Source organism: Schistocerca cancellata, chromosome 2 (genome assembly GCF_023864275.1).
Source record: "Schistocerca cancellata isolate TAMUIC-IGC-003103 chromosome 2, iqSchCanc2.1, whole genome shotgun sequence".
In the NCBI taxonomy this organism is placed as follows: Eukaryota; Metazoa; Arthropoda; class Insecta; order Orthoptera; family Acrididae; genus Schistocerca; species Schistocerca cancellata.
The window spans coordinates 646,276,709-647,425,470 of NC_064627.1; the positions used below are offsets into that span (position 1 = coordinate 646,276,709).

Consider the following 1,148,762-nt stretch of genomic DNA (forward strand, 5'->3'; position numbering starts at 1 on the left):
TTTGCAATATTTATATTGTTAATTGAACGCACTGCTTTGAAAGTCTGATTTGATATACTGCATGGAGCTATGTCATGTACTGTAACTAGCTGTGCACCATGATCTGAAAGACCATTCTCAACAGGATAAGCATTTATGTCCTTAAACTTATCTTGGTCTATAAAAAAGTTATCTATCAATGTACTGCTGTTCTTTGTTATCCGGGAAGGAATATCAATGACTGAGCTCAAATCGAAAGAACTGAGTAATACTACAAGGTCATTCTTCCTATTACACTGTTTCAAGGAATCAACATTGAAATCCCTACAAATGATAATTTGCTTCCCCCTGTGTGACAGATAGCACAACAAAGCATCCAAGTTTTCAAGAAATAGCTGGAAATTACCTGAGGGGGACCTACACACTGTTACAATTATGAAAGTGCCATCATTTAGTTCAAGTTCAGTGGTACTTGCTTCCATATGTTGCTCTACACAATTTTTTTTAGTTTCTAAATTTTTTACACTGTGGAAGCTTTTGACATATATGGCAACTCATCATATTATCTCCAATTACATGTGCAGCTAATTTGTGCCCATTGATGCTAACCTTTTGCATATCAGTGACAATGTGATGTTCAGACAGGCATACTACATCTATTGCATTCTCAGTTTCTATATCTTGTAAACAAAGCAGAAGCTCATCAATTTTATTCTTCAATCCCCCAATATTTTGATGAAATATACTAACATTATTTTTCACTTTACTTTTGTGAGTATCTTGAACTTTTTTAACATCTGTAGTACTTGCCTGGCTGAGTTTCCCACTGGGCACTGATCTTACACTAAAAAAAGAGTTTCCACTATGAGATGTAGTTCCTCCCCCCTTTAAATTTCCTGCTATCAGCCCAGCCAGTTTACCCTTCCCTTTCTTGTTGAGGTGTAGGCCATGTCTAGTATAGTCCCACCTACAGAGTAAATCAACAGGAACCACAGCAATGTGTGACCCTACACCAGATCCAAGTAGCCGTTCCAACTCCAAATTAACTCTCCTGACAGAAGAGCTCAAATGAGGTCGGTCGTCGCGCTCCAGAACCGACACAAAGCCAACACTGGTATGACTCGATGTTGATGCAATCTTTGCCAGGTCACACTCTATGCTGTACCCCGGATCTCTGTAATACTGTTGTCCGGCCCACCCACAATAACCACGGTATCTTCCTTAGTAAAGCCTCTACATAGTGAACCTAAATCCTCTGAAACCTGCCCCAGTCCAGCACTAGGTTTGAAAACACTTGTGACCTGGTATTCTGACCCTAATTCATCCTGCAGAAGGTGGCCCACACCCCTAGCATGCGAACTACCTAGCAACAAGACTTTTTTTCTCTTTGCAGACTTCCCTACATTCTTATTGAATTTGCTGCTGAAAGCTTGTTGAGCCCTGTCTATATCTACTTCTGTGAGAGGCTGATCAGTTTCTGACTGAGGCGACAGGTCAAACCTATTTTGTACATTAATAACAAAGCTGTCAGAAGAATTTCTTGCCCTGTTCCTTATGCCTGTTGCCACTTCCCACCCCTGTTTACCCTTCTCCCCCCCCCCCCCCCCCTTAACCTGCACAGTTCTCGCCTAGCCTCATCTAACTCAGCCTAAGGGACAGCAATTTTCCCCTCCTGTTCCACAATCTTTCTATGTCCACTGCATAGCCTACAGAACCACTGATGAGTCTCGCTCATTTTCCCAATTCCCACGCCACTACAATCGCCCCAATGAAAAAAGTTACTACATCCATCACACCAGACCTAACGATTCTACGGCACTCATGGTACAAATCGATTTTAGTGACAGAAAGACAATTAAGTTACCCTCAAACAATGAAAATACGTGTACGAAAAATTAGGCCTAATCGCGACTATATAAACAGTGGTTCAGAAGTTTTTTACTGGAAATTACTTACGAGATGACGATACTCTACAGATATAAAGGGGCAGCAAACGTGTTTAGTACACTAAACTATCAGTAAATGCACTTAAAATTGCGGTATGAAGTTTAATCTGAAAGCTCAAAAGTTCGGCCTGGCCGCGATATGTAAACAAAACGAACTATACGTGATTACTGTGAAAATACGCGAGTAAGACAAAAACCTTTAATGGTACGCTTGAAGAGCACTATAATTAACGTAATATATTAGTTTAAAGTGTTAAAAACAGTTTATTACTACTTAAATTACTTATCTTGTACGAGAGCTGTGACTCAGACGTCCGTATAGCAGGCGCAGGGCTGTACCATGTACAGCGTGTGCAGGCACTATCAGCAGCTGATTGGCCTCCACGGGTACACTTGTGCGAATGGTTCATCCAGCAATGTGTCAATCCTCATTTCAGTACAAATGTTCTCTTTACGGATGAAGCTTCATTCCAACGTGATCAAATTGTAAATTTTCACAATCGACATGAGAATCCGCACGCAATTGTGCAATCATGTCATCGACACAGATTTTCTGTGAACGTTTGGGCAGGCATTGTTGGTGATGTCTTCATTGGGCCCCATGTTCTTCCACATACGCTCAATGGAGCACGTTATCATGATTTCATAGGGGATGCTCTACCTGCGCTGCTAGAACATGTGCCTTTACAAGTACGACACAACATGTGGTTCATGCACGATGGAGCTCCTGCACATTTCAGTGGAAGTGTTCGTACGCTTCTCAACAACAGATTCATGAAAGTTTGGCCGTACCTTTTTGTAACACCCTGTATATTCATGTTTGCTAAGTGTTTGTCTCTCTTGTGTATTGGAAGTACATATTATTGTATAACAGGATCCACAGTTTGTCTATTGTGCTAATGCTAGGTAACAAGTAACGGGAAGACCATTATTTATGGAAACAATAATTTATTTATTCAAAAGACAGTGAGAAGTAACAACCTGTTAGTGAATTCCAATTAACTTTCATTTTAAATAGTAAAGTATTTAACTGAGAGAGACTTAACCTGTGACCAGCTCATAATTTTGCAGTGAACTAGATTTATAATTTTATGTCAACTAGGAACGTGTTTGAAAAATAATACTTAACCTATGTTCAATTTATGATTCTGCAGTGAATATTAATAGTAATGTTATAAAACATATTCGGTTTGAATAAGCCCTGAAAGTAATAGTGTGTTTCGTCATGTGTTATATTTATGCAAATAGTCTGTCCTGCTCTGTCAGCTTCCAGTCTTAACCGTGAACATACGCAAGTGTCAGAGTTCATTGCACTCGCATGTGGCAAAATATAGGTTGTGTTTGTCCGTTAAAGTTACTCATACCTACTTTCTTAAACAAGAACGTTAATCTTTCTCTTGCCTAATTAGGCTGGCGACCGTTTTCCTTATTATTTAAACAGTGTAGCTACGTAAAACATTATTTGTTACTGTCTGAATATTTACGTAATTCTGACTTTCACTTCCGATAAGCCATGATGGCACAGTGGTGCTAAAACGTCTTTGGGTACTTGGAAAAAACGGTTTTTTGCGTAGCTAGCGATACACACATCCTAAAATTTTAGCTACAAACACAATAAACACAAGGAGCTGCAAATCCAAATAATGGACTACTATTCGCTTTTGCTTTCACGATCTCGCCGAACTCAACACTTTTAACTTACGCACTGTGGTGCAGAAGGGAACAAAATCGATGCGCAGTGTATAGACTGTTATGTTACACTGTAATTTCTACTGTCACAGACGTGTACATAATGAAATATCTCTGAGACTGGAAGTCTTTGGCATTGTTATGGTTGCAGTATCGCTAGCTTTGGATGTATACCTCTATGTGACGGAAAAGTGTGTGAGTTGTGCAATTTATTTTGTGTTATATATACACAAAGAAAATGCATTATACAGTTTTGGATATTGCAAGATAATAAGCAACCTGCAATAGAACGTAATTGCGCGGATTCTTCATTGTAAGTAACCCAAACATCATCTATTTATTCATCAATTTGATTTGCTGGCCATGTTTGCAGTTGAAATTGTTGGACGTGAGGTCCACAAGTTATGCAAAACGCCGTTGTTTCTCAGTACCCAAACATGTTTCAGCACCACTGTGCCATCATCAGTAGGTTTTGTTTATTTTGCAGTGTGAACATTTTTGTCTAATCATTATAAATTTATGTGCATCTTTATTTTAAACAACAGATCGTTTCTTTTTGTAAATACCTTTACATTTGGTGTGCATGAATTTTCTGTATCACTTGTGTGTTGAATACTACAGGTGGCTTGTCATCTGCAAGCAAACGATGTTTATGAGAAAGGTTTTTGCTGGGAGTTAAGCTATCTTCTAGAATGTTTCGCGCCTATATCCGTTTTTACTTACGTTTTCGTGTGGGAAGCACTTCCATTCTCCACATCATGCTGAGGTGTTGTGATGCACACGTAACTATAACAAATATTTTCCACAAATAACGTAGTAAAACACATTTCACGTAACTAAAACATTTTGATTGTGGTTTGTTGTGTGTCCCAGCCCAGTCAATGTTCATTTGTTCACCCGAGATTTCCGATCCAAATTTGAATTTTCTTTGCATTTTATCTTTGTGTGCGTGTGTGTGTTTTCTGTGCACTTCTTAGCTGTGTGTGTTGTTTTTTATATAACATTCCTTCAGTGTGTAAATGGTGCATCTTTACAGATTTTAGTATATCTATTTTTCGTGTGTGTGTGTGTAGATTTTATCTGTTTATGCTGCTTTTATTTGTAAAGTTCCTTTAATGTTTTAAATAGTGTGCCCTTGCAGAGTGTAGTGTATTTGTTTAAGACCTGTTTTTCTTCTGCTATTGTCTTCTGTATATGAACGTTTTCCTCAATGGTCAGTTTGCTGTATAGGTTGTGGCTGGGTTTTAGTATTCTTAAGTCTGTTTCTAATGTGATTGGATGGTAATTGTTGACTACAAGGTGGTCAGCATATGTGCTATGGGAGCTGTTGCTTTTTAAAACTCTGAGATGTTCTGAATATCCGGTTTTGAAGTTTCCGCATTTTTGTCCTACATACAGTGACTGGCAAGTGCTGTATGTGAGTTCATATATTTCTGATCTGTTAAATTTATCCATGGGTGTTTCTTGTGTTCTGACATTTTTCTGTGTTGTGTTCTCCATCCTGTGTCCTATTTGGAGTCCCTGTGTCTTTAATATGTTGCCTATTCTGTGAACAGTCTTGTTATTGTAGGTGAGTGTTGTATTTTCGTTCAGGACTCTCTTTACCTGTATTATTGCTTTTTGTATGTGGTTGTTCTCCTCTTTTGTGAGTTTTTGTAGACACTGTTGCTTTTTCTGAAGATCTTAAGATCAGTCTCCATGTTTTTTGGGTGATGGTTTTCTCGTATTAGATGGTCTGCAAAAGTGAAGTGTGTACTATTACTTCTTAGAGCTCTGAGGTGTTCAGAGTACCTCATTTTAAAATTTCCGCATGTTTGGCCTATGTAGACCAAATAGCATGAACTGCAGGTTAACTGATACATTCCAGATTTGGAGAATTTCTCTGTAGAGGAGTTCTTAGATCTTATATTCCTCTGTACTGTGTTATTTGGAATGATATTTATAGCCCTTGTTTGTTCAGTATGTTTCCCAACGTGTGTGCATTTCTGTTACTGTATGTTAGTATGTGCCATGTTCTACTCTACGTAGGGTATCCCTGGTATCCTGTTTATGTCTTGAGCTTGTGTTCTTGGTGTTTGCAAGTAGATGGTGGATTAAAGAAAAAAGTAGATTCTCACAAAAGTAAAGTAAGAAATAATGTTACCATTTTTCACCAAAATATTCTGGGATTCAAGAATAAAGTAGATGAGCTCCTGGTTTGTTTAGATGACATTTAATCTGATAATGTAATAGATATGCTATGCCTGTCTGAGTATCACATTGTGTCTGATATGGAAAAGGTAAATATCATTGGTTATAAATTAGCTGAAAATATGAGTAGAGAGAATAAGGTGGGAGGAGGAGTTGCCATATGTGTCAAAAGTTATCACTGTGTAGAAAGATTAGATTCAAAAAAGTTTTGTCTAGAGCAACATATAGAAGCATGTGCCTGTCACCTTTCAAGAAGGGCTCTTTTATAATTGTAACAGTGTATAGGTCCCCTTCAGGAAATTTTCATTTATTCCTGGAAAACTTGGATGCCTTGATGTGCTAAGTGTCAGATAGGGGAAAGCAATTTATTATTTGTGGGGACTTCAATGTTGATTCACTGAAAGAGTGTAGTAGGAAGAATGACCTGGAAGTCTTGCATGGTTCTTTCAATTTGTCATGTGTCATTATTTTTCCTACTTGGGTAGTAAAGTACAGCAGCACATTGATAGATAACACATTTATAGACCAAGATAGGTTTAAAAACATAAATTTTTGTCCTGTTGAGAATGGGCTTTCTGATCATGATGCTCAGCTAGTTACAGAATATGACATAGCTCCAATCAGTAATTCAAAACTACCCTCCAAATTGGTGCATTCAGTTAATGACTCAACAATTAGAAATTTCAGAGAAAATCTTCAGCAGTTAGACTGGGATGAGGTGTGCAAGGAACCCGATGCTTATTTAAAATATAACTTATTTCATGATACACTTGTAAGAGAATTTGAAAAGTATTTCCCCAAGAAAGTAGCTAAATCTAATTATCAGAAACTATGCAAAAAACCTCGGCTTACTAAAAGAATAAAAATATCTTGTAAACTGCAAAAGGGAACTGTATCTAACAACAAGAAAGAGTAATGACCAAGAAATAGCCACCTATTATAAAAAGTACTGTGCTACCCCCTCCTCAAACCATGGACCTTGCTGTTGGTGGGGAGGCTTGCGTGCCTCAACAATACAGATAGCTGTGCCGTAGGTGCAACCACAACGGAGGGGTATCTGTTGAGAGGCCAGACAAACGTGTTGTTCCTGAAGAGGGGCACCAGCCTTTTCAGTAGTTGCAGGGGCAACAGTCTGGGTGAATGACTTATGTGGCCTTGTAACACTAACCAAAATGGCCTTGCTGTTCTGGTACTGTAAACAGCTGAAAGCATGCGGAAACTACAGCCGTAATTTTTCCCGAGGGCATGCAGCTTTACTGTATGATTAAATGACGATGGCGTCCTCTTGGGTAAAATATTCTGGAGGTAAAATAGTCCTCCATTCGGATCTCCAGGCGGGGACTACTCAAGATGACGTCGTTATCAGGAGAAAGAAAACGGCGTTCTACGGATCGGAGTGTGGAATGTCAGTTCCTTTAATCGGGCAGGTACGTTAGAAAATTTACAAAGGGAAATGGATAGGTTAAAGTTAGATATAGTACGAATTAGTGAAGTTCTGTGGCAGGAGGAACAATACTTTTGGTCAGGTGAATACAGGGTTATAAATACAAAATCAAATAAGGGTAATGCAGGAGTAGGTTTAATAATGAATAAAATAATAGGACTACGGTTAAACTACTACAAACAGCATAGTGAACGCATTATTGTGGCCAAGATAGACACAAAGCCCACACCTACTACAGTGGTACAAGTTTATATGCCAACTAGCTCCGCAGATGACGAAGAAATTGATGAAATGTATGATGAGATAAAAGAAATTATTCAGGTAGTGAAGGGAGACGAAAATTTAATAATCATGGGTGACAGGAATTCGGTAGTAGGAAAAGGGAGAAAAGGATACTTAGTAGGTGAATATGGATTGGGGCTAAGAAATGAAAGTGGAAGCCGCCTGGTAGAATTTTTCACAGAGCACAAATTAATCATAGCTAACACTTGGTTCTATAATCATGAAGGTAGGTTGTATACATGGACGAACCCTGGAGATACTACAAGATATCAGATAGATTATATAATAGTAAGGCAGAGATTTCGGAACCAGGTCTTAAATTGTAAGACATTTCCAGGGGCAGATGTGGACTCTGACCACAATCTATTGGTTATGAACAGTAGACTAAAACTGAAGAAACTGCAAAAAGGTGGGAATTTAAGGAGATGGGACCTGGATAAACTGAAAGAACCAGAAGTTGTACAGAGTTTCAGGGAGAGCATAAGGGAACAATTCACAGGAATGGGGGCAACAAATACAGTAGAAGAAGAATGGGTAGCTTTGAGAGATGAAGTAGTGAAGGCAGCAGAGGATCAAGTAGGTAAAAAGACGAGGGCTAGTAGAAACCCTTGGGTAACAGAAGAAATATTGAATTTAATTGATGAAAGGAGAAAATACAAAAATGCAGTAAATGAGCAGGCAAAAAGGAATACAAACGTCTCAAAAATGAGTTCGACAGGAAGTGCAAAATGGTTAAGCGGGGATGGCTAGAGGACAAACGTAAGGATGTAGAGGCTTATCTCACTAGGGGTAAGATACAGGGTGTTTCAAAAATGACCGGTACATTTGAAACGGCAATAAAAACTAAACGAACAGCAATAGAAATACACCGTTTGTTGCAATATGCTTGGGACAACAGTACATTTTCAGGCAGACAAACTTTCGAAATTACAGTAGTTACAATTTTCAACAACAGATGGCGCTGCGGTCTGGGAAACTCTATAGTACGATATTTTCCACATATCCACCACGCGTAGCAATAATATGGCGTAGTCTCTGAATGAAATTACCCGAAACCTTTGACAACGTGTCTGGCGGAATGGCTTCACATGCAGATTAGATGTACTGCTTCAGCTGTTCAATTGTTTCTGGATTCTGGCGGTACACCTGGTCTTTCAAGTGTCCCCACAGAAAGAAGTCACAGGGGTTCATGTCTGGCGAATAGGGAGGCCAATCCACGCCGCCTCCTGTATGCTTCGGATAGCCCAAAGCATTCACACGATCATCGAAATATTCATTCAGGAAATTAAAGACGTCGGCCGTGCGATGTGGCCGGGCACCATCTTGCATAAACCACGAGGTGTTCGCAGTGTCGTCTAAGGTAGTTTGTACCACCACAAATTCACGAAGAATGTCCAGATAGCGTGATGCAGTAATCGTTTCGGATCTGAAAAATGGGCCAATGATTCCTTTGGAAGAAATGGCGGCCCAGACCAGTACTTTTTGAGGATGCAGGGACGATGGGACTGCAACATGGGGCTTTTCGGTTCCCCATATGCGCCAGTTCTGTTTATTGACGAAGCCGTCCAGGTAAAAATAAGCTTCGTCAGTAAACCAAATGCTGCCCACATGCATATCGCCGTCATCAATCCTGTGCACTATATCGTTAGCGAATGTCTCTCGTGCAGCAACGGTAGCGGCGTTGAGGGGTTGCCGCATTTGAATTTTGTATGGATAGAGGTGTAAACTCTGGCGCATGAGACGATACGTGGACGTTGGCGTCATTTGGACCGCAGCTGCAACCCGGCGAACGGAAACCCGAGGCCGCTGTTGGATCACCTGCTGCACTAGCTGCGCGTTGCTCTCTGTGGTTGCCGTACGCAGTCGCCCTACCTTTCCAGCACGTTCATCCGTCACGTTCCCAGTCCGTTGAAATTTTTCAAACAGATCCTTTATTGTATCGCTTTTCGGTTCTTTGGTTACATTAAACCTCCGTTGAAAACTTCGTTTTGTTGCAACAACATTGTGTTCTAGGCGGTGGAATTCCAACACCAGAAAAATCCTCTGTTCTAAGGAATAAACCATGTTGTCTACAGCACACTTGCACGTTGTGAACAGCACACGCTTACAGCAGAAAGACGACGTACAGAATGGCGCACCCACAGACTGCGTTGTCTTCTATATCTTTCACATCACTTGCAGCGCCATCTGTTGTTGAAAATTGTAACTACTGTAATTTCGAAAGTTTGTCCGCCTGAAAATGTACTGTTGTCCCAAGCATATTGCAACAAACGGTGTATTTCTATCGCTGCTCGTTTAGTTTTTATTGCCGTTTCAAATATACCGGTCATTTTTTAAACACCCTGTAGATACTGCCTACAGGAAAATTAAAGAAACCTTTAGAGAAAAGAGAGCCACTTGCATAAATATGAAGAGCTCAGATGGAAACCCAGTTCTAAGAAAAGAAGGTAAATTAGAAAGTTGGAAGGAGTATATAGAGGGTCTATACAAGGGTGATGTACTTGAAGACAATATTATGGAAATGGAAGAGGATGTAGATGAAGATGAAATGGGAGATATGATACTGTGTCAAGACTTTTACAGGCCACTGAAAGACCTGAGTCAAAACAAGGCCACTGGAGTAGACAATATTCCATTACAACTACTGACAGCCTTGGGAGAGCCAGTCCCGGCAAACTCCATCTGGTGAGCAAGATGTATCAGACAGGCGAAATACCATCAGACTTCAAGAAGAATATAATAATACCAATCACAAATACAGCAGGTGTTGACAGATGTGAAAATGACTGAACTATCAGTTTAATAAGTGACAGCTGCAAAATACTAACGCGAATTCTTTACAGACGAATGGAAAAACTGATAGAAGCTGACCTTGGGGAAGATCAGTTTGGATTCCGTAGAAATGTTGGAACACGTGAGGCAATACTGACCCTATGACTTATCTTAGAAGAAAATTTAAGGAAAGGCAAACCTACGTTTCTAGCACTTGTAGACTTAGAGAAAGCTTTTGACAATGTTGATTGGAATACTCTCTTTCAAATTCTGAAGGTGAAGGGGTAAAATACAGGGAGCGAAACGCTATTTACAATTTGTACAGAAACCAGATGGCAGTTATAAGAGTCGAGGGACATGAAAGGGAAGCAGTGGTTGGGAAGGGAGTGAGACAGGGTTGTAGCCTCTTCCCGAAGTTATTCAGTCTGTATTTTGAGCAAGCAGTAAAGGAAACAAACGAAAAATTCAGAGTAGGTATTAAAATCCATGGAGAAGAAATGAAAACTTTGAGGTTTGCCGATGACATTGTAATTCTGACAGAGACAGCAAAGGACTTGGAAGAGCAGTTGAACGGAATGGACAGTCTTGAAAGGAAGGAATAAGATGAACATCAACAAAAGCAAAACGAGGATAATGGAATGTAGTCGAATTAAGTTGGGTGATGCTGAGGGAATTAGACTAGGAAATGAGATACTTAAAGTAGTAAAGGAGTTCTGCTATTTGGGGAGCAAAATAACTGATGATGGTCGAAGTAGAGAGGATATAAAATTTAGACTGGCAATGGCAAGGAAAGCGTTTCTGAAGAAGAAAAATTTGTTGACATCGAGTATAGATTTAAATGCCAGGATGTCGTTTCTGAAAGTATTTGTATGGAGTGTAGCCATGTATGGAAGTGAAACGTGGGCGATAAATAGTTTAGACAAGAAGAGAATATAAGCTTTCGAAATGTGGTTGTACAGAAGAATGCTGAAGATTAGATGGGTAGAACACATAACTAATGAGAAGGTATCGAATAGAATTGGGGAGAAGAGGAGCTTGTGGCACAACTTGACTAGAAGAAGTGATCGGTTGGTAGAACATGTTCTGAGACATCGAGGGGTCACCAAATTAGGGCAGCGTGGAGGGTAAAAATCGTAGAGGGAGACCAAGAGATGAATACACTAAGCAGATTCAGAAGGATGTAGGCTGCATTGGTACTGGGAGATGAAGAAGCTTATAGAGTAGCATGGAGTGCTGCATCAGACCAGTCTCAGGACTGAAGACCACAACAACAACAACAACAACAACTGTGCTACATTAAGAAAGGTTATTGAAAAGTCCACAAGCATGTGCGCCATGTCTGAGATTAATACCTCTGATAAGAAAATGAAAACAATTTGGAATATTATTACAAGGGAGACAGAGTAACCAAGAGTAAAGGATGACGGCATCACCATGCAAGGCCGTTAATGGAAGGGGCCTTACCCACAGCATTTGATACAATTGAAACTCCATCCACCTCTCCTTCTGAAATTAGGAAGATAATAAACTCCCTCAAGAATAAAAGCTCACATGAAAGTGATGGCATTTCGAGCAGGATAATAAAAGCTTGTTCCTAAGAAATAAGTTGGATTCTTAGCCACATATGTAATAGCCCTCTGAAGCAGGGTATTTTTCCAGATAGACTGAAGTGTGCCATTGTTAAACCACTGCATAAAAAGGGGATACATCTGATGTCAACAACTACCATGCAATCTCTCTTCTGACTGCCTTATCCAAAATTCTAGAAAAAGTAATGTATTGTAGAGTAGCTTCACACCTTTAAAAAATAAAATTTTAACAAAATGTCAGTTTGGTTTCCAGAACGTTTTTTCAACGGAAAATGCTGTATATACTTTCCCTAATGAAATTTTAAATTCTCTGAGTAACCGGAAGTCACCCGTTGGGATTTTTTGTGACCTATCAAAGGCTTTTGATTGTGTAAATCATGGAATACTTCTAGATAAGCTCAAGTACTGTGGTATGAATGGGACAGTGCCAAATGGTTTAAATCATACCTAACTGGAAGAGTGCAGAAGGTTGAAATAAACAGTTCACATAATATGCAAAAAACTGGTGATTTCTCAAACTGGGGAACAATTCATGAAGATGCAAAGCTGGTACTTTTTGCCGATGATACAAGTATAGCGATCACACCTAACAGACAAGAATTAACTGGTGAAATTGTAAACTATGTTTTTAAGTAAATCATTAAATGTTTCTCTGCAAATGTGCTCTCATTAAACTTTGATAAAACACAGTATATACAGTCCCACACAGCAAATGGAATGACACAATTAATAAATATAGACTTCGATCAGAAATCGGTAGTTAAGGTAGAATATTCAAAATTTCTAGGTGTATGCATTGATGAGGGGTTGAACTGGAAAAAACACACTGAGGATTTGCTGAGACGTTAGAGTTCGGCTACTTATGCTATTAGGGACACCGCAAATTTTGGAGATATACATCTGAGTAAATTAGCTTACCACGCCTATTTTCATTCTCTGCTTTCGTATGGCATCATATTCTGGGGTAACTCATCATTGAGTAAATGAGTATTCATTGCACAAAAGCGTGTAATCAGAATAATTGCTGGAGCTCATCCATGATCATTCTACAGACACCTATTTAAAGAGCCTGAGATCTTTACTGTGGCATCACAATATATATATTCATTTATGAAATTTGTTATTAACATTCCGAACGAATACAAAAGTAATAGCAGTGTACATGGCTACAACACTAGGAGAAAGGATAATCTTCACTTCTGAAGGTTAAATCTAGCTTTGGCTCAGAAGAGGGTAAATTATGCTGCCACAAAAGTCTTTGGTAACTTACCTGTTGTTGTTGTAGTCTTCAGTCCTGAGACTGGTTTCATGCAGCTCTCCATGCTACTCTATCCTGTGCAAGCTTCTTCATCTCCCAGTACCTACTGCAACCTACATCCTTCTGAATCTGCTTAGTGTATTCATCTCTTGGTCTCCCTCTTCGATTTTTACCCTCTACCCTTCCCTCCTATACTAAATCGGTGATCCCTTGATACCTCAGAACATCTCCTACCAACCGATCCCTTCTTCTAGTCAAGTTGTGCCACAAACTTCTATTCGCCCCATTCCTATCCAATACCTTGTCATTAGTTATATGATCTACCCACCTAATCTTCAGCATTCTTCTGTAGCACCACATTTCGAAAGCTTCTATTCTCTTCTTGCCCAAACTTGTTATTGTCCATGTTTCACTTCCATACATGGCTACACTCCATACAAATGCTTTCAGAAACGACTTCCTGACACTTCAATCTATACTCGATGTTAAAAAATTTCTCTTCTTCAGAAACGCTTTCCTTGCCATTGCCAGTCTACATTTTATATACTCTCTAGCTCGACCATCATCAGTTATTTTGCTCCCCAAATAGCAAAACTCATTTACTACTTGAAGTGCCTCATTTCCTAATCTAATTCCCTCGGCGTCACCCAACTTAATTCGACATTCCATTATCCTCGTTTTGCATTTGTTGATGTTCATGTTATATCCTCCTTTCAAGACACTGTCCATTCCGTTCAACTGCTCTACCAAGTCCTTTGCTGTCTCTGACAGAATTACAATCTCATCGGCAAACCTCAAAGTTATTATTTCTTCTCCATGGATTTTAATACCTACTCCGAATTTTTCTTTTGTTTCCTTCACTGCTTGCTCAATACACAGATTGAATAACATCGGAGAGAGGCTACAACCCTGTCTCACTCCCTTCCCAACCACTGCTTCCCTTTCATATCCCTCGAGTCTTAAAACTGCCATCAGGTTTCTGTACAAATTGTAAATAGCCTTTCGCTCCCTGTATTTTACCTCTGTCACCTCCAGAATTTGAAAGAGAGTATTCCAGTCAACATTGTCAAAAGCTTTCTCTAAGCCTACAAATGCTAGAAACGTAGGTTTGCCTTTCCTTAATCTAGCTTCTAAGATAAGTCGTAGGGTCAGTTTTGCCTTACGTGTTCCAGTATTTCTACGGAATCCAAACTGATCTTCCCCGAGGTCGGCTTCTACCAGTTTTTCCATTCCTCTGTAACGAATTCGCGTTAGTATTTTGCATCCGTGACTTATTAAACTGATAGTTCGGTAATTTTCACATCTGTCAGCACCTACTTTCTTTGGGATTTGAATTATATATTCTTCTTGAAGTCTGAGGGTATTTCGCCTGTCTCATACATCTTGCTCACCAGATGGTAGAGTTTTGTCAGGACTGGCTCTCCCAAGGCTGTCAGTAGTTCTAATGGAATGTTGTCTACTCCCGGGCCTTGTTTCGACTCAGGTCTTTCAGTGCTCTGTCAAACTCTTCACGCAGTATCGTATCTCCCATTTCATCTTCATCTACATCCTCTTCCATTTCCATAATATTGTCCTCAAGTACATCGCCCTTGTATAGACTCTCTATATACTCCTTCCACGTTTCTGTTTTCCCTTCTTTGCTTAGAACATGGTTTCCATCTGAGCTCTTGATATTTATGCAAGTGGCTCTCTTTTCTCCAAAATTCTCTTTAATTTTCTTGTAGGCAGTATCTATCTTACGCCTAGTAAGATAAGCCTCTACATCCTTACATTTGTCCTCTAGCCATCCCTGCTTAGCCATTTTGCACTTCCTGTCGATCTCATTTTTGAGACGTTCGTATTCCTTTTTGCCTGCTTCATTTACTGCATTGTTATATTTTCTCCTTTCATCAAATCAATTCAGTATTTCTTCTGTTACCCAAGGGTTTCTACTAGCCCTCGTGTTTTTACCTACTTGATCCTCTGCTGCCTTCACTACTTCATCTCTCAAAGCTACCCATTCTTCTTCTACTGTATTTGTTTCCCCCATTCCTGTGTATTGTTCCCTTATGCTCTCCCTGAAAGTTTGTACAACCTCTGGTTGTTTCAGTTTATCCAGGTACCATCTCCTTAAATTCCCACATTTTTGCAGTTTCTTCAGTTTTAATCTACAGTTCATAACCAATAGATTGTGGTCAAAGTCCACATCTGCCCCTGGAAATGTCTTACAATTTAAAACCTGGTTCCGAAATCTCTGTCTTACCATTATATAATCTATATGAAACCCGTCAGTATCTCCAGGCTTCTTTCATGTATACAACCTTGTTTTATGATTCTTGAACCAAGTGTTAGCTATGATTAATTTGTGCTCTGTGCACAATTCTACCAGGCGGCTTCCTCTTTCATTTCTTAGCCCCTATCCATATTCACCTACTATGTTTCCTTCTCTCCCTTTTGCTACTACCGAATTCCAGTCACCCACGACTATTAAATTTTCGTCTGACTTCCCAATCTGAATAATTTCTTTTATTTCATAATAAATTTCTTCAATTGCTTCGTCATCTGCAGAGCTAGTTGGCATACAAACTTGTACTACTGTAGTAGGCGTGGGCTTCGTGTCTATCTTGGCCACAATAATACGTTAACTATGCTGTTTGTAGTAGCTTACCCGCACTCCTATTTTTTTTTATTCATTATTAAACCGACTCCTGCATTACCCCTATTTGATTTTGTATTTATAACCCTGTATTCTCCTGACCAAAAGTCTTGTTCCTCCTGCCACCGAACTTCACTAATTCGTACTATATCTAACTTTAACCTATCCATTTCCCTTTTTAAATTTTCTAACTTGCCTGCTCGATTAAGGGATCTGATATTCCATGCTCTGATCCGTAGAAAGCCAGTTTTCTTTCTCCTGATAACGACGTCCTCCTGAGTAGTCCCCACCTGGAGATCCGAATGGAGGACTATTTTACCTCTGGAATATTTTACCCAAGAGGACGCCATCATCATTTAACCATACAGTAAAGCTGCATGCCCTCGGGAAAAATTACGGCTGTTGTTTCCCCTTGCTTTCAGCCATTAGCAGTACCAGCAGAGCAAGGACATTTTGGATAGTGTTACAAGGCCAGATTAGTCAATAATCCAGACTGTTGCCCCTGCAACTACTGAAAAGGCTGCTGCCCCTCTTCAGGAACCAAACGTTGGTCTGGCCTCTCAACAGAAACCCCCCTGTTGTGGTTGCATCTACGGTACGGCTATCTGTATCGCTGAGACACATAAGCCTCCCCACCAACGGCAAGGTCCATGGTTCTTGGGGGAGGGGGGGTCACCTACCTAATAGCGTCAAAAGTCTGACAGATAGCCATATAGCATTTAAAAGGAAATTAAGAGAATTTCTTAATGGCAACTCCATCTATTCATTAGATGAATTTTTGGATATATTAAGTGGGCAATTTCCCCCCAAAAACATTAAAAATATTGAGTGTCATGTTATATTTTGTGTAATGTAATATCTTGTATAGACACCTTTTATTAACCTGACACGTTCCACATCATTACAAAGTGTCGTATTCATGGTCTATGGAACAAGTACTAATCTAATATAATCTGATGGGAGAACCCATTGGTAGCCCATCTTTTTGAAGATAGAACTCTTTCTTGAAAGTGAAGTAATTCTGTTCTGTTATAATCTTTAGGGTGGCTTTTATTTCATCTATGTGTGTACTTGTTATGTTCCCTTGATACTGCAGCTGTGTTCAACAATGCTGATTGTTCCTTCTAATGGTGCATTTGTGTACATGGATGTGATGTCAAAAGATACCAGGGTTGCTGTTGATAGTATGTTATCTTTCGAAACTGTTCACTGGTATTTTTTAGATTTCTGCGGTAATGTATGTAAGTGTCTAGCTAGGTGGTAAGATGGTGCATTTTTGAAATTGATTATGGGCCTGATTGGTCAGCTATTTTTATGTGTCTTTGGTAAACTATTGAGGCTGGGTGCTTAGGGACTCTTTTGTGTAATGCATTTGGCTTGAGTCCCCATGACAGTGACTGAGGGTTTTTAAGAATTTTTGAATATTTCTTTGGTACTTCATCGTAGGATCACTGATTAACTTGATGATGTTGTTCTGTTCCATAAATTTTTCTGTTTTCTTGATGTACTTTTCCTCATTCATCAGATTAGAATTGAGAAGGTTATAATTTCAGACAATGTTCTCAAACAAGCACTGCAAGCTAATGACAAATTTGATGATGCTATAGCCCCTAAAATAGAATTTGTTTTGGAGCAATTACAGCTTACTATAACAAAGCAAATTAGATATTCTCCTGAGCTTTTGACATGGGCAGCAACCATTTGCTTTTCATTTCCATCACTTGAGAAAAAAATGTGTTAACATTACTTTATCCTGCCTATTTAGGGCAGTGTCTATGCCGGCTGCAACAGCTGACCACCGATGAGGCCTGGCTCTGAACCCACTTCATTGCAGCTTACCAGCCAACCCATGTCGATCGATGAGGGTCCTTTCCTGTACCTTGGGGCAACATTGACAAATCAGATACCTGAAAAACAAACTCTATGTATTTCGCCACAAGACTGTAAAAAACCAATTGTCCAACATATTTTGTTACACATGAACAGTATACCCATACTTTTTCAAAGAATAATGCTCACATTTGCATTCTTTAGATCCAAAGTACCATGTAATGAAAGTAGTTGCAACAACTATTAAGAAACATATATTTGTACTGGTATTTTAACACTTCATAGTGTTAATTTGGAAACTGGTACTTTCAAATTTCATGGGTTAATTTGGAAACATTTTTAACAACTTTTATCAGCCTAGTTTGAAACGAAACTGGTAATTATCATGCAAACGCTCAGATGAGCATATTCTCTTTTTCGGTCGTCCTCAGTTTTTTCCCACTGCCTGCAACCCAAATGGGGGTGTTAAGAAGTATCTTTCCAGGGGATGTTAAATTTTACCAGAACTTTTGTCCTTGGACGCAGTAGTATAGTGAGAAATCGGCCAAACGACATTAATACAAAGCACAAGTAATAGCAAATAACAATACAAAATACCTTATTAATAGCTATCTTTAAATACTAACGATGGTTTTTAACACAATTATGAACTCACAACCAATGTAATACTGTATAACAAACAATGCTAGGTGAGTTAATACCTATTTACAGTAGGTGACATTACAAACCTACTAGAAATTTGAAACTATGTATTTTAAGGACGATTTTTAACTGATTAATTAATAACTGGTTAAAACAAATACGATTGAGGACCCACAATTGATGTAAGAGTGTTCACATAACATAAAATCCGTTCATCATAAGAATAAACCTGACGTATACATTGCACTGTGTATTCTTCCATGTTTGCTGGAACGTCATTGGATTTCCGTTTCACGTGGGACTGCAGCCAAGCTGTCACCAGTACTGTCAAGTATGATAATAAGGGTACGTTTTGTGCTGTGCGTTACGTGCACATTGACTTACCGAAAATGCGGGACGACAGCTTTACCGGCGCATTTAACTTGGACAGCATTGGCCGGTCAGCTGGTACAGTTAGCCTGCAGTCACGTAGCCAGTTGCAGTTGGCACGTAAAAAGAGACGAGCAGAAGAGCAATGTCATTTAATTTTTAAGCAGAATGAAATAATTCGCTTTAAGTCTCCCACAACTTAGACGACTAGACGAAAAGCGCAACACGTTTTCGTTTTTAGCTAACTTACTGTTGTAATTAAAAACAAGAATGATGAAAATTCCTGACTTAAACGCAGGGTAGTTTTTCTGCATAAGATTGTGTGTAGCGTAAGAGAGTATTCAACGATTTCACCGTATAGTTAAATACTGAAGCCACTGAAGGTATTACTTACAGTCAGTCGTCTGGTAATCCTTCCTTATCCGAATCCGAGAAATACATTTCAGTTTTGGAAGTGTTACCTGCTACGTTGATAACGAGCCTAACAACAACAGAATCCACGAAGTCAACCAAGCGCAGCATTTTCTCTTCTTATGTTATGACGAGCCGTTCTATACCCCGTCAGGGTTCGGCAGTGACGTGTGAAAAAGCTTCGTGCGATAGTTCCAATACGTCTGGCAGCTTAACAGTCTTGGTACTTCTCGGGCCGAATCCCGCAGTTTGGCTCTCGATCAGTTTTGTTGGGTTCATACTATAATGGTTCAGTAGCAAATGTAAAAATACAGCATTTGAATGATGTGCTCGATGCTGTAAAAATTATTGGTTTTCATGTTTCTACGATACTTACCTACCTCTGTGGTATAAAACGATGGACGTAGTCCAAATAAAGAGGATTTAGGTTTTCGTTTTTGCCCTTATAATAAAATTGTTGTGTTTTCTTAATTTAAACAACTTTTATGGACAGTCTTTCATAAAACATCGATGATTAAAAATTTGAATTTGAAACAGAAACAGGAATTTTGCGCCCAATATGTAATTAGAAACAAGGAGGCGTGCATTTACAACGCATGAACAAGAAAGAAAACCGTTGATGGCTGTTTATACATTTGAATATCTTAAAGTTTCATGTACCGTAACTTAATAACAAGATTTCTAATACATAAGTAGGACATACTTCCAGGAGCGTAACTACACCAGTGTACGTGTGCTACGGCTTCTGACCAATCATCGCGTTTGTGTTTCTTTACATCAGTTTTATTCTTATGATGAACCGATTATAGTGTGGAAACACTGAACAACAGACAAGCACCAATTCAGCTGACACTTCTACTAATACTGCACCGGCCGTTGCGACAGATGAGATTCTGTTACTTCCGGCGAAAGGAAACGATTTCGTTTCTCTGTAGCTACAAAAGCTAGACTTGAAAGAGAGTATAAAGGAAAAGAAACGAGAGGGCACGGAAATAATGCGCGAACTCGAAAAAGATAATAGCCTGAACGAACAACTGAACAAGTTCTCGAAGCTCGTGATAAGTGTACCCTGGGCCACATAAAGGAGGGAATGGATACATACGAAAACAAATGAGAGACCTAGTTACCAAAAATAAGGATTTGCCTAGTAAAGTGAGTGAACTGGTCTCACAAGTAAACAGACCAGAAGGTCCCGAGTTCGAGTCTCGGTCTGGCACACAGATTTAATCTGTCAGGAAGTTTCAGACCAAAAGAAGCTCACCAAACACTTGAAGACCAGGTAAGAAACATTACTAGCTCTGTGGACGATTTGTCCAGTAATATAGACAATAAAATAGAAACCGAAGTTACAGCGACACTGCAACTTGGAACATTGCAGTAAATCGCGAGAAAGATGACCTTATTGCACGACTGCCACAGGATGTGCGTGAAACACAGCAGCGTATGGTTATGGCAGGCTGTGACACTAACGAGAACAGATCTAGAGAACTTAATGAAATCCCAAGTACTACTTACCGGTGCGGTAACAGCCCCATTAACACTGCGCGTTTCGAGATTTTAAACCGCAATCAAACTGGCAGATACAGCGCGAGCAGTGACGAGCGCATTGTTGGCGCAATAGCCGCTGATGATGCAGTGGCATCCTTGTCGCTTATAAAACACGAAGAGTCGCTTATAAAACATAGACAATTCCAGACATTCTCGGAAGAGCAAAAGACAGTACATCCCTAATTTTCATTAACAGTTATAGGAATGTACTGCTTACTTCTTTGCAGAGAGACAAAAGGTTCAATTTGTGATTTCTTTCATAGCTGGCGAGGCAGCATTGCGGGCGATGGAATCGTCAACACCTGTCGGAATTTTTCAGGATGTGGTGAGTTATTTCTGTCACGCTTCTGATCGAAGTGTGTTCAAGAACTCTTACGGAAGCTTGTTTACAATCCCGAAGTATGTAATCCAAGACAGGGAAACCTGCGCAAATGCTTTGAAAAGTACTTAAATACGACTCGGTATTGGGATGAGCCAATGTCTCCAAGAGATGTACTGCGACTACTGAAAGGCAGACTACCAACTGCCATTGGTAAAAAACTTTTCCATGTCCCTGATACGAACCTGGAACAGTTTATGGCCAATGTTGACTTACTTGACCTCATACAGAAGGATGCAAAGCAAAATGAGAAAGCCACAATAATTTTAACAAAAATAGAAATGAGAATGGAAACAGTCCAAGGAAAAACGGACACCATAGAGATGATTTTTGTGCGTGGGTCGATGGCTACCACGAAAACGAGCACGGAAGTCAAGGTAATTATGGAATTGATAATAACAACAAGTCCAATGGGAATTCGTTTAAGAACGGGAACGACAATTTTAATAGAAAGAGGAGAAATGAAGGGGGCTACAATGTCTCGTTTCAACCCGAGGATGTGAGGGAGATGATTAAACAAGGACAAAAGACAGAGTCAGCAAACTGGCATTCAAACCAAATCGCAACAATCAACAATCGCAGTGACTACCACCACAGAATGAGGCGCCGCAACAGATGCAACGTATCATAGCGTGAGAAGAGTAAAAATGGCTGATGATCAACAACCAAGTACATCGTAAGCGAACAAATTACGCACGACCAATGTAAGCCTTCCGTATGTGGTCGTGGGAGCACAAATGGGGGGCAATTGATACGTTAATGCCGGCCGCGGTGGTCTAGCGGTTCTAGGCGCTCAATCCGGAACCGTGCGACTGCTACGGTCGCAGGTTCGAATCCTGCCTCGGGCATGGATATTTGTGATGTCCTTAGGTTAGTTAGGTTTAAGTAGTTGTAAGTTCTAGGGGACTGATGACCACAGATGTTAAGTCCCGTAGTGCTCAGAGCCATTTGAACTTTTTTTTTTTTTTTTTTGATACGTAAATGTATCCATACTCAGATACAACGAAGGGCTGTATCTGAAAGAAGAACTCAGTGCTGATCCGAAAAAATTGCGCTCAGCGAAATTGTGAGTTGGTACAAGCCACAATCAAGGGAAACATAAATAGCATGCCCGTGAATGCAATTATTGATACGAGCGTGAGTGTATCCGTTATGGACTAAGACCTTTTCTAGTGTATCAATCAGATGAAGTTGTTGCCATCAGTGCCAGTTCAGAATTGTAGAATTGCAGGAGCCTTATGTGGAAGCATGCAGCGAATTCAGAGTAAGTTAACTGCCGTCATTCAAGTGGGAAACGAAGCGATAAAGTGCTCATTCCTCGTTGTGAAAAATTTAGCGGTTCCTTGTTCCTATGCTGGGAATTTGTAAGGGGAAGGGACGCAAAGATCGATCTTTCCCGAGCTGTCGTTGTTGTGGTCTTCAGGCCAGAGACTGGTTTGATCCAGCGCTCCATGCCACTCTATCCTGAACAAGGCTCTTCAAGCGACTCTTCGAGCGTTCCCGGCGGATATGTTGTGAATAATCTTCACGGGTTTGCCGCCGGATCACGTTGTGCAACTTCCACAATATTTCCATGGAGCAACTGTCCGACATCTTCAAGTGGTTCAACCTTGCTGGTAGGTAGGTACACTGACTATCCGCACGTCGACGCCCCGTTTCCTGAACACGTGCGCGAAGAATGCGCCGGCGTGGAAATCGCGCATGCGCAAATGATATGCAGACATATGGTGCTATATTCAAACGGGCTCTGCCGAAAATCGCAGAGCGCTTCTTCTGCGCGTGCGCTGTACGCTGTGGTGTGTACAAGATTCCTTGTCAGTGTGGGCCATACATAGCGCACAGTACAAGATCGCTGCGACGAACATCAGTGTAATACACGCTTTCATCAACCGGAAAAGTCGGCAGTTGCGGAACAGTGTCTGAATACAGGACATTGCATGACTTATGAAAAGACGGAAGTTTTACCCCCGGCATCATCTTTCCGAGACTGCGCCATTGAGGAAGCAATACATCTTCGTACAGCCGATAATCTCATCAACAGAGATGCGGGATTTCAACTGAGCACAGTCTCGACCCCTGCACTGGCTGCTATTTAATCACTATGGTCTAGTGCGGTCTTTGGTGAGTAACGTCTGGCCACACTGTTGGTAAACGCAGCGTACAGCGCACGCGCAGGAGAGCCGCTCTGCAATTTTCGGCAGAGGGCGTTTGAATATGGCACCATCTATCTGCACATCATTTGCGCATGCGCGATTTCCGCGCCGGCGCATTCTTCGGGCGTGTGTTCTAGAAGCGGAGCGTCGACGTGCGGATACTGTCAGTGTACCTAGCCACCAGCAAGGTTGAACCACCAGAAGATGTCTGACAGCTGCTCCGAGGAAACATTGTGGAATTTGCACGTGATCCGGCGGCAAACCCGTGAAGACGTTTTACAAGGCTTTTCATCTCCAAATAATTACTACAACCTACATTCTTCTGAATCTGCTTAGTGAAGTTATCACTTGCTCTCGCTCTACCGCTACAGTCGCAGGTTCATATTCACCTACTGCGTTTCCTTCTCTTCCTTTCCCTACTAACGAATTCCATTCACCGGCTGGAGTGGCCGAGCGGTTCTAGGCGCTACAGTCTGGAACCGCGTGAAAGCTACGGTCGCAGGTTCCTATCCTGCCTCGGGCATGGATGTGTGTGATGTCCTTAGGTTAGTTAGGTTTAAGAAGTTCTAAGTTCTAGGGGACTGATGACCTCCGATGTTAAGTCCTATAGTGCTCAGAGCCATTTGTACCATTTCTCCTTCTACAATTTTTACCCTCCAGGCTCCCTCCAGTATTAAATTGGTGATCCCTTGATGCCTCAGAACGCGTCCTACCAACCGACCCCTTCATCTAGTTAATTTGTGCCACAAATTTCTCTTCTTCAAATGGTTGAAATGGCTCTGAGCACTATGGGACTCAACTTCTGAGGTCATTAGTCCCCTAGAACTTAGAACTAGTTAAACCTAACTAACCTAAGGACATCACACACATGCATGCCTGAGGCAGGATTCGAACCTGCGACCGTAGCAGTCTCGCGGTTCCAGACTGCAGCGCCTAGAACCGCACAGCCACTGAGGCTGGCTCTCTTCTTCCCAATTCTATTCTGCAACTACTCATTAGTTATGTGATCTACCCATCTAATCTTGAGCATTCCCCTGTAGCACCACATTTCAAAAACTTCTATTCTCCTCATGTCTACACTGTTTATCGTCCACATTTCACTTCCACACATGGCTACACTCCATACAAATGCCTTCAGAAAACACTTTCTGACATTTAAATCTATACTCGATGTTAAAAAATTTCTCTTCTTTAGAAACGTTTTCCTTGCCATAGCCAGTCTAGTTTTATATCCTCTCTACTTCGACCACCATCAATTATTTTGCTCCCCAAATAGCAAAACGCATTTACTGCTTGAAGTGTCTTAGTTCCTAATATAGTTCCCTCAGCATCACCTGATTTAATTCGGCTACGTTCATTTATCTTCGTTTTGCTTCTGTTGATGTTCGTCTTATATCCTCATTTTAAGACATAGTCCATTCTGTTCAGCTGCTCTGCGAGGTGCCGGGGCTAGCAGTGTATTTAACACTCAATTCTTCTAGAATCTACATATGTACATGATGCTCTAAGCCTCCCCTATTTTAACTCCAAGTTTTGCTGTTGCACAAGGATAAAAAAAAATACGCGAACTGACTCTAATCAACCCTGCCAGTGGAGTAGAAGAGAGTTTGGCACCTGCAATAATTTAATTTGATAAATAAGTTAAATGAACGAAGGTTTCATTAACATAGTGAGGAATGATGGGGTTGCTCTACCGATTAACAGAATGAAAGTTCTGTCCAAAATAACAATATGATTTATTAAGACTAAACACAAAATAATAAACAAAATCACATGAAACGATACATCAAATTGGCTCAAATTGGATACTCAAACAAACGCTGTGAATGTGAAGTTGTCCCTAAACTAGATTGTGAGGATTATGACGAAGTGGTATGTGCAGCCAATTCCTTGCAACTCAAATCTTAGAGAAAACACATAGCCAACCCAACATTAATTGCTGCTACCCAAGACAGAACAAAGTTAGAAAAAAGACGAACAGGCGCGCTCAGCTGAGCTCTGATTATCACCTAGGAAAATCCCTATCTGCCAGTGCTGCGGACATACATTACCAGATTGTCTTGTTGACTGCCAGGACACGATCTGGCGTACTGGAGCCGTTGGCTGGTTGCTTCGACGTCCTCGACCGAAAGGCGAGAGCCGACTGCCCCTAAGAGCACCCGTACAAAACCACAGTGGCCGTGGTTAAACGTTCCAATCAGCAACTCGAACACCGGCGGAAAATTCCACTCCATTGCCGGAACGCTACCATTCCACCAATGGAAATTCTTGGCGCCAATTTCTGCGCCGATCTTGCTACGTCACGGAGCTATGCCCTGAGCAAGCCAATCACGGTTACTATTTTGCAGAAAGCGCGGGAATTTTCCCGCCACAGCTGCCTGGGTACACAAGTCATTCCCACGCCTCGCTGGTAGCCCACCAGAAAGTGTTTTCGCTAAGTTTCTGCGAAGTAACGGAACCTCTAGCCCAGCCGCTACTTCAGGCCCTGCGGGCGTGCCTCTTGACAATGTCGGCGTCTGGAAAGCATTCACTCGACTCCCTCACACCTGTCGGCTTACCCTTTCAAAGTCAAACAGAGCCCGCCTGTCACTGGACCACCCGGGTGATGAGAGACGCTGCGTGGGAAGTCCGCGTGTGAAGGAATAGCAACTTTCAACCGCATGCAATTAGAGAGGAGAATCGTAAGATAGAAATATGAGAGGGGGCTCATGCCACCTCTCATAGCCCCTACGCCATTTTAGATTGTAATTGGTGAGCGGTTGGCTCACTTAGGAGCAAGTAGTGAGTCAATCGCCCAAGAACAATCTCGCAAACTGGCTGCACATGCCGCACTCTATAAAGAAAATCACTGCAACTGAAAAATGCAGCTCATAGAGGGAGGATTATTTATGATGTAGCCAACTTCACCTTCTTAATATGGAACACTAACACTCACATCACACATCCATACCCAGGGAGCCCCTTCCAAACACCGATTCACACAGACATTCACTCTCTAAATATGGCCCGGACATGTGAGCCAAATATGGAGCAATTTATTCTTTACAATCAGAGTTGGAGTGCTCCGCAATTAAATGCCCAAGATGTTACAACAATTTTAATCATTAAACTAACCTGAACTCACTCACACATGATACTATTTAAGTTAACAATCTCTTTGTGAGCTTTCAGAATCTAATTACAACCTCTGATTCATTCTGTCTCCCTGCAGCAAGAATAACCTTTACAAAATGTTCCCTGAGCTGATGGTCCATTCACAATGACAGTGGTGGTATCTGCTTCAGTTTATGGAGACTTCAGGCACACTGTTTGCATACACACAACAATAAATACAAGATACAAAAAAAAACATGGTGTGGAGAACAATACAGTAATTTGTAATAAGAATTACAATGTAAAACAAACACATACAAGGTATCACATACATTACAAAAACAACACTAGAGAAAGAAATTTAAGAAAAAAAACAAGGTTCATGGGACATTAAGTTGTGCGTGCACATTGCACACTGTTCACGACTGTGCTGAGAATGAGGCACTAAATCACATTGTTAGAAATGTTCGAAGCACTTCACAAATTCATTAGTTTCTCTGAGGGGGTTGGCATGTTGAGTCATATGCATTGATGCACGTGGTTCCATGTCTTGAGCATTGGAGGGGGGCTTTTGGGATGGGGCCACAGTACTGACATCACATAGGGCTAAACGTTGGGTGTTGTTGCTACGTTGTTGCAACAGCAATAGGGAGTGCTGGAGCGTCTGCAATACGCTGTTGAGATTGTAGTCAGACCTACGCATATGATCACGGCAGTATGGTAGGAAGACACAGTGATAGGCCCTCCTCACGTCGATTAATTGTCTCTGAGGTCTACTTGTTGGGATACATCACTAGTCTAGGTCTCTTCTCTCGCTGGACAGTACTTTACGTTTACCAATATTGCAGTTCGACGAGGGATGATGGCACGTGGAGTGACTACACAAGTGTGGGAGGTCATCCATACAGGATCGAACTAGGAGCGACGATTGCTAAAACTGCTCTCTAATAGAGAGGAGAAGTTAGAAATGAGACCATACATTTGTTAGTGTGGCACGATACTGCTTTGTGTATGCAGATCGGCCAATGCTAGTGAGTTGTAAAAACCCAAACATGTGAGTATATAGCGTCCCTTTCTGTCCTGAGGCACATGAGACGCCGGTTATGACACCATGTGTGATCTTCTTCGTGTACTCACGACAACGTGGTCTGCCACTGGGAATCCCTCCAAACGGCTGCCGCATCCGGAGAGCTAGTTGGCTGTCGTGTGTGGGTCGCATGTCAGTGTCAACGGCCAGCCTCACTTTCGCTTGTGGCCCGGCGAGGGCTGTCTGCCGCCTAATCCCTCAGGTATACGGCCCGGTGACTGTCAGCTTGTAGAACCGGATGCTCTCGCGCCCTTCGCGTCAGGTGGCCGAAGACCTTTTGTTTTTACGCTGGCTGGCCTCTGCATTGTCACGATACCCGTCATCTGCACAGTTCTGACAAAAATCTTATGCCTAACTTTTTTTTCCATGACCTTCTATGTTATAATAAATTTACATAATGACACATTGATGGTCTGTCATTTCAGACACTCTTATTTTACTTTTATAACTATTAATCTATGGCTATCATTATAACAAAATAGAGACTGGTCTCATTACTGTACATGGTGTGTGACGCTGCACTGGATGAACAGCTAAATGTGTGGGCCCGCACTAATATTACTATTAATTATATAGATCGACAGTGGACATGCTCAAGAATTAACTACCATTTGCCAACGATCTACATTCTATGTCTTTTAATTAAATTATGTTGTTATGCAGGTCTAAGTTTTACTGTGCTATAAAGAACATGCAACTATGCTACTTTCGCTCGCCAGTCTTCCCTCCATCTCGGGTCTGTGGTTTGGTGACCTGAAAAATAGCATCTCAACAGGCGCGCTCTGCTGAACACTAGTGGTAGAAAACCGCCACACTATTAAGGATCTAGTATTGTAAAAATCCTAAAGTTTAATTTATCCTAGTATATGGTACTCTCTCTATTATTATTATATTTTTTTTCTTTTTACCTTATACAACACTCTTACATCATTCCTGTTCCGCTGAGATGTCTCGCTGCTCGCCGCTATTGAGGACAGTGACGTGCGCGCCGTACGACTTGGCCTCCGAGTTCTCACTGCGCCTCACTGAAACTCCAGAGACTGGGTTAGCCATGGCTATATAAGACAATAAATTTATAGTTGCAACTTCTTTTTTTTATGTTATGCAGTATTCGCGATCAAAGCACACCTTTCCAGAGGCAATGTAATATGACCAAGCCAGGACTGGTTCCTGTTGAGGATTCCATCGCCCACCACACGCCAGCTACACAGTATGTCACGAATATCCAAGTATAAGTCCCTGGTTATTCATCTGTGACAGTCACGAGCAGCACGCTAAATCCCCAACCAGCACATTGGCATGGTAGGCTTTATGCCCGCATTTCTCTCGTCTAGGGCACCATTGGAGTCAAACGCTCACAGGTTCACCCCGACTTGCAAGACAACGATGCTGGCGCAGCTCTGCAAAAACTATACTGCCTATATTCATCCTCGAAATCACGCAATATACCACAATCTTGCAGTGCACTGACGCGTGCCTGCAAGCATTGGTATGAACGTCTCACGAACTGGTTGTTCGTGGTCTCGCGGTAGCGTTCTCGCTTCCCGATCACGGGGTCCCGGGTTCGATTCCCGGCGGGGTCAGGGATTTTCACCTGCCTCGAGATGACTGCGTGTTTGTGTTGTCCTCATCATTTCATCATCATCCAGGAAAGTGGCAAAATTGGACTGAGCAAAGGTTGGGAAATTGTACGGGCGCTGATAACCACGCAGTTGAGCGCCCCACAAACCAAACATCATCATCACAACGAACTGGTTGTGGCCGCTACGGAGCGTATCACGACTTCTCAGAACGCTTCTAAGAGCACGTTCTTGTATGCGCCCGTTTGTGCGACATCTCGTCACTCATCTTTATCCCTTAACATGGGCACCAGATAGGAAAGGACAAAACATTGCTCATGGAAAGGTAGTGCCTCTTATCGCAACGACAGAGGAGACCGCGAACATAGACAAAAAAAGTTAACAGCAGTAAATTCTTATGCGAGAAAACGCAGCGTGCTAATACTTTAACAATCTTAATCTATTAATGCAACGATTATTGTTCCCCGAAAAAAGGTTCATATATTTGCCTATTCTACTATGTACACCACTTAAACTACTATTATTCCACGAACTTCTTTGTGTGAGAGAAGTGGTGGCGTCCTATGGACTAGCGTCAATCCCTTCTTAGACTCCCCCTCCTCTGACGTGCATTAGGATTTGGAGGTCTAATTTCAATCTCCTGGTTCTCCTGTTGTCCTTGATTTCGCTCTCTCCAATTACGGTCGCTTTGCCGTTCGTCATTCCTCCTGTCCCAGATTGCTTGTCTAGATTGACCCTGTTCCCTGACGTTCTGGTTTCCGTGTCTCTGATTTCCATAACCTTGAATAGCGTAACCTTGATTTCCGTAACCCTGGTTTCCTAACTGACCAATGCGATTATGCGATCTGTTGTCGTCTTCCCTTGCTGGCCCGTGGTATTTGTTATTTTGCGCCTTCTTCCTGTCCTTTGCGTCTTGTTTATCGAAGACTACTTCGAGTTCGCGCAGTAGACTCTTGAATGCATCTATGTCAGATCCACACTTCCCGACAAGTGTCTGTTGATACCTAACTGGCAATTTGGAAAAGCAAAATTTAATGATTTCTGCGTTGCTATATGGACTATCTAAAAACTGATTCTTCTTGAGTAAATCATCAAAAAATTTGGTTGCGCTCCTATGCCCGGACACTTCCAGTTCAGGACAAAATATTATTTCCTCTTTAATCCTATCTTGCGTTCCCTTTGACCAGTAGGTCCGCAGGAATGCACCAACAAATTCCTGATAAGTCCGACACGTCGCTGCCACGCCCCGCATCTTTTCCGCGGCTTGGCCTTCGATGTGTCCACACATGAATTCTAATTTGGCATGGGTTGGCCATGACGACGGTAATGAATTTGTAAATTGCATCACCCAGCTCTTCGGATGCATCGACCCCCCATTATCTTTGAATTTCTGGAGTTTTAGTATCGACAGGAAGTGATTGTGATCAAAATTCTGTCAGATCCTCGCACTGGTGTTGTCACTCGTTTCCGATACTTGCACGTCTGCTGAGTGTCCTGATCTATCTTGCTGATAACTGTGATGTGCTACGTCCGTATCACAGTGGAAGTGGCATTCAGAATTCATTCTTCTAAGTGGGCTGCAATTATTGGAGCTATTACTCGCTGTTTCTGCGTGTGCATTGTTCGTTCCGCACGCTGTCACTGGGCTAGAGCACGGCGGGCTTTTCCTCGGAGACACAATCCTGTGTACTCCATCATTGGTATCCGAACGCGCAGTGCTCGTGTGCCCGTTTCGCTCTAGTTTTGCTATCCGACTCTCTACTTCTTTCATTCGTTTCGTGATGTTCGTAACCGCAATATTACCTTGGGTCTTTAAGGCCGCTAGGGATTTGGAGTGGACTTGTGTCGCACGTCGCAAGCGCCCTGCGAGTTGAGAAGTTACTCTTGCGATTTTCATTGCCCCTGTTGCTGCAGTTTTGGCTAGGCCTGCTACTTTTTGTGCTACCATTGACATTTGCTTTGCTTCTCCACATTCTTTCTTTATTGTTAATAATTCCCCACGAATTTCCCCTATATGCGAAATTATTGCCTCTGTGTCCTTCTTACGCTGTTCGTCAGCTTCTTCTTTCTCCTTCTTACGTTGTTTCTCAGCTTCTTCCTTCTCTTTCTTACGTTGTTTCTCCTCTTCTTCCTTCTCCCTCTTACGCTGTTCGTCAGCTTCTTCCTTCTCCTTCTTACGTTGTTCGTCAGCTTCTTCTTTCATTGACCGTAGGAAGCTCAGTATTGGGTTTATGTCATCTTTTTGATCCTCTTCAAACGTGGGAGATGTAACTCTGGACACTTGGGCGCTAGAGCTCTGACGTGGCCGAGCTAGCCCCTGTCTGCTCTCGTTCGTTTGATTATAAAGTTCTGCTACCGCCTCGACCTGTGTGCCTGTCTCTGTTTCATCCTCTACCTCACTATTATAATCACGGCCGCAACGCTGCTCTAAGATCGCGTCCAAATCACCTTCCTCATCAATGACCTGGCGTCCTGTCCTGCTGAAAATGTGCCCATCTCATCTCCGAACCTATCCCCGTCAGTAACGTGCCCCTTATCCATTATGGTATTCACTTTTGTTTTAGCTTCGCTCGATAATAGTCGTGCCTTCCTTCTCGTGATCACTCATGAAAAACAAATTTATCTAAAGATGCACAATAAAAATAGTCTACTCCCAATATTTTACACATAAACATAAAATTTCAAAAACGTCGTTCCAACGCTATAATTACATGCACGATTTGTTGTGGTACAGAAACCGCACACAAACCTGACAAAGTGTGATGTGGTACAGACACAACATAAAAGAAACACAAAAAAGCAATGAACAAACAAAAATATATATACACTGAAAACAAAAACTGTAATCATGCGCCGCTAATAAAAAACTAATCACGGAACTATAAGAAAAAGAACTTGGGTACTAATAATAAAAATAGTAGAGAAAAAAAATTGAATGTTCCTACTAAGAATACTGTTTGTTAATCAGTGATTCACAGGAAAGATCCGAGACTAAGGGTTGCCATTTTATGCGAGGTACCGGGGCTAGCAGTGTATTTAACACTCAATTCTTCTAGAATCTACATATGTACATGATGCTCTAAGCCCCCCCTATTCTAACTCCAAGTTTTGCTGTTGCACAAGGATAAAAAAAAAATACGCGAACTGACTCTAATCAACCCTGCCAGTGGAGTAGAAGAGAGTTTGGCACCTGCAATAATTTAATTTGATAAATAAGTTAAATGAACGAAGGTTTCATTAACATAGTGAGGAATGATGGGGTTGCTCTACCGATTAACAGAATGAAAGTTCTGTCCAAAATAACAATATGATTTATTAAGACTAAACACAAAATAATAAACAAAATCACATGAAACGATACATCAAATTGGCTCAAATTGGATACTCAAACAAACGCTGTGAATGTGAAGTTGTCCCTAAACTAGATTGTGAGGATTATGACGAAGTGGTATGTGCAGCCAATTCCTTGCAACTCAAATCTTAGAGAAAACACATAGCCAACCCAACATTAATTGCTGCTACCCAAGACAGAACAAAGTTAGAAAAAAGACGAACAGGCGCGCTCAGCTGAGCTCTGATTATCACCTAGGAAAATCCCTATCTGCCAGTGCTGCGGACATACATTACCAGACTGTCTTGTTGACTGCCAGGACACGATCTGGCGTACTGGAGCCGTTGGCTGGTTGCTTCGACGTCCTCGACCGAAAGGCGAGAGCTGACTGCCCCTAAGAGCACCCATACAAAACCGAACACAGAACATTCCCGCCCCCATGACAGTGGCCGTGGTTAAACGTTCCAATCAGCAACTCGAACACCGGCGGAAAATTCCACTCCATTGCCGGAACGCTACCATTCCACCAATGGAAATTCTTGGCGCCAATTTCTGCGCCGATCTTGCTACGTCACGGAGCTATGCCCTGAGCAAGCCAATCACGGTTACTATTTTGCAGAAAGCGCGGGAATTTTCCCGCCACAGCTGCCTGGGTACACAAGTCATTCCCACGCCTCGCTGGTAGCCCGCCAGAAAGTGTTTTCGCTAAGTTTCTGCGAAGTAACGGAACCTCTAGCCCAGCCACTACTTCAGGCCCTGCGGGCGTGCCTCTTGACAACGTCGGCATCTGGAAAGCATTCACTCGACTCCCTCACACTTGTCGGCTTACCCTTTCAAAGTCAAACAGAGCCCACCTGTCACTGGACCACCCAGGTGACGAGAGACGCTGCGTGGGAAATCCGCGTGTGAAGGAATAGCAACTTTCCACCGCATGCAATTAGAGAGGAGAATCGTAAGATAGAAATATGAGAAGGGGCTCATGCCACCTCTCAGCTCTTCCAGGTCCTTTGCGGTCTCTAACAGAACCACAATGTCGTCAGCAGACCTTAAAGTTTTTATTTCTTTTCCATGGATTTTAATTCCTATTCCGACTTTCTCTTTTGTTTCCTTTACTGCTTGAATAACATCGGGGATAGGCTATAACCATGTCTCACTCCCTTCTCAACCACTGCTTCCCTCTCATTCCCGTCGACACTTATAACTGCCATGCAGTTTCTGTACAAATTGTAAACAGATTTTCGCTCCCTGTATTTTGCACCTGCCACCTTCAGAATTTGAAAGAGCGTATTCCAGTCAACATAAGTCAACAAATGCGAGAAACGTAGGTTTTCCTTTCCTTTACCTACCTTCCAAGATAAGTCGTTGGGTCAGTATTTCCTTGGGTGTTCCAACATTTCTACGGAATCCTAACACGTCGTAGGGTCAGTATTTCCTCGGGTGTTCCAACATTTCTACGGAATCCTAACTGACTTTCTCTGAGGTCGGCTTCTACCAGTTCTTCCATTCGTCTGTAAAGAATTCATGTTAGCATTTTGCGACCGTATCTTATTAAACTGATAGTGCTGTCATTTTCAGACCTGTCAACACCTGCTTTCTTTGGGACTGGAGTTGTTATATTCTTCTTGAAGTCTGAGGGTATTTCGGCTGTCTCATACATCTTGCTTACCAGATGTAAGAATTTCGTGGAGGCTGGCTCTCCGAAGGCTCTCAGTAGTTCTAATGGAATGTTGTCTCCTCCCGGGGCCATGTTTCGACTTAGGTCTTTCAGTACTCTGTCGAATTCTTCACACAGTTTCATATCTCCCATTTCATCATCATCTTCATCCTCTTTCATTTCCATAATATTGCCGTCAAGTACATCTCCCTTGTGTAAATCCTCTTATATTGCTTCCACCTTTCTGCTTTCCGTTTTTTTGCTTAGGACTGGTTATTCATCTTAGCTCTTGATATTCATACAGGTGTTTCTCTTTTCTGCAAAAGACTCTCTAATTTTCCTGCAGGCAGTATTTGTCTTATCGCTAGTGATATATGCTTCTACATCTTTATATAAGCTTCTACAGGTTTGCACGTAGCCGTACAGTACGTAACATGCGCTCGCCAGCCGACCTATCTTGGAATGCTGACAATTTGCTTGGTCACTAGACGAGCGTCTGGCCGTAGTGTCCCACAGGGAAGAAAGCTACTGGCCGCCGTACGCAGCGCGCCGTATAACTAGCGTGGCCTCGGCCGTGAATATGTCTCTTTTCTTAGCTTACCATGGAGCCTTTCGATACAGCCGTAATTAGCTGGTGTTAAGATGTCAGACACAGTGGGTACGCGTAGTGTGCGCGTTTTATAATCAGTCTTTTGTTAATAAACTGTTTAAACTTACTTCTAGGTGTTCGCGTATTCTGTACCTCAAGGACCCACTGCTTACGAATTCTGAGAAATATTTCGTGTAATTATCATCCGGGGGTTACAACACTAACAACCCTCCTATACTTACATTTATCTTCTAGCCATCCCTGTTCAGCCATTTTCCATTTCCTGTTGATCTCATTTTTGAGACGTTTGTATTCCTCTTCGCCCGCTTCATGTACTGCATTCTTCTATTTTCTCCTTTCACCAGTTAAATTCAGTATCTCTTTTGTTACCCAAGGATTTCTACTAGCCTTCCTCTTTTTACCCGCTTGTTTCTTGCTGCCTTCACTATTTCATTATAAGAATTCTAATTTTTTCGGTAAGTACGTCGCATCTTTTCTAAGAATTCCTATAAAAGTTCACCAAGTGTTTCTGTTACGCTTTCGAGTGTGGCATACCAACCTGTTTCGATCCTAAAATTGTATCTCTGAATTCGTTCCATGTCTGTTGCCATACCTTCTTGATAAGGACTCCAAAGTATCACTGTAGCAATACTCTGAAATTCTTCGCATTACAGTCCGGTTCGTGACTTCGTTTATAGATGCATTTAATCTTCATGGAAACCTTCCGACAAGGTTGTGTCTTGCATTTGGCTTTCTGAATACTAATTTTATGTGATGGTCCTGTTCCATGTCACTTCTTAGGCACGGTTCCCACTGAGCCGATGTGATACGCGATGCGACTCACGAAAGGACATAGAAACAACCCGCATTGGTGGAGCTCGTAATAATTTAGTTGAAGCGACTTAATTGGTTCACACCACCTATACGATTTTGTGTCGTATCGTTGGTGCAACACGGAATATGGTTGCTCCACATAATAGTATTGTACGATACATGGGAGAGTGAAATTTTTCAAGTCATCTAATGTGCTTCGAGACAATATTTCACGGACATGATGTAAAGCATCATCCGTCTCTGTACTTATTTTCCCAGTAAAACTTTTACTTTTGGCGTAACAGAGTGAGGTAGCGCAGTGGTTAGCACACTGGACTCGCATGCGGGAGGACGGCGGTTCAATCCCGCGTCCAGCCATCCTGATTTAGGTTTTCCACGATTTCCCTAAATCGCTCCAGGCAAATGCCGGGACGGTTCCTTTGACAGGGCACGGCCGACTTCTTTCCCTAATCCGATGAGACCGATGACTTCCCAGTTACTGTGATACTTCGAAATTAAGTAAAACAGAGTGCATGTTTTCAAGAGAAATGTAGTCTCTGGCCAGTTTACGATTGATGTCTTATAGGATTGCTGTGTACCAAATGTAGCTAACACACTGAAAATGGTTTTAATGCCGGAAGGACAACCATGCCTCTTTTTAGTCTCAAGTCAATGCGTGATACATAGGGTAAACAAAAAGAAAGTATAGAACTTGCAACTGACTATACAAATCGTACGCTTTGAAATCACAGTGAGCCCAATTGGTACAAAACTCTCGCCGTGTGGGTAACCATGAAGGGCAACAAATTGGGTAGTAGAATATCTTAGACATACCGCTGTGCTTTAAGGGTGCCGTAGATGACAACCAAAGGGGTCCTGCAATGAAAAGAAAAGGCACCCGAGACCATCACTCCCGGCTGTTGGGCCGTACGGCGGGCGACAGTCAGGTTGGTATAGCACCGCTGTCCAGGGCATCTCCAGATACGTCTTTGACCTGGAATCTCATTGACTGGGATAAGATTGTCTTCAGTGATGAGCCCTGCTTCGAACTGAGCCCCAATGTCCAGCGAAGAAGCGCCTGGAGACGCCACAAGCAGCGCTGGGATACCAATTTGACTGTCGCTCGCCATACGTCCCGACAACATGGAGTGGTGGTCTGTGGTGCTATTTCTTTTCATAGTAGGATCCCTTTTGTTGTCATCGGCAGCACACTTAAAGCCCAGCGGTACATCGACCGTACTCTACACCCCGTTTTGTTGCCCTTCGTGGCAAACCTTCCTAGGCTTACATTTCAGCAAGATAACGTCCGCCCGCACACGGCGAGAGTTTCTACTGCTTGTCTTCGTGCTTGCCAAACCCTACCTTGACCAGCAAGGTCGCCGGATCTCTTCTCAGTTGACTACGATTGGACAAGGCCCCTACATCCAGCTCGGGATTTTGTCATAACTTGGCACGATATCGCTCAGTAGAACATCCAGTAGCTCTGTCGATCAACGACAAGTCGAGTAACTGCTTGCATAAGAGCCAGAGGTGGACCTACGCGTTATTGACCTGCTCAGTTCGTCAAGCTCATTCTCTGGAATAAATCATCCAATTTTCTGAAATTGTAGCCTAACCTTTTGTTTGTCTGTAGATGTACATCACTTCCACCGATTTCCGTCCCATTCGAATAATTATTTTGTGGTGCCCTGATTCTTTTTTTGTTTTTTGTTTTGAGAGTATTTGTTACCTCTGTCTACTTACATGATGTGATGTGCGTAAGATGTTCACCATTAATCTAGTAATTGGATAGCAATGCGTTGTTTCTCTTTGTTATTGGCATTATTTTACACGTTACACATTTAAAAAGAGTTTCCATTCATTACACCAAGTAAAAATTTCGTCCAAGTCCTTCTGCACTGCCTCACGATTGTCTAATAACAATACTTTCATATAGACAACAGTATCACTAGCGAAAAATTTTATAGTGGTGGTTCTTTTCCTGTTTCGTACATCGTTTATGTATAATGAGAACATCAGAGGACCTGTTACTTGCGAGGCTTAAACAAAGTACACAAACTAAGTACACGTGACTGGCACCGGCAGCTGTAGTCTTACAGCCAACTAGTCACCACAAGCAGGAAATCCGAATACACATGGCACAAACAAATCCCCAACGACTCCACACAACGGCCAATTTTATAATCAAATTGACCTGGCAGAGGACAACTTGGTATGTTGCAGGTACGCTGACGCTGCAGCTGTCCCAGGAGATCTCGCTGGAGCCCACCACAACGGTAACCCCTCTCTATTAACACTTACTAACAACCAACCATGAACAGACGCTACTACCACAGATCCACGAGTAGTCCTACTACCAGCAGCACGACACTCGCTGTGGCACTTTCTCTCCCCATCTGCCCTTAAGACCGCCACCCTTCCATCGCTTTCCGTCTACTACCTCTTCAATGGGACCATTCCAGTGGATGATTGCTTCCAGATGTACGGACATGACAGACCCGCATCCTTTGACCCCTCGATTCTAACACTAACGATTTCACAGATGCCACAGCAGAACGGTCTGTGTTGGTCACCATGCCAGTGTGGGCGTGGAAGGGCTAATGTCGCTGCGTCTTTAATGTAAAAACGAAAACAACGATCGGCGTCTTGTTGTCTGACTAATTTGAGTTGTTTTTCAATACCGAGTGTACAACGTCGTCCGAAAAAAAGTATTCAAGAGGGGAAAAGATTATAAAATTGGTATTTTATATAAGATAGATTAGATTAGTTTTAAGACTTACCGTAACTCAAAATCTAATTATGATGAGAAGTACATAAAACGTATTTCCAACAAATTCTTAGTAGTTACACAACAATTTGTGAAGCTATATTACTTTGAACCCAAAAAGGGCAACATGCTTCATTAGTACAGGTAAAGTGCATCATTTTGTATAATTAATAGGATTATTAATGCCACCGCTTTCGTGACCTGAAATTACATCCTCCTATGATTAAATGCAGCGTATCCAAAGAGGGATGAAATGAAGCTACCAAATATAGACAAGAAATTATTTAATTCATTTCTCAAGAATCTTACGCTGGCACTAAAAATTAAACGTCTGAAACTGATATTAAGGCATAAATCCTTTATAAAACACATCAACAAAAATAACGAACATAAATTTCCATTGATTATACTCGTCATAGTGGAAACAGGAAATAAATATTCAATATTGATTCTACCATGTTTATGCTGTTCGTAACACTTAAAGCTTCGCATATGAACATGTTAATGGATATGCTATAGACTTCTAATGTCTTGTTTAATATGTCGACTGACATAATTAAAGTTGAGCAAGCGTTTTTATAGCTACATTGCGTTTCTTTACGCGAAGTTTGACTTAGTCTCATCATTCGACAAGATAGATGTGTGAAAGAAGACTGAATCAAGACAGTTCTCCTCTCTCCTAATTGATATGCTGTTGTGCAGGCATGCCAAATGAACACCATATTTTGTATCTCATGTTGTGCTTTGTTTCAGTCCATGGAGATAGAGAAGATGTCAACATTTTGTCAGGACATCTTTCCGACTTTTAAATGTCACCCCTCTCTTCTTGTGCAGAAAGTGGTATGTCTTATCTCCGAATGATTTATTTGGGTCCATAGGCACAGTGTAGCACAGCCGTGTCTACTACAATCGCTCGGGCATGTTAAGCTGAATGTAGTCTCATCAAGTTATTTTCCTCTATGAGGCTTGACCACAGGTATTGTTTGTTCTAGGACAAAAAGTACACTGTTTTTTTTTCCAAACTCGTGCAGTTGGGGGATAGGGGTGGTCTTGTCGGACTGCACACGCATGTCGGCCAAATACGATGCAAACATGTTTAGACTGAGGTTGTGAAGAAGGATAGGAGTACCTTTGGAATAGAAGTCGGCCTCCGTGCGCCACATTGCCGGATCGTCCTTTTATCTACAGTTCGATAACGGGTTCTAAGAGCAAGCAACAGAGAAGAGTTTGCGGTCTGTCTATTCCCACAATGTTCGACAACTGTCGTACTCCACACAACCATTAACACGAATTTAACATACGAAACGGGAAATAAATTATCTCTACATCTCAATAACGTAACTGCTACGTTATCCTGCAGTTCAAGCACCATCGCCTGTCGTCATACACCCTGAGCTGTAGAGCAAGCAGAGTTGAAATTGGCACATTTCTCTTATTGAGGTGCGCTATACCAGTATCAGCTAGATAGTGCTTTCACACAAAAAGGCGATTACGAACTAATTTAAACATCCTTTAACTGTAGCAGTAACACCTGTTGCGATATGAAACATACCTGTGAAAGGAAAGTCTTTGTTGCATTAACGCTAGCAATACCAATTATTTTCCAGAACGCGCATTACCACGGTAGAGGGAGGGAGGGGAGGGGTACTTTTGTCCACTCTAAAAAAAAAAAATAGAGGTACTGATTTGGAAGTAGTGTCCAGATTATGGAAATTTCTTTCAGCACACTCTTAGCAATATCAACACACTATCAGAAAAGTGTATTACAAAAGGGGTTCAAAAATGGTTCAAATGGCTCTGAGCACTATGGGACTCAACTTCTGAGGTCATTAGTCCCCTAGAACCGAGAACTAGTTAAACCTAACTAACCTAAGGACATCACACACATCCATACCCGAGGCAGGATTCGAACCTGCGACCGTAGTGGTCTCGCGGTTCCAGACTGCAGCGCCTAGAACCGCACGGACACTACGGCCGGCTACAAAAGGGGTGAGGCCCGCTTTATGCTCATCCTAAACAAAAATTAATAAACGCAAATTTTGTTAATCGTTATAGAGTCGGGCTCACAACACTTTTTGAGTAGATACTGACGTGTAAATAACGTCCTGAGGTTGGAAATACTGGGGAAAGTTACATCGTCTACTAAGACTTAAATTTTTGGGTTCGGTTTGACGAAAAAATTTAACACTTATATGGAGCCTGGTAGAAGAGTTAATTAAAAACAATAAATCTTATTTTCTAATTTTTATAATATAAGGTAACTTCCTAGATTAGAATTTTTTTCAAAAGATGGGCATAAAGTACCCAATCGATTGGTGTTGCGAGAGTTAAGCTTTGCAATCGCACCTGTCTGTCCTCCGGAGGTGCTGTTTGGTTCAAATCATGTTATAACATTTAATATTTCACACAAGGCAGATTAAATACACGGTATATATAGATTACAATTACGCGTACAACGTGATACAATGACCGGAAATGAATTATTGGCATCACCACCCACCAACAAAAACTTAAGTTCAGCATACACTGAAAATGCACGCACACGGACATAACACTGGACAACTCATTATGCCATCCCATCACACAGAAGGGTGCTGCATTTAGGTCCATGCTACACAGAGAACATAAAACACCGTCAAGAATGAGATAGATGCAATAATGTGCATTGCCAAAGGCAGTGCCTACACAGCCAAAACTAATTGACAATTTAAGCAGTCAAATACACAAAAGTAAGACAACGAATGGATACACGTGAAAGAAAAGAAAATATTCGCCAGTATCCCATATGTGAGCCCCATACCACAAAAAATCACTAACCTTTTCAGAAAAACAAATGTAACAATTGTATTCTCAACTAATAATAAATTAGGAAACTTACTCGGCCATAACGTAAAATCAAATACGCAAGCATACAACAACAGCGGACTGTACAAAGTATCATGCCCCAGTTGTCCTGCCTATTAAGTAGGGAAAACAAGCAGAAACTTAAAGACCCGTTTTCTGGAACACGTAAATGACTTCAGGCGCAACCATTTCGAAAAATCAGTCGCTGCACAACGTATGTTGGAAACAAAACATGTCATCAACACTCTAGAAAACCATTTGGTAGTACTACATAACGAAGCAAATGGTAAGACACTAAATCTGTTAGAACAACTGGAGATATACCTCCACAAAATCAAAAAAACCAGAATCTAAGTTAAATGAACAAACAGATTTCGTAAGCCATAGTTATTTCAGTAATTTTAAAGTCCTATTCTAAAGTTATTTCCTGTGTATGTGAATTGTTTAATAGTTATATCTTTAGCACACGAATAAATTCATCTTTGGCTGCATCATGTACAAAAACATCTGTGAAGTGTTTACATACACGTGTCTGCAAATGCACCTCTTGAATGAAGTGACATATACGAAAACGATGGACGAAAGAATGTTTACCGGTGCTAAAACGTTAAAAACGCTTTCCCTGGATTATGTGGTAAGTTTACAGTGTTCATCTTCTCCACTATTTAGCACATATTTTCCGCGTTCGACTTACGAAATTCGTAACCTAGCAGTAAACATTTTCGTGACAGGAATATGCATTTCACCTCATTTAAGAGAAGAAATAAAACATGTATTAAGGCAAATTACAGCGGATGATGGACCGACAGGGTCCGAAATGCATCGTGTATTTAATAAAACACGTAAAGTTGCGACTGAAGGCGTTCTTCAATTCATACCTCCAATGTATTGTAACCTATACAGTCCCGTTAGAAGCTGCAAAAAAAGGATAAAATAAACCTTCTAATCACACGGCACTAGTTCATAAGGAAAGGAAGAATACTGAAGAAAGTGTTCAACAGCGACTGGAACGTGATGAATGTGGTTTCAGTAACTGGTGCGAAACTGACAATATATCTGACTTTAAATATTTTGAAAGCGAAATGCAGAAAAGGAATGTTTATACATTTCAACTTTTAGTAAAAGACGACTACATTTCTTTTATTAAATTAAAAGATTATTCAGACAGTGATGTGACGTTGGTTTCAGTGTGCTTCAAGATATCAAGTTCCTTGGAAGAAAAATTGTTTCACAAAAAAGTGTGTTTGCCTACAGAACCGTTGAAATGGAGATTACACTCATGGGATCAAGAGAAATTCAATGTGACAAAAGGACAAAATTCGACAATCTGGTGAGTCATCAACCACTTGCTTTTCATTTACTGCTGCCTATCTTAACTCAAGAAAAACATACGTGTTAACATTATCTCATCCAGCCTATTTAAGGCAGATTCTATGAAAAATGGGTTCAAGTAAATCTTGTATTTGTGCAACACAGATAGCTTTATAGAGAACAAACAATAAGATAGGCTATTTATTTTTTTGTAATTTCAGTGATGCTAAATGAAGTTTATGTTAACTCAAAATTCCCTTATAAGGCAGGAAAGATACTTGATGTTTCTGAGTATACCTCATATACTACAAGACCAGGCCACTGCAGGTTTTCTTGGCATGATGTATACATTCTGATTATAAGTAAGTAACAACTCCCTTTCCTGTAATAAATGTTAATTCTGATACACTACTGAACATGACAATTCACATAGTCACATACATACAGAAGAGCTTGGATATAAAGCAATACATCTGGTAACAGATATCCACAGCACTAACAGCAAAATGTCTCAGCTTATGAGTGGTGGCACTTTACTGCCATGTATTACATATAGAAATATTCCACCCAAATCTCTCATTATTCTGTTTGACAGTGTCAACTTGCTTAAGTGTATCAAAAATAAGTGGGTGAATGGAAAAAAATGAATAATTCATCATGGCAAATTCTGAGGATATATTTGCTTTCATTAATGTCTTTGTACACAGTGATGAAAGGAATGCTTCATGTGAATTCAATTCCAGTGAAGCAAAATTTTCAGATTTGAGGAACCATCATTCTGAGAAAAAAAGTAAATCTTGTATTTGTGCAACACAGATAGCTTTATAGAGAACAAAAAATAAGATAGGCTATTTATTTTTTTTGTAATTTCAGTGATGCTAAATGAAGTTTATGTTAACTCAAAATTCCCTTATAAGGCAGGAAAGATACTTAATGTTTCTGAGTATACCTCATATACTACAAGACCAGGTCACTGCAGGTTTTCTTGGCATGATGTATACATTCTGATTATAAGTAAGTAATAACTCCCTTTCCTGTAATAAATCTTAATTCTGATACACTACTGAAAATGACAATTCACATATTACAGATGTCACATACATACAGATGAGATTGGATAAAAAAAGCAATACATCTGGTAACAGATATCCACAGCACTAACATCAAAATGTCTCAGCTTATGTGTGGTGGCACTTTACTGCCATGTATTACATATAGAAATACTCCACCCAAATCTCTCATTATTCTGTTTGACAGTGTCAACTTGCTTAAGTGTATCAAAAATAAGTGGGTGAATGGAAAAAAATGAATAATTCATCATGGAAAATACTGAGGATATATTTGCTTTCATTAATGTCTTTGTACACAGTGATGAAAGGAATGCTTCATGTGAATTCAATTCCAGTGAAGCAAAATTTTCAGATTTGAGGAACCATCATTCTGAGAAAAAAAGTAAATCTTGTATTTGTGCAACACAGATAGCTTTTTAGAGAACAAAAAATAAGATAAGCTATTTATGTTTTTGTAATTTCAGTGATGCTAAATGAAGTTTATGTTAACTCAGAATTCCCTTATAAGGCAGGAAAGATACTTAATGTTTCTGAGTATACATCATATACTACAAGACCAGGTCACTGCAGGTTTTCTTGGCATGATGTATACATTCTGATTATAAGTAAGTAACAACTCCCTTTCCTGTAATAAATGTTAATTCTGATACACTACTGAACATGACAATTCACATAGTCACATACATACAGAAGAGCTTGGATATAAAGCAATACATCTGGTAACAGATATCCACAGCACTAACAGCAAAATGTCTCAGCTTATGAGTGGTGGCACTTTACTGCCATGTATTACATATAGAAATATTCCACCCAAATCTCTCATTATTCTGTTTGACAGTGTCAACTTGCTTAAGTGTATCAAAAATAAGTGGGTGAATGGAAAAAAATGAATAATTCATCATGGAAAATACTGAGGATATATTTGCTTTCATTAATGTCTTTCTACACAGTGATGAAAGGAATGCTTCATGTGAATACAATTCCAGTGAAGCAAAATTTTCAGATTTGAGGAACCTTCATTCTGAGAAAAAAGCTGTTGAAACTTGCCACAAAGCTAGTGAGAAAGGCAGTATATCCAACTTCTATTGAAAGACAGAATGGGTTCTCTCTCTCTCAATGCTTCTGATTCTAAAAATGAGACTGCACTAGAAATTTTGAAAAGTCAGAGGATTGAGAATTCTGATGACACTATTCAGTTTTTAAAATTAATCATTAAATGGTGGACAGTTTCTAATGTGCAGCATCCGATGAAATGCTAATAAACATCAGATGATAATTTTGGTCCATCCACTGGACCCACTGACTTAAAGTTCTGTTTCGTGAAAATTTGAAAACAAATGTTGATATCTGGCAGCAATTGCATACTCATGGATAACTAACCAATTAAACATATACTACTTTTTCTCACAAACTAGCAACAACAGTTCAATTATGCAAACATATTTCAACTTGTACAACAGGCCCTACATTCTTACAGCAGACTTACATGCTGATGCTTTAGAAGGATTAATTGCAGCTTATAGAAGGCTACATGGCTGCACGTATAATGTTTCAATTGAGTAAATCTTGGAATCTCTGAAGAAACTCAAAGTAATTGATACATTTGACTTAGGGAAGGGCAGGATTCAGTGTGGAGTGGGCCTTTCTCAGTAACCATTAATTGCTCAGTTTACTTGGAACCAATTGCAAATATAGTGGACAGTGAGAAACAATCATCAAATTTGACTGTTAAGACACAATGAAAATTCTTAAGCAAGTTGCACTCTTGGCTGAAGGCCTCATTGACCAGAAAAACAAATTATTTGACTGCTGGAGGCCCCAATAGTAATAACAACAAAAAAACAACTTGACAACTGAAGGCTCGGATAGCAAATACTTAAGAACAGTTAAACTCTCCAAGAGATACTAATATACTTTTTTAAAAAAGGGAATCATCCAAATTTTACTATTAAGAGCCAATGTCCCATTAAAAATTATTTAGACCAATTGCATTCATAGCTGAAGTCGTTATTGACCAGAAATTCAAATTATTTGCCGGCTGGAGGCCCCAATAGTAAAAACTCAAAAACAACTTGATGGCTGAAGGCCTGGATAGCAAATTCTAAACAACAGTTAAACTTCTCCAAGAGATACTAAAATATTTAAAAAAACGGCAATCATAAAAATTTCACTATTAAGAGACAATTAAAAATTCTGAAGGCTTTATTGACAAGAAATTCAAAGTACTTGTCAGCTGAAGTTCCCAATAGTAATAACTCAAAATTAAAATATTTTTAAAAAATCATCACAGTCTGATCAAACCGAGAGAGAAGTGGGCCTCAGGTAATGCTCCAAGGATCAGCCTGGGAAAGTCACTCAACTTTGTAACCGATGAGACCGGCAGCTAAGAGCTGTATTCACTTAGCCGAATTGTAACTCAAACTAGTGGCAATTTAAATGCAGACCAACACTCCTGCAAAATCTACCTAACCTCTGATAACCAATACAACGATGGAATAACCCAGCAAGGTGGAACCGGTGGAGAGTACTGTGTCTTCTGAATCTGGTGTTTAGAACATCCAGTAGGAGAAGGAACCTCAACGACCAACGTTGTCCAAAAGAAACAACATATCCGAACCACAATCAAGGAGGCTGTTGAACTACACACCTTACTGGACAGAAGCGGCAAGGTGAGGAAAGATACCCTGCCGCAAAAATACACTAATCTCCAGGCCAGTTAACTAGACCGCTAGCAGCCACTAGGCAGAAAAATACTGCTGGTTGAGCTTCACCAATAAACACAAGGAATTCAATGATTATAATATGAAGTGGAGGTCGGCTAACTAATTTAGCTAACTCCTAACACTCCACTCATTGCTCTTCATCTCAGCGACCCTGCGGGAAGCAACGAGTGAAAAAGCAGCTGATATGAAAATAGTGGAGGTTTCACTACTGGGTTAATGTTCACTCAGCTCAAACGTTCTGGGTCTGGTGGACAACAAGGTTGTGGTAGTCGCAACTATAGCCCCTCAATCTGGCAGTGCCTGCATGCAGCCAGCAATCCGGGCATGTCCTTGGACTGCTGGACCTCACTCTTGCTCTGTCCCAACCGAACTTCCCGACACACTTTGACCCGGAAAACACTTGATGTCCTTCCAGCCACTCACGGACAGGCAACGCTAGCAAATGTAGCGGTGCCAGTAAACACAAAAAGAAAACGAGATGCCACTATCCCTATTACACGATGCCAACCTACCAACGGCACGAATGCAACCCGCAACATGGCTCAACCTCCCCCCGCCCCCCCCCCCAAAACACCAACCCGGGGGTAACAAAACAAGTGGCCTAACCAAACTTAATTTGATTAAGATGGACCTGGTATTGCTTACCAGTTTGGTTGCCCTTAACCAGAAGATTAACTGGGCCTAAAATACACATTATAGTACAGGGACCCAGGAAACGGGGAGTGAACTTACCAATGTTTCCAACACGCACCTCCCTCCCAGGAAAATTAGGAACATACACCTGATCTCCTGGTTTACCCCTAAAGACTCGCTGATTATGGTGGTAACGGTCAGCTTGTTTGGTGTGCGCCCTGAGAATATTGCGCCTGGTCCGATTCCAGTTTTCTTTGACGATCTGAGGGGTAATATCTGCAGGGATTAGTTCTTGAATTCCCCATAAGTTCGAAAGGGGGGAATTAACAGGATAAGCAGAGATCAAGGAAACTAGTGTAGCTGTCAAAACCTCATGTCTGGTGGTATTGAAGGCAAAACTAAGCCAAGGGAGATTAAATTCCCACTTACTGGGCGTCTTCTGATGGAATATAATAAGTGCTGATTTGAGATTATTATTTACCCTCTCTGCGAAAGTGCCCTGCGGGTAATACGGACTGGTAGTAACGTGCTTCCTACCACTTTCAAAATAGAAAGCCGTGCAGGGAGCGGAAAGTATGGCCGGCGCATTCTCACTAACGATTTACTTAGGGGGTCCAAAAACAATAAATATATTAGTTAAATTCGCAATATTAGTAGCAGCAGTCACGTTACTAGTTGGAAGAAGCCAGGTAAACCTCAAAATCGCGTCAATAATAACCAATACGCACCAATGGCCTCTTTTGGTGGCAGGTAAGGGCCCCTCATAATCGATATAGAGTTCATCCATGGGGCAGGATTCGCGCTCAGAACTCAAGAAGCCCTGTTGAAGAACAATCGTAGTCTTGGCCACATGACACAACCGACACCAAGAAACCATATCTCTAACGTCTTTGTCCATTGACGGCCAAGACAATTACTCCTTAATTTTCTGCACGGTCTTATAGGTTCCTAAATGCCCGCCTATCAACGAATTGTGAAAGTAGTGGAAAATGGAGCGAACCATGATGACTGGAAGACAAATCTTCAACTCCTTGGCACGTCCCGCCGTTTTACACAGAATGCCTTTCCTGATGACGTATCCATCCAAAGGTTCCCTTGCCAATAGCTGTTCCTTAATCGGTCCCCAAGTGGGGTCCTGATCCTAACTGTTGGCAGCGTTACTAAACAAATGAGGAATACGACCTAACACAAGACAACTAAAATTGCCTTCCTCCATTTCTTGGGCGCGTTCAATAGATGGATGTTCAGTGAACATACGGCTGAGAACGTCCGCGAGCACATTCTCAGTCCCCTTAATGTGTTTAACCTTGAATTAAAATGCTGAAATGCTACTGTTCACCTGGCGATATGGCTGGTTTTACACGGCCTGGCTAGCACCCGACTTAATGCTTGATTGTCGGTTTGTTGCTGAAATGCTCTATCCTCGAGATAAAAGTGACACTTCTCCAGCACGAACAAGATAGCCAATGCCTCACATTCGTAAACGGAATATATAAGTTCGGCACTGGTTACTCGATGAGACGCGTGCGCTAATGGCTGCCTTTGACTCTTGAACTCCTGTAGGAGGGCGGCAGAAATCCCCGCATTAGATGCATCGGTTTATACAATAAATTTTTTATTAAAATCAGGCACTCTCAGAACCGGAGGGGTTCGCTATAGCTGATTTAATGTGCTCAAATGCAGCCTCTTGGGCTTGAACAGAAAATTTAATATTGTGGATTATATTATAAGGCTATAATGCACATATGATATAATCATGCAACCCCTTGGTTCACAGAATGTTTGGCAAGAAAAGACTATTTGGGTTGCACTGATAAAACTAGTTGTACAATGTTCGCAGTGATTTACTAAGATGCAGTACTTTTGTTAACGTAAGAGCATTGTAAATAGAAATTACATATATGAGTGCAGACGAGACGCCTTCTTTTTCATGTGGATCACTACAAAACAATGATATCGTATACCACGATCCATATCACAAAACAGGGATACACATGAGTCAGTAAATATTCTAAAAATTGATGCATGTTGGTATTCGTAAGCCAATTAAGAAAAGTCAAGTCTTGTAAGTAGCTAATGGTTACATAGGGAGGCACGTATTCGGTGTGTTCAACAAATAAAATTTTTCCAATGTAGTTCAATTGTGAAGCATATTTTGGACATATATTCAATAGCTTTTTACAACGATGCAAAACAGTCGGTGTAAATTTGTATGTCATGTACAGTGAGGTGACAGAAGTGATGGGATGACTCCTAACACCGTGTCGGACCTCATTTTGCCCGGCATAGTGCAGCAACTCGAAGTGGCATGAAATCAACAAGTCTTTGTACTTCGTCTGCAGAATTATTGAGCCATGCTGCTTCTAAAGCCGTCCATATTTGCGAAACAGTTGCTGGTGCAGGATTTTATACACGCTGACCTCTAGATTATGTCCCATAAATGTTCGATGGGATGCATGTCGGGCGATCCGGGTGGCCAACTCACTCGCTCGAACTGTCCAGAATGTTCTTCAAACAAATCACTAACATATGTGGCCCTGTGACATGGCGCATTGTCATCCATAAAAATTCCGTTGTTCTTTGGGAGTATAGAGTCCTTTAATGGCTGCAGATGGGTGATTATCTGTTCAGGTCGACTAGAGGACCCAGTCCATTCCATGTACACACAGCCCTCACGATTATGGCGCCGCCATCAGCTTCCACAGTGTCTAGTTGACAACTTGGATCCGTGATTTCTTGGGGTCTGCGCTACGCTCGAACCCTACAATTGGCTCTCACAAACTGAAATCAGGATTCATCCGACGAGGCCACAATTTTCCAATCGTCTAGGGTCCAAAGGATATGGACACGAACCCAGGAGAGACGCTGCAGGCGATCTCGTGCTGTAACAAAGGCACTCACGCCGGTCGTCTGCTGCCATTTCTGCGGCTATTTCACGCAGTGTTGCTTGTCGGTTACCACAGACAACGCTATGCAAACGCCGCTGCTCTTGGTCGTTAAGTGAAATCTGTCCGTAGTGAAATGTAATGCCTGAAATTTGGTGTTCTCGGCACACGCTTGACACCTTGGATATCGGAAAATTGAATTCCCTAGCAGTTTCTGAAACTGAATATCCCATGCGTGTAGCTCCACTATCACTCCGCGTTCAAAGTCCCCCTCGTGCGGTCATAATCAAGTCGCAAAACTTTTCACACGAGTCACCTGACTACAAATGACAGCTCCGCCGACTCACCGCCCTCTTATATCTCGTGTACGCGACACTACCGCCATCTATATATGTGAATTTCGCTATCCCATGACTTTTGTCACCGCAGTGTGTATTAATATATTTTATGTTTTAATAAGAGACTGTTTCAGTATAGCGTACTGGGCATGGCGGAAGCTGATTTTCGTTCTAAAGCATATACAGGTATTTAAAACCGTATAACTAACAACATCATTAGTATAGCGTCTGACATGAGATATGCGCCCGATATAAAGATAATTCTATTACTGGGCTAGAGTGCATCACCATGTCCGCTACCTTTTATTATTAGCACATAATACTGAGTGGAAATTAGTTAAAAATCCCGTGTTTCTTAACTCTGTCTAATCGATACAGTTGACTTTGAAGGAAGTCGTATATCTCCATTTATTCTAGTAGATTCATAGTTCTACCTTTGGGCAATGTGTGAAGAATATTTTGAGCTGAATCTATATTATTAACACTTCACTGAAGCGTCAAATAAACTGGTATAGGCATGCGAATTCAAATACAAAGATATGTAGACAGGCAATTCCAGCAGGACAATGCGACACCCCACAAGTCTAGAATTCCTACAGAATGGCTCGAGGAACACTCTTCTGAGTTTAAGCACTTCTAGTACTCTTACGGATTTATGGACAGCCCCGCAGGATTGATGGTGTCGGTTCCCCCCAGCACTGCGTCAGACATTAGTCGAGTCCATGCTACGTCTTTTTGCCGCACCTCTGCAGGCTCGCGGGGTACTACACGATATTAGGCAGATGTACCAGTTTCTTTGGTTCTTCAGTCTATGTTCTTGCGTAAATGGTTAAGGAATCTGTAGGTACTGATCCGTTCGTGCCTGACGTGAGTGCGACATGCATACATGAGAAACACTTTTTTTAAGTTTTGACATGTCAGTAATATGTCATTTTTGACATTGTGTTATATTATATGATTGCCACATCTATGTTACATTATAAGTGTCATTCTATAGGCAAGGATCCACCTCAGTTTGTAGACAAGGTGTTCGGAAAATCCCAATACAAACGTCTAGGACTTGTAGAGGGGAGTGAGTAAATAATATTCTGAATTGGAACCCACGTCCGGAAACGGAACATGTTGGTAACGCGACCATTTTTACAATAATTGATCAGGTTTCATCTTATACATCACTTGTTTTACAGTTCGACTCACGACTAGCTAAAAAAATTGCTCGTGTACTCGTTGACAGATTCTCTTCAACAGTACGGCCTCTTCCAGTTCTGGTGTGCGACGTCTTCTAGGAGCGCCACGGCCACGCCTGCTGACGATGAAGGTACTCTTCCTCGAAGCCGGTGAGTAATTCTGGCAAAAAGAGTATGCGATGGCGTAGGATGTCGTGGAGAACGGTCTTGATAAAGATGACGAGCGGCTCTTCCATTAGCGTGAAATTCGCTATTCAGAAGCATCATGTCGGTGTATTCTCAAACGTGTACTCAGCCCTAATACTCACAAACACGTGAATGAGGCTCGAACCAGGTCAGAGAGGTAGGTCAGATGTCATATGACTATTGTGTCAAGTAGAGTTTAGAGAGATTTTATGTCACCGTGGATAGCGGAGAACTGTGGTGGCTGCCTGTACCAACAACGTTGCAACTTCGGACGTTAATTGTCAGTTGATAACTAACTTGAATCAGACTTTGGAGGTGATCATTTATATGATATAATTTGTCCACTTTGTTCTTGATGAGGAATTATGGTGCTACGCATGATGACAATCGACAATCCATGTTACATTGCCAAACCCTAAAACGCATTTAGTCAGAAACGAAGCTTTGTTCGTGATAATAAGGGGAAAGCAGTATTCCCTCATCGATTTGTAACAAGTATTGCGCTACACGTGTCAGGTTTTAACGAACGAGTAATATTAAACCTAACAGATAATCACCTGAAGCTGACGTTCATTAGCAAGTAGCAGTCATGTATGGCGCTCTGATTACGTGAAACGTAATCTCTGTAGCGAATTTCAGTTTGATGAATAGGATTCGAAACAGTGAGCTGATAAAGAGCAAGGTAAGCGCAGGAACAATTGCGTGCTGTACACGTGCACGAACAAAGAGACAAATGAATCAATTCAGACAGTGTGAGCTAAATTCCGGACGCAATGCAATATCATTGGTTTCAGATATAAAAATAGAGCTGTAAAATCGTTACATCTGAGTAAAGAGTAAGAGGAAAATGGTGAATGTTTCAGTAAAACAATGTGGCAAACAAAAATGCATTATTTAAACTAATTTATAAGTCCTAGGTTTTTATTCGTTCGTTCTTAAATGAGTTTGTAATTCCCAGGTTATTATTCAATCACTCTTAGATGAACTAGTCACCGAATGAAAGACAGAGTGCCTAAATAACTTCTTTGAAGCTCTTTCTCGAAATAGAATGGTCTAGAAATTTGGTGATACTGTGTCGACCATTAGTTTTCGCGGAGAGATCTCTTACCATCTCAAGTAAACTACACTCATGCTCATAAATTAAGGATAATGCTGATACATGGTGAAACAACGCTCTGGTGGGCGGTTTGCGGGTTTAAATCACCTCAGGGTATGTCCATGCGGTGCATCTGACATGTGATCGTCGCACGGTGGCGCTGGTAGCAGTCCACATACGCAGAGGTGTTCAAAAATTGCTCTGAGCACTATGGGACTTAACATCTATGATCATCAGTCCCCTAGAACTGAGAACTACTTAAACCTAACTAACCTAAGGACATCACACAACACCCAGTCATGACGAGGGAGAGAAAATCCCTTACCCCGCCGGGAATCGAACCCCGGCGGAGAGGTATGTTGGTGCATGTCAGAGTACAGTGCAGCGAGAAAGTGTGCAGATGTTTTCAGACGTGCTAATGGTGACTGTGTGTTGAAAATGGCTCAGAGAACACATATTGATGACGTTATGATGGGTAGCATACTAGGGCGACTGGAGGCTGGTCAAATACAGCAGGTCATAGCACGGGCCCTCTGCGTGCCACAAAGTGTGATCTCAAGATTATGGCAACGATTCCAGCAGACAGGAAACGTGTCCAAGCGCTACAGTACAGGACATCCACAGTGTACAACACCACAAGAAGACCGATATCTCACCATCAGTGCCTGCAGACGGCCACGGAGTACTGCAGGTAGCCTTGCTCGGGACCTTACCACAACCACTGGAACAGCTGTCTCCAGACACACAGTCTACTGACGACTGAACAGACATGGTTTATTCGCCCGGACACCAGCAAGGTACATTCCACTGACCCCTGGAGAGCCCGTAAAGCCTGGTGTCAAGAACACAATACATGGTCATTGGAACAGTGGTCCCAGTTTACGTTCATGGACGAGTCCAGGTATAGTCTAAACAGTGATTCTCCCTGGGTTTTCATCTGGCGTGAACCAGGAACCAGATACCAACCCCTTAGTGTCCTTCAAGGGGACCTGTATGGAGGTCGTGGTTTGATGGTGTGGGGTGGGATTATGATTGGTGCACGTACAACTCTGCATGTCTTTGAGAGAGGAACTGTAACAGGTCAGGTGTATTGGGACGTCATTTTGCACCAGTATATCCGCCTCTTCAGGGGTGTAGTGGGTCCCACCTTCCTCCTGATGGATGATAACACATGGCCCCACAGAGCTGCCATCGAGGAGGAGTACTTGGAAACAGAAGATATCAGGCGAATGGAGTGGCCTGCCTGTTCTCCAGACCTAAACCCCATCGAGCACGTCTGGGATGCTCTCGGTCGACGTATCGCTCCACGTCTTCAAACCCCTACGACACTTCAGGAGCTCTGACAGGCACTGGTTCAAGAATGGGAGGCTATACCCCAGCAGCTTCTCGACCACCTAATCCAGAGTATGCCAACTCGTTGTGCGGCCTGTGTACGTGTGCATGGTGATCATATCCCATATTGCTGTCGGGGTACATGCGCAGGAAACAGTGGCGTTTTATAGCACATGTGTTTCGGGACGGTTTTCTCAACTTATCACCAATACTGTAGACTTACAGATCTGTGTCGTATGTGTTCCCTATGTCCCTATGCTATTAGCGCCAGTTTTGTGTATTGCCGCGTTGTGTGACACCACATTTTGCAATTATCTTTAATATATGAGCATGAGTGTAGCCCAGACATCATGACAGTTTTAATATGTCGGTGTCTCCTATTTTCGACTCCAGATCGAGAAAATAGGTTTTAATTTGTTGCAGTAGTGATACCTAGTGGAATGAAAGATTCTCTGCGGTTATAGACTCTTCTGAACGTCTCGCAAAGGATCGCTATATAGTCAGAACGAAATATAGGAAACGGCAACACAGGTGAGATTTTCGCAGTTGTATGCAGGGTAAGACCTGAGCCGAAACAAAATGCCTGGAGTAGACGATATTGCATCAGAGTGACTGATATCCTTGAGAAAGCTCATCACGAGAAAATTATTGCACCTGTTGCGCAAGATGTATGAGGCAGGCAAATTACCGTCAGACTTCAAGATGAATGCACCAGGGAGTGGTGAAAAGTAATGCCTCCGAATTTTTTATGTGAAAATTTTTAAAGCTTTTTAAATAAAATAAATGTTATTAACATTCTACATCTTCATTCTTCATGTCTCCATATTTATTTCTCAACATGGTCACCCTGGCGACGAACACATTTCTCCCAACAAGAGACTGGTTTGGTGATACCGTTACTGTAGAATGTTTGACGTGTCTGGCTGAGCCACAGCCTCACCTCAGATTGCACTGCATCATCGCTATCGAAGTGAAGTCCTCGAAAGTGCCCTTTAAGCTTTTGAAGCACCTGAAACCGGGATGGGGCCAAGTATGAATTGTGTGAAGGATGATCGATGACAATGAACGCAAGGCGTTGCGGTGTTGCAGATACAACTGCGCTCGTGTGTGGTCTGACATTGTCACGTTCAAGGAGACGGTGCTCCACATGTGGGCGAACTCTTAGAATTCGAAACTCGATTACAGCACACTGTTTCTCACGCACAGACATAGTTACGTTACACGCCGTCAAGTTACACGCTACTATTTGGACTCCCCTAGCGGCAGATGGCTGCAAATACACTGAAAGAAAAAAATCTCAACACTAAAAAACAAGTAACGTAGAATAACGAAATTTCAGGAATTCATTTTTCTAGGTAACATATTTAAGTGATTAACATTGCAGGATCACAGATTAATGTAAGGGCGAGGTAAGCCATAGCAAATGTGAAATAATGGTACATTAATAACCGGTAACATCACCAGAATGTTGAATGCTGGAATGCGAACGTGCATACATTGTGCTGTACAGGTGCTAGATGTCGGTTTGAGGGATGGAGTCCCATGCCTGTTGCACTTGGTCGGTCAATACAGCGATGGATAATGCTGTTTGTGGATGTCGTCCCATGGTGTCCTGTATGTGCGCGACTGGAGACAGATCTGGCGATCGAGCGGGCCAAGGCAGTGGCATCGAAGCAGAACCTGCTTTCATAAGAAACACAACATACCTGCATCCCACCCACCGATGATTTCTCGCTTGACATCACCGAAGTCGCAAATTGCGGTGGTCTGGGGTCAGTGGAATGCACGGTGCAGGGCGTCTGACTCCGAGCTGTACTTGAAGTAACCGATTTGTAACAGTTCGTTGTGTCACTGTGGTGCCAGCGGCTGCAAAAATTGCTGCTGTAGATGCAGTACTATGCGCCAGAGCCAACGCCGAACACGTGATGGTCAGCCCTCTCCGTGGCGCCTGGTGGTCGTCCGGAGCCCGTACATTCACTGACCACCGCTGCCAGCAGTCATGTACTGCGACTACATTCCTGCCAAGTCTACATCTACATCTACATTTATACTTGGCAAACCACCCAACGGTGTGTGGCAGAGGGCACTTTACGTGCCTCTGTCATTACCTCCCTTTCCTGTTGCAGTCGCGTATGGTTCGCGGGAAGAACGACTGCCGGAAAGCCCCCGTGCGCGCTCGAATCTCTCTAATTTTACATTCGTGATCTCGGCAGGTATAAGTAGGGGGAAGCAATATATTCGATACCTCATCCAGAAACGCACCCTCTCGAAACCTGGACAGATAGCTACACCGCGATGCAGAGCGCCTCTCTTGAAGAGTCTGCCACTTGAGTTTGCTAAACATCTCCGTAACGCTATCACGCTTACCAAATACCCTGTGACGAAACGCGCCGCTCTTCTTTGGATCTTCTCTATCTCCTCCGCCAACCCGACCTGGTACGGATCTCACACTGATGAGCAATACTCAAGTACAGGTCGAACGAATGTTTTGTAAGCCACCTCCTTTGTTGATGGACTACATTTTCTAAGGACTCTCCCAATGAATCTCAACCTGGCACCCGCCTTACCAACAATTAATTTTATATGATCATTCCACTTCAAATCGTTCCGCACGCATACTCCCAGATATTTTACAGAAGTAACTGCTACCAGTGTTTGTTCCGCTATCATATAATCATACAATAAAGGATCCTTCTTTCTGTGTATTCGAAATACATTACATTTCTCTATGTTAAGGGTCAGTTGCCACTCCCTGCACCAAGTGCCTAACCGCTGCAGATCGTCCTGCATTTCGCTGCAATTTTCTAACGCTGTAACTTCTCTGTATACTACAGCATCATCCGCGAAAAGCCGCATGGAACTTCCGACACTATCTACTAAGTCATTTATGTATATTGAGAAAAGCAATGGTCCCATAACATTCCCCTGTGGCACGCCAGAGGTTACTTTAAAGTCTGTAGACGTCTCTCAATTGAGAATAACATGCTGTATTCTGTTTGCTAAAAACTCTTCAATCCAGCCACACAGTTGGTCTGATATTCCTTAGACTCTTACTTTGTTCATCAGGCGACAGTGCGGAACTGTAGCGAACGCCTTCCGGAAGTCAAGGAAAATGGCATCTACCTGGGAGCCTGTATCTAATATTTTCTGGGTCTGATGAACAAATAAAGCGAGTTGGGTCTCACAAGATCGCGGTTTCCGGAATCCATGTTGATTCCTACAGAGTAGATTCTGGGTATACAGAAATGACATGATACGCGAGCAAAAAACATGTTCTAAAATTCTGCAACAGATCGATGTGAGAGATATAAGGCCTATAGTTTTGCTCATCTGCTCGTCGACCCTTCTTGAAAACTGGAACTACCTGTGCTCTTTTCCAATCATTTGTAACCTTCCGTTCCTCTAGAAACTTGCGGGTACAAGGCTGTTAGAAGCGGGGCAAGTTCTGCAGTATCGTAGGCGGAACATCCAGCTTCTTGTAGCCCTTTTACATGACCTCGCTCAAGCTCATTGAGGTGTTCATAATAGCGTCTTTGTCGCCTCGAAGGCATTCTTGACTAATAGCAACTCACCATGTCCAATCTCAAAGGTAACTAACGCTCCCGACCGTTACAGCGTGTATTTAAAGCAAACCCGATGTGCATCCTCATAGTGGCGCTACTAGCGGCACTCTAACGCGACTGGCACGAAATTTGAACAGACGTCATATTACAGGTGCAGAAACTCGCCTACAATTTTCATTTATGTCACACATCTCCTAGGTGTTGAGATATTTTTCCGCCAGTGTATGTAGACTTGAAGAATAAAGACGTACAATGTTAATAACGTTTGTTTTATTCAAAAAGCTTAAGAGTTTCCACACACAAAATTCGGGGCTCCTCCTTTCCAGCACGCCCTGTTAATAGTCCCATTTCCAAAGACAGGTGTGAATATTACCGAATTATCAGTTCCGTAATTCATGGTTGCAGAATAATGAAATATGGAAATTTGTGGAAAGTTCTTATGGGACCGAACTGCTGAGGTCATCGGTCCCTAAGCTTACACACTACTTAGTCCAGCTTAAACTAACTTACGCTAAGTACAACACACACACCCATGCCCGAGGGAGGATTCGAACCTCCGACGGAGGAAGCCGCGCGGACCGTGACAAGGGGCACTTAGACAGCGCAGTTACCACGCGCGCAGAATACTGACACGAATTAGCTATAGAAGAATGGAAAAACTGGAAGACGCCGTTCTCGCGGAATATCTGTTAGGATTCCCGAGAAATGCAGCAAGTCGCAAGGCAACACTGGCTCTACAGCTTCTCTTAGAAGACAGATTAAGGAAAGGTAAACCTTGCGTTTATAGCGTTTCTAGACTTACGGGATAGCTTTTGATGATGTAGGCTGGCATAAAATTTTTGAAATTCTCAAGGTAACAGGGATAAAATACAGAGTATGTAGAGACTTAGTGCTCAGGTTAACTGTAATCCTTTCTTACCTTCTGCTCATCTTCCTCGTCTGCTGATGCGAATTCAGTATCGTACGGTCAGGTAGATAGCTTGAACAAAAAAAAAATATCTTTCGGTTTTTACCCTGTCAGCAGAATTGTAATCAGAGAACGTAGTCTTGGCAGAATGCCTTTTTAAATGTGTTAAGTCTTTCTTCAGTCTGAACGTAAATCTGTAAGGTTCCAAGTTCGTGATCGAACGCGGCAGTTTTGTGTTGCATTTTATGCTTTTTTTTTTAAAAAATATACGTGCCTAACTGCGAAAATCACTCCCATTCTGATTAATATTCATCCCTTTATTATTAAAAACAACAATGAGTGTCACAGTAAAAAGAGGCAACAAAGCAACAAAGAATGCCAGAACTAAAACATGGACACAGTATTGTTCTAACTTCTCTATTCTTCAATTTTCGTTGCGACATTGTTGTACAAGGTAGTTAGTAACATACCGAAATTCAGTGTTGCTTTACATCTACATCTACATCTACATTTATACTCCGCAAGCCACCCAACGGTGTGTGGCGGAGGGCACTTTACGTGCCACTGTCATTACCTCCCTTTCCTTTTCCAGTCGCGTGTGGTTCGCGGGAAGAACGACTGTCTGAAAGCCTCCGTGCGCGCTCTAATCTCTCTAATTTTACATTCGTGATCTCCTCGGGAGGTATAAGTAGGGGGAAGCAATATATTCGATTCCTCATCCAGAAACGCACCCTCTCGAAACCTGGCGAGCAAGCTACACCACCGCGATGCAGAGCGCCTCTCTTGCAGAGTCTGCCACTTGAGTTTGTTAAACATCTCCGTAACGCTATCACGGTTACCAAATAACCCTGTGACGAAACGCGCCGCTCTTCTTTGGAACTTCTCTATCTCCTCCGTCAACCCGGTCTGGTACGGATCCCACACTGATGAGCAATACTCAAGTATAGGTCGAACGAGTGTTTTGTAAGCCACCTTCTTTGTTGATGGACTACATTTTCCAAGGACTCTCCCAATGACTCTCAACCAGGTACCCGCCTTACCAACAATTAATTTTATATGATCATTCCACTTCAAATCGTTCCGCACGCATACTCCCAGATATTTTACAGAAGTAACTGCTACTAGTGTTTGTTCCGCTATCATATAATCATACAATAAAGGTCCTTCTTTCTATGTATTCGCAATACATTACATTTGTCTATGTTAAGGGTCAGTTGCCACTCCCTGCACCAAGTGCCTATCCGCTGCAGATATTCCTGCATATCGCTACAATTTTCTAATGCTGCAACTTCTCTGTATACTACAGCATCATCCGCGAAAAGCCGCATGAAACTTCCGACACTATCTACTAGGTCATTTATATATATTGTGAAAAGCAATGGTCCCATAACACTCCCCTGTGGCACGCAAGAGTTACTTTAACGTATGTAGACGTCTCTCCATTGATAACAACATGCTGTGTTCTGTTTGCTAAAAACTCTTCAATCCAGCCACACAGCTGGTCTGATATTCCGTAGGCTCTTACTTTGTTTATCAGGCAACAGTGCGGAACTGTATCGAAAGCCTTCCGGAAGTCAAGAAAAATAGCATCTACCTGGGAGCCTGTATCTAATATTTTCTGGGTCTGATGAACAAATAAAGCGAGTTGGGTCTCACACGATCGCTATTTCCGGAATCCGTGTTGATTCCTACGTAGTAGATTCTTGGTTTCCAAAAACGACATGATGCTCGAGCAAAAAACATGTTCTAAAATTCTACAACAGATTGACGTCAGAGATATAGGTCTATAGTTTTGCGCATCTGCTCGACGACCCTTCTTGAAGACTGGGACTACCTGTGCTCTTTTCCAATCATTTGGAACCTTCCGTTCCTCTAGAGACTTGCGGTACACGGCTGTTAGAAGGGGGGGGGGGGCAAGTTCTTTCGCGTACTCTGTGTAGAATCGAATTGGTATCCCGTCAGGTCCAGTGGACTTTCCTCTGTTGAGTGATTCCAGTTGCTTTTCTATTCCTTGGACACTTATTTCGATGTCAGCCATTTTTTCGTTTGTGCGAGGATTTAGAGAAGGAACTGCAGTGCAGTCTTCCTCTGTGAAACAGCTTTGGAAAAAGATGTTTAGTATTTCAGCTTTACGCGTGTCATCCTCTGTTTCAATGCCTTCATCATCTCGGAGTGTCTGGATATGCTGTTTCGAGCCACTTACTGATTTAACGTAAGACCAGAACTTCCTAGGATTTTCTGTCAAGTCGGTACATAGAATTTTACTTTCGAATTCACTGAACGCTTCACGCATAGTCCTCCTTACGCTCACTTTGACATCGTTTAGCTTCTGTTTGTCTGAGAGGTTTTGGCTGCGTTTAAACTTGGAGTGAAGCTCTCTTTGCTTTCGCAGTATTTTCCTAACTTTGTTGTTGTACCATGGTGGGTTTTTCCCGTCCCTCACAGTTTTACTCGGCACATACCTGTCTAAAACGCATTTTACGATTGCCTTGAACTTTTTCCATAAACACTCAACATTGTAAGTGTCGGAACAGAAATTTTCGTTTTGATCTGTTAGGCAGTCTGAAATCTGCCTTCTATTACTCTTGCTAAACAGATAAACCTTCCTCCCTTTTTTTTATATTCCTATTAACTTCCATATTCAGGGGTGCTGCAACGGCCTTATGATCACTGATTCCCTGTTCTGCACATACAGAGTCGAAAAGTTCGGGTCTGTTTGTTATCAGTAGGTCCAAGATGTTATCTCCACGAGTCGGTTCTCTGTTTAATTGCTCGAGGTAATTTTCGGATAGTGCACTCAGTATAATGTCACTCGATGCTCTGTCCCTACCACCCGTCCTAAACATCTGAGTGTCCCAGTCTATATCTGGTAAATTGAAATCTCCACCTAAGACTATAACATGCTGAGAAAATTTATGTGAAATGTATTCCAAATTTTCTCTCAGTTGTTCTGCCACTAATGCTGCTGAGTCGGGAGGTTGGTAAAAGGAGCCAATTATTAACCTAGCTCGGTTGTTGAGTGTAACCTCCACGCAGCATACTGCAAAGTTACATTAATACTTCGCTACCTGACATATTTTCTACAGACGTTAAAAATACTCCCGTGCAAAATATGTGAGCAGACAGTGGACTAAGAAGAGAAATATTTCACTTCTCAATATACTAATACAACAAAACCCAAAAATGCCCTTTCGTAGGCCACTGGTAAGAATATTTGTTTGCTTCCAACGGAAACTGCGACATTGAGCCGGTAATCACAATTTGCATTCGAAAAGCTTTTGTTGATTCCGGAACCGCTTTATGAAAAATATGGAATCTTACCTTATAATAGTTTTAGGAGAAGAACACGGACGAATCTGTGCCCAGTGGGTAACGTTTTCGGTACTTTCAGTTCTGTGAATGTTACGATGAAGTAGTGATGATGATAAAAGATCTTGTGGATTGTTTTATTACCAATGAAATTATTAATCCATTAAATCATTGAGAAGGTGACTGAATAAAGCCATTCCTGCTTACAACAGTGTCTGGAAAATTTCAGCAATTCAACAATCGCACAGTTATTTACCAGTTCATTGCAGTTGCTGTGGCCTGAAGAAATTCAGAACGACATTGTGTTACTTTTCATCTGAGATGCTGCACCACACATGAAAAAGGCTTCATTTGACTTGTGTAGCACATGGTTTTCACAGGCTGTCAGAAGACATGCAATCGCATCAAAAAGTATTGGTAGTGGTTGTAGGTTAAACGAAACATATATTTGAGAACAGAACCCAGACACGTGTCACCTTACATTACATAGGTTACAAATATGTCCAAATCACCTGTCCGAAAGTAACATACAGTGTTATGAAAATAAACATAGCTCTTCTGCATTCAAAAAAGTATTAGCACATGCGTATGAATCGGACACTGTGTTCGTTTTCTTCATTGATGTTCACCTTCTAATAGCTAGTGTGCATCCCTTTAGCATCTATAATAGCACATAAACGCCTAGGAATGCTTTGTATTAAATTCCGGTTGATATCAGGGGTAATTTTCGACCATTCCTCCAGGAGCACTTTCTCCAAGTCGTTTTTACCGGACGGACGCCTTTTTATGAGTTGTGTGTCAAGATGAGCCCACAGGTTCTCAATGGGTTCAAATCAGGGCTCTGAGGTGGTGTTAGAATCCTACTGGAGGCATTGTACAGTAACCACTCCCGGGTTTTCATGGCGGTATCCTTTGGGTCGTTGTCTTTCTGGAAGTGAAACACCCCAGTAAGGCCCAATGTTTGTGCACTAGCGTGTAAATTACCTCGCAACACGTCGATTTATCTCATGTGACCCATTGTACCGTGGATTACAGCTAGATTTCCAACGCCGGACGCCGCCATACAGCCCCAGACCATGATACCGCCCCCACCGTGTTTGACTGTGGGAAGCATGTGTTTGATGTCGAGGTGCGTATTCGGCTTGCGTCAAACTTTCTTTCTTGCATCAAATCCGAACACATTGAACTTCGATCCGCAGCTAAATATCACAGTGTTCCAAAACTCCATCGGCTTGCTGATGTAGTCCCTGGCAAACTGCAGGCGTTTCTGCCGGTTAATTTCCGATATGTATGGCTCTTTCCTGAGAGAATTTCCATGCATGGCAGCCCAATTCAACACATTTCGTATAGTTTGAACACTAACCGTCTTGTCGGTCGTTGTCTGAACAACCTCAGAAATAGTTGTTGCACTTGTAGCAGGTTCCTTCTGAGCAAGTGCCATGACACGGCGACGCTCTCGGGTTGTAAGCACTTTTGTACGTCCAGGACGACACTTACTCACTGTTGTTACAGTCTCTTTATATTTATGAATGATGGCTCTGCTCCGATTTGTCGATAGCTTCTCCCTTGTGAATGGAGCAATACCACTCTCTCACGCAACGCCACTGAATGTTCCTTCTTCTTAGGCTCCATGCTGACCACTATAGCGCAATACAGCAAAATACTAGCGACTGGGCCGCCAACAACACTCAGTGTCTATTGTATAAGCAGATGGCGTTCCGGTGCCTGAATACCCAGCAATATACCGAGAAACCACGCTCTGTGCCAATACTTTTTGTGTGCAGAGGAAATACATGTTTGCCCTTAACGCTGCATTTCTTTGTGAGCACAATTGTAATGTCTGGTATGTGAGGTAGCACGTACATGTGCTGTGTACCGGAAGGTGCGGAGTTTGTAACTAGCAACGATAAATAAGCACGTGTGCCAGTACTTTTTGGTGCGATTGTACGAACCTTATGTACAGCTTGTGTCGGCAAACTGATTTTCAGTATTAAGAGCATCTTTCTGAAGCACTGTCAAGGATTCAGACATTTAAAAACATTGCCCCAGATATACCTCCCCCCCCCCCAAGAAAAACCCTGTCATAATGATTGTGGATATTGATGTCAGCAGCAGTTAACTACGCTTCAAATCTCCCGGGTATAACTAACATGATCACCGCAGCCTAGTTCGGTTTCGTGCCACAAGTAATGGCTCTAAGCACTATGGGAGATAACTTCTGAGGTCATCAGTCCCCTAGAACTTAGAACTACTTATACCTAACTAACCTAAGGACATCACACACATCCATGCCCGAGGCAGGATTCGAACCTGCGACCGTAGTGGTCGCGCGGTTGCAGTCTGTAGCGTCTAGAACCGCTCGGCCACGCCACAAGTAATCTCCCAGCTTCAAGAAACTGGGCAGCCTTTGGCGAAGTCAGAACTATGGATGATGTAATGGAAGAATGGAGAGTGTGACAGGGAAATGGGGTCCATTAGTTGGAGAAAAGAGTCAAACGGGTTTTTTCAAAAAATCCTGATCCTCACAAACTTAGAAAACATTTCAAAAATTCTGCAGGGTGACAGTTCTTTTGCAGTAGAAACTAACCCCTCAGTAGGTAGGTGCTTTCAACTTTGGTTCAGTTCAAATGGCTCTGAGCACTATGGGACTCAACTGCTGTGGTCATAAGTCCCCTAGAACTTAGAACTACTTAAACCTAACTAACCTAAGGACAGCACACAACACCCAGCCATCACGAGGCAGAGAAAATCCCTGACCCCGCCGGGAATCGAACCCGGGAACCCGGGCGTGGGAAGCGAGAACGCTACCGCACGACCACGAGATGCGGTCTTTGGTTCAGTTATTTCTGTAGATGTTGACAACTCATTTTCTCAGAAGAAAAAAGTTTTATCTGACCGGAGGCTCAACATCAGTCCAGAAAATTTTAAGAAGTATTTGGTTGTCGTGTGTAACCAATAAGCTGATAAGACACTGTAATGCATAGGTTTTCGAGACAAATTTTCATTTTTCTGTCAAAAACAATTAACATTTTATTCAAAACTTTAAAGTCATTTTAAAAATATAATACAACACGGTATTAACATAAATATGCCGATTGTGTGGTTGTCTGAATACTGAAGACTAGTAAATTAACAGGCATAACGTAAACTTTTTCTATATTTTCTTTTACTGCCTACTCAAGCTATTTCTAATGCGTTTTTCCTGCATATTTTAATGATTTACAATACCTAAACTTCCAATCTCTGGTTATAGTTATCCACCTAGCGACAACTATCACCGCCGTCATATTCAGTGGTTAAAACCACTGACTGACGGAAATAGCAAGAAGTTGTTGTTACTGTGTGTATGAATCAGCAAGTTCCATAGTCTTCCAGAGAAGGGATATATTTGTACTGCACGTCAAAGTCAGTGACAGCTCGTAACCACACATACCCGCAATTATTTCGCGAATGGCCCGTTTATGGACTCATATTAATCGGAACGTTTTTGCCGCTATTATAGTAAAGAGATAGGAAAAACCGACCAGTTAAAACCGATACTGGCATCTTAGTTCTGAATAACCGGTATTTGCTCGTATTTGTTTGGTCTCGGTTATAACAGATTTTTTTATTAATAACCAGGTAGAAAACCCGATATATCAGTTAGCCATAGCAGCAGTGCTAAGATGTTTGATTTTTAAATCAACATTGTATAAAAAAAACGAGTAATTTTTATTCGTAAAACTTGTATTGATTTGAAATATTGAGTCATTATACAGAATGGGAAAAGCGATCAGTGATATTTTAAAAACAATGCCGACAGAAAAAAACGACAAACACGTGACGTAAGAATTGGCGCAGCTTTGCTGAGACAATATTGTACCTGCTACCACGGCGTGGCCTACTGAATGGTAGAGAGGCTTGCCCCATCTGGTCTGTATGGTAGTTTCTCGCTGTTGTCGTCGGATATCAGTTATATTAAAGAATGGTACCATCCCTAATCTGGAGGTATTTTACCAAGCGCGGTAGCAATGAAGTACGGTACCCCATTAGCTTTAAAAGATTAAGAGCGGGATGAGCCACAAACAAACTTGCGACACCATAATAGGAGACAAAACTGAACACTTCGTTCAAATTTTACTATTAAAATAAAAAAGTAGGTGACCTGTTTACCTGTGTCTACCTAATAAGCCTTTTATCTGTTTGTAGCTTTTGAAAATGGATTTGTTACTTTTGAAAACGGACGAACTGGCGTGAAAAATATAGTCACTCAGACTTAGTTTTTGCCCTTAAGCTCTGACTATTCGTAATGGCCAAACAGTGGTATTATCCTCGATTATAATATGATTTTGAGCGGAGTTCACAAAAATTAGAATCAACAGGAGAATACTGTTTCTTGTAATATTTGTCCACTTATCAATTTTAGAGAAAAGCAGCGAACAGCGGACGGGCTAAGTTTTCTTTTTTTATTTGCGTATTTAATTTAATATTTTGATTCCATGTATCTTGATATCCTGGGACATTGTTTATAGATTAATAAATAATAAATTTCATATCGCTCAAAGCTTGGAGCATATATTTTTATCGGACATAACACTGTTGACAGGCATATCGGTTTAAAATGGCGATGTCACAGGCAATCGAACCCAAGTCTACTGCGTTAAAAGCTTCAACGCTACTATTAACCTACGGATGGGGAGTATTAGCTATACGATATCAACAAGATGAGAAGGAGGCCAAGGAAAGGCAACAGATTTCTGTGGGAAGGGGGCCATCCGCAGACGTCGTAGTACAAAGCCAGCTTCAATAAAAATGTCAGCAACATGAAGCTAGCGTTTGACAGACAAGAGGCGGCTATCACGTGCGTTTTAGACTTTAGCAAAGCTTTTAATTCTGTTGAGTTCGACATTTTCCTTGCCAAACTTTGCATCCTAGACTTACCTCCAAGTGCAGTATAATAGTTTTCTTTAGACTTGACGTCTTGCCTACAATACACTATGTCTGGGGCCACAAGGGCGTGCGGGAGAGGTAGCGTCAGGCGTAACCGCAGTGTTCGATATTAGCTACGATACCCTTCTCATTGTAGGTCAGTGACGTGGTATCAATTCTGTTCCACTGAAAATACCACATTTATGTCCAAGATCCCCATTTTTTTTTTTCTCGTCAGTCGGCTGCCTGGTTTGATGCAGCCCGCCATGAATTCCTCTCCTGTGCCAACCTTTTTATCTCAGAGTAGCACTTGCAACCTACGCCCTAAATGATTTGCTGGATGTATTCCAATCTCTGTCTTCTTCTTCAGCCCCCCCCCCTTCTCCCGACCTTAATACCTAGGTATAAGTCCAATTAATTTGTCAATATTAACCTGTGTGCATGATCAAAATGGGCACTGAATAAAGCGTTAAATCTCAGTCACTCAAAAAACCCAATTGGTCCTGGTAGGTCATTCTAGCTCCATCGCCCCAAAATTTCTAGAATTTCTACCGTCTTTAAACCAAAATGAGACAAATATGACTTTCTCTCCCTCAGCCAAGCGTGTAGGCCCAATCGCAGAGAAAATGTGAAACTGCACACACAGTTACGATTTGACAGCAGCATACTTCATAGTCGGTCTCTTCTTTTATGACCTGAAAAAGAAACATTTACAAGCGTTAATACTGTGAAGCAATGGTATTTGGAAGAGAGAAAGGGATCAACGGAAATATGACCTTTAATGGAGAACCCCTCAAAGTGGTAGGAAGTTTCACTTATTTAGGGAATGAAATATCTAGGGATGGAAGAATAACTAACGGAAGAATAACTTACGAAATTAATAGGAGGTTACAGAAGGGAGGCAATTTCTACCAAACAATAAAACACCTGATTTGGAATAACGAAGTTTCAGAAAAAGCAAAACTCCTTATGTATGAGAATTATTGTTACTTCCCTATTGTCACCTATGGTGGAAAAACATGGACAATGACAGAAAGGGTCTGGAGCAGACTGCAAGCAGGGGAAATGAAATTTCTCAGAGCAAAAAAATGGTTCAAATGGCTCTGAGCACTATGGGACTCAACATCTTAGGTCATAAGTCCCCTAGAACTTAGAACTACTTAAACCTAACTAACCTAAGGACATCACACACACCCATGCCCGAGGCAGGATTCGAATCTGCGACCGTAGCAGTCCCGCGGTTTCAGACTAAAGCGCCTAGAACTGCTCGGCCACAGCGGCCGGCCCTACCTACTTGCATGTGTTACATCTGTTGCATCTTTAATTCTTACGGGTGATCCAATGAAAATTTCATGTGATCCAATGAAAACTACATGCTCATTTTTGAAGTCGTTTGAATGTAAATGTTTTCACTCATAATCATTGTCGAATGAAAGACGCTGATTTGGCCGTAGCTGAACCTGGCATTGCCCTACTTAATGGATCAAATCTGGTAACTGTATACTTTAGTCACCGATGTCGTTAGACCCTTTTCTGTTGTTTGGCTCTAAGAAGGAACGGGAAAACACGAAAGTCCAAGTAAAACAGTCACCAATCCCAAGACCTGATTAAGGGGAAACAGAATGGCATTAAAATTATCGTTATTATTATTATTCTCATCATCATTACTATTTTTCTGAACTCTAGAATTTTATGCTCAAAATGGTGTTCAAATCTTGTTCACAGCGTTACTAGAAGCATTTTACTTTATTTTCTTGTTTGCAGTAGAAATTGTCTGCTAGACGTCAATAGGCCGCAGTCGTAGCTGTCAAAAACATTTTCTACAGCGTTTTGCTTCATAGGATTCTACGTTCCCTTGCTTGTCTGTTTCTGTATACTGTTTATTACTGTTAGGAACTGATTAGTTCTGCTAACAGTAATGGAATTCTAATTATAGATTGCCTAGGCAAAATAACAGAGATTACAAACGCCGTGTTGATTGGAGAAAAAAGTGTAAAAACATTGAAGAAACCTTAATAGGCCTAACTGCTATCCCCCAAAGAAAATTCTTCCTAAAAGAAACTGAACACTATAAAGAATATTTATAATACTATAAATAAAAATGAAATGAAGTCCCATGCTTCTTTACAGAGCGTAGGGGAACGATGCGGGAGACCCGCACCGCCTTACTAGGCAAGGTCCTAATGGAGGTGGTTTGCCCTTGCCTTCCTCCGATCGGGGATGAACGATGATGATGAAGATGACACAGCAACACCCAGTCATCTCGAGGCAGGAAAAATCCCTGACCCCGCCGGGAATCGAACTCGAGACCCCGTGCTCGGGAAGCGAGAACGCTACCGCGAGACCACGAAGGCGGACACTATAAATTAAGTCAGTGACAAATTTCAAGTAGTTTATATTTCTATTTTATAGTGGTTTGGAGAACCAGGTATTGTGCAAATGATATAAGAGCGGAGACAAGAAACTAGAAATAAACAAACACAGAAGAACAGTTAATTTGTACATATCGCAGATACAGTGTTTTTCTTCATGTCATATTACAATTGACAATAACAGCAAAGTGTACAGTTCCAGTATTAGACTGGTATATGGGCTACTCTGCAATGAGACGGGAAAAGCAGCCGGGGATACGCTATGTGGCGTAATGAACCTGCCTCCAATTTAGCAGTTATAATTATACATCAGAGTATGCAGCTGAAGATGTTGCCAGTGAATGTATGTAAGTTGCAGTACAGGAAGCACTGTTAGAGATATATCTACAGCACACATCAAAACATGGTGTCGTCACAATCACTAGTGTGGACACAATCAAACTCGCTATTGTGTCGCCGGCAGCTGTGGCCGAGCGGTTCTCGGCGCTTCAATCCGGAACAGCGCTGCTGTTGCTGTCGCAGGTTCGAATCCTGCCTCGGGCATGGATGTGTGTGATGTCCTTAGGTTAAGTTAGGTTTAAGTAGTTCCAAGTCTAGGGGACTGATGATCTCAGATGTTAAGTCCCATAGGGCTTAGAACCATTTGAACCATTTTGCTGTTGTGTAAAAATCTTACAGTTTTCCAGAAAGACAAAAGCAACTTCATTTAGACAATTGCACAGAAAATTTCAATATTACAGTGGAACCATGGAAGTGGCAGACTTTTTCAACTCTCTCAGCTACGTTGTGATGTATGGTTCAGTAAGGACTAGGGCGAGGGAGGCTTCAAAACCTGTAATGAAGTTGTCACCCAAAAGATATTTGGGATGGTGTACAAATAAAGACATGAATGTGTGGGGCATTTGCAGATAAGAAGGGGGGCCTGTCTTCAAAACCTGAAGTCGTCGCTAGGGAAAACTTGCCTGAGAGATGGGAAACCAGTTGGTGGCAAGGATAGACTGACATTCCCAGCTGTAAAGACACTCTAAAATTATTGTGATTTAGCAGTTAGACAAAATACCCATTGTGTAGAAGCAATGAAGCAACGCTATGGACAGTGTATTTTCTTACACTGTCCAACGATGATGAACCTGTGTAACGGCGATGCAAATACAGTAAGGGTTTAGCAAATGGTGAAAAGTATAATTATCGAAATAGTCTGCATATTGCTTCCATGGAGGCAGAAAAGCCGGTATTCTAAGGCTTGGCAAACATTGATCTTCGAAAATGTTTGCTTGGCAGGATACAGAATACAAACGAGTCTATGAACGATGTCATTTGGACTCGTTTAGTCAAAAAGTGTGTTTGCAGCATATACACTTTACACTTTGCGGTGTTTGATGCCATTGCTACTTTCAGTCGAGGCAACGAAGTGCAGCAAACTCTGGGGTTATGGGGTTAGGTATAGGCTGTCTTCCTGTTGAGACGATGACGATTTTGAATAGCAAGAGACTGAGAAATGCAGGAAACAAGCTAAAAATGTACGATAAGGATGCAAGTATAACTAACAAAGGCGCCAAGAGGAAATTACATTTGGAAGATGAAGAGGACCCTGATCATCAAAGCCATACAGCAGGTATCTTATTATGTCTCAACTTTGGGCTCTGTCTTCAGTAAGTTTATTTTTCAATATTCTCAGTTCCTTTTCAATATACACTGAAGAGACATAGAAACTGATACACCTGCCTAATATCGTGTAGGGCCCCCGCGAGCACACCGAAGTGCCCCCGCGAGCACACCGAAGTGCCGCTACACAACATGGCATGGACTCAACTAATGTCTGAAGCAGTGCTGGAGGGAACTGACACCATGAATCCTGCAGGGCTGTAAGTAATCCGTAAGAGTATGAGGGAGTGGAGATCTCTTCTGAACAGCACGTTGCAAGGCATCCCCGCTCAGTAATGTTCAAGTCTCGGGAGTTTGGTGGCCGGCGGAAGTGTTTAAACTCAGAAGAGTGTCCCTGGAGCCACTCTATAGCAATTCCGGACGTGTGGGGTGTCGCATTGTCCTGCTGGAATTGCCCAAGTCCGTCTGAATGCACAGTGAACATGAATGGATGCAGGTGATCAGACAGGATGCTTACTTACGTGTCCCCTGTCAGAGTCGTATCTAGACGTATCAAGTGTCCCATATTACTCCATCTGCACACGCCCCACACCATTTCAGAGCCTCCACCAGCTTGAACAGTCTCATGCTGACATGTAGGGTCCATGGATTCATGAGAGCCGGCCGGGGTCGCCGAGCGGTTCTAGGCGCTATAGTCTGGAACCGCGCGACCGTTACGGTCGCAGGTTCGAATCCTGCCTCGGGCATGGATGTGTGTGATGTCCTTAGGTTAGTTAGGTTTAAGTAGTTCTAAGTTCTAGGGGACTGATGACCTTAGAAGTTAAGTGCCGTAGTGCTCAGAGCCATCTGAACCATTTGATTCATGAGATTGTTTCCATACCCTCACACGTCCGTCCGCTAAATACAACTTGAAACGAGACGCGTCAGACCACACGCAACATGTTTCCAGTCATCAACAATCCAATGTTGGCGTTGACGGGCCCAGCCGAGGCGTAAAGCTTTGTGTCATGCAGTCAAAAAAAAAAAAAAAAAAAGGTTAAAATGGCTCATAGCACTATGGGGCTCAACATCTGAGGTCATCAGTCCCCTAGTACTTAGAACTACTTGACCCTAACTAACCTACGGACATCACACACATCCATGCCAGAGGCAGGATTCGAACCTGCGACCGTAGAGGTCGCGCGGTTCCAGACTGAAGCGCCTAGAACCGCTCGGCCACACTGACCGGCTGTCGTGCAGTCATCAACGGTACATGAGTTGGTCTTCGGCTTCGTTGAATGGTTCGCATCCTGACACTTGTTGATGGCTCAGCATTGAAATCTGCAGGAGTTTGCTGAGGGGTTGCACGTCTGTCACGTTGAACGTTTCTCTTCAGTTGTTGTTCCCGTTCTTGCAGGATCTTTTTCCAGCCGCAGCGATGTTGGAGATTTGATGTTTTGCCGGATTCCTGATATTCACGGTACACTCGTGAAATGGTCGTACGGGAAAATCCCTACTTCATCGCCAGCTCCGAGATGCTGTGTCCCATCTATCGTGCGCCGACTATAACACCACGTTTAAACTCACTGAAATCTTGATAATCCGTCACTGTAGCAGCAGTAACCGATCTAATAACTACACGAGACACTTGTTGTGTTATACAGGGTGAGACACCTAACGTTACCGCTGGATATATTTCGTAAACCACATCAAATACTGACGAACCGATTCCACAGACCGAACGTGAGGAGAGGGGCTAGTGTAATTGTTTAATACAAACCATACAAAAATGCACGGAAGTATATTTTTTAACACAAACCTACGTTTTCCTAAATGGAACCACGTTAGTTTTTTAGCACATCTGAACATATAAACAAATACGTAATCAGTGCCGTTTGTTGCATTGTAAAATGTTTATTACATCCGGAGATATTGTAACCTAAAGTTGACGCTTGAAACCCCGACGTTCAGTTGCGTGTTGTAACAAACACGGGCCACGGTCGGCGAGCGGCATCTGCAGGGACATGTTTACGATGACGACCGTGTTTACGAGTGTGGCTGTAGTGCACTGTTGTGGTTTGGTCTAGCTGTCGCAGTGTCCGCATGTAGCGTTTGCTGCTATTGTTATTCTGCATTCGTCTCCGCACGCAGACCAACTGTAGTACACCGTGTTACCAGACGTCTGTGATAGTGTAGTGTTGTAGGAACTGTGACTATGGTGTATTCGAACTCTGAAAAGGTGGAGATGGCGAGTGTCGACGAAATGCAGCTGAAGCCTGCAGGGTGTATGCAGAACGGTACCCGGACAGAGAGCATCCAACGTGCCGCACATTGCAAAACATCTACCGCCAACTCTATGCAACAGGTATGGTCGTAGCACGCAAACGGGTCCGTAGCAGGCTCGTCACAGGAGAAGCTGGCGCAGTTGGTGTGTTAGCTGCTGTTTCCATGAACCCACACATGAGTACACGGGACATTGCGAGAGCCGGTGGACTGAGTCAAAGTAGTGTCATGGACGTACTGCAACGTCACCGCTTTCACCCGTTTCATGTGTCGCTACATCAGCAATTACATGGTGATGACTTTAATCATCGGCCGGCCGGAGTGGCCGAGCGGTTCTAGGCGCTACAGTCTGGAGCCGCGCGACCGCTACGGTCGCAGGTTCGAATCCTGCCTCGGGCATGGATGTGTGTGGTGTCCTTAGGTTAGTTAGGTTTAAGTAGTTCTAAGTTCTAGGGGACTGATGACCACGGCAGTTAAGTCCCATAGTGCTCAGAGCCATTTTTTTTAACTTCAATCATCGAGTGCAATTCTGTCAATGGGCATTAACAGAGAATGCGTTGCAGTTCTACCTGTTTACCGATGAAGCGTGTTTCACAAACCACGGGGCAGTGAATTTACGGAACATGCATTACTGGTCCATGGACAATCCTCGCTGGCTCAGACAGGTAGAGCGACAGCGACAGTGGACTGTGCGGAATCATTGGCGACCACCTCATTGGTCCTCACTTCATTGCAAGGGCCCAAACAGCTGCAACATACATCGCGTTTCTACAGAATGATCTGCCAACGTTGCTCGAAAATGTCCCACTGGAAACGCGTCGACGTATGTGGTATCAGCATGATGGTGCACCTGCACATTCCGCAATTAACACTATGCTGACCCTTGACAGGATGTTCGACGGGCGTTTCATAGGACGTGAGGACGCATAAATTGGCCAGCCCGTTCTCCTGATCTTACACCTCTCGACTTTTTCTGTGGGGTACGTTAAAGGAGAATGTGTACCGTGATGTGCCTACAACCCCAGAGGATATGAAACAACGTATTATGGCAGCCTGCGGCGACATTACACCAGATGTACTGCGGCGTGTACGACATTCATTACGCCAGAGATTGCAATTGTGTGCAGCAAATGATGGCCACCACATTGAACATCTATTGGCCTGCCATGTCGGAACACACTCTATTCCACTCCGTAATTGAAAACGGAAACCACGTGTGTACATGCACCTCACCCCTCATGATAATGTACATGTGCGTCAGTGAAAAGGTGTTAGCATGTGGACGTAATGTGCTGTTCCCTTTGGATCCCTACGTAATTCGGTGCTCTCCGATACACACGATCGAACAGCGGAGGAGTGGTACTCAAGCGTCAACTTTAGGTTACAATATCTCTGGATGTAATTGAAATTTTACAGTGCAACTAACGTCACTGATTACGTATTTGTTTATATGTTCAGGTGTGCTAACAAAACTAACGGGTTTCCATTTAAAAAAACGAAGGTTTGTGTTATAAAACATACTTCCGTGCAATTTTTAATGGTTTGTATTAACCAATTACACTAGCCCCACTCCTCACGTTCGGTCTGTGGAATCGATTCGTCAGTATTTGATGTGGTTTACGAAATATATCCAGCTGTAATTTTAGGTGACTCACCCTGTATAGGCGTTGCCGACCACGGCGCCGTATTCTGCCTGTTTACATATCTCTGTATTAGAATACGCATGCCTATACCACTTTATTTGGCGCTTCAGTTTAGAAAGCTGAAATTTTCAGGATATACTCAAACGTATAAGAGGGTTGGAACTTTAATAGCGGCATATAGTCTCCGGTCCGAGTATTCGTATTGATCAAGAGCGAACGAAAGCCCTGCGGGCGTTGCCTCTTTCTATTGATAAGCGGGGAATCGGAAAATTTATTGGCATGGCAAATTACTTTAGGTGTTTTGTCCCCAATTTTGCTCAGCTGGAGGCATCCTTAAATCAGTTACGCCGTAAGGGTGTGCCTTTTGTGTGGGGACCTGCCCGGGAGGCTGCTTCGAGTATATTAAAACAGCCATAGTTAATCCGCTGGTTCTTGGGGTACCGGATTATAGCAAAAGGTTTTTTGAACAGATTGATGCCCTAATGCCGGCATTTCCGCTGTTCTTTTACAGAAATTCGAGGGGCAAAGACACCCATTAGCTTACGCGTCTCGGCGGTTAACAGATGCCAAGCTTAAGCACTCGGTCTATTAGTGCGGGGCCTTAGCTGTTTTATTTGCGTTAGAGAAGTATCGATACTACCTCGAGCATCGGGTTTTCAAATTGGAAACGGACAATCAAGCTTTGAGCTGGGTGTTGGCGAGGCCGCGTAAGACGGGGGGTATTGCCAGGTGGGCAGTGTGTATTTCAGCATTTCAGTTCGAAGTTAAGCATGTTAAAGGTTCCAAAAATATCTTGGCGGATGTTCTCAGCAGGATGTTTACTGAAGAGGTGCCTAGTGCTGGAGGGAAGCACGTGGGTTGTGACAATCTTAGTTGCAGCGTATTAGGTCAATTTCCCCTTTTGTTTGAGGACATTGCATACCATCAGGATCAGGTGTGTGGGCTGGCATTAAGCAGCGTCTGTTGGCAGGAGAGCTCGCTCAAGAATATGAGATTAAGAGGGATATTCTGTGCGAGAAGGTCGGCGATGCTCGGCAGTCTAAAATCTGTTCGCCAGCTACCTTGGTCCCTCCGGTTTTCAGTTATTTTCATGATTCCTTGGTGGGTGGTCGTTTGGGCACTCATAAGACGCTCCAACAGATCAAGGAGCATTTAACTTGGCTCTCCATGGACAAATATGTTAAGACAGATGGTAGCTCAGTGTCGCTTATGTAACGTAGCCAAACCTAACAATGCACTTCAACAAGGCTGGTTAAGCCCCGAACGAGAGTCCTCTCTTATGCACAAGCTCTACATAGATTATTTGGGGCCTTTATCTCGCACTAAAAGGGGTCATAGATATGTATTCGTGGTAATTGAGCATTTTCTAGGTTTACTTGGCTTATTCCTAGCCGAAACGTTACCGCTACCACCACGATTAATCACTTGACTAGTGTTTTAAGTGTTTTCGAGCCACCTAGGCAGCTGGTTAGTGATAACGCTCCTGCCTTTCTTTCGAGCCCTTTTAAGACCTTCTGCTTCCAGAACGGTGTTAAACATATTACCACCACCCCGTATTGTCCCCAAGGGTCCTTTATGGAACGGGTTAATCGCAATCTCAAATCCGCTTTGATTATTTATCATCAGAAAACACCCAGAAAATGGGATTCCAGTCTTCCCTGGCTCAGTTTTGCTTTTAGTACAGCCATTCATGAAGCCTCGCGAGTTACGCCTGCATCCTTGATTTTGTACTACACAGTTAATTCCCCTGTTCCCAACGTGTGGGGAGTTCAGGATCTTATTCCACCCCAGGTTAATCCGCAGGTCATCAAGGAAAAACGGAACCAGGCCAGCCATAACATAATGAGAGCTCATCATAGGCAAGCCCAGTGTTACAATCGTAATCGCGAAACCTTTAAGGGCAGGCCCGGGGACCAAGTTTATGTCCGCAATTTGCATGGGAGGCAGGTGCACGGGGGCAACCTTAGTAAATTTACTCCTCGTTTTCAGGGGACCGTGCACTATTATACGTGTATTAGATGCGGTCAATCTCTTGGTTAGGGAGAACAGCTCAGGCAAGCAGTATTGGGTTCACCTTAGTCAAGTTAAGTTCAAGTAGTTCAGGGTTGGGGTTAACCCCTTCCTAGGTTACGTTTGAGGGGGGGGGGGAGGTTGTATGCCCGAAATACTCGAACAACTTGTCTTGTTGGTGTAAAAGAATTTGAAGCCATTTTGACTATTTTTCGACCATGACTGTCTCAAGAAATATGTTAAGGATTTTTTAATTACCGCTACCAGTCACAAACTTTGTCAAATTCGACAGTAAAAAACTTATTAACAAGGGAGAAACACAGAGATTAAGAATTATGAACCCAACAGCCCCAAAGTTAAGAGCCCAGCCTAAGATCCATAAACTTAATAATCCCATCAGACCAACTGTCAATGCTGTAAATCATCCAGGGTACAAAGTTATGCGTAAGCTGCATTCAATTTTACAAAAACAATATAAATTGAAAACATCATTTTCAGTGAAAAATAAAAACCAAGCAATTCAAAGTATTAAAGATCTCCATATCACTTCCAATGCAAAGCTCATCTCCCTTGATATAGTAAACTTATATAGCAGCATACCCATCAAAGAATCCATAGATATAATCAAAAATAATTTATGAAAAGGTCAGACTATGATCACAGCTGAAGTAGTTGAATTAATAGAATTGCTAGAGATTGTTCTTTCACGCAATTATTTCACATTTAATGGCAAAATGTAGAAAAAAGATGTAGACCCAGCAATGGGAAGTCCTCTAAGTGGAATCATTGCAGAAATGTTCATTAACCACCTTGAAAATAAACGCCTCAACAACAAAGACATAATAATTCAGAAAATAGTACACTACTGCACATACACTCCTGGAAATGGAAAAAAGAACACATTGACACCGGTGTGTCAGACCCACCATACTTGCTCCGGACACTGCGAGAGGGCTGTACAAGCAATGATCACACGCACGGCACAGCGGACACACCAGGAACCGCGGTGTTGGCCGTCGAATGGCGCTAGCTGCGCAGCATTTGTGCACAGCCGCCGTCAGTGTCAGCCAGTTTGCCGTGGCATACGGAGCTCCATCGCAGTCTTTAACACTGGTAGCATGCCGCGACAGCGTGGACGTGAACCGTATGTGCAGTTGACGGACTTTGAGCGAGGGCGTATAGTGGGTATGCGGGAGGCCGGGTGGACGTACCGCCGAATTGCTCAACACGTGGGGCGTGAGGTCTCCACAGTACATCGATGTTGTCGCCAGTGGTCGGCGGAAGGTGCACGTGCCCGTCGACCTGGGACCGGACCGCAGCGACGCACGGATGCACGCCAAGACCGTAGGATCCTACGCAGTGCCGTAGGGGACCGCACCGCCACTTCCCAGCAAATTAGGGACACTGTTGCTCCTGGGGTATCGGCGAGGACCGTTCGCAACCGTCTCCATGAAGCTGGGCTACGGGCCGCACACCGTTAGGCCGTCTTCCGCTCACGCCCCAACATCGTGCAGCCCGCCTCCAGTGGTGTCGCGACAGGCGCGAATGGAGGGACGAATGGAGACGTGTCGTCTTCAGCGATGAGAGTCGCTTCTGCCTTGGTGCCACGGATGGTCGTATGCGTGTTTGGCGCCGTGCAGGTGAGCGCCACAATCAGGACTGCATACGACCGAGGCACACAGGGCCAACACCCGGCATCATGGTGTGGGGAGCGATCTCCTACACTGGCCGTACACCACTGGTGATCGTCGAGGGGACACTGAATAGTGCACGGTACATCCAAACCGTCATCGAACCCATCGTTCTACCACTCCTAAACCGGCAAGGGAACTTGCTGTTCCAACAGGACAATGCACGTCCGCATGTATCCCGTGCCACCCAACGTGCTCTAGAAGGTGTAAGTCAACTACCCTGGCCAGCAAGATCTCCGGATCTGTCCCCCATTGAGCATGTTTGGGACTGGATGAAGCGTCGTCTCACGCGGTCTGCACGTCCAGCACGAACGCTGGTCCAACTGAGGCGCCAGGTGGAAATGGCATGGCAAGCCGTTCCACAGGACTACATCCAGCATCTCTACGATCGTCTTCATGGGAGAATAGCAGCCTGCATTGCTGCGAAAGGTGGATATACACTGTACTAGTGCCGACATTGTGCATGCTCTGTTGCCTGTGTCAATGTGCCTGTGGTTCTGTCAGTGTGATCATGTGATATATCTGACCCCAGGAATGTGTCAATAAAGTTTCCCCTTCCTGGGACAATGAATTCACGGTGTTCTTATTTCAATTTCCAGGAGTGTATGTAGATGACACATTCATTGTATACAGTGGAACTGATGAAGAAATAGAAACTCTATTAAACAGATTCAATAATTTACACAACAACATCCAGTTCACCATAGAACATGAGAAAGATAATAAAATTAATTTTCTAGACATTACAATACATAACACAGGCCAAACCCTAAATATCAATGTATACAGAAAACCAACATACACAGACATAGTCATTAATAAATTTTCCACTCATGCCAAGTCACATAAACAAGCTGCATTGAAGTCCTTCTTAAACAGAGCACAGAAATTCCCACTTAATACTGCCGAGTATGAGACAGAAACGAACACTATCATTACATTGCACATAATAATGGCTATCATGAACATGAAATAGACACACTTTCACAACACACAACTAAAAATAACAACAAACAATGTGACACTGCTTCCTCACACAACATCCAAAAAACACAAGTACATAACATTACCGTATGTAGGTCTCATATCAGACTAAATAGCCAAGCTGTTCAAAAAACTGTACATCAGGACCACCTTTACCACCAACAACAATTTTAAAAAGAAACTGATACATGACATCTCACATCCCACAGAGAAACTTAACAAAGCAAGAATTTATAAAATTACATTGCAACAAATATGACATTGGCCAAACGGGAATAAATTTTAAAACCCACTTTAAAGAACACATTGACTGTTTCAAACCTGGCAAACCGAATAAATCAGCTATAGTGAAACATATAAATGAAACAGGACACAGTGTTACAATAGACTGCGATTTCGAAGTACTACATAATTTAGAAAAGAGCTGAAATTGGACATCTTGGAAGAAATGTAAATATTCATCCAGGGCCACATGAGGAATAACGAGATCCTGAATGAAATGACAGACTTCAAAAATTCTAATTTCTTTTCCAATTTCACTACAGTACTGCTAGAGTAAAAGATACATGACAGTCGTTTGGCTCTAGCGCCAGCAATAGCTTAGAAATATGTAAAATAAATAGTTTATATTATTATATGTTAAATAATATGTAACAGGTCCTCAATAAGTAACGTATTTCGTTAACCTACATCTGTAATACGATAAGACATGTAAACATCAGACACTACATAGATCGACAAATCTATAGTCGAATCGAATGTAAATATCGGACACCATATACATCGACTAACCGATAGTCGAATCGAAACCAGCTGTATTTCGACCGCCATCTTGTTTACTGCATTACAAAATTGTTTCTGGCGTGTTTCGAAGTAAATAACTGCTGTGACAATTTGTGAACAGTGACCAATAGAGCCACGAAAATGGATACACCGCACACGTCACAACGAGACTGCCACGCCAAAAGAACTAAGTAAGTGACCAGTACACAATGTTTTCGTGCAAACATCAGTCCAGCTTCCAAAGTGACATTCATTATTCAATATTAAGGCTGACTTTAATGGATAAAAGGGTGCACAATACAGTCAACAATTTTACATCACTTACCAAGTAATGTATAATGTCTGACAAGCAACGAAGTTAAATTTGAAAACAAATAGATAAACTTCCAGTTTGACAAATCTTTCTATTCTGTTTCTGTTCCACTTATGTAATATGTAAAAGATGGCAGGTAGGAAGTACTAATTCACACACACACACACACACACACACACACACACACACAAGCAAGCAAATGCGTGTGCATGCACACATGTGCACTATACTTGTAAATGGGCATCATGTAGTCATTTCCATATGAATGTAAAATGACTCATTATGATTAATCATTTAAATCACACACAGATCATAAAATTAACTAATAAGCAAACAACATCTGACATGTAGGTGACACATTTATGAAAGCCACTTCACGATAAAGCACTTCACAAACAGAGAAAAATCAGAGAGGAACATATTACAGAAATACTTATTACCACAAATGAAGGATAAGTAGACATTAAACTGACATAAAGGGTGACTGGGCACTGTTTCAAATTGTGAGGAATTTGTAAACATCTTCTTCTCTAAATTACAGGGCATTTGATGAAATATTCCAATGACTATATTTGAATAAACCTTTATTTAGTCTGTTTTTGACAATAATCCCTGTTTAGTTGCCTTAATAAAGATACTTTAAATTTAAATTTTCCATTAAATTTGGGTCTTGAAAATTCTGCTCTCTGCAAAATAAATGTTAACTGTATAAAAGTTAATGTAAATACTAATTCTCCATTTTTGCAGTACTTAGGTTAATGCTACCTTTCAGGAAGTATGAGTCAATTACATATGTCCAAAATATACATTTTTAGATTAATAGTGTTTTTAGATTAGATTAGATTTACTTTCATTCCAATTGATCCATAGTGAGGAGGTCCTCCAGGATGTACAACATGTCAGAAAAACAATAATACATGACAAATATTTACAACTCAAACAGTAAGCTAATGTACCATTCCACAGGTCCCAAGTGGGATGATCGTCATTTTTTTAATGACCACTATATGAAAGAATCATTTTAGGAATACTAATGCACTAATTTAAAATAAAAAAGTCTTTTTATTTATTTATAAGGATTAAAAATGTGTAATACAACTACTATAATACTTATTTACATTGAACACATTACTGCACTGAAATGGTGCGGAAGTTAGATTGTACTCTCGCACACACGCACACACACACACACACACACACACACACACACACATACACACTTATTTACAATGAACACATTACTGCACTGTAATTGTGAATGGTTCTACTGAGAAATTCTTCAATGGAGTAGAAGGAGCTGGTCACCAATAAAACCCATTAGGCTTCTCTTAAACTGAATTTCATTGGTTGTTAAGCTTTTTATGGCTGCTGGCAAGTTATTGAAAATGTGTGTTCCTGAATAATGCACACCTTTTGGTATAAGAATAAGTGACTTTAAATCCTTGTGAAGATTGTTCTTATTTCTAGTATTGATTCCATGAATTGAGCTGTTGGTTTGATAAAGTGATGTATTTTTAATGACAAATTTCATTAAGGAATAAATATATTGGGAAGCAGTAGTTAGTGTCCCTAGTTCCCTAAACAGGCTTCTTCAGGATGTTCTTGAGTTCACACCACATACAACTCTTACTGCACGTTTTTGTGCCCGGAAGACACCCCTATTCCTTGAGTAATCCATGGGTTCTTTGTAGACTTTGCTCTAACCTTGGTTAGTTTTGGGGGAAAACAGTGTTCGAATAAGGTAAGCACTTTATTAGCAAAAGTTTTATATTTTTCATTCATGCCATGAGCACTGTAAACATCAGTCAAGTGAATATCTCTGAGGAGTGTCCTAAAATAATCAATTTTTGGCTTATTGATTACTGTCTTGAGCTCAGATTTAACAGATTTTATATCCTGTTCAGTATTAACATTTAACAGAAGGAACTGTATGTCATGGTCTTAGAGGCCATTGACTATTGGTTTTGTAATATAATTTTGTTCAATGGACTTTTATATAAAGCTATTATCAATAGCTGTTTGTGAACAATTGGCTACCCTAGTGGGGAACTTTACAGTGGGAATTAAGTTGAATGATAATGTTACTAACTCAAATATGTTCTTATTGGGAGAGTCTTTAAGGAAATCTACACTGAAATCACAAGCAACCACTATTTCTTTGTTTTTGGTTGTTTAATGTGCCAGTACATCTTCAAGGTGGTTTACAAACAGATTAAAGTTGCCTGCAGGTGCTCGATATACACTTAATATTATGGAGGATTTTTTTGTGAAATTCTTCTTCTGTTGCAAATGCTTCCATATGCTGTTCTACGCAAAATTAATGAATGTCTATGTTCTTAAATTTAAATTTAAGTGTAACAGTAATGGCAGTGAGGTACAGTGTTCATTTTTATAAAAAAAATATTAATGATAATTAGCTGTTATTGAAGCATAAAGAATCAGTTTTAATGTAGATGTAGATGTAATGGCTGCATTAGACTATTATTGTTCTTCTGATTTTATTACAAATATGTTTGTTCTCATTATGCAAACCAAGTTGTGTGAGTGAGTCACTAATACTTCATAACATTGTAAAGGGACAAAGACAAATTTAAGATTATGTTTCAAACCTAATTAGGCAAAGCTGGATTATGCAGTATACTTGAGCCTACTGAAGAATACTGCAGATGTTAGTTTTGGAGGATTGTTACAGACTGACATGCAAAAATAATAACTGGCTAATTAAATAAAAATAATTAATCAACCACATCATTAATTTTATCTTGCTTTTTATAGTTACCAAATATTTCTTTTAGTTTTTCCCAATCCCTCCAAACAACATGACTCTGCAACATGTATTTGTACAAAAAGAGAATGTTTCACAAAAGTAACAAGTCATATGTATTTCATTTCAAAAATTATTCTTTTAAATGTTACCTCTTTCCAGAGACATAATTTCAAATGATACTAAACTGCCTTATATGACATGTACATTCACATTACATTGAAAAAGGAAACAGTTGCCAGGGCAAATTTTATTTCTTTTATTTAATTGTTATTCTAAGATTCTCTCTTTCCTTATTAATTTCCATGTTTTCACATGTGTTGGTAAATAAATTATTAAGTTAGTTCTGGTTTTTAATACAGAAACTATTCAATGCCAACAAAGAATTATGAACTGTGCTATTAATTTTATGGAACTAGATGAATACATGTGCACATAAACACACTAGCAACTACTGTATTTTGTCAATTCCTTGTTGTGCTGGAGCTTTAGGAATGGTGAGACATCCAGCATGATATACTGAACATGTTATTATCTTCATTTCTAATGTAACATTTCAAATTAATTATGTAATGCTCAATAGATATATCAATTGCAGACACTGAGACAGTTTTGTATGTCGTGATGAGAACACCTTCTCTGTCACTCAACCCTAATTAAAGCAGCAAGAAATAAATATATTTTTACATGTACATCCATACTCTGTAAAACACTGTAAATTGCGTGGCAGAAGATACTTCCAATTATACCCATTATTATGGCTTCTTCCATTCAATTTGTATATGGAGAATGGTCAGAACAACTGTTTAAATGGCACTGCATGTGCTGTAATTAATCCAGCCTTAACTCTTTCAATCCCGATGGTTGTGTGGTTCAATAGGTGATTCACATAAATAGTTTTATGTATACTTTAACATATGGAACTAACATTTAATTTCCAATGTAAGGATAGAGGAATGTTTAGTAAAGAATCAGAGGCTGTACAGCACCCTCCTGCTCCCATTTTCCTGTAGTGTGGAGCACCCAGAATGTCTTCATATTTAAACTTGATCTAGAGGTCAGCTCTTGTAGCCTCAGGTGCTGTGGTGGCAGCAAAGTTGTCAGCCACAGGTGTATCTGAAGGCTGCTAGTTTAATGTAATTCTGCATGAGGTGTGGATGTGTTGCAGCAGATTCTGCTTGACACCACTGCTTTGCACTCATATCTGTAACTTGCTCAATGGTTTAATTGTGTAGTTCTTGGAAAGCCTCTGTGTAGGAGCATTTACACATTTCAAACTCACAATTTCAGAATTGGCCATTAACATCTCCTTATTCATGGCAGTTAATTTTGCTTTCAATTCCTGGTTTCAAGTAAATGCATCTTTTTTTTTGTAAATCATGGCACTCGATCATTAGTTGTATTGGGTTATCAATACTGCATTCAGAAAGTCCATGTTCCTGCATATGTGTGCATGCAAACCCTGAAGGAGGTCACCTGAACAGTAGAGTACTATGTCAGTACCACAGCATGTGTGGGCAGCCATCCCAGCAGAATTCAGTATCCAGCCAGCCACTGATCCAATGAACTAATTAGTGCAGATGCACTGATAAAAAAAACCTACTTTTGCACCTGCCTTTCTCGGGAGACAACTAGGCTCCCAAATCATCTCCACCACTTGCTCACACCATTGTGGCTCACAGCCACCCCTGCAACAGGATGCTCTATACTTTGTTGTCAGAATTTGCAGCATCATCTTCATGCAGCACAGCATCTGGACCATAACCTATGTTGTCAAAATGGTGCTGTGAGTGATGAACCATTTAGTTATATTTTGGTGGCTGTAATAGACAAGGAAGTGAGGCATTACTGTCGTCATAACTTGCACTTTACCTTGTTTAGGCTGGAAGAGTTGACTACCTTATGGGAGTGTAAGGGTAATTCTAGAGTATCTGATGTCTGTAAGGTATAGGCAATGTAGTTTACTTGGGCATACTGCACCATGCACAGAGTCATTATCTCTAACCTATTATACACATTGTGACTGCCAGCTCTAACCTATTATACACATTGTGACTGCCAGGCAGTGTAAACGGTCTAGGTGGCTGATGATATGATGTACAGACTGATTGGTATTGGTCATTTGAAGCTGTAATTTATTTGTGCCTTATTGAGTGTAATAGAGAGTAAGAAGCCACTATGACAGAGCAAGAGATGAAAGGTTTGCCAGAGCTGGAAGCAGCACAGATACTGTCAGGAAAGGTAGTGCAGCTAATGGTAGATAATATACAGCTACACAGGTAGTTGGCAACTAAGGACAAACAGTTAGCCTTGATTCAGATACAGCAGCATGAGTTGGATCCAGCTACCACAAGATTAACTGTTCCCTTTTCTGGAAAATCATCTGAGGGTGTATGGCCAAATTCAGCACAGATGAGTGTTTGGACTGATAGTCAGTTGTTGCAGGTAGCAAAACTGCAACTAGTAGGAGAAGTAAATATGTTTGTGAATTATACAAAATCAAATGTGTGTGAAATCTTATGGGACTTAACTGCTAAGGTCATCAGTCCCTAAGCTTACACACTACTTAACCTAAATTATCCTAAGGACAAACACACACACCCATGCCCGAGGGAGGACTCGAACCTCCGCTGGGACCGGCCACAGAGTCCGTGACTGCAGCACCTGTACTCACACAACTCTAACACTGTTCTACATGTGGTGGTGCCATTATAGTTATTATTAAAATATTATTTTGACATATATAACGTAATATAGGTTGATTTTATCTATATCCACATATCATCTTTTCTTTATTTGTGTGTGAGGAATGTTTCCTGAAAGTTTGGCCATAACTTTTTGTAACACCCTGTATATATATATATATATATATATATAGTATAGGTTGACTCCCCCCCCCCTCATTAACCATGGATCTTGCCATTGGTGGGGAGGCTTGCATGCCTCATGGATACTGATAGCCATACCGTAGGTGCAACCACAATGGAGGGGTATCTGTTGAGAGGCTAGACAAATGTGTGGTTCGTGAAGAGGGGCAGCATCCTATTCAGTGGTTGCAGGGGCAACAGTCTGGATGATTGACTGATCAGGCCTTGTAACAATAACCAAAACGGCCTTGCTGTGCTAGTACTGTGAATGGCTGAAAGCAAGTGGAAACTACAGCCATAATTTTTCACGAGGGCATGCAGCTTTACTGTATGGTTAAATGATGATGGAGTCCTCTTGGGTAAAATATTCTGGAGGTGAAATAGTCCCCCATTCGGATCTCCGGGCGGGGACTACTCGGGAGGACGTCGTTATCAGGCGAAAGAAAACTGGCTTTCTTCGGGTCAGAGCGTGGAATGTCAGATCCCTGAGTCAGGCAGATAGGTTAGAAAATTTAAAAAGAGAAATGGGTAGGTTAAAGTTAGATATAGTGGGAATTAGTGAAGTTCGGTGGCAGGAGGAACAAGACTTCTGGTCAGGTGAATACAGGGTTATAAATACAAAATCAAATAGGGGTATTGCAGGAGTAGGTTTAATAATGAATAAAAAACTAGGAATGCGGATAAACTACTACAAACAGCGTAGTGAACGCATTATTGTGTGCAAGATATATACAAAGCCCACGCCTACCACAGTAGTACAGGTTTATATGCCGACTAACTCCACAGATGACGAAGAGATTGATGAAATGTATGACGAAATAAAAGAAATTATGCAGATAGTGAAGGGAGACGAAAATTTAATTGTCATGGGTGAATGGAATTCAAAAATGGTTCAAATGGCTCTGAGCACTATGGGACTCAACTTCTGAGGTCATCAGTCCCCTAGAACTTAGAACCACTTAAACCTAACTAACCTAAGGACATCACACACATCCATGCCCGAGGCAGGATAGGAACCTGCGACCGTAGCGGTCACGCGGTTCCAGACTGTAGTGCCTAGAACCGCTCGGCCACTCCAGCCGGTGAATGGAATTCGATAGTAGGGAAACGAAGATAAAGAAACGTAGTAGCTGAATATGGAATGGGGATAAGGAATGAAAGAGGAAGCTGCCTGGTAGAGTTTTTCACAAAGCGTAACTTAACCACAGCTAACACTTGGTTCAAGAATCATAAAAGAAGGCTGTATACCTGGAAGAGGCCTGGAGATACTGACAGGTTTCAGATAGATTATATAATGGTAAGACAGAGATTTACGATCCAGATTATAAATTGTAAGACATTTCCAGGGGCAGATGTGGACTCTGACCACAATCTATTGGTTATGAACTGTAGATTAAAACTAAAGAAATTGCAAAAAGGTGGGAATTTAAGGAGATGGGACCTGGATAAACTGACAGAACCAGAGGTTGTAGAGAGTTTCAGGGAGAGCATTAGGGAACGACTGACAAAATGGGGGAAAGAAATACCATAGAAGAAGAATGGGTAGCTTTGAGAGATGAAATAGTGGAGGTAGCAGAGGATCAAATAGGTAAAAACACGAGGGATAATAGAAATCCTTGGGTAACAGATGAGATACTGAATTTATTGAAGAAAGGAGAAAATACAAAAATGCAGTAAATGAAGCAGGCAAAAAGGAATACAAACGTTTCAAAAATGAGAACAACAGGAAGTGCAAAATGGCTAAGCAGGGCTAGCTAGAGGACAAATGTAAGGATGTAAAGGCGTATATCACTAGGTGTAAGACAGATACTGCCTACAGGAAAATTAAAGAGACCTTTGGAGAATAGAGAACCACTTGTATGAACATCAAGAGCTCAGATGGAAAACCAGTTCTAAACAAAGAAGGGAAAGCAGAATGGTGGAAGGAGTATATAGAAGGTCGATAGAAGTCGATGTACTTGATGACAATATTACGGAAATGGAAGAGGATGCAGATGAAGCTGAAATGGGAGATACGATACTGCGTGAAGAATTTCTCAGAGCACTGAAAGATCTACGTCGAAAAAAGGCCCCGGGAGTAGACAACATTCCATTAGAATTAGTAACAGCCTTGGGAGAACCAGCCCTGACAAAACTTAACCATCTCGTGAGAAAGATGGGCGAGACAGCTGAAATACCCTCAGACTTCAAGAAGAATATAATAATTCCAATCTCAAAGACAGCAGGTGTTGACAGATGCGAAAATTACCGAACTATCAGTTTAATAAGCCATGGCTGCAAAATACTAACACGAATTCTTTACAGACTAATGGAAAGACTGGTAGAAGCCTCTAATACCCCCCCCCCTGCTTTCCGGGATTTGCGAAATTACGAGTTAACAATGACCATGAATTATGGATTTTGACCTGTGTCGGGATAAGGCATCGGAATCCAAAGTAAATAATGTTTATTCCGCGGGAAACAGGAGATGTTTTAACTTGATCGTTATTGAATGAGTAATTTCATTCAATAACGATCGGTAAATGAAATAATGGAAATAATTTGGAAATAAATTTTGCCAGTGGAAATTTTTGCCGAAAGAAATGATTTAAGGTGTAAAAGCAATTAAAAATTCGGTCGACAGCTCAACTTATGAGCGACAGTACTGTTAAGTACGTGAATAATTGTGTCAAAAATAAAGGAACGGGAACTTTTACGTAAGTGCTGTGTCAGGCTCCGTAGTCATATAAAATAATGTCATAACAATCTAACTACACTCAAACATTAATGGTTAACTTCAATAAGTACTTTGATAATTATTTTGTTCATAATTTGTCAGCTAAGTGCAATGCTGACAACACAGCTAATTATCTATCGAAATTTTGAATAATGGCCTGTCATTCTGTCTTTAAAATTACGTACTTTGCACACTTTAAACTACTGATAATGAAATATATTGCCATTAATTGATAACCATGTTTTGAATGATAATAATTCATTAATTCAGCGATTGTCAGGTGGAGTAAGCCTTATAGTTTCATGAAATATCCTTGAACTAACTTCAGCTGAATATGCATTGAAATAAATCTTAATAATCAAATTTATTACTTCAGTCTATTATTAGGTTACTACGGTTGGCGTAAGCTTATTAAGTGCAACAATTAACTACGATAACCAATTGTTCAAAACAGTCTGAAATTTACTCTCCGCCGTCTATGCAAATAACTTGATAATTAACATATTTTCTCTCGATAATGGCGTGACACACTCGGTTCAATAAGGTAACGATCGGAAGAAACCTACTTGGTGTTATTGTCGGGTGGAATGTAACTGCAACACTTCGCTCATAAAGTGCTTGTTATTAATTGTTCAACTTCAGAGAAAAGCACAGTCACTGGCAAGCCTTCTACAATTTCATCCTACGAAAATTACGTAGATCTTACTTCCCTCGTTGTCGGTGGATTGACGGAAGTCCACGGCGGCGACACAATGTGGCAGCAAGCTTTTACTGTTGCGACTTGGGCCCACGGTGCGCTTCACATTTAAGCCCTCGTTTCTTCAGCACTTCGCCCATTAATCCATAATAAGCTGCCCGGCCATGTTTCCAGATATGCCGACCATTACTTTCCCGTCGTACTTAGAGCCACACACTAGCCATTAGATTTAACACAGCACTCGACTGCACGTCTTACTCCGAGCACGGCGTCGCTGCTACTACTACCCGCTGGCGCGCTCCCGAGCCCAGCGGCACCACAAAACAATCTCTCTGACTTCAGCGTTAACTAAATATGCCCTGACTTGCCAGTGTTAAATATTACATAATTTAAACATAGTATTTACAATACATATTTACACTAGACAATACATCGTATACAAACAGTTTCATGTGATAAGTAAGCGAAAAAATTCATAGCAAGGACTGCGTTGAAGCGTCACAAACCGACCTCGGGGAAGATCAATTTGGATTCCATAGAAATGTTGGAACACATGAGGCAATACTGACCCTACGACTTATCTAAGAAAATAGATTAAGGAAAGGCAAACCTACGTTTCCAGGTTTGTAGATTTAGAGAAAGCTTTTGACAATGTTGACTGGAATACTCTCTTTCAAATTCTGAAGGTGGCAGGGGTAAAATACAGGGAGCGAAAGGCTATTTACAATTTGTACAGAATCCAGACGGCAGTTATAAGAGTCGAGGGGCATGAAAGGGAAGCAGTGGTTGGGAAGGGGGTGAGACAGGGTTGTTGCCTTTCCCCGATGTTATTCGATCTGTATATTGAACAAGCAGTAAATGAAACAAAACAAAAATTCGGAGTAGGTATTAAAATCCGTGGAGAAGAAATAAAAACTTTGAGGTTCGCTGATGACATTGTAATACAGTCAGAGACAGCAAAGGACTTGGAAGAGCAGTTGAACGGAATGGATAGTGTCTTGAAAGAAGTATATAAGATGAACATCAACAAAAGCAAAACGAGGATAATGGAATGTAGTCGAATTAAGTCGGGTGATACTGAGAGAACTAGATTAGAAAATGAGACACTAAAAGTAGTAAAGGAGTTTTGCTATATGGGGAGCAAAATAACTGACGATGGTCGAAGTAGAGAAGATATTAAATGTAGACTGGCAATGGCAAGGAAAGCGTTTCTGAAGAGAAATTTGTTAACGTCGAGGATAGATTTAAGTGTCAGGAAGTCGTTTCTGAAAGTATTTGTACGGAGTTTAGCCATTTATGGAAGTGAAACATGGACGGTAAATAGTTTGGACAAGAAGAGAATAGAAGCTTTCGAAATGTGGTGCTACGGAAGAATGATGAAGATTAGATGGGTAGATCACATAACTAATGAGGAGGTATTGAACAGAATTGGGCAGAAGAGGAGTTTGTGGCACAACTTGACTAGAAGGCGGGATCGGTTGGTAGGACATATTCTGAGACATCAAGGGATCACCAATTTAGAATTGGAGAGCAGCGTGGAGGGTAAAAATCGTAGAGGGAGACCAAGAGATGAATACACTAAGCAGATTCAGAAGGATGTAGGTTGCAGTAGGTATTGGGAGATGAAGAACCTTGCACAGGTTAGAATAGCATGGAGAGCTGCATCAAACCAATCTCAGGACTGAAGACCACAACAACAACAACAACAACATAGGTTGACTGTGTTTGGTGCTACTTCATGTTGCCGTTACTAAGGTAATGTCTCCATAAAGTGGGGGTATGTAAAGTAACTGGGGATAATATATCTGTACAGTAGCTATGCTGGCAATGAAAATATCAGCTATGGAAAAAATGGATGCGATGTGAAAAACACAAAGATAAGTCAATATATTTATAGACTCATCTTTCCCTGATAAAGAGAAGGCAGCATTCAGCAGTTTCAGATGGTTGAAATTACATCATTATGTAATTGCATTTAATTACTGTACAAGACTTTGCACTTAAGTAAATAATGTAGGATGTGAAACTTCCTGGCAGATTAAAACTGTGTGCCCGACCAAGACTCGAACTCGGTTCGAGTCTCGGTCGGGCACACAGTTTTAATCTGTCAGGAAGTTTCATATCAGCGCACACTCCGCTGCAGAGTGAAAATCTCATTCTGGAAACATCCCCCAGGCTGTGGCTAAGCTATGTCTCCGCTATATCCTTTCTTTCAGGAGTGCTAGTTCTGCAAGGTTCGCAGAAGAGCTTCTGTAAAGTTTGGAAGGTAGGAGACGAGATACTGGCAGAAGTGAGACCGGGCGTGAGTCGTGCTTCGGTAGCTCAGATGGTAGAGCGCTTGCCCGCGAATGGCAAAGGTCCCGAGTTCGAGTCTCGGTCGGGCACACAGTTTTAATCTGCCAGGAAGTTTCATATCAGCGCACACTCCGCTGCAGAGTGAAAATCTCATTCTGGAAATGTAGGATGTGCTTGTAATGATCCCTTGGCTCATTGAAATAGAAGTCATGTGAAAATCGAGCACTTCCAAGTAGTTCGTAATTTAAATTTAAAGGACAGAAGCAGAAATAATATGTTGGGCTGGTGTACTTCAATCAACACGTTTCATAGTAGAATTAGGTTATAAAGATATTTAGAACCACTGCAAAGTAAGTCATTGTTTTATTATGAAGACACCATTCAGTTTCGATCTTTGTAGTGCCAGACAAGTATTTGCATGTCTCATATTTCGTGCAAAGACGTCATTAAATGGAGGGAGAGGGTGAAACTGTGCCAAAACATGGAGTTATCCCTAATTAGTAAATCTGATAGCATGTTGTAAATTAGTTCTGATTTTAATTTTCCGTGCTTAAGAATAAAATTATGTATTAAATGCAGAGTGAAAATAGTGTAATGCAAAATGGATATGAAAATACTTGTTTTGCGTTTTGATGAGCGCTCGTAGCTCTGTTGCATTGTGTGTGTGTTTTTTTTTTTAATTGCAATGAATTATAAAATTATCTGGTAATGAATGTGTGTAAAATTATATAATTTACTTAGGTTTAAGTATTTAAATCTTATAAAAATTGTAAACGAATTGTGGCCAAATTTAGGAATTACTTTGATTAACGTAGTGTTACGTGACGCCACTCAGGACTGGGGTTATGAGCGGAAAAATAAGGTCGTTGTCCGTTGAGGTGGTAAGATCGGAGCGGCAAACTGTCGCGAGTAAGAATGGACGCCAGTGTATGCGAATAAACTGTGAAAGAACAACGTAAAAGTGTGTAGGTGCGAGACAATAAACCATGTGTACGAATTGCACCGATTATTATTTATCCAGGTCGGATTTATTTGTGAACTGTGATATACATGGCCACGAAGTTAGAAGTGTTTTTTTTTTTAATAAATAAGTTTCAATCTGAATTTGTGTAGTGTACCTCATTTTGCGCAAGGTTGTGGTATAGACAACTGTGTATTCAATTCACTGCTGTTCAAAGGCTAGGCAATATATGACTCAATATCAGGGGCGCAAATGCAACAGTTCACTACTAACCCTCTTTGCAGATGAGCCACGTGTAAAATAGGTAGTGAACGAGCCCGAGAACAGTTGCAAGCACATTATGTGCCTTTTGCAACACATTCTGTGAATTTAGGCGGCACTAGTGTTGCAAGCTATTGTCAGGAAGCATGTTAATTTTTCAGTTTAGTGCAAAACGTTCATAATTTTTTCTCTAGTTCTACACAACGCTATGATCAACCTTTTCTTTCATGAAACCAGGGAGCAAAACAGTTAATAGTTTAAAAGCACGTTGCTATTTACTGAATCAACTCAGTAGACTAGAAATAGTATTCATGGTGACAGTTTGGAAGTACATACTCCAGAGATTTAATAGTGTAAATGTGCAACTGCAAAGAGTAAATATTGATATCGAAATAGTGCATCAATTATATGAATCTCTTTTAGGGTTTATTGGCTCTATTCCTGGCATGTTAGACTACTATGAAAATAAATTCAAATAATTCTGGAGGCAACTATAAAAGATCAAGAAATTCAAACTTCACGTTGATGAAAAGCCGACATGAAGTTCTTCTTATTGGTAGGGAGAAATTTAGAGTCGAGACATTTTTCCCAATATTCGACTACTTTCACGCTGAATTAGTGCCGAGGAAGAAAAGTTATAAAACACTGTTAGACTCCATAGTTTTCAGTGTACTTAAGAATGCTGAAAAGTTCGGTGAATGGTCTCAGAAAATAAAGAAAACAAATGTTACAACAAAATATCTTGACTGGCCTTCACAGTTGTCACCAGTAATCACTATTAGCTACAACTTACTTCTGACACCGATTGCAAGGTTGTTGGGAACTGCCAGCAAAGGCATCTTGTGGAATCGCTCGAAGCAGCGTGGTCACTCGTTTTTGGATAACAGCATTGTTACAGGAGATGAGAGTGGTGTTGCCAATACGATACGGTCACCAAGCGACAGTCAGCGGCAAGGTGTTCATCGTCTCCCCCCTCTCCTTCGGGTAGAAATTCGTGATGGATCAAGTCTTCGTTGTCGAAAGAGGCTATCAACATTGTCTTAATCTGCAATTTTGTAAGAGCGGACATGTTTTGCAGGCGGGGAAGCGATTCTCACTATGCCAATGTCTTCTCTTTGCCTCCGTACCGTGTTGGTAGCAGCAGGACACATCTCCTGTAATGAAGCGGGTAACCAACAACGCATGACCACGGTGCTTCGAGCGATTCCACAAGATGCTTTCGCTGGCGGTTGCCAACAGCCTTACAGTCGATGCCAGCCGTAACTTGTAGCTAGTGGTTATTACTTTAAAGGCCAGTAAAGGTATTTTGTTTGGAACTCTTCTTTTCTTTATTTTCTGAAACCATTCACCGAACTTTTGAGACGCAACTTATAGTTCGACAGACCTTGTTTTTGAACGCGCAGCAAAACTCCAAGCGCCATATGAACTAGTTAAGAACCTTCCTTCCCAAGTGAATGTGTACATTTCACGGCACTTTTTATCGTGTAACGTTAATGATTCACGAATCGGAATGAGAAAATTTCTACAAAAGGAGTGGTTACAGTTCATGTTTTCGAATGTTGACATTGCTCTTAGAATGTTTCTATGTACGGCACTTAGGAACTTTCAAGTAGAACGCTCGGCTTAAATTATACCTGCGTTTTACCTTTCCTGAAGAGAGACTGAATGCCTTGTCCATTATTCAAATGGAAGCTGACCTCCTAACTGATGACGGTCTCATGTGTGAAGATATGATTAACGAGTTTGTTGCCATCAAAGTCAGAAGCAAACTTTGGTGACTGGTAAATTTTGTTTACTTCTTCATATTAGTTAAAAAATTTGAAATTATAATGTGACTTAGAACACATTCGTTGTGATTTAAAAACTATATAGTTATCATTTAAAACATGTTTTTGGAGGGACGCGCCTAGGGGCGCAAAAATTTTTAATCCATCACTGAATATAATGGTTTATTTTTTCTGTTTTGGATACAACTAGAAATTAGCAAAGTTTTAATCACTAGTATAGCACCTCACTACCAACAGCGGTTTCGAAAATAGACAATGAGTTCAAGGACTGAATTTTGGAAGGCTCCTTGGATGCTTCAGAAGTTAGGTGTAGAGTTTTCGAGTGTGATATTAAGGCTAAAAGGTATTACTTAATTCAGGATGGTTGTACTAAAAAACACATCAGTGCGTTACAGTCGTTCTCAACATTTTGCTCGCTAGCTTCTTTTGTGGTGAAGATCGTAAATAAGGCGGCAGCTACTGAGGGAGCTCTTACTTTATTTGTGGCAGCCCATACTTCATTGATGTCAACTGATCATTTATTGAATTCACCAAACATAATTTTATTGAAAGTAGTGCAGCAGTCGATATGGGATCACATAGGGTAAAATACATAAATTTTACTTCAAATGTTTTAGCACAACATTTTGAAAATGATTTGCCTGCGAGACATTAGTGGTGCTTATTACAGTTTGCTGATTGACGAATCTACAGATGTGAGCGTCATAAAACGTTTGGGAACTGCTGTCAGTTACTTCAGAAAATAGCATGGGTAAATAATCTCTACAAATTTCACAACCTGGAACTTGGACCATCTAATGCTGATTGAATTGGTTCTGCAGTTAGGGAAAGTGTTGCAAGAAAGGGACTTAGCTTAAAGAAACTTGTTGGTATGTGCACTGATAACGCACCTATTAAGGATGTCGTGAATGATGGACTTCACAAAAAATTAAAAGAAAATGCTTTTTCTTTGTTATTCATACCTTCAACCTTGTGTATGTCATTCCTGCAGTCAGTAGATTCTGCTGCTGCTGCAGAAGAATTTGCTAGGAATTAGGATACTCTTATCAAAGAAGTTTACACTCCTTTTAGTCATTCTTCACTCCGACAGTAGGAGTATAGACTTACTTTTATATCAGACAGTAAATGATGGTCACGATTCTCTTAAAGTTGTCAGAGCTTGTGATACTCGCTGATTATTCACCCAGACAGCTGTCAGCACAATCATGGCTCAATGGCTACAACTGAAAACCTTGTTTGAAGTGGAAAGTCATAAAGAAAGATGTTACACTGCAGAATTACTGTATTATATGCATGCCGACGAAACCTTAATACTTATTTGCTATTTTTTAAATCAGTTCACAGTGAAGTTCAGGCAGTAAATGAAACATCTGAGTCTAATAGTGCAGATTCCACCAAACTCTTAAATGATTTAAACCCTCTTAAAGACGATGTTGATTCATGTATTGACATAAACGCCTATCTCGGATATGAATTTCAGTTAAAAGTGAAAATGCTGAATTGTCTTCAGAGCATGACCGACAGCTCTGAGATGGTTGCAAAACTATTGAAACATCTGCGACACAGACTTTCTCTCAATCTCTAAATGCTCAAAATGATTGCATCCATATCAGTAGAAAATGCTTTAAAAATAATAAAACACTCTTTAATTCCACTTATAGAAATGTTCTTATTGCCAACAAATGAAATTACAAAAATTCAAACGCTGTGGGTGAACAACATAGTTTCGTTTTTGGACGAAGTTGCAAAATGAAAGAGCATATGTAGAACTGCAAGATTACTTTTAAAAACAGCGGTGCTGAGATATCCAGGATCGCAAAGAAAAGCATCAGTGTTAAAGAACATCGCTCTTAAAAACGATACATCGACATTTTTTTACTGTTTCTATATATTTTAGTAGTACTCCAAAATGATTTTATTTTTAAGCATTATGATAAAAGTACGGAATTTATGTGGTCAGAGATATTTTAAACTACAAAGTAACTGGAAATAGTCACCTATTTCTACACTCACCTATCTATATCTTCATGCCATTCCTAAAGTTAACTTACTTTACGCACAATGATACTGCCCGATGCTGTTATCTATACTACTATATAAAGACAAGTTGTAGATTAACGTTGTTACCGAAAATCTCGAAAAGTTCTTGAACTATTTACTTCAGACTTATACACGATGTTCTAATGAACGTTCAGATGGACATAGACTACACATTTTGAAATGTGTATAAAATTTAAATATTTATATGCTATATAAAAAGGAACGATTTTTAACAAAAATCTCGGAAAGCTGTTGATCGATTTACTACACATTTTAAACTCAACTAAACTCCGTCCGAACAGGCCTTGGAAGGCCCAACGGTACCGACCGGCCGCCGTGTCACCCTCAGACCACAGGCGTCACTTGATGTGGATATGGAGGAGGATGTGGTCAGCACACCGCTCTCCCGGCCGTGTGTCAGTTTATGAGACCTGAGCCGCTACTTCTCAATCAAGTAGCTCTTCAGTTTCCCTCACAAGGGCTGAGTACATCCCGCCCGCCAACAGCGCTCGGCAGACCGGATGGTCACCCATCCAAGTGCTAGCCCAGCCCGACAGCGCTTAACTTCGATGATCTGACGGGGACCTGTGTTACCACTGCGGCAAGGTCGTTGGGACACATTCTACACTACCCTAAGTCATTGATTAATGTTGACACCAAAAATTTCGTGAAGTACTTGGTCAATTTACTTCAACTTTTTCACGTTACTCTAATAAACGCTCTGATGGACATAGGCTACATATAATACATAAAGTGGAAACGTCGCTAGTGGCAAACACGAGAAATTCTTGATCGATTTAGTTCACATTCTTAGATGACACACCAATATACTTTTGGATGGACAAAGGCTACACATTTCTTCAATGTATGTGGTATATAAATTTATATATAATACATAACGAGGAAACGTTGTTAGCATGAAGTTCAAAAAGTTCTTGACCACTTTACTTCAGATTACTGTCTTTGTCAGAAAAGTTCAAGGGCAAGTCTTTTTTTTTAATAAAAAATTGCTCCTATTGAAGTAGTCCACTTGGCTATTTATACACAGTTGCCAACGTTTCTGGAGGTCTTGGAAGCAAGTATGGAAATTTTAAACTGTGTCACAGCCCGTTGAATGTCTGAGGTGTCTTAATGAAGGTTTCCTTGCAGCCGCCTTTTCACTAGCAGAAACAAAAAAAAAAAAAAAAATCGCAGGGCGAGAGGTGAGATGGCAATAAGGAGTTCGCTTGCAGACGCGAAAGTGTTAAGAAGTGCTACGCGGTCGCTCTTCCATGTGACGCTTGTGTTTACCTACTAGTGCACGCGCGTAACAGCTTTCGTTTGGTACGGTTTTCTGTTAGGCACATTAACACCTGACATTACTATCGGTGACGGCAAGCCCCGCCATGTATGGTGGGGTGTATGGAGAAGGGCGTGGTGACTCCGACACCCCTATGGGACAACATCAACAACAACCACCTGCCCAGCGGCTACATCCAGATGCAGCACCCTTACCAGCTCCTCCAGGAACTACATTGGACAACACGACGGCTGTGATCAGCCACTCGTTAGCAGTTGTTCGGGGAGAATCTGGAATACAGCCGGCAGAAGAGCATATGGATTTATCGGAACAGGATTCCTCCAGCTTCTCCGCTACGAGAAACAAGCGACAAAATGAGGTCAGTCTGGATTTAAGAAATTCCAAAACCTTCATAGCAGACGCTAATGAACTCTTACCTGTAACTGCCGTTTCAAATGTACCTGACTCCACTGTAGCGACTGCTTCTGGGCTCACTCCTAACCAACATGCTGCAACTCACACCCCTCCTGTGGGACCTGCACCTACTCCGAGGTCTCTCAACTTTTACAAACGTACAGTTAGGGGAACATTCGTAGTTTACACGGAATGTTTGGACAAGAACTTAGGCCGCTTGCACCCTATGGCACTAGGGAAATTATTACATATTTCCTTGCCAGAAGTGAAGAATTCTATACTTAACATCTCTTCAGCAAGAAAAACAAAAGTTAAGGTGGAACTGAAAACCCCAGACAAGGCTAATTTCCTAGTTACCAGTGAGGTATTAAAGTCAAAAAATATAGAAGCTTACATTCCTTGCTTTGTTGTCCATAAGCTGGGAGTAATTAGGAAAGTAGACATCAGCCTTGAAGAAGCGGAGATTTTGGAAGTCGTACAATCTCCCTTCCCTGTTGTAGGCGCTCGGAGGTTTACGAAGAGATATGGTAAAGACCAAATCGTTCAATTGCACGCCTGTTTGTTAACCTTCGACTCTCAAACCTTACCGGAAGCCGTGTCTATTCACGGAACAAGATGTCCCGTCGACCTTTATTTACCAACTGTCAGGCAGTGATTTAATTGTCTTCGTTACGGGCGCATCAGCAAACAATGTCAATCTCAGATGAGATGCATTAAATGTAGTGGTCCACATAATGTTGAATCCTGTGTCTCACCTATCACTATTTGCGCTCATTGCGGGGGACAACACGCATCCACGGACCGTTCCTGCCCGGAATACCATATACGGCGATAAGCTCAAGAATTAGCTACGTTCAGTGACATTGACTTCAGGGATGCGCTATCTATTGCTCGTATGCCAACCTATGCATCCGTCACCGGGGTTCAGCAACATCACTTGCCGGCTCCGGTCATTCCTGCTCCAACAAATTTGAGCTCTCCGGACTTTCAAAACCCACAACTCTTCCCGCCGCTGCCCGCCGCAAGCATGCAGAGTCAACAACGCGGAAGTGGGGACGCAACTCAGTGTGCAACTGTGCCCCAGCAGACACACGTCGCTTACCGGCCTCCCAGGCGGCAGGCGCTCAAGTAAACAACCAAAGTAACGTACGTGAGTGGTCTCAGTACCGCAGCCTGTTATATCCCATGCAACATTCATTCACTCCTAACAACCAAAATCCATACCAGCCTGCTGCTCACAGATTAGCAACCCCACAAGCGCCGAATCAACGACAGCCTCAAGGTCATGCTGAATTTATAGATAAGATAATAAATGTGATTGATATTGTCATGCAAAACATGAGACAAAATAGTGCTATGAACAATTCCGATATCCGGCACCTCGTTACTGGCATATTTCAATCTCTCTCTCCCTAAATTATGGCGGCTTTAAAAGTATTGCAGTGGAATGCGAGATCGGCTAATTCTAATAGAGAAAGCTTGCAACGAGAACTGTTCGTAAGTCAGCCTGATATCGTTCTATTATGTGAAACTTGGTTCAAATCCGAACAAACTGTTCACTTTCAAAATTATTCTATAGTAAGGGAAGACCGTCTCGATGGGTGGGGCGGCGTAGCTATACTGGTAAGAACTTCGCTGCCGCATCGACCACACCCGTTACACGTACCTGTCAACAACCTTGAATTAGTTGCTGTGGAGATACGAACTGCCCATAAAACCTTTACAGTTGTCTCGTTGTATAACGCTCCCCACCACAGTATCGTGGAAGATGACTGGAGACAATTAATAAGTCAGCTTCGTCCTCCCTTTATCGTAGCTGGAGGCGAGAATGCCCACCATGTAGCGTGGGGAGGAGACGGGACACACAGGAACGGCAGGACCTTGATTAAGCGTTATCGAAGATAATAACCTAGTTATACTCAACGATGGCTCTCCTACTATGATAACTTCACCTCTCCGTAGACCCTCCGCAATTGATGTAACTCTTTGCACCCCCCGCTTTACTGAAATATCTAATTGGTGCATTAAAAAGGATTCAATGGGATCCGATCATCTCCCAATAGAGTTTCACATTAACATCAACGTCGATACTACGCACATCTGTTACTCTAATACTACGTGGAAAATCAAGGAAGCCAATTGGGCCTCTTATAAGGAAACGGTTCGGCGGGCACTCGCAAATACGAGACGTGACTTAGGGGACGAAGATGCATACCCAGTTTTACTCAGTGCTATGAACGTCGCAGCTGGCGTCAGCATCCCTAAGAAAAAAGAGTTTACAGTAATGAAGCACCGTTCTCCTCCTTGGTGGAATTCTGAATGCTCTCGGGAAGTTGCGAAACGACGACTCGCCTTGAAAACCTGTCGTCAGAATCCTTCATTGGACAACTTGGCTGTGCAAAAAGTGAATGCGCGAGGTAACAAATTCTTGAAGAAAACCAAGAAGGACAGTTAGAAACAATTTTGCCTGTCCCTAAATAATAAAATCAGTATGGCAAGCATCTGGCTTAAAATAAAAGCTTTTAGAACACGAAGACTGTCTTCCTCCCCTCCTGCTACCACGGCCTAGTTAGAGGAATTCATAGATACAATCGCTCCTCCCACGGTGCCATTTTTAAACCATCGGTTCCCTGCTGAAGAAGACCGCTATCATGTTCTCCGTCGTCCTTTCTCTAAGGAAGAACGGGGACCATGGATAACCTGTTTTTGCTTAATATGGATATCACGTCAGCCTTTCAAACGAAAGAGACAGTAGTGGCAGCTTTTCTTGACGTTAAGGGTGCATATGATCACGTACAAATACCGATACTCTTGGACAAGCTGGCAGGATTCGGAATTCCTTCACGGATGATCTACGGTATCAGTACCCCGATTACTCAAAGAACGATCTACGTCCGTTACAAAGGTACCATGATCGGACCTTTTTATGTCTCCCAGGGCTTGCCGCAAGGTGCAATTTTAAGTCCTCTCCTGTATACTTTATATACGCACGACCTAGAACGCATAATTACTCCCCCCACAAAAATCCTACAGCATGCTGATGATATATGTGTTTATTCTACTGCTGCTTCATATCTTCAGGCCAAAACGGCATTATCCACAACCATCGCACACATCGATGAGTGGCTCTCTATCAATGGGCTGGAGATCTCGGCTGAGAAATCAGCAGTCGTTCCCTTCTCCAAGTCGACGACAGCTCGCACTGAAGATCACATTACCTGTGGCAAGTACACCTTCCAAATAAAATCTCACGTTCGATTTCTGGGGATGATTTTTGACTCTCGGTTAAGCTGGGCGCCCCACATCCGATCCACCGTTACCAAGTGTGAAGAAGGTTTAAATGTAATCAGATCACTCACTCGTGGCTGGTGGGGAGCGCACCAGAGTGTTTTACTCACCATGTACCGAGGGATAATTCGATCTCGATTAGACTATGGCTGTCAATTCTACCACACTGCGTCAAAGATTCATCTCTCCAAATTAGACACTCTTCAATATAGAGCCATTCGTACCTGCCTTGGAGCCATGCGATCGACGCCCACCAACTCCCTTTTAATAGAAGCAGTGGAGATGCCCTTGAGCATTAGGCGCCAAATGTTATCGGACAAATTCTACATTCAAGGCATGGCCATTATGGACAGTTCCGTCTATCAAAGTAGAGACTGCATTTATCGACTGTGGATTGCCAGTCGTTTGTGCCAGCTTTGATACATGGTCACCTGTCATACATTCTATACGACGTTCAGCGCATCTACCTGTTTTTGAATATGATCTTCAAACGCTCTGCTCCCAGATCCCAGTCCATTGTTTAAGTACAACCTGGATGGACAGTACTAATGTCAACGTTGGCTTCAATCGTCTCGTTCAAGCACAGTGGCCGGGTTTTCTCTGTGTCTATACCGATGGCTCCAAAATTCCGCAAGAAGAGTGTACAGGATGCGCTTTTTTCTGCCCTCAGATCCAGATCCGCAAAACCTTCAAACTGCCTACGAGCACTTCTATTTTTACGGCGGAGACAGTGTCAGTTGTGGAAGCACTTTAGTTTGTCTCTATCACTTCCTTCCCCAAGATATTGACACCATCTGACTCGCAAAGCGTTCTTAAAAACATTCAGTACAGTCGATGGAACAAAACAACCAACAGTTATATCTTGGATGTGATATCTGAATATATTCGCAGCACACGCACGGGCCGGACGATCCATTCGTTGTGGGTACCTTCCCACTCTGGTATCCTCTATAATGATGAAGTTGATGCATTAGCCAAACAAGCGGCAACCTTAGGCACCGTCCTGGATCTGCACCTTCCTTATACAGACTACTTACGTGAAGTCAAGGATCACGCAAGACAACAATGGCAGGAAATGTAGAACGTTTCTCAACAGACAAAAGGCGGCTACTACGCAGTGCTACAACCTCGGATTCCTTCACAGCCGTGGTTCATGAGGACCCATCTGGACCGATCCACGATTTCTACCATCATAAGACTCCGCTTCAATCATGCGTCTTTCCCACAACATCTACATCGGATCAACGTTTACAGTTCACCAGCATGTGAGTGTGATCCTGAGTCGGAAGCTGATGTCAACCACATCTTATTTATGTGCCCCAAATTTGACCGTGAACGGTTGATCTTTCTGAAGACATTGCTGAGTATGGGCTACCATCTTCCTCAATCAGCTTCTTCTCTTTTATGTACTACAGACGTTCGTCTATATAAAGTAATAGTTAACTTCTTCAAGAGTACTGGTCACAATCTGTAGGTTTTAATGGTGTACGTAAATTATAAATATGTCTTGCTGATGAAGATATTTCAGAATTGGTGTGAATTGTACGCCAAGAGACTTTTAATTATTTTCCAATTAAATTCAATTCAATTTTTAAAACATTATATACAAACCTGTAAAAGTTAAACTTTTTATTCTTGTAAATATGCATTTCTGTATTTGTTTATTCAATTATGTGTACATTGTCACTATGTGTTGCCAATGGCTAAATTGAGTACACACTCAAAGGCCAAATAAACAAAAAAAAAAAAAAGATGGCAATAACAATATCTCAGAACAGTACTCGGCAACAGATAAAGCAGTATGGGATCTTCCATTGTCATGTAGTTAAGAACCAGTCCTGAGAATACCACAAACCAGGGCGGCGACGTCGAATTGTTTGTCGCAAATATTTCAAGACTTCGATGTAAGGAGTTTGGTTCGCTGATTGATTTGGAGGAGCATATTCATGTTGGACTAGTTCTTTACAATCAAAGAACGCGATCAACATTGTGATTGTTCTCGAAGTTGTAGCTTCATTTTCTTCAAGGCTGGTGATCCGGGACTCTGCCATTCATCACTTTGACGCTTCGTCTGTGATAACTGCTTAATCATCGTCTACGTTTCACTAGGAGTTTTTCCGAGCTTAGCGCAGAACTCAATGTTCACTCGTTGCTCACATTCAGCAACCGTTGTGTCACCGTAACTAATGTGCCTAGAACCCGAACAGTGTGTTGCTAAGCACAGCCCTGCCAACTAATGACTTTGCATGGAAACATGGCGAAGTTCATCCAAGGACGCACACATAACAGTTAACAAAAAAAAAAAAGAAACGTGTTCGTTCTTGGTATTGCAAACTCAAAATTTTTTTAAAAAAACTGTCATCGAATTTTTCAGCCAAAGGGAGTATTACATGCTATGATACTGACAATCAGACAAAGATAGGCCACGTATTTTTCGAACAACAACATACAGGTTTTTTGTTAAAACTGACTGCCGTGAAAATGTGCGGCTTCAGTTTCTTTCTCACGGCAGTTTTAAGTTGGACATCGGAGCATTTAAACCAGTTCAACAAACTGTATTTTCCACATATATTCTTTCTCCTTATACATAATTTTAAACAAAATCTGTACAGACAACATTGTGCTGTTTTGTTTTCTCCGTCGCAGTCAGTTTTAAGGAGAAAGAGGATGTAGTGTTTATGGCTTATCGACTCATGATCAGAGCACTCCTATGAATATGAATCATTGGAAAATAGTTCAAATGGCTCTGACCACTATGGGACTTTACATCTGAGGTCATCAGTCCCCTAGACACAGAACTACTTAAACCTAACTAACCTAAGGACATCACACACATCCATGCCCAAGGCAGGATTCGAACCTGCGACCGTAGCAGCAGCGTGGTTCAGGACTGAAGCGCCTAGAACCGCTCGGGCACAACGGCCGGCTGAATCATTGGAAACTTCGCAATCTTACCCATCCACAAACTAAAACTACGAGAAATACTGCCATTGAAGCTACTGTCCTCGCAGATCCGGCAGCTGGACAGAGCTCTTCTGTACCCCCTACATTAATGATCCCAACAGACGACGTCTACTCAAATTTCGCCGCAGTCGCATGAGAGTGACGCTAGTAGGACGGCGCAACTCAAGTTTGCTTTAAATACACGCTGCAACGGTCGTGAGCCTTTAAGACTGGGCGTTGTGAGTTGATGTTAGTCAAGAATGCCTTTAAGGTGACAAAGATGCCATTGTCAACAACTCACTGAGTTTGAACGAGGTCGTGTAATAGAGCTAAATGAAGCTGGATGTCCCTTCTGTGATACTGCAGAAAGACTTGCCAGCAATGTAGCCACTATACATGACTGCTGACAGCGGTGGTCACCAGAATATACGGTCACAAGATGACTGGGCTCTGGCCGGCCATTATGTCTCTGGCACATCGTACTGCACCAGCAGCTGCAGTTTGAGCAGCAGTTGGCACCACTGTCCAGCAACGAATTTTTACAAATCGGTTACTTCAAAGACAAATCCGAGCAGGACGCCCTGTAGCGTACATTGCATTGATCCAAACCACCACCATTTGCGACTTCAGTGGTGTCACGGGAGAGTTCATTGGAAGGTAGAGTGGCGGTTTGTTTGTTTCTGATGGAAGCTGGTTCTGCCTTGGTGCCAGTGATGGCCGTGTGTTGATTAGAAGGTGACCAGTTGAGGACCTGTACTTTACCTGTCTACGTGCTAAACACACTAGATCTGCTCCTGGAATTATGGTTTCGGGTACGATTTCGTATGACAGCAGGAGCACTGTCGTGGTTATCCCAAGCTCACTGAATGAAAAGTCTTGTGATTCGACCCGTTGTACTGCCATTCATGACAGCATTCCTCGGGGTGTTTTCCAAAAGGATAACGTTCGTCCGTATACCACTGTTGTAACCCAACATACTCTACAGAGTGTCAACATATTGCCTTGGCCTGCTCGATCGTCGGAACTGTCTCCAATCTAGCACATATGGAACATCTTTGGACGACAACTCCAGCGTCATCCACAGACAGCATTAACCATGCTTGTATTGATCGACCAAGTGCAACAGGCATGGAAATCCATTCCACAAACTGACATCCGATATCTGTATAACACAAGGCATGCACGTTTGTATGCTTGTATTCAACGTTCTGGAGGTTACACCGATTATTAATGTACCAACAATTCACATTTGCGATGTCTTTTCTGGTACTTACATTAACCTGTTATCTCCCAATATTAATCACTTACATATGTTGCCTAAACAAATGTTATTCCATATTAATTACCTTTTGGTGTTGCGATTTTTTTCCCGTCAGTGTATTTAGCAGTTGTGAATCATCGCCGGGTTCGCTAGTCACTAAAGTCAGATTACGTAACTACATAAAATGTATTTTGTAAATAAAATTCATCTTTATTACTGAAACAATTTATTTATTTGTATTTATCAGTTTTAATACCAAATTTAGGAAAAGAAGCGTAGTTGATCTAGTCCCTAGAAGTCTGGTGTTGTTTTATACGTTTGCAGTTTTTGAAAGTCCGTCCTCCCAATATTCTGTGGGGTCTCTTTTTATTGGTGTAACAGGGGACAAGTACATCTGAAACTCATTTTCACTAGTGTTACCAGCGTATGTTGATGTTTATTTTTCATGTTTTTGTGTGGCAACTGTTTGTGGTATTTCCGGATGTCAAACTATCAGTCTTCTTTATCAGCCTCATCGGATGTATAGTTCTTGATTGTACTATATTTATTTAAGTGGCTTAGTACCTTTCATTTTGCGACGGAATCTTTGACATGCGTGAATTTAATTCTTGGTTCAGGAGTTGCTGAAATTGCCGGACTATTATGGAACCTTCTAGCCATGCCAGTTGGTGCTTCATTTCTTTTTTTAAGTTATTTTGCTAATTTTTCAAATGGTCGTAGTAATTCTTGCATTTCTGACACACTCTAACTCGCTGCTAGAAATCGTTGGAGGGTGGAGCCTCAGATTTATTTCCAGGAGCTGCTGCCACAATGGACATGAACTCCAGGAATCGTTCTAACATACGCAAGCAAGAATTTCATCGTATACGAATATCAAGTACATTTTCTTTTTAATTTGTTCGTCTTTCAGTCCCGTCTATACCTGCCTTTTCCGTAACATGTCACTCGCAGTGACGCTGCCTGTAATATACAGTACCTGAAAATACCCCAGACCAAATCCAGTGCAGTATTTTGCATCACTGATGGATTTACTTTCGCCTAGGTTAAGCGTATGAGTAAAACAAGGGATAATCTTTTTTTCGCCAAACCTGTTCCGAATGTCCTTTCATTATCTGCGAAGATAGCTGAAACTTTTTCTGTTGAAATATTCCACCCTGAGAAAATGTATGGCAGTTTATCAGTGATACACAGCCACGTGTAGTGTTCTGTCAGCTGAAAAACCCTAATATTCCGCTGAAGAGAAAGTGAACAGCAATGCTCACATATGATTTATTTTTCATCATTTATGCCCAAATATCATAGGTAACGCAATAGTTTTCGGCATTCTTTATGTATCTTTTAAAAACATCACTTATTGCCTCATACTTAGTCAGTCCCTGTTTTTGTTCTTTTCCGACTTTGCACCTTGTGCAATGGACACACTTGTTTCATTAAATATAGAAATTTTTTCCCTCTACCGTGGGAAACGGTTTGTTATCCATGATCGTAAAATTCACATAGCTGCAGTTATTTTCCTTGATTTTTCTCCACCCTGTGTTGGTATGATTTTATGTTTTTATGAAGCCATCAACATTTCGCTGCCTTGTTTTATCAAAACCACGAATGACAATGCATGGCGATGTAGTGGCAACTGTTTTTCTGTTGGAAGTGAAACAGGCATGTCATCACCATCGCTGCTCGATTTGGTGGAAGAGCTGAGTTTTACATCACCGTTTAATAGAGATGGTAGACCGACTTTCCCCAGACACCTATTATCAGGCATTCCGTCATTTATTCCTAGATAACCAGTAATGTTATTATCTCTGGACCTCTTGCTAGGTGGTTCAGTAACTTGCCATTGCAGCCGCGGGGCACGTTTACTAAATGACCACGAAGATTGGTCGTGTTGCCTGAAAATTTTAATTTGTCAACACATACCTTGCACACAACTTCTTTGTCATCAATTTGTCACAACAACTCCAAATTTTGCTTTTAAATTTATTGTGTGGCACTGTTACGTTTAAACCAACAAATAAACGTTACACGAGATAACAATCGTTAATGGATCCCTCACTACAATGCCTACCATATATAGCTTTGTGAGTGTAACAGTTAAAACATAATACTGCGCAAAAATTTGGGGGAAAATTGATAGCATTAAAATAGTCCTTCGACGGTAGAAATTCGGGACAAACTGATGTACCGAAATAATTTTCAGGACGTTGAAATATTTAATCCAAAAGCGGCACTGTCCAAGAAAACCGGGAAATCTGGCAGTTCAAGGCAAGAGTCATAGATGGCACCGAAAATGAGCAAAATAAACATGTACTATAGTTTTAGGATTTTGGCTTCAGAATAAAAGTTGGGTTTCAACTATAAAAAAAATGGAATTATGGTACATACTTGCAGGTTACGTAATAAAAATAATGCTGCCAGAATAATTATTAAGTTTAAGAAATTATAATAAACAATAATACACAGGCTAAGCTAGTGGTACTTTCCACACGAAATTATTAAAATTTAGTTTGTACACTTTGACAAGGTATCAAAATCCATGGCATATAACATTCATTTAATAACTCCCGCGATTTCATACCACGGTCACGGCCAGTGCAGTGGAGCGTGAGCGTGAGCGAAACAGCAGCGATTGTTGGCTGTCATATTTCTCTTAGTACAGTCTGTGCAGTGTCTCCAGATTGTTTTTTTTCGCAATTTCGAGGATTTTTTTTTAAAGGAACGTTTGGGGCAATGGCAACTATGGGGAAATATTTTGCGGAAAACAATTTCGCCAGTGGGGAAATTGGGGAAGTATTTTCTTGGATAACCATGATATTAATGCCATCTGTGATACTTTAGTTTAAGTAACGCATACTTAGTTTTATTCATATGCTTGCAAGATATAGATACAAATGAAACCATACTGATGTGTCGTGTTAAAACATTACTACCTGAAGCCGCCAGCCCTTGCAATGCCTGATAAGTTTTTATTTCTTCCTTAAGGATCTAAAGAGAGATTTATGATTACGATTTACAGTTTCGTAGGTGTGAAAGATAGTAAGCAATGATTTCACTGACATTCGACAAGTTGTTGTCATTTCTCCAAACTTAAGTACAACAATGCAGAGTCATCATTGTAGTACACTGCATCTTGTAGCTCATTGTGTCCGTTTCTAATTCTTTCAGGCATTCGACAAAGAAGTAATTTATTCCGAACACAGCTGCTAAGAGTTGCGAGTTTAGATGTATGTGGTATTGGTTTTTTGGGTGTTTTGTTTGCTGTTGTGTTCGCTGATGCTCTGATTTTTTGCGTATATTAACTGAAAGAGAAGAAACGTATCTATTACCTAAACCATTTACCATGTGAAGTTATCAGCCTGCATGGGAAGCCGAACCACAATTTTCTGGTAAGCTTCTGAATTTCTACGGGTTCTAGGTAGTACAAACCAGAGTTTCAATATTGTCTAAATCGCTACAAATAAGCGATATTCATTTTACTTTTAGAATAAATGCAACTATGACAAAATCACGTTGTATGGTGTCATACTATTCCGACACTGCGTATTGAGTGAGATCAGTGGGTACTTAGTAGCGCGCTGTAATATGGAAGGTTGGTTATTGGTTTGTGTTTTGTTTATACTGAGTTGAAGCTGTGGGTTTTCGTGCTGTTTTGCATGCCATTAAACTAAGAAGTAACTATGTATTAATGGGAACTGGATTGCTGGTGTTATGGGCTTATTTTCGTTTTGGTGGAATAATCTGCTTCGCTCCCTAAATCGCCTGTATACGATATTTTTCGCGAAATTAAACGCATGTAACTTCTAATTTTTTTGTTCTTTGACCTTAATAACTCGCACAATAAATATTATAGCGATTTAATTATGGTAACACGTATTGACTAAATGCCAAACATGAGACACGAAAATTTGTATGGTGTGTGAAAGGATTCTTGAATTTAATGTTTATTTGATAAGAGAACAATAATATGCCCATTTTTTACTGTTTTACTATTTAACATGTAATAAAGATTATTTTTTAAATTTTCTTTTCGTAATTGGCTTTCTGCGATCAGGGTAAATATTCTGGTGTTATTGTATGCAACGTAACAAACACTGCTTTTGTTCCTCCTCAAACATGATTCAACAATGAAAATTTGTACAGAGCTTCATTTAGTCCGGCGCCTCCCCGGGAATTTATTTTGAATGCGATGGAACAAGTCCACACCGGAGATTTAAAATAGTGCACATGTATTACATCGCAATGTAATTGTAATTTACCGCTGCTCCTGCACAATGGATATGACTGAGCGACCAACGTGATGTGATGAAATGTCTTCACTATCAATCATCGCCAAATATTTCATTAATTAATACTGGACACACTTTCACCGAGCAGCTGCAGTGCTACTGATTGAACGTTGCGACTGGCAGTAGTTAACAACATTATCTTGTAGTCACGAAGACTACCGACTTGGGTCAATAAATCGAGCAGAAATAGGTAGCAAAGTGAGACTGCTATGGGGACAGACGGTAGCACCTGGTGTTTATGTTAAATATTGTGGTCTTCTTGTTTTGACGCCGACTACGAGCGCTTTTCACTTGCTGTGTTAAGAGATAAGTAATTTAGCTAGTAATTAATTGTTTTTGCTTTATATTCTATAGTATGTACGTGCATTGGTGTCAGATAGACGTGATAAATTATAGGTTTCCGTTTTCATTTGCGTCTGAATAGGGAAAGCGAAGTTTCTGTTTAGGACAGTTTTGCGTGTTTGCAAACGTTTGTTTACATTCTTAACTGACGGCAAATAAGCAGAATTATCAATTAAATCAGTGTACAATGCTCAGTGTTGACGTTTATTATTGTCATTTAGACTCGATACATTGAAGGTAGCAGTTTTTATACGCTTTATTAGGAAAAGTGATAGTGACAGTGAATTGTAACCTCAGTTGTATACGTTTGAATAGCGCAACATTCGAGCGTTAACAGTTAAGCAAACGTAACATACACGGTAAATTAGTGTTATACTACAATATCTGAGTAAATCAGTGTTAAATACAACTTCTGAGCCCTTCTTACATGCAGTTTAGTTACCAGAAAGCTAAAACTCACCTCGCCGTCTGCTTAAATTCCTTAGCTTGTTGTGGGCTTTAGTGATCGTGTACTGTAAGCCCATCGGTTCCTATAGAGTAGAGTTCGTATATGTGCTTTACGTTCTGAACTCTTATTGTTAGCTACAGGTTTGCTTTTGTACCGCTATGTGTCAGTGTACAATACTCACTATTAACTTTAAATGCGAACCTTTTAGGTTAGGCTTTACCGTAACTGTTATTGACACTAAATGAAACAAGTTTTCTGTTACCAGTCACAGTTTTATTTATCTCCAAGACGCGTTTCAAAGGTTTAAGGGGAGCCGGAACGATCCATCTCCTCCACGTTAAGTATAGAAAATATAAGGAACATTTTTTATGAAACCATTAAACATAGTGGTCTGAAATTTGGACTACATGTTCAGTGAATATTTCTCTACAAATTTATAATACCAAGTTAAGAAATATTTATTGGATTTTTGTTTTACAATTATTTTAAACAGATTCTTATTTTTTTCTCTAAAATTTTGCACGTTTTCTTCTGTAACTATTGAATCATACAATTTTTTTTCAATTTGTTTTAAAAATGAAGGACAAGTAGTAAACAAAATTGTGTATAAATTACATTGATATACTTTTAGCAGTATTTGAGAAAATGTTCCTCAAAGATGAAAATTGTAAACTTACGGGAAATGGCTTCCAAAGTTTTTTAATACATTCCTACCCCATATGATGGATTATCAGCATCCTCTTCTTTTTTCAGTTTTAGTTTCCTTTTCACTGGTCTTTTCTTCCCTATTGCTGTATGTTGTAGGCTTTTGTCTCTTCTTCCTGCACCTTTTGGTCATTCTTCATCAATTAGGCATATTGTGGAATTGGTGTTGTATCCTGGTTGGAAACTTAAACGTTTCAGCACATCACATTTGATAATGTTTCCTTCGTTGTATGTTGCCACTGAATCATACACTCCAAAAGCCAATGTTTAATCTGTACAAACACTCTTTTGGGAATCCTAATCCAAATGAAATTATTTACACTTTCATTTGGATTTTTTTGTTTTCCCATGTAAACACTTTCCCAATAAACTTGGCTGTGATAAATCTCTGAACATGGGCTTAATCACATCAATTACAGCATTTGGAAAACAGTTTTATGGGCATATTCCTTTCCTGATTGGTACTTACATTATGAGTCATCACCTATGGGGCACAGTGCATGTTGTAAGTGCTCATTTGTTGATTCAGTATAAAAAAAATAATGCCCATACTGCTCTCGTCATATGCTCAGTGTTTCTTGTATTTTGCCTAATTGCACACCCAAAATACCTCTGCAAATAATCGATTGCTTCATCTGTCAATCTTCCTCTTCCTCCAAGGGTCTTGTTGTTGTTGTTGTTGTTGTGGTCTTCAGTCCTGAGACTGGTTTGATGCAGCTCTCCATGCTACTCTATCCTGTGCAAGCTTCTTCATCTCCCAGTATCTACTGCAACCTACATCCTTCTGAATCTGCTTAGTGTATTCATCTCTTGGTCTCCCCCTACGATTTTTACCCTCCACGCTGCCCTCCAATACTAAATTGGTGATCCCTTGATGCCTCAGAACATGTCCTACCAACCGATCCCTTCTTCTGGTCAAGTTGTGCCACAAACTTCTCTTCTCCCCAATCCTATTCAATACTTCCTCATTAGTTATGTGGTCGACCCATCTAATCTTCAGCATTCTTCTGTAGCACCACATTTCGAAAGCTTCTATTCTCTTCTTGTCCTAACTATTTACCGTCCATGTTTCACTTCCATACATGGCTACACCCCATACAAATACTTTCAGAAATGACTTCCTGACACTTAAATCTATACTCGATGTTAACAAATTTCTCTTCTTCAGAAACGCTTTCCTTGCCATTGCCAGTCTACATTTTATATCCTCTCTACTTCGATCATCATCAGTTATTTTGCTCCCCAAATAGCAAAACTCCGTTACTACTTTAAGTGTCTCATTGCCTAATCTAATACCCTCAACATCACCCGACTTAATTCGACTACATTCCATTATCCTCGTTTTGCTTTTGTTGATGTTCATCTTATATCCTCCCTTCAAGACACCATCCATTCCATTCAACTGCTCTTCCAAGTCCTTTGCTGTCTCTGACAGAATTACAATGTCATCGGCAAACCTCAAAGTTTTTATTTCTTCTCCATGGATTTTAATACCTACTCCGAATTTTTCTTTTGTTTCCTTTACTGCTTGCTCAATATACAGATTGAATAACATCGGGGAGAGGCTACAACCCTGTCTCACTCCCTTCCCAACCACTGCTTCCCTTTCATGTCCCTCGACTCTTATAACTGCCATCTGGTTTTTGTACAAATTGTAAATAGTCTTTCGCTCCCTGTATTTTACCCCTGCCACCTTTAGAATTTGAAAGAGAGTATTCCAGTCAACACTGTCAAAAGCTTTCTCTAAGTCTACAAATGCTAGAAACGTAGGTTTGCCTTTCCTTAATCTTTCTTCTAAGATAAGTCGTAAGGTCAGTATTGCCTCACGTGCTCCAGTATTTCTACGGAATGCAAACTGATCTTCCCCGAGGTCGGCTTCTACTAGTTTTTCCATTCGTCTGTAAAGAATTTGTGTTAGTATTTTGCAGCTGTGGCTTATTAAACTGATTGTTCGGTAATTTTCACATCTGTCAACAACTGCTTCCTTAGGGATTGGAATTATTATATTCTTCTTGAAGTCTGAGGGTATTTCGCCTGTTTCATACATCTTGCTCACCAGATGGTAGAGTTTTGTCAGGACTGGCTCTCCCAAGGCCGTCAGTAGTTCCAATGGAATGTTATCTACTCCGGGGGCCTTGTTTCGACTCAGGTCTTTCAGTGCTCTGTCAAACTCTTCACGCAGTATCGTATCTCCCATTTCATCTTCATCTACATCCTCTTCCATTTCCATAATATTGTCCTCAAGTACATCGCCCTTGTATAGACCCTCTATATACTCCTTCCACCTTTCTGCTTTCCCGTCTTTGCTTAGAACTGGGTTTCCATCTGAGCTCTTGATGTTCATACAAGTGGTTCTCTTATCTCCAAAGGTCTCTTTAATTTTCCTGTAGGCAGTATCTATCTTATCCCTAGTGAGATAAGCCTCTACATCCTTACATTTGTCCTCTAGCCATCCCTGCTTAGCCATTTTGCACTTCCTGTCGATCTCATTTTTGAGACGTTTGTATTCCTTTTTGCCTGCTTCATTTACTGCATTTTTATATTTTCTCCTTTCATCAATTAAATTCAATATTTCTTCTGTTACCCAAGGATTTCTACTAGCCCTCGTCTTTTTACCTACTTGATCCTCTGCTGCCTTCACTACTTCATCTCTCAAAGCTACCCATTCTTCTTCTACTGTATTTCTTTTCCCCATTTGTGACAATTGTTCCCTTATGCTCTCCCTGAAACTCTGTACAACCTCTGGTTCTTTAAGTTTATCCAGGTCCCATCTCCTTAAATTCCCACCTTTTTGCAATTTCTTCAGTTTTAATCTACAGGTCATAACCAATAGATTGCGGTCAAAGTCTACATCTGCCCCTGGAAATGTCTTACAATTTAAAACCTGGTTCCTAAATCTCTGTCTTACTATTATGTAATCTATCTGATACCTTTTAGTATCTCCAGTGTTCTTCCATGTATACAACCTTCTATCATGATTCTTAAACCAAGTGTTAGCTATGATTAAGTTGTGCTCTGTGCAAAATTCTACCAGGCGGCTTCCTCTTTCATTTCTTAGCCCCGATCCATATTCACCTACTACGTTTCCTTCTCTCCCTTTTCCTACACTCGAATTCCAATCACCCATGACTATTAAATTTTCGTCTCCCTTCACTATCTGAATAATTTCTTTTATTTCATCATACATTTCTTCAATTTCTTCGTCATCTGCAGAGCTAGTTGGCATATAAACTTGTACTATTGTAGTAGGTGTGGGCTTCGTATCTATCTTGGCCACAATAATGCGTTCACTATGCTGTTTGTAGTAGCTTACCCGCATTCCTATTTTCCTATTCATTATTAAACCTACTCCTGCATTACTCCTATTTGACTTTGTGTTTATATCACTGTAGTCACCTGACCAGAAGTATTGTTCCTCCTGCCACCGAACTTCACTAATTCCCACTATATCTAACTTTAACCTATCCATTTCCCTTTTTAAATTTTCTAACCTACCTGCCCGATTAAGGGATCTGACATTCCACGTTCCGATCCGCAGAACGCCAGTTTTCTTTCTCCTGGTAACGACATCCTCTTGAGTAGTCCCCGCCCGGAGATCCGAATGGGGGACTATTTTACCTCCGGAATATTTTACCCAAGAGGACGACATCATCATTTAATCATACAGTTAAGCTGCATGCCCTCGGGAAAAATTACGGCCGTAGTTTCCCCTTGCTTTCAGCCGTTCGCAGTACCAGCACAGCAAGGCCGTTTTGGTTATTGTTACAAGGCCAGATCAGTCAATCATCCAGACTGTTGCTCTTGCAACTACGGAAAAGGCAGCTGCCCCTCGTCAGGAACCACACGTTTGTCTGGCCTCTCAACAGATACCCCTCCATTGTGGTTGTACCTACGGTACGGCTATCTGTATCGCTGAGGCACGCAAGCCTCCCCACCGGCGGCAAGGTCCATGGTTCATGGGGGGGGGGGGTCTTACCATCACTAAACATCTAGGATCCTAATGTCTGCTTTAGTGCACACAAGTGAGTCCCCATGCACTTCTGCACATGTCCAATGCAATCCTATTTTTTAATGTGAATTTCATTGCCATAATGTTTGAGTTCCTCTACAGCTTTATATCCCTTAGAATCACCATCTCCTAGATAATTAGTGTATCGTACTTTACACCACTCCTGTAATCTGAAAAAAATTGCTTTCATTCCCTCTACTTCCATCACTCCACTCGTACTGTGAAAATTTGGTTCACAACTTTCACCATGTTCGTCCTTGGTATTGCCCTTAGATCTACAATTTTTTGAGAGAATAGCAACATCAACTACTTTGCAACTGTCTCCACTGGTAGCTGTCACATCTCCATTTAGAGATTTATGACCTCTGCATTGCCATGATCCATCTAATGCACCAGTTAAATCCCTACAATTCCCATTATCTGTCACAGGTTTTTCAACTGCTTTCTTCATTGTTGATTGGGCAATATCTTCAGCAGAAGATTCCACCAATTCATTATAAAATCCAAACTTGATTGGTGGTTTTGGCAAGTTCATAATTCCACATAACATAGTCCCTGCAGCACTGCCCTTACCAGTGCAACTCAAGCCATGCACTAGCCTAACATTTATATCATACACCTTCTTTCCATTATTACTACTATGAGGAATACTGGTAGAAAACGAAACTTCTGCAGCACATTTCTTACACTTCAGTAACATTTTACATGCCAAACCAATGTGTGAAGTTATTTTCAATTCCAGTCCTCTTTCTTTGCAAGCTTGGCATAATACATTATGTTTCAAAATATTAGAGAGCAAGGAAATGTTAATTATTTCATTCACATCATTACTGTCACTTTCATAGTTTTCAAATTTTTCTTTGGTGTCACAAAGTTTCTTGCTGGAAGAAGTTCTGTCACATTCATTTGGAGTAGTTGGTGAAGCAGTCTGAGCAGCATTTGACTCCAGGAGGTGGTGACTGGAATTCAGGATTTTGTCGTCTAGGTTATACTTCAACTCAGTGAATTACTCTTCAGAATTATCAAAGAAGCATACACATTCAATAATGAGAGAACAATTAAAAGCACAACAGAATTCACGCAATATGTCAAAAACATACAAGTACCTGATAGAGCCACACTTGCCTCATTTGACATACAAGACCTTTATTCCTCTGTGCCAATAGATCCCACACTACAGATAATCAATTCCAACCTACATAAACACAAAAAAGTCCCTTCAAGTCACATTACTGAACCAATCGACCTGTTTGAATTCAGACCTTCACACAACTATTTTAAATTTAACAATAAAATCTACAAACAGACAGATGGTCTGGCAATGGGCTCAAATCTTTCCGGATTGCTAGCAGAAATATTTATAAGTAACCTAGAAGACAAAAACCTGAATTCCAATCACCACCTCCTCAAAAAGATTATCTACTACTACAGATATGTAGATGATACCATCATTTTAATTAAAGGCACTAAAGAGTTGAATGAGTTGAACCAGTTATTCAGCAACTCCCATGAAAACATAAAATTCACAGTTGAACCAGAATAAAAAATAACAGACATTAGTTTGAAATTTATTGGAAGCCTACCACAACACATACTAGAATCCACAACTGCTCTTGTCACCCACAGCACACAAAATGGCAGCATTCCGGTATATGATCAATAGCTGCTATCCAACTACCAATCTCTGAAGACAAATGTGATCAAGAAATTGAAATAATAAAACAAACAGCTATTGAAAAATGTTATAACAGCTCCATAGTAGATACCCTATAACACTCAATAATTTTTAAGAAAATCGTTAAGTGGTTCTCTGCAAATGAGCTGTCATTAAACTTTGACAAAACGCAGTACATACAGTTCCACACAGTAAATGGAATGACACTATTAATACATATAGACTTCGATCAGAAATCGGTAGCTAAGGTAGAATATTCAAAATTTCTAGATGTATGCATTGATGAGGGGTTGAACTGGAAAAAACACACTGAAGATCTGCTGAAATGTTTGAGTTCAGCTACTTATGCTATTAGGGTCATTGCAAATTTTGGCGATATACATCTGAGTAAATTAGCTTACCACGCCTATTTTCATTCTCTGCTTTCGTATGGCATCATATTCTGGGGTAACTCATCATTGAGTAAAAGAGTGTTCATTGCACAAAAGCGTGTAATCAGAATAATTGCTGGAGCTCATCCCAGATCATCCTGCAGACACTTATTTAGAGAGCTCCAAATCTTCACTGTAGCCCCACAATATATATATCCACTTATGAAATTTGTTATTAACAATCTAAGCGAATTCAAAAGTAATAGCAGTGTACATGGCTACAACACTCGGAGAAAGGATGATCTTCACTACTCAAGGTTAAATCTAGCTTTGGCTCAGAAGGTGGTAAATTATGCTGCCACAAAAGTCTTTGGTCACTTACCTAATAGCTTCAAAAGACTGACAGATAGCCACATATCATTTAAAAAGAAATTAAAAGAATTTCTTAATGGCAGCTCCTTCTACTCATTAGATGAATTTCCGCAAGCCCCACAAAAAAATTAAAAATATTAAGTGTCATGTAATATTTTGTGTGATGTAATATCTTGTATAGACACCTTTTATTAAACTGGCACGTTCCACATCATTGCAAAATGTCGTATTCATGATCTATGGGATAAGTAGTAATCTAATCTAATGACAGTGAAAGGAACCTGTGACTACCTGAGGTACTCTGTTTTACTTATTTTATGTTTACCATGAGATGTAAGTTAAGAAGAAACCAAAAACCATATTCTGATATAGTGTCTTGTTTCTCTACTAGACAGTGCCACAAGTTCTTCCAAAAAATCGTAACACAACACACACATAAATGTCACACTAACTAATGTAAATCCACCCAACGATGGAGGTTTAAACCTTTGAAACGCGTCATGGAGATAGTTAAAACGGTGACTGGTAACAGAAAACTTGTTGTTTCATTTGATACTCAGTGTTTACGTTTATTAGTGTCATTTAGACTCGATACATTGAAGGTAGAAGTTTTTATAGTTTTATCAGGTCATTTTCGCGTGTATTTAAACGTTTGTTTACGTTATAAATACGAGGGGTAATCGGTAGGTGTAGCTTATCGTAGGTTACCGTTTAATTCTTTAATAATATTCACTAGCTAGCCCATAGCAGTTTACTGTAGGTCACTGTTTTTTTCTTTAGTATTCACTAGACAGCCCCTAGCAGGAAAATAAGCACCAGATCTAGTTTCTACCATATATTTTCATTGTTTTTCATTGTTGAGTGTCCTTTCTGCCCACTAGAGTGTAGCTGTTAATCTTGTGTGGCAGTAGGTTTCCTTAATTTTTCTAAAGTAAATCACATATTAGCTAGATGGATAAGGACTGTGTCTGTGGTGTATGGATACAGAAGTTGGCCACAGTCCAAACCCAACTGGAAGCTTTGTTGGCCACAGTCTCCAGCCTCCAGTGTGCCACCTGAGGTGCGGTGGCGATGGGGTGCCTGGGGCAGCCTCTGCTGTACTATATGTGCAGGGGGGATGTCACAGCTCTGTGCCACTGAGCCGACCTCGGGTGCGACTGAGCAGGCCGGCCCACTCTCACCTCAGTGTGGGTGGCGGACTGTGTCGAGGTCTCGAGCCTCAAGGCGAAGACTGCATGGGGGACGCAGGCTCCTGCCAAATCCCACGTACTTTGCTAATAGATTCACTGCGCTATCTGATGCTGAGTATGGGGGGGGGGGGGGGAGGAGGCTGAGCTGGATTAGAATGCACCTTCTGCCAGGATAATGGCAGCTCCTTCAGCAGGGTCTGCACAGGCACGTGGGGATAGGGTTTTGTTAGGTTTTGGGAGCTCCAATGTTAGGCGGGTCATGGAGCCCCTCAGGAACATAGCGGCTAGGGCGGGGCAGGAGTCCTACGTTCAATCAGTGTGCATTCCCGGGTGGCCTCGTCCAGGATGTGGAAGAAGCTCTTCCGGCGGCTACCGAGCGTGCGGGGTGCAGCTAGCTGCAGATTGTTGCACATGTCGACACCAACGTTGCCAGTTGTCGGGGTTCCGAGGAAATCCTTGGGTCCTTTCGACGGCTGGCTGAATTGGCGAAGGCGGCCTCCATCTCTCGAGGAGTGGAAGACAAGCTGATGATTTGCGGCATCGTACCCAGGGTTGACTGGGGTCATCTGGTTTGGAGTCGAGTGGAGACTCTAAACCAGAGCCTACGTCGACTCTGTGACGGAAATGGTTGTAGATTCCTCGATCTACACTATGAGGTGGAAGGTTGTAGGACGCCCCTCGATAGATCAGGGGTGCACTAAACACAGGAAGCAGCTAGCACAGTACCTATGGCGTTCACATCTTTTTTTTTTTTTTTTGTAGGTTCCTCCCCACGGGAAACAAACAGTTGACTTGAATAATTACCAGTTCATGACACTTATTTGGGTGTGCCAACTGTAAAAATTGTTAGTTCGACTAAACAGGTCATTACAAAGGAGTTAAATATGCTAAATCTCATGTTAGTAAATTGTCGAAGTGTCTGTAGCAAGATCCCCGAGTTACTCTCTGAAATAAACACTAGTAATGCCAATATTGTATTAGGTACCGAATGCTGGCTGAAACCAGACATAAATGGCAGTGGAATTTTGAACTTGGATTGGACAATGTTTAGGAAGGCTAGGACTGATGTAATGGGAGGTGGTGTGTTCGTTGCAGTTAAAAGCTGTTTAAACGCAGTTGAGATCGAGAGTGGGTGGGACTGTGAAATAGTCTGGATAGAACTGTCAATCAGACAAGGACTGACCATTGTATTAGGACGTTTTTACAGACCACTAGCATCCGCGACAAACGTCGCAGAATGTTTCAGGGAGGTGGAGTCTTTAATCTGGCGTCCATTGACTGGGAAAATTACACGTCTATCACAGGAGGCAGAAGCAAAGACTCGTGTGAAGTTATTCTAGGCGCGCTCTCAACTAACAACCTTGAGGAATTGGTTAGAAAGCAACTCGAGATGGGAACAAATTAGGTATCTTGGCGACAATCAGACCTGATCTTTTTGAGCAAGTTAATCTAGAAGAAGGTATTACTGACCACAATGTCGTTGTGACTTCTATGTCAGTGGAAGTTGCAAAAAAAAAAAATAAATAAATAAATAAATAAAAATAGCAAAAATATAGGGGAGGGAAAGGATCCACCTTGGTTCAACAAACATTTTAGGAAGTTGCTGAGAAAGCAGAAAATTTTGCACAGTCTTTTTAAACGCAGTCACTGCTTCGCTGACAAACAGAAATTATGGGAAATGACAGAAGCTCTCAAAAGGTCAATAAGAGTTTCTTTTAACGAATTCGAAAGCAATATTTTTTCTGCAGATTTTAAAAATAACCCCGAAAAATTTTAGTCGTCCGTAAAATCTATGAACGCTACAAATAATTCAATACCTTCTCTTGCTGACAGTACGGGTAATGTAACGGATGATGATAAACATAAGGCCGAAATTCTAAGCCTACCTTTCTAAAACTCGTTTACAGTAGAGGACAGCAGCACCATTCCCACTTCCAAATATCGAAAAACTCAAGGATGGCCGACACAGTGTTTAGTTTATCTGGGATTGTAAAACGGTTAAGATCCTTAGACGCCAGGAAGGCATCTGGCCCACCCGGTATCCCCGTAACATTTTATGTTGACTATGCTACAAATATAGCACCATTCTTATCCACCATCTATCAGAGATCATTGGAACAGCGGAAAGTTCCACGGACGTTTAAGAAGACCCAGGTCATAGCAATCTATAAAAAGGGTAGAAATCGGATGCACATAATTACCGGCCAATTTCACATCGATTTGTTGTAGAATCATGGAACATATTTTGTGTTCAGACATAATGACCTTTCTAGACTCTGAGAAGCTCATCTGCAGAAACCAGCATGGTTTTAGGAAACAGCGGTCATGCGAGACACAGGTGGCCCTCTTTGTGTGTTATATACAACAGGCTCTAGATACCGGCTCCCAGGTTGATGCCATATTCCTCGACTTTCGAAAGGCGTTCGACTCAGTTCCGCACTGTCGCTTGCTCCAAAAAGTGTGCGCTTACGGTCTATCCGATGACATATGCGGTTGGATAGAAAGTTTTCTAACAGACAGAGAGCAGTATGTCGTTATGAATGGGGAAACTTCAACAGAAACAAGCATAACATCAGGTGTGCCCCAGGGCAGCGTAATAGGTCAGCTGCTTTTTACTATTTACATACACGATCTGGTTGATGGTATTGACAGCGACATTAGAATGTTTGCCGATGATGCTGTAGTCTATAGGAAAGTAGTATCACACGAAAGTTGTGAGCCAATCAATGAGGATTTGCAGAAAATAAATGCATGGTGTAATGACTGGCAGTTATCTCTCAGTATTAGTAAGTGTAACCTACTACGTATAACAAAGCGAAAATCCCCATTAATGTACGAGCACAAAATAAATGCCCAGTCTTTGGAAGCGGTAACATCCGTCAAGTATTTGGGTGTGACTACTCGAAATAATATCAAATGGAACGATCAGATTACACAAGTAACGGGTAAGCCAACTCTATATTGCGGTTTATTGGTAGAATCCTGAAGCGATGTAGTCCTTCAACAAAGGAAATAGTTTACAATACTTAAGTTCCGTCCACCGACTCAAAGGAAGGCCCTGGCACTACGTCATCAGTCGTTAGTGACGTCACATCGCCTAGGCATCCCACATGGCGTACGATCGTGAGTGTTGGTTGTGCAGTGCCGTTCCTTTTGTGGTACTTATTGTGTTTTTTCGAATAGAACAGTTATAGTGAGAGTTTTCACCATGGTGTATAAGTGTTGTGTTCCTCGCTGTAACGGGAATCATCCAAATGGACCTAAGGTCCATTGTTTTCGTTTCCTAACAACGAAAACCTTCGTCGTAAATGGATTGCCGCCATTGACAGGGATGCATTTAGTACAACCAAATGTTCCAAAGTAAGTAAATCCGATAGTGTTCCATGTTTTCAGTTTTTATGGTTCTATATTCTTTATTTATACCTTTTGAAGACCTGTACGATATTGTACCCAGGCACAACTACTGGTTTTGTGTCTTCAGTCTTATGTAGTAAACGAATTTTACTGGTCAGTTTAGCAACTAGTATTCACACCTGAATAGACGAAATCGCGTTTTCTACATTATTTTTTATTTACTCGAAGGCACGATTTATTTGACCTGCATGGAGTCAAAGACTGCTTTTCAGAGTAAAGATCATACAGTTAGCTGTGTTGTGACAAGTCAGGTTTTAGCAAAGATGTCCATTGAAAATAATAGTATCGAATTAGTGTTCAACTTCAGTCATTATTTTCGAAATTCGTTTCAGGTATGCGAACTACGTTTTCCAAAAGAGGATGTTCTGAAACATACAGAGTGCTTTGATCAGAAAACTGGACAGAAAATAGTGGCTCTACTCTACACACCACGACTTAGAGCTCAATATGTGCCATCAATTTTTCCCAACTGTCCTCAACACCTGACAGTGATACAGAATAAACGAGAAGACCCAGAGGCAAGAAGAATAAGATTGGACAACAGCGTTGTGTCTGCTGCAATATCTGAATCCTTGTGCACATATAAAATGTTTGAGGAAAGGAGAAGATTCACAACATTTAGCGAATTTATGGACTGTTTGGAACGGGAAACATTTAGTGAATGTTGGACTGTGGTGCAGAAAAAGAAGTGTGTATTATTTGTTTTTATTGACACTTCAAATTTTGTGCCATTTTTACCAGTGTCCGCTTGTAAAACTTGTGATTCAGAGATAATTGTTTTTAAAGAACAAACAGCCTTAAAAACTGTAGGGAGCCACATTTTCCCGAAAAAGATTCAGGATATTGGTCAAGTGAGTGTTATTTTGGAACTACTTGTAATGGTTCTTTATTTACGTGACCATTACGGCACTCCAACCACAGGTCTCGGTACTAGTAATACCGTACTACTTTTCTGCGAAGTAACAGATATATTTTTGTGACAATATTCACATTTAGTTTTATTAATGTATAGGCACTCCGATGTATCGATATATTACAGTGATATGGTTCTTGTGAGTATTCATTTCTGTGAGACAGTCATAATCTTTGACTTGCTTGTAACCGCTTTGGCGCGAATGCGCACAGAGCAGTCTCTGTTTCACTTTGCAGAAGTTATGTTGTTATTTCGTTTTGCAAAAGAACAGTCAAGTCTTGTGTACGGTTAAAGTGGAAATTAAATATATGAAGAGTGATACAAAACTGTTTTCTTGATGATGTGACAATTAAGAAGAAGTATATGTGAATTTACAAGAAGTTTAATTAAAATGTGGATCGTGAACACCAAGTCAAAAATTATTTCTACCATACCATTGTTCTGATCTGGGATTGTTTGATCATTAAGAATTTCCTGAAAAACGCATTTGTTAGGTCTTCAAATATTGCTAAAATACAGATATGGACCTTCTAGCAGTCAAAGTGGAATCACCCTAGAATCAACAAGATGAGCCATAACATCTTCGACGAAATCTACGTGGGAATCCCTTCAAGATAAGTGCCAAAATTAACGATTTTTTACAGTGACTTCATTATTTCCATTCTGACGATACCATCCACAGTCAATAACTTTGTTGTTGCCCCATAAATCCAACATATGCTGCGTGAGCAACATTATTAATCTGATTTCTAACCTACTTTGCAAGTGATGATATTGTTAGATACTTCTGTCCATAAGTGCCAATGTTCAAAGCACACAGGACAACATTAATGTAATCTGTGATTTGTTGCAAAACGTTAGTAAAGTTACAGACGGAAAAGAGAGAAATGTAGCATTTCTAATGGAACAAGTTAGGCTGTTGACTGTAGCCCAAGAACGGTTGAGGTGTTCTCCTGAATATGTTGTTTTCTGTGCTATATTATTTTCAGTTTCCCCAGATACTTATAGGTTTATGAGAAAATTTCATTACATGTTTGTGCCACATCCTCGTACACTTCAAAAGATATGTTTAATGTTTGGTGCAAGCCCTCAGAAGGTACAGGTGGAAGATTACTTTCTTGCTTATGTTGAACAGAAGTTTAGTTATTTTAAGGCAGAGGACTATGTTGTCTCATTAATGAGAGATGAGTTGCACGTCAAACCATACTTGGGCTATAAGGGAGGCAATATTTTAGGGACTGCATTCAATGTTGCCACTGCAGCTAGTTCTGTATATGTTTTTATGATCCCAAGCCTTTTGTCTTCATTTAAAGCAGTTGTACATATTCTTCCTGTAAACACTCTTCAGGCATGTGATCTTTTTACATATGTTAAAAATGTTATAACAGGCTTGCACAGTATTGGTTTTAAAGTGATTTGTGTTGTGACTGATAAAAATTCCATAAACAGAAAATGTCTGGCATATTTCTCAACACCGCCAAAAAAGAGTGTGGTTTATCCTCATCCTTCAGACCCTCGTTCACCGTTATTTTTTATCACTGAGGGTGTGCATGTGTTGAAATGCATTCGGAACAATTGGATCAACCAGAAAGATGCCCGGCATGTCCTCACATATCCAAATTTTGAAAACATGGACAAAACTTTGTCATTAAAAGTTGCTTCATTTTGTACTCTGAAGAAACTCCATGCCTTGGAAAGTAAAACAATCATTAAGTACTCCTATGACTTGGGTAAGTAAAATATGCTTTAAACATTTTCAATCCATGTGTTCTACAGGGGCTTCTCACTTTAGTTGAGGAACACAACCTGTATGAATATGAGAGTACTGCAGATTTTATTACTTTTATTGAAAATCGGTGGTCAGTGGTGAATGTACAAACAAAATACAAAGGTGAACGTTTGAAAAATGTACTTAAACACCCACTGACTGTGACAGGAAATGAGGATAATTTCTTGTTTCTGAATACGTTTTTGAACTGGCTAGATGTTTGGGACCTAATGGGGTTAAAGTACAACTGCCTTACATGAGACACCCACTGGGCACTATCAAATACCACTCACAGCGTAATTGAAATGGCCAAGTACTGTATTAATGAACTTTGCTTCAAGTACTTTTTGCCAGGTAAAATACAGACAGATGCTTTTGAGGCAAGGTTTGGCAATTACAGAACATATGCAGGTTCACAATACTTAGTATCATTGAGACAAGTTTTCGAAACTGAATGTAAGTTAAGACTTCAACACCTTCTACCACTGCAATCCAGTTTCTTTGGGAATGTAACTGTTTCTCTTACAAATACTGATGGAAACAATCTCCCCACATTTCCAGTTGATCTGGAAACCACTACTGGATCATCTATATCTACTATTAGTGACACAATTCCCATTGAATATTCACCTACATATGTAAAGGAAGTGAAGAAACGTCTTCCTCTTCTCACATATTTATCTGGATACTGTAATCGGATTGCTCTAAAGAGACTTAAGTGTGAATTTTGTGCTTCAGTCATGGTTTTGGACAGGGGAGCAGTGCTTGTAAAAATACTGTAATAGCAGTTATGGACAGGGGAGGCCTGCTGTACCCACACTTGGATATGGTGAATACTGTCGTGTACAACTACATAACAGCACAGAAGCTAATTGAAAGTAGCAGAGAGACTGCATTCCTGAGACTCAGCAATCAGAGAGAGCTTGTAATTAATTTGACAACTAACAGGGTAAACACATTAGGTTTCTTCCTACCACACTTTACTTGTAAAAAAGGATATTCTAAAGATAGAGTACTAAGTGAGCTGTTACCTGTTTCTACAAATATTCTCCTCAATGATTATGTGAAGAAATTTAACGATTGTGGTAATGCTAAAAAGAAGAGGAAAGTACAGACTTTAAGTTAAGAAGTATATGAATGTAATTGTGTTATTATTATTAAAACAAAAGGAAATTGCTTTTAATTTTTTTTCTTAGCTCTTACCACTCAGGGCACTGAAAATGTCATACATGGATAGAAGATTATGTTAAATATTGGTAAAAGAGTGGTAGGTCAAAAGTTGAAAATTATTTTAAGTAGTAAGACAAACAAATTTCTGCTTCTGTTTTACACTAATGATTATGGTCCACCCTGAGAAGAAAATGAAATTTATGCTGTACTGCACCATAGGTTTTCAACACATACTATTCAAGTGACTTACACAAGCAGTACAGTATGCAATTCATTAAATCCCTTGTGAAAGCATATATTGCTGTGCTTAAATTTCATAGTCCAACACCAACAGAGCTGTTGCTGTTTATACATTACTAATACATTTTATAAGGAAATTAGTGTACACTGTGTTGCTTCTGCAACAAACTATGGCCACAATTGGGCTCTTCTGAAGGTTGTTTGGTTGATCTATGGTATTTGGAGCTTTGGAAGGTAATGAAATGAAATTTCTGGTCTCTGTACACATTGTGGCAGAAGAAAGAAAGAAACAGAAACATGTATTTTATTTCTTAAAATCGTGTTGGCTTATAAAGTTTCTTCATTACACTGCAAGATGTGAAAATTTAATTTTTATTGTGTACATTCTGAAGTGTTATCACATAAGATTCTTTTCTTCTCCATTACATTCATAATGGTAGTGTGTTTCTCCTCTTAACAAGAAAACATGATACTTGAGTTGATAAGTGAGCAACACATTTTGTATTGGGTTACTTGGGCAACCAGTGAAATCCATAGTGCATCACACTTCTTAACAAAGCATATACTGCTGTACTTGAATGTCAGTTAACTTTTAGTTTGTTGCACAGTCAGTGTATATTCTACAGTCCTTTTATCACTGAGGGATCTGAAAATGTGTTACATGGATAGTGGGTTTCATAGCTAGTTTTTCTTATTAGTGAAAGAGTTGTATGTCAAAAATTTAAATGTGTATGAAGTGTTAGCACCTGGGACTATTTTTATTATATTCATAATGGTGGTGTCTCCCTCTCTGACACAGGAAAATGTGAAACTATTTGCGGTAGTTGGCCAACACACATTGTTCTGAGAGATTTCTGCAATCAATTAACTGTGCAATTCATTATACTTCTTAACAAATAGTGTCCTTATGAACTTAAATTTCCACCTTGTTTAAGGATTGACTTACAAAAACAACTCCATGGTCCCGCACCAACAGAATTCGTGCTTCTTTACGTTATTTGTAAATCTGAGGAAGTTACGTTTGTACTGGCTTGCTTTTACGAGAAACTGTGAACATATTGGTGCTCTTCTTTAGGTTCTTTAGGTTGACTATGGCGTGAGGAGCACTGAATGTTAATGAAATATCTTGCGATTGTACACGTTGGGGAGGGGGTGGGGGACAGAAAAAGAGGCAAGAGAGAGATGCTTGTTTTATCAAATAAAATTGTTTTATCTTATAAACTTTCTCCTTTCAGTTGCAAGAGGGGAATATTTATCTTTTCAAATGTATGTGTTTAAGAAAGTTTAAGCTCAGCAGTATTTTCGATGTATGAAGCTGTTTTGTTTCCTGTTTAGAATTACTTTCGTTGAAAACGATTGTAATCTAATGACTGGCAACAGCTGCACATTTACACGTGTAAATTACTTCATATTTCCAGTGACGATGTCAAACGAAAATAAATAAATAAAAGAAAGGAATTCATTGTAAGGGGGTGGGTTAAGTTTTGATAGCAAAATGGATTAAGTAAATATAGTAACTTGAATGTAAAGTTTCCGAAGCTTGCAATGGGGCAAAACATCTTCTCATATTGATCTACGTTTGTTTCGACAGGATTCAGTAATTCAGAACTATGATCTTCATTTGTAGCTTTATGATAGTAAGAAAATCTTTCATCTAAATATAACTACAGAGTCCAAAACAATACCAAACATTTTGTCCAAAAATAAGAGATTTATAGTGATAAGCACGCCCAGGCGTTTCTGCCTGCAACAGACCTGGCGTTCGCCGTGCCTAGCTGACGTGACGTTGAGAACAAGCGCCGAGGCCTTCCTTTGAGTCGGTGTTGGTGGAACGGAGGAGGGATGGGGTAATATGACTTTGGCGCGAATAGTGCCCTCCGTCACGCGCCGCTTGGTGGCTAGCGGAGTATATATGTCAGTCAACTACCATAAATACTGGCCTCTCTTCTTGAAAACTTCTTTTGAGGTGCTTTAATCAATTTTTACGTAAGCCTACCATCGACATCAAAAACCACAACCTTGGTAGTGTGCTTTTACTGCCAAAATAAATTGAATCCATGGCTTGACACAGTGTATCACGATGAACAGGCGAACATGTAACAGCGCTGCTGCCTTATCCTTGCTCGTAATTTAATATTGAACACAATCTAATGATATTTTTACGGAATAAATACTCCCGCCTTCCATCTAGCTTGGTGTATTGAACATGGAGGTCGAATTTTAAATTTTCTGCGTATCTCTACATAAAAATATTACAGAAATCTATGTAAACCCTCGATAATCATCTCTGAGTAATTCTTTAGTCAAATCAATTCGGTAAAACTCAAGCAGACTGTCAGTTTCGGACACAGTCAAGTGCTTTGCGACCTTTTCTTTATGGGACTACAGGATTTGTTGCTGCTTGACGGAGATTTTATTCTAACACGCTTTCTAACAATAATTGATACACGTGTTGGCTGCAAGCAAAAATAACTATATCTCTGTTACATTTTTGTTCAAGAAGCATACAGGAACGACTGATTAATCGATATGACCCCTTTTTTGAGCCGTAGTATCTCAACAAAGAATTTGTACTTTATCTTCGAGATGGCAGTCTACAACCGCGTTACAAAGAGCTTGCATCTGTTGGCATCCTGAAGAGCTTTCCAGCCGTGACACAGTAGTAAGTTGTCTTTATTCAAATATGAAGTAACTATTGGAAGACAGTCTTCTTATGATTTTTTATCATGTAAAGCAGGCAACAGTTTGCCATCCCAGTGATCAGTTATTCAACAATTGGTACTTCGTTCTGAAAATTAGTTTTTATAGCTGATGCACGCTCTTTACGTTATTCTGTACGAATTCTTTGAATCGAGAACTTACTTGTAGGTAATTAATCAGTATTATATCCAAGTGCCTAAATGTAGCTTCAAGCATACAAACTGAAACTTTCATACGTAACCAGCACCTATCTAGTGCTACTAATTTTGGACTAATGAAAATTTTCCGCATAGTTGTTTTACATGTTCCGAGATGTATGTTCTCGAACAGAGATGGATAATCTTCTTGTAAGCCCATGTCATTTTCATTAGAATCAGAGGATGAGTTTTGTAATAGTTCAGAAGATGACGTCGGAGGCAAGGATATGATAGACATATAGTGAGATTTGTAGTTTCATTGATATTTAAGGTCGCTTCACTGATACCATAAAATAAAACTGCCAAAACTTACTTAAGGTTTCTTCACTAATATCATAAAATAAAACTGTCAAAACTTGCTATTAGAGGACAATTTTGTGCCTTTTATTTGATGTTTTACGCCGTCTAAAAAACATACACTTCTTAGAACTACTACAAACAGTGTGTTAACTTCTAGATGTCAGACGACTCCCTAGTCCAGAATCGGCAGAAGTCGGTAAATATCCGACGGCTTTGGCGGATAGTCAATGGTTTTTGGCTGCAGCGAACATTAGCTAGCTGACAGTACTGTGTGAGGTAGCCAGTTGTTGTCTGCTGCGTTACTTCGTTGCAGCTCTCTGTATTTAGTACTGTTTCCTTTCCTTGCGGTAAGCGTACATAATTGCTCCAGTTAGAATGTGTAATAAACACGTCAGTACGTATGACGATATTCATTTCCGTTTACGAACAGCGATTTTTTTACTTTCGTGCATGACTTCTGCTTTCGCGGAAGAATATAACGTAGTTTATGGTGCCAGCACTGCAGGGGTGACTTACAGTTAACACACTGAGATTCCACCGACATGTTAACTGATTGATAACAAGCCGTTTACAGACAATGTAAAAAATATTTACAAACACGTCAACGCAATACTGCACTTTTGCCTTACTTAACAAGTAGTGACAGGTTTCAGTTCAAGTCGGCACGGATTACCGAGGTCCTACGTTTACGAAACTTTATTTATAATTGTTTCTCACATCGCATGAATAAATTAAGAGGATATGCGTTCAAAAAAAAAAGACTTCGATTTTTTTGGATATCGTAGCTGCCATTAAATAAAAATTGTCCGTTTCTGGGTAATTACTTGACGACAATTTCGATATTTGTTCCAGGGTGGCTCACATGTTCAAAAGGTGATGGAAGCAAAGCGTTTTGCAAATTGTATAAATGCACATTACAGGCACTTAAAAAAGATTTGTCTAACCATGCAGACTGTAAGAAGTATTTACAGACCCTCAAATTTTCTCAAATCGGTTGCGGCATCATTTTATTGTGCAAATATACCTAGAGAGAGAAAAGTATCAGAGCTGAAAATGGCGGTATTCATTGTGGAGCATTGTTTGGTATCAGCAGCAGACCATCAAGGAGATCTGTTGCCACCTTTGGACAAGTCATCTACTGTTCTCAGTGGAATGAAGCTGCTCCACATTAAGAGGGAAGGGCTGTTTAATAATCTGATTCCACCATGTTTGCTTCAGGATCTCTATCACGACGATTGTCCTTATTCGATGATAGTAGATGAGAGTGCATCCAAATTGACACCAAGAAAATGTTGTGCGTTATTTTATTCAAAACACGAGAAAGGCAATAATGATGTTTTATACACTGTTGGATACAGGAGATGGTGATGTTAAGTTTTTAGCTAATGCGATTAAAAATCAACTGGCTACAGATGGCCTTGATTTAAATAAGTTAATAGGTATAGGTGTCGACGGAGCTAATGTAATGGCAGAAGAGCATCATTCATTCTCTTCAGTTTTGAAGGAATCTCTGCTCCATCTTCCTTCTCTCAGATGTGTGTCACACTCATTGCATCTTGTCACAGAAAACGCTTGCAACGTATTACCTTCGCATCTAGCATACACCGTTAGAGAAGTTCACAACTGGTTTTCGTGCAGTACCAAGCGTCAAACTGAATATTCTCTGCTGCATGAACCACTGACCGGAGAGAAACCGCTTAAAATAGACAAGTTGTCCGGAACGCGCTGGCTAGAGCCATTACTAAAATTCTAGACCAATGGGATGTTTTAGAGCCTCACTTTAAATTGGCCAAGGATAAACAAAGATGCTATATTGCTGGTGAATTACATCTTATGCTATTATCAAAAGCCAATAAATTATATTTTATACACTCCTGGAAATTGAAATAAGAACACCGTGAATTCATTGTCCCAGGAAGAGGAAACTTTATTGACACATTCCTGGGGTCAGATACATCACATGATCACACTGACAGAACCACAGGCACATAGACACAGGCAACAGAGCATGCACAATGTCGGCACTAGTACAGTGTATATCCACCTTTCGCAGCAATGCAGGCTGCTATTCTCCCATGGAGACGATCGTAGAGATGCTGGATGTAGTCCTGTGGAACGGCTTGCCATGCCATTTCCACCTGGCGCCTCAGTTGGACCAGCGTTCGTGCTGGACGTGCAGACCGCGTGAGACGACGCTTCATCCAGTCCCAAACATGCTCAATGGGGGACAGATCCGGAGATCTTGCTGGCCAGGGTAGTTGACTTACACCTTCTAGAGCACGTTGGGTGGCACGGGATACATGCGGACGTGCATTGTCCTGTTGGAACAGCAAGTTCCCTTGCCGGTCTAGGAATGGTAGAACGATGGGTTCGATGACGGTTTGGATGTACCGTGCACTATTCAGTGTCCCCTCGACGATCACCAGTGGTGTACGGCCAGTGTAGGAGATCGCTCCCCACACCATGATGCCGGGTGTTGGCCCTGTGTGCCTCGGTCGTATGCAGTCCTGATTGTGGCGCTCACCTGCACGGCGCCAAACACGCATACGACCATCATTGGCACCAAGGCAGAAGCGACTCTCATCGCTGAAGACGACACGTCTCCATTCGTCCCTCCATTCACGCCTGTCGCGACACCACTGGAGGCGGGCTGCACGATGTTCGGGCGTGAGCGGAAGACGGCCTAACGGTGTGCGGGACCGTAGCCCAGCTTCATGGAGATGTCCCTAATTTGCTGGGAAGTGGCGGTGCGGTCCCCTACGGCACTGCGTAGGATCCTACGGTCTTGGCGTGCATCCGTGCGTCGCTGCGGTCCGGTCCCAGGTCGACGGGCACGTGCACCTTCCGCCGACCACTGGCGACAACATCGATGTACTGTGGAGACCTCACGCCCCACGTGTTGAGCAATTCGGCGGTACGTCCACCCGGCCTCCCGCATGCCCACTATACGCCCTCGCTCAAAGTCCGTCAACTGCACATACGGTTCACGTCCACGCTGTCGCGGCATGCTACCAGTGTTAAAGACTGCGATGGAGCTCCGTATGCCACGGCAAACTGGCTGACACTGACGGCGGCGGTGCACAAATGCTGCGCAGCTAGCGCCATTCGACGGCCAACACCGCGGTTCCTGGTGTGTCCGCTGTGCCGTGCGTGTGATCATTGCTTGTACAGCCCTCTCGCAGTGTCCGGAGCAAGTATGGTGGGTCTGACACACCGGTGTCAATGTGTTCTTTTTTCCATTTCCAGGAGTGTATTTTTGAAACACTCACTAAAAGCGGTCACCGACTGTAATCGCCTGTTTAGGGCTGATAATGCTGAACCTCTTAATCTGTTATCAGACCTGATCTATCTGTCAATTTTAGTTCCACCAGGATAACTAGATAATAGCAAGAGATAAGATTTGACAGGCTTCAATTTCAGGAATTATGTAATGAACATTGAATGCATCAATTTAGGATTGAATTGCAATGATGCGACAGGTGGTATTGACCAGAAAGATTTAATAGTTATAAAAGAGTGGTGTGTATAATTTCTTTGTTAATTATGCCAAGAAATTCAGAGGACGATTCCAAACAAATCTAAAGCTTTTGGAAAAAATTGCCTGTTTCACCCCTGACTAGGCTACTAGCCGAGTGCGGAGTGATGTAGGAAATATAATGACAAATTTTAAAGAACAGCTTAGAGCTGACAATGTTGACAGTGCTTTGGATTAATGACGAGTTCTCCCTTTCCAACAATGGAACAAGATTAATTCAACAGCAGAGGCATTTTGGGGCGAAGTGTCGGCCTTTGAGATGCTGATGGAGAACGGAAATTGTCGACTATCAGCAAGTTGGTGACGGGAGTTTTGAGCCCGCCATTCTCCACAATGAATGTGGTAAAAGACAAATTGAGAAACAGAATGCACACAAGCACAGCAGATTACATAATTAGAGTGTGGCACAGTTTGAAGAATGAAGGATGTAATAAACTCGAGACAAGTACTAAAATGCTTAGCAGATTTAAGTCAGAGAATGTATATAATACTCACAACGATGTCGACGTCATGTCACTAAGGCCATAAAAAAACTTATCATACCTGTTTTATTCCGCTGTAAATGATAATGAAAATTCTTTATTTCAGTACAATAATTGTAGTAGATTAAAGCACTCCGTCTTCAGGCCACAAGTGACCCATCGGGACCATCCGACCGCCGTGCCATCCGCAGCTGAGGATGTGGACAGGAGGGGTGTGTGGTCAGCACACCGCACTCCTGGTCGTTATGTTGGTTTTCTTCCACAGGAGCCGCTACTATTCGGTCGAGTAGCTCCTCAGTTGGCATCACGAGGCTGAGTGCACACCGAAAAATGGCAACAGCGCATGGCGGAACGGATGGTCATCCAAGTGCCGGCCACGCCCGACAGTGCTTAACTTCGGTGATCTGGCGGGAACCGGTGTATCCACTGCGGCAAGACCGTTGCCCGTAGTAGATTACATTTCACATAATTTCATTAATTGTACCATGTAATATGATATCTTTATGATAATAAATCATTGTACTATAGTTTTTATGGCAGAGAAAATTTACATTTTGTATTGGTAGATGCTTAAGAGATTAAAAATTTTTAAATTAAGCTGCCGTAATTGTACTTTTGTCAGTCACTAAACCATGAAATAGATCTTTTATCTGTTTCTAAAGTTTCTGTAGCATCTAACAGTAAACCAATAGGACAATGAAAAAAATATGATGAAAGCAAATGTGGCGCACGTAGGCCATGCTTTTCATTTTTCTGGTTAGGTTACGGGTTTTTCTTTACAAATTAAAAATTTTAGTTTATGTAGTGCATTTTTTTTATATGTACGATAATTTAACGGTCTTGGACAGATAATTTCGCCTCTTCATGCCCCAATACTGATGACAAACATGCGTATTCCATTCAACTATTATTTTAGATATTTGGGGGAAAGTGCCGAAATGGTATCATTTCGAGGAATTATTTGTTTGCTGTGGGGAAATTTAGAAAACTCAGTCGGGAAACGTGGAGTTTGTGTGTACTGTAATCGCGCTCCAGGCACCATAAGTGTAATCGGTATGTGTCAAAAGAAATCGATTAACATGTAGCCGGCTGTAGCCAGTGTTAGCGAACTAACAGTGCGATAACAAAATTTAATTTCATGGTGATTATTACTTATGAGAACATAAATGTACCAACACTGCTCTTCCACGTAACATTATTATATTCGTCTGTCATTTGTACCACATCAGATGGTCAGTACTAAGTGGAAACAGTGTGTCTGTCAGCACTGAGCAAGTTGGAAATTCTTCTCCATGTACGTTCCCTGTCTCTGCGGCGGCCGTTGTGCTGATTTCCCCATTCAACTGGCCAATGAGTGCCAATGTTCACTGTAATCAGATGATTTATGAACATTATTCTGTAATACTTCATACACGGTACAGAAATGTTCAGCAACTGGGCGATGAGTGCCACCAATTAGTTAAATCAGTTGTTAGCCTAGTGTAATTCTCAATTAAGACTAGTATGTGACTTAACGTCCTTCACCTTCTGACCTAATTACCAGAAATTACTGCAATATCCGTTTATCCTGTGTATCCTCATGATCATGGAGCACTATATTTGGTTTTTGCACTAATTCTATGTTGGTGTACCTTACAAGAACGTGGTATTGACACGACGTGCTGTCCACCACCTTGAGCGATAGAGATGTTATTATGGTCCCACTGTTTGGTGTACCTAATGTACTACCAAAATGATAACATGAAATATTACTACGACATTTCAGTGTCTTGGCTACACTGATTAGTACTTCAAGGAAAAGAACTTCAGATTGTCTCACTTGGTGTTGTGCATCTATAGAAAGATATGGACTTTTAGTGCAGCTGCGTGCAACCTAAAGTGCTACAACCATGATGCAATCCTTCCCTTTCCTATCCTAGTTCTTGTAAAATACTAAAAAAGTATATACAGTGCGTGTGCACTTTTGTCATTTTGTTAACATGATTTCTACTCATTGCCTATACATTTTGTGATTTCCTGATATGTTCTGTACTACAGTGCATGTGCACTTTTGTCATTTGTTAATATGATTTGTACTCATTGCCTATACATTTGTGATTTCCTGATATGTTCACAGTGCGTGTGCACTTTATGTCATTTGTTAATATGATTTGTACTCATTGTGTATACATTTTGTCTTTGCTCGGTATGTTCTGTACTCAGTGCATGTACACTATATTTTATTTCATGTTCTGCACTTATATATATGTATATATTCTGTGATTGTAAACTTAGTTAATTAAGAAAAATTTGTTGGTCATGGCAAGTCCAATTGACTCACCATCACTGCCAAATTTTTGCCCCCCCCCAGTGGAGGGTTATGTAAGACGTATACATTGCCAGCGATGGGCGAGGCATGACAGAATCTCTGAACAGAGAGTAGTATGTAGTTAGTTGTTGCTTGTCACTAGTCTGCGCTTGACTGCGCGAGTCGACAATAGTAGTCTTCAGTCCGTGCTAGTCTGCATTAGTCGGCGCGTGCCTGTGCGTGTCTGCAGTCTGCTCTGGTCAGGATTCTGGTGGATGAGTATTGTTGTAGAAGGTAAAGAAGCAGCCTTGCGTATATTTAATAATGTATGTTAATTGTAATTTAATTTGTTCCAAAAAAATGCTCTAATAATAATTTTTATAATATAAAGCAACTCTTTTAAAGAAAAGCATTCATTTAAATTTAAAGAATATTTTAAATGCATGATCATTCCTTCCAATAATCAAAAAAAAATATACGCCAGCATTGCACGAAGCTGTGTCGAAAAATTCCAGCTTAAGAGCAGATATAGTTGCAGTTTTTATTGAGGTAAGAATTTTTACTTTTTTTATTCAGAGTACAGGGCCGAAGGACAGCGCTGCTGTCCTCATAAAATTTATCAGGTTACTAAATTTTTTTAGTATTTTGGTGTTTAGGAATTTTTCTGTTTCGAACTTGGCATTAAATGAGAAAAGAATTTTGTGGGAACATTAAATGTGAATGCATTTCCGCACACAGACTATAAATGGGAGCCAATTTTGTTCAGAGGTTACATTAAAACTAATTTTGTTCAGAGGTTACAATATTAGAAAAATTCATTTAATTATTATTTTTTGTGGCGAGGTTACACTTGGCACATTTTCATTTTTTATTTTTCTGGGGATGTTACAACCTTGCAGCCTGGATGAATCTGCACACGCAGGGATCTGATTGGCCTACTTCAGTATGAAATAAGTCTGAAAGGGCGTAACGTATGCATTATTTCCTTGATAATTATTTCCCAGCACAGCCTCCTATTCAACGCCCTTACAAGTTTTTCAGACTGTTTCTGAACAACCTGTATATGCAGGGCTGTTCAGCTGCCACTGCTGACGTCTTTTGTGCAACCCGCCTTACGGATGTATCAGGAACAGAACCCAGACGGGCGACAGCCAAGTAATCTATTACGTTCTCTCTAAGAGCTTGGAGCGACTGTTAGCATACAGAACCAAACCATAAAAAATACAAGTGAGGATTGGCCATAAGTTACGCTGTGTTTTTGGACAAAGATATATCTTACATCTACCATTCTTATCCCAGCGCCACCAATTTTTTTATGTAATTAGCAATGTATCATACAGGTTCTGGATGTCTTTCTAAGTTTATTCCGTTTATAGCACTTAAACTTCCGTAAAGAGACACTTGGTATGAAGTATGTTGCACCATCGTAAACAACGAAATTAACAGGCGATATCAAAATGGTAAATGTGGAAGTAAAGACTTTTCAAAGTAAAACCCGGTGAAAAGATTAATGTATAACTTGCCGCTTTGATGGGCTAAAGTAATTTCATAAACGAAATTTGTATAATAGGTCTAAGATGTCGCGTACTTTCCACTTATTCTGCAACTTTTTGGCATTGTGCATCAAATATTCAGAGTGAACTGACGAACAACATTGTTCTGCCATGCGTGGTTGCATAAAACGACATCAGTCAGGACAGCTGAATGACCATGTATATAAGTATGGTATATAATTCAGAGTTGTTACATGATCTATGAGAAGTCATTTTTTATGATTACCGTTTGTTGAAACACCCGCCCACCCCTCCCTCCCTCCTTCCTAATTAAATCCTGGTACACCAATGATCTATAACCTAAAATTACCACCAATTCAACTAAAATACTACTAAAATCAGAAGTACATGTGAAAATATTTACCTCAAGGAATAGTTAAAATTTCATTTATTGGTACATCTATTTGCTGAATGGCATCATACGTAATGCACCTGCATCTACAGTAATATTATCGCAGCAAAAGTTTAGTAGCTTCGTGGTGTAGTGGGCATGGTGCTATGCTGTTGCATGGAGGATCGTGAGTTCAAAACTCACCTAGATTGTACAATTTTAATTTCTATATTTCGTAGGAGTACAGTCTAGAAGTATCCACAAATGTCAAGAATCATTGTACTGGAATGTTCTGTAGCTGTATATATACTATATATGTTCTGGCCAGAGGCAGTTTGCTCCGCGCTCTTGTATGTGCAAATGCTGAATAAACCTTCGTTAAGTGAAGTTAGTGTTCGTCATTCATCTAATTACACCTTCTTCTAGGTGAATTTATTTTGGAGGAGGCGCCGGGTATTGGAACTTGTGATAGCGCACATTATCGACGACACAGTGGCTACCATCAGGCCACGACAGAGCCGCCGTTTACATGGTGAGAAACCCGGGTTCGAGCCATATTCAACAGATCGCGATCCATCGGAGACAGAAGAAGAAGAGGACGTTACGATGACAGCAACTGTGTACCACCACATGAGACATCTTTCCAGGTTCTCTGGTGACGATGGCCAAGATCCAAACAAGTGGCTGAATGAACATGTAGCCAAATTTAACAAATGGGATGACACCGTGTGTTTGGCTAACGTATTTTTCCACTTGGAGGGCACTGCCAAGCACTAGTTTGAGAACTACGAGGAGAAGTTCACAAACTGGGAAGTATTTTGGCGGCACACAACGACAGAAGTGCAAGGTTGAAGATAAATTAAAGTCCTGGGCACAGCGTCCATGAGAAACTACAGCATCCTACATTCAAGGCGTCTTGGGGCTGGGTAAAATAGTGGATCCTAGAATGAAGGAGGAAGATAAGGTTGGACATCTCACGAACGATGTTGCTGCGGACATGTATCAACCCTACTCCTGAAGGAGGTTTCGACAGCAGATCACTTCATAAAATTGTGCCAGTATATCGAGACAATGTGTCATAAAAGAATTACGTGCAAGAAATTTGAACAGCTTCAAAACGTCGTATCGATGTCTGTGATGGAGAAAGAAACTGATTTCACAAGTGTTTTTCGTCAGATAGTAAGAGAGGAAGTTCAGAAGGCACTTGGAATGTATGGCGAGCAAAAAAACCGAGACGCTTCAAGAGGTCATAAGGGAGGAAATGGAACAGACATTGAACCCAATCTCTCGTCCTTCATTTCCCTTTAAAACGGTGAAAAGTCGAGACCGAGGTGGAGTTATATTCCTACAATGCCACATGAAGAACCTGTTTGGGCACCAAGGAAGACTGACGTCTGGAGGACCCAGGATAACCAACCAGTATATTTGCACTGTGGACGACCGGGACATGTGGTGCGCTATTGTCGAGAAAGGCGGCGGATATTTGATGACGCCCGCGCCAGAAGACAGCAGACCGATCTCGGCCGACGCCAACTCCGGGACGACGAAGATGAACAAGAAGATTTGGGTGCAGGACGACTTAGGTCACCATCGCCGCAAGCTAGCCGCTGGGGAGGACGCTCCCCAACACGCCAATCAAGGTCTCCATCGCCATTTAGAAGCTCCAGCCGATCACCTAGCCTCCGCAACCTGGAAAACTAAAGGGTGCGACCTTCCTTGGAGGTGAGGCCGCCGAAGAGAAAAATTCACTGCCGTCGATCGCTACAAAAATGATAGGAAACTACGTGGATATCCTGATGGATGGCCGACCAGCCCAAGCTCTTGTGGGCTCTGGAGCATCATATTCAGTCATTTCGGATAAGTACGTCGCCAGTTGCAGAAAACCATATTCGTCGACAGCAAAACATCTCTGCTGGAGGTAGTTAATGGGAAATATTTAAAACCTACAGGAAGATGTACCATTCGTGTATGTGTAAGTGGCCATACACAGCGCTTAGAATTCATTGTCTTACAAGAGTGTAGTAATGATGTCATTCTCGGATGGGACTTTTTGAAAGCTTCTCAGGCAATTATAGATTGTGGTCGCTCGAAGATTATGCTAGACGAGATGAGATACTGTGGACAGGAAGATGCGCATCCGAGTGTGTGGCGACTATGTGTGCTGGATGAAGCGATCATTCCTGCAGTCAGCGCTAGAAAGGTAACTGTCATGTGTCATTCTATGCATCAACCGATGGGTCTTGAAGTGCAATGTAAGAGAAGCATACCACTGAAGAATAACTTGGCCATCCCAGCCTCTGTCGTCTCGTTTAATAACGGATTCGGTGAACTGTGGATAGTTGACTGTCGCCAAGAACCGCAAATCCTTCCAAGAGGCATGTGCGTAGCAAACGCTGAGCCGTTAATTGAAGAACAGCTGAGTGTCATAGAAACCTCCCATGCCGAGTCTGTGGGCGAAATTAGCGCTACCACTACGAGACAAGATATTCTAGCTCGACTATCACCAGATCTCACTAAGGAACAACAGAAGAACCCTTGCCATTCTTCAAGAGTTCTCTGAATGCTTCAATCCACAGGTCAAGAGCAAATTAGACAATTCAATGGTGAAGAACCGGATTAGCACTGGAGACCATCAACCAATAAGCCAGAGAGCATACTGTGTGTCAGCAATGGAACATCGAATAATTCGCTACGAGGTAGAGAAAATGATGAAGAATTACATCATTCAGCCTTCGCAGAGCCCATAGTCGTCACCAGTGGTTCTCATCAGGAAGAAGGATGGCAGTTGGCACTTTTGTGTTTACAGGAAGCTTAATAAGATAACTGAAAAGGACGTTTACTCTCTTCCACAAATTGACGATACGCTAGATTGTCTGAAGGGGGGCTAAATTTTTCTCAACCATGTACTTTGGATACTGGCAGATTGAAGTAGATGAGGCTAATCGTGAGAAAACTGCATTCATCACCCCTGAGGGCCCGTATGAGTTTGAGGTAATGCCGTTTGGTTTGTGTAATGCACCAGCAACTTTTGAACGGATGATGGATAATCTTCTAAGGCACCTGAAGTGGACGATGTGTCTTTGTTATTTAGATGACATTATAGTGTTCTCAGAGACATGTGATGAACATATAAAAAGACTGAGGGCCGTTCTTAAGTGTCTCCAACAAGGAGGACTGAAACTTAATCCAAGAAAGTGTCTCTTTGGAGCAAAAGAAATCAGAATACTTTGACACCGTGTGTCAAACGAAGATGTGCAGCCATACCCAGAAAAGGTGAGATCTATAACGGAATTTCCTATTCCTGAAAGTATTAGAGATAGGCCAGGCCACTCCAAGAGTTTTTAAAAGCTGATGCTAAATTTATCTGGGATGGTTCTCAACAAGATTCTTTTGATGTGCTGCGAAAAGCTCTGATGACTGACCCTTGTGTATGATGAGAGAGCATCTACAGAACCACACATACATGCCAGTGGATATGGGATCGGTGTTATTCTGGAGTAATTTTCGGATGGAAAAGAGAAGGTTATAGCCTATGCTTCTATGACACTTACAAAATCCGAGAGAAACTGCTCAACTACATAAAGAGAATGTCTTGCTGTGATCTGGGCCATGTGCAGAATTCGACAGTATCTCTATGAAAGGCCATTCACAGTTGTTACAGACCATCAGTCACTTTGTTTGTTGACATGTCTTAAGGATCCAACAGGACGACTCGCCAGGTGGGCACTATGCCTTCAAGAGTATGACATTACCATAGTGTTCAAAAGTGGAAGAACCAAGATGCCGACTGTCTCTCAAGAAACCCTGTGCAAGACCAACACGACTTGGTTGAATATAGTGACTGTCTCGCTACACTCCAGGATCTCTCTGCTGAGCAGAAAAAGGACGCCACGATATCTCAAATTATGCCTGCCTTAAATTGGTCAGAAGATGTGAAAGGACAATTTAAGGTAGTTAATGGATTACTTTGCAAGAAAAACTTTGATCCGTTTGGAAAGAGGTGGCTACCAGTGATTCCCAAACACATGCACTTAAATGTTCTACAGAAATTCCATGACATATCTGAGGCCGAACATCTAGGATTTATTAAGACATACGATAGAATCCGCTGGAGATTTTTCTGGCCAGGTTTATTTAGGAGTGTCTGTCACTATGTGTCGCCAATTCCACCAGCCAAAACTCCTTTCCAGCGTGTTGGGATTGACATCCTCGGTCTATTTCCAACGTCTGCTGGTGGCAATAGATGGATTATTGTTTGCCCTGATTATCTGACATGCTACGCCATTACAAAAGCCACGAAAACAGCCGAAGCGTCCTAGTTATCCAAATTCATTGTGGAAGACATTGTATTGAAACATGGTGCCTCATGGTCGTTAATTACGGATCGAGGGGAAGTTTTTCAATCGAATCTTGTGACAGAGATAAACCGTTGGTGCTACATTACTCATCACATGACCACTGCCTACCACCCGCAAAGTAATGGGTTTACTGAACGCCTTAATAAGACCTTGGCCGACATGCTATCAACGTTCGTCAATGTTGAACAGAGCAACTGGGATGAGGTGGTACCTTTCGTGACGTTTGCCTACAACACCGCCAAACGAGACACAACAGGATTTACGCCATTTTTCCTGGTGCATGAGCGTGAGGCGACTACGACAATGGACACTGTGTTTCCGTTACATCCTGATGACGTGGACGACGACTACATCGGCCAGGTGTTAACCAGAGTTGAGGAAGCCTGGCAGTTAGTTCGACTCCAGACGCTGCAGGCTCAAGAAAACGATCGCCAAAGGTAAGACACGAACCACAGCCCTGTTGTCTACCAGCCTGGTGTCCTCGTCTGGATCTTCACTCCTGTTCGGAAGGTTGGTCTCTCTGAGAAGCTCCTCAGGCGCTACTTTGGACCTTACAAGGTTGTAAGACAGTTGTCTAATGTTACTTATGAAGTTGAAGATTTCGACCCCTACACAAGACGATGAAAGATCAGAGATACGGTCGATGTCCTTCGAATCAAGCCCTATAAGGACCTTGCAACCCAGGATAAATTCGAAGCTCCAGCGACAGGCAACAAGCGGAAACGTGACGAAGAGTGTAGCGGCAAAATAAGTTCTAAGAAGATCACCGCCAGGGCGAGAATCAATCATCAGGAGTCGGAGTATGCAGGACCGATGACTCGTTCCCGGTCTAGGACGACGTAACACCGAGACATTGATCTCTTAAGAAGGGAGCAGTGTCCCAGAAGAAGCTGAGTAGCTCTGTGGTCTGGGTGGTTATGATACTAAACTGTTATATGGGTTCATCAGTTCAAATCTCACCTAAACTGTACAATTTTTATTTCTGTATTTGGTGCGAGCACATTCTAGAAGTATCCACAAATGTCAAGAATCATTGTATTGGAATGTTCTGTAGTTGTATATATATTGTATGTGTTCTGGCTGGAGGCAGTTCGCTCAATGCTCTTGTATGTGCAATTGCTTGTTAAACCTTCATTAAGTGAAGTTAGTGTTCATCATTCATCTAATTACGCCTTCTTCTATTTGACAATATCATTAAACGTTACAGTGCACAAGCACACTCAGAGACATACAAATCGACAATGAGAATGACTTAAATCATGTCCAGTGATTGCAGCGCAGAATTCAATTGAGATCACTTGTAGTAATACTTAATACCATAAACTAAATATACACACCAAAAGAAGTTTTGCATCACCCAGGTTCCCAGAACTCCTGAAGATAAACGTTGCCTATGGATATTGTATCACAGAGGAAGTCCCTTTGACTGTTCAGAGATGTAAACAATCATGCATAAGCTGCGCCTATTAGACGGAAGGGTTCCGACAGCCGATCATTTCCAGTCATTCCACCAGGAAGGAGGTACACAGCTCGTGTTGTCTGTCGTTCAACCATGCCTACACGGTGAATACCGCGGTTCGATTGCGTCCGCATTGTTACTTTGTCCAGGAAGTGCTCTCAACAATGGGAAACGTGTCCAGGCGCCTCGGAGTGAACCAAAGCGATGTTGTTTGGACGTAGAGGATGGACAGAGACACAGGAGCTGTCGGTGACATGTCTCGCTCAGGCCACCCAAGGGCTACTACTGCAGTCGATGACTGCTCCCTATGAATTTTGGCTCAGAGGAACCCTACAGTAACGCCACCATGTTCAATAATACTTTTCGTGCAGCCACAGGACGTCGTGTTACGACTCAAACCTGTGCGCAATAGGCTGCATGATGCGCAACTTCACGCCGGATATCCAATGCAAGGTCCATCTTTGCAAACCACGACACTATGCAGCACGGTATAGATGGGACCAATAACATGCTGAATATACCACTCAGGATTGGCATCACGTTCTCTTCACCAATGAGAATCGAATATGCCTTCAAACAGACAATCGTCCGAGACGTGTTTGGAGGCAACCCAGTCGGGCTGAACGCTTTAGATATACTGTCCAGTGAGTGCAACAAGGTGAAGGTTCCCTGCTGTTTTGGGTTGGCATTATGTGGGGCTGACGTACACTGCTGCTGGTCATGGAAGGCGCCATAATGGCTGTACAATACGTGAATGCCATCCTCTGACCAATAGTGCAACCATATTGGCAGCATATTGGCATGGCATTAGTCTTCATGGACAACAATTCGCGCCCCCATCGTCCACATCTTGTGAACGACTTCCTTCAGGATAATGACATTGCTCGACTAGAGTGGCCAGCTTGTTCTCCAGACATGAACTCTATCGAACATGCCTGAGATAGATTGAAAAAGGCTGTTTATGGATTATGTGACCACCCAACTACTCTGAGGGATCTACGGCGAGTCGCCATTGAGGAGTGGGACAATCTGGACCAACAGTGCCTTTATGAACTTGGGATGGTATGGCACGACGAATACAGGACGTGCTACTGTGTATCAGAGGTACTGGTGTGTACAGTAATCTGGACCACCACCTCTGAAGGTCTCGCTGGATGGCGTTACAGCATACAATGTGTAGTTTTCATGAACAATGTGATGTTGATCTCTATTCCAATTTTCTGTACAGATTCCGGAACTCTCGGAACCGAGGTGGTACAAAACTATTTTTGATGTGTGTAGTTTACTTACCTATTACTTCAAAAGTACACAAACCACGAGTACAGCAATAAATGTGGTACACCACGTATTACGAGACTCGACTTGTCGACGGCTGAGCATTCACGGGTGGAAATTAATTGTTGAACGATGTCTATGATTTTAGGTACTTTGACATCGATGCATTAGCGATGTATCGCCATTCAAAATGTCGATGGAAACCTCATCTTCATGGTGGAAACGTCGAAGTTTTCGAAGCATCGATGTATCGTTTGCAACCCTAGCAGAGGAGCAGGAGCAGCAGCACTGCAGCAGGCAGTAGCATATGGCGACCGTGGAATGTTGTTGGGCTCTGAGTCGCTGGGTGTGTTGCTTTACTGTACGTCTCTTTCGCCACCGCGTAGTATTTGCTTTGCGTCAGACCATGGAGAGTAAGTGCTGTGTACAAGGCTGTACTGGCTGCTACCAAATTTGCAAAAAGATATGTCTTAAAATTTGCAAAAGACGCCAGACTGAGGATGAAATAAACTTTTCTATTCCACTCGAGAACTTTCCACTAGAACATTCTGAGACAGGTACTATAAAGTTTTATTTATAACAAAAAATGACGTTTCATTTCACCTCGTATGTGCTGTAAGTAACAATAAATTATAACCACAAAGGCTCGATTATCAGTGCACAGCTTTGTTGAAAGTATTATGCAAACGACTTTCATTGTTGAGATGTCTATTGTTTCAATTTACATAAATCTATGTGTGACAATGTCTGTAGCTTAATTAATTACAGCTCTGTACAGTGATTGTGATCCAAAAATTTTTGCGTTTGATGAGTAGCTTGTTATGAATAACAAAATAATTTTAAGGTTGTGGAAAAGCAATGATCTCGGTTTGCTATCAGAACTGTGTGGCATACTTTTCCTAATGTGAAATCTCATTTATTTCATTTCAATTTTTTTCTGGAATAATTTTCTTCTCGCTTTCTTTCCAGATTTATCAAGAAAACTGAATTTTGAATGATCTCATTCCCAAAAACACTGCAGTTACCTGGAAAGGAGTAACAGTTCCTTTGGAAAAACCTGGATTGAAAGAAGGTGCCTTGTTGTATTAGTTACCGAACTGTACCAGTTATTTGAATTGAAGACAAGATGTGCAACGGGTACCCCAAGTCAAAGAAAACAGGGGACGGAAGGTGGTGTTTATGGGTTGAGAATGACAGTATCGGAAAGCATAGAAACAGCTTCTGCAAAAAGGTGAAAAATTCGGTTTTCACGGTTATGATGAATTTGTGAGAGAAACTGAAAATGTTACAGGGAGTGAAGTGAAGTGAGAAAATAATATGTACCGAACGTGTACCTGAATTTTGAGACAGCTCCACCTGATATTAGATTCATAACAGTTTGCCCGAGCCTCAGTGTTAAACTGTGTATTCCCTAGGGACTTAGTAGTGTAATTGAAGTTGTAAGTGTTTTGAAGTTATGTAGAGATTTAATTAGTGACAGAGAAATGACTTGCACAAGCCATTCCTTCCTTCTTGAAATTTTAGCAGTTACAGAAGGTAAGACAAGATATGATTCTTTCATTTCTGAAGTCGCAAACTAAATTTACTTAAATCCAGTGCTCATCATAAATTTGATCTGGTGTGTGTGATTCTATGCTCTTTATGATTTCTCTACATACCTTTTAAGCGTTTGATGTTGTCTAGTTTCGTCATTTTACCGTATCCAAATTCATTAAGGGAAGAAAGCTGCAATAAAAATGTGAATCTAAGTAATCCTAATTTCTTAAGTCCTTTGAAAGATGAAGTTTCACTTTAAAAACCACATGAACCATATGTGATGTCTGCTAGATGAGATTCACATCAAGCCGTATGTAGATTTTAAGGCAGATGATGTTACTGGAATTTTAGATACTGTTGATATACCATTATTGAAAGCATTCTTTATTCCTATAAAAATGTTGTGTATGCATTGGCTCTGAAGAAGCTGCAAAAAGCTTGTTTAAACTAGCAGTAGGTGTAGAAGCTGTTGGGTTTCAGACTCTTTCAATTGTTGCAGATGATAATGCCATTAATAGGTTTGCAAATCAAATGCAAGCAGATTTTGTGTACCCATCCTGCAGATAGTAAAAGATCTGTTTTTTCTGCATAACAGTGTTCATGGTTCTAAGTGTATGTGAGACAACTGAATAAATGTGAAGAAATATAGTCATACATTTTGTTTTGCTTAAAGTTCGTGACTCAATACTGTAGCAAAGTGGTAAGTGTGTGTGTGTGTGTGTGTGTGTGTGTGTGTGTGTGTGTGTGTGTGTGTTTTTGTTTGTTTGTTGTAATTTCAGTATTACTAATGATGAACTCAAAAATATTGAATTCAGTGTCCCACTCTTAACATATATTGCTAGTTCCTATAAGCTGCTGAATCAGAGACCAGTAGCAGTTTACCTTATTTTAAAAAAAAATACTTATGGCTGGCTAATGATGTGGGTGTGAAAATTATTGCCCTCAACACACTATACCAGAAATGTGTAAGGAAATTTAGGACCACTGTAAATATGGAATGAAATAAGTTTTGCAAAAAGGAAAATAAAGATAATTTTGTGCAGCCTCTTCAAGGATTGAAGAAAAGGAAATTTTAAACACTTTGTCACAAGTAAGATTTTTTATTTTTATCTGTTTTATGTGTATTTCTTATTACTTCCCTCCACATATATCAAATACAAACTGTTTTTGATGCAGTGCATTGTGTGCTCTGTGATTAGAGTAAAATGAAATGCAAGTGCTGCTAAGTGTCTTGCAAATGCTCAGGAACAAAACTCAGAATTTTTATGGCATGGTCTGAAATTTTCTTTCAGTACATAATATTCACTGCCAGTTGTTACCTCTCATGAACTCCAGGTGAGCAAGGTAAAATGCTTGTACATTATAAATGAGTGATGCAGTACGGACTGTGATCAGTGGCAAGTGTAAAATCAAATGTGTGGCACACTATCTTGAAAATGCTGTGAAATGTAACACAGGTCACAGTCTGACATTTTCTTTATTGCTTAATTTGTATTGCTTGTAGTCTTAAGGTGAGTCAGCCTATAATAAAGTGCTTTTATTCTTTAAGTGAATTATGCAGTGCACACTGCACTCAGAAACAAGTGTAAAATAGAGTGTAAGTGTTGCAGTATCTTGAAAAATCTTAAGAAACAAAAAGTCTGAAGTTTTTGAGCACAGTCTAATATAAATAATAATATTAATAAAATAAATAACAAAATAATATATAATATAATAATAAATAGTATAAACAATAAATAAATAATAAATAAATATATATATTTATTAATTTATTTTATTTATAAATTTGGCCAGCTATGGACCACATACAACTTAAGACTTATGGTGTTCCTTTTTCTTCTGTTCTTCACAGTACTTCTTCATTTTCTCACCAACTGCTCATCTCTGCTCATTAATTTCATTTCATTTTATCATCTTCCTGTAAATCATTTACATGATGTAGGAATTGTCACAACAAAGTTATCATACTAGTACAAGTACTACAGACATAATAATGGAATATCACTTTCAAGGCATTTTTTAAAAGTACAAATTTAGACATATAAATTAAAATTTTTTGCAATAAATTTACACACAATCAAAGTACTCATCTACGTCATAGAAAGTTTTGTTTAAAAGGTAATTTTGTAAGCTCAGTCTTAAATTTTACTTCATCTATTATGTCCTTTTTTATTCCAAAATAACTTGCATGCTTTTGGGTTTGTGTTGTCCTTACCCTTTCTACATACAAATTCTTACAAGGTCTAGTATTATAATTATGGCAGTCCTCATTTGTATATAGATTTTTCATATGTGCTCTTGTACACAGAATGCTTTTAAAAATATACAGTGATGGTATTGTGAGTATTTGCAGTTCTTTGAAAAGGGGCCTACAATGAGTTCTTGGAGAGCAATGTGTTATGATTCGTACAGCTCTTTTCTGAAATTTGAAGATATCTTGATTTAGTTTTACCCCACTCTCTTGGGTTGAGGTTTTGGCTCATCTTCTTCATAGTTTGCGTTTTCTATAAGTAGCCTAAAGCTATTCCTGTCACGTATTATTTATTCTGTAACATCTATTTTGTTGGCGTCTTTCTTTACTGCTTCTATCCATCCTACAGTTTTTTCAGCTTACTAATGTAATTAAAAATTTTCTTTGTAATACATGTTTCTTCCATTCTTTTTAAATGTCTGTAAAATTTTAGCCATCTCTTCCTCATTGTGTCTGTGATCTTTTCTGTATTTTTGTATAGGTCTTCATTCCTCCTTTTAATCCACCTATTTTCCTTGTTTTTTCTCAGGATCTAGAATTTTTCTTAATATTTTTCTCTCTCTTATTTCTAGTTCTCCTAATTCACCTTTCTTATTCAATGTTAGGCACTCTGATCCATATGTTGCTTGTGTCCTAATAACTGAATTATAATGTTTAATCTTCGTTTGTATGGATATTGATTTCTTATTGTAGTAGTTTTGTGTTAATTTATATGCAAATCCTAACTTTTTTATTCTTTATTTGTTGTGTTATCCAGTCCATTGGCTTGGATCCACTCCCCCCCATATCTGAATCTATCAACTCTTTTAATTTTTCCATACTTTGTTTTCATAAAATTTTCTGTATTATGTTTGTGTTCTATATACTTGGCTTTTTCATGGGATATGTATATATAAATGTAAATAAAAATTTGTACTCACACTTCTAGATATACTTCAGGGGAAACTACAGTGCCTCTTGAAGCTCTAACTGCAAAGTCCGTGACAACTTATGCCATTGCATGTTTTAAGTAAATAACGCATCCCGATTGTCCGAGAATTTAACTGTTTACAAAAACAGTGTGTGTGTGTGTGTGTGTGTGTGTGTGTGTGTGTGTGTGTGTGTGTATACACATACGTATTTCATTGTCCACCTTTGCTGACAGTACAAAGTTGAGTGAGCATAGAAGTTCTCTTAGGGAACCAGTGACAAATTTTTGAGACTTTTGCATTCCGTTTCAGTGACAGGTATGATGCTGCCCATTAATCGAAAAATCATTTTCTGCTAGCCCCTGAGCCATGCTCCGCGTCAGCGCCCTGCTGCTACCATGACCAGGGTGTCAGACAGCTGGAGGAGGTAGCCAGCCGCCGCTACCGCAGGTCACAGCAGTTCTGCGCTCGCACCGCGCCACCTCCTCGCGCCAGCTGCTGCCCTGGCCGTGGCAGAAACAGCCAAGCGTCTGTCCCCTCAACGACAGGGTAGCTAGCACTCGTCGTCAGCGTCAACGTGATGTAGGCACGCGTCATCATGAGTTTCACGAGTTGTCCCTATCGACTGTTGTGTGCATTCTGTATACATAGTCTGTTGTGTGCGTCTTGAATCTGCACTGTTCATTGTTCTTAGTTGATTTACAACATGAAGGCAAAATTAAATGGAACTAGATGGTTTTAATATTTCCAGCAACATTCGGAATTACTTCGAACTTCAGTTTCTCAGTTTAACGTTTCAGCCCACATGAATTATGTACAATTCATTGGCTTTTATAAAAATACGAAAAACTTCAATATCTCCCTATTTCACGTTTTTATCCACATGATTTATGCACGATTAATCGGACTAAAATATGCCTAGACACTTTCGTTATGGTTATCTTTCCTTCATTCAGATATTCGTTATGTTCATGAAACGCACAATAACATCCCACATTCTTTGGATTGCAGCTTAATAATTATTTCATGTTTCTATCCACAGGATTTATGCACGATTCATCAGATTTTTTTTTTAATGGGGTAGTTCATTTCAGGCTAGAATAATAAGACACTTTCCTTATGGTTATGATTCCTTCATTCAGATATTCGTTATGTTCATGACACACACAATAACATCCTACATTCTTTGGATTGCAGCTCAATAATTAATTATTTCACGTTCGTATCCACACGATTTATGCACGGTTCATCGGATTTTTTAAAAAAATTGACTAAAAGCTTTTTCTTACTTTCGTTATGGTTCCTTCGTTCAGACATTCGTTATGTTCCTGAAACACACAATACCATCCCAAATTGTTGGGATTACAGCTTAATAATTAATTCAACTGGGATGAGCATAACAGATAACTCCTGTCACTTCGTTTGTCCACATGTATTTACATTCAGCTTTGACGTTATCGGTACAATCGAAAAGATCGATATACGCACTCATGTAGTCGGTTTAGGTTATTTACGTCACGATGACGTAGTGTTACGTCACTATGACGTAGAGTTCTCCTCACCTAGCGTGAGATGAATGCTACCCTCAACGACAGGCGGTCGCTCCCCATGGGAAAGAGTGAATGAAGAGGGTGTAAGAGAGGAATCACTCAATCCCAGAGATCGAGTGAACATATTCATATAACAGACGTAACCGGCAGATTATCCGCGGTTCTAGGCGCCAGATTATCCGCGGTTCTAGGCGCGCAGTCCGGAACCGTGCGACTGCTACGGTCGCAGGTTCGAATCCTGCCTCGGGCATGGATGTGTGTGATGTCCTTAGGTTAGTTAGGTTTAAGTAGTTCTAAGTTCTATGGGACTGATGCCCATAGATGTTAAGTCCTGTAGTGCTCAAAGCCAAACCAAGCCAGATTATCACATATTAACGTTTAGAGAAAACATTGGTACGAAATATTTACATTTGTGAATGAAGTGGTTGCTAACAAATGTAGGTAAGCTACATGGTTTGTTGTACAGTATGCCTAAAGTTCTGGTTTCCATAGCTCATTTGGAGAAAGGTGGATGTGTATTTCGCGACTAACTGGCGACAGCGCGCCAAGCTATGTTGCAGTACACGTGGCCCGGTGAGCGTGGCGTCATAACTGTTGCCGGCCTTGTATTCTCGGGGGTATCGTCTGCTCTGTGCCACTCGACTCACTGAACCGTCAGTCAGTCACAGTCATTTTAAGGGAGTATAGTAGCTGACGGGACGAAGCATTCTGTAGCAGCCCACAGTTATCCCACTTCCACCGATTCCTTTGGTCCCATTAAAGAACCCAGTTATATTGTGCGTTTCGTACATCATAATTCGCCGTTCCAGAAGAACAGTGACATAACTGTCAAAATGAATAGTTTACAGGAGAGGCAGAAAACCAAACGACATTTTTAAAAACTTCATAAAACAACAGTAAAATTATCTATGGAATTGAAAGTTGGCCTAGTTGTGACACTAAGGATTCTCTACAAAATACAAAAATTATTTCCTTCAAACAGCATCCCATTCACCCCCTTGCAACCCGTTAAGTGTCATTTTTCTTCCGACATTGTTATCGAAATTAACAAATAGGACTAAAGAAGGTGTGTGGGGAAAAAGCAATAGATCTCTAAACAATAATTTGTTCACTCTTACAGTTTTGTTTTATCATCATTTTTATTATTTGCATCTTATAACTGACATAAAATAATATACTAAGATTAATAAAGAGCCTCCAAATGACACAAAAGCAACAAATTACATTTATGTGGAAAGAGAATCATAGAAGGCCTTGTATTATTTAGGAATGATGTTGCTGTTAACCAAATTGTTTGAATGTTGAATTTTGTTTTCTGAGAGGGTCAGTTTTGTAGTATAAGCAGGTTACTCCCATATACATTCCCTGTTCCACGCCTCTTCTTCCTTTGAACAGAACTCGTCCCCACGCGGACTATTTGCAGCTGTTCTTATACTGAAACACATCACTTCCCTTTTCACGTCCTTGGACATGTAAGGAGCCATCTCATCATGCAAAGCTTTAATGTGATTGAAATCTGAAAAACTCATTCTCTAAGCTGTCGCGCATTTCGGGTGACTGATTGTATTTGATGCGGCACATAAATTGGCCCTGCCTTCTTAGCACTCTTAACTGCTCTCTCAGTGATGCGGTGAAGTGCGTCTCCCTCGTTCTGGGTGTGACCAAGAATCAAATACTTGTGCGTAATGGACCAAATATCCATCCTTTGTACTGCATACAAATACGTTGCAGTCATGTATCTGGAATAGAAGAGAATGAACATTTTAATCAATGTGATTTTTACAATGGAAACGGTTTGCTACATGATTTCTGCGGATCATAGTCTGAGTTTATGGTACTTACCTGTTCTGTTGCCCTCCACAACTGGATAACTCTTCAAGATATTATGACACAAGTTGCTATTGCTACCTCGTACAAAAAAAGGTAGTTTTGCCATTTCCAATCTCAGTGACCAGCAACGAACAACAAAAATAAGTAGAACAGACTTAAAGAGTAATAATAGACAGTGAAAAAAAATATATGTAAGGACACACTGTGAAATTGTAACAGTTGAGCCTCGACTTGTAGAAAAAGGCAGATGTTTGTGCCGTTGGTACCGGTAAGACAGCTTGTAAATCATAAACAGCTAGTTGTATCTTCTTATTTTGAGTCAACTCCTTATCCAAGTTTTTTTCTATGCGACTCAGTTCCGTTTCTTCCTGATGTTCGTGAAATGCTTCTTGTAGCTTTGCCTTGGCTTCATCTGTAGCGCTTTGTACGCTTCACATTGGTCGCACTGATCCTTCTTTGGAACAAAAAATCCGATGTTGAATTCGGTATTGAATATAGGCGCGTAGGCGTCATAGTTCGCAGCTGGCAGGTCAGCGGAAGATCACTCTGAAAAGTAATTTCTGTGCGTTTCTGCGATGGATAAGCCACCATCGACGAATACTCTTGTTGTCACTTCTTACAGAGTAACTCTCAATATGGGGGAATTGACTTTGTGATTCCTAACCGACTCCAAGATTTCGGGATCAGTCTTCTAGTGTTTTCCATGTTGTCCCCTTTTGTCCACACGTGCCATCCCAGTCCCAGTCCTTTTCGCTTCGATAACAGTACAGATTTGCCTTTCGGTTTTGTGTTTATCAGAAATGTTCTGCACACACGAATCTTCTGCTTATCTTTCACCAAGCAGAAAACGCAATTCGGCTTTCTAGGTTCTTGGGCAGTAATGCGACGATGTTTGAGAACGAGCGTTTCAATGCATGTATTCAGAAAATCCCCTTGTCTTTGTAACGACCCTAGTGCCCAGTAATTCGTGAACAGCTACATCTATCGTCTTCTGTTACCTTCTTTGTACAAGAGTGGATACATTTATCAGTAAACGGAGCATCCATTTTTTCGAGCCTTGACAATTTTACCCGTACGTGATGTATAACTTTCCCACTGTTTCCCATCGTTTTGGCTTTTACTTTGCCCCAGTTGCCAACATTTCGAATTCTTTTTTTAGGCTTCTTAATAAGAGATTTTTGCTAATGGACGATTGATTTTTCACTTGAATTAGGCGATTATAGCTGCTTGATGAATGATTGACACTTGAGCCAGATGACAAATCTGAACTGCTATGGGAAGTGCTGCTTGGCAAAGGGGATGTTAATGTCAGACTTTTCAGAACTGATTTTGTCGCGCTTGCCCTTTCAACCGCATACACATTTGAAACTTTGTGGTACCTTGGATTATCTTTAGATGATGATGCCTGTGACTCCATCTTGCTCACTTGCTTGTCTGTTATTTCACAGTGTGGGCTCGATAGTTGTTGCTCAGTACTGCTCACCCGTCTTGTGGTTCACTTATCATGGAACAGCTTACTTCCATGCCCCTTTATCCTCCGTTAGCCCTTGAAGAGCAAGTTGCGTAATCTTCTTTTCTCGGTCGCTCATTTTTATCCCTATAAAACGGAAATGAAGTTGACCTTCATGTATTAAAAAGCCATTTTCGTATCAACAATGACGCGAAGAACAGTTATGACAAAAGAGTTACTTAAATATTGAGGAAACAATGACTCTGAACGATTACGACGAAGAAGTTATTGAAACATCGGGAAAGCAATGACACAATGTACACTTACGTCGTTATTGCACCAAGGATTTTAGCTGAAATGATTCCGCAGTATTCATAACTTGTGTCGTTATTTCACTGGATACACTCACCAAACTGAAACACACAACTGACAATTACGACAATGTTTTTTCCAACCCAAGTCACAACAATCGATATTTCCACAAAGGCGCAACTACCCTCTAGCGGCACTGTGTATGAACTATAGTTCTGACGATCTTTCACTGCATGCTCTACCTTTTTCTGAGATGTCTTGTGCTATAACCTCGATTTGGTGAGTTTTGTAGTTGTCATTGTTCTTCCGGAACAGCGATATTATCAGATGATTTAGTTGCATAGCCGCGCGATACACGTGGGTCAGACACGCGCTGGCCACCTCACTGCTGGGGGAAGCGTGCAACTGCCGGCTAATTAGTCATTGTTGAGACAATACTTTGTTAGCAGTGTCAGTACGAGCTGCCTCCGCGCTCTTCGTGTCGACCGTAATAAGTCAAATGAAACGATAGACCGTCATAATGATGCTATTGGAGCTTTAATTGACGTAATTAATGCTAGGTGACCAGTATAACCCGACATATCACACGTGCCGTCTTCGACAATGAGTGTGTCACAGACAATTACGTGTTATTCGACCATAATATTGTTAAGTGTTCTATTACAGCGGTGTATAAACTCAGTCTGAATGCAATTAAATCAATCAACCGTGCGATACAGTTTTTTTCGGGAATGTCGAACCCACGTCAGAGTTTTCATTTCCGTTTCAGTCCTTTCTCCCGCTAGCAAAAGGACAAAAAAACACAGATGTACTTATTGTACTTTGTTGGATATCGTTTGAAGATAGTTTCCTTGTTTTCATGAAGGCCTCCATTACTAAATGTGCGTCACACCCCGATGGCAGTTTCCCCCCACCCCCCCAAATGTTTCTTAATTCGCCAAAATTGGGAATTTGCTCGGTCGATGTTTGAGATTTTTGTCTAAATTGCATCTTTTTAGCCGGATGACAGTGATAAATTAGTGTACAATTTGATGTTACTGATTAATAATCTCTGTATATAAAAGGGAATGTCCCCTCATTGAACCATCATCGCCCAGCTCAAACCGCTAAGGATAAGAAACTTTAAATTGGCAGACGGTGTTGGTCGTAAACTGTAGGCGTCGTTTAAGAAGGGATTTTTCGAAATTCCACCCCTTAGGGTCTGTAATGGGGAATGTAAGGTTTCTTTTTAAAAAAATGTCGCTATTAAGTCAATTTTGAAGCTAGACCTACGAAAATTGGTATTTAGTTTATGGATCAGAAACAAATACGTGTTTCAGCATTTGTGGACAACTATGAGGTCAAATAGTGGGTGGAAGTTTTTTTAAAAATAAATATTTATCAAAGAACTACTAAAATATTTTCAAAGCTACAGCTGTGAAAATTGGTAGTTGATTTCACGATTACGAATTTTAAAAAATACCTGTTTCAGCGTTTCTGATAGTTCAACCGCTAATGAGTTAATGCTAGGTGACCATAAAATGTTTTATGGCGGTAATTCATTTTGAAAGTGTTTCTAAAAGTAAATTTTTGAAAACTGGTTTTTGGCTTCTCAGAAATGAAAAAATACGTGTTGCACTGGTTTTGGAAATTCAAACCCTAGGGCTCGAAATAGGACCGGGTTCATCCACTGCCAAATGAACGCCCAGCCAGAACCGCTAAGGATAGAAACTTCAGATTTTGAGAGGGTGTGGATTTTATACTACAGGCATTGTTTAAGACGGGATTATTCGAAATTCTGCTCCTATGGGAGTGAAATAGGGAACGAAAGGCTTCTTGAAAATATGTCGCCATTGAGGCAGTTTTGAAGCTAGAACTACGGAAGTTGGTATTTGGATTCTCAGTCAGAAATAAAGAAATGCATGCTGCAAAATTTGTGTAAATTCAACGACTACGGGGGTAAAATAGTGAGTGAAAGGTTTTTGGAAAATACATCATTATTAAAGAACAACTAAGGCATTTTATAGCTACATCTATTAAAATTGGTTTTTGACTTCTCGGTTGCAAATAAAAAAAGAGATGTTTCAGATTTTTTGAAATCCAGTCCCATAAGTGAGTGAAGTACGGGATGAAAATTTATATGAAATTATTTGATTTTGAAAGCATTTTCAAAGTTTAATCTATGATAATATCTGTTTGGCTTCTCTGTTAGAAATTTTAAAAAATACATGTTTTACTGTGCATGGAAATGCTACCACTAAAGAGGTGAAATATCATCATCATCAAAGACTGATTATGCCTTTCAGCGTTCAGTCTGGAGCATAATCCCCCTTATAAAATTCCTCCTTGATCCCCTATTCAGTGCTAACATTGGTGCCTCTTCTGATGTTAAGCCTATTACTTCAAAATCATTCTTAACTGAATCTTCTCCTTGATCTGCCCTGACTCCTCCTACCCTCTACTGCTGAAGCCACGAGTCTCTTGGGTAACCTTGCTTCTCCCATGCGTGTAACATGACCCCACCATCTAAGCCTGTTAGCCCTGACTGCTACATCTATAGAGTTCATTCCCAGTTTTTCTTTGATTTCCTCATTGTGGACGCCCTCCTGCCATTGTTCCCATCTACTAGTACCTGCAATCATCCTAGCTACTTTCATATCCATAACCTCAACCTTATTGATAAGGTAACCTGAATCCACCCAGCTTTCGCTCCCATACAACAAAGTTGGTCGAAAGATTGAACGGTGCACAGATAACTTAGTCTTGGTACTGACTTCCTTCTTGCAGAAGAGAGTAGATCGTAGCTGAGCGCTCACTGCATTAGCTTTGCTACACCTCGCTTCCAGTTCTTTTACTATGTTGCCATCCTGTGAGAATATGCATCCTAAGTACTTGAAACCGTCCACCTGTTCTAACTTTGTTCCTCCTATTTGGCACTCAATCCGTTTATATCTCTTTCCCACTGACATTACTTTCGTTTTGGAGATGCTAATCTTCATACCATAGTCTTTACATTTCTGATCTAGCTCTGAAATACACTCCTGGAAATTGAAATAAGAACACCGTGAATTCATTGTCCCAGGAAGGGGAAACTTTATTGACACATTCCTGGGGTCAGATACATCACATGATCACACTGACAGAACCACAGGCACATAGACACAGGCAACAGAGCATGCACAATGTCGGCACTAGTACAGTGTATATCCACCTTTTGCAGCAATGCAGGCTGCTATTCTCCCATGGAGACGATCGTAGAGATGCTGGATGTAGTCCTGTGGAACGGCTTGCCATGCCATTTCCACCTGGCGCCTCAGTTGGACTAGCGTTCGTGCTGGACGTGCAGACCGCGTGAGACGACGCTTCATCCAGTCCCAAACATGCTCAATGGGGGACAGATCCGGAGATCTTGCTGGCCAGGGTAGTTGACTTACACCTTCTAGAGCACGTTGGGTGGCACGGGATACATGCGGACGTGCATTGTCCTGTTGGAACAGCAAGTTCCCTTGCCGGTCTAGGAATGGTAGAACGATGGGTTCGATGACGGTTTGGATGTACCGTGCACTATTCAGTGTCCCCTCGACGATCACCAGTGGTGTACGGCCAGTGTAGGAGATCGCTCCCCACACCATGATGCCGGGTGTTGGCCCTGTGTGCCTCGGTCGTATGCAGTCCTGATTGTGGCGCTCACCTGCCCGGCGCCAAACACGCATACGACCATCATTGGCACCAAGGCAGAAGCGACTCTCATCGCTGAAGACGACACGTCTCCATTCGTCCCTCCATTCACGCCTGTCGCGACACCACTGGAGGCGGGCTGCACGATGTTGGGGCGTGAGCGGAAGACGGCCTAACGGTGTGCGGGACCGTAGCCCAGCTTCATGGAGACGGTTGCGAATGGTCCTCGCCGATACCCCAGGAGCAACAGTGTCCCTAATTTGCTGGGAAGTGGCGGTGCGGTCCCCTACGGCACTGCGTAGGATCGTACGGTCTTGGCGTGCATCCGTGCGTCGCTGCGGTCCGGTCCCAGGTCGACGGGCACGTGCACCTTCCGCCGACCACTGGCGACAACATCGATGTACTGTGGAGACCTCACGCCCCACTTGTTGAGCAATTCGGCGGTACGTCCACCCGGCCTCCCGCATGCCCACTATACGCCCTCGCTCAAAGTCCGTCAACTGCACATACGGTTCACGTCCACACTGTCGCGGCATGCTACCAGTGTTAAAGACTGCGATGGAGCTCCGTATGCCACGGCAAACTGGCTGACACTGACGGCGGCGGTGCAAAAATGCTGCGCAGCTAGCGCCATTCGACGGCGAACACCTCGGTTCCTGGTGTGTCCGCTGTGCCGTGCGTGTGATCATTGCTTGTACAGCCCTCTCGCAGTGTCCGGAGCAAGTATGGTGGGTCTGACACACCGGTGTCAATGTGTTCTTTTTTCCATTTCCAGGAGTGTATTACTTTGCAAACTTTCAATCGAATCTGCCATCACAACTAAGTCATCTGCATATGCAAGATTGCTCATTTTGTGTTCACATATCTTAATCCCACCAAGCCAGTCTATTGTTTTCAACATATGGTCCATAAATAATATGAACAACAGTGGAGACAGATTGCAGCCTTGTCGTCCCCCTGAAATTACTCTGAACCATGAACTTAATTTACCGTCAACTCTAACTGCTGCCTGACTATCCATGTAAAGACCTTTAATTGCTTGCAAAAGTTTGCCTCATATGCCATAATCTCGTAGAACAGACAATAACTTCCTCCTAGGAACCCGGTCATATGCCTTTTCTAGATCTATAAAGCATAGATACAGTTCCCTATTCCACTCATAACACTTCTCCATCATTTGCCGTAAGCTAAAGATCTGGTCCTGACAACCTCTAAGAGGCCTAAACTCACACTGATTTTCATCCAATTGGTCCTCAACTAATACTCGCACTTTCCTTTCAACAATACCTGAGAAGATTTTACCCACAACGCTGATTAAAGCGATACCTCTGTAGTTGTTACAATCTTTTCTGTTTCCATGTTTAAAGATTGGTGTGATTACTGCTTTTCTCCAGTCTGATGGAACCTGTACCCGACTCCCAGGCCATTTCAATTATCCTGTGTAGCCATTTAAGACCTGACATTCCACTGTATTTGATGAGTTCCGACTTAATTTCATCCACCCCAGCCGCTTTATTGCACTGCGATCTATTGACCATTTTCTCCACTTTCTCAAATGTGATCCTATTTCCATCATCGTTCCTATCCCATTGTACATCGAAATCTGAAACATTACTGATCGTATTTTCACCTACATTGAGCAACTCTTCAAAATATTCCCTCCATCTGCCCAAGGAATCTACAGGATTCACCAGCAGTTTTCCTGACCTGTCCAAAATACTTGTCATTTCCTTCTTACCTCCCTTTCGAAGACTGCTAATTACACTCCAGAATGGTTTTCCAGCAGCTTGACCCAAAGTTTCCAACCTGTTTCCAAAGTCTTCCCAAGATTTCTTCTTGGATGCTGCAATTATCTGTTTGGCTTTGTTTCTTTCTTCAACATAACTTTCTCTGTCTACTTGAGTTCTAGTATGTAGCCATTTTTGATACGCCTTTTTCCTTTTACAGGTTGCTTTGACTGTGTCATTGCACCAAGCTGTTTGCTTCATCCTACCTTTACACACTACTGTTCCAAGACATTCTGTAGCCACTTCTAGTACTGTGTCCCTGTACCTTGTCCATTCCTTTTCCAATAACTGTAATTGACTACATTCAACTAACTGGTACCTTTCTGAGATCACTGTTATTTACTTGTGCCTGATTTCCTTATCCTGAAGTTTCTCCACTCTTATCCTCCTACATATGGACCCGACCTCCTGCACTTTCGGCCCCACAATACCAATTTCACTGCAGATTAAATAATGATCAGTGTCATCAAAGAATCCTGTGAATACACATGTGTCCCTCACAGCCTTCCTGAATTCCTGATCTGTTATTATATAGTCAATGACAGATCTGGTTCCCCTGCCTTCCCAAGTATATCGGTTAATGTTCTTATGTTTAAAAAAGAATTTGTGATTACTAAGCCCATACTGGCACAGAAATCCAAGAGTTGTTTCCCGTTCCTGTTGGCCTCCATATCCTCCCCAAATTCACCCATAACCTTTTCATACCCTTGTGTTCGATTTCCAATCCTGGCATTAAAGTCACCCATGAGCAGAACACTGTCCTTGTCATTTACTCTAACTACTACATCACTGAGTGCATCATAAAAACTATCCATCTTATCTTGAACTGTCCCTTCGCAATGCAAATATACTGACACAATCCTAATTTTCTTGCTAGACACTGTCAAATCTATCCACATCAGTTGTTCGTTCACATACCTTATTGCAACTACTCTGGGTTCCATTTCTTTCCTGATATAAAGCCCAACACCGCATTGTGCTATTCCTGCTTTGACTCCTGACAGGTAGACCTTGTATTCTCCCACTTCCTCTTCTTTCTCACCCCTTACCCGAATGTCACTAACAGCTAAAACGTCCAGCCCCATGTTACTTGCAGCCTCTGCCAGCTCTACCTTCTTCCCAGAGTAGCCCCCATTGATATTAATAGCTCCCCATCTCATTACCATTTGTTTGCCAAGTCGTATCTTGGGAGTCCCTGGTTTGTCAATTAGAGGTGGGACTCCGTCACCACCAAAGGTCCGAGGCATTTTGCTCTGATTGTTGCCAGCATCATATTTAAAGTACCAGGGAAGCAGGTTGCTAGCCTTACTTGCCCCGAGTCCCACTGGGTTTTACCCCTAACGGCTGAGGGACTAACCGGTGGATTTGGTAGTCTTTGCCGTATGAGCACAAAGGTGACCACGACTCAGAATGTGTCCGAGATGCCCAGCCTTATTCCAAAGTAACTGGTATCCCGACTGTCAGGACCACTTACTTGGCCACTCATACGTTGCCCGTGAACTAGGACATAACAGGAACCCACACCATGAACCACAGGGTTGAAATATGGGATCAACAAAAAAAAACAATTATGTGACGAATTATTTTCTTAAAATTTTTGATCCCAGAGGTGAAATATGGGATCAAAAATTTTAAGAAAATAATTCGTCATATAATTTTTTTTAAAGCTCAAGCTATGAAAATTGGTATTGCATATGTAAAGAAATATCTGTTAGAGGATGAAAGTTTCTATGAAAATGCTACCACAAGAACGCAAAGGGCATGATTATCCGAAACCTCCGACTTCAGCTACCAGAATCGGTTTGGTCGCCGGCCGCTGTGGTCGAGCGGTTCTAGGCGCTTCAGTCCGGAACCGCGCTGCTGCTACGGTCGCAGGTTCGAATCCTGCCTCGGGCATGGATGTGTGTGATGTCCTTAGGTTAGTTACGTTTAAGTAATTCTAAGTCTAGGGGCTGATGACCTCAGATGTGTACACTCAAATTTCATAGGAGTTACATGTGACGAGACCAGATGCTAACGATATTGTTGTGAAGCGGAAACATGACGCAGCTTTTTCACAAGCAACGTGAACGCATACATTATTTGGAAGTGGAATGTTACAGGTTATATTTACCGTAGCCAAATAAGTGAAAAAAGCCAACAAATGGGGAAAATAATTTATGAAGTTTTAAATATCGAGAAAATACACACATGAGGTTCAGAGGTAAGAAACTGAAAATTTGCCTCTCCCACCTATAGGGAGGGCGCGTCCCTACCTATCCTCACAACAAAGGTCAATTTTTTACTCTTTTTAAATTCTTGCGCAAAAGGCTCATTTTTTAGAAGAGAACTGTAATTTAGAAGAGAACTGTACTTTTTAGAAGAGAACTGTATACTACTCATAAATTCTACACAAAACATGTCTTGTGCACATTTTGAGTCAGATGAGTAGTTTTAGACATGACAGTTGGAATAAGATTCTGTAAGTCCAGAATTTTGGTTGCTTCGTTATATAAATGAAAAGAGCAATAAAGTATTTGGTAATAATTCCTATGTTTTTAGCTTATGAAATTCCTTGATGGTTCACTGTTACTGAAATCAGAATTAGGTGCTGAACAATGAAAACCGCAAGCTCTCCTTCCCAGTCACTCACCACTCCCCTGCCAGTGTCGCTGCCGTTTTTCCCTGCACATGCCTATTTTAACTCAGTTTATGTTATGAATTTAGTAAAGCCATGCGGATCATTCAGTTTGTTGTGTTATGTAGTGTTTGTTCCTACTCCCTCTTCTTTTCTGTGGACTGATAGAGTAGGGACCGATGACCTAGGCAGTTGGTCCCATAAGACCCTACCATCACTGATAAAAGAATAATGCTGGACCCTGCACCTGTTTTATTTACGATAAATTTATTTCGGAAGAATACACAACAAAAGTGACGAAGGAGTTGGAAACTTTGACACGTATCGGCAGGGAACGGAAGAACGAGGTTTATGATCATCTAGGAAACAAAGCAATGGCTGAAGTGAAGTGCATAAGGTATGTCGATGTGAATGTATTCAACAACGTAATGTAAGGAAACTAATAACCAGAAAGCTATACAAGTATATGAGAGAATTTTAAGATCGCCTTCCTCTTATCCACCCAGTTTCAAATAAGACTGTTTCCTCCTAAACCGTGGTGGATTGTTGTAAGTTAGTTCTTTAACTCTGGGATACACACTGCTTGAGAAAACAGAGAACCGCGATGATGATTTTGTTAGATTGTCGACCTCATTAAAAGTATTTTGTTTTTAGCAGCTTCAGAATCCCCTATTGCTATGGTAAATTAATGCCGAGACCACCTCTGTTCAGAAGACGAGGCCGGCCACATAACACTAATTTCGAGGCAGCTTTCCAAGAAATAAGTAATTTTTATATTCTTCAGAGTAACGTTAGTTTTCACTGCCGAATATATTGCAGAAAGTCAGTGAATGTCATCCAGTAGGAGGCACAGTACCGTAAAACTAACAAAAAAAAAAGAAAAAAAATTGACAGAGCACTATGATGGAGGCCTGTTTGCCACATTCCCACCCCCAACCCTCCCCCACCTCCTCCCCTTATTGTTTGTTACTGTGGCATGGGTCATAAACTATTGAACCACTGGTACAATGAACGAGCTGACAATGAAACGATCATCAGCTCCTGTAGGGTTGTCACTACCCATCTCATGCGCGACTGCACTCGAAGCTGCGGAAGAAAATGCAAGTTTGTGAGGCTAATATAGGCTGCACAACAATGGGTAGAAGCTGCCGAGGAGACACTAACGTGAGTCACAGTGATTTGACACAAAATTTGGGGTACATTTTTCTGTAAGTAATTATATACAGTAGCTTATTTGTTCAACATATATTGTGATATTTTGTGTGTGTGTGTGTGTGTGTGTGTGTGTGTATATATACTGTAAAGATAGCAATTATTGATTAATTCTACAATAATTCTTAATTCTCATAACAAATGATCTTGTTTCTAATATAAATATTAAGGTACATAATACTGAACAAAAAACTATATAGCACAATGACTACAGATCAGTAAATGTCAGTTTTAAAGGGAATTTCTCTCTTTTAATTTTTTTTTTTATTTTTACCTTCAGATTTTTGTACTAATATTTGCGACCTACGTACACGGTGATTCACTTGGCGGCTACTGTTGTTTTACGCAGCCCCCACTTCAAGCAAGCAGCCTTCAAAAACCAAGCCCGAGACTTTCATATTTCCTCGCTCGCTACGCGCAAACTGTTAGTTCAATTGAAAGAATGAACATGACCTTTTTGTGGGAAATTTAGTGTCGTTAAATTTTGTACTAAGATAAGTTTTCGCTAGACGCCGTAGTTTCCGAGTTTTTCTTGAATAACTTTCAAAAGTGAACTTCAGACACACACTGACTGCCACACCAACCCCAGCGATCAGGATTTCCAGAATGTTGTTCATAGCACTCCCTTCTACCACGGTACAAAAATTTTGTGCCTGCACGAATTATTGTCCATGCTTTTTGGTCTTCGTTGACTTATCTTATTACGCCAACTGGTTAATCGAGCGCTTACAAATTCTAGAATTGACGTTTGTGTAAGTTTTACATAACAGTTTTGTGAATTGTACCAGCATAAAATAATGTCACCCTTGTCTACGTCAGGCTTTCTGGCTACGAAACTACTGTGCTTGAAGGGTTAGGTTTGGATCAAACTGTCAAGGTAATTAGTTTTAGCGTAACGTTTACAAAAGTCGTTTCTCTTTCATTAACTTCACGGGCCCATTTAAATGAATAATGTTAACGAAAAGCCGAGTATATTGGTGGCGTTAAAGCCCAATCAGTAGAGACTAAAAAAAGCCGAATATCGTTGGTTGGTTGGGGGGGCAAACAGCGAGGTCATCGGTGCCTTCGGATTGGGGAAGAATGGGAAGGAAATCGGTCGTGCCCTTTCAAAGGATGCATCCTGGGATTTGCCTGAAGCGATTTAGTGAAATCATGGAAATCTAAATCAGTATGGCCGGACGCGGGTTTGTACCGTCGTCCTCCCGGATACGAGTCCAGTGTGCTAACCACAGTGCCACCTCGCTCGGCCGAATATCGGGATAATTCGTGTAGTTGGAAATTTTTATACAGTGGTAGGATGGAGTGCCACGAACAACATACTGGAAATCCTGACTGGTGAGGGATAAGTGTGGGGATGTAGGTGCGTTTGAAAGTCACTTTTTCTACGTTCTTCTCGAATAACTCGAAAAACTATACGGCCTCTAGTGAAAACATACCAGTACAAAATTTAACTACATTATATTTCGTACAAAAGGGTCCTGTCAGTTTTGGAGGCAGAGCTAATAGTTTGCTCGTAGCGAGCGAGAGAATATGAAAATCTCACGCGTTGTTTTTGAGGGCCAGGTATAGAATTGTGGTTACATAAAACATCGGTAGGGGCAGATGAATCAACTTCTGTATGTTTCTGTTTGTGTAAAAGGCAAGTTGTTGTGGAGAAACAGAAGAAAGATTTCAACGAATTAAAATAAGAGTTGAAAGTTATGCCGAACTCACATGCTAATGGATTTTCAGTGTTCCCTACTGAATGCCTCGAAAACTTATCTTGCTTTAAACATGCATATGACCTCCTTTGAATGGAATTTCGCTAGGATATTTTTTTAGTCGAAACAGACGTCTTCGAAAAATGAACTGTTTTTCGTAAAAATTGAAAGTTAAAAAAATTGAATTAATAATTTGGGGAGAGGGTGCTTACCCGCTATAAGAGGGAATTTTTCTCTTCCTTTCTACTACGCTCTTCATGAGATTTTCCCGAAATTTCAGAACTTCATAAATTATTTCGCCAGTTTTTCCTAATTTACCTAGTTCTAGCAAGTTGATTAGGCTATTCCCAACATAGTTCTCATTAAGTCCTGATGTTTTATACAAAACTTAGCGGGTACTAAATAAGAGGGTTGGAACTTAAATAGTGGCAACTATTTATTCACAACCGATACAAAAGAGTTACATGTTTGCACATGTTACTGTCCTTCAAAGTAGTCACCAGCGTTGTGTAGAACCCGTTGCCAACAATGTGGAATGCGTAGTATACTGTCACCAGAGCCTGTTCTGTTGATCGTGTGAATGGGGCGGTCTACTGCCTGTCGAATCTCTGGAACAGCTCTGAAGAGAATGCCACGAAGTGTTTCCTTCATCTTCGGAATCAAATAAAAGTCGCAAGGACTTACGTCCGGGGAGTATGGTGGATGGTACAGTACTTCCCAGTCTCATCGACCGACTAGAGTAGCCACAGCCTAGCGCTGTATGCGCCTACTCATTGTCGGCGTAAGAAAGCCTCTCCTTCGCGCCCATAGCGCTCCAAGTGCGTCTGAACAGCGTCGTAACGCATCCATTTATGCATTTCCGTCAAGTCATGCGGAACACATCGTGATGCAATTTTCTGCATGCCCAGGCGTTCTTTGAGGATGCGAAGCACAGTCGTATGCGCTAATCCGGTTTCGCGGGCGAGTTCACGAATCGTTTAGCATCGATCACTGTCTACTAACGCGGCAACAGCATGCACTTCTTCAGAGACGCGAGGACGACCTGCCCGATGCATGTCTGCCAGTTTGCCGACCTTCGTTGAAGGTTTTTACCCAACGTGCCACTGTTCTGTACGGCAATGCCGATGCCCCGCACGCCTCTTGAAGACCTTGATGACACTGTCCTGCTGTACGACCTCTGGCACATTCAATCTTGATCCAACTCCGTTGTCCCTGTTTCGAAAACATGATGACACCGTTACCTTAGACAGCTCGCCCACAAGTGACTTTGTTTCCCTCGATTGTGCGCAATCCGGTGACGTGGGACGGGCGATTCCATTTGAACGGAGGTAAGGTATATATGTCAACAACGTGTGATATAAGCGGCAATATCCGCCCCTGGTAGCTGAGTGGTAAGCGCGAGGGAATGTCGTACCTAACGGCCCGGGTTCGATGCACGGCTGGGTCGGAGATTTTCTCCGCTCAGGGACTGGGTGTTGTGTTGTCCTTACCACCATCACCATCACCACCACCACCATCATCATCATCATCATCATTTCATCCCCATCGAGACGCAAGTCGCCGAAGTGGCGTCAACTCGAAAGACTTACACCAGGCGAACGGTCTACCCGACGGGAGGCCCTAGCCACACGGCATATAAATTATATCAGTGACAATAGTAGATTCCATTGCACAATGTCTCCACAGCAGTGTTGCCACTATTTAAGTTCCAACCCTCGTAGATTCACCATCGAATAACTTCAGTTTTCTGCAGTTCTGCATACATTTGTTTTTGTTTTTTTTTTCTCTCTCATTTTAATCCGCGTGAGGTTTTAAAATTGGAACCATGTTGCGAGCATCTTCTGTGAATGAATTTCAGAAGACAGTTTTGTACTGAAGCCTCCATTTTATCGTATTCCGCGCTTCAGTGACATTTCGAAAATCCTGGTACTTTGTTTGGACACCTTTTTTATTTTGAACATTAACTAAATTTTTTAATGTGAGAAAAACTTGGATTATTCAGTGATTATTTCAATTTTAAATCATAACTAATAACACAGAAAACTTAATAAAACTTTAAAAAAAGAATTAGCATCGTCAAAATGTCGAAAAAACGGCCATGATGATAATTTTGAGGAGCACCGTTTGGGACACGCTGATCTAGACAGACGGGTTTGATCCAGTAAATGAGTAGACTAACCGAGGAATACGTAAGCATGGTGGCTGATGGTAGCAGCGGAACCAACAAAAAAAGTCGCAAGACGGTGTACTACTTTGGAACGATATTCACCTGTTTCGGGTCACGATCAACCTCACTCCAACATACCATGCAGCTTCCCTGGTATTGTTGTCGCCATTCTTCGTTGAGCTCCGTTTAGTTTCGTGTAATATTTACTCCGCGCGTCACGTTTTCTATCGTATTCAAAAGCATATGACGTGCTGACCTCGGTGCTGTCTGCCAACGATTGCCAGGTTGAAAGCGAGGGAAAGCTGTCGTGAAGTGCCTTCTATTTGTATCGATTTACCTAGCCCTCATCACACACGGCGCCGAGTTCAAACGCCCTTAATGAGAGGCATACAGCACACAGGACCAATAAATGTCTCTTGCATATATTGGCCTCCAATACCTCTGAATTCATGACGTACCTCGCCCACATTTTGCGCCCGAGAGCCGATGTAGTTAGTTAGGTGTTCCATAGACCGTATTCACGATAAACGTTGTGATATGGCACATGTCAAATGAATAACCGTAGACCACAAATTGTAAAAAAGAAAAAAATATGGTCATTTATGGTTTTTTCTGTTTATGTGACCAATTATTTCTATTCAAGACTTCCTCTATAGCAGTGGTCGCCAAACTTTTTTGCTCAAGGGCCAAAACTAACAATATGATGTGGCACCTTGGGCCGCAGATTTCCAGGTCTTTCTATTAACTGGCAAACCACGTAAATGGTGTGTTACGAACCTCCAATAGACTAGCTGTAGTAAAGAAGCGAGAGGTTTACCACTTACTTTCTAGCACTTATCGTTAAAGTCGATACCATTCGGACCACAATGTGTAGAATGTTCTGTTTCAGTTTGTTGCCACCCTCAATGCCCTGTAAATTGTAACACTGTAATTGCCCGACGAAATGTTGCTGCGTTGTCTTTGTGAACAGATGGTTAATTACAGCAAATGGACTTATAATTAAATGTAATATGTAACATGAGACACGATCACAACTGTTTTCTACATGTTTTGAAAGTCATTTTTCTTCATCTCTCTTGACTGAACTACAACAGCCCAAATTTTATTTTATACTAGATGGGGTACCTGGCACTGGCTAGATATGTATTTATTCCAGACTTACGTTATTCTGTCTCTTCCGTCCCTCATTCTCTGTCGTCCCGTCACCATCTCCTCACCCCTTTATCTGTCCATTTCGCACTCCTCCTGTGTGTGTCCATGTCCTCCTCCCCTTCTCCCTCTACATTATCATCCCCCGCCCCAATAATACGTTGCCTTTGCTTACCCCACAATATTTCTTTACAGATTGAAAATATATGTATCAGTGTGGTTGAAATCGATCCGAGGGTTTAGGAGAATTGGAGGATAAACACAAACACATATGACTAACTATTTCTTCTAACAAATATGTACCGCATATGACCGTCTCTTTAATGCGTATTCATGAATCCAACGCACTTTTATTTAAGATTGATACAATAGCAGATAATTGATACGAAGCACACGCACCCATTTGTTGTCAGCACTGAGAAACAAACAAGAAAACATTTCCATTATTACGTCCCCTCTCACCGCAACGACAAATCTATCTGCTCCTGTACCAAGTGGTACCTGTAAAGGTTATAGAACAACTTTAAGCTCTCCTACTTACAATTCTTCCAGTATATTTCTCATTTGACGAAGGAGACAGGTACAGGCGACAGCTGGAAACCATTTATTCTTTACCGGATTTGGATATATATATCATTTATCGTTCTTCAGAAACTGTAAACATTAGCACCTGTTAAAATGAAATAGTACTTTCGGAAACATACCACTCACAACTGTTGAATGTATGTTCGCTAAATAACATTGTGCAGTTGCTGACAACAATAAGCCATGTTTATGACAGTGAAATTCTGCAATAAAGGGAAAATTTTTTTAAAAACCCGTCCACCTGTTTGACAACTATTAGATTATGAGGGTTATATTCGTAGGAACATACGAGTAGTTATGTCACGTTGTCAACAATTACATTTTTAGTCGGTCTTCACAGGAGTCGAGTGTTGAAACCTGCTGGAATAATCGTTGTGGTAGTGTGAGTCTATGACATGTGCCATTCAGACTTTCACAGAACGACTGTCACAATGTTTACGAGTGTTGAAAACTGCATAAAATGCTGCTGATCAAATTTCAATAAACTGGAAAAAAGCATACAGTGCATCTGACTAATTCATTCCAGTTTAATTATCTCTGTGAAAATAAAATTCACATGACATGCATAATCTTACAATATTCATGTAGCTAGGCAGGAGCCTATGAAGGGAAGGGAGGGAATCATTAGCAATTTTGAGCCACTACCAAAAACAAATCTGGGATCAGTGTATATTTTTCCTGAAATGTTTTTAAAGTACATTCATGCAAGATGAGATAGGTGTATTATTAAAATATTATATTACACTATTCAAATGGCCACAAAAACTTTATTATAATTGTATTAATCTCAAACTTTCAAAAAATGTAGGAATAAATAAAGTTAAAAAATAAGAAACGGACAGATGCACTGCACATGCAACAGGCTATATAAGAAAGCTACAGGTCTGTTATTGAAACTGGTTTTTATTCATTATAACTGCAAAACAAACGTAAATACAAATATATAATTTTTCTTTAATGTGACTTGTGATGTAGATCTTTTTTGGCTATGTCGTCTATATCTGCGTCGTTTGGGCTGCATGCAATTGTCATTACGTCTTCTAAATGACTGGGCAACCGATTACGATAGCTATTTTTCAGGTACTTCAGTTTTGAAAATGAAGCTTCGCAAAGGTAAGTTGAAGGAAATAGTGTTAATATGAACTGTGCACAGTCTTGTAAATTTTTTTAATTGTTAGACATACACTTCCAAAATTCTACTTCCAAGATTCTATTAACTATTTCATTTAGCAAATTAGTTTTAGGGAATCCAAATTGGCAGAATAATTTGAGATCATGATGTCCAACATGCCAAGGGTTCTCTACGAGAATGAAATAGCTTCGAATATTTCTAACATCTGCAAATATTCTTTCATGTTCTTTTGGTAAATAATTCGGCGATAGTTACGCCTGATCGGAGCATAGCAACAGTGGGAAAATTAGACAGATCTTTTACTTAGAGTTCATTTATATATAATTCCAGTTCGGCTTCAAATGCAAATATTTTGTTAGTCATTTGCCCAATTGTCTCGTTTGGTCCTTGTAATTCCAAGTTAAGTGTGTTGGATTTTTGTGCAATATGGGTCAAAAACGCTGTAAGTATCCATCATTTATCATCATCAAGTTCAGTATAATTTTTGCCACTTTATTATAAGAATAAAATAATTTCAGATTTCAAATTGACAAACCGTTCCAGCACACTTTTCCTTTGCTTAGCCATCTGACAGCGGTATGTAGGAGAACATCACTGTAACAAGCTTACAATTCCTGCAGAAGTTCTTTAAATTTTCGGTGTTCATGGGCAGGAATGAAATTTGACATGCCAGACTTTCGTGATGTAGTAAGCAGTGAATGGAGAGTAAATCCGGCAAATTCCATTCCTTCTTAATCAGTGCTACCAAACCATTGTTGACGCCCGTTATTGACGGACAACCATCTGTACACACTGAAATTAATTTGCTCATAGATAAGTCATTTTTTTCAAATTCTGTAATTGCATCCACATAATCACACCTTTTTGTGTGAACTTTCATGGTTATAATTGCTAAAAAATCTTCCTCTATTACCCCATCATTTGTGCACTAACGCACAGATAATGAAAACTGAGCCATCGAAGCTAAATCTGTACTGGAATTAAATGCGAGACTGAAGTATTTGCATAGTTTGACTTCATTAATGACTGCCTCAAACATATATTTTGAAATATCTTCTGTACGATGTCGACAGGTAGTCTGAAAGTGTGAGCTTATTTATTTCAGGTGATATATGTTTACTGTTGGATAAATTTTGAAACAAAGTTCCAGAAACAGTCATCATACATTGCTTCACTGATTCAGCATCAGTGAAAGCTTTCATATCTTTTTGCCAGAATATTACATACAGTAGAACCCCTCTAATCCGTCACCTTCGGGACTGGGACCATGGTCGGAACGAAAAAAAAGGTCGGATTATCCGAAAAATCTAATATTTACTGCAAAAAATATAAAAGGACGTTTAGTACAAAAAATTAAACGATTTAAGAACTAAAAGACGTCTACAGTAATATAAAAAGATGTTTTTTACACGGTGTTAAACAATATATTAACTAAAAAAACGTCTACACACACTATAATATGTATTGGTTTTAAAAGGAAAAACAAGAAGTTACAGTACTGTACTGTACTTAATAACGTATAAATGATATATACTGTAAACTAAAAAAATTTTATAGCACTGTATATAAAAGAAATTTTTTACAAAGAAATAAACTACTGTATGTATAAACTAAGAAATGATTATGCTGTATGCATTGTTTTTACAGTAAAAACGAAAACAAATTACATGGAAAAAAAGGTCAGTGATACATTTTTGTTTAGCAGATGTTATTCTAGATTTAGCTGCAGTGTCCCTCCATTTTTTCATCGACACAACGTCCATTGGATTCTGCTTGATTTATTGAATAGGGCCTTCAAGCGTAACCCAACTCCCGAGGCGTACGAAGCTTATAGGAAACTCCGAAATAGAACCAAGCAAAGCGTGAGGAATGCCAAAATCAGACATGCCCGCTCTGTCGTATGCGGCATATCAAAACCTGCTGCACTGTGGAAAAAGCTGCGCAGTTTCGGTATAGGGAAGCGAAGATCTGACGCTGTTTATCAAGCGTCTGCAGAAGAATTAAACGATTTCTTCTCAACAACTGTAAACTGCCACGCAGCGACAAATTACCAGCCCCAAAATATCAATCTCTCGAGAGACAAGTTTTTCCTAAAACATGTCACTACCGGCACAGTACACAAGGCAATTATGAGAATCTCTTCAGAGGCAGTAGGAAATGATGGAGTGAGCATTGGCATGATTAAGAACGTCGTAAACACTATTACTCCAGTTATCACAGACATCTTCAACCTGTCTCTTGTCAGTAGTACATATCCTACTGAGTGGAAGCAAAGTTTAATTCAACCTATACCCAAGACTGACAACCCTAAGTCGCCAGGTGACTACAGGCCGATCAGCATACTACCTGCAATATCTAAAGCCCTAGAATACATCGTCCATGAACAGATGACGGATTACCTCAAAACTCATAACATCCACGACAAATATCAGTCAGGCTTTCGAAAGCACCATAGTACAGCAACTGCATTAATCAAAGTAACTGATGACATTAAACATGCTATGGACAGACGTGAAGCTACCATCCTAACACTGCTTGACTTTAGCAAGGCTTTTGATACAGTTGACTTTGATATATTACTAATTAAAATGAAGCAGCTGAATTTCTCAAACAGCGCAATACACTGGTTCGACAGCTACCTCAAAAACAGAAGTCAACAAGTCATTTGTGGGTCGGAAAAGTCATCATGGAAAAACATGCGCTCTGGAGTTCCCCAAGGCTCCGTCCTTGGTCCATTACTCTTCTCACTGTACGTTAATGATATTTCTCCAGTGATTCACTCCTGCAACTACCATCTATATGCCGACGACATCCAACTGTACATAAGTGCAAGCCCCAAGAGCATTGCTGACGCAGTAGCGAGTATGAACGCAGATCTTTGCTCTGTTTCTCGATGGGCACAGAACCTAGGTCTGAAACTAAACCCTAAGAAATCCCAGGTCATACTTATATCTCATCCAAAGTTAATCAGTCGGTACTTTCGCGAAACAGTCCCTCAAATACTCTTCAATGGTACCCAACTACCATACCAAAAAACAGTAAAAGACCTTGGAATAATCTTGGATGAACACCTAAACTGGGAAGAACAAACAGTCACAGCTTGCCGGAAATCGCTCTCCTCCCTACATGCAATTCAAAAATTTAGAAAAATATTTCCAACCCATGTTAAACAAAAATTAGTCCAAACACTAGTCTTGCCTAATCTTTACTACTGTGATGTAGTTCAACACGGCACAAATAGTGAAAATTCGAGATGCCTCGAGCTAGTGATGAATGCTTGCGTTAGATACGTATGCAATATACGGTTGTATGATCATATCAGTCCTTCATACTCCCAGCTAGGTTGGATACGCCCACATAAGGCACGCGATCTCCACACGATGTGCTTACTTCATCGATTTCTTAGCCACTGGTGCCCCCAATACTTATCTTCTCACATTAAACACCTATCATCATTCCACAACCGCAATACCAGATCGGATACGTCTAGCATCTTGGCTGTACCTTTACATAACACAAAATCTTTCTCCATGTCATTTTCCATCTCAGCCATACGACTATGGAACGCGCTCCCCTGTGATCTGCGTCTTATTCAGAACCACTTAACATTCAAGAGGGAACTCAAGACTTACATATTAGGGACGGTATAGCCACCATTGTTGTGCCCCTCTCATCTTTTTCTTTCTCCTCTTCATCATAGCTTCGAATTTTACCATTCTATTTCTCTTCCTCTAACCTATCTACCTCTTCTATATCTCTTTCACCCCATTCTATCGTCTTATGTCTCTGCTTGATGAGAATAACTCACAAGCTGCGAGAATATAACGAGAAAATTCCCAACTAGCAATAGGACTGACATTCATAAAAGAAAAATATGTTTACTTTCATATACATAGTCATTATTATTATTATTATTATTCTTGATTGTTATAATTATTTTTTTGATTGTTATAATTATCATTGTACTACTTTTATAATCTCTATTTTTTTCTGTTATATGCCCTTAATGTTCTGTAGAAACTGAAATTTGTTGAATCTGAGTATGCCTGGTTAGGTGTAAGAGAGGGCCTGAAGGCCCTAATCTTGCCAGGTAAGATAAATGCATAAATAAATAAATAAATAAATTGAAGGGCGATGTCAAAAGCGTTTTTTGCATCGTTGTGTGAAATCTGGGTGAATCTACAGTAATAAGTACTGTAGAGAACACGGAATAAAGCAAACAACGACGAGCCCGCATCTCGTGGTCGTGCGGTAGCGTTCTCGCTTCCCACGCCCGGGTTCCCGGGTTCGATTCCCGGCGGGGTCAGGGATTTTCTCTGCCTCGTGATGGCTGGGTGTTGTGTGCTGTCCTTAGGTTAGTTAGGTTTAAGTAGTTCTAAGTTCTAGGGGACTAATAACCACAGCAGTTGAGTCCCATAGTGCTCAGAGCCATTTGAACCAAACAACGACGTTTTCTAATCCCAACAAGGGTAAAAATTGCACAATAACGTACAGTATAACAATGTGCACAGTGATAGACACCGCAACAATGGCCCGACAGGCGTCCAGTCTGTGACAAGTCGGCACAGGCTCGCGAGGCTGAGCATGGTCGGACTAACCGGAGAGACGGACCATCCGAGGTCGGATTAGAGGGGTTCTACTGTACTTGGTATGATGCTCTTGTGACACCCTCACTTTGCCCAACTGCTGCAAACGTGTTTTGTTGACGACGGATGGTAGATTTTAGATGAGCAATTTTTTTCCTTTCTTTCATTTGAATTCAAAGAAAAAGCTACTGTAAATGAATTGTGCTTACTTTTGTAGTGGCGAAATAAATTGTATCTCTTCAGTCCCACAATCGTATCCCGGCATATTAAGCAAGTAGCAGTACTTTCTTTGTGTCCACTTATAAAGCAAAACTCTCCTTCCCATATTTCTTGGAAACCTTTTCACATATTTTCCTCTTAGTCACTGTTCTTGAGGGCACATCAGACATTATTTACTCCACTAATAATTATGTCACCAAATACGAGCACAAATACACTCAACACGCGACGAATGCTCTGGGGCACTGAAACTTAGTTCAGGACTGACACACTTGCACGACAAAGCTAACGATGAGGCGGCTGCGGGACAAGCCCGCCGCCGACAAACGAGCGGCCATGGGCCCGCGGCGCGTTTGATGCACGGCTCACATTGTTGGCTAGCAGGCAGATCACACCTTTAGCGCTGCGGAACACCGGCAAGTGGCGCGTTAAATGAAAGTGGTGGATGGTTTTCAGTTACCTAGTTACTGCCTCGACTTTAATCACAATTTTACGCAGTATCCGTAAACAAAACACCACTACGCCAGACAAGTAGATAACTAATGCTACGCGCGCGAAGCCGACGAGGGTCGCGGCCAGCACGGAAACATGATCTGGGCCGCATGCGGCTCGCGGGCCGCAGTTTTACGACTACTGCTCTATAGTACAGAAGGCGTTATGAAGGAGACATAACTTTAATCTGCAATTGAAAACACTTCTGCCATCCTATCAGACATGGTATTTAAATAGGTGGGGTTTTATAGCTGCACATTTTACCACTTTCTCTGCCAAAGTTAGTTTCACTAACGGGTAATACAGATCAGTTTTCCTTCTAGTGTTGTGAATATCTCGGTTACTTTCAAACCCAGACAAACGGATGTCAGTAAATTCCGTTACTGAATAAGTGTACTGTGAAACTGTGGTTAATATTCCCACCTGCTCAATGGGGAGCCTGTGAGATATAAGTGTGTGACCCGTCGCATAATTCTAGTTACTTTCCTTTGTGTAGTGAACACTTTTTGCGTTAAAGTTTGCTGTTGTTCGTTCAGGTAGTTTATATTCGTTTCGTTGTCGATAATCAGAAATATTACTTAACTTTCCGTTCAACATTGACCTCTGCGAATGCCTTATGGTAGCTTATTTCACATCCTTTTACATTTACATCCACTGAATAGAAAATATGTGACGATGATGTCGAAAACATGGTTGATATTTTAACATAATATTCTTGCTTCAGGCATAAGAAGTCACCCTTGTTCTGCCAACGACTTTGTCAAAGAGGGCGGAGGAGCAGACAGGTTCAGGGCACTCTCTGGTCCCTGGGGTGAGGAACTGCCCCTAAAAGGCGGAAGAATAAGCAATGGTCAAAGGCATGATGATGCAGAAAGCAATGGGAACCACTGCATTCAAGACGTATAACGTAATCCATGGGACATGTCGCCTGTAATTGACAAAGTGACATGGTGGTCTCTCCAATGGCAAAGGATTCCGGACTAGTCCCCGGTTCAGATCACCGGAGGGGGCTACCAAGGAGGAGGTGATCATCAGAGAAAGATTCAATAACCAATAAAAAAAGGTAATTTTCTATGAGTCGGGGCATGGCATGTCAGAGGTTTGTACGTGGTGAGGAAAACTAGAAGATCTGAAAAGGGAAATCCTGATGTTCAGTCTAGATATAGTGGGTGTCAGTGAAGTGCAGTGAAAAGAACACAAGAATTTCTGGTTACTCGAGTATAGGGTAATATCAACAGCAGCAGAAAATGGTATAACTGGAGTATGTTTCGTTATGAATAGGGAGGTAGGGCAGAGAGTGAGTTACTGCAGACAATTCGGTTCTGCTTGTCATCAGGATCAACAGTTACACGGCAGTGAAATAATAGTTGAAGTATACATGCCGACGTCGCAGCCAGATGAAGAGATAGAAAAAGTAAATGAGGATGCTGAGTGGGTAATTCAGTAAATAAAGGGAGATGAAAATTTAACAGTCATGCGGAGATTGGAACGGGTTTTGGAGGGAAGGAGTAGACGAAAGAATTATGAGAAAAAATGGAATTAGTTGCAGGACTGAGACAGGAGAAATTTCAGCTAGTAATAGCGAATAGTTTGTTCAAGAATCGCAATCATCATCATCATCATCATCATCATCATCATCATTTAAGACTGATTATGCCTTTCAGCGTTCAGTCTGGAGCATAGCCCCTCTTACACAATTCCTCCATGATCCCCTATTCAGTGCTAACATTGGTGCCTCTTCTGATGTTAAGCCTATTACTTCAAAATCATTCTTAACTGAATCTTCTCCTTGATCTGCCCTGACTCCTCCTACCCTCTACTGCTGAAGCCACGAGTCTCTTGGGTAACCTTGCTTCTCCCATGCGTGTAACATGACCCCACCATCTAAGCCTGTTAGCCCTGACTGCTACATCTATAGAGTTCATTCCCAGTTTTTCTTTGATTTCCTCATTGTGGACGCCCTCCTGCCATTGTTCCCATCTACTAGTACCTGCAATCGTCCTAGCTACTTTCATATCCGTAACCTCAACCTTGTTGATAAGGTAACATGAATCCACCCAGCTTTCGCTCCCATACAACAAAGTTGGTCGAAAGATTGAACGGTGCACAGATAACTTAGTCTTGGTACTGACTTCCTTCTTGCAGAAGAGAGTAGATCGTAGCTGAGCGCTCACTGCATTAGCTTTGCTACACCTCGCTTCCAGTTCTTTTACTATGTTGCCATCCTGTGAGAATATGCATCCTAAGTACTTGAAACCGTCCACCTGTTCTAACTTTGTTCCTCCTATTTGGCACTCAATCCGTTTATATCTCTTTCCCACTGACATTACTTTAGTTTTGGAGATGCTAATCTTCATACCATAACCATTACATTTCTGATCTAGCTCTGAAATATTACTTTGCAAACTTTCAATCGAATCTGCCATCACAACTAAGTCATCCGCATATGCAAGACTGCTTATTTTGTGTTCACATATCTTAATCTCACCCAGCCGGTCTATTGTTTTCAACATATGATCCATAAATAATATGAACAACAGTGGAGACAGGTTGCAGCCTTATCTTACCCCTGAACTACTCTGAACCATGAACTCAACTTACTGTCAACTCTAACTGCTGCCTGACTATCCATGTAAAGAACTTTAATTTCTTGCAGAAGTTTGACTCCTATTCCATAATCTTGTAGAACAGACAATAACTTCCTCCTAGGAACCCGGTCATATGCCTTCTCTAGATCTATAAAGCATAGATACAATTCCCTGTTCCGCTCATAACACTTCTCCATTATTTGCCGTAAGCTAAAGATCTGGTCCTGACAACCTCTAAGAGGCCTAAACCCACACTGATTTTCATCCAATTGGTCCTCAACTAATACTGATGGAACCTGTCCCGACTCCCAGGCCATTTCAATTATCCTGTGTAGCCATTTAAGACCTGACATTCCACTGTATTTGATGAGTTCCGACTTAATTTCATCCACCCCAGCCGCTTTATTGCACTGCAATCTATTGACCATTTTCTCCACTTCCTGAAATGTGATCCTATTTCCATCATCATTCCTATCCCATTCTACCTCGAAATCTGAAACATTACTTATCGCATTTTCACCTACATTGAGCAACTCTTCAAAATATTCCCTCCATCTGCCCAAGGCATCCACAGGATTCACCAGCAGTTTTCCTGACCTGTCCAAAATACTTGTCATTTCCTTCTTACCTCCCTTTCGAAGACTGCTAATTACACTCCAGAATGGTTTTCCAGAAGCTTGACCCATAGTCTCCAACCTGTTTCAAAAGTCTTCCCAAGATTTCTTCTTGGATGCTGCAATTATCTGTTTGGCTTTGTTTCTTTCTTCAACATAACTTTCTCTGTCTACCAGGGTTCTAGTATGTAGCCATTTTTGATACGCCTTCTTTTTGCTTTTACAGGCTGCCTTGACTGTATCATTCCACCAAGCTGTTTGCTTCATCCTACTTTTACACATTACTGTTCCAAGACATTCTTTAGCCACTTCTAGTACTGTGTCCCTGTACCTTGTCCATTCCTTTTCCAATGACTGTAATTGACTACATTCAACTAACTGGTACCTTTCTGAGATCGCTGTTATGTACTTGTGCCTGATTTCCTTATCCTGAAGTTTCTCCACTCTTATCCTCTTACATATGGACCTGACCTCCTGCACTTTCGGCCTCACAATCCCAATTTCACTGCAGATTAAATAATGATCAGTGTCATCAAAGAATCCCCTGAATACACGTGTGTCCCTCACAGCCTTCCTGAATTGCTGATCTGTTATTATATAGTCAATGACAGATCTGGTTCCCCTGCCTTCCCAAGTATACCGGTGAATGTTCTTATGTTTAAAAAAGTAGTTTGTGATTACTAAGCCCATACTGGCACAGAAATCCAAGAGTTGTTTCCCGTTCCTGTTGGCCTCCATATCCTCTCCAAATATACCCATAACCTTTTCATACCCTTCTGTTCGATTTCCAATCCTGGCGTTAAAATCACCCATGAGCAGAACACTGTCCTTGTCCTTTACTCTAACAATTACATAACTGAGTGCCTCATAAAAACTATCCATCTTATCTTGATCTGTCCCTTCACAATGCGAATATACTGACACAATCCTAATTTTCTTGCTAGACACTGTCAAATCTATACACATCAGTCGTTCGTTTACATACCTTATTGCAACTACTCTGGGTTCCATTTCTTTCCTGATGTAAAGCCCTACACCCCATTGTGCTATTCCTGCTTTTACTCCTGACAGGTAGACCTTGTATTCTCCCACTTCCTCTTCTTTCTCACCCCTTACCCGAATGTCACTAACAGCTAAAACGTCCAGCCCCATGTTACTTGCAGCCTCTGCCAGCTCTACCTTCTTCCCAGAGTAGCCTCCATTGATATTAATAGCTCCCCATCTCATTACCATTTGTTTGCCAAGTCGTATCTTAGGAGTCCCTGGTTTGTCAGTTAGAGGTGGGACTCCGTCACCTCCAAAGGTCCGAGGCATTTTGCTCTGATTGTTGCCAGCATCATATTTAAAGTACCAGGGAAGCAGGTTGCTAGCCTTACTTGCCCCGAGTCCCACTGGGTTTTACCCATAACGGCTGAGGGACTAACCGGTGGATTTGGTAGTCTTTGCCGTATGAGCACAAAGGTGACCACGACTCAGAATGTGTCCGAGATGCCCAGCCTTATTCCAAAGTAACTGGTGTCCCGACTGTCAGGACCACTTACTTGGCCACTCATACGTTGCCCGTGGTTCATGAACTAGGACATGATTACAGGAACCCACACCATGAACCAAGAATCGCAGTAGGAGGAGATAAGCTTGGAAAAGGCCAGGAGATACAGGAAATTCCAATTAGATTATGTCATAGTCTAGCAGAGATTCCGAAATCAGATATTTGTTTGTAAGGTGTACACTCACGAGCAGATACAGACTCGGATCACAGCTTAGTAATGACGAAGAGTAGACTGAAGTTTAAGAGACAAATCAGGAAGAATCAGTGCGCAAAGAAGCGGAATACGGAACTACTAAGGAACGAGGAGAAACCCCTGAAGTTCTGTGAGGCTATAAAGACGGCGATAATAAATAGAAGAGCTGAAGAGGTATGGACATCTCTAAAAACGGTAACTGCAAAGAAACTTTGGGTAACAGAAGAATTACCTCAGCTGATCGAGGAAAGAAGGAAGTTCAAAACTGTTTAGGGAAATTTGGGAATACAGAAGTACAAGTCACTTAAGAATGAAATAAATAGGTTGTGCAGAGAAGTTAAGCCAAAACGACTACCTGAAAAACGTGAAGAAATCGAAAAAGAAATGATTGTCAGAAGAACTGACTTAGCATATAGATAAGTCAAAGCCACCTTCGGTGAAATTAAAAGCAATGGCGGTAACATTAAGCGTGCAATGAAAATACGTCTGTTCAATGCAGAGGATAGAGTGAATTGGTAGAAATAGTGCATTGAAGGCCTGTTTCAAGGGGGAGGATTTGACTGATGATGCGACAGAAGACATCAACAGGGAAGAGTTAGATGAACTAGTATTAGAGTCACGGTTTAAATGAGCTTTGGAGGACTTAAGATCAAATAAGGCAGAAGACATAAATAATATTCCTTCAGAATTCGTAAAATCATTGGGAAAAGTGGCAACTAAATGGCTCTTTACGTTGATATGTACAATGTATAAGACTGGCGATACACCACCAGGCTTGCAGAACAAAATGCACACAATTCCAAAGATAGCAAGAGCCGACAAGTGCGAGAATTATCGTACAATCAGCTGAATAGCTCATGCATTCAAGTTGCTGACAACAATAATATACAGAGGAAAGAAAAAGAAAATTGAGGACCTGTTACATGACGATCAATTTGGCTTTAGGAAAAGTAAAGAAAACAGGGAAGCAGTTCTAACTTTGCGGTTGATAACGGAATCAAGACTGAAGAAAAGTCAAGACACTTTCATTGGATCTGTCGACCTAGAATGATATTATACAATACGTACAAGATCCAAGAGGGAGGAATAAGAGTGGAAGACCAAGAACGAAGTGCTCACATTACAAATAGTGTAAGACAGGGATGTGGTCTTTCGCCCCTACTGTTCAACATATACGTAGAAGAAGCAATGACGGTAATAGAAGAAAGGCTCAAGAGCAGGTTTAAAATTCAAGGTGGAAGGATGTTGTTGTTGTGGTCTTCAGTCCAGAGACTGGTTTGATGCAGCTCTCCGTGCTACCCTATCCTGCGCAAGCTTCATCTCGAAGTACTTACTGCAACCTACATCCTTTGGAAGCTGCTTAGTGTATTCATCTTTTGGTCTCCCTCTACGATTTTTACGCTCCACGCTGCCCTTGATGTCTCAGAACATGTCCTACCAACCGATCCCTTCCTCTAGTCAAGTTGTGCCACAAATTCCTCTTTTCCCCAGTTCTATTCAGTATCTCATTAGTTACTTGATCTAGCCATCTAATATTCAGCATTCTTCTGTAGCACCACATTTCAAAAACCTGTATTCTCATCTTGTCCAAACTATTCATCGTCCACGTTTCACTTACATACATGGCTACACATCAGTATTAAAATTCGCTAATGACATTACTAATCTCAGTGAAAGTGAATAAGAATTACAGGATGTGTTAAAGGAAAAACAGTCTCATAAATACAGAATTTGGATTCGGTGTAAGTTGAAGAAAGACAAAAGTTACGAGAAACAGCGGAAATTAAAAGAGCGAAAATTGGGGACCACGAAGTAGACGAAGTTACGGAATCCTACTACCTAGGGAGCAATATAACCAAAGATGGACGGAGCAAGGAGTGCATAAAAAGCAGACTAGCACTGTCAAAAAGGAACTGTTGGCCAAACGAATTCTGCCAGTGTCAAACATAGGCTTTAATTTGAGGAAGAAATGTATTGCAATGTATGTTTGGAGCACAGCATTGTATTGTAGCGAAACATGGACTGTGGGAAAAATCAGAGCACGAGAGAATCGAAGGATTTGAGATGTGGTGTTACAGAAAAATTTTGAAAATTGTATGGACATGTAAAGTATGGGATGAGGAGATTCTCCGCGCAATCAGCGAGCTTTGGGAAACACTAACAAGAAGAAGGGACAGGATGATAGGACATCTGCTAAAACATCAGGGAATAACTTCCATGGCATTTGAGGGAGCTGTAGAGGGTAAAAACTGTAGAGGGAAACAGAGGTAGGAATAACTGAGAAAGCCGGTTGCGTATGCTGCTCCAAGACTCTTAAGATGAAAAGATTGGCACAGGAGAGGAATTTGTGAGGGTCGCATCAAACCATTCAGTAGACTGATTTAAAATATATATATATACAGGGTGTTTCAAAAATGACCGGTATATTTGAAACGGCAATAAAAACTAACGAGCAGCGATAGAAATACACCGTTTGTTGCAATATGCTTGGGACAACAGTACATTTTCAGGCGGACAAACTTTCGAAATTACAGTAGTTACAATTTTCAACAACAGATGGCGCTGCAAGTGATGTGAAAGATATAGAAGACAACGCAGTCTGTGGGTGCGCCATTCTGTACGTCGTCTTTCTGCTGTAAGCGTGTGCTGTTCACAACGTGCAAGTGTGCTGTAGACAACATGGTTTATTCCTTAGAACAGAGGATTTTTCTGGTGTTGGAATTCCACCGCCTAGAACACAGTGTTGTTGCAACAAGACAAAGTTTTCAATTGAGGTTTAATGTAACCAAAGGACCAAAAAGCGATACAATAAAGGATTTGTTTGAAAAATTTCAACGGACTGGGAACGTGACGGATGAACATGCTGGAAAGGTAGGGCGACCGCGTACGGCAACCACAGAGGGCAACGCGCAGCTAGTGCAGCAGGTGATCCAACAGCGGCCTCGGGTTTCCGTTCGCCGTGTTGCAGCTGCGGTCCAAATGACTCCAACGTCCACGTATCGTCTCATGCGCCAGAGTTTACACCTCTATCCATACAAAATTCAAACGCGGCAACCCCTCAGCGCCGCTACCATTGCTGCACGAGAGACATTCGCTAACGATATAGTGCACAGGATTGATGACGGCGATATGCATGTGGGCAGCATTTGGTTTACTGACGAAGCTTATTTTTACCTGGACGGCTTCGTCCATAAACAAAACTGGCGCATATGGGGAACCGAAAAGCCCCATGTTGCAGTCCCATCGTCCCTGCATCCTCAAAAAGTACTGGTCTGGGCCGCCATTTCTTCCAAAGGAATCATTGGCCCATTTTTCAGATCCGAAACGGTTACTGCATCACGCTATCTGAACATTCTTCGTGAATTTGTGGCGGTACAAACTGCCTTAGACGACACTGCGAACACCTCGTGGTTTATGCAAGATGGTGCCCGGCCACGTCTTTAATTTCCTGAATGAATATTTCGATGATCGTGTGATTGCTTTGGGCTATCCGAAACATACAGGAGGCGGCGTGGATTGGCCTCCCTATTCGCCAGACATGAACCCCTGTGACTTCTTTCTGTGGGGACACTTGAAAGACCAGGTGTACCGCCAGAATCTAGAAACAATTGAACAGCTGGAGCAGTACATCTCATCTGCATGTGAAGCCATTCCGCCAGACACGTTGTCAAAGGTTTCGGGTAATTTCATTCAGAGACTACGCCATATTATTGCTACGCATGGTGGATATGTGGAAAATATCGTACTATAGTTTCCCAGACCGCAGCGCCATCTGTTGTTGAATATTGTAACTACTGTAATTTCGAAAGTTTGTCTGCCTGAAAATGTACTGTTGTCCCAAGCATATTGCAACAAACGGCGTATTTCTATCGCTGCTCGTTTAGTTTTTATTGCCGTTTCAAATATACCGGTCATTTTTGAAACACACTGTATATATATATATATATATATATATATATATATATATCACTGCACAATATTTACACAATGTGATCAAAAGTATCCGGACACCTTTCTGAAAATGACTTACAAGTTCTTGGCGCCCTCCTTCGGTAATGCTGGAATCCAGTGTGGTGTCGGCCCACCCTCAGCCTTGATGACAGCTTCAAGCCTCGCAGGCATACGTTCAATCAGGTGCTGCAAGGTTTCTGGGGGAATGGCAGCCCATTCTTCTCGGAGTGCTGCACTAAGGAGAGGTATCAGTGTCGGTCGGTAAGGCCTGGCGCGAAGCCGGCATTCCAAAACGTCCCAAAGGTGTTCTATAGGGCTCAGGTCAAGACTCTGTGCAGGCCAGTGCACTCCGCCAAAGGCCGTGCTTTATGAACAGGTGCTCGATCGTGTTCAAAGATGCAATGACTACCCCCAAATTGCTCTTCAACAGTGGGAAGCAAGAAGGTGATTAAAACGTCAATGTAGGCCTGTGCTATGATAGTGTGACGCAAAACAACAGGAGGTGCAAGCACCCTGCATGAAAAACACAACCACACCATAACACCACCGCCTCCGAATTTTACAGTTGGCATTACACACGCTGGCAGTTGACGTTCACCGGGCATTTGCCGTACCCACACCCATCGGATCGCCACATTGTGTACCGTGATTCGTCACTCAACACAACTTTCCACTTTTCAATCGTCCTATGTTTACACTCCTTACAGCGAACGAGGCGTCGTTTGATATTTACCGGCGTGATGCGTGGCTATGAGCAGCCGCTCGACCATGAAATCGAAGTTTTCTCACCTCCCGCCTAACTATCATAGTACTTGCAGTGGATCCCGATGCAGTTTGGAATTCCTGTATGATGGTCTGGGTAGATGTCAGCCTATTACACATTACGACCCTCTTCAACTGTCGGCAGTCTGTCAGCCAACAGACTAGGTTGGCCTGTACGCTTTTGTGCTGTACGTGTCGCTTCACGTTTCCACTTCACTATCACATTGGAAACAGTGGACCTAGGGATGTTCAGGAGTGTGGAAATGTCGCGTACAGACTTATGACACAAGAGACACCCAATCTCCTGACCACGTTCGAAACCCGTGAGTTCTGCGTAGTGCCCCATTCTGCTCTCTCACGATGTCTAATGACTGCTGAGATTGCTGATATTGGGTACCTGGCTGTAGGTGGAAGCACAATGCACCTAATTTGAGGAACGTGTGTTTTTAGGAGTGTCCGGATGGTTTTGATCACATTATGTATGTCCAGGACACGACAGCTGTAACTGTGCATCCATAGAGAATATGTCGAAGCTCGGCGATGTGGAACTCATATATACAGCAACTGAGTTTCGTGTCTTGCAAAACTCTAGCTGAAATGAACAGCCAGAAGACTGATCACTCAAAAAATATATTCTTTGCACCGTAATGCGCTTCCTCAAAGTGACGAGACCAATGAGACGCTATGAAATGCTAAGTGGGGAGACCTGAACAGTCCGCTTGATTTTGCTACAACTGACTTCCATCTGTTAGATCATGATAAGCATCACCGTCCAGCTAAAGATTTTCACAATAATCCCTCTGTAGAAAGAGAAGTTATCGCCTTGTTCAGAAGATGGTAACTTACGCTACTTTCTTACAGTGATAAATGACAGCATTTTTAATCGATACTTTCATTACCATCTGTAATTTACGTACTAACTCATTCTCATATCGCAGAAATAAAGCAACATCTATCCGCATAATGCTGCTACTGTTCATACCAACACAAACAGAAATAACCCACCTCGACTGCTCAGAGGTCACAGCGTCTGACTGCCTTGCGAAGCGCCCTGCTTCATTTCCGTCTACTATCAGAGATTTTCTTGGTTGGAGCCCTAGAATGCGGTGCATTGAACGCCGTGAGGAAATTGAGGAGCTATTTGAATGAGAAATACAGTTGACTCTCGGCCTAACAAAAAGTTCGATTTAGTGAGAGCTGACTTAACGTAAGTTCGACCGATCACGGTGTAACACTGGAAAGGTCGAAGCAGTAGTATAAGCTGGGAAATGGTAGTGCGGTTTCAATAACGTACTTACTTCTTTACAAAAGGAATCAGAAAATAATAACTATAACTCAAATTTAAAGAAATTTGGTTTTTAATGTACTTAATTCTGATGATTTATTTTAAAATTTCCAAGGAAACCATACACAAAATTCCGAGAAGGCATAAGGAAACTTCAATTTTATTCATTTCTTCCATGCTAAAGAACCTGTCTCCCTTAAACTGCATGAAAACAAAGCTGTCTTTCTTTTCGTAGTTAGTCATGTCACATTATCTATAACGGCGAATCTATAAATGCCCGTACTGTCAACAATGTCTTAACCTTTTCTTTAAGCATGTAATCTCTGACATGCAAGTTTAAACTCTAGACTAAGCCATTTCAATAAACATTGTTAAAAACGCAGGAATTCACCTCGCTGTACCGGCTTTGTCTCTCCTTATGATACTTCAGCAATCATGTCTTTCTACTTTAGCATTTTCGCCAACGTTCACTCCTTATAGAGGGCCTATGCAACAGAAATGAACTTGAAGGCAGTATTATAGAAAGGGAAGTGGATATACATGAAGATAGTATTGAAAGAAGGATATGAAATGAGCGGCAAAAAAATGGAATGTTGTCGAATTAAATCAGGCGATGCAGAGGGAATTAGATTACGAAACGAGACACTACAAGTGGTAGACGAGTTTGGCTGTTTGGCCAGCAAAGTAATTAATGATGGCCTTAGGACAGATGCACGTAGTAACATGCCTATATCGTTGAATTCAGTCTCTTGTAGAATTATGGCACATGGTTTTATGCTCAAGAATGATGACGTTTTTGGAGAATGAGAATCTCTCTAAAAGTCAACGCGGATTCCGCAAACCGAGATTCTGCGAAACTCAGCTCGCTCTGTTCCTTCATGAGATCCCCAGCGCCGCAGACAATGGAGCTCAGGTTGATGTGTTGCTTGACTTCTGGAAGGCATTTGATACCGTCCCGCACTGCCATTTAGTGAAAAATACGAGCTTATCGAGTATCACAGCAGACTGTCGACTGGATTCAAGACTCCCTTGCAGATAGAACCCAGCACGTCGCTCGCTCTTAACGGAGCAAAATCGACAGATGTAAAGGAATTTCTGGAATACCCGAAGGAAGTATGATAGGACCGTCACCGTTTTCAATATAATAAATGATCTAGTAGAAGTCATCGGATGCTGTTTAAGGCTGTTCAGAGATCAGCCGCTTGTCCGTAACAAAGAAGCAACGTCAGAAGATAGTAACGATTTGCGGAATGACCTCCAGAAAATTGACGAATGGCAGTTGACCCTGAACGTAAACAAATGTAACACATTGCACCTACATAGGTAAAGAAATCAACTACTGTACAGCTACGCTATTGGTGACAAACCGATGGAAACGGTATCTACCGTAAAATATCTAGGAGAAAGTATCCAGAGCGACCTAAAGTGGAATGACCGCATAAAACAAGTAGCGGGAAAAGCAGATGCCAGACTCAGATTCATAGGAAGTGTCTTAAGGAAATGTCGTTCATCCACGGAGGAAGTGGCTTGTAAATCGCTTGTTCGGCCAATTCTTCAGTACTGTTCATCTATCTGGGATCCCCTCCAGGGAGGACTGATAGAAGAGATGGAGAAGATCCAACGACGAGCGGCGCGTTTCGTTACGGGATCGTTTAGTCGGCAATAGAGCGTTACGGAGATGCTCAACAAACTCCATTGGCAGATAGTACAAGAGAGGCGCTGTGCATCACGGACAGATTTACTACCGAAACTTCGAGAGAGCACTTCCTGGGAAGAGCCGGACAACATATTACTTCCCCCTACATATCTCTGGCTGATGACCTTAACAGTTAAGTCCCATAAGATTTCACACACATTTTTTTGCTATTCGCAAGTCGAACAGGGTTGGAGTGCTCAGTTAGTGATGCAACAAGTACCCTCCGCAACACACCATTGGGTATCTTGTGTCTTAAATCTTCTGGAGAACAAAAATTTGTTAACATTGAATATAGATTTAAGTGTCTGGAAGACTTTTCTGAAGATATTTGTCTGGAGTGTAGCTATGGATGGAAGTGAAATATGGACGATAATAATTCGGATAAGAAGAGAGTAGATGCTTTTGAAATATGATGCTACATAAGACTGTTGAAGATTAGATGGATACAATACGTTAATTAATGAGGAGGTGTTGAACAGAATTGGGGTGGCAAGAAATCTGTGGCACAACTTAACTAAAAGAAGGGATAGGTTCACAGGACAGATTCTGAGATATCATGAGATAACTAAATTAGTATTCGAGGGAAGTGAGGGGTTAAACATGGTAGAGGAAGACCAAGAGTATAAACACAGTAAGCAGACTCAGAAAGACAGATTGCAGTAGTTATTCGCAGATGAAGAGGCTTGCACAGGATAGAGTAGTATCATGGAAAGCTGCATCAAATCAGTCTTCGGACTGAAGACCACAACAACATTTCACTGACTTAATACTCTGTTCCTTTTTTGCAAATGTTAAACACTTGTCTTTCTTTGAAATTATGTTTGCGACTGACTTATATTCCGTAGTATGTTACGCGTTGCCGAGAAACCAGAGGAGTGTCGTGAAGAGTTGAATGACGAAACAATTACCTGAACACTTGACGAAATATTTCGCATTACCGAGTGGGTTCGAATGATAGTGTGTGTCAAGAAAATTGCTTAGTTTTAACGAGTGTATCAGAACCCACAAAATTTCTTCACATTTTGTCTTGGGTTTTCCAAGGGGCTTGACAACTATAATCTGATCCAAATTTCTCGTAACTTGAAGTCTTTCACTTGCCGCTACAGTGTTGCCACTGTTAATGTGTAACGCGGAGTATTGCTGACAAAGGTCGCCGTGAGACATGACGGGTACCGAGACGCTCTGTCGATTTTAAAACGTTGGCAGTTCCAGACTTAAGCGCTTGGTATGCTGGTGCAGACCTATATACGGGAAGTGTTGTCATGTAATACCGGCATAAGTGACTAATGACGGAACTACGATAGAAGACACATTTGTCTAGCTCTAACCACAACTACGTGATGCATTATATAGCGTAGAACAGATCTGTTCAGGAGGCGGATGGCGGGCACGAGCGCCGCGCTCGCTACCGCAGTGGCTGTCGGACGCCATTATGTTGCGGATGGGAAGTGCAAATAGTACACTGCTGGCCATTAAAATTGCTACACCACGAAGATGACATGCTACAGAGTCAAAATTTAACCGACACGAAGAAGATGCTGTGATATGCAAATGATTAGCTTTTCAGAGCATTCACACAAGGTTGGCGCCGGTGGCGACACCTACAACGTGCTCGCATGAGGAAAGTTTCCAACCGATTTCTCATACACAAACAGCAGTTGGCCGGCGTTGCCTGGTGAAACGTTGTTGTGATGCCTCGTGTAAGGAGGATAAATGCGTACCATAACATTTCCGACTTTGATAAAGGTCGGATTGTAGCTTATCGCGATTGCGGTTTATCGTATCGCGACATTGCTACTCGCGTTGGTCGAGATCCAACGACTGTTAGCAGAATATGGAATCGGTGGGTTCAGGAGGGTAATACGGAACGCCGTGCTAGATCCCAGCGGCCTCGTATCACTAGCAGTTGAGATGACACGCATCTTATCCGCATGGCTGCAACGGATCGTGCAGCCACGTCTCGATCCCTGAGTCAACAGATGCGGACGTTTGCAAGACAACAACCATCTGCATGAACAGTTCGACGACGTTTGCAGCAGCATGGACTATCAGCTCGGAGACCATGGCTGCGGTTACCCTTGACGCTGCATCACACATAGGAGCGCCTGCGATGGTGTACTCAACGACGAACCTGGGTGCACGAATGGCAAAACGTCAGATGAATCCAGGTTCTTTTTGCAGCCTCATGATGGTCGCATCCGTGTTTGGCGACATCGTGGCGAACGCACATTGGAAGCGTGTATTCGTCATCGCCATACAGGCGTATCACCCAGCGTGATGGAATGGGGTGCCATTGGTTACTCATCTCGGTCACCTCTTGTTCGCATTGACGGCAATTTGAACAGTGGACGTTACATTTCAGATGTGTTACGACCTGTGGCTCTACCCTTCATTCGATCCCTGCGAAACCCTAAATTTCAGCAGGATAATGCACGACCGCATGTTGCAGGTCCTGTACGGGTCTTTCTGGCTACAGAAAATGTTCGACTGCTGCCGTGGCCAGCACATTCTCCAGATCTCTCACCAATTGAAAACGTCTAGTCAATGGTGGCCGAGCAACTGGTTCTTCACAATACGCCAGTCACTACTCTTGGTGAACTGTGGTATTGTGTTGAAGCTGCATGGGCAGCTGTACCTGTACACGCCATCCAAGCTCTGTTTGACTCAATACCCAGGCGTATCAAAGCCGTTATTACGGCCAGAGGTGGTTGTCCTGGGTACTGATTTCTCAGGATCTATGCACCCAAATTGCTTGAAAATGTAATGACATGTCAGTTCTAGTATGATATATTTGTCCAATGAATACCCGTTTATCATCTGCATTTCTTCTTGGTGTATCAATTTTAATGGCAAGTAGTGTATAAAACGCTATCCAGTACGTTTAATGGCGTAGTGTTTAAAATGGAAAGTAGCTCTTCTTAAAACCGATGAAAAGAAGCATTATGGGGGGTTAGGAACTTCGAAGCCAAAGTCAGAGAGGCCAGTATCCATTTTTAACGCGTCCTTGCAGGATGCTTAGTAGCAAAAAATGGTTCAAATGGCTATGAGCACTATGCGACTTAACTTCTGAGGTCATCAGTCGCCTAGAACTTAGAACTAATTAAACCTAACTAACCTAAGGACATCACACACATCCATGCCCGAGGCAGGATTCGAACCTGCGACCGTAGCGGTCGCTCGGCTCCAGACTGTAGCGCCTAGAACCGCACGGCCACTCCGGCCGGCAACCGCTTAGTAGCAGTTAGAACATAGAGACCTGGAGTGTGACAGACAGTTGAGCGATAAGTTCCACAATAAAATAAGTCTCGCAGACTCGTACAAAAATTTTCTTCGACATAAATTTCCAGAACTTCACAGATTAGCAGCCAACATGGCATATGACATCTGAAGACTTAATGGAAAATATTTTTTGGGTATCTGGTACAACATGTTTATAACAAACTGTACGAAGATCTGATGATGGTAACATAGTTCTACCGAAACCGGTCATCCACAATCCTGTCTTTTATTGCGATCTTAGCTAAGAAGTTTTTCTTCTCGTAAAAAAAAGTAAATACAGATCGCCCCTGCACACTCAGTGTTAGTAAACAAATTCCTATAGGTTTAATCAGTGGAACAGTTTTAGGAAATAAATTTGCCACGAAAGACATTAATTAGCCACTGTGAAGCGGCACGCTTCCATAGAATACTGCAGCCGTAGAGTAGTCGCGCTGAAAGCAGTTTCTCATGCCGAGCTGCCTTGTTCCCATTCACTGGTAAGGCGTGAGCAGGCCTGTTCCAGGATGCAGCCGTCAACAACCTGCAGCTCATCTGTTAATCACGCTCTCTTTGTCCGCGGTAACTAAACCTAACCTCTACGAACAAACTCAGAAAATTTTCAGTTTCAGCGCTAAACTCAAACTCACACCGGCTACACAAGCTGACGCGTTACCAACTGATGAGCGTTGTGGTTGATACACGGTCACAAGTAATAGGCAATACAAGTAGATTCCAAACGAAAAAACAATGATAGGGAGAAGAAATAAGAGAAAAATAAGGAATTCAATACGATGATGAAAACGACGCGACAAAGGATTATAGATAAAAAATTACATTTAAACCAACTAATTGAACAAAAATAAAGTCATCTCGATAAAGATTTAAAAATAAAAAAATTCAAAGCTTCTAATGAGATTCAACCCACAACCTTCTACAAGTGAGGTAAATATCTTAACCACTGCTATATTCACGACTCAGCAGCACCATTCGCGACGATTTGCTGCCTTCAAAAATGCTGCCCTCGTGCGATGTAGTACGAAGCTTATCTAATGTAGGTCTGTATTTATGATGTTAATAATTGTATATGTGGCACCAGCTCACGTCTTGTTCGACAGATCCAGTAGTGTCTGAACGTGAATATTTCAATGACATCGTTGTGCGTGCGTGTTGTTTTTGGCGTGATTATCGTATCTCATTGAAATGTAAAACAAAAAGGGCAAATTCGGGATCCAAACACACCAAGAAAGAAAGCTATATAAGGAATTGGAAGTGACCTATTTGTTGTGGCAATTTGACAACGGGGAAGAGTTCGGACGTGACGTCGAGTGCTCTGGTTGGAAGAAGCCAGCTCCAACACGTGGAGTGCCAACCAAAAAGTAATTGTAATCAGACTATGGTTCCTTTAACATGAAATTCGATTTATAGAGACCATAGCGGCTCCGAGTTCTGGACAGCTGGCAACGGCTGGGAATGGTCCCGCTAGTTTGCAACTTGAATAGCTGATGCACGTAGGTAACTTTCTGCAGCTGCTAAATATTGGAAGAAAAACATTTTTATAGCCATCATCTGTAGACATTCAACTTTATTCTTATTTCGATTAATAAGCTGCCCAGTATGGAAAATGGAACCTACAGTTTATGACAGCATTTGCAGGCATATCCAGGACATAGTCGACAAGGAGTACTTGACCATTTGCAACACACATAACAAGAAACTACAGACCTTGACATCCAAACAAGACAAGAGATCCAACCTTGAGATAACTGACAAAAGCACTCACACATTTTACAGTAGAGTAGTGAACAACACTGACATAAAGTTCAACCAAAGATAAAACCATCTACTTCAAAAAGGACTAAAATACAACGTAAAACCTAACATCAACAACCATACACTGAAACAGGTTATAGCTGCAACTAAAAGTGCAGCAGATGCTGCAAAATTAAATTCAAATACAAAAGCAGCAATAGGTCACAAAGCAAGCAAGCTTCTTGAGAAAGAAATGAATAAAGATAAGTTTAGATCTAAACAAACAATAAATGATACAAAAAACTTTAAGATCTATAAGTAATAAACTGAAAAACAACCAATCCATAGTTGTAAAGTCAGACAAAAGTAATATACACTCCTGGAAATTGAAATAAGAACACCGTGAATTCATTGTCCCAGGAAGGGGAAACTTTATTGACACATTCCTGGGGTCAGATACATCACATGATCACACTGACAGAACCACAGGCACATAGACACAGGCAACAGAGCATGCACAATGTCGGCACTAGTACAGTGTATATCCACCTTTCGCAGCAATGCAGGCTGCTATTCTCCCATGGAGACGATCGTAGAGATGCTGGATGTAGTCCTGTGGAACGGCTTGCCATGCCATTTCCACCTGGCGCCTCAGTTGGACCAGCGTTCGTGCTGGACGTGCAGACCGCGTGAGACGACGCTTCATCCAGTCCCAAACATGCTCAATGGGGGACACATCCGGAGATCTTGCTGGCCAGGGTAGTTGACTTACACCTTCTAGAGCACGTTGGGTGGCACGGGATACATGCGGACGTGCATTGTCCGAACAGCAAGTTCTCTTGCCGGTCTAGGAATGGTAGAACGATGGGTTCGATGACGGTCTGGATGTACCGTGCACTATTCAGTGTCCCCTCGACGATCACCAGTGGTGTACGGCCAGTGTAGGAGATCGCTCCCCACACCATGATGCCGGGTGTTGGCCCTGTGTGCCTCGGTCGTATGCAGTCCTGATTGTGGTGCTCACCTGCACGGCGCCAAACACGCATACGACCATCATTGGCAACAAGGCAGAAGCGACTCTCATCGCTGAAGACGACACGTCTCCATTCGTCCCTCCATTCACGCCTGTCGCGACACCACTGGAGGCGGGCTGTACGATGTTGGGGCGTGAGCGGAAGACGGCCTAACGGTGTGCGGGACCGTAGCCCAGCTTCATGGAGACGGTTGCGAATGGTCCTCGCCGATACCCCAGGAGAAACAGTGTCCCTAATTTGCTGGGAAGTGGCGGTGCGGTCCCCTACGGCACTGCGTAGGATCCTACGGTCTTGGCGTGCATCCGTGCGTCGCTGCGGTCCGGTCCCAGGTCGACGGGCACGTGCACCTTCCGCCGACCACTGGCGACAACATCGATGTACTGTGGAGACCTCACGCCCCACGTGTTGAGCAATTCGGCGGTACGTCCACCCGGCCTCCCGCATGCCCACTATACGCCCTCGCTCAAAGTCCGTCAACTGCACATACGGTTCACGTCCACGCTGTCGCGGCATGCTACCAGTGTTAAAGACTGCGATGGAGCTCCGTATGCCACGGCAAACTGGCTGACACTGACGGCGGCGGTGCACAAATGCTGCGCAGCTAGCGCCATTCGACGGCCAACACCGCGGTTCCTGGTGTGTCCGCTGTGCCGTGCGTGTGATCATTGCTTGTACAGCCCTCTCGCAGTGTCCGGAGCAAGTATGGTGGGTCTGACACACCGGTGTCAATGTGTTCTTTTTTCCATTTCCAGGAGTGTATGTGCTGGGAAATCTTTGTCAAGCCAGACTCGTAAAGTCAGTGCAAAGACGAGAGGCGAATTGCACATTATCCACGTCCAGTGTGCAACAGTGGGATGGGCCAAAGTTTGTAACACCATAACTCACCGCATTCATTGTTTCACGAAGAATCTACAGACCAGTAAGAGAAGGATTAGTAAAACGAAGTCTCTTGACCTGTGACTATTTTATTCAAAGAATAATATCCGCGTTTTGCGTTTCAATCAAATAGCAGCAAAAGTCCACGTGCGTTGTTTGTGTTCGTGAGTCTAGGTGTGCGGCACAAACTTTACACACGCTTTTCTCTTTATCAAAGCATTCTGGAGAATGTCTTGACACTTGATTTAGAGATGTTGTTCCATTGCGATTTGTGACACATCGGTGTTGACGCACTATGGACGCATTCCACTACTCAACTTTGAGTGCTCACAGCAGACTGGTCGAATGCGCATCGCCGGCCGCGGTGGCCGTGCGGTTCTAGGCACTTCAGTCCGGAACCGCGTGTCTGCTACGGTCGCAGGTTCGAATCCTGCCTCGGGCATGGATGTGTGTGATGTCCTTAGGTTGGTTAGGTTTAAGTAGTTTTAAGTTCTAGGGGACTGCTGACCTCAGATGTTGAGTCCCCTAGTGCTCAGAGGCATTTTTAGAATGAGTATCAGCTGCTTAAGTTCTTAGTTCAAGCTGCCAACGTGGCTACTAGGTGGGCGTCGCTTGTATGGCAGGAATAAAATCTGTCTCCGACGGACGGTGTACATACGGTTACACAAATGATGTTATTGATTGTAATGTAGGATGACGGTTCAAACCTGGATCTGGCCATCCTGATTCAGGTTTTCTGTGATTTCCCTAAATCGCTTCAGGCAAATACCGGTATGGTTCCTTTGAAAGGGCACGGCCCATTTCCTTCCCCATACTTCCCTAATCCGATGGGACCGATAACTTCGTTGTTTGGCCCCCTCCCCCGAATCAACCAACCAACTTTGTAATAAAGAACAAGATTGTGAAAATAGCAGATGAGAAGATTTGGAAATTTGTAGCAAGGTCTTATAGGACCAAACTGCTGACATCATCCGTCCCTAAGCTTCCACACACTTTAATCTAACTTAAACTAACTTACGCTAATGACGACACACACACCCATGCGCGACGGAGGACTCGAGCTTGCGACGGGGGGAGCCGCACGGACCGTGACAAGACGCCGCAGACCGCACGGCTAGCATATGATACTTTTAGGTGTTACGGTATTAAGAAATGTTATAGTGACAGTTACAAGTGTGTTTATTTTTCTTGCTTACTTATATGTTCGGAAATAGTTACGGTGTTCTCAAACCATCATAGCTAAAATAACTACAACGTAATTCGACAACTGCTTCAAATCATTACAGCTGCAGAAGACGACACCTCAAATGACTCTCTTGACGGGGCGTATGAAGGAACTAGTGAGAAAGTAGTCAGGATGTCATTCGGTTTGTTTCAGTGGACTGCAACTAATATTGAAACCTCAGATGAAATCCCAAGGAGAACGGAGCGTGTAAAGAAACTTGTTCTCTACTTCTAAATAAAGAAAACCTTTTAAATAATAAAACATGACCTATACAAGGAATCTGACTACCCCTGTTAGTCATGGACGAAAAAATATTTGGCATAGTGTTTGTCAGGACGTGCAGAATCTTATGTGGGTCAATAACACGTCAATTTTAATCTAAATATGGTATCTCAATGTTTACGTAAAAAAATTAGGTAATTCAGTACAATTATTATATAGATGCGACAAATCACTTTAACGGGGGCCAACTGAACAATTAAAGCCAATATAATTCCCGTAAACCTGCAAAAGCAAAAAAAAAATTATTGTAGGGGCCTACATAGACATCGCGCATCTAATAGATGCCCACGAAATACGTAATTTTGTTTTGAAGCTGACAGCCAATGAGAAAATAGGTGCAAAAATACTATTGGTCAGTTTTCAAGCAGTAGTGGCGGACAGCATCAGCTGGTAATATACGTAATTTTGTGGTAGCTAATTTTACTGCACAAAAAATAAAATATGTACTCCCTTCAAAAGAAGTTACACACAAACATTAACACATAATTATGATAAGCAGCAAAATGTCTGAGAAGAACTTTGAAAGAAAATTATTAATTGAACTTTAATTTGACGGGTTTTCAACACTGTCAAAAGGACGAAATAATGGAAAGAATATTTATTGGAACTAAACAAAATTGAACCTTGATATTGTGACAGTATTTTTAAAATAGATTTTAATTGCTATTGTCTTTAATTTTGAATTGAGAGAGAGCGTAATAATTTTAATGTCTTACCTGTTGCTGCAGGCAGAGCAATGACGTCAGCGGTGGTCCGCGCGGACGATGTGTGAAGTTAATCCTGGTTCGTTGTTTGAAGATAATGATGGATCCTCCCGTTTAATTAATATTCCAGTTACGGCGGTGGTCCACGTCTCCGTTGTAGTCGAATCAGCGGGCAGCACTGGCGCGATAATAATAGTTCCAGTGTGTGCGTTGTCGTTACGCGCGCGCCGTTTTACTATTAAAAGTTGTGCGGTTAGGTCGGAATTATGCAATACGATATATAGCCGGTTAATGCCAATATTTAGCACAGTTCTTTCAACGTGTTGCCAAAGGAAAACAGTTACATGTAATTTTGTCATATGATGACAGGATAGAGACAGTGGCTGTTGTTTGAAGAAAATGTTGATGGTGTTAGAACAGCAACCAGCTACAAATTTACTTTCAGTTCCTTTATTCAAAGGAAACCGTTACCGGTTTCGAATCGTTGTGATTCATCCTCAGACAGTTTACACGCTTTCTTTATGACATGCGGTGTGTTTTTACAGATTAATTGTCCTAAAATATAAATAATACATAATTATAAACACGCCACACACAGATGGTTGCGTTACAGATTTTCGTTGCATGTGACTTACGTGAAACGTCGGTTTGGAGTGTTTGTTTTTATAACATTCGTCCAACAGATGTAAATGCATTCCCACTGCATCCTCGTTGTTGCACACGTAAATTGTTCTCACTGAACACTTTAGATTTGTCGCTGAAATCATTTCAACCACGCACCACATGTTATGATACATACAAAGAGCTTACAAACGTATGAGTAACACAGATGCTATGATATATCATAACATTTGACGATGACGTCCTATGTTTGGAAAGGATCATATATTCATTTACACAACTGTAATGCCTTTTACATTTGTGGAGAGACATTGAATTTTTGAGTTGATATTGATGAATTAATTAAAGTTTTTTATATATATTTAGAAGTGTATAGGTAAAATAGTATATTATATAGTTATATTTAGCATCATGAGAATTATACTAACATATAAATTTGCTACTTGATCTGCAGATAGATGTGCTAATAATATTTGCTTTGGAGGCTGGAAAGTAATTTTTGGGAATTTTTCAGGAAAGGGGTGTTAGCTCAACCTGTATGTTCATTAAGGATATAGTCTGGGGTGCTATTTTTGTGTGTGTGTGTTTCTAATTCTTCTAATATATTCATAGTGGCTCCTCTTTCTGCTAGATGCAAAATTTTTAAGTTGTCCTCAATGTTTCACACTGAATGGTTTTATTCAGCAATATGGGCTGCAAATGCTGATTTGTTCAAGTTACCAAGTCTTAGAGCATCAATATGTTCTTTGTATCTAATTTAAAAACTTCTGCCTGTCTGTCCAATGTAGAATTTTGGGCATGAATCACATTTGAGTTTGTATATTCCTGATTTACAGTAGGGACTCATGGAGGTAATTACATCATGGATTACTTTTTGTTGTAATTTATTATTTGTGGAAAAGCTGATTGTGATATATTTCTTCTTTTTAAATAAGTTTGCTATTTGGTATGAAAGTGGGTCTATGTATGGGAGAGTAGCATATTTAGGTTTGGCTTCAGTGGCACACTGATTTGGCTTGAAGTGACTGCTGTGAAGTGGATCTGTGGTTTTTGTCTGCATTTTGTTGTGGAGTTTTTGTATTATTGTGGGTTTATGTCCACTATTATGAGCAACTGTATTAATTATATTGAATTCATTTTGTTGGTCTGTGTCACTCACTGGTACTTTTTTAAATTCAGTGTAGCATTGTTCTGAAATATGCCATTTTTTGTTGGCAGGGGTGGCAAGATGAGTTGCTAATTCTGATATCTGTGGTGGTAGGTTTTCTGTAAATACTAAATTGGTGTTTATTGTTACTATTGCAAATTTTCAGGCCAAGAAAGTTAATGCTTTTATTAGTTTCATGTTCAACTGTGAATTTAATATTTTTGTGCATTTTGCTTAGATCTGCTGCTAATTTACCTATTTCATTGCTTGTACCATCAAAAAGCAGGATTGTATCATCAACATATCTTCTGTAGTATATTATTTTGTTTGAGATGTGCTGGTTGGCAGAGAAGAATTTTTGTTCTATATGGTTGATGTAAATGTCGGCCAATATCCCAGCTAAGCTACTTCCCATTGCCAAACCATCATGTTGTTGGTACAGTTTGTTGTTGAAGCTAACATAATTATGCTCTATAATAAGTGAAAGTATATCTGTGAGTTCACAGATCTCTGCAACACTAATTTTCTTATATTTAAGCAGATTGTATCTTAAAATTTTAGTAGTCTCTTTGACAGAGATGTTCGTGTACACGAATAGTAACAATAATCATAAATTTAGTATTTAGAGAAAATCTACCACCACAGATGTCAGTATTAGCAACTCATCTTGCCACCACCGCCAACAAAAAATGGCATATTTCAGAAGAACGCTACACCGAATTTAAAAAAGTACTAATGAGTGATACAGATCAACAAAATGAATTCAATATAATTAAAACAGTTGCTCTTAATAATGGATATAAACCCAATAATAATAGTAAAACTCCACAACAAATGCAGACAAAAACCACAGATCCACTTCACAGCAGTCACTTCAAGCCAAATTAGTGCGCCACTGAAGCAAACCTAAATATGCAACTCTCCCATACATAGGCCCACTTTCATACCAAATAGCAAACTTATTTAAAAAGAAGAAATATATCACAATCAGCTTTACCACAAGTAATAAAATACAACAAAAAGTAATCCGTGATGTAAATATCTCCAAGATTCCCTACCGTAAATCAGGAACATACAAACTCAAATGTAATACATGCCCAAAATTCTACATTGGACAGACAGGGAAAAGTTTTGAAATTAGATACAAAGAACATATTGATGCTCTAAGACTTGGTAACTTGAACAAATCAGCATTTGCAGCCCATATTGCTGAATAAAACCATTCAGTGGGAAAAATTGAGCCTCTTTGACAGGGATGTTCACGTACACGAACATCTCTGTCAAAGAGACTATTACATTATGAGACACAATCTGCTTAAATATAAGAAAATTAGTGTTGCAGAGATCTGTGAACTCACAGATATACTTTCACTTATTATAGAGCATAATTATGTTAGCTTCAACAACAAACTGTACCAACAACATGATGGTTTGGCAATGGGAAGTAGCTTAGCTGGGATATTAGCTGACATTTACATCAACCATATAGAACAAAAATTCTTCTCTGCCAACCAGCACATCTCAAACAAAATAATATACTACAGAAGATATGTTGATGATACAATCCTGCTTTTTGATGGTACAAGCAATGAAATAGGTACATTAGCAGCAGATCTAAGCAAAATGCACAAAAATATTAAATTCACAGTTGAACATGAAACTAATAAAAGCATTCACTTTCTTGACCTGAAAATTTGCAATAGTAACAATAAACACCAATTTAGTATTTACAGAAAAACTACCACCACAGATGTCAGTATTAGCAACTCATCTTGCCACCCCTGCCAACAAAAAATGGCATATTTCAGAACAATGCTACACTGAATTTAAAAAAGGACCAGTGAGTGACACAGACCAACAAAATGAATTCAATATAATTAATACAGTTGCTCATAATAGTGGACATAAACCCACAATAATACAAAAACTCCACAACAAAATGCAGACAAAAACTACAGATCAACTTCACAGCAGTCACTTCAAGCCAAATCAGTGTGCCACTGAAGCCAAACCTAAATATGCTACTCTCCCATACATAGACCCACTTTCATTCCAAATAGCAAACTTATTTAAAAAGAAGAAATATATCACAATCAGCTTTTCCACAAATAATAAATTACAACAAAAAGTAATCCATGATGTAAATATCTCCAAGAGTCCCTACCGTAAATCAGGAATATACAAACTCAAATGTGATACATGCCCAAAATTCTACATTGGACAGACAGGCAGAAGTTTTTAAATTAGATACAAAGAACATATTGATGCTCTAAGACTTGGTAACTTGAACAAATCAGCATTTGCAGCCCATATTGCTGAATAAACCATTCAGTGGGAAACATTGAGGACAACTTAAAAATTTTGCATCTAGCAGAAAAAGGAGCCACTATGAATATATTAGAAGAATTAGAAATACACACACACAAAAACAGCACCCCAGACTATATCCTTAGTAAACAAACAGAGTTAGCTAACACCCCTTTCCTGAAAAATTTCCAAAATTTACTTTCCAGCCTCCAAAAACAAATAATATTAGTACACCTATCTGCAGTTCAAGCAGCAAATTTATATGTTACTATAATTCTCATGATGCTAAATGTAATCAAATAATATACTATTTTACCTATTCAGTTCTAAACATACAGGGTGTTACAAAAAGGTATGGCCAAACTCTCAGGAAACATTCCTCACACACAAATAAAGAAAAGATATTATGTGGACATGTGTCCAGAAACACTTAATTTACATGTTAGAGCTCATTTTAGTTTCGTCCACCTACGCTCAATGTAGCATGTTATCATGATTTCATATGGGATACTCTACCTGTGCTGCTAGAACATGTGCCTTTACAAGTATGACACAACATGTGGTTCATGCGCGATGGAGCTCCTGCACATTTCAGTCGAAGTGTTCATACGCTTCTCAACAACAGATTCGGTGACCAATGGATTGGTAGAGGCGGACCAATTCCATGGCCTGCACGCCCTCATGACCTCAACCCCCTTGACTTTCATTTATGGGGGCATTTGAAAGCTCTTGTCTACACACCCCCGGTACCAAATATAGAGACTCTTCGTGCTCGTATTGTGGATGGCTGTGATACAATATGCCACTCTCCAGGCCTGCATCAGCGCATCAGGGACTCAATGCGACGTGTGGTGGATGCAAGTATCCTCGCTAACGGAGGACATTTTGAAGATTTCCTGTAACAAAGTGTTTGAAGTGACGCTGGTACGTTCTGTTGCTGTATGTTTCCATTCCATGATTAATGTGATTTGAAGAGAAGTAATAAAATGAGCTCTAACATGGAAAGTAAGCGTTTCTGGACATATGTCCACATAACATATTTTCTTTCTTTGTGTGTGAGGAGTGTTTCCTGAAAGTTTGACCATCTGTGTGTGGCGTGTTTATAATTATGTATTATTTATATTTTAGGACAATTAATCTGTAAAAACACACCACATGTCATAAAGAAAGCGTGTAAACCGTCTGAGGATGAATCACAACTATTCGAAACCGGTATTGGTTTCGTTTGAATAAAGAAACCGAAAGTAAATTTGTGGCTGGTTGCTGTTCTAACACCACCAAGACACATGTGTTTATCACTATAACAGTCCGTTAAACATAAGTTCAGTTTACGTCGGCGTCTTTAAGACAGTTTGGATGATATAATAAATGTTTCTTGATCAAATCACAGCACTGTTCTTTTACTTAACATTTCGGTTTGTTCCACTTTCACGCAATTCTAACGGTTAGTGTCTCCACACGACAATGGTGTCTGATTCACGGCTAACTGTTACAAGTTCACACAATATGTGAAATCGTCACCGCAAACACTCGTTATACTTTTCAGGTTTTACTGTTCACTTAATAATGCACGATCGCCTAGTAACACAGCGGACGCACTGTAATTAATTGTACCTCCGCGTAGTACCGTCTTTCACGCCGAACTGGCATTGTGTCACCACCCGCGAACTGGCCACAATACCACAACGACTCGCACGCGGTCTATCGATAGTCGATAGAAAAAAAATATTATCGACTTTCAGGGAAAGCAATTGCTTTACAAGTGGCTTAATTTTGGCTGAATTATCTGTTTTATAAACTATAAATGAGTTTACATTCATAATTTTGTGGGAATCGTTGTATATTCCGAACTATGAATAACACTAAAATAAAAATACTCAGAAATAACGTACGGGGGTAATAGCACTGTGATGAATATAAAGACGGTAAGAGTAACTTTCGAGACTATAGTATTTTGTTGTTCCACGCGAGAACGTTATCATCGCTTACCGATCATTGTATCGCGTTGTATCCGTAATTATCATCTATGCATACCATACATTCAGTATCCCGTGTCTGATGCATTGAATGTTATAACATGGTTTGAACCCACAGTACCTCGACGGATGGACACCAATGATTGGAAAGCTTAACCCTCGCAATACCAGGAGGAAGTGGCGGTACTATACTCCCACATAAAAATTGTAATCTAGGAAGTTACTTCATACTTTAAACTTTTGGAAAAAATATTTACTGTTTTTAATTAATTATTATACCAGATTCCACAAAAGTGTTAAATTTTTTAATTAGACTTAACCCAAAAATTTAAGTCTTAGCAGACGATATAACTTCCCACAGTGATCTCATATTCAGTAGTTTCAACTTCAGGACGTTATTTACACATCAGGATTTACACAGATCAAAAAAAGTTTTGCATCACCATGTTACCGAGAGTTCTGGAACTGTACAGAAAATTGGAATAGAGATCAACATAAACATCATTTCCGCCCTTTGTATTGCTCATGAAAAACTCACATTGCGTGTTGTACCACCACACAGCGACACCTTCAGAGGTGGTGGTCCTGATTGCTGTACACACCGGTAATTCTGATACTCAGTAGCACGTCCTCTTGCATTGCCGCATGCCTGTATTCGTCGTGGCATTCCATCCACAAGTTCGTCAAGGCACTGTTGGTCCAGATCGTCCCACTCCTCAACGGCGATTCGGCGTAGATCCCTCAGAGTGGTTGATGGGTCACGTTGTCCATAAACAGCCCTTTTCAATATATCCCAGGCATGATCGATAGGGTTCATGTTTGGAGACCATGCTGGCGATGTCGTTATCTTGAAGGAAGTCATTCACAAGATGTGCGTGATGGGGGCGCGAATTGTCGTCCATGAAGACGAATGCCTCGTCAATATGCTGCCGATATGGTTGCACCATTGGTCGGAGGAAGGCATTCACGTATCGTACATCCGTTACGGCGCCTTCCATGACCACCAGCGGCTTACGTCGGCCCCATATAATGCCACCCCAAAACAGCAGGGAATCTCCACCTTACTGCACTCGCTGGACAGTGTGTCTAAGGCGTTCAGCCTGACTGGATTGCCTCCAAACACGTCTTCAACGATTGTCTGGTTGAAGGCATCGGTGAAAAGCACGTGATGCCAATCCTGAGCCGTTAATTCGGCATGTTTGTTGGGCCCATCTGTACCGCACTGCATGGTGTAGTGGTTGCAAAGATGGACCTCGCCTTGGGCGACGGAAGTGAAGTTGCGCATCATGCAGCCTATTGCGCACAGTTTGAGTCGTAACACGACGTCCTGTGGCTGCACAAAAAGCATTATTCAACATGGTGGCGTTACTGTTGGGGTTCCTCCGAGCCATAATTCGTAGGTAGCGGTCATCGATTGCAGTAGTAGCCCTTGGGCGGCCTGAGCGAGACATGTTATCGACAGCTTCTGTGTCTCTGTCTGTCCTCCATGTCCAAACAACATCGCTTTGGTTCACTTCGAGATACCTGGACACGACCCATTGTTGAGACCCCTTCCTGGCACAAAATAACAATGCAGACGCGATCGAACCGCAGTATTGACCGTCTATGCATGGTTGAACTACAGTCAACACGAGCCGTGTACCTCCTCCCTGGTGGGAAGACTGGAACTGATCGGCTGTCGGAACCCCTCCGTCTAATAGGCGCAGCTCATGCATGATTGTTTACTTCTTTGAGCGGGTTTAGTGACATCTCTGAACAGTCAAAGGGACCGTGTCTGTACTTCAAAATACACAGTCAACGTCTATCTTCAGGAGTTCTGGGGACTGGTGTGATATAAAACCTTTTTTGATGTGTGTACTTAAAAAGTGTGTTGCGAGTATGACTCAACAAAATTTAACGACATTTGCATTTATTGATTTTGGTTTATGGTGAACATAAAGCATGTCCCAGCCCCTTTCTGGTACACGTGGTATGTTGATGTTGCTAAGAGTGTGCGAAAAGAAATTTTCGTGTTCTGGACACTACTTTCAAATCAGCACCGCTTTAACAAGTAAGTTGTTTAATATAAGATAAAAACACTTAAGGATTTTAGTTTTTTTAGATTTTTTTATAGGAGTGGGCTTAAAGTACCATGGTAATGCGCGTTCTGGAAAATACGTTCGTATTGCTAGGGTTAATGTAACAAAGACATTCCTCACATAATTTATTTCATATCGCAACAGGTGTTACTGCTACAGTTAAAGGATGTTTAAATTAGTTCATAATCTCCTTTTTGTGTTACTACACTGTCTAGCTGATACTGGTATAGCGCATCTCAATAATAGAAACGTGCCAATTGGAACTCTGCTTGCTGTACAGCTCAGGGTGTCTGACGACGGGTAGTTAATGATGGCGATTGAGCTGCAGGATCACGTAGCAGTTACATTATTGAGATATAGAGATAATTTATTGCCCATTTCGAATGTTAAATTCGTGTTAATGGTTGTGTGGAGAACGGCCGTTGTGGAACGTTGTCGGAATAGACAGACCGCAAACTATTCTCTGTTCCTTGCTCTTACAACCCGATTTCGAACTGCAGATAAAGGGATGATCCGGCTACGTGGTGCACAGAGGCCGACTTCTGTTCAAAAAGCTACTCCTGTTCTTCTTCACAACCTCAGCTAAACATGTCTGCATCGTATTTGGCCGACATGCGTGTGCAGTCACTACAAGGCCACTCCTGTCCCCCAACTGCACACGTTAGAAAAAAAACAGTATACTTTTCTTCCTAGCACAAACAGTACCTTTGTCAAGGACCATAGAGAAAAATAACCTGTGGTAGCTTCAACTTAACATGTCAGAGAGATTGTAGTACACACGACCGTGCTACACTGTATCTTCACCTATGGACCCAAATAAATCATTCGGAAATAAAATATAGGGGGAGACTGGGGCTAGTTGTCATATGGGGTAAGTTGGCACACTTCTTGTTTTCTCTATCGTTATATAAGGACTGAGTGATAGGATCGATACAGTCAAAATCACAAACGACATTGTACCTTCCATTGTAGTTTCAAGCTGATTAGAACTCCCAGAGAGGAAGGACTGCGTAAAACTTTTTGTGCAGTAGTGAGGCATCCATACTGTCTAAAATGTGTTGTTGGGGCAAGTTGGCATAGACCACATGGCGTATGCCAACTTATCCCTCACTCACATTTTTTTCATATACGCATCTGCTGAAGTTTTTTTTAACTACTTTCTGATACATTTCGTTGAAGCTTTGCCATGAGGAATTACAAGAGAAAGACGGAACGAGCAAAGCATACTGCTCAGAAAGTACAGAATCCCATACGTGCTCACATTATCGACAAAAGAAGCCTAGCCGCCACAGCAGAATATTTCAACATCCCTGTACAGAGCTTAGCTAGTTGCTGCCAAAAAGCGAGAGAATGTGATGCTTTCACTGATGAAGTCCCTGATGTTTTAAGTGGATATAAAACTCTTAGGAAGGTATGTATCAGCCAAGTGACATAATACTTGCACTCAGCTATCGGGGCGGACCAAGTGACGTAACTTAAGAAAAAAAATACTTATGTAACCTTTTCCGTGTAGGCCTATTGAACTCCAGAGCAATATATCCTAGCTACAACACATGCCTGTCACAATATAAGGTTCGCAACTGATGACGTACTTGGTATTTTGCTCTCTTAAACAGGAGTATCTGCTAAGTGAATACCTGAAGAAAATCTCAGATATTTATTTCGGCTCACACCCGAAGGAGGTTAGAAAGTTTGCTTTTCAATACGCTATCAAAAATGAATTGAACGTACCACTTTCTTGAGAGGAAAAGAAAATGGCGGGACCTGACTGGTACACGTATTTTATGAAGAGGCAACAGAGTTTATCCATCCCAACAACTGAAGCCACAAGTCTAGCCAGGGCCAACAGTTTTAATGAAGTAAATGTGAAAAATTTCTTCAGTTTGCTTGAAAAGATTTTGGATGGACTGAAGTTGCAAGCTCAAGATACATGGAATATGGATAAATCGGGGGTCACAACTGTACAGAAACCAGACACAGTGGTAGCAGGGAAAGGTCTGAAACAAACTGGAAGGATAACCTCTGCTGAAACAGGCAGTCTCGCAACCGTAACATGTGTATCAGCCGGAGGTAATGCTATCCCTCCTTTCTTCATAATTCCTAGAGCAAAATAAAAATCACATTTTGTTCGAGACGCTGCAACTGGCTCTGACGGTGATACCAACAAGAGAGATTGAATGGTATAAACAAATTTTATTAAGTTCTCCAAGCACTACATTCGCTATTCTAGAAGTTCGAAGGTTCGCCCAATACTTTTACTGCTTGACAACCACGACTCTTATTTGTCTATTGAAGCACTTGATATATTTGAAGAAAGTGGGGTGGTTCTCCTATCATTTCCCCCACACTGCAGTCACAAATTGCAGCCTCTGGACCGGAGTGTGTTTGGGCCACTTAAGAAATATATCAGTACTGCTTGGATGAGTAATCATCCTGGCCAAACGATTTCAATTTATGACATATGTAGCATCGTGTACACAGCTTTTCCGCTTGCAACAACCCCGTTCAGTATCACCGCAGGGTTTTAGAGTAAGTGGGATTTGCTCTTTCAGTCATGACATCGTTCATGAATTCGACTTTCTGCCATCGTCTTTCACTGATCGCCCGTCTCCTGATGTTGTCCAGACTGTAAATGCCGACGTTGTAACTCATCCGCCTCCGCAATATAGTTCTTCCACCCTGTCTTCCACTGATGCACCTACTCCAAGCACACGATCATCGTTCAGAATTGTAACACCAGAAGAAGTTAGCCCTTTTCCAAAAGCTGGCCCACGAAAACTGTCTAACCGTGGAGGAAAAGGAGACAAACTGCTATCTTGACAGACACTCCTACCAAAAATGTTCTGACAAAAAGTAAACAAGTCTCAATTAGTAGGCCTATTTTAGAGAAGACAGGCAAAAGGGCGGCAACTCAAAGAAAGGGGAAGGGAAAACGATCTCGGGGAAATGATTCAGAAATGACGGAATTTGAAGACGAAACGTCAGATATATTCTGAGGATAGTCTCGATTCCCCACTAAGTACACACGCTGAAGAGGAATATGAGCCCAAGTATCCTCCAACTCGAAATGCCCACCAGCACCGACTACTAAAGAGAACAACATGAATGTAGTTCAAGAAGACAATTCGGAGCAGTATCAAGTTTAAGACTTCGTGATGGGGAAGTATAGTGCATGTCTGTATCCTGGAAACGTATTGGAAGTTGATGGTGATTAATTATTTGTTTCCACAACGGTGAAAGAAAAGAAATTTTGGAGATGGTCTGACGTTCCTGACTCCATCTGGTATAACAGAAGCAAAACTGTGCGAAAACTAAAACCACCAATTCGAGTGAGCAGTCGGGCTACTTTCTTGGTGAACGCGAAGTTGTGGTTCTATAATTTGGTTGCTATTTTTTATTTTATGTAACTTTTCTATGTTCATTTACTGACTTAATAATATTTGAATATTGTTGCCATTTTCACAGACACTAATACAAAATGTACTAGGGAATCGAGAGATCTAAAAGTAAGAAAGTGTCAACACCATTTGTCCTTCATATTGTATTGAAGTAAAAGTGTCTTAATTACTAACTCGTGTTTATTCCTCAGAACCTGTTAACCATGCCAACTTATCCCAGCACATGTTCCAGTGTGCCCCACATGTGGAGTAACGTTTTAGGAAATATTTTTTTACGAATTCAGCATGCAATCCTAAATGATATTTTCATCATTAATTTATAGCCAAGTGAAACCATTATCTGCAGCATCGATCGTATAAACGGAAAGTACTATAGGAAGAAATAGGAAAAACTATGCCAACTAGGTCCGGTATCCCCTACCATTTACTGCACTAGAAGAGAGGCGTTACGTTTAAAAGTCGGAAAGATTTCCTTGATCTCTACGGACTGCAACAAAGCACAACATGCAGTTATGGAGATACAAATTATGCTGTTCAGTTGGCATGCCTGCACAACAGCATGTCAATTTGGGGAGACGAGAACTGTCTAGGTTCAGTCTTCTTTCACACATCCTTATTCTCGAATTATGAGTCTAGATTAAACTTCACACAAAGAAACACAATGTAGCTATAAAATCGTTTGCTCAACTTTAATTATGCCAGTCGACATAAAAAAATAAAGACATTAAAAGTCTACAGCACATCCATTAACACGTTCGTAGATGGGTAGATCACATTACTAATGAGGAGGTACTGAATAGAATTGGAGTGAAGAGAAATTTGTGCACAACTTGACTAGGAGAGGGGATCGGTTGGTAGGACATATTCTGAGGCATCAAGGGATCACCAATTTAGTATTGAAGGGCAGCGTGGAGAGCAAAAATCGCAGAGCGAGACCAAGAGATGAATACACAAAACAGATTCAGAAGGATGTAGGTTGCAGTAGGTACCGGAAGATGAAGAAGCTTGCACAGGATAGAGTAGCATGGAGAGCTGCATTAAACCAGTCTCAGGACTGAAGACCACAACAACAACAACAACATGGGAAGCTTTGTAAGCTGAATGTTACAAGTGGCATCAACATGGAAAAATCAATATTGAACATTTATTTCCTGTTTCTCCACTATGACGAGTATAATCTATGGAAATTTATGCTGGTTATTTTTGTTGATGTGTTTTGTTAAGCATTTTCTCAGTCCTTCTGCCTTAACTTCGGTTTCAGATGTTTAATTTTCAGTAAGAACCTAACATTATCGAGAAATGAATTAAAGGATCTCTTGTCTATATTTGGTACCTTTATTTCAACCCTACTTGGATACACTGCATTTAATCATTTGCGGATCTAATTTCAGGTCACGAAAGAAGTGGCATTAGTAATCATATTAATGATACAAAATGGTGTACTTTACCTGTACTACAAAGCATGTCGCCTTCTTTGGGTTCAAAGCAATCTAGCTTAAAAAAAATATGTTGAATGGATAACTACTAAGCGTTTGAGATGTAATACGTTTTATGTATTTCTTCTCAAAATTAGATTTTGAGTAACGATACGTCTTCAACATCACCGGATATATTTTATAAAAAATTCCAGTTTTATAATCTTCCCCCTCTTGGATAAAGTTTTCGGACGACCGTGTACACTAGATACTGAAAAACAATGGAAACTACTCAGACATCAAGACGCTGGCCGTTGTTAATTTTTACATTCAACACGCTGCGACATTAGCCCCTCCGCACCCCGTACTCGCACGGTGACCTACACAAAACGTTCTACGGTCGCATCAGCGAAATGGTTAGTGTTCGAATCGAGGAATCACAGCATGCGGGTCTGTGATGACCGTACGTCTGGATGCAATCACCCACTGGTACGGTCCCATCGAAGAGGTAGTAGACAGAAAGCGATGGAAGGGTGGCGGTCTTAAGGGCAGATGGGGAGAGAAAGTGCCACAGCGAGTGTCGTGCGGCTGGTAGTAGGACTACTTGTGGATTTGTGGTAGTAGCGTCAGTTCAAGGTTGGTTGTTAGTAAGTGTTAATAGATAGGTATTAACCGTTATGGCTGGGCTCCGGCGAGATCTCCTAGGCCAGCTGCAGCGTCAGCATACCTACAACATAACGAGTCGTCTTCTGAGAGGTCAATTTGATTATAAAATTGGCCGCTCGTTGTGTGGAGTCGTTAGGGGTTTGTCTGTGTCGCGTGTATTCGGATTTCCTGCTTGCGCTGACTAGTTAGCTGTATGACTACAACTGTAGGTGCCAGTCACATGTGCTGTAATTCAGTTGTTTGTGTACTGAGTTTAAGCCTCCCTAGTAAAAGATCCTCTAACGTTTTCGTTATACATAAAGGATATATCAAACATGAAAAGCACCACTATAAGATTTTTTCGCTAATTGTCTACATGAAAGTATTGTCGTTAGACAATCGTAAGGCAATGCAGAAGGACTTGAACAAAATTTTCACTTGGTATAATGCATGGCAGGTCATTTTGAACGTGGAATATGTAAAATAATGCCAATAACAAAGAGAAACAACCAGTCGATATCCGATTACTAGATTAATGGTGAACATCTTACGCACATCACATCGTGTATATATATAAAAGTAATAAAACTCTCAAAAAAAAAAAAAGAAAGAAAAGAAAAGGGTCAGAGCACCACGAAGGAATTATTCGAATGGGACGGAAATCGGTGGATGCGATGTACATCTACAGACAAACAAATGGTTAGGCTACAATTTCAGAAAAATGGAATGATTTATCCCAGAGAATGAGCTTCACAAATTGAGCAAGTCAGTAACTCATAGTTATGCTCTTATGCAAGCAGTTATTCGGCTTGTCCTTGATGGACAGAGTTATTGTATATTCTGCTGAAAGATATCGTGCCAAGTTACGGCCATATCCCGAGCTGGTAGTAGGGGTCCTGACCACAGTGATCCAAAAGTTCTCAATTGGGAAGAGATCCGTCGATGTTGCTGACCAGGATAGGGTTTGTCAAGCACGAAGAAAAGCAGTAGAAACTCTCGCTGGCTTACATTCCAGCAAAATAATGCCCGCCCACACACGGCGAGAGTTTCTACCAACTGGACTATTGGAAATCAGGAGAACGTGCGGGGAACTCGATGAGACTCTTCGCCTAGTCCAGCGACCAGGCGCATTTTTATCCAGATAGGCGCGCATCTCTCTTTGGAAGTGGGTTGGGGCGCCATCCCGTTTATCACCAAATGAAGCACGAATGGATGGTGAAATTAACGAATCGGGCAACTCCAGGTAACTGCTGCCAGTATGCATACTTTCGAAAAGGGTGGTCCAGTCAGTCCCCTTGATGATAACCCACACCACACACTACGCTCGACATAAACATAAGCAGTTCATGGGGCCCAGTGCCTCAGAAGATCACACCACTTTTTAAACAAAACTAGCATCATGTTTTCTGTCCTGGTCGTCGTTCAATGCTTGCAATAACTGCGAAATGTAAATTCTCCATTTTACTTTGTGCAAGATACGACTTAAACGCTTGACCTACTCACGCCTGTTTCACGCTTACATCGTTCTGTTAATCTCTGTGGTGAGCTTGTTAATGCGTCTAACAGCTGGGCAGTACACTCTTCACCTGTTGCTGTGAGTGGCCGGTCTGATCTTCCTTATGGATATTCATAATTGTTTCAGCGGTTTCGAACTTATCGCGAAGGTGGGCGAAGCCCACGCGTGTTTCTAAATCATTTCCGTATTCCTGCCTCCATTGTCTCTGCACTCCACTAATGTTCTCGAACTTCCATTACCATTTGAGACTGGTTTTTCGCTACTCGAATGTCAGTCGTTTTTGCGCCATGTCTCACTTTGGTACACTGACGTGGCACGTCACAACACTACTGCAATCTATTGCTCAGCCATTGTACTACACTTTCAACCCATTCCCCACTGTGATTTCAAAGCGTACGGTTTGTATAGCCAGTTTTAAGTTGTATACTAATTTTTGGTTTACACTGTGTCTCACGTATTTACCTGAGACTGTAAAGAGGTATGGCTCTCCTTCCGGCGTTAAAATTATTTTCGATGTGTTAGCTCCGTTTGGTACACAGCAGTCCCATAATGCACCAATCGTAAACTGGCCAGAGACTACATTTCTCTTCAAAACATGCGCTTTTACTAAATTTCGAAGTATCACAATAACTGTGCACAGCCCCGAAAAGAAAACCAGTTCATTATCAAGCTGTGATATCAAACTGTAGGATCCTAAAAATTATATTTTTATCAAACAGTTTCCTCAAAATTAAATGGCAGAGACTGCATAGCGGAGAACACCCCTGAATCCTAAAATTAATTTTTTATCCCAAAACTAAAAGTTTTACTGGGGAACTAAGTACAGATACGGATGATGCTTTATGTCATGTTCATACGAGGGTAATCCCAAAAGTAAGGTCTCCTATTTTTTTATAAGTACAGCGGCCTGTTTATTTCTACAATAATTTACATCAGTATACAGCTTGAACATTTAGCAATTTTTCGACATAATCACCATTTCTGTCGATGCATTTTTGTAAATGCTGTAGCAGTTTTTGTATGCACATGTCATACCAGTTCGCCGCCATGCTGTTCACAAAGTTATGAACCTCTTATTTCACCTCGTCGTTGGAGCTGAATCGCTTTCCCGCCAAATGTTCTATTAACCTAGGAAACAGGTAATAGTCACTGGGCACCAAGTCACGACTGTAGGGTGGCTGGGTGATTATGTTACACTGAAACTGTTGCAGGAGAACAACGGTTTGCCGAGCGATGTGTGTGCGAGCGTTGTTTTGGAGAATGTGTACGCCCTTGCTCAGCATTCCTCTTCTCCGGTTCTGAATTGCCCATTTGAGTTTTTACAGAGTCTCACAGTACCTGTCAGCGTTAAGTTTGGCCCCAGTGGGCATAAAGTCAACCAACAATACCCCTTTCCGATCCCAAAAAGGTTGTCATGACTTTACCGGCAGACTGTGTTTGTTTGAATTTCCGCGGCTTTGGCGAAGAAGGATGCCGCCACTGGCGTGATTGTTGCTTGGTATCGGGCGTAAAGTGGTATGCCCAGGTTTCGTCACCCGTGACAATTGAGCCCAGGAAGTTGTCCTGTTCGGCTGCAAGGCGGTGAAGAAATGCGGGGGAAGCATCAACTCGTTGCCGCATTTGGTCCTCAGTCAGTATGCGTGGCACCCATGTTGCGCACATCGTCAATTTTTCCGTTAAAATTCTGTGAGCGGTGCTTCGGGAAACATCAGGAATCAACGTGCAGAGTTCATCCAGGGTGATTCGCCGATCTTCACGCATGCTTTGGTCAACCTTCAACACTGTCTCCTCAAAAATTGACAGTCTCCCGCTCCTTTGTTCATCGTGAATTTCGGTCCGACCAGCTGCAAACTCTCTTCACCACTTACGAACATTTTTGACGTCCATGCACGACTCACCATACACTTCTGTCTGTTGGCGAAGGATTTCAATCGACGCAAAGCCCTTTGCGTTCAAAACCCGAATAACAGCGCGCAATTCGCACTTCGCGGTGCATGTTTACACAGAGTGCATGAAGCACTCTTCATAACAGCGTGACCAACTGCCACACAGAGTTCTGTACTTATAAAAAAATAGGAGACCTTACTTTTGGGATTACCCTCGTAAAATGTTGTTTTGAAGCACATTACATGACTTGAAATTTCCCTCCCTATGTATCGTACGATACTGCTACGTGGAGCACCCAGTAATCCGTGTTGCACCGACCAATACGACACAAAATCTCATTGGTCGTGTGATCCAGTTAAGCCGCTTCAACTAAATTTCTCCGAGCTCCACCAATGCGGGTTGCTTCTGTGTCCTTTCGTGAGTCGCATCGCGTATCGTATCGGCTCTGTGGGGACCGCGCCTAAGAAGTGACATGAAACAGGACCATCACATAAAATTAGTACTGAGAAAGCCAAATGCAGACACAAGGTTGCTGTAAGGTTTCCAGGAAGATGAAATGCGTCTATAAACGAAGTCACGTTCTAGACGCTAATGCGACGAATTACAGAGTATTGCTACAGCGACTCTTTGGAGTCCTTATCAAGAAGGTATGGCAACAGATATAGCACGAGTTCAGAGACGCAATTCTAGGATCTAAACAGGTTGGTATACCATCTACGAAAGTGTAACAGAAATACGTGGTGAATTTCAATGGGAATTCTTAGAAGAAATGGACCTACGTCCCGAAAAAGTTAGAATACCTATCATCGAAGAAGACTGTGCGAGGGTTATATTGTCACCGAGATATAATAAATGACTCGAGGGCCAAGAACAAACACTTAAGGGGCCCTCACACGCTCAGTCTGTGTGTCACAATAATGTCCACGCGTGGTCTACGGGTAGTGTCGCGTCGTTGGCTACGTATCAACTCCTTCGGGGTCCCGGATTAGAACCTCACTACTTCTTTAATTTTGTATAAAAGTCATAGCAATGGCGGACGAAGACTTCCGGCACAAGATGTCACCCTCGTTCTGCCAACGGCCTTGTAAAGAAGGCGGAGGAGCGAACAGAGGTTCAGGACACTGTATTGCTTTTCAGGTAGCAATTTGCCGCTAAAAGGCAGAAGATTCATCAATGTTCAACAGCATGAGGATGCAGAAGACAGTGGAAACTACTGCGCTACAAATAGATAATGAGTATCAACAGGACATGTACCCTGCTATTGGATAAGTGTCATGATGATCTTTCCATTGGTAAAAGATTCCACACTATTCCCCCATTTTGGATCTCCGGGAGGGGGCTGCCAAGGGAAGGTTGTCATGAGAAAAAGATTGAATAATTAATGAAAGGGTAACGTTCCACGAGTCGGGGAGTAGAGTCTGAGGTGCCTGAGCGTGGTAGGTGAGCTAGAATATCTAAAAACGGGAATACTAAGGTTCAATCTAGCTGTAGTTGAGGGCCAGTGCACTGAAATGGAAAGAAAACAAGGATTTCTGGTCAGACGAATATAGGGTAATATCAACACCACAAAAAAAACGGTATAACGTGAGTAGGATTTCTTATGAATAGGAATAACAATTCAATGATAGAATTTTTCTTATCAGAATCGACAGCAAACCAAAACCGACAGCAATAGTTCAGGTCTACATGCCGACGTCGCAAGCAGAAGCTAAGGAGATAGAGAAAGTATATGAGGATATCGAACTGATAATGCAGTACGTAAAGGCACACGAAAATCTAATAGTCATGGGGTATTGGAATGAGGTTGCACAGGAAGAAGTAGCATAAAGGGTTACGGGAGAATATGGGCTTGGCAGTAGCAGTGAGAGAGGAAAAAGTGTAATTGAGTTCTGCCTTAAGTTTCAGACAGTAATAGCGAATACTGTGTTCAAGATTCAGAGGAGGAGGAGACACACTTGGAAAAGGCCAGGTGACGTCGCGTCTTAGGCGCCTTGCCACGGTTCGTGCGGCTCCCTCCGTCGGAGGTTAGAGTCCTCCCTCGGGCGTGGTTATGTACACTCCTGGAAATGGAAAAAAGAACACATTGACACCGGTGTGTCAGACCCACCATACTTGCTCCGGACACTGCGAGAGGGCTGTACAAGCAATGATCACACGCACGGCACAGCGGACACACCAGGAACCGCGGTGTTTGCCGTCGAATGGCGCTAGCTGCGCAGCATTTGTGCACCGCCGCCGTCAGTGTCAGCCAGTTTGCCGTGGCATACGGAGCTCCATCGCAGTCTTTAACACTGGTAGCATGCCGCGACAGCGTGGACGTGAACCGTATGTGCAGTTGACGGACTTTGAGCGAGGGCGTATAGTGGGCATGCGGGGGGCCGGGTGGACGTACCGCCGAATTGCTCAACACGTGGGGCGTGAGGTCTCCACAGTACATCGATGTTGTCGCCAGTGGTCGGCGGAAGGTGCACGTGCCCGTCGACCTGGGACCGGACCGCAGCGACGCACGGATGCACGCCAAGACCGTAGGATCCTACGCAGTGCCGTAGGGGACCGCACCGCCACTTCCCAGCAAATTAGGGACACTGTTTCTCCTGGGGTATCGGCGAGGACCATTCGCAACCGTCTCCATGAAGCTGGGCTACGGTCCCGTACACCGTTAGGCCGTCTTCCGCTCACGCCCCAACATCGTGCAGCCCGCCTCCAGTGGTGTCGCGACAGGCGTGAATGGAGGGACGAATGGAGACGTGTCGTCTTCAGCGATGAGAGTCGCTTCTGCCTTGGTGCCAATGATGGTCGTATGCGTGTTTGGCGCCGTGCAGGTGAGCGCCACAATCAGGACTGCATACGACCGAGGCACACAGGGCCAACACCCGGCATCATGGTGTGGGGAGCGATCTCCTACACTGGCCGTACGCCACTGGTGATCGCCGAGGGGACACTGAATAGTGCACGGTACATCCAAACCGTCATCAAACCCATCGTTCTACCATTCCTAGACCGGCAAGGGAACTTGCTGTTCCAACAGGACAATGCACGTCCGCTGTATCCCGTGCCACCCAACGTGCTCTAGAAGGTGTAAGTCAACTACCCTGGCCAGCAAGATCTCCGGATCTGTCCCCCATTGAGCATGTTTGGGACTGGATGAAGCGTCGTCTCACGCGGTCTGCACGTCCAGCACGAACGCTGGTCCAACTGAGGCGCCAGGTGGAAATGGCATGGCAAGCCGTTCCACAGGACTACATCCAGCATCTCTACGATCGTCTCCATGGGAGAATAGCAGCCTGCATTGCTGCGAAAGGTGGATATACACTGTACTAGTGCCGACATTGTGCATGCTCTGTTGCCTGTGTCTATGTGCCTGTGGTTCTGTCAGTGTGATCATGTGATGTATCTGACCCCAGGAATGTGTCAATAAAGTTTCCCCTTCCTGGGACAATGAATTCACGGTGTTCTTATTTCAATTTCCAGGAGTGTATGTTGTCCTTAGCGTAAGTTACTTAAAGTTAGATTAAGTAGTGCATAAGCCTAGGGACCGATGACCCCATCAGTTCAGTCACATAGGAACTTCTCACCACCACCACCATCACGCCAGGTGATACAGGAAGATTCCAGTTAGATTACATCATGGCTGGACAGAGATTCCGAAATCAGACATTGAATTGAAGGGCGTACGCAAGAGCAGACATAGACACAGATCACAATGTATGTATAATAAAGCGCAGGCTGAAGTTTAAGAGAGTAGCCAGGAATAATCAACGCACAAAGAAATGGAATAAGGAAGTACTAAGGACTGAAGCGACAAGCTCGAAGTTCTCTAAGCCTATAGACACTGCGATAAAGAATAGCTCCGTAGGTAGTTCAGCAGAAAACGAATGGATGTCTCCAAGAAGTACAAACACGGAAGCTGGAAAGAAAAACATGAAATACTTCAATTGATCGACGAGAGATGGAATTACAAAAACGTTCAGGGAAATTCAGAAATACAGGTCACCTAGGAACGAAATAAATAGGAAGTGCAGTGAAGCTAAGGCGAAATGGCTCCATGCAAAATGTGAAGAAATCGAAAAAGAAATGATTGTCGGTATTGAAATATGCTCACTCTTTTTTTTTTTTTTTTGCTTCAGTCGTCTAGTGAAAGTATGATTCCACAATGCTGTTTCGTCGGCTGCGGAAATGTCCTGGTTCAATGCGTCTGCCTCATTTTTGGTGCTTCAAATACCATTTCTCCGAATGTGCTTCCTTCTTGATGTTTTGTTAGCACATCTGAACATATAAACAAATACGTAATCAGTGCCGTTTGTTGCATTGTAAAATGTTAATTACATCCGGAGATATTGTAACCTAAAGTTGACGCTCGAGTACCACTCCTCCGCTGTTCGATCGTGTGTATCGGAGAGCACCGAATTACGTAGGGATCCAAAGGGAACGGTGATGGACCTTAGGTACAGAAGAGACTGGAACAGCACATTACGTCCACATGCTAACACCTTTTTATTGGTCTTTTTCTCTGATGCACATGTACATTACCATGAGGGGTGAGGTACACGTACACATGTGGTTTCCGTTTTCAATTACGGAGTGGAATAGAGTGTGTCCCGACATGTCAGGCCAATAGATGTTCAATGTGGTGGTCATCACTCACTGCACACAATTGCAATCTCTGGCGTAATGAATGTCGTACACGCCGCAGTACATCTGGTGTAATGTCGCCGCAGGCTGCCACAATACGTTGTTTCACATCCTCTGAGGTTGTAGGCACATCACGGTACACATTCTCCTTTAACGTACCCCACAGAAAGAAGTCCAGAGGTGTAAGATCAGGAGAACGGGCTGGCCAATTTATGCGTCCTCCACGTTCTATGAAACGCCCGTCGAACATCCTGTCAAGGGTCAGCCTAGTGTTAATTGTGGAATGTGCAGGTGCACCATCATGCTGATACCACATACGTCGACGCGTTTCCAGTGGGACATTTTCGAGCAACGTTGGCAGATCATTCTGTAGAAACGCGATGTATGTTGCAGCTATTTGGGCCCCTACAATGAAGTGACGACCAATGAGGTGGTCGCCAATGATTTCGCACCATACATTTACAGTCCACGGTCGCTGTCGCTCTACCTGTTTGAGCCAACGAGAATTGTCCACGGACCAGTAATGCATGTTCCGTAGATTCACTGCCCCGTGGTTTGTGAAACACGCTTGATTGCGTTGCGCTAAAAATATTGTGTGTCAGTTTAAGCACAGTCATGTATAATTTGTACAAAGGGGACGTTTCAAGATCAAAGAGTGTCTTAGATCGGGAAAACAGAAAAGCGACCCATTTGCAATGTCAGGAATATACCGTATACCGTGCACATGCGGAAAAGTTTATGTCGAAATGACTGGACGGTCAATTAACACCAGGATCAAAGAGCATAAGCGACATTGCAGGTTGGGGCAGGTGGAGAAATCGGCCGTGACAGAGCACGCACTGAATGAGACCGACCACGTAATAAAATTCGCCGACACGGAAGTTCTGGCTGTAGAGAAGCACTATCACACGCGCCTGTTCAGAGAAGCTGTAGAAATACAAAAACACGCAAACAGTTTCAACAAGAAAGAGGAAAGCCTTAAGGTAAACGGATCCTGGCTTCCCATACTGCAGCGAACGACCGTCGCAGGTAGCAAGAGGAGAACCGCACCGGAAATGTCTGTTTAGAACGGCGACGAAATCTCCTGTAAGGCATCGTCCTGTAAGGCATCGTTCTAAACAGACAGTGTATAAAACCATCGAGAACATCGAGTTCGCCACAACAGCCGGGGACAAGATGAACCGCATACCAGTTAAGAGTGTTGCTGCTACTGCACTTGTCGACGGACCTTGTGTTTTCTGTGGTTGTAGACTTAATTTTAGTATTGACATTAACAATACCTTTGATCATGGTAATGGTTGGCTCACTGTAGCCATTGTGCGTGGAGGTACCAGAGTTCCTAACGTACCTGGACTTGAAAGTTTCGTTGATAGAGACATTATCGCCTATCGTACCTACCATATGGCAGAACTTGCTAATAAAGACTTTGGTAAATCGGCTTATATGTCGCCTTCTGCATTGTTTTTGTATACTCGTAATAAGAGAAAAATATCTCTAAATGAGTCTGTATTCAGCCACTCGTGCTGGCGAACCGTCAGAAAAATCATTAGATGAACGTCGGCCGAAGAACCCGAGACAGAAGCCAATAGGCAGTTTGCCAACAAGTGGCCACGAAAGCCTTAACAATTTTATAATAATAAATTGCCCATATATCATGAGGCTTTATCTTAAATTGGTTTTGAAACTTATATCTTTGCATGCATGTCCTCACATGCATGCCTTCACCCACAGGGAAGACTTAGCTTCCAAAAATTAGAATAAATTCATAAATGCTCACTATGGAGACCATTTTTTGTAAAAAAAATTGTAATAAATCTTTCTCTCATTCATTTTTACAACAGTGCTTTTTCATCAGTTTCAATTAACATGTGACTTCAAGTTATTAATTTATACATGCAAATATACATACTTGGTTGTACAGGTAGTTTTGTTCTAAAAAGTATATTCCAGTGGAGGACTTTTGTTTTAGATGGAAATAGGTTATTTAAATTTTGAAATTATGATTTCTGTTTATATAGTTTCAAAGATACAACATTCCTGAGACCAAATAATTTCTGACTTAGGGCATACCAAACGATAAGCATTAGGGTGTGGATTTTATGACTTCAAAAGGGCCAATATAGATATCAAAGAATTTTTTAATTTCTGAAGTTAACATTTTTGATTTTTCATGAGATTTTACCAGAACAAGATCCCCAATTTTGAAAGTGGTTAATTTTACCCTGTTGTTATGTCTTTTATTCCTCTTTTCCCCTTGTTTCCTCATAGTTTCCCTGACAATATCTTCTCTCTCTTGCATAGTTAAAGATGCACATTTAGGAAATTCAATAAGTTCTGATATAAGATTTGCAGGTCTGATATTAAACATAATCTTAAACAGTGAAAATTCTGTGGAACTATGTTGTAAGCTATTCATAATATCTTCAAAATTTCGAATGTGCTCAAACCAGGTTGGATGTTTGTGGCTACAATAGGTTCTGCAAAGTCTCCCAATTTCCCTCATATATCTCCTGCAGGATTGGTGGATGGACAATAAACAGATATAAGTATATGCTTCAATTTTGATCTTTCAATAAACTTTTTCCAAATTTTAGATGTGAACTGTGAACCATTATCTGATAATATAACTTTTGGTTTACCCACTTGTGCGAAATAATCTCTTTCAATTTTTTTTAATAATTTCATAGCTAGTGGCTTTTTTCAATGGATATAGTTTAATTAATTTTGAAAATACATCTACCATAACAAATATGTAACAGTGACCTCCTTTACTCTTTGGTAACATTCCATATAAGTCCACAGCAATAAGATCTAAAGGTTTTTCTGGAATAATGTTTTGCATCTCTCCACCATGTCTTTGATTGCTCACTTTAACTCTCTGACATTTGTCACAGGTTGCCAATTCTTTTCTTACCTTCTTTCCAATATTGTAAAAATAACCGTTTTCTTGTATCTTTTGAATGCACTTCAGTATCCCACAAGGATCAAAACTTTCATGTATGTAAATGATCAGCTTTTCAGCACCTACCTCTGGCCAATGCAGTTTCCAATTATCAGAATCTACATTTGTTCTCCAAAATAAAATCCCCTTATGTAATTTGTAAAATTTATCAAGTTTCTCATACCCCTTCTTGCCTAAACATTCTTTGATTAATTTCCAACTTTGATCTAAATTTTGATTTTTCTAATTTTGTTACACATAGATCTAATTGTTTTCTCATTTTCCACCCCTTTCAAGTATCTAATTTTAAATTGCTGTTCCTCCTCTTGCTCAAAAATCTCCTTTTCTCCTCCAATTGGTAACCTTGAAAATGAATCAGAACCTTTCATGTGCTTGATTTCAAAGTCAAACTGTTGCAGAAATATTGCCCATCTGGTCAGTCTACTGTGGTATAATTTGCACTCTTGTAAGTAACTCAAAGCCTTGTGGTCCGAAAATACTATGGTTTTATGTCCAATAAGGTAAATTCTAAATTTTGTAAAAGCCCAATGAATTGCCAAAAGTTCCTTCTCTGTGACTGTATAATTCTTCTCATGCTTGAGCAACATTCTTCTTGCAAATACTATGGTACAATGTATCTTAACTCCATTCTCTACTCTTTTTTTAAATCACTCTGCTCCAAGTCCATAATTACTGTTATCAGTTTTCAAACAAAATGGTAAATTAAAATCAGGTCTGTGTAATAAGTGCTGCTTCCTCAACTCTTGCTTAATTTTATCAAACTCTTCCTGACAATTTTTATCCCAAGCCCAAACAGTGTCGGAGTCAGGGATTTTCTCTGCCTTGTGATGACTGGGTGTTGTGTGATGGCCTTAGATTAGTTAGGTTTAAGTAGTTCTAAGTTCTAGGGGACTGATGACCATAGATGTTAAGTCCCATAGTGCTCAGAGCCATTTGAACCCAAACATTTTTTTTCTTGACTAACTGACTTAAACATGGTGCATTCAGACTCTGATCACTTACATGTTTTCAGTAATAGCCACATAATCCGCAGTGGTAGAGCACTTGCCCACGGAAGGCAAAGGTCCCGAGTTTGAGTCTTGGTCGGACACACAGTTTTAATCTGCCAGGAAGTTTCATATGGGTGTGTGTTGTCCTTAGGATAATTTTGGTTAAGTAGTGTGTAAGCTTAGGGACTGACGACCTTAGCAGTTAAGTCTCATAAGATTTCACACACATTTGAACATTTGACAACTTGCCTTCAATTAAAAATGTCACTTAAGCCTGGCTTTTTACCAATTTACTGCTTTTCCCAGTAGCACCTTTTATCTTTACCGCAACAACTGGCATTTCAACATAATCTTTCCCCACTTTTAATTTCTTGTTTAACCTTTCAGGTATTCCCGAGACCTCACTTCCTGTATCAATTAAACATTGACCAACCCATGACCCAATTTGAACTTTTATATAACGACTGCAAAATTGATTGCTTTTCTCAGAACCAGTATCCTCATGTAATAAATCACTTTCAATTTCCCCAAACCTCTACTTATCAGAATCATATGGTATACCATTATATGTATTATTTGTCACAGTTATAAAATTTGCACAAGATACAAAATTGTCATTCGTACTATCTATTATCTCAAGTAGCCAAGAATTTTCATCCAAATCACATCGTATACTACTGAAGTACTTACCCTTCAGCTTTTCAATAGTAAAATATCTCATCTTTTTCCACCACTCAGGACATATAGTTTCACATACATTAATAAGCATCTTTCTGAAGTTTTTGTCAAAGGACATATTTTCACTGTTTAGCCATAGATTCATAAGAAATGTGTGTGTGTCATTACTATCTGTAAATGTTTCACTTAGGCCAGAAGTTATACATGTGTCATCATTATTTGTGTAGTCAGATTCTTTACGAACAACATCAAAATTCTTACTTTTACATACACCCTGCTTGCGAGCCTTATTCATCCTGGTAACATCCCTGGGAATTTCTATAATATTCTCACTATTTAATCCATTTTCAAACATGTTTATACCCAACTCCCTATTTAAACTAGTGAAACACATATCCTCAACATCATCATCAATATCATTACCATCATTATTAACTTTATCATCAACATCATTATCATTACACATATTCAGGTCATACACATTCAAATTATTCCCCAAAATATTATTTCCCCTTTCTAAAGTTACCAGATCCCTGTCACCAATACGTTCATTCTGACAGCATGCACTCTTATCTTTCATTCACACATGTCTCTGAACTACTACAAATCTGACTACAAATTACATCATCTGACAACGTGTTGTTCTTTTCTGCCCAAGTGTAAAACTCTGTTAAATTAAATGAATCACAATTACTTTTATGTGCTGTATGTTCTTGTGTACTGAAAATTTTATCTTTATCAATATCATCATTATTTTCCTCTTGAAATTTCTTCAATAAGTAACAACTAATGACCTCATGTGATAGCTTAGGTTTGGATGTGTCATGTTTGGGTTAAAAATTCACTTTTGATCCTAGTTTATTTAAGATCATCCCAAAAATTGTCCAGAAATTTTGATTCAAATTCTGAAAAGGTCATCCCCACAGTTACAATCTGGTTTTCCCAAGTTAAAGCTTCCCCTTCCAAGAATTTTTTCACAAATTTAATTTTCATATCATCTGGTGAGTGAGGTAAAAAACAGTCCTTACAATACTGTATAAAATCAATGGGATGTAGGGTCCATCTATGCCCAACCCTGTTCGAAAGATGACCCACTTGGGTATTGACTGCTTGGACTTGCAACAAAATGTTATCAATTTTTTCATCCCAGTATGTGTTATTGTCGTCAACTGATTGTTTAATTTCTTTCGTGAAAGTTACAAGATAACTTTTTAATGAAATTGATCGGTTCTTTCTGTTTCATTTGACCTGTCCTGATTTTCGAAGTCTATTAAATTACTATTTTCTACTTTAGGCACAATACTCTCGAAAATCTCATAAGTCATTGTGAAGAAAAAAAATTAAAAACGCAGCAATAGAAAACGAGATAGAAATATTGTTTTAACAAAATACGAGGGTTTCGTGACTTACCTGGAACTCTCTCCTGCTGTTGCAAATCGACAGTTTCCATCCATGTGATTTTTGACTAAAATTCTTGAAATTCCTTCTTCTGTCGAAAATTATATTTTTTGCCGAAACATTTCTTCTCCAATACTTTTACTTCCCGATGAACACAAATACTGCAAAACACATTCTGAGAAACTGGTATTAACACACAAAAATTTTCTTCTCCGTGGCACTGTTGTAGATCACATGAACACAATATCCCGGCTACAGTCCCCAGTTGAAATATGCTCACTCTTTTTATATACTAGAATTTAGCATATTTCGTGATGGTAATCACTTTTCCATGAAATGTTTATAAGACGATATTTGACTTTTTTTTTGTTGGCTTCAGTCGTCTAGTGGAAGTATGATTCCACAATGCTGTTTCGTCGGCTGCGGAAATGACCTGGTTCAATGCGTTTGCCTCATTTTTGGTGCTTCAAATACCATTTCTCCGAATGTGCTTCCTTCTGGATGTTTATATAAAAAGTAGTAGAATAACTCATTTTCGCTGGTCACTTGCAAATTATTATAACGAGGACCTGAACATTGTTCCACCGTCACTCACCGAGGGTTCACTGCCTACTGACTACGGTCAAAGACGACTCCAGCGTCAAAGACATTTCACACAACACGCAAGCTTTCTCGTCAGACTACAGCAAGGGCGATAACATTAAGAGAACACTGTGATCTCCTTTGCTCAATTCAGAGGAGAGAGTGAATAGGTGGAGACTGTACAATTAGAGGCAAAAAGATTTCCTGGTCCAATTAATTTAGACTCCAAGAACAAAGCACTGCTCATGCCCAAGTTCAGAAGTGCCAGTGTTTACAACTCTAGCAGTCCGTGGAGCTTCCGCTTGGTGTTTACGTCGTCAAATAGAAGCAATATAATCGTTATGAACAGTATATGTCGAGATTCATTGCAGTTTAACTCATAGTATTATTCCCTTTGAAAATCATTATTCGAGCACGTAGAAACGATTGAAATATAAGAACTCCACGTCGGTGGAATGTTGCAACGACGAGCGCTTCGCATCTGTTTCAGTGGCTGAGTTTTTAGGCTGTCGGTTTACGAACGTATAGGACGAGCGGTCGAATCTAACTGCAGTCAGTTGTCATATTTTATTATTTAGACATGTGCAGCTAAATTTTTAAACACCAGTTCGCTACGAATTGTGCAGATGTAGACTTTTCTAGGTTCCACACTCTTTCAAAAGGTTCCATTTTAAAACAGTCTAGTCTTTAAACTAAAAGGCAGATGGCTTAGTAAAAATATTGAAAATGGATGTATTTAGTTGTATTTACTTCGACTGCCACCTGGTGTGTGTATAGTTTTCAGCGAAGAGAAACGTATCAGGTAACTGGCATATTTTTCTAAGTCTTTACGCGCTGTTTACACGCGTGGGTTGCTGTGCCTTCCAGTATCTGTTGTTTCCAGTTTAATAGTCGTTCTTCAATTGCGGTACGCCTATTCGACCATTACCCTCAAAGAAGAGATCGGTAGCTTGTTGGCAGCGTGTTAGTTTTCTGTCCTGGTAGCTGTAGTATGTGTTAGATCGACTCTCACCACATCCTTTTTTATCGCGTCGCAAATGTTTCATGTTTTTTTAATTTTTGTTATTAAATTTTATTTTCCTTCTTTTTAATATTTTCAATATTCTATTCAGTATGTAAGTAATCATAGTTTGTGAATTTGATGTCTAACCTTCCTTGGAAGGTAATATTTATATGACCTTTCATAAAAAAACAAATTATCTTCATTGGAGGATGATTTTCATGTGACCTCCCATAAAAATACAATAATACAGTAGCAAGTAGACTTGCATTTTGGAATTAATATTGTTGGCCTAATAACTATGTAGGCTTTTTACAGAAAAATGAAATAATATAAAATGAAGAGTAGGCTATGTATAGCTTCAGTATTTTGTCCACATGCCTCTGGCATCAAGAACAGCTTGGATCCTTCGATGCATAGAACTGACAATTCTATGGAAAAAGTCCTCATCTATGGCAATTATTCTTTCCCATGAAGAATGAACCAAATCCCATTGGGCATTCACAGTTCCCAGAGAAGGGTCAGGGCAATTGTACCACGTAGTCTTCTTTAGTTGAGCTTACATGTGCTCTATTGAATTGACGTCAGTTGACCTTTGTGGCCACAGAAGGCAGTGAGTAATATTCTCTCCCCTTTGAAACCAGCTCTGAATAGTAATGCTAGTGTGTGATGGATGATTATGATGTTGGTAAGAGAGACGTCCTTCCGCGCACCAAAGTCGAGCTCCAAGGATGATTACATTTTCAAGGAAATGTTCATAGCATGTTGAATTGAATTTGCCTTGGATACGTTCTAATGTTCCTGCACCCATATAAGACATCCAGCCCCAACATTTCACACTTACGCGTCTGCTTCTAGCTTGTGGCCATGAAGCGCACGTCATATCGCTGCCCATCTGTGCCGTAAACAAGAGCAGTACCTCTGCTCGGGGACTTAATTGTGCACTCGTCGGAGAAAATGACTTTCCTCCAGTCGACATCTTCCCAGGAACTGACAATTGCTAGTCTATCCACTCCTTGTTCGTCAAACAACGGTTATTAGATAAGAGCACGACGCTACGGGATTCTATGGACCTCTAATTTTCTGGGAGCAGTTTTCGACGAGCCAGGGAAATGTGGAGCTCTCCGTGGTTCCCGACTGAGTGACAGTGGAGGATTCTGGACCGCCCTGCCTAAATCTTCATCTTGTCTCCGTGTAGAGACTCGTGGTCTTCCTGGTATTGGATGTCTCGCCACGTCACCATTACCTCTAAATACTCTAACCCATCTCCTTGAAGTGGAAGCATCAACATCATAACAACGTTCTGCCTTAGATACACTAATACCGTTTTCAAACAGAGCAGTTGTTCGCTCTCGAACATTCACATCGGTCATTTTGAAGCAGACTCATCACGTATGCCAAGTAGCTGATACGTTTCTCTTAGCTGAAAACTGTAGAGACGCCAAATGGTTCTGGAAGTAATTACAAATAAATACATCCATTTTCAATATTTTCACTATGATCATTTGTCTGTTTGTTTAAGGATTAGGCTGTTATGAAAAGAATCTTTTGAAAGATTATGGAACTTAGAAAAGCCTACATCTGCACAGTTTTTAGCGAATTGAGGCTTTGAAATACTACCTGTACAGGTCTAAATAAAAAAGACAATTGACTCCAGTTAGATTCGAACGATCGTCCTTCACGTTCTTAAACCGTCAGCATATCCACTCAACCACTGAAACAGACATGAAAATCTCGTCGCTGTAGTAATTCTACCGACGTGATATTCTTATATTTCAACTGTTTCTACTTGCTCGAATAATGATTTTCAAAACAAATGATAGTACGAGTTAAACTGCAATGAATCTCGATATGTACTGTATCCTATTACATTGCTTCTATTTGACGACGTAAACACCAAGCTAAAGCTCTACAGACCGCTATCGTTGTTAATGCTGGTACTACTGAACCTGGGCATGCGCAATGCTCTGTTCTTGGACGCTAAATTAATCGGGCCAGCCGGCCGGAATGGCCGTGCGATTCTAGGCGCTACAGTCTGGAGCCGAGCGGCCGCTACGGTCGCAGGTTGGAATCCTGCCTCGGGCATGGATGTGTATGATGTCCTTAGGTTAGTTAGGTTTAATTAGTTCTGAGTTCTAGGCGACTGATGACCTCAGAGGTTAAGTCGCATAGTGCCCAGAGCCATTTAATCGGGCCAGGCAATCTTTTTGCCTCTCATTGTACACTGGAGGCCTCTATGACGGGAAGGACTTGTATGGTGACGTGGTAGAAGAGACACAGGAGTCGATAGGGAAGTGATAGGGGATCCAGTTTTAGAATCAGTATTTAATAGAGCTTTGGACGACTTAAGGTAAAATAAAGCAGACGGGGTAGATAACATTCCATTGGAACTTCTGAAGTTCGACTGGGAAAAACGTTCGACAAAGTAAAACTGTGCAAGATATACAATATTTACAATAAACAAGAGGGATCAATAAGCCGAAGAAGCAATGACGGAAATAACAGAGAGTGGGATTGAAATTCAAGGTTAAAGAATATCAGTGATAATACTTGCTGATGACATTGCTATCCTTACTGAAAGTGAAGAATTACATGATCTGCTGCATGGAATGAACAGTCTAATGAGTAAATAATATGGATCGGGAGTAAAACAAAGACAAGAAGTAACAGAAAACCGAACAGCGTGAAGTTGGGGATCACGAGGTAGACTAAGTTAAGGAATTCTGGTACCAAGGCGGCAAACTAACCCATGATGGACGGAGCAAGGACAGAAAAAGCAGACTAGCACTGACAAAAAACACATTTCTGCCAAAGAGGAATCTACTAGTGTCAAGCATAGGTCTTAATTTGAGTAAGAAACGCACGTTTGGACCACAGCATTGTTAGTAGTGAAACATGGACTGTGAAAAGCTGAACAGAAGAGAATAGAAGCATTTGAGATGTGGTGTTAACGAAGAATGTTGAAAATTAAGTGGACTGACAAGGTAAGGAATGAACAGTGTCTCAGCAGAATCGGGCGGGGAATGGAATACAGAGAAAACACTGACAAGAAGAATGGACAGGATGATAGACACCTCTTAAGGCAGCAAGGAGTAACTCCCATGGTACTAGATGGAGCTGTAGAGGGTAAAAACTGTAGAGTACGACAGAGATTCGAATACTTCCAGCAAATAATTGAGAACGTAGGTTGCAGGTGGCGCTCTAAGATAGATACACGGCGAGTATAGGAAAATAAAGGAGGCAGTTGGAGAAAACAGAAGTAGCTTTATGAATATGAAGAGTTCAGATGGGAAACAAGTACTAAACAGAGAAGGAAAGCTGAAAGGTGGAAAGAGTATATAGAGGGGCTATACGAGGAAAATGAATTTGAACGCAATATTACAGAAAGGTATGAGGACATAAATGTAGATAAGATGGGAAATAAGACACTTAGAAAAGAATTTAACAGGTTACTGAAAGACCTACATCGAAACAAGGCCGCTGGAGTAATGTCATTCCTTCAGAACTGCTAATAGTCTTGAGAGAGTCAGCCATGACAAAACTCTTCGATTTGGTGTGCAAGATGTTCGAGACAGGCGAAATATCCTCAGATTTCCCAGTTCCAAAGGATGGGGTGCTGACAGGTGTGAATATTACCGAAATATCAGTCTAATAACTCACACTTGCAAAATACTACCACGAATTATATACAGAGTACTGGAGAAACTGCTAGAAGCACACCTCAGGAAAGATCAGTTTGGACTGTGGAAAAATGTTGAAACATGGGAGGCAGTACTGACCCTATGACACATCCTAGGAGATAGGTAAATGAAAGGAGAACCTACCTCTATAGCATTTGTAGACTTTTAGAGCTTTTAACTATGTCGACTGAAATTCCGAAGGTAGCAGGGGAAAATCGACTTGTACAGAAACCAGACGGCAGTCATAAGAGTCGGAGGCCGTAAAACAGAAGCAGTGGGTGAGAGGGGAGTGAGACAGTGTTGTAGCTTATGCCCGATGTTATTCAGTGTGTGCGTGGAACAAGCGGTAAACGAAACCAAAGAAAAACTTGGAGTAGGAGTTGAAGTTCATAGAGAAGAAATAAAAACTGCGAGTTTGCCTATGACATTGTAATTCTGTCAGAAGCAGCAAAGGACTTGGAGGAGTAATTAATCGGAATGGACACTGTCTTCAAAGGGGGATATAAACTAAACATCAACAGAAGGAAAACAAGGGACTGGAATATAGTCGAATTAAATCAGGTGATGCTGCACCAGTTATGTCAGGAAACTAGGGCTAAAAGTAGTAGACGAGTTTGGCTATTTGGGCAGTAAAATAACAGATGATGGCCGAAGTAGAGAGAATATAAAATGTAGACTGGCAATGGCAACAAAACCGTTTCTGAAGAAGAGAAATTTGCAAACATCAAATATAGGTTTAAGTGTTACAAAGTCTATTCTCAAGGTGTAGCCTTGTGTGGAAGTGAAACGTGGACGATAAGCAAATCAGTCTAGAAGAGACTAAAAGCCTTTGAAATGTGGTGCTATAGAATAATTCTGTAGATTAGATGGACAGATCATGCAACTAATGAGGACATACTGTATGGAATTGGGTCGATAACAAATGTCTGGCACAACCTGACTAAAAGAAGGGATCAATTGATAGAACACATTCTGAGACATCATCAATTTAGTACCGGAGGGGAATGTGAGGAGTAAAAGTTGTAGAGGGAGACCAAGAGATGGATGTAGCAAGAAGATTGAAAGGATGTAGATTGCAGCAGTTATTAGGAGTTGAAGAGCCTTGCACAGGATAAAGCAGCATGGAGAAGTGTATCAAACAGTTCTTTGTACTGAAGACCACAACAACTGTAAAAACTACAAGAAGTGAACTGCATAATTTATTGCGTACTTGTGCTGTTCTCTATGCATTTCTCTGCTGCAACTGTTGCAAACGAAATAAAACAAAAGAAGGTTCAGCATTGGTCGCTGGAGTAGTAATCTTTATTTCTGTTGCAAAGCGATTTCAATCACTGCGTGACCATCATCAGCTGTGGACTAACACTAGCACTGATGATGGTCCGCAGTGATCGAAATCTTTTGCAACAGAAATAAAGGTTTCTACTCCAGCGACCAATACTGACCCTACTTTTGTTACTAATACTGCTATGGTGGTCTTAGTGCAAGCAACTTCTGATGGAGCTCGAAATAAAACAGTTACGCTGTTTGATAGCTTTCATAATCTTATGTCTTTGCTGTGAGAATTGTTGCAAGAAAAATAAGTGTGCTCCACGGGCAGCTGACCCTGTTTTATTTGCCAATTCTCATAACTGCAAGGAGTAAAAGAAACATTTCTGTTTACTGCCACAACACCATCATCATCAGTTTCCTATGCTGTTGCTGACAACGAAGTATCTGGCGTGTACTGACCAATCAGGAGCTTCATTTCTTCGAAGTACAACGTGGTACTTTCATACACGGTCCAGGCACATTAAAATGACAGCCGCCTCTGGTCTACATCAATGTGCAATAACCACTCACGATGGCAGATGGTTGCACTAGCAGCAGAGGAAAATACAGCTGATCAGGAAACGAAAAAACAGTTCAGTCGTTTTCGTAATGCCGAAACGGTGCGATTTGTCTGACGTCCGAAAGGGCATGATCGCTGACTTTCGGTTCAAAGGCGGAAGCATTTCCGAAACAGCTAGGTTTGTAAAGTGTTCGTATAGCATCGCGGATAAAGTTACCGTGCATAGCAAAATGACACCATCCAGTACCGGCGCCGAGACAACTGGCCATAGCTGAAAGGAGTGAATGATGGCCGCAGAGATATTTACAGGCGAATGGGCGTACAACTGATGAACACTTGGCCACCCAGATGAACCAACGGGCTGCCGACAATGTCTCCTCAATGACCATTCAGCGAACGTTGCTGTATGGATCTCCACAGCAGCAACCTGGTTCAGGCACCCACGCTGACTGCTTTTCATCGGCGACAAAGGCTGGAATTAAGACGCCTGTGCCGCAATTGGACGTCCACTGAGTGTGACAGGCGGCCTTTTGAGATGTCACGTTTTATGCTCCATCGGACAGATGGCGAGTTGTGTACGGCGTGAAATATCTGAAAGGTCGGAATGGACCAGGCCGAAGGAGAGAGCGATATGGTCTAGGAAATGTTTTCGTGACATTCAGTGGCTGATCTCGTCATTCTGGAGGGCGCAGTGGATCAACACAAGTATGCATCTGTCCTTGGGGACCGTTCCATGTGGTTTATTTTTCCTCGGCACGATGGCATCTACCAGTAGGACAACTCAACGTGTCACACAGTTCGAATCGCATTATACGTGCGTGATTCGAAGAGCCCTAGGATGAGCTTACGATAACGACTGAACTGTTTTTCTCGTTTTCCGATCAGCTGTATGTATCCTCTGCTCCTGGTGCTACCATCTGCCATAGTTGAGTGGTTATTGCACGTTGATGTAGACCAGAGGCGGTTGTCATTTTAATGTGCCTGGACCGTGTATGGAAGTACCACGTTGTACTTCGAAGAAATGAAGCTCCTGATTGATCAGGAGACGCCAGATACTTCGTTGTCAGCAACAACATAGGAAACTGATGATGATGGTGTTGTGGCAGTAAACAGAAATGTTTCTTTTACTCCTGGGCACCAAACTCTCAGGATTTAAAATCAATCGAGAGTCTGTGGGATCACCTCAGTCAGGTAGTTCGTGCCATCGATCTTTAGCCGAGAAATCTAGCGTAGTTGGCCTGGGAGCTGGAATCAGTATGGCTCCACATCCCAATCGGTATCCGATCTGAAACTTCCTGGCAGATTAAAACTGTGTGCCAGACCAACGCTGGAACTCGGGACCTTTGCCTTTCGCGGGCAAGTGCTTTACCAACTGAGCTACCCAAGCACGACTCACGCCCCGTCCTCACAGCTTTACTTCTGCCAGTACCTCGTCTCCTCGTGAATCGTGCTTGGGTAGCTCAGTTGGTAGAGCACTTGCCCGCGAAAGGCAAAGGTCCCGAGTTCGAGTCTCGGTCTGGCACACAGTTTTCATCTGAGAGGAAGTTTCATATTAGCGCACACTCCGGTGCAGAGTGAAAATTTCGTTCTGGTATCCGATCTTCCTTGCGCGCCTCGCAATGGTCCGCGCTGCAAGAGGCGGTTATTCGGGTTTTTGACAGGTGGTCCTGTAAATGTGACAGGACAGAGTACACAGTATGGTGGGAAACAGCCTGAAAAATCTTGTCAGAATATTGCAGGGTAGTGTGTGCTGAGCAACAGCATCGGATCTACTATATTTCCGATCCGGGGCATCCCCCGCAAGCACTTGAGATAGGGCGTCAAAAATTTAAAAAATCGATATTTCAAACATGTTCATGTTGTAGCGTACATCTTTCTGACGAGAATCGTGTATAAAATACATATGTTCGAGGAAATGTTGGTCGGTTGATTTGGGGGGGAGGGGACCAAACAGCGAGGTAATCGGGCCCATCGAATTATGGAAGGAAGGGGAAGGAAATCGGCTGTTCCCTTTGAAAGGAATCATCCCGTCATTTGTCTGAAGCGTTTTAGGGAAATCACGCAAAACTTGACTCAGGATGGCTGGACGCGGTTTTGGACTGTCGTCCTCCCGAATGCGAGTCCAATGCCCTAACCACTGCGCCACCTCGCTCGGTTTAGGAACTGTAAGACATGTTATTCGCTCTAAGTGTGGCAAAGTGCAGTGCCACACCTCTTCACACAGCATTCTTATATTGCACGTCATATATTTCGCTCTGTGTAATTCAACCGTGCGTATTTTGTAATGGAAGCCATCAAACCTACATACAGGACAGTAGGAATTAAAATGTCCTGTGTACCTCCCCTGCTCCCAGTCGGCCGGTTTGACGTCCTACCCATTTAAAAAACTCACAATTAATACTGGGTAGGATTATTTGTGACCGGGAGAATAAGAACTCTCCAGAAAATTTCAGCTCTTTATTGCCTATTAGCTAATAACTTTCTCTTTTGTGTGACATAAAATTTAATATGGGAAACATAAAACCAGTAAAGACAAAGGTCCCAGCATTTTTTCTCTCTAATCTTGTTACGGATTTACACGGCGTATTTTCCTTTCTGCGAAAGAATCTTTTACCGCATGAAAATCCGTCAAACATTGTGCTACATGAAAAACCGAAAGGCAATTGTCTAATACCGAAAAATCTGTTAATACGAATAGTACCCAAGACTGTTGTGGTTTCTCGTTTTGGTTACGTCTATTTTGTCATTGACTGCTAGATAAAACGAAATAGGCAGCAATTGTAAAATACGCCAAATAATCGAGACTGGCAGCTTTAAGGTACCTCATTTACATAAATAATACGACAGAACATAATTCACGAACTACCAATATCAAATATCTGTTAGGCCTACTACAAGCAAAAAGTTTTGTTAGGAAACAGTTTCACATTTCATTCCTATGTTCCAGTTTGTAAAGCATGAGATCGAAACGTAGTATAAATTTTGAATCGTCATATTCTTCCAAATAATTTGTGTCATATCCCTATTTCTTCTTCTTCTTCCCCGTTCTAACAAACGATCTTGCCATCACTAATTCTCTAACTATTCCTGCCATTGTCAAAACTTATCCTCCGGTTAACTTCACTAATCCTTCCAGAACCACAGGTACAGTTATCCCGCGTTTATTCTCCGGTTAGGCGTTGTTGCATGTTCGTACAACGCGTTTTCTGCGCTAATCCGAGAATAGAACTTAAGCGGCTGCTAACCGGGGACTGTACAATTGCCCCTTACTAGTGTTGCAATCTGGCAAAAAATTTTCTGTCAAAATTTGATTTTCTTGGATACACCCAGAAGATAATACGTCATCTTTCTTACCTAGTACTCCTGTTAGTCGTTTATTTCTACTCTGGTAATCTGACTCTATGGATTTCGCAAATAATTATAACAATGCTGATCATTCGCGCACCCAATCAATTACATAAACGAACAGCGATCGGCCTTCACCCGCAAAGAGCGATTGGAATTCATCCTTTCGGCTTTCTTCGGCTAATCTCGCATAGTCCCGTCCCCTTTCGTCTGCGCGAAAGTTTTTTATTTCTAGATTCGACGGTGATTCCCCTGGCAGAGACCTTACGTACACTATGCGCGCATTCAAAAATCAACTTATGATTCGCTCAGAAATCAACTTGGAATGTGTTCAACGATTTTCCAAAACCACTGAGATGCGTTTCAAAATCATATGAATAATCGATGGACCAACGTGCGATGGATGGTAGTCCCTTTGTGAAACAAGGTTTTTTTATTCAAGAATACTAAATTGGCGCCCCCTGAAATTGCCGCCCGGGACAGATACCCCAGTTTGCACCCCCCCCCCCCCTCCCCTCGCTTTAGATCCGGGCCTGCTGAGCAATAATTGTTCAGAAAAAATTCAATACATTGTGCCGTTTCCGAATTAATTAGCATTGAAGTTAATCAATGAGGCGGTTCCGTGCGCAGATTCAAGCGGCTCGCCGTGTACAATTGGTGTCAGTGTCTTTCACAGCGTAGATGACAGCGCACGAGAGTCCTCCGCCTTTGGCTCGGGTTCGATCCTTACTACCATCCAATATTTGTATAGCTCCGTTGTTCGGTTTTTTGATGAATACGTTCGTCGTCACCGTCTCTGGCGGGCCGCTTGAATTTGTGGACGCAACGGTCTGATTGGCTAACTGAAACGCTAATTAACTCGGAAACGTCCGCCCCGCTGAGTGGCGCCGGCACCGTACCTCAGCGTGTTCGGCCAGAGGGATAGTTGCCTTCTGTAATAATGATAAAAAAACTGAGTATATAGATCAACGATGAACTTGAACGGGTATCATGAGACGTCCACCCCGAAGAAATGCAACGAACTATGGCGAGCAAAATGAGGAAAAAAAGTGGTCAGTGCGACGGACTGTCATGCCAAGGGGCCTGGGTTCGATTCCCGGCTGGGTCGGAGATTTTCTCCGCTCAGGGACTGGGTGTTGTGTTGTCTCTATCATCATCATCTCATCCCCATCGTCACGCAAATCGTCGAAGTGGCGTCAACTCAAAAGACTTGCACCAGGCGACAGGTCTATCGACGGGAGACCCTAGCCACAGGATATTTCCATTTTTCAAGTCGGAAACGCACAACGAATCGAATTTTTTTTTCTGAACAATTATTTCTCAGCACAACCTACCATGCAACACCCTTACAAGCTTTTCAGCCTATTGCTGACCGCCCTGTATACAGAGCGCGGAAAAACAATTTCACCAAATGTGTAGGGCAGAATGACAGCATCCAACGAACGAATTCGAGGGATAGGAACTAGGGTTCGCAGTTGGATATTTATGGCGCTACATGTATCAACATCAACTCCGGCATTGTGACAATCGCCAGAAAGACTAGAGTAGGTACCGACGTGTGAGTGAGTGTTGTGAAGCAGCAGCATACGGTGCTGCTCATGGCAATGCAAGGGCTGCTCGTAGGATTTACGAGGACTATTATACACATCGGTGCTGGCTGAATCAGAAAAATACTTTTGTGTTAGTTGACGGACGTATGAGAGGGACAGTATCTTTGCGGGCTAATAAATTTGATACAGGCAAGAGACTCACTGTTCGTACAGCTGAGTTTGAGAAAGATGTGTCATCGCAAGTCCAACGACAAGTACCAGGCGAATCGCTCATGAACCTGGCGTGGACAGCCGTTACGTCTGGAATGTCTTTTATGAGATTGGTCTACATACTTTCCAGCGAAGAAAGGCACATGCTGTGGGTCTGGACTACTTCCCTAGGCGTCTGGAATTCGTTGTCTGATTCCTATAACGAGTAGCAGGACTGCCGCGTTTCCCTGAACCTATGTTGTTTACGGACGGGGCTTGCATTTTCAGTTCACACAACAGCCACGTTTGGGCACTACAGAATCGGCATTCAACGTACATCCACGGTAATTAAGAGGGGTTCGCTGTAAACATGTGAGCAGGAACTGTGAATGATCCACTTGACTGCGCGGGGTAGTCGTGCGGTCTAGAACGACCCTGCCACGATTTGCGCGCCTCTCCCCCTGTCGGAGGTTCGAGTCCTCCCTCGGGCATGGGTGTGTATATTGTCCTTACCGTAAATAAGTTTCACTTAGGTTAAGTAGTCTGTAAGCCTAGGGACCGATGACCTCAGCAGTTTGGTCCCATAGCCCTTACCACAAATTTCCAAAACATTTTGACCCAGTCATTGACCTCTAAATGCCGGCCGAAGTGGCCGTGCGGTTAAAGGCGCTGCAGTCTGGAACCGCAAGACCGCTACGGTCGCAGGTTCGAATCCTGCCTCGGGCATGGATGTTTGTGATGTCCTTAGGTTAGTTAGGTTTAACTAGTTCTAAGTTCTAGGGGACTAATGACCTCAGCAGTTGAGTCCCATAGTGCTCAGAGCCATTTGAACCATTTGACCTCTAAATGTTATCTCAAAGATTGAATGCTCAAAAGTACCGTGAGTTTTTGCAGTAAATATTGCCTGCGTTCCTGGAGGATGACAGGACATTTACTGATAGATGGATCTGACGCGAACTATCAGTGCGGTGGCTTCCACGTTCGCCAGACTCGACACGGCTGGATTTTTTGCTCTGGGATACCATGGAGACAGTGTGTATGCAGCACCAGTTGAGGATGGACACGACTTGGTGGCTAACCTTATTGCAGCAGTAGAAGTGCTTCAGACAGCTCCTGGGGCATTTCAGAGAACACGCCAATTCCTGCATCGTCGCTTTGTCTTGTGCCAGCATGAAAATGGTAGTCAGTATGAACATCTGCTACGACATACTCATGTTAATTAAGTGTTGGCAAGTCTGTGTACAAGAGAATACTCATTTTTCATATAGTTCGACCTTTTTAGGACAAGTTGTAACATGAAACATTCACCTGTGATTGTTTTCATTTCTAAAGAATTGCTCTGTGGAACGTCAGCTAAGTATCCCGTGTATGTGAAACCTTAAGTTTTTCTTGCTCTCATCGTGACGATTAGTGAGTCCAAACATGTAAGTTACGTATTCATTTTCTGTAAATCACTTTTAGTTTTGAGTAGAGACGACGATATCTCAGATTTCAATTACGCTCATGAAGCGCCGAAAATATGCAATTGCGACCACTAGTTCCTATATTCAAATTCCTTCGTTGGATACTGTGTTTCTGCCATACACTTTTGGTCAAATTGTTTTTACAAACCCTGTATTTTCCAGTCCACTTTATAATCTTCTGTCAGGTACATTTTTCAGTTCTTTGTGGAAATCCGTTCAGAGTTAATTGAATTTCTTCCGCTCTCAGCAGGAACTGACGTGTACTGCACAATTCCGGCCTTACACGGTGCAATATACGGCCAGACTTTCAGAAAATGTAGAGAAATAAAATGTGTTATATAGACATGGACCCCGAAATGCTTTATTTCTGCGTAGGGCTCGTTTTTTACTTCTCTTCACAATCGCATTAATCAGAACGTACCAGCATTACATAAAACCTTTCACGTTCAAAATACAACCCCCCACCACCACGCCACTACGTTTGGTTGGCATGTACAGTTAAGTTGTAATACTTAGCTTCACGGCCAGTGTTTGTTGTTCCACGAGAGGAAGTGGTAATGAAATCTGACTCATTTCATTGCTGATGTTGACATGCGACTACCGTTATTGCTCTATTAGCGTTAAGCACGTAGCATCAACAGTTTCTGCAGCCATTGTGCAAGCTCGTAGTATCAACTGTTTTAACCCTTTCACTGCTCCAGACGTAAATGTACGCTAATCGTTTCAGTGCTCCAGACGTATATACACTATTTGCTATAAAAAAATTCTTACAGCGGTTCCCTGCTACAGTCGTATAGTTACGTATAACGTCGACAATCGGGCCAGCGAGTCGGAGGTAATTGTCGCGCAAGTATGCAGTTTAATTGTTGGAATACTAGGAAATACCTGAACGACTACTGAATACTGAATTCTCTTTCTGCTGAGTTCATTCGAATAGCTATATTACCTAGTTTGTGCGTGGCCGTTTCCGCGTTACCGAATAAAATGACGCGACGTTACCGTCCGTTTACAGACGATGAGCTGCTGAGTATTCTAAACCAAAGTGACGACGTGGACTTCATAACGCCCAATCCAGCTGATTATGGGTGGACAGATAATGACGACGACGAGCAGACAGATAAATCTGTCACCACAAGTATAAAAAATATTTGTGAATCTACAAACATTGAACCAGTAAATGCAGATCCAGATTTTGATGTTATTGTCGATTCTTTCTCCGATTCCGAAGAAGAGCCTGAGCGTATTCCTGAAAAATCTCCTAAGAGACACAAAACAGTTGATTTTAGATGGAAAGACCCTGATTTGGACCGTAAAGTATATAATTTTGATAACAGTGCTTCCGGTTGCAAAATCGTCAATTTAGATGATTTATGGACTCTATACGACTGCTTCCAAGTATTTTTTAACCAAGAAATTGTGAGCTACATAGCTGAGCAATGTAATTTATATCATGAACACCTTTGCAATGATGGCAGTGAAAAATCACGACTGCGACGTTGGAAAAACACAAACAGTGACGAAGTTTACTGTTTCCTTGCTGTAAATTTTCTGATGGCTCAAGTGAGAAAAAATGAAATAAACAGTTATTGGACCAATGATTAGTTACTGTCCACTCCAATGTTTGCACAGATCATGCCGAGAGATAGATATCTTCTGTTACTTAGAATGTTGCATTTTGCTGATAACAGTAAGGAACCTGGAGATTACAAAATCTGGAAATTACGTCGAATTGTGGATCACTTAAGAAAAGTATTTCCAGGTGATTTCTATCCTTTTAAAAATTTGTGCATTGACGAAAGTCTAATTCTCTTCAAAGGTCGTGTCTTCTTCAAGCAGTACATTCCTTCCAAACGCCACAGATTTAGTGTAAAATTTTTTGTGTTATGTGATTGTGAAACTGGTTATATTCTTGGCTTTATTATTTATGTGGGTGCAGCAACAGACGTAAAAAAAGAAACTGACTTTTGTGTAAATGTTGGAATACCTGGAAGCATTGTTCTCACTTTACTTGAACATTACCTTGGTAAAGGTCACATTATATGTTGACAGTTGGTACACTAGCCCAACGTTATTTTCTTATTTGCATGACAGAGTGACTAATGCCTGTGGAACTGTGAGAACAAACCGCAAAGGCATGCCTGCTTTATCAAAAAAACTTAGAAAAGGCGAGATCGAGTTTATGTCAACAGATAAACTTCTTGCTCTGAAGTGGCAGAATCAGCGGGAAGTGAGGATGCTTTCAACCCTTCATACAAGCGAAATTACAGCGACTGACAAAATTGACAGAACCACGAATGAACCAAAAACTAAACCAGCTTGCATCGTAAGCTACACTGAAAATATGGGGGCCGTCGACAGGAGCGACATGATGCTAAGTTCAGTAGAATGTGTACGAAAAACTATAAAATGGTATAAAAAAGTATTTTTTCCATTTGGTGGATCTGTCTCTGCTCAATGCGCATGCATTACATAAAACTCAAACGGGACGAAATATTTCAATATCTGATTTTCAACAGAAACGTATCAAGGAGATCCTAGAGATTCACCACCAACCGCAAACAGAGGGACGTCGTGGAAGGAGATCGGCTGATGGTAACAATCCCTTACGCCTAACCGAGCGCCACTTTATCTCGCTAATCCCGGGAACTTCAAAGAGGAAGGCCGCCCAGAGAAGGTGTATTGTATGTGCAAAACATGATAAACGAAGTGACACAAGATACATTTGTGTAAAATGTAATGTGCCTTTATGTTTGAATTTTTGTTTCGAGAGATATCACACTTTGAAGTATTACTAATGTAATACGTTTTGTAATTTTTTTTCTTCTAATAAAGTACCTTTTTTTGAACAAAATAAGACTTTCTGAACAAAGAGTCCCGGGTTCGATTCCCGGCGGGGTCAGGGATTTTCACCTGCCTCGAGATGACTGGGTGTTTGTGTTGTCTTCATCATCATCCAGGAAAGTGGCGAAATTGGACTGAGCAAAGATTGGGTAATTGTACGGGCGCTGATAACCACGCAGTTGAGCGCCCCACAAACCAAACATCATCATCATCATCTGAACAAAGATTTAAAAAAGGAAACGATTTACACCGACAGTACTAGATTTTGCGTCTCATTTTTATCTCAATAATAACAGTCGTATATATACGCACCGGGCGAAAATAACGCGCACAGAGCGGGAGCCGCTGAGAGTAAATGCGCAGTGAAAGGGTTAATGTACATCATGGACTTGGTTTCTCGTACAGTGGCAGTGGAAATGTCCTCGAATGTGGAGCTGGCAGATATCCATTTGCTGTACGGATTAGCAGATGGTAACGGCCACGGCGCTCAACGTTTGTATCGCGAGAGACTTCCAGAGTGACGGTGCCCCCACAGGAGAGCGTTTGAAGCAAGTGATCATCGTCTCTGGGTGCACTGAAGTTAAAGCTACTGCTCGCGACCAGGGGAGTTCTAGGAGTGGACACCTCAGCTCGAGGAGGAACTTCTTCGTGCAGTTGACGACATTCCTAGCGTCAGCAAAAGACAATTTGCAGCAATTAATAATGTTGACTACATGACTGGAAAATGCTACGTACGAACCTGCTTTGTCCTCCTTGCTATGTACAGCGTGTACAGGCACTACCATCAGCTCATATTCCCACTCGGGTACACCTCTGAGACCGGTTCATTCATCTTATGCCAAACCTCACTTTGGTGCAAATTTTCTGTTCAAGGATTAGGCTCCGCTTCGACGTGGTCAGATTGTAAATTTTCGCACTCAGCACCTCAAGGAGTTCTGCAGTCCCATCGTCAACAAAGATGTTAAGTCAATGTTCGGGCCAGCATTTTTGGTGGCTGTTTGTTAGGGCCCCATGTTCTTCCACCCAGGCTCAATGGAAAAACTTACCATGCTTATTTAGAGAATATTCTACTTGTTTTGCTAGAACATGTTCCTTTACGAGTGCGACAAAACATGTACTCCATGCACGTTGTAGCACCTCATTTCAGTGTTAAAGTTCATTTCCTTTCCTGTTCCACTCGCAAACAGGGCGAGAGAGAAACGACTATCTATATGCCTCCGTATGAGCCACAATTTATTGTATCTTATCTTCATGGTCCTTATGCGCACTGCATGTTGGAGGCAGTAGAATCGTTCCGCAGTCAGCTTCAAATGTCGGTCCTCTACATTTTCGCAATGGTGTTCCTTTAGAACAATGTCGCCTTCCCCCCCCCCCCCCCCCCCCCCCCAGGTATTCCCATTTGATTTCCGAAAGCGTGTCCATAACACTTGCATGTTGTTTGAAATCGAACCTACCACTAAGAAATGAAACAGCCCGTCTCTGAATTCCTTCGATGTCTTCCTTCAGTGCGACCTGGCACAGATCCCAAACACTCGGACAGTGCTCAGGAATAGATCGTCCTAGCGTCCTATATTCGGTCTCCTCCACAGATGAACCACACTCTCCTAAAATTCTCCCAATAAACCAAAGTCGACAATTCGCCTTTGCTACCAGAATCCGCACATTCTCACTCCATTTCATACCACTTTGCAACGTTACACCCAGATATTTAAACTATGTGACGGTGTCAAACAGGACACTATTAATGCAGTATCCGAACATTAAGAATTTGTTTTTCCTACTCACCAGCATTAACTAACATTTTTATACATTTAGAGCTAGCTGCCATTCATCACACCAAATAGAAATTTTGGCTAAGTCATCTTGCATCCTCCTACAATCACTCAACTTCAACATCGAACTGTACAACACAGCACTCTCAGCAAACAACAACAGATTGCTGCCCACTCTGTCCGATAATTCATTTATATATATTTAAATAATAAGAGCGGTCATGCCCCACTTCCCTATGGCACTCCTGACCATAACGGTATCTCTGATGAACATTCGCCGTAGAGGAAAACGTACTGGGTTCTATAACTTAAGAAGTCTTCGAGGCACTCACATATCTGTGTACCTGTTCCATATTCTCGTACCTTCTTTAACTGTCGGCAGTTTGGCACCGTGTAAAATGCTTTACGGAAATCTAGAAATATGGAATCTGCCTGCTGCCATTCACCCATAGTTCGCAGTATATCATCTAAGAAAAGGGCAAGCTGCGTTTCGCACGAGCTGTGATTTCTAAAACCACGCTGATTCGTGCACACAAGTCTGTGGGTCTCGAGAAAATTTATTATATGCGAACTGAGAATATGTTAGAGTACTTTGCAGCTAACCGATGGTAGGGATATTGTAATTTTGCGGGTCCGTTGTGTTGCTATTTTTATATACAGAAGTCAACTGCGTTTTTCTCCTGTCGCTTGGGCCTTTGTGCCGGGCGAGAGATTCGTGTCAGGCAGAGGTGGACCAATTCCTTGGTCTCCAAACTCTCCGTACCCTAAAACCACTAGACTTTAATTTAAGGGGGCATTTGAAAGATGTTGTGTATGCAGGGCCCTTTGGGCACATTTTTCCATACAAGCAACTTGGCGCCCATTTATCATTTTTCGCTACTAATTGTGATATGCACTGTAAAGTGTATAAAAATCTCAGCGTAGCGCTGCAGTCGGCTGCTACTAATTGTGATATGCCCTGTACAAAATCTTACAGCTGTGGCGCCTCTCTCTGTGTGACGCCCCAAGCGGCGGCTGACGTCGTTTGGGATTTAAACCGGCTCTGTGTGTACAGCCTTCGTATACGGCTGTGAAACAACACACAGTTCTCCCGGGATGCATCAGAGCATCAGTGGTTCGATATGACGGGGGATAATGCATGGAAACCATCTCCCTATAACATTTTCTTCTTCTACGAGTGGAGGAATGTTTACTTTTTGTTACACCGTGTAACGCGCGGTGTACTGAAGAAGTACTTCAAAGGCTCGGCAGTCTTCTTCAGCATACTGCGCAAACCGTCAAAACGGACTACAGACGGTCTGTATTGTTGCGCAATATTCATTGTAGTGTAATACTTATTGAGTATGTGATGGCCCCTATAGAGAGTCATTTTTCCCTCCCTAGACACCCGACTATGCTATGTACTCTCCGTATGCGCTGTACAATGACTTGCGGAGTACACCTGTAGATGTAGAACAGTTTTCAAGAGGTCGCGACTGAATACTGCGTGTGCTATCCGGAATCATAATCTGTGGCGTTTGCCACACAGTTGTATAAGCGGCCAAATTGCGCTCACCGCGTAAGATTCAGAAACATGTTTGATAATCTGCAGGAGAGACTGAAACGTGAACGAAATTGAACGGTCCTCATGGTCACGCAGATAAGATGACAGATATCCCCTCTTGCAGGCGAATTGTGTTGTGCAGTACATGCTCGTCGATGCCTAGGATCCTCATTCATGACATACTGGTATTACGCCTTTTGATATCGACGATGTTTGCGGACACTTGCGTTGTGCATCCACAAAGTTTGACAGCTTCCCAGGCGGGGTAGTACGTACATCGTTGTCCTCTATACATCACTGAGAGAGGCCTACACTACACATATTTTAGCTACTGTTGGTCTGATTGGAGATAGGTGAATACCAACGGACCTCTGCAACCTATCCATCTCGCTCGTAGACCAACAGAAATTAACTCATGTAAGAGGTTCGAACTACATAACTGAAAATTCAGGCTGCAATTAACAGATGGTTATTTCCGTTCTGTACTACACACTCTGGAATAGAAGTCTTCCACAGAAGATCTTATAATGACTATTCAGATGTTACCACAAATAATGTGAAATAGCCTGAGCATGCTGAATTACAAAATCGATAAAACTACAACGAAGATGGATGTGCATTTCTATTAAATATTTTTATGCCAGCCTAAAAGGCCACTTCTAGCCAATAAAAGTCTTACTCACGGTGTGGAATTCTATTTTAAAAACGCAAAATTAATTTTCGACGTAATGTTTTCAATTTCATTTCAGGAAAAAATTTGTAAGACCCGAAGTCAGGAGCTGCAGCGGCATATTCGTAGTCCGTGACACATTCTAAACGAATACTTTCCCCATCTATACGAAACAATATTGGCATACTTTTAAGCCTAGAGTAATTACCTCAAAAACGAATTGCAATGACAAAGGCACGGAAAATTAGTAAATCCACTGAGGCAGCAATGAAAACTGATAAACAAAGTTCTGCTCCTTCCCCACAGTGACAGCCGTTTATGGAAGAAACGGCATTCAATTTGCGGAGACGGTGGTTGACTTGTTGTAAGGTACTTTTTTTCATTTTTGACCCAGTCACTTTTTTGTGTTACAATCATAACCGGTTTCGGCCTTCAGAAGCCACCTTCAGATGCAGTGGGCGGCATTCGCATGAACACACGCTCATCAAACGTCACCCATAGCATCTGGAGATGGCCTTTGTGGACCGAACCGGTCATGATTGTATCATAAAGAGTGACTGTGTCAAAAATGGAAAAAATAATACCTTACAATGACGGCTGTATTGTGACACCACTGTGTGGACCACCACACAACCCTTCTGACACTCTGAGCAACAGCCCATTTACAGTTCAGCTGAAATGTATACGTCTCAGATTTGCTTCACAATCCTCCAAACAATCCTTTATTGCTCGAATAGCGACAGTGCATAGTTCAGACACGATGCACCAGATCACCCTATAGACGATAATTATTTACAATTCACCAATTTGGGTTTTACTAAGCACTGGAAAAAATTTCTGAGTGGGAGATCACCAGCCTTACTATCCGGCCAAGATTTCTCTTATTCCAACATACACTGTATGTAAATTTACGTATTCCTCAAAAGGAAAGTGTAGTAACTTCATATTTGCTGTTGGACAAAATTACAACTTTTCTATTTATAGCTCTCCAAACAATATTTAAAACATTTTATGTTCATTACATGCGTTTCTGTGTAAGTACTTTTCGTAAACTACTTAATCCGCAGCGATTATAGCCAATTTACGCTGATTCATCAAATTTACTGGCCGACATTAATCTTTAACATTACAAACATATACGATTCATTCTAACCGGTATTTTCTTTTAGTTTCCGTCAGTGAGTGAAATTAACTTTTCTATCATCATTGTCAACAGCAAATACAGTTCAATTAAATATTACATATCTTGGAAAAGAACTAAACGGACCTCTCGTTAGTCGGGACGTCAGTCGCCCAGCCTCTCAGTAATCGTCTCACATCCGGCTTGTAGTCGGTCAGATAGAAATGACGCGCAGAACAATGTGAATTACAGTGAACAAAACTGCTGTCAGTTAATCACAATGTTAAACAGTGCTACACATTCCAGGAGGACGAGAAAGAAACTGACGAAGAATATGTTGCTAAGTGGCTGAACGAGGAAAACTGTGAGACGGGCAAATTTCAACAGATGAGGAAATAAAAGTGTTAAGAAAAGTTACGATGATAGTGATTAAGGAGAGGAAATGGGAGCAGAGAGCATGAAGATCTCTCACACTGCTGATGCCGAAACTGTAAACATCTTCCTGGAGTACGGTATGCAACAAGCACATGCATGCAATACTTACGCAATGCTTGTAAAACAGCTGCGTGCCAGCGTCGTGTACGATCATTGTGACAGTTAAATATTCGGGACGTATTTCATAGTGAGTGATAATGCAATGTATGTGCACACTCAAGAACTAAGTTTCCTTTGAGAATGGATGTATCTTTGGATTTAATAAAAGAATAATCCGTACGTGTTTAAATTAAATTTCAGACACTCTCAGTAACTCGGGACTGCCTAAAATGCAGCATCCATACATGCAGCGAGAGTCTAGGGTACTTCACTCCTATGAAATATTTGAGATAATTCCTTTATTGTTTTCTTCTTCTTATGGTGATCTTCTTTTCTTTAATACTTTGCTACTTTCAAAATTGCGCAAAGTTTTGCGTTTTACGTGACCTGTTAGCACTGATTAAGGAACTGAGGAAGAGGAAGAAGCATTGCCTACAATTTTGATGGCACCGTCCCACCCTCGTTTTGCGTCAGATATACTAAATGAGTTTGACGTAAGGCTGATCTGTATCGTCACATAAGACAAGAGACAAATACCAACGTATGAACGATCATCATGAGTTCTCTGCTATATTAGCAGGTCCTTTGCCTCTCCATTTTCTGCGATCCATTGCTTTCTTCTTAAGGCTGCTGTATGTTGTACCGTCCATCATGTCATCCAGTATCTGGAATCTCTTCCTTCCTCGCTTCCTTTTCCCTTCTACATAACCTTCTAAAACTGTTTTTATCAGTCCGTCATTCTTTCTTAACATGGTGCAAAATTTTAAGTATCTTGGATAGACACCGACTGGAAGTATGAACGATATAAGTCAGCAATCATTGTTTAACGTAAGTTGGGAATGTGTTCGCGCACTTAATAATGGCTTTAAACCGAAATTTGCTGATATTGGTTACAGACATTCAAGGCCATTGAGAAAAGTAATAACCAGAATTCTATCGGTTTGTTTAGTTTAACTTTATTTTACTTCCTGACTAATGTGCTCCCGGTATTTCTTAACTTCACTTCCGTGGCAAAACTGCTTTAACGATAGGACATACAAGATTCAATTACACAACAATGACGCCTGTAAAATTTTCGTAAATTTTTAAACAGTTGGTGCGAGTAGAATTTTTACGCTGCTCGTCGTAACTGAGTTTATGTCTGGCTACAAAAAAGGCTTATAACTAATGTACGGCCATCTACAAGAAAAGTGGCCGATTATTCACACTGTCGGTTGTTATTCTTTAAACTTAACGCGCTACAGCATCACTAAGAAATTATAACAGCTTGTTAATTTCGCTTGCGACAATGTTTCAAAAATGAAAACTTTCATTAAATATGAGAGGGATGAATGTAATCTGTACGTTTTGAATACCACGTTACTCCGTTTATCTGTGGTTTGCTTTTACTGATGTATGACGTTTTTTCTATGGCCAGAAACGTGTGCAAATATAGCTCCTACCTCGTGATATATGAAAACGGTGAGTGATGCTGATTCTCCTTTTTTTTTTAATATTATGTAATTCATCGGAAAAATTATTGATGGACTTAGATGACTGATGGAACCATCTAATACAGCAGTTTCTAATACATGTAGAACAGGTTTTGATGGGATGTTTAGTGGATACGGAGACTAAAAGCCCACAGACAAAGGTTTCATTCACATAAGATGGCACACACAGTTTATATTAAAGCAAGTCGACGGTCGTTTATTCATTATTAAGCACAACGGATTAGGTGTAATACGTACACACTCTAGTACTTATATATTCTACCATCCACAGCAACATTTACATAAAGGATTTTCCAGACCATAATATTCCTTTTCTGAAAAAGCGTAATACGATATGTAGCACTTTACTTTCACACATTAAAAATGGACATCCAGTACTCTGCACCCACTTTACGGTTCTTCCCACACCGTCAATTAATTATTTATGTCGTTTACTATAAACTTTTTGTGTTCCTCGCACTATCTACTCACTCTTCTTAAACTGCCTCAGTTTCCTGTTCCTCTGATTTTGTATTCATTTCTTTGGGCATAATACTTAAACGATAGAAAATACACGCGCACCCTTTCTATATCTACATCCTACTCCGCAAAAAACCCAAAGGTTTGTGGCGGAGGGTACTTCTGCCACCACTAACTGATCCTCCATTCCCTGTTCATCTCGCGAGTGGCACGTGGAAAGAATAATAGTCGGTAATTTTGCGTATTACTTTAACGTCTCGAACTTTCTCGTCGTTTACATTTTGAGTGATATACAGTATGTAGGAGGATTGCGTGACGAAACACGCTGCTGTTCGTTGGATTTCCTCTCTCTTACATCAGTCCTAACTGGTAAGAATCCCAGATTGATGAACAATACTCAACAATCGTCGAACAAGATCCGTGTTAGACACTTCCGTCGTGGATGAGTTACATTTCCTTAAGATCCTTTCTATGACTTCCAGTGTGGCATAAACTTTCCATACTGTTTGTTTGGGTGTGGTCATTCCGCTTAAGGTCGTTCTGGATAGGTACTCTAGTTATATTAAGATTGACACTGTTTCCAGCAGTTTGTCATTAGTACTGTAGTTGTATAGTACTGGATTTTTTTTCTATGTATGCGCAATACGTTAAATTTATTTCCATTCAGGGTCAACTGACGGAGCATGCACCATTCATCAATCATGTATAGGACATTATTCTAACCTATACTGTCTTCTGGTTGAACCCCTCCCTGAATGAACGTAATGTTTGTTCAAATGGTTCAAATGGCTCTGAGCACTATGGGACTCAACTGCTGTGGTCATTAGTCCCCTAGAACTTAGAACTACTTAAACCTAACTAATCTAAGGACATCACATACACCCATGCCCGAGGCAGGATTCGAACCTGCGACCGTAGCAGCAGCGCGGCTCCGGACTGGAGCGCCTAGAACCGCACGGCCACCGCGGCCGGCGTAATGTTTGTTTCTCTCACCCAACGTGACTAGGACCTCGGGATGCAATTTAGATCAGATATTGTAACAGGAAGTTGCTCAGTTTCTTAAAAAAATAACGCTTCGTTTTGCATGGGGCGTCAATTTATGATCTGAGTGAGAAAAATATGTCGTTATCCTCCTGTTTACTGCACACATTAATGTGTGTTAATAAAGCTGGTATTGGGAGAGCTTGCATTATTTCGCTAACTAGTTAGTTAAAGTCACAGTTCTGCAATAAACATGTTTTTATTTGAAGTCTAGTCTGGGAAAGTCCATGTATTTCACACTAAATAACTTGGCTGGGCTTGTCCCGTAATTATTTAGAAATGTTTATGTCAGCGGTCATAGTTATTGGCTGTTGATATACTTTCCGGGATGTGAGGTCGTGGTCCAAGAACTTTTCTGCTCCTTTTCTGCTCCGTACGACGAAACGTAAGGAGCAGAAAAGTTCTTGGACCACGACCTCACAACCCGGAAAGTATATCAACAGCCATGTCAACCGGTCATGAAAGCCTTCATTCTACGGTCATAGTTATTATTCTCTTGCAGTCGCTGCGAGTGAACCATGGAGGTGAAAAAAGAAGGGAGGTGGCACTACAGACTTAACACTGTATGTTGTTTTGAAGCCAGAGTGGGCGCTATTTTAAATAGTCCAAACCATTAGCAGACTACTGTTTATGAGTGCTTCTTGTTCATTATTTCTGTCGTCTGTGCGCAATAACTGCTAAAAATTAGAGAGCTTACATGAATAATGTAGCGTCAGGAATGAGATAGCCGGCCGGAGTGGCCGAGCGGTTCTAGGCGCTACAGTCTCGAACCGCGCGACCGCTACGGTCGCAGGTTCGAATCCTGCCTCGGGCATGGATGTGTGTGATGTCCTTCGGTTAGTTAGGTTTAAGTACTTCTAAGTTCTAGGGGACTGATGACCACAGCAGTTACGTCCCATAGTGCTCAGAGCTATTTGAGCCATTTTGAATGCGATTTCGAACGTTTTTCTGTTCTTGAATGCGTATTTGCTCTAGTAATACAACACAGTGACGTCACGGGGAAGTGTCACCGCGGTGACGTGGGGGGAGGAGGGGAGGTATGAATGCGGTGAACCTAATGTTTTGGGCTAGTTAATTTGGCGGATGTCGGTTTCAAAATTGAGAATGTAATGTCACCACCCCTCTGTTTTTTACCTCCTTGGAGTGAAGCCTCAGGAATGCTTGATACATCACCCACTTTTTGTTGCCTGCTCGGACGAGTCTCGTTTCAAATTGTATCGAGTGGATGGGCATGTATGGGTATGGAGACAACCTCATGAACGCATGGGCCCTGCATATCAGCAGGGGACTGTTCAAGATGGTGAAGGCTCTGTAATGATGTGGGGCGTGTGCAGTGGGAGTGATACAGGACCTCTGATACGTCTAGATACGACTCTAACAGGTGACACGTGCGTAGGCATCCTGTCTCATCACCTGCATCCATTCATGTCTGTTGTGCATTCCGACGGACTTGGGAAATTCCAGCACGACACACGTCCAGAATTGCTACACAGTGGCTCCAGGAATTTAAACACTTCCGCTGCCCACCAAGCTCTCCACACATGAATATTGTTGAGCGTATCTGATGTAAGGGGTGAATCACATAAAGTTCATGACACATTTAGAGGGGATACAAATTCGCCACCTGTTACCTGACCTATCATTACTATGATAAAGTATGTCATCATATAACTGATACTTTGCGATCTCTCTCCCCCCCAATACCTTAATTCTTACTTCATAAATCCATTGCGTATTATCGTCCTACAATTTGGCCATATTATGACACATATGTAAGTAATACCGCTTAAACGGTTTTCATTTATTAACAAGACTTAAAATTGTGGAATTCTATTTGTTTGCCGTACGTAAAATAGTTAAATTTTTCCAACGCACATTTAACAGCTAATACTTCCGGCACAGTCACTGTGTAAGTCCTTTCACATTCTAATAAAATCCTACTGGCGAAACCGATGACTTTCATCTCTTGTTCATACATTTTTGTTCTATTTGGTACAACAAACGCCCAGCCCCGTGACCATTGGCTTCGAAATTTTCCGGCCACTTATCTGTCCATTACCAGGGATTGTTTTTTCTGAGTCATCCTAACATATGATCGCTATTTAATAAATGATTTCGTATGAATTTACGAAAAAGTGATGCAAGGCCCAAAAAGGATTTCAGTTGCGTTTTCGAAGTGGAATGAGCGAAATTTCCAGTAGCATCTGATTTCTTGGTCTGCGATCGGGTTCCTGTAGGAGCTACAATATGTCCCAAGAATTTAATCTGGACTTTGTTAAGTTTGCGATGACGAAATTTCTGAAAAACTTTTTCCATTTTCTCTAGATGTTCCCCCTAGTCTCTGTGGTTATTAACTGGTCATCTACATATAAAGTGACTCTATCTATCATCTCTAGTTCCGAGACAGTGTACAGAGCCACTGACATTTAATCCAAATAGCATCACTTTGAACTGATAACTTCGACCAGCAAAAATTATGGCCATGCATTTTCTCTATTTCTCTGCTAACGGGACCTCCCACTACGACAAATTTAAATCTATGGGAGGTGGGAATTTGACACCTTGGAACTTTTGCAATAACTCCTCTATGTTCTCAGGCTGAGTACACAGCGGGGCAATAATCATAATTATGTCATGTGGGTCCAAAACAAATCTATACTCCCAACTTGTTTGGTCACGGCTAACAGAGGGCTATTATAAGGTGAATTGGATGATTCGATTATCTGCCAGTCATCTTACGAATTTCTTTGGCAACCGCTTCCTTTTTTGTCCAGGGGATTGAGTAGGAGGCACAACAAAATGTTTCATGACGATGTACATCCGTTTTATACACGTACCCTTTCATAATTCTGGGTTTTCCTTCAAAAACTTGTACGAACTGACACAGCATCCGAGATAATTCATTTCTCCGTTGGTCTGTTAAAATTTCCGTTTCTGATACCTTCTATTGTATGGTATTAAATCCGGCTTTGTCTGTCCTAAGGCTTCTAATGGGCAATTTCGGAATTAATATGCCGTACGGACTTTAAAACAACGTGCTGACAGTGTTTGTCATTTAACTGAAGGGTCTTTAATAGGTTCAGCCTTATAGATTTCCATGAGTCCTCTTGGAGGCAATATCCCGCCGAGAGATCTATTACTGCTTTCCTCTCACGAAAAAAATTCCAGCCCCACATACATTGTACCGATAATCGAGGTACGCACAGAAAGTGCATTTTAGTCTTTCCCCCTGTACGTCCAGACGTAACAGTGCCTGCCATTTTATAGTCTGAGGTTGAGCCCCCAAGGCTCCAGTCACCCTAAAATTCTGAACAGATAAGATCGGTATTTTATTATTACTATTGCTTATTTGCTGAAAGTAACCTTGGCTAATTATGTTCGTCTAACACAATGTCAACGGCTTCTTTTCGAAGTTTTCAGTACGGATTAGCAAACCCTGAAAGGGGTCAGTGGCCAGGCAGACATTTGCTGCATTTTCCAGCGTTCCTTGTGTCTCACCTAGCGGGTCAGTCTCTTTCACCACTTTGGAATTCATCTCGATCAAACTAGAGGCCACCTGAACACTACTATTCTCAGGATTACTTAATTCAGAATTTGGAATACTACGACAAATCATCACCTGATCATGTTCTAATTCGATGTCTTCTTCTCCGTGCAGAGTCTCCCTCGATCCGAGGTCCACCAACTGTTCCGTTTTCGTGCCTAGTGCGTTTATCCATTTTAAATTTATTAAAGTTTTAACAGTTATTTTCTAATTTTAAATAGAAAAAAAATATAACTTTAAAATTATCATACTCTGTTCGTATCACTTCCGCGGCACTCCAAAAAAATGACAATGGAATGTGTCCTCCAAAAGATGAAAGAAAATTTTATAAAATCTGAAATTAGCGCAATCTAACCCGCTAGAGAAATAAAATTTACAAAACAAGGCACGATCTCGCCAGTTACAGTGTCTTATCTTTACCCCATATGAACCAAGGACATTGCTGCCGGTGGGGTGGCTTGCGTGCCGTATCGTAGGTGCAACCACAGCAGAGGGGTATCTGTTGAGAGGTCAACAAAAGTTGGTCTCTGAAGAGAGGCAGTAATCTTTTCAGTAGTTGTAGGGGCAACAGTCTATATGTTAGGCTCATGTGGCTTTCTGATAGCAACCAAAACTACTTTGCTGTGTTGGTACTGACAAGGGAACCTCCCAGTCGCACCCCCCTCAGATTTAGTTATAAGTTGGCACAGTGGATAGGCCTTGAAAAACCGAACACAGATCAAAAGAGAAAACAGGAAGAAGTTGTGCGGAACTATGAAAAAATAAGCAGAATATACAAACTGAGTAGTCCATTCGCAACATAGGCAACTACAAGTAAAAAGCGAGCTCGTGGTTGTCGTGGTCCCGTGGTTAGCGTAAGCAGCTGCGGAATGAGAGGTCCTTGGTTCAAGCCTTCCCTTGGGTGAAAAGATTAACTTTTTAACTTTCAGTTTATGTGACAAACGCTTATGTTTTCATCACTTTTTTGGGAGTGATTATCACATCCACAAGAAAACCTAAATCGGGCAAGGTAGAAGAATCTTTTTACCCATTCGCCAAGTGTACAAGTTAGGTGAGTCGACAACATATTCCTGTCATATGACGCACATGCCGTCGCCAGTGTCGTATAGAATATATCAGACGTGTTTTCCTGTGGAGGAATCGGTTGACCTATGACCTTGCGATCAAATGTTTTCGGTTCCCATTGGAGAGGCACGTCCTTTCGTCTACTAATCGCACGGTTTTGCGGTGCAGTCGCGAAACACAGACACTAAACTTATTACAGTGAACAGAGACGTCCATGAACGAACGGAGAGATCATAACTTTGCGAAAATAAAGAGAGTAAAAATTTTCATGCGAGGGTAGTTTTGAACCACGGACCTCTCATTCTGCAGCTGCTCAGGCTAACCACGAGACCACGGCGCTCCTTGGCTCACGTTGTCCATGATGTTGCTTATCCTGCACATGGACTACTCAGTTTGTATATTTTACTTATTTTTTCATAGTTCCACACAACTTCTTTCTGTTTTCTCGATTGATCTGTGTTTAGTTTTTCAAGGCCTATCGAATGTGCCAACCTATAACTAAATCTGAGGGGGGTGCGATGGGGAGGTTCCCTTGTGAGAACAGCTTAAAGCAAGGCAGAATTACAGCCGTACTTTCTCTCGAGGACATGCAACTCTATTGTATGGTTAAATGATGATGGCGTCCTCTTGGGTAAAATATTCCGGGGGTAAAATAGTCCCCCATTAGGGTCTCCGGGTGGGAACTACTCAGGAGGACGTTGTTATGAGTAGAAAGAAAACTGGCGTTCTACGGATCGGAGCGTGGAATGTCAGATCCCTTAATCGGGCAGGTAGGTTAGAAAACTTAAAAAGGGAAATTGATAGTTTAAAGTTAGCTTAGTGGGAATGAGTGAAGTTCGGTGGAACGAGGGACAGAACTTTTGGTCAGGTGAATACAGGGTTATAAATACAAAATCAAATGGGGTTAATGCAGGAATAGATTAAATAATGAATAAAAAATAGGAACGCGGTTAAGGTACTACGAAAGGCATAGTGAACGCATTATTGTAGCCAAAAACGGACACGAAGCCCACGCCTACCACAGTAGTACAGGTTTACATGCCAACAAGCTGCGCAGACGATGAAGAGATTGAAGAAATGTGTGATGAGGTAAAAGAAATTATTCAGATACTTAAAGCAGAAGAAAATTTAATAATTTATAAGAGAAAGGAAAATAGTAGGTGAATATGGACTGGGGGGAAAAATGAAAGAGGAAGCTGCCAGGTAGAATTTTGCATAGAGCATATTTTAATCATCGCTAACACTTGGTTTAAGAACCATAAAAGATGGTTGTATACGTGGAATAGACCTGTAGACAATGGAAGGTTTCAGACTGATTATACTGTATAATGGTTAGACAGAAATTAAGGAACCAGATTTTAAATTGTAAAATATTTCCAGGAGTAGTTGTGGATCATGACCATAATTTATTGGTTATGAACTGTAGATTAAAACTGAAGAAATTGGAAAATGGTAGGATATTAAGGAGATGGGGCCCGGATAATTTGAAAGAACCAGAGGTTGTTGAGAGCTTCAGAAGGAGCATTAGGCAACAGCTGACTAGAAAAGGGGAAAGGAATGCAGTAGAAGACGAATGGGTAGCTTTACGAGATGAAATGGTGAAGGCAACAGAGTATCAAATAGGTAAAAAGAGAAGGACAAGTATAACTGCTTTGGTAACAAGAGATACTGAATTCAATTGATGAAAAGAGTAAAGTGAAAAATGCAGCAAATGAAAAAGGCGAAAGAGAATACAAACGTTTAAAAAAGCGGTTAGCGTTCGTGGAGTCGTAGCGCCTTCTCTGTCCACGGCCACCGCCTACCGTCATGGTATGGGGTCTGAAGATTGTCCAAAACAGACCTAAACCGGTACCCTAAAAAAATGTTTATTGCGGTTGTGACTGTTTATGTAAAGTAATAAAAAACGCCGTTCTCCAAGAGAAATGTTCTCAAAAATTATTGAAAAGAGGAGATCGACAGGAAGTGCAAAATGGCTAAGCAGGAATGGCTAGGAAAGATGTAAAGATTTAGAAGCACATTTCACTAGGGAAAGATAGATACCGGCTACAGGAAAATTAGAGTCCTTTGGGGAAAAGAGAATGTCAAGAACTCAGATGGAAAAGCAGCCCTACGCAAAGAAGGGAAAGCTGAAAAGTGGAAGGAGTATGTAGAGGGTCTATTCAAGGGAGACGAAGGCTGTATTAGGGAATTGGACGTAGATGAAGATGAGAGGGAGATACGAATCTTTGAGAAGATAATCCCGGCACACAGCGAGAGTTTCTACCGACTGTGTTCGTGCTTGCTATACCCTACCTTGGCGAACAGAGTCGCTAAATCTCTCCCCAATTGAGAACTTTTGGAGCATCACGGGCAGTGTCTCCAACGTGACGATCTAACGCGCCAGTAGTCAGAATCTGACACGATATCCCTCAGGGGGACAGCCAACAACTCTTACCAATCAATGACAAACCGAATAACTGTTTCCATATGAGCCAGAGGTGGACCAACGCGTTCCTGACTTGCTCAATCTGTGAAGTTCTTTCTCTTTTATAAATGTCCGCGGCTCGTGCGGTAGAGTTCTCGCTTCCCGCGCACGGAGTCCCGGGTTCGAGTCCCGGCGGGGTTAGGGATTTTCTCCGCCTCGAGATGACTGGTTGTTGTGTGTTTTTTATCATCATTTCATCCTCATTCACTCGCAAGTCGCCGCAGTGGCGTTAAAGAACTTGTGGAGCGGAGGCCGAACCTCTCCGCGAGGGGTCTGCCGGCCACCAATGCCATACGCTCATTCATTCATTCTTTAATAAATCATCCAAGTTTTCTGAGAATGTAATGAGTTGTTTGCCTGTGCATATACATCACATCAACCGATTGCCGACCCACTCGGGCCATCCTTTCGTGATGCGTTGGTTTTTTATCTTAGAGTGTACAGGGTGTCCGTAATTTAAATTCCAATTTGAAAACGCTGCAGAAAGGAAACCACTGCACAGAATGACGTCAAATTTGAACAGCATGTTATTGACGGATAGTGAAACGTCAATAAACAACAATTACAAAAAAATTAACGAAAATTTGACCAGTAGATGGCGCTACAGGGGTCTTATCGTACGTGGGTCATCTCCAAATGACAGATGAATCGCAATAAAACAGTTATGGTTTGAGCTGCACATTACGGGATCCATATTGTTCAGTGTGCGTGACTGCACAAGTTCGGAAGTCAAAAGCTGTTGCATTTTCAGTTGGGTAGGCCCTTTCATTATGGCACTGTCGTACCACATCGGGCGAGAATTATCGTTTTTTAATTGTCCTGAGGCCAAAAACCGCATAAAAAGCAAAATAATAGCAATTTCTAACTGCCGTGTGATTAGTGTAAGACATTTCAATACGCTGTCCACCGTTACTATGGAATGTGTGGAGGAGCGCCATCGTACGTAAAAAGTGTTCCTACCTACACGTCCACACTGTTGAAGAGTTGGAATGACGTTGGTCCTCAAAAGGCGCTCAAAGCGTTTACCAGTGATGGTACAGATAACAAGACCCGCAGGATTCATCTTGAAAAATACGGCCTTATGATGAACATCCCGTCAATCCGCAGCACACATTCACCTTTCCAGAATGAAGTGGTACCAGCTGATGTGCGTGCGGATTTTCAATTGCCCGTACTCTGCAATTCTGCGTAATGACATGTCCTTGAAGATGGAAACGGGCTTCGTCTGCCCACAGGGCGTTCCACGGCCATTCATTGTCCACCTCCATGCTAGCAAGAAATTCCAGAGCGAAAGTTTGTCTTGCTGAATTCAGCTCCTGAAGAGGGTGATTTTGTATGGATAACACTTCTGGATGGTTCGTAGGATTTTACGCACCTTGCTCGTACGCATGTCCAACGTTCGTGCAGTTCCTCGAGCACTGCATGTTTGTACACCTCTTCTATGAAGTTGTTGCCACATCTTCGACAGAAGTCGGACCAGATGCTCTCCCGTCCTCTGTCAGATTGCACTTCAAAAGAACCTGTCATTTCGAATATTGTAATCGTTTTCTCCAGCCCCGTAGCAGACATCCGTCCAAACCCTTTTTTCATACACTTGAGTGTCCGGAACTTCTGCACGCCTATTGGCGCACAGTCACGGTTCTTGGAAAAGAGCTTTACTAGCAGCGCGCGATACTTCATGGACACAGGTATGTTGGGCGTCTCGGACGCAAACTGAGGAACAGCCGGGTGCCGCGCGCCTTTTGGTATGTGTATTCTGACGCTTAACCGTCCTCTATTGATAAAATTTGCGTTAATTTTCTTTTTGTTTCGAAATATTGCCCCCTACGTCAATAATATGCTGTTTACATTTGACGTCATTCTGAACAGTAATTCTCTTTCTACAGCGTTTTGGAACCGGAACTTTAATTATGGACACCCGGTATTTCGTCTTCTGAATTATTTTCTTGAAGAAAATAAAATACCGTGGGACAACTGATTTGCTATATGTACAGATAGGGCAAATGCATAATTAATGGGGCTGTAGAGCTTATTAAAAATACCGCAAAAAACTGTTCTATTAGCTGCTGCATGGGGGTTGCGACACTTGTGAGGAGCGACAGTTGTGAGGAGCGACATTTGTGAGGAGACCCGGCCGAACAGGTAGCGGGCGGTCTACAGGGACACCAAACAGGTAGCACACCGCAGTTCAGTACTGCATCGCCACGTAACTGCCGTCACACAGGAGTGCAAAACGATCGCTGCAACGCATCAGGCAAAACGCATGGGATCTACACAAGATCCGACCGAAGCTGCAGGAATATTTCTGCAAGAACATCATTTGCTTTGATGGGAGCAAATTTTTACTTGCAGATGACGACAGAGGACCAAATGATAGGATATTGATTTTCGCCAGCGAAAGGGGAGAATCCTGTTTAACAGACTGCGATTCGTTCTTTGTCGATGGAACGTTCAAAAGCTCCAGCAAGCAGTTTGGAATGTTATTTATATTCATGCCGATATTTCTAGTTCTGAGGAGGAAACAAACACAGTTCCAACCGTGTCCGCCGTGCTACCCAATAAAAAGCGAGAAACGTTCGATCGCTTTTTCACAGCTGTTGAGAGCAATGTACCTGGATGGATTCCTACAGCTATCATGATGGATTTTGAAGCTGCAACCATCGCATCAGTAACACATTTGTTTCCTGCAACTGCCATTTCAATTAGTGGTTGTGGAGGCAAGTGCAGAATTGCGGCCTTGTTGCTGCCTACAAGGAAAACGAAGAAATTCGTTTTCGCATAAGATGGTGTTCCGCTTTGGCTCACATTCCCCTCGACATGTTAGATGATGGGTGGCTATGCATTCAGGAGAGCACGCGAGATAATGAAAAACTGCAGGATTTTTACGACTATTTTGTTGAACAATGGCTGGATAATGAAGAGACGCCAAGAGATATATGGAACTGCGCAGGAAGGCGCAAGACGCCAAGAGATGTATGGAACTGCGCAGGAAGGCGCACCGCACCAACAACGTTTCATAAGAATGGAATCGGAGGATAAATACATTAATTTCGAAGGTTCATCCAAATTTTTTACTCCTTACTAAAAATTCTCAGAGATGACGCAGAATATCAAGGGCACCGACTAGTTTTGAATCTAGGTGGGAAAAGAAGAAAGAGGTCCGCAATTAAGACAGAAGAGATAGTTTCTAAGACCTTACAAGACTCCAAGTTGACGGCAATATAAAATCATTTCTTACTTGCGTGGCTTATGCACAGAAATTACAATGAAAAGGAATTGGCTGAAGTTTCAGAAACACCTGTAAATATTGAAAAGGGGTTCAGTTCACGCCGATAGCCCTATTGTAAGAATTGTAAATAAATAATCATCCTGTGAATATTGTAAATAAATATAATGCAGGACGAAGAGAGACTACCTCCTCGTGGTGTTCCCTGGAAACGACACGAAGTCGGCTAAATGTCTCTTGCAAATTGTAAAAGATTCACTTATAAAGTCTGAAAAGTCATAGCTTTTCTAACAATCACAATCAGCATTTTTGTGTAGAGAATTTTAGGAACTATGCCTGTTTGAGTGGACGATGAATACATCTTGTTTCAATACATAAATTGCATTCCTTAACGCTAATTGCTAGCAGGACTCACATTAGACCTCACATTAGACCCTGCATGGTACGGAAAAATTGTGGTTTATTTCGAAATAATTAAAGAAAAAGTATCTACCGAGAAACAAATTCTTTAGTTGGCTCCTCTTAATATATTATAAAAGATTGCCACTCCTATCATATCAAATTTGGGGTGAGGGTTGAAAGATGGAAAACGTTTTCGGTTTTTATAGTTTCTGTAAAATACATCGTTAAGTATGAGGTTGAGCGAAAATTATGCCCTATGGAAGATTAATCAGAACAAAAATTCCAATGAAAAAGGTCTTATGCATAACTGTCCTGCAACTAATGGTTGACGTGATATCGTGGGGGCAAAATCAGCTCCGATATCTGATTTGACTAAGGCTACTAATTCTGAAATAATGTAACCTGGCTGTACTGGAGGAGTGAGTGTCCCTCGGCAGCTGCCCGGGCCGGCACAAGCCGAGCGCTGTCACACTGAGCGGCAGCAGGCAGTGGCCGAGCAGGTAGTGGCGCAGCATTTGCGACACACCCTGTGGCGTCCCTTAGCATCCCGGATTTCTCACAAGTGGCGCTTCTCACAAGTGTCTACAACTCGCTGCATGATCGACAGACAGGCACCTGCCGAAGAAAAAGAAGGAAAGCTCTCCCAGGTGTATGAATACTCTTGATGAAGTCAACAAAATCATTAACATGGTAAAATCTTGATCACTAAGTAATCGTTTATTCCGAGCACTATGGAATGACATGGGAAGTGTACATACAACTATTGTTTTATGTACTGAGGTTATCTCGAGCAAAGGTACTAACCGTATTTTTGAGCTTAGGGACTTGGCATGTGGTATCTTTTTAGAACACCGTTCGAATTATAAAGGTCAGCTGTTTGACAGAAATTGGCCGCTTCGAACTCTCTATTTAACGTCATTTTTCATAAGGATCAAAGAACATAATTTTACCGTCCAAGGAAAGCAAATAAATGATTTTCGATCTCAATTTTTGCTTTCTAGAAAAGGGTATACCTTATGCCGATTTGTACACATTCCAGTGAGTCTCCTTGCTTTACAACATAAAACGACTTTCAGAAGAGCAAGGAATTGAAATAGGAAAAATTGAAGATGTTTTACAGCACCTGAAGGCAAGAAAGAAGCTTTTACTCAGTTTTTTTTCCCAAATGAAGAGCAAATTAAACATCAAAAAGATTTGTCGATTAAAAACCCATTCGTTATCAATGCATAATCGTCGATCATGTCAGCAGAAGATTACGAAATTTTTATTGAACTAGTCTCAAGCCGGCCGGGGTGGCCGAACGGTTCTAGGCTCTACAGTCTGGAACCGCGCGACCGATACGGTCGCAGGTTCGAATCCTGCCTCGGGCATGGATGTGTGTGATGTCCTTAGGTTAGTTACGTTTAAGTAGTTCTAAGTTCTGTGGGACTGACGACCTCAGAAGTTAAGTCCCATAGTGCTCAGAGCCATTTGAACCATCGTTAGAAGAAAAACTTAAATTATTGGCATTGGCGGAATTTGCTGTTGTTTAAAAGACGAATATAGTGAATTGTCGCAGAACGCAGTGTTGGTACTTTTTACTATTTGCAACTGCATAAAAGTCCAGAAGTGCGTGCTGAGTGGATGTGGCGACATAAAATACTCATTGCAACAAATTTCATGCCCAAATTGACACGGGAATACAACTTTTATCCATAAATACTAACGTTGTGTGTATCTACAGAAATAATAACCAGTACCACAAATGTCATTTAAAAAAAAATTAGGAGTCCTATTGGATTACGTTTCAACCGAATTTACTTTAAGAAGGTTTTGAAGTAATTGCCATTTTTGTTGCAAGTAATTCATTTACAGAAAATTGCTTTATAAACATACTATAGGAACAAAGCAGGGAGCTGCTGGGTACCGGGGCCCGTGGGAATAGTGGGAAACGATAGGGCGGATCTAGCAGCCAAGGAGGCGTGCCTTGATCGTCAGGTACTTCTGTGTGCCACCCCCTGCGTGCTATGACCTCGCTGTTGAGCTCCAGAGTCTGGCGCCGGTGTAGTCCAGTAGAATTAATATTCATATCGGAAATAATTGCTACAAAAGGTTTTATTGTTTCAAAAAAAATGGTTCAAATGGCTCTGAGCACTATGGGACTTAACATCTGTGGTCATCAGTCCCTAGAACTTAGAACTACTTAAACCTAACTAACCTAAGGACATCACACACATCCACGCCCGAGGCAGGATTCGAACCTGCGGCCGTAGCGGTCACGCGGTTCCAGACTGAAGCGCCTAGACCCGCACGGCCACAACGGCCGGCTTTTATTGTTTCAATGGCTTTGTTTGTGTCCCGGTATGACTATCCTAGGTTTTCCCCCTCGGCGGAGTTATGGAAAAGTGGTGGTGGTGGGGGGGGGGGGGCCAAAAATGTACCCGAAAAAAGGGTATTTCTTCGGTTTTGTGATTATATCTCGTAAATGAATCACAATATCGAAAACATAGTGGAATTAAAAATTGTAGAGCATGATATTCTGCATTGAATGAGACCATCCGCATATTTTTTGGACCACCCGTTTCCATTCTAGTGCTCTTCAAAATGGGACCAATTTTACATGTTCATGAAAAATTTTCGTTTTAACCTCTGCTTTTTGGTAATATCTTTGAAACTACCCACCTATCAATAATGTCGTTCATAAAAAAGATATCGAGAGATAAATTCTGCATTCGATGAAATCAGAGGTCAATTTATTGGACCACCCATTTGTGTACAGCTCCTCATTAAAGTTGGACCATTTCTCATCATCAATGAAGACAATTTCAAATGTAGTTCTTCAGTAATTCTAATGTACACTCTTTTAAATACAGAACTATAGCAACCCAATGTCTTGTACTTATTTAATATAATAATAGAATATAATATTAAAATTTCGTAAAATTTGAAAATAAATATTAAAAAAAGTTTTTCATATATCGAGGATTAAGAACTGAGACCTCGTATTTGACAGATCTCAGAAAAAGTCCTGGCTCAAAGAAACTTGTAAGTGAAAAAAATGTGTGTTATAACAAAATGATGCAAAAAAGACAATGCACAACCTGAGAGTAATAAATGATTATGCTCTAAATAAAAAAATCAAAGCAATCAAAATTTTTATTAAAAAGTTATATTTTTAGCTCCCTGTAAAATTTGTCTTTTGTCAGATACGTGGTTTCCGTTCTTAAACCTCGATGTAATATAGTGATACCCATTCAACTGATATGAAGGAGGCTGAAGAGAGAGACATTCCTTGAAATTAAGTAGTGGTTATTATATTTCGTAATTACATTATTTTACATAAATGTATGAGATGAAAAGGGTAAAAGTAGGTATGTACACAAATTTCACATACGTTACTTAATACCAGCCTTCCGACACCCTCAACTACCTGCACAGCCTTTGTTGCATTTGCAGGAAATTGTTAAGAGAAGAGACTGTGGAGCTGGTTCTTTGGAGGCAGGAACGGGACCAAGACCAAACTCTGAAGCCTGCCATCCCCAGAGAAGCGGATCCATCTGGTGTCCTATCCACTTATACTTGTAAGTAGGTCCTCAAGCAACGCTGGCGAGCTGCTTCCGACGTTGGTGGGGTGGTAGGGATGCTAGGGTGAATCTTGATTTCACAATCGCTTTGGAAAACAGGTCGAATCGCAATTTGTCTAAAGTGTCTCCTGCCCTACCTCCATAGAGGGGTTGTTGAAAATCGCAGGCCAGCAACGACAATTGCTTCAGCTTGAGTGTCATGCTCTAAGAAAGGTTTGATATCTTCCAGAAGACATTTATTTTTGACCAGTAGACTGACCACCTTCTTCTTGCCCTGACCGAAAAGTGGTGAAGTTGTGTCACATCCACTTATGGCGTGGAGAAATACGATCAGTTTTGCGCAGATAATTCAAAAATAATATTTTCATGAGTAAAGCTTGAGTAGTTTTTTTTTAATTTTTGGCGTGGAAAAATACGATCAATTTTGCGCAGATAATTCAAAAATAATATTTTCATGAGTAAAGCTTGAGTAGTTTTTTTTTTAATTTTGGTAAAGGCAGGTGTAAAATCCGTGACAAGAAATGTCAGTTCAATTTCGGGAATTCCCATTGAACGACAAAGCCTTTTTACACATTGTTATTATGGTTTTGTGTATATGTTCTGCTGGGCAAGCCAGTGTAATAATGAAAAAAAAACTGTATCTTTTGTACTTCCTGAGATAATGGACCAGAAAGTTGCCTCCACAAAATCAGAACACTATATTTGACCAGTTTTTCAGGCAAATATCTTTATAGAGGTTAACTCAGATTTTAATTTAAACCGCATCATTAGAAAGAGCAGCTTATTCTCTACTATAATGCTATTTGTTTATCCTTGGTCCTCTATGGGTTGAATGGTTATAGAACTTGAAAGATGACGCAACTCGTCATATGCAATGTATGTATTGATATGCAAAAACATGGTGCTCTTACTTACGGTAGCAGTGACGATGGCACAAAGGCTGCGAGGTGTTGCGTGATGCGTAAATGCGTCGGAGGCGGCCCGAGGGAAACGCGGGTGTGAGGCGCGGAGGCACGTTGGGGTCGCGGCACGTTGCACGTCGCACGTTGCCGTCGCGCGAAACGCCGGCACTTATCGCCGCGTGGCGAGTCGTTCTCTGTGGGTAAATAACTGCGTCGTTGGGCGTGCGTCCACCCTGGAAGAAAGGTGGGAACTGGCGAGACCTGGCCAGAAGAAGCTTTTACCTGGGCCGCACCTGTCCTTTTGTCAGCGGGTGGCGCCAGGCGCCCCTAGAGAGCAATAAACTGTGTCGCCTAGTGGGCGGACGCAGGGTGCTGCCGCCTGGTAACTGCACACTCACACTGTGCACATTATTCTGGTAAAGCAAAAGCTGCTCGTCCAAATGGTGCATTTTAAATCAAAATCAGAGTTGACCTTGTAACCTCCCCACAAAATATGTAATATTATTTGGTTAATGATTCCAATTTTAGTGTAAGCTCAGAACAAAACTGGTTCCCATTTATAACCTCCGTACAGAAATTCATTCACATTTAACCTCCACACAAAATTTGTTTCCCATTTAATGTAAGCTCGAAACAGAAAAATTCCTAACCCTCGTAATAAAAAATAAATTCAGTAACCTGGTAGAATTTGGACGACAGCAGCGCTGCGTCATGGCCCTGTAAGATCATTCTGAATAAAAAAAAGTAAAAATTCTTACCTCAATAAAAACGGCGAATATATCTGCTCTTATATAAAATTTTTCCGGGACAGCTCTGTGCAATGCTGGCCAATAGATTTGTCATTTTATGAAAGGAAGAAACTGATTTTTCTTTTGCAACAATAGGTATGATCATGGATTGAAGAAATTAGTAAATTCTTTAAATTGAAATGAATGTTTTTTTATTAGGACATTTTTAAAAGATTTACATGGGATTTCACATAACATTACTAGATATGCGCGAGGCTGCTTTTTTCCTTATACAGGCTCCGACATCGCTGCACCGCTACCGGCCCAGCCAACAAGATACACCAGACCAAAGCAGACAGACGACTGCTCGCTAGCAACAACTAACTGCTACTGCTACACAGTTCGTACTGGAGTCAACACTGCTCTTTGGTCTCAGATTCTCTTATAGCTTACATATCGCAGGCAGCACATACCTCTTACAACCTATATAAATATATTTGCCTCCAAATTTGGTCAAATGTAGGGTTCTGATGTTTTGGAGGCAACTTTCTGGTCAAGTACAAAAGATACAGCTTTTTTTCATTATTACACTGGCTTGCCAGGCAGAACATATACACAAAGGCAGAATAACAAGGTGAAAAAAGGCTTTGCCGTTTAATAAGGGATTGCCAAAGTTGACCTTAAATTTCTTGTCACGGAATTTACCCCTGACATTGAACAGTTTTTTTATTTTTTTTTCAATCTGTACTCATGATAATGTTATTTTTGAGTTCTCTGCGTAAAACTGATCTAGAGACCTAGATTTGTAAATGTGAAGTACCTTACATGTATAGCAATGAAAGTACAAACTTAGCCGTACAAAACGGGTTGTCCATTTCACTTTAGGTCTCATCAAACGCAGAATTTATTCCTCTATATCGTTTGTATGAACTACTTTATTGCTAGAGGGGTTAGTTTCAACGATATTACCGAAAAATAGAGGTTAAAACGAAAACTTTTCATGAACATGTAAAATTGGTCCAGTTTTGAAGGGCACTAGTATGGAAACGGGTGGTCTAAAAAATATGCAGATGGTCTCATTCAATGCAGCATTTCATGCCCTACAATTTTTAATTCCACTATGATTTCGATATTGTGAGTCATTTACGAGACATAATCACAAAACCGAAATAATACCCCTTTTTCGGGTACATTTTTGCCCCCCCCCCCCCGCCCACTTTTCCATAACTCCGCTGAGGGGGAAAACCCAGGATAGTCATAAAAATGGTTCAAATGGCTCTGAGCACTATGGGACTTAACTGCTGTGGTCATCAGTCCCTTGAACTTAGAACTACTTAAACCTAACTAACCTAAGGACATCACACACATCCATGCCCGAGGCAGGATTCGAACCTGCGACCGTAGGATAGTCATACTGGGCCACAAATGAAGCTATTAAAACAATAAAACCTTTTGTAGCAATTATTTCAGATTTGTCTAATTTTTAGGTTTAACCCTACTGGACTAGTGGACGGATGAGTGGCTGGAAGTGGCCGACAGTAAGCTCCATGTCGTAAAGCCCTCAACTCAGCCGCGGCGTACCTCCTTCCACCCTCGTCGACGGTACGAGGTCCTCCTCACCACAGCCCAATGACGGATGGCTTCTTGCTCTGGCGAGAGGACCTTGCACTGTGTGCTGCTTGTGGCGTACAGTTCTCCGTGCTCCACATTTTATTAGGCTGCATTTTATTTTCCTACCGGAGGGTCGCGGCGGATTTGCAGACGGATCTGCGGTCTATTTTAGGTGATGATCAAACGTATGTGGTTCGAGTTTTAAAGTTTTGTAAACTGTCCAACGTTTTTACCGAGATTTTAGGAAGATAGTTTTAATATGTTTACAGTGTGACTGGCTCGACTATGTTTTACGTAAGTGGTTAGCCAGCGACATTTTCCTGCGCCTTCCTTTTAGCTCATTTGTCGTTTTACCTGTGTTTTAGTCTCATGTACGGCATCTTTTATTTTTTCCCGTTGTCTTAACGTGTATGGACTCATTTTAATCCTTTTTTCCACATTCGTTTCTTTTAATATGTGTAAGGGCGCTCATAACCTCGCCATTGAACGCCCGTAAACCCCAAACACACAGACACACACACACACACACACACACACACACACACACACACACACAAACGACAAACCAGGGGTCGCGCTATAAAAGTCGACATTAAAAGGGCTCCATTTATCGCAAAAATTAAGAAATGCTGTTCCAGAACATTGGTCGTGTGGAATGGAATGCGCCGAGGGTCTCGGAGAGCCACCATCGTTTTGTTCGTAACACATGGCACAATACCACCAGAGTTTTTATGTGTTTTTGATTCCAAGAAATATATTTCAAAACAGTCAGAAACAAGAGGTGATAGATTCCAACGTGGTCAGTGTGCTTCAGTGTTAACAATTGGGCTGCGTTGATATTGTCGAGCAGATCGCAGCGTCTGATCATCAGTTTCACCATTCAGTGGAAAGTGACACAACCGCAAAAGTTGTCCTGGCTCTACCGTTGTTCGGGATTTTCCACGAAGCACACGTGGTTCGACACTCGGGGGAATTACTGAAGCGTCTGTCATCGAGTAGTGGTGTCTTTTCCCCACCTGCTCCGCAGTCGCTGAAAACACTAGCTGAGTTTTAATCATCGGTGTTATTATTAGAATTGGAACGTTACAATGAACATTATTAGATTTGGAACGTTACAATGAACAGTGATTGCAGCAGTACTGATTGTTCGTGACGGCCTGACAGAGTTCAGTGCGGAGCGTGGAGGGAGTGAGCCCCGCCCGCCGCGTAACACATTGTCACTCGAGAGGAGGGTTTCTATGGGGGAGCCCCCTTCGTTTCCCCGCGCAGTGCTGTCTCTGCACATTTGATTCCTGCCTCGATGGAGCACCGCACGACAGTCACGTTGCAATGGCTGCTGTACCCACAGAGTACTTTTATCTTTAGACGGCCAGTGTTGCAAGTGGCCAGTAGACATGGGCAAACTCGTTCATCCTTGGGAACTAGTTCACTGGTGACCATTCTTTTTTGGCAACCGTTCATTTTCACTCGTTCACCGTTCATTTGTGCTTGGTATATGGTTCTTACGAAAAACTGACAATTAGTAGCATAGGTGACTGAAGATGGAAGGCGCCAAGAGGGGGCACTTGCCTCCCCCCGCGCCCTGGAGTACAGAGTTTTTATTCATAACAGAATTCTCACACACTTGTAATTTATACATCTACATCTACATCCATACTCCGCAAGCCACCTGACGGTGTGTGGCGGAGGGTACCTTGAGTACCTCTATCGGTTCTCCCTTCTATACCAGTGTCGTATTGTTCGTGGAAAGAAGGATTGTCGGTATGCTTCTGTGTAGGCTCTAATCTCTCTGATTTTATCCTCGTGGTCTCTTCGCGAGATATACGTAGGAGGGAGCAATATACTACTTGACTCTTCGGTGAAGGTATGTTCTCGAAACTTTAACTAAAGCCCGTACCGAGCTACTGAGCGTCTCTCCTGCAGTCTTCCACTGGAGTTTATCTGTCATCTCCGTCACGCTTTCGCCATTACTAAATGATCCTGTAACGAAGCGCGCTGCTCTCCGTTGGGTCTTCTCTCTTCTATCAACCCTATCTGGTACGGATTCCACACTGCTGAGCAGTATTCAAGCAGTGGGCGAACAAGCGTACTGTAACCTACTTCCTTTGTTTTCGGACTGCATTTCCTTAGGATTCTTCCAATGAATCTCAGTCTCGCATCTGCTTTACCGACGATCAACTTTATATGATCATACCATTTTAAATCACTCCTAATGCGTACTCCCAGATAATTTATGGAATTAACTGCTTCCAGTTGCTGACCTGCTATCTTGTAGCTAAATGATAAGGGATCTATCTTTCTATGTATTCGCAGCACATTACACTTGTCTACATTGAGATTCAATTGCCATTCCCTGCACCATACGTCAATTCGCTGCAGATGCTCCTGCATTTCAGTACAATTTTCCATTGTTACAACCTCTCGATACACCACAGCATCATCTGCAAAAAGCCTCAGTAAACTCCCGATGTCATCCACAAGGTCATTTATGTATATTGTGAATAGCAACGGTCCTACGACACTCCCCTGCGCCACACCTGCAATCACTCTTACTTCGGAAGACTTCTCTCCATTGAGAATGACATGTTGCATTCTGTTATCTAGAAACTCTTCAATCCAATCACACAATTGGTCTGATGGTACATATGCTCTTACTTTGTTCATTAAACGACTGTGGGGAACTGTATCAAACGCCTTGCGGATGTCAAGAAACATGGCATCTAGCTGTGAACCCGTGTCTATGGCCCTCTGAGTCTCGTGGACGAATAGCGCGAGCTGGGTTTTACACGACCGTCTTTTTCGAAACCCATGCTGATTCCTACAGAGTAGATTTCTAGTCTCCAGAAAAGTCATTATACTCGAACATAATACGTGTTCCAAAATTCTACAACTGATCGACGTTAGAGATATAGGTCTATAGTTCTGCACATCCGTTCGTCGTCCCTTCTTGAAAACGGGGATGACCTGTGCCCTTTTCCAATCCTTTGGAACGCTACGCTCTTCTAGAGACCTACGGTACACCGCTGCAAAAAGGGGGGCAAGTTCCTTCGCGTACTCTGTGTAAAATCGAACTGGTATCCCATCAGGTCCAGCGGCCTTTCCTCTTTTGAGCGATTTTAATTGTTTCTCTATCCCTCTGTCGTCTATTTCTATATCTACCATTTTGTCATCTGTGCGACAATCTAGAGAGTCTGCAACACCTCTCGGCCAACAGTAGCTTTATGTGGCTGATCGCATTGAAATGATAAAAGATGGCGCAGGAAAAACCGGCCCCGAGTACAGACTGCTCGCCAATTACGCACGATTTGTTGACCGCTACGAGCAGAATAGATAAACATGTAATATTTAGGTAGTGAAGAAATAGCAAATAAGCTAATGCAAACAACTTCGAAACAATAGATGACGATTGGTGGGTGACAATGAGCAGTCTTGTAGCGGGGCCGATTTTCCGTGCGCCACCCTGTACCACTGAAATAATATTGTAAAAGTTATCATGTTCTCTTTACAAAATGTGACAGCAGACACTCGATTATGGAGCGCGGGCTTCATTCGGTTGTAAGTCGGTCTGCCTTCAATAACAATGAACATGCCCTTGTACCTTGCATCAAAAGAAGACGGAAAATGGCCACTCGAGTGTGCCGTGCCGACTTCCTTTGCATCTGTAATAACAAAAAAAAAATCTTTTTATTTTCTTCTGCTGTCTATCGAAATAGTGAAGAAGCTGATACGCCGTTTTGTTACCTGAAAAGATGTATGTGTTACATACCACGGCCGGCCGGGATGGCCGAGCGGTTCTAGGCGCTACAGTCTGGAACCGCGCGGCCACTACGGTCGCAGGTTCGAATCCTGCCTCGGACATGGATGTGTGTGATGTCCTTAGGTTAGTTAGCTTCTAAGTTCTAGGGGACTGATGATCTAAGACGTTAAGTCCCATAGTGCTCAGAGCCATTTGAACCATTTTTGAACGTAATTATAAAATACATATTAACTACCGCTCGTGGACGCTCAATAGAATACGAATATAACCAGAAGAATAGAGTTCAAAAAAGGTTTTGAAACAGATATAGAATGGGCGTGCGCAGCGAACGAAACGAACAACTCGATACTGAAGTATGAGCAGTGGAACTGTGACGAGTGGCTACTGGAAGAAGGGCGAGTCCGGCCGAGCGAGGCCGAGACAGACGGGAACGGAACCGAGGCTGGAACGAGACCGGCCGAAGTGCCGCTGTGGGAACGAGACCGACCGTTTCCCGTTCCCGGTAACTATAAGAAGAAAGCCGCGACCGAAGTGGCCTATGAAAGACCGTTCCTTAGAATTCGTTCCTCACTCGTTCCGTTCATCTTGGTGAACCGTTTCTTTGGACCCGTTAGCTAGCGAACGATCCATCTCTGGTGGCCAGACACAAAGTCCTCATACCCGAAGTAGACCGACTTCTGCAGATCCTGAACTTGGGAGCCCCGGAGCAAAAAGTCGTGGGCAAACAGTGCAGATAGTTGAAGCTGGAATATTTCTTTTGGATCGTACGAAATTACAGACGAATGGGGAGTCTTATGTCCTTAACCAGAAGTTAGCTTTCTGCCAAGCACACTCATAGGACACTACGTTCAAAAACATAAATCCCTTTTCACAGGGTGAAAAAGAAAATCAACATGACGGAACCCTGTGCACTTTCCCAGTCACACAAGTTATAAGATCATCATGTCGGCTGTCTCAGGTGTGTAATACTGAACGAGTAAAATCATGAAAAGTGGGTGACGTCACGTCAGTTTCGTACTTGTATTGGATCTTAGGACTGTATTGTTCAGCCATATTGACAGTCGAAATTATTGCTTTAATGCTATAATAAAACTGCGATTACAATAGCAGAATGCAGAAATGTGATTTAAACTCTGACAAGTATGCTTGGGTGGTTAGATAAAATTGCCTCACAAATTGAATACGTTGTGGGGTTAACTTTTATAATCACACAAGAGGTTGCACTGCTAGGCTTAGGTGGATGTCATCTCTATGCAGTCTTACTCATTGATGATACACTAATCTACTCGTCCTCCTAGTTATAATTCTTTCATATAATTGCTTCTGAATCCTGCAGTTTTCAAAAACGTTTCGAAAGGAGTCTTTTTCCTTAGACCTTCTGTCGCACCCTTGTGTCACACACATACATTATTGTAATTTGATAGTTCTATCTCTCTCTGAGATTCTGAGATAAGAAGACCGGAATACTGAATACAAGAGCCCCGCTTTTGATGAAACGCTTGCATCGTAGACTATAAGGGCGCACACGTCCAGTGGGGTATTAATTCCCTGTGTCTGATGGCGTCGATGTCGTCTAATATGCGGAAGCCCGAGATTTGCCTTGCTGGGACAGAAAACTAATGTTACCTTTTCGATAGATTTCGTCGTTGTTCAGCATTCATACACTTGAACCCTCTTAAAGTTTATTGAATCGGACGACTAGGGATTTGCATCGGGTAGTGGTAGCGATCAGCCCCATTGTGCAAGAGGAAGGAAGAACACATTTTGCATCTCTTCATATCTCACAACGAAGTTCAGGTGCTGAATGCCAACTTTTGTAACCGTATATTCTCTGTGCACATTTATCTTCTTACTGGTAGAACATGTGCTCAGGACTTCAATCAACACTATACGCTGAGCTTAGCTAGGCACCTGCTCTTGAGAAATTATTGTTTGCGCTAGAGTCCCACAACGCTCTGAAATAGATCATTCCCACGCTTAATTTCTTTGATTCTTCATTTTGCTGTTACCGTCTGTTTCTATAACCAGCTAGTCTCCTCCTTGCCCATTTAATAAATGTATCTGAAGCGTTTTTTAGTGTTTTTCCAGCGTCCGCCCCCGGTAGCTGAGTGGTCTTTCCTGACAGATGGTGGTGGACACTGTGGCCAGGCCTCTGGTTTCGACCCCTGCCCACTATCCCGAACTTAAAAAAAAATAAATAAAAAAGAAAAGAAATAAAAAGAAAAAATATATAAAAAAGTGGTCAGCGCGACAGAATGTCAATCCTAAGGGACCGGGATCGATTCCCTGCTGGGTCGGAGATTTTCGCCGCTCAGCGACTGGGTGTTGTGTTGTTCTAATCATCATCATTTCATCCTCATCGACGCGCAAGTCACCAAAGTGGCGTCAAATCGAAAGACCTGCACCTGGTGAACGGTCTACCCGACGGGAGGCCCTAGTGACACGACATTTACATTTTAGTGTTTTTCCAGCCACTTATTGTGCCTTCATTGTCTCCATTTATCCGCAAGATAACTTTTCCTTTCGTAGTTTATAGCACATTATGCAGGTGAGGCAAAGACCAAGACAACACAACCAATATCTACGTCTACTTACACACTCCGCATGACATCTTATGGTGCGTGGTGTACCACTACTAGTCATTTCCTTCCTTGTTCCGCTCCGAAATAGAGCGAGGGAAAAACAACTATTTACATGCCTCCGTACGGGTCCCAAAAGTCTCTAATCTTATCTTCGAGGTCCTTACGCGAAGTTTACGCTGGCGGTAGTAGAATCGTTCGCTGTCAGTCTTAAATGCTAATTCTCTAAATTTTCTCAATAGTGCTCCTCGAAAAGAACGTCGCCTTCGTTCCAAAGATTCCCATTTTAGTTCCCGAAAGACCTCCACAATACTTGCTCTTTGTTCCAAATATAGCAGCCCGTCTCTGAATTGCGTCGATGTCGACCTTTATTCCAACGTGGTGCGTATCCCAAACATTCGAACAGTATTCAACAGTGGGTCGCATTAGTGTCATATATGCGGTCTCCTTTACAGATGAACCACACATTCGAAAAATTCTCACAAGAAGCCGAGCAGACCATCCGTTTTCTATACTACAATCCTTACGTGCTCATCGCATTTTATGTTGTTTTGCAACGTTATGCCTAAATATTTAATTGATGTGACTGTGTAAAGCAGCACACTGCTAATGCTGTATTCGAACAGTCTGAGTTTGTTTTTCCTACCCACCGGCTTTAACTTACATTTTTCTACATTTAGAGCTAGCTGCCATTCACCACATAAACTAGAATTTTGTTTAAGTCATCTTGTATCCTCCTACAGCCACTCAACACGTCACTTTCTCATACACCACAGCATCATCAGCAAAGAGCTGCACACGGCTGCGTACTCTGTCCTACAAATTACTTATGTACGAAGGCCGTTTGGAAAGTAAGGTCCGATCGATTGCGAAATGGAAACTACATTCAAAGTCCGATGAAACTTCGCACAGATGTGTTGGGCAGTGCCTCTAGTATGCCCGTCGATAGTGTCACGTCGCTCTTATCGTTTTTAAGCGCAGAGTGAGCACATAAAGACGTCTAGAAAAAAGTGGCTCCTGCCAAGTATGAGGGTCTGGTGAGAGATTTCGCCTGGAGCTATTCAGCCCACATAAGATAACTGTCATGCATTTCTTCTTCATGAAAATTCTTGCCCGTGCTCTGCAGCGGCAACGAAGATGCTCCTGCAACGTTTTCGATGGGAAGTGTTTGATTACCAACGATACAGCCCGTAATTAGTTCCCACTGAGTTTCGTATCTGCTCACATGAACCGCTGGCTATGAAAACAACATTTTGGCACAGACAACGAGCTGTAGATCAGCGTAGAGATTTGGCGGAAAGCACAGGCGGCTGCTTTCTATGACGACGGCATTGGAAATTTGGTACAACGGTATGACAATGCCTAAGTCAGAGCAGCGACTATGTAGAAAAGTAGATGGAAGGTCTGACTAACAGTTTCAAATGAGTCTAGCTACCTATTTCAAATGAATGTCACAGCGGTTTCCATTTCGCGACCGATCGGATCTTCCTTTCTGAATAGCCGTCGTATATGGAAATTAACAGCGGTCCTATCACACTTCGCTGAGGCACTCCTGACGACACCCGTGGCTCTGACGAACACTCGCCGTCGAGGACAACTTACTGGGCCCTGTTACTTAAGAAGTCTTCGAGCCACTCACATACCCGAGAACCTTTTCAGTATGGGTGTACCTTAGGTAACAGTCGGCAATGTGGCACCATGTCAGATGCGTTACGAAATATCAAGGAATATCTACGAATTTGGAATCCGCTTGTTGCTCTTCATGCACAGTTATAAGGGTATCTTGTGAGAAAAGGGCAAGCTGAGTTTCACACGAGTAATAATTTCTAAAAACGTGCTTAGTTTGAAAGAGCATATTCCAGTCAATATTGTCAATAGGTTTCTCTAAGTCTACAAATGCTACAAACTTAGGTCTGCATTTCATTAACTGATCTTCTAAGATATGTCCGTGCGGTAGCGTTCTCGCTTCCCACGCCCGGGTTCCCGGGTTCGATTCCCGGCGGGGTCAGGGATTTTCTCTGCCTCGTGATGGCTGGGTGTTATGTGCTGTCCTTAGGTTAGTTAGGTTTAAGTAGTTCTAAGTTCTAGGGGACTGATGACCATAGATGTTAAGTCCCATAGTGCTCAGAGTCATTTGAACCATAAGATATGTCGTAGGGGCAGTATTGCCTCCTCACGTGTTACAACATTTCCACGGAATCCAAATTGATCTTCCACAAGGTCGGATTCTACCAGTTTTTCCATTCGTCTGTACAGAATTCGTGTCAGTATTTTGCAGCCGTGACTTATTAAATGGATAGCTCGGTAATTTTCACACCTGTCAACACCTGATTTCTTTGGGATTGAAATTATTATATTCTTCTTGAAGTCTGAGGGTATTTCGCCTGTCTCATACATCTTGTCACGAGTTTTGTTAGGGCTGGCTCTCCCAAGACTATCAGTAGTTCTAATGGAATGTTGTCTACTCCCAGGTCCTTGTTTCGACTTGGGTCTTTCAGTGCTCTGTCAAATTCGTCACGCAGTATCATATATCCCATTTCATCTTCATCTATCTCCTCTTCCATTTCCATAATATTGTCCTCAAGAACATCGCCCCTGTATAGACCCTCTATATACTCCTTCCACCTTCCTGCTTTCCCTTCTTTGCTTAGAACTGGGTTTCCATCTGAGCTCTTGATATTCATGCAAGTGGTTCTCTTTTCTCCGAAGATCTCTTTAATTTTCCTGTAGGCAGTATCTATCTTACCCCTAGTGAGATAAGCCTCTACATCCTTACATTTGTCGTCTAGCCATCCCTGCTTAGCCGTTTTGCACTTCATGTCAATCTCATTTTTGAGACGTTTGTATTCATTTTTGCCTGCTTCATTGACTCTTTTTTTATATTTTCTCCTTTCATCGATTATATTCAGTATCTCTTCTGTTACCCAAGAGTTTCTACTAGCCCTCATCTTTTTACGTATTTGATTCTCCGCTGCCTTCACTATTTCATCTCTCAAATCTACCCATTCTTCTTCTACTGTATTTCTTTCCCCTGTTCTTGTGAATCAATCCCTAATGCTGTCTCTGAAACTCTCCACAACCTCTGGTTCTTTCAGTTTATCCAGGTCCCATCTCCTTAAATTCCCACCTTTTTGCAGTTTCTTCAATTTTAATCTACAGTTCATAACCAAAGGGTTGGGGTCAGAATCCATATCTGCCCCCGGAAATGTCTTACAGTTTAAAACCTGGTAACTAAATCTCTGTCTTACCATTATATAATCTATCTGAAACCATCCAGTGTCTCCAGGCCTCTTCCACGTATACAACCTCTTTTCATTATAAGAAGTTTATTTTTACAAACTCACCGTGGATATTAACACTTTGATGGTATATTAATACCGCCATTACAATAGCGTAATGTAACAAAATACTGAGTTTTATCAATTTTTTATCATACAGGTATATATCTAAAGATTGCATTTAGCACAAAATATAGCAAATGAACTTTTAAATTTTCATATTGAGTACAGGAACGTAAGTTTCCTCTCACAACCTAGCGTTAATTCGAAGAGTAAAGTGACTACTTTTTCGGCGAATAGGGGGTTAGAGGAAAGGGGAAGAACTGGAAAACACCTCTGAAGTGAAATATGAAACGTTAAGGCTGCACTCTGTTCATCATAAGAATAAACCCGATGTAAACTGTTGTGGATTGGCAAGACAGCCAATCCACTATGAGGAAGCCGAAAGGCACGCGTTTAAGCTCACGCAGGCTGGCGTGAGGTCTGGAACAGGACAAGGAATTTATAGTAGCAAAGAACGTACGTAACTACTGGAATACTTAACTTTAATTCATAATTGGTGAACATTGCTCTTGACGGTACGTGTTTTACAGCATCAATAGTAACTGGTAATGGCGCCTTGCTAGGTCGTAGCAAATGACGTATCGTCTCGGCAAATGAGAGCGTATTTTGTCAGTGAACCATCGCTAGCAAAGTCGGCTGTACAACTGGGGCGAGTGCTAGGAAGTCTCTCTAGACCTGCCGTGTGGCGGCGCTCGGTCTGCAATCACTGAAAGTGGCGACACGCGGATCCGACGTATACTAATGGACCGCGGCCGATTTAAAGGCTACCACCTAGCAAGTGTGGCGTCTGGCGGTGACACCACATAAACAAACACAAACGCGATGATTATTTAGAAGCCGTAACACCGAGCGAGGTGGCGCAGTGGTTAGCACACTGGACGCATTCGGGAGGACGACGGTTCAATCCCGCGTTCGGCCATCCTGATTTAAGTTTTCCGTGATTTCCCTAAATCGCTCCAGGCAAATGCCGGGATGGTTCCTTTGAACGGGCACGGCCGACTTCCTTCCCCGTCCTTCCCTAATCCGATGAGACCGATGACCTCGCTGTCTGGTCTCCTTCCCTAAAAAACAAGCCAACAACAACAAAAAGCCGTAACACACGTGCACTTGTGTTATTACGCTCTTGGAAGTAGGTCTTTCTTATGTATAAAAATTACATATTGTACGCGAAATTCCTGTTTTCATTTCAAATATAAATTCTTAATTATCGATATTTTATGAAAGATTGTAAATAAAGGTTGCTTAAATTAACAATACATAACAATCTAATTTCTTAGAACAAAAATGATAAACCAAATACTCTTTATTTGGAGACTAAGTCCATTCTTTTATACGACAGATGTAGTCTCACACGAAGCAGTATGATAAGTGTCGTAGAAGCAAGAAAAACAATCATTTTCACAGCATCGAGCACACCATACAAATGCTGCATTTTTACGTTTGCGATGTACTTGAACTAACGCACGCAGCTTTGTCACATGTCACTGCTGAACGCTGGCGGGATGTAGAAAGGCACGTCATAAAAGAAGGGGAGAAAATGCGGTGCCCGGTTGGTTTCGTGGATTCTGTTGTTGATCGACTCGTCATCAGCGTAGTAGACGACAGTTCCAGAACTGAAATGGATTTCTCGGATTCGGATAAGGAAGAAGCTAAGAGATTACCATGCGACCGACTGTAATTAATATCTTCAGTGGCTTCACTATTCAACAAAAACGATGAAACCTCTGCAGTATGCATTTGCATCACGCATAGCTCGGTCAGAAAAATTACCCTGTGTTTATTTAGGTTAGGGATTTCCATCAGTTTTGGTTGTAATTAGAATAGTATGTGGAAGTCGTAGGATACTCTTAGCAGTGTCAGTTGTGTTGACAGTTCGAGCGGCGCGGTCTATTACCCGACGAATTTGTAGCAGATCTGAAGCGAATGCCGTGAAACATTTTATGCTCTCCGTCTGGTCACCTAAGAAGCGTGCGATAGAGCTGGAGTTTTGCCGAATATTATTTCATTCTCTTTAAGAATTAAATGATATTCTAAGCTATATTGTTTCTCTGCTCGTCTCTTTCTACGTCTGAACTGCAACTGCTCACATCACTGCACGATAGTTGGACCACCTGGCTGGTCAGAGGTGTCCAAGTTAAATGCACCGGTAAAGCTGTTGTCCCGCATTATCGCTCAGTCTGTGTACGTGTAACACAGCATAAAACGTATCCTTATGGTCCTACTTGACAGTACTGAACACAGCTTGGCTTCCGCTCCACGTAATACGAAATCCAATGAGATTCAAGCAAACGCGGAAGAATACATGGTGTAATGTTTACGTCCGGGTTATTCTTATGATGAACGGAGTACAGTGACACTTCAGGATCCAGGCGATGTCACCCCAGTTCACGATTGCAACATTCCTGAGGGCGTGAGTTGTCAGCAGAGCAGATAGCGCTTTCAGAGAGCGATCGTTGTTGATGTTAGTCGACTGTAAAAACTTCCGGACAACGCATTCCTTATCAGGAACTGACGGCTCGGTTCCGGGAAAGACCAGTGACTACTGTCTACGGCCATGAGTTTCAGCTTCTTGTGACTAAGAGGGTTTCGTCATCACAGCGCTGACCGGAGGACTTGAGTCGCTTCTACCAAAGCGTGTAGGAATAAAGCAACACATGGAAACAGGCAACAATCGCTGCATAATACGAGGGTTGGAACTTCAATAGTGGCAACTGTATATTTACAGCTCGTAAAAAATAGATACGTGTTTCGAAGTTTTACTGACCTTCAAAGTAGTCACCAGAATTGTGTATAACCCGTTGCCAGCGATGTGAAAGTCGTAGGATACTCTTAGCAGTACCAGTTGTGTTGACAGTTCAAGCGGCGCGGTCTATTGCCCGACGAATTTGTAGCAGTTCTGAAGCGAATGCCGTGAAGTGTTTCCTTCAGTTTAGAAATCGAGTTGAACCCATGAGGGCTTAAGTCAGGGCAGTGCAGCAGGTGGTATATAACACTTAGCAGCCCCATCAGTCAAAGAAATCAGTAATAGCTTGCACTGTACATGCTTGAGCATTGTCCCGCAAAATGATGGTTAGGTCCTGGAGACAATGTCATCACTTCTGTTTCTATACTGTTCATTTCTGGAAAACAACCTACGACCAATTTAGAGACAGAAGTGATGACACTTTCTGCAGGACCTGACCATCATTTTGCAGGACAATGCTCAAGCACGTGCAGTGCAAGCTGTTATTGATTTGTTTGACTGTTGGGGCTGCTAAGTGTTATACCACCTACTGCACTCCCCTGACTTAAGCCCTCGTGAGTTGAACTCGATTTCTAAACTGAAGGAAACACTTCACGGCATTCGCTTCAGAACTGCTACAAATTCGTCGGGCAATAAACCGCGTTGCTCGAACTGTCAACACAACTGGTACTGCTAAGAGTATCCTGAGACTTTCACATCGCTGGCAACGGGTTATACACAATGCTGGTGACTACTTTGAAGGTCAGTCAAACTTTGAAACACGTATCTATTTTGTACGAGCTGTAAATAAATAGTTGCCACTATTAAAGTTCCAAACCTCGTATGTATTCAGGCAACTGTACATGTTTGCAGATGGCATTCAACATTTTATAGACATTAGCTGAGATTGTTCCGTAGCCCATGTGTACTGTGCCTCTTTATTTATTTATTTAATCTGATCAGATTAGGCACTTCAGGCGCTCTCTTACTTCGGACCAGGATTCTACACCACAGTTCTCTTTGCATCGCAGTTTATTTAAATAATGATAATAATTATAATGTTACAAATAATAATTTGTCGTAACAGAAGTCATAGGATGATTTGAAAGCAGGTGTGCATGTATCTAAGGCCATTTGGAATCGTAATACAGACTAGGTTGCTAGAATAATAGCAAAACTGCAACTACTGATAATAATAATAATAATAATAATAATAAAGTTATCAGGAGAAAGAAAACTGGCGTTCTACGGATCGGAGCGTGAGATGTCAGATCCCTTAATCGGACAGGTAGGTTAGAAAATTTAAAAAGGGAAATGGATAGGTTAAAGTTAGATATAGTGGGAATTAGTGAAGTTCGGTGGCAGGAGGAACAAGACTTCTGGTCAGGTGAATACAGTGTTATAAATACAAAATCAAATAGGGGTAATGCAGGAGTAGGTTTAATAATGAATAAAAAAAATAAGAGTGCGTTTAAGCTACTACAAACAACATAGTAAACGCATTATTGTGGCCAAGATAGACACGAAGCCCACGCCTACTACAGTAGTCAAGCTTATATGCCAACTAGCTCTGCAGATGATGAAAAAATTGATGAAATGTATGATGAGATAAAAGAAATTATTCAGGTACTGAAGGGAGACGAAAATTTAATAGTCATGGGTGACTGGAATTCGACAGTAGGGAAAGGAAGGAAACGTAGTAGGTGAATATGAATTGGGGCTAAGAAATGCAAGAGGAAGCCGCCTGGTAGAATTTTGCACAACGCATAACTTAATCATAGCTAACACTTGGTTCAAGAATCATGAAAGAAGTTTGTATACATGGAAGAACCCTGGAGATACTAGAAGGTTTCAGATAGATTATATAATGGTAAGACAGAGATTTAGGACCCAGATTTTAAATTGTAAGACATTACCAGGGTCAGATGTGGACTCTGACCACAATAAATTGGTTATGAACTGTAGATTAAAACTGAAGAAACTGCAAAAAGGTGGGAATTTAAGGAGATGGGACCTGGATAAACTGAAAGAACCAGAGGTTGTACAGAGTTTCAGGGAGAGCATAAGGGAACAATTGACAGGAATGGGGGAAAGAAATACAGTAGAAGAAGAATGGGTAGCTCTGAGGGATGAAGTAGTGAAGGCAGCAGAGGATCACGTAGGTAAAAAGACGAGGGCTAGTAGAAACCCTTGGGTAACAGAAGAGATACTGAATGTAATTGATGAAAGGAGAAAATATAAAAATGCAGTAAATGAAGCAGGCAAAAAGGAATACAAACGCCTCAAAAATGAGATCAAGAGGAAGTGCAAAATGGCTAAGCAGGGATGGCTAGAGGACAAATGTAAGGATGTAGAGGCTTATCTGAGGAGGGGTAAGATAGATACTGCCTACAGAAAAATTAAAGAGAGTTTTGGAGAAAAGAGAACCACTTGCATGAATATCAAGAGCTCAGATGGAAACCCAGTTCTAAGCAAAAAAGGGAAAGCAGAAAGGTGGAAGGAGTATATAGAGGGTCTATACAGGGGCGCTGTTGTTGAGGACAATATTATGGTAATGGAAGAGGAGATAGATGAAGATGAAATAGGAGATATGATACTGCGTGAAGAGTTTGACAGAGCACTGAAAGACCTAAGTCGTGACAAGACCCCGGGAGTAGACAACATTCTATTAGAACTACTGACAGCCTTGGGAGAGCCAGTCCTGACAAAACTCTACCATCTGGTGAGCAAGATCTATGAGACAGGCGAAATTCCCTCAGACTTCAAGAAGAATATAATAATTCCAATCCCACAGAAAGCAGGCGTTGACAGATGTGAAAATTACCGAACTATCAGTTTAATAAGTCACAGCTGCAAAATACTAACGCGAATTCTTTACAGACGAATTGAAAAACTGGTAGAAGCCGACCTCGGGGAAGAACAGTTTGGATTCCGTAGAAATGTTGGAATACTGACCCTACGACGTATCTTAGAAGAAAGATTAAGGAAAGGCAAACCTACGTTTCTAGCATTTGTAGACTTAGAGAAATCTTTTGACAATGTTGACTGGAATACTCTCTCACAAATTCTGTAGGTGGCAGGGGTAAACTACAGGGAGCGAAAGGCTATTTACAATTTGTACAGAAACCAGATGGCAGTTACAAGAGTCGAGGGACATGAAAGGGAAGCAGTGGTCGGGAACGGAGTAAGACAGGGTTGTAGCCTCTGCCCAATGCCTATATCTGTATATTGAGCAAGCAGTAAAGGAAACAAAAGAAAAATTCGGAGTAGGTATTAAAATCCATGGAGAAGAAATAAAAACTTTGAGGTTCGCCGGTGACATTGTAAATCTGTCAGAGACAGCAAAGGACTTGTAAGAGCAGTTGAACGGAATGGACAGTGTCTTGAAAGGAGGGTATAAGATGAACACCAACAAAAGCAAAATAAGGATAATGGAATGTAGTCGAATTAAGTCGGGTGATGCTGAGGGAATTATATTAGGAAATGAGACACTTAAAGTAGTAAAGGAGTTTTGCTATTTGAGGAGCAAAATAACTGATGATGGTCGAAGTAGAGAGGATATAAAATGTAGACTGGCAATGGAAAGGAAAGCGTTTCTGAAGAAGAGAAATTTGTTGACATCGAGTATAGATTTAAGTGTCAGGAAGTCGTTTCTGAAAGTATTTGTATGGAGTGTAGCCGTGTATGGAATTGAAACATGGACGATAGATAGTTTGGACAAGAAGAGAATAGAAGCTTTTGAAATGTGCTGCTACAGAAGAATGCTGAAGATTAGATGGGTGGATCACATAACTAATGAGGAGGTATTGAATAGAATTGGGGAGAAGAGGAGCTTGTGGCACAACTTGACCAGAAGAAGGGATCGGTTGGTAGGACATGTTCTGAGGCATCAAGGGATCACCAATTTAGTATTGGAGGGCAGCGTGGTAGGTAAAAATCGTAGAGGGAGACCAAGAGATGAATACACTAAGCAGATTCAGAAGTATGTAGGCTGCAGTAGGTACTGGGAGATGAAGAAGCTTGCACAGGATAGAGTAGCATGGAGAGCTGCACAAACCAGTCTCAGGACTGAAGACCACAACAACAACAACAATAAAGTTGACATCAGAAATCGGAAATGTAGTTAAGAGTGTAAAAAAGTTGCATGTAACGAAGAGAAGTTCAGCGGGACTATCATAGCTAGTCAGACTCCGAAAGGAAAAATTTCTGTTAGGGCACTTAAGTATATTACGAGGAAAATCATTTCAAAGTCTAATTCCTGCTATCGAGTGGAATTTAGAAATGACGAATGCGCGACAGTTTAAAAGAGAAAATATTTTTATTTGAGGGAAACGGGTGTTTCTGCTGTTCTGTGCAGATACGAGTGCTAAGATCCAGAACAAGTAGGTGGTAGTGCACACACTGGTCAGCCAGGAAACCAGACAGAGTGTAGAACTTGGAAATCTCAGAGCTCCTGTGCACATAGTCAAGATAGTCGTGAGTAAGATCGTGAAACATAGTACTAATTTACAGTGTTGCAGATATACACTCCTGGAAATTGAAATAAGAACACCGTGAATTCATTGTCCCAGGAAGGGGAAACTTTATTGACACATTCCTGGGGTCAGATACATCACATGATCACACTGACAGAACCACAGGCACATAGACACAGGCAACAGAGCATGCACAATGTCGGCACTAGTACAGTGTATATCCACCTTTCGCAGCAATGCAGGCTGCTATTCTCCCATGGAGACGATCGTAGAGATGTTGGATGTAGTCCTGTGGAACGGCTTGCCATGCCATTTCCACCTGGCGCCTCAGTTGGACCAGCGTTCGTGCTGGACGTGCAGACCGCGTGAGACGACGCTTCATCCAGTCCAAAACATGCTCAATGGGGGACAGATCCGGAGATCTTGCTGGCCAGGGTAGTTGACTTACACCTTCTAGAGCACGTTGGGTGGCACTGGATACATGCGAACGTGCATTGTCCTGTTGGAACAGCAAGTTCCCTTGCCTGTCTAGGAATGGTAGAACGATGGGTTCGATGACGGTTTGGATGTACCGTGCACTATTCAGTGTCCCCTCGACGATCACCAGTGGTGTACGGCCAGTGTAGGAGATCGCTCCCCACACCATATTGCCGGGTGTTGGCCCTGTGTGCCTCGGTCGTATGCAGTCCTGATTGTGGCGCTCACCTGTACGGCGCCAAACACGCATACGACCATCATTGGCACCAAGGCAGAAGCGACTCTCATCGCTGAAGACGACATGTCTCCATTCGTCCCTCCATTCACGCCTGTCGCGACACCACTGGAGGCGGGCTGCACGATGTTGGGGCGTGAGTGGAAGACGGCCTAACGGCGTGCGGGACCGTAGCCCAGCTTCATGGAGACGGTTGCGAATGGTCCTCGCCGATACCCCAGGAGCAACAGTGTCCCTAATTTGCTGGGAAGTGGCGGTGCGGTCCCCTACGGCACTGCGTAGGATCCTACGGTCTTGGCGTGCATCCGTGCGTCGCTGCGGTCCGGTCCCAGGTCGACGGGCACGTGCACCTTCCGCCGACCACTGGCGACAACATCGATGTACTGTGGAGACCTCACGCCCCACGTGTTGAGCAATTCGGCGGTACGTCCACCCGGCCTCCCGCAAGCCCACTATACGCCCTCGCTCAAAGTCCATCAACTGCACATACGGTTCACGTCCACGCTGTCGCGGCATGCTACCAGTGTTAAAGACTGCGATGGAGCTCCGTATGCCATGGCAAACTGGCTGACACTGACGGCGGCAGTGCACAAATACTGCGCAGCTAGCGCCATTCGACGGCCAACACCGCGGTTCCTGGTGTGTCCGCTGTGCCGTGCGTGTGATCATTGCTTGTACAGCCCTCTCGCAGTGTCCGGAGCAAGTATGGTGGGTCTGACACACCGGTGTCAATGTGTTCTTTTTTCCATTTCCAGGAGTGTATAATACGTAGACATTCATCATAAACGACAAGCGCCGTGAACTTTCCTGAGATATCACTAACATCGGTGTAATCGACCGTTGACAGGACAGACGTTTGTGTAGATTCCTTTTTCAGACACAAAGGCAAGAGAGTTTTATACACTCGTGTTCAGAAAAAAACAGAACATCTGAAACGGCTAAAGATAGAACGTTCATATTTGCAGGACTCGTAAATTAGTATGTTCCGCAGAACTGGTTACCAATTCAGTCCCCTCGGTTCAGCACATGTCCTGTTGCCTAGATGGCGCAGGGTCTGCCACGGGCCCTGGTACCTTGTTCCTTGCGTGATGGCATCGACGCTTATAACGTGCGAATGGCGTCGTGTGGTATAGCCGTCCGTGCTGCGTTCACCTGATTCCAATGTTCATCTGTGGTGGTTGGCACTGGGTTACAGCGATGCACCTACCGTTTCACCATATCCCACACATTTTCGATTGGCGGCAAGTCTGGTGATCTGGCGGGCCAGAAAAAAAGGCTGAAAACCTATAACACCAAGAAGGCACGTGTTCGTGCAAGCAACTTGTGGTCTGCATTGTCTTGCTGAAAAATTGTGTCTGGGGTGTTGCGTAGAAAGGGTATGGCTGTGGGGAGCAGGATGTCAAATTGTTCAAATGGCTCTGAGCACTATGGGACTTAACTTCTGAGGTCATCAGTCCCCTAGAACTTAGAACTACTTAAGCCTAACTAACCTAAGGACATCACACGCAGCCATGCCCGAGGCAGGGTTCGCACCTGCGACCGTAGCGGCAGCGCGGTTCCAGACTGTAACGCCTAGAACCGCTCAGCCACTCCGGCCGGCGCAGGATGTCATTCACATAGGTCACACTGGTCACAGTGCACTGGACAGGCACCAACTGTGATTTGTGGTTGTACCCAATAGCACCCCACACCATAAAGTGTTGTGTTGGCGCAGTATGTCTTGAGGGAATGCGGTCACTGTGATGCCGCTCCCCCTGTCTGTGGCGAACCAAAATGCGGCCATAATTTTTAAAGAAACAGAAACTGGATTCGTCCGAAAACACTATCTGATGCTTTCCCTGTCCTCAGTGACAGCGTGCCACACAACATTGCCGTCTAGCATGTTTCTACACGTTCGTCGAATGTAGGCGGGGAAGGGAACGACGCGCACGTAACCCATGCCGTAATAAACGGCGACGGACTGGTAGTGTACGGTGTGTTAGACTGGCTCACTGTTGCGCCAGGGCCGAGGAGGACGCAGATCAGTGCTGCAATGCCATTCGGGTGAAGTGTCGATCCTCTTGGGGAGAGGGGGGGGGGGTGTTAAGTGGTGCGACCTAACCCATACCATAGTGTGCTACGGCCTTCCGTGAACCATTGTGCGCACACCCGATGCAATGTCGAAGCACTTCGTCCCGGAAGAGCAGCAAAATCCCGGATGAATGCATCACGTTCTCTCATACCAATAACGCGCCCACATTCAGACTCGGTACGATGCGGTTCGCTCATAGTTGTATGTCTGCGAGGCATCCTGCACGTCTGCTCAAGTCACACTGATCCATTACCTTCTGTTTGCAGCGACAAAGAGAGTAGCAGGAACATTTCACCGGTAGATGGCGTTGCGCTGCATTATCGATGTTGACCTTGAACCCACAGGCCGACACCATTTTCTGCAGAACATTCTAATGTACATGTGCTGTGAATATGAACTGCCCATATCTAGTCGTTCAAGGTGTTCTGTTTTTTCTGAACATGACTGTATTTTTGCCGTTGTTGGAGAGATCCTGATGCCATATTTCAAATTGTAGTCGTGTTTTCAGCTCAGGAGTACTCGAAGACTCTTCACTGATGGAGAGAGATTTATATTCGTCATGGAAAGGACTAAAGATGGGAGGGATTTACAAAATTTTGAGGTACTGAGCCCCAGAATGTCTACTCAGGATTGCTTGGGTTTTGAATGTATAGAGTTTCAGCTCTATATTCTGAACCCATTTTGATAAAGCCCATAATGCAGCATTGATATTCTTGCTAACTGTCCACCTAATGGTGCTTTTAAGTCTGATACTTTCCTACACAAGCTGTTTAAGAGAACTGTAACGGTTTTCTTAACTTTAGATCGTGTTGTTCAAGAGAAGAGAGATGAGACACTTTTCTCTTGTCGAGAATGTGAGACTCGATTGTGTGACATACCTTCCCATTACAATAACGTACTTTAAGGTAGGCCACATATTCTACTATGGTTAAGCGTTAGCATTAATCGACAGGCCCGTGCCGCTCACCTGCAATAACATCCACAACAATTCAGTGAAAATGGAAAAAACAAAGATCATGGTCATCAGCTTATTTCACTCACTTTCAGATATTGAATCAAGGGATCGCACAGTTCGTATCGTGGATACGAAAGTGTTACGAAGCATACCATGTGGTTATGGAACAATGTACGACGAACTTCAGGTGCTGAAAGTACTGACTGTCAGTTCTTCAAGAGATGTTGCTTCATTCATAACGGCATCATATCGCACATAAGACACAATGTTTTTCAGTCCTGCGAGTGGTTTCTTGAGCATACCGCTTGAGATGAACATTTCACAGATTTCACTCTATTTACAGAGGACATGGGATTCGCACAGAGAGGAGCAGTAAATGACAAAAATAGAGCCAGGTTGTGGCCGAGCGGTTCTAGGCGCTTCAGTCTGGAACCGCGCGACCGCTACCGTCGCAGGTTCGAATCGTGCCTCGAGCATGGATGTGTGTGCTGTCCTTAGGTTAGTTAGGTTTAAGTAGTTCTAAGTTCTAGGGGACTGATGACCTCAGCTGTTAAGTGCCATAGTGCTCAGAGCCATTTCACAAAAACAGATACGAGACGCAATGACTTGAGCCATCATGGATGCAAGGGATTCAGTTCGCTTAAATATTGATTTTTAGGCAGGAATTGTGGATGGGAGTGGTCGAGTCTATCTTATATTTGCGTCCCCGTTCACCAGATGTTAATCCAGTGGATTTTTAGAGTTTCGGCGGGAAGCCCCTACACATGCTCCACACGCTCCCGATCTCTTCACGTGCGATTTCCGTATCTTTGGAACCCAGAAGAAAGACATTCGTGGCCGTCGGTTTATTTCTGGCGAAGAGTTGCACGCCTGGATACAGTCATGTTCCGTAGGCAACCGCAGGCATTTTCCCATGAAGGTATTGACCGTCTTGTATCTAAGTGGGGTGAATATGTTAATAGTTACGGCTATTGCTTTTGACATAATAAACAGTTTACTTAGTTTTTGTTCCATCTGTATCTTTTTCAGTTGACGGCCCAAAAAATCGAGGATTGGAGATGTGTCTTTGATCCAAGTGTTCCTTCACCTTTTCGTGGTAAATCTCAATGTGAAATTAACTAACGTCGATTCCAGACGAATCGTTCGAGATTTTTCGAGACTGTTATAACGGACCTTTGGTTCCACAGCTCAATTTTGCTAAAAATGCTGCTGAGAACAATTTCTTGTATTTGATGTCTGCAAAGTAAACACAAACGGTCTTTTTCCAAACTATTTTCAGTGAAAAAAAAACGCACCTCTAAGACTGGTCATATTTTACACCGTTGTGAAAAAACTAATGCTTTAACATAGGACTGAAAACATCATTCAGCGGAAGTTACACGGGTAACTTTTCCCTTCTCTTTTCCGTAGGAATTAAACGACCGAAATACACTTAAAATTATCAGCATGGTAAAAGTAGTGAACTTTTCTTTTCTTTTAATTTTCGATACATTTATGTGTAACATGGTAATTGGATGTCTCTATAGGCCCCCTGTCTCAGCAGCTGTTGTGGCAGAGGACCTGAAGGAAAATTTGGAAATTATTTCCAGTAGATTTCCCCACCATGTTACAGTTCTGGGTGGAGATTTTAATTTGCCTGATATAGACTGGGAGCTTCAAACGTTTATAACGGATGGCAGGGACAAAGAATCCAGTGAAATTTTTTTAAGTGCTTTATCTGAAAACTACCTTGAACAATTAAACAGAGAACCGACTCGTGGTGATAACATATTAGACCTTCTGGTGACAAACAGACCCGAACTATTTGAAACAGTTAACGCAGAACAGGGAATCAGCGATCATAAAGCGGTTACTGCATTGATGATTTCAGCCGTAAATAGAAACATTAAAAAAGGTAGGAAGATTTTTCTGTTTAGCAAAAGTGACAAAAAACAGATTTCAGAGTACTTGACGGCTCAACACAAAAGTTTTGTCTCACGTACAGAAAGTGTTGAGGATCAGTGGACAAAGTTCAAAACCATCGTACAATTTGCATTACATGAGTATGTGCCAAGCAAGATCGTAAGAGATGGAAAAGAGCCACCGTGCTACAACAAACCAATTAGAAAACTGCTCCGGAAGCAAAGGGAACTTCACAGCAAACATAAATATAGCCAAAGCCTTGCAGACAAACAAAAATTACGCGAGAGGCGTTCAATGAATTCGAAAGTAAAGTTCTGTGTACTGACTTGGTAGAAAATCCTAAGAAATTTTGGCCTTATGTCAAAGCGGTAGGTAGATCAAAACTAAATGTCCAGACACTCTGTGACCAAAATGGTACTGACACAGAGGATGACAGACTAAAGGCCGAAATACTAAACGTCTTTTACCAAAGCTGTTTCACAGAGGAAGACTGCAGTCAACTTCCTTCTCTAGATTGTCGCACAGATGACAAAATGGTAGATATCGAAATAGACGACAGAGGGATAGAGAAACAATTAAAATCGCTCAAAAGAGGAAAGGCCGCTGGACCTGATGGGATACCAGTTCGATTTTACACAGAGTACGCGAAGGAACTTGTCCCCTTCTTGCAGCGTTGTACCGTAGGGCTCTAGAAGAGCGTAGCGTTCCAAAGGATTGGAAAAGGGCACAGGTCATCCCCGTTTTCTAGAAGGGACGTCGAACAGATGTGCAGAACTATAGACCTCTATCTCTAACGTCGATCAGTTGTAGAATCTTGGAACACGTATTATGTTCGAGTATAATGACTTTTCTGGAGACTAGAAATCTACTCTGTAGGAATCAGCATGGGTTTCGAAAAAGACGGTCGTGTGAAACCCAGCTCGCGCTATTCGTCCACGAGACTCAGAGGGCCATAGACACGGGTTCCCAGATAGATGCCATGTTTCTTGATATCCTCAAGGCGTTTCATACAGTTCCCCACAGTCGTTTAATGAACAAAGTAAGAGCATATCGACTATCAGACCAATTGTGTGATTGGATTGAAGAGTTTCTAGATAACAGAATGCAGCATGTCATTCTCAATGGAGTGAAGTCTTCCGAAGTACGAGTGATTTCAGGTGTGCCGCAGGGGAGTGTCGTAGGACCGTTGCTATTCACAATATACATAAATAACCTTGTGGGTAACATCGGAAGTTTACTGAGGCTTTTTGCAGATGATGCTGTGGTATATCGAGAGGTTGTAACAATGGAAAATTGTACTGAAATATAGGAGGATCTGCAGCGAATTGACGCATGGTGCAGGGAATGGCAATTGAATCTCAATGTAGACAAGTGTAATGTGCTGCGAATACATAGAAAGATAGATCCCTTATCATTTAGCTACAATATAGCAGGTCAGCAACTGGAAGCAGTTAATTCCGTAAATTATCTGGGAGTAGGCAGTAGGAGTGATTTAAAATGGAATGATCATATGAAGTTGATCGTCGGTAAAGCAGATGCCAGATTGAGATTCATTGGAAGAATCCTAAGGAAATGCAATCCGAAAACAAAGGAAGTAGGTTACAGTAGACTTGTTCGCCCACTGCTTGAATACTGCTTACCAGTGTGGGATCCATACCAGATAGGGTTGATAGAAGAGATAGAGAAGATCCAACGGAGAGCAGCGCGCTTCGTTAGAGGATCATTTAGTAATCGCGAAAGCGTTGCGGAGATGATAGATAAACTCCAGTGGAAGACTCTGCAGGAGAGACGCTCAGTAACTCGTTACGGGCTTTTGTTACAGTTTCGAGAACATACCTTCACCGAGGAGTCAAGCAGTATGTTGCTCCCTCCTACGTATATCTCGCGAAGAGACCATGCGGATAAAATCAGAGAGATTAGAGCCCACCCAGAGGCATACCGACAAGCCTTCTTTCCACGAACAATACGAGACTGGAATATAAGGGAGAACCGATAGAGGTTCTCAATGTACCCTCCGCCACACAGCGTCAGGTGGCTTGCGGAGTATGGATGTAGATGTAGATGTAGAACATTTATAAGTAAATGAATACATAACTTATTGAATACCTGAATTTTTTACTCGCTTCGCTCTCGCCTTTCACGGCTAGCTCTACTCACTGAGAAGCTCTCTGTCTCAAATAACTGGTGATTCATTCGCCCGTGAGCATTGGCCTTCCTTTCAGTTGTTGAATGATCACAAATAGTTTATATTTTTCAACAATGACAAGGTTTGGACAACAATCTTGTTTCTTTTCACTTACGAACATCAAAAGGTCTTACACGATATTTTTATAGTTACCTCCGTTGTTGATATGAAACTTCTAATTTTAGTATGTATCGGAATTCGTGACTGTTCCAAATAAATCTTCACTTCCTTCATGGTTAGTGTGACACTTTGATACACAAGTAATTTACATAAGCATAAATTGCAAAAGGAACCCATTATCGTATATTTGACATTTAACTTCCATAATGAAATTAACTCATAATTGCGAATTGTTTGACACCAGCTGTATTAGGTAGAGACATATTACCTACTGGTGACATGTAAAAATCTATGCCGCACGAGAACTCGAGCCCGGATTTCCTGCTGGGTAGCGTCAACCATATTTGCTATCCGAGCATGCTTCCTGGACCGATCCAAACCTCAATGTGCCACACTGCCTGCTACATATCTGAAGGAACAGCCATTGTACAAATAAGCTTACTTCCAGTAGCTCCATGCGAATAATACTCCAGAAAATGTATTATATCCTGTAAACGAACTGAAGACTAAAACAGTGTACTAGCTATGACTACTACCTTCACTTGAAAGTGGATCACTGCTGGGGTGGGTCAAAGAGAATTTTCGCTGCAGCTCTTTCTGCCCACTCTTTGCCGGGTTTCAGGTCGCTGGCCCTTCACGTCACCTGACCCAGGTCACCTATGAAATGAGAACCATTCAGTTGAGGAAATCGAAGTATCCAACCTCTCCACGTTAGGCAACCAATAAATATATGATGCAGAAGTAATTTTTTAGTGAATTAGATTTGTTTCTGAATTTTTTAGCTTTAATGGCTCCTTATCCTACTAAGCCCCAATTTCAAGCAACTCATTTTTTCATGAAACGGCGAACTATCGATAATTTTAAAAAATGCCTCATAAGAACCACTCTAGAGTAGACATTAAGAAGATGTGTGGGCGATGCATCTGATCAACTCAGCGAGTACGTGATTGAGATGGAGGGCGGAAAGAAAGGGGAGAATGACCGATATACACATGGAACACCTAGGGGCGGTTTCAAGTCGCGTGAGGCCTGTAGCATTAATGAACTGCGAAGCGTATATTAAAAAGTATGTACTGATGTATTTTGAAGATATTATTTTACTTCTATGCAATATGTGAAGGTAAGGCTAATAAATTATTATAAAGCATTAGTTCACGAATATTAACAGTAACAGATGGTTCGGACTTTGATTCTTTAACCATTAACTGATCACCTTAATAAACAATAGTCAAGACATAAAACTACCCGCCATAGTTGACTTTCAAAAGCTACATTTGCTTAGCAAAGAGAAAATTCACTGTTATGATATATGAATGGTTAAATATTACCCATGTAATTATTGTCGTAAATGCTGAAATGAAACACAGTTTTCCCTCATATTAGCTGCAGCTGACCTAGAGAAAGTCGGAAACATTTATTGTGATCACTTTCCACGAACAATAAGTCTCTCCAGCATAAAACTGAAATAAATGTTTTGGGCTATTTCCTACATATGCCGCGTATACATTGACACTGCCCAAGCGACCGGGCGGGGTACTGTTACTGCTTGTTGCCACCAGTGTGCGATTTGCAGGGGGGGATGGGGGAGGGATTTCCCCCCCCCCCCTCACCCCGCTCTCCTCTGCATCAGACCATCCCCTCCTTTGGTTTTAGTTTATGCATCCCAACCTGGGATCTTTATGTCCCACGCACTGCAGTAAAACTTGTAATATTAGTAATTTTCGCCTCACAAACATTAATATACGCTCAATAGTAAACGCCTGATGGCCTAAAGTTATCGAACAATTGTAAAGTAAAAGAAATGAACCATCGCATAGCAGCGACAGAATCTATTATTCTTTATCTTTGCCGTTCTTGCGCGGTGCCAGTAAATCTTTATGTACATGTATCGATTAATGGTGTAAAAAAGAATTCTGTTGTTTCAAGACAAATGAGGTTTTTGGCGCCTCACCTTTTACTGTTTGTATTCCATGAGAGGCGGACGCGGACTTGCTGCGTTACGCAACTGTATTTTGTATTCTATGTGAAAGTATTGAGTGAATATGCTAATTGTTATTTTTTCCAATCAGAAAACATGTAGTTTCTTGTAACTGATATCGAACAGACAGCGTCAAGAGGACATTTTGACTGTTATGTATAAAGTATCTAACCACAATGGTCATCTATTGTAATTTAATATGAGAAGGTACGTAGCATTAAAAAACGTGTGTTAAAGATAAGTGTGCTTATTTTAGTAAATTAACCTTGATGATTTCCATCTCCTCATTTACTTGAATTATAATTATTTTGTGTTACTTCATCACCAGAAATTACGATCACGCTGATGGGCCGAACGCAGCATGAGGCAGAAGGAACATTATCGTTTTCCTATTATTTCTGAACCAATTTTTTTGTGTAGTGTTGCATTTCTTTTAAAGTCTATAAATCTTCTGGTCCCTAGTGTTGATCCGGGTATGACTTCATCGCGACTATAAAAATGCACAAAAATGATAATGTTTCTTCCGAACGATTTCAAATATATATATCAATATGCTGCTCTTATTCAGGTATTTAATGCTCAACGTATGTTATTATAATAGTGTAATCAATCCCTGATTCTGTTGCCAAGTGGCCCACCAAAATATTCACTTTTTCGACATTTTTCAAAAAAATAAAATAAAGTAACAATTCTTTTTCTTTTCGTCCCCCAAGAGCAACGCTACAAACTTTACCTATAATTTAAATTTGTGGAGCCGAACACTGAAAGTTTACTATTAATACTATTATGTAGCATGCCACAATGTTGCAAGACGTCGCCCCAGCGTAAACGAGGCTTTAGAGCCAGGTCTGTATTGTATGGTGGATGTGATGTGTTGCGTACGAAACTAAAACCTGCAAATCAGATCCAAACGTCGTGGAAAACTGTGAAGAGGTGTCATCCTGCAGCAAGATAACGCTCGCCCACATTCTGCCAAACCGACAGCCGACGCAATAAAGGAGTTGAGATTCGAGGTGCTGGAACATCCACCATACAGTCCAGACCTGGCTCCAAGCGATTTTCACCTGTTTGGATCCTTAACGGAAGCACTACAGGCAAGAAGATTTGAAAGTGATGAAGATGTCATTGCTGCGGTGCAAAATTGGTTACAGATGCAACCGATAAACGTATTTTCTGATGAAATAGAAAAACTCGTAAAACGTCGGGAAAACTGCATTGAAGTCCAGCGAGGTTACGTAGAAAAATAACGCATGTTTCAGTTTTCTATCATCAGAATAAGTACAACTTTTCACAAATGATCCTTTACTTTTTGAATGATTTTGTAAATAAGCTTTACCTATAATGTACTTTTAAAGATATAACAAGGGATAGCTTTTCTGATAGTGCATAAGCGTGAATAGTGAGTTTCGGCATTAACATCTATTTATTTATAAATGACTGTTTAACCATGAGTAACGCCACGGTCCATGATAGAAACATATATAATTATACTAACCCCCTAAGACAGGCTGTTCCAGCTCGTCGGCTCCGTTGTGAGCCGCGGAGCGCTCCGTGCTCCAGGTAGCGGCGTCGCTCGCTGTGACCATTCAAGTGGGCCGTCACGCCGGCACGTGTCACGGCTGGCTGAGGCAGGCGGCAAGGCAAGCGTTTTGATGTGCCAGCTGCGTCTTACAAGATCGACAACCTCATACTCTTGGCTGCTAAGACGTGGCGACATGCTACACGAGGAAATATGGTGTTCAGAAAATAAATAAGCAACAACTATTGTACAAGAAATTGCATACTAAATTTATAGGGCCTCTGTAGCTTGAAATTTTCTTTTCGTTACAAGATCGGAAATATCAGCCGTCAAAGTGTTCCAGCGTTAATGCGGAGGATGGCCTTCATTGTTGCATCCCAAAGAAACGATCGTTTCTTACTTTTTACTCTTTTCATTACTGAGAAAAGCTGCTCACAACAACACGTAGACACGCCCGGGTTCCCGGGTTCGATTCCCGGCGGGGTCAGGGATTTTCTCTGCCTCGTGATGGCTGGGTGTAGTGTGCTGTCCTTAGGTTAGTTAGGTTTAAGTAGTTCTAAGTTCTAGGGGACTGATGACCATAGATGTTAAGTCCCATAGTGCTCAGAGCCATTTGAACCATTTTGCTCAGAGCCATTTGAACCAACAACACGTAGATCCAAACACGCGCATGATCTGAGCGGCATTGCTGTGAGGCTTGGGAAATGTTTTTTGCTGTAATGAATGATGCCATCGTGTTGTAGTACCTCTTTTTCAACAAAGTTGAATTTGGCAAATGAATAATCTCAAATGGAAGTGACGATGACAAGTCATCAGGGGAAAATGAAAAAGGAGCGCTGAACACCTTAAGTTACATTTCCAAGCTAGTGAGGTCTCGGATTCGTGATCAAACGACACGATGAGCTGCTTTAACTTTGCTTGGTAATCGCCGAAAGCAGTACCCTCAGGTAGTTTTAAAGAAGCAAGACGATTGAAGAACGTTAAATGCCCATTACTCATCTGCCTCTCAAACAAACGTAACTTTTCCATGAATGCTTGATGTGGTCGTGCATGTCAGCAATTAGCTGCCCTTTGCCCTGCAATGACAGATTTATATTATTCAAATGCATAGTTATGTCAGCTAGGAACGCCAGGTCTGATATCCATTTTATATCTTTCAGACAACGCATTTCTTCCCCTTCCATTTCGAGAAAAAAGGATATTTCCTCACGAATGGCAAAGAAAACATCTACAACTTTTCCCCGACTCAGCCAACGAACTGTACTGTGGTAAGGTATATCGCCATACTCAGCTTCCATATCTTTCAGGAATGCTTTGAATTGGCGATGATTCATACCGTGACGCCGCAAAAAATTCACACACTTCACGACATCTTTCATTCGCCACCTAGCTCTACTGTTTCAGCACACAGTGCCTCTTGGTGAACAAAACAATGAAGAGTCAAGATGTCTTTCCCGAATTCGTCCCTGAGTTTATTTTTAAAACGAGAAGCAAAACCTTGGTGACGCCCGATCATTTGTGGTGCACCGTCTATCGCTAAGGAATGGAGCTTATCCCATTGCAAATTCATATTGTCCACTGATTCACAAACAGCTTAAAAAATGTCACGTCCTGTTGCGGTGTAATCGAGTGGTACCACATCCAAGAGTTCTTCAGTTACTTGCAGCTCCATGTCGACACCACGCACAAAGATTGCAAGCTGAGCACAGTCCGTCAGGCGCTAGTGAAAATGCAACAAAGCTCTCCACCTTTTTCCTGAGCTGTATCTGTAAATCCGCTGCCATGTCCAGGATTCGACGAGACATTGTTTGCTTCGACAGGCAAATCCCTTCAATTGCCTGCACCCTCCTTGGAAACAAACATTCTGCAACTGCTGCCATGCGCTATTTCACGAGTGGTCCCACCGAAAACGGCTTGCCGTTCGTCCCAATGATGTGAGCGACCGTGTAGCTTGCTCGAATTGCAGATTTAGTAGCGTTTTCTCCACTCTCATTCACCTGAAAATTATAAACGCATTACAGAACACGAACTATGTTGCATGTTTTGATACCCTCCGTATTACGAAACCTTTTTTAAACTTTCGTCTCCTGGTATGTCGTTCTTAAGCCTGGCTACCAGTTCTCTGCGTGCAACGCCTTCTGCCTGTGTGCTACATGAAGACGTGTATAATGTCGTTGTATATTGTAGCTCTTCCCAGAATTAAATACTTTATGACATACAAGACACTGCCGACGACCATCCCTCTCAATGTATAGAAAGGTATCATCCTCCAATAGAGGTACAGGGCTCCCGCCTCTAGTCATAGCTGTCATCGAACACGGATTATTGCGTCAGTTGCGGCTGCATGCGGCCAGGGGGCAGTGAGTTCGCTTTCCCCCTCCACGCGGGCTCCGAGCTGCCGCAGTGAGCGCTCCGGAGCGCTCCGGCTCACTGGGGCTTGGTTGGAACAACCTGCCCTAAGACATCCCCCGCCCCCCCCCCCCACTAGTAAAAGCATAAATCGCACACTGGTTGCCACTACAGTAAACTGATCAGCCAGAAAATTATGACCACCGACGTACTATCGATATAAACCCGTCCAGGCGATACCAGCGTCATCTAGCGAGGAATGTCTGCTAGTCAGAAGACACACACACGGTAGTAACAGTGAGCGCACTGTCCGTGTGTAGAATGCGCGATCTATCCGAGTTTCACTGACGGCGGATTGTGATGCTCCGGAGGCTCGGCACGAGCATTTCGGAAACTGCACGACTTGTCGGGCGTTCGAGGAGTGCTGTGGTGAGTGTCTTCAACACGTCTTCAACACAATCCAAGGTTAAAGCACGTCCAGACGTCGTGATGTCGGGCGACCACCCATCACTACAAATGTCGGACGTCGTAGGCTGGGAAGACCGGTAATACAGGACAGGCGGTGAACAATGGCGGAATTAACATCAGATTTTTCATGCTGGGCAGGGTACAAGTGTGACTGAATGGACATTGCACCGAACGCTCGTAATGGTGGGCCTCCGCAGCCGACGACCCTTGCACATGCTAATGTTAAACCACAACATCGGCAACTACGACTGAAATGGGCACGTGGCCATCGTACGTTGACGTTGGCGAAGTGGCAGAGCACTTCTATGGTCTGATGAACCTCGATACTACTTCATTATGCCTATGGGAGGGCGCGAATCCGTCGTCTTCCAGAGGAACAGCTCCTCGCCACCTTTACCGCAGGACGGAGACAAGCTGGTGGCGGCTCCATTATGCTCTGGGGAACACACACGTGATCATCCATGGGTCCAGTGGAGCTCGTCCAAGGCATCGTGGCCGTCAGAGAGAATCGCAAACTGGTTGCAGACAACGTACACCCCATCACGACGACAATGTTTCCCGATGGCAGTGGCATTTTTCAGCAAGACAAAGCGCCGCACAGTGGCGAGCTCCAATTGATATGCTGGCCCCCCAACTCTCTAGATACGAACCCGATCGAACGCATCTGCGATGTTATTGAACGTGGCGTCAAAGCCTTCGGCCCCCTCCCTGGAATTTACAGGAGTTAGGTGACTTGTGTGTGCAGATGCGGTGGTAACTCCCTCCAGCAACCTACGAAGGCCTCATTCCTTCCATGCCACGTTGCGTCGCTGTTGTTGTCCGTGCCAAAGGTGGACATACCAGTTATTACGTAGGTGGTCATAATGTTCTGGCTGATCAGTGTAGAGCCAGCGACAGAAAATCTCTGGCAATTGCAGTGGACTTCGCGCGTCTACCTCAGGCAGTCAACTAATGCAATTTTGCACACACCTCAATGGCGTCACCTAATTGTGTTGGTGGTAAGTTCCTATGAGACCAAACTGCTGAGGTCACCGGCGCCTAGGCATAAAAACTACTTAATCTTACTGTCCAGTATAATAATAATAATACCACCCAACATCTTTACACTCACTTATCCATCGACCTCTCCACAGAATATTGAATCGAAAAGTGCAATCAGCTGTCACTAAAGTTTTCAACCACTCGCTAACAGCTAGTACAACATCATACAATTCAAACCACCAACCTCAAAAACATAAAATAAAATAAAATGAAATAAAATAAAATAAGAGCACTCATCGGCTCTCTCTCTCTCTCTCTTTCTCTCTCTCTCTCTCTCTCTCTCTCTCTCTCTCTCTCTCATAGAGACACACATTACGTACATCATGAATAGAAGTTAGTCTCGAATATATACTTCATACTTCGTTAGGTTGTCAACAAGCAGGTAAACACGCCAAAGAGGAGGAAACACGTAATGAAGTCGCAATATTCACGTTGTGAAAAGTAATGTCCGGCGAAATAGTTATATCGTGTGGCAAAAAAAAAAGAAAACAATAGAACACCACAAAAAGAGTGAGAAATATGGTGAACAGTGTGAAGGGGGTCAGAATACAAAGTTGTGCGTATATGGCAGTGATAAAAGTGGTAGTGCGACCTCCAGACTAAATGTGAGGAAACGCAGATCAGCAAATCGTAAGTAATTGCTTTTTACAGAAAGAAAATCGCGACGTGAAATGTTTGATAATATAAAACTAACAAAACTGTATCTCTATAGATCCCACTGATGATGCCTTAGAACAAGATAAGGCGAAACGCGTATGGGATAAATAAATTAAGTAGTAGCAGGAAAAGGCAGTTTTATTTACAAAACAAGTATTTTATATGCTTGCTGCGGAGGATGGCCACACAAACAAACTTGCACAAATATTCGTTCAGGGAAAATCCAGTGGAAGACCTTTGATATACGCGAAGCTGTTCAGGGGCTTTAGACCAGGGGTGCGAAGCTTTTGGCTTATGGGCTGTGTCTGGGCACGAGTGTCAAAGCGCTCGGCCTCGCAGCACATTTCCGCCACCACCACACCACACCACACTGTCTGTGCACTAGGAGAGGGCAGAGGGGAAAATGGTGAACGCGCCTCATTTAAATGTCAGTGCAGCTGCACTGCATACACCTTGATTTTATATTTCACATTTGTCAACGACATAGATTACAAACATAACAAATGTTCAGTATTATTTAATTATTTTTGACGCACTGAAGACGTCTTATTGTTTTTATCTGGTACAAACTGTCAGCATACAGACAGATGCAGCCAATTTGACAGAGTTACACACTCAAGTTGCCGCGTAATTGTGATTTACGTAGTTTCAGAATCAAAAAAGGTTCTGTCACATTACTATGTCAATCGAAATATTGTACCACTTTTGCAACCTCACTATGGAGACGGGGAAACTCTACCTGAGAAAAGCAATGTCCTCGTAGACGTTTCGGACAGTTTTAAAGTAAAAACAATAATCATTATAACTAGAATTACCTTGCAAGTCAATCAGTTACATTTGCACACCCACAGGGGCGCTTTCAACTCAAACGGCAAACGGTCTCGAATTATCTTGAAAACAGTTGTAAGTCTAACACTCTCCTTGTAATGTTTTCGGGGCCACACTGCACTCTTCAAACCTTGCATTTTCCTTAACGCCATTGAGCGTAGGGAAATGGACTCTCTTTATCAAAATATGTCCGTTCTACAGTAGGATTTTCTTTCTAAGTGCATCCGCACCAAATCAGAAAGAAGTCTCCTTGCAATGTCTTACTGTGGGCAGTGTGCAATAAAGTCCACTTAAGATACAAAGCCTGCAACCCATTCCAAATGTTATTATTTTCGTTCATTTCGTCTATAAACTCAACAATAGCCAGTTTTAAATCGAAAAATCATTCCAGGCGTGGCCCTTGACATAACCGACGTACTTTGGAGTAATATATGATGTTTCCATATTCTTCGTTCAGTTCCACGAAATATGTTGCAGCTGTCAAAGGAGTAATACGTGCGACTTAAGAAATTTTACTATTCGTACCGCCAATTTCTTCTCGTGTTCCATGCCTGAGAATTTAGCACAAAGTGTTTTTTGATGTACAGGGAAACAAATTCTGTGTGTCGATCGGTGTAATTTCTTGCTCATTCACTGTCTACTAAATCTTTAAATTATTTTTTCACAGTATTGTAATGTCGTTTCATACAAAATATGCAGTATCCGCCGTTTATGCGAATTGGCAATTCTTATCTCTCTCTTCCGTCATTCGCATTCACTGTAAAATATTCGACAGATCGTTAGAATACCTCTTTCTGAGCGTGTAGCCACAACAGTGAACGTCCTTCTTACCACGAACAAATAACGAAGAGTAAACAGCACTGAAACCACGATTCTGCTGAACTCAGAGAGTTGTGCTGACAGAAAAATGCATGATCCGGATCTTCCGAGAAGAAGAAGCTATCTGCAAGAAGTTCTTGCAGACAGAGCTCAACACGTCGCTCTTAACGGAATTAAATCGACAGATGTAAAAGTTATATCCGGAGTACCACAGGGAAGTGTTATAGGGCCGTTGCTGTTTATTATATATATAAACGATCTAGTAGAAAGCGTCGGATGCTCTTTAAGGCTATTCGCAGATGAGGCAGTTGTCTATACCAAAGTAGCAACAGGAGAAGATAGTAAGAATTTGCAGAACGACCTGCAGGCAATTGATGAATGGTGCAGACTCTGGCAGTTGACCTTGAACGTAAATAAATGTAACATATTGTTCATACGTAGGAAAAGGAATCCACTGCTGCACACTATTGATGACAAACAGCTGGAGACAGCGTCTGCCGTAAAATATCTAGGCGTAACTATCCAGAGCGACCTCAAGTTAAATAAGCATATAAAACAGATAGTGGGAAAAGCAGACACCAGACTCAGATTCATCGGAAGAATCTTAAGAAAATGTAACTCGTGCAAGGAAAGAAGTGGCTTATAAGGCGCTAGATCGCCTGATTCTTAAGTATTGTTCATCTATCTGGGATCCCTATCAGGGAGAACTGATAGAGAAGATCACGGGATCGTTTAGCTGGCGAGAAGGCGTTAGGGATTTGCTAAACAAACTCCACTGGCAAACGTTACAAGAGAGACGTTGTGCATCACGGAGACATTTGCTATTGAAATTTCGGGACAGCACTTTTCAGGAGGAGTCGGACAACATATTACTTTCCCCCACACACATCTCGAGTGTTGAACACGAGGAGAAAATTTGAGAAATTAGAACCAATTCAGAGGCTTACCGACAATCATTCTTCCCACGCACTATTCGCGAGTGGAACAGGGTTGGAGGGATCAGATAGTGGTACCGAAAGTACCCTTCGCCACGCACCATTAGGTGACTTTCGGAGTATGATGTAGATCTAGACGTAGACGGAGCAAAGTCGAGTGACAGGCCGGGCCTTGGCCTGCACGCGGCCCGCACATCCTGCACATGTGAAGTTTGGCACACATTGTGGCCAGCCGCACTGTAGACGCTTAGCTTCCCAAATATTTGAAGCAAATTTACAATTATAGTTAGAAGATAACGATGCGTTGAAAACGCTGTTTCTTTTTTGTGTTAATACAGTTTCTTTCGATTCATCGAAGACTTGAGAGTTCACTACGCTATGCATGCTATCCAGTGTAACAATTCACTGGAGGCTTCTAGAAACAGCCTTCAGGGCGGCAGGCACTGACGTGCGTCGTAGGAGTGTGGGATTGAGGCTTGTTCAGTTGTGAAACTGCTTGTTGGTTCGCGCACTGTTTAACAAAACTTGTTTTAGTAGTATAATTAATCAGTGCATGCGATTTACTGATTATATTAGGGCTCGTGCGGAGGGAACACTCGTGTTTATTTCGCAAAATAGCTGGTAAACATTTTCAAGCTGGAGTTACGAAATAAAGTGCGGCTACAAAGATAAGCGATTCGCACCAGACTTGGACATTTAAATAGTTGATGGGAAAAAAACTGAAAATTTCAATTTTCTTGGTATAAAAAGTATTCTTGGCTTACACGTTGCTCTGTAACAAATAAATTGTATTGCTACACACATATTTTGTTGGTGGGCCTGGGATTGAAAAATCATGGACGTCAGCTTCTTTGGGAGTATGTGTGACAAAAAATTTCGACAGAAAAGATAAGAAGCACCAGAATTCAAGAAAGCACCTTCAGAATCAAGTGAGTTTTCAACTGTTCGGTCATGGACAAATTGAACATTCATTTTCCAAAGAAGCCAATCTTATAGCCATAAAATATAATGCGATTGTGAAACAACACAGATTCGTAATTGAGAGACTTATTGATATTATATTCAGAGTAAATTTTGAAGATGAATGTCTGACAACAAGGGAATTACCTTGAATAATTGGAACTTTTGTCTACAGAGATACATTTTATTTGTAATCATTTTCAAAACACCCTTGGGTTCGAAAGAATATCAAGCACAATTGGAAACGAATTAGTTGAATCGGTTACCCATGTCATTAATGATTGCATTAAAGAAGAATTACGGTCATGTGAGTTTGCTGGAGTGCAAACATATGAAAGATAGAACTTTTCCTGAAAGTCACAAATCAGTGTTATTCTCAATTTTTGTACACAAGACGTCCCATGGACATGTCTATTTGTTTTTGGGATGTTTCTAGTGATGAAACTACTCAGGGTTTCTGAGAAATTGTACTCAGTGCACTAGATGTAGGAAAGTTACTGACAAAATAATGAGTCAAACGTATGATACAGCATCAGTAATGGCAGCTAAACAAGGAGGTGTACAAAATTTTGTTAAACAGAACTACCCACAAGCTATATCGTTTTACTGTTATGCTCATAAACTTGATCTAGAGCTACTTCATTACCTAAAAATATCATTTACAGTGTTGTAGCACTCCATTATTTAGCAAGTCCTCAGAGAGAACAATTGTTAGATAATAAAGCATTCAAACTGCCTCATACATGTACTGCACGCTGGAATTTCAGTTCACGAGCTGTTCAGACAACGTACCTTAAATACCATGAGTTGAAAGATATTTTCCAAAATATCACCACAGATGATGGTGACAGAGATACAGAGTCATTCAAGAGTGCCTGCTTTGCCTTTATAAAGGTATATTTATATATGATGACCATCCCTTTGCACTTATTACAAACAAAATTGCATGTGATAATAGTAGGTGTAACGCTGAAATCAAGAAGACTATAAGTTTATTAGAAGATAAGAGATCAGAAAAAGCTGTGACCTCACGTGCTAAAAGATATCACAAAAAATTTAATTGTGAAATAAGTGTTTGCGAGTGTGGCTTCCAGTCCCTTCAGATGTTATTTTATGAGATCTTAGATAACATGATAGGGTAAACTGAAATGCGTTTTGGAGATCTTCAGAATATTCAGTTTCCAGAGTTGCTTGATAAGAAGCAGTTTGGAAATTATAAATAAAATTCGCAACAATAAAACGGAATGGGCTTCTCACAACTTACCTATTCTTCAACAAAGAACGATGGTTAAACGAGTTAGGAAACATATTGACAAACATAAATAATGAGCTTCAAACAAATCTTATCAAATTGTATCTTACATTCCCTGTCACTATAGGTTCTTGTTAAAGAAGTGTGAGCACATTTATAAGAATTAAAAATAGCCTTTGCAATTCAATGGTAAGTGACAGATTAAGCTCTCTTTGCACTATTGTCATAGAAAAAAGCATGGTTAAACCAATTACAAATGATCAAGAATTTAAAGATGACATGATCGATAACTTTGCTACCAACAAAAATGGACTCATGAATTTCCTGTAAAAAAAGATATAATGTAAGCTTACCCAAAATTAATGCATTAGCTTCGCCACTGATAAACAGAATAAACCTTATGAAACTAAAAAATCATTTTACCTTGAAATGGGAACAAATAAAAACAAAAAAATTCAAAATCTGCTGATAGCTAACATTCAATGCTGTTCTGCTCCCACCCACGCATTATAATCTGCTTGCATCCTCCTTGACATGCTGTACACCAGATTGTGGAGATGATGTTGCTCAAGCGTGCCATATCTGCCACAGTGGCTCTCCTGAGGTTGTCTAGTGTGTGGAGGGTTCTGGCAAAGACAAACTGCAATTCTCAACTGATTAAAGCAAGCTCAGTCGTGCTCATGTCTGCAGATCCTGCACACTGTTTCATTTGACTGATGCTTCACTCGTGGAGGAAGGTGTTAGCGAGGTGGGCGCGATGTGCTCACGCATTTTCGTCTTGAAGGAAGAACCCTTTGTCAAAATGTTGACTGTATACATGGACACGAGAGTTGATGACCCTATTTCGAAACAGCACAGTGCACAAATTATCCCTGAAAGCGATGATAGCCGTCCGACACATGTATCTGGTACCGACACAAGACATGAGAGGCCGACATTCCTGCTGCACCTCTCTGACTGCATGCGAGAGTCGCGTATCAGCACCCGATCGACTTCACTTCCTACTACGACGCTCATCAGGTGTCAGACGAATCCATCGCTAATGAATGAAGCGAACCTGGGACCACTGACCATGGTTCCATGTTCCCAAGCCCAGCCAGTTGATCGTATAAAACTGTTGTGTGCAATCTGCATCGACACAGTCGTCTCAGATGCCCCTAAAAAAGCTGCATGCAGTTCTTCATCATTCTTCACAGGTTCCCTACGAGCGTACCGTGTAGGTATTGCTCATCAGCTGGTAGTGTTCAGCACGGGCAACCTCTGTTACGCATATCTCATGATAGTGACTTAATGCTCATATCACGTCGTTGTGTTGTCTGTCAGTTCAGTGGATAACTTGATATGGCGACAATCCTTTTTGCTGTGAAGTGACAAAGTGGGCACAATCTACTCGCGTAACAGTCCTTCAAGTGACAGATAATTGTACTCGTGATTACACACAGCGTTTTCGTGTGGTCAAAAGAGTATTGTGAAATACCTTCACGACTATTTAAAAAAATGCAAATCATGGTGTGGGATGGGGGAGGGGGGAAATGTTGTATTTTGTTTGTTAGTTAGTTCTTTATACGTTGAAATTCTTAGTAGTCGTGTGTGATTTTCGGAAACCACAGCACTTTACATGGGCCTGACAACCATTCGCGCAAACACCCAGAAACCTGTGGAGAACGTACTGTTCCTAGTCTTCAGTCCACAGGTTTACCATTCAGCTCGCCGAAACTTAAATGAAATGTTCTAAATTTCGATAATGCAAAGGAATCGGGAACCATGACGATAAATAAAAGTCTACAGTCGTTTAAATCAGCAGTATACTCTGACGAATCTTCACATGCACGAGAACTAATTTCGAAAATCATTAAAGGCTGTTTTATCGTATTCAGCACTTGACACAGTTCAGAGACATTTCTTCTCTGTGTTCCTAGTTACATAAGGTTAACTGCTTGCCATGAAAGTGGACAATAATCTGAGACACTTGCCATGCCGTTTTCTGCAATGCAGCAGGCGGCACAAGAAACAGAACCTCCTAAACGAAACACGGAATTTCCAGTTTAGTTTTTAATCCAAGTAATTTCACTTTTACACAGTTTCACAAGATATATGCGATATCTTATTCGATTGAAAACAATCATATCATTTGTCATTAATACCACCCGAGACTTAAGCTGACACGGACGCGAACATATTCACGGCACATACTGTTGTAGAATGTAACTGACGACGATCGAATAACCTGCCAAGCGCAAAGTTGGTCGTCATATACTCGCAATGGGGACGGCGGTTGAAACGCTCGCCCCAGAGCAGCTTCCAGCATCGGCGTCAGCACTTATTCTACCAAGACCATCTACAGTACATCAGACCACAACATAGAAACCAAGATGGCGGCCGTCTTAGGCCAAGTATTTCAGCGCTGCCCTATTACGAATTATTTACAAACTTCATAAATGGAAAGTAGATTCTAAATTGCGTAAGAAATGTCGTATTATTTTATATTTTTCTATATTCAAACTTAAATAAAAAGTTGTCACTAAAGTCACAAATTACGTAATAAGTACTATGACGAAGTAAAATTATGAGATGCAACTCAAAATCAAATCCAAAAAACTACTACACAACACATGTAAATGGCATATTTGGACACTAATAATAATTTGCAAAATAGAAGCTACATAACAATAACAAATGAAGCGTGTAACTAAAGCTCAAAATTGTATTAAACAATATGCAGTTAATTCTAGTCACTGTTATTACGTAATATGCTAGAAGTGGTTTGATTTTGAGTACCTGTTGGATTTATTTGCTGCTCAGCTTGACCACTTTGCATTTTGTTATTTTTGCTGCAATGTCTTCATGAGTTCCTCTTTTTTGTTTGACTAGTGTTCGAGCAATTTCCTTTGAAACACACTTTTCATTCAACAGTTTTGTGTAATTATTAATAAAAATATTTGAAAGCACTTTAATACTTTTCTTGATTATTGTCTTTAATGAAATGCCACATTTGCACACATCACTGAGGTTACTAATGGCATTTTCACGCAATTCAGTTCCTAAGGTAAGTACTGCATCTCTCTGATTTTCAAGTTTGAGAAGTTCTGGTTCATATGTCCTGCTAATCAGAACTTGGAAAAGTTTATACATATTACAACACAAGGAAATCATTACAGAAGGACACTTTTATCCCCCACGATTCAGTTGGTTGAAATAGGAAAGCAGTTCTTTGGTTTCACACTGCAACAAAATTTCATCATCTACCTGTAACATTTCATCACAGCCTGAACATTTTCCACTTTTTTGCAGCTTTTCAAGCACTGTTTTGCTGGTGTAGCTAGCAGTACAAACCAAGACTTTCAAATCTTCATCCATCATGGGAATGTTTGCTAGTTCCTCTAGAGCAGGTTATAATTTATCTAAATTTTCATACGTTTGGTGTTTTATGCTGTAATTTACTTTTGCTGCAAAATCATTTAATGAAAATTCACCATGTTTAGTAAATCTGAGCTTTAGTAGACTTATTACTTTCAGTTTCCTCTCAGATTCTAAGATGTGCTCAACTGAAACATTATATGTGCAGCCACTTAGCCTTCTATAATCTCCAAATCTTGCTTCTAAAGCATCAGTGTGTAATTTTGCTGTAGGAATGTAGGACCACTTGTAAGTGTTAAATTTATCTGCATAACTGAACATTTGTTGCAAATGTGTGAGAGAAAGCAGTATATGTTTCATTGGTTAATTTTCCATGAGTAGGCAATGCATGCCAGGTATCAAGATATGTTTTCAAATTTTCAAGAAACAAGTTTGGAGTCAGTAGGTCCAGTGATTGGGCTAGAATTATCATCTAATGTGTATTTGTCTTTCATGGGATGCTGTACATTAGAAACTGTGCACCATTTAATGATTAATTTCAAAAACTGAATAGTGCCATCACAAATCTCAAACCCCTGACTTTTCAAAATTTCTAGTGCTGCCACATTTTTAGAATCAAAAACACTGAGAGCACTCAATAGAAGTTGGATATACTGCCTTTCTCACTAGCTTTGGGGCAAGTTTTAACAGTTTATTTTTCTCAGAATGAAATAGGTTCCTCAAATCTTAAAACTTTGCTTCACTGACAGTATTTTCACATGCAGCATTCCCTTCATCACTGTGTAGAAAGGTATTGATGAAAGCAAATGTATTCTCAATATTTGGCATTATGAAGGATTCATTTTTTCCATCCAACCAGTAATTTCTGATACACTTAAGCAAGTGCACATTATTGCTAGGGGAGGGTGGTGAGACTTGATCAGTGGGGAGACTTGTTCCTCCTATTACTTTGGCCATTTTGGGGAATTAAATTTTTTTTGGCATCACTGTTTCTTGCCCTCCACTTTCCATGTTGTAATTTGCATCTGTGAGTTTAACTGTTGTTGCTGTCCAGTAAGAGGAAAAGAAAGGTTTTTCACCAAATTAACTTTTATTTTGGTAAGTGAATCCAATTATTTTTACATATTAATTCTATAAGAAATAATGCTGGTAACTGTTTCCTATAAAAGTTCATACTTTAAGGCATAAAGTATAACTGAAAATAAATGCTAATTGTAGGTTAGGGAGCATTCAGAAGCAATTTTGTTTACTTGTGTCTTATGGGGAGACTAGGTGCTCAAGAAGTTGGTGAGACTTGATCCAGGGGTCAAGTGTCCCTGTTCAAATGTTTCCCAAAGATTTAATTGTTTTCCTGGTATCACATTATTGTAAAACATACAAACCCAACAAATGATATTATATAGACATTTTATTGTAATATAATGCAGTGAATTATACAATATGGGTGAAAATGAAATTAGGTCTAATAAATTAAAACAAAAAGTATCATAATTTTGCTTTATATAGCAGAACTATGGGTCTGACATATAAAAGGAAAGAGGGTGTCAAAGCTAGGAAAAAAATTGACTCTAGAAGTATGGAACTTGTAGTAATGGTGTGCCTTGGGGGAAAAAGTTTCCGAGGAGTATCAAAGGAATTTCAAGTAACACTAATGACCTTAAAACGTTATGTTAGGCAGCAGTTAAGTCAAGATGCTGAAATTTCTTATTCTTCTACATACAACAAGTCTCAGTTGTTTTCAACTGAGGAGGAAAATTCTTTATGTGAATACTTGAAAACGACAAGCAAATTACACCATGGCCTGAGTGCAAAAAGTGGTGTGCATGCATTTGCATATCGATTTTCTTCTGAAAATAAAAAGAAAATTCCTGAAAACTGGAAGAAAGAGGGCAAAGCTGGAAATGACTGATTCGGAGGTTTCATGATAAGGCATCCTGAACTCTCTCTTCGTACACCAGAAGGAACTAGTATAAGCAGAGGAAGCAGCTTTAATAAACACAATGTTAGACAGTTTTTTGATAATCTTCGACAGATTATCACTAGGGAAGTTCTTAGACCAGAATCTATTTGGAACATAGATGAAACGGGTCTTACTACAGTCCACAAACCAGGAAAAATAGTGGCTTGGAGAGTTTGAGTGATGAACCAGGCACTGGAAAATGGCTCATTGCTACCTTCCAAATAAAGAAAATTGAAAAACATTATGTGGGAGAGATTGTCAATGTTCCTGACGAAGAGAATTTCACTATAAAATGTGCGAGAAAGATAGAGGGCCAACGGTTCAAGTGACATTGAAAGGAACCAAATTGTAGGAGTCATTCCATCTCCAGCATTTTCTTCAAAGAATGACAGAGTTACCAGTTTCATTTTTAACAGTGTCAAATTTGAGGACTTTAATATTCAGTAATTTGTATGTTTGTCTATAATTTCATCATGTTAAATACTTCAAACACAGGCAACCATTATTGACTTTCTCAAGAAGTATACTAGTTTTTTCTTTGTGTGAATGTGCTTTATCTCGTATATGATCTTGGATACACCAGACATGCTAATTCTAATTTTTTGACAGTAATTTCAACTATTTAAAATATATATTTGATAACTTAGTGACTTTTTTATGATCTCATAACATGTTTTGTAGGCTACAGATTGCACTTCAAGCAATTTTGAATTAACATAAACTTCATCTAGCATCACTGAAATTACCTTGTCACTTTCCTGAAGAAATTTATTTTTTCCCCTCAAAAAAGCTACTTGTGATGGATCAATACAAGGTTTATTTGGACCCATTTTGCATAGAAACTGCCTTAAATAGACAGGATGAGGTAATGTTAACACATTTGTTTTTCTCAAGTGATGGTAGGCACAGGAAATGAAAAGCAAATGGTTGCTGCCCATATCAAAAGCTCAGTAGAATATCTACCTTGCTTTGTTATTGCAAGTTGTAATTGCTCAAAAACAAATTCTATTTTAGGTGCTATTTCAGTGTCAAAATCACTACCAACTTTCAGTGCTTGTTTGAGAACATTGACTAAAATTATAATCTTATCAATGGTGCCAGTTGATTTATCTGTGTAACCATTTAGGTGACTCACCAGATTGTCAAATTTCGTCCACTTGTCACATTTCAATTTCTTTTCCTCCCCAGACTGTAGTATCCATTTCAAGGTTTCTGTAGGCAAACACACATTTTTGTGAAGCACTTTTACTTCCAAGGAACTTGATATCTTGCAGCACACTGAAACTTATGGCATATCACTGACTGAATCATCCTTTAATTTAATGAAAGATACGTAGTCATCCTTTACTACAATTGTAAATGGAGAAACATTCCTTTTCTGCACTTTGCTTTTCAAATGCTGAAAGTCAGGTATATTGTCATTTTCGCACCACTTAGTGAAACTACATTCATCACGTTTCAGTAGCTGTTGAACACGATCTTCAGGATTCCTCCTTTCCTTAGGAACTGGTACTGTGTGGTAAGAAGGTTGGATAGTTGGAATTGCATCATTTCTTAGTTTAGGTATTTTTCGTGGCACACGTATTAGTTCACTATATTTCACAGGAAAAATGTCTTCCCTGACCACAAACTTAGGTTCAAAATGCTTAATGCATACCACAGCTTTATCGTTCACTTCGGAATTATCTCTATGAATTAGTTTAATCCGTTTGTTTCTCAATGCTGTTTCCTTGGGAAACTTAAATATGGAGGTATCGTACGTTTTGCCGTAATCGGATTTACATCCTGGTACACAACAGCTACGACCCATCGCAAGAACAGTTTACACTTTAAATTATGCCGATTTACTACAGAGTCTACAAAATAAATACTAGCATAGCACTTTTGACGACATTCACAGCATATAGCATAAATAACAGCTAGTAATAAATGCTTTCGCTTCTCTCGAACGTCACGTATACATTGTTACACACACATGTTATGGAAACACCAGCACACTGGTTTTTTCCCCCTCGACTGCCGCCATATTGTCAGCTATCGATATATGCCTTAAGGTACTATCACAGTCTAACATAACAGTCGCGACACTTCGCCTCGATTTTGTTGCCTACAGCGCCAGCAGCGCCCCAAGCGGCTGGTAGGTTGAACTGTGAGTTCGGCACGATCGTGAAAGCGAATAGTAATTGATTATTTTGATTTATACAATGGTTTATACCATCGGGAGCGTTTGTAGCACAATAAATTGCAGCAACAACAGGAAGAAGACACCACAGCTGTCTCTTTTTAGGTTTCCTAAGGATCCTGAGAGGTATATACCATCATGTTACTAAACTGTATCGTCAGGATTGACTTGCAAACTATATGTGTATAAATGATTAATGTATCGTTTTAGGAGCAGAAAATGGCTTGTTAATAGCAGACGAGAAGAACTTATGAAGAAAGACCCAGTTTACCTGTATAATAATATTAGGTTTTGTCCGCTACATTTCGAAGAAAACCTGTTCATGAACGTAGACAATAACAAACGCGTGTGGAATGCAGTATCCACACTGGTTGACATCCTAAATAAGCCACCTCAACTAACGATGAAGAGGAAACTGCCACAAAGATTCGACAATCAATCTAAAGCTGTAAAACAGTCGTATGACACAGAAGCAGCCAGTTCAGCTCTCCATGTATCAGTGCCAGATTCGTGCGAATCGTAACCACAGACGTGCTTTGACGATAAAGTTGTTAGATTAAGTGCAGCTGTTCATGTCTTACAAAAGTGTGTGAAGTGTCAGAATGTGCAGATCGAGCGAAACTATTACGGGACAAGGAAAGTGCCTACAGACAGATTGTTTGAAAATTATTCAAATATTTGGTTTTTCGTGAAATGTCATGTAATCAGCTCATTATAATGTTTTCAGCATATTTCTGCCACTATTTGGCAGTTGCTTTACCCACTTTGAATAATATAAAGATTAAGGTCGTACTTGTGGCAACAGGCAACAATGACACACACAGTAGGCCTACAGAACGATAAACGAGCTATCGATCGCTTTTGCATGTAGAGGTACATGTCTGTGCTTCTTACATGTGAATCTGTGTGTTTATATTCTTTTGATATCAACGTGGTAAGCTGAAATTCTGTCCAATGTCACAAGTGTTTCTTCACGAATGTGTTGTAGCTTGCCACTCTATTCATGGTTTTTGTCCATACTTGCGCTTATTTTAGAATCATTAATAGAAACATATATGTCTTCTGATACTAAACAAACACTTGGAGGCAAGAAAATAACTCGAATAATTCGGAAATTACATAGGAAATGGATGTAAACAAACATTATGCTTACAACGCGTCTGACGTTCACCTTACCTGCCGCTTGGAGCGCTAGTGTCACTCCATCTGTCAAACGGCAACAACTTTTACAGCAGTGAGTGTCGCGACTGTTATGTTAGACTGTGGTACTATTTATTGTAGGTGGCTTGGTTCTGTATCCTTTTTGACTGCAAAGTTTATTTATATCGTTGCTAGTTGAAGACATACAACGATCCCAATTTTTCTCTATACTCTGTCTATATTGTATAAAATTCTCAGCCTGATAACTTTTGAACTTTGACCTTCAGAATTTTCCAAATGAAACTGTGGGTACATAGTGGCCTCAGAAGTGTGTGTTTATAATTTCTGTACTTTTGATAAATTACAGTATCATAGTAAAAGTTGGTACAATTTCATTATTACTTAAATGTAGTGCTGTTATTTTAGCTTTATAGATTATATACTAAGGTATAGTTCAACTAACTAATTTATATGGTTTTTGGCAGAGATTGATTTTTACTTAATAATTCAAAAACTGAAAGAGGTATCTTCATGGAAACTTCTACTATATGTTTTTATGATGAACTGAACCTAATTCCAAAGGTACAACTCTCTAACTTCAGTTATTATGCACTTTGAAGATTTTGAAAGAAGTAGAATAAAAAAGTTTTTAAGAAGTAGCTTCACTAAAACCTCTTACAGAATATTTTTATAATCCACTGAACCTAATTGCAAAAGTACAACTTTCTAAGTTTAATATTTCATGCTTTTAAGATTTCAGAAAAACTTTATTTTTCAAGAAACTGGTTATAGATCATATTGAGTGTCAGAACCTTTGTCATTCAGTTAGTTTTTCATAATGTGGCCAAGTTTTGTAACAATACTGAAACATTTAACTTCATTCTCATTATTCATAGCTTACATCATGCAGTGCCATCTTGACCTTGGCCGAGTGATGTGATGATAAGTGCTTGCTTCCCCACATTACCTCTTACTCTATTTTGTGATAATATTTTTAGAACAAAATCAAATTATTAAAGCAAGTATTTACTAAGAACTGATATCTCCACTTAAATCTATTATCAGTAAGGTTCTCTAACTCCTCAATACGTGTATAAGGCAGTTATGTATATACATCAAAATGCAAATCCATGTGTCATTACTAATATATACATAAATTGAGAGATAGTTCTAGACCTTTTTTCAGTTTACTCATATTTCACATTAAGATAATATTAGGTTTGAAAAAAAATGTGGCTTTGCTATTTAATGTACCTAAAAGAAATGAACAATTAAGCCTGCACCCCCATAACTTTGGGAATCACTTGACAAGGTTAGAGGTCGCAGGCACTATGGTGAGTATACCACCATCACTCACTAATCACTTTGGGTAAAGGGGGAGTCACCAAGATGAGCATTCTTCTCGGCACTCAAGTTCTATACTAGGTAAAGGGGAATAGTCACTTGGTTTCAGTTCAATACTGTCCCCACACAGCTCACAGTCTGCCATAATATGATACCTCCACATCCACAGGGAACGGATGTCAGTCTCAGCCACTGTTCTTTTACTACGGTAGTGGAAGATAAAATAAATTCTAATTCTAATTTTATTTTTTCCAATGTACAAGTATGTTTAATATGATAGATATCAACAGAAAGAATGTTTCTTTCAAAATAAATAAATTTTTTGAAGATAGTTAATTACAGTACATCGTTCTTAAAATATGTGAAGATACCGAAGCGACCTTAATTTCTTTTTTATTGCAGTGCCTGTAAATGGTTCAAATGGCCCTGAGCACTATGGGACTTAACATCTATGGTCATCAGTCCCCTAGAACTTACAACAACTTAAACCTAACTAACCTAAGGACAGCACACAACACCCAGCCATCACGAGGCAGAGAAAATCCCTGACCCCGCCGGGAATCGAACCCGGGAACCCAGGCGTGGGAAGCGAGAACGCTACCGCACGACCACGAGATGCGGGCGCAGTGCCTGTACTCTGCTCTCTACGAAATTAGTGAATTTATTCTAACAAGTTTACATCGATATTGAATTTGTCATATTTTGGCTGGTTTGCATTAAATTATTCTTACAATAGTTGTTCCATTATTTTGTAAAGTTAAATAATCTCAGCGAGCTTGTATGTAAGCATAGCTCATTAACATATGGATTAACTTACTATGAAAGTTATTTATTTTTCCACAGCTACTTTGCATTTTCGTTACTTTTGTTAAAAAGATGTTCAGTTACATTTACATTTCTCAATAATGCGCATTTTATGTACTTATAGTGCAGTCTGTGCTTTAAATGGCCGCTTTCTTGATGCCAGTATACGCGTTTTTAAAACACTTCGTCAAACGTGAGCAAAAAAATACGAAACTCCTGTTCATTTCCATTTCTACACTGATTACATCAGCCTACTGACTCTATTACACCTCATTTCTCCGAATGCGTCATCCTGATGACCTCATTTCCATTCTGTTATACTAGCCTGCTGACCTACTTACACAGATTTCTGGCAAGAGCAACACTCCACTTCCCCATATGTCCTTCAAATAGTAGCAAAGACACTTTTGCTTACCTCTATATGGAATAACCTTATGAAATTCTCTCAACTACAGACATCATGTCAACCAACTGAAAATACAATTTTACTCACATTCCATTTCTTAGGCTTTAGAAAACTTCATCTTTCACTATGTTTCCTGCAAAGTATATAAATATTTTCCTACTAACCATTATGTTAAGATATTACATCCCATATTTCCTACTACCGTTTCTGCTGTTGTCTAAAGTCACAGTATTTCAATGAACATCTTAAATTTGATTATTGCAAACTTCCCTCTCGTGTTTGGTATGTCACAATTCAGGTATGTCCAGATCAGTGAATAATCATTTATGCTAAGAAGATTCTTACTCATTAATAGATTATGTACGTTATGTGCATGTATCACACTTACTCACTATGTACAGAAAACTCTACTCCGCTAATAGGAAAGATAAGAAAAAGGAACGGCACCTTAAAGGAAGCAAGATGTCATCCTGCTTGAATTACACAGTTCGCCAGATTGTGTACCTGCCAAAGAGTGGCAGATACCCTAGAGGCACTAGTTACTAATAGCTCCAAATATCTTTATATCCACAATATTTTTCTTTCTAATATTTTGGATACTCCAGCCTGTAAGTATTTGCATGTGGTTTACCTATTAATCTGAAAGATCCTTGGGATACATGCATGAGTTTACTGGTTTTAGCTGAAATCTTCTTGGATATTTCTTTTGCCTTAGACTAGTTCAACACTCCGTAAACTAGAGCTGATTTTCCTTCATCGGCCGGCCGGAGTGACCGAGCGGTTCTAGGCGCTACAGTCTGGAACCTCGCGACCGTTGCGGTCGCAGGTTCGAATCCTGCCTGGGGCATGGATGTGTGTGATGTCCTTAGGTTAGTTAGGTTTAAGTAGTTCTAAGTTCTAGGGGACTGATGATCTCAGCAGTTAAGTCCCATAGTGCTCAGAGCCATTTGAACCATTATTTCCTTCATCGAAATCTTTTTTTGTGCAATTTTCTTTTACGAATATTTGCTCACACACTTATTTTCTGTTCATCCAGGGAGATTTTAGTCATAACTGAAAAATCAGCCATATTTTGAAAAGTGGAAAGCCATGTCACATGGCCTTTTCACTTAAACTAAGGACGACTCAGTGATTAGAGGGTAATAACAGTGTAGAATATGATAACAAGCTTTGATTAAAATAAATTAGATTACTGTGACTGCATGTACTCAACTCTTACTAGCTTCATATAATTATATTTAACAAGGTGCAGGTCCCCCTTGTTTTTTATATGCTTTCTGTTATTTTGTGGAAACGCAGCACACTGGATCTGGGACAGACAGGGCAGTAAATGAAATGAAACTGTGGGCCCTTTGACATCGGGCAGACAGGAAACCTCTGATGTTGTCCCACGAAAGTTGGTATACTGGGCCAGCCACAGGGGGTGTCAGCTGTTGTGCATTTTACAACCGAGCCCTGCCTTGTGGCTGAACTGAGGCCAGGAAGGGACACTTTCACTGCGTGGACGGCGCTTTCTTGTGTTTTGAAGAGTGCCTTCAGGAGAAAACAATATTACACTTTTCAAATAAATATGGGTTGCAGAGAAATAATGGCCTGGCCTTGGGTGTAGCTTTTTACTTTTAAAGGACCCTCAATGCAGGCTAGTGGCTGGGCACAAAAACGTGCAAGATCCTTGTGCTCTAAGTAATGGCCATTAAAGAACTAAGAAATCCATCGCCAAACTAAGTGAAAAGATGATTTTTGAGAATATTTATCACAGAGTAAGAAAGAGGCTGGCTTCATGAGGTGCATGTCAGAAGATAATTGCAGTAAGTAGCATATCGTAAGGGAACACTCACACTGTTCAACCACGCGAATCCTTAGCATAACTGGCAAATGATCTGTTTGCCCCCCTTCACGCCTCTACAGAAGGATGTACTAATGTTTTTGTATTGGTTGATGGTTTCAATAAATATGTGAAATTTTATCCAATAAAAGGAGCAGAAGCCAGAACTCTGGTAGGCAATATGGAAAATGACTGTTTTGTAAACATAGGCAATCCTGAAAATCTCTTATTGGATAAGGGTTCACAATCTGTATCAGGCAGATTCAATACAAGTTTGAAGAATGCTGGGATTTGACACAAAAGTCTCGACGTATTTCCTTGAAGGCAATATGAGTGAGAGGATTATGCGTGCTTTAAACCTATTACGTCCAACCTGTTTTGCATGACAAGAGTCCCATATGGGCTAATTGTATAAAAAACTTCGCAGATATCACCAACAACTTCAAGATTTGATCCTTGTGAGGATTTGCTCCTTCAGTCAAAAATCATAATATCGTTTCAAGTTGAGAAGTGGCAAGCCATTCCACATGCATTTAATCTCAGGAAGACTCAGTAATCAGAGGGTAAAAGTGGTATGTAATATATTAGCAATGTTTTATTAAAATAAATTGACTGTACATACTGAGCCCTTATTAACTTAATAAGATTATATTTAAAATAGTGCAGGTCCTCCTTGTTTTCTCTATGGTTTCTGTGAGTGCATGGAAACATGAAACACATTGGGTACAGGCCAGGCAAGGCAGAAAGCAATGAAAGAAGTGGCCCTCCGACAGTGGCGTAGCAGGGCAGCTTCTGAGCGTTCATATTCTGTGGATTACAGGCATGTCCAGTTTAGCATGAAGAAACAGCAGGCATTAAGATTCAGTTAGGAAAACGTGAGTTCATTTGGAGGCAGGGAAGCATGCATTAAGATTCAGTTAGGAAAACGTGAGTTCATTTGGAGGCAGGGAAGCATGCACATCTGCTGCACACCGTAGTAAGAGTTCAATGGGAGGTAGGGAAGTCTGCACATCTTAACAGATGGGTCTAAAGTTGGTGCTAACGGGCTAACGGGCATATCACTCTCATTCTCTTCAGCAGAGACACACCCACGATAGTGGTGTCCTGCTCAGCTGTTTCTGAATACGTTGAGAATAACTGGCAGCACTGGCATTGTAGGGCAACTCTTGGTCCACACCTGCTGATGTCATTGTAATCATCTGTCTCAAGTCCAGCATTGCTTTAGTGGATGTATGAGTTGTTCAATATAACTATCAGGCCAACAGTCACTGCATTCATTTGGAAAAAGTTCAAGTACAATTTTCAGAGTGTCAGTTCCATCAAAGTGGCATGTTTCTTGTTGTTTCAGGTAACACTGAAAAACTGATAAATTTGCTGGTATGAATTTACATATGGAGGTACCAATTGATATCAATCGATGATCTTTCATGGTCTGACCAGTTTAACATGTGTTTAAATTGTTAAATTACTATGTTATCCCGAATCTTGTTCCTGTTAACACCTTCCTTTCATACCAAATTTATTTCTTTGTAATTTTCCACTTTATGATTCATAGCTAATACCATAAATTATTTACATTATTTATTCTGTTGTGCTCACTAATTGTAGCTTGGTTCTTGAAGGCATGTTCAGCTCTTAATTAATTTTTTGGGGCAGAGTAAACACTTTTAGACACACCTTGTTTTACAAAAATTGGTGACCCTGCCAGGATAACATGTCGCAGTAAAACTCAAATGACATTTTTACCATTCACTCCTTTTTACATCCAGCCACTGGCCTCGAATCAGAGGGCCTCTGAAAGTAGAAAGCTGCGCGCTAGGCCATTATTTTCCTGCAAGCTGTGTTGCTTTCGTAAAATGTAAGTTTGTTATCTCCTGAAAGCACTCTTCAGAACATGAGAAATCGCTGGTCACCTACTGGCAGTCCGTTTTCTGACCGCTGCTCGGCTGCAAGGCAGGGCTCACGTGTAGAGTGCACAGTGGCTGGCACCACCCACGGCTGGCCCGGCATGCCGACTTTCGTGGACATAACCCAGAAGCTGCCCTGCTACGCCACTGTCGGAGGGCCACTTCTTTCATTGCTTTCTGCCTTGCCTGGCCTGTACCCAATGTGTTTCATGTTTCCATGCACTCACAGAAACCATAGAGAAAACAAGGAGGACCTGCACCATTTTAAATATAATCTTATTAAGTTAATAAGGGCTCAGTATGTACAGTCAATTTATTTTAATAAAACATTGCTAATATATTACGTACCACTTTTACCCTCTGATTACTGAGTCTTCCTGAGATTAAATGCATGTGGAATGGCTTGCCACTTCTCAACTTGAAACGATATTATGATTTTTGACTGAAGGAGCAAATCCTCACAAGGATCAAATCTTGAAGTTGTTGGTGATATCTGCGAAGTTTTTTATACAATTAACCCATATGGGACTCTTGTCGTGCAAAACAGGTTGGACGTAATAGGTTTAAAGCACGCATAATCCTCTCACTCATATTGCCTTCAAGGAAATACGTCGAGACTTTTGTGTCAAACCCCAGCATTCTTCAAACTTGTATTGAATCTGCCTGATACAGATTGTGAACCCTTATCCAATAAGAGATTTTCAGGATTGCCTATGTTTACAAAACAGTCATTTTCCATATTGCCTACCAGAGTTCTGGCTTCTGCTCCTTTTATTGGATAAAATTTCACATATTTATTGAAACCATCAACCAATACAAAAACATTAGTACATTCTTCTGTAGAGGCGAGAAGGGGGGGCAAACAGATCATTTGCCAGTTATGCTAAGGATTCGCGTGGTTGAACATGGTGAGTGTTCCCTTGCGCTATGCTACTTACTGAAATTATCTTCTGACATGCACCACATGAAGCCAGCCTCTTTCTTACTCTGTGATAAATATTCTCAAAAATCATCTTTTCACTTAGTTTGGCGATGGATTTCTTAGTTCTTTAATGGCCATACCGTAAATGCACATAATCTATAAGCGAGTCTACATTCTGAGATGGGAAACATAGCTTCCATTTTGCTGAATCTATTTTTCTTCTTCAGAACAAATTTCTGTTATGCAGGCAATAGTCCTGGACTGCCTTAGGATAACTGGGGCTCCTAAATGACTTTTTATCATCCTTAGTTGATCGTCATCATACTGCTCTCTCCTTAGGCTCTTAAATATTTTCCTTAAGGCGCTTTCACCTGTAATCTCAGGTACAGCAGACGTATGTACTTCATCCTTCTCTGTTAAAGGAATTCCTGATTCTTTGCACAGTCAGCACTTCTCGACAGCCGATCTGCTACCAGATTGTGCTTACCTTGTGTATGTCTGATTTCTAGGTCAAACTGCTGGTGGTATAAGGCCCGCCTTGTTAGTTTTGCATGCCGTAATTTCTGTGGGTCGCAGGGAACTACTCGTGACATGGTTGTTTTATGTACCTCTTTAACTCCCGTTTCCACCCAAAACACTTCTACTTCTGTTCTCTACCCATTTGCAAAAGGACTTTCAAAAATCTGGATCATGCAATATCAGACTATTTATCAAACAATGTTTTAGTTCTTCAAAAGCGGGCTGGAATTCTTCAGTCCAAACCCAAGGGATATCCTTTCTTCAGTAGGTGCGTTAAATGACTGATCACCTAAAAAACTTCAGCAGAATCAGAATAATCCAAACATAGATCTGAGTTGCCTTTTGTTCCTAGGTGCCTCAAACGTCTCAGTAACTGCAAGCTTGGCAGGATGTGGCAAAAAATTTCATTTGTCTGTAACACACTGGATCTTTTCTAGCTTTATCCCTAAGCCTCCCTCTTCTATTGCCAACAGCGCCCTATCTAGTAGACTAATACATTCTTCCGATGTCTGATTGTCCAATAGTATATCGACTACATAAACTGTGAGCTGCTCTAAGAGTCCTTTCCCCAATACATGAACCACTACTCTTACAAAAGCACATACAAAATTATTTAATCCAAGAAGATAACTCTATGTTGGTAACGCACTCTCTCGTATAAAAAGACCGCATATTTACGAGTTTCTGTTGTTAAAGGCAGATTCCAGTATCCACACATTACATTCATTGAAGTGAGACACTTAATCCTTTAGAATTTTCGCGGTAACTTTTCTGCATTTTGGGGATGGTCACTCACTCTCATTATGATTTCACTTAACCAGTGGCGTTGAACACCAATCTGGTATTACTGTCAGGTTTAGGTACGGGATTATTAAAGCTACTCACTGCTTGTTCAGTCAACTCCTCCCTCCCCAGTCTGACATACGTTAGGTTTCTTTTTTGACTGATTGCTTCCTAGCAACATCTATATGGTAAGATTTTTGAAAAAGACTTGGCCAGGTTTTACATTTAAATGACACTCATAACCTTTCATGAGACCTGGAGTAAACAAAAATAAATTGTGATGCTTGGTTAACACTTTCCATAACTCTGCCCCTTTCTTATAGTAAATCTGTTCAGTTGACAGTGTTTTAGCCTCTGTTTCTCCGGAGGTATATTTTTCTTCATCGTCAGCATCGTGCATAATTCCACTGAATTCCGTATATTATGTAAGTACCCCTCATTTTTCATTATTCTAATGACCTGATCTGTCTCCTTATCAATAAAAACATGCTTTCCGATGAAAGGCGCAGTGATAATTTAAAAGTTTGCCAAAGTTAATACTACTTGGATCTGATCGAAGTCAATCTTTCCTTGGTACTTTGATAAGAAATCAGTGCCAGTTAACATACCCACACTTCTACATCTACATCTACATACATACTCCGCAATCCACCATACGGTGCGTGGCGGAGGGTACCTCTTACCACAACGAGCATCTTCTCTCCCTGTTCCACTCCCAAACAGAACGAGGGAAAAATGACTGCCTATATGCCTCTGTACGAGCCCTAATCTCTCTTATCTTATCTTTGTGGTCTTTTCGCGAAATATAATTTGGCGGCAGTAAAATTGTACTGCAGTCAGCCGCAAATGCTGGTTCTCTAAATTTCCTCAGTAGCGATTCACGAAAAGAACGCCTCCTTTCCTATAGAGGCTCCCACCCGAGTTCCTGAAGCATTTCTGTAACACTCGCGTGATGATCAGACCTAGCAGTAACAAATCTAGCAGCCCGTTTCTGAATTGCTTCTATGCCCTCCCTCAATCCGACCTGATAGGGATTCCAAACGCTCGAGCAGTACTCAAGAATAGGTCGTATTAGTGTTTTATAAGCGGCCCGCTTTACAGATATCCTCCTACAGTCAGTCAACGACGACACCTTCGCGTACACCACAGCATCATCAGCAAACAGCCGCATATTGCTATCCACCCTATCCAAAAGATCATTTATGTAGATAGAAAACAACAGCGGACCTACCACACTTCCGTGGGGCACTCCAGATGATACCCTCATCTCCGATGAACACTCACCATCAAGAACAACGTACTGGGTTCTATTACTTATGAAGTCTTCGAGCCACTCACGTACTTGGGAACCAATCCCATATGCTCGTACCTTAGTTAGGAGTCTGCAGTGGGGCACCGAGTCAAACGCTTTCCGGATGTCAAGGAATACGCATCCGTCTGATACCCTTCATCCATGGTTCGCAAAATATCATGAGATAACAGGGCGAGTTGCGTTTCGGAGGAGCGATGCTTTCTAAAGCCGTGGTGATGCATGGACAGCAACTTCTCTGTCTCAAGGAAATTCATTATAGTCGAACTGAGAATATGTTCGAGAATCCTGCAACAAACCGATGTTAAGGATATTGGTCTGCAATTTTGAGGATCCGTCTTTCCACCCTTCTTATATACAGGCGTCACCTGCCCTTTTTTCCAGTCGCTCGGGACTTTATGTTGGGAAAGAGATTCGCGATAAATGCAAGCTAAGTAAGGAGCCAATGCAGTAGAGTACTCTCTGTCAAACCGAATTGGAATCCCATCAGGACCTGGCGATTTATTTATTTTCAACCCATTCAGCTGCTTCACAACCCCAGGGGTGTCTATCACTATGTCCTCCATACGGGAATCTGTACAAGACTCAAACGGCGGTATTGTTTGTACGATCCTCCTGCGAGAAAGATTTCTCAAATGCTAAATTTAAAATTTTAGCTTTCGTTTTGCTGTCTTCCGTTGCCAGGTCAGACTGATCAGTGAGTGACTGGATGGAAGCCTTCGACCAGGTTACCGATTTTACGTAAGACCAGAATTTCCTTGTGTTTTCAGCAAGATCTTTTGCTAAGGTTTGACGGTGGTAGTGGTTGAATGCTTCGCGCATCGCTCTTTTTACAGCAGCACGAATCTCTACTAACTTTTGCCTGTCCTCATTCTCCCGATCTTTCATGTACCGTGAGTGCAACTGCCTTTGCTTCCTGAGTAATCTCCGAATTGTGCTGTTAAACCACGGTGGGTCTTTTCCGTCCGTAACCCACTTTTTCGGCACATACTTGTCCAATGCGTGATTTACAATGTGTTTAAAATTTACCCATATTCTTCGACGTCCATCGTACCGGAAGTAAATGAAGTCGATTCATTTACTAAGTGGGATGCTAACAACTGCTTATCTGCTCTTTCTAGTAAGAATACTCTCCTAGCCTTCTTGACCGACTTTTTAACTTTCGTAACCATAGCCGTAATGACAACATCATGATCACTAATCCCAGTCTCAACACTGACACCGTCGATGAGGTCTGGTCTGTTCGTGGCTACCAGATCTAAAATATTTCCATTACGCGTTGGCTGTCGATTTAGCTGCTCAAGGCGGTTTTCGGATAATGTGTTCAAAAGTAATTCACTCGACTGCGTGTCTGTACCACCTGTAATGAATCCACAGACATCCCAGTCTATACTAGGTAGGTTGAAGTCGCCTCCGACTAATATAGCATGATCCGGGTACTTCTGCGATACAGAATGTAGACTCCCTTCGAATGATTCTAGAACTGTCACGGTGGAACCTGGTGGCCGGTAATAACACCCCACAATTAACTTTATTTCTCCTAGCCCTGTTAAACGTGTCCAGATAACTTCACAATCACACTCTACTTCGACCTCAGTAGATACAATATTTTTGTCAACTGCAATGAAGACACCACCTCCTACGGTGCCTAATCTGTCTTTCCGATACACGTTCCAATCCTCACTAAATATTTCAGAACTTCCTATCTCAGGTTTCAGCCAGGTCTCAGTCCCGAGAATAATTTGCGCGCCACACGCTTCCTGGAGGGTAGTAAATTCAGGAACTTTATTTCGAACACTGAAAATTTATTGCTAATATCTTGATAGCCGAAGTGTCTTTACACTGAACGCGTCCTGATTTCCCTGCCGGCACGTCGACTGGCGAGTGTTCATCAAGACACCTCGCACTACTGCCTAGCCTAAAAAATACCCATTTGCACGCCACAAGTTCTCCGCTACCCGAGTAGCCGCTTCCTTTGTGTAGTGCACCTCTGACCTATCTAGGGGCGTCCTACAATTTCCCACCCAATAGCGCAAGTCTAGAAATCTGCAGCCAAGACCGTCACAGAGTCGACTAAGCCTCTGGTTGAGACCCTCCACTCGGCTCCAAACCAAAGGACCCCGATCCACACTTAAAACTAACACAGTTAAACAAAGATCATCAATAATTACTTCTCTTATGCCTGTTGGAATCAATGATTCTAACTTCACTAGCAGCACCTACTTTTCTTAAACCAGATACTCTCATCGCACTTAAATTATTTTCTTTAGGAATAAAATCAAAGAAAGCCTGGGCCAATGCACTTGCTTCACTGTCACAGTCCAGCAGACAGCACACTGTCACGACTGACAGATTTAATTCTGTAAGCCGGCTGCAGTGGCCGTGCGGTTCTAGGCGCTGCAGTCTGGAACCGCGAGACCGCTACGGTCGCAGGTCGAATCATGCCTCTGGCATGGATGTGTGTGATGTCCTTAGGTTAGTTAGGTTTCAATAGTTCTAAGTTCTAGGGGACTAATGACCTCAGAAGTTGAGTCCCATAGTGCTCAGAGCCATTTGAACCATTTTTAATTCTGTAATAGAGTGGCTTGTTCTACTGCATGCAAGTGCCTCATGAAAATCGTGAAGCAAATCTTTTTCAGTCTGTTTCCGGCTAAAATAATATCTTGCAATTAGATGTACACTTAGATCACTGGTGTAAGGAGGATAGCTATCTGTAATAATGTCGACACTATACACTTTACTTAATCACTGGCTCTTGGAACATACGAAGCCGTGCGTGCCTTTTCTCTGTGAAAGCATTACCTGGTTGTGTAATAACAACAATACCCCACTGCTAGCGGTCACACACCGTCTTGGGATGGCGAGTGAAGTCGGTGTTGACCTTCCGCAGGTCCGTGCGCAGCCGCGCCGCGAATAAGAATGTGTAGAATTTGATAGCAAGTGTTCCGACAGTTTTTGCAAGTAAAGTATTTAATTTATTTCGCGGAAAGTCAGTTGTGAGTAATTAAGACAACTGTAAGTCGATACAGTGTCAGATTGGAAAATCAGTAATTGTTGTGGAGAAAGGTTGTGTTTAAGAATCAGTTATTGTGGTAGAGAAACGTTGATAGTAGAACGTAAATGAAAATGCTTCGTGGTCAGTGACTGCCTGTTTAATTAAATGTAAAAACGCAACTTATCAACGGTTACTTCAGCGTGAATGCGAAACCAACAGTGGGGTTAAACGAGACTGGATGACAGCAGGCATCGTTAGGGAAGTGTGTTATGTGCAAAAGGATCTTCAGTTACCCGATAAATCAGTCTAATCTAAAAGCCGTAAATTCAACTACATATGTGAGAATTACAATTACGAGCAACTTAAACTGGGAGGATCACATAGATAATGTTGTGGGGAAGGCTAACCAAAGACTGCGTTTTATTGGTAGGACAGAAAATGTAACAGATCTACTAAAGAGACTGCCTACTTTACGCTTGTCCGTCCTCTTGTAGAATACTGCTGCGCGATGTGGGGTCCTTACCAGACCGGATTCACGAAGTACATCGACGAAGTCCAAAGAAGGCCAGCACATTTTGTATTAAAGCGAAGTAGGGGAGAGAGTGTCACTAAATTGATACAGGATCCGAGGTGGACATCATTAAAACAATGGCGTTTTTCGTTGCGGCAGAATCTTCTTAAGAAATTTCAATCATCAGTTTTCTCCTCCGAATGCGTAAATATTTTGTTGACACCGATCTGCATAGGGAGAAACGATCACTATAAGAAAATAAGGGAAGAGCTCGCACGGAAAAATATACGTGTTTGCTTTTTTTGCGTGCTGTACGAAACTGGAGTAATAGAGTATTAATGTGAAGGTGGTTTGATAAACCCTCTGCCAGGCACTTAAATGTGATATGTGGAGTATCCATGTAGATGTAGATGAACAGTAAACACAAATAATTTCACTTATACTGTTTCTGTGTCAAAGTGACAATTTTCATTCTTTAAATAAATACCTTCAGTATCTGCAATCTACGGGGCGATCTAAAATTCCTCTTACAAAGTCTAGGACTTATAGAAGAGACTGAGGAGATGATGTTCTGAATTGGAACCGATGTCCGGAAACGTACTTTTTCCGTGCTACAACCATTTAAAAACGCGATGGTAAAGTAACCAGTTTTACAAGTTATTTATTAGGCGCGACCCAGTACATCACTTTTTTTTACACTGAAGAGTTAAAGAAACTGGTACACCTGCCTAATATCGTGTACGGCCCCCGCAAACAAGCAAAAGTGCCGCAACACGACGTGACATTGACTCGACTAATGTCTAAAGTAGTGCTGGAGGGAATTGACACCATGAAACCTGCAGGGCTGTCCATAAATCTTTAAAAGTACGAGAGCTTGGAGATTTCTTCTGAACAGAAGTTGCAAGGCATCCCAGATATCATCAATAATGTTCACGTCTGGGGAGTTTAGTGGCCAGCGGCAGTGTTGAAATTCAGAGGAGTGTTCCTGGAGCCACTCTGTAGGAATTTTGGGGGTGTCGCATTGTCCTGACGGAATTGCCCAAGTCCGTAGGATTGCACAATGGACGTGACTGGATGCAAGCGCTCAGACAGGATGCTTATGTACGTGTCACCTGCCAGAGATGTATCTAGATGTATTAGGGGTTCCATATCACTCCAACTGCTCACGCTCCACACCATTAATGAGCCTCCACCAGCTTGAACAGTCCCCTGCTGACATACAGGGTCCATGGATTATGAGGTTGTCTCTAGACCCTTAGACGTCCATCCACTCGATCCAATTTGAAAGGTGACTCGTCCGATCAGGCAACATGTTCCAGTCATCAACCATCCAATGTCGTGCATTCATCAAGGGTACGCGAGAAGGCCTTCGCCTCCGAAAGCACATATCAATGATGATGTTTCGTTGAATGATTCGCTCGCTGACACTTGCTGATGGCCCAGCACTGAAATCTGCAGCAATTTGCGTAAGGGTTGCACTTCTGTCACGTTGAACGATTCTCTTCAAATGTCGTTGGTCCCGTTCCTGCAGCGACGTCGGAGATTTGTTGTTTTACCGGATTCCTGATATTCACGGTACAGACCATAAAATGGTCGTGCAGGAAAATCCCCACTTCACCGCTAGCTCAGAGATGCCTTGTCGCATCGCTGGTGCACTGACTACAACGCCATGTTCAAACTCACTTAAGTCTTGATAACCTGCCATTTTAGCAACAGTTACCGATCTAACAACTGTGTCAGACACAGGCGTTGCCGACCGCAGCGCCGTATTCTGCCTGTTTAAATATCTCTGTATTTGAATACACATGCTTGTACCAGTTTCTTTGGTGCTTCTGTGTACAATTCCATTCATTAATGACCAAAGAAACGAAAAGGATATTTAATCACTTCTTACAAACACTGTTGTTTAGAGTTAAACCGTTTTCGTTCTTTTCAAAGAAGGATTAACATTCTGATCCACTACAAGTAAGATTCATGTGATGACCCCACTGGACCTACGAATGATGTGATACACACGCTCTATCTCACCTGGTGTCTGCAGTGCATCTGCAGTGACCACAACTCGTGCCACCAGGTCTTCTTCTGTCTCTACAGGAGTCTCACAAATCAAAGTCTTCATTCGACCCCAGAGGAAAGAGTCCAATGGATTCAAATCCGGTGACTGTGGAGGCTACGCGATTGGACCACCTCGGCACATCCGTCTGTGTCCGAATCGTTTTTCCAGATGTTTCCGAACATTATGTGAAGAAGTGAGCGGATGCATTCATCCTGTGTCTTGACGGACGTTTAATGGCACAGAATCTAACAACACGGGCAATGCTTGTTGTAGGAACATCAAGCAGATGGGACTCGGGGGCTTGGGTGGAGGAATGTGCGGTCCAATCAGATGGCTATCCAGAATACCTGATTTTCGGAATCCGTGAACATGCTTGGCATGTGTGGTTTCGTCCATCCAGACATAGCTGTTTCGAGAATTGAGAACACAATCTCTAGTAAGTTTACGTTCATCTGAGAAGAGAACGCGCCGTGGAAATACTAGGGGCTCTTTGATACAGCCACACAGAAATCAACGCGTGGTTCAAATGGTTCAAATGGCTCTGAGCACTATGCGACTTAACTTCTGAGGTCATCAGTCGCCTAGAACTTAGAACTAATTAAACATAACTAACCTAAGGACATCACACACATCCATGCCCGAGGCAGGATTCGAACCTGCGACCGTAACGGTCGCCCGGCTCCAGACTGTAGCACCTAGAACCGCACGGCCACTCCGGCCGGCCAATGCGTGGTGTAAAATCTGCTGGTATTAGTGACTGTATCCTTTGGAGGTGGTTTGGACGTAGTTGTTGGTCATGCTAAGCAAACCAGACGGTGCTGGGAGCAACGTCCATTGCACGTGCAATTTCTCGTATGTTCGTTGACTGATTCTCTTCAACGTGATGTAGTACGGCGTTTTCCAATTCAGGTGTGTCGCATCTCCTTGGAGCACCACAGTCACGCCTTCTGATGGGAAAGGTACCCATTCTCGAAGCCGCTGCGTAATTGTGGCGAAATGGGTATGCGATCGAGTCGGACGGTTTGGAGAACGACCTTGATAAAGGTGACGAGCAGCTCGTCCTTTACCATGAGCTTCGCCATACAGAAGGATCACGTCGGTGTATTCTGCAAACATGTACTCATCTTTGTTGCTGTAACACTCACAGACACTTGAATGACGTTCGAACCAGGTCAGAGAGCTAGGTTAGACATCAAATGAAATTATCCAATTCGACGTAAGCAGCCACCACCATGACTATCCTGTTGCGACTTAGCAAACATGCTTTCAATCGGTTGGGCATGGGTTCCAGCTCAAAACATTGTCTACTCAGTCCGCTCTACAAGTTCTAGGAGTTTGTAAGGGCGATATTAGAGTATCTTGTTTAAGACACACGTATTCTTATTAGACACATGGTCAGGTTATTTTCGTAAAGAAGCATGATCCCTATATCAAGCTTCCCTACTTGAATCCGATAGGCAGAAAGCAGCAAAAAGAAGCAAAGAAAGATATTTAATGTACACAGAAGGCGCTTTACGGCGGAATCATCAATAATCACATTTTCAGCTGCCTTTTTAACCTGTCCATCAATTTCAGATTAAAGTATTTGACGACCTCTTCTATCTATGTTTGCTGCACAGCAGCTAAGCCTTTCGAGCAACTTCGTTTCTTCAAATCGTTGCTATATAAATTATCTACTTCTTTTGACAAACTATCACAGCTCATAGGTTCCTCAACCGTGTTATACTTGCTACTCCCTTCATCTGCTAACTACTCCTCTTCAAAACTTTGCAATTCTGAATTTACTTCCTCCAGAGGAAACCTAGTCTGTAGATTTCCATGATCATCATAAATATAAGCACTTAACTCCGCTACCACCTGTTATAAATGAACTGGTTGCGTCTTTCCTATTACTTGTACTGTTTTCCTTTTTGACCTTATTCCGCTTTCCTAGCGTGTCCAAAACGCTTTCTGTAAGATAATCAGTATGTTTGAACAAATTATCGGCACTGGTAGTTTCTATCGAAACATCATACCTACCATGACTTTGTGAGTGTCGATACCTTTGGTCTGTTCGTCAGTTATTGGCTACGTTAGTCACTCCTGCTGCTGGGAGCCAGTTTCCTCATAAACGGGAATTAGTTTTCCCCATGGGGCCTATTGCTGTCGTTAATTACGTTTTCAGACCGGAGCGCATTTTGCTCTCCAGTCTGTCTCAACTATTAATTCTCTACACGTCTGTTCTCGTCATAATTTTGAAAACGTGATGACTGTCGTCGTCATCTCTCTCTACCTTCGTTTTTCGAACTTCTAAGCTCCTCACATGTGCATTTCCACCATTTTCATTTCTGTTGTTTACATTCATCTATGACGTCCTAATATTACGCTGTACTTGTTCCTCATTAGCTGCCACTCTCTCTATCCTTTCTAGGTATTCAATGAATCTATATACATTGTCTCTAGTCTCGGAAATGATTTTTTTGCTAAACCCAATGGAGTTTATCTTATAACCCCATTATCATTATTTTCAATTTCATCTTTTCTGTCAGATGCGACAGAAACGAAACTCACTTCCTAGAAAACCCTTTGATAGATTTGCGACCGAAAGTGTACTTTTTACGACTCCAGAATTCCCTTAATGCATCATTTTGTTTATTATGTGACCAGTATTACATGAGAAGGCGGATGTGAATTCATCAAGTGTTTTACTAACATCAGCTGACCAACGAAAACCATCTATCGACAAATAACTTCTAATAAAAGAGATTTTATCGCGTTAAGACCACCCATGCAGCAACACATCTTCAAAATCGTTCCTGAACTCTAATGAGTGTATTGCTTGTCTGGATCAAAAGTCAAAAATTGCACACATCCGATAAAAGCAGTTTCAACATAAGCAAAATGTTGTACAGTAATGTTATACAAACTACTAGAGATTATCCTACTTTCCATGTTAGAAATGCTAGAAATTAAATCTTCTATTTGTAGCTCTACTGCTTCAACCTTTTCAGTAATCTTTTTACAATCAGTTTTTGGCTGTGTTCATTTTAATATCTATTTCTTCAAATTGACAAGAGCTAACTTCTAGCTGTTTATTCTAATTCTGAATCCATTGTGAACTTCGCCGAAGTCGGTTTTGAAAATATTATGCAGTTTTGTTAACTGTTGCCTACTTCGATTTTCAAATCATTATGATTAGAATCAGTTTTAAAAATTTGAGCTATCTTCGTCAGATTTTAATTCATTCCTCAGTGAATTATGATTGGATTCGATTCTGTTTTTCAGTTCACTGTTGCCAGGTTCTATCTCATGCGGATTCCATTTTGTTTTGCGAGTCATCCATGCTGGGCTCAAATTTATTGTGGATCCCTTCAAGTTTTGGAAAACAGTAACTGTATCCAATCTCGCGCCCCTACATTTCCAATTTGAATTTTAACCGGCCGACGTGGAATTCCCAGCATTGTTTGACTCCCCTGTATTCCTGAATCATCAAATTCAGTTTCGCTATCTGACCTTCTCACCAGCTATCTTATTACTTTTAAAAAAAAACATTTTTTATTTTTGTAACTCACGCATCCTCTTCAGAGACTGATTCTAATTTAATTTTAACTTCGTCCTCTACTCGTGATGACTGGGTGTTGTGTGATGTCCTTAAGTTAGTTAGGTTTAAGTAGTTCTAAGTTCTAGGGGACTGATGACGATAGATGTTAAGTCCCATATTGCTCAGAGCCATTTGAACCTTTTTCTTTTTCGTCCTCTACAGTGGATTTCATCTTTGAATTCCTATCTGTTTTTACCTCATCATCACCAGAAAGTGGTTCTGTTTTAATGTTTACTTCATATTTTTCAGTAGTCTGCTTGTTCGATAGCTGATTAGAAGCAGTTAATAAATATTTTTAGTATCACCTTGTTGGAGTTCTGAGCTCGGTTCCTGCGCTTGTATGTAGAAAAATAATAATGAATTAACGATTACTACGCCTCTTTACAAGTACACCAATTCTATTTTTATCACTGAAACATGTTTTTCACAGTTGCGTATCTTCAGTGGTTTTTTTAATGATTCGTTTGACATTGTGTGTGTTCTGTGGCTGCCAACTAAATCAGCCACTGATCTTAACTGGTACACCACGTCATCATTGTAGTACTTTGCTAGTCCTTAGCTGTGACAAGTTTGTTTTTATGGATCTAACGGGTTTTTGTATAGTTTAGCTGAAAGTTTTCTCCTGTTCCTTTGTAAATACAGCAGAGTCCCGCTAATCGGAACCCCGGTAAACCGAGAGTTCGGTTAATCCGAATATGAAAATTGTTAGTTTAAGTATGGAAAACTGTGCGGTAAACTGCTTTACATACACACTATTTTAATTTACACAGTACAGTAAACAAGTATTAGAAAAATTGGCAAGAAAACATTAGGTTTAAACATTGCATAACAATGAAAGAAAAGCTGTCAAACTTACTAATATACAGTGGACATATTATCCCTACTTCTTAGATGACAAAAACTCAGTCATTGTTTTTTGGTGTAATAAAGACAGACTGTTATATGACGCATAGTTGCGCCATCGTCTCATAAATATCAAATCAGTAGTTGTAGCAGTGGGCTGTTGATCCAAATAACGTAGCGCGAGGTCAAGGGCTTCTGCAGCGTCACTTTGTGGCACCAACTCTCCTTTTGTCCGGGTTCGATTCCCGGCGGGGGGGGGGGGGGGGGGTGTCAGGGATTTTCTCTGCCTCGTGATGGCTGGGTGTTGTGTGATGTCCTTAGGTTAGTTAGGTTTAAGTAGTTCTAAGTTCTAGGGGACTAATGACCATAGATGTTAAGTCCCATAGTGCTCAGAGCCATTTGAACCATTTCTCCTTTTGTCGCTTGCAGGCTCATTGTCACTTCCGTCACAGCAGTCCACTTCTTCTTGAGTCACAGCAGCAACTAAATCAGCGTCAGTAAGGTTCTCCACACATGCTCCATCCGCTGCCATCCACTCATCTACGTCGCCTTCACTAGCTTCTTCACATCCAGGTATTGTCTGTATCATGTGTAGTAGATTTTCCTCTTCATTTTCAACTAGGTTGTCCTGAAATTCAAGAGATGTCCACAGTTTCCTCCACGATTTTCTCAGAGTATGTTCTGAAATATTCTTCCATGCCTCAGCAGCCCCAAAACAACATCCTTCACATTGGTCTTTTTAATTTTGTCCACTAAATGAATGCTATCATCTTGAATCAGCATTCTTAAAAATTGTTTTGTGTAAATCAGTTTTAATGTTTGCAGTACGCACTGGTCCATCGGCTGTAGAAGTGCTGTAACATTCGGCGGCAGAAACTTCGCCACAATTTCTCCATCACATAATTCCACAGCGCGCGTTATCGATCAAAAGGATTACACGGGGAGACAAATGATTTTCCTTAGAAAACCGTCGAGCAGAGGGAACAAAGAGGCCGTGAAACCATTCTTTGAACAGCTTACCATCCGTCCACGCCTTTTTCTGGTTGCGATAATATACGGGCAGGGACTTCATGTTGCAGTTTTTAAAAGCTCTGGGCCTAGCAGATTTGCCGATCAGCATTAAAGGCAGCTTGTGGTTACCAGCGGCGTTGCTGCACGCTAATAAAGTCTCATGATCTTTGCACATTTTAAAACCAGGAGCATGGTCCTCCGCTTTTGATGCCAGGCATTTTGTTGGCTATGCCCTAAAATTAAGGCCAGTCTCGTCAGCGTTAGAAATTTGTTGGGGAGAATACATTCCCTCTCTTATCATTTTTTCAAACTCACCCAGGTATTCCTTCGGTGCATCACTGTCAGAAAAAAGCTTATCACCAATAATAGTTAGCTGACGGATTCCATGACCTTTTTTGAATCTGTCCAACCAACCCGTACGCGCACTAAAAAATCACCACCATTCATTAACTTGTTCAGGTAAACAGCCTTCTCCTGAACCAGTGCTCCACTCAGAGGAGTTCCCCTTTCTCTTTCTTGCGTAAACCAAAGTAAAAGAGCTTCATCCACTTTATCGTACTGGGACTGTTTCAATGTCTGCCGAATTTCAAGTGTTTTTCCCGAAGGAGTTCCACAGGACTGCTCAACTTCACTCTGTTCCTCTTCAAATCACAAATGGTTGCTTTACCGACACCCAGTTCCGTTGCCAGTTCAGATAAATTCTCACTATTGTCTATCCGCTTCAAAGCATTCAGTTTTTCTTTGAGAGTTAACGTTGTATGTTTCCGTTTACTCATGACGAAAATACGTACACCACTACACCCGAGCGAATACAATACAACTGTTACACGTGGCAGCGATCGATAACTAACATGTACAATCGCTTTGCGAGCCAACTGGCAGTGCACAGGTCTCAGACACTACAAAGGTCTCAACAATGCACAACAACAAGGGCAGAAGTGAGTGTGAGCCATTGGTCCCACACTTGTTCCCATTTGTTACTATGGTGTACCTACTTATCTGCGTGGTATACTTCATTCTAGAAACTCGTCACAGTAATTCCGGCTAATCCGAACAAATCGGTAATCCGAACTGGGTCCGGTCCCAAGTAGTTCGGATTAACGGGACTGTGGTGTACAGCGTCCCGTCATGTCGCTGGGGCTTGGACACACGTTGCAGTGAAACCTGCGTCCAGGCCAAAACAACGTAACAGTACGAGTATGTACTAACGAGAAGGAGAAAATGTTCGTCTCAGCTATAGAAAAACACGTTTGGTACACAAAAACATACTTGTCACAGCTAAGGACTAGCAAAATACTACAATGATAAAGCTGTGTACTAATTAAGACCTGCGGCTGACTCTGGTTGGCAGCCCAGGACACACAAAATGTAAACGAAAGGAAAATAATTAAAAAGAAAACCGCTGAGGATACCACAACTGCCGGCCGGTGTGGCCGAGCGGTTCTAGGCGCTTCATCCTGGAACCGCGCGACCGCTACGGTCGCAGGTTCGAATCCTGCCTGGGGCATGGATGTGTATGATGTCCTGAGGTTAGGTTAGGTTTAAGTAGATCTAAGTTCTAGGGGACTGATGACCTCAGATGTTAAGTCCCATAGTGCTCAGAGACTTTTTTTTTTTATACCACAACTGTGGTGAAAAGTGTTCGGCTGATAAAACAAAATAAAAATTTGTCTACTTGCAAAAAGGTGGATCCGTCCTCAACTCGTTATTTTTTCAAGTACTTTTGGCTTAATTGCTTGAATTAACGAGCGATGTGGGCGCGGTGTACCAGCAATCGCGTTGCGACAGGTTGCGACGCAGTGCACTCAGCAGTGCAGCTATGGCGCTGGGTATCGCCTACTACAGTAACACCAAGGGCGCGGCTGGGTGGTGGTAGGGGGCGGGGGCGGGGGGCACCGATGAGAGGAGTAGTTCCGTAATGACGCACCATCTCTTAGAGATCAGAATCGGAGCGAATACGATTGTAATGTTCCCACTGTAGTTCCGCGAGTATGACGAGTCTGAGAACTGTGGCGCTGCGGTCGCTTCCTGCTCGTCGACTCATTCTCTCTTACTGAAGAATGGAGGAGCGTAAGGCGAGTCATGAATTACTGTTAACAGGTTAGATGAAAACAGGATTTTTTTGCTGTAAAGCAGCACTTACACTGCGAAATGATCTATTGTCGGGCCCTGATGGTCTTCAGCGAAGCTGTGTTTTGTGAGACTGTGGAGGTGTAAGATGAAAATTAATTAATGCAAACCACAGGACTGATAGCGTGCCCGGCTAGCCGCGCGGTCTAACGCGCTGCTTCCCGAGCGAGAAGGCGTGCCGGTCCCTGGCACGAATCCGTCTGGTGGATTAGTGTCGAGGTCCAGTGTGCCAGCCAGCCTGTGGATGGTTTTTAAGGCGGTATTCCACATGCGTCGGCGAATGCGGGCTGTTTCCCCTTATTCCACCTCCGTTACACTATGATGGCGATTGCTGTGCAAACACTGTCTCCACGTACGCGTACACCATAATCACCACGCAAGCATTTGGGGTTTCACTCGTCTGAGATGAGACGTTACAGGGGGGGCGAACTGCACAGTAACCAGCCGGCCGGAGTGGCCGAGCGGTTCTAGGCGCTACAGTCTGGAACCGCGCGACCGCTACGTCGCAGGTTCGAATGCTGCCTCGGGCATGGATGTGTGTGATGTCCTTAGGTTAGTTAGGTTTAAGTAGTTCTAAGTTCTAGGGGACTGATGACTTCAGAAGTTAAGTCCCATAGTGCTCAGAGCCATTTGAACCATTTGCACAGTAACCCTGGGTTTGGTGTGGGGCGGTGGTGAGGTGGGTAGACTGCTGTGGCCTGTTGTGAGGTTGTGAACCACTCAGGGCTATGGCGGGACGAAGCCTCTCTGTAGTTTCTAGGTCCCCAGTTCAATACACAATACACACACAGAATTGCAAATGTGTTCCGTTAGAGGAGGACTGATACCTGTAGTTTGTTTCACGCTTTACCCCACTCTTCAGACGAAAAACAAACTAATGTCGTCCAATGCAAACAAAATGGTTGTCTTCTTGTTTATTCCACCACCAGCACGAGAAAATATATGTGCTGCGTCAAACTGGGCACATAGCAACGTTACTGTTATATCCCAGTGACCAAAAAGCTAGTTATCTCTGTATTCATTCGATGATAGCAACTTGCGTTTATGGGCTAAGGGCAAGTTGTGTCGCTTATCTATCATTTCTGTAATTTATTTTAATGATTAACCACCATTTAGAGATGGCACTTCATCCTCATGCATTTTTTCTGTTACTGTCGTTACGGATTCGGTAACGCCTCGAAAGTGTGTATAAGTCAACGTAGTTGATAGACATTCACTGAACAGATATTAAATTAAATAAAATTACAACTGCCTTCGAAAAAGTTTCATTTATAGAGAGGTTTTTGTAAACAGATCAATGTTTCCTCCTAACTGATCCGTCGTTTTATATAACTTGCTTTTGTCGTTTATGCAGGTCGGACATTTATTGAAATTTCCACTTGCGTTTCAGAATGGATATAAAGCCAAAATCACGATCGTGTGAAATAAAGCAATAGTAATTTACAATTAATGGCGGAAATTCATTTCAGAACGGTTGCGTACGTGGCGGTAACGCCGTGGGTCTGCGGTTATACTTGGCACTCGTGTACTCCCTCTCCTTTCTCAGCGAATCGAGGCCGACAACAGACTCATGTGACGAGAGGGCGGCGACGGAGACACGTGAGTCCAGTCTACGAGTGAACAGAGACGGCGAGTTCGGAGATGACATCACAGGATATGCTGGCGATTTTAAACCTAGCATACGGACCTCATTTCTGATCTCTACCACCTCCCTCCACACGCAGCGCCGGAGGTGGGCAAAGAGCTGCTCCGTCTTCCTTCCGTCCCTTCTAAATGGCAGTGGGTAGCATTCACTGTCCATTGTGCTCACTGTTTACTTCAGTGCATTCTGCCTCCGTATATCCAGTTTCTGTATCCTGTTTATGTTAGTGAATTCACTTTCTGTACCGATCACTTTCAGAGATCAATCTCCCGGAGCGATTCGCACCATACGTGGGGTACTGCGTAAAATTTTACGAGTATATTTGGTTTGTTAGTTAATTCCTTATACGTTGAAATTCTTAATATCTTGTGCAAATTTTGGATACCATAATCTTTTACTAGGGCCTGGAAAATATTTGTGCAAACAGCCAGAAAGTGATGGAGAACGGTACTATCCATAGTCGTCAGTTTACAGGCTCATCATTCAGCTCGCCGAAACTGAAATAAAATATTGTAACTTCGTAATAAGGCAGAGGAGTCACGGCTCAAGCCGGTAAATACACTGAAGCGCCAAAGAAACAGGTATAGGCATGTGTATTCAAATACATATGTAGGGTGGTCAGAAAATGTCTGAAACGCTTATCGTGATGTTACAGGGCAGGTTGTACTGAGACATAAATGTTAAGAAAAAAAATGCGATACGTTGCTCCGTTTCCGAGTTATTAAACACTGAAAGTAGCCAATCGGGGCGTCGCGCGCTCACATTCAAGCGGCCTACCAGGGGCGGTGTCACCTAAACGAGTGCTTTGTTTGGCTAGCAGAAACCTGAATTCGCGCGCGCAACGACCTTATTGGCTAACTTCAATGCTAAATAACTCGGAAATGACGCAACGTATCACATTTTTTTTCTCAACATTTATGTCTCAGTACAATCTGTCCTACAACATCACGACAAACGTTTCAGATATTTTCTGACCACCCTGTATATTAAACAGGCGGATTACGGCGCTGCGGTTGGCAACGCCTGTATAAGACAACAAGTCTTTCTCGCAGTTGTTAGGTCGGTTACTGCTGCTACAATGAGAGGTTATCACGACGTAAGTGAGTTAGAACGTGGTGCTATAGTCGGCGCACGAGCGATGGGACAGAGCATCTCCGAGGTGGCGGTGAAGTGAGGATTTTCCAGTACGACCATTTCACGAGTGTACCGTGAATATCAGGACTCGGGTAAAACATCAAATCTCCGACATCGCTGCGGCCAGAAAAATATCTTGCAAGAATGGGACCAACGACGACCGAAGAGAATTGTTCAACGAGACAGCAGTGCTACGCTTATGCAAATTGCGGTAGATTTCACTCCTGGGCCTCAACAAGTGTCAGCGTGCGAACCATTCAACGAAACGTCATCGAGATGGGCTTTCGGAGGCGATGGCCCACTTGGTACCCTTGATGACTGCACGACACAAATCTTTACACCTCTCCAGAGCCCGTCAACACCGACATTGGACTGTTGATGACTGGAAACATATTGCCTTGTCGGACGAGTCTCCTTTCAAATTGTATCGAGCGGACGGACGTGTACGGGTATTGGGACAACTTCATGAATCCATGTACTATGCATGTCAGCACGAGACTGTTCAAGCTGGTGGAGGCTCTGAAATAGTGTGGGGCGTGTGCAGTTGGAGTGAAATGGGACTCCTGAAACGTCTGGATGCGACTCTGACAGGTGACACGTACATAAGCATCTTGTCTGAGCATCTGTTTCCATTCACGTCCATTGTGCATTCCGACGGACTTGGAAAATTCCGGAAGGACAATGCGACATCACACACGTCCAGAATTGCTACAGAGTGGCTCCAGGAACACTTCCGCTGGCAACTACACTTCCTAGACATGAACATTATTGAGAATATCTGGGATGCCCTGCAACGTGCTGTTCAGAAGAGATGACCACCTCCACATACTCTTACGGATTTGAGTACAGCCCTCCAGGATTTATGGTGTCAATTCCCTCCAGCACTACTTCAGACATTAGTCGAGTTCCATGCCACGTCGTGTTGCGGCACTTCTGCGTGCTCGCAGGGACCCTACACGACGTTAGGCAGGTGTACCAGTTGTTTAGAGTTTCAGTGTAAAAGTCTACTGTCGTTTAAATGAGCAATATATTCTGACAAACGTTTACACAGACAAGAATTAGTTTCGAAAATCATTAAAGGTTGTTCTATCATACTTAGCACTTGACACAGTTCAGAGACGATTTCTGTTCTGTTTTCCTAATGACGGGAAGTTAATTGCTCGCCTTAAAGGTGGGTATAGTCCGAGGCACTTGCCCCACGGTTTCCTGTAATATAGCGGGCGTCGAACGAAACAGTCTCTCCTAAACGAAACAATGTATTTTCAGTTTAGTTATTAATCCAAGTAATTTCACTTTTATACAGCTTCACAAGATATATGCGATATCTCATTCGATCGAAAACAATCACATCAGTTGTCATTATCGCTGGCACGGACGCAGACATAACCAAGGTACATTCTGTTGCGGAGCGTAACACATTCCCCATGGCTGACGACGATCGAATAACCTGCCAAGCGCAGACACGCTGGTCGTTATATAACCGCGTTGCGGATGGCGGCTGAAACGCAGCATCGGCAGTAGCGCTTATCCTGCATCCTTCTTGACTACAAAGTTTATTTATATCGTTGCTAGTTGAAGACGTACAACGATCCCAATTTTTTTCTAAGTATGTCTATACTATGTTTATATTGTAGAAAATTTTCAGCGCCGGCCGTAGTGGCCGAGCGGTTCTAGGCGCTACAGTCTGGAACCGCGCGTCCGCTACGGTCGCAGGTTCGAATCCTACCTCGGGCATGGATGTGTGTGATGTCCTTAGGTTAGTGAGGTTTCTGAGCTCTAGGGGACTGATGACCTTATCAGTTAAGTCCCATAGTGCTCAGAGCCATTTGAACCAAAATTCTCAGCCAGATAACTTTTAAACTTTGGCCTTCAGAATTTTTCACACGAGACTGAGGATACATAGTGGCCTCTGAAGTGTGTGTTTCTAATTTCTGTATCATAGCGAAAGTTGGTACAATTTCATTGTCGCTTATATCAAATGCAGTGCTGCCATTTTAGCTTCATAACTTGCATACTACAACTAACTTATACAGCTTTTGGCACAAAAATTGATTTTTACTTAATAATTCAAAAAGTAAAATATGTTTTTATGATACACTGAGCGTAATTCCAAAGGCACAACTGCCCAACTTCAATATCACACGTTTTGAAAATTTCGAAAAAAATTGAATAATTAAAAACGTTTTTAAAAAGTAGCTTCATGAAAATCTCTACAGAATGTTTTCATAACCACTTGAACCTAATCCCAAAAGTACGACTTTCTAAGTTTAATATTATGCAATTTTAATATTTCGAAGAAACTGGACTTTTGAAGAAACTAATTACCAGATCATGTTGAAACCCAAAACCTTTAACGGTGGATTGGTTTTACTTTACATTATATGGCCAAACTGTAGCAGTATTTAAACATTTAATTTTACAAAAAGTAATCGTGCAATCTCTTTGTTCACTCTGTTCACGGTCTCATTCACCACCAGAAATACCGATAAGTGCTTGCATCCCTACAATGGGAATGGTACAAAACAGTTCTCGAGCGGTTGAAATAGATTTTAACGAGTATCTAACACAAGTGAATGTCTGCAATAATATCTCAAGTCGGCAAAGTCAAGTGCAACATCGAGGCCACCAGCATAGTGAGTCGTTACTGAGGAGTCACTGATGTGCAGACATCGGATGAAGTCTCGGACGATCGTAGGTAAGTTCGGTGTTGCCTTGGATGTGTGAACATCTTTAGAATCGCCAGTATTTCGGAATGTGAAATTTTGCCGGAACACTAAAATGATATTCACCATTTATAACAGCCAGCGAGATCCCGTGACCTCTTTTCTACAAAGTATACCTAGGATCCATTGAAGGGACGAACTTTAGACTGTCAACCGACATCGTCACAAATGGGATGAACAGGAATTGAATTATTCCATCGCTCTTGTGCACAGCATAGGACTTCGATAAAGCCCTGCCAGTGCACTCGATTTCGTACCAGTACCTTCAGCTCTGCAAATGTTTTCCGCTCCTTCTTAGCCTCTTCCTGCACTGTCCTCCTCCGTGGTCTTCCTCGTATACATTTACTCTGTGGGTCCCAGCAGAGAGATTGTCTTGCTACAGGATCCTGGCTTTTTGCAGGGTGTGCCCAGTCCAGCTGCAATTCTGTCTGAATGGCAATAGGGTCTTCTCTCATTCGAATCCAAAGTTCTTCATTTTAGATCACATTTGACCAAGAGATTATGAGAATTTTCCTAAGACATATATGTAGGAAAACCTGCAAACCCTCATGACTGGAGAGGTAACCTTCCAAGTTTCACACCCATAAAGTAGCACTGCTTCACGTTTGTTCTGTATGTTCGTAGTTTAGGTGTTACAAAAACGCCCTGTTCGCCTTTCGGATTCTTGCTCTGTTATCACAAGCTGCTGCTCCGGCTTCAGGAGCTACACTTTCAAAGTGTGTGAACTCGTTCACCTTTTAAACATCCTCATTGCTGACTGTGAGCTTTCTTGTGTCCCTTGTACTGATTTTTTATATTCTTCGTTTTGGTGGCATTCACTTTCATGACATCCGTCTTGGTTCAAGGTCTTACTGTTTCCCATCCATGTCAACATGGTTCTGCAAGATGAGGTAGATGTTGTGAGCAAATTCAAGATCTTCCAATCGCTCAGACAGTCCCCATTATATCCCTCTTTTCTTCTTCTCCGTCACTTTCCTAATCACTTCATTCAGCACCAGTAAAAAGATGTTTGGAGATAAAACACGTCCTTGGCGAACTCTAGACATAACTGGGTAGGTTCCGTAACTTTACACTTGTAGATAACCCATCATGTGTCGTTATTGTAAGTCTCCCTGATACACATTACTTTCTTCTCTGGTAACCCATATTTTTTCAAGGATTTCCACATATTACTTCTCTCAGTGGAGTTGGCGACCTTTGCAAGACCTACTGATCAGTTCATTTGCTTGATAACTACTCTAAGTGTGTTTATTTGATCTGTACATGAATTGTTACTTCTAAAAACAACTTGCTCCTTTCTTATCTGCATTTCAAATTCCACCTTGTTTCCATCAAGGAGTATCCGCGCCAACACATTGACTGGAAGCAAAAGAAGGGTGATTCCTCTCCATTTGCTAGGAAATTTGACGAGGAGCTCTATCCACTCCTGTTGCACGCTCTCCATGTTCCGAACAAGAGCTAAGAAGATCCGTGGCTGTGGGTGGGTCAGTGGTTGAATGTCATCTGCCCCTGGGATCTTTCTATTTTCTAGCTGCTTGGCTGCTGTCTCGATCTCTTCCTTTGAAGGTGGCTACGTGCTATTTTCAAGATTATCTTTATCTTTGTGTCCTTTTTCTTATTCAGACTCTCCCTTACTGTCTTTATTCAGCATCTCTAATAAGTGCTCACGCCATCTAGAAAGTTGTGCAGCATCGTTGGCGAGCAGATGTCTTCTCAACTAATTCTGAGACCCACTTTCCGCGATCAGTCTTAAAACACATTTTCATCTCCTTTTCTTCAGATTTATATTCCTCATGTTATTTAATCTTCTGGTGCCGTGTCTTCCTACTGTTCAATTTTAGTTTTACTTCTTTCTGTTGTTCAGTACGATTCCAAGTTGTTTCTGACAACCATTCCTTACTTCTTGGGTTCCTGAAGCCAGCAGTTTTTTTCAGTTGTGCCTCTAAAGGCTATTTGCACCTTCTCCCAGTGTTTATCGAAGCCCTTTTTTTCATGTACGCAAAGGTCCTCGAATCGGTACCTCAGTTCTAGTATAAACGTTTGTCTGCTACTTTGATTATCCAGCTACGCAACATCAAATCTCTTCTTTTGAGCGTGGAAATATTTTCTTGTAGCGGCTAACTTGATGCGAACATGTGGAGTCATAAGATGGTGGGCCGTCCGGGATGGCCGAGCGGTTCTAGGCGCTACAGTCTGGAACCGCGTAACCGCTACGGTCGCAGGTTCGAATCCTGCCTCGGGTATGGATGTGTGTGATGTCCTTAGGTTAGTTAGGTTAAGTAGTTCTAAGTTCTAGGGGACTGATGACCTTAGAAGTTAAGTCCCATAGTTCTCAGAGCCATTTGAACCATTTTTCGTAAGATGGTGGTCATAGCCTTTGTCTGCTCACCTATAGTTTCTCGTGTATATGACGGGTTTCCTCCACTGCATGCTAATGTTTAAATGGTTAGTCTGAATCTGTGTATGAAGTCTGCCTTTATTCCATTGTATTCGCATTCTTCTTGATTGTTCTACCATTTTATATAGTCATTGGTTTTTACAGTGTATTTAGCTGTCTTTTCTTGTGATTGCTTCGTAAAGTGCCATTTATCGTACCAGAGCTCCCGTTTTGTATCGGCACTAATATACGCTTTAAGCCCAAGGGCTGTTTACGATCTTAGCAAAAGGATTTGTAAGGAAAACACCATTCTTACAGTGACCGCTGAAGATGCTTTGAAGTAAATCGAAACGCGTATGGTCTAAATGAGACACATTACAGACGCAAAAGACAGTGCATACCCTACACTATCTGATCAAAAGTACCTGGACACCTGTTAGCGGACATTAATATGGCATAGGTCTACCCTTTGCCTGTACGAATTGGTTCAAATGGCTCTGAGCACTATGGGACTTAACGTCGGAGGTAATCAGTCCCCTAGAACTTAGAACTACTTAAGCGTAACTAACCTAAGGACATCACACACATCAATGCCCGAGGCAGGATTCGAACCTGCGACCGTAGCCGTCGCGCGGTTCCGGACTGAAGCGCCTAGAACTGCTCGGACACCGCGGCCGACCGCCTGTACGATAGTTAGAATTTTGATAAGGAGCTATTCAACGAGGAGTCTTAATGTCTGTTGAGGAACAGCAGCCTATTCTTCCTCACAAGCCGAAACCAGGGAAGGTAGCTGAGTTGGACGCAGGGGTCTGGAGTGAACTCAACGTTTTAGCTCATCCCAGAAGTGTTCCCTTGGGTTCAGTTCGGGACTCTAGGAAAGCCGGTCCGTTTTAGGGATGTTTATGTCCACAGACCATTGCTTCCTTGACGCTGTTCTGTGGCAGGCTGGATGTATTGTTATACTGATACAATCGTCTCTGAAATCTTTTTTACTATATACAGTACACAATGCTGTAAAATGTATTCATATCATTCCACACTCAGCGTTTTATTAAATGCATGATGGGACCACACCCTATTCACGAAAAAAAGTCTCGTACCGTAACACCACCACCTCCTTACTTCACTATTGGCATTACGTATGATGGCAAGCATCGTTTTCCAGGCATTCGCCAAATCCAAATCCTACTATCGGATTCCCACAAGGTATAGCGTGTGCAGCACTCCAAATCACTCGTTTCTGTCTCTCTTTATGCCGCGTAAAGCGTCTCTTAGCAATGACTAGAGAAAGGTGTGCTCTATGAGAAACTGTCCAACCATTGTACCTTGTTCTTCTCAATCCCTTACACACAGTCATTGTACTAGCTGGATTGCTGGGAGCACTTTGGAACTGACTAGTGATTCCTTCTCCTGGTTTCACGTGACATTTATAACCACCCTCCACAATACTCGACAGTCTCTGTCTGCCACTATATGAGTTTCGCCTGGTGTTAGTTTAGCTATGGCTGTTCCTCCGCATTTCCACTTCACAGTCATATATCACCAACACCCGACGTGGGCAGCTTTAGATGGATTGAAATGTCCCTGATGGATTTGATACTCAGGTGACGTCCAGTGACCATCTCTCCTGACCAATCCAGTTTGCTTCTCTACTAACAACGTCTCTCGTTGCATCTAGTGGTTAGTTCCACATTACATGTGGATGTCTGGATGCTTTGTTCATTTGGTCATCAGACTTAAAATTCGATGAATGTCGAAGATGATGTGACAACAAAATGTTAATAGAAGTTTCGTGTCTAACGAACTACAAGAGGTGTCTGTACAACCAACGTTTTCTAATACACCCTAAGAAAAAAGAAGAAAAAAAAAAGATGCATCACGAAGGAGTTTCCTGAATTGGATGGGGCTTATAATTCAGCAAGATAATGTCCGCCCAGACACGGCGAGAGGTTCTATTTTCTGCTTGTCTTCATGCTTGCGAAACCCTACCTCTCGGGATTTTGACGCTCTGATGGGCCAGTTGGACAGAATTTGGCGTGATGTCGCGGGACTGCTACGGTCGCAGATTCGAATCCTGCCTCGGGCATGGGTATGTGTGATGTCCTTAGGTTAGTTAGGTTTAAGTAGTTCTAAGTTCTAGGGGACTTATGACCTAAGATGTTGAGTCCCATAGTGCTCAGAGCCATTTGGCGTGATGTCCATGAAGAGGACAGCCAACAAATCTATCAGTCAATTCTACTTCAAATAACTGCTTGCATGAGGGCCAGAAGTGGACCAACACGTTATTGACGTGCCCAATTTGTGAAGCTCTTTCTCTTGAATAAATCATCCAATATTTTTGAAAGTGTAATCATATGAATGTCTCTACACAAACATCACACCTACCGATTTCCGTTCCATTCCGTTAATTCCTTCGTGGTGCGTCGTCTTAGACCTTAGAGTGTATATTATGCTCCTTATATCGATAATTTTTCGAAATCTGCGCTATTTTAAACAAAAGTAATGAAACATAAGCGCTTATTTTGTTTAAAAACAGGGCATTATAGACAGAAATGAGTGTAATTTAGTATAGAAGCATAATAAAACATCCCGCACATATTATTGAGAAATCATCGAAAAACCAATTGCTTCTCAGCAAACTGATAATCTTCTACTTCTGTAGAGTGATGAACCATACCACTCACAATCAAACAAAAAAGGTATCACCTTTTCGGCTGGCCAAATATATAAACAATAAACATCACATAATATTGGTAATATCAGATAAATTAGGATAACTGTACAACTACATGTGTAATACCAATACAGCAAGTCGTTTAAGTGTTAAAATGCAACACATGAATTCAGCTATAAATGAGAAAAACTGTACCTGTCGGCTCAAATTTGCACAATGCATGACAGGAACTCGCTTATGCGCCTTGTGTCATGTGACATAAGGTGTTGGCTTTAATCTGTAACACAGCATAGATATTGGTGTGCACTATATGTATCAATGGTCTAAGCTGTCCTTGATAATAATGTGGACGAATGCTTAACTGCGATTTATACTGTGGACTACCTGGAAGAGGATAGCCAGGACATCAAACACAATACTTGGGTGATGCGCTAAAATATACACAGATGCAAGGACAAGGAAGTGACAGATTGCAAAGTGGGTACCAATATCGTAGTAGAGAAAGACTCATTGAAAAATTTTCTACTGGAAACTTGATTTGACAGCTAGGAGGCCATACCATAAATGTAGAATTATTGGCTGCAGCCGAAAACATTGGCAGATTCTCTCGACAAATATGAATATAGTTGGTGGAGACCAAATCCATACACAAGCATCTCAGCAGATCTGACAAGAGCAGAAACGATAATTCAGTAACAGCCAAAGGTAATAGTGTTTGGATCAAATTATACAATTGTCAAAATGAAGCTGATTTGCAACTAGCTCTGGCCGATTTCATTGATGTTTTGGACGAGTAACCTGGGATAATCAACTGGTACAAATGTAAACTTGATGGTTTGCCCCATAAACCCTTTGATCTGTTGTCATGTTCTATCCCCTGAGCAAAAAGATCAACTCTTTCAAAAGAACTAAACTGGGTGTTGCTTTGGGGAATCACTGAACCTTCGAAAAATCCATATGTCAAACCAGTAGTTGCTATCACCATGCCAAGTGGAAAAATAATATTAGTACCTTGTCAGAGATATCAAGGTGGTGTACTGTTCCTGAGCAGCATAGACTTAAGGGCTTCCTACAGTCACATTTCACTGGAAAGAAATTATAGCAAATACAGTGCTTTCGTTTTTGCCAGTAGCAGCTACCAGTTTAAAGTCTTTTGGTTTGGCTTATATCTCAGCTCAGGCAGGTAAAATCCTTGTCACCTAGCTTCTCCAGAAAGTCACTGTATTTCTTGATGATGTTCTGATTACCACTGCCACCTGATCAGAACATGTTATTCTAATACAAAAGATTTTTTAGGCTCTTAGGGAATCAGGAGTCACTGTCAATGTATCAAAGTGAAAAATACAGACAGACTGAAAGATGACTTCTTGATCATATAATAACATAACAACAGAGTGGATTTCACAAATTTCAGTGAAAACGTGGCGGTAGTTACCAGATGTGACGAACTGGAGAGGGGCTACTACTCCTGCAAAAGCTTTACATCTCCAAGTATTTTCCTAAGAACCTTACACTCAAAAATTATAGCTCAGTACACCTCTATGCCTTTCAGTATCTCAATGAACAGAAAATGTCCTCTCAGGAAACTAGAGCTCACGTAACAGAAAGTCTAAGGAGAATCCCAGCGCCAATACATGAGGAGCATGGCGCCTGCAGGATCAGACACAGCAGTGAGCTGCACTATCTCAAAGAAAACGTAATAATATCTATGACGAAAACACTTTTGGCCTTCTGTGGACATTTGATCTGTGTGAACACCTGCAAACTCATGAACGGGATCTTATCCACGACTGTTAAGAGGGAAAGAAGCTCCAAGAACAAATGGATCACCACAGTGAAATCAGACATGCAACAACTTGAAATTCCATTAGATACCATACATGACCGGTCCAAATTCTGACTGGTCACTCTACATGGGATATTCCTAGTGTCCCTCACCAGCAAAAAGTGCAGATGAACCACAGACCTAAGTGGACAGAGATGAGGAAGCTTGCTTGCAGCCAGAAAATGAAAGGTTTGTGGGCTAAGAAGAAACAGAAGACCTATGTGAAAAGTCAAAACGAGCCCTGTGGCCCTAACTAGGCTTAAACGTAAAGAAGACCACACCACGTATATCACCTGACAAAGAAGAGGTTAATGCAGTAGCTAACTTTCCATGTCCTGAGACACGGAAACTAGTGAAGTAATTCTGAGGTCTCTGTTTCTGCTGTCGAAAATCTGTGGGTCAATGAGGCACTCAATATTCATGTGTTATTGAATATATTAAAGAAACACCCATGATGGTACTAATCACCTAGTGCTGAGAGCAAAATGACGTATGTTATACCATCCAGACATGATCCTAGACCTTTCTCCCATGACAGATGCCTCACATGTAGGAAGAGGCTCTTACCTATTTTAAACTAGAGACGTGGAAGGCAAAACTGTGGTGTATTGTATTGCCTTTGTGAGCAGCGTCCTAAATACAGGGTGGGGCAAATAAAAATGGTCCAGATGAGTGGATATGATTTGACGGTAACGTATGGATAGAACCACACACCGTGAAATGCTCGTGCCCTCCAGTTTTGTGAGTAGCTGTTCAGTGAGATAACGATGAGTGGCTTGGACATGGGACTATTCTCTATGTCTTATGAAGCCTGGTTTCATCTGAGTGGTTATGTCAACTCACAGAATCACACGTTCTGGGCAGTGGATAATTCGTGTAACTTCCACAAAACACCATTGCATAATCAGAAATTTTGGGTTTTGTGTGCAGTGTCTGCATGCTGCGTTCTTGGTCCCATTTCCTTTCATCAATTACTGACTTCGACACATTGCATTAACAACAGTTTGAAACCATTTGTGGCAGCATTATCGGAGGAGGAATAGACCTACAGTTACTTCCAATAGGATGGAGTAACTTCCCATACAGCTGGCCAAACCTTGGAGCACATGAACACAATCTTGAAGCCTGACAGAGCTGTTAGCAGACGTCAGTTGGTTGTGGCCCTAGCTGCCCACCAAGGTCACCCGATCTGTCAGTGTGCGATTACTCTGTGTGGGCAGCCCTCAAGTCTAAGGTATATCACAACAACCCTCGTAGTCTTCAAGAACTGCAGTAGAATATTTCACATGAGATTGTAGCAACTTCAGCAGTGCAGCTTCATCTGCCTTCAGTAACTTGTTGACCAGGGCCCATATGTGCCAAAAGATGAATGGTGGGCGCTTTCAAGATATGCTATAGTCCTCTGTTGTTTTTCTTTGTACTCTGTGACTCTGGTCTATGGGCCACTTTTATTCACCCCACCCTCTAGTTTCAAAAGGGTTTCCGCCACCAGAGTTAATTGCATTAGCAGTGGTGCAGATGTTAATTTGCTTCCGCATTATCTGCTTGGATACGACACTCAGGAACAATGCAACCACAAGGCACTTAGTTTCTTACGTATCTACAAACTCTTGCATCCTTGGCTAGCATAATGGTTGCTGTCGCTGCATGAGTACGATTTTCAAATAATGTACATCAAAGGTTCAGACAATATGGTGTCCAACGAATTTTCAATTACCACAAAATCTAGACAGTGTTAACGATATCAAATAGTTAGTAATAGAAGAGGCCGATCCTACCTAGCAGAAAGTGAAAAGCAGACTGTCAAACTAAAAGCATGACCAACTCACGTCACTTTATCAAGCAGAAAACAGTGTTCTGTTTTATCAGAGAAATCGGAGTAGCAAACATCTGGCAGCTTGTATTCCTAGAGCAGCTGAAGAAAAAATTGGCACACATTGTGTGAGATCACTTTCGCATAACAAAATGAGCAAATAATCAGAAATAAGTATTGTTGTTACCGAAATATGTGTCAAAAGATGAACAAATAATAAAAGCCTGTCTAATGTGCCAAAAAGCAAAACTGGAAAATCTTTGTCGCCATGGTGACTTGCATCCTATCATTCTCACATGATGGCTACATAGTTTCGCAACTGAAATTCATGGACCCTTACTGAAGCAATGGCCAAGGTGTGCTACATAGTGGCGTTCGACAACGGTTTTAGTTACTACTTGAGGCTGTACTCAGCCAAAAAAGCAACAAGCACACCCAAAATTAGGTTACACAATCAAAATATTTCGAGGGAGTTGATAAGCATGAAATACTTATCTCGGAGAATGGCCCTCAGTTTATCAGTGACAACTGGAGAAATTTTTTAAGGAACAAGGAAGTCAAACAAATTTTGTTTCGAAATATAATCAACAAGGAAATCCCATGGAATCATTTTTCTCTGAGCTATTAAGAATCATGTGCACTGACATACCCTGAGATCAGAAACAAGCGACAGTACCATTAGAAAGAATAGTAAACGATTTATGAAAAACAACAATAAATTACATGCTACATGATTTAATGTTTGACACAAAAGAAAATATTGAATAGTGTAAACCGGTTCCTAAAATAGTACTAAAAGGACAGTTCCACACGGATATAGTCAGGCAAGGTTCAGTGAAGTTAGCAGCAAAGACACACCAAAGAAAAATTCACTTCGACACAAGACACACTCAGATTCGTGAATATCAAACTGGTAACATTGTTTTGGCAGGTAATCATCGGAAGACCTTGTTAATCGCAATGACAGTAAATACATGGGTATTGTTATGGACTGGATCATTTGAGGTTAACGTTTCACGCACTCGGGATCGTATTTTTCACAATGCTTTCCGTTCTCGGGAAGATGTAAACGACTGTCTATACCAGGATACAAAACATTACTAAAAATGACCAAATACGTGAGATGAAAAATAGTCTTGTATTGTAAAAATTTTTTAGTATATAATGGCACTAACATAATCTTTTGCACACTATAAGCATATTTCTTTAAGTGTTATGTTAGTATGGAAGATGTTTTCTCCTTTAATCTAAGAATGATTCTAGATTATGGTCAAAGAGTATATATATTGCTTAGTTTGACGTTTGCATGGGCAATCTCTGTTAAAATAGTGTTATGTGGGACATATATTAATTCTGTAATTAGGCTGGTATAGGTTGAAACCATGTAATAAAATATTAAACGTGGGACATCATTTGTAAATACGTAATTACCTCATAGGACAAGAGGTGGTAGAGTTGGATGGGTTTTTATCTACTTTATTCTTGATCTCCAATTTAGTTTGGTATGTCAAGCGACAGTTTTGTCAACTAGCAAATTATTGTATTTTACATTGGAGGGAGAGTGTTTCTTGTGACAAAGACGCGTCGTCTCGGGATTGGCGATGTTGTCAAGCAGTAGTAGCCGACCGCGACTGACGCAGAAACAGATAAGTAAACCGCTTTTGTGACTTTTACGAGTTCCTAACCAGGAGCGAATTTATTATATCATCTGTGTGCTTTAATCGTTTAGTTTCTTGAGTTTCTGCGTGTAAATTTAAAATCTAATAGCCACGGTTCTCGTGTTTTCGTTTGCGTCAGAAAGTAAACCGATTTTATGACATATTACAAGTTCCCTATCAGGGGCAAATTATTTAGTTTCACTAGAGTGCTTCGGTAGTTAAGTTCTTGAATATCAGCGTATTACTAGACACAGTTCGTGCGTTTTCGTCAGAGTCTACATTAGAGTTGCGCAGCACGTGCCGATAGTCCGTTTATCTACATAGTTTGGTTTTCCACAGTTTTTGATATGGACAGGGACTGCGATTGTTGTGTGCGGATGCGAGCCGAGTTGGTGACACTTCGCTCTCAGCTTCAGGCTGTGATAGGTTCGGTTACACAGCTTGAGGCTGCAGTGGATGGGCACCACTGTTGTGGGCTGGCCGTGTGGATCCAACGAACGTCAAGCGCGTCAGGGTTCTCCGATCGGTCCTCACCGGTGGCCAACCCAGTTACTGCTCGCACTGAGGCTGACCCCTCACCTTTGGTCGAGTGGGAGGTTGCCCTGGGGCTAAGCAGGTGGCGAAAGACTTCCCAGGCGGCCACACATAAGGCCTCACCGGTTTGTCTGACAAACAAGTTCCAGGTGCTGTCTGTGGCTGAGACTGTCGCTGAGCTGGATGCTGTTGCCTGTCCTGTTTCAGAGGAAACCACTCAGCCTGCAAATATCGGGGAAATCGCAGAGGGTCGGACTATTGGTAGTTGGGAGCTCCAACGTTAGGCGCATTATGAGGCCCCTTAGGGACTTGGCTGACAAGGAGGGTAAGAAAACCAATGTACACTCCGTGTGCATGCCGGGTGGAGTTATTCCAGATGTGGAAAGGGTCCTCCCAGATGCCATGACGAGCACACAGTGCAACCAAATGCAGGTGGTTGCTCACGTCGGTACCAATGATGTGTGTCGCTTTGGATCAGAAGAGAGCCTCTCTGGTTTCGAGCGGCTAACGGAAGTGGTAAAGGCTGCCAGTCTTGCTTGCAAGATGAAAGCAGAGCTGGCCATTTGCAGCATAGTCGACAGAACCGATTGCGGACCTCTGGTACAGAGCCATGTGGAGGGTCTGAATCAGAGGCTCAGACTGTTCTGCGACCGTGTAGGCTGCAGATTCCTCGACTTGCGCCAAAGGGTGGTCGGGTTTCGTGTTCCGCTGAATAGGTCAGGTGTCCACTATACGCAGGAGGCGGCTACACGGGTAGCAAGGGCTGTGTGGCGTGGACTTGGCGGTTATTTAGGTTAGAGGATCTCAGGAAAACACAAGATGGGATTCAGTCACAAAGGGTGCAAGCTGCACACAGGAAGAACATAGATGCAGGAACCATTGGTACAACAGTTATAAATTGTCGTAGCTGTGTAGGGAAAGTACCAGAGCACTGATGCTCAAATCGTTATAGGCACTGAAAGCTGGCTAAAGCCGGATATAAGCTCAGCCGAAGTTTTTGCGAAGAACCTAACGGTGTTCCGAAAAGACAGGCTAAACACGGTTGGCGGTGGTGTTTTTCTTGCTGTTAGAAGTAGTTTAACTTGTCGCGAAACTGTAGTAGATACTTCCTGTGAGTTAGTATGGGCAGAGGTCATTGTTGGCAACCGGAATAAAATAATAATTGGATCCTTTTACCGACCTCCCAGTTCAGATGATACAGTTGCTGAAACGTTCAAAGAAAACTTGAGTTTGATTTCAAACACGTACCCGACTCATACGTTAATAGTTGGTGGTGACTTTAATTTACCGTCGATATGTTGGCGAAAATACATGTTTAATTCCGGAGGTACACATAAAATATCATCCGAAATTGTGTGAAACTCATTCTCTGAAAATTATTTCGAGCAGTTAGTTCATGAGCCCACGCGAATAGTAAACGGTTGTGAAAACACACTTGACCTCTTAGCAACAAATAATCCTGAGTTAATAACAAGCATCAAAACCGATACAGGGATTAGTAATCACAAGGTTGTCGTAGCGAGACTGAATACTGTAATCCCCAAATCCTCGGAAAATCAGCGAAAAATATACCTATTCAAAAAAGCAGATAAAAATTCACTTGACGCCTTCCTGAGAGACAATCTCCACTCATTCCAAATTAATAATGTCAGTTTAGACCAAATGCGGCTTAGATTCAAAGAAATAGTATCAGCAGCAATTGAGAGGTTTATACCAAATAAACTAACCAACGACGGAGCTGATCCTCCTTGGCACAGAGAACGGGTTAGAACACTGTTGCAGAAACAACGAAACAAACATGCCAAAATCCCCAAGATTGGCGATCCTTTACAGAAGCTCGAAACTTAGCGCGAAGTTCAGTGCGAGACGCCTATAACAGTTTCCACAACGAAACTTTGTCTCGAGACCTGGCAGAAAATCCAAAGAGATTCTGGTCGTATGTGGAGTATGTTAGCGGCAAGAAACAATCAATGCCTTCTCCGCGCGATAATAATGGAGATACTATAGAAGACAGTGCTGCCGAAGCTGATTTACTAAACACAGCCTTCCGAAATGCCTTCACAAAAGAAGACAAAGTAAATATTCCAGAATTCGAATCGAGAACAGCTGCCAGCAGGAGCAACGTAGAAGTAAATATCCTCGGAGTAGTGAAGCAACTCAAATCACTTAATAAAAGCAAGTCTTCTGGTCCAGACTGTATACCAATTAGGTTCCTTTCGGAGTATGCTGATACTCCATACTTAACAGTCACATACAACCGTTCGCTCGACGAAAGATCCGTACCCAAAGACTGGAAAGTTTCACAGGTCACACCAATATTCAAGAAAGGTAGTAGGAGTAATGCACTAAATTACAGGTCCATATCGTTAATGTCGATATGCAGCAGGCTGGCTCTACCCTCACGAGAGTATTACAGCCGTTGTTGCAGATTTCTGGAGAGAAACAAACTGCGTTCAAACTAGCGCAAAATACGATGCCATTTCTGCTGTAGTTTGGATGGAGAGTGATTAGCAGGTGCAGAAATAAATTCGGATGTGCCCCAGGGGAGTGTGTTGAGACCCTTGCTGTTCATGTTGCATTTTCATGACCTTGCAGACAATATTAACTTCTACATTTTCGTTGATTGTGTAGCTATTTATAATGAAATACTGTCTGAAAAAAGCTGCACAAATACTCAAATCCTGATAAAATTTCAAAGTGGTGCAAAAACTGGCAAGTTACTTTAAATGTTCAGAAATGTAAAATTGTGCACTTCACAAAACGAAAACACATAGTATCCTATGTCTACAGTCAGTAACAGTTGGAACCGGTAAGCTCACACTATTTCCAGTCTCAGTCATAGGTAAAACAGGTGCACACTGTGCTTCATTGGTAGAACAATAGGGAGACGTACTCTACAAAGGACACTACTTACAAAAGACTCATGAAACCCATCCTACAATATTCGTCAATTGCGTAGGACACTTACCAAAGAGTACTAACACAGGATGTTAACAGATACAAAGAAGGGCAGCACGAACAATCACAGGTTTGTTCTGCCCATGGGAGGAAGATGCTGAAAGAACTGAACTGCCAGACACTCGTGCAGAGGTGCAAACTATCGCAAGCAAACCTAGTTATAAAGTTTCTAGACCCAACTTTAAGTCACAAATCTAAGAATATATTACAACCGCCTATGTATCGCTCCCTTGGGCATCGCGAAGACAAGGTTAGATTAATTACTGCAAGCAGAGTCATTTAAGCGATCGTTCTTCCCGCGATCCATGAATTATCGGAACAGGAAAAAGCCCTTGTAACTGGTAGAATGAGATGTATCCTGTTACGCTCTTCATAGTGATTTGAGGTGTATACATGTAGTTTATGATTTCAAAATTAAAGTGTGATAAGGACTTTGATAGAGTGATTAGAAAATTGATTCTGCTTTATCTTCACTTATGCCTTACTAATTCTTTCCATATCGTGAAAAAGTGTGCCATTAGTTGCAGTAGAAATATAGTCTGCACTTATGGATATTACATGTGTGTATGGGATTATTCGTAAATATCTCTGGGGTTTCAGAAAACGACTGTGCGAAGAAAAACGAATAGAACATCTGTCCTTGGTTTGGATTCATAATACACGCTATGGCATAGCGACAGGAGTGTCAGCAGACGACGTAGAGAAATCATCCGCACTGTAGTGTCGCACCAATTTGGTTCGTGCCTGGAGATAGACAACCTAATAAATAGTTTTCCAAAGCTATCATAGGAGCAGCACCAACGTCAATCAATTGCACGCACATGCTGTTCCTTCCCCGCACCCCTTTCTCCCCCTCAACCCCATCTCTCTCAAGCAAGCACCTGTAATACGAGTTAAAACCTTGGAGAGATGTTCTGTTGTTTGATTTGATATGACTCTGTTTTACATCCGCCGACACCAAGGAGGAATTTTCAATTAATATGCTCAACCCTGTATGGGAATCATACAGTGTGTGTACAAGTGCAGGTTGTGACGCAGGAACGACGACATATTGGATGTTTTGATCTCGCTGTGAGGGGTTAAGGCAACTGCTCACTTTAAGTTGGAACTCCATTCATTGTCGTCACTCCCTTGTATTCGCAACTGTGAATACATTCGACGTATTTTAAGAATGTCTTACAGCTTTAGCGAAGTTGCCTTCTGAAACTCTGGAGGTGCTTATGAATAACCTTGTACTTTAAGACCAAGGAGATGTGTACAGTATGACATGTCATGGATTTCGGGAATAATGTTGCAAATGACTTTTCGTTCTGTTGGATACACACAGAAAATACATCTTCTGAATTTTAATTAATAAATTAGTCATAGTTATCTCTATCCATTTACAGGAAGAAAATTTCAAGACTAATCGCAGAATTCTTAACTCGTGTGAGGGAACTGATTAATCTTGTTATGTGAAAGTTATCAAATCATGTATTGAAATATTGTGCTAATCTGATAGTTCTGTAGTTCTGTGCTTCAGCCACCGTTCAAGTCAATAAAATCAGGTTTGCAACTAGAAATAAAGAAATAATACCTCTAGATGCACAGACTATTGGAAACGTTTTGGCTAACATGGCAGAAGACAAGAATTTGCAGTCGTACTAAGGTTCTGTGTTCACAGAGCAGAGTTCTACATGCAGTGATAAAATTACAATTACTATTCCTGCTTCACTTTCTACAGCCGGCCGTTGTGGCCGAGCGGTTAAAGGCGCTACAGTCTGGAACCGCACGACCACTACGGTCGCGGGTTCGAATCCTGCCACGGGCGTGGATGTGTGTGATGTTCTTAGGTTAGTTAGGTTTAAGTAGTTCTAAGTTCTAGGGGACTTATGACCACAGCAGTTGAGTCCCATAGTGCTCAGAGCCATTTGAACAATTTTTTTCACTTTCTACCTAGCTTAAACGCGCACCGAGACTGGAGCATAGAGATGTCTTAATTTTACGATGTGTGTTAAAGTACAGTGTCTGCTGACAGCTTCAATGAAGCTGCGACTTACTGTTTGATCACCAGCTGTTAAATACTGAGAAAAAAATGCGACTGTGAAAGACTTCACGTTAAAGTCAATAGTTAATCCATTCTGTTGGTAAGTTGAGAATGAATTGCGCTGCCTGCGACGCAGCTGACTTATTTATACTAACAAATACATAACCAAATAAATATAACTAAATAGTGAATTGTCAAAACTGTCATCTTGACGTACTGAACAGTAACTTACAACTTTAGGTTTAAAATACCAATTCCTGTTTAGTTGTTCTGACTTGTTACCTTTTGTGTACACATTTTTTTATAAGATATCGTATTGGATGAAATGAGTTTGTGTTCTGGTGGAATTCCATGACTGTAATTTTATTTATCATGAATTTGTCTAGTGTGTCGCATAAAATTTGTTTCATCCATTTCCTGACCAACTACATCTACCTAGTCCACTGTTCGTATTAAGATAAATATATTTTTTACCTTCACATGAGTTACTGTAGAGGTGTTCTTGCCGTCAGTATAATGGCACTGTAACATTGTCTTGTAACCTCTCCTTAAACTGTATGACTAATGCATTTATGACCAAATTAAATAATTACTTGAAACAAAAAAACAATATTTTCAAGACAATAGGAGACTAACGATTCTTTAAGCAACAAAAAATTTGTAAAGCTAAATGGAAAAATTATTAAGGAAATAGTAACTGTGGAGGTACAGGGATTAGAATGTTGTAGCAATTGTGAAATGGCAGTAACAAATACATGAATTGTAGCTCCTCACACTTAACCACATACGTGGAAATCACCAGGAGATAACAGCAACAGCACATAAACTGTATTCCATCTAAATAAAGGAACAGGAACAAAATTAAATCGAGTCTTTTATTTAACACTACATTAATAAAAAGGCAACCTAAATTTTGTGTAGAAAGATTTAATCGTGACACAATAAGGGAATACAGGACTCTGACAGACAGCATGAACAACAGACCATAATCTTGATACACTAACAGAATGAACTACCAAAACAATATGGAACATTCAGAAAAAGAATATTGAGCCACAAAGATCATTTGACACAAAAAATATTGAATCGTGTAAGACAATGAAATAGAGCTGGAAGAATATATACTGCACTTGTTACAAAAAAGTTAAAATGGCACTGAAGTACTATGCAGCAAAAGATAAGTATAAGATACAAATAACTAGTGAAGTTACAGAAGGCCGAACGACAGGGAACAAGTACAGTGTTCAGAGCTACAGTATCACAGTAAAAGATAATTGTATAAAACACTGCAAATAAAAATGTGGAACTGTAGGAGAGATGATACACTCTTTAGAAAAAAAAAATAAACGATACACCACGAAAGCATTAATCAAATGGGACGGAAATCGTTAGATGCGTTGTACATTTACAGACAAACAGATGATTACATTTAAGAAAAATTGTATGATGTATTCAAGAGAAAGAGCTTCACAAATTGAGCATGTCAATGATATGTTGGCCCAGCCCTTATGCAGGAAATTATTCGGTTTGGCATTGATTAATAAGAACAGTAGGATCACCTCCTGAGTGATATGGTGAACAATTCTGTCACACTGGTATGATAGAGTGTCAAAGTACTGAGTTGTTTGTACAGACCTTCCCACAAGGTTACAAACATTCCAAATTAGGGACACATCCAACGACCTTGAAGCCTGAGGTAGAGTTTGGCAAGCATGAAGACAAGCAGCGGAAACTCTCGCCATGTGTGTGAGTGGGCATTGTCTTGCTGAAATGGATAACCATGATGGCTTGCCATGAAGGGGGAAAAAAAGCATATCGACCACGTAGTGTTGTGCTGTAAGAGTGCCACAGATGACAAACCAAAGTGGTCCTACTGTTAAAAGAAATTGCACCCTCAACCAACATTCCAGGCTGTCGGGCCATATGGCTGGCGACAATGTGACTGGTATCCTGCCATTGTCTACGGCGTCTCCAGACACGTTTTTGGCCTATCTCATTGACTACAGTAGAATTGTCTTCAGTGATGGGTCGCACATCTAACGGAGCCTCAGTGAACAGCGAACAAGTGTTAGTGGTGGGATACCAACCTGTCACCCACCAAACGGCCCTACAACCAGTATCCTTGGTCTGGGGTACCATTTGATTTCATCGAAGGACCCATTTGGTTGTCATTCATGGCAACCCCATGGCATAGTGGTATATCTATGTTATTACGCGCCAAGTTTTGTAGTCCTCCATGGCAATCTATCCTGGAGTTACATTTCAGCAAGATAATGCCCACCTGTACATGACGAGTTTCTACTGCTCGTCTTCATGCTTGCCAAACCACAATTTGGCCAGACAAGTTGCCTGGCCTTCCTGCAATTAAGAACGTTTGGAGCATTATGGACAGGGCTCTCCAAACAGCTCGGGATTTTGCGATCTAATGCGTCAATTGGACAGAACTTGGCATGACATCCCTCAGGAAGGACATCCAACAACTCTGTCAATCAGTGACAAGGCGGATTACTGCTTGTATAAGGGCCAGAGATGGACTGATGTGTTATTGACTTGCTCAATTTGTGAAGTTCTTTCTCTTGAATAAATCATCCATTTTTTCTGAAATTGTAATCATTTGTTTGTCTGTACATGTAAATCACCCAATTTACATGCCATTTGGGTAACTGCTTCATGGTACATCTTTTTTTTTGTCTCAAGAGTGTGTATTCTGGAACTGTATGAAGAAAATTGTTAACACCTCCAGAGAAGTAAGACTATAATAACAATAAAAAAGAACAAATTATGTAAAGCACATCACCTTGGAATACTTAAACATCCAGACAAAATGCCTATAGAATATACCTTGACAGCTATTATGGAATTCCAAGATAAGACAAAAGAACAGATTAATGAAGCAATATGAATTTTTGGTAGAACTTATGAAATTAAGGTATCACCATAATGTAAAATGAAAACACTAATCATTGCTCAGACTATAGGAACCTGCCTGTAATATTATATTCTTAAAGATTTAACTGAAGGCTGTTAAAGAGAAAATAGCAACTAAGAATGACATCTTTCAGAAGACGAAATTTGCGTTTTGGAAGTGGAAGGCAGTAATAGTTATATAATAGAACTGGAGAGATCAAAGGTTGGAAAAGAATATTTACAAAAAGCAGAGTATACAAAAGGGATGAAAATACTCAAAAGTGTAAAAACAGTACTGCCCTCTCTGAACCTACCTCTTTAATACTGATACAGACAACACAGTAGTATAACTAAATACACAGAAGGCTAAAACTTGGCGGTAATTTAATTTCACTTTTTGAGATTATTTTAGTGTATTGGGCAAAAGTACTGTTTCATACACCAAAACTGAAATATTTGCCACAGATAGATTAAATATCAAAGCAAACCTCAAAATTCTGACACACTTTTGTAAAACAAGTAAATGCAATGTGTTATTTGGACAGCACAGTAGCAAACAACGTTAGTCCAACATATGTTAAAAAAGAGTTACTGAGGCAAAACAAACTTTTTAGAAGCAACCTAATCTACTGAAACAATAGCCACAAACCAATAAATACCAAGGGGTATTGTCAGGAGAGGTGAAACTAGATAAGAGTCATGAACAAATACTATGAGATGTTTTAGGAGGGTTGTGGAAATGAGTTGTGTACCCTTGGAAACAAGAATGGAAAATGAAAGTAATAGATATGTTACACTACAGAAGATTCCAATAAGTATTTTGGATGAAGGTAAAATACAATGAGAAAATTTGACTGGAAACTGACATGGAAGAGACACTGTATAAAACATTACCAGCATTTTCAGGAAAAGGTCAAGGCAAACCAGTTCATCCAGATCACTGCTACCAAGTGTGATTAGTAAAAGGAAGCACAGCAATATGATAATTCTGTTTTATTCACTGATCTGTTACATTTAATACACTTAAAAACTAAAATATGTAGAAAATTGTTAAAACAGTCTAATTAAAAAGATACAAACATTTTCCACTATAGTACACATTGCAGTAAATAATTAGATTACAGCAGTTTATATGAAATTACAATTTACTGCAATAACACCATTTTATTTTTAGAAAATTTCATTTTAACATCATATCAGTCTTCACACATTCACCACTAGCATAAATTAACAATTATATACTTGCAACAACCAGTACACTGTCACTGAGTAGGACTGCATATGTATTATGGATAAACTCATTACATCAGTTGTTTAATGATCAATATATCGTCCCATTCCATATATTTTTAGACAGTGTTGTTAAGCTCAAAAATAAAATCACATTGCAGAATTTGTATAATATCTGGCAATAATATCTGTGTGGTTCATTACATGCTGCAAGCTGTTTGCTTCATTATGGCGTCAGACATGTATTTTTGGTGTGTGTGATGAGTTATGTAGGCTGTAGTGTTGCACTTTTGTGTTGTTGTTGTTGTTGTTGTTGATGTTGGCAGGGCAGCTATAAAAGGAAACTGCTAGCATCACATAACCTGTTCCTCTCACATAAAAGAACTACTGCCTCAGCTAAAGTCCTCATCCAATGACAACATTAATGATACATCTTAGAGAGATTTGGAACTTAAACTAGATCCTTTGGTACGAAGTGTGGTGGTAGTGAACTTTATGCCTCCATCTGTCTTTCCCTTGTCAGCCAAATTCTAATGATGGAAATTTCTTTCAGTTCCAGGATTTGAACCAGATAGCTCCTCACTAAACAGCACCACACACAGGAGCATTACCAAATGTGGTTATGGAGACCAGTATCTCTGATCCACTAATAAGCTGAATGAATAAAGCAGGTGACATATGTACCTGTAATTCACTCATAGCCATGATTTCCAAATAAAGCCTAATGTATAAGCTGAAACATACCAATACTGAAAATAGAAATCAATAACGTATGAGAATTTTATGCTATACAAAAAATTATAACTTATGTTTTATTGATTCTCAAATATATTTAAGTCATATTACAACAGTATGCTCAGTCTATTTTCATTATTAATAATATTTGTTCCAAATATGAAAGAAAGTCACAACCAATGTGTTATCACAAAATAAGAGATTAAACTTTTCACAGAAAGTGTAATGACAATAATATTATTTACGAACACCCCTGAATCGATTCCTTATGTATTCTTCCCATGCACACATACACAAATGGGGCAGGTCAAGAGTATTGCATGCAGCACAACACAGGTGAAGCACTGTAAACTGAATATAAGACAAACTCACAACACAAGTCATACATACAATAATTGTCTTACAATGACAGAAACCTCACGTGACATCTCTTAGGAATAATAACTGTTCACTTTAGCATGAGCAACAGAAATGCACGCACACTTCATGTATATTTTAGTATGCTGTCAGACACTTCATTCACCAGTTCCTCTCTTAGCAGGGAATCTTGGACGCAGTAAATATCTTTTGGCCTTCAGCTTTTCAGCAATCCGAACACTTCGTCTAGGTTCACCTTCTCTCCGCTGAATCCAAATGTGGCGTGGCAAGCTAAAAGCAAAGGAAGCAACAAATCTAAATAGGCCTTTGTGGTCCCATGGCTCTCTGCTCCTCTTTACAATCGCTTTAGATTTTGTCGCTACTCCACTCAGTTCAGGTGACCGAGGATACAGTAATGACATTGAAAATTCAGGTAACTGCAGAGGAGAGTCTTGCCCCACAGTGTTAGGTGGAGATTGGACCTGATGCTCTGGTGATGAAAATTCCGGTAACTGCAGAGGAGAGTCTTGCCCCACCGCCATAGGTGGAGATTGGACCTGATGCCTCCCAGCAGGTGGACTAGCTGTGGGAGGCTGTGAGGAATTTGCTTGTGAAGATGGAGTAGTTGGGCTTGATGTTGAAGCTGATGACAGCTGTGTAGCTGATGTACTGTCATCTGAGACTTGATCCCTTTTTTTCTGCGTCGGGGATGGAATTGGTGAAACAAGCAGTTGCATAGATGGCTCTAGTGATTTATCACACACTGTAGTGATGGAAACAGATGGTACTGGCTGGTGCTCAGCTTGATCTAGAGGCAAGTCATTTGCCACTGCTGATGCTGCCGGCTGTACCAATGGTGAGTGTGGCAGTGCAAGCTGTATGGGCATAGGCTTGTCAGACAATGGCAGAGAGTTCACCTTCTTGACTGCATGGTCCTCCGATACGGAACTACATGATGGATTTGTCTTGATTGACGACTTTCGAGCAGATGACAAATCTGATCTTCCTGATGATGTGCTTGCTTGCACAGCTGGTGGTGATATTTGTACGGTCTGTACATCAGGTCCTGGAGACTGTAGAGGGTTAGACTGTTTTTGTAACAAGTGTGGAGGTGATGCGTTTTGCTGTACATAAGCTGGAATTGGTTGCACAAGTAATGGTCTGTTTGCTTCAGGTGAGTTATACAGATCACTGGACAAAATAGGAAGCTGTATAGATGGCGAGGATGCCTGTAAAGATGATCGTGCCACTTGTGGCTGCTCAGTGTGTCGCAGCTCATTTAGAGGCTGCGATTGTTCTGGAGGTTTATTGATAGTGGATGAAGTTGATTTTACTGTTGGGGAAGACGATTCCCCAGGTGGAGACGACAGCCGTATTTGTGGCTGTGCAGCTGGCAAAATTATTTGTTCAGATGGTATGCCCAGGTGTTTAGGTGACGTTGCTGCCTCTGTGGGTGATGATGACAATTGCAAACCCTTAATGAGCACAACTCCCGATGGCCCAGACTGTGGTTGGTCAGTACATGACTGGTTTACTTCTTTCTGCTCCTGCAACTGGTCCCCATTTTGTGAATGTCTGTTTTCTGCACCATCTTTTTCATCATTATTCGCATCATGCATAATTTCTTTTCCTGCAGCAGCACATTCTGCATCACCGTTTTCTGAATTCTTTCCCACTGGTTCATTTTGCACAGCTTGGTAATCTATTGCCAGTAGTTCGTTTTGCACAGCTTCACCATCTTCTTGAAGTGGTTCATTTTTCAAAGGCTGGTAATCTATTGCCAATAGTTCATTTCGCACAGCCTCACCATCTTCTTCCAATGGTTCATTTTTCACAGCATGGTACTCTATTGCCAATAGTTCGTTTTGCACAGCTTGGCCATCTTGAATCTCGATGATTTTTGGTCGGTGGTTCTGTTCGAGCTCATCTTCATCAGACACATCACTGAAGTCATATAGGACAATCTCCTCATGCAGGATGTTAGAACCTCTCTCACACATTTCAGGTTGCTGGACAGGGAATACTAATGGGGTAACAGTTGGAGGGACTACTATGCTGTGAAAAACCACAAAACTTCCATCTTCTCCAACCATTACTGCACTGGATTCGTGATATGAAACGTTTGGCGGTCCCATTACCACAAATGAAGGATATCCTGGTGGTGGTGTTTGCTGATATTGGTAGTTCTCCCTCATGTTAGGACCAGGACACGGTGTAGGAGGTCGCTGATTGCCATGGACGTCGTCCTTTAACTTATTAGAAACATTTGGCAGTTTTTTGGATGTCGGAAAATCAGCTGGATGGTCGTGATTGGAATCTTTTTCTGTTGCATGTACAGGTTCCACATCTCTCGGCACTATTTTTGGCAGTGATAAATCAGTTGGCTGATCATTTTCGAAAAATTCACCTCCACCACTAACTGTATTGCCAATCAGGGAAGGTGGCATGTAGCATACGGATCTGGACGATGTTTGGGTGCTGCTTCCAGCGATGGGAATGTCGAAGACAGAGCTATTGCGGGAAGAGTGTGCTCTGTTTAGATCATCCAGCGTCTGCAGTGGGCAACTGGCTTTTTCTGTACTAGGAAAAGGGGTAGCATACGTCGAATTTCGTGTACTGGGAGCAGAGCTCCCGGCCACTGGAGGAGGACAAGTCCATGCAGCTGACATCTCAGTGGCCTGTTGAGGTTGACCGTTTAGTATGGAGACGGTGGCGCGAAGTTGGTTGCTGAACACAGACTCACTGGCACTGATGTTGAGCGGAGACGTTCCGCTGCCTTCCCCGTCGTCTGTGGTGGAATCTGGCTCCTGCGTCGACGCGTCTTCGGCGTCCTTGTCGCACCTGGGCGCCCGCCACCTGCTGCGGTAGGCCAGAACTCCAGTGTCGTCCGCTCCAAAGTCGCGGGCCTCCGAGGGCCACTCGCTGCCCGCCGTCTCGCGGAACAACAGCAACAGCTCGTCGAAGCCCTCCTCCTTGTTTGAAGGGACCGCGTCGAATCTGGATCCCAGCATAGGCGATGTATGTCCTAAAACACCAAACATGAAAAGCATATGATACACTTTGGTATACTGACACGACAACTAATGTTAAGATGCGGCTACACGATGCCTTTTTTCTGTTCAGCTTTGCGCATGCGTTTACATTTCCACCAGCGCAAACACGAATAAGCATTTGTTAGAATTCGAAAGGGTGCCTTATAAGGCATTCCTTCCTAGGTTAGATGCAAATCTCTCACGCTGTTTAGCAGACGACAGGGTACTGGGGGCCATTTGTGTTGAGCTGTGTGTTGAGGTTACGCTTTAAGGTGATTTATGTGCAATGTCTGTTGACTCCAAAGACAGCACGCTGAAATTTATAGATGATAAGAGATAAAAGGAAGTCATACTGAAAGCGACTCCTCAAAATTTTTTAAATAAGTATTTGAGATGTGATACCTTGAGCATCTAGTACTATATAAGAAATATGCTATCATATTACTGTATATAAGAAATGTCCCATCATATTACTGTAAAGAATAAGATAAGTCTCGAAGCAGTAAATATGAGAAGAAGCACACTACAAATGTGTGAGAAGTGTGTAAGAAAACTGTTGACTGTTGGAGACTTAACAGCACAGCTCTTGAGGACCGTGACATCTGAACGAAAGAAAAGAGGGGGTATGTGCAACTCCTCAACAAATAACTACAAACTGAAATGATGCAAAAAATACAAAACTGGAAAATGCAGCCTCTATTCTAGTGGGTTCTGGGGTTTGCGACCCTCACCAATTCGATGAGTCCGAGGATAGCAACATATATATAATAATTTATGATCAAAGTTGTTTAAATAACTTTTTTACAAAATAAAATACAAATGACGTATTGGAAGTCTATTAGACTTTACGTAACAACTAGGAATCTTCGTTGAGTATTTCTCAGTTTCAGAAATAATCACTGAAATGCCTTGTTTTCAAATGCGAAATAAATAGTTCTAAGTCGCCAGTTACCAGCTAATTAAATGTTATTGCCAGCATTTTTGCTGCCCCAGTCAGAAAATTTCAAATCTCGTTGTGACTTCTGTGGTGTCACCGCCAGACACCACACTTGCTAGGTGGTAGCTTAAATCGGCCGCGGTCCATTAGTACATGTCGGACCCGCGTGTCGCCACTGTCAGTACTTGCAGACCTAGCGCCACCACATGGCAGGTCTAGAAAGACGGACTAGCACTCGCCCCAGTTGTACGGACGACATTGCTAGCGACTAGACGTACGAAGCCTTCCTCTCATTTGCCGAGAGACAGTTAGAATAGCCTTCAGCTAAGTCCATAGCTACGACCTAGCAAGGCGCAGTTAACCATATCTGGAGAGAGTCTTACTTGTATTCACCATAAACGATGTATACCAAAAGGATGGATTTAAAGTTAAGTATTCCCAAAGCAACGTACTTTTCTTATTAGCATTCATTGAGCATCCTGTTTCAGACTTCACGATATTCTGGGTGAGCTTAGCGTGCCTATTCGGCCCTTCTAAATAACACTGTGTCGGCACTTCTGTCGACACATAACGATATTCTGGGTGAGCTTAGCGTGCCTATTCGGCCCTTCTAAATAACACTGTGTCGGCACTTCTGTCGACACATAACATTGGCGACGAGTTAAAAAAGGGTTTTGTTCTTTCTAATTGCTTACATTTACTTGTGTCATGGCTTCGCCACAATCTCCAGAGGACGCTTCGCTGCAGCCGCCAACCGCCTCCCTGGGTCACGCGTCGCCGATCGCTTCCCGTGACCAGCTGTCCTTCGCTCCGGACCACATGGCGTCATCGCGCGTCGGATGCCCCGACGCAATGGAGATCGACCCTTCGGCCACTCCTGTCTCGTTACGGGCGCATACGCCGCATGTTGACGTGCACCCTGGAGTAGGTTTCCAGGCGTTTCCTAGTTCCCCTCGGACCGAATGGCCGGGTGCGGGTGGCACAGCCTCGCCTGTTGTTAGGCTCCCCACCTCATCGCATACGTCACCATGGGGCCCTCCCCACGGCGGGCGGAAGCCTTATAATACGACCGTTCGCCGATTTGCGGGGGAGGAATGTGGTGTCACCGCCAGACACCACACTTGCTAGGTGGTAGCTTAAATCGGCCGCGGTCCATTAGTACATGTCGGACCCGCGTGTCGCCACTGTCAGTACTTGCAGACCTAGCGCCACCACATGGCAGGTCTAGAAAGACGGACTAGCACTCGCCCCAGTTGTACGGACGACATTGCTAGCGACTAGACGTACGAAGCCTTCCTCTCATTTGCCGAGAGACAGTTAGAATAGCCTTCAGCTAAGTCCATAGCTACGACCTAGCAAGGCGCAGTTAACCATATCTGGAGAGAGTCTTACTTGTATTCACCATAAACGATGTATACCAAAAGGATGGATTTAAAGTTAAGTATTCCCAAAGCAACGTACTTTTCTTATTAGCATTCATTGAGCATCCTGTTTCAGACTTCACGATATTCTGGGTGAGCTTAGCGTGCCTATTCGGCCCTTCTAAATAACACTGTGTCGGCACTTCTGTCGACACATAACAACTTCATTAAATTTTGAAGGAAAATTTGGCCGTCATTTGGTATTTCTCGTACTTCTGTTATTTAGATGATTTTCTTACCCACAGACCCTTTGTGTTTTCTTTTTCTGTTGCCATTTAATCACACGAAATAGAGCACAAACGGTCGAGCAAGGAAGGGGATGCATAGCAGGCTGCTTGCGCAATAATGCAACGTGTGCACACGAGAACGCGCTTGCAAATGTGCGTTCTTTCCCACTAATTTTTATGCATGGTCTCTGTTCTGGTAGAAGATCCACAAGTTTCTGCAAGTGTATCATATCCAACTGCAGCCATTCATCTATAATTAGATCCCGTGAAGTTACCAAATTGTGGGGTGGCTGACAAGTTGCCGCGTGGGATTAGCCGAGCGGTCTTAGGCGCTGCAGTCATGGACTGTGTGGCTGGTCCCGGGGGAGGTTCGAGTCCTCCCTCGGGCATGGATGTGTGTGTTTGTCCTTAGGATAATTTAGGTTAAGTAGTGTGTAAGCTTAGAGACTGATGACCATAGCAGTTAAATCCCATAAGATTTCACACACATTTGAACTTTTTTTTTTTGAGCTGTCAAGTTACATCCGTTGTTTCAAATGACCCCATGCATTTCCTGTGGGATTTAGATCGGGTGATTTAGCGGGCCAGTAGCACTAACATTGTTCACTGAAATTAATAGAGTTATAAAAATTCTAAAAAACAAAAGCTCATGAGATGTTGACAGAATTTCAAACAGAATTCTGAAAACTTAATAAATAATGTCCTCAGTAGTGGGTGAAATGCACCACTGACACAGATAATTTTTTCAGAAAGGTTAAAATATACAGCTGTTAAACCTATTCATAAGACAGGTGATAAGACAGTCTTAAAAACGTTTATCGTCCAGTTACCTTACCGACAATTTTATCCCAAACTGTTCGAAAAAGTAATGTAAGGAAGAGAAATCTCACTCTTAATCAGATAAAATTTACTTAGCACATCACAATTTGGATTCCAGAATGGTAGCTCCACTGGCAATGCTCTTTATATATGACTCATCAAACAGTACATCACTCATCAAACAGTACACACCTTAAAAAATGAAATATCGCCAGTGGTATTTTTTGCGATCTTTCCAAGGCGTTTGGCTTCGCAGATAACGTTACTAACTCGGAAAAACTATAGTTTTATGTGATTTCTTCATACACTACTGGTCTGCATGATATTCAAGCAGAATTGGTGTTTTTTGCAGACGATATTAGTGTTATAATAAATCCATTTAGAGAGAAAGCAGTAGAAAGGATTGGAAATGACGTGTTCCAAAGAATTATTAAGTGGTTCTCAGAAAATGGACGCTCCCTAAAGATTGAAAAAGTACTCTATTTTCAGTCCTGAACAACAAATATTCATACCAACAAGCAATGTCTTAGAAACTGCACCACTGGTATTATGAATTGTACAACTAAAGACTTTCTCAGCTGTAGCAAGGAATACACAAATTTCGTCAGTATGACCAATACTTATTTTAAGACATTAGCAATCAAACTTGAGCCATTAGTACATATTCAATATGTAAAATGTTAGCCTACTTTTGAACTTAAGCTACACAGTAGTAGTGGAGCAAGGGGGCTCCCGCTCCAAATCAAATAAGGCGATCGTGACGCAAGTACTCGGCGTTACATGACGTCAACTGATGACGCGATTGACGTCAGCTGATGACGCGAGTGCCGTTATCCAAACATGGCTGGAAGATAGGTCAACTGGGCTACATCCACTAACCTAAGTCACTCCATCCTACGAACTCACGAGAAGTTCGAATTTTTCGCGCGAAGGTAGGTCAGTTGAGCTACATAAACTAACCTAAGAAAATGGTGGGAAAGAAAGGGCACTTGGACTACCTCCACTAACCTAAGTCACATCGTCCTAGGAACTGGCAGGAAGTTTGAATTTTGATGGGGAGATAGGTCAATTGGGCTACCTCTACTAGGCTAAGGAAATAGCGGCAAAGAAACGGTACTCAGGATACCTGCACTAACCTAAGTCACCTTCTCCTAGGAACTGGACGTAAGTCTTTCTTTAAACAATTACAAGCACTACCACCATCAATTTTATTAGCCATCCTCTTGGAAAATTTTGTTGAGCAGAGTTGGTATGCAAAGGAGTTCGCTACGCTTTCGATTACCTAGTTTCAACTACTTTTCAAGGTTATCCAACCACATTTCCTACATACATCGAGGGACGTATGTAAGCTTGTTTATTACGCTGATACAAAATACTCACCCTGCCGGCGGTCTGGAGGGAGGGAAAATAGGTGTTAAAAAAGAATCTGCATGTTCTGGGCTGCTGGAGAGAGGAAAGGGTGCACTTTATTTATTTTTTGGGTAATTTATTTAGCTACGAATTTCTCCTAATTTATTCATTACGCTCTTGCAAAACACTCGCCCTAACATGCTTGGAATCACAATATCCAGTTTACAGATCTCGAAAGTACTCCTAAATAACGCATTACGCTGATGTTCAGAGACGCAAACAACTTGTAAATTACGAGGTCGTGCAGTGGCTAGCACACTAGAGTCACATTCGGAAGACGTTGACAACGTTTAAACACCTGAAAATAATTCAACGCACAAACACTCAGTGCAAGTGAAACTTATCAACCACTCGAACTCTGATTCTACTGGGTGGAAAACCTAACGTCTGGAAACTCTCCAGATGCGGGAAACTGACCCAAATGCTCATCCTAATTACATAATTAATCACAAAGGTCGGTCCTGATTACACAACTATATGCATATCACAAACTATGTGCTCGAGCTACTACGCTAACAGTCTCATGGTACCTGCCTCCCCGAAATGCCTCGCTGCGAAAGACCCGCTTTCCCCTTCGAGTGCATCCTGTTCGTACCTAATACCAACGAAACATAGCTAGCACAGCCCCACAACGGCTCGCGTTCACAGACTTTGTTTTTACGTCACGTAGTACGCTCGAGCAGGGCCGGACGAGAGTCACCGTTCAGCGTTCGATTATTATTATTATTTATTTAACAACAACTTCGCTCCTATAATAAAGCAAAACATTTCCGATCACAATAAATGTCCTAGGAAATTACCCAAAAAATAAATAAACTGCACTCCTTCCTCTCTCCAGCAGCCCAGAACATGCAGATTCGTTTTTAACACCTATTTTCCCTCCCTCCAGACCGCCGGCAGGGTGAGTGTTTGTGATAAACCTTTTGCGTTTCCTTTATGTTTTCGTCTTCTTTAAAGGCAAAGAGAGAAGATGAAGCGGTAGCCCATCATAGAGCCTATGCCTACCGTCATGTATTTTTGACTTTCAGTTGTTAAAAAACAGAGGATTTTTTCTGGTACCAGTAGGAGGAAGGAAGGATTCGCGCTCAGCTAGTGAACGAGTGAGAAGCACGCCATTTTTGGCGAGTAATTGTAGACCGCCATTTTGGGGTCGCTATGAATAAGTGAGGAGTATGTATTTCATATGTGCACCGTTTAGAAAAATACAGTATTGTTTTATTAACAGAAAGGTCGTGTGAGTTGTTATTTCAAATAGTACAATAATTACAAGAACTGAAGCCCACCTGTGTACTTTGGAAAATTACGAAGATCCGATAAGCTTAATGGGAACACGGTCAAGACTTCAAAGGTGAACACGGCGACCAAACGTAGCATTATAAAGAATGGTAAGCACAAATCTACAGTGGAGAAAGAAACTACTTCGCCCTGCAAAATAATATGAACTAATACGAACTTATTTCCAGGCATAGCTCAGCTTATTGTGCTTGTCATTCATGCCGAAAAATTAATCTCATTAATTCAATACATTTTAAAAAGCCTCGCATTTCAACATTTTATTATCATCTATTCCATTATTTTATTATATTATAAAGTGGTGACAGGTGACAGGCACGATACGTAGTGGGCAAAACTGTGAGTACTAGTATTGTTAGGAAAATGAATATACATGTATGTTAACAATTTCTTTATGTTCCATGTACGCTGATGATGTGACGGAGACGGTGATGTGATACTGAAGAAATACTATCAAAAGGAAATAATTAATAAATTAGAAGGAAGAAGGCGACAATAGCAAGAGCACACAACAAAGCACAATAGAGGAAGTACAATTTACAAGACAACAATTAGGTAGGACCGCGCAATGCATATAGAGAATGCGTTCCCAGTAGACCTATTAGAAAGTCCATCCACCTATTTCCTAAAATCCGGAACCTAAAGCTTCAGAGATTAACGCTATTGTAGTCAAGTAGAGATAATGACATTTCTTTATTAGTACGGAAAATATATTGATTGAAGAACAGTTGAGACTACAATTACATACAACTGTATATGCATTTTTTCGCGTGAGAAGTAGCCCGGAAGTAAAATCTTAAAAAAGAAAATTTTTATTTCGATAACTGCAGTGGTATAAGGATTTCTATAATGGAGGGTCAAAACAATAAGGAAATGTCATTCGAAAATCAGAATGCCAATGTAGTGGATGTTCATGTGCAAAATGCAACAATGAGTGGTTTGGAACCGTTTAGCGGTGATTATTTGGATGCGACATGCCATTGTTTTTGTTGAGAATAATAACCCTCTAAATTCGAAACGTAAACTGTCACCTGTAGTCATTGGTACGATTTCAGGTAAAATCCCTCATTATTTTATTCAGAAAGCAGTTTTTGTTTCTGTTCACGCTTATACAATGGCTAGCAACCCACGATCGCCTAAAAGTAGTGAAATTTGGGGTTTCTTCGCCGGTTTAGGTAATGGGAAAGCAAAGTGCAACTGTTGCTCTAAGTGTATTTCACCGCGCGATTCATCGACAGGCAATAGAGGGAGGACTGAAGTGAAGGGAGAATGAGTGACGTAGCGCCGATGTAGTGGAAAAGGGAGAGTGGAAGAGAGTGAGTGAACTATACAAAAGTGTGGAGTGTGCTATCTGTGAAGAGTTTGAAGTGACAGTTCATTGAAATTGAGTGGTTAGTTCACACTTCACTGGAGTGAAGCGTTCATTTGAACGACTCATTCACGAGCTCCCCATCACTAACGCAGATGCTGAGAGGCGTAGGCCTGAAGTGAATACGGAAGATATGCAAGCCTTATTTCGAGCCTTAACAGAATCCATACAAACAAGCATGAATGGAATGAAAGCAGACATAAATTCAAAAATGTAGGGTTTAGAGACTAAAATGCCAAGTTTACAAACGATACAAGCAGACATGACTAATATGAAAACAGACATGACTAATATGAAAGCAGACATGACCACAGTAAAGTCCGTGATCGAGAAGGTTAATACAAACATGACACACATTTCAGACGAGGTAAAAAATTTGCGCACAGAACTCAACAGTCTGGACACGAAGTTCACACAGCAGATTTCACAAATCTCCACGGAGGTGGATAGGAAAATTAATGAACAAGTACAAATTTCGGTTCAAGATATGGGTGAGAAATTAAAAGGCATAATGGGCGAAAAATTTGAAACACTAACACACACGTATCGACAGGAGCTATCCGAAATTAGAGATACCCAAGAGATTTTACAGGCAATGCAAAAGAATACGCAGGTCAACTTAGACAATGTACAATCAGAAGTAGCGAAACTACATTCTTTCTGTGACGACCTGCCAGAAAATGTAGAAAAAATCACATTGGAGGTAGGATTACTCAAGTTAGAACACAAGAGGATCAACTCAGACATTGTGCAGCTTTATGAATCGGTAAAGAGCAATGCAAAGGACGAAAATACAACGTTCGTAGAAAAATGCGTACGTGAACAGCGTACCTATGTGGAAGCGGTAAAGGAAGTAATGGGGGACAAGGAAGAAGAAATCTTAAAACGCGTAGGACATGATATCAGACAGTTAGAACAACGGTTAAGAGACGAAATAGTTAACAAAGTACGGTAATATCATCGCCTGGGGCGGTAAGCGGAGCGATAAACAGCCATTCGCCAGTGGGAGAAATCAGTGGCGCGGACAACAATGCCCAACCCACGCCGCGCGACCGCATGTCGACGCGCGACGCGATCAGCGGGCAAAACTTTGCTGAAACAAATATACCATCACCGCAGGGAAATGCTGTTCCGCCGTGCTGGACAGCGTTGTTAATGGATGAGAGCGTAATAAAACATCGACAGTTTCCCGTATTCTCAAATGAGATAAAGCGAACGCACCCGGTAGTGTTTGTCCGAGCCTTCAGAAATGTACTGCCCAGGACTTGGACAGAAGCTCAAAAGATTAAATATGTTGTAGGACACACCGAGGGTGATGCCCTTTTGTGGGCTACGGAGATGTCAGAACTTTGCGAGACATATGATCAGTTTGAGAATGCATTTTTAGATAAATACTGGTCAACAGCTATCCAGGAGAGGTTAAGACGAGAGGTATTTAACCCAGTACCATATCATTCAAAATTCGGGGGGCTAAGAAGCTATTTTGAAAAATACCTAAACAAGACCCGTTACTGGAATAATCCGATATCTCCTGTCGATGTACTGAAAATCTTAAAGAACAAATTACCTGCAAATGTTAGGGAAAAATTAATAACTGTTCCCGAATATGATCTCGAGTATTTTCTTTCAGTGCTCGACTCAATAGATCTGATTCATGAGGATGGGCAAGCCACGCCTAGTTATCGTAACGGTAATGGGCACAACCCAAACGGGAAGAACTACGGTAACGGCAATGGCTTTGGAAATTATAACGGTCGTGTGCGTATGAATGAATGGCATCCGTATGCACCGCCGTGCCACAACGGAAATCCGTCAGCCACAGAGTGACCGAGGGTACGAAACTAAATATCAGCTCCATAGGTACGGTAATGGCAGAGACAATAGAAATTCGAGGGAAAACTTCGACAATAGGCGACAAGGAAATGCAAATTACCAGGAACGGAATATGCAACACAGGGATCCGAGAGATAACAGGCAGCCCGTACAGTCACATCGAAACAACCGGGACACGAACTGGCGAGCACGCGAACGTACGGTAAACATAGCAGAAGTGACGGCAGAAAATGAAACAGTACCTTTACCGGCCCCAGGAAATAATAATCGAGCGTGACTAGAGGAAGAAGGTAATGAACTGTCAGTGTGCCACAGTGCTAATATGAGCGACTTAAACACTAAAACGAACAGGAACGGAAAGGAGGAAGCAGACACTGAAACAAACCTACACATACAGCATATCCGGAATCTATTTTTAAGGTATGATAAGAACGCAGAAATGAAAACAGACTTGTTTATCGAAGAGAAAGAAACAACACGCAAGGTAAGTGAAATTATTCAAGCAACAATAAAGGTACAGGTGGGAAACATAGATGTACTAGTTGTTTTGGATACTGGCGCGTCGACAAGCTTAATGTCTACTAGCTTGTTCAAAGAGATAGCGAGGGAAGTAAATGTTCCCACACTACCTGTAGAGAACTGTAAGATCGTAACGGCGATGGGAAGTAAATCTAAAGTTATAAAATTACTGGCCAGCATACCCATTAGCATATGTGGTGTAATTTTGCAGTGTACTTTCTTGTTGGTAGACAAACTTCCATAGTGAACTGTATACTTGGTATGGAGGTGTTCAGAAGATATCGGATAAAAATAGATATCGGCAGCGGGGAATGCCAATTTCATGTAGGGGAACGCACACTGACTGTGGACTTAATAAGAACTACAATGACAAATCAGATTAGGCCGATACCAGACATTAATGTTAAACTTGTCTACCCTCAATCCTTAATGGCAAAGGAGATGGAACTTGATGACTCTGGTAGGGAGATCCTCGATGAGCAAATAGTAGACAGTAAAATAAGTAAATCCATTTGTCTTAACAATGAACAGCGAAGTGAACTGACAAAATTACTCTTCAAATATCATAACATTTTTCGTAAACAACCTAGTGTTATTAAGGGATATGAGTATAAAATAGAAGTATACCCGCATGAAACATATTGTAGAACGTCATATGGCACCCCTTGGGCAAAGAAAGAGGCAGTAAGAAAAGAAATAGAGCGTATGATTAGGTGGAGGGCTATTGAAACTTCGCACTCACCTTACTGCAGTCCAATTCTCGCAGTTGGTAAAACTGACGGAACGGTGCGGTTGGTGTTAGACGCGAGGGAAATAAACAAAATCATCATTCCTATAAGAACAAGGCCAGAGAATCTACAAGAGGAGCTATTGAAGTTTCATGGCGTTAAGTATTTAACATCCCTTGATTTGAAAGCTTCGTACTGGCAAATTTTATTACATGAAGAGAGAGAAAGTATACAGCTTTCATAAATGCCGGGAGGAGCTACCAATTTAGGGTGCTGCCTTTCGGATTAAAAGTGAGCGCTGGTGTATTTATTGAAGCATTGGACAGGGTGCTTGGAGCGGAACTGCTTAGCCAGGTTACGCTCTACGTTGATGATCTATTAATTGCAACTCAAACATGGGATGAACATGTAAGTGTTTTGGAAAGGATTTTTCAAAAATTTGATGAATACAATGTCACAGTTAACTTTAAAAAGTCTGAATTCGGAAAGGAAAAAATAAAATTCTTAGGGCATATTATTTCACCAGTAGGAATTCTACCTGACCCCAGTAAACTAGATGCGATACGGAATTTCCCAACACCCTATACTAAGAAACAATTAAAAGGTTTTCTAGGAATGGCCTCGTTTTTCAGAAAGTTTCTGCCACAATTGTTGGACAGTAGTTCACTATTAAGCTTGCTGCGTAAAAACCACAGTTGGTTGTGGACTAAAGAATGTGAAAATGATTTTCAGCAGATTAAGCAGGCGCTGATTAACGCGCCTATCCTGAAACACCCAAATATGGAATTGGATTTTTGTTTAAGCACCGATGCTAGTTATCAGGGGCTCGGTGCGTGCCTGTTTCAAATAATAACAAAGGATGGTAAGGAAGAAGTCAATGTAATCAGTTTTGCCAGTAGAACCCTCACAGAATGTGAAAGATCTTATTCCGTAACTGAGCTAGAAGCGTTAGCAGTAGTTTGGGCGCTTCGTAAATTTCAATATTACCTATGAGGAAAACATACCAAAGTTTACTGTGATCATCCAGCTTTGTCCTTTCTTCTGACGTGCAAGTTGTTACATAAGAGAATAGCGAGGTGGTGCATGTATGTCCAAGAGTTTGATTTTGAGATAGTGTACATAAAAGGGGAACAGAATATTTTGGCAGATGCACTATCACGGTTACCTCACGGTCTTACCGATTTCCACGAGTTAGAGGAACAAACATCAGACTTCAAGGTGCTTTTAATAAATGATGGAACTTTTAAACCATATTATATTAAAATGTGCAAAAACATGCAACGTTTACAGGAAGAAGACCCGAGATGGAGCAAGGCAAGGAAAAAATTGCAGGCTAGAACACACGAACGTTTAGAGCAGTATTACATTATACATAATGGCGTCCTCTTTCACAGAAGAGATCGACGAATGGATAAGTGGTGTGTGTGCATACCTCAGGAATACGTGGAAAACTTCATACAACACACGCACCGCACATGGGGGCACTATGGAGTGCCAAAGTGTGCCGCCAAAATTTCTACGTATTGTTATTTCCCTAATATGAGGCGACGTATAGAGCAAGTAATCAGACGCTGTGCGGTGTATCAAAAGGTCAAACATCAGAATAGGACATGTCTTAACGTACTAAATCCAATAATACCAAAGCAACCAGGAGATCTTGTATCTATTGACGCCGCAGGACCTTATCCCAAAGCCCGCGGCGGAGTTAAATACATCGTAGCCCTGTATGACGTTTTTAGTAAGTATCTCCAGCTGTACGCAGTCAAAACAGTTAGGTCAGGGCCAATTATAAGGCGAATTCTGGAAGACTACATACCACGCATTGGGAAACCCCAAGCAGTCCTAACTGATAACGCCTCAAATTTTACATGTGACCAATGGAAATCATTTTTAAAATCACAAAACATACGTCATATTTTAGTATCCAAGTTCCACCCGGAAGCAAGTCCCGTCGAACGGTGCTTCCGTGAATTTAATAGGTTTATCCGCACATATATACCACAGAACCAAAGGAAATGGATAAAATACTTGAGTCCGTTTCAGCACATAGTAAATCACCTACCACACACATCAACAGGGCACACACCGGCCGAGCTAATGTTTGAAAAGGTGGAGCTAGATGAATGAGCAAAACCGATACCTAAATTACGGCGCAAAGACGTAGTCTTAGATGAGAAAGTACGGCGAGCGCTAATAACATTGGAAGAGCAAGCTCAAATAAGGAAAGGAATTTACGACAGGAAATTGAAAAACGTAACAGAATTCCAGATTGGACAGGAGGTACTACTAAGAACGCATCCGAACTCATCGAAATTAAAGGCATTGAATAAAAAATGGCAGTTGTTATATGTTGGTCCGTATATCATTGTTGACAAGCCACATCCGGTGTGCTACTTGATAGGAAATATAAAAAATGCTAAAATAAAAGGCATGTATCCACATAAAGATTTGCGGAAATTTATTAAATGAAAAGTCAAATCTCATTCTGTCCTTATCTGTTGCATCAGTAAAACGCAAGAAGGTAGGAGGTTTGTCGCTCTTTGACGAATAAATCGACTGGCGCTCGGTTCCTCTTCAGCTAGGGGGTACAATATATTTCTGGGGCCCTCTCCCTCTTCTACTATCCTGCTTAATCAATAAGGAATGTTCAATTTTCTTTTACTATCTAACATGCAGAGAGTGAGATGCAGCCTAGTGAAAATTAATTTTCCTTGTATTTTGATATTGTACTTTCTTAAGACTTAATTCACAGCGCGCGAGCTTTAAGCGAGAGGCTTGAGCGATGAGGTATACTGAGCCGTGCTTAGAGCAGAGCCTACTTCAACAATTATATACGAAGCGGCTAACAGCTGATCGTAGGGGCCAAGTAGGCAAAAAGCAAGGTTGAGTTCAGTGTCCCCTGTACGATGCGCAAAGACACACTGCGCACCGCGACGGAAACCATTCTAGAATTTAAGCGAATCGGCATCCACACCGCGCAACCAGCTGGACAAAACGGAAGCGACACGAAGTGGGGTGCCTATCAGCTAGTTACTCTGACGTAGATGAGCAACACAAACTAAACGAATAGAGACATTTATTCCTAAGTCGGCGACTATACTGTAAAGAGCACTAATTTTAAGAGTATATCATTAAGCTAAGCATATGCAGCTTTAAGAAAATGAGCGCATTGACGCAAGTAAAATATAAGGACAGTAGAATACGCTAAATTTGTGAACTTAACACAATCCATTGAACTTACATAGTTATACTTATTTCTCAGTATTCAACGTAGAAAAGAATAAACACAGGAAATGACCTATCCGACTATATACAACAGGATTAAGACAAGTTGAAAAGGGAAGTAAGAACATGTACACTTGAAAGAACGCGATTAGCACGTAACTTAAGAACTAAGCGACTTACATACAACACATAAGTGAGCGACGATGTGAAAGGTAGAATGAGATATCAACATAGAAAAATGCGTGTGACTGATACGTAAACTATAAAATAACATATCGTACAACATTTAGCGAGAGGAGCAGTTGTACACTTATAGAACTACACTTCTTTACAGACAGCATTAGAAGTAGTGAGCTTAATGTACAGGGAGAATACATATCCACAAATTTGTTATTACAGAACTCACCTATGTTAGTTGCTATTAATTACACAATACCTTATAGTATAAGCAGCAAAATAAAGCTGTAAACATGAATTGAACAACACGCGGGAGATAAGCTAAGTAAATACAAAACCAACCAATACGCACACAACGTAATTACATGAACTTAAAACAACTGAGGTAAGTACTGTATGTTTACAAAAGTGATATGGAGAAATAAATGAAATTGCACTGCTGGATAATGTTTTGAAGTAGAGAGAGTGAAAGGTTTTATTAGATTCGATTGAAGGTATTAATTAGTTAATCTACGTTTGTGGTGACGTACCGTGCATGGAGTGAATCTAGGAAGAGAATGAAAGTGTATTAGAGTAATACGAGTTTATTTATATTTGTGGGAAGAAATAAATAGGGCGGTGGTTCTAGTGTAATAGGCCTGTAAGTAGTACATGGGTATAAATGACGATATATGTGGAAGATTTATAATGAATAATTATATGGGTATACGGGGATGAACATGAAGATTAATATTACAAGGGTACCTAGGAAAGGACCACGAAGCCGACGTAAGAAAGAATACACTATATTGTTTTAAGTCTTGGAATGAATGGTTGTATGAGTGTGGAAAGCAAAGTATGATGATGCATGTACGGCAAGTAATTATGAAAACGAACATCACGAAGAAGCAGTGAGGAGTATAGAAGAAACAGTGAAGTCGATAGTAACAATGGTACATGATAACATTTAAAACACACCACAGCACAGTGATTTGCTACACAGACATCAGAATGTAAAACAACCTAGTATGAAAAATATTTCCTTAGCGACTAACTGTTACAGCTCGAGAAACTATAAGGTTAATATAAATGAAAATATGATACACGATTCGTAATGAGGAATGAACACAAAATGCAGTGAAACAATATTTTCTACACTGAGTTCTTGACGCACGCAGGAGCGAAAGCATTACTTTAGCATAAGCGCGTTCTTATTTAGCGGTAATGAATTATGAGTGGAATTGCACATGACAAAAATACGGTAAAATTATCGGTTACACATCACAAAGGTAAACATGTACATGTCGTCGCATCAATAAGGCAGAAATATGGCTTGAAATATGTGTTTACGCATGTGGAATATTACGACGATTAACAAGGAGTGATGAAGTCAGGGTTGTCAAGGGATAAAACATCCCCCACACTCGCTCACAAACGAGCACTTGTAAACATTATACATAGTATGAAGATTCATCAAATGCCAAGGATAGAATAAGTACACTAACGGCGCACTACAAATAGCAATCCTAGAAGTAGCTTGATCTCTGAAGCAGACCTTAGCGAATCCGGTTTTCCATGTAGTGAGTAGTGCTGGAATGTATTTTCTATGTGTATTTGTGATGGTAAAAACGCGCAGGAGGTTGGGCCTGCAAGTCAAGAGAAAAGCAAAAATTCAGAACAAATGAGAGATTCCTTCTAATTTACTTATTAGTGTGTAAGATGGATGATGCCTAACATGGAACCCATATAGGAAATGTGAATGTGACTTGTACATTTAGGTGTCAACTTTACTATTGCCAATGTCGATGTCTATGAAAATATATATGTAGTATTTTCTATTGTAGTTGTGGACGTAAAAACGCGCAGGAGGTCGGTCCTACAAGACAAGAATAGAAAATGCCAAAATAAATTAAAGATACCTCCTAATTAACATATTAGTGTGTAAGAGGGTGCATGTCATGGGGTCCGTATATGAAATGTGAATGTGAATTGTAAATTTATGTGTCGACTCTATTATTGTCAATGTTTATGTCTATGTATGCACTATTATCAATTTCATGTGAGATTTTATACTTGAAGAAGAACAACTTACGTATGTATGTGAAGAGCAACGCGACGGACGAGTAAAATACTCGCACGTGTGAAGTGATACAAAAATATTAAGGCCTAATAATACTGAAAATTGTTATATCCTAGCCAGTAATGCCACCCGAGCCCGCTGCCAAAAGGTTGGCAGCATCAAAGTCCGGACGCCGTCCGCATAAGCAGCGCCAGCGATACAGGAAATCGCCGCAAGTCTGCGCGCGCCACCGCTGGCTTCTGGCTTCTTAAGCGCTGGAGTCGCGAGCGCTAGGACAGTTCTGTATTCGCCGCTCAGTTGTATACTCGCCACCGATTTGTGTACTTGCTAGTCAGTTGTGTGTTCATTGCAGCAGAGTTGTTGTTTGTCGTCCGCCGACGCTGACCTAGCCGCTCCGACTCGAACTAGACAGATTTCTGTAGACACGGAGTTCACTACTGTGTTTCTGTATCTTCGTTAATAAAGATAAGTACCGACTTTTATTTAATCAGAGTGTTTGGGTTTTCATCTTTCTGTTCACTGTTCCAGCGGACCGGTCGGCCCGCTATTAAAAGTGTGGCGGTGACTTCGTAAGCCGTTTCTACAGCGAAGTGTTTGTCGCTACGAACGCCGCCACAAAAAAAATAACGGCTCAGCCATAATATGAGTAAACGCTACAGTCTAGCAAAGTGAATACAGAGAGTGTGATGCGTGTGCGACGGAGATATCAGAGGAAATCCGTATAACCACGAGTTGAGGTGTGAGAACCGCTGAACTATAATGCACGACGGAAGATAATGCCGTATCCTGCAGTGCGGCTCTCTTAACAATACCTTCCAGCTACTGATCCTAGACTCTAGAATAATAGTTTAAAATTGTTGGCTTGGTTGATTTACGTAAAAATGCCTCGAACTCTATCCGTCTGATGCTCCATTACGCATAAAAAATCACCCTTTCCTAGTTATTTTTCTTCTTGACGGTGTGCTGTTAGATCACAACACTTTCAAATCTCTTACTGTACATTGATAAAGAGTGGTAACCTCCTCGACATGGACACATCTCGAGAAATCCTGTACACTTGGATGTGCGAGGACTCAGCGAGCTCCATCCATTCACGAGACGTGAAATGTAGCTGACTACTTCTGGTCGGTTGCATATTAAATAGCTAGCAGTGGCGCAGGGCGAGTTGGTCGATGACAGCATAAGACTATGCGGAGACTCTGTGACTCTCGTCTGCATAGACATAGATCGTAAATTAAGCAATATGCTGTAGGTGTTAGAAATATGTAGGGTACTGTCTAATTTACTTTAATGATGTATGTTTTCGAGAATTAACAATGAACGGTCGTACAGCATAGTCATATATCCAGATTCGAAAAGTGGAGAAGGGGTGGTTTAACTATGATACTGAAATTGGCAGACGTGCTTTCACATGACTGGTCGGAGTCGAAATTAATTTAGAATTGGTAAAATTCTTCATATAATCAATTGTAATGCTTATGATTTTAGTAGATCGTCGGTGTCTTTTCCGTCCACTTGCACGTTGTTGGTCACCACACAATGATTGACTGACAACCCTTGATCGAGTTGGGGAAGCAGTTTTGTTGTGGGGCGACACCTTCCGGGGGATGCTAACACTTGATCAGTAACCGCGTGTATGACTGCAATATGAGGAATCAGTCGAAACAGGATGCATAGCACTCAGATTCGGTCTGTAGTTTGCAAACCCTCGCGAATGCGTTAAAACTATTCCTATTTCGTTATCTTGTAAGTTAATTTTATTTAAAAATCATCGAGTGTGTGTTTTAGTAACAGCAGTAAAAAATTTATTTACGCTGTGCGAAGTCTAGAGGTGTCCCAACTGATTTATCTAACCCCCAAAACTCAAACTTCCTGCAAAGGGAGGTTTGGTAGGGAGGTGCGGCACCCTCCCGTGGTCTTGGATAGCGGTACTCACGTCATCAGCTGATGACAATCGCGTCACTGCTAATTTTCTGCGATAGACTGTTTTAATGTCAGTTTAGAACTTGAGACAGACCTCGAAGCCGTGGTAGGGAAAAATAAATAAAATGTTTGAAAGTGTACAAAGCATTTTAGAGCAGAAAAATTAATGTTTCAAACAATGAGACAGGGCCACAGGATGCGTCTCTTGCGACTTACAGTATAGTCATCGGGATACGACCATTGTCCTACGGTACAGGTGGTGAAACTTTAAACTGAGGTGTGCAGTTGATCAAAACGTGTATATTTAATAGGATAGTGGCATCTGCTCGATGACTGTACACGTGCAGTACTTGATATTCGATATATGGAGAGAGATGTGGTGAAAATCTTATCGAGTTGTCTATTGGATGAAGCTAGTGGAGCTTTTATAGTTGGTGACATTTCTTTGTTGGATGATACAGAATAAGGAAGATAGATGTGAATGGATGCGGATCTGTAGTACTTGTACATAGTTTGAGAGGGCACGGTAGAAAAAATCATTGTCCTTCTAGCAGTTCCGGTTTCCATTGAATGGTTAAAACACTGTCCTGTCGCAGTAACACAGCTTAGCTTGTTTCTACATGGGTTGCAGAAGGTGGTGGATATATTTTCCCCACGACTCCTACTCAGTTGCGATTTAAATTGGAACGATCAGATTCGTAAAGCTGGAGAAATGGCTGCAGTTGCATGGGAGCTAACTAAAACGAGGTTGGGTTTTAGCTGTAGTAGCCGGCCGGAGTGACCCAGCGGGTCTAGGCGCTACAGTCTGGAACCACGCAACGGCTACGGTCGCAGGTTCGAATCCTGCCTCAGGCATGGATGTGTGTGATGTCCGTAGGTTAGTTTCGTTTAAGTAGTTCTAGGGGACTGATGACCTCAAAAGTTAAGTCCCGTAGTGCTCAGAGCCATTTGAACCATTTACTGTAGTAGATCGGCTCGACAAAGGTGAGTCGTTTCGAGATATGAGAGTGATAGGAATATGATTCATTAGTAGCTGTAATAAAGGACGTCTCCATAGCCTCCTACGCAGGTATGTGCTTGAATGCGAGGACTTGATTCAAAATCGGATACTGCATTTCTAGCGTATAGCGTAGCGCTAGAGATCTGAAAAGCTAGTGTACATTTCTTCCGACGTCATCCACTGCTTGCGATCCTTCTCAATCAAGCATCGCTTGTAGCCCAGTCGATATATCATGGAACATCTGACATGGAATAGAGAGAGAGAATGCTTTACATATGCTGGATAAATATGTAGCCGCCGTGGCTTGAGGAGTTTGAAAGTACCGGTTTCATAACACGTTTCTTAGCAGAATAATTTTCTTAACTGGGAGCATCTGGTTTATGAAGTATGTGCTTGTGTTCTGAGATGTTTGTAAAGGATATGACTATGTCCAATTGTAAGGAAGGCTTGGATTTGAAGTGGAATACTGTGATAGCAAAATGTCAAGTGATAAGAAGGGTACAGATATTTATATTTCCAGAGCCATGAGCAGGGTGCATTACGGATACTTAGCTCACTGTCGAATGTCATTCAATTGTTGTTATAGCGATGAAATATATATGTGTTCGATTTGGTTGGATGATTCTGTCCATGTGGGGTCTGTGTTGGGGATGATTCAAGTTTCCTGCTGACAGTGAGAGGCCATCCGAAAGGAGGGGGCTGTTGCGGGAATGTATTTGACTTAACTGTGTAGTCGTCTAGATGGCCGATTAGCGAACTAATACTTAGTATGTGCTGGACAGCTTTCGTGATCAAGTGGTAATTTGACAAGATTGAATATGGATGTGTGTTTGTGCTGGGACTTTATTCTGTTATCTTGTAAATTGTTCGGTCGAGTGCTTCTTCGCATTTGACTTCTTTATTTAGTTGAGAGGAGGTCGATTGTGGAGCGTGCATCTAGCAAAAATGTTCAAATGTGTGTGAAATCTTATGGGACTTAACTGCTAAGGTCATCAGTCCCTAAGCTTACACACTACCTAACCTAAATTATCCTAAGGACAAACACACACACCCATGCCCGAGGGAGGACTCGAACCTCCGCCGGGACTAGCCGCACATTCCATGAGTGCAGTGCCCAAGACCGCTCGGCTAATCCCGCGCGGCTGCATTTAGCAGGTGGTAGACACGTTTGCCGGTTGTCTAGATATGAGAAGGACGTTATTTGACTTAGTAAATTATAGGGCGTGATTCGGAATCTGCAAAATCACGGAAATCTGTATTCGTGAGTGGAAATATCGGTTTAGATGTAAATGTGTTCAGAGAGGTTATGAGTTTCTAAGTCGAACGTGAGAAACTATATAGATTTTTGCTCGCAAAACTGGACTTTGTCTATTTTCGAGAAAAATAGGACATTTATTGTGATCGGGATTTTTTGCTTTATTATAAGAGCGAGGTAGTTGCTAAATACACTCCTGGAAATTGAAATAAGAACACCGTGAATTCATTGTCCCAGGAAGGGGAAACTTTATTGACACATTCCTGGGGTCAGATACATCACATGATCACACTGACAGAACCACAGGCACATAGACACAGGCAACAGAGCATGCACAATGTCGGCACAAGTACAGTGTATATCCACCTTTCGCAGCAATGCAGGCTGCTATTCTCCCATGGAGACGATCGTAGAGATGCTGGATGTAGTCCTGTGGAACGGCTTGCCATGCCATTTCCACCTGGCGCCTCAGTTGGACCAGCGTTCGTGCTGGACGTGCAGACCGCGTGAGACGACGCTTCATCCAGTCCCAAACATGCTCAATGGGGGACAGATCCGGAGATCTTGCTGGCCAGGGTAGTTGACTTACACCTTCTAGAGCACGTTGGGTGGCACGGGATACATGCGGACGTGCATTGTCCTGTTGGAACAGCAAGTTCCCTTGCCGGTCTAGGAATGGTAGAACGATGGGTTCGATGACGGTTTGGATGTACCGTGCACTATTCAGTGTCCCCTCGACGATCACCAGTGGTGTACGGCCAGTGTAGGAGATCGCTCCCCACACCATGATGCCGGGTGTTGGCCCTGTGTGCCTCGGTCGTATGCAGTCCTGATTGTGGCGCTCACCTGCACGGCGCCAAACACGCATACGACCATCATTGGCACCAAGGCAGAAGCGACTCTCATCGCTGAAGACGACACGTCTCCATTCGTCCCTCCATTCACGCCTGTCGCGACACCACTGGAGGCGGGCTGCACGATGTTGGGGCGTGAGCGGAAGACGGCCTAACGGTGTGCGGGACCGTAGCCCAGCTTCATGGAAACGGTTGCGAATGGTCCTCGCCGATACCCCAGGAGCAACAGTGTCCCTAATTTGCTGGGAAGTGGCGGTGCGGTCCCCTACGGCACTGCGTAGGACCTTACGGTCTTGGCGTGCATCCGTGCGTCGCTGCGGTCCGGTCCCAGGTCGACGGGCACGTGCACCTTCCGCCGACCACTGGCGACAACATCGATGTACTGTGGAGACCTCACGCCCCACGTGTTGAGCAATTCGGCGGTACGTCCACCCGGCCTCCCGCATGCTCACTATACGCCCTCGCTCAAAGTCCGTCAACTGCACATACGGTTTACGTCCACGCTGTCGCGGCATGCTACCAGTGTTAAAGACTGCGATGGAGCTCCGTATGCCACGGCAAACTGGCTGACACCGACGGCGGCGGTGCACAAATGCTGCGCAGCTAGCGCCATTCGACGGCCAACACCGCGGTTCCTGGTGTGTCCGCTGTGCCGTGCGTGTGATCATTGCTTGTACAGCCCTCTCGCAGTGTCCGGAGCAAGTATGGTGGGTCTGACACACCGGTGTCAATGTGTTCTTTTTTCCATTTCCAGGAGTGTAAATAATAATAATCGAACGCTGAACGGTGACTCTCGTCCGGCCCTGCTCGAGCGTACTACGTGACGTAAAAACAAAGTCTGTGAACGCGAGCCGTTGTGGGGCTGTGCTAGCTATGTTTCGTTGGTATTAGGGACGAATAGGATGCACTTGAAGGGGAAAGCGGGTCTTTCGCGGCGAGGCATTTCGGGGAGGCAGGTACCATGAGACTGTTAGCGTAGTAGCTCGATCACGTAGTTTGTGATTGTTTATGGATGAGAAGGCAGTCTTTTCGGACAGGGATCTCCCACTGGCTCCGGTTAGGGTGGTTTTTTAGTAGGTGGGTGTAGTAAACTCTGACGTCAAACATGGACAGATGGTATATGCTTGGAGCTAATAGACTTTTTTGAATTCATCTCAGTCGAACTGCAGGATCTAGTGAGTCGAATATTTTTCCCCTAGCTTGTAGATGTAGTGTAGAGTTTGAGAGTTTCTGTCGCTGGTTTCGAACTGTATAATTTCTTTCCCAAACAGGAGAAAACGATTTGTCAGTTTTCTGCGAAGTATTGCGGCTCTTGTGCAGTGCTATGCATATAGTTAAAGCATGATAAGGTGAGTTGTATAGTTAGTTTTTGCGATTTTAAGCCGTCCTTATGCAGCGCTATGCATATAGTTGTGTGATCAGGACCGACCTTTGTGATTAATTATGTAATTAGGATGAGGATTTGGGTCAGTTTCCTGCATCTGGAGAGTTTCCAGGCGTTAGGTTTTCCACCCAGTAGAATCAGAGTTCGAGTGGTTGATAAGTTTCACTTGCACTGAGTGTTTGTGCGTTGAATTATTTTCAGGTGTTTAAACGTTGTCAGCGTCTTCCGAATGTGACTCTAGTGTGCTAGCCACTGCACGACCTCGTAATTTACAAGTTGTTTGCGTCTCTGCACATCAGCGTAATGCATTATTTAGGAGTACTTTCGAGATCTGTAAACTGGATATTGTGACTCCAAGCATATTAGGATGAGTGTTTTGCAAGAGCGTAATGAATAAATTAGGAGAAATTCGTAGCTAAATAAATTACCCAAAAAATAAATAAAGTGCGCTCATTCCTCTCTCCAGCAGCCCAGAACATGCAGATTCGTTTTTAACACCTATTTTCCCTTCCTCCAGACCGCCGGCAGGGTGAGTGTTTTGTTGGTTGGTTGGTTGATTGGTTGTTTTGGGGAAGGAGACCAGACAGCGAGGTCATCGGTCTCAGCGGATTAGGGAAGGACGGAGAAGGAAGTCGGCCGTGCCCTTTGAAAGGAACCATCCCGGCATTTGCCTGGAGCGATTTAGGGAAATCACGGAAAACCTAAATCAGGATGGCCGGACGCGGGATTGAAACGTCGTCCTCCCGAATGCGAGTCCAATGTCTAACCACTGCGCCACCTCGCTTGGTTTTTGAGTGTTTTGTATCAGCGTAATAAACAAGGTTACATACGTCGCTCGATGTATGTAGGAAATGTGGTTGGATAACCTTGAAAAGTAGTTGAAACTGGGTAGTCGAAAGCGTAGCGAACCTCTTTGCATACCAACTCTGCTCAACAAAATTTTCCAAGAGGATGGCTAGTAAAATTGATGGTGGTACTGCTTGTAATTGTTTAAAGAAAGACTTACGTCCAGTTCCTAGGAGGAGGTGATTTAGGTTAGTGAAGGTATCCTGAGTACCGTTTCTTTGCCGCTATTTCCTTAGCTTAGTAGAGGTAGACCTATCTCCCATCAAAATTCAAACTTCCGGCCAATTCTGCCGAAATGTTTACAAAGGTACAGACGGTGTTTAGAAAGGATAGATTGCATGCAACCGGTGGTGGAGTGTTCGTCGCTGTTAGTAGTAGTTTATCCTGTACTGAAGTAGAAGTGGATAGTTCCTGTGAATTATTATGGGTGAAGGTTACACTCAACAACCGAGCTAGGTTAATAATTGGCTCCTTTTACCGACCCCCCGACTCAGCAGCATTAGTGGCTGAACAACTGACAGAAAATTTGGAATACATTTCACATAAATTTTCTCAGCATGTTATAGTCTTAGGTGAAGATTTCAATTTACCAGATATAGACTGGGACACTCAGATTTTTAGGACGAGTGGTAGGGACAGAGCATCGAGTGACATTATACTGAGTGCACTATCCGAAAATTACCTTGAGCAATTAAACAGAGAGCCGACTCGTGGAGATAACATCTTGGACCTACTGATAACAAACATACCCGAACTTTTCGACTCTGTAAGTGCAGAACAGGGAATCAGTGATCATAAGACCGTTGCAGCATCCCTGAATATGGAAGTTAATAGGAATATAAAAAAAGGGAGGAAGGTTTATCTGTTTAGCAAGAGTAATAGAAGGCAGATTTCAGACTACCTAACAGATCAAAACGAAAATTTCCGTTCCGACACTGACAATGTTGAGTGTTTATGGAAAAAGTTCAAGGCAATCGTAAAATGCGTTTTAGACAGGTACGTGCCGAGTAAAACTGTGAGGGACGGGAAAAACCCACCGTGGTACAACAACAAAGTTAGGAAACTACTGCGAAAGCAAAGAGAGCTTCACTCCAAGTTAAAACTCAGCCAAAACCTCTCAGACAAACAGAAGCTAAACGATGTCAAAGTTAGCGTAAGTAGGGCTATGCGTGAAGCGTTCAGTGAATTCGAAAGTAAAATACTAGGTACCGACTTGACAGAAAATCCTAGGAAGTTCTGGTCTTACGTTACATCAGTAAGTGCCTCGAAACAGCATGTCCAGACACTCCGGGATGATGATGGCATTGAAACAGAGGATGACAAGCGTAAAGCTGAAATACTAAACACCTTTTTCCAAAGCTGTTTCACAGAGGAAGACCGCACTGCAGTTCCTTCTCTAAATCCTCGCACAAACGAAAAAATGGCTGACATCGAAATAAGTGTCCAAGGAATAGAAAAGCAACTGGAATCACTCAACAGAGGAAAGTCCACTGGACCTGACGGGATACCAATTCGATTCTACACAGAGTACGCGAAAGAACTTGCCCCCCTTCTAACAGCCGTGTACCGCAAGTCTCTAGAGGAACGGAAGGTTCCAAATGATTGGAAAAGAGCACAGGTAGTCCCAGTCTTCAAGAAGGGTCGTCGAGCAGATGCGCAAAACTATAGACCTATATCTCTGACGTCGATCTGTTGTAGAATTTTAGAACATGTTTTTTGCTCGAGTATCATGTCGTTTTTGGAAACTCAGAATCTACTATGTAGGAATCAACATGGATTCCGGAAACAGCGATCGTGTGAGACCCAACTCGCTTTATTTGCTCATTAGACAGAAAATATTAGATACAGGCTCCCAGGTAGATGCTATTTTTCTTGACTTCCGGAAGGCGTTCGATACAGTTCCGCACTGTCGCCTGATAAACAAAGTAAGAGCCTACGGGATATCAGACCAGCTGTGTGGCTGGACTGAAGAGTTTTTAGCAAACAGAACACAGCATGTTGTTATCAACGGAGAGACGTCTACAGACGTTAAAGTAACCTCTGGCGTGCCACAGGGGAGTGTTATGGGACCATTGCTTTTCACAATATATATAAATGACCTAGTAGATAGTGTCGGAAGTTCCATGCAGCTTGTCGCGGATGATGCTGTAGTATACAGAGAAGATGCAGCATTAGAAAATTGTAGTGAAATGCAGGAAGATCTGCAGCGGATAGGCACTTGGTGCAGGGAGTGGCAACTGACCCTTAACATAGACAAATGTAATGTATTGCGAATACATAGAAAGAAGGATCCTTTATTGTATGATTATATGGTAGCGGAACAAACACTGGTAGCAGTTACTTCTGTAGAATATCTGGGAGTATGCGTGCGGAACGATTTGAAGTGGAATGATCATATAAAATTAATTGTTGGTAAGGCGGGTACCAGGTTGAGATTCATTGGGAGAGTCCTTAGAAAATGTAGTCCATCAACAAAGGAGGTGGCTTACAAAACACTCGCTCGACCTATACTTGAGTATTGCTCATCAGTGTGGGATCCGTACCAGATCGGGTTGACGGAGGAGATAGAGAAGATTATTTTGTAACCGTGATAGCGTTACGGAGATGTTTAACAAACTCAAGTGGCAGACTCTGCAAGAGAGGCGCTCTGCATCGCGGTGTAGCTTGCTCGCCAGGTTTCGAGAGGGAGCGTTTCTGGATGAGGTATCGAATATATTGCTTCCCCCTACTTATACCTCCAGAGGAGATCACGAATGTAAAATTAGAGAGATTAGAGCGCGCACGGAGGCTTTCAGACAGTCGTACTTCCCGCGAACCATACGCGACTGGAACATGAAAGGGAGGTAATGACAGTGGCACGTAAAGTGCCCTCCGCCACACACCGTTGGGTGGCTTGCGGAGTATAAATGTAAATGTAGATGTAGATGTGACTTAGTTTAGTGGAGGTAATCCAAGTGCCCTTTCTTTCCCATTATTTTCTTAGGTTAGTATAGGTAGCTCAACTGACCTACCTTCCCAACAAAAATTCAAACTTCTCGTGAGTTTGTAGGATGGAGTTCAAAATGGTTCAAATGACTCTGAGCACTATGGGACTTAACATCTGAGGTCATCAGTCCCCTAGAACTTTGAACTACTTAAACCTAACTAACCTAAAGACAGCACACACATCCATGCCCGAAGCAAGATTCGAACCTGCGACCGTAGCCGTCGCGTGGTTGCAGACTGTAGCGCCTAGAACCGCTCTGTCACTCCGGCCGGCTACGATGGAGTGACTTAGGTTAGTGGAGGTTGCCCAGTTGACCTATCTTCCAGCCATTTTTGGACAACGGTACTGGCGTCATCAGTTGGCGTCAATCGCTTCATCAGCTGACGTCACGTAACGTCAAGTGCTTGCGTCACGGCCGCCATATTGGATTTGGGGCGATAGACCCCCTTGCTCCACTACTCACAGTTTCAACATTAGCTACTTAGTCAGGGTTTTAGCTGTCACAACAAAATATTTTTTCCTCGCAGGTACCTTCACAAATAAGCTGTTGAACCATGTGCAACATTTAAGGGATTGAATCGAATCTTCCTCCTGTTCAACTTCGCTGATTTCTAGAATAAAGTTGAAGATGTATTGCCGCCTTTCACTGGCACTGTTGGTTTCTGCTGTTTTAGTTATGTTAGACCTACTTTTGTATTCCTCGGGTTCATTGTCAAGGAAGAACCTTTTCTGAGGACTAACAACGACCTCTACAGGAGATGATACTGCTCTACTTCTGTGTCTTTTTTTGTAGGGTTGGGATAGGGCAGATGTCTTATGGGCCTACTGACATTCCTATTACTGGCTTGTTTTGCAGGAGGTGAAGAACTTAGGAATGCATAGTTTTTATTAGTTTTTCCTCATTTTTATGAGAATTCTTAACTTGTCTGTCCACTCATTTCTCTTTCCTCATTTATAACTTCTGATTCTGGATTGGATTTAGTCGCCACGAAGTCCGAGTCCCGAAAAATGTGTGGAACCAATGGCCGGATTCCAGTTTTGGAGAAGCTACTAATAGCTGTTTGCTCGGTTGCAGCCCTACCATAAACTCTGCTAAAAGCTGAGCAATACTTGTCTGACTAATATTTCTGTCAGGGTTTGAGCAAAGCCATCTGTGTACTGTTTGGCTGTAATAAGCTACAAGTGGCTTCGAAATTATAAAAATTGTGTGTGTGTGTGTGTGTGATTTCCTAAGGGACCAAACTGCTGAGGTCATCGGCCCCTAGACTTACACACTGCTTTAAGTTATGCTAAGAACAACACACACACCCATGGCCGAGGGAGGACTCGAACTTCCGGCAGGAGGGGCCGCGCAATTCGTGACATGGAGCCTCAAACCACGCGTCTTATAAAAAGTCTAGTGGCTGTAGTCTGTGAGTGGTGTGCAGAGGCAGCCAAAGAATGATTACACCATTATTACTGGCTAAAGTTACAGCTCATAGATTTGTTTGTCCCTTGCATGTGCGCCTAATATGAGTAACATCCTTCTGTTATAGAATCATTATTTACAATTCGAAAAACTGCTCCACCCCGTGAAAAAACAATTCGCTACTCATCCTAATCGATGGCAGATGCAGCTCCAGGTTTTAAATAATAAGAAACTCGTTTTCTCTTTACTACTTGCACTGGTGGCATATACACGCCAGCAGCACCGAAAAAAGAAACACATTGTCCTTACTTCTGAATTTGCCGAACTCGGTGCTTCCCTCATCTTGTAACGACCTTTTCGGTCCCTGCACTGTGGATAGGCTGGTTTCGTTCATATTAAATATCTGCATAGCATGAAAACGATGTTTGTCCACTGAATCGTAGAGAAAAGCCAAGTGTTCTAACTGAGGAAGAAACTTATGGTTGGTGCAGAGTTCGTTCAGGATGCCGGAATATGAAGCTATATAATACCATAGTTTACCTGTCATCCTACTTTAAAATCTATGTGTAACCCGATTTACTACTGCCAAATGAAAGGTTATCTTTTGCGTTTCAGCTTGGGAACTTCCAAACATGTGGGATTCAAGCAGCGGAATGTCACCCAGCAGTTCGTCCGTAAGCTCCACAAGTAGGTGCGTAACAAAACTAAATTTCGTCAAATCATCACGTAATTTCACATTTTTATTCTCCAGGCTTCTCTTCAAAGTGGGCTTCGGAACGCCGTACATCCTCCGCATTTCGTTTATGCCACTGTATACATTTTGGAAAGCATTAATGGCTCTGAGCACTATGGGACTTAACATCTGTGGTCATCAGTCCCCTAGAACTTAGAACTACTTAAACCTAACTAACCTAAGGACATCACACACATCCATGCCCGAGGCAGGATTCGAACGTGCGACCGTAGCGGTCACGCGGTTCCAGACTGAAGCACCTTTAACCGCACGGCCACACCGGCCTGCGGAAAGCATTAATAGCTCTCTCAATGTGTCCTTGGGACCAGAAACCAAATTTCTTAGGGGACCCTAGCTGAAAAAAAAAACTGATAATTTTCTAAGAAAATTGGCAACCTTACAACTATTAATTAACTATTAATTAACTCGAACTCCGTCACTGGGGCTCTAGTAGCTAAAGAACAACGTTTTTATTCCGACTACAAAGTCGATAAATTTCGTACCCACGCTTTATTTATTTGCTAGATTGCCAACTAAAATGTCTTACGTTTAAGTGTTTCAATAAAATGATGCAGCACATGAAATGCAGTGAGACAATATTTGAAGACTGTAATTATAGATTTAACATTATCTGTTTCGTCTCGTGACTGAAATTATAAAATGTAAGAAATTCAATCGTCGATATATAACCTGAATTACGAGGGTCATTCAATAAGTAATGCAACACTTTTTTTCTGAATCCAAGTTGATTTCATTCAAGATTCCAATACTACACATTATTCTCCAGTCTTCTGAATACAAACCCCTATTTTTTCAACATAATCTCCGTTCAATGCGACGTCCTCACTCCACTTTACTGGGAGCAGGGTGCACAAGAAATACGGCCTGCTACGAATTTGCGACGTCACCTAGTCGCTTTGTCCGCCACACTTGATGAATGCTCGGCTCCGAACAGGACCCATGGGAAAGCAATATTTAATTGAAACGGTAACCCCTGGAGGTCTTAACTTTGCTATGTATTGTCGTGAGCTTGCATGCATTCAAACGCGCAGTCAAGAATTGTTAAACTCTTCTGCAATAGCCGGCCGCGGTGGCCAAGCGGTTAAAGGCGCTACAGTCTGGAACCGCGCGGCCGCTACGGTCGCAGGTTCGAATCCTGCCTCGGGCATGGATGTGTGTGATGTCCTTAGGTTAGTTAGGTTTAAGTAGTTCTAAGTTCTAGGGGACTGATGACCTTAGAAGTTAAGTCCCATAGTGCTCAGAGCCATTTGAACCATCTTCTGAAATAGTTACAATCTCCCCAAGGTAGATGGCAGGTGGTACTCGTAAGACGTGCAGTGTCACGTGCTGTGACGTAAGCACCACGGCTTTTCTTTCTCGTGGGCCTCGTTGGGAGGACCTTTACGCCCGTATGGTTCCATACTAGTGATCGACGTTGGAGCCAAGTTTTGCTGCATCAATAACCTCACCATCATCCAAGTACTGTCGCAGGTCAGTGTTTCGAATTCTAAGAGAATCTTTTAGACATTCGATCTGCTGCGACTCTGTGTTTCTTTCTTTCACGACCTGTTGTGGGTTTCGAAATGTGTTATAAACTTTTAGATATGCAGATGTTCCGATTTTCCCGTCCTTGCTTAGACACCAGTGTGGGTTTCCCATTGTAGAACGGTACTTCTAAAAGTGAGGAAAATAAAAAGTAAGTGTCTTAACATCCCTGAATCCAGCAGCAAAAATAAACTAATCCACTAAGCGTTTCAGAAAAGCGATGAGCACCACAGTAGTTGTAGCACTCCGCGATTTTTTTCCTGTCTGACAGTGGCTCCAAAAAGCAGCTGAAACTTGAAAAATGGGGGAGGGGGGGGGGCGGGAAGTGCGGTGGGGGTTGCTGTAGTATAGTTTTGAGCACTCTCTGATGGTGTTTTTGAGGACTAGAGCAGTGTGTCTTCAAACTTCCAGGCAAACGTACACATCTACGATCGGAAAAAGTGGTGGCGCAACGTGGGGTGGAGGCAACAGAATGTGGGGGACAATCCACCAACAGAGATAACGCCACCAAGAAGACATTTCCCGCCAAAATAAATACCTTATGTCCTTCCTCTCCTGCAGCTCAGAAATACTAAGTCTTTTCCCGTCGAGCCGGCCGGGGTGGCCGTGCGGTCTAGGCGCTACAGTCAGGAACCGCGTGACCGCTACGGTCGCAGGTTCGAATCCTGCCTCGGGCATGGATGTGTGTGATGTCCTTAGGTTAGTTAGGTTTAAGTAGTTCTAAGTTCTCGGGGACTGATGACCTCAGAAGTTAAGTCCCATAGTGCTCAGAGCCAATTGAACCATTTTTTTTTTTCCCGCCGATTCAGAAGTAGGGAGGAATTGAACGGGGTGGGTGATGTCATAGAAGTGGAGGAATACCTGGGGGGAGTTAGGTTAGTGAAGGTAGTCGAAAGACCTATTTCCCTCCAAAAATTTTCCGCCATTTCCAGGTGGTGGAGGGGGATGTGGCGTCATATTATGCTGTCAGACCACCACCTTCTCGTGTAGTGCAGCAACAGTATGTGGCATGGGCTCGACAAGCCATCGGATGTCCCATGAGGGTATATTTAGCCTCGCTGCCTCCATAGCCGTCCATAATTGCGAAGGTGTTGCCAGTGCAGGATTTTGCGCACAACTGACCTCTCGATCATGCCCCATAAATGTTTGATGGGATTCATGTCGGGCAATATGGGTGGCCAGATGATTTGCTCGAACTGTACAGAATGTCATTCATACCATTTGAAAACAGTTGTTGCCCGGTTACATGAGCATAAAAAGTCCATTGTTGTTTGGGAATGTGAAGTCCATCAATGAAAGCAAATAGTCTCCAAGTAGCCGAACGTAACCATTCCCATTCAATGATCGGTTTAGTTGGACCAGAGGACCAGTCCATTCCTTGTAAACACAGTCCGCACCATTATGGAGCCACCACCATCTTGCACAGTGCCTTGTTGACAACCTGGATCCATGGCTGGGTGGGGTCTGCGCCACACTCTAACCCTCGGACTCATCTGACCAGGCCACGGTTTTCCAGTGTCTAGGGTCCAACCGGTATGGTCATGAGCCCAGGAGAGGCGCTGAAGGCAATCTCGTGCTGTTAGCAAAGGCACGCGCGTCGGTCATCAGCTACCGCAGCCCATTAACGCCAAATTTCGTTAGCACTGACCTAACGAATACGTTCGTCTACGTCCCACATTGATTTGTTCGGTTACTTCACCCAGTGTTGCTTGTCTGTTAGCACTGACAACTTTACACAAACGCTGCAGCTGTCGGTCGTTAAGTGAAGGCCGTCGGCCATAGCGTTGTCCTTGGCGAGAGGTAATGCCTGAAATGTGGTATTCTTGGCACACCCTTGACGCGGTGCATCTTGGAATATTGAATTCCCAAAGCATTTCCGTAATGGAATGTCCCTTGCGTCTAGCTCCACCTGCTACTCCGAGGTCAAAGTCTGCGGCCATAATCACGTCGGAAACGTTTTCACAAGAACCACTTGAGCACAAATGAGAGCTCTGACAATGCACTACCCTTTTATACAGTGTGTACGTGATAATACTGCCATCTCTATACGTGTGTACCACTGACCAATGACTTTTGGTACCTCAGTGTATATGAATGTTGAAAAGTTTCATAAAGCAATTGATTGGCAACAGAGATACATTTATTATGTTATAAGTTACTGTACACATTGAGGTATTCTTGTCGCTTGAACAGAAAATTTTGAGCTGCTCCATGCAGTGAAAGAAATATTAAGTAATTTTGCAACTTGTCTTTGTGTACCACCGAAGTTTCAGTGCCAACATTTGGCGTCAGTTGTCACAATTAACGCTGTTCTCAGCGTAATGTAAGATACTGCCAACAATTAATTCAGAATCATCTAGCTGTTCTGTGGCTTCTTACTTAGTCAGGGATACGTAACATCCATAATGCACCACAGGTTTATAGCGAAGCAGATATATCACGTCATATTGCTTCTTATGCTATATTCGAATGGGGGTACGATATATCGGTGTTAAGAACATCATCCATGATGTCTGAGAATAATAGTCAAGCTTCTCGACATGAATTTCACAGAAGTCTCCGTGAACAGTGAGCTTCAGGAAAACTGAATCAGAATTCGAAATGATTCAAATGGCTCTGAGCACTATGGGACTTAACTGCTGTGGTCATCAGTCCCCTAGAACTTAGAACTACTTAAACCTAACTAACCTAAGGACATCACACACATCCATGCCCGAGGCAGGATTCGAACCTGCGACCGTAGCGGTCGCGCAGTTCCAGACTGTAGCGCCTAGAACCGCTCGGCCACTCTGTCCGGCTCAGAATTCAAGGCATAACAAATGAACACTATACAACTTCGAAAAGTTAATAGGAGGTCCATCCGTTGTTGTACTTCTTTTTTCGTGTTAAGAGTTAAGTCTTCCTCCTTGCAGAAGAAACAAAAAATGCAAAATTTCCACTTGCATGCCTCAATAAACAGACACTGTTGAAGGTAGAAAGCCTAGCCGTCTTAAATTACTTCCAAATAAATTCGGTAAATATGGAAAACCATCCATTTGTGACATATGAAAATTTGAGCCGGATCGGGACTCGAATTCAGATTTACCGCTATCGCGAGCAGTCGCCTTAACCATTAGGTTATCCGTGCACACCTCCCAGACCGACCCAAACTTCCGTTCGTATAGCACAGAATCCTACATTTATCACTAAATGCTCGCATCTGTTCTCTGTATTCCTGTAGCTGTGAGAATGAGACTATGAGAAATCGAGACCTATAGTGTTATCGTCTTTTCGCGCTTCGGCTTGTAATATTTACTTGCGTATCTGGATGAACAGACACTGTTGACGATTGACAGTCGTCAGAAATTCATTTCGAAGTCAAAATGCAAAAGTTACTAATAGCATAACGCTACGAAACTACACTGAACAATAGAACAAATTAAGAAGCCACCATAACTCCATAACGGTCTCCTAGTGATGCTCATCACAAGTATAACTATGGCTTACGGTTAATGTGCTCCAGATAAATATCTAAGAAGTTTTCCCATAGTTAATGGTTCCATTAAATATAGTATTATTAAAGAGTGCTACATGTATCACGCTGTCATGATAAGTCGTATAGTAACATGCTGTGCCGCGCGGGATTAGCCCAGCTGTCTCAGGCGCTGCAGTCGTGGACTGTGTGGCTGGTCCCGGCGGAAGTTCGAGTCCTCCCTCGGGCACGGGTGTGTGTGTTTGTCCTTAGGATGATTTAGGTTAAGTAGTGTTGAAACGACCCCTTAGAAATATTTATACGAGACTGTGCTTAAACTGACACACAATATTTTTAGCGCAACGCAATCTGACTATCAAAGATCCCTGCAAAAGAATGGCCCTGAATAACATTAAACTATACCTTTCAGAAATCACTTACCTCACAAAAATCTTCATTACTCGAACTACTGCAATACAGCGAGCGCCACTACTGCCAGCTAAATAAAAGATTCAAACTACGGAAGGCACTAACTACTGATAGGGATAGTTAGCAAATGAAAGATATTAATAGAGAACAAATAATGTATTTACCTTAATAGTCATAATATATATATAGCAGTTCATGACAAATTACAAAACTCCGCCATCTCTCGCCCCACATCCACCACTGCTGGCGGCTCACCTCCAACTGCGCAACGCTACGCTCTGTTCACATCCAGCTGCCGCTGCCTAACACTACAAAGGCAGACAACAATGCAAACTAGCCACAGGCTGCACACAGCACAGCCGGTGATTTTCATACAGAGCGCTACGTAACGTTGCCAATAAGAAAATACAAACAGCCTACTTACATAGCCCCCATGCTCCCCACAAAAAATTTTACAAATTTTTTTGGGCAGTGGCCAATAATGATTTGATAAAATTTTTCATAATTACAATAACAAAGAAATCAAATGCACACACTTATTTATACAATGTTGGTCAAAAGCTAAAATTTTCTCACAGTCCATAAAGACAGTCCTGATCATTCATCATAATAGTAATTACAGTTTTTTTCCACAAAGTCTCATTAGTAAAAAAAATTGCACACAGAAGTAGTGGATTTCCATGCAGTCTTGAAGAAGTAGTGGTGTCCTTCCAACGGAAAGACAGTGCTGACTCTTGACATGCTGACAGGTAATGGGCCACAATGGAGCAAACCCACAGCAGAGTCATTCGAAGTTCTGACGAATATTTGTAGGTAGGTCATCACAGAGCAGACCCACTGTAGTCCTGGTAGAGAGTATGGTATTGGTGGGCCACCAGAGGTGCAGACCCACTGCAGTCCTTGTAGAAATTGTGGACAGGCCCACTGTAGTCCTGGTAGAGACGGTCAGCAGCCATGTGCAGGTGCACAATCACCATTGAAGAGCCTTGCGGATAATAGAGCAAGTCCATAACCACCACTTGTGCACTCACAAAGTTTTTGGAATTGTCCTTAGAACCAGCAATGCTGTTATCCAGTCCCTTGCTGAATTATTAACACACGTGCAAACACTAACAGTCACAACTTCTCACATTTTGTGCATTACTGTGACCAACAGAAAAGTGTGCAGTGAAATGAATGCTTACAAGTTATTTAATTTGATGAACTGGTGTCAATTACAATATTATAACATGAGAATACAATTACAAAGGTACAAAATACATCATTAAAACATAACAATACAGATAACATTTGTAGTACAGGCTTTACAACAGAATAGAAATAAACATATACATCAGTGTTACAGGAATTACACTAGAATGGCAGACAACAATGCAAACTAGCCACAGGCTGCACACAGCACAGCCAGTGATTTTCATACAGAGCGCTACGTAACGTTGCCAATAAGAAAATATAAACAGCCTACTTACAGTGTGTCAGCTCAGGGACTGATGACCTTAGCAGTTAAGTCCCATACGATTTCACACACATTTTGAACATTTTTAGTAACATGCTGTAATGCGGTTGGCCACGTGATTACATTTTGTTGATGCTTACCTCTCACGGTGATGCAATATCATACGGATTTGGCCGATAATACACGAGGATTCACCATCAAAAGAGTCACCATCCGTATCGGTTACATACTTCATTTTTTTTATCGAAATAGCTCATGTTGTTTGCTCTGGAAGACGATTTCTTGCTGTGGCATACCATAATATAACACAAAAACGGCGTGCTGTGTTTTGGTGCAATACATAACAACAGAAGGGTGTGCTGCCTTCTCTTTCTTTCTTCAAATTCTACTACACCAATCGCTTTCCCTCCTCTAGCAGATATGGAAAATGTACAAATCTTAATATTGCTCAGTGTGTGGTTCATCGTTATCTATTCCCGAACGCCTGATTTGTAGTTCCAGTGTTTCGCAAGCATCCGTTGCTGACAGCGGTACGGAAAGTTGCACGTCTTCAGTGGGCCAAACGACACAGAAAGTGGACAATACTTGAATGGAAGCTCGTAGTGTGGGCGGAGTCGTCTAATTGCCTCATTTCCCACGGTACAAGCCGCCGAGTTTCCAGACTCCCCAATTATATCGAAAGTGGTTACATAATGATTCTTGCACCATGACTAGGGTACTCGCATATTCATTACGATTATCGTGAACACTAACCAGGATGTTTATTTTAAGCTTCTCGGTGATCCCTTTTGGCCCTGTCTTCACGACGAATAGGGGTGAGTCTTAATGAATTGTATTGCCTTTTAAATCGTACCACTAATATATCTAGCAAATCTTCTGCATGGTGACGTCGCCTGTTAGAAAGAATGTGTATAGGCTTCTATCTAGCTGTTGTACACAACGAGTTCGTTAGGTCGTTGAGAATTTTGACGTGTAGTGGCTCAAGTTTACCTTGTGCTCTGAGTAAGTAGATATTTCTGTGCGAAGCTAAGCGTGTGCACTCTTACGGGTACGTACTCGTACAGCCTACTTGTAATTTATAGAGCATAATACTACACATATCCAATGATAATATATCTTAGAAGTAATTGAAATCATAGCCTCTGTGCCGTATAAAGGAAGTTTAAATAATATGGCGTCTTCTTACACATTGTGCCACCAAGTTCCATATAGTTTTAAAACAAAATTCACTACACAGGTTTTAAGAATTGATTTGATCTAATAATTATACAACTATACCTTTTGCCGATTGTTAAAACATATACTACTGACCATTAAAATTGCTACACCACTAAGATGACGTGCTACAGACGCGAAATTTAACCGACAGGAAGACGATGCTGTGATATGCAAATGATTAGCTTTTCAGAGCATTCACACAAGGTTGGCGCCGGTGTCGACACCTACAACGTGCTGACATGAGGAAAGTTTCCAATCGATTTCTCATATACAAACAGCAGTTGACCGGCGTTGCCTAGTGAAACGTTGTTGTGATGCCTCGTGTAAGGGGGAGAAATGCGTACCATCACGTTTCCGACTTTGATAAAGGTCGGATTGTAGCCTGTCGCGATTGCGGTTTATCGTATCGCGACAGTGCTGCTCGCGTTGGTCGAGATCCAATGACTGTTAGCAGAATATGGAATCGGTGGGTTCAGGAGGGTAATACGGAACGCCGTGCTGGATCGCCTGCAGCACCATGATGGTCGCATCTGTGTTTGGCGACATAGCGGTGAACGCACATTGGAAGCGTGTATTCGGCATCGCCATACTGGCGTATCACCCGGCGTAATAGTATGGGGTGCCATTGGTTACACGTCTCGGTCACCTCTTGTTCGCATTGACGGCACTTTGAACAGTGGACGTTACATTTCAGATGTGTTACGATCCGCGGCTCTACCTTTCATTCGATCCCTGCAAAACTCAACATTTCAGCAGGATAATGCACGGCCGCATGTTGCAGGTACTGTACGGGCCTTTCTGGATACAGTAAATGTTCGACTGCTGCCCTGGCCAGCACATTCTCCAGATCTCTCACCAATTGAAAACGTCTGGTCAATGGTGGGCGAGCAACTGGCTCGTCACAATACGCCAATCACTACTCTTGATGAACTGTGGTATCATGTTGAAGCTGCATTGGCAGCTGTAGCTGTACACGCCATCCAAGCTCTGTTTGACTCAATGCCCAGGCGTATCAAGGCCGCTATTACGGCAAGAGGTGGTTGTTCTGGGTACTGCTTTCTCAGGATCTATGCACCCAAATTACGTGAAAATGTAATTAAATGTCAGTTCTAGTATAATATATTTGTCCAATGAATACCCGTTTATCATCTGCATTTCTTCTTGGTGTAGCAATTTTAATGGCCAGTAGTGTAAATAAGGGACACCTACGAGGGGCGTTCCACAAGTAATGCAAAAATATTTTTTCTCGGCCAGTGTCGGTGGAAAAATACGGGTTTGTTGTGGGACATCGTGGCATATTCCCACTTCAGCCCCTACAGTTTTATGAAGTTCAGTGGCGGCGTTGCATCTAGCCATCAAAATGGCGTCTGTAATGGAGGTCCGTTGCAAGCAGAGAGCTGTCATTGAGTTTCTTTTGGCGGAAAACTAGAGCGCCATAGACTTTCATAGGCGCTTGCAAAATGTCTATGCTGACCTGGCAGTGAAGAAAAGCACGGTGGAGCGTCTGACATCATCGCAACAAGGTCGCGCAGACCTGTCCCACCCCCCGCGTGCCAGCTGGACGCACACAGCCGTGACTGCTGCATGTTGGAACGTGCGGACACTCTCATTCGAGGTGATCGACGTGTCACAATCAAGCACCTCACTGCGCAGCTGGGCGTCGCTGTTGCTAGTCCTAACAAAACTTCGTTGGACTGTCCTTCCTTATCCATCCTACAGCCTGGATCTTGCACACCCCGACTGCCATATGTTTGGCCTATAGACGAGAAAAATGGTTGGAATTTTCGATGTCCTACCACTGCTGGTCTGGTGATCCTTTAAAGCCACAATGGTGGTTGGGGGACAGCATCTCATCCGTCTGAACTAGAGGAGGCTGGTCTACCTGGACTTGTCTCTGAACACTTGAACAAAGAAAAGATCACATGGCTCTCTGCCTCATGGTTTTTTCCGTAGATGCCTTGTTCTGCCCCTGTCTTGTTCAAACCAGTCTGTAGAGACCGTTAGAGGCAATATGGCTGTAACATCATGGATACACAGAACGTCCTCTCCTTGGCTCTCATGCTCATAAATTAAGGATAATTGGCAGAATGTGGTGCCACACTACGTGGCACTACACAAAACTGGCACTAATAGCATAGGCACATGGGGAACACACACGACACAGATCTATAATCCACGGTATTGGTGATAAGTTGAGAAAATCGTCCAGAAACACATGTGCTACAAAACGCCACTGTTACCTGCACATGTACCCCGACATCAATATGGGTTATGATCATCATTCACATGTACAAAGGCCACACAATGGGTTGGCATACTCTAGATCAGGTGGTCGAGCAGCTGCTGGGTTATAGCCTCCAATTCTTGCGCAAGTGCCTGTCGGAGCTCCTGAAGTGTCCTAGGGGTTTGAAAACGTGCAGCGATACGTCGACCGAGAGCATCCTAGACGTGCTCTGGAGAACAGGCAGGCCACTCCATTCGCCTGATATCTTCCTCCACGATGGCAGCTCGGTGGGGCGTTGCGTTATCATCTATCAGGAGGAAGGTCAGACCACTGCATCCCTGAAAAGGCGGACATACTGGTGCAAAATGACGTCCCGATAACCTGACCTCCGTCGAAGACATCCAGGGGTGTACGTGCACCAATCATAATCCCACCCCACCCCATCAAACCACGACCTCCATACAGGTCTCTTTCAAGGACAGTGAGGGGTTGGTATCTGGTTCCTGGTTCACGCCAGATAAAATCCCAGTTAGAATCATTGTTCAGACTATACCTGGTCTCGTCCGTGAACAAAACCTAGGACCGTTGTTACAGTGACCATATACTGTGTTCTTGACACCAGGCTTTACGGGCTCTCCTGTGATCAGGGCTCAGTGGAATGCACCTTGCAGGTCTCCGGGCGAATAAACCATGTCTATTCAGTCGTCTGTAGACTGTGTGTCTGGAGACAACTGTTCCAGTGGCTGCAGTAAGGTCCCGAGCTAGGCTAACTGCAGTACTCCGTGGCCGTCTGCGGGCACTGACGGTGAGATATCTGTCTTCTTCTGGTGGTGTACACTGTGGACGTCCCGTACTGTAGCGCCTGAGCACGTTATCTGTCTGCTGGAATCGTTGCCATAATCTGGAGATCACACTTTGTGGCACATGGAGGGCCCGTGCTACAACCTGCTGTGTTTGACCAGCCTCCAATCGCCCTAGTATTCTACCCCTCATAACGTCATCAATATGTGTTCTTTGAGCCATTTTCAAGAGACAGTTACCATTAGTACGTCTGAAAACGTCTGCGCACTCACTCGCTGCACCGTACTCTGACATGCACCAACACACCTCTGCTGCCAGCCGGCCACGGTGGCCGGGCGGTTCTAGGCGCTTCAGTCCGGAACCGCGCGACTGCTACGGTAGCAGGTTCGAATCCTGCCTCGGGCATGGATGTGTGTGATGTCCTAAGGTTAGTTAGGTTTAAGTAGTCCTACGTTCTAGGGAACTGATGGCCTCAGATGTTAAGTCCCATAGCGCTCAGAGCCTTTTGAACCATTTGACTGCTGCCAGCGCCAAGGTGCGACGACCGCAGGTCAGATGCACCGCATGGTGATACTCCGAGGTGATTTAAACACGCAGAGCGTCCACCAGAGCTTTGCTTCACCATGTATCAGCATTATCCTTAATTTATGAGCATGAGTGTAAATGCTCAAATGTTCTTTTTGGACTGCCGACTGCGATGTACATTGCTGTACAACAACACACATCGGTGATGTCTTTCCAACCCTCTCGTCCACGGAAGAGCTATTGATTACTACATTGTGCCAGACGCCTGTGCTTTACAACACTTATTTGAGAGAGTCTTGGTGGGATGCAGCACATTCCAGAAGCGCTGACTGAAAATACCTGCAATGTATTCAGGAATCTGACTGGCTGGAAGACCTAAATGTAAAATAATTTCCTAGAGCTGAGAAGAATCAAGACACCTAGCGGTGTGAGTGGGAGCATACATTAATTTTTTTCTGACGCTACAGACATAGAAACGATAATTTCTCTGCTTGTCTGAAATGTGTATGTGTTGGACTGTAAAGTTACTGTGGTCAGTGTCAAGACATCTGCAAAGAAAATCACGTGGGTTAGGGAGTATTGATTTGACATGTAAGATTGCGATTTAGGACATTGGTAGCTGCAAGTGGTCTGAAAGATTTTACAGGGAAAATTATGCCCAGTCATTACGAGAATATAGATTTACGTGAGAAATTGGTATTTCCAGTCATCAGAAGGAGCTATTTCCGATACTTCGCTCATGGTCGAATGTCACCATATTGGCACTGTGATTATAATATTTTATTATATTCGTTGTTGTTGTTGTTGTGGTCTTCAGTCCTGAGACTGGTTTGATGCAGCTCTCCATGCTACTCTATCCTGTGCAAGCTTCTTCATCTCCCAGTACCTACTGCAACCTACATCCTTCTGAATCTGCTTAGTGTATTCATCTCTTGGTCTCCCCCTACGATTTTTACCCTCCACGCTGCCCTCCAATACTAAATTGGTGATCCCTTGATGCCTCAGAACATGTCCTACCAACCGATCCCTTCTTCTGGTCAAGTTGTGCCACAAACTTCCCTTCTCCCCAATCCTATTCAATACTTCCTCATTAGTTATGTGATCTACCCATCTAATCTTCAGCAGTCTTCTGTAGCACCACATTTCGAAAGCTTCTATTCTCTTCTTGTCCAAACTATTTACCGTCCATGTTTCACTTCCATACATGGCTACACTCCATACAAATACTTTCAGAAATGACTTCCTGACACTTAAATCTATACTCGATGTTAACAAATTTCTCTTCTTCAGAAACGATTTCCTTGCCATTGCCAGTCTACATTTTATATCCTCTCTACTTCGACCATCAGCAGTTATTTTGCTCCCCAAATAGCAAAACTCCTTTACTACTTTAAGTGTCTCATTTCCTAATCTAATTCCCTCAGCATCACCCGACTTAATTCGACTACATTCCATTATTCTCGTTTTGCTTTTGTTGATGTTCATCTTATATCCTCCCCTCAAGACACCATCCATTCCATTCAACTGCTCTTCCAAGTCCTTTGCTGTCTCTGACAGAATTAGAATGTCATCGGCGAACCTCAAAGTTTTTATTTCTTCTCCATGGACTTTAATACCTACTCCGAATTTTTCTTTTGTTTCCTTTACTGCTTGCTCAATATACAGATTGAATAACATCGGGGAGAGGCTAAAACCCTGTCTTACTCCCTTCCCAACCACTGCTTCCCTTTCATGTCCCTCGACTCTTATAACTGCCATCTGGTTTCTGTACAAATTGTAAATAGCCTTTCGCTCCCTATATTTTACCCCTGCCACCTTTAGAATTTGAAAGAGAGTATTCCAGTCAACATCGTCACAAGCTTTCTCTAAGTCCACAAATGCTAGATAAATATGTGACGACTCTGCTTCGCATCCAGGCGACTGGCGGCGGTAGCCGGTGGCCGGAATGAATGGACATATCCGGCTTGAGACGCAAGCCACTGCTGAGCCTCGCGAACTGGACAGGCAGTGTACGAGGGTGCAGTTGACCTAACCGTGCCGCCCTCTGGGTGGGTGAATAGCGAACTAATACTCGATATATGGTGTGTTGCTAGTTCTTCGATTTTTTTGTGAAAATTTGAGAAGACTGAATAAGGCGAATGTTTGCGCTGAACGATTATTCACCCCATGTAAATTGACCAACTGTATGCTCGGCGGTCGTGGTAACAAGTCTCTCCTGCCTCTGAGCGTTTAATAGGGCTGGCTTCTGAACAGGAAAGATTATTTTCAGTAACCAATAAGATTCAAACTTTGCAAGAAAGTTCCAGAAAAACTTGTTCGACTGTGAGGTGGTGTGATCCATGATGTCACACTTCTTTTCGGGGTGGAGACCGCACGGAAGCAAGTAATTACAACTCTTTCTCTTTGGTGACGCCAGTCCAACTGGACCGAGAATTCCAATGCCTCTTTTTCGGCTGTGAGGTATATTGCCATTCTACACATTTCCCGTCTTTATTTGGTTGAGAGGTTATCGATTGCGATATGTTGTTTGCATCAGAATGGTGAAACATCAATGGAAGAGACATTTGCTTATTCTCTAGACATGAGAAACACATTCGATTGTGAGTGTTAAAACATTAGTTGACTTTGTAAAGTACAAGGATGATCTGGAATCTTTTATGTCATTGACATCGAGACTCGTTAAAAAATATGAGTGGAACTACTAGTTTCCTCAGTTTTCGAGTTTTCACGTGGAAACATTTGCAAACGAGATACGTTTCTAGTTACTCAATAGTTTGCAGCACATCCCACGCAATGACATCACTGAAGTTTTCGCTGTCTGTAAATATAATTTCCACTCTCTATATTCGGAATTATACTCTGCTAGCGATCGGTAAGATACTGCTAAGTAGTTGATACTGGGAAGAATCGAGGAAATGGTACGATATTCCGACAAACCATGTGAAAATAGATCAAATTCTGAAAATGTTCAGATGCTACTCGATGATTTCAGCATAGAAGTGTTACTAATATCATCGTTTTTTTGGCGTGTAAAGTATGATATTGCAGCTGATCTCGGTTTCGGGATCAGTAAATTAATTTTAATTTGTCAAAGCATTTCTCATCGACAGAGCTCAGAAAGTAAATATTCTTGTAATCCCAGAGTCTGGATTTTGTCGCAACTCGTTGCAGAAACCATGGTACCAAGCAGGCCAGACTGGAAACAGTACCACTCGCAGATACCTTTGTACCAGAGGAGCCAGCCCAGCCTTTGTACACCAGTTCAGTGAGTGGCCGCTGTCTGCAGTGGGCGCCCCAATCACTCATCAAGCCAGCGCGTGCGCAGGGTTGCAGCTGTCTCGTCACCACTGGAGGCTGTGAATAACAAATCGACCTCGTGGGGGATATCTAGCACTGCGACAATGTACAGTGAATGTGCTTCTGATTTTGAGATCTTTGTGTTTCTGCGATATATGTATGAGTGTCTCGTGATCGACAGCCATATGCATGCAGCAGAAGAGATGATTTTGTATCGTGTAGAATACGAATAACGTTTACTACAGCGATGTGGTATAGTGGTTCAATCGCTGTGGTGGTTCGGCCTGGTTCTAGACCGGTTTCACGGCGAAAAGTTCAAGCTTTCCTCGACAGTAGCAGGGCAATATGACTGACTAAGGGCCTTTGGCTATAGTTTCTGTACTTCGTGACCTGTGGACCACTTTTGTAGGGTTTAACTGTCAGTGCAATATGACTCCTGTATGCTTTTCGATCGGTATAAAAATAGTTTTTCGCTGAAATTCTCGTAATTTGTCCAACTGTAGAAAGTGGCAGAGAGTGCTCCCCCACCGGCAGCAGCATTTTGGCAGGTGGAAGAGTCTCTACAAACTGGTTCGAACAAGACAGGGGCAGAATAAAGCATCTATGGATAGTTCTGTGATGTCAGAGAGTCACATGATGTCTTCATTTTCAAGTGTTCAGAGACAAGTCCAGGCAGACTACTCTGGTTCAGACAGGTAGGATGCTGTCCCCTACCCGCCATTGTGGCTTTAGAGAAATTCCCGCAATTTTTTTCATCTGTAGGATAGTGACTCGAATTCTAAGAGATCTCAACATGTGATCTACTGTGCGTTTGTGTTTTTTCACGATATGTTGTGGACTCCGAAATATGTCATGAACTTTTAGATATGCCATTGTTCTGACTTTCCCATCTGTGCTTGGACAACAGTGTATGTTTTCCATTATAGAACAGTGCTTCGAAAAGTGAGGAAAATAAAAGTAAGTGCCTTAACATCCCTGACAGCAGCAGCGAAAATAAACTAAGCCCACTCAGCGTTTCAGAAAAGAGATGAACACCACAGTAGAACTAACACTCTGAAATTTTTGCTCTCTGACAGTGCCTCCAACCAAGCAGCAGAAACTCGAAAAGTGGTTGTGCGGAAGGGGGTGGGAGGGAGAGGGTTTGGCAGAAATTGTGCGCCGGGGGTGACGGATTGTGGAAAATAACACTACTAAGGACACATTTTCAGCCAAAATAAATAAATAAATAAATAAATACCTTATGTCCCTACTCTCCAATAGTTCAGCACTGATTGAGTCTTTTCTTGTCAATTCAGATGAGGGGGAAGGGGTGGAGGGGGTTGTTTGATGTTATAGGAGTGGGGGAGGGGAGGGGTGGGGTGCGTTAGGTTAGTGGAGGTAGCCTAACTGACCTATTTCTCACAAAAAAAACACCATTTCCAGCACGTGGAGGGGGATGTGACATCATGTGCAATGGGGGGAAGGGGAAATCTAGCCACCATTTTTAATAAATTATTTGGGCTCGTAGCCGCTTATCCCATGACTTTTGTCATCTCAGTGTGTGTCTCCTCTAGAATTTACTTCATGTGGCTTACCGTTATGTAGCCCCGAACATCCAAAACTCAATTGTATGCATTCGCTTCGCAGTGTTTGTTCGGAAACTGTGATTCAGTCACAGCAGCAACTGCTGTCTGTCTTTTACTCAATTGTTATTAACGAGGCGGGACACTCGCTTCCACAGTCTCTGTTGGTTATCGTCTCTTTACGACAGCTGTGCTTAATCCGTGTTACATGGCTGCGAGTGGTGCACTATAACTTGTAAACATGTTGGAGAGTCCGTGTTGGTAGACCAAGTAATCGGGCAACTTTGTGTATGTGGGTGTGTGTGCGTGTGTGTGTTTATTTCGATTTATTAGAAACCTGTCTATTAACAAAAGAGGCTATTGTTTTTAAGCATGAGTTGCTAATAATGTCATTGATCTTTTGTGTTTTAAATTCGTCGGAAATTATAGAAAAGATGGATTGATTTTTTCAAAGGATACGCAGCACCGTTAATATCGACTGGCTGCATAGGTGTGACCAGATGCCAATAAATAAATAAAATTACGCAATTTCATTCACGGCGTGTTCGTGGGCACGAACAAACACTGTAGCTTCCTTCTGTCGTCCTGTCACATCTCCACGTTTACCATTCTGACTGCCCTAGTGTTCACATCTCGTGGTCTAGTAGTTTGCGTGTCAGAGGGTTCCCTGGTCGGTTGCCGGCCAGGAAAATCCCCAGAAGGCTTCTTCCGGCCAGTATTGCCACACGATCATTCCATTTTACTGCGTTAATTCCATACAACCATACAACCAGCAATTCCATACATCTCTTTCCTGGTGGTACTGACGTCAGAGGTGGAGCGTTACGTGCCCGCCTGATACAATATCGACACTTTCTACACTGATAGAAGGCGAACAGTGTGTTCTGTTACGGAAGTGGCTAATATTCTATGCAGTGAGCGTATTTCTTTCTTTTTAATGGAGTGAGAAGGTGTTCTTAATACGTATGATACAGGAAACAGTGGTACCCAAACACTGTGAGTTAAGCAGGATGAGGGACTCCCAGTCTTCCTCGTTCTCAGCTAGTGTTTACCTCCGATATTGTCACAAATTCCTTTCTGATTCACCGACTTGATTTGCAACATTGCAACGCACATTTTCTCTCATGTGTTTGTATGTGTGTTTCTGTATATCTTATCAAACAAACACCGTTTTGCTTAAATTTCTATCGTTGGAAGAAAAGATATACGGCTTAGCCACAGTCTAGGGGTTCTCACCGGAACGAAACTTTCCTTTGTACGCAGCTATGTACAAGTATTGTAGTGTATGGAACACAACAAGACAATAACTATTTAAATAAAAAACTTTTTAATTTAACTTGGACAATTTAAAACGATAAAGGTGTGTACATGCAATATATAACGGTAAGGAGGTGAACTGTTCATGCATCAATTACGTATTGCATGTGCTCCACGAATTTCGTTTTAAATTATACGAGTATTTTCATACCTATTAAAAATTCCATTAGCACAGCTTTTTAAGTCTCTATGTATTGGGTTAGGAATCGGTACGGATATATCAGAAATTATTTTATAATTTAAGTCGGTTTTAAAACGTGTTATATTACAAAAAATTATGTAAGTAATTACTTTGTGCTTTTTAGTCCTGTATGTGTCAAATTTTTCAACGGACTTCAAACGTTTTGATGAGATCTCAAAAGAGAGATGTGGTAAACTTCAGGATTCTCTCAGTTTCTCTTCGCCTGTGTCAACCAATACATGGCGTCTTCTTACGAAAAGACCTCGAAGGTAATTAGAGAGAAATGAGCTCACAGGGGGACTTAACCAACAACCGTTCTTACCTCCAAACATCTGCAAGTGTAACATGAAAAGGGGAAACTAGCAGTGGTACATAAAGTTCTCCCCCCGACACACCAGACACGGAAGTGGGTTATTATTGAACTGTATCTAGTTCTGAGCTACTTCTCGGGAAGTAAGTTTAAAATCAACTGCAAAATTTATGTAGCCTGTGAAGACCTGTATACAGCACGGGTGGGCAACAGGTGGCGAGCAGTTGATTTCAGAAATTCGTGAGAGGGAGAGGGGCGCTCCCATTGTACTCCCCTGTGAAGCATCTTCAGATACTCGCCATTCTGTTGTTCACATTTTGTCAGTTTGGTTTCTGTATAATGCGGCCGATGTATACTAAGTTCAAGCGATCTAGGCTTTCAAACTTTTTAAAGTGAACGAAGAAATGATGGCTTAATTTATTTAGTGTTACAGAAAAAACCCAGGCTTTTGGGATCAGTTATCAAACGTATTTGTGGACAAATAATTAAAAAATTCTTACTAATAGCTTTTGTGGATATCTATACATTAAATTTCAAAAACTACAAAGACGTGCCTGTGGCGAAAAATCGCAAAATTAGTCCTATGATTTGTCGACTACGACTGCCTGTCTGATTGCGGGTAATTTGTTTGTATTTTGTATTAACATTACTTACTAATTTTTGCCGATTTTAGATGTATTAGAACACTGCAAATGTTGAAACTGAAGCTAGTTTAAACAGCTGCAAGCAGCTGTTTTTTTGGCTCTTGTTTTTCCATGCCGACGTTTCAAGACGCTTGGCACTCCATCTTCAGGTGTCTACATTTATTTACGTGTCGTGAACATTTTTTTACTAACGACGCTGCAGAATTTTGCGGTCGAAGTTTTTAAGACAGCTATTGCAAAACGTTGTAAGTAAAGAAACCATGTTTATAGATGGGTAGCTCACATAACTAATGAGGAAGTACTGAATAGAACTGGGGAGAAGAGGAGTTTGTGGCACAACTTGACTAGAAGAAGGGACCGGTTGGTAGGACATGTTCTGGGGCATCAGGGGATCACAAATTTAGAATTGGAGGACAGCGTGAGCGTAAAAATCGTAGAGGGAGACGAAGAGATGAATACACTAAGTAGATTCAGAAGGATGTAGGTTGCAGTAAGTGCTGGGAGATGAAGAAGCTTACACAGGATAGAGTAGCATGGAGAGCTGCATCAAACCAGTCTGAGGACTGAAGACCACAACAACAACAACAAACGAATGTAAACATCTGAAGATGGGATGGACATGAATAAACTCTCGAAAACGCGAATTTGAAGGCATAATTTGTTGGCGTAGCATGTCGAGAAAGAGATGTCGATCATATTGGTGCGTTATTCAATAAACATTAAAGTCACGGACTCTGTGATTTTGACTTTACGTGCTATGAGCCCTGGTGTAGCGTCGCCTGACGAGCCAGTCCGCGAGCTTAAGTAAGTACACTGACGGAAAAAAATCGAAACACCAAAAAATAATTAGAGTAATGAAATTTCTGGAATACATTTCTTCAGCAAACACATTTAAGTGGTTAATATCGCAAGATCAGAGGTTAATGTAAGATCGACACACGCCACTGCAACTAAAATGCTGGTACATCACTTACGGTGTAAGCGCCAGAATTTCGAAAACAGGCATCTAAATGTGAATGCACTGTGTTGTAAAGGCGCCGTATGTCAGTTTACGGGATGGTGCTCCATGTTTGTCGCACTCGGTCGGTCAATACAGAGACGGTTGAAGCTGTTCGTGGATGACGCTAGAGTTGTCGTCCGATGATGTCCCATATGTGCTCGACTGGCGACCGATCTGGTGATCGGATAGGCCAAGGTAACTTTCCGACACTCCTTTGAGCCTGTAGGGTTACAACAACGATACCTGGGAAAGCGTTATCCTGTTGGAAAACACCTCCTGGAATGCGGTCGGTGAATGGCAGCACAACAGGTCGAATCACCAGAGTGAACTACAAATTTGCAGACACGGTGCGTGGGATAACGACGGCAGTGCTTCTGCTGTCATACGAAGTCGAAGCCCAGACCACATCTCCACGTGTAGGTCCAGTGTGTCTAGCACACAGACAGGTTGGGCGCAAGTCCGCAACTGACCTTCTTCTAAACAAGACACGACCATCACTGGCACAAAGCCAGAAACAGCTTTCACCAGAAAACACAAGCGACTTTCACCCTGCCCTCCAATGAGCTCCAGCTTGACAGCAGTGAAGTCGCAAATAGTGGCGGTTCGGGGTCAGTGGAATGCACGCCACAGGGCGTAATCGAAGCGACAGAGCCATACGCCGAATACGATGGTCTTCACTCTCGGTAGCACCACGTACCGTCCGGTCTCTTGCTACAGTACATTCCGTGACAACCGTTGCCAGCAGTCGTGTACAGTGCCTACATTCCTGCCAAGTCTTTCTGCAATAAAGCAGAAGGAACATCTAGCTTCTCATAGGCCTATTACACGATATCGTTCAATCTCACTGAGAAGTTGATAGTGATGTCTTTGTCGCCTTAAAGGTATTCTTGACTGACATCAACTCTCCACGTCCAGTCTCAAAGGGACACTACTGGCCATTAAAATTGCTACACCAAGAAGAAATGCAGATGATAAACGGGTATTCATTGGACAAATATATTACACTAGAACTGACATACGATTACATTTTCACGCAATTTGGGTGCGTAGATCCTGAGAAATCAGTACCCAAAACAACCACCTCTGGCCATAATAACGGCCTTGATACGCTTGGGCATTGAGTCAAATAGAGCTTGGATGGCGTGTACAGCTAAAGCTGCCCATGCAGCTTCAGCACGATACCACTGTTCATCAAGAGTAGTGACTGGCGTTTTGTGACGAGCCAGTTGCTTGGCCACCATTGACCACGCGTTTTCAATTGGTGAGATACCTGAAGAATGTGCTGGCCAGGGCAGCAGTCGCATATTTTCTGTATCCAGAAAGGCCCGTACAGGACCTGCAACATGCGGTCGTGCATTATCCTGTTGAAATGTTGGGTTGAAGGGTAGAGCCACGGGTCCTAACACATCCGAAATGTAACGTCCAGTGTTCAGAGTGCCGTCAATGCGAACAAGAGGTGACCGAGACGTGTAACCAATGGCACCCCATACCATCACGCCGGGTGATACGCCAGTAGCCGGCCGGGGTGGCCAAGCGGTTCTGGGCGTTACAGTCTGGAACCGCGGGACCGCTACGGTCGCAGGTTCGAATCCTGCCTCCGGCATGAATGTGTGTGATGTCCTTAGGTTAGTTAGGTTTAACTAGTTCTAAGTTCTAGGGGACTGATGACCTCAGAAGTTAAGTCCCATAGTGCTCAGAGCCATTTGAACCATTTGATACGCCAGTATGGCGATGACGAATACACGCTTCCAATGTGCGTTCAAAACGATGTCGCCAAACACAGATGCGACCATCATGATGCTGTAAACAGAACCTGGATTCATCCGAAAAAATGACATTTTGCCATTCATGCACCCAGGTTCGTCGCTGAGTACACCATCGCGGGCGCTCCTGTCTGTGATGCAGCGTCAAGGGTAACCGCAGCCATGGTCTCCGAGCTGATAGTCCATGCTGCTGCAAACGTCGTCGAACTGTTCGTGCAGATGGTTGTTGTCTTGCAAACGTCCCCATCTGTTGACTCAGGGATCGAGACGCGGCTGCACGATCCGTTACAGACTTGCGGATAAGATGCCTGTCATCTCGACTGCTAGTGATACGAGGCCGTTGGGATCCAGCACGGCGTTCCGTATTACCCTCCTGAACCCACCGATTCCATATTCTGCTAACAGTCATTGGCTCTCGACCAACGCAAGCAGCACTGTGGCGATACGATAAACCGCAATCGCGACAGGCTACAATCCGAACTTATCAAAGTCGGAAACACGAGGCATCACAAGAACGTTTCAGCAGGCAACGCCGGTCAACTGCTGTTTGTGCATGAGAAATCGGTTGGAAACTTTTCTCATGTCAGCACGTTGTAGGTGTCGCCACCGGCGCCACCCTCATGTGAATTCTCTGAAAAGCTAATCATTTGCATATCGCAGCATCTTCTTCCTGTCGGTTAAATTTCGCGTCTGCAGCACATCATCTTCGTGGTGTATCTATTTTAATGTCCAGTAGTGTAATTAAAGCGCACGACCGTTATAGTATGTATTTAAAGCAAACCTGTTTTGGATTATCATATTGGCGCTACTAGCGCTACTCTTATGCGACTAGCGCGAAATTTCAATAGATATCTACCAACTTCCGTTAATGGCGCACGACTCCTTTTTCGTGTTGCAATTCTTTTTCCGTCAGTGTGTACGTAGTAGGCCCGCGGGTCACCAAAGGTTGCCCATGCCTGGTGTACAGAGATGCTCCCTCTGGCAGAAACACTGTCCCCAAGTCGGCAGAGCGTCAGGTCGAACGTGTCGGGATGACATGGGTACGTCGTTGTATGTTGCTCTGACTCTATGCGACACTTCACCAATAGAGTGGTGGCGGGCCGATCTCTCGGGAACACGTGGCCACATGCTTTTAGCGGGCAATGAATCTCGAAAACATGTTGACCAGGTCTAAAGTTGTGCACCCTTTGTAGTGATGTAGGCCAAGGCAGCTAGAAAAATGTGGCTTAACACGTCACGTCTTCTGTCTAAATTACCGGCTGTACGAACCAGAGATGATCGTACTGTGTACCCGGTTGCACCCCATATTATCACGCCAGGCGCTGGCCCCGCAAGGTGATGACGCATGTGACTCGCGACGTTCATTTTACCCAGTTGCCGAGTACTTCAGCCGTGATGCTGTACGCAAAACCATGTTCGTCTATGTGGACGACATTGTGTCACTTCTTTGTGCGGTGTTGTTGGGCACACCACTGTCGCAGCGCCTCTGTCTGCTGCTGCGTCAAGCGAAGAGACGACAATGGTCGCCGTGCTAATATTGTATGGGATTCTAGACGCGAACCACGGCGAGAACTTACTGATGGGACAACAAAATGTTTTCAACAACTGACTGGCCAGTTGATTGATCTTTCGTACAGTTTTTTTTTTTTCCAATCGAATGAAGCTGGAATGAAACTAGCCTGTGGCTGTACCACTACTGACGCCTAACGGCAAATCATGACACTAACGCTACTAACATCGCATCCTGCAGCGCACTATCTGACGAGTCGGCCCGCGAGCGTAGGTAAAGTTCACTGACGGAAAAAAGTCGCAGCACTGAAACATAATTCACGTAAAATAATGAATTTCCTGGAATACACTTGCCTAGGTAAGATATTTAAGTGATTAACATTGCAAGATTTCATGTTCATGTAAGTGCGAGTTACGTTACTGCAACTGTGAAATACTGGTACGTTAATAACCCGTGTAGCCGCCAGAATGTTGAATGCGTGCATGCAAGCGTGCATGTACTTCTTACACAGGTGTTGGATATTAGTTTGTGGGATGGAACGTTGCATGCTTGTTGCACTTGGTCAGTCAGTACAGTCACGGTTAATGCTGTTTGTGGATGCCGCTGGAATTGTCGTCTGGTGGTATCCCATATGTGCTAGACTGGAAACTGATCTGGTGATCGAGCAGGCCAGGGCAAAATGTCGACACTCTGTAGAGCATGTTGGGTTACAATAGCGGTATGTGGGCGAGCGTTATCCTGTTTGAAAACGCCTTGGAATGGTGTTCATGAATGGCAGCAGATCGAATCTCCAAATTGACGTACAGTTTTGCAGTCAGGATGCGTGAGTTAATCTCTACACTGCTCCTACTGTCATACGAAATCCCATCCCAGACCATAACTCCAGGTGTAGGTTCAGTGTGTCTATAGTTCGCGTCATGATAGAAGGATGCCCTATTTTCAGTTGTTCTGCGCATCCCCCACCATTAACTCCTAGCAGCCAATAAGATTCATTCTCTTTTCGAGCGGCTAGCCAAGAGTTACAAACTAAACTGCGCTGTTGCCGTATTTTGCAACAATGCTGTTTCATTCACAGAGCAACCGAATTATTCATTCAGATGTCGATGTCACTTTCTTGTAGCAGTATGGCTGTGAATCTGTAAACATTTTAGTGTGATTTCCAAATGAAAACGTCATGTGACGGCGATAAACGTGAAGTTCCATACAAGCAACTTTAATTAAACTGCGTGCCTATTCAGTAGTGTCTTAGTTGTGCGACTGGATTCGTGAGTTCCTGTCAGAAAGATCACTGTGTGTAGCAATCGACGGCGAATCATCTAGTAAAACGGGAATTATATCTGGCGTTTGTAAGGAAGTGTTACAGGCGCTCCTCTGTTTCTGATATAATAAACGATTTAGGAGACAATGTGGGCAACTCTCTTACACTGTTTGCAGATGACGCTGTGATTTACCGTCTTATACAGTTATCAGAGATTAAAGAAAATTAGAAGACGACTTAGACAAGATATCTGCATGGTGAAAAAAGTGACAATTGACTCTAAATAATAAAAAGTCTGAAGTCATCCACATAAGTACTTGAAGGAATCCGCTAAATTCGGTTTACAGGATAAAACACACGATTCTAAAGGCGGTAAATTAACTAAATACTTAGGGATTACAACTAAATATAACTTAAAATTCAGCCATCACTTGGATAACGTTGTGTGGAAAGCAAACCAAAGACTTGGTAGAACACTTAGAAAATTGAAAAGGCTGCAAAGAGACTGCTTACGCTATGCTTTTCCGCCCACTTCAGGAGTATTGCTGCCAGGTGTGGGATCCACAGCAGATAGGACTGATCGAAAAACATCAAAGAAGGGCAGCTCATTTTGTATTTTCGCGAAATAGGGGGAAGACTGCCATGGATATGATAGATCAAAAGAAAGGCGTTTTTCGTTGTGGCAGGATTTTCTCATGAAATTTCAGTCGTCAACTTTCTCCTCAGAGTAATAAAATATTTTGTTGGCGCCCACCTACATAGGGAGGAAAGATCACTATAATAAAATAAGAGATATTAGAGCTCGCACGGGAAGATTACAGCGTTCGTGTTCTGCGCGCTGTCCGAGAGGGGGACGGTAGAGAAATAGCTTGAAGGTGATTCTATGAACGCTCTGCCAGGCACTTAATTGTGAGTTTCAGAGTAATCATGTAGATGTAAATGCTTCACAAGAAGTCGAGGAGTTTTATGTCCCGCATTTGCAACTTCTTCGAATGGGAATCTGAAAGCGATACCTCTATTTCTGACATTTTGATGACTCAAGAACGAACTGCGGAAGCACGTGTCGGCAAAAGAACTGTACAGAGAATAGTAAACAAAAGTGTCGGAGCTGTAGAAACCTCAGGAAAATTTGTTTTCGTGTCGCCTGAAAATCATCGAAATTCCAAGAAACCTGTATCACAAATAGATGCTTTTGACAACGATTTTTTAAAGCGCTCCATCTTTGAAATATGTGTAATAAGGGAATACCAAACATCACAAAAACTTGTTACAACTATGGCTGAGCAAACTAGTTTCAAAGTGCAGCGCTTCATCAATGCAAAGAATTTTAAAATATGTAGGTTTCAAATATGTTAAGAAGAGAGTTCTTAATTGAAAGAAGCGACACAGAAGCAGCACAAAGCTCGTCCGTTATAAAGATGCACGATACAGAAGAAGGAGGTATTCTCAGTGTGTTACCTTGAAGAACGTTAGTGAATCAGAATCATTCCATGAATACCTGCTGGAAAATGAGTGATGGTAATGACGGTTTTAAAGTTTCCTTAGGAAAAGGTTCTCGGATAAATGGTTCAAATGGCTCTGAGCACTATGGGACTTAACATCTGTGGTCATCAGCCCCCTAGAACTTAGAACTACTTAAACCGAACTTACCTAAGGACATCACACACATTCATGCCGGACCTGCAACCGTAACGGTCGCGCGGTTCCAGACTGAAGCGCCTAGAACCGCTCGGCCACACCGGCCGGCTGGTTCTCGGATACTTACTCTGCATACTGGCTCTTCTTCTGATTTGGTTCCTGAGAGTAAACTTGTATTTAGTTGTAAGAAATACGTAGTTGCTACCATTGTGAAATGAACGCTGTCACTTTCAAAAGTGATTCACTGAACAATTCTTGCCGTACCTAGCTTCGAAGTCGGTCATTGTAATTACCGTGCCAGTTATCATTCAGCTGTTACAGAGAAATGACCAAGTACGAGCTCCGACTGAAAAATAAAAATATTCTGGACAATATAAGCCAGACCCTTGCAGAACTCCTGCAGCTCCTTAATTTATAAAAGTCACGCGACAGAATGTAGAAATTTGACTTTCTTGCATGTGAATATGGTCAGACCATTTTGCTTTTAACCATATATTACTGTCAGTATAATCCAATAGAACTAATTTTGCGCACAGGCTACTAGCTATGTGGAAAAAAAACAATTAAGATGACAGACACTGAAAGGCATGTGCATGAAGCAATAGACAGCGTCCCCCTTCAGCGTGGGCACACTATGTGTCACGCTGAAAAGTTTCAGAAATAAGACTTTCACAGAGCCGTGAAGATGGACAAAAGCCTTGAACGTATCATCCTAAATTTACAATCAGATGGTTTGGACATGGACTCAGGTAGCAGATGGTATTACGCTGTAGACTTTGAAACAAAGTAAAGAAATTATCTGTCTTGGTTTTAAAGACACGTAGTTTAAAAACGTTTTTTGTCAATATATAAATTGCATACACTGTACTGGGGAACTTCCTCGCTTTTATTGATTAGGAAAATGTAGCCTGTGACGCATTCAGACTATAATGTTCAACCCATTTCCCAAGGAGAAATTAAGCTTTCCCCAGCCTGTTGTATTCCTCGCGAGAATGCGCTTAAATACATTCGTCAAAAACTCTAGTATTTTAACACGTAAACCCCTGTCATTTTCATGGCACGAATTGGAAAATGCCTTAAAATGAAAGGGAGGGCTACCTGTCGAGATATCGGTGGTTTTCGACGTTATCGGTCAGCATTCCGTCGAATTATTCACAGCAGATGGCTATTATTAGCTTGCTCAATGGAGCATAAATGCGTACTCCCGTGGACAAAAACATGGAAAAAGAACAACATGTTACCATGCATAAACGAATGGAGGAAAACCGCTGGTATTCTAAAGAGCATGCTGTCGTTTCGAAATGGATAAATACGGGTCCTCTATGGTTTTTAAGACAATCTCATACCACTCTTCTAGCAAAATAGTGGCGAAGTCAGGTAGATACGATACGAGGTGGATAGCAACCATGCACCCTTCTCTCCAAAGTATACTACAAAGGATCAGTAATTCCTTATGCCTACAAAACCAGTCCTCGACGATGCGAACTGCCTGAACAGGGGTTGTGTCGTCTTGAAACACACCATCACCACAGGGGAACAGACACTGTACCATGGGATGGACCTGATGAGCCAGAATCGTCACATAATCTTTGGCAGTAATGTGATCTTGCAGAGCACCCATGGGGTCCACGGGATACCACGATATGACTGCCCATATCATCATCGAATCCCCGCCATGTTTCACACTTGGAACATTAACTCGGCCAGAAATTAGAAACGGTGTGCAACAAGACACGTCCTTCCAAATTATTTTCTTCCATTCCTCCATAGTCCAGGTTTTGTGACTTTGCCACCACGCCGGCCGCTGTGGCCGACCGGTTCTAGGCGTTTCAGTCCGGAACCGCGCTGCTGCTACGGTCGCAGGTTCGTATCCTGCCTCGGGCATGGATGTGTGTGATATCCTTAGGTTATTTAGGTTTAAGTAATTCTAAGTCTAGGGGACTGATGACCTCAGATGTTAATTCCCATTGTGCTCAGAGCCATTTGAACCATTATTTTGCCACCACGTTTTCCTGAAACGGGCATTTCCATCACTCATTAGTGCTTTTGCAGTTACAGCTCTCCCTTTAGTTCTCTGAATCCTCTTCAATGCCTCTGTCACTCAACACATACTATTGTCCGCGTTGTGACTTAGTGGTTGGTGTTTTTCCGCTTTCCCTGTATGCAATACAAATCTTCGATATAGTGCCTCTAGAAACACCAAACACTTTGGCTACCTCGGGTACGAAAATAACCACCAAAAGGCACCAACAATTTGCTCATGTTCGAATTCACTTAGCTCCGACGTAATATACTCAGAACTTCACTTAACTCTGCTATGACCACGTCTAACACTTGCGACGTTCTGAGGAATTGCACAGGTGACGTTCGTGGACGAATACAGCAGCGCAACGTGCGAACTTGGCTAGCATCTGCATGGCATGTTCAGGCAAGCATTTCTCGCTGCGTATCCATACTTTTGAACAACCGCTCTACACGAGTATAGCTCGAGACACCGCAACTCAGCGCATACACAAATCCAGTATATATTCACCCTCAATTTGAAAATGAGAGCTCTCAGTGACTTGCAACAAATTTTGCTCATAATTTTTAACCTTTGCGAAACATTTTCTCGCTGACAGCTCCCAAAAAATGATGAAAGGAATAAAGTTCATCGCTTACTACATTTTCGCTGTTCACGCAGTAAAAGTGCCGCATCAGGCATGACGTTTTAATTTATAGCTTCATCTACATCTACATCTACGTGATTTCTCTGCAATTCGCAATAAGGTGCCTGGCAGAGGGTTCAATGAACGAGCTTCAAGCGTTCTCTCTATCGTTCCACTCTCGAACAATGTAGCAAGTTCTAACAGAATGTTTTCGCAATCGGAGGACAAAACTGGCGATTGAAATTTCATGAAAAGACCCCGTCGCAACGAAAAACGCCACTCCAATTCACGTATCATGTTTGTGGCACTATCTCCCCTATTTCGCGATAATACGAAACGAGCTGCCCTTCTTTGTACTTTTTCGATGTCATCCGCCAATCCAACCGATGAGGCTCCCACAACGCACAGCAATACTCCAGAATAGGGCGGACAAGTGTGGTGTAATCAGTCTCTTTAGTAGACCTGTTCCACCTTCTAAGTGTTCTGCCAATGAATCGCAGTCTTTGGTTTGCTCTACGCACAACGTTATCCATGTGATCGTTCCACTTTAGGTTGATTGTAATAGTAATCCTTAAGTATTTAGTTGAATTTACAGCTTTCAGATTTGTGTGACTTATCGCGGATTTCTTTTAGTTGTCATGTGAATAGCTTCACACTTTTCGGCATTCAGGGTCAATTGCCACTTTTCACACCATACAGATATTTTATCTAAATCATTTTGCAATTATTTTTGGTCATCTGATGATTTTACAAGACGGTAAATGACAGAATCATCTGCAAACAATCTAAGACGGCTACTCAGATTGTCTTCTATGTCGTTAATATAGATCACGAACAATAGAGGGCCTGTAACAATTCCTTGGGGAACGTCGGATATTACTTCTGTTTTACTCGATGACTTTTCGTCTATTACGTCTTCACTACTTACTGTACTCACAACGCATTTTACAACGCATTTTGCAGAAAATCTAGGTATACCACTGAATGTACCTGCAAAATTATATCGTCCTACGACACATAGTTTAGGAGGTATGACATCATGAACATAGAGACGGGTTTAGAACAAGCTTTTTGTTGTAAACTGTACATATGTGTTGAGGCAACAGTCCTAGACTATTAATGCGGTATTTGAAAACGAGGGAATTTATTGACTTGAAACAAACTTTATACATAATTTCAAACATTTTCTCGCCAACACCGCCCAGAAAATGATGAAAAAAATTAATTGATTAATTCATATTCGCTATTCCGCAATATGATCTTGCTCTCCGATTCTAGCTGCGGGAGCGCAAATTACCTGGAATATATTCATGCACGGTTTGATAACGAGGGCACTTAGTGACTTTGAATACACTTTAAACATATCAATTGAAGACCCAAAGTCTGAAAATGAGTCCGTGATCATATTTTTGGCACTTTATTTTACAGGTCCTTCTTGATCACACAGACTTTTACATTTCACTATTACCGGTTTCGGCTACTGCCATCTTCAGATCTGTTACAAACAAAAACAGTGTGTTCAGTTTGCTTACGCTAAATCTATAAGAGTCCCGGCGCTACATAAGAAAGATAAAAAGTCTTTACATGGTTAACAGCATACATACCATAAAATATTCTGATGTAGTATCGACGTCAAATTAAACATGTAGTTACACAGTAAATGGTGGTCATGATGAGAATGCGCCTATTATTTATACAAGCAAACTGAGGCCAGCAGAGAGCACTGTAGATAGGGTACACGATTAACCAGTATCGCAAATGTAATGATTAAAATTGATACTACATAAGAATATTTTATGGTATGTGGGGCCGGTATACATGGCTGTTAATCATATGAACATTTTTTGTCTTTCACATGTAGCGCCATAACTTTTATAGTTTTAGCGTAAGCAAACTGAACACACTGTTTTTGTTTGTAGCAGGTCTGAAGATGACAGTAGCCGAAACCGGTAATAGTGAAGAGTAAAAGTTTGCGTGATCAAGAAGAACCTATAAAATAAAGTGATTTTAAACACATTTACAAACCTTTTCTAAACTTTGCCTCACATACAACGTCATGTGTTTAATACATTAACTCATTTGTAAAGTAGTCAGAGACTGGAAGCTTTTTTATATATGGTAGTTTGATTCGTTAAGGACTCATGGATTTACTGGTCTTTTATAATCAGTTATGCCCTGAGAAGTGGCAGGGTGTAGGCACTCAGCAGCATTCGTATGTAATGTGTGTTGCCAATCATTCAGTCTCCTGCTCGGCACGAAATGGGATACGTCGAATGGTTCGGGCCACTCATACTTAAGGTTTTCTTGTTAGAAAATCACTCTATCAGTTTACTGGGATGAGTGCTATACAAATGCAGCACTCCTCATAGTAGACCCTGCTAGTTCTGTGAAATCTCTTCATCTCGGGGCCGGCAACTTCAATAAAACGACACGTAGTGTCTGGGAAACGTCAGTGAACATTTTGTCTCTAACAAAATGTTGTTCCTCCTGTCGTAATGTATCACCTCCAGACGTTTGATGTAAAGACTTTGAAATACCCAGTCAGGACGTAAATGGTGTACGTGAATATATTTCTAATGTTAATTGGGGACGGTGTACCGAACTACATTACTAATTTTAAGTCGGTTAGTATCTCCAAGTATGTATGGCAAGAGCAAGCCATTAATGCGAATTTTCCCAGATCAGGTGTTGAAGTGTGGACGCGAGGGCGCAAAATGGTTAATCTGTACAACATTAGTAGTACACCTCGTGGTGCGCCTACGACTGTGCAGGAAACCTCACGTCATAAAGTTTGTGACCTGTTTGTAGTAAGAATGTTCGACGTAGAGGAAAAACAACCAACACCCTGATATGTGTGCGTATTAAGTGACCACATATCAAAGTAACTGCTCTTATAGTCGTTACTCCCTGCACAACTAGTGACCTGCCTTGGCTTTGTACTGGTAGTACTAAACATCTATGACCGGACGACTTGTCTGTTGTAGACATTTTCGGTCGTATACACCAACGTATTTCCACGTCGACGAAAATTAAAAAAAAAAAAAATTAACACACGGCAGTTACTGAACCCTGAAGCCCAGTCGGGTCAGTCAAGCACCATAGACCTTCGACTACCTCTTTAATGCAAACATCATTGCCATTTTCATCAACGGTGCGTAAATTTTATGTCGTCCATTTTCTCTAGTTCTTTCTGTCAAATTTGTTTTTGAAACAAGTTGTAATGTACGAACAACATAAATAGTTTCAAAAATGGCCGATTAAATCAGAATTGTACGAAAGAATGGAGCATAAGAATAAAAGCGGTCGGTGATTTTCTTATCCAGGCTTCAAACGGAGCGTATTAGGTAGCAGATTCACAACAGTGCTGTTACATCGTTAGTATGGAAGTCGCTGTTTCGTTTAGTTAACGTGAACTGGGTTCCATTATTCTGGGTTCATCTTCCGTAAAAAAAAAACACATCAGTAGAATTCTGTCCGCGTCGCGAGAATATCCACGCGATTACTTCCACCGCTGCAATCACGTGCGCTCGCAGCTGCCTTGGTGAGCTGCCTGCACATCATTCTCTGTATATAATGGCTTGCCGCCATTTCTGTTCGAATCTTTCGTCTCTCATGCTCATAAACAATATCACCTGTACGTTTCTTACGATGGTTTCGCACGTTTCACTAATTAGAACTTCCTCGGGGCTGGACGAACATCTACTTCTGGATGGATTGTTGTTTTCTTGTTACTTTTATTTCCTGCCGGCTATCCGACGAGTAGTCCAGAATTTTGATTCGCAGCCGTCTCATGCTGTACCAAGGCAGTCTCGCATTTAAACTTGCTTTTGAATATAATTTTCCTATTGTCTTTTACGAGTTTGTGGCATCACACTGTCCCTCATCGTATAGGTTAATTTAGCTGCCCCGATGTCGTTTTATGCAACCCCACAGACATAACAATATTGTCGGGCAGATCACTCTGGAGATGCGAAGCACACTGTCTGCATGTCGCAGAACACCTGGTGAAGTATACGAAGTCACTTTACACCTATTGTACAAATTTTGTAGACACTTGGATAAGTAAGGCAGAAGTAAGATATATCGTAGTCCAACAATACCGTGTAACTCATCGGTCCAAAAATACCGTGTAACTCATCGCCAATCCTAAATTGTATTTTTCACAGTATAATTCCGTCTACTAAAGTCGCCCAAAGCTCTGAAAAGGAACTTATATCGACTACATGCCTATCGCTTCTCCGGATACAGTTCCTAATAAGATATAGTGTGGGTTGCATAAAACGACATCATCAGGGGCAGCTGAAACACCCTGCGTAATTATTTCTGGCGGAAACACCTGCTGTAAGGTCGACCCCCGATGCTACCATGGTCAGGGGACAGAAGACCTGCAGGTAAGAATTCTTTTACAGACAGGACAGTTAATTTTGTGTAATTGTTCTCCACTTCGACTTACCCCTACCACGCTAAATTAACAAAAATTAAGACGTGGGTCCTTGAGATTTCGTAGTAAAAACATTACACCTTACAGTAACACAGTCCCGCAGACAACGATGTTGGAGTGCTCTTTCTGCAGTACAGCTTGTTATGTTAATAGAGTAATAGCATTACAGTACTTTTATTGTACTTGATTTCATAGTCAAGCTCTACCCAGTAAACATAACAGAAAATTCGCATGTGACGCAGCCAGCAGTGAACAGGAACTTAGTTTGCTTAATTTTGACAATTCAGCTGAACCCATTATCTTCTGTTTATCTAATTAATAACTGCTTTCTTTAATAAAACATTAAAATATAATAAAATATTAATAAAATATAATAAAATATTAATAGAAAAATATTTGTGGAGTATACGTACTCACTTATTACACACATGATGGCACAATAGATTAGATGAAGTCCAGCAGCTCTTTGACATAAACGAAAAGGACGAATCAAGAACTATTGCAAGTCGTGGCTTAATGACTACTCATTAGTAAATGGCTGCAGGCAGAGGCTCTTGTCAACAAATAAATGTAATAGACGTCACAGGATAAAATATTTGCGTAAGTTACATGTACCATACGCCAGAGACTAAGGCCAACTCCTACAAATATACAGGCTCAAGCGACCAGTAAAAATTGGGCTACAGAGGGCGCTAAACACATGCGTGTAAGAACTGCGCCTTGGTTGTGTTGAACAACAGCTTTTTATAATACAGTAAGTACGAAATTTCCTCTACAAGGCTATTAAAATGTAATAATTTCGCAGGTGTACATTACATATAAAATTATTAATACATTTGCTGACTGAGTAATATTGTACATGAATTCAGCGTGCAGAAGGTAGAGTTCTGTTTACAAAAGATCACTGTTACAAATGCATGGGGAACGAGGAGCAAATATAAGCTAAAACAACTTCACTAACAGGAAAAAAATTCCGCTTAACACTATGAAAGCTTAAGGGACAGGACAAATGGGAAAGCAGTGGCCCCTATATACATGCGCGTAAGCACTGCGTCTTGCTGGTGTTAAGTATCATAATTTTGCATTAAAGCAATGTGACAATTCGTTATAGATGGACACTAACAAATGCAACAATTTTAGAGGTATACATTAACTATAAAATCTGTTATACATTTATGTAGCACAGTGATATTGCGCATAGCTTTAGTGTGCAGAAGATAACAGATAACAATGCTTACTTCTGTTACCAGAACAGTGGAGGACATAATAAATGGATAAAGTTATATTACGACATAAATAGTTACATCACAACATGAAGATACATCACAACATGAAAAAGAGAATCTTTTGTTAAACCATACCAATACCATTTTTTGGAATATCAACTGCATGAACATGTATTGATAAGGTCACGAAAAATGAAACCCAGTGACAGGAAATGTCAGGAGCTCAACAGCACAAAAAAATATAATTTGAGGAAAACGGCATGTTCACCGACATTGGTGTAGATCGTATACACATATTATGTGACTGTAATCAGCGGTTTAAATCGATCAAGGAAGTGCTTACTTGCGAGTTGCAACTGATCGTTCAAATTGTTACCGTCTCCCTCGGCATAATGTCAATAAATTTCTAATTCTTCTAATAAATCCAATTTTAAACCTTTTTTCTTTACGTAAAACAATGGTTTCTTCTATCACTCTCAGAGAATGGTCAATAAGTAAATATTCAGCAAATGAAGAATTATGCACATATCCCCCTTTCTTACCCAACAGGGCCACTTTCCTCAAAATATGTTTTTCTACTGTTGAGCTCCTGACATTTCATATCACTGGGTTTCATTTTCCGTGGCCTTATCAATATATGTTCATGTTCATGCAGTTGATATTCCAAAAAATGGTATTCGTATATCTTAACAAAAGATTCTCTTTTCCATGTTGTGATGTAACTGTTTATGTTGTAATGTAACGTTATCCATTTATTATGTCCTCCACTGTTCTGGTAACAGAAGTAAGCTTTGTTATCTGTTATCTTCTGCACACTAAAGCTATGCGCAATATCACTGTGCTACATAAATGTATAACAGATTTTATAGTTAATGTATACCTCTAAAATTGTTGCCTTTGTTAATGTCCTTCTATAAGAATTTGCCATATTGCTTTAATGTAAAATTATGCTATTTAAGAGCAGCAAGACGCAGTGCTTACGCACATGTATATAGCGGCCACTGCTTTCCCATTATTCCTATCGCTTAAGCTTCCGTAGTGTTAATCGGAATTTTTTTCCTATTAGTGAGGTTGTTGTAGCTTATATTTGGTCTTCTTTGCCCATGGATTTGTAAAGTTATCTTTTGTAAACACTTCTGCACGCCGAATTCATGTACAATATTACTCTGTCAGCAAATGTATTAATAATTTTGTACGTAATGTACACCTGTAAATATATTATATTTTTAATAGGCTTGTAGAGGAAATTTCATACTTTATTATAAAAAGCTGTTGTTCAACACAACCAAGGCGCAGTTCTTACGCGCATGTGTTTAGCGCCCTCTCTAGCCCAATTTTTACTAGTCACTTGAGCCTGTATATTTGTATCTGTTGGCCTTAGTCTCCGGCATAAAGTACGTGTAAGTTACGCAAATATTTTATCCTGTGACGTCTATTACATTTATGTGTTGACAAGAGCCTCTACCTGTGAGCATTTACTAATGAGTAGTCATTAAGCCATGATTTGCAATAATTCTTGTTTCATCAGTTTCGTTTATGACAAAGAGCCGCTGGACTACAAAAAAATGGTTCAAATGGCTAGCACTATGGGACTTAACTGCTGAGGTCATCAGTCCCCTAGAACTTAGAACTACTTAAACCTAACTAACCTAAGGACATCACACACATCCATGCCCGAGGCAGGATTCGAACCTGCCACCGTAACGGTCGCGCGGTTCCAGACCGAAGCGCCTAGAACCGCTCGGCCACTCCGGCCGGCCACTGGACTACATATAATCTATTGTGCCATCATGTGATGTAATTAGTGAGTACTTTTACTTCACAAATATTTTTCTATTAATATTTTATTATGTATGTAAAAAATATTTTGTAACTGGTGTATTCATTTTTAGGGCCAGTACTTCAGAAGAAGATATTTTTACAAATATCGAAACAGTGCGCAAGGGATAATAAGCCTTTATTTGCAACCGGTTGGCTGATTTTTCAATCTCTTCAGAATTACATAGTTGCAGTTGCTTTTTCGCAGCCGTGTTTAAGACCTGTGAAAGACATGTTAACGAAAAACGTAGCGGCTGTGTGTAGGTGTGTGGTGTTCTACATCTTGTCACTCCGTTTTACTGTGCAGATCAAGAGATTTGTTTTCTCTGTTGCTTGTGTATTCTCTTACACCGGTGCAGTACGTAATGATTTCATCCTGCAAGACAAAAGCACTCTACCAAGGTCTCATTCCTGTTCGAATATATTCAGACACCAAACTATTCAGTACATGGAAATGTCAACTCTATTTCCCGTCTTCCAACATGCTTCATGTCTGGCATGCACTGAAGCAGCTTTGCGAGCACAAAGGTCGTCAGAAAGAACATCAGAGATCGCTGTTATTGTTTTACAGGTGCTCCAGGTAATCACATTCCAGCGATCGTACTTTAGTTATATGATGCACACATTTGTTTCGTATCCCTCAGTCATGTTATAAAAATTCGAGAAAAATGCTATCTCTGTAACATTTATTTCATGTTTCAATTGTGCCGTTTTATTTTCTCCACAGTAAGTTTAATTGCATTTGTGGCAACACTTTTGCAATTATTTCTTCTTGATTTATAGAAATTTTAAGACATGTGACTGTAGCTTTTGTAAAACTGATGTATGCGGAAATCACTGCAAAACAACCCATTATTTACCCACGTCAAAGAAACAAACGAACTGTCTGAGAGCAAACAGTGAAAAACAACAGAGTCTGAAAGCTGGCGGGAGCGATTTAAGTTGACTGTCGGAACATGCCGTTGAGCGTGCCCCGAGGCGGCTATAACTGCCTTGGAAATGTGTTGTGCCGTCGACATTACGGGTGCGGGGCTAAGAGGGAATGACGCGCGCCTTGGCGACCGTAAACGGACCGGCAACGCCGGAAGCAACCGGCAGTGGTCGAGTGACTGCTTGGCGCGATAGCAGCGCCCCAAGCGGCGGAGCCGGCCTCTGCGTCAGTACAGATTGCAAACAAAGCAGACGATAACGTTATACGGCGGAAGCCATTAGAACCTTAATAAAAAAAATCTTAAGTTCTTTACAATCCAAACACTCTGATTATGTTGGAAAGTTACACTACCGAGTCAGATTATTATGAATATATGACAACTCTGATATATATAATACAACGCTCGTGATGCATTTTACGTGATGTGCACTCAGGAATTACAAAATCTTGTACATGGCTGCACGTTCAGAGACCGTGAATAGTTAGAATTGAAAGAAAATCAACCCTCGGTCATTATTTTTAACAAATTAACCTAGTTTAGACACGGCTAGGAGTGTCTTCCTCAGAATTTAAATCAAAGAATGGTCTATATTCTATAACATGGTCACAGAATTATGACTAAAAACGTATGGTAGAATACAAGCACGGAATCGTGTTGAAAGACTGGCAGTACTTATATGTCAATTATAAAATAATAAATATGCCAAAAGTGCATTAGTCGTACAGAAATTTAATACGACTAATGCCCTTTTGGCATATTTATTATTTTATAAATGACATATAAGTACTGCCAGTCTTTCAAGACGATTCCGTGCTTATACATACGTTCTTAGTCATAATTCTGTGACCATGTTATCAAATATAGACCATTCTTTGATTTAAATTCTGAGGAAGACACTCCTAGCAGTGTCGAAACCAGGTTAATTTGTTAAAAATAGTGACCGAGGGATGATTTTCTTTCAGTTGTACTCATGAATTAGATATTCTGCGTGTTTCAGAAAGAATGATAAACATTTCAGAATGTGGTTGTATTTATCACAACGAGGTAAAAAGTTTATGTAAATGAGTCCTGTGGTATTCCGGTGGTCGTTTGCATGCTTTATGTTGACGCATCAGGGATTGTCACCTGCCTCGAGATGACTGGGTGTTGTTGTGTCGTCTTCATCATCATCATTCACCCCCATTACGGTCGGAGGAAGGCAATGGCAAACCACCTCCAATAGGACCTTGCCTAGTACGGCGGTGCGGGTCTTCCGCATCGTTCCCTACACTTTGTTGCGGAGTATGGGACTTCATCATCATCATGTTGACGCATAGAGTCGAAGACAGCAGCGACTGAAGCGAAGCCTGTCTCTTAAGCTTATTTCAGGCATCCGTACCGGACCTTCCATAAAGCGAATGCTACGAAATGTAGTAGACTTCCGGATTGGTAGCTAAGATAGCCTTAATTTATCACGTGAGAATTTCCATTCATTTCGTGCTGCTGTTTCCGAAAAGCGAAACAATATTTGATTAATAATACTTTTCTCTTCAAAATCACAGCGCGTAATTATAAATACACGAAATATTTTTAGAAAAATGCATTTACTTTAACGAATTTTTGTCAGGTATCTGTCTACTGGTCAATCATTTAGAAGTCAAGCGTTTTATTTTCGTGTTGAGGCAGCAAATGTTGTAGAAATAATAAGCGAGCTAAATAAAGTTGTAGGAGAAACATCAAAAATTAAAACTGCAGACGTCAACGATTTCCAGCAAAAGTGTACGAGTAGCACAATATTCCGAATTTTCTAATTAGCTAGAAAGGGCAGATGGAACATGCATTTGAACTGTTTGCTCTGCCCATTCTGGCTTTATGTTAAAAAACAACAAACACCAAGTTCTAATGTGTCACGACTGTTCATTGCTGATTATGAGTTCGTAAACATTTATTTTGACGGTCATAGAAAACAAAGCTGATCTACTAATACCCAGGTTGTTCATACTACACGGAAGGCGTCGATTAGAAGCTGAGAAGAAAACCTCAACATTTAGTTATCATGATCATTTGCCGTAGCGTATTCTCAATGGGGAATAGCAGCCGTAACAATACAGAGGCCTGTAGATCTGGCTGACAATATTGTTAAGCCCATTTGCCGTAGCGTATTCTCAATGGGGAATCGCAGCCGTAACAATACAGAGGCCTGTAGGTCTGGCTGACAATATTGTTAAACCCATTTCCTTTCTACATAATTTGATAATACCCAAAAAAGATACTGAATGTTACGAGAGGAAACAGTTTCACAGCCAGTAAATCGGTCACTTAACCAAGCTTCTGCAATAAGACTATATCAAACGGCAACAAATATTCGCAGTCTCTTGAGAATTTGTCGTTGTCGGAATATAATATTTCTTATTTAGCTTCAAAAAGTATCCAAAATGAACTAAATTAGGGTGGTCTGCGTCTTTCTGGGCCCGCAATGCACGACTCGCGTGTATTTCACCAATATCACTTATGACATCCATATTCGATGCCAGCGAAGAAAACTCAAGCAGGAATGATCGACGGTCTTATTTCATAGGCAGCTTTCACAGCGGCAACGACAAGGGCCGCCAGACCTCGTCGGCACGCCCTGTAACATCGTCTGACACCTTGGTCACAGTGCGTCCGATCTCTGTCAGTTTCTTGACGGGAGCTTAGGTTATGTTAGGGAAGATTAGAATCAATTCTGTCGAGGAGTTAAGCATCTCTGTCCTCAGTTTTTGGAATAATCAGACAAGTATTACGAACATATGAGATGAAGAAGGAAACTTTCTATTACAAACTCGAAATCATTCGTGGTGACACTGAGAAGCTATTTCAAAAAAATTCAGCGAGATAGACATACGTCAATCAAACTTCAGTGATGTCATTTAGCAGACTAGTGAAAAACAAACAAATTTTAGAATATGGTACTCTGAACAACTCAACCATTGAAAAGTGGAAACACACAGCTACATTTGCAAATCACCTCTAAACAGAATCACCACCCTACTGGCATAAAACGCAAATAAGCAGTAATAATAATTCGTGTATAACTAATACCCACTACCACACCGAAAAAAAGCTAGAGAAACATTAAGTACCATAATGGACATACCTCATCTTTCTCACACTGAAACGTCTCCATGTGAGTCGTTTCATTGGTTTCGTTTAGCTGACTTGGATTTTCCTACAATTCTTAGCACCTATGATTTTCGGTGCTCTATGCTTTAAACTTGAGAGAAAGATGAACAGCACAGTGATTTATTTTGATAGCCACAGCGTCATTTCATTACACAGATCTTGTGATTTTCGTGATTCACACTCCCTTTCCGACTATGTGTTTCTGTACTTCTAAAATCAAATTTGTTATGTACTTCTTAACCTATGGATCGATACCTTAAGAAGTTTAGATGGTTATCGTTGCCTTGTCATCATTTTATCTGTGCGTTATCATCTTTGGGAATCAGTAATGTACTTGAAAATTGGCTTATAACCCGAACCCTGGGTTGTGCAGTAACATCGATAGTAAAATTGTGAAACGAGGCAGAAAACAGTGTTTGTTTAGTTAATATCTTGTTTCTTTGTCTTGACCCTCTGTCGTACTGCATCTTAGCGATGGGAAGGTGTTTTAGCCTACCTGTCTAAATTCAATTAGTTTGTGACCTTTATGTGTGAATGCGTTGTGTGTTCTCTTTATGTTCGTGCAAGAATTCTTTTTCTGTCGTTCGAGTTCATAATATTTCCCGGGTTTCGCGTTTCTTGTAGCGTGTAAGATCGTGTGATCGCATCAACGTGCTTCTTATATGATGTACTGGGCCCTCAGCTCCGGTAATCCATCTCCTTTTTCTGTGGCCGTTGTAATAACCTTCCGTGTGAGTGTGGTTCCATTTAATACGAGTATCTTTCGCGAGTTCAGTGTTTTCTTAACTGAGTTAGACTACGTGTTTTCCCGAACCGTGGCGAGCTTTCAACACAATATGATCATTTCTTGCTTGCTCTGAATATTAAAAGCATCTTCTCTGTAAATATGTTTCTGATAGTATTTAACGACATGAGTGTTTGTACACAAGTTTACTGAAGTAGGACTTTGTTTATTGCTGAATAGTATAGTTTTTGGTGTATTCATTTTTTTGTTTATTCTAAATCCTGTATCGTGTGTCAAATTACTTTTGTTCAAGATGTTTATGTATTTATCGTATTCCCGAAGTTGGGAATTTCTATGTTAAGTTTCTAATAATGTGGTCGACCATTAAACCTAGTTACTTTCTGGTCCAAAGCGTAAAGTTTGGTATATCGAACTACCCCTATAGTTTCCATTCTTCTCTCTATGTCGACTGTTAGTATGAATGTACGTGTGCGTATGATTTCTTTTACTTATCCTACGTATTTCAAATATTCCGTATTAGCTCCCTGATCTGCTGTAAAATTGATTATTTACACAGTCAGTTTCAGTCTATTGTCCATTATCAGGTTCATAAAAGTATTCTCTGCTTCGTGTTAGGAGAAATATAAAATAATTATCGTCAAATGATAAAACCACGAATTAGACACTGTTGCGTCATAATGTAATATAAATTACATTGTCAATCTATAGAAACTATATGTACTCATTCATTACAAATGTAATCGGCGTGAAGAGCTTACACTATGTACTGCAGACTGCACAGCTGGTTAGTGTTTACTGTTTATGATGTGATAAAAGTGTTTAATTCATGGCTGTATCATCTGACGATAATGATTCTATATTTCACATAACATGAAACGGCGAACACTTTTATGAACTTGATGACGGCCAGTTGACAGAAACTAGTTGTGTAAATAATGAATTTTACCAGCAACTCAAGATGGTAATATGAAATATTTCGAATATGTAGCTGAGGGGCACCACATCCTGGAAATTATCGTACATACTTTACATGTGTTGAGGCACAATTCATGAGATGCTTGCTGTCTTGTGTAGTAAGTATGAGGCACCAGCATTCCCTTGCGATTAAAATTTGATATCTTCTGTACTTTGAATAAAATAACCAGAAAGTAAATACAATTATTTCTTAACTGCCATTCTAATGTCAGTTCAAGCAATTTACCCCACCTTTCCAGTCCGGGCTTTTACAAAGTCAATCACTTATCAGTTCCCACCCTCAATGCCACCTATATGAATTTAATTTTTTTATGTGTTTGATACAATAGTCTCTATCATGATTTATAATACTGTCAACGCTAATCAACGAGGTAATGCTGCAACAGTTCATTTTAATTTTCATTGAATTAAGTATTCACCATTTGTTTGAGACTCATTCAGACTAAAGAGGCACCAAGCTTTTCTTCATCTTGACCAATGAGTACAATTTGTTAAGCGAAATCTGGTCAGTATGGCTTTAATAGAGAATCATTTGACTTGAATATATAATTTATTGACGTTATAATCTAGACCTAAAATATCCGATACAGATTTTGCTGTGTTGCAGATGATGTGCTGCACTACATATAGACAGACATGAGGTTGAAATGGATAAACACCCACATAACATGCATATGTAATATAAGGTAACGTTCAATAAATTATCATTAAATCTGTGGGTTGTTCGAAACTTGTGGTTTCCTATGAAGCAGTGGTTTCAGACCACAGATTCAGAAACTGACCCCTTCTATTCTCTTTCTCTTCCTCAGGATGAAACAAACCCCTGCTTCTAGTATTACACTTAAAAATTTCTCACAATCCATGTTTTGCGCAAAGCTTGGCTCAGAGCGGTGCTTCGATATACCGGCTGCACCAGGTAGAATGGTCAGTATTCAGGGGATACGACAGGAACGATCATTCGAACCAAAATGAGCTCTAAAATCTTAAGATCTATGAACACTTGTTCATCTTCACTACTGTGAAACACATCTTTTCCAGTGAACAAGTGCTCATAGCTCTTCAGGTATACATTTTAGAGCCCAAGTTTACTAAACTGTTTTTCATTCGAATGATCGTTCATGTCGTTTCCCTGAATGTTGGCGATTTCTTCTGCGACGTACTGTAGACACTGTTGTTGACACTTTCCGTCGCCACACTCGTATTATTGTTCTCTTCTAAGCTAACCATTAATCAATTTTTTTTACATTTTTACATGATGAATTCTTGCTAACGGGCTTTGTAAACGAGACGCTGTTCCGGTTGTAAAGATTATCATACCGGAGACAGGCACAAGCTGACGGGTGGAGTAAGAGGAATAATCGCTTAGTCTCCGTTCATACTTTTAGGTGGTATCATTATACGGGTATCACTCACGCTTCACAGGATAAGGCACTACAAGATCACATACGAAAACTGCTACCGCCAGTCCAGTATGCGTTACATAACTGCCGTGTAGATTGCTTGGCGTGTTATTATTTTCTAGACATTCAGTGTAAGCTCCTGTGGATTAACTGGTAAGATAAGATATTTGGCTATAACTTGTACACACGTGTATGTTACACAGTCTACGGTTCACAGTCGTTATTTATTCATGTCTGATCCTTATTTATCCCACTAGAAAAATTAAACAATTTTAACTTAAGGGCGGTAGGACGTGAAACGCGCCGACTTGGAGCAGGAAAGGCACCACAGGACATTTTAATGTACACTGTCTATACTTTTACAAATAAATTCATAAAACTTTGTTAGCATGACCAGGAAGGACTCAGGATTCACACTCATAGCAGAGGAAGTTCAAAAACATAACAAAACAATTCTTTTTTACATGTGAAATTTCATCATTTTTTCACTTGGTATTGGCAGCATTTGTTGCTGTAGGTACACTTTTATTCATAAGTAAGAAAGATGCTTCGATGAATTTTGCACAGCATACTTACAGGTGTATGAAACTCTAGAATTTCCCAAACCTGTTAAAAACTGTGGTAGAAATTGAGATAATTAACTATAAAATTCGAGTTTTCTCTAAACACGAAGTTTAAAACGTAACAGCCCATTCATTTTTCCATAGATTAAATAAATTCTAGAGTTTCACACACCTGTAAGTATGGTTTGTAAGCTGTGCAAAATTCATCGAAGAATCTCTCTTACTTATGAAGAAAAGTGTACCTATAGCAACAAATGCAGCCAACAGTAAGTGAAAAAAATCATGAAATTTCACATTTAAAAAATATTATTTTTTCGTGTTTTTGAACTTAGACTGCTATGAGTGAGTCCTGAATCCTTCCTGGTCATGCTGACAAAGTTTTATGAATTTATTTGTAAAAGTGTAGACAGTGCAAATTAAAATGTCCTGTGGTGCCTCTCCTCCTCGAAGTTGGCCCGTTTGACGTCCTACCCCCCTTAACCGACTAGGGCAAGCTGACTGGGAAAGTCAGGACTTCTTCGTCTATTCAGCACTGCACGTATGGTTTGAAAGGAAGCTTGATCGAATCGTTTGTTTTTTATGAGCATTATTTCTCTGTGGCGAAAACCACAGGTTGTGTTGTGACAATACGCCTGCTCAGGCTGCAGGGAAAGGTTAACCTGCAGGAACTTCTAAGTAATCTTCTGATGAACACCACGTTAAGCATAACGAAAAATCAGGACCTTCAAAAACTGCTGCTCTGTCTAAAGAGAGGTCATGTTTGAAAAAAACGGAGAAGTCTCAATACACAAGGCGCCAGTGTTTTAATAAGCTTACCAATGAAACAGATGTTGACTGATATGGAAGCATAGAGGGTAGAACAGGAGCATTTAAATTAACAAAGAAGAACTTCTAAGAAATGTTTAGTGCGGTATCCTGCATGTGATTAAATCTGTTGACCCTCCAAGAGAAGTCTGGGTGCAGATGCCACTCATGATGGGATGAGGACTTTTCAAATCTGTGTGTATTTCTGTTAATGAATAATACTTATATAAAATTAATTTTGAACAGAATAGTTCTGTCATTAAATACTAACCAATAACAAATACGCAGCAATTATTTTCTAAGAATAAAAATATTTTCAACTTTTATCAGTATAATCATAGTGCTCTGTGGTCAGTCATCTTGTCCTATACAACATAGTAAAAGGCTAGTCTATTAATACGTGCAAAAAAACTGCCTCCAAAAAAATTAGTTGATTATGAATGGTTGACCGCTACTATTGTCAACTTGCCCCTCTCTATCCTATTCAGTTTCATAAATGCGGAGCGGAAAGAAAAACTGAAACCAGTTTGGGGCATCTAGCGCACCTAGAGGCAATTTTAACGTGTGGTTAGTAAGAGACTGCAGAAATAGGGAACACATTGAACATAAACTGCATTTGTAAATTTGAGGAGTTTTAAAATAAACGTGGAATGGAATACAGTATTTCCTTGGCTTCGTTAGTGTGGTATCAACTACATGTAAGAACAATAATCTATTCCTTCATGGTCTGAAAACTGGAGTAGTCAGCACTGATACACTGACATGAGAGTCCTCAGGTACCGTGTTCGGCAATATTATCTAAAAATGAAATATTTTTCTTCTTTTCCACATCTTAGTGAAGCCTTGGGAAGTACTTGAAGCTATGTTTCCCCCCTCTACTTCCTTATTCTCTTTATTAAGCGATTGGAAAAGCTAGCAATTCCTGCAGCTCTCTGAAACACAGCTTGAGATTTTCTTCCTTGTTTTCTTTTTCCTACAAAAATTTAATAACATTGTATTAATCACATGTGCCTGGTTACAAGGAAGCTTTGTTACGTCTAGGGAACAGGGAGATTGCAGAGACACTCCGTGTGGAAATGAGATGGTAACCACAATACTCGAATTGTGCAGCTCGGCAGGCGACGGCCAACTGAGGCGAACGCCCCTTCACCACAGACAGATAGACTCGCCCGAGCTCACGACGACAGTGCGGTCCAATGTTGTGCCTCGATATTCTGCGCATGCTGTAGTACGGTGTTTTCCTTATTTGATGCTTCTCACACAAGTCAGCTTAAACAGCAATCGAAACTATACATGGAGAGTCTCGTATTCAATATTTCTAAAAATGTTATCTGATGATATTAACGTTACCCCCAGGGGATAGGGTGCGGGATAATTTTGAAATCTTATATAGCAACATTCAATTTTCATTGTAAAATCGGATTATACAGGAAAAACGTAACTTTTTTAAGTAACACTTTTATCGTGTAGCTGATAGCATTGTAACCGACAAATTACACAACTGAGTTCCCAAATGTTATTATCAAGAGAAAAATGCGTTGGATGAAAAACATAAAAACATACATGTGTGGCAAACGGCTCAGTGTTATGCCGTTTTCTCAGTGTGGCTGTTCTGAAACATTTATTTATTAATTACTAGCTCAGAAATCCAGCAATGTCCGGTTATCTACTTTGCCAGTTTTGCATTAGAAACGAAAACAAAAATGATCTCTGTTTGTAGTGTAATATCGAAAAAATTTCATTTCCATGAAAACACCTTTGAAGTTGTGGAACAGTGGTACAATGAAATATGCATAATGTACAATTGTATAAGTACAGCTACGGAGCGATTTATTAAATATCGTTTTCGTATTTCTATAGGTGGCTCACGTTTTCGTCGGCAGCTGTTTGCTTTTCGCAGGTGAAAGCTGTCAAAAGCGCTGCCAGGTGTCAGGGATTACATTAAGTTGACTCAAGGAGTTCAAATGTTCAAATGTGTGTGAAATCTGATGGGACTTAACTGCTAAGGTCATCAGTCCCTAAGCTTACACACTACTTAACCTGTATTGTCCTAAGGACAAACACACACACCCATGCCGGAGGGAGGACTCGAACCTCCGCCGGGACCAGCCGCACAGTCCATGACTGCAGCGCCCTAGACCGCTCGGCTAATCCCGCGCGGCATTAGACGGTGCCTGATTGGAACAGAATTAATTAAAACTTCATGTATGATGTGACATTTTTTCATGCATCCTGTTGTTTACGACGTCAAATCTCTTGAATTATGATCAGTAGGTAGTTCTTACTCCCCACAAGCGATTGTTGCTTCACAGTACGCGACATGCGTACCAAGTTTGCCTGAAATCGGTCCATTGCTTTTTGGAGGATATGTGAAACACTCCACATACACATACACACACACATACGTACATACATCCAGTTCTATAATATGGTCGTATATGACTGGCTCTTATGGCGTGCACCCGTCCTTCACTTCTTAAATGCGTCACTTCATAGCTCGACTGCGTAATTAGTTACAATGCGGACTATTACAATAGAACAGTAAACTGATTTATGGAGATAGTAGCAGGAATGTCGACAATGTTCTACCCTTTTATGCTCAGCGTTTTTCAAACAGGGTGAGATCACCCGCTTTTTTTCTCCCAGGTTCTTCGACAGTTCTCCACCAAGGGAATTGTCAAACCACGAAAAAGGAACCGTCGAAGAACACTAACCGGTCAATACTGCGGTATTACTTGCAGTGAACCATAAACATAGCACTAGAAAATTCTTGAGTTTGTCAGACTACTTTCTGCCAACTTTTGAAATGTAGAAAATATCATCCGTCATATTTCACTCATCGGGAACTTCATGGCAATGATTTCCCAGAACTAGTAACATCTTGGCAGTGGTCGCTTCAGCAAATACACAAGTGTCCCCAATTTCTTTGGTCGATTATTGTTCTCCGAGGACTTGACCTTCAGGAACCACGGCACGATTAATCGACACGAGATCTGTTGCTGGAAAGTGGAAGACTCAAATTGAACATCAGCGGCCGTGGAACGTGAATCTTTGATGTGTAGTAATTGGTGACAAATTTATTGATCCACTGTTTTAAGATGGCACCTTAAATGGTGATAAAATATCGAGCATTCTTTGAGGACGACATTCCAGTATTACTTGCAGACCTTCTCTTGGACTTGCGACATACAATGCGGACGACTGTCTAGAGTATTATTCTGTAACAGTACGGGAAGTATTAGATCTCGTGCACAATTTTCGGTGGATGAGGAGAGGCACTCCAGTGTCCTGGACTGCAAGATGGCCACATCTTACTTCACCCGACGTTTGTTTGTTGTGTTACTTGAAGAATGAAATTTGTAATGAAGCGTCAACATCGCGCGATAACGTGATTCAGCGTATCACCAATGCATGTCAGAAGATAACACTGGAACAGTTCTCAGGTGTGTCGAATCATTCCATGTGCTGGGAAATAACAGCACAGAAATGGGCGACGACATTTTTAACACTTATTGAAATAATTTTTACAAGCAAGCACCCAGTTATTGAGAGATGAGAGGACACACCACAAACAAGCTTGTTTCACAATAACTAAACGTGTCTGGTTTTCTTGTTTTCATCCAATGCATTTTTCCTCGATTTAATACCGTTTCAGAACTCAATTTTGTTTATATTTTTTCGATTTATGCACCATCTATCTTGCAAAGAAAAACATGTTACATACAAAAAGTTACGTACTTTTTCCAGTCGAATACGATTTTAGAATAAAGCAGGATGTTCCTGTTTAAGATTTCAAACTTACCACCCACCTCGACCCGTGGGGGAATCAACATTGTATCGCTGAAAAGAAAAATATTTAACACACATTTATCAGTTTTTTAATGTGACGCGTAGTTTTTGAGATATTTCCTAGTAACAACATAAAAAACTCCCCCTGTATCTCTGTAACAAACTGGAATACTGATTCATTTTCTTAAACCGGTATCCAACGTAAAATATAAAATCTTCTAATAATTTCTTCATACTGTGGGGCCACAGTCATAATATATTTCTTTAAAGTCAGTACCGCCATTAGACTGTTTTTTATTTGCAGTGTTACATTTACATGATCATGATTTCGGCTTTAAAGTGCCATTATCAAGTGTTTTAATGTTATACAGTGCCTAAGATGGTATACTGTCGTATTGAAAATACACTATTAGACAATTGTCTAAGGGTCAATATTTCTGGTAAAAGCCTTTTATGGCATCCATATCGATGAATGCTCGATCTATTGCCACATTCTATGTACCTATGTTGTTTCATACCCTATGGGCGCATTTAGATTTCTATATGTGAAACCTCACAATTGGCAGATGAAAAAAATGGCTCTGAGCACTATGGGACTTAACATCTGATGCCATCAGTCCCCTAGAACTTAGAACTAATTAAACCTAACTAACCTAATGACATCACACACATCCATGCCCGGGGCAGGATTCGAACCTGCCACCGTAGCGGTCGCGCGGTTCCAGACTGAAGCGCCTAGAACCGCTTGGCCACACCGGCCGGCTGGGCAGATGAGCTGAGGTGAAACGTCACACGTCGTAAGCGGGATCAGCTGGTTCAAATCTGCAGCCCCGGCTTCCGTTTATTGGAACGAATACTTCTCTGGCAACATTTATCAACAATAAGCAACTATTTTACAGCTAATAATGTAAATGGCGGCGAACTGATGAACTCGAAGGAAAGTATACACACTGAAGTGAAAAAGAAAGTGGTATAGCCGTGCCTATTCAAATACAGAGATGTGTAAACAGCCAGAACACGGCGCTGCGGTCGGCAACGCCTATTTAAGACAACAAGTGTCTGGCGTAGTTGTTAGATCGCTTACTGCTACTACAACTGCAGGACATAGCATGTCTGAGGCAGCGATGAAGTGGGGATTTTCCCGTACGACCATTTCACGAGTGTACCGTGAATATCAGGGGTCCAGTGAAACATTAAACCTCCGACATCGCTGCGTTCGGAAAAAGATCCTGCAAGAACGGAACCAACGACGACTGAAGAGAATCGTTCAGCGAGGCAGAGGTGCAAACCTTCCGCAAACTGCTGCAGGTTTCAATGTTGGGCCAGAAACAAGTGTTAGCGTGCAAACCATTCAACGAAACTTCATGGATATGGGCTTTCGGTGCAGAAGGTCCACTCGTGTACCCTTGACGTCTGCACGACACACAGCTTTATGCTTCGCCTGGGCGTTTCAACACCGACATTGGACTGTTGATGACGAAATATGTTGCGTGGTCGGATGAGTCTCGTTTCTAATTGTATCGAGCGGGTGGACGTGTACGGGTATGGGGACAACCTCATGAATGCCGACCGGGGTGGCCGAGCGGTTCTAGGCGCTACAGTCTGGAACCGCGCGACCACTAGGGTCGCAGGTTCGAATCCTGCCTCGGGCATGGATGTGTGTGATGTCCTTAGGTTAGTTAGGTTTAAGTAGTTGTAAGTTCTAGGGGGCTGATGACCTCAGATGTTATGTTCCATAGTGCTTAGAGCCATTTTTTTAGCCAACCTCATGAATCCATGGACACTGCATGTCAGCAGGTGACTGTTCAAGCTGTTGGAGTGATATGGGACCCCTGATACGTCTATATACGACTCTGACAGGTGAAAAGTACATAAGCATCCTGTCTTATCACCTCTATCTATTCATGTCCATTTTGCAATTCGGACGGACTTGGGAATTCCAGCAGAACAATGCTACAACCCACACGTCAGAATTGCCACAGAGTGGCTCGAAGAACACTTCTGAGTTTAAACACTTGCGCTAGCCACCAGACTCTCCAGACATGAACATTATTTAACATATATGGGATGTCTTACAACGTACTGTTCAGAAGAGACTTCCACTCCCTCGTACGGATTTATGGACAGCCCAACATGATTCATGGTGTCAATTCCCTCCAGAACTACGTCAGACATTAGTCGAGGCCATGTCACGTCGTGTTGTGGCACTTCTGCGTGCTCGCGGGGGCCCTACACGATATTAGGCAGGTGTACGAGCTCCTTTGGCTCTTAAGTGTACATAGAACAGCAAGAACGGTAAGGTGAGCATTACTGTTGTAAACAGAAAATACCGTGAGCAAATGGAACATGCTTCTTTCCAAAGAAAACACACGGGAAATACTGTCAACATTTGCAGTATTGTGCAGCTATTTAATGTGCAAGGCATATACAAAGATAAATGGGGTGTGGGGTAAGATATCGACCGAAATGCAATCCACAAGTATAATAAAACTGATGTACATACGCATTCGTGTATGTGTGTATGTATATATTTACAACAACCACCTGGCTGATTCCAACCAATCTTGCTACACATAGCGCTTACTATCTGGAAAGAACCACTGTGGGGGTAAGGATCACCTGCTTATCACAGCTGTGGGGGTGAAAGTGCAGTGTAATCCACGATGCACGAATATCTATACTATATTCGTGCAGTGTTTGAGAATGAGAGCACTTGTAGTGACTTGCAACAATCTTTACACATAATTTCACGCATAAGAAACTTTCTCGAGGACAACTCCCACAAAATGACAAAAGGAAAATATTTATCGCTTACTACATTTTCGCTTTTCATACAGTAAAATTGTCGCATGAATAATCGTATTTTAATCTATTACTTCTTTTGTACTAATTGTATTCGCGACACATTCTGCAGACAATTATCACATATACCACTGAATGTACTTACAAAAGTATATCGTACGACACCTAGACCAGAAGACACAGCATCATAAACATTGAGCTCCATGGAAACGGAAATGCAAGGCGAAATTCGCTATAGATTCGTACAATGAAATATGCATAAGGTACAATGGTAAAAGTACAGCTTTTTCGCGTGTCTACGATGCGATTTACCAAACGTCTCTATGGTAACGCTTTTTCGTATCTCTATAGATGGCTCTCGTTTTCGCCTGTAGCTGTTTGCTCTTCGCAGTTTAAAGCTGTCAAAAGCGCTGCCAGGTGTCACGGATTTCGTTAAGTTGACTCGACTGTTAGATTAAATGTGAATACGTGTACCTGTATGTGTGAAATACGCAAAGCCACGGGTAAAGAACCACAAATTTCCTTTTTGTGGTGTGGGTGATAAGGTGGAGACAGAAGGGAGGGGAGGAGGTGAACACAGACAGGCGGAGGAGGAGATGTATAGAGAAAGGAAAGAGGAAATTTTGAAAATTTGTGGTAAGTTCCTATGGAACCAAACTGCTGAGGTCATTGGTCCCTAGACTTATACACTACTTAAGCTAACCTTAACTAACCTACTCTAATGACATTACACACACCCATGCCAGAGGGAGGACTGTAACCTCGGAAGGGGGGAGCCGCGCGAACCGTGGCAAGGCGGCTGAGACCGCGCGGCTACTCCGGGCGGTAAAGGAAAGAGGAGGGCAGAGAGAGGAGGAGCAGATGGATGGGGAGAGGGGGAGCAGGAGTTTGACAGATAGATGGGACAGAAGAAGATGAATAAAGAGAGAGGAGATGGAATTACATGGGGGGAGGAGGAGATTAGCAGATGGAGGAAGGAGATGGACAAAGGTGAAAGGAGCAGATGGATAGAGTGAGGGGGGAGAGCAGATCGACGGAGAGAAGGGTGAGAGGAGATGGACAGAGGGAAGAGTAGGAGAAATGGACAGACAGAAACAGAAGAAGATGGACAGGTAGTGGGGGCTGGAGGAGGGGGACAGAGAGAGGAGAAAGGAGGAAATGGACTAATGGACTAATGGAAGATTGGAATAAATACTTACCCCAGCAATGCCATTAGTCAGCTAGTTTCTCTATATAGTACCACAACAGACCAAGAATCCGTTGTGCATACAGAATCAGAAAATACCCCCACCAACATTCGATTTTCTGCTGGTTGAGTTTGTGGTCACCCTCTATAAGCTGAACGAAGAAAATATCTTAAGATACCCCTTAAATGGGCGCTATAGACGGTGTAGAACTGGTCCCGTCTTTCATCTCGCTGTTCACCGTCACTGACAAGTCGTGTCACTGAAATGGTGTGTCTGTGTGTGTGGAGCGATGGGGTTGAGAGGGGCTGGGGGGGGGGGCGGGGGGGGTACCAGTCGGATGTATGTAATCAGCACATTAGGAAAAGTCGACGTGGAGGTAAGACTGAATAACAGAAAGGAACTGCAGTGTTTCGAGAGTTTCAACATGCCTATGTACACTGTCCAGTCACATTCACTGGACTCGAATTCGCAAGGATGACGGTTCAAACTCACGACCGGCTATCCTGATTGAAGTTTTTCGTGATTTCCCTAAAACGCTTCAGGCAAATGTCGAAATGGTTCCTTTGAAAGGGCACAGCCGACTTCCTTCCCTAATCCGGTGGGACCGATGACTTCGCTGTTTGGTCCCGTCTCCCAAATGAACCAACTAGTCACATTAATGCGACCATGCACGATGTTCGACGTCAACGTGCAGTAACCACTAACAGACGATGGATGGCAGCACTAACAGTGAACGGTATGTAAAGCGTGTCGGGGGATGCTGAAAACTGCGCCGTCGTTGTTATGATGCGGAAACAGAGCGATTTATCTGATTTACAAAAGTACGTTTTGGAATCTCCTACATCTAAGTGCAGGGTACATTTCAAGTTAGAAGGTTCCAAGCTATGCTTCACTCGTCACGTAAATGTAAACATTGGCACAAATGTGCATTTTAACAACTGACAAGAGGCAGCGGAGTGCTACATGGGTAGACATGCCAAGTTCCACGGAGTGCATTTTAGCTGTGTATATTTTTACTTTTGACAAACCTGTTTGTAATTTTATTTTTGACAAACCTATGTGAAATGTCCAAAATATATTAACATGGCATGAGTAATGAATGGGGCGTGACATACAGCCAAAATATTTTTTGTAAGATCTGCTGATTACAGCCTTATCTGTCGAAAACGGTCAATAAAACGTAATTCTAAACGCGAAGTTCGCTATAAAAACCTTATTTGAAATACACACACATCGCTGCTTCTTACTTCTCATTATTAGAAACTGGAGTATAATCGTTTTGTTCGTATCACAGCACTTTTTTCCTGCCATATTGGTGTAGTCATGTGTGGTAGATTTGATCCGGTGAATGGTGCCCCTGAAAGGAATATTTTTAAATGTACGTATGTTCGATCTGCCATGAATAGTATAATGGGCACAGTAAGATGCCCAGTGAAATGTCCCTTACCAGCTGACGGTTTTGAAAATTTTTGTCGCTCACCCTTCCTTAGTACAGCAAATCGTCAGCTGCGAGTCACAGTTAGGACGTTGGAGAAGTGATCTGAAAAAACCGTAATTAAATTCTCTGTAATATTTTTTAAGATTAATTTATGTCTCTTGGCTTCATAATTTGATGCCAAGCTTAAGTGAGCTGTAGGGAAGGTATCTGAAAGCAATGAACACCTCGAACTGACTCAAAGCGACAGGTCTTCCGTGACAAACATGATGTGTCTGTTCAGTTTTCAAAGCTTTTCTGTGATCCTGGTTACATTATGAGTGCGGATCAGTCAGACTACCAACGCTACTCATCCCGAGGTGGTAAGGCCGGCTGCGTGTACTTACAGGACCAGACTCATACTGACTCGTAGTCCCTGCTCTGATGCTTGGCAGCTGCTACTTACCACCCGGCAGCAGCAATTCTGGTGCGCCAGGCACAGGATACACACTGCTCCAAAATCACCAACATATCAAATCGTCGCTCGCTCCGCTATGGATTCAGTTTCCACGGTGTAAACGGAATTTTTCTGACAAGGAGACCATCAGTATGACTATTTTCGAATAATTTTGCATGAGATACTATTTAATGATATTCTGTACGACGAAATTTAAAAAAAAAGTATAAGGGAGGGATTTGAAGCCGCTTGGCAAAAAAATCTTTGCAAAAAAATAGTTTGGAAAGATATGTGTTGTGCAGCAACATTACGCTATACATTTTCATATTAAGATACGCTGCATTCGTATTACGAAAGTATAGATTCGACACAGCACGTTAGTTTCTGAAGCACTGAAATCGAGATCAACATGCGCTTATGTAAGTCAATCATAGCTCATCTCACGTGATCTCGCCAGCCAATGACAACATATATTAAGAGCATAGAACACGTGACGAGGTCAGCCAATAGCAACATCACTGTTAAGTAGTGTGAACACACACATATGAAAAGTTAATGGTTTAAATTAATGTGCATAGTGTAACTACAAGAAAAGTTAAGCTTTGACGTATAATATTGGTCTTTAAGATTAATTAGCTCCGAGAAAAGCTAAGTTTTCACATATAATATAGGTCTTTTTTGCGTGTGTTACACTTTAAGATACATCGCACAAATGTGCAAATAAAATGACCATGTCTGGTCTTCTAGGCTCGAATTTCATCTAAGTGGTTAATCCCTCAATGTGTTAAGTTTTAAATGAGAGTCAAAAGCTCTGTGATTTAAGAAATTCATTGCACATTCGCACACGTAACATAATTTACCTAGCGTAAAAGGAAATTTACTTTGAAACTGACGCTTTTCAAAGTACCATTCGCAATATTTTCCCGCGACCTGTAACAAATAGCTTCGTTTCAGCAGTTGCCAGAGAGAGCCAGAAAACAGGCGTTACTGCGCATGAGCAGCTACGATGGCGTAGGAAGGCCATAAGTTCGTACATAATAGTATTGAGAGATCTTATATGACCTCATAATAGAAATAGGATACTCCAAGAGCATCGGAATTTCGTAAACCATACTAAAATGCATAATTTGGCTTAAAGTGCAAATTCTTATGTTCAGATTCACAATGAAGTGGGCCCCAACCTGATAAGCTTTCCAGTGATGTTTTCGGGATGCAAATTTTCTTGGAGTACCACTGCTGTATTATCTCATGTTTGGTTCTTTATTATGGCATAATGCCATACATGCCAGTAAAATGAAAATGTGCACTCGAAATTCAATGAACAGTTGAAACTAACCAATAGTGCAGAATAAAACACTTCGCGTCTAATATACTGACTGCCTCTGGGGTACAGATTAATAAAAGCCACATTTATTTAGCAAACCGACAAAAATAACTTCATTGTTCCGCAAGGCGACTGACTGACAAAACCGTGGAAATAAAATAAAATCAGAAAAAAAACTAATAACATATGTTAGCCTTCCGTAATTAGGTGAATGTATTTTAATTCACTTGATAGCTCCCAACCACAGAAATCCGTTTTGTTTTCATTTTATGTGAGAACTGTAAACGAAGAGGAAGCAGCAAAACCACTAAACGTAAATGCAGGTTACGTGGAGACTAACTCCCTCCTAACTACAATCCTGACTGGTTTACGCATGCGCGAATTTGGCAGCTTGGGCGCGCCAGAAAAATTATTCCGGGTAGCATCTGGCTGCTTGTTGCTACTTCTGATACAGCTAACAGCCACACTTCAAGTAGCCGGAATCGTGAGAAGGTACTGCCCATACGCAGCTCAAATGCGCATGCGTGTGAGCCCGCGGGCAACTGCTCAATCGAACTTAATGCAACCAGTTGTGAAGTCACGCTCGTCGGCAGCAGTTTATTGGTATGAAGTAATAAACAGTCTTCTTCCTAAAGCCTTTGGCACATTTATCATTTCTTACTAGTCAAAATTACGAAAATTTAACTGAAGACTGAAACAACGAAAAATTCCCGGAATTCTAAAAAAATCTTGGATTTCTCCCGGATATCCCGGTTGTCCCGGAGCTTATACACTCTGATAATGTAGAGATTTGGGGCACGAAGCCCTGGCGCCATCTTAGAACGTGAAGAACACTTACGGAAACTGAATGTGTTGTGTCGTATCTGTACACAAAGTTTAGGTACCTTTCTGTTTTGTGGAGGAAATCGCGACAGGAATGGGGTGTCATACCTGGACATGCTGTAAAATTGGTTGCTTCCTCAACTTCACAAACATTTCAATGCTTTCATAGTTATGGATGACGACGGCACGCCTCACTTTCACCTTCTGGTGCTGCGTTATCTTAGCAACAGCATCCCACAACGATAGATTGTAGGAGATGGAAAACAAGATCATGTTTATTGCTTTTAGCCCCCAGGTCACTAGACCTCGTACCTTGCCATTATTTTGGGGGATACGTAAAAGAGAGTCTTTTTACCAACTATGGCAGCTACTCTTCAACAGCTGACAAATAGAAACGTCGAAGCTGTCGATTAAATAAACAGGGACCTGTTGATTCACATTATGCACATGTTGAGTGTCTGTGCGAACATTAAACTCTGAACCTTCCTGTACCCAGTGTAATATGTTTCTGTCTTTGATAGTTTGTCTGTCATAAACAATTGAAATCCGTCCTTTCTTTTTGAATCACCCTGCATTTTCTTCATAGCGGGCACAAAAGCAATGAATTTATTAAAAGAATGTGACAATTACCACTTTTGCTATATACATTTTATTTGTTCACAACTAGTGTCAACCTTCTACGCCATTCTCAAGTGGTTTTGTGGTTGTACTGAAATGGCAATGTCTTTAAACGCAACCACAAAATCACCCGTGAATGGCTCAGGAGGTCGAAAGTAGTTGTGAACAAATAATATTAAATATAAAAAAGTGGAAAATGCCACCTTATTTTAAGAAAAAGATTGGTTAACCCTTCCTAATATAAATTCCGTTTTCTCTACCAGCTATTGTACCCGCTTGTGCATACTTCCGCTAGTGTTAATGGTTTGACTTTGTGCCACTATTTGCTCATTACACTGACAATACTGTACAAGCACGCGGTTTGTTTCTTGAGCTACGCTAGAGGTAGACAAACTTGTAGGTAGGGCAACCATATTTATGAGTTATCATCTTGGGTATTTCTTTGTTTCATTTCCCTTCCTGTACCCGAGGAGTTTCCAAAACTTTCCTCTCGAGAACTAATTGCTAATCCTGGTACTTTGATGGAACACCTTGTTTACTTCGAACTTAAACGAGATTTAAAAAAAATGAAAAACTCTTGTTTTTTCATTGATTACTTCAGTTTTAAATCATATTTAATAACAGAGAAATCATAACAATTCCTTTAAGAAAATTAATGTGGTCTAAATGTCGGAAAAATCGCCATATTACGAATAGTTTATTGCGGAGCACTTGTTCATTTACAGCGCAACATCTGAGTTCCGCAGAACACGGTTTGGGAAACACAGCTGTACAAAACCTTTAACTATTATTACGCTGGTCAAGATGAAAGAGAGCAGCAGCGTATGACGTTAACCACGAAAGGATTTCATGGATCATGTTATGGCTCCAAAGAAATTTTGCTGTTTGGCCCGAGATGCGCTAGTCGCAGCCCACTTCTATGTATATTTACGTATTCCAAAAGGAATGAATGTACTGTAACTGGATTCTAGAGGGTTACAATCACCTTGAAAGTATTTTCCGTTGCGCAGGTAACGTCAAAAGATGCCCCGTGAAGGAAAGAAGCTTGGCATGCAGTTTTCTAATGACATTTACTTCAATATCTCGAAGCGATTTACTGGGAAAGACAATTCAGGTAACTCTTATCACCGTCAGGTAGATCAGACAGTGTAAGAGAAATACACTCTACGAACAAAAATATTGCACCACGAAATAATTATCTGAATGCCGCAAATCGGTAGATGCAATGTAAGTATACAAATAACACTTTCAGAAAAACTGGATGATATATTCAGACGAAAGAGCTTCACAAACTGAGCAACTCGAAAACGCGTTGATACACCTGTGGACCTTACGCAAGCAGGTATTTGGCTTGGTATTGGTTCACAGAGTTGTTGGATGTCCTCCTGATGGATATTCTGCCAAATTCTGTCCAACTGACGAGTTAGATCGTCGAAATCCCTAGCTGATTGGAAGGCCCTTCCCATAATGCTCCAAACGTCTTCAATGGGCGAGAGGTCTGGAGTCTGGAGACCTTGCAGCTCCAGACGGGGGTGGGGGTGGGGGGCTGAGGTTGGCAAGCACCAAGACATACAGTAGAAACTGTCGCTTTGTACCGGCAGGCATTATCCTGCTCAGGATAGCTTGCCACGGAGCGCAACGCTGTGCTGTAAGGATGCCGCTGATGAAAACCAAAGGGGTCCCACTACGAAATTGAATGTCACCCTAGATCATCACTCCTGGTTGTCGAGCCGTATGGTAGGCGACAGTCAGATTGGTATCCTACCGCTGTTTGGGGGAGGCCTTTTTGTTGTCATTCTTGGTAAGCCATCCTGGGTTTACTCTTCAGCAAGATAATGCCCGCTCACACATGGCGACAGTTTCTACTGCTTGTCTTCGAGTTTGCCAAAAGCTACCTTGGTCAGCAAGGTCAACCACCTCGAGATTTTGGAAACCTAACGCGCCAATTGGACAGAATTTGGCACGATATCACTTAGGAGGACAATGCTGTCAGTCCATTCCAAGCCTAGTGCCTGCTAAAATAAGGGTCAGAGGTGGACCAACGCATTATGGCTCAAGTTGTGAAGCTCTTTTTCTTGAATAAATCATCAAATTTTTCTAAAATTTTATTCATTTGTCTGTACATGTACACTGCATCTACCGATTTACGACCACGGGTAAGTTCTTCGTAGAGTGTCTTTTGTTTTAGAGTGCACCTTTTATCATGGTGACTTGGTGGCTCCGTGGTTAAATGTCAGCATTATGTAGCTTAGCGCGGGCCGCGCGGGGTAGCCGTGCTGTCTAAGGCTTCTTGTCACGGTCCGCGCAGCTCCCCCTGTCGGAGGTTCGAGTCCTCCCTCGGGCATGGGTGTGTGTGTTGTCCTTAGCGTACGTTAGTTTAAGTTAGATTAAATAGTGTGTAAGCTTAGGGACCGATGACCTGAGCAGTTTGGTCCCATAAGACCTTACCACAAATTTCCAAATTTCCAATTATTTAGCGCGGAAGTGAAACGTGGACGATAAACAGTCCACACAAGAAGAAAAATTTTTGAATGTGGTACTACAGAAGAATGCTGAAGATTAGATGGGTAGCTCTGGTCAGTAACGCTGAGGTACTAAATCAGACTGGGGAAAAAGACATTTGTGACAAAAGCTAACTAAAAGAAGGAACGGATAGGACATATCTCGAGACACGAAGGAATCGTTTATTCGGCAACCGACAGAAGTGTGGAGGATAAACGTCGTATCAGGAAGCAGAGGTTCGTACGCAGCAGGCAGGTTCAGATGGATGTAGAGTGCAGTACTTCAGTAGAGACGGAGGCTAGTACAAGACAGACCAAAGTGAGGAGCTCCTTCAGACCAGTCTTCGGTCTGGAGACAACATCAATAACATTAACATCACACAAAATTAATGGTAAAGGTCATACAAATCGGTTGAAACAAATTTGTGATTAACTTTTGAGCGGATTGTGTGACAGGGCCAGGCCGTATCCTATCGCAAGTGTTTCTGTCGCGCTCCACGTGCTCGCTGTGTTGCTGCTTCCCAGGCACGTGCAGAGCCACGCAACCCCACCTGCCAGGAGGGTCAGACTACTTATACTGCGCGGAGGGAGGGGAAGGCGAAACGCAGAGTGATATTGATCACACGAGCACGTGGAATGCTGCGTGACAGACGACAACACCACCCCTGCCCCTGGCATCTGTCAGTCACACAGTCATATTATTTGTTAATATTAACAAGAAACCACCACACACGTTTATTACGCCATGAGCAGTTTCTTTCAAGAGGTTGCCCTGTCAACAGTATTCAAAACAAATCCTCGCTGAGTTGAGCCAGTATAATGACTCAAGGAATCTAGCTATCTTATGTAACACTATATAAGATAACTAGACTTTTTAAGCCGTGACACAGGCACAACTTGTTAGGTGACTGTTGGCAGGGTAACCTGATGACGTTATTTTGAAGGAAACCGGCCGTGACGCAGAAAATGTGTATCACTGGAGCTCTGCTCGCTTCTTATTAATATTAACAAGAATCACCTGTGCAGGTCAAGATAGTCAAGATTTTATTATTCGAACTGCAACAGACAACACTGTTTACCAATTTTCTGACGCTAGGCAGTAAAAGGTATTTGTGCAGGAAGAATATAGCCGGCCGGTGTGGCCGTGCGGTTCTAAGCGCTTCAGTTTGGAACCGCGTAGTCGCTACGGTCGCAGGTTCGAATCCTGTCTCGGGCATGGATGTGTGTGATGTCCTTAGGTTGGTTAGGTTTAAGTAGTTCTAAGTTCTAGGGGACTGATGACCTCAGAAGTTAAGTCCCATAGTGCTCAGAACCATTTGAACCATTTTTTGCAGGAAGAATACACCGAAAGAAACACTGTATCAGAATTTAAGCTGCTGAGAATTACTGCAAGTACTTAAAAATGATGTTGGAAGCTGTCAAATTCTTGATTCGCCAGGTGGCTGGAGGAATGTACGTACACCCCTGCCATAGGTGTGGCAGATGGCGTCTTGGTAAACAGATAACACGGCACAATGTCATCGTAGTTAGTTAAGTGAATTTCAGTTTCCCTTAATAGTTTCTCTGACTCAGCTGTTCGCAGTTACTAGTCTCTTGAATCTGCAACTATCCATAATGATAATAACAGTTGCCTTTTTCGGATCGCTACATTGGAGATAAAACTGAATTAATTTTCTTTGGCCGCGCGGGATTAGCCGAGCGGTCTATGCGCTACAGTCGTGGACTGTGCGGCTGGTCCCGGCGGAGGTTCGAGTCCTCCCTCGGGTACGGGTGTGTGTGTTTGTCCTTAGGATAATTTAGGTTAAGTAATGTATAAGCTTAGGGACTGATGACCTTAGCAGTTAAGTCCCATAAGATTTCAAACACAAAAACACAAAAAAAAATTATTTGTTTTCTTCGTATATGCTAGCAAACAGCATTTGTCTATTCGGAAGTTCCAGAATTTAACAATACAATGGATTCCAGTTAATGTTGTCAACCTTGCAAAGATGAAAGATGAAAACGTGGTATGCGCTCGAAATTACCTACTTCTCCTGAGGACCTACGTTATGTGTCAGTTGTTAGTTAATTTCATGGACATTCATTCGAACGATGGCGAAATTTGGTTCGGAATTGTGGATCATTAGAAGAAACAGGAATAACTCCGACGATTCTGTGAGTTGTGGTTCGAATTATGTTTGTTGTGCTACTAAAAGTCCAGAACAAAAACACAGCATCTTTCTAGGCCGAACAAAACGTGTACGGTAATTGTCAAGAGGGAGAAAACGTTTAAAGTCAAGCAGTGTGCAAAGACGGTTCCGTTTTGTAAAATCTGAAGCTGAATTGTATATATGGGTCAAAGGTTTATATGAAGTAAGAAATACATGCCAAAATGAAACAGAAAAACTGTGAAAGAAAAACCATTTGGAAGATTTAGAACTGTTCGTGAGAGTCAAACACCGTTTCTGAGGGAGATATAATTGACAAAATGAAACGTTCCGCGGCTAATTGCAAGAATTGAGCTTTTTATGTAAAAAAAAATCATTTATTTATCCTCGTGGTCTCCCATAACGATCAACGTTGTGGTGTCACCGCCAGACACCACACTTGCTAGGTGGTAGCTTTAAATCGGCCGCGGTCCATTAGTACATGTCGGACCCGCGTGTCGCCACTGTCAGTAATTGCAGACCGAGCGCCACCACACGGCAGGTCTAGAGAGACGTACTGGCACTCGCCCCAGTTGTACGACGACTTGCTAGCGACTACACTGACGATGCCTTTCTCTCATTTGCCGAGAGACAGTTAGAATAGCCTTCAGCTAAGTCCATGGCCACGACCTAGCAAGGCGCCATTAACCATTTCTAGAGAGAGAGTCTCACTTGTATCATCAAGAATGCTGTATACAAATGATGGGTTAAAGTTAAGTATTCCAGAAGCTACGTACTTTTCTTTATAGCATTCATTACGTATCCTGTTTCAGACCTACCGCCCACCTGCGTGAGTTGACGCGTGCATTTCGGCCTCCTTCTCTAGCTATAGAGCAAACGTGTTTTGACCAACTTTGCCCAACTTTCCACAGCTTAAGTGCGTGACTGAAAGGTTTGCAAAATATCGATCTAAGACTGTCACAATCGTATCAGTGGACTCTTGAGTTTTACAGTACCAAATTTCTTCAGACGAGAGAGTAGGGGGATGTCAGAATGTACTACTACATGTGGTGAATAGGGTGGTTGTATACAGAATTCGCACATACTTCCGCAAAATCACTTTAGCTGTGATAGAAAGGTTACTTCTTGTTTCTGAATCTGGGGCTCTACATAGGTTTTTAATTTTCACGCAGCTGATGTAGGCGAGTTGCATAGTACTTATTCGTTGCTGTTTTGAGGGAAACACACGTATCTGTCACATTAAACCAACAGTGAGTCCGCAAAAATTTATCCACGAGGGGCAAAATTCTAAACTTACCGTTTTTCATGTACGGTAACTCATTCGTTGAATTTGGAAAAGTGTCGTGCCCCAAGCAGCTCTAATTTTAACAGAAGGTATGCAAAACTAACTGTACAGCACCTTAAACGACCGATTATTATTCAACAAGTACTTGTGAGGTATATTACTCCAACACGTCAGTAATATGCATACTTCAATAGTGCATGCAATCTTTTGGTATGCAACAGTCTAAAAGTATATCATACATGATAACGTCCAGGGTAACCAATGACTCAGACACAGGCAGAAAAAGGCACAAAAAATTTATTACTATTCTGCAATGTTAGGCTCACCATGAAATTGAAATTCTGATTATAAAAATTCAGATAGACTGAGAAAATCCTGTTGGATATCAACTTATTCAAAGTTGATAACATCTAGCTTTATAAATAGCACTTTGTTTTACTACGAAACTTTACATATGGATTTATTACATTACTTTCGTGTTTTCGATCCTCAACGTTGACTGACATAGAGTTGAATAAAACTTGTTATGAAAACTACATTTTTTGAGCTGGTTGGAAAAACGGTAACCAAGGACCGTGATTCAACTGGGTCAATGTGAAAAGTCTCCGAAAACCAACCTCAAATTGTCGGGTAGAATCGACTTTAACAGCCTAGAACTGGAAAAAAAGGCAGTCCTCGAGTTTGAGAAGGTCCCAGTCCCGATAGAGAACGTCTTTTACACCTTGAAATTTCACACTTTATTTCTTCTCTGCTATCGCAGGCAGAGGTATTGTCGTTTTCCAACCGATGTGTTTAACTCCTTAGATTAAATATCAAAATACACACCTACATTACAGTAGTCCTGCCGTATGAAAAAAAACTGAATGTATACTCAGCAAGCCACAAAGCGTCTCCTTCATCCACAGAAAACGGTCAGCTGCTGTTGTGTTTCCACTGCGCAGCAAACGAGATTTTTGGAGGCGGATGACGGGCACATATAGGCCTTCTGCTGCCACGTATATGCTGCTCTGGGGACTGGTACCGGGATCGCGCGCCAGGGGAATCTGGAGTTCGATAAGGGTTCCATGAGGAAGTGGCGAAGAAATAATTTGGGACACTGTTTCGTCACTGTACTGCGAAGTTTCACATACCTCTTAACGGCAGAACAGCATCGAAATCACCACCGCATCTATGGTCTGATGAAAATTACTTGATAGTTGACACCTCACGCGTTGGAGCTGGTGTCCTCCAATCACAGCGCTCAACGTCACGTCCGAACCTTTCACCGTTGCCAAACTGCCACAACAATTGGTCAGTTTACCTTGTCCAGGCTACTTTCATGTTGTGTTTGGATCATGAATGATAGATCAGGCCCTTTAATTCCGTATCTCGTCACACATGATAACCATGAAACAACACACAAACACACACACACACACACACACACACACACACACAGGCGCGCGCGTACGTTTCATACACAGCACTAACCAAAGACTACTACAATCCTTCTGCACAATTCAGCGTCACACATACTGGTATTGTAATCACAGAGCTCGGCTTACATTAGGAAAGCTTCGCACGACATTACATGAAAACAAATTTTTGAAGGCTACAATTCATCGTTGCTACTGGAATATGAGTCAGAAATGTAATAACTGCATCCGTGGTAGTGTCGTACCGTAGCGCATTAACTTGTTGTGTAGAAGATGTAGGTTCGAAACTGGTGAAGGACAAAGAATTTTTTTATTTCTAAATCTAATCAAAAGACTTCGGTTCGAAACTGGTGAAGGACAGAGAATTTTTTATTTCTAAATCTAATCGGAAGACTTACGTTATTATTATTATTATTATTATTATTCATTTAACTGATTTAAATGTATTTTTTAAAATTTGTAATACTTCGCCGTCTCGTTTTCATAATCATATTGAATTTGTTCCCCTTATTCTATCATGTTTATTTGGAATCCGCCAGTATCGTCTATAATCTAAAACCAAGTGGCAAACAGGATTGCTGGCCGCTGTGGCCGAGCGGTTCTAGGCGCTTCAGTCCGGAACTGCGCTGCTGCTGCGGTCGTAGGTTCGAATCCTGCCTCGGGCATGGATGTGCGTGAAGTCCTTAGTTTAGTTAGGTGTAAGTAGTTCTAAGTCTAGGGGACTGATGACCTCAGATGTTAAGTCCCATAGTGCTTAGAGCAATTTGAACCATTTTGAAGAAAACAGGGTTGATCAGCGGTTGGTAAAGCGGCAGATCGTGTAGCAACTGCAAGGACAGTTGCGGGTAATTAATGAATGATAGTGAGAAATTACAGATCGCTTTTTAGCGCTGAAACTGAAATTTTTCTGGCCTGAGATCGCTCGTAGAGGTTAGCTTTAATCGCCGTGAACAAAGTGATCGTGATTTAGGTCTGCCGCTGATCGCTGGCCGTTGATATTGCTCATAATTAGGCTGTGGTTAAGTTAGGACATGAGTTTCATTTTGGGCTACAATCTGTGTCGTTTGCTGCAGTTCTGTTAATGGTCACTTAAAATCTGCTGCCTACAGAGCATCTCGCATTTCAGACACACCTCGCAGCGGCCGCTTCCAACATGGCTCCACGTTACACTTTAACAGCACTTGTGTCGTGACCCGCAGTGTTTCTGTGTTTGTGTGTATACGCGACCGGTAGCCGGCAGCCGATGTGGCAAGCGGCAGACGTCATCTATCAAGTAATTTTAATCAGACTCTAGGAATCGTCACAATTTCCCAACTCCAACATACGAGTCTGATAAATAGTCACAGCATTTTGCCTGGGCTCAGCACCTACAGTTCTGCAGAGTCACTGATAATCACTCCCAGAATGCTTGAGAATTCTGTAGTGAATAAAAAGCTTGTACCCAGATTCCAGGACGCGGCAAGTGCACCTACTTGGCCTCCCCCCTTCCCTTCTCTTCTGCTGACGCCTATGCTGCCTTCTTATGCACTGATACACCAGCTTCCACTCACTGCTTTAGCTGCTGTTTCTTTCTGGTATTGAGTGTTTGTGAGGTTTGTTAAGTAGCAATGAACGAACTGTAGCGGTTGCATGTAGCATTGTTTAAACTTCGCAAGGCAGACACGCTCCAGATGCCCCCGTAACCAATCAGACGTGTTTCACCAAATCGCTCTCATTTAGCCACGAATTTTCCGAGCAAGCCCGTACACGTACAAACAATTTTTGTCAACGTAACCTCACTTCAGAAGCAGATGCTGTTCGTGCTCGTGAGTATTTTGACAGTAGTGAGAATGGCCACAAATGCTGATAAAGTAGTCCTGGCACTGACTTTGGTACTGTGTTTAAAAAAGAAGAAGAAGAAAACAAGACGCTGGTCCAGGGAATGGTTTAAAATGCGAAATTAGCCCACGAAAATCTGCTAAAGAAAATATCACTGTCAGAACACGATGATTACATCAACTGTCTTCGAATTGACAACGAAATTCCAAAAAACTCGTTAAGGGCCTCGCAAAACAGGAAACTTGTCTTGTCAGATTCAGTCTTAGCTAGCCGCTGATGTACAAACAAGCGTTACACATACCAAAAAAACTCCTCAATTTAACTTACTTTTGAAGTAGACGCTATTCATGTGTGCTGGATTTTGGCCTTAGAGGGAATGGCTACAAATGCAGATAAAGTATTTCTAACATTGACTCTGGCACTGCGTTTAACGAATAAGAAAAGAAGACACTCGCCCAGGAAATAGTTTAAAATGAGAAAAATACACATGAAAACCTGCTAATGGAAATGTTACACTTAGAACCTTGTGTGTGGAATGACAGTGAAACGTTAAACAATTCGTCCTCCCAATAAGAAAGGAGACCCAAGTACTGTAGGCCAAAATTTCTCTTCCACTTCGACCTCTAATGACAGTTTATTAAAATATCACAACGTGCGAACAAATTCAACACATCGTCCGTGAAAGAACCCCAGAACTTCGATTTCTTCTATTTCATTGCTATCCCGCTTGCATGTTATACGTAAAATACTGATAGCTCTTAACCTCTTCCTGCGTAACGTATGGCTGGGAAAGATGTGATACTTTTATCGTTGTGGTACCTGTCATTGCTGTTTTGTCTTTGTCCTCGATCGTACTTTCTATAGTTGCAGAACGTCATGATATAGTGAGATAAAGTGTAATAAAACACTTTTGTAACTAAACATATGCGGCGTATCATTGACATAAACAACGTCCGTTATCTTGTCAAACTTTCCGTCAGTTAAAATTTCTCGCAGTCACTTCAAACATGATCTATGCTAGACAAACACGTCAAACAACACCGTACACAGTCAAATATTTGGCAATCATTTTTTAAGTTTGACAAAATGTTTGACGCGTCCAGTCACGGGCTCCGCGGCCACTCCCGCCGGAGGTTCGAGTCCTCCCTCGGGCATGGGTGTGTGTGTTGTTCTTAGCATAAGTTAGTTTAAGCAGTGTGTAAGTCTAAGGACCGATGACCTATGCAGTTTGGTCCCATAGGAATTCACACACATTTGAACATTTTTGAACAAAATGTTTGATTGTTTGTAGGGGTCTTAACAGCCCTTTAGTACGAAGCCGAGACTCGCTCCTCGGTGGCGCTTCCGCTGGCGAAGCTTTGGTTTAAACGGGTGCCTTCAGGCGTGCGTATCACGGCGCTTCTGTGGCGCACTAGTGCCATTGATGGCGCAGAAGTACCACTGGGCCACCGCAGGCGGAACGTTGCTTCCAATAGCGGCCTTCACACGACGCCAGTCGATGGCGCTGCTAACCGGCCAAGCAACGGGTAATGCCGCATGTTAACAATCGGCTCGTGATGCGAGTTGCCACATATTCGGTTCTTCTCCCATCTGTTCCGTCTTTCAGTGTCCTTTGTTCAGTACTGAAATATGAGCGGTTCCGTATATTTTTAATTCCATTCACATCACTAATTTATTTACTGATTTGCAAAATTATCAAAAGGATAATGTCAGTTCCATACAGCAATGTCTGTGTGAGAACAGTCTTGGGTCACATGAATCATTTGTGCTCTGGTTCTAGAAACGGCATGAGTGTCGATATGGTAAAAGGAGAATAAAGCTTTCGTTGTCATTTGAAGTTTGCAACATACAACGACTTTTCCTGCTGAATTAAAATCAACAAAAATTTGATGTAAGCTGTAACAAGCAGTAATAAACATAACTTTTAATGTTCACTGAGTGTTTTATTGTGTTCACCGCCAGCCCTCAGCTCAGCCAGGGAATGTTCGGTAATTTTGTCAGTTCAATCTGGCAACCCTACTCGTGACGTATTGGGATTTCTGCTTACTGTTATTTGGCAGTACGGTCGTGGAGGTCATACTGCTGGCTAGATGGACGTCAATATAGAAGATTTCTTGTGTGAAACTGAAAACATCCATCGACATGCAACATGGTGTGTGAGGAATATTCAGATAAACTTCAGAAAATGGGCAAAAGTTCTTTAGAGAAGAAGACTGTTGGTGAGTATCACTCACATTTCTTCCCGCTGTTGGACCTGTCGTGTAACACACAAGTATGCGAAGTGTCTTCAAATCTGTATCTGTCCCAATCACGACCAAATTTGTGCAACAGCCAGCAAGTTTTTACAATATCTTCGGCAGATTCTGGAGATACAATGGAAAGCTGAAAATCTGCACTCTGTGGCAGGAATGCTGACGGTACATTCATCGTATCTTCTATCCTTACAGAGATTGTATCTGTAAACTCTTAGAAAAGAAATTGTGGCCGAATAGAGTAAGAAAGGCACCGAAACGTTGATCAATAACGATGACAAGAGCAAAGTAATCACAGCCTTTATACAACTGTTTGCTTTGAGTATATTTAGTTTCATTGTCAATTAACGTCTTGTGAAGCGACGAATCCTTGAACGCATATCAGTTTGGCGGCCTTCTGTTTGCTCCAAAGTCAGTGAACATTAGACTGTGGTGGCAATCACACATGTGGAGTAACAACATAGATAAAATGAGTTTGTTGTTGTAATAAATTGACCCACATTCAGCAAGCTAGATGGCACATATATGTTTACCTTCGGTAGCCGCCACTTAGTAGAGTAAATTGGTTTCCGTTTTAATAGCTGTTTAACTATCTTCATTCGAGAGAGAAATGGTGGCACTCAGGATTTATTTTAAAATTCAGAATCTCTTTTTTATTTTGTAGTTCACTAAGAGAAGTAAAAGAGATGCTGAAACGTCCCCTTAGAAAAATTATACATGACTGTGCTTAAACTGACACACAATATTTTTTAGCGCATCGCAATCTGACTTTCAATAATCCCTACAAGAGTATGGCCCTGACTAAATTAACCTATACGTTTCACAAATCACTTACCTCACAAAAATCTTCGTTACTCAAACTACTGCAATACAGCGAGCGCCAATACTGCTAGCTAAATAAAAGATTCAAACTATTGAAGGCACTAACTACTGATAGGCATAGTTAGCAAATGAAGGATTTTGATAGAGAACAAACAATGTATTTACCTTAAAAGTGTTCAAAAGTCATAATATAAATATATAGCAGTTCATGACATCCATTCTTACAAATGTACAGTAGGCTGTTTAGGTTTTCTTATTGGTAACGCCACGTAGCGCTCTGTATGAAAATCACTGGCTGTGCTGTGTGCAGTCTGTGGTTTTCATACCGAGCGCTACGTGGCGTTACCAATAAGAAAACCTAAACAGCCTACTTACAATGCATTCTGCTCATCACACTCCAAGACGGAATCGAAACACGGCGCCACGGCAGATCGAAGCGCCGACAAACAAGCCGCTTCTCTTTCCAGAAGCGCCGCGCTGCGTAGTGACGTCTGAAGGCTCTGTGCGCTGCAGAGAACCGCTTCTCTATATGACGGGGCCCTGAGGGCATTTACACGGCACTGCGCTGCTGGAAATAGAAGCGGCTCCTCTATCGTCGCTTTGATCTGCCGCACCGCCGTGTCTCGCTTGGAATGTGATGAACAGGATGCACCTCTTTACTTTTCTTACTGATTAACAAAATCAGAAAGAGGTAACCCAAAAATAAGTCCTGCGTGCCCCTAGGAATAGTAGTTAAAGGTTTACTAAAAAGGAAACCAATTTACCCTACTGCATGGCTGTTACGAATAGTAAATAATTTACACTGAAGGCTCCCAAAGCATTTTTATAGTTGTTGTACAAGCTTATAATGTATGTATATTAAGAGAACAGTATACTTGTAATGTCTCTAGTCCATTGAGTACTTAGCAGTGGCTTCTTCGCTTCGTATTGCAAGGTTGTTTATTTGCTGCTGCTCCCTACATTTTTATAGTTGTTGTACAAGCTTATAATGTATGTATATTAACAGAACAGTATACTTGCAATGTCTCTATTCCATTGAGTATATTGCAGTAGCTTCTTCGCTTCGTATTGCAAAGTTGTTTATTTGCTGCCCCTTCTTACATTTTACAATTGTTGACACTTTTTTTTAGTCTTAATTATGTAACGTGTATGAGCTCATATTTTACTTGATGCGCTTCATACAATAATTCATACCTGTTCCCGTATTAATTCTGTTATTTGTTAGCGTATATCTTTCTTCAAAGAAGATGAAGCATTAGCATGTATTTGCTCAATATTAGAGGCATGTGTAGGATTGAGAGAACATTGTTTTGGAATTCCTACATATCCAATAATGTATGATGCAGCGAATGTTGAATACATATTGCAACAACCTGCCCTTCCTTTAGGAGTATGATACTGATTTACACACGTTTTATATTTTCGTTTTTGTTTACTTTATGTGGCCACATAACCCTTCTTGGCCGGCGGGAGTGGTCGTGCGGTTCTAGGCGCTACAGTCTGGAGCCGAGCGACCGCTACGGTCGCAGGTTCGAATCCTGCCTCGGGCATGGATGTATGTGATGTCCTTAGGTTAGTTAGCTTTAATTAGTTCTAAGTTCTAGGCGACTGATGACCTCAGAAGTTAAGTCGCATAGTGCTCAGAGCCATTTGAACCATTTTAGAGCCATCCCTTCTTCTTTTGAGCTTCCTTCTCCTCTTATTATTGTTATTTCCCACGTTATTTCTCTTTATAATGAAAAGATCCCATCGTTTTTTACTGTGTTTTATATTATGAATCTATCATACACTGTAACTCATGGAGTATTTGATGTTCACAATAGTGGTTGATATCTTTTATGACGCAGGTGACATTTGGTTGCCACCCTTTCTCGCATCGCATATTGGTTTTTACTTAAAAAATAAAATAAAAAAATTATGTGAGTTATCTTTGTGTACAAATAGTCAGGTGTGGCTTCTGTGTGTCTAGATAATAATAATAATGTCGTGTGACTAGGGCCTCCCGTCGGGCAGGCCGTTCGCCTGGTGCAAGTCTTTCAATTTGACGCCACTTCGGCGACTTGCGCGTCGATGGGGAAAAAACGATGATGATGAGGACAACACAACACCCAGTCCCTGAGCGGAGAAAATCTCCGACCCAGCCGGGAATTGAAACCGGGCCCTCAGGAGTGACATTCTGTCACGCTGACCACTCAGCTACCGTGGGCGGACTGTGTGTCTAGAAATAGCTGTCAGACACTGATGACTTATGATATAAGGCAGTCGTCGTGCCTAGCACGCCAGCGACTGACGCAGCATTCTATTTCAATTATTTGTGAAATTTTGTACGTTCTTCATATATACATTTTATGATATGCCGTTTGAAATAATGTTGTTTGTCTGGTGTTAAGCCGTGTACTGTATACAATATTTTATGTCCCATTGCATGTCCTTAATGTATTATTTGCTCCCTCACTGTTTGTTACACATGACATCAACTAAGTCTGGAACGCCAGCAATATGTGTAACATGCCTATGATATGTGCTGTAGGGAGTCTTTGGATGGATATGTATCTGTGACAAGAAATTACCAGCTCCTGTCGGTTACTATTTTGTTGTACAAAGAGCAAAATTCAGAATACGATCTTAAAAGGTGCCACTGCAGTGTGGATTCTTTTGTAAAATGACGGGATGTGGCTACTTTTTACTTGTAATGAAGAGTGATTTGAAAATGACATGAAATGCAGATGTTACAAATGTAAGTAAGGAATTTGCACAGTAATGTTTTATCTTAATATGGTGTGAGTAAAGTGTTATTTATACGTGGCAGTGTATGCGGACAATGTAGTGCTTTTCCATGTTGGTTTTACAGGTTACGCTTAGTCGAAATTAGCTAATCGCGCGATTAAATGAACCTCGTATTACGGCAAACTGAGGACTATGTTTACGTTTAGTAAGTACATGTATACATGTTGTCAAGGCAGCTGACTGTGGGTCGCTTTATTACAACAACAAAAACATTTTCTCGATATCGTTGCTGGCCACGTGTGATTCCCACCACAGACTCACGTTCACTGACGCTGAAGCAAAAAGACGATCGCCTGACTGGTCTGATCTGAGATCAAGAACTCCTTGCTTCACAAGAAGTTAATTGACAATGAAACTAAATTTTGCTCAAAGCAAGCAGTCATATGAAGACTGTGGATAATTTCCTCTTGATATCGTTTGTGATTAAGGATTCCGTATGTCATCATTCTTACTGCGTTAATACGGAGACAATTTCTTGTCTAAGAGTTTTCAGACACAATCTCTGTAGGGCTAGAAGATATGTTGAATGTAATTTTTGATCGACCTTCCACTATAACTTCCGAATTTGCTGAAGATATTATAAAAACTAGCTGTGTATTGCACAGTTTTACTCGTGAACGCGATAGATTTGAAGTCAATTTGAGTACTGGTGTGGTATATGACGTACCAACAGACCAAACACAGACGGGAAGAAATGTGACACTCATCAATCGTCGTCTTGTCTGAAGAACATTTGCCTCCTACGTCCGGTGAAAACTTTAATTTTCTGTAGTTTATCTGAATATTCGTTGCACTCAATATTGCATACTGATGGATTTTTTTTTCAGCTTCACGGATGAAATCTTCTGCATTGACTTCCACCTCTAGCCAACAGTACGATCTACAAGACTTCTACCAAAGAACATAGAGCAGCAGGCCCAATACGTCACGAGCCGACTGTTAACATGAATCGGTGGCGCTGCACTTCTGAAGGTGCCCATTTAAACCATTGCTTTGCCAGCCTTTTTTTAATTTATTTATTAGTTGATCTCGTTTTGTTAGCCAACCCTCTGACCGAACACACTGACCTACCGTGCCGGCTGCCAGCAGAAGCGCCACTGACAATGAGAAGCGCTTGTCAGCTGGTGCTTGTGAAGGCGGCCTAAGCTCGCTTCCTCTAGGAGTACACCTGTGTGCTCATCACGAAAATCATTGGAGTAAACGAATGAAATGACAGAGTTCACTGCATTAACCGTTATTCAGTGTGATAGCACATAAGGTACTTCATGTTTCAAGTATCTGTGAGAGTTTGTGGTGATACGTGAAAATAAATAATTTATTAGTTAACATGTTAATGGCTGTCAGTGATGACCATGCCAGATTATGTCTGGTGCCTCTCCTCTTATCTGACGAAAATTGGTAAGAATAATTCTTAAATGTGCTACAGCAAGCCATGACCGAAAAGTAAAGACGGCAATGGGAGCTTACATAGCGGAATAGGCGTCCGCAAGGATAACGGTGTGGGAAGGGCGGGGGGGGGGGGGGGAGAAGAAGAGAGCGACTAAAGCGCAGATTTAGCATCAGAGCATGACGGCAAATACTGTAGCTTCAGTAATCGTATAACTTATGTTTGTTTGGTTCTCAGGTTGTTCAAAAAATATTGCGCTGCGGCGACGTCAGAGTTGGTTGGGGTTGTTTGGGGGAGGAGACCAGACAGCGAGGTCATCGGTCTCATCGGATTAGGGAAGGATGGGGAAGGATGTCGGCCGTGCCCTTTCAAAGGAACCATCCCGTCATGTGCCTGGAGCGATCTAGGGAAATCACGCAAAACCTAATTCAGGATGGCCGGACGCGGGATTGAACCGTCGTCCTCCCGAATGCGAGTCCAGTGCACCGCCAGAGTTGTCCTGCAATCAAGGCGAATGCGAACATGCTAAAATATGAGTCCCTAATCTAATTTATATCCCGTCCTTGTACAGCCCTCGTACTCATTTTTGTTGATATCAGACAGGGTTTTCTCAATCTTTCTGTTTTTTAAGTTTCAGAATTTTACCTCTCACTGTCAACATTAACTGATGAGGAAAGAAAAAAATTTTTTGTCAATATTTTTCAGCTTTATTTCCTGCCTCGTTGGAGATCCTGAGGATGGCATAATAATAATAATACTTTAAGATGTATTCTGCGCATGCTAATATGTCTACAGTTAGATATCAAAGTAATCTACATCAAAATTCTGAGTGAATAACATTCAGTCGTTCAAGATCAAATAGGTTTTGTGCGCTACTTCAAAAGTTAGCTCTCGGGACATCACATGCTTTCAAAGTTGCTAATTCAGTCATAACAACGATAACAGTTTTTGAATTTTGCCCCCTCTTGGAGAAATTCTTGTGGATGCCTGAGCATGATGGAGCTAAGTACGTTAACAGCGAGAAACCGTCAGACAATGCATACAGAACACTGAATAAAACAGTGAGACAAAAAACGCTGTGGCAGTACCATCCATACTATAGCGCAGCGAGACGTGGGCAATAACAGTTGGAAATGAATGTGTAATGCTAGATGTAGATATGAGATTTTTCGAAAACAGGAGCTAGAAAGAGGCTATCAGACTGAGTAAGGAACACACAGGAGAACTGAGAGTTTGAAGTGTTAACGAATATTTTGGCAACATGTTGGAACTTAAGGGATTTTTACTGTATACATTAATAAATGATAACTGTCTAAATCGCTGGTTGTTCCGGCACGGAACACTGGCTCCGGATAATATTTTAATTTTGGTGAGATGGTGGTTAACGTAACCGATAACCGATCACCACCAAAAAAGTAAAACAAATCGCTATGAGGACAGTTACTAGTTTATCTTACACAGGGTGTCCAGGTTAAGCATATGATAATACAAAATGTAATAACTTGAGAAGTAACTGAGATTGACGGTACGTTTTTACAATTATGATAACTCAAAAAGTTGTTTTACACACGTAATACACCTCGATACACGCGCCATCAGTGGCGCAACAGGTATCTAATCTGCATTCCACTTCTCTCCAAGCGTTTTGCGGCATTGCAGGCATAACATCTGCGATAGCTGCACGAAAGCGATCTGCCTACTTGCTCGTTGGACTGACTTGTGAGTGGTCCGCTGGAAGGACATACGGATTAAATCGACAATGGTCTCTGAAATTGCGTACATGGCGTGGTGGCCCGCGTTAGGAAGGGCACTCCCAGTTTCCCGAAGGGGCTTGTCCTATTTCTTGATTCTTACGAGAGTGGGAACATCGCAGTTGGTCGCAGTCTATGCTCACGCCGAAAACGATGTTGTACCAGACTAACAAATTTTAGTTCCGCGAAAGAAGCAAAGCGCCAATATATCAATTATGTCTCAAGTTACCACATTTCATATTGTAATATGTTTAACCCGGACACCCTGTATTAACGAATAAATACAAAAGTGAAAAAAAAATAAAAGGTGAGGCCGTTTCACAAGAATTAAAGAAAATAGAATATTCAGAATAATGACGTGTTACAGTCCGTTCATCAAGAAAAGAAAAGGAGTGTAATGGAATGTACTGGTATAAGGATGGGGCCCCTCCACGCCCACACCAACGTAGTGACCAAACCAAAAGCTCTACTGTCACCTCCGTAAACATGTTAGTATTTGAATCAGGCGTCACAGGATGCGGGCTGTGATGTTATCCATGCGTCTGAGTAAGATTACTCATTAACATGGTCCATCAGGAGATAGAAGTGGTCGAAAACGATTGAAGGGTAGCGGTTGTAAGGTGTAACGGAACTGAAATGATGGTGGGCTGACAGTAATTTGGAGCCCGCGCGTCGGAAACGGGCGCGCTTGTGTGAGACTGCCAGGGAGTGCACCCTGATGCCATCTATTGGCGGAACTGGGAATTAGCGCTGCCTATCAGACAATGCACTAAGCTCTCAGAGTCAAATGTATTCTTTTTCTTGGTAATTATAAGTTATTACTGTATAATTTAATGTTGTAAAACGCTAGTAGTAAATTATTATGACTGGTATGGACTCCAGGGTAGTAAATATAAATATTCTTAAATACTAAATGATTTCGGTAAAAAGGTGGTAGGGGAACGCCCCCACTCTTGGTGATACGAGCGTAGCTAGGGGTAGCTGGAGACACAGGGACTGAACAATAAAATGGCCTGGGGAGTGTTGACGTGATCGGACGTGCGTAACTGTGCTCACGCAAAAGTGATTGTGCAACAGCGAAGAGGCGAATATCGTCGCCTTTTTGGAGTAAAACGCGACGAATGGTTGTCGAAGCCGCCTCTATGCCACTGGGGCTGATTGTAAAAGTTCCTGCGCCCAGATTTTATGGCGGACGTGCAGTAGCTTATACGAGTGCTACAGCTCGTAGTTCCAGCCGCCATTAAGGGCATGAGGCGTGAAGAGCTGCGTTAGCCACCGGCATCTCACCACCAGCACCGACACGTCTACCCAAGGCAAGACTGCTTGCAATTGTTAAGTCGAACTTTGTATACATGTAAAAGGAGAATACCAGTTTTCTTTTATGCAAGTGCAGAGGACAGAATATAGTAATGAGTAAAATTACGACGCATGTTGTTCATTGTAAAGTGTAGTAACCTCAAACATAGTATAGTGAAATCAGACTGAGGCCACCATCGCCTCTATCATTTACAATTCTTTTGGTTGTAGAATACTTTAGCGTATAAGAATGTTGAAAAGAGCAATGGTCACACCAGAATGAGTCGCCTATTTACAGTTACTTAAATTTTTCTGAGCAACCTTTCAAGTAAAGTCACCTAACTAATTCTGTATCAATGGTCCAAAGAGTAATATCCAAAATCATTAAATAAGTTGAAGGATAGAATTTTGTTAACCGAAGTTGCATAACCTGTCTTGGTAGTAATTACCAAGCCAACTCACAGAAATTGAGAGAGTATTTGCTTTGTAGAATCATCTAGAATGATCAGAAATAGTAATATTCAGAATTAAGTTTAAATTCAACTCAAGCCATTTCACTTTGAAACGAGCCCAAAAATTGATTTATTCTTTTGCTCCTTCAGAGCTGGCGACCGTAGTTATAAGTATTTTCAGGAGGATTCGACGGTAAGTCTGCTGCTCTCGTCGTGCTGATAGGATTATCCACTGCTGCTAGCAGTGGTGATTGGATACATAAGCTCACTACCAAGTTAAGTGGGTCAGGTAGGCAGTGTTACCGTGTGAACTGTAGGGCACTGTAGGCCGTGGATCGAACCCGTTCAATCATCACAGCTCTTAGGGAAATGGTCCGGTTAGGAGTGTACTATTCATTAGGTAAATACTGGCGAGTAACGGTCAAAAATGTATACGCAAGTGAATTTAGCAAGGTCCACGTAGCACCTAGTTAATGTGGTGCAATGGCGAGGGTAGGAGTGGAGTAAAAGTGAGCTGAGCTTGTGGCAGCTGTGCTGGATTCAAATATTAACTACGTGAATTCACTACTGCCTCTTACCATTGGGACTGAGCTATTTACAGTAAAAATACGTAGCAGTAAGCGCAAAGGCGTGACAGCTACAAGTCCGTACTGGTTTTATACATACGGAATTGGGAAGTGGGTCATTCCGTCAGTGGAGGGGGTTAAAACAACCGAGTCAGTGGAGAACATACCCCATTTACTGATGGAAAGATTCAGCGGTTCGGTCGCAAAGGGCAGAGGAAAAAAAAGTGCCAAGGCAAGAGCCAAGGGAAAAAATCCTCTGCGACAGTAGGACGGGTAGTAAGGGCAGTAGCGGCTTGCTAGCTGCGACAGAGCATGCAAGGTGCGGTTATGTTAGTTCGAGGTATCGTGCATCGTTACCTTTGTCGTTGCTGGAACTTGTTGCGGCGCTTGCTGCAGTTGCTGCGTCCCTGCAACAGTTCAAGGTCGTTGTAGATTAGTGGGCGATCGGTCATAGATCGGCTCACGGACGGTGTAGGGAGTGTGTGTCGCTGGTTTGCGTGCTGTGTACAGTACGGCTTCCCTGCGGTTGCCTGTTTTTCGGCTGGTCGCACATCTGGGTTTCCAGTAGTAACTGTGTTGCAGGGGCTCGCCAGTACTGTCGTGTTAGCGTTCTATGGACCATAGATGTTTAGTTCCTAGCCTGTAATGTCTTTGGTCTGTTATGCTTCCATCTATGGTTGTGGTCGTAGTTACCCAGAGAAAGGATAAACGGGTTGCGCGAGTGTCTCGTGTTATTGTACAGTCGCGTGGAGAGTTTTTGGAATACCTGCAAGATAGTATCTAGCCGGTATTCCCGGTGAAGGTCCGCGATGCGTGTGTAGCGCGGAGCGTTGCTTATGATTTTGAGTACTTTGTTCTGTATGAGCTGCAGACGGCGCAGGCGAGTTGGCGCAGCGTATCCCCAGACAGGGGCTGCGTACGTCATCAGGGGTCTGATTAGTGTCATGTACATGGACCTAGACACCCTCCTGTTCAGTGTGCTACGCCTGTTAAGCATAGGGTAGAGTTGTTTGAGCCTCGCGTTAGCTTTGTTGGTCACGTGTTGAATGTGGTCCCCCCAGAGTAGTTTCCTGTCCAGCCAGACACCGAGGTATTTGACCTTCTCGTGGAAACGTATTGGGCGTGTGTGTAGTGTTATTGGGTTGCAGTGCTGATGTTTGCGCAGTTGCTTCGGTCGTCTAGTGAACAGAACGGCCTCGCACTTGTCGACGTTTACTCTAACACGCCATTTCACCAGCCAAGGTTCCGCCATTCTGAGTGCAGTCTGTAGTCGTGAGTTAATGTTAGACGGCTTCCAATCTTGCGCAAGGATGGCAGTGTCATCCGCGTAGATTGCTACCGTCGTGTTATGTGTAGCTGGGAGGTCGTTAATGTAGAGGTTAAACAGTAAGGGCCCCAGGATACGTAGTGGTGTTAAACCAGGTACTGCTAAAGGAATCAGAGTGACTCATACGTAAGTTTCGCAATTTGGATGGTAAATTAACTAACGGAGGTCGAAGTGAATAGGGTATAAGATGCAGACTGACAACATTAAGAAAGAGCATTTCTCAAGAAAAGAATATCATGGTGGTGTTAACTAGAAGTATTTGTCTGGATTGTAACGCATATAGGAGTGAAATGTGGCCAACAAACGATAGTCGTGAGAAGAGAATTCAGTCTTTTGAAATATGTTATTACAGAAGAATGCCGAAGATTATGTACTGTAGATACGAAAGATAATCTAAATTCCAGTTACCCCCTCGATACAATAATGTTGTAGGATTAATTTTTTGTTTGTTTGTACCTACATGTCTGCATCCCTGCTACACATTGAAATCCCCACGCCACAGTACCCTACAAGGCCTTTTGAGCGAAAACAAAACGGACAACCCACTGACAGTGTGAGTACCGTGCGGTTGTTTTCTGCATTTGCAAAGCAACAACGCTGCACGAATGCTACATTGGTGAAAGTGTACGGCAACACATGCATCATTCGTCGGGTGGCGCAGACGCATCCGTTGTGATGAAAACTGTCTGAATGACGAAGACCGAAGGAATGATGGAAGATTGTAGAGTTTAACGTGCCATCGACAGCGCAGTCATCAGAGACGGAGTACGGGCTCACATTACTAAAGTATGGGAAAGGAAATCGGCCGTACCATTTTCAAAGGAACCGCCCCGCCTTCTGCCCGGGGAGATTTAAGGCAATAATGGAAAACCTAAATGTCGATTACCGGATGAGGATTTGAACCGCCGTCCTCCAGACTGCGAGTCCAGTGTGCTAACCACTGCGCCACCTCACTCGCTACTAAGCTTTAGCCCCCTGATCACCGTGGACGACTGCTAGTTTTCGAATCTACTTCTGACCAAACCGAAAAAAATGGTTCAAATGGCTGTAAGCACTATGGGACTTAACATCTGAGGTCATCAGTCCCCTAGAACTTAGAACTACTTAAACCTAACCTAACCTAAGGACATCACACACATCCACGACCGAGGCAGGATTCGAACCTGCGACCGTAGCGGTCGCGCGGTTCCAGACTGTAGCGCGTAGAACCGCTCGGCAACAACGGCCGGCGACTGCTGCATGTTACACTGTGACAACAAGGCAAATGAGCAACGCGAGACATGGAAGCCTGTGGATTCACCACAGCTGAAAATGAGAAAGATCCAAGCATTGTAGAGCAAGGTGATGCTGAATGTTTTATGGGGCTTCCATGGCGTGGTGCTAACAGATTACGCTCGTAAGATGAGCCGTGCGCGCTTCCGATATGTAATCGAAAGCGCGGTTTGACCTCTTTACCCGTAGCTAAGCAACGGCCTGCTTAGTTTCCCGCCAGGGGGCGCGCACGTGATCCGCCGCAACGGCTTAACGCCACCCCGTATCAGCTCCGTGTGAGTTGTTACCGAGCGGTAACAGGAGGATGGCTGTTACTGGGTCATGGACGCTGCAAGCAACTGCAGAAATGGAATAACACTTTCAGCCAAAACCTTCATTGCCAATCTGTCTATTTACACGCCTGGGAGAGGCGACGCAGATATCTGGTGGAAAAAGATGTTGGTATTACGTCTACTGTTTGGTGGCTGTGGAAACTGCATTCAAAGTGGAAATGCTCAGATATCTGGAATCTCTTGGTGAGCATCTTAATGTGCAGACTGTACGAGATGCTAGTTGGAGTTACCCACTGTGCTGTGGTGTTCTTATACTGTATGTTTTATGCTTCAGTTAATCCCAGTTTTCCTAAGAGGCGTTCCGCAATAGTTACACGCGTAACTTTGTTTCGCTTCGTTATTATGGCTGGTTGTATATTGCTTTTGTGCTCTGTGGGTAATTCATGTGGATAATTCATGAATGTTGTGTGTCCTGTAATGTGTACTAAGTGTAAAGAGAAGTTCAATTTTCATGTCTTAATTGAAGCCATGTGCGCATTCTGGTTCAAATCACTATATTAGGTTGGTTCATAAGTATGTAGCGTTTTTCCATACGTTTAAAAACAACAGATACATGTAACAGAGACTTTCGTCATCAATAGCCGGCCGCTGTGGCCGAGCGGTTCAAGGTGCTTCAATCCAGAACAGCGCGACTGCTACGGTCGCAGGTTCGAATCCTGCCTCGGGCATGGATGTGTGTGATGTCCTTAGGTTAGTTAGGTTTAAGTAGTTCTAAGTTCTAGGGGAATGATGACCTCAGATGTTAAGTTCCATAGTGCTCAGAGCCATTTGCACCATTTGAACCAAGTCATCAATAATATTTCCTCCTCCACTATTTACAACAGTTCACTAACGCTGGGGAACTTTTTTTTTTTTTGCGATTACGAAGGCTGTCAAAACAAGGTGTTACAGAAAGCTGTTGGGGGTTGCGGACCAGACCAATTGCGAAGATTCCTGGTCGCATTATACGGTGTCCTGCTGAAACATTCATCCGATTTGAGAAGAATACAACTTCTACATGAATCTTGATATGAGGTTGTCGTGGATTTTAACTTAGACACAGGATTACAAAGTTTAATATTCAAAAGAACCATCCGATTTCACAAAGATCCATTTTTACATGCGTTCACCTACTACCTAGGTGTGCATTTTACAATTAGGCTTACAATCAAAGTTTTCATTTATTTTACACAAAAGGGTATTGAGCCATCCAAAGGACGCACGACAAACATCCTGACATTAGTCAAACTCGTCCCACACTTTCGTGAACATGGCTGGGGATAAATGCATTTCAAGCTATTGTTATTCCCGCAGCAGTTGGAAGGGGAGACAAATGGACAGAGTTCGCACTCTTGTTGCTTGTGGTTCAATTATCGATGTTCCAATCGCAGCAGTGCGGGCTGTATGCATCGCAGGACGCTGAAACATCGTAGGCATGTTCATTAATAGGTGTGCTCGTGGAGTATGTGAAAATATGGCACTGTAAGCAGTCAGAATGTGCTGTGGGTGCAGGAAATGGGGAGGAAAGATCAAACACGTGGTAACGGTGGTTCTGATACGTTTATTGCGATTTGGTCACAAGTTGCAACGCGTGATCAGTATAGTCTCCAGACTGCATCAATAGCACGGCATACTCGACAGCTTGTCGCAGCATATCCGGTGCAATTAGAGCGATATCACGTCTTTTGATATCCTTCAGATAAAGAGTCCTGATATGCCCGTGATGGGTACGATGTTTCAGATATCCCCATAACTAGAATGCACACGGATGTAGGTCGAGGGGTCTCTAAGGCCATACATCTTGAAATTATCTAGAGATGATAGGGTTGGTACAGGTGCTTTCTCAAACAAATCTTCAGCTCGCAAGCGCCACGTGATGTCGCCCCATCTTGCATAAACGTAGTGGTGTCGACACAGTCACGTTCTTGCAAAGCTGGAATCACATGTTGCACAAAACCGTCCTTATAACGTGGTGATGTCACTGTGCACGAAACAGACCGGCAAGGTGTCTTCCCGAAGAAAACCGGATCGAGACTGAAGGAGGTTGTGAAAGCACACCGCAGTGACATAAGCTCAGTGCAGTGGATGTTGCTGCATCGCATGTGGCGGAGCAGAACCCCATACGCGACAGTTCTGTGTATTCACGGCACCGTGCAGAGTAAAATGTGTCTCGTCCTTTCAAAGAATATTCCCGGACACATGTCATCCATTTCCATGCGTGCCAAAAATACGAAGGACAATGTCAGAGTGTTGTAGCGTATCTTGAGGCATCATTTGGTTCACATTCTAAATCTTAGAGATACTAATGTAAAATGCGCCGCAAAATCTTTCGAACTATGGACCAGGGCAGATACAAGTCCCGTGACACAGCTCGAGCAGTAGCTGCAGTATGTGAGACCTGTACTGCACGATCGACCATAGCTACAGCAACTTCATGAAAAGCTTCCACGGGAATGGGCAGTCTCAGTCTCCCTGTTTCCTCAGATTTCCCTATCATATTCTTTAGCCCATTTATTGACATGAGGCTTCTTCGCGGGTGTTTTTATCGGCGATAATCCCGCAATGTGGATCTGCTATTGCTGCTGTTCTGATAAAACAAGTTTCTAACAGTGCACGGTCTGTCTTCACAATAGCCATTGCGTTTCTTACAGAAAACTTTAACCTTCTTAACCCTTTACACCAACAGCCACTTTACATAAGAAACCGACACGTGTCTTCAAGCAGCAAACAGCGTATTGACATCTGAACAGGAAACATATGTGGATAAAAAATCCTACGTCAAATGGCAATTTTTCTTTACTGAAAATGTTTCTTTACTTCACATCAATCTAAAACTTTTTCAGCGTGTGCCACTCCTTACATATCGTCCTATTTTTTAGAGCTAAGTCGCCTTACTAAAAAAAAAATCCTACAGTGAAAATCTTAGCTGGTCATGTTAACTGACTAATGTACTGATTATCTTTCTCAGTTTACATGACCAACTACTATTTTCACTTTAGGATTTTTTATTTAATTAGGGCGACTTATTTCTAAAAAAATACGACGATGTCTAATGAGTGTCACACACTGAACAACATTTTCAACTGGTCTGAAGATGGTTCAGTAATGAGCCTTACCCGGTAAACCGTAAAGAATAATTGCGATCTTGACGTAGGATTTTTATCCACACATGTTTTAAATTAACACATCGCGTGTCTCCCACCGTTGACATTGTCAAAGGAAAATAAAAACTGTAAACATTTCACATTCTCACTGCTCACAGCGCCATATTTCCACTTGGTGGCAGAAAGTGTGACTATTATTTCTCTCATCATACTCCAGTAGCACACAGATTAATGAACATACCTACGACGTTTCAGCCCGGTCTGCAGCACTCGCAACACCGTCAGTTTAATTCTAGCTACCCGATATCACAATCATAATAACGATAATAATCATGTGCTGTACGCTCAGACACCTTTGGAGACCGACCCATTACCCCGTGGGGCTTGAAGTGTCCTGTTCTCGACAAAATCAGTTGTGACTGAATTGTATTTATTGGAAACGTCGAACGAGATATGCCTTTTCTTCCTTTGTTATCACTATCTCTGCTCGAGAGACACAGCGAACGAGCGAACGGCATTGCTGCACCAGCTAACTATATTCCTACCTGCAACCAAATGAGCTGGCGCCAAGGTAAAACTTTATGTTCGATTTGTAAGTCAAAAACAACTTCAAGTTTCAACTGTCATTTATGTGGAAAATATTGTCTTATGAATTCATTTTCCCAGATTAGAAATAACTTCAAGTAACTGTAAGCCATTTCTGGAAGCCTTCTTTGCAGCTAGAAAGCGTTGCATTGTTTCTCCGACAAGCTGTATTCTCTCTTCTGTCCAACCGATGTTCTGATTTGCCCATCGTCGAAGCCGTTCAAGGCGCTGATCAGTGATTTGTAATAAGATCGGGTAGAAATTGCTTCCTGATTCAATCCAGTGCTGTTGACGCCCTTTTTCAATTCCTTGAACTACTTATCGCTATGTTGGAAATCTGCTTCGTTAGTAGGGTTGCATCCATCCTGAACAGACGTACACAGAATTTCAGTCGCCCTTTCCTTATTGGTTCCATCTACCGTTCATTATCTCTACACAACTCCTCTCTCCATCGAAGTCTATACTGTTCGTATTCGTAGTTTTATTTGATTGCCCTTTGAAATGACATACTTATTCTTCACAATGTTGCAGTTCTTTATGCTGTCTCTTGTCTCATCCTCAAGAATATATCACGTTATTTGAGGCCAGAAGATTTCGTACCAATGGATCATATTTATCTGAGAGTCAGTTTAAAACAGAAAGAGACATCAGAAACATTCGCCTAACTTTTGACGATCTTTTAAAAAATCGTTATTCGGAAACTTAGCCATAAAGTAAGCTCAGCAGTATTTTCAAGAAGTCTGAGTCAACTTTTGTAAGGACGAAACGAATTTAGTGCACGGATCATCATGAGAGCCACATATCAAATTTTGAATCTCGCGTTGTGGCCAGATAAAATATTTTCTTACAAATTAAAGAACTAACTATAACGAAATTTATTATTCACTAATAAAATATTCAGTAAAAGCCTAAGATACATTTTGTGCTCTTTAGTACACTTAGCGGGAAATTTCTCTCTGGAATCAAAATTTTCTCAGATTTTAGCTATGTTATATGAACAAAATACCTCATAAACGTTCGTCACTCAGGTTTCTCCGTTGTTTAGAATTTGTAAATTTCAGTAAAGAAAATGTTTCTTCACAACAGTAGGTGGTACCAACTGCAAATAACAAACTTCGTGCGAAGTCTTCGATCCTGGTGGTTTTCTTCCAGAAAAAACCTTTAATTATCTGTAAACTTGTCCTCCACACTGTTATCAGCTTGAACATCAGTGCTGCCTGAACATTTTCCAGTTCACGACAATAAGGGTTCCGAAAAATTCGGATTTCCTCGGAATGAATACCTAAATCAGAGAACCTCGAAAAGAATTCTTTCTTCAGATCGGTAAACAAGAATGGAAATCCAGAAAGAGATTTTCACTCTGCAGCGGAGTGTGCGCTGATATGAAACTTCCTGGCAGATTAAAACTGTGTGCCCGACTGAGACTCGAACTCGGGACCTTTGCCTTTCGCGGGCAAGTGCTCTACCATCTGAGCTACCGAAGCACGACTCACGCCCGCTACTCACAGCTTTACTTCTGCCAGTATCTCGTCTCCTACCTTCCAAACTTGTGGGGAAATCGGATAGTCGTCTTCGGTTCATTGGTAGAATTTTGGGAAGATGTGGTTCATCTGTAAAGGAGACCGCTTATAAAACACTAATACGACCTATTCTTGAGTACTGCTCGAGCGTTTGGGATCCCTATCAGGTCGGATTGAGGGAGGACATAGAAGCAATTCAGAAGCGGGCTGCTAGATTTGTTACTGGTAGGTTTGAACATCACGCGAGTGTTACGGAAATACTCCAGGAACTCGGGTGGGAGTCTTTGGAGGAAAGGAGGCGTTCTTTTCGTGAATCGCTACTGAGGAAATTTAGAGAACCAGCATTTGAGGCTGACTGCAGCACAATTTTACTGCCGCCAACTTATATTTCACGGAAGGACCACAAAGATAAGATAAGAGAGATTACGGCTCGTTGTTGTTGTTGTTGTGGTCTTCAGTCCTGAGACTGGTTTGATGCAGCTCTCCATGCTACTCTATCCTGTGCAAGCTTCTTCATCTCCCAGTACCTATTGCAACCTACATCTTTCTGAATCTGCTTAGTGTATTCATCTCTTGGTCTCCCCCTACGATTTTTACCCTCCACGCTGCCCTCCAATACTAAATTGGTGATCCCTTGATGCCTCAGAACATGTCCTACCAACCGATCCCTTTTTCTGGTCAAGTTGTGCCACAAACTTCTCTTCTCCCCAATCCTATTCAATACTTCCTCATTCGTTATGTGATCTACCCATCTAATCTTCAGCATTCTTCTGTAGCACCACATTTCGAAAGCTTCTATTCTCTTCTTGTCCAAACTATTTACCGTCCATGTTTCACTTCCATACATGGCTACACTCCATACAAATACTTTCAGAAATGACTTCCTGACACTTAAATCTATACTCGATGTTAACAAACTTCTCTTCTTCAGAAACGCCTTCCTTGCCATTGCCAGTCTACATTTTATATCCTCTCTACTTCGACCATCATCAGTTACTTTGCTCCCCAAATAGCAAAACTCCTTTACTACTTTAAGTAATACCCTCAGCATCACCCGACTTAGACAACATTCCATTATCCTCGTTTTGCTTTTGTTGATGTTCATCTTATATCCTCCCTTCAAGACACTATCCATTCCGTTCAACTGCTCTTCCAAGTCCTTTGCTGTCTCTGACAGAATTACAATGTCATTGGCGAACCTCAACGTTTTTATTTCTTCTCCATGGATTTTAATACCTACTCCGAATTTTTCTTTTGTTTCCTTTACTGCTTGCTCAATATACAGATTGAATAACATTGGGGAGAGGCTACAACCCTGTCTTACTCCCTTCCCAACCACTGCTTCTCTTTCATGCCCCTCGACTCTTATAACTGCCATCTGGTTTCTATACAAATTGTAAATAGCCTTTCGCTCCCTGTATTATACCCCTGCCACCTTTAGAATTTGAAAGAGAGTATTCCAGTCAACATTGTCAAAAGCTTTCTCTAAGTCTACAAATGCTAGGAACGGAGGCTTGCCTTTCCTTAATCTTTCTTCTAAGATAAGTCGTAAGGTCAGTATTGCCTCACGTGTTCCAGTATTTCTACGGAATCCAAACTGATCTTGCCCGAGGTCGGCTTCTACTAGTTTTTCCATTCGTCTGTAAGGAATTCGTGTTAGTATTTTGCAGCTGTGGCTTATTAAACTGATTTTTCGGTAATTTTCACATCTGTCCACACCTGCTTTCTTTGGGATTGGAATTATTATATTCTTTTTGAAGTCTGAGGGTATTTCGCCTGTTTCATACATCTTGCTCACCAGATGGTAGAGTTTTGTCAGGACTGGCTCTCCCAAGGCTGTCAGTAGTTCCAATGGAATGTTGTCTACTCCGGGGGCCTTGTTTCGACTCAGGTCTTTCAGTGCTCTGTCAAACTCTTCACGCAGTATCGTATCTCCCATTTCATCTTCATCTACATCCTCTTCCATTTCCATATTATTGTCCTCAAGTGCATCGCCCTTGTATAGACCCTCTATATACTCCTTCCACCTTTCTGCTTTCCCTTCTTTGCTTAGAACTGGGTTTCCATCTGAGCTCTTGATGTTCATACAAGTGGTTCTCTTATCTCCAAAGGTCTCATTAATTTTCCTGTAGGCAGTATCTATCTTACCCCTAGTGAGATAAGCCTCCACATCCTTACATTTGTCCTCTAGCCATGCCTGCTTAGCCGTTTTGCACTTCCTGTCGATCTCATTTTTGAGACGTTTGTATTCCTTTTTGCCTGCTTCATTTACTGCATTTTTATATTTTCTCCTTTCATCAATTAAATTCAATATTTCTTCTGTTACCCAAGGATTTCTACTAGCCCTCTTCTTTTTACCTACTTGATCCTCTGCTGCCTTCACTACTTCATCCCTCAAAGCTACCCATTCTTCTTCTACTGTATTTCTTTCCCCCATTCCTGTCAATTGTTCCCTTATGCTCTCTCTGAAACACTCTACAACCTCTGGTTCTTTCAGTTTATCCAGGTCCCATCTCCTTAAATTCCCACCTCTTTGCAGTTTCTTCAGTTTTAATCTACAGGTCATAACCAATAAATTGTGGTCAGAGTCCACATCTGCCCCTGGAAATGTCTTACAATTTAAAACCTGGTTCCTAAATCTCTGTCTTACCATTATATAATCTATCTGATACCTTTTAGTATCTCCAGGGTTCTTCCATGTATACAACCTTCTATCATGATTCTTAAACCAAGTGTTAGCTATGATTAAGGGCTCGTACAGAGGCATATAGGCAGTCATTTTTCCGTCGTTCTGTATGGGAGTGGAACAGGGAGAGAATTTGTGGTACGAGGTACCCTCCGCCACGCACCGTATGGTGGATTGCGGAGTATGTATGTAGATGTAGATGATTGGTCAGCTTGTTATTGATCGGCGATTAAATACTGCTGTCGGAGACGGTGTCAGTGTCTGCGCTGATGGTGCTACCGCTTCCGTGGGAACGTAAATACTGGAAGGAATGCTTCTTTGCATCGAGCGCTCGTTTCCATGCACCGCTCAGATAGTAACCGCTACCGCGGTTAAAGTTCTTCTCGCTCATTCTTATTTCAGCAGCCTCCTTAATAACAGCGGTCGCTGTGCAGAACACCAACGGCATATTAAAAATAGAGAACTAGAGAAATCGTCAATTGCGGAGCACAGGCTAACTAACTGAATGAGATTTTCACTCTGCAGCGGAGTGTGCGCTGATATGAAACTTCCTGGCAGATTAAAACTGTGTGCCCGACCGAGACTCGAACTCGGGACCTTTGCCTTTCGCAGGCAAGTGCTCTACCAACTGAGCTACCGAAGCACGACTCACGCCCGGTACTCACAGCTTTACTTCTGCCAGTACTTCGTCTCCTACCTTCCAAACTTTACAGAAGCTCTCCTGCGAACCTTGCAGAACTTGCACTCCTGAAAGAAAGGATATTGCGGAGACATGGCTTAGCCACAGCCTGGGGGATGTTTCAAGAATGAGATTTTCACTCTGCAGCGGAGCGTGCGCTGATATGCGCAGGAGAGCTTCTGTAAAGTTTGGAAGGTAGGAGACGAGGTACTGGCAGAAGTAAAGCTGTGAGTACCGGGCGTGAGTCGTGCTTCGGTAGCTCAGTTGGTAGAGCACTTGCCCGCGAAAGGCAAAGGTCCCGAGTTCGAGTCTCGGTCGGGCACACAGTTTTAATCTGCCAGGAAGTTTCAAACACAAAATACTGTTTGAGGAAACACACATTTCGTCCCATGCCTCCACATACTGGGATTCTGTTATTGAGGAGGCTGTTGAAAAGCCGACCAATCAAAATCATCCACGGGCTGTATGAGGCCACCTCAGCAGCAGTGAAGACAGTGAGTGGCTCCTGACGATGACAATGGAGGCTATCGTCGAAAGCTCGAGATTTTACCCCAAACTGACGCGACAAGAACACCGAGAATGTTTTACATATGACGATTACATGTATGAAGGATGAAGAAATTTATTGGAATGATAGAAGTTTCATTAGGAAACTGTGTCAGCGTGGTCCAGACAATAATTGCGTGAAAGAACCGTAAAGATCAGGGTCTCCCCTTACTCTACATGTGACTATTTAGCGTGTATATTAATGAATAACAAAAATACTGATAAAGTTTCACTGATGACATTGTAATTACATACTTAGAAAAGGACGTGAACATGATGCTGGGTGTTCTAACACTTCGTCTCCAATAATAGCGGCTGAAGGTAAGTGCAAAGGAGAGAAAGTAATAAGCAAGAGCCACGCAACAACTAGTACAAATACGAGATGCTGGGCAACTTAGAAATTGATGACCAAGTGAAACAGGCTTTTCTAAATTTTGGAAACATCATTTCTGAAGATAACAAAAGTATTTCAGAAAGTAAAAGAAGAGCATTCCCTAAGCGCATCTTCCAGAACAAAAGAAGCTGGTTAACAAGCAACCACATAGTCATTAGGCCAAGGAAGACTTCTGGAGTGTTGAAGTGAAAACTGTACTATAGACAAAGAAAGACAGATAGCCCGGAAGCAACAAAAATGTTGATGATTAGCAAAGTAAGAATCAAGACAGGCCATAAAAAAGTTCTAAAATATGTCACGAACAGAAGTTAGTTAAAGAAATTGAGCTGACGTAAGCGAAGCGATAGAGTACACCTTAGTCATAACCCCTTTCTTACTAAACATCCCGTACGAAAAACTATTAGCGAAAAGACTATACTTAGTTCATCATAAGAATAAACCTGATGTAAACAAACACAAACGCAATGATTGGTTAGCAGCCGTAGCACAGGTACACCGGCGTTGTCACGCTCTTGGAAGTAGGTCCAACTTACGTATTAGATATCTTACTACTGTGTCACTGTAAATTAAACTTTACGATACAGCCATCAACGTTTTTCTTAGTCATGCTTTAGCTATGTAGTGTGTATTTCAAAAATTCTGTACTGTCGCAGTCCTGTAAACGCTAGTTGTGCTCCGAGCGTAGCGCCGTTAACAAATACTGTGAAAAATGGCTCACACTGTTTCCTTATTCGTAGTTAAACACTTGCGCAGAACACCGTTAAAAATGGCGACAAACAAGTTCTTCAAAATAATTATCACAAGATTACAGAGAAAATCAGCTCTGAAGTTTTATGAGAAACTGTATTTACTAAAATAAGGTACTCGTTGACATGAGATGCGTGGCGTAAACGATAGCGCTGGATCTGAAAAACAAATATCCGGTGGTTCGTGGGTTCACGTCTAGATGTGACCTTTCTTTCCATCGTTCATTTCGAATACCGATACCATTTAAATGTGAGATTCATCAAGTATTTGCTAACTGAAACATACTGAATTATCATTTTTTTGAAAAAATCCATGTCTTCTTGTTACTAATTACAAGTCGCACTCAAAATTCCAGTTTTCTTTGCAAATATAAATTCTTAATTATCGATATTTTACTAAAGATTGTTAATAAGGATTGTTTTCGTTAAAAAACGCAACTAAGTTTTTGGGTGAAAAATGAAGATCAAATACTCTATATTTGGACTATGGCCATTGTTTTATACCACAGATGTGGTCTCACTCGAGGAACAGCGCACAACACAGAAAACAATAATTTTCGTGGCATCGATCAATCCGTACAATAGCAATTTTACAGTTAGCACCGTACCACTGCGATCTGTACCCAACTGAATTGATCTGAAGCCAAGCTAAGGGATCTGCAGTGAGAAATAACTGCCAGACGTACTTAAACCAGTGCACGAAGCTTTGTCATACATCACTGCCGAACGCTGGCGAAATGCAGAACAGCTCGTCATAAAAGAAGAGAAGAAAATGTAGTTTTTGGGGGATTGATTGATTGATTGAGGGGGGGGGGGGTGTTATGGGACTAAACGGCGAGGTGTTTGTTTGGTGGCTTCGTGGATTCCATGGTTGATCGCCTCGTTATCAACGTAGAAATTGACAGTTCCAGTACTGAAATGTACTTCTCGTATTCGGGTGTGGAAGGAATTCAGAAATCATCAGACGACTGACCGTAAGTGCTACCTTCAGTATTAAACTATACGGTGAAATTCCCGCTATACGCTTTTAAGTCACACCTGGCTCACGCAGAAAAATTACTCTGTGTTTAAATTGGGAAATTTTATTGTTCTTGTTTTTTCATTGCAATAATATGATAGCTAAGAACGAGAGCATGTTATGTTTTCTGTTTGGCAACCCAAGAAGCGTTCAGCCGGAATTTTCCATAAAATTACATTATTTCATTCTGTTTACAAATTAAATTACATTCGAAGCTATATTGCCTCTGCGCTCATCTCTTTTTACGTATTAACTGCAACTGCCCACATCACTGCAGGTTACTTGGAACACTTGGCTAGCCAGTGCTAGCAAAGGTAAATGCACCGTTAAAGCTGTTGCTCCGTATCATCGCTTAGTCGACGTGCGCGTAACATACAGCGCAAAATGTATCCTTATTATCGTACTTGACTGTACTCGAGACAGCGTAGCTTCCGCTCAACGTGAAAGGAAATCCAATGAGATTCCAGCAAATAAGTCACGGTTGCTAAATACTAACGCGAATTCTTTACAGACGAATGGAAAAACTGGCAGAAGCCGACCTCGGGGAAGATCAGTTTGGATTCCGTAGAAATGTTGGAACACGTGAGGCAATACTGACCCTACGACTTACTACCTTAGAAGATAGATTAACGAAAGGTAAACCTACGTTTCTAGCATTTGTAGACTTAGAGAAAGCTTTTGACACTGTTGAATGGAATATTCTCTTTCAAATTCTGAAGTTGGCGGGGGTAAAATACATGGAGCGAAAGGCTATTTACAATTTGTACAGAAACCAGATGGCAGTTATTAGAATCTAGGGGCATGAAAGGGAAGCAGTGGTTGGGAAGGGAGTGAGACAGGGTTGTAGCCTATCCCCGATGTTGTTCAATCTGTATATTGAGCAAGCAGTAAAGGAAACAAAAGAAAAAATCGGAGTAGGAATTAAAATTCATGGAGAAGAAATACAAACTTCGAGGTACGCCGATGACATTTTAATTCTGTCAGAGACAACAAAGGACCTGGAAGATCAGTTGAACGTAATGGACTATGTCTTGAAAGGAGGATATAAGATGAACATCAACAAAAGCAAAACGAGAATAATGGAATGTAGTCGAATTAAGTCGGGTGACGCTGAGGGAATTAGATTAGGAAATGACACACTTAAAGTAGTAGATGAGTTTTGCTACTTGGGAAGCAAAATAACTGATAATGGTCGAAGTAGAGGGGGTATTTAAAATGTAGGCTGGCAATGGCAAGGAAAGTGTTTCTGAAGAAGAGAATTTGTTAACATCGAGTATAGATTTAACTGTCCGGAAGTCATTTCTGAAAGTATTTGTACGGAGTGTAGCCATGTATGGAAGTGAAATATTGACGGTAAATAGCTTGTACAAGAAGCGAATATAAGCTTTAGAAATGTGTTGCTACAGAAGAATGCTGAAGATTAGATTGGCAGATCACATAACTAATGAAGAGGTATTGAATAGAATTGCGGAGAAGAGAAATTTGTGGCACAACTTGACTAGAAGAAGGGATCGGTTGGCAGGACATCTTCTGATGCATCAAGGGATCACCAATTTAGTGTTGGATGACAGCGCGGAGGGTAAAAATCGTAGAGGGAGACCAAGAAACGAATACACTACGCAGATTCAGAAGGATTAGGTTGCAGTAGGTACTGGGAGATGAAGAAGCTTACACAGGATAGAGTAGCATAGAGAGCTGCATCACACTAGTCCCTCGACTGAAGACCACAACAACAACAACAACAACAACAGCTCCTAACACGCTTTTTTTCCTTTTGAATTTCCATACTCTTTTATAAAAACGGAAATTAAATTCAAATAATTTGAAAGCCCTCTGAAACGCTCCATTCGATTCGTGTGATACCTGTGACGTCACTCGCTAGCTCGCTGCTCCTTCTGTCGTAATACTAATTCACAGTGATGCTATGTTTTGGAATTTGCGTTTCGGAAAATGTGTTACAAACTTTGTGTAGCACCATTGTGTACGAATACATCTATCAAAACTCCTGCAAAGTTGTTCTTGAGGGTTCCAGAGAATGAGAAAACGCGTGAAATGTGGTTGTACTGCACCGGCAATTTGCCACGAAAGTCGATGCGCAAGTTCACTAGCTTACTTAAAAATGTTTTGCATTGTAGAGTTAACATTAACTTACATCCGATATATGCTCTCCCACTGTTATAACGATGGATAGCGTCATTCAACGAAATTAAACTCCTAGTGAAAATTCTCGTTTGACCCAACTACACCTGAATTATTCGGTAGCTGTTATTAGAGCGGTAGACGGTCGAATTTTAGATGATGCTGGCCATAGATCGCTGGTTCGAAACTAACCCGGAAGAACAATTAAACTTGTATGTAAAATGACTCGACAGTCCTCCCATATGAAAACCAAATCACAATTACAAAACTTCACTACACCGCTCGGAAACAGAATATTATTGTGTTCTCCTTGCATTTTGTATGCGCTTACATTTGCAATCGCTGTTCACACACGTCACCCTGAGAAAGATATTTTCTAGCTAATGTGACGACGAATTTTTTAATTTAGAAACACTGTTTTTATCTTCGTACTGTGCTGCTAGGATCCTTATTGTTTACACACTCAGATAATCACATTCTTGCGTTTGTGTCACCTGCATGTTGCACACGCTTTATACGCTTTATATCTCTCCATAAAGCGTCGTCGTCCTTCATCTCATTGTACTGTGGGTGTGTGGTAATAACTTCACTACTAGCAACGCTCTGCAGAAAAGTGAATTGTTTACTCTCAAAGTAAATGCATTTATCCTCTTTTGTCAATTTTTCAGATTAAGACCAATGTGAAGCTATATATAAAATATCCCACAATCGAAATAACCGCTACAATCAGTTCTTGCTAATGCTATTTTCGTATTTCGTGTAGAACTTTTAACAATATATGACCCTTCCAGGAATTGAACATAGGACCCATTAAATCTGCATTTGGATGCGTTAACTGTTGCGCTACCGAACGCCTGCTACATGTGAGATCTCTGCTCAACGTCTTCTAGAAAGGGAATCTGCCCAACATTTTGCCAAGAACATTTTTTTGTTTTTGTTTTCGGTCACAGTTTATGACTGAGTCGACAGTCTAGTTATAATATATGGACCCATTTGCGAAAGTTCTACAATTCCTTAGTTCTGAGCGAGTTTAATGATGTTGCAGGGAGCAGGGAAAACCGTGTCCCTTGTTACACAAATCGCCACTCTAAATGGGTGGAACATCCACTGTCACGGTTTAAAAAACTCCTTTCTGTTGTTACTTACACAAAAATGGCTCTGAGCACTATGGGACTTAACATCTCAGGTCATCAGTCCCCTAGAACTTAGAACTACTTAAACCTAACTAACCTAAGGACATCACACACATCCATGCCCGAGGCAGGATTCGAACCTGCGACCGCAGCGGTCGCGCGGTTCTAGACTGAAGCGCCTAGAACCGCTCGGCCACCAGCGGCCGGGTGTTACTTACAAGTCGTAATTCCCTTTTCTATCACTAAATAGCTAAACTGTTTGCAGAAAAAGCACGTAGAAACCTCGTAACTTTGGCTAACACTCGTATAACACACGTAGAGCTTCGTCTTTACTCCTAGTTTGTGACGTCACCAGAGCATCAGCCAATAACGGAGCGTTTTCGATCACATGACTAAATCTTGCTGTTTAATGATTTTTAAGCTTTACTTACATAAAAATATATTTTGTGTGAATATTGACCGTGAATGCAATTTAATTGTTTCAATCAATCAGAATAACAACAATCCGAGTCATGTTTTGAACATATGAAAATAGCCTATTGTACCTCTCAAGCGCCACATCCTCCTCGTGTTGCCTGTTGTGTAAGTACACGCAAGCCGTATCAAGCTTTGCCCGCTGCACACTAACACTGTCCACTGTCACTGCAGTCAGTCAGTCACGAAAGTTATTTCATTCGAAGAACAGTTGACGTCAAGAGAACGATGATAGTCAGGGACTGTCAGGGTTATAGACTACGATGCGGGAGACACAAGACGATGGATGACCTTTCGAATATGACAGGATATTGTCGGTGGAAAAGAAAATTGACGATGTATTAGAAGGCTATCAGTTTGGCTTTAGGAAAGGTAAAGGCACCAGAGAGGCAATTCTTACGTTGCGGTTGATAATGGAATGGAAGCAAGACTAAAGAAAAAACAAAACACGTTCATAAGATTTGTCTACCTGGAAAAAGCGTTCGACAACGTAAGAAGAAGTAAAATGTTCGAAATTCTGAGTGAAACAGGGATACGCTATAGGGAGAGACGGGTAATGTACAGTATGTACAAGATCCAAGAGGGAATAATAACAATGGACGACCAAGAACGAAGTGCTCAGATTAAAAAGGGTGTAAAGACAGGAATGTTGCCTTTCCCCCCTACTGTTCAATCTGTACATCGGAGAAGCAGTGATGGAAATAAAAGAAAGGTTCAGGAGTGGAATTAATATTTAAGATGAAATGATATAAGATTCGCTGATGAAATTGCTACCCTAAGTGAAAGTAAAAAAGAATTACATCATCTCCTGAACAGAATGAACAGTCTAATGAGTAAAGACAATGTACTGATAGCACATCGAAGAAAGACGAAACTATTGAGAAGTAGCAGAAATGAGAACAGCGAGAAACTTAACATCAGGATTCATGGTCACGAAGTCAACGAAGTGAAGGAATTCTGTTACCTAAGCAGCAAAATAACCAATGACGGACGGAGGAAGGAGGACATCAAAAGCAGACTATCACTGGCAAAAAGGGCATTCCTGGCCATGAAAAATCTTCTATTATATAACATAGGCCTTAATTTGAGGAAGAAATTTCTGAGAATGTACGCAGCACAGCATTGTATGGTAGTGAAATATGGCCTGTGGGAAAACCGGGAGAGAAGAGAATCGATGCATTTGAGATGTGGTGCTACAGCCGAGTGTTGAAAATTAGGTGAACTGATAAGCTAAAGAATGAGGAGGTCCTGCGCAGAATCGGAGAGGAAAGGAATATATGGAAAACACTGACAAGGAGAAGGGACAGGATGATGGGATATCAGTTAAGTCATCCAGGAATGACTTTCATGGTACGAGAGGGAGTTGTAGAGGGCGCATACTGTAGAGAAAGACAGAGATTGGAATACATCCAGCAAATAATTGAGGACGTAGGTTGCAAGTGCTACTCTGAGATGCAGGAGAGCAATTCATGGCGGGCCGCATCAGACGAGTCTGAAGACTGACGACTAAAAAAAAAAAAAAAGTTTTTTAGCATCCATTTTCATATAATCTGTTTCTACACATTCCCACGAGAGAAACTTATTATGTTTAGGTTACAGAAGTTGAAAATATGAGATAATAGCTGATTTCAAAACCTGTGCCTGTCAGGCTCATGGCGTCTGAACACAGGAGTTCCAGAATGGCGCCTGACAGAGGGTTAATGGTATTGGTCACATACAAAGCATTCGCAGCGCGAAGTTTTCCAGTTTTTGCCACTTCAGAAGGAAAGAGTCCAGTAATCTGGTGGTTTACGAATATAATTTATTCATCATTCCATAAAAAATGTTGTTAGAAAAGAGCAGTACCAATCATCTCATTGGCTCATTAGTTCGTGGTTTAATGAAATATTCATTTATCTTTCCTTATTTTAAAAATAAAACTGTTCAGAGAGAAAATTATTTTTCAATCTGAAATTTAGTTAGGTTCTAATATTCATGATCGTGAGGGCGGGGGTTGCAAACTTGATTTTCTATTCGGTCTTATTTAGTCGCTGATTTATCAAAGAAGCCCCTACACGTACAACAGAAGTTTTCCAGTTTAACCTTACTTAGAAACAGACGCCGTTCTTGTTCGTGAGTGTTTTGACAGCAGTGAGAATGGTCACAAAGTAGAGACTACGCATTTCTGGCATGGACTTTGACACACTGTTTAAAGAAGATGAAAAGAACAAGATGCTGGTACAGGGAATGGCTCAGAATGAGACAGATTTTACTAAACGTAACATTAATGTCAGAGCCGATAATTACATCAACTTTCTTCGGTTGGACGATTAAGCTTTCAATAACTTGTTAATACCCTCATGAAAGGGCAAACTTGTTTATCAAATGCGCTCTTATCTAGCCACTGATATATCAAATAAAACTGAACATGCAGCAACAAAGCTTGTTAATTTCATCTTACTTTTGAAGCAGACGTTTTTTATGTATACTGTATTCTGACACATTACAAAAACAGATGAAGCATTTCAGTACTGTCTCTGGCACGACACTTAAGAAGAAGAAGAAGAAGAAGAAGAAGAAAACGAGACACTGTTCCGGGAAATGGTTTAAAATGAGAGAGAAATATACGCACGCCCCTGTTAAAGGAACTGCAACACTGAGAACCTGATGATTACATCAACTTCCTACGGATGGACAGTGCAACTTTTAATAACTTGTTGAAGAATTGTTTGGCCGCCACATTGAGAAAGAAGACACAAATATGCGAAAATTTATTTTCTTCTACTTGGTGCTCTCAATGACAGTTCATTAAAATCCCACAACATGGGAACATATAAGCCACATTGCATTGCCTAAGGAAGAACCAGAAAACTTGGATTTTTTTTATTTCGTTGCACTTCCGCATGTATGTTACGCGTACGATATTGATTTTCTCCGTAAGTCGTTGCTGCATAATAAATGGCTGGGAAAGATGCGCCACCTCTAGCATACTGCTAATTGTCAGTGCTATTTTGTTTTTATCCTTGTTCGCAGTTTCCATAGTCATGTAAACTGACGATACACGTGAATCGTCGACACTGACGGCGTCCGCCATCTTGTCAAATTGTCCGTCTACCAAAATTCAAATGGCTCAAATGGATCTGAGCGCCATGGGACTTAACATCTGACGTCATCAGTCCCCTAGAACTTAGAAGTACTTAAACCTAACTAACCTAAGGACATCATACACATACATGCCCGAGGCAGGATTCGAACCTGCAACCGTAGCGGTCGCGCGGTTCCAGACTGAAGCGCCTAGAACCGCTCTGCAACACCGGCCGGCCTACCCAAAATTCCTGGCAAATACTTGTAAATGTGCTCTATATTTGACAAACACGGATGATACCCTCTATATTTGACAAATACATGAAACAGCACTTCACGCGGTCGTTAAGATTGACAAAATATTTGATCGTGCACGGAGGCCTCATTATCTGATTGCAGTCAAGGCTATGGTCTCAGAAAGGTTAGGAACCTCTGCACTAGGTGAATATCAGGCTGATACGTCCCGCCTTAGATACACGCTACACAAACATTTAGAAAACTTTCTCGCTCTTGCTACAAAATTTACTGGAGACACAACAGCTGCGGTTCACTGATTCCGTCCTGGCGGGGAGGGGAACGGGGAGAGAGAGAGTAGGAAGGTGATGACATAACAAGTTTAGTCTCCTTAAAACAGTAATCAGCAGCAGCATAACAGCGCAAATGTCGACGACACGCGCTGTGCGTCTTGTTTGAAAAGGAAATTGTTCCATTCACTGGCGGTGCCTGCTGTTGACAAAAGTAAGCCCACTTTTGTCTTCGCTCTGAAGCTTGCTTCCAGTACTGCTCGCTTCTATCACGGGCCTGGTTTCTCCGGAAATCTTCGCTATACGTTAACAATGATACACTGAAGTAGGTACTGGATTACTGATGTAGAATTGGCCGATATGAACCTTGAACATGGATTCACTGAGTGTTATGGAAGAGCGGCGGCCGAACAATCACATCACAGTGCAGTGTTTCATTTGAGGGTTGTTGCATTAAACTATGTTTTATACAGCACACCTCGGTGATACCGTACTACAAGAAGTTTCACTGTTCTGAAGATATTTTCATAGAAAAATAGGTGATCGGCGCAACAAACAGAATGAATCATAATTATATCATTACTCTCAATCGAAACCACTGGAGCCCAAAGATCTTTTATACTAAATAAAAAGTCAGAAAACTAGCCCTGAAAAATATTGCCAACTGAGTTAGAAATGACCTTGAAATAGTGCATTTCCTTCGTTACAGAAGCAAGCAATTTTTTATGTTAACTTTAAATCAATAACTAGTCCTATAAACGTTGCGATAATTTTCCGTGACAGCGCTGTTTCACTTGTAACGACTTTTATATCTTCTTTCAGTCTTGTTTATGTAAGACATGGCTTCAGATTTTATGAAACTTTTCAGCGCAGTGGCCATTTCTAGATGTCTGCTAAATTTTCTTGCAGTTTGCGAGCGATATATCTTGATGTATGACTGCTTGTGCAACGAGGTGTATCGTCAGCAAAGAACGACAGGTGACCTCTGGTTACTGCAGCATGTTATTAGTATAGACCATATAGAGTGAGCTGGGCCTTGAGGAGGCACCATCAGGTTTTGCAGAGACGAGATCCCAATAACTCCTATTGGCACAGCCCTGCACAGTATAACGTTAGTGTCAGTGGAACCGTACCGTGTTCGCTTACGCGTCGCCATAGAACTGCAGATTACGTGAGCACGAGACCACCATAGTGAACTAACCTCCCCACTGACACTGCACTTCCATGGACACCCAAATCGTGTTTTCCGCAAACCAATTTATCAATTCCGCCTCAGGCTCCAATACTGGTTGTGGCAACGCGAATGTAACTGCCGGGTTCTACATCTCTCAATCGACATCCGCTTCATGTAAACACTCTTCCGCATTTGAGTTGTAATTTTGTCGTACGTTTCCTATTTTTTTTTAATCTGTCCTCGTGACACAAGCAGTTCTCCTGCTGGGAAGATATCAGGCACGAAGGGATGCTGGTGGTCCACATTCTTTCCTTAACTGTGTATTCTTAAACGAACTTCCTCATAGCACCATCAACGAAAAGCAAGGGAGGTCGATTAGTCGCAAATTTTTGCACAAAGCTTGGAGTGTCATGAAGAGCATACAAAAAATCCTGCCCGGTGGTTTGTGAGCGTTGAGGTGGGGGTGGGTTTAAAGGTCACTGTTTTATGAATTTCTCGAGTAACTCGAAAACAACGGCTTCTAGCGAAAATTTTTCCCGTTACAAAATTAAACTCTATTATATTCCTTCAAAAAGGCTGTTTTCATTTTTTTCTGAGATTAATAGTTTCCGCGTTTAGAGGAATGGTAAAGTGGGTGATTATTTAGAATATTGTTCTAATGGTAGAAAACTGAGGTTTATTCTTAAACTACGTGTTTTAAAAACAAGTACTAAATGTATGTCCCACATCTAAGTGGAGCACAGCCTGTTTAGGGATAACTTGTGTCCTGGGTGTGTAGAAAGGTGAAGGGGGCAGATATGTGGGGTAGAAGCGTGACGGAAGATAAGTTGTCGGATTGTTCTCATGCGCTTCCCCTCCTTCATAGGGCTGCAGATTTAAAGCTTCCCCATTCTGTCTACGCCACTGCGTGACAAGTAGCAACTGCAGCGTCTTCCACAAAATTACGCAGGTCCTCGTCAGTGTGTCTTATGAATCATTCGAGATGCAGGGTGCAGACATAACCGGGGAGCGTTTAGTTTTCACAAAATGCGTTAACACTGCATGGAATTCAGATATGAACTACTAATAACACAACGCAGGTAATGCATATGGATAGAATATAAATAAATCTCTGCACACTGTGACCTAGAGGAGAAAATCCTTCTTAGTCATCCTATACGGAAGCTGTAATGTTCTTCCGGGAAAAGCAACTTCCCCACCATGAGCGTTGCTCGCTTCTCAGTTTACAGTCCATACCTCACTGGCACTTCCTGTCCAGTGTCTGACAAAACAACTTCACTGCGCTCATGTTTATGTATTGGTGCTATTTTCAGTTTATTATGTACATATTTGCAGTTGTGAAGTGAACTATTATGTAAAAAAACTCAACAGCTGGAACTGTGAGCTGTCTATCACACTGAAAAGCCTGTCCAAAGTGGAATATACAATCAATATGTATTTGACAATGTTCATTTCACTGTCTCCATTATCTCTGTCTGGAATACTTTTCGCAGCATGAGGGGTATCAAATCGATCACCGTAGCCTCATCTCTCAAAATGTGAAGAGACCCAGAGACTTAAATTGTCTCCCTCTACATCAGGAGTAAGTCACCTAGGTGTTGTACAACTTAAGGCATTTCAACGTACGACTTCAGGCACTTCAACGTAAGTAAATCAATGCATTACAGCAGATCACTGTTCGAGATATAAACATACCAGTCCCATTCCATCAGAATATATTCACACCCACCTTGGAAGATATACTGTGGGTGGGTTGTAAGTGGCTCCAATCACTGCTGTTCACTCTACTAGAGCCAGCAGATCCGAAATGGAGAAGATTTATGCAGCCTACCGCGCACTTCTAACCCCTCCCCCCCCCCCCCAAATCCCTTCCCAATGCTCTCCTACACCTCACGGAACACAAAACACAATATATCCCTTAATACGGCTCTGCTCCACTTAAGATGTGATACACACATATAATATTTGCTTTTAACCCATTTCATTTAAAAATGAACATTAATTTTATACCGTTAGAACAATATTTTTAATAATCTGCGACTTTTACATTCCCTGAACGCAGAAACTGTTAGTACTAGAGGAAAAAAATGAATACAAACGTTTCTGTCGGAAATTTAATGTAGTTTAATTTTATATCGGTAACATTTTGGCTAGAAGCCGCGGATCTCGAGTTATTCGATAAAACCATAAAAAGTTACTTTTACACCCAACTCCCCCCAACGCCGACACCCCACTGGCAGGATTCTTAGTATGTTGTTCATAACACTCCCAGCACTGTGCAAAAATTTACGACTACACTAATTTCTTCCCAAAATTTTCCTTGTCGACTGGACTATAATGCCTCTGATTTCAGCTTGTAAAGTAGAGCAGATATTTGGATCTCTTCTCCTGACAGTGGGACAGTGGTTTGCCGCACTGCTATGTTGTTACTATTTCATCATGTTCCACATACGTTACTTAGTTGAAGTCCTCCAAGACTCTTGCCAGTGCCACTGAAAAAATGTAAATAATCCCATTTAAAAATAGCTACTTCGATGTCATAAACGTTAAAAAGTAATTACTTATGAAGTTCACGATATTGTTCATCTAGTCAGCGAACATCCTACCACGATATATTTTCTTGTTTTAGGCATATCTGAGGTTAACACTCTGATGCTGGCGCTGGATCGCACAGATCCACTAGGTAGTGTTTCTGTGCCTGCGTCTCTACGCCTGCGGTGTTATTTACACCCTTCCGTCTATATCCCTGACTCGGGCATTCACAACAGGCAATAGTGTGTTTACTTGCGCAAGAACAACGCCTTATCTACACAGGAGCGACGTATCGCACAGATACCACGGCAGCATCCCCGTAAGTATTCTTGATTCATTGAATTTTCCTCGTAACACTAACTTGATTATTGAACTCGCTGGTTAGAAATTTGTATCAAACTACGATGTTCGAGTCTCGGTCCGGCACACAGTTTTACTGTGGCAGGAAGTTTCACATCAGCGTACACTCCGCTGCAGAGTGAAAATCTCATTCTGGAAACATTCCCCAGGCTGTGGCTAAGCCATGACTCCGCAATATCCTTTCTTTCAGGAGAGCTTCTGTAAAGTTTCTTGCAGGAGAGCTTCTGTAAAGTTTGGAAGGTAAGAGACGAGATACTGGCAGAAGTAAAGCTGTGAGGAGGGGGCGTGAGTCATGCTTGGGTAGCTGAGATAGTAGAGCACTTGCCCGCGAAAGGCAAAGGTCCCCAGTTCGAGTCTCGGTCCGGCATGCAGTTTTAATCTGCCAGGAAGTTTCACATCAGCGCACACTCCGCTGCAGAGTGAAAATCTCATTCTGGAAACTACGATGTTATTGTTTCTGTGAATCTTCGGTTTCGATAAAACATCTCTATACTTTGGAATGAAAAATTGTAACTTGACAGAAATGTATAGTCATGGATGAAGACTATTTACAAAAATTGCGAGTTTTTTGTTATAAAAATATTTAACTGCTTTTATACTACACTTCCCAAAATATCGGGCAAGCAGTTCTATAGCGTATGGTGGAGCGTACTTGGTACCATTATAGGGGTGTCTCCTTCTCCTGTTCCACTGGCGAATGGATTATAGGAGAAATGATTGTCTCTCTTAACATTTCATAAACAGAGACCCTTTATGGCGTACGTAAGTATGTTACTTAGTTCATTAATGAGAACTTCCCTCTTTCTTCCTTTCTTCATATCATTCCAAATGGCACAATATCAATTTCTACTATTATCTGCCTGAGTTTCAGTATTTAGCATACGGGAGGTTATGGATAAGTCGAATGTTATTGCTTTACGAACGGACCACACTCACTCTCTTTTCCACAGTTACCGGCTATTCATTATTGGATGCAGAACGTTTTAATATAGCTTTTCGTTGGGGCTTTGAGTAGCGACGCGAGGAGTGAGGAAGGAATTATATTGCAGCTCCAGGAACAGTTCTTTTCTAAAATTCTTTTTCCTTTTTTACATCCTTCTGATGAGGGGTGGAATAAAATTTTCTGACGGGTAAAAGCAGCTAGTTTAATTGTGTTTCAGTCCTGATACTAAATTATTTTTCTAAAATATCGTTACTATAATCAGTATTTTGTAAGACTGTAATGTTGATTGCACGAGTTACTAATAATTGCATTTTTCCCCAAATATGGCATTAAGGCGTGACACATGCGGGGGGGGGGGTCTACAGCTTCTGAAACTAATCGTTCTTCTCTGCTCCATTAAAACCACACGTACTATGTACCACTCATCTGTTCAGTTCTCGCAATAGAACAGTAGTTGCTTCATTATTCTCTTCACATCAATAAACGAACAAATTGACTACACATCTGAACAGTAACTATGCAATAGCTGCTGCGCTGCTGTATGACCTACACAATATAATAACAATAGTAATAATAATAATAATAATTACTGGCTGTCATCAGACATATTGCGTTGGAAGCTTGGACTCTTCCAGCTACGGCCAGTTCTGAAAGTAAGGAGTCCAACAATCAAGTGATTTGCAAACAGTATATATAGTGCACACATTTTAACTTGGTTGATTTTAAACAGGGATTGAAGAGTGTGGGTGAAGCAAGTGATGGTGGGGAGAGGAAGCACATTCTGTAAGAAGTGTTTGTCATCAGTGTAGATAATAATCTTTTGTCTAAGACAGAGTTATAGATAGCGCTCGCGATGCATTGAGAATTGCTTATCATTCCATAAAAAAAAAGATTGTTATAAAAGATCACCCACAAAACTAAATAACATTTATCTTTTGTCATTTTAACAATAAATGTTATGAAAGAAAATTATTTTTCAAAGAAGAACCGTCTGTAAATCGTTTAAACTTCATTCTGTGTGCTTTAACAGCTAGCGTGACATGATCATGAAGCGGTACTCTTCAAACCATTGCGCATCGCGTGGCAGAGTGTACTTACTATTCTACGAAATATTGAGATTGTCGCCGTTCCTTTTGCGTATGGAGCGCGCAAAGAAGGCCACTTAAACGCCTCTGTGCATCCTGCAGCAAGTCTAATCTGGTCTTTGCGGTCCCTAAGGGCTCGTGCCTAGTGGACTGTATTACACTGCTAGATTCTTTACTCGGTGCTGGTTCCTTACACTTTGTAAGCAGGCTTTCAATGTAAATTTGGTGTCCGTCTTCAGGGATCTGCCAATCCAGAATTTTCAGTATTCTCGAGACGCTCTCCCAAACAAGAAACAACCCTGTGACCATTCGCGTTCTAGTGTGCGTTCAGTACACCCCTGTTACTCATGTTAGATATAGATCCTAGACGCGTAATCAGTATTCTTGAGTGTCTCGTCCGAGTGTCGTTCTGAACGGAGAGAAATCTCCAGACGTCATAGTAACTTCGGGTGTCCCCCAAGGGACTGTTATGGGACCGTTACTTTTCACAATATACACGATGTTAGGGGCATAAGTGCAAATATTTTTATTGGTGACTGAGGGCAGCGTACTGAACAACAGTACATCAGTATTTACTTCATTTACAGACTAATACTTACAGCTATTAGGAGTAGTATGTTTTTAGAAATGATAATTAAATCAAGATCCTACACTGTCGACAGGCGTTGATATACATCAACGGAGATAGTTGAAAATGTGTGTCCCGACCGGGACTCGAACCCGGGATCTGCTGCTTACATGGCAGACGCTCTATCCATCTTAGCCACCGAGGGCACAGAGGATAGAGCGACTGCAGTGATTTATCTCTTGCACGCTCCACGTGAGACCCACATTCCCAACATAATGTCCACATACTACATTCTAGTGCCCCTGCCCACTACACTCATTACTCGCGGCAGACAATCTGACAGAGCCCCGTAAGAGTTCGGGCAATGCATGTGCTTCCGCACAGAAGAAGAAGATCAATGGCCAGTTAACCTTAACTACATATGGAGATGGTATCTGTTCTTTCGGGACATGTCCGAAAGAACAGATCCCTTCTCCATATCTAGTATGTTTTTAGGCTGGTTAATACCTCTGGATACACGAGGCAAGAGCAAGCCATTATCAATCCTTATTTTCCCCTGAGCAGCAGCTTAGGTGATGAAGTGTGGACGTGTAGACACAAGACGGTTAGTCTGTACTGACAGGCACAGTCTACTACTGATGCAGTTGCGGTTGTGCAGAGAACATCAGGTACTAAATTACGAGAAGTGTTTGCGGGAAGACTGTTAGAAGCAGAAAATAAATTTGCCAAGGTCCTTTTAGAACTCGCGCACTTGGGTGTTCTGTACAAACGTAATTATGTATATAGGCAATCCTTCCATTCCGGGAATCGCAAATCCCGATGATTTTTGCCTGTTACGACATTGCTACTGGCAAGATTTTGGTCCCAGGGATTCCAAGACTTTCGAGAATGTTTTAACTTCAAGTTTGAAGTCGGATAACAAATGGCAAAAGAAATATTTTTTCGTGTGATATAATTACAGATTATGTTTTTAATTTTTTTCCTTCGATTGTAGTGTGAAGTCTTGCTTCTCGGCAAATTTCATGACTAGACCAGCGGGAAATACACTGTAGGTTTAGTGAGTAAGGTTTCGAGTATCTAAATATGTGACATGGCCATATCGTTTGACTGTACTGAGTTACAAGCGTCACTTTTTTACATCGCCAAGGTAGCATAGACGTTAATATGTGTCATGAATTTCAATTTGATACGTCTACGAAAAAGCGTTTTGAAAAGACAGACAGACGTACAACAAAGTGATCCTGTAAGGATTCCGTGTTTACCGACTTAAGTACGAAACCCTAAAACCAACTTACACATTCAAGTGGGTACGTATTTAGGTACCAATGATCACAATATCTGAACCTGTATCCTTAACACCCGGTATATGATTGACCTAGCGGGTAACGTCAGAAGTTCCATGAGGCTTTTCGCGGACGATGCTGTTGTATACAGAGGAATCGCAACGCTGAAGGATTGGAGTGAAATGCAGGAAGACCTACAGATGATAGACAGTTGCAGGGAGTGGCAGTTGAGCCCTAACGTAAACATACCTAGCATACTAGGTAACATACACAGAAAACACCTTTACTGTATATTACATACCCGAAGAACAACCACTGTAAGCAACTACTTCCATAAGCTATGATATGAAATGACCACACAGAATTAGATGCGGCTGAGATACGTTGGAAGAATACGCAGGAAACGTAGTAGATCAACAAAGGGAGTATTGTTCGACCAACACTTAAATATTGCTCGTCATCTGGGATCTATATTACATAGGACTGATAGAGGAAGTAGAGAAGATCCAACGAAGAACTGCACGCTTCGTTATAGGTTCATTTAGTAAGCGCGAAAACGTCACAGAGATATTCAGCCAACTCCAGAGACATTTAGCCAACTGCATCGCGGTGTGGTCTACTAGTAAAAGTTCCGAGAGCGTACTTTCCTAGAAGAGTCAAGCAATACAGTGCTGCCTCCTACGGATATCTCACGAAAAGACCATTAGACAACATCAGAGAGATTCGTTCTCATGCGGAGTCTTGCAATCGTACTTCTCGGGGATAAGCGATTGGAACGGGAAAGGGAGGAAGTGGCAGTGTGCACAAAGTACCCTCCACCAGAAACTGTAACGTAGTCTCTGGGGTAAAGATGCACATGTTTTGTTAGCAGGCTCGTAGACTGACGGTTCGGCACGCATCTAAAGGGCTGTGCAAAACCGCTTGAAAGCCACTCTCAGGATGGCCGTTTTCCCGAATCATGGGACGACGAGTAGTTTCGATCTGAGTATGGTTCACATCTCCGTCTCGAAAACCAGCACTCTAGGCGTTCATACTCCGTCTGACCATGTGTGTTAATTTTTCAGACGTAAGACACGCCCAAACTAATTTTCTATAAGGATGCTCTTACACGTATTCCTGTCGTAGAATGAACGAACTGTTCACATTTATATCGTTGAAGTACATTTTCGTCGCTCCTTGGGGGAATAATTTCGTATTTATCAACGGGAAACCCGATATTGTGAATGTTCCACTTTACATTTAACAATCGCTTTTGATGTTAAGGTCCTCGTCAAGATGCATGTGATATCACGTGATAAAGGTCGAATAAATAGACAATAGTTTCAAAATATAAGTAAAATACAAAAATGAGTAAACAGTGTTGTTATACACAATGTTGATCCATATGCGCATTTGGATTAAAGACAGCTACTAAGCTACGTGAAAATTACTTCGGAATGAAAATTCATTTTTACAATTTGCTAACCTGTGTACGAACTTATCTACATGCAGTCAGGCTCATTTGCGCTCTGAATAATAGTTTGGGAGTCAGCCGCGTTTGGTAAGTGATATTGTAATTCCTCTGTCCGATGAAAATTCAAGATGTGTGATTTTCTTACGTGAGAAATAATGTGTACGAACTTATCTACATGGAGTCAGGCTCATTTGCTCTGAATAATAGTCTGGGAGTCAGCCGCGTTTGGTAAGTGATATTGTAATTCCTCTGTCCGATGAAAATTCAAGATGTGTGATTTTCTTACGTGAGAAATAATTTATTTCAGTATTGGGTAGCGGTATTCACATAAAAGGTTGTTAAACCACAAAAAATATTTCTAAAAGAAAACACTTACAGGGAATATAGAGATTGTTACACGAAACAACGACCACCGCTGAATGACTAAGAAAGTTCAGTTTATCATGTGGTATCACTTGTGTTAAACAGTGACCTTTGAAAAGAAGGAAAAACAGCAGAAACAAAAATAAGAAAACAGATACAGTGTTTCAAGATCAGCGAAGAAGAACGAGCAAGAGAGACAGACAGAGAGAGAGAGAGTTCAGTACTAAAATTATAATTCAATGAAAGCTTTGTAGATCTTAACATATCTGGATATGGCACGAGTTCTCGCCCTGAAGAACAAATACTGTTCCTTGTTTTAGTGAATTATGAGGTAAAACGGACGTCTAATTTTTTCGGTCCACAGTAAATCTGCTTTAGCGTTTCGTTAAACACGGGGCATTTCTAAAGCCACAGCAGAAAGAATTAATTAGGGCCAAGTACTGGAAGGAAATATAGTTTAAAAACTGTAATGTGTCACATTAAGAGCTATCTTTCACTGCAGCTTACACGTCAAGGAATTTTGTGCTAGTAACACGACATTTTAAACAGACACGCACAATATTTTACCTATTTAAATGGAACTAGTTTCAGGGCTACAACACCATTTGAGATTTTTAAGCGAATGATTATGTTTTTGAGTGATGCAGATGTACATTTTGTGGCCAAATTCTGTTTATATAAAAAAAATTAAAGAAATTTGTCGGACGAAGTTCCCAAGACGAAAGCAAACAGGCTTTGCATTAACACCGTATTTGTTAGTCAATTCGTCTGACACGCTTTTCTTGCAATACCATCAGCGCTGAACATAGTCGTTCATTTACTGCGAGAGTATAAACTGAAGCAAATGGAATGCCTAAAACCATCAGTGACAGTCACTGAAAACAGGAGCTGTAGCTCCGAAACACTTTGGCTTTAAAAAGGAAAAATAAGATTTACATTAACTTGCGATTTAAAACTTGCATATCTGATTAGTTTTACCTCAACAACATTATTACACTTATGCAGTACGGTGATTATAACGAACGACATCTCACAACGCAAAGGCGCGCAGCAGTGCGAGTTTGCAGGGCGGTTCAGAAAACCGATACAAGATTCGCAGCGAGGGCGCGGCGCGGCGCGACCGTGACCCGGTGGCAACTCTTGCCACAACCTACCTCAACTATAGCTGCAGGAGCACGGACCGCGGCTGTGTTCGCAGCTCTTCGTACGCCCTGGAATCTGCGTTGGCCTGGCGCAGGTCTCCCCAATTGGCTGCAACAAGTGGCTGCTGTAGGCGGCTGCTATGCGTCGAATGAGGTGCACGTCGTTGCCGCTACTGCAAGCCGCCGTTTCCTGCACCGGCCGCCTGGGGCGCTGCAGTCGCAATCGCTGCTGCCGCCCGCTGTCGTCCAAGCCTCTCCTACTGGTGGGGCCGAATAGTGGCTGCCGGGTTGCAGCTCCGTGCAGGCGCTTCCCAGGCACGAGACCTTTCTCCCTGGTCCTTGCCCAGGAATCTTGAATATAGAATACAAGAACAACCGTTCACTATTTCGCTAAATAGGACAAACCACAATTTAGTTAGAAAGGAGGTAGCTTTCGCAAAATGTTCAGTATGCTTGTGGACTAACGCGAAGAAACGAGAACGTTTGCGAAGTCTGGAGAAGGAAAGTGAAGACTGAAGTTAATTTGTTTTTGATAACGAAATACGATATGTAAGAAATGACGTATAGTGCCAAATTAGTAAACAAAGATATCTGAGCATGTTTTGTTGTCACTTAAAATAGTGGAAAGAAGGCCGAGAATATAGCAGCTGTGAGGGCAATCATAAGGTTTTAATTAACTCCTCGACAAAATAATGTAATTAATTTTTATATGTATATTTCTGCAGTTCTTGTACACATATAAATCCCCGCGCTACTGTACCGTAGCACTGTGAAGAGAAAGTAGGGTGTCGTCAGGTAATTTGTTTTCTGCGTTTGAAGGGAAAACAACGGTGCAACAATCCAGACTGAAGCGCCTAGAACCGCTCGGCCACACCGGCTGGCACTGAAAGTCTACAACGGAGTACCATTATACCAGAGTACCATCGTATGGCCAGCGGTTGGTTGGTGAATACGCTTCCGGTGTTTAAAACTGATGCCAGACTGAGATTCACAGCAAGAATCTTAAAGAAAAGTAATTGATCCACGAAGGAAGTGGTTTATAAGAGGCTTATTGGACCAGTACTTGAGTTTTGTTCATCAATAAGGGATCCTTAGCAAGCGGGACTGATAGAAGAGAGAGAGAGAGAAGATTCAACGAGAAGCGGCGCTTTCGTCACGGGATCGTTCAATCGGCGCGAGGCCGTTACAGAGATGCTCATCAAACTCCATTGCCAAACGTTACAAGAGACGCGTGGTGCTTCACCGGTAGGTTTGCTATTGAAATTCCGTGAGAACGCTTTCCGGTAAGATCAGGACAAAAAAAAGTGTGAGAAATTAAGAGCTAATACAGAGGCTTACGGCAGCCATTCTTCTTATGCGCCGTTCTCGAGTGGAACAGGGAAGGCAGGGGGGAGGAGATCAATAAGTTGTACCAGAGTACCCTTCGCCACACACCGTTAGGTGTAGATCTAGATCTTTAGCCGCCTATCACCGTGGACAAGTCCTGGGTTTAGTTAGTTACATGTTGCGTACATGATTTGAATAAGACTTGTATCGTAATGATGTGGACCGAATCAGTTTACAGGATATTTACACATGATTAGTGTTAAGATTAATAAACATATTATTATTGTTATCTTACTCATGAAACTGAATTTTTTCTTTACTGGCTACCAGTTTGTAAGTAGAAATTCGTCAATGAAATATAAGGAGTTGTACAGGAGAAATGATTTTCAATTAGATTTAAAACTTGTTTCGCTACCTGTCAGATATTTTATGTTAATGGCAAAATGATAAAAAATTTTTGTTGCTACGTACTGAACGGCTGTCTGAGCCACTGACAGTTTAAACAGCGGGTAATGAAGGTCATTTTTGCCACTAGTTTTGTAGGTATGTACCTCGCTATTCTTCTCAAACTGGGATGGATTATTAATGATGACTTTTAGTAGCGAATATACAAGGTGGTTCAAAATTACACCGACAGACTTCGAGAGGATGCAGAAGTTCTCTACAGGAACAAAATGAGGCTAGGAACCCGTGTCTGGAAACATCATCCAACGACACAACAGACCGTCGAAGATATGGTCGCCACCACCTGTATGACTCCGTTATAATGTTACAAACTTCCGTGGCCTCTAAAGCCATACGTTAAAAGGAACGAAAAGTTGTTCATCTTCAGTACTGTGAAACATATCTCCTCTATTGAAAAAGTTAAAAATGGCTCTGAGCACTATGGGACTTAACATCTGTGGTCATCAGTCCCCTAGAACTTAAAACTACTTAAACCTAACTAACCTAAGGACATCACACACATCCATGCCCGGGACAGGATTCGAACCTGCGACTGTAGCAGTCGCGCGGTTCCTTACTGAAGCGACTAGAACCGCTCGGCCATAGTGGCCGGCATTTGAACAAGTGTTCATATATCTTGTTGTTGTTGTGGTCTTCAGTCCGAAATCCCTCTGATCTACTTACTGTATTCATCTCTTGAACTCCTTCTACGATTTTTACCCCACACGCATCCCTCCAGTACTAAACTGGTGATACCTTGATGTCTCACAATGTGTCCTACCAACAGATCCCTTCTTGAGGTCAGGTTGTGCCACAAATTTCTCTTCTCCCCAGTTCTGTTCAGTACCTCCTCATCAGTTACGTGATCTACCCATCTAGTCTTCAGCATCCTTCTGTAGCACCACTTTTCAAAATCTTCTATTCTCTTCTTGCATAAACTATTTGTCGTCCATGTTTCACTTCCATACATGGCTACACTCCATACAAATACTTTCAGAAATGACTTCCTGACACTTAAATCTATACTCGACGCTAACAAATTTCTGTTCTTCAGAAACGCTTTTCTTGCCATTGCCAGTCTGCATTTTATATCTTCCCTACTTCGACCATCTTCAGTTATCTTGCTTCCCAAAAAGCGAAATTCATTTTCTACTTTAAATGCCTCAATTCATATTCTAATTTCCTCAGCATCACCTAATTTAACTCGACTACATTCTATTATCCTCGTTTTGCTTTTGTTGATGTTCATCTCATATCCTCCTTTCAAGATAGTGTCTATTCCGTTCAAATGCCATGGGTTTGTCTGGCCTCTCAACAGAGACCCCTCCATTGTGGTTGCACCTACGCTACGGCCATCTGCATCGCTGAGGCATGCAATCCTCCTCACTGTCCATGGTGCAGGGGTGGGGGGGGGGGGGGGGGGTAAGCATTTTAGAGCCGATCTTTGCTGGACCGTTTTTTCTTGTTTTGATCCATAATACCAACTCCAAATGGTGCCTACCCTACAATCTTAGCAACACCATTACATATACATGCATTCCACTGTCAGAGCTGTCACAACTGTTTCCGCTTATAACTTTCGACTCCTTTGTTCCTTACCTCAGATTAATATATTTATCCTTCTCCATCATCTCTGAAAGTTTGTAACATCATCACGGAAGCACGCCGTTTATACATACATATACAGGCGCCGATGCTATTAACTTCGATGCTCTTTAGCATTGTTGGATAACGTTTTCGGAGACTTGTTTCTATCCTCATTTTGTTCCTCCAAACACCTTCTATATCCTCTCGAAGTTTATCGGTGTATTTTTGAAACACCCTGTACGTATTGTGACGTCTCAGTTAAATTGCCTAGCGCCTTGAACAGATGTCTACATGCCGTCCGTTGGTGAACAATAAATTTTATTCTTACTGCTCGCTTTTCACTTTGTCCGCTAGACAAAGGAAAGTGGAAACTAGAGGACTCACCATCGCTGACAAAGGCGAAGAACCAACCATAATCGGAAAATGAAATTGTGGATGTTTTTGGAGACTTCTATGGTACGGTGCTAACATTATGCTCGTAAGGGGCAAACCGTTACGGGAGTGTACTATCGAAATCTCTTATCAAGATTTCGAAAAGCTGTCGTTGGAAACTGTCGAGGGAGTGTTTTTGCTCGACGCAAACGCGCCAACTCATTCTTGGCAGCACACGGTCTGCTTCTTTGGGCAACCAAATCCAACCTTGCCCTGATTATACTCGTGTCGTGACACCTAGCCCCGATAGCTGATTGGTCACCCTGACGGATTGCCGCATTTCTCCTCCTTACACGAGGCATCACAACAATGTTTCACCAGGCAATGCCGGTCAACTGCTGTTTGTGTATGAGAAATCGGTTGGAAACGTTCCTCATGTCACCACGTTGTAGGTGTCGCCACTGGGGCCAACCTTGTGTGAATGCTCTGAAAAGCTAATCATTTGCATATCACAGCGTCTTCTTCCTGTCGGTTAAATTTCGCGTCTGTAGCGCGTCATCTTCATGGTGTTGCAATTTTAATGTCCAGTAGTGTATTATGCAACCTGCTCGGAAATTTCCGTTGAAATGTTAGTACATGTGCAACAATCGTTCCATACCCGACTGTCTCGTTACTGGTGAGAATCCACATAACTAGTGTATGCTCTTGTGTTAGTCTTTTTTGTGTGCTGTCACAGGTTTTGTAGAAGCGTCAGTTTGGGAATTTTTCAAAATGCGATACCTCTTAAACGACTCGCACTAGATTCCTACACCAAACACCACAGACATTCTAATTTACCCTACTTTTATTGCGCTGTTCCGTTTAAAAAAGTGTATCTTTACACAAAAATACACTTTTTAAGTATATTACAATCTGTTGACTGCCTAACAGTACGAGCCCCTGAATAGCAATCCGTTCTGTGACAACCGCACGTCAACAGTACTTTCCATTTCCGCAGTATTTGCGATGCAAGTTTTAGGTGACCCTCATTGTATACGGTATGAGAGCACCTAGCGACGTCCAGCAAACTTTACACGGAACTTTAAATCTTTACAGACCTTTTTCTCATCGACAATTCCCGAAAAATGATGACAGGAAAGAAGTTTTTCGCTTATTATATTTTCACTGTTCATGCTGGAAAACTTCATCACGAAACATGATGTTTTAATTTATAATTTCTTTACTATCGATTGATTCCCAATGCAGTTTTCAGACAGTGTCCACGTATACCACTGATAGTACCTACAAAATTATATAATTGTGCGGCGCATAGCTCAGGAGATGTGACGTCATAAACGTTCAGATGCGAGAAATACTAGCTTTAGCTTAACAGGGATCACAAATCACCTACGTTACATTCTTATATGGATATGGTGTCTGTTCTTCCGGATATGTCAGAAAGAACAGACACTATATCCATGTAAGTATATAGTTCTGGCAACACCGGCCATGACCTTCTTCTTCTGTGCGGATGCACACATATTCCCCGAACTCTTACGGATCTTGGTAAGTATGTCTTCCACTAGTAATGAGTGTGTTGGGGTGGGACACTACGAATGTAGTGTGTGGACATACAAGATGAGAATGTGGGTCTCGCGGGAGGTGTGCGTGAGAGAGTCCCTGCAATCGCGCTATCCTCTATGCCCTCGGTAGCTCAGATGGATAGAGCGTCTGCCATGTAAGCAGGCGAATCCGGGTTCGAGTCCCGGTCGGTGTACACATTTTCACCTGTCCCCGTTGATATATGTCAACGCCCGTTAGCAACTGAAGATATTAATATAATACTAATTACGTTACATTCATCCAGGTCTTCATGATAAGAGCACTTGTAGCAAACTTGAAAGATAATTTCAAAACCTTTTCGAAACTTTTTCTCACTTACATGCTTAACGTTAAATATTTTACATATTAATTCGTTTGTAAAGCAATCAGATGCGTGAATCCGTTTCATACATGGCTGTTCGATTATTTAATGAATCACGCGTTTACAGGATACTACAGAAAGCATGAAGTCTTTCACCAAGAAGGAAGATGTGAGGAAGGAGGAGTATTAAGATTGAACTTCCCGTGAACGTCGAGATCACTAGAGGAGGATTGCAAGCTGGGAACAAAGAAGTATAGAGGACAGAAACCGAAATTTGTCTATTTTTCTCCGAAAGAAACAGTCCCGGAAGCTTTCTTAGGTGGCTTAGGGAATCCACGGAAAAATCTAAATCCAGATGTGAGAACAGGGATAAGGACCGCTGTCGTTCCGGATGCGAGTGCAGTGTTTTACCTCTGCACCACCTCACTTGTTACTAACACGAAGACTGGAGAAAACCGAAAATGGCTGCCTGCACGAATGTCAACTACAGATCACGTGTCCATCATGAGGCAGACATTATAAACCAACTGTTGATTCTGATAATAAAAGCTGGCACAACGAAAGGAGAGCGACAAGGCAAGGCATATGGTTTCAAAAATGGACCAGACGGGAAATAGTGCGATCTCGGGGATATTCTTCGACACTTCACTGGAGAAACTGCCAAAGCAAAATAAGTGGGAAAGCGAAGGTGTCACTGCATCGAAACCACTCACACACTAGGACCTGCTAAAATAAACATTACGAGATAGACTGAATCTGAAGAAAAGGAAGTGTGGACTGTAGAAGACTCGGTGTTAATAGCAAGGAACGTTGCCCTGAGTTAAGTAATGGTAAGAGCAAGCCAGAATCAACAAGCTAGCGCTCTACAGATCGGCAATATTTCGCACCCGCTTCTGGGAGTATAGGCCGTGATAGCGACAGCGCTCACCTCTAAGAAATTGCGTCATGCAGCGACAGGTGTGGACGTAAGGCCGGTACTACACTACCAAATTTTCTTTGACAAAGATATGTGATCAAATATTCGTCATATTTTTATTGACAAAGACATTTGGCGCGGCGCAAATAGGGGTAATTCATTGCCATCAAATTTTCTTTGTCAAAAATATTTGCATCATAGCTCTTCAGAATGGCCGACGACGGCTTATTACTGCTCTGCAGTTGCGTCTACGACAGCTGCATCGTATTGTATATTTGGAACAGGAGCAGAAGATAAGAAAAAAAGAAACGTACTTGGAGGAAGCTGTGGGTGGATTATACGGCGAGATGATGAACCATGCAACAATATCTGTTACGGGAGCTGCAAGTCGAGACTTAACGTCGCATGAAAATTACTGGCGAATGGACGAAAGTACCTTTCAATATGTGCTCAAGAAAGTGGTCCTCCTATTACGAAGCTGAACACACCCATCAGAAATGCTACATCTTAAGACAGACCTATCGTAAATATGCGATTTTTTGCAAACAGCAGAAAGCCACGGGTATTCTAGTTTATGGTGTAGCACTCTAATATCAGAGTGCACATATGACGAAAATAATACTGAAAACGTGTAAAACTACTTATAAAGCACTACATGAGGAATATCTGAAGAGAAATAATTGTTTAGTCCACAGTACATATTTTCATTTCATGAGAAGTTGTAGATTTTCTCCTTTATATCCTAGGGGGCACATTCTGACAGTATTTCAAGGCTAACAGTCTCCGCAGAGATATATATATCGCTTCATCTTTATTTTTCTGTGTTAGGGGTGTCGCAAGTTATCCAGTGCTTCATCTGCCTCGTACATTTCTATCAATTTCGTTGTAGAGGCGACGCTCCATATACACTACTGGCCATTAAAATTGCTACACCACGAAGATGACGTGCTACAGACGCGACATTTAACCAACAGGAATAAGATGCTGTGATATGCAAATGATTAGCTTTTAAGAGCATTCACACAAGGTTGGCATCAGTGGCGACACCTACAACGTGCTGACATGAGGAAAGTTTCCAACCGATTTCTCACACACACAGCAGTGGACCGACGTTGTCTGGTGAAACGTTGTTGTGATGCCTCGTGTAAGGAGGAGAAATGAGTACCATCAGGTTTCCGACTTTGATAAAGGTCGGATTTTAGCCTATTGCGATTGCGGTTTATCGTATCGTGACATTGCTGCTCGGGTTGGTCGAGATCCAATGGCTCTTAGCAGAATAAGGAATCGGTGGGTTCAGGAGGGTAATACGGAACGCCGTGCTGGATCCCAACGGTCTCGTATCAGTAGCAATCGAGATGATAGGCATCTTATCCGCATGGCTGCAACGGATCGTGCAGCCACGTCTCGATCCCTGAATAAACAGATGGGGACGTTTGCAAGACGACAACCATCTGCACGAACAGCTCTACGACGTTTGCAGCAGCATGGACTATCAGCTCGGAGACCATGCCTACGGTTACCCTTCACGCTGCATCACAGACAGGAGCGCCTGCGATGGTGTACTCAACGACGAACTTGGGGGCACGAATGGCAAAACGTCATTTTTTCGAATGAATCCAGGTTCTGTTACAGCATCGTGATGGTCTCATCCGTGTTTGACGACATCGCGGTGAACGCACATTGGAAGCGTGTATTCGTCATCGCCATACTGGCGTATCATCCTTCGTGATGGTATGGGGTGCCATTGGCTACGCGTCTCGGTCACCTCTTGTTCGCATTGTGGTACTTTGAACAATGGACGTTACATTTCAGATGTGTTACGACCCGTGGCTCTACCCTTCATTCGATCTCTGCGAAACCCTACATTTCAGCAGGATAATGCACGACCGCATATTGCAGGTCCTGTACGGGCCTTTCTGGATACAGAAAATGTTCGACTGCTGCCCTGGCCAGCACATTCTGCAGATCTCTCACCAGTTGAAAACGTCTGGTCAATGGTGGCCGAGCAACTGGCTCGTCACAATACGCCAGTCACTACTCTTGATGAACTGTGGTATCGTGTTGAGGCTGCATGAGCAGCTCTACCTGTACACGCCATCCATGCTCTGTTTGACTCAATGCCTAGGCGTATCAAGGCATTTATTACGGCCAGAGGTGGTTGTTCTGGGTACTGATTTCTCAGGATCTATGCACCCAAATTGCGTGAAAATGTAATCACATGTCAGTTCTAGTATAATATATTTGTCCAATGAATACCCGTTTATCGTCTGCATTTCTTCTTGGTGTAGCAATTTTAAGGGCCAGTAGTGTAGATTTCTGAAGTCACATTGATATACATCAGATGTCCACTGCAACGATGCTAGCGCTCCGAGCTGTTAAAATTCTGCATGCAATAAACAGAAGGCAGGCGCTTTGTACTATCAAATCGAAGCCGAGACGCTAGATTTGATCCATGAAAATTTGACCAATGCCTAACTTTAACAAAGTTATTTATTACACTTTCTGAAAGAAAATTTCTTAGCATAATACCAGCCTAAGAATGTGTCCATTACTTACACGAGGATTGTTTTTTTAAAATTTGGACAGTCCCTCGTCCCTTTGTGAGATTTGGTGAGATGTAGTGGACCCCCTCTCCCTCACGTGAGGTTTCGTCCGTCGTCAGGTAAAACTACCTAAACATGCTAAACATGAAATTTTATAATTTTGTCTTAAGCACCGATTAAAACTAATAAAAATATGTTTTATTGAGAAGGTGTATTAAACGGTCTTTTTACCACATGTTAAAACACTGTTTTAAAATGCCAACCCTAAAGCTGCACGAAAACGGTATTAAAATAGACTTTTTATTGATATATTACAAGCACTAAATGTCATTGAACCCTTAGTTTCTTTGAACTGTATCATTATATAGCTTTTCAAACTCTTGATGTATATGATCACTAAGAGATTTCTTGATGAACTTCAACTTAGCTTCCTCACATAAACGATTAACTTCTTGTTGGCATGTGCGCTTCGATTTGTCGGCATGCCACTTAACATAGGCACTGTAAAAATTTTGATACAAACTAACGTCGAACACAATAACATCGGCTTCATATACGTTGCAGAGTATCACGAGTGACTCAGTGACTGACATGCAGTGATGTTGATAGGCATGGCAGGGAACTCTCTGAATGAAATCTGACACTTGTGCGGCACTTGTTTCAAATTGAGGAATCCCAGGCATATAAATGTGTAAGTGATTCATTACAGTTCAAGTGGTCCATAAAGCAGGGGGGCACTGTAATTTCGTCTATGCTCGGGATTAATTTTGTAATTTTTATACACCCACTTGAAATGAGATTTGGTGAGATTTTTCCGAATACCTCCCCCCCCCCCTCATTTAGAGCTCACGTAATTAAGGGATGCCCCCTAAGATCTGTCTATCAGTGATAGTGGTTTTGTAAAATAGACACCAGTGGGAGTTTCATAACGTCTAATAAACAAGTAAATGATCTAGCAGCCAATTAAAGATATGGAGCCCTAATGTAACATGTCAGAACCACTGATTAAACATGTAAAATTTAAAACTTTTCCAGTGATTAGATTGTTCCATGAAATATCAGGCGAACACAGAAAATTCGAGGATGAAGTTTGTTGATACATTTAGATTCATGGCTTCAACACTTGACAGACTTGACAGACTTTTATCAGATTTGAAAAAGAGTCAAATGACGAATATTAAAAAGCTTTTTCTGGAAAATCTAGTCAATCTAGTAATGAAGGAAGATGTCTGACCCTATGACTACATGCATACTTGGAAGAAATTTGAAGAAACATAGTTTCTATATAGATAAGAATCTTATAATAAACTGAATGATTGTGAAAGAAGCGATGAAGATTACAAACACACAAAATTAGTTTGGAAAAAAATTTTATATAAAAAATCTTGGTAAATATGTGGTCTATAGGTAAAACTAATGTTTCTGATGTTTTTGAAAATGTTAGAAAAACTTTCATAAAAGTATACGATTTGAATACAACTTGGTGTATTACTGCACCTGGTTTATCTTAGGATGGAATGCTAAAAATGACTGGACAAGCACTAGAATTATTACGATCCTCTTCTAATGGTAGAAAAAGTAACATGAAGTCATGTAACCTAGTGGTGTAAAAGTGTGTGAACTAAGTAAGAAATATATCAAAGATTGTGACACAAAAGATATAAAATTAGTGAGCATACTTAGATACAAACAATGTGTATGCCCATGCTATGAGTCAATATTTATTGTATGGTAGATTTGACAGGGTTAACCCAGGATCTCTTGATTGGAAAAAAAGAAAAAAGTGAGATGTCAGGTACTTCTGGAATTGGATTCATATTTGAAGCTGATCTAGAATATCCTAGAGAAGTGCATGATTTACATAAAAGATATAACATTAGTTCGCAAAAATAAAATTTTGCCTGGAACTAAAGAAAGTTAGTTGCTGACTGCTCTAGGTGACACAGATAATTAAGTCATTCACTATAGAAATCCGAAGCAGTATCTGTCTCTAGGACTGAAGATAACAAAAATACACAGAGTTTTAAAATTTAAACAATCTGACTGGTTGAAACAATATATATATATATATATATATATTTGAATGCAGAATTGAGGATGAAAGCAAAGAACAACATTGATGAATCATTCACTATTTAAAGAAAAGGTGGAACATATTAACGACATAGTGGATATAAAATTAGTTTCTGGTGGAGACTTGTGGCAAAGCCAAGCTTCAAAGGAAGAACAACATTTCATGAAAATCTTGCTGTGATTTGCATGAATAAAACTAAACTTATGTTTAATAAAGCAGTTTACATTGTTATGAGTACACTTGACTTACGTAAAGAACTGATGTATGAATTCACTATAGTGGTATGAAACCCAAATAAGGTGAAAATATTGAACTTTGCTGTGGAGATATGAACAGTTATATCTACAACACATAGACAGAAGTTTTACATGAAGACATGAAATTAATGATTGATAATTTTGGTACTAGTGGCTATCCAACATATAATATATACAATATTCCATAAGTAAACAGACAAGTTGTAGGAAAAATGAAAGATGGTTTTAATGGAAAGATAACAGAAGAATTTTGTGGTTTGAGAGCACAAATGTATGCTTATAAAGTTGGTGACAAAGAGGAGAAAGTAATCTAAAGGAGTCAAGAAATATGTTTTTAAAAATAAAATAAAGTAGGAGATTATAAAGATTGTTTGTTTAATAATACTGAACAATACAAAAAATGAATTTAATATGAAGCATCAAATAAGAAATTTATTCAGTCAAGGTCGATAAAAAACTATTGAGCCCTCATGATGATAAAACATACACTTTCGAAAACAAGATAGATGCATTGCAATATGGACAGTACGCACTGTTGCTGTAATCTTCTTCTTCATCATTACCAAAGTCAAAATCTGGGATCTCTTCTTCTTCATCATCTTTAATTAGTGGAAAAGTGAACTTCAGGTTTATTACATATCATTTTTATAATTACTGCAACTGTATAAATTCTTTCAATTTTTGTTGTTGTTTCCTGAGATTTCTATTTATAAAATTTAAATTTCATTAATAAAATTTTGTAGTACAGATGGAGCGCCTACTCAAGAAGCTCAATAGTGTAAGTATTCCTGATTTCCTTATGAAATTAGTGTGCTATAATAAATGTTTTACATAACATTACTGGATATAAATATTTTAATACTTGATGTGGAGAAAAACTTTGTGTGGAACTTAGTAATGAGTTTAAGGTTCTTTTACCAGACAGGTACTTGAAATTAATAATTAGTTGGTATTTTCATTTTTTTCAGGATGGCTAGGTTCAATTCAGATACAACACATTTAAAAAATTAAAAGTATTAATAATGAATTATACGATGAGGAATTTTTAGTTTAATTGACTTTTTTGTTTCTGTTATTATTATTATTATTATTATTATTATTACTCACACTCGCTGTGCGCTAGTGTCCAAGTGCACTCAATGTTCCCACTTACTACTGACATAAAGGAATATATAAAATAAACCTCAAATTGGTCGTTTCTCTGCTTATTTACTTTTTTGTTACTCTTAAATTGATGTAAATGAGCTGAAAGAAAGTAAAGATTGAGATGAATGAGTTGAAAGAAAATTAGGAAAGTAGATACAATTTGTAGGTTCAGGCTCATTTTATTGTAAAAAAAATAAATATTTCTTATAAATATTCTAAGAAAAGAAAGTCTATCTGAATTTTTCCTTAAAATGTTTAAGTGCTATCTTTATTTTTTCTTATAATAAAATGAGCCTAAACCTACACATTGCATCTACGTATATATACTCACTATCTAGCGATCCAGTATATATATAAAACCACACGTGTATTAGAATGCAATGAGGATTCAAAATTTCAAAGTACTCGCTGAAGAACATTCGTATTCTAAGATTTTAAGCAAGCAAACATGGGATTTTTGCTAAAAAAAGTATCTTCGTCATTCTTATTAACGTTTAAATAGACCCAAAGCGAGGTAGACGCCACAGCGACAAGTAATTAAGTGTAAAACACATGGGGCTGCAAATGTCGGGAAATACCCTAAAACTGGATGAAAAATGTTGGACATGTGACATTCGATGACGTACCTCACCCCACGTCCAGCGGATGGCCTTGTCAGTCCTACACACGTCGGTAGGCGCAGTGCTGTACATTGCTGCACAATGGTGCAAATTTCGAACAGCTTTTGCAGATGTGATATGTTGTTAATGTCGAACTTACAAAATTACCGATCTTGCTGCAACCAAGCAAAAGCTATTCTTGTTCTGTGTTTCTTTCATTTTCCCCTTCCTTTTTGTTTACAGACATTATTTAGTAAAGGAGACGTGGGCCATTTGCTGGTAACGACGAGATTAGGAAGCTTATATTCATTTTCTTGTGACACAATATGGCAAGTTTTTGTTGTACTATACTTCGCAATAAACCAGTGGGGATCGCGAGACCGGCAAATAAGACAAGATATCTTGCTAAATGCATACACACAACTGTCTAACGCAATGAAATAATACTGCTCGCTAGCATAAGACTAGAATCCTGAACCCCATGCAATAAAGTCGCTGACGTAGGCATGGAGCCATACCGACGCGAATACTTGGTTTGGGTTGACGTGATCAGGTTCGATAGACTAACAGGCTCAACCTCTCCACGTCATCTGGCGAAGTTAAAGTAAGTTTACACCTGGGATTTGTATCGTCACAAGTGTGTGCGACGTGTATACGCATCTTCAGGAAACGTATCGTGACGTGTATGAGCTCGCTACGTGCAAGTCATACATGTATGATCGTTCGTATGCACCTGCTGATTTGTATCAGTGCGTTTGGTGGTGCAGAGCTGCTCGAAGTTTGTGATGGCTTTCCAGAATTGTGTGGAAGACTACAGATTTTTATATGCTGGTGTGCTTGCTCTTTTTGATGAAGAGAGGGAAGAAAGGCGGAGGAATCGCAGGTGGTGGCAACGAGAGTTTCTTCGCAGACGCGCTACCATGGAGGTGATACAATGCTCGTTCAAGAATTAACTCTTGTAAGATGGGACCTGTTTCAAAATTTATGTTAGGATGAGCATTGATTTCGGTAGTTTGCTGTCTCTTGTGGCTCCTCTTCTGTCTAGAACCAAGACAAACTGTTGGGAAGTGATTCCATCAGAGGATCAGTTGGCAGTGACCCCAGATTTTTGGTCACTGAGGATTACTTTTTGCACTTTAATGTACCTGCATAGAACATCAAAAAGCTCAATATGCAATATTATTCGGGTTTGCGAGGACATTGTGCTAGTTTTAACTCAGGAAGTGAAGGTAGGACAGATGTTACTAAATTCCTAATTTGTAAAAATATATAATAATAATAATATAACAATATACACTATGTTGTACAATTCTTTAACATACTCTTATTAATTTTTGTACACCTGGCACACATACCTTGCCCTAAAAATTCCCCAAATTTTGCTAACAATGAGATACTTTTTAGTGCTTTAAAACGAATGGATCACTTCAGTCAGTAATACAGTATCAAATTTCTGAAAACACTTTCGTGATAGTAAACATATCAAACAATATTAATTTGTATTTCATTTTTTTGAATCTCATTGAAACACAAAACTCGTGGACAGCAGTTAGCGTTAGTAGAAAATAGAAATATATTGGAGGAAAACCGTAAGAATTCTGAAATTTGCATATTAGGTAGACTGCAGTTTGTCGCTGGGTATAGCAAAGACGAGCAAGACAGTCGTTGTATCACTTTTATATGTTTCCGTTTCATTTCAGTTAACCCAGTGAGCTAATATATACAAACTTTGTTGTTAAACTATGTAAGTCTAAGAATATAACGTAACCTATACATTACTGTCAGTCACCACGTTCATCAATTCTTCATTTGCCTCCTCGAAACATTTGTATATTCTATTTTTGAAAGTGGACATTTTTCTTGTATGGTCATTTTCAAACAAAAATCTTAATTTGTTGGTAACTAATTCTCCTAAATGGGTAAATTGGTTCAGTTTCCTGTAGCTAAAATTTCTCCTGCCTTCTTTAATACTTGTATCAAACCTTCTCTGTCTTCTTCCACTTGCTTTCTTGATCTTTTGCGGCCACTTGAACTTCCGCTTCGCTGGGATTTTGAGTTGCACATGCACTGCCACTTGCACCTGCAATTTCCTGGTTCTCTGCGCTGTCAAGTGGATCTGTTTCAACTTCCACAATTTCTTCAAAAGTAACATTATCCACCCCATGATCCTCAAAAGGGAAAATAATTTCTTTTCATTCTTCTGCGGGTGAGACTTCGATGATCTTTCAAATATATTACACATTTCTAAGGCAAAGTGAGATATACATTACACACATCATAATCAGCAGATCTTAAAGCATTCTTTTTTTGGGAGAGTCCATACGCATATGAAATTTAAGTAACAGTTTCCTTTCCAGCTTCCTGCTAGTGAAAAGGAGTGGTTGAAAATTGCCAAAGTGTATGAAGAATTATGGAATTTCCCCAGGTATTTGGGATCTGTAGATGGGAGGCGCAATGGGATTGTGGCACCACCCAGTAGTGAAACAGTGTATTTTAATTATGATGAGCGCTTCAGCATCGTTTTGCTAGTGATTGCTGACACTAATTATAAAATAATTTATGCTGATGTTGGCACGCAAGGGCGGATTTCAGATGGTGGTGTGCTTAAAGACACACATTTTACAGTGTGTCAGAGAACAAAACGCTACATATACCACCAAGGGCTCCTCTTCCTGGCAGAAATAAACCTGTTCCGTAACCCTCCATGGCAGACGAAGCCTTTCCAGTTCTGCAAGATAGTTGGCAACATACTTATAAGTGTAGACTGTTTAGTGCACGAGGAGTTATTGAAAATGTGTTTGGTATTGTAAGCTCTGTTTTCAGAGTTTTGAGGATACAAATGCTGCTGAGTCCACAAAAAGCTGTGGTGGTGACACTGGCTTATGGGTTTATGCACAATTTCCTTCAAAACAGTAACTCTCAAACGTATGTACCACCAGAAACATACGATAGCGAGGGAGATGAAGGGAACTTAATACCTGGGTCTTGAAGAGAGATTCCTGGTTTGATGGAACCACTGCCCAGGACTGGTAGAAGAACGTCACTGTTAAATGATAAAGGAAAGAATATGCTGATTTTTCCTACAGTATTCAGGGCAGTACGGAAAATAATTTCTTTATGTAACGCAATTATTGTAATATTTGTAATTATGTAATATTGTACTAATGTAACATGGTGGCAATATAATGTAAAATGCAAAATACTGTAACAAATTTACTTACTGATACAACATCCTGAGTGCTCCAATGAGAGAGTGGTTTGTAACTGTCCTTCAGGAAATGAAGGCTTTCGAATGAGAACTAAGTGAAGTGTTACACTTTACTAGCACTGCTGCTAGTTCTTCTGCTACTTTTTCGCTTAGCCAGCTCCCAACTGTACTGACTTTTATGTTATGTCATTTATCTTTGCACCATTTCCTAGACGCATTAAATTCTTTTGCAATCTCTTCTCATTTGCCAACACTTTTTTGGGAATTTTAGAGTCCATGGACTTCACATCCCAAATGTCGAAATGTAAGAACGTTGTTTCAATAAAATGAAGAGTGTTCTGTTTCATCCAGCAGTTCAGCTCAGCTGAAGACTAATTTCCAAAATCAATACGAAGAATGCTTCATTCACAAAGGGTGCAGGCCGAACACAGGAAGAACGTAGATACAGTAACCATTGGCATAAAAGTTGTAAATTGTCATAGCTGTGTTGCGAAAGTATCACAGCTCTAGGCGCTAATAGAAAGCACTGATGCTCAAATCGTTATAGGCACTGAAAGCTGGCTAAAGCCGGATATAAGCTCAGCCGAAATTTTTGTGAAGAACCCAACGGCGTTCCGAAAGGATAGGATAACACGGTTGACGGTGGCGTGTTTCTTGCTGTTAGAAGTAGTTTGACTTGTCGCGAAATTGAAGTAGATTCTTCCTGTGAGTTTGTATGGGCAGAAGTCATTGTTGGCAACCGGAATAAAATAATAATTTGATCCTTTTACCGACCTCCCAATTCAGATGATACAGTTGCTGAAAGTTTCATAGATACTAGAGCAGGTGATTTGAAAATTTTAAAGGGTAGTTGGTGTGTATTGACAATGCAAACCGAGTTGGGCGGGAATTTCTCAGACATCATATAGACAAATTATCCCTGTATATGTGCCGAGCCGAGATTTGTATACACTTGGTGGTCGTATTCATCAACAAATGCTCAAGTTAGCAGCGAATCAAATAACAGTACCAGGACTCAGTGGACCGTTAGTTAACAATAATTTGAAGATTACGTGTTACTGGCTGGATGTTAATGCCTGTGTCTGAACTTCACGGACACTCACACATGACACTATGCAGATAAAAGTAATTTTCACTAATTGATGTACGTCATTCGTGTGAGTTTCTCATTTCCGAATCCAGAACCACTTATGTTTTTAATTTTTTAGTGATAAACTCAGCCGCCGAGAGCGTCGAAGCTGACATCAACCGGAGGGAGGAAAGGAAATGTTTGAGTAGCGTCTAAATGAGGAAGGTCCAGAGGATCTTTCCCAAATGGAGCTTTACACTGTGCCACTAAATCACCTGATTTGTATCTACATCCACATGATTACTGTTTAAAATTCACACTTAAGTATTTGGCGGACAGTTCACAGATTAACTTCCATGTTTCAAGACAATCCATTCTCAAATGGCACATGGGAAAAAGGAATCTGATGTCTTCCATCAGTTCTATCTGCTTAAGGACAATAGCATAACTAATAGCAAATGGGTGGGGGGGTTGGAGGTGGGGGGTGGGGAGGAGGGGGGGGGAGTGGGTACGCACCACCTACCGGCTTCGTGGGTGTGACGAGACATTCGAGACATTCGAGACATTCTGTGGCACGAGTTGTAAAAAAATTTCAACTGTCGTTTCATTCCTGACACTCATGGGAGCGGGTGTGCAACTAGAGAGCTTATGGATTTGCTGTTACAGAGTTTAGCAGTCTCATTGAAACCTCAGTGGTGGAACTTTCCACGATCTTAAAAAGCATAGCTGACAATTACAACGAGATTTTTTGGGTTGGCATCCTTGCAGAAACTTAAAGGCTAAGAATGTTTCCGCAAGCTGCGAAAGTTCCAAGAGAAGAGTTTCTTGGTCCGACATCTTTACGATTCTTAAGGTTTGTAGCTGACTATGAATTTTTTGAATCTCTTCCAAACCTCATTTTCGCGTTAAGATTTTCCTTGACTTTGTGCGTTTCAGTAGCGCCATGTGATAGGGGTTTTTCAAACCGTAAACTAATTAAGAATCGTTTTAAGTCCACTGTGAGGCAAACTCGACACGGTAGTTTGGCAATTTTATCAGTTCAAAATAATGTTACCGAAGACTGGATTTTGATGGTGTAATTTCAAAATTTGCAGCAGAAAAATTTAAAGCGAAGAGCTTCTAAGCTGCATATTAAAATCACTTACCACTAAGAAGATCTTTGGTTGTTTGTGCTGCTTCATTAATAATCAATTAAGCCGTGTCATTTATGAAATTGCGTTTTCCTTATTTGTTTCCATTCGTGAAAAGTGTTAAGAAGAGTAAACATTATATCTTGCTTACTTGACCATCGCTATCAAAAAATTACTTCCTCCCAGAAAACTATTTCATGTCTTTGTGGGGATGTTGGGGGAAACGGAAATGATATGTTAAAACTCCGAAAGGGTGCCAAACTACCCAGCTACGCCACAGTACTCTAGATGACGACGAACAAGTGTATTGTTATACGTGATCTCTGTAGTAGACTTTTTGCATCTTCTAAGCGTTCTGCCAACAAAACGCAGACTTTGGTTCGCCTTTACCACAACATTTGTACTGAATGATTCCAATTTAAATTGTTCATAATTATAAAGCATGGGCATTTAGTTGACTTTGCAACCTTTGAATTTGTATGATTTATCGCGTGACTGAAATTTAACGAAATCTTTTTGGTACTCATAAACAGGATCATACATTTTCCTTATTCACCGTCAATAGTCACTTTTATACCCTGCAAATATCTTATCCAAATAACTTCGCAGTTCACGTTGACCTTCTGATGACTGTGCTAGACGATAAACTTCAGCGTCATCTGCAAACAATCTGAGAAGGTTTTTCCGATTGTCTCCTTAATCGTTTATAAAGATTAAGAGCAACAGAGGTCCTACAACACATCCTTTGGGAACTCTCAGATATCACTTCGGTTTCACTACATGATGTCCCCTCATGGCCCTAACGGTCTTGTGAGTACAGACTTAACATGGAGGGAGCTTGCATAGCAGCTGATTTTGCTGCACTTAATGTTATGGTACTTCAGAGAAAATTTTTCACTACGTTGTGAAGCTTTTATAGCTGAATTTGTTTGTGAGTATCATATAGCATAGTTAGTAGTTGATACTGTGTTACTGCACGAGTTTATCTGAGATGTAGCCTATACCTTAGTTAACCCCGTGTGATTCGTGTTGTGTCTTGACCAGACTATGCCGCCAAATGCACGACCTTCCTTATACAAACAACGTATTGTTCCAATTTGTCTCCACAGTGTAGGAAAAATGGTATTGCATAAAATATTGTGGTACATGCTTACTTTAAGTTTGCCATCGACCAAACTACGAACATAAAAAGGACCCAGATTAGCACATCATATCTACTGATTTTCACTAGCGCCGCAATGTACTTATGTTAATACCGCCGGCCAGAAGCATATCAGATTCGCACCTACCTATCAGAATGGCAGATTAACTGCCCTAATTGATAATTCCGCGAAACCTTGTTCCACTGCTCCACGAATTAAAATCATCGCGCCTTCGGTCTTTAAATTATTGGTTTCTGACTATTACCGTGACCAAGAAAATCGAGTTTTACATGATAGTTCTGTCACTGCCCACTATAGCTCTGTTGCAACTGACGTACTCTGCTGTACTATCTCCGACTATTGTTTCGTCCAGCACGCTGTGCAATTTCCTGTTTGTAAGATATGTAGCTTTACCCCTACAATCGTGTCATTGCACAGAAGAAAGTATTCCGTTTTATCGACAATGTAGGAAGTAACTATGGCTTTGTCAACAGTGCAGGAGTACAGGAAGCTGCAAGATTCTCCTGGCCGTTCTCGTTGGCCCTGAGCCCTACGGAGCGCGTCTCCCCGGTGGGAGGGCGCTGTCTGACGTGCCCTGCGGCCGTAATGCAGGCATGTCCCGTCACGGGTGTTCTCTCTTTGCACATCGGGAAAATCCCACACCAGCCTGTGAGCTAATGAAGTCATCATCTCCAGTACACCAGTCGACATGAAATTTTAAGTAATCTTTCAGAATAATAATAGTTTGTTCTGCACCTGAAATAATTTCTGAGATATTCCAAACTACCTAAAACATACACCACTGGCCACTAAAATTGCTACACCAAGAAGAAATGCAGATGATAAACGGGTATTCATTGGACAAATATATTATACTAGAACTGACATGTGATTACATTTTCTCGAAATTTAGGTGCATAGATCCTGAGAAATCAGTACCCAGAACAACCACCTCTGGCCGTAATAACGGCCTTGATACGCCTGGGCATTGAGCCAAACAGAGCTTGGATGGCGTGTCCAGGTGTAGCTGCCCATCCAGCTTCAACACGATACCACAGTTCATCAAGAGTAGTGACTGGCGTATTGTGACGAGCCAGTTGCTCGGCCACTATTGACCAGACGTTTTCAGTTGGTGAGAGATCTGGAGAATGTGCTGGCCAGGGCAGCAATTGAACATTTTCTGTATCCAGAAAGACCCGTACAGGACCTGCAACATGCGGTCGTGCATTATCCTGCTGAAATGTTGGCTTTCGCAGAGATCGAATGAAGGGTAGAGCCACGGGTCGTAACACATCTGAAATGTAACGTCCTCTGCTCAAAGTGCCGTCAATGCGAGTAAGAGGTGACGGTGACCTGTAACCAGTGGCACCCCATAGCATCACGCCGGGTGATACGCAGTATGGCGATGACGAATAAACGCTTCCAATTTGGGTTCACCGCGATGTCGCCAAACACGGATGCGACCATCATGATGCTGTAAACAGAACCTGGATTCATCCGAAAAAATGACGTTTTGCCATTCGTGCACCCTGGTTCGTCGTTGAGTACAGCATCGCAGGCGCTCCTGTCTGTGATGCAGCGTCAAGGGTAACCGCAGCCATGGTCTCTAAGCTGATAGTCCATGCTGCTGCAAACGTCGTCAACTGTTCGTGCAGATGGTTGTTGTCTTGCAAACGTCTCCATCTGTTGATTCAGGGATCGAGACGTGGCTGCACGATCCGTTACAGCCATGCGGATAAGATGCCTGTCATCTCCACTGCTAGTGATACGAGGCCGTTGGGATCCAGCACGGCGTTCCGTATTACCCTCCTGAACCCACCGATTCCATATTCTGCTAACAGTCATTGGATCTCGACCAACGCGAGCAGCAATTTCGCGATACGATAAACAGCAATCACAAAAAGCTACAATACGACCTTTATTAAAGTCGGAAACGTGATGGTAAGCATTTCTCCTCCTTACACGAGGCATCACAACAACGTTTCACCAGGCAACGCCGGTCAACTGCTGTTTGTGTATGAGAAATCGGTTGGAAAGTTTCCTCACGTCAGCACGTTGTAGGTGTCGCCACCGGCACCAACCTTGTGTGAATGCTCTTAAAAGCTAATCATTTGCATATCACAGCATCTTCTTCCTGTAGGTTAAATTTCTCCTCTGTAGCACGTCATCTTCGTGGTGTAGCAATTTTAATGGCCAGTAGTGTAGTTTATTGTCTCCAATGATAAGCAGCCTCCCGATATGTTGCTGTGTTTTTATGAATATGTCAGAGAAATAATCAAACGAAAAACTTGGCTGCTAAATAGCTAATTAAACACTATTTTGTTTGTAAAACTATAATTTACGTTATGGTTTCAGTTTCGAACAGTAATCATAATTTTTAGTTGTTCAGTGCTTGTTTTCATGTGACACGTTGTCAGGGTGAGTGAGAGGGTGAATGCAGCAAGTATGAATCTTGGAATTGGTTAATAACTAGCAAAGACGCAAACGCTTCGCAATTGCTAAATATGTATGGGAATCCGATATACATCGTAGACACCTTCCCATCCCCCCCCCCCCCTCGCCCATCTCCTTCTCCCCCTTGCATTCTTCCACCTCCTCCTCCCTCACTATGTAGATTTACTCCCCCCCTCCCCTCTCTCTGTCCACTTACCCATCTATCTGAGCTCAAGCCTTGTTTATTGTTTCTGCGAACAAAATGTTCGTTCGGAATTGAAATCGCTTTAAAAAGAATGGATACATCGGTTGGGATCATTGGTATGTGGGATGTTGTGTTGGCTGAAGAGCCAACACAGTGTTACTAGAGGAGGCCGAAATGCACGCGTTTTAGCTCACGCAGGCTGGCGTGAGTAGGGAAGAACTATACTGACGTAAGGTCTGGAACATGACAAGGAATGAGAATTCAGAAAGCGGACGAAATTAGTTGATACTTAACTGTAATCCATTAATGATGAACGTCGCTCTTGACGGTATATGATTCACAATATTATCTGTTTCAGAATACATTGTTGAAAATAGTACTTATAGTAACTGAATATGGCGCCTTGCTAGGTCGTAGCAAATGACGTAGCTGAAGGCTATGCTAAACTATCGTCTCTGCAAATGAGAGCGTGTGTAGTCAGTGAACCATCTCTAGCAAAGTCGGCTGTACAACTGGGGCGAGCGCTAGGGAGTATCTCTACATTAGACCTGCCGTGTGGCGGCGCTCGGTCTGCAATCACTGTTAGTGGCGACACGGGGGTCCGACGTATACTAGCGGACCGCGGCCGATTTAAAGGCTACCACCTAGCAAGTGTGGTGTCTGGCGGTGAAACCACGTGGGATATGATAGAGACTTTTCCAGCTTGTAAATGATAGATTGCACCAATCAGTCGTCCTGTTTTAAACCTTTTTTTGCTGCAATCTGTAATTTACAAGTCTATATAACAGTCGCTGAGTGTAACAGCTTTCTGAATGGATGGTAACCTGACTTTTTCAGCTGCTGGATCTGCGAGTATGGTAGCTCCAAAGACAGTATTTTGCATAGTTTATCTGCGAATGGGTAGGTTTACAAAGTTTCGGACGATTCCGATTTTGTAATGGTATTCTAATCACAAGCAGATAAGCCATAAATACACTTTTCCTGTTTTCTGTAGAAACGACGGCAAGGAAGAAGACAAAACAGCACATTCTTGTGTATATAATTTTTGTTCGAAATTATATGTAAAGAGAAAGAATATACATATGTATGTCTAAGAAACAACTTTATAGTGGTTTACGTCGCTGTAGTAGCTGAAACGTACTGCAAGAAAGAATATGAAACCACACATTTTAGCAGCACAGTACAGCATTTTCTTCCTCGCACATGGTCCTAATAGAAAACCTTTGCATCGTCATTTAAAAAAAACCATTTAGCTGATGGCTGTCTGAACGTTTATTGGTGGGACCATGTAAAAATTTGAAGTTAATCTGTCAAGAACTCATCGACAATTTTACTAACAACATTCCTGCTTTATTTATTTTATATATATATATATATATATATATATATATATTTCCACCGTGCACGAAATCTAGGGATTGATCGATGAGAGGATACGCAACAAAAATGGTCTAATGAACTTATATCCGGAAATACATGGTTTCCATGCTGGAGACCATTTATTGAATCATACATTTGTACAGAGACTGCGGTATAATACGAGTTGTACTATGCAGCCACAGTTACAATATGGGCTGAAAATGGTTTCCATTTGCCTCAACGCATGCGTGTACGCGCCGGAGGTTGTTCTGTCTCACACTTTCACATCGGCCAGGCAGCATGAATAAGCTGCGCCACATCTGGAATGGGCTATGCATACACGATACTTTTGAGATGGCCCCTTAACCAGAAACCCACGGGTTGAAATCCGGTGAAGGAGCAGGCCATGCAACTGGACCCCTTCGTCCTATCCATCGACCAGGGAAGACGCGACTGAGACGCGTCCGGACGTTAACGGCAAAGTGGGCTGTAGTTAGATCATGATGCAGCCACATTACCCTTCGAATCATCAATGACATTTCTTCGCAAAGTCGCCAGCAAGAAACGCCGATAGTTCTGATTTGTTAGTCGACGAGGAAGGACGACTGTGGTTGTTTGGGGGAGGAGACCAGACAGCGAGATCATCGATCTCTTCGGATTAGGGAAGTGACGAGGAAGGAAGTTGGCCGTGCCCTCTCAAAGGAACCATCCCGGAATTCGCCTGGAGTGATTTAGGGGAATGACGGAAAACCTAAATCTGGACGGCCGGACGCGGGATTGAACCGTCGTCCCCCCGAATGCGAGTCCAGAATAGGATGGATGACACAAATCGCGGAATCGTGGTTACCTGGTGAAGAAACCAGTGACAAAACTGCTCCAGATGTGTAAAGTCTGTCGCTAGTAAGCCTTGCACACGCAGTAAGTGATAGGGGTAGTAACAATTGTCATGGAGAATGTTCCACACAGTCGTCTGGCTTACCCTGTAGTGGCGGGCCAACTGCCTGGTACTGACACGGCGGTCGCCTTCCACAGTGTTAATCACATTTTACTCCAAGTCTGGTGTCCAAACATTACGGGTACGTCCTTCATGATTTCCTGCTTCCTGAAACGACCCTGTCTCAGACAAACATCGAAACACTTGCAAACATTGAATGCTGTGGTTGTCGTCGGCGGGGATAGGTCTCCTGATACAACCATGCTGCCCTCGCCCGTTGCCATTCGCCGTTCCGTAAGTAAAGGCCATGTCGCCAATCTCTCGATTCGAGTACGTAAGCATTATGTACAAGACTGAATCCCATCCACTACATGTTGAGTCAGCAAGAAAAGTGACTCGGGCCAACATTACCAATTAGTGTGGCAGGAAAGGGCGCCAGGGCATGACGTATGAGGAACAATACCACCCGCTAGGAGGAAATCATGCATACTGTAATTGTGACTGCATGGTACAGCAGTCTCTGTAACAGAGTATAATTGAATACATGGTTCCTAGCATGGAAACCACGCATTGCCGTACAGAAATTCATTAGACGCGTTTTTTTCCGCATCCTCTCATCGATCAATCCCTGGAGCTTGCACACGGTGGAAAAATCGCCCTGTATATTAAAGAAAATATCCATATGTCTATAAAAATATTTCTTAAAGTGTCATGCCAAAACATGAAGTATATTGGTCAAAAACAGTTCTCGATTTTCTTGGTTTATTCGAATCTTTATTAGAGTGTAGTCTAATAATCTGAAAAAATTCAGTCAAGAACTTTCCGAGAATTTTGCTAACAATGTGACTGTTATATAACGTATATGTGTATATATAAAAAAGGATGGGAGCCTGTGTGTGTCCAAATGTTTGTCAGAGTGTAGTGTAAAACATTTGAACTAAATGTGTCAAGAACTTTTTGAGATTTTTACCAACAACTTATCCCCTTCATATGGCATATAGGTATTTATATACTACATACATCTGTCTGAACGGTTATTAGACTATCGTGTAAAAATTTGAATTAAATCGTTGAAGAACTTTTTGAGATTTTTACTAACAAACTTGCCGATTTATTTAGTATCCATGTACTTATATACCATATATACTTAATATGTGTTGTTATGTTCGTCCAAACGTTTATTAGAGTATTGTGTAAATATTTGAAGTAAATCGGTCAACAGTTTTTCGAGATTTTCGCTAACAATGTTTCTCTTTTGTGTAGTATATGTGTACTTAAATACCATGTAAAAATTATGTAGCATACATCCGTCTGTACTTTCAATAGAGTATCGTGTAAAAATTGGAAGTAAATTGATCAAGAACTGTTCAAGACTTTTGCTAAAGAACCTTTCCCGTTTATATAGTGTACATAAACATATATACCATATGTATCAAAAAACTTGTAGCCTACGTCCGTCCGAACTTATATTAGACAATCACGTAAAAATTAAAGTAAATCGATCGAGAACTTTTGGAAAATTTTGGTAACAACATTAAACTACGACTTTCTTCATTCAGAAGTATAAATTTCATATATATATATATATATATATATATATATATATATATATATATATAAAATCATTTAGCTTATTTCTGTCCGAAAGTTTATTGGAGTATCGTGCATAAATCTGAAATAAATTGGTCAAGAAATTTCTTAGATATTTGTTAAAAGCTTTTCCCTTTTGTACAATATATATAAATTGTGTAGCTTACGTCCGTCCGATCATTGTATTGTTCAAAAATCTGAAGTAAAACAGTAAAAATCTTTTCGAGATTTTTAAACTACAAATTGTCTTTATAATTTTCTGTAGTATAGATTGATGGAAAATGAGCGTATGGATCGTGTTGTGTAATCGTGCAGTGAGTCCACATACATGACATGACATGCCTATTGTAAAGTGATCAGTTTACTGGTTTAGAAACAAAGCTTTCACTTCTGTCCTTAAGACGAGTAAAGGTGGCGTTGTTTTGAGTTTGAAGTTAGCGTCTTCTGGAAGCGAGAGAGTCTGGTCTGCATTTGTCCCTAGGAGTCTGGATACAGCACTAGTAATGTCAAGGCATAGATTCCCTCGCGCTGTAGTTTTTTTTCTATCTATCTGGTGAGATACGTTGTAAATAACGCTTTCGGGAGTTTTAGGATTTATAGTAAAAATTGTGACTTTATGCCGTGAGCAAAAATTCAGCCTGGCATACAATGAATTACTATTTCAGATTTCAGATACAGTGGTGAACTGTATAGAATTTTTGAAGTATACTAAACTGATGAAGATTGTGTGGACTTTAGAACTATTTATTAATTGGTTGTTGAATTTGTGGTTGTTTGGACAGTAGGTCGCTGGTTCTATGGCTAGTGAGAGAATGTGCTGTGTGAATGAACATCATAGTGCAGTTATTTTGATTTTACACAGGAACTATGTGTCAGCGTGGACTTAGTAGTAGCATTTGTGTCGCTAAAGTGTTAGCACAGTACAGACATTGTAGCCTAGAACTTGTTTCTTTTTAGAGGCTTCACCCACACCTGAAAGAATGAAACCTTTTACCAGTTACGATGCCGGTACGTTTTATGCAGCCTGCAGACAAGCATAGTGCAGCCTGTCTTTGAAACAGCTTTTCCAGATCGAATCAAATCATACGTAGCTTCAGCGTAGGCAGAGGTTCTGAATAGCTCATTGAGCTGAGTAACTTTGTAAGTTCAGGTGAAGAAGTGAAGGAAACAGAGCAGAAATGATTTCACCGAGACAAAATGAACCCAGCTACGCAGACATGCAGTCAAATGGCTTAGTATCTAAAAAGATACTGTTGAAATTGTCGTAAATTTCTATAAATATTTGTGCAGTTGAAAATATAGATCGGAAACTGATTGCTACTAATGAAAATGATGAAACTTTGAAAGTGTCTACTATCTCTACCCATTTGCGATATGAAAAAAGGAAAGACCCTTCGAGATGATTATGTATCAATAGAAATGATTAAAGTTAGATGCAAAGTAAATAAATATGCAATTGTAAATTATGGAGGTTGTGCCTGATAGTAAAGCGACCTTCCAATACTGAGATAACGTTGTGTGGGTCTACATCACGAAGATGTGAAGAAGCTTTGAGCTTTGGTATTTCATGTAGTACGAGGTAAACAGCCACTAAGTAGCTTTGATCCGAACTCTAGTTTGTTTTTATCATTAATACGAGCGATGGTTAGAATTCAGAACCACAGTCGAGGAGAATTTAAGAAATTTTGTCGAAAACGGACTATTTGTTGCAGACTCACGCTAGTACACTTACACTAGATCTTGATGAAAAAAAAATTTTTGGTAACAATGAAGGAGAGCTAAAGTAACAAAATGTAAGAAGTTCTTTGTGAAACAATGCCAGTCAGATGTTGTACTCTTTTCTAAAATTTCCGTAGAAATCTTGCTGGAAGTATCTAGTAACCTGTAAGGGACTGCGAAACGCGGCAGTGTGTAGGAATATAAGTCAGAGACATACCATAAACTAAAACCGAACCATCAAATATGTTACCAGACGTTATTAGAAGGAATGTCGAAATCACGTCATTAAATGCTGGAGTACTTGATAATGTGAGTAGGACTCCCTTACTCGTTGTCATTTTGTAACTTGGTCATTAGAGGGCTGCTGAGGCTTTCATGGTATGCAAACGGTACCTCAGGACTTTACATATATTTATTTCCTTGAATATTTGTCATGTAATGTCGCTTCCTTTGACATGCAACTGGGACTAGGACAGTTCTTCAACCAGTGTCAAACACAGCGCTGTTTTAAAAGTTCTAATCAAATTTAAAGTGGATTTATTCTTTACTAAAAATGACTTACTGGATCCCCAGTGGAACGTAGTGATCGATGGCCATAAAAACTGCGTTTCATGCGTATCTGTGCAGTAATGTACTAACTGTCAAAAGCGCTGGTTTTGTTCAGCAGGATGTTACACATGTTTTATGTGGACCCCTTAAATGACGCACCAGAAACTGAACCCTTGTGAGCGATGGGCACACATGACTAATAACGGCCTTCATTGTTTACAGAGAGTCTTGTTGCTGACTCCTCCTATCCGAGTACGTGTTCCTCGTTCGGACTTTCAAGAGATTGGTGCCCTGTTTCCACAGGAATGTTCCTGAACGTCTGAACGGCATTCTAGTAGGATTCTGGGTCGGCCATTCTGAGAATGATGATACACAGAGGCTACTCAGTCATCCACCTTCATATGTTTTCAACGTGTACAGTGGAATATTTGTTGTTGCCACACACTTGGAACGAAAGGGACTGCCTTTCTAGATATTTTCCGTATCACCCATGATGCTCACATGCAATTCCTCATAATCATCCGAATAAGCAATGGTATTTTCGCCAGAGAGAGCGAGGAATACAGTGACCGGCAGCACTATGAGAAACAAACGTATGGAGATAGTCAGTCACTGTGCAGCATTAGGTGTTGTCTATTTAATTTCAGCAGGGGAGGAATTAACGTTGTTCTGTTTTGCACCAACCGTTTTGAATTACCATGTATTTCCTCTAAGTAAAATCATTGGACTTTATAGTTCTACAGATTATCTATCTCTTCAACGTACTAAATGGCAACAATAGACTGAATCTATTAAAATACTAAATATGGGGGATGCAGCCTTGAATCTGCATCTACATTTACAAACCACTACTGGATCCTCTACGTTATCCAATGTTCTTTGCAATAATTTTCTCCCAGATTCAATCGTGTCTGCTGATTCTTTTAGGTTTTTACCGGTAATTACTTAAACATCCATCTTCCACTCGGGGAAGAAAAATTCCACCGTGATTTCTATCACTACTCGAAATGGGCTGAAGCTGTTCCTCTATCAACGTACACCGATCCCGAGACAAAATTTTCAACACTTTCCCTCGTACAGAAATTCACACAGAAAACTATTTTTCCCCAGTGCTTCAACTCTTTCTTAATCATACCTTTACCTCTCACTTCGTAAAAATCCCACAGTACAGCTACAAATGTTGTTTTTGCGGTCTTCAGTCTAAGGAGTGGTTCGATGCAGTTCTCCACGCTAGTCTATTCTGTGCGAGACTCATCATCTCCGAATAACTACTGCAACCTATATCGTTTTGAACCTGCTTACTATATTCATCTCATGGTCTCACTCCACAATTTTTATCCCCCACGCTTTGACCCAGTTCAAAATTGGAGATACCTTGATGGCTCTTACTGGATCATATCAGCCGATCCCTTCCGTCAGTCAAGTTATGCCACAAATTTCTTTTCTCCCCAGTTCTGTTCATTGGTTACATCATGTACCCCTTCACTGAGTAAATGACGGCAGTTGCTTCTTGCACTTAAAACAGCTCCTCACATCGTCTCTACACACAATGGTGACATTACTGGTCTGATGATGGTCTGTATACGGCTGAAGCTGGTTACCGTACCATGAAACTAAAAACCATTTGCGATCTGTATTGATTGTTTTTGTTACATTATGATACAGTATCACTGATATTCCAATTACGAGTTCAAAATTTATTAGGATTTCAGTGCCCCCGAGCAATTCAACCCGAAAAAAAGACATATTGTTAACTCGACCGTGCAGGAAGATACAGCCACACCACCAACTTCGGTTTCTTTGTAGGAAAATAAGTATCCAAGGGGACAGTACAACGACGTCAGGAGCAGCACAGACTGACAGCACGACTAGCACAGTCACGGCTTTTCTCGGCAGGGTAGCAGAGGGCTGATATGATCCGCGCCGACTCAGTGCCTGACGTCAACACTGGACACACGACTCCCAACACAGCATCTTTTCAGAATTCTGCATACAGAATTACGATGAATTATCCGTGTGTAGAGAATTCGAGGACATCGAACGTTGTCAGATTGCATCCGTCATCGTCATATGGTCCAAGCACTTGGCTTGATGGCGTAAGATACCATTAGGTGTACAATGCCGTCACGTCTGGTTTGGCCCTGTCTTAGAGCTCTCTGTGCCGTCATCTTTCAACAAGATAGTGCAAGACCGTATGTTGCTCGTCCTGTCCTGCCGTATTTAGATACAAAAATAAAATTATCAGAAGACATTATTGGCCAGGAGACCCCCAACTGGGGTTGTTGGGCTGCTTACACCCAAACCTCCAGATCTCCGACACTCAGATCGGTACCATACGTTGTATTAATTCGTGCTGTGTGCTGTCGTCCAGTAGAATATGCGTAAACGGTAATCAAAAGTAACACCACAAGTACGAAGCTCAGCAAAGGCGTATCTGTGACTGGTAGTACTGCAGAGCTTACTTGGGTGAGTTGGTAGAGCGTGAGGTGATACCCCATTTTAAAACCCCACTGTTCACAATTTGTTTTATCCGTTTACACGCAAAACATTTATATGGGAGAATATTTTCCTTACATGTAAATGTACTGTTCGGATTTTGTAGCAATGTTCTTTTGGCAGGATACTGTGCTTCATTAGTTGAAAGTAGCAAATCTATAGAGTACATTTGTATTGATAGGGGTCGTGTTCTGATTGACATGTTGGGTGTGAACCCACGAACCTTAGTACGACGATCTAACGCTCTACCAACGTCCCTACGGAAGCTACACATATTAGTTACACACAGTTATCCTTTTCCTGAACTCCGTAGTTCTGGTGTTACTTTTTACTAATGTTTACGCACGTTCTTCTGGACGACAGCACATAGTACGAACTAAAACGGAGTTTTGGTTGATACTCTCTCGACATACAACGTATGGTAGCGATCTGAGTGTCTGACATCTGAAGGTTCGAGTGTTAGTTGAAGTGTTTTAATTTGACAATACTTCAGTGACTTGCACATCTATGTTGATGAAGTGATTATGACGACAGCACAACACCCAGTCCCCAAGTGGATAAAGTCTCCCAGTGGGCAATCGAACCCAGACCTCTCACTTGGCAGACAAGTGCGCTGACCACATTTTCATTCTTTTTTTGTTTCTTACTTTTTCTATTTTTTCAATCTGTTCTTGAAGTGCCAGACCGAGACTCGAACTCAGAACCTTAGCCTTTAATGGGAAAGTGCTCTACCAATCGTTTTTTAATCAACTCAGCAAGAAATAAAATTTAATCACATTTACTTCTTGCGTCCATCTTCCATCACAAATGTGAACTCAGAAAAATCTAAGAACATATGAGCCTGGAAATTGCTGCAGCTATAGCCCTTAAACAACGACCACAAAGGAAATCAAAATAATGATGAAAAACAATCCTACACGCCATCGCCGGCCGGAGTGGCCGTGCGGTTCTAGGCGCTGCAGTCTGGAACCGAGCGACCGCTATGGTCGCAGGTTCGAATCCTGCCTCGGGCATGGATGTGTGTGATGTCCTTAGGTTAGTTAGGTTTAATTAGTTCTAAGTTCTAGGCGACTGATGACCTCAGAAGTTAAGTCGCATAGTGCTCAGAGCCATTTGAACCATTTGAACACGCCATCATACGTGCGCTTCCCATCTGCGGACAGCGTTTATTGATATCAAGTAGATAAACATTTTGCCTCGTATCAAAGTCCATGCCTGGAACTCCCCAGTTGTTAGAGGGTTGAGGAAGACGCTGCGCAAATAATTTTTGAAGAGCTGTTGACAGTGAGGAGTGTGCTCAGGTGTGCTATGATTACCTTAAGAGATGTTGACAACACTCAAGAACGATCTTCTCATCACCACGGAATGAGTAGTAAATAGACCTGTCTTTAAAGTATGTGAGAGTGTGAGTTTTTTCCGGTCTGGAAGTAGGTAACGTCCGGGAATAGGAGGAGTTCGAGGTCAGTTGTGTGAGGTGGGGCGCGAAGGTTAACATGGGAGGATCTTCTGTAACAGCAGCCATACGTAAAACGCTGTTCCACATGTTAAATGGTGTTCATCGATGTCCAGGAGGTGGCAATCCTTGCAGAGCGGAGAATCCGTCAGCTCGATAGTGTGCAGCCTGTATCTTGTCACGTATTTCCGGTTGCCTAGATGGTACCACATTGCTCGTACCCATGTAGGCAGGAAGGACTCTTGGACTGCTCTCCACACCACCGGCTATAGTGTGGCTGGGGTTTTATTCTAAATTACGTTGCGAGGCCTGGATCTCAGCAGCAAACGATAGATGTCTCTCACCATTGGTGCACGAGTGGCGGGGAGATCTGTGTGCACAGAAATGTATTCGAGTATGAATGCCCAGAAGTGTGAAAGAGAGGGAGTGATGTGCGCAGTCATAAGAGTAGCACGACGGATGCCAGTAGTATCAGTTCTCCTAAGAGATTGACCATAAGTGAAATACACTCCTGGAAATGGAAAAAAGAACACATTGACACCGGTGTGTCAGACCCACCATACTTGCTCCAGACACTGCGAGAGGGCTGTACAAGCACGGCACAGCGGACACACCAGGAACCGCGGTGTTGGCCGTCGAATGGCGCTAGCTGCGCAGCATTTGTGCATCGCCGCCGTCAGTGTCAGTCAGTTTGCCGTGGCATACGGAGCTCCATCGCAGTCTTTAACACTGGTAGCATGCCGCGACAGCGTGGACGTGAACCGTATGTGCAGTTGACGGACTTTGAGCGAGGGCGTATAGTGGGCATGCGGGAGGCCGGGTGGACGTACCGCCGAATTCCTCAACACGTGGGGCGTGAGGTCTCCACAGTACATCGATGTTGTCGCCAGTGGTCGGCGGAAGGTGCACGTGCCCGTCGACCTGGGACCGGACCGCAGCGACGCACGGATGCACGCCAAGACCGTAGGATCCTACGCAGTGCCGTAGGGGACCGCACCGCCACTTCCCAGCAAATTAGGGACACTGTTGCTCCTGGGGTATCGGCGAGGACCATTCGCAACCGTCTCCATGAAGCTGGGTTACGGTCCCGCACACCGTTAGGCCGTCTTCCGCTCACGCCCCAACATCGTGCAGCCCGCCTCCAGTGGTGTCGCGACAGGCGTGAATGGAGGGACGAATGGAGACGTGTCGTCTTCAGCGATGAGAGTCGCTTCTGCCTTGGTGCCAATGATAGTCGTATGCGTGTTTGGCGCCGTGCAGGTGAGCGCCACAATCAGGACTGCATACGACCGAGGCACACAGGGCCAACACCCGGCATCATGGTGTGGGGAGCGATCTCCTACACTGGCCGTACACCACTGGTGATCGTCGAGGGGACACTGAATAGTGCACGGTACATCCAAACCGTCATCGAACCCATCGTTCTACCATTCCTAGACCGGCAAGGGAACTTGCTGTTCCAACAGGACAATGCACGTCCGCATGCATCCCGTGCCACCCAACGTGCTCTAGAAGGTGTAAGTCAACTACCCTGGCCAGCAAGATCTCCGGATCTGTCCCCCATTGAGCATGTTTGGGACTGGATGAAGCGTCGTCTCACGCGGTCTGCACGTCCAGCACGAACGCTGGTCCAACTGAGGCGCCAGGTGGAAATGGCATGGCAAGCCGTTCCACAGGACTACATCCAGCATCTCTACGATCGTCTCCATGGGAGAATAGCAGCCTGCATTGCTGCGAAAGGTGGATATACACTGTACTAGTGCCGACATTGTGCATGCTCTGTTGCCTGTGTCTATGTGCCTGTGGTTCTGTCAGTGTGATCATGTGATGTATCTGACCCCAGGAATGTGTCAATAAAGTTTCCCCTTCCTGGGACAATGAATTCACGGTGTTCTTATTTCAATTTCCAGGAGTGTAATTATGTTGATGGGTCCACAGTCTTGACATTGTGCAAAAATATAGGGCTGCAGTCCTCACTCATGCGTTTATGAGTCCCAGTCCACCATCATGCAGAGGGAGGGTGAGGGTGTTGTAGCAGACTTTAAATATGAATCCAGCAGTAAGTAATATCCAGACTCTGCCTGCAGTCTGCGTGCCATCACTGTCGATAGTGGGAGGAGAGCCATGTGTATCAACTTGTCAACCACGTGAAGGTTAATATACTCGACAAACTGGAGGAGGTCCATGTGTTGAAGTAGGTTCTGGCAGACTTCTGTACGTATCTCCTGCAATAGACGTCTGTAGTTCGTGGCAGCCAAGCAATGCGCGTCCCTTGTAAATATAATGACCAACTATCTGATCACATCCGCGTTTGAGAGGGGCACAGTCCTCCTGGAGTCCCCTTCCACTATGCATCGCCGCTGACTTAGCTACATTCATGTGGCTTCTCGTCACCAACCCACAACGCTTGATCCATTCAATCACGGAGCAACAGGAGAAGGTCATCAGCATACGCTCTGCGGTGAAAAGTGTGTCACTTGAACGTAATCCCTGTACGTCTCCGTTTCTGCCTTCCTAATAGTGGTTCCAGTGCGATCACGTAAAAAGTCATGGAGAGTTGGCATCCTTGCGAACCGAATGCCGGATTGGCAAAGGGACCCAACGTACGTCCATTTACCAGTGCATAGGATAATGCTACACATAAGAGGTGCAAAACTGCATCGAGTAAGTCATGTGGAAAGCCTGCGCTGGCTAGAACTGACGTAAGAAACTTTTTGCGCTCTTTATCGAAAGTGTGTTCAAACCACGGAACTGTAGAATGGGACACATCGATGCAGAGTCGCTGATTGTTGCCGTGGCCAGCACGTTCTCCAGATTTCTTAACCACAGAAGACATCTTGTTATGAGTTTCTGAGAGAAGCGCGCTACCACTCCAGGTGATTGGGACAGACTTGATGCAGCATGGAATGACGTGCTCGATCTGTTATCCAAACTTAGCTGGACTCAATGTCCAATTGGGTTAGTCATTTTTGCTGCCAGAGGTAAAAGCTCTAAGTAGTAAATGTTGCACAAGATCTTCTTCCTGCATTATTCATGCTGTAAGTAATATTTCATTATTTGCTGTCCTCCTTAGCGTTGCCACTTCAGTGGCCAGCAGTGTATTAAAACTATGGACCACGCTACAGAAGTTTGCTATCATCTTTTTAGTCGAATACTACCGGAGTCTTTGTTTTTGTTATGGAAGTGTTGTCTGGTTTGATCCGGAGGTTACTTTGTAGTTTGTCTTTAAGCATTATGTAGACTGTTTTGTCGGCTGATATGTTTAGTTTATCGTTGTTACACTAATTGTTCGCCTGTTCTAACAGTGTGTTTGGTTTACTTTCTAGGTGTGCTCTTGAGACGAACATTACTGTCAGCGTAGATCGTCTGCTTAAGCAATGACTACATTGGAGTGTTCACTTCCGTCTCCAGTTCTACTACCGGTCCAGGGAAATATCTCAAAATATTGACTCTACATGTAGGCAAGACTTTTGGGCTATTGCCTCTGGACGACTACAACTGGAAGAGCGAAGTGAACACACCAGTGGTTTGATTGTTTATGCAGAAGATTTTCGTAGATAGTAGCGCTCGTCTAAAGAGCGCACCTAGAAAGTAAATTAAACGCAGTATTACAACAGGTAAACAATTGGTGTAAAGAATATAAATTAAACAAAGCAGCCAACAAAACAGCCTCCAGAATGCTGGAAGGCAAACTGCAAAGGAACCCTGTGATCAAACTGGGCAACTGAGTAGGCTTTCCTGGAGTAATAATTTCTGCTAGTCTCCTCGGGTTTGCTGCCGGATCGAGTCATGCTGATTTTAGGAGTAGCCAACAAACCCTAGGAGACTAGCAATTTAGACAATACTTACATTACACATAGTAGAACAACATGATACCTTGACATATATTTTAGGATTCACCAAAAAACCCGAGAACACTACAAATTTCCATAACAAGCAGTATAACAACTACCATACCTTCACATATGCAGTGATGAAGGTTAAACATTCATAAGCACACACAGTGTCCAACGAAACTGAACGAGAGTTATACAAACTAGCCAGGGTAATCACTGAATACTTTAGATTAGCACTTGTCACATTGTGGTCGTATCACCGTGTTATCTTTCAGTCGATCATATTATTTGCAACCAGTACATGGCACACGGCCTGAGCTTTGTTACTGACATAACAGCTCGTGTGGTCTTGAGAATCTACCCGATAGACTACACCACCAAATACCAGCCCACAGCGTATTGGCTCAATTTGCAAACACTGGGCAAGATAACCACCATAGCAGAGGAAGAAAGAAAAGGCAAACGTCGCTTAAAGAGGTGGCGATCAGGCAGCTGGAATTGGATAGTAGTAATAATGGCACTAGAGTTTATCCTCTATCCGCTAACATTAGGAAATGGTTAGGAGTGTGACATGGAGAACACGGCAGAGGCATGGTCCATTTCTTGACTGGATATGGGCCTTACCCAATGCATTTACACCGCATACACCTGAACGGAGGGGACGGATGTACTTGACTGGAGGGATATGCCCCAGAGCACGTCGAAATGCACTGCACACTTCACATACAGGGTAGATTACTGTCTGGGGCACACACACAAGGACTTAGACATTGCGATTAGAGGCGAAACAACATGGAAAGAAATCGATCGGCAGACTCGATCTGCAAGAACCTGCACCTACAGTTCACGAAAGAACGACAAAATGGTCCTGTCTTAAGTCCCAGAAAGAACAAACAATTAACATGAGTGACATCTCAGAGGAAGATGGCGAAACTGGCTTAAGCAACAATACAGGGGATGATGACGATAACTTCCACTACCACATCACCTAGTAGAGAGGCCGCCGCGCGGAGTGGCTGCGAGGTTTGAGGCGCCATGTCACGGAATGTGCGGCCCTCCCGTCGGAGGTTCGAGTCCTTCCTCGGGCATGGGTGTGTGTGTTGTTCTTAGCATAAGTTAGTTAAAGTAGTGTGTAAGCATAGGGACCGATGACCTCAGCAGTTTGGTCCCTTAGGAATTTACACACATTTGAACATTTTTGAGAAGCCATTACAGGTTACTACTGTACCTGGTGACCTAAAACCTATGTACCAAGTTATCGCCCGCCCCCCTCCCTGTCTGCTGGTTTTTTTCGCACGAATCTACAAGAAACCTCTAATCATTCCTATCATCTTTAAGCTTCCTTAAAACAATTTGTTATAGGTCCTTGCACGACAGTGCGCAGTACCAACACATTCCAAAAAGCCCGCGCGAAAATGCGATTTTGCAAGGTGTCATATCTCGGATTCTGTTGTGCATTTTATACCTATCAGAAGAACTTGTTAATTTCACATGTCCTATAGTACAGGGTCAAAATTTGAACATCACACACTTCATGCACCCATGGAAACTGAACACACCGTTTGTTTCTTCTGCATTAGATGCGGCCTTAGACGCCTTGCAAAAGCACTATTTGTTCATGGGGAGTTCCCGAGAAAACCTTGAAAAACCAAAATATTTGGGCACCAAAAGTACCCGCTGTGTGGATGGTCATTTCTATAACCTCCATTCGTGGTAAATAGTCGAAATTTTTGTGAAATATTCTTAAGGTGATGTTCTCGGCGAGGCTTGACACTTTTTCCAATATTATTATCCATTACTGGGATCCAGTGGTTCAAAATTACTGCATGTAAGCACGTATAATATGGAGGTAATGTTCTTTCTGAGGCTTAAACGTGGTTTTAACTGACATAGTGAACACATGGCAAAGGTTCTGGGTCACCGTAGGGGCTAGTCACCATTTTTCACCAATAAAATTTTATGTTGCGCATTTCTCTATAATAGGCACCGCACACCTATATCGGTTGTCTTAACGTGGAAATTATACGATGGTGTTACGTGAGCGGCGCAAGCTCCTCTTAAAAAATTATATTGTCATAGGAAATTGTTTATACTTGCGAATTAAACGTTTTGGTATACTGTACGCCAAGTTTAGCCTAAAAATGTTGAGCATTTTTATGTAAAGAGGTGGAAAGTGAATTTGCATTGGATGGGAGACGATTTTGATTTAACCTTACATTATGCATACTTATTTATTGTCTATGTATGTCAAAGTATGTAAATGTGTCGAAGTATATAAATAAAGTATCAAAACTTTACTGGCCTACAGAATTCGTTTTATATAAGCAGCACACCTTGTTGTAATAGGGAAAAAAAGGGAACCAGATGAAAAATGCACTCGTTGGGACACAAAAAGGTCGAGTATAATCCTCTTTATAAGACTCTGATAACGAGTGGGGACCATCTACCTCATTTCTCATGCGCCTTCCTCACCAAAAATTTCGGCATGGGAACATATTTGCCCTTATTTGTGCTGAAAAACAAAAGCAGAATGACAATGGAGGGGAGAGCAGACAGTGCCAGTAGGAGAGAAAGAGGGAGAAGAGAGAGGTAGCGGAAGAGAGAAAGTGGTAGTGAACAGGAAGAGAGATGTATGAAGACAATAGCAGCAGGAGCGAAAGAGAGAGGAGATCGTGATTATCAGTGAAAGAAAGTGTCAGTAAGAGAGAAAGAGAGATGGACAGAGATGATAGCAGGGGGTACAAAAGGGAGAGGAGACAGAGGAATTGTAAAAGAGCGAAGAGTGGAGACCAGGCTTAGATTTGAGTGGGGGGGGGGGGAGGGGGTTCGGGACTGCCCCTTCCAGGCGAGTGTACATTAACATGAACAAATTTTACACTTTCCCAATACCAAGTGTTAAAGCTTCCTGGTCTAGGGGTCAAGAATCTGGGTAAATCATCCCTACTTAAACTGTAGAGGGGAAACAACGGTGGGCTGAAGAGAAAGACAGCAGAATGTAAGCGAGAAAGAGAGAGACTGTGGCAGTGCGAGAGAAAAGATGGGAAAAAGACAATGGCAGTGGACAGGAGACAAAGAAGGAGTATAGAAGGGAACTGTGATAAGGAAGAGAGAGAATGGGATGAAATGACAGTGGCAGAGTGAGATACAGGATGAAATTCCAACAGAAGAAAAAGGAGAGCGTAGAAGATACTTATATAGACAATGGAAGTGAGAGGGAGATGCTGAATATCAATGATTTACTAAGAAGAGAGACTGGGTGAAAGAATTTAGAATATTCTGTGTTAAAAGAGCGCAAATATGTTCATGTGACAGAATTTTTGCTAAGGAATGCGGAATGAGGAAGGAGGCAACTGGTTCTCCCCTTTTCATGCTTTGGCACGAACATTTTTCGGCTGGTATATGATAATTTAGAATTTGGAGCTAGTGAAGAATGAATCATCCATACTGAATTGAAGAAGTCCAACGATTACTTTATTTCTTAATTAAATGTAACGTTTGAAAGGTACTTATCCAACTCCATACAACAAAAAGTTGGCAAAACGTTTGCCAAATTTTACACTACTCTCGTTAAGGAAAGTAAATCTTACGAATATGCAACTTATTGAGTAAAAATTTGCGAGACAAAACCGTCACTAATATGTGTAGTGATGAAATTAGATAAAATATATTATTGACGCAGACAGCTCTCATATTAAATAAAGTAATTGATATTTGTAAAACATGATGCAGACGACTATTATTAGCTCAGAAACGGAACATATAGACATATAATAAATGCTAAGTTAACAAACGACGTGAAAAAGTATGCTAATGTAAAAGTAAGTATAAAAAAACATTGTACAAGGTGTGGTGACATTGAAAATGTTAAGAAATGTTCACATTTTGAAGGAAACCTCATAATTGTTGCAAAATGGGCCATTTTGTATACAAATGAAAGAGTAAAGTAAAAATAGGAAAAAATGTAGCTGTCACTGAAAGTCAATCTTCCAACAAAGAGTCCGAAATTTTTATAAATGCTATGATAAATGATAGTAATTTTGACAAGGACTGATGTGAAACTGTATTATTTAAAAATAATACAAAAGCCAAACGTGACACACCTGTGCAATGTAATGTCTTAAACAGAAGTAAAGCACACGAAGCAATTACCATAGAATCAGATTCAGCAAGAAAAAACTACTTACCTGTAATACAAGCAAACGAATGTTTTCGGAGAAGCCACACTCTTCTGTAAGATTGGGAGCAGGCAAATATGAAGTTTTCAGTGGGGATGATGTGATTTTTGAAGAAAGTCGGCTGTTAACGCCATTTTGAAGCTACACCTACGAAAATTGCTATTTGGTTTCTCGGTCAGAAATAAAGAAATACGTGTTTCAGCATTTTTGGAAAATCAATACCTGTGAGGGCGAAACGGTGGGTGAAAGGTGTTTTTGAAAATATATCATTATTAACGAACTAGTAACGTATTTTAAAGCTACAGCTATGAACACTGGTATCGCACTTCTCCATTACAAATAGGAAAGGGTGTTCGTGTTTTTGGAAATTCAGCCCATAAGGGGGCGAAATAGGGGATGAGATGTTTTGTGAAAAGGTTTCGCTATGAAAGCATTTCTAAAGCTAAATCTATGAAAATTTGAATTCGGCTTCTCAGTGAGAAATAAAAAATACGTTTCATTGTTCTTGAAAATTCAACCCCTACAGGCGTGAAATAGGGCCAGACTGATTCTGTGACTCATGATCGCCCAGACTAAACCACTAATGACAGAACCCGACATTTGGAGATGTTGTGGATCTTATACTGTAGACATCGTTTACGAAGAAATTGTTCGAAATTCCCCCCCCCCCCCCCCCCCCCTTAGGAGCTGAAATAGGCATCAAAGGCATTTTGCAAGTATGTCGCTATTAAGGCAATTTTGAAGCTAGAGCTGCGAAAACTGATATTTGGTTTCTTAGTCAGAAATTAAAAAAATGTGGAAATTCAACCACTAAGGTGTTAAAACAGTCGGTGAAAGTTTTTTTTCCAAATAAATCATTATTAATGAACGAATAAAGACTTTTTAAAGCCACATATATGAAATTTAACATATGAGTTAGAAAAAAAATTCGTGCGTCACTGCTTTTGAAAATTCAACCCCTAAGGGGATGAAATAGAGCATGAAATTATTTAAGAAAAAATTTCGTTACATTAAAAAAATTTTAAAGGTTAATCTATGAAAACTGGTATTTAAGTTCTTACTTAGATATAAAGAAATATGTGTTACGGGATGAAAGTTTCTATCAAAATATCTCCATAAGAACACGAAAGGCATGTTTATCAAACACCTTGGACTCTAACAACCAGATTTGCTTTTTGGTCAGAAGTACTTTAGAAGTAGACTATGCTTCTATGGCCTTAATTCACGTTCAAAGTTTGGAAGTTGTTTCAATTTGTGAACAACATAAAAACTCGATTAAAGAGAAACGAAAAAACAAAAAAATAAAAATCAATCAAAGTCATACAGGTTATCCCAGCGAAGCAGCGTGCGCTAAGCTAGTGATAAATGAACCTGGGAAGTTACCAGTTAATGGTAACCAAAGAGCTATTTGAACTCTTCTATTTCTGGGCAAACAACCAGTTGTGTATGCATTGTCACAAGCTCAACAGTTATATACACAAACAGAAAAGGAGACCATTGCAGTTAAATTTGAAGACGAGATATTTCGTGAATATATTCATGGAAAAAGGTTGAACATTGAAACTGACCACAAACCACTGGAGACCAATTTTAAAAAGTCACTGGAAGATGTATCTGCAAGACTACAATTCACACTTTTTGAAATTTTGTCCTATTCTCCTAAATTAGTTTATACTAAAGGGTCTCTGCTTACAACCTCTGGTATTAATATGTATCAATATATGAATATCCGATGTTGTAAGTAGAGACTGCAAGGACCAAGAAGATCAAGCAGAAATGGTATAACTAAAAATACTGATGATCTTACTAGTTAGTGAAGAATTCCATACTCAACTGAAAGAAGCTAAATTTGAAAATAAAGAATTGCAGTTGTTTCTACCACAAGTAATGAAAAGATTTTCAAATACAATTGAGCAAATGTCGCAAAAATTGTCACTTTCTTGGACCTTTAAGAAATGATTAGCTGTGCTGTAGGAACTTTCTTCAGAGGACAAAAGATACTCACACCAGCACAGTTAACTCAAAGGAAAATGAAATCAATCCATGAAGGACACCTTGACAGAGAAGGTTGTTGCAAGAGAGCAAGGGAATAAGTGTACTGGAAAAATGTGATACAAAACATCAAGAATTATGTATCAAGATGTAACATATGTCAACTGCATTCATGAAACGAGATGCATGAATAGTGAAATCAATACAAAGTTATTCGGGACAAGTATTTTCAGCAGATTTATCTTATTTGAAAACATGAAAATTTACTGATGGCGTATAGTTACTCTAGATTTTTTGAATTACGTTGGATGCTGAACACTACCACTGAAGAATTTTTTAATAGGTAACTGGAACAGCTTATTTGGAATACCTGAGGGGTTTGAAAGAGACAAGGGGCTGTCCTTCAGTCCTACGAAATTTAAGGATCAGCTAATTGTTTATACCATTCATCACCAGACTTAAAAGTCCTGTATTTCCTCGAAGTGATGGCCTTGTTGAACTGATTAGAGCACATTAGATTTAGTTTTCGTTCCATAGACCCAAATATGAGATGATTCTCGTAGGTGTGGACATAAAACATTTGAATATAATACTCGCTACCCTGATCTGAAGATTGTCGAAATAGGTGAATACATTACATTGCATTAATACTTGTTCCATAGATCATGAATACAACATTTCATAATGATGTGAAACATGCCACTTTAACATAAGTTTTCTTTACACAATATAATATTTTTTTTACTGTTACTTCTTCATATATAGCAATTCATCTATTGAGTTGAAGGAGGTGTCATTTTTAAATGTTGACTGGCTGACAGACTTTTAATGCTATTTGGCAAATGACAAAAGACTTTGGTGGCAGCATAATTCACCATTTTCTGTACCAATGTCAGATTTAACCCTGAAGAGTGAAGATAATTCTTTCTTCTAGTACTGTACCTATGCACTTCACTATTATTTTTGAATTGGGATAACAAATTTCATATGTGAATATATGTATTGTGAAGGTACTGTGAATATGGTTCAAATGGCTCTGAGCACTATGGGACTTAACTTCTGAGGTCATCAGTCCCCTAGAACTTAAAACTACTTAAACCTAACTAACCTAAGGAAATCACACACATCCATGCCTGAGGCGGGATTCGAACCTGCGACCGTAGCGGTCACGCGGTTCCAGACTGAAGCGCCTAGAACCGCACGGCCACACCGGCCGGCATTACTGTGAATATCCTGAGTGCCTTAAACAAACCTCTGCCAGGTGATCTGATTATGAGGTTTATGCAATGAAAACTTTTTCCCTTATTGATGAATTACCCCAAAATATGATGCCATGCGGAAGTCGTGAATGAAAATAGGCACAGTACGCTAATTTACTAGTATCTTGAAACTTCCTGGCAGATTAAAACTGTGTGCCCGACCGAGACTCGAACTCGGGACCTTTGCCTTTCGCGGGCAAGTGCTCTACCAACTGAGCTACCGAAGCACGACTCACGCCCGGTACTCACAGCTTTACTTCTGCCAGTACCTCGTCTCCTACCTTCCAAACTGTAAAGTTTGGAAGGTAGGAGACGAGGTACTGGCAGAAGTAAAGCTGTGAGTACCGGGCGTGAGTCGTGCTTCGGTAGCTCAGTTGGTAGAGCACTTGCCCGCGAAAGGCAAAGGTCCCGAGTTCGAGTCTCGGTCGGGCACACAGTTTTAATCTGCCAGGAAGTTTCATATCAGCGCACACTCCGCTGCAGAGTGAAAATCTCATTCTGGATACTAGTATCTTTATCACAAAAATTTGCAATAACCCTAAGAGCATAAGTAGCTGAAACTAACAATTTCAATAGATCATCAATGTGTTCCTTCCAATTTAATTTCTCATCAAAGTACACACCCAGAAATTTTGAGTATTCTGCCTTAGCAAGAAGTCTCAGTCAGTATTTATCAATGGTGTTATGCCATCTACTGTACAGAATTGTATATACTGCGTTTTCTCATAATTTTGTGAGAGTTCATTTGGAGAGAATGACAATGATATTCTGAAAGACATTATTTACAATTTCCTCAGCTGATTCTTGTTTGTTAGGTGTGATTACTAAACTTGTATCATCAGCAAAAAGAACTAGCTTTGCATCTTCGTGAATAGAGTGGCAAGTCATTAATATATATTGAGAACAATAAGGGGCCAAGACTAAACTGTGCGAGGCACCATTCTTTATACCTCCCCAGTTAGAGGACTGCTGATATTTGCAGACTATCTGTACTGTTAATTTTGACCTTCTGCATTCTTCCAGCTAAATATGAATTACACCAATTGTGCACTGTCCAACTCATACCACAATACTTAAGCTTATCTAGAAGAATTTCATGATTCACACAGTCAAAAGCCTTTGAGAGATCACAAAATATCCCAAAGGGTAATTTTCAGTTATTCAAAGCATTTAATATTTGATTGGTGAAACCATATACAGCATCTTCTGTTGAAAAGGCTGTCTGAAAACGAGACAGACATTTTGTTAGTACTTCATTTTTACAAATATGTAATGCGACTCTTAAATACATTATTTTTTATTAATTTTGGATCAAGCTGTCAGAAGTGAGACTGGGTGGTAGCTCTTAGCATCAGGCCTATTCCCTTTTTTATGCAATGGTTTAATAATAGCGTATTTCAGTGTGGAAAAACGCCCTGTTTCAGTGAGCTACTACGTATGTGGCTGAGAATTTTACTTATCTGTTGCGAACAAGCTTTTTGTACTCTGTTGGAAATGCCATCAATTCCATGTGAGCTTTTACTTTTGAGTGAATTTGTTATTTTCCTAACTTCAGTAGGAGAGATGGGTTGGATTTCAATTTTATCAAATTGTGTAGGTATGTTCCAACAACCAATAGTTTATTGTCAAAGTATTCAACAGATAAAACACACTCCTCAATTACCGAAACTTGCCACAAAATAAAGAGATCATTTTCAAGGAAACCTAGAACCCTGGTACCTGTGCACTACAAGCTTTCTGTCCACAGGCTATAAAACAGCAGCAAGTTAGCCACAGTTTGGAAAATCAGGGATACCAGCAGAAAAGATACATAGATCTGCAATATCTCCAAATATTCCACAGATAGGTGAGACGGAAGATAATCTGTCATAGAAACTGAAAAGGAAGAGAAACTTTGAGACTAGCAAATCCTCTGATATCTGTTGTGTTTGAAACAGATGACGGGAAGCTGTACAGACGTTATATACCATATGTTTGATTGAAAGAAATGTCCATCACACCAAAATCAGTTGCCACGCCTGCTCCAGTAGAGTGGGAGCACCTCACAACTGAGATGACACCGGATCACTGTTTCCAAAGAGAAGGTTACTGAACAGTTACGCTGGACAAGAGTATAATGAGGGAACGTGATTCCAAAACAATTTTACAACATACAAATATTTATTATTATAGCAACAAACACAATACTGTACATAAGTATTGACACATATATATACCTCAAGAAAATTGCAATACATTTAAAAAATGTAATAACCTGTGGTGTAATACATTATGAAAAGCGTGATACGTTAAGGTCTTCTTCCTTTTTTCCAAATTAGCAGCTGAGAAAACAGCTGCAACTGCTACAGTATAAGTCTAGAAACCAACAGTGACAAAATTAATTCAGACATATCATCACATATATTGTGGCTATTACACATTTACCTGTCTACCACTAAATTAGAAACGTTAAGTGTAAATACATCAGCTATCTGAACACATGTTTACATTCTTTGGCATTATTTGATATCAAAACACATATATTATCTCAGTAATACGCTACAGACAAAGATATGACTGGCGATTTCTGCGCCAATGCTAGTTCAGCATCAGCCACTTCTCTGATCAGATGCTGAATTTCAAGACAGTCTCTCACGTAGGACACATGTTTTGACTTGTTTCTTCATGGCAATGCGCATACTCCGCCTTGGCTGCCCCTCTTCACGTTCAATCCACACATGATGAGGCAAGGTAAAAGCATTGAGGGCAATAAAACGGAGAAGACCTTTGTGGTCCCATGGTTCTCTGCTCTTCCTCTCGAAGGCCCTGACATGTTCTTCACCCACATCCTGCTGTGCAGGGGCCTGGCGGGAGAAGAACGCTACCACGCTTCGAGATGTCCCCGGCATGGACTCTGATTCCAATGGGGGTGAGTGTTGTGGTACAGCTTCTGGGAACAACGCGGATGGTTGAGTCACAAAAATCGGCTCCATGGGATGATCATGTGAGGAAGATGACAGCTGTGCAGGGAGTCCTGAGACTAGCTCCGCTGATGGTACCACAGGCCCTGGTCCATTTTCAGCTGAGTCTTCTGTGTTGCAGTGCTGGACATGGGAGAATGGTTGAGGTGAACAGAGCTCCATGGGAGACTGTGGTGGGAGTTGTACGACTGCCTCTTCTGATAATGCAGCTGACTGCATACCTACTTCATTGAAATGAGTTGGTAACACTAATTCCTTTGCCGGCTTGGGAGAATTGTGCACAACAGGTGTGCAAGCCTCAGCGCCCATTGTCGGAGGCTTTTCTGATAGCGAATACATCGCTCGAGGCTTTCCAGGCTGCATCTGGTCGACGTGTAGCTGGATGATGGCATTCTGCTGGAACTGTTGCTCCTCAGGCGGTGACGATTGCTCAGGTGCCTGCTGCTTTTCCTCCTGGGATCCTGCCGCGTTCTCCTCATCATCATGAGAATGATCTACGATTTCATGTTCGTCGTTGAGACTTCTGAGGTGCTGTTCATCGCGAGTTACTTCTCTGGTCACGGATTGGCCTCTGTCTTCACTGATGTTTCCGAACTTTTGAGAGACAGATGGCTGTGCGCCGTTGAAGCTGTGAAGCTCACGGACGAAAGCCTTTCCCGATTTAATATTTGGAGTATTGTCGTTCAGTCGAGCTTGCAATCTCGACAAGAGTTTCGATAACTTGGTTTTCGGCAGTGTCTGGGTCAATACCTTGAAAACGTACTCTTCAAATACTGCAGTAGAAACGGTACCGGGCGTGTCATTTGTATGGCGGGGATGATTTGCAAAAAAATAGCTGAAATTAGGTAAGGGTTGTCCATGTGCAGTCCCGATCGGTTTCCACGTCTTGGGATTAGCGTATGAAGCTGCTGGTTGTTTTTTTCCACCTGCATCATCTACTGAATCATTAGAAACGTCCGACAAATGAGTATAGGTTGGACGTCGGATGGGTGAGCTTGGCCGTCCCTGGTTAGATGGCTGCACAGGGGTGCCGCCGCCTTCGCCGTTGCCGTCGTCAGAATCGTCAAGTTCTGAGTCTGAGTCTGTGTCTCTCAGGACATCATTGTTGCCTTTAGGCATAGGCGGCTCAGTTGGCTTCTCGCATTCTGGAGAAATATCTGAAACGTCGCCGGCCATGGTATTAGACAGTGGGCGTGGCTGCACAGGAAGTCCGAAAAACTGATGGCTAAAATGTCCTCCATAGAGACTAGAAGGTGGCTCCCTCTTATGGTCTATTGTGTTCTGAAAGGAGAGGTCCGCTTGTGGAGCGATGTTATCTGAGCTTGTGTCCACTGGCATTTTGCGAGGTGAACGCACTGAGAGGCTGGCTTCGTCTGTTGGTACTGGCTCGCGGAATATGGAGAAGGTGGCGCGGATTTCACTGTTGGCGGGTGAGGCTCCTCCAGTGAAGTCATTCAGGGGACCGTGGCGCGCTTCCTCGTCCTCAACGGACGGGAAACTCCTGGCGGCCGGTGGTGACGAAGACGCGTGGTCCACGACAGGAATTCGAAGTTCGTGCAACGGCTGGTACGCCGGATGGCCACTTTTCTCCGCGGCCGCTCCCATTGCCTGTGACATCCACTGGCTGTGCATTGTCCTGCAGTTCATGGAGAACAAGTTGTGGGAGCAGATTTCCATCCTAGAAAATGTTGCTTCCCCTCCCCTCGCTTCGAATGCTCTCAGGTGTCCTGAAATGCAAAATATACAACATTTTATTTTTTATACTTTTTATATTATGGAATGTAGTCGAATTAAGTCGGGTGATGCTGGCGATATAAGATTAGGAAATGAGACGCTTAAAGTAGTAAAGGAGTTTTGCTATTTGGGGAGAAAAATAACTGATGATGGTCGAAGTAGAGAGGATATAAAATGTAGACTGGCAATGGGAAGGAAAGAGTTTGTGAAGAAGAGAAATTTGTTAACACCGAGTATAGATTTAAGTGTCAGAAAGTCGTTTCTGAAAGTATTTGTATGGAGTGTAGCCATGTATGGAAGTGAAACATGGACGATAACTAGTTTAGACAAGAAGAGAATAGAAGCATTTGAAATGTAGTGCTACAGAAGAATGCTGAAGATTAGTTGGGTGGATCACGTAACTAATGAGGAGGTATTGAATAGAATAGGGGAGAAGAGGAGTTTGTGGCACAATTTGACAAAAAGAAGGGACTGGTTGGTAGGACATGTTCTGAGGGAGGCCAAGAGATAAATACACTACGCAAATTAAGAAGGATGTAGGTTGCAGTGAGTACTGGGAGACGAAGAAGCTTGCACAGGATAGGGTAGGATGGAGAGCTGCATCAAATCAGTCTCAGGACTGAAGACCACAAACATTAACAACAACAGCGTATTATTCTGTCACAAATTTTATAATTACCATTTGTATTATTAGTTCTATTATTTGTATTTTATGTAATTTCTGTACAACATAATTTTATGAAAATTACTTTTATCCACTTTATATCGTACATAGAGCTGTTACAGCCTTGTTCGTGCCAGACCTTGTTTGTATACACACTTAATCAGTTCTTGGAGTATGTTGGTGTTGAGCCATTACTCGTTTCCAATGGATATATATCTCGTAAGTGCCTGTTAGCAACTGTTTTTCCTACACATGGCGGCTGAGCATCTTTCCTAGCGTTAGAGGTTAATTAACCGCACTGAAAGACCTAATTAAAACAAAGGACCTGGAGTAGACGACATTCCCTCAAAATAGCTGAGATCCTTGAGAGAGCCAGCCACGGCAAAACTATTCAACTTGCTGTGCACATACAGGCGAAATACCCGCAGATTTCAAGAGCAATGAAATAATTTTAGTTCCAAAGGAAGCTAATTAACAGTGCATGACTGCAAAATACAAATACGCATTATATACAGATGTTTAGAAAAAGTGGTAGAAGCCGACCTAGTGGAAGAACATACAACTCGGGTTCCGGAACACATACTATTTGTCTTAGTAGAGAAGATAAAGGAAGGAAAGCCTACGTTTATAGCGTTTGTAGAGTAAAAAAGGTTTTAGGCACTGTACATGGGAACAGATTCCTTGAAATTTTGAAAATAGCACGGATAAAATACTCTGATTGTAAGGCTACTCAGAACTTGTACTGCAACTAGGGTGAAGTGCTAAGAACCGAAGAATACGAAAGGGTTCAAAATAGCTCTGAGCACTATGAGACTTAACATCTGAGGTCATCAGTCCACTAGAACTTAGGACTACTTAAACCTTACTAACCTAAGGACATCACACACATCCATGCTCAAGGCAGGATTCGAACCTGCGACCGGAGCGGTCGCGCGGTTCCAGACTGCAACACCTAGAACCGCTGGGCCACACCGGCCGGCAATACGAAAGGGAAGCAGTAGTTGACAAAGGAGTGAGACACAACTAATCCCTATACCTTACATTATTTAATATGTACATTTAGTAACCAGTAAAGAAAATGGAGGAGAAATTTGGAAAGGAGACTAAAATTCAAGGAGAAGACATTGTTTGCCTACACACTGCCATTCTGTCAAAGACAGAAAAGGGCTTCGAAGAGCAGCTGAACGGAATGGAAAAGCGTTTCTGAAAGGAGAAATTTGTTAATATCGAATATAAGTTTAAATTTATGAAGTCCTTTTCGAGGTATCTGCAGCCTTGTGCAGAAGAGGGGCATGTAAGATAAACAAATCAGGCAAGAAGAGATTAGAAACCTATGAAATGTGCTACTTCAGAAAAATGCTGAAGGTTAGATGGGTAATTAGAATTATTAATGAGGAGAAGGTCAACTGAATTAGGGGAAAAAGGAATTTATGATGTAACCTAAATAAAAGAAGGGATCGTGTGATAGGGCACATTCTGGACCGGAGAGCGTTTGTTAATTTTGTAATGGAGGGAAGTATGGAGAATAAAAATTTTAGAGGATACCGAGCCGGCCGTTGTGACCGAGATGTTCTAGGCGCTTCAGTCTGGAACCGCGTTCCTGCTACGGTCGCAGGTTCGAATCCTGCCTCGGGCATGGATGTGTGTGATGTCCTTAGGTTAGTTAAGTTTAAGTAGTTCTAAGTCTAGGGGACTGATGAGCCATTTTTTTAGGGTACCGAGAGTGACTGTAGTCAGTAGGTTCAAAGGGATGTAGGTTGCAGTAGTTGTTCTGACAGATGAAGAGACATGGACAGGATAGACTAGCGTGAAGAACTGCATCAGACCATTATGTGGAATGAAGATCACAACGACATCGACACCAGAACTTGCAGCTAAAACTGGCGTTCCAAGCGTCTGCTCATGGTTGAACTTGATGTATCTGCGAGATCTTAAGTTGCCTGTGAGCTTTGGCACTCACATCAGCGAAGCAGCTTCAGCATTCAGTACTGTTGGGGCAGTTTATGAGAAGTACCACACACTATTTGCTTAAGGGGGCGTCCCTGTATCGGTATCAAGTGTATCGCCAGACTATACATGTAAGTCTATAACATGTTTCAAGCCACATCTCCAAAAACATGGAAATCGCATGGGGAGAGATCGGATCTGTATGGAGGACGTGTAAGGGAATTCCAGGGAAATTTCTGCAGCGTAGTCGAAACAATCTTGGCAACATATGGCGCCGCTGTCGATTTGCTTCAGAAGAAGAGGTGCACGCCTGGGCACAGCGATGGTTCCGTAGGTAACCGCAAACATTGACCATCCCGTCTTACAGTGAGATAAATAATGGGTTGCGACGATTACTTTTGAAATAATAAACAACCTACTTACTTTTTTCCATTTGTCTCACTTTCATTTGACTGCCGCTCGTGAAAAGGCTAAATGCCGTGATATGAGGCTTGTTGATGTTTGGCACGGAATACAAAAAAGTCCAGAATTATACTATGTAAGGTGATTCCGTGATGGTGTTAAAAACTTTCAGGGGTGATGAAGACGTATAAATACATCAATTTTAGGTAAGGAACCCTGTTCTCTAAACGACCGACCCAAAAGTTATAAGTGAAAATCTTTCTTAGACCTCTGTTGTTGCTAACATTGTAGGATAGGCAACTTTCTGAGGCAGTGGTAAGCGCCAAAACAAGAAAAAAATATTTGCCTACCATGGCTCTAAAATGCACTTTTTCATCTTCGGTACTGTAAACCACATCTCTTCTGTTGCTAGCTGTTTGCTTTCCATATTTTTGAAAAAGGTATTATGGATCAAAACAAGAAAAAAAGTCTAGTAAACGAGGGCTTCAAAATGCTACGAATAACTGTTCACCATCGTTACCGTGAAACACATCTCTTCCATTGAACAAGTGCTGATAGACATTAAAATAAGCATTTTAGAGCTCATATTGACCGGGCATTTTTTTTCTAGTTTTTATCCGTAATTCCAACTCTGGAAGTTTCCTGCCCTACAATCTTAGCAACAACAGTACCGATACTTGCATTCTACATTCAGAGGTCTCAGAACGAGTTTCATTAATAAATTTCGACTCGGTGATTTACAGATCAGGGTTTCTACCTCATTCTATAGCTTGTTATCCTTTCCTATTGCAGGGACGTGCATTTTGTGTAGAAACATTGTAAACCAACTCCCAGTGATAAATGAAGCAAGTAGCAAAACTGTAATAAAATGGAGCAAATGTTTGTTTCACAGTTTTACAAAGAGAATTCGCTGCCGAGTTTGTGAAGAGACAATAGCAAGTTTAACCTCCACTCTCTAACTCTCTTTCTCGGCGTTGTATACTGTGGCGGAAATGATAATCAGAGACGATTACTGCACTTAGTACTCTAAAGATAAAGATGAAAATTAAATATAGTTTGCGGCATTACTACTTTTACTAACTTCGACCGATTTACGTTTGAATAATAATAAACTGCTTGAAGTAAGATATCATGTGTCAGAAACAACTGATTATTTTTCTTGGGGCCGTAGTTTTTTGTAAGTAATTTTTAGATATGCGTAGTTTACGTGAGGATCAGTAGAGCACCTCGTTCCAGCAATATGAATTTTGCTTGAGACTCTCAGATGGAGACATTTAGCGAGGGGTGTATCGGAGTAGTAGGAACGCTTGGATAATACCCTTGTCCAAAAGGTTTGACACCAGCTGACTCTTTATGCGACGTCATGAGAAGACTTTTGGGTGAAATGTGTTTTGCCAGGCTTATTTTCCGCGGGATTCATTAGCGCCGTAGCACGAATCTTATTGCTTTGAGATTAATACTCGCTGAGACGTTTTCTCGGGCTCATCTTAGACGCTGTTATCGAGGAAGTAAGCATAGGCTCTACCGATTAGCCTGAGAGAAGTCACCACTTAGTTACTCACTTTGTATTCGAGTTCAAGTGTTACCAGATACTTCACCTTCAGAATTAGCTATGACAGGAACGACCATTCGAAGCAACAATGTCTAGTAAGCATGGGCTCTGAAGCACTTGCCATAAAATCTACGAGGACTTGTTCATCTTCGCTATTGTGAGACACATCTCATACTGAAGAAGTGCTCCAATCTCTTAACGTGTTCATTTCAGAGCCCATGTTTACTCGAAATTTTTTTCTTGTTTTGGTCCATACTAACTCCTCACAAAATATATAAAACAACGAGCGTGCAGTAGAAGAAATTTGTTTCACACTATCGAAGATGAAGTGCTCATAGCTCTTAAGGTATGCATTTTGGAGCCCATGCTTGCTTCACATGAATGATAGTTCTGGTCATATCGCCGAATGCTGACCAGTCCTCCCGCGATATCTCACGCATACTTTTCGCTTCTTTGCCCGTATCTCTTAACACTGATTGAGATGGCAGAGTGGTTACCAGACTGGGTCCGCATTCGGCAGGGCAACAGCTGAAATCCCCGTCCAACCATCCAAATTTAGGTTTCCCGTGGCTTCCACATATCGATTAAGGCAGATGCTTGGATGGTTCCTGTGAAAATGAGACGGTTGATTACCTATCTCATCCTTCCTGTGTCGGAGTTGTGTTATATGTGCAGTGATCTGGTCGTCCAGTCCTCCCGGGACATCCATTATAAAATTTCAGTTAAAGAACAACTAAAAAAAAAAGTATATGGAAATTATATGAAAATAAGAAAATGGGAATGTAGAACGTAATGCCCAAATCTACTAAACATAGAAATTATTAAGTCATCATCATTAAACTTTTCATAGTTCTTTCTTTGGATACAGAGAGAGAATTGTGGGTTATTCATTTTACGCCGTATAGTGTGACACGAAGTGGCCTAGAGAGGTTTCCTTACGTAAAATACATCTTGGGATAGTGGAAAAAATTGCGCGAGCTAAGTAGAAAATAGAATCGCTGTCATTTGTGATAAGCTATATGCTGCGTTGTTTTGAGGCGCCAGGTCACGGATTGCGCGACCCCTCCCGCCGGAGGTTCGATTCCTCCCTCGGGAATGGGTGTGTGTGTTGTTCTTGCCAAAGTTAGTTTAAGTGATGTGTAAGACTAGTGACCGATGACCTCAGCAGTTTGGTCCCTTGGGAATTCACACACGTTTGAACGTTTTTATAAGCTATATGGGCACCAGTACTGCTAGACGAGCGTGTGAGCTAAAATTGCTCTTTCGTAGTTGTGTTTATCTCGTTGACGAACATTGTTAGCTGTTCCCGCCTGAAACGTGTTGAAACTAAGCAATGACATAGTCTTGGAATGGAACATAAATAATCGTTCTGGGAGACGGTACTGCAACTGATCTGGTTTCATGCGAGAACACTGCAGAGTATCAGATGAAAGCCAGTCACGGAAAATCGTAATTTCCACACATTTCACAAACTTTTAAAATTTTTGTGTCTTGAATATACATTAGGTAAATATCACAGCATCACATTTCAGGCTAAGTACTTTGAGAGAGGAGACCATAGCTTAAAATTAATTTCTTGATTTGCCGACATCACATTACTAAAGAACTATTGGTAAACAAAAAAGAAAGATACTGAACTATTCAGGCCTGGAACACTTTTTGATATTTGACTGTTAAAGAAACTGGGCTTACTTGTCCATTAGATTTCCGTGATAGTAAAACTGTCCCGTCTCATGGTCAAAATTTGGATCACCTGCGCGAATGAGTACCGCTATCATTGAGCAAACTACTTTAATTCCGTGAAACTGTGTTTAATAAACGCCGTCGCACAAACCGCATTTGTTTATTTCTTCTGTAACGATTCGGTAAGACACTTGATTTTAGTGTACTAAGAAGATGCAAAGCTGGTACTTTTTGCCGATGATACAAGTATAGCTATCACACCCAACAGACAAGAATTAACTGATGAAATTGTAAACGATGTTTTTCAGAAATTCGTTAAGTTGTTCTCTGCAAATGGGCTCTCATTAAACTTTGATAAAACACAGTATATACAGTTCCACACAGTAATTGGAAAGACACCATTAATAAATATAGACTTCGATGAGAAATTGGTAGCTAAGGTAGAATATTCAAAATTTCTAGGTGTATGCATTGATGAGGGGTTGAAATGGAAAAATAACACACTGAAGATATGCTGAAACGTTTGAGTTCAGCTACTTATGTTATTAGGGTCATTGCAAATTTTGGCGATATACAGCTCAGTACATTAGCTTACCACGCCTATTTTCATTCTCTGCTTTCTTATGGCATCATATTCTGGGGTAGCTCCTCATTGAATAAAAGATTGTTCATCGCACAAAACCGTGTAATCAGAATAATTGCTGGCGCTCATCCAAGATCATCCTGCAGACACTTATTTAAAGAGCTAGGGATCTTCAATGTAGCCTCACAATATATATATATATATATATATATATATATATATATATATATATATATATATATATATATATACTTATGAAATTTTTTATTAACAATCCGAACGAATTCAAAAGTAATAGCAGTGTACATGGCTACAACACTAGGAGGAAGGATGACTTCACTACTCAAGGTTAAATCTAACTTTGGCTCAGAAGGGGGAAAATTATGCTGCCAGAAAAGTCTTTGGTCACTTACCTAATAGCATCAAAAGTCTGACAGATAGCCATATAGCATTTAAAAGGAAATTAAAAGAATTTCTTAATGGCAACTCCTTCTACTCATTAGATGAATTTTTGGATATAGTAAGTGGGTAATTTCCCCACTCCCACAAAAAAAATTAAAAATATTAAGTGTCATGTAATATTTTGTGTAGTGTAATATCTTGTATAGACACCTTTTATTAACCTGACACGTTCCACATCATTACGAAGTGTCGTATTCATGATCTATGGAACAAGTACTAATCTAATCTAATCAAAAGCAGGTACTTCTTCCAGTCATTGGAACTACACAATCGCATCGTGTTCCTACTGCACAATTTCTCTGTGATGGAATGGTTACAGCGCATCAGTGAGCTCCGATTTGTAGCTAACGTGAACACATGATTTGCCTAGCGATGATGAACCCTTACGCAGACACCATATCAAATTCCAACAAGAATCAAACAAATAACAGCATATTCTTGTAATGTATACTTCTACATAAAAACAAGTCGGTGTTTAACGTTGTTACCAGAAATCTCGATAAGTTCTTGCCGATGTAGTTCAAATTTTTGCAGGGGCAACGTTGTTAGTAAATAACTCGAAAAGTTCTAGACCAATTTACTTCATCTTTTTTACTTATACATGACACGCTAATAAGCGTTCGGACAAATATGGGCCACATATTTTAATACTTACGGTACATAAAGATATAAATAAAATCTGCTGCACTGTATAAAGAACAAGTAGTTGCTTGAGATTGTTATCAAAAATATATGGATGTAGAGTATCGCGTAAAAAGAGAAGTAAATCTGCCACACTTTTTTTAAACAACAATGTATTGGTTTTCTGTTACAACGGCTGCAAGAAAGAAAATTCTGTGCTACGCTGTTCTGTGAATTTGACAACAATAGTGATATTACACGACTACAACACTAGAAGAAAAATGACATTTTTAAACCTGTCGGTGGCTCAGAAAGAAGTTCAATATGCATCACCAAAAATGTTTGATCATTTGCACAAAAACATTCAATTTCAGACACGTACCAAAGCAAATTTCAAAATTAACCTACAATCATTTCTTCTGGACAACATCTTCTATTCCATACACGAATTTTTATTTAAAAACGGGTAAACTGTTAAAAAAAACTTAATGTCGTTGCAAAGTAACACATGCATGCATACGTCGAAAAATAGTATGTTATTTAATGTTAAAACTAACATGTACACACGTCGTGTAAAATGACTTGTTCCACATCAAATCGATAGCGTGTTTCCCCAACCATGTAAGAAAAATTTTATGAAAGTAAAGAGAGCTTCTCTGCAAATTAAACGTAGCCAAACGTTAGCATAAGAAGAGCCACGCGGGAAGCATTCAACGAACCGGAAGTAAACTTCTATCCACTGACTTGACAGAAAACCCTAAGCAGTTTTTTCTTACGTTAAATACCATTCTACACAGTCTACGCGAAAGAATCAGCTCCTCTTCCAGTGGCAGTGTACGGTAAGTCGCTGGAGGAGCGAAGCGTTCCTACTGATAGCAAAAAAGCGCCTACCATTTCCGTTTTCAAGAAGGATCGTCGAACAGGCGTACAAGGCAATAGATCTATTATCTCTGACGTCAGTCCGGTGTAGAATTTTGGAACTTGCTTTATGCTCACTTGTCATGACATTTCTGGCAAACCGAAAAATCTCCTACGTAGAAATCAACATGGGTTCCGAAAACAACCGTCGTGTGAAATCCTGCTTGCTGTCTTCGTCCACAAGATCCAGAAAGCAGCACGTACAGGCGCCCAGGCGGATACCGTGTTCCCTGACTTTCGGAGGGCGTTCGATACGGTTATGCACTGCCGCCTAATGAACGAAACATGAACTTTGGGAATATCAGACCAGCTGTATGATAGTCCCGAAGAGTTTTAGCAAAGAGGACAGAGCATGCCAGTCTCAAAGGAGAGAAATTCTCAGACGTAAACGTAACTTCGGCCGAATACCAAGGGAGTGTTATGGGACCATTACTTTCCACAATCCATACGTATTATAAAAATGGATAACGTATGTGTGTATGTTCCACATCTCCTCCTAAACCACTTGACCGATTTCAACCACACTTGGTAAACATATCCCTTACTGTTAAGCAACAATCGCTCTGGGGGTGAGAACGACATATCTACTACAGTATAGGAGATATGACATCATGAACAACGAGATGCGTGTAAAACTGCCGCATCATACGTAACGTTTGAATTTGTTAAGGAAACATAAATTAATATTCTGTGATTAAATAACAAAGAATAGAAAGAATATTGTTAATCACTGGTATACTTCAATATGTCGACTGTCCAGTGACGAATTTCAAATTTTTAAATATGAGAAATAACTTGTGATATATTGATATATCTCTGTAATTGCAAATATTGTAAATTTTATTTTTAACGAATTAAGAATTTACGAGAAATATAATCTAGACCCCCCATGAACCATGGACCTTGCCGTTGGTGGGGAGGCTTGCGTGCCTCAGCGATACAGATGGCCGTACCGTAGGTGCAACCACAACGGAGGGGTATCTGTTGAGAGGCCAGACAAACATGTGGTTCCTGAAGAGGGGCAGCAGCCTTTTCAGTAGTTGCAGGGGCAACAGTCTGGAAGATTGACTGATCTGGCCTTGTAACATTAACCAAAACAGCCTTGCTGTGCTGGTACTGCGAACGGCTGAAAGCAAGGGGAAACTACAGCCGTAATTTTTCCCGAGGACATGCAGCTCTACTGTATGATTAAATGATGATGGCGTCCTCTTGGGTAAAATATTCCGGAGGTAAAATAGTCCCCCATTCGGATCTCCGGGCGGGGACTACTCAAGAGGACGTCGTTATCAGGAGAAAGAAAACTGGCGTTCTACGGATCGGAGCGTGGACTGTCAGATCACTTAATCGGGCAGGTAGGTTAGAAAATTTAAAAAGGGAGATGGATAGGTTAAAGTTAGATATAGTGGGAATTAGTTAAGTTCGGTGGCAGGAGGAACAAGACTTTTGGTCAGGTGATTACAGGGTTATAAATACAAAATCAAAGAGGGGTAATGCAGGAGTAGGTTTAATAATGAATAAAAAAATAGGAGTGCGGGTTAGCTACTACAAACAGCATAGTGAACGCATTATTGTGGCCAAGATAGACACAAAGCCCATGCCTACTACAGTAGTACAAGTTTATATGCCAACTAGCTCTGCAGATGATGAAGAAATAGATGAAATGTATGACGAGATAAAAGAAATTATTCAGGTAGTGAAGGGAGACGAAAATTTAATAGTGATGGGTGACTGGAATTCGTCAGTAGGAAAAGGGAGAGAAGGAAACATAGTAGGTGAATATGGATTGGGAGGAAGGAATGAAAGAGGAAGCCGCCTTGTAGAATTTTGCACAGAGCATAACTTAATCATAGCTAACACTTGGTTCAAGAATCATGAAAGGAGGCTATATACATGGAAGAAACCTGGAGATACTGACAGGTTTCAGATAGATTATATAATGGTAAGACAGAGATTTAGGAACTAGGTTTTAAATTGTAAGACATTTCCTGGGGCAGATGTAGATTCTGACCATAATCTATTGGTTATGAACTGCAGATTGAAACTGAAGAAACTGCAAAAAGGTGGGAATTTAAGGAGATGAGACCTGGATAAACTGAAAGAACCAGAGGTTGTAGAGAGTTTCAGGGAGAGCATTAGGGAACAATTGACAGGAATGGGGGAAAGAAATACAGTAGAAGAAGAATGGGTAGCTCTGAGGGATGAAGTGGTGAAGGCAGCAGATGATCAAGTAGGTAAAAAGACGCGGGCTAATAGAAATCCTTGGGTAACAGAAGAAATATTGAATTTAATTGATGAAAGGAGAAAATATAAAAATGCAGTAAATGAAGCAGGCAAAAAGGAATACAAACGTTTCAAAAATGAAATCGACAGGAAGTGCAAAATGGCTAAGGAGGGATGGCTAGAGGACAAATGTAAGGATGTGGAGGCTTGTCTCACTAGGGGTAAGATAGACTCTGCCTACAGGAAAATTAAAGAGACCTTTGGAGAGGAGAGAACCACTTGTATGAATATCAAGAGCTCAGATGGCAACCCAGTTCTAAGCAAAGAAGGGAAAGCAGAAAGGTGGAAGGAGTATATAGAGGGTTTATACAAGGGCGATGTACTTGAGGACAATATTATGGAAATGGAAGAGGATGTAGATGAAGATGAAATGGGAGATAAGATACTGCGTGAAGAGTTTGACAGAGCACTGAAAGACCTGAGTCAAAACAAGGCCCCGGGAGTAGACAACATTCCATTAGAACTACTGATGGCCTCAGGAGAGCCAGTCATGACAAAACTCTACCATCTGGTGAGCACGATGTATGAGACAGGCGAAATACCCTCAGACTTTAAGAAGAATATAATAATTCCAATCCCAAAGAAAGCAGGTGTTGACAGATGTGAAAGTTACCGAACTATCAGTTTAATAAGTCACAGCTGCAAAATACTAACGCGAATTCTTTACAGACGAATGGAAAAACTGGTAGAAGCCGACCTCGGGGAAGATCAGTTAGGATTCCGTAGAAATGTTGGAACACGTGAGGCAATACTGACCTTACGACTTATCTTAGAAGAAAGATTAAGAAAAGGCAAACCTACGTTTCTAGCATTTGTAGACTTAGAGAAAGCTTTTGACAATGTTGACTGGAATACTCTCTTTCAAATTCTGAAGGTAGCAATGGTAAAATACAGGGAGCGAAAGGCTATTTACAATTTGTACAGAAACCAGATGGCAGTTATAAGAGTCGAGAGGCATGAAAGGGAAGCAGTGGTTCGGAAAGGAGTGAGACAGGGTTGTAGCCTCTCCCCGATGTTATTCAATCTGTATATTGAGCAAGCAGTAAAGGAAACAAAAGAAAAATTCGGAGTAGGTATTAAAATTCATGGAGAAGTAGTAAAAACTTTGAGGTTCGCCGATGACATTGTAATTCTGTCAGAGACAGCAAAGGACTTGGAAGAGCAGTTGAACGGAATGAACAGTGTCTTGAAAGGAGGATATAAGATGAACATCAACAAAAGCAAAACGAGGATAATGGAATGTAGTCGAATTAAGTCGGGTGATGCTGAGGGAATTAGATTAGGAAATGAGACACTTAAAGTAGTAAAGGAGTTTTGCTATTTAGGGAGTAAAATAACCGATGATGGTCGTAGTAGAGAGGATATAAAATGTAGACTGGCAATGGCAAGGAAAGCGTTTCTCAAGAAGAGAAATTTGTTAACATCGAATATAGATTTAGGTGTCAGGAAGTCGTTTCTGAAAGTATTTGTATGGAGTGTAGCCATGTATGAAAGTGAGACATGGACGATAACTAGTTTGGACAAGAAGAGAATAGAAGCTTTCGAAATGTGGTGCTACAGAAGAATGCTGAAGATAAGGTGGGTAGATCACGTAACTAATGAGGAGGTATTGAATAGGATTGGGGAGAAGAGAAGTTTGTGGCACAACTTGACTAGAAGAAGGGATCGGTTGGTCGGACATGTTTTGAGGCATCAAGGGATCACAAATTTAGCATTGGAGGGCAGCGTGGAGGGTAAAAATCGTAGAGGGAGACCAAGAGATCAATACACTAAGCAGATTCAGAAGGATGTAGGTTGCAGTCGGTACTGGGAGATGAAGAAGCTTGCACAGGATAGAGTAGCATGGAGAGCTGCATCAAACCAGTCTCAGGACTGAAGACAACAACAACAACATAATCTAGACGAGACAGTCTGGAAAACTACATTGTGTGCAGTGAGTTGCAGTAACTCTCAAGTAAGAGAGTCATTACACAATAGTGCAATCGTACACTAGTCGATTTCTTCGCCTATTTCTATATGTAATGGAAGAACGCAGTACTTCATATTTTCAATCACGTCTCAAAGTCAATTATGATAAGGCAAAAAGAATATAAAACATATGGAAAAGAAAGTAATGCAAACTGGTAATAAAGAAAGAGACACAGTTTATGAAATTTTGTCTTTAGGACAGCTGAAGACAGTGACTGGATGGGCAGAACAGTGAAAATTTCACGCACGGCCGTTGGTGAAATACAGGTAAACAGAGATTCTAAAACGAAGCTCCCTCTGTGTCCCATTAATAACACAACCGAAGACTGACGAAACCAGTTCAGCTGTGTTGCCTCTGTGACTCCTCCGCTAAGCTTTTGTTCAGCAGCTGTAGAGAGCTCTGTAGGCACAGGCAACTGTAGAGACCTGTCGTTACCGAATGTACCAACTCCCCATATGCCCAGCTGCTGCTCGGTAGTTTTTAAGGGTACTAGCAAGTCCTCATAATAATGGTACTCAACATTTTATTAAAAAAAGCACTCCGTCTTCAGGCCACGAGTGGCCTACCGGGACCATCCGACCGCCGTGTCATTCTCAGTGGAGGATGCTGATAGGAGGGGCGTGGGGTCAGGACACTGCTCTCCCGGTCGTTGTGATAGTATTCTTGACCGAAGCCGCTACTAATCGGTCGAGTAGCTTCTCAATTGGCATCACGAGGCTGAGTGCACCCCGAAAAATGGTAACAGTGCATGGCGGCCTGGATGGTCACCCATCCAACTGCCGACCACACCCGACAGCGCTTAACTTCGGTGATCTTACGGTAACCGGTCTATCCACTGCGGCAAGGCCGTTGCACTGAACAGTTTATGTTAAAGCAAAAAATAAATAAATAAATAAATAAAAAATAGAAATAAAAAATAAAAATGTTCTCATAAATGTAAGACACAACTGTTGCCTCAGATTATAGCGAGATATAATTAATCGCATCAAAGAAGAGAAAGCAAAAGTTGAAATTCAGCCCCTCTGTGCTACTGTCAGAGGTGGGGAGAAAAACCAAGCACCATGAAGGAAGTATACCAATGGCACTGAAATCAGTAGTTGTGATATTTCAGAAAAATTAGATGGTTATTCAAGAGAAACAGCTACACAAGTTGACCTAGTCAATAACGCCTTGGCCTGACTTTGGCCCTTATGCAAGAGGTTATTTGGCTTGGCATTGATTGATAGGTTTTGGATGTCCTCCTGCGGGATACCGTGCCTAATCCTGTCCAGTTGGCGCTTTAGGTCCTCATAATTCCGAGATGGATGGAGGGCCCTGCACATAATGCTCCAGTCGTTCTCAGTTGGGAGAGATCTGGTGACCTCGCTGTCCAAGTTGGGGTTTGACAAGCACGGGGACAAGCTGCAGAAACTTTCGCCGTGTGCAGGTAGGACTTATCTTGGTGAAATGTAAGTCCAGGATGGCTTCCCTTGAAGGGCAACAAAACGGGGCGCAGAATATCGTCGACATACCGCTGTGCTGTAAGGGTGCGCGGATGACAACCAAAGGCGCTCCGCTATGGGGGAAAAAAAACGGCACCCCAGATCATCACTCCTAGTTGTGGGGCGGTATGGCAAGTGACAGACATACTGGTATCGCAGCGTTGTCCGAGACGTCTCTAGGCACGTCTTCGGCCTGAAATCTCATTGACTGGAGTAGAATTGTCAGTGTTGAGTCTCGTTTCGAACTGATCCCCGATGACCAGGGAAGTCGTGTCTGGATACACCTCGCACAGTGGTGGGACACCAACCAGACTGCCGCCCGCTTTGCAACCCGACAATCAGTAATGGACTCCTTTGGTTGACATTCGCGGCACCCTTACAGCACAGTGCCGCCTAGACGATATTCTACACCCCCTTTTGCTGCCCATCATGACAAGCCATCCTGAGATTACCTTTCAGCAAGATAATATCCACACCCACACGGCGAAAGTTTCTATTCCTTGTCTTCGTGCTTGCCAGACACTGCCTTAGCCAACAAGGTCCTCGGAATTCTTCCCAGAACGTTTGGAGTATTACAGGCAGGATCTTCCAACCAGTTCGGGTTTTTGACGACCTAATGGACCAGTTGCATAGAGTTCGGCACGATATCTCTCAGGCAGACTTCCAACAACTCTATCAGTCACTGCCAAGTCGAAAAACTGCTTGTATATGGAACAGAGGTGGACCAACGCATTCCTGAATTGGTCAATTTTTGAAGCTGTTTGTCTTGAATAAATCATCCAGTTTTTCTGAAATTGCAATCGTTGTATCGTCTATGTATTTCCCATCTCCGTCCCATCCGGTTAATTTCTTCGTGGTGCGTCGGTCCTTTTATTGTTTTAGAGCATATGTGTATAATCACTGATGTGAAATTCTTGAAATATACTTTACAATAACATTAGAATATTGGAATCACTACCAGAATATTTTATTCGTATTTCGATTCTACTGTCCATACCACAAACTCGACAGAATGTTCATAGAGAGAAGCAGCAACTGTTGGAAAACTATAATTTTCAAGTCACATCTGCGATTTTATGTAGTTGATTAAGGGCTGTCTTCATATGTTTTCAGATTGGTTGCATTTTGATACATCAACTTTGTCGGCGTGTCTTAATCCTCAGACAGCGATACACGGTTTAAAAGCTGACGTATCAAGCTATAACTAAGCTCAAAATGTCCGAAGATGGCACTTGGCGTCCGAAACAGGCACTCGCCTGGATTAAACCTTAACCCTGACTGTAACAAGTAATAAGTTATAACAATATACTGCAGCGGACTGTCCACTTTACTGACTGATAAAAACTATGAGCTGGAGCGATAGGGAATATGAAAACTTCCAGCTCGATTCCCCATTCGAGTTATCAAGGCAGACCAAAAAACATTTTGCTCGCAAGTATAGGACAACTGACGGCGTAATGCTCCTACTCATAGGACCTCACGACAGCTGCCGCTCGGTGTAGCCGCGCGGTGTGGAGCGCTTTGCCACGGTTCGCGCGGCTGCCCCCGTCGTAGGTTCGAGTCCTCCCTCGGGCACAGGTGGGTGTGTTGTCCTTAGTGTAAGTTAGTTTAAGTAGTGTGTAAGCCTAGGGACCGATGACCTCAACAGTTTGGTCCCACAGGAACTTACTACAAATTTCCAAAGTTTACCAACAGTTTTCTGGGATAAATTCCAAAATTCCACACATGGATGCACCACATTGTGCCAGCGAAATGGCGCTACAACCGGAGAAGTATCCAGAGCTGAAGTACGCGGGACAGTTAGATTTTTGTGAGGAAAATGTCTCATAAAACGACTTTTTTTTTACAATATGGATATTTATATATGTGTTTGGAGAGAGAGAGAGAGAGAGAGAGAGAGAGAGAGAGAGAGATTGATTTTTGATTGAGATTTTTACTTTAAGTCGTTAACTAGTACCTGAATTTTGGTTGCTGTCTCCTTGAATGATCAGCTTCTGGACCAGTTGGGGACATATTACAATTTGGAGGAAGTTATTGTTCTTTAAGGTTTAAAATACGACTCTCTTAGTTACTTGGCCGTATTGCGGATAGCTTTGATCCCAAGTTTTCGTAGCTTTTCATACCTAAGGGACCGTTGTTGTAAGTAAAGGAGAAAAGGAGATTGCTTAGCACACAAACTTTCTTCAAACTACACGTCCTGCTACATCAAAATTGGTCAGTGGAGTTCAGCACCATAATTCTGTCGATTGATAGACGGCGACGACAATGAAGTTCACCTCCTTTTCAAAAAACCAGATATTTCTATTCTTCACTTCCAGAAAATTTGTATACATAAATGTTTGGCAACTCGTACACATACTTTACTCGGTTTTATCACAAAAATATCAATTTTCATTAAATGTAACAATACGTTCTGAGCGACGGCTTAGCACCACGTACTCTTTCCACAAGATACAGATTAACTGTTCTCTTTTTTTTATATAAATCGATTGTCTTTTTCTTTTTAGAGTCCATACGCAAAAAATCACAACTACTATCGTTGCGGGGATAGCGCGCTAAAGAGTTTGTTGCTGTCCAGCTGCGCTTCACTGCACTTCAAGTATTTTTTGAATCAAATTTACATTTACGGTATTTACATACATTACTGAGCTTCTCAGAATAAAATCAGACACAAATTAGTTTAAAAAAACGGGGCAGTGAGGCTCACGTAACGTTACAGTCTAAATTGCACACAGATTCACCTTGAAATTCTGGCTATATATGGAGCAAATGTAATAAGACCTTCAGCCGTAGTGAAAATATGCCAACAATTTGACGAATACCGCACAGTTGTGAGTGATGTTGATCAGGAAGTCCAGATAATGCACAGTTCGACTTCCGTCTTTCCGGCAAGCTGAAAGAACGCCTTGGGGAAAGAAATTTTTCAACGATGAGGGCGTTCGTTCACACAGCGCTTCTGGAATGGCTCTGCGACCAAGGAGCAGATTTCTGTCGACGAGAAACTAAACGATTAGTAGAAAGTTCTCAAACTGTTGTTTAGAGTGACTGGGTGATTATGTTTAAAACTAGTGTCATTTACCTGTGTCTCTCGGAAGCGTAGTACAGCATTAAATACAAGTTACTTGACCTGCCAAAACAATGTAAAATTTACTTTTTGTAAAATCGTCTTGTTTTATTTCTACTATTGCCGTATTTCCAACGCCGTGTTAGGAGTGTTGTTGACGATGAGTGAGAGAGAGAAAGAAGGAAAAGGATGAAATCAAGCTCGGGCACGTGATCTACCTCTTTCGAAAACCGCAAAAAGGCTTGATACTGATTTTTCCCATTCAACGGATGACAAGACAAACAAAACAATACGGAAATAGAACTGCGAGGGCAAGAAGAAAAGTGTTAAATGAAATGAGAGAAGCAGTCTGACGTAAGGGAAGACGAAGAAAAGAAAAATAAGGAGAGAGTATATATGTGAGAATATCTTGCACTGTTGGATTGTGAGAAACGTTGCTCGTGCTTCTTCTTAAATGCCGCTTGAGACTGGATCAAAGGTAAATTGCGAGGAATTGGTAGCCACAGGTGGATAGAAGCCCAGATCACGTAAGAAACGTGATCTGGGATAGAAGTCACAGGTCTTCACCTTCTGTTTTTGTATTGTTGTGTCTGTCTTGTTCATGCCCATTGTTACTCTACTCAACAATTCCATACAAGAGCGTACCCAGGTCTGAGCTCTGTGCAGTGCAATGATTCCCAATATGGGGGTTATCACCCCCTGAAGGGTAAAATGAAATTTTGTGAGGAGTAAAAACGTCAGAGTTCAGTTGTGTTTCGGTCACGAAACTAAGTTATTTTTAAAAGGAAATTACTGTTATCACCATTTCGTAAGAACGTGATACAAATTACACGAACTACTGATAATTACAACTTTTTAAATACTAGTATTAACATGTGACACTACGATGTGGAATTACAGCTTGCGAAACAAATGTGTCAAAACATTTATCTCATAGTCCACCCTCTACATACATTACATTGCACGTTGTACCACGCGTTTATGGCAGTAAAACTGACACTATATGTCATATATGCTTAAACAACTCATGAAAATTCCTTCTCTGAATTCTAGGTAGTTCCCGCAATAGAACTGAAATGTATTTTATCATTCGTGTCGCAACAGTAAGTGACGTAACTGACAGCACAACGCAACATTACCTGTAAGGCACAATCAAATCAAAACGAAACGGGCAGAGAAAGAATAGATGTGTACAGCTACAACCATTATGGTAGACAAACAGCCGTTGCATTCAATTATTTACAAATATTTGATGTATGAGGCGAGTAAGTGAGCGGATTGTATGCTAAGAAACTGGATAGACAACTCAAAGCCACGTTGCTTGTCTGGAAGCATTCAAGTTATTTCAAAGTGTAAGGTACTAACGTCGTCAGACAAGCGAAATTTGGAGACATATCATTATGGCTGGCTGTAGTAGTGGGACGTTGTCATTTCTCTAGTCACTTTTGACTAAAACTCTTCTAGAAGAAAAAGTCTCACTCGGGTAGAAATATATTCTGAACTTCCTATGGGCGTAGAGGAAGGAGGAGGTTTATCTGGATGTTAAAGTAGTGGTTTGTTCCCAATTAGGCCTTTGGTTTATGATTCTACAGTTTTTCAACGTGGTAACAGGGTGTTCTCCGAGAGAAACTAAGTAAATCCGCACGTAAATGAGAGAGGAATCCTATTTCTTCCCCGAGCTGTCCAATTCCACCTGCCTAATTTTGCTGGTCGAATTACTCACTGGCCTCATAAACAGAACGTGTTGCCTCCTCAGTGGCTCAGCCCCGCCTACTCAGTCCCTCCTGGATGACGAGAAAAGTTTTGATGGTCTTCCAGTCCAAATTAGGCGTTCATTCGCAGGCTACACGTTTTCGTAACGCGTTTGTTTTCTGCGGACACCACGCAGACAGCTACATAAACTAAAAAAGGAAGAAAATGAGATTACAGTCCACGGCGTAGGTTTATGGAATGGAATGGGAAAGGGCATAAGGTAAGTAAGACATGAAGTATCCAATGCAAACCTCTTTCTGTAAGAGGTGGCTCTCAGTAACTCTATATTCGCTAATCATTTTACTGTAATCAGAATCAGAAGAGATTATGTTTGTATACAAATTATACATAAACACTTGTTGGGGTCTCTAGACCGCCCCTCGTGAGCTATAGCTCTCCCAGGATCCGATAGCTGGTGCGCAGTGAGCAGTTTTCGTCCAAAGTGCTTGGCGAGTTCATTTGCTTGTTCGGAAGGGGAGGCCGATAAGTATTTCCCACCTTTAGGCCGGTCAGCGAAGACAGAACCAAGGCGTGCACCCAGCAGTCTTTCTCAAACGACTTTATTCCGTTAAAAAATTTCACTTTTGATTTACTTATATCTTTATGTGTATGGTTCATGATGATGTTCCTATCATTTCGTTAACGGTCATAGTTATTGTGATATTTACATGAAAGTAAGACATCGCGCGATATTCGGAAAAGTGTGCAATGGGAAGTAGAGGTCGCTATGATTTTGGGTTTGGTGCATATTACATAATATGTTGTTGTGTATGAAATTTAGATAACATATTGAATTTCCACCAATCACCAGAAAACTTATCTGATGTAACAGACTTATTTGTGATCGCGCCGCGCCAACGATAAGACCAGAGTGAAATATTCACAACACTGCTCATATTCCATAAGCGGTTTCAGATATCCAAATGAGATTTTGGAAAATGATAGCACGCAAAGAGGAGAGTATTTTACCAGATTGTTATTGTGTAAAACGTCCTTATCTACCGTCTTATTCCAGTAACTACAGACTGTTTCGACGACAGAATGTGATTTTGAAGGGCCACTGATAGCTGGTGAAACGAGAAATGCTATGAATTTTGGAACAACATATGTGAGGATATTGCAGTTCTTTTGTACACGTCCCTCAACAAACTTAATAAACCACTATTTCAGAAATCTCCTGCAATTGTGTCTTCACATGTTAGTGAGGAGAGACTGTGTAAACTCCGTTGTGTTTTAGCAAAAGAAGAAAATTTTTACTTGGCTACAAGAGAAATGTGTAGGTTTTGTTCAAAATGCACCACTCGTGACGCTTCTGTGAAAGTTACAAATGGTTAACGAGCCAGGCGAAAATCAGTCGCTGCATTTACGGTACAATTATCCCTACATACGAACGAAAGAAGAAGTGACAGTAGATCAATTTGAATGGTCACCATGCAAGTGTGGGCTTGGAAGAGCCCCGCTTAATACGAGGGTGGTTTGAAAAGTTCTCGAAATCACCATGAGAGGTCAGCGCTAGTGCAGCGAGTTGTTCACATGATATTCATTGGACCGTTGCCTGTGAACACATGCCACAGTGAACAGTCAGTGCTCTTGGAAGAGAGCTGTGGCGGTGACGTTGCTCTGTTGTTGTTCCCGCGTAGTGATTTGCGAAGATGGAAAAAAATCGAGATTCGAGCAGTGATTAAGTAGAATGAGGTAATCTGCCAGAAAGTGTCAGTGATTAAGTACTTCGTAAAGAAAGGTATGAAAGCAATGGAGATTCATGCCGATTTCCAGAATACACTGGGGGACTCTGCTCCTTCGTATTCAACTGTTGCTAAGTGGACAAATGAATTTCAATTTGGTCGGGAGAGCTTAGATGATGATCCGCGCCGTGGTCGTCCATGATGTGTCACTACTTCAGGAAACACTTCAAAAATGCACAAAATGGCCATTGAAAGTGCGTGAAATTGCTCACGCTTGTCAGATGTCATCTGAAAGGGTATATCACATTTTAACTGAAGAATTAGAAATGAAAAAATTATCTGCAAGATGCGTGCCGCCACATGACAATGCGCGCCCGCGTACATGTGCCGTCGCTATGGCGAAATTACACGAACTAAGGTATGAATTGTTGCACACCCGCCTTATTCACCTAATATGGCTCCGTCAGACTTCCATCCCTTCACAAAGCTGAAAATTTTTATTGGTGGACGAAGATTCACTTCAAACGAAGAACTGATAGCTGGAATTGACAACTGCGTTGCATGCCTGGAGGAAACTCATTTTTGAGATGGGATCAAGGCAGCCGGCCGCGGTGGCCATGCGGTTCTAGGCGCTGTAGTCCGGAACCGCGCGACTGCTACGGTCGCAGGTTCGAATCCTGCCTCGGGCGTGGATGTTTGTGATGTCCTTAGGTTACCAGAATGAGATTTTCACTCTGCAGCGGAGTGTACGCTGATATGAAACTTCCTGGCAGATTAAAACTGTGTACCCGACCGAGACACGAACTCGGGACCTCATTCTGGAAACATCCCCCAGGCTCTGGCTAAGCCATGTCTCCGCTATATCCTTTCTTTCAGGAGTGCTAGTTCTACGAGGTTCGCAGGAGAGCTTCTGTAAAGTTTGGAAGGTAGGAGACGAGATACTGGCAGAAGTAAAGCTGTGAGTACCGGGCGTGAGTCGTGCTTCGGTAGCTCAGATGGTAGAGCACTTGCCCGCAAAAGGCAAAGGTCCCGAGTTCGAGTCTCGGTCGGGCACACGGTTTTAATCTGCCAGGAAGTTTCGTCCTTAGGTTAGTTAGGTTTAAGTAGTTCTAAGTTCTAGGGGACTGATGACCTCAGATGTTAAGTCCCATAGTGCTCAGAGCCATTTGAACCATTTTTTTGGATCAAGGCACTGGAACATCGTTGGACCACATGCACTAATCTACAAGGAGCCTACACTGAAAAATAATAAAAAGTTTCACTGATTTAAATACTTTTTCTTTCTATTCCTTCCCGAGAACATTTCAAACTACCCTCGTTTTTTCAAAGAATGGAACGGTAGGTTTCAGTTGAGACGGCACTTACGCTCCAGCGCTCGGAGTTTTCCCTGCAGCGCTCTGACCGACGCTCCACTGCTGCCGCTCTGCCCACGCTTCTCCAGCCGACTGCGCATCTAACGGCCACGGCATTTTGCGCGCGCACAGTATCTGTTTTCTTCGTATTGGACAAAACGTGTTCGCAGGAATGTGTCAATTTTAACGATCCTAAGTTTGATGAAGTTAGTAATCAGCGAACAGAGGAACAAGTCAGTGGTATACATCAAGAAGTAGACGTAAAAGACGACAGTTTTGTAATAGCTACTGATCACAAGTCTGCTGACGAACGAGAGTATAATTCAGAAGAAGAAATTCAGGACAATGGTGTTGGGGACCTTCTAAATGTTAGTTAACATCAAATTTATTCTGAGTGGTAGTAAAGGAAAATGTAGATCCCAGCAGTGAACGTCAGTTTTTCAGACTTTCTTTTTGTTCTACCTGGAACAGTTTCTATTTTCAAGTTCAAATACTGTAATTTAGTTTTAAGTGAAAATTTATCTCCCACAGAGATAAAATAAATTTTCACAATGTAAACTTCGGTTCTCTAACAATTTGTCAGTCTCTTTATATGTACCGTTTAAAACACCTACAAAAATATTTGATTTTGTGTGATAAAAAGTAAAATACTGCATGCTTTATTTGGTGTAATAACATGAACATGGAGTATTTAAACAACACTGAAATTATTACAAAATACATGTTACATAACTTAAATGAATAATTTCAAAAGCTTTGTCCCCTAAATCTCAGTTTAAACATTGGAGTGCCAGTGAAAAATGATTGGGAGGAACAGAAGAGAGAGATGAGAATTCTCGATAATTATGCAGTCACATAGGCGGCAGGTACGGCAAATTTTCTGTGAAACGATACTAAAATAACGTGCAGAAAAAATTTAAAGATTTAGTTGACAATGAAAGTGTGAAAAATTTCAACGATCGACAGTCAGCACTCATTTTCCTGTACTTCAAGAAGCACTAAGCGTTAAATTTGCTGGTATGCAGCGTGTGAAGAAATTGGTGGTGTCAACAGCAAAATTTCTGAAGTCGCATACGTTATTCCAATGTCAGTTGCAACGGTTTTCGACGAAACTGAACGAAAAGTATGGAGACTTTATATATTACTTCAGAGTACGCTGGTTAAGTCAAGGGGCATGCCAGGAACGATTTTCGATTTAAAACTCGCTACTGTTGAATTTATGAAAGAAAAAAAGAGTGCAGGAACGAAACCTAGAACATCCAGAATGGACCGTAGATCTTGTATTTTAGGAGGGTTGGCTGTACACAGCCCACAACATGACACTGCAACGTGAGAAACAACTTCTTTCTGACTTGATGGGGATGCATTTAAGAAGAAACTCGAGTTACAGATGGGACACATTCTGACAAACACGGTCCAGTTCCCTAACCTTACTGCCGTTAAAGAAAACGAGAGATTTGATGAGTTACTCGTAGTGGCCTTGAAATAATTATAAGGACAGTTCCCTAAATGTTTTCAGGACACTGGCAGTCTTATAACTGTTCTCGTGTTGTTTTCAGGACCGTCTGCCATTTTAGTTGAAAGTGCTCCCGTGCATGTGCAGATGAAACTGATTAACCTGTAAGGTAATTTCCATTTCGATGACAAATCCTTTTGCGTTAAAGCTGTCCAGGACGTCTTTCTTCAGGTAGAATTTCGACGTCTCCATAACAAGGTTGCAAAAGTGCTACAATATTTTGATTGGCGGACCTTGTTCGATTATGAAACTAAATAAATCACGATTATTTGGCAACCTGAGGGCGAAAATCTGTGAACTGTTTGCGCTTGTCTCTATACGAACAGTTTGTACCAGATAAAAATGCCCCAAAGATAATTAAATAATACTGAAAATTTGCTTTGTTTGTTATCTGTGTTGTCGAGATATGTGGAATATGAAACCAAAACATAAGCGTTGGGCCTGCACAGCCCTTTGACTGCCCCAGAAAGCCGTTGATATAACGTATCGCGTCCAGCTTACTCTTGTCAAGCATAAGTGCCAACTAGCTGATATACGGCCAGAGAACGATTAGTAAAACAGCTTCGCCTGATGAAGCTAACGTACACTAGATGGCGTGAAATAAACATTAAACGTATGGCATATACTCGAGTGTTCTTATATACAGTTGTAAAATATACAAATGTATTTCTTATAAATGTGTGAACACATGTATTTTTTTCACGACAGTGGCATAAGATATACGTTAGCGCCACCTGCGGTGCTGTTTTCTTTGTCATTCTATGGCCCCGTTCGAGCCAGTTTACTCTTACGCTAAGTAATAGTAGGTTGGTGCGATACTTTGTGTCTACAGCGTTCTGGCATGTGAAAATTGTATTGCCTGTACTATTCGTATTCAGTTTCTGATGTAGGTATGTTTCTCATTGTGTGCTTCTGCTTTTAAGTCCAGATCCTTTGGCAGTGGTGAAGGAAGAAATAAAATAAGACACTTCTTTAGACAAGAAAAGAGAGTTTCACTGTAAGTGGAGAACGTAACTGCCACGTTCTGGTAAGCTTTCATGCAATTATGTATCCAATGCTTCATTTTTTAAAACCTGCTTACTTACTATAATGTTAAAAAACGAAAAAAAATTAAATAACGGTAGTTACATAGATCGTTGGAGGGATTTGGGGGGGGGGGGGTGGAGTGGAGGCTGCAGCCCTGGATGTTCTGCCACGTGAAGAGGAGTATCACCTTTGTACGGGTCTGCTACTGACACCACAATCAGAAATGCTAAATAGTGTCATAATTTCCTTGGACTCGTTTTTAAGGTCATCCCTAAATCGTTCTTCGGCTAAATCAATCAACGTCGATCTCTTCTAAAGTTATAGTAACACAGTAATTTTTCGTCAACCTTTTATGGAAACGCTGTGTAGCTGCCTCTGGGAATTTCGCTAAAGAGGTGATTTCACATACAATGATCAGTATTTTCACTCCTATAACACTGTTACCTGATTATTTCTACAGTTCCTCAATCTCTTTTTTCCTGGCGGCGCATTACAAAATATTATCGATAATTCTGCAGTGTATCTAGAGACTTTCACAGAGAGCATTAGGGAACGATTGCCATGAACAGGGGAAAGGAATACAGTAGAAGAAGAATGGGTAGTTTTTAGATGAAATAGTGAAGGCAGCAGAGAATCAATCAGGTAAAAAGACGAGAGCTAGTAGAACAGAGTAACGGAAGCGATACTGAATTTAAATGCTGAAAGGAGAAAATATAAAAATTCAGTAAATGAAACAGCTGAAAAGGAAGACAAACCTCTCAAAAATGAGATCGACAGGAAGTGCAAAACGGCGAAGCAGGGATGGACGGAGGACAAGTATAAGGATGTAGAGGCATATAGCACTAGGGGTAAGATAAGACTGCCTATAGGAAAAGTAGAGAGACCTTTGGAGAAAAGAGGACCACCTGTATGAATATCAAAAGCTCAGTTGGAAAACCAGTTCTAAGCAAAGACGGGAAAGCAAAAAGGCGGAATGAGTATATAGATGTACTTGAGGACAATATTATGGAAATGGAAGAGGATGTAAATGAAGATGAAATGGGAGATATGATACTGCGTGAAGAGTTTGACACAGTACTGAAAATTCTAACTCGAAGCAAGGCCCCGGTAGTAGACAACATTCCATTGGAACTACTGATAGTCTTGGGAGACCAGGTCATGATAAAACTCTACCACCCGGTGAGCACGATGTAAGAGACAAGCGAAATACCCTCAGACTTCAAGAAGATTATCATAATCCCAATCCCAAAGAAAGCAGGTGTTGACAGGTGTGAAAATTACCTAATTATCAGTTTAATAAGTCACGGCTGCAAAATACTAACGCGAATTCTTTACACATGAATGGAAAAACTTGTAGAACCCGACCTCGGGGAAGATCAGTTTGGATCCGCAGAAATTTTGGAACAAGCGAGGCAATACTGACCCTACGACTTATCTTAGAAGATAAGTAAATAAAAGGCAAACCTACGTTCTTAGCACCTACAGACTTTGAGAAATGTTTTGACAATGCTGACTGAAATACTCTCTTTCGAATTCTGAAGGTGGCAGGGGTGAAATACAGGGAGAAATGCTATTTACAATTTGTACAGAAACCAGATGGCTGTTATACGAGTCAGGGGGCATGAAATGGTAGCAGTCGTTGGGAAGGGAGTGAGAGAGGGTTTTAGCGTATCCTCGATGTTATTCAATCTGTATGTTGAGGATGCACTAAAGGAAACAAAAGAAAAATTTAGAGTAGGAATTAAAATCCATGGAGAAGAAATAAAAACTTTGAGGTTTGCCGATGACATTATAATTCTGTCAGAGACAGCAAAAGACCTGGGAGAGCAGTTGAACGGAATGGACAGTGTCTTGAGAGGAGCATATAAGATGAACATCAACAGAAGCAAAACAATGATAATTGAATGTAGTCGAATTAAATCAGGTTATGCTGAGGGAATTAGATTAGGAAATGAGCCAATAAAGTAGTAGATGAGTTTTGCTGTTTCGAGAGGAAAATAACTTATGATGGTCGAATTAGAGAGGATAGAAAACGTAGACTAGCAAAGGCAAGGAAAGCGATTCTGAAGAAGAGAAATTTGTTAACAGGGAGTATAGATTTAAGTGTCTGGAAGTCTTTTCTTTCTGAAAGTATTTGTATGGAGTGTAGCCATGTATGGAAGTGAAACGTGGACGATAAGTAGTTTAGACACGAAGAGAATAGAAGCTTTCGGAATGTGGTGCTACAGAAGAATGCTGAAGATTCGATGGGTTGATCATGTAACTACTGAGGAGGTCCAGAACAGAACTGGGGAGAAGAGGAATTTGTGGCACAACTTGTCTAGAAGTAGGGATCGGTTTGTAGGACACGTTCTGAGGCATCAAGGGTTCACTAATTTGGTATTGGAGGGAAGCGTGTAGGGTAAAAATCGTAGAGATGAATTCACTAAGCAGATTCAGAAATATGTAGGTTGCAGTAGTTACTCAGAGATGAAGAAGCTTGCACAGGATAGAGTAGCATGGAGAGCTGCATCAAACCAGTTTCTGAACTGATGACCACAACAACAACAGCAACATTTCTCACCCAACCTTTAGTTTTCTCCTCTGTTCCTGTCACTTGTCACTATTGTTTCGTTATATTTGTGATAAGAATTAACATGGCAGAACAAAGTGAAATTCTCTGCCTACACGAGTTCGTGTCTAGGTAGAAAGTGCACTTACATTATCTGATCAAAAGTATACGAACATCCCATCGTAATGCGAAATTTACTACCGCTTGTCACGAAAGGCGGGACCTGCCTGTAGAAGAGGAGGCGGGAGGTTTTGTGTTGTCAGTAGAGAAGCAATAACAACAGATTGGGCCGCTCTGAAGTGTTCAGTGGCTTCGAACGTGGACTAGTCACAAGAGTAACAAGTATACAGGGTGTTACAAACAGGTACGGCCAAACTTTCAGGAAACATTCCTCACACACAAATAAAGAAAAGATGTTATTTGGACATGTGTCCGGAAACGCTTAATTTCCATATTAGAGCTCATTTTAGTTTCGTCAGTATGTACTGTACTTCCCCGATTCACCGCCATGATTTCATACGGGATTCTCTACCTGTGCTGCTTGAACATGTGCCTTTACAAGTACGAAACAACATGTGGTTCATGCACGACGGAGCTCCTGCACATTTCAGTCGAAGTGTTCGTATGTTTCTCAACAACAGATTCGGTGACCGATGGATTGGTAGAGGCGGACCAATTCCATGGCCTCCACGCTCTCCTGGCCTCAATCCTCTTGACTTTCATTTATGGGGGCATTTGAAAGCTCTCGTCTACGCAACCACGGTACCAAATGTAGAGACTCTTCGTGCTCGTATTGTGGACGGCTGTGATAGAATACGCCATTCTCCAGGGCTGCATCAGCGCATCAGGGATTCCATGCGACGGAGGATCGATGCATGTATGCTCGCTAACGGAGGACATTTTGAACATTTCCTGTAACAAACTGTTTGAAGTCACGCTTGTACGTTCTGTTGCTGTGTGTGTCCATTCCACGATTAATGTCATTTGAAGAGAAGTAATAAAATGAGCTCTAACATGGAAAGTAAGCGTTTCCGGACACATGCCCACATAACATATTTTCTTTCTTTGTGTGTGACGAATGTTTCCTTAAAGTTTGACCGTACCTTTTTGTAACACTCTGTATAAGGAACATTTGAACCATTCATAAAGCTGGCCAAGTGGACTGTTGGTGATAAGATTGTGAAGTAGAAAGGCGAAGGACCATTCATTGTCAAACTAAGACCAAGCAGACTTCATTTAATGGGGAACAGGGACCGTCAAGCACTGCAGACCGCATGAACCAAACGGAAGGAATCGCTTCTGAGTTCCAAAGCGCTAAGAGCAGTCCAGCTAGCACAATGACTGTGCGTAGGATATGGAAAAGACTGGGGTGCAGAGGTCGACCTGCCATCATCAGAAATCGAATAGTTTGAACTTGCGAAACAACGGTCAGTGTAAATATTAAAATCTATACCTTGCCTTGCTTTGCAAGTCCAAACTTCTTGGTATCTAATGATGGCAGAGGCCGAAACGTCGTAATAAAGAAATACAATTTATTTTGCGATCTAGGCGGTTTTGTTCCTAAAATATTCATGATTATCGCGGACTCATACCGGAAATTCCTTTCCTTTAATGTAAGTTTACACACGTGCGGGCCACCGAGCGAGGTGGCGCAGTGGTTAGACACTGGACTCGCATTCGGGAGGACGACGGTTCAATCCCGCGTCCGGCCATCCTGATTTAGGTTTTCCGTGATTTCCCTAAATCACTGCAGGCAAATGCCGGGATGGTTCCTTTGAAAGGGCACGGCCAACTTCCTTCCCTAATCCGATGAGACCGATGACCACGCTGTCTGGTCTCCTTCCCCAAACCAACCATCCAACCAACACGCGTGCGTTTAGTCATTTCACTCATCTTTTGAACGACTGTAGTACATTCGTAAGTGCAGAAAATGCTGCTCAAGTGCCACGCGCTTCTCAAGCATTTTCGAGAACCCGAGGTTCCGTGTTTCACGTGTGTGTTGTAAACCATACGTGAGCACTAGCCATCTAGCAGCGGCGTTAGGGCAGAGTAGAAGCGTGCTCGTGTTTCACTCGAGGTTCGTCTGCTTCTTTTTCCCTCAATTTCCCACCAAACACTGACTATAACGAATACGTAATGTTCCTATGGAAAGTAATAATCAACAATAACAATAATGATAATCTACATCTACATATACATACATAATCCGCAAGCCACCGTATGATACATGGCGCAGGGTACTTTGTATCAATACCAGCCATTTCCTTTCCTGTTCCAGTTGCAAATGGAGCGAGGAAAAAAAGCCCGTCTATACGCCTCCATACGAGCCCTACTTTCTGTTGTCTTATCTTCGTGGTCCGTAAGTGAAACGTACGTTGGCGGCAGGAGACTCGTTCTGCAGTCAGCCTCAAATACCGGTTCTCAAATTTCTACCATTCGCTGAAAGGACATGCTCTTCCATCCAGGAATTCTCCTTTTAGACCACGAGGTATCTCTGTAATGCTTGCATGCTGATCGGACCTACCGGTAACAAATCTAGCAGCACGCCTTTGAACTGCTTCGATGTCCTCCTTAAATCCGACCTGGTGGGGATCCCAGAGACCCAAGCAGAATGTATCACACTAATGTTCTACACGCTATTCCTTTATAGATGAGTTGTACGTTCCTAAAATTCTCGCAGTAAACCGAAGTTGGCAAATTTGCCTACAATCCTTACATACTTGTTCCATTTCATATCGCTTTGCAACGTTCTGTTATGCCTATGTTTTTAGTCGATGTGACTGTGTCAAGGATCATAGTACTAATGCTGCATTCGAATATTACAGGATTGCTTTTCCTCCTCATCTGCATTAACTTACATTTTGCTACATTAAGAGCAAGCTGTCACTCAATACGACAACTACAAATTTTGTCTAAGTCACCTTGTATCCTCCTACAGTCACTCGTCGACGACACGTCCCGTACACCACAGCATCATCAGCAATGAGCCATAGATTGCTGCCCACCTTGTCCGTATGATGATTTATATGTACATAGAACAAGGCTGCTCCTATCTCACTTACCTGGGGCACTCTTGACTATTCTCTCTCTCTAATGTTGAGGCAACGAACTTAACAAGTCTTCAAGCCACTCACATATCTCGGAAACTAATATGTACGTTCCGATCTTTGTTAACAATCTGGAGTGGGCCATCGCGTCAGACGACGCTTTCCAGGAATCTAGGAATATGGAATCTGCCTGTTGCAATGCATCGATGCTTCGCCGTATGCCATGCGAAAAAAGGGCAAGCTGAGATTTGTGCAGAGCGATAATTTCGAAACTCTTGCTGATTTGTGCAAAGTTGCTCTTCTGTTTCGGGGGAAATATACTATATTCGAACTCAGAATATGTTTAAGAAATCTGCAGCCGACCGATGTGCAGGATACTGGTCTGCAATTATGTGGGTCCCCTATTTTACCCTTCTTGTACACGGGAGTCATGTGCGCTTTTTTCCAGTCGCTTGGGACTTTGCGCTGGGGAAGAAACAGTAATAACTGTGGTACATACACTCGAACTATAATACGGCATCGTGATGAAATCGTCACTTAATTAACGGAGCAGTGAATAACACATTTTATTAACTGTTGTTATCACTTTTGATATAATTCTATGGCAGTCTCTATCAGGCAATAACTTGTCATCTGTGGCACGTTTCACAGCTTACGAGTACGCAGCTAGCTGTCCTGCACAAAATGCCCCGTTTTATCATCGTATCTTTTCTACACATACAATGAACTATTAAAATGCCCATAAAACGTGTCTTCTTTCAGATTTAACACCAAAGTACCGGACATTTGCTACCACAGGCATTATCCAGTTTGTTTTGTTAAAACTAAGGTGTTTATGTGGAGTCTAGCCTTGTATGGAAGTGAAACGTGAGCGATAAGGAGCTGAGACAAGAAGTAAACATAAGTTCCGTAAATGTGGTGTTACAAAAGAAGGTTCAAGATTAGGTGCATTTACTTGTTTTAGTATACTGTGTATGTGAAACTTGTTTTATGTCGGAATCTGCCCTTTGTTAGGCCTCTGTAACTTCGTACATGTTACTGCTTAAACTAACGTGTACTCTGAATTGTCAAAATAAACCGTTGTATAACATTGTTGATATGGCTGTATGGGCGCGTTCCGAAAGCCAATAAATTTAAAAAAATTAGATCAGTAGGTAGAGCGGAGAACTAATGAAATGGTTCAAATGGCTTTGAGCAATATGGGATTTGACTGCTGAGGTCATCAGCCCCCTAGAACTTAGAACTACTTACACCTAACTAATCAAAGGACATCACACACATCCAAGCTCGAGGCAGGATTCGAACCTGCGACCGTAGCGGTAGCGCGGTTCCAGACTGTAGCGCCTAGAACCGCTCGGCCACTTCGGCCGGCAGCTAATGAAGAAATGCTGAATGAAATTTGGGAGAAAAGAAATTTATGACAGGATTAAAAGAAGGGATCGGTTGAGAGGGCACATTCTGAGGCGCCGAGAATCTGTCAGCTTCGTAACGGAGGCAAGTATAGGGGACAAAAGCTGTTGTGGGAAACCAAGACGTTGACTGCGGTAAGCAGATTCATATGAATGTATAAGGGGCAATCAAATAAAAACGAGACAAATGGATAAAAGGAAGTAAACTGTTCATTATTTCAAAAGTAGCCGCCATAACTGCACTTTTGTGCCACCCTGAGACATGACGGCCAATGCCTTCACGGAAAATGTTTGTGGTTGTGAACGGGACCATCTCTGTACCCAGATTTGCCTCTGTCCAAAGCAATCAACGATCACGAGTGTCTTTCTTCATGGCTGAAAAATATGGAAATCGGTTGGGGAGGGGTCAGGACTTTATCGAAATATGATAATTGGAAGATAAGTGAATTTAATTTACATCAGTGGCACGATATAGGTCTATTTCATTCGACAAGAATTCGCGTGTATCGTGGTTAAATTCTGGTGCTGACATCCTCATTTACGTTCCCAAAGTCTGTAAGTTCTTTGGATCTACGCCTACGACGTAACGGCTTGTCTTGTCTCACTGTCACTAAGGATCATGCCGTCAAAAGGAATAATAAATTTCCATTTTCATTAATGGTTACAGAAATATTTCTATGACACTTTGCACCAAGCAATAACTCGTCGTCTGTGACACGTTTTCATAGGTTACACGTAACATAGCTAGCTGCCCTCTACAAAGTCTTTTCTTTCATCCGTCGTATCTTTTCTAGATATACGAAGAGCCACTAGATTACACATAAAACGAATTGCCTTAGAAAAAAGTCGTCTTCATAATACACCCAATGCCGCATTTTAAATACTAAACCTGGAAATACATCCAGTCTATCTGCCCCAGTGTTTCGAACAGGAAGTTCCGAAACTGATTTATATCTGTTTTTTGCTGCTGTGATATAGTTGGTTGGTTGTTTGGTTGGTTTGTGGGGGGTTGAACGGACCAGACTGCAAAGGCCATCTGTGGTCTAGTCCGAATACCAGTTTGGTGCAGCTCAACGAACTACTCTGTCCAATGTAAGCCAGTTCATCTACGTATAGCTGTTCCTATCCATTAGGGGCAGTCAAATGAAAACTAGACAGATCGAAAAAGTAAGTAACCTGTTTATTTTTCCAAACGTAATCATCATAAATGTTAATACATTATCCCACTGTGAGAAAAGACGGTCAGAACCGACATGGGAAAATGTTTGCGGTTGCCTAGGCCATGATGGTACCCAAGCATGCACCTCTTTGTCCGAAGCAAATCGACGGTCACGAATGACTTTCTTGAGGGCTCAAAAATATGGAAATTGTATGGGGGGAGATCGGGACTATATACAGGATATGTAAGGACTTCCCAGTGAAACTTTTACAGCGTAGTCGAATCAACCTTGGCAACATGTGGGCCATTACACGGCCTCCATACAGTCCCGATCATTCCACTAGCGATTTCTATGTTATTGAGCCCTCAAGAAAGACATTCGTGACCGTTGATTTGCTTCGGACGAAGAGGGGCACGTCAGGGAACAATCTCGGTTCCGTACGCAACCGTAAACATTTATCCATGAAGGCATTGACCGTCTTGTCCCATAATGGGACATATGTATTAACAATTATGGTGTTTACGTTTGAAGTAATAAACAGTTTACTTTTTCCATCCTTCCAACACTCAGGCATAGAGTAACTTGTTGAGCTCCTCCAAATTAGTATTCGGACTAAACCACAACAACTACAAAGATATAAATCAGTATCAACTTATTCTGAAGACAATGCGTTTTATTTGCAATCTAGTGGCTCATCGCATGTTTAGAGATAACGGATAAAGCAGGAGACTTTGCAGAGGACAGCTCGCTATGTTACATGTAAGGTATGGAAACGTGTCACAGACAAGTTACTGCTTGGTGGAAAGTGCCATAGAAATGTTTCTCTAACCACTAATGAAAATGTAATTAGAAGCAGTGAGGCGATCAAAACAGTTAAGATACAGCCAGACCCCCCCCCCCCCCCTCGTAAAGGACTTACGGACCTACCCGTAGTACTCGAATTCGCGTCGACTGAACTAGCTCATCTCGAGTCACTGATGTAAATCAAATTGACATATCTTTCAATAATCTTATTTTTTTGCGCACTGTGTTCAGCTTGTAACATACCTATAATGACAGGTCTAATATACAGACATCTTTTGGGAAGAAGTTGCATCCGAGTTTTTTTGGGGGGAAAATCAGCTGTAAGGACTAACTTCATGGTGAATCTGAAGCCATAGAAAACGAAGTGAGTTTTAATTTACCAAAACGAAAATTGTCCAGAGTGTAGTTGAACAGACCTCTCAAAAAATTTTTACATTGCACCAATTTGCTAACACTGCCAAGAAGTTTCCCTGACGCTAACGACGTCAGAAACTCGTAAGGGACGAAACAAACATTTTGCAGCGTACTTGATATACTTAGCTCTATGCTTTTCGTTTACTGTAAAATATGCTCAAGATGCGACGGCTGGCTTACTGAATACGACCTCCCGCTTTATTGCAGTACCTAGGGCAGTTTTGATAATCATGCATTCCCAAAAGACTCTTGGCGAGTCAGTTGAGGTTCCATTCTTCTAGCTGGCAATGAAAAATTTTAAATTACAGCTGATTACAAAGAAAAAGTAAATCATTTATAAAATGGCGAAAACAGATATAAAATGTATTTTTTTTAATTTCTAAACAAGAATTTGGTTATAATGTAAAATATGCTTTTTAATGCTACATTTTAAATATGAAGTGTAAGAAGAGATTTTTCTTTTCTCCTTACAACTGTAAAAGGTATTTTAAGCACTGCACTGAGTCACAGTTTCTCTCCTTAAGCAGTATTCAACTTGTTGCTATAATCAGTTCAACAGACCAAACAACTCCTTAGACAAACAATTTTCATAGATAATAATTTTTGAAAAATCATGATTTAGTGCAATAGCTGAATCTCATTTTATTAAAACTACCAGTTACTGTCAAACAGACCACTGTCAGGTATTAAAAACTGACACTAATTACAAGAAATTGCAACCATTAATTATGGTACACATCGTTTTTAATTTTTTTCGTACCTGAAGATTGTCTGTCGTTTGGTCGAAACGTAATTTTAATAAAATGACACACAGCTATTGAACCAAATCATAGTTTTTCAAAATATTTCGAAGCTGTAGTCATCTTCGCCTTAAAATGGCGTGCAAGTAATAATTTCACAATTACTAGGTCTCTTGCATTTTACACCAAATATGAATAAAATATGTTAAGGTTTCATAACTCAGTGCTAAAAATGTTTATTTTTCTATCATCGTTTCGTTTAAATTTCGGTTCTCAACAGATTACGTGCAAAGTGAGGTTCACCATTCCCATCACCACTAAGTGTATGTCTGAAGTGCATTTTACCCGAAAATACTGGGATGCATCTTTCTCCAGGTAGAGGACTGGTACTGGGAAGTACTTATAGCGAACATTACAATAATGTGCAAGAAATTTTCAATAATATAGTCGTGACACAGCTGCGCAGTTGTAAGATCAAATAAACAGGATGGATTAGTATTCACCTGTCCACAAATAAACACTTTATTGCAGTATCTGAAAACATATATACATTCACAAGACAGAAATTATTCTTTACTTTGCTACAATTTATTTTTCAGTAATCACCATGTTGTTGATAACATCTAAATTGCCAGCCATGGAAGTTACCTGGTAAAATCCATTACTATCATAGTGTGTTAAATGCCAGTATTAGAACGCAGAGATCAATGGATCCAATGAAAGTGCCTCTCAGAAACGTACTTCCATCACAATGAATCCAATTTTTCACCGCGTCGCTGCCTTTGACAACATTATTTTTATCACTTAGGTTTTAAGTTATTTTTAATTAACATTTTTGCTATAGTAGTGACAACTAATTTTAAGCTGTACTATCAACGTATCTGAAAGATTTTTGTCAAGTTGTTTAAAAACACTTATAGCGAAAAAGTATAATGCAACATATGTTTCAAGAAGTTCTTTGAAAATACTGTCTCTGTATGCTTCTTGCAAAAAACGCGGTAAAATACGTGGTGTTTTCGCTCAACTCCCTTAAAACAACTTAGTGTACTTAGGGCGTGCCGCAACCTACCTCACAGTAGGGACGCAGACGCGCTCCTCTCTGCTCAGAATTATTCTCGAGCTTCGGAATAGGTGTTTGGATGGACGTTACCCACGCGTGCTTCTTGGCCCAGCTGCCGTCGGCAAGTGACGCTTCTCAGCCGCACACGGAGATTCAGATCGTCGTGATTCCTCACAGCGCTGCAAGAGGCGCTACTGTCGGAGTGCTGCCATCTGTAGCGCAGAAAAGGAACTTCTATGAAAGCAATAGTGGCGGGTTATCTGCTTTCTTTTCACCAGCGTCCCTCTGTGTTGAATAACAGATTGTTAGCAATAAAACCCCCATTCTTGAAAGAATGAAACCCCCATGTATGAAATAGCTTCAAACGGCTGGTTGTTTTACAAATGAGTTAATGCGCTAAGTAGTTGACGGCTAGCATGCAAGTACAAAAGATTTAGAAAAGACCTGAAATCACGTATACACTTTGTTGGAAGTAGCTAGCGCTCTTATTATGACACACTGGATTAATATTGTCTTGATAATATGTGCTCCATATTAACAAAAAGCTAGTTGTTCGTGCAACTCCCCGTTTGCAACGTAAATATATCCCGAAGTACGCGTCGTACAATGACATCATCCATGGTATTTGTGGATACCGTCCGCAAATGTGCCGAATGTTATTAGCGATCATGTTTTCTTTTCATCATTTTGTGGGGGGGTCGAGAAAAAGTTTCATAAAGGTTTGAAATTATGTTTAAAGTCTATTGCAAGTCTCTGCTCTCGTTATGAGACAATGGATGAATAAAGACCATCTAATTTGCGTTCCTTTTTAAGTAAAAGCTAGTTTTTCACGCATCTTAGAGTTTATTACTTCACATCTCTAGAACTATGTGTCATACAGTACTACCATTTTGGAGGTACATTCAGTTGTGTATGTATATGTTACTGTAAAAGTAAGATGATTGGTAAATCCTAGAATTAACTGGTGAAACCTAAGACTTACTATCAGAGTGTGGTTAAAGTCCGAAATTTCTTATTATGTGCAGAGATTTCGAACTTATACCAAGAGACGTTGGTAAATCTTAGGATGTACCCATACCGTTGGTATGGTAAACCATATTCATTAAAAAAAATCAGCTTAGCAGTTTACTGAAATAGTTTGTATTTATTGTAAATTTATGCATTTTAATCATTCTTGCATTCCAATGTGATTATAATGAGCAATATTCCATATTAGTGAAAAGTGTTGCAAAAAATGTTACCTTGTGAACGTTAATTTTTGTTAGAAGAAGGCTCACTATTGGGGCATTTCGAATTACATAATACAGAGGACGATTTACACAAGCATTTTTTAGTTGAACACTTTTTTAAGCAATTGTAATTTTTGAACCCTTTTTCCCCAACAAAAGATTGTTTGGCATTTCTTCTCTTGCTAACTTCGTCAATGTTGATAAAATTTTCCTTGCACAATGTAAATTGGTTTCTAGTGCGCAATGACTTCAGTTTACCAGTTCTGGTACCAAGTTGATAAAATTCGTCATCTGAATATTTATCACTACTGCTTCTATAGATCTTGCGTCAATTTCTGCCCTGGCTACATCTGGTACTTTTATTTCTCACATTCTGTCCAACTGAAGGTTTTGGAATTTTATTATATGAGGCTGCTTTCATTTTCTTTGCCTGCAATTGAAGACCTTCTTTGGCAGCTTCTCGGACTCGTTTCACTTCATTAACACTGATTGAAGTTGTCAGCGTCTCTTCACAACCATCAGCTGGTGCCAGTGTTTCATTGTTCGCTGTCGTCAAATTCTGTGTCTCTGGTGCTTCCTCGCCTGCTGCAGCCTCACTTTCTACCTCTGTTCCTTCTGTTCCAGTATCTGATTCACTGGCATCAATTCCTTGGCCGTTATTTTCAATTTTCTGTGCGTCAGTGGAAGTGGTGTTTAACATTGTTTCGAAGTCTTCTTCAGAGTTTATATTTTTTATTAAATTACATGGAAAAACTGCGGTCACAATGCCCATTTTCATTGGAACCCCAAACATGGCTTCATAAGGTGAACATCTGATCCCTTCATGGTAAGCCCTATTTTTTCATTGCTTGCACAAACCTCAGCCCTTCACACCATTCTGAAGTTTCATTTGTTTCCATCCATATTGATAACAATTTTCGACATCTTGATTTGTTTTCTCGACTGATCCCCGAGACTGACTGTGCCTCGGCTTGCCGTGGACTATCTTTATATTACTCCACAACCCGCATAAACTTTGAATGACTTGGTTACGAAACTCTCTACCATTATCAGAATGAAGGATACTTAGGGCACCGAAGGTGGTAAAAATGTCCAAAAGATGATATACTACTTCATCAGCCCTTTTCGAAGTTAGTGCGTGGAGGATAATAAATTTTGTCAGATGATCTTAGTATACAAGTATGAACTTTGACCTGTTATCTGGGTTTGCCTGCATGTCGATAAAGTCAATTTGGCACCGTGTATTCACTTCATAGTGTATGATAGGTTTCACTGCAAGACCACTTTCCAACGTTTTTTTTTTTTTTTTTTTGCTTTTTCTGACATGTTTCACATAACCTCAAATAAGTAACGATTGATTCAACAGTCATATTCTTGTACTTACGATTCAGTTCAAATCATCCGCCTTCGGCCGCCATGGCCTATAGCAATGTGGGTCTCATATAGTATGTTAAACAGTTCATCCAAACGAAAGTAATAATGCATTTCTTCTTTTCCAGCAGACACTGGTGCTATGAGTTTCTCTTCGCCTCCGATGTTGAGAACATCATATCGCTTCAGAAGTCTGTAGTGAACGGATTTTTTTTTTTTTTTATTGGAAACGATTTTTGTATTTTTCACTTCACTTAACAGAATATTATATTGCTCAGCAGTTAAATAAAAGTTGTTGTCCTTCTTCTTATTCACCGATTCATTTAAACGTTCGTACGATCTGTTGCGCATAACATCACTCATTCTGACTCAAAGCTGCAGAAGAAACACAACTAAAACGAGTCGCAAAGAGACCATACGCACGATGCTCGACACTGACCGAAACTACACAGTGAGTGGACTGAGAACTCACAATTGCCAACAAAGAAACTTATCTGAACACAAAACTGGCAACAATGAAACTTGTCTGAACCTGCACGACGGAGGCGGGAGCCTTCGATCCAGCGTTTACCAGTATACCGGGTGACCAAAAAGCCAGTATAAATTTGAAAACTGAATAAATCACGGAATAATGTAGATAGAGGGGTACAAATTGACACACATGCTTCGAATGACATGGGGTTTCACTAGAACCAAAAAAATACAAAAGTTCAAAAAAAATGTCCGACAGATGGAGTTTCATCTGAACAGAATAGCAATAATTAGCATAACAAAGTAAGACAAAGCAAAGATGATGTTCTTTACAGGAAATGCTCAATATGTCCACCATCATTCCTCAACAATAGCTGTAGTCGAGAAATAATGTTGTGAACAGCACTGTAAAGCATGTCCGGAGTTATGGTGAGGCATTGGCGTCGGATGTTGTCTTTCAGCATCCCTAGAGATGTCGGTCGATCACGATACACTTGCGACCTCAGGTGACCCCAAAGTCAATAATCGCACGGACTGAGGTCTGGGGACCTGGGAGGCCAAGTATGACGAAAGTGGTGGCTGAGCACACGATCATCACCAGACGACGCGCGCAGGAGATCTTCCACGCGTCTAGCAATATGGGGTGGAGCGCCATCCTGCATAAACATCGTACGTTCCAGCAGGTATTTATCAGCCAGGCTGGGGAAGATGCGATTCTGTAAAATATCGGCGTACCTCTTACCCGTCACGGTAGCAGTTACAAAACCAGAATCACGCATTTCCTCGAAGAAAAAATGCCCGGAAACGGTAGATGTGGTAAATCCAACCCATACCGTGACTTTCTCGTCGTGCAATGGAGTTTCCACGACAGTTCTAGGATTTTGGGTAGCCAAATTCTGCAGTTGTGGGCGTTGACAGACCCTTGGAGCGTGAAATGAGCTTCGTCGGTCCACAACACGTTACTCAACCAATCGTCATCTTCCGCCATCTTTTGAAACGCCCACACCGCAAATGCCCTCCGCTGTACTAAATCGCCAGGTAGCAGTTCATGATGCCGATGGATTTTGTACGGATAGCATCGGAGGGTACGCGTGAGTGCCAACCAAACAGTAGTGTATGGAATGCCGGTGCGACGTGCGACTGCACGAGCGCTGACTTTCCCGTCCATAGACGAACCCGCTACAGTCTCCATTTCTCCCTGAACTGTCTCAGCAGCATTATGCCTTGTGCTCGGTCGGCCACTGCGTGGTCTATCGTCTGAACAACCAGTGGCTTCGAACTTTGAAATCATTCTCGCCACAGCTGCATTTGTCAACGGACCTTTACCCATTCGAATCCCCTTCCTATGGCGATAGGATCGTAACGCTGAACTAGCACATTCCCCATTCTGATAATACAGCTTCACTAAAAGCGCCTTTTCAGGTAACGTGAACATGCTGCGACTGCTGGCGCATCTGATTCTCTCTCTCATTACAGCTCCTTTTATACACGATTGTCATGCGCAGTACTGACGTTTTGTTGTCCAGCGCTATCTGTCGGACATTTTGTGAACTCTGTTTATTTTTTGTTCTAATAAAACCCCATGTCATTCCAAGCATGTGTGTCAATTTTTACCTCTCTATCTACATTATTCCGTGGTTTATTAAGTTTTCAAATTTATACTTACTTTTTGATCACCCAGTACATTGGTAAATCCTAAGATTAACCAATGTCTCTTGGTAAAAGTTCGAAATCTATGCATATAACGAGAAATCTCGGACTTTCACCACACCGTGATTGTAAATCTTAGGTTTCGCAAGTTAATTCTAGGATTTACCAATTATCTTACTTTTGCAGTAATATATACAGTATATACTATATGGAAAGCGTGTTTCCCATAGAATTATTAGTATATGTGTAATAAATTACAAGGTCGTGGCTGATGCTTAAGTCTTCATAAAGCAAAAACTAGTTTTTCCCGCAGCTCAATGTTTACAACGTCGTATTTCCTGAACTGTGTCTAGTGCAATGATATGCTTTTGCTTGTACATTCAGTGGTATATGTGGATTCCATATACAAAATGTGTTGTGAATACAGTCAGTAGCAAAGAAGTTGTAAATTAAAACGTCATTGTCAATGCTAAAATTTTACTCCAAGAACAGCGAAAATGTATTAAGTGATGAAGTTTCCTTCCTTTCGTAATTTTGTGTAGGATGTCAACGAAAATAAGTGTCATAAAGGCTTGAAATTACCTTTAAAGTCTGTTGGAAATCGCTGAATGCTATCATTCTCAAAAACTGGATGAATATAGTCGGGGTAATTCGCGTAGTGAGCAGTGCTGCTCCAGGACAGATAAACAGTATCTAATTCTTGTCTTCCTGTGTTCAACCTTGAACATAAGATTATATCTCTCACTGAGTAGATCATGACAGAATTTTAAATTTTTAAATTCCGTCAATAATATGTAAAAACGAAAACATTCTACGATCTCAAAAATTTTATTTTATCAGTGACCAGTTTCAGTCGTTATGATCGTCTCCAGACTGATAACCAGTATCTTCAAGGTGACCATGTTCTCCTCATTAGAGAAAAATTACTAGAAATACTAGCGAACTCCGCAATGCTTCAAAATTATTGTTAAATATGTATTGGATATATGTGTTCTCCTTCTCCCTCTCTCTTTATCTATGTCCCACTCCCTTTTCTTTGTCCACCTTCTCCTTGTCCTCTCTTTGTCCCTCCTTCCGTCTCTCTCTGTCCACCTTCTGCCTCTTCCCCTCTCTCTGATCTAAAGCCTTGTTTATTGTTATTGCAAACAAAACTTGACAGGAAACTGAAGTAGCTTAAAATGAGTTGGTAAATCGATTGGGATCATCGGTGTAAGAGTTTGAGGGAGATCTCTCAGCTGCTGGATATGTAAGAATATTAACAGTAATTAATCTGATCGTAATCTGCAAATGGGTTGGATTAAAAAATTTCAGATGACTCATATTCCACAGTAGTACCTGAGCATACGCCGATAAGCGCTTGACGCAACTTTCCTACTTTGTTCTGTACTTTCTTCTGTACGAAATTTTTGTACGTGTACCGGTATGAAATGAGCGTATTTTGTGAAAATGAAACACTAATTTTAAATTGAAAAGTAAAAACACTTTATTCAATGTACTGACCATTGCTTTCTATACATTTTGACCACCTTTCTGGCAATTTGTGGACACCACGCCAATGGAAATGTTCGTCTTTTGAAGCAAACCAATCAGACACCCAATTTTCGATTTCTGCGTAGGAATCGAAGTGTTCCTCAGCCAATGCGTGTCCCCATTGATGAAAACAAATGGTAGTCGGAAGGGGCCAAGTCTGGTGAATACGGCGGGTGGGGTAGCAGCTCCCAGCCAAGTGTTTTGATTTTATCCTGAACCAGTTTAGCTTTGTGTGCAGGTGCATTGTCGTGTAAAAAAAATACTTTGCCATGTTTTCTGGCCCATTCTGGTCTTTTTTCGATCAACGCATAGTTCAAATTGATCATTTGTTGTCTGTAGCGATTAGTATTCACAGTTTCACCGGGTTTCAGAAGCTCATGATACACCACACCTTTCTGATCCCACCAAACACAGAGCATTGTCTTCTTGCCGAATCGATCTGGTTTTGCAGTCGATGTTGACGGTTGTCCCGGATTGACCCATGATTTTTCCCGTTTAGGATTCTTAAAATAAATCCATTTTTCATCGCCAGTAACAATTCAATGCAAAATTGATTTTCTTTCATGTCTTTGAAGCAAAATTTGACAATTTTATTTTTTTTTTTTGCACGTGGCACCAATCTTCCAGACTTTTGGATCTTTCCCATAGCTTTCAGACGGTCATAAATTGTTTGTTGTGCAACATTTAGCATTGCTGCCATTTGCTTCTGACTCAAAGTATCATCTTCATCCAACATTGCTTGCAATTCGGCGTCTTCGAACTTTTTTGGTGGTCTTCCACGTTCTTCATTTCTTACATCAAAATCATTATTTCTGAACCGTTGAAACCATCTTTTGCATGCTGCTTCTGATAGAGCATGATCACCATATGCCTCGTCAAGCATTCGATGCGACTCTACAGCGCTTTTTTTTTAAATAAAAACAAAAAAATAATGCTTTCTGCAAATCATCACTTTCTGGTACAAAATTTGACATTGTTAACACGATGAAAACATATGATGTTGTTTGTTCCATGACTTGATGTATACTAAATATCTTTGACAATGTCATACCAACCAAACAAAACAAAATTAAGGCTCGTTCAAAACAAATGTTCCCTATCGTCACATTTCTATCTTAACGCTCATTTCATACCGGTACACCTGGTATATATGGCAGAAACAATTTGTCTACTGGGTTAAATACCCTGCTATCGTAGTTAAGACTGACTGTGAGAAAGAAAACTAAACCTAGCATTTTCACAGCACAGAGCAAAATTTTCTTCTTCGCAGTCGGTTTTAACAGAAAAACTTGTAAGTTGTTGTTTAAAAAAATCCTATGTGTGTCCAAATCTCTATTAGAGCCTGGTGTAAAAAGTAGAAGTGAATCGCTCAAGAACACACCGTGCGAAGTGGTGTCCATTGTGGACGCGGCCTGAACTGCCACTGTTTTCCTAAAACATTTTGTTCACAACCCCTGAAAAGAGAGTGATAACTTAATTCACAATGAAAAGGATATGAATAACAGTAGCAACAAACAGCTTAAATTTCGTGAACGATGCGGTCAGTCACCGAGAAAAGGACAGGTTTTGTTTTAGAAATGACACTACATCGAGACAGTGTGATCATTGGTCACTTTATTCAGTGTCGTGGCTCTTCATGTGGTATGCGTTATGAAGGTAAATCTTGCTGCTCGCTATTGAGTTTTTGACGGGAGACGCCGCTAACACTGTCATAGGAGTAGCCAGTGTCGACACTCCAAATTAAAGAAAATGTGGGGACGTAGAACCACTGGCTCTACACCCCCCCCCCTCCTCCCCCCAAAAATATCGCTGCCCCACCGCAGCAAGAACAACTGTGTCTTTGCCACATCAGTTCTCTGTAGTATGCGCTCTAAGCTACACGCATTGTGGATACGCTGCGAGAATAAAAGTATTCTTAGTAAGTGAAGGGAGCGCGAGTAATTACTTATCGTCCTAATTACCACGCCCGCTCCCCACTACGTACAAAAATTGCCATTTGTTCTAGTAGACGCCCGACTGGCTGGCAGTTCAGTTTGATTTGTATTTCAATATTAATTAAAGTGAGTGACACTAGAAGAATGTTAAAGTGGTTCTAAACAACGGAAACTCGCGAAAGAGAAATCAATAAGGAAAGAGGAAATTGCGAGAAAGGGTGCAAAAATCTATGTGCTATTTAAAAATCTATCACAATCAGCTAGTTTATAGTCTAAAAACGTCAGATGGAAATAATGTGGTGAACTGAACCAAAAGCAGTGCAGCGTGTGGTTCATCTGAGACAAACATTTCCGGGATTACAATGAATAATCAAGGAGTAGATTAGATATTTCAGTGGACCCAAATGCCGCATAAAAAGCGAATAATGCTGGTGATTTAGTTTCTGACGATCCTACGAACTGTGTAATAAATTAATTCCTTCGCGAACATATAGCTAAACGAGATCATGTGGCACAGAATATGTATTGTGATTCAGTAATTCATGCATGCAATATACTGACTTGCCAAGGAACTTAAATAACTTTTTTTTCTCAGAACCATGAGGACTGGCGAGAAACAACAAGCTCTCATAGCAAGGGTGTTGTAATTTGTGTCCCACGTTTATTGTTTAATGGAAAATCACAGTTTGAAAACCCTAATGACCGATTTAAGTAGTGTAAAAACGGTCCGTCTTTATGAACTGTTCACGAAATTTCACCTGAACAAAGAACGTGTGTGTTAACTTTAAAAACTAGAGTCAAATCACGGGGAGAATAGATAAGAAACTAACATCTCAACTTGAGACAGAGCTAAAATATTAAAGAGACGTTCTAAAACGAGTAATTTCAGTGCTCAAGAACTTTTCTGTACATTTGTGTACATTTAGGATTACATCCAGGCCCGGATCTAGGTGTGAGTGGGGGGCGGGGGGTGAGGGGCAGACCGGGATATCTGCCCCCGGCGGCTATTTCAGGGGGCACCGAATTCATATTATTGAAGGAAAAAAACCTTGTTTCACAAAGCGCCTAGCGTCCATCGCACGTCTGTCTCGATTATTCATATGAATTTAATACGCATTCCAGTTGGTTTTTGAACGTTTTTGAACACATTCTAAGTTGATTTCTGAACGAATCATAAGTTGATTTTTGAATGCGTGCGTAGGTACGTGATGTCTCTGCTAGGGGAATCCCCTTCGTATCTATAAATAAAAGAGTTTACCGCAGATAAAAGGAGTCGGGACAGTGCGAGATGGGCCGAATAAATCCGAAAGGGAGAATGCCAATCGCTGTTTGCGGGTGAACGCCAATCGGTGTTCGTTTATGTAGCAGTTGACTGGGGGCCAGAATAATCAGCGTTGTTATAATTACTAGCGAAATCCATAGATTCAGATTGCCAAACTGGAAATAAACGACTAAATGGAACAACAGATAAGAAAGATTACATATTATCTTTTCTGTGTATCCAAGAAAATGAAGTTTTGACAGAAATTTTTTTGCCAGATTGCAACACTAGTAAGGGGCAATTGTACAGTCCCCGGTTAGCAGCCGCTTAAGTTCTTTTCTCGGAATAGCGCAGAAAACGCGTTGTACGAACACGTAATAACGCCTAACCGGAGAATAAACGCGGGATAACTGTACCTGTGATTCTGGAAGTGTTAGTGAAGTTAACTGGAGGATAAGTTTCGACAGTGGCAGGAATAGTTACAGAATTAGTGATGACAAGATCGTTTGTTGGAACGAGGAAGGAGAAGACACAGAGATATCACACAGATTATTTGGAAGAATATGACGATTTAAAATTTATACTACTTTTCTATCTCATGCTTTACAAACTGGAGCGTACGAATGAAATGTGAAACTATATCCTGACATAAAACTTCTTGCTTATAGTAGGCCTAACAGACATTTGATATTGGTACTTCGTGAATTAAGTTCTGTCGTGTTATTTATGAAAATGAGCTACATAAAAATCACCATTTGTGCCAAAACAATCTGGCTTATTTGGCGTGAGCTATAATTGCTGCAGTGTTAGAAAGACCCGTTTCGTTTTATCTTGCAGACAGTGAAAAAATACACGTAACCAAAACCAGTAACCACACCAGTCGTGAGTACTATTCGTATCAATAGCTTTTTCGCTATTAGACAAGGGCATTTTGATTTTTCATGAAGCAAAACGTTTGATTAACTTTGACGAGGTAAAGATTCTTTCGCAGAAAGGAAAGCACTCCGTGTAAATCGGCAGCAAGATTAGAGCGAAAAAAATACTGCGACGTAACGGTTGAAGAAATGTGTACTGTCTTGCTTGTTTGTCTCTTGGCTTTACTGGTTTTATGTTTCCTATATCTAATTTTATGTCACACAAAAGAGAAAGTTATTAGCTAATAGGCAATAATGAGTACAAATTTTCTAAAGAGTTCTTATTCTCCCCGTCACAAATAACCCCATCCAGTATTAATTGTAATTTTTTTTTAACGGGGGGTAGGACGTCTACCGGCCGACTGGGAGCAGGAGAGGCATCACAGGACATTTTAATTTCCACTGGCTAGCACACTGGACTCGTATTCGGGAGGACGGCGGTTTGAGCCCGCGTCCCGCCATCCTGACTTAAATTTTCCGTGATTTCCCTAAATCGCTTCATACACATGTTGGGATGGTTCCTTTGAAAGAGCATGGCCGACTTCCTTCCCTAATCCGATGGGATCAATGACCTCGCTGTTTGGTCCGCTCCTCCAAACCAACCAAACAAGCAACATTTCCTGGAACATATATATACTGGTCAGAAAGATGTACACTATAAAATGAACATTTTTTAAATTTTTTTTGTAAATTTTTGACGTCCTATCTCAAACGCTCGAGGGGGGTGGGGCCGCCACTATCAAGTTCTTGCCCCGGTTCGGAAATTCGTATATCGGAGGTTGGTCACATCTATAGGTTTGGGTCAACACATTGCGGAATTTTCGAGATAACACTAAAGCTAATAGCGGAATTCGATGCTTTTCTTGCAAAACACATCGAAATTTTAGGAAAGAAAGGTAAAGGGAGCACACCATTCCTTTTTTTTTTCAACTAGTGAAGAGTTTATATCAATACTGACAGAAGAAGTGAGGAAGTATACCGTAGATGAAGTGAAAGAAAATAAATATTTTTCCACCTTATTAGACGCCAATCCCCATGTTACCCATGTGGGTCATCTGTCTTTTGTTACAAGGCAATTAAAAAGATGTGATTCCCTTTAAAAGACATATCTGTTTTGTTCCAAATTCAGGGCACAAATCAGGAGAATTAGATGATTTACTACTAAATGTACTAAGTAAATATGATTTGGATATTCAGTTTTGCAGCGGTCAGTCATATGACACTGCCAGTAATACGGTTGCTACTTGCTTTGGTCTCCAAGCTAGAGTTAAAAAAATCAACCCTCTTTCTGTGTGCATTCCATGTGCAGCTCACCTTAACTTAATAGGATTGCGTGCGGGATTGTTTTCCTCAAACGGCTTCGTTTCTCTGTTTCTGCAACAAATTTACACTTTCTTCTCTGGATCGACAAGCCGTTGGAATATTTTGCTCTCGAAATTAAACAGTTCACCCTCCGTAAAACGACCTTCAGAAAGACGCTGGTCAGGGCGTTACAATGCCTGATATAGTCTTAATGACAAGTGGTTAGAAATAATATCAGCTTTGGAAGTTATTCAGGATGATGAAACTTAAAAGGCTTCACCAATATGTAAGGTGGCAACTTTTTGGTCAACGATGTCGAAGAGAGCTAATGCTACAAATAACCTATTGCAAAGTGTTGACACTGACGCTGGGACGGTCTTTTACGATACATATGAAAACGCTGATATCAAAAAGAGTAACATAAATAAGCACAAAACAACCACAAAAAGGAAAAAGTCAAGAAAACTGGAAGTTTACGAAGCAGCCGAGCTTCATACTACTTTTGAAGGAAAGGAAGATTTCTGGGCGAATACATTTCTGGCTATTGTAGACAGATGGAGATCTGAATTAGGGAAAAGAAAAAATCGTTGGAAGAGTTTTATAGCAATTTTAGTTTCTAACTAAGTTTTTGGGCGAGACAAGACTGAACTATTGAAGGGAGATAGAGAACCACAACAGCATTACGAAGACGAGTTAGCAGAATTTTTGAGTGATGATATTATTCATTTTAAAGCATGTGTGAAGAGCAACGAAACAAAACTCTCCCTAAGCATGGAGTGTTGTGTGAAAACCACATTCAGGAACTGTTTCCTAATTTGGGGATTTCATTACGAATATTTTTGTCGTCCGCTGTAACCGAACAGTCTTTCCTTCTCCCCAAAAGAGCCAAGAATTTCCAGAATGAGATTTTCAGTCTGCAGTGGAGTGTGCGCTGATATGGAACTTCCTGACAGATTAAAACTGTGTGCCGGACCGAGACTCGAACTCGGGACCGTTGCCTTTCGCGGGCAAGTGCTCTACCACCTGAACCACCCAAGCACGACTAACGCCCCGTCCTCAAGGCTTTACTTCTGCCAGTACCTCGTCTCCTACCTTCCAAACTTTACAGAAGCTCTTTTGCGAACCTTGTAGAACTAGCACTCCTGAAAGAAAGAATATTGCGGAGACATGGCTTAGCCACAGCCTCGGGGATGTTTCCAGAATGAAGTTTTCACTCTGCAGCGGAGTGTGCGCTGATATGAAACTTCCTGGCAGATTAAAACTGTGTGCCGGACCGAAGCTCAAACTCGCGACCTTTGCCTTTCGTGGGCAAGGTAGGAGACGAGGTAGTGGCAGAAGTAAAGCTGTGAGGATGGGGTGTTAGTCGTGCTTGGGTAGCTCAGATGGTGGAGCACTTGCCCGCTAAAGGCAAAGGTCCCTAGTTTGAATCTCGGTCCGGCACACAGTTTTAATCTGCCAGGAAGTTTCGACCCAAGAATTATTTGCGGTCATCCACGTCACAGGATAGGGTCAACAGTCTTGCCTTCCTCTCCATGAATTCTGACAGAATACAGCAACTAGACTATGAAAACGTGATTGACGAATTTGCTGCAATGAAAGTACTCCATAAACAGCTTTGCTTCACTTGAGTATGGTGCATCCAAAACGCATGTATCAGTTATTATTATTATTATTATTGTTGGCGGATTTTCCCTAAAAGGAAATCGTTAAGCTTATGACTTTGAAGGATTGTTCTTCTTGTCCTTCCAGTACTCCTTCATTCTCTTGGAGAGGGCCTCTTTTCTCTCCTCAGACCATTCTTGTTTGGTCCGCTGTTTTAGCGCTTCTGACTTTACTTCCCAATTGTCTATGTGTTTTCGGAAGGTGCTTCTGTCTGTGGTGTTTGTGGTGCCAATTGCTTGTAGGTCTTTTCGGACTCCTTCCATCCAGGGTGTCGAGACTTTAAGTGTCTTGATGTGTTCTAGAATTTTCTTGGTGAGTCTTGTTTCAGGGAGTCTATCTAAATGTCCGTAGAATTTAAGGCGCCTTTTTCTCATATCGTTCTCGATGTTCGAATATGCTTCTACTGTTGAGTTCTTCTGTAGTCTGTAGCCATCTGGTGTGGGTCTTCCTCCTAAAATTTTCCTCATGATTTTGCGTTCTTCTTTTTTGATTTCTTCAATTTTGATTTTCCTGTTGAGTGCTAGTGTTTCGCTGGCATACAGTACGGCGGGTTTGATCACTGTGTTATAGTGTCTGATCTTGGTGTTTCTGGAAATGCATTGTTTGTTGTAGACGTTTCGTACCATGCCTAGTGATTTCCGTGTCTTCTGTTGTCTGTCTTCGTAAGCCAGTTTCTCTGTTCCGGTCGGTTCGATGATTTCGCCTAGGTATCTGAAGTGTGTGACCCCTTTAATTTTGCCGTACTTGGTTGTGATGTCGTCGCCTTCTCTTGTTAGGACTTGCGTTTTTTCAAAAGAGATTTGTAGGCCGACTTTCTCGGCGCATTCTTTCAAGATTTCGATCTGTGTTTTTGCTGATGTTGGGTCATAGGTCAGTATCGCTAGGTCGTCTGCGAATGCTAGGTAAGGGATTTCCATTCTTTTCTTTCCTAATGTGACTGGTCGACAGGTGTTTTGTCTCCTGACTTCAGCTTCCCATTCGCTCATTACTTTGTCCAGGACGATGTTGAACAATAGCGGGGATAGTCCATCTCCTTGTCTTAGGCCAGTGTGGATTTCAGAGGGGTCCGAGATTTCGCCCATGAATTTGACTTTGGATTTTGTATTGGTTAGTGTCTGTTCGATTAGGCTTCGGGTCTTCTGGTCTAGGCCTTTTTCTCTGAGGATTTGGATGAGGGACTTTCTGTCGATCGAGTCGTAAGCCTTTTTGAAGTCGACGAAAGTGCAGATGATTTTTTTGGGGCTTGTCATGTGGGATTTTATGATTGATTTCAGGTTGAAGATTTGTTCGGGGCAGGCTCTGTTGGGTCTGAAACCCGCTTGGTATTCCGAGATGGCGGGTTCCAGTTGTCCTTGCTTTCTGGTGAGAAGGCAGGTTGATAGAATTTTGTAGATGACCGGTAGCAGGGAAATTCCTCTATAATTGTTTGTGTCTGTCCTGTCACCTTTCTTGTGTAGCGGGTGAATGAGTGCGGTCTTCCAGTCGTCAGGTATGATTTCGGTTGTCCAGGTGTTCTGTATGATTTGAGTGATTTCGTTTAGCGAGTTTGGTCCTAGGTTCTTCAGCAGTTCTGCCGTTATTCCGTCTTCACCGGCTGCCTTGTTGTTTTTCAGTTTCTTTATGCAGTGGAGGATTTCTTCTTTTGTTGGTGATGGTGAGTCTTCCGGTGCGTTGGCCGGTTCTCGGGGTTCGAAGGTTGAGTTAGGTTCCGGGCAATTTAGTAATTTTGAATAGTACTTCGCGAGCTCTTCACAGTTTTCTTTGTTGGTAAGTGCCAGTTTTCCGTCTTCTTTTCTGAAGCAGAGGTTCTGTGGTGAGTATCCTTTGACTTGGTTGGCGAACGTCCTGTAGAAATCCCGTGTGTTGAAATTTCTGAAGTCTTCTTCGATGGAGTTTAGCTGATCGTTTATGTATTTGCGTTTCTCTTGTCTTATTGTTTTCGATGTTTGTCTTCGAATTTCATAGAAGTTGTCCTGTGTTTCTTGTGTTTTGTTGCTGTTGTAGTTTGTGAAAGCTGTTCTTCGATTTTGTAGGGCGATTTCGCAGGTAGTGTTCCACCAAGGGTGCCTGGGTTTTCTAGTCAGCGGGATCAGTTCTTTGGCTGTGTTCACAATTTTTTGTTTAAAGCTGGTCCAATCTTTCGCCTCTTGTTTTTCCCAGTGTTCTGTGATGTTCGATTCTCTGATCTTTCTTGTATCAAATTTCGGTGAGGTCAATTTCTTTTTGTGTTGTCTTCTTGGTGTGAGTTTGATTTTGATTCTTGTTAGGTAGTGGTCCGAATCTATGTTGGCGCCTTTTCTCACTTGGACGTCGTGGATTTCTTTCTGGTATTCATAGGAGATTGCCACGTGATCTATCTGGACTTTGCCTAGTGAGTGGACTGGTGATCGCCACGTCTTTTGTTTCTTGGGCCTTTTCATCAGGGAGGTTGACATGATTTTGAGGTTGTTTTGCTGGCAGAGTTCGATCAGTCTGGTGCCGTTTTTGTTGGTGAATTTGTGTGCAGGGAAATTTCCTACTGTTTTTCTGAAGCGTTTTTCTCTGCCGATTTGTGCGTTGAAATCGCCTAGTAGAATTTTCGCGTTGTCTTGGGGTATTTTTGCCAGGGTGGTTTCGAGTTTGTCCCAGAATTTGTCTGTTTCTTCTGGTTTGTCCTTGTTGTCTGCGTTCGTGGGGGCATGTACGTTGATGAGGGTGTAGTTCTTGTTGGCGTGTTTGATTCGCATGGTCATGAGCCTGTTGTTGATCGCGTTGACTTCTTTTACTGAGTCTAGGATGTTTTTGTTTACTGCGAAGGCCATGCCGAGGAGTGCTCCTCCTTTGCCGATTTTCCTGTTGGTTCCACTCTTGAAGAATCTGTAGTTTCCGTAGTCTATTGTGTCTGAATCCGTGTATCTTGTTTCTTGTAGCGCTAGGATCGAGATCTTTTGACTGGTGAGTTCCGTTGTTAGATTGTGTAATTTTCCCGTTTGTATTAGTGTCTGTATGTTGAAGGTGCCAAAGTATGTGTGTGTTTTCTTGGGTAGTTTGCCAGAGCGCTCCGACTCGCCCTTTAGTACATCTCCAGGTCCCCCAGAATCCGAGTGCCTGGTTGCCGTCTTGCGACGGGTGGATCGTCCACCTGGGGTAATGTTGTTTTTAGGTGCACTTGCCATTGTGCTTGTAATTCGTCTGGCTTGCGCCAGTTTGGTAGAACCAGGGATTTTCAGTTCCTGGAGCTCGTATCAGCCGCACCATTGGTGACAGACGCTGGCCAGAGTACCGGTGGTTACCACACAGACGTGTCTGGGCTTTTGTGTTAGTTTTCTGCGTTTCGCCGGTTTTTACTCCGGGTACTTATCCTCGAGGATGTGATAGTTTTGGTCCGCCCCGAGTATTTGATTTCCTCGGTGCCACCCATATCTGGGAGGCTTTCCCCTATCCGCCACCTGGGGAGGCGCCCGATGGAGGATCTATCAACCTCACACGGGCTGTTATTATTATTATTAGTATTATCAGCAGCAGCAGCAGCAGTCGCAGTATTCAGTTACGTACAGAAGTAAGTAATGTCGAAATGAGGGCAGAATTATTTTTCTCTGCCTAGGAGAGGCAAATAGCTAATTTCGTCCCTGTTGTGTACCCACCTTGTCCTACCACCTCTATCTGCGTGTCTGCTCCTCCTCACTCTCTCTCTGTCTCTCTTCCTCCCCCTCTTCTCTCATTCCACCACTGCCACCCCCTCTTCCTTTTCCACCTGTCCGTTACGCTCCTACACCTTCCACCCACCTCAATCATTCCCCCTTTCCCCCCTCCCCCTTCCCCCTCCTCATTCTTCGTCTGCCTGCTTAGCTGAGTGGTAACGTGTTTGCCTACCATGTAGCGGGCCCAGGTTCTGTTCCTGGTCGGGTAGGTGATTTTCTCTGACAGTGGACAGCGTGTTGTGTTGTCCTCATCATCATCTCACTATCGCCGACGCGCAAGTCGCCAAAAGTGACATCACCTGAAATAGGACTTGCAACCCCCGGCTGCCGAACTTCCCCGGATGGGGCCTCCCGGCTGTCAGTGCCACACGGTCATTTCATTTCGTTACATTCATTACATCCCCACGTCGCCTCTCTCTGTCCATTTTCTCCTCCTCTCTCTTTGTCCATCCCCTTCTCCATCCATACAGCCTCCCCCCACCCCCCCGCCGCACTCATCGGTATGTGTTGCCCCTGCAATACATACCAATGAAGCAGGGGAATACTACTCCCAGAGTGCTGAAGTTCGTGTGGCCTACTTTTGTTTCTGTGCCAAATTTGTTTTGTGAGGAGATCGCAGACATACCCACGTACATACACAAGAACTTTTTGAGATTTTTGGTAAAAACAGTAAACAATGACTTTTCTTTATATAATAGTCCATATTTAAAATCAAATTTTTGTTGCTCGTGGAAGCCGTTAAATAGGCATCCAGTAACAGGATATGAACCACGAGGCATGAAGCATAATCGGATTAGGCGGTTACTAATGTATACTGCTGACGGACGATATCACATTATATTTTACAGATCGCTGTAAAAGGTATTGTGAAGATAGTGGATTCGTAAAATATGAATAGTAAATATTGGTTAAATTACACTATTGGCCATTAAAACTGCTACACTAAGAAGAAATGCAGATGATAAACGGGTATTCATTGGACAAATATATTATACTAGAGCTGACACGTGATTACATTTTCACGCAATTTGGGTGCATAGATCCTGAAAAATCAATTCCCAGTACAACCACCTGTGGCCGTAATAACGGCCTTGAAAAGCCAGGGCATTGAGTCAGAGCTCGGATGGCGTGTACAGGTACAGCTGCCCATGCAGCTTCAACACGATACCACAGTTCATCACGAGTAGTGACTGGCGTATTGTGACGGGCCAGTTGCTCGGCCACCATTGACCAGAGGTTTTCATTTGGTGAGAGATCTGGAGAATGTGCTGGCCAGGGCAGCAGTCGAACATTGTCTGTATCCAGAAAGGCCCGTACAGGACCTGCAACATGCGGTCATGCATTATCCTGCTGAAATGTAGGGTTTCGCAGGGATCGAATGAAAGGTAGAGCCACGGATCGTAACACATCCGAAATGTAACGTCCACTGTTCAAAGTGCCGTCAATGCGAACAAGAGGTGACCGAGACGTGTAACCAATGGCACCCCATACCATCACTCTGGGTGATACGCCAGTATGGCGATGACGAATACACGGGTCTAAGGCGCTGAAGTCATGGACTGTGCGGCTGGTCCCGGTGGAGGTTCGAGTCCTCCCTCGGGCATGGGTGTGTGTGTTTGTCCGTAGGGTAATTTAGGTTAAGCAGTGTGTAAGCTTAGGGACTGATGACCTTAGCAGTTAAGTCCCATAAGATTTCACACACATTTGAACATTTTGAACGAATACACGCTTCCAATGTGCGTTCACCGCGATGTCGCCAAACACGGATGCGACCATCATGATGCTGTAAACAGAACCTAGATTCATCCGAAAAAATGACGTTTTGCCATTCGTCTCACCAAGGTTCGTCGTTGAGTACACCATCGCAGGCGCTCCTGTCTGTGATGCAGCGTCAAGGGTAACCGCAGCCATGGTCTCCGAGCTGATAGGCCATGCTGCTGCAAACTTGTCGAACTGTTCGTGCAGATGGTTGTTGTCTTCCAAACGTCCCCATCTGTTGACTCAGGGATGGAGACGTGGCTGCACGATCCGTTACAGCCATGTGGATAAGTGACCGAGACGTGTAACCAATGGCACCCCATACCATCACTCTGGGTGATACGCCAGTATGGCGATGACGAATACACGGGTCTAAGGCGCTGAAGTCATGGACTGTGCGGCTGGTCCCGGTGGAGGTTCGAGTCCTCCCTCGGGCATGGGTGTGTGTGTTTGTCCGTAGGATAATTTAGGTTAAGCAGTGTGTAAGCTTAGGGACTGATGACCTTAGCAGTTAAGTCCCATAAGATTTCACACACATTTGAACATTTTGAACGAATACACGCTTCCAATGTGCGTTCACCGCGATGTCGCCAAACACGGATGCGACCATCATGATGCTGTAAACAGAACCTAGATTCATCCGAAAAAATGACGTTTTGCCATTCTTCTCACCAAGGTTCGTCGTTGAGTACACCATCGCAGGCGCTCCTGTCTGTGATGCAGCGTCAAGGGTAACCGCAGCCATGGTCTCCGAGCTGATAGGCCATGCTGCTGCAAACTTGTCGAACTGTTCGTGCAGATGGTTGTTGTCCTCCAAACGTCCCCATCTGTTGACTCAGGGATGGAGACGTGGCTGCACGATCCGTTACAGCCATGTGGATAAGATGCCTGTCATCTCGACTGCTAGTGATACGAGGACGTTGGGATTCAGAACGGCGTTCCGTATTACCCTCCCGAACCCATCGATTCCATTTTCTGCTAACATTCATTGGATCTCGACCAACGCGAGCAGCAATGTCGCAATACGATAAACCGCAATCGCGATAGGCTACAATCCGACGTTTATGAAAGTCGGAAGCGTGATGGTACGCATTCTCCTCCTTACACGAGGCATCACAGCAACGTTTCACCAGGCAACGCCGGTCAACTGCTGTTTGTGTATGAGAAATCGGTTGGAAACTTTTCTCATGCGAGCACGTTGTAGGTGTCGCCACCGGCGCCAACCTTGTGTGAATGCTCTGAAAAGCTAATGATTTGCATATCACAGCATCTTCTTCCTGTCGGTTAAATTTCGCGTCTGTAGCACGTCAACTTCGTGGTGTAGCAAATTTAATGGCCAGTAGTGTAATCCGTGAGCTACAACATAATCCCACATAAAGGTGAGCACACACCTAACAACAATTTTGGTAAGCATGCATAATAAAGCACTTCGGTGGAGGTTAAATTCATGCAAGTGTTAGGAGTGTTCATATTTTTCGAGGTTTGATCGTTTTTCAGTAATACAAGCTGTGCATTCATACCAATGCCCACCCACTTGAATAAGTGTATTGATAATTTTCTGGTTTGCACCAGGAAACGACATTTCTTAGGAAATCTTCGTAGTGACTCACTGTCGAGCGATACGAAGATATTCGTTTGCAAATTGCTGGGAGAGTTTATTCGAGTATGTGAAAGCATAACTTGTTTCAAAAACGTTAAATCGAAAGTTTATTTACAGCTAGCAATTTATGATGTGTAGCGGAGGGTATTTTTCGTATCGCAGTGTTTCCCCCGTTTTACTGTTTTAGTCGCGAGTGGTCTGTAAGAAGAACTAATTTTGGTAAGCCTCCGTGGGAGTAAAGCCGAGTGTTGCGAACGTTATTCGTTTCGCAAAATGCCAAGGAAATGACACTGTCATACAAATTTCGTTATTATAATTTGTCTCCGACCCAACAACAAGAAATAAAGAAATGGAAGGTATTTGTTAATCAGGGTCAGGATGAGAGTAAGTACTCGAGTCAACACTCGCATATTAAAGGTGTATGTCGGAGAATTTCACAGCCCCTTCAACTCCTGAGCAACCACAATATTGCTGTCAGTTTTTGGTGTGGTGTAATATAGATTCTCCTGTAATTGTATTCTGCTTGTAATAAATGATGTGCGGAGTGATAAATACGTTTCTCAATTGATCCTGAAATAATTCTACCAAACGTGTAAATATTTACTCAACTCGTAGTGTAGCTCAATATGAGATAAGTGTTCCCTTTCATTAACCATTCTTTATGTCACACATCACGGTTCATCGTTCGGTTTTTCGTTTTTCTTATGTTCACATCAAGACCAAGCCAGCCGGAACGAACGAATTCTCGTCGTCCGGGCTCCATGTATCGGTAGCAGGAACCAATGCTCGTCAAGGTTGCACCCAAAGTATATGGATGCCTTAAGCGAAAACCTTTTTTACTTCTACGAAATGTGCTCGCAGTAGTGAATACGTACAAACATCAGGTGTATAGCCGAATGACGACAATGAAAATTTGTGATGAATCGGGGCTCTAACCCTGATTTCCCGCTTTACGCAAGCGTTCACCTTAACTGTTTGGGCTATCCGTGCATGACTCACGGCCAGATCCTAACTTCCATATGTCGTTTTTCCTGTGTCATGATCTGTACTCTTACACACGTGATGTAGTTCCCGTATAGGGAGGACATTTTAATTGGAAGTCGCTGCCTGGTATCGGCGCATTAATATGGTATTGCAGTGCTTGTGTTGTAAAGAAGAAGTACTTATGCACAGTGAGTTTTTTCTCTGCACCCTCGACAACTTTACAACTCTTTAGCGTAAACAAGCGGCATTATAGTCAGGATCTCAGGAATACAAGAGAGTTTAAATTCGGAAACAGAATATAAGTTCACTGCGTAAGAAATGACGATGACCGTATATTTCCCAATCGACTTGTTCGTTTACTGCTAAGACAAAGGCAAAGTTCCGCGTACTGGCCTCAGACAGGCCAATCGAACCCGACCGACCGCCGTGTCATCCTTTGTTAATGGCGGCACTGGTTGCGGTGATGAGGGCATGAGGTCACTAACTCACATCACACATCTCCCACTGCTTGCTATATACCTTCAGTTTCTGAATGGTTTTCGCGTTAATAGTCCATGTCTTTTGGCAGTAATACATTTTACTGGGAACTCAGTACCGCTTTCTAGTTCACGAACAGCTGTCCAGGACATGTTTATTCTTCTGTTCGCATTCTTTCCGGCTGTCGAGTCATTGTCTTTAATTGCACTGAACACGAAACTCATCAACCGGTTCTATGACGTCATAGTTAACTTACACAAATTCCTTTTCGATATTTGACTATACTTTATTTTAATCTTACTGAAATTCTTGTGCAAGTCTACTTTCGGACTTGATTTGTTAACTTTCCCCTTTACTTGATAAAATCGTCACTGCCCTACAGGTAACCAGAATGATATCATCATCAAGTTTGAAAATCTCACACTTTGGTTTAAAAGTTTCTTTCTCCAGCCCTGAAACAAATGTCGCTCTATATCTAACTACCCTTGTTAAATAATGGCCATTTAGAAATCTTCGCGCAAAAAATGCAGTAAACAAATTGGTAAATCTTCCTCCATGTCCTCAATTATTAGCTGCATGTATTCCAATCTCCGTCTTCTTCTACAGTGCTTACCGTCTACAGCTCCCTCTAGCATCGTGGAAGTTATTCTCTGATGTCTGAACGATTCTCGCCGATTCTGCGAACAACTTCCTCATTCCTTACCTTATCAGTCCACCTAATTTTCAACATTATTCTGTAACACCACATCTAAGTGCTTCGATTCTCAGTTTTCCCATATGTTTCACTACCATACAATTCTGTGCTCCAAACATACGTTCTCAGAAATTTCTTCCTCAAATTATGGCCGAGGTTTGATACTTGTAGACTTCTCTCTGTGTCCTCATTGCTCTGCCCGTCATGAGTTATTTTGCTGCCTAGGTAGCAGAATTCCTTAACTTCATCTACTTCGTGATAACCAGTTCTGATGTTAAGCTTTTCGTTGTTCTCATTCCTGCTACTTCTTATTACTTTCGTCTTTCTTTGATTTACTCTCAAACCAAATTCCATTCTCAAAAGAAAGCTCATTTCATTCAACAGGTCCTGTAATTCTTCTTCACTTTCACTGAAGATAGCAATGTTATCAGAGAACCTTATCATTGATATCCCTTCACCTTGAATTTTAACCCCTCTCGTAAACTTTTCTTTTATTTCCGTCATTGTTTCTACGCCGTACAGACTGAACAGTAAGGGCAAAAGACCATATCCCTGTCCCACAGCCTTTTTAATCAGAGGACTTCATTCTTGGATTCTATTCTTATTTTTCACTCTTGGTTCTTGTACGTATTGTACATCACCTGTCCTTCCCTATAGCTTACCCATGTTGTCCTCAGAATTTCAAACATCTTGCACCAATTTACATTGTCGAACGCGTTTTCCAGGTCAACAAAGCCTGGGCATGTATTTCTATCTTTCTTCAGTCTTGCTTCTATCATCAACCGCAACGGTAAAACTGTCTCTCTGACGGCTCTACCTTTCGGAAAGGAAAACTGATCGTTATTTAACAGATCCTCAGTTTTCTTTCCTCTTCTTCCGCATGTTGTTCTCGTCAGCAACTTGTATGCATGAACTTTTAAGCTGACTGTGCAATAATTCTCACACTTGTCAGCTCTTGCAATCTTCAGAATTGTGAGGATGATGTTTTTCCGAATGTCTGATGGTATCTCGCCAGTCTCATATATTCTCCACACGGACTTGAACAGTTCTTTTGTTACTAGTTCCCTCAATGATTTTAGAAATTTCGATGGAATGTTATCTACCTATATAATTTGATCTGAAGTCTTCCAATTTTTTTTTAAATTTTGGTCCTAATGCAGCATCCCCTGTTTCTTTCCTATCGACTACTGGTTCTTTTTTATCTCATCTTCAGACAAGTCCTCCTCTTCATAGAGGACTTCAGTGTATCCCTTCAAACTAACCGCTCTCCCCTCTGCATTTACCAGTGAAATTCTCATTGCGCTCTTAATGTTACCATCCTTGCTTTTAATTTAACCGAAGGTAGCTCGACTTTTCTAAATGCTGTGTCAGTCCTTCCCACAATCATCTGTTTTTCGATTTCTTCCCTTTTTTTTCGTGCAGTCATTTCGCCTTACAACCTGCAACTCCCCTGCACTTCCTATTTATTTCATTCCTAAATGACTAGTATTTCTCTATACTTGAATTTCTTTAAACATTTTTTTACTTCCGTTTGTTGTCTATCAGCTGAAGTATTTCTTCTGTTACCCATGGTTGTTTACATTTACCTTACTTGTACCTATTTCTTCTTTCTAACTTCTGCGTATGCCCATTATAGAGATCTCCGTTCCTTTTTATCTCACCTGCCTACTGAACTATTCGTTATCGCAGTACCTATAGCCTCAGAGAACTTCAAGAGTATCTCTTCATTCTTTGGTATTTCCGTATTCATTTCTATGAGCACTAATCTTTCTGACTACTCTCTCAAACTTCAACCTTCTCTTTACCATAACTAAATTCCGATGTGAGTCTGTATCTGCTACAGTGCAATATTTGACTTTTAGACTCTCTGCCCGACCTTGATGTAATCTAACTGAAATTTTCTCGTATCTCCCTGCCTTTTCCAAGTGTAACAGCTTCTCTTGTGATTCTTGAAAAGAATATTCGCTATTACCAGCTCAAATTTATTGCAGAACTCAATTAGTTTTCCTCCTCTCTCATATTTGCTACCGAGCCCATATTCTCGTGTAACCATTTCTTCTACTCCTCCCCCTACAACCGCATTCCAAACCCCTACGACTATTAGATTTTCATCTCCCTTGACGTAATGAATTACACAGTCAATATTCTCTTATATTCTCTTATATTTTTTCTATCTCTTCATCTTCTGCTTCTGAAGTCGACATGTACTCCTCAACTATTACTGTCGGTGTTGGTCTGCTGTCGATTATGATAAGAACGATCGCATCTCTGAAATGTTCACAGTAATTCATTTTGTGCCTTACCCTCCTATTCATAATGAATCCTACTCTTATTATATCATTTTCTGCTGCTGTTGATGTTACTCTGTACTTATCTCATCAGAAATCCTTTCTTCTTTCGATTTCACTTCTCTCACCTTCACTATATCTAGATTGAGCCTTAGCATTTCCCTTTCAGATTTTCTAGCTTCCCTACCGTGCTCAAATTTCCGACATTCCACGCACCGATTCGTATGGCATTGCTGGCTGGTAAATACGACGGAGTGGGTTCAGTCGACTATCACAAAGCGTGTACTTTCTCTGCACACATTGGTTCCACCATGTGCAGGTATGTGATAGTAGTATCGTAAGAAATGTTATGGAGTGAAGGAGAACGTAATGAATGCGTGTATAGGGTAGTGTTTTGTTTGTGTTCTGTGGTCACGATGATGATGATGATAAAGACGGTGATGGTGATGAGAGAAGGAAGGGTATGAAACCTGGTGATGGGACATAACCTATTCTTCTCGGAGAGCACCATGGAGGCTGCCAAGGTTAACATTCCCATCTGACGTTCGAACCATCATCAACAGTGTCATGTGCCCTACTTGATGAGACACTGCGGAGAGGTTTAGAATTTAACACAGGACATTGGAGCTAAGACGTTATGCATTGGCTTGTGAAGTACGTAGGTGATATATGTAGTTGCAGATTAACGGCATTCTCCACTTATTGCCTATAGCTACCTATTCATCACACCTATTTCTTAACCTACTTTTTACTTAACAGTGGATATTTTTAGCAAATTGATAGTGTTGACATGGGTAGTCCTCTCTCCCATCTGGTAGCAAACTTTTATGTGGAAAACTTTGAGGAGAAGGCACTTGCTTCGGCAGAATTTAAATCAAAAGTCGTTTGGCGATTTGTAGATGATCCTTTCGTAGCGTGGGTCCATGGTGACAAAGAACTGTAGCGCTTTCTGCAGTACCTACATTCAGTCCACGAAAATATCAAATATACTTTGAAAGGGAAGAAGGGCCGTTGTTGGCCGTTTCAGGGTGCCTTGGTCAGTCGGAAGGTGGTGGATCATAAGGGAATTACCTTTACCACAAGTCCATCACAGGCAGATCTGTATTTTCATGCATGTGTCTGTCACACATCTCAACCTATGGGCGTCCTTCGACCTTTTGTGCACCGGCGCATGTTGTGTCTGATGGTGACAAGCCTTAAAAAGGAGCTGGAACAACTACAATCTGTGTTCAAAGATAATTGATAGCCTCCACATCAGACCTGCACAGCTTTGCGGAGGAAGAAAAGTGACCATCCTCAAGATCAAGAGGAGAAGGAGCTGTTCAAGTCCAGGGCGATCCCTCCAGATGCCGGCCATATTTCGCCGAAATTAGGCAGAATCTGAAGGAAATGTCGTGTCAAAATAATCTTCCACCCACCTACAAAGACTTGTACTCCTCTTGATTCGGTAAAGGACGATCGGAGACAACGGAAGGATGGAACCCACAGCATACCTTGTCAGTGTTGAATATGATCGCTACACTCGCCTTTCGCAGCCCAGTAAGTTAGCCATAGGCGAGGACATTCCATGGAATATTCTGTCACGGATATCTTGGTCTCGAACAGATCATTCTAGGATTGAATTATTAAGGAATTGGTGGAAATACGATCAGTGGAAGATCTTATTAATCGTTATGGAGGTTTTCAGTTGGATACGTTGTAGGATCCGGCGATTTCTTTAATATCTACAGACAGGAAATATTTTATGACTAGTGACACGTCTAGCGACAGTTAATTTTATTCAGTTGACATCTGAATTTTAAGACCACAAGCCCGTTTTCCGAAAGAGAGCGCGTATATGGTATCACCATTACGCATGTGCCTGTCGGCTATGAATTGAGCAATATTCAAAGAGGACGCGAAACTCCACAGAGAGCCGGCCAGGGTGTCCGAGCAATTCTAGGCGCTACAGTCTGCAACCGCGCGACCCCTACGGTCGCAGGTTCGAATCCTGCCTCGGGCATGGATGTGTGTGATGTCCTTAGGTTAGTTAGGTTTAAGTAGTTCTAAGTTCTAGGGGACTGATGACCTTAGCAGTTAAGTCCGATAGTGCTCAGAGCCATTTGAACCATTTTGAACTCCACAGAGGCCTCTCGTGTAGAGGCTGCATTTGCGCATGCGTCTCCGCGCCAAAAAATGGTTCAAATGGCTCTAAGCACTATGGGACTCAACTGCTGTGGTCATCAGTCCCCTAGAACTTAGAACTACTTAAACCTAACTAACCTAAGGACATCACATACATCCATGCCCGAGGCAGGATTCGAACCTGCGACCGTAGCAACAGCGCGGCTCCGGACTGGAGCGCCTAGAACCGCACGGCCACCGCGGCCGGCTCCGCGCCATTTTTTTTTGCTATGCAGTTAGCGATGTGAACTATCAACCTCCAATGCTTAACACTCACCTCAAGATAGCTGAATGGTCGTCAGCCGAAGTACTGTGGCAAGAAGTCGACCTTGTCCAGCTGCAGTCCAGAAACTTTATGGAACACTCTTCACGCCGGGAAAATTTCAGACTCAAAAGTGGATATATCAGATTATTGCACCTATGCCTTCAGTTCTGTTATATTTTGACTATCTTTCTGTTACGTGTACGCCAAGCACCTATATCGGCACCTGTATCGTTGTAACTTATTCAATTTGCTGAGACTAGTTATATGAATTTACATTTACTCTTAACAGTCATTCTACGTGTCATTCATTTTCCTGGCTGTCGCCCGATAGCGTCCCTGATTTTTTCAGATCAGGCGAAACTGATGGGTAAGACATCAACGTAAGTTTACTATTATGCTGTTTAAACCACTATAGCACACGATTTTGGCCTTCTGACGGGGAACGTTATACTGGAAGATGCCATTGCCGCCCGAGAAGGCAGCAAGAATGAAGGGATGCCGATTGTCCACAATAATGTTTACCCTGTTCAAAGTTGCCATGTCGCCTTCGGTTACACCATGGAAGACTAAGCGAATATCCTCATTGCCCCCACTAGCTTGTGTCGCGGTGCGGTGCTTGTTTCGAACTCCCTTCCAGCTGGATTACGACGCAGCAGGACACAATCATGTACATGGTGCAATCAAAAAGTGACACAGGCGAGACGTTTCCATTGATCCACAATCCAGTCTCAATGACTCGTGTCCGCTGCTATCGTAAATGACGATGTCGTTGCGCCAGCTTGGGAACATGGAGGGGTAGTTTGCTGCGCAAACCCGTGATCAACGATACACGCTGAAGCTGTGCTCCGAAACACTTGTGTCTGCACCAACATTGCACTCTTTCGTGAAACCTGCCACAGATTTCCGCGTATCCCGCTTCACAGAGCGGGAAAATCCCACACCTCCACGATCTTTGATGGGGTGTGGACGTGCATCACCTTGTTTTCGTTTCACCGTCCTTCAATTCTTTCCATAAGATGTTCAACAGCCGATTACCATCGCCGTTGCCAGTCGCTATGGGCCTATATTGTCTCTCAGAAACGTACCCCATTCGTCTCTGTCTCACATACAAGCGTTCCTCACCTCTTCACATGCCACTCCGTAATGACCGATATTGCACCTCAGCCACTTGGAAAAGTGCTTGCTGAAGCAAGTTGAATTATTGATAGCCAAAATTAAAGGCTATTTACAAATTACGTCAGTTAGTATCGAAACATCAGATATTTTTCCTCATGGTCAGTTAGTCTCTGTGTAGCTGTAAGTATGGTTCGACTTTGTAGTGCTTCTGCATGCTTTTGTATGACATATTAAAAATATACTCCTTGCATCTTAAAAGCAGATACAAGTGCAAAACCATTTTATTTGCTGTACTCTGTTCTGAATACTTTTTGGTACAACACACATGATACTCATAGTACAATACATGTTCGTTACACGATCGTAATACGTGTGTAATTAACCCAAAGTTAATACGACAAGCTAAAATCCAATAGGTAAGTAGCAAATAAAATACACATACCAAAACGAAAATATGTTTATGTGTTTCCAACATGTACGAGAACTTAGAGAACTTATTCCTTGTCAATTTCTATAATCTTCTCACAGTCAGTACATTAATGTAGAGTCAGAATCGTTTCCTCCTGTGGTATCTCTTGAAGAATGTCCCTCCTAGGGCAGTACTGGTCATGCTGTACCATTGTGTTATGTATATTTTAACCTTCTTTTTCGCGTTCTTTGATCACGTTCTCTTCTTACGCCCATGGTAACTGCTGTCTGGGATTGGAATACATTGTTATAAGACTCGTAATAAATTGGAGTGATGTTATTCTTTATATCCTTAGGATTTTTCCACTTCTCACTTTTTTCCTTACTTATCTTGATGCAAAGGCTGCGGAAGATTTGTTGACGGGCGAACAAAATTGTGCTTCCTAAAATCCCCATCAGTAAACTCAAGATCACGGTTTAGTGAGTATTGAACTACATTGTTAAAGGATTTCCTTTGCTGATTCTACTAATATCCTACTAATATTCTTCCGTTGTATTTTCTTTCCTTGAGTGTCTTTAGCTCCTTTGCAGTTTGCTATGGCACCATGACTTTTATTGAAAGAAAATTTTCTGTTTTCATTTCCATTAGAGAAAAGTTTAAGCCGACCTTCTCACTAATTCCATCTTTCTTGGGGAACAATTACATATTTCAACTATTTCTTTGCATTATCCACATGCGTGTGGCCCGGTTCAGGGAATTTCTGGTCTATTGTGTCAACACGGTGATTTTGCTTCAAGATGTACATCCCCTATTTCAAAACAGAGCTGATTTAGACATGCATTAAGTACTCCTATAAGTACTCTAAAAGCTTACAATTTAGGTTATTGCACTACTTTTTCAAAAATGTGCATACCTGAAACTTCATTGACGATAGCGGCAATTATCCTTTCGTGCGCCAATTCAATTGTAGTAGTTGTATTCTGAGTGCAGTCAAGGCATTGGCTTGGAACCTAAACTTTGTCATGATCGAGTGAAGAATTACTCAGAAAGTCACTTGAAATTCATTTGCTCTGAAGTGATCCACACTTAGGTTAAACGCTTGTACTCTCAGCCGCTCAATTCATTGCTAGTGCTACATATATTTTTGGGAAGATTTTGTTCTTGTACTCTACGGTGTATATAAAGTTTTAAGTGACACGTTTGTCTAATGTTCTGCTATTAATGTAAACTAGTCGTCGAATCCGATGATCGCTTACAGATAAAATACAGATAGTTACAGCTGATCGCTACCGGAGGAGTGTTTGTTATTACGTACTACAACGATCGAAATGTAAAAAACTACAGTAGATTAAAATTCACTGTAGTTAGCTGTAATTCTGAATGCCGTAATTTGGTGTGAGTAAACTTAGATTGCAGAATAAAACGGTCGCTAGTTTCAAACGAGCAAAAGTTAAATTCGGTGAATGATTGTCACGGGATTAGCCGAGCGGTCTAGGGCGCTGCAGTCATGGACTGTACGGCTGGTCCCGGCGGAGGTTCGAGTCCTCCCTCGGGCATGGGTGTGTGTGTTTGTCCTTAGGATAATTTAGGTTACGTTGTGTGTCAGTTTAGGGACTGATGACATTAGCAGTTAAATCCCATGAGATTTCACACACATTTGAACATTTTTTGATTGTTACGACTTTGAAATTACGCAAATATCTTGTTGGAAAGACAAAGCAGCAACTTGACGAAATGCACACTCCATCGAAGCAGGAGAGTGTTTGATGTCCTGGAACAGCACTTTGGGGACTGCATTCTTGCTCTGGGGAGGCCCCTGGTATGAACCTCGATCGGACGCAATATTCTCCGGATATGAACACACGCGACTCCTTTTTGTGGGGCTACATTATAGACAAGATGTACAGCAATAGCCCCAAACCACTGCTGTGCTGAAAACAGCTATTCAGGAGGTCATCGACAGCATGGGTGTTCCGACGCTTAGCGGGTCATGCGGAATTTCGGCGCCACATCATCGCCAATGATGGCAGGCGTATCGAATATGTCATAACCCAAATCCGAATATCTGTAGTGATGTTTACATGTTGAATACAGTGTGTGCACTCCGTAGTTTGTCACCAATTAACGTTTTTTTTTTCAATATAGTTCAATAATTGTCATCCTGCAAGTGCTATGTAGGTTCTCTGACATTTCGTCTTATGAAACACGCACAGTTTCTTTCAACGTCTCTTACGAGCTAACGAATATGCGTGTCACGTTTCAGTTGGTCTTCTGTCTTGTGCCATTTTCGGCTGAGCTCGTCCTCTCTCTCTCGGCGGGCTGCTGTAAAGTGTCGAGGCCTGATCCAAAAAAGTTCAAATGTGTGTGGAATCTTACGGGTCTTAACTGTTAAGGTCTTCTGTCCATAGACACACTAAGTAACCTAAATTATCCTAAGGACAAACACACACACCCATGCCCGAGGGGGGAATCGAACCTCCGCCGGGACCAGCCGCACAGTCCATGACCGCAGCGCCCTAGACCGCTCGGTTAATCCCGCGCGGCAGGCCTGATCCCTTTTGCGACATACTTCTTATTTCCTGGTTCTGTCTCCGCCTCTAGTGCGACCACACTTTCTTGTGGCAACGTGAATCAGTTTCAAAAAAATATTCTAATTTTCAGCCCCTTACTCTTCTGTGCCATAACACATCCCTCCTCTTTAAGAAAATTGGTCCCGAATTTTACCTGTTTCCTTATTGCTACTTAGCTGATACCTGCCTTATACACTCCTGGCCATTAAAATTGCTACACCAAGAAGAAATGCAGGTGACAAACGGGTATTCATTGGACAAATATATTATACTAGAACTGACATGTGATTACATTTTCACGCAATTTGGGTGCATAGATCCTGAGAAATCAGTACCCAGAACAACCACCTCTGGCCGTAATAAATGCCTTGATACGCCTGGGCATTGAGTCAAACAGAGCTTGGTTCAAATGATTCAAATGGCTCTGAGCACTATGGGACTTAACATCTATAGTCATCAGTCCCCTAGAACTTAGAACTACTGAAACCTAACTAACCTAAGGACATCACACAACACCCAGTCATCACGAGGCAGAGAAAATCCCTGATCCCGCCGGGAATCGAACCCGGGTACCCGGGCGCGGGAAGCGAGAACGCTACCGCACGACCACGAGCTGCGGACCAAACAGAGCTTGGATGACGTGTACAAGTACAGCTGCCCATGCAGCTTCAACACGATACCACAGTTCATCAAGAGTAGTGACTGGCGTATTGTGACGAGCCAGTTCCTCGGCCACCATTGACCAGACGTTCTCAATTGGTGAGAGATCTGGAGAATGTGCTGGCCAGGCCAGTAGTCGAACATTTTCTGTATCCAGAAAGGCCCGTACATGACCTTTAACATGCGGCCCTGCATTATCCTGCTGAAATGTAGGGTTTAGCAGGGATCGAATGACGGGTTGAGCCACGAGTCGTAACTCATCTGAAATGTAACGTCCACTGTTCAAAATACCGTCAATGCGAACAAGAGGTGACCGAGACGTGTAATCAATGGCACTCCTTATACCATCACGCCGGGTGAAACGCCAGTATGGCGATGGCGAATACACGCTTCCAATGTGCGTTCACCGCGATGTCGCCAAACACGGATGCGACCATCATGATGCTGTAAACAGAACCTGGATTCATCCGAAAAAAATGACGTTTTGCCGTTCTTGCACCCAGGTTCGTTGTTGAGTACACCGTCGCAGGCGTTCCTGTCTGTGATGCAGCGTCAAGGGTAACCGCAGCCATGGTCTCCGAGCTGACAGTCCATGCTGCTGCAAACGTCGTCGAACAGTTCGTGCAGATGGTTGTGTCTTGCAAATGCCCGCATCTGTTGACTCAGGTCTCGAGACGTGGCTGCACGATCCGTTGCAGCCATGCGGATAAATGCCTGTCATCTCGACTGCTAGTGATACGAGGCCGTTGGGATCCAGCACGGCGTTCCGTATTACCCTCCTGAACCCACCGATTCCATATTCTGCTGACAGTAATTGGATCTCGACCAACGCGAGCAGCAATGTCGCGTACGATAAACCGCAATCGCGATAGGCTACAATCCTACCTTTATCAAAGTCGGAAGCGTGATGGTACGCGTTTCTCCTCCTTACACGAGGCATCACAACAACGTTTCACCAGGCAAAGCCGGTCAACTGCTGTTTGTGTATGAGAAATCGGTTGGAAACTTTCCTCATGTCAGCACGTTGTAGGTGTCGCAACCTCCGCCAACCTTGTGTGAATGCTCCGAAAAGCTAATCATTTGCATATCACAGCATCTTCTTCCTGTCGGTTAAATTTCGCGTCTGTAGCACGTCATCTTCGTAGTGTAGCAATTTTAATGGCCAGTAGTGTATTTAAAAAATATTATTTTAAAACTGAAACTTCCTGGCAGATTAAAACTGAATGTCGGACCGAGACTCGAACTCGGGACCTTTGCCTTTCGAGGGCAAGTGTTCTACTGACTTTTTTTTTGTTTAAAGAAAAGAGTAGAGTGGTCAGTCCTGAGCTGGTGGAGACAGGGAGGACAGGGGTCGAAAATCAGAGACCTGGCCACAATATCTCCCTCTTCCCACCTCTGAATCACTACCTTCTAGTTTTTTTTCCAGGAACATGGTAAGGAAAACAAAAGATCTTTATTTTTACAAGTATAAATACAACAGAAATGCCGTTGTTCCGGTGGAATCAATAAGAGACATTACACTCGAACAAGGCGAGCAAAAGTCTTTCTCAAGGCGCTACAGTCTGGAACCGCGCGGCCGGTACGGTCGCAGGTTCGAATCCTGCTTCGGGCATGGATGTGTGTGATGTCCTTAGGTTAGTTAGGTTTAAGTAGTTCTAAGTTCTAGGGGACTGATGACCTTAGAAGTTAAGTCCCATAGTGCTCAGAGCCATCTGAACCAGTCTTTCTCAACAAGGTGTCGCAAAAAAATAATAACAATAATACTGAAGTAAGCTAAGAGGTGTGAGGCAATAGACAAAAGGAGAAGAAGGTGCGGGGTTCATCACTTCCTTGTAGTTTTTTTCCGGTAACATTGCAAGGAAAACAAAACATCTTTATTTATACAAGTATAAATACAACAGAAATGCCATTCTTCCGGGGTAATCAACAAGAGACATTACACTCGAACAAGGCGCTCAAAAGTCTTTTTAACAAAGTGTCGCAAAACAATAATAACAATAATACTGAAGTAAGCTAAGAGGTGTGAGGCAATAGACAAACGGGGAAGAAGGTGAGGGGATATGATAAGACTTGCAGGCAACTGCCCGGCAGTTGGAGTGTGGAGGCAGAGTGGGGAGGCATCAACATGCGAGGCCTGGCCACTGTGTCCCCGACACCACAACCGGGAAGAATCGCCCGAAAGGAGGGTAGAAGCCAAAGAGGAGGGTACGGTAGAGTTGGGGGGATGGCCAGCGTGCTCTGGTATAATGCATAAAAGACAGGAGGCGCGTGTCCATGCACCTACTCCACTGTGAGTTACGATATGGAAAGTAGCGCGGGAGTCATCAGAGGGGGGGGGGGGTGGCAGGGGAGGGAGGGGGTCGCCCAGGTATGGCACCATCCAGCTGAGCGGGCCTGACGTAAAGATTGCATGTAGGTAATTGGCGAAGAAGGCGCGGTAGCGCGGTCGGTGCTCAACTTCACTGTGGGCGGTGTGCAAGTACTGCCAGAAGTCAAGTGATTTGTCGCCATCATTATACATGGACGTGATCATCCTCCCCTTGACCCATACAATCGCATGATTTTTGGTGGCGGGGAAATAAGTATCCTCGGGATGGATAAAAGTCCAAGGGTCAATCGAATCCGGCGGAACGTGGAGATAACAGGCAACAGACTGTCGACCAAGTTTCCAGACGGCGCTGGTGCAGCACCAGTCAGTTGGAGGACATCTTCATCCGTGAGGTGGCAAATTGAACAAAGCGGAGAGTCCGTTGGGCCGATGGCGTGAAGACGTTGATTTGTGGCGAATTTTCCACATGCGACGTGGTACCATGTTGCCTGGGCGTTGGAGGGAAGGAAAAGGCGTTGAATATGACGCCAAACCGCGGACCGCCGCGTCGACGGATGTCTGAGTTCGATGTTGTTGCTGGATATGTAACGAAGCAGTGGGGTGTAAAAATCCTTAGGTCGAGGAGAACGCGTGTTCGGTAAGTGTGTGTGGGAATAACAGAAGTCGACGATGAAATCACAAATGTGCGTCAGATGGTGCTTGATGTGTCCGACTGGTACTGGTGGTGTTGTGTTCGCGGGGATAAGAATTTCCGGAAAGCTGCGCATGAGGGAGGGGCCCCCGTTCCAGTGCTCGTGTATCGTGGACACGTGCAAGGACGCCGCTCGGAGTCGCACATTGACAAGGCCGTGGCCTCCCGCTCGCAGGGGGAGGGTGAGCGTTTCGTAACGGACCTTAAAGAGCGTACCGGCCGTAAGAAAGTATCCGAAAGCAGCCTGGAGGCTGCGTCCAGTAGTTGATGGCACCGGGAGTGCCTGTGCCATGTGGACCATTTTGGACGCCACATGTTGATTGAGGTATTGGACCCGTTGTAAAGAATCGAGTCGGCAGAGGAGTTTTTATCGCACCGCCGTGCGGATAATTTGGACTGTACGCCTGAAAAATGATGGCAGCGGAGCGGCGCACGGTGGAGGTGAAAATGATGCCAAGATGTCGTAGTTGCCGTACGCACGGGAGAAGTGCTAAGTCGTCGTGGGAGAGGCCGCGTCCAATGGACATCGCCGTGGATTCATGTTACTGCCCGCTGCAGTTCCGTACGTTGATATCAAGTCAAGCACCGTTTGTGTTTTAACTGAGACCTGCCATCACAGCTTCGTTTCTGCCAGTACCTCGTCTCATACCTTCCAAACTTCACAGAAGCTCTCATGCGAACCTTGCAGAACTAGCACTCCTGGAGGAAAGGATACTGTGCAGACATAGCTTAGCCACAGCCTGGGGGATGTTTCCACAATTATGTTTCATTCTAGTTTAAAACTGTTTCCTGTGTTGCTTCACAACCAGAGTCCTGAACCTTAGTTACCTTCATTAATCTACATTGTAATATTCCTCTAGTTAACTACTTTATTTACATTTTCTTCTTCTATTACTTATTAATGGTACATATCCACTGTACATGTATCTGGTGACTGGTTACCTCATTTGAATGAGATATCTTACGCTGTACTCAAAAGTAAGTTGCAAACATTAATACTAGAACCAATATTATGCTTGTCCTTGGTAAACTGTAAATAATTGTGCTCTGTCTACATTTCTCGTGACATTGTTTCACGTGTTGCAATGTTTGACTGAAATTTGTCCTTTTTCTGAAGTTATTAATTCGTCTATTGATTTTCGCAGAGCTGAATGTAAGGTACCGTTAATAAAAGTTAGGTTTTGATTAGATAAGATATGTGGTGGTTCCTCTGGCCAATACAGCATTGAACAGGACACATTAATCATTGTTGTGCCCGTGATTGTAGCTGGAAGGTGAAATTGTCTTCCTGCCATCTCACACGTAGTTCTATTAATTAACAATCTATTACCTTGTAATTCTAGTTTCACTATCTCAGTTAGTTTCTCGTTTCTATAGGAAGTGATAATGACGTTTCTGGTGAAAATATGGATTACAACCAGTGATCTCGATTTTATGAAGTTTTGTCCGAGGCTCTAAGACTATTTTCTCTCACTGTCCTGCTTCCATTTTCCCCAAAAGCTACTGTATTTCAAATGATTGGTTGTTCGGCTGTATCACTCTTGTTAGAAAAATAATAACACTTTCTCCAATACAATCTTTGAAATCTGCTACAGACATGGTGACATGAGCATCTCCCCATCTAGAAACTAACAATACTTCAGGTGTTTGTATATTTTCTAGATCACTTATTTAAGACATTACTGGTGTTATGCGCATATTGTTCTAATTCTATTGTTAAGTTTCGCATTGCTTTAGTAACATTGAGTATTCCTTGCTTCATGTTCCGTATACGTGTTGTGTGACAATCTTCTTTTGCTTTTGTACCTTCTGCTAGCTCTTGTTTATTTTCAGTTGTACTCTTTAAATTCTTGGGATCCTCGTTATCCGCTGTTGCGAACACAGTTTTTAACTGTTTCCCTCCTGCATCTAACCAACCACGTTTCTACGTGTTAAAGTTTGTATTACAATTTCTGTTATCTGCTGCAGCTGAGTCCTCAGTTTCTTGTATGACAGTTTTAACTCCTGATAATCGTTCTGTTTACCGTACAAAAAAGCCTCCTGTCTCTACTTCCTTTTGTAAAGCTGTAAACCTATCTTGCAGTCTTCATACACCTTTCCTTACTTGCCAAATGCTAAATGTAAACTCGTCTGTCCGTCTGTGACTCTTAGAAGAACATCTGATTGCCTCGAAAATAAAATTCCGTCTTATAGCGGCTGATTCCGTATCACATCACCTCTGCAACAGTACACTAGCGGTATGCTCAGAGAAAGTTTTCTGGTCAGCATCTCGGCACGCCACCAGAGAGAAAGGGAAGAACCATAAATCGTCTCCATCTTTTATACAAATTAATAGACACAGCACATGACAAGTAAAGAAAATTAAGATTAACCTATGTAATAACCAAATACAGTCTGTGCATTTTATCCCAAAACTTACGCTATTTACTTCTAGATCTAAGATTAACGAATGTTTCTCTGATGTATCTGTTTCCTTTGTATTTATGCTTTTTACGTAAGGGTTGAAGGAATCTGTGGCACTGCATCAATCTCAGATTTAAACGGTCTGACTCTCAGAATGAGAATATCCACTCTGCAGCGGAGTGTGCGCTGATATGAAACTTCCTGGCAGATTAAAATTGTGTGCCGGAGCGAGACTCGATCTCGGGACCTTTGCCTTTCGCGGGTAAGTGCTGTGAGGACGTGGCGTGAGTCGTGCTTGGGTAGCTCAGTGGTAGAGCACTTGCCCGCGAAAGGCAAAGGTCCCGAGTTCGAGTCTTGGTCCGGCACACAGTATTAATCTGCCAGGAAGTTTCGGTCTGACTCTCCTTACATGTACTATAGAAGTTCTTGTTGGCAACTGGGATTTGACCTCGACTGGCGAAGTCATTTCGATAACTTGTTAAGGCCTATGGTATTTCGTTAAAAATTTTCGTTTTGCCCTTTGCGGTGTACGGATTAGTAGTAATACCCACTGTCCTATCCTGTATTGTGCAGTTTGCTCTCCCGTTGCCTAATACCTTCTTGCTTCTTAAAGATTTAGTTTTGGCACACTTTACTCTTTGCCAAATTTCTTTCAACTTATTTGCAAAATTCTTCATTGATTCGCCGTGTGGACCCAGTTTAAGTTGAACTATATCCAGAAGATGATGGCATTTTTCGCCCCAACACCACCCCATACGGCGAGAGGCCAGTTCCGGTATGAAATTTAGAAATATGCGCAGACGACAAAACTTAAATATATATTCCAGTAATATCCACATAATGGCTTATCATTTTGGATAACATATGGTGGACGCATTCTGTCTGTTCATTTGTTTGAGGATGGAATGGGCTGTTGTGTAACTTCTTAATTTCTAATAAGCAATATAGCTGTTTCATTATGTCTGATGAAAATTACTGCTTCGGTCCATAATAATGGTTTCTGGCACACTGAATTTTAATAACCAGTTGTTTACAGTAGCCTGTGTTACTGTACTTGCCTTTTTATCAGGAAAGGCTACCATAAGTAAATACCGTGAAAAATGATCTAATATCGTAAGAACATATTTATTACCCGCTTGTGTTCTATTAAAAGGTCCGAGGATGTTTAACTCTAACAAAGATAATGGTTCGTCAGCTTCTGATAGTTGTTGTAACTGAATTTTCTGATGACTCAAATCTGCTCGTTGTGCAAATGGGATGAAGTTCCTTACATATTGTTCTATATCACTGTGATGCATTTTCCACCAAAATCTTTCAGCTACACGTCTGTCAGTTGTCCATTTTCCTTCATGACCCTATAATATACGGTCGTGTGCTTGACTTAATACTTCCAGTCTCAGCACTACAGTGTGAGGTCCGCACTTTGTGGATCTGCATAGCGAGCCTTCTTGCGCTTCAAACTGAGGCTGTGTTCGAAACAATTGACTTTCACAGTCAGCTTCTTGTGCCTTTATCCAGTCTGTCTGGCTTTATCCTTAATAACCATTTTAAAGATACGTGGTCTGTACCTACTTCGAATTTACGACTGTACAAGTAGCGATGAAAATAAGAGATCCTGCGTATAACTGATAATATTCCTTTTTCAGCTGCTGAATAATTAGTTTCTGCCTTATTCAATTGTCTGGACGCATATACCACCAGATGTTTTTTTCCATCAACATTCTGACTTAAAAACACGATCCAAAGCGTTGGTGGCTGCATCACATGCAAGTATGAAATCCTGTTCAACGTCAGGAAATATTAACACAGGATCTGATATTAATATCTCCTTGAGTTTCTCAAACGCTTTTTGGCGTTGTGACGTCCACTGAAAACTAACACGTTTTCATACTAGTTTATTAATGGTCGTGCACTTTCCACGTACGCCTTCAAGTGAACTTGCGATAACGCTTGCGTAACCCAACGAATGGCTCTAACTGTTTAGTAGTTTGTGCTATTAATAAATAACGTACGACGGAAGTAAGTCGAGGATCCGTACTCACTCCGTCTTGACTGATAATACGCCAAAGATAAGTTACTTGTGTCTCAGCGAAATGGCATTTCTCCACACTTAGTGTAAGGTGTGCTGCCCTCAGTCTACTAAACACTTCATACAGACGTTTAGGGGGGGACATTGATGAAATTGACCAAATAGGTCAATTTTTGATTTATTTTTTATTTGTTAGTTCAACTCATGGACAATAAATTTCCAAAGTTTCAATGTTGAAATCGTATCCGAAGTGCCTAAAAATTAATTAAAAGTGTGACTCGGCCTGCCTACCACGCTCACGTTTTGAAGCAGTACTTCAGTACCAGCTCAGTAAACATCGATTCTGTGCATTACTTTCGACCAAACGAGTGCGGGATACATCTAGAAGGCCGTGATACATACTCTTTGGTTTTATGGATCATCTTTGGCCGATCCTGTACTTCTCAAAAAGTGTGTTCGAGGCAAAACCCAAAATCCAAATGAATCTCTAAATGTGTTCCTGGCAAAACCCAAAATCCAAATGAGTCTCTAAATTCACTAATGTGGAAACGATGCCCTAAAAACACTTCTGCATCTGCTACAGTTGTCAAAATTACAGCGTATGATGCAGTTACTGTATTTAATGATGAGGACGTCGGGAGGATGAAGCTATTAGAAAGAATGGGGCGCGCTGATAACCACGCAGTTGAGCGCCCCACAAACCAAGAAAGAATGGGCTTGAAGATAGGAAATTTTACTCAAGACATCCTGAGAAAAATAGATTTACAGCGCATCTCTGCAGCTTAAAAGTCAGTTGAAGACCTGGTAAAGGAAAGAAGACAGACAAAAAGAACCCAGAAGAGAAGAATTGAAGGGAAAGACGACCCAGGGTACAAATGAGGTGCCTTCTGAAGAAGTGACATAAGGAAAAAAGGTTGAACTTTAAATGTTTCCTGGAAAGTTTGTTTTTTAAAGTTTATGTACCTTTTCCTCAGATTCTATGAATGCTAGAATTATGAAATTTTGTACACGTATTTCTGTAAACATAATAAACGTTGTCTCAATAGCAAATTTTGAAATTCTGATTGCAAGCTGAGATATGGGGTAAAGTGCTTCGAATTTTGCATGAATTTGAAATTGTACTTGTGAATTATAATTAAAGATTATGAAAATTCTCCTATTTGACCTATTCCAAAAACCTCATGAGAGAAGCTTACAACATATAAAGAGATGAAACAGAGACATTTTTGTAGAAATCTCTTGAATACTTTCTGAGAAAAAGGAACATATATTATTTTTTAAAAATAAAACTTCAAATTTCATTCAAATAAAAGTCGAATATTTATAATCAAAGGATTTTATATGTAAATGTGTTACTTTCATGTAAAGCGTGGTACAAAACTTTGGATTTGGTGCATTTTTGAAATAGTGTGTGTTTTTCATCAACATCCCCCCTTAATATGATCTATAGTTTTTGAATAGGCGACCATATCGTAAAGATATACCACACAGATTTTCGGTGTTAATCGAAGAAGTACACCATCTAATAGTCGTTGGAAGGTTGGTGGAGCATTTTTCAATCCAAATGGCATTCTTAAATATTGGTAACGAATTTCCTGTGAAGAGAGTTCTGGGCTTGTCTTTAGGAAACACTTCTGTTTGGCAATAACCGCTTCTAAGAGAAATATTTCCTCTCAGAGAGGTCACGGTTCGTAATGATTGTTGGAATGTTATTGAGTTAAACGGAAGTGCTTTCTGCCGTTCCCCAAGGTAGTGTTATAGGACCTCTGCTGTTCCTTATCTATAAAAACGATTTAGAGACAATTTGAGCAGCTGTCTTAGCTTGTTCGCAGATGATGCTGTCGTTTGCTGTCTAATAAAGTCATCAGAAAATCAAAACGAACTGCCGAACGATTTAGATAAGATGTATGTATGGTGCGAAAATTGGCAATTGACACTAAATAATGAAAAATATGAGGTCATTCACATGAGTGCTGAAAGGAATCCGTGAAACTTCGGTTACATGATAAATCATTAAAATTTATAGGCCGTAAATTCAACTAAATACTTTTGTGTTAGCAGAAGAGTCAACACCGTGTTACGAGTGGAGGCCGAAATGCACGCGTTTTAGCTCACGCAGGCTGGCGTGAGGAGGGAAGAACTATACTGACGTGAGGTCTGGAACATGACAAGGAATGAGAATTCAGAAAGCGGACGTAATTAGTTTGATACTTAACTTTAATCCATTAATGATGAACGTCGCTCTTGACGGTACATGATTCACGATATTATCTGTTTCAGAATACATTCTTGAAGACAGTACTTATAGTAACTGAATATGGCGCCTTGCTAGGTCGTAGCAAGTGACGTAGCTGAAGGCTATGCTACGCTGTCGTCTCTGCAAATGAGAGCGTATGTAGACAGTGAAGCATCGCTAGCAAAGTCGGCTGTACAACGGGCGCGAGTGCTAGGGAGTCTCTCTAGACTAGACCTGCCGTGTGGCGGCGCTCGGTCTGCAATCACTGATAGTGGCGACACGCGGGTCCGACGTGTACTAACGGACCGCGGCCGATTTTAAGGCTACCACCTAGCAAGTGTGGTGTCTAGCGGTGACACCACAAATACCTAAGAATTACAATTACCAAAAACTTAAATTGGAAAGAACACACAGAAAATGTTGTGAGGAAGGCGAACCAAAGACAGTGTTTTATTGGCAGAACACTTAGATGATGCAACGTATCTACTACAAAGACTGCCTACACTATACTTGTCGTCCTCTTTTGGAGTACTGCTGCGCTTTGTGGGGTCCTTACCAAATAGGATTAACGGGGTACGTCGAGAAAATTCGAAGTAGTGCAGCACGTTTTGTGTTACAGAGAAATAGGGGAGAGTAGTCACGGAAATGGTACAGGGTTTGGGATGGAAGTCATTAAAACAAAAGGGTTTCTCCTTGCGGCGGGATCTTCTCACGAAATTTCGATCACCAGATTTCTCCACCGAATATGAAAATATATTGTTGACGCCGATCTAGATAAGGAGAAACGATTATCATAGTAAAATAAGGGAAATCAGAGCCCGCACGGAAAGATACAGTTCTTCGTTTTTTCAGCGCTCATTTCGCGAGTGAAATAAAAGAGATTTAGTGTGAAAGTGGTTCGATGAACCCTCTGCCAGGCACTTAAGCGTGATTTTCAGAGTCGCCACGTGGATGTAGACATGTATATGGTATAATGTATGTTCCCCTATGGTGACGCTGTGTTCCCAGACGACAGAGACGCTGTTCACAAAGTTCACATCGTCCAGAACTGGTTTTGCGAGCAACGAGGATGAACTGTCGCATCTCCCCTGACCACCACAGTCGCCAGATCTCAGTATTGTTGACCTTTTTTGGACTGCTATGGAGAGGAGAGTGCGTGATTGTTATCCACTTCCATCATCGCGTCCTGAACTCGCCATTATTTTGCTGAAGTAATGACACGAGATACCTTTGAAAAGTGTACAGGACCCGTATTTGTCGCTGCGAGACAACTGGAAACTGTTTTTAAGGCCAACGTGCCCACACCATAGTAGGGATGATAACGAGTTGTGATTTTGGTGTTTCCCTATTTTTGTTCACCACCTGTACCTAACTGCGAAATGGGGGCTCCAGTCCAGACGTACGGCCGAGAGAGCGGGGTGCTGACCAAGTGCCCCTCCGTATCCGCACCCGTTGACGCCTGTAAGCTGAGGATCACATAGCGGCCAATCAGAGCCGTTGGCCCTTCATGGTCTGTTCGGTCGGAGTTTAGTTTAGTTGTTGTATCTGCTTGTGGCGTTTCCTAGATTCTGTTTTGAAGTGCACAGACTATGTTTCGTGAATGACTTCGAAAAGGGAATTTCTATAGATTTTGATAGAGAGAACTCGAATGTAAATACTCGATTTAATATAGTTTATAGCAACTGAGCTATCCAGATGTGAAATCAGTTTAAGTGTACTCGTATATCCGTCTACGTGCGTGCAGCAGCATTACTCTACCCTTCAAAAGCATCACCTACCAATAAATTAAATGTGACTCTGTAGTGCTGTTGCTTGTTCAGGATTCCCAGTGCAATGGTACTGTTGTCATCGAGGAACAGACATATTCCACTTATGAATTTTATTGTTTTTTAAGAGTGGATAATAAGCCCTTTTAATAAAGGTTTCCAGAGAGGTATACGAATACGTAAGTCAGTACTGCATCTGTGTATTAACTTAAAAGATAGACTGAAGAAAGACCTATGTTTATAACATTCGTAGATTTGTAGAAAAATATTTACTTGTACAGTGTTGGCCGGAACACATTATTTGAAATTCTAATGGTAGTTAGGATAAAATACGGGGAGTTACAATTAATTACAACCGGCAAAGAAACCATACTTCAGTTATAAGTGCTGAACTACAGGAAAGGGAAACAATAGTTGAGAATGGTGTGAGACAACTAGAGCCCCATCTCTGACGTTATTCACTCTGTACTTTGAGCAAAAAGTTAAGGAAACCAAGGAGAAATATGGAAAGGGGATGAAAGTTCAGGAAGTAGAAATAAAAACTTTGAGGTTTCCTGACAACATTGCAATTCTACCACAAACGGCAAAGGACTTCGAAGAACAGTAGAACACCAATAAAAGAAACCAACGTTAATTTAATACATTTGAATTCAATCAGGCAACGATAAAAGATTTATGTTAGGATATGAGACACAAAAATTAGTTGTTGAGTTTAGCTATTTGGGCGACAAAATAATAGATAATAGGTGAAATAGAGAGAATATACACTATGTGATCAAAAATATGCGGACACATAGCTGAAAATGGCTTACATGTTCGTGGCGCCCTCGAACGGTAATGCTGGAATTCAATATGGTGTTGGCCCACCCTTAGCCTTGATGACACCTTCCACTCTTGCAGGCATACGTCCAATCAGAGGCTCGAAGGTTTCATGGAGAATGTTGCAGTGAGGAGAGCTGCCGATATCGGTCGGTGAGGTCTAGCACGAAGTCGGCTTTCCAAAACATCCCAAAGGTGTTCTGTAAGATTCAGGTCAGGACTCTGTGCAGGCCAGTCCATTACATGGACGTTACTGTCGTGTTTCCACTCCAACACAGGCCGTGCATTATGAACAGGTGCTCGATTGTGTTGAAAGATGCAATCGCCATCCCCGAATTGCTCTTGAGCAGTGGGAAGCAAGAAGGTGCTTAAAACATCATTGTAGGCCTGTGCTGTGATGGTGCCACGCAAAACAACAAGGGGTGCAAGCCCACTCCATGAAAAATACGACCACACCATAACACCACCTCCTCCGAATTTTACTGTTGGCACTACACACGCTGGCAGATGACGTTCACCGGGCATTCGCCATGCTCTCACCCTGCCATCGGATCATCACATTCTGAACCATGATTCGTCACTCCACACAACGTATTTCCACTGTTCAATCGGCCAATTTTTACGCTCCTTACATCAAGGGATGCGTCGTTTGCATTTACCTGCGTGATGTGTGGCTTATGAGCCGCCGCTCGATCGTGAAAACCAAGTTTTCTCACCTCCCGCCTAACTGTAGGAGTATTTGCAGTGGATCCTGATGCAGTTTGGAATTCCTGTGTGATGGCCTGGATATATGTCTGCCTATTACACATTACGACCCTCTTCAACTGTCGGCGGTCTCTGTCAGTCAACAGACGAGGTCGTCCTGCACGCTTTTGTGCTGTACGTGTCCCTTCACGTTTCCACTTCACGATCACTTCGGAAACAGTGGACCTAGGGATGTTTAGGAGTGTCGAAATCTCGCGTACAGACGTATGACACAAGTGCACCCAATTACCTGACCACATTCGAAGTCCGCGAGTTCTGCAGATCGCCCCATTCTGCTCCTTCTCGATGTCTAATGACTACTGAGGTTGCTGATATGGAGTACCTGGCAGTAGGTGACAATAAAATGCACCTGATATGAAAAAAAGTATGTTTTTGGGGGTGTCCGGATACATAATGTAAAATACAGATTGGCATTAGCAAGGAAAACATTTCTGAAAAAGAGAAATTTGTTAATCTCGAATATTAATGTATGTGTCAGAAACCATGTTCTGAAAGTAATTGTCTAGGGTGTATCCTTCTACAGAAGAGAAAATTCGACAATACATTGCTCACGCAGAAAAGAATAGAATCTTTTGAAATGGGTGTTACAGAAAAGTGCTATTGGAATGATAGATCGGAAAGGTAATGTGGTGATACTGAATCGAACTGAAGAGGCAATAAATTCATGGAACGACATGAATAAAAGAAGGGATCAGTTGATAGTTACCCTCCATGCTTCCATCAATTACCAAAATGACTATTCTTCATGCCTGAGGACGAGAACTATTACATGACACGGTATTTTTCAAACGTAGAACATGGAGGTTCGGGTTACAAGGTTTGTTAATTTCAAGTGTGGAAATATTGTATTTTAGGTCAATCGTTTTGTATATCAGTTTAAAGAAAGCAAACTTTGGTTGTTTACAGTAAGCAAGAGACAATTGTTTTAAATGAATTTTATAATTACTGGAAGATAATTATGCAATGTAATTTCTGGAAATAGAAATACTTTAAATAGAGCCAAATATTATGGTTTACTTTCTGTACCTCACCATGTGGTCAATGTCCTCTGGGCAAACCCCAAAACAAAAACCATGGACGAGGTGTTATACTTCTCAAGTTTACAATTATGGCAGACTGATTTTTTTCTTTACATTTTTACTGTAGGTGCCACTTTCAGTTGGGTTATATTCTTAAAAATAACACGTTACGGAGTATGACATTAATGCTCTAATGGTATGCAAAGTAATTTCAGTTTGTCAAAATATGAGAATGAAATATATGTGGGTGGGTTGCTATTTCCTTAGCGGGAGCCTCCCCAGGTGGCGGATAGGGGAACTCTCAACAGATATTATGGGTAGGAAGGAGATAACACAGCAGGCTTGGTTCAAATGACTCTGAGCACTATGGGACTCAGTCCCCGAGAACTTAGAACTACTTAAACCTAACTAACCTAAGGACATCACACACATCCATGCCCGAGGCAGGATTCGAACCTGCGACCGCAGCGGTCGCGCGGTTCCAGACTGTAGCGCCTAGAACCGCTCGGTCACTCCGGCCGGCAACACAGCAGGTCCAGGCAAGATGGTATCCAGAGTGGGCAGTTTCCTGGTCAGCGCCTGTCCATCCAGAAGCGCGGCTCCGAATGAATGCCCCAGGAACTAATACTACCTGGTTATAACTTCCCAACGGAACAACTGGACCAACAAAATTATGAACAACCATGACTCTTGCAAGGAATAACGTCCATACCCCAGTTGGTAAACAATTCACCCGTCAACAGACTGCAACCAGGAACTGGGATTCTGGGAAACTTGGACATTCACGATCACAGAGAAAGTCGAATTTCTCTGGAGAAATTGCACACTGAAATTCTACATTTCTTGGAGCCTTCAACATAAACGCACTGATCCAACCAGGAAAAGTGTACAGCCTAATATTAGAGGTCAGTAAACAAAAGATAATGATACTGGCCTTGCAGGAAAAACGCATAACAGACGAAGATTCAATGGATTGTGGAAACTACCATATATTCAAGATCAAGACAGGGAAACGGTTCGCCAGGGGTGCCCCACTTCTAGGCATGTCCTTCATGGAACACAAGAAGATAGTCAGTTCAATCAGAGAAGCTACCCCATAAACAACATGCTAATGACAAAGCATCTTCATCTACATTTACATCTACATGATACTCTGCAAATCACATTTAAGTGCCTGGAGGAGGGTTCATCGAACCACCTTCACAATTCTTTGTTATTCCAATCTCGTATAGCACGTACGAGCTCTAATTTCCATTTTATCTTGGTGATCGTTCCTCCCTACGTAAGTCGGTGACTTTCGCATTCGGAGGAGAAAGTAGGTGATTGGAATTTCGTGAGAAGATTCCGTCGCAATGACAAACGCTTTTCTTTTAATGATGTCCATCCCAAATCCTGTACCATTTATGTGACACTCTCTCCCATATTTCGCGCTAATACAAAACGTGCTGCCATTCTTTGAACTTTTTCGATCTACTCCATCAGTCCTATCGGGTAAGGATCCCACACCGCGCAACAGTATTCTAAAAGAGGACGGACAAGCGTAGTGTAGGCAGTCTCCTAAGTAGGTCTGTTACATTTTCTAATTGTCCTGCCAATAAAACGCAGTCTTTGGTTGCCTTCCCCACAACATTTTCTATGCGTTCCTTCCAATTTAAATTGTTCGTAATTGTAATACCAAGGTATTTAGTTGAATTTACGGCTTTTGGATTAGACTGATTTATCGTGTAACCGAAGTTTAACGCGTTCCTTTTAGCACTCATGTGACCTCACACTTTTCGTTATTTAAGGTCAATCGCCACTTTTCGCACCATTCCAATATTTCTTGTAAATCGTTTTGCAGTTTTTTTTTTATTTTCTGATTACTTTATTAGTCGATAATCGACAGCGTCATCTGCAAACAACCGAAGACGGCTGCTCAGATTGTCTCGCAAATCGTTTATATACATAAGGAAAAGCAAAAGGTCTATAACACTACCTTGGGAAACACCATAAATCGCTTCTGTTTTACTCGATGACTTTCCGTCAATTACAACGAACTGTGACCTCTCTGACAGGAAATCACAGATACAATCACATAGCTGAGACGATATTCCATAGGCACGCAATTTCACTAAGAGCCGCTTGTGTGGTACAGTGTCAAAAGCCTTCCGGAAATCCAGAAATACGGAATCGATCTGAAATTCCTTGTCAATAGCTCTCAGCACTTCATGTGAATAAAGAGATAGTTGTGTTTCACATGAACAATGTTTTCTAAACCCATGTTGACTGTGTGTCAATAGACCGTTTTCTTCGATGTAATTCATTATGTTCGAACACAAAATATGTTCTAAAATCCTGCTGCATATCGACGTTAACGATGTGGTCCTTTAATTTAGTGGATTACTCCTACTACCTTTTTTGAATATTGGTGTGACCTGTGCAAATTTTCAGTCTTTGGGTACGGGTATTTCCTCGAGCGAACGGTTGTATATGATTTTTAAGTATGGGGCTAATGCATCAGCATACTCCGAAAGGAACCTAATTGGTATACACTCTGGACCACAAGACTTGCTTTTATTAAGTGATTTAAGTTGCTTCACTACTCCGAGGATATTTACTTCTACGTTACTCATGTTGACAGCTGTTCTCGATTCGAATACTGGAATATTTGCTTCGTCTTCTTTTGTGAAGGCATTTCGGATGGCTGTGTTTAGTAACTGCTTTGGCAGCACTGTCTTCGATGGTATCTCCATTGCTATCGTGCAGAGAAGGCATTGATTGTCTCGTGCCGCTAACATACTTCAGATACGACCAGAATCGCTTTGGATTTTCTGCCAGGTTTCGAGAAAAAATTCGTTTTGGAAACTGTTGTAGGCATCTCCCATTGAAGTCCGCACTAAATTTCGAGTTTCTGTAAAAGATCGACAATTTTGGGGATTTTGCGTCTGTTTAAATTTGGCTTGTTTGTTTCGTTGTTTCTGCAACAGTGCTCTAACCCGTTTTGTGTACCAAGGAGGATCAGCTCCGTCGTTTGTTAATTTATTTGGTATAAGTCTCTTAATTGCTGCCGATACTATTTCTTTGAATTTAAGCCACATCTGGTCTACGCTTATATTATTAATTTGGAATAAGTGGAGATTGTCTCTTAGGAAGGCGTCAAGTGAATTTTTATCTGCTTTTTTGAACAGGTTTATTTTTCGCTTATTTTTCGAGGATTTGGGGATTACAATATTGAAAAAATGTTCAAATGTGTGTGAAATCTTATGGGACTTAACTGCTAAGGTCATCAGTCCCTAAGCTTACACACTACTTAACCTAAATTATCCTAAGGACAAACACACACACCCATGCCCGAGGGAGGACTCGAACCTCCGCCGGGACCTTACAATATTCAATCTTGCTACGACAACCCTGTGTTCACTAATCCTTGTATTCGTTTTGATGCTCGTTATTAACTCAGGATTATTTGTTGCTAAGAGGTCAAGCGTGTTTTCGCAACCGTTTACTATTCGCGTGGGCTCATGAACTAATTGCTCGAGATGATTTTCAGAGACTGCGTTTAGCACTATTTCGGATGATATTTTATGCGGACCTCCGGAATTAAACATGTATTTTCGCCAACATATCGAGGGTAAATTAAAGTCACCACCAACTATTATCGTATGATTCGGGTACGTGTTTGAAATCAAATTCAAGTTTTCTTTGAACCTTTCAGCAATTGTATCATGTGAATTGGGAGGCCGGTAAAAGGATCCAATTATTATTTTATTCCGGTTGCCAATAATGACCTCTGCCCATACTAACTCACAGGAAGTATCTACTTCAATTTCGCGAAAAGTTAAACTACTTCTGATAGCAACAAACACGCCTCCGCCAACCGTGTTTACCCTATCCTTTCGGAACACCGTTAGGTTCTTCGCAAAAATTTCGGCTGAGCATATATCCGGCTTTAGCCAGCTTCCAGTGCCTATAACGATTTGAGCATCAGTGCTTTCTATTAACGCTTGGAGCTCTGGTACTTTCCCAACACAGCTACGACAATTTACAACTGTTATACCAATGGTTCCTGTATCTACGTTCCTCCTGTGTTCAGCCTGCACCCTTTGTGGCTGAAGCCCTTCTTGTGTTTTCCAGAGACCCTCTAACCTAAAAAACCGCCCAGTCCACGCCACACAGCCCCTGCTACCCGTGTAGCCGTCTCCTGCGTATAGTGGACACCTGACCTATTCAGCGGAACCCGAAACCCAACCACCCTTTGGCGCAAGTCGAGGAATCTGCAGCCTACACGGTCACAGAACCGTCTGAGCCTCTAATTCAGACCCTCCACTCGGCTCTGTACCAGAGGTCCGCAATCGGTCCTGTCGACTATGCTGCAAATTGTCAGCTCTGCTTTCATCTTGCAAGCAAGACTGGCAGCCTTTACCACTTCTGCTAGCCGCTCGAAACCAGAGAGAAGCTCTTCTGATCCAAAGCGACACACATCATTGGTACTGACGCGTGCCAACACCTGCAGTTGGCTGCACCCTGTGCTCTTCATGGCATCCGGGTGGACCCTTTCCACATCTGGAATGACACCACACAGTATGCACACGGAGTGCACATTGGATTTCATACCCTTCTTGTTAGCCACGTCCCTAAGGGGCCCCATAACGCACCTAATGTTGGAACTCCCAACAACCAATAATCCCACCCTCAGCACTTGCCGGGATCTTGCAGGCTGAGTGGTTTCCTCTGAAACAGGACATACGACAGCATCTTTCTCAGCGACAGTGTCAGCCACAGACAGCACCTGGAACCTGTTTGTCCGACAACCTGGGGAGGCCTTACGTGTGGCCGCCTGGGAAGTCTTTCGCCACCTGCTTAACTCCAAGGCGACCTCCCACTCGACCACAGGTGAGGGTTCAGCGTCAGTGCGAGCAGTAACTGGGTTGGCCACCGGTGAGGACCAGTCGGAGGACTCCGACGTGCTGGACGTCCGTTGGATCCCCATGACCGGCCCGCAACAGTGGTGCCCATCCATTGCAGCCTCAAGCTGTGTAACCGAAGCCATCACAGCTTGAAGCTGGGAGTGAAGTGTCACCAATTTGGCTCGCATCTGCACGCAACAATCGCAGTCTGTGTCCATACTAAAGACCATGGAAAACTAAACCATGCAGATAAACGGACTATCAGCACGTGCTGCGCAACTCTACTCTAGAACCTCACGAAAACGCATGAACTGTGTCTAGTAATACGCAGATATTCAAATACCTAACTACCGAAGCACTCAGGTGAAACTAAATAATTTGACCCTGATTTGGAACTTGTAAGAAGTCACAAATCGGTTTAATTTCTGACGCAAACGAAAACGCGAGAATTGTGGCCATTAGATGTTAGATTTACACGCAGAAACTCAGGAAAATAAACTATTAAAGCACACAGATGATATAATAAAATTCGCTCCTGGTTAGGAACTCGTAAATGACAAATGTGGTTACTTATCCGTTGCTACGTCTGTCGCGGCTCGCAAACAAGAAATACATCATGATCAGCATACATGTACATATGAATCTAGATAACAAAAAAGACCTCAAATCAACAGAGAAAATCTTAGCAACATTAGAGCCAATGGTGGTCAAGATACGCGAAGACGACATAAAAATTTTGCTAGATGATTTCAGCGCACAAATCGGCAGAGAAAAATCTTACCAGAGAACTATGGGAAACTTTACCATATGCAGATATACAAAGAAAGATGGTATGAGACTTATCGAACTATGCCAACAGAACAACCTGAAGATTATGCCAATCGTCCTCATGAAATCCACGAGAAAACAGAAAACGTGGAGGTCACCTATACAACATGTGTGAGAATTCCAAATGGACCATGAAGGGATTTCCTACCCAGTCCAGAAAGAGATCCACGGCATTCAAATTCGCAGAGGTGCGAATGTTGATTCAGACCACTCCCGAACTCAAGTCAAAGTCAAATTTACACCATAGAAAATTCATCGGAAAAGAACTTCTTCAGCTCCTCTCGCCAGGAATGGGTCCCTTGGGGCCCGTCCTTCCCAGGTTCTGACCAGTAGAAAAGCGGACAACCGCCAGTGGCTGAAGCAGCCACAGGTCGCTGTTTGTAGAACTTCACGGTCCTCGTCCGTCCCTGAGACTGATCCTGTGAAGCCCTCCCAGCCAGAGCCACCGAAGGCACAGCGAGAAAAACAGAAAAAGAAGAAGGCACCCAAGAATCCAGACCTTGCGGTGGTACCCATCCCACCACTCCCTACAAGCTCTACGTCTGAGGATGAGGTAGAGATTCTGGCGTCCGCTGAGGACCTAGATCTCGCCAGACCCTCGGACACAATGGATGTCACTCATGTGGGTACTCAATTGGTGGCGGCAGGTGACACAGAGGCGTAATCTGCCTCCTCAGTCTCTTCACGCCTTTCTTGGCCATGGATAGTGTCATCCTCCAGTGGAACTGCAGCTGTTTCTTCCACCTTCTTGCTGAGCTCCGACAACTTCTCAGCCTTCACCCTTTCCTCTGCATTGCTCTTCAGGAAATTTGGTTTCCAGTGATGAGAACCCCCGACCTCCGTGGCTATCGGGGTTATTATAAGAACCGGGCAGCTTATGAGAGGGTATCCGATGGCGTCTGCATCTACGTCCTTCACTCTCTTCGCAGCGATTCTGTCCCTCTACAAACACCTTTAGACGCTGTTGCTGTTTGAGTGTGGACGCCTCAGGCTGTTACTGTCTGCAGTCTCTATCTTCCACCAGATAGTGATGCCCCGCAGCATGTCCTGGTTGCACTGATAGCCCAATTGTCGCCACCTTTTCTATTACTGGGCGACTTCAATGCCCACAACCCTCTGTGGGGTGGATCAGTGGAAACAGGCCGTGGCAGCGTCATTGAGCATGTGTTGGCACAGCTCGACCTTTCTCTCTTCAGTAATAGTGCCTTCACACATTTCAGTGTGGTGCATGGAACATACTCTTCCATCGACCTTTCGATCTGCAGCACTAGCCTATTACCATCTGTCCAGTAGAGTGTGCACAATGACTTGTGTGGTTGTGACCCCTTTCCAATCTCTCTGTCACTGCCACAGCGTCACTCTTCTGGGCGCCCCTGTAGATGGGCTGTGAATTAGGCTGACTGGGACTTGTTCACCTCCATTGCCACTATTGAGCCTCTTTCCAGTGACACCATTGATGCGGTGGTTCACTTGGTCACCACTGGCATCTTTACTGCCGCAGAATCTGCCATTCCCTGTTCTTCTGGGTCCCCTCGGCGGCGGACTGTGCCTTGGTGGTCGCCAGAGATCACTGAGGCGATTAAAGATTGCAGGTGGGTCCTCCAGCATCACAAGCAGCATCCCTCATTGGAACACCTCATCACCTTTAAACGATTCCATGCGCGAGCCCACCTCCTCATTCGCTGATGCAAGCAGGAGTGCTAGGAAAGGTATATCTCCACCGTTGGCCTCCGTACCTCTCCATCACAGGTTTGGGCCAAGATTAGGCCAATTTATGGATAGCGGCCCCCCGTCAGCGTACCTGTGCTTTCACTGAATGGAGCGGTCTGTACTGACACCGCCACACTTACAAACCACTTAGCGGAGCATTTTGCTCAGAGTTCCGCTTCTGCGAATTACCCACTGGCCTTCCGCTAGCTGAAAGAGCAGATGGAACGTTGGAGCCTTTCATTTCGCACACGCCACCCTCAATCTTACAATGCTACGTTCAGTGAGTGGGAATTCCAAAGTGCCCTAGCTGCTTGCCCTGATATGGCTCCCGGGCCAGATCGCATCCACTGTCAGATGCTCAAGTACCTTTCGGTGGACTGCATTCGACGCCTCCTAGACCTTTTCAACCGTATCTGGGTTGAGGGCGATTTCCCGTCGCAATGGCGGGAAAGTATCGTAATCCCCGTTTTGAAACCTGGTAATAACCCACTGGAGGTGAACAGCTACCGCCCCATTAGCCTCACCAAAGTTGTTTGCAAGTTGCTCGAACGCATGGTGAGCCAGCAGTTGACTTAGCTACTCGAATCTCGGGGCATTCTGGCTCCGTCTCAGGGTGGGTTCCGTAAGAGCCGCTCTGCCGCCGATAATCTGGTGAGCCTGGAGTCTGCCATCCGTACGGCCTTTGCCCGCCGGCAGCAGCTGGTCACCATCTTTTTTGACATGCGGAAAGCATACGATACGACATGGCGACATCACATCCTCTCTACACTTCATGGTTGGGGTCGTTGGGGTCCGCTGCCGATTTTCATAGAAAATTTTCTGTCGCTTCGTACCTCCCGCGTGCAAGTTGCGGCCTCCCATAGTTCCTCCCGAGTTCAGGAGAATGGGGTACCACAGGAATCTGTCTTAAGTGTCTGCCTCTTTTTAATTGCAATTAATGGGCTCGCTGCGGCCGTGGGAACGTCTGTCTCAGCTTCCTTGTATGCTGACGACTTTTGCCTATACTATAGCTCCACTGGCATTGCAGCTGCTGAACAGCAGCTGCAGGGCGATATCCCCAAGGCGCAGTTTTGGGCTGTAGCGCATTGCTTCCAGTTTGCGGCTGCCAAGACCTGCGTTATGCATTTCTGCCGCCGACGCACTGTTCACCCTGAGCCACGGCTTTATCTTGACGGCGAACCTCTTCCAGTGGTGGAGACCCATCTGTTTTTGGGGTTGGTTTTCGATGCCTGGTTGACTTGGCTGCTCCATATCTACATCTACATCTACATCTACATCCATACTCCGCAAGCCACCTGACGGTGTGTGGCGGAGGGTACCTTGAGTACCTCTACCGGTTCTCCCTTCTATTCCAGTCTCGTATTGTTCATGGAAGAAAGGCTTGTCGGTATGCCTCTGTGTGGGCTCTAATCTCTCTGATTTTATCCTCATGGACTCTTCGCGAGATATACGTAGGAGGGAGCAATATACTGCTTGACTCTTCGATGAAGGTATGTTCTCGAAACTTTAACAAAAGCCCATACCGAGCTACTGAGCGTCTCTCATGCAGAGTCTTCCGCTGGAGTTTATCTATCATCTCCATAATGCTTTCGCGATTACTAAATGATCCTGTAACGAAGCGCACTGCTCTCCATTGGAACTTCTCTATCTCTTCTATCAACCCTATCTGGTACGAATCCCACACGGCAGCTTAAACAGACATGCTGGCAGCATCTTAATGCCCTTCGTTGCTTAAGCCACACCAGCTGGGGTGCCGATTGGTCTACCCCCCTACGGCTGTACCAGGCGTTAATTCAGTCCCGACTAGATTATGGGAACCTGGCTTATGGTTCGGCGTACCCTTCTGCTTGCGGTTGCTGGACCTCATCCTTAACAGCCGGATCCGACTCGCCACTGGAGCTTTCTGGACAAGCCCTGTCAACAGCATACTTGTGGAGGCAAGTGTCCCTCCATTGCGGATCGCCGCCAACGATTGCTGGCTGCTTATACTGCACACATTTGTAGCTTGCCCGGGCATCCCAGTTATCGCCTCCTGTTCCTTCAGTCCGTCATCCATCTTCCCACACGGCGGCCCCGGTCAGGTTGTACGATCGCAGTTCGCATCAGGGCTCTTCTCTATGGGATCTCTTCCACCTCATTTCTGGGCCCCTCTGCATACACCCCTATGGTGCGTGCCCCGCCCATGCTTCGACTCGATTTGGCACAGGCTCCGAAGGACTCAGTCCCTCCTGAGACCCTCCGCCACCACTTTCTTTCAATCCTTGCCGCATTTCAAGGCTCTGACGTTGTCTATACTGATGATTCGGTGGTTACTGATCGTTTCACTTATGCTCGTAGTCTAGGGGATCATTATGAACAACACTCATTGCCGTATGGCTGCAGCGTTTTCACTGCCGAGCTGGTCGCCATCTGTCGCGCCCTGAGTATATCCGCTCCTGCTCAGGTGAGTCCTTCATTATCTGTAGTGACTCCCTGAGCGGTTTACGAGCTATCGACCAGTGTTTCCCACACTCTCCATACTCTTGCCCATTGCGGCCGCTCTGTGGTCTTTGTGTGGAGCCCGGGTCATGTTGGCATCCCGGGAAATGAACGAGTTGACACGCTGGCCAAACAGGCTGTCGGTGCACCAGCCTTAGCGATTGGCCTTTCAGAGAGTGACCTCATGTCAGTTTTGTGGCAGAAGGTACTTCGCACCTGAGGTGAAGAACGGCGCACCCTGCCTTCACCCAACAAGCTTCAGGCCATCAAGGAGGCTACCGGTGCGTGGCGCACTTCCTTGCGGGTCTCTTGCAAGGAGTCTGTTGTTCTCTGATGGCTGCCCATTGGCCACACCCTGATGACGCACAGCTGTTTATTGCACTGTGAGGACCCACCTCTATGCTGCTGTGGGTCAGCTTTGACGGTCGTCCACTTTTTGTTGGCCTATTCCCTTTTAAATGCGCTCAGGCAGACGTTTGTGCTGCCTGATATGCTCCCTGCACTTTTAACAGATGACACTGCCGTGGCAGGCTTAGTTTTGCGTTTTATTCCAGCAGGGGGCTTTTATCACTCGATCTAAGTGTTTTTCCTTGTTTTGTGTTGAGTCTGGCATCTGGCCTACGATTTTAGACTGAGTTTTGTAGTGTGTTTCTTGGTGGTTGGCTTTTCCTTTTTTGTCTCTATGCTCGGCCAACCACTGTCACACCCTGTGTGATTTTAAATCCTTTTGTCATGTCTCTGTCTGAGTCTTAATTGTCCTGTGTCTTCTCTTGTCGTCTCCATTGTTAGTTTTTATTCTTTGTGGGTGTTTCACGTCTGTGGAAAAAGAGACCAATGAACCTAGCAGTCTGGTCCCTTCAGTCACACAAACAAACCAACCTATTCATTGCCAATTATTGCTACCATTTCAAGTGCCACAAACCTACCAAAAGCCATGTACATAATAGCAGTTGCCGGCCGTGGTGGCCGAGCGGTTCTAGGCCCTTCAGTCCAGAACCACGCGTCTGCTACGCTCGCAGGTTCGAATCCTGCCTCGGGCATGGATGTGTGTGATGTCCTTAGGTTAGTTACGTTTAATTAGTTCTAAGTTATAGGGTACTGATGACCTTAGATGTTAAGTCCCATAGTGTTCAGAGCCATTTAATAGCAGTTTGCAGTCAGAAGACTCCCTGAAAGCTTTGTAGACTGTATTTGTCCAATACTATTGCTCTCAATATTCTAAAAAAAATACGTCAGCAGCCCTATTAACTTTGTTAAATACGTAGTGTGAGTACTCGATCTGTGCAGTTGCATTTCCGCACCCTGTGGCTTGCAAAAACAAAAACCTGTAACCAACTACACAACCACAAACACACAAGCAACACAGTTGTCTTATTAGGAAAGAAAGGAAAGAGAAAGGTGTTTTTTGTTACAAAAATTTTACTTATACAACGCAAGAACATGTACAGCTTATAAACACAAGACCAGAGGTGGTAACAGTAGTGGACGCGACCTTTCCTAAGACTCTCATATCAGAAAAGGCTACTTACCAAAATATATTGCGAGACATCTCACACTTAGCAAGCACAAATTAAATACTGGCGCAACAAAATTTTTTGTTTACCTCATTAAAATACATGTTTATCGTAATACAAACAAAATCGCTACATAAGTTCGATTTTGTACGCCTTTCAGATAACACGGATTAAAGTGACGCTTTCTCCATGATGTACAGATATGTAAATGTAGATGTGGAAGTCATCATGCTCTAAAGGTCAGTGGATCACAAACAAAAACGATTTAAGACATTCTACCAGCCCATTATGCATCCTTAGCTGTAAGATAATTTTAATATCAAGTCGTCAGCCATGCTAGGACTTCCAAAAAGCAAATCTTAAATAAAATAGCTGCAAACATTACGAGGTGTGGTTCCTCAACATTGCAGTACGACAGCATGGCAGTGCTGATTTGTAGAGACGAAGGTATATACATCGTAATACGCGGAATATAATGTGATTACAGTGGCAGTAGTGGTGTGGAATTACGAATAATTGCTAACCTGACGTACTTATATTCCACAACAGGGTACTTGAAAAGTCATCAAGTACATACCTAAAAAGTCTTGCCTTGGATAAAACACACAACACATTCTGCAGTTCTCTCTAGCCAGGTAATACCATTTCCAGTCACGCCTGGTCACTTTATAAAATCTGTAAGGTGGTTGCCTAAAAAGTTGCCCACTGCTGGGCTTGTGATTTGACGTATATGATCATACTACACAGATTTTACTTAACAGTTGGAGGTGTCCCACGTCATTCCTTATTGTGTGGTATAAATATAGGTGTCGCTGTATATGTGAGATGTCATCTCCAACCAAACCCTGTGCTATACCCTGGAAAATTTTTGTAGAACTACTGAAGTAGGGTGGTTCCATTTATTAAGGTTTATAGTGTAATTATGTGAGATAGAATACCTGTGCTGTATACAAATTAATAGCGTGATAGCATATTCTGCAAAAAAAAATGGAAGTGAATAACAATGAAACGTGATAATTTAACGGTAAATACCGCGATTTGTGTGAGAGAGTACCAAACAGCGACGGACAGACTGTACTGCCGATGATATTGTGGAGAACAAAGCTTCCCCTGTTTTAATATAGCACTCCTGTCAGAGCCAGAGTAGTTTATTATAGCTGTATGCAGATATAATATAGTGGTTAATGGCCTGCCTGTACGCCAGTAAACAAACAGCAGAGGCGCTTCCAATCCAATGCTACAGAACTGACAGAATTAAAGCATACAAGTGTGGTAGACATCACCCAACTGGGTGCTCGAATACAGTGAGTGAAACCCACACATAGTGTTCTCAAACCATGTCATTCTTCATATAACACGTCAAGAAGTTCGCAGATGAAGCACTTTAGCAAGCCTATCAGCGTATGTAACTATATCGTCATATTCAGGTGGCGATGTAAATACTACTTGCTAGTCTGACTGTTGCTGTATGTCATTAAGACAGTCTGTATAGTACTTTTGCATGGGTATATACATATACAGCGTGTTACAGGAAGGTACGGCCAAACTTTCAGGAAACATTCCTCACACACAAAGAAAGAAAATTAGTTATGTGGACATGTGTCCGGAAACGCTTACTTTCCGCGTTAGAGGTCATTTTATTACTTCTCTTCAAATCTCATTAATCATGGAATGGACACACACAGCAACAGAACGTACTTCAAACACTTTGTTACAGGAAATGTTCAAAATGTCCTCCGTTAGCAAGGATACATGCAGCCACCCTCCGTCGCATGGAATCCGTGATGCGCTGATGCAGCCCTGGAGAATGGCGTATTGTATCACAGCCGTCCACAATACGAGCACGAAGAGTCTCTACATTTGGTACCCTGGTTGCGTAGACAAGAGCTTTCAAATGCCCCCATAAATGAAAGTCAAGAAGGTTGAGGTCAGGAGAGCGTGGAGGCCATGGAATTGCTCCGCCTCTACCAATCCATCCGTCACCGAATCTGTTGTTGAGAAGCATACGAACACTTCGACTGAAATCTGCAGGATCTCCATCGTGCATGAACCACATGCTGTGTCGTACTTGTAAAGGCAGACGTTCTAGCAGCACAGGTAGAGTATCCCGTAAGAAATCATGATAACGTGCTCCATTGAGCGTAGGTGGAAGAACATGGGGCCCAATCAAGGCATCACCAACAATGCCTGCCCAAACGTTCACAGAAAATCTGTGTTGATGACGTGATTGCACAATTGCGTGCGGATTCTCGTCAGCCCACACATGTTGATTGTGAAAAATTACAATTTGATCACGTTGGAATAAAGCCTCATCCGTAAAGAGAACATTTGCACTGAAATGAGGATTGACACATTGTTCGATGAACCATTCGCAGAAGTGTACCCGTGGAGGCCAATCAGCTGCTGATAGTGCCTGCACACGCTGTACATGGTAGAGAAACAACTGGTTCTCCCGTAGCACTTTCCTCCATATAGTGACGTGGTCAACGTTACCTTGTACAGCAGCAACTTCTCTGACGCTGACATTAGGGTTATCGTCAACTGCACGAAGAATTGCCTCGTCCATTGCAATTGTCCTCGTCGTTCTAGGTCTTCCCCAGTCACGAGTCATAGGCTAGAATGTTCCGTGCTCCCTAAGACGCCGATCAATTGCTTCGAACGTCTTCCTGTCGGGACACATTCGTTCTGGAAATCTGTCTCGACACAAACGTACCGCGCCACGGCTATTGCCCCGTGCTAATCCATACATCAAATGGGCATCTGCCAACTCCGCATTTGTAAACATTGCACTGACTGCAAAACCACGTTCATGATGAACACTAACCTGTTGATGCTACGTACTGTTGGGCTTGATGCTAGTACTGTAGAGCAATGAGTCGCATGTCAACACAAGTACCGAAGTCAACATTACCTTCCTTCAATTGGGCCAACTGGCGGCGAATCGAGGAAGTACAGTACATACTGACGGAACTAAAATGAGCTCTAACATGGAAATTAAGCGTTTCTGGACACATGTCCACATAACATCTTTTCTTTATTTGTGTGTGAGGAATGTTTCCCGAAAGTTTGGCCGTACCTTTTTATAACACCCTGTATAACACGTTATACAGTTTGTGGGTTGTCTATGAATTGCATATGTAAACTTGCTTATAGAAAAGACATTTATTGTACTTTACAACAGATACATATTAATTTGTGAACTGTGGAGATTCACATATTGCGTGGGCAAAAAATTCAGGTATGCTTATATGTCTTTCTTACACTGAATTAATACTCTAACTGCAGACGCTATAGGCTCCCAAGATGCAACATGTGAGGAAATGGGAGTGCACTCTAACACAGATAATTATTGTCCACATAGAGGCAACATTGCACCCACCTCGTTCTGGAAGTAAATTTTACACAAACGAGTGCCCTCAACCTCATTCTGCTCAGATGACACTGTTCAGAATACCTGCCTCAAGTTTAATATTTAACACATCATTTGTTGTCATTATCGCATTTTTAGTTCCTTTACACGTATCAGGAACTTTCATTTGGTGAACCACAGAGTTTGTGATATTCATGAATCATGCTTTTCATGCCAGTGCTTCAAGTCACCAACGTACTGTTCCACCAGAATTACCAATCTCAAAGTACCACACACCACATATCTCATCCAGTCACTGCTTAGTAGCAAGAGGCCATTGCTAAAATGGTGCTAATCTAGCCTCCTGCACGGTACATTTAAGGCACACTGGTCTCAGCATGATTTCAGCTGAACTGTATTGAGGTGTTGGTTCTGGAAATGAGTTTGGACTATTTACACTCTGTGCAGGTACACCTCCTACACCTATATAAATATTCAAGACGGTTACATACTATCATCGATCTGCAACTGCCTTGAACAATGCACATAGTTGCACCACGAGCAGCTGCATTGTTGCACAACTGAGACTCAGCATAGTAATACTATGGCTGCTGCTACCTGCTGGTGCAACCTGAGAGACAGGTCATGTCTATAAGGCTCTTCTTGGTATCAGCTAAGGTGGTGAACCTGAGAACCGACGATATGCCACTGTGCAGGTGGGACCTGCTGGTGCAGCTAGAAAACAGGCGTGTCTTCCACTTAGCAGCAACAACTGTAGTGTGCCTGCCGGAGACATGAATGCCACGAAGCAAGTTCACTTTCCGGACCCTGTATGCACGTCAATTTACGTATTGGGCGATTGGGATTTTACAGTATACAGACAAGCTTTCAAGGAACTCAAGGTTTCAAGCAGCAGTCGACTGCTGGCCCTTTGACTGTTGTATTGACGATGTCTCCATAACTAATTCCGCCATTCTTCAAGAGGAGCACAGATTATGTATGTTAAATACTTACCTGAAGCCTGTAAGTGACGTGGAGGAAAAAAGAATGTGATGTAACTGTATACAAAGTTCTATTTACAAAAAAAAAGTATATTGGTGGATGTGTAATTTGTACAACCACTGTTACTAACAAGATTGTTCATGTTATCAAGTAATAATCAAAAGATAAAGTGTTCTTTGGTCCTCCCTAACTGTTGAGGGATGCTTAGCACATTGGAGGAAGACATTTTAATACTTTCAAGTGTAAGAAAAGCTTCCTTTTACACTCTGAAGATCGAAGATGGTAGTACTTCTGAAAACGTGATCTTCTGGTCATTCCTTTTAAATTTGCTTGTACTTTCAGTCTAAGTGTAAACTTGTAGCTCAGTCGCACTATCGTGTGTGCATCAGTCGATTTCTTGCAGGGCTGTCAGATATCAGGCGTTATTCATCATGTGTCAGGTATTAGGCATCAAGTGACATACAGTGTAGGTCACATGTTGTCTAATGTGCAGGTGTCTGGCAACCAACAGCGCACTTGTTCCAACCTATGTACTGTCAATGATAGAGAGTAAGCAACATCTCATCTTGGAATGCTGGTACAACAGGTTATAATCAATGGTGCAGCAATATAGGCATAATGTGGGCATAGAAGCAAGGCACATGATGCTATGCACAGGTATCCAGATCCGCCATGCAAATTTCTAGTTAATGATCCCATGATCTGCAGTTTCCAAGGCTCAGGATATAGATGCAGGCACCTATCTGTAACATTTGATTATACCATGACACCCATTCAGTCTGTGGCTCCCTTGATGTGTATGTGGCTATGGATGCTTTAGATAGGGCATGTGTTCTACACAAGTGTCGTATTATCATCTAGCAGCCAACAAGCATCTATCTGCATCTTATGATTTTGATGTTTAATTAAATTATCGTTCAGTGATACTTTTTTTAGTGTGTGTTATCGGTGGCATTTCCCACATGTTTCAATATTTATCCATTCTTTACATCTTAAATATTTAAATGTACAAGTAGAAATATGATCCTATTGCTTACATAACCAGGTGTCGTTTGCTAAGCTACACATCAATATATTAATGTATATGAGTCACCTAATCACCCAGTGCTTGCAACATAACCTTAAGTAGATGTAGATGTAGATGTAGAAGTTAATGACCATGTGATCAAAATAGTAGCAGAGGTATTGCTGTCGGTAATGCTTGAGATATAGATGCAGGCATCTACCTGTAACATATGTTAATACCACAATACCCATATAGTCTGTACTTTTCTCAATGAGTATGGAGCTTGGCGTGCTCGACACTCCCTCCAACGATGATGGTGGCATCATTGGTGACAACAGTGGTGACAGTGATTAAAGACGTCTCAAGAGTCTGTCATCTCATGTTAAAGAAACATTTGGTAACGTTCTTGTCCTTGTATTACCTTTGCGCCTGGATCTGAGGATGGAAATAATTCTATAATGCACGTTTTGTGATCAACAGTGATTCTTCACCTTCTGTATGATGTTTTATTTAATGTAGCCAGCTTAACAACAGATTTACGCGTAATTACACACTTTAACACTGATGCATGATGTCCATCCTTATAGTAATATCACATTCTGTGAAACAGCATGAGTTCTTCAGAAAATGAACGTACATCTTTCATTTTATAAAGTAATTGTAAATACTGAGAATAATTTTCTGTTGCTTATGACTGCTGGGAGAGTATTCTATAAAATTTATCAAGATTTTTGCTATTCTGCATTGAAACGTATTGTAAAATCGTAGGTAATCGTAAATGGTTATTGATTTTCCGTAATATGTTTTTTTGTTTAACATGTCTCCATTTTTGCTTCTAAGTGCGTAGTTTAACGCTACTTGAAAATTTTATCATATCTTGCCATAGATTCACGAGAAATTTAAGGATATGAACTCCTAAACCTTTTCTGTTCCTCTTTGCACAGACACTGTACAAGAAGGGGTTTATGAGAAAATGAAGTCCACGTGTGAAAGACTATGCGACTTTTCACTCATGAGTTTTTCAAAACAACTAACCTGTCCCTAGAGAAGGCATGTTGAAGGAAAGCATCTTAAGACTGGCGTCATTTTGAAAGGGCAGATCCCTGATCAATAAAAACCAATTGGTCAAACGTTATGGAAATAATGGTTCCAGTTGAAAAAGTGTCATGTATGGTATACCCATATGTTGCGATTACATGCATCGTATGACGTGAGTGTAGACATGATGACAGTGTGGTCTGTTATAGACAGATGTGTATTGCACACAACTGCACATTGTGAGTTAACAGACAGGTCATCAATGGATCATGCAAGAAACGAAACAAAACCAGTCTATGTTTATGCCAATGAGAAATAATGTCTCTTGCCAGAATCCTCTGGTTAGCATTTCAAGATTTTCAGGATCTAAACGGTCAACAAGAGACATATCATAAAATAAATATTTCGTCCTTCTATTGAGAAATGATAAGTGTCTCTGTTTACCAGTTAGTGATCAAATGTAGACCTAAAAGCTTCTAATCTATACTGAAAGTACCCAGAATGGATTTTCACTCTGCAGCAGAGTGTTCGCTCATCTGAGGAGGAGGAGGGAGGAGATTAGTGTTTAACGTCCCGTCGACAACGAGGTCATTAGAGACGGAGCGCAAGCTCGGGTGAGGGAAGGATGGGGAAGGAAATCGGCCGTGCCCTTTCAAAGGAACCATCCCGGCATTTGCCTGAAGCGATTTAGGGAAATCACGGAAAACCTAAATCAGGATGGCCGGAGACGGGATTGAACCGTCGTCCTCCCGAATGCGAGTCCAGTGTGCTAACCACTGCGCCACCTCGCTCGGTAGCTCATCCGAAACTTCCTGGCACACTGAAACTATCCATTGAACTGATATTAGAATCCAGAGCATTCACCTTTCGCTAGCGAGTGATCTGCTGGGTATCCAGGGACGACCCACTGTCACCTATCACAGTTTCACTTCCTCAAATACCTCATCTCCTACCTTCCAAACTTGACAGAAGTTCTCTCGCATTTCTTGTAGAACTAGAGTTCCTTACATAGCTGTCACTCTATTGTTGGCAAAATCGAGAAAGTACCTTTACTGTACTTACTATCACTCAAACAGTACATCTAAATACACTACCCAAGTCACACTTATGTGTGATCCCTTTATCGCTGATCCATTTAAATGTTGCAGTATACCAATTTCGTTGAAATATCTGCGAAATTTTGGATATAATTTGAGGTCCATTGAGGTGCAGTCTATTTAATGAATAAATATTGTATTAAAATTTGTTGCTACCACACGCATTATATATTTACCTGCAATAGCATTTACCTGATGTCCTCGATGTTTTACTAGGGTACTTAGTTTGGGGTTTATTTGCATTTCATTCTGATTAATCAGTCAGTCTCTTAATATTCCAGCTTAGTACTCGAATTGTAATTAGCTACTTCAAAATATGGTACTTTGTTTTTATGGCATTTATGAGGTTCTGTCAGTGAACACTTTGTTTCTTTTGATCATCTAAAGTTTTTGTATTTTAATTTTGAAGAGAGACTATAGGTTTACATGTTTTATTATCTCTAGTTAATATACTACTCTGCCTAGAGATTGGGCCTTCAAATCTGTTTCCTCACCTCATTTATTAACATACTGAATGCATGATTTAAAATTTCCTGTTTCTTTTTCATTTAAGTACGGAATGTATGATCCAGCAGAAAGTGAGGGAGATTCTCTCTATAATGTAGACAGAGTGCTTGTAAAAGTGATGTCAATTTTTTTGGAAATGCAATTGCCATGGCTTATGTAATACAATGAATTTGCTTCAGCCTTACTTGTTACATAGATTACAGCTTCTAATTTCATTTTCAGTGCTCTTTTAAGACGACCAGAGTGCTGAGTACATATTTGTGAAGCTCCATTTTGATCGAAAAATCATGCTAACTCAATATCCTAGGCTTCATATACACTGTTTTTACTGTAATGTCCACTCCTCACTCAGAACACAGTAATTTCATTTGTCTTCTCCGTCAATGAACTCTAAGTTGCATCTGTCATATTAGCACACCATCATAGTACTTCACGTGTTTTGCTAAGAAACCTCTAAATTAACATGTTTCCACTTCTAATTTTATTTTTCATTTTGTTCTTTGTCCACTTCATATCAGATTCTCCTGATTACTCTTGCCTAGCCAGGTCAAAACTATACATATACTTAATAATCCAAAAGAAAATCTTCAGAAATCTTCTGCATCAAATGTAGACTAGCATTTGAGAAGAGCAGTATTTTGTTATAAAAGATACACAGTTTCTGGGTCGCAACCTTATTTTAACATTTTCTTTCATTCCATTCCACACACTGCAAACTAATAACGCATCTACAGGAGACTCTGGATTTCTGGTGGGTTATAAATATTTTTATAGACAACAAATATTTTTGCAGTTTTAGTCTCTACTTTATTAGTTGATTTTTTATGCACATAGTATTGGTTGGACATAATGAAAGTTCAGTATTGTATATGACAATAATTACATATATTATTCCATTACTTTACTTCAAAAAGAGTAGGTAAAAGATTCAAGAAGTGCACATAAAGGCAAATTTTATCTGTATTACCAAATTAACTTTTCTTTCTCCATATTTCCGTTTCAGTTTACTGATTCACACTATCATACCAATTTCATATTTATCTTGCCATCACATCACATTTGTGTAAGCCATATATTATTTCCCTTTCAAGTTCATATTAAACTATTTTAAGTGAACTGTCTGTTACAATAGCTAATTCTTCTATAACTTACCAGTTTATTTATTAGGCATGTTTTTTTTATTTAACAACATCTGTGTATTCATATGGATTGCTCTTCTGGTTTCCAATGATCCATCTTCAAATGATCCCAAACCTACTACTGCTAGAACTACACATCCACTTCCAAACATCTTGAACTCTATATTTGTCTTCCTTTTTTGTAAAATTCTTTCTAATTCAATCTATTATTTTGAAAGCCAACTTCTAATTCTATGTTTTTCTTCATTTTGTCTTTATATGTTAAATACTATGAATCAAAAATTTTCCATATAATATGTAGGTTTATTTTTACATCGTCTGATGTAAATACATCGTCTGACAATACAAGAAAGACTAATTTTGTAATTAACTACTTCACCCACATACAAAGATATAATACGTAGCTGCCTTTTCTTGTATATCTTCTATACATTGTGGCTCTGTTGTTTATAACCACTCGTCGATCTTGTCGTATATGTTTCACTCTTATATAGTGCAATGAAAATTATTGATACTGGTACTAAAGTAAAGGTCCTAGATGCAACTTGAATATTAAATAACTGGTTTTATTTATAAACGTGAATTTATTACTTAAAATGTATCTGCTTTGTGTTTGGAAAAAATCTGTCAATCAAGTAGGTAACATAACTTATCAAACTGTTTCACAGTTTTGTCAGCACTAATAAGTTTTTCTTTGATATCTTTACTTGAAGACATATTATTATTTTACTTAGTTTTTCTTCAAATATTTTCCTATTGTAATATATTTAATAATTGTGCCACATTTGCCAGACTCATAGTTTTTGATTTTGTGTCTTAAAATTGTAGTACTATTGTTCACTTCTATAATAATCATCTCCTACAGTACTTTTGTTAGAATTTCAATGAATCGCACTTGCAGCTATGGCTCATAGAAGTTTATTCTGAAAACATAACATATGTGGCAGCCTAAATCTGCATCCATAATCCATAAACAACCATATCATTATTACATACAATTATTTTTACCATATATATATATGGTAAAAACAGTCTGAAAAGCTTGTAATTAAACTGAAGGTATGTTTTCCTGAAAAATAATTTTCTGTCTCATCAGAATATATATATACACTCCTGGAAATTGAAATAAGAACTCCGTGAATTCATTGTCCCAGGAAGGGGAAACTTTATTGACACATTCCTGGGGTCAGATACATCACATGATCACACTGACAGAACCACAGGCACATAGACACAGGCAACAGAGCATGCACAATGTCGGCACTAGTACAGTGTATATCCACCTTTCGCAGCAATGCAGGCTGCTATTCTCCCATGGAGACGATCGTAGAGATGCTGGATGTAGTCCTGTGGAATGGCTTGCCATGCCATTTCCACCTGGCGCCTCAGTTGGACCAGCGTTCGTGCTGGACGTGCAGACCGCGTGAGACGACGCTTCATCCAGTCCCAAACATGCTCAATGGGGGACACATCCGGAGATCTTGCTGGCCAGGGTAGTTGACTTACACCTTCTAGAGCACGTTGGGTGGCACGGGATACATGCGGACGTGCATTGTCCTGTTGGAACAGCAAGTTCCCTTGCCGGTCTAGGAATGGTAGAACGATGGGTTCGATGACGGTTTGGATGTACCGTGCACTATTCAGTGTCCCCTCGACGGTCACCAGTGGTGTACGGCCAGTGTAGGAGATCGCTCCCCACACCATGATGCCGGGTGTTGGCCCTGTGTGCCTCGGTCGTATGCAGTCCTGATTGTGGCGCTCACCTGCACGGCGCCAAACACGCATACGACCATCATTGGCACCAAGGCAGAAGCGACTCTCATCGCTGAAGACGACACGTCTCCATTCGTCCCTCCATTCACGCCTGTCGCGACACCACTGGAGGCGGGCTGCACGATGTTGGGGCGTGAGCGGAAGACGGCCTAACGGTGTGCGGGACCGTAGCCCAGCTTCATGGAGACGGTTGCGAATGGTCCTCTCCGATACCCTAGGAGCAACAGTGTCCCTAATTTGCTGGGAAGTGGCGGTGCAGTCCCCTACGGCACTGCGTAGGATCCTACGGTCTTGGCGTGCATCCGTGAGTCGCTGCGGTCCGGTCCCAGGTCGACGGGCACGTGCACCTTCCGCCGACCACTGGCGACAACATCGATGTACTGTGGAGACCTCACGCCCCACGTGTTGAGCAATTCGGCGGTACGTCCACCCGGCCTCCCGCATGCCCACTATACGCCCTCGCTCAAAGTCCGTCAACTGCACATACGGTTCACGTCCACGCTGTATATATATATATATATATATATATATATATATATATATATATATATATATATATATATCCTGATGAGATGTACTTATGTATTCTGATGAGACACTATCTGCTTAATAACTTTAATGTCTGTCTCTGGAATGAAATAATCACTGATTCTGCCTAGCTCTTCTACCTCTTTCTAACAACCTTCGTATGTGAACTTCGACTAGCTTCGCCGTTTTCAAGTCACACTTTCACAGGCTCTGTGTAATAATAAACTGCTCTTTCTTAAAGTCACTTATCCCTTTGGATTGTCACTTGCCCACAATGCCATCAGTTGGCATCCAGTGTCATGGTGAGCAGTGCTCATTGGCGTATCGGTGTAAAGGGATGATGTAAACGTGTACTTATCTTTTTTCAGCTTTAAATTGTTAATTAGTTTTTGCTACATTTTTATCTACCTTCTGTTTCCTTTCGAAATTTAAATAAAACGATTTGTAACAATATTTTCCAGTATAAATTTGAGACGAAAACAAGTCGCCAAACTATTGTTGAAGGCTGAAAATTAAATTGCTTCACCACTCTCAGTTTTCTTCTACATTTTATTCATCTTTTCCCTTTACTTAGTGCCAGAATGCCTTATTATGCTTCGCCGTCTTTTCCATTGGTAGGCATCATCTTCACTGAGTCTTAGCTTCATATCATTTCTGATGTTCAGCAACCAACTGGTTTGACGTCTTACTCTCCCTTTCTTCTTTGTATGCATTTTTTCATGACATAATATTCAGGTCTTCATGTTATATGACCATACCATTTGAATTTGGATTCTGTTTTTGTTTATTAGGTCAACTTTAAACTGCCTCATGAATTTATTGCACATTTTTTCTTGAGTGTTACAACTCCTGCCCATTGTAACATGTGCGTTTGTATTGTATAAAGCTCCTGTTCATGAGTCTTTCTCGATACGCAGTCTCCGCTGTCATACAACAGCTCTGGTCTTACAGCTGCTTTATAGGCTATTTTTGCATCATGTAGAGCTCCTAAAAACATTATGATGTTGGTACACGTTGATCTTTCATAATATTTTGTATTTAGTTTTTGCTCCTTCTTTAGTTGTATGAAATGTATTTCAAACCCGTTCTTATATATTTTCCTTTATCTCTGCAGCACATTGTTCCACTATTAAAGAAACTATGAACATATATTCATACTTATCTTCCAAGTAATAGTGAAGATGACAGTTATCATTAACAATACTGAGTAAGAATGGAGCTGACATATATTAGTCCACGACGATGTTAAATTTCAGAACACACTGATGTACAGGTTAAGACTTGTCTGATTATGTTCTGACAGTGAAAACCATGCTAACAAGGTGTTTGTTGATAATACAGGCCTACAGATGGTACTGTACTCCGTGTGTGTAAATACTCTCGGTGTGATAGTTCAGAATCAGCTACTTATTTTGGTCTTCATTTCTTTGTATGTAATCTCGGTCTTAGGAAATATGTTCTGCATTGCATTTTCCTTGCAAGGCGCATGCTTCTCCTCGGCTCGCCCTCCTTCCGTTCGGTCCAAATACGACGTGGCAGTTTGAAAGCATTCTCAGCTACAAAGCGCTGAAGACCCTTATGGTCCCAAGGCTCCCTCCTTCTCTTTCCTGTGGCGGGCGCGCAATTTCTCGTTTCAGCCTCAAGATTGGGCGACTGCTGCGGCCTCGTTGGTGTTATGCACTGTGCTTTCTCATCTGTAGGCTTTGGTCTGCGGCGATCCTGACGATTCCGAGGCCGCGTGTTTCTCTTCTCACTGGTGCAGGTAGATTCTTTAGCTACAGACTGAAGCCTCAGCGAGCGACGTAACTGTTTAGGACCTGAGCAATGGGCTGCTTCGCACATAGCCTCTGCTTCCCTATATGGCCGTTTCTGGCGCGCCGATATGTTAGTTGAGTCTGGTAATAGGAGCTGAGTTGATGATGCATCTGTAAAATGCTGCCTCATATCTTCTCGTGGAGAATGGGAGTGTTCTTTTAGCATAGGGAGCGGGAAATTGTAACCCTGTTGGGCACAGGAATTTCGAGATGATGATGGCTGGGAAAGAATAAGGAGCGCCATAATATCTTTCTCAAGTGACATGAGCAAATCCATAGGTAATGTTCTGAACTCCAAATGTGATATTAATGGCAGCGTAAGCGCTAATACGGGAGGTACAGGCCCTTGGAGAGGCAATGTACGCTGCTCTGCCGTTTGCACCAGTGTGGGTACTTGAGCCAGGAGCTGCTGGTTAGCCACTGAGCGTACTGCTGCTGGTTGAACTTGAAGCTGCCCACTCCCCACTCCACTTTCATCATCGTCGTCCGGATTGAGACGAATCATGTCAACCTCCTGAGCAGTAGGCTGAGCCATATTTTCTGCACTGCGTGTTGCATCACTGTGCTCATAAGAGCTGTTTTCTTTTAGTTCGACGATTTTTTGATTCTGTTGTTTTGGAATTTTTTGGCGCAACTCAGTCATGAGAAGAAACTGATAGTGCAATAGCCAGAAAATATAGAAAGCAATTGCTGAGGGGCCCATAATCATCTGTGCCCAACGGACAGCGAGATCAAGCGTGTACATATTAGGTCTCTCAATTATGGGATGTGTAAATATCCATGGTAGGGCAAGCTGATGTGGTACTAATGGTTCAAATCGTTTCTTTGCAAAATCGGAAGTAAAAGTCTCCATGTTTTTCAGGTTTACATCCGAACCTTCCTCTGAATCATTAGACACATCAGACAAGTGTGTGTAGGTCAGTTGGCGAATGGGAGACTCATTGCATCCGTAACAAGTGTCTTGTGACGCATCAGCATTTTCGCATGAATTGTCATCTTCTATATTCACCTGGTCTAAGTTTTGCAGAGAATTCTTCGGCATAGACAAGTCAGTAGGCTGCTCGCTTTCCAGTGAATCAGATTCGTCAGCCTTGATGCCTAATAGCATATGTTCCATAGATCGATGGTGTGTCGCCAGTGGGTGAATTGAATAGTGGTCGTGTCCAGCATACGGGTCGAAAGAGTAAGAACTGTTCTCCACAGCTGGAAGCTGGCAGTCGCTGTTGATATCAAGCTCCTCGAAAAGAGCAATCATCTGATTTATATCGAATATAGAGGCCCTGTCGAGTGAACTAACATGCACCTGCTTAACTGCAGTAAATGTATTCTCTGGCTGAATTGTATCCTTAAATGTAGAGACTGTTGGAAGCAGTTCACGGCTGAACGTGGAACTACTGCCACTCGTGTGGGAAAGAAACCCGTGGCGAGTCTCTTCATCTTCAGTCACTGGAGAACTGTACGCAGGGGAGGATACGTCATCAATATATGGTTGCCAAACTCGCCCAGGTGAGAATGGATGGATTTCTTGAAACTGGCCATCGGAGCGGTTCTTCAGGTTGGGAGAGGATACCCCCAACATGCTCGCTGACATGTCGATAGCGTGTCCTGAAACAAAAACATAAAGTATAGGTAACTGACGGAGCTCCAGGTTAATTATAATTAAACATCCTTCATGAGCTCATTAAATGAATAGCAAAGACAGAACAAAGTACACACCAATACAAAAAAAAACTAAAAAATGACATACCAGGAACATGCGACAGAAATTGGTAGATGTGATGTACATACACAGACAAACAAATAATTACTCTTTCAAAACAACTGGATGATTTATTCACAAACTGAGCAACTCGCTAATACGTTGGTCCACCTCTGGCCCCTACTCAAGCAGGTATTTGGCTTGCATTGGTTCCTAGAGTTGTTCGATGACCTTCTGATATCGTGCCAAATTCTGTCCAAGAGACACGTTAGATCGTTAATATCTTTAGCTGGTTGGAAGGCCCTGCCCATAATGCTCCAAACATTCTCAACTGGGAGAAGATCCGGCGACCATGCCGCCCCAGATAGGGTTTGGCAAACACCAAGACAAACAGTATAGACTGTCGCCGTGAGCTGGTGGGTATTTTCTTACTGAAATGTAAGCTCAATATACCTTGCCACGGAGGGCAACAAAACGGGGCGTACAGTATCACCGACGTATCGCTGTGCTGTAACGGTGGCGCGGATGAAAACCACAGGGGTCCTGCTATGAAATAAAATGGCACCCTAGGTCATGACTCCTGATTGTCCGGCCATAAGGTGTACGACAGTCAGGTTAATGTCACACTACCGTCCATAACGTCTCCAGATACGATAATGCTAGTCATCGGGGCTCAGTTAAAAGTGGGATTCATCACTGAAGACAGTTCTACTCCAGTCAATGAGATTCCAGGCCGAACGTTCCCGACGGCGCTTGTTGGTGTACAGAGATCAATGTTAGTAGCCTCCATGGGCGCTGTGAGCTCAGCACACTTTCTGTGAGCCCGCTGGTAATGGTCTTTGTCGTCTCGTCACTGAAAAACCAGTTGGATGTCGGGCTGATGATAATGGTGAATCCGGGACTCTGACGATTGCTCAGTCCTCGCATTCTGTCCTCCCGATGTCGACCACTTCCTTCTTGACACTGTGTTCAGGCACGGCTCACCCTTTAATGCCAACATCGTCAAATAGCGGCATCGTTCCTATTCAAATGTCGAGCACTTCGCCGATTACTCCATATGGCTTCTTTGATCTCAACTACACGTCCTCTTTCAAACGAATACATCTGAATATTTTGTCCCCACGCCTGTCTGCTGGGCATCCTTACTGTCCAACTGCGTACAAGGAATGAAATTCGCAAAGACTTGATGCCCTGGTATCGGCATGTCCTCTGTTTACTATCCTTACCAGCTGCAATGTAATTGCGCTGCAGCGTCACACAAGCATTTTCTGTCAATAACTTGTGAATATCAGTTCTTGCATACGTCCTTCGTGCTGGGTCGTTTTTCTTGTTTTAGAGTTTGTTTATAGAATAACCGGTTCAAATTAATTTTTTGAGATGCGCAGATGTTTTTGTGACGCATAGTTATAAAAAACTTTCTGACTAGTCGAAAATATCTGTGCTGTCTTAAACATAATGAATTATTTGTTTTGTCTAATATGTACTTCAACTATGAAAATAAAAAAGAAAATTAAGAAACAACTGTGAAATGTTTTGTGAATTGATTTGCCTAGAAGTAAGACATCAAATGGATTAGAGAAACATTTGATACACCTTTGAAAGGTGCTTGAAATCATCTACAGCAAACGAGACTGCACTGTCTACATATCCACCAAAGAAATTCCATCTAGCACTCTCTACAATTCTAAAATTCTAAGTTATTCACTGAAATTTAAATTCTCATTCGGTACCTCATTTGGGTACTCGACATCGAGCAGAACTATATACCTACTTTATTTTTTACTTTTGAACAAATCATTACCCAAAACCTTTGACGGTGTATTTTTCGAAAGTTTAAATTACATTTTTATTGGCAGTTAAATATCACACCAATGTAACTTTTTTGCGCAAAATAACTGGGGCTTGAAAACATGAGCTTCTTGACACTTAATAGGCATAGCTAGCAGCAGCAGTCCATGAAGTATTTCAATTTTCTCTCAGATCATTGAGTTTTTCTTAATTACTCTGATTATTTTCAAGCACAATATTTTTTAACCAGGCTTTACACCTCTTTTGCCCACTTTCCATTTTTCGTTTGGCTGTGAAAATTCGGACAAAGTCTCGTTGTATAACTTCAAAGGAGTCTTGTTTTCGTTCCACTCAAACGTTTGTCCGAAAATTTGATGACGAAACAACGAGCTAAATTGATAAAGATAAAACTACTGTCGTACCTAGACCGTCTTTAGATGTTCTTGGTGCAAGTTCATCTTCGCTATCGACTGAAAAACAGTATTGATTATGTCAAAATTGTTTGAACTTAAATTGCTTTCGGATGTAAACGACGTTAAAGCCAAAAAATCATTATTTAATAGCAGAAATTATTAAAGGACATCCCGCAGGACTGCTACGGTCGCAGGTTCGAATCCTGCCTCGGGCATGGGTGTGTGTGATGTCCTTAGGTTAGTTAGGTTTTAAGTAGTTCTAAGTTCTAGGGGACTTATGACGTAAGATGTTGAGCCCCATAGTGCTCAGAGCCATTTGAGCCATTACAGGACATCAGGCCACTATCTGTCGCAGAAAAGACTGAATTTACAAGTCTCTTAGTATAAGGCTTACCTCCCTATAAAATACCAAGTCGTACATACATTTCGTAAAAAATTATTCCTCACATCCACAACAGAATTTGTGAAAACATCAAAAGAAATATTTCAGATGATCTCACGATTTTAGTAGCTTCTAGTATATGGACCTGTTTGCATCACAAAACCAACTTCTTGATCGTCACAGCTCACAGTTTGTCTCCTAAATTCCAGTTGCAACATGAGTCTTTGCTATGAAGCTTTTGTTAATTTCTTACACTGACGAAAATATAGCAAGGGAACTTAATGATATCGCATATCGCTCAGATATTGACCACAGCAAAACACATTTCCTCATTCATGAAATGGTGCTAACACGGTGAAAGGTATTCGAGTTGCTGAGTATGATTCCGCTACGTGTTTCGTCCATTCGTTTCAGAGGGTTGTAACTGTGTCGTTTAAGTAGCAAGAAGGATCGTAATGGTAGACGTCTCGTAACACACTTTAGTAATTAGATCTTAGCTCAATAAAAAATTAATAAAAAGAGCTAAATTCACAGGAGCATCCGTTGGTGCAAGATATCACCGCGTCGTGTTACTCTACGTTTTATATGATAGAGCACCTGCTAGAACAAAAGCTGGCTACGTCGCTGTATGTGACTGATCACAATACGCTTACTAATTTGACGTCTGATCAGTGGCGTTTGATGGAGCAGCATGGTACGCTTTTGAAGCAGTTTCACGAAAAAATAAATAAATTCTGGTTACTCCTGCTTATCCGAAGCAATACCACATATTGCGGAGTACAATAAGTACGAGTATTTACATAAGGATAAGTCGGCACGAAAAACCGCTGCCTTACCACACATGAGAGACTCGACAATTTAAGCAGGAAGCCGTTTTAGTTTCTTAAATGAACACCAGAATTACTTGACTGCAAGCTTTCTACATCCGAGATCCAGTACAGACCATTTAGATGTTGTTGAAATTGAAAGAGCTCGAGAGAACATCCTATTGGAATTCTGCAAAGAATCTTCCAGCAGTAGCAGGTCATCTCCAATGCCTACTAACAGAAGTAGGGGACACGAGACCGAATCAACTCTGACCCGTGAAGCTCACGACACGTTTTGGGACTGTTTAGCGAAGTGACAAATGAAAATAACAATAGTCAGTGTGTAGGTCAAGAAATAAACACGATTTTAAGTGAGACTGAATATTATTTGACGAAAGTTCGAATCGATCGCGACCGTTATATTTGCTGGTCAGCTAAGGTGACGCAGTACCCGAATTTGTCAAAGTTCGCCAGAATTTACACACTTAGGAAGGCGTGGGGAGGGGGGAGCGTAATTTGGACGTCAAAAGGAAACAACGACGAGTACTTGACGCTTGTAGGGAGGTGGAACTCCTGTTTCAAACATTGTGCCGGCCCCTCGCACCACCTGACGTCACTCGGTCCCGCAACGGGCCGGAGCTGCTACGAATTGCCGGATCACCTCCCACGCATGCGTCGTTTCGGCCCTCTGTGATTGGCGTCATAGGCCGCTGTGGTGGCTATATAAGCAGAAAACCGAGCCAGTCCTGGTCTGCCCCCCCCCCCCTCCCAAATTCTATAAGTCCCTCCAGATCCTTGAGCGTCATGCACTCCGCCTCGCCTTCCGTATACGCCTCCCGTCCCCCACGCGGATCCTCTATGATCTCATTCCTTTCCCCCATCTGCTCCTATTCCTCGAACATATTCGCATCCTCTACACCTCCCGCCGTCTTGAACCCCCTCACCCCTGGTTGCTCCTCTCCTCTCCCATCCCCGCCCCCTGCCACGTCTTCACCGTTGTGTCCCCCCTACTCTCCATCTCTACACCCTCATCTCCTTTCTCAAGGTGGCTTCCATCAACTCCCCCTCCCGGACGATGCCCTCTCTCCTTCCATTTATCTCTCCTATCAACTCTGATCCTCACTCCCCCTCCTTTCCTCTGTCCTTTCCCTGGGCTCCCTCTTCCGCCCTTCCGTCCTGTTTTCTCCCCACTAAACCTCTCCCTACCTCCCTTCTCCCCCCCCCCCAAGTCCTTTTGTATTCCCCTCCTCTGCCTACCCCACTCCCTGTCGCGTCTGCCCCCCACCCCTCTTAGGGGTCCTCATCCTCCATCAGCTCCTTTCCCGGTTTCCCCCTTCGCTTTTACTCTCCTTTCCCCCCTTTTTTGTTTTCCCATCATCTGTCCAGTTTCCCCCCACCTGCTCTCGGCTGTGGTATGTCACATTTGCCAACTTTTTAGTGCAGTGTTCCAGTGACTATTCAGTGTTGTTTGTCTTTCTCGTTTTGCGAAAAGAAACCATGCTGTCACTAGGTGTGAATTTTATGTCTTTTGCGAACAGAATCCAGACTGTCACCATGTTTTTTAATTGTCTGTCTATTGTTTTACCTGTCTGCTTCGTATGTATTTTATTAGCATCATCATCCCTCTGTTCTTTGTTTTAAGTTCCACGATTTCTTTTCGCCATGTTACTCTTTAAGTCTCCGATTTTATCGCCTGTTTTTATTATTTATTCTCTTCATCTTTCTCACAAAGTCTGTAGGCTGAAGAGCGGCATACTAAGCTGCTGCCAGCCCGCTCCCTTCGGGGGCAATTGAAATTCAATAAAGAAAAAAAAGAAAAGAAAACAGTCCTGGATGTTAGCGGTTTTACTCCTGACGACGATGGTGAGGATGACCATCGAAAGCTCGAGAATTGTACTCGAATTGAAGCTGCTTGAAAACTGATATTTTATTTTGACATGCCGCCGTGAAAGACTCTGTGGACAAAAATGACAACATGTAAACTCAAATAGCAACAGTGAACCACAAATTAAAAATGACAATCGACAGACAAACCCATAGCAGCCAGAATACCAACATGCGGAACAAAAATGCTACGAACTTATGCACCAAACTAATAAAATTAGTGGAACTGAAGTGATCCCATCGCCTTCTTGAACCATTTCGCAGTAAAACGTAGCATTAGACTCAAGAGTCAAGATAAGTGAATATCAGTATAGTGTTAGAAGATATCCTTGTTAGACAAACAGAAGCACTCCGCACTCTGTCTTCAGGCCACAAGTGGCCCATGGGGACCAACCGACCGCCATGTCATCCTCAGTTGAGGATGCGGATTGGCAGGGCGTGTGGTCAGCACACTGTTCTCCCGGTCGTTACGATGATTCTCTTTGACCAGAGCCGCTACTATTCGGCCAAGTAGCTCCTCAGTTGGCATCACGAGGCTGAGTGCACCCCGAAAAATGGCAACAGCACATGGCGGCCCTGATGGTCACCCATCCAAGTGCCGGCCACACCCGACAACGCTTAACTTCGGTGATCTGACGGGATCCGGTGTATCCACTGCGACAAGGCCGTTGCCAGACAAACAGAAGGTATACATATATACAGGTCCAGCATCGAGTAGTGGATCTTATATGCTACAACGAAATTAAGGTTAACCCTGGTAGTTTACAGGAGAGAGAGAGCGAGTTTGTTTCGTAATACCCTTTAATTCAGCTATGCCATTTTATAGGAACTCCAGGAAATGTCTGAAGAGGTTTTACACAACAGAAAAAACAAGGCTAAATTTATAAGTATTAAAAAGAAAGAACCTTGAGGTATTAGAACTTAAATCAATAATCAAAACACTGTGGAAGAAAACACTTCATTGTATCACTCAATTTAACATAAAAGAAACAGAAGTTTCATGGATTATCTCTGAGTGGAAGGCAACAATGTTCTGTCAGAACAAGAAGACATTCTACGTGATGTTAATAGATTTTACAGTACATTGTATAATGATACCAGCATAATCCAGCTGCTGCAAGAGATTTGCAGCAAAATACAGGTATAGACAACGCCATAACTGAAGAGAACAATGGGTTTCTCACATCTGAAATAACGAGCGAGGACGTGTTAAGCATAATTAAGTCTTCGTCTACCCATTAGTCACCAAGGCCTGATGGCTTGCCTTTTGAATTTTATCGAGAATTCTGGCCTATAATAAGTAATCCGTTTACGGATGTGCTAAATGAAGTTCTGAATTTAGCGACTTCCACACGAGTTCAAAGAAAGTTTAACTGTTTCAATACCTTGTTTGATGAACTCTTTTTACAAAATAACTGCGCGTATGCTGGAAGAAAGAATGAAGCCATTAATGGAAAAGATAATAGGAGACCACCAGACTTGTCTGTCTCGGAGGAATACTTTTAAAGCTGCCAGGTAATACAGGAATTTCACTCCCTGCTTTTCAAAAGCATCCGCAAAATAGGGCCTTGCTTTTATAGATCTCTCAAAGGATTACGACGGGGTTAATCACGTATATTTATTAACAACATTTACACATGTGGGTTTTGGTGAAGATTTTGTACAAGTTTTAATCAGCACTCAGTAAATGGCTTTTCACTCAACCCACTGAGATAAAAGAATAGCGTCCTAGAGGGATGTCCTTTGTCAGTTATCCTGTACGTTAGTTCACTGGAATCTTTTCTAAGATGACTGGACCTCAAGGGGTCAAATTATCAGGCATTGAAAAGGCCACCAATCGTACGCTGATGACGTTGAGTTATTATTCGAAGATTTAGAAATATTAACCTGAGAACTTAAGATGTACTATAACGCAACAGTTGCTAGGGTCAACGAGATGAAAACCTCATTTTTATATCTCAAAGGCCTTCACGATATTCGTTTGGGATGGGCCAATTCCGCGGATCATCACATCGCTGTGGGTGTCACCTCTTACCAATGTCCACTTCAAACAATGAGCAACAACTGGAGAAAAGTGATGGATAAAGTCAGAGGTGCAACAATACTCTTTCAGGCCAGAGATGTGAACATTATGCAAAAAAATAAAATAATTAATTGGATCACTTTATTCATAGCTATTATAGGTCAAATTAACCCAGGCCTGAAGATCATAGCTATAAAAATTATGAATATAATTTGCAAATTTATTTGGACAGGGAATATTTTAATAATAGCGGTCGGTATAGTCACATAACCTACTGAAGAAGATAGGTTAGGTTTAACTGACGTACGGCAGAAGATTACGGCCTTAATACATAAAGAGAACGCTTCAAATTATTGAAAATCATCCAAACAGTGTAACCGTCAGATTATATGTGGTTCTAAAGCCCCAAAAATCTAAGGTCATCCACGATTACAGGTGGACTTGACTATTAGTTGAAATATTGGGCACTTCTTCCTCGTGATAAACCACATGGAATGTATCGTAAGGATCAAAGTGTTTAGGATATGCAGGAAGATAATGAAGAGATTAAAAATAACGGGAAAATGTTCAGATAGCCGAATGAAGACTGGAAAATAACTTGGAACCATATTACAAATAAGGTACTGCTTCAGGTACCCAGGCAACATGATACCGAATTGTTGACAACGTAGTCAGCACAAGCAAAAATTGTACTCCAAACTTAGTGACACGAACGTGTGCAATAGACGCAACGCCTATGTAGAGGACATGCAGAAATATGGAAGGAAATTCAACAACGTATTATCTGGAGAAATAAACGTAGATAAATTACTCTTCCCCGACGGTTTTTTCTTTCCTGCTCAAAAAAACAAACGCTGTTGTGTGGCTGTTTGGAAACTGCATAAATTACGTCATTAATGAAAATGGAAATGGTAATGGACTGAGTATGAACTATATGAAAAACAAAACATTATGTAGGAGGAGGGACCACCAAAAAACTTTTGAAACATGTTAAGAATACTGTTTCAGATACAAGGCGTTGGATAACAATTTTAACTATCATAGCCTTCAGAAAACGTAGTCGCAATCCAAAGCAGTGAAAGAGTGAAATGTGGTGAGAGTTTCGTGTGCCCCAGGGTCGCTATGGTAGCCGTGACGGACTTAACAGAACCCCACACCATGATGTGTCATGTCAGCCTTCGATCAACTAAGTAATAAATCCCACAACGAAGATCCCATGTGATAAGTTTTATTCGGTTCTTATTAGAATTATCAGAAGACTGTTTTAATGCGAGAAGGGAAAATGAATCTGAAATGGGGATTAAGAACGTAATTTTTTAATTATGAAAAGAGAAAATTTCCGTTTGTAAAATGGATCATCCACATTTTCAGTTCTACTCGTTGAGAGGGGAGAGAGAGACAGACAGACAGACAGAGAGAGAGAGAGACTGGTAATGAAGCCAAGAGATTGTCTTCTCCTATAAGTGATAGGACTGTTTCATTTTGCTTTTGACATCATGATTTCAAGTCTTTTGTTTAGAAAGGAAGGAATTTACTATTTAATTTTCATGTTTTGGAGAACTTCATCTTTATCACAGAGAAGAAAGTAAATAAATAAATGAATAAATAAACCAAAAGAATGGTTAGCGTCCCTGCCTTTGGTACGGACAGATCCATGTTCGATTTGCAAGACCTCCTACGATTTTTCTAAGGTAGGGATGTGTGGAACAGGGTACATATTGCCTGATGAGGCCATATGAGGAGCTGTTCGAATAAAGAAGCAGTGGCATCATCAGGATTCATCTACTGGTAATAAAGACTAGAGGTATTGGCGACATGATGATCACATGGCCCATGATCCCAGACCATTCATCGTACTGCCTTGCTGGCAGCAATTAGGCATTCAGAACAGGACCAAGGCCTAATTCGTGGGTGATATTAACGTTAAATTGAATAATACGCGGTGTTTTAGTTTGAAGATATTGCGGGTTCATTAGTGTTTAGAGTGGGGGAGAGTGTTTTACCTAGGAAGGCTTCTCATACTTTAGCTTCTAGCCAGCCCTGTAAGAGAAGTTTTGTATTTTCTTATTCCATTTTTAAATGATGTCGTTCACTTTTTATGAGCTGCAGTCTTTTTCTGATATTAGAAAAGGTACACCGTAAATTTAAGGTTTTTCCAAGTGTGAAAATACGCCCCACTGTACAACATGGTCACGTACCTGAGGTAATGCTATCATCAGTGCGAAGATCAGATTGAACACAGCCGCGCTCTATCATCCAAACAGTGTAACCGTCAGCTTATATGTGGTTCTAAAGCCCCAAAAATCTAAGGTCATCCACGATTACAGGTGGACTTGACTATTAATTGCTGGCGGTATGTATTTGTCTTCCTTCTATCTCTGAACTGAATCACCCAGCCAGCCACAGAGGGAATCACAATTTAACGTGGATTTCAAATTACGGTGTAACTCGACATTTTTCAAAGTAATGGTTCAAATGGCTCTGAGCACTATGGGACTCAACTTCTGAGGTCATCAGTCTCCTAGAACTTAGAACTACTTAAACCTAACTAACATAAGGACATCACACACATCCATGCCCGAGGCAGGATTCGAATCTGCGACCGTAGCGGTCACGCGGTTCCACACTGTAGCGCGTAGAACCGCTCGGCCACTCCGGCCGGCTTTCAAACTAATCAACATTGCCAGAGGTGAAAGAAGTGATAAGTGACATACACAATTCCTAGGTTACACCAGAGGCCGAAGCCGAGCCCTTTGGATTTGCAGTCTGGCACTTTACCACTGAGCCAAACGAACATTCTATTGAGATTTAAAAGAGCTGCCATCGAGAAAATCTTGTCGATGCTGCATGTAGACGTCTTCAGTTACAGTATTGTTCTACCATACAGCAATAATCAGTAAGCGAAATCAAATTAAGCAGAAGAATGATCAAAAACCAGTTACAAGTTAAATACGATCTGAAACTCATGCTATTGGAAACTAACATAAATTTCCATTTTCATGACATGTAAAATTGTTAAGACATTAACAAAACTCAGTTAATTTGCAAGTATCACATGTTGTCATTCTGTTTCAAGGCACAAAAAGGTGCATGACAGATGACATACTGCCTAACCATCCACTCATTAAATAAACTGCTTCAAAAATTCATAGAACTTTAATTTTACTTTCCATAACATTCTGTAAGTAATTAAAAAATATATTAGATAACTTTAATATATTACACATTATTTAAATGCGTAGAACTCGGAATATTTGCAAGTGCTGCACAAAACACAACCTCATGTGTAGCAACAACAAAAACTGTAGAAAATGGCGGAAACAGCTTATGTCGGTCTCTAGTGCGCATTCCTTCATGTGATTCTAAAAATCAGTCAATTTTCATAAATTCTTGAATATCCGGTATGCTCTGGATAGTGACATACCGCCTGATATCTGTCCAGGTACTAACATCAGAGTAATTAGTTGTCGGATGCCCGATTCATCTCTAATTGAAATCCTTCAAAACGCTACATATCTGTTCTTCTTCGTGAAGGTTTGTGAACTGCACTAATTCGGGTGAAGAAATGCTTCGTACAAGTGTAAATGGTGCAAATTATTTTCGTTATATCTATAAAGAGTTAACTATGGAATCGCTGAAACGGAAACATAAACCTGTTGTAAAGACGTGCTACAAACTTTATTACTGATGTAAGGCTGAAGACCAGGATAACTAGGCCCTCCACAAATTCCTTACGTCGTGCAATTCACGCCTGGTAAAGAGGATCAAATCATATGTCCTTTGTTGCTCCCAAGATTTGGAGGCAACCAACGGCGTGTTATTTATGTCTCTCGAAAATACGAGGGGCGTTCAGTAAGTAATGCAACACATTTTTTTCTCAGCCAATTCCAGTTGAAAAAAAGCGAAATTTGTTGTGGGACACCGCGGAATATTTCCGCTTCAGCCCCTTTAGTTTCAGGAAGTTCCCACAATTGGCGGCACAACATGTAGCCTTCAAAATGGCGTCTACAACGGAAGTGCGTTCCAAGCAGAGAGCTGTCATTGAGTTTCTTTTAGCGGAAAACCAGAGCATCGCAGATATTCATAGACGCTTCAGAATGTCTACAGGGACGTGGAACTGATAAAAGCACGGAGAGTCGTTGGGTGAGACGTCCGTTATCATGTCAACAAGGTCGCGCAAACCAGTCTGATCTCCTGCGCGCCGGCTGGTCGCACACAGCTGTGACTCCTGCAGTGTTGAAACGTGCGGACACTCCCATTCGAGGTGATCGACGAATCACAACCAGAGACCTCGCTGCTCAACTGGACGTCTCTGTTGCTAATTCTGACCCCCTCGTCCGCCAGTTGCGGTGCTGAAATGTGTGTCATCCAGGTACCTATGAATGTGTAGACATCCAGACTGACCGGTTCAGGAGGAAAGTGCGTCAACCTGTTTTGGACCAATATCAGGTGAAGATGTTAGATGCCTTTCGTCCCTACTGACGGTAATTTGTGAGCTATACAGTATCGCCCTAAAGGATCCTATGGTCAACATTCCGGTCATTGGTTCATATTTCAACACAATAATGAACGAGCTCACGGTGCACCTCGTGAAATCCAACCTCCAAGAGGCAGAAATCAAGTAAACAGAGTAGCCTTAGGTACCTGCAGTCATGAATCCGACTGCACATGACTGGAACCAGCTGAAACTCTCGGGGAGTATCACAAATCAGCCTCACAAGCTGGAGGACCTACGCAGGCCGCGGTTGAGGTCTATCACAGGGCTAACCGTCGACGTCTCTACGCCTGCGTCGACAGTGACACAACTTTCTGTTACAAGTAGGTTAATTCAAGGACACCTCCGAACCAGACGCCCTGTAGCACGCATTTGCCTGACCCCAAACCACCGCCATTAGCGACTTCATTAGTGTCAAGCGAGACCTCATTAGAGGGCAGGGTGGAGGTCTTTTGTTTTTCTGACTCGGAACCAGTGATGACTGGTTGCTGGTTAGACAGAGGCCAGTTGAGGACCTGCAGCCAACCTGCTTGCGTGTTAGACACCGGACCTATGGTCTGGGATGAGATTTAACACGACAGCAGTAGCTCCCTCGTGGTTGTCTCACGCACCCTGACTGCAAATTTGTACTGACGTGAAATGAGCGTTTGTCGTCATTGGCCGGGAGGCCCCTTGCGGGGCAGTTCCGGCCGCCTTGGTGCAGCTCTTATTACATTCGGCGCCACATTGGGCGACCTGCGCGCCGGATGGGGATGAAATGATGAGGAAGAGAGCACAACACCCAGTCCCTGAGCGGAGAAAATCGCTGACCCAGCCGGGAATCTAACCTGGGCCCTGAGGATGGCAATCCGTCACTCTGACCACTCAGCTATCGGGGCGGACAAATTTGTACTTCAAATTGGTGACTCAACGTATTGTGCTGCCATTTATAAAAAGTATTCTGAGGGGTGTTTTCCAACAGGATGACTCTCGCCCACATACCGCTGCTCTACAGAGTAGCGATATGTTGCCTTGGCCTGCTTGACCACCAGATCTGTCTCCAATCGAACACATACGCAATATCATCGGAAGACAACTCTAGCGTCATCCACAAACAGCATTAACTTTCCCCGTACTGACTGACCAAGTGCAACAGGCATCCCGCATACTGACATCCAGCATCTGTACAACACAATGAATACACGTTAGCAACATTCTGGCGGTTACACCGATTATTACTGCACCAGCATTTCACATTTGCAATGGCTTATCTTATGCTTACATTAACCTGTGATCTTGCAATGTTAATTACTTAAATATGTTCTATCTATATCCGGATCCCGCTCCAGCTACTGCCGGGTCTGTGTGCTGACGAGTCCTCTCCATTTGGCTTGGTCCTCCCATCACTTTTCTTCCTCCACTTGCTGCCAGGTCACACCTCTCCTTTCCACAGATATTCTCACTCTCATTTTCCATCGTGTTCTTGGGCGCCCTCTAGGTCTTTTTCCATCCATCTTTAGTTCTTCCATAATTTCGGGGAGCCTCTGCCCACGCATTCTCTTAACATACCCGTACCATTGTACTCTCTTTTTTTCGATTTCTTCTTTCATACTGTCTTCTTTAAGGTCCTTTCTAATATCTATATTCCTTAGTCTGTCCAATCTTGTTTTTCCCTTAACTGATCTGAGAAATTTCATTTCCCCTGCTTGCAGTCTGCTCCAGTCCCTTTCTGTCATAGTCCATCTTTATTCTCCATAGGTAACAATAGGGAAGTAATAACTCTGATACATAAGGAGTTCTGCTTTTTCTGAAACTTCCTTATTCCAAATCAGGTGTTTTATTGTTTGGTAGAAATTGCCTCCCTTCTGTAACCTCCTATTAATTTCGTTGGTTATTCTTCCATCACTAGATATTTCACTCCCTAAATAAGTGGAACTGTCTACCACTTGAGGGGTTCTCCATTCACAGCAATATTCCCATTCATCCCTTTGTCTCTTCCAAATACCATTACTTCACTCTTATCTTTATTTATTTTTAATCCATACCTTTTCATTATTTCCTTCCACGCATTAAGTTGTACCTGTACATTTATCTCTTTATCGCTCCATATTACCATATCATTTGCAAAAATCATCTTTTCATCTTTTTCTTTTACTATATCTATAACTGCCCGGTTCATTCCCTCCATCACAACTTTAAAAAGTGCAGGAGATAGAATACTTCCTTGTTTAAGTCCTTGTCTTATTTCTAAGTATTCAGAGTTCCCCTATGGTGTTCTAATTCTACAATTGTGGCCTCTGTCCATTGTCTTTATTACGTTAATGTATCCATCTTCTACTCCTGTCTTCTTCATTTCTTACCAGAGTCTTTCCCTGTTAACTGGGTCATATGCCTTTTCTATGTCTATAAAACCATTATCACCCTTTTGTTATACTCCCAACTTTTTTCCATCAGTTGACAGATAGAAAATACCAGGTCGACCACGCATCTTCCTTTCCTAAACCCATGCTGTTCTTCACTCAGCTCCTTTTATATCTTTTCACTTATTCGATTCAGTAAAATTCTTTCAAAAATCTTGACTATGTGATTCATAAGGGTTATTCCTCTGTACTTTTTACAAAGTCTTTTATTGCCTTTTTCAATGTGGGAACAATGTCTCCTATTCTCCAATCGTCAGGTATTATGCTATTTCTCCACACACTTGATAGTACTCTATACAGCCACTGCATTCCCACTTGAATTGCTGCTCTTATCATGTCCACTGACACTTCATCAGCCCCTGGGCCTTCCCACAATTCATTTTCCTCACAGCTTTTTCCATTTCTTCCCATGTAATCTGTCTTAATTCGGCTTCCAAACTTCTCCCAATTTCTCCATTATTTGTTATTTCCTCGTGTACCTGCTCTTCAGCGTTCAACATTTACTTAAAATGTTCTCTCCAGAGATCTTTTACATTCCCTGGATCTTCAGTCACAACACCACTCTCTGTTTCCATCTTTATTGGTACTTCAGAAGCCTTCCTTCTATTTTTCATCATTTTATAGAACATTTTCTTATTGCTCTTCATATCTTCTTCAAGTTTTTTTGCTAACTCTTCCAATGTCTTTTTCTTTGTTATTTCCACTATTTTTTTGCACTTTTTCTTTTCCTCTATATATCTTTTATGGTCCTCGTCATTTTTAGTTTTCCATCACTTTCTCCATACTACATTTTTTCGCCTAAGTGCTTTGATTGTGGTATCATCCCACCAACTTGTCTGTCTTACTTTTTCCTTTCCAGATGTTCTACCACATACTTTTTGTGCTGCTTCGATTAAAGTGTCTCTGAATAAACTCCACTCATTATCTACCTCGCAGAAAGCTTCTTTTGGAAATTTTTGTGTGATTAATTCTCTATACTTCTCAGCACTTTCACTCTCCTTCAGTTTCCAATCCAATATCCTCATCACTTCCTTGTGTTTTCTATTTTTCACATATTCATTCATTTTCCATTGTCCCACCAGTAATCTATGGTCTCCATCTGCACTCACACTTAGAATTACCTTCACATTTGTTACTTTCTGTCCACATTCCCTATCTACTAGAATATAATAAACTGCACTCTTGGTTCTTCCATCCCAGCTGTATCTGGTGATAACATGACTTTCTCTCTTCATAAACCAGCTGTCTACTATTTTCACTCCATTCCTCTGGCACAAATCCAGGGGTCTTTACCCTTCTTCATTTCTGCCTCCATATCCAAAACATCCCAATACTTGCTCAAATCCCTTTCTGTCTTTACCTACCTGTGTCTTAAAATTTCCCATCACTATATTAGCACTCTCTATGTGGTTCTCTAACTCATTTTCAAAGTCCATTTTCTCTTCTTCGCTACATCCCACTTGAGGTGCATAAATCTGGATAACTTTTAGTGTTTCTTTTTGGAATCTCAGGTTTAAGACTATAATCCTGTCTGATATATATCTCACACTTTCAATAGAGCTATGTACATTCTTATTCACCATCACTGCCACACCATTTCTTCCAAACCTGTTATTCCCACTCCAGTACAGTTTTCCTCCTCCACTCAAATTCTTCTCACCTTTTCCCTTCCACTCCGTTTCGCTTAATGCCAAAATATCTAACTTTCTCTCTGTTAGTACATGTGTCATTTCTTCCTTTTTTCCATTGAGGGTTAATATATTAAGGGTACCAATATTTAGGTTGTTTTTTAGTCCATTTCGTTTCAACTTCTTGCACTGATGAATATCAACAGGTCTCCCATCATTCGCACCAGTAGTTGAAGAAGCAGTGGAGTCAAATCCTGAGTGGTTCGTTCCGAGGTTGGTCTGTGTTTTGAAAGCAGTATACGAAGACTTTCCTACTGGCTTGCCAGGCCTAACGCAAGAAAGGATTTTCTGTTGGGGTTGTCTCCCTTAACCTTTAGAGTTTCTCCTCCACCATAAGACGCTGGTTCCCTTCTCATTTAATCCCCTGATAGGAGGGTTGCCTCATCTGTCAGCTTCGCCGTTCCGAAGTCTTTCTTCTCTGCCGTCACTACCATTAAGGTCTTCACCTGTAACCCCGGGCATGGGTTCCATGTTATACCCCACGGGGGATTGGGTCCCTGCCTGAACTCGGCCATCCTATCACTCCAGCCTACTGGAGTGTAGGATGTCCACCTCCGCGACGTGGACGCGCCAGACAGGAATTACTCCAGTGGAGGAATATGGAAGGGGACATTACGTCCCTGGAGCCGGGTTAGTGATTGTGTATGGGTCACACTCAAATATGTTACCTAGACAAATGTATTCTCAGATATTCATTACTTTACATCAATTACTTTTTGGCGTTCCAATTTTTCCCGTCAGTGCACTATAACATAAAAAAGAGGGAAAAGGTGTCGTAAATGGGTAATGTGACATAAAATTGTCTCCACTGATGTTTCTCTGTTTTTTCCCCTCTCGTTTAAGGGTCACCTTGTATTCAAACCAATATGGTAGTTACCAGTTGTAACTAATGAATTTAAGTCTACAGATACCACCTTGCAGTGGCACAAGAATCATTGTAAAGAAGATGCAGGGTAGTGCAAATGAAACGACGATCTCGGCAGAAGAAGGACAGGGCGAAACAGTGTACATATGACAGACACCATTCATTCGAGAGTACCTCCTGAGACTGTATCAATCTGTACGACTTATGTAGTCGATCACGACCAATAAGTCATATGGGGGCTGTCTACTAGGTAGTGTGGGAAGGATTTTAGGTCGTCACAGGTAATGTAATATTCCTTCGCACCAATGTGTTCGTAATTTCAAAATTTATTTATTCACGCACGTAGCAGGTAAGCTAAAAATATTTTCTGTGTTCATGTTTTATTTAAGAAACAATATTAAAACCAGTTTCCAAAAGACTTTACTACATAATTTGTTTAAATACAGTAAACTTTTTACTCAAATAATTGAATTGGTTTTACACTGTTCACGAATTTTCCTTTTTGCGTCTAATATGAGTGGTAAACATAAGTTAACAGGCAATGCTGGGAGTTCAGTTAGTATTTCAGAGCCGGCTGAGGTGACCGAGCGGTTCTATTCGCTTCAGTCTGGAACTGCGCGACCGCGACGGTCGCAGGTTCGAATCCCGCCTCGGGCGTGATGTGTGATGTCCTTAGGTTAGTTAGGTTTAAGTAGTTCTAAGTTCTAGGGAACTGATGACCTCAGCAGTTAAGTCCCATAGTGCTCAGAGCCATTTGAACCAAGTATTTCAGAAATTCTTTGGGGTACTGGAACAGAATTTCTGTGGAGTAATGGAGTACGAAGGAAGTAGTATGAAAAAGTTTACCAAGCACAATCTTTCATTTTTACATATTTACTTATTTCATTCAGTTATTTACGGTGGCCAGGTTAATGTGTTTGAAGTCTCTCTTCCGCCAAACCATACACCTTATATTTTCCGGGTAGAAGTATATGCCATCACGTAACTATTAGTAGCAATATATAAGAGCACATTACCTATTTATCTCGTAATAACTGCTATAAACAGACAAAACTATTAACAGGAAGAGAAAATGGAAGAAAAGAAAAAGAAACGTAAGGGTTATAGTTGAGGAATAGAGTTAAACCCTATCTGAAATGTAGAGTATGTGGTGTCGAAATGTAAAGGGAGACAGACCAGAATTTAAGCAAATAAGCCTTGTGTTTATTTTTGAAACAAATACAAAATGTCTCGGATACTATGGGACATGATAGCCCATAGTCGAGTGCTCGCTACAGAGAAAGATTGTTCTGAGCAGTGCGTTAAGTATCTAGTGCATCATGAGCTGTGTTGATTTAGAAACGTTACTTCTGATGAGAGGCAGTATGGTTTGTGTTTACTGAGGAGATGATGTGACTGAGCTGTGCGCCGGCTTCTATCGATACCTAAGGAGAGCAGTCAGGGGCCGTGTGGCTGCACCGCGAAAGCGGTGGCCCGATAGGAGACGCGCGAGGCGGGAAACAGGGGCTCTAATGCCCGACGGCGGAGGGAGGGAGAGAGAGAGAGAGAGAGAGAGAGAGAGAGAGAGAGAGAGGGGATGGGTCGAAGTGTGTAAGGGGAGTAAGAGTACAGAGGCGCCACACATCGCAGCGGACGTGTTGTAGCTGTTGTTTATCGCGCTGTGATGCACCGTGGGGAATGGTGCACCACAGTTCCTTGTTATCAAACAGTGTCGTCCGACAGTGTGTTGCGTCGCTTGCATTGAACATTTCTGCCAAGGAGGGTTGAAACTTGGCTTCAGCTCGCTGAGGCTTATTCAATGACGACTTAAGACCATCTGATCTGCGTAGCAGGATTGTGTTGAATCTGGTGAGCATTCATTTGTTAATCTAAGCAACTTGTTCTTTGGGAGATACGTTTTCATTCTACTGTCTCTGGTCTATATCTGTCAGTATTAGAAGTGCTCCTGATGAACGTTGTTTTAAGTGGTTTTTCTTGTGGTAAAACTATTTTGATTTCTGGCTAGTTTCCAGAAGTACATTAACGTTAAGTGCGAGCCAATCATGCACTGGTGTTACACAAACTAACAGTATGTGTGGCTGTGGATAATCAAGGTTAATGTACTGGCAAGTACAAGCTGGCCATTAATTATTCCTGACCCGCATTTCATGTTTTAATATTTATTTTGGTCAGGAAACTGACACAAATATGGGTATTCGAGTTTATGGCATGTGTGTAACTTTCCTATCTGTATGTTGTAGTCACGTGACCCATTCGCACTAGTGGCATTTGCAACTTGGGAGGTTCAGGGAATTGGACTAGGAAACGAGACACTTAAAGTAGTATATGAGTTTTGGTATTGTGGCAGTAAAATAACTGATGATGACCGAAGTAGAGACGATATAAAATGTAGACTGGCAATGGCAAGAAAAGCGAGTCCAAAGAAGAGAAATTTGGTCGAATGTAGATGAAAGCTTCAGGAGGTCGTTTCTGAAAGTACTTTTATGGAGTGCAGCCACATATGGAAGTGAAACATGGACGATAAACAGCTTAGACAAGAAGAGAAAACCGAGCGAGGTGGCGCAGTTGTTAGGCACTGGACTCGCATTCGGGAGGACGACGGTTCAATCCCGCGTCCATCCATCCTGATTTAGGTTTTCCGTGATTTCCCTAAATCGCTCCAGGTAAATCCCGGGATGGTTCCTTTGAAAGGGCACGGCCGACTTCCTTCCCATCCTTCCCTAATCCGATGAGACCGATGACCTCGCTGTCTGGTCTCCTTCCCCAAACAACCCAACCCAACCCAGCATAGGCACAGAGGCAAGAAGAGAACAGAAGTTTTTGAAATGTGGTGCTACAAAAGAATGCTGAAGACTAGTCGGGTAGATAATGTAACTAATGAGCAGGTACTGTGTAGAATTGGAGGGGAAAGGAATCTGTGGCGCAAGTAGTAGGGAGATAGCGTTCGTAGCACAATGTTCATATCAAATTGATATGCAAATTAATTAAATTGATCAATTAACCATACCTCCCGCTCACTCCCGCCCCCGACCACGACCACCCCTGCCCCCAGATGATGTCATGTGCTTTTCTCAGCTGCATGTGTGTCCCAGACCACTCCTCCCCCTCCTCTTCATCCCCACACCCCTTCCCCCAACTAACCCTATCGGTGGGAATTTCGAATTTTGGTGCGAATTTCTTAGTCCCAGGGCTGTGCTGACATCCCACCCAACCCCACACCCACCCGGAAATTGGTGGGAAATTAAAATTAATCATCCTCTTTCTGGGACTCGAACCATGGTGCTCCTGGATGGAAAGCCCAAGTGCACCCCCAACACAAGAAAACTGCCCAGATGTGGGAGAGGAAGGTTAGATAGGTTAGTGTACTTTATTTATTTTGGTCGGGAAACTGACGCAAATAACGATCTAAATTACATAATTAATCACAAAATAGTTCAAATGGCTCTGAGCACTATGGGACTTAACATCTGAGGTCATCAGTCCCCTAGAACTTAGAACTTCTTAAACCTAACTAACCTAAGGAAATCACACACATCCATGCCCAAGGCAGGATTCGAACCTGCGACCGTAGCGGTCGTGCGGTTCCGGAATAAAGCGCCTAGAACCGCTCGGCCACCGCGGCCGGCAATTAATCACAAAAATCAGGCTTAATTACACAACCACATACATAGTGCTACACAAGGATGGCACAAAATTGCAATACAACTCAAAAACTGACGATACCATACAACTGCTGTTATCCTACTGGGAAAAAATTTCGTTATACGACTTGAAACTGACACAAATATCGATCGTAATTACATAATTAATCACAAAGATCGGGGCTAATTACCCAACTACATTCATAGCGCAACACAAGGACAGCATAAAAGCGCAATATGTGACAAAAACTGATGATACCATACAACTGGTGTTACCCTGCTAGGAAAAATTTACGCAAAACGGCTCGAAACTAGCGACAGAATCACTCAAACTCTACCCTACACACACAAGCTGGAAGGAAAAAGGCTGGGGTGTAAGATACTACCTTTATTCCTTTTAGTGGGAAATACATTCAACTCATGAGATGCTGGTGTTGGACACAGAGTAGTTTAAAAAGTATATTAACTGTAAGCATACAGAATCTATCGCTGATTGTCGTCAGAATTCGCTAGAGACACGTGCTCAAAAACCATCCAATAGCCCAGGTAATCGAAGCCAATACATGCTACCACAACTGATTGACAAAAATCTGTCAAAGTTCTAATTACGTTTCAAAAATCTGAAAAAAAACCAGCACTCATAACGAACGGGCTATAATGTAGCACATGTACTGGGGAAAATCGTCGTCCTAAAAAACTGCAGAGGAGGCAGAGGTTGAACGTACGTTCTCCTCGATGTGCAGGGCGCACCTGCGGAGGTGACCTGACACAGACTAGGCAGGCCCCCAACGCATCCAATTGGCCTCTCGTTCTGCGATGGAGTAGACTTTTATTTAACATCAACAACTCTTTCTTGCAATCCAAACGGAACCCTTTGAAACAACAACAAAATTCTGGGGAATGGCCCAGCTGGCCGCCCGCACTCGGCTTTCCACCATCCGGCTGCCGCCTTAAGGCGATGCTCCTATCCCTGAACAAAAGCATGTATAGTCAACTAAACTATAGGAGATATAAGTGCAACTTCCTCGCCTAAAATATAGCGACAGAGCCCCCACGTACCACACCACTCCTAGACAGAGAGCAGTTGTGTCCGGTGCCCTTTACTGTTTTCCTGCCGGTCCTCGTACAGCTGCAGGCCCTCCGCGGTCCTACACAACATAAAAGGGAAATTAAGTAGCATAAGGGACAGTGGAGGATACTCCAGATGGCTATATCAAAATTTGGCTGTTAAACAGGATAAGCATAAGGGAAAGTGGAGGACACTCCAGATGGCTACATCAAAATTTGCCTGTTAAACAGGAAGCCCCTCCTGCAGTGCCTTCAGTACAAAGCGCGACGCTGAATCAGTCAGAACCTTCCAGAATGAGATTTTCACTCTGCAGCGGAGTGTGCACTGATATGAAACTTCCTGGCAGATTAAAACTGTGTACTGGACCGAGACTCGAGCTCGGGACCTTTGCCTTTCGTGGGCAAGTGCTCTACCATCTGGGCTACCCAAGCAAGACTCACGTCCCGTCCTCACAGCTTTACTTCCGCCAGTACCTCGTCTCCTACTTTCCTAACTTCACAGAAGCTCTCCTGCGAACCCTGCAGAACTAGCACTCCTCGAAGAAAGAATGTTGCGGGGACATGGCTTAGCCATAGCCTGGGGGATGTTTCCAGAATGAGATTTTCACTCTACAGCGGAGTGAATCTTGGCAGATTAAAACTGTGTGCCGGACCGAGACTCAAACTCGGGAACTTTGCCTTTCGTTACAACTCCATCTCACCCTGTCATTCCATCCACTCTCTGTCATTCTTTAACTCAGATGCAAGCAATTTTAGAGGCAAATGGTTCTCTTTTTGCCAGGAAAGCATCAAAAGCAGCAGTCATCTCGCGCGTGTCACTATTACCTCAATAGACGTACAGTAGAATGGTGTCTCGACGAAAAATAAAAGATTGTATGCCCAGTTCACGCTCGTTCCGTGTTCCAAAATTGCTTGTAAATGTGGTACAGCCGCCAACACCTAGCGCAAATGCACTTTTTTTCTGGGTGGGAGGCGTAGTACAGCACTGTACCCGAACGCAACCGGTCACCTCCAACTGCATATTCTAGAGTTTCAGCATGTTTGCTCTGTTTTATCTACGTCTCTGTCTGTACATGTGCCGTAGAAGGCTCCCATGGAGTGCTCTTCCCGCTGGTGGATTCAACTTCGAACATAGAACACATCTTCGTATGTAACGCGTGATTGGTCCACCTTCAAGACCTGTACCAAATGTGACGTGTTATGGATCCGAATCCCAACATCGCGCCGGCCGAGGTGGCCGAGCGGTTCTAGGCCCTACAGTCTGGAACTGCGCGACCGCTACGGTCGCAGGTTCGAATCCTGCCTCGGGCATGGGTGTGTGTGATGTCCTTAGGTTAGTTAGGTTTAAGTAGTTCTAAGTTCTAGGGGACTGATGACCACAGCAGATAAGTCCCATAGTGCTCAGAGCCATTTTTTGAACCCAACATCGCTCGGGATATAAAACGTGGCAGATCCACACTCTTACGCTAACTTGGGTCTACCGTGTGACCTGGGAGCCATACGTGACACATGCAAAATAGATGCTAGAAATCGGAAAAAGGAAAACGATTCGGAGGAAGCGAAATCTTATAATTATGCTCTGAGAAGGACGTAATATTCATTTCGTAGGGCATGGATACTCTTATTTAACTTCCGATTGCTTCATCGCTTTGTATATCACGATCGCAAAGTCATTAAGACGCTCCGCGGTGTGCTGCGGGGCTCGCACATTACCGCCGTCGCCTCGGGCGCTTTGCGAGGCCGCCTCCAGCCCCCTCCCAGCAGGTAGCAGGTTGCCAGCCCGGTAGCATTCACGGCGGCCGCCTCGTGCCTCACGGGACACGCCTACCTGACGCCTCGTGACCAGCTGCTTGCCTTTTGACATGAAAGGCGCTGAACCACGGGAGCTCTTACCTCTCAGGCGGCCTAACGACACAACCGGGACACGTGCGCCGCACGGTCGCGTGTCGGGCGGTCTGCTGGCTTAGCGTCTTCCCCAACAGCTCTGTCCGAAGGAAAACTCAGACTGTCCATCTGTCTCAGATTGAACAAAGTGTTTTTCTAAAGCTAGCAGCTACATCCAATTTTTCTATCCACTTCCCGGCAAACGCAGGATGTCTTCGGAAAGGGGCCTCTACTTGTTTCACAGATTTTTTTTTTAATCTCTCACAGCTACTGCCTGCAGCTAAAAGGAAAAGAACCCAGAGTTAGCGTCTTCCGCCACAGCTCTGCCCTACGGAAAACATCGAGATATACACTCCTGGAAATGGAAAAAAGAACACATTGACACCGGTGTGTCAGACCCATCATACTTGCTCCGGACACTGCGAGAGGGCTGTACAAGCAATGATCACACGCACGGCACAGCGGACACACCAGGAACCGCGGTGTTGGCCGTCGAATGGCGCTAGCTGCGCAGCATTTGTGCACCGCCGCCGTCAGTGTCAGCCAGTTTGCCGTGGCATACGGAGCTCCATCGCAGTCTTTAACACTGGTAGCATTCCGCGACAGCGTGGACGTGAACCGTATGTGCAGTTGACGGACTTTGAGCGAGGGCGTATAGTGGGCATGCGGGAGGCCGGGTGGACGTACCGCCGAATTGCTCAACACGTGGGGCGTGAGGTCTCCACAGTACATCGATGTTGTCGCCAGTGGTCGGCGGAAGGTGCACGTGCCCGTCGACCTGGGACCGGACCGCAGCGACGCACGGATGCACGCCAAGACCGTAGGATCCTACGCAGTGCCGTAGGGGACCGCACCGCCACTTCCCAGCAAATTAGGGACACTGTTGCTCCTGGGGTATCGGCGAGGACCATTCGCAACCGTCTCCATGAAGCTGGGCTACGGTCCCGCACACCGTTAGTCCGTCTTCCGCTCACGCCCCAACATCGTGCAGCCCGCCTCCAGTGGTGTCGCGACAGGCGTGAATGGAGGGACGAATGGAGACGTGTCGTCTTCAGCGATGAGAGTCGCTTCTGCCTTGGTGCCAATGATGGTCGTATGCGTGTTTGGCGCCGTGCAGGTGAGCGCCACAATCAGGACTGCATACGACCGAGGCACACAGGGCCAACACCCGGCATCATGGTGTGGGGAGCGATCTCCTACACTGGCCGTACACCACTGGTGATCGTCGAGGGGACACTGAATAGTGCACGGTACATCCAAACCGTCATCGAACCCATCGTTCTACCATTCCTAGACCGGCAAGGGAACTTGCTGTTCCAACAGGACAATGCACGTCCGCATGTATCCCGTGCCACCCAACGTGCTCTAGAAGGTGTAAGTCAACTACCCTGGCCAGCAAGATCTCCGGATCTGTCCGCCATTGAGCATGTTTGGGACTGGATGAAGCGTCGTCTCACGCGGTCTGCACGTCCAGCACGAACGCTGGTCCAACTGAGGCGCCAGGTGGAAATGGCATGGCAAGCCGTTCCACAGGACTACATCCAGCATCTCTACGATCGTCTCCATGGGAGAATAGCAGCCTGCATTGCTGCGAAAGGTGGATATACACTGTACTAGTGCCGACATTGTGCATGCTCTGTTGCCTGTGTCTATGTGCCTGTGGTTCTGTCAGTGTGATCATGTGATGTATCTGACCCCAGGAATGTGTCAATAAAGTTTCCCCTTCCTGGGACAATGAATTCACGGTGTTCTTATTTCAATTTCCAGGAGTGTATTTCGAGGGTTGAGCTGGCATTGGGCATTTCAGACTATCCATCTGTCTCAGAATGAACGAAGCTGCGCCACTCGACCAGAAAAAAAGTGCATTTGCACTAGGTGTTGGCGGCTTTACTACATTTACAAGCTGTGCCGTGGCGGCGGTATGCCCGATCGATTCTCGATCATTGGGCCTCCGAGTGGTGTTTCTTTCTCCGTTGCGGGGCGCCTCCTGGCGGCGGGTGGCGCCGTCTCTGCCCAGTGGCGAGTGCGCGGGCAGTCAAGTTTGGGCGCGAGTGGTGCGAGCATTGCCTTTTGCGTCGGACGGTGGGACCCTCCGCGCTGTCGCTGGCCGGGGATGGTGGTAGGAGTCGTCGCCTGATTACCAGCTTTCCTGCCCTGTCTGACTGCGCTTGCTGAGGCCTGGGTGACGATGTGCTGGATCATCTTTCTCGCGGCGATTTCCCTGGTCCGCGCCTTGCCAGGAGCTTGTGGCTGTGCTGCTCCCGGATATAGTTTATCCGTCCTCGGAAGTTTGCTGCTGTTTGTGTGTTTCAGCGTGCTATGGCCGGATGAAGAAGATTATCTTCGTTGTTACGATTGGGTCGGTAACGTGGACAAACACCAGTGTTCGTGTTTCTCGGGTTTCTGTGGGGTGATGTACCTTACTTAGTTTGTTTTTCTTGGCGTTCTATTGTGCCGTTGAAGAACTTTGCTTAACCTTTTCCCTCCTTACTCTTCTGCACAGTGCCTTTGGATCCTGTGGCCTGTAATTTCGCTTGTGCCAAGATCCGGGGTTTTGGGGGATAATTGATTAAATTATGTTATGGAATTTATGGGATTCTGTGCGTTTGTCTGGGGTTTTGCTGGCCTGTGCCCGTACGATTTCCCGTTTCCTTTTTTTTTTTTTTTTTTTTTTTTTTTTTTTTTTTTTTTTTTTTTTTTTTTTTTTGCACCCTGCCTGTCCTATCTCCCTGGCTTAAGGTTGGCTCCTCTGTGCCCGTGCGCGAGTGTGTATGTGGGCGACGGTGATCGTTTCCTGATACGTTTACCGTTCCTCGCCGACTTCTCTGCATAGACTGCCGGATCTGTAATTTGGTTTATGCCATGTTATAGTTGCTTCAAGCTGGTTCGCACCCTTCCTTGGTAATCACATCTGCGCACCTATGAGATTGAATAATGTTTTGAACTATTGTAAGTTGGCGGTTGTCGCCGTGTGTGTTAAATTTTAACTTGTATTTGAGTTTTGGTGTAGTTGTATTTTGTTAACTGGCCTACTGCTGCGATGACAGAAAAAATTTTTTTAATAATCATAAATTTAATCTTACTTGTGAAGCCATATTTGTGGAGACTTGTTATTTAAATTTCATTGTCTTCCCAGCTTGCCCTTTGCTACTGATTGTTGTTTTGACTAATCGCAGCTGTTTGCCTTAAAGAACTAAAGCTGATTTGAAAGATTGAGAATTAGTGTAACTGTTCACTCCAATAAAGCCACCCTGTTAAAAGAAAAATTTGGTGCTACCATTTTTTCCCCCTAGTTCCCCTACTACGGTTCACAAGCAATTTTGGAACACGGAACGAGCGTGAACGGGGGATACAATCTTTTATTTTTCGTCGAGACACTATTCTACTCCATGTCTATTGAGGTAATGGTGACACGCGCGAGATGACTGCTGTCTTTGATGCTTTCCTAGAAAAAAGAGAACCATCTGCCTCTAAACTTACTTGCATATGCTTTATAGGATGACAGAGAGCGGATGAAGTGACAGAGTGAAAATGGTTCAAATGGCTCTGAGCACTATGAGATTTAACGTCTGAGGTCATCAGTCCCCGAGAACTTAGAACTACTTAAACCTAACTAACCTAAGGATAGATGACTGGGTGTTGTGTGCTGTCCTTAGGTTAGTTAGGTTAAAGTAGTTCTAGGTTCTGGCGGACTGATGACCATAGATGTTAAGTCCCATAGTGCTCAGAGCCATTTGAACCATTTTGAACCTAAGGACATCACTCACATCCATGCCTGAGGCAGGATTCGAACCTACGACCGTAGCAGTCACGCGGTTCCGGACTGAAGCGCCTAGAACCGCACGGCCACCGTGTTCGGTGAACAGAGAGAGATAAGAGTTGTAACGATGTAGGATTTAATGGTAAACTGATAATGCACTCTAGAGAGAGAGAGAGAGACGTATCGCTGTAGCTCATTTGTCCATTTTTTCCATTGTTTTGTCGAGAGGCATCAGTTGTGTGACATAACCTGCGTTCGACTCGAATACAATAGCGTGTTCTATGTATGACTTAGAGCACTGTCTACTTGCGATCGTGAACAGCAAAACCTCTCGGTCATCAGAGGACTTCCATCCTCTTTCGACACATTCCTCTAGCTGGACGAAGATTTATGCTAGGCACTCATCCCCCTACGCATCTTGAGCATAAAATCGAGTCTTCAGTTTCATAGCCACGGTGATTCTAAGTTAGCGACAAGTATTTGTAAGGTTCTACAATCCCCACATATACATCTGCCTGACAGACGTCCTGTTCACGGAGTTAGTGGCAATTTAAGGAGATAGGACCTGGATAAACTGACTACACCAGAGGTTGTACAGAGTTTCAGGGAGAGCATAAGGGAACAATTGACAGGAATGGGGGAAAGAAATACAGTAGAAGAAGAATGGGTAGCTTTGAGGGATGAAGTAGTGAAGGCATCAGAGGATCAAGTAGGTAAAAAGATGAGGGCTAGTAGAAATCCTTGGGTAACAGAAGAAATATTGAATTTAATTGATGAAAGGAGAAAATATAAAAATGCAGTAAATGAAGCAGGCAAAAAGGAATACAAACGTCTCAAAAATGAGATCGACAGGAAGTGCAAAATGGCTAAGCAGGGATGGCTAGAGGACAAATATGAGGATGTAGAGGCTTATCTCACTAGGGGTAAGATCGATACTGCCTACAGGAAAATTAAAGAGACCTTTGGAGAAAAGAGAACCACTTGTATGAACATCAAGAGCTCAGATGGAAACCCAGTTCTAAGCAAAGAAGGGAAAGCAGAAAGGTGGAAGGAGTATATAGAGGGTCTATACAAGGGCGATGTACTTGAGGACAATGTTATGGAAATGGAAGAGGATGTAGATGAAGATGAAATGGGAGATACGATACTGCGTGAAGAGTTTGACAGAGCACTGAAAGACCTCAGTCGAAACAAGGCCCCGGGTGTAGACAACATTCCATTAGAACTACTGGCGGCCTTGGGAGAGCCAGTCCTGACAAAACTCTACCATCTGGTGAGCAAGATGTATGAGACAGGCGAAATTCCCTCAGACTTCAAGAAGAATTTAATAATTCCAATCCCAAAGAAAGCAGGTGTTGACAGATGTGCAAATTACCGAACTATCAGTTTAATAGGTCACAGCTGAAAAATACTAATGCGAATTCTTTTTACAGACGAATGGAAAAACTGGTAGAAGCCGACCTCGTGGAAGATCAGTTTGGATTCCGTAGAAATATTGGAACACGTGAGGCAATACTGACCTTACGACTTATCTTAGAAGAAAGGTTAAGGAAAGGCAAACCTACGTTTCTAGCATTTGTAGACTTAGAGAAAGCTTTTGACAATGTTCATTGGAATACTCTCTTTCAAATTCTGAAGATGGAAGGCGTAAAATACAGGGAGCGAAAGGCTATTTACAATTTGTACAGAGACCAGATGGCAGTTATAAGAGTCGAGGGGCATGAAAGGGAAGCAGTGGTTGGGAAGGGAGTGAGACAGGGGTGTAGCCTCTCCCCAATGTTATTCAATCTGTATATTGAGTAAGCAGTAAAGGAAACAAAATAAAAATTCGGAGTAGGCATTAAAATCCATGGAGAAGAAATAAAAACTTTGAGGTTCACCGATGACATTGTAATTCTGTCAGAGACGTCAAAGGACTTGGAAGAGCAGTTGAACGGAATGGACAGTGTCTTGAAAGGAGGATATAAGATGAACATCAACAAAATCAAAACAAGGATAATGGAATGTAGTCGAATTAAGTCGGGTGATGCTGAGGGAATTAGATTAGGAAATGAGACACTTAAAGCAGTAAAGGAGTTTTGCTATTTGGGGAGCAAAATAACTGATGATGGTCGAAGTAGAGAAGATATAAAATGTAGACTGGCAATGGCAAGGAAAGCGTTTCTGAAGAAGAGAAACTTGTTAACATCGAGTATAGATTTAAGTGTCAGGAAGTCGTTTCTGAAAGTATTTGTATGGAGTGTAGCCATGTATGGAAGTGAAACATGGACAATAAATAGTTTGGACAAGAAGAGAATAGAAGCTTTCGAAATGTGGTGCTACAGAAGAATGCTGAAGATTACATTTGTAGATCACATAACTAATGAGGAGGTATTGAATAGAATTGGGGAGAAGAGGAGTTTGTGGCACAATTTGACGAGAAGAAGGGACCGGTTGGTAGGTCTTGTTCTAAGGCACCAAGGGATCACAAATTTAGCATTGGAGGGCAGCGTGGAGGGTAAAAATCGTAGAGGGAGACCAAGAGATGAATACACTAAGCAGATTCAGAAGGATGTAGGTTGCAGTAGGTACTGGGAGATGAAGAAACTTGCACAGGATAGGGTAGCATGGAGAGCTGCATCAAACGAGTCTCAGGACTGAGGACCACAACAACAACAACATGCTTTTGTTTAGGCATAGGAGCTTTGCCTTAGGGCAGCGGCCAGATGTTGGAAAGCCGAGTGCGGGCGGCCAGCTGGGCCATTCTCCGGAATTTTGTTGTTGTTCCAAAGGGTTCCGGCTAGACTGCAAGAAAGACTTGTTGATGTTAAATAAAAGTCTACTCCATCGCAGAACGAGAAGCCTATTGGATGCGTTGGGGGCCTGCCTAGATTGTGTCAGGTCACCTTCGCAGGTGCGCCCTGCACATCGAGGAGAATGCACGTTCAACCTCCGCCTCCTCTGCAGTCTTTTAGGACGTCGATTTTCCCCAGTACATGGGCTACATTATAGCCCGTTCATTACGAGTGCTGGTTTTTTCACAATTTTGGAATGTAATTAGAACTGTGACACATTTCTTTTCAATCAGTTGTGGTAGCGTGTATTGGCTTCTATTACCTGGGCTGCAGGATGGTTTTTGAGCACGCATCTCTAGCGAATTCTGACGTCAAACAGCGATAGATACTGTATGCTTACAGATAGTATACTTTTCAAACTCTTCTCTGTCCAACACCAGCATCTCGTCAGTTGAATGTATTTCCCACTAAAAAGAATAAAGATAGTACCTGCCTTTTTCCTGCCAGCTTGTAAGTGTAGGGTAGAGTTTGAGTGTGTCTGGCGCTAGTTTCGAGTGGTATTGCGAAATTTTTTCCCATCAGAATAACACCAGTTGTATGGTATCATCAGTTTTTGAGTTGTTTTGCGATTTTATGTCATCCTTATGTAGCACTATGCATATGGTTCGATAATTAAGCCCAGTCTTTGTGATTAATTATGTAATTACGATCGATATTTGCGCCAGTTTCCTGACAAAAATAAATAAAGTACTCTGACCTAACCTTCCTCTCCCAAATCTGGATAGTTTCCATGTGTTAGGGGTGCATCTGGGTTTTCCATCCAGGAGCACCACAGTTCGAGTCCCAAAAAGGGTACCGTCATTTCTAATTTCCTGTCAATTCCAAGCGCCTCTGGTGGTTTAATTGTGTTATATGGGTACATTTGGGATTGCCACCCAGGAGGAGCAGGTTTCGAGTCGCAGAAAGGGAACCGCAAATTTTAATTTACCACCAATTCCCCGGGGGGGATGTCGGCACAGCCCTGGGACAAAGAAATTTCCACCAAAATTCGAAATTCCAGCCAATAAGTTAGGTTGGGTGAGGGGAGGGGGTGGGGTGAGGTAGGAGGGAGATGAGGGGACTAGGGCACATGTGAAGCTGAGAAAAACACGTGACGTCATCTGGGGCGTGGATGGCCGTGGGTGGGGGTGATTAATTATCAATTTAATTAAATTGCATATCAATTTGATATCAAAATTGTGCTGTGAACGGCAACTCCCTAGTCTTATTGGCACAGCCTTGCCAAGAGAAGGAGTCAGCTGATGGGACACATTCAGAGATTTCAAGGGATCATCAACTTAGTATTGGAGAGAAATGTGAGAGTGTGAGAGGTAAAAATTGTAGAATGAGATCAGGAGGTGAATGCAGTAACCAGATTCAGAAGCATGCAGATTGCAGTTGTTATTTGGAAATGAAGAGTCTTGTACAGGATGGAGAATCATGGGGAGCTGCATCAAACCAATCTTCAGACTGATGACAACAACAATAACAACAAAAATGGTTCAAATTGCTCTGAGCACTATGGGACTTATCTTCTGAGGTCATCAGTCCCCTAGAACTTAGAACTACTTAAACCTAACTAATCTAAGGACATCACACACATCCATTCGAATCTGCGACCTTAGCGATCGCGTGGTTCCAGACTAAAGCGCCTAGAACCTCTTGGACACTCCGGCCGGCACAGTAACAACAACAACAAGGCACACACACCACCTGTACAGAGCCGATGTTATTTGGTGCGTTGATTACATGCCCTTGCTACAAAAGAAGAAAGGAAAACTGGGTTCGACGTCCCGTCGAAGTCGAGGTCATTAGAGACATAGCACAAGCTCGAACTGTGTCAAGTATTGGGAGGAAATTGGCTGTACCCTTTCAATGGAACCATCCCGGCATTTTCCTGGAGCGGTTTACGGAAACCACGGAAAACATAAATCTGGAAGGCCGGACGCGGGTTTGAACGGTCGTCCTCCAGAATGCGAGTCCAGTGTGCCACCTCGCTCGATGCCCTTGCTGCAGAGAATCTGCTCATGATTGGTTATTTCATCTGAAACCTCTTTGACTATTAATCTTGCTATTAATCAAGCATTTAAAAATGTGACAGATGTGTGTTTCTTCGTTCTTTTACTAGCTTTGAAACTGCTTTGACAGTTGTAATAACTTATTTCAAGCTCAAATCTTGACGATTTTTTTATTTAATTTCAGTTATCTTTAACCAACTGGAATACGTCTTTTAAACGATGGTGCCAAATTTCCTTGTGGAGACCTTAGGAAAGTAAAAACAATTATTGTATTAAAACTTAGTCTTCTGGAGTCCAGTACTTACGCTTCCCTGCTCCTTCCAGTTGCTACCATGGTAAAGATCCTTCACCATATCAGTAACACCTGATCTGTCTGAAAATCGTGGCTTTGCAGCGTATAAAATTAGAATAGCTCTCTTTAATTACCCATATTGCAATAATAGGTTGATGCGTTGGTTGTGTGTCTCTTACACGAATTAAGGCGACGCATCTCTTCGGGACGTGTCACACTCTGTATCATGTAAGACGTCACACAAGTCGAAGACAGGCAACGCTGGTAATTGGACTGTTTTTAGTTTCATTTTTGCATGTACGAAAATGGGAAACCACATATCAACTCTTCAGTACATAGTTACTATATCTTCAGCACAAGTGATATTTTCAACCCCTAGTCAGAAATACTTCGGAAAACTTTGTTAAGGAAACTTATAGTAGTATAGTAGTTTAGTCTGACGCTCAGATGTACTTGGAAGTTGTCCATATAAAGATGGTAACTGGGGTGAGTACGTAGGATATGTCTTTTGTAGTTTTTTATTTATTTTTAGGGAAAAAACTGTGTACTTTACCATGGGGGCACTCTTAGTAATATGTCTCACCACACTGTATGCGACGAAAAAGAGAGTAACTTAATTGTTTCGTAGGACTTCAGCCTCAGATTGAACACTTTAACGGTTGTTTTTGCAGAAAATGTTGCTGATAATTTAAATTGTATGATAGTCATTGGAAGCTGCTTTTCATGAAGCCTTAAAGTAAATTTAAAAGTATTCAAATGGTTCAAATGGCTCTGAGCACTATGGGACTCAACATCTTAGGTCATAGTCCCCTAGAACTTAGAACTACTTAAACCTAACTAACCTAAGGACATCACACACACCCATGCCCGAGGTAGGATTCGAACCTGCGACCGTAGCAGTCCCGCGGTTCCGGACTGCAGCGCCAGAACCGCTAGACCACCGCGGCCGGCTTTAAAAGTATTATTATCAATTTTATACACAGGATGATTCAGCTAATCACTTTACATGAGATGTTTCGTGACTGATTGAAGATATCGTAGTTCCATTTTCACGCAAATGAACTGGGAAAAAGTCCTTATTAAATGATGTATATTGTGTTTTCGTAGCTACATTAATTACAAAGGTACTGCCATCAACTTTTCTTTTTCAAAGGGGAATATAGTAAAATAACCCGCTAGTCTCTTGTCTCTTACAAGGGGAATCCGCCATAGGTCGCTTTCTGATACATTCGAAACTTGGCGGGGTGAAAGATGGGTGAAAATAAAGGGACACCTGTTTTGATTTAGGTGGCAACACTAAATATGTACTTTACAAGAAAATGATGGTCGAAGTTTCGATGGCACTTCACCAGTCCGCTCGCACAGCATGTAACCAGCTGAACTGACAGCGCAGAGGCTACTTAAGGAGACGAGGTACTGGCGGAAGTAAAGCAGTGAGGAGGGTTTGTGAGTCTTGCTTGGGTAACTCATGCAGTAGAGCACTTCCCCACGAAAGGTAAATGTCCCAAGTTCGAGTACCGGTCCAGCACACAGTTTTAATCTGCTAGGAAGTTTCAAGTTCCAGTCTTACGTTGTTTTTTCCCTCTCACTCTCTCTGTCGTTGTCGCGGAAGTATATGACACGAATACTTGTGTGACATCGTTGAATACAATGGAATTACTGGCAAAAAAGTAAGCATTTTAAATATTATTAAAAATATCTTTTATCGTCACAACTGAGACTGATTAATGCTTTCCAGCCGGCCGCGGTGGTCTAGCGGTTCTAGGCGCTCATTCCGGAGCCGCGCGACAGCTACAGTCGCAGGTTCGAATCCTGCCTCGGGCATGGATGTGTGTGATGTCCTTAGGTTAGTTAGGTTTAAGTAGTTCTAGGGGACTGATGACCATAGATGTTAAGTCCCATAGTGCTCAGAGCCATTTTTTAATGCTTTCCAGTGGACTGATACCAACTGTTTTTTTTGTATCTAATAAGTTAGTGGCAAATCTGGGTCTCAATTCCAATAAGATGTAAACCAATCAATGGAATGGTAACAGAACGTGTACGCTACAGTTACAAAAAGTGGAGAGTTCACAGAAGAAGCCTATCATCACTTTTTGGACAGAAGTTTCCGACATGACGTAAAAATGGATCCGTTTCTCTACATTAACTCGTGGAATGGGCTAAGCGATCACGACGTTTTCATTAGAAGTGATTACGCCAAAGTGCATTCCTTTATATTAATCCTACGGCGTAAGTAGTGGGGCAACAAGGACGTCACCGCAAATCCAAGATGGCGGCCGTCACCCCCAGGAACGGCATCATCCGAAAGTACCATTATCCAAGATGGCTGCCATGACGCACGTACATGATGTCAGCTGATGACGCCATTGACGTCATTCAAGATGGCGTGAAGATAGGACAGTTGGACTACATCCACTAACCTAAGTCACATCGTCCTAGGAACTGGCCAGAAGTTTGAATTTTGGTTGGGAGATAGGTCAATTGGACTACCTATACTAACCTAAGAAAATGGTGGGAAAGAAAGGCACTTGGGCTACCTCCACTAACCTCTTCCTAGGAACTGGACATAAGTCTTTATTTAAACAATTATAATCAGTAACGTCATCAATTGTCTTCACCCTCCTCTTGGAAAATTTTGCTGTGCAGAGTTTTTATGGTGTCACCCCCACTAGAGGCTGCTCATTTAATTCGAATATAATTTCTATCAATTCGTTTAAATTTGTTTAAATTTCTATAAATTTCTTTAAATGTCGATAAATTTGTTTAAATTTATTTACATTTTTTTAAATTTGTTATCTACCTGTAGCATTAGTTTCGTGTTACCGCCACAAGAGGCTGAGATATCGATAGCTGTATTACATGTACTCATTCAGCTCTGAATATAAGTCTTTATTTAAACAATTATAAGCAGTACTACCACCAAATGTGGTCGCCATCCTCTTCGAATTTCGAATTTCTTGCTCTAATAGCTTACTTTTAATTCCAATATAATTTCTACAAATTTTTTTGTTGCAACCACAAGAGGCTGAGATATCGATAGATGTATTACATGCACCTGGAGAAAAGTCTTTATTTAAACAACTATATGCAGTACCACCATCAACTCTGTTCACAAAATTTTGCTTTAACAGCTGAGGCGGGGGGCTGGGGGTGGGGGGTGGGGGGAGGGTTAGTATGGTCTTTCCATTCAATTCGAATATAATTTATTTAAATTTATTATCTAACTCATTAGTTTCGTGTTACCACCACAAGCAGCTGAGATACTGATAGCTGTATTACATACACTCATTAATGCTTGAACATATGGAGAGGATGATCATGTTTTGCATCAGAGGCAAGTGACCGAGTTCGCCCTACTACAGTTCACTACACACACCTACTAATAAATCACCCTAACTGAAGCCAGTGGGAGATCCTCGTCCTAAAAGACTGCCTTCTCATCCATAAACAATCACAAACTTCGAAATCGAGCTACGATGCTAACAGTCTCATGGCACCTGCATCGCCGATATGCCTCACAGCGAAAGCCCTGTTTTTCCTCCAAATCGACGCAGATCTGTAATACTTGTATATAGTTTGGGGGCACACCACAGTACGGTAGAAAAAATCATTGTCCTTCTAGCAGTTCCAGCTTCCATCAAATGGTCAAAACACAGTCCTGTCGAGGTAACACAGCTTAGCCTGTTTCTACATGGGTTGCAGAAGGTGGTAGATATATTTTCCCCTGACTCCTACTCAGTTGCGATTTAAATTGGAACAATCAGATTCGTAAAGATGGAGAAATGGCAGCAGCTGCATGGGGGCTAACTAAAACGAGGTTGGAATTTTACTGTAGCAGATCGGCTTGGGAAAGGTGAGTCGTTTCGAGATATGAGAGTGGTAGAAATATGATTCATTAGTGGCTGTAATAAAGGACTTCTCCATAGGATCCCACGCAGGAATGTGCTTGAATTCGAGGACTTGATTCAAAATCGTATTCTGAATTTCTAGCAGATAGCGTGGCACTATTGATCTGGAAAGCTAGTGTACATTTCTTATGACCTCAATCAGCACATTATCCACTGTTTGTGATCCTGGGCCTATAGCCCAGTCGATACATCATGGAACCTCTGACATGGCATAGAGAGAGAATGCTTTACAAATACTGGATAAATATCTAGCTGCCGTGGCTTGATGGGGTTGAAAACACGGGCTTCATAACACATCTATTAGCAGAATAATTTTCTAAATTGGTAGCATCTGGTTTATAAAGTATGTGTTTGTGTTCTGAGATGTGTAAAGGAGATGACTATGTCCAGTGGTAACGAAGATTTGGATTTGACGTGAAATACTGTGATAGCAAAGGGATGAGCATGTCAAGTGATAAGAATGGTACAGGTATTTCTATTTACAGAGCCGTAAGCAAGGTGTATTTCAGATACTTCACTCATTGTCGAAAATCATTCAATTGTAAGTATAGTGATCAAATATATATGTGTTCGATTTGGTAGGATTATTATGTATGTGCGTGGCCTGTGGTGGAAATGATTCAAGTTTCCCACTAACAAGGGGAGGCCATCCGAATGGAGAGGGCTGTTGCAATGCAGGAATGTATTTGACTTACACAGTCGTCTGACGACCGAATAGCGAACTAATACTTAGTATGTGTTGGACAGCTTTCGTGATCAGGTGGGAATTTGACAAGATTGAATATGAATGTATGTTTGCGTTGGGTCATTATTCCGTCATCATGCAAATTTTTCGGTCGAGTGCTTCTTCGCATTTGAATTCTTTATTTAGTTGAGAGGAGGTCGATTGTGGCATGTGCATCTAGCAGGTGGAAGACACGTTTTCCGGTTGTCTAGATATGAGAAAGACGTTATTTGACTTTGTAAATTATAGGGCGTGATTTGGAATCTGTTAAATCATGGAAATCTGTATTCGTGAGTGGAAATATCGGTTTATACGTAAATGTGTTTGCAGAAGTGGTAAGTTTCTAAGTCGAACGTGAAAAACTATATAGATTTTTGCTCATAAAACTGGACTTTGTCTATTTTAGTGAAAAAAAGGACATTTATTGTGATAGGAAATGTTTTGCTTTATTGTAGGAGCGAAGTTGATATTAAATAAATAATAATCGAATGCTGGATGGTGGCTTTCGTCCGGCCCTGCTCGAGCGTACAACGTGACGTAAAAACAAAGTCTGTGAACGCGAGCCGTTGTGGGGCTGTGCTAGCGATGGTTAGTAGCCATTAGGGACGATCAGGATGCATTTGGAGGGAAAGCGGGGCTTTCGCTGTGAGGCATTTCCACGAGGCAGGTGCCGAGAGACTGATAGCGTAGTAGCTCGATCTCGTAGTTTGTTATTGTACATGGATGAGAAGGCAGTCTTTTCGGATGAGTATCTCCCATTGGCTACAGTTAGGGTGATTTATTAGTAGGCATGTGTAGTGAACTAGGTTACTTGCCTCTTGTGCAAAGCATGACCATACTCTCCATATGTTCAAGCATTAATGAGTGTATGTAATACAGCTATCGATATCTCAACCGCTTGTGGCGGTAACACAAAACTAATGATGTATATAATAAATTTAAATAAATTATATTCGAATTGAATCGAAAGACCATATTAACCCACCCCCACCCCCACCCCCTCAGCTGTTAGAGCAAAATTTCGTGAACAGAGTTGATCGTGGTACTGCATATAATTCTTTAAATAAAGACTTATGTCCAGTACATGTAATACAGCTATCGATATATCAGCCTCTTGTGGATGTAACAGAAAAATGTATAGAAATTATACTGGAATTGAATGTAAACTATTAGAGAAAGAAATTGAAATTCGAAGAGGATGGCGACCACACTTGATGGTGGTACTGCTTATAATTGTTTAAATAAAGACTTATGTCCAGTTCCTAGGAAGAGGTTAGTGAAGGTAGCCCAAATGCCCTTTCTTTTCCATCATTTTCTTAGGTTAGTGAAGGTAGCCCAATTGACCTATGTCCCCACCAAAGTTCAAACTTCCGGATAGTTCCCAGGGCGATGTGACTTAGGTTAGTGGAGGCAGTCCAACTGCGCTATCGTCACGCCATCTTGAATGACGTGAATGACGTCATCAGCTGACGTCATGTGACGTCACATACTTGCGCCACGGCAGCCATCTTGGATAGCGGTACTTCGGGGTGAAGGCCGCCATCTTGGATTTGGCTTGACGTCCTTGTTGCCCTACTACTGACGTATTTTTTTAGTGACAGGTAAGGAATGACATTCACCGATTACAGAAGTGCCGTATTTTCATTGCACAACAAAGAGAAATCACAAGTAGAAGTGGTGCAATTAAAATACACAACTTGACTCAAAATAAACTGCAGGCTCCAGCTTTAGAAAAAATGTTTGACATGCTTTGTTCGCCGCGAAATTATTGCCAGACCGCGGATTATTCAGTACCGTTAACGAGGTTGCTTTTCCTAATGATATTCACACTAAGAAATCTGACTGTGGCGTATGTGCTTTTGAATATTGCTTGTGCCCCTCTGATTCTTCATGCTTTCAATGTCTGATAATAGATACCATCGGAGGAACGTACTCGCTCTCATGAAACATGAAAGTGCAAATCAACAAGTTGTTAATTTTCAATTATATAATATTATACAAGATTTGTGATGACAAAATCATTTTAATTCGATATGAAATGGTCAATTCTTTTGTGGATATTTCCATTGTATTTCACGATGTCAAGAAAAAATGTTGGTGTCTCATACTTCCGCAACAGCAAAAGCGAGAAAAAGAACATAAGACTGAATTTGAAGACGGGCTGCAAAAATTAAAAGCTGTGCTCCTAACCATAGCGCTACCAGCTCACCTTAGATCAGTGGTTCCCAAGTTTTCTTAGACCTTTAGCTAATGTCTGACTGCTGAATGCACTAAGAAATTAGTTACTACCGCCACCCTCGCCCGCTCCCTGTCATCTGTTGCCCCCTCCACTTCCCCACATTATCACCAGCTTCAGCACCTAACTAAACTGTACAACGAAAGCCCTTATGTAGTTACAGCTGTGTTGTGCTGTCAATAAATTCATTTACCTCTTTTGAAGCGAGTAATGAAGCAATTTCTTCACTACTACCAGTACTATCTACAACTTGGAGAAGACATTTTCCTCAGATATTTAGCATTTGTTATGCATATGACTCTCTTTTATCATCAGTGATGTATGGTAAAAAGCACCATATACGTGTGTAGCTGGTGGACTATGTGAAGAGCCGTAACCTCCACCACATTAATGCTACTAACTGAGGAGAAGTAATTATTGATAAATTATACACTGAAGCGCCAAAGAGACTGGTATAGGAATGCGTATTCAAATAAAGAAATACCTATGCAGGCAGAATACGGCGCTGCGGTCGACAAAGCCTATAGAAGACAACAAGTGTCTGGAGCAGTTGTTAGATCGGTTACTGCTGCTATAGTGGCAGCTCATCAAGATTTCAGTGAGTGTGAACGTAGCGTTATAGTCGGCGCACGATCAATGGGACACAGCATCCCCGAGGTAGCGATGGAGTGGGGATTTTCCCGTCTGAACGTTTCGCGAGAGTACAGTGAATATCAAGAATCCGGTAAAACATAAAATCTCCGACATCGCTGCGGCCGGGAAAAGATCATGCAAGAAAGGACCAACGACAACTGAAGAGAATTTCAGTGCTTGGCTATCAATAAGTTTCAGCGTGCGAACTGTTCAACGAAACATAATCGATATGGGCTTTCGGAGCCGAAGGCCCACCCGTGTACTCTTGGTGACTGTACAGCACAAAGCCTTACGCCTCGCCTGGGCGCTCAACACCGACATTGGACTGTTGATGTCTGGAAACATGTTCCCTGGTCGGACGAGTCTCGTTTCAAATTTTATCGAGCGGATGGACGTGTACGGGTATGGAGGCAACCTCATGAATCCATGAACCTTGTATGTCAGCAGGGGACTGTTCAAAATAGTGGTGGTTCTGTAATGATGTGGTGCGTGTACAGTTGGAGTGGTATGAAACCCCTGATACGTCTAGATATGACTCTGACAGGTGACACGTACATAAGCGTCCTGTCTGTTCACTTGCATCCATCCATGTCCATTGTGCATTCCGGAGGACTTGGAAAATTCCAGCACGACAATACGACATCCCACACGTCCAGAATTGCTACAGAATGGCTCCAGGAACACTTATGAGTTGTAACTTATCCGCTGACCACCAAACTTCCAAGAAATGAATATTATTGAGCATATCTGGGATGCCTTGCAATGTGCTGTTCAGAAAAGATCTCCACCCCCTCGTACTCTGAAGCGTTTATGGACAGCCCTGCAGGATTCGTGGCGTCAATTCGCTCCAGCACTTCTTCAGACATTACTCGAGACCATGCCACTTCGTGTTGCGGCAATTCTGGTTGCTCGCGGGAGCCCTACTCAATATTAGGCAGATGTACCAGTTTCTTTGGCTCTTCAGTGTAGTTTCTTTTCGTTTGTGTTAGATGTTTATTTTTTTAAGCTAATCAGCACTCGACACCCGTGAACGGCACAGGCATGATGGAAGCCACTTTCCCACTGTGCCCCTTGTACATCGGTATCGAGTCACAGCAACATCTTGTTGTCTCCTTATCCGACGTGACGTATTGTATATAAAAACTAGTAAAAATACTTTTGTACTTTGGTTCAGCCGCCCCTACAAATGTCATTTTATGCAATGTGAAATATTATTTGTGGCCTTCGAAAACCACACGTGAGATTTCGATACTCTCTCGCTCGTTGCGCACGAATTCCTAGTGCCACAGAGATAACGAAGAGGATTTTTTATAGGAAATTTAATTTACCTTTGTTTCTATCTGCGTACGTTTACGCTGGAGGCTACGGTTTTTGAGTTATTCAAGAAAAACGTACAAAAGTGACGTTAGACGCACGTTTACTCCCACGCTCATGACTCACCAGTTAGGATTTCTAGGGTTTGACTTTTTGCAACAACATCATAACATAAAGAACAGATACCATATATATATATAGTTTGACCATCTTCTGTGCGGATGCAGAAAGAGTGCCCGAACTCTACGGGAATTGGCAAAAGGCCGCGAGTAACGAGTATAATGGGTAGGGGCACTATGAATATAGTACGGGACAATAAGTTGAGACTGTGGGTCTCACGGGAGGCGAGCCAGAGGTAAATCCCTGCAGTCGCACTATCCTCTGTGTCCTCGGTGGCTCAGACGGACAGAGCGTCTGCCATGTAAGTAGGAGATCACGGGTTCGACACCCGGTCGTGGCACACATTTTTAACTGTCCCCGTTGACTTATATCAACCCCTGTGTGCAGCTAGGGGTATTCATTTCATTGTAATTTCATTCTAACGAGCTGCATGGTCACCGATGGTATCTGTTCTTTCGGACATCAGAAAGTTGGTTGAAGCCAGACGACAATGACAACAAAATCCTAAGTTCAGACTGGAATGTATATCGTAAGGGTAGCTTAGTCACAATTGGTGGTAGCGTGTTTATTTCAGTAAAAAATTCGGTAAAATCTAGCGAGGTTATCACGGATTCCGAATGTGAATTAATTGGGTGAAATTGACTATCAAAGAACAGTCAAAAATGGTGATCGGATGCTTCTATAGACCACCTGGGTCAGGATCTGTAGTTGTAGAGCGCTTCAGACAGAGCTTGCAGAATATCATTAGTAATTTTCTTGATCATAGGGGGTGACTTCAATTTGCCAGGTATTGATTGGGAGTGATATGCCATCAAAACTGTTGCCAGAGACAGGGATTCATGTGGCATTGTTCCTGATGTCTTGTCCGAAAATTACCTTGAGCAGACAGTTAGAGAACCAATTTATGAGGGAAACATCTTAGACTTCCTGACAACAAACAGACCTGAACTTATTGAATCAGTTAACATACAGAATGGTATCAGTGATCATAAGGCTGTGAAAGCATGTATGACGACGGGTCCTACAAGGAATGTTAAGAAAGGTAGGAAGATATATTTACTCAGCAATGGTGACAGGATACTAATTTCAGAATATCTCAGCAGTCAGCATCAAATATTCGGTGATGGGTACGAAGATTTGCAGAACAAATTGAAAAATTCAAACGCATCGTTCAATATAACCTAGGCAAGTACGTTCCGAGTAAGGTTTTAAGGGATGGGAAAGATCCGCCATGGTTTAATAGCCGTGTTAGAAAAGCGCTACGTAAGCAAAGAGCACTTCATCTCAGATTCAAGAGAAGTAAAAACCTAGCTGACAAACAAAACCTGAACAAAGCGAAAATGAGTGTAAGGGGAGAAATGGGAGAAGCGTTCTATGATTCGTTGTCAACCGACCTGAGTAAAAACCCCAAGAGGTTTTGGTCGTACGTAAAATCAGTAAGTAGGTCAAAATCATCTATTCATTCTCTCAGCGAGCACACCGGCACCGAAACGGAAGACAACAGAGAGAAGACCGAAATACTGAATTCGGTCTTCCGAAGTTGTTTCACCGCGGAAGATCGTAACACTGTCCCTCCTTTCAATCGTCGTACGACCGTCGAAATGGCAGATATTGAGATAACCAATCGCTTAGCAGTGGAAAGGCTTCAGGACCAGATGAGATACCTATAAGATTCTATAAAGATTATGCGAAGGAACTTGCTCTCCTTCTATCAGTAATTTATAGTATACCGCTTGAGCAACGGAAGATACCAAACGACTGGAAAAAAGCGCAGGTCAATCCCGTTTTTAAGAAATGCCGTAAGACAGAACCACACAATTGTAGACCTATATCGTTGACGTCAATCTGTTGTAGAATTATGGAAAATGTTTTATGCTCAAGAGTTACGACTTTCTTGGAAAATGAACAGCTCCTCTATAAAAATCAACATGGATTCCGCAAACAGAGATTCTGCGAAACTCAACTCACTCTGTTCCGCCATGAGATCCACAGCGCAGTGAACAACGGCGCTCAAGTTGGTGCCGTGTTCCTTGATTTCAGTAAGGCATTTGCCACCGTCCGGCATTGCCGCTTAATGAAAAAAATACGAGCTTATTGGGTATTGGAGCAGACCTGCGATTGGAATCAAGACTTTCTTGCAGATATAACTCAACACGTTGCTCTTAACGAAACTAAATCGACAGATGTAATGGTAATATCAGGGGTACCACAGGGAAGTGTGATAGGACCGTTGCTGTTCACAATGTATATAAATGACCTAGTAGAAAACGTCGGATGCTCTTTAAGGCTATTCGCAGATGACGCAGTTGTTTATACCAAAGTAGCAACGCCAGAAGATAGTAAGAATTTGCAGAACGACCTGCAGAGAATTGATGAATGGTGCAGACTCTGGCAGTTGGCCCTGAACGTAAATAAATGTAACATATTGTTTATCATCATCATCATCATCATCATTTAAGACTGATTATGTCTTATACAGTTCCTCCATGATCCCCTATTCAGTGCTAACTTTGGTGCCTCTACTGATGTTAAACCTATTACTTCAAAATCATTCTTAACCGAATCCAGGTACCTTCTCCTCGGTCTGCCCCGACTCCTCCTACCCTCTACTGCTGAATCCATGAGTCTCTTGGGTAACCTTGCTTCTCCCATGCGTGTAACATGACCCCACCATCTAAGCCTGTTCGCCCTGACTGCAACATCTATAGAGTTCATTCCCAGTTTTTCTTTGATTTCTTCATTGTGGACACCCTCCTGCCATTGTTCCCATCTACTAGTACCTGCAATCATCCTAACTACTTTCATATCCGTAACCTCAACCTTGTTGATAAGGTAGCCTGAATCCACCCAGCTTTCGCTCCCATACAACAAAGTTGGTCGAAAGATTGAACGGTGCACAGATAACTTAGTCTTGGTACTTACTTCCTTCTTGCAGAAGAGAGTAGATCGCAGCTGAGCGCTCACTGCATTAGCTTTGCTACACCTCGCTTCCAGTTCTTTCACTATGTTGCCATCCTGTGAGAATATGCATCCTAAGTACTTGAAACCGTCCACCTGTTCTAACTTTGTTCCTCCTATTTGGCACTCAATCCGTTTATATTTCTTTCCCACTGACATTACTTTCGTTTTGGAGATGCTAATCTTCATACCATAGTCCTTACATTTCTGATCTAGCTCTGAAATATTACTTTGCAAACTTTCAATCGAATCTGCCATCACCACTAAGTCATCCGCATATGCAAGACTGCTTATTTTGTGTTCACATATCTTAATCTCAACCAGCCAGTCTATTGTTTTCAACATATGATCCATAAATAATATGAACAACAGTGGAGACAGGTTGCAGCCTTGTCTTACCCCTGAAACTACTCTGAACCATGAACTCAATTTACCGTCAACTCTAACTGCTGCCTGACTACCCATGTAAAGACCTTTAATTGCTTGCAAACGTTTGCCTCCTATTCCATAATCTTGTAGAACACACAATAACTTCCTCCTAGGAACCCGGTCATATGCCTTTTCTAGATCTATAAAGCATAGATACAATTTCCTGTTCCACTCATAACACTTCTCCATTATTTGCCGTAAGCTAAAGATCTGGTCCTGACAACCTCTAAGAGGCCTAAACCCACACTGATTTTCATCCAATTGGTCCTCAACTAATACTCGCACTTTCCTTTCAACAATACCTGAGAAGATTTTACCCACAACGCTGATTAAAGAGATACCTCTGTAGTTGTTACAGTCTTTTCTGTTTCCATGTTTAAAGACTGGTGTGATTACTGCTTTTGTCCAGTCTGATGGAACCTGTCCCGACTCCCAGGCCATTTCAATTATCCTGTGTAGCCATTTAAGACCTGACATTCCACTGTATTTGATGAGTTCTGACTTAATTTCATCCACCCCAGCCGCTTTATTGCACTGCAATCTATTGACCATTTTTTCAACTTCCTCAAATGTGATCCTATTTCCATCATCATTCCTATCCCATTCTACCTCGAAATCTGAAACATTACTGATCGCATTTTCACCTACATTGAGCAACTCTTCAAAATATTCCCTCCATCTGCCCAAGGCATCCACAGGATTCACCAGCAGTTTTCCTGACCTGTCCAAAATACTTGTCATTTCCTTCTTACCTCCCTTTCGAAGACTGCTAATTACACTCCAGAATGGTTTTCCAGCAGCTTGACCCATAGTCTCCAACCTGTTTCCAAAGTCTTCCCACGATTTCTTCTTGGATGCTGCAATTATCTGTTTGGCTTTGTTTCTTTCTTCAACATAACTTTCTCTGTCTACCTGGGTTCTGGTATGTAGCCATTTTTGATACGCCTTCTTTTTCCTTTTACAGGCTGCCTTGACTGTATCATTCCACCAAGCTGTTTGCTTCATCCTACTTTTACACACTACTGTTCCAAGACATTCTTTAGCCACTTCTAGTACTGTGTCCCTGTACCTTGTCCATTCCTTTTCCAATGACTGTAATTGACTACATTCAACTAACTGGTACCTTTCTGAGATCGCTGTTATGTACTTGTGCCTGATTTCCTTATCCTGTAGTTTCTCCACTCTTATCCTCCTACATATGGATCTGACTTCCTGCACTTTCGGCCTCACAATCCCAATTTCACTGCAGATTAAATAATGATCAGTGTCATCAAAGAATCCCCTGAATACACGTGTGTCCCTCACAGCCTTCCTGAATTCCTGATCTGTTATTATATAGTCAATGACAGATCTGGTTCCCCTGCCTTCCCAAGTATACCGGTGAATGTTCTTATGTTTAAAAAAGGCGTTTGTGATTACTAAGCCCATACTGGCACAGAAATCCAAGAGTTGTTTCCCGTTCCTGTTGGCCTCCACATGCTCTCCAAATTTACCCATAACGTTTTCATACCCTTCTGTTCGATTTCCAATCCTGGCGTTAAAATCACCCATGATCAGAACACTGTCCTTGTCCTTTACTCTAACAACTACATCACTGAGTGCCTCATAAAAACTATCCATCTTATCTTGATCTGTCCCTTCACAATGCGAATATACTGACACAATCCTAATTTTCTTGCTAGACACTGTCAAATCTACCCACATCAGTTGTTCGTTTACATACCTTATTGCAACTACGCTGGGTTCCATTTCTTTCCTGATGTAAAGCCCTACACCCCATTGTGCTATTCCTGCTTTGACTCCTGGCAGGTAGACCTTGTATTCTCCCAATTCCTCTTCTTTCTCACCCCTTACCCGAATGTCACTAACAGCTAAAACGTCCAGCCCCATCTTACTTGCAGCCTCTGCCAGCTCTGCCTTCTTCCCAGAGTAGCCCCCATTGATATTAATAGCTCCCCATCTCATTACCATTTGTTTGCCAAGTCGTATCTTAGGAGTCCCTGGTTTGTCAGTTAGAGGTGGGACTCCGTCACGTCCAAAGGTCCGAGGCATTTTGCTCTGATTGTTGCCAGCATCATATTTAAAGTACCAGGGAAGCAGGTTGCTAGCCTTACTTGCCCCGAGTCCCATTAGGTTTTACCCCTAACGGCTGAGGGACTAACCGGTGGATTTGGTAGTCTTTGCCGTATGAGCACAAAGGTGACCACGACTCAGAATATGTCCGAGATGCCCAGCCTTATTCCGAAGTAACTGGTATCCCGACTGTCGGGACCACTTACTTGGCCACTCATACGTTGCCCGTGGTTCATGAACTAGGACATGACTACAGGAACCCACACCATGAACCACCATATTGTTTATTCGTAGGGAAAAAAATCCATTACTGTATAGGTACACTATTGATGACTAACAGCTGTAGACAGCGTCTGCCGTAAAATATCTAGGCGTAACCATCCAGAGCGACCATAAGTGGAATGACCATATAAAAGATATAGCGGGAAAAGCAGACACCAGACTCAGATTCATCGGATGAATCTTAAGCAAATGTAACTCATCCACGAAGGAAGTGGCTTATAAGGCGTTTGTCCGCCCGATTCTTTAGTATTGTTCATCTATCTGGGATCTCTGTCAGGTAGGACTGATACAGGAGATAGGGAAGATCCAAGAAAGAGCAGCGCGTTTCGTCACGGGATCGTTTAGCTGGCGAGAGAGCGTTACGGAGATGCTAAACAAATTCCACTGGCAGACGTTACAAGAGAGACGTTGCGCATCACGGATTTACTGCCGGCCGTTGTGGCCGAGCTGTTCTAGGTGCTTCAGTCCATAACTGCGCTGCTGCTACGGTCGCAGGTTCGAATCCTGCCTCGGGCATGGATGTGTGTGATGTCCTTAGGTTAGTTAGGTTTAGGTAGTTCTAAGGCTAGGGGACTGATAACCTCAGATGTTAAGTCCCGTAGTGCTTAGAGCCATTTGAACCATTTGAAGAGATTTACTACTGTAATTTCGGGACAGCACTTTTCAGGAGGAGTCAGACAACATATTACTTCCCCCCACAGACATCTCGCGTATTGACCACGAGGTGAAAATCCGAAAAATTGGAGCCAATACAGAGGCTTATCGACAATCATTCTTCCCACGCACTATTCGCGAGTGGAACAGGGTTGGGGGGATCAGATAGTTGTACCGAAAGCACCCTCCGCCACACACCATTAGGTGGCTTGCGGAGTATGATGTAGATATAAATGTATTGATTGGGCTGGTACGCGACCAGCATAGTCGGTATTTCGCTAGAATTTTTAACTTAAACGCACTACTGAGGGCACCGAAACAAAAAAAAAAATACTTTTGTAAACGTTACACTAAAACTAATTACTTGGACAATTCGATCCAAACTTAACCCTTACAAGCACATTAATTTCATAGTCAGAAGGTATGAAGAATACAACGACGTAACTGTTTATTTTGTGCTGTTCAAAAAATGGTTCAAATGGCTCTGAGCACTATGGGACTTAACATCTATGGTCATCAGTCCCCTAGAACTTAGAACTACTTAAACCTAACTAACCTAAGGACAGCACACAACACCCAGCCATCACGAGGCAGAGAAAATCCCTGACCCCGCCGGTTTTGTGCTGTGAAAATTTATAAAACTGTTTGGTAAAATTTACACAAACGTCAATTTTGCAATTTGTTAGTGCTCGTCTTGGCCGATAGCATAATAAAGCCGATGGCAAAATAAGGCCAATCAATGAAGAGCTAAAAGGTCGAATGTGGGAAATAATTCGTACAGTCGTAAATTTTTGTACAGTGGTAGAAGGGAGTGCCATGAACAACGTATCATAAATGCTGATCAGTCGGGGTGCGTTTGAATGTCACTTTTGTACGATTTTCTTGAACAACTCAAAAACTACATTAAATTTACTCAAAAAAGTTCCGTTCATTTTTCTGTAGGATTAATGGTTTGTACGTACCAAGTGAGAGAATTTGAAAATCTCGCGCGAATTTTTGAAAACCGGCTATAACATTGTGGGTTGCATAAAACGATCTCCTGAGAACCAATTAATGATGACCCACTTCAGTCAGTCTGAGACGTGGCATATGACATTATTTGTGACCAGTCAACCTGTATTTGCCACTTCTATTCTAAAGCAAAAAAAAGTGCTGTATATGGGAACCGCACGTTCTAAATGAAAACCACAAAAATCAGTTGACGTTTGCGCACCTCTGTTTATTTCATGCACAGAATCGACCATCCCTTTCCAAGATTTATCCTTTTATTAGAAAATGCTTCACACTTATTGCTAACAGTTCCGATACTTGGTGACCACAACTGAATAAAAATACAGATGTAACTTTACCACAAAGCGCTGCTTCAACACGATAATGCTCGCCCACATGCAGCTGAGACGACTGCAAGGTGTCCCAGGAGGAATGGTAAATATTCAGGGATATAACAGGAGCGATCATTCGAAGCAACAAATGTCTAGCAAACATCGTCTCTAAAGAACTTATCTTAAGGGCTGTGAGCACTTGTTCGGTAGAGGAGATGCTTTTCACAGTAGCGAAGATGAGTAACTGATCATAGTTCTAAAGGTATGCGTTTTAGAGCCATGTTTAATGAACAATTTTTCATGTTTTGGTCCATACTACCACCTCTCACACTAAGGAAAGCAAAGGGCTTGCGGCTGCAAAAATTCGTTCCACGGTATCGAAGATGAAGCGCACATAGCTTTTAAAATATGCATTTTAGACCTCATGTTTACAAGGTGTTTTTTTGCTTAGATTCTCTGTTCCTGTTATATCCCTCAATACTGACCATTCCGCCTGGAACACCCTGTATATCTGCCACCGAAGAGCTTCGTTGCTAGAAGCAAGGCTTCAAATTCCCGACTAACGTAATCTGATTTAGATTTTCCGATGTTTTCTCAAATTAATTCTGGGTGAATGCAGCGATGGGTTTAACGGAAATGACACTACTGGTTCCCTGTGCCATTCTTGGCCAATACGAGCTTGTGGTCATAGTCGGGGCGTTAAGTGCTGATATTTTACTTCTCACACTTGGATTGACGACTTTTTCGAGTCCAAATAAGCAGTTTTCGTTACATGTACAACCCAGAAACCATCTCCCATAAGTAGAATGTTCCGTACAATGGAGTGTAATACATTACGTATTATTTTGTGAGTGTTGTTCATCGTAAACGATAGGAAGATACTGCAGTACAATTTTAATTTGTTATTTAAACTTTCTAAAAAAATACATAATGGGAAAAACTGATAAAATTACTGATTACTTTATAACACTGTGAAATATGTTGAAATTCCAAAATGTAAGTAGCGTACTGTTTTCTAATAAAGTATTTTATTACCAGCGCACAGAAATTATAAGACTGGTTATAAATTACTTTGTTGCATTATTACATATTGACCTATCCAAATTTTTAGTTACTGTACACTGAAATGTTAAATTCAGTAACACATTGGCTGCAGAGTTAATATAAGTGACTGAAAAAACAAAGTTACCATCAATAACTAAGTGCAATGGAAGACACAGCTGGCTGTCATAGGTATTCACAAAGTGGGCGGGGTGGTTTCAAGAGGAAGCAATTGTTCCTCGCCCCATTATTCTGGAGCACAGTTTTTAGTCTTATACTTACTGGATCACCATCGATTCTCTGTAATAGAAAATTTGTTTATTGTGGCATGATCTGTCCCAAAACTAAAATAATCATTTGTTTCAAAAATAGCAGTTATAGAATCTAGCAATCTTCCACATCCCAGGAAAATTTACAGCAGATGCCTATGTAAGCTCGGCACAGTTAGAATTTAATTTTTTCTAGGAGAGCTACCTTAAAAATTTTCAATCATGTCGATCCGCATGTAAGGTGACAGCTGAATATCAGGTACCTGAGATTTAAGAAACCCTTCTGGAAAAGATACAAGATTATTTCACTCAGTGTATGTAAACCATGTTGCAGTGCACATAGGTTTGTACTCTCAAATCACAGCGAGGAAACTATTTATTACACGAAGCGAGAAGTGGTGGGACAACAGATCACATGCCACAACGTTGCTTTCAAATCGTCTGCATGTCTTAAGATAGATATAAATACATTGATTATATACAAGAATCTATTTGTTTATTTATAAAGATTCTTTGTGTAGATGCTACTATACTTTTACTCTTGAGTATTTCATATTGTGCGAAACATGCTAGCCTATTGTTTGTTGCATACGGGGAAAATTAACTAACCACAAATATTACACTTAATAAGATGCTGGAATAACTTGTGTATTATAAACGTCAACTTTACATGCAAAGAAAATAATTTTCTTAGACGACAACAATACACACTGCAGACAGAAAGCAATTTCATTGTGCATATTTTTCTCGGCGTATCACTGTTACCTACAGATTGTGGTGCAAAGTTACATCAGGAATGCCAGCCACAGCAGTGAAAAGCCAAGGAATACATTAAAAACCATTTTAAAACACAAAGAAGAATTATGAGCATTCATTGCAAAGTTAATGTTTATTGTAGCAATTATTTTTCCGCATTCAAAGCAAAAACAAAACGATACAAGAACAGCTACCAGCGTAGCGGCTGCTAAAATTTTTATGGGCGTTGGCTTTAGATTAGCTGAATATTTTGTTTTGTGACTCTGATTAGAGTGAACAGCCTGATGCAGCTACCTACCTTCCTCTGCGTTTAGAACCGGGCTGATGCCATCACTGTTGTCAGACATGTCTGCCTCCCTCCGTTGGCGCGAAGGGTGTGTGACGCGATGCTGCGTCGGAGCCCCTACTTATAGGGTGCGCGGGGCTGCTGAGAGAGGCGCTGCGGGCCGTGGAATGCCATCTGCTGCCGAGCAGAGGAACTTACGTTCGAACGCAGACGCGCGATTGTTCTGCAAACGGCTGCGCGACCTACGGCCGCGTCCCTGAAACGCTCGTTATTGCATCGTGCTGGTAACATAAGGGGTAACATTGAAGCGACGGCCACACGCCTGCCGCTGCTACCAGCGCCAAGTTGTCAGATAAAAAAGATTCGTCGGTGACTGTGTGGACATGCAGGCCTATATATTAGGTTGGCACATAAATTCGCAGCGTTTTTGTTTTGCACCTTAGTATTTCAGTTGCTATGGGTTTATTTATCGATTGGTATTTTCTATTTGTAGTTCATTGTTGCTGTCTGAGTTTACATATTGTCATTTTGGCATTTGGCGATAGTGAGTGAGGCTATGGACGCTAAAAAATGGAGTGCCAAGTGTAGAAATCGGAGCATGTCCGATGAAGTTTTCAGTTTGAGTGCAATAAGGGGGGTAACAGTAGCGTAGGCAGCCAGAAGCATTTGCGCTATGTACAGTCGTGGACAAAACGAGCGAGACCCCTCGCCTTTTCGTTATGCTGATCCGCACAGCTTTAAAGTCTGCTACACAGCATAACAGGCAAGGCGACGAAGTGCTACCAACATACTATGCAAGTTCGCTCAGCTGATGTACTGAGATAGCTACCACTGGAGAAACTCGCGCTTCGAAGACACCACAGCATCGTCTGCCACAACTTCGTGAAAAACGAAATACCTCAATTATAAGCCAATGTGTTGTATTCGCATATATGTGACTATGACTTGGATCTAAATTGTAGTATGCTCAAATTGCGAATCTAACATCATGAACAAAGACAAGGGGAAATGAATTAGGTGTCCTTCCTCTTCCGTAACATCAAATATATTTTAGTTATTCTTTCTTAAAAGAACTGCGCAGAAAATCATTCACCAGAAGTGAAAAACTTTTTAGTAACACGAGATGATATTAACAGCTTGCCAGTGCGGGGTCAACGGCGTCATATCGCGTGCCGCGCGGCTCCCTCGCTCCTCCGCGCCGTCAGTTCAAATCCTTCCCCGGGCATGGATGTGTGTTAGGTTCGGTAGGTTGAAGTAGTTCTAGGTCTAGGGGACTGATGACCTAAGCAGTTTGGTGGCATAGTGCTTAATGTTTTGACCTTTCGCGTAAATTTTCTTTACATAAACGGCCGTATCTTTAGATTGCGTTGACATAGCTCACTTTTCTACACGCAGGAAGTGCGATACATTTCCGCTTATTATGCCCACCCGTACTCGAGGTAAACGGGTTTTAAGGGTTGGGTAGACAGATAGACGGTCAAGAAAGTGAGACTAGTAGGGTTCCATTTTTACCGTTTTACGTAACGAAATCCTAACAACGTAAATAGCTACCACAGCTACTGAAGATGAGGGCTGCATAATAATTTCCCCTACTCTTTATTCGAAATGTTCCAGTTGCAGTCGATACATCAGCATATTAATCGTATCTAAGCTTTCGATTCAAATCACGGTTACAGGAATGCAAATAAAATCCATTTGCCTATACACGTGGTAATTCAGATCCCACTATTAATGCCACTGCGTTTTAGTTGTGCGAGCATTCCCATTGCTAGCTACCTTAAGGAACACTTCGGCTAATGAACGTTTTCTGGCTGTGACACGTCTAATGGAGAATTCGAAACATTGTAGAATACGTTTGGCAGCTAGTCGCCGTTTATTTCCTGGGTTGGCGCAGAATTATCCTACTAAATTTACTCGCTAATAACAGTTTTTTGTTATTTCGAAAAACGTCCCGAATGATTGTCACATAAGCGGTGACATAAAGGTAGACAATTCATGTTTCTGAGTACAGAAAGCTCTGTGCAATAGAAACTGCAGATAATTTTGCCATTTTCATTGCGAAATTGCCGGTTTATTCATGTCTGGAGTAATAATAGAGGGATGTTTGGTTCAAATGGCTCTGAGCACTATGGGACTTAACATCTGAGGTCATGAGTCCCCTAGAACTTAGAACTACTTAAACCTAACTAACCTAAGGACATCACACACATCCATGCCCGAGACAGGATTCGAACCCGCGACCGTAGCGGTCGCGCGGTTCCAGACTGAAGCGCCTTTAACCGCGTGGCCACACTGGCTGGCGAGGGATGTTTGCCTGGGTTGTCTGCTAGCATAGTGAAAGGTGTTTGCTTCTGCAAGAGAGGTCTGGTTTGTTTTCGGTTCTAATCTCGATGGAGGCAGAAGGAATTTTAAGAAATTCTCGCACCCCCAATACGTTTTATTGCTACCTTTATACTGTACCGGCGCCCCGTGGATGTCGAATGAAACTCTTGTCGAATTTCATACTTGTTACTACCTACTTTTTCCGCTTCTGTCAATTACTGAATTGACTTACGTGTGGTACTGAATGCTTTTTAACTGAATTTCGTTATGAATCTTCACGCATTGTTAAATTTGCACACTTTCATGGTAGGTCGGCAACAGTAATCCAGTATAACTGGTCTGAACGTTGACACAGACCATTTCGCGGCAGAATGCGCATAATATTTTGCTAATTCGTAATGATCTGGGACACTTTGTCTTACTAAAACAGTTATGTTATCTCGATAAGCTGAAATTCATCTTTATTAATACAGTTCATACTAATTAGCGTTTCTTCTTTCATTTATATCTTATGTTTAGGTGTTGTGGTTAAGACACTAATCAGCATTGACATAGTCTTACACATGATTGAAAATAGTCTGACAAATTTAGAATAGTTTTTCAATTTCACGCCTGTGCATAGTACTCGTATGTTGGTAGCACTTCGTCGCCTTGCCTGTTATGCTGTGTAGCAGACTTTAAAGCTATGCGGATCAGCATAACGAAAAGGCGAGGGGTCTCGCTCGTTTTGTCCACGACTGAACAGGGACAATGCCAATGGTTTTCTCGTTTTATGAAGGAGTGTTTTGTCATTAGTGACTCTCCACGTTCAGGGAGATATTCGGGATTTGATGAAGATCGCTTAAGGGGGACAGGCACAAAATCGGCTCAAAAATCGGAATTTCATTTTTTTTTTGTCGTTTCAAATGCTCTGCAGTTTTATTTGTAAAGCGAACTGTTTCATGCAAGTCTGATTATTTTCTGAGATACTGACAATTTTATAATACGTAGCATATCTAGAGCAGCACCCATTTTCGCTTTACCGTAGGTTTCCAGGCATCTCCATGTGATGCTTATCTATGATTCATATTTCGATGGTTTCCAAACCTGTCACTTAGATGAAAAGTCAACTTCGTTCGTCGACACGAGATGAAACAAAATTATGTTTTTTTTGTTTAATTGCACACGTGAATTGCTATTGTAATTTTCATCGTTTCTCCAAAGAAATTGCTGAAACTAAAAAAGGTTTCGCCAAAGGCAAGATTCAGAGGAAATTATCACACAAGTACCCATAATACATGTGATGAACAAGAAGAGTGACTGTCTACATGTGCTTCTAGTGATGAAAACAAAGACCCCTTAAGTGCATCGAGAAAGAAGTTGAAAGTGAAACATGATTCTGTGTATGCTAGTTATAAGAACCTTAACAACAGAGAAAACAGTATAACTGACTTGAAGATACTGAGTGAATTTATCAGTATACAGACGCGATATTATGAGTGTGATTTCTTTCACAAAAACAGAAATCCTTGCAAAGGGAATTGTGAGATAGTTATTTACAGAATATGCTAAGTGTGTAATACTGTGAAGACTATGACACTTTATGTAGGCCCAACTAAATTATATGACAATAATATAATCTTGTGTATGGACTCAGCTCTATAGGTAAAGGCATGTGGACAGGAAAGAGTCCTTGTCCAGTTTTAGATGTATCTCAGACCGCCACGTGACATTGAATGCATAATAAAATTAATGATTCAGCTGTCAGTGATGCGTATGTCTTATTAATGAAAGAAGCAGCTCAGCAAGCGATAAATGAAAACACCGAAGATAACTTCACACAAATAACGGTTTGTTTTGATGCCTCGTGCCAAAACGAGGGTACACATCTCGCAGTGGCATCGTTTCAGTCACAGCCTTTAAAAATGTAAAAGTTGCTTTGTTTATTAAAATGACTCAGGAGCAAGACACATCTGTGAAAAAAATTATGATGGACCAAGTGTGGGGTATGGGAGATGGCTGGGATACGAAGATTTTTTCAGTGCTCTGTCAGTGGTAGGGGTGTCACGTACACGAAATATCACAGTTATGTCGACATAAACGCCGTTCCAACAATTTGTGAAGAGAAGCCATATAGCCCTGATATTCAGATTACAAAATCGGATTGCGCTGGATCTGTTCAGGAAAGACTTGGCTCAAGGCTGAGAAAGCCTCTAAATGTAATGATTTAGAAAGTATGAGAAGAGCTGTATAGGCAATGTTTTTCAGTAAGGTGTCAACCTACAACACAGCCTTTGCCCAAGCAGTACTGAAAGTTGGTGCAAATGTAAACAGGCATTATGTTCTGGCAAAAATTATGAGAATTAACACTCTTTACCGCTAGCAGTTACGAGCCCAATAAAAGATTTATGTAGGGACCTTCTTAATAATGATCTACTGAAGAAGTTCTTACCTAGTAAAATCAAAATCTCAATCGCTGCTTGGAAAGATTTGGAATCGTCTACCGAAAACGATGTTTGTACATTATCAAACTTTAAAATTTGGTGTATTAGATGCTGTTTTATATTTTAATGGTGGCGTATCAAGAAAAATCGAAGTATTGGAGAAGCTAGGAGTCAATGCAGACGAAACACATGACTGGCGTTACAAAATATCGATTTTTCAAGAATTTGTGAAACAGACATAGCTGCACAAAATAGGTGAGAAAACAAAGAAGAGCCGAGAATAAAATAAGAGAAGATGCATACGATTCAGGTAATGCTGAATACTGTCCACGGAAAGATTAATTTTAAAAACAGATATAAATTTTTTAAATAATATACACAAATAATACTTTAAACCACGTTTTCTCAAAACTACGTTTTTGTCCTATAGATACCATCCATTGCAGAACTGTGTGTCACAGAAATTTGAATTTTTCTTATGTTGTTCCAAGATAACAAATGAACAAACAGACCCACATTTCGCTTTGTAAGAGTATTTCTTATGAGTCAACCTTAAAAAAAATTCATTTTTTAAATTTTAATCCATTTTTTTGGTAACAAATGTTAACAGAACTCATCAAATTCAATGTGCCTGAAGTTGCACTAGATTAAAACAATAATTACTCGAAATGTCATTTTCACGTACCAAGGTTCTGTCTTCAATAGTTCATTCAGAAAAATTTGCATTGCTGGCATAGGAGAAATGGCTCGCACCTGCGTCCGCTTAAACGCATTCATCCACAGTGATACACGTCAGTGCACGCGAGAACTGGCAAATGTGATGAGGTGTGATCATTCCACCATCGTGCGACACTTGCATAAAAAAGGGAAGGTTCAAAAACTGGGTGTATGCGTAACGCATGCTCCAAGACAAAATCGCAAAAATCAGCAGGTGGCTGTATGAGCATCTCTATTTGTTCCTCATCAACTGCCTCGTGTACAACGCCAACCATTCCTATCCAGTATCTTGCTGGTGACGAGAAATGGTATCTTTATACTAACATTAGGACTGATCATCACTACTGATATTCATTGTCAGTAACTGATACCTCTCGCAGGTGCAATCCAAGAACAACGACCAGGAAGACTGCGTGAACTGACGCTACTCCGCCTGTATTCAGCTGGACGGACAAAAAACGTTGTACAGGAGTTGGGAAGTCGTTCCGCATCCGCCTTATTCACCTGATCTTGCGCCCCCAGATTTTCACCTTTTCCTCTCTCTATCGAACGACCTACAACGAAGTTCCTTTCCAGATGAAAATGCGCTTCTATCATGGCTCAACGTGTTTTTTGCCTCAAAATCAAGTGATTTCCACAGTCGCGGAATCGAAAAGCAACCCCCACGTTGGTAGACTTGTAAAAGTTGATGACTACAGTGTCTGTTATGTGTATCTGCTGTGTTTTTTAAACTTCTGGAAAAACGCTACGAGCTTATATACCAACCTAACAATTGCTGTGTTGTGACACTGATAGTTGAGGCAGCAGTGGCGGGGCCGCGCGATATTAGCCGAGCGGTTTGGGGCGCTGCAGTCATGGATCGTGCTGCTGATCCCGGCGGCGGTTCGAGTCCTCCCTCGGGCATGGGTGTGTGTGTTTGTCCTTAGGATAATTTAGGTTAAGTAGTGTGTAAGCTTAGGGACTGATGACCTTAGCAGTTAAGTCCCATAAGATTTCACACACTTTTTTTTGAGCAGTGGCGGGAGACAGATTTGCTGTACCCATGAGTTTGTAGTCACACAGTGGAAATAATGCAAACAGAAAAAAATCTTATTGGGGAGGCAAGGAAGTACAGTTTATGTAGTGAAGGACAGTACATTATTAACCCTTAAGCACATGTGCGGATTTTTATGACGTTACTACAAGTGTGTGAACTTTTTTACCCCAGTCAGAAAAAAAAGTATTTTCATGAAACTAGGAGACTGGTATGTACGTGCGTACATCACAACTTGAGAGTATTTTAAACATAAAATTAATGATTTTTAAGATGTAAAGACGTATTTCACGTAGCGAAAAAAATTAAATCACACAAAGACACAGTATTCTGCAGAGTTTGACGTTTATATCTAACCAGAATAATTCCCAATATTTTCTTACCAAACTGAAAATTAATGTTCCTTGCATATATACTACAGGAAGTTTTGCATGTAGTTTGGTTTTCTGGTCTTTTTTTCCAGGGGACCCACCTCATGTCTCTCAGAAGACGATGGAGCTTTCTTCAGTCTTGGCTCTTCCACTCCGGTGATGGACCTCGCAGCAGATTTGATAGGTGAGGGCATGTGATTCCCAGTGGTGGCAGATTTTTTCAACTCAGTGCCATACTTTCCTCCATAGCTCGCTTAAGATATTGCAACCACTTCCTCTCAGTCATCATCGTCTATCCCTCGCGCAGTGTCTGTATTACGATCTGTCTTTGGAATAGGTTACTTTTGTTCTTAGACTCATTATTTTTCTCATATTTGTTTGCATAATGTTCTACACGTTCGAATCTCCATCTGTTCCTACATTTCATTGGTGACAGTGGCTGACAAGACACACGTCTGATCGAAAAGACAGTTAGTGAAACTGGGGAACTTACACATAAAAGAAGGGACAGTTGGTTGAAAGGTCTATGGAAAGTCACAGTTACAGAATTTATCTAACAATGCTACCAAGATATCAAAGCTAGTGCGGGGTATATTTTGCCCCGCACATGCGTTTATGGATTAAGTGCTGTACACTAATAAGTTCACACGACAGCATAATTTCCTGTAAGTACGTAACAATGTGATAGAAATGGAAAATAATACATAGAAAATTGGCATAAAAAAACGCCACCTTCGGTGAAAACAGGCTTTATGTAAGACAGTTACGTGTTTCACTTAAGCGAAACTATTTGTCTAGCCCGAGCTGCGTTCCCAATGCCTAAATGAATTTTTTCTACTCTTGCCTCAAACACTAACAAATGAACATTTTATTCCACGCAATAGTTCCATAGTACAACTTAAAGTAATAGTTCCTGTCACATGGAGAGATATCAGCTGCTATGAACTTATAGTATGGGTCAACCACCGCTAGGAGATCTAGCTAAAAGAACTGTTTACAGTAGTAGAACTAATATTCTGTGTCCTCTGGTTATTTTAGCTTAAGAAGCTTTCGGTCTATGTTTCCAAGGCTCGAAAACCCCCCAAAGTTGTGAAAATCCTTCTCTGATTTCTTCCGTACTTCTACTCCAAGCCAGCTGGAGTGGCCGTGCGGTTCTAGGCGCTACAGTCTGGAGCCGAGCGACCGCTATGGTCGCAGGTTCGAATCCTGCCTCGGGCATGTATGTGTGTGATGTCCTTAGGTTAGTTAGATTTAATTAGTTCTAAGTTCTAGGCGACTGATGACCTCAGAAGTTAAGTCGCATAGTGCTCAGAGCCATTTGAACCATTTTCTACTGCAGGTGTAGGTAAATAATTTGATTCTACAATATTTCAAATTGTGTGGCATACTTCCGTCATAATTTCTGACTGTTGCATGTAACCAAAATCTGGGAAAAGATAAAATAAGTTGCTCTGATAAAAGAAATAGACAAATTAATGTGTGAAGAGTGCAACAAGCTGTGCGTTTTTAATACCTTATGTTGTCGCTCAGAACTTATAAAAAAGTATGACCATAGGTGAGAAGGAAGTAACGTAATACAAAACTGAATTACAGTACTATTTTTTGTTTGTAATTAATAGATTGATACCAGTTTGCTTCACGGCATCAACATCTTATTCTTTATGCCATTCGTTTACTACGATATGTAATAAATTATTAATTAGAAAGTTCTGTAATTAAGAGCTTAGAGAATAACTCATTCCAGAAAATGTTTTTTACTATAACTTCAGTTAGCAGTTCCTTGCTTTGAGCAAAGGAAACTCGTTGATTATGTTATTGAAGACAAATTCAGCAGGTGCAGCATATTCTGTCGACAAGGTAGTTAAATTTGACAGTCTCGACCGTAAGCAGTATTTTATCATCTTTAATTTTCTGAAACTGCGTTCACAAGATGAGCAGAGTACCATTGTTTATAGACACAATAAGTAACAACTCGCGTGGTAATACTAATCAGCCAGCTTATCCTCCCGAACTTCTGTTTTATTTTCACACCAGATCGTAGTAACAGCAAAAATACTGGCTGGAGGGTCGGGTAAATGACATACTCCCCCCATCCCTTTCCATCGTTTTTGCTTGCTTCTTCCATCGTTTCTCATTCCAGTCCGCAGACGGCAGACTGAATCGGCAAAAACCGGAAGTCCCCCGCCAAATAGCATATTTGCTTCAGGACTCGCTTGCCACGTTTGAGATCCTACAATACGATAGTGAAGTAGCATAGAGAACTCTATTGCTGGACACGAGCGAGCTGTTTGGCGGCGGCTGTGTGGACCGAGCGCGCTGTAGTGACATAAACCATGTTAGCCATAGGTGTCTGTCCGGTAGCGCCATCGTGGTGATTTCTTTATGATGCTGCTTGGAGGAAATGTCACTGTAGCTGTGACACTGTGACAGAAGCGTTCGTTTCAAATCGCGGGTAAAGGAAAAGGCTTCATATCTTACGCAGAAGGCAGGAACACGGAGAGAAGACCTCATGTACCTCTCTCGGTTAATTCTTAAAGCGACTTTCGATCCTAACTTTTTCCCCATATCTGTCCAGCCAGTTGGTACAGCCTTGACTGAACTGCAAGACAAAATAATAATTGACAGTTATTTTCAAAGCAGTACATAATTTTGAATACCAAATAATAACGTAAATTGCTAATGAAATACATTTGTTTGGTGACTAAAATTCATGTGTCATTTAAATGAGTTTTCCCTTGTTCTGTTTGTGCTAAATGCTGCATTACTTTAGAGCAATCAGTGTTTCGTGCTTTTTCATTTTCTATGTTATACATCTTCCCCTATAGTCTCCGGAGCACTGTGAACTGCGTGGAAGAGCATAGCCTAATTTTTTCTGAACCATGCATGTTGCTCTTCCATCTGCAGGTACCGGCTGTGGAAACTGAATGCTTCTGCGACTGTGTTGTTGATATAACTTTAACTACACGATCTCTAGAGGATAGACACTTACGGAGCTATCGAACGTTCGTCGATTCTACGCATAATATGAGTTTTGGGATTTTCCACGCACAATCTTGAGAGATGTACGGTAAATTTCTATGAGTTCTGCCAGTGAAAATTTTTCGATATGACATTTACATTCTCTCGCCAGTACAATGAGCTTGTGACAATTTGCGCCATCTTTCTCCTGTTAATAGTATTTCCAAACCAGATAACCATCTTTTGCAGCTGTAACCCCCCCCCCCCCCAACCCCAATGAATCATGGACCTTCCTGTTGGTGGAGAGGCTTCAGCCGATAAAGATAGCCGTACCGTTGGTGCAATCACAACGGAGAGGTATCTGTTGAAAGGCCAGACAAACGTGTGGTTCCTGAAGAGAGGCAGCGGCCTTTTCAGTAGTTGCAGGGGCAACAGACTGGATGATTGACTGATCTGGCCTAGTAACATCAAACAAAACGGCCTTGCTGTGCTGGTACTGCGAACGGTTGAAAGCAAGGGGAAACTACAGCCGTAACTTTTCCCGACGACATGCAGCTTTACTGTATGGTTAAATGATGATGGTGTCCTCTTGCGTAAAATATTCCGAAGGTAAAATAGTCCCCCATTCGGATCTCCGGGCAGGGAATATTCAGAAGGACGTCGTTATCAGGAGAAACAAAACTGGCCTTCCACGGATCGGAGCGTGGAATGTCAGATCCCTTAATCTAGGTTAGAAAATTTAAAAAGGGAAATGGATAGGTTAAAGTTAGACATAGTGGGAATTAGTGAAGTTCGGTGGCAGGAGGAGCAAGACCTCTTGTCAAGTGAATACAGGGTTACAAATACAAAATCAAATAACGGAAATGCAGGAGTAGTTTAATAATGAATAAAAAAAATAGGAACGCGGATAAGCTACTAGGAATAGCATAGTGAACGCATTATTGTAGCCAAGATAGACACGAAGCCCACGTCTACCACAGTAGTAAAAGTTTATATGCCAACTAGCTCCGCAGATGATGAAGAGGTTGAAGGAATGTATGGTGCGATAAAAGAAATTATTCAGATAGTTAAGGGAGGCGAAAATTTAATAGTCATCGGGGACTGGAATTCAATAATAGGAAAACGAAGAGAAGGGAAAGTAGTAGATGAATATGTACTGAAGGTACAAGTTTGCACAGAGCATATATTAATCAAGGCTATCACTTGGTTTCCCCCTCCCCTTAAACCATGGACCTTGCCGTTGGTGGGGAGGCTTGCGTGCCTCAACGATACAGATAGCCGTACCGCAGGTGCAACCACAACGGAGGGGTATCTGTTGAGAGGACAGACAAACGTGTGGTTCCTGAAGAGGGACAGCAGCCTTTTCAGTAGTTGCAGGGGCAACAGTCTGGATGATTGACTGATCTGGCCTAGTAACACTAACCAAAACGGCCTTGCTGTTGTGGTACTGCGAACGGCTGAAAGCAAGGGGAAACTACAGCCGTAATTCTTCCGGAGGGCATGCAGCTTTACTGTATGGTTAAATGATGATGGCGTCCTCTTGGATAAAATATTCCGGAGGTAAAATAGTCCCCCATTCGGATCTCCGGGCGGGGACTACTCAAGAGGACGTCGTTATCAGGAGAAAGAAAACTGGCATTCTACGGATCGGAGCGTGGAATCTCAGATCCCTTAATCGGGCAGGTAGGTTAGAAAATTTAAAAAGGGAAATGGATAGGTTAAAGTTAGATAAACTGAGAATTAGTGAAGTTCGGTGGCAGGAGGAACAAGACATCTGGTCAGGTGAATACAGGGTTATAAATATAAAATCAAATAGGGGTAATGCAGGAGTAGGATTAATAATGAATAAAAAAATAGGAGTGCGGGTAAGCTACTACAAACAGCATAGTGAACGCATTGTTGTGGCCAAGATAGACACGAAGCCCACACCTACAACAGTAGTACAAGTCTATATGCCAACTAGCTCTGCAGATGACGAAAAAATTGAAGAAATGTATGATGAGATAAAAGAAATTATTCAGGTAGTGAAGGGAGACGAAAATTTAATAGTCATGGGTGACTGTAATTCGAGAGTAGGAAAAGAGATAGAAGGAAACGTAGTAGGTGAATATGGATTGGGGCTAAGAAATGAAAGAGGAAGCCGCCTGATAGAATTTTGCACAGAGCATAACTTAATCATAGCTAACACTTAGTTCAAGAATCATGAAAGAAGGTTGTATACATGGAAGAGTTCTGGAGATACTAGAAGGTATCAGATAGATTATATAATGGTAAGACAGAGATTTAGGAACCAGGTTTCAAATTGTAAGACATTTCCAGGGGCGGATGTGGACTCTGACCACAATCTATTGGTTATGAACTGTAGATTAAAACTGAAGAAACTGCAAAAAGGTGGGAATTTAAGGAGATGGGACCTGGATAAACTGAAAAAACCAGAGGTTCTAGAGAGTTTCAGGGAGAGCATAAAGGAACAATTGATAGGAATTGGGGAAATAAATACAGTAGAAGACGAATAGGTAGCTCTGAGGGATGAAGTAGTGAAGGCAGCAGAGAATCAAGTAGGTAAAAAGACGAGGGCTAGTAGAAATTCTTGGGTAACAGAAGAAATATTGAATTTAATTGATGAAAGGAGAAAATATAAAATGCAGTAAATGAAGCAGGCAAAAAGGAATACAAACGTCTCAAAAATGAGATCGACAGGAAGTGCAAAAAGGCTAAGCAGGCATGGCTAGAAGACAAATGAAAGGATGTAGGGGCTTATCTCACTAGGGGTAAGATAGATAAAGCCTACAGGAAAATTAAAGAGACCTTTGGAGAAAAGAGAACCAATTGTATGAATATCAAAACCTCAGATGGAAACCCAATTCTAAGTAAAGAGGGGAAAGCAGGAAGGTGGAAGGAGTATATAGAGCGTCTATACAGGGGCGATGTACTTGAGGACAATATTATGGAAATGGAAGAGGATGTAGATGAAGATGAAATGGGAGATACGATACTGCGTGAAGAGTTTGACAGAGCACTGAAAGACCTGAGTCGAAACAAGGTCCCGGGTGTGGACAACATTCCATTAGGACTACTGGCGGCCTTGGGAGAGCCAGTCCTGACAAAACTCTACCATCTGGTGAGCACGATGTACGAGACAGGCGAAATATCCTCAGACTTCAAGAAGAATATAATAATTCCAATCCCAAAGAAAGCAGGTGTTGACAGATGTGAAAACTACCGAACTATCAGTTTAATAAGTCGTGGCTGCATAATACGAACGCGAATTCTTTACAGACGAATCGAAAAACTAGTAGAAAAAGCGACCTTGGGGAAGATCAATTTGGATTCCGCAGAAATATTGGAACACGTGAGCCAATACTGACCCTACGACTTATCTTAGAAGCTAGATTAAGGAAAGGCAAACCTACGTTTCTAGCATTTGTAGACTTAGAGAAAGGTTTTGACAATGTTGACTTGAATACTCTCTTTCAAATTCTAAAGGTGGCAGGGGTAAAATACAGGGAGCGAAAGGCTATTTACAATTTGTACAGAAACCAGATGGCAGTTATAAGAGTCGAGGGACATGAAAGGGAAGCAGTGGTTGGGAAGGGAGTGAGACAGGGTTGTAGCCTCTGTCCAATGTTATTCAATCTGTATATTGAGTAAGCAGTAAAGGAAACAAAATACAAATTCGGAGTAGGCATTAAAATCCATGGAGAAGAAATAAAAACTTTGAGGTTCGCCGATGACATTGTAATTCTGTCAGAGACGGCAAAGGACTTGGAAGAGCAGTTGAACGGAATGGACAGTGTCTTGAAAGGAGGATATAAGATGAACATCAACAAAAGCAAAACGAGGATCATGGAACGTAGTCGAATTAAGTCGGGTGATGCTGAAGGAATTAGATTAGGAAATGAGACACTTAAAGTAGTAAAGGAGTTTTCCTATTTGGGGGAGCAAAATAACTGATGATGGTCGAAGTAGAGAGGATATAAAATGTAGACTGGCAATGGCAAGGAAAGCGTTTCTGAAGAAGAGAAGTTTGTTAACATCGAGTATAGATTTAAGTGTCAGGAAGTCGTTTCTGAAAGTATTTGTATGGAGTGTAGCCATATATGGAAGTGAAACATGGACAATAAATAGTTTGGACAAGAATAGAATAGAAGCTTTCGAAATGTGGTGCTGCAGAAGAATGCTGAAGATTAGGTGGGTAGATCATGTAACTAATGAGGAGGTATTGAATAGGATTGGGGAGAAGAGAAGTTTGTGGCACAACTTGACTAGAAGAAGGGATCGATTAGTAGGACATGTCCTGAGGCATCAAAGGATCACAAATTTAGCAATGGAGGGCAGCGTGGAGGGTAAAAACGTAGAGGGAGACCAAGAGATGAATACACTAAGCAGATTCAGAAGGATATAGGTTGTAGTAAGTACTGGGAGATGAAGGAGCTTGCACAGGATAGTTTAGCATGGAGAGCTGCATCAAACCAGTCTCAGGACTGAAGACCACAACAACAACATCTTGCGGATCCCTCTGACATAGCTCGCGGACCCCTGGGGGTCCGCGGACCACCTGTTGGGAACCACTGGTCTAGAGAGACCATTCTTGGCAATTTTGACTTAAGAGATATAAGGGATGGAGGTTTTTTTCTCTTCGTCTGTTTGAAAGAGCCCTCTTAGGCATCAAAATTGCAAGCAATGGCAATAAATCATCGTCAAAGTTACTTGTCGTTTATAGTTCTGAACATCACGTCTGCATGAAATCCGTATATCTACGGTAAAAGTTTTTCTAGGCATCGCGTTCATTATACATTTCTGGTTTCTGAATTGCTATCAGAACTTCAACTCATGAACACATTTGGCCTGTTATTGGGACCAGTGTCAGTCAATTTATTGGTTACGACATACTGCTGGTCCATGTTGCAAAACAACATTTCCTTGTACCCTTCTACCATCTTTTCATGTAAGTCAATAACAGCTTTACCACTCCGGGAGTATTTATTTCAATCTCCGAATTTCGATAAAATATAAGCCAAAAATAAATAAAATTATTTTAAAAATTTGTCATTGAGGTATCGGCGAATTTCTCCTGTCGCAATTAGCCTCTCTTCTAGGTACTTAGAATCAATTCCACTGTTCTAAAATCATCACTGGAACTGCCCATAATGATAGCCATCCTGTCTGGAATGGATGTAACAACTTACGAATTTTGACTTCTAAAAGCTTTTGAAACCCATTCAGTTGTGCGTGTTTCTTAGCACTAGCTGTTAAATGGTTATTAACGTTCCTAGCTAGGTCTTCACAACGTCTGGGAAGACATTTACAAGTTCACTGTCACATATGTGAAGCGTGTGATATATACATTTGAGAATAATTATCCCAGGACATTTTTAGTTAACCGTGTGGCAATAGAGTTCCTTGACCCCATAATAGAATTACAACCAACAGAAGCAAATCCTATAATATTGTTTTCAGAAGCAGAAAATGAAAGCATTACATTAGAATAAAGATTTTTTACTTGTTACACTGTCGTTTGACTTATCATATTCACCCTGCTTCAAAATTTCACAAAAATTCCAAAATTTACCTTCAGTTTTATTTGTTTATTTATCAAAACATCTAACCACGACACACGACATTTTAACAGATCTTACGTCTGTTGCCTCATCAGATGAACACTCAGTTTTGTATGTCTGTTTTTCTGCAAGTTCGTTCTTATGGCTCTCTTCTGTTACGTTCTTTATAATCTGGGGTCATTCAGTGAGGCGCAAATCTATAGCGTCGGTGGTTTTAGAATCAGGAAATCAACTCTTAACTACCCTCTCCAGGTGATCTACAACACTGAAAGGAAGAGTGTGTTCTGCCTCGAATCCTGCCAGTTTAATTTCAGCGATGTGAGCCTGATTGTTTAAAGACACATCAGTTGTAGCTGATTTCACAAAGGTACTAAATTTGTCTGGCTTTTTTGATGACACCACCTTAATTTTTTTGATATGACTTTCATTTTTAGAATGCTTTTTAGCACATCCAGATTCAGGCATAAAAGTTAGGTTACAGATTCTACATCTAACCGTTTCAGAGTTCGATTCACCGCAACCAACCTTTAAATTCAGGATTAGTTTCATAGACTTTTCTGTGTTTTTGTTTTCGCCTCTTACATTTAGCCACAGTACTAGGATTAGGAACTTGACGGTAATAGTGTACCAGCGGCCAGAAACTGTCTATTAAAGTACCATAGCAGTCGCTACTAGGATGACGAATATTGCGTAAGTCACTACTTCGCCTTGTGTAGAAGTATACACGAAGCTATAGTAGAGTTTACGAAAGTTGTACTTCATGCAGGAGACAGGGATGAATGTAAGACAATTACATTTTTAGATCTATCAGAGGTCTGTGACACTATTCTCCATATAATTCAACTAAAATGTATAAGCATAATAAATAACAGGAATTTTTTTCGTTTGCTTTCGAGACGTTCCCATACAGCCATCTCAATAGCTGAATGTCAGTTATGACAGTACGAACATGAGGACCACACAACACCCAGTCCCCAGCCCTGGCCTTTCGTTAGCAATCTTCCCCGCTGACAGCGTAGTTACAGAAGTAGATGATGTAACAGGAATTACCAATGATAGGTCCCGCTCATACACTCCTGGAAATGGAAAAAAGAACACATTGACACCGGTGTGTCAGACCCACCATACTTGCTCCGGACACTGCGAGAGGGCTGTACAAGCAATGATCACACGCACGGCACAGCGGACACACCAGGAACCGCGGTGTTGGCCGTCGAATGGCGCTAGCTGCGCAGCATTTGTGCACCGCCGCCGTCAGTGTCAGCCAGTTTGCCGTGGCATACGGAGCTCCATCGCAGTCTTTAACACTGGTAGCATGCCGCGACAGCGTGGACGTGAACCGTATGTGCAGTTGACGGACTTTGAGCGAGGGCGTATAGTGGGCATGCGGGAGGCCGGGTGGACGTACCGCCGAATTGCTCAACGCGTGGGGCGTGAGGTCTCCACAGTACATCGATGTTGTCGCCAGTGGTCGGCGGAAGGTGCACGTGCCCGTCGACCTGGAACCGGACCGCAGCGACGCACGGATGCACGCCAAGACCGTAGGATCCTACGCAGTGCCGTAGGGGACCGCACCGCCACTTCCCAGCAAATTAGGGACACTGTTGCTCCTGGGGTATCGGCGAGGACCATTCGCAACCGTCTCCATGAAGCTGGGCTACGGTCCCGCACACCGTTAGGCCGTCTTCCGCTCACGCCCCAACATCGTGCAGCCCGCCTCCAGTGGTGTCGCGACAGGCGTGAATGGAGGAACGAATGGAAACGTGTCGTCTTCAGCGATGAGAGTCGCTTCTGCCTTGGTGCCAATGATGGTCGTATGCGTGTTTGGCGCCGTGCAGGTGAGCGCCACAATCAGGACTGCATACGACCGAGGCACACAGGGCCAACACCCGGCATCATGGTGTGGGGAGCGATCTCCTACACTGGCCGTACACCACTGGTGATCGTCGAGGGGACACTGAATAGTGCACGGTACATCCCAACCGTCATCGAACCCATCGTTCTACCATTCCTAGACCGGCAAGGGAACTTGCTGTTCCAACAGGACAATGCACGTCCGCATGTATCCCGTGCCACCCAACGTGCTCTAGAAGGTGTAAGTCAACTACCCTGGCCAGCAAGATCTCCGGATCTGTCCCCTATTGAGCATGTTTGGGACTGGATGAAGCGTCGTCTCACGCGGTCTGCACGTCCAGCACGAACGCTGGTCCAACTGAGGCGCCAGGTGGAAATGGCATGGCAAGCCGTTCCACAGGACTACATCCAGCATCTCTACGATCGTCTCCATGGGAGAATAGCAGCCTGCATTGCTGCGAAAGGTGGATATACACTGTACTAGTGCCGACATTGTGCATGCTCTGTTGCCTGTGTCTATGTGCCTGTGGTTCTGTCAGTGTGATCATGTGATGTATCTGACCCCAGGAATGTGTCAATAAAGTTTCCCCTTCCTGGGGCAATGAATTCACGGTGTTCTTATTTCAATTTCCAGGAGTGTATCTGAAGAACATGGTACAGAGACCAGGCTTCAAATGAAGCAAAATTTTTAATGGGACATTTATCTGAGTCCAAGTTTATTGACGTAGGAGTTCCTCAGGGCAGCATGTTGCAACTGGTGTAGTTTGTGATATATGTCAGTGGCTTTTCAGACACGATTAGACAGAGAAAAGTTCTTTTTGCTGATGACAGCCTCTAACGTAAATTAGTATTTGAAAACAACGAAATTTTTTCCGCTAAAGCTTTTGTTACCATTTGATATTTATCATTTTCATCAGTATCCCACACTCTATAAATCTCAAGTAGATAAAATAAATGGAAACCCTTAAGGATATTTGTAAATGGTCATCTTGCATCAAACTTACAATGAACATACAGCAGAGGAACAACATGAATGAATTCGCAAAGGAGGAAAATAATTTTGTAAACTTGGTATTATTGACTGTCACCTGAAGTGGAACAGACCAACCAATACACTAGCAAAGAGAGTGTCACCATCGTGCTATACCTTTGAGTTCTGTCATCAGTGTATAACAGACGATGTCTTTTAGTTATATACTGTTGATGTACGCACTCTATGTTTAGCTACGGAGTCATTTTGGGGAGTCATGTGGTCTTCAGACTACAAAAATTCAAATGGCTCTGAGCCCTATGGGACTTAATATCTGAGGTCATCAGTCCCCTAGAAGTTAGAAGCACTTAAACCTAACTAACCTAAGGCCATCAGACACATCTATGCCCGAGGCAGGATTCGAACCTGTGACTGTAGCGGTCGCGCGGTTGCAGACTGAAGCGCCTAGAACCGCTCGGCCACACCGGCCGGCTTCAGACTACGGTTTAAGGCCATTGGAATAATAACTACAAACTGTAACAGAAGTCCCTATTGAAATAGAGTTCCTAACTGGACCATGTAAACACATTTACCAATTTGTTGTACACGTCAAGAAGGTCATCATCAACTGTCTCACAAACATCGGCATTCATGATCACGAAACAAGAACCAGACTAAACTTACAGTTACCTAGGGGAGTCCGGGTTAAACATAGTATAATATCAAATGTGATAACCTGAGAAGTAATTGAGATATTTATTGATGGTATGTTTCTGCAAGGATGGTAACTCAAAATGTTTTTTTACACACTTAATAAACCTAAATATGGGCACCTTTGGTGGCAAAAGAGACATCTGCTTTCCACTTCTCTCCAAGTGTTTTGCGATAGCTGCGCGAATGCGATGGCGCAGATCTGGCAGACCACGAACGGCTGTCTGGTATACTTGATTCATGATTGATACCCACAGAAAAAGCTTCATGTGGCGCACCGTCTGGGCTTCTAGGTGACCAAGCAGTTGATGGACTATCTCTCCACTCCAGTGATCTGGAAACTTATGAGCTACGAAATCCATCATAATTTTCGTAAATTGTCATGGTGCTCCATCCCTCACAATGTTCGCAAAATGGCATGGTGATCCATCTTGATGAGGCACAGGATGCAGCTCCGGCATGTCTACGTACGTCGTAGCGTTAAATGTAGGCTCCGCGAAGAAGAATGGGCCTGTAATCGTGTCCTTTAACAGTTCACTTCAGACGTTCACACTCTGGGAGTCACGTTCGCGTTCTGTCACTGTGTGAGGCGATCGGCTCTCCATGTGCGGCAACTGTGCTTGTTTACCGTGGTCGAAGTGTGGAATACAGCCTCGTTCGAAAAACAAACGAAATCGAAAAATGGCTGGTTTTCATTCGTCTTTGCGAGAATGGTCTCCACGAATGCCTTCAGTCGCGGCCTGTCCCTATGCTTGATTTTGTGACGACCTGCAATTTGTACGGCTATAGGTACAACCTATTTGTTTGTAGCACTGACTTGATAGACTTACGAAGGCTCCGGTATGAGGACGTACGAATTAATCCAACAGCATCCTCTGGAACTGCGTACTTGGCGTAGTGGCCTGATGTGGAAAGCAAACTGCCAGTGTTCCGTGGCAGTTTCTCGATTGTTACGTTAGTGGGGATATCGTCATTTGGTCTCAGTCCATTCTCATGACGAAAACGACGTTGTACCAGTGTAACATACTTAAGCTCAACGAGAGAAAGCACACAGAACACCTTCTGCTATTGAGCCCACATGCTTTCTAACGCGCCTTTACGTGATCAAAGCAGTTACACGTATGCGCACGCGGTACCAGCTGCCGTAAGGAGACAGAGAAAACATTTTTAATTACGAGACTAGCAGAAGCAAACCGCCAATGAATATCTCAATTACGTCTCAAGTTATTACATCTTCTATTATTATATGTTTAACTGTGTGAATGGATTAAATAATTTAAAAAACTGTTTTCTTTTTCGGTTACGATGACATGACTGATACTATTTTTTAAATTATCTGTGGGTAAATAAACTACTGACTAACGAATTGACTAACAGTGTGAGCTGTGATCTCCACAACCGTAATACAGCCATAATATACTCTTGCATCCATTGTGGCATGGAAGCGTGACAGCCTCCGAATGTCACTTTGAGGAGTTTCATGTCACGCCCGAAACACATGATGTGTCAGTTCATGACGATAGCTGGTTAGAGACTGGTATGAAAGCAGACGTCTTGTCATCGAATCCCAGACATGTTCCTTGTGTGACAAATCAGGGGACCAGGCTGTCCTGAAGACGACTGTTGTGTAAACTACACTATGAGATCTCGTGTTATCCTGCTGGAATACGGCGTTTGGTACCCTGGTGATGAAGGGTGTGACAACAGGGTTTATCAGTCTCGGCACGGACTTGCGAGCATTCAGGCTCCCTTCAGTAATTACCAAATCAGTCTTGCTGCCAGATCCAGAAGCTCCCAACACCGTGATTCCAGGCGTTGGACAGAATTGCTGCCTCTTGTGAGCTTTCAACACGTCTACTCCAGATACATTAGCTTCGATCTGATTGCCACAAATAGGGGCGCGGCTCATCGCTGGACTCCACAGAACAGTACTGAGTCTCCCAGTTGACCGCGATTTACACCGTGCGAGCCTCTGTTGTCTGTCACATGGTGTCAGCGCTAAAGGACGCGTGGCAACTCGAGATTTCAACCCAGCTATTGCCGACTACTCGTGGCGGCACTCCGCCTGTAACTTGTGCCCGGATTTCACTTGTTTCCAACCTCCTGTTCGCTAAAGCTGATCGAACAATGCTGCGACCTTCTCTTGGTGTAGTCCTTTTGGAAGGACCCGAGGGTACTCTTCTTGATACACCATCTCGTCAGTACTCGCTCTGCTGTCATTACGCTAAACCAACTGGCTGTGTGCCCTGTCGCTGTCGCTGTTTTTCTCAGAGTCAGATAAATGGTGCTAAGCGAGACGTTCACGTCCTCCTGAGAAGCTCCAGCAACGTTGGATATACCGAATAGCCACCAAGCACTCGCACCACTCACAGTTTGTAGAAATGCGTTTCTCGGCATTGAAAATAATGAATATAAACTCTCATAGGGATGAAGTTTTGACCAATGAATCAAACAGGCAAGTACATACTGGAGTATGAGTTTGGTAGAATTCGGTGAAAGTGTTCCTGGTGTTACACTTTCCCCGTTTCCGCCAATGAATTTCGTTCATTTCAGACAAGTCTGAACAGAACTGTTTATCCGTAGCTGTACTCTCAAGTTTTACTATGCAGTGACATGTGTTGCGCTCGTTGAGTAAATTTAATGAAATTCGGTGTAGGACTTTGTGACGAGATGTTAGTTTTGCAGTTTTTCTTTATTTCTGAAAATGTGCAAAAACAAGTTTCAGAAAATAGTCAGACCGGAATAAAATAAACGAATGAAAAAGATTCAGGATGGTACATGCATTATCATATAATTTTTTTTTCAGCTCTGTCATTATTATTTCCTTTTCATTTAATTAGCGTGAAATTGTTGTTAGCAGCATAGGACATTGTCAAACAAATCTCTCATGTACTGTCACTATTATTTCCTTTTTATTTGATTAGCATTAAATCTCTGTTGACTACATAAGACATTGTCAGACAAACTTTTTATACTCTGTCGTTGTTATTTCCTTCTTATGTGATGAGCATTAAAAAGCCTTTAACAAGAGGACTCACTCCCTCTGCTTCACCTGCTCAGGAGGCACGCCGTCTGCAGTGCCGTAACTGCTGGCCACTCGTGTCAACTTGTTGCGTGTGGCGGCGAATCCACAGGTGGGCGATTTGAAATACTGCCCTACTGCCGAACAACGACAAATGACGTCACTGCATCCCAGGTCCTGGTCGCCCGCAACTGGGCCAGCAGCCAACAGCTCTGCTGCCACCAGCGCTACCATAACTACCCGGAAAAAAAGGTGGCAGTTGTGAACATCTGGCTTGTTTCTAGGTATCTACCGTCTGTGGACCAGAGGTCTTAAGATTTTGCGGTCCTTAAGGGGCGGAGCGAGGATAACGTTCGTTTGATTCTAAATACTTCTATAGTATCGTAGCTTATCGATACTGCCAGAGCCGTTATCTCGAAGATTCCTGCGAGCGACGCGAGCGGTGCTATGAACAATGCCACCAAAGAGGAGCCTTCAGGCCGCCGACCAAAGAAGACCGCCACAACGGCGTTATCAGCGGCGGACACTGGGCACCAGACTTCTAGTTCGAGATTACTGCTAGTTGCTAGTTGGTGCCGAGCATTGCACCGAGTTGTTGCTGTTAGTTAGCTCTATCGGCAATTGTTCTGTGTACTTAGACGCACGCCCTTGTCAGGCCTCTGCTCATAGCAACAGTGTAGCTGCTCTTTCGCACAAATTGAGAAAATTATATTTATTTAAAGTGCGCTTGTGTCAACTAATCTTTGCTTGCCTGTCCAGATTCCTACGGCGTCAGATCCTTTGGCCAGCTTTCACCAATGCATCATTAGCAACGAAGGCATAACATTTCGCTCCTCTGAACATAGCATCTGTCGACTCGTATCATAACATCTGGAGACGAACCTTGTCAAATGTACACCACATTCGTCTATTTTTAACGCTTTCTGGACATTTTTGCTGCGCTTTTACCAGTTGTACTTGTGGCTATTTCTATTTTGGATCCGTAACTGCCATTTTTGTTCAGTTTACTTGTTTCCACAGCCACATAATGACATAGCTTTAGTATTTTTTGATTTGTGCTGGGTACCCCACCGCCCGCAGACCTACGCAGCCGGCCGTGCGGTTCTAGGCGCTTCATTCTGGAACCGCGTGACCGCTACGGTCGCAGGTTCGAATCCTGCCTCGGGCATGGATGTGTGTGATGTCCTTAGGTTAGTTAGGTTTAAGTAGTTCTAAGTTCTGGGGGACTGATGACCTCATCAGTTAAGTCCCATAGTGCTCAGAGCCATTTGAACCATTTAGCCAGCCTCTATAAATAAACAAAAACTTTTTACACCTGCAAGGGCTTACTAGGCAGTGTAAGTTTAAATGTGAATGTGGTGAGTACTACACTGAAGTCACTAATTAGTGGGTAACGATATGCTCTTATACAGATACCGGTAGTGTAGCGTACTCAAGATGTAAAATGGCTGTGCATTGACTGAGCTGTCATTTGTACTCGGATGATGTATATGAAAACGTTTCCGACGAGATTATGGCTGCACGACGGGATTTAACAGACTTTGAACACGGAATCGTTAAGGAATTCCATATGTCAAGAGAGTACCGAGAATACCAGAGTTCAGTCATTACCTCTCACCACGACCAACACACTACCCGACGGACTCCACTTCACACCAGAGCGTCGCCGTTTGCGAAGAGGTGTCAGTGCTAACAGACCAGGAACACTGCGTGAAATAAGGGCAGAAATTTATGTGGGACGTATCACGAACTCGTGCAGTAGGACAGTGTGGCGACAGTTTTCGTTAGTGGGCTATGGCAGCAGACGACATGTTTGTGCTGCCACATATTTACTTAGCTTTAGTGTTTTCTTCTTTGTCATGGCTACCCCACCGTCTCAAGTCCCCCGTATGCCTGCCTCGGACTTAGCAGCGCCACAGCACGACATCGCCTGCAGCGCTTCTCTTGGGTTCGCGACCATATTGGCTGGATCCTAAATGACTGGAAAACCGCGGCCTGGTCATGCGAGTCCCTGTTTCAGTTGGTGAGAGCTTGTGGTAGGGTTCGAGTGTGGTGCCCGGGCGCTGTCAACAAGGCACTGTGCAAGCTAGTGGTGGCTCCATAATGATGTGGAAAGAACTGGGTGGTCTGGACGCTCCTCTACCTGGAAACAATTTCGAGTCGTTCATGGACGTCAGGTTCCCAAACAACGATGGAATTTTTATGGATGACGATGCACCGATGCACAGCGCCACAATTGCTCGAGATTGGTTTGAAGAACATTCTGCACAATACGAGCGAATGATTTGGTAACCCAGATCGTCAGATATGAATCCCATCCAACATTTATATGACATAATTGAGAGGTGAGTTCGTGCACAAAATCCTTCATCGGCAACATTTTCGAAATTATGAATGGCTATAGAGACAATGTTGTTGTTGTGGTCTTCAGTCCTGAGACTGGTTTGATGCAGCTTTCCATGCTACTCTATCCTGTGCAAGCTTCTTCATCTCCCAGTACCTACTGCAACCTACATCCTTCTGAATCTGATTAGTGTATTCATCTCTTGGTCTCCCCCTACGATTTTTACCCTCCACGCTGCCCTCCAATACTAAATTGGTGATCCCTTGATGCCTCAGAACATGTCCTACCAACCGATCCCTTCTTCTGGTCAAGTTGTGCCACAAACTTCTCTTCTCCCCAATCCTATTCAATACTTCCTCATTAGTTATGTGATCAGTCCTGAGACTGGTTTGATGCAGCTTTCCATGCTACTCTATCCTGTGCAAGCTTCTTCATCTCCCAGTACCTACTGCAACCTACATCCTTCTGAATCTGCTTAGTGTATTCATCTCTTGGTCTCCCCCTACGATTTTTACCCTCCACGCTGCCCGCCAATACTACCCATCTAATCTTCAGCATTCATCTGTAGCACCACATTTCGAAAGCTTCTATTCTCTTCTTGTCCAAACTATTTACCGTCCATGTTTCACTTCCATACATGGCTACACTCCATACAAATACTTTCAGAAATGGCTTCCTGACACTTAAATCTATACTCGATGTTAACAAATTTCTCTTCTTCAGAAACGCTTTCCTTGCCATTGCCAGTCTACATTTTATATCCTCTCTACTTCGACCATCATCAGTTATTTTGCTTCCCAAATAGCAAAACTCCTTTACTACTTTAAGTGTCTCATTTCCTAATCTAATACCCTCAACATTAACCTACTTAATTCGACTACATTCCATTATCCTCGTTTTGCTTTTGTTGATGTTCATCTTATATCCTCCCTTCAAGATACCATCCATTCCGTTCAACTGCTCTTCCAAGTCCAATATCCCTCGTTATTTCTGCATGAGACTTCCAAATACTTGTTGACACCATGTCGCGTCGAGTTAATGCACTACGCCGGGCAAAAGGAGGAGGTCCGACACGGTATTAGGCGGTAGAGCATGACTTGTCACGTCAGTATATAGTAACTTCATAGTATGTGACGGCATCATTCAGAACATTGCTCATAATAGAATAAGGAAACAGATTCTCAAGAATCCCGACCCTTCCTAACAGGAAATTTTGCAAATTTTTAACTATCAAGACTCCTGTGACAGTGTCGCAGACACTTTTCAATCAGACAACATTCGTGCCGTAGCGCCTAGCAGTAGTACCACGTGGCCGTGCAGACACAGCGCTTCCAAGTCGGGCGCTCAGCGGCCCACTCAGGCTCAGCATAGGCAGCCAGGTGAACAGCCAGGCCGACTAGACACCGGCGTCAAGTCTTGCCCGCGCTGCTTCTCAGCGCATAGGCGTTATTTACACCCGTCACGAAAGGCAACATGTTTTTCATGTGGCAAGGACGGACATGTTCAAGCGGTATGCTTACAGAAAAAAAAGGTTCCCTTTCCTAAAATACACCCACAGAAATCAAACTTTGCTGTACGTGTTGTGTATTCTGGACCAAACAGAGCTTCTAGTATGGAACAGAACTGTGATAGTACGCAACTCAAACTGTTTGTGGACGTTTTGGCAGCTGGCCAAACTATTCCAATGGAGGACCAACTGCTGGTTAATGTCCAGCCACAGCTGTCCACCCTCTCTGATGATCCTTGATTCGAGTCCAACTCATACAGCAACCCAATCGTCACCACCTGTGAGGTGAAACACTGTTGCTTTTTGTCGCACTGCGTGGGTAAACATGGCTGCCAACTCGCCGTAGCTTGTGCGGGCACACACCACTGACGTCTGCAGTTTTCTACTGGATGCCCTAGTGCACATAGCACTGAGTTGTGTGTAAGCGCCTGCCAGCGCAGCCGCCTCCGCTGGTCGCTACACGGCACCCAGCCCCAGACCTGAGTCAGCAGTCAGCACCACCGAGGAGCCGCCCACGCAGCCTTGCCTGCCGCCTGCTAACTATGTTGGTAGGCCATTGCTGAGTCAGCGAGCTTTGCTAACCGAATCCAGCCCACACCTTGGGATTTTTTCCGACCTTGGTACCAATTTTAGGACTGCGTAATCAATATTGCTAATGGTCAAGCGAAATGCATTTCAGAAAGCTCTAATGAAAAGTTGACTCAGAAGAATAAACACCATTCACAGACCCAAAGTGCATCATGAAAATCAAACTACTACAAGTGGTTATCAATTGCATGAACGACCAACTCCGCATAGTTTACAAATACTTCACTCCCTGAACTGTTCCGTGGAAAACCATTGCTGGCCGAATCTCACCAAATAAACTTCCAGTACTCTGCCGTGTGCCACCGGCTGCGACCGGCGGTTAAAGACCATCTTTCGTGGAGGAAGGAGACGGAGTATGTTTAAACCGAAATTCTAACCTCCCTCTCAAGTTTTGGAAAAGCTCCAAGTTATCCACCGATGACTGTAATGACTCCAAGGGGTGTCCAATCTCTAGGCAAGTTTTGCCGAGATAACGACCATCGACCACCTTCAAGTTTTTGACAGAGCGCCAACAAGCGTGAGACATTTTCTTTATTTTGTGGGTGGAGGCATGGTTTGAAGCGAACCATCTTTCTAGCTATGTCCCAGAGCAACCGTTCAGACACTGTGTCCAACGGTTCCCACGGAAACTTCCAGCCGCCTCTTTCTTTAACTAAAGGAGGTATTTGTCCACATACGCATCGCACAATTGTACGACTGCTTTCTAGCCACTTGGTGCGTTACATCCCATCTCGTTAATATGGCCAGCCCCTAGTCGAGAGAAGCGCGAAGGTGGAGGCTGCAGACTGCATCGGCCTTGAAGACTTAAAGCTACACCTTTATGGCTGGGTTGAAGGTCGAATTTTTGCATCCCTCCGCCATGCCTCTCCTCTAGACTATTGTTCCGAATAAACTGAAAATACAACTTCTCACAAACCCGAAGTGAACACCTAATTCCATTCCTTGCTTTGCATTTTGCAAGTAGTAACACGAATTATGAAAAGAACATCTCAGTTACCCATCCATTCATTACGTTAATAGATCTGGGGAGTACTATTAGAGCATAAAAATATGACTAAAATACATAGGGTGGTGCTACGTGAGTAATTAAGTCACCTTACAACAGAATGTCACACTCGCAAACCCTGGCAGCTCCAAAATAACGCAAACGGAGCTCAATAACCAGAGAATTCTGAAACCTCTCATAGGTCATGCAAATGCCCGTAACAGGAAAATGTGGTACATAAGCCATAAATCCTGTACTATGGGAGCAATGGAAGACAATCATTGGGTCAGATGAATCTTGCTGTACACCTTTTCCAACTTCTGGTCAAGTCTACGTCGTAAGAGAGGAATATGGCGGTGGTTTGTTGACAGTTTAGGCAGGCACGTCGTGGTATTCCATGGGCCCCATGATTAGTTTGCAAGGTCTCTTTACTGCCAAGGATTACGTGACCATTTTGGCTGATCAGGTCCATCCCATGATGCAATATTTGTTCCCTATTGCTTATGCTATGTTCCAAGACGGCAGGGCCCCGTATCGTCCAGGACTGCTTTGTGAGCACGAGAATGTACTGTCACGTCTCCTCGGCCACCACAGTCATCGGATCTCATTATTATTCAACATTTTTCGTGTCCTTTGGAGAGAAGGATGCGTGGTCGCTATTCACTTACATCATTGTTACTTGAACTGGTCACGATTTTGCACGAAGAATGGAATAATATTTCGTTGCAAACCATACAGAACCTGAAGTGATCCATTCCGAGATGACTGGAAGCTGTTTCGAACGCCAGCGGTTTTCCTACACCGTATTAGGCATGGTAATGTGTTGTTCTTTTGGGTGCTTCCCTATATTTGTCCTTCCCCCGTAGCACATGAACAGGTCTCAGTAAACAGGCAAGAATGTTCTAATCTTTTGAATGTGCATACCAATGACAGCTTGAAGCGGAATAAACATATTTCCGAACTGCTCAAACAAGTAATTTCTCCTCCTTTAGTTCTTCGTATGACTGTTCGTCTTGAAAACGAACGAATCAGTCTCGTAACATATTTTGCATATATCCACTCTGTAATGTCTCAAGTAACAATTTTATGTGGCAACACATCACTTATAACGAAAGTATTCGTTGCACAAAAGCGAACAGCAAAAATTATGTGTGGTGTTATCCTACGGTAATCTTGTAGAAGCTAGGTATTTTAACTGCGCTTCACAATGCCTACATGTACATATGCAATTCTCCACCGAAATTGGCATAAACAATCCGTCGATATCTACAGCAATAGAAGAAAAAATTACCTTTACTACTGATTATTAAAGCTGTCTGTGACTCAAAATGGAGTTCAGTGTGCATCAACAATTTTTTAGTTTTGGTCAGTAACGTAAAATGTTTAGCAGTTAGTAAAGGAAGTTTAAAGTCTAATCTAAAGTGATTTCTTGTGAATAAAAACTTCTATTCGGTAAACGAATTTTTATTTAAAAAATTGCTGCGTAAAAAAAACAGCCTTCGTTTTAAGTGAACTTGCATGAGCAGAATTACGGAATAGTATGTTCATTAATGTTAAGTTTAGGCCAGTATGGCTTTTAGTACTCGTAAAGGGCCAGCATGTAGCCAATGACTGCAGTGAAACTAATCATGTATACGCCTCCTGTAAACTGTTTCCACATTATTTCGATAAAAAATCGTTCATACGATCAATAAACTAAGCAAACAACTAGCTAACTACGTAGTTTCCTTATGATTTATATGGCCATTAGTAAATTTCTTGTCCATTGTGGAGGTAGGATTGTTTGTAATAAGCTAAGTACAGATGCTTCAGCTTCCGTAACTTCTGGACTGTCTTTTCTGTATTCGGAAGTGCTATCAGCTGTTATTAAGGTAAGGTAGTCAGCAATTCGTAGATTCATTGAAAAATTTTCGTCAAGACTGTGCAAATAAAGACGCTGAGAAAGTTAGGTCACCAGCGGAGGGGAGGAAAAAAACACATTAAACATTTCTCTTTCCACCTTCTGTTGCCAACTCGTCGTTTCCCGGATTCTCGGGATATGCAGGCTCTGTTATTTCAACTTCTGAATACGTTTTCCGTAGAATACGACGCTTCCTGGATATTATGGTCCTCTCGCTGTCCAGACACTTAGTCATTATACTTTCACCAGGAAGGAGTAGCAAATCATAAATTATGTACTGCAGCACACATTTTATGCTCTTTGTAAATTTCGAACATAAAAAGATGGATTGCAGAAGTAATTTACAAAAAAAATTTAAATGGACCTGGAATGTCTGAGAGCGTCGCTTGAAACAGCTTCTAAGAATATAGAAATTCGTACCTAAAGTGCATGTAAAGAAAATTAAACCGGCGTAATCCTATAATAAATGTATAATTTTCTCTTTACCTGTAAGCGTACAGCATCGTTCTATCGTGCCCTGTTTCCATTGTATGAAGTGTTTAATGATGTTTGTTAACTCTTCTGGTTATCACTGTCACCTGACTATCCCCAACGAATATTGTGAGACGTGATGCGACGTCACGTGGTCAGTTTGTAGCTATCGATAACAGCTCTGGTACTAAGTGGTTAGTTCTGAAACTACTGTGAACTTTGTAAATGGAATTTGCAACTACTGCTAAGAATAAAAAAATTTGTTTGCGTTGCGTGGGAGAGAGAGGTTGAGTTACATTGTGTCGGAACACAGTGATCGTCTTGTAAACTAAATTTTCTTACTTTTGTATTTTTGAGTCTCTGGTAATACAAATGGTATCACTCCCGATTTCGACTTCTTAGTCAAGTCATTATCGCATGGTCTGTTTGAAATGAAAGCAAGAGGAAGGATGGTATAATACACTGCCTGACAAGAGCAGTGAAGTAACTAGAAGACCTGGTTGGATGTAAATGTAATTGCGTACGTCTACACACCATTGGCGCGTACGTAAATAATTGGAGTTGCAGTGATTCTTCAGTTTTTCCCGGCGTATTTGTTGCTCGAACAGTCGACGGGTATACTGCCGGTTCATAGTGTCCCACGGGCACAATATTTCGGCGATCAGACATGTCGCCATCGTCAGGTGCGCTGATTTACTGAACTCCTGAGGGCGGGCGGCCGATTTAAATCCTCTCCCCCCTGGCGCCGCTCTCTCCGCCGTCCGCGCCCGCGTCCGCGCGCCGGCGGTCGCGAAGACGTGGGCGTCGGAATCTGTCGTAGCGTCGACGTAGCAAGCTAGTAAAAGTAAACCAAATAACAAAAAAGTACAGGGTGTCCCAATCAAACCTTCCCGATTTCTAAGGCCCAGGAGTGAGAAACCACGTAGATACGACAATTAAAAACGCACCACATTGTAGAGCAACTCAAAGAATTTATATTCCCGCGGCAGAGATGCCAAGTATCGTCGCCAGAGTGCAACATGGTCACATGAAGTGAAAATGGCGACTCCACAGCAGTGTGCGCAAGCAGTAGTGTGGTTTTGCAGAAACAAAATCGCCGATTACTGAGCAAATAAATTATCGTCGTGTGTATGAATGTGATCCACCTGATTTGAGAACAATTAAGGAATGGTATAGGAAGTTTCTGTCAACAGGAAGTGTTCTGAAACATTCTGGCGGTGCACGTTACGGAGTTTCAGCTGAGACAGTGGAGCACATCAGACAAACGTTTCTCAGAAGCCCACGTAAGTCTATTCGTCAAGCATCTAGGCAACTTGATATACCTCAATCAACATTGCATCCTTTAGTTCACCAGCGTCTTCGTATGTGTGCTTACAAAGTACAAATTCTGCAACATCTGACGCCGAACGACAAACCACGCCTACAACAGTTTGCTGCAGATATGCTGCAGTGGACAGATATGGATGCCAGCTTCCTGGAAAGATGTTTATTCTCAGATGAGGCATCCTTTAATCTATCAGGAAGGGTTAGTAGGCATAATGTTCGGAATTTTTTTTTTTTTTTTGTCACTGAACATTTTCGTCATAGCCCTAAACTAAATGTCTGGTGTGGGCTAATGCGATGCAGGATTCTTGGACCGTTCTTCTTTGCGGAACAAACAGTGAATGGGTCAGTGTATCTAGACCTGTTGGAGCAGTTTGTGTACCCTCAGATACAAGACTTGCAACCCAACATCATTTTTCAACAACATGGAGCTCCGCCGCACCGGTAAACGGCTGTTCGCAGTTCCTGGGTAGGAAATTTCCCAATCGTTGGATCGGACGCGGGGGATACATTGCCTGACCACCACGTTCTCCCGACATTACGCCGCTTGATTTCTTCTTGTGGGGATTTGAGAAGGACCTCGTGTATGTGGCCAAAGTGGACGATATTCCTATGCTCCGACATCGTATCACTAATGCGATAGCAACAATAACACAGGAAATGTTACAAAGAACTTGGCAAGACATTGACTATAGACTCGATATTCTTCGTGCTACAAATGGTTTTTTTTCCTGCGTCTTTGAAATCAGGGAGGTTTGAGTGGGACCCCTGTAATTCGAAAAATCCTTTGTTACGGGAATCGCGTTGTTAACTAAACAACTGAAGCAGGTGCTTTTCAAAATAGAAAAAGTTTCGAGCTATTGAATTCTATCCAAGTGGCATCCTGTAGAAATATGCTGACAATTATCAGTAAGTTGTTCTGTGCTTCTTCCTGTATGTCCAGTTTTTAAAAAAATGAGAATCAAAAGCTGTTTTGTGTTTTACAAGTCTCACTTTCAGTATTTATTAGGTATTACTCCTTCCTTACACCGTATTTCATGTCGAAGTTGACTGCCCGTACGGGCGACTACTCGCGTTTTATTCTCAGGCAAAGGAGGAGGAATCTGTTCAGACATCGTTGCTTTTTAATGTGATACAAACAATTTCTTTTTTGTATTTTGCGTTTGTCCCTTACACTGCTCATGCACTTCTTAATTATGATCTTATGCAAGTTAATGACATTCTTTGCTTTATAAACGTTATTCACCTCTACTCGTTTCAGTATGTCACGTTCATTATTGTATACTTCCTGATATAGAGGTAGATTGTGTAATCTGTAAGTCATAGACCAGAAGCACAGCTACTTATATTGAAGGAGAAGCACGACTTCTGATTGTTGATGGCATCTAAACAGTTCGGTTTACGGTTGTCAGCGAAACTGTTTATTACCCTATTTGCACGTATTAATATCTAAGAAATTAACGTTGTTGTACTCTTTCTCTGTAAAAACGACATATCGAAGGGTAACAAGCGAGATAGGGTATCTGCCGCGCACCCCTCCTAATTCACTTACAGACGTACATTATTTAGAGGCACAGCCATACTCAAAAATGACGTCAGCAGATATACGACTAGTACTGTATTTCGGTTGATACCAATTTTTGCTAGTAACTGAATCAAATGTCACATCCTGGATGCTACTGTCACACAATGTTAAACGTCTTATACCTCCAGTTATACTGTATCCTATTCTATGCTTCCTTGGGGAAATGTACGCTCTTGCAAATGGGAATGTTATGTGGCTTATCCGTCACTACATCACGAAGGAAAGTGTTATAATATTGTCTGCTATCGTTATGTTGAGTCTATATCGAGAAACAGAAGGCAAAGGAGAGAAAAGTTTCTTCACGTAAGTCTGTCGCATTTAATCAGCAACGTGAAAATAGCACATCTGTGATGGATCAAGACGCGCGACATCTGCTGGCCGATCAGGAGAAAACTGTAACCGTTCTACGGGTGATTATCATTTCGCTCAAGTTCTTGAATCGAACAGGAAACGCGCTGAGAGTTCATGAAACTATCACTGGAAACCTCATGACACTTCTCGACGAGAGGAAGACCGCGATGTACCAGGAATGAGCGTCTAGTTGAAGCGCCTCAACAAGTGGTTGGCGCCATCAAAACAGAGCGAAACAATTGAAATTACGACTCGCACGAGACTTTCACTGCAAATAAAAAACTCTCTGTTTGCCGGAATTATGGCAGATTCAGTGTCGGGCGTGGTTGGCCGGGAGCAGTTAAGTCTTTCTGTACAGTGCGTCCTCCCCGAGGTGCTGGAAGTAAAAGAACGTTGCCTCATATGTCAAGTAGTGTTCATCATTTCCAGTAGATATGATTTGTATTTTATACATTGTTTGAATATTAGAAAAAGCTATAGAGATTTCCTTTCTTACCTTCCCATTACTTTTTTAAAATTTCCAACATTTTTTTATTTAACATACTACGTTTTCTTTCGTTTAATTTTCTCTGTAACTCGTAATTATTACTTTAAATTTTTTAGTGCTGAAAACAATATTTGCTTGCAATGTGGAACAATTTTTGTTATTACACGGAAAATTGTTCAATTTACAACCATTTTTTTTTAAACTGACTACTGAAAAAACATCGCAACACCAAGAAAGAGTTGTGCGACGTTAACGAAAGTTGATAGACGTGTCTCTACACCTGATAGATGATGTCTAATAAACTTTTGGGCCAATCGCATAAGAGTGATGCTAGTAGCACCACTATGAGGATGCAAATCTAGTTTGTTCTAATAAACGCTGGAACGGTCGTGAGCATTAGTTACCTTCGAGATTGGACGTGGTGAGTTGACGTTAGGCAAGAATGCCTTCAATGAGACAAGGACGCCATTATCAACACCTCACTGAGTTTGGATGAGGTGGTGTAATAGGGTTACGAGAAGCTGGATGTTTCTTCTGCGACATGTACGATCGCTAAATAACCGGGCTCCAGATGGTCACGTGACACTGCCGAGAGGAGAGACCTTCGTGTTCGGCGTCTGACTCTGGCGCATCGTACTGCATCTGCAGCAGCAGTGTGAGCAGCAGTTGACAACGCAGTGGCACAATGAAGTGTTACAAGTCGGTTACAACAAGGACAGCTCCAAGCCAGGCGCCCCTGTAGGGTGCATTCCACCGACCTCAAACCACCGCCATTTGCAACTTCAGTGGTGTGGTGAACGACAGGGTTGAGGTCTGTTGTGGTTTCTTATGACAATTGAGTCAGCATTGCTGCCAGTGATGGCTGTGTGATGGGTGGACAGAGGTCGGTTGAGGACCTGCAGCCAATCTCTCTGTGTGCTAGACACTCTGGACCTACACCTGGAGTTATGGTCTGGAGTGCGATTTCGTATGACAGCAGTAGCACTCTGACTGCAAATTTGTACATCAGTTTGGTGATTCGACCTGTTGTGCTCTCATTTATGCACAGTATTCGAGGGGTGTTTTCCAGCTGGATAACGCTTTCCCACATACCTCTGTTGTGACCCAGGATGCTCTATAGGATGTCGAAATGTTGCCTTGACCAGCTCGATCACCAAATCCGTCTCCAGTGAAGCACGTATGGGACACCATCGGACGACAACTCCTGCGTCATCCACAAACAGCAGTAAACGATCCCATATTGTCCGACCAAGTGCAACAGGCATGTCATCTAGTGCTTCAACAACACAATTCATGTTCGTTTGCAAGACTGCATTCAACATTCTGGCGGTTACACAACTTATTAATGTACCAGCGTTTCACGTTTGCGATGACTTATCTCGCGCTTACATTAACATGTGATCTTGCAATGTCATTCAGTTAAATATGTTACCTAGACAAATGTATTCCCGAAATTTCATTACTCTACATTAGTTATTCTTTCCTGTTGCGAATTTTTCCCGCCAATGTATTACTCAACAGCTTTTTAAATATGCAATAAACGAAATGAAAAATGCTACAGATATTCTTAAGATGATATTCCTGGGGAACCTTGAAATTTTTCCAGTACCATTATTCATTACTGAGATCCATTGGTTCAAAGTTACCGTGCTTACGCACGTAAATTATAGAGCCACAAATGTAGTTTTAACTAACATAGTGAGCCGGCCAGAGTGGCCGAGCGGATGTAGGCGCTTCAGTCTGGAACCGCGCACCCGCTACGATCGCGGGTATGGATGTGTGTGATGTCCTTAGGTTAGTTAGGTTTAAGTAGTTCTAAGTTCTAGGGGACTGATCACCTCAGACGTTAAGTCCCATAGTGCTCAGAGCCATTTAAACCATTTGAACTAACATAGTGAACACATGGCGGAGGGTCTGGGTCATTGCAAGGGTAAGTCACCATTTTTTCGACAGTAAAACTTTCTGCCGTTCTGCCTCTGTATAACAGGCACTTCACGCCTATACAGGCTGTCTTGACCTGCAAATTATATGACAGTGCCATTTGGCGGCTCACAAGTTCCTTGCAAAATTTATTTTGTTGTGCGAAATGCTTTGTACTTACGAATCAAACTCTGCATTTTTTTAGTGTAGGTGTAGTCTAAAAATGCTTGGCATTTTTATGTAACGTAGTGTAAAGTGAACTTGCATTGGATAGGAGATTGTTTGCATTGGATAGGAGATTGTTTTCTTTTAACCTTATATTATGCCTACGTATTGTTGTTTATATGTGTCAAAGTATATAAATGTGTCTAAGTATATAAATAAACTATCAAAACTTTACTGACCTACAGAATTCGTTTTATATAAACAGCACACCCTGACGCACAGGGAAAAGAATGAACCAACTGAAAAATGCTCTTGTTGGAGCGCAACAATGGCGAATATGCTCCTCTTTAGCACGGGGGGATATTTTGTAAGGAAAGGTAAAGGTAAAATAAAGACAGCAAAAAAAAAGTCACCCTCTACGAAATTCAACCTTCCAATAAAGAGTTGAAAATATTTATAAATGCCCTGAGAAATGATAACAGTTTTGACAAAAACTGATGTGAAACTGTAATTTTTACAAACAATATACGCATAAAAGCTGAACATGTCACAGGTGCGCAATGTAATGTCATAGCCAGAAGAAAAAGAAACGAAGAAGGTGCCACAATGTGAAATTCAGTGATAAAAAGCTACTTATCTATAATACAGGCAGAGTAAATGTTGTGGGAGAAGCCAGTACCTTCTGTAAGATTGGGAATAGGCTGGAAAATGTGAAGTTTTTGGTGGTGGAGTCTGATTTTCAGATAATTTTGGGACGAGAAACGTGTTCAAAACTGAATCTGATAAAAAGAGTATAACAGATAAGAGTAAGCGTGCTAGGAGTTTACATTCCAGATGCATTATATTTTTCACGCTTGGGATGTGTAAAAGATTTCGTGTACGACTTAGATCTGTACCAAATACGAGATGAACTTGAGATAATGGTTGAAATTGGAGTAATCAAGCCTATGAAAGATGCTGTGCCTGCTGCTTCACGTATGATAGTCATATACGAGATGAGAAACTTCGTATTTGCTTGGATCCAAGAGAACTAAATGTAATTACTCTTGGACGACACAATCCAATAAAAACACTGGCAGAAATTAGTAGGATAGTGAGAGGAGCGAAATATTTGATACTTTTAGACTGTGCGAAAGGACTCTGGCAAATCAGTGGCAGAAATAACTAAATACTTAACATTTTGCACACAGTGGGCAGGTTGTGTTGCACATGATCACCAATTGGCTTAGCTTATGTTCCAGAGGTTTTCCAACAAGTCATATCTAGAGTCCTAAATGATCAAGAATGTAGCATGTTTTATAGACGATAGTTTGATTAATGCAGGAACATATAAACACTTAATGAAGTAACAAAACAAGTTATACAGAGACTGAAAAATCTGGGCATTAAACTAACTAAAGACAATGTGAATTTGGTGTGAAGGAAACAAAATTCATATGACACGTTTTCGCAGGGGATGGACTTCATTCTGGTAAAGTAAATGTCATTAACAACTTCAAACTGTTCGAAATAAATAGCAGCACCAATATCTATTAGGTATTGTGTATTACTTACCTAAATACGTATTAAATTCTTATGTAGTGATAGACCTATTGCAGTAGTTGCTAACGAAAGAAACTGAGTGGAAATGGGATTTGGCAAAACAGCAAGCATTTACCAAAATAAAAGCATGTCTCACAATACCGCCAGTGCTTCATTGTTATAGTGAAGCTGTGAATTTATCTGCTGATGCCAGCCAAAGAGCCATAGGAACTCTCCTGCTGCAGGGTAAACAGCCAGCCGCATATGCTACAAAGTCGTTGTCCCAAGCACAACACTTATCTCCACAAACAGAAAAGTGGGCCATGGCAATTAAATACTCAGTCAAGAAATTTCATGACTGTATTAATGGCAAGAGTTGATAACTGAAACTGACTACAGACAACTGGAGACAAATTTTAAAAAATTATTCGAAGGTGTACCTGCAAGACTAAAACGCATAATTTTTGAAATTTTGTCTTTCTCGTAAGGTAATTTATACTGAAGGGTCATATATACCGATATCAGACATCATAATTGGAGACTGCAAGAACCCAGAAGCTAAAGCAGAAGTGGAAGAACTAGATGTATTGACGGTTTCACCTATCAGTGAAAAATTCCTGACTTAACTGAAGGAAGCTACACAAGAACTGTCATGTTTGGACCTTTAAAGAAATTATTAACTATGCTGAAGGAGTTTTCTTCAAATTCCAAAAGATAATTACGTTATCAAATTTAATTCAAAGAAAAATGAAATGGATCCATGAAGGACACCTTGACATAGAAAGTTGTTGCAGGAGAGCTAGAAAATATGATACTCGAGAAATATGACACAACACATCAAGAATTATGTATCAACATGAAACATATGTCACCTGTATTCAAGAAAAGAAACGCATGAGTCCATTGCAGTGAAATCAATGCCAAGTTATCCAGGACAAATAATTTCTGCAGATTTATTTTATTTAGGAATAAAGAAAATTTATTGATAGTGGACAGTTACTCTGGCTTGTCTGAATTTTATTACATGGCAAACAGTACCATTAAAAAAGTTTTGAAAAAATTAGGTAACTAGATCAGTTTGCTTGGAATACCTGAGGCGCCGGCCGGAGTGGCTGAGCGGTTCTAGGCGCTACAGTCTGGAACCGCGCGACCGCCACGGTCGCAGGTTCGAATCCTGCCTCGGGCATAGATGTGTGTGATGTCCTTAGGTTAGTTAGGTTTAAGTAGTTCTAAGTTCAAGGGGACTGATGACCACAGCAGTTAAGTCCCATAGCGCTCAGAGCCAATACCTGAGGCGCTGAAACTGGATGATGTTCTAAGTCTACTAAAAAGTTAACTAAAAAGTTAACTGTCAAAATTTTCAGTAGATAAAACAAACACTTCTCAGTTACCGAAACACGCAACAAGATATACACTTGGGGTCATGAACCAGAGATCATTTTCAAGAAAAACTAGAATATACACTAGAAACATTCCGTCCACAGGCTATAAAACCACAGCAACTTATTCGAGAATTGGAAAATAAGGGATATTAGCAGAGATATTACGTAAATATACAATATCTGAAAATTCTCGACTAGCACGTGACAAACCTTGAATATAGTTTGTCATGGAAATTGAAAAGGAGGAGAAGTTGTAAGACCAGCAAATCCTCTGAGATCAGTAATGGTTAAAACAAATGATGGTAAACTATACAGACATAAACTCAACATGTGCAACCAAAGTAGCGGTCATCAAACCGGAACTAGTTGTCGTTTGCGATGAGGTCCAGAGAACAATTTCACGACATAGAAACATTTATTATAAATTAAACACAGTAGAGTACATAAATACTGACATACATACATACATACATATATATATATATAATCTTATATCTCATTAAAATTGTAATACATTTTAAAAATATAATATTCTGAGCAGCATACTACGTTATGAAAAGCGTGATACGTTAAATCTTATTCCTTTTTCTTTTTTTTTTTCAAATTACCAAGTGAGCAACACAATTACAACTGCTACAATATAAGCTTAGAAACCAACAATGACAAAATTATTTTACACAGATCTTCACATATATTATGGCTATTACACATTTACCTGTCCACCACTGAACTAGAAACATTAAGTATAAATACCTTCAGCTTCCTCAATAAATGTTTACACCTCCTCATCAAAACACACATATTACCTCGATTATATGCTACAGACAAAGATATTATTTCAGATTTCTGCGCCCATGCTAGTTCAGCATGAGCCGATTCTCTTATTAGATGCTGACTTTCAAGACAGTCTCTCACGTGGGAAATAGGTGTTGACTTGTTTCTTCATGGCAATGCGCATACTCCGCCTGGGCTGCCCCTCTTTACGTTCAGCCCACACATGGTGAGGTAAGGTAAAAGCGTGGCGCGCCACAAACCTAAGAAGTCCTTTGTGGTCCCACGGTTCCCTGCTCCTCCTCTCGAAGAACCCGGCATGTGCTTTGCGTGCATCTTGTTGTGCAGGGACCTGGCAGGAGGAGGACGCTACCACGCTTTGAGATGTCCCCAGTAGTGGCTCTGATTCCATTGGGGGTGAATGTTCAGGCAGAGATGCCGGGAGCAGCGCAGATGGCTCGGGCTCTGATTCCATTGGGGATGAATGTTCAGCTACAGAAGCTGGCAGCAGCGCAGATGGTTCAGCCCCAAAAATTGGCTCCATGGGATGATCATGTGAGGAAGATGACAGCTCTGCAGATGGAGCCACAGGCCCTGGTCGATTTTCAGCTGGTTCCTCTGTGGTGCAGTCCTGGACATGGGAGAATGGTTGGGCTGAACAGAGCTGCATGGGAGACTGTGGTGAGAGTGCTACGGCTGCCTCTTCTGACAATGCGGCTGACTGTATACCTGCTTCATTGAGATGAATTGGTAACACAAACTCCTGTGCCAGCGGGGCTGGCAGCTGGACAGCAGGTGTGCAAGCCTCAGCGCCCATTGGTGGAGGATCGTCTGGTAGCGAATGCATCGCTGGATGATCTCCAGGCTGCATCTGCTCGATGTGTGGCTGGATGATGGAATTCTGCTGAAATTGCTGCTCCCCAAGCGGTGACGACTGCTCAGCTACCTGCTGCTTTTCGTCCTGGGCTCCTGCCACTTTCTTCTCGTCATCAGGAGTAAGATCAACCATTTCATATTCATTGTTGTCACTTCTGTGATGCTGTTTATTGCGAGTTGCTTCTCTGTCCACAGATTGCCCTCTACCTACATCGATGTTTCCGAACTGTTGCGTGACAGAGTTCTGTGTGGCGTTCGAGACATGAAGCCCAAGGAATGAAGCCTTTTCCGATTTAAAATTCGGAATATTGTCACTTAGCCGAGCCTGCCATTTCGACAAGAGTTTCAACAACCTGGTCTTCGGCAGTGCCTGAATCAATATACTGAAAAGGCACTCTTCCAGCATTGCAGTAGAAACGCTACCGGGTCTTTCATTTATGAGGAGGAGCTGATTTGCAAGCAAAGAGCTGTAAGGGGGTAAGGCTTGTACATATGCATTCTCAATCCGTTTCCAAGGTTTAGGGCATGAAGCTGTTGATTGTTTTTTCCCATCTGAATCATCTACTGAATCATTAGAAACGTCCGACAAATGAGTGTAGGTCGGACGTCGGATGGGTGAGCCAGGCCGTCCCTGCTTAGATGGCTCCACAGGGGTGTCGCCGTCGCCGTCGCCGTCGTCAGAATCGTCAAGCTCTGAATCTGAGTCTGTGTGGCTTGATACATCTTGGTTGCCCTTGGGCATAGGCGGGTCAGTTGACCCCTCATATTCTGGACAGTTATCTGAAACGTCGCCGACCGCGTTAAGAGACGCTGGGCGTGGCTGCACTGATCCCAAAGACTGATGGCTACCGTGTGCTCCATAAGGACCAAAAGATGAGGTGGAAGGAAAAGCATATGGCTGCCTCCCGTGAGCTGTTGTATTCTGAAAGGAGGGCTCCGCTTGTGGAGCAATGTTATCTGAGCTTGTGTCCACTGACATTTTTCGAGACACATACGCTGAGAGGTTGGCATCATCTCTCGGGATTGGCTCGTGGAATATGGAGATGGTGGCACGGACTTCGCTGCTGGCAGGTGAGGCTCCTCCAGTGACGTCATTCAGAGGAGCGTGGCGCGCTTCCTCGTCCTCGATGGAGGGGAAACTGCTGGCGGCCGTTGGTGGCTGCTGGCGCTGTGGCGAAGATGCCTGACCCAAGGCAGGAATTCCAAGTCCACTCAGCAGCTGGTACGCTGGATGGCAGCTTTTCTCCGATGCTGTTCCCATCGTCTGTGACAGCCACAGGTTCTGGATGCTCATCCAGTTCAGCAAGAACATGTTGTCAGAGCAGATTTCCATCTACTAATGTATTGCTTCCAGCCCTCTAGCTTGGAATGCTCTCAGGTACCCTGAAAAGCAGAACATAAAATGTTTTTAATTTTTATGGTTTTTTTTCACAGATTTTATAACTACCAGTTGTAGTATCAGTTCTGTTATATGTATCTCTTTCGCAATTTTCGTACAACAAAGTTTTATGAAATTTAGTCTAATCTGCTATTTATATAGTACACAACTATTATAGCCTGGTTCGTACCAAACCTTGTTTCTACCCATTCTTTATTAATTCTAGGCGTTTGTTGGCTTTTAGCCATCAGTATTATTGATTTCCAATGGATACTTATATGATAAACGCCTGTTAGCAACTGATTTTCCTACACGTGGAGGTTGTGCATATTACCCAGCGTTTCAGATTAGTTAACAGCACTGAAACAACTAATCAAAACAAAGGGCCTGGAGTAGACGACATTCCCTCACAGTAGCTGAGATCCTTGAGAGAGCCAACCAGTTCAAAACTATCTGCAAATACAAGCGAAATAATCCCAGACTTGAAGATCAAATAAATAATTCAAACTCCAAAAAAAGCTGACTGACAATGAATGGCTGAAAAATAAAAGTAGGCATTATTTACAGATGCATAGAAAAACTAGTAGAAGCCAACCCCATGGAAGAACAGCTTGGGTTCCAAGGAATGTAGGAACACACACGGCTTGCCTTAAAAGGTAGATCAAAGAAAACAAAGCTTATTTTCATAGCATTCGTAGATTAAAGAAAGTTTTTGGCAGTGTTGTCTCGAGACCATTCTTTGAAATTCTGAAAATAACGTGGATGAACTACAGTGATTGTAAGGTTACTCACAACTTATATAGAAACCAAGATTGGAGCGATGAGAGTCGAAGGACACGAAATGGGCGCACTAGCTAACAAAGGAGTGTGACTGGATTATCCCCTATGCCTGATATTATTTAATCTGTACACCGAGCAAGCAATAAAGAAACCGAGAAGTAATTTAGAAATGTGATGAAAATTGCTGTTTGCCTATGGCACTGAAAACCGAGGTGGCAAAAAGTCATGGGATAGCGATATGCACATATACACACGACGGTAGCATAACGTGCACAATGTATTAAAGGGAATTGCATTGGAGGAATTGTCATTTGTACTTAGGTGACCCACGTGCCAGGTTTCCAACGTCATTATGGCTCTACAACTGGAGTAACAGACATTGAAAGCAGCATGATAGTTGGAGCCAGATGCATGGGACATTCCATTTCAGAAGTCGTTATGGAATTCAATATTCCGAGAAACACAGTGTCAAGAATGTGCTGAAAATAGAAAATTTCAGGTATTATCTCTCACCGCAGACAACGCAGTGGCCGACGGCCTTCACTTAACGACCGAGAGTAGCGGCGTCTTCGTAGAGTTGTCAGCTCTAACAGGCAAGCAACATATGTGAAATAACCGCAAAATCAATGTGGGATGTACGTCGAATATCTCCTTTAGGACAGTGTGGCGAATTTCGCGTTAATTGGCTATAGTAACGATGCGATTGCCTTTGCTAACAGCACATCAACTGGAGCGCCTCTCCTCGGTTCGTAACCGTCTTGGTTGGTCGCCAGACGACTTGAAAATCGTGGCCTCGACAGATGTGTACCGATTTCGGTTCGTAAGACCTGATACTAGGGTTCGAGTGTGACGCAGATCCCGCGAAGCCATGGTCCCAAGTTGCCAGCAAGACACTGTGCAAGCTGTTGGTGGCCCCCCAAAGGTGTGGACTGTGTTTACAAGGAATGGACTGAGTCCTCTGGTCCAAATTAACCGATCTTAACCGCAAATGATTATGTTCGACTACCTGGAAACCATTTCAGCCACTCATGGACTTCATATTACCAAACGACAATCATATTTTATGGATGGGAATTATAATGGTCGCCTAATCGTAGATATTGCTATAATCGCACTATTTCACTCCCATTTACGGAGCTTGTTAGTACTTGATGTTAGGTTGGCGCCATTAAAATGCATTGTGGTAATCGCTGCTGCTTGCTGGATCGCTGCTGTGTCTCGATGCTAATGCTGGCTCTAAATCTGGTTGTGTAGGGGTAAAAAGATGAGGTCCCGTGTTTTTGATGTGCTTTTGATGATAAATAATCAGCGAAACCAACAAATATTTAAAGTTCAAATATTTATTACTCTGGTGGCCATCTTAATTCCACTGTCCACCAAAGACAATGACACAACACAAAGTAGCACTTCTTTTACATATTCTTTGCAATGTTTATCCATCTCGAACAATAACACACATACACTTTATCAAAGTGACATTCAGCCTCCGCTAATTTGCATAAATAAGTAAATAACATGAATTATTAACAATTACATTGGTTTTCGTCTAAAATAAGAGTGTTTACGTGAATACTGAGTGAAAAAGGTCCTAGTGAACAAATAGGTTTCACTGGGTGATTTTTATTTAAGAAGATCCAAATTACGTAAGTTGGCCACTATTTTTCGTACTTCATATTAATTATTTAAGATGAACTTAGTGTTTTTACATTATGACATTTGCTGTATCAGTGATCAAGTGATATTAACTTTCGTGTGGGTCAGTTATTCATTATAATTTAATGGGTTGACTGTTTATGGAGACATGTTATGCAATCATTGTTAATACACAATAACTTTTCTATAATCATAAATACTCGTTAAACTGGTTGAATTTGGAGGGTATCGCATACTTTGGTAAAGTAAAGCATTTAATAAGTTCCGTTACAGAATGCAACATGTCACTGGTCCCCAGTTGTTCGCGGCTGATTTGAAGAACATTCTGGACAATTCGAGCGAATGATTTGGCCACCCAAATCGGCCGACATGAATTCCATAGGACATTAATGGAACATAATCGAGAAGTCAGTTTGTGGACAAACTCCTGCTCCGGCAACACCATCGCAATTGTGGACGGCTGTAGGGACAGCATGGTTCAGTATTTCTGCAGGGGACTTCCACCGACTTGTCGAGTCCGTGCCACATCAAACTGCGGCACTACACTGGGGAAAAGGGCGTCCGACACGATAGTAGGGGGTAAGAGGAAATACCGTGATACGAGGCTTGTTGATATTTGGGATGGAATACAAAAAAATCCATAATTGCACTGCACAAGGTAATTTCGTGATTATATTACAAATTTTCTGGCACGATGGAGAAACGTATCAATTTGATGCAAGAAACACTGGTCTGTAAAAGACGGAGTTATAAGCGGAGTTATAAGCGAAAATTGTTACAGTACCTCTTACAGTGGACTATACCTACCAGTACTGTTGCTGCTAAGATTTTAGGGTAGGCAAGTTTCAGAGGAGAAAGTACCGATGAAAACACGAAAGATACGTCCAGTACATATGATCTCTAAAATACATACCTGAAGACTGATGAGCACTTGCACATTTTCGGTACCATAAAAGACGTCTCTTCTACTGGTAGCTCTTTGCTTTTCATACTTTTGGAGGATTTAGTGTGGTCCAAAATAAGAAAAAGTCCAGTAAACGACCTTACTACATCCTATTACGGGTATGAAATAAGCTTCAAATAAAGTCTGGAGACTTATTGCAGCTGAGCTTTCAACTACCATACTCAGGCAAGTGTCCTTGTAATATTTCGCTGATATCAGCATCAGCACTTTCTTATCTGCAAGGCCACTCCAGGAATCATGACATTCTGCCATCTGCCAAGGTCAAGGCGGCGAGGGGAGGGGAACAGAGGGGAGGGGAGTGCCCTATCGCCTCTCCCCCTCTGCATTCCTGTTATTTGCAAGAAGCATAAGTTTTTCTTCCTGTATGCAGTTTTCATTATCTACCTGTAAACTATGTGGAGATTCTTAACACTGACTCCAACAATGACAACATGGAGTATTACACAGAAGTGCTACATTAAAGCAAAGGAAACATATTTCTTTCAATTCAGGACTTTGTTCTCCAGGATACCATCAGATATAGATACAGCCGAATTAGGACTGGCACCCACAAACAATGTTATCCCACAAGTCCTAAGGAAAAGAGTAAGTATATTGCACAGACTTAAACCATTCCCCACTACAGAAATTACGTCTTTTAAGTGCCGTTACTGTGGTGCATGTACGAAAAAGAAAATTAGAAATGGAAGAGATCGAATCCAAAAAACGAAAACTGGAGTATTTGGAGAAGACAACTGCCATGAAGAAAGAATATAAACTGCAATTGGTAAAAGCGAAAGCTACTGAAGACTTGCAGGTAAGGCTTACATATTGTTTTTAACACAGTGTATGGCGAAATCTGGCAACGGATGAGGAATATAAAAATCAGCATTTTACTGTTAATAGCACTGGTAACTGGCCATATGTTGGAGTCCTGGCCGAAAATGATGGACTGGAGCATGTTTACTGCATTAAAGAACACGCGAGAAATCTTTTTATAAAGCTCCTAAATGTATATCTAAATTTGCCAGACTGGATATTGCGCACCTGGCAACAGAAAAACCATTTTCAAAACTTAAAACCAATGGAATAACAACATTTAATGGCGACTCATTAGCAAAAGTTGTAAAAATGAAGTTGTATACAGAAATTCCATACGATTATGCAGCAGAAGAGGTGGTCGCGTACGCTCAGGAATATGTGGAGTGCTATAACAATAGTGCTCTGCAGGAAATAAGAGGTAAAATTAAAATCCCGAATGCTCTCGACTAGGACTACTGGAATGAACAGAGCTAATTGTCAAAGCCATAAAAGAGGTAGTTTACAGGAAAAGCTTAGATATATATTGGAATGCAAGAACATACCTCCTACGTACCAGTCAAGTTACTGGCTGGGGAAAGGATTAGAATAGTCCAATGTAGACTTAAATTATAAGTTAAAAATTAAGCTGTATGTTATTAAAACTACACCAAATAAAAGTATAGAGTGAGGTTTTGTGTGAATGTTCACGCAAGAATGAGTAAATTTTCAGAATATATTATGCTTTTTTATTCGCTATCCAGGAAAAATCCTAAAAAGTCTCCCAATTACAGTTATCTATGTGTATGGCATGTGGGTAGTTGCATGACCTTGAAAAGTAGGTGAAGTTAGATAGATAAAAGTGTAGCGACACCCTATATAACTTCGAGGGTCTACATTTCCGATTTTCTTTTCTGTCCCTTATGCAACACGCATGACACCTTGGGATACACTAAACAATAAATCTGCTGGGGATGCCTGTTTAACGTAGATGACTTGCAATTGTAGAGAAAAACCTACAAAGTACATTTATGTGTTAAACGATAAGCCCAAGAGTAAGCAAAGTTATTGTGAGAATGGGGAATTTTTATGTTTTCCTTGGCTAAAGAACATGGTACTACCAGGCTAGAGACCGCTGCATAATGGATCGTGTGTTTGATTCCTGTGCAAGACTGTGTAGGTATGTACGCAGCGATTTGTACCTTTTTTTCAGCTACTCTGTTACGGAATATAATTACGTCACTCCGTCAATTATTGGATATGCCTCACCGATACTGCTCCTGTAATCACTTTATTCCATCTCCGTTTTCCATGTATTACACCATCAATATATTCTTCTCTGCACTGCCATGCTGTCCCACTGCAATGTTGAGGTAACATACCTCATAATATTTACAGCCATTTTGTTAGGTTTTCCCTATTGGAAGTCCTAACATGAACGATGTGGTTGAGGGCTTGACATTAAGCATATATTTCAGCTGAGGCAGCATCATGACTTTGTAGGAACTCTTACCGCATTTTCGGTTGTGATTCACTAAATTTTAGAACACCATAACTTCCACATCTACGTATACATTATAAAAAATAACACTACTTTGATAGTTGTTGTGGTATTTGTTTAGTAATTATAACAATGGAAGCTGGTCATACAATGTCTTGCGTTAGGCGTGTTTTGGTGGCTCGTTGTTCTTGCAAGGTGCACAAAATCGAATTTTCGTAGCGATTTTGATTATATTAGGATAAATGTGTGGTGGTGTAGTTGCTCACAGGTTTTTCTTTTCGCAAGCCATAGTTACTAGACATCCAACTGCACACAGTTTATACACTGTCTTCGTATTTTGGTCCCCTGCAATATGAAATCGATTTTTTCGTGCTGCTGACGTATTTATTTGAACATCGTCAGCAATTTTATAGGAAATATACGATCTATAAAGCTTTTTAGGAGACTTCTGACTGCCAACTGCTGTTATTATGCATAGCCTTTAGTTGGCCAGTATTATTTGTAATAATGGCAATAACTGGCAATGAATAACATCGTTTATATTATTTCTAGTGCACTATCTATATCCCTCCTAAAATGGTGCTTGAGAGCAATTTAAATAATGGAATGTATTCTTTGAGGACGTGTTGTTAATTACATCAAGAATATCCCCAATTATTTGCATTCAGTCTGTCTATATGTGTGCTTAGCGTAGTATTTTTTAGCTAACACATATTTTTCTGCAGTTATGAGCCTACTAAGGGCAGTTTTATGGTACTGAATTATTAGACGTAGCTTCTACAACGTCAGCATATATTAGACAGTGAAATCTGCCATTGGGGTACATACTTTAGAAATTTAAGCGTTCATTGGGTGCACTTTTGTATACATGGAAATTAACCTGTGCTTTCTTTTAAATTGAAGACATATGTGACGTCATATTAATTGACTTTGCCTGCTTACGTATTCTGTAGACTTCCAGAATTTTTCAATACGTTAAATGTGGAAAATAATTAATTTGCGACTCTGTTGTCTTTTAGCACCGCAGGTTTGACTGCAAGCTGCTATCGTTGCACATAGCCTTCAGCACGCGTGTGTCATTTGTAATAATAGCAATAACTGGCATTCAGTAGCATCGTTTCTATTGTTTTTAGGGAATAATATGATGTTTTATCTTTGTCCCTCCTAAAATGGAGCATAAGAACAATCGAAATGAGGATATTTCTAATTTGAGGGTGTGTTGTGACTAGGCCTAATTAGTTTCGTTCAGACTGTCTATTTGCGTGCTTAGAGCAATAGTTTTTAGCTAAAGCGTATTTTTCCTGCAGTTATAGGCCTGGTCAGGTTAGTTTTACGACATCGAATTATTAGGCCTACATTCTCAAATGGCAACTATTATTAGGCGTCAAAATCTTGCATTGGGAGTAAATTACTTTTGAATTTAGGGACGAATATGTGTATATGTGGAAACTGACTCACACTTTCTTTTACGTTACAGACGTATTCTTACTGTAACGTGACATCTAATTAACTGATTTGAGTCTTAAGGCGTTTTTTCAGGTATTAACCTCAACTAAGTCCTGGATACTCGGTGCAGACATTGCACTTTTTGTGTGCTGCAAGACATATTTTGTAAACATTGACGAATATCGCAACATCTTAACTGTGGAAAATGAGTAGTTTATGACTCCGTTATGTTTTCTACTGTCGAGCCATCTGTCAGTAACAGTGAGAACTACTTATTCATGGTACAGCAACGAAGCAAGGACGACTTTAACAGCTGAACCATCTATTGGGGTAGTCCAAAGATCGCACTACATTCATATTTTCAGTGCAGCATCTGCTGGTGACAAGAGGAATTGGGATGTGAAACAGGACTTGCTGTTACTTCACGTTTTCTGGGTCTGTAGAATAGTATTCAAGATAATACTCAAGGTCAACAAGTACGAATTCCTATCTTGTTATTTATATTTTACAAGCAAATGTTGGTTTTTAATTATTTATACAGAAATATGTTAGCTACTAGTTCAGTATTCCATGGCGAATGATTTATAGCTCCAAATCAATGTTACCAATGTCACTGGTGAGCCAGTCCTTAAACTAATTTTTGGAAGCCAGTAATGCAGGTCACAAATTTTTCAGCAATTCAGATACTTAACCATATTTGGCTTCAGAGTAGGAGCACCAGGGACAGGGGGTGCTTCATGAAAATAGCAGGAACGGAGGGGCGGGGGGGGGGGAGCGAGAGGATCCTTCCCTCTCCTCTCCTCCTCTCCGCTTCCATTCCCTCCTCTTCCCTCCTTGACTTTGTCATGCGCCGCGATGTCATAATTGCTGGAATAGCATTGGAGACAATTAAGTGCAGATGCTGAAATCAGTGAAATATAACAAGCCTGAACGTGGTATTTGAAAGCTCAACTGTAACATGACTCCAAAGGTCACTGTCTTGAAGGTTTTTTCGTAGAACTGTTCTGGCAGTGCACTACTACTCTTGTTCATCTTCGTTGCTGTGAAATACATCTCTTCTGCTGAAAAAGTGGCCATAACTCATATGATATGAATTTTTTAAGTCATATTTACTGCATGTTTTTGCTTGCTTTGGTCTATACTTCAACCTCTGAAAGTTGGCCACCCTACAGTCTAAGCAACAACGGTACAGGTATGTGTATTCCACTGACAGAGGTCTCAGAAGGATTTTCGCTTAAAAGTTGCACCTCAGTCGTTATCAGACTAGAGTCCCTTCCCTCAAATTGATACATTTACCCTTCTCTATCATCCTTGAAAGTTTTAACATCATCACGCAATCATCCTATCTATACTGGTGCAAATACAATTTTCATTCCATCTTGAGAAAATCACTTGGAAATGTTCCGCATGTGTGTGTCATGCCTGCTAGTAAAGCAGAATATGATATACGGTGCCAACTAAACATCGCGTAACACCGCTGGCACCATTGTCTTGGCTGCCATATGTAGTACAATTCTGGGCGTTTCTTGTATTCCATCTCAAACAGGAACAAGCATTATATTCCGATATTTCCTCTCTTTGCGAGTTCCCCAATATGTATAAGGAGAAATGCATCTCCCCATTTCAAAGAAGATATTGATTTCTTATTTCGGTATAATAATAAATAACGAATACTGGCCAAACAGAGAACTATTAGGGAACCAAGCGTACTGTCGCAGCGTAAAAAATAAAAAGGAAGGAATTTAGGGTTTACCATCCCATGAATGTACTGTCAGTGTGTAGGAGATGTTTACGTTTCGAGAAAACGTTATTTCTTCTCATGATGGGTACTAAACTCCGTGACGATTTCAACCATAAAATGGTAGCAACCAGCCATATTTAGTTCCGTTTTTCCAATTTATTCTACCATTTCCTGTCTGTGTCGCACTCATATTCAGAATGCGATGTAAACTGATTTTAGCTCAACAAAACTTTCATCTCTCTCTCTCTCTCTCTTCTCTCTCTCTCTCTGCCTCTCATCGTCAAAAACGATGCTGACTAGGAGGAGAAGAAGAGTAATAATATGAGGGGACTTTAAAAAAGTAATATGTACATTTCCCACGCCCGGGTTCCCGGGTTCGATTCCCGGCGTGGTCAGGGATTTTCTCTGCCTCGTGATGACTGGGTGTTGTGTGATGTCCTTAGGTTAGTTAGGTTCAAATAGTGCTAAGTTCTAGGGGACTGATGACCATAGATGTTAAGTTCCATAGTGCTCAGAGCTAAAATGTACATTATTACGGCAGGTCGAGTAACTTTTATTTAATTCTGCACTGCACTTCAAAGAGACACAAGTATGTCATACTAATTTTCAACATAATCCCTGTAGACAACGTTCTGCTAATCCTTCAGTTCTTCTTCGGGAGAAATACGCTTCTTGATCACAGAGACATTCGAGAACCGCTGTGTAAACGAACGCCCACAAAACTTCTTTTCCCCAGGTATTCTTTCGGCTTGTCTAAAACATGGAAATCGAACTGTGCAAGATATGGACTTCGTGATCAATACCAGTGGTGTGGCAGCGGTCAAATTGCTGGCATGCTCCATACCTTGCCAGAATCTCACGACGAATCTGTGTGTAACTCACATGTTTTGTTCATAAAAATCGTACTGTCTCGCGTACTTCTACTTTGGAGTACGTTTACAGCTGTCGCACCATTTTGCTGGCACACTGAGATGCGCCTGTCATCCGTGCCGCGGCAAAACAATGTCTGCAGGAAACCCGGAACATGTACTCTAATCTGACAACGCACCAGTCCTATTGCGCAATGGTCTCGGCGTGGGACGACATGTGTAACTTACTTTCTGAAGTCCCTACGTAATAAGGCCAGTGGCGTTACGTCAGAATATAGGAGACATTCGCCAATGGAGTTAGTCTCATGAACATTAATATTAAGTGTAACGACAGTGTACTAAAAGGAGGAATGGAAACAAGGGCGCAACAAGCGAAGGACAGTGTGGAGGGCAGCTGCCATCCCGGCCACCACCCCCTCTCTCACTCCCGCCTTTCTTTGGAGTTAATGATCTTTAAAAAGTGAACTCGCATCCTTTCTTGCTACAACAAACATATCAGTTCGGTTTCAGTGTGAAGGAAGTCAGAAAAAGTGATGGATATTAACAATCAGAGCTGCATCCTTCATACTCCTACATCAGTGCTTACCATCCTTTATGAGACCCTTATCACTGAGTACATTCAGATATTAGCCAGAACACTCTCCCCCCTTCTTTCTCCCCATCATCTATATTAGTGCCTGAATAAACATTAAAATGAAAAAGAATTTTATATGAAGACTTCTAGTTTTAAAATGACCACACATAAATAAATTTTTTGATGTTTTATTAAACCACAATCTAATGAGTAAATGAGACAGCTGGTTCTGTTTGTTTCTAATTGCTTTTTCTCATACTGTATGATAAAGAAATTCTCAATGCATTGCGAGTGCTGCTGTCAGAAATGGTTCCCAACCTGAGCGTTTTTACCGCCTGAGGGGTAAATGAAATTTTCTGAGGGGTGAAAACGAAAAGTTCAATAGTGTTTTGCTCACGAAACTAAATTATTTTTGAAAGATCATTACTGTTAACGCTATCTCGTAAGGTGAAAACACTGATAGCGGAAGTTACCAATGATTACTTTTTTTGGAATACGAGTATTAGCATAAATGTGTGACAATATCTTGATTACAGCTTGTGAAGCGAATGTATAGACAACATCTTCCTCACGTAGTCCACCCGCTACACACATACTTTGCACATTGTACCTTGCTTCTATGACTGTAAAATTGGGGCATGTGCATCATATACCCTTAAATACTTATGAAAATGCCTTATCCTTCTCTTCGCTGTAAGTGATTCCCGCTATAGAACACAAATTGCTTCATCATTCACTTTGCTACAATAAACGAACTGATTGATGCCGGCCGGCTAGGCGCTTCAGACTGGAACCGCGCTACCTCTACGGTCGCAGGTTCGAATCCTGCCTCGGGCATGGATGTGTGTGATGTCCTTAGGTTAGTTAGGTTTAAGTAGTTCTAAGTTCTAGGGGACTGATGACCTCAGACGTTAAGTCCCATAGTGCTCAGAGCGATTTGATTTTTGAACTGATTGACAGCACAACAAGACAGTAAACCATGTGCTGGCTACCACACTGCTTTAGGACCAACACTGTATTATTATTATCGTCATTAGTGTCAGTCGTCAGACATAACTGCTAATCTGATGTCTTCCAATGTCTGTCAGTTCAGAAGTATGAAGACGACATTCGAGTGATTGGCAAACAATAGGCGTAACTATAGTGCACACATTTTAACTTGGTATGTTTCAAATGGGGATTCAATGTGTGGGCGAAGCAACTGACATCAAGCAGAAGCTTGTTTTGTAACAAGTGTCATCCCTCATTGTGGATAGCTTGCTTTCTTTTCTGAGAAGGAAATGTAGGTAGCACTCGAGATGCACTGCGAATTGCTTCATCATTATATACAAAACGTTGTTAGAAATAAGCAGTACAAATTGTCTCGTTGACTCATTAGTTCGTGGTTTAGTAAATCCCCCATATCAAATAAATACAATTTATCTTCCGTCATTTAAAAAATGAAAGTGTACAAAGAAAATTCTTTGCCATTCTAGTTGACTTAGGCGCTAATGTTGATGTTGGTAGGGTTATGGGTAAGGGGACGAGAGAGGGAAGGGGACTACCTAATATCTCAATGCACTCAGAGATAATAGGTTCAGAAATACTGGTAACCACTGACATAGAGAATAGGCACTTGTTACAAAACATGCTTCTCTATCAATCCTGACCCTTGCGATACTTGCTTCACACCCTGAACTCCCATTTAAAATAAAAAAAAGTTAAAATTTTTCTGAATCACTTGATTGCTGGACTTCTTACTTCTGAATTGGTAGAAATTGGAAGCATTCAGCCTGACCTGCCACTAATAATAATAGTATTTAATAATAACAATACGCCCTGCAACACTGTAGTAGCCTTTACACGTAAGGGAAGTCAAATGAAAACAACCCACATGTTATCAATGTTGTTCCGACTACACTGCAGGAGTTTCGCTGGAAAGCCCTTACACATCCTCTATACAGTCCCAACGTCTTCCCATTCGACTTCCATATTTTTGTGCCCTGAAGAAAGACACTCTTGGCCATTGACCTACTTCGGACGACGAGATGCCTGGGTACAATCATGGGTCCATATGCAGTCGCAAATATTTTTCCATGAAGGCAATGACCGACTTGCCTCACAGTGGTATAAATGTATTAACAGTTACACCGATTACTTTGGAAATAATAAAAAGTTTACTTTTTTTTCCATTTGTCTCATATTCGTTCGACTGTCCCTTACTGTTGCTACCGTGTTGTGCTGTCCATTTCTTCAGTTATTGTTGCGCAGCGAATAATAAAATAAATTATGGTCTACGACGTCATTTTCATGAGATGTTTAAGCATATGTGACATGAAGCATCAATTTTAATGTCATAGATGCATGGTACAATGTATAATGTGTGTGTGTGTGTGTATGTATGTGTGTGTGTGTGTGTGTGTGTGTGTGTGTGTAGAGGGTGGACTATGGGAGGAAAACTTTCGTATATTCGTTTCACATGCTATAACCTCCACAATATTGTGTCGCATGTTAATGCTAGTATTTAAAAAAAGATATAATTATTAGTAGCTTACGTAATCAGTATCACAATATTACGAAACAATGATAATCGTAATTATCTTTTAAAAATAACTTAGTTTTGTGACCGAAACACAATTGTACGTTTATTCAGAAAATTTCATTTTACCCCATCATGCGGTAATAAACATCAGGCTCAGAGCTCAGACCCTGGGTACGCTCTCTTATGGAATTGTGGAGTGGAGCAACAGTGGCCATTAACAAGACAGACTCAACAGTACAAAAATAGAACCTGCAGAGAACGAAGGAAATTGTTAAATGAAATGAATGATGAAGTGTGACGTAATTGAGGAGGAGGAGGAAAAGAAACATAAGGAGAGCGCATATACGTGAGAATATTGGATTGTGAGAAACGTCGCTTCTAATTTTTCTTAAATGCCGCGTGAGACTGCACCAAACGTAAATTGCGAAGAATCAGTAACCAGTGGCGGGTAGAAATCAAAGATCTAGCCCCTCAAAGTTACGCATTTGATTTAACGGTTTCCTCCGTTCTTTCGCAGGTTATATGCTTGTAGTGTTGTGTCTGTCTTGCTCATGGCCATTGTTGCTCCACACCACAGTCCCATATTGTAATTACTATTATCATTCTAATTCCTATTATCACTATTTCTTCAGGTTATGATACTGTCTATATAAACTATTAATAATTACATCTTTATAATTACTAGCATTAACATGTGACACAATATTGTGGACGTTGTAGCACGCGAAACGAAAGTATCAAAGTTTTCCTCTCTTAGTCCACCCACTACCCGTAAACCCTGTAGATTGTACCATACACGTCTACGATGATAAAATTGAGACTATGTGTCACATGCGCTTGCAAATGTCTTGAAAATGCCTTCTCTCCGAATTTCAGGTAGTTCCCACAACAGACCAGAAATTTATTTTATTATTCGCTTTGCAACAATAAATGAACTAATTCACAGCACGAGACAACGGTAACTATAAGGGACAGTCAAATGAAAACGAGAATGATGGAAAAATGTAAGTATGGACAGGTGCGACCATTATGGTTGCACTCGTTCATTTGCATGTATTCCATGTATGAGGTGAGTAACTGAGCTCACTTTAAGCTGAGAAACATTTAAACAAGGCACAGTAGACGACTGGTACGTTGCTTGTCCGGAAGCATTCAAGTTACTTGAAAGTGTAAAGTACTAACAGCGTCAAACAATCGAAATTCGGACACATATCGAGTGCAATCCCTGATGGATAGCTCCAGTAGTGGGGCGTTGTCATTTATGTAGCCATTTTTGATTACATTACAGTCGTGAAGTTTCTAAAAGGAATGGTTTCATTGATGGCAGAAGTATGTTCAGAATTTTCTAATAGCGTAGAGGATGGACGAGATTTATCTGGATGTTAAACTAGTGTCTTGTGCCCAATTAAGGCTTTAGCTATGATTCCACCAACTTTTTTAATGTGGTAACTGGGTGTTATCCGAGAAAAACGAGGTAAATCCTCACGGAAATGAGAGAATGATCCTGTTTCCTCCCAGGATTATCCAATTTCACCTTTCTAATCTTCTTGATTAAATTACTTACCGGCTTCATAAACATAACGTGTTTCCCACCTCAGTGGCTCAGCCCCGCCTACTCAGTCTCTCCCAGATGACGAGAAAAGTTTTGACGATCTTCCAGTCCAAATTAGGGTTTCATTCGCATGCTCCATGTTTTCGTAGCTCGTTTGTTGCCTGAGGACACCGTGCAGAAAGATACATACATTTACAAGGACAAAACGAGATTACAGTCCACGGCGTAGATTTATGGAACGGTGAGGGAATGGCCGTTAAGGTAAGTAAGACAAGACGCATCCATTACAAACTTTTTTTATGTAAGAGGTAGCTCTCAGCTGCTAATCATTCTACTGTTGTCCGAATTCGAAAACAGGATATTCGTGTACAAATTGTACATATTTATCCTAGTTCGTGTGTTGAGACACCTGTATGCAACAGGAGTGCCCCTCCCGTTCATTTTTAAGATGACAGAAAGCACAAGTCCAGTCGTGGGAACAAGAACTCTTATACGGTTCTCAGCACATGAGTTCTTTGTTCCAAAAATGTGACTTTTGCGCTGTATGAAGTTCGGCGCTTAAACAGAATACGGGTGGTGAGGGTGGGGGTGGGGGATGGTGGGGGGGATGAAAACTACCGACAAAATTTCGCATCTTTGCTGCGTATTTTCGTACAAAGGACACGCGGCCTCCGGTGGTTTGTTGCAGACCAACGATGTAGGTGTGATTTATTCATTCTGTTAGCCCAGTTACTTTTATTTCCGTTACAGTACATTTACCACATTGGAAAAGCCTGCACAAAAATGTGCAAAACAAAAAAACGAGTAACGAGACAAACATCAAATTGCTGTGATGTGGTTGCTGTCGCTGCTTGTAAAGCTCAGCATAACGTAGTTTCATTAACGTTAGATTACCAAATCCTCGTAAAATTTACGGTTCCAGTAGGGTATATAAAACAAGGCATTTTGTACTAAATTTAGCATGTAACATAAAGACTGCAGGAACGAAACTTAAAACATCCTAAATGGATTCCGGATTGCAGACCTCACTCCTTAAGTGGACTTGACTACACACTGTCCACAGTAAGACACTGCAACGTGAGAAATAACTTCTTACCTATTTGATGTGGAAGCATTTAAAAAGAAAATCGCGTTGCAGAAGGAACACAGTCTCAAAAACAGAGTCTAGTTACCTAAGCTCACTGTCATTAAAGAAAATGCGAAGACAGAAGAATTCATTATGGCCTTGAAAGAATTACAAGGATAGTTTCCTAAACATTCTGAGGACACTGCCAAGCTCGCATTCGTTTTCGAGCTGTTTTTGAGACCTTTTGCCGCGTCATTTGAAAGCGACCTTGTGCATAAGCAGACGTAACTGGTTGACCTGCAACGTAATTCCCGTTTTAATGACAAATCATTTTACATTAAAACTCTCAAAGACATCAGTTTCCTCAGATAGAGTTTGCACGTCTCCATAATAGGGTTGCGTTGGTGTTGCAATATTTCGATCGACGTAGTATTGAGAAAGAACTGTTTCGATTATGAAATTAAATAAGTCACAATTATGCAGCAACCTGAGTGAGAAAATCTGTGAAATAACAATCAAATAATACTGTTTGTCAACATAATGTTGAGAAATGTGAAATAAAAACCAAGTTGTATGCAGTGTGACTGCGCTGCTATATAAATGCAGCGCATTTGCTGTTTACCCCTCTTCTGGCAGCTCGCACACAGACTGCATGGTTTGGTGGTGGGGGAGGCGTGCAGTGAGGCTGAGCGCTACACCACTTGTGCAGAGCCAAATTCTTGGCTTCCCCTGCAATAAGTGAACCAATACACGAGTTGCATACAGCTGACTCTTCATCTGTAAGCCTACTGCAGCATATCAATGTTGTACAACTAACACTGATGGAAAAAGAAATCCAAGACAGTAGTGCTCAGTACTGAATGCAAGGACGAAAGTAGTGCGGGCATTACTGTTGTGGCAGCAACGTACAATTAAGGCTAACACCAGAGGGCACTCGTATCCGCAGGAGGGGAAATGCAAGGGACATGAGGAAGTATTGCAGTGTAGTGGATGATCAAAGGGGTTAGAGGTGGCAGGAGCATATATATATGAAAATTTGTTTTTTTTTATTTTATTTTATTTTTATAAGGATGTTCTCCACATCTGACAAACTAACTGAAATCTGTCATCCGCTTTGCCTACTAGCGAACCTACGTAATCGTTCCATTTCATATTTGTACAAATTGTTATACTCATAAAATCTGGAAATTTGTGGTAAGATCCTATGGGACCAAACTGCTGAGGTCATCGGTCCCTAGGCTTACACACTACGTAATCGAACTTAAACTAATTTCCACTAAGGACAACACTCACACCAATGCCCGAGGGAGGACTTGAACCTTCGACAGGGGGAGCCACACTAACCGTGGCAAGGTGCCTTGACATTGTATCAGATGAAGATGAATTTTTTCGTTTTGTGAAGTGCTCAGTTATACATTCCCAAACGCCGAAAGCAACTTGTCCATCTTTGCACCATTTTTGAAATATTTTCAAGATGTGACTGTACATTTGTACAGCATTTTACAGATAGTATTTCGCCGTTGATGTGCCAACGGCCTTGCCTCAGTGCAGGTCTCCTGAGTGCTGTTGGCTAGCAGGTGCACTCAGCCCTTGTGAGGCGAATTGAGGAGCTACTTGATTGGGAAGTAGCGGCTCTCGTCACGAGCAGAGTACTGAACACATGCCCCTCCATATCCAGTGTCGCCTACTGTATGAGGATGACACGGCGGTCGGTCGGTACCGTTGGGCCTTCCGAGGCCTGTTCGGTAGGAGTATTTCACTGTAGACAACACTCTTTGCTTTTGCTCAATATATAAAAAAAATGCTTGAGATATGTTGCACAAAGATTTATAATAGTTATATCCTTATGGTAAACGAAACGTGTTATTTCTTCTGATATGCCATGGCAACATGTATTTCACTTATGGGATGATCGGCATGTTGGACGTCATTCACGTGGATAATCCTCAGGAGGAGTTTGGCGCGTTTGAATTCGTCGCCCGACTCTGGAGGGCGGCGATTTAGATCCCCATCTAATTTGGGTTTTCCTCGATTTCTCTAATGGAATACTGGGAGGGTTCCTTTAAAAAGGAACACTGGCGATTTCCATCCCCAATGTGAAATGAAGGAATATTGCGGTTTAATGTCCCGTCGATGACGGAATTGTCAGTGACGGTGCGCAAGCTGGTTTTGGGAAGGGTGAGGAAGGGAACTGCCTGTGCTTCGTCTGTAATGATTCTGACGCCGACGGGACTGGGCGCTAAATCTTGACCAAGCAGATTTCATTATTTATTCCCGTACAGTGCGAGGTTGTGCTCTGTGACTAGTGACTTCGACGTTGACTGGACTTTATAACGCCAAATCTTCTTTCGCTTTTAGTGACATAAAAGCTTAGAGATAATGTCTAAATCAGAGAGGCTGCATTCATAAGTCAGACAGCTTCTTCCTAAGTTTTGCCACATAGTTTACCGCTATATCATGCAGTTTTGCAGTCAGATTATAGGATATTTATAAACAGTGTAAACATCCACTTCCTGTGTTATTTTTCGTACTGCTGTTCATACAGATTCGCTAGGTTTTCAAATAACAGCGGGCAATGTTAGCACATCACTAGGTATGTATGAATTTACGGGGAGAACCCTCTAGCTCTGTAAATAAAATGTTTTCATTTATAAGGGGCGATACAAGAGATTCCGTTAGACGACCACACTAACCCCTTGCCTCCATGTCGGTAATCACATGCCCACATTGGAGTCGCGCTGGGTTGCATATATGCTATAGGAACGCACTGAAACAGGAACATTTTGGACACCCTTTACATTACGACGCGTAGGCGTTTTTGGTGATCAGGTGTCAAAAACTTTCAAGCCTCGAAACAAGATTCAGCGTAAATATTAAAATCTATACCTTATCTCGTTCTGTAAGTACAAAGTTTCTTTATATCTGATGATGACAGATGCCGAAATAATGACAATTTTCGAGCTATCTATACGGTTTTGATCATAAAATCCTCATGATGATCGTCGACTCATACCGGAAATTCGTTGCCTATATTAATACGTACGTATAATTTTATTTTAACGATCTACCAACGAGGAAATCTTTACAAAGGAAACTCGAATTGACCAAGAAGAAACAACAAATCAGTTGCGAACTTTCTTTCCCCTGATGTGATTTATGGACACTGTATAAAGCCGACCTCATGATGGCACGAAGGGTATTCGAACCGCAGTCACCCCGAAAGCGAGTTCTCCGTCTTATAGTGGAAGCATACACCGAAGGTGCTGGTTATTTCACTCATTCTTCGAAGGATTGTGTTCTTAGGTGTAGCAAATGATGCTCAAGTACGATGCGCTTCTCACGCGTTTTCGAGAAATCGTGGTTCAGTGTTTCATGTGCCTGTTGTAAACCACTAGCCCTCCAGCAGTGATTTTAGGGTGGGATAGACGTCTACTCGGGTTCCGTTCGAAACTCGTCTGTTTCTTTCCCCTAATCTTCCACCAAATACTCGCTACAACAAATTATGTGTCTGTAGAAAGTAATAATAATAATAATAATCTACATCTACATACACATACACAATCCGCAAGCCAGCGTAATGTGCGTGGCGGATGATACCAGCCACTTCCTTTGCTGTTCATCTTATCTTCGTGGTCCTAACGCGAAGCCGGCCGGAGTGGCCAGCGGTTCTAGGCGCTACTGTCGGGAGCCGCTCGACCGCTACGGTCGCAGGTTCGAATCCTGCCTCGGGCATGGATGTGTGTGATGTCCTTAGGTTAGTTAGGTTTAAGTAGTTCTAAGTTCTACGGGAGTGATGACCTCAGAAGTTAAGTCCCATAGTGCTCAGAGCCATTTCAACCATTTTTGAACCTAACGCGAAACGTGCATTGGCGGCAGGAGAACGTCGCCTTTCCTCCAGGAATTCTCCTTAGTTCACGAGGCCTCTATGTAATACTTGCGTGCTGATCGAACCTACTGGTAACAAATCTAGCAACACGCCTCTGGACTGCTTCTGTGTCTTCCTTTAATCCGACCCGATGGGGTCTCATAGACTCGAACAGTAGTCAAGAAAGGGTAGCACTATTGTTCTACAGGGTGATCCATTGATCGTGACCGGGCCAAATATCTCACGAAATAAGCGTCAAACGAAAGAACTACAAATAACGGAACTTTTCTAGCTTGAAGGGGGAAACCAGATGGCGCTATGGTTCGCCCGCTAGATGGCGCTGCCACAGGTCAAGCGGATATCAACTGCGGTTTTTTTTAAATAGGAACCCCCATTTTTAATTACATATTCGTGCAGTACCTAAAGAAATATGAATGTTTTAGTTGGACCACTTTTTTCGCTTTGTGATAGATGGCGCTGTAATAGTCACAAACATATGGTTCACAATTTTAGACGAACAGTTGGTAACAGGTAGATTTTTTAAATTAAAATACAGAACGTAGGTACGTTTGAACATTTTATTTCGGTTGTTCCAATGTGATACATGTACCTTTGTGAGCTTCTCATTTCTGAGAACGCATGTTGTTACAACGTGATTACCTGTAAATACCACATTAATGCAATAAATGCTCAAAATAATGTCCATCAACCTCAATGCATTTGGCAATTCGTGTAACGACATTCCTCTCAACAGCGAGTAGTTCGCCTTCCGTAATGTTCGCACATGCTTTGACAATGCGTTGACGCATGTTGTCAGACGTTGTCGTTTGATCACGATAGCAAATATCCCTCAACTTTCCCCAGAGAAAGAAATCCGGGGACGTCAGACCCGGTGAACGGGCGGGCCATGCTATGGTGCTTCGACGACCAATCCACCTGTCATGAAATATATTATTCAATACCGCTTCAACCGCACGCGTGCTATGTGCCCGACATCCATCATGTTGGGAGTACATCGCCATTCTGTCATGCAGTGAAACATCTTGTAGTAACATCGGTAGAACATTAAATCAACATACATTGCCCCATTTACATTGTCATCGATAAAATGGGGACCAATTATCCTTCCTCCCATAATGCCGCACCATACATAAACCCGCCAAGGTCGCTGATGTTCCACTTGTCGCAACCAGCGTGGATTTTCCGTTGTCCAATAATGCATATTATGCCGGTTTACGTTACCGCTGTTGGTGAATGACGCTTCGTCGCTAAATAGAACGCGTGCAAAAAATCTGTCATCGTCCCGTAATTTCTCTTGTGCCCGGTGGCAGAACTGTACACGACGTTCAAAGTCTTCGCCATGCAATTCCTCGTGCATAGAAATATGGTACGGGTGCAATTGATGTTGATGTAGCATTCTCAACACCGACGTTTTTGAGATTCCCGATTCTCGCGCAATTTGTCTGCTACTGATGTGCGGATTAGCCGTGACAGCAGCTAAAACACTTAGTTGGGCATCATCATTTGTTGCAGGTCGTGGTTGACGTTTCACATGTGGCTGAACACTTCCTGTTTCCTTGAATAACGTAACTATCCGGGGAACGGTCCGGTCACTTGGATGATGTCGTCCAAGATACCGAGCAGCATACATAGCACACGCCCGTTGGGCATTTTGATCACAATAGCCATACATCAACACGATATCGACCTTTTCCGCAATTGGTAAACGGTCCATTTTAAGACGGATAATGTATAAGCAAATACCGTCCGCACTGACGGAATGTTACGTGACTATTACAGCGCCATCTATCACAAAGCGAAAAAAGTGATCCAACTAAAACATTCATATTTCTTTACGTACTACACGAATACGTAATAAAAAATGGGGTTTCCTATTTTTAAAAACGCAGTTGATATCCGTTTGACCTACGGCAGCGCCATCTAGCGGGCCAACCATAGCGCCATCTGGTTTCCCCCTTCAAGCTAGACGTGTTTCGTTGTTTGTAGTTGTTTCGTTTGATGCTTATTTCGTGAGATATTTGGCCCGGTCACTATCAATGAACCACCCTTATATGCGGTCTCCTTTATAGGTGAGTTACACTTTCCTAAAATTCTCCCAAAAGATGTAAATCGACAATTTGCCTACAATCCTTACATACTTGTTCCATTTCATATCCCTTTCCAACGTTATGCCTATGTTTTTGGTTAACGTGACGGTATCAAGCATCGTACTACTACTGCTGTATTCTAACATAACAGGATTGTTTTTGCTACTCATCTGCATTAACATACATTTTTCTGTATTAATAGCGAGCTGCCACTCAACACGACAACTACAAATTTCATCTAAGTCACCTTGTGTCCTCATACAGTCACTCTACGACGACGGGATTCCGTACACCACAGCGTCATCAGCAGTGAGCCGTAGACTGCTGGCCACGCTGTCCGTCAGAGCATTTATGTATACAGAGAACAAGGCTGTTGCTACCACGCTTCCCTGGGGCACTCCTGACTATTCTCGTATCTCTGACGAAAACTCGCCCTTGGGGACAACGTGGTTAACAAGTCTTCAGGCCGCTCAGGTATCTCGGAACCTAACCCATACGCTCCGATCTTCATTAACAGTCTGCAATGGGACATCGCGTCAAATGCTATCCGAAAATCTAGGAATATGGAATATGCCCCTTGCCCTACATCCACGTTTCGCTGGAAACCGTGCGGAAAAAAGGCCAAGCTGAGATTCGCAGAGCGATACTTTCGAAATTCGTGGTGATTTGTGCTTTTCTATCTCAGGAGTGCTTCCGAGCTCAGACAATGTTTAAGAGTTCTGCAGCAAACTGATGTGCAAATGTTTTAAATGGCTCTGAGCACTACAGGACTCAACATCTGAGGTCAACAGTCCCCCAGAACTTAGAACTACTTAAACCTAACTAACCTAAGGACATCACACACATCCATGCCCGAGGCAGGATTCGAACGTGCGACCGTAGCGGTCGCCCGGTTCCAGACTGAAGCGCCTAGTACCGCTCGGCCACACCGGCCGGCAAACTGATGTGTGGGATACTGATCTGTAATTATGTGGGACCCTTCTTTTACCCTTCTTATACACGGGAGTCACCTGCTCTTTTTTTCTAATCGCTTGGGACTTTGCGCTGGGCGAGAGACAATAATAATTGTGCACATTCGTGACGTGTCACGCTCAAACTACAATACGGCATCGTGATGAAATCATCATTTAATTAACGGAACAGTGAATAACACGTTTTAACCGCTATAACCATTTTTGATAGAATTCTATGGCACTTTTTACCAAGCAATAACTTGTCGTCTGTGGCACGTTTCACAGCTTACACGTAACATAGCTAGCTGTGCTGCACAAAGCGCCCTGTTTTATCCGTATTAGAATGCACATAAAACGTGTCTTCTTTCAGATTGAACACCAAAGAACAGGGCATTCTCCATCACAGGCATTAGCCAGGGTGCTTTGTTAAAACTAAGGTGTTTGCGTGGAGTGTAGCCTTGTGCGGAAGTGAAACGTGAGCGATAAGGAGTTGAGACAAGAAGTAAACTGACGTTCTGTAAATTTGATGCTACAAAAGAAGGCTCAAGGTTTGATGGATTTGCTTGTTCCAGTATACTGCGAATTCAAAACTTGTTTTATGTCCTGTCCTCTGTTAAGCCCCCGTAACTTCGTGCCGGGGTATGACTTAAACTAATATATGCTCTCAATTGTCTAAATGAACTGTCGTATAACATTTCCAGTGCTTGTATGGCTCTATGGGCACATTCCGAAAGCCAATACACAAAAAAATAGATCGGTAGGTAGAGTGGAGAACAAATTGGAGAGAAAAGAAATTTGTGGAACGGCTAAAAGGAGTGATTGGTTGAGGGGGCACATCATGAGGCGCTAAGGAACCGTCAGTTTGGTAATGGACGCAGATGTGGGGAATGAAAGTTGTAGCAGAATATCATGACGCCTGCGGTAAGCAGATTCGAATGAATGTATAAGGTGTAGTCAAATGAAAACGGTACAGATGGAAGAAACGAAGTAAACTATTTATTATTTCAAAAGTAATCGTCATAACTATTATTACATTCATACCACCGTGAGATAAGACAGTCAATACATTCACGGAAAAATGTTTGCAGGTGCTTACTGAACCATGATTGTACACAGGCATGCACCTCTTCTTCCGAAGTAAATCAGTAGGCACCAACGTCTCTCTTCAGGGCTGCGTAATATACAGATCGCATGGAAATATGACCATTGGCAGTTACGTCGATTTAATTTGCATCAGCGGCAAGAGACAGAGAGAATTTGTGTGCATCGGTGTTAAATCCTAGTGCTGTCATCCAGATTTATGTTCCCTAGGTCTGTAAGTCCTTTAGCGCTATGGCTACGTCCTAACCGTTTTACTCGTCTCACTGTCTCTATTACCATGAACTCTAAAAGAATACTAAATTCCTGTTTTCATCCATGGTTATGCAACTATTTCTATGGCACTCTGTACAAAGCAATAACTTATCATCTGTAACACGTTTCCATAGTTTACACCGTCCGCTGCACAGTATCCTGTTTTATCCGTCGTATCTTTCCTAAGCATACAGTGAGTCAATAACCTGCACATAAAACGTATTGTCTTCGAAAGAAACTGTCCTGAAACGACACGCCGCATTTTAAATTCTTAACCTGAAAATACTCGTATATCCAATCCATCTGTATCGGAAATTAATTTATATCTGTTTGTTGCTGTTGTGGTCAGAAGTCCTGAAGAAAGAGGCCGTCGATTGGCTTCGGACGAAGAGGTGCACGTCTGAGTACAATCTCGGTTTCGTAGGCAACCGCGAATAGCTTACCGACTTACTTCCATCTATGTCGTTTTCATTTGACTGCCCGTCGTAGCTAGCAAGAGTTACGTAAAGATGAATAGAGTGGCTTATTGATCTACAACAAATTAGTCTTTGGACTAGACCACAGTCGAAACAAACAGGTATAAATGAGTTTCAGAAACAGTTCGAAAGACGAGTCCAGATAGGATGTATATATTTCCAGGTTGAGAATTTAGAATGCGGCGTTGGATATATTGTCACGACAATTTCTTTGGAAGACAACACGTTTCACGTGCAGTCTAGCGGTTCATCGTATGTTTAGAAAAGATACGACGGGTAAAACAGGATACTTTGTAGTGGACAGCTAGCTACGTTACGCATAAACTATGAAAACGTATCACAGACAAGTTATTGCTTGACGCAAAGTGCCACAGATATGTTTGTGTAACCATTAATGACAATGGGGATTTTGTATTCCTTTTGATTTCACGGTAATTAGTGAGACGAGCAAAACGGTTAAGACGCAGCCATAGTCCCAAAAGGACTTACAGACCTCGAGAACGTAAATCAGGATGACAGCGCCAATATTTAACTCAGATACTCGCGAATTCTCGTTGAATGAATTAGCTTTACTGGTGTGAATTGACACATCTTCCAATGATCATATTCTTAGTGTATTGTGTTCAGCTCGTAACATGCCTAGAATCATAGGCCTGCTACACAAACAGTTTTCGGGAAGAAGATCCGGCCTAGTTTTTTCAGGGAAAATTAGCTGTAAGGATTAATTGAATGGTGAACCTGATAGCCAAGAACTTCTGAAACTGTAGAAAACTAAGTCAGTTTTAATATACCAAAATGAAAATTCTCCTAAGTGTTGTTGAACAAACCTCTCAAATACTTTTTATGTTGCGCCCACTTGCTAATACCATCACGAACTATGCCTGGATTTAATGATTTTAGAAACTCGGAAGAAAAGGACAGACATTTTTCAGAGTAATTGACATTCTTAGTCTGTTATGAGTCTGCTTTTCGTTTGCTGTAAGATATGTTCAAAAAGTGACTGAAAGATTAATGAATATGATTCCCCACTTTACTGCAGTATCTAAGACAGTGCTGATAATCACGCAACCCCAAAACGCTCAAGCGGCGTCAATTCCGGCACCAGTCTCCTAGCTGGCAATGAGAAATTTTAAATTAAGCTGACCACAAAGAAAAGTGGCGAAAACGGATACAGAATTTGCTATTTAATTAAATTTTAAACAAAATATTATTTATAATCTAATGCTTTTTACTGTTACATTTACAAAAAAATTACTTGTATTTTGAAATTGTGAGAAAAGATTTTTATTTTCTCCTTACAAATGTAAAAGCCATTTTTAAGCACATCTATTGCCCTACAGAATTTTTGTTTCTGTTCATAAGCGGTTACATTTTCTTAGTCAGCGCAACAGACCAAACAACTTGCTAAATAAAAAATTTTAATGTATAATGTTTTTAGAAAAATCATGATTTTGTGCAACAGCTGAATGTCATGTTATTAAAACTACAACTTTCGGTCAAACAGATCTACATCTACATACACATACACAATCCGCAAGCCAGGGTACTGTGCGTGGCGGATGATACCAGCCACTTCCTTTGCTGTTCATCTTATCTTCGTGGTCCTAACGCGAAGCCGGCCGGAGTGGCCAGCGGTTCTAGGCGCTACAGTCGGGAGCCGCTCGACCGCTACGGTCGCAGGTTCGAATCCTGCCTCGGGCATGGGTGTGTGTGATGTCCTCAGGTTAGTTAGGTTTAAGTAGTTCTAAGTCTAGGGGACTGATGACCTCAGATATTAAGTCCCACAGTCTTAGAGCCATTTGAACCATTTACCGCAAAGTGAGGTTCACAATACCCATCGCCCCTAAAGATTTGCCTGAAGTGCATGTCACCCGAAAATACCTCGACGCGTCTTTTTCCAGATAGAAGACTGGTTCTGCGAACTACACATGCCAAACATTACAAAATCGTGTGAGAAATACAAGTGCATAGTGGTAAGATCAAACAAATAAGATGATTAGTATTCAACTACATACAAATAAACAGTTTGTTGCAGATCTGAAAACATAATTACGTACATAAGACAGAAATTATCCTTTATATGGTTACAATTTTTCAGTACCAGTATGTTGTTGATAACATGTAAATTGCCAGCGGTGGAAGTTACCTACTGAAATTTACTGCCGTTATAGTGAGTTAAATGCCAGTATTAGAACGCAGAGCCAATGGATCCAGTGGAAGTGCCTGTCAGAACCATACTTCCATCATAATGAATCCAATTTTTCACCACGTCCTGCCTCTGACAACATTAACTTTGTCCCTTAGTTTCTAAGTTATTTGTACTTAACAGTTTTCTGTGGTAATGGATAATATCAACTAATTTTAAACTGTACTATTAACGTGTCCGGAAGCTATATCTCGAATTGCGTAACAAATTTATGAACTCGTTAGCAAAATATTGTGTCTGAATGCTTTCTGCAAAAAATGCGATAAACAAGTGCGGGCGTATTTGCTGTGCTGCAGCCTACCTCACAGTACAGCTGCAGAAGCACGCCGCTCTGATCAGAGTTCTTCTCGAGCTTCCAGTTAGGGTGTTTGGATGGGTGCCAAAGACACGTGCTTCCCTCCCCAGCTGTCGTCACCAAGTAACGCTTTCCTGCCGCTCACGCGGCCTCACCTCGTCGTGATACCCCACAGCGCTGCAAGAGGCGCTGCTGTCGGAGTGCTGCCATCTGCAGCTCAGAAAAGGAACTTCTTTGAAAGCGGTAGTGGAATTTGTGTGGCGGGTTGTATGCATTCTTTCCGCCAGCGTCCCTCAATAACAGATTGTTAACAATAAACCCCTGATTCTTTAAAGAATCAAACACCAGCGTATCAAACAGCTTCGAATGTCTCATTATTTGCAGATGAGTTAATGTGCTAAATATTTGACGTTCAGCTTCTAAGTAAGAAAAATTTCTGAAAAGTTTTAAAATTATGTATTGAAGTTCGTTGTAAGTCATAAGTGCTCTCATTATGCCGGCACGGTAGCTCAGCTTGTTCGGTCAGAGGGTTAGATGCCCTCTGTAATAAAAAAACTGAGTTAATCGATAAACAACGAACTTACAAGGTTGTCTTACGACGTCCGCTCCGAGCAGATACGACGAACAAACGCGAACAAAATGAAATTTAAAAAAAATGAAACACAGGATGAATAATGTCTACGCAATTTGCGCTCCATGTTAAGCAAAACCTTGTTTTTCAGGTATCTCCACGTTACGACATCATATGTACTGAAGTATGTGCAGGCCCGAATCTAGAGGGGGCAGGGGGGGGGGGGGAGCGCAAACCGGGGTATCTGCTCCGGGCGGCAAGGCAATTTAGGGGGCGTCAAATTCAAATTCTTGAAAAACAAAACTTTGTTTCAGAAAGCGCCTAGCATGCAGCGCGTGTTGGTCTACCGGTTATTCTTATGATTTTGAAACGCATCCCAGTTTGTTTTTGAACATTTTTAACATAATCTAAGTTGATTTCTGAACAAACCATAGGTTGATTTTTGAATGCGTGCATAATGTACGCGATGTCTCTGCCATGGGAATCCCCGTCGCATCCAGAAATAAAATTCTTTGCCGCAGACAAACGGGAAAGGGGCTACACGAGCTGAGTCGAATAAATACCAATCGCTGTTTGTTTATGTGATTGATGGGGTGTGCGAATGATAAACATTGTTATAATTATTAGCGAAATCCATAGATTCAGACTACCAGAGTGGAAATAAACGACTAACAAGAATAACAGCTAAGGAAGATTACCTATTATCTTCTCGGTGTGTCTAAGAAAATGAAATTTTGACAGAAAATTTTTGCCATAAGGCAACACTACTAAGGACCTGTTGTACAGTCCCGGATTAGGAGCCGCTTAATTTTATTCTCGGAATGGCGCAGAAAACGAGTTGTACGAAAACGTAACAGCGCTTAGCAGGAGAATAAACGCGGGATAACTGAACCAGTGATTCTGGTAGGGTTAGTGAATTGAACTAGAGCTTTGACATGGCAGGAACAGTTACAGAATTCATGATGACAAGGTTGTTTGTTAGGAGAAGAAATGGGGACATGACACAAATTATATGGAAGACTCTGATGATTCCAAATGTATATAAAAATTTCGTACTTTTGCTTTTCCAACTCCTGCTTGAGAAACTGGAGTATATGAATGAAATACTAAGCTATTTACTAACATAAAGCTTTTTGCTTGTAGTAGGCCTAGTAGGCATTTGATATTGGTACTTCATGAATTATATTCTGTCGTGTTATTTATGTAAATGAGGTACATAAAAATGACCATTTGTGCCAAACAGTCTTGCTTTTTTCGCGTGTGTTACAACTGCTGCAATATTAGAAAGACCTATTTCGTTTTATCTAGCAGACAGTGACAAAATAGACGTAATCAAATCGAGAAGCCACACCAGTCTTGATTACTATTCGTAATAACAGCTTTTTCAGTATTAGACAAGGACATTTTGATTTTTCGTGTAGCAAAACGTTTTACGAACTTTGATGAGGTAATAGAGTCCTTCGCCAAGTACAGCTATAGCAAGATTAGACAAGAAAAAATGCTGGGACCTAAGGACTGAAGAAATGTGTATTGTCTTATTTGTCTCTTGCCTGTAGACCCGGGGCTGAGAATGTGTCGTAGAATGATATCATTTTGCAGGTACATTCAGTAGTATAATTGTATGGATTTTGTCTGCAAAGTGTGTTTCGAATAGAGTTAGCAGTAAAGAAGTAATAAATTAAAACGTCATGCTGACAGTGAAGCCCATTTTAGTAAAGCTAGTTTTTTCACGCAACTCAATGCTTCTGGCATCGTGTCCCCTGGACTATGTGTCGTACAATGATGTAATTTTGCGGGTACATTCCGTGGTATATGTGGATACCGCCTGCAAAATAAGTTGCGAATGTAGTTCGCAGTAAAAAAAAGTATTGAATTAACGCTTCCTGCCTGATGCTGAAGTTTTACTGCAAGGAGAGCGAACATATAATAAGCTATAACTGTTTTCCTCTCATTATTTTGTGGCCGACGTGAGCGAGAAAAACTTTGAAATTATATTTAAAATCTGTTGGAATTTGCTAAGTGAACGAACGTGGTCTGGATAATTCGTGTAGTGAGCTACATTGCCCCTAGACACATAAACAGTTTTTAATTTTCGTCTTACTTTATTACCGTTAATGAGTAGATTATGATGGAACTTTAAATCTTTAAAGTCAGTCAATAATATGCAAAAATCAAAGCGATCAACGACAGCAAATACTTTTATTATTCAGTGACCAATCTCAGTCGCTACGATCATCTTCAGATTCATCTGTACACCAATGTCTCCATTAATGAATTTCATATATGGTGATACAGGTACCAATCTAAAGACGAACATAACGACTGAAACCTGTCATTGTATAAAACAAATATTTGCGATAGTAAACTGCTTTGGTTTGTACATTTGTCAAACTCTGGATTGCTGTTATCTTCAGTGTGACCAAGTACTCCTCATTGGCCAATAATTATACGAAATACTAACGAACACGGCAATGCTTCACAATTGCTAAATATAGAGGGTGATCCTTGTCAACATTTAAAAAATCTTGAAGCGACGTACATGACGCTGAGACAAGTAATTTAATATTGAAGGATATGAGGCCGCAAATGTAGGGAAAGGTACTAAAAGGGAATGACAATGCTGAACATGTGACGTCACCAGATGACGAGCCTCGATGCACGTGCAGCGGGTGAGTCTATCGTTCTGAAGCATCTGGTTATCTCTAAGTCGGTGTGGCTCCGGGCCTATGTGAGCAACTTTTAGTACTTGGGACTTAAGGTTCGAGTCTTGAGTTGGGCAGGAAGTATTTTTTTGCTTTGAGTTAGACAGCTATATGTTTACGTTGACGTAAGATTTGTTATTTTGTTTATCGGTCTTGTGGCCTCCGCTGGTTTATCGCAGAGTACAGTACAGCAAAAACCTACCGTATTACGTGACAAGAAGGAAATTAGTATAAGCCTCCGAATAGCGTCATTACTGGTAATTGACATACAGAGTCTGTACTAGATAAAATCTGTAAACTAAACAGAAGGGAAAAAGGGAAAAGAAAAGGAAGTAATAACATTTTTTGGTTGGTTACAGCGATGATGGTAAATTTGTAAGTTCTATGTTTCAAAAAAAAAACGTTTACAAAAAGAGTTCGAAATTTGCACAGTCTGTGTGATTGTAAATATTGCATCGCTCAGTGTGCGATGTGTAGCGGTGTCCCCTACCGGCGAGGGCAGTAGTGAAAAATCTAACCATTGCTCCGGCGGTGGGGCATGTCGTTGGGTGACGCAACATGTTCAATATTTGTCGTCCACTCCTGGGCTATTTCTCGACATTTGCGGTCTCATTTGTCTTATTTTATATTACTTGTCTCATTGTCACCTACGTCGCTTCGGAGTTTTTTAAACGTTAATAAGAATCCCCTATATACTGGAGTTGGATACACATCCTAATCTCCTGCTGCCCCACTCTTTGTCCATCTTCCTCACCCTTCTCTTTCTCGGCCTTCGTCTCCTCTCCTTCTCTCTCTCTTCGTCACCTCTTTCCCTCTCTCTCTCTTTCCATCTCCTCCCTCTCCCATCTTCCTGTCCATTTCCTCTTCCCTTCGCTCTCCCGCCTTAAGGCTTGTTTACTATTATTAGAAACCAAACTTGAATGGAAACTGGAGTAGCTTAAAATGAGTGGACAAATCGGTTTGGATTAATGGTATACGGGATATGAGAGAGACGTTTCCAGCTGCTGGACGTGTGAAGATAGTAGCGTCAATAACAGTAATTGGCGCAGTCATAATCTGCGAACGGCTACGATTACCAAGTTTCAGACAATTCATGTTCCGTATTCTAATCATAACCCGATATGCCATTAAAATAGATTACATATTTTCTTCAACGCACTGTTGTGTCTACAACTTTTCTATAAAAGTACATATAAGAAGAACGAATATGTATGGGAGAAACAATCTCTCTGATGGTTTAAATGCCCTGCTAATGTAGTTAAGACTGACTACGAGATAGAAAACTAACATTTTCCACAGCACAGCATTTTATTTCTCGCCGTTGATTTTAACAAAAAACCTGTTCACTGTGTCATGAACCGGGTTATCCATTAGTAATGTGACTGCTGATGGACGATATCACAGCGAAACCAGAAAAATATTGGCTTTGTATATTTTACAGGTCACTGTAAAGGATAAAATGATGGTGGATTCATAAACTACGAATAGTAAATATTGGGTAAATTAATCAGTTAGCTACAACATAATATTGCATAAAGGTGAGCAAACGCGTAGCTATAAGTTTGTTAAGCGTGCGTAATCGAGTACTTCTTACAAAGGATGTTTGGATAAATTCGAGCAAGCTTTCCGACCGTTCATGTTATTCGAGGCTTGATCGATTTTCACTTATGCAATGTCCATATGCCTGAACGAGTGTACCGACAATTTGCTGGTTTGCACCAACAAACGACAATTGTGAGCTGATTTCTTACTCCCTGTTTGATAAGCTATGTGAAGAGACAGAAGCCAATAGGCAGTTTGTCAACAAGTGGCCACGAAAGCCTTAACAATTTTGAAGAAATTCAGTTGCAAATTGCTGGAAAAAAATTATTCTAGTATGTGTAAATCTGTTTCGTTTCAGGAACACAGGAGCAGCGTGAACTCGTCCTGGTGCCTTTCGAACCATGCACCTTCACTGCCAACTGTGTGACACTTTGCGTCGTTTTGCTGATAGACGTCATGAAATATATGTGCCGTTTACGGAGGTAATGTCACTGATGTAACCATTGAAATAAAGTGGTTCCATGGGCCTTCGGTGACGACCTTCAGAAATCTTTCATCCATAATTACCCACTTCCGGTACCCCAAACAGTAGTAGCTGACCAGTCGTGTACCAATTTTTCTTTTTTTCATGTAACAGTAACAAAAGCCATCCCAAACGCTTTCAGTGGGAACTGCGCAACTCATTTTGTGACTACGTACTTACGATTGTTCGATTTACAGGTCTTGACAGATATCGACCTTCCCTATTCAACGTTTTTACTCTTAATGAATGGGGTGTCCACATATCAACATGAGGAAGAAAAATGATTAGCTGAGCTCTAACGAAAGAGCAAGCCCCACATTATGGTTCTTCCCTAGCCACAGAAGACGATCTTACACGACTAATCGGGTGACGATTTCTGATGTCTTACGGACTGCTGTCTACTCCGACGTACACTGATGAACCAAAAGAAACTGGTACACCTGCCTAATGTCGCGTAGGCCCCTGCGAGCTCGCAGAAGTGCCGCAACACGAATGGCATGGACTCGACTAATGTCTGAAATAGTGCTGCAGGGATCTGACACGATGAATCCTGCAGGGCTACCCATAAATCCGTAAGAGTACGAGGGGGTGGAGATCTCTTCTGAATAGCACGTTGCTAGACATCCCTGATACGCTCAATAATTTTCATGTCTGGAGAGTTTAGTGAGCAGTGGAAGTGTTTAAACCCAGAACAGTGTTCCTGGAGCTACTCTGTAGCAATTTTGGACGTGTGGGACGTCTCATTGTCCTGTTGGAATTGCTCGAATCCGTCAGAATGCACAATGAACGTGAATGGATGCAGGTGATCAGACAGGATGCTTACGTACGTGTCACCTCTCAGAGTCGTATCTAGACGTATCAGGGGCCCCATATCACTCCAACCGCACACGCCCCACACCATTACAGAGCCTCCACCAGCTTGGATAGTCCCCAGCTGACACGCGTGCCCAGTGTCGGTGTTGACGGGCCCAGGCGAGGCGTAAAGCTTTGTGTCGTCCAGTCATCAAGTGCACACGAATGGGCCTTCGGCTCCGAAGACCCATATCGATGACGTTTCGTTGAATGGTTCGCACGCTGACACTTGCTGGTGGCCCAGCACCAAAATCTGAAGCAATATGTGGAAGGGGTACACTTCTGTCACATTGAACGATTCTCTTCAGTTGTAGATACCGTTCTTGCATGTTCTTCCGGTCGCAGCGATGTCGGAGATTTTACGTTTTATCAGATTCCTGATATTCACGGTACACTAGTGAAATGGTCGTGCGGGAAAATCTCCAGTTCATCGCTATCTCGGAGATGCTGTGTCCCAGCGCTCGTTCGCCGACTACAACAACACGCTTAAACTGACTTAAATCTCGATAACCTGCCATTGTAGCAGCAGTAAACTATCTGACAACACTTTTTGTTGCCGACCGCAGCGCCGTATTCTGCCTGTTAACATATATCTGTATTTGAATACGCGTGCCTATACCAGTTTCTGTACCAGTGCATTGCACTCTCAGTTCCAGAACCTTCACCAACATTACCAACATTACAGCTTTACTCACAGCTGCAATACGATAATGGATATCCGCACTCAGTTTACATGAGGAATATAGCTGTTCTGTAATTCGGCAGGGAGATGGTTTGACACCCTTCATATTTTCTCAGTCCTGCAAACTCAGATTTCACTGTCTTCTACTATCCATCCAACAATCTTCGACTGAATTACTTTTGATATCACAAATACTTTTGAAACTTCGGTTACCGATTACTGCGTAACTGCAGAACAGCAACTTTCTTTGTACGTGAAATTGAAACTTATCTTAGCGCCGACAGACCGTGGGGCGTTACACTACAAATTATTATTTTTTTCTTTTTGTGTGGTTTCTTTACTTTCATTAGGTAGACGTATTAAACCTGCTTATCTCGATGCAGTAAAACTGGAGTGAAGTATTAATTGCTGACATGAAATAGCGGCGGCGAGTCTGTAGTATTATTAGTATTGTAATCGGTCCAAGAATACATACGGCAACAGAAGAAATGGTAAACAGCGTTCATAAAAGTATCATTGACTGGTATATGAGAATGCAGGCTTTCTCGGCGAATCTCGATGATAAAATCTTCTCGGGTTGATGGCCGACTCAATGCGTTGTTCTCCAGCAAGCTGGATAACATCGCATTGACTCGGCTGTCAACCCGAGAAGATTTTATCGTCATTGACTGGTTTTCTGGAAATAGTTTTACTCTCAAATTTAAAAAGACAACATTTTTAATTCTGCACGTGTATAGGTACTATACTACATATAAGTGTGACACATGCTGAGGAGGTAATAAATAGGATAGAAACTTCGAAATTTTTAGGCGTCCATATTGATGAGAATTTAAACTAGAAAAAGCACATTTTGGAACTCCTGAAACAACTTAGTTCAGCCACGTTTGCTTTTAGAACCATTTCAGATCTTAGGGGAGAGACAAATCAGTAAGTTGACATACTTTGCATATTTTCATTCATTATTTCATAAGGAATAATGTTCCCAGGTAAGCCGTCTTTAAGAAAGAAAGTCTTCTTTGCTCAGAAACTAACTGTAAGAATAGTATGTGGTGCTCACCCATTTTGAGTAATGCGTCACAGGATATTTATTCCCACAGCAAGTTTGTTGTAAGTAATCCACTGCAGTTCAGAAGGAATATTGATGTACGTATTTACAATATCAGAAGATAAAATTATGTTCATTACCCCACGTTAAGGTTTTCCTCAGCACAGGGTGCATACAGTTGCAACCAAAATTTTTGTTCACTTAGCCAGTGATATAAAACATCTGATAGACAATAGAGCAAAATTTGAAAAAGAACTCCTTGATAACTACTTCTGTTCCGTAAAAGAATGTCTGCTATTGTTATGTGCGAAAAGTGGTGCGTAGTAACTGCTAACTCACATCTGCATAGTTTTTTGAAAAAATTAGAAATAAAAAACCTTTTAAGAGGTGAGTATGTTGCCATTTATTTATTTATTGTATGGCAATACATGAACAAAAATTACGAAACTACTACATGTCAACAACTAAAGACATATCTCTAACATAAACTACACGAATGACAACAGCTATATACAGATATCAAACTCTTTTATTAATTTTTCACAACACTCGTCGCTGCCTAGAAATCTTCGGAAGGACCCTTATAGGCACGTGCGAACATGTTGATACAACATGAGCAATTCGTTTGTCGTTCCGCACCACAGTCACAAGATGGTGATGAATATTTGCACCACTTGCGGATAGTGTCTGTACATCTTTCATGGCCCATCCGGATGCGGTTGAGGATAGTCCACACTACCTGAGGCTACTCAGATCCAGGGGTTTCTTCTGGAAGCAAGGGCAATTTCAGGCACTGTGGGGAACGGTTTTGTTGCTAGCAACGTGTCCATTCATCAGTAACATTGAACTCAATTTCCGAGAGAGTCCTGTCTGGGATAAGAGTGGGTTGTACTGATCTTAATCTTTCTCGCTCCACAGGGAATCCATCGTTCAATATTGGAAGGTATGGGTTATTAATAATCTCCTGGTATTCCCTTAGTAGCGTGCTCCTCCGTCTGATATCAGGAGGTGGAATGTGACTCAAAATGGTAACCAATATGTGGGAGCAGATCGTATTAACCCACTACCGGCCGATATTCAAACACTGTCTGCTGACGATTCCAAACTAGTGCCACAGATCTTATGTGGAATGTTGTTTCTGCTATTGAGCTTAATAGATGTATGTGTCAAGTGCTCTTTAAAAAAAATGTCCTAAATAACGTGATTCCAAGGTATTTTGGATGCATATTATCATGAAGTTTGTGTCCCTCAAAACATGCATCAAAGGCTTTGTGTGGCAACCTATTAGACAGATAAAAACATGCAATTTCTGTTTCGTTTACGTTTGGCCGTAACCTCCGTTTACGGAAATACTGGCTTAGGATACTCAGAGCAGAAGTTAGAATTTATTCAGTTGTTTCAAAGATTTAATTTCGGGTAGCTGTTGCCCAGTCATATGCATAGTCAAACTTTCTGGGCTGTATTGGAGGCGTATCAGGTATATGAAAATTAAACAAGACAGCAGCAAGGATGGATCCCCGGTTGCATCGCCGACTCACTAGGCGCTCAGCGCGCAGTGCGGCACTATGTTTTCGAATTTTTTCAAACTGTTGCATCCTTCAACTCCCGGTTCCCTATGTACGCTCCCCGGTTGCTAAAGTCAGGAATCACACTTTATTAATAATTATAGTACAAAGTAATATCTCCTGTTACAATAACATTTTCAGCAAGTACACCAAGTCCTTTCATTCATACATGAATTTTTTCATCATTACTAACTTTTCTACAGGAGCGCGTATACAATGTAAATGGCATGTTACTATAAACATAGCTACTCTACTTTGGGTCTTGGGATCAATACCACAATGCCACGTCTTGTAGACGATGACATCTCGATCGGCGAAAGATTCAAGTCCAGAAAGGGAGGCGTTTTCACAACGAACAATGGCTAGGGTAAACCAACCACTACCAGAATTTCCAGTAGCGACGTCCAAAGTAAAATAACCCCTGCAGCCACGGAAGAATGTAGGTCCATTTAATATAATAGCTTAGGCTGTTCCATTTCCTACAAGTTTTGCCATTTACATTCTATACACGCTCTTGTAGAAATGTTAGTAATGATGAAAAAGTTCATGTATGGATGAAAGGACTTGGTGTACTTGCTGAAAATGTAACTGTAACTGGAGATATCACTTTGTACTATAATTATTAATAAAGTGTGATTCTTGGCTTTAGCAACCGGGGAGCGTACATCGCGAACCGGGGGCTCAAGGATGCAATAGTTTGAAAAAATTCGAAAACATAGTGCCGCACTGCCCGCTGAGCGCCTAAAATTATGTACGAGGCGCTTTTAAGTTCTACGGCCACCGATTTTTTCTCTAATTAACTACTCACCCGAAATCGATGAAACTGGCGTTACTTCTCGACCTAATCGCCCTGCAGACGTACACATTTTTCACAATGCTGACGCCATGATTCCATGGCAGTGGCGAAGGCATCTTTAGGAGTCTGTTTTGACCACTGGAAAATCGCTGAGGCAATAGCAGCACGGCTGGTGAATGTGCGGCCACGGAGAGTGTCTTTCAGTGTTGGAAAAAGCCAAAAATCACTAGGAGCCAGGTCAGGTGAGTAGGGAGCATGAGGAATCACTTCAAAGTTGTTATCACGAAGAAACTGTTGCGTAACGTTAGCTCGATGTGCGGGTGCGTTGTCTTGGTGAAACAGCACACGCGCAGCCCTTCCCGGACGTTTTTGTTGCAGTGCAGGAAGGAATTTGTTCTTCAAAACATTTTCGTAGGATGCACCTGTTACCGTAGTGCCCTTTGGAACGCAATGGGTAAGGATTACGCCCTCGCTGTCCCAGAATATGGACACCATCATTTTTTCAGCACTGGCGGTTACCCGAAATTTTTTTGGTGGCGCTGAATCTGTGTGCTTCCATTGAGCTGACTGGCGCTTTGTTTCTGGATTGAAAAATGGCATCCACGTCTCATCCATTGTCACAACCGACGAAAAGAAAGTCCCATTCATGCTGTCGTTGTGCGTCAACATTGCTTGGCAACATGCCACACGGGCAGCCATGTGGTGGTCCGTCAGCATTCGTGGCACCCACCTGGATGACACTTTTCGCATTTTCAGGTCGTCATGCAGGATTGTGTGCACAGAACCCACAGAAATGCCAACTCTGGAGGCGGTCTGTTCAACAGTCATTCGGCGATCCCCCAAAACAATTCTCTCCACTTTCTCGATCATGTCGTCAGACCGGCTTGTGCGAGCCCGAGGTTGTTTCGGTTTGTTGTCACACGGTGTTCTCCCTTCATTAAACTGTCGCACCCACGAACGCACTTTCGACACATCCATACCTCCATCACCACATGTCTCCTTCAACTGTCGATGAATATCAATTGGTTTCACACCACGCAAATTCAGAAAACGAATGATTGCACGCTGTTCAAGTAAGGAAAACGTCGCCATTTTAAGTATTTAAAGCAGTTCTCATTCTCGCCGCTGGCGGTAAAATTCCATCTGCCGTACGGTGCTGCCATCCCTGGGACGTACTGACAATGAACGCGGCCTCATTTTAAAACAATGCGCATGTTTCTATCTCTTTCCAGTCCGGAGAAAAAAAATCGGAGGCCTTAAAACTTGAATGCACCTCGTACTTGAGGGTCTTCGTCCACGTACACTGGTGTCCAAAATTAAAGCAACAAACTGCTGTGTGTCTAATTCAAGACAAAATCATTCAAAGTGTCAACAGATGTCGTTACGATGGTGTTCTGCATGGAAGATAGCGTCCCGATAAACGGACAACCACGCCAGCAATGACATCAGGGCACCTGTCAAGCGGGGTAGCGTTTGCATGGTAGTCCCACATTGCTGTGTATACAGTCATAGACGGTGCAGTATGGCACAGAGAAGATGCCTACAGACACTTTTGTGGAGGGTCATAGGAAGAGTGGAAGCATGCGAGTCGCAAACTGATGTAGCCCAATGGCTTAATGTGAATCGTTCTGTTGTTTCTCGGATGAGACGACAGTTGATAGAGACCGAAACTGTATCCCGGAGACCACGACAGGGCCGAGCACGTGTGACACCAGAAAGAGGGGACCGTTCCTTGGCTGTAAGGGGACGACGGTACCGCCTTACTGCTGCACTGCAACTGGCACCCGGCCACGCAGCGTCCCCTGGACATGTTGTATCGAGACAAACCGTGTACAGAAGGCTTCAGCAGAGTGGCCTTCATTGTGGGAGACCAGCTGTCTGTTTACCTCTGACGTTTCTTCCCAGAAAGGCACGTCTGGAGGGGAGCTGTCAACATACAACTTGGACAGTCGAATGGTAGGCCAATGTTCTTCCCACAAATGAGTCCGGATTTGGTCTGGAGAATCATTCTCGTCGGATTCGCTTCTGGAGGGACCCAAACATTGTGGAAAGAGACCGATATCGAGAAGGATCCCTAGTAATTTGGGCAGGGATTATGTTGACCACTAGAAAACCTCTTCAAGTAAATGTACAAGTGAATCAGCAAGATCAAACTGCTGTCAGTTACCGTGAGGTGATGTTGGGATCTCATGCGCGGTTGTTGCGAGGTGAAGTGGCTCCAGACTTCTTATTGGTGGACCTCATGGATATTGCACACGCGGTGTGGCCTGCTCCCTCTCTCAATTTGAATCCCATAGAGAATGTCTAGGATGCACTGGAGAGAAGGGTTGCATCACGTCAGCATCCACCAACCACTCTCCAAGACTTGTGAGCAGCGCTGAAGGAAGAATGGGCTCTGTTGCCTCAACATGAAATTTATGACATCTTCTCCCATTGTCGTCAGGCCTGTTTCGGTTGGTTCCAGAGGTGATCACTCCCCATACTGAGCACATTAACCAGTTGTCAGAATGTGTCTGCAAATCCGATAAGCTGGGAGAAAAACGAAGAACATTTTTGTCTACCGTCATCCGTGTTGCAGTTGATTACGTTCTGTATTCTTTATATTGTTTTCACTTTAGTATCACCTATGTATACTGTTTTGTTGCAAAATAAAGACAACCTTGCAGAATTTCCGTTTCTTGCTTTAATTTTAGACATCAATGTAGTACGTCTGGCTGTATCGAGGTTATGAAGTAGGTTATCTGCTATTTACAGGACGCCGCTTTTTAGAAATTCATCATATAACTTCTCTTTAAGGGGCTCCGGAAAGGCTCAAAATCATGAAAAGTTCTATTTTTACTTTTTTCCGTTTTCTGAATCTGCAGACTATTACCTTTTAATAGATATATAATTTATTCAGTTCCGAAGACTACAACTATTTTTAAATTTTTTTAAAAATGTGTTCTACATGGGCGTGACCCACTGTGGCGCTGTTAAACTGCTGTCAAATGGTGTTATTATTAACGTCCGTGTTCATCAAGTACATTTTAGTGATGTGAGATAAAGTATGTGTTGTGGCTAACCTGTGATGGTTCAATATATATCGCTGGTGCGATTGTCGATGGTTTCATGTTTATTTACTCTGTCGTTATCTCGAAAATATTCGTAATTAATTCTGTTTCTTGAGTCTCTGTTTTGTTGAAGTATAATAATGAGTAAAAGTAAAGTTGCTGTTGCGACTTTCAATGATGGCAACATTGTAAGGTGCAAGGTATTTAGAAATATGGGGATGAAGATAGGTTCTAACATGGTACGAGCGATGCTTGCTTTAGACAAGGAACGCCTTCGGGCTGCAGACAGGGCTGTAAAGAGTCTAGAAATACAAGCAATAGTAAACAGGAGGAGGAACAAGAGGAAGCTGGAGGAGGAGTTTGTAGAGGATGAAGATAATCCATCCTATGGAGCTGGAATGCACTAAAAAGTTAATCCAATCTTTGTCGCTCGATTCCCAAAACTTTTATTTTCTCATACTAATTACATGTTTTCTAAGGATCTTCCAAACATATTTGTTTCAAACTTTCAGTAAATGTTACACAGTACCTTCTGCATAATTTAACACAGCCTTTTTCCAAAAAACTGTATATTTTTGAATACATAAATAAAAAATTGCAAAAAAATGTTGTGAATTTTCATTACAATTGAAAAAAAATCATCTTCAATAACTGAACTAAAATTTTGTAAAATCCCTGTGTTAGGTTGTAGCCCATATTCCAATAAATAATCTGTAAAAAGTTCAACTTCCTACCTCAAATACTTTGTGAGGAAAGATGTAATTTATAAGCGTTATTTTAACATTGAAAGTATAGGGCGTTCCGGAGCCCCTTAATTTCATTCCAAGTTGAAATATATTGCTTCCGGTAGTCGTTCGGAATTGCCTTCTATATTGCACTTATCAAAGCTCCAACAAGTCTCTCACAGTTTTTTGCTTTTAATGGAAACCAATAAAGATGTTTGTCCAGGTTTTTAGCAAATACATCCCACTTATCTTTGATAAAGTTCCATGAAGCATGTAGCCATATTTAAAAACTAATTTTTCATGTGAATATAAAAAGACACGATCCACATTATTACGATTTATCGTGCAACTGATCCATGAAACATGAAACTAAGTAACTACCTACCTCAGTAATTATTTGCTTCTTCACAGTCGTCTCATAAATGTTATACAGATTGTTTTAACTACTAACAATGCGTCGCACTTCCTTGCAGTCTGGTCTGTCCGCTTACCGCAAAGTAATTCAGTTTTTCCAGAATGAAATTTTCGCTCTGCAGCGGAATGTGTGCTGATATGAAATGATTCAGTATTTCCTATCGCCTTTGCATATCTTCTTCTTCTTCTTCCTTTTTCTGGTGACAATTTAAACTAAAGTGGCAACTGAGAGATAAAAACTCAAGCGAGCTCCTAATCGTTAGCAAAACCTGTCCTTTACTTAAGAAGGAACATTCATCGGTACAAGGAATATCGGAGAAGAAGTTCTGACTGGCGAGGATTTATTGCTCTGTGCACTCAGAGAACTGTACACGATTCAGAAAATCGTTCTCATACGATTTTTGGTGAAAACGTACATGATAAGGAAGGAACTGGCGACATATTTCAGTGCGATGTGTACTGGTTTTAGGGAGGAGGAGGAGGAGATTAGTGCTCTAACGTCCCGTCGACAACGAGGTCATTACAGACGGAGCGCAAGCTCGGGTGAGGGAAGGATGGGGAAGGAAATCGGCCGTGCCCTTTCAAAGGAACCATTCCGGCATTTTCCTGAAGCGATTTAGGGAAACGACGGAAAACCTAAATCAGGATGGCCGGAGACGGGATTGAACCGTCGTCCTCCCGAATGCGAGTACAGTGTGCTAACCACTGCGCCACCTCGCTCGGTGTACTGGTTTTAGGAATCCCAATCTCCCGTTCAAGCTGTCGTGTGTTCATGTGTGTATTCATTGCAACAAAAGCGAGAGTGGTATAATGGGCTGTCAGATGAACACGAGACAGAGTGAAAACGTATTGTTTATTATTTCAAAAGTAATCGCCATAACTGTTAATACATTTACCCCACTATGAAACAAGACGTTCAGTGCCTTAGTGGTGAAATATTAGCAGCTGCCTTTTCGTCCGAAGCATATCGACGCCCACGAATGTCTTTCTTAAGGGCTCCAAAAAAAACGGAAATCTCATGGGGAGAGATCGGGATTGTGACTGTGTAAGGGCTTCCCAGCGAAACTTCTGCGGCGTACTCGAAATAACCTCAGCAACACGTGGGACATAAAAATCATGGATTGTTAACATTTGGCAGCTCTCATTTTTTTTCCTTTGTCCTTAATTGCAGATTTGACTTGGAGTGCATTAAAATGGCGATTGACCATGTGCCATTTGGCATGCAGAATCCAAATCTGTGACTGTACTGCGGTATTACCGAGGCCAGTATGGGAGAGCGTCACCGTCGAAAACAAGCACAATAAGGCGGTTCAAAAACTTTAAAGAGACAGGCAAAGCCAAAGGCCTTCGTCAGAGTAGATAACCCTTGTCTCTCAAACACCTGTCGACAGAGAGCAAGCTGTATTTCAAAGCAGACTCCCGACGTCAGTTCATCGAACATCACGCTAAATGCAGGAAGCAAGGTCAGGTGTCCCTGAAGTGTTACACAAGTGGTTAGGCCTTTTTGCGTGCAAAGTGTAAATGGTCCGAGCTTTCCAGCTAAACCACCGTCTTATGAGCTATGTATTCGCCCGACGAAGTGCCTGTTTACAGACTGAGCAACGTTCCGTATTTCTGGACATTTTAATCGCCACAATATTAGGATTCGGAGCTGCGAAGACTCACACACCACACGTAAACACATCCGTGATAACGTAGAGCCTAATCTGTGGCGTGGCCTAATGCACGATTGGGTCGTAGACCAATTTTATTTTATTATTTTTTTTTTTCGCAGAGAGAACCATGATGGGAAATGTTTTCTTGGATATGCTCAAATAAATCCTGCTGCCACAGATCGAAGAGCTGCAACCGTCCATCATCTTTCGGCACGATAGTACAACTCCACATTGTAGTTCGAGTATGTGGGTGTGATGAATAACACTGAAACTAAGTCTTTATTTATTTTTAATATTTAAACACTGACCTACAGAATTTTCCCTGACAAAGACAACTCAAACTTAACCTGTTCATTTATATTACTCACAATATACAAGCCCAACACAATCTTACTGCTGTACAGTGACAACGTGACTTCCAATAACTAACACAAAAGAATGGCCCTGAATTGCAAGAATTCCTAACAATAATAAACGTCCAAAAAATATGAAATTAAAGAAATAAGAAACTACCTCCACCTCTTGCCTAAATTCATTTCAGTCACGAACCCCATATTTTTTTATAAGTCACTTACCTCACAGAAAATCTTCATAACACGAACTACAGCAATTACAGCAAGCAGCAACTACAGCCAGCGAAATAAAAAGATTCTAAGTACTGTAGACTCTAACTACCAGGAGCCATATGGTTAGCAAAAGAAAGATTTTGTTAAAGAGTAAACAATGTATTTAGAAAATTTTACCTTATTCTACTTCTACATGGATACTCCGAAAAACACATTTAAGTGCCTGGCAGAGGGTTCATCCAGTTCCAAAAATTATATGGTTGTCAATAATTCCACAACCCAAACACAACCAACAACATCCATCCTCACTTTACATTTCTCTGCGTCTTACTTTACAATGCAAGTCCTACCAACACAGAGTCTCCACTAAGATAAAAACACATGTCTATACACTTCTCTATCCACTCGCTAACTTCTAGTCCGCCGAACCACAGAATCTCTTGCCGAGGGTGCAGAGCGCTGTCAGCAATATAAACAAAGTCTGTAGCGCTGCTGACATACAAACGGGCTGCATACAACACATTTGCTGGGAGGTCGATGGGTCGGGATTGTCCGATCGCACGGGCCCCGTACTCTGGCGATGTCAAGGCATTAGATTTCTTTTCGTCGAGTTACGTCTAGGATCGCGTGTACACACCACCCCATTACTACGAATAAATGAAGCAATCAGAACTGCTAAAGCTGTGATGCTAACCCGCACATGGGTAGAACTCGGATATTGCCTTGACGATGTACAGGGTGTTTCAAAAATGACCGGTATATTTGAAACGGCAATAAAAACTTAACGAGCAGCGATAGAAATACACCGTTTGTTGCAATATGCTTGGGACAACAGTACATTTTCAGGCGGACAAACTTTCGAAATTACGGTAGTTACAATATCCAACAACAGATGGCGCTGCAAGTGATGTGAAAGATATAGAAGACAACGCAGTCTGTGGGTGCGCCATTCTGTACGTCGTCTTTCTGCTGTAAGCGTGTGCTGTTCACAACGTGCAAGTGTGCAGTAGGCAACATGGTTTATTCCTTAGAACAGAGGATTTTTCTGGTGTTGGAATTCCACCGCCTAGAACACAGTGTTGTTGTAACAAGACGAAGTTTTCAACGGAGGTTTAATGTAACCAAAGGACCGAAAAGCGATACAATAAAGGATCTGTTTGAAAAATTTCAACGGACTGGGAACGTGACGGATGAACGTGCTGGAAAGGTAGGGCGATCGCGTACGGCAACCACAGAGGGCAACGCGCAGCTAGTGATCCAACAGCGGCCTCGGGTTTCCGTTCGCCGTGTTGCAGCTGCGGTCCAAATGACGCCAACGTCCACGTATCGTCTCATGCGCCAGAGTTTACATCTCTATCCATACAAAATTCAAACGCGGCAACCCCTCAGCGCCGCTACCATTGCTGCACGAGAGACATTCGCTAACGATATAGTGCATATGATTGATGACGGCGATATGCATGTGGGCAGTATTTGGTTTACTGACGAAGCTTATTTTTACCTGGACGGCTTCGTCAATAAACAGAACTGGCGCATATGGGGAACCGAAAAGCTCCATGTTGCAGTCCCATCGTCCCTGCATCCTCAAAAAGTACTGGTCTGGGCCGCCATTTCTTCCAAAGAAATCATTGGCCCATTTTTCAGATCCGAAACGATTACTGCATCACGCTATCTGGACATTCTTCGTGAATTTGTGGCGGTACAAACTGCCTTAGACGACACTGCGAACACCTCGTGGTTTATGCAAGATGGTGCCCGGCCACATCGCACGGCCGACGTCTTTAATTTCCTGAATGAATATTTCGATGATCGTGTGATTGCTTTGGGCTATCCGAAACATACAGGAGGCGGCGTGGATTGGCCTCCCTATTCGCCAGACATGAACCCCTGTGACTTCTTTCTGTGGGGACACTTGAAAGACCAGGTGTACCACCAGAATCCAGAAACAATTGAACAGCTGAAGCAGTACATCTCATCTGCATGTGAAGCCATTCCGCCAGACACGTTGTCAAAGGTTTCGGGTAATTTCATTCAGAGACTACGCCATATTATTGCTACGCATGGTGGATATGTGGAAAATATCGTACTATAGAGTTTCCCAGACCGCAGCGCCATCTGTTGTTGAAAATTGTAACTACTGTAATTTCGAAAGTTTGTCTGCCTGAAAATGTACTGTTGTCCCTAGCATATTGCAACAAACGGTGTATTTCTATCGCTGCTCGTTTAGTTTTTATTGCCGTTTCAAATATACCGGTCATTTTTGAAACACCCTGTACAAGCGACGAGGGGGCACACACTGAAATCATTGAAATTCTTGGAAGTACGGCCGTAAGTCGTGAGTGAGACGTGCGACCTTTTCTGATGATCGTTATTATGATTCTAAAAAAGCTGATAGGTCGCAAAAAGTAGCCACAAGACGTTAATGGAACTCCTTTATTTTCATAACGCATTTCGTTCGTAGCCCATCATCGGATGACCTGCTACATTAATAACACGTTTTTACATTACAAATGTAAACACATACAGAAACGTATTAATACTGGCTCAACAAAACAAAACAAAAGTTCATAAATTTATTTTAAAGAAATACGTACCACAGTGCAATACGTGTGCAATGCGGTGACAAAAAAAATCTTTCGACTTGTACGGCATCAAGTTACTACATTCGCACAAGGAAAGAAATACTGAAAACTAGCAGACGAATGAATATAGCGGTCCTCATCACAGCATAAGTAACTTCACTTACGCTAGATGGCTTGTGAGTGGTGGCGCTGCAACCTGCCATTACAGTATAGTCAGTGATCAATACTAACTGTATGTACATCTTCTGTCTTTGACCATAGCGCTTATCCGTGCCTTCTCAGGACTGTTTACATCGTCCGCCATCTTTTAGTTAGGCAGAAAGTTTCTCTTGCTGTTAACGAAGTGTATGTTGTGAGGGTGAAATGGTTATTTCTTGCTCTGCATACAACTGTACGAACCGGTGGAGCAAGAAAGTGATTTAACTTTCCACAGGTAATAATTGAATGTCAAGAAATGAAACAATCTCGTAAATATCTGGGTCGTTGCCTTGCATGATACAATGTGTCTTCAGTTTTGGACAGGTGTCCTCTGCAAAAAGGTGATTTGCTGAAACAGTGGGTCATTGCCACTAAACGCAAAGGTCTCACTCCTACAAGGGCTAGTTTCTTGAGTGGAGATCACTCGTTGGAAGAAGATTACTTAGTAAGGCCTGGTACTCCAGAAGGCATCTGAAGCCTGCTTCAGTGCCATCACAGTTTGCGTTTCCGAAGCATTTAATGCCGAAGGAAAAGCAACCAAGGCGACAGATTATAATAACAACTGAACACTCTACTGTAGAAACTCACGATTATATTGAACAGATTAGTCACTTCACACAAACGTTGTTTTTGTTTTCAAACAAACATGTTTTCTCATAAGTACATTGCCAAACTATGTTTGATGCCTGCACTACTTGTATTCTATTCTTCTTTCAGTTTTCTCAGAGTTGCGAGACATCTAAGGACTGTGGATCTCAGACACAAATAGAAATGAATGACAAGGCCACTGACACATGCAATTTTTTACCAGTGTTGTGGAGGCACTGAGAAGAAAAATCAAGAGCCTGAAGGAAAAAATAGAAGAGAGAAGAAAAACTATTCAATGAAAGACATCATAAGTGCGCTGAAAGAGAAGGGTCATCTAACAGAGAAGCTGCATGAATTCCTGAATCAACAAACAGGGACTCCGATGGAATTAGTGTGCAATTTGTTTCTTTCAGGAGTGCTAGTTCTACAAGGTTCGCAGGAGAGCTTCTGTAAAGTTTGGAAGGTAGGAGACGAGGTACTTGCAGACGTAAAGCTGTGAGGACGGGACGTGAGTCGTGCTTGGGTAGCTCAGTTGGTAGAGCACTTGCCCGCGAAAGGCAAAGGTCCCGAGTTCGAGTCTCGGTCCGGCACACAGTTTTAAACTGCCAGGAAGTTTCACATCAGCGCACACTCCGCTGCAGAGTGAAAATCTCATTCTGGAAACATCCCCCAGGCTGTGGCTAAGCCATGTCTCCGCAATATCCTTTCTTTCAGGAGTGCTAGTTCTGCAAGGTTCGCAGGAGAGCTTCTGTGAAGTTTGGAAGGTAGGAGACGAGGTACTAGCAGAAGTAAAGCTGTGAGGACGGGACGTGAGTCGTGCTTGGGTAGCTCAGTTGGTAGAGCCATTGCCCGCGAAAGGCAAAGGCCCGAGTTCGAGTCTCGGTACAGCACACAGTTTTAAACTGCCAGGGAGTTTCAGCGCACACTCCCCTGCAGAGTGAAAACATGTTGAATAATAGTATGTCATCCAAGGGAAACAGGTACAAAACAGACATTAAAATGTTTGCAATGATGGTGTATTTTTACTCTCCTAAGGTGTATGAATATTTACAGACATTAATGCCTCTGCCTGACAAATCACTGATTTCTCGTTGGGCAGAGACTGTGAATTGTGATCCTGGCTTTTTAAGTGATGTGTTCAGGTACTTTGAGTTTAACCATCAATTGAGGACTGAATTTAAAGATTCTATGGTAATTAGAAAACAGGTAGTGTGGGAACAGGAAACTAAGAGGTTTACAGGTTTTGCAGATTTTGGAGAAGTTGAACAATCAAAAGGAGCGAAAGAAGTTTCAGAGGCATTAGTTTTTATGCTTGTCTCCTGTAGCGTATTTTTTAGTGAATGGCTTTGACGGTAGTGTGCAGGCAAAGTTAATAAACTCTGCTCTCGAGAGGCTAAGCAATTAAGGCATCAGAATTTGGGCAGTCACTTGTGATGGCACAAGGACAAATATAAGCACTCTTCGTTCATTGGGATGCAGTATTAATTTTAACAAAATCTTTCTTTTTCTTCTCAGTTCCTTCACCCAGGTTCAAACCACAATGTTCACTGCATTTTGGATATATGTCATTTAGTGAATCTTGCTCGAAATGCATTAGCAGAAGTAGGTGTTATAGAGTCTACAAATGGCCATATTAAGCGGCAGTACTTGAAAGAACTAAATGAGTTGCAAATTGAGGAAGGCATGACATTTGCTAATAAGTTGTCAGGACAACATATTAATTACGTTAGTAAAAAGATGAATGTCAGCTTAGCAGTTCAAACACTCAGTTCCAGGCATGACATTTGCTAATAAGTTGTCAGGACAACATATTAATTACGTTGGTAAAAAGATGAATGTCAGCTTAGCAGTTCAAACACTCAGTTCTAGTATTGCAGATACTATAGATTTTTTTAGAAGAGCTGCCAATCCCAGATTCCATGGTAGTGAGGCAACAGTAGAGTTTTTGAGATTCATAGACAGAATTTTTGATGTCTTTAACTCCAGAAATCCTCTAGCTCCAGGATATAAAGCCAGCCTGAAACGCAGTAATCAGGCATTTTGGCTTGATATTTTTCATCAGACAGAATCTTATATAAGAAGTTTAAAAGTAAATGGTGTTTGTCTCCTGCAGCACCCAAGAAATACCTTTGCCTTTGGCATAATTTTGAACATGCATTCGATTAAAGCCATTGCACTGGAAGTAATGACTAGGGAAAATTCTCCTGTGCAATATTTGTTGACATATAAGTTTTCCCAAGATCATATTGAACCCTTCTTCTCATGTGTGAGATCCAGAGGGGGGTTAGAATAACAACCCAAATTCGTATCAGTTGATGTGTGGTATGCACAAGTTGCTTTTAGGCTGCGTCCTCTTGTAGATGATGATGATGATGATGATTCTTGTATGGTTGTAGATGATGTAGGAAAATGGTGCTCACTTATTGAAGAGGGTACTCTGTTTTTCACATACAAGCAGAACATTTTGTACTACGTTGCAGGGTTTTTTGCCCTCACAATTTCAAAACAAGTTACATATAAAGACTGCCTCTACATTCTTAGGCCACCTGTTGTTTGTAATGACGCAACATATGCACTTCTCAGTACTTCAGAAAAGAACTCATTCACAAAATTTGTAAGCCAAGGCAAGCTTAATGAAACAAGTAATGCTGTATACTCTGTGGTGGAGCACTCATAAAAATTGTTTCAAATGTTTATTGTCAATGGTGACATGAGGCAAAATCACTTAATTAGTAAGATTGTCAAGTGTGTCCTTAAAAAATTTGTGAACTGTTCATTCCCTCAACTTGACCATGACTTCCTTAATAAATGCGGAGTTGAAGATTTGCATGAGACACAGCTCGTACGTAAGATTGCATCCAGGTATATACAGGTGCGGCTGAAAACATATGGGAAAATGTTTTCAGCTGAAAAAATAGGTCACTATACAACGAATGTAAGACAAAAACTCAGGAAGATTATTTTATTCAGTAATGTGTAATATTGTGCCTGTAACATTACAGCAGTGGTTAAAAATGAATGGAAATGACAAAAATTAATTTCATATTTTGTTTCAATGTGGTTCTGTGTTCTCATTTCAATATCCTTGCTCATGCTTAATGTTTACAGTAATTATCATTTTAGTTTACATTTTAATTCTACCAGGATTTGGGATTATCTCTCACATTGTATGTCAAGAAAGAGGAAAATGATAAAAAAGTACATAGCCATATAAAGTCGTTCCTTGGGTCATTACAATCAGGGTAACTTTTAACTAATCATGGTATCTTTGTAGCAATTGCTATTTTTGTTTCAAATGGCTGGTGTTCCACCTGCTTGTATTATTTTATACCAAGTGTAACATTTTATTACCTCTGTGATTCATTCAAATTTCTTTCCACCTCCCTAAAAGCTCTCAGGCTTGTGGTTTTTCTTTAATTGCTTTGACTGTGAAGTAAGCTTCTGACAGTGATTTAAGTTGAACACTGCCAGGTTGATACAAATATCTTGATATTTCAAAGTAAATCTGGAAACTGAATCAACACTGTTTTTACTTCTTATTAACACCTGATTTCCTTTTTTTGGGATGTAAATTCATTCAGAACATTAGATATGGGTAAAATACTAGTGTTTTTAATACTAAAGTTACCCAAAATGACTGAGTAATTTTGTACCAATATTAAAATTGAAATTTTACTCCAAGATAGCGTCTCTAGTGCATATTTCCTCATTGCCAAGCTCACCCCAGCAATACGCGTGAAATTTTAGTGTCTGTTGTGATGTAGATTGTGTGTGCAGTACTTTCAAGAAGACGGGAAAAAGTGGTGCAAAGCTACCCAGATTGACTGAACTGTTTATATATTTTAGTGCTCAGTTTAATATGCACTTTAAACTAACTGATTTCATCGCAATTTCCACGTTATTACATGTGAATTAGTTCAGTATAAGAAGAGAACAATTTTCGTGTCAATGTCACACGTAATTTTGGGTGTTTCTTACGGTGCCTGACAATAATTAGCATATTGTTGTGGATATCCAAATTCACCCCATTACGTATTTTTCCAACTAGAAAGATGACGTCGCCACTGGTAAGTGCATTACATATGTGAATAAAATTGTTCCTTACGCCTGGAAAAATATTTTCTCGTTTTTAGGTACTTTATATTTACGATAGACTTTAGTGTTCATGAGCGTAAAACGAAATTGGTAGTTCGTTAAATTAATGTTGATGTAGTTAGTGTTATTATCGCCAAGAATGTAGATACTTTCGAACGAAAACGAGTGCCACCTTTCTAACTGAAATATCACATTCAGTTTCTTGCCTAACTGAAATATGGCGGCGCTAACAGACGACGGCACGCTGTGACAGCCCAAGTTCGCCATCCAGACAGTATAGAGATCACTGAGTATAGTAAACCATTACTTTCTTTCTGCGCCATAGTTTGGATGAGAAATTAGATAAATGTATAGGATTAGATGCAAGGTCCTGTGTCAGTATTTACATAGACCAAACGGGAAGGGATCTTAAAACAAGATTCAGGGAGAACAATTGTGCAGGTAATGGCAGTGATCTGAGCTGTCATTTGAGGGACAATGGCCACTAGTTTCATCCTACTGAGAGTTGTTTTAACATACTAAATTTGGAACCCAAAGGCAGATATCTGCCCATTTTATAAGATCTCGAAATTTATGCTGATCGTCATACCAACCATACAGTATAATCAATGAACAGGTCACAAGTAATAGACAATGGTTTTTCAGCATTTTTGTTGAGCTGCTGACTTAATTTCTCGTTTATATTTCTCACCAGTACAAATGTAATTCCTTCTGTTTTGTGTGTACTGCACGCATAGTATCAAATAAAACAAGTTACTTTGTAAATACGATTTTATTTGTAGATTTAATCTTTTTATTTTACTTTTTTATCTTTTGCTGTTCGTCTTAAATACGTTTACTTTGCTTATACGTTGGCCTAAAATACACACAACTTTAAATTTAGATGAATATCTGTTATTGCAACTGAATGATCCAATAAGACATGTCGAAACCTACCCCGAAATTCTTTACACCGGAAGTACTCAACAAATTAAATGCACTGTCAAAATTTTAGCTGCTAAGAACCAATGCAAGTATTTAAAAAAAAAAGCTGAAAATTGTCAAATTCGTAGCGCGCCAGGCGGCGGTAGAAATGTATACCCCAAATGGAGCTGTAGCTGATGCGCATGCGCAACTAGGCACACACACACACACACACACACACAGCCGAGGTCGGCGGTACATTTTTAAATAGGAAACACGACACAACCCGATAGTAATTTGTAAGCGACATCTCAGGTTACCGTTCGTTGATACTACAGTACACAGTTACTATTCTCTCGAATTAGCCACTCAAGTAACATCTATCGCAAATTATCACTTGCTTTTCGCAGTATAACTAAGTACTGACAATACAGATAAAGCTGAATTAATATTTATTGTGCTTTCGTAAGGCATTTCTGCTAACAGTATCTTTTCTTTTCGTCCAGTTTAACACTAATGTGGAATCCAATTAATGTTCTCAATTTAGCAATGATGGAACATGAAGAACGTGATTTCCAGCCGAAATCACCTGCTTCTCCTGAGGACGTACATACGTCTCATTTGTTAGTTGATTTCCTTTACATTCATTCTAATTATGTCGACATTTCATCTGAAATTTGGGATACGTTAGAAGAAATAGGAAATAACTGTGACGATTCCACGAATTGTAGTTCGGAAGACAGTCGTGCCAGTGACAGATCTGACGAAGAAAACCTTCCAAGCCTAAAAAAGCACGTACTGCAACAGCTTTCAGCGACAAAGAAAAGGCAGTCAAATATTGGCTACACGAAGGAGGGAAAAATTGCTTAAAGTTACACAAAGGCGTTTTCGTTTCGTAGAATCTGAGCATGAACTGTACAAATGGAAGAATGAATTACGTGAAGTAGGAAATATGAGCCAAACAGAAACCCAAAACCATCTGAATGAAAAACTGTTCGAAAGATTCAGAACTGCTCAAATGATTCAAATGGCTCTAAGCTCTATGGGACTTAACATCTGAGGTCATCAGTCCCCTAGAACTTAGAAATACCTAAACCTAACTACGGACATCACACACATCCATGCCCGAGGCAGGATTCGAACCTGCGACCGTAGCGGTCGCGCCGTTCCAGACTGAAGCGCCTAGAACCGCTTAGCCACACCGGCTGGCCCAGAACTGCTCGTGAGAGGTTATGCACCGTTACCCATGGATATCTACGAGACTGAGCCCTCCGAATTGCATCTGACACGAACATTGCTAATTTCCAGGCTTGGTACACCTGGCTACGCAGGTTCAAGAAATCGTACAGACTAGGAAGTCGCAAAATTACCGCCTACGTCACGTAAAGGTGTAGAGCAGCTGCCACTGATAGTGTTACAGAGAAATTCACAGCTGATGTGAAGACGAAGATTGCTGTTATCCCTGCAACTGCTGTTTATAACGCTGATCAGTCAGGTTTCTGAAAGAACTGTGTGCAAACGGCCCTATTCATTTGGGGGTGAAAAAAAAAGAAGGAGTCAGTTGCCCAATCAATGGATACAAGGACACATTCACATACGATAATACCAGTGATAAGTAAGAGTGATTTACTGTTTCCGCAGCTGTACATCTGTCTTCAAGATCCGCAAGGCAAATTAGGACCAAAAATTAAAAATGGACTGTTTAGTTGCAAAAAATCTTGTAATCGACGTATCAAAATCTGGAAAAATGGGAAAGAATAATTTTCAACAGTTCGTTCGAAACGTATTCCTACCAGCTGCAGAAACTAATTCATTGCTTTTGTTGAATTCGTTGTCTGAACATAACGACGCCTTTGTTTTTGTGGAGGAAGACGAAAAAGCTGTAGATGTAATACCGATTCCGCGTGGAACTACTTGTGTGATTCAACCTCTCGATAAAGAATTTTTTCGACAGTGGAAAGCATTTTTCATGAAATTATCAGACAACATAATTTCCGATAGCTCTCTCTCATTTCAGGTTTATCGGCGGAACAGTATTCTTAAGCTCCAGTCGTTTGTGCATTACCAGTTTTCTTTGCCACGCTTTACGAGCTTGATTAAGTATGCCTGGTATTCAGCGCAATATGCAGAACAATGGCCGGCACCATTTCTGACTCTATACCAGTTCAGTCTAAATAAAACTTCATTCCTTCCGAAATGCCTTCACAAAAGAAGATGAAGTAAATATTCCAGAATTCGAATCGAGAACAGCTGCCAACATGAGTAACGTAGAAGTAAATATCCTCGGAGTAGTGAAGCAACTCAAATCACTTAGTAAAAGCAAGTCTTCTGGTGCAGACTGTATACCAATCAGGTTCCTTTCGGAGTATGCTGATGCATTAGCTCCATACCTAACAATCATATACAACGGTTCGCTCGAAGAAAGATCCGTACCTAAAGACTGGAAAGTTGCACAAGTCACACCAATATTCAAGAAAGGTAGTGGGAGTAATCCACTAAATTACAGGCCTATTTCGTTAACGTCGATATGCAGCAGGAATTTAGAACATATATTGTGTTCGAACATTATGAATTATCTCGAAGGAAACGGTCTATTGACACACAGTCAACATGGGTTTAGAAAACATCGTTCCTGTGAAACACAACTAGCTCTTTATTCACATGAAGTGCTGAGTGCTATTGACAAGGGATCGATTCCGTATTCCTGGATTTCCGTAAGGCTTTTGACACTGTACCACACAAGCGGCTCGTAGTAAAATTGCGTGGTTATGAAATATCGTCTCAGTTATGTGACTGGATTAGCGATTTCCTGTCAGAGAGGTCACAGTTCGTAGTAATTGACGGAAAGTCATCGAGTAAAACAGAAGTGATTTCAGTCGTTCCCCAAGGTAGTGTTATAGGCCCTTTACTGTTCCTTATCTATATAAACGAATTTGGAGACAATCTGAGCAGCCGTCTTCGGTTCTTTGTAGATGACGCTGTCGTTTATCGACTAATAATGTCACCAGAAGATCAAAACAAACTGCAAAACGATTTAGAAAAAATATCTGAATGGTGCGAAAAGTGGCAGTTGACCCTGAATAACGAAATGTGTGAGGTCATCCACATGAGTACTAAAAGGAACTCGTTAAACTTCGGTTACACGATAAATCAAATCTAAAAGCTGTAAATTCAGCTAAATACCTAGGTATTACAATTACGAACAACTTAAATTGGAAAGAACACATAGAAATGTTGTGGGGGAGGCTAACCAAAGGCTGCGTTTTGTTGGCAGGACACTTAGAAAATGTAACAGACCTACTAAGAAGACTGCCTACACTACGCTTGTCCATCCTCTTTTAGAATACTGCTGCGCCGTGTGGGATCCTTACCAGGTAGGACTGACGGAGTACATCGAAAAAGTTCAAAGAAAGGCAGCACGTTTTGTATTATCGCGAAATATGGGAGAGAGTGTCACAGAAATGATACAGGATTTGGTCTGTAAATCATTAAAAGAAAGGCGTTTTTCACTGCGACGGAATCTTCTCACGAAATTCCAATCACCAACTTTCTCCTCCGAATGCGAAAATATTTTGATGACACCGACCTACATAGGGCGGAGCGATCACCACGATAAAATAAGGGATATCAGAGCTCGTACGGAAAGATAAGGTGTTCATTCTTTCCGCCCGCTATACGAGATTGGAATAATAAAGAATTGTGAAGGTGGTTCGATGAACCCTCTGCCAGGCACTTAAATGTGATTTGCAGAGTATCCATGTAGATGTAAAACTATTTGTTATTGCGAAGTGCCGGATTGCATCAATTTTTACTTTGTCCGATGTGCCTGGTACTAGAAAAATGTTTGTTTTTATCATTGAACAGACACTTCGCATTTTTGTGACGACCACAGGGAATAAACAATGAACTGTTACACTGATAGTCAAATGTACAACATTTAAACATTATTATAAGGAATGGCCTACAGGATTTATTATAAAATGTAGTACTGCAAGACACATTTCATTTGAACATATTACCTCATTGTTGGAAGTCGTCTGTGACAACAAACACTGCGATTTGATTTTTCCTGATAGCCTCTTTTATCAGAATTACATGTGCAAGAATTGAACTATCGATATGAAGTTATTTAAACAAATGCTTGTATAGTATAAGCCAGCTTTTCACCGGAGCAAACAAGCTAAAAAGCTCGAGCAAAAGACAGTTCTGTCTGGTGTACCCAGTAAGCCTCTAGCAGGTCTTTTCAACTCGACGCCACTGCAACTACTTACGGGTCCGTAACCTTCCCCAGTTACCGAATCAGAAAATGGAGACCTGCAGTTTAACGTGGAACCCGAACCACATGTCTCTCGTGGCTACTCCAACATCTGTGAGAAGTGGCTGCTCGGTTAAAAATCATTGTGAAAAAGTTTTGGTCTAAACGGGATTTGATCCCACGCTCTCTGGATCACGAAGCGCGTACTTTGCCACTTTTTTTTAAGACTCTACCCTTCTTTTTTACTGACTGACCTGAGAGAAGGGTCTGGGGTAAAGAGGGCAGGGGTCGTTTTCCGAGGTCTGGCCTCAATGTCCCACTCCCGCCCTCCCACAGCCAAGGAAGGTATATTCTTTTTTTCATGCATTTGTTTATTTTTATGTTGTTGATTTTTTTGTTATTTTTAACTGGATCCTACAACCGTCACCATAAGCTTCCGAGTCGTCTTCGCGTAATGAATGTAAGGGGGACTCCCTCTAAACCGTTTTCTCAGAGGGTCAATCGTGTGCTGTGAATCCTTTTCAAGTGTGCCTTCTAGCACTCAGAACGTCCCAATGGGCAGGAGGATCCTCGAATAATGCGCCTAAATAATTCGATAGTCGTGTTCGGTACAATGTATGGTAGCGGAACGCCTCATGAATCGTCACGCGGACCCACAAGTCCAGAGCGCTTTTGGGCGCGGCTTGCAAAATGTAATACAGCACGATGCCCTTAAGCCAGTTGACAGCGTTTGTTCTGGTAGTGGGAAAGTAAACGGTATCTGGATGTAGGACTTCGTCCTGCATGATAGACTCTGGCTGTAGTCGCAACAGGAGCGCCAGCATACGGTGTACAAGATCCCAGCAGCTGCCCGTCACAGCACATGTCAAGCGGTGCTCGTTCGAATCAACGATCCGAATCAACGACTGCACAGTGCGGGCACGAAGGGTTGTCAGTGAGATTGATGGAACGGTGGCGTCGGCATGTGGCTAATTTGTCGTTCACCACCACATTCCACAAGGAACGAGCCTACGTGGACAGGTATGGGGTGTACACTGCTCGCCACACCCTGGACCAGCAGATGGTTGGGTGTTACAGGGTTGTCGTACCTGATAGGTGCGGTAGTAATCTCTCGTACTCCTCTCCCTCGTCGCCGGCAGATCCTCGGTCACGTAGCTCAGTTCGACCAGGAAATCTCGGAGTGAGCAAGGGACGGAGCTATGTGGCCGACGGCGACCTGTGGACGAAGATCTCGCGACGCGACGATCTGTAGCAGCGTCCCCGTCAAGCTGGTGTTGGCCGCAGTCCATACGAGCCAGATTGTCAATATGTCTAATGCCCGCGCACTGTTGTGGACGTGAGTCAACCCCAGGCTCCCTGCCAGTGGACGCCTCGTTAAAGTAGTGTAGCGAACTTTGAATAAGTGACCTGCGTTCACAAATTGTCCGTATGCCGACTGGAAACTGTGGGCCATGATGACTGTTAGCGGAAGAATGTGCGCAAAATAATTAAGTTTTGACACTGGGTAAGTGTTGACGTAACGCGTTCGGAGAATCATATCCATACAGAGGAATCTGCGATCACAGAGCAGTGCCCGTGGCCTTTGAAGTAGCCGGCGGTATGTGGCTGTCGCAGTTCGGCGAACAGTACTGGAGAACTGCACCCCTAAATCGTTCAGTGAGGGAACCTTTTGGAAGGGGATCGCTGTCGGGTGGAGAGGGCCTCTCCCGACATCCATGTACTTTGTCTTAAGCATGTTGACGCTGCCCGATACCGCGCCATAGTGACCAACCACTGAAGCGTCGCTTGGATTTCGTCGCCCGACCGCACCAAGAGGACCACGTCGTCAGCTAAGGCAGCACATCGGAAGGTCACGTCTCGAATGTAGATGCATGTTCGAGGGCCGCAGCGAATTAGAATCCTGATAAAGGACATTCCTGCGCACTGACGGTCCAAGAGTGATGTGTTCAGTCTGGTGTCCGTTGACCATAATCCGGGAGCGCGCCCCGTGCATTAAGCGTAAGATCACCTTTGCTGACGCCTGCGAGAGGCTCATGCGTTAGAGCACGGCGTGAAGGAAACCGTGGTCGATACGATCGAAGGCGTGATCAAAGTCGACGGCGACAAGGGCACCTAGAAGGAGGCAGGCTGCTGCCAGCGCCGTGACGTCGCGGTAGGTGCCAAGTGCCCTGTGGATGTTGTTGTCACCGCCTATACATGTCTGGTCAGGATGGATCACGTGTCAGATGGTCGTCTGACGACGTGTGTGGAGGATACTGGCGAAAAGTTTATAATACGCGTTCAGGAGGGCGAGAGAACGATAGTTGTGGCAACGGTGAGAACCGCTCGGTTTGAGAACTGGTATCATGATGCCTTCGAGGAAATCTGTCGTTGCAGAGGAGGTCGTGAATCCAGGTGTGAATCCAGTGAGCACCCATCAGAGGATAGAAGGCGCGGTAGAATTCGTTCGGTAAGCCGTCTGTCTGGGCCCGGTGACTTGTTCGGGGCGTCGCGTGCCTAGGCCGCTGTTAAGTCTTCAGCAGTTATGGGAGCCAGCAGGGCATCGTCGTGGGCCACTACTCTGGGGTCAGGCAGATTGCACAGGATGTCTTCGTACTCGCGAACAGCCTGTGGGTCCTTGACATAAAACGTCCTGTAATGATGGACGAATGCCGCGGCGATGGCACACTGAGAGTCGACGCGTCCACCCGCTACTGCCTCTACTGATTTTACAAGGTCGCGCTTGGGGTGGCGTCTCTCTCTGATAACGTGATATATAGATACCATTTTGGTGGGGATGGTCTCCTGCACCCTCGCCCGGACTCCGGCTCTGTAAAGCTGTTCCGCAGTGAGACAGAGTAGGCGAGCTTTGAGACGATTAACCGCTGTCTGCCGTTCACGTGATGGCGGCTGGGTCGTGAGTTCTCTCAGCGCGGTGTAATAAAATTCCGGCGTCGCCCGGCGCCAGCACGCTCTGTCACGGCCATATCCCATGAGTGTCCGTCGGAGGGCCGGCTTGTCGCGGTCGAGCCACCAATGTAAGGTGGAAGGATGTGCATGCAAACTTCAGAGGCAGCGGTCCCACGTAGCAGCGATCTCCCGCCGACATGCGTCCTCGTACAGCTAGGAAACGTTCAACATCCATAGACCACGGCTGGGAGTGTGACCGAGCAGATGTATGCCAAATTGGCGGTGAAGGCTGTAGGCCAAAGTTCCACGTCCCTTGTCGCGGCGCGGAATCCTCGGGAGACGTATATCCGGTGAAGGCGGCTGGCAGAGTGTTCGGTGAAATATGTGTAGCCACTGCAGTCCCCGTGCAGATCTCGCACGAGTGCCCGTAGTGCCGAGCATGTAGAGCGGTGAGCGGTAGAGCGGTGTTTGGTCTGCTGGATCCAGAAAGCTATTAAAATCTGTTCCGTATTCACATTCAGGAGTGGAGAAATTTCGTCGGAATAAAAGTTTACCCTTTCACTGCGACGAGATGACCCGGAAGGCGAGTAAACATTGACAATGCGGAGTGCTCCCACTGTGACAGCAACACCTCGTGTAGATGGCAGGTACCTGACTTCCGATGCCTTGATGCCGTCTGTAATAGGATGGAGGTTCCGCCGGCACCGTCGCTTGATGGGATGCTGTAGGCTGTGTATCCGTAAATATTCAGTTGCAGCTCTGAATGGACTTCTTGAAGGAGAGTGATATCCAGGTCCGCCACCCGGAGTATAGCATGGAACATGCTCGTTTTGATGACAGAGCGTATACTGTTAACGTTGACTGTGCCCACACGGTTAGATTGGGACATCTTAATGCGGAGTGTGTAGATGCAAATGGCGGCCTCTCGGTGAAAATGGGGCTGCTTGGCTACGCATCCTTGTGACAGGTATCTTTAACGCGGCCCTTCTGCGGGTATTAGACTCTCCCCATGTGGGGTGCCGGTCCCGTGTGGTGAAGGATTGTCAAGGGTGTCTGTTACGTCTTCTGCCTCCATTTCAGCAGCCCAATCACCGAGTGGGGAAGGGGTCGGTGACGTCGCGTCGTCGTGGACATTGTGCTCCATCACGTGGTCTTTGTCCTGAGGGGCTTCAGTCATGGGAATGTCTAGGATGGGTGAGGCCACCGTCCTGTGAGTGGGGTCGGATGACTGCCTTAGGACGGTACTGGTACAGTCCACTGGCAACGACGCGTCAGAGATGGCGTAGGCAGCTTGCTCCCTGTCTCCGCCCCTTTGGTCGTCTTCCGTCGAGAGGCGGCGTTTCGCCAAACGTTGTTTCCGCGTCCGTGTGTCCGCTCCCGTCGAAAGGCTGGGTTCAGTACCTTCAACCATCAGGCCGGCGTCCGGAAACGAAGCCTCTGGTAAGACGATGTTGATGGTGGTGGTGGCTGGCGTTGTGTCTTTCAAGGGCGTCTCCTCGTGCGGCGCCGCCGTCACGGCGTCGTCGGCGGCTGAGCACTATGAAATTTCTGAGGTCATCAGTCCCCTAGAACTTACAACTACACTACTGGCCATTAAAACTGCTACACCACGAAGATGACGTGCTACAGACGCGAAATTTAACCTACAGGAAGAAGATGCTGTGATATACTTCGTGATCCAGAGAGCGCGGGATCAAAGCCCGTTCAGACCAAAAGTTTTTCACTATGATTTTTAACCTAGCAGTCACTTCTCACAGATGTTGGAATAGCCACGAGAGACATGTGGTTCGGGTTCCGTTAAACTGTGGGTCTCCATTTTCTGATTAGGTAACTGGGGAAGGTTACGGACCCGTAAGTAGTTGCAGTGGCGTCGAGTTGAAAAGACCTGCTAGAGGCCTACTGGGTACACCAGACAGAATTGTCTTTTGCTCGAGCTTGTTAGATTGTTTGCTCCGGTGAAAAGCTGGCTTAAACTATACAGGCATTTGTTTGAATAACTTCATATCGATAGTTCAATTCTTGCACATGTAATTCTGATAAAAGTGGCTAGCAGGAAAAATCAAATCGCATAGTCTGGTGTCACAGACGACTTCCAACAATAAGGTAATTGGTCCAAATGAAATGTGTCTTGCAGTACCATATTTTATAACAAGTCCTGTAGGCCATTCCTTATAATAATGTTTAAATGTTGAACAATTGACTATCAGTGAAGCAGTTCATTGTTTATTCCCTGTAGTCGTCACAAAAATGCAAAGTGTCTGTTGAATGACAAAAACAAACAATTTTCTAGTACCAGGCACACCGGACTAAGGAAAAATTGATGCAATCAGGCACTTAGCAGTAACAACCACACTAGTGGCAATTAAAATTGCTACACCACTAAGATGACGTGCTACAGACGCGAAATTTAAACGACAGGAAGAAGATGCTGTGATATGCAAATGATTAGCTTTTCAGAGCATTCACACAAGGTTGGCGCCGGTGGCGACACCTACAACTTGCTGACATGAGGAAAGTTTCCAACCGATTTCTCATACACAAACAGCAGTTGACCGGCGTTGTCTGGTGAAACGTTGTTGTGTGTTTCGATAAATGTCGGATTGTAGCCAGAATATGGAATCGGTGGGTTCAGGAGGGTAATACGGAACGCCGTGCTGGATCCCAACGGCCTCGTATCACTAGCAGTCGAGATGACAGGCATCTTATCCGCATGGCTGTAACGGATCGTGCAGCCACGTCTCGATCCCTGAGTCAACAGATCGGGACGTTTGCAAGACAACAACCATCTGCACGAACAGTTCGAAGACGTTTGCGGCAGCATGGACTATCAGCTCGGAGACCATGGCTGCGGTTACCCTTGACGCTGCATCACAGACAGGAGCGCCTGCGATGGTGTACTCAACGACGAACCTGGGTGCACGAATGGCAAAACGTCATTTTTTCGGATGAATCCAGGTTCTGTTTACAGCATCATGATGGTCGCATCCGTGTTTGGCGACATCGCGGTGAACGCACATTGGAAGCGTGTATTCGTCATCGCTATACTGGCGTATCACCCGGCGTGATGGCATGCGGTGCCATTGGTTACACGTCTCGGTCACCTCTTGTTCGCATTGAAGGCACTTTGAACAGTGGACGTTACATTTCAGATGTGTTACGACCCGTAGCTCTACCCTTCATTCGATCCCTGCGAAACCCTACATTTCAGCAGGATAATGCACGCCCGCATGTTGCAGGTCCTGTACGGGAATATCTGGATACAGAAAATGTTCGTTTGCTGCCCTAGCCAGCACATTCTCCAGATCTCTCACCAATTGAAAACGTCTGATCAATGGTGGCCGAGCAACTGGCTTGTCACAATACGCCAGTCACTACTCATGATGAACTGTGGTATCGTGTTGAAGCTGCATGGGCAGCTGTACCTGTACACGCCATCCTAGCTCTGTTTGACTCAATGCCCAAGCGTATCAAGGCCGTTATTACGGCCAGAGGTGGTTGTTCTGAGTACTGATTTCTCAGGATCTATTCACCCAAACTGCGTGAAAATGTAATCACATGTCAGTTCTAGTATAATATATTTTTCCAATGAATACCCGTTTATCATCTGCATTTCTTCTTGGTGTAGCACTTTTAATGGCCAGAGGGGTACTTAAACTTAAGTAACCCAAGGACATCACACACATCGATGCCCGAGGCAGGATTCGAACCTGCGACCGTAGCGGTCGCGCGGTCCCAGACTGTAGCGGCGCCGAGAACCGCTCGGCCACCCCGTCCGGCCCGTACACACCGGCCACACTGCTTCCAAGTACGCAAGCGGTAATGCGGCCGGCACAGCTGCCTGTACTGGTTTCGCACATGGCACCTGGACAAGGCGGCGCTGGGGGCAGCTGGATCGGACGTGGCCTTCCTGTCCACAGCCGGCACACGTCCGCGGTTGTCAGTCGTAAATAATGATGGCTCGGCAACCTCCGATGAACATGTACGACGGCACGTGTTTGCAGAGTTCGATGCGTACCTATCGGATTTAATTGAGAAGGCGGTAGGTTTCATAGGTGTTCCACTTCTGTTCCATGTAGCTTAGAACCGTTCCATATGACCGCAACGCGTTGGTGACGAGCGCGGCGGGGACTTTGAACGGCAGTTCGAATACGCGCACCGTGCGCACTCCCATACCCGCATTGTACACGGTTACCGTGCTGACGTTACCGTAGGTGTGGCGAAAGCGGCAGCCTTTGGCGGAACTTCGGACTAGGCTGTCACATGCCTCTTCGTTCTTCATTTTGAGGTAGATTGTACTGGAAGTTGTAAATATATTATTATTTATATTATTTTGGTTTTTTTAATAATTTTTGTTGAACTGAATTGAGATGGATGGAAATATTTAAAAATCAGTGAATATATTTGAACCATGATAAGGTGGCATCGACCATATACTCTGAGAATTTCGTCGCCGTAAGAAGGAGGTTCGTGGGCCACGTTATTTCTGAGCTAAAATGAGATAAATACTGAAAATACAGTTTACATATAATGTTGAAATTTTAGGATCATGGATTAAACAAATAATGAAATCACAATAGCGTTAATCATAACTATAATTACTGAAGTGCACTATGCTACTCACATTGGGAATACAATATTAATCACTAGTGATATGTTGATTATCCGCACGTCGGTATCTAGTCCGTGCGCAGTGGAAATTTCCTTATATAATTACTAGTACGCGCGAGTATGCGCCCTGCAGTACGCAGTGACTTTTTATAAAATTAAAGAGTTTAAATTAGAGCGGCCAGTCTAACGCGCGAGGCTCTCCCTCGACTCCATTCCAGAACAGATAACAGAAGAAGTAATTAACAAAAGACTAGACATCCTTTCTGTGTCTCACGAGCGATCACATGCGACCGCGCACAAGATAACTTGCATTGGCTTTCATGATTTATTAAATAGGGTTCTCTGATTAAGAAAAAATAGATTTACATGCCATGGCTAAAAATGTGCCTTTAAAAAGTGACAGACAGATGGATGCCTATCAGCTCGTGGGGATCGACATGCATGTCGTCTTTCAAAAATCGTTCGATTTCACAAGCCTTTGGACGCGCTTAGGAATCGTCGAACGGGAATTTCACTGGCGACTGGCGGTGAGAGAACGCCTTATCTAGTGAGAGCTCTAAATCGCAACAGCGAACGCAGTACCTCGCGCAGCGAGTAGGCAAACACGTGTGGAGCGCAGCTCAGCGCGCCGCGCTTTCGAGCCGTCTCACGGCTGAATGACGATGCCACTAGACAATTTTTGTTTCAGAAACAAAAAAATAATATTACCATTTGACATTACTTTCGTATTGGAAACGCTAGCTGTGTCACCTCTTGAGATGATGCTCGACGTCAGTAATTGGTGTTCTGTTATGAAATTTCCCTTAATGGTAATGAGAAGCCAGGGAACAATGGCAGACGACATATGAGGAAAATTTTGGACCAGAGCTAAGCAGAGATGTAGATGCAATTCCATGTTAATTGCACGATCTCCACGCATGACACGCTTCCATACAAACTGAGACACTTACATTCTTCCTTCCCTGCGCCATTTTGCATACTCCGTCAAGAACAGTGCGCTCGTCATGCAAAATAATCCTCACTGAATAGCAAAGTTTCGCATTGTGGCTCTAACTTGTATCTTGTATGCCGAATATTAGCTCCAAAATCTAAAAACTAATGACACAGCGTTCATAGGCAATGTTCGCTGTCTCGTGATCTCTTACATTCCCTTTAGTACAAACGATTCTACCCATATACAAGCGAATGGTAGTGAATTTTATGCAAATGCTCATTCGCACGCGTTCGCTTCCATTCTCTCCATTGTAAACCACGCGTTAGTTGCTTAAAATTGGTGTGTGTGAACTCCCAATAATTCCACAGCACGGCGCTACGTGAGTCAATCGCCGAGTCGCGGGCTAGGCGGACAGGGCTGTTCAAACCGTTGTTATAGGCTGTTCTTCGCGCGGCAAAAATGTGTAACTTTAACACTTTTTGCAAAATACCTGCAGTACCTCTTAACAGCTAAAATTTTGGCAGTGCATTTCTTTCGTTGTCTTCTTCCTGTGTAAAAAATTTGAGGGTAGGTTTCGATATTTTTATTGGACCATTCCCTTGTTAGTTTAAAATAAATTCTCGTTAAAAAGTAACGGTTTCCTAGCCTGAACTGGTGGGCTGCAGTGCCACCAGTCACACTCCACCCAGTGGAAGTCAGGTTGCTCATGTGGTGTTGCTTTTATACATATCATTTCAGTATTCCTTTCCTTAATTGAACGTAGTAACTTCATGTCTTATAAATCGAAAGACTTTTATTTGTTACAGCATTGTATTCATATTACATTGTGGTACCTATTGGTGTATTTTTTTTTTGTTTTCTTATGAATCTTGGTTACAAACCATTGCCCCTCTATTAATACCATTCTGTATGTGTTCACATTTATAATGTGAAAATGTGTTATTAATTCAGTAGGTCATCTGATGGTGGGCTACGCCCCAAAACGCGCTACGAAAATAAAGGAATTCTATTAATATCTAGTGATTACTTCTTGCGAGCTATCAGCTTTTTTAGAATCACAATAAAAAGCATTGAAATCTGGCTTTACAGAAACAAAACTATGAAAGTTGATAAACGTTTGCTCTTTCTCTAATAATTTCCAAGTTATGATTTTTTGAAATGTTAGTGGGACTATATGGATATCCTGTGAGTTGCAGCCGGTGGATGTGTGATATGACAGGTTGGAAGTTAACGAAATGCTAATTGCTTGCTATATGGTGCTTATTTCAAGCTCTAAATAATCAACGCAAAAAAATGAAGAACACAACGAACTTTCATATGGGCCAAGTACACAGATCCGTTTCCGACCTGATTTATTTCGAGCTAGGGCCAGTGTAAATACGCCTGCGGCCTTCTGTCGCTATCTGCTATTGCGAGGTAGGCCGAAACGAGCGTTTTATTTCTACGCTTTCGGGGCGGGGGAGAAACTCCTCTTTGTCTCGAGGAGGAGCAGTCAAAAGATTACGACGCTGGACGGGAATAATGTGACAGCGGCCAAGGCTTCGGCCAAAACAGGTCCGCAGCGTGGGGAGCATACACGGCACAGGTTTCACGGCACCTTCTCTCCGCCTCCCACCCACACACACACACACACACACACACACACACACGCTAGCGGCCGCAAGCGAAGTGCGAGCTATGGCGATGGAGCGGCAGCGAATCGTCTCTCGGCCAACCAGCGGGTCGCGGGCGGAATATAAAAGCAAAGAAGTTCGCCCTCAGAGACGCGGTACCTGTTGCGAGCAGAGTACGAATCACGTGCTCTGCAACCGCGGCCTCCCCTGCCGCGTTGCTCGCCATTTCTCACCTCGACACTGGGGAGAGTTCACCGACAGGGTCTCCGAACTGCGTGGCTGATAACCTCAGGGGCGATGTGACTTTCCGAGTTGTTTATAAATAGGCTGGTGGTAGACTTGTGTTACGATTTTCTTACGTCGGTTTTATAGACTTAGTTTAGCGCCGGAACTGAATGTGGACTTTTAGGACTTTGGCGGCACTGTTTCATTTACGGTGGACCGGTATCACAGGCTGTTCTGCAGTTTCTCACTTAGGCTACTTGCTATTATCCGCTCCCTGCACCAGCAACAACGAGCTACTGGACCGCGCTAAAAAAAATCTTGACGCTTCTACGCGGAGAAATGAAGCTGTTCCTCTTCCCAAATAACCACCAACAATTGTTTGTGTAAACATGTTTATGCTGTATTATTCAATGAGCAAGCCATACAAGACATCCGTGATCTACAGTACATCTACATCTATATAGGTTATCCGCATCCCACCATATGGTGCCTGGTGGAGTGTGTGGGGGGGGGGGGGGGGGATCTTGTATCACTACTAGTCATTTCCTTTCCTGTTTCACCCTCAAACTGAGCCTACATCAGGCCTGTTTATCGATCTACTTGTCCCAGCTGGGTCGCGCTCTCGCCTCGGGTGTAAGCAACTGGCCGGCTCACGGTGAGTAATGGTTTGTTGGTTTAAAGGGGGTAGGGACCAAACTGCTTGGCCATCGGTCCGGCGAGTAATCAAAAGGGATGAGGAGGGGGGGGGGGGGGGAGATGCGACCAATCGGATCAAGGCAGCTCGGCATGAGAAACTGCTTTCGCCGAGTCTGTTCTACGGTAGCTAATTGTTCTACAGGAATGAACCACTTCAGGGTAACCAATTAACGTCTTTCGTAGCGAATTTATTTCTTAAAACCGTTGCATCGATGAAAAATGACAATGGTACGAAACTTGCATTTCTTTTAATTGCTGAGAAGGACACTGTGGGGCAGCTAAATGCGAAGCATGACATTTATGATACGACTGATGCAGCGTTATGACAAACGTCGTTTTCGGACGAAGTTTAAATGATATTAACGTACGTTAAGTAACTATTTTATTCGTGCAATAAACACAGAAACAATGCATATCGATGAATAGTGTTTATTTTGTTTTTTTTTTGTTTTACTTATCACATTCTGAGCACTGCTAATTCGAAAACCAACTTTTGAATTGAAGCCTATCAGTGAGCTTGCATGGGTGAACTACATTCTCTTCACTGCGGAAAAAAAAGTTACTCGCACAAAATTGTAGCTCCAAACATCGTCATAATAGTAGCTAAAGATCTGTAAAATAGAGGAAATTCATGTTATAGAAATTTTTATGTAAGTCTACAAGAGTTATTATATCCTGAAGCCCCAAAGAAACTAGTATAAGCATGCGTATTCAAACACAGATATATATATAAACAGGCAGAATACGGCGCTGCGGTCGGAAATGCCTGTATAAGACAACACGTGTCTGATGCAGTTGTTAGATCGGTTACTGCTGTTACAATGGCAGGTTATCAAGATTTAAGTGAGATTGAACTTGGTGTTACAGTCGGCACACGAGCGATGGGACATAGCATCTCCGAGATAGCGATGAAGTGGGGATTTTCCCGTACGACCATTTCACGAGTGTACCTTGAGTATCAGGAATCCGGTAAAAGATCAAATCTCCGAAATCGCTACGGCCGGAAAAAGATCCTGAAGCAATGGGAGCAACGACGACTGAGGAGAATCGTTCAACATGGCAGAAGTGCAACCCTTCCGCAAATTGCTGCAGATTTCAATTCTGAGCCATCAGCAAGTGTCAGATTGCGAACAATTCAACGGAACTTCATCGACATGGGCTTTCGGAGCCGAAGGCTCACTCGTGTACCCTTGATGACTGCAAGACACAAAGCTTTACGCCTTTCCCGGGCCCGTCAACACCGACGTTGGACTGTTGATGACTGGAAACTTGTTGCCTGGTTGGCCGAGTCTCGTATGAAATTGCATTGAGCGGATAGATGTGTACGGGTAAGGAGACAACCTCATGAAACCATGGACCCTGCACGTCAGCAATGGACTGTTCAAGCTGGTGGAGGATCTGTAATGCTGTGGGCCGTATGCAGTTGGAGTAATATGGCACCTCTTATACGTCTACATATAACTGTGACAGGTGATACGTACATAAGCATTATTTCTGATCACCTGCATCCATTCATGTCCATAGTGCAATCCGATGGACTTGGGCAATTCCAGCAGAACAATGCTATACCCCGCAGGTCCAGAAACGGTACAGACTGGCTCCAGAAACACTCTTTTGAGTTTAAACATTTCCGCTGGTCCCCAGACATGAACATTATTGAGCATATCTGGGATGCCTTGCAACATGCTGACCAGAAGCGATGTCCATCCCCTTGTAATCTTACCGATTTATGGTCAGCCCTGCAGGATTCGTTGTGACAATTCCTTCCAGCACTACTTCAAACAGTAGTCGAGTCCATGCCACGTCGTTTTTCGACATTTCTGCGTGTTCGCTGGGGTCCTACCTGATATTAGCCAGTTTCTTTGGCCCTTCAGTGTATTACGAAACTTATCACGCAGCTAGCTGTCACATTGCAGGTGCGTATGTTCTAGCTGTAGCTAGGCAACCTGCAATCACGTGCTATAAGTTTATTATGAAGTGTTCTGTCTTCTCTTTGAAGTTCGTAACCGGACCATAATGCTGATTTTCACCCATTTTAAAACAGCTGCTGTCCCCCTTAAGCACTGAGCCATTAAGTACAAACGCTTGCGTCTAAAATTGCAGTGTACTTAACATACTGTCATTCCTCTGAAGACAGCGCACTGTTTGCACTTCCCTTGTTCTACATAATGATGTCTGACAGCCACGTTTTACCGCGAGCGCTCAGCGCTGAGGCGGTGAGCGAGCATGATCAGGTCTGGTCTATATGACTCCGCACGAGTCATAATTTATCTTTTCTTCGTAATCCTTGTGTAAATTTAGCTTGGCAGCATTAGAATCGGGGCTCTCTAAATGTTCTCAATAGCGTTTCTCGGAAACAACGTCGCATTCTATCCAGGATTTCTGATTTGAGCTCACGATGCATCTCTTTAATACTTGTTGTTCGGGCTTACCGGTAATAATTCTAGCAGCCCGTCTCTGAATTGCTTCGATGTTGTCCTTTAAACCGACCTGGTGCCGACATCAAACACTCGAGCAGTACTCAATAACTGATCGTATTGGTGTCCCGTATGCGATCTCCTTTACAAATGAACCACACTTTCCTAAAATTCCCCCAATAAACCGAAATCGACCACTGGCCTTCCCTACTGTAATCCTTACTTGCTCGTTCCATTCCATATCGCAACGTTGCGCTTATATATTTAATCGACGCCATTGTGTCACGTAGCACACCACTAATGCTACATTTGAACATTGTGCGATTGTTTTTCCTATTCTTCTTCATTAATTTACATTTTTATCCACTTAGATAGGTAGTACAGGCTCAATACGGTTCCAAATAATTTGTTCACTTTCACGACAAAATGCTCAGTAAGTTCATTCAAAAAGTGTTCTCAGACGAGTAGTGAGTGTGTATACTAGCCATGCATATTTCCTGATAAAGCTCGCAAAAACATTTCTACTTGTACAGCTCCTAGTCTCGGTACTTTAAAGATTCGTTCTCCGATGTAAAGGACAGCTTCAAACGACTGATTGATTTACAGATGAATTAACGTGTTAAATGTTTGACGTCAGGTATGTGAGCGACATGAAGTTTTGAAACGGTTTGAACTTACGTTTGACGTTTGGTGGAAGTCGCTTACTGCCCTCATTATCAAACACTGAATGACCGTAGTCTCTGTGTGAGTGTAGGCTCCGTTTTAAGCAAGTACTTTGAGCGGTATATGTGACTATTGTCCTCAAAATGTGTTGACAATAGAGCTAGTAGTAAAGAAGAAATAAATTAAAATGTCATGCGCGATGCTGAAGTTTCACAGCATAATCAGCGAAAGTGAAGTGAACTATAAAGTTCTTTTTTTTCTTTTATCATTTTGTCTAACCGTAAGTCAGATCTTCTGAAGCAACTGTATCGACTGATCTGCAAATGTGAGTTGTGGACAAGCCCCTTTCAGTGTCAGTCCAATGGGAGAATAGTGTGAGTTCATCACACGATTTCAAATATGCTGAGCTGTTTATGTTAACAGTAATCATGACAACCGGGATGTTTGCTTAAGTTACGTGACCGCTGCATAAAATTCCAAAGTAGACACGTCCATTGGTGTTTCCCCGTACGGGGTCCTATAAGGGAGAAAAATGCCTTCTCCTTTCGAAGTTATAAAACCGAAACTTGGAACTGAGGCTGAATCGGTGAAAAACTCTACGAAAAAGTTGCCAACAAGAGAAACGTGCAAATACAAAAGCTTTAGATTGCCAGGACAAAGATCACGATGCATGGGGAACTTGCACCAATGTTTGGTTGGCCAGATCTGTACACAAACAACAAAGAAATTCCTGACTCGATACCATAGACCACATCAAGTAGTGGAAATGATATCACTTGTCAACATTACTCTCAACGTTAAGGTACACTCGACACCACAAAAAGCCAGCCACAACTGAATTCCAGTTTGTAGGCTACGCCTGACTCTATGCAACCAACATAGCAGAGCTGTGTCGCAGGTCGTCTAAATACTTACAATGAATACCACAAGAGACCACTAAAGAATAGTGCTCTTTATGACAGTCATTCCAGATGTAAACCAACACCGTCATACAAGGTCCGGCAGAAAAACCTCCCCTTTAAGGAAAGCTAATAAAAACAAAACCAAATAAGGTAGAACAATTTATTTATACTAAATAAAAGTACATATTATGCCATTTTAGAAAATACTCTTATGGTCTTACTTTTTAAATAAAACATCCCTTAAATGGCTTCCTGCACTGTCGACACACTGATTGAGTCTTTCCCTGAAGTTATTCATTACTCTTTGAGTCATTTCAGGTGGAATAGCTTCAACCTCTTGTGTAATTGCTTCTTTCAGGGCTCGTAAAGATTATGGACGTTGTTCATAAACTTTTGCTTTTAAATAGCCCCAAAGAAAGAAATCACAGGGCGTTAAGCCCGGCGATCGTGGGGGCCAGCCAATGTCTCCACGCAACGAGATCACATGTCCAGGAAACATTTCCTTCACCAATGCCAGTGACTGCCGCGCTGTGTGGGCTGTAGCACCATCTTGCTGGAACCACACGTTCTCTATTCCACCAAAAAGCTCCCTTAGTTGCGGTTGGAGAAAGTCGCGGAGCATGGCACAATAGCGTTCACTGTTGACGGTTAAATTCCTGTCATTTTCTTCGAAAAAGTAAGGACCGATCACTCCGGAATTGTAAACAGCACACCATACTGTTACTTTAGGGCTATGAAGTGGTCGTTGATGAAGTTCTTGGGGATTGTGTTCACACCAGTACCTGCAATTTTGGCTGTTCACTGTTCCGGCAAGGTGAAAGTGTGCTTCATCAGAAAAAATCACAATATCGTTGGGACGAATGTTCCGAAGAAGGTCTTGGCACAAACTTACACGGACACCACAGTCTCGTTCACTCAGTTCCTGCGTAGTTACAAGTTTGTAAGGATGCATTTTAAGATCTCGATGCAAGATTCTTCTCACACTTCGATCAGATATCCGTAATGCTGCCGCATGCTTTTTAGCGGATCGTCGAGGAGATTGTTGAACTGAAGCTCTAACTGCATCAACATTTCCGGGGCCTGTTGCAGTCCGTGGTCGTCCAGGTGGTTTCCTTTTTAATGCGGAACCTGTCTCACGAAAGTTAGCAACCCAAGAATAAATTGTTTTCTTATCGGGAACAGGGTCCCGTCGTCCGAGCGCAAAGCGAACGCGAAAAGCACGTTGAGTATTAATAGGCGATTCGCCATTTTGAATAAAATCTTCCACTACGAAGGCACGATGTTCACCAGACCACGCCATGGCGTACACTGAAAACGGCACGTAGGCAGCTACTTAACGACGCGCCCCCCACCACTCTGCTCCTTCTACTGTCCGCTGCACGTTACTTTGTAATCGGGGAGTTTTTTATGCCGGACCCTGTAAAAAAAATATTAGAAAACACGTGATTACAGATGGGACAGTCGTTAATACTTTTAAATAAAACGTCGTTGCACTAGGAGACACTTAAGAAGTCTTATCACACTCGTTAAATGACATGACGAGTTGTTGTTCGTGATCTGAACTTGAGACCACTGTTAACCACACAAAGCTTGCGTGTGCGGTCGAGACTCGAGTAGGCATAAAAACACGTAAAATATCGAAGTGTTTACCAGTTTCAGTTTACGAGGACGAATGTCCGAACATGGAAATAAATGACGATACAATTAGCACTGCACCGAGAATCCCAAGAAATTTATATTTCCTCTGTGAGAAGTAATCACGAAAAGTATGCAATAAAGTGCAATGTACAGGTGTCAAACGCCATGAAATGAAGTTGTGGTCATGGACGGGGAGTAGTACCCAGTACGTATATGAAGTAAGCACAGTAGGATGTCAGATACTAAATATCTTCACCAATAATCATCTAGTGGTGTTGCAGTTCATCTTATTATGTTCGTGCTAGCTACGAAAATAGGACGACGAATTCCGCCTTATGCAAGACACCTTTTATCTGTTTTGTATCATCCAGACATACTTTAGCAATTTTTGTGCTATCTTCGGTGGGTTGTTTTTTATTTTCTAATTGTACAATTGTTGCTACGTATTAACATTTAGCTAAACGTTTGGTACATAATATTTACAATTTGTTCATAATTCACAGTTGAGGTATATATTAACGACCTGATTCACTGTGTGTTGTTTATAACATTATGTCAAAGTTCTATTTATAGCTTAATTGGCAAAAAGAGTGGATGTGTACAGTAGTTTACATACCTTACATGATGCTATTGGACATTTATTTTGACAGCTGTTGTGCTACACAATCTACAACTTCTCATCTGCAAACAGCAAAATGTATTATTATTTTTCTGTTTATTATGCATTTACAATCGGAAATGAGTATATATCACTATTTTGTGTGTAACTTGCGGTTCTGATATTGTGGTGCTTTCTCATATGTTATTGGCGAAGTGAATAGACTGATTTCGTGACCTATCGGAGAAAGTGCAGTGTCAAGCGACCATAGGTCACGAAATCAGCTTATTCATTTCACCAACAACATGTGAGAAAGCACCACCATATCAAAACCGTAAGTTACACACAAAAAAGTGATAAACTAGGGTTGTCCAGAAAGTAAGTTGCGATCAGTTGGGAAATGGAAACCACTGGGAATATCCGGTAAAGCTTTTCACAGATGTGTTGGGCAGTGTCTCTAGTCGCTCTCTTCAGTTTTGAGTGAACAGTGAGCACGTAAAAATGCGTAGGGAGTAGCGTCCCCCGCCAAGTATGAGGGCCTGGTTAGAGATTTCGCCTGTGTCATGCAGCCCACATAACACAACTGTCGAGCAGTTCCTTCTTCATGCTAATTCTCGGCCGCACATTACAGGGACAATGAAGAAGTTCCTGCAGCGTTTCCGATGAGAAGTGTTTGATCACCCACAATACAGTGCGTAATTGGCTCCCCCTGAGTCTCATCTCTGCTCACAAGAACCGCTGGCTATGAAGACAAAATTTTTCCACACACAACGAGCTGCAGGCCAGTTCCGATAACTGGCCGAAAGCAACGCGGCTGCTTTCTATGACGAGGACATTGGAAAGTTGATACAACACTACGACAAAACTCTAAATTGGAACAGTGACTATGTAGAGAAGTACGTGGAAGGTGTCCCTAACTGTTGCAAATAAAACGTTTCTGGTTTTCACTGTGGTTTCCATTTCGCGACCGATCGGGACTTACTTACTGGACAACCCTCGTAGATTTAAGGAGGTTCACGTAAACCTAAATCAGTGCAGCCTGGTGGCAATTTGAAGTACTGTATAGTAATTTCATAAGGAGAAAATAGTGTGTCACCCACAACAAACATTATCTCAAACGATGGCCTGTATATGTCCACAAAATGTATTATCCATACAGGACACAGCTGTTTCGAATTGCCTCCACTCCTTCACCGTTTTATTAAACACAAACAGAATACAATCTCATAAATGTTGGACTTTACTTTTGCCCGTTTTCGACTCCGTTTGCTAATTCATAAACTCCTTACATCATCAAAAATGGGAAATATTCAAGTTGTCATGGCACGAGCTATACTACAAACTTGGACAAAATAAGATCATAGCTAAATAACCTAATAGCAATATGCCATATAAAATTGCCACAGAGCATTCTGAAACATTGTTTTATAGCATACGTAACGTTACATAATGTTATATTTGCTAATTCGAGCACAGAAATGTCCGCTGGATATCACACGTTTTATAACCAATGAGTCGCGATCACTTGGGTGGACACCGGTCTGTATCAAACGGGTGCTGGCTGATGGAGCTGAAATTAGTCTTACCACGACAGGCACCCACCAGCCCTTTGACAATCATGTTTCTGTAAGCTTTTTCTGTTACTGGCTGGATAGAAGATGAGCGAAACTGTCTCTGACCGTCTGTCAGATTGATGCTCTTAGCAGAGAGACCGAATACGGTTTTTTAAAAAAAAGAAAGGAAAAGGATGGGTTTGATATCACGGCTTTGCGTTCGCAATGGATGACGTTGACTACTAGACGACGAATAGGTTATTCACAACAACAGCTCAAGTGGAAGTTAACACTTCTCGTACCGTGTGTTGCGTACCCCATTATGACAGAAGCATGAAGTGAAATTCGGTGGTTGGTTGAATGACGCTAGCTTTTAATGGCCGAATGTGTGGGATCGATTCCAGCTAGGGGTAGCAGTTTTTAACAGCCACTAACATACCCTCTTCACCTCCAGTAACGCCAACTGAAGAAGGCAGGGCTGTGCCGTTGTTCCAGGTCAATTTTAAACATGTCCATTCGCCACTGACTGGAACAGAGTTCGATTAGTTTTGGCTGTTAGAAGCGGAAGTCGCTGCTTGCAGAACATCTGTCTCTAGTAAGCTTTCTTACTCTAGTAATGTTATTTTAGTTCGGGAACCAATCGTCATGTAAGCTCAAAGGATGTTATGTTACCTTGAGACGTGGAAAATATTGACACTGGACTGGGATTCCAGCTCTGATTCCAACTTTTCTCTGTATCTGAACCGTTTGATATGATACTGTCCCATCATTTCGTTGTTTCCTCGTGATGCCGAACGCCATGTCTCTAGAAATGGCGCATTCTTCACTACTAGTGAAAGAGGCTTTGATAGTTGACTCGTCTTCTATCTATTTTAAGAGATAGATTCAGTATTAATTTTGTCCGTGAGAGTTCTACAGTTTCATCAAAGTGCTCTCGCCTTTTGCAGGATGGATGGGAAGCGATAAAGATTACTTTCTCTCAGGTGGCACAAGGAGGAATGAAGTGGGAAATTTCGGGGAAATGGGTACAGGTACAAACCCAGGACGTAATTGTAATTTCAGAGGAAAGAGGGAGCTACACTTTGATTTCATTGGAAGATTTACAGTGATGTAACGCGGAAGTATCTGCCCGTGCAGTCACTGGTACAACGACACTAACGTGTCCACACATCCTATGTCGTGCTGCCTCGAGATGCTGCTAGCGGTGCACCCTACCCAGAACTTTACCTTCTTAAACAATATCCTACACCCGGAAACCCTACACTCACTCACCGAACTAGTAGCAGCATTGTAGGTGACGCCACGTTATCATAACTATAAGCGTGACATCTGCTAGCGCTGTAATGATACTGATTTCGATTTGTGTCACCTACTTCTGCTTGAAACAAATGTCCGTATATTACTCAGGTCTACAAAATGGTTCAAATGGCTCTGAGCACTATGCGACTTAACTTCTGAGGTCATCAATTCCCTAGAACTTAGAACTACTTAAACCTAACAAACCTAAGGACATCACACACATCCATGCCCGAGGCAGGATTCGAACCTGCGACCGTAGCGGTCACGCGGTTCCAGACTGTAGCGCCTAGAACCGCTCGGCCACCCCGGCTGGCACTCAGGTCTACCTGTGCAGCAAAACCCCGCTGATTGGTTTGTAAATAAAGCTAAGCAATAGTAAGAAATTACATTTAAACTGTTAGATAAATTGTACTTATATGGAAAAATTTGTATTAGCGAGTAACAAATAACTTCGGTAAAGATCAAGATTATTAACTTGATGTGTTGAACATACAATGTAATACCTTAGAAGTAAGAGTCAGGCCAAGAAATCATGTGATTTAATTATATGGGCATGGAAGGATAATTAAACTGAACTCCGTGCAGCTATTACTGTAAAATGTGTGTGATAAGATTGTTACAGAAATTCGTGGCGAATTTCTTGAATGGAGGGGGACATGTTTCACCACAGGCAAAGTATACAAATTCGTTACAGTTCTTCACCGGTGACGCCAGAACTCAAGCCAGTGACCAGCAGACTGCCAGCTAAGAGGAAAATCTGAGCAGATCGAGGTGAATGTGAAAGCGGCTGAAACAAGCAGGACTGGCGGAGCACCGAAGTCCGCAAATGAAGCTCAGTGACGTCTTGACGACAGACAGATGCCGTCATGCTGGAGACAGAGCAGAGTGTCACAAGAAAGCCCAGTTACAATGCAACAGTAAATGTTCGGCCACTGAAGCATCAGAAAAGAGCGTGTGAGAGACGAAGTTACGAAAATCTGAAGCCACTTGGAGAGCTGACCACACACGAAATCTATCACACATGATGTCATTGCTACCACCGCAGCAGAGAGCACAGAAAACGGCAGCGTAACCCCTACACCTTTCTTAACCTACGATCTCATTTACAGCTCTCCTGTGGTTCAGGGGAGGCTATGTCATTCGACCATCTGTTCGCCTATCGACTTCTATCAAGTCGCAAGTCTTGCTGGACGAACTCTGCCACAGAACACTGCAGCGCCGACCTATAGATCATTACTCATGGGGTGCAGAGATCGCCATGAACCTGCTGGGTCTTCGGAGACTTGAAAAAGTGTGGCTAAGAAGCTGTTCACCGTCCACTATCATGAGGATACCAGCTGTTGCTACTCACCCCATTCCTGCAGCCGACACTGATGCTGCTGGCCTCTGTCTTCAAAATGGAGGCTGAGGACCAAACTCTACACGACAACGAGTAGTTCAAGTTGGGCTGGAGGGCGTGTCTCCTGGTCTCACTTGCAACGAGAGCGCATCAGACAGCAGCCCGCAGAGCAGCTGTCCACCGCCATCCTCCACGAGCCGGACTAGCTAAAGCGCCCGAGGGGCAACGACCGGCTGTGACGTAACAGCGGTCACACGAGCCGTCCTCCACACAGCACTACCGCCTCGTGGACGCCCCAGCTCGAGTGAGCCACCAGCGCCTGGGGAAGACAATCCTGTATTTCTGCATAATAAACGTGTCGCTGTCATTAACGTTTTCTTGCCGCTCTCGAGAATAACAGATCCTCCTCACAGCATCCCTGCTAAGCGTGAATTTAGCGACTGCAGGGGTCTCTGACCAGACCCCTACACTACAATCAGACAGAACGCATGTACAAAATCTAGAGGCGAAAGGGGGATATGAGATATTAGCATTTACTGTAAATATTAAAGGGGGAAGGGGGGGGGGGTAGTAACACGCTGATGTACTTACAGACAAATGATGGGTTCAAGGGTGTTTACTACATCCACATTAGTTTACATGAGACTTAGGACATGAGAGATATTGTGAACAACTAGACGTTTATTGAATGTTCTGCGTAGTTTACTTTGCATTAGAGATACACAGTCACAAATTATAACATAGAGTAAGCAAAAGAAGACAGTATTAAGTTTTGATACATAATTATAGTGTCTGACCCTGCGCAAGAAGAAACATTACTCGAATGGAAGTGACAAATACAGATCTTATGAATGACTGGCATGGGATTATAAACCAGGGCCTTCTTATTAATATTCAAGCCCAGGTGCCTACAGCCCAGTGCTTAGAAGCTATTAACAGTCATGTATCAGTGCAATCTGTATGATGACGCCGCAGAACTTATGTAGACCTGCCCTACAGCCTGCACGGAATGACAGTTGCGGTACTGGAGTGTGAAAAAGGGGCACGTTTGGTCTGGTGTTGGAGCAGAAGTACGACGGGTGTCCATAAAGTAAGTCCTGATCAGTCGCGAAATGGAAACCGCAGTGAAAATCATAAATGTTTCATTTGCAACAGTTAGCTACACCTTCCAGCTACCTCTGCGTACAGCCGCCGCTCCCAGTTAGACATTTGCCGCAGCGCTGTATGAACTTTCCGATACCCTCGTCAAAGAAGGCATCCGCCTTTGTTTTACGTGATTTTATTCTTCCTAAAAATATGGTTATGGTTTATATTTCGATTTTTCAAAATTTTGTTGGTTTCCTAAATGACACTGTTCTGTACCTCACTGTCTGTGCCAAAATGTTGTCATTATAGCCAGGAGTTCAGATGACCAAAGACAAGAGAATCAGAGGGATTTACTTATTCATTTTCTGCCATTTACAAATGAGCTGCCACCGTGTTACTAAGACAGGTCACACTATCACGACACGAAATACTACACGTACATAATGTGAAACTTATTTGTTATTTCTTATTTTTAGTGAGGATTAATAATATTGCAGCTTTAAATATTTATAGACTTAAAAGTAATTAAGAAACGAAAATCTTAAAATTAACGGTTTTTCAATAAAAGGTAGGGATTTAGGAGGACAGACAAGAGGTTATGACATAACTTCAAGACATATCATAAATTCTGAAAAAGTTTTCTAGAATGAACAAGATCGTTGCATTCTATAAAGAGAAATATAAGATAATAAACATTTATGAAACTAACAAAATTTTGAAAATCGAAATATAAACTATAATCATATTTTTAGGAAGAATAAACTCAGAAGATAGGAAAGAAAATAGTGGAAGAATGTCACATCAACAAGTGTGTTTGGCGGTGAGTGTCTTGGAATTGTTCATCAAGCCGCCGACCGCCAATCACAGCTCTTCATCTAAATCTAACACCTACTCTAGATTTATTAATAGCTAAACCTTAACCTCTAACAATTTTATTTAAAATATATTGTGCCTGAATACAGATTCCATGTCGGAATCGGCCCTGTGGATTCCTTCCTATCTTTGCGTATAGGCTCGTTGTCAGGCTCGCACATACAGTACTTTGGATATATCGTCTGTGATTGTGTTTAACATTGTCCATTGGTCTTCGTCTCTGAGTATTGCTTGTATGTTGAGGTTTAAGTGTAATGTGTGTCTGATGTTGGTATATTGCCTGCAGAAAAAGACGATATGTACGTGTTGATGTCGGCCTCAGATTCATCAGTTTAAATGCATGGGATAAGGGCCGTGTGCTGTCAAGGAGTGGACCATGCCGCGGCTGGGATCGATATGTTTGAGTTTTAGTCTCTACCTTACATCGTGAAAGAACTGGTTTAGCCTGCAACCCTTATCGCTTGTGTCCCACTTGCTTTGTTAGGTATTTATCCTCCAATTTTTTAGTTGGCGTTTCGCGTAAATTGGTACTCCAGTGATGTTTCGAACCCGGCCGTGCTTTGCCATCTTAAGCCAGTATATAGCTGCTTTATATTTTATGGTATTGTCTGTTGGGTAGATTCCGAGCACCACACAGAGTGATTCCACTGAAGTGGTAGTGTAAGCCCCCGATAGTCTAAATAAGCCGCTCCTTTGAGTTTCGTCAGACGAGGATTCAGTTTGTTGATAGACTCAACCTGTGAGCCCATGTCCTGGCAGCGAAGCTAAGTACGGACTCGAGGAGAGCACAGTAGTATGTCCATGTAACTGACAACCTGTTGTTCTGAATTTGGCCTTGCCAGTTTGTACAACATTTTTTTCTTCTTTGTTTGTGACAATGAGCATGTGTTCATGGAAATTTTGCTTTCCGTCTATGTGTACCCCAATATGGCGTCAAGTGACTGCTCATTTAATGTTTTTGTCCCCTATTTTAACACCAGGGTTTCTCTGGAGACATCCTTTCAGTAAAGTATATGTTGTTTTCTTATCGACTGGCTTGAGTTTGTTGTTCTGACACCATTGTGTTATCGTTTTGAGTGCTCCATTTGCTCTCTCTTCTAACTTAAACCCATTGTTAGCCGATGCTACGACCAAAATGTCGTCTTTGTACGCGACAACTCCATCTGTCGTTGTTGTTCCCTGCAGTAGTCGCAGGAGGGGTTCAGTAGTGATGATGTCCCAGAAGAGTCAAATCCGGGCTGAATGATGGGTGATCAAGCACTTCCGATTGAAAACGCTGCAGGAGCGTCTTAACAGCTCCTGCAGCGTCCGGCCGAGAATTGTTGTGAAGACGGAAATGCATGACAGCTACGTTATGTGGGGTTGCATGATACCAGGCGAAATCCCTCACAGCCACCCATACTTGGCATATTTCAGCGTTCACGGTGTGCTCAGAACTGCAAAGTGCAACGTGAAGCGATCGGTGGACATACTGGAAACACTGCCCAACACATTAGTGAAAAGCTTTATGGTATTATTACTGTGGTTTCTATTTCGGGGCCAAGCGGAACTTACTTTCTAAACACCGCTCATAGTCGCTGCGCTAGTAGTACAGGTGTCTCTGGAAACTCACAGCCTGCAGTGGCATCATTCTTGAGTTGATTTGTGGTGACAGCCTCATATGTGTCGATCCATGGACGTTGACAGAATGTTCGTACGTGCATGAGGGCGGCGGACACAAGTTGATTATCGTAATATGCTCTATGATTGGTGTTAAATAATGGTTGCTTATCGTAACATGCTCTATGATTGGTCTTAAATAGTGGAAGGACATATTGTACAGTGACATGTGGGTGGTACCTGTATCAAATTCCATATGGTCCATATTAGCACAGTCTGTGGGAAAGCTTTATGGAGAATAACTGCAATACTATCTATTGTAAACAGCATAGAGAGTGTAAGTATGTATTAGTTTGGGGTGTATTTGTCTAAGGAGCGATCAGAACACTTTGCCAATCAGTCAGTAATTCATGTTTGGGGTTACAATCGTCGAAAACGTCGAAAATAGATTGGGGTTTAGCAGTATGCATCGCTTTACTGCACAGTGATGTGATTTAACTGTCAAGCTAAATTATAGGCGTCACTTCAATAGATTTACATCACTAAATTTCTACCGTAGTTAGATGTTTGAGGTGGACAGTAATGGTACGTGTACATTATACATGTAGCTTGCCGATCGCAGTATGCAAACGCTGGTCACATACGATCCAGTTGTCAACAAGAAGAAGACAGCATTGACAGTAGAGTGAGGCGAATTGCAGAGGATTGAGGATTGGTATAGAGACTGGAAGTTGACATCGAATTAAATAATAATAATAATCATCATCATCATTTAAGACTGATTATGCCTTTCAGCGTTCAGTCTGGAGCATAGCCCCCCTTATACAGTTCCTCCATGATCCCCTATTCAGTGCTAACTTTGGTGCCTCTTCTGATGTTAAACCTATTACTTCAAAATCATTCTTAACCGAATCCAGGTACCTTCTCCTCGGTCTGCCCCGACTCCTACTACCCTCTACTGCCGAATCCATGAGTCTCTTGGGTAACCTTGCTTCTCCCATGCGTGTAACATGACCCCACCATCTAAGCCTGTTCGCCCTGACTGCTACATCTATAGAGTTCATTCCCAGTTTTTCTTTGATTTCCTCATTGTGGACACCCTCCTGCCATTGTTCCCATCTACTAGTACCTGCAATCATCCTAGCTACTTTCATATCCGTAACCTCAACCTTGTTGATAAGGTAGCCTGAATCCACCCAGCTTTCGCTCCCATACAACAAAGTTGGTCGAAAGATTGAACGGTGCACAGATAACTTAGTCTTGGTACTGACTTCCTTCTTGCAGAAGAGAGTAGATCGTAGCTGAGCTTTCACTGCATTAGCTTTGCTACACCTAGCTTCCAGTTCTTTCACTATGTTGCCATCCTGTGAGAATATGCATCCTAAGTACTTGAAACCGTCCACCTGTTCTAACTTTGTTCCTCCTATTTGGCACTCAATCCGTTTATATTTCTTTCCCACTGACATTACTTTCGTTTTGGAGATGCTCATCTTCATACCATAGTCCTTACATTTCTGATCTAGCTCTGAAATATTATTTTGCAAACTTTCAATCGAATCTGCCATCACAACTAAGTCATCGGCATGTGCAAGAATGCTTATTTTGTGTTCACATATCTTAATCTCACCCAGCCAGTCTATTGTTTTCAACATATGATCCATAAATAATATGAACAACAGTGGAGACAGGTTGCAGCCTTGTCTTACCCCTGAAACTACTCTGAACCATGAACTCAATTTACCATCAACTCTAACTGATGCCTGACTATCCATGTAAAGACCCTTAATTGCTTGCAAAAGTTTGCCTCCTATTCCATAATCTTGTAGAACAGACAATAACTTCCTCCTAGGGACCCGGTCATATGCCTTTTCTAGATCTATGAAGCATAGATACAATTCCCTGTTCCACTCATAACACTTCTCCATTATTTGCCGTAAGCTAAAGATCTGGTCCTGACAACCTCTAAGAGGCCTAAACCCACACTGATTTTCATCCAATTGGTCCTTAACTAATACTGGCACTTTCCTTTCAACAATACCTGAGAATATTTTACCCACAACGCTGATTAAAGAGATACCTCTGTAGTTGTTACAATTTTTCTGTTTCCATGTTTAAAGATTGGTGTGATTACTGCTTTTGTCCAGTCTAATGGAACCTGTCCCGACTCCCAGGCCATTTCAATTATCCTGTGTAGCCATTTAAGACCTGACATTCCACTGTATTTGATGAGTTCCGACTTAATTTCATCCACCCCAGCCGCTTTATTGCACTGCAATCTGTTGACCATTTTCTCCACTTCCTCAAATGTGATCCTATTTCCATCATCATTCCTATCCCATTCTACCTCGAAATCTGAAACATTACTGATCGCATTTTCACCTACATTGAGCAACTCTTCAAAATATTCCCTCCATCTGCCCAAGGCATCCACAGGATTCACCAGCAGTTTTCCTGACCTGTCCAAAATACTTGTCATTTCCTTCTTACCTCCCTTTCGAAGACTGCTAATTACACTCCAGAATGGTTTTCCAGCAGCTTGACCCATAGTCTCCAACCTGTTTCCAAAGTCTTCCCACGATTTCTTCTTGGATGCTGCAATTATCTGTTTGGCTTTGTTTCTTTCTTCAACATAACTTTCTCTGTCTACCTAGGTTCTGGTATGTAGCCATTTTTGATAGGCCTTCTTTTTCCTTTTACAGTCTGCCTTGACTGTATCATTCCACCAAGCTGTTTGCTTCATCCTACTTTTACACACTACTGTTCCAAGACATTCTTTAGCCACTTCTAGTACTGTGTACCTGTACCTCGTCCATTCCTTTTCCAATGACTGTAATTGACTACATTCAACTAACTGGTACCTTTCTGAGATCGCTGTTATGTACTTGTGCCTGATTTCCTTATCCTGAAGTTTCTCCACTCTTATCCTTCTACATATGGACCTGACCTCCTGCACTTTCGGCCTCACAATCCCAATTTCACTGCAGATTAAATAATGATCAGTGTCATCAAAGAATCCCCTGAATACACGTGTGTCCCTCACAGCCTTCCTGAATTCCTGATCTGTTATTATATAGTCAATGACAGATCTGGTTCCCCTGCCTTCCCAAGTATACCGGTGAATGTTCTTACGTTTAAAAAAGCAGTTTGTGATTACTAAGCCCATACTGGCACAGAAATCCAAGAGTTGTTTCCCGTTCCTGTTGGCCTCCATATCCTCTCCAAATATACCCATAACCTTTTCATACCCTTCTGTTCGATTTCCAATCCTGGCGTTAAAATCACCCATGAGCAGAACACTGTCCTTGTCCTTTACTCTAACAACTACATCACTGAGTGCCTCATAAAAACTATCCATCTTATCTTGATCTGTCCCTTAACAATGCGAATATACTGACACAATCCTGATTTTCTTGCTAGCCACTGTCAAGTCTATCCACATCAGTCGTTCATTTACATACCTTATTGCAACTACGCTGGGTTCCATTTCTTTCCTGATGTAAAGCCCTACACCCCATTCTGCTATTCCTGCTTTGACTCCTGACAGATAGACCTTGTATTCTCCCACTTCCTCATTTTTCTCACCCCTTACCCGAATGTCACTAACAGCTAAAACGTCCAGCCCCATCTTACTTGCAGCCTCTGCCAGCTCTACCTTCTTCCCAGAGTAGCACCCATTGATATTAATAGCTCCCCATCTCATCACCATTTGTTTGCCAAGTCGTATCTTAGGAGTCCCTGGTTTGTCAGTTAGAGGTGGGACTCCGTCACCTCCAAAGGTCCGAGGCATTTTGCTCTGATTGTTGCCAGCATCATATTTAAAGTACCAGGGAAGCAGGTTGCTAGCCTTACTTGCCCCGAGTCCCATTGGGTTTTACCCCTAACGGCTGAGGGACTAACCGGTGGATTTGGTAGTCTTTGCCGTATGAGCACAAAGGTGACCACGACTCAGAATATGTCCGAGATGCCCAGCCTTATTCCGAAGTAACTGGTATCCCGACTGTCGGGACCACTTACTTGGCCACTCATACGTTGCCCGTGGTTCATGGACTAGGACATGGCTACAGGAACCCACACCATGAACCACCGAATTAAATAAATATAATATATTTCGCATACATAGGAGAAGACATCCAGTACTGATGTGCTACTCTACTCTACTGCCAGAGAGAGTAACTACCATAAAATACCTACAAGAAAGGGTATGGAGCTGCCTGAAGTGGAATGGTTTCATAAACCAAGAGCAGCTTCCAGGCTGAGAGAAGTCATAAGGAAATGTAATTCACCCACGAAAGAAGTAGTTTACGAAACGTTACTTACTGATGAAATTGCGTTACATGGTTGGTTGTGACTGACCTGCAAAGGAGCCGCATCAATAAAAATGTCCTTGTGGATAATGTTGCAAGCTGGATGAGGCTTCTAAGATCGTCTCAGGTTGGCTATACCCATTCGACAAATGTAACAGACAAGCTCTGAAAGAAGATTAAGTATTTCTTATGAAACACTAACCGTATGAGTAAGACCGAGCGAGGTGGCGCAGTGGTTGGCACACTGGACTGGCATTTGGGAAGACGACGGTTCAAACCGGCGTCCGGCCATCCTGATTAAGGTTTTCCGTGTTTTCCCTAAATCGCTTCAGGCAAATACTGGGATGGTTCCGTTGAAAGGCCACGGCCCGTTTCTTTCCCAATCCTTCCTTAATTCGATGGGAATGATGGCCTCGCTGTTTGGTCTCCACCTCCCGCTCCCCCCCCCCCCCCTCCCCAACCATTCAACCAACCGCGAGTTAAGATAAGAGAGATTAGGATATGTACAGAGGCACACAGTGAACCACTTTTCTTACTCGATCAGTGCGTGTGTGGTATGGGTGAGGAAATCGATAATACTGTTAAGAAACACTCTCTGTCAAACACTGTACCCTGGCTTTCGGTATATGTGTTCATAGGTAGATGTAAGCTGCTAGTAAGCCATGCTGTTGCCTGTAAGAAGACAGCAGTGCCAGGAGGCAGCAGCGAATTGCAGAGGATCGATGACTTATACATCCCTGTTCAAAAACAATAGCAAAGTGCCTAGCTACAACACTAGAAGAAAAAAGATCTTCACTTTCTGGTTTAAATCTGGCTTTGGCACAGAAAAGGGTGAATTACGCTACTCCAAAAGTCTTTGGTCGACCACCAAATAGCATTAAGAGTCTGACAGATATTCAACCAGCATTTAAAAACAAATTAAAAGAATTTCTGAATGCTCCTTCTATTCAATGGATGAATTTTTAGATATGAAGTGGTAACTGAAAAGAGATAGATGAATTTTTAGATATGGAGTAGAAATAAAATTATATTGTGTCAAGCTGATACTTTCCATATCAATACGAAATGTCGTATTTATAATCCATGGAACAAGTATTAATGTAACATAATTTAATGAGACTGGATAGAAATAAATATAGCGTACTGCAGGAGAAAAAATCCAGTACTGTACGATTACACTACTACTGGAAACAATAACTGCCATTTATAATACCTAGGAGTAACCATCTGGAGTGGACTAAAGTGGAATGTCTACATAAAACAAATAGTCATGAAGGTATATGTCAAGCTCATATTCATATGGAAGTATCTTTACGAAATGCGGTTCATCTAAGAAAGCGTTGTGATACAGAAGAATTCTTCGACCGACTGTTGTGAGCACTGCTCGTGAGCCTGGTCTCCTATGTTATAATATGCACATTATGTAAACTCCCCCTTCCTAATCGGTCTACTGGACTACGACATAATTGACTGTTATCGCGTATGCCTAATGAAATGTCACAGTGAGTAAAGCCATCGTTACCTAATGAAAATAATAACGGTTAGTAGGAGGAAAGTATACAAAAGACACTTCTAAAGGATGAATCGATTCTAAACCGAAACCAAATTCAGACGATAGTTTCGAAATGGGTGGAAATTTAGTGCAATCGCTCACGAACCACACAGGGGAGAAAAGAGTACCACGTAATAATTTTAAGACAAAAAATACTGATTGGCTAAACAGTAATTAAACGGTAGCCAGCCCTCTAGCACAATGAATCTCCAGAATGTAAGAAAGGTAATGGCAAAGAAATTTAAGCAAATAATCACTGGCGTGATAACAGAAGGTTGTCACGCTTTTCCACATCACAACAACTGACGAATGAATCAGGAAGCACTGAGTTTGCAGTTACTTTTTATGAAAGAACTAAATTTTGAAAGTAAAGTTAAATGAAGTTACTGGTTGAATAAATTTAACTAAAACTTTGTTATGTAAAAAAATTACTTTCAATAACCTCAGTGTAACGTAATGCAAAATTTAGAAAAAGGCATGCAATTAACTTTTGATTATTGAAAGATTGAATTGAATTTACTTAAATCAAATGAGCGAAGGATTTTACTTTTAATATAACGACAATAAAATATGTACAAGCCATAAGAAGTCGTTCGCTACGCTAAATACAGAATAAATGAAACAGCACACCCTTAATTTGTGCTGTATCTTTAGTTCAGTGAAATTTGACGATACTTTAAGTGAATGAAATTAATAGTCCAAACTATAACTTGTTTAAGCCTCTGTTATACAATACAAGAATGAACAGTTACTGAGGAAGAAAATTCAGACTGATGCTGGTCATGAGCAGACAAACAAAACCGGCAGTAAACAGTTAATGAATTTTCATGTTTCTACAACACGGTGATTGTATGGAAAGAAAAGGGACCTTGCTTAGTAACAATGTCTGAGGACAGTAACAACACAGGTGACCTACAAGTTTTAACTATTGCAGGTTATTATTCATGTCAGTGATACTTTGTGAAAGAAATGGCACTGGTTAATGCCTCTACAAGGATAGTTACATTTTGTCACTCATCAGTCTTACTATGTTGTAGATGTGCAGTCGGCGAAGACTGTAGGCGACGACAGTGCTGGGCTGCCGCTGTTGCTGCTGCTGCTGCTGGTGGAGAACCCCGAGTCGTCTCCAGAGCCACGGATGAATATGGGACAAGCAGTAGTTAGAATTGCAGCTTCCTCCGCCTGTCCACTCCCATCGTGCTCTCAATACTCACGGGTTAACGAACTGGGTGCGTCTACACCGCGTTTGCGGAAGCGCCCAACAAACTCGTCCGCAGCACTCTTTCAAGACCCAAGCTGCTCTGCCTCCTCTCTGCACGCAGCGCGACAGACACTCTCCATGCGCAAAGATAAACAATGGCACATTTACTGCCATCTCGTCGTTGCTATCGATACACTTAAATAAATTTCCCTTGGCTATTACCCAGCAATTCACAACATTTACATTATAATTACAATCAACTACAGGGTGGCGCACGAAATGTGTTACCATTTTGTTTTTGAATATAAACTTTATTGTCAATACAGTCTGAAAGGAACATATACTACAATGAAGAGCCGTCCATAGATTTGTTCTAACCCAGCACATGCTCAATATGTCCACCATTTCGTTTCCTAACTTCCTTCAAACGAACACTGAAGTTAGTGATTACCCTACGGCACATATCTTCCGTAATTTCACTGCAAGCTTGAAGAATAAGTCTTCTGAGCTCGTGGACGTTTCGGGAAAATTTTTTCCTTTAGGTACCCCCAAAGAAAAAAGTCACATGGATTGAGCTCTAGACTATCGGGGGGGGGGGGGGGATTTTGTCCGTCATTGAAGCGATCTGGAAACCTAAGTGAAATGACCCGCATGTCGAAATGCTCGTGTAAAAACTCCAACACAGTGTTTGCAGTATGTGGCCTTCCTCCATCCTGCATGAACCACTGCGTGTTGAAGGGCAAGGCAGTAGCAAGAACCTGTGGAATGAAGCTATTGCGAAACATGCTCAAATAACGCTCGCTGTTCACAGTTTCTTCAAAGAAAAAGTGTCCAACAAGTCCGTGGCTGGAAATTGCTGCCCACGCTGTAATCCTCGGAGCATAATTTTGTCGTTCATGAAGCACTTGTGGGTTTTCAGTGGCCCAAAAGCGTACATTTTGTTTGTTAACCACACCGTCTAAATGAAAATCCGCCTCGTCTGAAAACCAAACGTTGTTGAGAGTTTCTTCCCTATTCTCTGCCCACTGAGACAACAGTAGTCTCTGTTGCTTGTATTCTTCAGTGAGTTTCTGTGCACAGGTCATCTTGTATGGGTACATATGGAGGTCACTTTTAAGAATGCGTTGAACGGAGCGACTGGATATCCTTAGTTGCACTGCTGCCTTTCTACAAGATTTCCCGGGACTTCTCTGTACAGCAACTCGTACCGCTTCATTATTCTCCGGCGAAGAAACAGGCTTAGGCCGAGGTCGCTTCGCTTCCAACACTGTTCCTTCCTGTACAAATTTATCGAACAACCTGTAGATGGTCTTCTTGCAAGGGACCCATCGTGTGTTAAACTGTTGTCGAAAACGCCTCTGAGTCGAAACAAAGCTTTTCATTCCATGAAAAAGTAACACAATTGCCGATCGTTGCTGTGTCGTCAGTCTTCCATTGTCAGCCATTGCTGCTTACTAGTCTCCTAGCGGCAGTATCGTCAATTACACGTCATTTCGTAACTCATTTGTTTTTCCAAGCTCTGCTGGTACTGCTGTAGAGATCCCAGCGGGATATCTAATGTGCGTCGTAAATTGTGAAAGAAACAATTGGTAACACATTTCGTGCGCCACCCTGTATATACAGCATAAATAAATACACTATTACATCCTTACATGTTAAATATAGTTTCTGTGATAAAGGTTACAGATTCAGAATTAGAAGTACAGTACAAATTATCAACGGATAGTAAACGGCGTAAAAATTTGGATGGTGCAAAAGGTATTTTATCTGCATTTTCGGTGTCACAATCTGTCTAGTTCCTAAGTACTGCAAACTGTGTAGTATAGGAATTATGGCATAGCTCCTTTGTTATATACATAATCCCATTGTTCTACATGCTTTTGAAGAAATGAAACTTTACAATGGATATCTATTACGATTAGTTCTACCACCACACTGCCCATGTGGGACGAGTTGGAACTACACCAATTTTACAACGTACCCTCTGTATGCTGGCTGTGTTTAAACACAGGACTTGGATTAAATGATGGAATGCTACTAATGATCGAAATCACCGAGAATATCACGAAATGCATAGAACAGCATTATAATGGAGAGATGAGAAACAGCCCCATGAATTTCATACAGGGTGATAATTATTTAACCATATGAAATAAAATCGTCATAACCTCTCAACGGTTTGCGTTTGGGCGTTCAAACTGCACGGTTGGCTGCGGGCATGATGGAAATTAGTATGCGCAGTATGGTTTGGTTTAGCGATGAAGCCCACTTTCATTTGGATGGGTTCGTCAATAAGCAAAATTGGCGCATCAGGAGGACTGAGAATCCGCATTTCGCGATCGAGAAGTCGCTTCACCCTCAGTGGGTGACTGTGTGGTGTGCAGTGTCCAGAATATCGGTGCGATATTCCTTGAAGGCACGATTACCGAACGGTACGTCAAGGTTTTGGAAGATGATTTCATCCCCATTATCCAAGTGACCCTGATTACGAAAAGATGTGGTTCATGCAAGATGGAGCTCGACCCCATGGAAGCAGGAGAGTGTTTGGTGGCCTTTAGGAGCACTTTGGGGACCGCAGTCTGGCTGTGCGGTTGCCAGAGGCCACTGGCCACTGGCATGGGCCTCGACTGGCCGCCATATTCTCCGTATCTGAACACATGCGACTCCTTTTTGTGGGGCTACATTAAAGGCAAGGTGTACAGCAACAACCTCAAAATCATTGATGACCTGAAAAATAGCCATTCGGGAGGTCATCGACAGCATCGGTATTCCGACAGTTCAGGGTGTCGTGCAGAATTTCGCTATTCGTCTGCCCAACATCATCGCTGATGAAGGCAGGCTTATCGGACATGTCATAACCTAAATCCAGATATCTGTAGTGACGTTTACAAGTTGAATAAAGCGTGTGCACGCCCTAGTTTGTAACTAATTTACCTTTTTTTTCATATAGTTCAATAATTGTCACTCTGTATGTGGATGATGAAACAGCTCTCATGTCGCCCTATGTGCACCAGATCCGCGCACATGTGTTGGCCTTTTTAGTTGTGATTTTCTTTTTCAAATACAGTCTGCATTTCGACTGGAAGGCACACCCTACATTAATGTCGACTATAAGGTGAATAGCTACTTTTGATCAGATAGCATACGCACATCTAGAACACTCATCAGGTCTGTATAATGGTGACTTTAAGTTCCTAAATGACGCACTATTGACAGGAGGATATACTGTTAATGGAATGCCGGAAATTTGTCACACATCTGATGTCATTTGATACGTAGCTAAGAGGTGTAGATTAGTAGTGTGGGTTGTTGATATCTAAGCTCCTGTGTGTAACACAACAACTCTATGTGCTACCAAATTTTTTCTTTGCAATTTTGCTTTTCGATGTGTTTTTTTTTTCTGTGAATCAAAGGTTGTAAATAAGTGTACCAACGTTCGTATAATGAGATGAAATGTTTTCTTATTGTAAAGTGAAATAAATGTTAGTTTTAAGCTAGTTGTAAGCAGACACGCTGGCTTGGTCAGGACGATGCGATACTGTCAGACAGCATAGTAAACTGGAAGTTGCATTATCGGTGGGGGCGCAAGCAACCAGCAGTTGAGTGCAGTGCAGGGCAGAATGTAGAAGAGTGTTCAGAGAGACAGTTGAGTCGAGTCGTGTAGCGGCTTTTTTGTTGAGAAATGGTCGTAAAGCCGTGGTACTAAAGTATGTAATGGCTAATGTTTCGGCGTACATTTGCTGTGGACGGCCGGAGTATATGGCGTTAAATGGGCACAGTATAATTACCGACAGAAGATGCAAATTAACGCCGGCCGCGGTGGTCTAGCGGTTCTGGCGCTGCAGTCCGGAACCGCGGGACTGCTACGGTCGCAGGTTCGAATCCTGCCTCGGGCATGGGTGTGTGTGATGTCCTTAGGTTAGTTAGGTTTCAGTAGTTCTAAGTGCTAGGGGACTTATGACCTAAGATGTTGAGTCCCATAGTGCTCAGAGCCATTTGAACCATTTGCAAATCAACATGAAGAGTACTATGGGCCCAATTTCATTTGTTACAGAGTTTTAAGAAGAACAGCCTGTGCCACACACTATCAACGAACAATGCCTTATATTGCACCAACGACATCTCAACCAGAAGTAAGATATAAATAATTTCTTGCTCAGACTTGTATACGGCTAGCCAGCCTCGTAGGTCATTTTGTGTTTGGACAATACTGATTTATACCAAAGTCATGAATTCCACTTTCACCTATGACAAACAAAATACGTACGCAGCATCCATCCTATCCAATATTGATGCTAGAGAGCCCTAATCACTGGGAAACTACTACAGTGTTTTTAATTAAAGAATATAATAGTAATTAACATTTCAACAGTTGCAAAACAATAATTAACGCAAGTAATTTAAATCATAGTGCTTAACAAAGTAAAATCCGATAAAGGATATTTTGTATTGTACTTTTTACGTAATAAATACGTTTACATTTTTATGCAGCTGCAATCAGTCAGATACGTGTCTTAACGTCTTGAGCCAGTAATACACCCACTTTCACAAAAAACAGAACAGCTTGAACGACTAGAGATAGGACGTTCATATTCACCCGACGTGTACTTTAGTATGTTCTGTAGAAAACATAAGCATTTGAACCATGTCGGTCTGCGAGTTCAAGGTCGACATTGACATCGCGACGGAACACCACCTACCGGTAAAATGTGCCTGGGGTTCTCGTTGTCGCTATAAACTGAAGGCAATGGATCAGTGAGACTTGAGCAGACGTGCATGATGCCTCGCAGACGTCTGCGCAAACCGTATCGTGAGTTTGGAAAAGGGCGCATTATTGGCATGAGCGAATATGATGCAGCCATCTGGGAAGTTACTGCTCGTGTGGCACAAAGCGTTTCGGGAGGACAAGGGGTGTGTGCAGAATGGTTCACAAAAGGCCGTAGAACATGATGAGATGGATCAGGTCGCACCATCCAGACCGTGCCCTGAGAAGATCGACACCTCATCCGAATGGCATTTCAGGACAAATCTGCGTCCCCCACGGCTCTGGCGCAATAATGGAAGTCTAACACATCGTACTTCTACATCTACATTTACATCCATACTCCGCGAGCCACCTAACGGTGTGTGGCGTAGGGTACCTTTAGTACCTCTATCAGTTCTCCCTTCTATTCCAGTCTCGTATTGTTCGTGGAAAGAAGGATTGTCGGTATGCCTCTGTGTGGGCTCTAATCTCTCTGATTTTATCCTCATGGTCTATTCGCGAGATATATGTAGGAGGGAGCAATATACTGCTTGACTCCTCGGTGAAGGTATGTTCTCGAAACTTCAACAAAAGCCCGTTCCGAGCTACTGAGCGTCTCTCATGCAGAGTCTTCCACTGGAGTTTATCTATCATCTCCGTAACGCTTTCGCGATTACTAAATGATCCTGTAACGAAGCGCGCTGCTCTCCATTGGATCTTCTCTACGTCTTCTATCAACCCTATCTGGTACGGATCCCACACTGGTGAGCAATATTCAAGCAGCGGGCGAACAAGTGTACTGTAACCTACTTCCTTTGTTTTCGGATTTCATTTCCTTAGGATTCTTCCAATGAATCTCAGTCTGGCATCTACTTTACCGACGATCAACTTTATATGATCATTCCATTTTAAATCAATCCTAATGCGTACTCCCAGATAATTTATGGAATTAACTGCTTCCAGTTGCTGACCTGCTATATTGTAGCTAAATGATAAGGGATCTTTCTTTGTATGTATTCGCAGCACATTACACTTGTCTACATTGAGATTCAATTGCCATTCATTGTACCATGCGTCAATTCGTTGCAGATCCTCCTGCATATCAGCACAATTTTCCATTGTTACAACCTCTCGATATACTACACTGTCAAGAGTGACAGTCGGCACCGTTTATTACGGCATGAGTTACTTGCGCGTCGTCTACTTCTCTGCATACCTTTGACGAATGTGCAGAAACATGCTAGACGGCAATGGTGTATGGAATGACTTCACTGGGGACAGGAATGGCATCAGATAGTGTTTTCGAACGAATCTAGGTTCCGTTTGTTTGAAAATGATGGCCACATTTTGGTTCGTCGCAGTGGAAGCAGCATCACACTGGCGGCATCTGCACAAAACATATAGTGCCAACTCAAAGCCTCATGGTGTGGGGTGCTATTGGGTACAACCACAAATCACAGTTGCTGCGTGTCCAGGGCACTGTGAGCAATGTGACCTACATGAATGACATCCTGTGACTCATAGCCATACACTTTCGGCACAACAACCCGGACGCCAGTTTTCAGCAACACATTGCCGCACGAACACGTGCTTCTTGGTGTCACAGGATGCCAGCCTTTTGCTCTGGCCCGCCAGATCACCAGACCTGTGATATGGTGAAACGACGGGTGCAGCTCTGTGGCCCAGTACCAACCACAACAGATGAACTTTGGCATTAGGTGAATGCAGTGTGGATGGCTATATCACAGGACGCCATTCGCGCCTTATACCCGTCGATACCATCACGCATGGAACCCGTTACCAGGGACCATGGCGGAACCTGTGCCTACCAGACAACAGGGTACATCCTGAACCGAGTTGAATGAAATGCTAATCATTTCTGCACAACATACTAACGTATATGTGCTGTGAATATGATTGTCCTATCTCTAGTCGTTCAAGGTTTTCTGTTTTTTCTGAACATGGGTGTAGCAGTAGTTGCACAAACTGATTAGCAGGAACTTTTAGTGAATACTAAGGCAAGCTGAAGCTACAAGAAACCATTGAGTCACGAAAATCATAACACGAACTTTCCTTTTTTTTAAATCTAAATTTTCACTTTGATAATTGTGTAACTGTAACTCACAGGAAAATGATTATTGAATGAAGCTGTATCATTACGATGAACTAAATAACAGTATTCGGTAATGAGTAAGCATAAATAACTTTCTGAGTAAAATTAAAGACAGTAAATATTACAGTGAGTGACGTTACGAATTATGCATTTACGTAACTGTCCAGTAGTGATGAGATTTTGTTGTTCTTTGATTATTACTATTTGATTTCCATGAGCTGCTACCTGATTGAAAGACATTTGCTCACGGTGACACTTCCATCTAAAATTACACTAGAGCAATATTTACCACTTTTGTGCAGTTCTCGTCTTGCAACAAACCAACTATTCTTATGTACGTTTTTCACCATTAGCAAACAGTGATTTCAATGACAGTAATTTTGCTCTTGTAGTGAGCTGGGGGCCGTTAATTTCGTTTAATTCATCGACTAAACTTTTTGTTGTGGTCTTCAGTCCTGAGACTGGTTTGTTGCAGCTCTCGCTGCTACTCTATCCTGTGCAAGCTTCTTCATCTCTCAGAACTTACTGCAACCTACATCCTTCTGAATCTGCTTTGTGTATTCATCTCTTGGTCTCACTCTACGATTTTTACCCTCCACGCTGCCCCTGAAGACAGAGACAGGTGGGCCCAAAAAGAAAGAGGAACAGATAGCTCTAAACATAAATGAGGCATTGATAACTAGTGCATGTGATGTACAAAACCTCCTGAACAAGTACTTTGTTTCTGTTAGTGGCAGTTTGGGGTTATTAGGTTTGGTAAACAATCCAGAGGATATCTGAGACCAATCTTTACAAATAACGTCACTAAAATGGAAATGACATTCATGTCTCCCAAAGAAGTAGCATCCGTCACATCCTTAAAAACTAAGTATTCTAATGGGTATGAGAACGTACCAACAAAGTTAAAGACGTTCATGTGAGGTGTGAAATCCATCTCTTATCAGCAGAACATGTCCATACTGGCTAAAATATGCTGAAGTTACGCCTCTTTGCAAAAGGGGAGATCAAGAGATACCATCGAAGTATTGACCAATTTCACTTTTGCCAGATTTTTAAACAAAATGTTTGAAAAGTTCGTGTTCAAGTGTCTTCTTAATCATCTGACTGCAAAAAATATATTGTCCTAGTCACAGTCTGGCTTCCTTAAGGGTTCCAGTAGAGAAAAAGCTAATTACATTACACTGAGAATGTACTTAATTCTTTAGATAACAAATTAGAGGTAACCAGCATTTTCTGTCATGTGTCAAAAGCCTTTAACTGTGTGGAAAACAGCATTTTCCTAAGTAAATTAGAATATTATGGTGTCACTGGCAGTGCTACAAAATTGTTTGAGTCTTACCCAGCTGGTAGCAAACAAAGGGTGTCGTTGCGAAATACCTCTGCAGGAAGCAGACATTCTTCATCTGATTGAGAATAAATTACATGTGGTGTTCCTCAAGATTCCATCATGTGTCTGTCGCTTTTTCTCGTGTACATTAATGACCTCTTGTCTGTTACATTGTCAGATGTTAAGTTTATTTTGTTTGTGGGTGATACAAACGTTGCAATAAGTAGCAAATCAAGTACAGATTTAGAGACAGCAGCTAATCAAATTTTCACTGACATTAATAAATGGTTTAAAACTTATTCACTGTCATTAAACTTTAAAAAGACTCACTATATGCAGTTCAGAACCTGTAAGAGATTTCCTTCCAGCTTGTGTATGACACACAAAGACAAGCAGATCAAAGATGTTGACAGTCTTAAATTTCTGGGATTACAACTTGATAATAAATTCGGATGGGAAGGGCATAACACGGAATTCCAGAAACGCCTAAACAAGTCTGTACTTGCAATGAGAATTATGTCAGCTGTAGGAGATATTAATATAAACTTTGCTTACTTTCGTAATATTGTGTCATATAGGATCATATTCTACGGAAACTTGCCAAACTGAACAGAAATTGTATCTGCAAAAGAGGTGTAGTGAACAACAAATTAGAGAATAGATAGAAAGCTTGAAATTTAATACATTCCAGATTGAAGCTTCGGATTTAATACACTCCAGACTGAGAGGAGCTTGGGTGAATACCACGTCAAATTATTTTATCTATGCAAGGAAAGGTGGGCTCAGTTGGATTACTAAATTACATATTTAGTTTCCAGAATGAGATTTTCACTCTGCTGTGGAATGTGCGCTGATATTAAACCTCCTGACAGATTAAAACTGTGTGCCAGACCAAGACTCAAACTCGGGACCTTTGCCTTTCGCGGGCAAGTGCTCTAGAGCACTTGCCTGCGAAAGGCAAAAGTCCGGAGTTCGAGTCTCGGTCCTGCACACAGTTTTCATCTGTCAGGAAGTTTCACATGTATAGTTTCTTTGAGAAGCAACACACTGTGTTTCATCTGATGTAATATGATAATTCCATGTCACGTTATGAAGTGTATCTCTTCTAAACATTGCTTACTAATATTACATTATTTCCATCATACAAAAGAACATCAGTGTGATCAATCAGCACGGGTGACTAGGAATAGTGTAAAGATAACAAGGAATACGATAGCATCTGTAGGCATGTATTATAAACAAACATCTCGTTAGTATGGCTGTCATTATCAGTAGCTCTGAAACGATCACAATGCAGCACACAGGAGCTAAAGAAAATGTCACCAGAAAATGCCTTTATCATTCAAACTAAGGCAATTGTAAAGGAATTGTATGTCTGTAATAAGTAATTATTTTTCTACTTTAAGATGAACAAATTATGAATTTATATAGCTTAACATAGGTACAAAGAAGGTAGCTGCGAAGAAACCATGGGTAACAGAAGAAATACTTCAGTTGATTGATGAAAGGAGGAATTACAAACATGTTCCGGGAAAATCAGGAACACAGAAATACAAGTCGCTGAAGAATGAAATAAATAGGAAGTGCAGGGAAGCTAAGACGAAATGGCTGCAGGAAAAATGTGAAGACATCGAAAAAGATTGTCGGAAGGACAGACTCAGCATACAGGAAAGTCAAAACAACCTTTGGTGACATTAAAAAAAGCAACGGTGGTAACATTAAGAGTGCAATGGGAATTCCACTGTTAAATGCAGAGGAGGGAGCAGATAGGTGGAAAGAATACATTGAAAGCCTCTATGAGGGTGAAGATTTGTCTGGTGTGATAGAAGAAGAAACAGGAGTCGATTTAGAAGAGATAGGGGATCCAGTATTAGAATCGGAATTTAAAAGAGCTTTGGAGGACTTACGGTCAAATAAGGCAGAAGGGATAGATAACATTCCATCAGAATTTCTAAAATCATTGGGGGATGTGGCAACAAAACGACTATTCACGTTGGTGTGTAGAATATATGAGTCTGGCGATATACCATCTGACTTTCGGAAAAGCATCATCCACACAATTCCGAAGACGGCAGGAGCTGACAAGTGCGAGAATTATCGCACAATCAGCTTAACAGCTCATGCATCAAAGCTGCTTACAAGAATAATATACAGAAGAATGGAAAAGAGAATTGAGAATGCGCTAGGTGACGATCAGTTTGGCTTTAGGAAAAGTAAAGAGACGAGAGAAGCAATTCTGACGTTACGGCTAATAACGGAAGCAAGGCTAAAGAAAAATCAAGACACTTTCATAGGATTTGTCGACCTGGAAAAAGCGTTCGACAATATAAAATGGTGCAAGCTGTTCGAGATTCTGAAAAAAGTAGGAGTAAGCTATAGGGAGAGACGGGTCATATACAATATGTACAACAACCAAGAGGGAATAATAAGAGTGGACGATCAAGAACGAAGTGCTCGTATTAAGAAGGGTGTAAGACAAGGCTGTAGCCTTTCGCCCCTACTCTTCAATCTGTACATCGAGGAAGCAATGATGGAAATAAAAGAAAGGTTGAGGAGTGGAATTAAAATACAAGGTGAAAGGATATCAATGATACGATTCACTGATGACATTGCTATCCTGAGTGAAAGTGAAGAAGTATTAAATGATCTGCTGAACGGAATGAACAGTCTAATGAGTACACAGTATGGTTTGAGAGTAAATTGGAGAAAGATGAAGGTAATGAGAAGTAGTAGAAATGAGAACAGCGAGAAACTTAACATCAGGATTGATGGTCACGAAGTCAATGAAGTTAAGGAATTCTGCTACCTAGGAAGTAAAATAACCAATGATGTACGGAGCAAGGAGGACATCAGAAGCAGACTCGCTATGCCAAAAAAGGCATTTTTGGCCAAGAGAAGTCTACTAATATCAAATACCGGCCTTAATTTGAGGAAGAAATTTCTGAGGATGTACGTCTGGAGTACAGCATTGTATGGTAGTGAAACATGGACTGTGGGAAAACCGGAACAGAAGAGAATCGAAGCATTTGAGATGTGGTGCTATAGACGAATGTTGAAAATTAGGTGGACTGATAAGGTAAGGAATGAGGAGGTTCAACGCAGAATCGGAGAGGAAAGGAATATGTGGAAAACACTGATAACGAGAAGGGACAGGATGATAGGACATCTGCTAAGACATGATGGAATGACTTCCATGGTACTAGAGGGAGCTGTAGAGGGCAAAAACTGTAGAGGAAGACAGAGATTGCAATACGTCAAGCAAATAATTGAGGACATAGGTTGCAAATGCTACTCTGAGATGAAGAAGTTAGCACAGGAAAGGAATTCGTGGCGGGCCGCATCAAACCAGTCAGTAGACTGATGACCCAAAAAAAAAAAGAAATAGCTTAAGAGTGGTCAGTAATCTGCCAATGTTTGCTTTATAATGTAGGAACCACAGAGGGGTAATATGCCCTGCAGGACAATAATGAATAAATGAACTGTTTTCTACAACAAAACTAAAGCTCCATTCATTCATATCCATCTCATTTACAACTTTCTTTACGTTAATAAAGTACAGAGAACAAAACGAGTATGGTTTATCGAGTTTTGCAACTCACTCATTTATCCAAGAGCAAACAGGTTCTAATAAACGTGTGCAGAAATGTTATCTTTTGCTGGCAAGACTTTTGGAGATGAGAGCACAGTTAAAAAAGTTTGCCAACTTTGGCACTAAAAAGTTTTACAGGTTATTCAAAAAAAATGTTTTAAAGTTTTTAGCATCTGTATCAAGTCAAGTAACCAGTGAATATTAAAAGGAACCATCTGAGTTGTGTACAGTTGTACAGTAACTCTTTATAAGGGTTACAGAAGTATCTGCTTTTATCTCTGCAAGGCTGGCACTTTGGGTTAAGCTGACAATGGGAATAATAGCTGGAGTAAAACATGCCAGTATTCATAACAAATAAAATAGAGAATATTGATCAGATTATCCAAGATTACTTCTGGTAACACACAAGAGAAAAAACAATAAAATATCACAGTCATTGACAGCAAGAAGACAAAATTATTCATACACTTGACTCATATTAAGCAGGAATTAGGTTCAAGCCCTCACCTCACATCCTGTATTTAAGTTTTATTGTTTCCCTACTTCACTAGAGGTAACTATTGAAACAGTTCCTCCAATATGACTCTTGAGAAATTTCTTCCTTGCAGATTTACAACCAGAAAAAGCATTTTAGTAATTGTCTCGATGTCAACATGAAATTAGATCCAATCTTTCTCTTTTATTTTTATTAAATGGACAAAGAATGTGGTGGAAGGATAAACTGAGTAATTTCTAATGCTTTGCCAACTTTGGCACTAAAAAGTTTTACAGGTTAAAAATAAAAATTGGACAACTTTTTTCTTTGTGTTTCTTCAAAAAAATGTTTTAAAGTATTTAGCATCTATATCAAGAATATTATGACATTCAATAAGGGTATCTATTTGTTTCTTTAAATCACGTGAAGATTGCTTAAAATGTAACATATAACTTTTCATGTCTGTAATCATGTGTTTGACATTTAAATGAACATATTTACAACATTCAATTCGTTTTTGTGGATTCATACCTAAGGAAGACAACATACAAACAATATCGTTTCTATTATGCACCTATTTTTAGTTTACAAAGTATTTTCAACTAGTAATTGACTAGCAAGGAAGAATTAAAACGAACTTTTAAGCAGTAGATATTATTGTATAAATGTTATTGTAATGCCATATTTACAGCAAATTAGGTCTTCTCTGTTATCAATATGGTTTTAAATGAAAAACTGCTGTTATTCCACACATTACTTTAGTACTACATCAATAATTGTCATTTGAAAAGTTCACTTTGGTGTCCACTGCATTTATCATCTCACAAGACAATAGTCAATTCTTGCTTGAGGAAAGCTTGATAAGTGAAATTCTGGTCCTTTGACAAATTGTCAGTAGAATGTTCACAGAATTAATGTTCCCAAAACAAGCATTGATGATAGGATTGTTCTGGTTTGGGGCACCAGAAAAGGAGCACAACTAATATTTTGACTTCAGCACTCCATAGCAAACTGATAACTATACCGTAATGCCATCAAGTTTATCAACAATAGAATATTCTTTCATGAGAGATCGATTACACATCATTATCAACTATTAAACATACCAGTGACAAACGTATCCTTTCACCCTAAACATCATTTTGTGTATTTTTACGCACAAAAAGAAATCACACCTATGGATATCTTCCTCCAAACAGGACTCTGGAGTAAGGTCATAAGTATTCTCAATATGATAGTTCAGAATCAGATACTTATTTTAGTCTTCAGCTCTTTGTATGTAATCTTGGTCTGAGGAAATACCTTCTGCTTTGCATTTTCTTTGCAAGGCGCATACTTTTTCTCGGCTCGCCCTCCTTCCGTTCAGTCCAAACATGACGTGGCAGTTTGAAAGCATTCTGAGCCACGAAGCTCAAGAGTCCCTTATGGTCCCAAGGCTCCCTGCTTCTCTTTCCTGTGGCGGGTGCGCATTTTCTCGCTTCAGCTTCGAGATTGGGCGACTGCTGTGGCCTTGTTGGTGTCATGCACTGTACTTCCTCATCTGCAGGCTTTGGTCTGCGGCGATCCTGATGATTCCGAGGCCGCATGTTTCTCTTCACACTGGTGCAGGTAGATTCTTTAGCTACAGACTGAAGCCTCAGCGAGCGACGTAACTGTTTAGGAGCTGAGCAATGGGCTGCTTCGCACATAGCCTCTGTTTCCCTATATGGCCGTTTCTGGGCCGCCGATATGGTAGTTGAGCCTGGTAATAGGAGCTGAGTTGATGATGCATCTGTAAAATTCTGCCTCATATCTTTATCTCGTGAAGAATGGGACTGTTCTTTTAGCATAGGGAGCGGGAAATAGTAATTCTGTTGGGCACAGGAATTTCCAGACGATGATGGCTGGGAAAGAAAAAGGAGCGCCTTAGTATCTTTCTCAGGTGACATGATCGAATCCATAGATAATGTGCTCGACTCCAGATGTGATACTGATGGCACTGCAAGCGCTGATATGGGAGATATAGGCTTTTGGAGAGGCAGAGTATTCTGCTCTGCTCTTTGTCCCTCTGTGGGTACTTCAGCAAGGAGCTGCTGGTTAGACAGTGAGCACACTGTTAGTGATTGAACATGAAGCTGCTCACTCCCCACTCCACTTTCATCATCATCATCATCATCATCTGGATTGACATGAAACACTTCAAACTCCTCACCTCCTGGCTGCATATGTTCGTCAGCCATATTTTCTGCACTGCTTGTTGCATCACTGTGCACATAAAAGCTGTCTTCTTTCAGTTCGATGATTTTTTGTTTCTGTTTTGGAACTTTATGGGACAACTCAATCATGTCCAAAAATTGATTCTGCAGTAGCCAGCAAATATATAAAACAATTGCTGAAGGGTCCATAAACATTTGTGCAAAACTGGCCACAAGATCAAACATGGATATATTAGCTCTCTCAGTTATGGGTTGCATAGATATCCATGGTAGGGCAAGCTGATGTGGCACTAATTGTTCAAATCGTTTCTTTGCAAAACTGGGTGTAGATGTCTGCAGATTTTTCAGGTTTTCATCCAAGTCTTCCTCTGAATCGTTAGATACATCTGACAAATGTGTGTAGGTTAGTTGGCAAATGGGAGACTCAGTGCGTCCATAACAAGAGTCTTGAAATGCATCAGCATTCTGGCATGAATTTTCATCTGCTGTACTTCCCCTGTCTACGTTTTGCAGGGCATTCTTTGGCATAGATAAGTCAGTCGGCTGCTCGTTTTCCAGAGTATCAGATTCATCAGACATAGTGCTTACTGGCGCGTATTCCATAGATTGTTGATGTGCCGCCAGTGGATGAACTGAATAGCGGCCATATTCGGCAAATGAGTTGAAAGAAGAAGATGTGACCTCTGCAGCTGGAAGGTGGTTGTGAGTACTGACATGAAGCTTCTGCACTGAAGAAGTCAACTGATTTTCACTGACTCCAGAAGCGCCATCCAGTGAACTAACATGCACTTGTTCTACTGCACCATCTATATTCCCTGGCTGAATGGTGTCGCTAAATTTGGAGACTGTTGGGGCCAGTTCTCCGCTGAATGCGCAGCCGCTACCGCTGATATGGGAAAGAAATCCGTGCCGTGTCTCTTCGTCTTCAATCGCTGGAGAACTGAACACAGGATACCAATTTTTTTGGTATGGCGAGAACATGTCTTCAGTGTATGGTTGCCCAACTCGCCCAAAGGAGAATGGATCGATTTTCGAGTGTGAAGTCGCTAATGGCCAATGGTTCTGTCTGGTCCCATGGTGTGGTTGGAACAGGTCATCGAAATGGGCATCCGGGTTGGGAAATGATACACCCAACATGCTCGCTGACATGTCGTAACGTGTCCTGAAACAGAACCATAAAGTACATGTTACTGAGTGAGCTCCAAGTTAATTGATTATTTCTACCATTTTTATGAGCTCATTGAATAAATCTCAAATACTGATAAAAATAGAGTATAAGAGAAAAAACGAAACACCATGAAGGAATTATCTGAATAGCAGGGAAATCTGTAGATGAGATTTACATTCACATACAAACAAATGATTACAGTTTCAGAAAAGCTGGACGATTTTTTTTATTTTTTTTTTTTTCAAGAGAAACAGCTTCATATATTGAGCAAGTCAATAAGATATTGGTCCACCTCTGTCCCATATGACAGCAGTTAACCGGATGGCATTCATTGACAGAGTTGTTGGATGTTCTCCTGAGCGATATTGTGACCAATTCTGTTCAGTTGGCAAGTTAAATCGTCAGTATCCCAAGCTCGTTGGAGGGCCCTTCCCATAATGATCCAAACATTTTTAACTGGGGAGAGGTTCTGCAACCTTACTGGCTGAGGTCAGTTTGGCAAGCGTGAAGACACAGACTAGAAACTGTCACCAAGTATGGGAAGACATTATCTTGCTAAAATGTGCTGGCCTGAGTGGCCGAGCGGCTCTAGGCGCTACAGTCTGGAACCGCGCGACCGCTACGGTCGCAGGTTCGAATCCTGCCTCGGGCATGGCTATTTGTGATGTCCTTAGGTTAGTTAGGTTTAAGTAGTTCTAAGTTCTAGGGGACTGATGACCTCAGAAGTTAAGTCCCATAGTGCTCAGAGCCATTTGAACCATTTTTTGCTAAAATGTAAGCCGAGGTTGGCTTGCCAGGAAGGGCAACAAAACAAGGTGTAAAATATTTTCGACCATAGCTGTGCTTTAAGAGTGCCACAGATGACAACCATAGCGCCCTGTTATGAAAAATAATAGCACCCTAGATCATCAGTCCTGGTTATTGGGCAGTATGGTGTGACATTGAGGTTGACATCACACCTCTACCCAGGACATCTCCAGATACGTTTTCACTGTTCATCGGAGCTCAGCTCGCATCGAAAGTCATTACTGAAGACATTTCTACTTCTGCCAACGAGATTCCAGGCAGAACATGCCCGACGCCACTTTAATTGGGCTTCCAGTATACAGGTGTTTTTGTTAGCGCATGGGGGCCATGAGCGTAGCCCTCCTTCTGTGATCCGCCTATTAATATTCCTTGTGGTCACTGAAGCACCATTTGCACGTTGTATCGATGATAATGATGAATCTGGGGCTCTGAGTGGCCCTCTAATGATTTCTCAGACTCCACATTGCCCCTTCTCTATCTCAGCTGCTTCCTTCACTACACTGTGCTCGGCCATGGTTCACCCATTCCTGCCAATAACATCGAGTAGTGACATCAAACCAACTCATATGTCGAGCGATTCACCAATTACTCTAACCGACTTTTTTGAGGCCAGTTACACGTCCTTTTTAAATGCCGACATCTGCGTATATTGTTCATGCACCTGTCTGTGAGACGTACTTACTGTCCAACTGAATACGTGGAACGAAATTCGCAAAGACTTTATGCCCTGGTATCGACATGTCCCCTGTTTACTATCCTTGCTAGCTGCACGGTGAAATCGCGCTACAGCATCACACATTCATCCATCGGCCACCAAAGTTTACAATTTGCATTTTCTATCGATGCCTTTATGAATAGCAGTTTGTGACCTGTTTGCATAACTCCTTCACGTTGCGTCGTTTTATTTTCTTATAGTGTATTTATCGAATACTTGGTTCAATTAAGCTTGTTTGAGGTGGGCGCATGTTTTTGTGTCATGTTATAAAAACGTTTTTAAACTAATGGAAAGTACCTAACCTACCTTAAAGCTATTGAAATGTTTGTCTTCTGAATTCCAGCTGGAACATGAATCTTTGCTATGAAGCTTTTGCTAACTTCTTACACTGACAAAAATACAGGAAGTGCACATGTTCGAAAGGACAGACACCACTTATACAGTTGCAATAACGATGGCTAAAGACCCCTTCAGTGCATATGCACACCATGCTCGTACTCTTAGGGGAATCGGCGAGATGCCGTGAGTAATGAGGCTAAAGAGCAGGGGGCACCATATCACGAGTGTGTGGTATAAGTTGAGAATTTGGTTCTCATGCGAGGCGTGCTACGGTAGACCGTGCCAGTTGTGTTGACCGTTGTCTCTGGGTGGCATAGTGGTCAGTGTATGCGTTGGTGAGGAGGAGACCTAGGTTCGAATACTGGACGAGCATAAATTTTCAACTTGCCCCATTGGTATAAATCAATGTCCACTGGCAGCTACTGTCGTTAATTCCTTTGTGTCAGTGAAGTTATAGTTCGCCATGCTGGCTTTGGAATTCCTACAGTCAGAGTATTTGAGCTTCCTTTAGAAAATCCGCTGGAAGAAATATATATTGCCTTATGACTTTACAATAGAATACTATCAAATGTGGCAGAAAGATAGTCAGAAGCTCATATGTTTCCCAACTTGAATGGCGTTAGACAAATTAAGACAAAACAGCAGAAACATATCCTCTCAAATGTCAATATTTTTGCAGCTATCGTGCACTTATTATAGAGGGTGTTAGGAGTATAAATGCAGATATTTTTATTGGTGACTGAGGACACTGTACTGAACAATGTTGCATCACTATTTACTTTATTTGCAGTGTAATAATTATAATTATTAGGACCAGTATGTTTTAGGTTGCTTGGTACCTCCAAATAAAGGTGGCAAGTGTAAGTCATTAATGTACATTTTGTCCTGAGCAGCAGGTCAGGCATTGCAGTATGGTGGCGTGGATGCAAAATGGTTCGTCAACACTTACAGGTGTAATCCACTTAGTAGTCCAGTTCGTGAAGAAAGCACCAGGCAGTAAATTATGTGACATGTTTGCAGAAAGACTGTTAGATGCAGAAAAAAAACAACTAACACACTAAAGTGAGTACATATTGAGGTACCAATGATTACAATATCTGGACTTATACCCCCAACACACTGCGTATGATGGACAACTGAGGATTTGCGCAGTATGTAGTTCCTCAGAGCAAATTCGCACAGAATGTCCAAGAAGGAGTTGCTGTGTGACGAGTACACAGGCCCCAGCCGTCCTGTAGTTTCCGTGTGTTCATGATTCAGCTCCACGGGAGGAAAGGATCGCTAAGAAACCAGAAATGACAGTTTGAGGAATACAAGGCACCAAAAGAGGGAACTAATGACACCAATGCGGGCGTGGGTTCAACACCACGAGCTACGAAAGATGTTTGTATGAAGGAAACTGCTACTGTATATACACTCTATTAAAAACAAAACAAAAGAACCAAAAAAACAAATTGGTGACAAATTGATATTGATACGGGTAGAACCAGAAAATGGAAAACTGTAAACTTTGGCGGCCAATGGATAAATATGTGACGCTTCAGTGCAATTTCACTGCACAGTTTGCAAGGATGGTAAACAGGGAATGTGTCGATAACAGGGCATTAAGTCTTTGCAAATTTCATTCTGTATACTTAGTTGGACAGTATGCCTCACAGACAGGCCTCTGAAGAATATGCGCAGATGTCAGGATTTGAGTAAGGCCATGTAGTTGGGCTCAAAGAAGCTGATTGGAATAATCGGTAAATCACTCGACGTTTAAATATGATCGATGTCACGATTCGACAGTGTTGGCAGGAATGGGTGAACCATACCCAAACACAGTTTCAAGAAGGAAGCAGTCGACGTAGAGGGGATAGAACATGAGGACCGAGCAGTGGGTGAACCATGGCCGAACACAGTGGCAAGATGAAAGTGGTCAACCAAGAGAAACGACAGATCTGGGGACCCAGTAATCGTCAGAGACTCACTTAGAGCCCCAGATTCGTCATTATCATCGATCTGACGTGCAACTGGTGCCTATTGACCACTAGGCGGCTCAGAGAAAGGGGGTTGACCTCACGGCATCCTATGCACCGACTAACACTGATCTTTGTACATCACAAGCCCATCTGCAGTGGCGTTGGGCACATTTAGTATCGTGTCTCATTGACAGGTTGTAGAGCTGTCTTCTGTGATGACTTCCACATGGAACTGATCCTCGATGACCGACGGCGAAGTGTCTGGAGACGTCCCAAGAGCAATGCAATATCAATCTGACTGTCGCGCACCATATGGCCCAACAGTCAGGGATGATGGTCTGGGGTGCCTTTTCTTTTCACAGCAGGACTCCTTTGGTTGTCATCCGTGACACTCTTGCAAGCATAGCGGTACGTCGACCATATTCTACGCCCCATTTTATTGCACTTCATGGCAAACCAACATGGCAGCCCACACACAGTGAGACTTTCTACGGCTTGTCTTCGTGCTTGTCAAACCCTATCTTGGCCAGCAAGGTCGCCGGATCTCTCCCCAGTTGAGAACTTTGGGAGTATTAGGAGCAGGACGCTCCGACTATCTCTGAAATTTGACAATCTAAAGCACCAGTCGGCACCATATCGCTGAGGGGGGCATCCAACAACTTTATCAATCAATGCAAAGCTGAATAACTGCTTGAATAGGGGACAGCTGTGGACCAACGAGTTGCTGACTTGCCTAGTTTGTGAAGCTCTTGCTCTAGAACATATCATCCATTTTTTCTGAAACTGTAATCATTTGTTTGTCTTTACTTGTAAATCACATCTAGCGGTTTCCATCCCATTCGGATAACTCCATCATGCTGCGCCGATCATTTTCTTATTTTTAATTTTTTAGTGTATTACGGACTCGGGGAACGTGTCGAAAGAAATCGGAAATTGGACAAAGCTGCAAACCATTGCATAGCTATGGAACATGACAAGAGGCCTTTCGTTAGAAAGAAGGGGTAAATTATGTCCGATGGGTCATCTGCAACATCTTCTGAAAGGTCGCGAAATTCATCTCCTTCTAGGTCGCCGAAGAGAATTTCGAAGAAAAGCAAGAAAAGGAGAGTGGCACATTCAGCAGAGGAATGATTGAATCCTGCATTAAAGGAAAAATTAAGACCTCTAACGGAAAATGAAAGAATACTAGAAAAATATTCGACAGATTGACTCGGAGAGTATTTGGAAGGGGGAGTGAGTCTGGCTGAAGCAGATGACGTTAGTAGAGAAAAACAGGAGACGGCTGACGTCTCAAATTAGGACGACAGAACTCTGTCTCAGAAAAAGAAATGGACTGCACGGACTTCCAAGAGGCTACAACGGAACAAGGTGTGGAGATAGTCGAGCCACATGAAACATAAATATGAATTTTTGGAAACTCTGAGGTTTTTGAGGAAAAATAGCGTGGAACGAAAAAAAAATGAAATGGACAGGAATACTCCTTATTAACTGACTTCCTTACTTGAACACCTGGATAGGAAAACGGGACTAACATGTAACGTGTCCACGATAGACATCAACAGGATTCAAAGCGCAGTGAAAGTCGTCTCTCTACAAGAATTTCTGTAACAGTCGCCGGCCGCTGTGGCCGTTCGGTTCTAGGCGCTTCAGTTCGCAACCGCGCTGCTGCTACGGGAGGAGGTTCGAATCCTGCCTCAGGCATGGCTGTGTGTGATGTCCTTAGGTTGGTTAGGTTTAAGTAGTTCTAAGTTCTAGGGGACTGATGACCTCAGAAGTTAAGTCCCATAGTGCTCAGAGCCATTTGAACCATTTTTTGCTAAAATGTAAGCCGAGGTTGGCTTGCCAGGAAGGGCAACAAAACAGGGTGTAAAATATTTTCGACCATAGCTGCGCTTTAAGAGTGCCACAGATGACAACCATAGCGCCCTGTTATGAAAAATAATAGCACCCTAGATCATCAGTCCTGGTTATTGGGCAGTATGGTGTGACATTGAGGTTGACATCACACCTCTACCCAGGACATCTCCAGATACGTTTTCGCTGTTCATCGGAGCTTAGCTCGCATCGAAAGTCATTACTGAAGACAATTCTACTTCTGCCAACGAGATTCCAGGCAGAACATGCCCGACGCCACTTTAATTGGGCTTCCAGTATACAGGTGTTTTTGTTAGCGCATGGGGGCCATGAGCGTAGCCCTCCTCCTGTGAGCCGCCTATTAATATTCCTTGTGGTCACTGAAGCACCATTTGCACGTTGTATCGATGATAATGATGAATCTGGGGCTCTGAGTGGCCCTCTAATGATTTCTCAGACTCCACATTGCCCCTTCTCTATCTCAGCTGCTTCCTTCACGACACTGCGTTCGGCCATGGTTCACCCATTCCTGCCAATAACATCGAGTAGTGACATCAAACCAACTCATATGTCGAGCGATTCACCAATTACTCTAACCGACTTCTTTGAGGCCAGTTACACGTCCTTTTTAAATGCCGACATCTGCGTATATTGTTCATGCACCTGTCTGTGAGACGTACTTACTGTCCAACTGAATACGTGGAACGAAATTCGCAAAGGCTTTATGCCCTGGCATCGACATGTCCCCTGTTTACTATCCTTGCTAGCTGCACGGTGAAATCGCGCTACAGCATCACACATTCATCCATCGGCCACCAAAGTTTACAATTTGCATTTTCTATCGATGCCTTTATGAATAGCAGTTTGTGACCTGTTTGCATAACTCCTTCACGTTGCGTCGTTTTATTTTCTTATAGTGTATTTATCGAATACTTGGTTAAATTAAGCTTGTTTGAGGTGGGCGCATGTTTTTGTGCCATGTAGTTATAAAAACGTTTTTAAACTAATGGAAAGTACCTAACCTACCTTAAAGCTATTGAAATGTTTGTCTTCTGAATTCCAGCTGGAACATGAATCTTTGCTATGAAGCTTTTGCTAACTTCTTACACTGACAAAAATACAGGAAGTGCACATGTTCGAAAGGACAGACACCACTTATACAGTTGCAATAACGATGGCTAAAGATCCCTTCAGTGCATATGCACACCATGCTCGTTCTCTTAGGGGAATCGGCGAGATGCCGTGAGTAATGAGGCTAAAGAGCAGGGGGCACCATATCACGAGTGTGTGGTGTAAGTTGAAAATTTGGTTCTCATGCGAGGCGTGCTACGGTAGACCGTGCCAGTTGTGTTGACCGTTGTCTCTGGGTGGCATAGTGGTCAGTGTATGCGTTGGTGAGGAGGAGACCTAGGTTCGAATACTGGACGAGCATAAACTTTCAACTTGCCCCATTGGTATAAATCAATGTCCACTGGCAGCTACTGTCGTTAATTCCTTTGTGTCAGTGAAGTTATAGTTCGCCATGCTGGCTTTGGAATTCCTACAGTCAGAGTATTTGAGCTTCCTTTAGAAAATCCGCTGGAAGAAATATATATTGCCTTATGACTTTACAATAGAATACTATCAAATGTGGCAGAAAGATAGTCAGAAGCTCATATGTTTCCCAACTTGAATGGCGTTAGGCAAATTAAGACAAAACAGCAGAAACATATCCTCTCAAATGTCAATATTTTTGCGGCTATCGTGCACTTATTATAGAGGGTGTTAGGAGTATAAATGCAGATATTTTTATTGGTGACTGAGGACACTGTACTGAACAATGTTGCATCACTATTTACTTTATTTGCAGTGTAATAATTATAATTATTAGGACCAGTATGTTTTAGGTTGCTTGGTACCTCCAAATAAAGGTGGCAAGTGTAAGTGATTAATGTACATTTTGTCCTGAGCAGCAGGTCAGGCATTGCAGTATGGTGGCGTGGATGCAAAATGGTTCGTCAACACTTACAGGTGTAATCCACTTAGTAGTCCAGTTCGTGAAGAAAGCACCAGGCAGTAAATTATGTGACATGTTCGCAGAAAGACTGTTAGATGCAGAAAAAAAACAACTAACACACTAAAGTGAGTACATATTGAGGTACCAATGATCACAATATCTGGACTTATACCCCCAACACACTGCGTATGATGGGCAACTGAGGATTTGCGCAATATGTAGTTCCTCAGTGCAAATTCGCACAGAATGTCCAAGAAGGAGTTGCTGTGTGACGAGTACACAGGCCCCAGCCGTCCTGTAGTTTCCGTGTGTTCATGATTCAGCTCCACGGGAGGAAAGGATCGCTAAGAAACCAGAAATGACAGTTTGAGGAATACAAGGCACCAAAAGAGGGAACTAATGACACCAATGCGGGCGTGGGTTCAACACCACGAGCTACGAAAGATGTTTGTATGAAGGAAACTGCTACTGTATATACACTCTATTAAAAACAAAACAAAAGAACCAAAAAAACAAATTGGTGACAAATTGATATTGATACGGGTAGAACCAGAAAATGGAAAACTGTAAACTTTGGCGGCCAATGGATAAATATGTGACGCTTCAGTGCAATTTCACTGCACAGTTTGCAAGGATGGTAAACGGGGAATGTGTCGATAACAGGGCATTAAGTCTTTGCTAATTTCATTCTGTATACTTAGTTGGACAGCATGCCTCACAGGCAGGCCTCTGAAGAATATGCGCAGATGTCAGGATTTGAGTAAGGCCATGTAGTTGGGCTCAAAGAAGCTGATTGGAATAATCGGTAAATCACTCGACGTTTAAATATGATCGATGTCACGATTCGACAGTGCTGGCAGGAATGGGTGAACTATACCCAAACACAGTTTCAAGAAGGAAGCAGTCGACGTAGAGGGGATAGAACATGAGGACCGAGTAGTGGGTGAACCATGGCCGAACACAGTGGCAAGATGAAAGTGGTCAACCAAGAGAAACGACAGATCTGGGGACCCAGTAATCGTCAGAGACTCACTTAGAGCCCCAGATTCATCATCATCATCGACCTGACGTGCAACTGGTGCCTATTGACCACTAGGCGGCTCAGAGAAAGGGGATTGACCTCATGGCATCCTATGCACCGACTAACACTGATCTTTGTACATCACAAGCCCATCTGCAGTGGCATTGGGCACATTCAGTATCGTGTCTCATTGACATATTGTAGAGCTGTCTTCTGTGATGAGTTCCACATGGAACTGATCCTCGATGACCGACGGCGAAGTGTCTGGAGACGTCCCAAAAGCAATGCAATATCAATCTGACTGTCGACCACCATATGGCCCAACAGTCAGGGATGATGGTCTGGGGTGCCTTTTCTTTTCACAGCAGGACTCCTTTGGTTGTCATCCGTGACACTCTTGCAAGCATAGCGGTACGTCGACCATATTCTACGCCCCATTTTATTGCACTTCATGGCAAACCAACATGGCAGCCCGCACACAGTGAGACTTTCTACAGCTTGTCTTCGTGCTTGTCAAACCCTATCTTGGCCAGCAAGGTCGCCGGATCTCTCCCCAGTTGAGAACTTTGGGAGTATTAGGAGCAGGACGCGCCGACTATCTCTGAAATTGGACAATCTAAAGCACCAATCGGCACCATATCGCTGAGGGGGGCATCCAACAACTTTATCAATCAATGCAGAGCTGAATAACTGCTTGAATAGGGGACAGCTGTGGACCAACGAGTTGTTGACTTGCCTAGTTTGTGAAGCTCTTGCTCTAGAACATATCATCCATTTTTTCTGAAACTGTAATCATTTGTTTGTCTTTACTTGTAAATCACATTTAGCGGTTTCCATCCCATTCGGATAACTCCATCATGCTGCGCCGATCATTTTCTTATTTTTAATTTTTTTAGTGTATTACGGACTCGGGGAACGTGTCGAAAGAAATCGGAAATTGGACAAAGCTGCAAACCATTGCATAGCTATGGAACATGACAAGAGGCCTTTCGTTAGAAAGAAGGGGTAAATTATGTCCGGTGGGTCATCTGCAACATCTTCTGAAAGGTCGCGAAATTCATCTCCTTCTAGGTCGCCGAAAAGAATTTCGAAGAAAAGCAAGAAAAGGAGAGTGGCACATTCAGCAGAGGAATGATTGACTCCTGCATTAAAGGAAAAATTAAGACCTCTAACGGAAAATGAAAGAATACTAGAAAAATATTCGACAGATTGACTCGGAGAGTATTTGGAAGGGGGAGTGAGTCTGGCTGAAGCAGATGACGTTAGTAGAGAAAAACAGGCGACGGCTGACGTCTCAAATTAGGACGACAGAACTCTGTCTCAGAAAAAGGAATGGACTGTACGGACTTCCAAGAGGCTAAAACGGAACAAGGTGTGGAGATAGTCGAGCCACATGAAACATAAATATGAATTTTTGGAAACTCTGAGGTTTTTGAGGAAAAATAGCGTGGAACGAAAAAAAAAATTAAATGGACAGGAATACTCCTTATTAACTGACTTCCTTACTTGAACACCTGGATAGGAAAAAGGGACTAACATGTAACGTGTCCACGATAGACATCAACAGGATTCAAAGCGCAGTGAAAGTCGTCTCTCTACAAGAATTTCTGCAACAGTCGCCGGCCGCTGTGGCCGTTCGGTTCTAGGCGCTTCAGTTCGGAACCGCGCTGCCGCTACGGGAGCAGGTTCGAATCCTGCCTCGGGCATGGCTGTGTGTGATGTCCTTAGGTTAGTTAGGTTTAAGTAGTTCTAAGTCTAGGGGACTGATTACCTCAGATGTTAAGTCCCATAGTGCTTAGAGCCATTTTCTGTAACAGTCGGATACTGATATAGCCCTGCTCCAGGAATTTAATATCGGCACAGTTTATATCTTAAGTTATAAAGAGATTTTAAATATAACACCAGAAGGGAAATGTGGGTCTGCTGTCCTTGTAAAGGAAGGTATTGTAGTTAAATATATTTGTCTTTTAGAAGTAAGGGAGGTACATCAGTCGTAAAAATTTTAGCACTACTGTTAAATATTTATTCCCCTTCAGGAATAATGCAAGAGAGGATGCGGATAAACTTTTTTAAGAACAACTTGGTATTTTTAGTCAAACGGAAGCCGGCAGAAGCTTTAATTGGTGGTGATTATAATTTTGAAATCCATAGAAACGATCAGCGCCAAATTTTAAGTCCTCCAGAGAACTGGAGGCTTTGGTGGCAAACGTGAAGTGGAAGGACGTGTGGGAAGTTGAATACCCCACGATGTTCAAATATACATACATCAGTAGTTGATCACAATGCAGGATCGACAGAATGTATGTAACAGCAAATCTAGAGAATACTAGGTTGGTGTATTAGTTCGTAGCGTTCTCCCATTTTTAATAAACACAACAGATACACATAACAGACAAATAATCATCAACAATATATTCTCCTGCACTATTTACAACAGTCTACCATTGCGGGGTAACTTTTCGATTCCGCGACTGTAGAAATCACGTGGTTTCAAGCCGAGTAACTCGTCGAACCACGCGCGGGGCGCTTTTTCATCCGGAAGTGAAGTTCCTTCAAGGTTGTTCGATAGAAAGTGGAAAAGATGAAAACCTGAGGGCACAAGATCAGGTGAATAAGGTGGGTGCGGAACGACTTCCCACCCAACACCTCTACAGCGTTTTATGTTAGTCTAACAGAATGCGGGCGGGCATTATCGTGGAGCAGCGTCACTCCACGCCGTCTTCCTGGTCGTTGTTCTTGGACTGCGTCTTCAAGACATCTTAGTTGTTGATAATAAATGTCAGCAGTGTTCGTTACTCCTCGGAGAATCAATTCGTAGTACACCACACTGCTGCTGTTCCACCGGATGCGTAACATTACCTTTTCGGTAAGCGCGCAGGAATTGTTACGGAGAGTTGTTGCTTTGTTTGGGCTCAATCATTCCTTTCTTTTCTCTATGTTAGCATAAAGACACCATTTCTCGTCACCACCAACGAAACAGGATAGGAATGGTCGGTGTTGTTCACGAGCCAATTGTTGATGAGCAAGCAGAGATGCGCATATGGCCGACAGCTGATTTTTTTTTTTATTTTGGCTTAGACCATGCGATACCCATACACCCGATTTTTGAACCTCCCCCATTGCATGCAAATGTCGCATCACGATGGAAAGGTCACAGTTCATCACATCTGCCAGCTCTCGAGTACACTGACGTGGATCATTGTGGATTAATGCTTTTAAACGATCTTCATCAAACACCGAAGGTCTTTCTGAACATGGAAAGTCACTAATGTCAAAACGATCCTGTTTAAAACGAGAAAACCATTTTCTTCCTGTGAACTATCCAATGGCATTATCCCCGTACACGGTGCAAATGTGTGTGGCAGCATCCGCTGCTTTCACACCTCTACTTAGCTCGAACATAAGGATATGCCGGAAATGTTCCGATTTCTCCACTTGGCACTCCATTTTCTAGAGTCCACAGCCTCACTCACTATCTCCAGATGACAAAATGACAATATGTAATCTCAAATAGCAACAGTGAGCTATAAACAAAAAAGGACAATCGATAAATAAACCCAAATCGAGGGTAATACCAACCTGCAAAACTAAAACTCAACAAATTTATGCACCAAAGTAATGAAATGAGTGGAATTGACGTTATCCCAGTGCCTTCTCGGACAACCTCACAGTGAAATGCTGCATTAGACTCAAGAACAACGAACATAATTGTCGTTGCCCTTTATGGAAACAGAATATCATTGTGGTGTTACAGGATATCCTTGTTAGACAAATAGAAGGTATATAACATAAATATAGGTCCAGCATCGAGTGATGGACCTTACGTGCAAGAAAGAAACTGAATTCAGCCCTCGTAGTTTAAGAAAGAGGGAACGAGAGAGAGAGGGGGGGTTGATTCGCAATACCGTTTAGTTCCGCTATGCCATTTTAAGGGAAATTTTCGACCAGCAGATATCTGAAGAGCTTCTAAATAGCAGAAAAATATCAAAGCTAAATTTATAAGTATTAAAAGTAAGCACCTGGGGTAGTTAAAAATTACATCTACAATCAAAACAACCGTGATGGAAGAACACTCTTCATTGTGTCACTCAATTTAACGTGAAAGAAACACAAGTTTTGTGGATTACCTCTGAGCGGAAGGCAACAGTGTACTGTCAGAACAAAAAGACATTGTACGTGAGGTTAAGAGGTTTTATAGTACGTTGTATACTGATGCCCAGCATAATCCAGGTCCTTCAAGAGGTTCGCTGCAAAATACAGGTGTAGACGACGCCAGAACTGAAGAGGACAATAGGTTTCTCACAACAGAGATAACCAACAACGAGGTGTTTACCAAACTAATTCTTCGCCTACCCATTAGTCACCAAGACCTGATGGCATGCCTTTTGAGTTCTATCGAGAATTCTGGCCTCTAATAGGTAATCAGTTTACGGATGTGATAAATGAAGCTCTGAATTAGTGACTTCCACACGAGTTCAAAGAAAGTGTAACTGTATTAATACCAAAGGGCAGAAAGACAAAAGTAAAGACCACAGCAATGTGAGACCGACATGTCTGATGAACTCTGATTACAAAATAACTGCACATGTTCTGAAAGAAAGAATGAGAACACTAACGGAAAACATAGTAGGAGGAAAACTTTTAAAGCTGCTTGTGAAAATAGGGGTGCCATTGTCGTCTTTTCAACAGCATCCGCAAAAGGAGGCCTCACTTTTATTGATTTCTCAGTGTCATTCGACAGGGTTACCCACCTATTTTTATTCACAACATTGACACATGTGGGCTTTAGTGCATTGAGAATGGCTAGCTTCTAGCTGACATCTATTTTTTACAAGACATATGGATGTTTCTACATAATTCTTGATTTTATACGAACTGGTTTATGGCCTCCATATTACCTGCATATATTTTTACATCTACTAGATACAATCGTTTGACCACCTTTATCGACATTGCCTCTTGACGTGTTGCTTACACATTTTGGGTAAATGACAACAGGATAATTACATACATCTGATTCTGGAGCACATCTATGGATACTTACGTCATGACATTTGCGTTAATAGCATATTGGTATCTCCCCTATCGTAACCCAGTATTTACTATGCGACAAGTGAATTCGTTCTTTATTTTTGGTCCACTTTACCTGTTTGTTTTTCTTGTCATAGGTGACGCTGTTCTCTCACTTACCCTGTATAAGAGCTACATGTCATATAGAGGAAGGTGTCTTTGGTATTCTGATTGAACTGAGTGTTTATCTGATATATTGTGTATATATTCCAGTACATTTCTTTAGACCTAATTCATAGTTTACAAGTCGCTATACAGAGTGAGTCACTAACTATTGACACCTAGAATAAATCCGGAAGTATGATAGGAACTGAAACGTTTGTGGGACAAAAGTTGCATGGGACCACAGGGGCCATAATATGACGGTTTTTCGTTGCTAGGTGGGGTCTTCTGAGATATGAAGGTCAACTTTGTTTTTTTAAATGGGATGCTGAAGTTTGGTAGTCATTTTCTGATAGTGGCTATCGAGACGAATCCAATGATGTGTAACAGTAAGGTCTTTGAAGGTCAACGAAGGTCACAAAGGTGGCATGAACGTCCATTTACAGAAGGTGTTCAAAGCAATGACCACTGGTATCAATGCAGTGCTGCAACCTTCTTACCATAGATTGAGTGGTATTCCTTATCACACGGGCACTTATCGAAGCACAGCCTCTGACAATTCTCTCTCGCATATCTTCAGGTGAAATCGGAACGTCTTTGTAAACAATGTCTTCTACGAATCCCAACAGGAAAAAATCCAGAGGTGTCAAAGTCTGGGGAACGAGCCGGCCACGACACATCTCCTCCGCATTAATCCAACGTTTTAGGAATTGTCTCTGCAACTCATTTCTAGCCATCAGCGAAAAATGTGCCGGACACCCATCATGTTGATACCATATTCTCGCCCTTGTTCCTAAAGGTTTTTCTTCTAACAGACCTAATTTTTCTTGCAGGAATGTGTTGTACTTCCTACCATTAAGACTTCCTTCGACGAAATAGGGGCCTAAAATTCTGTCCTCCAGAATCCCACACCACACATTCCCCAACCCGGTTTTTGGTGTCCAACTTGCAGCAGACAACATGGATTTTCAGTTGCCCAATAATGTATGCTACGCAAATTAACATTTCCATGGTTCGTGAATGCAGCTTCGTCAGTAAATAAAATCATATTAATAAATGTGACATCCCTCTGAATCTGAATTGAGTCCATCGGCAGAATTCAATATATATATATATATATATATATATATATATATATATATATATATTACGTGTTTTATATATATATAACACGTAATTTTGACTCTGGTTATTAGGTTCACTTTAATAGTAGATGTTTAATATTACATAGTTTCCTCATTTATATTAATACAGTGAGCAACTGTTCTCTCGTTTTATTCCTCAATCTGTCATTTACCCTGTTGTCAAACCCAATACAGTTTGGTTTCTGTTAAATGTTTACTTTATATTATCACTGTAGATAACTGATTTCTTAAATCCTACATCGCCCCCTTTTATTATGTAGTTTACACTGTCATTATTATTGTTGTCTTTACACAGGGGCCTGAAGATGGCATAGTAAGACGCTGAAACTGGTCGCACAGATAAATTACACTCAAAATATCTTTTTGATATTGGTAAGGAACAATCATACAATAATTTTTAAATGAACACACCGCGATTTGACTGTATTGTTGTTTGTTTAATTATGAAGTGACTGAGTATATGTCCTACAATATGTGTTAAAGACATAAACTCAGTCACTTGAAAATGACATAAAAAGCCGAAACCTGTGACATAATTAAATAAACAACAATATAGTCAACTGGTGGCGTGTTCATTTAAGAACTCAAAATATAGATGGCTGGAGGTGTTTTTGATTTTACATTTCTTATTTTCGATTGCAGCTGTAACAGCTACGGTACTCATGTTATTAGCAATGCTCACTTATTATCCTGCTTAAGGACCTACGCCATTCACATACTGAGTTGTCAGTATCATCGAATTATTGATTTGATTGAAAGTAAATGAAACATTTCACCCTCAGTTTGTACTCGTCACTATACAGCTGTGATTGTTTTGTTTCAAATGACTCACGGGCACTGCCATCATCATTACATAGTAACTGCTTGTCAGTATGTGACACAGCAGTTATCTACGAATGACACGTAATTGTAATTTTGACCCCTGGTTAATAGGTTCAGTTTTATATATATATATATATATATATATATATATATATATATATATATATATATATATATATAGTTTCCTAGTTTATATTAATACAGTGTGCAACTGTTCTCTCGTTTTATTCCTTAATTTATCACCGACTTTGTTGTCACACCCTATACAGTTATTGTTATTTTGCGCTTAAGCTTAATTGGTGAAGATATTCATTAGTGGATGGGTTGTAGTTGAATTTCTTAGTGCGAAGTGTCTTGGAGTTAGTAATATTATTAAATAATATTAATGACGTAGAAAAATTGTGGCACATTTTCTTATTTCTGCTCCATGAATCGTTATGAATGTGACATCATGCTTCGCAATATGCTCCAAAATGAGGCACATAAAAACGGGATTTTTCGGTGCTCATATTCTATTGGCGATAAAAAGATAGTATCAAGTGTTTTAGATAGACCTTGGGCTAGGAACCATTTGTGTACCCATCAGAAGGATCGTCATCGTGTCACTATATTGCAGTACAGGATCAAAGTATGAATATTACACACTTCCTCCTGCTTAGTTAAATGGAGCAAATCGGTTCGCTCTTTTTTTGCATTTGACGTGGTCGACGGTAGGCTTGATGGGACTTATAGAGCCAACATTAGTCCATGGGTGGTTCCTCAGAACCTCCTCCTCCCACCCGCCCCCCACCCACCACCCCAAAAAAAACATTTTTTACTATATTGTCGGCGTCACCAGCGGACCGAAACCCAGCCGATGATTCCAAGATGGCTATGCACAGCAAATGTCTGATGTTTTTACCGCAATACCTAAGATCCCGATCTCGGACTACCTTGAAAATTTTCTTGAGATCTTTATCTGTTTCCCAGATGTAGAACTTCAAAGTTTCTCTATTCGCGCACGTAAAATACGCACGTAAAATGTGGTGTGAGGCGAAAATGTAGTTTATAAAGCGACGCCAGCACGGAGAAATATGATGCGAAGTGCCTCCGTTATCATCTGAAGGATTGTGGGAACACATTGACACATTGTGGCACTGAAGCACACGCAAAACTTTTGTGCACGTAAAACCCTTTCTGAGGTATAAAATTAGTTTTCCGATATTTCAATTTCACGTACGTGAACTACCAAAATTTTACTGACCCGTTCAGTTGTGAGTGACGTGCCTTCCTGTGGCAAGGAAAAGAAGGGAACCAGCGGAAAAATGCTCCTATCGGAGGACAAAAAATGCGAATGTGCTCCTTTTTAAAGACTCTGATTTTAAAGTGGATTACCAGTTGCCTAGTTCTACCTTCCTCACAACTTTAAAACTTTTCACAAAATATTGGCATGCGAACATATTCCTGTTTTTTTATGATGAAAGAGGAAGCAGTAGCAGTGGGAAAGAGATGGAGAAGCAATAAATGCTGGATTATAGTAGACTGTGGTGGTGGTATAAAAAATTGGATAATGGCAGTGTGGGAGAAAGAGAGGGACACAGTGGCAGTGGAACACAGTAGATAGTGTGAGAACAACGCTGGGAAAAGAGTGAAGGAGACAGTGCCAGAGGGAGAGGAATAAAGAGAAGGAGAAAATGGAAGTGGGTGAGTGTGTGTGGTGATGAGAGACAGAGTAAACAACAATGACGACGAGGAAGAGAGAGATAATTACAGTGAAAAGAGACAGCAGCAGAGAGAAGGAATGAATGAGGTAGTAGCAGTAAGAGGAAGAAGATGGAGACAGTAACAGTGAGAGGAGGCAGTAGTAGTGGTACAGAACGAACGAGGCTGTGACTGTGAGACAGATTACAGTGGCAGTTGGAAGGAGACAAAGAGATAATGACAATGAGTTGGGACAAATGAGTAAGTGGGAGAGATGGGCATGGGAGACCATCGGGTGTGAACGAGTTACAGAGCTTGTAGGAGTGAAAGGTGAGCAGCGTTTACAAAAAAAATGAGCGGATATGTTCGCATGTCAATATTTTTGTGACTTTTAAGGTGATGAGGAATGAAGACCGAGGCAGCTAGTACTCCACTTTTCGGAGTCTTTTAATAAAGATGAGCATATTCGCCTCTTTTGTGCTGATATGCAGCACCTTCCCGCTGGTTTACTGGTGTTTGTGCTTTACTGTACATATCTTCTCGTGCAGTATCGTCATTTCGTTTGGAAAAGCGTTTATTATAATTATTCCGTGCAGTAATTCCAGTTATTTCGATCAATGTAGGTAATGCAAATTTGTGTGGGTAAGCGTTATTGTGCTGTGACGCATTTTCGTTGTCGTCAGTGTTTATTTTCAGTAAGTATAGTTACGTTTCCGTACTCTTTCTTTGTTCAACTTGTTAGCCCACGAGAGTCAACGATTTTATTACGGACTAGAGTATTTTGAACTTAACGTGTTCAAATGGTTCAAATGGCTCTAAGCACTATAGGACTTAACATCTGAGGTCATCAGCCCCCCAGACTTACAACTACTTAAACCTAACTAACGTAAGGACATCACACACATCCATGCCCGAGGCAGGATTCGAACCTGCGACCGTAGCGGTCGGTCGGTTCCAGACTATAGCGCCTAGAACCGCACGGCCACTCCGGCCGGCTGTTGCAGTTACTTTTAAGCAGTACGTGTAATATATTCCTGACAGTGTACCAGCGTGGGGGCGTTCTGCAATAGTGCTTGCACCGGAGAAAATACACTCCTGGAAATGGAAAAAGAACACATTGACACCGGTGTGTCAGACCCACCATACTTGCTCCGGACACTGCGAGAGGGCTGTACAAGCAATGATCACACGCACGGCACAGCGGACACACCAGGAACCGCGGTGTTGGCCGTCGAATGGCGCTAGCTGCGCAGCATTTGTGCACCGCCGCCGTCAGTGTCAGCCAGTTTGCCGTGGCATACGGAGCTCCATCGCAGTCTTTAACACTGGTAGCATGCCGCGACAGCGTGGACGTGAACCGTATGTGCAGTTGACGGACTTTGAGCGAGGGCGTATAGTGGGCATGCGGGAGGCCGGGTGGACGTACCGCCGAATTGCTCAACACGTGGGGCGTGAAGTCTCCACAGTACATCGATGTTGTCGCCAGTGGTCGGCGGAAGGTTCACGTGCCCGTCGACCTGGGACCGGGCCGCAGCGACGCACGGATGCACGCCAAGACCGTAGGATCCTACGCAGTGCCGTAGAGGACCGCACCGCCACTTCCCAGCAAATTAGGGACACTGTTGCTCCTGGGGTATCGGCGAGGACCATTCGCAACCGTCTCCATGAAGCTGGGCTACGGTCCCGCCCCAACATCGTGCAGCCCGCCTCCAGTGGTGTCGCGACAGGCGTGAATGGAGGGACGAATGGAGACATGTCGTCTTCAGCGATGAGAGTCGCTTCTGCCTTGGTGCCAATGATGGTCGTATGCGTGTTTGGCGCCGTGCAGGTGAGCGCCACAATCAGGACTGCATACGACCGAGGCACACAGGGCCAACACCCGGCATCATGGTGTGGGGAGCGATCTCCTACACTGGCCGTACACCACTGGTGATCGTCGAGGGGACACTGAATAGTGCACGGTACATCCAAACCGTCATCGAACCCATCGTTCTACCATTCCTAGACCGGCAAGGGAACTTGCTGTTCCAACAGGACAATGCACGTCCGCATGTATCCCGTGCCACCCAACGTGCTCTAGAAGGTGTAAGTCAACTACCCTGGCCAGCAAGATCTCCGGATCTGTCCCCCATTGAGCATGTTTGGGACTGGATGAAGCGTCGTCTCACGCGGTCTGCACGTCCAGCACGAACGCTGGTCCAACTGAGGCGCCAGGTGGAAATGGCATGGCAAGCCGTTCCACAGGACTACATCCAGCATCTCTACGATCGTCTCAATGGGAGAATAGCAGCCTGCATTGCTGCGAAAGGTGGATATACACTGTACTAGTGCCGACATTGTGCATGCTCTGTTGCCTGTGTCTATGTGCCTGTGGTTCTGTCAGTGTGATCATGTGATGTATCTGACCCCAGGAATGTGTCAATAAAGTTTCCCCTTCCTGGGACAATGAATTCACGGTGTTCTTATTTCAATTTCCAGGAGTGTATCAAACACCATGGTCGCTGGCAAGGCATTTACTAGACTTCGATAAGCGGTTTCAGCAAGGGTACGTTGCGATCTACGGATCTTATGCTTTGTAACTTTACATCATCTTTTCACCAAGTTGTGTGTTACACCACTGTCACTGTCATGAATTTCACAAGAAATCGGCATGTCAAACCTAAAATAAATATTATGTACAGACATGATACTCATACGCCGACTACAAGTGCTCATACACATCAACATCTCATGCAGGAAGCTGGCGGATTTATGGTGACTGCTTTATAGCGAATGGTGGTTAATTATGTTGACGAACGGCAATGAAAACGGAAGCTGTCACGTGGATATTAAGAACAATACCGCCCATACTGCCGCAAATCATTACCCAGTATCACGCTACAAACAAATATGTTTGCGTGCCTCATCTTCGTGATGAGCCTTTAAGGCAAAAAACTGGTTTATGGTAGAAATTAAGTATTTCCTGTAAGATTTGTATTCAATGAATCTCTCAACTATTTTTTAAAGAAAACGTAGGGACTTTTGAAATTAAGTTACACATGTAGTCCTACGCTAAGAAAGTGACGCATCGAGAGTGGCGCATTGTCAGAAAAAATGTACACGGTTGGGGTTTTAGCTGTACGGATAACAGATGCAATATAGTGTGGGAGTGAAATGGTGTGGCATCTGGAAACGCACTCCAAAGGTGAAATACGCGGGATAGCAATTCTTGTGGGCGAAACGTGTGAATTTCACATAGTTTCATCGTGTAATTCTTCTGATATATGGGTCAAATGCAATGTCGTATCGAGCTGTAGTGAGACGGTGTCAACAATTTGACCAAGGCCGCACAGACGTGGATGATGCGCATCAGGAAGGAAGACCATCGACGACCACAGACGACAGTTTTCAGGCAGACGAGGAAGAACAACCGAGGGGAAGGAGTTTCCCAACGGTGACAGCGTTCATACAGCGGTTCTCGAATACATCTGTGAACAAGACGAGGATTTCTGTCGTTGAGGAATATTTCGACCGTTGTTAACAGCGGCTTGGTGAGTACGTTCAAAATTAGTGACAGATATCTGTGTCACGTTGAAGTGTAAGACATATACACAGGGTGGTCCGTTGATACTGACCGGGCCAAATATCTCACGAAATAAACATCAAACGAAAAATCTACAAACAACGAAACTCGTATAGCTTGAAGGGGGAAACCAGATGGCTCTATGGATGGCCTTCTAGATGGCGCTGCCATAGGTCAAACGGATATCAACTGCTTTTTTTTAAAAAAAAAAAAAGGAACCCCCATTTTTATTACATATTCGCGTACTACGTAAAGAAATTTGAATGTTTTAGTTGGACCATTTTTTTCGCTTTGTGGTAGATGGCGCTGTAATAAACGTAGAAGTACGTGGTATCAAGTAACATTCCGCCAGTGCGGACGGTATGTGCTTCGTGATGCATTACCCGTGTTAAAATGAACCGTTTACCAATTGCGGAAAAGGTCGATATCGTGTTGATGTATGGCTATTGTGATCAAAATGCCCAACGGGCGTGTGCTACGTATGCTGCTCGGTATCTTGGACGACATCATCCAAGTGACCGGACCGTTCGCCGGATAGTTACGTTATTCAAGGAAACAGGAAGTGTTCAGCCACATGTGAAACGTCAACCACGACCTGCAACAAATGATGATGCCCAAGTAGGTGTTTTAGCTGCTGTCGCGGCTAATCCGCACATCTGTAGCAGACCAATTGCGTGAGAATCGGGAATCTCAGAAACGTCGGTGTTGAGAATGCTACATCAACATCGACTGCACCCGTACCATATTTCTATGCACCAGGAATTGCATGGCGACGAATTTGAACGTCGTGTACAGATCTGCCACCTGGCACAAGAGAAATTACGGGACGATGACAGATTTTTTGCACGCGTTCTATTTAGCGACGAAGTGTCATTCACCAACAGCGGTAACGTAAACCGGCATAATATGCACTATTGGGCAACGGAAAATCCACGATGGCTGCGACAAGTGGAACATCATCGACCTTGGCGGGTTAATGTATGGTGCGGCATTATGGGAGGAAGGATAATTGGTCCCCATTTTATCGATGGCAATCTAAATGAGGCAATGGATGCTGATTTCCTACGTAATGTTCTACCGATGTAAATACAAGATGTTTCACTGCATGACAGAATGGCGATGTACTTCCAACATGATGGATGTCCGGCACATAGCTCGCGTGCGGTTGAAGCGGTACTGAATTGCATATTTCATGACAGGTGGATTGGTCGTCGAAGCACCACACCACGGCCCGCACGTTCACCAGATCTGACGTCCCCGGATTTCTTTCTGTGGGGAAAGTTGAAGGATATTTGCTATCGTGATCCACCGACAACGCCTGACAACATGCGTCAGCGCATTGCCAATGCATGTGTGAACATTACGGAAGGCGAACTACTCGCTGTTGAGAGGAATGTCGTTACACGTATTGCCAAATGCATTGAGGTTGACAGACATAATTTTGAGCACTTATTGCATTAATGTGGTATTTACAGGTAATCACGTTGTAACAACATGCGTTCTCAGAAATTATAAGTTCACAAAGGTACATGTATCACATTGGAACAACCGAAATAAAATGTTCAAACGTACCTACGTTCTGTATTTTAATTTAAAAAACCTACCTGTTACAAACTGTTCGTCTAAAATTGTGAGCCATATGTTTCTGACTATTACAGCGCCATCTATCACAAAGCGGAAAAAGTGGTCCTACTAAAACATTTATATTTCTTTACGTACTACACGAATATGTAATAAAAAATGGGGGTTCCTATTTTTAAAAAATGCAGTTGATATCCGTTTGACCTATGGCAGCGCCATCTAGCGGGACAACCATAGCGCCATCTAGTTTCCCCCTTCAAGTTAGACGAGTGTCGTTCTTCGTAGTTTTTTTCGTTTGACGCTTATTTCGTGAGATATATTTGGCCCGGTTACAACCAATGGACCACTCTGTGTGCACAAGAACTAAACATTGTACAGATTCCATACATATTGCACTTTGTAGAGAAACTCTGAAAGTTTTTTTTTACAAACATTCGATATGCGAACCATGAGTGACCTGGAAGACATCAGTACGGTAATCGAATTCTTGCCACACCCGTCCCAGCATGGCATCGTCGACTCTGGCAGTCGCTTCCCGTATCCTAGAGCTCTGCTACATCACGTGGTAGAGGCGGTACATACATCAGAGCTTTAATGTGTCCCCACAGAGAAAAGTCACACGGAGTGAGATCTGGCGATCGGGGAGGCCACTTCAACACACAGAAAGCTCGCTCCGCAACTGAACTCGCCATGTTTGCGGCTAGCGCTGAATATCAACAAATTACCAAACTACGCTGTGGCGGAATACGTGAAAATAGTTTCCAGCGTTTCTCTTCAAAATGACATACGTATGATATCTGTGCAATGTTTGGTTCTTGTGCAATAAATAACTGAAAATGTTCCCAGACTTTATGTACACCCTGTATGTATTTTTATTTTTCTTCTGCTTCGTTAAGACGCGTCAGGATCAGGTGTGGCTTGTTTTACACGTCTTCTTTCTTCCAAATAACTCTTCATTCTCTCGCTTCTTCTGTTTCTTTCTTCTTCTGTTAAGATAATTTCGATTTTGGCCACCTGTGACCATCCACCAACCCTTTATAATTCTCTGTCCTGTACTACTGCCTGTAGATTCCTTTCTTTTATTCCTACAGCCTTCCAGTCTTCTCTGACCTCCTTCACCCAGTTGTTTCCCTTATGACGTGTTGCATTCAGTGTCTTCTTATTCAACCTCTCTTCGTCAATTCTCAAGATGTGCCCAACAAATCGTAACCTCCTCTTCCGTATCTCGCTCGATATGGGATCAGTATTTTCATACAGTTCCTGTCGCATTCTGTGTATCCAGATATCCCCATATATATATATATATATATATATATATATATATATATATATATATATATATATATATATATACTGTCATAATAATGTGTAACTTACTCTTTGAAGTCCTCTCATGTAATAGACAGATGCATATTTAGTAGCCCTAGGGTTGTTATTCGTTATCACGAGGACATTCCATTAAGTGCACGGCTGAACAGCTCCAGTAATGGTTTCGAAGGTTAAAACAATCTTGCCGCCGTCGTCTATTAATAACCATCTGAAATGAAAGTTTCTTTATATGAACAATCGTCAGAGTAATGTCAGAAGATTTCGGCTCTGTTTATTATCAAGCGATTCTCGAAATATCCAACGCGACGAGGAATGCGATAGACAAAGGACACTAGTATAAATCTGGCAACTCCAAGTCATCAAACAACGTACAACACATTTCTTCCGGACCGGTTACTTAAGAAATCAAAGCTTCATCTACAGCTCACAGAGAGGAGTTTTTTGTTTAGAAACCTGAAGAGGCTGTGCACTAAACCACGGAAACCTAAATCAGGATGACCGAACGCAAATTGGATTGGTGTTTCTCCCGAAGCGAGTCTGGTCTGTTAACTAATGCCCAGCTAGCTCGGTAAGCCCAAAGTAACATAATATGTGCACCGTTTTGGAAGTGCGATTTCGAAGAGAACAATTTGCCACGTTTGTAAAAACAATCCGTCTTATATGATGATTTCCTGAAAACTCCAGTCATTCTGCGTCTTGGCAAATGTCATTATTTACGACCGGTCAATCTATACTGTCCACTTCCATTCTAAAGGAAAATATGCTGTTCACAGGTACTGCATGTTCTAATTGAAAACCACAACAATCAGTTGACGTTTGTGCATCTCTGTTTATCTCATGTACAGAATCTATTATCTCTTTCCACAACTTATTCGTTTATTACGAGATGCTTCACATTTGTTGCCAACAATTCCGATGCTCGGTGAGCATAACTGAATTAAAAAGAGGCTGCAAGTATAGCTTTGACACGATAATGATCTCCCAGAAGCCGCTAACGTGACTACAGGGTGTTGCAGGAGGATGGTCAATATTCAGAGATATTACAGAAACGATCATTCGAGGCAAAACGTCTAGTAAAATGGAAATGAACGCTTCATCTTCGATGCTATGAAACAAATCTCTTCATCTGCAGTCTCTTTGCTTACAAAATTTTGGAAATATGGACCAAAACAAGAAAAAATTGCCTAGTAAACAAGGGCTCTGAAATGCACACTTAAGAGGTATGATCACTTGCTCAGTACAAGAGATGTGTTACACAGTAGCGAAGATTAACAAGTGCTCATATGCTCATATCTTTAAGGTATGCATTTTCTAGTCCATGTTTACTGCACATTTTTTTCTTGTTTTGGTCTATACTATCATCTCTCAAAACACGGAAAGCTAAAACCTTGTTGTAGAAGAGATTTGTTTCACAGAATAGAAGTTGAAGAAGTGGTCATAGCTCTCAAGGTATGAATTTTAGAGCCCATGTTTCATTGGCGTTTTTGCTTTGAGTGATTGTTCCTGTCATATTCCCCAATGAAGACCATTCCTTCTGGAGCACCCTGGATGTCTGCCATGGGTGGGAGGAGAAGGCTTCCCGACTAGGGTACCTGGCTTACATTTTCACTGGGTTCCTTAAGTGAATTTCAGGTGAACGCAGCGATGGATTCACCGAGAAAGCCACTACTAGTTCACTGACCCATTCTTGGCCAATGCGAAATTGTGCTCATCGATAATATTCTGCTTTTCGCACTTGGCTTTTTCGGGTCCTCACCAATAGTTTTCATTACATGTACAATCAAGAAATCGTCAGGCAGAAGCAGAATGTGCCAGACAATTAAGTGTAATATATTACTGATTATTTTGTGAGTGCTGACCATGTTACACGATAAGAAAGTTCGCACAACCACAATACAATTGTAATTTTATTTCATCTTTGTTGTAAAAATACACATAATTGAAAAACCGATTCATAAAACTCATTAAATTACTGATTACTTTATAGCAACGTCAGCTACGTTAAAATTATAAAATGTAAGTAGAGTACCGTTTTTAGTATATGTCCACAGCATATACAAGGTTGGTTCTAAATGACTTTCCTTCCATAACAGAATCCATTTTTTTTCTTACACTGTCGCCTAACCAAATTTTCAGTTTCTATACACTGCAATGTTAAATTAAGTAACATACTGTAGCAGAATTACTACAAGTGATTAAAAAACAGAGAGTTATCATCAGTGGCCATGGGTACTCAAAGAAACACATAGCTGGCATAAGTATTCGCAAGGGTGGAAGGGCTGCAAGAGGGGGCACTTGCTGCTCACCCCTCTTTAATCTGGAGTACAATTTTTAATCGTTTATTGATTGGATAACCATCAATCCTCTGGAAGATAATAATTTTTTAGTGTCACATACAAAATTTAATTTTATGGAATGAAATCTCCCAAAACTAAACAACTCATTTGTTTCGAAAACGCCAGTTATAGAATATAGTCACCCTCCATCCCCAGCAAAATTTTCTGCAGATGACGCAATTAAAATTTGATTTTTTTCGAAGAGAGCTAACTGTTTAAAATTTTCTAGTTATGTCTTATCTTCTGATATGGCGACAGGTAAATAATAAGTATTAGGGATTTAAGAAATATTCCTGAGAAAGATATAAGATTATTTCATCAAGTCTTATGTGGGTTACAAAACTATAACATGAAACAAGAAGTTGGGGGACAATGGATCATTTGCCACAGCACAGCTTCAAATCCTCTGCATATCTTAAGAGAGAAATGTTTGTGTACTTATTAACACTCTTTGTGCAGACAACGTTATATTTTTGCACTCAAGTACTTCACATTAAGCTGAACATGCTAGTCTAATATTTGGGATGCACACGGGGAAAATTCATTAACCATTAATATTATAATTAAGAAAATATTAGAATAACTTGCGTAATATAAGTCAGCTGTACCTGCAAAGAAAGTAAGTTTCTTAGGAGACAGAAGAACACTTTGCAGATAGAAAACAAATTTCATTGCTCATATTTTTCCGACAAACCCCTGTTAACTATAAATTGTGGAGCAAGGTCACATCAGAAATTCCAGCCACAGCAGTGAAAATCAAAGGAAGACATTAAAGGAATTTTAAAACACAAATAGAATGATGAGAATTCATTGCAAAGTTAATATTTATTGCTGCAAGTACGTTTTTACATTCAAAGCAAAAACTAAATTATATAAGAACTGTTACCAGTATTGTGGCTGCTAAAATGTTTATGGGCGTTGGTTTTAGACAAACTGAGTAGTTTGCTTTGTTACGTTGATTATACGTGAATAGCCTGAAGCAGCTACCTACCTTCAGCTACGTTTACTGTCGTACTGATGTCGACAGCGTGGTGAGGAAAAGTGTGGCGTCTTCCGCTGTCCTGAAGAATATGACGCGACACTGCGTAGGCTGTCCCACATTGAGGTTGCGCGAAGCTGCTGAGAGAGGCGCTGCAGTCGCTGGACTGCCATCTGCTGCTGAACAAAGCAACTTCGTTCAAATGCACAGGCGCGAAGTCCTGAAACAGCTGCCAGAGTCGACGCGGCCTGCGCACAGAAGGAAATCGGGTTCACGCGTAGCGGGCGTCAGCGCCAGGCAGCTTCAATCAGCGCCGAAAACACCCCCTTGTTACGAGTATCTAATGACGTAGCACATAATGGCAGCCGGGTCGCGGCGCCGACTTGTGCGGTCCCGCCTACCGGCGAGCCGAAATGAACTAGACATTCTCTGACCGCTTTCGGCGCGCCGGTTGTCGACGCGCTGTGCAGACGGAGACGCGCGCCCTAATCTTTCTCAAAAGATTTTACAGAAACTATTTGCTAAAAAAACTGATTTTTACGTTACTTACAGCTGTGTATGTCAGCTTCACGGTGAAGTGCCTGACATTTCATTAATGGTCTTAGATACTGTGATATTTCACATTTAAAAAAGACGCTGCGTGAAATTCCAAAAGTTTGCAATGAATAATAGAGGTTGCTGTTATTTTTGCGTTTGAAGCATATTACGTGAAATGTTGCTGCGTGTGAAATTTAGCTAATGTTCTGAATTTTTGTTTAGACATAGGAGGAGGTTTTATAAATATCAACATTAGAGTTTCATTCTACTAAAACTACAGTTCGGTCATTTTGGTACAATGCACAAATTTAAAAAAATTATAGGATTACCAGTAATATTTGTAGCCTTTGAAAGGAAAGAAACATAAATGAATGTGTAAGAGAGGAACTGTTTATTGTTTGTTAATCACATGTTGGTTTTGCATATAATTAGAACCGCACGTCTTTCAATGTTTGTCCACTGCGTATTTTATGTCCTTACAAAATATAAATTACTCTTTATAAGTAAATAATAAATCAGCTGTTCACGTAACTTCTGCGCTCTTACGTTATCAAAAAAAATCGTCGTGTGAGAGTCAGAGGAAAGTATCTCCAAAAATGTGATTTTCGGTTTTTTTTAAATGTATGTCCTTACACTAATCAGCTCCTATATCTCCAAGTTGCGAACTTATTTTAGAGACAGACAGATGTTTTCGCACTTGCTTTCTCTAGTTTGGAGTATGCGCGTCTCAATTTTCGGGTCAGCAGAAGATATGGGCATTTACGTTCTTCTGACTGCGTACTTCATGAAGTAAATTTGGAAATTCGTTTAAATCAAGCAGGGACCATTATCTGCTTGTTTTGCATAACATAATTTTGCTGCATTTCTGCGCTATTTTTCTGTGTGCTGAAAGAGAAGCATGTGTTGTCTAGCAGCTAATAACAAAGCTAGCGACACCAAGTAGAAACGTCGCACCACGTCTCACTGCTGAATCATTCATCTGTCCATCAATTCTCGAAACACTTAACGCACAAGGTCTCCAGCTATTGCATGTCCCTTGCAAGAATCAGTAAGTGGAGAAACGCTAGACTAAACAATGAGTGCTCTTTGTAAGCATTCTTAACGCAGTCATATTGCTTTCATTGCCATGTCGCATTTTGTTTAGTTTCGTGGAGTAATCACTGTGAAGAGTTCAGCGTTAATGTGCGCTCTTTGTTAGATAAAAAATGACTTCAAGAGGAAGGAGAATGATTGAGTTAGTGATGTAAAATTACCTCAATGAAAGGAACGCAGCATTTGATGAACATTTTATCTAAGACATAGTCATTCACGAAGATATAGGTCGCTAGTTTGATTGACTCGGTTCCTATTCATTGTTTAAATATTTTAGAAATATCAGAAGCTGAAGAAAGGAATGGTGAAACATCGTCTGTAATAAAAAAACAGTTTCGACATGGAACGACTGCCAGAGTTAAGTGAAGAAGAGTGTAATGTATTCAAAGTGCTTGTTTCGGGTTCATCAGATAATTATACACCCGAAAGCAACACGGATTCTTCATCATCATTGTCATCAACAACACGATCTACGAGGCGAAAGAAAAGAAGAGCTGCAGTTCAACTGAAAACGCAACAATCTTTACAAAATCTAAGTAAGTAAAATGATAATCCGTTTACACTGTGGATCTTGTTTAACACTTCAAATACTAATTTCTCAGTCACGAATTATTTGAATGTGTTGTTAAAGGAATGTAACAAAAACAATGAAACATGTATACTGAGACTATCGTTTTAATACTGTTGTGTACACACCTTTCCTTTGTGGTCCTGGATTACATTTTGATTTATTTCTTCTCCTAATGGAGATGTTACTAAAATAATTAAACAAGTGCATTTCAGTAGATTTAGGGCCACATTATTTTGTCTTTGACTACGTCACAAAAGGGATAAATTACGTACATTCACCGACAAATGAACTATTCAGTCTTGATTCTTCAGTTTGTCTGGGCAAAGGTTTTGCGATGTTAATGAACATGCAACAGGAAGAAGTAAATTCAGTGCCGACAGAGGACTGTGCGAGAGTTCTTACCAGGAGATCTGCACGAACTATATATAAAACGTTGCAAAAAGGAACAGGTTACTGCTGAAAAATATTAGTTGTACAGAGAAGTATTCACTACAGAATCTAACTTAGACTCTCACGTACCTGAAAAAGATGTATGCGACCATTCTATCGTTTTCAAAACCTCGCGCAGAAAATCGAGAAGTAGAGAGGGATCAGCACACAGAACACCTAAAGAGAAAAAAGGGAGCCAGAAAACTAAAAAATGAAATCAAGAAGCGGGCCCAAGCAGGAGAATATCATTTACTGGAATTTGACCTAGAATCCGTAAGGCACCGTCAACATATAGCAACTAAAGCCATCATTTGCAAAAGAAGGCTGGCTGTATACAGCATCACAGTATACAATACTATTACCAGAAAAGCTAGAAATTACATGTGGCATGAAGATGTGGCTAAACGTGGATCAATTGAAGCAGCATCATGTATATTTCAAGAGCTTCAGAAAATTGCCGATGACCGTCCAGTTGTTTTGTTCTCCGACACCTGCGGAGGACAGACTGAACAAAGACTGTATGAAGTCGTTGAAAAGGACCAGAAGGGCTTCCTGGATTTTTGCGCTATTCAGAAGGAAAAGCTGAAAAATTCTAAAACTGACAGCGAAGGAAATCGAGTACAGAGGCTTAAAGTGACGCAACTTCAGTATTGCAAAAATTATGTTAATCACATCTTTTTCAAACATTTCCATCATCAACAATTCAAAAGTTTGCCAGTTTCCAGAAAATCCCGAAATTCCGATACGATCTTCAAGTTGGAACCGAAATACCGTGGAACTCTAAAACTTCAGGAAGAGAAGATAAAAGACATGGATCTGTGCCTCACCAGCATTATCAAGGAACAGTATCACGCATTTTACAAGAGTCTTCAAGAAGAGAAAGGTAGAGTTTCAGACTGTGTTGGCAACTGTTCTAATGAAGTCAGCTAGAAAGTGAACAGTCACTGATGACGCTGGTACAAAAATTCACTAATATGCTTTGATTAAAACTGTAACTGTTCTGTTTCTAACGAGTAAATTAACTTTTTATCTTATATCGTGGCAAAACCAAGAGCGTATCTCCAAAGCGTAAAACTTCTGTGTAGACTGATTCACGTAGAAGCATAATGATATATCTCCTTAGCACTATATTTATAACGGTAAACCAGTAAGGACTATTTTTAAGGGTATATTACCACTTGATAGCGTTTTAAGTGTATTCTTAAGTAGTGTAGAAATTTTTCGATGAAGTTACATCTTAAAATACTCTTTTTCATATCTCCTGTAAAGTAGCTATAATGGAGTTACATTCCTCTGATCCTCACACAGAGAATTTCTTTTGATGCAAGTACAGTTTGCATGCACAGACACAAAAAACCCATGTAATTATTGTTGTTATTTTATACCCAATATAACGTTCATCATGGTCAAAGGCAAGAGTTTCCCGTTACAGAAACTTGTTTTATACAAGCTCGACGAAGTGTTGAAGCGATGTTTGAAATGTTTTTGTTTTGCATTTTTTGAATTTTACCTTTCTTTGAGGTAATTGCGTTTTCTAGCGCTATATGATAACTCTGTATGTTTTTTTTATTTTTACTACAAAATCCCTGTTTCACATTACAGATAAACAATTTTCGAATAAAACTTGAACTAAACAATGATAATTTAAATTTTGATATAAATTCTGTTTATTTTTAAGTAACAGAGAGGAGGAGAGCTACACAGAACAAAAATTTTCCGTAGGTTACATGTCCCTTTATATATCCACCTCTGCTTCTGATCGCCTTCTAGAAGAATCTAGTAAGACATTGATAGTATTTGCAAACAAAGCGATAGAAAAAGGTAACACCGAATAGGCATCTAACACACCTAATGTACAGATAACACGGTTATGGTTTAACTGGCTAAAGCTACTAGGGAACTACCGTACCCTGTGCTTACTTACGATAGTCTACTGTACCCTTTGGTAGTTTTGCAACTCTGATCAACACAGATGAGAAACAAGTAATGTAATCCAAAACTGAATTACACCACTGTTTTCATCTACTGTTTGTAATTAATGTATTGGAACAAATTTATTTCACACCATCAGCATCTTATTTTTCATAGCATTCGCTTGATATAATGTAAAACAAATTATTGATTAGAAATGAAAGAAAACTGGCTGTAATTAAGAGTTGAGAAAATACCCAATTCCAGGAAATGCGTTTTATTATAAATTTAATTTGCATTTCATTGCTTTGAGCGAAGGTAACCCACTGATTATGTTCCTGAAGTCAGATTCACCATCTTTGTCGTATTCTGTCGACAAGATAGTTAAGTTTGACAGTGTCGACCTTACATAACTTTTCTATCAACTTTAATTTGTTGAAACTGCGTTCACGTGATCAACAGAGTGTAGCTGTCTATAAGCACAATATCTAATAACTCCAGTAGAAATATTAATCAGCCACAGAAGGCTTATCCTTGAATTCTGTTTTATTTTCACAGCAGATCGTAGCGACTGAAACAGCAAAAGTACTAGCTTCCTCCACAGTTTCTCGCCCCAGTCCTCAGTCAGCAGAAATAGGCAAAACCTGTAAGCCTTCTGTCGAATAGCACGTTCGCTTCAGCACCAGCTCACTGACCTCTGAGATCATGCAATAGTACAGTGAAGTAAAGCTCGCACAGGATACGGTGGCCGATGGGCAATGAACAGTTTTTGTCCAAAGCTCTGGGCGAGTTCATTCGTTTGTTCGTGTTATATCAGAATAACACAATAACATCCGAGATACTTAAATGATTTATTCACAAAGATATTGGTTCACAATAGCACTTCACAATCCACAGCAATTACACAAGTCCAGGGCAGTCCAGTTCACATCCGAGATAGTTGAGACAGTAGCCTAAGTTCCACAGGGTTCCTAGTGCGTGCGGTCACTAGTCACAAGGACGAGCGAAGGAGGCGTAGGGCTGCCTGTACGATGCTGTTGCAGAGGCCTATTTACCGTCATGGTAGTCCAGGAATACGGCGTGTGGTGGCGCCAGAAGCCGAGTGGAGACTCACTTCCTTCTCGCGACACCGGCCCTCAGTGGTCATCTCGAAATGGAATACGCGGCTGGTCGGCGAATCTGTATGCCCGGTCCGCGTGTGTTACCTTTGCAGCTGCGCGGCTGGCCGCGCTTTGCGCGTGTTGACGTCCGCCGCTATCGGCCGGTAGCTGAGCGACGGCGGATACCGCAGTTCGGAAGGGGAGGCCGAAGTATTTTCCGCCTTTCGGACGGTCACCGACGACAGAACCGAGGCGCGCACCCTGCAATCTTTCTCAAACGATTTTACAGAATCTATTCGGTAAAAAAAAAAAAAAAAAAATCATTTTTGCTTTACGTATAGCTTAATATGTCAGGCTCGTGTTGACATGCCCATTATTTCGTTAATGGTCACAGTTATTGTGATATTTGCGTGAAAGTAAGACACTACGCGAAGTTGAGAAAAGTATGCAATGAAAAATAGAGGTCGCTATGATTTTGCGTTTGGTGCATATTACATACGAAGGGCGTTTGAAAAGTTCGTGCAAGATCCGAGAGATGGCACCACCGCCGTGTATCGAGGTCATGTTTAGTTAGTAGCATGTCTGGAAAGAACGCACACCAAGTTTCAGCCATATTGGTCTTTTTCTTCGTGTTTGGCATTCGTGTGAATCAAGGAAGTCGAGTAATTGTCAAAAAATGGACGAAGAAGAATTTTGTGTGGTGATTAAACATTACTTTATAAAAGGCAAAACGCCTCAGGAGACTAAAGAGAAGCTTGATAAACATTACGGTGACTCTGCACCTTCGATTAGAACAGTTTATAAGTGGTTTCATAATTTTCGGAGTGGCCATATGGGCACAAGTGATGTTGAACTTTCTGGACGCCCTGTAGTGGTTACGACTCCAGAAATCATTGATAAAATGGATGACAGAAGAGTTAAGGTGCGTGAGATTGCTAGTGCTGTGGGCATCTCGAATGAATGGGTACATAATATTTTGCATAAACATTTGGATATGAGAAAGCTATCTGCAAGATGGGTCCCTCGACTGCTCACACTTGACCAAAAACGGAATCGTGTGAGGTGTTGCAAGGATGATTTGCAGCTGTTCAAGAGGAATCCACAGGACTTAAAGCATCGTTTCGTCACTGTGGTTGAAACATGGATACATTATTATACTCCTGGGACCAAAGAACAATCTAAATAATGGGTTACCAAGGGAGAATCTGCACCAAAAAAGGCGAAGACCATTCCTTCGGTCGGAAAGGTTATGGCGATTGTCTTTTGGAATTTGCAAGGGATAATCATCATCGACTATCTGGAAAAGGGTAAAACTACACTCCTGGAAATGGAAAAAAGAACACATTGACACCGGTGTGTCAGACCCACCATACTTGCTCCAGACACTGCGAGAGGGCTGTACAAGAAATGATCACATGCACGGCACAGCGGACACACCAGGAACCGCGGTGTTGGCCGTCGAATGGCGCTAGCTGCGCAGCATTTGTGCACCGCCGCCGTCAGTGTCAGCCAGTTTGCCGTGGCATACGGAGCTCCATCGCAGTCTTTAACACTGGTAGCATGCCGCGACAGTGTGGACGTGAACCGTATGTGCAGTTGACGGACTTTGAGCGAGGGCGTATAGTGGGCATGCGGGAGGCCGGGTGGACGTACCGCCGAATTGCTCAACACGTGGGGCGTGAGGTCTCCACAGTACATCGATGTTGTCGCCAGTGGTCGGCGGAAGGTGCACGTGCCCGTCGACCTGGGACCGGACCGCAGCGACGCACGGATGCACGCCAAGACCGTAGGATCCTACGCAGTGCCGTAGGGGACCGCACCGCCACTTCCCAGCAAATTAGGGACACTGTTGCTCCTGGGGTATCGGCGAGGACCATTCGCAACCGTCTCCATGAAGCTGGGCTAAGGTCCCGCACACCGTTAGGCCGTCTTCCGCTCACGCCCCAACATCGTGCAGCCCGCCTCCAGTGGTGTCGCGACAGGCGTGAATGGAGGGACGAATGGAGACGTGTCGTCTTCAGCGATGAGAGTCGCTTCTGCCTTGGTGCCAATGATGGTCGTATGCGTGTTTGGCGCCGTGCAGGTGAGCGCCACAATCAGGACTGCATACGACCGAGGCACACAGGGCCAACACCCGGCATCATGGTGTGGGGAGCGATCTCCTACACTGGCCGTACACCACTGGTGATCGTCGAGGGGACACTGAATAGTGCACGGTACATCCAAACCGTCATCGAACCCATCGTTCTACCATTCCTAGACCGGCAAGGGAACTTGCTGTTCCAACAGGACAATGCACGTCCGCATGTATCCCGTGCCACCCAACGTGCTCTAGAAGGTGTAAGTCAACTACCCTGGCCAGCAAGATCTCCGGATCTGTCCCCCATTGAGCATGTTTGGGACTGGATGAAGCGTCGTCTCACGCGGTCTGCACGTCCAGCACGAACGCTGGTCCAACTGAGGCGCCAGGTGGAAATGGCATGGCAAGCCGTTCCACAGGACTACATCCAGCATCTCTACGATCGTCTCCATGGGAGAATAGCAGCCTGCATTGCTGCGAAAGTTGGATATACACTGTACTAGTGCCGACATTGTGCATGCTCTGTTGCCTGTGTCTATGTGCCTGTGGTTCTGTCCGTGTGATAATGTGATGTATCTGACCCCAGGAATGTGTCAATAAAGTTTCCCCTTCCTGGGACAATGAATTCACGGTGTTCTTATTTCAATTTCCAGGAGTGTATTACAGGTGCATATTATTCATCGTTATTGGACCGTCTGAAAACCGAGCTGCAAGAAAAACACAAGAGATTGGACCGCAAAAAAGTCCTATTCCATCACGACAATGCACCAGCACACACCACAGCAGTTGTGGTCGCAAAATTAATGGAAATAGGATTCCAACTCGTTTAACATCCCCCCTATTCTCCAGATTTGGCTCCCTCGGACCACTATTTGTTCCCTAATTTGAAGAGATGGCTGGCGGTACAAAGATTTTACTCAAATGAGGAGGTGATTCCAGCAACTAATAGCTAATTTGGAGACTTAGACAATTCCTATTCTTCGGAAGGGATCAACAAATTAGAACAGCTTTGGAAGAAGCGTATAAGTCTAAAAGGGTCGAGAAATAAAAAACACATAAGTAGTTTTTATTTTTGCACGTACTTTTCAAACGCCCCTCGTGGTATTTCGTTGCATATGAAATTTAGCTGACATATTGAATTTTTCTTTAGACTTGGATGGAGGTATCTACCTGTAACCAATCTCGAGAAAATCTGATGTAGCACACTCATTTGTGATTGCGTCGCGCCAGCGATAAGGCTAGAGTGAAATATCCACAACATTCCTCATATTCCATAAACGGTGTCAGCTACTGAAATAAGATTTTGGTGAATGACACTATGCAAAGAGGAGAGTATTTTACCATATAGTTATTATATAAAACTTCATTATCTACTGTGTTATTCCAATAACTACAGACTTTTTAGGTGAAACAATATAATTTTTTAGGCCATGGATTGTTGGTGAAATGATAAAGGTATGTGTTTTTGAACAACATAAGTGAAGACATTACACGCTTATTTTGTACCGAGGATGTGCTTTTTCCATAAGGCACTGACCCTACTTTTCATCAGTTCTTCATTTAATAAACCACTGTTTCAGAATTCTCTCGCAGTTGTGTCTGCACGACATGTTAGTGAGGTGAGATAGTGTGTGTTTTGGCAAAAGAAGCAAATTTTGACATGCCAGCCAGAGACATGTGTAGATTTTACTCAAAATTGATCACTCATGACGCTTCTCTGATTGTGCAAGGTATCCAGGCCAAAATAATCGCTGTATTTTCGGCGGAACTCTTTGTAGACACTAACCAAAGCAGAGGTGACAGTAGATGTTTTTGAATGGCCACAATGCAAGTGTCGGCGTGGAAGGATCGCTCTTGATGTTTACAAAAAATGTGAGAGTACGCTTCAGTTTAGAACGGCACTTTACTCTCCAGCGCTTAGCAATTTCCCTACAGCGCTCTGAGCGACCCCCACAACTGTCGCTCTCCTACACCTCCCCAGCCGATTGCTCATGTAGTGGCCACAGCATACTCGCGTACTATAGAAGCGACAAGTCCATTGTTGAACATGAGCGGACTGTGTAGGCGGTGGCTATGCGAATTGAGCGCATATGGCTGCGATAGAGGTCTGTTCGGCAGTGGGTGATTTCTTTATGGTGCAACTTGAACGAAAGGTCACTGTAGGCAGGACATTTCTTCCCGTAGGTAGAAGATAGGAACTCCTCCCCATTAATTCCTAAACCGCCTTTCATTCCTGATATTTTTCCAGTCAGTTTTTGAGTCCCCTCTGTGCCTTTGTGGGATTGCACTTGTCCAGCCCCTCGAAACCTCCCTAACTGAACTGCAAGACAAATCAAGAATGAACAGATAATTTCAAAGAGGAACAAAAAAGATCAACAGTTTTCGACCACCCGTGATAAAACTATATACGTTATTCCAATGTACAAATACATCTTACAATCGAAATAGACCAACAAAAAAATATTTCTTCTCTCTGTTATTAAGTACAAAAAAATATGGCTTAGACTTTAGTCTCTTCCAGGTATTCACCCGTTGCCCTTAGAACGTTGCACGAAGTCTTGGCATTCTGGAGAGGCAATCCAACACGTCTGTACATTATTATGAAGTGAAGCTCATCAGGTATGCTAACACAAGATAGATACACACAATGTACTGTAAAATAATCTGAACTGACTGCTACACAGACAACTGAAGGCATGAAGCCTATCCGAATGGAACCGTCTTAGATAAAGGCAAGTCACTGTTGTGGGTACTCATCGGACTTTACATGTTTATAACTGTTTTATTTTCAGAACAGGGATCTAATAGAATATTCAAAACGAAATTTCTGTTTTAATCACCAATCCATTGTCGTGACTGAAACCTTTTGATTTTTTGTGTACTTAAGTTTGAATGCCAAGTAAAACGTAAACCACTATAGAAATACACTCAAAGACCAAAACAATGAAGCACTACGAATGAATTATCGGACTGGGATGGAAATCAGTAGCTGTGACGTACATGTACAGACAAACAAATGATTACAATTTCGAAAAATTGGATGATTTGCTCAAGAGAAACACTTTCACAAATTCAGCAAGTCAATAACATGATAGTCCACCTCTGTCACTTATGCAAGCAGTTATTCGGCTTGGCACTGATTGGCAGAATTGTTGGATGTTTTCCTGAGGGATATCGTGCCGGATTCTGTCCAACTGGCATGTTGGGTCGTCAAAATCCCGAGCTCGTTGTAGGACCCTCCATAATGCTCCAAATGTTCTCAGTTTGAAAAAGATCTGTTCACCTTGCTGGCCAAGGCGGGGTTTGGCAAGCACAAAGACAAGCAGTGTAAACTCTCTCCGTGTGCGGGCGGGCATTATCTTGCTGAAACATAAGCCTAGGAAAGCTTCCCATGAAGGGCAACAAAATGGGAAGTAGAATATCGTCGACGTACCTCTGAGCTGTAAGAATGTCGCAGATGACAATCAGATGGATCCTGCTGCGAAATGATATGGCAACCCAGACCATCACTCCTGGCTGGCGGGCCGTATTTCGGGCGACAGTCGGGCTGGTATCCCACCACTGTCCGGCTCGTCTCCAGACTTGTCTTCAGCCTGAAATGTCATCGACTGGAAAAGAATTGTCTTCAGTGATGAGTTCCGCTCCGAACTGAGCCCCTATGACCGGAAAATACGCTACTGGCCATTAAAAATGCTACACCAAAAAGAAATACACATGATAAACGGGTATTCATTGCAGTAATATATTATACTAGAACTGACATGTGATTGCATTTTCACGCAGTTTGGGTACATAGATCCTGGAAAATCAGTACCCAGAACAACCACCTCTGGCCGTAACAACGGCCTTGATATGCCTGGGCATTGAGTCAAACAGAGCTTGGATGGCGCGTACAGGTACAGCTGCCCATGCAGCTTCAACACGATACCACAGTTCATCAAGAGTAGTGACTGGCGTATTGGGACGAGCCAGTTGCTCGGCCACCATTGACCAGACGTTTTCAATTGGTGAGAGATCTGGGAAAGTGCTGGCCAGGGCAGCAGTCGAACATTTTCTGTATCGAGAAAGGCCCGTACAGGACCTACAACATGTGGTCGTGCATTATCCTGCTGAAATGTAGGGTTTCGCAGGGATCGAATGAAGGGTAAAGCCACGGGTCGTAACACATCTGAAATGTAACGTCAACTGTTCAAAGTGCCGTCAATGCGAACAAGAGGTGACCGAGACGTCTAACCAATGGCACCCCATACCATCACACCGGGTAATACGCCAGTATGGCGATGATGAATACACGCTTCCAATGTGCGTTCACCACGATGTCGCCAAACATGGATCTGACCATCACGATGCTGTAAACAGAACCTGGATTCATACGAAAAAATGACGTTATTGCCATTCGTGCACCCAGGTTCGTCGTTGAGTACACCATTGCAGGCGCTCCTGCCTGTGATGAAGCGTCAAGGGTAGCCGCAGCCATGGTGTCCGAGCTGATAGTCCATGCTGCTGCAAACGTCGTCGAACTCTTCGTGCAGATGGTTGTTGTCTTGCAAACGTCTCCATCTGTTGACTCAGGGATCGAGACGTGGCTGCATGATCCATTACAGCCATGCGGATAAGATGCCTGTCATCTCGACTGCTAGTGATACGAGGCCGTTGGGATCCAGCACGGCGTTCCGTATTACTCTCATGAACCAGCCGATTCCATATTCTGCAACGCGAGCAGCAATGTCGCGATACGATAAACTGCAATCGCGACAGGCTACAATCTGACCTTTATCAAAGTCGGAAACATGGTACGCATTTCTCCTTCTTACACGAGGGATCACAACAACGTTTCACCAATCAACGCCGGTCAACTGCTGTTTGTGTATGAGAAATCGGTTGGAAACTATCCTCATCTCAGCACGTTGTAGGTGTCGCCACCGGCGCCAATCTTGTGTGAATGCTCTGAAAAGCTAATTATTTGCATATCACAGCGTCTTCTTCCTGTCGGTTAAATTTCGCGTCTGTAGCACTCCGTCTTCGTGGTGTAGCAATTTTAATGTCCAGTAGTGTACATGTCTGGAGACACCACAGACAGTGGTGGGATACCAACCTGACTGTTGCCCGCCATACTGCCCGACATCCAGGGATGACGGTCTGTGGTGCCATTTCATTTCGTAGCAGGACCCCTTTGGTTGACATCATTTGCGGCACCTTTACAGCACAGCGGTACGTCGACGATGTTCTACGCCCCGTATTGTGCGCTTCAAGGCAAGCCATCCTGGGCTTACATTTCAGCAAGATAATGCCCGTTCGCACACGGCAAGAGTTGCTACTTCTTATCTTCGTGCTTGCTATCAATACCTTGGCCAACAACGTTGCTGGATCTCTCCCCAGATGACAACGTTCGGAGCATTATGGGCAGGGCCCTACAATCAGCTTGGAATCTCGACATTCTGACGCGTCAGTTGGACAGACTTTGGCACTATGTTCCTCAGGTGGACATCCAACAATTCTATTAATCAATACCAAGCCGAATAACTGGTTGCATAAGGGCCAGAGGTGAACCAACGCATTACTGACTTTCTCAATTTTTGAAGCTGTTTCTCTTGAATAAATCATCCAAATTTCTGGTATTAAAGCAGTAGAGAAGTACATGGACCAGCTTTGCCCTAACTCGGCTTGAACTAAACTTTTTTTTTCATTTCCAACGATTGAGAACTTTTGTTTGCAAGTAAATAACTGGTTTTTAGGAATGAAGTATGCTATAGATGCATACGTAGCATTATAAACTATTTTCACATCTGCACCCTGGGACGAATATCTTACGAATGAAGCACTTATGCGACCTTTCTTCTCAGTCACACTATAAAATAAGCGATTTTTATTTTTATTTTTTTTGGAAAAACGTATGAAGCAATCAACTTGAGTCCTTTTGCACATTGTATGCTGATTCTTGGGCAACATTTTCTGATTTTTTAAAAGATATTCGGTCATCACTGAGCCCCACAATTCGAGGAATTAAATTTGCCGTGTCCAAAGTGATATGTATCCGTGGGGTTCAATCTTTTCAGCTGCTCGGTCCAGCAGTCTGCAAATCTTCTCTGAAATCATAAAAGTCGCTCAATTTCTTGAAATTTGAAACATAATAAAATGACGGACGTCTGAAACAAAGATGTAGTTTTGTCGTGCTTTAATTAGTCACGTGTTTTGCAATAACTAACGAATAAATTAAAATAAAAACCAGCCTATTACTCATTTGTTTCTCTGTACACGTACAGCACATCTAGTGATTTCTGTCCCATTAGGATAATTCCTTGGTGATCCGTTGTTTTTTTAGAATGTATATTTGCTTGCTTACCCAACTTCTTGTGTTACTTGATTGTTTGCGCTAAATGTTGAATTACTTTAGAAAATCAGCTTCTCATGCTCTTTCTTTTATCTTATACATCTACCCCTACACTCTGCGAAGCGCTGTGAACTGTGTGGCAGAGGATAGCTCACTTTTTATTGAACCACACATGAAATTCTGCTCCTCTTCCACCCGTAGACGGAACTTGGCAAGAATGAATGCTTCTGCGCCTGTGTGCGAGCTGTTATTTCTATAATTTTATCGGCAAGATCTCTACGGGATAGACACGTAGGGACTACAGAACATTCTTGATTTCTACGCAGAAAGATGAGTTTTAGAGTTTTCCAAACATGTTCTTGAGAGATGTACGGCGAATTGCTTAGAGATCTGTCAGAGATGATTGTTGATCATTTCAGTTACATTCTCCAGCCAGTCCAATAGGCCTGTGACAATTTGCGTCTCCTTCCTCCTGTTAATAGTATTTCCAAACCGGACAACCGGATTTTGCAACAGCTGTGGGTTCTGTTCGATGCATCAAGCCGACTTTAATTAAGTTCTTATCATCATTTATTTGTACTAAGAACTGAAGAGAGCGGCCATAAGAAAATGTCATTGGAAAACTTAATGGGCCCATTCTTCTCAGTCAGCCAATAAAACAGGCGATTTTTACGATTTCTTTTGGAAAAACTAATGAAGCAATCAACGTAAATCTTTTTTCGCATTATTTATTGGTTCTTGGACAACATTTTCTGATCTTTTTTAAGAAAGTCAGTCATCATTAAGCCCTCCATCCGAGGAATTAAATGTGGTCTGTCCAAAACGAGGTGTGCCCATGTAGTTCTGTCTGTGTTTTTAGTTGAAGGAATGGATTGCGGGCACACTAATAAAGATTTATTTCTGGAATTCATCCGAATTAGTCCTCTGGCATGTCCGCAAGGAGCAATAGGCTGGTTTTTATTTTAATTTATTCGTTAGTTATTGCAAAATCTTGACCAATAACGCACGACAGAACTACGTCTTTGTTTCAAACGTCCGCCATTTTATTGTGTTTCAAATTATGACCCCGGTTAGCCGTATAGTCTCACGCACGGCTTTCCGGATTGGGGAGGAGCGCCTGGTCCCCGACACGAATCCGTCCGGCGGACTTGTGTCGAGGTCTGGTGAGCCGGCCGGTCTCTGGATGGTTTTTAGGCGGTTTTCCATCTGCCTCGGCGAAAGCGGCGGATTCCCCTTATTCCGCCTCAGCTACACTATGTCGGCGATTGCTGCGCAAACAAGTTCTCCACGTACGCGTACACCACCATTACTCTACCACGCAAACATAGGGGTTACACTCGTCTGGTGTGAGACGTTCCCTGGGGAGGTACACCGGCGGCCGAACCACACAATAACCCTGAAAGAGTGGTTCGGTGTGGGGCGGCGGAGGGGTGAAGTGGACTGCGGTAGTCGTCGTGGGGTTGTGGCCCACTGCAGCTGCGGCGGGGATGGAGCCTCTCCATCGTTTCTAGGCCCCCGGTTAACATACAATACAATACAATACAGTGTTTCAAATTTCAAGAACTTGTGTAAGTAGGCTGTTTATGTTTTCTCTATGTAAGTAGGCTGTTTATGTTTTCTTTATGTAAGTTTGCTGTTTATGTTTTCTTATTGGCAACGTTACGTAGCGCTCTGTATGAAAATCACTGGCTGTGCTGTGTGCAGTATGTGGCTAGTTTGCATTGTTGTCTGCCATTGTTGTCATGAACTGCTATAGCTGGATGTGAACAGCGCGTAGCGTTGCGCAGTTAGAGATGAGCCGCCAGCAGTGGTGAATGTGTGGAAGGAGATGGCGGAGTTTTGATAATTTGTAATACTGGACGTCAATTATGAATATTAAGGTAAATACATTGTTTGTTCTCTATTAAAATCTTTCATTTGCTAACTATCCCTATCAGTAGTTAGTGCCTTCAGTAGTTTGAATCTTTTATTTAGCTGGCAGTAGTGGCGCTCGCTGTATTGCAGTAGTTCCAGTAACGAAGATTTTTGTGAGGTAAGTTATTTGTGAAAGGTATAGTTTAATGTTACTCAGGGCCATTCTTTTGCAGGGATTTTTGATAGTCAGATTGCGTTGCGCTAAAAATATTGTGTCTCAGTTTAAGCACAGTCTTGTATAAATTGTTCTAAGGGGACGTTTCATATGGGACCACCTGCACATAATGCGTCGTGGGCACCCAGGTGTGTCAGATGCCTGGAGAACAAGCCATTAGTGTGAGTGCCTCGTCAGAAGCACAGGTAGAAAAAAAAAGAAAGGGAAGGCCATTGTCCGCGCTACTGACATCTCCTTGTTGAAAGCATACTGTGGAGATCGTAATTTATGATATTTACTGAAATGCCTAATGAAACGATGAGAAACATTTCACGGCTATTGTCTTGCTAGTTAAGAAAAATGCCATATGGTTTGCTTTATGTATTTATTTACACATTTTGTTTAATATCAAGTTTCTAGCTGCACTGCAGCATTGGTTAAAATAAAATTTAATATATGTACTAATATAAATATTTTATGCCTACAGATCCAGTAAATAATTTTATGATCTATCCAAAAAAAATGAGGGAGCACAAAAAGACATTTCCCTTCACAGGAATTGCATAAATAATTTTTTTACGATTTGGTAACTCATCTACTAGCGTAAGTTTTTGTGATGCATCACTCTAATGTTAAGATGTGACATAGGTATTAGACATGGCCATTTTAGTGTAATATTTTTTCTGCTTGAGCTTTGTCATGTTTAGATATCAGTTGCTGCTGCTGTTTGCCAGGCATAGTGCTACTGAATTTTAAATTGTGTTACTCTGTTAAGCTAGTTTTACTACTGACTTATATTTATTGTTGCTGCACATTGGCTCATATTAGTTGTAATGTTGCATTGCTTGGTAATTTAGATTTACTGTAGCTTGCTTTGCAATTTTCCATTTTTTTGCATTGCTGTTTGTGTTGATTTGTTATGTGATGCTGCATTGCCTCGTCCCTTAGTTTAGCATCTGAGCTCAGTAGATTTAAGTTAGCTTAAGAGGGGTAGACTATATAAGAAACTAACTATGATGACTTGGAAGAAATGTTTTGAGAAGCTATATGAAAATGGTTTAGGCAAAAAAAAAGGATACTGTACAGTGGAGAAAAACTATTTTTGACAGAGGATGTGAACAGAATACAGAAAGCAGGCTTAGATAGGACTTTTTGGGAATAATGATGACCGAAGGGAGATCTCCATGCAAAACACTGAAAACAAACCCTGTCCTTTCCTTTTGTGTTATCCCACTATGTGTTTGTGTACCCTTGTGTATTTGTTTTCTTCCTGTCTCTGTGTAGTTCCATAGAATTTTTTTTCTTCTTTTAATATTAAGCTACATTCACTATGATGAGGAATACTGTTATCCTCAAATATAATTGGCATTAATAATATGTTATTTACTTTGTAAAGATGTCAGACATTATTTATTCTGTTTTAATGCTCATGTGTGAAGTTGATGTTTCGAAAGTGATTCTGATCTTTTATGTATGTACTTATCTCATAATTCCTGTAACACTGATGTATATGTTAGTTCAATTCTTTTGTAAAGCCTGTACTACAAATGTTATCTGTATTGTTATGTTCTTTAATGGTGTATTTGGTATCTTTGTAATTGTATTCTTATGTTATAATATTGTAATTGACACCAGTTCATCTAATTAAGTAACTTGTACGTTACATTTCACTGCACACGTTCTGTTGGTCATAGTATGTGGGCAATATGTGAGAAGTAGGGACTGATAGTGTTTGCACGTGTGTTAATAATTCAGCAAGGGACTGGATAACAGCATTGCTGGTTCTAAGGACAATTCCAAAAACTTTGTGAGTGCACAAGTGGTGGTTATGGACTTGTTATATTAACTGCAAGACTCTTCACTGGTGATTGTGCACCCGCACAGTCGCAACAGATGGCTGCTGGCCGTCTCTACAAGGACTACAGTGGGTCTGCATCTCTGGTGGCCCACCAATACCACAATCTCTACCAGGACTACAGTGGGCCTGTCCACACTTTCTACAAGGACTGCAGTGGGTCTGCACCTCTGGTGGCCCACCAATACCACAATCTCTACCAGGACTACAGTAGGTCTACTCTGTGATGACCTATCTACCAATATTCTTCTAAATGTCGACTGACTCTGCTGTGGGTTTGCTCTGTTGTGGCCCATTACCTGTCTGCATGTCAAGAGTCAGCACTGTCTTTCCGTTGGAAGGACACCACTACTTCTTCAAGACTGCATGGAAATCCACTACTTCTGTGTGCAATTTCTTTTACTAATGAGACTTTGTGAAAAACAAAAACTGTAATTACTATTATGATGAACAATCTGGACTGTCTTTATGGACTGTGAGAAAATTTAGCTTTTGACGAACATTGTATAAATAAGTGTGTGCATTTGATATCTTTCTTACTGTAATTATGAAAAAATTTTTCAAATCTGTATTGGCCACTGGCCAAAAAAAATTTGTAAAATTTTTTGTGGGGAGCGTGGGGGCTATGTAAGTAGGCTGTTTATGTTTTCTCTATGTAAGTAGGCTGTTTATGTTTTCTTTATGTAAGTTTGCTGTTTATGTTTTCTTATTGGCAACGTTACGTAGCGCTCTGTATGAAAATCACTGGCTGTGCTGTGTGCAGTATGTGGCTAGTTTGCATTGTTGTCTGCCATTGTTGTCATGAACTGCTATAGCTGGATGTGAACAGCGCGTAGCGTTGCGCAGTTAGAGATGAGCCGCCAGCAGTGGTGAATGTGTGGAAGGAGATGGCGGAGTTTTGATAATTTGTAATACTGGACGTCAATTATGAATATTAAGGTAAATACATAGTTTGTTCTCTATTAAAATCTTTCATTTGCTAACTATCCCTATCAGTAGTTAGTGCCATCAGTAGTTTGAATCTTTTATTTAGCTGGCAGTAGTGGCGCTCGCTGTATTGCAGTAGTTCCAGTAACGAAGATTTTTGTGAGGTAAGTTATTTGTGACAGGTATAGTTTAATGTTACTCAGGGCCATTCTTTTGCAGGGATTTTTGATAGTCAGATTGCGTTGCGCTAAAAATATTGTGTGTCAGTTTAAGCACAGTCTTGTATAAATTGTTCTAAGGGGACGTTTCACTTGTGTGACTGCTACTTGCGCAATATCCTACAGATTAAGAAAAATGTTTGTTTTATGATTTCAGAGAAGATCTGCAGACTGCTGGACCGAGCAACTGAAAAGATAGAACCCCACGGGTACATCTCACTTTGGACACGGCAAATTTAATTCCTCGGATTGTGGGGCTTAGTGACGACTGAATATCGTGTAAAAATTAGTTTTTCCAAAAAAATAAAAAATAAAAATCGCTCATTTTATAGTCTGACTGAGAAGAAAGGTCGCTTAAGTGCTTCATTCGTAAGATCTTCGTCCCAGGGGCAGATGTGAAAATAGCTTTAATGCTACGTATGCATCTATATCATACTTCATTCCTAAAAAGCAGTTACTTACCTGCGAACAAAAGTTCTCAATCGCTGTATAAAAAAAATGTTTAGTTCAAGCCGAGTTAAGGGCAAAGCTGGTCGATGTAGTTCTCTACTGCTTTAATACGTCTGTTAGGCAATTTGGGCTCAATGAGCTGTCTTTCACACGTGTTGAAAGTTTAATCAAGTATCTTTTTCTCATGATGCTAGATGCTTCTGAGAGCAGCCGTACTGGACACGTATTCGGGAGCGCGTCGATTTGAAACCCTGTCCTCCCATCCAAACCGTGCTTAACCTTGATTTTCCCCCAAATCGCCAGAACGCTGGGATAGTTCCTTCGGCACCGGAATGGCCTATTTCCATACCCTTCCTTCACCTGCCCTACTTTCCGCTCCGTCTCCAGTAACATAGTCGACGTCGATAGCACATAAATCCCTAATGATCCATCTTTATTTCCGACATCGCCTTCTTAAGAAGTCATATGCGGCTGCAGCGCCCATACTCACAGACTGCAATCTTGGTGCAGGGAGTGGCAACTGACCCTTAACATAGACAAATGTAATGTATTGCGAATACATAGAAAGAAGGATCCTTTATTGTATGATTATATGATAGCGGAACAAACACTGGTAGCAGTTACTTCTGTAAAATATCTGGGAGTATGCGTGCGGAACGATTTGAAGTGGAATGATCATATAAAATTAATTGTTGGTAAGGCGGGTACCAGGTTGAGATTCATTGGGAGAATCTTTAGAAAATGTAGTCCATCAACAAAGGAGGTGGCTTACAAAACACTCGTTCGACCTATACTTGAGTATTGCTCATCAGGGTGGGATCCGTAACAGATCGGGTTGACGGAGGAGATAGAGAAGATCCAAAGAAGAGCGGCGCGTTTCGTCACAGGGTTATTTGGTAACCGTGATAGCGTTACGGAGATGTTTAACAAACTCAAGTGGCAGACTCTGCAAGAGAGGCGCTCTGCATCGCGGTGTAGCTTGCTCGCCAGGTTTCGAGAGGGTGCGTTTCTGGATGAGGTTTCGAATATATTGCTTCCCCCTACTTATACCTCCCGAGGAGATCACGAATGTAAAATTAGAGAGATTAGAGCGCGCACAGGGGCTTTCAGACAGTCGTTCTTCCCGCGAACCATACGCGACTGGAACAGGAAAGGGAGATAATGACAGTGGCACGTAAAGTGCCCTCCGCCACACACCGTTGGGTGGCTTGCGGAGTATAAATGTAGATGTAGATGTAGACTGCAAGGCCGTAGCTTGCGTATTGTTCCCTATTTCTTTCTAGTGGTTTATACGGAACCAGAAACGGGAACGACTATATTTTTAGATGCATTGCTACGTTTCTTTGTCTTAGGAACTACGTTTGTCACAACCTTAAGATTGTTAATCAATCTCTTAGTGTACAGATGGTTTCCTCTCAGCCAGCCCAACGCGTTAGAAAAATGGCTCTGAGCACTATGCGACTTGAGGTCATCAGTCGCCTAGAACTTAGAACTAATTAAACCTAACTAACCTAAGGACATAACACACATCCATGCCCGAGGCAGGATTCGAACCTGCGACCGTAGTGGTCGCTCGGCTCCACACCCAACGCGTTAGATTTGGTGTCTTTAGCGTTAGACTGGGAGCACTCACGGAAGTGTTTAAATGCTACCACCGAAGCGTGCGGTGACGAAAAATTTGTAGATGTACTCAACTGTTGCGAAATAAAGGGCTAGTTCTTAAGCAGCCTCCACAGCGCATGTACGGATTGAATGTAAACTGTGACTCGATTCCTTTCTTCGCCGTTGAATACGCTGCTCAAGACTAACACTCCGTTATAGCCTCGGACGAAACACATTGCTCCCTTCTAGCCTGTTTCGTCGTGTATATTCAATTAACTGATGTTAACTAATCCAGATTGATTTTTGATCAGAATAAAGGAGGTAAATGATTGGCATATCTTTATTTCAGAATGATTTACAAATGAATCATTCGTTAATTTAACATAGCGAAAGACTTCCCTCGACCGATCTGTTTCGCTGAGTTTCCCGACCTTCATACGCATTTTAATTATTTTTTTTTTCAACTACCCAAGCCGTTGTCTAGAATCAGTTTCCGTCCCCAGTCAGCAAAATCTTAGGGAAAGCGTGATGCGCAGTAAGAATATGGAGCAACGATGTTACTCAGAAATTAAGCCATCGACAAATATTTCAGTTCAACGAATCTGCTGGATCCTAATCGGAAGCATCAAATCGACTGACCTTTCTGCTGAAGTGTATCATAAAATGATTCTCACTCGCATGTACACCATGTTCAGAAAAAACAGAACACCTTGAACGACTGGAGATAGGACGTTCATATTTACAGGACTTGTACATTAGTATGCCCTGCACAGAAACGAATAGTATTTAAACCATGTCGGCCCGCGGGTTCATAGCCAACATCGATATCACAGCGCAACACCAGCTGCCGCTAAAACGTGCCTGCGGCCCTCGTAGTCGCTATAAATCGGAGGTAACGGACGAGTGTTACTTGAGCAGACGTGCAAGATGCTTCGAAGACGTATGCGCGAACCGTACCGTCAAATCAGTGAGTTTGAGAGAGGGCGCATTATTGGCATGAGCGAATGTGATGCATTCACCCGGGAAATCGCTGCTCGTGTGGAAATAAGTGTTTCAGCAGTGCAACAGTTATTTGTAGAATGGTTCACGGAAGTCCCCGTAGTGTTAAAACACGACGAGATGGGCCAGATCGATCGACACCTCACCCGAATGGCACTGCAAAACATATCTGCGCTCTCTTCGGCTCTGGCGCAACAGCGGGACAATGTAACACATCGTACACTATCAGGGATGACAGTCCATCGCCGTTATTACGGCATGAGCGACGTTCGCATCGTCTACTTTTCGCCCACTTTCGCCGAATGTGCAGAAACATGCTAGACGGCAGTGGTGTATGGAACGACGCCACTGGGGACAGGGATAGCATCAGATACTATTTTCGGACGAATCTAGATTCTCTTTGTTTGAAAATGATGGCCGCATTTTGGTTCGCATGCAGAAAGGGGGAGCGGCATCACAGTGACTGCATTCGCACTAGACATAACATCGCCAACCCAAGGCCTTATGGGATGGGGTACTAATAACAGTTAGTGCGTGTGCAGGGCACTGTGACGAGTGTGACTTACACGAATAACGTTCTGTGACACCTAGACATACCCTTCTTGCACAACACCCCAGACGCCATTTTTCAGCAAGACAGTGCACGTCCACATGTTGCTGCGCGATCATGTATCGTCTTGGTGTCATAGGATGTCAGCCTTTTACCCTGGCCTGCCAGATTACCAGTCTTGACGTCGATCAAAAATGTGTGGGATATGATGAAATGATGCAGTGACCCAGTGCCAAACACGACAGATGAACTTTGCAACGAGGTGAATGCAACCCAGATGCCTGTACCACAGGACGCCATTCGCGCATTGTACGGGTCAATGTCATCACGCATGGAACAAGTTATCAGGGCCCATGGTGGACCCTGTGCCTAGTAGGCAACAAGACACATGCTAAGCCGGCTGCTGTGGCCGAGCGGTTCTAGGCCCTTCAGTCTGGAACCCGCAACCGCTACGGTCGCAGGTTCGAATCCTGCCTCGGGCATGAATGTGTGTGATGTCCTTAGGTTAGTTAGGTTTAAGTAGTTGTAAGTTCTAGGGGACTGATGACCTCAGATGTTAAGTCCCATAGTGGTTAAAACCAAGACACATGCTAAAACGATGTAACTGAAATGCAAATCATTTCTGTAGAACATACTATTGTACATGTCGTGTGAATATGAACGTTCTATCTTAAGTCGTTCAAAGTGTTCTGTTTCTTCTGAACGTGACTGTAATTTAATCAATATGGATATCTTCGACGCTGCAGTTGAATTTGCAAACCGGACATCCAAAAAATTGCTTATCAAGTTTTGCTTGAGGTAGTTTGTGTTGGAGGAGAGTGAATTTTAAAATCTCGTAAGGATAAGATAATCGGAACGCTACAAATTATACATTCTCGTACGACATATATATACCAAGTGATCTGTTCACTAGTATAGACATTCTTCTGTAAGCTGCATGCATGTACATGGCGCGTATCACAAGAAAAATATTTTTTTTTGTAATAATTTCTAATCAGTCTACACGAATTTCAAACACTGAGCTGTATTTTGTCAGAAAACCAGTCGTCAGAATGAAGTGCGATTTGAAATTGTTATTTCCGCTTACGTATAATTAAAAAAGTTAAGTCAGCTTTCGCCTTTGTGCCAGTGCAGTTCGTATCCTCAATCCCAGTAGAGCGCCGCCACATTTTCTTACCTTCGATTCTACCTGCTTATGGGTCGCATGAATAAAACGAACAATGGCCTTTATTCTCAGATTCGCAAGAATGTTTTCGGCTTGAGAGTGAAGCCGCTCAATGGTATCGTATGAATAAAACTATAGACGTCTCTACAAGCAGAGAACATTCTCCATTTTTTTTTTTTAAGTGAGCTCTGCAGCATACTGCTAGCTTAGTACGTTCTGTTGAGGTAACAGGTTTTTAGTGAAAAATGGAGAATTTATGTTGCTCGGAAGCCAAATAAAATAAAATACGTACCCTGAAGAAATAATGAAGAGAGTAACTGCCGAAGTTTACACACTTGCCACAATGAAAATATTTTTTGGCTGGTGAACCACTGCCTTCCAGAAATCACGAAAGAAGAGGTTCAAATGGCTCTGAGCACTATGGGACTTAACTGCTGAGGTCATCAGTCCCCTAGAACTTAGAACTACTTAAACCTAACTAACCTAAGGACACCACACACATCCATGACCGAGGCAGGATTCGAACCTGCGACCGTAGCAGCAGCGTTGTTCCCGACTGCAGTGCCTAGAACCGCTCGGCCACCGCGGCCGGCCTGATGAGAGAGCGTACAACAATTGTCAGCATGGCAGAATGAAGCTGTTTTGGAAAATTCAATGGAGGAGTTGATTGTTTCATTAAGTAACTACAGTGACAGTGACACTCCAGTTATCTGTCACAGCGATGAGAGTGAAGTCATTGGGACTATTCCATTATTAGCATCCAGATAGAGCACAGATGGATTCAGCTGCGTATATGACTACGTAGCTCACAATTGTAAGCAGCTACATAACAAATGGCAGTACAGGAGAATGTTAAGAATACCGTGGACAGCGCGTGTCACAAATGTCGAGGTTCTACGAAGAATGAAGAAAGAGAAAGAAATACTGGCCACCGTGAAAGCAAGAAAGATTAGTACCTGGGACACATCATGTGCGCACACTGGACTCGCATTCAGGAGGACGACGGTTCAATCCCGCGTCCGGCCATCCATATTTAGGTTTTCCGTGATTTCCCCAAATCGCTCCAGGAAAATGCTGGGATGGTTCCTTCGAAAGGGTACGGCTGATTTCCTTCCGCGTCTTTCCCTAATCCGATGAGACAGATGACCTCTGCCCGCATCTCGTGGTCGTGCGGTAGCGTTCTCGCTTCCCACGCCCGGGTTCCCGGGTTCGATTCCCGGCGGGGTCAGGGATTTTCTCTGCCTCGTGATGGCTGGGTGTTGTGTGCTGTCCTTAGGTTAGTTAGGTTTAAGTAGTTCTAAGTTCTAGGGGACTAATGACCTCAGCAGTTGAGTCCCATAGTGCTCAGAGCCATTTGAACCATTTGAACCACAGATGACCTCTCTGTTTGGTCTCCTCTCCCCAAAACAATCCAACACATCATGCGGAACAACAACAGATATCATCTCCTCCAGACCATCCTGTAAGGAAAAATACCAGCGAAGAGAAGCATTGGCCGGAGAATAATATCCCGGCTTAAGAACATCAGAACGTGGACCTCTAAAACACCTACAGAGCTATTTAGAGGTGCAAGTGACAGGAAAAGCACTGCTAAGATGGATGCTAACATCCGGAACGGTTAGGAACCAGAAGAAGAAGAAGACATAACAAATGAAATGAAGTGATGAAATGGTCGTGTGGCTTTGTTGGTAGGGGGGCCTCGTCCGGGGAAGTTCGGCAGCCGGGTTGCAAGTCTTATTTCAGGTGACGCCACGTTGGGCGACTTGCGAGTCGCTGATGATGAAATGATGATGCCAACAACAGCAACCAGTCCACGAGCGGAGAAAATCTCCAAGCCGGCCGGGAATCGAACCGGGGCCAGCTGCAAGGTAGGCAAACACGCTACAACTCACCTAAGCAGGCGGACAGCTACATAAGAAAATTATGGTGTCGAAAGTTTTGAAATTTTAATAAAGGCCTTGCCAATGACTGCTTCCAAATGAAGTTCATCTCAGGAATTCAGTTTGTATCACATAAAACATATATTGCTGGAATACTGAGGTACTGCTTTTTGCGTCGCTTTTGTTCTTCCCTTCAGTACCGGTTGGCCTGTTAACTTGTGTTTTCTCACAGCATAAATGTTATCTTTTGTTGTGTTAGAAACAGATAGGTGGATCAGAAAAATTAATAACTATTTAATTACAAACTTAGCGACCTATTTCTCGTAACAAACCGCGCGGGCGACCGTTTAGGATTTGACTCGCGAGTGAGCCATTGTGCGCCATATTTAACGAAAACTACCTCGTGTTAGAAAATTCTGACATAGTTCCGGATCAGTGTACGTGAAAATGTGATGTATTCTTAATATTTCGTTCGCATAATATGTTCACCTAACTTCTAAAACAAAAAGTTCCCTCATGTAGAAAATTCAGTAACATCGTCAGAAAACGCATTTTCGTAACTGTCCGTATACAACTTTAATAACTTGTTTCCGCACTTAAAACTAAAATCGAAACATATGGAACATATCCAGAACACATTGATGCCAGTTCCTTTTTATACATTGAACAGTTTGCCTGTTTAAGCGAGTGAAATGAAGTGAAAGATAACGCGTGTGCTCTATGACGGATGTGGCAACTCACACATTGAGAACATTTTCACGGCGTGGAGAGAGTGAGAAAGAAATCCCTGGTCAAAGAATAAGCACCGCGTAACCTCATTATCTTGTTTTCATTCGAATATTTTATCGTACGAAATTAAGAACATTCTCAGAGAATGTTCTTTTGCTCTTAGAATTTTTTCCGGATGATGTTCTCTCCAGATAAGTGTTCTCTTTTTATTCATGCGATGCAATATGTTAAACATTCTCGCTGCCAACTTTGGCGATCAAATGATACTTTTTGCAACAGGCTTAAAACTTGAGTCGTCATTGATTAATGTTGTGTTTCATTTCGATAATTAATGATTTGTGGCAACGAGTATAATTTGCACGTGACCTCTTACGCCACTGTGTGCCGCCGTTCTGACACAAGTGTTAATCCAACAATGTAGAGTCCATACTGGAACATATATTAGAAAACGATAGAATGAAACTCGCCGTAGGGATGAAACGTTGTGCCTGTCTGCAACTCAACGTGTTATTTTTACAGTGAGTAGCAATCCATCCTTTTTACAAGTATTACCCGTTCACTCTGAGAAGTCACGATAGGAGTGAAACTTCCTGGCAGATTAAAACTGTGTGCCGGACCGAGACTCAAACGCGGGACCTTTGCCTTTCGCGGGCAAGTGCTCTACGATCTGAGCTACCCAAGCACACCTCACGCCCCCTCCTCACAGCCTTACTTCTGCCAGTACCTCGTCTCCTACCTTCCAAACTTTACAGAAGCTCTCCTGCGAACCTTGCAGGAGTGCTAGTTCTGCAAGGAAGCGATGGCATGATATATTTTTGCGCTCAGCCAAGAGCCCACGAACCACGTTTATACTTCCTGGTGGCTACTTCATCTCTTTCAACGCCAATGTCTGCTTTGTGTAGTGGTGCTTTCTATCTCTGCCGCCTCAGTCGCTGATGAAACAGCACTGTTTGATGTACCCTGTCTTAATTCCCTTGGGTATAATGATTATTTCCAGATCACCATAGGTGCTCCAGTTGTAGTCGTGATAGCGTGTATATTCAGAATGTAGTGGGCTGCAGGTCGTACTTCTCTTATCAGGTGGGCGGATAATCCAGCTAGTACTTACGCGTATCTATTTCCAATATCTAATAATACTGCCTTCACTATTGTCTTAAATTAATTTATGAACAGTCGTCATACTTCAGCGCTATTTTCCAATTCGAAGCATCGAAGCCTGACTGTAGTCCTTGAACGTCCGTGTTGTATCAAATAGTGCCACTCGTTGCAAATGGCTGCACAACTGCCTGTGCCGAATGTACGAAGTCGTGCAGGCAAATGCAATTCTTTAATATCTGAAGAGAGTACTGTTTGGTCTTTCTTACTGACAGAGCCTGCACGAGGTAGCAAAGTTCATCATTCGTCACATGAACATCTTCAAGAGGTGGTAGAGCGAGAGGTAGGAAAACGAAGGAAGTTAACTGCCCTCTTACATTTATTCATAAGCTGTGTATTCTGCAAGTGCTATATGTAGTGCACAAGTGACGGAATAATGTGGAATTGATGATTTTTGATAACATGATTGGAAAAAGAGCGATCCATATTCAAATTTAAGTAAAGTAACCAGCCTAGATCGCAAAAATATTTTTTAAATGTTTTATTTTAAAAGTAAGCGGTTTCCATCTTTGACGACCATCAGGCCATTACATCTCTCTAACGTGTAAATAACATTTTCCTTAGAGGGGATCATGAACAAAAAGAAACAACTAATAACACGTGCAATAAAAGTTATAATAACATATAGAAAAATTTATACCCTTAGGCGGTGGAGCACGATCATATGTCAGCAGACACATTCGCCGAATGCTGAATAGTGTAGGAATGCTATGCGTTGAATAACTGAAGCTTCGCCCATCGCCTACTGAATGATCACGTAAGTAGTCAATAAGGCGACTCATACGATTATAACGTATGAAAAAGGTTAAAGTAATCAAACTGGGTGCATTGTAAAAGAAAAAGTATAAAGAAGTAGGTCAAAATACATCAAAATTAGCCGCTATAAACATTAGTAACATTTGTAAAAAAATTAAAAAATACGAGTATATAGACAACCAGTAAAAAACTGTTATAAGAACCGTAACCGCCACCTACGTGCATTACGATGAAACAAAAACTAATACGTAGAAACGTTATCAATACTACGATGGATGTGGAAGACGTCATCAGTTGTCATAGAGACGGGCGGCGTGGAGCCAATCGATAAAACAGTTCTGTGGTAAGGCAGACAACAAGCCAAAACTGCACTGGCAACTGACGTCGTCGGGTACCATGAAGAAAAGAACTCGACGAACCGACCTGCGTCAGTTGCTTCGGTAGTAATCGACCAAGAACTCGACGGTAATGGTGTTTCAGTGGCAAGAAATTGCGTATTAAAAATAGCATATCAGTCATGGTAAGGAAGATAAACATTGTATACAAATTAGTGTTTCGTATTATGTAGAAGTGCGCACACAGCTATAGTCGAGCTACGGAAGTTGCACTTTATGCACTTGACAAGGACGAATGTGTCACAGTTACATTTTTAGATCTATCAAAGACCTTTGACACTATTCATCATAGAATTCTACCAATTCTAGTAGCATTAGGAACGATAGGATTTACCAATGACTGGGTCTAATCATATCTGGAAAACATGGAACAGAGGGTAAGCGTAGCACAGGCTTCAAATGAAGCAACATTTTTAATGAAGCATTTATCTGATCCCAAGTGTATTGAAAGAGGAATTCCTTAGGGCAGCAAGATGCAACTAATATTGTTTTTGATATATGTCAATGACTTTACGGACATTATTGGACAGGGGAAAAGTTGTTTTTATTGATGATAGCTTCTAATAATAAACATAAATTAATAAGTAAAAAAAACTAATTTTCCTCCTCTAAACTTTTTGTTACTATTTCATCTTTACCATTTTCATCAGTATCCCACCCTCCGTAAATCTCTACTAGAGAAATCAAATGGAAGACCTGAAGAATATTTACAATTAATCATCATGCAATAAACTTACAGTGAACATAAAAGACGCAAACAACATGAATAAGTTCTTAAAGAGGGAAAATAATTCCGTAAAACAGATAATACTGACTGTCCATGAAGTGGAATAGACAAACCAATACACTAGCAAAGGGAAATGTCACCATCATGCTATGTGCTTTGAGTCCTGTCATCAGTGTATAACAAGCGATGCCTTATAGTTACATACTCTTAATGTATACACTCCATCTTTAGCTATGGAATCATTTTGGGGCGCCATACACAAAACAATGGGCACAGTCTGCAGATACAGTAAAAGTCCATTAGAATAATAATAACAAATACTAACCGAGGTCCCTGTTTAATTAGATAAGAGTGCCGAACTGAACCATTTGAGTATATTTACCTATCTGTTATGCACCTCATGATGAAAATTAGCAATTGTCTCACAAACAGCATCTTTCACAATCACGAAACAAGACCCAGACTAAACAAACATTTACCAAGAATAACAAAACAATAACAGAAAAAGCGTTTTCTACAAGGGAATAAAATTATACAACAAACTTCCCAAGGAGATTAATATCATAATTAAATACTTAAAACACGATATTATACACTAATGGCCATTAAATTGCTACACCAAGAAGAAATGCAGATGATAAACGGGTATTCATTGGGCAAATATATTATACTAGAACTGACAAGTGATTACATTTTCGCGCAATTTGGGTGCATAGATCCTGAGAAATCAGTACCTAGAACAACCACCTCTGGCCGTAATAACGGCCTTGATACGCCTGGGCATTGAGTCAAACAGAGCTTGGATGGCGTGTACAGGTACAGCTGCCCATGCAGCTTCAACACGATACCACAGTTCATCAAGAGTAGTGACTGGCGTATTGTGACGCGCCAGTTGCTCGGCCACCATTGACCTGACGTTTTCAATTGGTGAGACATCTGGAGAATGTGCTGGCCAGGGCAGCAGTCGAATATTTTCTGTATCCAGAAAGGCTCGTACAGGACCTGCAACATGCGGTCGTGCATTATCCTGCTGAAATGTAGGGTTCCACAGGGATCGAATGAAGGGTAGAGCCACGGGTCGTAACACATCTGAAATGTAACGTCCACTGTTCGAAGTGCCGGCAGTATGAACAAGAGGTGACCGAGACGTGTAACCAATGCACCCCATACCATCACGCCGGGTGATACGCCAGTATGGCGATGACGAATACACGCTTCCAATGTGCGTTCACCGCGATGTCGCCAAACACGAATGCGACCATCAGCATGCTGTAAACAGAACCTGGATTCATCCGAAAAAATGACGTTTTGACATTCGTGCACCCGGGTTCGCCGTCGATTACACCATCGCAGGCGATCCTGTCTGTGATGCAGCGTCAAGGGTAACCGCAACCGTGGTCTCCGAGCTGATCGTGCCTGCTGCTGCAAACGTCGTCGAACTGTTTTTGCAGATGGTTGTTGTCTTGCAAACGACCCCATCTGTTGACTCAGGGATCGAGGCGTGGCTGCACGATGCGTTACAGCCATGCAGATAAGATGCCTGTCATCTCTACTGCTAGCGATACGAGGCCGTTGGGATCCGGCACGGCGTTCCGTGTTACCCTCCTGAACCCACCGATTCCATATTCTGGCTACAATCCGACCTTTATCGAAACACACAACAACGTTTCACCAGGCAACGCCGGTCAACTGCAGTTTGTGTATGAGAAATCGGTTGGAAACTTTCCTCATGTCAGCACTTTGTAGCTGTCGCCACCGGCGCCAAACTTGTGTGAATGCTCTGAAAAGCTAATCATTTGCATATCACATCATCTTCTTCCTGTCGGTTAAATTTCGTGTCTGTAGCACGTCCTCTTCGTGGTGTAGCAATTTTAATGGCCAGTAGTGTATTATTATATGCATGAATCAATTAATATTAAAAAAATTTTCCTTTTTCAGTTGTGAAGTAATGACTGATATAATTCTTTAAATTACTGAAACGTATTAGCAGTTGCGAATACGAACAACCGTCAGCTGTATAAGGGAATGACGAAATAAAATATGTGCTGGACCGGGACTCGAATCCTGTTTCACCGCTCTACGCGATTAGTGGTCCTACCCGCGGTGGCTATCCGTGGACGACTCACGTCCGTATGTCGTCGTTTCTGCGTTACAATCTGTACTTGTGCACACATTATGGAATTCCTGAATCACAACTTGTATTCGTACACACATTAAGTAATTCTCGCGCAGAGGAAGACATTTCAATTGGAAGTCGCTGCCCAGTATTGTCGGATAAATACGATGTTGCAGTGCCTATGTTGTTAAGAAGAACAGTGCAAGATTCCTTTTGACATCCATGCATATCCGAAGGAACAGTCACTGCGGCGACTACAACAGTTATGAAATACACTGCTGGCCATTAAAATTGCTACACCACGAAGATGACGTGCTGCAGACGCGAAATTTAACCGACAGGAAGAAGATGCTGTGATATGCAATGATTAGCTTTTCAGAGCATTCACACAAGGTTGGAGCCGCTGGCGACACCTACAACGTGATGACATGTGAAAAGTTTCCAGGTGATTTCTCATTTACAAACAGCAGTTGACCGTCGTTACCTGGTGAAACGTTGTTGTGATGCCTCGAGTAAGGAGGAGAAATGCGTGCCATCACGTTTCCGACTTTGATAAAGGTCGGATTGTAGCCTATCGCGATTGCAGTTTATCTTATCGCGACATTGCTGCTTGCGTTGGTCGAGATCCAATGACTGTTAGCAGAATATGGAATCGGCGGGTTCAGAAAGGTAATACGGAACGCCGTGCTGGATCCCAACGGCCTCGTATCACCAGCAATGGAGATGACAGGCATCTTATCTGCATGGCTGTAACGGTTTGTGCAGCCACGTCTCGATCCCTGAATCAACAGATGGGGACGTTTGCAAGACAACAACCACCTGCACGAACAGTTCGACGACGTTTGCACCAGCAGGGACTATCAGCTCGGAGACCATGGCTGCGGTTACCCTTGACGCTGCATCCACGACAGGAGCGCCTGCAATGGTGTAATCAACGACGAACCTGGGTGCACGAATGGCAAAAACGTCATTTTTTCGGATGAATCCAGGTTCTGTTTACAGCATGCTGATGGTCGCATCCGTGTTTGGCGAAATCGTGGTGAACGCACATTGGAAGCGTGCATTCGTCTTCGCCATACTGGCATATCACCCGGCGTCATGGTATGGGGTGCCGTTGGTTACACGTCTCGGTCACCTCTTGTTCGCATTGACGGCCCTTTGAACAGTGGACGTTACATTTCAGATGTGTTAGGTCCGTGGCTCTATCCTTCATTCGATCCCTGCGAAATCCTACATTTCAGCAGGATAATGCACGACCGCATGTTGCAGGGCCTGTATGGGCCTTTCTGGATTCAGAAAATATTCGACTGCTGCCCTGGCCAGCACATTCTCGAGACCTCTCACCAATTGAAAATGTCTGGTCAATGGTGGCCGAGCAACTGGCTTCTTCACAACACACCAGTCACTACTCTTGATGAACTGTGGTATAGTGTTGAAGTTGCATGTGCCGCCATCCAAGCTCTGTTTGACTCAATGCCCAGGCGTATCAAGGCCGTTATTACGGCCAGAGGTGATTGTTCTGGGTACTGATTTCTCAGGGTATGTGCATCCAAATCGCGTGAAAATGTAATCACATGGCAGTTCTAGTATAATATGTTTGTCCAATGAATACCCGTTTATCATCTGCAATTCTTCTTGGTGTACCAATTTTAATGGCCAGTAGTGTAAATGAAATGTATTCGAAGTTGCAGGCATGCAGCTTCCAAATGTCATTTATAGGAATTTCTTGCCATGCCTGAAACACGTGTTGTCAGTTCGTGACGATTGCTGCCTGGAAGCTGATGTGAATGCAGACGACTTGTCATAGAATCCGAGACAAGCTCTACGGTTAATAAATCAGCGGACCAGGCTGACCAGTCAAGTATCCAGACATTCCTCAAGAGGTTTGTGGTGTGAACTACACTGTGAGATGTCGTGTCCTACTGGAATACGTTGCTTGGTACCCTGGTGATGAAGGGTGTGACAACATTCAGACTCCCCTCAGCATTTACCAAACTAGTCTTGCTGTCATATCCAATAGCTCACCACACCATGATTGCAGGAGTAGGACAGAATTTCTGCCTCCTGTGACCTTCCACCATGTCCTCTGCGAGCACAATAGCTTCAATCTGACCGCCACAAACAGGAGGATGGCGACTCGCCGCTGAACACTACAGAATGGTCCTTCTTGTCCCAGTTGACTGTGGTGCTACACCCTAGTAGTCTCTGTTGTCTGTGTTACGGTTCCAGCGCTAAAGGACGCTTGGCAACTCTTAAGATTTCAATCTAGCTTCTGTTAATCTCTTCCGTGGTGAATGCCCGTAGCCTCTTCACGGATTTCAGTTGTTGTCATCCACTTATTCGTCAAAACCAGCTGAACAATCCTACAATATTCTCGTGACGTAGTCTTCTGTAACAGTAGTTCCCAACCTTTCTGAGGCCATTACCCCTGAGTGCATTCGCATATTAGCTACTCCCCCCCCCCCTCCTACTCCTCTACCATTATCAAGATCAGGGCCTAATTAAACTTTACAATGAAAAAGAATTTTCTTTAACACTTTCATTTTTAAAATGGATGTTTTTATGCAACTACGAATTAATGACTTACTGAAACAATGGTACTGCTTATTTCTAACAAAATTATTGTTTCTTTAGAACGTCTCAATGCTTAGCTACAACTCTTTCCCAGAAACAAATGCTGACTATCCACGTTGAGGGGAGACATTTGATACGTAGCATGCTCTGCATTACTCCTCTACCTAGCGACACTTGCTTCAACTGCACGCCCATTTAAAATCAAACAAGTTAAAATGTGTGCAGTATATTTAGGCCTACTATTTGTAAATCACTAGATTGCTGGAAATTGCAAGAATTTAGGCTCCCAAAGTTTTGCGTCTGACCACTAAAACTAATAGTAATAACAATAACAATGCAGTTTAGGCCTACAGCAGTGTAATAATCATTGTTGAGTTACTGTTGTGTTTTGCTGCCAACTAGTTCGATTATTGTTGGGAGGTGAATAATGAAGCAATTTATGGTCTATTGTTGGACTAGCTACAACTCGTATAAGGCAATTTCATGAGATATTTAAGCATATGTAACGCACATGTCTCAATATTACTTAGTTAGTTAGTTTCAAGTTCCATGGAACATTTGCATGATAAATCGTAATGATGTGGAACGATTCATTTTACATTTACTGTCATTGATACATTGTACAAAGTATAAAGTATTGGACTGGTGCTTAAGTTCGTAGTGTTTTTCCATAAGCTTAATAAACACAACAGATACACAGAAAAGATACTTTAGACATCAATAGTATACATTGATCAGCCAGAACATTATGACTACCTATGTAATAGCCTGTATGTCCACTTTTGGTACGGATAACAGCGGCGACGCACCGTGGCATGGAAGCAATGTAGCCTTAGAAGGTCGCTGGAGGAAGCTGGTACCACATCTGCACACACAAGTCACCTAATTCCCATAAATTTTGGGGAGGTGGGCGCTGAGCTCTGATGCCACGTTCAATCAGATCCCACATGTGTTCGATCGCGTTCAGATCTGGCGAGTTGGGGGGCCAGCACGCCACTGTGTTCCTCCAACCACACCATCACACTCCTGGCCTTGTAACATGGCACATTCTATTGCTGAAAAATGCCACTGCCGTCGGGAAACATGATCGTCACGAAGGGGTGTACGCGATCTGCAAGCATTGTACGATACTCCTTGGTCGTCAGGGCGCCTTCCACGAGCTCCACTCGACTGACGGATGCCCACGTGGACGTTCCCCAGAGCATAATGGAGCCGCCGCCAGCTTATCTCCGACCCGCAGTACAGGTGTCATGGAGCTATTCCCTTAAGTCGACGATGGATTCGCGCCTTCCCATTGGCATTATAGAGAAGGTATCGGGATTCATCAGACTATGCAACACTCTGCCACTGCACCAACATCCAGTGCCGATGATCATGCACCCATTTCAGTCGTAGTTGCCGACGCCGTGGTGTATTGGGTCGTCGGCTGTGTAGGCCCATCTTTAAGAGTGTTCGTTGCACTGTGTGTTCAGGCACACTTGTACTCTGCCCAGCATTAAAGTCAGATGTTAGTTCCACCACAGTTCGCCGCCCGCCCTGTTTTACCAATCTGCCCAGCCTACGACGTCCGACATCTGTAATGAGGGGTGGCCGCCCAAACCCACATCTGGACGTTGTTTGGCCCTCGTTGCGTCATGTGTTGAAGACACCCATCACAGCATTCGTCGAACACCCGTCAAGTCATGTCGTTTCCGAAAATGCGCGTGTCGAACCTCTGGACCATCACAATCCCCCCTCGGTCAAATTCAGATAGATCGCGCGCCTTCCCCATTCCAGACATGGACAGCACGCTCACTGGTACCATATGCACTGTGCCTGTGTCTGACTAGCAGTCATTCCTCGTCAGGCGGCGCTGCTATCACCTGCACGGGTTTATATCGAGAGTAGGTCCGTGGTCATACTGTTCTGGCTGGCCAGTGTACTCTGTTTCACTATTTTTCTACAGGCTGCTAACGCTGGGGTAATTTTCCCGTTCCGCGACCGTAGAAATCACGTGGTTTTGAGGCGAAGGTGCGCATTTTCATCCGGAAAAGAAGTTCTTTCAAGATTGTTCGATAGAGAGCGGAAGAGGTTAAACTCTGAGGGCGCAAGGTCAGGTGAACAAGTTGGGTGCGGAATGACTTCCCAAACCAACCCAACTCCTGTATAGTGTATTAGGTCAGTCTCGAATGCGAGCGGGCGTTATCGTGAAGTAGCATTACTTCATACAGTCTTCCTGGTCGTTGTTCTTGGATTGCGTCTCAATGACCTCTCAGTTGTTGACAATAAATGTCAGCAGCGATGGTTACTCCTCGGCTAAGTAATTCGTAGTACACCACACTGATACTGTTCCACCTGATGCATAACATTGTCTTTTATGAATGCTCATTTAAAAATAATTTGGTTTCATGATCGAAACGCAATTGAACCCTTTTGTTTTTATCGGTCAGAAAACTACATTTTGCCCCTCAGGTTGGGAACCACTGTTCTGGAAAGGTCCGTGCCTACTCTTGTTGCCACACTCACTCTGCTCTCATTACGTCAAGCCCACTGTCTGTGAGCCCTGTCGTTATCACGTACTCACGTCCCTCTTGACTATGATTTGCCATTTCTCAGAGTCCGACAAATGGCGGTAAGCTGCACATGCACGTTCTCTGTGCGTGGTGTGTTGTGATCTCCACTTGAGAAGCTCCAACTACGTTAGATACAGCGAACAATCATCGTGTACTCATAGCACTCATCATCTGCAGAAATAGTTTTTTCTGCATTGTAATAAATGGAAATAAACAGTTCTAAGAACGAAATTTTAATCGGTATATCCCATAGGCACGGTAATAATGGAGTAGCGTCCGCCGTTCAGTCAAGGCGTTCATGAGGAAACACTTTCCATTTTCGTCACTGTATTTCAAATTTGTTCTGAGTCTGAACATAATTATTTGTCTGCAGCTGTACTCTCGCAATCAGCCCGCCCGGCTAGCCGCGCGGTCTAACCCGCTGCTTCCCTAGCGGGAAGGCGTGCCGGTCCCCAGCACGAATCCGCCCGGCGGATTAGTGTCAAAGTCCGGTGTGCCGGCCAGCCTGTGGTTGATTTTTAAGGCGGTTTTCCATCTACCTCGGCGAATGCGGGCTGGTTACCCTCAGTCCGCCTCAGTTACACTATGTCAGCAATTCACGCGCAAACACTGCCTCCGCGACACATATACCATAATTATTCACCATGCAAACTTTTGGTGCTACACTCGTCTGGTATGAGACGTTCCGGGGGGGGGGGGGGGGCTCCACTGGGGGCCGAACGGCACAGTAACCCTGGGTTCGGTGTGGAGCAGCGGTGGTGAGGGTGGACTGCTGTGGCCTGTTGTGAACCACTGAGGGCTACGGCGGGACGAAGCCTCTCCGTCGTTTCTAGGTCGCCGGTTTAAATATGAAACGTCCCCTTAGGAAAATTAATTAATCACTCTGCTGATAAACCTCTTACATTATTTGCTTTTCGAACAGCTGAGCAAAACTGAACGTACTCAGACATTCACTAAAGTGACACACAATACTTTTAGCGCAACGCAGTCTGACTTTCAGTAATCGCTACAAAAGAATGGCCCTGACTAACATTAACCTATACCTTTCACAAATCACTTACCTCACAAAAATCTTCGTTACTCGAACTACTGCAATACAGCGAGCGCCACTACTGCCAGCTAAATAAAAGATTCAAACTACGGAACGCACTAACTACTGATAGGCATAGTTAGCAAATGAAAGATTTTAATAGAGAACAGACAATGTATTTACCTTAATAGTGTTGAAAAATCATAATATACATAGCAGTTCATGACATCCAGTCTTACAAATTTCAAAACTCCGCCATTTCTCTCCCCACATCCAAAACTGCTGGCGGCTCACCTACTGCGCAACGCTACGCGCTGTTAACATCCAGGTGCCCAACACTACAATGGCAGACAACAACGCAAACTAGCCACAGACTGAACACAGCACAGCCAGTGATTTTCATACAGAGCGCTACGTGGCGTTACCAATAAGAAAACCTAAACAGCCTACTTACAAATACACAATACAATACAATACTCTCACAAACAAATTTAATTCATGCAGTGACTTTGTGTCGTGTCCTATGTGTAAATTTCACGAAATTCTACATGACTCCGTGACCAATTACTATTTATCCAGTTTTTCTTTATTTCTTGAAACCATTGTAACATCTACATCTACATTTATACTCCGCAAGCCACCCAACGGTGTGTGGCGGAGGGCACTTTACGTGCCACTGTCATTACCTCCCTTTCCTGTTCCAGTCGCGTATGGTTCGCGGGAAGAACGACTGCCGGAAAGCCTCCGTGCGCGCTCGAATCTCTCTAATTTTACATTCGTGATCTACTCGGGAGGTATAAGTAGGGGGAAGCAATATATTCGATACCTCATCCAGAAACGCACCCTCTCGAAACCTGGACAGCAAGCTACACCGCGATGCAGAGCGCCTCTCTTGTAGAGTCTGCCACTTGAGTTTGTTAAACATCTCCGTAACGCTATCACGGTTACCTAATAACCCTGTGACGAAACGCGCCGCTCTTCTTTGAATCTTCTCTATCTCCTCCGTCAACCCGATCTGGTACTAATGAGCAATACTCAAGTATAGGTCGAACGAGTGTTTTGTAAGCCACCTCCTTTGTTGATGGACTACATTTTCTAAGGACTCTCCCAATGAATCTCAACCTGGTACCCGCCTTACCAACAATTAATTTTATATGATCATTCCACTTCAAATCGTTCCGCACGCATACTCCCAGATATTTTACAGAAGTGACTGCTACAAGTGTTTGTTCCCCTATCATATAATCATACAATAAAGGATCCTTCTTTCTATGTATTCGCAATACATTACTTTTGTCTATGTTAAGGGTCAGTTGCCACTCCCTGCACCAAGTGTCCATCCGCTGCAGATCTTCCTGCATTTCGCAACAGTTTTCTAATGCTCCAACTTCTCTGTATACTGCAGCATCATCCGCGAAAAGCCGCATGGAACTTCCGACACTAGGTTCAGAAAAGATTCGCTATTTCTTACGTCACACCCGAAGAAAATAAGAATGCTAATGAAAAATATTCGACATGGTACGTGCATTATCAAACAAATTTCTTCTGCACTGACATTATTATTTCCTTATCATTTTATTAGCATTAAATCTCTGTTAACAACATAAGACATTGTCAAACAAATATGTTATGTGCTGTCACTATTATTTCCTTTTTATGTGATTAGTATTAAAACGCCGTTAACAAGGCCCCACTCTGCTTCAGCAGCTCAGGAGGCGCCCCGTCGGCTGTGGCGTTAACTGCTTGTCCCTCGTGTTAACTTGTTGCGTGTGGCGGCGAGCCCACAGGTGGGCGATTTGAAGTACTGCCCCACTGCCGAACAACGACAAATGACATCACTGAACCCCAGGTCGTGGTCGTCCGCAACTGGGCCAACAGCTCTGCTACCACCGCCGCACCATAAATACCCGGAAGAAAAGGTGGCAGCTATGAACATCTGGCTTGTTTCTAGGTATTTACGTCTCTGGGCTAGAGGTTCTCAGATCGTGGGGCTCTTAAGGGGCGGAGCAAGGGCAGGGTTCATTTAAATTTGAATACTTCTTCGTCCATTCTCTTTATTCTTCCCTCAGGTTTCAGGCTATTGCCTGTACTTTCCACTTGTTATAAGTCTTTAGGGTACATAGCTTTTCTCCTCTCCCCATTTCGTTCTTGGTCTTCCTCAAGATTTTTCCATAATAGTCGATAGTTTTTATTATTTTGAGTATTTTTCTTCATTCTTGCGAGTTGGTCTCTTATTTGTATACTCCCTAACCTATTCGTTAACTTTAGTAACTCTGAAATCTTGTCTCACTGCTGTGTTTCTAATTCTGTCTGGAAGTCTGTAGCTAGCAGCTCTTCTTATAAGCCCCGACCCTGCGTATTTGCCCAGCTATTAACATGCCTCGCTGTCATACACAGCGGATGATATCACCAACGTTTTATAAAAAAAAAAAAAAAATTTACTATTTCTTTCCTCGCATATATATTCAGTAGTCTGTACATTTCCTAATAAATTTAACTCATTTACTTTATCTGCTTTCTGATCGTTTATTACAATTTTGCGTGGGTTCGAGTTGCCACTTCTAAATGCCGTAATCATGCTTTCAAAATATGTATTTTTTTGCGAAACTCACTTTCTTTGCACCGAATAGACGTTAATTCCTGCGACATCCATCCTTTTTGCTCAAATGTGTTGTGGGATAAGAAACAATTACCCCGAAATGTATCATTACCTTTCACTTTCGACATTGAAAATTTTATGAATTCAGCAAATTTGTTTCTCAGTTGTGGTCCTTAAACGGTGCGTGAAGTTCGTCAGTGGTCGAAATGACATAGTAAGTAGGCCACGTTGCCTATCAATTCTCACTGAGTGACATCGTGGGTAGGCTACAACCCTGTCTCGCTCCCCTCTCAAGCACTCCTTTCCTTTCATGTCACTCATCTTATGAATGCGGTCTGGTTTCTGTACAAGTTGCAGATAATCTTTCGTTCACTATATTTTATTCCTTATATCTCCAGAATTTCAAAGGAAATGTTCCAATCAACATTGTCAAAAACTTTCTGTAAATCTAAGAATGACACAAACGTAGATTTGGCTTTCTTCAGTCAGCCTCCCAGAACTCCTCGTAGGATCAGTACTACCTCGTGGGTTCCCATATTTCTCCGGAACCCAAACTGGGATTCCCCAAAGTCGGCATCAACAAAGTTTTACTATTATTCTCCAAATAATTCGTGTCAGTATTTTGAAACGATGACGACTTACGTCCTGGTTCAGTAATAATCACTTCTTTCAGCATCTGACAGCTATGTAATTTGAATTATTACATTATACTTGAAGCCTGAGATTATTTCACCTTTCTCATATGTCATGCAAACCAGTTGGAACAGCTTTGTAATGGCTGGTTCTCCCAAGAATATCAATGTTTTATGAGAGAACGTCGTTGTTTCTCTGTCCCTCGCAGTAACATGTCTCCCATCTCGTCTTCATATACTTACTTTTCTCTTTTTGTAATATTGTCTTCAGGTTTGTTTCCTTTGTAGAACTCTTCTGTATGTTCCTTCCTCCTTTCAGGTTCTCGTCTTTGCACTATTGTTGACATTTTCATAATGATAGATTTATATAAAAAAAATATATAATATATACATCATGTATGTATATATAACATAAATATTTATATAAAATTTATCCTTTATTTTATTATATCTGGGTATTTATTTTTATTATAAATAGTTGGGTTCAATATTTTATCATCAGATACTGACAGTATTCTGGATGCAAGGAGTGCAGCATAGTTGTAAAATTTTACGTGTGTCATAGCAATGTATAGTTCTGTACGGATAAGACAGAATAGTCTATACAGGGTGTTACAAAAAGGTACGGCCAGACTTTCAGGAAACATTCCTCACACACAAAGAAAGAAAATATGTTATGTGGACATGTGTCCGGAAACGCTTACTTTCCATGTTAGATCTCATTTTATTACTTCTCTTCAAATTAATCATTGAATGGAAACACGCAGCAACAGAACGTACCAGCGTGACTTCAAACACTTCAAAATGCCCTCCGTTAGCGAGGATACATGCACCCACCCTCCGTCGCATGGAATCCCCGATGCGCTGATGCAGCCCTGGAGAATGGCGTATTGTATCACAGCCGTCCACAATACGAGCACGAAGAGTCTCTACATTTGGTACCGGGGTTGCGTAGACAAGAGCTTTCAAATGCCCCCATAAATGAAAGTCAAGAGGGTTGAGGTCAGGAGAGCGTGGAAGCCATGGAATTGGTCCGCCTCTACCAATCCATCGGTCCCCGAATCTGTTGTTGAGAAGCGTACGAACGCTTCGACTGAAATGTGCAGGAGCTCCATCGTGCATTAACCACATGTTGTGTCGTACTTGTAAAGGCACATGTTCTAGCAGCACAGGTAGAGTATCCCGTATGAAATCATGACAACGTGCTCCATTGAGCGTAGGTGGAAGAAACTAAAATGAGCTCTAACATGGAAATTAAGCGTTTCCGGACACATGTCCACATAACATCTTGTCTTTATTTGTGTGTGAGGAATGTTTCCTGAAAGTTTGACGTACCTTTTTGTAACACCCTGTATAGATCTGAGGACGGTCAAATGATTAACCCAGGCAGGGATATGAAAGAGAAATTTTTAATTTCCTGCTTTCGTTAGACTGGCATGCTATGTGAGCTGTTGATATTCGTAGTTACTTCTGTTTTCTCCAAAGTTTCATTAATTTTCCTGTAGGATGAGTTATATTTCCCCTAATCATGCATGCTTCTAAAGTCTTGCATTTCTCGTCCAGCCATCCCTGATTTGCCGTTTCGCACGTTCTGTCAATCTCATTTGTTAGACCTTTGTATCCCATTTTGCCTACTTCATTTTTTGTATTTTCAAGATTTCTCCATTCATCACTTAAATTGAGTATCTCATGTTTTATCGTAGGACTTCTACTAGGCACTCTCTGTGCCTATTTGATCCTCTGCTCAGTTCACAATTATGTCTTTCAGAGCCACCTGTTTGCCTTCTACTGTACACCTTTTCCCTATATCAGTCAAATGTTACCAAGTGCTTCTTTTGAAACTTAATAACCTCTGGTTCTTTCAGCTAGTTCCTAAATTTCCTGCCTTTCTGCATTATTTTTCAGTTTTAATATGCGATCAAAACCAGTAAGTTATTGTCAGAATTTACATCTATCCCTGGCAATATTTTGCAGTTTACAATTAAGTTTCCAAATCTCTGTCTTCGCAAAGTATGATCTGTCTGAAATCTCTTGGTGCCTCCATATCTCTTCCATGTATTTACAACCATCTTTTAAGCTTCTTGAACAAAGTGTTTGCGATGATGAAATTGTTTTCTGTCTAAATGCTTCCAGGCGGCTACCTCTTTCATTCCATTTGTCCTCTCCGTGATAATAGCCGTCTGCACGTAGCTGTTGCAATATTCTAGACAGCTCTTCCATTAGAACATCCATTTTAATGTCAGTTAATTCCACAGGATTTTTATATTTCCTCGAAATAGTTTCCAGTGTTTCCTTGTCATTTTTTCCCATATCCTTCTTGCTGTCACATTCTCGATCCCATGTAGGAGAAAAGGCAACATCGCTTGACGCCATGTCTCGCAGTGACGAAATTGGAAAATTTACTGTGTAGATAATAGTTAAATGAGACACACATATCCTTTAACATTACAGACCATCCTCTTTCTAATTATTCTTGAGTCTATTTGATGACAGATTTTAACTACTACAGTGCTATCGCAAAACGGTTCTGTAATAGGTCTAAGCACATTTCCATTCTTCTCGCTAAGTAGTGTACCATTTTCGAAGTAATTTATATTGCCAATGTCAGTAGCCAGAGTATCCAGGTTCTGCCGCATTAACGGCAAACCGAAGCTTTCGTCTGTTGGTCTTGTCTTCCTACCTTGTAGCCGAGGGATGTTTACCACTTTGGAGAACCCATGTTGACACTTTCAACTACCACGGAAGACTGACCACTTGCGGCTCTCAGGCCTCCTTTTATATTCTAAAGATCCAAGATAACGGCACTTTCAGTCATGCATTCTACTTAACTCCTAGCCCAATTGTGATGTTTTGTGTGCAAGGTGACGGTGGCAGAGAGGGACACTGCTCCTCGCACGTACCATCCTTAGGTACTGGACAGAGCTGGCACATTAGCAGAATGTGGTAAAGCCGTAACAGTAGAGCCCAGGAGAGGACTTCGGGAGGGGTGCTCAACACAGTAGACGGACAGAATAGTGTAGCGCTGTACTGACAATGATAGTGAGATTATGCGGTGTAGGATAGGTTGTTACTGATAATGGGGTTACGCAGTGTGGGGTAGAGTGGTACTAATAGCTGGGTTATGCGTTGTGGGATAGGTTATTACTGATAATGGGGTTACGCGGTGTGGGGCAGAGTGGTACTAATAGCTGGGTTATGCGGTGTGGGGTAGGTTGTTACTGATAATTGGGTTACACAGTGTGGGGTAGAGTGGTACTAACAGCTGGGTTATGCGTTGTGGGATAGGTTGTTACTGATAATGGGGTTACGCGGTGTAGGGTAGAGTGGTATTAATAGCTGGGTTATGCGGTGTGGGGTAGGGTGGTACTGATAGCGGGATTACGCAGTGTGGGATAGCGCAGCATTCGCGAGAGGTAGTCTCCTCACATGCAGAGGGGCACACTGAAAATCTCCGTAATATTTTTTTTAAAACACGACATGCAATCATGAATTTTTAAACAGCATCAACTTTTAATTAATACTACTGGACCAAAGCACCATTTACAATTAATTTTATATTTTTCTACGGTTGTAAACATAAACGATCAAGTACTGTCCAAATGTTCGGTAGTATGATTGTGTCTTCGGTCACTCAAAACATTTTTATAAGCAGAAAAGGACCGTTTTACATCAACTGAGGTAACTAGGCAGTATTTGAATTTGGGTGCTATGTTGGCACAAAGTTCACCCGTCCCATTAATAAAACTATCAATTTGGCACAAGGGTTCAAAACATGGCTATTGTTTAAAATGTTTTCAAACATTTCTTTAAGTTTTCTTGGGAATACCTCTGGCAATGAGGAGTTCGCTAGAATAATTTTATTCATTAACTAAATAGATTAACTCAACGACAAACCTTAAGTTTTCAGCTTTTTAACACTTGTAGGTATGTGGGAAAAATGAGTGCTAATCACAGAAATGTCTTTTTTAATACCGGAATCATTAAAAGCTTCCTAGCACTGGCAAACTTCCAAAGCCTCTGCACTATCGAAATCATTTACTACTCCTCTAATGGCCTCAAAATGTTCATTGTAAAACAACGCAGCTTCGACCCACGCAAACCAACGAATTCGGAAGGTAAAGGCAAATTTGGTAGTTTTTCTTTGTAGGTCTTGATGCGAGCAGGCACCTTTAGAAACACTTTCTTCATGGATGAAATCAGTTTATTTACATTCACAAAGGTGGAACGTACTTCTTCAGCAAGGCGATGTACTCCATGAGCAAAGCACGTCACATGAATCAAATTTGAATAAAATACTTGGAGGGCTTTCCCTGCTTTGATCATATGGGGAGCAGCATCTGAAATAAACACAATCACCCCTTCATGTTTTTCTAATACCCTCATTCGCAAATCAGGAGATTGTAGAATGATGTCTTTTTTCAAGTTCTTTACAGGCCGCTAAATAGGAAGAAGAATGCTTCTCTTCTAAAGCACCAACAATGAAATTTGCAGTATAACGGACACATTTTTTCTGTAGTTTCGTCAACTGAAATCCAGATAATACTGTCCTTGAGTTTGTAACCTTCTCGTATAAATACAAAAATATATAAAAAGTAATGATGTGTAAGCTGCCCGGACAGAAAATAAAAAAATAAAAATAATTAAATTTGGATAATTAAATTCTGACGTATGAAAACTGGTAAATCTTAATTCATAAAAAACTGATAAATTTTAACGCAGCAGCGCTACGCCATGGACTTGTGAAATCAATCTGAGTCCGTCTGTGAGAAATAAACTGAAAAATTCTTACCTCGTGACTGTGTCGCCGGATAACGCTGTCTATATATCTGCTCGTAAATGGCGCAGCTTAGTGCAATGCAGGCCTATTTACTAATACTGGATAACATTTGTCTGAGATCTGAATTACTACAAAAACTGAATTTACTTAGTGACACAGCTGCACAGCTGGTGGTCTGACTACTAAAGAGCACATGACTATGATCTGACAAAAATTCTGGAATATTTTAATTTAGATAAATGACTTGATCGGGACTGGCAGTGACTTAAGGGGAAATTATACTTTTATAGTTGAATTGTAAAAGTAATTATATTCTCAATTTTTTTACATTATTGATAAAGATCTACAATCTATTACACGGGAAAATTGAATATATTACAAATGTGGGTCAACTAGAGCTGACGAATCACAAAATAAAAGATTGAAACAAATTCATATTACCATCTCAGACAAGTGACTTAACTACGCGCATGCCAATAAAAATAATAAAATTTACCTTACAATAGATGGTTGGCTTAATTACACTGTTGATTTTTCATTATATTAACAATTATTCATTTGTTCATCGTCATCTCAGTCCATGGTATCATTTAGCTCTGCGGCTGATCACAGTTGTTATTCAGTTCCATATAATAAAATTTTACTATTTGTTCTGCACTGTGACTTTAACAACTACTAAATGTAAACTGCGCTGTACCAGCGACAGACTACAACTACACTGTAGCAACGAGCGACTGCAACTTGCGACTCTATTGCAGCTCTCTTTTGACAGGGGCAGAGATATTTTATGTCTTAGGCAGCGCCTGTGAATTGTGGTTCTAGCAAGTGAGCAATACATCGAGATTACATTTGCTCCAGCAGGGTGGTGAACCCATTACAAGTTTATTGCGTACTTCTTCCAGAACATTTACATAAATACGTCGGTATGTTAATTTTTAGGCAATGTTGATTCACATGGTACATTTTGATTTAAGCAATATTTGCGCAGGAAGCCTTTGAGGATAGGGTTTGTAAGTTTGTGAAGAGGAATATTGCTTGCAATGAATGCTTCACTTAGATCCATATTTTTTGGTTACTTTTGGAAAAATCCCTGCTACTGCAAGTTGCTGTTGTCAGAAGTTGTCGTCGTCCTTCTTTCTGCATTCCTGCGATATTAAGGCTTGTTTTGACATAGCTGTAACTGCTGCCACTCAAGTTTTCTAGGATCGATTTTTGCAGTAGTTGTGTTATTATGATAATTTTTTCCCAATCCCCAGTATATGTGTTGCATTATGACTCACTGATTACGAGTGCTGGTTTTTTTTACGAAAATTTCGATGCGTAATTAGAACAGTGATGCATTTTCCATCAGTTGTGTTAGCGTGTATTGGCTTAGATTGCCTGGGCTGCAGGTGATTGTCGAGCAAGCGTCTGCATCGAACTCTGACATCAAACAGTGCTGGATACAGTCCTCAGCTGTATGCTTTTTAAAGGCACATTTGCAGGATAGGCGTAGATATGTAGCAAAAATGTAGATATAAGTTCAGAATATAAATCATTACATAAGATATTAATCAGTACAAGCCGTTGTATCGATTGTGGCATGCAACCGCTGAAACATTAGAATAATTATGCAGTTCAGTTGTCTTGCCGAGAAGACGGCACCTTTTTTGTTCCGGAAGCCGTCCTGAGCAGACGCATTTCTGCCATCGTTGCTGATAATTATTTGGCACACCGCCATCATTCTAGGATACGCAATCTCACTAGGCGTACTCATAGTTGAACACAGCAACAGAATTAGTGTAAGTGTCTATATGGTTAATTTAATATAATATTTTACGAATACACTGATATTATTTAATCTTGTGTTTCATCTATGTTGTAAGCTATTGTTCCAATAAAATGGCATCTTGGCAAGGCTAAAGTTTCCGTGTTACAAATTATATCAAAGGTCCAGTACGAACCAAAGCTTTCCAATTATTCAAACTACGAAGTCCGAAATTTTCAGAAAAATCACTGTCAATTTACAATGAACGGTCCTTGTGCAAAAGCCATTGTCAAGCGCGCAAAGTTTGTATAAACTGATTACATACTACTATCATTAATTATTATTATTTGCTTATTCTTCGATATACTCAAACCAGACAGGAAAAGCCACAATAAATCAAAGCTTACAGGAAATACACTTATTAAACTCCACTCTGTCCAACAGCGGCGTCTCCTCAGTTCAATATTTCCCACCGAAAAATAAAATAAAGATAGTACCTTAAACCAAAGCCTTTTTCCTGCCGGCTTGTGGGTGAAGCGTAGAGTTTGAGTGCGTCTGCCACCAGTCTCGAGTGCTATTGTGAAATTTTTTCCCAGCAGGATAACACCAGTTGTACGGCGTCGTCAATTTTTGAACTGTATTGCGATTTTAGGCCGTCCTTGAGTAGCGCTATGCATATAGTCGTGTAATTAGGGCCGATATTAATGATTAATTAGGTAACTATGACTGATCTTTACTTCAGATTCTCAATCAAAATAAATAAAAGTACACAACCAAGCCTTCCTCTCCTGCATCTGAGCAGTTTCCCTGTGTTGGGGGTGCAGTTGGGCTTTCTGTCCAGAAGGACCAGGATTCATGAAAATGACACCACCATTTTTAATTTCCCGCCTGTTCCCAGGTGGTGAGTGGGGTGGGACACCAGCACAGCCCTGGTACAAAGAAATTCCCAACAAAATTCGAAATTCCCACCAATAGGATAGATGGGGGAGGGTGAGAGGCGGGTAGGGGGAGGACGCAGATTCCCACGTACAGGCTGAAGAAAACACATGGCATCATCTTGGTGCGGGTGGGGGGATGGGGGTGGACGTGGTTGGCGATCAACTTAACTAACTTGGATATCAAGTTAATATCAATTTGATACCAAAAGTGTACTCATGCCGCCTTTACTTTACTGGTAATGATTTGTTTTGAACATTTCTTGAATGTCGACGATGTCCATTTTGTGAAGTGTAATACGTGCATTATGCAGAAGTTTGATCTCTGCACCTCCCTGCACCCTCCCTGTCGCCCTCCTAATGCACATGGTGAGGCATCAGCAGCTATTGTGTTAGCTATCATAACTGTTAACACGACACTTTCAGATGAACCTTACTAAAGATTGGACGTGCGACTTTATGCGCAAGGAGTTCCTTGTGAGAGGGAAAACTTTACGGCTAGGAACTGTGGCCCTAGTCGGTTCTCGGCCACTAAAGCCTATACGCCGCTACACCTTAATAGACGGGCGTGTTGCTCGTGCCCCAGGAGGTATAAATGAAAAGAGCTTGCCCCCGTTTGCGGGCGCAACAAATATTAATAGGTCTTTACGATCTCAGATTAATTTTCGATCCTGTATCAGACCGTGGAAAGGCAGTAACTAAGTCCGTACCTGCAGTGGGCCACTGGATTATATGGATACTGGCGAAAGATCGTAGGAATCGCAACACTAATAACAAAAAGATGTAGAAAAGTCGAATCAGAAATGTATTCAGAAACTGTAACTGAACGGAGTTATATTTAACCGAGAGTAGTCTTAACGCACATTTGAACAGTCACAAAAGCAACATACAGAACGAGCACTGGTCTAGAACTACCCAAGTATAATTAAGAATACGTCAGAGAGAGAATGCTGGCCGTGATAATTAGGTTTGGGCAACAAAAGGGAACGGGCAGACTTAAGATGAATCTTACGCATGGCTGGTGTTGCTACTCGCCGATTGCATCGCGAACTACTCGCGATCACCATAAGACCGAAACGGCTATCGAATCCGAGCGACGTTACTAAATTGTGCCCAAAGCAACGAACCAGTTAAACTTTAGTGCAGCACAGCAGTGAGTGCCTACCCAAAAGGCGCGGGCTAGACGGCAGCTGTTGGTCTTTCCAAGATCTTGCTGAATGGGGCGGGTGCGGCGGCGGTTGGCGTTTCACATTAGTACGAGTATATTTACGCCTTCAAAAATCCCGCTCGGTTAGCCGAGCGGTCTAACGTACGGCTTTCCGGAGCGGGAAGGAGCGCCTGGTCCCCGGCACGAATCCGCCCGGCGGACGTGTGTCGAGGTCCGGTAAGCCGGCCAGTCTGTGGATGGTTTTTAGGCGGTTCTCCATCTTCCTCGGCGAATGCGGGCTGGTTCCCCTTACTCCGCCTCAGCTACACTATGTCGGCGATTGCTGCGGAAACAAGTTCTCCACGTACGTGTACACCACCATTACTCTACCACGCAAACATAGGGAATACACTAGTCTGGTGTGAGAGGTTCCCTGGGGGTCCACCGGGAGCCGAACCGCACAATAACCCTGGGTTCGTTATGGGGCGGCGGAGGGGTGAAGTGGACTGTGGCAGTCGTCGTGGGGTTGTGAACCACTGCGGCTGCAGCGGGGACGCAGCCTCTCCGTCGTTTCTAGGTCCCCGGTTAACATACAACATAAGCCTCCAAAAACATAGGGGCGATGCCAACCTGATGGGCACGCCAACGTTTAGCTCTCGGCCGCTGGGCCATATAACTGGAGTTCCCAGCCGCGCGGTCTTAGGCGACTTGCCACGGTTCGCGCGACTGCGCCCATCGGAGGTTCGAGTCCTCCCTCGGGCATGTGTGTGTGTGTGTGTGTGTGTGTGTGTGTGTGTGTGTGTGTGTGTTGTCCTTAGCGTAAGTTAGTTTAAGTTAGATAAAGTAGTATGTAAGCATAGGGAGCGATGAGCTCAGCAGTTTGGTCCCATAGGAACTCACCACAAATTTCCAGCTTTCCTTGCTCCAGAGCTTGTTTTCCTGCTCTGCCGCCGCTACAACCGTCGTAACGGTGGGCTTTTCTGTATTCGTGCGCGTCTCGCGAACAAGAAGACGCTCCATTCAAAATTGGTTCTTCTTCAGGGAGAAGCCTTCTTTAAACACATGAAAAATTGGTGATTTTCGTGATTTTTCCACTAAAATAAAAAGTAATTCAAATCTGATGATACGGTTTTATTCCTTACATTTCTGTCTTTAAGAAATAATTTTTGTGCCCATATCGGGCGCTCCCTTGTGACCGTTGCAACAGGTGGAAGGATCCTTTGCAGCCGGAACATTGGTCACGAGCACGAATTCTCTAATCCCTCCTACTGGACTCGTAACAAAATAATTTTGTATAAGACGTTCTCATTACATATTCTGTCAGTATACTCGTACATAGGGTAACTGGAAAATACTAAGTTGTAACAAAATATGACGTACTGAAGCAAATGTCATTTTCTTCCCCACAAAGTCGGTCCAAGAGCGTGCACTGGAAACAGACTTTAGAAGATATCGCAAAACGGCTATGTACGCTGATTGAGAATTCAATTTAGAATACAGCAACGAATTCTGATCAAAATTGTATGTACCGTTCTTAAGTTATGTTTTCCGTCAATTCAAAAACTACGGTTTTGAGAAAAACGCGTTTAAAATTTTGGGTTAAATTTTTTTCAAGTCAGACACACCTCTAGTGAGCGATCCCTGGACCATACGGAAATTCTTCCACATCCAAAGGAGGTCCTCGTGCATCTTCTTCGTGGTTTACCTGTGGTCCTCTTTGGCAGCTTCTGTCATCCGCTGCTCTGCTCGCTGGATACGCTTTTCCTCTGTTCTGCACAGAAGAGCGATCTCACATTCCATCACTATCATTATGTCCATAATGCCAGTTTGGCCGTCGTTGAAATTACATGATGCCGAATCGGCCGCGATGTCGACTACTTTTTCCCCGCTGTGAAAGGCTTTCGGAGACGCTTTTTCACAAATCGCCTTGTAGCTCGGTAACGGAGTTCCTGGCGAATCTGGGACGAACTCTACAATAAAGCGGACATCCCACAGAACATTTTAAGCACAAAAAATGTGCTGTTACGTTCACAACAATCTTACCTGCAACAGACTGTTCTGATACAGTGTCTGCACTTAAGCCATACGCTTTATCGACCCGTAACATTCGGGCTTCATAGACAGCTCGTCTTCGAATAAGAAAACTCTTCCTTTGAACTTTGCACACTCAGTTTAAATGATGACTGCAGCCATCTTAGCTTATCAGAAAAACTCGCTAACAAAGCAGGAGTTTCCTGGGTATTCATTTTGCCAATTTTCTCTTAGAAACGCGAACAAAAAATTAACTGCTTTTGTAATTAAGTATCGAAACAGTTTCATTTCCATGTATTCGTGTGTGTGTGTGTGTGGTTTGAGGTTTTCGGGCGCTAAACAGCATGGTCATCAGCGCCCAAACGCATAGAAACAGGAACACATGCGGTGAAGGGACGAAGACGGACAGCGAACAAGGAGAACGGCTAAAAGACGCAGACCTGACGCAGTTCCAAATCCTCACATTCAGAGGCAAAACAAGAGGAGAAGAAACGCACTAAAAAAAGGAAAGGAAACACAAGGAAAATACAACAGAAATAGAAGTGAAACAAGTAGGTAATCGTGACTGGCGGACCTCTTACCTAAAACCTGTGTGAGCCAGTCACCCAGCAGCACATTAAAATCCTCTCCCTAAAATCCGAGGCAACAAATTGGACAGGACAGAAAACCGTAAGACCCTAACAACAGTCGTTGCGTCGTCTTGCAAAATAGAGGGCAAATCCGGTGGCAAGGAAACCACCGCCCTCTGGTCAGAGAATAAAAGGCAGTCAAGTAAAATGTGGCGGACAGTAATCTGGACGCCACAAGCACTGCAGATTGGGGGGTCCTCCAGCTGGAGTAAAAAACCATGCGTTAAGGGACTGTGCCCGATGCTGAGGCGAGTGAGGAGAACCTCATCCCGCCTGCATGATTGGTAGGACGTACGCCATGGCCGCGTGGTGGCCTTGACCAGACGCAGCTTATTTTCACCGACTGTCAGCCACTCCTCTTCCCATTGACGCATAATACGAAAATGCAAACGGGAGGTAACAGCATGGAGGGGGACGGCACATTCAACAACGTGAGGGAGGGAACATGCATCTTTGGCAGCCACATCCGCCAGTTCGTTTCCGCTAATACCCACGTGCCCCGGCATCCACCAGAAAGAAACCTCCTTCCCCTGCCGTTTCAGGTGGAGTAGGGCATCATGGATGTTCTGGACGACCGTATCAATGTATTCGTGAAACATTTGGAGTTGTGAAACAGTTATACAAAGAAATACGCATAATGTACAAGTACAGTATCCAAATTAAGAAACATGATCCCGGACTGTTTCTTTACGCTGGGTACAGCTGCTTCGCATTTCTACAACGCGATTCTTTAAACGTCTCCATGGCAACGCGTCTTCATACCAGTAGCTCTATAGGCAACTATGATTTTCGCTTATAGCCGTTTGCGCCTGGGAATTGAAAGCTGTCAAAAACCGTGCCTGTTGTCTGGGATTTCCATAAGGTAAGTCAACTGTTAAAGTTTATATTAGCTTTTGTAATCACTATTGTCTTGCTTAAATTTAAAATGGACTGTCTTAAACGACGCTGTATCACAGACTATGCTAAGCGTATGCTGAATAGTAAACATAGAATCACTGATAGCAGTCATAAGCGGATTATGCGTTTTTGCATTATTGATGAGGTCAGGGCCTTGTATACTGAGAAAGATTTGATTAATAGGAAGCTATATTTGGCACAACAGGCTTTGACCACGCAGGTTACTAGTGCTCAACTCGATATGTCCTACGAGCACGTGGCTTTATCATACGTCTCTGTTGAGACTGAAGTTAACTTCCACACGGGGAAGGAAACTGGAAGGGCTATGCCAAGAATATGGGCTAGATAGGAAGCCGGAACCCCCAAAAAGTCATCTTCATTTTGCATCTAGATTGTGTAACCTAACGAATATTACATTCCGTGAAAAAGACGAGAAGTGATTACAAAAATATTTATCCTATAATATATAAACAGCATGCTCTCGCGGGCAAACGAGTAGCATAATAGCTCATACGGTGGTCCCTTTGGGTTGTGCTCGACTAATCTACTGCAGAGTGTAGTGAAGTTGCGGTCAAAGTTAACCAGTATTTGTATACGAAGGAAAAGGGGGGAAAATCAAAAGCAGAGAATGAAAACTCGAACAGTGTCATTATAAGGTCAATTAACAGTAAGTTGTCAGAACATCAAGAACTCATAGTACATGCTGACAAGAGTAAGTCAGCGGTAGTAATCTTAGCGGCGGATTACAGAAGCAAATTTCAAAATTTTTGTGAGCAGAATAATATAATGGAAATTAGATGATTTAATTGCAAAATATGTAGCGAACCTAAAATTTTTTTAGTAAATCTGATAAAATTCGTAAGAAAGTACTTTTACCAATGCACTCAGCTGCACCAAAATTACTTGGTAGTCTAAAGCTTCACAAAATAGGTAAACCATTACATTCGATTGTGAATGCTAGAGTCAGCGCAGGTTCCGAAGTAGAAGAGCTGCTCGCTGAGTATTTGAATAAACATTTCCGACACCCTGCTAATTTCAGTATAAAAAATAGGCAACAGCTCATAAACGATTTGCAGGGTACCTACAGACCACTAACCACATTTATTATGACACATGATGTCAATAACATGTATGCTAACATAATTATTGTTCAGGTGCAATGTATTATCTCAGAGAATGTGTATACTTCTTTGGAGAGACTATCTAGGGAAGTGGAAGAAATGTTGGCTTTATTAAAAATTGTTTTATCTTTTAATTATTTTCAATTCGGGATTGATTTTTACTCACAAGAAGAAGACCTAGCCATGTTGAAAGTTGAATGTCTATGATTCTTCTGTGTGCATACACAAACTCTGAGTCTGAGATACTATTATCGCGTGTAGTAGCGGTCGGACGCAGGGTGTGGTGGCGAGGAAGCGTGTGCCATGAGTGGTCACAGACTGCCATGACCGTGCTAGTAGCGCCAGACGAGACTTTGCTATCAATTGAGGATTTCTGGTAATCTGCCTTTTCACTGCACGTAGTTGTTGGTTGCTTGCGCACTGGAGGGATTTTGTCAGATTTGTGTATGCATAAATTGAGAGTAATATTCGTATCTTTGTTGTGGGCACAAGGTGTTTATTGAATATAGTCATTCTGGAATAATTAAAATTATGTGTAAAGTTTGTTAGTTATTAAATAATATATTGCAAATATAATAGACTACACACTTGAGCCGTTTGTTTCACTTTTTTATACAGGTTAAGGCTAGCTAACCAAACACATCCCGTTCATTCAATTTCTACACACGGCAAAAACAGTTTTGCATCACCTCAGTTACGAGAGTTCAGCAACCTGTACAGAAAACTGGAATAGAGATCAACATAAACATCATTTCTGCCCTTTTTATTGCTCATGAAAACCACACATTGCATGTTGTACCACCATGCAGCGAGACCTTCAGAGGTGGTGGTCCAGATTGCTGTACACATCGGTACCTCTGATAGCTAGTAGCACGTCCTCTTGCAATGATGCATGCCTGTATTCTTCGTGGCATACTATGCAAAAGTTCATCAAGGCACTGTTGGCCCAGATTGTCCCACTCCTTAACGGCGATTCGGCGTAGATCCATAAACAGCCCTTTTCAATCTATCCCAGGCATGTTAGACAGGGTTCACGCCTGGAGAACAAGCTGGCCACCCTAGTCGAGCGATGTCTTTATCCTGAAGGAAGTCATTCACAAGATGTGACGATGGAGGCGCGAATTGTAGTCCATGAAGACGAATGCTTCGCCAATATACTGCCAATGTGGTTGCACTATCGGTCGGAGGATGGCATTCACGTATCGTACAGCCGTTACAGCGCCTTCCAAGACCACCAGCAGCGTATGTCGGCCCCACATAATGCCACCCCAAAACAGCAGGGAACCTCCACCTTTCTGCACTCACTGGACAGTGTGTCTAAGCCGTTCAGCCTGACCGGGTTGCCTCCAAACACGTCTCCGACGGTTGTCTGGTTGAAGGCATATGCGACACTCATCGGTGAAGAGAACGTGATGCCAATCCTGAGCGGTCCGTTCGGCATGTTCTTGGGCCCATCTGCACCGCGCTGCATGGTGTGGTTGCAGCCATGTACGTCGGGAGTGAAGTTGCGCATCATGCAGCCTATTGCGCACAGTTTGAGTCGTAACACGAAAAGCAATTATTCAACATGGTGGCGTTGCTGTCAGGTTTCCTCCGAGCCATAATCCGTAGGTAGCGGTCATCCAAGGCAGTAGTAGCCCTTGCGCGGCCTGAGTGAGGCATGTCATTGACTGTGCCTGTCTCTCTGTATATTTTCCGTGTCTGAACAACATCGCTTTGGTTCACTCCGAGACGCCCGGACACTACCCTTGTTGAGAGCCCTTCCTGGCACAAAGTAACGATGCCGACGCGATCGAACTGCGGTATTGACCGAATAGGCATGGTTGAACTACAGACAACACGAGCCGTGTACCTCCTTCCTGGTGGAATCACTGGAACTGTTCGGCTGTCGCTTCCCCTCCGTCTCATAGGCGCTGCTCACGCATGGTTGTTTACGTCTTTGGGTGGGTTTAGTGACATCTCTGAACAGTCAAAGGGACTGTGTCTGTGATACAATAACCACAGTCAAGGTCTATCTTCAGGAGTTCTGGGAATCGGGCTGATGCAAAACTTTTCTTGATGTCTGTATGTACAAAAATATGGCAGTAATTGTTGCAATTAGTCCATCCACTGCACTCTGCATGGATCGCAGTATTACTTTTGAAATACTTTAGCATGTTGCTGATCACGCAGCTGCAGCAGCAAGACAAGGTTTGTCTGTTGCGCACAGGAGCATTTCAAAACTCGGAGACGTTAGAGAATTTTTTTTAAAACTCGCAGTCAAATAATTGAGAATTGACTTATTTATTGTTTCATATTTGATCTCAATCAGAAGTCTATTATTGTTGGAGACAAGACGCTACCCGTTTGTTACTAAATTTTAACGAACTTGTTTGCAATGAGCTCGCCACTTGCCTACTAAATAGCAAACATTTTCTGGCGACTTTTATGCAACAATTTATATCGAAAGCTCCTCAACATGCTAGATGATTTATTTTGTGGTATAGATATGTTGACGATGTTTTTATATTACATGATGGTAATAATATTGAAAGCCACCAGTTTCTCCGGGATGTAGATAGTTTGAACCAAAAGATACAGTTTACTGGGCAGTGCACTGTGAATGACACTTTACTGGTTTTGGCTCTCCAATGGAAAAATGGCTTCGATATTTACCGAAAGATTTACCAACAGATTCTGTTATACACAGGCAGTCGTGTCACCCAATGTAATTCGCGGCATCTCGAGCCATGTCAAGCTGTGTGTATGAAATGCTCCTTACTAGGGAAGCTCAAATGGCTAAATATTAGGTTATACAGTATATAGCGTATCAAAACGGTTACGATCAGAACTTTTTAACGAAGTTAATAGAAGCATCTGTTTAAAAAATCTTGTTCCCCGTAACGGAGCAAAGGAAGGTTTTCTAGAGCTTAGACCAGCCGAGCAGACAAAGGAACACGCTATTTTTTGTAGAATGCCACATCTTGGTGCAGTATCCGAAACAACAGGCACGTGCGTATTTTACTTTTTCAGATCTAGGTAGAAAAACCAGGCACAAGGAAAAAGCTATGGTAAATAAATATAGTTAATGCAATGGTTGCCCTAAGAAATATAAAGGGCAAATCCCAGGTCGTTTCGAATAAGATTTCAGGAACACCTTAACTTAAATAATTCCGCATCTTCATTAAGAGACCACTTACGCGAAGAGGATCACAGCATCTCAATAATACTTTATAAAAAATAAAAAACCCATATTTTGAATATATTAGAGAAAATAGAAATTTTTAGATATATTTTGACTATCCAATTGGGATCAAAGCACCATTGCATTCTGCCTCATTTTGATTGTCTGTATGATTACGTATTAGTAGTTAATAAAATTCTGTAGTATTTTTATTTTGTAAAAGTAGCGACCCAGCGCTCGTAGTGATGAGTAGATGAGTATACAGGATGGTCCATTGATCGTGACCGGGCCAAATATCTCACGAAATAATTATCAAACGAAAAAACTACAAAGAACGATACTTGTCTAGCTTGAAGGGGGAAACCAGATGGCACTATGGTTGGCCCGCTGGATGGCGCTGCCATAGGTCAAACGGATATCAACTGCTTTTTTTTTAATAGGAACCCCCATTTTTATTACATATTCGTGTAGTACATAAAGAAATATGAATTATTTAGTTCGACCACTTTTTTCGCTTTGTGATAGATGGCGCTGTAATAGTCACAAACATATGGCTCACAATTTTAGACGAACAGTTGGTAACAGGTAGGTTTTTTAAATTAAAATACAGAACGTAGGTACGTTTGAACATTTTATTTCGGTTGTTCCAATGTGATACATGTACCTTTGTGAACTTATCATTTCTGAGAACGCATGCTGTTACAGCGTGATTACCTGTAAATACCACATTAATGCAATAAATGCTCAAAATGATGACCATCAACCTCAATGCATTTGGCAATACGTGTAACGACATTCCTCTCAACAGCGAGTAGTTCGCCTTCCGTAATGTTCGCACATGCATTGACAATGCGCTGACGCATGTTGTCAGGCGTTGTCGGTGGATCTCGATAGCAAATATCCTTCAACTTTCCCCACAGAAAGAAATCCGGGGACGCCAGATCCGGTGAACGACCAATCCACCTGTCATGACATATGCTATTCAATACCGCTTCAACCGCACGAGAGCTAAGTGCCGGACATCCATCAAGTTGGAAGTACATCGCCATTCGGTCATGCACTGAAACATCTTGTAGTAACATCGGTAGAACATTACGTAGGAAATCAGCATACATTGCACCATTTAGATTGCCATCGATAAAATGGGGACCAATTATCCTTCCTCCCATAATGCCGCACCATACTTTAAACCGCCAAGGTCGCTGACGTTCCACTTGTCGCAGCCATCATGGATTTTCCGTTGCCCAGTAATGCATATTTGCCGGTTTACGTTATCGCTGTTGGTGAATGACGCTTCGTCGCTAAATAGAACGCTTGCAAAAAATCTGTCATCGTCCCGTAATTTCTCTTGTGCCCGGTGGCAGAACTGTACACGACGTTCAAAGTCGTCGCCATGCAATTCCTGGTGCATAGAAATATGGTACGGGTGCAATCGATGTTGATGTAGCATTCTCAACACCGACGTTTTTGAGATTCCCAATTCTCGCGCAATTTGTCTGCTACAGATGTGCGGATTAGCCGCGACAGCAGCTAAAACACCTACTTGGGCATCATCATTTGTTGCAGGTCGTCGTTGACGTTTCACATGTGGCTGAACACTTTCTGTTTCCTTGAATAACGTAACTATCCGGCGAAAGGTCCGGACACTTGGATGATGTCGTCCAGGATACCGAGCAGCATGCATAGCACACGCCCGTTGGGCATTTTGATCACAATAGCCATACATCAACACGATATCGACCTTTTCCGCAATTGGCAAAAGGTCCATTTTAACGTGGGTAATGTATCACGAAGCAAATACCGTTCGCACTGGCGGGATGTTACGTGATACCACGTACTTATACGATTGTGACTATTACAGCGCCATCTAATACAAAGCGAAAAAAGTGGTCCAACTAAAACATTCATATTTCTTTACGTACTACACGAATATGTAATAAAAAATGGGGGTTCCTATTTCAAAAAAACGCAGTTGATATCCGTTTGACCTATGGCAGCGCCATCTAACGGGCCAACCATAGAGCCATTTGGTTTCCCTCTTCAAGGTAGACAAGTTTCGTTCTTTGTAGTTTTTTCGTTTGATGCTTATTTCGTGAGATATTTGGCCCGGTCACTAACAATGGACCACCCTGTATAACATCACACTGCGCACATGGGTAGCTTGCATTCCTTCAGTCAGGCGGTCTTTCTCTGACGTTCGTGTAGACCGCTTTTACTTTGCCCAGCACCGGGTCACCCGGTCATCCTACTGGTAAGCACTGCCACCTGATACATTCCGCGCAGTAATTTGCATATTGCCGCAACTAATCATGGTAACAGTGAAAACTTATTATCGTAAGTCCGGCGCTTTTAAAAATTGTTAGCATCTTCTCTCTATACAAGATTATTGTTTTTTTTTATTTTTAGATGCAGGCAAATTTTAAAAAATGCCTCTGTAACCACAAGTTTCGTCTATCAGCAATTTGTCAAAAATGAATGGAGCACGTCTTCGTTACCTTTCGCTCGCCACAATATTGACAATATTCACTGCATAGTAAATTTGGACTAGTAGTAATGGTTAATGTTATGAGTATATTTTGAACATTCGTTTATTAGTTTTATTACCCACAAAATATGGTAACTTTCTTTACCTTCAGGCTATACCTGATGATGCGGCCTTAGGCTCCGAGACCAGATGTGTTTCACTAAACACGTTTTACTAGCTGTTAGAGGAATTCTTCCTAACATCATGCATTTGTAGTAGCCCTGCGTAATGCGAAATATCCCCTACCATTCGTTTTCCAACGACTCAATGAGAATATAGCTGCTACAGTAAGCCGGCCGATGGTGGCCGAACGGTTCTAGGCGCTTCAGTCTGGAATCGCGCGACCGCTACGGTCGCAGGTTCGAATCCTGCCTCGGGCATGGATGTGTGTGATGTCCTTAGGTTAGATAGGTTTAAGTAGTTCTAAGTTCTAGGGGACTGATGACCTGAGATATTAAGTCCCATAGTGCTCAGAGCCATTTGAAACATTTTTTTGCTACAGTAAAACCAAGAAGGCAACAAACGATTGTTAGTATCATAATGGTTTTCTTGTTGGATCATACTGAGAATAGTATTGGCCACTTTACGTAAAAAAGTCGATATTGTAAAGATGAGTACTGCGCCTCCTTACAGCTATTTAGTTCATAATGTGTGTCGATCAACATTTATAATATTTGCAAAGGCTCAAATAATCTTTCAGTTATTTTCGACTGACGATTTTAATATATTTTTCTTAAGCGATTATGGCCCATGCACGGTGTCACAACTCTATCATTTATGGATGTATGTTTACAAGTCTCTGTAAGCACTATCAAAAATGGCTGTGAGCACTACGGGACTTAACATCTGTGGTCATCAGTCCCCTAGAACTTAGAACTACTTAAACCTAACTAACCTAAGGACATCACACACATCCATGCCCGAGGCAGGATTCGAACCTGCGACCGTAGCAGTCGCGCGGTTCCGGACTGAGCGCCTAGAACCGCTAGACCACCGCGGCCGGCTGTAAGCACTATCATCAGTGAGTTACGAGACTAAGTGCCATGCTCGCGCCATGAGTTGTCCGCTGGCGGTCAGAAGGACGGAGGGAACGGTAAGGGGAAAAGTGCCCTGCGAGCTGCTAGCTGTAAACACTGCGTGGTAAGTGGGCCACTATTGGTAGTTAAGGTTCTAGCGTGGGCGCGAGGTCATGTGACTACAAATGGCTGAGACTTCTCGCGGCGCGCGGAACTGCTACTACTCTGCTCGCAACAAGGGGTTTTATAATGAACACAGGGGGGTGCCGTAGTCACAGCAGCAGACCACCGTACAGATTGCGATTAACGCCGGAATTATCGGTTTGCGGTTATATCGGTTTTTTTCACGCCCTACCGCACAAAATAACCGACTTCTGAAACAACCGTTTTTCGGTTCTTTATTCCCATTATTACCTGGATAAACGTAGAAACCGAACAAAGATTGAAAAATTTTCTCTGACTTCAATATACATAGAATCAAAATATTACATTAAATAGGCAAATAAAAGAAAACAGTCGGGCCACCATTTGCTGCTTTTCTCGAAAAAACATAAGTGATTGAATACAACAAAAACAGCGTATTCACCTGTTGATTCTAATTTTTTGAAACCCTGCTCAAAAATCATGTTGTTACCGGGTATCATACCATTGTTTGGGAGTTACGAACGGTCAGTGCTAAAGAGCGAAAACCGAGGTTGAAGAACTCTTTTTTTTTAGTGTTAATTTATCCGTTTATAGGACTACAAACAGATAACGGCATACTACGTAGACACAGGCAGCAGACCAGCTGCTTCCTTTTTTTATTGTATATTAAAAATGAATTGTTGTTAAGTTTTTAATTTATTACTGTTACTCTAACTTCCTTTCTCTTTCACTATTTCATAGAAATGGCAGACAGATCTTTTAAAGAAAATGAAGCGTTTTACTTCACTGCCATGTCAGTTAGTAAAAATATATCGAAACTAGGGTTGGTGCCATTCTGCAGTACAACGTATGTCTGGCGACGACACTGCAGGAACACGCGCACCTTACACCGCAACTCACGGCAACAGAGTCATTATTGTCTCAGAAATGCTGTCAGTGTTACCAACTCAGTGATACTGAAAGGTCCCAAAACTCATTTAAAAAGTCACCGTTTTTAATCAAATACCTCACATTTAAATAAATATAGAAATACATAAAACATCAAATATCGCTTAAAATTTATTATTATATCCAAACAAAATTAATAGTGATAAACTGATACTAACAAATGTAAAGTGTTTTTTAAAACTAACATTTACATTAAGTCCTCATTCTCACTTCCATATTCCTCCATTCTTGAAGATTACTGACTAGGTCTAGCTGCTCAATTTTCAGGAGCAGACTATCTGGTGTAACTTCTCATCGTACCTATCAACTTCAACACGGAGTCAGGTGGTCCATATGAATGACAACACCTTCCTAGGCACTCTAGCCCACTTCTTCATGTAACAATCGAGAACAGAGTAGCCATATTCATTCCACTACGCAATTCTGATTTCACAATGCTAATTTGACTGAAACCGTTCTCCACTTCTGCATTTGAATGGGGGGGGACTTAACACTTTAAGTGCGAGACACCATAACCTTGCAAGGAATTCATGCCTCTGGAATCTTTATAAGCACCTATTTCAACCCAAAAATCCACGGTATTACTAGTATTGCGCCATTTTATGATACTCGTATTCCGCCACTGACTAATGATGAATTCGATTACGTCGGACTTAGTATAACCAAATATTTCAGCTAATTCAGTAATCGATACTTTAAGAGACTTGAGAAACTTGTTTGCTGAGAATGTGTTAATTTTTTTGATAATGTGAATGTTACTACGGAGCTAATCTCTTAGTTCTTGAGTGAGTTTCATTGTGAAATCTATGAACCATTTGCGAAAGAGATTTTCAGCTTCACGACTGAGTTTAATATCTCGAATCATCATCATCAATGTGGCGCCGACTGAAATAAGACTTGCACTTGGTGGCCGCACCCGACTGGGACATCCCGGCTAACAATGCCGTACAATCATTTCATTTCATTTCACTTCCTCAAATTCATACCTCATACATGGTTTAGGATTTACATACGAATCAGTATCACTTGTCAGGATATCTACTTTCGCCGCAGGTATTACAATTCTCCTGCTTACTGATTGGATGAGATTTGTCAAATACTGAAGTAATTTTGTAGGATCAACGTTCTCAATTTCATGAGTCTTGGTTGTCTATTGCAGTTCCTGCTCTATTTGTTTTAAATAACACAAAAATAGCTTATTCACAGGATCGCAGTACATGTTGTACAGCATTTCCACTATGTAGCCGTTTCCTTTACGTCTGACAATCTGAAAGTGAAGTTTCATTTCTGCCCACTATGGTCATATTCATGTAACTTTTTTTTTTCACTGAAACACTGAAATAGCATATACAAATGCAGAGTAATTTTGTAACGGATATATCTGTTGATTCATTTAAAATTAAGCTGAATCCATTTTCACCATTATCTTGAAACAACATTTCGGAAAAGGGTGGAGCTAACACGTTTACGACAATTTCTCTGCACTTAGTACTACTAACTGGAGTTCTCTCTCACATTTGCAATCTGAAAACCGTTGTTTACATAGTTCTGACAAGTGATCATACCAAAGAAATGAAATGTGTTCAGCAATGAACATGCAGATTCCTGCTTCCGATGATTTATTGGCATTTGTTTCAGTCTCGCTTTTAAACGGAAGCTTGTGTTGTCGAGAATTTTCGAAAGGATCAGAAAATTTTCTGTGCTTTTTAATGTCTGTTAACTTCGCATTAATTTTCCACTTGCAGTAAATTCAGTAGGTTCTAGTAGTGTCATTTTCAACAGAACGTAATCACACAACAAATTGAGGACAGGACACTCAAAATGGCTCAAATGGCTCTGAGCACTGTGGGACTTAACTTCTGAGGTCATCAGTTCCCTAGAACTTAGAACTACTTAAACCTAACTAACCTAAGGACATCACACACATCCATGCCCGAGGCAGGATTCAAACCTGCGACCGTAGCGGTCGCGCGGTTCCAGACTGTGGCGCCTAGAACTGCTCGGCCACCCCGGCCGGGCAGGACACTCAAACCTGTCTGTAGTGTTATTCGTACTTAGGGTTAGGTCCTATCGCGAAACACCAGTGAAAAGCACCGTTTTGCACACGAACACACTTGGAATCAAACACTGAAGTGCATGTAACTCAACTCAAGATTACAAACGAACTGTGTAACAGTACACTGCTGTCTGTGAGACTCGTCGATGTCGCTTGTTTACTTGTTTTGTTTTTTAGATTAGAACGAGAGAGTTCACAGCGCAAGGGCATTGCTTCATAGGTGGTGCTGTACAGTAAGGAATCATGCTCATTTACTCAGCAAAGCTCTTACTGATTATTATTGGTATGTAAGATGAGTGCTGGTGTCAGGAATACGCTGAAGTAAGGCTTACTCACCTTTTGCAATGGAAAACGAGTTGTTTCTTTCTGCTCACGCACTAAAGAACTTACAATCGCGAGAGAGGCATTTGGTATACATATTTTCTCCAGATACCTCTCTACATTATTGCAAAAGTATTATAGAAGTACCGAACATAGCCGGCCGCGGTGGTCTAGCGGTTCTAGGCGCTCGGTCCGCAACCGCGAGACTGCTACGGTCGCAGGTTCGAATCCTGCCTCGGGCATGGATGTGTGTGATGTCATTAGGTTAGTTAGGTTTAAGTAGTTCTAAGTTCTAGGGGACTGATGACCACAGATGTTAAGTCCCATAGTGCTCAGAGCCATTTCAACCATTTGAACCAGTACCGAACATAGAGCGTAATTTGGGACTTAAGTTCGCGAAAAATCTTCATATTTTCCATAATATATCCAAACAGACCCCAAAAATGCCTCCAGTCCCAAACATGAATTTTAGTCGCTGTTGTGCTTGTCAAGTATCCCAAATTTAGTGACTTTCCACCCAAACTGGCAACACTGAATGCTGTCCCAATTCTTATGTCATGTCTTTGTTGCTCGTTCCTGTCGACAATGTTATCAAAATAGCACTGATCGCTTTTTCCATTTTCTACAATTTCGTTATATTTCAAACCACTGCAGATTTTAGGAGCGAAAATTACCCCTTTTATTGAAAAAAAGTTTATTTGAAAACGACAAATTTTAGCATTGCTGCTATGGCTAATTGACGCTTCGTTTTTTATTCGGTTATTAGTAAAAAATAAAAACACCTGTTGTAACCGAAACCAAAGAAATACCGAAAAATTCCAGTTATGCAGAACTGAAGTACCGGTATCAGTTTTAATCGGTAAGTTTTTCCCATCCCTAAGCAGATGTGTTTGGATTTGTGTACTCGTGCGGAATTATTCTTGAAGTTATGTGAATGATCATTGCTTTTGTGAATGAACAAGACGTGAAAATTCGCGGTGCAACACTGAAACAGAACTTACTGCTTAGAAATGTGTAACTTGTTAGTTTATAAAGGAAGGCAATTATTTAAACAATAAATTCGATTGTTTGTCTTAAATTCTGATCCAGTAAAAGCATTTATCTTCACAGTCCGAATATCCTCTGTTTACAAAAAATACCGATCTGGAAAAATGGAGAAATTAAGAGGGCTCCAGCACTTTTCATCAATCTTTCCGCATTTTGTTCAAAATGGTTCAAATGGCTCTGAGCGCTATGGGACTTAACTTCTGAGGTCATCAGTCCCCTAGAACTTAGAACTACTTACACCTAACTAACCTAAGGACATAACACACATCCATGCCCGAGGCAGGATTCGAACCTGCGACCGTAGCGGTCTCGCAGCTCTAGACTGTAGCGCCTAGAACCGCTCGGCCACTCCGTCCGGCCCGCATTTTGTGTTACTTTGTTTTTCTAGTTGTGATGATCAGAGGTATGGTTCACATATGTCCGTGTTTATCCGGATTTCTGTCTTAGGTTTGAGGGCGTCCTTGGGATGTTTCTATGCAACAGTCCAAGCCAAACCCGATCTTTTTTGTGTGTCTGGAGAAATTCGATTGATTGGAAATAAATGGATTTTAATAAACCTTAGTTAAAATACACCAAATAAGGAGTGTGGCGTTGGTAGTTTCGGCGATTTTATATTAAAAAACCAGCGGCAAGTATGCTTAAACTCTTGTATGGACGCATTTATTTCTTTACTGAAAAAAACGAGAAGCCGTCGACGATCAACGATCGCACGTACCGCACCACCCAGTCCGGCCCGCCATCGGTCAACGCATCGTCGACAGACTGTAGGTGTCCTGGTCAATAATCTGATTTGTCGCAAATGTCAAGGGTTTTGGAAGTATTCGCCCGGAGTCAACAATTCAAGTGACGACAGACCTAACCACAGAGAACCACTACTATAAAATGTTGTGTCCTGCCTACTCGTCGAGTGTGGGGTGCCTAGAAATCCTGCTTTCTCGGATCACTGGACAACAATTCGAGCAAATCGTATTAATGAATTTTGTTGGCAGAAAATAAGTGGCAATACTTAACTATGAGAAATATATAATGATGCGTCGCAAGCAGAGGGCGACATGCAACATAAGCAATCTCTGCAGTATATACAGTTCCTAATACAAGAGGAGTAGTACAGTTCCTAAGTCGCTGCTATACAAGCGCCTGTTCTTCTTGCCGCTGTCGAAGTCGGCGAACTGGCTAGTCTTCAAATGGGCCACGGCCGGCGGCGCGGCGCTTATGTCCTCTTCGAGCAATTGGCTGACGTCTTCTTCACAGCTGGCCGCAGTGGCCGAGCGGTTCTAGGCGTTTCAGTCTGGATCCGCTCGACCGCTACGGTTGCAGGTTCGAATCCTGCCTCGGGCATGGATGTGTGTGATGTCCTTAGATTATTTAGGTTTAATTAGTTCTAAGTTCTAGGGGACTGATGAAAAAATGGTTCAAATGGCTCTGAGCACTATGGGACTTAACATCCCAGGTCATCAGTCCCCTAGAACATAGAACTACTTAAACCTAACTGACCTAAGGACATCATACACATCCATGCCCGAGGCAGGATTCGAACCTGCGACCGTAGCGGTCGCGCGGTTCCAGATTGAAGCGCCTAGAGGGACTGATGACCTCAGATGTTAAGTCCCATAGTGCTCAGAGCCAATTGAACCAATCTTCTTCACAGCCCCCTCTGCTGTAATGTTCCCGAGCGACGTTCCGACGCTTGACTTTACGCCTAACACACAATATATTGGAATCCATGTACAAATTTTCAGAATGACAACTAAAGTCCGCGTCATGAAGGAAGGCGGTCCAATTTTTAGCTGTTCTGCGCGTCCTCCTCCATTAACCACAGGTTGTTTCTGGGGGTTAGCCGCGAGTTACAGCTAGATTATTTACCTCATTTATAACTTTTCCAAACATGAATTTGAAAGCAGGACTCCTACAGTTGTCAATTGAAGATAAGAACACACTGTAGAAGCATGCGGTGTCAGCAGAAGAACTGTAGGCAGAAATTTAAAAGAAAGTTTCGGAGCTGTAGAAACCTTAGGAAAAATTAGTTTCACGTCTTGTGGAAAGCATCGAAATCGCAAGTAACCTGTAACGCAAAACATTTTATGACAACGATGTCTTAAAGCGCTCCATGTAAATGGCGAATACCCATCATCACAATAACATGTTACAATTATGCATGAGAAAATTGGCTTCAAAGATAGCGCTTATTTAATGTACGGGATTTCAAATATGTTAAGATAGCTTTTGGTTGAAAGAAGTGACACTGGCGCAGCACAAACCACAACTCACATAAAGATGCGTGATACAAGAGAAGGAGGCAGTTCAACATGAAACATGTGTGTATCAGACTCATTCCAGGAACACCTGCTGGAAAAAGAGTCATGGTACTCGCGAATTTAAAGTTCCCATAGGAATAGGTTCCCGGATAATTATTCTGCATGCTGGCTCTTTTCTGGTTTTGTTTCTGAAACTAATGTTGTGTTTAGGTGTAAAAAAACGCCAGTGACTACCATTCAGAAGCGAATGCAGTCGGTTTCATGAAGTGGTTCACTAAACAATTCTTGCCATACCATACTTCGAAGTACCATGCCACTTATCATTCAGCTGTTACAGAGGAAACACCATGCACAAACACCAGGAAAGTTAATGTTATGTCCTGGCTTAAAAATAAAAATATTCCGCACAATATAAACCAGACTCGTGCCGATCTCCTGGTAGCTCTTTAATTTATACGAGACTCGCGACAGAAGTGGAGATGAATATAAGCCTTGAACCTATCATCGTGAATTTACAGTCAGATGGTTCGGACGCAGACCCAGAGAGCAGTGACAATGATATTACGATGCAGGCTTTGAAACGAAGGAAAATAATAATATTTCTTCGTTTTAAAGACTCACAGCTTAACTGTGTGTCTGTTGACGTATCAATTACATACATAGTATGTGAGAATTTCCTAGCCTTTATTAATTAGGAATTTGGATCCTATGAAGTATGCAGACTATAATTTTCAATATACTGTGCAAGGAGAAGTTAGCTTCTCCCAGCGTGTTGTATGCTCCAATATCTAGTGAGAATGCGGCTGAGTAAATTCGTCAAAATCTCTTCCATTTCCACAAGTAAACCACTGTCATTTTCAAGGCACGAAATGGAAAATCCCTCAAAATGACAGAGACCTGTCGAGATATCAGTGGTTTTCGAACGTTATCGGTCAACATTCCCTCGAGTTATTCGCAGAAGATGGTTAATTGTTTGCTTGTTGAACGGTTTATAAATGCGGTCCCTCACTGTAATGTCAAACGAGTTTAGTTTACACTCATAATGCCCGTTGACAGCGAAAAATATAACAATATACTTACCATTTTTACGATCGTCTTTTTACATTAGTCTTTTCTATCAGTGATCCGTTTTTACTAGTCAAACACACTCACATACTCGCATTATACATATTTTTTAAAAAATTCTCTGGCCTAGAAGCACTTCTCAAGCAAATCAAATGATTCCAGTTTGCGTTTGAATTCTGTTGTGTATTACATTTTTACTTATAATACATCCAAATCGCAATAAATGACAATTATTGCAAGCTATTTCAATGTCCTTGTCGTTAGACAACTGTCATTTTGAGAAAAATTGACTTCCCGTCTTCACAAGCTGTGTCAGCTGTTCTCGTCTTCTGACGTCACGCGGACTAAAGCTGTGGAGCGTTGGACGCAACGTCGACAAGACGTGAAGTAAGATTTCTCTCACGATGACTTATCAAAATAGGTGTTAAAATTTTTTATTCCCCTCACAGATCCGAAAGTACAATACAATGTACCGTTGGCACATGAACCTGATTGCTGACCGCAGTAACACATTTCAGCAACATGGACCTTGCCCGCTCTCAGCTGCCATGCATCCGCACACCTCATCCTCTTCGCGCTTCCCTACCTCTCCGCCACGCGCAGAAGCGCTTCCCTGCGTGACGTCGGCTACAGCGCGGATGCGAATAATTGATTAGCTCTCGCATGATGTCTGGGATCTTTATACACCTCAAGGCTCGTTTACTTACAAAGAAACAGTTTTAATATGGATATAGACTTCTTGTCATCCAGATATGCTTTTTATGGACTTTTTATCATACTTGGGTAAAATATCGTGGTTCATAGTACAATAACTTGAAATTTTTGAAATGTGGTCAGAAAATACCTCAGATACACAATTAGTGTTGCCATGTCTAGTAAATTAATTTTTGGGATAGAGGATTACAAAAATTGGGACATTTTTCCTCAAATCAGGACAATTGAAATAAAAATAGTTTTTATAAATCAGTATTTATTTTAGGCACTTACCAGTAACAATTAAGTTATGGTAGTAAAATTGGCAGTACCTATTTGGTAATGACCATTGACATACTTCTGTCAGCACAACAGTTGCTAACTATTAAATTGCTATAACTAAGTGGCTGAGTGGTTCTAGGTGCTTCAGTCCGGAACCGCACTGCTGCTACGATTGCAGGTTAGAATCCTGCCTCGGGCATGGATGTGTGTGATGTCCTTAGGTTAGTTAGGTTTAAGTAGTTCTAAATACAGGGGATTGATGACCTCAGATGTTAAGTTCCACAGTGCAGAGAGCCATTTCAACCATTTTGCTATAACTAATTCTAAATAGTTTTACAAAAGTACAAGTAGTTTACTTTCAAGTAAAGAATGAGTTATCAAATGTAACGAAGTCATCAAAACTATTCTGTATTCCTTGTACGTTTTTCATGATATCACATCAAATCACAACATATCTAAATGTATTCACAAATTAAGCAATTTGAATGATTGTGATATAATCTGTTATATATATTATTACATTTGTCTTATTAAAACCTGAAATACATAGTTATGAAATAATTATTTTTAATAAAATTTTATTTTGAATTAGATTTTACAGCTTTAAGCACCGATTTGCTTTTTGTAACATGATCATAAAATTCTAAGCGTGACATTTTAAAGTTGGTCTTTACTTGTATCTCAGCTTTCACATGTTCAAGAGATAATCGATTTCGTTTCTCAGACCGAACTATATCTAACTGAGAAAAAATTATCTCTGTTGCAGCATTTGACAGATGGGGTGCCATGGAAGAAGAAACTTTCTACAAATTAGGAAATTATCGTTTTCCAGTAAAGAACGCCATTTTTGTTATGCTGCTAAGATTTTCTACTGTGCTATAGTATGCAGTACTTCTTTGACTTACATACTTCCTCATAAAAACCGTCTATTTGAAAAAGTGTATCAATAGTAAGTTTTTCAATAATATTAACAGTTGATAATTAAGTTAAAGGGTCATCGTGTAGAGAAAGAGGGTAAAACAATTATAATTTATTGTCTTTAACCTCGTACCATGTTTCTATATACTTAAGAACATTTTTATACCATGAACAGCAAGCTGTTTTTATTACTGAAACAATTTCAATAGGTAACATTTTTATTAAATTGCTGCAAGTGAAACCCAAAAATTCCTCGTCAGTCCTTTTGCATTAATTTGTTAATAACTACAATTATTATACCATAGCCTTCATAACACAGCAGTGTTTCATTTTCAATGCTCAGTACAGCATCTTGTAGGAATTTCAGTGCATTTTGGAAGAAAGCGAAGTAAGCTTCTGTCTGATCACTATTAAAGCAGTTCCAGAGTACAAAAGAACACTCGTCTTCGCCCAGAGAGTTGAAGTATTTCTTCAGTATTTCGTGATATTTGAAACACGCTCATTAGCGGGAAGGAGTGCTAGCCACCGCGTTTTTCAAGTCGCAGGACCAAAGAAAATTCAGATTCAGTCAAACCTCCGTGTAACGGTTACCAACACAACGGTAAACCCAGGTGCAGAGATTATTTTATATGACCCCGGCTGATTTCCTACATGTACTATGTTAGTTACCTCTCACTACAACGGTGAAGTAAATTTAGCAACACCCTATTATAACGAAGACAAAATTTTCCAGGAATTTACTATTTCCTACTTCTAAGAAGCTCATTATAGCGATAGGTATTGTTTATTTAGCTACGAGACTTTCGGCGCTTATTTCTAGAAACTTCGCTACATACCACAGTACTGCATTCATTCTAGCGGTAAAGAGGAAAGCGTATAGCTGCGGGCGAGCTGTGCCGAGCGGCAAACGCCAAAGAGCTTCTTTGTTTGAACGAGTGTTTAGTCTATCCATTGCTGAGCTTCAGTAGCAGACAGAATTTTTTTGTTGGGCTCATACGCAGCACAGCTCCGTGATTTTTGCAATCTGTGGATGTTTTAGTTGATGTGAACGCTTTGGACTTCGCTAAGTTTGGACAGTGGCTGGAACTCGGAAACAAATAAGGTTGAAGACAAAAATGGAGGTTTTCAAAGACATTGATAACGAAATGAAACAAGTAAACGTGGCGAGGAAGTATGTACTTGCACAATCAACGTTAGCTACATTCCTTAAAAAACGAAAAGAAATTGAAGAAAGTTTTGTAGGTGGCAAATTTAACCTTTCAAGAAAAAGAATGAAGACGGCTGCTGTTGACGATGTGGACAGTGCTGCACTGCGGTGCTTTAATGTGATACGTGTGCAGAATGTACCAATTAATCGTCCGTTGATATGTCAAAAGATTTCGCTAAATTGCTTGCCTATTCTAATTTTAAGGCAAGTAACGGATGGTTGCAAAGATTGAAGGACAGGCTCCTTTAGCTGATGCAGAATTTTGGAGGAAAAACACCGTGTGTAAACTGCTAGAAAAATACAGTCCTGAAAACTTGCTCAACGCAGATGAGACAGGATTGTTTTATCAACCGCCAGAGAAGACGATGGCCTTTACAGAAGAAAAGTGTAACGAAGGGAAGCAGTCTAAAGTACGCGTATTCTCTGCGGCAACGCGTCAGCGACACTTAAATTCACACGAAACCCACGGTGCTTCAAAAATGTGATGAGGAAACCACGGTGCTTCAAAAATGTAAGAAGCTTAACCAGGTTTTAAGAGGGTACACACATTCCATTTTACCTTCCTTTAATTTATAAGTTAATTCAGTACAGTATAGCTTCAGCTGTATGTTTTGCTACAGTCGTATTGTAAATGTGATTTCTTTTTTGTCAGTCAGTAACAAGGCAAATCGAAAAGCATGGATGACGTCCACTCTTTTTAGTGAGTGGCTGCTTTCGCTTGATAAATAGATGTCAATGAAGAATAAGAAAACTGCATTGCTGGTGGATAATTGTAGTGTGTATAACAACACGCCAGAGTTGAAGAACTTTGAACTATGCTACTTCCCCCCGAACTGTACTTCGGTTCTTCAGCCAGTAGATATGGGGATAATTAAGAATTTTAAGAGAAAATACCGTTCACGTTTAGTTTAACACGTGATCGCAAACATTGAAAGAAACGTGAGCAATCCCTACAGTTTCAATGTGAAACATTGTGACATGACTGCTATTTCCTGGAACAGTGTACAGCCGAATGTGAGTGTGAACTGCTGGAAAAATGCACGAATTTCCGAAAGTGAAGATGTTGGTGAGAATGTTCTGGTGGATGAAATAATGCACGATGATATTCAAAGTGATCTGGAGATTTATTCAACGTTTACTGGTAAAACCATAGAAGTTTCAGTAGTTGAATACTTGTCAGTGAATGATGAGGCATTGGTGTTTGAATCATATACCGGCAAGTCTATCATCGAGGAGTTAAAGGGTAACTCACTTGTTGAAGATTCTGCTGATAACAGTGATAAGTGCGAATTCCCGTCCTCTGATGGAGCTAATAGCTCAGTTGGAAACCATTCACCAAGTAGCATCTGCAATCCCCAGTGCTTCAGCGCAGCGATTAATTGCGTTAGAGGAGATAAAGACAATATCACAAGAGAATATGTAAGAAAAAAGAAACAAAGGAAAATAAGTGGATTTTTCTGTACACAAAAGTAAGATATTCTACAGGTACAGTATTAATAAATGAAGTGAGCAAAATGTGTTTCATTATTTATCTTTTAATGTTATTTTACATCAGGAAGTACTACAATAAAGTACTTCTCAGCCTTGAAAACATGGCTCCTTGCTCCGAGTCACGTTAACAAAACCCCATTATAACAATAACCCTGGTACAACAATCTAATTTTGATGGTACCATGAAATTCGTTATATCGAGGTTTGACTGTATTTCATAGAGGCTTTTTAAAACTTTTTCTCTTTTTGCGTCGTATGAAAAATGATTAAGAATAAAATTCTCTAACAACAAATTTACTTAAACTCAAAGAAAATTTTATACTGTTGTTTAAAATATGTGCTGGACTTCTCACTGGAATAATGTTTTTCACACAGCATCTGAAAAACGGTTTTGTGGGAGCCGAAATTAACATCCGCGTCGTCTGCACGAAAACTGGTCAGAAATTTGATGTCAGTGTCGTGTTCCCTGAGATGTGCTATTAAATTTACACAAATGGCTGATTCAGTTTCACTTGAGTCTTCTCAAAAGTCAAATACCCATATTTTTACGTTTGGCTTTGAGCTATAAAATCTTACCAGCAATGGAAACAGTTTTGTTGAACTGTGACTATAATCATCTGTAGTAGCGCTAGAAGATGTGCCTTTGAAGGCCTGCTGTCGTTTCTTGAATAGACGCTGGACCTAAAACATTATGTGCTATTGCGCTCGCGTTTGTTCTTTCAAGTTTAAGTTTTTCTGAAATTATTGAATCGTTATACAAGACTATCAAGCTTAGCTTCACAGTCCATAGAATTATGTGACAGAGTGTGCTTAACGCAATGGTATTAGGTTTTAGTTGCTACGATGGCTATAAGTTTTTCTTCTTGAGTGCTTGTCTGAGCAGTATTCAGAAATGCTTTTTGAATATTTCGTCATATTTGCACTTCTTTCTTTCTTCGTAAGGGCAGTGAGTAAATGCGAAGAAGAATAAATGGTATTCAGAAAACACTGCGGCCACTGAAGGAATGTAACATGTGAAACAGCACATATTCTACAAACGTCTTCGACCACAATTACAGACAAGAGCACGTGTCTGACATTTTATCGCCAGTCATATACAGAGTGTAATAGCAACACATACCAATAATCGTGCAGATGACAGTAACATTCTACAGCCCAATCTTGAACGCTGGGTTGAACGTGCCTCCCCAGTACTGCAGCAATTTTTTGGCCTACTAATAAACAGCTGGCCTACACAAGGCACGTCGGAACATTCGAATGAATTTTAGTCAGATGAGTATGGCTTACCTATTTTTCGAGCCACAATGAGCTTTTCAAGATTAATTAATAACAGTATTGTTACATAGAGTATGGTATATTAATATTTTGTGTTAAAATAAGTTTTAGAACTAAACAAACTGAGCAACGTGTTTTTATATTTCAGACATTGTTAGTACATAATTACAACTTATAAGTAGCTTAATTGCAGCAAGCAACTATGGAGTTGTAATTTCTCTTAATAAATCATTATCATTTTTGTGGAAATATTTTGCATTTTATCGTCATAAAGTTGCTAGAAACACTTTGGGTTCAAGGAAGACCCCAGACATATGGTTTTCCAGAGCTGATACCATGCGGGATTAGTTTGTAGTAGCGATGAAATTCCCATTTCTGAAAGGAACAGACTTTTTATGTATGAATGAACTGGATCAAGTCCAATAAGACAAATATCGGCTCAGAAAGTGCAATTAGCTGGGCAAAGTAAGCGCCAAAAGTGGTTTAATTGTAACTGATTATTTCTGTCTCCTACCTGCATTAGCAACGAATATGAGACGTCATTTCAGACAAAACGACCGTGTCATCTGTAAGTATGTCGGTCATATCACAGTAATACAAAGCGATTTCCATCTGTCAAAAATTTATTGACAGATGTTTTGTTTTTCAATTTGGATTAAAGAGAGATACATGTGAGATGGTAACAAACGTGATTTACAAAAATTATCTCAAATAATAAGTTAAAGTGTTAAACAAACCACTCGAAAGGATAATGGCTTAGATTTCTGCGACAAAGTTTGCGCAGAGAAAAAAACAGACTAATGGCTGTCGTAGCGTCAGTGGTTACCTTAGTTGGAAGAAATGTCCATGAAGACAGGAAACTCCTTTTGTTCAGCAAATACTTTTTGTTATTTCAAATTCTAACATACTGTAGCAAACGCACTTCGCAAATACGTAGTGTTAAATGAACATCCAGCATAGTTCAGTAACAATGTTAGAATGTTACCTATTGAACAGAAAGAGTTGTATCATAGAGTCAAAAAAAGCCCCAAAGATGACCAAAAGACGCGCTGTGGGGAAGGAAAATCTTATCTGATGCACTGAAGAAAACCAGAACAATTGTTTTTCATTTCGTTGCGAACGAGTAACAGATAGAGCTTACCCATCAGTTACTCTTGGTTCACGCACGGACCGAAACGAAAAGTCAGACTGAAACTGTGAATTCAGTTTCCAAATAGTTATACAGAAGGGAATCACATTAGAGTTGCTGCTTTCTTTTCCTAATACGATCGCGTCAAAATCAGAAACGGAGATTTGCCGATGGAATTTAGAAAATAGTCATCCGATAGCGGCAATAGCAATAGAGCGTACGATATACCAGTTAGATCGTATACCGATTACGGAACAGAACCGGTTTCTCTCCTAGCAGCTGCTTGTCGGGTGTTGCTGCTGCAAACGGTCATAGGGCGTTTTAGTTTCTACCAATATTGGCAGTCCAAGTGCGTGGGTTTGCTGTGTGGTTATGGGACAAATTTTTTAATCATTATGACAAAGATTTGAAGAATCTCAATACTTCGTCTATAGAGACCAATACGTATTCTGATGCAAAACTTAGTTCACTAGATACAGAAGGGTGAGTATACTGGCGCTCAGGTTGTCGCCATGTTTTCTGACTCTCAGTAAATATTTAATATAATTCCACATCGCTGCTTAGTAAACAATGTAATTCTTCTTTCTCCTGTGTCTTTTTCCCGCATCGGTGCGGGGTCGGCATGGTTATTAACGGATGTAGCATGATTAATTTTTTTTGGGGGGACCGATACCCTCCCTGCTTCCCCCCCCCCCCTCCCCCAAGGAAAGAATATGTGTACCCCAACAGTAACGTGTGTAACGTTATTCATGCGGAAGAGAGTGAAAGTTTTCTAAATGGTTGCGAGTCGTGTTACTGACGTGGGACTTGAGTAACAGTCCGGTATTGATCTAGTGAGATTTGAGAAACCAGCTAAAAACCACATAAAGGCTGGCTAGCACATCAACCCTCGTCGTTAAACCGCTGGACGTATTCAGTCAAGTGCCTTTGTACTTTCGCGTTCCGGAAGCGGCACTTTAACACGCACAGCTATCCGGGAGGGTCTCAGTAAACAGCATTAAACATTGCACTTGCCTATAGAATATCTGAGTTTTCGCACCAATGCCTTGGAAGGGAGAAATCTAACCAAATTAGATGTGAACAAAGACGAAGTAAAGTAATTCTGACATCGACTCGCCCGATCCTTTATTTTTTTCTTTATTGGATTTCGTTTCCCCTCAACCCCATCCCCAGAGGGGGGCGGGCTGGCAGCAGCACAATATACTGCTCCGCAGCCTACAGAACAGTTGAAATACAGAATTAGGAGATATGAAAAACAAAACAAAAGCAGGCGATAAAAAGGTGACTGTTAAAAACTGAATCATGGAGAAAAAGATACGGAGAAAAATATAAAAACAAAACGGTGGGCGATGCTGATTAAAAAACACAGCGACACTCTGATTACTGTTCGCATGAGATAAAAAAACACAACTAGCGACAGTATGGTGACTGTTCACAACACTGACAGGGGACCCGAGCCTTGTATGCAGCCCTTATTTAGCGTATCTTGAATGAACGTCACTGTTGTATTTGTATGTGATTTGTTCATATCACCGTCCTGACAGGTACTTCACGTTCAAATAAAGGCGAATATTTTTTATGTTCACAATTTAGTATACTTTTCTTTGGGTTGGTAACACTGACAGAACATCAGTAATTGAAGATACAAGTGTACAGGAAGTTTTCAGAAGCCAGAGCCATCTGACTTTTTCCGCTGGATGGACAACAGGGGCGAACTGCGAAGTACTTTTGAGATTTCACGACAATTCAGTCCGTCTGCACGTATTACTAGTCGATTGTGTCTTTCTTCAGAGTAATCGTAGAGAAAGTTGTACAAGTGGCGATTCCTAGCGTACATACTTGGGCAGTGAACTGCTAGCGTAAAACACTTTAGCCAAGCGGAATCACAACAGACATTTGAGCGTCCCCAAAAAAACTTTCGGGACAGCGGGACATTTTGGAAAGAAACAGGGCTATATTGGGAAAAACGGGACGAATGCACATCCTGCTGTACAATGATCTGCAGTCTATACCTGTACCTGTATGAAGTGCACTGTGTAAGTAAATTTACCTACATGATTTGTGTGAAAACAGTCATCCAGTAACGTCTACACTTGGTGCCAGGTAGGTCGCAGCTTTCACGGAGAACTGTTCACAACACGCGGGTGCAGCGACGAGGTAGTGGTTGAAGAAGAAGGACCAGATGTGCATGATGTGAAGATCGATGTCAATGGCTAACTTCATGGTGCCGAAGTCGAAAAATATAATAATAAAGAAACAGTTTTATGGCTGGTTTGCAAAGCTCGCAGCTGTGGAAGGTGTCAGTATAATACTGCATTGCCCAGTGTAGTTATAATAACAAATTGTAGGTGTGGGGCAGGAAATAGAAAAAACAAATTGTAGGTGTGGGGCAGGAAACAGAAAAAAGTCTTGATTATTTATTACTTGAGTAATTTTGTAGCAGAAAAAAAAATAGGTGTAGGTCTCGCCTTATTGGCCGGGCTGCTACCCAGCTCCCACTCACCAGCGCTGTCCCACTACTGCCCACCACGGGGACTTTTGGCTGCTGAGTTTCCCCCCTGGCCCGATACGCCCCTCCTTAGCCAACCTGGTGACCTATGATTCCTCAAGGGTCACCATATTGATAGCAGGCTTAGTGCGGACGCCGGATCGATATGGGAAAGTGAGCACCAGGGCTCCCGGCCTCAGACCATCCACAACACCTGGCTTCCAAGTAGCTGGATTACAGGAGCACGCCGCCGCTCCCAGCCGAAAGCTGTTGGCACGGCGCCGGTACTTGGCGTTCGCGACGCACTCTTCCACCTGTTACATTCAGCTATTTCGTCAACATATTCAAGGACTAGAAATTATTTGAATTCTAAGACGACAGTTTTATATCTTACAGTCGCTAAAAACACAAGTTAAAGCAATTCATATCTTACCTGTTGTGTAGGTCTTTCGCTAACAGATGGCTCTCCCACTGAGGATCGATACGTAACGGAACTTGCATTGCGCAAACTCGTCTGTTTGCTCGGCGCCTGCGCTCCACAGGTGGAGAACGCGGGGCTCCTGTAACGGAATTAATCTTGTACGAACGTGAACAACGAAAAACTGGTTCGAGGTGCAGAGACGGTACAAGGTCCACGCACTCCGAGAGCTATCATTTTCGTTAATAATTACCAAATCAACTCGAATCATAATCATTCCGACTGTTAAGTGCTACTAATATCTCAGTTTTCATCATCTGTAGCGTTCTACCCGTTAAGTAACGAGCTTCGTCGCTTTAAAAAATCGCTAAAACTTTCTTAACGCCCTTTGACTGATAAGATGTTTCAGGTTAGAGCAAATATTTCGGTATATAGCTAACAAAATTTCAAAGGTTTTTCTGACATAATTTATGAGTATCTTGGTACACGAGACCTATGATTCCAATGGTTCGCTACAGAGTAATTGTATTTTGCTTGATTTCTTAACCCCATTTATCTTCGTAACTGCACCGCATGGAAAATATCTGCCCTACAGTGTAATATTGAAAGTATCCGCTGCGTGCCTTGTTTCGAAACCAACTTATGCGATTCACACTTTGTGTCTGATGTTGACAACAGTTATGTTCACTTTACTCTTCGCCACAAGCTTGCATCAATATTGCTCGGTTCTGTTTTTTTCCGGCGGTGTTGTACATTAACAGTGTGACACAGAAGTACGGATATGTTTACCAATAAAGAGTTGGCCGCAATCCAATGGTAGAGCACCACAACAACGCTATGTTGAGTTGTTATCGCAGCAGCTGCGACAACATTACAGTAATTTTACAGACAACGGTGTTTCATTACTCTGTGTTTCGCGTTGTACGCATTGGTGGCTCCATATTACAGGTTTTTTCTCTGTTGCTTAGGTATTTGCATAGAAACAAAGGTGAACGGAGTAAACATTGATCTTATCGTAATTACAGCATTAGTCTGTAGCGACCCTCCGGAGATCACGGATTTCAGAAAACATCTCCTAGCAACCTTTGAAATTTTGTCGCTGGAGTCACTGTTCACTCTGTATACACGACGTTACGCTACTCAGGGTATCGGTAAATGATTTCCACTTTAAATATTTTAGCTTATATATTGTTCCTGATCTATATCAACGACATAGGAGACAATCTGAATAGCCGTCTTAGGTTGTTTGCAGATGATGCTGTCATTTGCCGTCTTGTGAAGTCATCAGATGATCAAAACGACTTGCAAAATGATTTAGATGAGATATCTGTATGGTGCGAAAAGTGTCAATTGACACTGAATAAAGATAAGTGCTAAGTTATTCACATGAGTACTAAAAGAAATCAGCTAAATTTCGATTACGCGGTAAGTCACACAAATCTGAAGGCTGTAAATGCAGCTAAATACTTAGGGATTAGAGTTACATATAACCTAAACTGGAACGATCACATAGATAATATTGTGGGTAGAGCAAACCAAAGACTGCGATTCATTGGCAGAACACTTAGAAGGCGCAACTGGTCTACTAAAGAGACTGCTTGCACCACGTTTGTCCGCCCTGTTCTGGAGTATTGCTGTGCGGTGCGGGATCCGCATCAGGTGGGACTGACGGATGACATCGAAAAAGTACAAAGAAGGGCAGCTCGTTTCTTATTATCGTGACGGTTGACTAGACTTGGCTGTACTGTTATAACGTGTCGACTAAGACTCAAAACAAAGTTTGGGTCATTGAAGATGACACAACCGAAGTTGTCAGAAAATTCTGATCAGTAAAGAGGAAAATGGTAGCCTTTTTCTTTTTTTTTAATCTAGTGGTGTTGTGGAGCGTGTTGTTTTGGATGCACGTAATAGTCACAGGTAAGAGGTACATTGAGCAGTGCCTGCCCAGAGTCATCCAATCTTAGAAGCACCTGCAACTGAAGTCAAGAATGGACACTTGTTTCCTCCTCACGGCAAAGCATGCACCGAATATTTGCAGGATACAGGACTGAAACTTCTTGAGCACCCGCCTTTCAAGTTGAGACCTTGCTCCTTGTGACTTTGCACTGTTTCCGCATGTGGTAATAAAGCTGAAAGGAGAGCAGTTTTTAAGTGATGAGGTCCTTCTGAGGGCTTGGGACAATGAATGTGCGTTACTCCCTACAGAAACTTGGGAGAACTGGTACAGGAATTGGTTTCGGAGGATGGAGAGATGTATTCAATGCGGCGATGAGTACTTCGAAAAAAAATTAAATAAATAAAGCTATAATGCAAAACATCCCTAGTACACTTTGTAGAACTGGAAGAGCAGGCAAAGCTTCAAAAAGATTTAGATAAGAAAGCTGCCAGCGGAAGCTCTGTGCAATGTACACCAAGGGCTTACAGACTATGAAAGTAGCTCCAGTTTTACATGCAAGTGCAGTCGCTGTTCGTAACTTTACAATGTACAGCTTAGAAAGTCATGATGCAGCATGATATTGGTTCGATGAAAAGTGAGGTGAATTGGTTGTATTGAGTTTTTTGTCTCGTGTATCGTGGAAATCATGTCCAAAACTACTAAGGAAAATCCTGTCAAAGTCATTGTCTATTCTTACTGCAACACATACTAGAACAGAAACGTGATGTACCCAATGATCTTTTAAGATTAGCAATTGATACAGGAGTTTTATTACGTAAAAGATTTTTGGTAGGTCATACTCAAATGGAATGTAACTTAGTTCACAGTTCCACTGAGTGCAAGCTTAAAGAAGGACTTTAAATTACACATTCTAGTATGGGCGGCTAATTAGCGGTAGTAGTTGAAGTGACACCCCACCAATATTTTTATCTAGCCACACTTTAAAAAAGTTTATTAATCTTAGCAAGTATGCTGCTTTTTACTTAAAACGTATTTCCCTGTTTTGTACTGCAAACTCGCTTGTAGCAGCAAGCGCTCCATTCTGACAAGGCGAAGTGAAGTGAAGACTTCTTCTCGCTACTCAATCTCACGTGCAAAGCCACAGGCCAATAATGACGTATGGTTGCTATAGCAACCATGACGCCACCATTTTGAGTTAAGCGCCCCATTCTGACAAGGAGAAGTGAAGTAAGGCTTCGGCTTTCTCGCTACTCAATCTCACGTGCGAAGCCACAGGCCAGTAATAACGTATGGTTGCTATAGCAACCGTTACGTCACCTTTTTGAGTTTGTGGAGGGGGCATGCGGCGACTTTAATGGAGATATTCCCGGCTACTTTCAGTTCTAGTCTTCCAGACGACAGTCTGTAAAGCAGTGGTGATTGTGTGCGTGGAATACGCTTCCATCTAGAGTTACTCCAAAACGTATTCGTCTAATATTCACATTATGTTTCAGAGAGTCTTAACGGTGGGAAACTGTCAGAATGAAGTTCAGCAAGTACATGGACTTGTTTATTAGTCAGTGAAAAGCAGAATACAATAAAGAAACACAAATATCCATTTACATAAATACACATCCAAAAGTAGAGGTAGGGAGTTTAGGGTGCAGAAGAAGTATTCGCCTGCAATTCTGAAAATGACGCTCTAAACATAGAATATTATGTTTATTACTTAGTTGGCCCCTCCTTTGCTTCTTATGATCACCTGCATTCTCCTTTGCGTGGATTTGGACACACATTCTGTCGTTTGCACTGTAATTTTTCGCCATTCCTGTAGGTGAGCGTTCTTTAGATAGTTTCTACTGTATATCTGATAATTCCTCATATCGTTGTCGAGTACATTCCGCAAATTCCCTATTGGATTAATGTCAGGGGATTACGGTGGTATCGGCATCCAGCGGGGAGTGTTACACAACAGCCACAGCCTTGCATCTAGAGCTGTATGTTTTGAATTATTATCTTATGTGAAAATCTTCAGAAGGACCCATATTATTCTCACTTTTGAATAGATGTGATTTAGGATGTTTACGTAAATCCTGTGGTCCATATTTCTATCGATAAAACACAAAACTACCACATCATTTGCACTTATGCTGCTCCCGACGAATACTGAACTTCCTCCATCTTTAACTGAGTCTATTATATTTCACTCTTCAAGTTCACAATTCGTTTTTCTCCACACTGTTACTCGCCCATTGGCTTAAACAGCTCGAAGTGACTCTCCACAAGAAATACATCCTTTTTCCAGAAATCAAACCTATCGGATTTATGTTATCCTGCAAATGCAACTCGCTTACTTCTGTTTATTTTACTAACGTGTGGTTTTCTACGGGCTGTTTGGTCCCCATACATAAAGCACATTTCTTACAGTCTGTGCTGAAACAGACTTTCCTGTCTGCATTTGAACTGTAGTAACAAGTTCTGGAGCGCTTAGTTTTGGGTTTTTCTTGACTTCTCTAAGTAGCTGTCGTTTTTCCAACTCGGATAGAGCATCAGGACGACCGCTTCGTGACTTTATTTCGTAAGTTTTGTTCTGATTACACCTGTATATTATACTCTTCACTGTCCTGGTAGGTCTGTCAATGGTTTCTCCGATTTCTCGAGATTTTCCTTTGAGAAAAAACGTGATGCAGATTCTTCTTTCTCCTTTTCTAATTTCGCGACGATTTCAAGCCATATTACTGAAATATCACTCAACGCCTTTGAAAACAGAGCGGGAACTACCTAGAACCTATTACGGGGATGGTGTGACCATACCACGGGTCTTGTTTACCAAACGAATATTTGTTTGACATCAATTGGGCACGATTAACTACCGTGGATTTATTCGGAACTTAAGCAACATATGAACCCAAACAGTGTTTTATTTCTAAACGAAGATATCAACCGATATAAGGAAATAGTTATAGTTCGTTTCTTAACTATATTTTTATGATTGTGTTATATTCTATGCGCAGTGGTCGGGCGGATACTTTTTGGTGTCACTGTATAGTAGTGCGTTACGTTTTAATTATGAATCTCAGTTATGATACAGCGTGTATTTTATTAGAACACCTTTTTCACGTTGTGTCGAGTCTTGTATTACGAAATTTTGGATCATGTTTTGATGGAAATGTATGAGAGATTTCGTAGTTGTGATATAATTCAGTTTATTTGCCTTGCCGATGCCACCAAATTTGAAGAATCCCACACCTATTTTCCTCCTAGTGCCTTAAAAACTGGCAAAATTTCTTTGTGCCCGTATTATCCAAGACACAAAATCAAGAAACGAACTCTTTAATTTGTATAGCGAGAGAAGAGTAGAAAGATTTCCACCAGAAAGATATTAGAAATGATTAACGAGAATAAGGACATTTTTACGGATGTCTTTAACTTTTCACCCTAATTCCCTCCATCTCTTCTACTACAGCATATGTGGAACGAAGCTTTTCTTGCCTGTAGCGTATAAAAACATATCAAAGGAACGCAATTTCCGAAGTGAGGTTTTCTTCTTTAGCGAATGTTTCAATTAAGAAAAATCTTCTAGTGCATCTAACTGAAACATACCCATTCTTTGAAGACGTCACCAACAACTCCGCAGCCTTAAAGAACCGAAGGCTTGATTTGGTGTACAAGAAATAGGTAAGTTCAGCTATCAATATAAGCTTGTGTAAATATACGTATATTTTTCTTTCCTACTAGCTTTTCACCTAACTTCCAAGCCACGAGCCTCCACAGCATCCTACACAATACACCTTGGCATCTAAAGAGGCGAGAAAAAAGCCACGACCTGACAATATCCATTATTTAAAGTATTCCTTTTTCAACAACGTTGGCGACTGTATGGCTCAATTAAGGCTGGAAAAGCGGTGAAAATAAGCAAGCAGTTATGGACCTAAAGGCGACACAGTACCTTTCATATAGTGTTATTTACTATAAGTGGGCTCCCAACGATGGCAAGAAATACCGAGACCTCTGACAAAAATTCCTTGAAAAGTTTGTACCACAAACTTTAACTATTTGTCGGCTCTCTGGATAAAATTATGGTTTTTCACTTTTCATGGTCATGGGGAGCCAACGGCACTGCCCCAGTGGTAGCACCGGTTCCCGTCCGATCACCGAAGTTAGGCGCTTGGATGGGTAACGTTTCGGGTGTGCCTCGTGCTGTTAGCAAGCGGCGCGCACTCAGCCCTTGTGAGGCCAACTGACAAGCTACTTGACTGAGGAGCAGTGGCACCGGTCACGAAAACTGACAATGGCCGGAAGGGCTGTGCGCTGACCATACGCCTCTCCGTATCCGCATCCGGTGCCGCCTAAGAGTGAGGATGACACGGCGGCCGGTCGGCACCTTTGGGTCTTCAAAAATGGTTTCGGATGGTTATGGGGAATAAAGTTTTGAAAATAAAAATTTCCTATCACATACTCTCTTATGTAGAGATTTTATTATTTATGAAAAACAGATCGTTTTGAAACTTGGGAAGACAAATATAGGGTGTGCGAAAAGTTTTTCTCTGATTACATAAATTGATAACTCAGGCTAGAAGTAAGATACAAATATGAAACTGGTGTCTAATTGTTTACAAACTATCAAAGTTTTTTTTCACACATCAGTTAACTTCCACATGAACACCCTAGGTAGCACGTAGCACAACTAGGCGATATTCAATTTCCGTCCACACATTAGCCAATATCACTGGAGGGATCGACTCAACGACTGTGGTTATCCGTTGCCGCAGGGTTTCAAGATCTGGTACACATGTTCGGTAGACCTCATCCTTGACATAACCCCATAAAAAGAAGTCTAATGGGGTTATGTCAGGAGAGTGTGGAGGCCAAACTGTTAGCCCATCATGACCAATCCATCACCCAGGAAAGGTCATATCGAGATAGGCACGGACGTCCAAACCCCAATGAGGCGGTGCACTGTCTTGCTGAAACAAGACATCGGGGTGATACTGAAGCAGCTGAGGAACAGCATACAGTTGCAACATGTCCAGATACACTGCAGATGTGATAGTATCCTCAGCGAAGAACAATGGCCCGATAACTCGATCGCACAATAGCGTGCACCAAACATTCACCTTTGGACTGCTTCTGGTGGACTCCATGACCTTCTCAGGGGATTGTGAACCCCAAATGCGCACATTACGGCGATTCACTACTCCACTGACAAAAAGGTCGCTTCATCAGAAAAGGCAATTCGTCTGAGATAACCATCATCGTCCTCAATACGTGATAGCATTTCGACCGCGAAGTCATATCGAGGTGTACTGTCATTGGGCAACAAGGCCTGAATGATTTGCACTTTGTATGCACGAAACAATAAATGTTTGTGTAAAATGTCATGGAGAGAGATTTTTGGCATCTGTAATTCACGTAAGGCCCTGCGCACCGATTTCTTCGGACTTCGCAGGAAAGACTGCCTTACAGCTTCCACCCTGTCTGCTGAGGTTCGTGGTCGACCAGAACTCGGAAAGTCAGCAACCGATCCTGTGTTCTTGAACTTCTCATACCAGGCTTTAATGCTCTTTGCATCAGGTGGAGTCCTTCCAAATGTTGTCTGGAAGTGTGTCTGCACTGTGTTTGGTGATCGTGTCTCATGGTACCACAGGACACACTGTGCCTTCTCCTGATTGGTTAACATGGCTTCTTGGGCACTGCACCTCATCCACTACTTACGTACTGCGAACCTAAAACAGAAAAAAAAAACTTTTTGATAGTTGTAAACAATTCGACACAAGTTTCATATTTGTATCTTACTTCTAGCCTGTAATCAAGGAAAGACTTTTCGGACACCCTGTATTTCACCCAAGGATAAGGGTAGAAGGTCATTTTTGGTCATTTTCTTTTGTATTCATGTTTGGGCAGTGTCTCTAATGACAAACAATATTCTGCCAACAGGCTGCAGTTCCATTGCCCCACAAACTGCTTTTGCATTACTACAATATCTGGGTGACAATGTTCCCCACTTTCATCACTCGTATTCCTCAAGTTCTGAGCCAAGAAGTCAAGATGGCCATAAATGAAAATGTAACTTTGGCAACGTATGACACTTCATATATTGGAAACATCTTATCATGTTCTTCACAATCTCTTTACAATCACCAGTTTTGTGATTTCCAAGGAAGTGTGTACACCCTGACTTGAAGGCATTCCATGCATCTTTTCAACCTCACTTAATGAATTGGTTCAATCTGTATCTTGCATAAGCTGTAGTATTTGATGGCCACTAAGTACTCCCTCTTTAATCTTCACACAGCTGGTATTAGGAAATTTTGTCTTCAGATGCGCAAAAGCTCCCCTTCTCCATCCAGCACTTTTACAAATACCTTCATTAACTCCATTTTAATATGATGTAATGGGATATATACATCTTCAGGTTTAATTTAAGGCTCATAGGCATACAGATTTTTAGGGATATTTGTTATCATTATGGACGAGGACTGCCTTTAAACTTAATTTTGAGCGATCAATAAAGAGTCTCCATTCCTCAGGGTTGTGAACATGATGCAATGCTCCAAACAAACAAATGATGTCACTACAGTGCACAGATTCATTGAAGGAAGAGAAAACAGTTTCAAATTCACTTTGGCACCTACCACATGAAGTCACTTTAACATCCCGAATGAGTGGACTCCATACTTGCAATCAGGAATTCAGTAACTCATATTGTGCCTGCGACAAATTCTAGTCTGTATAGAGGTTATTAAGCCTTTCTTGCGTAATGTGATGGTTGATTATGGTGGAAAGTACTCCAGATCTGAACCAACACAGGCTGTGCTGGTTGCTGCAGGTGTTTCATTCCCACCAGTGTGTAGTAGCATCTACACTCCTGGAAATTGAAATAAGAACACCGTGAATTCATTGTCCCAGGAAGGGGAAACTTTATTGACACATTCCTGGGGTCAGATACATCACATGATCACACTGACAGAACCACAGGCACATAGACACAGCCAACAGAGCATGCACAATGTCGGCACTAGTACAGTGTATATCCACCTTTCGCAGCAATGCAGGCTGCTATTCTCCCATGGAGACGATCGTAGAGATGCTGGATGTAGTCCTGTGGAATGGCTTGCCATGCCATTTCCACCTGGCGCCTCAGTTGGACCAGCGTTCGTGCTGGACGTGCAGACCGCGTGAGACGACGCTTCATCCAGTCCCAAACATGCTCAATGGGGGACAGATCCGGAGATCTTGCTGGCCAGGGTAGTTGACTTACACCTTCTAGAGCACGTTGGGTGGCACGGGATACATGCGGCCGTGCATTGTCCTGTTGGAACAGCAAGTTCCCTTGCCGGTCTAGGAATGGTAGAACGATGGGTTCGATGACGGTTTGGATGTACCGTGCACTATTCAGTGTCCCCTCGACGATCACCAGTGGTGTACGGCCAGTGTAGGAGATCGCTCCCCACACCATGATGCCGAGTGTTGGCCCTGTGTGCCTCGGTCGTATGCAGTCCTGATTGTGGCGCTCACCTGCACGGCGCCAAACACGCATACGACCATCATTGGCACCAAGGCAGAAGCGACTCTCATCGCTGAAGACGACACGTCTCCATTCGTCCCTCCATTCACGCCTGTCGCGACACCACTGGAGGCGGGCTGCACGATGTTGGGGCGTGAGCGGAAGACGGCCTAACGGTGTGCGGGACCGTAGCCCAGCTTCATGGAGACGGTTGCGAATGGTCCTCGCCGATACCCCAGGAGCAACAGTGTCCCTAATTTGCTGGGAAGTGGCGGTGCGATCCCCTACGGCACTGCGTAGGATCCTACGGTCTTGGCGTGCATCTGTGCGTCGCTGCGGTCCGGTCCCAGGTCGACGGGCACGTGCACCTTCCGCCGACCACTGGCGACAACATCGATGTACTGTGGAGACCTCACGCCCCACGTGTTGAGCAATTCGGCGGTACGTCCACCCGGCCTCCCGCATGCCCACTATACGCCCTCGCTCAAAGTCCGTCAACTGCACATACGGTTCACGTCCACGCTGTCGCGGCATGCTACCACTGTTAAAGACTGCGATGGAGCTCCGTATGCCACGGCAAACTGGCTGACACTGACGGCGGCGGTGCACAAATGCTGCGTAGCTAGCGCCATTCGACGGCCAACACCGCGGTTCCTGGTGTGTCCGCTGTGCCGTGCGTGTGATCATTGCTTGTACAGCCCTCTCGCAGTGTCCGGAGCAAGTATGGTGGGTCTGACACACCGGTGTCAATGTGTTCTTTTTTCCATTTCCAGGAGTGTATACGTTGTTCATCAATAGCCCAATCACTTGGTGGCTTAGATGTGGAGAAAGATCATGGGGAGCTGGCTACTTTGCAGAGGATAGATTTCGGTATTCAACAGCATGTTTTGATTTTGCATAATTCCCTTTCATTTCGCTTCGATCAAGCGAAAATATTAGTCAGTGGCATGATCCCTCTGTTCACACCACACCATTGGTAATGTAAATGGTACTGATGCTCGAGAACCCAGCAGCCAATTATGCAAGTTACTTGTACATGTGACACAATAAAAATAAGGATAAAAGGGTTTATCTTGGTCTCAAACTCTGCAGCAAAAATACAACTTGTATATATATTAATTATAAGAATAAGATCATGCCTTGGTCTTTTCACTATATATTCCCCTCATATGTAACAAAACATGCTGGGGTTATTTACACATTGTCTAGACATTTTGTACAAAAATTTCTGACATAATACACTCATATAACACAAACTTCACATAAGTGCAACACAAAATACAGTAGTAATAACCATTACAGTTTGGCACCAATATTCTTTCCTCAAAATTGCACAAAAACACAACAGGTGACACAGTTCACAGCAGAAATGTCACTTCTGTTTATGACAGCTAATACTAGGGGGCAAACACAGAGTTAAAAATACACATAGAGAATGAAGTTTCCCAGTTGCTTGTGAACTGAAAGTTATTTCAATTAAATTAAAGCATATTTCTGTAACAGAGAAAAAAATTGATATCCAGAAGAAACTTTATGTGATTGAGAAAAACTAAAAGCAAAATGAATTCAGCACACAAAAATTAGTCATAATCAATTATTTTCATGCAGATGGCAAAAAGTGTGTTGTGCAGTGAAATCAAGAAAGAAAAATGTAATCATTACAACAACTTTAAGCTAATCTTCCCAAGGGCTGTCATTGTTATTGAGGACCAGTTTAAGGTCCAGGCACACAAGCCACTGCTTGTGATGCCAAGCTGAGATATGTATGTCATCATAATGCAACTGACTCTGACAGAGAGTACCATTAAGGCTGTGACCACTATTTCTTCTATTGGATCAGATCCACAATCTCATCACTGACAATGGACCACAGTTTTCATCCACAGGTTTTCCACAGTTTTTCAGCCAGAATCAAAACAAGCATATTAGTGCACCTCCATTTCACCCTGCCTGTAATGGCATGGCCAAAGATTTTGTGCGAACATCCATGCCTACTGATTCTGCACTGCTTCCCTCCTCATCCTATCGGGTGACACCAGTCTATGATTGAAATCCAGCAGATCTTTGGTTAGATCTGTTGCAGCCTCTGTCATAAGATGAAGAAGAGGCTACATCTTTTAAGGTGTGCATTCTTGTCTGGGCTTGTACATTCGGGCATAAACTTGGCTCAGTACTTGGTTCTATTACTGCTCAGCAGGGTTTCCAGGTCAAGGTACCCTTGGCTGGCACCTAATCGAGTTCTGTTTGGACCATCTGGGGGAAACTGAGCCTCTGGATCTGCCTCACCAGCAGAGGCAGCATGCCTCACCCACCCAAGGACCAGTAACAACAGATTTGAGTGGCTATCCCAGGTGGTGGGTGTTTGGAATTCCAATTTCTCCAACTGTCATCCATCACCCCTTCAGATCTGGACCCAGGTGAAATGCAGGAGGCCTCCAATCTGCACTGGGTCTGATGTCAAATTCACAGCCTTCTACTGAGCCAATATCAAGCCTTAAGTCTGATCTGCTGTCACCTTCCGCCTCTCTGGTGCCAAACTCAAGAGTGGCAGGCATCTGAAGCCACACCCCAACCTTTATACCATGCCATGCTCTCGTCATCCTCCCCTGTAATGGCCAGTACAGTTCTGGCCCTAGGGGCTGGTTCAAGGAGGAAAGGATCTTGTAATTCCACTGGATGTATTGATGGATCAACCGAAGTAATTACGTGTATGTCCAGTAAAGTCAATGGGACGATCCAAAAGGATACATGCATGGGTCTCAGGTCAGCTGGCTAAACACCTGCAGCAGATTTAAGAGCTGTTGCAGTTCACCACAGCCTCACTCTGTTACAACTATCCAATGTACTCTTCAGAGTACCTACTGATGATGACTCAGCATTATGTGGTTTTTCTCCTGGACATGATCTGCACTTTGTTGTTACCTACCATTGACATATGGCTAGCACATGGACTTGATTGTCTGCCTAGAACAGTAAATTCTTCAATCTCCATTGAATCAACAGTTGCATTTTCAATCATCTAACCTGGAGAATATGGGTGCACCAAGAACAAGGCTCTAAATGAGTGCTTCTCAGTTGATCACACTGTGTTCTCCTGCACTAATGTATGAGTTGTTCAACAAACTGCCATAATACTGTATTGACAAATAGGTATCAAACTCCAGGAGTTTTTTTGTTGTGTTTTGCATATTATCAAATGAGTCAGGAGCTATTACTTCCGGTGTTTTATTTGTAAATAATTTGTGCTTCTAAAATCTGTGATGTTGATGAAGCAGATTTACAATGTTAAATAAACATTATCTTTTTAGATGCTATCATCAGCAGCTAATTGGGAAGATTTTGAATCAAGCTTTGAAGGGAAATGGAATTTCACTCACAGTGTGGGTGCCACAGAGAGGCATGTGGCTATAACAAAACCACATGAGAGTGAACTCCTTCATTATAAGTACAAATAATTTTTCAGTGTAATTTTACTTTTACTAGTTAGTGCAGATTTTGAAGTTATGTATGAATATGTTAGGGACAAATTATTGTGTTTCTTCACTGTAAAAGACTGATTTCTATAAGAAACTTTTATCAGTGGTGTTGAACTCAGCTACTTCAACTCAACTGCCAAACTGTGATAAAAAGGCTCTATATGTTTTTAGGGGGAGTCAATGCATTTGCAATAAACAGACATATAAAATCACACCCCCTGAAAAATATTGCTGAGGAACAAAAAAATTTATAAATAGAGGCTGCCTCAAGAGAGGAGAGTTATGGAAAATTATTTTACGATACATTCAGATGACTGTTAACTTGGGTGCTGTCAACACCATTATTCTTGTGTTCTGTGTGCTTCACAACTAATTAGTAAAGAAAAACACAGCATGTAGAACAGATGCTTGGTTGAAAGATGATGTCATGAATTTCACATTTCTGTCAGGTGGATGGCATCAACTACACTCCCTTGTTCCTCTGGTGCTAACCAAAATTACAGAATGAAATGAAGGAACAAACATATTTATTAATTACTGGTACTTCAGCAGTGTGGATCAAGTACCATTTCAAGAAACAATGATAAGGAATGTCAACAAATGAAAACAGAAAAAGACATTTGTAAATGAAATAAGTGAGTAAAATAAAACATATGAATGAAAAAAGTAAGTTTACTTACTGATCAATGTTTTTTTTTTTTTCTGTGGCATCATATCTGTCCCTTCTGAACTATGGATATCCTTTCACCTGTGAGAGAGAGAATGTCATAATACTATAGTGGAGGGACATCGATACTCTCAGTTCTTGCACTTGAACTAATTGAATACTTTGCCTAAAATCCCATGTGATAGTGAAATAAGTACACGAGTCTGAGACAGTTTTGAGCTGTGTCAAACAGTTTACCTTACTAATGTGTGCTGTTATTGTAATATGGTTTTCTCCTGTAGGAATGTAATACATTCCTGGATTCTCTTTGAATTAGCAACAACTTTTATAGTACTACAGAATACATGAATTATCAGCATTAAAAGTAGAATCACTCATTTCCTTCATCATAGTAAACTGAAGTGCTTATTTTCAAAAATAATTGTATTTCCCATTTATCATAAAATTTCTTTTATTTTGCTCATACATATTCTGATGCTTTTATGTATCTGGCTACAAGGATGCTAAGAATTTAATTCATTTTCATTGAATTAAAGCAGAGTTGTTGGATATGAAATTACTCTTAATAAGAGGTCTACAGGCTAGGACAGGAAATCAGGAATGTCCAATAATTCTCAACGAAATTAAAAGCATGTTTGACAATTTTTGCATATCATCAACATCTACATATATACTCCTCTGCTAGTCACCATGCGATGTGTGGTGGAGGGCACAATTTGCGCCAAAGTCATATTCCCCCCCCCCTCCCCCCTCTGTTCCACTTGCAGATTGCCCCCCTCTGTTCCACTTGCGGATTGCGCGAGGGAAAAACGACTGTCTGAATGCCTCAATACGAGCTCTAATTTACCTTATCTTTGAATGGTGATCACTGTTTGATTTGAAAGTTAGTGGTAATAATATATGCTCTATATCCTTGGAAAAGATTGGATTTTGGAATTTAGGGAGCAGCCCCTTCCATTTAACATGTCATCTATCTGCAAGTGTGTCCCACTTCAAACTTTCTATGAGATTTGTAATGCTCTTGCAATGGCTAAATGTACCAATCACGAATCTTGCCACTCTTCTTTGGACCTTCTCAATCTCTTGAATCAGACCCAACTGGTAAGGGTCCCATACAGACGAACAATACTCTAAGACTAGATGAACTAATGTATTGTAAGCAATTTCCTTTGTTGAAGGACTGCATCGCTTCAGGATTCCACCAATAAATCACAATCTAGAGTCCACCTTGCCTGTTACTTGTATAATCTCATCATTCCATTTGAGATCCATTCGAATAGTCACACCCATATACTTGACGGATGTTACCGCTTCCAAAGACTGGACATTTATTTTGTACTCATACATTAATGGGGATTTTTACCTTGTTATATGCAGTAGGTTACACTTACTAATATTGAGAGATAACTGCCAGTCATTACACCACACATTTATTTTCTGCAAATCTTCAATGATTTGTTCACAACTTTCATGTGATGCTGTTTTCCCTTAGACTACAGCGTCATCGGCAAACAGTCTAATGCCATTGTCAATACCATCAACCAGATCGTTTATGATTCTAGTATGACAATTCCTGCATGTTCAACAGGAAACAAAGTTCACTGTATATGAATTCCATAATGTATCATGTAATAGCCTTGTTCAGCTGTAATCTGTATACTCCCATCATGGTCAATTGTACTGTGATGGATAAACAACTGCTGAACAGTGTAATTGAAAAACTTGCAATTTGAAGTCACAGTTTTAAAGCTAGTAATGAATGCTAGAATTTTTTTATGTAGAATAAAAACTTGTGCAAGAGGAAGAAATGTTTGTATTTGGCATTCTTCACATATTAACACTGCACCAGTTGAATTAAAAAGCTTTCTAAACATATTAAAACATCATTATTACACATGTATACTCAGATCAGGTTAACTAATGTATCCAAAGTCATACTTAAACCTATTTTCATTAATACAGTATTATGTAATTCCAAATAAATAATAGTGATGTAATGCTTCACATGCAGGACGATGACACTTTAAATGATACGCTATGAACTAAAATCTATAGAATGATCAGCACATGGATAGGCTGATCATAAAGTGCAACTTGGCATATGTTGCATATAGTATTGTTCAATGTGTTGACATGAAAACAAAACTGTCAAGTTATTAAAATGAATAATCTTATTACTGGCACACTTTTTAGAGAGACAAACATCTGTCTACATGAACAGTAATTGTTACAGGGGATGAAACATGGCTTTGTTTGAACAAAGTTGGAAAAATAATAATGGGTTTTAGAGAAAATATATCTGGCATTGACCAGAAAATAAAGGAATATATTTTCTCTGATATAATGGGGGTGCTGAAGTGCATGGAGCATATTGCCTCAAAGAAAGTTTCACTAGGGAATCATACATAGAAAAATGTCTGCTTCAAGACACATTAGTGCTTAATAACATCCACTCAGGCTTATGAACTGATAGTTACTTCTTTCATCACCAAAACAAACCACATTGTCGATCAAATTTTTTTGTTACTACTTGGCTACAATAGGGATCAAATCTTTTGAGCTGTAGCTATGTTCTTCTGTTTTACTTCATTTCTGCAAGTGAAAACTTGGCATGAAGGACAGAAATTTCTTATATACGAAAACCCGAGCAAGCATTAGATTAGCCATTGCTCAACTGTCAAAAGAATCTGAAAAAGTAATGTGAATTGTTTTTGTTGTGATACTTTCCTATTACCTTTGTAAAAGTTCAAGCTAGTGAATGTTGTGATGTCGCCGCATCTACCCTTTAATAGAGAATGCTCACAGCCAGAAGGCTCAGTGTGGTGCTAAAGTGTAAAGCAGGCAACTGTGCCACAGAGACACACTTGTGCTTCCTACAGCCAACTGAGCGAGTTTGAAAGGGGTCATATTGTAGCCTCCAGAATAGAGGGATGGTCCTCTCAGACAGTTGTCACACAAGATGGATGTGCTGCAACAGTTGTGCAATGAAGCTGGTATCAGTGGTCATGTGAACATTCTCACACCCAAGACAAGATCAAAATAATCAAGACAATTTTTTTATAAAAAATATTTACAAAATTTATGACAATTAAAAAAAGTTGTTGCTAAATGCGTGAGAAAACATCTTGTATCGAAAATTATGCTTAGTACATAAAACATGACGTAGTCAGACCAGTTTCATTACACAAACCCACCAGTCAGAATGTGAGCATGAGAATGAGAATGAGCTGATGAAAACATAAGGGGAACTGGTCTGACTACAATTTCAATTTTACACTTCATATAGTACATAATAGTACGTTTTATTTTTCTTCTTATTTGACCTTTGACCATGGCATTGGGAATTTTTTCTGTTGCAATTTTTTAGCATGTTTCTGGAGATAGCTACAAAAGGTATGACAGTTTCTCACTAACTGGCAAGGATGCAAGTCAGAAACACAAGGGTGTTTCAGGATAAGATGCCAACATGAGATACAGTGGACTGTAAAATGTGAAGGAAGTTGTCACAGAACTAGGGATGATACAACACCAATAACTACAACAACAAAAACAAAATAAAAGTACTTAGCATAAAATACATAATAAAATAATACAAGAACAATTAGAGTTAATACAAATGAGAAACTGCATCATACTGTGTTTGGTGTGCTTCATTAACTACTTGTTTAAATTATTCAGTGTAGGTATAGACATACTGCTTTGTAAGTTAAGCTTCATTAATCAGACATATTTGTTTCAGTCTATCTTTTAAATTCAGCTAGCATGTGGGCTATTTATTACACCTGGGATGTGTCACTCTATACTTCAACTCACCATTTTTTTAACTTCATTAACAATTCCATTTTTAAGTCTGACATCACTTACTTTTCTATAACTATGTTTCTATACCATAATGCAGAATCAGTTTTTTCATACTTCCTTTAAGCTTCATTTTCTTCACTGTACATCTGCTCCCTATTCATCATAAATTATCTCATCTCACAAATATGTGTGAAATAATATTATGAAAAGAATAGTTGCTACTCACAACATAGCAGAGATGCTGAGTTGCTGTTACATTCCATCCTCAATTTTCCACTGTTTAAAATATGTATCAACAAGCATCAAAACATCATGAACCTTCTCAATACCTCAATGCAACATTTCCTCACTATAATAACCCAATAAATCACCTCTGTCTCAAATTCAACTCAATATCACATTTACTTTTTCTGCATACAGTAACCCCATTTATTAACAACAAATTAATCACGTCTCTTCCAAAGTTTTAATCTCACTTTACTCTTCAGTATAAACATGTTTGAAAAATATTACTTTTTTTCCTTTCCATTTCCTCAGCTTCTCCACACACAGGTATATTTACTTACAAGATTATTACCATGTGCGATGACCTCTCTACTGACTGACAAAATTGCTAGTTTTATAGAAAACTGCTGTTCCTCATATTTATTCCTCACAACAATAGCTGATTTTTGTGTGATTTTCCAGTTTAGTAAATATCTTACTCAGTACATTACATAAATGTGTGTCATTTGCAAAAATATTAAAGTAAAAGCAAGTTATGTTGTACATAATTAGACAAGTAATGCACTTTTCATTACTTATGAATAAAAGCAAATGTGTTTTGTTGGAGTATGTTTTACACTAATTAATTGTTCATTAGCTAAATAAGAGAAAACATTGCAATCAAAATATTAAAACACTATATCAAGATAAATGTTAAAGAAATGATTTCTCATTAATAACCCACCAAAAGTGTAGTAATGAAGACAAACTTAATAACTACACTCCTGGAAATTGAAATAAGAACACCGTGAATTCATTGTCCCAGGAAGGGGAAACTTTATTGACACAGTCCTGGGGTCAGATACATCACATGATCACACTGACAGAACCACAGGCACATAGACACAGGCAACAGAGCATGCACAATGTCGGCACTAGTACAGTGAATATCCACCTTTCGCAGCAATGCAGGCTGCTATTCTCCCATGGAGACGATCGTAGAGATGCTGGATGTAGTCCTGTGGAACGGCTTGCCATGCCATTTCCACCTGGCGCCTCAGTTGGACCAGCGTTCGTGCTGGACGTGCAGACCGCGTGAGACGACGCTTCATCCAGTCCCAAACATGCTCAATGGGGGACAGATCCGGAGATCTTGCTGGCCAGGGTAGTTGACTTACACCTTCTAGAGCACGTTGGGTGGCACGGGATACATGCGGACGTGCATTGTCCTAGTGGAACAGCAAGTTCCCTTGCCGGTCTAGGAATGGTAGAACGATGGGTTTGATGACGGTTTGGATGTACCGTGCACTATTCAGTGTCCCCTCGACGATCACCAGTGGTGTATGGCCAGTGTAGGAGATCGCTCCCCACATCATGATGCCGGGTGTTGGCCCTGTGTGCCTCGGTCGTATGCAGTCCTGATTGTGGCACTCACCTGCACGGCGCCAAACACGCATACGACCATCATTGGCACCAAGGCAGAAGCGACTCTCATCGCTGAAGACGACACGTCTCCATTTGTCCCTCCATTCACGCCTGTCCCGACACCACTGGAGGCGGGCTGCACGATGTTGGGGCGTGAGCGGAAGACGGCCTAACGGTGTGCGGGACCGTAGCCCAGCTTCATGGAGACGGTTGCGAATGGTCCTCGCCAATACCCCAGGAGCAACAGTGTCCCTAATTTGCTGGGAAGTGGCGGTGCGGTCCCCTACGGCACTGCGTAGGATCCTACGGTCTTGGCGTGCATCCGTGCGTCGCTGCGGTCCGGTCCCAGGTCGACGGGCACGTGCACCTTCCGCTGACCACTGGCGACAACATCGATGTACTGTGGAGACCTCACGCCCCACGTGTTGAGCAATTCGGTGGTACATCCACCCGGCCTCCCGCATGCCCACTATACGCCCTCGCTCAAAGTCCGTCAACTGCACATACGGTTCACGTCCACGCTGTCGCGGCATGCTACCAGTGTTAAAGACTGCGATGGAGCTCCCTATGCCACGGCAAACTGGCTGACACTGACGGCGGCGGTGCACAAATGCTGCGCAGCTAGTGCCATTCGACGGCCAACACCGCGGTTACTGGTGTGTCCGCTGTGCCGTGCGTGTGATCATTGCTTGTACAGCCCTCTCGCAGTGTCCGGAGCAAGTATGGTGGGTCTGACACACAGGTGTCAATGTGTTCTTTTTTCCATTTCCAGGAGTGTATTTACATGGCTCTGAGAATTTCTCAGCTATTCAAAATGTTCATTCATTATTATTTACTAATACACATGAGAAAAGAAATATGTATTGATAAAAATAAATTTTCTCACAAATCAGATAGAAAGTGTAATACTAGGATGCATAAATGATACAGACTTCCTCAGGGTTCAGTTCTGACACTCCTTAAGAGTATTTACTTAAACTAGAATATGCACTCAGAGAATAATTCTGAAGCTTTAAAGGTTTCTTCTGGTACAGACCAGCAAAACCAGTCAGTAAAGACTGAAAAAGAGAATTTGCTCAGAGAACACTACTTAGACTTTTTGTCCAGTTGCACTGGCCAGAAAGATTGGTCACACAACAGTATCTAAGACTTGTGATAGTGATATTGTGTGTGAAAACCGATATAAGTTCATAATAATTATCATTAACATATTCATTTCATGGTCATCAATTGAAAAAGAGAGTTTCTCAGCATTTCAATATGAGAAGAGCTACCTTATCATCCTAGTGAAGGAATGTCCAACACCTGATTTTGTAAAAGAATAATTCATGACTATGGTGCATGTCACAGTTCAAAGCATAGATTAGAAGTTTGTATCACAGCAGGTAAATTATGTAGTGTTAAATCAATACACAGCATTTTGTATCTAAACCTTTTCCAAGTAAATACGCAAGTGTTACTTCATCATTGGTATTTTCAAAAAAGAAAAGATAACATTGACAGTAGAATAAAACATCAATAGGTTCAAAGATAGCAGAAGAAGCTGTAGTACAGAAAACTAGCAGGAAAGAGTACTATAACAACTAAAGCCCTTGTGCTCACCAAGCACATAATGTACAAAGAAGTGTACATCTGTCTGAGTGTTGCAATCATGACATCAAGATAACATATTTGCATATACTTTAGCACAAGTAGAGTTAAAGACAAATATCTGAATCAAAATTCATCATATAAATTCACACAAAGTTGCTAATTTTGCGTTTGAACTTCTGTTTATCAGTGAAAAACTTTTTTCTGTACTCAACAAGTTCATTATGAAACACAAGACTTCAGATAATCTACTTTTGATGTTCGTATAGTTTTAACAAGGTAATATTCCTCACTCAACCCAAGATGTTTTCTAGGTTTTGGATAAATCAAATGGTATGCATTAGGCTGCGGATTTTCACCAATTCCAAATGGACAAATTAATATGTCAAAGAATTCCTTTAATTCTGCTGTTAACATTTTAGATCTTTCATGTGATTTCAGAAGTACACACCCTAGTCGTAAATTGTGTTACTTTTACTTTATTATCATGCCTCCTTTTTTGTACCTCTCCCTGTCTCTTCATGGTTTGTCTGACAATCTTCTCTTTTTCCTGTGTAGACAAATTTGTATGTGGTGGATATTCAGTCAACTCTGATAGAAAACTTGCAGGTGTCTTATGAAACATAATATCAAGAGGGATAAATCCAATATAACTATGTTATAAGTTATTCATGATGTCTTCAAAATCACTAATATGAAAAACCAAGTAAGGTGCTTATGACTCTCTCATGTATCCTCTGCAGGGTTGGCGACAGGTTGTACATTGGAATCAAAAAGTGTTTAACTACTGTTCTTTCAACAAATACTTTCCAAGTTTTAGATATGAACGGTGATCCACTGTCTGACAGAATTGTGTTTGGTTTTCTCACATTTTTTAAAGTAATCCTTCTCAACCTTGGAAATTATTGTTGGCATTTCTGACAGGCTACAATTTCATAAATTTGGAAAAAAATATCAACCATAACAAAAATGTAAGTGTGACCACCTCTACTCTGTGGTAAAGATCCGTAGAAGTCGACAGCTACCAAATCCATAGGTTTTTCAGGAATGATGTTCTGCATGTCACCTTGCCATATCCTATTACTTACCTTTATTCATTCACATCTGTCACAGGATGACAATTCTTTCCTTACCTTTTTCGCCACATTGTGAAAACAAACATTCTCTTGTAACTTTGAATGCATTTCTGAGTGCCACAGTGTCCATATAATTCATTAGTGTACCTGATTGAGTTTTCAGCTTCCTCCTCTGGCCAACATAACTTCCAGTTATCACAGCCAGAATCTGTCCTTCTAAACAATGTACCTTTGTGTACTTCGCAAAATTTATCCAGTTTTTCATACCCTCTCTTACCTAAACAGCTTTTGACTAACCCCCAGTCTGAATCATGATTTTGATTTCTCGATTCTGTTACACATCGCTCTATAATGACATTTACATATGGAACACCGTTCATATATCTCGTCTTAAACTCCTTTTCCTCCCCCTGATCATGTAATTCATTAACTCCACCTGAAGGGTAACCTAGATAAAGCATCTGCAACAACATTGTCAATGTCTTTGATGTATACTACTTCATAGTCAAATTGCTGTAAAAACTCACTCCACCTTGTGTGTCTTTCATGTTGTAAATTGCACTCTTGAAGATAACATAATGCTTTGTGATCTGAGCTTTGATCTTATGCCCTAACAGATAATTTCAAAACTTATCAATTGCACAGTGAATAGTCAGTAATTCTTTTCCAGTAAGGGTGTAAGATTTTCCATGTCTGAGTAGCATTCAACTTCCAAAAAGCTATTGGACAATGTGTAATTTTGCTATCAATTTCTTTTTCCTGTAATAACTCAGCACCTAATCCATAGTTAATGCTGTCAGTGTGTATGTAAAAAGGCAAACTAAAGTCAGGTCTGTGTTATAAGTGTTGGCCGTTCAAAGATTTCTGACATTCATCACTCCAAATCCACTCAGTATTTTTCTTAAGTAAGTTTCTCAAGCATGGTGCATTCACACTTGGATTACTAACAAATTTTTGACATAATCCACATTAAAAAAGAGACCTCAACAGCTTTCTGTAATGTGCTACTGGAACTGTGGAAATGGCTTCTATTATGTCAAAGTCAACAAGAATCCCATCTTTTGTAATAACATGACCCAAACATTTAAGTTCTGGTACAGCAAATTAACATTTCTCTAATTTAAGTGTCATTCACTCATGCCTAAGTTTATTGCATACTTGTTTCAAAAATGTTCATTCCAATCTTGTCCTGTTACCAAAGTGTCATTTACACTGATTGTCAGTTGTGATAAAGTTCTCTACCAAGTGTATGATCCAATGTTCTAATAAATTCAGCAACAGATGAATTCAAACCAAATGGTACAACACAATATTGATAACATTGACCACTATATAAAAAGCCAGTACGCTTTCTTGAATCTTTTGCTGAAGGTGCATGGTGAAATCCTGAGGTCAAATCGAGGCTTGATATAACTTGTATGCTCTTAAAAGTTATGTAAAATCTCATCATTGTTTTCTGGGTGGTACATTTGCCCGCACAAGAATTTGTTTAACTGTCTGGAATCCAACACCGATCTCACACTTCCATCTCTCTTTGTAACAACAACAAGTGGTTTATTGTAATGACTAGTACTCTTGTCAATAACATCATATACTTCAAATTGGGTCTCTTTCTCTAATGCTGGTCTTCTGGCAATTGGTACACTATAAGGACTTGTAAAAATTGGCTTGTGAAATTTCAACTTTGAAGTACACTGGTAACCTTTTACTCTTCCTGGCAAATTACTAAAGACAACACTGTACTCCCAAAGTAAAGATCTTAATTCCTGTTTCTGATGTTCACTGAGCCCACCAGCTTTTCCTACTTTAGTGTTAACAAGTTCTTCAAATGTTGTCTCATTTGTTTCTATACCATGAGTGTCATTGTTCACATGGCATCCTTCTTTCAAAAACTGAGTACTATTAACTTTGCTGTTACTTTTGAAATCAGACTTAAGAAAATTGGTTACAACACTTCTTCCATCTGTTCTTGGAATACAGAGCTTCTGCCCCCCCCCTCCCCCCATCTCCCCCACATCAAAACCTACACTGACTTTTCATATCCAATTTAACCTCAATATAAAAATCCTCTGAAAGTGCTGTAGTTATAAGATATCCTTGAGTAAACTGTACTCCTTTATTACTTAAGTATCAGAGCCTGATTCTTCACTGTTTTACTGTGTCTAACTGTAGCACCTATGATTTTAACTCTAATCACTAGTAATTCAACACAATCACTTTCTCCCTTTATTTTCTTGCTTAAGACATCAGAAACTCCCAACATCTGTCTCCCTGTGTTGATAAAGGACCTGTGTTCCCATGATCCCATCTTTATTTTAATGAAGGGACTACAAACTTCACCATAATCACTGTGGTTAACATTCTCATATAACAAATCATCTTCAGTTTCTTTGGAACTGTCACCTATGGTTTGTATCTTAATTATACTGGTCTTATCTGGATCACAACATTTTAGCAGACTAATGGAAAGATCATTACTAGTACTATCTGCAACTAGAATGTCTCTTATCCAAGAAATTTTACTTGACTGACATTAATCGTCATTCATGTACTTACCCCTTTATTCTTAATTTTGTGCCACCAGTTTGGACACAAAGTTGAACATACATTGATTAACATTTTTCTAAAATTTTTATCATTCTGAACTACCTCACTATGTAACCACAAGTTAATCACTCATCATCTCAGCCAAAAATTTATCATTACTCTTACAAATGAAGTATCTTCACCATTGGGACGTATTTTTTTACTAGAAATTAGATTCATGAACTCAGTAACTTTAACACTACCATTACAATTACCCATATTCTCAACCATGTCTTTGGATATTTCTACAAACCATCATGAACATCATTCTCCTCCTTATCATCAAATAACTCAACTTCTTCCTTGAAATATAACAAATACTTCTCTTCCTCACTTTTCCCACAAGATCATCATCCTCTTCACATTAACTAAGACAAACATCACTACAAAAATCATTACTTTTCAAATCACTCTTAAACATAGCATCATTTTCATATCCAGATTCATGAGCCACTTTCACATAACACAGTGTGTGCTTTTTACTTACTTGGCTACTCCACAAATTGATTGATCCCAAAATCATTACATACTTCAGTTACCTGCTCTGATATGGTATTGTTTTCTGCCCATTCATAAAAATGTACTAAATTCATTTCTATAATTATGTTTTTGGGCGTGGTCCACCTTTAGCAAACCACAATTTTGTTTTGCTAAAGGCTGACCCCACCCAAAAACATTTGTATTGTTAAAAACATAATTGTTTTTTGCTAAAGGCAGACCCCACCCAAAAACACATGTATTGTTAAAGCGAACACAGATAAAAGAGCTTTGACCTCAAGGTGAAATTCATTTCTACTACTCAAGTTCAGTGTTAGCATGTGTGCTGTCAATTCTGTCTTTTTGTTTTTGTGTGTGGCATTCATTCCTCTCTCCTTAAAATAATTATTCATTACATCAGATGACTTTGTTTGTTGCGTATAATTAGGTTGGTTAGTCCATTTACTATTACACTTCTCTGCTCCTAACTTGCGGACCAACAAGGGAGCCCTACCTAGATTTTTATTCCTTCATATACAACTGCACCTTGGTATTCTCTAGAATCGTGGTGATCTTGCCAATGTCTGTTTCTGTGTTCAAAATTATTGTTGTCATTCTGTTGCCAAACTGGAGTGATACCCATTCTGCTGATACTAACTGTTTTCACTATGTGATTTTTCTGATGGGAAGTAATTGTGCTGGTGATAGTCTTTGATTTATTTTTTGTGGTATTATTATTTCCCCAATTTTGACTCTCATTTTTTGTGTGCAAAATAGTGGTAACTATGGTTCTGTTGTCCTAGTCTTTCCAAAGTGCTGTCCAATTTGTCAACATACTTTAAAAACTGTTCAGGTGTGTTGTTTGGTCCATCAAGAAGGTCCCACTGAATTTCAGATGCTAATCTACATCTTAAAGCATCAGTCATTATAAGTTCATCAGATAGTTTACCAATGTGGGTTAATTTTTGTGTCTGTTTCATGCAAAATTGTTTCATACTCTCTCCCCTCCTTGTACCTTGCTCCATTCAAAAATCCACTTGTGATACATGTCTTCTCTGTTTCCGACCAGAATTTATTTTCAGAAGCTTCACAACATGTCAGTACAAAAATTTTGTTTTGTCCATGACAGTGCTTCATCCTCTAAAAACTTTTTAACAAACTTAATTTTCTTGCAGTCGCTCATGTTTGGCACAAAATTGTCTTTACAGTGCTGCATAAAATCTACACTGTTGCGTTACACCACATCATACCAGTAATATTAATTAGGTTTCTATTGACAATGTCTGCATTGAGGTTTTTTACATTTTAGCTAGGTCAGAAAAATTACTTTCTAAGTTGTTTACATCATTTGTGCTGATTACATGTTTAAGTTAAACATTTTTGTCTACTGATTTTATTTTCTCTTCTAGGCTATTTGTAATAGTAACTAGCTTTACATTCATATTTTGCTCAACAATGTTAATATTTTTCTCTAGATTTTTCACTGACAGTAATGATTTTCAAGTTCACTTTATCAAAGGCACTTTTATTTTTTTCTCCCTATCACAACAATTTGTCTGTTAATTGTTCAAATTTTTAGTAAGGCCTTAGGGTTGCCACAAGTTTCCCTGAGTGAAATTCCCTGATTTAGAGACAATTTTTAGCACTTTTGTAGTAATATCAGCATCTTTTGTAATGAACTGTTTTCCGATGGAGAAAGCAAGCCAAATAGTATACATTTTTTATTTAAACTACTGATAGTATTTTATTTCAATAAAATAAAACACATTTGGTGAAAAAAATATGGATTTCCTTCGAGTCGCAAAACAGATTTGAAATACCTTCACTGATTTCAGTAGGCCTCTTGAAATAAGGGTATGTGGTGGGGAAGAATTGTGTAAACCAACACTGCAAGTAACTGCAATAAATGTTGGTCCTACTATATTTATTATTGTTGGTTATTACCCACTGTGTTATATCTATTACTTTACAGATATTTTGTGATTTTTAATATGAGAAATTTTTAAGTATATAGCATACAAACCATCAACAACTGACACAATTTTCTTCTTCTTATTGTCCATACTTTTCAACATATAAACTACTTTTGAAGTGCCAAAATGTACTAGAACAAAGTGTCTATAAAATGCCACTTGCGATGAGACAGTTGCAATTCCTGAAATCCATCACCCATGGCCTCTGGCGTGCTGATGAGCACCGCAGTCCTGGGTCCATGGATAAATCACGAAAATCTGCTGCTTTACGCCACACACAAACAGACCTGGCCTGCAGAGAGATCGGGGAGACTAGATCCGAGGGGCGGGGTCTGCACATTAGTGGGAACTGAATGTCTTCAGATCAGCAGGCACAATCCATTACAGATAACTGCAGATACGGCCTGCGGTGTTGGCCTGTTGTGGGAATCCACTCACGCGACCAGCTATTCATGAGCCAAAGACAACACGTTGATGAAATGAGACCACAGTGATCAATCCATACAACAGATAACTTGTTCAAATACTCTGAGAATCAATAATAATCAGGACAGGTAGCAACTCACCATAAAGATGATTACTGAGCTGCACCTGTAGAAAAGACAATTAACACTCCCACAGCTAAATTTTGAGCTGCAGCTCTTGTCGAAAAAGGAGAGCACACACACATCCACACAATCACTCAGACACAACTCATGCACACATGACCGCCATCTCCGGCCGCTGCATCTACGGTCTCTGAGAATCAGATTCAAACAAGAAGTGGTGGCAGCACTGACTGCAAGGTGAGGGGAGTGGTAGGAAGATGAGAAGCAGTAGTAATGAGGGAATAGGGAAGCGGAGCACGTACTCAACTGCACCTAGTCAATGATGACGCATGACATCTCAGTAAACAAACCATTTCACCTACTGAGGCAAAAACAATATTTTTCCAGTGTTCTTTTTTTTTCAAATTTCCCTGATTTCCCTGATGTGTTTGAAATTCTCTGATATTCCCTGATTTCCAGAACCTGTGGCAACCCTGGGCTTTTATCACCTTCCTCCACTCATGTTTCAAGGGCACCCACCCATACCTCAACCATGTCCAGTTTAGTAGATATTTTGATTGTTCACTGTCTTTCTCAACAAAGTCAGGTTCCACAAATGATAAATTTTCGTCCTTCACTGTTGCACTTACGTCCCTATTATTTGCACTTAGGTCCCTGTTATTAGACATTTCACTGATCTCATTGTTCACTGGTGCCACCCCCCCCCCTCCCCACCTCCCCCTCCCACCCCATTCTAAATGTTCTTTAAGGCCTAAAATGGTTATTTTCGCTTCTGTTCGCTACAAAGCAAAAAAGATTTAAAAAATTCACTTTTATGCTCTACTTGATGTTATCTTATGTTGCTGCCGATTGTTAGTTCCAGTTCATCCTTCTTCAATTTCATCCTTCAAATTAAATCCTTCTTCCAGTTGAAATAACATATATTTTTTGTGGTATAATCCAGAAAGAATATCAACATTCACTTAGCTTGAAAAGTATTGCTTGATTAGTTACAGATAACTTCATTATTATTATTATTATTATTATTATTATTATTTTGAGCTTTTCCTCATTACAGAGGAAAACATAATAATTTACTTGGAAATTACAATACAAACAATAAATGTTCTTAGACTATATTTTCAAAATATTCCTCCAGGTGTTTCGATCTTGTGTGTCCTCTTCCTCTGCACCCATTCTCCTCATTGTGTGCTGTACATTCTGGAGCCAGGTGGTCATAGGTCATCCTCTTCTTCTTCTCCTCTCTGGTTCCCACTCCAGTATCAATTTTGGTATTCTGGTTTTCTCCATTCGTCATACATGCCCATACCACTGTAATTTCTCCCTATCCATTACATGATATATTCTTTCTTTTATTTCCATTCTCCTTATTATTTCGGTGTTCCTTATCTTTTCTTTCCTGGAGATTCTTGCCGATCTTCTCCAGAAGTCCATCTCTAGGGCTTGTAATTTTTTAATGTGCTTCATGTTAATTTTCCAGGTCTCCATTTCATACAGAACCACACTCTCTAATATGGATTTGTATATTAATTTTTTAGTTCTGCTCATTACATTCCTGCTCCATAAGACTGAGTTAAGCATCCAAATGACCGCTGTTCAGGTACCCCTGATGGAAGTGCTATCAGGCAAACAAACTTCCAGTATCAAACCCATCTTTTGGACTGCTCCGATGCTAGAAGCCTTCAAGGCTCTGAAGACTTCTTTAGCTCATACTGTGACACTCACCCACCCCAACCCCTTGGCCAAGTTACTCATCATTACGGACGCCAGTGACATCACGGTGGGGGCAGTGTTGCAACAACGCAAGGGTGACACAGTTTCTCCCCTTCATTTCTTCTCCAAGAAACTATCTACAGCTCAGAGAAAATATTCTGCATTCGATAGAGAGCGTCTAGCTGTTTATGAGGCAATCAAACATTTCTGCCCCAATGTCGAGGGACGTTTGTTTTTCGTCCTCACCGATCACAAACCACTGGCAGAAGCGTTCTGCAACCCACCTGAGGACCCACCCCCTCGACGTTACTGCCACTTTGACCTGGTTGCTCAATTCACAATGGACGTCCATTACATCAAGGGTGCAGATAACGTTGCTGCAGATTTCTTCTCACAGATCAATGCTGTTTCCCGCATCATTGATCTTTCCAATCTGGCCTCCCACCAAGCTTCTGACGAAGATTCTCAGGCTCTCTTAAGAGACCCAAAAACATCACTGATTTTCACAAAGGCTAAATTTCCTGGCATTTCCAGTGAGGTGTGGTGTGATTGTTCGACCAGCACCCTACACCGTTTGCTCCCACTTGGGCTGCACCAACAGGTTTTCGATGCCATGCATAACCTAGCCCACCTGGGCATTCGAGCCACCACACATCTCATGTCAGAATGTTTTGTTTGGAAGAATATCAAACAGGACTGTCAAACTTGGGCACGCAACTGCATCACTTGCCAGTGCAACAAGATCAGCCACCACACCTCCCCGCCTCTAGGCATGTTTGACATTCCCGCAAGATCATTCTGTCACGTACATATTGAGCTGATGGGGCCTCTTCCTCACTGGGTTGAGGCTGCCCCTCTCCCTAACATTACTGCCAAGACGGTAGGCAAGGCTTTCATTGGCTCATGGATCGCTCATTTCGGCTGTCCGACCATTATCACCACCGACCAGGGATGACAGTTCGAATCCTCCCTTTTCACCATACTCTGCAATATCTGTGGTATTAAAAAAATACACACTACTGCCTATCACCCACAAATTAATTGGTTGGTGGAGAGATGACACCACACCCTCAAGATGGCCCTTCGATGCCATGTTTGTGTCTAGTTGGAAGCTCTCCCATGAGTGCTACTTGGTCTATGCTCGACCTATAAACCTGACCTACAGGGGGCTATATCCGAATTTGTTTTCGGCGGGAATCCGGTCCTACCAGGGGAACTTATTCTTCCCCAGGTTAGCAAGGATCTTCCCCCTCGCCAGATTTCATTAGCCAGATGCGCACGCATTTTCAACAAATGCATTTGCACCTGCCCATCAGTCACTCACCGCCAAAGACTTATGCTCCTACCACACTCTGCTCCCACGTCATGCTGCATGATGATGTGGTTAGGCAGCCTCTTCAACCTCCTTTTCTTGGCCCCTACAAGGTACTGTGGTGGGGGGACACGACTTTTGATATCATGATTAAAGACCGCACACAGACAGTTTCTCTGCATCGCCTGAAACTGGCTTTTGTCAGCCCTGATGGTCTCACACCACCACAGTCAGACTCTGCAGACGATCCATCCTTGATTGAGAATGAAGGCATGCTCCCGTCAACCTCACTGCACACCTCTCCGCTGAAGACTGTTCGCCACCATTCGCTGGTTTCTCAGCCTGCCCCCCTGTCTCACCCTGCGCAGGTTTCGCACCCTCACCTCCAATGTCGGAGACACACACACCTACTATCAGTTTGTCCTGCAGCATGCTGCCACACCAAGTGAACAACATTTCTATAGCAACGTTCGACGACCGAGTGCTCATTATTTTGACAGATACTGAGGTCCCGCCATCGCATGGTCCCTTACACATCACCATTGCACACAACCTCACACTCCCACATGAGTGTGACTGAGCATCTCTAAATGCTTTTATTTCTACAGACAGCTCGATCCACTTAAAGGCCACACACGCCTCCACCACGCGGTCGACCATCCCGCCTGTTTACTCCCGGGCCGGCCGCCATCTAATCTGGCCGCAGTGGCTGACTGACTATGAAGTGGACCTGCCTCTCGCTGCTCTGCCTGCACAACCCCACAACCCACCTGGTTCGAGATGGAGGTACCTGTGGTGCACCTGCCTAGGCGCACAATTTCCACCGACGTCAATGCCCGCACGCCCTCAACCTTGGACATCTGTAGTACTCCGTACTGCTGGAGAGGGGGGGGGGGCTGTGTGGTATTAATATCTGTGAACTCTAAGTGCTCTGTTGAGCCTCCATCTTAACATTACTTCAGTCAGTTTATTGTTATACTTCATTCTGTATGGACGCAGTGTCAAGTGTAAATATATACGAATTTATATCTAAAAAGAAAGATGATGAGACTTACCAAACAAAAGCGCTGGCAGGTCAATAGACACACAAACAAACACAAACATGTATGTATGTGTATGTTTGTGTTTGTTTGTGTGTCTATCGACCTGCCAGCGCTTTTGTTTGGTAAGTCTCATCATCTTTCTTTTTAGATATATTTTTCCCACGTGGAATGTTTCCCTTTATTATATTCATATACGAATTTATGCGTATCTCCAAATATCTCAGCATGTAGCTTATGACAAACATCTATGTACTGATAAAGAGTCCAAGTGACCTGCAGTATAGTTTCATTGTTACCAATTGCTAGCCTGATCCTACATGTTAGCATGATTGCCAACTCTGCTGCCTAGGCCTCCACACAATTTTACCGGGAGGGGGGCGGGGGGCAAGATATTTGAATAAGTTCCATGCTCAAAGAACTAAATTTTACAGCAGATACACAAAACTTATGCCCCAAATGAGGGCTAGTTTTTATTCTTTAAGTTATTCCATTTAAGTTTTATTCATTGTACACTGATAGGAGACCTACTTAATAAAGATGTAAAATATTCACATAGAATGCATTGTGTTGTATCAACTCTTAAGAAAATGTCATCAAGAATTGATGGTATTCCTGACTGCATCATAAAGCAATGTATTACAAACATTTCAGATGTATTACAATATACAAACATTTCAGATGTATTACAAACATTGCAGGTATACTCAATCAATCTCTTCTGACAGGCACATTTCCAGACTGATTTCATAAGAAAGGAGAGAAATCAAATGCTGAAAACTATAGGCCTAGACCAATTTCCTTATTATCAGGCTTTAGTAAAATCATAGAAAAAATAAAGTATAAAAAGCTAATGAAAATTTTAGAGAAAAGCAAAATTCTCCCTAATACTCAGAATGGATTTAGGCAAAATAAATCAACAGGTAGTGGAGTGTATGATTTTGTACACAATGCCGTGCAAACAACGGACAAAAAACAAAGTGCTACTGACATATTTTTAGACTTTAGTAAAGCCTCTGACATACAGAACCACAACATACTGTTGGACAAGTTTGAAGTATACAGCATTAGGGACATCACACTTAAATGGTTCACATTGTAGTTGACAAACAGGAAACAGAGAAGATAAATAAAACATTAACTAAAGAAAAATAATAAGTTATGTTTCTCAGATGCAGAAATTCTAACTGAAAAAAAAAGTTCCTCAGGAATACATTCTAGGGTCAATCCACTTTCTCCTCTATATAGACCTAAACATTGAATCATAAACAAATGCTTTATACTTTTTTTGCAGATGACCCAAGCTTCCTTATTACAGGAAATTCCTCAAGTGAACTACAACCAGCTATAAATTAAACCACAGCACAGCTAAACAAATGGTTTGAAGGGAATAAACTACTGATAAACATGAAAAAACAACATTCCTAAATTTCTGTTTAAAAGGTGATACATGCAACACCAGTGTGGCAATAAACACCAACAAAATTTCATCTTCTCTGGAAACAAAATTTTTTTGCCTATGGCTTCAAAATAACTTCAAATGGCATAGACATATAAACAAAATAAATGGAACACTAAATAAAATATGTCATAGCCTACAGTTACTCTTGGTTAAAGCATGTTTAAGCACTGTCTAAATTGCTCACTTCGATCAATTCTGTAGCATCCTACTGTACAGAATTATTTTCTGGGGTAATACACTACCTAGTTCACTCATTTTCTTAATCCAGAAGATAACAGTAGGAGCAATGCAACATGCTCGGCAAACAGGTTCTTGCAAACACCTCTTTCAAAAGTTGTCACTCCTTCCACTTCCCTGTATGTATATACTAGAAATCTGTAAATATGTTAAAAAGAACTTAAAAGACATAAATGAAAATTTTAATGTCCATAAGCATGATACAAGATAATCAGAAAACCTTCATGTCCCGTCAGTAAGGACATCAGCCTACAATATGAATTTACAGTAGTCTTCCACATAAGATAAAAATCATATCATCATTCACATTCTTTTGTAAGACCTTAAGGGCATTCTTACTAGATCATTGCTGCTATTCAGTAGCATAATTTTTAGAACATTTGAGATGCAAGAGACCTGAAACAAGATGGGGCATCTACTGCAAGTAGTGCAAGCTCTTTTGTGGATAAAGCTAAAATTTATGTACCTACTAAAATAATACTGTATTTTTACTGTGTTGTGTTGCCATTTTGTTTTGTATTTGTTCCATGTCCCATAATTTGGGAAGATTTTTGGATGTATAAATAAATAAATAAATAAATAAATAACTTTATACATAAATAATGTTGGACTAACATGGGACCTAAAAGTCTCAAGTAAATAATACCAGAACAAAAGCAATAGTCCTTATGGTAATCATTAAAAACAAGTCATAAAGTACATTGTCTAGCACTCTTCAACAATAGAGAAGCAGAAAATAAAAGTTTTAATGCAGGTTACAGGGTGTTTTGCAAGTAATTTCACAATATTTTGAGGGAATATTGCTAAAACCAAATCAAGAAAAAAATGACATGAAGATATGTCAAAAATTCCGTAATTTGAAGATTGTAATGAAAGTTTATGATCATTGTCACAAGATAAAATGCAACAACTGATGTCTGTAATCATATTGATCCAAGTCTATCTCTTGATTCATTTTATCCATGATGTATTGCTATGGGGACACATTCACATTGGTGTACATTTAAGGTTCTTGTGGCTTGAATGTTTCATATGTGTAGTAGGAGTGAATTACCTGTTGATGTTTCATTTAACCATGACATTGTAAGACTACACTTATGGGGATGAATGCAAGACTGTATCAAATGATTTCTAGGCAGAAGACAGCTGAGTAATCCAACCTTAGGTGTTGCCTATCATGCGTGTTGCTGAAATAGGATCTGTAGTAACACACACAGTAGATTGTGATAGACCAAGAATTGGTTGTGTGCCTAATCACAAAGAATGAATTCTGAGGCTGCTGTAGAATTTCTAGGTATTAGCACACAACATATCTCCGTGGCATATTTCATAGTCCCACTTAGAGGGCACTTCACCAGCAGATTATGAATGTGTCTCATGTTCAACATGTGCAGGGTCTTTTCCCTGACAATAATTGACCACGAGAGAGCTTTCATCAATGGTTTGTTGTACAAAATGCTAATCTGTTATTTGTACCTTCAGTCTTGTTTATAAATGAGGCAACATTTAGAAGAGATGAAGTAGAAAATTTTCACAAGCAATTTTTGTGGGCAGATGACAATCCACATTTCAGTCCAAGCTAGACATCAGCAGTTTACAATCAGTGTATGGGTTCATACATTCTCCTAGGACATGTGGGTGGTCTACAAGGATTCTACTCAAGCACCCTTGCTGGCTTGCTATGGGATAAGCCCCCTGAAAATAAGAGGCAAAATTGGTGTATGCAAGGATATTTCTGTCACATTGTTGAACATTCATTTATTTTATTTTATGTTTATTTCATTTCATTGCAAGTTCCATTGATCCTGATAGCAACAGAGTTGCAAGGATATGGAATGAGTCAGTATTCACTGGAGGATACCTGTGATGACAGATAGACGAGCCAGACAAGGACTAGTTTCATGGTCGGCATGCTGACATCAATGGTTTGGATTTTTATCTGTGGAAAGAAGGCAACCATTATATATAACATACATTCAGAATGAACTTACATTTAGGCTGTGGAAACCATCAAAACATTTGACACAATTCAGTGGGTGTCTGAAAGTTTGTAATTGGAGAAAGCAAGCCCACTTATTTGTCAAAGTCATTTTATAGTCCACTCATGTGGCTTAAGTTCTCTATTTTACAATGTACAGATATTTAAGGGAAGACAGAGATTAGTCATAGAAATAAAGTGTTTTGATGTACATGTGCTTGGGAAAAAGGAGGCAACTCCAGTGTCTACCGGCAGGGGCAAAAGGAGCGAACACACACACACACACACACACCAATTTTGTCACTGCCACATGAGTAATGTATAAACAAATAAATTTACATGTTTAATGATTCGTTTGATTGCACATTAATGCCTGCAATCCTGGTACACAGTGAAATTCCCATTCCACAATACTGTAACATGCCACTGGAATAAGAAAAAACGGCAAATGCACAGTTTTTGTTTTCTGCATTTGAAGAGGAACAATGCTGCAACAATCTGTGTTGAGTTGATGGAAGTGTACAGCAGCAACATGCCCTCATATGACACAGATACTTCCAATGAGGTCAAATAAGTCTGAATGATGATGAACAAAGTGGCAGACGATTGCACTGTGACTAACAGGGAAACAAAAGAGAAGTGGAGATCTTGGTGATTGAATCAATAGCAAACAAGGTGATAGTGGTAAAACTGTAAATCAACCATGAATCAGTTTTTAACATTTTTCACAGCATTTTTGAACATAACACTAAGTTCAATAATGGCTTCCACCCATTCAAAAACCCGCTGAAAAGAGGTAGCAGCAGAAATGTTGCAGCTGAGACAGACCAATCCAGATGACTTCTTGAGCCACCAAATCACCATGAATGAGTGCTGGGAGTATTACTACAACTCCAAGGCAAAGGAGCAAAGCAAGCAGTCAAAGCGTGTGGATTCCCTACCACCAAAAACTTTGAAGACCAAACCATCATCAAATCAGGTCATATTGTTTTAAGGGATTGAAAAGGTGTGGTACTAACAGTTTATTCTTGAAAGGAGCAGACAGACACAGGAGTAAAGTACTAAAATCTGATGAAGTTATGGTTCTTGTCAAGATGAAGTGTCATGGGAAGCTGTCCAAGAGGCTGTTTTCACTCCACAACAACAGCTCAGCTATGTTGCACTACAGAAAGATATACTGGGTGAATGTACAATTTTTTAAAGATTTTGCCAGCCAGCACTAAGTCGAACCAAGCCAGGCTTGAGCACAGTGTCACAACCAGAATGACAAACAGGCAGGAGAGCTGAGATTGCAATACACAACTAAGGCCACTGTCACACCTTGCTCGAGTGAGATATCTGAGTCGCCAATTCAGCAATACAACCCCACTGTGAAGGGGACATAACATTATTCTGAGAGCAATGAAAAGTGCTGTAACAACATGTAAATCTTACACAAGAACATCTTTCAGCCCCCTGACATTGCACAAAGTACCAAGCTGCTGAGCTGAAAGCAACAGTTGAGATGCTGAGGTGTGGTGAAGACCACTAACAAAACCAATAAATCAGGCCACATTCTGTCATCCTCATCTTATCATTGCTTCCAACAGGCAGCTATAAATTCTTGAATTCCCAAGCATTTCTATATTTTGGCTGCAGTGAACCATCTTTGAGACAGGACCTGTGATGTGCTGACTACCATTCACCAGATTACTACTGCCTTCGAAACTGGTCTGCTGGACTTACGACTTGCATCCAAGAGTGGACACTGGTGTCCACAACCTTCCTCTGGTGGAGATGTCATGATGTAACTATGCTATCCCAGAAGTTTATGGGGGCACTCCCATTGATGTCCATGAGCCATGCCCTTGTAAAAAGCATCATAAAGCTGTTGGATGTCATTGCTGGAGGAGACAGGCTGGCTACCCTGCATGGCACTGCTCTTGCCATACCAGCTGTCCTGGCCTCGCCAACTGCATTTAGAGACTGCTGAGCTGGGCACATCCATACATTCCACCCCTGTGTGCTGCATCTACTGCCCTCCTTGCTGCTGCAGAGACAATTCAATTGTAAAACCAATGCTGATAAATGTGTAACTTTCTAATGATGTCTCATTAGTCTCCAGGGCACCTGACAGGCCCTCACTACCATGCTCCACACTTCATCTTGCATCTGTAAGGGTCATAGCTCATACTGGATAGGTAACACTTCCTTGGGCTATAAAATTCCACCTGCCCATAGTCTCCTGACATGGCACATAGAGACTTCTTCCTCTTTTCTGAGATGAAGAAACCATTGCGCAAAAGGCATTTTTAGAATGAAAACATGGTGTTATTTGAGGTGAAACATTTCCTGGGCAGCCAAAATGCAGTGTCATTTCTTGGTTGTAGAAACCAAGTTTCCACCAAGTCATCCAGTGTTGGGAAAGTGTGTCCCATCTCTTTTGGCAGATTATGATACAGCTTGACTTCTTAGTAAAACGATAGTGATTTGGGTATTAACTTTATTCTTTCTATTCAGATACAAACCACTACTGAATCTGGTTTGGCAATCACATATGTTGCTGTTTGCTACATATTGCTCAATGTTTTTTCTGTTTTTAAAACTGTAGTTTTGAAGATGTATTTACACAAAACAGTCAGAATACCCCACTTTTTTTTAAAAAAATATCTCTATACGGTGGGCCCTTTTGTGACTTTTGGTCATTATTCTGATGGCTCTTTTTTGTAGTTTGAACACATTTCCATATTCTGAACATTTGTACTCCATAATGATGACAGAATGTATGTCAGTGGAGTATGCTGTTCTTATGCATTAATTATTCCACAGTGTGGTCAATATTCTGAGGTCACAGTATGGAGCGCTACTTCTGCCAATCAACATACACATCAAAAAATTTAATGCTACCAATATACTCAATGGTTCCATGATGTACTTTAATTCAGTGCATTATGATTTTTTATTTATATAGAAGTTCATGTTATTAGTCTTTTTTATATTAGGAGTTACCTTATTCTTTGTTGAACAGTTTCATATTACTGTAAGTACCTTGTTAGCTTTATTCCTGAGATTTCAGTTGTTCTATCTGTAATTATTATTTTGATGCCCTGCACGTTAAATAGTGTGCCCACGCTGAAAAACCTGAGAAGTTATAAACTTTTGAGGATGGCACTTTATACTACTTTGTCTTCCACTTCTAGTGTAAGAAACTGCATGTTTCGATTTCTGACCTTCGCATTGTGTTTACAGATGAACCATAGGAAATCAAATCTAGTCTATAAAACTGTGTCTTATAGTGTCTATTATCACTCTACCACATTAAACTTAATGTTGGTCAGAAAACTATTATAGGTCAAAGCTGTCCACGAACAGTAAGTATACTACTGTGTTGATCAAAGTTTGCTGCGAGACAAGGATGGAAGGTGCAAGGGGGAGGAGCGAATATCAGTTTGGGACTTAGTGACAGATATTGGCTTTTCCTCAGAATTTCAATCATCTCGCACCAATTTACATTGTTGAATGCTCTCCCCAGGGCATAAATCCTATGAATATCTCTATTTTTCTTCAGTCTTGCCTCCATTATGAAATGCAATCTCAGAGCTGCCTCTCTGATGCCCTTACCTTTCCTAAAGCTAAGCCAATTGCCATCTAACAGATCCTCAATTTTCTTTTCCATTCTTCTATACATTATTATTGTCAGTAACTTTGGTGCATGGGCTGTCAGGCTGATTGTGGGATAAATTCTCGCACTTGTCTGGTCTTGCAATGTTTGGAACTGTGTGAACAATGTTTTTCCAAAGGTCTGATGGTATAACACCTACCTCACACATTCTACATGCCAATGTGAATAGTTTGGTTGTTGCCACTTACCCCAATGATTTTAGAAATTACAATGGAATGTTATCTACTCATTCTGACTTATTTTATCTTAAGGGTCCCAAGGCTCTTTTAAATTCTGATTCTAAATCACCTATCTCTTCCCCATCGAATCCTCTTTCTTCTTCTTTCATGCCATTGACAAGTTCTCACTCTCGTAGTGGCCTTCAGTGTACTCTTTTCACCTATCCCTCTCTCTTCTCTGCATTTACCAGTAATACGGGAATAACCATTGCACTCTTAATGTTACTGCCCTTGCTTTCAATTTCATCAAAGGTTGTGTGACATTTCTATATGCTGAGTCAGTCCTTCTGACAATAATTTCTTTTTCAATTTCTTCACTTCTCCATGTAGCCATTTCGCCATAGCTTACCTACACCTCCTCTTTATTTCATTCCTAAGTGACTTGTATTTTTGTATTCCTGAACACTTTGCACGTCTTTCATCAATCAACTGATGGATTTCTTCTGTTACCCGTGGTTTCCTTGGAGTTAACTTTTCGTGTATGTATGTTTTTCTTTCCATCTTCTATGACTGCTCTTTTCAGAGACATCTTCTTCAAGTGAACTGCCTACTGAGCTACTCATTATCACAGTATCAATAGCCTCAAAGAACTTCAAGCATATCTCCTCATTCCTTAGTATTTCTGCATCCCACTTCTTTGTGTGTCGATTCTTCCTGACTAGTCTCTTAAACTTCAGTCTACTCTTCATCATCACTAAATTGTGATCAGAGCCTGTATCTGCTCCTGGGTACAACTTACAATCCAATATCTGATTTCAGAATTTCTGCCTGACAAAGATGTAATCTAACTGGAATCTTCCCATACCTCCCGACCCCTTCAGAGTATACCTCCTCCTCTTGTGATTCTTGAACAGGGTACTCGCAATTACCAGCTCATATTTATCTTTCTCATTTCTCATTCATACTACCAAGCCCATATCATCCCATAGCCCTTTTTCTATTCCTTCCTTACAACCACATTCCAATCCCCCATGACTATTGGATTTTCATCTCCATTTACATGCTGAATTAAATTATGGAACAGGCAATTGAAAACCCAACCTTCTTCCACAAAAATAAAGATCTGCATAGTTGTAACACAGAAAGAAAATTTAACAGTGAGCAAGTAAAAATTAGCTTCTCTCAGAGAGGAACAGCACGTGAAGAGAAAAAAATTACAACAGGTTTCCCCAAGAAATTATCAGGTTTCACAGCTGCCATGAATGCATGTTTTACTGACCACTGCTTCTATGGTATAGAGCAGCAGTGGTAAACCTGGTCCATTCCACCTTTATTGGTGGGTAATAGCAGTTTTAAAAAATTTCAATTACATTTTCATAAAATTTTGACAAAGTATTTGGTAAGTAAGATAGGACTTCATAAAATTTTGACATGAAGTATTTGGTAAGTAATTACTGTTACAATATATTTTAAATTGCAATAACTTTGCTTCATGAATTTTATAAGATAAAGTTGCTTCGCTACTTTATAAATCACCATTACTGTGGAACTGGTGGGAGGTTAGAAAATTTGACTTGTGACAGATGTACAAAAGTGAGCAGTAGGACATAATGCTAACTGCCTAATTCTGCAAAACATCATTTAGAATTTTTAGTTGTGTAAAGACTTTTTTCAAAGAAATATTGCCAAAGGTATTGATTTATTATTGATGAAGAAATTACAACACACTTCTAGTTCTTGAACATATATCAATATCTTCATGAATATTGGCTGAAATAATGTGCTGTTAATTATAAAAGTGTTTCATGTTAGTTAATTGTAAAATATAACTTTCTATGTGTAAGTTCACAGATCTATAAATTTCCTACATGAAGCAGCTTTTTCTTTTTTCATTACGACTAAACACTGCCATGAAGTTTCATACCAGCGCACATTCCACTGCAGAGTGAAAATCTCATTCTGTTATTTCATTGTTAGTAATTAGCTAATTTTGCCCTTTAGGCATTATACTGATGAGCTTAGAGAAGCCATCATATACATGGACTGAAAATAGAGTCAAAGCAGGAGAGCTAACTTTTACATTATTAATTAGGAGCAGGTGAAAGAGAAGACGAGTTATGTACGATTCTATGTTTATGGTGGTCAGTTGCACATGAGCAGTCTAGAGTGGACAGAAGTCTGGAGGGAAGTGAACTATGCAGACATAGACAGAAGCCACTAGTTTGCTGTCAGCAAAATTAAAATTATACCTGGAATTACAGCTTTCAGTTATTTTTTAGAGAGAGATAGAGATTATATCTATATAATAGACTGTGTATGGGAAACGGAGGACACTAAATGGAATTGGTGCCTCTGTGTATAAGAAAACTTACTGTCATTATTGTGGTCTCCGGTCTGAAGACTGCTGATGCAGCTTCCCACACTAGTATATTCTGTGCACTTCAGCTATTCATAGCTACTGCAATGTATATCCATTTGGATCTGCTTTCTGTATCCAAGCCTTGGTCTTCCTTTATAACTTTTATCCCCCCCCCCCCCCCCCCCATTTTCTTCCATTACTAAATAACTATTCCTTGGTGCCTCTGGACATGACATATCAACTGAGCCCTCCCTTTTTCCCCCAATTCAATTGAGTACCTCATCATTAGTTACCCGATAAACCCATCTAATCTTCAGCATTCTCAGTTATAGCAACTCAACTGACAAAAATTCACATTTTATTTGATTGTATCTTTTATTTCAGTATGACAGAAAGGAGAAACTGGCAATAGTATGAGAGATAGTGAGCAGTTTTGGGTAAGGCAACAGAGGAGGGCTGCCAAAGGCATTTTATGTCCCTGTTGTCGCATAATTGTCTGGTGATGAAAAAGCTAAAAGTGAAAAGAGTGGCGCGGGGATGAGCAGCCTTACGAACCTTAGCATGCAGTGGTTCCCACGTAAGAAGGTTCTTAACGGACCACCTTAGAGCAAGGATAACTGTGACAAATATCCAAAGCTGTATTGTTAGTATTTCCAATTTGTTGTCCTTCCAGTGTAGGAATTTTGCACTATGTAAGACAGTTCATTCTGATGTAATAATGCAGATGGACACTACTACATTCCAACACCTTAGTATATTTGTTGTGATTATTAGTGAAGTGCATTTAAGATAGCACATCACATTTCCATTCTACCATGTGTGCTCACAGTTTTCAGTATTATTAATGGGGTCACCAATGAACAATTTGTTACTGACTAACATATAATTTTTTGGATTCCACAGTCACTTTCATCAAGTGGATCTGGGGGGGAGCAATGTTAATGACACTTTTGTAAGTATTATAAATAAATTTAAATAAAATGAATAAACAGTAATTGGAAGATACAAAAGAATAACACATTAACTATTTGAGAGGCTTGAGAAGACAACAGTAGCTGTCATATGAAATGAAGACAACAGCAATGTAAATATATAAACAATTTTCTTATACATATCAGTGCCAATTCATTAACCATGACACTGTTTGGAGGAAAAGAATGAGACAGTTAATACTAACATTTGATCCTATTGTTCATATTTACTGCAGCAAAACAGTACTTCCAACATTCACTTTCGTACAAGCTATTTACGTAAACAAAATTTGCATTGACAACTTTAAACAGTCTGCTGTAGTTTTGTCACTTTAATGTTAAATATCATAACATATGTATGGTACAATACTGTAACAATTTACTATTTCCTATACAGTGGGGTGCACGGAGGAAAGCATGCCCTGTTTACACCTCAGTGTTTATCCAATTCACCACAGAGGGAGCACTAAGCAAAAGGTGTAGGAGGGACAATGAAGATGAATTTGCTACCTCATTATTGTCTGTTTTAAAAGATATTCAAATGGAAATTAGTGATAGCAATGAAGAAGACAAGTTGGGGCAAAGTCGAAACAAATAACAAATAAAGCAATTAACGTGCAAGCAAAAGTCAAAGTGTTATGGGTAGCATTCAGTAATACATTAACAACTGATTTTAAAATAAAAGATTGACTTTTCTAAATGATTAATGTTAAAAATTGTACTTCTTTATTGCTGGCTTCCTATTGCCATGGAACATAACCTGTGCACATCAAATATTCACAAAATTTCTTGCACTTCCATAGCAAACAACGATGTGCAATTTCCACTCTGTTGAGTTATGTTTGGAAGAAAATTCTCTGCCTGCCAGGAACCAATTTTTATCTTGCACAAATCAGTGACATCTGCATCAGCACTCATCATGCGTGTGCAGTCAGCTTCTTCAATTAAGTCATTGTGGACTACACAACAGTCTGCATAATTAACCCAACTTTCTTAACAGGCTAATGGTACTCAGGAGAATGCTAAAGCAGTTGGCCAGAGTACTGAACATGTTTTCAACAATATGCCTCCCACTTGAGTATGTGGTTGAAAATTTGCTTTGGCTTATGGTGCTGCCAGTCAGTGTAGGGCTTCATGATGAAAGACATCATCAGTAACAGTCAGATGTGACACTGTGACATTACAGCCAGGAAGTGATTTTTGCTGAGGTTCCTTTAGCCATGTTTCCTTAAGAGGTGTGATGATCTGGTTATTCACACATCCTACCATCTCTGCCTCCCATTGCACCCAATGTAAATTAATATAAAATGGTACCTAGCATCCACAACAGCTTCTAATACAATGTGTGTTATTTTTTGTAATTAAAGTACGCGAAGCTTTTAGTTCATGGTGGGTCAAATGTTATGTTTCCAATCCATTGTACCTGAAAACAAAGTTGAGTAGATTTATATAACACTGCATACAACTGTCATGTGGAAGGTAGAAAACTGCCTAAAACTCATTCTGGAGTATTCCGATAAAAGTACTTTAAATATTTTTAACATCTTGTCAGATTTTCTCCATATTACAAAACTTAATTTTGTGGCTCACCAATGCTGTTTAGGAACCACCACAGTTTCTTTTGCAATTTTGTTCAACTCTTCTGCAGTTGTTGGTGTCTGTAACGTTTTATATGAATTTAGTGTCCCAATAAGGATTTAGTGGCTCACTGCCACATGTATACATTTGCCACTTGAAAGTATATCGCTAGTGCACCTTTAAGTATTGGTCCCCTAAAGTGTTGAAAATTTTAGTGCAGACATCCACATTAAGTTACGAAATGGTGAGCCCTCATATTCTGTGGCTAAAGGCCAGACTCTTATTAAGTTTCATAGGTTGCCACGAAATGGAATCTGACAGCCATCCTGCAAAATAGCACAACATGTATTTTATAGATGATATGGGGTGGCACGATCATAAAATGTATGAACATTTGGTTTATTTCTTACTATTGAAAAATTGACATTATCTCTCTCTCTCTCTCTCTCTCACTCTCTCTCTCTCTCACTCTCTTTCTCTCCGTATGATATTTATTATATACACTGCCTGACAAAAAAGTGAAGCACCTACAAGACATGGCTGGATGGCAACATAACTTGGCACATGGTACATCTATATCTACATGATTACTCTGCTATTCGCAATAAAGTGCCTGACAGGGGCATCAGTGAACATCTTTCAAGCTGTCTCTCTACCGTTCCACCCTCGAATGGCGAGCAGGAAAAAAGAGCACTTAAATTTTTCTATGGGAGCTCTGATTTCTCTTATTTTATCATGATGATCATTTCTCCCTATGTAGGTGGGTGCCAACAGAAAGTTAGAAAATCCCGTCACATTGAAAAACGCCTTTGTTTTAATGTTTGCCACTCCATTTCACGTATCATGTCTGTGGCACTATCTCCCCTATTTTGCGATAGCACAAAACGAGCTGCCCTTCTTTGCACTTTTTCGATGTCATCCATCAGTCCCACCTGTTGCAGATCCCACACCACACAGCAATATTCCCAAATTGGGCAGACAAGCTTGGTGTAAGCAGTCTCTTTAGTAGACCTGTTGCACCTTCTAAGTGTTCTGGCAATGAATCACAGTCTTTTGTTTGCTTTGCCCACAACATTATTTTATGAGATCATTCCAGTTTAGCATCTGAGCTACCGAAGCACGACTCACACCCGGTACTCACAGCTTTACTTCTGCCAGTATCTCATCTCCTACCTTCCAAACTTTACAGTAGCTCTCCTGCGAACCTTGCAGAACTAGCACTCCTGAAAGAAAGGATATAGCGGAGACATGGCTTAGCCACAGCCTGGGGGATGTTTCCAGAATGAGATTATCACTCTGCAGCGGAGTGTGCACTGATATGAAACTTTCTGGCAGATTAAAACTGTGTGCCCAACTGAGACTCAAACTCGGGACCTTTGCCTTTCACGGGCAAGCGCTCTACCATCTGAGCTACCGAAGCACGACTCACGCCCGGTACTCACAGCTTTACCTCTGCCAGTATCTCATCTCCTACCTTCCAAACTTTACAGAAGCTCTCCTGCAAACCTTGCAGAACTAGCACTCCTGAAAGAAATGATATAGCAGAGACATGGCTTAGCCACAGCCTGGGGGATGTTTACAGAATGAGTACAGTAAAGCTGTGAGTACCGGGCGTGAGGCGTGCTTCGGTAGCTCAGATGGTAGAGCACTTGCCCACGAAAAGCAAAGGTCCCGAGTTCGAGTCTCGGTCAGCCACACAGTTTTAATCTGCCAGGAAGTTTCATATCAGCGCACACTCTGCTGCAGAGTGAAAATCTCATTCTGGAAACATCCCGCAGGCTGTGGCTAAGCCATGTCTCCGCTATATCCTTTCGTTCAGGAGTGCTAGTTCTGCAAGGTTCGCAGGAGAGCTTCTGTAAAGTTTGGAAGGTAGGAGACGAGATACTGGCAGAAGTAAAGCTGTGAGTACTGGGCATGAGTCGTGCTTCGGTAGCTCAGATGGTAGAGCACTTGCCCGCGAAAGGCAAAGGTCCCGATTTCGAGTCTCGGTCGGGCACACAGTTTTAATCTGCCAGGAAGTTTCATATCAGTGCACACTCCTTTGCAGAGTGAAAATCTCATTCTGGATTCCAGTTTAGGTTATTTTTAATTGTAATTCCTATGTATTTAGTTGAAATTACAGCCTTCAGATTTGTGTGACTTATAGCGTAATCAAAATTTAGCGGATTTCTTTTAGTACTCATGTGAATAACTTCACACTATTTTTTATTCAGGATCGACTGCCACTTTTCGCACCATACAGATATCTTATCTAAATTATTTTGCAATTCACTTTGGTCGTCTGATGTCTTTAAAAGACAGCAAATGACAGCATCATCTGCAAACAATCAATAAGACAGCTACTCAGATTGTCTCCTTTGTAGTTAATATAGATCAGGAACAATAGAAGGTCTATTAACACTACCCTGGGGAATGCTGGATATTACTTCTGTTTTACTTAATGACTTTCCATCTATTACTACGAACTGTGACCTTTCTGAAAGGAAATCATGAATCAAGTCACACAACTGAGGTGATATTCTGTAGGCGTGCAGTTTGGTTAGAAGACGCTTGTGAGGAACTGTGTCAAAAGCCTCCTTGAAATATAAAAGTATGGAATCAATTTGACATCTCCTGTCAATAGCATTAATTACTCCATGAGTATAAAGAGCTAGTTGTGTTTCACAAGAACAATATTTTCTGAAGCTGTGCTGACTATGTCTCAACAAATCGTTTTCTTTGTGGTACTTCATAATGTTCGAATACAGTGTATGTTCCAAAATCCTACAGTAAATCGACATTAGTGATATGGGCCTGTAATTCAGTGGATTACTCCTACTTCCCTTTTTGGGTATTGGTGTCACTTAAGTGATTTTCCAGTCTTTAAGTATGGATCTTTCTGTGAGCGAGCAGTTATATATACTTACTACATATGGAGCTATTGTATCAGCATACTCTGAAAGGGACCTGACTGGTATACAATCTGGAACAGAGGCCTTGCATTTATTAAGTGATTTAAGCTGGTATGTATATAACTGGCGTTGCAGTTCTCTGGGACAAACAGAACAGCCACTGTACTCCATTAGTGCTGTCTGTTCTGTTTAGTGTTGTTACCAGGCCTGTAGTGTGTATAATGGGTGTCAAAGGCATTGTCCACACTCCAGTTGACCCTCTCTGACTACCAAACAGGAGGATTGTCATATTCTTCACCAAAACCTTCAAAACTGCATCTACCATCTGAGACCAAGCAATGGGCTCCTTCCAGCATTCTGTGTCATCCCGCACCATTGGTCAGAGACTAGCAGCAGCTGGACTAAGTATTTACCATCCCATGCATATGCTGCCATTAACATCACAAACAGCTGCATTTGGAATAGTGCCATGACCAGGAAGCATGGACTGCTGCTGGATGGTGTTTCTCTGTTTTCAGCACTGAATCATGTTTCTCCACTACCCTGGATGGTCATCCTTTGTGAATATGGCGGAAATCTGGGCAGAGGTCCCATTCTGCCAACGTTTTGGAGAGGCACAAATGTGTCTCTCCTACCGTCACGGTGAGGGGAAACAGTGGGTGTGACTTCAGGTCATGGCTGGCAGTGAGTGAGGAAATTCACAGTACCACATTATGTCAAAGACATACTTTACACCTGATGCAACAGTATCATGTTGCCATTTTTTCAGTAGGACAATTCTTGTCTACATATGTCATGCACTTCTATGAACCATTTCTGTAATGTTGAGATATTCCAGTGGCCAGCAAAACCCCCAGATCTGTCCCTGTTAGAATGCAGGTGGGACCATCTCAGGCAAACTCTATCCCCATGCCAGAATGTAGGATATCCAAGACCAGTTACAACAGTTGTATGTCAGCTTGCCTCAGGAAAGGATGTAACAGCCTTACGACACCTCTTCAAATTGAATCAGTGCATATAGCCTCACCAGAAAGGGTGCAGTGTTATAGTGATAAGTGAACTCATACTTGGTTGGTTGTTTTGGGGAAGGAGACCAGACAGCGTGGTCATCGGTCTCATCGGATTAGGGAAGGACGGGGAAGGAAGTCGGCCGTGCCCTTTCAGAGGAACCATCCCGGCATTGGCCTGGAGTGATTTAGGGAAATCACGGAAAACCTAAATCAGGATGGCCGGACGCGGGATTGAACCGTCGCCCTCCCGAATGCGAGTCCAGTGTCTAACCACTGCGCCACCTCGCTCGGTGAACTCATACTGCCAAGTTCTTTGTAAATTGGGCTAAATTTTTTAATCACTGAAATAACATCACATACCCTTTCAAACTGGGAAGTTTAATTTCACTTCCTCTTCCCTTTTTTTTCCCAGGCAATATAGAATTGTGGGGACCACAGAAGAGATTCAGTGTGATTTATCTAAATCTATATTTCATAAATATATCTTTAAAATAACACAGCTTCCTCCTGCAGTCATAACGTACTGTTAAATTCATTTATGAATTGTCTCAACCTGAAAGAGGCTATAAGATGAATGTCAATGAAAGTAAAAACAAGGATAATGGAATGTATTCAGATTAAATCAAGCAATTTTGAGGGAATTAGATTAGGAAATGAGACTCCAAAAGTAGTCGACGAGTTTTGCCATGAGGGCAAAAAAGTAACTCACAATGGCCCAAAAAAAGAGTATATAAAATATGTAGTGCCAATAGCAAGACCAGCATTTCTGAAAGAATTACATTTTTTTAACATCAAACATAAACTTAAAGAGTTAGTAACTCTCTTCTGAAGGTTTTTGCATGGCGTGAGGCTTGTACAGAAGTGAAATTTGTACAATAAATGGGTCAGTCAAGAAGAGAGTAGAAGCTTTTGAAATGTGGTACTACAGAAGAATGTTGAAAATTAGATGGGTAGATCATGTAACTAATGAGAAGGTATGTAACAGAATTAGGGAAAAAGAAGAAATTTGTGGTGGAATTTGTGTAAGAGAAGGAACTGGTTGAGACGGATGTAGGTAGTGATAGTTATGCACAGGAAAAGAGGCTTGCACAGCAAATACCAGCGTGGAGAGCTGCACCCAACCAGTCCTCTGACTGAAGACCACAAAGACATCCATTATCACACTGCCAACACCATAGCAGTCTCAGTTGTATTTCTTCTATAGTCCTTCAGACAGGTAGTCTCATAACCTATGCATTGTGTATGCTTTTTATCACTGCCTATGGAGGTTAAACAAAGGAATTGAAAATACAGCTTGTAATGTAGTATTGATTACTGCTTCATGTAAGCTCTCTAAATTAAACAGTTCTCTCTTACTAATACATAACAGAAGCCATATTTTCCCCCATTTCCAAATGAATCCAGTCAAGCAAATAGACTAAAAGTACTGTAAGAAGATATTTAAAAATCCATTAAACAATGGAAACTCCTCTATGGAATAACAACAATATGGGAAGGATAGATTGCTACTCAGCACATAGAGGTGGTATTGAGTCACAGACACAGTGTTCGTCCAAAACCTTAATATTTTATCAGTCTTTTTCATTGTGCCTCTCTGAGACTCAACACCTTCTTAAAACTCAATTAAATTTATTTTTCTTGAAACCAGTGAACTAACACACTTCCCATTGTTTGTGGAGGTGACATTTTGGGGGAAAATCTGACAGTGGATTCAGTTACCGCAATAAGGAGGGAAAGAAAGCTACAATTACGTGTCACACTGGCAACTACGTAATTAGAGATAATTCACCTTTCATTCCTAAGTTACCCATACGAATTTCAGCTGAAATCATGGTAACATTATGCTATCCACTTTGTACATGCCCCACAAAAGGTTTTAGTTTTGGCTAGAAACGTTTACTACTTGGATTTAATTGTGAGCTGTGCATAAAGCTGAGTAGTATCAAAATTAGTCACATTTGAGATTCTGGTAGAAATTCATTTGTTAAATGATTGAAACATTGCAGTGCAGATATTCAGAATCAATTCTGTGAGGTTGATGGAAATAAAGAAGTGGCTGAATAGGTAAGTGGGAATAGTCAGTTCGGGAAGTGAGGTTTTTTTTGCTGCATTTGACTGGGAACAATATCCTCATTCTCTCTACAGCCTTGGTGTGAGTGCATTTAACCTTTTTGTGCACCTTTGATCATACCACATAGCATGGTACTTCCATGATGACACCAAAATCTTAGGAAACTATCACCACCGCCACATATTCATTTCATTTTCATTTCATTTCATTTTATTATCTTCCTGTAAATCATTTACATGACGTAGGAATTGTCACAACAAAGTTATCATACTAGTACAAGTACTAAGACATAATAATGGAATATCACTTTCAAGGCATTTTTTGAAAGTACAAATTTAGACATATAAATTAAAACTTTTGGCAATAAATTTACACACAATCAAAGTACTCATCTACGTCATAGAAAGTTTTGCTTAAAAGGTAATTTTTAAGCTCAGTCTTAAATTTTACTTCATCTATTGTTTCCTTCGTGTACACTGGCAGAGCATTGTATAGTTTTATTCCAAAATAACTTACATGCTTTTGGGTTTGTGTTGTCCTTACCCTTTCTACATACAAATTGTTACGAGTTCTAGTATTATAATTATGGCAGTCCTCAGTTGTACATAGATTTTCATATGTGCTCTTGTACACAGAATGCTTTTAAAAATATACAGTGATGGTATTGTGAGTATTTGCAGTTCTTTGAAAAGGGGCCTATATAACAAGCACATTTATAAAAAGGATGATAGCTTGCTACTCGCCGTAAATATGACATATTGAGTTGCAGACAGGCACAATGAAAAGACTATTGCACAAAAAGCTTTCAGCAAAAGCATACTTCAGAAAAAGAAAAAACACACATGTTCACACAACCAAGCACAACCCACACATACATGACTGTGATCTCTGACTGCTCCAACCAGAACCAGAATGGTATTTTAGTCAGAGCAGCCAGAGTAGGCCATTCTCGTTCCAAACTGGACTTACCATTGTTTAAGAAACATATTTCTATGACACGATTATACATGAAATATCTCTCATAAATGGAAAAAATTATGTATGGAAGTACTGTATTGGAAAATACATTCTTGCACATATGGAGCCACATGTGAACTAAAGGCAGCAAACATTACATTAGCAGATGACACTACAGGAGTAAAGCTAAACTCAAAAATGGGAAACTGATTACTATGTTTTGCAATATTTGGTACGTGGCCACTCATATTCCTGATCTAAATAGATTACCTACCAAAGGCATTTGAGGACTCTGTGTTTGGCAGTGAGTCAGTTATATTGATGAAGGGCCCAAACACATTTATATTGGACAAAGCCACGAGAAAAGTTGAACAGAATTAAAACTGCTTTTCAGCTAACACATTAACTCTTAATCCTATAGAAACTCATATTAACTAGTTCTGGACAAATTTTACTTACAGATACCAAAAGTACAGATTAGTAAGCACTCCCTAAATAAAATACTGTATATGAAATACTTAGGTATCCACATTGGCTACATGCTGAAGCAACACTATCACATTGAAAAATTAAACAAAAAGCTTGTTTCAACACATTTTCTACTTAATAATCTCCCTTGTAAATTTGACTTGTATACCGTATTTCTTCTGGGAAAAAACAGCTAAGGTGAAAAATGCAGCTATTGTTCAGAATAGAATTATATAAATTTAATAACTGAACATTCTGCAGAAACCTCTTCCGTAGCATTCTGATATGTACCAATACATTTATTCACTAATGACATTTTGATGCAGGGCCTGTATATAATTAGCCTGTAGTGGCTACTTCTGCCAATTAATGTAGTACAATTCTGATCATTCCACATTCTTTCATTATGTTTTCTATAGAGCAAAATTTGTGATTGAATGGAATATGGTGTGTGAATGAATGTATAATAAATATCATTGTAATTTCAATACAGTACTTTTTTCTGTTACATTGGAACTGATTTTACATTATGACCCACAGACAGCAATTGCTACAGTGTACAAAGTTCCCAGCTCACATTGATAGCCTGGTCTGTTGGATGCATTTTAGTTTTTCCAAGTATGTTTTAAATTTTGCTTGACCCAAGTCATTTATGATTTGGGTACTGATCAACGTGTATTTCTACCACCTTTTCGAAATTTCTGTTACTGCATTGGCAGCTGGTAAACTCCCTTCGTATTAGTTAGTCAAAGTCAGTATCTCATATCTGTTGTAAACTTGCCTATTGCTAATGAAACTAGCCCAGCCTCAACATTAATGTCTATTATAATACTTGCAGAGCACTGAATCCAACACATCAAAGACAGCCTATCCTAGCACTACTTATGTAAAATAATTTATGACAAGAATTTATCAGAAAATTTCACATTAAAATTTCTTCCCTTTTATCTGTAAATATTGTTTAATTTAATGAAATAAAGACTCCAGATTCTCATAAATATTTTATAATGTATTCTGTTTTGTGACTGAATGAATAGCAGATGTTTATTAATTTATACCTTTGCTTAGTCCTTACTCTATATAAAGCCTACTGTGAAAATCTGAAATAATCAGAATTAACTAAATAATTTTCTGGTTGCATTGGCTCCTTGTAGTGATTAGCTGTGGAAGAAAACATTAATCTTATGTCTCTACATCTACATCCTGCAAACTACTGTGAACTGCATGGCCATGGGTACTTCCCACAATATCTCATATTGGGATTTTTTCCCCATTCAAATCACTTGTGGAGCATGACATGAATGACTGCTTGAATGCTGCTGTGCACACTGCAATTAGTGCAATCTTGTCTTTGCAGCTCCTACATGAGCAATACATAGAGGCTGTAGGATATTCCTAGGTTCTTCCCCTAATAATTTTGTGAGCAGGCTTTTGCAAGGTAGTGTACTATAACACAGTGTCCTTAGGAATACCCTTTTCACTAATGGCCTTTGAGACTGCTAAAGATGATTGTGTCATTTAATAAGTGAGTAGCATCCACTGTATGTGCTCCAATCAAAGGTTTCTACAGATGGCACATGAGCAGTAACAGCAAAGAACAGCAGCAAGCCATGGAAAGAGGATTCACTTGCTCCATGAGACCATTTATGCTTTGGCACCACTAACTGGTGGTACCATGCACTCCTAGAAGTAAGAGGGTCAGTGACAATATCAACCAGGGAGGAGGGGGGAAGTGAACAAATAAATTACTGTACCACATACCTACAGATTTGATGTACAACTTGAGAATCAGACGTTGTATATATTACGGCATAAAGTCAAGTGGTGGCATGCCAGTCGGGAATGAGAAAGAAGATGTGGCGGACTGACCCATCTCCAGGACAACAACGCACCAGCAGTGGCTTCCTTGCAAAGAGGACAAAGCGCCATGCTCAACTGGTCATGGCCCAGTCGAACAGCAGCCTCAAGACTAATGACTTGCATAGAAGCATCAAAGCTCATTACTTTCCTTGAACCCTCTATGTATCAGACTTGGGAATTGTTATGCTGAAGACACTTGACTATTTTGTTCTGTCACCCTTTGCTTGCGACACATCTGTGTAACATGAAGTTGCTCATTTTGCAATAAAATTCATTAATATGATTTGTTTGAATGTTGTCTACCAGTCCGAGAAAGCACATTTCCTAGACACCCCATCTTTGATGACTAGGCTGGATTTAACATTTGTCGATGAGAAGTTGGACTGATCCCATAGCAATACCCTGTCAATGCTTCAGTGTTACAACAGCATCACTGTTATTGTCGTGGGCTTTTGTATTTTGCTGGCACCTTAATTATACCTTGTCTTTTCTTTGCAGGGTTGTGTTTACATTTTTTAACAGTGTTTCTTATAGTATTTTTGCTAATCAGGTGGGCATTACAGAACCTTTCTTTGCTTGTGTGCTTATTTTTCTTGCTTGCAATGTAGACGAGGAATGGCTCGAATGGTTGCAACAGTATGAGGCCCACATAATTGCTGACGATGTACTAGGTACTCTGAAACTACATTACTTTTTGTCAATGGTAGGAAGTGCAGTTTTTCACCTCATTCAGAAATTGTCCCCTAACACCACTCCAAGCGAACTTTCCTACAATCAGGTTGTAGATTTGCTAACTAACTATTATGACCAGCACGTGAATGCAGTAGCAGCTAGGTACCAATTCTTTAACTGCAAGGAAAGATCAGAAGAAACTTATCATGATTGGGTAACAGATTTGCAGGGTATGATGAGGAAATGCAAATTCAAATGTACTTGTGGTGCTTTATATTCAGATGTTATGTGTCATGATGCAATTGTGTATAATGTCACTGATATCAAACTTAGATAACAGAGTCTGAAGCAGTCAGATATGTCATTTTAGCAAGTAGTGCAAATACTAGATCAGTATGGTTCAGATGCTGTGTCGGCCAATAAAATTGAGCAGCTACCAATTTGTTGGGTTGCATCATTCCTTGCTTATGACCAGCCCAGTAAGCAGCAACAGTCTGTGTGCACTGTGTAAACAGTTCTCTAAACAGGTGAACAGAATTGTCATCCCCTCAGTGCTATTCACAGCACAAACGCCATGATTGCCCATCCAGACAAGCACAGTGTTACGCTTGTGGCAAGAACAGCCACATACAATCCATATGTCTGCAATGGAACAAACATACGAATTCTGCCCAGTCACAAAATACTAGTCACAAGGCCCATGTAATCAATGCAGCGTACTCAAAGCCTGCTGGAGGCATTAGCAAAATTATCAAGCGAACAGTTTCTACAGTGCTACGCCAGTCCAACAAACTTTTTGTTCATTTGAATATTAGTGGAAAACGTGTAAAATTTCAGTTGTATAGGGGTTCCTGAATCACAGCACGTATGAACTATTAGGTACCCCACACCTGTCTAAAACTAGCATGCACCTGACGGCTTATAATGTACAAGAGATTCCATTCTCAGAAAATGCAGTGGCTGCCATGTATCACTCGCATACATGAACTGTGACTTTCACTGTGCTACAATCATGTGATTCTGGGAACATATTTGGCCTTGATTCGTTTGGCTTTCAAATTCAGGATAATGTGTTGTCAGCGACTGCATTTGATGTGAAAGACAGTATAGCTAGCTTGCTCAAAGAATTCCCTGAACTCTTTTCTGAAGGTTAAGGCAAGGCTAACAATTTTGTTGCACATATTACTATGAAAGGCAATGCTTAGTCGAAATTTTGCTAGGTCAGAACTGTTCCCATTGCATTACGGGACAAAGTCACTGCTGAACTTAAAGAATTGCAGGATAATGGAGTTATTGCAGCCCTATCAGCTTGTCAATGGACAAGTCCATTAGTTTTACTCCCCAAACCTTCAGGTCGCAATTGTCTCTGTGTTGACTTTAAGTTTACAGTCAACACACAAACAGTTATTGATACTTATCCACTGCCAAGCCCACCGGATATCATGGACAGATTAGGTGCTAGCCATACTTTTCCAAAATTGAGCTGTGCAACCCATCTCTTTGAATACCTCTAGATGAAGAATCTCAACAAGTGTGTGTGGTGAACATTCATTTGGGCTTGTTTAAATACTTGCGTTTGCCTTTTGGCAATGCTTCCACACCTGCCATTTTCTAACAGTTTTGGAACAGCTGACTAGTCAAGTGCCAAACTGTTCAAACAATTTGGATGATGTTGTCATAGCAGGTTGTACACCTGAAGGACACATTGCAAATTTGCATGCTATCTGATGCAGGATGAAAGTGTACACTGGACAAGTGTGATTTTTTTAAACCTGAGTTGCAGTATCTTGGTCATGTCATAAATGGTCAAGGTATACATCCACTTCAGTCACATTTGTTAGCCATACATGACCTGCCAGTGCCTCGCAGTGCCACTGAACTGCAGTCAGTTTTAGGGAAAATTAACTACTATATTCGGGTTCATACCGAATGCTGCACAAATTGCAGCCCCACTGCATTGGTTGCATCACAAGAATGTCCCCTTTGTTTGGACAGATGAGTGCCAAGAAGCTTTTCAAAAACTTAGAATGCATTGCTCAGTGATCAATGCTTGGTTCGCTTTGATCCTGACAAACCAGTTATGTTGCAAGTTGACACTTCCTCTTACAGAATTGGTGCAGTGCTTTCACACAGATTTGGTGATAAAGACAGGCCTATTGCTTTCACATCAAAAGTGTTGTCCAAAGCTCAGTGTAACTATTCACAAATAGAGAAAGAGGAATTGGCTATTGTGTATGGTGTCACCAAATTCCACCACTATTTCTATGGCAAAAAATTCTACTTAGTAATGGGTCATAAGCCATAGCAGTCCTTGTTTCGTCTGATGAAGCCAGTTCCTGTACGAACTGCCCAAAAATTGCAAAGATTGGCTTTGTTGTCTCAATACCAGTACAAGGTTGTGTATCGTCTGACAGCTCAACATGATAATGCAGACACACTTTCATGTCTTCTGATTGGCCCTGATACAGACTTTGACACTTCTTGTGCATCTTGTTGTCACATTAATGCTTAGGATTCTGAATTGCTTCAATCCTTTCCTCTGAACTACAGGAAGATTGCACAGGCCAAGGAAGTTGGTTCAGATTTGAACATTTTGCTACAATACTTTCGCACATCTTGACCTTGTTCATTGCGGAGCATAAAAAACTCCATAGTTTGCCGATACAACATCACAGTGTTATTCATGTTTGGAAAATCAGTCCGCTCTGCCACAAAAATTCTCTGCTTGACCTAAGTCACTGTCACCATCACAACATGTGCACGTAGAATTTGTGGGACTTTTTGGAACACTCGTTGGTTGATTGTGGTTGACTCTTATAGTAAGTTTCCTTTTGCTGTGCCAATGAACTCATGTCATGTAGCACAATTCAGGCATTGTCCTCTACTTTTTGCGTTGGAGGTTTGACTGAAGTCATAGTGTTGGACAAAAGACCTCAGTTCACATATAATGAATATGAAACATGGTGTGAACGAAATGGCATACAGCATCTAACTAGTGCACCGTTTCATCCACAGTCAAATGCTGAAGTGGCGCATTTTGTCAGAATCATCAAGTAGCAGATGGCCAAACTTCACACCGCACACACCAGTGATTAAGCATTCCAATAGTTTCTCACCTCCTATCGTTTGCATCCACAAGATGGACCATCACCAGTGGAATTGCTTCACAGCCACCATCGGACACTGCTCCACCCTCCTCAGCATCCGGCACCGAAGGAAGGCCACAAGTATCGCTTTGTGTTGCACGATATTGTGTTTTACAGGGTTTTTAGCAGCAGCAGACGGTGGGAGCAAGGCAAAATCCTTCATCGACTTCGCGCATGCATGTATCTCGTTTCAGGCCCAGACTGACTGCAGCGCCAACATCACAATCAAATTCGCCACTGTCATGACAAAGCGATTCTTCTGTGTGTCTTCCCCAGATTCACAGATCCCGAGGACTGCGTGGCCACAGTAGCTGCCAGAGGGTATAATTGCCTCCTCTCGTCCTTCCGATGGAGCTGGACCCACTCACATTGCAGCAGCTGATGCCTTCAACATCTGGTTATGGGCCTCAGGAGGTGGACGTGTACCCTTCTGGGCACTTTCCAGAGGACGTTTCCACCAGACTGCAGGCCAGATGGTGGAGTACGGCTGAAGTCTGATGTCCCCTGCAGCCACAGCTTCCAATCCATTGCAGTGTCCATGCTCCTGCCTCCGCTCCTGTTGTCGTGCTCCTTATGCAATGACAATCTGTTGCTTTGAGGGGGAGGAGTGTTACAGTGTGAAGTCAAGCACTGGCACACCAGTCGGGAATGAGAAAGAAGAGATGGCCATGAGAAGTAGGAAGCCAATAGCACGCTGACCGACCCCTCTCGAGGACAACAATGCGACAGCAGTAGCCTCTATGTAAAGAGGACGTAAGCACCACGCTTGACTGGTCACAGCCTAGTCAAACAGCAGCCTCAAGACAATCAACTTGCATAGAAGCTGACACTTCTTCACTTCACCTGAACCCTCTATGTATCAGGCTTTGGAATGGTGATATTGAAGAAACTTGGTTATTTCGTATGTCACCCTTTGCTTGTGACACATCTGTGTAACACAATGTTAAGTATTGTGGGGTGTGCGAGTATTGTGGTTTGATTGCATGATGTACAGTTTCAGCAAGATTACAATAAAACTAGTTACTTATTATCAATGTAACATGAGGTTTTATTTAGACACTGCTTTTCCCAGCTAGTGATCATTATGTTGTTAAAGAAATCTCCACCTGGGAACGTGTAGCAACGTTGTCTGTCAAGCAGTGTAAATGGCACTAAGTTGCAGATCATTCATCAAATTTAACACTACTGTTATCCAAGGTGGCAGCACTTTTCTTTAAGAAAAATGAACTGTTTTGTTACACAACACTACAAGCACACAACACCAATGTATTTTTTGTGTCAAAATATTTCATAAAAGTTGTTACGAAATAACCAGACTTCATACATCAGCAGATAATTTATATCATGCAAGATGCTATTTGCACCATATTTAAATATTATTCACAGTCTAAGTCGAATTTATTTCCTCAAAGTGGGTTCTGGGCCACCAATACACAATTATTATCACAATTATGACCAACAACATTTATGTCTGTATAGAAAATCAATTTAAAACTGCCGCTGCAATATTTCACTAAGATGGCGGCTCACATAAGACAATCACTTATCAATTCTGCTTCAGGCCTTGTTTTACTACTAACAAATAATATATATTAAATCTTTTTGTACCTTCACTATATGCATTAACATTTGAAAATATTTCTCAATGTTAATTGCTTATTATTCGCCATTTACCAATAAACTGTGCTGTAGATCAATAGTGCTAATGGCTGTGCTTCTTTGTAGCTGAGCAGAAAACTTAATGTTTCTATAGGACAAGAATTACAATTAAATAAAACTTCAAACAAATAAAATTCATTTCAATCACAGAAACTCTATTTTTCAAATATTAATTAATAACATAATACAGGTTTTTTTTACAGACCTGCATGTTACGAGACATCAGTCATGTCTGATCATTACAACAGTTCAAACAAGAAGCAGGATTATTCTAGAAGAATCACAGATAACAAAAGATGAAGATTTTCGTTATCTTTTTCCATAAGTATTGTCTGAGATATGATTTTCAAAAAAAAATTAAATTATGTCACTGACAATAATTATTTATTATTGTTTTGGAATCAATGAAGTCCTTTTTTATTAATATCACTAGAATGTTTGGTCAAATTCCACACACAGTGCTGTCATGAATATTGTTCTGAATAAAATATAGTCATGGATATTACAATTTTAATTGCTCATTTTGTAATAAAACTCATTAATACAATTTGTTTGAATGTTGTCTAGCGATCAGAGATAGCAGGTTTCCTAGACACCCAATCTTTGATGACTAGGCTGGATTTAACAGTATATATTATGTTGAAGTTGATTTGTAAAGCTTTTTGTGAGCTACCTGATTTGGGATCTGTCTACTTCTAAGTTGAAGAGTTAAAATACAGAAAAGTTTTAATGGAAGAGTCGAATTCATTTATTAGCTGAGAATAGTTAATACTTTCTCACAGCACCATCCTGCACAGAAATAAATCCCACAGGAAGAAGTAGTCCATACATGGCTGTAGGACGGATTAGCTGGACCACAAAACCACCCAAGAAAGGCAACTGTATATTTGCAAGATTTATTACAGGTGACATTTATTGAAAGAGTGACAGATTCAATGCAACTGTGACATATCACATATACCTACATAACATTTGTTTCATCATAGTAGGTGACACCTATCTTCAAGCATCTAATGCTTCAGTTTTTCCAGAATTTCCATGAGACTCTCCCATCAGTCAGAAGAATCAGTACATGTAGCACATGTTGTAATAATAATTACAGTTAGTCCCAATTCTCTTAATATTGTGTTAACAATTTCGCCAGAACATTTCCTACAGGGGCCATGTTATTCATTAATAAGTGGTGTCTGCTATATATCTGTGTGTCACATTTCCGGCAATGTTCCTGATACTGCTTTAACTTCAATCTGAACCTCTGAGCAAGTCTCCAACAGACAAAGCTGGGTCTAATAAACATGTTTGTAAGCAGAACTTAATCAATTGGCAAAATTAAACAGGTCTCCATATTACTTCAAAATATGAATATTCACTGTTCAGCCTATGAAATTTCAGGCACCTCTTCTACATACTATTCCTACAGCAAGTTCTCGGCATATTATTCTTTGTAATTTTGGATCTCACTTTATAACTCTTATTTTTATATTGTATCTCAGCGCTTTTTAATGCCTGTTATATGCAATCTGAGCAGAGGAAAAAATTACGAAAATTCTTTCTGGATAAATAATGTCCAAAGTCAGACCGATTCATTAACAAATCATGGTTTCAGATCACATAAAATGCATGTCACATCAGTGAGATAGCAGACAATTAATTGTTCTTTATAGTGTCTTATAACAAAATACCTTTCTCTCATACTGTAAATTAGAAACTTGATCACAAAGTATTACCTTTTGAATTTATAGGGTTGGTTTAACAAATTTGAATGACTGAAATTTAAAATTATATGAGTATCAATCTCTGTTTGCACTAGCACTCCGTCAGTATAAAATGAGCAGGTTCTATGTAATGTATGTAAGTAACAATTATTTCAGTGAAAGGGCTACAATGGCAACTGGACAGATCACAGTTAAGCTGGCTAATTCTAATTAAAAAATCTCACTGCTTGTCTGATAAAATGAGCAATTACAATGTAATTTTGCTAGTAAAATAAAAGATCACAGTACAATAGAACCTTCTCTTTGTAACTGGCGTTCTACGGATCGGAGCGTGGAATGTCAGATCCCTTAATCGGGCAGGTAGGTTAGAAAATTTAAAAAGGGAAATGGATAGGTTAAAGTTAGATATAGTGGGAATTAGTGAAGTTCGGTGGCAGGAGGAACAAGACTTTTGGTCGGGTGATTACAGGGTTATAAATACAAAATCAAATAGGGGTAATGCAGGAGTAGGTTTAATAATGAATAAAAAAATAGGAGTGCGGGTTAGCTACTACAAACAGCATAGTGAACGCATTATTGTGGCCAAGATAGACACAAAGCCCATGCCTACTACAGTAGTACAAGTTTATATGCCAACTACCTCTGCAGATGATGAAGAAATAGATGAAATGTATGACGAGATAAAAGAAATTATTCAGCTAGTGAAAGGAGACGAAAATTTAATAGTCATGGGTGACTGGAATTCGTCAGTAGGAAAAGGGAGAGAAGGAAACATAGTAGGTGAATATGGATTGGGGGGAAGGAATGAAAGAGGAAGCCGCCTTGTAGAATTTTGCACAGAGCATAACTTAATCATAGCCAACACTTGGTTCAAGAATCATAAAAGAAGGTTGTATACCTGGAAGAATCCTGGAGATACTAGTAGGTATCAGATAGATTATATAATGGTAAGACAGAGATTGAGGAACCAGGTTTTAAATTGTAAGACATTTCCTGGGGCAGATGTGGATTCTGACCACAATCTATTGGTTATGAACTGCAGATTGAAACTGAAGAAACTGCAAAAAGGTGGGAATTTAAGGAGATGGGACCTGGATAAACTGAAAGAACCAGAGGTTGTAGAGAGTTTCAGGGAGAGCATAAGGGAACAATTGACAGGAATGGGGGAAAGAAATACAGTAGAAGAAGAATGGGTAGCTCTGAGGGATGAAGTAGTGAAGGCAGCAGAGGATCAAGTAGGTAAAAAGACGAGGGCTAATAGAAATCCTTGGGTAACAGAAGAAATATTGAATTTAATTGATGAAAGGAGAAAATACAAAAATGCAGTAAATGAAGCAGGCAAAAAGGAATACAGACGTCTCAAAAATGATATCGACAGGAAGTGCAAAATGGCTAAGCAGGGATGGCTAGAGGACAAATGTAAGGATCTAGAGGCTTGTCTCACTAGGGGTAAGATAGATACTGCCTACAGGAAAATTAAAGAGACCTTTGGAGAGAAGAGAACCACTTGTATGAATATCAAGAGCTCAGATGGCAACCCAGTTCTAAGCAAAGAAGGGAAGGCAGAAAGGTGGAAGGAGTATATAGAGGGTTTATACAAGGGCGATGTACTTGAGGACAATATTATGGAAATGGAAGAGGATGTAGATGAAGACGAAATGGGAGATAAGATACTGCGTGAAGAGTTTGACAGAGCACTGAAAGACCTGAGTCGAAACAAGGCCCCGGGAGTAGACAACATTCCATTCGAACTACTGATGGCCTCGGGAGAGCCAGTCATGACAAAACTCTACCATCTGGTGAGCACGATGTATGAGACAGGCGAAATACCCTCAGACTTCAAGAAGAATATAATAATTCCAATCCCAAAGAAAGCAGGTGTTGACAGATGTGAAAATTACCGAACAATCAGTTTAATAAGTCACAGCTGCAAAATACTAACGCGAATTCTTTACAGACGAATGGAAAAACTGGTAGAAGCCGACCTCGGGGAAGATCAGTTTGGATTCCGTAGAAATGTTGGAACACGTGAGGCAATACTGACCTTACGACTTATCTTAGAAGAAAGATTAAGAAAAGGCAAACCTACGTTTCTAGCATTTGTAGACTTAGAGAAAGCTTTTGACAATGTTAACTGGAATACTCTCTTTCAAATTCTGAAGGTGGCAGGGGTAAAATACAGGGAACGAAAGGCTATTTACAGTTTGTACAGAAACCAGATGGCAGTTATAAGAGTCGAGGGGCATGAAAGGGAAGCAGTGGTTGGGAAAGGAGTAAGACAGGGTTGTAGCCTCTCCCCGATGTTATTCAATCTGTATATTGAGCAAGCAGTAAAGGAAACAAAAGAAAAATTCGGAGTAGGTATTAAAATTCATGGAGAAGAAGTAAAAACTTTGAGGTTCGCCGATGACATTGTAATTCTGTCAGAGACAGCAAAGGACTTGGAAGAGCAGTTGAACGGAATGGACAGTGTCTTGAAAGGAGGATATAAGATGAACATCAACAAAAGCAAAACGAGGATAATGGAATGTAGTCAAATTAAGTCAGGTGATGCTGAGGGAATTAGATTAGGAAATGAGACACTTAAAGTAGTAAAGGAGTTTTGCTATTTAGGGAGTAAAATAACCGATGATGGTCGAAGTAGAGAGGATATAAAATGTAGACTGGCAATGGCAAGGAAAGCGTTTCTCAAGAAGAGGAATTTGTTAACATCGAGTATAGATTTAAGTGTCAGGAAGTCGTTTCTGAAAGTATTTGTATGGAGTGTAGCCATGTATGGAAGTGAAACATGGACGATAACTAGTTTGGACAAGAAGAGAATAGAAGCTTTCGAAATGTGGTGCTACAGAAGAATGCTGAAGATAAGGTGGGTAGATCACGTAACTAATGAGGAGGTATTGAATAGGATTGGGGAGAAGAGAAGTTTGTGGCACAACTTGACTAGAAGAAGGGATCGGTTGGTAGGACATGTTTTGAGGCATCAGGGGATCACAAATTTAGCATTGGAGGGCAGCGTGGAGGGTAAAAATCGTAGACCAAGAGATGAATACACTAAGCAGATTCAGAAGGATGTAGGTTGCAGTAGATACTGGGAGATGAAGAAGCTTGCACAGGATAGAGTAGCATGGAGAGCTGCATCAGACCAGTCTCAGGACTGAAGACCACAACAACAACAACAACAATGTCATTACAGATACAACCAAGAGGGAAAGCACAATAACACTTACCTAGAGAAGTGTAAAAACAAATGACACAAAAATGACAAAAGATTGTCATTTCTTACTCATGGAAATAAGAAGTAAATTAGCATTATTACAATTCAAATCTAAATAGTATGAAATTCTTTTCTTGTGATAACAGAATTATTTCCCATTCAATAAAACATCACTGTCTCTTCAAATTAAGTTATGCAGGCTAATAAAGAAAAGCAAAATATCTTCAGTTCTTTCACTGCCCCTTTGACTGAGGCATAGGAATGGTTACATTTCAGTGCTGAAATCAACTAAATACACTTTTCACTAAATTACAATTTTCATATGTCACGAAGATTAGTGGGATGGGTAGCTTATAGCTATCTTTCATCACACAAATGTCATCATCATCATTCCCACCAAAAGATATTGCTCAACATAAGACACCCATAGCTTATAGCTATCTTTCATCACACAAATGTCATCATCATCATTCCCACCAAAAGATATTGCTCAACATAAGACACCCAGGGACTTAATTTTTGTACCACCATTCGGGTGAAGCCAGGAGGAAAATCTTGGGGGAAAAAAACTGTGGCAGGACCTTTTCTTTAATATCTATAACAGATTAATTTTGAGTTGAGAACAAGCCCATTGTATTCTTTCTTAAACAAATTTATTTACTTTATATGCATGTATAAAAACAAGTTAGGCATTACAGTTTTCAACTGACACTACAAGTTCTTATTTTTACTAGATTTACATTGGTTTTATCATCATTATGAATAAAAGTTTTGCTAATCATTTAGTTAAGGTATTAACAAAAGAATATTTGTTATTTAATTTATATGACAGTTTATTTTTAAAAAGAGTTTTAGATGGAGATGAGTTTTTTCATTTGCTACAATTTCAATGGAAATTCTGACTAGGATGGACTGCTGATGGCTCCAGTCCATTTTCTCAAGAATACTTTTCCCATCAAGTTCACTTAAATACTACTTATTTTAAGTTGCTTAGTTTTCTGCTCAAATTAACTTATTGTTACAGTTCTTTCAATTGCCTTCCTTGCCTTCCAACCTCTGGGAATCCAGGCCTGAATTTGTCTTGTGCTCTATCTTTTGTACATGTGAACAAGAACTACACTAACAGAGTAAGTGTCATTGTGTAGCTGGTATGACAATGGTCAAAGTTGTTTCCCTCTGGTACTGCTTCTCCCTGTATTGACTCACATGCTACATCAGTGTCTCCATAGAGAGTCAACCCTACTTCTTGTTAATGAGTTCGTACAAGGACTGTATTAACTCAGGTCCCAAAGTCTGCTTTAACATAGATTCACAGCTGGTAACTCTTCCGTGGGTTCTTTTGGCTAATACAATCGATGCCACAAAATGCTTCGATTGGTTATCACAGAAACTGTGGCAGCTATATAGAAAGTAGGTCCCACTATTTCACACGATGTCCCATTTATTAATAATCCACTTCCATCTACTCTAGCCGTTTTGCTGTCGTGAGTTTCCCCTGCTCGACATAACTGGCGACTTCTACTACTTTATTGAAGGTAGAGTACAACCAACAAGCTCCAACTTTCTTGAAGCACAGCTCAGGCCTAAACACGTCCTCTTGCAATCCTCCTCTACTCTTTGACCCAGCCATAATTTCATTGTGCAGCAATTATGATCCTCTCTCATTACCCTGTTTAGACTATCTGTAATATTACCCCTGTAACATTTCTGTAACTGAACTACTTCCATTTCCACGTGTCTACTGTTGTCGACCAAAAATTGTTGTATCTTTACTCTAACCAACTTGTTCAGTATCCCTCACTTAACAGGGTATGCATGGGCTAAATAACACTGGCACCACACCTGCTTCCTTTCTACTGGAAACAAAACTGAAATGTACACCTTTTCTCCATCGGTCCTTGCTTCTCCTATGGCTAGGTTAAAATAAAATGGTAAATTTTTATGATTATGTTCCACGACCACCCCTAACTATGGTGGTTCACTCCTAGTTAGCCTTGCACAGGGGTTGCCGCACAGCTTCCTGTAACTCTGCTACCTGTCTTACCTCATCCAATATTTCTATTTCAGTTTACTACTTATTAAGAGTTCTGGTTCAGTGATTCTTTTAGTTTTTGTGTAGCTCATCATTTGCCCAGTTAGCTAGTGTAGTAACCGAATATTGTTCATCACATCTTTCTCCAAGCTCATGACCTGCATGGTGTGACACTCACTTGACCCCTTGTTTCCTTTCACCCACTGTTTCATTATGTCCACTATGTCATTCACCCTCTCGATGCCCTCCTCGTCTACTGTCCCAAACATAGTTTTCAGACGTCGGCCTCCCTCATCAATCCAACCTCTCCACCTTTACAGGTGCTGGTTCCACAATGCTTCCACTTTGATGATGACCAACAGCCCATTTATGACCTGCATTATCTTGTCTACTGGCATACCTCACCTGAGAACAGAGATACCTATTACTCTTCCCTATCCCTGCTGCCCCACAGTAGTTCATTTCACCTACACTAAACATTAAGCAGCACCTATAGCTAACATCCAGAAAATGTAAATATATTCTTATTCCTAGATCTTAACCCAAACAGACTTCCTATCACTGCTTCACCTACAACCTCTCTCGCTCACTCTTCCACACCTTCTTTTACCCTTTTGCTTTCTGGTCCACCCATCCAGTTCCTGGGATAACCTCCAGACTCCCTCCCTCAAAAAGGTTTCAGATGGTCAACATGCACCATTGTCATTCTCACTGGGAACTGAATCTTGACATTAACTAGTGATGTAGTTTCATAACTTGATATGGCCCCTGAAACTTCATAAAAAATTTCTTTGTCTTCCCCTTTGGAGTGTAAGAAATCAATAGCATTATTCATTGGCCAACCTTATATTATGGTATTCTCACTGTATGGCTCAGTGTTTCCATACGCTACTACACTGCCCCTGTAATCGTCCAAAGCACCCTGTTCTGTATTTCTCTTATCACCCTTGCAAACTTCTTAGCAAATTCTCCTGTCTTCCCCTTCTTGGTTTTCAACATGTCGAATGACGATGGCATTTTATGACAATATTCTACCTCACACAGTGACAATCCTGCACCTGTGCTGGTTTGAGTTGTGTGCCGAGACCACTTATCTTAAATAGATATCCCAACTTGTACGGTATGTGTCCACGTAGTGTTCTAGCATCTTCCCTACAGTTCTGTGCACCCTTTCCGTTCGTTCTCCCATTAAGTTGAGGATGCAGAGGACTTGTCCTCAATTTCTTCATACATAATTACACAATTCCTTGAACAAATCTGACAAAGTTGGTTCCCCGATCCATTATTATCATTTCACATACTCTGAACTTCAGAGTGCTATTGTTTACTTCCACTTGTGCCATTGCTACTGTCTGCTGGTTGGGCACTGTGATCATTTCCACATATCTCGAAAAATTATCAGCATTTGTATCTATTTATTCCCTGCAAGTGTTTTGCTGAAAAGACCAAAAGCGTCAACCCCGAGAGATTCAAATGGTGTAAACCTTCAGGCAATCTCTGCGATGGTACTCTCGTTCGACACAAATCCACTCTCTGTATGCAATTCCACACATGGTTCATGTCCGTCTTCTTATTCTTCCACCAGTACCTCCACGCTACTCCCCTGTTGGTAGCCCTACATCCTCCATGACCTGCTAACATGTGTCTATTCTTAAGTTTCATTGGTGTTACTACAAATGGTACCAACCTTGTTTCTCTGCACAGCAACCTGTTGTTGTTGTTATTTGGTCTTCAATCAAGAGACTGGTTTGATGCAGCTCCCCATGCTACTCTATACTGTGCAAGCATCTTCGTCTCCAAGTAACTACTGCAGCCTACATCCTTCTGAATCTACTTAGTGTATTCATTTCTTGGTCTCCCTCTGCGATTTTTACCCTCCACTACTAAATTGATGATCCCTTGATGCCTCATAACATGTCCTACCAATTGATCCCTTCTTCTGCTCAAGTTGTGCCAAAAATTCTTCTTCTCTCCAATTCGATTCAGTACCTCCTCATTAGTTACATGATCTACCCATCTAATCTTCAGCATTCTTCTGTAGCACCACATTTTGAAGGTCTTTATTCTGTTCTTGTCTAAGCTATTTATTGTCCATGTTTCACTTCCATATATGGCTACACTCCATACAAATACTTTTAGAAAAGACTTCCTGACACTTAAATCTATACTAAATGTCAACAAATTTCTCTTCTTCAGTAACGCATTCCTTGCCATCGCCATTTTATATCCTCTCTACTTTGATCATCATCAGTTATTTTGCTCCCCATATAGCAAAACGCATCTACTACTTCAAGTGTCTTATTTCCTAATCTAATTCCCTCTGCATCACCTGATTTAATTTGACTACATTCCAATATCCTAATTTTGCTTTTGTTGACTTACATCCTGCTTTCAAGACATAGTCCATTCTGTTCAACTGCTCTTCCAGGTCCTTTGCTGTCTCTGACAGAATTACAATGTTACTGGCAAACCTCAAAGTTTTTAGTTCTTCTCCATGGATTTTAATTTCTAATACAAATTTTTCTTTTGTTTCCTTTGCTGCTTGCTCAATATACAAATTGAATAACTCCAGGGATAGGCTATAACCCTGTCTCACTTCCTTATCAACCACTGCTTCCCTTTCATGCCCCTTGACTCTTATGACTGCCATTTGGTTTCTGTACAAATTGTATATAGCCTTTCGCTCCTGTATTTGACCCCTACCACCTTCAATATTTGAAAAAGAGTATTCGAGTCAACATTGACAAAAGCTTTCTCTAATCTACAAATGCTAGAAATGTAGGTTTGCCTTTCCTTAATCTATCTTCTAAGATCAGTCATAGAGTCAGTATTGTGTCATGTTCCAACATTTCTACAGAATCCAAACTGATCTTCACAGAGGTCGACTTCCACCAGTTTTTCCATTCATCTGAAAAGAATTCGTGTTAATATTTTACAGCCATGACTTATTAAACTGATAGTTTCATAATTTTCACACCTCTAAACACTTACTTTCCTTGGGATTGGAATTATTATGTTCTTCTTGAAGTCTCCTACATCTTGCTCACCAGATGGTAGAGTTTTGTCAGAGCTGGCTCTCCCAATGCTATCAGTAGTTCTAATGGAATGTTATCAACTTCTGGGTCCTTGTTTCAACTTAGGTCTTTCAGTGCTCCGTCAAATTCTTCAGGCAGTATATCTCCCATTTCATCTTCATCTACGTCCTCTTCTATTTCTATAATATTGCCCTCAAGTACATTGATCTTACTATACACTCCATCCACCTTTCTGCTTTCCCTTCTTTGCTTAGAACTGGTTCTCCATCCGAACTCTTGATTTTCATAGCAGTGGTTCTCTTTCTCCAAAGGTCACTTTAATTTTCCTGTAAGTAGTATCTATCTTACCCCTAGTGAGATAAGCCTCTACACCCTTACATTTGTCCTCTAGCTGTCCCTGCTTACCCATTTTGTACTTCCTGTCAATCTCATTTTTGAGACATTTGAATTCCTTTTGCCTGTTTCATTTACTACGTTTTTATATCTTCTCCTTTCATCAGTCAAATTCAGTATCTCTTCTGTTACCCAAAGATTTCTACAAGCCCTCGTCTCTTTACCTACTTGATCCTCTGCTGCCTTCACTATTTCATCTCTCAAAGCTACCCATTCTTCTTCTACTGTATTTCTTTCCCCCATTCTTGTCAATAATTCCCTAATGCTCTCTCTGAAACTCTCTACAACCTCTGGTTCTTTCAGTTTATCCAGGTCCCATCTCCTTAAATTCCCACCTTTTTGCAGTTTCTTCAGTTTTAATCTACAGTTCATAACCAATAGATTGTGGTCTGAGTCCACATCCGCCCCTGGAAATGTCTTACAATTTAAAACCTGGTTCCTAAATCTCTGTCTTACCATTGTGTAACACAGGTCTGCAAAAAATTTCTTTTGTCAGCTGCATGAGATTTTTTGCTGAATTATGTTTTAGAATGCACTGATTTCAAAGTGATGTCCAGTTTTTTCTATCACATAAGGTTTTTTTGCAAATTCAAACACAAAAAATTGGTAAAAGCACTCATTTATTCAAAATTATCAAATATAATATTTTTACAAGCAATGAAACATTATTTTGAGGCATATAGTAACAATATTATACTTATTCGTGCTTTTATTGAACTTTTTCTTCTTTTCCTTGATACTTTTCTGAGTCCTTTTTCGATTTCCATCTTCAGTTTCCCACTTAAGCATCTAGCAGTGGTCAGCAAGCATAGTGACATCCCATCTTCCTTGGTACCATTCTCGATATCACGGACATCCTGGTGAAACCACTCCCCTCGTTCTCACTGTAATCTCCCAGGTTTTCAGGAAAACTGTCTATGTGGGAGTGTAAAAAATAGACCTTCAAGCTCATCTTGCAGCCTTGAGCTTTGTATGCTGTTAGCATCCATTGAACAATGGTTTTGTACCCAGGATCCTTAGTATTTCCCAAAAACTTTCGCACTACATCCTTGAATGATACCTAAGCTTCTTTTTCCTTCTCATTCATACTTTCCACAAAGAGGGTGTCAGTTAAAAGTGTTCTTATGACGGCACCGGTGAAAACTCCCTTTCAACCTTGCTTCCAACAGCTTCAAGAATTTTGTGCATGGATATTTAAAACAGTCCCCATCCTTTTGCAGCGATTTTGCAAATAGTTTCATCAACCCTTTTGATATGGAGAGGGGCCAACAAAACCCATACCAAAGTAGTATTGATAACATTACTCTCTCCAGGTTTTACTGTTTTTTGGGGTGGCCAATCACTTTTAGTCCAGTGCTGTTCTCTGGCCCTACTATACCACAAGCATAAGAAGCACGGGTAGTATAGCCTGCCTTCTGACCCAAAAGCATCGTGAGTATTTTGAAGCCCCACGAACCATCCACTTATGGTCCTGATATTTGATTTTTTCCAGAATAATGGCCAAATCATTATAGTTTTCGTCCATATGCAGAGAATGTCCCATCAGAAGCAATACAAATTATTTCCATTGTGCAATACTACTACTTTAAGGCAAGTTTTGGATGAATCAATGAATAGGCACCATCCAGGTGAGTCATACTGTATATCAAAGCAATGCACGAGTCCTTAGACAGCACTGCAAAAAACTACATTTCCTTTTTGAGAAAAACTGCGTAAATTCTTTTTCTCAGTGCCTGTACCATGAAAATGAGGTGATAGATGATAATTGTGTTTTTATTTCGAACCTAACCTAACAGTTCAGCTGCATCTTTTGAAAGACCTTTTTGAGCTCACTTTGAGAAAGTAGTTGAGGCCTTTCATCCTCGTCTGAAGAAAAATCTGAGCTTGATTCACCCTGAGGAGGTAATGTAACTTCGTCCTCCAACTCACTCAGGTATTCATCCAAGCTGGAAGATGGCTGTGGAATAGGTATTTCAGAGTTATGGGGCATTGGACGTATAGCTGAGTCAAGATTAGGATAAGTTATGCTTCTTTTGTTTTTTGAATTGAATCCCTTTATGTTACTGAACAGAAATAGCAATCAGTAGTGATGCCGCATCATAGGAATTCCAAAGCGAAATGCATTTTTCTTACCCTTAAACCACAAACGAGGATCTTCTTCACATCTTCTACACACCTTATCTTGATCACCAAGTTTTAATTTAAAGTAACCAAAATAAACTTTCCCCAAAAAATCACTTATGTTTAATAGTGCATTCACCACAGATATAACAAAAACTGTTTGGAGAAATAACACAACCTCTTGTAGCCATGACTAGGCAGAAACAACAGCATTGTTCACTTGAATAGTTAGTTGGTTGGTTGCGTGTTCCATTGATCAATCACATGGTATGGTAGCCATTATGATGTGGAACGTGTCAAGTGCACAAGACACATGAATTTTTTTTTATTACAATACAGAGTTAAAGATTAATACTTCTGTTTTTTACCCCATTCTCTTAAATGGCACAAAATGCATATACCATATTTATAGATTTATTTACTCCTATTCAAGAATTCATCTATGGTATAGAAGGAGTTGCCAAGGAGATATAATTTCAATTTATTTTTGAAGCTATTACTGCTGTCTGTCAGACACCTTATTTCATCTGGTAATTTGTCGAAAATTTTTATAGCAGCATATTTTACCGCTTTCTGTGCCAAAGATAGGTTGGGAAAAGGATAGTGTAAGTCTTTCTTTTTTCTGGTATTATAATCATGAGTATCACTGTTGTTTTTAAACTGGTCCATGTTGTTGAGAACAAATTTCATTAGTGAGTAGACGTATTGTGAGGCAATATGTCTACTGAGAGTTTCTCTTCATTTCATGCAAGATACAAATCGTCATTTGACTTTTCGCAACACGATAAAACTGAACAACAAGATTGCATCTGCTTCTGGTGCGCAGGAGTTCACAGTAAAATCTGCAAATGGTAACAAAGAATAGTTAACATTGTAAATTTTTTAAATTTAAGTTTATTTTTTCAATTATAATTTATATGATTTTTAATAATTATGAAATTAAAAAAAAACACACAGGTTTATTACTAATGAACATAAATACTGCAATATACATAAAAACCTATGTGATAGAATTTTTTGAATATTTTTCCTGTTTTTGGGAGGTCAAATTCTATAAGGAAATTTTAAAACATTCTATGCAGTTTAGTCGCAGACCTGTGTAATCTATCTGAAACCTTGCTGTGTCTCCAGGCCTCTTCCACGTATACAACCTTTGTTCATGATTCTTAAGCCACATATTAACTATCATTAAGTTATGCTCTGAGCAAAATTCTAGCAGGCAGCTTCCTCTTTCATTCCTTACCCACATTCCATATTCACCTACTACTATTCCTCCTCTTCCTTTTCGTACTATTTAATTCCAGTCCCCTATGACTATTAAATTTTTGTCTCCCTTCACTATCTGAATAATTTCTTTTATCTAATCATACGTTTCTTCAATCATTTCATCTGCAGAGCTAGTGGTCATATAAACTTTTACTACTGTGGTAGACGTAGCCTACCTGTCTATCTTGGCTACAATAATGCATTCACTATGCTGTTCATAGCAGCTTAACTGCACTCTTATTTTTTAAATTCATTATTAAACCTACTCTTGCATTACCCCTATCTGATTTTGTATTTATAACCCTGCATTCTCCTGACCAGAAGAGTTGTTCCTCCTGTCATCGAACCTCACTAATTCCCACTATATCTAACTTTAACCTATCCATTTCCCTTTTTAAATTTTATAGCCTACCTATCCAATTAAGGGATCTGACATTCCACACTCCAATCCGTAGAAGGTCAGTTTTGTTTCTCCCGATAATGAGGTCCTCCTGAGTAGTCCCTGCCCAGAGATCTGAATGGGGGACTATTTTACCTTCGGAATATTTTACCCAAGAGTGCGCCATCAACATTTAGCCATACAGTAAAGCTGCATGCCCTCGGGTAAATTATGGCTGTAATTTCCCATTGCTTTCCAGTACCAGCACAGCAAGGCTATTTTGCTTTATGTTACAAGGCCAGATCAGTCAATCATCCAGACTGTTGCACCTGCAGCTACTGAAAAGGATGCTGCCCCTCTTCAGGAACCACACATTTGTCTGGCCTCTCAACAGATACCCATCTGTTATGATTGCACCTACGGTACTGACACAAGCCTCCCCACCAACGGCAAGGTCTATGGTTCATGGGGACTTGTGGTACCAACTTTGTTTCTCTGCACAGCAACCTATCCTGCATACAAAACTGTGGTTGTTTGCTAAACTGCTTACACTTGTCATCTGTCTTCTGCATTGGCTGCCACTCCTTAATCTCATAATCACCTGTTGCAACACTTACTTTCCTACTTAAGCCGTCTGCATTACCTTGTTTCTTTCCAGATTTACGTATGACCTCAAAATCAAACTCACTCAATCGTACCATCCGTCGTGTCAACCTACTAGATGGGTCCTTCAAACCCAGCAACCATTTCAATGCTGCGTGATCCATTATCACTCTAAATTTCTTTTTGTAGAGATAACTCTTAAGGTAGGCAATTCCATCGATAAGGCTAAACATCTCTGTTTCCATTGTGGAGTAATTCCTCTCTGCTGAGTCCATTTGCCTTTATGTATAGGCTACCGGGTGCTGTATGCAATTTTTTCCTTGAGACAACACAGTCAAGAGCATGGTTAGATGCATTGCATGACAGAATGAATTCCTTACTGAAATCTGGAAACACTAAGGTCGGACTTTATGTCAAAGCTTCTTTCAGCTTTTCAAAAGCATGAGCACACTGCCAGTCCCCTGACCAAACAAATTTTGAACCTTTCTTCAGAAAATGCGTCAACGATATGGTAACATTTGTAAAGCCCTTTATGAATCTTCAGTAATATATTGAGACTCCAAGGAATCATCGTATTTCTGTCACCGATTCAGGCATGGAAATTTCACATATAGCTTTAACTGATCTTGGGGTACGTCTTAATCCCACCCTTACTTATTGACCAAGGTATGTCACCTCTTCCAACACAAAATTACACTTTTCTGTACTTAAACATTAAATTCACTGCCCTCAATCACAGGAATACTTCTCTCAAGCATTGTATGTGCTAATCCAAATCACTCACACAGACAATTATATCATCAAGATACACCATATCCAAAACATAGCATGCATGTTCTTTAATCTGAAAGGCATCCTCCTGTACTGATAATGACCCCATGGTGAAGAAAATGCCATTTCTGGTCAATGCTCCACAGCCACTTCTAGCTGATGGTAGCTCTCTGTAAGTCCATCATTGAAAAATACTTGCACTAGCCCAAATAGTCTATGGTTTCTGTAATGTTCAACAAATGGTAGGCACCCATTATAGTCTTAGCATTCAGTGTCAACAACAGCAACAAAACTTATACTTCTTGGACACGAAGACAATTCCAACCCCCCATGGGCTATTACTCTCCTCAATAATGCCATCCTTCAGCTACTTATCAATAAATTCTTCCAGAATCTGCTGCAAAAATCTTTTGTGTTCTTTATGGTTTGAGGTAAACTGGTGATTAATTTCCTGTTGGTACACGGTGCTGCATAACACATGTAGCTGGCAACGGCCCTTTTGGAGAAAACCGAATCCAACTGTAACTCTTCCATCCACCCCCTATCACTTCCATTTAGGGGCTTTACCTACCCTGTAGGATATCCACATTAGTGACCAATAAACTCTTTGTTAACTATAAATTCTTGGTGCTGAAATTATGTACAAATACAGTTATCATTTTCTCGCCATTTATCACTCAGTTGTACAACACTTCTCTTCATTAAGCAACCTGCCTGATCCAATATTTCATTTACTTCGAGCAGTTCCACCACACACAAAATTCCTAGCAGTAACAACATTAACTCAAAGTGAATTTCGAGTGTCCTTAGGCACACAACTGTGTGAATCGAGTCTCAGTGTGACTGTTCACAATATAAGAGTTTGTCATTTGCAATAGATTCACCTCACGACATCACTACACTGGCAGCAGTTTCACCTAATTGAAACATTTTGCTGTCAAGCTCCATCATGTGCTGCTGAAAGTCACTTTTTGTCATAATGCTGATACATGAAATCCAACCCCAGAATCATATCATAGCCCTCACTCCCATGTATTGCAGTCTCTACAGATAGTTTGAATTGAACCATAAAAAGCAGAACTCTACACCCACTGATCCCCAGTGATGTGACTTCTTTATCCCACACTCCATGTACTCTATACTATTGTAGGTTCCATTGATTATGTTCCAATAGATTCCAGCTGGCACCTGACACACCTGCCACTGTGTCAACGATATCCTGCACTTCCTCTTTCCTACTATTCTCCTACTGCACAATCTGTCTGCATATGCCTTTGCACCATCTAATCTTACTGAGAATGACCATAGGTGGACCTTGGGTTTTCTTTGGCATTTAATATCTGGTTCTTTCCTGGTCCCTTATCTCTGAAACTACTATGACCTCTGTCTCTACTCCCATTGTCCTAAGGCTGGCAACATTGCCACCTCATATGCCCTCTTTGTCTCCACCTATAACAACTCATGCTGGTTGAAAACACAGTCCATCTAACCTGCATTCCAGATGACATGTTAATTTCTTCACATTGTATTGCTAATCTGACAGCTGCATGCAAATCAGATGAACCTAATGTCCGTATTCTTCTTCATGTCTCCGAGGGTAATCCTCTTAACAACACAACAAGGCCCTGTACTCAGCCTCCTATAAAAACATCTCATTCACCATAGCACTCTGTCCGAACTAGTAAGTACACCAATTGAAATGTTCTCTAAAATGTCTGGCCCTATTATGCTTCATACACTTCTAGACTCACCCTTTCTTCAATTCCTCAAATGTGTTTGCCCACCTGAAAGCTTCCGTATACCCAGTGTAAGTTTTTGCTTCTCCTGTTAATCTCAACTACACTGCCAAATTCTTAAGAACTTCCAGAAATGCTTGCACATTCTCAGTTTCTTTACCTGAGAAAGGAGGAACTGAACTTGCGGCTGACTAACCTATACCTCATTGTGGTGATTGCGACTCCACTAGACCACCTAATTCCTTATAGGTAGATGTTAACTGTGCTAAAAATGCGAACTGTCTCTGGTTCTGACACACCTTATATGTCCAATTCAGCAGAAGCCTGGTCCTTCCCAACACTCATTTTGAAACACCAATAATCGCAAGACTAGCATAATAAAGTATATTAACCCGGTTCTTACACCTAATCAGGAACCATTTTGTTTCTCAGCACTGCCTGTTTACATGTGAAACATACCACTAATATTGATTCTGCAAACAGTGCTGAATGACTTATGTCACACTGGTTACATCTAACAGGTACTAGCCTAGCATGACCCCCTGTTACTACATCTGATACGTAACAAATCTACTGACTCTTTACTTGGAACAAGATTCACCTAGCAAAAAGCACGGCAGTCAAGCTCCTTTTCCATGACTAAAACACTCGACACCAAATTAACTGACCACTGTACTGCAGGCTGTAAGCTCAGACGCTGCTCGAAAAAAGTGACATCAGTATTCTGACACAGTAAAGAAGGCTGAAATCAGAGGGATTTTTTTATGCTTTTCAAATTCCTTTATTACTGCTTTGTTGCCCAGAGGTACTGAAATATGCTAAAGTCAAACCACTCTTCACAAAGGGATCAACAGAGATCATGGGAAATTATCGTCTTATCTCTATTCTCCCATTCCTATCAAAAATATTCGAAAAACTTGCTGTTGCACAAATCCAAAACTTCACTGCAAAATATTCTGTTACGGTTTGGTTTTCAGCAGGGGACAAACACCATAGATGCAGTAAACAGTTTCATTGAGAAAATAAGTACATCATTAGACAAGAGAAGTAAGGTGGCAGGAATTTTCTGCGACCTCACAAAGGTATTTGATTCTGTAAACCATGCATTGCTTGTTTACAAACTTGAAAAGTATGGCATTAGTGGTAGTGCCTTACAATGGCTTAAATCCTGCCTATCCAACAGAAAGCAAAGAGATAGCATCTCTTCGAATGGAGTGTATTATTTTTCTGACTGGAAACAAAATATCTCAGGGTGTTCCACAAGGCTCCATAGTAGGCCCAGTCCTATTTCTCTTCTATGTTAATGACTTACCATTAAATATCAGTTCCCCATCAGTTCTGTTCACAGGTGATATTTCTGTTTTAGTTGAAGATCAGGATTCAGAAAAAAATTTCCAAATCTGTAATCAGTACCTTATAAACTTGGTTTCGGCTAAATGGGTTGAATCTAAACATATCTAAGACTCGTGTAATGTAGTTCAAAACCAAACAGTCAAAATGTGAGCAGATTAAGATTGTACACAACCACCAAGATATAGAAGAACTGACTCAGTCAAACTCTTAGGCCAGGCACACATTGAATACCTGGCAAACAAACTGAGCAGCTTTGCATTTGCAATGCAAATATTATCAACTGCAACTGAGATGGACACACGAAAAGTAGCATATACAAGCTACTTTGAATCCATTATTAGGCATGGTATTGTTTTTTGGGGTGACTCACAAACATAGTTCGGATACTAAAAATATAGAAAAAAATCATTTGAAATATGTGCACTGCAAATCACAAAGAACCATGTTGACCATTATTTAGAAAACTTAAAATATTAACTCTGCCATCCTTGTACATATATGACATTATTAAATCTTTGTACACCAGACCTGAATTATTTGAGGGAAACCATTTTGTCCATTCACATGATACCAGAAACAAAGAAAATTTTATGCTCCCCACCCACCGCCTCAGACTGTATGCCCAAGGAACTCAATACATGGGAATGAAAATTTGTAATAAATTAAAACCGAACAAGTTGATGCAGATGAATTTAGGTTCACTTAAAAGAAAGTTATATGAGGTACTGATACTGAAGTGTTATTACTCAGTGGATGAATTCATGCAGGACAAACTAGAAATTTGAGGTGGATACAATGCATTACACATTCCAAGAAATATCCTTATAGGGTTATTATTTACTGTAGTGCTATTATTTATTAATGTAAAAATCATTGTAACTGTATTATAAATTTTTAAGATGTCTCCTGTACACAAAACAAATGGATTGCAAATGTAAGTCAAGAGATGAATAAAACACAATTCACAATTCTGTCAGTGACATCCTCAGACTTGGCAGCTAAGGCAGCAGCAGCCGAGGTGTAGCGGATGTCTCCAGCGCTGCCTTGCTGGTGGCAGCAGGTGACAAATCAACTGACACATTGGCGATGCACTGTGGCCAGCACACTATGTCTCAGAGCTTGGCTGGCTCCACAGAAGCAGCTCTACATATTGTGCCTCATGGCAAACTGCTCTGATGCAGAAATGGTGGATTCCATACAGCATTCTGGATGGTGCCCCAAGTGTCACAGCCCTGAGTCGGTAGTGTTGCGACACTTATCACAATATCAATACAGAAGTGACTAGCTATTTAGATGCTCACAGGCTTCACATTCTTGGGCTCTGCTATGCCTCGCCGCACATATACTAAATACACATGCAGTGATACCACCACAAGACAATTTCAGTACAGGAGTAGCTAGATATTTAATCATTCAAAGGCTGCACTTGCTTGTGCTCTGTTATGCCTTGCGGCACGTCTACTAAATACTTTTGTGGTTGCTGGTGTGGAAAGGCTACCCCCTTATTCCACTTAGATTGCCAACTATTTCCACACCTCACCCGGCCGGCTGCCGGCTCCTTCACAATGTGCGACAGCTGTGTTGTGTTTTGTAAGGTATAACATCCACGCTTGTGTGCGGTTAGCTCTGGGCTCTGCTGTAATCTGCTTACTTCAAATTTCTGACTAAATATGATTGGAGAGCTACAGTCTGTTAAACATTCAAGAATGTTGGATGACAGTAACTGAATCTAAACTGCAGCACTGTGTAGTTGCAAGTCTTGGTAGCTCTTATGCTGACTGGTACTTAAGTAGTAAGTGTTGAACTCTGTAACATTCTGGACGTGTTTGTGTGCATAGCGGTCACACAGTTTTGGGTGCAATTAACAGGAAGAAACAAAAATCTCCTTGAATTAACTCACTGTCCATCTCAGCAACATGCCAGTACTGGTATTACTTTCTATCACTGATCACATTATTTTCACCTTTACGAACATTTTGAACACACACTACAAAAAATGGTTCAAATGGCTCTGAGCACTATGGGACTCAACATCTTAGGTCATAAGTCCCCTAGAACTTAGAACTACTTAAACCTAACTAACCTAAGGACATCACACACACCCATGCCCGAGGCAGGATTCGAACCTGCGACCGTAGCAGTCCTGCGGTTCCGGACTGCAGCGCCAGAACCGCACGGCCACCGCGGCCGGCTAACACACACTACACAGCTAATCAATTGGACAATGTCAATTAAGTTTATTTTTCTCCTTGCCTTACTTATAGGGTATTTTATACAGAGTATGGCCCCACTCATGAGTGTTTTAATTATGAGCAAATAAGAAATTCACCTAGTATTATTACATCATACCACAATAGGAACACATACCACACTTGGTATCCTCAAAGTGGGGCAATGCCACTCATTCATTTGCTCATGTTTAATTTAATACCTTTCAACTACAGAAAATGATACAGTAGAAGCACCAACTTGTGCAGATACTATTCTCGGGAGACAGATCAAATACTTTATCATGAAAATACCGCGGAAAATCCATTTATTTGAGACCCACACTTGTAATTCCACATTATCCCTTCTTTGAGTATTCATCTAATTGACATTATTTCAGCTCACTACAGCTAGCACACATTCCAAAAGTCAATCTTTCCTCCCTTCCTTTTCTTTTTTATTCACTAGGGTAACAAGTGATGAACTTGAATCATTAACATTCAATTGCAGTATTATTCACTTAACCACTTACAAATACGTATTTTTATGCATGTATGTACATACATGTGCTTTACTATTTTCTGTACCCTTTGACAACCATTTAAATCATTTACATCAAGATTTCGCTTATCGTGTGATTTTCAAATAATTCCAACTATTGGAATGTCCTCTGTACATTAAAGACAATGCTGACTTCTGATAATTAACACTAATGAACCAAAAACTTCTTACTACCTACTATTTACAACCATGTAAGTTAAGTCAATCATCTAGCAATATTATTTTATCAGATTATTACAAATTAAGATTTGAATTAATAGATTTTCTTTTCTGGTTTCTGTTTCTACTCCGCAGTTCCACTCTACAGAGTAGAGGATAATTTATTTTCAGTGGTTACAAAATTCACATTTGTTGCCATACAGTGGAACCTCACTTAATGAGCACCTCTCATATTGCGCAGTTCACATAACAAGCAAAACAAATTGTAAAAAAATGACTTGCTTAATGAGCAATATTTCACTTAATGAGTGACGACAATTCAGCGTGATGTTACCAGCCGTTCACGTGTGGCAGGGGAAATGTTCAACAATATGAACATTTTTCTGTGTCGGTAGCAGCGTATGAACAATGTCTTTGATATGTAAAGCAGTCTGGGTTTAGCGCTCTTTCTGCTGCCCTCTTAGTGCAGCTTGTGATCACACATAACTTGTTTTCACACAGTGGGTTTTTTTTAAGTGTGCAAATTTTAATAAGCTTTGTAGAAACGGCCCTGAAGATAAAGCTGCAAGAAGGCAAACATAAGACAACGAAAATGACCTTAGAAAAGACACACAAAGTCACTGTAACCTTGTTAAGAAGATTCCAGGATCATCAGTGGCCGAAGATATGTTTAATGGAACCTGTGGGTGGTTTGAGAAGTTTAAGAGAAGAACCGGCATCCACAGCATTGTGAGACACGATGAAGCAGCCAGCCCCAACACAAAGGAAGCAGAGAACTTCGTCAACAAACCTCAAGATGCTCAAAGATTCTGAAGGTTATGCACCGTATCAGATTTTTAATTGTGAAGAGGCGTGTATTCCAGAAAAAGATGCTGAAGTGCACCTTTATAACAGCGGAGGAGAATGCACTGCCCGGTCAAAAATCAATGGAAGATAATCTCACACTGCTATTCTGTACCAATGCAAGCAGTTATCTGAAAATTAAACTCCTGCTTGTATACCATTCAGGAACTCCATGAGTCTTCAGGAAGTGTAAAGTCCAAAAGTGCAAGTTAAATGTGATGTGTATGTCCAACAACAAGGCTTGGGTGACTTTTTTTTCCCCTTTGTGATTGGATCAATGAAGTGTTTGGTCCTACAGAGAAAAAATATTTGCTTGAGATGAATCGCCCACTCCATATCTTGCTTGTTTAGGACAATGCTCCTGCCCATTCTCCAGGCCTGCAAGACCACCGCCTTGAAGAATTTCAATGCATCAAGATCCAATCTCTGCCTACTAATATCACTCTGTTACTCCAGCCTGTGGACCAGCAGATTATTTCTACCTTTAAGAAACTCTACGCTAAAGCACTCTTCAAGCATTGCTCTGAGTTGACTGAAGCTACCAATCTCACGCTCAGAGAGTTTTGGAACTATCACTTACACATGACTGCATCAATATGAGCAAAAGGGCATGGGAAGAGGTTACCAAGAGAACTCTCACTTCTTCTTGGAAGAAGCTTTGGCTGGAGTGTGTTGCTGAATGTGACTCTGAGGCATTTGAGTCAGTACCTGTGGAGCATGTAGTCAATGACAGTGTGCCTTTGGCCAAGAGCTTGGGACTAGAAGTGGATAACAACGATATCAATGAGCTTGTGGAAAATCACAGCTCAGAAATGACCACTGAAGAGCTTGTGGAGCTGCAGTGTGTTTCAGAGCAGGAAGCTGTGGAGAGGAGTTCTTCAGAGGAGGAAGAAGAGGCGGTGACAGCAAAGCAGCAATCTTATGGTGCAGTAAGATAAATGCAGAAATCATTGGAATCAGTTGCATCATACATTGAAAATCATCACCCCAATAAAGCAGTGGCTAAACACGCTACAAATTTATTTGACAATAGTGCTTTGTTACATTTTTGCCAAGTGTTGAAGCATCAACAGAAACAAATGTCTATAAATAACTTCCTAGTAAAAAAAGGGTTAGTTATGTATTGCGAATAATAAAGTACACAATACTGTATGTATAATCTTCTTTGAATTTTTCTGCATGTAATACATTATTGTATTTTATATTAATTTATATGGGATAAAAATGAGTGTTTTGCACTATGAGTGAGATTCTGGAACGAACTATGCTCAATATGTGAAGCTCCACTCTATTTTCATTATATTGTTTCCTCTCTTAACACTCACAGCATCAGCACAGTTAGTTATGGTGTTACCAGTTTCAGTACAAAATATTAAGTAACACTTGTAAGTACCATCACATACTGCATCTTTTTGTATGAGGTCACATCTGCTTTAAAAGGAAATTATCATATGACTCACCAGGTTAGAGTTCACTAGTCACATTACTGCCTCTCGAGGTAGCTTATTATTTTTTGATTGAAAGTTGGAAAGATTATTTTGCTTCACATCATACTATAAGAATACTTATTTTATCATGGCTATAAATAGTCAGTACTTTAAGGTTCTACATCCAAAGCTACTAACCATGGCACATATTTTGTGTCAACAGTTAGTAGTTGTGCTTCCACTTCCTTGAGTAATCGTCACAATACTGTTTACCAAACCAGATTTCCGAGGACACTATTATTTATTTGTCAGTTAAAGCAGATAAATATTTAATTTCATATGAGAAAGCAACTACTTTATTAATTACATACCTCACAAAACCTTACAAACTAAAATACCATGCCATCACATAAGATCAATGTATTTGTTCCCTCGTATTCCCAGAGTTCAAACCAGACTGTACTTAATTACGTATTATGGGCATGTCATCCAACTACAAAATGCTACAGCTGTCAAATTACATTTCTTCACACACCATAACAGAGCATTTCTACTGACCTCAGCAACTAGTCATCGTAGTGTGAAACAATTTATCCCATATAAATTAATGTAAAATATGATAATGTCTTCCATGCAGAAAAGTGCTAAAAGTTTAATCTTATTCATGCCATTTATTCAAAGAAAATTATACATACAGTATTATGTACTTTATTATTCACAATACATAACTAATTCTTTTTTACTAGGAAGCTATCTACAGTCACTTGTTTCCGTCGACACTTAAACACTTAGTGAAAAAGTAACACAGTACTATTGTCAAATAAATTTGGTGTGGGTGTAGCCACTTCTTTATTGGGGTAATGATTTTCAATGTACAATGCAACCGATTCCCATGCTTTCAGCATTTCTCTTATCGCACCAGAAAGAAGAGTGCTGCTTTGCTGTTATCGCCTCTTCCTCCTCCTCTCCACAACTTCCTGCTCTGAAGCACTGCAATTCCACTAGCTCTTCAGTGGTCATTTCTTGGCTGTGATTTTCCACATGCTAATTGATACCATTGTTATCCACTTCTAATCATGGACAGAATAACAGCATTCACAGGGAAAGGCTGAACTACAGCTGCTCATATGTAAGATAGGACTTCACCTATCCCATAAAAGCAGAGTACTGGCATTTTGCTTTGCTTTTATTTTATTTACTTCTGTTATTAAGATCCTAAGTAGTACTCAGTTGTACAACTAATCACCAGTTTACCACGTAAAGAAATGTGGTTAGTAAGCCTTTTGTCCCCCATCCACACAGAACAATTACTTGTAGATGCTAGTCAAAGTATAATTTAATATCCCTGTGGGAAGACTGTCCTTTGATCATCTTGCTTGTTGGATACACTAAAAGATAACATTCTCGTGGGGAATTCTTACTATTTGGAAAGGATCAGTGCACATTTGCTGTGACTCCTTTTTTTTCTTTATTATTAATGGGAGTTTGTAATGATTTGCCAACTGATTATTTTGTGTTCTTCCTAACTTTCTGTCATGGTATGCTTTTCTCTACTTTGCACTCTCAGTAATTGAGGTTAACAGCTGTTTTACCTTTTCTTCCCAGGTAATCTCCAGCTAAGACAAATGTGGTATTGGAGGCAACCATTCATTCCTTTCATTTTTCCTACCTATTAAATCAGCTGGGGTGTATGGTATAGAATATAGGGAAGGATTATTTACTATTTGCTCAAGTACTCCCAAGAATTCTATGCATTTGGCTTGTTTACTAGCTGCATATGTTCTCATAAATTTATTGAACTCACAAAAAACCTTTCTATGGAATTTGCGTGAAGATCAAATTTCAACATTAATATTTGTTGATCTTGCAGAAATCCTCTCCACTTTTCACGTGTAAAATTTGATGAGCTGTCCTAGAATATTGCAATGAGCTTACCCATCATGGGACTATGGCCATTCAAAATGCGTTTAATTATTCAGTTAGCAACAGTGGCTTTCACTGTGTATAATTTAACATATTTAGAAGAGATATCATACATGCATATTATATATTTGACTCCTCCATGAGTAGAGGGTAATTGATCCTGCCAGGGCAATACGGATAACATTTACAGGTTCTGTGGGAATGATTGGATGTATTTTCGTTTTACAACACTTATTTGACTGTTTCAGCTTGTCAGCATGGTGTAACATATTTGGAAAATAGCAGTGCAGGTGAAGTTTCTTACAAATTTTCTTTGCCTCATAGTGATACCATGCATAGTGTGTATGTAAAATCAGACCATTCTCAGATGCAATAGTAGTAGTAGTAGTAGTAGTAGTAGTAGTAGTAGTAGCAGTCGTTGTCATTTTAGTCTTCTTTTTTGCGTGAGTGGTAACTTTACCCTTTTCCACTTGGGATCAATATCTTTCAATTCTTTCATATTTTTGCACATATCCAAAAAGCACTGTCTGTAGTTAATGTCCTTCATTAACATAATTTTAAATTCAGAGATTTGTTCTACAAGGTCCTCGAATTCTGGCAGATCTTGCAGAAGTCATAACAAACCATTGGCTATAACACTGCCTGTCCCTTTCACATATACACAGTATAGTTTCAAAACCATATGCCTGCAGAACTTGGTCCAGTGTGCCACACGATTACACAACAATTCACAGGACAACAAGAAACTTACAACTTGGTGACTGCAATAGATGTTCATGTTTAACTAACATATAATAGTTTAAAGTTTTGAATGCCCACATTCCGGCCAATGTTTCTAATTCTGTAACCAAATACCCACATTAACATTTTGATAAAGTCAGACTGGCAAAACTGATTACCCACGTCTCAATTTCGCCTCCCTCATCAGACATTGGAATAGGTACACCTGCCGTACCAAAAATGAGTTGTCAAAGGCACTAAAAATGTACTCTCCCAAAATGTGTTGAATATTTTGTAGCTTCAAAATCTGCTTGACACTGATTTTTCCAAGACCACTGCACATTTTTCTTTGACAAACTCAACAAGGCTATACTATTTAACAGTTGATGAGAGATGGAACGACTAAAGAACGAGCTTATACCACAAAATCTTTTAACTATCTTCTGGTTCTGAGAACTGGAAATTTTCTATAGCACTCATTTTGTCAGGATCCGTTGTGTATCCTACAAATTAATTTCATCCCCAAAAATTTAGATTTTGACAGATTGGCAGGGGCACCTGCAGACAAAAATTTCTGCAGATGCTCGTTCCAACAGTTCTAGATATTCTTCCCATTGGCAGTGACTATGAAAATGTCATCAACATCCAGCGTAATTTTATCTAATAAATTTGATCCAACCACAGTATCAAATGCAATAATGAAAATTTTGGAACTGATATTTAGGCTGACAGGTAATGTGTAATACAGGTAAGATCTTCCCGCAAATATACAGGCTGTATGTTTTCTGCATTCCTCAGAAAGTTGTATCTGCCAGAACAATGCCCTGAGATCGATATTGGACACATCTCCACAGGTATAATAATTTTATTGACTGCATTATCATCCAACACTAGATGTACCTCCCCATCCAGTCTCATCACTAACGTCTCCTACGTTGTCAGGGAATTTATTCCTAAGTTGTTGGGGAATTTATCAAGATGACTATAGGAAATTGAGTTTGGTATTCATGTCGCATCCCAGGACGTGAAATGCTGACAACATATCAGCTATGGAGACTTTCATAATTAGCAGCTTTTTCATTGCCGAGAAAGTTTTCCATTACCACCACATATGATACCCATTCAGCCCTTTCTTTGATGTTCATCTTTGTGATAAGTTCTCAAATCTGTGACCTGTTAAACACTACTGCCTTGATCTTCTCAAGGGAAAAAGCAGGCAGAGCAATGACTATATGTTGAAAGCACTCACATTTTCTATTTAACACTTTAACAAACTGTTTAATCAAACCTAGTTTGATATGGAGTGCAGAGAAATTTATTTTTTTCTCCACTGATAATTGGACCATCAATAACATTTGGTACACCAGCTTTCATAGTTTCACATACGGTCAACTCCTGTTTCCAGTCCCTATCTTATGCCTGACTGTCCCATATGTAAAGAAACCAGGGATGCTTTGTTAATCTTCTCTGTAGGCCTAGCAGCAAAGTAACTATTTTGAGGTCCAAGCAAATTGTCCAGTTGTGCTCTTGGTATTTCAGTGTCATTATGCTCCTCTCGTAAATACACAAAATGACCAACTGGAACAGGTGCATAGATACTGCCATTATGCAGTAGGACACAGTGCAGACTGCATTTTGAAATGTCTGCAAATATATATCAGTCATCTGTATAGTAAAGTAAAATCCCTAATTACTGGAGCAGACCAGAGGCATTACGGTAATAAACAAACTTATTTCCCACTGTAAAATATGAAAGACAGACCTCTGCTCACTTTCAGTAATATAACATTTTTACAGTATCACTCAGTACACATTTTTCTTGCAACCTAAGGGCTAACACTTAACCTGCAAATTTGTAGAGAAACAAATCATGCACAATGTCATTCAGCTCAAGACTGGTTACACCTGATGAGAAGCTGAGAACTGTAACAGATTAGAGGAATACACATCAAACTCATTTTCTTCACCTTTCCCTGGTTTTGGCCACTGCCCAAATTTGTGGATGTGGTTGTTCATCAGAGTGTACAGGAGGTCTGATTGCTGAGGGGATATTAGGATCTGATATTTTATTTCTGTTTTTCATACAAATTCCCTTTCCATTCATGATTTTAAAAAAAAAAAAAAAAAAAAAAAAAAAAAAAACTGCAGTCAGTTTAGTGATCCACTGGTTCTTGCTGGGACATGGAGATTCTGAAAGGTAAACCCATACACTTTCCTTTTGTCCAATCATGCAGCATTTCCTCACAGTTGTGGCATACAGTATGAGGGAATCGTCGTTCGTCTTGTTCACCAAGAGGAAGTCCTGAGAATGCTTTATGAGTTTATACTGTGTAGTATCCACAAATTTAACAGGAACTGTCTGGATGATTGTTACTTGACATCTCTTCGTAGCCTTGATGAAATGACATCAGATCTGAAACAAAAAAAGAGATACAATATCACAACTCTGTCAATAACAAACATACAAGTAATTAATCTACCCACAAAAGTCTGGAACGGCAAAGTCCAAACTGCATAAAAACCAGAGCATGGAGAGAAAAGCTGATATCAAATCAGCAGATCAAAAACATTAAGAACCAGTAAAAAAATCTCATGAAAAATAAATTTCGAAGAAATTTGTTGAGCAGTGTTATTCTACATTTACAGTGCTGTTCACAGTTGCCAGTAATACCCTTTATATGTGATATGAGCAGAGAGAAAAGACTATGTCGTAATTGTTCATTACAGTTGTCTTACGATAAAATTAGCTTTGAATTAACAGGACTGGTTAAACAAAAATGCATGACTGTGAAATTTAAAACTGTATGTGCACCAATTTCTGTTTGCACTAGCGAATCAGACTTCATCAGTATAAAACAAGCAGGTTCTCTGTAATGTATGAAAGTACTAATTATCTCAATGAAATGGCCAAAAGGACAGCTTAACATATAGGACCCAAGCCAGCTAATTCTAATTACAAAAACTGACTGCTTGTTCCATAAGGCGAGGAATTAAAATGTAATATTGTGATTAAAATAAAAAGAGCACAATACAATACATTCCTTTTATCGTAACTTATTATTCACTAAATATAATATTGTACTTTCACCAAACCAAAAACAAGTATTATGCATGAATGTGTGAAAAATGTGACAGATCCACATCCATGACAATTTCCTCACTACTGCTGCACAAAATGAATAACATATCTAACCTAAGGCAGGGGAACAAAAAAAGGTCATGGTGATACATTGATCTGTAGCTTAGCACGAGGTGTATGTCAGGTTGGAAGGAAACAGTTTGGATGAGAGTTGGCAAAGCCAATGAATGTGATAATAAAAAGACCTGGTCGTGGCGACAAGACGGATCTGTACCTTAGCCTATTTTTTTAAAAAAACCAATAACCTCCTGTTTAGTTGCCATATTGTTTATAGCATTTGTCACGTTTTTTGTGTCACTGCTGAATGTCGACAACTCATATCCAACATCCTTCTGTATCCAGAATTAAATCTGCTTTATTATGATACAAGCCAAAATAGTGTGAAAGTTCTTTTCTCCTGATAACTGTATTATTTCCCATTCAATATAGAATCACTTAAGTTATATAGGCTAAGAAAGAAAAGAAAAATATCACTGATTCCTTTCAACTTCTGCAGTCTGGACTTTTGTCATGGTCTCTGGAACATTCAGGTTACTACGGAAGTACAGATTTAAGCTAAAAGAAATCATGTTTGACTTACAAGTTTGGTAGGTTTGAGGTTTCTCCAGTCACCTGATGTGTAGAGACCCTACCCTACTACTGCTGAAAAGTCACTTCTACCTTGTCACACTGTTAACTGAGAAAAAGATTTCAGTTTACAGGAGAAGAGCACCCAAACTGTTGTTATTCTAGTAGCATTTTTGTGAAAACCAAGTGGCTCTTACATATGTGATAATGGCATAATACACCAAAAAGCAATTCAGAAAATGAATGCTACAAGAAACACAGAAATCTGTGTGCTTTTAACCATTAAATATAAAAACTATTTTACCATACAACACAGAAGGAACCCATTAATATTTTTAAGGTTTTATGATGAAAACTGAAGCATTTAACTGCCACATTTCTCACAACCAACAGTGTTCATTTAATATTTGTGTTTTGCTACCATGTAATTAGCATAACTATCTGTAAATGCAGAAATAATTTTCAGATACCTTTCTGAACTGAGTGAGATATGCACAACAGCTGTCATGTCTCACCATTTTATTTGCAATATGACCTGCATCTACATCTATACTCTGCAAACCGCAGTGATGTGTGTGCAGAGGGTATGTCCCATTGTACCAGTTATTTGGGTTTCTTCCTGTTCCATTCATATGGAGCAGGTGAAGAATGATTGTTTGAAAGCCTCTGTGCATGCAGTAATTATTCTAATCGTATCCTCATTATCCCTATGTGAGCGATATGTAGGTGGTTGTAGTATATATATCCTTAGAGCAATCATTTAAAGCCGGTTCTTGAAACTTTGTCGGCAGACTTTCTCGGGATAGTTTACATCTGTCTTCAAGAACCTGCCAGTTCAGTTCCTTCAGTATCTCTTTGACACTCTCTCATGGATTAAACAAACCTGTGACCATTTGTGCTGCCCTTCTTTGTATATGTTCAATATCCCCTGTTAGTCCTATCTGGTATGGGTCCCACACACTCGAGCAATATCCTAGAACCAGTTGCAACATGAGTTCTTTTGCATTACTGGACTGATAATCAATTAATGTTCTGCGATATTCTTACATTTCTGTTATGTGAACCAACCGAGATACATTAATATGATGGGAGGCAGGAGCACAGATTAATAGTTATTATTTAGATGTAAAGGTTAATAAAATTAAATGAAAACATATACACCATCATGTGCAGTTTAGTGTAAACTGGTTTTCTATTTCTTCAAAAGCAATATAAAAAAATTAACGAAAGTCAGGAGACAACTGTTTGTAACTGGTTAGAGTCATCTCAAAGAATTGAGCTAGATTTGCATGTAGTGGTTGATTCCTTATTTATGTACGACATTTGTTAGAGCTAGATTTGCATTGGTACCTTATTCATGTGAAACTCCACTTGCAGATATACATTAGTACTGTGCCACATGCTAGCCTGCATATGGCAGGCAGAGTGTCATGCATTGTACCAATATCACTTGCCACTCTTCCTCCCTTCCATGTTCCATTCTCCTAAAGTGGCTAGGAAATATTTTGAAGAAATTTCAACAAAATCTTAAGCTACAATTCAAAAATTGGGAAGTGTAAGTGTTGTACAGCATTACTGTTGCCCAGAGTAGTTCTAATGAACACTCATGGGAAGGGAACAAAAAATGTGTGTTCTCTTCGAAATTTTATAATCGGAATTTAAATTATGGAACCAAAAAAAAAACTACAAAAAAAAAATAGGTGTAGGTCTCGCCTTATTGGCCGGGCTGCTACCCAGCTCCCACTCACCGACGCTGTCCCACTACTGCCCACCACGGGGACTTTTGGCTGCTGAGTTTCCCCCCTGGCCCGGTACGCCCCTCCTTAGCCAACCTGGTGACCCAAGATTCCTCCAGGGTCACCATATTGATGGCAGGCTTAGTGCGGACGCCGGATCGACATGGGAAACTGAGCACCAGGGCTCCCGGCCTCAGACCATCCACAACACCTGGCTTCCAAGTAGCTGGATTACAGGAGCACGCCGCCGCTCCCAGCCGAAAGCCATCTGTATCACTTCAGTACTTCGCTCTCCCGAGATATTTCTCAGTTCATCAATTCACTAACCCGTTATTTTGTTACTATACCTAAGGGCTACATACGAATGGTATTTGAAAAAGATTAGTTTACAAGTAGTCGTACCAACAAAACCATTGCTAATGCGGAATACGTTATCGTGTATTTTGTTCATTCTTCAGCTAACAGATGGCTCTGCAGCTGCGAATCGACGCGTCACGGAGCTTGCATTGCGCAAACTCTTACAACCGTAGGTATCTCGCAGCGCTGCTGCACGCAATACCCCACGCGCCGCCACTGGTTGCTGATAATGTATTGCCAGCACCGCAGCAGGCACTACATATTCGATACAGCAGGCGTGCGTTCGTACTTTTATTTTATAACTGTTTTTTTTTTCTTTCTTGACTAACAACAACAATGACACGAGGGAAGGGACAAAAAAGTAAAGTATTGGTGGACAAGCCCAAACCTATTTAGATACGTACGATGACAACAGGTATTCCAGCAGGTCATCGGGCGAAATATCTGAAGAGGAAACAATAATGTACCAGATGCCAATCCACGGAATAATCTGAAAGATTACTTTACCTACAGGTTGACTTTTTCCTTTTGACAATACTTCTGCTGCTCTTGCCGCTTATAACTAGCAGTATCAAAGCGGTACAGCATTAAGCCTTACGAATAATTTAATTCTGATATGCTGTAATGTCTTTTCGTAAATAACCGCTCTTCGTTTCTGCTGTACTCTTTGTGTGAACATTCATAAGTGCTACATTAATCTTACAGCTGGGCAAGTAAATGTTTAAATATAAAGTTTGAAGTGGAGTGCAGAGTGTACGATTTTCATTTCAACTGTTACAGTCTGTCCATTGTGCATATTCATGCTCAGGGGTACCCTCAGTGCATTTTCTGCTATGCAATTTATTAGTGATGACCCACTAATCATAAATGTCGTACAATGTATAATAACTGGTATTTATGCGTTGTGTACTAACGAAGTAACACCACAGTCTAAATGTTAGACTGTAGTAACACTTATGTTCGTATGTGATGTATCTCACCAAACTTCAATATCTACAAAGCAAGATAACGTAGACATGATTACTATACTATGTACTTTCTAACATTGTGGTTTCAAAAAACATGTGTAGCCAACAAAGGGTGCGTTTTTATTAATAAATTAAAGATAAAATTACTCAATAATGAACATTAGTTATTACAATCTGCAGTCCAAAAAAAAATACAACAAAAACCAACCACGGAGTAGGTGCAAAACAAGAAAATTCATTTCAATTTATGTTAATTCTCGAAAGGTTTAAGAACTAGGCTTATTGCAGAGTTCTAATTTCAGTAAAAAATTATTAAATTAAGTGGAAAGAATATAAATATAAAATTTGTTATTTATTTAGTTTTGATTTTGGCACATTTTAATGATATAATTAAGGAATTATTTTTCTGTCCATCGGAAAGAAGGGACAAAAAATCGTGTAATTCTATGCCATCTTGTGAAATCTAATACACTATTTAACGATGTAAGTTGTACATTATACTGCGCTGAAGAAAATTCTAGCCGTAAGCGCCACGAAAGAAGCTTAAAACTGAAACATATTTAAAAAAAATTTTATATAGGGCCTACCGTATGCAACTGAAGCGAAAAACCACTAATCTGTGTGTAATACGGAAGCATCAGAGTATGCAATGGGACGTTTGCCCCTCCTGCACTCTGAGTATAGACTTTTAATTTTATACAAAATTCTCTAGAGTTTCTATCAATAATATTGTCTGTGGATCTATTAAACTGCAGAGTCAGAAGTACCGAGTATGACGGCAAATACTGTGGCTTTAGCAGTGCCCACCTGTCTAGGTATTTCTTCTTTCCCCAAGCCATTGATTCCTTGGTGCCGTGGCAGTTTCTGCGCTATTCTGCAGTCAAGACTGGTGCGAACTTTTACAGGACAATACAGAATTATTATCAGCCATTGGTTCTCTTGTTTCTTCCTCGTGCAGCCACTTTCGCTACAGGAAGTGATAAATCCAGTATCCCGAAGCGCGGATTTCAGTAAAACATAAAGCATGCAGCAGTATGTAAGTGCCTGTCATCCGTCCCCAACTTCCTAAAAAACGCACCCTCCCCACCAGTAGCAGTTGTCTGTGGACCACAAAGAACCGTGATGGCTTGCAAATTCTACATTTATTTTAACACGGCAGAGCTGTTGCAGGAAGTTCTTCGGAACACAACGGTCGGTACTTAATCTGTGTGTCCAAATGTATCAGTAGAAACATAAAACCCCAATTTATGCACTGAAGACAGTGAAATTTCGAGGTCGAAAATATTTCCTCTCAGGAACTGTAATCTTCTCAATTCTTACCACACAGCCCCACAAGCAGCCATAGAGCAGTCCCTTTTGTATGGCTGCACAATAATGCGACATACTGGGAAGATGAGGATTGATCTGGTTCATTCCTAGGGTGGTAAGGGTCATTCTACCGGTCAATTTGACAGTAGTTTGGAATTTTTCTCACATTCATCTAGTTGGCTACAGACCCTAGGATACACTTTACATAACCAAACCAAAAAATGGTTTTCCAACCATTTTGTTCAATTTTTGTTATGCTTGTCAACATTAAAGTATAGCAAGCATAAATGGATTAAAGAAATCCTCTAACACGATCAGGTGTGTTAAGTAAATAAAATAAGTATTGTACACGATATATCTGATAAGCCGTTTGGTTATTTCTGTCGATATCCAACAAGATTTGTATCGATTGCCTTTTTTTCTGATTCAGATTTTTAATTTTCGTGACTCATTGGATGCCCTGAATTTAATCATATGAGGATAAAATATTAGAGCGCTGAATCAAAATGTGACAACCATATTCGCGGTAATAACATAGATCTACCCATATTATGTATACAACTGAATATGCTGATTGGCTCCATCAAAATAATCTATCTTTAAAATACTAATTGGACAACTATCAATTGTTTCAGGTGCTTCTTAGTTTAGCTCCTGGGGCATGACATGTCAGAAATTTTGGAACACCAACAGTAGTAGTACAATCATGTTACCGCCTCTTGACTGGGCTTACAGCACAAATTTCAACTCCAGGTTCATTAACTCCGCATTACGTATTTTAATATAAAGTCAGCTGCAACGTCACATGGTCGCTGCTCTTTGGTTACACAATCGTAAATTTTCACTGCATACACCCAACAAAGTACTTTTCCCTCCGGTCGTAAGCTGATTCCAGGTGACAGTAAACACAAGTTACACACTGCTATTATAAAACATTGTGTGCATAATACGTACCTAGCTCTTGGTTTTATAGACTGCCTCATGTTCGCATCTTGTCGGTAAACATATTTTTCAATGGTAGTGTGTATCTTTAAAAAAACTTTGGTTTTATAGACTGCCTCATGTTCGCATCTTGTCGGTAAACATATTTTTCAATGGTAGTGTGTATCTTTAAAAATAACTTCGTCCATTCCAATTAAATTTTGAAATGAACCTCGGTCTTTAAGGCTATATCAGGAACTCAGTTGCTTACGGGTGACAGAAGTGAATACAACGTCGAGAATATGGATACTCTGCATTCTGAAAATAGTCAGACACTATACCGGTACTTTATATTCTACTTAAAACCGAAAATGTGATGGAGTTAAGAATAACCTCTACACGTACCTCAGTTCGTTGCACAGCATAGGAGTGTCTATCACCAATTTGCTGTTCAAGCCATCGGCGATTCCAGAAACCTCTTCGCAATTTTCTCCGTTCTTCTTCGACGATTGCTAAGAGAATTAACGCAGGTATTTTACGAACTCCATTTTCGTAAACAAACTGTGAATTTGCGCGCCAAATGCAGCAGTCGATTGCCGCTGGAGCGCGCTGTGGTCGCAAATCACAATAAGCAGCACCATCCGTCAGATGTAACAGGTCGCTTGTGCAGCAGCCACAACGGACGTCACGTCTGACGTGTTTGTCGAAAAGAAACACGTCCTGTGTGAGGGTGGCTTTACTGAAGTGCAACTCAGTGTGCAGAAGTTGATACTGAAATCTTGTTTGCACAATGCTTAAATTGCGTCCAGAATGCTATACTTGTGCAGGCAACATAACTATAAAAATCATTGACTTAGAAGTACAGACACAAATAACTGCATCAGTATAAACGACAAACCTCTGTGTATAAGCATGATTTACCTCATAGATAATTCTAAAATTAGTAAAATTTTTGATAAGGGGCACCCACATCCTTAGGCAATGGAAAAGGGACCTCCTCTCACAGCTCTCAGGGAAAGAAAAAAATATAGTATACTCAGGTGTTTTTCTTTCAAGAAAATGATTTAAAAGTAGGTATTACGCATGTTTTTAACAGGATCGGAACTGAAAGTTTTTATGGCTACTTACAAGTCGCCATTTCACTTCCAAAATATTAAAAATACACCATACTCCCAGTTCTAGCCCCTCTCCCCCATACTACAAACCATCGTATGTGATCCCGTGGTCTTGAACACATCTCACGTCGACGAATCTGAGAGGATGTTTAGTGTTTTTTTCTCAGATATTTTTCTTCAGATGTGTTTTAAATAGCGTCGCATTCACTTCTGTAAATTCTGAAACTAATAGTGTGGTTAATAGGCCTATTGGTTTTTTTTATAACCTGACTTGAATGCTTAAATAAAAAACGTACATTATTAAAATTTTATAACTCCTCACAATACTACAAAGAAGCCACCAGCCATATGCCTGTTCCTGTTTAAACAGATACAGCGGACAGCAATGTTTTTGATAGCGTCTCCTGGAAAAGTTTTGCTGTTGAAGGGAGCTTCAGCGAACAACACATTTCCACCGAACGCTGATGACATTGCTGTTTAGTGCCCTAATCCACAAAGCATCTTTCCTCTGAAGGTTACGACATTCCCCTCAAGTTGCAGAAATTTTAATTCTTCAGCCACTCTGGCGTGTACCAGACAAATTACATGCTTTACTTTGAGATAGAAAACCGTAAGCTCCTTTCCTGTTTTTTTTCTTTCTTTCTTTCAAGCGTGCGGCATTTATGTGGTTAAGGTGAAGAATTTGTTCTTGTTTCCTTAAGTGGACCATAAAATACTGTTATATTTTTAGACTCATCTCCGAATTAAGGAGAGCTATGTAGTTATTTTTTCGTATCCACTGATTGCAAAATTTCATGCTAGAGAATTTTTCTAGAAAGTTCTTAAGAACAGAAATACTTAGATTCCTCCAGCTTTTATTCCGATACAAGCACCCTGCACAGACTCCTGTGGAGTTAACTATTTACTGCAGTATTTTCAGTACAAGCCACGTTGGTGACCTCACTGCTTTTAAACACCTCTTTAACAAGCAACAAAGTCTGGGCGTGCTGTATAATCTGAAATCATTTTTTAAAGTGTAGTAATAAAATCTGTAAAAGGACCGTATTTCAATAATAAGTGCCAAAATTTTTATTAAGTAACCGACGTAAGAATCCAGTCTCGAGGCGGTAGCTTCGAATAAAACATTTTCGGGCTTATAGTTGCATTTTGTGGTTACAATGCGGCGAGCTTTCGTCCAAATACTCCTTGGCCTTTTTCAAGCCGAATGACTGCAGATAGGCTACTGGAACGCCCCCACAAACTCTAGCTAGCTGCTGTAACGTCCCAAGTACACGAGTATCGCCATAATGAGCACACGTTGACGCTGTATTAGATGGATCCTGGTCAACCTCGCGATCGGTGGACACCACGCCACGCTCAGTTGTAACCCTCCCTGTCTTTTAAACGTCTTTGCAGTGGTTTTTATTTCAATGGCTTGCACTGTCCCAGAAGCCTTTAGTGCGAGCTATCCCAGGGGTTTCGTCAAATTTGATCCGATGACCGTTTTTTCAGAGCTAGTTCAGATAAAGCTGATTTTTCTGCGTAACGCAGGCGATAAAATAATTCATACTTCTTCCTGTGTTGTTCTACAGTGCGCACTGTTTGTCTGGTGTAAGACTAACCGTATTCGCATGGTATTTTACGGAACCGATGAAGGAGCAAGGGAGGTTTTATTGCCTACGTCACCCAGAAAACTACGCTTCAGCTGCCGGCCGAGGTGGCCGAGCGGTTCTAGGCGCTACAGACTGGAACCGCGCGGCCTTGGGCATGGACGTGTGTGATGTCCTTAGGTTAGTTAGGTTTAAGTAGTTCTAAGTTCTAGGGGACTGATGACCTCAGAAGTCAAGTCCCATAGTGCTCAGAGCCATTTGAACCATTTTTACGCTTCAGCTGCTCTGTAAAACGATCACCGGCTCAAATTTGACGAAACCTGTCATGATTCGCACTAAAGGTTTCTGGGGCAGCCGTTGAAATAAAGTAGAGATGGCGGCCTACTACACAGCGGTCCCATACAGTGCTGCGCTCCAGACGTGCAGTCTCAGAAATTAATTCTTGACCTGAAAGCCTATGTTGACACTAGTAAACTCATCTGAGCAAGGATTGTCCTCTTTGCTTATGCTACTCCGCTTCTTTGGTCCTCCTTTGTTCGTTTGTCACGTGGTCTCCGCCCCTCTTCTTTGCCAGTCCGTCCAGGAGGTCCGAATGGGAGAAAAATCGGGAATCTTTTGCAGTGGAGAGATCATCATGAAACTGTTAGCGTTCCAATCGTCAATCGTTAAAAACGGAACCCTTATAGGATCGCTTTGTTGTCTATTTGCCCGAATGTCAAGAATCTTTTTTCTCAGAAACGGGTAGACGTATCAAGTTAAAATTTATATGACATACTAAGGTACACCGTCCCTTGGCAGTGTAAAAAATTTAAGCTTCTACGTCAATACAGCCAAAAAATACGGCTATTTACGTCACACACTTTGATACTCACCAAAGCCTATAGGGTACTTTTCGTTGACCTAGAATCATGAAATTTGGCAAGAAGGAATGCATTCATCATCCGTCAAAAGCATAACAAAAAAATGTTACTGCATGCAAACTTAAAATCTAAGTTGTAGTCATGTGTTAGTAAGTAAACACAAATATTTTATTAAATCTTCTCTCTCTACATATGCAAACTGAATTCCCCTGCTCGATTCTCTTTGCATGTCCGAGCTAGTCTCAGGAAGTTCTGTACTGATTTCGATTTACAGGGCACTTGGCCTGTGGATATGCATTAACTGTCTTTAATGGTGTTTTCCATTACCTTCTGCATCCTCATGCTGTTGCTCATCGCTTCCGCCTTTAAAGAGCAGTTTCTCTCCCTCTTTGAGAAAGTTGTTGGCAGAGCGAAGGTGACTCCTTACGCTGCAAGTCTTCGGTTGCCATTCCTGAAGATTTTTGTTCAAAACTAGTGAGCGTGATAATGCTTCACAATTGCGAAATATGTGTCAGAATTGAATATACTTGTTAATTTCATTCTCCACCTCTCTCTGTCCACCTCCTCGTTGCCCTTCTCTTTGTCCATCTCCTCCTCCTCTCACCTCTCGGTACATCACCTCCTCGCCCCTCTTTCTGTACATCTCCTCATCTCTATTTCTCTCTCTCTCTGTGTATATATACATGAGCCAAAACATTATGATCACCTGATTAATAACTTGTTTGTCCGTCTTTGGAACGAAATACATCGCTGATTCTGTGTATCAGGAATCAGACATTTTGTTGGTAGGTTTGTGGAGGTTTGTGGCATTAAGATGTCTATGCACAGGTCATGTAATTCGCGTAAGTAATGGGCTGCTGATTTGCGTATGCGGTGATGGCGCCCAATAGCGACACAGATGGGTTCAATAGGATTTACATCAGGCGAATTTGGTCACCGAGACATCAACATGCATTCACTATAATGCTCCTCAAACCGTAGTAGCGCGGTTCTGGCTCCGACACACGGACTATTATACTGCTGAAAGATGACATCGCCGCTGGGGAAGACATCAAGCGTGAAAAGATGCAGGTGGTTCGCAGTTGTCAGTGTGTCTTCGATTATTACCACAGGTCCCATGCAAGCGCAGGAGAATGTCACCCACGGCATTATACTGCTCCCGCATGCCTGCGTCCGTGGCGCGCTGCACGTTTCGAGCCGCCGTTCACTTCGATGATGACGTTTGTGGAGATGAACATCGACCTAGCGTAGCAAAAATATGATTCACCCGAAGAGCCGACACGTTTCCAGTGATCGACAGTCGAATCCCGATGGTCCCGTGTCCACTGCAGTCATAACTGATGATGTCATTGGGTCAACATGTGAACATAGGGCTGGTTTGCTGCAGAGCTCCACGTTCAACAATGTACAATGAACAGTGTGCTCCGAAACACTTGTGCTTGCACCAGCATTGTGCCCTTTCGGCAGAGAAGCCACGGATCATCGTATGTCCTGCTGTACAGAGCAGACAAGTCTGCGAACCCCACGTTCTGTAAAGAGCCGTGAAATCCAACCTTTTAGCGTCTAGTAGAAGTTTCACTGGCTTTCTACCTCTTTCCGTAGATGCTCACGACAGTAGCACGTGAACATTCGACTAGCTTCGTCGTTTTTGAGATAATCGTTCGCAGACTGTGCGTAATAATACTCTGCACTTTGTCAAAGTCGCTTATCTCAATAGATTTACCAATTTGCAGCCCATTCCTTCGGTAAGGTGATTCCCTGTCCGTGTCTGTTCCGCTTACATGCTTTTGTTACCGCGTCACATGCCTGCAACGCCACCAGGCGCCATTCAAAGTCGCGGTGGGCAGTGGTCATGATGTTTTGGCTTATCAGTTTACGTGTATATCATTTGTCTGTGTATATATGTATATTAAAAATATGTATCATATTAAAAAAATATGATCACTCTCCCGTGCAAATGTTAATAGAGTATCGTGTATACATATGAAGAACTTTTCGCGATTTTGGTAACAATTTTAAACAATTACTTGTCTTCGTATAGTAGTATACAGTATAGATTTAAGCAGTGTGTGGGATCGAACTGGAAACTGAGAACGTTTGTTTAGAAGTCAAGGAAATGGAAATAATGCCGCCAACTGCTAGCATCACTTTACGCCACAACGGCGACTCGTCTAGCGAACAGGCGTACCACGTAATCACAAGTATGAAAGTTTCGTAACATTAGCACACTCAGGTGAATGCCGAAATATTTCTGAGATTTCACTACAAATGGCTCTGGGCACACTTCCTACTCTATCACATGTTCCACCTTTCTTCAAACTGGTACTGAATTTACATATACGTCTGTGTGGCGGGACAGGATTCGAATTCTGTTTGTAAAGATAATTGTCAGTAGAGGACTGCCCCCTGTGTCCGCCCCCTCCTCCTCCTCACTGAGGACATCCAGGTTTCGTAACCAAATCAGACTGAAAGTCGTTGCTTTGTGTAATCTGACATTTTCATTGTTCGGTTCAAAAGTACAACAGCATTATTTCGAAAACTAACACATCAGATGGTACATCAGTACCTGTCTTCAAGCTTTTGTGGGGGCGTAAACATGTGACCTCGTCAAACGTTTTGTGTAAAAACGACGCAGTTTTTATATTGACTGAGAAAGCAAGAAAAAATTTGGTGGAATATGCACTTTAAAAGCAGATAACCAGTTTAAAGCATGCACGCATGCAAAACGCCGCTCTCTAATTGTAACTACGTAACTCAGCGCCTCGGATTTCTCAGGCATCGGACACCAAGCAGCTGTGTTTCTCTTTTTTCATCGGCGTCAAACTCAGCGAGTTGACGCAGCCTTTAAGGCACTGGAATCGTATTTATGAGAGACTAGTTTTAAAATCCCCACCTGATGATCCTAAATTCGGTTTCTCATGTCGCTAGGCAAGGGCGCCCATACCTGGGGGCAAGACCCCCCCCCCCCTTCCAGCTCTTACGGAAACGAAACTATGACGTAGTCAGGTGCTTTTCTTTCAAGAAAATGATTTAAAGTTGGTTTATGCAGGTTTTTGCAGGGGCGGAAATAGAATTTAATTATGGCTACTTATTGGTCGACATTCATCTTCCAAAGTATTAAAAATACACCATTTCAGTAGGTCTACGGGACCCCCCCCCGCCCCCACCTCTCAAACTATCGTATGGGCGCCCTTGGTTCTGGAGACGATCTATTGTAATCCCATGTAACTTAATGCACAGTAACGCATAATGTATAACGACACTAAGGTTACTTTTTATGAGAATTGATGGAATGTTTTTAATTACATTTGTTCAATTTTCTTATTATTTTCGTATAGTTTGTAGCGTCATATCCCTCTCTGGTGACGTAAATATTTCTGTTTAGTTCCGCACTTTTGCTTGTTGATTATCGGTATCTTTTTCCGTAGCCAGAGAGTTTACTTGACACGTTAATTCCGCTGTCTTACGTACCATTCAGTTGTCATTGGGACAAGAAGTTGAGTGAAAAGAGTGGCGGAAATTCTTCGCTTGTACGAACAAAAAGAACGCGGATAGGTGCATGACCGACTCTACAACAGTTCGTACGGTTATATTGCCAGTGTCATTCTGAAAGTCAAAATTCAAATTCCAACAATGTAACAAATAGTGAAATAGTACCCCATTCCGATCTCTGGTCGGGGACAACTCAAGAGGATGTTATCATTCTACGGATCGGAGCGTGGAATGTTAGATCACTTAATCGGGCAGGTAGGCTAGAAAATTTAAAAAGGAAGCGGTTAGCTTAAAATTAGATATAGTGGGAATTAGTGAAGTTAGGTGGCAGGAGGAACAGGACTCCTGGTCAGGTGAATACAAGGTCAAATAGGGGTAATGCAGGAGTGGGTTTAAAAATGAATAAGAAAATAGGAATGCGAGTAAGCTACTATGAACAGCATAGTGAATGCATTATTGAAGCCAAGATGGACATGAAGTCCACACCCACCACAACAGCACAAGTTTATTTGCTAACTAACTCCGCAATTGATGAAGAGATTGAAGAAATGTATGATGAGATAAAAGAAACCCTTTAGGTGGTTAAAGGAGACGAAAATTTAATTGTAATAGGGGGACTGGAACCCGATAGTAGGAAGAGGAAGAGAAGAAAACAAATAGTAGGTGAATATGGAATGGTGGGAAAGAAATGAAACAGGAAACCGCCTGGTCCAATTTTGCACAGAGCGTAATTTACTTATAGCTAAAACTTGGTTTAAGAATTGTAAAAGAGGGTTGTATGCGTGGAAGACATCTGGAGACACCGAAAGGTTTCAGATTGATTATACAGAGGTTAGAGAGAGATTTAGGAACCAGATTTTACATTGTAAGACATGTGCAAGGGCAGATGTGGACTCTGACCACAATTTATTGGTTTTGAACTGTAGATTAAAACGGAAGAAACTGGAAAAAGGTAGAAAAATAAGGACATGGGACATGGATAAGTTGAAACAACCAGCGGTTGTTGAGAGTTTCAGAGTGAGTGTTAGGCAACAATTGACTAAAATTGGGGAAATGAGTACAGTAGATGAAGAATGGGTTGTTTTAAGAGAGGGAATAGTGAAGGCAGCAGAAGAACAAATAGGGAAAAAGATATTGCCTAGTGGAAATCCTTGGATAACAATAGAGATATTTAATTTAATTGATGAAAAGATAAAATTTAAAAATGCACCAGATGAAGCAGGAGAAATGGAATATAAATTTTTAAAAAATGAGATTGACAGAGAGTGCAGGACTGCTAAGCAGGAATAGCTAGAGGATAAATGTAAGGATTTAGAAGCATATTTCACTTGGGGAAAGATAGATACCGCCTACAGGAAAATTAAAGATACCTTTTGGTAAAGGAGAAGCAGCTGTATGAATATTAAGAGCTCAGATGGTAAACCAGTCCCAAGCAAACGAGGGAAAGGTGGAAGGAGTTTATTGACTGCCTATACAAAGGAGATGAACTTGAAAGCAATATTACAAAAAGGGAAGTAGGCGTAGATAAAGTTGAGATGGGAGAGGCGATACTGCGAGAAGAATTTGACAAATCTCTGAAAGATCTAAGTCGAAACAACACCCCAAGGGTAGATGATATTCCGTTAGAAATAGCGATTGCCTTGAGAGAGCCAGCCATGACAAAACTCTTCCATCTGGTGTGCAAGATGTATGGGACAAGCGAAGACTTCAAGAAGAATGTAGTAATTCCAATTCCAAAGAAAGCAGTTGCTGACAGGTGTGAAAATTACCAAACTATCAGTTTAATAAGTCATGGTTGCAAAATACTAACACGCATTCTTTACACAAGACCGGAAAAATGTAGAAGCAGACCCCGGGGAAGATCGTAAGAAAATGAAACACCTACAGCCGTCCTTATGATCTTATTTATTATGTAGCTACCAGTTTCGGAGCTTCAATGCACCATCTCTCAGGCGGTGAGGCTGAAGGGGTTAATACGATCCATATATACGCTGCATCAGTGTCCAACATAACTGATTTGCACAGACAATCTGTAACTGTAATGTCAGCACTCCAACCATCAACTGTCACTTGGAGTGCTGATATAACAGAACTCGGGAGTTTGAGTCTCGGTCGGGCACACAGTTTTGATCTGCCAGGAAGTTTCATATCAGCGCACACTCCGCTGCAGAGTGAAAATCTCATTCTGGAAACATCCCTCAGGCTGTGGCTAAGCCATGTCTCCGCAATATCCTTTCTTTCAGGAGTGCTAGTTTTGCAAGGTTCGCAGGAGAGCTTCTGTAAAGTTTGGAATGTAGGAGACGAGATACCGGCAGAGGTAAAGCTGTGAGGACCGGGCGTGAGTCGTGCTTCGGTAGCTCAGATGGTAGAGCACTTGCCCGCGAAAGGCAAAGGTCCCGAGTTCGAGTCTCGGTCGGGCACACAGTTTTGATCTGCCAGGAAGTTTCAACTTTTATAGCTTTTGTAGACTTAGAAAAGCTTTCGACAACGTGACTGGAATGCTCTCTTGAAATTCTGAAGGTAGCAGGCGTAAAACAGGGAGCGAAGGGCGATTTACAACTTGTACAGAAACCAGATAGCAGTTATGGGAGTCGAGGGGCATGAAAGGGAGTTAGTGGTTGAAAAGGGAGTGAGACAGGGCTTTAGCCTATCCCCGATGTTGTTCAATATGTACACTGAACAAGCAGCAAAGGAAACCAAAGAAAAATTTGGAGTAGGAATTAAAGTTCAGGGAGAAGAAATAACAATGTTGAGGTTTGCTGATGACATTGTAATTATGTCAGAGACAGCAAAAGACTTGGAAGAGCGGTTGAAGGGAATGGATAATGTCTTGGAAGGAGAGTATAAGATGGCCGTCAACAAAATCAAAACAAGGATAACGGAATGTAGTCGAATTAAATCAGGTGATGCTAAGGGCATCATATTAGGAAACGAGACACCTAAAGTAGTAGAGGAGTTTTGCTGTTTGGGCAGCAAATTAACTGATGATGGCCGAAGTGGAGAGGATATAAAATGTAGACTGGCACTGGCAAGAAAAGCATTTCTGAAGAAGAGAAATTTGTTAACAGTAGATATAGATTTAAGTGATAGGAAGTCTCTTTCTGAAAGTATCTATATGGAGCCATGTACGGAAATGAAACATGGACAATAAACAGTTTAGATAAGAAGAGAATAGAAGCTTTCGAAATCTAGTGCTACGGTAGGATACTGAAGATTAGAGGGGTCCATCACGTAACTAATGAGGAAGTACTGAATAGAACTGGGAAGACAAGAAATTTGTGGCACAACTTTACCGAAAGGAGAGACTGGTTGATAGGACACATTCTGAGACGTCAAGGGATCACCAATTTAGTACTGGAGGGAATTGTGTGGGTTAAAAGTCATAGAGAGATGCCAAGATATGAATACACTAAGCAGATTTAGAAATATGTAGGTTGCAGTAGTTATTCGGAGATGAAGAGGCTCGCACAGGATGAAGTAGCATGGGAGTGCATAAGACCAGTCTTGGACCGTCTTGGGTCTAGTTACACACACTAATTAGCTCGGGAAGGGTGTCATACAGCCACTGTACCCTCTCGTGAGGTACGCTGCCCTACAAATATTGTAACTATTCCTTGACACTCTGGACGCCGGCACTGGCGATGAGCCGGCACGCGTGCTGGACCCACTCAAAAAGGCTTAGTATTGGGGATGTATTGGAGGATCTTGCTAACTAATGAAGTATTTCATCATCACGCAGGCAGTTCATTAAGATATATACCATTCGAAGACAAGTGTTGTTTTGTTAAAAGACTGCATCAAGATAGTGTCTCTCATGAGAGGTTACTCATGAGAATGCATGACGTCTGTAACCTACTGCTGAATCACTACCAAAGGCGAAGACATACCCGATGGTTCCTCACACAATTGATGCTAGGATAATACCAGTGTGTTTATCACTAAAAAATTCGCATAATATATCGTCTTCCCTTGGTGGTGATTTACTCGCAGACAATGGACATAAGAGATATGTCAATATTTGTCGCTGATAACGATGCACTCACGCATCGTCAAGTGCATCAAATTGCACAGAGGAATGTGTGTCACCACACACTACTGTACCAGACGTCATAGCTCACTGAGTAGACTGCTGGGACATCAAACACGTATTCACCAGGAAGCTGCGGTTCGAATCCTCGTTAGGTTCCTTTTTTATTTTTTAGACAATCGCCGGCACGGTAGCTCAGCGTGTTCGGTCAGAGGGATTAGCTACCCTCTGTAATAAAAAAAACTGAGTGAACGGATCAACAAAGAATCTGAACGGGTGTCATCGGACGTCCGCCACGAACAAATCTAACGAACAATATAGAAAAAAAATGAGATTAAAACAAAATCTGAGTAGACTGCTGGGACATCAAACACATATTCACCAGGGAGCTGCGGTTCGAATCCTCGTTAGGTTCCTTTTTTTAATTTTTTAGACATCCCTTTCCTACTTCCCGTCGTTTATAAGTTGGACATCATTTTGTCACATGGTAATAGTCTATCACAAGACAGTGGGATCCATTAAACTGCATGCTTGTCAACTAACCACGCAGTGTGCAACCATAAATGGCCCTGTCAAGTTTATGTAGAGCGGCTGCCCGATGGAGCACACAAACGGTGGATACGTCGATATGCTTTTGGTGCTGGTTGCATCCGTTGCTGCCCTTGTGTACAGGTATCCAGCGCGGTACCCCCAAAGGCGCCATCTGGATAAGAATGTTCTCCGTTTCCTGGAGCAACGCCTTCGGGAAACCGGTAATTTTCGTTCACAAGTACTTGACAGAGGTCGTCCAAGGGCTAGACTTACTCCACAAACAGAGGACGCGGTTCTTGGACCCGTTCACCAACAACCATGGCCAAATACCCGATATATTGCAACGCAGTTCCACATATTTCAAAGACTGGTTGTTGAAGTGTTGCACGATGCTAACTCGACACCAACAGCCAGAAGCCGCACTCGACGAGTACGGTTTTGTGAATGATTTTTGCACCAAGTGGAAGGTAATGAACACTTTACATACAACGTTATATGGACTGACAAATCTAGCTTCACTCGTGACGGTATTTTCAACCTCCACAAATGCCATTATTGGTCGGAACACAATCCACATATCACTCGAGAACGTGGGTTACAGGCACAGTTTGGCATACACGTGTAACCCATGGCCTGGAATCGTGAGAGATGATCTTTTGGGCCCTTACCTATTGCTGGACGATTTGAATGCGCCCCTGTGTCGCACGTTTCTTTGCAATATTTTGTCACACGCATTAGAACACGTTTCACTTGGTGTTCGGCGATGGCTACGATTTCAGGATGATGGTGCACCGCCACTCTTTGGAATGAACATGTGGAACTACGTAAATGAAGCGTTTCCAGGGAAATGGAATGGTCGTGGAGACCCAATGTTCTGGCCTCCACGTTTCCTGGATCTTAATCCACGAGATTTTTATCTGTTGGGGCACTTAAAGGAACAGGTTTATAGTACTCCACTCTTAGATGGACATGACCTAATAGCTTTCGTGCATGCCGCTTCGGCAGTAGTGGATACAGGTGTGTTGTGTAGAGTCTAGCAAAGTATGATCCAGTGAGTGGCGAAGTGTTTGCAAATGCAACGTGGTCCTTTTGGCCATCGTCCCTACATGAACTGGAACTTTGTAGTTGAGCATGCATGCGGTTTAATGGATATCACTGTCTTGTGACAGATTATTGCCACGTGACAAAATGATGTCCTGCTTATAAACGACGAGCAATGGGAAACGGACGTCTAAAAAAAAAATAAAGAACCTAATGAGGATTCGAACTATAGCTCTCTGGTTCATGCGCGTTTGTTGTCCCAGCAGTCCACTCAGTGAGCTGTGACGGCTGGTACGGTAGTGCGGGATGATACACATTCTTCTCTACATTTTGAGGAGTTGCACGATGTGTGAGTGTTGCTAACTGTTCGTCTTCATACATGTGTTTTCAAAATGTACCCGATCTGATTTGGTAGATAAACTTTTGTCTTGAATCTGGATGAGGAATCGCATGCCGACCCCCAAATGCGACATTCTTTCTTCATTCTGTATAGTGACCAGTGATGGTATTGTCTGTGTTTGGCTGAGAGCTCAGAATGCCATATTTTTATCAAAGTTTAACAACGTTGTTTCGAATAGTCTAATCCGTGCAGTACGGAAGTAAATTTATTTAAATCATTTAGTGCCGATTCGGTGGCAAGTTACTTGTGCATGGACATATGGTACGTCTTGCTGCACTACTGACCGTGTTTATAATTTTGTTATACGTAATTTAACATCGATAAAAGCCCATACTGTAAATCGCGTCTACTCCTCATAGGAGTCTTGTAAGCTAACTTTTGATTGAAGGTGATTTACAGAACCTAATGACTTACGTAATAAGAAAAACAATCTAGAGCCATGTTACATTTTCCGCTATTGGCAGTAAAAGTGGGGCTGAACATGACTCGGTGAGGCTAGCGTCTTTACCACATACAGATAGAAGTAGTGGACTAAGGTAACTGAGAAGAATGAAATCGTAAAGCCGCCTTGTGGAAACCTACAAATAATATTTTTCTGTATGAAGTGCGCATTTGACCTGTGAAATGGCATCAGTCCTGTCCAACCAATGATATTACCTGCTTGCAGTGTCCGTGTTTTACAGTACACTATGCAGTGTCTTTCAGATATGCGTACATGTCTAAGGAACGACACTGCTGCGTTCTACAGCTAAATGAAATGAAAGACAATAAGGCTTCAGGGATTTCCCACTTTACGCTAGTGGTCGTCTTAACCACTTTAATTATACCATCAGGCCTCCAGGACGTCTCAGTGACATATGGAGGTTTGGGTTGGTCTTGGAGGAGTGCTCTGTAGCTGAAACTGAAGCCGCGCGGGTTCGCCGCGCGATCTTAGGCGCATTGTCACGGTACGGGCGGCTCCCACCGTCGGAGGTTCGAGTCCACCCTCGGGCATGGGTGTGTGTGTTGTCCTTAGCGTAAGTTATTAAAATCAGGGTGCTGGTTAAGCTCCCCTGTGATCCCTGTTTCTTCCCTGAGCTTGATTCCCCTCCCTTGTAGCTTTGTTTTGTCACTTTTTCTCTTCTACATGTATATAAAAAAAAATTACAAGATGGGTGGGATAATAGGTTAGTCTTCCCGTTCAAAATTTAATAATTGTTTGTGCTTGAACTAATTTGTTTATTTTTTTCTGGCCGCGGTGCCGAGAGGTTATAGGCGCTTCAGTCCGGAACCGCGCGACTGCTACGGTCGCAAGTTCGAATCCTGCCTCGGGCTTGGATGTGTATGATGTCCTTAGGTTAGTTGGGTTTAAGTAGTTCTAAGTTCTAGGGAACTGATGACGTCAGATGTTAAGTCCCATAGTACTTAGAGCCATTTGAACCATTTTCTTTTTGCAGCTGATATTAAATGATGATTTGACTATGGTTGATCTGATTTCCATAAAAATGCCAAGTCAATTTGATAATAAAAAAAGCGGTTCAGGCGACCGCTTGCTTAAAGCAGGAAATCCGCGTTCGACTTTTATTTGTCATTAATTGATTGTGTAGCTGAAGTGTGACTGCATTCGCAGTTCCTCAAAATGGTTCAAATGGCTCTGAGCACTATGGGACTCAACATCTTAGGTCATAAGTCCCCTAGAACTTAGAACTACTTAAACCTAAGGACATCACACACACCCACGTCCGAGGCAGGATTCGAACCTGCGACCGTAGCAGCCCCGCGGTTCCGGACTGCAGCGCCAGAACCGCTAGACCACCGCGGCCGGCCAATTCGCAGTTCCTAATACATTTCTTCCATAACACTATGTCGCAGCATTTATTATTCAAGAACATATTAGGGCTGCAGCATACAATTTTTATGTTGCAAAGAGAGCAGAAATTGCATGTTTTTATTGGCAAATTATTGTCGATTTGTAAACTTAACAATGCACAGCTCCTTGAAGTCGTCAGTTTATAGCTTAGACCATAATGACGAAACATGTTTCATTTCTACCTCTTATAATACGGTTTGTTGTTTTTCATCTTTGACAACACGTGCATGTAACATATAACTGTGTAGAGATTTTTATCTTTTAGTTATTGGAAATGTATGCACAGGAACACGTTTCTTCGATTCCCCCTGTGCAACAAAAAATTATTAGAGACATTTTGGTTCAACGAAACTGCAGTGTGCGAAGTCTTGTAACTCCAGGGACGAATATTCCAGCAAGAAAAACTGATATGGCTTCACTTTTTCTGAAATTGACAAATGGAACTCATTTTTCTAGTCTTGAAAAGGATGAAAAATCAACTCACCAGTTGCGTAACAAAGGTTTGTTAGAACCCATGATCTAGATTTCGATAATTATAAAATTATCTTCTTCAGAAGGAAATTGTAAGACTTGCAACATAATTTTGTTGAAAATGTACGTTTTAATAAAGCCGTTTGGCACTTAACTAAAAATTCACCTTACAATTTCCTTCTGAAGGATATCATTTTATAACTATCGAAATATACGTCAAGGGTTCTCATAAACTTGTGTCACGCAACCGGCTGGCTGAGATTTTTCATGCATTCCAAGACTATCGCTTTACAGTTGCTGGTTACAGCCTTATTCAAGATTTTAAAACTTTTTTCTCCTGTTGGTTTTCGTTATTTTCAGAACTTCGATTACGTGACTAATCATTTAAAGATTCTGTCGTCCGTCGTTCATATACAGGGTTTGCCATGTTTAAATACAGTTTGAGACAAAAAAAAGCTACGCACCACGAAGAAATTATCCGAATGGGAAGGAAGTCGGTAGATGTGATGTACATGTACAGACAAACAAATGACTAAAATTTCAGAAAAATTGGACGATTTATTCAAGACAAAGAACTTTACAAATTGAGCAACCAGTTATTCAGCTTGGCATTGATTGATAAAGTTGTTGGATGTCATCGTGAGAGATACTGTGATGAATTCTGTCCAGCTGGGGCATTATATCTTCAAAATCCCGAGCTGGTTGGATGGCCCTACCCGTCATGCTCCAGACGTTCTCAATAGAGGAGAAATCCGCAGACCTCGCTGGCCAGGGTACCGTTTCGGCAACCATAAAGACAAGCAGTAGAATCTTTCGCCGCGTGCGGGCGGACATTAACTTGTTATCTTGCTGAAATGTAAGCCCACGATGGCTTGCCATGAAGGGCAAGAATACGGGACGTAGAATGTCGTCAACATATCGCAGTGTTGTAAGGGTGCCGTGGATGACAACCAAAGGACTCATGCTATAAACAAAATGGCACCACAGACCACCACTCCTGCACTACTACACTACTGGCCATTAAAATTGCTACACCAAGAAGAAATGCAGATGATAAACGGGTATTCATTGGACAGATACATTATACTAGAACTGACATTTTCACGCAAATTGGGTGCATAGATCCTGAGCAATCAGTACCCAGAACAACCACCTCTGGCTGTAATAACGGCCTTGATACGCCTGGGCATTGAGTCAAACAGAGCTTGGATGGCGTGTACAGGTACAGCTGCCCATGCAGCTTCAACACGATACCACAGTTCATCAAGAGTAGTGACTGGCGTATTGTGACGAGCCAGTTGCTCGGCCACCGTTAACCAGACGTTTTCAGTTGGTGAGAGATCTGGAGAATGTGCTGGCAACCAGAAAGGCCCGTACAGGACCTGCAACATGTGCGTTATCCTGCTGAACTGTAGGGTTTCGCAGGGATCGGATGAAGGGTAGAGCCACGGGTCGTAACACTTCTGAAATGTAACGTCCACTGTTCAAAGTGCCGTCAATGTGAACAAAAGGTGACCGAGACGTGTAACCAATGGCACCCCATACCATCTCGCCGGGTGATACGCCAGTGTGGCGATGACGAATACACGCTTCCAATGTGCGTTCACCGCGATGTCGCCAAACACGGATGCAACCATCATGATACTGTAAACAGAACCTGGATTCATCCGAAAAAATGACGTTTTGCCATTCGTACACCCAGGTTCGTCTTTGAGTACATCATCGCAGGCGCTCCTGTCTGTGACGCAGCGTCAAGGGTAACCGCAGCTATGGTCTCCGAGCTGATAGTCCATGCTGCTGCAAACATCGTCGAACTGTTCGTGCAGATGGTTGTTGTCTTGCCAACGTCCCCATCTGTTCACTCAGGGATCGAGACGTGGCTGCACGATCCGTTACAGCCATGCGGATAAGATGCCTGTCATCTCGACTGCTAGTGATCCGAGGCCGTTGGGATCAAGCACGGCGTTCCGTATTACCCTCCTGAACCCACCGATTCCATATTCTGCTAACAGTCATTGGATCTCGACCAACGCGAGCAGGAATGTAGCAATACGATAAACCGCAGTCGCGATAGGATACAAACCGAACTTTATCAAAGTCGGAAACGTGATGGTAGGTATTTCTCCTCCTTACACGAGGCATCACAACAACGTTTCACCAGGCAATGCCGGTCAACTGCTGTTTGTGTATGAGAAATCGGTTGGAAACTTTCCTCATGTCAGCACATTGTAGGTGTCGCCATCGGCGCCAACCTTGTGTGAATGCTCTGAAAAGCTAATCATTTGCATATCACAGCATCTTCTTCCTGTCGGTTAAATCTCGCGTCTGTAGCACGTCATCTTCGTGGTGTAGCAATTTTAATGGCCAGTAGTATAGTTGTCGAGCCGTATCGTGGGCGATAGTCAGAATGGTATCCCACTTATGCCTGGGACGTCTCCAGACACGTCTTCTGCCTGGAATCTCACTGACTGGAGTAGAATTTTCTTCAGTATTGAGTCACGCATCAAAGTGAGCCCTAAAGACCAGCGAATACGGCTCTGGAGACGCCCCGGACAGCGGTGGGTTACCAACCATGTCGCCCACCATACTGCCCGACAACCGGGAGTGACGGTCTGGGATGCCATGTCAATTCATAGCAGGATCGCTGTCGTTGTGATTCGCGACTCTTCGGCAAAATGATAAAGCTAGGATAAACAGCGTGCAGATGAGATACTTACGGTGCCTAAATGACGTAACTTTGAGGAAGAGAGGGAGAAATGAAAACACAAGAAAACAGCGGCCTGTAGAAGACATGCTACATGATGTACATACACAGTCCACTCACATTAATGTGGCCACTCCCTATGTTCGATATTAACGTGCAATAACCAATCACAGACGGCAAGTGGTAGCACTAGCAGTGGAGGATATTTAAAGCGCGTCGGGTCGCGGAGAACAGTGCAGTCGTTCTCATAATGTGGAAACGGAGCGATTTATCTTACATCTAGAAGGTCATGATTACTCGCTTTCGGATCAGAGGTGGCAGCATTTCCGAAATGGCTAAGTTTGTAAACAGTTCGCATGCCACCATGGTTAAAGCATACTGTCCATTAAAAGTATACCGTGCATTAGAAAATGGGACTATCCAAAACTGGTGCCGAGCCAGCTGTGATGTACCAGAGACCATAGGTGACAGGGTTGAGTGACTGATGTGGAGATGTATACGGGTGAAGAGATGTGCAGCTGTTGAACAACTCACAACGCTGACGTACCAAGGAGCTATCAACAGTGTCTCCTCAACGACTGTTCATAGAACATTGCTGCATATGGGCATTGGCAGCAGGCTCCTTGTTCATACACTCATGCTGATGGCTGTTCATCAGTGACGAAGAGTGGAATTTACACCCCAGTACCGCTACTGTACATCCACTGAATGGCTACAGGAGGCCTTTTCAGGTAAATCACGATTTATGCTTCATTGGACAGATGGCCATTGGCATGTATGGCGTGAAACGTCTAAAAGGTAACACCATGCAACAATCATTCGGAGAGTCCAGGCTGGAGGGCATTCCCTGGGATCTCGTCATTGTGGAAGGCACTACGGACCAACACAAGTATGAGTCTATCCTTGGTGACAATGTCCATCCCTATGTGCAGTTTGTTTCTCCTCAGCATGATGGCATCTACCAGCAGGACAATGCAATGTTTCAGACAGCTTGGAGCGCACGTGCATTATTTGAAAAGCATCAGGATAAGTTTATCATACTCCACCGGCCAGCAAACTCCCCTAATCAAAACCAAATAGAGAGTCTGTGAGGCTACCTCGATCTGGCTGTTCGTGCCAATGCATCCTCAACCGAGAAATCTATCGCAACTGGCCATGGGACTGTTGGTACCTTTCTGAAACTCATTGACTCTCTTCCTGTATGTCTCACATCGATCCGTGCTACAAAAGGTGATTATACAGGCTTTTGACAGATGACCACATTAATGTGACTGGACAGTGTACATAGAGGGAGTCAAAAAGGACTTAACAACTTTGGAATGATATAGAAATTTTTGAGATAACTTACAGAATCGGCAGACATGTCATATTGTAACAAACAGCTTCAAGTTTCACGTAAAAGTGTCAAGTATCATTGTGATTGTGACTTCTATTTGTGCTCCAGCAAACATCCCACCCATAATCAATTTCTTCCCAGGCTCGTTGCAGCACATTGGGCGTAACTTGTGCAACGACAGTGTAGATTCAATTTTTAGGTAGACTAAATTGTTTGGTACGAAAGGAACATTCACACAGTCCTTACACCGAACTATCATTTCAGAGTCTGTTTCATGAAACCAAACACACAGTGAGCACTACTGAAAGTAACCGTAACTGTGTACTACGCTGGCGCTCCTGGTGACAGAACTACGCGAATCAGACATGAGGTTGTTTTTTATAAAATGACACGTATAGGTTCTGTAGGTTATTTCAGTAAATTTCTATAACATTGCCAAGCTGTAAAGTCCTTTTTGACAACCAGGTGTATCAATGCAAGTGGCGGCAGTATGTTATTAGGATAACAAAGAATTAGTTGACACGAAGATGCTCCAATACTAACCTCAACGAATGTGAGACTTGGAAAGACGATATCGTCAATGGACTGAATAGTTTATGTGGTTGCGCTACGGAAGATACCCAACAATGTTAACTGACGATGATGACTATTATTGGGCATTGTCCTCTGAAGAGACAAATTACTAACCAGAAGTAGCAAAGCTGAACTCGGGATTAACTCGAGGGATTCCCGTAGGATAAGTGAGTCTCACGCACAGATTCTCGTAGTACAATTTTACCTGAGTTAACTCCAGCAGTATAAACATAAACTATAGGCAGGCAAAAGCAGGTGCCTTCTTTTTCCCTGATTCCTTTTCACGTGTTCTGGCGCCCTGTTTCTGGTGTTACCTAGATTTCGACGTGAAGTGAAAAACTGTTAAAAAAATTCTTTTCAGGTTACAGACAGAATCCACCGAGCGAGGTGGCGCAATGCGTAGCACACTGGACTCGCATTCGGGAGGACAACGGTTCAAACCCGCGTCAGGGCCTTCCTGAGTTAGGTTTTCCGCGATTTCCCCAAATTGCTTCAGGCAAATGCCGGGATGGTTCCTGTGAAAAGGCAAGGCCGATTTCCTTCCCCGTCCTTCCCTAATCCGAGCTTGTTCTCCGTCTCTAATGACCTCGTTGTCGACGGGACGATAAATACTAATCTCCTCCTCCTTAGATTATCCAAGTTTTCTGCCGTCTTAGTTTATCACTTTTAATATTACCTACCATCAGACTTTGTGCACGTCAATGTGAAAAGAAACTATTTGATGGGTTCGGAGATATCCCTCATTATTCTGCTCTGTCATACAACTAAGGCGTTGTGGAAGGATTTGGTTTTAAAACCACATACATTTTCATGTGAAAAAATATCCTGGAGTACGCAAAAACTGATTTCTATAATGGAACACTTTTAGGAAATTAATGCAGAATTTCCGTATGAGTTTCATGCAGATTTATTTCTACAGGATGATTCTGTGATGATGTTACAAAGCTTCTGGGGTGATGGAGAAGGGTAAATGTATTAATTTGAGGTAAGGTACTCTGGTCCGAAAATGACCGAGTCGAAAGCTATAAGCTGAAATCTTATCGATACGTCTGACAGCGGACTTCTTCCACTGCAGGCTCTTTGCTTTCCATATTTTGGAAGAATGTAGTGTGGACCAAAACGAAACAAAAAAATCCAGTAAATATGGACTGCTAAGTGCATACCTTAAAAGCTATGAGCACTCTGTGAGACGCATCTCTTCAACAGAACAAGCAGGATTAGATAATTAACTCTTTCAGTTGTAAATAGTAGTATTGGCTGAAAATCACGACCGGTTTTGGGTAGTTATAAGCGCATCCTCAGGTGTACAAGACTGCAAAATAGAAATCAAGAAACTGTAATAAGAGAATTATAGCCCTAATATCGGTTTATTATAATAACAGTTCAGGGTAGTTGAAGGGTGTTTAAGCTGCGCATATTTTATATTTCCTCTAATAAATTAAGGATGTGGCCTTTGTGGTGACGTCTAACTATAAATATGCGCTTAGATTAGTCAGAATCAAACACGGGAGCTGCGCCAGATAATCAAGAAAATAACCTAAGAAAACTGAGCGGTCAAAGGAAGAAAACAGGGAGAAAATACTTAGAGATCATCAACAAACAATAAGAGAGAGCTTACACCATGACGCGCATGGTCGTCACACACTGACCAGGCTTTGAGCAAGTGGAAGCCGCACGTGGGGCCGAGATACGGAGTGACGCGGTGCTAGAAGGCAACCACACATGGAAACTAGCGACCGTCGTATTGGGAGGGAGAGTTAAAGCTATCTAGCGGCGAACAGCTAAGAGGTGACCGACTAGCCCGATCGTTAATAAATAGTGAATACATGATATGTAACTGAATAAAAATCTGTTACATGTACATCGTCAAATTACAAAAATTATGTACTTGGACATGAATAGTGAGACTGCCAAACCGCCTGTCAAAAATAACATAAAAGATAAAATTTTAAAAAGCCACAAACGAGCCATAGTTACATGTTGAATAAAAACAGAATACATATAGCGATAATTGAGTATCCACAAAAGAGAAGTAGTATCTACTGACAACTCAAATTGAAGGGAAAAAGGAAAAATACTGAGAGAGAAATTTGAGACAAATATTGGTGAGGTTTGAACGCTATTTCCAAAAAGGAATGATTATTTTGGGGGTACATGTGCTTCAGTGGATTTGCCAGTTCAGGGTAGTTGAGGGATGTTTAAGCTGCATAATTCCTCTTTCCTCTAATAAATTAAGGATGTGGCCTTTGTGGTGACGATGAAGGATACTCAAATTGATATTTATGTCAAATGTCTTAATAAAGAGGACTTAGAATTATTAAGGTCCTATGTTTCTTTAATCAGATGTTAAAAATGCACCCCGTCTGCCCAATGTAGAGGCACTGCCAATCATTACATTTAAGTTCATAAATGACTGAGCCCATGTGGCGTTTGAGGGTCCTAGCTTCGTGGTGCCTATATTGAAGACCAATTACGTTTAGTATGAAAGTTGCCTCTGTGACACAGGCATTTTTGAGCCATCTACATCTACATCTAAATTCTACATTTATACTCTGCAAATCACACTTAGATGCCTGGCAGAGGGTTCATCGAACCACCTTGACAATAATTCTCTATATTCCACTCTCGAACAGCGTGCGGAAAAAACGAACACCTATATCTTTCTGCACGACCTCTGATTTCCGTTATTTTATTATGATGATCGTTTCTCCCTGTATAGGTCGGAGTCAACAAAATATTTTCGCATTCTGAGGAGAAAGTTCGTGACTGAAATTTCTTGAGAAGATTCTGCCGCAACGAAAAATGCCTTTGTTTTAATGGTGTCCATCCCAAACCTTGTATCATGTCCGTGACACTCTCTCTCCTATTTCGCGATATTACAATATGTGCCATCGGCCAATCTTATCTGAAATAGCACCTGTAGGGTATTCCACTGCGTGAATTACACAGAATGTCCTCATCGATGGGTGTCAGGGAAATCCCATAGTGATTACCATGACGTCCCTTATGTTCAGTTTGCTGGATAAGGATGTCCAAAGCCTGAATTGCGTAGCCATTAGAACTCGCAGTGTACTTGATAATTCCAAGTCCATTTTTATACTCCTGTTCGCTAAGGGATATCTGGGCAGCACGGTGCACCATTGCACTCAGTGCAGACATCTTATGTTCCTGCGGATGATTCGAAGAGCAGCGAATTATGCTGTCAGTTGTAGTTTCTTTGCTAAAAATGTGACAGGTAATCTTCTTGTTTTGCAAAACAATTTTGTAAGCCTCAAAACGGTAATGTAAAATTTGTGTGGTGCTCTAACGTAAATTGAATGTTAGGGTACAGTGTGTTAAGACACAAGACACCAGCAATGCCTTCTCTGCATGATCGCAATGGAAATATTATCGATGATAGTGCTGCTAAAGCAGAGTTACTAAACACAGCCTTCTGAAATTCCTTCACCAAAGAAGACGAGGCAAATACTCGTATTTCAGAACTCGAATCAAGAACAATCGCCAACACTATTAACTCAGAAGTAGACATCCTCGGAGTAGTGAAGCAACTTACATACTCAACAAAAGTAGCTCTCCCAGTCGAAACTGTATACCAATTAGGTTTCTTTCAAAGTATGCTGATGCAACAGCTCCATACTTAACAATCATATACATCCGTGCGCTCCACAAAAGATCCATACCCAAAGACTGGCAATACGAGTAATCCACTAAATTACATGCCCATATCATTAACGTCGCTATGCAGGAGGATTTTGGAACATATACTGTATTCGAATATTATGAATTACCTCGAAGAGAACGGTCTATTGAGACATAGTAAATATCGTTCTTATGAAACACAACTAGCTCATTATTCGACAAAGGATTTCAAATCGATTCCATATTTCTAGACTTCCAGAAGGCATTTGACACCATACCCCACAAGCGACTTGCAATCAGATTGCGTGCTTACGGAGTATCATCTCAGTTATGCGACTGGATTTGTGATTTCCAGTCAGAGAAGTCACAGTTCATAGTAATTGACGGAAAGTCATCGAGTAAAACAGAAGTGGTTCCTGGCTTCCCCAAAGTAATGTTGTTCCTTATCTATATAAACGATTTAGGAGACGATCTGGGCAGCCATCTTAGGTTGTTTGTAGATGATGCTGTCGTTTACTGTCTACTAAAGTCATCAGAAGATCAAAATCAATTGCAAAACGATTTAGATAACCTACCTGTATGGTGCAAAAATTGGCAATTGACCCTAAATAATGAAAAATGTGAGGTCATACACATGAGTACTAAAAGGAATCTGTTAAACTTCGGTTACACGATAAATCAATCAAACCTGAAAACCGTAAATTCAACTAAATACCTAGGAATTACATTTATGAATAACTTAAATTGGAAAGAACGCACAGAAAACGCTGTGGGGAAGGCAGCCCGAAGACTGCGTTTTATTTGCAGAACACGTAGAAGATACAACAGATCCACTAAACAGATTGGCTACACTACGCTTGTCAGTTCTTTTTTAGAGTACTGCTGTGCGGTGTGGGATCCTTGACAGATAGGATAAACGAAGTACATCGAGAAAATTCAGGGAAGGGCAGCACGTTTCGTATTATCTAAAAATAGGCAAGAGAGTGCCACGGATATGATGTAGGAGCTAGGAAGCACAATATTAAAAAAAAGGCGTTTCTCGTTGCGTCGGGATCATCTCACGAAATTTCAATCACCAACTTTCTCCTCCGAATGCGAAAATATTTTTTTGACGCCGACCTACATAAGGATAAATGATCATCGTAATAAAGGAAATCAGAGCTCGCACGGAAAGAAAAAGTTGTTCGTTTTTTCCTCGCACAGTTCAGGAGTGGAATAACAGAGAACTATTGTGAAGGTAGTTTGATTGAACCCACTGCCAGGTGCTTAAGTGTGATTTGCAGAGCAGCCATATGGATGCAGATTTTGGTGGAAGTGCTGGACTTGTTCTGTAGTACCACTGTACAGAAGTAAGACGTCAACGTCATAACCTATATAGAGCAAACAACATTATGGAGGTAATAGGAAATGATTGAAAGAAGTGGTATTCAATGTGGGTGACAAAAACATTGTCAATAATGCTGGCTAGTGGGGAACCCAACGCCAGCCTTTCTGTCTGTTTGTAGACATATTCAATTTAAAGTAATTCTGGTCTGGAACCATCTTTAGGAGAGCGAGAAATTCAACAGTTACTTGGAACTCTAACGTTGCACGTCGCCTTAGATTGCATTCTATAATCGGGATCACCTATTTGTCGGGACGTTTGTACACATGTTGGTGACATCCAAGCTAGGTAAGTATGGATCGTGGACGATGGTGGTCTGACTTAAAAATCTGATGAGTTCATTCTATTTTTCACAGTATAAGTAGTGGGAAAATAATAATGCCTGCCCGGGAAATTAATTAACTCTTTAGCTATAAGGTACGTTTACAATCGGTCTCAGAGGAGAATATCTGTTACAGATCTTAAGTGTGCCACTCAACTGTCCTGCTCCATCCAATTATTGAGCGCTGTATGGCCCTAATCTCTATTATCTCATTCCTGCAATCCCAACATGAGATACACGATGGTTTCACAATCTCCTTCGGATACAGATTCTCTAACCTTACTCAGCAGGATTCCACGAGAGCTACGTAGTCTTTTTTCGGAGGACTACCATTCAGGTTCCCCAGATGCTTTGGTTGCACTTTCGTATGGACAATAACGACCTGTCACGATCCCAAAAAAATGGTTCAAATGGCTCTGAGCACTATGGGACTTAACATCTATGGTCATCAGTCCCCTAGAACTTAGAACTACTTAAACCTAACTAACCTAAGGACAGCACACAAACACCCAGTCATCACGAGGCAGATCACGATCCCAACAGCGAGTCTCTGAATTTGTTCGATGTTTGTTGTCATGCCTACTTGATTAGGGTCGAAGCATTGGAACGATTCCTGGAGCACCTTGGTGAGCTAGAGTTTTGTTTGCGATTTCCTTTACTGATGCACTTCATTTTCTAAGAATTCTTTCAATAAATTTATATTTTCATTCGATTTCCCTAACACTAGTTTTACGTGATCGCCTCATCTGATATTACTTCTAATTGTTATCTTTAAATATACGATGTGGCATGCTCGACATGTTGTTCACTAATGTTCTAATCAAATACTAATCGGGTTCTTGCTCTTTTTTATATGAATTACCTTGCATTTATCTACATTTAAACAGAGTTACTAATCATCGCATCAATTGGAAATTTCGTCCAAGTCTTTCTACAATCCTGTACCATCGTCCAATGATATTTCATGTGCAGAACTGCATCATCGCCGAACAGTCTTATACTCCTGCTGATCTCATATCATTTATATCTATTGAAACAAAAGTTATCCTATTATGTTTTATGGGGCACATCCGATGTTACTTTCGTTTCTGTGGAACATTCGCTTTTCAATATGACGTACTGGGTTCTATTAGGAAAATATTCCTTCAGCCACTCAAGTAGTTGCCAAGATACTCCGTGAATCATATAATAGTTATTAATAGGAATCTATCTTTTCAGCTGCATTTTTTGTTTGTGCTCTTTTCCGGTCCGGTCATGGTGCGGCAGCTAAAGGACAATACTAGCAGACTCCAGACGGAACCGTGCGTGGTGAATATTTCCGACAGTGGAGCGACAGTATTTACTGTTCGGCTCTCCTACGACAACGCAGCCTGTTTTTTGAGCTTTGTTGGATGTCCGGCAAATTCGTGGAAGATGGAAGTAAGGGAGCCTATTTATACACGTGCCGACATTTTCCCCTGGTATGAAAGCAAGTAAAACTTTCCATCGGACTTCCTATGTCTTGTTCTTTACCAGCAGGTGCAGAGGTGCCTGGTACAACTGTGTGATGGAAGGAATTTCGTCAGCCACAGGAAGAAAGAAGCGTCCCGAGAAATAGTGAAAAAACGGAGTGCCGTTTCAGTATTTTACATGCGAAATGACCGGTCATTCGCTGATTAGAAAACGTGCGTTCATGACGGAAGTCTGAGGCCTAGACACCGGATTGGAAGCTGCGGTTTTTTTTATAATCATTGATGGAAGTAAAACTACAAATACTATTGGCAGGAGCGAGGAATAATCTTGCCGTTGGCGGACAGAGCCTTTTAGTACGAAATCCCGCGCACACCAAACGCTGGGAGCGTGGTGTCTTCATTTCAGACTTCACTTCGGACTACACAGAGAGCAATTTCAGTACTTGCACACTGCACACACTCGTTTTCAGAGTTCGCGACACGTCACTTCAAATGCAGTGAGCACTGACGGTCATGGACTTGGAGATGGAGAGAGGCGAAGGCGATATCTGCAGTTAGACTGATAACAGTCGGTCTTCCGGTGACTTCCACCTGCACGTTTGCTCGCAGTTATGGTAAGATCGCACAGCAGCTTCGATAGATTACGTCACAGTGAAGTTAAGGCTTCGACAGACTCAAGTAAATTCATGGAGGCTCACCATGACTGAATTCCCATGCATACGGCTAGTGTAGTTCCCCTTCTTTCGCTGAATCATACAATCACTGTATTCACGCGATTCCATTATATGAGGTTAATCCCAAAAGTAAGATCTCCTATTTTTTTTTATAAGTACATAGACCTGTTTATTTCTACAATGGTTTACATGAGTTTATAGCTTGAACATTTAGCTATTTTTCAACATAATCACCATTTCTGTCGATGCATTTTTGTAGACGCTGTGGCAGTTTTTGTATGCCCATGTCATACCAGCTCGCCGCCATACTGTTCAGAAAGTTATGAAGCTCTTCTTTCACCTCGTCGTTGGAGCTGAATCGCTGGGACCACAATTAACGCTGACAGGTACACTGAGACTCTGAAAAAACTCAAAAGGGCAATTTAGAACCCGAGAAGAGGAATGTTGAGCAAGGGCATACACATTCTCCATGACAACACTCGCCCACACATCGCTCGGCAAACCGTCGCTCTCCTGCAACAGTTTCAGTGGAACATAATCACCCACCCATCTTATAGTCCTGACTTGGCGCCCAGTGACTATCACCTGTTCCCTAGGTTAAAAGAACATTTGGCCGGAAAGCGATTCAGCTCCGACGACGAGGTGAAAGAAGAGCTTCATAACTTTCTGAACAGCATGGCGGCGAGCTGGTATGACGGGGGCATACAAAAACTGCCACAGCGTCTACAAAAATGCATCGACAGAAATGGTGATTATGTAGAAAAATAGCTAAATGTTCAAGCTGTAAACTGATGTAAACCATAGTAGAAACAAACAGGTCTATGTACTTATAAAAAATAGGAAACTTTACTTGTGGGATTACCCCCGTATTTAATGAATCTCTTAGGAAATGGGTTGTCGTTCTCATACATACCCTTATCAGATAGTTTTCGCAGATTATTAGTTTACTTTCTTTCTCAATCGACTTCATCTATCAGTTCAATGTTCTTGAAGTGTGTGTAACTAAATGATGTAATTTTTCTATTGATCTGTGCACACACAATAACGTGTAATAAAATTGGGATTTACCTGGGCTTATATTCAATTCAGTAATCACTAGATACCTATCATGCAGTTCATCAGTATAATGCTCATGTAAATGCCGGTGCCTGGATTTAAATGCTAGGGCCACCTTATTATCAACGTTGCGTTGAACGTAACTCCGTTGCGTAACCACATTAAGCATGTGGATTTCAAAGAGCGAACTGTCTCTCAGTAGCTCCAGTTGATGCAGATCGGGCAAGCTCACAGCGGCATTTCTCAGTAGTGCACTCCGATCGTCCATCAGCGTCTCAACAACCGCTATACTAGAAGGATCCTTTATTGTATGACTGTATGATAGCGGAACAAACACTCGTAGCAGTTACTTCTGTAAAATATCTGGGAGTATGCGTACGGAACGATTTGAAGTGGAATGATCATATAAAATTAATTGTTGGTAAGGTGGGTGCCAGGTTGAGATTCATTGGGAGAGTCCTTAGAAAATGTAGTCCATCAACAAAGGAGGTGGCTTACAAAACACTCGTTTGACCTATACTTGAGTATTGTTCATCAGTGTGGGATCCGTACCAGTTCAGGTTGACAGAGGAGATAGAGGATATCGAAAGAAAAGCGGCGCGTTTCGTCACAGCGTTATTTGGTAAGCGTGATAGCGTTACGGAGATATTTAGCAAATTCAAGTGGCAGACTCTGTAAGAGAGGCGCTCTGCATCGCGGTGTAGCTTGCTCGCCAGGTTTCGAGAGGGTGCGTTTCTGGGCGAGGTATCGAATATATTGCTTCCCCCTACTTATACCTCCAGAGGAGAAAACGAATGTAAAATTAGAGAGATTCGAGCGCGCACAGAGACTTTCCGACAGTCGTTCTTCCCGCGAACGATACGCGACTGGAACAGGAAAGGGAGGTAATGACAGTGACACGTAAAGTGCCCTCCGCCACACACCGTTGGGTGGCTTGCGGAGCATAAATGTAGATGTAGATGTAGCTGGTAGTTGGTGCTGGAACACGTCTTCTCAACGCATCCCAAAGGTGCTCGATGGGATTTACGTCGGGATACAGGCAGGTTGTTTCATTCGCAAGATATTCTCACGTTCCAAGAGCTCATCCTGACTGCTCGACGCGGTCGTGCTTTTCATCCATAAAAATGAAGTCAGCGATGAACGCTCTCCTGAGAAGACGCACATGGGGAAGGAGTACTGTCTCACAGTAACGTTGACCGGTGAGTGTACAGCGTCCAATGATTTGGAGGTCAGTACACCCACGCAACGTTATGCCTCCCCACACCAAAGCACCTGGAGCGTCAAAACGATCATGTTCGACAATGCTCCTGGGTGCAATGGGTAACCATCATATGGGGAGAAGTAGGAAGACCCATGTACGACAAGAGTCCTGGTCACAGTGAGGTTTTAAGCAAGCAGTCTACCTACCTAAGGAACTCAAAACTCACCATAGCTGGTGCTAAACTTTCATATTTATTATATTTTTCGCCATCCTGGCCCAAAAATAAGTGTATAATGTAAACACAGGTGACAGCATACTTCGAAAAAGAAACAAATTAATAACATGCGGGGTTCTATAACGTAGGCGTGCCAAGATATGATTCTCGTTTTGAGAGACCTGAAAATGTAGCAGAAATTTCTTTTAATGTTTTTATGTACTGTAATATTTATTTGTCTTGGTACGTATCAGTTTCACATCTCTACTGATAGCTCAAAATTAAATATTTGATCTGTTGCTCTGAAATGGACTGTTAATAGAATCAGATGAACTGAGACTGTAGTCTGTATAAAGCAGGAATCCTTATCGAGATTATAGTCATGTAGCGGTATTTGGTTAGTTATATCAAGAAGAATTTTTCTCTGTCTTACCGCTGACTCAGAGCGAGTATCTTCAACCCTCGGTAATGTTTAAAGACCAAAAACGATGTCTACCAGACGACGTTTAGACTTTAGACGCCTCGGTATGCTCTCACGTAACTGTTGCGTCGGGAACAGCTGACCTGGATAGGTGTAGCAGGTAGGAAATTTCCCGTAACGACTAGGTAAACCGGTGGCGCAGTGACTCGAGACGCGAATTTCGAAAGAAGTGTACACCGGCTCAAATGCACTCTCAAGCTGTCTGCTTCCAATTGTAGACCAACGCCCCTATGTCTACAGCATACGTCTTCAAAAGACTTGGATATTAAGAACGAGCCTGACGAGTCGATTTCACACAGCCGTATGTAAAGGACAGAAAACTAAAGCATAATAATAGAAGTGTACTGGAAAAATTTTGGAGGTTGATCATAAATAATTTCCTAGTGTTCTTGTGAATCACAACACGCTCTTTTTTCGCACAAAGTTATGTGTGCTATCGACAAGAGATGCCAAATTAATTCCATATTTCTAGATTTCCAGAAATCTTTTGACCCCGTTCCTCACTAGAAACTTCCAATCAAATAGCATGTATGTGGTTTATCACTTCAGCTGTGCGACTGGATTCGTCATTTCCTGTCAGAAAGGTTCAAATGGTTCAAATGGCTCTGAGCACTATGGGACTCAACATCTTAGGTCATAAGTCCCCTAGAACTTAGAACTACTTAAACCTAACTAACCTAAGGACATCACACACACCCATGCCCGAGTCAGGATTCGAACCTGCGACCGTAGCAGTCCCGCGGTTCCCGACTGCAGCGCCAGAACCGCTAGACCACCGCGGCCGGCCCTGTCAGAAAGGTCACAGTGCGTAGTAATCTATGGAAAATTATCGAGTAAAACAGTAGCGATATCCGACGTTCTCTAAGAAAGTGTTATAGTCGCTCTCCTGTTCCTAATCCACAGAAACGATTTGGCAGACAACCTGAGCAGTCCTTTTAGATTATTTGTAGATGATGCTGTCCTTTACCATCTAGTAAAATCATCAGAAGATCGACACCAATTGTAAAATGACTTGTACACTCGCGAAACGTGGCAACTGAGTTTAAAAAAGGGAAAGTGTACAAAATGAAATCCGTTAAATTTCGGTTACGCGAAAGTCAGACAGATTTAAAGGCTGTCAGTTCGACTACATACCTACGAAGTACAGTTACGAAAAACTTAAATTGGTATGATCACATTGATAATGCTGTGGGAAGGCAAACCAAAGACTACGTTTTATTGGCAGACCGCCTACAAGGTGCAACAGGGTTGCTAAAAGGACTGCCTACACTACGCTGGTTCGTCTTCTGCTAGAGCGTTGCTGTGCTGTATCCAATCCTTACCACATAGGGTTCAAAGAGGACATCGAAAAAGTTCATAGAAGGTGTAACGTCGCAAATTATTACGAGTTGTCATCTTGCATTAAAAGCGTAGCTTGCCTTGGAGTCGGGAGGAGAGCAGATTTTGGTTCTCATGCTCGCACAGCTGATGCTGGCTACTGGGCCAGGCGAACCGAGTACATGTTTTACGCTGCGTGCAATACGCTACACATACTATCTACGAATCTGAAGAAGTACTATTAAATACTAATCGAACTTTTTCATACTTTGGGTACCAAATTCTATGCATAACACAAACACACTGTTAAAATTTCAAACCAATAACTTCAAGCAGGCCGCAGTGGCCGAGCGGTTCTAGGCGCTACAGTCTGGAGCCGCGTGACCGCTACGGTCGCAGGTTCGAATCCTGCCTCGGGCATGGATGTGTGCGATGTCCTTAGGTTAGTTAGTTTTACGTAGTCCTAAGTTCTAGGGGACTGATGACCTCAGCAGTTAAGTCCCATAGTGCTCAGAGCCATTTGAACCAGTTTTCAATAACTTCAAATACTTTCGGAGATATAGATTTTTACATAAAGTACAGAATAGCCGTGCTGGCATATTGAAATAGAGTTAGTGACTGTAATGTATTCAGCTACGGTATAAACCGAAACTACAACCAAGAGGGTTCAATAATCTACTCCTCTGGGATTTTCTTTAGTTTCATTACCACAGATTTCTGACATATTAAAAAAGTACTTTGGAAAATTATTATTTCCTCATGTTTTGGTTGTGTGAGTATTTTGGAGAGACTGAGAGAGTGGATGGAGGACATACGTAAAGTGAGAATGTGATATTCTATTAAAACGATGTAAATGTAAGTATGAGTGAGAAAGTTGTTGTGCAGTAGAGGAATTTGTGACGTATGTCAAGGAGAGCTTGCTTTTGTAAAAGGCAGCCAGAAAGGGCGTGGAGTATTTAATTTATTAGTAATTTATTTTGTGGAGAGGAATCGTATTTTGCTTTCAGAAACTTTTTTTTAGTTTCGGAATTACGGTTCTTGTATCGCTGACAAAAAGCGACTACAGTGTTGAGGATTTTGTGAAACTATGAACTTTGTGAGTGATTTATTTTAGGAGACATTCGCGTATGAACATTTCAAGTCGTACGTAAACTCCGCGTGGCGTATTTCGTGCAGATTTTCAGAAATCAAGAAATACTGCATGTATCTGACTGCCCTCATCTATGGCTTTCATTGTAACGCGACAAAATCTCGAGATGGGTTTCCCATGACCAGACGTTTCTGGAATCCATGCTGGTTGGCATGGAGGATTTAATATTGTTCAAGATGCCTCAGTTCGCTTGAGTTCACAATATGTTCGAACATTCTACAACATGTGGACGTCAAGGATTTTTGACGATAGTTTTGTGGATCACTTCTGCTATCCTTGCTGTAGGTGGGTGTGACCGGTGCTTTGTTCTAATCACTGGGCTCTGTTTTTTGTTCGAGGTTACTACGGTACATGGATTCCATCAGAACCTGGATATTTGTTCAATTTTTGCTATTTGTCAACGTCACTGATAATATAATCTGTATCACTCATCTTTGCAGTGGTGCGAGAATTACACTGGGGAACCAGTCCTGGGCATTCCTTTGTAAAGGAATACTTAACCTGGAGCTCAGAGTTTCTGCTTTCGCTTTGTTACTCTCATTTGAGTCCCTATCCCATCCTTGAGTGTCTGGACACCAACTTTGGTGCTACTAACAGTCTTTACCTATGAGAAGAATTTCTTTGGGTTTTGTTAGAGGTCTTTCGCTAACTCTGTTATTCTATATTTCTTCGAAGACTTCACGTAGTACCGTCGTGACAGTCAAACATTGTTAATTCAGCATTTTATTAGTTAAGAATTCCATTAAGAGGCAAAATACACAAGCATGGTTCGGAAGAGAGTTTAGCAAGGTACCTTAGTCCTAATGAGAAAAATATTTCAACGAATTTTATCCTGATACCTGCTTTATCAATAACAAGGTTTGTGCCGTTGTCTGAGTCTGACTTATTTTGGCCGAAACTCTTCTTTATTGTCTGGCTGTTCTGACGCTAATGATTTATTGCCAATAAAGTATGTGAGCAATAAATTTTCAACTTGTTTATGCACGTTACATTACATTTGCTTCTACTGACTGGCAGCTGACAAGTTTGAATTAAAAGGGAGAAAGGCTAGAGTCTGAAATTTCGACAACATTGAGATGGTTAAGAACGTATCTCAATTGGAATTTCGTTTGAAAAAACTTAAGGAAACCTCAACTCAAATGGCGAGGCAGAGTACACCAGTGGCAAAACGGTAATGAATACCTTCATTGCGCGATAACAATGGTGTTGTTATTGGTGACAGCGCCTAAACACGGTTTTCCAAAATTCCTTCACTAAAGAAGACGAAGGAAATATTCCAGAACTCGAATCAATAACAACAGCCAACATGAGTAACTTACAGGGTGACAATTATTGAACTACATGAAAAAAAAACGTAAATTAGTTACGCACTGCTGTCTGCACTTTCTTTATTCAGCATGTAAACGTCACTATAGGTATTCGGATTTAGGTTCTCACGTGTTCAATACGCCTGCCATTATTGGCGTTGATGAGGCGCAGGCGAGTAGCGAAAATCTACATGACCCGCTTAAACGTCTGAATATCGATGCTTCGATAGCCTCCTGAATGGCTGTTTCCAGCTCAGCAATGATTTTAGGGTTATTGATGTACACCTTGTCTTTAATATAGCACCGCAAAAAGCAGTTGCATGTGTTCAGATCCGGAGAACATGTTGGCCAATCGAGGCCCATGCCTGTGGCCTCTGCGTACCCCAGAGCCAGAATGCGGTCCTTACAGTGCTCCTTCAGCACATCAAACACCCTTCTTCTTCGATGGGGTCGATCTCCGTCTTGCGTGAACCACATTTTGTCGAAATCAGGATCAATTTGGATAACGGGATGAAATCATTTCTCAAAACCTTCACATACCATTAGGTAGTCACCGTGCCATCAAGGAATATAGTACTAATTATTCCGTGAATGGACACTAAACACCACACAGTCACTGGTTCAGAGTGAGGAGACTTCTAGAACGTGAAATGCCGATTCTCAGTCCCCCAAATGCGCCAGTTTTGCTTACTGACGAACCCATCCAAATGAAAGTGGGCTACGTCACTACACCAAACCATGCATGCGCCTAATAATTCCCATCATGCAACGTGGCCAACCATGCAGTTTGAACGTCCTAACGCAGACCGTTCAGAAGTTATGACGATTTTATTTCGTATGGTTCAATAATTGTCACCCTGTAGAAGCAGATATCCTCGGCGTGGCGAAAAAACTTAAAACACCTAGGAAAGGTAAGACTTCCGGTCCAGTTTGTATACCAGTCAGGTTCCTTTCAGAATATGCTGATACAATAGCTCTATACTTAGCAATCATATACAATCACTCGCTCTTAGAAAGATTCGTACCCAGAGACTGGGAAGTTGTCGAAGTCACACCAATACCCAAGAAAGGAAGTAGGAGTAATCCCTGAATTACATACCCATATCAGTAACATCGATTTACAGCAGGGTTTTATAATACGAGAGCTATTCAGAAAGTAGGAAACGTGTCGGCATTAAATAAAAAACCAAATACAAGAAATACATTTTATTATATACATCTGAAAGAGCAACTGACATACTACTTTTCCTCATAGTCACCAAACACATTGAGGCACTTATCATAGCGGTGGACAAGGTTTGAAAGACCTTCGTCGTAAAATTCTGTCGCCTGAGATTTCAGCCAGAGAGTCACGCCTGCCTGAAGTTCTGCGTCGTCATCAAGGCGCCGCGTTGCAAGCTAGTTCTTCATTTTGGGAAACAAGTGGAAGTCGCTTGTTGCAAGATCGGGGCTATAGGGCGGATGAGGGAAAATTTCCCATATGAATGAATTAAGGAGTTCTTTAGTGCGGTTTGCCGTGTGAGGTCGGGCACTGTCGTGCAAAAACCAAATTTTGGACGTCAGCTTTCCTCGGCGTTTGGTTTGAACTGCTCTTCTATGGCTGTGGAAAGTTTGACAGTACCGGGCAGAATTTATGGTTGCTCCACGTTCGAGAAAATCAATAAGAAGCACACCTTGCCTATCCCAGAACACTGTCGCCATCAACTTCCTTGCTCACAAGGTTTGCAAAAATATTCTTGGTTTTTGGGGGGACCTTGTGTGCCCACACTCCATGGACTGTAATTTTGTCTCGCAATTGACGTGTTTCACTCAAGTCTCGTCACCAGTTACGATTCGATCCAATAATGAATCACCATGTTTGTGGTAGGCCCCCAGAAACGTCAACATTGCCCCAATTTGCTGTTCTTTATGGTGCTCTGTAAGCATTTTGGGCACCCATCATGCATAAAATTTGTGGTAGCCTAGCTTTTGAGTGACAATTTCAAACAACAAAGTCCATAAAATTCTTGGAAAAGAAAGAGAAAGCTCCGTTACTGTGAAGCGACGGTTTTCACGAATCGTTTCATCAACTTTAGCGACAAGATCATCAGCCACAATCCTCGGGCGTCCACACTTGTCTTCACCATGAATGTTGGTTCGGCCATGTTTAAACCGAATGCACCATTTCCAGATGGAACATTCATTAATTACGTTGTTTCCGTACACTTCGCACAGTTCACGAAAAATTTCTGTAGGTTTTAGGTTTTTTGCCATCAAAAACCGCATCACAGACCGCACCTCACAACTGGCGGGATTTTCAATTGCAGCACACTTTTCAAATTCGAATATCGAAACAACCAGACGCGCAGAGACGTTCCCACTGTCACGGATAGATGCCAACTGAGCTGCCGAGCACGCACATACCGAAATATATGCGATCGGCGCGCGCCTAGCGGCGTCAGACGGAAACGTTCCCTACTTTCGGAAGAGCCCTCGTATATACTGTGCTCAAACATTGTGAATCACCTGGAAGAAAACGATTTATTGACAAACAGGCAACAGGGATTCAGAAAATAGCATTCTTGTGAACAATGAGTGCTATCGACATGGGACGTCAAATTGTTTCCATATTTTTAGGTTTCCAGAAGGCTTTTGACACCGTTCCTCACAAACGATTTCTAATTAAATTACGTGCCTATGGAGTGTCGTGCCAACGGCCTTGCCGCAGTGGTAACACCGGTTCCTGCCAGATCACCGAAGTTAAGCGCTGTCGGGCTGGGTTAGCACTTGGATGGGTGACTATCCAGTCTGCCGAGCGCTGTTGGCAAGTGGGGTGCAATCAGCCCTTGTGAGGTAAACTGAGGGGCTACTTGATTGAGAAGTAGCGCCTCCGGTCTCGTAAACTGACGTACAGCCGGGAGAGCGGTGTGCTGACCACATGCCGCTACATATCCGCACCCAGTGACGCCTGTGGGATAAGGATGACATGGCGGCCGATCGGTACCGTTGAGCCTTCATGGCCTGTTCGCGCGGAGTGTCGTCTCAGTTCTGTTACTGGATTTGTGATTTTCTATCAGAAAGGTTACATTTCGTAATAATTGAGAGAAAGATATCGAGTAAAACAGAAGTAATATCTGGAGTTCCCTAAGTAAGTGTTATAGGCCCTCTGCTGATCCTGATCTATCTGAGCGATTTAGGAGACAATCTGAGCATTCCTCTTGGATTGTATATAGTTGATGCTGTCATTTACCGTCATGCAGCGTTGTCAGATGATCGAAAGTAATTGTAAAATAGCTTAGGCAAGATATCTGTATGGTGCAAAAAGTGACAAATGACTCGAAATCATGAAAAATATTAATTCATCCACATGAGCACTAAACAGAATCTGCTAAAGTTCTGTTACACAATAAATCAGACAAATTTAAATGCTGCAAACTCAACTAAATACTTAGAGATTACAAGGATGAATTACTTAAATTGGAACGATCACGTAGGTAATGTAGTGGGGAACGCAAACCGAGGACTTCGATTTATTGGCAGAATACTTAGAAAATGTAACAGGGTAACAAAGCAAAAGCTGAAATACTTCGTTTTCAAATGTTCCTTTACAAAGGAAAACCCAGGAGAACTGTCCCAATTTAATCCTCGTGCCACTGAAAAGATGAATGAACAAGCATTAGTGTCAGTGGTGTTGAGAAACAGTTCAAATCACTGAAATTGAACAAAGCTCCAGTTCCCGATGGAATCCCTGTCAGATTCTATACTGAATTTGCGGCTTAGATAGCCCCTCTTCTAACTATAATCTAGCGTAGATCCCCCGAACAAAAAACCGTGCCCAGTACTTGGAAAAAAGCACAGGTCGCACCAGTCTACAAGGAGGGCAGTAGAAGTGATCCACAAAACTACCTTCCTGTGTCCTTCACATCAATTTTTTGTAGAATCTTAGAAAATATTCTGAGCTAAAGCCTAATGAAATACCTACTCAATGCCAACTAGCATGGATTTCGAAAACACTGATCATGTGAAACATAACTCGCACTTTCCTCACATGACATACAGAAAACCTTGGATCACGGCAGTCAGGTAGACAAAGTGTTTCTTGACGTACGGAAGTCAATAGTACGATCATATGGGTATCGACTGAAATTTGTAACTGGATTGAGGACTTTCTGGTAGGGACCACACAGCATGTTATCTTGGATGGAGAGCCACCATCAGGTGTGCCCCAGGGAAGTGTGTTGCGACCCTCGCCGTTCGTGTTGTATATTAATGACCTTGCAACAATATTGGTACTAACATCAGGCTTTTTGTAGATTTTGAAGTTATCTATAGTGAAGTACTGTCTGAGAGAAACTGCATAAGTATTCAGTCAGATATTGATAAGATTTCAACGTGGCGCAGAGATTGGCAACGTGCTCTAAATGTTCAGAAATATAAAACTGCGCACTTCACGAAACGTAAAAACCTAGTACCCTACGACTACAATATCAATGAGTCACTGCTGGAATCGGCCAACTCATACAAATACCTGGGTGCAACTCTTTGTAGGGATATGAAATGGAAAGATCACATAGTTTCAGTCGTGGGTAAAGCAGGTGGAAGACTTCGATTTATTGGAAGAATACTGGGGAAGTGCGATCAGTCTACAAAAGAGATTTCTCACAAATCACTAGTGCGACCCATCCTAGAATTTTGCTCATGTGTTTGGGACTAACAGGGGATATTGAATTTATACAGAGAGGGCAGTACGAATGGTCACAGGTTTGTTTAATCCGTGGGAGAGTCTCATAGAGATACTGAAGGAACTGAACTGGCAGGCTCTTGAAGACAGACGTAAACTATGTCGAGAAAGTCTGTTAACAAAGTTTGAAGAATCGGCTTTAAATGATTACTCTAGGGATACACTTCAAACCCCTACGCATCGCTCACATAGGAATCGTGAGGATAAGATTAGAATAATTACTGCGCGCGCAGAGGCATTCAAACAATCATTCTTCCCGGTCTCCGTACGTGAATGGAAGAGGAAGAAATCCTAATAACTGGTACAATAGGACGTACCCTCTGCCATGCACCACACGTTGGGTTGCAGAGTATAGATGTAAATACAGATGTAGATTTAGGTTACTAAAGATAGTGTTTACAAAACGCTTGTCCGTCCTCTTTAGGGGCATTGTGGTGTGGCGGTTATATCCGCGTCAGATAGGGTTGACGGAGGACATCGAAAATGTTCAAAGAAGGGCAGCTCGTTTTGTAATATCGCAAAATAAGGGAGAGAGCGCCATGGATATGCCACAGGAACTGGGGTGGTAGTAATTAAAGCAACGGCGCTTTTCGCTGCGGTGGAACCTTCTCACGAAATTTCAGTCGCCAATTTTCTCCTCAGAGTGTGAAAATATTTTTTGGCGTCCTCCTACATGGGAAGAAATGATCATCATAATAAAATAAGTCAAAGCTCGCACGGAAAGACTAAATGTTCATTTTTCCCGCACAATGTTCGAGAGTGGATCGGTAGAGGTTAAAGGTGGTTCGATGAACCCTCTGCCAGGCACTTAACTGTGAACTGCAGAGTAATAATGTAGATGTAGATATAAATGAGTCGCATTTCTTCCCAATATGAGTTCATTGTAACTTCCCTGTGATCCCTTTAGAAATTCTGAACATGCGTTCGTATTCTCGATTAATCAAATAATGGAGGTTCCATCATTCTATTCGTTATTCTTGGTTTGTCGAAAACGCGATTTAGCGGATAAAGACTGGACGGTCGTTTGCGAGGAAAAGTGTCTGTATGGTAGATCTGAAGGAACCTGTATAGCAACTACAGTATGTTATGTTATTAATATACTTTGCTTGTGCCTGAATTGGGTTACAGGCAGTGAGCTCACTCACATACATGAAGATTTTTAAACATTTAGACATATTGGCCGATAACATGTTTGTATTTGATTAGTTACGCTTTTCCGGCAATACTCTTTGAATCGTAAATCACTGCATGTTTTTGTTTACGTTATCTCTGGACTGTATTTTTTCCTACCGTCCAAACAGTAACCGCCTTCAGTGCGTTAAATACGGGAATAACGTGTAAGTAATTTTATTACTGAAAGGTGCTGTTTCAGTATCACACTAGTGTTTTCATAGGGCAGTGGTACGTAAAGCATAGGAATGGCTGCATCCAGTGAAACTTCACATGTCCGTGTCATCAGTTTTGTACAAATCCGTGTATATCTCTGCTGACGACGAGGTTGTTAAATCCTCGCAATATAAAAAAAATCTGTGACTGACGCCGAGAACTTTTTTTGGTCCCCAGTACGAAACAGGTAAGTCAAGTCACATGATGATTACTCTTTATTAGAATTTCTTCGTTAAAATCCTGTGGCGAAAGTATTGCATTTATCTACGGCTGTGACATAGATTTTCGTTGTCTGTTGAGAGGTAATTTCATTTGTATAGCATTTCTGCATTTTCTGTGATTCCTATGGCACACCTGAAACACCAATACGCAAAAATTCTTTTACATGTATTTCGGTTGTGATTAAGAAATCATTGTTACTGTTTAGTTTACGTTTACTCCTTTTCCGGTACAAACATCTAACCCTCAGTGCACACTTCGCAACAGTTGCTTCTTTGTTTCATAAATCAAGTGGAGGTATAATATCACATACATGATTGTATACCTCCATAGTAATTCAGCTACCGTCAACATTGGCAAAAAGTTTCCGTTGTGCGCTAAAAAGTACTTCTATACCCATATTCCGTGCTTCACACTGGTGTTAAAGTATTGGTTTTATCATGATAATTAATAGATCATTGTTTGGATAAATTCTGGTGTCAGATTCCACTCGTCGGCTTTGAGCAATGACGTCATACCTAAGGCAAAGACTCTACGGATAATCAATCTATGAAAGCAACGTGTCATATTCGTAAACAAACAAATGTAGCATACGTAAAATTACAATCACATTCACGCAGCAATTTACTTAGAAATGAATTACATCGAAACGAACTGAAGATAACGAAGACAATTAAGTACAAGAATTAAAAATATTTTCATTTCTAGTAAAAAGTATTCTCGTAGAACGAGATTTTCACTCTGCAGCGGAGTGTGCACTGAATTTTTTTTTTTTTTTTTGTAACCGTATGTATTTATTTTAATATAGTAACAACGATACATTTAAAAAAAAGACATTTTATTATATTAACCTATTATATTCCTAGTGTTGGTTAATATTACTGTCATTTTATAGGTTTTCGTTTTTATATTTTTTTACTTTTTCGTTTTTCTCTTATTGTTGTACCTTGAACCCTTTTACATGGCCATTTGTCATCCTTTTTTTTTGGTTAGACATTGCAGGACAGGCATAATAATTTATATGTAGCATCGACACATTGATTTTGAGTTCGTGTTTCTGTATGTCATGCACTTGTGATGCCACAGGCACATTGTGCATTCTGGTTTGATCTCTTCCTCAAGTTTGCACTGTTAGGTGGGACAGTATAAGGGAAACATCAGCATGATAGATGGAGCAGAAGTGGAAGAAACTTTTTTACATATACTACAGATTATACATAAATTGAAGAAGAGAGAAAATTTTGTCATATTATATACGGGAAGCAGAAAGGAGAGTGTGAGTAAACAATATAATTTTATAGGGCACATAGTAAAGGAAATCATTTAAAAAATTATGAGTAGTTGGCACTTTCCACTAAGTAATGCTTGTCTCCAAGACAATATAGTACAAATAATGAAAAAAATTTAAAAAACTGGTAGCACTACTGGGCATACTTTTGACACTGTTTTGGCTGCGAGTATGACAGATGTTTGGTGAGAAGCACCTTGTATCACTACTATACTTCACTATTGATGCGAGAAGAGAAAACACTTTATCTTTTGTGTTGCACTTGTTCACTATCACTGCACACGTTATTCTTGTGGTGAGGTGGCTGGTGGCGGTGCTGAGGGTCACAGGCTGGGGAGGACTCTGGCGATCGCTGTCTGCAGTGGAATCTGCAGGAAGTTTCTGAAATTCTCGCGGTATCGCCTGTGCTGCTGGGCCGTCTTGTTCTCCTCCCAGAGGTCCATCAGGAAGGCCAGCTGGTCGGTCTGCCTCCGCGCTACGATGGCGTGTGCCGTCATGGTGAGGATCCAGAGAGTCGCCAGTCGCTTGGGTCGTGGAAATGGGTTGCAGTCTGGGGCGGTGATTGCTTCCACTGTGATGCTTCCCGGCGCCGTTCTGTTGATGTGGGCCACCATTTGCTGGCACGCTTTCCACATGTTGATGGCATTACCGCAGGTGAATAGGTGCTCCAGGGTGTCGGTCATGGCACATACGCCACACTTGTCACTTGCGACGGGCAGATTAAAACTGTGTACCAGACCGAGACTCGAAATCGGGACCTTTGCCTTTCGCGAGCCAGTGCTCTACCATCTGAGCTACCCAAGCGCATCGAAGATGGTTTTCATGGGGGCAGTACCGTAATTTTCGGTGTATGCCATTTTCCTAAATGTACCCAACAGCCTTTCAAGAGAATAGGAGCCTCTTTTTCCATCGTTTCGCATTCACGTTCTCCCGTTCTCGCCGTGACGCTCCTGTGCTGACTGAATTCATAAATTCATCAATATTATTCCACAAATCCCATCGCGTAACTTCAGGTTATGGAACTTGTCAGAAAATAAACTAGCGCAGAGACGTACATATTAGAAAACAATTTGACAGGTTGCATTCGCAGTTAACTGTTAATTTGCTGTACTCCGTTTATGCTGAAGAGACTGTAATTAGAAATATCAGTCAGCAGAAATGCCGCTGCAACGAGAAAGCATGCTGATTTGCGCTTTATAATAATAATCATATCTAAACTGACGAAAATGACGCGTGTAACACCAACAACACCTTGTTCGAATGATACCAAACTGATCTACATTTACATGATTTATCGGCAGTTCACAATTAAGCGCCTAGCAGAGAGTTCATCGAACCACCTTCAACCTATTCACTTTCGAACGGCGAGTGTGTAATACGAACACTTAAATCTTTCCGTGCAAGCTCTGATGTATCTCATTTTATTATGATGATCATTTCTTCTTATGTAGGTGAACGTCAACAGAATATTTCCACGCTCTGAGGAGAAAGTTGGTGATCGAAATTTCATGAGAAGATCCTGCAGCAGCGAAAAGCGCCTTTGTTTTAATGTTTCGTGTATCATATCCGTGGCACCCTCTGCCCTTTTCCGTGGTAACACAGAACAATCTGCCCTTTTTTGAATTTTTTAGATGTCCTCCGTCAAGCCTATCAGATACGTATCCCACACCGCACAATACTCCAGAAGAGAGCGGACAAACGTAGTGTAAGCATTGTCTTCGGTAAACCTGCTAAATTTTCTAAGTGTTTTGCCAATAAATCGCAGCCTCAGGTTTGCTTTCCCCACAAATTATCTACGCGATCGTTCCAATTTAAATTAATCGTAATTGTAATCCATAAGTATTTAACTGAGTTTACAGCTGTCAAATTTGTCTGATTTATCGTGAAACAGAAATTTAGCAGATTCTTTTTAGTGCTCATGTGGATGACTTCACACTTTCCATGGAGTCAAGCTTTACGGATGTCTCGTCTACATCATTTTGCAATTCGTTTCTGTCATCTGATGACATTACATGGCGGTAAATGACAGCATCATCTGCAAACAATCTAAGAGGGCATCTCAGATTGGTACTCCAGTATTTTCATGTCTCTGGAACAAGTTGGTAAAAATTGTATAATCGTGCAAGTTTATTGTCAGAAGTTTCAGTATTCTTACAACTGAAGAATGGCGTGAGTAGTCACGACTACTGCGTGTTTGTAACGTTACTGTAGCCTTTCAGGTAAAGATTGCAAAACAGTATACCCAAAGGAAGTGCAAGTGCAACTCATCGCCATCTTTCCGAATTTGAGCAAGGTCGAATAATTGGCACTAGGGGCATGGTAGCAACATACCGGCCGAGTGTGTGTAGCGTGACACATGTTACCAGTGCGTGTGATAGCGTTAACAGGTAAGGAATGGGAGGGAACTGAGCGTTGTTTGTGTAAAACATTTTTGAATTTATTGAGCTACAAAGTTATTATTATTATTATTACAAATGCAAATTAACCACAGGATAATTACTGTAAATTAAAGTGATTTTAACAAGGGAATCACTATTTCATTAGGAAGAACATAAAACAAAATCATTAAAATTTACAAAATGGGTACAGAACTTGGATGCTCTTTCAAGACCCTTAAATTTTATACAAACGTCCTAGAAACAGGTTTAAGAGTCTTCAGTAAAGAAAACAAATGAATAAATAAACACATACACAATAGTAAACTTAAAAAATAGTAAAAGATAAAAATACCAGACATGTGTTGTTCTTGTGGTCTTCAGTCCAGAGACTGGTTTGATGCAGCTCTCCATGCTACTCTATCCTGTACAAGTTTCTTCATCTCCCAGTACCTACTGCAAACCTACATCCTTCTGAATCAGTTTAGTGTATTCATCTCTTGGTCTCCCTCTACGATTTTTACCGTCCGCGCTGCCCTCCAATACTAAATTGGTTATCCCTTGATGCCTCAGAACATGTCCTACGAACCGATCCCTTCTTCTTGTCAAGTTGTGCCACAAACTCGTCTTCTCCCCAATTCTGTTCAGTACCTCCTCATTAGTTATGTGATCTACCCATCTAATCTTCAGCATTCTTCTGTAGCACCACATTTCGAAAGCTTCTATTCTCTTCTTGTCTAAACTATTTATCGTCCATGTTTCACTTCCATACACTCCATACAAATACTTTCAGAAAAGACTTTCTGAGACTTAAATCTATACTCGATGTTAACAAATTTCTCTTCTTCAGAAACGCTATCCTTGCCATTGACAGTCTACATTTTATATTTTCTCTATTTCGACCATCATCAGTTATTTTTCTCCCCAAACAGCAAAACTCATTTACTACTTTAAGCGTCTCATTTCCTAATTTAATACCCTCAGCATCACCCGATTTAATTCGACTACATTCCCTGTTGAAATGAAATGAAATGTCGTGTGACGAGGGCCTCCCGTCGGGTAGACCGTTCGCCTGGTGCAAGTCTTTCGATTTGACGCCACTTCGGCGACTTGCGCGTCGATGGGGACGAAATGATGATGATTGGGACAACACAACACCCAGTCCCTGAGCGGAGAAAATCTCCGACCCAACCGGGAATCGAACCCGGGCCCTTTGGATTGACAGTCTGTCACGCTGACCACTCAGCTACCGGGGGCGGACAAAAGCCTGTTTAATTTTCTTGTAGGCAGTATCTATCTTACCCCTAGTGATATACACCTCTGCATCCTTACATTTGTCCTCTAGCCATCCCTGCTTAGCCATTTTGCACTTCCTGTCGATCTCATTTTTGAGACGTTTGTATTCCTTTTTGCCTGCTTCATTTACTGCATTTTTGTATTTTCTCCTTTCGTCAATTAAATTCAGTATCTCTTCTGTTAACCAAGGAATTCTATTAGCCCTCGTCTTTTTACCTACTTGATCCTCTGCTGTCTTCACTATTTCATCTCTCAAAGCTACCCATTCTTCTTCTACTGTATTTCTTTCCCCCACTCTTGTCAATCGTTCCCTAATGCTCTCCCTGAAACTCTGTACAACCTCTGGTTCTTTCAGTTTATCCAGGTCCCATCTCCTCAACTTCCCACCGTGTTGCAGTTTCTTCAGTTTTAATCTACAGTTCGTAACCAATAGATTGTGGTCAGAGTCCACGTCTGCCCCTGGAAATGCCTTACAATTCAAAACCTGGTTCCTAAATCTCTGTCTTACCATTATAAAATCTATCTGAAACCTTTCAGTATCTCCAGGCTCCTTCCATGCATACAACATACCAGGCATTATAGGCAGAATACAGAGAAAAGTGGTGCCCGTAAGACCTGGGCACCAATAGCGTAAGTCCGAGCAAGTCTCCCAACTGACATATCAACAGGCCGCGCAGGCACACGCCAAGGCTGGCGTAAGGGACCAGATTTCAACTGACTTCTGTAATACACCAAAACTCTAAGACAAGTGAGAAAACGCGTATTACAACCGCGCCATTTTTAACGTAACCAAAAAAAGGGGTACCCCGAGAGAGGTTGCAAAAGATAAGCCAAAAGCGAAAACAAATTACATCCAAAAGGGAGGCTGAGCATAGCGTTGCCAGATCGACATGAACATGCCAAAGGCGCACTAAGTAAGCAATACGGTTACGTGTCGAAATAAATAAGAAAATGATGCCCCACAACAGGGCAAACGGGTAAGCTGCCGAATAATATTCCAAAAACTGTGCTACACACTCCACTACCCGGATCTGAGGACAACCACCAACTCACCCAGACTTAATAAGTCCAGGATTAGCAAAGCTTCATCTTCCGGATAAACCAGCACCAACACAGAGATTTGAAAAACATAAATTGCCACAGGTTGCATGTCTGGAAGGCCGTTCTCTTTGGTGTGTCTACATTGTTTCTCCTTAGTCGCCCAGCTGGCTCCAAACGGAATCCTTCCGTACCGGTCGCCTCGTAGCCAAAACTGACCGCCAGCGACCTTCTTCAACGCCAACGACCAAATATCTCGCTCTACCCACTGCCTCAGTCTGAAGTATCTAAGCAGATCAGAGAGAACCTCACATCATCACAGACATACTCCCAAGTATGGTGCGAGTTATCGACATTGCAGCACAGCCTAGTGTAGACAGATGGCTGTAGTTTGACTGCAGAAATACTGCTGATGAGATGGTCTCAGAACTGCATTGGGGCAGTAAATGTTGGCACTGGCACTCCCAGAAGGACGACATAAGGAGGAGATGAACGACTCTTCCACTATGACGAATAGATGGATCACAAAAAGCCGAAACCAGGGCATAGATTACAGTCAGAGTGTCATCACGAACCGTCGGGAAGAGACTACTGGAAGATGGGTCAAAATCTCTAGTTGCCATACACCGTTAACCGCTGACTCCCTGGCACAGACATCAGAGACTTGCAAGTGTAAAGCCAGAGGCAGATAAGACTTTCAGTAGCATTCTGTGGTGTTCAGCTATGAGTCTCGCTTCTGTTTGTGTTGGTTAGAGAAACCCAGCGCAGCAGGCCACAGCACTAGAGTCGGCATGGCTCAGCACCCCTGTCGGTACCTTTCAGAAACTCTCTGACTCTCATCCTGCTCGTCTCGCAGCGGTCCGTGCTGCAAAATGTGGTCATTCAGGCTTCTGACAGGGCAGTGTATATTGAGTACATTAGTTGTTTTGTTTGTAACTTCCTGCACTATTGAACATTTCCTCTCTAGTATAATGTACCTAGTTCTTTTAGTTACAAAGTCTTCGAGCCAATCGCATATCTATGAATATACTCGGTGTGAATGCATCTTCGTAGTTAGCTGACAATGTGATGCAGTGTCCGGCGTCTTTCGGAAATCTAGGAAGACGAAATCTGCCTATTTAACTGCATGTGGCATCTGCAAGAGATAGTATGTGAATAAAGAAATATTTGTTTAACATGAGTGATTTTTCCTGAATCCGTGATAATCCTTTGAGAGAAGCTTCTCCTGTAGTATCCTGCAACACAAAGACGTCAGCAATATTGTTGTGTAATTCTGCGCATCCGTTCTCTTATCCTTTTTGTAAACAGTACTGATTTGTAGTCTTTTTCCAGTCATAGAACACTATCCGCGTGGCGAGATCACTATGTGATCAAAAGTGTCCAGAGATCCCCCCAAAAACATACGTTTTTCATATTAGGCGCATTTTGATGTCACCTACTGACAGATACTCAATATCAGCGACCTCAGTAGTCATTAGATATCGTGAGAGAGCAGAATGGGGCGCTCCGCGGAACTCACGGACTTCGAACGTGGTCAGGTGATTGGGTGTCACTTGTATCCACTGAGACTACTATGACAGTTAGGCGGGAGGTGAGAAAACTTGGATTTCATGATCGAGCGGCTGCTCATAAGCCACATATCATGCCGGTAAATGCCAAACGACGGCTCGCTTGGTGTAAGGAGCGTAAAAATTGGACGACTGAACAGTGGAAAAACGCTGTTTGGAGTGACGAATCACGGTACACAATATGGCGATCCGATGGCAGAGTGTGGGTATGGAGAATGCTCGGTGAACTTTATCTGTTGGCGTGTGTAGTGCCAATAGTAAAATCCAGAGGCGGTTGTGTTAAGGTGTGGTCGTGCTTTTCATGGAGGGGGCTTGCACTCCTTGTTGTTTTGCGTGGCACTATCACACCACTGGCCTACATTGATGTCTTAAGCACATTCTTGCTTCCCATTGTTGAAGGCAATTCGGGGAAGGCGATTGCATCTTTCAACACCTGCTCATAATGCGTGGCCTGTGGCGGAGTGGTTACACAACAATAACATCCCTGTAATGGACTGGCCTGCACAGAGTCCTGACCTGACTCCTATAGAACACCTTTTGAGATGTTTCGGAACGCCGACTTCGTGCCATGCCTCACCGACCGACATCGATACCTCTCCTCAGTGCAGCACTCCCTGAAGAATGGGCTGCCGTTCCCCAAGAAACCTTCCAGCACCTGCTTGAACGTATGCTTGCGAGAATTGAAGCTGTCGTCAGGGTGGGCCAACACCGTACTGAATTCCAGCGTTACCGATGGAGGGCGCCACGGACTTGTAAATCATTTCCAGGCAGGTGTCCGGACATACACATAGTGTATGTCGACAAATATGAGCTAGGAAAGGGTCCATTCCGCGGAATTTTAAATGTTAAATCTGATGAGAATTCGGTCAGGGCCTGTTCGCTGTAAATAGTCGTGATTATTTACCTTCAATAACCGAGTATGCTTAACTCAACATCTCTAAATAGTCAGTCTGTGCAGCGATCAAACACTGCGATAGCAGTATCCTCATGCGTGAATACATTTTCTAATGTGAAATTTAATATTTTGGCTTTCTGTCTGGAGTTTCAATATCAGCTTGACCCACAAGTGATACTGAAGATGGCTGCAAGCAGCAACAGGATTCCAGGGAACGTATCACTGATGGTCTGCAGCATTCTGGTCGAAATTGTCTTTTTACGTCGGTCTGTTTACTGCTGGAGCGAACCATGTGTGGGCCGGCTGGTGTGGCCGTGCCGTTCTAGGCGCTTCAGTCTGGAACCGCGCGACAGCTACTGTCGCAGGTTCGAATCCTCGAATCCTGCCTCGGGCATGGATGTGTGTGATGTCCTTAGGTTAGTTAGGTTTAAATAGTTCTAAGTTCTAGGGGACTGATGATCTCAGATGGTAAGTCCCATAGTGCTCAGAGTCTCTTTTTTTTTTTTTTTTTATCCTGTGCGGACGAGCATTGCCCTCTTGCGAAGTGAAATCATTAGCTTCTGCAAGGGTACAAATATCGAGCATGACGTTCCCGTAGGCCTGAGAAGTAACAGATCGACGTGGAAAGACGTATACTATCTGATCAAAAGCATCCGGATTTGCCAGTGTAATGCGGAATTGGCCATCAGATGTCTTGAGAGGCGGACCCGCCAGTATAAAAGGGGACATTTCAACCCATCTGTTGGTGTTCTAACTGTGAAGTGGAAATGCGAAGGTACAACCACAGACAAACCAAAACCAGGTAGATCTTTTGTACTGATGGAGAGGGCCCATCAAGCATTGTGGATGGTGGTTACAAAAAAATTGCATGAAAACAGCGGAAAGAATCACTCTCGCCTTTCAAAGAGCAACCAGCAGTTCGGTCAGCACAATAATTGTGCTTCGGAGGTTTAAAGGAATAGGGTACAGTGCTCGAGCAGCTCCTCAAATGCCACACATTTCTGTAGTCAATACTAAGCGACGCTTCATGTGGCGTAAAGAGCGAAGCCACTGGATGGCTGGAAACAAGTAAACTGTGTCAATCTGATGGAAGAGTCTGGCTTTGGCGAACGTCAGGATAGCGTTATCTGGCACCACATGTACTTCCAACAGTGAAGCGGTGTTTTCTGTAAGTGGGTGCTTTTCATAGTTAGGGCGTGGTCCCCTAATTGTGGTTAAGAAAACGTGGAAGGACATACCACGTTTTACAGATTTGTGTACAGCATGCAGTAGAGAATCAGTTCAGGAGAGTTGATTATGTTGAGTATGTCAGTACACCCTGTCAGGCACCCTGCGGCGGTATGTGGACAGTAACATTCCTGAAGTGGACTGGCGTGCTCAGAGTCCCAACCTGAACCTAACGGGACACACTTGGGATGAATCAGAACGTCGACCTCGGTCCAGGTGCCCACGTCCAACATCACTATGTTCTCGGGTTTTGGCTCTTGAGGAAGAATGAGCTGTAATTCCTCCGTAGACATTCAGACAACTCATTTAAAGTGTTCTTAGCAGAGTTCGTAAAGGCGAAGGGTGGACAAGCTCCGTATTAACGTCCACTAACAGGTTTCCGGATCCAATTGATAAGGTAGTGTATAGGGTTGTGCGTCCACTAAAAAATACACCAGCCGACATACAGGAAGTGACGCTTACGAAATCATATCTTATAGGAATTTTAAAAATATGGTCACAGATTCTAGGTTTTCCCCAATTAAAAAGAAGTGCAGCTCCATAAGATTAACCAAGACACATCCGTTAGAGAACGATCCCCCACTTCACTGAGTCCAACGTAAACATTGCCGAGCCGACTGTGTAACGAGCGATTGATTGTTGGCACACTCTTGGGTGGTCGGCTACCATATTTAACTTTTTCATAAAGCCTCCTGCAAGCAGTATTCGGTATCAACTTCCTGGTATCTTCAGCAAGGACGCAATTGGTTGGGATGACGACTCGGCCCTATTTCGTCTAATGTGTAATATAGAAGCAGTGGCTATTGGTGAGAATATTGGCCCTTCGCGGTACTTGATATGATTCTCTGCATACCGAACATGTGTTCGGAAATTGTTTTCACAATCTATAAACAACAGAAGTTGAAATTTTTTGGTAGTAGCTTGAGTTTTTCGAGGCTGTAGTTAAACCTGTATGATAGTTAAAACTGAATGACTACCTTTCGTATATGCCTGTGGCACTCTCTCGTTTGAACGTTTTGTACTCCAATGGCTTTTCTCTCATTGGTGCTACATTTTTCATAATACTGGTGAAGAATCACAAGCTGGCAGCTTCCAGTACACCTTAAAATACTATGTATTGGTATTTTGTCGATGCAGAAAGGTTTATTTTGACTACACACCACACGTTGTCTCTTTGCTGCTTTGCTTTCCAGCGAATGCCCTCGTGTTAGACTGTAGCCAGAAGTGAGTCACTTGTCCTATCTGGAGTTCTGTGCCCTAGGATAAACTGACGTTTACCGGTGCGAGGCACGGCTGTTCGCCTTATCATTGCTGCCGAGCTTAACAAAACAATACTTATTTCACAAAGAAAATATTTTCGCCTCCATCACATCCTTTGATGTTTTTCGCGTTTACTGCTTTTTTTTTTCAAAAAGTTTTAGAACTCTCAGGCTTAGTCTAGGCTTAGCGATTGTCAACTCAAGAGCGCTTCATGGCGACGTTTTAGCCTCCATACGGCGTACGTATTACACAGTTTGCGCTGCACTCGGGAAGTTTCTGCAACTGTTATATAATGCTCTGATCGCGTTGCTTGTCCTTGTCGCATAATATGAGAATGGAAGTCTAAGAAATTTTAACAGAAGGCTTTTCTGCGAGTATTACTTTGTTACGAAAAGTGATCACTAATTACGACGATACAGAGTGAATACCTGTCAACAGAAACTGTGTACACAGTAGGTCGTACATTACGTGTCAAGGCTGCAGCCTGCCACGTACAACGGCATACTCCTCGGTAAGTGCACTCGCCTCCAATTCGTGATTATCTTTATTCAACTTTTTCATTTCATCGCTTGTCTTAACTCATTGACACACTTATTCAAGAAATAATTATGGGAAAAATGGCTTGTAGAGGCTGGTGTCTACAGTAGCTTTACTCTGGCTACGCCGTGATAAACCTGTCCAAAGAGATATGAATGCAGAAGGATGTATCCTTTACACATCACTACCTCTAACTTTCATTCATCACCGCTGATTTTTGAGATTCGATAATACTGTCTTGTACAGCTAGGCGATCCGAAACCAGGACTTTTGTAGACTATTATTTATCACTATTTCGCGCTCATGAAAACATATATTATCAAACTGACGGAATAGCTAGGGTAATGACAAAAATTTTGTCAACCATTTACAGGAATTTTTAACCTATCATCCGATCAACACTAAAATCGTTACGTTGTTACTTACGTTATGGTGAAGTCGTGCTTTTCAAAGATACAGAAGTGAAAAATGAAATAGTTAACAACCTACCCTAAGATAAGATTTCTTGTGAAACACGAGGACAACAACTCCATAAATGTTTTGAATTTATCCACAACAAAATGCAGTGGAAAACATACTTTCATAAAAATCACCGAAGGAAAAACTGCAACCAGTCACACTTTTTGAATGAACGGTTTATCTCACCGTGCCTAGGACCATCGTCACACGGCAGCCACGTTTTCTCGAACAAAATTGACATTTTTGTCCTTTGGAGCTGTACTGTTGTTCTTGATCTTCATTTTGATGTACTTTAGAGTCACTTTTTCTGCTAGAGATTTTTTGTCAAATATAATAGCATTAGCTGAAATATGCGGTTTCTGAAGTAATGCTCAACTTCCTTTATCTGGCGAGGTACTTTATATACGATAGTTTTGACAAGACCGCAGCTGGTTTTCGTAAACATCGCTTACATTATCTACCGGAATTATGCGTTCACAGGTGTTGTCTTCCATGATAAATCATGTCATCCGCAGCAGCACAAGTAAGCTTATTTTTGGTCGCTCGTTAAGAGTTTTAAGTATTCCTTTGGACGAGAATGAAGTAGCGTTCGAAACCACTGATGGAAACACCAGTAACAGCGAAAACTTGAATGAGGCGTAGAGGCGCCCTCAGACTTACCATTGAGGCGGATGATCGCAAAGAGCGGGAAATCCGTTTTCGAGTCCGAGTCTGGCTCGAAGTTTCAGCTGTCTCTACATGTTCCTTATGCTACGCGTAGAGAATGTCTGAACGTATTACACTGATATCATTTCATGACTTTGCATCTTCACTACTTTGAACCCCGCCTGATCCACTCATTTGCCGGCCGCGGTGGTCTAGCGGTTCTGGCGCTGCAGTCCGGAACCGCGGGACTGCTACGGTCGCAGGTTCGAATCCTGCCTCGGGCATGGGTGTGTGTGACGTCCTTAGGTTAGTTAGGTTTAAGTAGTTCTAAGTTCTAGGGGACTTATGACCTAAGATGTTGAGTCCCATAGTGCTCAGAGCCATTTGATCCACTCATTTAATTTCAGTCTATTTAATTGATTTAACCTCTAAAGGTAGTTGAAACATACATGCCCAAAAACGGTACATTTTGTCACTCAGCACGTCAGTGAAGCAGTTCACGGGAGTGCTGCAGTCAGAGGTGTTTATGGTTTCTGGATAACTGAAGCAGACGCAATGGTACGATTCGTACAAGTCCAGCACAAAACACACGGCGTCGGCCAGTTGCGACCCAGTCATCTCCACGTACGTTGTAATACTCATCGACCAGCTACATCTGCCTCTACAGCGTGCACTCCCGTTTCTGAGGTGATCCAGGGATATTTTCTGGTTGATCGTTATAGAGGAATTGCAATTCATTTTATTTCTTACCCCCAATTGCACTGTCCGGTCACATTAATGTGACCACATGTCAAAAACCTGACAACCAACTTTTGCAGCTTGGACAGCTGCGAACGTTTGCGGAAGGTACCGACAGGGCTGTGGAGCCTTTCTGACTCTAGTGCCGCAGCCAGCTGCGCTAGGTTTCTCGGTTGAGGATCCACAGAGAGAACTGCCCAGTCGAGATGGTCCCATAAATTCCCAATTTGGCTTAAATCCACAGAGTTTTGAGGTGAGGGGAGTACGGTAAACTCATCCTGGTGCACTTCGAATCACGCAAGTGCTCTGCGAGTTGTGTGACACGTTGCATTGTCCTGCTGGTAGATGACATCGTACTGAGGAAAAACAAACTGCAGGTGGGGGTGTACGTGGTCACCAAGGATCGATGCATACTTGTGTTATTCCATTGTGCCTTCCAGAATGGCGATAACCCTCGGGGACGGCCATGGAAACATACCCCAGATTGCAACGCTCCCTCCTCCGACCTGGACCCTTCCAGTAGCTGTCGCAGGATGATCGCTTTCAGTCCGTTGGAGCGAAAGAATTCATTCATCTGCGAAGGCCACCTGTCGCCTCTCAGAGAACGTCCAGTTGCGGTACTGCAGACCAAATTCCATCCTTCGTCGCCGATCACTGGCAGCCAGCAACGGATCACGGACCAGGATCCTCTTGCGGAGGTCCATACGCAGCAACGTTAGGGGAACGGTCGTTGGGTAGACATTGTTGGTAGCCATTTGTTCATCAGGGCGGCCAGTTGCTCAACATTTGCAAGTCTGTTAGCCCGAGCACATCTTCGCAGCCGTCTTTCACTCCTGTAATTTATGGCCCGCGATGCGCCACAGCTGCCTCGACGCCAGTTTTAGATAGCGTCGTCTTCCCACGCCATGGCAGCACGCGAACAGTTTACAAACTTAGCCGTTTTGGAAATGCTTCCACCCTTGGTCCAAAAGCCACTGATCATGCTCTTTTGGACGTGAGGTAAATCGCTCCGTTTCCGCATTACGACAACGACTGCACTGTTTTCCGCGTTCTTCCCATTGAACCCTTTATATACCCACCACCGCCAGTGCTGCCACCTGCAGTCTGTGAATGGTTATTGCACGCTAACGTAGAGCACAGGCGGTGATCATATACTACACCAAGAAGAAATGCAGATGATAAACGGGTATTCATTGGACAAATATATTATACTAGAACTGACATATGATTACATTTTCACGCAATTTGGTTGCATAGATCCTGAGAAATCAGTACACAGAACAACCACCTCTGGCAGTAATAACGAACTTGATACGCCTGGGCATTGAGTCAAACAGAGCTTGGATGGCGTGTACAGGTACAACTGCCCATGCAGCTTCAACACGATACCACAGTTCATCAAGAGTAGTGACTGGCGTATTGTGACGAGCCAGTTGTTCGGCCACCATTGACCAGACGTTTTCAATTGGTGAGAGATCTGGAGAATGTGCTGGCCAGGGCAGCAGTCGAACATTTTCTGTATCCAAAAAGGCCCGTACAGGACCTGCAACATGCGGTCGTGCATTATCCTGTTGAAATATAGGGTTTCTCAGGGATTGAATGAAGGGTAGAGCCACGGGTCGTAACACATCTGAAATGTAACGTCCACTGTTCAAAGTGCCGCCAATGCGAACAAGAGGTGACCGAGACGTGTAACCAATGGCACCCCATACCATCACGCTGGGTGATACGCGAGTATGGCGATGAAGAATACACGCTTCCAATGTGCGTTCACCGCGATGACACCAAACACGGTTCTATAAACAGAACCTGGATTCATCCGAAAAAATGACGTTTTGCCATTCGTGCACCCAGGTTCGTCGTTGAGTACACCATCGCAGGCGCTCCTGTCTGTGATGCAGCGTCAAGGGTAACCGCAGCCATGGTCTCCGAGCTGATAGTCCATGCTGCTGCAAACGTCGTAGAACTGTTAGTGCAGATGATTGTTGTCTTGCAAACGTCCCCATCTGTTGACTCAGGGATCGAGTCGTGGCTGCACGATCCGTTACAGCCATGCGGGTAAGATGATGCCTGTCATCTCGACTGCTAGCGATACGAGGCCCTTGGGATCCAGCACGACGTTCCTTATTACCCTCCTGAACTCACCGATTCCATATTCTGCAAACAGTTATTGGATCTCGACCAACGCGAGCAGCAATGTCGCGATACGATAAACCGCAATCGCGATAGGCTACAATCCGACCTTTATCAAAGTCTGAATCGTGATGGTACGCATTTCTCCTCCTTACACGAGGCATCACAACAACGTTTCACCAGGCAACGCCGGTCAACTGCTGTTTGTGTGTGAGAAATCGGTTGGAAACTTTCCTCATGTCAGCACGTTGTAGTTGTCGCCACCGGCGCCAACCTTGTTTGAATGCTCTGAAAAACTAATCAGTTGCATATCACAGTATCTTCTTCCTGTCGGTTAAATTTCGCGTCTGTAGCACATCATCTTCGTGGTGTAGCAATTTTAATGGCCAGTAGTGTATTAATGTGACTGGTCCACGTATCTTTGTATCTGTGGTTCCACTGAAAACATATGCACGGCAGTGCAAATGTCGATGGCAAACGTTGTAAGTAGCCTGTTTGTACAGGCTATAGACTGTGTTAACATCGCTGACAGCGCTCTGCCCCCTTGTCAAGAGATTCTGTGGTTGGACGGACTAGCAGTTAGCGAGTGGATAGGGAAGTGTATGGACATTATATTCTTAGTGGAGACTCCGTGTTGGTAGGACATGCATTGTAAAGTGAGATGAAATGATGAGTTTATAAGAAAATACGCAAGGAAATGTATGAGGATGGATGTATGGTTGATAATGTTTGGGCAGTGGATTTATTGATAACTATATAATATTTGTAACAGGATTTCACATGTATAAGGTAAAATTTTCTGAATACATTGTTTGCTCTTCATCAAAATCTTTCTGTTTGCTAACCATATGTCTCCTAGTAGTTAGAGTCTACAGTAGTTAGAATCTTTTTATTTAGCTGGCCGTTGTTGCTACTTGCTGTAATTGCTGTAGTTCGTGTTATGAAGATTTTCTGTGAGGTAAGTGACTTATGAAAAAGAATGAGGATTGTACTGTTGGGATTCGTGATTGAAATGAGTTTAGGCGATTAACAGAGTTGGAGGTAGGTTCATGTTTCTTTAATATTATATTTTTTGGATTTGTATTGTTGTTAGGATTTCTTGCAATTCAGGGCCATTCTTTTCTGTTAATTATTGCAAGCCACGTTGCCAATGTACAGCAGTCAGACTGCGTTGGGCTTGTATATTGTGGGTAATAAATGAATAGGTTAAGTTTGAGTTGTCTTTGTCAGGGAAAATTCTGTGGTCAGCGTTTAATTAACAAAAATAATTAAAGAGATAGTTTCAACGTTTTGTATCTTGCTTGGAAATAAATTTGTCCGTTCGCTTAGGGTAAGTTGTGCTGTCAGTAAAGTCTACCTTCCTCTTCTCTCTTAAGCTTGCATTCAATACTTCTCAGTTCTGCCCCAGGTTCGTTTTTATAGCAGTGTTAGTTGTACGTTAAAATTGGCCGGTAGCACATTCTGTATGGATCAATAACTAAAATGGAATGGGAGAGCGGTATAGGGACTCTATGCAGAGCTGTTCCCGCAGCGACGGCAACCGCATTGCAGTACTTTCAATCTGAGGGCGAGGACATAGCCAGGATTTTGTCAAAGGGCTCATGTCTCCCATTTATTCGAAAAAAATTTATTTACTTTTTAAATTTAATGTACATAATTTACTTTCGGGAGGCCTTCACACAAATAGTATTTAGTCTATAAAACTAAGCAAGAAATGGTTTTTTTAAGAAAAGTGTAATATATACTCTCAACAGTATGTAATAAATACCCAAATACACAATTAAATATACCTTTATTTGGCAACATGATAACTTTATTTCCAACGAATTATAATTCTAATATAATATAGAACCTCTCAGCTATCAAAACAGAACTCAGTCTTCTAATACAATGTTCACTATCACCTCCCCGAATTACAGAAGCGGCGAGCTAACGAGCACGGCTATCCACGCGGTTCGGATAAAATTTCAGTAATTTTAAACAGAGCAATACCATTCGTGCTATGTCAGGATTTTCTCGTGTATGTTAGCATATTTTGACCTTCTAGGAAGTAAATTCATGCATACTGCATATTTTGATTTTTTATACTTAACGTATTTTACACTTTAATCTTGCATGTTGATCACTTTTTCCTGACATTAGTGCATAGTATTATGCTAATGTGGATAATAGTGTATTTCTTAAATTTTGAGCCATAAAATATGGAGTTACCATAAAGACTGATAAATCATTTTCTGCGACAATGATCTCAGTGTTTTCACCAATATAATCTCGTTACGTAAGAGTACTGTACTTTACCAAAGCAGTCATGCTATAATCTCCCTTCACCCTCCAAGTTAGTGTAACACTCTTCTTCTTTCCGTCTCGAATGGGTTGAGGAAGTAATCAGGAATCGACGAACGAGAATTTTTTAGGACGTTATGATTATTACCGAAAGATTTGCTGGGCTCAACGGATCTGATATTGTTGTGTTCGATTGAGAATCTAGAACAACTTTTGGTGGCGAGAATACAAGGCATCCTACACTTTCCCAAATTATCTCATTTAAGTATTAAAAAAAATGGCTCTGAGCACTATGGAACTTAACTTCTGAGGTCTTCAGTCCCCTAGAACTTAGAACTACTTAAACCTAACTAACCTAAGGACATCACACACATCCATGTCCAACGCAGGATTCGAACCTGCGACCGTAGCGGCCGCGTGGTTCCAGACTGTAGCGCCTAGAACCGCTCGGCCACTTCGGCTGGCTCATTTAAGTATTCGTTTGTCACTTCTTACACAGGAGAAAGATCATTTTCTGCGGTAAACGCATCAGCCTAAATGAATAGAATTTGGATTATTATTTACCAGCGGAAAAATGCTCCTGTCGGAGCACAAAAAAGGCTAATATGCTTTTCTGACTGAAAAGTGGAATACCAGCTGCCTCAATCCACCATCCTCAGCACTTTTAAAAATTTTCACGATCATTTTCGTATGCCAAAAGATTCGCGCTCCTTTTTAACATGCAACTCATGTGTAACTCCCACGAGCTCCCGTAACTATAACTCGCTCACACCCACTAGTCTGTCGCTCAACAGTCGCTCATACCCATCCGCTCCCACATCACATTCTCTCACTCATTCAGCCTATCTCACTATCTCTTAGTGCCTCTCTGTCACTGTCCCCCGTCTTACAGCCATAGACTCCTTCGTTCTGTCCTACCACTACTGTCTTCTCCCACTGTTACTATCCACCTTTTGTTCTTTCTTACTGCTACTACACTATGTGATCGAAAGTATCCGAACACCCCCAAAAAACATACATTCTCATATTAGGTGTGTTGTGCTGTCACCTACTGCCAGTTACTCCATATCAGCAACCTCAGTGGTCATTAGACATCGTGAGAGAGCAGAATGGGGCGCTCCGCGAACCTATCGGACTTCAAACGTGGTCAGGTGATTGGGTGTCACTTGTGTCATATGTCTGTACGCGAGATTTCCACACTCCTAAACATCCCTAGGTCCATTGTTTCCGATGTCATTGTGAAGTGGAAACGTGAAGGGACACGTACAGCACAAAAGCGTGCAGGCCGATCTCGTCTGTTGACTCACAGAGACCACCGACAATTGAAGAGGGTCGTAATGTGTAACAGGCAGACATCTATCCAGACCATCACACAGGAATTCCAAACTGCATCGGGATCCACTGCAAGTACTATGACATTTATGCGAGAGACGAGAAAACTTGGATTGCATGGACGAGCGGCTGCTCATAAGCCACACATCACGCCGGTAAATGCCAAACGACGCCTCGTTTGGTGTAACGTGCGTAAACGTTGGACGATTGAACAGTGGAAAAACGTTGTGTGGAGTGACGAATCACAGTACACAATGTGGCGATCCGATGGCAGAGTGTGGGTTTGGCGAATGCCCTGTGAACGCTATCTGCCGGCGTGTGTAGTGCCAATAGCGGTGGTGTTATGGTGTGGTCGTTCTTTTCATGGAGGGACCTTGCACTCCTTGTTATTTTGAGTGTCACTATCACAGCACTGGCCCACATTCATGTTTTAAGCACCTTCTTGCTTCCCACTGTTGAATGGCAATTCGGGGAAGGCGATTGCATCTTTCAACACGATCGAGCACGTGCTCATAATGCGTGGCCTGTGGCGGAGTGGTTACGCCACAATAACATCCCTGTAATGGTCTAGCCTGCACGGAATCCTGACATGAATCCTGTAGAACACCTTTGGAATGTTTTGGAAAGCCGACTTGATGCCGGGCCTCATCGACCGACATCGATACTTCTCCTCAGTGCAGCACTCCGTGAAGGCTGGGCTGCCATTCCCCAAGAAACATTCCAGCACCTGATTGAACGTATGCCTGCGAGTGTGGAAGCTGTCATCAAGGCTAAGGGTGTGCTAACACAATATTGAATTCCAGCATTACCGATAGAGGGCGCCAAGAACTTGTAAGTTATCTTCATCCAGGTGTCCGGATACTAGTGATCACAAAGTGTATGTCATTTATTCATTACCACTGCTGCTGTCTCTTCTCGGGGTCATTACCTCTCTCTTCCTCGTTGCCTCTCATTGCCTCTGTCTCTTATTCATCTCCAGTTTCTGCGACTCTTTAGTCCTCTCCCTCTTCTCCTAGCACTGTTCTGTCTCTGTCAACTACACTGAAGCTCCAAAGAAGCTGGTATAGGGAAGCGTATTCAAATACAGAGACTTGTAAACAGGCAGAATACGGCACTGCGGTCGGCGGCGCCTACATGAGACAGTAAGTGTCTGGCGCAGTTGTTAGATCGTTAATGCTGCTGGAATGGCAGGTTATTAAGATTTAAGGGAGTTTGAACGTGGCGTTATAGTCGGCGCTCGAGCGATGGGATCCAACATCACCGAGGTAGTGATGAAGGGGGGGGGGGGGGGGGGTTCCCGTACGACCATTGCCCGAGTGTACCGTGAATATCAGGAGTCCAGTAAAACATCAAATCTCCGATAATGCTGCGGCCGGAAAGAGCCTGCAAGAACGAGACCAACGACGACTGAAGAGAATCGATGAATGTGACGGAAGTGCAACCCTTCCGTAAACTGCTGCAGATTTCAATGCTGGGCCATCAACAATGTCAGCGTGCCAGCCATCCAATGAAACATCATCGATATAGGCTTTCGGAGCCGAAGGCCCACTCGTGTAACCTTGATGACTGCACGACACAAAGCTTTACACCTCGCCTGGGCCCATCAACACAGACATGCGTACCGATTTATCTGTGGCTTTTAGGGCTGGGCGACTCAGAAGATATGTTCTGTTCGCATTCGAAGCCGTCTCTTCGGTTAAGCATTGAGGCCTGCATCTTTAAGACAATTGGATTGTCAGGAAAGAAAGAAATTCGGAAGGAATTTTCTGTGGCCTATACTAAGGAATCAACACCACATTCGCCTAAATTGAAAATGGAAAACCACAGAAACCCATTTTCAAGATTGCCGGCGGATGATTCGAACCACCTAGCCTTCCGAATCCAGGAGTTGCTACTTCAGCGCCTCAACCCACAGATCTATCCAGGTCGTTTGAGAATTTAGAAAAACTGAATGTTATGTATTGTTTTAAAATAAAATGCATCATAACAAAAGAAACAATTCTGCTATTGCATGTTTTTTCTTTAATTGTGCCTGCCTGATCATTTGAAGTGCACGAACGTAGGCACATTTTAAGATATAACTGCGCATGGAATTCCTGGCTGATGTTGTTACAGCATTACAAGAGCGTAAATAGATTTTGACGAAAAGGGGACGGGGGTGCTGGGCGCAGTCGTCTCGGACGAATTGAAGCAGCCTGCTGAACAAATATTTCAGAAACTAACGAAATCTATAATTTATTATCCTCACACATCCCTTACACTTTCCACAAACCCTTCCCCGCTGTTCCGTATCGGAACTGGCTTTCTTATGAAATCACACAAGTGACCTGATTGGGCGATAGTTTGCCATTTGGGCTACTAATAATAGAACTTCGAGCAAATTTTTTAAAGAAAAGCAATCATTGATGTTTGGGCGATACTTTTGTTGATCAACTCGATATCTGAGCGACACAGGCAAATACAAGTGTATTTTTACGCAATGATTTTGATACAATGTTGTTTATAATGTTGTTCACCGCACCGCTGCCTTGTGAAATACTGAATTATTGCAGCCAAAGTTCTATCAGTCTTCAAATAACGACTCAAGCGTTAACATTAAACAGCTGTAGATAGGTAATTAGGCTGCTGTAGTAGAGCTTACATATTTTAACTTATCGTAGTGCAAGTGGACGAATCAAAAAATGTTTTCCTCTTCTTTCTTGTTACAATCTCTTCTATCTTTAGAAACTGTCATAACAATACACAGCAGAAAATCAGTAAGGGCAACACTTGCGATAAATTCATCTGCAAGTACGAACTGAACTGGTCAACAAAATAACAACTGAACTCAAATAAGGCCAACAGTGTACAGAAGTTGGTCTTGGCTAAATTAGGGATGGACGACTGCTAACAGTGCTGTCAGTATATAGAAAGTTTAAATCTATCAAAAGCCTTATTGAGTATCGATAGTGTGTATCCCTTTTTCGTCTTATGATTAGAAATATAAAATCTTTCAATTACACGACACGGACACTACGTAGTATATAACATCATTTAAGTGATTTGAGGGGGGGAGGGGGGCGTGTTCGGACTCCCTGGACGCCCTCCCCCCCATCCCCTTTAATTATGTTCTTGCTGAGGGTTGTTGTATTGATCTGTGTTTCGTGTTGAACGTCCTGGTGATTGCGTATTACAGGCTTTTTCATTGTTTTGGAAGTTATTTTCTAAGAAACAAATGTAAATGGAATAACAAACCGAATAAATCAAAAATACGTTATTACTCTGTAAGGAGGCACTAGAGATCATGCGTCCCTCATACCAAAACATTCAGAAGATATCTCTTATAGCCCTTGAAATTTTGCCGTTGGAACTCGAATTCGTTCTGTATATCTACACTCTTCAAACGATTGTGAAATACACGGCAAAGAACACTTCTCAATGTAAAACATCTTAGGATTCCTTCCCGTTCCATTCCAGTAAGGAGCGCTGGAAGAATGAGTGCACAATATTCTGTGTGCACGCTGCAGTGTGGCCGGTCTTTTCTTCGCGGTCTCTATGGGAACAGTACATAAGGAATTGTAGTATGTGTCTAGTTTCCTAATTTCGCACTGGTTACTGAAATTCTGTAAGATTTCACCGTGCAATTGGCGTCTGTTATCAGTTGGCGTCTGTTATCTAGTGTCTGATAGTTGGGTTTTGTGAGCATATCCGTGACGCTCTCCCATTGGCCAAACCTATCTGTAATCATTCTTACTGCCCTTCTTTGTACGCTACCAGAAAAAAAAAGTTAATACACCTGGAAAGACGAAGTCAATTTCGATCCGATGACGGCATATGCCACCTGGGGGATAGTAGATGAACGGATAATGGTTTCAACGTCGTCCACCAACAGATAGCGTTGTGGCATGGCTGCGAGAGCGCCATCTGTGTCTACCCTTTAATAGGTAATGCTCACAGCCAGAAGGCTCAGTGAGCCGCTCAAACTTCTGAAGGTGGTGTTCCGCCACCTTCCCCTCAAGTTTGGTGCGGACTACCTTCGAGAGGAGCTAGAGGACATGGGCTTCGGCGTCCGGTCCACCGGACTGATGAAGTCTCCACGCACGCACCGCGACATGCCGCTGTACCAGGTTGTCCTCGTTGACAACCTGGAAAACCGGAAGATTTTCCAGGTGCAGCGGGTCGGCCGGGTCAAGGTCGCGGTGGAACCTCTCCGGGCCAAAGACAAGAGGGCCCAGTGCTTTTCCTGCCAGAGGCTCGACCACGTCTCCCGCTACTGTTCCATGTTGCCCCGCTGCGTCAAGTGCGCGGGACAACACGAGAGCAAGTCCTGCGGGCTTGCCAGGGAAGAAAAGCCGACGTGCTGCAACTGCGGCGGCACGCACGTTGCCAGCTACAGAGGCTGTTCGGCCTTTAAAAGGGGCCGAAATCAACAGAGGGAGGGGCTGCTCCTTCTCGTAAGGTGCACCCGTCCACCAGCTTTGCTTCCGCCACCAAGGGCGGACCATCAGCCTCCACCACCCGAAGTTCGGCACAGGTGGAGGGCGAGACGCAGCAACCGACCGCGCCGTCCACGGCTTCGCCCGTGGGGGTGGCAACCCCCGCGCCCACGCAGGGCGCGCGGGTTGCCGACCCGTGCAGGCGTCGCCGGCGCGCGGGCCGGGCCACCCCTGCCGCTGCGGAACCACGCGTGCCTCTCAAAACTAACGGATAAATGTTGTGTCGGACTGCCGACGACACTCTGCCGCAGCAGAGGACGGCACCTCGTGCTGCGCCGGAACCGCGGCTGGCTGCCGATGCTCCACGGCAGTCGTCTACTACGGAGCGGCCGCAACCGGCCGCCCCAGTGGCAGAGGCCGCCCCAGCGGCCCCCACCGCCCCCTCGGCCACCGACGCAGCCGAGTCCGATCGCTCTTCCGGTCGTTGAGCCAGCTGCTCGAGCAACTCCCGGTGCTCGTTACCGCGGTCACGTCGGCCCTTCAGGCCGGCGTTGCAACTCCACCGCGCCATGGATAATCGCCGTATCCATAGCCTCACCGTTTGCGCTTTCAATGCAAACAGTTTGGTCGCCCAACAAGGGGAATTCGGAGAGTTCTTGCGCGACGAGGCAATTGACATCTGCCTCGTGTGCGAGACCTTCCTGAAGCCGGGAATACATGTGAAGGTGGTCAACTATCGGTGCTACCGCACCGACAGGTTGACCCACGGCGGCGGGACGGCTATCTATATCAAGGCGTCCCTGAAACATCATGACGTTCAGCTACCACCCCTCGCTGCAATGGAGGCCACTGGGGTGGCTGTCACCACGACGGCGGGGGTCATCATCTTCGTTGCGGCCTACAGGCCGCCGAGGGGACTGCTTCAGGAGGCTGACGTCGACGCCCTGCTGGCACTGCGCGGGAAAGTCTTCATTGCGGGTGACTTGAACGCCAAGCACCCGCAATGGAACTCCCGCATCACCAACACCAGCGGCCGCCGCCTCCTTCGCGCCACAAAACGGCATGGCGCGATAGTACTGGGGCCTTACGATCACACCGTCTTCCGCCATCGCGGCCAGTCAGATGTGCTCGACATCGCCGTACTCAAAGGTGTTGGGCACTTCACGTTTGCCACCGTTAGATGCGCCATGTCGTCCGATCACCTCCCGGTGGTCTTCGACATGGACGTCATCGGTGCATCTATGCCGTCCGACCGCCACAACTTCCGTGGCATAGACGAGGCACGCTTTCGTGTCGAGGTCCTAGACCGCCTCGAGGGCGCGCCCGATCCCGCTGTGCAAGGGGCTGACGAAGCGTTGGCCTTCTTCACGCGGCACACACTGTTTGCCGCGGAGGCGGCCACCCCCAGGCGGCCAGGACGACCGCGAGAGATGTCGCGCCAACTCCCGCCGCACATCCTAGAGGCGATCACAAACAAGAATCGCCTCTTCCGGGAGTGGCAGCTCACACGGCTGCCCGAGACGAAGCGCCACCTCAACAGGGCGCGGCGCGAGATTCGGGCCGCCATCGACGACCATCGACATCGGGACTGGGCGGGCTTTGTGGCCACCCTAACAACGACGGATGGTAGTGCTTGGCGGAAGCGTTTCCTTCGTCGTCGCCAGCGAGTCCCGCCTCTCCATACGGGTGCGAACGTTGTCTGCGAGCCATATGCGAAAGCCGGCATCCTCGCTGACACGTTCGCGGCAAATTTTCAACCCGCTGATGGTGTGGTCGATCCCGACCACGTCCGTCTGGTGGAGGACCGCCTGCCGGTTTTCCTCGCTGCATGGGAGGACGACGACTCGATCGAGCAAATCACAGCTGAGGAAGTGGACCTGCAGCTCCGTCGACTCAACCCGAAGAAGGCGGGTGGCACGGATGGTGTCACCAACTGCCTGTTTAGGATGCTATCGCCGGAGGTACACCAATCTCTGGCGGACATCTTTAACAGCACCCTCCGCTCTGGGACCTTCCCTTCCGCGTGGAAACATGCAGAAGTGGTTGCCATCCCCAAGAGCGGCAAGGATCCACGCCAGGCCGCAAACTACCGGCCGATCAGTCTGCTCCCGTCCCTCTCAAAAGTGTTTGAGAGGTTGTACGCGGAGCGGCTGCTGTGCCATGTGACGGAACAGCAACTCATTCCCGAGGAGCAGTTTGGTTTCCGGTGCGGCCACTCTACCCCGCAGCAGCTGTTGCGCCTCGTGGAGCAGGCGATGCGAGCGCTGGAGACGCGGGAGTACCTAGGGGCGGTGCTTCTCGACGTCTCCAAGGCCTTCGACTGTGTGTGGCACGACGGCCTCGTGTACAAACTTTTTGCGCACGGGGTACCGACGTCGCACGTGGTCCTGCTGCGCTCGTATCTCTCGGGACGCACATTCCACGTCCGAACAGATGGAGGCACTTCCACCGACCGGCAGATTCGAGCGGGAGTGCCGCAGGGGTCGGTCCTGGGCCCCCTGCTGTACTCCCTGTACACCGCCGACGCCCCGCGGGTGGCACGCGTGGAGTTGGCACTTTATGCCGACGACACGGCGTTGTTCACCCGCAGCATAAACGCGGCCGAGATGCGCCGTCGCCTCCAGCTCGGATGCGACGTCCTGGGCGCCTGGTCCACGAAATGGCGCTTAAAGTTCAACGCTGCGAAGAGTCAGGCTGTCATCTTCAGCAGAAAGAGGCTGCCACCGGACCTACCGCCGGTCACGATCATGGGGGGCCCCATCCCATGGTTGCGGACCGGCAAATACCTCGGGATGACGTTGGACAGTCACCTGACGTGGCTGCCACACGTCCGAGACGTCAGAGGGCGGGCCGTGGGGCGCCTTCGTGCGCTTTACCCACTGCTCAACCCTTCATCGACACTTCCTTCACGCCACGGCTTCATCATGTATCTGTCCCTTGTCCGGTCGGTACTGGAATATGCGGCCGTGGTGTGGGGTAACGCGGCAGCGACGCACATTGCGACGCTCCAACGCGTGCAAAATAGGGCGCTGCGACTTGCACTCCACAAGCCGCCTCGCTACCCGGCGAGGCTGCTCCATGAGGAGGCTGTCATCCCTTTCGTGCGGGATCGCTTCCGGCAAATCGCCAGAGTGTTCTACAGCAATGCAGAACAGTCTGGCAGCCGCCTGATTCGTGGTCTGGGCCGCCAGGTCCACCACAGACTCGTTGGCCAGACCTACTGCGAGAGTAATCATCTCTTGCAGCCCGATGTCGAAACAAAGGGCGTCACAATGAACGACGCCCAGTGAGGAAAGCTCAACCTGTTAGGTCCCACTGCACCCCACAGAGGTCACCGCTGGAACAGCAGCTCCGCTGCTTAAACTGCCCCCACACCTGGAATATGTAGCCAGAGTTTTAGAGCGAGAGCCAGAAGGCTCAGTGTGGTGGTAAAGTGTGAAGTAAGCAGGCAACCAAACCTCGAAGACACACTGAGCCCCCGTGCAAATTGCCTTTAACGTGATAGATTAGGACCTCTATTGAAAGAACGTGTTAGTTGTGAAAATTAGTGCTTAATTTCACTATTTGCGGAAGAAACCGATCTCACACTGTATTTTGTGAGAGGTTCATTCTGCAGAAATCTCTACTGGTTTTGCAAAGGCTTTTACACTTCGCATAGTACGCTGAATAACAGAAAGCAAAGGAATTACCAATTTACAGGACACAAATCCCGGACGAGCCCCCAGTTGCGGGCTTTCAAATAATAAAAATGAAATGGTAGCCCTCAACTATGTACCCTCTGACTCAATGTTGAAATATTAAAAGTTTTGGCTGATTTCGTTGTCTAGGGGCTGGGATACGTAGTTGCCGCGTTACAAGCCAAATACTGCTGAGTCTACAGTATACAATATGAGTATACACATGAATCGAATGGTCGAATGTTCCTATCACTCGGAAATTGCGAATGTAACGTAGAAATTTATAAATGAAAGATTGCAACTAAATAAAATCTGCAGGTATTATCTTAACGACTTTAAATGATGTGTACGATAGTAGAAGTACTTTTGAGAATGTGGTATATTTCTGCAAAACACTTATTGGTGTCGATGGTGCAGCAATTAAATAAAATATAAGTTGAATAACAGGTAAACAACAGATTCCTACTTCACGTAATTAATTACGAACAACAACATAGCTCGCGAGATGTTCACTTCTAAACGCACACTACGTCTTCACTGCAGAAGCCACGGAAATCTCATAAGTGCACTAGTCGGCACTACGAAACATTTCTGCTCAACTGTCTTAAGTCTTGCCCCCGACTGTGCGTCCGTCGTGCCATACTCCCCAGCACTCTCCTTGTCCTGTGCGACTGTCCCTCCATTCACTTCGTTAGTCGCCTCCCTCAGTAACGAGCGCTGTGATTGGCGATAGCACTCCCGTCATGTCTGCAAGCCAACGCACACTCAAAAATGTCTCTGAGCACAATGGGACTTAACATCTGTGGTCATCAGTCCCCTAGAACTTAGAACTACTTAAACCTGACTAACCTAAGGACCTCACACACATCCATGTCCGAGGCAGGATTCGAACATGCGACCGTAGCAGTCGCGCGGTTCCGGACTGAGCGCCTAGAACCGCTAGACCAACGTGGCCGGCAAACGCACACTCACAAACATTTTGAAACACATTCGAAATACTGTATTTACATTTAAATAACTTGCAATTAAATAAATATTCCTACGGCTGGACCACAAACACGCTCTAACACACATTATTAAATGCATAAACAAATTAAATAAACATAATTCAAAGGAATAGAACAGAAGTAAGCCAGTAGCCTAATGCCTCTGTGCATTTTAAAACACAGTAAATAATTGACCAATTCCTTCATGAATAGTGTTTATCGGATATAAACAAAGACATAGATGAATAAATATATTTATAAGCACGCTGCTACTGTATTTTCGTGTAACTGTGGAGTACTTAAGGCCGGACGCGATCGATAGTAATCGGCCACTTTGACCTCCAATAACTCATGTACTATTCAAGTTACATGCCTGTAATTTATACCAGTTTAGGTTTACACTAATAGCTTTCTAAAGACACATCGATAGACGAAAGCGGATGAAGCGCTTAAATTTTGGAAATTCGTTGCTGGGTGCTACTTGCATAATTTACAGTCAGATACTAAACTTTAAACTAATAAAGATATTGAAAATCTGATTACACCATCAGAATCGTCGTGCAAATAATGGTAATGTACATGTTTCTTTTTGAGGTATCATGATTCCTCTGGCTACTAGTAATTTCTATATGAACTGTGAAATGTCTGCCATTATGGTTTCACAAAGTCCGACATCTTTGGCACTCCCGGCATGTCTCCTTCATTGACACAGCATCACCATGGAATTCCCAGCCACGCGATCCGGCCCGGACCGCGGCTAACGTTCGGCACCACACGGCCGCCTACGAGCCGCCGCCCGCCAAGAGGCCCCAGCCAAATCAGAACTTAGAATATTTTCGGGGCGCCACAACTCGCCCGTTACCTCACACTGCACACAACTGATGGTCCAAGATCCACTGGTTCCAACTCAGATCTGGGGTGTGATAAGCTACAACTCTCCTTCACCTTCAGTGTTTCTGGAAGGGACGCTAACCGGCACTCGGAACGTGCAGAATGTTGTTAGGCCCTTTCTTTTGGCATTTTTGCTACAGGAAGGTAATGAGCTATTCCGACAGGGACACTGCTCCTGAAACTCAACGTCATCTGCAAGATGTGCAGCAACTTCCCTGGCCAGCACAATCTCCGACTTGTCTCTAGCCGACGACATTTGAGATGAGGAATGACTTGTGCGACTCGTCAACCAACAACTCTTACAGAACTGCGTGAACGGGTCTAACAGGCGTGGCATAAAGTATCCTGGAACAGTATTCACCATCTTTACAATCGACTGCCTGCCGCCCCTTTGAAATGGTTCAAATGGCTCTGAGCACTATGGGACTTGACTTCTGAGGTCAGCAGTCCCCTAGAACTTAGAACTACTTAAACCTACTAACCCAAGGCCATCACACACATCCATGCCCGAGGCAGGATTCGAACCTGCGACCGCAGCAGTCGCGCGGTTCCAGACTAAAGAGCCTAGAACAGCTCGACCACCACGGCCGGCGCCCCTTTGAAGACACCCCACATACTAATATAGGTGTTTCAGCATGGGTCTATAGGGGGCGGTACATCAGAACCATTTGTGCTATTGGTCCATAAATGTAACTATTTCATGTACTCCACATGCACTCTTGCAACTGTAAGTGTTGAGTGAATTCGAAACCGCTAAAAGGGTGTACTATTTTTTTCCAGCTGTGTACATTGTGTAAAAAACTGTACCGTTTTTCTGGCATTGCAGACACGACGGCTATCATCTATTGCATGATTTAATCCCTGCTGATTGCTGCATCGACTTTCTACTCACTGGTTAGAAATGTCGTAGCATCTTTATTCGAGTCGAGAAAGTCACTGTATGAGAGACACATTTTATGTGACAGACCATTGCGTCACGTTAGATCTAACACAAATGGCGCCATTTCAAGTCGACAAAACATGTCGACGTTTCATTCGGTGTTTCCGCTTCGTCTGACTCTTGTACATTTACTTTTATGCTTTACAAGACGCCTTACGTTGTCTGACGCCAGGTACTTCTGCTATCACTATCTTTCTTCGTCCCCTCTCCCACTCCTTGTCCCATTCTCGAATGATATGTGGGAAAAACTAATGTTGATAAATCTCAGCATGAGCTCTTAAGTTCTCTCCATTTCCATTCCCAGCCATTTTGCGAGACTTATGTGGGAGACAGTAATACGTTGACCGACTATTCTTGGACGATATACCTCGGATCTTCATCAGTAAAACTCTTCGTGATAAACAACGACAGTCTAGCAACGCATGCGTCTATAGTTTGTTGAGCATCTCCATAACACTCGCACGTCGACTAAATGATCCCGTGACGAAATGGGCTCTTCGTTGGATCTTCTGTATTATTTCTATAAATCCAACTTGTTAACAGCCCCAGACAGATGACCAGCACTACAGGGTCCGTCGAGCAATTATCTTGTAAGTCACTTCTTTCGAGAATGAATTACATTTGTTTAAGATTCTCTCAGTGGATCGCAGACTGATATTTCCACTATTTGTTTTATTTGGTCATTTCTGTTAAATCATTCCAGACAGTTACTCCTGCGTATGTTATGGTGGTTACTGTTTCCAATAAGTTGTCGCCAGTGCTCTAACTGAACATTAATGAATCTCTTCGCCTAAGGATGCGAAAAACTTTCTATTTATTTACGTTCATGGTCAACTGCCAGTCGCTGCACCAACCGTAGATACTCCTACATTTCCCTGCAATCTTCTGGCGTCGCAGCCTTCCTATAGACAAGTCTTTACAATACGAGGTCGTGTAATTCTGAGCTCTCTGGGGTTACAAGGCAGGTCACTGCTAGGTCTGTTGAGGTCTCTGAAGTATTTCTTATTTATAGCCGGTGCACTGTACCACACGTCCTCCTATTTTTCACAAGAGTTTGCGTATTGCAGTACATGTTAACTAGAATATTATGCATAATAAAAACCTTAAAATATGCATGAAAAATGCTTGAAACGCGTGAAGAGTGTCGAAATGTGCAAGATCAAATAATAAAAAAAAAACATGGTAGTTACTGCGTGAGTTATATCTCAAAGTCGAACCTGTGCATATCAGTTACGAGGAAGAGCGCCGGCCACGCGAAAAATCGGTACAATTAGAATGATGATATTTTCTGAATACTTTCTGGTAGAGGTTAGACAGGGGGCCTTTCTGGGATTAATTTCTAAAAATTTTGAAAATGGGGACGCATACCGTATTTCAAGAATTATTTCTTCTTTGCTATTGTTGTCGGTAACAAGCGGATGCGATGCGAGTGAGTCGCAGCGAAACAATCGATATGTACAGGACCGACTTCGAAATATCGCACATCGCACGCAGAGGGGCACGCTCAAAAACTCCATAATATTTTATTAAAAAAACAACATACAATCATGAATTTTTTGAACAGCATTAACTTTTAATTAATACTATTGGACCAAAGCGTCATTTACAATTTATTTTACATTTTTCTACCATTGTAAACATAAAGGACCAAGTACAGTTCCAAATGCTGGGTAACGCTATTGTGTCTTCGGTCGCACATAACATTTTTATAAGCAGAAAAGGACCGTTCTACATCAACAGAGGAAACTGGGCAGTATCTGAATTTCGGTGCTATGATGGCACGTATTGTTTCTAGTAAAAGTTCACCTGTCCCATTAATAAAATTGTCAATTTGCCACACGGGTTCAAGGCCTGAGTTATTATTTAAAATGTTTTCAAACTTTTCTTTAAGTTTTCTTGGGAATACCTCCAGCAATGAGTAGTTCACTAGACTAATTTTATTCATTAACTGATTCATTCAACGCCAAACCTTGAGTTTCAAGCTTTTTAATACTTGCAGGTATATGGGAAAAATGAGTGCTAATCAAAGCAATGGTTCCTTTTATACTGAAATCATTAAAAGCTTCCTTGTTCTGGCAACTGCCAAACCCTTTGCACTATCGTTGTCGTTTGCTACCCTTCTAATGGCCTCGAAATGTTCATTGTAAAACAACACACCTTCGATCCACGTACCCCAACGAGTTCCCACTGGTTCGGGGGGTAAAGGCATATTTGCTAGTTTTTATTTGTAGGTCTTGATGCGAGCAGGAGCCTTTAGAAACAAGTTCTTTGTGGATGAAATCAGTTTATTTACATTCACAAACATGGAACGTACTTCTTCAGCAAGGCGGTGTACTCCATGAGAAAAGCACCTCACATGAATCAAATAGGGATGAAATACTCTGAGGGCTTTTCCTGCTCTGATCATATAAGGAGCAGCATCTGACATTAAACGCAAACACCCTTTCATCTGCAGAAGATTCGGGAAATATTTTTCTAATACCCTCATTCACAAATCTGGCGATGGTAGAATGACTTGTTTTTTCAAGTTCTTTGCAGACCGCTAAATAGGAAGAAGAAGGCTCTTCTTTTAAAGCACCAACAATGAAATTTGCGGTGTAACGGCCGTAAGTGTCTGTAGTTTCGTCAACTGAAATCCAGATAAAGCTGTCCTTGAGTTCATTGGGTATTTCCTCCAGAACATTTTCGTAAATTGTCCGTATGTAATTTTTACACAATGTTCATTCATCTGGTATATTTTGATTTAAGTAATATTTGCGCAGGAAGCCATTGAGGTTAAGGTTTGTAAGTTTGCGAAGAGGAATATTGCTTGCAATGAATACTTCACATAGATCCATGTTAAACAGACTTTTTTGGTTACCTTTGGACAAATCCCTGCTACTGCAATTAGCTGTTGTCAGAAGTTGTTGTGGTTGTGTCCTTTGCATTCCTGTGATTTGAAGACGTGTCTTGACATGCTGGTCTATTTGAAACTTTTTTTTGCGCGAAACTTTTTCTCGCAAACTCGACAATATAAAATAATTCCGTCATATGAGAAAGTTCCAGGATGGTCAGCTATCCACGAAACGACGTTTCTTTTTTCGGGCGGCATGGTGCACAATACGTTACACACTAGACGTCGTAAACACGTTCAACTGTGTACAAGTAAATAGAAAGCTAAACTGAAACAATGGACGTACGACTAAAAGCTTGCGTAGTTTAATTGTTGCCGACGCGTACGACACGACAAGGGAGGGGATTAACCGGGGGTGCTAGCGCAGGAGCGTTGACTCTGTCTGGCTGTTCCTGTTCCTCTTCTGTAATGTTTCGTTAGGCAGTGGCCTCTCGGTTAGCGACTGCATGCAGTTCTAGGTCGCGGTCAGTCTACGAGACATCAAAAATAGATGGAGCTAGAGATCGTCAGTCTAAATTTTAAAAATATTGTCAACACAGAGCCATAATACGCATCGTCACTAGTTTTTAGTTAAAATAAGCAATAACCGGTGAAAAGAAGCCACATATGCAAATGCTTATGCAACATGCAAATGCATATAATCCAGCCTCTAATGATAACCTTTACCATTTTGCCGTCACTACTTGGATATCAATCTAGGAGAATTAATATTCTTATATCGCATACTGCACACAGTACAATATGAAATGTGAGGCATGGCGCAGAAATATTGTACCTACATTGGATATTCATTGAAATATGTACATATTTAAAGCACCATGCTGTGTATGGAATAGGAACCACGTATTGGATACCAAAATGCTTAGCCTGCAGAGGAAGTGGTCTTTTCTTTCGAACATTATTATGTCAGGGTCAGTCACATGAAAACCGAACACCCGCCACAGTTAAGACCATGGAATGATTCCATTCAAAAGTAATCACCACTCGTGTTAAGATATGTATCCCACTGAGAAACGATAAGATCAGTTCCTATTTCGGAGAAACTGGTCGGCCACTGACGGATCCACAGCCGCACCCACTCTTGCACGTCTTCATCCGACTGAGACCGACGTCTACACATATCTTTCTTCAGGTCGCCAAAGATGTGAAAATCACACACTGAATGATTCTGGCTATACGGAGGATTCTGCAGCGCTTCCCAACTAAATCACTGAAGCACAGCCGTCGCCCGATTGGCATTGTGGGGGCGAGCATCATCGCGCAACAGGATGATTCTGTCCGACAGCACTCCTGATCGTTTTGACTTTACTGCGCGACGCATTTTCTGCAAAGTGTCTGCTCAGCGCACCCTTGAAGAACTCTACGAGCAGAGAGCCCCTGCAGTCGAAGAAGAAGCTCATCACGATATTACTGGAACTTGTGTGAACAGCTTTGCATTTCTTTGGCGGGGGAGATATGGGATGTTTCCACTGCTGGCTTTGCCGCTAGTCCTCGGTCTGTCGGAACGCTGTCAGAGACAATCATCCTTTTGCAAGATAACGCCCCCCCCCTCCCCCTCACACACTGCCAATTGGACGAAGCCTACGCTTCAGTGATTTAGTGGGAAATTCGCAAAATCCTCCGTTCGGGTTGGATCTTTCACCGTGTGATTTTCACGTCTTTGGCGAACTGAAGAAAGACATGTGTGGACGTCGGTCTCAGTCGGATGAAGAAGTGCAAGAGTAGGTGCGGCTGTGGATCCATCAGCGGCTGACCGCTTCTACGAAACAGGAATTGATGGTCACATCTCCCAGTAGAATAAATGACTTAACGTGCCAGCTGATTACATATGAATGGAACCATTCCGTGGTAGGTGTTCGGTTTTAATTTGACTGTCCCTCATATTGTTTCTAAAAATGTTATAGACACGCCAGAAAGGAGTTGACGAGCATTTCGGCAAAATCAAATTTACAGATATCCAAAAGGTTGACTACAACTGCCGAGCACGCTAAACGTGAATTGTAGGCTGTGCTTTAGTACTGGTGCCGATGGCCAAAAGAAGGTACATATGCACATCGCCCTGGTTCCGTGTGGCAACCGCACACAGATTCATGGCGACGAATAGCTGTTGCATACTGCATAACTACGGCATCACTAATTAGAACAGATGATCAATCGGGAGTTTCATTTAGGACCATCAGGAACCGTAAGCTGGAATTCGGGCTTCGATCAAGTGTCCCCCATTCAAAAAATGGTTCAAATGGCTCTGAGCACTATGAGACGTAACTTCTGAGGTCATCAGTCCCCTAGAACTTAAAACTACTTAAACCTAACTAACTTAAGGACATCACACACATCCATGCCCGAGGCAGGATTCGAACCTGCGACCGTATCGGTCGCGCGATTCCGGACGGAAGCGCCTAGGACCGCTCGGCCACCACGGCCGGCTGTCCTTCATTCAGTATAGCTCACCACGTATGCTGTGGTGGAAGACTAAACTGGAGGCATGAAAGACGTGAAGCTCTGTTCATAAATTGTAGCAGATTCTGCTTCGACGTCAGCACGGTCGTTGGAAAGCGGCGAAGAGAACGAGAGCTCCTACAACCGGACAGCAGCAGGCGACCACAATGAGGACCGATTTCGGTTTGGGAAGCTACAGCCTGCAGTGATCATACACCAGAAACCTATGATGTTTGTTGTGGAACATTAAAACGAGCCGGACACATCAGGAGCAACATCGATTCAATTCTGTTGCTTTCTTGCAGTGTCAGGGACATTCCTTCCTCTAGTACGACAGTACCCCTGTTCAGTCTTCTACCGTTACCCAATGCATACTCCAAGGCATAAAACAACTCAGCTGGTCACCACGATCATCAGACTTGTGCTTATGGGACAAGTGTGGAACATGAGGGGAGGCTGACTGCATTACTGACAAAATCCCGCGACCTAATGCGAGAGCGGATTGGAGAAATACAGAACATATTTTCCAGGATTAAGCCCGACGATTCTATCGGTGCCTATGTGCAAGACCATACGACAGCTGAGTTAGACCATGCTATACAAGACGTTGAAAATTTGTCCTTGGAATCTGTCTGTAGACGTATGATGTCGTGACTGCGATCGTATGCAATCTGCAATTCATGGGGAACCATTCCTTCAAGATATTATTATTTTCATTTACCTATAGCGTATGTATATCTACTTTACCACTGCTACATAATGGATAACTTACCTGTGTAACCACTACACTTCCTTTCATTGTGGAAAATTTTCGAGTATTGCATAGCACTCGTATTCGATTCTCAAGATGACGTATCATCATTTAGATGGACCTTAAAACTGCGGGACATTAAAACTGCAACACCGTGAAGTCATGCAACAAATGCCAAACTGGCATGAAGTATACTGCTCTCACATCCTTGAATATGCAAATGATTAGGATTTCAACACAATTACTCTAAGTCCATAGAAGTAATGTCACATACATTCAGCATGTAAGGAAAGAGGAAGACAGCGGATTTCTCATTCAGAATTCGTATTTGAATGTTGGTTGTTTGTGCGAAGATCGTATTACGCCTTCTCTAACGTATGCCTCACGTGTCAGAAACCGACAGCAGCAGGATCGTGGCCCGTTGACACTGCAGTTCATCGCCTTGGGATATTGCTGTATACTTGCTTGAATATGGAATCACTGGGTTCAAGAGGACCATGTTCAACGCCAGGCTGCATCTCAACGGGCCCATATAACTAGTGCTGGAGAGGTTAGTTACTTTGATCGCTTGGTCGTGCAGTATTGTACTGCCACATCACATCACGCTTCTTGAATCAGGCTTGATGGGCTTCCTTACAGCAAGAGAAGTACCACACTGACAGTGCGACGACGCCTGGAGATCGAGCATAATCTGCACGGCGATCATTCTTGAGGCTTCCCTTTATGCGGCAGCAAGAAATGCGCGTCGACTGTGGTGCGGCCAACAACAACATCGGACCCAGGAGTGGCACCAACTCGTCTTTTCAACTGAATCCTGTTGCTGCGTACGACATCACGATGACGTATTCTTGTGTGATAGCTCCGAGGAGAACAAATGTTGCCATATTGCTTGTTTCATCGTCATACTGGCCCAGCGCTTGATGTGATGTCGCCGGCCGGGTTGGCCGAGCGGTTCTGGGCGCTACAGTCTGGAACCGCGCGACCGCTACGCCGCAGGTTCGAATCCTACCTCGGGCATGGATGTGTGTAATGTCCTTAGGTTAGTTGGGTTTACGTAGTTCTAAGTTCTAGGGGACTGATGACCTCAGAAGTAAAGTCCCGTAGTGCACAGAGCCATTTGAACCATTTTGATGTGATGTCATAGGGTGCCACAGTGTAAACAACATCGCCTCTGATCCGCATAGCCGATAATTTTGATAACAGCTATTACATGTCTAAAGTTTTAAGGCTGTGCCGTATCTTCAAGGAGTCCACGACACCATTTTTCAACAAGACAACGCGACACAATATGTCCGTGCTATCCTTACCTGTCTCAGTTGAGGGGCTGGAGGGTGCTCCACTGTTGTGCTGGCCATGAAATTCTCCAGTTCTCTGACCCACTGAAAACATGTGGCGATGGGTTTCTGAGAAAGTGAGAAGCCACCAGTCGACAGCAATTATGTTTGTTGAACTCTGATCTGTAATTGGATCAGCACGGAATAAAGCAGTCATAGTTGGCATTCAAGCTCCTCGAATCGATGCCCAGCTGCGTGAGGCCCATTGTTGCTGCCAGAGCTGCTAGCTCCGTGTTCTACGAGGGACCTTCAATAAGTACGGCAACACATTTTTTGTCCACAAATTTCCTGCTGTAAAAACGCGGAATTTGTTGAAGTCATCGTAGAATATACCTGCTTCAAACCCTACAGTTTCATGACGTTCCGGTTGGTTACGACGCTATACGTAGCCTCTGTGACGGAGGTGCGTTCCAAGCAGTGAGCTGTCATTGAGTTTCTTTGGGCGGAAAACCAAAGTATCGCAGATATTCATAGGCACTTGCAGAATGTCTACGGAGACCTGGCTGTGAACAAAAGCACTATGAGTCGTTGGGCGAAGCATCTTTCATCATCGCGACAAGGTCGCGTAAAACTGTCTTATCTCCCTTGGACCGGCAGGCCTCTCACAACTGCGACTCATGCAATGTGTTCGTCGCCACAAAAACGCAAACGAACTTCTCCTTCTCCATGACAACTCAAGGCTTCACACAAGTCTGCGCTCCCGAGGGGTGCTCACAGAACTTAATCGGATTGTTCTTTCTCATCCGCCCTACAGCCCGGATCTCGCGTCTTCCGACTTCCATAAATCGGTAAGCAGTACGTGGATGATGGGGAAGTTATTGATGCAGCAAAACGTTGGTTTCAACGTCGAGCAGTAGAGCTGTATTGCGCGGGCGTACAGTCCGTCCCAGTAAGGTGGCGTGAGGCCGTCTCCTTGAACGGAGATTATGTTGTAAAATAGGGTTTTGTAGTCAACAGAGTGGGGAATAATATGTGTTGGAGCCCTGAATAACATCAATCTGCTTTCATAAAAAAAAGGATGTGTTGCATTACTTATTGAACGCTCCTCGTATATCTCGCACCCTGTATATCCCCACATCCCCTCCAAATTTAATCATATAATCTTCTTACTAGACTACGCAAAGTATGTAAAATTTTCTATAATTCTTGGTGTTGCAATTTTAATGGTCAGCAGTGTACATTCTGAGCTAAAGCAAAAAGTGTACATTAACGGCACAACTGAATGTATAAGTCATTCTAAGCAATATTCGGTGAAGAGAAGAGTTCCAAAAATTGTCTCGACACAGATTTTTTTATCGGATTTTATGACATTACAAGAGGGAATAATTTTTTACTGCTATATTGCCAAATGTATTGGAAGCGACTTACAACTGAGCCAATCGTATAATTGTATGTGTTGACATTTTAAGAACGAAAGTCAGAAAAGTTACAGAGTACTTTAGGCATTTAATTTCTGCCCAAGAAACACAAAATCATGCAACTGAGAAAAATAATTCGTTCAATAATTACATCAAAGCGTGCATAAAAATGACCGAGTCCAGCAATCTTCGAGTATTTGTGACTCAAAAGCGTCATTCACCTTGTACCACGCTACACCCATTATTTTACGATGTATACTACTGTTTTACGTTGTATGACAACTGTCAGCTCTACAAACGAACGTTAGGGACTGTTTCGCCTACTTCCCGTAGGTCTCATAGCTTGCTACGATGCACTGTTTAGACTGCATGAGTGTCACTCGGCGTAACCGAATGTAATCGATGACTGTGGAGGATTTGTGTAGAGCCTAGCACGCCTTGTTTGTCGTGATGAGGATAATGCAAGAGGAAAAGAAAGGTGCTGGTTCCGATGCCGGCACTTAGCCTGTTACTCGCGAGTAGATCCAACTGGCGCGCCGAGCTTAACGTTCCCGTCCGACGGGCAGATGAGCTTCAACAATATCGCATGCCCTCGCACACACTTCGGAAACATTTGGGATTTACCACAGGGCTTCGACGCAAAGTCTGGTATTCGGAAAATTTACGCTGTCATCTCCAACTGGTGAAACATTGGTAATAAAATGCTTTCTTCCACTAACAGTATTCGCACCCACCCCTTAGAACAGAGCGTCATCTGTATTAAAAAAAAACGCAAGTGATATGTTGCGACACTGAGACAGCGAGTATTATTTTGATTTTGAGAGGAGAACCGGCTTTGGCGGTGTTGCCAGAGTAGTTGGCAGCCGCAGCAGTAAGGTAACTGAGGCCCTCTAGGGGACTCCTGCGGGAAGCTGCTTCTGTCTGTACTCCCAGCTTCAGTGGTCGAGAGCGTTACAGAACGGAAACGAGAAATCAAAGGTGAACGAGAGCGAAAGACTTTAAACAGAGCGTGGAATTCAAAAATGTAGGCCCGATAGACAGTCATTTGTTGCTGCAGGAATCCACGTATAGCAAAATATGACAACAAAAAGTCTTTTAGAGGACTCTTCTGCCGTAATTGTAGACATACTGGCTAAGTTTTGGAATCGTATGAAGCCAAAACCGCTATGGTATCAACCACAACAACGAGGCACAGCTTCACATCAGCGGAAGACAGCAATGGATATCCTTTTCTGGCCACTCACTGCCCTCGCAGAACAAAACAATTCTAGGTTATTTTAGACTAAAACATTTTATCTTTAAGTAACATCAGAATGCACAAACGCTTGAAGATGAACAAAACATGTTCGAAAAGCATGTGTCAAATTAAACGTAAAATAAATAAATGAGACTGGTAACAGAAAAATACAAATAATTAATTAATACTTCTGCTTCTGACTCAGCCAAGTTCCTATCTTACAGCCATATTACATCTACGTTTAGTTAATTTAACCGATCACGTCGAGGAAGGGTATTAAAGAATACAGATTGGAGGAGTTTCCTTTATCGATCTTACTGCTGCTTGTGTGGCCAAGAAACATAAAAAAAGTAATGAAGAAGGTGCATACAACAACTAAGGACTACCGACTGACCAGTGTATTCAGAGTCTGTCGTAGAACAGACGGTTTTTTGTCACTCTAAATGACAAAAAGAGTCGTTGGAGAATGCAGAAAAATAGCCTGTGCTAAGGGAGTCTGCTGCGCCGATATTAACAACATGTATACTGATGATCAGCCACTCACCACTGGAGTGATTTCCCTAAATCGTTTCAGGCAAATGCCGGGATGGTTCCTTTGAAAGGGCACGGCCGATTTCCTTCCCAATCCTTCCATCACCCGAGCTTGCGCTCCGTCTCTAATGACCTCATTGTCGACGGGACGTTAAACACTAACCACCACCACTCACCACTGGAAGCGGAGCCTTCATCTATGCAGATGACAAGCTGTCGCTGCCCAACGAAAGACATCGGAAGAATCAGAATACAAGCTAACATCTGTTCTCGAAGAACTTGCTATCTACTATGATCACAACCATTTGAAAAGCAGTCCGAAAGAAATTAATATATGTACATTCCATCTACGCAATATGTAGGCAAGAAGAAAGGACGGAACATTCTTGTTCACCCCTGACACCTAAGATTAAAACAGCATCGTGCCTTAACTTGCAAAGAACATTGTATAGACACCAGACAGAAGGTATGCACCAGGAACAATCTCGTCCGCAAACTGACAAACACAACATGGGGAGCGCAGCCCAGCCCAGTGTTCTCCGCGCACCCCTACACTCTGGAGGAACTCTGCACCTGCCAATCAAGTCGATGGGACAGGTTGCGTAGTCACGGGGTGCCTAAGATCAGCTAGAGTCAGTAAGATCTTTCTACTCAAGAGAGTAGCACCACCACATGCAAGAAAATAGGGAGCAGCAGAGAGTGAAAAGAAGAAGCAAGAAATATATTCAAAGCAGCCATTGTTTGGAAGTCATGCTTATCCATCACGAGTGAAACCCAGAAAAAGTTACTTCCTTACAACAGCACCAATTCCAACTTCAGGAGAGCTTGCCGAAGTGAGTTGTGGAAAACAAAGTCCCCTGGAGAGTTATGGACGGCAAAAGACATGCTCCTATCAGGTACCATCACCAATACTGGACTCGGAAGACCCTCAACAGATTGAGAACAGAGGTGATAAGGTGCAAGACTAATGCTAGAAGAAGGCTATCAACGATAATGAGATTTGTGACTGTGAGACATGCAGGACTCTGAACACTTTTTGATTTGGAGTAATCTTTTGGGAACCTTTGTGATATGGGAGACTTGTTTGTAGCGAATGACCGTGACGTTCTAGCTGGTAAACGCTGGACGCACGAGGTGTGGAATTCTCTGTGTCATTAATATTAGATTGTAGTTTTAGCATTAGATCGTGTTTCAGTGTTTTCTGGGGCCTTGGATAAATAAATAAATCTGCGGAATGCTTAGGGGAGGATACTGGGTACCGTTATTTGTTCCTCATTCTCTCGTTCCACTCGCTAATGTGACACGAAGAATGATGTTATACTAGACGCTGTAAGTAACCGCTTACACTCGGGTGGACCAATGCGAGCGCCGGGCTTAAAGTTCCCGTTCGACAGACAGAGCAGTGTCAACAATACTGCTTGCTTTCACACGATAAGACACTGTGGAGAGGTTGAAGATCTAAAACAGGACTTCGGCGCTAATACCTGAAATCTCCACAAAAGCGCTAAAATCAGCGGAGGCGATGCAGTAGATAAGGTGCTGAACTAGTATTCAGAGGGAAAGCTTAAGACCAATGCCGAGATGGTTTCTTTTAGAACGACACGGCCAATTTCTTTTCCCGCCCTTGTCCATCTCAAGCCAGAGCTTCGTCTTCCGCATTGTCGACGGGCCTTTTTCTTCATACGCCGTAAACAGTATCTAGCCCCTACGTGAAAGGAGGCAGCAGATTTTTTCTAGAAAACTGCTTCTCTAAACTTAAACCGACTTGGTATTTCTTTCAAAGACCTCTGTGTTAAGTTTCTCAGCCTCTTCGTAACACCTTCATCATGATTAGTAGATCTGTTGCAGTACATCTCTGACTCTCCTCCTCAAATACGATCTGGTAAATGTCCCACCTACCTCAGTAGTGTTCACGAACAGTTCCCATAAAATACTTGAACTCAGCCTTCCTCGTAGCTGCGCTGTACTTCTCAGAATCCTCCCAATAAGCCTAAGTATTTCAATAGCCTTCACAACTGCTTTTCTACACTCCTGGAAATGGAAAAAAGAAAACATTGACACCGGTGTGTCAGACCCACCATACTTGCTCCGGACACTGCGAGAGGGCTGTACAAGCAATGATCACACGCACGGCACAGCGGACACACCAGGAACCGCGGTGTTGGCCGTCGAATGGCGCTAGCTGCGCAGCATTTGTGCACCGCCGCCGTCAGTGTCAGCCAGTTTGCCGTGGCATACGGAGCTCCATCGCAGTCTTTAACACTGGTAGCATGCCGCGACAGCGTGGACGTGAACCGTATGTGCAGCTGACGGACTTTGAGCAAGGGCGTATAGTGGGCATGCGGGAGGCCGGGTGGACGTACCGCCGAATTGCTCAACACGTGGGGCGTGAGGTCTCCACAGTACATCGATGTTGTCGTCAGTGGTCGGCGGAAGGTGCACGTGCCCGTCGACCTGGGACCGGACCGCAGCGACGCACGGATGCACGCCAAGACCGTAGGATCCTACGCAGTGCCGTAGGGGACCGCACCGCCACTTCCCAACAAATTAGGGACACTGTTGCTCCTGGGGTATCGGCGAGGACCATTCGCAACCGTCTCCATGAAGCTGGGCTACGGTCCCGCACACCGTTAGGCCGTGTTCCGCTCACGCCCCAACATCGTGCAGCCCGCCTCCAGTGGTGTCGCGACAGGCGTGATTGGAGGGACGAATGGAGACGTGTCGTCTTCAGCGATGAGAGTCGCTTCTGCCTTGGTGCCAATGATGGTCGTATGCGTGTTTGGCGCCGTGCAGGTGAGCGCCACAATCAGGACTGCATACGACCGAGGCACACAGGGCCAACACCCGGCATCATGGTGTGGGGAGCGATCTCCTACACTGGCCGTACACCACTGGTGATCGTCGAGGGGACACTGAATAGTGCACGGTACATCCAAACCGTCATCGAACCCATCGTTCTACCATTCCTAGACCGGCAAGGGAACTTGCTGTTCCAACAGGACAATGCACGTCCGCATGTATCCCGTGCCACCCAACGTGCTCTAGAAGGTGTAAGTCAACTACCCTGGCCAGCAAGATCTCCGGATCTGTCCCCCATTGGGCATGTTTGGGACTGGATGAAGCGTCGTCTCACGCGGTCTGCACGTCCAGCACGAACGCTGGTCCAACTGAGGCGCCAAGCCGTTCCACAGGACTACATCCAGCATCTCTACGATCGTCTCCATGGGAGAATAGCAGCCTGCACTGCTGCGAAAGGTGGATATACACTGTACTAGTGCCGACATTGTGCATGCTCTGTTGCCTGTGTCTATGTGCCTGTGGTTCTGTCAGTGTGATCATGTGATGTATCTGACCCCAGGAATGTGTCAATAAAGTTTCCCCTTCCTGGGACAATGAATTCACGGTGTTCTTATTTCAATTTCCAGGAGTGTATTTTCGTCTCACTTCGTTTCACTTCTCGGCGTGAGTCCTGGGTATTCAATTAAAGTGATTGTATCCTACGGCTGATTAGTGTTAGTTTACACATACTTAATAAAAGCTTGTATTCATTCCTATGTTTGGGCATTTCGTCTTAAATCTCTTTGAATTTCTCAACAGTATATGGGATTCCCCTGTTCACTACAGCGTCGCCAGCAATCAAAATGTGCTGCTCACACTGCCCGTAGGCCCAGTCACCTGCACTGGGGGCAAGAACGCTCCTGTCACAGTTCCTGGAGGCACTTCAAACGTCCCAGTCTGTTTTTATTCTTCTGATGAATACTTGCTTTCCTGGGTAGTTAATGTGATTTATTAGTAGGATATTCTTTGAACAAACAACTGTATGAAATTTCGGACGAGCAAATAGGAAACAGGAATCCATGTCCGGATATCTTTTCCAACAACACTAAGAAGTATCGAAAATGTGGGGACTTAATCCGGACTGTATTTCCGAGGATATTTGAAGAGTGCGGTTTGTGAAACCCTAGTGGAGCCAGGAGAAAACCTAGTGGGCACCATAGTTGTTGCAGCGTGTGAAGACAGTCTCTCTACGTAGGGCATCTTCCAATAAATGTGTCAGTGGAAGATACGAGGAAGTCAAGCTTACTGCGGAACTTCAGGCACTCTTGTAGTTCTGCTTGTTTTCGTTTAACATTAGTACGAATAACAATGCACACTTCTTCAAATTTGATTTTTATGTGTTTTGCAGACGGCGGTAAGTAATTTATGGTCCATATAATTTTAAGCTTCTATTTATGTTTCCTTACCTTCAGATTTTTTTAATAGGTGGTTTTCTTTTTTAATTTTGTTTTGTAGCCTTTGTGATTGACTGAAGGACGTTGTATTCTTTACCGAAGATGGTGGCAAGCGCTGCTTGGCTGCCGAACTGGCAGGCGACAGATATTGTTTTCCTTGCTCTGTGATGTCGATGGGCGAGGTTTCCGGGTGTGGATTTTTGCTCTTAATGTGTTTCTCAAACGGTTCAAATGGCTCTAAGCACTATGGGACTTAACAGCTGAGGTCATCAGTCCCCTAGACCTAGAACTACTTAAACCTAACTAACCTAAGGACATCACACACATCCATGCCCGAGGCAGGATTCGAACCTGCGACCGTAGCAGCAGCGCGGTTCCGGACTGAAACGCCTAGAACCGCTCGGCCACAGCGGCTAACTGTGTTTCTCCAGGAATTCTCTACAATATATTCAAGTTATCCAGTATCTTTTTGAAATATCCGTCATACTGATATCATTGACTACGGTTTCAGAAAATACGAGGGCGTGCTGAAAAGTAATGCCTCCGAATTTTTATGTGAAACTCTTAAAGCTTTTTAAATAAAACAGACATTGTTAACATTCTTCATCTTTGTTCTTCATGTCTACATATTTATTTCTCAAAATATTCATCCTGGCGACGAACACATTTCTCGCGACGAAAGATCGTTTTGTTGATGCCGTCACTGTAGAATGTTTGCTGTGTTGCCGGAGCCACAACCTTACCTGTGATTGCACCGCTTCGTCGCTGTCCAAGTGAAGTCCTCGAAAGTGTTTTTTGAGTTTTAGAAACAGATGACAATCGGATTACGCCAAATCGAGGGTGATCTATGACAGTGAACCACTGCGTCGAATTGTTGCAGATGTCGCAGCGCTCGTGTGTGATCTGGCATCGTCATGCTGAGGGAGAGGGTGTCCTTGTGTGGACGAACTCTTGGAACTCGAAACTCGATTACAGCACGCTGTTTCTCACGCACCGACATAGTTACGTTTACACACCGCCGTGCTGCAAGCTACAATTCCGAGCCCTCTAGCGGCAGAGGTCTGCAGATACGTAGACATGAAGAATAGAGATGCTGGCTGTTAATAACGTTTATTTTATTTAAAATTTTTAAGAGTTTTCACATAAAACATTCGGAGGCATTACTTTTCACCACGTTCTCGTAAAAAATACCACAACGCAGGTATATAGTACTTGGTTTGCACAAACGAACTGGATAGCGTTTACAAGAATACAAGAATTTCTGTTAAACATTCTGTGTGGATCTCATCTAACAGACAAGTAACTATTAATGCGTAAGGAACTAAATTTTTAGGGGTAAAGACAAGCCGTGTTGTTATTAAAGTCACGCGCTTACTCCTTGGTGCAATCTTTAATCTCGTAATAATTTATTCAATTAGTGATTTCAGAGTGGTACATGCATCATTTCAAAAACAGCATTATGGGCTCTACTAAAGACCCGAGGAACTTTGATGTCTGTACTCTTGAGGACTTATTATGCATCACATTTTCATGTTCGACCGAAATTTTTGCATCCGATCGTCAAATTCAAGACAGAAGAACAAGCTGCATATGGAGATTGCGCCATGTTGCAGTACAACGTCTTGAGACTCCTCTCCTGCAACAAAATTATATCTCTCTGATCGACCACAAAAATCTTTTAGTGCGCACTGCATGTTCTGCTAGGACACGCCTATTGTCCTCTCCACAATAATTCTTCAAATTTGGTTTATCCAACAGTGACATGGTCTGTGATCTGCCGACATGAGCGATAGACAATGAATGCACGATGTGGCACTTAGAGCGGTGTATGGATGTTTGAGTTGTCTTCAGTCTTTCAGTGATCCTCTGTCGTATTTCGCCGTCAAATGCTGTCTCGTCAATGATAAGATCTAGTTGGTCATCGCAGCTGTCTTCATCCTTAATACAAATATACGTACTGTGTATTCGTATCGTGAATGAATATCTTCAAGAGGAAGTGTTTCACAGCGTGGCATTATGAGCTCTGTCTCCTGACATGTAATCTGCCTTCTTTCTGCTCCGGTAGTAGCATTTTACCGCTGGCTCCCTCATGAAAAGAATTTGGTGGGTCAGTAAAATTTTGGTAGTTTACTTATGTGAAATTGAAATAACTCAGAAAAAATTTTACATCTCAGACCGGATTTTACGTACAGGGAAATTTTTCATGTGCTGCAATAATACAACTTTGGATTTCCAAAACCCTTCTGATAATAAAGCAGACACTTTAAAGCATATTTCTGCGTGATACGTCACTTTATGTACTAGGTTTCCGCCTCACACCGTATTTTGTGTGTACAAGTAGGGTAACTTTGAACCTTTGTATCTCGGAAACGGATAAAGACATCAAGAAAATCTTCAAGGTTATTCGACATCTTGACCTTAGGAATATATCGTAAGAATTTCAGTTATTTGCTGTGCATAGCCTTCTTGGAATGCGCGTCTCTGTTTTGTTACCCAAAAACCAAGTTTTTCGGGGTTTCTCAGGAACCGCCCGTGAACTAAATGGTGCCTCCATAAGTCCCTTGATGTGAACCACAGAGCACATATAAGGCAAAAAGAATCAAGCGATTTGATCCATGTGCCTAATCTAGAGGATAGTTACGGTAAGACGATTGTTCTGTTGGGTATACAAATGGTCCCTAACCCAAGGGCTATCCAAAACACTTGAACCTAATTTTCTACAACTAATAGGATCCGAGGTATGATCCCCAGAAAAATGTCGTTTTTACGCGCAGCGTTCTGGAACATATTATGTTGCGATGTTGTCACAAACAATCAACATTCAAATGTGATCTGCGAATGAGAAACGTGCCACAAAATCTCTTCTTACATACAGAATGTAGATGGTGTTACTCCTATTTACGAGGAGAACACGGCAAGTTCAAAAATGTTCAAATGTGTGTGAAATGTTATGGGACTTAACTGCTAGGGTCATCAGGCTCTAAACTTACACACTACTTAACCTAAATTATCCTAAATACAAACACACACACCCATGCCAGAGGGAGGACTCGAGCCTCCGCCGGGACCAGCCGCACTGTCCATGACGAACACGGCAAGAGCCATAACCCGATTTCACAGAAACTTGGAAGTGAAGCTAAAATAAACGAAAACGTATCCCGGCTTATCCGTAGATGCTCGACCGTTTCTTCGAAGACGATCGTCAAAGTTTTCGATGTAATGTAGATGCCCTCTAGTGAGTGACAAGCCCAGCCCAAATGGTGGAATGGTGGTTGGTGCTGCTGTTTGTCTCACTCTTGTGTCCCGTATTCTAAACTCGATTGCTGGTTTTATTATTATTTTTTTTTTTCATTTGTCTATCCATGTCCGTAGAAGGTTACTACACAAATGTCTCTCATCAAATTAAGAGATGCAACGGGCGTTATATTAATTGTATATTATAACTGGGTGTCACAACTAGTGTCAAACATTTATTATATAGTACTAGTGTGTACGGTATTTTCAGAAGTTACAATCTTTTTAAATTCTCATATTCTTATATTTTATTGTTATATCAGTTCTTAATTCTTGTATTTCATTGTTCTGTTTATTCTCTATTTCCTTGGATGATACTGGTTCCACACGACATTATCAGGACGCGAATGCAGGTTTGCCACAGCGACGTTCGTGGCATGACGTTCACTCGGGAAACAAACGTCGTTAACTTTGCTGAAGGTTTCGCGCGTTACCAATAACATTGAGCCAAACCACGCATAACGGATAACATTTCCGAAAACTAGCGCTTGCAGTGGATTATGAATCAAGATACACTACAGGAATTTCACCGAAAACAATTTCGATTAGTTTTTCATTCCAGAATGATATTTTCACTCTGCAGCGGAGTGTGCGCTGATATGAAACTTCCTGGCAGATTAGAACTGTGTGCCAGAGCGAGACTCGAACTCGGGACCTTTGCCTTTCGCGGGCAAGTGCTCTACCATCTGAGCTACCCAAGCAAGACTCACGCCCCGTGCTCACATCTGTACTTCTTCCAGTAGAGCACTTGCCCGCGAAAGGCAAAGGTCTCGAGTTCGAGTCTCGGTCCGGCATACAGTTTTAATCTGCCAGGAAGTTTTAGTTTCTCATTCATTTATTGTTTCTTTATTTCTCAATTCATTCATCATACTTATAGTTAATAAGTGAATAGGGACTACATTATTTCAATATACACTGGAAGATATTCGTGTACTAATCTTCTACGGTCAGGGGTCGATAAAAGAAAAACAGAGAAAAAATAATAATCAGGTGAAGCCGCGACGTTAGACGCTACGCCACCGCTTCGGTTGAACTGTTTACTAGCTGAAAGGCACATAAAATAAACCGAAAACTGTGATCGTGTTTTCCCCAAAAACAATCGAGTCTACGGATAAGCTCAAAAAATGGTTCACATGGCTCTGAGCACTATGGTACTTAACATCTGAGGTCATCAGTCCCCTAGAAGTTAGAACTACTTAAACATAACTAACCTAAGGACATCACACACATCCATGCCCGAGGCAGGATTCGAACCAGCGGCCGGCCGGTGTGGCCGTGCGGTTAAAGGCGCTTCAGTCTGGAACCGCGTGACCGCTACGGTCGCAGGTTCGAATCCTGCCTCGGGCATGGATGTGTGTGATGTCCTTAGGTTAGTTAGGTTTAATTAGTTATAAGTTCTAGGCGACTGATGACCTCAGAAGTTAAGTCGCATAGTGCTCAGAGCCATTTTTTTCGAACCAGCGACCGTAGCGGTCGCGCTGTTCCAGACTGAAGGGCCTAGAACCGC

General features: G+C 41.8%; 5 protein-coding genes and 2 pseudogenes across 15 annotated transcripts; 2 read left to right on the forward strand and 5 right to left on the reverse strand.

Annotated features, from left to right (window-relative positions):
- The first annotated feature begins 3,770 nt into the window (after window positions 1–3,770).
- On the forward strand, window positions 3,771–720,645 carry LOC126162316 (uncharacterized). Of its 11 annotated transcripts, XR_007535055.1 has the most exons (5): window positions 3,771–3,927; window positions 37,487–37,539; window positions 42,063–42,204; window positions 51,069–51,171; window positions 145,905–148,102. XR_007535055.1 is itself a non-coding variant. In XM_049918741.1 (4 exons), the coding sequence occupies exons 1-4, from the start codon at window positions 41,504–41,506 to the stop codon at window positions 145,931–145,933; spliced, it is 279 nt and encodes a 92-aa protein (XP_049774698.1). In that variant the 5' UTR covers window positions 41,391–41,503; the 3' UTR covers window positions 145,934–148,102. The 11 variants fall into 11 exon arrangements, 1 of the variants encoding a protein (XP_049774698.1); XR_007535056.1 differs by lacking the exon at window positions 37,487–37,539; XM_049918741.1 differs by lacking the exons at window positions 3,771–3,927; window positions 37,487–37,539 and adding an exon at window positions 41,391–41,508.
- Window positions 364,050–505,621, reverse strand: LOC126162314 (uncharacterized). Its single transcript, XM_049918739.1, has 3 exons — window positions 505,496–505,621; window positions 473,417–473,466; window positions 364,050–366,932 (listed from the first exon to the last, which is right to left on the reverse strand). Exon 3 carries the CDS (start codon window positions 366,916–366,918, stop codon window positions 364,066–364,068), a length of 2,853 nt encoding a protein of 950 aa, XP_049774696.1. The 5' UTR covers window positions 366,919–366,932; window positions 473,417–473,466; window positions 505,496–505,621; the 3' UTR covers window positions 364,050–364,065.
- LOC126162315 (uncharacterized) lies at window positions 551,378–590,149 on the reverse strand. The gene is made up of 2 exons (XM_049918740.1): window positions 590,045–590,149; window positions 551,378–553,886 (listed from the first exon to the last, which is right to left on the reverse strand). The coding sequence occupies exon 2, from the start codon at window positions 553,834–553,836 to the stop codon at window positions 551,818–551,820; it is 2,019 nt and encodes a 672-aa protein (XP_049774697.1). The 5' UTR covers window positions 553,837–553,886; window positions 590,045–590,149; the 3' UTR covers window positions 551,378–551,817.
- Window positions 668,277–668,394, reverse strand: LOC126163720 (5S ribosomal RNA; annotated as a pseudogene).
- Window positions 720,646–752,679: 32,034 nt separating the features above from the next.
- On the reverse strand, window positions 752,680–781,984 carry LOC126147586 (uncharacterized). The gene is made up of 2 exons (XM_049915704.1): window positions 781,875–781,984; window positions 752,680–755,173 (listed from the first exon to the last, which is right to left on the reverse strand). The coding sequence occupies exon 2, from the start codon at window positions 755,121–755,123 to the stop codon at window positions 753,042–753,044; it is 2,082 nt and encodes a 693-aa protein (XP_049771661.1). The 5' UTR covers window positions 755,124–755,173; window positions 781,875–781,984; the 3' UTR covers window positions 752,680–753,041.
- A 72,929-nt stretch (window positions 781,985–854,913) lies between these two features.
- LOC126162318 (uncharacterized) lies at window positions 854,914–886,214 on the reverse strand. Its single transcript, XM_049918742.1, has 2 exons — window positions 886,089–886,214; window positions 854,914–858,771 (listed from the first exon to the last, which is right to left on the reverse strand). The coding sequence occupies exon 2, from the start codon at window positions 858,756–858,758 to the stop codon at window positions 856,680–856,682; it is 2,079 nt and encodes a 692-aa protein (XP_049774699.1). The 5' UTR covers window positions 858,759–858,771; window positions 886,089–886,214; the 3' UTR covers window positions 854,914–856,679.
- Window positions 886,215–1,095,566: 209,352 nt separating this feature from the next.
- LOC126163728 (5S ribosomal RNA) lies at window positions 1,095,567–1,095,684 on the forward strand (annotated as a pseudogene).
- The last annotated feature ends 53,078 nt before the right edge of the window (window positions 1,095,685–1,148,762 follow it).

Excerpts from the sequence above, each read along its gene's own strand:
- LOC126162316 (XM_049918741.1), top strand. Across the intron at positions 42,205-51,068 it reads GGACAAAATTCGACAATCTG|ATTCTCTTCAACAGTACGGC; the intron begins GTGAGTCATCAA and ends ACTCGTTGACAG. Across the intron at positions 51,172-145,904 it reads GGTACTCTTCCTCGAAGCCG|ATTTATCAAGAAAACTGAAT; the intron begins GTGAGTAATTCT and ends CTTTCTTTCCAG.
- LOC126162314 (XM_049918739.1), bottom strand. The coding sequence starts at position 366,918 with ATGCTGGGATCCAGATTCGACGCGGTCCCTTCAAACAAGGAGGAGGGC.
- LOC126162315 (XM_049918740.1), bottom strand. The coding sequence starts at position 553,836 with ATGGAAATCTGCTCCCACAACTTGTTCTCCATGAACTGCAGGACAATG.
- LOC126147586 (XM_049915704.1), bottom strand. The coding sequence starts at position 755,123 with ATGGAAATCTGCTCTGACAACATGTTCTTGCTGAACTGGATGAGCATC.
- LOC126162318 (XM_049918742.1), bottom strand. The coding sequence starts at position 858,758 with ATGTCAGCGAGCATGTTGGGTGTATCATTTCCCAACCCGGATGCCCAT.